We start from the raw sequence: 1,089,100 nt of genomic DNA on the forward strand, positions 1-1,089,100 counted from the left end.
GGACTTTTTCTGGTGGGTCTGGGCGGGGGTGGGGGGTTGCAGCCGGCTCTGCCTGAAACCAATTTAGTTTATGTTAAAGAAGAAGCCTAGAGATAGACCATAAATAACAATAATAATGCTGATATTTGCATTTGTATAACGCAAATGATGTGGGGGTGTCAAGCCATTAACACTTCCTTATTTGAACCTACCATATACAATAAGAGCAACCTGCCCTTCCGGAATGGTTGGCTTATCTGGAACTCTTTCCACAGCTCGTCCTATGCTGAAGAAAAGCACTTGAAGACAAATTGAACGGCTAGGTCGAGCTCTCTCCCCACCAAAGAAGGTTATTTGCATTGGATTTTTACCTTAAAGCCTTCCTTCCTATGAGTTTCAGAAGCTTGGGTTTAGATGAGAACACTTGAACATCTACTTTACAGTTCAAAGAGGCCTTACTCCTATAGTATTTAAAACCCAGCTCTATTGCTGAACCTGCTGGGGGCTGGTGAGAGCCTTCAGGTCTCCTTTCTGGAGACAATAAACAAAATTACAAGTCAAACAAATAAAATCCTGTGTTCCCTTCTATTTTGAAGTCAACCTCAAAAGGAATCAGAAGGTGCTACCTCTGCTATCAGAAACATTTTTAAAGCACCTTTAGAGGGGCGCCTGGGTGGCTCAGTAGTTAAAGCCTCTGCCTTCGGTTCAGGTCATGATCTCAGGGTCCTGGGATCGAGTCCCACGTCGGGCTCTCTGCTCAGCAGGGAGTCTGCCTCCTCCTCCTGTCTCTCTCTGCCTGCCTCTCTGCCTACTTGTAATCTGTCTGTCAAATAAATTAAGAAAAAAAAAATCTTTAAAGCACCTTTAGAAAATGGCTGTGGAGGGGCACCTGGGTGGCTCAGAGGGTTAAGCCTCTGCCTTGGCTCAGGTCATGATCCCGGGGTCCTGGGATCGAGTCCCGCATCAGGCTTTCTGCTCAGCAGGGAGCCTGCGTCCCTCTCTCTCTCTCTCTGCCTGCTTCTCTGCCTACTTGTGATTTCTGTCTGTCAAATAAATAAAATCTTAAAAAAAGAAAAGAAAAGGACTGTGGAAATGTACAGGGGCATATCTTCATCCCCCCAGTTCTCTTCAGCTAAGGGTTTGGGGTGTGTTCTCTTGCCTTTTGCCTCACAACCCTAGGAAGTATAGGCAACCTCTACAAACCACAGATTACCGGTCAGTATTAGTCGGAAGAATTTATCCGTGGCTACCTTCCTTTCAGCCAGGAACCATTTCAATTGCCAGTGAATCACAAAAGGGAAAAATCACTCCTCAGTGCTTTCTAATCTCCAGGAGATGGCCTCGTTTTAGTCAGCCACTGAACTGTCCCCAATCCATCCTGTTGCTGTAGGAGTCTGCAAATTGGAAGATGAAGGCCAGCCTTTGTGTGATAATCAAGTTAGGTCAGTCAATCATCCAAATATATCGTCTCTTTTCTTTAATAGCCATATATCTGAGTTTTGGTCTGAGTTTTCACTTTTCATTATAGACAGGGCCTGGGGAAACATTTCAGGGGGAGCAAGGAGCAGAATGCCTTCTCTTGAATCTGAAAGCCCGCCCGGCTGTGTCCCTGGGGTTGTTTCCAGCCAGGGCTCGAGGGAGTAGGAAACCGCAGAGACATGGATTTGACAGCCTTCTTATCAAGAATGCCACCCTGATATTTGTTGGCCCTACATGCAAAATATGATAAAGGGAAATCACCAATGGATCTTCCAAGAAAAGCTGAAAATCAACAAGGCATGATCAACTAGGAGCTCTTTTCTTCCCTATGCAATGTTCAATTTATTCTGCATTATGAATTTTTATCTCGGTATGACTTGCCACCTACATAACCTCAATAAGGTATTATAAGGATTAAAATAATGTCTTAAAACGCTTTGAAGTGGGGATGAAATGTTTGTTCTTTGACATTGGTACAACCTCGTGGGTAGGTTTTTGTTATACTATGAATTACTTTAAGGAAGGTAAACATATGATTTCTAAATCACTAAATCCTACCATGGCTCCTTCGTATTCAAGCATTATGAACATTACTTGCCAATTCCAGCTGACTCTTTGTAAATTCAGAAGTAATGTGTGTAATATCCGCGGAATATCATAGCAAGCATTTAGGAGAAGTCTCAAATTAGGGATCTTTACTACCTATCAATGGCCTACAGCTGAGGTTAAAAAGAAAGCAGTACATAAAAAGGACTTGAAAATTCTAAACCTTCATATGGTCTGATAACATCAAAACTTTGCTATAAAGACCTTAAAAATCCTATTATTCTTGACAGTCTCAGTAGACTATTAAAAAGCAGTTAAAAATAAAGTTAGCTGACTCATTTGCGGAGTTTAGTTGATGATGTTACTGGCAGCTTCAACTTCAACAGATAATGTTATCACAGAAGGCAGCCCAACTTAACAATAGAGAAAATTTCTCTAAAATAATTTCAACAGAGAACTGATACAATGTATTCTTTGGTTTTCTGTGGTTCTTTAGGGTAAAATTCTTTTTTTTTTTAAGATTTTATTTATTTATTTGATAGACAGAGATCACAAGTAGGCAGAGAGGCAGAGAGAGAGAGGGAAGCAGGCTCCCTGCTGAGCAGAGAGCCTGATGGATGCAGGGCTTGATCATAGGACCCTGAGATCATGACCTGAGCCGAAGGCAGAGGCTTAACCCACTGAGCCACCCAGGCACCTTAGGGTAAAATTCTTAAAAATGAAACCCACTCAGACATTCCAACATATTTTATAACAGGTAGATGTGCTTCTAAGAAATATAGAAACTGAAGACAAGTGACTTTCTCATGAAGAGAAAACAAACAAAAAAATCCTACAAAATACCTCTCTCAAAAAAAGAAAAGGAATCCTACAGAACAAGAGTGTCAATAAGTATTCTACTTAAATGGAAATAGAATATAGCGGCTTCTAAGTCCTGGATTTTTTTTTAAGGTATGATTTTTTTTTTTTTAAAGATTTTATTTATTTATTTGACAGAGAGATCACAAGCAGGCAGAGAGGCAGGCAGAGAGAGAGGAGGAAGCAGGCTCCCTGCTGAGCAGAGAGCCCGATGCGGGGGCTCCATCCCAGGACTCTGAGATCATGACCTGAGCCGAAGGCAGCGGCTTAACCCACTGAGCCACCCAGGCGCCCCTGTATGATTTTTTTAAAAGATTATTTTTATAGTTTATTGAGGAAGGAGTCAGTAGCTTAACTCTAATATTCACTTTTAAAATTAAAAAGGACTCATGTCTGCTCACGTAGACAAATTATTTCTAACAAAAAACACCATCGTATTATGAGATTTTGCAGTTATTCCTAGATAAGTTATTCTTGGCAGCTGTGCTGTAAAATCACGTATCAATATGTGTGTGTGTGTGTGTGTGTGTGTGTGTGTGTATACTAGTGTGTGTGCGCATGCACGTTCCTATGTGTACACACCAGGATTCTATTAAAAGATCACAAATCACCACCTTATTTTTACAGTCAACTGAAAACATACAGCAAATTTAGTCACTAATAAAAGTTAGTGAGTACCATGGAAACCTCCTAACTTAGAAATCTTGTGGACCTGAAAGACAAAAAAAAAAAATTTTTTTTTGAGAGAATTAAGCAGTCAACGTAAGAATGTTACCCCAAAACATTTAAAGATGTGGATTTTTTTTTTATTAGCAAGGGACTTTGCTAATAAATTCTTAAACTGGGGCGCCTGGGTGGCTCAGTGGGTTAAGCCGCTGCCTTCGGCTCAGGTCATGATCTCAGGGTCCTGGGATCGAGTCCCGCATCGGGCTCTCTGCTCGGCAGGGAGCCTGCTTCCCTCTCTCTCTCTCTCTCTCTGCCTGCCTGCCTCTCTGTCTACTTGTGATCTCTCTCTGTCAAATAAATAAATAAAAAATCTTAAAAAAAATAAAATAAAAATAAAATAAATTCTTAAACTGATCATAATGGAAAAATTATTTTTTAAATAGGTCATGATGGAGAAATTATTAAAATAGTAATTTTAATACCCCAGGTAGGGGTGCCTGGCTGGCTCAGTGGTTAAAGTGTGCAATTCTTGGGGCGCCTGGGTGGCTTAGTGGGTTAAGCCTCTGCTTCGGCTCAGGTCATGATCTCAGGGTCCTGGGATGGAGTCCCGTATTGGGCTCTCTGCTTGGCAGGGTGCCTGCTTCCTCCTCTCTCTCTCTGCCTGCCTCTCTGCCTACTTGTGATCTCTCTCTGTCAAATAAATAAAATCTTTAAAAAAATAAAAAAAAATAAAGTGTGCAATTCTTAACCTTGGGATTGTGAGTTTGAGCCCCATGTTAGGTATAGAGATTGCTTAAAAATAAATCTTTTAAAAAATAGTAATAATGGGTAAAACACTCTCCCTTATCTCTCAGTAAGTCCCAGGCCTTTCTTGAGTAGGACAGGTGTGTGTGCGTTGGGGGCGGGTGGTGACAAGGACGGGATGCCAGTTTTCCTCAAGTAGCTCTCCTCAGTCATCACTAATTTCCCTCTGCTGTCCCTGACCACTTTGATTCTGGTAGCCAGCTGAGAGAGAGAGAAGAGAGAAGCTAGGGAAAAATTCTAAATCATGATATCCTACCTAGTCCACAATCTGGAGTCTACTTTGATGCATGAACATTCTCCTGGTCATGGAACGGTACTCCTGCTAGCATTCATCAACCATCAGCTCCCAAGCTCTCAACTTCTCCCTTTAAATGACACCTATCACATTCTTTGATTGATGTTAACACATTTGGATTTCTTTTTTTTTATTTTTATTTTTTTTGCTTGAGGAATCTATTATGGACTGAATTGAGCCCCACTCTCTCATGTATTAAAGCCCCCAGAACCTCAGAATGTGACTGCATTTGGAGATAGTGTCTTCAAAGAGGCAATTAAGTTAAATCCAGTCATTAGGGTGGGTCCAGATCCAATCTGATTAGTTTTCTTCTAAGAATTGGAAATTTGGACACAGGAGAGACCCCAGAGGCATATGATATGAGGATACTGAGAGAAGCAGGCCTTCTGCCAGCAAATGAAAGAGGCTTTAAAACAAAAACACAAACACAAACAAACATGCAAACAATCCTGCTGGCACCTTGATCATCTTGGACTTCCAGCCTCCAGATCTATGAGAAAATTAATGCTGTTGAAGCCCTCCCCAGTCCCCTCCCTAGCACCTATTCACCCCCATACCCCTCAGAACCCCACCACCGTCTGTGCTATGGAAGCCCAAGCAAACTAATACACTGACTAAATGATCAGCTATGTTTTTCCAAAGCGTAAGTTAGATTTTTAATATTCCATTGAGGAACTAAAGGCCCTAACCCAGAAAGACAGTTAAGCAAATAAAACACTAATTTGAGAGCCAGAGTCTCATCCGAACCCACCTGCTAATGCTGGGGTTATTATCAAGTGGCACAGTCCGCATTAGAGGGAAACCGAGCCCCAGGAGTTGTTCTAAGCACTGGACCGTACAAACTCATTTCATCTTCACCGCCTTGTGGGGAGGTCTGACTGTCTTACAGGTGAGTCCAGAAAGTAGAGTCACTTGCACAAGGCCACCTGCTAGCAAGTGTGAGAGCTGGGATACTAACTGAGGGAGTCCAGAGTCTTTGCCCTTGACCATTAAGCCATGGGGCATCCTTAATTAGTAAGTCTCCTACTTGGGACGCCTGGGTGGCTCAGTCAGTTGGGTGTCTGCCTTTGACTCAGGTCATGATCCTAGGGTCCTGGGATCAGGTCCCACATGGGGCTCCCTGCTCAGCAGGAAGCCTGCTTTCTCCCTCTCCCTTTGCCACTCCTCCTGCTTGTGCTCACATGTGCTCTCTCTCTCTGACAAATAAATAAAATATATATATAAAAAAAGTAAATCTACTATTTATTACCCTTCCTCACCAACTCAACTCTAGAGGGGAAGTTAAAAGGCCTGAATTCACGGGGCGCCTGAGTGGCTCAGTTGGTTAAGCATCTGCCTTCAGTTCAGGTCCTGATCCCAGGATCCTGGGAGAGCTGCCCGCTTCTCCCTCTCCCTTTGCCTGCCGCTCTGCCTACTTGTGATCTCTCTTTTTGTCAAATAAATAAATTTTTTAAAATCTTAAAAAAAAAAAAAAGACCTGAATTCAAATTCACACTCTACCCCTTAGCCCTCTAGGTAGCTTCTTTATCTGAATGATAATGGTGCACCTTACGGGACTGAGAATGCCTATCCACTGTGGGGGCCAACTGAGACCATCATAGAAAGGTACTTTGCAGGCGGGAGTAGCCCCAGGGATTGTAGCATGAGTAAAGGGGCTGAGATTCCTTCTGGAAAATTTTTTTTATAGTCCTTTTTTTTTTTTTTTTTTTAAGGATTTTATTTATTTGATACACAGAGAGAGATCACAAGTAGGCAGAGAGGCAGGCAGAGAGAGACGAGGAAGCAGCCTCCCCGCTGAGCAGGGAGCCCGATGCGAGGCTCCATCCCAGGACCCTGAGATCATAACCTGAGCCAAAGGCAGAGGCTTAACCCCCTGAGCCACCCAGCGCCCCGCTTCTGGAAATATTTAGAGGGGTTCTCAGAAGAGTGGGAATCTACCATGGCCTTAGTTCCATCAGGGCCTCTTATCCCCTACTGGTCGGTCTTTTTTTTTTTTTAAGTTTATTTATTTTTTAGTAATCTCTACAACCAATGTGGGGCTCGAACTCAGGACCTCAAGATCAAGAGTCACGTGCTCCTCCAACTGGGCCAGCCAGGTGCCCCCAGTTGGTCTTGTATCTACAGTCCATGAGGGTTCAGTCAGTGCCATCCACACAGCTCCAACCCTGCCTTCTATAAACCATTCTGTGGACAAGTAAGCATGGGAAGAAAGAGAGATCCCCACTCACTTCCCCTAGCCTCTGGAGCCTTCTCTCCTGCCTTCCCTGAGTCTTCCCAGAGCCCTTAGAAACACCGTGTTTAGGGGCGCCTGCGTGGCTCAGTGGGTTAAAGCCTCTGCCTTCGGCTCCAGTCATGATGCCAGGATCCTGGGATCAAACCCCGCATTGGGCTCTCTGCTCAGCAGGGAGCCTGCTTTCCTTCCTCTCTCTCTGCCTGCCTCTCTGCCTACTTGTCATCTCTGTCTGTCAAATAAATAAATAAAATCTTAAAAAAAAAAAAAAGAAACACCGTGTTTAGGACAAGCAGAGTCTTTAGATGAAGAACATATGTGAGCAGGGCTCTGGAAGAAAGGGAAGGCCGGGCCCCTGGCTGGCTCAGTCAGTAGAGCATGGGACTCTTGATCTCGGAGTTGTGAGCTCGGGCCCCACCCTGGGTGTAGAGTTTTTTAAAAATAAAATATTGGGGTGCCCAGGTGACTCAGTGAGTTGAGCATCTGCGTTTGGCTGAGGTTGTGATCCTGGGACCCTGGGATCGAGCCCAGGGTTGATCTCCCTGCTCAGCAGGGGATCTGCTTCTCCCTCTCCCCCTGCCCGCTGCTCCCCTTGCTTGTGTTCTCGCTCTCTCATTCTCTAAAAAATAAATAAGATTTTAAAAACAAATAAATAAATAAATTCTTTAAAAAATAAAAAAGAGGGGCACCTGGGTCGTCCAGTGGGTTAAAGCCTCTGCCTTCGGCTCAGGTCATGGTCCCAGGGTCCTGGGATCAAGCCCCACATCGGGCTATCTGCTCAGCAGGGAGCCTGCTTCCCTCTCTCTCTGCCTGCCTCTCTGCCTACTTGTGATCTCTGTCTGTCAAATAAATAAATAAAATCTTAAAAAAGAAAATTAATTAATTAATTAAAAAAGAAAGAAAGGGAAAGCCAGCCTATTGAATAAGGCAAACACAAGACCAACTCTGACCACAGCCCCCTGCAGGCCCGTGGGAAACCTCCTCCCTCCCACCGCCAGCCGCCCACAGTGCACTCACACTCATTGCCCGTTATGGTCCCTGCGGCTGTGAGGCATGGGAAGGCCTCCAGTCTTCCCTGGGACAGGCCTCAGATGTCCGTGTTAGACCCGGTCCACCCGGATTGTAAACCCTGGCCCTCCAGGTTAACTCCTGTCTCTTCCTCCCAGCGCCCCCCCCCCCCCCCCCCCCCCCCCCCCGCCAACTTGGGCCTTCTGGAATCACACTTCGTAAGTTGTCAGTCACCCCCATCTCTGACACTCGGCCTTGGCAGTGTTGTCCATGCCTTGCCATGCACCTGTTGGGGTGCAGTAGTTAATTAAATGACAACATTTAATTAATTCCCTGCCCACTCTTGATCTTAGCACAAGCCTCACGATGGGAAGAGAAAGACTCTTTCAAGAACCGGCTTTTGAAATCAACACTCCCCACCGAAGCTTGCATTCCCCTCAGCTCCATTCCTGCTGCTGCTCCCATGTCAGGATCCAAATCCAGCTCATCCCATGTGTGGAGCAGCTAATTGACCTTTCAGAGAAAGCTCTGTACATCTTGGCAGGGACAGAGCATCAAGCTTACCCCACAAGAGACTAGCTGGGCTGGGGCCCATATTGAAGATAAATCTTCACATATTCAGAGCCATAGGAATTTTTTTTTTCTGTGCTGTTGGCTTCTTGCTATACTACAAAAATTTGCAAAACAAAGGACAAAAATGCCACAGGCTGGGCTAAATGCCCTGCACTTTCTCTAGCTCTGTGGCACAGCCAAAGGGAAGTGCATGGGCTTACTTTTCCCTCTGTTCTCATGGAAATAAACACTCCAAGAAACTGAGTGTTTCACTCGCTGTTTAAAGATCTAATGGTCATTTACCTCCCACTGTTGGTTGTCCGAGCCAGTAGTCAAGGCCCCCAGCAGCCCAGCCTTCCCAGGTGAATATGACACCCCACCCAAGAAGGCCATCTGGCCATTCTTCACCATGGACTCTTGCCACACATCAAGTGGACAGCTAAATGTTCGAAGCCTAAGCTATCATCTATCTGAAGGCTACTACAATCTAGTATTTTCCGAAGTGGCTTATTCTAGACCACCAAAATGTGCAACAGGCCATGTGCAATTCAGTTTTGCCATTTGTTTCTGTTTGGGGGATCCTCATACATAATTGTCTATATTCGTGGTGAGGCGTCCGGGATGAGCATGAAGTTTTATGTTCATGAGCCCCTCTCTAATACCGAACATATTGAAGTGGGCTGTCACGCTGCTTTTTACACAGAAGGTGGTTCTCCACAAATTTAGTCATGGTTATTTGTTAGTTTTCATCTTCTCCTTGAACCACGTTTCTCTCTCTTGCCAGTGTCCTCCATCATCTTCTGGTGAATGAGAAGAGGCAAAGAAGTTGCCAAAAAGTCCTTTTTCACTTTGATGAAAGTACTTCTAATAACGTTTAAAAGCAGTGTTTTAGTGCCCCCTACTGGTATATAATATTAGGAGTCCGTCTGCAAAAAAAGGTTCCCTTTTTAAAGAAAAGACAATAAACTCATGGAAAAGTGAAAAAAAAAAGAAAAAAGAAAAGTCTTTTATAAGACATTTAGAAATTGTTTGATTTTTAAAAAAATATCTTAAGAGTAACATAAATACTCCACCATTTTCACTATTGTACATTATGTAGGCGCACTAACATGAAATGTCTTGAATTCTCTATCAGCTCTTTTCTTCCATCTAATATTTAGTTTTGGCTGGGAGGAAAACTTTATCAGTTGTACTTTTGTTTTTTTTTAATTTAATTAATTTATTTATTTTTAAAAATATTTTATCTATTTATTTGACAGAGAGAGACAGAGCAGGAGAGGGAACACAAGCAGTGGGAGAGGGAGAAGCAGGCTTCCCACCCAGCAGAGATCCGGACACAAGGGCTCCAGTCCCAGGGTCCTGGGATCAGGGCCCCAGAGGAAGCAGATGCCCAGCAACTGAGCCACCCGGGCGCCCTTCCGGTGCACTTTTGGAAACTGTGTCATTTTTACTTAGTGAGTAAATATACTTACTAAGAGAGAATTTTGCTTAGATCTTCACACCCTCTCTGAAGCATCTTTTTTGTTAATCTAAAAATAGCAATGTTCCACTTGAGGAAAAGGGAGGAAGTAGGTTTTGGGAATGAAGCAATCTTTAAAGGAAATTGATGCCTTAGATTTTCATGAACGATGATAATTCTGAAAGTAGATCGATGATAGCCATTAGGATAAAACCCCAAGCCCCTACAAGAATACTAGAAGAACACGTCATGCCACATGAGAGACTGGATAAAAGGGCCACTGATGTGGAGAGGAACTGAGGCAAACGGGTAGGTTGTGGGGTAGGGGGTGAGTTGGAACTAGAATGACTTTTAATTAAATGCAGAGAAAGATTTTTGTCCTCAAAAAAAAAAAAAAAAAAAAAGCCCTGCTTTGAATAGTAAAATATTTTTGTAACATTGATTTGCACACAGAAACTACTTTTTCTCCTTGCATTTGGGTGGAATGCCAGCCAACTAGGGCAAGAAGGACCCCATATGACCTAGAGCTCTCAGTGCACTCTTAGTCAGAAGGAAGAGGAGAAAATACAAGGGAGCGTCCAAGCAGCAGACCACAGCCAAATGACGCCGGATCTGCAGTGATGGCTCCCAGGGGCTCATGGGGGGGGGGGGGGGGAGATGCACTAGAACAGGGGTTTCCAATTCAGCCATTGATGGGCAGACCTGTTTTGGCAAAACCAGAGGGAAACTAGCCATAGATTCCTGTCAAAAATATGCCAAGTGGGGACACCTGGGTGGCTCAGTTGGTTGGGCGGCTGCCTTCGGCTCAGGTCATGATCCCAGCGTCCTGGGATCGAGTCCCGCATCGGGCTCCTTGCTCATCAGGGAGCCTGCTTTTCCCTCTGCCTCTGCCTGCCATTCTGTCTGCCTGTGCTTGCTCTCTCTCCCTCTCCTCTCTGACAAATGAATTAAAAAAAAAAAAAAATCTTAAAAAAAAAAAAATATGTGCCGGGATGCCTGGGTGGCTCAGTTGGTTGGACGACTGCCTTCGGCTCAGGTCATGATCCTGGAGTCCCGGGATCGAGTCCCTCATCGGGCTCCGGGCTCCGCGGGGAGTCCGCTTCTCTCTCTGACCTTCTCCTCGCTCATGCTCTCTCTCACTGTCTCTCTCTCAAATAAATAAAATAAAATCTTTAAAAAAAAATATGTGCCAAGTGAAACCATTTCACTGATAACCTTGTGCCAAATTTGAACGATTAGCCCTGACATGAAAAATGCTCTCAAAGTATTATATCCTCACAGTGAGCAAAGCTTCCCAGGAAATTTAAATTGCCTGAAACATTCTTCTGCTACTTCCTCAGGGATTTTTCTAAGCTATTTGCAAATCTTTTAGACCTGATCTTCTCAGGTTTTTTTTTTAATCCTTCTCCTAATTTTAATTTTAAAATTCAGTGGAGAAGATCATTTGAGGTACATTTGTCATATTACTTTTATTTCTGTCACTTATTTCCACCTCTTGCTTTTAAAATCTGTTAAGCAAGAAGTGAACATTTCATCAAGGCATATACTTAAATGTCCAAAACTATGGAATGTCTCAGTGTGTTCTGCCAAAATCTTAATTCTAGGTATTTTGCTTCAATGTTAATAACTACCATTATTAGTCATACTGTAGGGGGGGAAGCGCCTTAACGGACAGTTCTCCTAAAACCTAACCTACCCATTATAATTTCACAGGAACTAGACAACTTGGAAATCTACGTTCGTCTCCAGGGTTTATTTCTCATAAGGTCAGAAGCGCATTACAAATTTGACGCAACTGTACATCTCAGCTCATGTTCCAGGGGAAGGGAAGGGACAGGACGAAAGCTGGGTTTTTGTTTGTTTGTTTGTTTGTTTGTTTGAATAAGCAAGCCTATTAACACATAGATCATTCTCATGAAGGAGCTCACATTCATCTGCAATCCATAGTTTGACTGAAATACCTAGCTCGGAGAAAGAGTAAAAATAGACTGTCACCCACAAACACATTATGGCTTATGCAGTCTCAAACGTGCTTTATAAATACAACTTCTGGGGGGCGCCTGGGTGGCTCAGTGGGTTACGCCTCTGCCTTCGGCTCAGGTCATGATCTCAGGGTCCTGGGATGGAGCCCCATATCGGGCTCTCTGCTCGGCGGGGAGCCTGCTTCCCCCCCACCCCCGCCTGCCTCTCTGCCTACTTGTGAGCCCTCTCTCTCTCTCAAATAAATAAATAAAATCTTAAAAAAAAAAAAAAAAAAAGTACAACTCCTGGGGCGCCCAGGTGTCTCAGTGGTTAAGCGTCTGCCTTCAGCTCGGGTCAGATCCCAGGGTGCAAGGATCTAGTCTGGCATCCGGCTCCCTGCTCCGCAGGAAGCCTGCTTCTCCCTCTGCCTCTGCCTGCTGCTCCCCCTGCTTGTGCTCTCTGTGTGTGTCAAGTAAGTAAGTAAGTAAATAAATAAATAAATAAATAAATAAGTAAACAAGCACAACTCCTACAGGTAAGGAAAGTTGGAAACCCTGATATAAAAAACAGTTGTCCTGATTTTCTTTTGCTTTTCCTTTTCTGTCTTCTTCTTTAATCTGAGTATAGCCGACACAAAACGTTACATTAGCTTTAGCGTACAACATAATGATTTGACAAATCACCACCAGTGAAGCTACCTTCTGCCCTGATTTTCTTTTCCTTTCTTTTTTTTTTTTTTTTTAGATTTTATTTATTTATTTGACTGAGAGAGTGAGAGAACACAAGCAGGGGGAGCAGTAGAGGCAGAGGGAGAAGCAGGCTCCCAGCCCAGCAGGGAGCCCGATGCAGGGCTTGACCTGAGCCCAAGGCAGCCGCTTAACCATCTAAGCCACCCAGGCGCCGCTGCTCTGATTTTCTTTATGCTGAATTCCACCATGAACTTAGAGAAAACCTAGGATTACATAGGGGTTCAACAAGAAATGCACTGAAGCCTACTTACGCAATGTTTAAGGCTACAAGAGAGATGTATGCATAAGCATTTAGTCCATGTTTAGTATGTGCATTTATTCATCTTCTACAACATATCACAACAATCCTATGAGCTGGGGTAAAGTTTTACAATCCCTGTCAAATGAGGAAACAAAGGCACAAGGTAGTAAACAATCTATGCACAAAGACACAGTTCATCATGGAACCAGGGATTCAGGGTCCTGGGGGTCGGCAAGCCCAGCAACAACAGGGAGCCCACCTCTCCCTCTCCCTTTGCCCCTGCTCATGAGCTCTCTCTCTCCCACTTATTCTCTTGCAAATAAATAAAATCTTAAAAAAAAAATGACTTATCAACACTGCTTTTAAAAAAACCAATCACTCTGGAGAAATTGTGTGATCTGTTTTGGACTCTTTTAGTTATGCACATAGAAGCAAATTCATCCTCATTGTTCTCAGGGACCACAGGATTGTGATGCTTCAGGAAGGGATGCAAAGTGTTCTGTTATTATCTTCTTATAGGACCATGCTCCAGTAAATTATGTTTCTATTAGGGGAGCACTTCCTACCCAAATCTGGATTCAGCCCGCTCGATACTTACAGATTATAGGATGATTTTACAGACTTGAGTCTGATGAGCTGGTGTTTGCAAAGGTGATGAGGACAGAGAGAGAGAGAGAGATCAGGGGTCAGATCCTTCCTCCTCCTGAGCTGGATGCAAGACTGGGAAAGGAGGCTGAGCAGCCCAGTACCTTGGGTTGAGCTGTCAGTGTCCCCCAAGTGAGGAAATCAAGAAGAAGGACCTGAGGGACACCTGGCTGGCTTAGTCTGTAGAGCATGTGACTCTCAATGTTCGGGTCATAAGTTCAAGCCTCATGTTGGGCTTCGAGTTTACTTAAGAAAAATAAAAATTGAAAATTGAAAAAAAAAAGAGATATGCTACCACTGTACCTTGGCAGGGGCAATGTTAGCATTTAGGGCAGTTCTTCAACATACTGGACTCTTGTGTGTATGACAAGGTGTTGACTTAGCAGTTGTGACCCTAGCAACACCACTGTCCTCTGCAAGTCATGGAGACAACCACAAAGCAAAGACCATCCTCCTGTCACACATATTTCCAAATACCCTCTGAGTGGGGTGGTAACATTCCATAATGAGTTTAGAGGGAATTTCAAGTAAATATCCTGATATTTCCATATATCACCTACAGTAAAATAGAATTAATCAAGTGATTTCCCCTCAAACAGAGGACACAACATCAGAACCAGAAATCACGATTCAGACTGCTCTGCAATTACACCACCACCGCCACCACAAAAAAAAAAAAAAAAAGGCTCATGTCCCCAGAACTCATACATGGATTTGGAGGAGTGCCAAGAGTTGAAACTACACGGTGCCTAGCACAAAAAATGGGCACTCAATAAATTACACGTGGTTCTTGGGTAAAAATATACTGACTTCTGATTTGCATTGACTTCTATCTAATCATTTTATGCCTTTCACCCCGTTTATGTCTTTCACCCCAGACCCAAGCTCTTGTAGCTAGCGATCATAACTTAGTCATCTTTACCTCCCACAGTAGGTCTACAAATAACAGGAAGTATCTTGAACATCGTAAAGGTCAATATCGATGGAAAGTGATGAAAGATATCAGTAGTTGGATTAACTGGTAGCACCGTCGGCTCATGCACTGGTCCCTGGCTCCTGGCTGCATTTCAGAATCACCTTGGGTAGGGAGGGTTGTTAAAACTTCAGATTCCCAAGACTCGTCTCACACCCTCTGAAATCAGAATCTCTGGGGCAGAATCAGCAGCATTTGGATTTTTTTTTCTTTTCAGCAGCATTTGGATTTTTGTCAAACTCCCCAGGTAACTCCTCTATTCCTACCTGGGACACATCCAAAGACTTGGGTTTATGGAACCACCTTTCACAGGAGTGTGTCTCATACTTCCCAGATGGCACAATTTATTAAATAAATTTCCAGGTTCCTACCTCAGAGGCTCTTATCAGAAAAATCTGGGCTGGGGGGCACCTGGGTGGCTCAGCAGGTTAAAGCCTCTGCCTTCGGCTCAGGTCATGATCCCAGGATCCTGGGATGGAGCCCCACATCGGTCTCTCTGCTCGGCAGGGAGCCTGCTTCCTCCTCTCTCTCTGCCTGCCTTTCTGCCTACTTGTGATCTCTGTCAAATAAATAAATAAAATCTTTAAAAAAAAAAGAAAAGAAAAGAAAAGAAAATCTGGGCTGGGTCTCAGGAGGCGAGGTTTTTTAACAAGCATCCCAGGTGATTCTCATAACCATCAGGATCACTAGCTTAAAGGATTACAGCTGAATCTAGTCCCCATGGTGAAGGCTGGCGCCCACGCAAGGTTTTGTGATTGGTTGGTATAGAGCATGTGATAGCAAGAACTAACCAATACTTTCTTCCTCCGAAAGCTATTAGAGGATGTGCTTCAGCAAAAGATGAGGTCAACTAGGAAAGAGGAAGACGTAAGCAATATAGGAAGAACTATAAGCAACATGGGAGAGAGGTCCTCAGGAAGAGGTGAGGAGAGGTCCTGGGGTGACAGGTAATCACTGTGTGCAGTGGACAGCCAGCCCAGAGCAGGTGAAGAGCCCCCAGGCAAGACGTCTTTGGGAAGGTGAACCGGATAACACAAGAAGCATCTCAGTATCTTCAGAGGAGAGATCTAGACCTTTTGAGAGTTTCCGTTTAATCTCTCTGTTGTTAGTGCAGAGCCTGGTATCCCCCAACCCCATCCTTCTGTTTTACCCTCTCTGAACACATCTCCAGTGTTTTAGAGTAGGGTAGGTTGGACAGGTATCTAGAGGCTTGGGTGTGTTTTCTGAGTAAATTCCACCTCCAACTTGGGGCTCAAACTCAGGACTCCAAGATCAAGAGTCACATGCTTCACCAACTGAGCCGGCCAGGTGCCCCACCTGAATTCTTAACCTATTTTTCCACCAGTGTGTTTTATTTTACCTATTTCCTTCTACCCTCACCTCCAGAGGAATCTGGTACAATCGATGGCCAACCAGGGGGCAGGGGTAGATTCTATAGCATACAACAGGTTGGTCCCATTTCTTTGGTCGGCTCCCCCTTTATCACTCACCCATTGGCTACCCAGCCTCCAAAATGATTTCATCTTTTCTTCTATCCTGTCCAACTTTATGTACTTGGGCCTCTTTTATTTATTATTTTTTTTTTAAAGGAAAGATCCCTTTACAGCCATTTTAATGAGGGTTCAGCAAGGAAGATAGATGGCATGTGTTCAGTTTGCTATCTTTAATCAATCAATTTATGTATTTATTAAAGGTTTTATTTATTTATTTGACAGAGAGAGACACAGCAAGAGAGGGAACACAAGCAGGAGGAGTGGGAGAGGGAGAAGCAGGCTTCCTGCTGAGCAGGGAGCCCGATCCCAGACCCCGGGATCATGACCTGAGCGGAAGGCAGACGCTTAACCGACTGAGCCACCCAGGCGCCCCAGCTTCTTATCTTTAGACAGAAGCTCTTATAGATTGCAATTTTCATGTACTTCAAAAGTTTTTTTTTTTTTTTTAAAGATTTTATTTATTTATTTGACAGAGAGAGATCACAAGTAGAGAGAGAGGCAGGTGGAGAGAGAGGAGGGAGCAGGCTCCCTGCTGAGCAGAGAGCCCGATGCGGGACTCGATCCCAGGACCCCGAGATCATGACCTGAGCCGAAGGCAGCGGCTTAACCCACTGAGCCACCCAGGCGCCCCTACTTCAAAAGTTTTTATTATGGAAAGTTTCAAATATATATAAGATGCCTGTAATGCTAATGAACCATCTCGAGTTTCAACAACTACCAATCCGAAGTCAATCCTGTTTCAGTCCACATCCCTATTTGGCCCTCCTCCTGGATTATTTTGAAGCAAATCCCAGGCATCGTACCATTTCATTTGTAAATCAATAATGGATTTGAAATGCTTGTGTAACTACCTCAAGGAATGAATTTCTGATTAGGGCACTTCAAATGCTAACTAATCCCCCCTCTAGAGTGTGGGTTCCTAATTAGGGCACTTCAAATGTGCACAGCGTCTAGGGTGTAGCTTAATTTATACACACATACATCACACTGTTAATATTAAAGTATTTGAAAGTAAATCATCCTACAGACAATTGGACACTGTGAAACTCAGAGGTCTAGGAGCATTAAAGTGCTTTGCTGTCCAACCAGCAGAAACTTAAGAGACAGAGCACTCAAAGCAGATACATATTGTATGCAAAAATCCCAAGCTGCATTTTGCTCTTGAGAGAATAAGAGAGGAGAAATCTAAGGAAAAAGAGCTAATTTGTGGAGAAAAATGGAGAACTGGAGATAATGTTGGGTGCCACAAGAAATACAGACAATGATACTCCATGATTAGGGCTCAGAGAGAGGTCAGACTGGCTACTTATATTTAATAACCAGTCTTATTGAAGCAAGAATCAAAAGCATGTGAACAAGGGGTTTGTCCAATTGAAGAGACTGGAAAGAGACCAGAATGCCCCCAGTTGGGGGATGGGGAGAGTAAAAGCGGTACCTGTTTGTGGCTCAGTCGGTTAAACACTGGGCTCTTGGTTTCAGCTCAGGTTCTGATCGCAAGGTCGTGGATCAAGCCCCGTGGGGAGTCTGCCTAAGATTCTTTCCCCATCCCTCTCCCTTCCCGCTGCTCATGCTTGCACACACACGTGCACGCTCTCTGTCTCTCAAATAAATAAATAAATAAAATCTTAAAAAGAAGCGGTACCTGTTTGACAGAAAGGGAGTTGGATGTGACACTTGCAATTTCCATTACAATATGTTATCATGGAGAGTGTGGTATAAATTTTGTATATGCTATGCTCTCAGAGTAGGGTTCTTTTTTTTTTTTTGGTTTTATTTATTAAAAAAAAAAAGATTTTATTTATTTATTCATGAAAGACAGAAAGACAGGCAAAGGGATAAGCAGGTTCCCTGCTGAGCAGAGAGCCCAATGTGGGACTGGATCCCAGGACCCTGGGATCGTGACCTGAGCTGAATGGCAGACGCTTAACCTAATAAGCCACCCAGGTGCCCTTGAATAATGTTTTTAAATGCATAAGATAAAATATATGGGAGTATAAGAGAGCTAATTATGTTGAAATACAGTTATCAAAATATTTTTGAAATGTGATATAATAATAAGAGTTATCACTTTATTGACACATTAAATAACAAGATCTAGTGGCAGGTCTAATAATTACTATAATTTTCAAATAGTAATGAGCATAAATTATATTTTGAGATATCTGCAACAGTGTTCTAATGTGCTACGAAAATAGTTATGACTTCTATGGGTGACAAAGTCATAGCATGGCTAATATGAGTGTGCTCATTTATGTGATATCACACATCACATAAATGTGATGTGCACATTTATAATGGAAGGAAATGCTAATTTTCCATGAGAGGTGAGTGGAAATAGGATATATTTTCCTATCTAAGTTCACAGATAGCCCCCCACCCTGAACTCTAGCCCAGACACACTTCTTCTCTCAACAAGACCCTGGACCTATCCCAGCGACACCTGGGTGGCTCAGTCTGTTAAACGTCTAGCTCTTGATCTCAGCTCGGGCCTTGATCTCATGGTCATGAGTTCAAGCCCTACTTTAGACTCTATTAAAAATATATATATTAAAAAAACACAAACCCACTTCCAATGGTAGACAGTTGAATACAGTTGACTCTTGAACAACCTGGGGATTAAGGGTGCCAGCCCAGTGGGGGTGAAAATCCACATAGAACTTTTGACTTCCCAAAAACTTACTAATAGCCTCCTGCTGACCAGAAGTTTTGACTTCCCAAAAACTTACTAATAGCCTCCTGCTGACCAGAAGCCTTACCAATAACATAAGCAGTTCATTAACATGCAGTTTATATGTTGTATATAGTATACGTTCTTACAATAAAGTAAACTAGAAAAAGGAAAATGTGATTAAGAAAATCATAAGAAGGGGGTGCCTGGATGGCTCCATCAGCTAAGCGTCTGCCTTTGGCTCAGGTCATGATCCCAGGGTCATGGGATCAAGTGCTGCCCCAGACTCCTTGCTCAGCGGGGAGCCTGCTTCTCTCTCTCTCTCTGCAGCTCCCCCTGCTTGCGCTGTCTTGCTCTCTGTCAACTAAATAAATAAAAGCTAAAAAAAAGGGAAAAAAAAAAAAAGAAGAAGAAGAGCTACCAGAAGTGGATACTTCATTTAAAAAGTACAGAAGGGAGGGCACCTGGGTGGCTCAGTGGGTTAAAGCCTCTGGCTTCAGCTCAGGTCATGATCCCAGGGTCCTGGGATCAAGCCCCACATCGAGCTCTCTGCTCAGCAGGGAGCCTGCTTCCCCCTCCCTCTCTCTGCCTGCCTCTCTGCCTCCTTGTGATCTCTGTCAAATAAATAAATAAAATCTTAAATTAAAAAAAAAAGCACAGGGCGCCTGGGTGGCTCAGTGGGTTAAGCCGCTGCCTTTGGCTCAGGTCATGATCTCAGGGTCCTGGGATCGAGTCCCGCATCGGGCTCTCTGCTCAGCAGGGAGCCTGCTTCCTCCTCTCTCTCTCTGCTTGCCTCTCTGTCTACTTGTGATCTCTCTCTGTCAAATAAATAAATAAAATCTTTAAAAAAAAAAAAAAGCACAGAAGGGGGCAACAAATAGTGTGCTTCTTCCCTCTCCAAGCTCTGAACCATTCATGAGGTAAACAATAAAAATTCTGGCATATGGAGAGGTGCTTGGGTGGCTCAGTCAGTTAAGCAGCTGACTCTTGTTTTCTGCTCTGGGTCATGGGATCGAGCCCCTCCATGCTCAGCCAGGAGTCTGCATGAGAGTCTCTCTCTCTCCCTCTCTCTTCGCCCCTCCCCTTGCTCCCTCTTTCTTAAATAAATAAATAAATAAATAAATAAATGAAGAAGAAAAGCCTGGGTGGCTCAGTGGGTTAAAGCCTCCGCCTTTGGCTCAGGTTATGATCCCAGGGTCCTGGGATTGAGCCCCGCATCGGGCTCTCTGCTCAGCAGGGAGCCTGCTTCTCCCACTTTCTCTCTCTGCCTGCCTCTCTGCCTACTTGTCATCTCTGTCTGTCAAATAAATAAATAAAATCTTTAAAAAAAAAAAAAGAAAAGTATGGTATGTGGAGACCAGACTATTATGTTTATTATGAACAAAGCTGATTTTGGATAATGCAGCCTATCTCTACCTGTGAGCAGAGAGCCCTCCAAATTCTGCACCCTAGATTTTGGCAGATCTACCCAGTGACTCTCAGACCGCGCTGGCGTGAGACAGCTCTCTGCCTGCAGGGAGTAAATATTTCAGCAGGCGTGCAGTCTGATTACATGCTTGTCTTTTACACCCTCAAGCCATTTCCTGGCCTTGGCATCCATCACACCGTACGGCCACGGAATCTTTTTCTCTCTTCTGCGAGCATGTGTCATTCGTCCATTCCTCTCCTCCAACAACTAGCGTTTATAAACGCCTCTCTGGGGCCTGGTGATATGCTAGGTCTCGAGCACAGGATCTCCCAAGACGACAGAAGCTGACACAACCTCTCCCCTTGAGGAGATCAGGATGGGGAATGTCGTAACGGAAGTAAACAGAGTGTTGTGTTAGACAGTAAGCGTGGAGAAATGACTTAACAAAGCAGGGAGAGAAGGCTTTCTTGGGAAGTGACTTTTAAGATGACACGTCAAGGCCAGGGAGGACCTGGCCAGGGTGTTTATACTGTGGAGGCTGGGGGAGGCTCTGCGCATGGCAGAGCTCAGAAAACGCTCAACAGCAGAGGAGTGATAACTGTCGAACACTTCACATGCTAGGAAAGGAGCACACGAGGGTAAGCCATTATCATTGGTTGATACCGGCAGATCTACTTTTTTTTTTTTTTTAAAGATTTTATTTATTTATTTGAGAGAGAGACAGTGAGAGAGAGCGTGACCAAGGAGAAGGTCAGAGAGAGAAGCAGACTCCCCGTGGAGCTGGGAGCCCGATGTGGGACTCGATTCCGGGACTCCGGGATCATGACCCGAGCCGAAGGCAGTCGTCCAACCAACTGAGCCACCTAGGCGTCCCGGCAGATCTACTTTTATTCCACGTCCCTGCGGTACCTGAAGAGACGCTGAGGCAGACCGCAGGAAAAGACGTTCACGTAAAGGGCATCTGCCCATCTGGACAGATGCAGGCCCCTTCTCACCAGGCATGAGCTCCTGAGCTCCCACACCCACAGAGACACCCCCACCCCTTTTTAAGAGATTTTATTTATCGATTTGTGAGAGAGAGGAAGAACAAGCAAGGGGAGTGGCAGGCAGAGGGAGAAGCAGGCTCCCCACTAAGCAGGGACCCTGATGTGGGACTTGATCCCAGGACTTTGGGATCATAACCAGAGCTGAAGGCAGATGCTTAATGACTGAGCCATCCAGGGGTCCCCCCCTTTTTAAAATAAACATATAATGTATTATTTGCTTCAGGGATACAGGTCTGTGAATCATTGGTCTTACACAATTCACAGTGCTCACCATAGAACATACCCTCCCCAGTATGTGCTATGTCCATCTCCCAGCCACCCCATCCTTCCCACCCTCGTCCACTCCAACAACCCTCAGTTTGTTTCCTGACATTTAGAGTCTCTTATCGTTTGTCTCCCTGTCTGGTTTCTTCTTGTTTCATTTTTGCCTCTCTTCCCCTATGATCCTCTGCCTTGTTTCTCAAATTCCACATATGAATGAGATCGTATGATAATTGTCTTTCTCTGGTTGACTTATTTCATTTAGCATAATACCCTCTAGTTCCAACTACATCATTGTAAATGGTAAGATTTCCATTTTTGATGGCTGCATAATATCTCTGTGTGTGTGTATCACATATTCTTTATCCATTCATCTGTTGATGGACATCTGAACTCTTTCCATAGTTTGGCTATTGTGGACATAGCTGCTATAAACATTGGGGTGCACATGCCCCTTTGGACTGCTACATTTGTATCTTTGGGGTAAATACCCCGTAGTGTGATTGCTGGGTCACAGGGTAGCTCTATGTTCAACATCTTGAGGAGCCTTCATGCTGTTTTCCAAAGTGGATGCACCAGCTTGCATTCCCACCAACAGTGGAGGAGGCTTCCCCTTTCCAAAGGAGGCCCTTCTATCCCAACACCTGCCTGGCCCCATGCCCACCCACGAAAGCAAGAGTCTGCTACAGAGGGATGATGACGGTGATGAGACTGTTTATGGATCTTGGAGGAGGACATCATAAATAAAATCAAGCATTCTGTTTCAGTGATGGAAAGTAAAGGCAATTGTATGTGAAACCCCAAAAAGAGCAAGCTGCCATTCCCAAATTAATGTTGGATAGTGGGGAAAAAAAAAAAAGACTCCTGGGGGCGCCTGGGTGGCTCAGTGGGTTAAGCCGCTGCCTTCGGCTCAGGTCATGATCTCAGGGTCCTGGGATCGAGTCCCACATCGGGCTCTCTGCTCGGCAGGGAGCCTGCTTCCCTCTCTCTCTCTCTCTGCCTGCTTCTCTGCCTACTTGTGATCTCTCTCTGTCAAATAAATAAATAAAATCTTTAAAAAAAAAAAAAAAAGACTCCTGGAGTGTCCTTTCTGACATCGGGGGTCTGGGGAGGAGTACAGAGAAAGAAAAAGGACATTATTTTTGAAGTACACAGAAAGTGCCAGTCACGGCGATGTATGTTGCCTCGTTTTGTTCTAACCCCTGCAGGTCCCGCAAGAAGGGAATTCTAAGCACCGTTCACCGTTCAGAACGGTCCTCACCGTTCAGAGGAGCAAACAGGCTGAGAGACTGAGCCCTGTTCTTAGGGTCACAGCTCCTACTGACATAGTAGGGATTTGAACCGAAGCTTCTGACTCCAAAGTGGAGAAAACCAAAGGAAGGAGAGAAAAATACAGGAAGGACCCTGCAGAATTGTCAATGATTCAGGAGCTGGCAAAGCCAAGAAACTCTCAGAGCCTTTCTGTTTGCTTCCTTGCCCTCTGAACTGTCCAGTAAATAGTACAGCACGCAAAGTTAACTGTTTCAGACCAGCCGTTGCTTTCCAGATGGATACATTAAGTTTGTCACAATTAAAATTGGTAAAAATAGGGGTGCCTGGGTGGCTCAGTGGGTTGAGCCTCTGCCTTCAGCTCAGATCATGACCTCAGGGTTCTGAGATCAAGCCCCACATCCGGCTCTCTGCCCATCAGGGAGCCTGCTTCCCCCCCTCTCTCTGCCTGCCTCTCTGTCTACTTGTGAGCTCTCTCTGTCAAATAAAATAAATAAAATCTTTAAAAAAAATTGGTAAAAATAGGGCACCTGGGGGTGGGGGCTCCATCTGGTTAAGTGACTGGCTCTTGATTTCTGCTCAGGTTATGATCTCAGGGTCGTGAGTTTGATCCCCACGTTGGACTCTGCACTGGGTATGAGTGCAGCTGGCTTAAAATTCTGTCTCCCTCTCTGCCTACCCGACTCCACCTGGTTCCCACTCTCAATCTTAAAAAAAAAAAAATATGTGTATATATATATATATATATATATATATATATATATGTAAAGGTAAGCCACTCTCAGACATACGAAATGCTCCCTTTTAGGGGTACTGTGCCAGAGACTATGACTAAGTGTTTTCATATTCTGTTCTACATTCGACAGGAGCACCCATATTTCATTCTCCATAAGATGTTACTGAGATCTTGGATAACACTGTCCTTCCATTCGTGCACTGCGAACAGGATTTGTTTAAGAAGCTCTAAATTGCAAGCATATCCCAGCAGCTCTTTGCTTTTCCTAATACAAGCTACTTCCCATTCTCTGCCACCATTATCAACATTCTGGTTCAAGGAGATATTTTAGTATATGTGCTGCCGAAGCGAGCACTGGTTCAAGGAGATATTAAGAGACACAGTAAATTATTCACTTTTCAGAATTCGCTTAGTGCTTGAATTAATATGTTTTAGAAAGCAGGTTTGCTTCAGCCCCTTATGACTCTATTACTTAGAAGGAAATCTCCCTAATTTAATAGTCAATTTGCATACATGTATAAATGCATGGACTTTATTTTTTTTTGTAAGATTTTATTTATTTATTTGACAGAGAGAGATCACAAGTAGGCAGAGAGGCAGGCAGAGAGAGAGCGGGGAAGCAGGCTCCCCGCTGAGCAGAGAGCCAGATGCGGGGTTCGATTCCAGGACCCTGAGATGAACTGAGCTGAAGGGAGAGGCTTAACCCACTGAGCCACCCAGGCGCCCCTAAATACATGGATTTTAAAGCAACTTTGGGATTAAGAGAATTTTGTTGTCATTATTGCATAACTTAAAGGAATTTTGGATCTATTTTAAGAATGGTAACAAGGCAAGAATCTAATGATAACACATTCTTTAGAACCAAGAATCTAATGATAATAAATACATTCTTTAAAATCAAGTCTGTAAACGGCCAGATAAAGGATGTCTTTAACATCATGGCCTCAGCTGAGGACATACCTTCTCTATCATCTGTCAAAACTAGGGCTAAGCTCTGCCTGTCTTGCAGTTATTTGTCCATTTCCATTCGTTCCTTAAAATATTCTGAATTGTTGTTACATACAAAAGAGTATCTGTGATATGATGTAAATATAAATAATATAAATAATTTAAAGCATGACAACAAAGTGACCACCTGTGAGCTTCCCATCCAGCTTAAGACAATGTTAGTATAATAGAAGCTCCCTGTGTCCCTCCTCAACCACATGGCCATTTCTTCTGAAATGCAGTGTTGCATCCATCATTCCTATGCTTTTCTTTTAGTTTCATCAAATTTATAGCGCAAGGCAACATATTCAAAATTTGGCTTTTAAATTGTATGGACATGATACTGTATTACAGGCATTCTTCTGCAACTTATTTTCCATGCAACACTGTTTCTGAAATAATCTGTGTTGGGCACCTGGTGGCTCAGTCCTTAAGCGTCTGCCTTCGGTTGGGTTATGATCCCGGGGTCCTGGGATTGAGTCCCCCTTCGGGCTTCCTGCTCTGTGGGGAGCCTGCTTCTCCCTCTGTCTCTGTCTCTGTCTCTCTCTGCCTCTCATGAATAAATAAATAAAATCTTTTTAAAAAAAATTTAAAAAGATGAAATCATCCTTGTTGATGTGTATAGTTCTATTTTAATGATTTTCACTTGGGCAGAGTGTTGCATTGCATAAAGAAGCCACAATTTATCAGTTCTCTGGGTGATGGGCACTTTCTCCCTTGATTTTTATACTTTGAACAGTTTTGGGTTTTTTTTTTCACTTTTTAAAAAAAGATTTTAGGGAAAAGCAGACTCCCCACAGAGCTGGGAGCCCGATGCAGGACTCGATCCTGGCACTCTGGGATCATGACCTGAGCTGAAGGCAGTGGCTTAACCAACTGAGTCACCCAGGAGCCCTCATTTTTTTTTTTTTAAGTAAGCTCTGTGCCTAATCTGGGGCTTGAACTCAAGACCTTGAGATCAAGAGTCGCATGCTCTATTGAAGGAGCCAGCCAGGCACCCCTGCTTTGAACAGTTTTATACAGGCCTCTCAGCACGTATTTGTGAGGGTTTCTTTGGGCATATACTCCAGGAGTAGGATTGCTTGCTTATAAGATTCTGTAATTATATAGGTAAAAAATATTTATATACACAAAATTATATGTATTTATATTATATATTTATAGTATACATTTACATCTGTATAAATGTATAATTAAACATTACATGTATAATTGTTATATATTTATATATGTATATTATGTAATATACATATATAAATTATGTAATTCCAAAAGTGGTTGCCAATTTACACTCCCACCAGCAGTGTACAAATGATATTGCCTTTTAATTTTTTACCCATCTAAAGAGAATATAAATGTTATCACAATATGGCTTAAATTTGCATTTCTCTGAACGTTTTTCATCTAGTTATTAGCTATTTATATATTTTCTCCTATGAAATGAAATGCCTGCCTTTGTCATTTGACCACACTATTTCAGTTGGTTTATTTCCCTCTATTTGATTTTTAGGAGTTCTCTATGTATGTTATACACAAATTATTTGGTGACTATATGTAAAGCATTTATCTTCATGTTTTAGGCTTGTCTTTGCACTCTTGGCATTGCCTTTTTTAATTGAAATTTCAAAATTTTAACAGTTAAATTTATGAATCTTTTCCTTAGAGATTGTGCTTTTTGATATTTTACATCCTTGTCTGTGCCAGAGCTGTAAAGATATTTTTGTTTTAAATGTTTTTTTTTTAAATATTTATTTGTTTGACAGAGAGAGAGAGAGAAGCAGGTAGAGGGAGAGAGAGAAGCAGGTAGAGGGAGAGGGAGAAGCAGGTCCCCCACCAAGTAAGAGGACTCCAGGATTATGACCTGAGCTGAAGGCAGACACTTTGAGCCACCCAAGTATCAAATTATTGAGTTTTGTTATCATGAACTTTTTATCCGTCTACTTACTTAAATATATTCATTGTTATTATTATATTATTATTATTTTAATTTAAGTAGGCTCCATGTACAACATGGGGCTCAAACTCCCGACCTGGAGATCAAGAGTGTCATCCTCTACTGACTGAGCCAGCCAGACATCCCTTTTTTCCTTATTTTTTATTACTTACTATGTATCATTAAAGTTTTAAGAGGTTTTCTTCACAAACATCCTAAATATCTTTCATTAAGATTTTGTTCATTTATATATATATTTTTTAAAGATTTTATTTATTTGACAGACAGAGATCACAGTAGGCAGAGAGGCAGGCAGAGAGAGACAGAGGAGGAAGCAGGCTCCTCGCTGAGCATAGAGCCCGATGTGGGGCTCGATCCCAGGACTCTGGGATCATGACTGGAGTTGAAGGCAGAGGCTTTAACCCACTGAGCCACCCAGGTGCCCCTGTTCATTTATATTTTTGATGCTACTATGAACAGGATCTCATAAATCATCTTTTTTTTCTGTCACTGGTATATAGAAATGCAGTTGCAAACTTGCTAAAATCTCCTATTCTTATAATTTGTAGGTTATTTTTTTCCTACATAATCATAGACTCTAATAATGACAATTTCATTCTTCCTTTCTGTATTCCTTTCTGTGTCCAGCAAATAACCTCAAACTTAGTGGCTTGGAACAGCATGCACATTATCTCCCAGTTTCTGTGGGTCACTTAACTGGGTCCCCTCTTCAAGGTCTCAGAAGGCTGCAGTCAAGGAGTCTGCTAGGTTCGGTGACTTTTCAGAGCTTGGGGTCCTCTTCCAAGATTGGCGGGAGAATTCAGCGGTCGGAGGCTGTAGAACTGAGATCTCCATTTTGTTGCTGGCTGTCAGGCAGGAGTTGCCTTCTGCTTCCGGGGAAATTGCACATGGCCTGTTCATAGGCCTTTTCATGACATGGCAGCTTCTTCAAAGCCAGTAGAATTCTCACCCAGTTGGCTAACAAGGAGTCTTATGTAATGTAATGTAATGTAATGTAATGTAATGTAATGTAATGTAATGTAATGTAATCACAAGAGGGACGAATTTCATCACTTTTGCCTAGAACGTAACTCAGTTGTGGGAGTGACTACCCCATCACCTTTGCCATAGAAGCAAATCTCAGGCTCTGTCCAGAAAGGGTGTGATTCACTGAGGATTACTTTAGAATGAATTTCTAATTCTAATAGCTTTTATATATATATTTTTTCTTGCTACACTTATAGGTTAGGCCCCCATATAATTTTTAGAGATTTTTACTTATTTATTTGAGAGGGACAGAGAGGGAGAGAGCATGAGAGATGGAGGGAGAAGCAGACTCCCTGCTGAGCAGGGGGCCCGATGCGGGGGTCCATCCCAGGACCCTGGGATCTTGACCTGAGCTGAAGGCACACGATTAACTGACTGAGCCACCTAGGCGCCACCCCCCCCCCCCCCTTTTTAAAAGATTTTATTTATTTGAGAGAGAGAGAGAGAGCATGTGTGCATGTGTGAGTGAGGGGAGGGGCAAGGGGGAGAGAAGGGGAGAGGGGGCGAATCCCAGGCAGACTCATGCTGAGCACGGTGCCCACGTGGGGCTCAATCTCATGACCCTGAGCCAAAACCAAGAGTCAGAAGTTTAACCGACTGAGCCACCCAGATGCCCCTGCATTCTTTCTTATTTTTTTCCCCATTGTTATACCTCCCTTGCATTCCAGGAATAAACTCAGTTTGACTATTGTTTCTTTCCTATTCATTGCTGGATTTAGTTTGCCATGTTGTTTGGTTTTTCAAATGTGCCTTCATGATTATGATTAACCTTTGTTAATTCTAGTCTCTTGAAATTAATTTGAGGTTTGTTTGTTCTTTTTCTGTGCTTTAGAATAATTTGTGTAAGAATTACCTTTCTTCTTCTTCTTCTTCTTCTTTTTTTTTTTTTAAGATTTTATTCATTTGACAGTGATCACTAGTAGGCAGAGAGGCAGGCAGAGAAAGAAAAGGAAGCGGGCTCCCTGCTGAGCAGAGAGCGGATGTGGGGTTTGATCCCAGGACCCTGAGATCATGACCTGAGCTGAAGGCAGAGTCTTTAATCCACTGAGCCACCCAAGCTCCCCAAGAATTACCTTTCTTCTGAAGGCTTAAAACTCTCCTGAGAAATAGTCTGAAGTTGCTTTCTTTCTCGGAAGATTTTTTTTTTTTAAGTTATCTCTATGCCCAGTGTGGGGCTAGAAATCACGACCCTGGGATCAAGAGTTTCATGCTCTACCAAGCCAGTCAGGTGCCCCTTTCTAGGAAGATTTTTTTTTTTTTAATTTCTTTTCAGCGTAATAGTATTCATTGTTTTCGCACCACACCCAGTGCTCCATGCAATCCGTGCCCTCTCTAATACCCACCACCATGTTCCCCCAACCTCCCACCCCCCCGCCCCTTCAAAACCCTCAGATTGTTTTTCAGAGTCCATAGTCTCTCATGGTTCACCTCCCCTTCCAATTTCCCTCAACTCCCTTCTCCTCTCCATCTCCTCTTGTCCTCCATGCTATTTGTTATGCTCCACAAGTAAGTGAAACGATATGATAATTGACTCTTTCTGCTTGACTTATTTCACTCAGCATAATCTCTTCCAGTCCCATCCATGTTGCTACAAAAGTTGTGTATTCATCCTTTCTGATGGAGGCATAGTGTATATGGACCACATCTTCCTTATCCATTTGTCTGTTGAAGGGCATCTTAGTTCTTTCCACAGTTTGGCGACTGTGGCCACTGCTGCTATAAACATTGGGGTACAGATGGCCCTTCTTTTCACTACATCTGTATCTTTGCGGTAAATACCCAGTAGTGCAATTGCAGGGTCACAGGGAAGCTCTATTTTTAATTTCTTGAGGAATCTCCACACTGTTTTCCAAAGTGGCTGCACCAACTTGCATTCCCACCAACAGTGTAAGAGGGTTCCCCTTTCTCCACATCCTCTCCAACACATGTTGTTTCCTGTCTTGCTAATTTTGGCCATTCTAACTGGTATAAGGTGTTATCTCAATGTGGTTTTAATCTGAATCTCCCTGATGGCTAGTGATGATGAACATTTTTTCATGTGTCTGATAGCCATTTGTATGTCTTCATTGGAGAAGTGTCTGTTCATATCTTCTGCCCATTTTTTTTTATATGATTGTCTGTTTTGTGTGTGTTGAGTTTGAGGAGTTCTTTATAGATCCTGGATATCAACCCTTTGTCTGTACTGTCATTTGCAAATATCTTCTCCCATTCCGTGGGTTGCCTCTTTGTTTTGTTGACTGGTTCCTTTGCTGTGCAGAAGCTTTTGATCTTGATGAAGTCCCAAAAGTTCATTTTCGCTGTTGTTTCCTTTGCCTTTGGAGACATATCTTGAAAGAAGTTGCTGTGGCTGATACTAGGAAGATCTTTAAACTAGGGATCCAATTTCTTTCTTTTTTTTTTCAAGGCATGTAGATGCTCTTTTATTATCTTTTTAAGATTATTTATTTATTTGACAGACAAAGATCACAAGTAGGCAGAGAGGCAGGCAGAGAGGAGGGGAAGCAAGCTCCCTGCCGAGCAGGGAGCCTGATGTGGGGCTCAATCCCACACCCTGAGATCATGACGCAAGCCGAAGGCAGAGGCTTTAACCACTGAGCCACCCAGGTGCCCCGAGATCCAATTTCTTTAAGTTATTAAGTTGTCATTTTAAAAATAATGTCTCTAATAATGTCTGTCAGACTATTTTTTAAGATTTTATTTATTTATTTGACAGACAGATCACAAGTAGGCAGAGAGGCAGGCAGAGAGAGAGGAGGGGGCAGGCTCCCCGCTGAGCAGAGAGCCTGATGCAGGGCTCTATCCCAGGACCCTGGGATCATGACCTGAGCTGAAGGCAGAGGCTTTAACCCACTGAGCCACCCAGGTGCCCCAGACTATTTTTTTCTGATGTGAATCGAGCCACAACCAGATTAACACTTGTCCATTTTTTCCCTTTACTTCCAAACTTCTGGTATTCTTGTTTTAGCTGTGTCTCTGCCAAAGAGCATTATCACTTGACATTTTAAAAAATTCATCCTGGGCGCCTGGGTCACTCAGTTAGTTAACTGCCTTCAGTTCAGGTCATGATCCCAGGGTCCGGGGATTGGGGTCCCGGGATTGAGCCCTGAGTCCAGGTCCCTGCTCAGCAGGGAGTCTGTTTTTCCCCTTACACTTCCCCCCTGCTCATCTCTCTCTCTCTTAATCAATTGGTTGAGCGTCTGCCTTCAGTTCAGGTCGTGATCCCAGGGTCCTGGGATCGAGGGCTGCTTTGGACTCCCTGCTTGGTTGGGAATCTGCTTCTCCCTGTTCCTCTGCCCAGCCCCCCCCCCAAATAAAACAAAACAAAACAAAAATTTCATCTTCACATATCCTATTATTGTCATATATTTTAATCACTCCCATAAGACATTTTACTATTTTATAATTAACTTAGATATTTATCACTTTGCTATTTTTTCTTATATTTCATACCTAAAATGTGGGATTATGTCCTTCTCAGTTAAAGCACATCTTTAGGATTTTTATGGTCTGCTGCTAGCCAATTACTTTTATCTAACAAATGTATTTAACCCTCACTTTTTAATAAAGATTTTATTTATTAGAGAAAGAGCATGGGTGGGGGCAGGGAGGGGTAGAGGGAGAGGGAGAAGCAGGCTCCCTGCTGAGCAGAAAGCTTGATGTGACTCAAGACCCTGAGATCATGACCTGAGCCAAAGGCAGATGCTTAACCAACTGAGCCACCCAAGTACCCCTTAGCCCTTATTTTTAAGATATTTTATGTTTTATCCCTCTCTTCCACTAGTATGACATGAGAAAAAATAACCAAAATGAAGGCAACAAAGCATACAAAGGGTACACAAAAGAAGCTAGTAAAAATAAATCCAAATAGATCAGTATCTATGATTAAAAATAAATGAACAATGACAAATAAAAAGCATATTGTTTTATTAATAGTATATTAATATAATAATATTAATATAATAATTATTATATTACTATTCAATAAAATGTGCATGAACTTAAAAAAAAATAAATGAATACTCGAAAAAAGTTCAGGTGCCCCCATGTACTAGTAAAGAATGTATTTTGTTGTTGTTGGGTGCAGTTTCTATATATGAGCAAGAGATTACTGTCTGTGAATTGATGTCTTTCATAAACCATAAAAACTCCTCAAGTATCCAGATAGCTTCTGTCCCATTTCTTCTTCTCTCCTCCTGGAAATCTGATTGCACAAATGTTACCTTCTTTTAAAAAAACCCTTTTTTTAAGTAGTTCTCCATGTCCAACATGTGACTCGAACTCATGGCTCTGAGTTTAAGCGTCATGAGTTCAAGCGTCACATACTCTACAAACTGAGCCAGCCAGGTGCCTAACAAATGTTACCTTCTTGTATCAATCTTTACCTGTCTTTCAAATTTCTTTTCTCTTTTCTTCTCTGCACTACATATGGATTTTTCTTTAAGTAGGCTTCACACTAGGCACTTTTTTTTTAAAAAGTAGATTCAACACTCTTGGGGCACCTGGGTGGCTCAGTGGGTTAAGTAGGTTCAACACTCTTGACCCTAAGATCAAGACCTGAGCTGAGATCAAGAGTTGGATGCTTAATTTACTGAACCGCCCAGGTGCCCCCACATGGATTTCTTTAGATCTACCTTTGTGTCTAATCTGTTGTTAGACTCCTTAAATTTTCGTTTCCCAGCATCTAGTAACTTTTATCTCCTGCTCTATATTTTACCCTATCTTACATTTAGTTCGTAGTATATGTAAGTCCAATATTTATTTATTTATTTGAGAGAGAGCAGGTTCCACACCCAGGACAGAGCAGGGCACAGGGCTCAATCTCATGACCCGGAGATCATGACCTGAGCCAAAATCAAGAGTTGGACACTTAACTGACTGAGCCACCCAGGTGCCCCAAGCTTAACATTTAAAGATTTTATGAGTCTGCTTCTGCTTGTATCCAATCACACTGTTTTATTTCTTTATGTGTTTTGTAATTTGAATTCTGAGTCGATGATGGGTTCCTTCATAGGATTTCCATTTGCTTATGCCGGGAGCCTAAAACACTACTAGCGTATGACCACTACAAACTAAATTCTTGTTTTGAGTTTTTTAGAATCTTTATTCCTTTGAGTTGTATGAATTTGAGTCACACTGCTAAGCACCGTAATAGAAAATAAATAGTTCTAACTTTGGCACAAAGACCTAAAGGACTAGAGGGGTTAGAATAAGCCACTTATCTCTACAAGGTTACTTCTTGTTCATGACCCAGACTTAGATGAGGATAATTAATTTAGGGTGAAATATATAAAGATATATAAATAAAAATATGTGTATTAAATATACATAGTCAGTGCATATAAACCTGTCTATAAACGATCTCAGCTGTTAGAGCACTTGGATGTCATCAGATATGTGGCTAATAATTGTATTTCAAAGAAGTATAGTCACTGAAAAGAAAAAGAAGTTGTCTTAAACTTGTAGTAATTCTAAGATATTCTTCTTGTTACGAATTATCAGTTGATGGAGTGCCTGGGTGGCTCAGTTGTTAAGTGTCTGGTGCCTTTGGCTCAGGTCATGATCCCAGGGTCCTGGGATAGAGGCCTGAATTGGGCTCCCTGCTTCTCCCTTTCCCACTTCCCCTCCCCTCTCACTGTTTCTCTGTCAAATCAATAAAAATAAAATCTTTTTTTTTTTTTTTAAAGATTTTATTTGTTCACCTGACAGAGAGAGATCACAAGTAGACAGAGAAGCAGGCAGAGAAAGAGAGAGAGAGAGAGGGAAGCAGGCTCCCTGCTGAGCAGAGAGCCCAATGCGGGACTCGATCCCAGGACCCTGAGATCATGACCTGAGCTGAAGGCAGCGGCTTAACCCACTGAGCCACCCAGGCGCCCCAATAAAAATAAAATCTTAAAAAAAAAAAAAAATTACCAGTTGAATCTGTAAATACTGACAACTTTTCTCGATGCAAGAATATTCTTCAGTTACCACTATATATTTTAAAGCATTTTAACATTTATACCATTCAAATCAAATGTAATAATTAACACAATATAGGAAAACTTCTAGTAAAATTATTTTATTTAGTTTTTTTTTTTTAAAGATTTTATTTATTTATTTGTCAGAGAGAAAGAGAGAGAGCACAGGCAGACAGAGTGGCAGAGGGAGAAGCAGGCTCCCTGCAGAGAAAGGAGCCTGATGTGGGACTTGATCCCAGGACGCTGGGATCATGACCTGAGCTGAAGGCAGCCGCTTAACCAACTGAGCCACCCAGGTGTCCCTTTATTTAGTTTTAATATCCATCACCAACAGCTTGAAATAAGAATTTCCATGGTCTTCAATTAAGCCGTATCCCACTTTCTTTTAGAATGTCTTGTTTTTCATTAAAATAATTTCTAAACCACTCTATGTGTTCAATCTTCTGTTTAACACTCAGGTATGGGTTTTTGGAAAGGCCACAGGTAACCAGCTCCATGAAGTGGCGAATTGGTCCTTGTTTTGGAAAATCTTTCAGGTGTTTATCCAGAAATACATGTTCATGAAATTCTGAACCATCATCATCAAAACCTAGGAAATGAGATAAAATACAATTTTGAAGTAAAATCTCTATTGCAAAATTAGCACTAATGACTATTACAGTTAAAGCCATCAACTTTGGAGTTAGACCTAGGTTTGCCCACCAATTTAACAACTGTGTGACTAGGCAAATTAATTAACTTCTCTGAGCATCAGTTTTCAGGTATAAAATGAAGATTAAAATAGAACCTTCTTCATGGGGTTTCTGTAAAGATTACATAGATACAAAGCTTATAAAACTCTTATAATGCCTAGCACATTATAAATGTTCATATTATGATTCGTATTATAAATGTTCAAAGTGTAGCAGCAGTTACTGCTAATAAAAACTTCAGTTCTACAGCAACCACTAAGAAAACTACACAAACTACACAAAAAAATTATATAAATAAAACAAAATAGAATCTTAAAACATGTTCAAGCAGCTCACAGGGAGCCCCCCCCCCCAAATGTAATGAGAAATAGAGAAAATGAAAAGAAAACAAGTAATAAAATTGGAGACTTAAGTCCTAACAAATCAATAATTACTTCAGATGTAAATGGTCTAAATACACCAATCAAAAGACAAAGATTGGAGAGTGAATATAAAATCATGCACCCAATGATATGCTTTCTATAAGAAACTCACTTCAAACACAAAATCAGAAGATTGAAAATAAAAGGATGGAGAAAAATACATCTTGTTAACATTAATTTTTTTAAAAAAGCAAGCGTGAGTGGTTATATGATTATCAGACAAAAGAGACTTCAGAGCAAAACAAAAAAAATTACTAGGGAGAAAGAAAAACATCTCAATTAGAAAATTAGCCAAGATAAAGAAGAACTGAGCAACAACAATAAACATTATCAAACTGACGTCTACGAACACTCCACCAAACTATTTCAGATACAAAATATTTCCAGGAGTTGATGGAGCATTCACCTAGCTGGACCACATCTTGGGTCACAAACCGCAACACATTTAAAGTAAGTGGAGTAATACACAGTACATGCTCCGATCATAATGGAATCAAACTAGAAATCAGTAACAGAAAGACAATAGGAAACAGTTAAAGATCAAGCAATATACTGAAAAAACCCTCAGAATTGAATGAAAATGAAAACACAACAAATTAAAATTTGTGGGACACGGCTAATGTAGTGCTACAAGGGATAAATACGGCACTAAATGAATACAGATGAAGAGGGAAAGTCTTGATCAATAACCTAAGTTCCCACCTCAAGAACTAGCAAAAGAGCAAAATATTCTAAAGCAAGCAAAGGAAGGAAATAATAAAGATAACATCCAACATCAATAAAATTGAGAATAAAAAAATAAAGATCAACAAAACCAATACTAGTTCCTATCAAAATCTCAGTAAAGTTTTGCCAACAAATTTATTCTAAAATTTATATGGAAAGGCATAAGTCCTAGAATATTATAACAATCTTGAAAGAGAAGAATAAAATGGGAGCAATAATGCTAAGATTTACTGAATAGCTACAATAATCAAAAGTGTGGTATTGGCAGACGGACAAACAGATTGATGGGACAAAAGGGACGGCCCAGAAATAGACCCTGTTATGGACTGAATCGTATCTCCTCAAAATTGATAGGTTGAGGTCCTAATCCCCAATGTGACTATATTTAGAGACAGGACCTTTAATGAGGTAATTAAGGTTAAATGAAGTTTTAACAGTGGATCCCTGATCCCTCCTATCGGGGCTTGATCTCACAACCCTGAGATCATGACCTGAGCTGCAATCAAGAGTCGGATGCTTAACTGACTGAGCCACCCAGGTGCCTCAATGCAACCAAAGATTTAATAAAGGTCTAGAATATATAAAACAAAACAAAACAAAACAAAACACCTCCCAAAGCTCTATAATAAGAAAACCAAACAATCCAATTAGAGAATGGGCAAAAAACAAGAACAGACATTTCACTGAAAAAGATAAATAGCAAACACACACAAGAAAAATGTGGTCAACCTCTCGACCCATTAGGGAAATGCAGATTAAAACCACAATGAGCTATCAATACACATCTATCAGAATGTAAACATATCTAAAAGAAAAACAGCAACAACATCAAATGCTGGTGAGAATGAGAAGCCAGATGGTTCACATATTGCTGGTGAGAATAAAAATGGCATAGCCACTCTAGAAAACAGTTTGGAAGCTTCTTTAAAAAAATTAAACACGCGGGGCGCCTGGGTGGCTCAGTGGTTAAGCCGCTGCCTTCCGCTCAGGTCATGATCTCAGGGTCCTGGGATCGAGCCCCGCGTCGGGCTCTCTGCTCTGCGGGGAGCCTGCTTCCTCCCCTCTCTCTGCCTGCCTCTCCCCCTGCTTGTGATCTCTCTCTCTCTGTCAAATAAATAAATAAAATCTTTAAAAAAAGAAAAAAAAAAAATTAAACACGCAGGGGATCCCTGGGTGGCTCAGTTGGTTAAGCATCTGACTTCAGCTCAGGTCATCTCAGGGCTCTGGGATGAAGCAGTGTGTCAGGCTCCTCCCAAGCCCTGGGCAGGGAGTCTATTTCTCCCTTTCTCTCTTCCTCTGTCCTTCCCCTGGCTCATGCTGCACTCTCTTTTTCTCTCTCTCTCAAATGAACAAATAAGTAAAATCTTTAAAAAACAGAAACAAAACACACAGAACTAAACATGTAGGGCACCCCGCTGGCTTAGTTGGTAGAACATGTGATTTTGATTTTGGGGTTGTGAGTTTGAGCCCCATGTTGGGTGTAGATATTATAAATAAATAAACTTTAAGAAAATAAAAAAGAAAATAAAAACTAAACATGCAGCTACGTATGATGAAACAATTTCACTCCTGGGTATTTACCCCAAGGAAATAGAAATTTACATTCATACAAAACTCTGTACAAAAATATTTATAGTACCTTTATTCATAATAGCCCCAAACTGCTAACAACCCAGATGTCTTTTACCAGGTGAATGCTTAAAGAAACTATAGGGCACATTCAAATCATGGACTACTACTCAATTAAAAAACAAACAAAAAACCTCAACCAACCAAACAACAAAAAACAAGGCACAAACATACTGATACATGCAACAATTGGCTAAATTTCCAGGTAATTAATCAGGCTGAGTGAAAAACAGTTAATTCCCAAAGGTTACACACTCTATGGTTCTATTTGTATATATTTCTTGTAATGACAAAATTACAAAATAGTGAATGAATTTAGTGATTGCCAGGGATTCAGGACTAAGAAGGGGAGGCAGTGGAAGGCAAGCAGGTGTGGCTTAGAAGGGCTCTAAGAGGGCTCTGAGATGATGGAACCCTGTATCTTGAACGTGGTGGTGGTCTCCTGAGTCTACACATGTGATAAAATTGCATAGAACTAAATACACATGTATAAAGGAATACTTTTAAAGCTGGTGACATCTGCACAGGGTTGGAGAATTGTATCAATGCCAGTTGCTTGGCTGTACTACGGTTCGGTTTTGCAGGAAGTTAACTATTGGGAGAAAATGGGTAGAGGCTATCTAGGATATTTATTATCTCTTCAGTGGCATGTGAATCTACAATTATCTCAAAATAAAAGGCTTAAAAGCTTTCTACTCACTTGGAGTTAGTTTATATTAACTGAAAGAGATTTAAAAAAATTTATTTGGATACTTAAAGATCTATACATTATTTTTATTTTTATTTATTTATTTTTAAAGATTTTATTTATTTATTGGACACAGAAAGAGAGATCACAAGCAGGCAGAGAGGCAGGAAGAGAGAGAGGGGGAAGCAGGCTCCCCGCTAAGCAGAGAGCCCGACTCGGGGCTTGATCCCAGGACTCCCAGATTATGACCTGAGCCGAAGGCAGAGAGTTTAACCCACTGAGCCACCCAGGTGCCCCTATACATTATTTTTATTAAAACTGAAGTAAACAAAAAATAAATCAAGGTGGTAGACAGATAAATGGCCACATATCGTGTCACTCTCATGCTTCTAGACATTCCCCTTCACAATGTGATTTTGTCATTCTTTGCATAAATGGAGTCTGTTTCTTAAACCCTTGAATTCAGGATTAGCAAGTGACCTGCTTTGGTCAACGGGATATTACTCAACACAGTGCAAACACAGGCTTGAAAAGTACCTACACATCAATCCTTGCTCTTCCTTGCTGTTATGAACCCTACTACAGTCACGTGAAGAAGTCCAAGTTAGTCTTTGAGATGATGCGTGACAGATAACCCAGTTATCTCTACCTCCCCTGACAAGAGCCGGCACCCACAACCAGACATGTGAGACAGACCACTCTAGAGGGAACTACCCGCAGCTAAGCTGCCAGAACTAACCAGAAAATCCATAAATTCAGGAGCAGTTGTAAGTTACTTGTTGTTTTGCTAATTTTGGTGGTAGCATGTTATGTATCAAAAACTGATACATTTCCAAACTTACTGTACTTAACACTTTTTTGGTGGCATATAAATGGCTAAAGAATATTCAAGAGCAAGACTCTGTTAACTGCGTAGTAGTAAAAACATGATTAAATTTAAAGTCAAAGTTAAGGCTAAAATAAAAATGCTTTTATCATCAATCCAATATACAATAACTACTACAAAATCTAAGTGGGAATAATGCCATCTAACTGCTCTTACAAATCTCTATGCTGGCAAAACAAAACAGAAGGGACAAACCAGTTCTTAAAAATAACAACAACAACAACAACCTGGAAAAAAGCTACTTCAAAATGGAAAATAATTCATATGTTTTATGTGGTAAAACAACACACTGCAATTTCTTATATAAATGAAAAACACAACACTGGAAAGTAAAGCTGTCAACACAGGACACGTCATTTTGTAATTTTCAGTATTATGTTCAGAAACTGGCATGGCCCACCCCTAAAAATAAAACACTTTTCCCTCAAAGCATCAGAGTAAATCTTCATGAAGCTAACTATTAGTAGAGAGAGCATGACATTTTATTAATCTTAAAATTTAAAAATAAGAAGTACAGAAGAATATTATTAAACTGTTGAGGCTTCAAATTCTAATGCCACTCTCTTAAAGTATTCTCAAGTTCCAAACTGTATACTGAGGGGAGTGATCAAAGTGAGAAAGTTTCCACAGTTCTTTTCCTGTTTTTCATTCCGATAACAATTGCCTCAAGGAGCTGGAAATGAGATACCTCCCTTTCCCATCCTGAAGCATCAATAATATGTACAAGTGTATATGGAAACTTGTCACATTTATCTCCCTAACCTGGCCAAAAGACATTTTTTTTTTTCTTTTTGTAAAAATTAAACTTGCTCAAAACCCAGGTCAAATTTAAGATAAATGTCTTTGGAGTTTGGACATTCAAGATTTTGATGAACTGAAGTGTTTTTGTTTTTTTTTTTTAAAGATTTTATTTATTTATTTGACAGAGATCACAAGTAGGCAGAGAGGCAGGCAGAGAGAGAGAGGAGGAAGCAGGCTCCCTGCTGAGCAAAGAGCCCGACACAGGGCTCGATCCCAGGACCCCGGGATCATGACCTGAGCCGAAGGCAGAGGCTTTAACCCACTGAGCCACCCAGGCATCCCGAAGTGTTTTATTTTTGAGGACAATGTACACTAACCCTTACTTTCCTGTTATCCTATTTGGTGGTTCCTAGAAAATACACATCCTCACTAACAGTTTAAGATTTAAGACCCTTGCAGTATAATAAACCCTCTCATAATATTGTTGTAGAAACAGAGATGATGATGGTTGATGATGCTTTACTTGTATAACCTCACTTGATTTTCAGAAGAATCACCTGAATTCAGAAGAAGAATAAACTTTATTTTTATTCCCATCATTTTATAGACAGGGGAAGTGAGGCTTAGTGAGATTAAGCATACAACTCACTCAAAACTTGAACCCCTAACCACTGTCTCACCTAAATAAAGTACATGTTAGGGCACCTGGGTGGCTCAGTTGGTTAAGAGTCTGCCTTCCACTCTGGTCATGATCCCAGAATCCTGGGATCAAGCCCCGAATCAGACTCCCTGCTCAGAGGACAATCTGCTTCTCCTTCGGCCCCTCACTCCATTCATGCCCCCCCCAAATAAATAAATAAAATCTTAAAAGAAAAAAGTCACGTTATTCTACCTCAATATTGTGTTTTAGAACCATATTTTTAATTATGATGACTCAGAACACCCACTTTTCATCAAATAAGGAATTTTTCCCTTAATATCACACACTGCATTCTGCTAATTTTTTTCTTTTAAAATTCTGTGTTCATACAGAAGGGACATGAACTAACATTTATTTCCATGTATTATACACTAAGAACTGTGCTGAGCAACTCAAATAACTTTGCCTTAGTTCTTACATTCTTCCAATGAGGTACCTTTAATTTTACAGATGAGGAAACTGATCTGGTTTTTTAACCTTGGGAGGTTAAATTGTTTTCTCAAAGGCAAATGTCTAATCACTGAGAGAGCTAGATCTGTACTCTGGTTTGCGCAACTGAAAAGTCCTTGGGTTTTTTTTTTCACCCTTCCCTGATACCTACCAGCGTATGGGAAACATAATACTTTTTTTTTTAACTTTTTTTTTTAAAGATTTTATTTATTTATCTACTTGAGAAAGAGCAAGCGTGAGCGACTACAAGCAGGGAGAGCAGCAGGGGCAGAGGCAGAGGGAGAAGCAGGCTCCCTGCTGATCAGGGAGCCTGACGTGGGTCTCAATCCCAAGACCCTGGGATCGTGACCTGCGCTGAAGGCAGATATTTAACCGACTGAGTCACCCAGGTGCCCCTGGAAAGCATAATACTTTGAGAAATATACATTTTATATACACCAGGTGAAACACAGCAACATAACATCCTTTATGACTGCATATACCATACAAATCCACAAAATATTCAGAATTTATTAAAGGAATTATCAGTCTCTAGAAAGTTTTCCTACACAAAGTAATAATTTATGAAGATATAAGACAAAATATTTCTGATACTTAAGCTTCCATTCCACTTATTAATCCAAACAAATGAAAGATTATAAAAAAATAAAATGTTACAATGACAGCATACTACTACAAAGGTTAAAATATGGACTACATTTTCCTAAGACTTACTGCGATGTTTACATTTCCTAGCTAACAGTACCATAAAAGTAAGTGAATCTCTTCTAATTGAAAATACACCTAAAAAAAAAAGGATAAGAAATAAATTGCATAGTAATACTGTTTTCCTTTTGAGTGAGAGAGAAGTAATATCTCCAGAATAATCTTCAGGAAAGTAGATAACATAGCGTCTAGCAGTTCAAAGAACCTACGTATGGAGCCAGAGTTCCAAAAAATCTTGAAGTCTTCTAACAATTTTGCTTTGAGTAGCATTTAAGCACAAGAACCTTACATCTCATTAGTGTAATAGTTTTATGAGTAAAAGATAACCAGCATAAAACTTAAGGGTTGTAATGTTCTCTAAAACCAAAATATCATCTCATACCCAAGATTTAATGTATGAGAAGATTTTCCAGGTAATCTCCTGCTTAGCAATTGGGAAACTGTCATCATTTGTAGTCAACACCTTCATGTCACATAGAAATTCATGACACGGGGCACCTGGGTGGCTCAGTCATTATGCATCTGCCTTTGGCTCAGGTCATGATCCCAGGGTCCTGGGTTCGAGCCCCGCATCGGGCTCCCTGCTCTGCAGGAAACCTGCTTCTCTCTCTCCCACTCCTCCTGCTTATGCTCCCTCTCTCGCTGTGTCTCTGTCAAATAAATAAAATCTTAAAAAAAAAAAAAGAAAGAAATTCACGATACATTTCTACCGTATGATTTTACTTGCTTTTAAAATTTTTTTTTAATATTTTATTTATTTATTTGACAGACAGAGATTACAAGAATGCAGAGAGGCAGGCAGAGAGAGAGGAGGAAGCAGGAGCCCTGCTAAGCAGAGAGCCCGATGGAGGGCTCGATCCCAGGACCCCGGGATCATGACCTGAGCTGAAGGCAGAGGCTTTAACCCACTGAGCCACCCAGGCGCCCCGCTTTTAAAATTTTTATTATTTTTTTAAAACAGACTCCATGCCCAGCGCAGAGTCCAACACAGAGCTTAAGACCTGAGCTGAGATCAAGAGTTGGACCTTTAAGGGCGCCTGGGTGGCTCAGTCGCTTAAGTGTCTGCCTTTGGCTCAGGTCATGATCCCAGGGTCCTGGGATGGGAGTCCCACATAAGGCTCCCTGCTAAGCAGGGAGTTTGCTTCTCCCTCTGCCCCTCCCCTCCCACTTGTGCTCTCTCTCAAATAAATAAGTAAAATCTTCCAAAAAAAAAAAAAAAAAAAAGAAAAAAAGAGTTGGACCCTTAACCAACTGCGCTTCCCTGGCGCCCCCTAGTTTTACTTCTTTATTTTTCTTATAAAAAAACCAGCATTAGGGGCGCCCGGGTGGCTCAGTGGGTTAAGGCCTCTGCCTTTGGCTCTGGTCATGATCCCAGGGTCCTGGGATCGAGCCCCACATCGGGCTCTCTGCTCGGCAGGGAGCCTGCTTCCTCCTCTCTCTCTCTCTCTGCCTGTCACTCAGCCTACTTGTGATCTCTGTCAAATAAATACATAAAATCTTTAAAAAAAACCAACCAACCCAGAATTAAGTGAAATTCTAACTTAAAAAAAAAAAAAAAGTCAAATTTCTTTTCAGACACCACAGAGATATTTATACAAAGTTTTGAAATTCATGTAAATATCTAGACTCTATGACTGAACACCAACCAGATTTAATCTCCATATGGAATTTTATAAACCTCTGAAATTAACTTACCGGCTTCATTGTTAATTGGAAACTCCCACAGCTTCCCCTCTGTCGTCCACTGGATCATCTCTGCAAAACCATTCTGAAGGGGCTGTTCATTTACCATGGCCAACTGCTTCGCAAATTCCACTTCCCAAAGTGAAGGTGCTGTCTCTACAATAACATTTCAAAATAATCACAAGTCAATGTATATATCTTTATTTTTAAAATGTTATAATAAACTCTAAATTAGTAATACATTTCAGGCCTGAGGATTAAAATAAACAGTGTATAATGAAAGGTCACTCACTGAGAGCTAAAGCTAAAGGAAGATGACAAAAAAGCCTACAGCGACAATTCCTGCAAGCCTCAGCACTGACTACACTGCTGGGTGAGCAAGCCCTAAAGTCTCACCATCCCCTCCACTGGAAAGAAAAAGGAATGTGTATTTTGTTTAAGAATGTTTTCATGAATGTGAGTATTTTTTTTTTAAAGATTTATTTATTTATTTTAGAGGCCCCTGGGTGGCTCAGTTGGTTAAGCGTCTGCCTTCAGCTCAGGTCATGATCCCAGGATTCTGAGATCAAGCCCCACATTGGGCTCTCTGCTCTGTGGGGAGCCTGCTTCTCCCTCTCCCACTCCCCCTGCTTGTGTTTCCCCTCTTACTGTGTGTCTCTCTCTCCGCCAAATAAATAAATAAAATCTTTGGAAAAAAATATATATTTATTTATTTGAGAAAGAGAGGGACAGACCACGTGTGCAAGAGAAAGAAGTGGGGAGGAAGAGAATCTTAAGCAGACTCTCCCTGAGCACAGAGCCCACTGACCAGGGCTGGATCTCACGGCCCTAAGAACATGACCTGAGCCAAAATCAAGAGCTGGATGTTTAAATGACTGAGCCACCAAGGTGTCCCATGAATGTATTTTTTACAAAACATGTGACTTTAATATTTAAAGTCTAGCCTGTTTATCTTTATTTTTAGTCTGTCAAGATAAGTCACAATATACTACTATTAATGACCAAAGAAATTAAATTAACATAATAATGACGATACTACTAACGGATAAGGAGCACTTACTCTGCTAATGTTTTTTATGCATTAGTTCATCTCATCCTCACAACCAACTCTATGAGTAAGTTCATAAAAGGTTAGCTTATGACCCCCATCATATCACTTTTTTTTTTTTAAGGTTTTATTTATTTATTTGACAGAGAGAGTTCACAAGTAGACAGAGAGGCAGACAGAGAAGAGAGAAGGAAGCAGGCTCCCTGCTGAGCAGAGAGCCCAATGCGGGACTCCATCTCAGGACCCTGAGATCATGACCTGAGCCGAAGGCAGCGGCTTAACCCACTGAGCCACCCAGGCGCCCCATCATATCACGTTTCAATTATTTATTTGCTTTGGAAATTGAAGACATCTTTCAAGGATGAATCATATTTCCACCAGTCACTGCTGGTGGGAATGTAAAATGGTACAACCTCTTTGAAAAATAGTTTGGCAGCTTCTTAAAAAGTTAAAAATACACTTAGCATACAATTTCACTCCTATTTACCCAAAACAAAACTAGGTCTACACACAGACTTGTATCTGACAGTTCATGTACGACCACACCTAGGCTTAATTAGCCACATTTAGAGAATAATCATAACAGGGGCGCCTGGGTGGCTCAGTGGATTAAAGCCTCTGCCTTCGGCTCAGGTCATGATCCCAGGGTCCTGGGATCAAGCCCTGCATTGGCCTCTCTGCTTGATGGCGAGCCTGCTTCCACCCTCTCACTCTGCCTGCCTCTCTGCTTACTTGTGATCTCTTTCTGTTGAATAAATAAATAAAATTTTTTTAAAAAAAGAATAATCAAAAAAAATATTAAAAAAAAATAAAAAAAGAATAATCTTTGGGAGGGGGGGTGGGGTTATGGATATTGGGGAGGGTATGTGTTATGGTGAGTGCTGTGAAGTGTGTAAACCTGGCGATTCGCAGACCTGTAACCCTGGGGATAAAAATATATGTTTATTAAAAAAAAAAAAGAAAAAAAAAAAGAAAAAAAAAAGAAAAAAAAAAGAATAATCATAACAGCAAAATAATCCTCTCATAAATAAAATTTAAAAAAAAAGAATAATCATAACAGCAAAATAACCCTCTCACTCTGCCTGCCTCTCTGCCTACTTGTGATCTCTGTCAAATAAATAAATAAAATTTTTTTAAAAAGAATAATCATAACAGCAAAATAATTATCAGTCACATTTTATAGATTTATTCAGTAGGCAATGATCAGCCCATGTCTTTTCTGTGATCACGATCATCACCACCATCATCACTGTCATTGCTAATGGCTGCAACTATGTCCTGAATGTCAACTGTGGTTTCGGCACTGTGCCTGACACTTGAATTACATTACTTCATTTAATCCTTGAGAGGTAGGCATTAGCCCTATTTTATAGATGGAGAACGGGAAACTCAGAAAGGTTAGTATGACAGAATCTGAATTTGAATAATCCACATCTATCAAATACCAAAATTCCTTCCATTAAGCTATATTGCCTCTCAGTTCTAAATTACTGCAGGGTAAGTAGAAAGGTCTATGACTACATCCTTTGTAGCAGTGGAACGAACCTGGAGGGAAGCAAAATGTGGGAATCATGGGACAAAAGAATTCATTCATTCTGTCAATAAATAATTACTGAATGCTAACTATACATCAGGCATTATTTTAAGTGGTAGACAGCAGTGAATAAAAACCTAATTTAAGTTTGTACGCGGTTGGTATTATACTTAACTGGGAACAAAAGACATTCTTTAGACTCAATCAAGTATAACTTATTAAAACAATACCTTCATTGAATTTTTTTTTTAAAGATTTTATTTATTTATTTGAGAGAGAGACAGTGAGAGAGAGCATGAGCGAGGAGAAGGTCAGAGGGAGAAGCAGACTCCCCATGGAGCTGGGAGCCCGATGCGGGACTCGATCCCGGGACTCCGGGATCATGACCTGAGCCGAAGGCAGTCGTCCAACCAACCGAGCCACCCAGGCGTCCCGCTTCATTGAATTTTAAAAAAAAATTTTACTTACTTATTCTTACTTAATCTAGAGATAGAACACGGGGAGGAACAGAGGGAGAGAGACAAGCAAACTCCCTGCAACTTGGGACACATCAGGCTCCAACCCACAACCTTGAAATCATGACCTGAGCTGAAACCAAGAGTGGGATGCTTAATCAACTGAACTACCCAGGCATCCCCTAGGGTAAATGTTAATAAATTTACCTTATGAGAGTACAATCATTTTATATTTTTTATAGAACACATAAAACCTCAGTTTTTGTAGGTTTCTTCCCTGCCAGCAAATTTCAGTTTTAAGAAATAGGATTTCTGATTTTAAAAAGCAAGCTGGCTCCTTCAAGAATCCAAGTGCCTCTCCTGGCTGTTCATTAGGTGGACAACTGCAGCTGCCCTGACAATAAATGCCCTTTTTTTTTTTTTAAATTTCTTTTCAGCATAACAGAATTGGTTATACACCACACCCAGTGCTCCATGCAATACATGCCCTCCATACTACCCACAACCTGGCTCCTCCAACCTCCCACCCCCCGCCCCTTCAAAACCCTCAGATTGTTTTTCAGAGTCCATAGTCTCTCATGGTTCATCTCCCCTTTCAATTTCCCTCAAGTCCCTTCTCCTCTCCATCTCCCTATGTCCTCCATGTTATTTGTTATGCTCCACAAGTAAGTGAAACCATATGGTAATTGACTCTCTCTGCTTGACTTATTTCACTCAGCATAATCTCTTCCAGTCCCCTCCATGTTGCTACAAAAGTTGGGTATTCATCCTTTCTGATGGATATATGTGTATATGGACCACATCTTCCTTATCCATTTGTCTGTTGAAGGGCATCTTAGTTCTTTCCACAGTTTGGTGACTGTGGCCACTGCTGCTATAAACATTGGGGTACAGATGGCCCTTCTTTTCACTACATCTGTATCTTTGGGGGAAATACCCAGTAGAGCAATTGCAGGGTCACAGGGAAGCTCCGTTTTTAATTTCTTAAGGAATCTCCACACTGTTCTCCAAAGTGGCTGCACCAACTTGCATTCCCACCAACAGTGTAAGAAGGTTCCCCTTTCTCCACATCCTCTCCTAACACACATTGTTTTCTGTCATGCTAATTTTGGCCATTCTAACTGGTGTAAGGTGGTATCTCAATGTGGTTTTAATTTGAATCTCCCTGATGGCTAGTGGTGATGAACATTTTTTGTGTCTGATAGCCATTTGTATGTCTTCATTGGAGAAGTGTCTGTTCATGTCTTCTGCCCATTTTTTGACATGAGTATCTGTTTTGTGTGTGTTAAGTTTGAGAAGTTCTTTATAGATCCTGGATATCAGCCTTTTTTTTTTTTTAAAGATTTTATTTATTTATTTGACAGAGAGAGATCACAAGTAGACGGAGAGGCAGGCAGAGAGAGAGAGAGAGAGGGAAGCAGGCTCCCTGCCGAGCAGAGAGCCCGACGCGGGACTCGATCCCAGGACCCTGAGATCATGACCTGAGCCCAAGGCAGCGGCCCAACCCACTGAGCCACCCAGGCGCCCCTGGATATCAGCCTTTTGTCTGTACTGTCATTTGCAAATATCTTCTCCCATTCCGTGGGTTGCCTCTTTGTTTTGTTGACTGTTTTTCCTTTGCTGTGCAGAAGCTTTTGATCTTGATGAAGTCCCAAAAGTTCATTTTTGCTGTTGTTTCCTTTGCCTTTGGAGACATATCTTCAAAGAAGTTGCTGTGGCTGATATCGAAGAGGTTACTGCCTATGTTCTCCTCTAGGATTCTAATGGATTCCTGTCTCACGTTGAGGTCTTTTATCCATTTTGAGTTTATCTTTGTGTGCAGTGTAAGAGAATGGTCGAGTTTCATTCTTCTACATATAGCTGTCCAATTTTCCCAGCACCATTTATTGAAGAGACTGTCTTTTTGCCATTGTATATTTTTTTCCTAATAAATGCCCTTTAAGATGCAAGTGTAACAGCTGCCACATCAACAGGGGAGAGGTAATCTACTCTCCATAACCGCACATTTTATTGTGCTTTTTTCAAGTAGCTTGTTAGAATCATCTAAGTGTGTGTGTGTGTGTGTGTGTGTGCGCACGCATTTCGTATCCCCCCCCCCCTTTTAAAAGATTTTATTTATTTATTTGACAGAGATCACAAGTAGGCGGAGAAGCAGGCAGAGAGAGAGGGAAGCAGGCTCCCCGCGAGCAGAGAGCCCGACTCGGGGCTCAATCCCAGGACCCTGAGCGCATGACCAGAGCCAAAGGCAGAGGCTTAACCCACTGAGCCACCCAGGTACCCCCCCCTTTTTAAAGGTAATCTCAACACCCAATGTGGGGCTTGAATCCACAACCCCAAGATCCAGTTACATGCTCTGAGAACTAAGCCAGCCAGATGCCCCTTGTACTTCCTGTCCATCGTACAGGACAGAAAGCAGTTTTCGCGTTAAGAGCAGGCAAGTTGTTCTCTTAGTTTCTCCTTTAGTTTAAAAGAACAAACACTGATTGAATTAACTCCTTTCCTCTATGGATTGATATTTCATAGCTCAATTTGTTCAAAAAAAGCATTTATTTAAAAAAAAATTTTAAAGCATTTATGATTTAAGGTAGTTAATTCCTATGATTCATCAGCTACTGGCTAGGTGTTGCTGGGCATACAAAAACCAGTGAAACCCAGCCCCTAATATCTAGCCGTTTACTGAATAGTGGGAAAAATCAGATGTTTATATAAATAACTATGATAGATTAAATGAGCCATTGGAGGCAGGCCACGGAACTTAAATATCAATTACAAAATTATCAAGCCCAAAGCTAACTTATAACCTTTGGAAATGAAAGCCACTTATAAGCTGAAGACCATTTGTATTGAGCTTCCTGTTTATCTGAGTTTATCAGTAAACCATACTTAATGTCAAGCAAGAGGATACTCTTACATCTCTTTTAATTAGACTTAAATGGTGATTATGAAAGATTTGACCTCTTACCCAAAGGGTACATGGAACAAGGATGGTGTGTTTAAAAAAAAAACAAAACACGACCACCACAAATCTGCTAAATATATTTCCTGAATGCTCTTCTTCCCAGCTCCTAAACAATCACTAAGTCACTTCATTAAGTTCTACAAATGCTATCTCCTTTTTTTTTTTTTTTTAATATTGTATTTATTTATTTGAGACTAAGGCAGAGGCTCAATGACTGAACCACCCAGGGTCCCCCTCCGCGCCTCCATCTCCTCTTCTAGAGAGCAAGCTGCCTTAGGGCAGAAACCATAGTTTATCTTTTGTAATAGCATAGTTGCAAATAGAGGGTGATAGTTAATGTTCTAACCCAAATCAGTAGCCAACTGCTCGCTCTGGATTCAAGAAAGTAGTAGTATTTACCTCCCACTGTCTCACAGAATGCAGCATTTCAAGGGAGGAATCTGGCCAAGACTAGCAATGGCAACAATTACATTCATAAGCAGGATCCAGGCCAATGCCAGGATGGATTATTAAAATACCTCACACTGAGCAATCAAAACATTAAGGACTTTTTTTTTTGAAAGATGGAATGTTTCTACACCTGAGAAATCATGTTCTTAACAAACCTGTTTCAGGTGCCTCTTCAGTAACTGCCTTAAGGTCAAAAATATTAAGTCTCTTCCCTTTGAGCATATTTTTCCTAAGACTGAAAAAGAAAAAAACAATTTAACTTAATATTTTTACAATGGCCAACAAAAAATTGAGAAAACTATTCTATTATTATCATTTTTAAAGATTTTATTTATTTATTTGACAGAGAGAGAGACACAGAGGGAGAGGGAACAGAAGCAGGGGGAGTGGGAGAGGGAGAAGCAGGTTTCCCTTCCTGCCAAGCAGGGAGCCCAATGTGGGGCTCGATCCCAGGACCCTGGGATCATGACCTGAGCCAAAGCAGATGCTCAATGATTGAGCCACCTAGGCCCCCTTAAGAAAACTATTTTATATGAAATACTCAATGTAGAAATTAAAAATAATCCCACTGGGGTGCCTGGGTGGCTTAGGTCATGAATCCTGGGATGAGCTCTGCAGCAGGCTCCCTGCTCAGCGGGAAGCCTGCTTCTCCCCCTCCCACATCCCCTGCCTGTGTTTCCTCTCTCAATGTGCCTCTCTCTGTCAAATAAATAAATAAAATCCCTAAAAATAAATAAATAAATGAATGAATGAATGAATGAATAAAAATTCCACTCACCCACAACAGACATTTTAACGAAATTGCCACATCATAAGAACGGATAACTAAAAAGTGGAACAAGTGCACTTGAATTTTTGCATCATGATACAATAAAGCAGTTTAAGTAGTTTAATTTCCAAAATATCTAACTGAAAAGATTAATTTTACATAATTTTATGTGATCCATTTCATATTAAGGTTTTAGAAAACTCAACATTAGAAAGCTATTAAAATATGCTAAATTAAAAGTTGTTAAAGTCAACAGTTGTCTTAGTTTAAGGGCAGAAAAAACTGCATGTTTAATTACAAACTATAATTATAAAAGATGGCACAGATAGATCAAAACATTCCCACTTATAAAGCAATCATTCTGTAATTTTAACATAATGATTAACTTTCTTTACATAACATTTTAAATTAACTATTAAAATTAATGTCAGAGAGTTAATAGGTAACTTTTCCTTGTATATTTTAATCAACTGCTTTATGCATCAATTCACATTCATACTTGAATAAATTTACTGGGAAATTAAAAACCAGTTCAAAACTGGATAATCAGTTTTAAAATAATTTTGAATTCGTGGGGCGCCTGGGTGGCTCAGTCAGTTAAGTGTCTGCCTTTGGCTCAGGTCATGATCTCAGGGTCCTGGGATTGAGTCCCCCCACACTGGGCTCCCTGCTCAGTGAGGAGCCTGCTTCTCTATCTCAAATAATAAATAAAATAAATAAAATCTTTAAAATTTTTAAAATTCTTTTCTGAATAAAATTTTTTAATGAAATCACATTAACTGAAAAAAATTCAACTACCATATTAAAATTAGATAAAGTAATCTCAAATCACTTAAGTTTTCCTTTAACAGATCCCCAAGTATTCTTAAACAAAGGTATTTATGATCCCCAACTATTTTCAGTGCTTTTGGGTCCCTCTCCCCACCTGCACGCCCTCACTCTGCATCAGGTTAACAGGCTGATGGATTAAGGTAACTCACAGCAAAGAGGGAATGATTTGGTAAAGTATGGAATTTTAGAATGTACTAAAGAGAAAGGGAAGGGAACAGACATTTGCTGTGCATCTACTATATATAGTTGTCACATTTCTTTCCTATTTCTCAAGAAAGCCATTTAAGTCAGGCTTCAGTTTCAGCATTTTATAGATGAGGACACAGACCGACAAGACTATAAAAGTTGCCCCAGTCCCAGAATTAGTCAGTGGCATAATGCCAAGATTCTGAGGCAGGCCAGAGTGACTCCAAAGCCAGTGCTCGGTGCCTCACCCCTCTCAGATGTCTCTTCTTGAAGGAATTAGCCCAGGGTACATCTGTGGTGACTAGCCTAGGCCCGGGTTGTCTCAGGCTGTCCCATGACAGAGCAGGGTAAAAACCTGGTATCCCATCACTCCTCTCCCTTACTCTAGAGTCCTTCAGTCAGTTTAACACAGTCATTATATGCACATAAACAACCGTCTTACTTTTTAGATTCTCCCTTACCACTTTCTAATTTCTAAGAATTTTTTTTTGACAGACACATATGTGTGTTGGAGGCGGTGGGGGTGGGGGGCTGGAAGGAGGAAGAAGAGAGAGGGAGAAGGAGTGAAAGAATCCTAAGCAGGCTCATCTCACAACCCTGAGATCATGACCTGAGCTGAAATCAAAAGTCAGACACTTAACCAACTGAGCCACCCAGGTGCCCCACCACCTTCTAATTTTCAATGATGGCTAATATCATTAAGAATCAAACTATGAGGGCGCCTGGGTGGCTCAGTGGGTTAAGCTGCTGCCTTCGGCTCGGGTCATGATCTCAGGGTCCTGGGATCGAGTTCCGCATCGGGCTCTCTGCTCAGCGGGAAGCCTGTTTCCCTCTCTCTCTCTCTCTGCCTGCCTCTCCGTCTACTTGTGATCTCTCTCTGTCAAATAAATAAATAAAATCTTAAAAAAAAAAAAAAAGAATCAAACTATGAGGGGCACCTGGGTGGCTCAGTGGTTAAGCCACTGCCTTCAGCTCAGGTCATGATCTCAGGGTCCTGGGATCGAGTCCCACATCGGGCTCTCTGCTCTGCAGGGAGCCTGCTTCCTCTCTCTCTCTGCCTGCCTCTCTGCCTGCTTGTGATCTCTCTCTGTCAAATAAATAAAATCTTAAAAAAAAAAAAAAAGAATCAAACTATGATATAGCATTTTGATGTAGTTTCATGGAATCATTTCAAAGATGACTGACTCAAACAAGAGTGAAGTTAAATATATATATGTGTGTGTGTGTGTGTATATATATATATATATATATGTATATATGTATATATATTTTTTAAAGTAAGCTCTATGCCCAACGCAGGGCTTGAACTCACAACCCCCAGAAATTAAGAGTTGCATGCTCTACTGACTGAGCCAGCCAGGCACCCCTGAAATTAAATATTTTGAGGAATCTTAAGAAAAACTCCAAGTATACATTATACTCTATCCAACATGTCATAGGCATAAAATCACTTTAAATTAGTAATTCAGAAAATCTCTCTAAATCATTGTAACTTCTTGAGCTTGCTTTGTTAACAGTTGACTATCTTTTACAATCTTCCTGTACAAATCAGTAGTTTAACTTCTGATTAACTTGCTGGGATTATACTTAAAAGAAAATCCAAAGAATACATAACATGTCAAAAACACTCCAACTGTAAGCGCCCCCCTTCTATCAAGATCAGTTAGTTTTTGTTATAGCATACTAAATATCTGGTTTCCCCTCCCCAACTATTACTTCATGGGCTTGAAGGAGAGAAAACAGAAACTTTCTGTAAATACAGACAGCTTTTTATTATAAAATAATTACATAAGGCATGGCTTAGCATCTTTAAGTCTGCAAATCACCAAATTCAAATTGCCACAAATAATCTACCACCTTAAGGTATTATATTGGATCTTTCTTTCTTTTTTTTTTTTTTGATGGCAGATTATTTCTCTAAGGTATGAATAATGATAATTATATAGAGATAGAAAAATTATATAAATATTGTTATGTACATATCAGAATGAAAAATAATGCTTCTCACAAGTGCTCATTTGTTCAGAATTCAATCAGTTCCACTTACCTTAAATCAGGAGACCTCCACTCATCATGGATAAATAGGAGGCAGGGCCCAATGTGATTAATGGTATAGAAAAGCACAAGACTACTAAACCCAGAACATCGTTTCCTCTATAGGAAATGGTACATTCAGGGTGAGAAGAGAGATATAAATGCATCCATAATGCTCAAATACCTATCAGCAATAACATGCACAAAATAAAGTAAATCTACAGAGAAACAAATAAAGCTAACAAAACCAAACAGACTGCAAAGCCTGAGTACCTTTTCTTAAGATCATCAGTCTTCTGTCCCATGAAACTGTCAGTTCCTTCATCAAACTGAATTTGATGCACTGGTCTTGTACTAACTCTACCTGTGGCAGATTTGGCAACTTTCATATTTGATATTATGTTACTGACACTGAAATAAGAAAAAGGTCAAGTGTATTAGAAACTGTAGCTACAGGACAGTAATAAACTTTCTTATACACGAGATTCTATTATTTAATTCATATTTCACTTCCATGCACTATAACAGCACAAAGCATTATGTTTAAATGAAAGATTATATGTCACATGTTAATTCACATCCCACAGACCACTAAGATTTATATTTCTTTTTGAAATACAACTTTTGAAGGTATTCTTCAGAAATGTTCATTTAAAACATAAAAGTGTCGGGGCGCCTGGGTGGCTCAGTGGGTTAAGCCGCTGCCTTCGGCTCGGGTCATGATCTCAGGGTCCTGGGATCGAGCCCCGCATCGGGCTCTCTGCTCAGCAGGGAGCCTGCTTCCTCCTCTCTCTCTGCCTGCCTCTCTGCCTGCTTGTGATCTCTCTCTGTCAAATAAATAAATAAAATCTTTAAAAAAAACAACAACATAAAAGTGTCACTTTGATGTGACACTATTTAAAAAAGTGTCACTTATGAAACAGTATCAGACATCTTAAGTAGTATATCAACTTCAAACCTGGCGTAAAATAATGAGATGAGAGGCAGAGTGAGGAGGTGTCAGCTAAAACATAAGGATAAGAGTAAAAGTGAAGGAAACAGGCCTGAAGATGATCATACTGTACATAAGACCAGCAAATTATTTAACAGGAAAAAATTAATATTCTCAGAGAAACTGTCTTATTCTTTTACTTGTTTTTAATCACAATACTGAATTTATAATTTCTTTTTCAGGAACAAGGAATCATGTAACTTCGCGAAAGAAAAATTTTAACCATTCCATTGATCTTTGAAAGACTGCAATCTTACTTAACATGTCAGTTTAAAAAAAAATTACTAATATTCCCCTATGAGAAATATTTAATGTATAAATTGATATACTGTGCACATTACTCACCAGTCACATGAAAAGAATCTATTTTGAAAAACCAGCATTACCAACAGAACTATTTGATTCACTAACCTAATTTTAGTTCTTTCTCCATCTTTCTGTGCCTTTGAGACTTCCTCATGCTGCTGAAGTTGCCTGAGCAGCTCTGACTTGGTTGTCTGCTTATCAAAAGGGAGAAAATCTGCAATAGCAGATGCCGCTGCTTCCAACTCAGAACTCACGGACTTGGTTCTAACAAAGAAAATGAAAAACAAGAAAAAAAAAAAAAGGCACTACCTATTATGCCGTTAGTTTAGTGGAAAGTAAAATGATTCTTTTCCAGAGAAAACTTTTTTTGTCATTCAAAAAATCCATTTCTGACAAAATCAATTATTTTTAAATATTTGGCTTTTTTAAAAGTAGGCACCACACCCAGCCTGGGGCTCAAACTCACGACCTGAGAGTCAAGATCAAGAGTCACATGCTCAATCCTCAGAGCCACCCAGGTGCCCTAGGTATTGCTTTTTTGTTTTTAAGATTTTGTTGATTTATTTGACAGAAAGATAGAGCAAGAGACGGAACACAGTCAGGAGTAGTGGGAGAGGGAGAAGCAGGCTTCCCGCCAAGCAAGGAGCCTGATGAAGGGCTCGATCCCAGGACGCTCGGATCAGGACCTGAGCTGAAGGCAGACACCTAATGACTGAGTCACCCAGGCGCCCCAGGATTGGTTTTATATAAACTTTAAAATGTCAAAAGTTGAAGGTAATGGATACTTGTTGAAGCACAATACTAACTCAGAACAACACATTAAAGTAATATATTAAAGTATAAATTAAGCACAATACTAACTCAGAATATATTAAATATGTATTTTATATATATTATATATTTATGTAATGGTTAAAGTAGAGAAGTGAGAAAAAAAGAGTGGCTAGGTTATAGTTTACTGGATTTTTAGATGCCAATTTATTTCAGAAACTATATATATTGCAAGCCAATATTAAAGTAGCTAAATCTATTCACATATCATGATAAATCCGTATGATGGAATAGTACTCAGCTTATGCTATTAACATGAATGAAACAATGAAAAGTTGGGTTAAAAAAAGGATGTTCTGTAATATTCCATTTATACAACTTCTAGAACAGGCAAAATTAACCTACAGTGAAAAAAATCAGCATAGCGATTGCCTCAGGACGGAAGGCTACTGACGGGAAGAAGGAAATGAGAAATGCTCTGTGTCTTGATAAGCACGTGGGCGATGTGGGAGACATGGGCCTATGGATTTGCCAAAATCCTACAGCTAAGATGTGTATGCTTCAGAGTATGTAAATGTTGCCTGGGAAAAAAGAACCATAAATCATTATCATGATCTAGGCGGAGATGGAAAATAGGTGAAGATACAGACGACACAAGAGTGGCAAAAATATTGCTTTACGGAAACTGTGTGACAGGTACAAAGGGGTTCATTACATGATTTTATGTTTTAAACTTTCCATAAGAAAAAGCTTTAAACAAAGCTCTTCCTCAGTAAATGAGGATAAGTTAATGGGAAAATGTGCCAGACATAAAAAGAGATTGTCTACATTATTACATATTAACTCACTAAGAACCGCTCTCTCAGTGAGTGGGATCCAAGTTAATGTTTTACTTTCCACATAATGATCGGTTGTCTAATATGTAAATCAAAATCCCAAATCTCCAAGTTGCTGGATAAAGATTTAAGGACTTCACCTAAGATATGAAAACTCTAAAATCTGACTGTGTCAAGGAAGAAAAACAGAATAAAAAAGGGAATATTACAATTAATATTACTATTAGTTAAAAAGAAATGAGCTACTTACAAAACTGTTACCTATGATTAAGGTCTGAACTTTAACCCAAATCACTTTCCTAAACTACTTGAGAGGTTTGTTTTCAAATTTTAATATACATATTTGACCAGAGTGTACAAAGAATATAAATGAGTATTCATTTTCTAGAACCATGCATTTTATCACAACAGTGTTCTTTATAATCATAGTTTCTGGTTTTATAATTTGAAATGCTCTAGTTAATAAAAATTGTCAGGGAGCTTCTATCATTGAAATAAGATGATCTTTACATACTGAGATCCTTCTACCCAGATTTTTAACAAGAGAACTTGCTAAAATAACAACCTGTTCTATCCTCTAACTCAGACTATTGCATGAAAACATACTTTATACCATTCTGTACTTCCTCAATTTATTTAAAATGAACTGTATGACATATACAATTTCAGAAAAGAAATTCTTGTAAGAAGTAGGATCCTCTTAAGGGAACACAAAAATTACCACAACTTCTGGCAATCTGATGATACTTTTTCAATAGCCTAAGCAGCACCTGGCTAGCTCAGTCAGTTCAGTGCCCAGCTCTTGATTTTGGCTCAGTCCTGATCTCAGGGTTTTGAGAAGGAGCCCCAGGGCATGCTCATTTTCTCTCACCCTCTGCCCCTCCCCAACTCGCACTCTCACCAGGAAAAAAAAAAAGTCCCAAACATATGCAAATCCTTTTACCTAGAAATTCCACTTCCAGGAGTATTTGTTTAAAGAAAACAAGCAGATACATACATGGAATTTGAGGGATACTACACAGTCCAAATTCAAGGCCTAAGCAGTTCTATCCCTAGTATCTGAAAGCAAATCATCTTTCAGATGTCTGCATGGCTTTATGCATAATGTTATTTCAGGCCTTTTTTTTTTTTTTTTTTTAAAGATTTATTTATTTATTTATTTGACAGCCAGAGATCACAAGTAGGCAGAGAGGCAGGCAGAGAGGGAGAGAGGAGGAAGCAGGCTCACCGCTGAGCAGAGAGCCCGATGTGGGGCTCGATCCCAGGACCCTGAGATCATGACCTGAGCTGAAGGCAGAGGCTTTAACCCACTGAGCCATCCAGGCGCCCCTAAGGCCTTTTTTTTTTTTTTTTTTTTTTTTTTGAGAGAGAGCGAGCGAGCACATGAAGGGGGTGAGAGGCAGAGGGAGGAGGAAGAGAATCTCAAGCAGGCTCCATGCTCAGTGCAGAGCCTGATGCAGAGCTCTGTCTTACAACCCCAAGAACATGACCTGAGCTGAAATCAAGAGCCAGTCACCCAGCCAACTGAGCCACTCAGGTGCCCCAATATTTCAGGCCTTTGCTGAATCATTATTCTCCCACAATCCCTTTTAAAAACTAGCCCCTCTCCAGCCTATCTTATTTTTCTTCACGTTTCATCACCTGACATATTGTGTGTCTATGTGGTGTGAGTATATATACTCTCTCCCACCCCGATTCCCCCACTATTCCGTAAGGAGCAGAGACTTTTTTTTTTGGAGACTGTTTTGTTCACTCTTCTCCATCTCCTTGGACACTGCCTGAGATATAATGACAATCTAAAGCTGTTGAATGAAATTCATCATAGCATTATTTTATACCAATGAAAAACTAGAATAATCTAAATTTCAATTCGTGGATTCATTAATTAATAAGTAACTGAAACCTTATTGGATGATCAGAGCAGAAGGTTGCTTAGTTAAGAGAAAAAGTACGAGCTAGAAATTTTGGTTATTGCTGTACTCACCAGGGGTCTTGTTAGGTTCCACAACCCATTCAGACTCACAAGATTACCAAAAACGTGTTTGGTCCAGTCTGTTCAGAAAGATAAAGGAGAGAACCACAGCGGACTGGCAGGGCAGCCTCAAGTGTCCCTCTTGGTGGCAATCCTTGCAGCACTCTTGTGGATGACACCGCACACGCCATCCAAAGGTTAGGAGACCCACATCATGCAGGTGCAGAAGCTGCTTTGCTTAGTGCCCCATGAGAACTGGTTCTCTCTTGTAACAAGGCCACAGAGTTTCCATTGTCCCCACAATGGACATGCAGTTACAAGAGCAACTGTGCAAGGAAGTCCTAGGTACATATAGTAAACAATAAGGTACCGATATTCTCCCAATCCAGATGTGATGACCCCTAACTTGGGGTCAATTTCATCATGGTAATGTTCTCTTTAGTACAACAGACATCAACAGTTATCAGGTTAACAGGTGTGGCAGATTATATTTTTAGAAAATAGAGACAGCAGTATTTCTGGTATTTCCGACACGGCTACCTCCACCATGCTCTGCTCAAGCCATGGGATGGTTTGTTAGGCCACAAAACGTAACTGGAAGATTTTGGTATCTAGAAGTTGGGCGCTACTGTAACAAAAAACCTAAAATGTATGGGAAACCTTTGGGTATTAGGCAGTGGGTGGAAACAGGAAAGACCTTGAGGGAAGTATACATGAGAGACTAGGGCCTCAAAGAGACTTAGAGCCTGAGGGCCCTCAAAGCTGGGATGAGGGAGAACTTTAGGAAAATCAACATTACTGCAAGCTGCAGGAAAGGGGACTTCTGTTTAGCAACACTGTTGTTTGTAGTAACATGGAAAACAGGAAATACACCTAGGGAGTTGGGTAAGCCAGTCTAAGGAGACTTCCAATGTAGAAGGTGCCTCTTTGCTTCTTAGTTGCGGATGATAAAATTCAAGAACACAGAGATAAGAAAAAACTGTATCATATAAAGGAACCAAGATTTGCTGGAATCAAAAATAAAACATTTTTCCTTCTTAGATCCTCCAGGAAGGAAATGATGCTAAAATTCAGAAATGGCTTCTGATACGATCTCACTGATATGTGGAATTTAAGAAAGAAGGCTGAGGATCATAGGGGAAGAGAGGAAAAAATGAAACAAGATGAAACCAGAGAGGGAGACAAACCATAAGAGACTCTTAATCACAGGAAACAAAACTAAGGGTTGCTGGAGGAGAGGGGATGGAGGGATGGGGTTATTGGGTGATGGATATTGGGGAGGGCATGTGTTGTAATGAGCACTGGGTATTATATTAACACTGATGAATCATAGGTCTGTACCCCTGAAATAAATGGTATATTATCTGCTAATTAATTAAATTTAGATAAAATTTTAAAAAGAAAAAAGGAATAGCTTTGGAACAGAGATCAAATTCAGTGCAGTGTCAGGAAAACACTGTTTAATGATAAAGCCATGGGTATCACTACAAAACCCCTTGTTAAAATCTTGGATTTTTTTTCAAAGATTTTATTTTTAAGTAATCTCTACACCCAACATGGGGCTCAAATTCACAACCCTGAGATCAAGAATTCCATGCTCGGGAAATTTGGGTGGCTCAGACAGTTAATCATATGCCTTCAACTCAGGTCACCATCCCAGGGTCCTGGGATTGAGCCCATATGAACCCTGCATCAGGGTCCCTGCTCAACAGGGAGCCTGCTTCTCCCTCTCCTACTCCCCTTGCTTGTGCTCTCTCATTCTATCAAATAAATAAATAAAATCTTAAAAAAAAAAATTTCATGCTTTACCAACTAAGCCAGAATTTCATGCTCTACCAACTAAACCAGTCAGGCTCCTGAAGGTCTTAGAAAGATTTAAAATGGTGCTTTAGGGAGCCTATGAACAGACAACAGGAATTCTAAGAAACTAATAGGTGTGGTCCCACAGGCTTGCCCAGGGAGCTCAATGCAGAATAGGACTCAGGTTCTCAAACAATGACCTAAGGCACCCTGGAGCACCATAGGGAAACACAGCCATCAGTCAGTGACCGTGCAAACTGCTAAGTCAAGATGGTTCCCAGTGTTAACACTAGACCACCGCATTCCTTTTGATGATATATTTTTGTGAAGATGCTTTTCTGGCAGTTCCTATGATAAAAAGCAAGTACCACCCAATCTTTTGCTTTTTATGATAAAAAGCAAACCCTCCCAATCAATATGAAACAGGAAAGTATCTAATCTTATCCAGTATGAGTCCTAGGTTATACCATAAAAACAACACAAATTCTTTCTGGTTCACTTTCTCTTGAGACACTTGCCTTTGGAACCCAGATGCTACGCAGTGAGAAAGCCCAGGCCGCACAGTCCTGCACTAAGGTCTCAGCTAACAGCTAGCTTCAACTGTCAGAGCTATGAATGAGCAAACCTTTAAGTGATTCCAGCCCCTGGACTTCCAAGTCTTCCAAGGGTTTGAAAAGCACAGAGCAGAGATTAGCCTTTTCCACTGTGTCCTGTCCAAACTGCTTGACCCACAGAACCCATGAGCCTTAAAAATGGTTGTTTTATGCCACTAAATTTTGGAGTAATTGCTGTGCAGCCACACTAACTTTATCAACAGCTGTTTAATATATAATACAAATAAAAAACTAAAAATCAGGTCAAACATGGAGCCATGACAGTTATCATGAATCAAAGATGATTAACCCAAATCTGTACATCTTGGATCCCTTAAAAAAAGAAGGTGGGGAACAAAATCATTAGATACATTAAAAGCAATTTTTTAAATTTTTTATTTGACAGAGAGTGATCACAAGTAGGCAGAGAGAGACAGAGAAGCAGGCTCCCTGCTGAGCAGAGAGCCCGATGCGGAACTCGATCCCAGGACCCTGGGATCATGACCTGAGCCGAAGGCAGAGGCTTTAACCCACTGAGCCACCCAGGCACCCTAAAAACAATTTTTTAATTAAGTAAACTCTATGCCTAATGTGGGGTTCAAACTCAGGGCCCCAAGATCAAGCACTATATGCTCTTTAGGGCCAAGGGCCCCTAAAAGATACATTTTTATTTTATTTTAAAAAAAGATTTATGTATTTATTTTAGAGAGAAAGAGCAAATGGGGGGAAGCAGAGGAAGAGGAACAAGCAGACTCCATGCTGAGCATATAGCCCGATGGGGGGCTTGATCTCACAACACCTAGATCATGACCCTAGCCAAAACTAAGAGTCTGAGGCTCAATGAGCCGCACCACCTGGGAACGCCTAAAAGATCAATTTTTAAAACAAATGTATCTCGTTCACCAATATTTTGATGTAGGACCAAAGCGCTTCTTTGAACAGAAATTCCAACATGTATCTTTTATATACGCACTGCACCATAGACCCTCCAAGAGTTCCAATTTTGGTTTCTTTAAAGTGGAAACTCAGATCAAGAACTTAAAAAAGCTTATAAAGCATTCCGAGTGCAGCATTTTCTTACATTTTTCTGCTTATCTCATTCATACCTAATTGGAAAGGAATTTAAAAAATTTTTTCTGAGTCTTTGCAAAATACTCAACTTATTTTAACCATTTCTATAATAAATAATTAAATTATATAATTGTAATAAAAAACCACAATGGGTCACAAACAGGTCTGGAAGCTTAAAAAAAAAAACCTCTTGATAAAGATAGATATATATATATGTGCATGTGTGTGTGTCTATATCATCTAATTCTAAATACTTTAACTTACTATTTTTGTTTTATTTTGTTTCTAAAAAGGAGGAGGAAGATGGGGCACCTGGCTCGTTCAGTCAGTAAAGCATCTGACTCTTGATCTCAGGGTTGTGGGTTTGAAGTCCACATTGGGTACAGAGATTATTTAACAATGAATAAATAAATAGAGGAGAGGGGGTACCCATGACGGGCATACACCGAATTAGCTTATTCTCTACCACCCAATTACACATTCCAAGGATGGTTTTGATACAATGGGATACAATACAGAAACCAGTAAGTTTCATAAAAATATCAAGTCATTCTGGAAAGTAGAAATCTATATTAGCAGGAGCATGGGTGGCTCAGTCATTAAGCACCTGCCTTTGGCTCAGGTCATGATCCTGAGGTCCTGGGATGGAGCCCCACATTGGGCTCCCTGCTCAGCAGGAAGCCTGCTTTTCCCTCTCCCACTCCCCCCACTTGTGTTCCCTCTATTGCTATGTCTCTCTCTGTTAAAAATCTTTAACTAAAAAAAAATCTACATTAGCTGCCGATTCTGCAGAGACGTCAAAGATGGGGTTGTTTAAGCCACATACCTTATTACTATTTGAATCGATGACATCATCTGTGTAAGACTCACCATTATTTAAGTATCATTAAAACAAAACATTGCCATTTAAACTACAACACAATGCGAAAACATTAGAATCAGTGAAATAGCGGCGCCTGGGTGGCTCAGTAGTTAAGCATCTGCCTTTGGCTCAGGTCATGATCCCAGTGTCCAGGACGCTGGGATCCAGCCCTATATCTGGCCCCCTGCTGAGCAGGAAGCCTGCTTCTCCCTCTTCAGCTTCCCCATGGCTGTGTTCCTTCTCTTGCTATCTCTGTCATAAATAAATAAAATCTTAAAAAAAAAAAAAAAAGAATCAGTACTCTTTTCATAAGCACAAGTAATTACAATATTCTGAGGAAACCTCATAAGCTGAGAGCACTGATAATTACTGGTCAAAGGAAGTCATATAAAACAGTTGTAATCAACATGCTTAAATTCTATCCTCAGTGGAATTTTTAAAATGGAAATTTCAAACCCAGTCCTTCAGAGACATGAGGCTACTTCCAAATCAGGATATAAACAATTTGGTAATTAACAGTTTAAGAGGCAATTAAGTTTCAGTTAATAACACTGATGAATATGTAAGAAAACATGTGGATTTCTCAATTAGATCATGACTCTTTTCCTCTCTAGATTGTATGCAGGTGTCCCCTTCCTATTGAAAGATTTTTTTTTCCCCCTTTTTAAAAATTTTTAAGTAGGCCACCCCACCCCCACCCAGGGTGGAGGCCAACACTGGGCTTGAACTTGTGACCTGGAGATCAAGACCTGAGCTGAGATCAAAAGACAGATGCTTAACCAACTGAGCCACTCAGGCTCCCCTTAAAGATTTTATTTTATTTTATTTTTTTAAAGATTTTATTTATTTTTTTGACAGAGAGAGACAGTGAGAGAGGGAATATAAACAGGGGAAGCAGGAGAGGGAGAACCAGGCTTCCTGAGGAGCAGGGAGCCTGATGTGGGGCTCAATCCCAGGATGCTGGGATCACGACCTGAGCCGAAGGCAGATGCTCAGCACTTGAGCCACCGCCCCCAAAGACTTTAAGTAACCTCTAAACCCAAATAGGAATTGAACTCACAACCTCAAGATCAAGAGTCACATGCTCAACCCACTGAGCCAGCCAGGTGCCTCTCCCCTTCCTATTTAAATATAGAAGGCTAACAGTATCTTTCATGTGCTAGAGTCTGTGTTTACAGACTAAGTCTTCATGTAGCATCTCCCAGGTCCTCTAATTTCAATTTTTTTTCCTAAAAGAAAAAGGAGTTTCAAAAATTACTTTCAATGTAATTGAAATTCAATTCAATTTACCTCTTCTTTGGGGCATCTTCCAGAGTTTTTTGAAGGCTGCCAATTGTAGCTTCCACACTCTTGAGTTGTCTTCTGCTAGATGGCTTTGTTGTTTGTACATTTACTGTGCTTAACTCAATTTTCATGCCCTTAATAATATCTAACAAGTCTTTTTTTGTATTCTCCTTTACACTCTCTTGGCTCTCTGTTTCTTTGGAAATCCCATGCGTTGGAGCAGACTGCTCATCTTTCTTCCTATAATTCACACTGTTAGTGCCAAAGGATCTTTGGACATTATTTTTTGTCCTAGAAAGAAGCATTAAAGAAAAAAAAATGAAAAATACAATCCAAAATAATAAAGGAAGGATTCAAAACACTGCTTTTATGTGTTTTTAAAATTTTCTAATTCGAATCCTTCCCTTTTGTTTTTATTATTATTGTCAGCAACCATAACAAGAGCAATGTAACATTTTTTTTAAAATTTTTATTTATTTATTTGACAGGCAGAGATCACAAGTAGGCAGAGAGGCAGGCAGAGAGAGGAGGAAGCAGGCTCCCCGTTGAGCAGAGAGCCCCATGCGGGGCTTGATCCCAGGACCCTGAGATCATGACCTGAGCCAAAAGCAGAGGCTTTAACCCACTGAGCCACCCAGGCGCACCAAGAGCAATGTAACATTTATTGAATATATACTATGTGCTTAGTCTGGTGCAAAATATTTATTACATTTCCTCATACCCGCAACAACTCCGTATTACCCCCATTCTGCAGATAAGGAAAATAGAAACCAGAGAAGCGAAGTGATTTACCCAAGGTCATGTAGTGCAGGGCTCACTAAGGCCTAAGATACACTGGTGAGTCACAAAGGGGTTATAGGTGTGCTGAGACTGACTGATCACCTGGTCCTTGGGGTAGCTGGGTGATGCCTTGGGCTGCTGGAGCTCCTATCTGTTGCCTCCCTCCGTTTACCTCAAGGTTTGACACAAGATCATTTTTTGTGCATTCTGTGACATTTAAAAAAGGTGATAACTTTGTGATCCACCATCTGTGGTAGAAATATCACCAAGATGAAAGATTTTCATAAAAACCTTATGGGGAAAGACCACTTTCCAGGATGAACCCTCGGATACAAAAGAAACTGTAAAGGCCAAGATTCGGGACCAGGAAGGAATTCCTCCTGACCAGCAGAGACTGATCTCTGCTGGCACGCACCTGGAAGATGGATGTACTCTGTCTGACACAACATTTAAAAGGAGACCACTCTTCATCTTTGGCTGAGACTTCACCGTGGTGCTAAGAAAAGGAAGAAGTCTTACACCACTCCCAAGAAATTCTTCTTGAGAATTCCTCATGAGAGAAAGAAGGTTAAGTTAGCTGTCCTGAAATACTATAAAGTGGAATCAGAAGTGCCCTTCAGATGGATGTGGTGCTGGAGTCTCATGGCTAGCCACCGTGACAGACATTACTGTGACAAGTGTTGTCTGACCTATTGCTTCAACAAACTGGAAAACAAGTAATTATATATGTGTTGATAAAAGACATGAACTATGGGGTGCCTGAGTGGCTCAGTGGGTTAAAGCCTCTGCCTTTGGCTCAGGTCATGATCCCAGGGTCCTGGGATTGAGCCCCGCATCGGACTATCTGCTTAGCGGGGAACCTCCTTCCCCATCTCTGTCTCTACCTGCCTCTCTGCCTACTTGTGATCTCTGTCAAATAAATAAAATCTTTAAAAAAAAAAAAAAAAAAGACCTGAACTAACATTAAAAAAAAAAAAAAAAAGGGTTCCACAGGCTGCCTGGTTGGCTCAGTCAGGTAAGTGTCTGCCTTTGGCTCAGGTCATGACCCCAGGGTCCTGGGATTGAGCCCCACATCAGGCTCCTTGCTAGGGAGTCCACGTCTCCTTCTGCATGCCGCTCCCCCTGCTTGTGCTCTCTCTCTGCCTTTCTCTCAAATAAGTAAAAATAAAACATTAAAAAAAACAAAGGTTGCAAAAACCATGACAGAATTAATAAATTGCAATTTACTATTCTCAGACCCCAAACTGACTACCAAGTCCTTATTCTTAACATGATATAATACTACCTCTTTAAAAGGTATAAAAATACAGAAATTTCTTTTTTTTTTAAGATTTTATTTATTTATTTGACAGAGAGGTCACAAGCAGGCAGAGAGGCAGGCAGAGAGCGGGAAGCGGGCTCCCTGCTGAGCAGAGAGCTCGATGTGGGGCTCGATCCCAGGACCCTGAGATCATGACCTGAGCCGAAGGCAGAGGCTTAACCCACTGAGCCACCCAGGCGCCCCCAGAAATTTCTATTAATAAAGAAAAGTTACTTTCTTTAAAAAACATCTGAGTATTATTCTAATGTCTGGGTGTTATTCTAATCTGATCAACTCTCTCATTGAGCTGCATGTCATTTAACTAATCACCATTTGTAAACTAAGCTGAAATGGACCAGTAAAAAGGATTATTTAACGGCTACTTTCCACTTTTTTCATTAAATACATTTGTGGAAAAGAATGACACAAATGATTCCATCTATTTCAAATTCATGCAAAAGATCTGCCAAATCTAAGTCACCCAAATATCTAATTTTTTTTGTGGTGTTAAAACCTTTTGATACTTGATATTGAAGAACCTTTTTTTTTTAGAGATGCGTTTATATATTTGAGAGAGAGAGCGTGTGAGCAAGAACGCAAGCACCAACAGAAGGGGCAGAGGGAGAGGGAGAAAGAATCCCGAACAAGCTGAGCGCGGAGCCCGATGTGAGGCTCAATCTCAGGACCCTGAGATCATGACCTGAGCTGAAACTGAGCCAGACATTTAACCACCTGCACCACCCAGGTGTCCTGATATTGAAGAAATTAAAAAGCTAGGGCACCTGGGTGGCTCAGTCACTAAAGCATCTGCCTTCCGCTCAGGCCACGGTTCTGGGATCCAGCCCCACCTCCTCCACGTGGGTTCCTGCCCAGTGGAGAGCCTGCTTCTCCCTCTCCCTCCTCCTCTTCCCCTCCCCCTGCTCCTGGGTGTGCTCTCTCTCACACTCTCTATCCCAAATAAATCTTAAAAAAGAACAAAAAGAAAACATTAAAAAAAAAACGTAAAAAGCTAATGAATGAGTTAGATTAGAAAGGTAAAATGTACACAAAGTCATTCATTAAATACAATGAATATCTACTCTGTGCTGGATACTATACTATGCATTGACGATAGCATACAATAGTAAATCAGAATCTCATGGTCCCTATCTTTCTGAAGCTAACAGGCTAGAACACTGTTTCTCAAACTTCAATATGCATAAGAATTACCTAGGCCTCCCACCAAGGAATCCTTATTCAGTAGCTTTGAGGAGGGACCAAAGTGTTTGCATTTCTAACAAATCTCTAAGTAATACTGATATTGCCCATCAGAGGACCGCATATCTGAGGAGCTACGTGACACACGTCCTTTAATCCTTACAATCTTACAGGACAGGTCTCACTACTTCTGTTTTATACAAGAAACTGATGCTTAAAGAGGTTAAATCAGTGGTTCTTAACCTTTAGAGATCATCTGAATTATGTAGGGAGCTTATTTAAAATTATTATATTATTAAATTATAAAATTATTATATTATATATTAAATTATAAAATTTTAAAATATATTCCTGAGATTCTTAGTCGCTAAGTTTGGTATGCTGCCCAAGGACCTGCATTTAACCAAGATGACAGGTGCTTCTGATACAACTCATCTCAAGACCGCACATCAGACCCTGGGCTACATATTATATCAACTTCTCAAATCGAGCCAATAGCAGTATCAGACTAGGGACCCTTTAATGAAAGAAAAAAATGGCTATTGCCAAGAATTCTGAAACAAACTATTTGATCTGCTTATAAAAATGTGAAAGGCTATCAACTAGAGGCACTTAACAATTAGAAAGCAAAACCAGGGACGCCTGGGTGGCTCAGTTGGTTAAGCAGCTGCCTTCGGCTCAGGTCATGATCCCAGTGTCCTGGGATCGAGTCCCACATCGGGCTCCTTGCTCATCAGGGAGCCTGCTTCTCCCTCTGCCTCTGCCTGCCATTCTGTCTGCCTGTGCTTGCTCTCTCTCCCTCTCTCTCTCTGACAAATAAATAAATAAAATTAAAAAAAAAAAAGAAAGCAAAACCAATTACATAATGATTATCTTTATAATCAGTACACAGGATCTTCATCATATCATTCAATATACGGTGCGATTCAGTTTAGGAAAATATTTCAGTGTTAAAGTTAAATATTAAAGGTATTATTTAACAAAGGTGGCAATCAGGAGAATCTCACATATAACCTCCCATCTTTCAGTGTTTCCTTCCAAGACTACTATGGGGCCACAGAAAGTAATCTATGTTTAGTACAGGAAAATCATGTACAGGCAGTAACTCCATAACACTAAAATAATAAAACTTCGGTCATAACCTCCCACCAGGGCTTGTTTCCACTGAGAGCATTTCATCAGCCCTTCAAGTACAACACATCCAAAATCACATTTAAGAGCTCCCCTCTCATACTAACCAATTTTCACCCTTCTGTACTGAAGGGGCTTCTTACCATAACAGATATTCTGAATTCTAAAACTATGACATATTTTAAAAGCTTTCTCAAAGCTGCTCTTCAATCTTCTATTAACATTAACAGTACACCTGTCTTGTAGGGTAGCCTGCTTAAATCTTTTCTCTACCTTACCCTTATTTCATATGCCACATCACATCAATTCTACCTGTGCAGTTTTTCTCCTCCGTCCAGCTGCTTTTTCCCATCTCCGTTGCTACTAACCTGTTTTGAGCTACACTCAACCATAGTGACCCTGGCCCCAAATCGTTCTGCTTGGACTATATGCAGTAGAATTAAGTTTCCATAATGATGAGAGTTCTTAGAGAATAAACAGCAAGACGAAGTATGCATGACTACTTTTCTTGCCTGGCTAGCTCCAACCCTTGGTCCCCCTTTAGATTTTATCAGTCTTCTTTTCCAGAAAGGATACTCTGAACCTCTCCTGCAATAGTTAGCTGTCCGGATTTCCTCACCCAGCCGTGACGGGAATAAGCATTCCGTGCTATCTACACCATCTCAGCTTCACTCCGCTAAACTTGAATTGCATACTTGAACTACAAGCTTCGTGGTGGCAGAACTGTTGTTATTCGGGGTTTAACGCCAGTATCGGTACAGTGTAAGTACTTTAAATGACGAATCAAAGAAAAAAATGGAGGCAGGAATGAGACCGTTATAGTCTCGGGAAGTTTAAAAAAAAGGGGGGGGGGGTGAGACAACTTTGCTTCTGGAACCCGGAATGAATGAGGGGAGGCGTGGCGGAGCGCTCGGGACAGGAGCCAACCTTGTACCCGTAGCTCTGATTCTCACTCACGTTATGACCTTGGGCAAGTCATTTTAGCTTTCTGGGATTTCCCTTTCCTCAGCTTTAAAGCAACGGGATCCCTCTGAGATCCCGCTGGCTGGAACATCCACCCCAGGAAGCGCAGAATGACCACTGAATGCCCCGGAGGTTGCCTTGACACCCGCAGGGCCAACAGCGCCAAAATGCGGTACCTGACCGTTCCGTTCGGAGCACCGAGTAGCACAATCGCAGCCTCCGAGCCTCCAGAGCATAAAGGAAAGCGGGAGAGAGGGCGTAGAGGTAGGATCGCGGAGACCCTCGGAAACATCGCAAGAGACAAACCAAACTGGGAGCACAAACGATCAGACCGTCCCTCTGCCAAACACGTCCCCCGCTCTCTCTTTCCGTTCCGCAGCCTGGCGCGTTCCGTCCCTTCACGTTCCGGTGGGCAACAGGGGCCTGTAACTGAGTTCCGGCCTCCTCCGCGGCCGAGCCCGTCAGCTGCGTCCCCGCGATTCTAGTGGCCTAGGTGGAGTGGATGCCTGAGTTGAGCTAAGATGCGCTGGTTCAGGCATCAGGACGGGCACGGGAGAGGAAGAGAGTGGAGGAAGTGATCTAGTGTGCAGTATTACTTTGAGGGGCGGGGAAGAGGCGGAGAATTGACGCTACTGGGCGGTGTCTGGGGGAGAAGATGCACAGCGTTCATCACATTCTCAGAATGGCCCGTGGCCACCAGGTTAAACAAGAAAAATTACCCTGGAACATAGAAATTAGTATTTCTTTTCCGTCTCTGTTCTTGATGTAGAGTCAAAACATGAGACGTGTATGTTTCTTCACCCGCCCCCCCACCCCAAAATTGTTTCAGAGAGAAAAATGTGCAAGAGAAAGTCGTGGCTTCGTCCTGCCCTTGAGGAAGGCCGCGGAGGATGAATGAGGGGTGGTCAAACCTCGGAGTGCACGAGCATAAGCCCCGGGAGAAGGCCGGCTGATAAATCACGTGCGAACCTCTGGACTGGACTTGCATGGTGGCCGCTGAAGGCTGACGTCAATTCCCCCCACCACCACCACCATTTCAAGAGAGAATCAAGATTGGTGGCGAGTTTTTTGTAAACGGAAATACAGAAAAGAGTATGAGTCATAAACATGTTGAGGAAAATGTGCCTCATGAATTAGTAAGGACTGAAATTTACCCTAGCTCAACTTTCTTCCTTTCTTCTTTTTTAAATTTTTAAATAAATTTTTGAAAGATAGATTGATTTTAGAAAGACTGAAAGAGAGTACGAGCAGGGAAAGGGGCATAGGGAGACAATGTCCAAGCTGACTCCTGCTGAGTGCACAGCCAGAGGTGGGCCTCCATCCCAGGACCTATGAGATCAGGACCTGCATCGAAACCAAGAGTCCAACGCTCAAAAGACTGAGCCACCCAGGCGGCGCAGACTCTCAACTACTGCTTTCCAAAAGAGGCCTTTAATGATTACCCTAGTTAAAATAGCCTCCTGCACCACCCAGTCCCACTCTCTGGCACAGATTGCTCTTGTCTACCAAACCCCATTTGCCTCTTCCTCTGGAGTTTTCCCTCTATGTGGCTACAGAGGAAACATTTCCCAGCCTTCCTTGCAGACAGTACCTCTACATTTTATCAACAGAATGTGAATAGAAGTGATGTACCCATAAAAAAAAATGGGCACAAATTCCCCTAAAACTTTTCCTCTTTCTTCCTAGTTGGAATACAGACAAGATTATAGATTATAGATTATAGAGCTGAAGCAGCTAGGAGATGGAGAGATGAAGGCTTTCAGAGATAAAGGTGAGAGCCACCCTACCTCTGTCCCTTGCTGCCTCCTCCAGACTCTCGCAAAGGAAGGGGGGAGGGGAACACGTCCTTCTTGTTTAAATATATTTCTTAGATTCTCTGTGACAAGTAGTCTAGATTGTATCTTAACTAAGGTACCCTCTATGTCAAAACCTTGTTTCATTTTCTACAGAGTACCACCAACAGAAATTTATCTCCATATTTATGTGCTTTTGTTATCTCACTCTGACAGAATGTGTGTTCCGTGAGGGAATGGACTTTGTCTTATTCACTGCTGCAGTTCTAGTTCCTAGAACCATGCCTGTCATATGATAGATGCTCAAAAGTATTTGGGGAATACATTAATTATTTCCAAGTACAAAATAGGTGCAGAGAGTTTAGGAAATTTGCCCAACTTCTTGCAGCTAATCAATGGCAGAGCTAGATTCAAACTCAGAGCCACTTAACTCTGATATTCTTGTTCATCTTGGAATACCTGAGGGTTTATGATTTTACTTATGCATAAAGTCACATGGAGGTGCTCACTAAACACATAAATGAGTAGCTCAAAAGATCTGAATCCAAGATTCTAGCAAGCACCCAGGTGATTTTGGTGCAGGTGGTCTTCAGACAGAATTTTGAGATACACTACAATGACAGTATGGCTTACTTAGCTATTCATAGCTCTACATTCACTTAGGATACACATAAATAAAAAGTGTTATAATTAAAAAGTGATGATCAGACTATTACTTCTGATGAACATCAAAGTCATAATGCTCAGCAAACAGAGCCAGACGTAAGAGACCATACAGTATATGATTCTGCTTCCATAACAGTGTGAAGAAGACACAGCTAAAGGGAAGAAATCAGATCAAAAGTTACCAGGAAGTGAGGATGGAAGGAGGTGATTGGGTACGGCAGAACATGAGGGAAATTTTTATACTTATTGAAATACTCAGGGCGCCTGGATGGCTCAGTGGGTTAAGCCTCTGCCTCGACTCAGGTCATGATCTCAGGGTCCTGGGATTAAGCCCCACATCGGGCTCTCTGCTCAGTGGGGAGCCTGCTCCCCCAGCCCCGCCTGCCTCTCTGCCTGCTTGTGATTTCTGTCGGTCAAATAAATAAATAAAATCTTAAAAAAAACTTATTGAAAAAAAACTATATCTTGATTCTGGTGGGGGTCATGGCCTTTCACACTGAACAAAACTCAAGACTTGTACACCTAAAATGTGTGATTTTTACTGTATGTAAATGATATATCTCAGCAAAACTGATTTGAACAAAAAAGTTAAAGCAGTCAGAAATCTGCAATCATAAAATTGGTGACAAGTTAAACCACAGGAGAAATTTAATATATACTAAGAAAAAGAAAAGAAAAAACCTGTCCTTTGAAAAAGTATAATTTGTGCAATGGTTCAAAGCAATCATTTATAAAAGCAACAAAAATGTAGCCAGAAAGTAGAAAATGTTTTTCCTCCTTCTATTCTGCCATGGAATCACTAGTCATTTTCTTCTCAGTGCCCCCTGAAATGCACTTTCTAGAACAATGTGCCTTTGGCAAGAGGCAGCAAATCAACTGAAATAGGTCCTGATATACCTCAGGGACTTTGTCCTAAATGTCTCATGAAATTCTACAGTAATTAACTTGACAAGCTTTCCATGAGCGGAAAAGGCAAAAATTATTCTATATTCCAGTTACTGATTGCTGTGTAACACACCACCCCAAAACTTAATGGCTTAAAACAACAATTTATTCTCTCTCACAGTTCTGTGGTTCACTGGGTGCAGCTGGGCGGTTCCCCCTTGGGGTTAGTCATGTGGCTACAGTCAGATTGCAGCTAATCTGGATTGGATGTCTCAGATGTTATTCCCATTCACATATTTAAAGGCACAGCTGGGATGGCTGAAGACACAGGACCTGACCAAGTAATATTCTCTCTCTCTCTCTCTCTTGCTTCCTCTCTCTCTACATGGCCTCTGAAAGGGTAGCAAAATATGCCACCTTAAAATATACCACTTGGGTCATAAAGATCATTTTGAGCTGTGGACATTTAAGATGCAAATACAAGTGGAGCTCTCTGCCCTCCCCCTATTTGCCTAAACACAGGACATAAACTTTTGAAGGTGTTCCCCCTCCCTTCTCTTCCAGGAAAGACAAGTTAAGCACTGGCTACCACCCTAGAAATGTCAGCCCAGAAATGGCACTAAAGGAATCTACATAAATAACTTTACTAACTATCCCTTAGTTTACATTAGTTCCCCCGTATATTTGCCTTTTAATGATTTGCTGCCTTAGAAACTGAAAATCCTTTGCCCTGCTCTTGTCACTTCCCTGAAAATTCACCACTGTTTTCTTAAGTTGCTAAAAAAGCCCAAATTCTAACCACCTCTTTGAATTACTCATCTCTGAGTGCTCTCAGACACACAGATATGTCTGTGTGGCATATGCATTAATGAACTTCTATTTGTTTTTCTCTTGTTAACCTGTCTTCTGTTAGTCTAATTTACAGGGTCCCAGCCATTGAACCTAAGATTGGTGGAAGGAAAAGAGATCTTTTTCCTCCCCTGCACCTCTCTACCTGGCTAGCTTGTGCTTCCTTACAACGTAACATCTTAGAGTATTTGAGTTTTTTACATAGAGACAAACTTACCATATAGCCTTACATACAGTGAGTGTTCCATGGGGCCCAGTGTAACACTGCACAGCTTTTTAGGACCAGCATTGGAAATCACATAGTATCACTGCCGTGGTATTCCCTTGGTAAAAAATAAGCCATAAGGCCAGCCCAGATTCTAAGGGAAGGAACTGTACCTCCCCGGGACACTAGGAGGAGTGGCTTGTAGGGCCCACCTTTGGAGCCTTGCTCCCACCTCTCAGCAAACTTTTAATTACGTCTATTCACTGTACCAGCCACTCTGCTGTCTTGTTTTGTCTTTTTTTGTTAAATATCCAACTATTTTGATAATTAAGAACCTATTTCAGCTTATATAAAATATTACAAAGAAGTATCACATACATTATTTAATTTGGTCATTGTGATACTAACAGAGGAAGCCAGGACAAGGATTTTTTTTTTTTAAGATTTTATTTATTTATTTGAGAGAGAGAGCATGCAGAGGGAGAGGGAGAAGCAAACTCCCCGCTGAGTGGGGAGCCCAGTGCAGGGCTCCATCCCAGGATCAGGACCTGAGCCCACAGCAGACGCCCAACTAGCTGAGCCACGCAGGTGCCCCAGAGCAAGGATTTTTATCCCCATTGTACTAACAAGAAAATGAGCCTCAGAGAAGTTCACTGAGTCACCTGAAGTCACGTGACTAGTAAGTGCCAGCTGACAGCCTGCTGACTCCTAACCAGGGCTTTTCACTGGCTCTCAAGCCAGCTCAATGGCATGTTTGTGTTTCACTCGCATCATTCCAGCCTGAATGTCAAAGTTCACTTGACAGCATCCAAGTGCTGGTGTCGGCAAAACCATGCCTCTGAGGTTAGTGTGGTAAGACAAATTAAGAAAAAGCAAACAAAGCTTTAGGGAGCTGTCCACTGGAGAGATTTTAATGAGCCTGTGTTTCAGATGAAGATTATAGATATTGATTGTACTATTTAAAAAAAAAGTCTTCTTCAAACTGATTTTGATTTTGTTTATAAAATATGAGATAAACCTTTTGAATAAAGTAGCAATAAATTGGGGGGTGCCTGGGTGGCTGTGTTAGGTAAGTGTCTGCCTTCAGCTCAGGTCATGATCTCAACATCCTGGGATCACCACTCCACACCACCCCGCTTCTCCCTCTGCCCCTCCCCTCCCGTTTGTGCTTTCTCTCCCTCTCTCCCTCTCTCTATCAATAAATAAAATCTTTAAAAAGAAAAGTAGCAATAAATTTGTCATCATGCAATAACGTTAGAGATGGTACCAAGGTAACCTTTTTTTTTTTTTTTAAATTTATTTGACAGAGAGAAAGACAGCAAGAGAGGGAACACAGCAGGGGGAGTGGGAGAGGGAGAAGCAGGTCTCCCACAGAACAGGGAGCCCGATGTAGGGCTCGATTCCAGGATCCTGGGGTCATGACCTGAGCTGAAGGCAGACGCTTAATGACTGACCCACCCAGGTGCCCCTGATGCCAAGGTATCCTAAAATAATACATAGACAAGTCATGAATGTTCAAAGGATCATTGAAGAAAATATTCAGGTCTCAAATATTTTTATTTATTTATGATTTATTTAGAGAGCAGCAGAAGGGGCAGAGGGAGAAGGAGAAGAATCCTCACTGACCAGGAAGCCAGACACGGGGCTTGAACCCAGGACCCCAGGACCCTGAGATCATGACCTGAGCCAAAATCAACAGTCAGACACTTAATGGACTGAGTCACCCAGGTACCCCAGGTTTCAAATGTTTATACTGATGACATTGTTTAGCATTGCTTCACAATGCCAAGCAGATGTCGAAGTCAACAAAAAAAGGAGGATTTGCTGATGTATGTTAGAGAGTTAACTTCATGGATCTCCTTACCTCCTTAACACCTGGAGACAAACTGACATAGGGTCCAGTACTATAAGCAGACAAAACTATTTGAAGTTTGCCATGTGACATAGACCACCCACAAAATTCACATAATTAAAGAAAAATAAACTCTAACATGTGTTTTTAAACAATTTATATTTTAATCGAAAGCGAAGAAATGAAATCGAAATCGAAAAAGAAATCGAAAGCAAAGAAATGAAGAATAAAACAATCACACTAAAACTTCATAGCTCAGGGGGCACCTGGCTGACTCATTTGGTAGAGCACACAATTCCTGATCTCAGGGTTGCAAGTTCAAGCCCCATGTTAGGTGTTGAGATTACTTAAAAATAAAATCTTAAACAACAACAACATGGGGCGCCTGGGTGGCTCAGTCATTAGGTGTCTGCCTTCAGCTCAGGTTGTGATCCCAGGGTCCTGGGATCGAGCCCCGCTTCAGGCTCCCTGCTCAGCGGGAAGCCTGCATCTCCCTCTCCCACTCTCCCTGCTTGTGTTCCCTCTCTTGGTGTGTCTCTCTCTGTCAAATAAATAAATAAAATCTTTAAAAACAACTATAACAACACCTCTACAGAAGGTGTAATAGACACAGTAGAATGTGGTTGTTCTGGGATGTATATAGTGAAGGACCAGGCTCTCCCCAAGAAACTTTGGTCAAGTTTTCTTACCCTCTTTGGGTCTCAGATGCCTTATCTGTGGAAAGGGAATAGTAATGGTACCTACCTTCAAGGTGGCTATGAGGATTAAGTGGGTTAAGATGTGTACAACTGCTTAGAACAGTGCCTAGCACACAATAAGCACTATAGAAGTGTTTGCTACTTTTACAGTAAAAATTGAAAGACGAATGGTAATATGCTTTGAAAGTTTAAAAATTACAGAAGCTGTAAGGAAGACAACTTTGTTTTTGTAATGAAACTTCTATGTTTAAATAATCGTAGATACAGAAAAGTTGCAAAAGTTGTACAAATATTTCCCAGACTACCCAAATGTTATCATTTTATCACATTTGTTTTTATCACTTTCATTATCTTGCCTGTTATTTTTCCCAGAACACTTGAAAATAAGTTGCAGAGGGACACCTGGGTGGCTCAATGGTTAAGCCTCTGCCGTGGGCTCAGGTCACGATCCCAGGGTCCTGGGTTCAATCCAAGCATCGGGCTCCCTGCTCAGCAGAAGTCTGCTTCTCCCTCTCCTGCTCCCCCTGCTTGTGTTCCCTCTCTTGCTGTATCTCTCTCTCTGCCAATAAATAAAATAAAATAAAATAAAATCTTTAAAAAAGAAATAAGTTCGCGGAGATAATTCACTTTACCTCTAAATCATGTGGGGTTTATTTCCTCAAAAAGGGACATTATCAGGGAACCTGGGTGGCTCAGTGGGTTAAAGCCTCCACCTTCGGCTCAGGTCACGATCCCACGGTCCTGGGATGGAGCCCCGCATTGGGCTTTCTGATTATCGGGGAGCCTACTTCCCCCTCTGTCTCTGCCTGCCTCTCTGCCTAGTTGTGATCTCTGTCTCTCAAATAAATAAATAGAATCTTAAAAAAAGGGACATTATCTTACTTAAGTACAGTGCAATTATAAAATTAGGAAATTAACATCAATATGATACTATAATTCAATCTGCAGACCTTATTCAAATTCCACCAACTGTCACAATGATGTCCTTTATAGCAAGAGCAAAAGAAACTCTTTTCCTCATCCAGGACCTGATCAGAGATCACAGGTTGCATTTAATTCTTCATCTCCTTTGAGTGGAGTTCCTCAGTGCATCATTGTCCTTCATGACCTTGTCTTCTCTTTTAATTAAAATATAGTTGACACACAATGTTACATTAGTTTCAGGTGTTTGACCTTGGGGTTTTTGAAGAGTTCAGGTGAGTTATTTTGTAGCACACCCTTATTTTTTTATCCTGTTTCCTAGTGAGTAGATTGAAGTTATTAGTTTTTTTTTTTTTTTAATTTGAGAGAAGAGAGAGACAGTGAGAGAGAGCATGAGCGAGGAGAAGGTCAGAGGGAGAAGCAGTCTCCCCGCGGAGCTGGGAGCCCGATGCGGGACTCGATCCCGGGACTCCAGGATCACGACCTGAGCTGAAGGCAGTCGCTCAACCAACTGAGCCACCCAGGCGCCCTTGAAGTTATTAGTTTTTTTTAAATCAGGAGAAATGCAGAACTGAAGTTATATTTCTCACTGTGTTCCATGTCAAGAGGCATTTCTGTTTGTCAGTCCCATTACTAGTGGTGTTAAAAATGAACAGCTAGGGGGCGCCTGGGTGGCTCAGTGGGTTAAGCCGCTGCCTTCGGCTCAGGTCATGATCTCCGGGTCTTGGGATCGAGTCCCGCTTCGGGCTCTCTGCTCAGCAGGGAGCCTGCTTCCCTTCCTCTCTCTCTCTGCCTGCCTCTCTGCCTACTTGTGATCTCTCTGTCAAATAAATAAATAAAAAAAAATCTTAAAAAAAATGAACAGCTAGATAAGCAAAATAAGTCAATCAGAGAAAGACAATTATTATATAATCTCACTGATATGTGGAATTTAAGAAATAAGGCAGAGGATCATAGGGGAAGAGAAGAAAAAATGAAACAAGACGAAACCAGAGAGACTCCATAAGCCTCAAACTATAAGAGATTCTTACAAACCATAAGAGACTCTTAATCATAGGAAACAAACAGGATTGCTGGGGGCGGGGCGAAGGGATGGGGTAACTGGGAGAGGGTATGTGATGTAATGAATACTAGGTATTATATAAGACTGATGAATCACAGACCTGTACCCCTGAAATAAATAAATCATTATGTTAATTAATTGAATTTAAATTTAAAAAAGAAAAAAAATGAACAGCTAAGTTAAGATATACATAGGACAAGGTCTAGAAGGGTCCTAGGCAGAGGAACTTCTGTCACTTTGACTTGGGGTGGACCCATCCTCCTGGCACAGAGATGTGTTTGCCAAACTTGAAGCTTCTGCAGAAAACCATTTTGGTTGAGGATGTTAAACTATCTAGAAGGTTAAGAAGCATTCTCCTTTATAAGGTTGTCTTCTGATTTCAAACATAGCACTCCTAGAGAACACCAAAGCCAATTATTTCAGCAATTACTACTTCTGGACCTAAACCTTCATCATTCAGCTCTTACTAGATATTCCAGGAAGAGTGTATTGTTATTGTTGTTAAGAAATTTTTTTAAGGATTTATTTATTTATTTGAGAGAGAGAGAGAGCACATAGAGGAGCAGAGGGAGAGGGAGAGAGGCAGACACCCCATTGAGCATGGAGCCCGACACAGGACTCAATCCCAGGACCCTGAGATCATGGCCTGAGCCAAAATCATGAGTCAGAGCTTAACCGACTGAGCCACCCAGGCACCCCTGTTGTAAGAATTTTAATATAGTTCTGGGGTGGCTGGGTGGCTCAGTGGGTTAAGCCTCTGCCTTTGGCTCAGTTCATGATCTCAGGGTCCTGGGATGGAGCCCCCATAGGTTTCTCTGCTCAGCGGGGAGCCTGCTTCCCACTCTCTCTCTGCCTGCCTCTCTGTCTGCTTGTGATCTCTCTTTGTGTCAAATAAATAAGTAAAATCTTTTAAAAAAAGAATTTTAATACAGTTCTACATGCAGATGCTGAAGAAAATGAAAGAATTTTAAAAATTAAGGAGAACATTGTTTCTAGCCAACTCATGGTGCTGCAGATCTCTGGAATCTGTGATTCGAAGGCAGAAATCTAGAAGTAAAAATGTTATTGATGTCACATTCAGTTGTATTTTAAAGCAGCATGTACATTTAGTCTTGGATGTTGGGAAGAGTTTTTCAAATATTCTGAATTATAACACATCTTTGGACAAGGCCAGTCTGAGAGTTTAGGAAGGGTCATATCCTGAGCTATAGAAAGGCATTCTTGGTTCTGTGCAATAAGATGGACAGACAGGAAGAACCAGGGTTGAGAATTAGACGTTCCTCAGGTGTCACAGCAGTGCAGTAGGGAAAGGATTGGCCCAGCTACGAGAATGCAGGATTTGAAGCCTTTGCTGACAGCTGTCTAGAAGATAATATGATAATTATGTTTATTACCATAATACACATGCATACACCTCCAATTATTTATATATATATAACCATAACACACATGCACACACCTCCAATTATATATATATATGACCATAACACACATGCATACACCTCCAATTATTTATATATATATATATAACCATAACACACATGCACACACCTCCAATTATATATATATATAACCATAACACACATGCACCCACCTCCAATTATTTATATATATATATATAACCATAACAGACATGCACACACCTCCAATTATATATATATATGTAACCATAACAGACATGCACACACCTCCAATTATATATATATATGTAACCATAACACACATGCACACACCTCCAATTATATATATATATATGTAACCATAACAGACATGCACACACCTCCAATTATATATATATATGTAACCATAACACACATGCACACACTTCCAATTATATATATATTTATATATAAAACCATAACACACATGCACACACACAACTGCTCTGATTCCAAAGCATCCTATGAATTAATGATCGTTTGAAATTTTTTCACTAGTGAGTTAGAAGTGGGATTCAATGACTAGTGGCTAACTAAACTGAAAGATGATGTTGGGTGTATATTATAATTATATAAAAATATTGAAAATGGGTGAAGTTACACAAAGTTACAGAAGAGCAGCAAAGATGATAAAATAGCAGTTTAGCTTAATAGTGAAAGTGAATTCGCTTCCATTTAATGCACTTCCGTAATACTGAATCTACCCACATTCATTTCGTACATTATTTAGCTACTATGCTGATTCTAAGAAACACCTTAGAGCTAAGTAAATAACACATCTTGGGAAAAGTTAGAAATATTCTGCCGATCTGCCATTGCCACCAATCTGTTCATGCTAGGACCCCAACGGGGCAAATAGAGAAGCCCCTTTGCTGTGAGGGCAGGTCAGTGGAACACAAATGTCACTGCCCAGGTGAGTTTTTCTGGTTCCGTGGCTGCTTGCTTATGCATTCATTGAAGTTTTTGCTGCTTGTTTTATTCCATTTTCCATCACACTTGCTCTGTCTATATATACTTCATATGCAATCACATTTAATTTATATTATGCATTGCTTTTCAATCACTAGCATCACCTGTATATGTGATTCATTTTCCAATAAATATGTTGCTTTGTTATTTACTATATACCAGTATTCACTGATACCAATACATTTACTTTTAGCTATAGAGTTTATATAAATATAAGTGTGTGTGTATGTGTGTGTGTGTGTGTGTGTATACATACATATTTAAGATTTTACTTATTTATTTGAGAGAGAGTGAGTGAGAGAGAGAGAGAGCATGAGCTGGGAAGGGAGGGGCAGTGGGAGAGGGAGAAGCACACTCTCCACTAAGCAGGGAGCCCAATGTGGGGCTCGATCCTAGGACTCTGTCTGGGATCATGACCTGAGCCAAAGACAAATGCTTAATCGACTGAGTCACCCAGGCACTTATATATATATATATATGATTTACTTATGAGAGAGATTTACTTATGAGAGATTTACTTATGAGAGATTTACTTATGAGAGAGAGAGAGGGAGAGAGAGAGAGCAGGGGGAGGGGCAGAGAGAGGGAGCAGACCCCTACCCCCTGCCCCGAGCATGGAGTGGGACACAGGGCTTGATCCCAGGACCCTGATATCATGACCTGAGCTGAAATCAAGGATTGGATGCTCAACCAACTGAACCACCCAGGCACTCTCATAGATTTTATATTTTATCTTCAGGTTTGGTAGACATTACTGAATATCCAGATTTTATGATTTCATGTATAAATAAAGGGAAGTTATTTTATGTGCAAAATAATTCCTTCTCTAAAATCAACTCGAAATTAACTTTCAATGCTTTTTTGTAAAAGAGTGCATAAAACTTCCTCCAACAAAACTGGGAAGTACCATATATATCTGCCATACGACAGTTAATTAGTGATAATGGGGCACCTGTGTGGCTCAGTGGGTTAAGTGACTCCTGATTTCATCTCAGGTCATGATCTCAGGGTGGTGAGCCTACATTGGACTCCATGCTGAGCAGGGAGCCTGCTTAAGATTCCCTCCCTCCCTACGCACACCCACTTCCTCTCTCAAAAAAAAAAATTGAAATAAATAAGAAAACAGTGATAATCACAATACCAACAGCCACTATGGAGTACTAAACAATCTGTAGCTCCTATCTCGTTTACTTCTCTGCATGACATCAGGATTATCCAATCCAAGGTCATCGCGTGTCAGGGCAGACAGAGCACACCACGCAAGAAGGAAGTCCACGAACAGTCAATATTTGGAAATCCTACCAGTCAGGCTGCCAGTGGCGTTGGTCCACAGAGTTTTCTTCTTTGTGAAATATGCTGCAGAATAAGCCCACTTCTCCAGCACTTTTAGCTAGTCATTTCAATTTACACATGACCTCATCAGTAAAAGTATCAAATTATTACGAACGTTCTTCTCCAGGCAATATACTGGCTGAAGGCGCAGAGAGGAGGAAGGAGGCTAGGCTAGCTGAGCTCACTTAGGGCACAGTTTGTCACCAGGTTTCCCGATTTGGGTGGGGAATGGGTGGGTGTGTGGCAGAATGTCAGAGGTAATATTTCCCTTCCCTTTTCACAGGTGCACTAACACCCGTTGTGCTTCTACACCATCCACAGTTGGAAATGTTTATCTTTCTCGGTAGATATAGATGTATTTCAGGCTAATCCAGGCTATAAATCAAGCCAAACAAGAGTATCAAACCCAGCCTAAAATAGACATGGATACCTGGTATTAGTAAAATATGTAACATGTATTATGTACGGTTTCGGTCCCCTTGGAATACGAAGATGAGTAAGACTCCATCCCTGCTTCCAGGGTCTGGTGATCGGATCAGGGTCACAGGTTACCAGGTGATGCAACAACAGATACTAGGCAATGAGGTCAAAGGGTCATGGTCACGTGCTCCTGTGGGGGCACGGGCGGAGGAGTCTCTTGGGTCACAGGGTAGCCTTCGCACCAGGTCCTCAGTGCCCCAAACCAAAGGGCAGCGTCAGGTGCGTGGGGGCCAGGGTTGGGGGAGGGTGGGGAGACCTGCCGCAGCGGCCTGTGTGGGAGATGGGGGCCGGAAGAGGAAGTGGCTTTATGCCCTTCAGATCAGACTGTCTAGGTCCTCGCTTCTCAGCCTCAATGTAAAATGGCTCGTTCTCAGCAGATTGACATGTAAAATGGCTTTGGATTTTAAGTTTCTCAAAGAGCAGGATCACGTCATTCTAATGTGAGCTGCACAGCGTAAGACACAGCAAATGATTTCTGGAGCTGACAGATGTGTTTCCAGGCAGAACTGTCCTCAGCCCCAATTCTCAAGCACCTGAAAGGTCCCTGGCTGCCCCACCCTCACCGCCTCCCTCTTCACCCTCATGCTGCCCCTGGGGGCCTGCCTCTGTGCTGCCCGCCCTTCTCAGAGCTTCCCAGCTTTGGGCCTCCCCAGGCCTGGCACCCTGGCCAGATCCTCTCTGGAAATTAGGCTTCTCCTGCCCTCAACTGCCTGTCAAACTGCCTGTCTCTCTCTTCTCTCATCAGGAGGAGGGCTGAGTACTTCAACCGACTTACACTAGTGTGCGAAGGCCCAAGTTGCTGGCTTATTTAACACTTATTTAACAAGCCATGGCAAGAAAATCTGATTTTTAGAAGAAGAGCTTTTAAATTCCAGTAAGCAAGACTGCAGCTCCAATTGGCATTGTTTTGTTTTCCCTATCCTGGCCCTTTCAAGTTAGGTCCCCAAGAAATGGCTTCTCTGTGAGAGTTAACACCCCTTTGCCCCGGGATGTGTTTGTGGGGCTCAGGTGCCCTCTGCAGGCAGAGATAATCTCATGGTACATAAAACATTTATACCATGGTGTGGGGAGGGGGGCGGCATGCGGTGCTCCGGTAGTGTGTGTGGGTGTATGTGTGGTATGTAGTTTGTGTGTGGGAGTGAGGGGGTTGGGGATGTATGTATGCTGTGTGTGTGTATGTGTGTGTGTGTGTGTTATGCAGTGTATTGTGGTATAGTGTGTGTGCGCTGTGTGGTCTGTGTGTGTGTGTGATCTGTGTGTGTGTGTGGTTTGTGTGTGTATGTGGTATGTAGTATGTGTGTGGTGTGTATATGTGGTATGCAGTGTATTATGGTATAGTGTGTGTGCTGTGTAGTCTGCGTGTGTGTGGTCTGTGTGTGGTGTGTAGTGTATGTGTGGTATAGTGTGTGTGGAGTGTGTGTGGTATGTAGGGTATGTGTGGTATAGTATGTGGTCTCTGTGTGGGGTGTGTGTGATCTGTGTGTGGTGTGTGTATGTGGTATGCAGTGTATGTGTGGTGTGATGTGTGTATGTGGTATATAGAGTATGTGTGGTATAGTGTGTGTGTGGTGTGTGGTCTGTATGTGTATGTACGTGGTATGTAGGGTATGTGTGGTGTTGTGTGTGTGTGTGTGTGCTGTGATGGTGTGTGTATGTGGTATGTAGTGTATGTGTGGTATAGTGTGTGTGTGTAGTCTGTGTTTGTGGTGTGTGTGTGTATGTATGTGGTATGTGGGGTATGTGTGATGGTGTGTGTGGTATGTGTGTGTATGCATGTGCATCCCTGCTAAAAAGACTACAGATGATTGGAATCTGAGCTGGGGGTTCCCTCATTCCTCTGCCCCTCATTCTAGACCCCCAGTCCAAGCCACCATTGTCCTGGGCTTTGACTATTTCAATGGTCAACTCAATGGCCCCCTTCCTGTCATTCCTACTCTCCTGCAATTTCTTCCCTACCCAGCCACCAAAGCTTTCATTAATAGTGCAATTCAGACCATCTTTTTCACCTGTTTGAAATCCTAAACTGGCTCTCCACTCTACTTCAGAAATTTTCCCCCAGAGGGTAAGATTTAATTTTATTGCTACATCAGTCTCACAAATAAACCAACACAGCGAGAAACACTGAGCAGGTAAAGTGCAGGGCAGGGGCCTGGCAACAGGGGAGAGGAATCCAGTCTGTCTCCCGGGCCCCAGCCTGGAAAGGTCATTCTATCGTACAAGACCAAGGGTAGCTGACAAAGCGATTCACTCTGTAGACATTCTGAGGGGAGGAATAGAAAAACTTCCCAGGTGGGTTCTGTGCAGGGCGAGGAAATGGACCTAAATGCCCTCCATGCCCAGTGCTTGACTGTGGCTCCCACCTCTGTCCCCCTCACTGCAGTTCCAGCCACTTGGGTCTGCTTTCTGTTCTTCACAAACGCAACACTGCTTTGCTCTAGGACTTTCAGCTTTGGCATGGAATCTCCTCTTTCCAGGACTATTCTTCTCAAAGACTGTCCCATGGTTGCCTCCCTCACCTCTTTCTAACTTAGCTTATCAGCCATCTTCTCAGCTGCACCACAACTGGTGAAGCCAACCTTCCCACTCCATCATGTAGCCCAGCTGCGTTGCCCTTGCTGGCACTCAACACCCTCTGAAGCAATCTCCTTTCATCCCCTCAATACACTCAATGAGCGCCTCCAGTAGGCGCTAAATCGCATGCCCTTGGGCTATAACGAGGTACAAACAGTTAAGCTCCCTGCCTCTTGGAGCTTACAGATCTTGTCAACCCTTTTGTTTACTTATTTATTATCAGCCTCCCTCACTAGAATATAAGCTGTCTGAGAGCAGGGACCTTGGTCATCCTTGTTCCCTGCTTTATTCTCAGAGTCTAAAACTGCCTAGCACTGAACATCATTCATGGTCAATTTTTATTAAATGAATAAAATGTTTATATTTTTATTAGGGTACATAGATAACATTTTAAATTCCTTTCATTGTGATGAAGTCAATTCATTCAATTAGTATTTACTATAAAAATAAGGCAAACAGGGGCACCTGGGTGGCTCAGTGGGTTAAAGCCTCTGTCTTCAGCTCAGGACATGGTCCCAGGGTCCTGGGATCGAGCCCCGCATCGGGCTCTCTGCTCGGCGGGGAGCCTGCTTCCTCCTCTCTCTCTCTCTGCCTGTCTCTCTGCCTACTTGTGATCTCTGTCTGTCAAATAAATAAAATCTTTAAAAAAAAAAGGCAAACAAACAAAAAACCCCGAATTGCTAATTATTCCAATGATCTATAATAACTATAGTTAGCACTGATTGACCACTTACCATGCATCAGGGACTATAATAAGTTATTTATATATGTTACCTCATCTTACCTTCACCAAATTCCATGACACAGGTAGAATTATTCTTCCCTTTCTAAGATGAGGAATTTGGGGCTTAAAGAAGTTGTCCACCATCATAAAGCCATCAAATGGGAGAGCTGGTCTTCAAGGACAGGACAGTCGGGCTCCAGAGTCCGTGCTTTCAACCTCCCCTCCATGCTACCTATCCACCTGTCCACATTCATATCAGAAAGTAAGTCTACTCATCAACTCCCTACCACCTTCTGAACAAACTCAACACTCTTAGCAGGGTTTGTGGGACCTGTGGAGGCCAGCCCTGCTCCTTGCTAACTTCTTCTCCTATTATCCTCACCTTTGATCCTGCACCGAACCACTGGGGCTTCTAGACTGTCAAGCTTCTTTCTCCTTTCTTCTCATGCAGTTGCACAGTTTGTTTCCTCCTTTCAAACTCCTACTCACAATTGCTTCTCATACTTCAAGACTCAGCCATTACCTCCTCCATGTGTGCTTCCTGGTTCCTTGGGCTTGGTCCTGTGCCCTTTCCCTGTTGCTCCCCAGCATCCCAGACATGCCTCTGCAATAGTCAGTGAACTCCATTCCTTGGTGCAGTCCCTGCTATTTGGGAAACAAGGCTTTGCATTTCATCTCCAAATTTCCAGTGTTTAGCACAAAGCTTGGGAAGGAGATGTTGACTACTGCTTTGAATGATGGATATTCATTGGGGATTGGTTGAATGCCATGTTCTAGTATTTTGCACACAGAGGGTGAAAAATCCTATTATAAAGAGAAGGTTAGAATGTGGCACACGGAAGTCTTCATTGGTGAGATCACCGAGGCTTTGGGGATAGTGGGGATGGGGATGGTACACAGGGCATCAGTTGGTAGAACCGTATCTTTCCCTCATTCTCATCCCCAGAAGACTTATTCTAATCACCCAGCTGGAAAAATAGGTGCTGGGCTTTTCCCCTCAAGCCATCTGACTCCAGACCTGCAATCCTCTCTAGACTGTGTTGCCTCAAATATACTGGACCTTCCAAAGAATGGATGTATCCCTTTATTCATAGACCCTTTCAGTGATTGTATCTGTGTTTCTCCAAAATACCCAATTTTCTAAAAGCACTTTTTAAATGTTAAGAAATGGCTAAGTGTCTTGTGATGGGTGCGCAGAAAGATCAAGTCATTTACCCAAGTTCTCGCACTACTACTAATAGAGCAATTTGCTTCTAGACCCTGTTCTCTTAACCGATAGACTATCTTGTCTTCAGAACAACTCGGTCACTCAATTACTCATTCTACAAATATTTATTGATTGCCACAGCATGCTAGCTATTCTAGATCAGCAATGTTTGATAAAACTTTTAGTGAGGGGTGCCTGGGTAGTTCAGTCAGTTAACCATTGGACTCCTGATCTCAGCTCAGGTCTTGATCTCATGGTTGTGAATTCAAGCCCCGAGTTGGGCTCCATGGAGCCTACTTAAAACAAACAGACAAACAAATAAACAAAAACTTTCAGTGATACTAAAATCTTCCATACCTGTCCTGCCCCCTATGGGAGCCACTAGCCATATGTGGGTATTAAGTACTTAAATGTGTCTAGGGCAACTGAAGCAATGAATTTACTTTATTTCCTTATAAGTTCAAGTTAAGCAGCCACATGTAGTGATGGGCTACCAAAATGTATCATTCCAGACGCCAGGGAAACAGTTAGAAGCAAAGATCCTCGATCTTGCCCAGTTTACATTTTGGGATGAGGACAGAGGTGAGAGTAAAAGAGAAAGACAGTAAATAAGAGACGTAATACATAAGTGGATTATATTGCATGTGATACGCTACAGAAAATTAAAAACTACAGCACAGTCAACAGAGGCTAGTTTGCATTTTGAAATAGAGTGGTTACACCAATCATAAAACTTTCTCATCCTTTGGTTAGGATAATTTGGTCCGATTCAATTCCTACTCCAATTTCTCTCCTTCTCTCTTCCCTTTCCTCTTGTGAGTTCAGCTCCTCCAAGATGGGGCAGGAAGGGGACAGGAAAGTCAGGCTTGCCTTTTGCACTGGCCTCGCTCTGGGTCCATCTGATGCTGGTGGTCTCTGCCCAGATGAGGCTCTTCAGAGACAATGCTGTGGGGTTCTCTAGGGCAGAGTGTGCAGGTTTGCCCTGGCTCCTTCCATGTTGGAGCTCTCCTCTCAGACAAGGGCAGTGGCTTCTGCTGTGGTTAGTCTACCCCCAAATCCCTCTTCAGGCAATAGATCATCTCCTTTGGCTCCTTGGGCAGCCCCCCGGCTCCTCCCTTCCTGTCACGTGGGGCCATGAGACTGGCTGAGAGCCCTGATGTCCTTCACCAGACCACTAGGGTAAGCCTTTCCATTTTCAGAAATCTCTGAGAAATAGGCATCAGTCCTTAGGTCCATGAGACCTCTGCACTCTGGCTGCCCCCAATACACACACCAAGCCCTCCCGAGAACCCCTTATCGTGCTTGACTCTGCTTGGACAGTTAACTGCGCCATGGAGGACATGGACTTGGCAGCTCACAGTCTGCTGGCTGGGAAGAGAGCCAAACATATTCCTCTCAATGTAAAAAAAAGTATATTATTGAAGTGTAGTTGACATACAATGTTATATTAGTTCTAGGCATACAACATAGAGATTTGACAATGCTGTGCATCACACAACACTCGCGATGGTAAGTGTGGTCACCATCTGTCACCATATGTTATCACCACCTTATTGACTATAGTTCCTGTGCTGTACTTTTCATCTCCATGACTTATTTATTTTATGAAACTGGAAGTTTTTTATTTTTTTAAAAAGATTTTTATTTATTTGACAGACAGAAATCACAAGTAGGCAGAGAAGCAGGCAGAGAGAGAGAGGGACACAGACTCCCTGCTGATCAGAGAGCTCAATTCGGGGCTCTATCCCAGGACCCTGGGATCATGACCCGAGCTGAAGGCAGAGGCTTTAACCCACTGAGCCACCCAGGTGCCCCAAAACTGGAAGTTTTTAACCTCTCAATCCCCTTCACCTATTTCTCTCACTTCCCCCCCACCCTCACCTCTTCAGTCTTTTGGTGGCCTAAATGATTTTGTGAATGGGGCGGGGGGATAGGCATCTCAACAAGAGCCCGGCACTCTCCCTGACCCTCACAGTTCGCCTATGTCTAATGACAATCATGTCCCTGCCACCTAGTCAGTTTCTCTCCCACTGCAGACTGTGACGGTGGAGCCTGGACAAGGAGGGCTGGGCTGATGGATGAGAAGGCAGCAGGTTGTGCTGCCTCTGTTTAACCCTACAAGGAGGTGTGGTTATCCACTCGCGGCAGCTCTTTCTGGAATGTATGGGACTTACTGCCTCTTTCCTTTGAGTCTTAGCACCAGTTTAGGATGAGAGGAATCAACCTCCTCTTATGCTTTCTGGTATTAAATCATAATGGTAATTGTCAACAGCAGCATCTGGGTGACTCAGTCGATTAAGAGTCCGACCCTTGGTGTCAGCTCAGGTCTTGATCTCAGGGTTGTGACTTCAAGCGCTGTGTTGGCCTCCATGCTAGGTGTGGAGCCTACTTTATTTTTTTAAAGATTTTTATTTATTTATTTGACAGAAAGAGACACAGTGAGAGAGGGAACACAAGCAGGGAGAGCGGGAGAGAGAGAAGCAGGCTTCAAGCTGAGCAGAGAGCCCGAGGTGCGGCTCGATCCCAGGACCCTGGGATCAGAACCTGAGCTGAAGGCAGATGCTTAACAACTGAGCCACCCAGGCACCCCTGGAGCCTACTTTTTAAAAAAGCTTAAAAAGAGAAAAACAAGTGCAATTTTTAACCATATATTAAATGATCTGTCTATGTAACATCCCTAAATATAAAAACTTCCTTTTTTGGTTGTCTTGTTTGGTTCACTAAAAGGGATCCTTCCCAGGAGGATAGACTTCAAATCTTCCATTGACCACAGTGACCAAAATATATATGAGAAGAAGAAAGATCTAAGAACTGTAGGGTTGAGGTAGTCTAGCGTCATCGTTGCCAAGACAACTGTTTTGTAGTGACCAAAGGAGGAACTGTTCCTCCTGATATTATGGAGAAGCTATTCATTAAGTTCTCCCTCCCCCCCAATGGCAATTGTTCAAGCTGAATTAAGTGCTTATTGACTCTGAAAATTTGAAGGGATATATCTGACTGGTGTCAGATGTGAACATAAGAGTTGAAAAGAACCTAAACAAGAAAATTTATTCATATATTTCTCATAAGTTTTCACTTCTAAGAAAATAGGACCAATTGTAAGTAGATTTTGCAGCTTCTAATGATCACAAAAGAAAAAAGAAGGCAAAGAGAATGGGTCTTTAGAATTCTTATTAAAAAATATTTATAAAATGCTTGTAATCCTTACTATGATTATTCTGATAAGTATAAAAGATCTTCAAAGTTGGTAATGTTTTGATCTGTTTTATCGTTGGACAGATTATTGTTCATTCTGGCTCTCAAGCCATATTTTATAACCATTTTCAAAGATGGTTTTGATATTGCATCTAAATGAAAACATCATTGAAAAATGGGGATGTGGCTTTAAGAGTTAGTAATGGAGGGGCGCCTGGGTGGCTCAGTGGGTTAAGCCGCTGCCTTCGGCTCAGGTCATGATCTCAGGGTCCTGGGATCGAGTCCCACATCGGGCTCTCTGCTCAGCAGGAAGCCTGCTTCCCTCTCTCTCTCTGCCTGCCTCTCCGTCTACTTGTGATCTCTCTCTGTCAAATAAATAAAATCTTTAAAAAAAAAAAAAAAGAGTTAGTAATGGAATACTTTTGTATCTAAAGCACATTAGCTTTTAGAAAAGTATCCATTTAAATAGGATAGTTGTGGGGAAAGAAGACCATAGACACCTACAATGTTCACGCTGGTGAATTGTAGGATGATGGTGTAATCCAACAAATTGATTGCAATGATTCATTTTTTCTAAAGATTTTTATTTATTTATTTGACAGAGAGAGATCACAAGTAGGCAAAGAGGCAGGCAGAGAGAGAGGGGGAAGCAGGCTCCCCACTGAGCAGAGAGCCCCATGTGGGGCTCGATCTCAGGACCCTGAGATCATGACCAGAGCCAAAGGCAGAGGGTTAACCCACTGAGCCACCCAGGCACCCCAATGATTCATTTTTTTAAAAGATTTTATTTATTTGAGAGAGAGAGTACACAAGCAGGGGGAAGGGGTGGAGGGAGAGGAAGCTCCACGCTGAGCAGGGAGCCCGACATGGGGCTCAATCCCAGGACCCCACGATCATGACCTGAGCCAAAGGCTCATGCTTTACCAACCAAGCCATCCAATTGACCTCAATGATTCATTTTTTAAAAAAGAGTTTATTTATTTATTTTAGAGAGAGTGTGCAACCACGACAGTGGTGGGGGGCACAGAGGGGGAGGAAGAGAGTCTCAGGCAGACAGTTGTGGGAGAGAAGACCACAGGTACCTACAAAGTCCATACTGATAAATTGTAAGACAGAGGGAGGAGTCAAGATGGCGGAGAAGTAGCAGGCTGAGACTACTTCAGGTAGCAGGCGATCAGCTAGATAGCTTATCTAAAGATTGCAAACACCTACAAATCCAAGGGGAGATCGAAGAGAAGAACAATAGCAATTCTAGAAACAGAAAATCAACCACTTTCTGAAAGGTAGGACTGGCGGAGATGTGAATCCAAAGCGACGGGAAGATAGACCGCGGGGGGAGGGGCCGACTCCCGGCGAGCGGTGAAGCAACGGAGCACAAAATCGGGACTTTTAAAAGTCTGTTCCACTGAGGGACATCGCTCCAGAGGCTTAACCGGGGTGAATCCCACGCGGGGTCAGCGTGGCCTCAGGTCCCGCAGGGTCACAGAAGGATCGGGGGTGTCTGAGTGTTGCAGAGCTTACAGGTATTAGAACGGGGAAGCCAGCTACAGAGACAGAGCCAAGGAGTGAGCTCTAAGGTCGGGGTTACCTTGAACCGGTCGCAGGCTCGGTCAGCTTGGAGCGCGGCCGGAGGCCAGGGTGGCGGGAGTCATTGGGCGCTGTTCTCTGAGGGCGCACTGAGGAGTGGGGCCCCGGGCACTTGGCTCCTCCGGGCCGGAGACCAGGAGGCCGCCATCTTCACTCCCATCCTCCGGACTCTACGGAAAGCGCTCAGGGAACAAAAGCTCCCGAAAGCAAACCCGAGCGGATTACTCAGCCCGGCCCCTGGTAAGGGCGGTGCAACTCCGCCTGGGGCAAAGACACTTGAGAATCACTACAACAGGCCCCTCCCCCAGAAGATCAGCAAGAAACCCAGCCAGGACCAAGTTCACCTACCAAGAAGTGCAGTTTCAATACCAAGGAGTGCAGCAGAATTCCAGAGGAGGAGAAGGCAAAGCATGGAACTCATCGCTTTCTCCCCATGATTCTTTAGCCTTGCAGTTAATTTAATTTTTTTTCTTTTTCAATTTTTTTTTCTCTTCTTCTGCCAAATGTTTTTTAACTTTTACCCTTTTCTTTTTTTAACGTTTTTTAACTAGTTTATCTAATATATATATATATTTTTTTTTCTTTTTTATATTTTTTCTTTATTTGTTTTCTTTTTTTTTTAATTTTTTTATTTTTTTCAGCATAACAGTATTCATTATTTTTGCACCACACCCAGTGCTCCATGCAATCCGTGCCCTCTACAATACCCACCACCTGGTGCCCCCAACCTCCCACCCCCCACCCCTTCAAAATTCTCAGATCGTTTTTCAGAGTCCATAGTCTCTCATGGTTCACCTCCCCTTCCAATTTCCCTCAACTCCCTTCTCCTCTCCATCTCCCCTTGTCCTCCATGCTATTTGTTATGCTCCACAAATAAGTGAAACCATATGATAATTGACTCTCTCTGCTTGACTTATTTCACTCAGCATAATCTCTTCCAGTCCCGTCCATGTTGCTACAAAACTTGGGGATTCATCCTTTCTTTTTTCTTTTTTTTTTTTTTTTTACAGCTTTATAAACATATATTTTTATCCCCAGGGGTACAGGTCTGCGAATCGCCAGGTTTACACACTTCACAACACTCACCATAGCACATACCCTCCCCGATATCCATAACCCCACCCCCTCTCCCAACCCCCTCCCCCCATCAACCCTCAGTTTGTTTTGTGAATTAAGAGTCACTTATGGTTTGTCTCCCTCCCAATCCCATCTTGTTTCATTTACTCTTCTCCTACCCCTTCGACCCCCCATGTTGCATCTCCTCTCCCTCATATCAGGGAGATCATATGATAGTTGTCATTCTCCGATTGACTTATTTCCCTAAGCATGATACCCTCTAGTTCCATCCACGTCGTCGCAAATGGCAAGATTTCATTTCTTTTGATGGCTGCATAGTATTCCATTGTGTATATATACCACATCTTCTTTATCCATTCGTCTGTAGATGGACATCTAGGTTCTTTCCATAGTTTGGCTATTGTAGACATTGCTGCTATAAACATTCGGGTGCACGTGCCCCTTCCAATCACTACGTTTGTATCTTTAGGGTAAATACCCAGCAGTGCAATTGCAGGGTCATAGGGTAGTTCTATATTCAACATTTTGAGGAACCTCCATGCTGTTTTCCAGAGTGGTTGCACCAGCTTGCATTCCCACCAACAGTGTAGGAGGGTTCCCCTTTCTCCGCATCCTCGCCAGCATCTGTCATTTCCTGACTTGTTCATTTTAGCCATTCTGACTGGTGTGAGGTGATATCTCATGGTGGTTTTGATTTGTATTTCCCTGATGCCGAGTGATATGGAGCACTTTTTCATGTGTCTGTTGGCCATCTGGATGTCTTCTTTGCAGAAATGTCTGTTCATGTCCTCTGCCCATTTCTTGATTGGATTATTTGTTCTTTGGGTGTTGAGTTTGCTAAGTTCTTTATAGATTTTGGACACTAGCCCTTTATCTGATATGTCATTTGCAAATATCTTCTCCCATTCTGTCAGTTGTCTTTTGGTTTTGTGAACTATTTCCTTTGCTGTGCAAAAGCTTTTGATCTTGATAAAATCCCAATAGTTCATTTTTGCCCTTGCTTCCCTTGCCTTTGGTGATGTTCCTAGGAAGATGTTGCTGCGGCTGAGGTCGAAGAGGTTGCTGCCTGTGTTCTCCTCAAGGATTTTGATGGATTCCTTTCTCACATTGAGATCCTTCATCCATTTTGAGTCTATTTTCATGTGTGGTGTAAGGAAATGATCCAATTTCATTTTTCTGCATGTGGCTGTCCAATTTCCCCAACACCATTTATTGAAGAGGCTGTCTTTTTTCCATTGGACATTCTTTCCTGCTTTGTCGAAGATGAGTTGACCATAGAGTTGAGCGTCCATTTCTGGGCTCTCTATTCTGTTCCATTGATCTATGTGTCTGTTTTTGTGCCAGTACCATGCTGTCTTGATGATGACAGCTTTGTAATAGAGCTTGAAGTCCGGAATTGTGATGCCACCAACTTTGGCTTTCTTTTTCAATATTCCTTTGGCTATTCGAGGTCTTTTCTGGTTCCATATAAATTTTAGGATTATTTGTTCCATTTCTTTAAAAAAAATGGATGGTACTTTGATAGGAATTGCACTAAATGTGTAGATTGCTTTAGGTAGCATAGACATTTTCACAATATTTATTCTTCCAATCCAGGAGCATGGAACATTTTTCCATTTCTTTGTGTCTTCCTCAATTTCTTTCATGAGTACTTTATAGTTTTCTGAGTATAGATTCTTAGTCTCTTTGGTTAGGTTTATTCCTAGGTATCTTATAGTTTTGGGTGCAATTGTAAATGGGATGGACTCCTTAATTTCTCTTTCTTCTGTCTTGTTGTTGGTGTAGAGAAATGCAACTGATTTCTGTGCATTGATTTTATATCCTGACACTTTCCTGAATTCCTGTACAAGTTCTAGCAGTTTTGGAGTGGACTCTTTTGGGTTTTCCACATAGAGTATCATATCATCTGCGAAGAGTGATAGTTTGACTTCTTCTTTGCCGTTTTGGATGCCTTTAATTTCCTTTTGTTGTCTGATTGCTGAAGCTAGGACTTCTAGTACTATGTTGAATAGCACTGGTGATAACGGACATCCCTGCCGTGTTCCTGACCTTAGCGGAAAAGTTTCAGTTTTTCTCCATTGAGAATGATATTTGCGGTGGGTTTTTCATAGATGGCTTTGATAATATTGAGGTATGTGCCGTCTATCCCTACACTTTGAAGAGTTTTGATCAGGAAGGGATGCTGTACTTTGTCAAATGCTTTTTCAGCATCTATGGAGAGTATCATATGGTTCTTGTTCTTTCTTTTATTAATGTGTTGTATCACATTGATTGATTTGCGGATGTTGAACCAGCCTTGCAGCCCTGGAATAAATCCCACTTGGTCGTGGTGAATAATCCTTTTAACGTACTGTTGAATCCTATTGGCTAGTATTTTGGCGAGAATTTTTGCATCTGTGTTCATCAAGGATATTGGTCTGTAGTTCTCTTTTTTGTTGGGATCCTTGTCTGGTTTTGGGATCAAGGTGATGCTGGCCTCATAAAATGAGTTTGGAAGTTTTCCTTCTATTGCTATTTTTTGGAACAGTTTCAGGAGAATAGGAATTAGTTCTTCTTTAAATGTTTGGTAGAATTCCCCCGGGAAGCCGTCTGGCCCTGGGCTTTTGTTTGTTTGGAGATTTTTGATGACTGTTTCAATCTCCTTACTGGTTATGGGTCTGTTCAGGCTTTCCATTTCTTCCTGGTTCAGTTGTGGTAGTTTATATGTCTCTAGGAATGCATCCATTTCTTCCAGATTGTCAAATTTGTTGGCGTAGAGTTGCTCATAGTATGTTCTTATAATTGTCTGTATTTCTTTGGTGTTCGTTGTGATCTCTCCTCTTTCATTCATGATTTTATTTATTTGGGTCCTCTCTCTTTTCTTTTTGATAAGTCTGTCCAGGGGTTTATCAATCTTATTAATTCTTTCAAAGAACAAGCTCCTAGTTTTGTTGATTTGTTCTATTGTTTTTTTGGTTTCTATTTCATTGATTTCTGCTCTGATCTTTATGATTTCTCTTCTCCTGCTGGGTTTAGGGTTTCTTTCTTGTTCTTTCTCCAGCTCCTTTAGGTGTAGGGTTAGGTTGTGTACCTGAGACCTTTCTTGTTTCTTGAGAAAGGCTTGTACCGCTATATATTTTCCTCTCAGGACTGCCTTTGTTGTGTCCCACAGATTCTGAACTGTTGTGTTTTCATTATCATTTGTTTCCATAAATTTTTTCAATTCTTCTTTGATTTCCTGGTTGACCCATTCATTCTTTAGAAGGATGCAGTTTAGTCTCCATGTATTTGGGTTCTTTCCAAATTTCCTCTTGTTATTGAGTTCTAGCTTCAGAGCATTGTGGTCTGAAAATATGCAGGGAATGATCCCAATCTTTTGATACCGGTTGAGACTTGATTTAGGACCAAGAATGTGATCTATTCTGGAGAACGTTCCATGTGCACTAGAGAAGAATGTGTATTCTGTTGCTTTGGGATGAAATGTTCTGAATATATCTGTAATGTCCATCTGGTCCAGTGTGTCATTTAAGGCCTTGATTTCCTTGTTGATCTTTTGCTTGGATGATCTGTCCATTTCAGTGAGGGGAGTGTTAAAATCCCCTACTATTATTGTATTCTTGTCGATGTGTTTCTTTGATTTTGTTATTAATTGGTTTATATAGTTGGCTGCTCCCACGTTAGGGGCATAGATATTTAAAATTGTTAGATCTTCTTGTTGGACAGTTCCTTTGAGTATGATATAGTGTCCTTCCTCATCTCTTATTATAATCTTTGGCTTAAAATCTAATTGATCTGATATAAGGATTGCCACTCCTGCTTTCTTCTGATGTCCATTAGCATGGTAAATTCTTTTCCACCCCCTCACTTTAAACCTGGAGGTGTCTTCGGGTTTAAGATGAGTTTCTTGTAGGCAACATATAGATGGGTTTTGTTTTTTTATCCATTCTGATACCCTGTGTCTTTTGATTGGGGCATTTAGCCCATTAACATTCAGGGTACGTATTGAGAGATATGAATTTAGTGCCATTGTATTGCCTGTAAGGTGACTGTTATTGTATATTGTCTCTGTTTCTTTCTGATCTACTACTTTGAGGGTCTCTCTTTGCTTAGAGGACCCCTTTCAATATTTCCTGTAGAGCTGGTTTGGTATTTGCAAATTCTTTCAGTTTTTGTTTGTCCTGGAAGCTTTTAATCTCTCCTCCTATTTTCAATGATAGCCTAGCTGGATATAGTATTCTTGGCTGCATGTTTTTCTCATTTAGTACTCTGAATATATCATGCCAGCTCTTTCTGGCCTGCCAGTTCTCTGTGGATAAGTCTGCTGCCAATCTAATATTTTTACCATTGTACGTTACAGACTTCTTTTCCCGGGCTGCTTTCAGGATCTTTTCTTTGTCACTAAGACTTGTCAATTTTACTATTAGGTGACGGGGTGTAGACCTATTCTTATTGATTTTGAGGGGGGTTCTCTGAACCTCCTGGATTTTGATGCTTGTTCCCTTTGCCATATTGGGGAAATTCTCTCCAATAATTCTCTCCACTATACTTTCTGCTCCCCTCTCTGTTTCCTCTTCTTCTGGAATCCCAATTATTCTAATGTTGTTTCGTCTTATGGTGTCACTTATCTCTCGAATTCTCCCCTCGTGGTCCAGTAGCTGTTTGTCCCTCTTTTGCTCAGCTTCTTTATTCTCTGTCATTTGGTCTTCTATATCGCTAATTCTTTCTTCTGCCTCATTTATCCTAGCAGTGAGAGCCTCCATTTTTGATTTCACCTCATTAATAGCTTTTTTGATTTCAACTTGGTTAGATTTTAGTTCTTTTATTTCTCCAGAAAGGGCTTTTATATCTCCCGAGAGGGTTGCTTTAATATCTTCCATGCCTTTTTCAAGCCCGGCTACAACCTTGAGAATCATCATTCTGAACTCTATATCTGACGTATTACCAATGTCTGTATTGATTAGGTCCCTAGCCTTTGGTATTGCCTCTTGTTCTTTTTTTTGTTGTGAATTTTTCCGCCTTGTCATTTTGTCCAGATAAGAGTTTATGAAGGAGCAAGTAAAATACTAAAAGGGTGGCAACAACCCCAGGAAAATATGCTTTAGCCAAATCAGAAGAGATCCTGAATTGTGAGGGGGGAGAAAGGGGATAAAAAGGGGTTCAGAAAGAAAGAAAAAAAAACTATTAAAAAAAAGAAAGCCGATAAAGAAAAAATATAAAAAGAGGAAAAAATATATATATATTAGATAAACTATTTAAAAAACGTTAAAAAAAAGAAAACGGTAAAAGTTAAAAAAATTTAGCAGAAGAAGAGAAAAAGAAAAAAAAATTGAAAAAGAAAAAAAAATTAAATTAACTGCAAGGCTAAAAAAATCATGGGGAGAAAGCCATGAGTTCCGTGCTTTGCTTTCTTCTCCTCTGGAATTCCGCCGTTCTCCTTGGTAGGTGAACTTGGTCCTGGCTGGGTTTCCCGTAGATCTTCTGGGGGAGGGGCCCGTTGTAGTGATTCTCAAGCGTCTTTGCCCCAGGCGGAGTTGCACCGCCCTTACCCGGGGCCGCGCTGAGTCATCCGCTCGGGTTCGCTTTCGGGAGCTTTTGTTCCCTGAGCGCTTTTCGTAGAGTCCGGAGGACGGGAATAAAGATGGCGGCCTCCCGGTCTCCGGCCCGGAGGAGCCGAGAGCCCGGGGCCCCACTCCTCAGTGAGCCCTCAGAAAACAGCGCCAAATGACTCCCGTCACCCTGGCCTCCGGCCGCGCTCCGAGCTGACCGAGCCTGCGACCGGTTCAAGGCAACCCTGAGCTGAGAGTCACTCCTCGGCTCTGTCTCTGCAGCCGGCTTCCCCGTTCTAATACCGGTAAGCTCTGCGACACTCAGACACCCCCGATCCTTCTGCGACCCTGCGGGACCTGAGGCCGCGCTTACCCCGCCTGGGCTTCACCCCAGTTAAGCCTCTGGAGCGATGTCCCTCAGCAGAACAGACTTTTAAAAGTCCTGATTTTGCTCCGTTGCTCCGCCGCTCGCCGGGAGCCGGCCCCTCCCCCCGCGGTCTATCTTCCCGTCGCTTTGGATTCACTTCTCCGCCAGTCCTACCTTGCAGAAAGTGGTTGATTTTCTGTTTCTGGAATTGCTGTTCTTCTTCTCTTCAATCTCCCGTTGGATTTGTAGGTGTTTGCAATCTTTAGATAAGCTATTTAGCTGATCTCCCGCTACCCGAAGTAGTCTCAGCCTGCTACTTCTCCGCCATCTTGACTCCTCCTTGTTTTCTTTTTTTAATTTTTTTTTTCTTTCTGAAACTCTTTTTATCCCCTTTCTCCCCCCTCACGATTTGGGATCTCTTCTGATTTGGTTAAAGCATATTTTCCTGGGGTTGTTGCCACCCTTCTAGTATTTTACTTGCTCCTTCATATACTCTTATCTGGACAAAATGACAAGGTGGAAAAATTCACCCCCCCAAAAAAAAGAATAAGAGGCAGTACCAAAGGCTAGGGACCTAATCAATACAGACATTGGCAATATGTCAGATCTAGAGTTCAGAATGACGATTCTCAAGGTTGTAGCCGGGCTCGAAAAAGGCATGGAAGATATTAGAGAAACCTCTCTGGAGAGATAAAAGCCCTTTCTGGAGAAATAAAAGAACTAAAATCTAACCAAGTTGAAATCAAAAAAGCTATTAATGAGGTGCAATAAAAAATGGAGGCTCTCACTGCTAGGATAAATGAGGCAGAAGAAAGAATTAGCAATATAGAAGACCAAATGACAGAGAATAAAGAAGCTGAGCAAAAGAGGGACAAACAGCTACTGGACCACGAGGGGAGAATTCGAGAGATAAGTGACACCATAAGACGAAACAACATTAGAATAATTGGGATTCCAGAAGAAGAGGAAACAGAGAGGGGAGCAGAAAGTATAGTGGAGAGAATTATTGGAGAGAATTTCCCCAATATGGCAAAGGGAACAAGCATCAAAATCCAGGAGGTTCAGAGAACCCCCCTCAAAATCAATAAGTATAGGTCCACACCCCATCACTTAATAGTAACATTTACAAGTCTTAGTGACAAAGAGAAAATCCTGAAAACATCCTGGAACAAGAAGTCTGTAACATACAATGGTAAAAATATTAGATTGGCAGCAGACTTATCCACAGAGACCTGGCAGGCCAGAAAGAGCTGGCATGATATATTCAGAGTACTAAATGAGAAGAACATGCAGCCAAGAATACTATATCCAGCTAGGCTATCATTGAAAATAGAAGGAGAGATTAAAAGCTTCCAGGACAAACAAAAACTGAAAGAATTTGCAAATACCAAACCAGCTCTACAGGAAATATTGAAAGGGGTCCTCTAAGCAAAGAGAGACCCTCAAAGTAGTAGATCAGAAAGAAACAGAGACAATATACAATAACAGGCACCTTACAGGCAATACAATGGCACTAAATCCATATTTCTCAATACTTACCCTGAATGTTAATGGGCTAAATGCCCCAATCAAAGACACAGGGTATCAGAATGGATAAAAAAACAAAACCCATCTATATGTTGCCTACAAGAAACTCATCTTAAACCCGAAGACACCTCCAGGTTTAAAGTGAGGGGGTGGAAAAGAATTTACCATGCTAATGGACATCAGAAGAAAGCAGGAGTGGCAATCCTTATAGCAGATCAATTAGATTTTAAGCCAAAGACTATAATAAGAGATGAGGAAGGACACTATATCATACTCAAAGGAACTGTCCAACAAGAAGATCTAACAATTTTAAATATCTATGCCCCTAACGTGGGAGCAGCCAACTATATAAACCAATTAATAACAAAATCAAAGAAACACATCGACAAGAATACAATAATAGTAGGGGATTTTAACACTCCCCTCACTGAAATGGACAGATCATCCAAGCAAAAGATCAACAAGGAAATCAAGGCCTTAAATGACACACTGGACCAGATGGACATCACAGATATATTCAGAACATTTCATCCCAAAGCAACAGAATACACATTCTTCTCTAGTGCACATGGAACATTCTCCAGAATAGATCACATTCTTGGTCCTAAATCAGGTCTCAACCAGTATCAAAAGATTGGAATCATTCCCTGCATATTTTCAGACCACAATGCTCTGAAGCTAGAACTCAATCACAAGAGGAAATTTGGAAATAACCAAATACATGGAGACTAAACAGCATCCTTCTGAAGAATGAATGGGTCAACCAGGAAATTAAAGAAGAATTGAAAAAATTCCTGGAAACAAATGATAATGAAAACACAACGGTTCAAAATCTGTGGGACACAACAAAGGCAGTCCTGAGAGGAAAATATATAGCGGTACAAGCCTTCCAAGAAACAAGAAAGGTCTCAGGTACACAACCTAACCCTACACCTAAAGGAGCTAGAGAAAGAACAAGAAAGAAACCCTAAACCCAGCAGGAGAAGAGAAATCATAAGATCAGAGCAGAAATCAATGAAATAGAAACCAAAAAAACAATAGAACAAATCAACGAAACTAGGAGCTGGTTCTTTGAAAGAATTAATAAGATCGATAAACCCCTGGCCAGACTTATCAAAAAGAAAAGAGAAAGGACCCAAATAAATAAAATCATGAATGAAAGAGGAGAGATCACAACGAACACCAAAGAAATACAGACAATTATAAGAACATACTATGAGCAACTCTACGCCAACAAATTTGACAATCTGGAAGAAATGGATGCATTCCTAGAGACATATAAACTACCACAACTGAACCAGGAAGAAATGGAAAGCCTGAACAGACCCTTAACCAGTAAGGAGATTGAAACAGTCATCAAAAATCTCCAAAGAAACAAAAGCCCAGGGCCAGACGGCTTCCCGGGGGAATTCTACCAAACATTTAAAGAAGAACTAATTCCTATTCTCCTGAAACTGTTCCAAAAAATAGAAATAGAAGGAAAACTTCCAAACTCATTTTATGAGGCCAGCATCACCTTGATCCCAAAACCAGACAAGGATCCCATCAAAAAAGAGAACTACAGACCAATATCCTTAATGAACACAGATGCAAAAATTCTCGCCAAAATACTAGCCAATAGGATTCAACAGTACATTAAAAGGATTATTCACCACGACCAAGTGGGATTTATTCCAGGGCTGCAAGGCTGGTTCAACATCTGCAAATCAATCAATGTGATATAACACATTAATAAAAGAAAGAACAAGAACCATATGATACTCTCCATAGATGCTGAAAAAGCATTTGACAAAGTACAGCATCCCTTCCTGATCAAAACTCTTCAAAGTGTAGGGATAGACGGCACATACCTCAATATTATCAAAGCCGTCTATGAAAAACCCACCGCAAATATCATTCTCAATGGAGGAAAAACTGAAAGCTTTTCCGCTAAGGTCAGGAACATGGCAGGGATGTCCGTTATCACCACTGCTATTCAACATAGTACTAGAAGTCCTAGCCTCAGCAATCAGACAACAAAAGGAAATTAAAGGCATCCAAATCGGCAAAGAAGAAGTCAAACTATCACTCTTCGCAGATGATATGATAGTATATGTGGAAAACCCAAAAGACTCCACTCCAAAACTGCTAGAACTTGTACAGGAATTCAGGAAAGTGTCAGGATATAAAATCAATGCCCAGAAATCAGTTGCATTTCTCTACACCAACAACAAGACAGAAGAAAGAGAAATTAAGGAGTCCATCCCATTTACAATTGCACCCAAAACTATAAGATACCTGGGAATAAACCTAACCAAAGAGACTAAGAATCTATACACAGAAAACTATAAAGTACTCATGAAAGAAATTGAGGAAGACACAAAGAAATGGAAAAATGTTCCATGCTCCTGGATTGGAAGAATAAATATTGTGAAAATGTCTATGCTACCTAAAGCAATCTACACATTTAATGCAATTCCTATCAAAGTACCATCCATTTTTTTTTCAAAGAAATGGAACAAATAATCCTAAAATTTATATGGAACCAGAAAAGACCTCGAATAGCCAAAGCAATATTGAAAAAGAAAGCCAAAATTGGTGGCATCACAATTCCGGACTTCAAGCTCTATTACAAAGCTGTCATCATCAAGACAGCATGGTATTGGCACAAAAACAGACACATAGATCAATGGAACAGAATAGAGAGCCCAGAAATAGACCCTCAACTCTATGGTCAACTCATCTTCGACAAAGCAGGAAAGAATGTCCAATGGAAAAAAGACAGCCTCTTCAATAAATGGTGTTGGGAAAATTGGACAGCCACATGCAGAAAAATGAAATTGGATCATTTCCTTACACCACACACGAAAATAGACTCAAAATGGATGAAGGATCTCAATGTGAGAAAGGAATCCATCAAAATCCTTGAGGAGAACACAGGCAGCAACCTCTTCGACGTCAGCCGCAGCAACATCTTCCTAGGAACATCACCAAAGGCAAGGGAAGCAAGGGCAAAAATGAACTATTGGGATTTTATCAAGATCAAAAGCTTTTGCACAGCAAAGGAAACAGTGAACAAAACCAAAAGACAACTGACAGAATGGGAGAAGATATTTGCAAATGACATATCAGATAAAGGGCTAGTGTCCAAAATCTATAAAGAACTTAGCAAACTCAACACCCAAAGAACAAATAATCCAATCAAGAAATGGGCAGAGGACATGAACAGACATTTCTGCAAAGAAGACATCCAGATGGCCAACAGACACATGAAAAAGTGCTCCATATCACTCGGCATCAGGGAAATACAAATCAAAACCACAATGAGATATCACCTCACACCAGTCAGAATGCTAAAATTAACAAGTCAGGAAATGACAGATGCTGGCGAGGATGCGGAGAAAGGGGAACCCTCCTACACTGTTGGTGGGAATGCAAGCTGGTGCAACCACTCTGGAAAACAGCATGGAGGTTCCTCAAAATGTTGAAAATAGAACTACCCTATGACCCAGCAATTGCACTGCTAGGTATTTACCCTAAAGATACAAACGTAGTGATCCGAAGGGGCACGTGCACCCGAATGTTTAGAGCAGCAATGTCTACAATAGCCAAACTATGGAAAGAACCTAGATGTCCATCAACAGACGAATGGATAAAGAAGATGTGGTATATATACACAATGGAATACTATGCAGCCATCAAAAGAAATGAAATCTTGCCATTTGTGACGACGTGGATGGAACTAGAGGGTATCATGCTTAGCGAAATCAGTCAATCGGAGAAAGACAACTATCATATGATCTCCCTGATATGAGGGAGAGGAGATGCAACATGGGGGGTTGAGGGGGTAGGAGAAGAGTAAATGAAACAAGATGGGATTGGGAGGGAGAGAAACCATAAGTGACTCTTAATCTCACAAAACAAACTGAGGGTTGATGCGGGGAGGGGGGTTGAGAGAGGGGGGGTGGGGTTATGGATATTGGGGAGGGTATGTGCTATGGTGAGTGCTGTGAAGTGTGTAAACCTGGCGATTCACAGACCTGTACCCCTGGGGATAAAAATATATGTTTATAAAAAATAAAATTTAAGAAAAAAAAAAAAAGAACCTAAACAAGAAAATTTATTCATATATTTCTGATAAGTTTGCACTTCTAAGAAAATAGGACCAATTGTAAGTAGATTTTGCAGCTTCTAATGATCACAAAAGAAAAAAGAAGGCAAAGGGAATGGGCCTTTAGAATTCTTATTAAAAAATGTTTATAAAATGCTTGTAATGCTTACTATGATTAATCTGATAAGTGTAAAAGATCTGCAAAGTTGGTAATGTTTTGATCTGTTTTTATCGTTGGACAGATTATTGTTCATTCTGACTCTCAAGCCATATTTTATAACCATTTTCAAAGATGGTTTTGATGTTGCATCTAAATGAAAACATCTTTGAAAAATGGGGATGTGGCTTTAAGAGTTAGTAATGGAATACTTTCGTATCTAAAGCACGTTAGCTTTTAGAAAAGTATCCATTGCAAATAGGCCTAGAAGACCATAGACACCTACAACGTTCATGCTGGTGAATTGTAAGATGATGATGTAATCCAACAAATTGATTGCAGTGATTCATTTTTTGTTAAAGATTTTTATTTATTTGACCGAGAGAGATCACAAGTAGGCAGAGAGGCAAGCAGAGAGAGAGGGGGAAGCAGGCTCTCCGCTGAGCAGAGAGACCGATGTGGGGCTCAATCCCAGGACCCTGAGAGCATGACCTGAGCCGAAGGCAGAGGGTTAACACACTGAGCCACCCAGGCGCCCCAATGATTCATTTTTTGAAAAGATTTTATTTATTTGAGAAAGAGAGTACAGAGGCAGGGGGAAGGGGTGGAGGGAGAGGGAGAGGAAGACTCCACACTGAGCAGGGAGCCCGATATGCTGCTCAATCCCAGGGCCCCACGATCATGACCTGAGCCAAAGGCAGATGCTTTACCAACCGAGCCATCCAATCGCCCTCAATGATTCATTTTTTAAAAAGAGTTTATTTATTTATTTTAGAGACAGTGGGGGGAGGGGCAGAGGAGTCTCAGGCGGTCAGTTGTGGGAGAGAAGACCACAGGTACCAACAAAATCCATACTGATAAATTGTAAGACAGTGGTGCAATCCAACAAATTTATTGCAATAACTCATTCTTTTTTAAGGTTTTTATTTACTTATTTATTTGAGAAAGAAAGAGAGAACATGTGTGCACCATAGAGGTGGGGGATGGGGGCGGGTGGGTGAGGGGCAGTAGGTGAGGGAAAGAACCTCACGCAGACTCCGTACTGAGCACAGAGCCTGAAGTAGTGCTCTACCTCATGATGCTGAGATGATGACCTGAGCTGAAATTAAGAGCTGGACACTTAGCTGACTGAGCCGCCCAGGCATCTCTCACAACTATTCCTTTTGACAGCACCTAAAACCCACTGTGGGCAAAGCTGGGGCCAAAGGAGGAATAAGTCAGAGTTCTTACGCCTCAGCAAGGAACACAGAGTAGATTCTACTATAGGGATCCTGGGGGCTCAGTGGGTGGCTCCTCCCACCCATCTAGCGGAATTTTCCAGCGCTCTCAGCTTTATACCCCCACCTCCCCTGCACAGAGCTAGACTTCTATGGTTCCCCAAATGAGTTGTACCTTTGTACATGCAGTCTTCTCTGTAAAAAAAAAAAAAAAAAAAAAAAAAAAAAGTCCAATTAGAATCATTTGCCAACACCCACCCCCACCCCCGCCCCAGCAAACCCAGACTTAATTACACTTTCAGTGTATCCCAGGAATGTGATGTTTTAATAGTGAATATGAAATTTCCTGATCAGCCCTAGTGAGGTTATCTCCATGATACATCCTGCCATTCTCTTTCCCCATAAAGAAGCTGACCTGGCCTGAAACAATCCTTTCTTTTCTTTTGCAAATAACTTCTAGCTCCATCCTCCTTCCTCTGAAAACCATCCATTTTGCACAGCTCCTTTCAGCTTCCCTCTACTTGCTGGATGGGATGCTGCCCGATTCATGAATTACTTAATAAAACCAATTAGGTCTTCAAATTCACTTGGCTGAATTTTGTTTTGAAACACCCCTGATGGGAATGCTCAGTGTGTTTCCAGCGGACATGTGTCATGTTTTCTGCCTGCTTGGCATTGTCTCACAGCCCTGCCTACATTTGGGGAGTTCTACCAAGGGAACTTGTCTTTTAAGACAAGCCAGAAATTTCACGTTTGCAGCCCCCTTTGCAGATCAGAGTACAGGCGCCTGACACACGCTCCTTCCATCAGCTGCCTCTGTGTGATTTATTGATTTGGAAATGAGCAATGCAAGGCAGTGGCCATGGTGCGGCAGTGACTTCTCTGGCCAGGCTGGTAACGAAGGTGCCCGGCTGGGAAGAGCAGCAGTTAGGATGCAGAGGCCCTGGTACGAAAGCGACAGTAGTACAGACTATGACATCTAGAAGCTCTGAAGGAGTTGCAGCATGGTTTCCATGGCTCAGCAGTTCTGCAGTGGGCTTGGAGACCCTTGCAAGAAGTTCTTTGGGGAGCTCCGTCGGCTCATTCAGCAAACGTGGAAGTCACCCAGCATCCTTGTAATCTTTCGCTTTTGTGCTCCAGAGTTGGCTTCTGTTGATTGCAAGTAAGAGTTCTGAGTGATACATCAACAGGCTTTCCTCCCTTAAGAAAGGGCCACTTGTCTTTCAAAACCCACCCCCGTATGGGGGTCCCCTGGGGACTTCCCCTACAACTCACTTTTCTGTCCCCTATTCGTTCCCTTCTCTGGGATGCCACACTACCCGCCCCCCTGCTGCGGCAAGCCCTCACCAAATTTTAATTATTTGTTTCTTCCTCCTTTACCTGGACTGAAGTTTCTCTGAGGCTAGCCATTGTGTCTTTCATTTCTGTATTTTCAGCACTCAGCACAGGCTGGTGCAGAGCCCATCAGTGGTCAATGAAAGTTCCTTATTGATAGGAAGCAATGAACGGACGTGTTTGGGAGAACAACAGATCGTGAAAGGGCTTTTGAGGCGCCTGTGTCTAATACAGGCCTTGGTAAATAGCAGGGGGATTTCGACAGGCAGAAATGGTTGGGACTGTCCCGTTGCCGTCCATATTGACATGCAGTCTGCTTTTCCTGTGCTAGCGTGTGCTTTGAACAATCCGTCTATGACCATTAACTCTCAGAGTTGATGAAGTGCTTTCATTCCAACACATAAGCATTTGTCCCAAATAGAACTTTCGCTTGCGGACACTTCAGTCACTCCTCACTTGTAGCCGATTTCCCGACGACCCACGACTGTTAAGCGTGTCGGGCTTCTTGCTGTTTCAGTCCATGTTTGGAGGCCATGGCTCCTCTGCTCCTCGTTACCGCGTCCGGCCGCGGGAGTTTTCTGTTTTGATTCATCAGGCAGTTCTGTTCAGCAATGGCTTCTGAGCCTTTACTAGGTATGTCCGCCGGTTGTGAGGGACTCGTGGCTGAAGGAAGCAGTCTCGGTATGGTTGGGAAGTCTCGCGTAAGCTAGTAATTTTAGCACGGACTGCATTTCTGCTGTCCGTGCAAGAAACCTGGAAGGAGAGCCTGGAAGGCTTTCCATCTTCCGCGGCTTGGAAATTCTGCTCAACTAACCATCCGCCGCCCCCCTCATGTGTCTGCCCGAGCCTGCGGGCCGGACTGAGCACAGCAGCTTGAGTTCCAGATGTCAGAGGAATAGCCCTTTCTTTTCACTTCTGGGATGAGCTCTCTGTGCTTGTTTGTTGCTGAAATGCTCCAGCTTTAAAATGTAGACGTTAAGGTGAAACCCTCTTTAGTTTTAAGCATAAGCTGCCTGCGGCTAGAGCACAGGGATGGATTCACTGCAGAGTTCTGTGTGGGGGTGGGGCACCCTGGGCTTCCCTTGTCTTCCCTGGGGTTCCCTTCCCAGCAGTCTGGATGAACCCCGGTCAGAGAAGTCTGGTTTTGTCCCTGCTGGGCCTCAGAGGCAGGGAATTCATCATCACACTTTTCCTCTGTGTTCCCTCTATCTGTTTTGAAAGTGTAAAATAAAATCTGAATTAGGTGGGGGCGGGCAGTGAGGACAGGGGTTCAGAGGTCAGCAAAAAGGGCCTTCGGTGGTTGGAGTTATTTGAGCTGTAAGCCTATGTGTTCCCAGTTGTAAGTGTCTACTTCATAGGATGTTGTGAGTACGAAATGCGAAAGTGCACAATGCTTGGTCATAAGCACTCCATAAGTGGAATTTGTCTAGTAACTATTTTAGACAGTAAAAGCTCCACTCAAATGCATCCCCTTCCCTGAAGACTCTCCTGACCACACAACTGGGATGCATTTGCTCTCTGAGCTGCCATAACACATTGCCTGCGTGTCTTTCATGAAGTTGTCATGCAATCTGCTTTTTAAAAATGATTATATCCTTAAGAATCTTACCCTATGCTTAATATGTTGTGGGGGACATTCCTGATTACCTAACAAAACCCTGCTTCCCCCTGAGCCCCCTCCAGGTCTGCAGTGGTGATGTCTCAGGAAAGGTAGGCATTTCCTACAGTCCCAAGGGGGTAAGTCATCATTGGTCAAAACCACGGGTCGGCAAATCACAACCTGCTAGCCAGGTCTGGCCTGCCATTTTTCTCTTTTCTTTTCTTCTCTTTTTTCTTTCTCTCTTCTTTTTTCTTTCCCTTTTCTTCCCTTCCGTTCCTTCCTTCCTTTTCTTTCTTTCAAAAGATTTTTTTTTTTAAAGATTTTATTTATTTATTTGACAGAGAGAGATCACAAGTAGATGGAGAGGCAGGCAGAGAGAGAGAGGGAAGCAGGATCTCCGCCGAGCAGAGAACCCGATGCGGGACTCGATCCCAGGACCCTGAGATCATGACCTGAGCCGAAGGCAGCGGCTTAACCCACTGAGCCACCCAGGCGCCCTCAAAAGATTTTTTAATTAATTTCTTTGAGAGAGAGAGAGAGAGAGTGCAAGCGTGCACAAGTGGCAGGGAGCAGCAGAGGGAGAGGGATCCCAGGACTCTGGGATCATGACCTGAGCTGAAGGCAGATGCTTAACTGGCTGAACCACCCAAGCACCCCATGGCCTGCCATTTCTTTTTGTAGGGTCACGAGCCATACAAAAAAAAAAAAAAAAAAATTAACAGTTTTAAAAGTCTGAAAAAATAAAAATCAAATAATATTTTGTAACAGGTAAAAAATATATGAAAGTCAAATTTCAATGCTCATAGATAAAAGTTTTATTGGAACACAACCATACTTATCTCTTTACCATGTCTATGGCTGTTTTTGTTTAGAACAGCAGAGCTGAGCAGGTGTGACAAAGATTGTATGCCCTGCAAAATATTTACTAAAATATTTACTAGCTGGTTGGTCCTTTTCAGAAGTTTGCTGACCCCTATTCTAAACCAAATATGATAACTCCATTCTTTTTCCAGTGTTTATGTTTGGGCAAGCATGAGACTCAAGTTTTGGGCTAGTGGAATACAAGGGGAAGCTTGCCAGGGGACTTCTGGGAAAGATTTTTTTGTGATAAAAAAGATATGGAGAATTCTTCCTTCCTGGCCTTAGATGTTACATGTGAGGATGTGATAGAGCTGTGGCAGCCACTTTGTGATCATGAGGGAAAAGTCAAGAGAATCATAGAGAAGTTGACCCAGATACTTTTGGGCTGTTGAATTAACCAACCCTGGAAATTCCTATTTCTAGGTTTCTTTTTTTTTTTTAAATTTTTTTAAGATTTTATTTTTATTTATTTGACAGACAGAGATCACAAGCAGGCAGAGAGGCAGGCAGAGAGAGAGAGAGGGGAAAGCAGGCTCCCCGCTGAGCAGAGAGCCCAATGTGGGGCTCGATCCTAGAACCCTGGGATCACGACCTGAGCCGAAGGCAGAGGCTTCAACCCACTGAGCCACCCAGGTGCCCCTCTAGGTTTCTTTTTATATTCAAAATAAATATATGAAGAGTTGTGCATCCTGTTATTTGCAGCCAAACAACCCTAAAGTATATGATTTAAGAAAATGATTTTAAAAATTATGTCATAGTATTTCCTTTTATTGATGATCCATTAAATTTTACCCATTTGCGGGCATTTCTCCTAAGTCTTTGCTACTATAAATGATGTCTTTAAAAATATATGTATATTACAAATTCAAATATAAGGCTTATGAAATATACAGCTCAGCTCGTTTATTTCTTTTCTTGCTTGTACCATTAAAAAGTTGTCAAGGAAAAGACAAAAGAAAATGACCCCCTTTATTTTTATTTTTTTTAAAAGATTTTATTTATTTAATTGACAGAGAGAGAGACAGCTTGAGAGGGAATACAAGCAGGGGAAGGGCCAGAGGGAGAAGCAGGCCTCCTGCTAAGCAGGGAGCCTGATGTGGGGCTCAATCCCAGGACCCTGGGATCATGACCCTAGCCAAAGGCATATGCTTTTTTTTTTTTTTTTTTTTTTTTAGATTTTTATTTATTTGACAGAGATCACAAGTAGGCAGAGAGGCAGGCATAGAGAGAGGAAGAAGCAGGCGCCCCGCTGAGCAGAGAGACTGATGCAGGGCTCGATGCAAGGCTTGATCCCAGGACCCTGGGGCCATGACCTGAGCCGAAGTCAGAGGCTTTAACCCACTGAGACACCCAGGCGCCCCCCAAAGGCAGATGTTTAACGACTAAGCCAACCAGGTGCCCCAAACAACCCCCTTTAAAACATTGTCTTAACAACTCTTTAATGGGATACAAAATACTCCTTTATTCCACACTGGTGACAGAAATCCAAATCCATGCTTATTTCAAATACAAACTCTACCTCATTCCAAAAAAGATTTGAGAGAGTTTCCAATTAAGGTTACATCAACAGTCAACAATATTCAATGGGAGTTGTGTGATCAAAACATTTTTTTCTTCTTTCTCATTAGTTAAAAGTATTGAATCAGAGATGATTTAAGTTTTTGAATTATTTACCACTCCAATTAACACTTTGTTAAGACACATCCACATGGTATTAGGGCCAAAATGCTCCAAGTGATGAAATTATATCCCCATTTTTGTATCATTAACTAGTGCATTGTGAAATACTGTTGAAGTAGCAAAGTCTCACTTTTTCATGTTAGCCACTCTGTCCCCCCACCTTTGACCTACGTCATATCTGCCCCTTCATCACATAGTCGGCTGTACTAATGTCCCTGGATTGCGTAGTCCCAAGTGTAGCAAACAACTTCCTGGAGCACAGGGGTCAGTGCATTGACTCATTTGCTGTTTAGAACCCAGATCTGAAATGCCATTGGGTTAACCTACCTATACTGACAGCAGTAATGCAGGACTCTGTAAAGTCCTGTTCTCCAGGCCATCAGATGCCTGGGGAATTACCCTTAGAACAAAGTTTGAGTGGACACCAAGAAGGTGATTTTCCAATTAGTTCTCTGAGCTTCTGTGAGATGTTAAGCTTTTCAACATCTTATATTTCTCTATTCCTAATGCAACAATAACAGAAAGAGCCACTCCTGTGAGGGAGTTTAAGGTGCCAAGGTGAATTTATAAAATGTGAAGGGAGGTCTATTTCAGGAGAAAGAACTGGTTCCTGCAACTCTCTTGCTTTTAAAAGGAAGCTTCTGGGAAGTTAGGGCCATGAACTTCAGACTTGAACAGAACTCTGTGGAGTTCCAGCTCTTTCATTAGTACTTATATAACTTTGGGCAAGTGACTTGGCCTCTGAGTCTCCCATCCTTCACCAACATCACTGGTGCCAGGCAGGGTGTGAAGCACCAGGATACAGCAAGGAAGACAACAGGACAGAGGCAAATGGATTAGGGTTTTTGCAAAAATGTAACTTTGCTAATTGGGGGTTAAAAATTTGCACAAATGTTTCATGGTTATTTGTGAGTTTACACAAAAACTGAGGCTAAGGTTGTTGAGGAAATGTGAGGGAAAAAAGAAATGTAGCAGGAGTGGTGAGAGTTTGGAGCAGCTTTTACGAGAGTAGGAGAAGGAAGGAAGGAAGGAGGACAGAGAGGACAAAGAAGAGAAGGAGGACAAAGAAGGAAGACAACACAAAGAACAAGGTTGGCTGGCCGCCCGGTGAGGACGCAATAGTGACCTGGAGTAGTGTCTGCCCTCGAGATCGTGGTGGATGGCCCCAGCTGGCTCCCGGAGCAGCAGTGGCCCACGTGGTGGATTGCCCCAGCAGGATCATGGAGTTCAGAGGCTGTGATGCAGTTGCATGAAGGCTGGAGTTTGAAAAGGTTAAATGGCTCACTAAAGGTCACCCAGATTTTTACACAAGCATCCTGGCTCCAACTCCTGTGCTCTTTCTAATCTGTACCCGCAGACTGGATATGTCCTTAATGAGGTTTCCTTTGAGTCTCAAGTTTCTAGCTTGCTAAAGCCACTGGACCAGGGGATACTGAAAGTCCTTGAGTCCTCTAGAATGTTGTAATGGTAGGTTCTGCTCCTGAGTCTGCTTCCCACCAGTTAGGTCACAAGTCACCTTGGGCAAGTATTTCAAACTCCCTGGCTTGTTTCTGTAATTGAGTTTCAGAAACTTGACTTCTAAAGTGCTGATTTTGGGAACCTGGGTGGCTCAGTGAGTTAAGCCTCTGCCTTTGGCTCAGGTCATGGTCTCAGGGTCCTGGGATTGAGTCCCACATCGGGCTCTCTGCTCAGCAGGGAGCCTGCTCCCCCCCCCCCCCCCCCCCCCCCCCCCCGCCTGCTTCTCTGCCTACTTGTGATCTCTCTCCCTGTGTCAAATAAATAAAATCTTTAAAAAAAAATAAAGTGCTGATTTTGTGAAAAGTCAGTTTGTGCTGTTTTTATGAGTGACCCCATTTACCAGGAGCTCTGATGCCTTCACAGCGCCTCCTACTTCTGGAAAGTCTGTTCAGCTGTACGTTCAAGTTAAGCAACTTGCACTAACTCAAGTCACGGTGGATATTTAAGTCTCCCCTCCCCCCATCACTTAAGTGATATCGTCAGTCATCCAACACCTCAATCAAACAGGGCAAACACAAATTGTAAAAGGAAAAGACAGCACAATTTAAGGAAGAAAATGCAGTATAGAAAATGAAAATAAGTGCATGAAGACTGAGCCAAAGAAATCCGAAGGCCACGACTGAGTTATATGGAGCAGGTAGCTGTCAGTAACAGACTAAGAGCTTTCCAGTTGAGTAGGTGTTAGCTCTCTGTCTTAGCGAACTGGAGAAAATTCCTTTACTGCCCGTATACAAGATTCTTTGAATAGTGCTTTTAATAAAATGCCAGAGAGCCACAGAAGTAGCCTATTAACTCATTAGGAACTGAAAGATCAGAGAAGCCCGATTTAGAGCCAGTTTTCATCGGTGGGTGGGACCTTCTCCAATGTCATAGGCAAGGATGGATTTCCTTGTGGTAGGCAGAATAAGGAACGTTTGTTTTGTGTGTGTGTGTGTGTTTTTCCTGGCAATAAGCGAATATATTTTTCATCACCACGTCTCCCGTACTTCTGTAGTCAAATATAAAATAGATGCCTTGAGTCCCAGCAGGGTTCACCAGCCCAAAGACTTCAGCGGGTCCTCCCAACAGCCCCAACCCCCGCCCTGAGTTCCAGCTGGGGTCGAGCCTCTCAGGAGTCCTCCGGGAACCTGGAGGAAGGGAAGCAACTCGGGGGGCCCGGGCTCCCTGTCCTCCAGGTCCTCCAGCTTGCGGGCGCGCGGGCCAGGGGTCCCCGGGCCTGCGCGGGGCCGAGCGCGCCGCCTCAGCCGTGGACTTCCGCTTCCCCCGCGCCGGCCCCGCGCTGCCAGACCCCCGCCGCAGGGGTGCTCCGGGCCCCCGGGCCGCCGCCGCGGGAGGGCGGGGCGGAGGGCCGGCCGGCGGCCGACGTGGGTGTTAAGCGGCCGCCCCGGCGGCGGAGCCCGAGCAGAACGCGCGGCCAACTGGCGCGGCGGTGAGCGCAGCCCCACAACCGCCGCTCCGGGGACGGCGGGAGGGAGCGGGGCGCGAGCGGGCCTACGCGGCCGGGCGGCGCGACCTTCCCGGGTAGCCGGCGGGCTTCTGGGGTCCGCGGCCCGCGCGCTATCTACGCGCCCAGGTCGTTACGGGCGTCGTGGCCGGGGCTCGCGCCGTCCCCGCGCCCCGGTAGTTACGGGCGCCGTGGGCTGGGGCTCGCCGGAGACTCCGGGGCTCCGCGGCCTCCTTTCTGTAGAGTCACCTGCCGGGAAGGGTGTCCGCTTTGCCCCAGCCTCTGGGCACCGTGCTGCCCGTGCCTGGCCCGAACGGGGGCGGTTAAGAATGGGAGACTCTTGCAGGTTGTTGGGTTGGAGTCCGAGGATGTGAAAGCCAGGGCGAGAAAGTTGGAAGCTCGCGGGCTCCCTCGTGGGCTCCATCGCGGGCCCTGTGCCCCCCCCCCCCGGGATCCGGAGCCTCGGAGCGCGAGTGCCTGGCAGTCTTGTTAGCGGCCAGATGGGCAGGCATCGCAGCGCCTTGGGTCTGACTCTAGTCCTGGGCGGGAGGGCGGCCGGGCCGGCTTGAGCCTGTGCTGCAGTCTTCTCGCCCTTGGTGTTACCTGGTGAGCAGGCGGCCTCAGAGCGTTCTCCCAGGCCAGAGACTCATTTCCCCCAGAACAGAAGGCTGTGCGGCTGGCCGATGTTGTTCGTCTCTCCTGGAGTAGGACCCACGTGTGCTTCCAGGAGAGGTAAAGGGGCGCTAAAAGGTTTCAGCTTTTTAACTGGCTCAAGACTGAGTTTTAACTTTTGCTGACCAGTCTTGCCTCCCCCAAGCCGAATGTATTTTTCAAGACTTCTTGAAGCCGCCTTTTTAAAAAAATTTTTATTAATTTTATTTTTTATAAACATATATTTTTATCCCCAGGGGTACAGGTCTGTGAATCACCAGGTTTACACACTTCACAGCACTCACCATAGCACATACCCTCCCCAGTGTCCATAATCCCACCCCCCTCCCAACCCCCCTCCCCCCATCAACCCTCAGTTTGTTTTGTGAGATTAAGAGTCGCCTTCTTAAACCACACAATAATTTGAGTCAGTTGCTGAGTTAATCTGTTAGTTCCCATCACTGTTTATTTAGTATTTTAGTAATTCTATGAGTCGTTACTTGTGGGATTTGATGCGTTTAAGTTTGGCTTACCGGAAGGGGTTAAATTCACAGCGATGACACATAGTAGGATCTATGCCTTTCTTATAAACTAAGAAATAAATGTTGGCACCCCAAGAATTCAACCAACGGAGAAGCCACATGAGTTGGGCCCTGTGTGACTCCCCACTTGCCTCCATTTTTCCTTGAAAATGCAGGGTTCGGTGCTTGTTTTTTGCTTTTCTTTTTGGTCAGGTTGGAATACTCTGGAATTAAGTATTGCTCCGTAGGCACAGACCCAAAAGGCAAGACTTGAGTCCTCTGACTACTTGTATGACCTTGGAAAAGCTCTTGCTTTCTGGCCTCAGTTTTCCATCTGGAAAAGGAAGAAATTGGATTAGGACCCTCATAGCCTTCTCTAGGTACAGGATGGCTACAACCTCATCAACTGTAGTTATTGATACTGCCTCTCCGGTCCTATCAATAACATAAAATGCATGTCTTGTCTGTTTCACTTAGTTGCTTTTTCAAGTCCAGTACTATGCTTTTGTGGTTGCTGGTTTTACAATTTTTTTTTTTTTTTTGCAAGGAAAGCAAGATTCTTGGTGTCTGATCATTCACAACAGGCGTCAAGTGGTTAAAAAAGACTTCTTAGTGGATAAAATTATTTCCGCTGACGTTTAGGTCCATGTTGGCATTCATTAATAACTCAGCTGGCCCACTACCCTCCAAGAGGTGGCCTGAGTGGGATCACAAAGGTCTTTAGCGTGATAAATATTGTTCTTTGGTATTGATGGATAAGTCACTTACTTAGTTTGAAAACCACACAGAATTGGTTGCTGAATTGGTTATCTTGATATTATGTGTTAATGAGCCACCTTTCCTTTTTTATAAAAATCTGTATTTTTAAAGTCCATTTCTCTGTGATAGTTGATTTTTGTCTAACAGTAGAGGAGTAGACTCTAGTTTTCCCAAACGTTTTAAGCTCTAGCCCAAACATGCTGAAACAAGATCACTAGGAGAGAGGCCTGGTTATCTGAATATTTTACCGGTGCCCCAGTGATTCTTTTTTTTTTTTTTAAAGATATTTTTTATTTATTTGACAGAGAGAGAGAGAGGGGGTCACAAGTAGACAGAAACAGTCAGAGAGAGAGGAGGAAGCAGGCTCCCCGCCAAGCAGAGAGCCCGACGTGGGGCTCAACCCCAGGACCTGGGATCATGACCTGAGCCGAAAGCAGAGGCTTTAACCCACTGAGCCACCCAGGTGCCCCTGCCCCAGTGATTCTTATCAAACAAATTTAGGACACAGTGTTGCTTCTCAAAACGTGATTGGTGGCCAGTCATTATCAGCATCATCTGGGAGTTTGTAATGACTGGCAAGGTTTCTGGTCCCACCTGAGGCCTAGCACATCAGAATCTGTATTTTAACAAGGTTCCCAGGTGTTTTGTGTACACGGTTGTGGTTGAGGAGGTCTGGAGAGGCCTTTGATGACCGCTACTAATGCTTGGTGCTGTGCTCTGTAGTTCTAAGAACAGCTGTCCCATGTGGCTATTTGTGATTGCCTTTATATTATGATAATAATTATTATTCAACTTTGATATGGGGGGACCTCCAGCTTAAGGGGCCCGGGGGCTCATCCTGCTGGTGGAAGATCAGGAATTCAGACCCACGCATATGTCACTTAGCAGAATGCCTAAGCCATTACTTTCCAGACCTACTGTTTTGTGACCTCCTAGGAGGGGACTCAGCTCAGGCTGCTGTCTGAATTTAGAACTGAGCTTAGTTGCCTGACAGTTCCACTTAGGCCTCTGAAAAACTCTTTTGATATGGCTTGGGTGTCTGTGGTATTTGGCATTCACTTGTAAGATTTTCAGAAGGGTTGGTTGAAATGCTCCCTATGAGTGGCTATAGATCTGATAACTCACGGAAGCGTTTGACTTGTGAGTTTTTCATGGGGAGATGGTGGGCAAGTAGAAGGCAGGCCAATTGCTAAGCTGCACTGATACCTTGACTGCCTCTTTCTTTCTTTCTTTCTTTCTTTCTTTCTTTTTTTTTTTTTTTGCAAAAGGGAGAACTGATCTCCCAGCTCCCAGAGGTTGAGGTCCCAGTAACCAGGCAGCAGTTCTAGAGAAAGGCTGCAGAGGCTTCACTGATGGTGAGCTCTGGTCTCCTTTCAGGGATATGAGACACCCGTCATAAGCTCCGGAGAGTTGCCTTCCACACAGACCAGCAGAGGAGTGGGCCAACATGAAGTCCAGTCCTGCCATCCAAGGTGCCATTGACCTCACAGCAGGGACTGCAGGTAATTCCAGGTGAAACCCATCCTCTAGTCTTTGAGTACCTGCTACAAGTGGGATCCAATGAAGGGGTGGTGAAAATATTACTTTTGTCAGTCCCAGAAGCAACATGCTTTCTCCTTGGAGGGAATCCATGTAATTGAAGTGTAATATCATCTTCTAAGAACGGCAGAAGGTAGAGCAGTTCCCTTACAATAAAACTTTGAGTCAGGGTGCAGGGTGGGAATGTCCTCAGTTCACAGCTGGAAAACCTCACAGCTCAGAGTTGAAGTCCTTTGTCCATTGTCACACAGCTGGGATATGGAGGTGATATGGGATTTCACTCCCAGCCTGACAGTCTTCAGAGCTCTTGTAGTCCAGAATCCTACTATGCCGTCTATCCTGGGAAGTCCTCCTTACTGTCCTTATTGCTGCCAAGGAAAGAAAGGAGGACACTCTTTAGAAATGTCTTTGGTAACTGAGGCTGAGTTTTGATGGTTTCTAAGGCCCTAAAAAGAAAAGAGAGGCCCTAGGATTTGCCAGGGAAGGGTGGGCTGGGCAGGAGCTGAGCCCCAGGGCAGACTGTGGCCTCAAAAGGCACAGGTAAATACTCCTGGGCAGCGCTTGCAACACACAGGCCACTCTTTAGAAATATCACCTTTACTCAGCCTGAGGGCAGTAACTGGAAGTGTGTGCGTGGTGACTTGGTTCTCTAGGTTCCTGTGTTATTTTAGCGCCAGAGGAGTGCTGGAATGCTCCTATTTCCCAGATGAAAACCCTGGTTTACCCTTGCCCCTTACACTGATTCCCTTTTTATTTATTTATTTATTTTTAAAGATTTTATTTTTATTTATTTGACAGAGAGAGATAACAAGCAGGCAGAGAGGCAGGTGGAGAGAGAGGAGGAAGCAGGCTCCCTGCTGAGCAGAGAGCCCGATGTGGGGCTCGATCCCAGGACCCTGAGATCATGACCTGAGCCGAAGGCAGCGGCTTAACCCACTGAGCCACCCAGGCGCCCCTGATTCCCTTTTAAAAAAAAAAATTATTTTTTATTAACATATAATGCATTATCAGCTCCAGGGGTACAGATCTGTGAATCGCCAGGTTCTTACACTGACTCTTATAAGGGCCTCAGCTACTGGGAGTGGAGAGGCCAGAGGGGTGAGTTGCTTGTTGTCCTCTTATCCAGTGGGACCTCCTGGGTCAACAGATCAGGTGCAGCCACAGGGCCACCCTCGTCATCCCCTCATTCCCTTAACTGTGAAAAAGAAGTTACAGTTTAGAGAACAAAGTATTTTGTCCTGAACCAAAGATCGACAGAGGTAGGCTAATTGAGAAAGGCTATAGACAGTGCATTACAGACTGATAAGAAGTACAGACACCAGCTCCCGGTTTAGTGACCACAGGAGTGTCCTGGCCCAGGAGGAGGGGAAACTAAGGGTGGCCTAGGTATCCACTGGCTTCTTGCCTGCTGAAGGCCTTGGGTCAGTCCCATACCACCTGCAGCTGGTAACCCATGGTCCAACCATTGGCCCCATGCATCACTCCCACCCCCATGCCAACCCCTACGCCACATTGGGATGACCCTGACCATGGGAATGGTGGACCCATTTGCCTGCCTCTGGCACCCTCTTTACAGTCCTGCAAATGTTCTGGGCTCAGTTTTTGTCTCTACCATAGGGTGGTATTTAACCACAGGAGAGATTCTCAGCTTTTGGAATTAAATGTCTGTCAGTCTGCCAAAGATGTAGAATCTGTTGTGATAGAATTTTCTTTTTCCTGGAAAGGCATTTCTGTGTGGACAGGTATTTGGTGTGACTTATGTGCTTTACAGTAAATTTTAAAGTTACAGATTGCAGTTGTATTGTTGGGAGTCTGGTGTGTAAAGCATTTGGGGGCATGCTTTTTTAAAATATTACCATGTTTTGGGCCCATCTACATATGGCCTTTAATTCTCCTGATAACTAGTTGGGATTTCTTCCTGCCCTGGTCTCAGAGGGTCACCCCTCACTGATGTAGCATGGCCCTGCAGCATCTGACTTTGGGGGACAACAGGCTCCTCGGCAGGGGTCCGTGCCAGGTGGACCTGGCAGGTGAGGGGTGAGAGGTGAGGGACTCCTTGACTGGCAGTGGAGGCTTGTGTTAGTGACCTGAGAACTTCTACTGGGAGGTGCATGGCATGCAAAACAGGAAGCCATAGCCCCACTTCGGATGGGTGGCAGTCTCCCAGTGTGGAGCTAGGAGGGCCTGCAGAGACCTTTGGCTCTGATGCTCACTGTATAGTATAAAGGACACCCTGAGAGGCCGAGTGCGTTTGCCCATGATTGTGCAGCTAGATGGTGTCCAGACAGGGCTAGGACGTTGGTTCCTTGGTTCCTTGACTGGTGCTGTTGTTGTCTTTGTTTTAAAACTCCATAATGGGCAACAGCCCTCCTGGGGGTGGAGGTTAATCTCAAGCCTCTGCTGCCAGCTGTCTGGACTGGGACATTGGGCCATTGTGGACTGAGGTGATCTCCGTGTCGTATACACATGTTCTTTTCCGTGTCCCTCCTTTTCTTTGAAATCAACCTCCCCCATCCAGCAGGTTTTTGGTCCAGTTCATCTGCTATAAAATGCTGGGAAACTGGCACTGCCTGTCTGCTAGTGTAGGAGAAATTCCAGAAATTCCAAGCAGCTGGGATGGGGGAGGATTTGAAGAAGATAGGTCATTGTATAATGTTGAAATGAGGCAGTGTGGAGCTCAAAAGTTAAATTCCTTAATGAGGAACCTTGGTCTCCCTTTAAAATACAGTAGGTTTTTTTTTAATATTCTTTCTTTCCTTTTTTTAAAATACAGTAGTTTTCTGACAACTATATAACCCGCTCCGTGCTTTGACTTTGTTGCAGTATGCCTTAACTAGCCTAGCTTCTCAATGTGACCTAGACCATTGACGTTTATCCTCTTGTGCCAAAATTCATGATTCTCCTGGCCATCTGGATGTCTTCTTTGGAAAAATGTCTATTCAGGTCATCTGCCCATTTTTAAATCAGAATGTTTAGGTATTTGTTGTTATTGTTGTTGTTTTTTGATGTTGACTTACAGAAGTTCCTTATATATTTTGAATATTAACCCCTGGTCAGATGCATCATTTGCAAATATCGTCTCCTGATGCATCATTTGGAAATAATCCCCTCCCATTCAGTAGGTTGTCTTTCTGTTTTGTTGATGGTTTCATTCACTATGCAGAAGCGTTTTTTTTTTTTTTTTTTTTAAAGATTTTATTTATTTATTTGACAGAGAGAAATCACAAGTAGGCAGAGAGGCAGGCAGAGAGAGAGGAGGAAGCAGGCTCCCTGCTGAGCAGAAAGCCCGATGTGGGGCTCGAACCCAGGACCTGGGATCATGACCTGAGCCGAAGGCAGCGGCTTAACCCACTGAGCCACCCAGGCGCCCCATATGCAGAAGCGTTTTATTTTAGTGTAGTCCCAATAGTTTGTTTTTGTTTCCCTTACTTTAGGAGACCTATCTAGAAAAAGTTTGTTAGGCCAGTGTCAGAAGTCTTACTGCCTATGTTTTCTTCAGTTTTATGGTTTTATGTTTGTTTTATGTTCAGTTTTATGATTTCAGATCTCACATTTAGGTCTTCAATCCATTTTGAGTTTATTTTTGTGTATGGTGAAAAAAAGTTTCATTCTTTTGCATGTAGCTGTCAAGTTTTCCCAATACCATTTAAAAAGGAGACTGTCTTTTCCACCATTGCATATGGCTGCTTCTTCTGTTGTGGAGTAATTGACCCTGTAAGTGTGGGTTTATTTCTGAAACTTTTATTTATTTATTTTTAAAGCTTTTATTTATTTATTTGACAGAGATCACAAGTAGGCAGAGAGGCAGGCAGAAGGAGAGGGAAGCAGGCTCCTCGCTGAGCAGAGAGCCGGATGCGGGGCTTGATCCCAGGACCCTGGGATCATGACCTGAGCCAGAGGCAGAGGCTTAACCCACTGAGCCACCCAGGCGCCCCTGAAACTTCTTTGTAAATATTTTATTTATTTGACAAAGAGACACCTTAAGCAGGAGGGAGTGGCAGGCAGAGGGAGACGGAGAAGCAGGCTCCCCACAGAAAAGAGGAAGCCAGATATTGACTCGATCCTAGGACCCCAGGACCATAATCTGAGCTGAAGGCAATCACCCAACAAACTGAGACACCCAGGTGTCCAGTGTGAGTTTATTTCTGGGCCTCTCTTCTGTTCTTTTGATCTATGTGTCTCTTTCTGTGGCAGTACTGTACTGTTTTGATTACTACTGCTTTGTAGTGTTTTTTTTTTTTGAAGGAAAAGGTTTAATATAAAGATTCAAGATTCACATCAATATAAATGATAAAGTTACCTTTCTCTTGATAAGAGCTCAACTTTTGTCTTTCTCGTTTTAATGTTTCTTGCCATATTTTTTCCTGTGTTTTTCTGTTACTTTCACCCCATCTCTTCCTGTCTATGGTCATATTGACGGATTCCCTCCCTCTCCCCAGTAGTTTATACTCGATTTTTAGCAAAAGTCCAAGAGGTGATCCCCAGTAGCTTAGAAACTATACTTGTACATAAGCTACAATGATTAAATTCATTTTAACACACTCTTTAGCTTTACCAACATCTAGGTAGTATCCGTAACCTTTTATTCCCCAAGTGCAGTGTTAGCTGTTCATCTTCCTGAGTAGAAATGTGGCATTTTATTTTCCTGTTTTCATTTTATGATGTGGGAGAAAGATAATCTACATTGTGTGTATGTGTTTATAGTCACCCTAGATTGCTAAAGTATATCTCCAGTGATTCTTACAAAGAGGGTATGCAAGAAACAAACTGTGAATTCTTTAATATCAGAAAATGTCTTTTACCTTCAAAATAAAATGCCACTTTGGCTGGATGTATTCTAGGTTTAAAGGTTTTTCCCTGCAAAAATTTTATGTTACTGCCCCATTTACTTTTAGCATCCAGAGTGTCCAGTAAGTCTGATGTCAGTCTGATTCTTGTTCCTTTGTAGGTTCATGCTCCTCTTTCTGGAAGACTTTATGATTTTCTTTATCCTTGGAATTCCCAGATTTCTAGGAGTCTTTTTTCATCAATCTTACTGAGGACTTGGTAAGCACTGACAGTCTCAAGACTTGAATTTTTCTTGGCACCTGGGTGGCTCAGTTGGTTAAGCCACTGCCTTTGGCTCAAGTCATGATCCTGGAGTCCTGGGATCAAGTCCCACATCCAGCTCCCTGCTCAGAGGGGGGTCTGCTTCTCCCTCTGACCCTCCCCCCTCTCATGCACTCTCTCTCTCTCATAAATAAATAAAATCTTAGAAAAAAAGACTTGAATCTTTCTTTAACTCTGGGAAGTTTTCTTCAATTGTTAATTATTTCCTCTGCTCCATTCCCTTTATTATCTTTTTCTGGAATTCCTGTCAAATGGATATTGGAGCTTCTGGATCTCTCCTCTATTTCTGGATCTTTCTTTATGATCTCTTTGGCCGTTTGCATTGTAACCTTAGAACATTCTTCAAGTCGATCTTCTAGATCATTCCTTGTCTCTCCAAGTATGTCTCTTCTGCTATTCAGAGCATCTATGGAGTTCTTTATTTCCAAGACCTCTGGATGATAATTTTTAATATTTCTATTCTCCTCTTTTATCTCTTTGAAGTTATTAATTCACTTGTTCTAAAATTTTCTTCTCTTATATTATCTGTTTCTTAGGTGTTGGCAACTTTGTTTGCAGAGTTTTGTGTCTGTTTTCCTTCAAACTATGGTGATTCCTGATGGAGTACTCAAATTTGTACATAAATGCCTATTCTGCTTACCAGAACTTATCTCTAGTGACTTTGAGGGAGAGGCCAAACACAAGGTTAGACAGACTGTCCCAATTCCTTGATTTATGAGCATATCTGTTTCCTCTCTTTTCTGGGGTTTTTGTTCCATCCAAGGTTTCACCAATTTTCATCTGAGTCCCAAGCCCCATAATTTTAGGCAATTTCTTTAAGTCCATTAGAGGCCTCTCTTTTCTGTCTGGAAGGCAAGTCTTTACATGTTCTACTTCAGAGTCCTCTCCTTCGTCCCACGATAAAACTACTTTCATTTCCTACCCTGAACTTTCTTCCTCCTCTGGCTCAGAATCTTCTACTTCTTTAGTTACAATAATCTCCAAGGCATCTTTGGTCATTTCCTCAACTCCATGCTTCATATTTACCACAGTATGGCATTGGAAAATTGAATCCTTTCCTCACATAATTCCAAAGCCACCTCTTCTCCCTTCTTCCCAGCCTTCAAGCCTCCTGCCTCCCTCCTCTGCCAGCCTCCTGCCTCCCTCCTCTTCTAATTCTGAGCCGTCTTCCTCTCGAGGGTTGGTTTTTCCTTCCACTCTGAAGATCCTTCCTCCTGAGTCTCTAAGTTTTTCACCTTCTCTGGCTCAGCAACCTTTACATCTTTAACAAATAACCATCACCAGTTTCCTCCCCAGTTCCATGCTTTGAGTTTACTAGTTTTATCTACTTTTTCTTGAATTTGTATCTTCCTCCTTTCTTTTTTCATTTTGTGGGAGTGTATCTTTCAGTAATTCTTTCATAAATAATTTCTGGCTGGTACATTTGATGAGGCTTTACATATCTGAAAAGGTCCTTCACCACCCTTAAGGCTTAAATGCTCATGTAACTGGATATAGAATTTAAATTCAAAATCACTTTCCCTTAGAATGTTGAAGACACTAATTCCATTGCTTACTAAAATTCAGTGTTGCTGATGAAAAGTCTGCTGCCAATGCAAGTCTTGCTCCTTCATCTTCTCTGGAGGTTTGTAGAATATTTGCTTTATTCTTTAAATTGAGAGGGATTTTTTCCCCCATCTTTGCTTTGACCAGTTCGTCCTCTGCAATGTCTCTGTTCTCTCCTGTTACTTCTGTAGGATGCTCTGTCTCTGCGTCCATCAACTGTATTGCTTATGGCTTCTTCCCCACTTCCCATGACTTTGTGTTTTTGTGATTCATCATGGGGCAATTCCTTACCTTGGTTTGTCTTGTATGCTTTAGCTTCATCTAATTTGCTAGTTACTTCTTTTCTTCTAAAAATCAAATTTTCAATATCCTCAACTATTTTAGAGTATGCTTCTTCTATTTTCTTTTTTATTTATTTATTTTTTTAAAAGATTTTTATTTATTTATTTGACAGAGAGAGATCACAAGCAGGCAGAGAGGCAGGTAGAGAGAGAGGAGGAAGCAGGCTCCCTGTCAAGCAGAGAGCCCGATGCGGGGCTCGATCCCAGGACCCTGAGATCATGACCTGAGCCGAAGGCAGCGGCTTAACCCACTGAGCCACACAGGCGCCCCTCCTTCTATTTTCTTAATCCTGTTTTTTATGTGACTATATCTTTTATTTGTTACTACTCCGTTTTGGTACTAGAATTCTTTGGATTTTTCATTCTAAAATTTCCTTCAGGTCATATTTTAAAAAGGATTTTAAGTTATTGACTTGAAAAAGAGAATGAGCACAAGTGTGAGTGCAAACAGTGGGGGGGAGAGGCAAGAGGGGCGGAGAGGGAGAGGGAGAAGCAGGCTCTCTGCTGAGCAGGGAGTCCGATGTGGGGTTGGATCCCAGGACCCTGAGGTCATGACCTGAGCTGAAGGCAGATGCTTAACTGAGTCACCCAGGCGTCCCTCCTTCAGGTCATTTTTAAGAAATTGTCTTATCTTTTCAACCACTAAGTCCAGGTTTTCCATCAAGCCTTTAAACTTCATCATGATAACTACTGATGTGTCTCTGAATTTTCAGTCTAATACCTGAGCCATCTTCTGGTCAGTTTCTGTCAACCAAATTCTTTCCCCATGGTGATATTTTCCTATTTCTTTGTGAAAGTCTAGTAATTCCTTCCTTCCTTCCTTTCTTTCTCCCAAGATTTTACTTTTAAGTAATCTTTTTTCCCAATGTAGGGTTCGAACTCACAACCCTGGGATCCAGAGTTGCATGCTCTTCTGACAGCCAACCAGGCACGCCAAGTCTAGCAATTTCTGACTGTACATGAGACATTGTTGATATGTATTCAAAACAGAAGAGTAATTTTTGTTTTTTCAACCTGCTAAACTCTCCCAAACTAAAAAATCTTTAAAATATCTATATATACATATCATCCAGTGAGGGTCTTCACCTACAAGGAAGTTATCTGCAGAGCAGTATTTGGTCTTCAGCACAGCTGTGTCTCAGTACCTCGACAAGGGATCCAGCCTTAGGACACACACACACACACACACACACACACACACACGCGCACGCGCCAAGGGCTTGTAGTATATCTAGAAATCTGGGATTGCAATACCTCCATCCTTGTTGTTCTTTCTCAAGATTGCTTTGGCTACTCAAGAGCATTTGTGCTTCCATACAAATTTTAGGATTATTTGTCTGTTCTTTGAAAAATGCTGGTGGTATTTTGGTAGCGATTGCATTGAATCCATTGATTTGCTTTGGGTAACATGGACATTTTAACAATGTTTGTTCTTCCAATTCATAATCATGGTACAATGTTCCATTTGTGCTGTCTTCAATCTCTTTCTCATTGCTGTATAAGTTGCAGAGAACAGGTCTTTTACCTCCTTGGTTAAGTTTATTCCTAAGTCTTTTATTCTTTTTGTTGCAATTATAAATGGGATTGTCTTCTTAATTTCTTTTTCTGCTACTTTGTTATTAGTGTAAAAGAAATGCAGCAGATTTCTGTATATTTTTGTATCCTACAAATTAGTTCATTTATCAGTATTTATTTATTTGACAGAGAGAGACACGCGGCAAGAGAGGGAACACAGCAGGGGAATGGGACGGGAAGAAGCAGGCTTCTTGCCGAGCAAAGAGCCTGATATGGGGCTCGATCCCAGGACCCTGGGGTCATTACCTGAGTCGAAGGCAGATGCTTAATGACTGAGGCACCCAGGCACCCTCTTCATTTATCAGTTCTAATAGTTTTTGTTGTTGTTGTTGTTGTTTGTGAAGTCTTTAAAGTTTTCTTTATTTAAAGTAGACTCCATGTCCACTGTGGTGCACAATGCGGTCCTTGAATTCATGACCATGAGAGTAAGACCTGAGCTGATATCAAGAGTTAGATGCTTAACCAGCTGAGCCACCCAGGTGCCCCTAAGGTTTTCTGTATGTACTATCCTGTCCTGTGCAGATAGTGACAGCATAACTTCTTCCTTACCAATTTGAATGCCTTGTATTTCTCGTGTGATTGCTGTGGCTAGGACTTCTAGTACCATGTTAAATAAGTGGTGAATATGGACATCTCTGTCTTGTCTCTAATCATAGAGGGAAAACTGTCAGCTTTTCAGCATTGAGTGTGATGTGAGCTGTGGGTTTATTATGCTGAGGTGTGTTCCCTCTAAACCTACTCTGGTGAAATCCATCCATTTCATGTTGTATTTTGTCAAATGCTTCTCTGTATTTGAGATGATCATATGGCTTTTGTCCCTTGCTAATTGGTGCATTCCACTGATCGATTTCAGAATATTGAAACCACCCTTGCATCCCTGGAATGAAGCCTGCTTGATCTTGCTGAAGGACTTTTTTTTCCTGTATTGTTGAATGCCATTCGCTGTTATTTTATTGAGGGGGATTTTTGCAACTGTGTTCATCAGAGACGTTAGCTTGTAATTTTTTGGTACTATCTTCACTTTTGAGGTCAGGGTAGTGCTGGCCTCCTAGAATGAATTTGGAAGTTTTCTATTTTTTTGGAATGGTTTTTGAAGGATACATATTAACTCTCCTTTGTGTTTGATAGAATTCACCTGTGAATCCATCGAGTCCAATTTTGTTGGGAGGTTTTTGTTTTGTTTTTTGATTACTGATTCAATGTCATTACTAGTAATTGGTCTGTTCAGATTTTTTTCTTTTACTTTTTTTTTTCCTTTAGATTTTATCTATTTACTGAGCATAAGCAGGGGGATCAGCAGACAGAGGGAGAGGGAGAAGCAGTCTCCCCACTGAGCAGGGAGCCCAATGAGGGGCTCCACCCAAGACCCTGGGATCATGACCTGAGCTATCCAGGTGCCTCTCTGTTAAAATTTTCTACTTGTGATTCTAGATGTTTCTGGGCATTTATCCATTGCATTTCTTGGAGGTTGTCTAATTTGTCGGCCTGTAATTTTTCATAATCTTATAATCCTTTGTATTTTTGTGATGTCCATTTTCTTTTCTGTTATTTAAAAAAATCTCTTGTGGTTTTTTGTCTTTCGTATGTCTGTTCTAATCTTTATTTCCTTCTATTTTTGGGCTTTGCTTGTTGTTCTACCTCTTTCCAGCATATGAAATTGAGATTTTTCTCATTTCTTAAGTTAGGCCTATATTGCTATAAATTTTCCTTCTAGAACTACTTTTGCTACATCTCCAAGATTTTGAGCCGTTGTGTTTTCGTTTTCATTTATCTCCATGCATTTTTTTCATTTCCCCTTTGATTCCTTGGTTTACCCATTCAGTGTTTAGTATCATCTTATTTAAATTCCATGTATTTATGTTCTTTATAGTTTTTTTTCTTTAATCTTGTGATTGATTTCTAGTTTCATACTGTTGTGGTTATAAAGAAAATAAGACAACTTTGGCTTTCATGGTAAAGGAAGAATCAGAGCTGTGGGGCATTAAAATAATGAAATACTGCAGACGAGAGGGTTGGAAAAAACGTGACCTGTGTTTCAGTGGCCACTGTTCTCATTCCCCATGGGGTGGGGGGCAGGTTGCCATGTTGCTGGAGGCCTGCTGGTTCTGTGTGGGCCAGTCCTTTGGAGGGCAGGCCAGGAGGGACACAGCACCACAGTGACCAGCACTGACATGGTCCTGTGATGAGGGGCAGACCCAGAGTGCCATGTGGGACCTTGTGTCCTCTGAGCAGGGAGCCCAAAGGAGAGTTGATTCCTGAGATCATGACCTGAGCTGAAGGCAGATGCCTTACTGACTGTGCCACAGGTGCCCCAGGTATCAGCATTTTTATTTGCATCTACCTGCACCCACTACCACCTTGACCTCTGGAAATGCTGTCCTTGAGACAAAAATGCTATTGGCTGCTTTCCTCCTCTAGGCCCTGTCCCTTTGATGTTAAGCGGTGGAGTTGGTGGGATCTGCCTCTGGCTTGCTGTTTACCCAGTGGATTGTGTCAAATCCAGAATTCAAGTTCTTTCCATGTCTGGAAAACAGGCAGGATTTATCGGAACCTTTATAAGCATTGTGAAAAATGAAGGTGAGTCTGCTCATTGCAGAAATGGAGTGGGTGTGTATAGACCGGCCATTTCGCTGTAACCCTCATGGAGGTCGATCACGTGTGTGTGGTTGCTCTCTTCCCCTGCCTCCTGTCCTTTTTCTAGCGCCCCTTCCTTAGCTTACTTCCATTCTCAAGAATGTTTAATGTCCTTGTTCCTCACTTCTGGGCCAGGATTCTTTGTTCTAAATAGCCCGGAGGGAACTTTAAAACTCCAGATTGTGCCTAAGGGGACAAAGGCTTGGAAGTCAGCACCCCTTGTTTTATAGAATATAGATAGTATCAGAAAATGATCTCTACTAAAGGATTTAAAAGAATGTGCTGCAAGTCCCTAATGCTAAGACTTCCTGAAGGTGATTGGCTCTGAATTTTGAGAGTTAACGTAGGAGTATAAAGATTTTCTAGGTAATGTTTGTATAAAGCCAGGATCATGCCTCTGGTGAGTGGAGACCTGTCCTTTCAGCATCCACTCTACATCTTCCACCTCGGGATGTGAACTTCTTGGGCTTGATTTTGCGAGAGCGGTCACAGGGTGTGGAAACGGCTCAGTTCATACTCCAGAGTTGCATAAAACTTCATAGTTGCACAGAGTCCTTATGCCTCCCTCATCCACTTGGATCTTCATAACAGTCTGGGCAGTGCCAGCTGTAGACACAGGACTGTGCTTATGGCCCAGTGTCTTGTGGTCCTTGCCCTCCCAGGTGACATTGTGAGGCTGCTGCCCTCCTGTGACCCTGGGGCTGCTACTCTCTGCCCAGGTGAGGCCTCTGCTCTGCCCGGTCCATGTACCAGGAGCGAGCCCGGGATTCATGTGTGGTACCTGAGCGTCCCCAAGATTGCTGGAAGACTGGATGCCTGGCCTCGTTGCCATTAGCCTCCATCTTTCCCGTTAGTCCAGGGACACCTGGACAGAAGCCCTTCCATCCCTTGTCGGCATTCAGTGTGTTGTCTGGATCTGTCGGTGTCCAGCCCTGGGCTCTGCGGCTTCACGGGGTCTCTCTGAGAAGAGGCGTCTCAGTCTTTGATCACTTCTTGTTTTCTAGGAATAACGGCCTTATACTCTGGACTGAAACCCACAATGATTTGAGCGTTCCCTGCCAATGGGGCGCTCTTTCTGGCCTACGAATACAGCAGGAAGCTGATGATGAGCCAGTTCGAAGCCTACTGAAGTGTCCTGGCGAACCAAGGTCCAAGTCTAGGCACGTGACCACTACAGTTCATCTCAGGGTTTCACGGAGTACAAGACCAATGGGGAATTATTTTGGTTTCATAGGAGTTCTGTTTTTTTGGTCTTCCCTTATTCTACTCTACATCTTAAACTTTGTGAAAAGGGCCTCTATTAATTTCTGCCCATAATTGTACTGAAATCGAACTAAGTTGCTGCTCTTGTCCTTGGTGGGACATTTAGGGCGAGCCGCCGGCCCTGCACAGGATCTCAAAGGCTAAATGTAGTTCAGGACTTTGCATAAACCTGTATGTGTCCATGCAGCTTGGATGGTTACATGTTAGTAAGGCATCATTTGGTTCCATGTTTAATTCTCAGATCTCACCAGAAAAACTCTGAGGTAACCATGATTCATGAAGATGGCTATGAATGATTCCTTACTCTAGATGTAGGCTCTCTTTTAGAACCTTAGTACACGCACTATCTATCCTAAGTGGCTGAAGTTAAGTTTTTCTGTGGTGCTTGACAGCTGAACTGTCCATGTAGATTTTGTGGAGGAGAACATACCTGCAAACTGGTGTGGCTTCCATGTTCACGATTTAAGTTAGGAGTAAGCCTCTTGGATTTTCCCAAGATGTTCTACTGTTAAAATAGTGCCATTCACTTCCTAGGTGGGATCACCTTGTGCCCCTGACACATTGTCAGGTGTGGTGAGAGCAGCACGCCCCTCACCTGTGCCAGCTCCCTTCTCTCCCAAAGAACTCCCCCTCTGCTGGGCCTTAGGTTGAGGGAGGTGCTGAGGGGAGGGCGCCCTGCTGCTGTGCTTTGTGAAGGCCCATGACCGACAGCAGGCCTGCTTCTTCCGTCTCTGGGTCCTGGCCTGGGTAAGATTCCAGATTATTTCTTTGGACCGTCTCTGGCCTGCTGATGCACTTTGGACCACTCACTCACTCACCGCCTCCACCAATCAGAAACCCTTCCGGGGAGCAGAGTGCCAAAGCCAAGAGAAGCCCTTGTTCCCTGTCTGGTGTCTGAAGGACCGTGCTCGTGGGCAAGGTCCTCTTTCTGATGGAACTGGACAGAACCTAGGGCTTGTCCCCCACAGTGAGTGATGTTGGGGGTGACCCTCTTGTTTAAGTTTCTCGGGATCGGTCACTGCCATGTTTCTTATTGGGTTGGAGCCTTTTACATTTGGTACTGGCAGTCCGTGGATTTTCAGGATTGTATATAGGGGCTGACTTTATAAAGCAATGAAACAAGCCAAGTAATTTTATTAAGCTATGCCATATGAATGCACTAACCACCACCACAAAACTCCAGGTCACCTGGTGTAAGAGGGTCCCTTCTCGTCCCCACTAGGCAAGCCTCATCATACTGTGCTGCTCCAAGATCAGCAAGGGCTCTCTCAGAAACAAATGTTCTTAAGCAGGCTGACGCTGCTAACATCTGTCCCGGGTGTGTCTGTCCTTGTAGGCACAGTGTACCCCTCGAGTGAAACCTCTGGTTTTCTGAAGCGTTTTGTTCTCTGCAGAGGCTCTGTGCTAACTCTAGCCATGCACCAGAAGCCAGAGGGTCGGGGCAGTGAGCAGCTGCTCTTTCTATATACTGCAGTTGTGCAAGTTGGCCCACCAGCAGCATTCTTCTTCTGCCTGGTTGCGTGGATGGGGTTGATGTAGAGGAAACTGTTCTATTTTTTAAAAATAGCTAAATTTCCTATTACGTTTTGGATAATTCTATTCCAGGGTAGTGAGATCTATTTGAAAAAACCAGTATCATTCTGATGTACCATGATGTAAGATTTTCGAGTTGTTCAAGGAAGTATTTATGTCAGGTTGTAAGGAGGCAAGCCCATAAATTCTCTTTATGTGAGCAAAAGCACAAGAGTGTAGCAACTCAGGGGCCAGGAATTTGGATGCATCTTGGAGGGTTAGAGAAGAGTCTTGAAAATTGGGGTTTTCTTCCTTAGTGCCAGCTAGGTATCTACGCCCCCCCCCCCCCCCGCCCCCTGTCCATTTACCTAAGCCTGCCACCGGGTCTGCCCCTCTGGCTTACGGCTGCATGCATATTCAAGGGAACAGTACAAACTATTCAGCGGCAACATGTGTCTCTGTAGCACGAATTATAGCAAGTAATGTAGTCAGAGCTTTTCCTAAAAAGCCTTCAGATGGGCTGTTGCACTGGTAGCTGAGACCCTTTGAGGGCTATTTGGAGGGAAAAAGAGCACCTGCATCCAGGCATGTTCATAAATAAGGACATTTTATTTATATAATATATAAATAAACATATACATAATGATGTTAAGGTACTTAGAATAAAACAGCATCCAGCAATGAAGAGAATAGAATTTCCTGTGGACACTGGACTAACCAGTGTTTATAGTGAAAAGATGATCTTCATAGAGTTCCCTAAATTTAAATGAAGTTGGCTGGGAGCAGAGTCTGTGTCAGGGGGTGTATTTTAAAATAATCTAGATTTCTCTAGGCAGACATTTCCTTTGACTTCACGGCGATGTGACAAAGAGAATCTACTGTAACGTCTGCTTGTGCTTACCCGGATTCTCTTGTCCTCCAAGGACTGCATGTGTGATCGAAGCTTGTATCCCAAGCTCTGCGCGGACTGCTTATAGGAACAGTCCTATGGGCTCAAACCTTGTTCTGGTGCCAATCTGAGGTTTGTTAAATAGCTTAGAAATGACCTTTTTAATCTGACATTACAAATGTGAAAGCAGGGACTACTTGCCCAAAACTACATAATGAACCCACGCAGTATTGTGAGGAATCATTTTAAATGTTATTTTGATATGAAAGTTCTTTTCAAACTCTTAAGTTTGGCATACAGTCCCCAGAAACAGTAGTTCTCTCAATCCTGGCATACCTCCTTCAGGAAAGAAAAAGCACCACTAACATTTTACTTTGTATATATTTAAGGTTGGTCAAAAATATGTGTATGTAAATGTGAGGTGAATGCGATAACCACTACACTACGGAAACCGGCCGCTGTACGTAAATGTAAATATAAGTATACCTGCAAGGAAGGAGGGTTAGGAGAGAGACCTAAATGTGTGGCAGGGATTGTGGAGAACATGATTCTATACTGGAAAGGGAACTATTGATCATCAGTATCAGACTTCATCAAAATATAGCTCGACTGCAAACTCCGGACAGTAAATTTTAAATGTTTTCTTTTTATGGGGATTATCCAGTTGATTTCATGGAATGTAAAGCCTAGGAAAGAAGAAACATGTTTCAAGCACAGAAGGCCAACCAGGGTTAGTCTTAGTCCCTCTCCTGAGCCTCAGTTGGCACATACTAGTGGAAGGGCTTGGTAACATCTGGGATGGCCGATGCTGGGGCACTCAGTAAGGCTGTTTGTAATTCCCAAAATGCTCCTTCTGCCTCAGCAGAATAACTTGCTGGTTTGACATTGAGATTTGAAACAAACACCAGAATTTCCAGTTTGCATGCTATCTCTTACCTGACAGTTTTTGGAAGCAGAACAGAAAAAGACGATCTGGCTCTGCATTGTTATTTGTACTTTTAGATCATTCCCATTGCCTTTTCCAACACCTGAAGGAAATAAAGTTAGGCTCATTAGAACAAAGAGCAAAATGTCTCACCTATTAACATTATGGATTAAAGAGAAAATCATGACAGCTAACAGTGTGTCAGCAGTGAATCATTTGGGTCTTGCTTGGATTCTGTCTTTAAAAGACAAAGCTTTAAGCCCAACTTTGTCTCCTAAAGCACAATTTATAAGGCTGTAGGGGGGAAAAAGAAGACATATAGTTTAGCTTCTAAGACAGAATTTCATCTTTTCACCTTTCTGGAAAAAAATCAGGTAACTTGCCACCTTTGCTGCTAATGTGTTGCTTGCTTCAGACATCCGACAATGGGTCTCAAACAGTCTAATTTCCTCTGACCCTCATCTGGAGTTAGATATTAGACAGCTGCATCCAAACATTCTGGTGGCATTCATGATACATCTATTGACAAATGGTTTCTTGCTCTCTATTCGATTCAGATGACCCCTTTTTTAGTAGTTCTTAAAGGCTGGTTTCTCAAGCCTTCAATTAATTCTGCCTTTCTTTTAACCAGGAATGTCACAAAATTGCATAGAAGTAAAGGTACAGAACTAAAATTTTCTAACAGAGTCATATGTTAATCATTCTTGATGTTCAAATTGTATTTGCATCATATGAACACATTATTAATTTACATTAAGCATCATCACGTCTGAGCCTTACTTCCTCCATCCCATTCCAGTTGCAGAACTCCTTTGCAGAACTGATGTTCACCAGAAATTAGTGAAAATGTAGAACTAAATTAATTCAAATACTTACCACGTGACAGGAAAGGGCACTGATTTACAAGCTTAATTCCCACACATTTAAACCTTTTAAAATAAAGCATATTTCTATAATATAAAAGGTAAAAAAGACATGAGGTGAAGAGTCTGGCTCACCTACTCCCACTGTTTATTTGTCCAGCTCAAATGGAGAACATTTTTATGCACATATAATCAAATATGAATACTCTCCCAGAGTATTTTTATATATGTACGTACACACAAATATGAATACATATTATTCCCCACTTCTGTGTTACAGAAATTGTTGCATACCACAGCACTGTCCTGTGCCTTGCATTTTTTAAATGCATGTCAAAAATCTTATTTGACTCATCAATTAATAAAAAACCAGTAAAATGTTACAGCTGATTCAAAGTAAACTACAAGCCACTGTGGAAAACAGTATGGAGTTTCCTCACAAAATTAGAAAGAGAATTACTGTATAGTCCGGTAATTTTGCTACTAGGTATTTACCCAAAGAATATTTTTTTAAATTTTATTTTTAATAAACATATATATATATATATATATTTTAAAGATTTTATTTATTTATTTGACAGAGAGAGATCACAAGTAGGCAGAGAGGCAGGCAGAGAGAGAGGAAGGGAAGCAGGCTTCTTGCTGAGCAGCGAGCCCGATGCGGGACTCGATCCCAGGACTCTGGGATCATGACCTGAGCCGAAGGCAGCGGCTTAACCCACTGAGCCACCCAGGTGCCCTAAACATATATTTTTATCCCCAGGGGTACAGGTCTGCGAATCGCCAGGTTTACACACTTCACAGCACTCACCATAACACATACCCTCCCCAATATCCATAACCCCACCCCCCCTCTCCCAACCCCCCTCCCCCCATCAACCCTCAGTTTGTTTTGTGAGATTAAGAGTCACTTATGGTTTGTCTCGCTCCCAATCCCATCTTGTTACATTTATTCTTCTCCTACCCCCTCAACCCCCCATGTTGCATCTCCTCTCCCTCATATCAGGGAGATCATATGATAGTTGTCTTTCTCCGATTGATTTATGTCGCTAAGCATGATACCCTCTAGTTCCATCCACGTCGTCGCAAATGGCAAGATTTCATTTCTTTTGATGGCTGCATAGTATTCCATTGTGTATATATACCACATCTTCTTTATCCATTCGTCTGTTGATGGACATCTAGGTTCTTTCCATAGTTTGGCTATTGTAGACATTGCTGCTATAAACTTTCGGGTGCACGTGCTCCTTCGGATCACTACGTTTGTATCTTTAGGGTAAATACCCAGCAGTGCAATTGCTGGGTCATAGGGTAGTTCTATTTTCAACATTTTGAGGAACCTCCATGCTGTTTTCCAGAGTGGTTGCACCAGCTTGCATTCCCACCAACAGTGTAGGAGGGTTCCCCTTTCTCCGCATCCTCACCAGCATCTGTCATTTCCTGACTTGTTAATTTTAGCCATTCTGACTGGTGTGAGGTGATATCTCATGGTGGTTTTGATTTGTATTTCCCTGATGCCGAGTGATATGGAGCACTTTTTCATGTGTCTGTTGGCCATCTGGATGTCTTCTTTGCAGAAATGTCTGTTCATGTCCTCTATTTCTTGATTGGATGATTTGTTCTTTGGGTGTTGAGTTTGCTAAGTTCTTTATAGATTTTGGACACTAGCCCTTTATCTGATATGTCATTTGCAAATATCTTCTCCCATTCTGTCAGTTGTCTTTTGGTTTTGTGAACTGTTTCCTTTGCTGTGCAAAAGCTTTTGATCTTGATAAAATCCCAAAGGTTCATTTTTGCCCTTGCTTCCCTTGCCTTTGGTGATGTTCCTCAGAAGATGTTGCTGCGGCTGAGGTCGAAGAGGTTGCTGCCTGTGTTCTCCTCAAGGATTTTGATGGATTCCTTTCTCACATTGAGATCCTTCATCCATTTTGAGTCTATTTTCGTGTGTGGTGTAAGGAAATGATCCAATTTCATTTTTCTGCATGTGGCTGTCCAATTGTCCCAACACCATTTATTGAAGAGGCTGTCTTTGTTCCATTGGACATTCTTTCCTGCTTTGTCGAAGATGAGTTGACCATAGAGTTGAGGGTCTATTTCTGGGCTCTCTATTCTGTTCCATTGATCTATGTGTCTGTTTTTGTGCCAGTACCATGCTGTCTTGATGATGACAGCTTTGTAATAGAGCTTGAAGTCCGGAATTGTGATGCCACCAACTTTGGCTTTCTTTTTCAATATTCCTTTGGCTATTCGAGGTCTTTTCTGGTTCCATATGAATTTTAGGATTATTTGTTCCATTTCTTTGAAAAAAATGGATGGTACTTTGATAGGAATTGCATTAAATGTGTAGATTGCTTTAGGTAGCATAGACATTTTCACAATATTTATTCTTCCAATCCAGGAGCATGGAACATTTTTCCATTTCTTTGTGTCTTCCTCAATTTCTTTCATGAGTACTTTATAGTTTTCTGTGTATAGATTTTTAGTCTCTTTGGTTAGGTTTATTCCTAGGTATCTTATAGTTTTGGGTGCAATTGTAAATGGGATGGACTCCTTAATTTCTCTTTCTTCTGTCTTGTTGTTGGTGTAGAGAAATGCAACTGATTTCTGTGCATTGATTTTATATCCTGACACTTTCCTGAATTCCTGTACAAGTTCTAGCAGTTTTGGAGTGGACTCTTTTGGGTTTTCCACATATAGTATCATATCATCTGCGAAGAGTGATAGTTTGACTTCTTCTTTGCCAATTTGGATGCCTTTAATTTCCTTTTGTTGTCTGATTGCTGAGGCTAGGACTTCTAGTACTATGTTGAATAGCAGTGGTGATAACAGACATCCCTGCCATGTTCCTGACCTTAGCGGAAAAGCTTTCAGTTTTTCTCCATTGAGAATGATATTTGCGGTGGGTTTTTCATAGATGGCTTTGATAATATTGAGGTATGTGCCGTCTATCCCTACACTTTGAAGAGTTTTGATCAGGAAGGGATGCTGTACTTTGTCAAATGCTTTTTCAGCATCTATGGAGAGTATCATATGGTTCTTGTTCTTTCTTTTATTAATGTGTTGTATCACATTGATTGATTTGCGGATGTTGAACCAACCTTGCAGCCCTGGAATAAATCCCACTTGGTCATGGTGAATAATCCTTTTAATGTACTGTTGAATCCTATTGGCTAGTATTTTGGCGAGAATTTTTGCATCTGTGTTCATCAAGGATATTGGTCTGTAGTTCTCTTTTTTGATGGGATCCTTGTCTGGTTTTGGGATCAAGGTGATGCTGGCCTCATAAAATGAGTTTGGAAGTTTTCCTTCTATTTCTATTTTTTGGAACAGTTTCAGGAGAATAGGAATTAGTTCTTCTTTAAATGTTTGGTAGAATTCCCCCGGGAAGCCGTCTGGCCCTGGGCTTTTGTTTCTTTGGAGATTTTTGATGACTGTTTCAATCTCCTTACTGGTTATGGGTCTGTTCAGGCTTTCAATTTCTTCCTGGTTCAGTTGTGGTAGTTTATATGTCTCTAGGAATGCATCCATTTCTTCCAGATTGTCAAATTTGTTGGCGTAGAGTTGCTCATAGTATGTTCTTATAATTGTCTGTATTTCTTTGGTGTTCGTTGTGATCTCTCCTCTTTCATTCATGATTTTATTTATTTGGGTCCCTTCTCTTTTCTTTTTGATAAGTCTGGCCAGGGGTTTATCAATCTTATTAATTCTTTCAAAGAACCAGCTCCTAGTTTCGTTGATTTGTTCTATTGTTTTTTTTGGTTTCTATTTCATTGATTTCTGCTCTGATCTGTATGATTTCTCTTCTCCTGCTGGGTTTAGGGTTTCTTTCTTGTTCTTTCTCTAGCTCCTTTAGGTGTAGGGTTAGGTTGTGTACCTGAGACCTTTCTTGTTTCTTGAGAAAGGCTTGTACCGCTATATATTTTCCTCTCAGGACTGCCTTTGTTGTGTCCCACAGATTCTGAACCGTTGTTTTCATTATCATTTGTTTCCAGGAATTTTTTCAATTCTTCTTTAATTTCCTGGTTGACCCATTCATTCTTTAGAAGGATGCTGTTTAGTCTCCTTGTATTTGGGTTCTTTCCAAATTTCCTCTTGTGATTGAGTTCTAGCTTCAGAGCATTGTGGTCTGAAAATATGCAGGGAATGATTCCAATCTTTTGATACTGGTTGGGACCTGATTTAGGACCAAGAATGTGATCTCGTCTGGAGAATGTTCCATGTGCACTAGAGAAGAATGTGTATTCTGTTGCTTTGGGATGAAATGTTCTGAATATATCTGTGATGTCCATCTGGTCCAGTGTGTCATTTAAGGCCTTGATTTCCTTGTTGATCTTTTGCTTGGATGATCTGTCCATTTCAGTGAGGGGAGTGTTAAAATCCCCTACTATTATTGTATTCTTGTCGATGTGTTTCTTTGATTTTGTTATTAATTGGTTTATATAGTTGGCTGCTCCCACGTTAGGGGCATAGATATTTAAAATTGTTAGATCTTCTTGTTGGACAGTTCCTTTGAGTATGATATAGTGTCCTTCCTCATCTCTTATTATAGTCTTTGGCTTAAAATCTAATTGATCTGATATAAGGATTGCCACTCCTGCTTTCTTCTGATGTCCATTAGCATGGTAAATTCTTTTCCACCCCCTCACTTTAAACCTGGAGGTGTCTTCGGGTTTAAGATGAGTTTCTTGTAGGCAACATATAGATGGGTTTTGTTTTTTTATCCATTCTGATACCCTGTGTCTTTTGATTGGGGCATTTAGCCCATTAACATTCAGGGTAACTATTGAGAAATATGAATTTAGTGCCATTGTATTGCCTGTAAGGTGCCTGTTATTGTATATTGTCTCTGTTTCTTTCTGATCTACTACTTTTAGGGTCTCTCTTTGCTTAGAGGACCCCTTTCAATATTTCCTGTAGAGCTGGTTTGGTATTTGCAAATTCTTTCAGGTTTTGTTTGTCCTGGAAGCTTTTAATCTCTCCGTCTATTTTCAATGATAGCCTAGCTGGATATAGTATTCTTGGCTGCATGTTTTTCTCATTTAGTACTCTGACTATATCATGCCAGCTCTTTCTGGCCTGCCAGGTCTCTGTGGATAAGTCTGCTGCCAATCTAATATTTTTACCATTGTACGTTACAGACTTCTTTTCCCGGGCTGCTTTCAGGATCTTTTCTTTGTCACTAAGACTTGTAAATTTTACTATTAGGTGACGGGGTGTGGACCTATTCTTATTGATTTTGAGGGGGGTTCTCTGAACCTCCTGAATTTTGATGCTTGTTCCCTTTGCCATATTGGGGAAATTCTCTCCAATAATTCTCTCCAATATACCTTCTGCTCCCCTCTCTGTTTCCTCTTCTTCTGGAATCCCAATTATTCTAATGTTGTTTCGTCTTATGGTGTCAGTTATCTCTCGAATTCTCCCCTCGTGGTCCAGTAGCTGTTTGTCCCTCTTTTGCTCAGCTTCTTTATTCTCTGTCATTTGGTCTTCTATATCGCTAATTCTTTCTTCTGCCTCATTTATCCTAGCAGTGAGAGCCTCCATTTTTGATTGCACCTCATTAATAGCTTTTTTGATTTCAACTTGGTTAGATTTTAGTTCTTTTATTTCTCCAGAAAGGGCTTTTATCTCTCCAGAGAGGTTTCTCTAATATCTTCCATGCCTTTTTTGAGCCCGGCTACAACCTTGAGAATCGTCATTCTGACTCTAGATCTGACATATTACCAATGTCTGTATTGATTAGGTCCCTAGCCTTTGGTACTGCTTCTTGTTCTTTTTTTTGTTGTGAATTTTTCCGCCTTGTCATTTTGTCCAGATAAGAGTATATGAAGGAGCAAGTAAAATACTAAAAGGGTGGCAACAACCCCAGGAAAATATGCTTTAACCAAATCAGAAGAGATCCCAAATCGTGAGGGGGAGAAAGGGGATAAAAAGGGGTTCAGAAGAAGAAAAAAAAAGAAAAGAAACTATTAAAAAAAGAAAGCCGATAAAAAATATAAAAAGGAAAAATATATATACATATATATTAGATAAACTTTTTAAAAAATGTTAAAAAACGGTAAAAGTTTAAAAAATTTAGCAGAAGAAGAAAAAAAAATTGAAAAAGTGAAAAAAAATTAAATTAACTGCAAGGCTAAAGAATCATGGCGAGAAAGCCATGAGTTCCATGCTTTGCTTTCTTCTCCTCTGGAATTCTGCCGCCCTCCTTGGTATTGAAACTGCACTCCTTGGTAGGTGAACTTGGTCCTGGCTGGGTTTCTCATTGATCTTCTGGGGGAGGGGCCTGTTGTAGTGATTCTCAAGCGTCTTTGCCCCAGGCGGAGTTGCATCGCCCTTACCCGGGGCCGGGCTGAGTAATCCTCTCGGGTTTGCTGGGTTTGCTTTCGGGAGCTTTTGTTCCCTGAGCGCTTTCCGTAGAGTTCCGGAGGACGGGAGTGAAGATGGCGGCCTCCCGGTGTCCGGCCCGGAGTAGCCAAGAGCCCAGGGCCCCACTCCTCAGTGCTCCCCCAGAGAACAGCGCCCAATGACTCCCGTCACCCTGGCCTCTGGCTGCGCTCCGAGCTGACCGAGCCTGCGACCGGTTCAAGGTAACCCCGAGTTTAGAGCTCACTCCTCGGCTCTGTCTCTGTAGCCGGCTTCCCTGTTCTAATACCGGTAAGCTCTGCGACACTCAGACTCCCCCGATCCTTCTGTGACCCTGTGGGACCTGAGGCCGCGCTGATCCCGCCTGGGCTTCACCCCAGTTAAGCCTCTGGAGCGATGTCCCTCAGCGGAACAGACTTTTAAAAGTCCTGATTTTGTGCTCCATTGCTCCGCCGCTCACCGGGAGCCGGCCCCTCCCCCCGCGGTCTATCTTCCCGTCGCTTTGGATTCACTTCTCTGCCAGTCCTACCTTGCAGAAAGTGGTTGATTTTCTGTTTCTGGAATTGCTGTTCTTCTTCTCTTCAATCTCCCGTTGGATTTATAGGTGTTTGCAATCTTTAGATAAGCTATTTAGCTGATCTCCCGCTACCTGAAGTAGTCTCAGCCTGCTACTTCTCCGCCATCTTGACTCCTCCTTACCCAAAGAATATTAAGCACCAATTTGAAGAGCTATATACATCTTATGTTTATTGCAGCATTATTTACAATAGCCAGTACATGGAGGCAATCAAGTATGTACTGATAGACGAATAGGTAAGGAAAATGTAGTGAAGATGTATTTATACACGTATACAGACACACAATGGAACGTTGCTCAGCTGTAATTAAAAAAAAAAATCTTGCCATTTGCAACAGTGTGGATGGACCTATAGGGATGCTAAGTGAAACAGAGAACTATATTTCACTCATGTGGAATTTAAAAATATAAATGAAAGGAAAAAAGACAAAAAATCAGATTCTTCAATACAGAGAACAAACTGATGGCTGCTATAAGGGAGGTGGGTAGGGGGATGGGTAAATAAAGGGGAATAAAGAGTATGCTTATCATTTTTAAAATTAACATATAATGTATTATTTGTTTCAGGGGCACAGGTATGTGAATTATCAGTCTTACACGATTCACAGCACTCACCATAGCCCATACCCTCCTCAATGTCCATAATTTTTTTTAAAGATTTTATTTATTTATTTGAGAGAGACAGAGAAAAAAAGCATGAGCAAGGGAGAGGCAGAGGGAGAAGTAGGCTCCCTGCTGAGCAGGGAACCTGACACAGGGCTCTATCCCAGGACTCTGGGATTACGACCTGAGCCAAAGGCAGACACTGAACAGACTAAGTCACCCAGGTGATCCATGAGAGTATACTTATCTTGTTGATAATATACTTGCCTTGATGAACTCTGAGTAATGTATAAAATTACTGAATCATTATATTGTACACCTGGAGCTAATATAAACTAATGTATGTTATACTTCAATTAAAAAAATACTGCGCATCTATAGGAAAATAAAGATTGATGACATGAGTTTATAAACAGATACAAAATGTCCTAATCAGTCGCCTGGGTGGCTCAGTTGGTTAAGTGACTGCCTTTGGCTCAGGTCATGATCCTGGAGTCCAGGGATTGAGTACTGCTTCGGGTTCCCTGCTCAGCGGGGAGTCTGCTTCTCCCTCTGACCTTCCCCTTCTCACGTTCTCTCTCTCTCTCTCTCCCAAATAAATAAATACATAAAATCTTAAAAAATGGTTTAATAATCAATTGCTTTCCACTAGATACAACTAACTTGTATTTTTATGTATAAAAATTATTTACAGTACTATTACTTTTCTACAACTTAGAGTTATAAAGAGCTTAAAGACCATGAGAGGTAGAGATAATCCCAGAAGGGTGCACAAGTCAAAATACTGCTCACTGCAAATTCTTTCACCCTTTTTTTCAGACAGTCTCCCCATCCCCCTTCTCTTTTGATCTTAACAACCTCAAAGGAAGATTATTCTTACTCCAAAAGAAGGCTGGTGTCTCTAACACTGAGTCACAAAGAAATCTGAACACACCAATTAGTAATGAAATGGAATCAGTCATCAAATAACTCCCAACAAACTAAAGCTCAGGGCCAGGTAGAATCACAGGTGAATTCTGCTACACATTTAAAGAAGAGTTAATACCTATTCTGAAACTATCCCAAATAATAGAAGGTGAAGGGAAACTTCCAAATATATTCTATAAGGTCAGCATTACCCATACCAAGACCAGACTAAAGTCACAATTAAAGAAACAACAAACAAATAAAACTACAGGCCAATATTCCCCATGAACTTAGATATAAAAATTCTCAACAAAATATTAGCAAAGTACATTCAACAATAAAAAGATCATTTGCCACGATCAGTGGGATTTATTTTGGGAATGCAAGCATGGTTCAATATTTTCAAATCAGTCAACATGGTACACCGCATTAGCAAGAGGAGGATAAAAATTATATAATGGTTGTTTTTTTGTTGCTGGGAAGATGGCAGAGTAGGAGGATCCTGTGCTAACCTTGTCCCCTACACACACACCAAGATAACAGCCACATCAAGTGCAACAAACTCTGAAAAGGACCCAAAGACTGGCAGAACAGACTTTCCACAGTAGAGAGGAGGCCACATCAAAAAGGTAGGTGAGGTGAAGACTATCCATGAAGATGGGGGGAACCCCAAGCATGGAGAAGCAAGAGGCTCAGACCACAGAGCAGGCACAGGAGACAAGTCCCCATAACATGTGGCTTTGAAAACTAAATGGGGCTTAATTGGTTTTTAGGACCAGCAGGGCTCAACTCTGGGCACTTTATTTATTTACTTGAGTATAATTAACATAAGTGCTGTATTAGTTTCAGGTGTACAGTATAAGGATTCAACAATTCTATATAATCAAGGTCAGTGTACTATTCATCATCTTTATCTATTTCACCAATCCCCTACCCCACTTACCTTCTGGTAACTAGTTTGTTCTGTACTTAAGACTCTAGTTTTTTGTCTTTTTCTTTGTTGTTTCTTAAATTACATATGTGAATAAAATCATATGGTACTTGTCTTTCTCTGATTGACTTATTGCATTTAACAATATACCCTCTAGGTCCATTCATGTTGTTCAAAAGACAAAATTCATTCTTTTTTTATGACTGAGTAATATTCCATTATACATATGTGTATATGCACCTTCTCTTTATGCATTTATCCATTGGTGGACATTTGAGTTGCTTCCATATACTGGCTATTGTAAATAATGCTGCAATAAATATAGGGGGCATATATAGCTTTTGAAATTAGTGTTTCCATGTTCTTTGGGTAAATACCCAGTAGTGGAATTACTGGGTCATATGGTAATTCTACTTTTAATTTCGTGAGGAAATTTTATAGTATTGCCCACAGTGCTTGCACCTCTATATCTACTGCAGCATTACTTACAATAGCCAAGATGTGGAAGTACTCAAGTGTCCATTGATAGATGAATAAAGAGGTGGTGTGTATGTATACATAGACTGGAATATTATTCACCCATAAAAAGAATGAGATTTTGCTACTTGTGACAACATGGATGGACCTACAGGGTATTATGCTAAGTGAAATAAGCCAGACCAGAAAAGGGCAAATGCAAAAAGTAGTTTTCCTTATATGTGGAATCTAAAAAATAAACAAAAATGAACGAACGAACAAAAAGTAGAACCAGACCTGTAAATACAGAGAACAAATTGATGGTTGCCCGAGGGGAGGCAGTTGGGGAGAGGCACAAAACAGGTGAAGGAGAGTGGGAGATCTAGGCTTCCAGTCATGGAATGAGTAAGTCTTGGGGGATAAAAGGTACATCATAGGAAACATAGTGAGTGACACTCTAATAGTGTTGTATGGTGAGGGATGGTAAGTACACTTGTGAGCATAACAATGTATAGACTTGTTGAATCACTAGTTTATGTATCTAAAATGATTAACTTTTTAAAAAATATTTTATTTATTTGACAGAGATCACAAGTAGGCAGAGAGGCAGGCAGAGAGAGAGAGAGGAGGAAGCAGGCTCCCTGCTAAGCAGAGAGCCCAATGTGGGGCTCGATCTCAGGACCCTGGGATCATGACCTGAGCCGAAGGCAGAGGCCTTAACCCACTGAGCCACCCAGGTGCCCCATGAATGTAACATTTAAAAAAAAGATTTTATTTATTTCTTTGACAGAGATCACAAGTAGGCAGAGAGGCAGACAGAGAGAGAGGGGGAAGCAGGTTCCCTGCTAAGCCAAGAGCTGGATGTGGGGCTCCATCCCAGGACCCTGAGATCATGACCTGAGCCGAAGACAGAGGCTTAACCAACTGAGCCACTCAGGAACCCCTAAAATGAATGCAACATTTTGTGTCAAGTATATTTTAATAGAGAAAATGTTTATAAAAGTAAGGGGGAGACAATGTATAGAAGTCCAAGAATCGTTACTATAAAAGAATGACAACAACAACAACAACAACAACAACAACTAAAGAGGAAGAAAGCCACTGTTGCTAGAGCTGATTTATGGATGGATAGAGAGGTGGGGAATAAAATCAGAGAAGTGGATGAAGGGGGCTGGACAGGTGTGATGAGACATGCCAGAGACATTTTCGTTCAAGTCAACTTCACAGAGATCTCCTGAGCTCCAACTGTGTGTGTCATGATCTGGGGGATTCAAAGACGAATGAATAATGGTCTCTGTCCTCATGCAATTTGCAACACAGTATATCACCTGACAGAGACCAAGGAAATACAGTGTTATAAATACTACACCTCAGTATAAGTAAATGGATGATCACAGGTTGAGTTCTCCCGGAAGTGGACACTAAACCAAACTCTGGGTACTAGTGATTTATGAAGGAAGTGCTCCTAGGAGGAATTTTTTCATAAGAGACAAGGAAGGGTGGGATTCAGCAGATTCAGCTTGATCCATGGGAAATTCTTTGGTGTAATTTATACTGCAGAGTTTGTCACACTTGGAAGCAAAGGAGTTGAGTTTTTGTATAGCTGCTAGTCATTGCGTATGGGCTGCCCAACAGGGTGGTGACACTCTCAGGGATTTGGGGCTCTAAAAGAGTTGGCTCCAGTAGTAATCCTCCAAGGATTATAGTAAATGGGGTGGAGGCTGGGAGGGGTGGGATCACAGAGCTGGTGGAAGGGATCCAATGGGATCTTGATGGGGCACCAAGAGTGTCCAACTGAACAGAATTTTTAGCCTAGAGGGTACAGTTTGTTGGGCAAGCTAACAATGTGATAAGAGGATAATAAGTTAAAAAAATATATATATATATATGGAGAAAAATGCTGGTGTCATTAGCTTTGGCCTGATTATTTACATGGGTGCAGAAACACTGGTAACTTACCATGTAGTCCTTCTTAAGTTGGCTCTGAAGTCTGGACCCACATGGTACTGAACAGCTGCTAAGATTACAATTTTGTTTGGAAGTCTCCATGAGGCATCTCATACTGGACTTTTAGAATCTATTTGTTAGCCTGAGACTAGCAAACCAAACACATGAAACCCTCTCCCAGTTTTCCCCTGCAGTACTTATCCATTTGGGTTAGCTCCTCTGTTCTCCATCTCCGCACCTTCCAGTTTTAATTGTTTCTGCAGTTTACATAAAATTTAAAATAATAGCAGAGAAGTCACAGTCTTAAGGGTATAACATCAGACAGAAACATATGAAATTCTAGAACTTATTAAAAACATTTTTAAGCTTAGAATTTTGAGAAACAATTCCCAATCTCACTATTCATGTTAGAAAAATACATTAAAATTCCACTGGACCAAATCCCCATTTGTCTGTCTGGAACGGTTAATACTCATGGGGGTCTGTATAGATACCGTGGGTCCCATTGTTAACAAAGAAGAAACTAAAGCAGAGCATACACTCAGACACAATTCTGGCTCTCCTACCACTGAGTTGGTTTTATGGTTGCGTTTCTATTTCTTGGTGGGAGAAACTGCTCCAGTGGCTAACCATGTTGCTTTTCCTGGTCTAGAATAAAGTGGTCGACTCTTTTTGCAGGACCCCACTGAATGTGGGAAGGGAACAGAGCAAAACTGCTGTCCCCTACCTTCTGACACCTGTTGGACAAACCTGGCTCTGCCTGGGGAGGTATGGCAACACCTGGAATTCTGAGTGAGGTCAGCCATTAGGACCCACGACAACCCTCTCCCTCCTAATTCACACACAGTCAAGGAAACGGTCATAATGGATTCTCTAGAGGACTTTGCAGTCTGCAAAGCCTTTTCACCAACAGTTGCTAATTTTTATACACAGGCAGCCTTCTGCCTGAATGGGCCGTGTTTCAAGGGTCTGCCTGCACAATGCTTGTTTGGAAACCTAGACAAAATTTCCCACAGAAACAATGCTCCTGGGTTGACATTGGTTTTCACAAGCCAGAAACCGATGCAATCCGATTGTGGTAATCCATTGAAACTCCTCACCACCACCTCTGTGTGTGTGGTGGGGAGGAAGGGATATACAAATAATTTGAAAAAAGCATTTTATACCTTAACTGTAATTTTTTTTTACTATGCAGTTTATAAATATATTTAAAGGATTCTTTTATTTCTGAATAATTGGATGAAATGTTAAAACATATATATATATATCTAGCTCTTATTTTTTGGGACTCCACAGAAGGCTAAAAATACAAGCCTGTTGGGATGGATACCAGTGCTCCGGCACCATACTACTCATGAGGGACCCGGCACCTCTGCATGGGTCATGGTTTAACTTTGGGGAGTCAGAGCATTGCTCCCTGCTGCACCTCGGGCAGTGAGAGTGAAGCCCCAGCCCACCCCCACTGAGGTGGCCCTGTTCTGCCACATCCCCTGTGAGCTGTGCAGGAAGCGGGGTGGTTGATGGAGAATTAAAGACTTGAGGATGGTTCTCCCCCTCCCCTTCCCCTTCATTTCTTAAGTCCCAGAGATGGAAGATCTAATTTTCCTGCCTCCCTACATGATGGAAAATCCCAGTCTCTCTCCTGACATTCTTAAAGCAGGAGAACAGTCAGCTCTTTTAACATTGATCAGGATTTTTACTCCTGGTAATAACTAATAGAAGCTAGGAGGCTGAAAGATGCCCCCCACCACCACCCTCAGCCCGACCGACCCCAGGTTTCTCCCAACCCCCTTTCTGTGTTTACGTAGATTCCAGTAAGGAAGACCTGGGTGGTGCTCCTTAGGAAGCTATCCTTGACCTTGACCCTCAGCTGGCAGGGTCCAGTCTGTGTGTGCCCCAACACTGTGGTCAGCTCATTATATCCATATGCACTCATTCCTCTCCTTCCTGAGGGCAGAGAAACACTAGCAGGAGGCTTGCCCAAAGCAGGCACTTGGTAGTTATTTCTAAAGAGAATTTGTGGCAACAAATGTCATTTGTTGTTTGGGTATTGAAGGCACTTTTGTGTATTTAAGACATATCAAGACATCTCGAGTTGCTGGGGATAAGGAGACTAAGGGAGCAGGAGGGAGGGGAGAGGGAGAGACCAGGATGATGAGAGGGAAAAGAAGGTTTCTGAAAGGCTCATGTGAGCAAATGGTACAGGGCTGCCACATGAACCCTGAATTAGTGGTGGACATGAGGGAGAGGTGGTCTCCAGGGCTCATGAGCCCTTCCTCTCTTCTCCATCAGAGGTCCTATTCTTAAAAGCCCACCCTGGGCTGAAGCCAAGGCAGCAGGGAGAATAGAAGACAGAAGGGGATGGAGCCCCCACAAACTGGTGAAGAGAGGACATCTAAGGGCTTCTGGGCTCTTCCACCGGGAGCGGTTATACGTGAGGATGCATAAAAGGATAGCCATGAGTTGGGATTGTTGGTACACACATGGGAGCAACCATCTCATGCCTCATGAGTCAGAACATTGCCCTCCTGGCCAACTCATCAATGACACATAAATCACTTACCATGAATTGAATGAATAACGATTTTTTAAAATCTTGAGTGTTTTTCTTGGAGAATCATGTTGTAGATATTTTTCACATCTGCAAAATATCCAACATATCTATTCTGCAAAACAACAGAAGACTCAATTTAAGTGGAGGTGAAAAGTCTATCCTCAGCATTCCTGATTTTGTTCTTGTTTTTATTTTTACATAGAATTTAGGGAGAATCATTAATTAAAGAATTATTGAATGCCATTATATGATGAGGCATGCTTATGTTTGCTGCCTCATGACTGAATCTCCCTTAGAAGAAAAATTCTGAACTCTGTGCTGTGGGGAAGAAACAAGAAGGGAGTCACATGTTGCTCCTATAGGCCACTTTCGACTGAAAGGACACCTAACCAGACCCAGGGAAAGCGCTACAACATTTCACCAAGACGTAGTTAATACGACTGTGGAAAAGTTCAGTCTGGGGGTGGAGGCTTAACTGTGACTAAGTTCAAGGAAGGTTTGTGCTCTGGCAGAGAGTACCCTCCTCATCACGAAAGGACTTGAGCTCCACACACCTCTAACGAAGATACATATGCTCTTGTCCCTGCGGCCAGCTTGAGTGTATTTTTTAAAGATTTTATTTACTTATTTGAGAGAGAGTGTGTGCATTAGAGAGACCAAGAGCATGGAGAGGAGCAGAAGGAGAGGGAGAAGCAGTCTCCCCAGTGAGCAGGGAGCCCCAGGGTCATGACCCAAGCTGAAGGCAAACACTTAACTGACTGAGCCACCCACCTGCCCCAGAAATTGGACATGATTAAGGTATCATTAAGGTATATATTTTTTAAAGATTTTATTTATTCATTTGACAGAGATCACAAGGAGGCAGAGAGGCAGGCAGAGAGAGAGAGCAAGGGAAGCAGGTTCCCTGCTGAGCAGAGAGCCCCATGGCAGGGCTCGATCCCAGACCCCGGGACCATGACCCAAACCAAAGGCAGAGGCCTTAACCCACTGAGCCACCCAGGTGCCCCAAGGTATGATATTTTTATTTATTTTTATTTTTTTAAAGATTTATTTATTTGTTTTAGAGGGGCAGAGGGGCGGAAGTAAAGGAGAGAGAGAATCTCGAGCAGAATTCCCCATTGAATGTAGAGCCCGTTGCAGGGCTTGATCTCATGACCCGAGATTATGACCTTGAGCTGAAATTAAAAGTTATATTCTTAACCCACTGAGCCACCCAGGTGCCCCTTAAGATATAATATTTTTAGATATGATCAATGGTGTTATGGTATTTTTACCCTCGAGACTCTATGTGAATGTCACTCCAAAATACTTGTGAGATAAAATGACCCAATGACTGCGATTTCCTCCACAGTCATCTGGGTTCTGTGGGGAAGGGGTCTGTGTGTGTGTGTGTGTGTGTGTGTGCATGTGAGGAGAGTGGGGAGGGAATGAACGCAACACGATTTAAAATGATGGTTGAAGTAGTGCGAGGAGTATAAGGGGATTTATTATAGGATTGTCTCAGCTTTTTATGTTTGAAATTATTCACCATAAAATATTTTTTAAAGGATAAAATAGGGTAACTGCATATATTTCACATGGATTTTCTTAGTATTAAATGAGATGATATATGTCAAAGTATAATAGTGTCTGGAATAGAATAGGTTTGGTAAGATGTTAATTTCCCCTTTTTCTTTCAAAATATGGCAGCCCCCTCTTGTCTCTTTCTTTGATTCTCCCTCTCTCTCTCTCACTCTCTCTCTCTCTCTCTCTCTCACACACACACACACACACACACACACATGAGATGTTCTGCAAGAGGTGAATGGCCCAAGTAGGGGTTTGTGAAAGACTCATTTCCTCTCAGAGAGAAATCAAAGGCTAGTGATTTTCCATAATCTTCAAGTCTGGAATCTTAGAAATTAGACCTCTCTACTTTGTGAAGGAATCAACTCTTGAACTCCGTAAGCAGTAACCAATGTTAAATGGAGACCAGGATTCCCCAGGGCAGGGTGTGTGTGTGCCGGGGAGGGGGTACTCATAGACATGGCTTTCAGGCCCTGGGAGGGATCCAGGCCTGTCACCGGCACCAGAGTGTAGCGGCCGGATCACGAGGGGAAAAGAGTGCACAGTGAAACTAAATAATGGGTGCTGAACTCCCCCAAGGTCCCCCCTTTTAAGAATGACAACTTACCTGAGAAGGGGTTTCAACTCCCTGAAATTTAGTTCTGATGCTTTGTTTTTTTCTTTTCTATTTGTTTTTTATTAACAAGCAAAATAATAATTAAAAAACAACAACACAAGAACAACAACCTTAAAGTTGGAACAGCAATGAGTCAAACTGCTGCTGAAGTTCCTGGATGTACCCGGGGTACATGCTATCTCATTGCAAGGCAGGGCCTAGGCACATGACTGTGCATTTATGTATATATATGACCAAGAAAAGTCAGAGAGATGGAAACCACTGGAGAACAGAAAGCATTAAGAGCTTTTCATCAGGCAATCCCAAAGCGCTCTGCCCTTTTCCTCTTCTTTGCTTCTGTATCCTCTGTGGTTCCTGTTCCGGCTGAACTTGTAACAATCCCAAATCGCTCCTTCCTCTTTTTCAGCTTCTCATCATCTTCAGACTTTCTGGAGATTGAAGAGACATTCAAACCAAATCTTTGAGCTCTTTCCTTTAGTTTATCCAGGTTAACCATAGGCTTGGCATCAGATGACAGACCTTTTGATGGAACTGAAGAAATCCCAAATCTTGCTGCCCGGGCAGCTTTCTTACTCTCCAAGCTCACAGGTACATTGAATCGTTCAGCTCTCTTCTGCATTCTCTCAGTCTGTGGTATCTCAGATGTAATTTTTACCACCTTCTTCTCTGCTGCCACATCAACAGTTTTCTCGGGGGGTTCTTCCTCTTTGACAGGCAGTTCTACGGGCTTTGGTTCTTCTTCCTCTGTTTCATGTCCCAGTACATCTTCTTCATTTGCCTCCTCTTCAGCATGCTCTTCAAGATATGCCTGGAGCCTGTTGATGAGATCTTGTTTTATTCCCTTGGTCTCCAAACCACGAGCAAGACATTCCTGCTTAAGTTCAGCAAGCTTCAGTTTATGGAGCTCCACCGTCTCCGCCACCATCTTGTTACTCCTCTGGTCCACTCAGTTCTGGTGCTTTTATCTGTTCACCGTTCTCCAAAATAATAAAGGCTCTCCTAGGAAAAGGGGGCAACACAGTCGTGGCTCACATGCACTTTCTTTTCCTGTGGAAGGCATTCTTAAAGGTTCTAAGGGCACATTATTTCCTTAAGTCTGCAGCCTTTAGGCAGAGGTTACTCAAACTAAAGTTAACAACAAAAAAAATCATATCAAGGTTTTTTACACAAACATGAACTCACATACAACTGAAACCAAAGTTTTACAAAACAATACTTACCTCTTGATATTTTCGATTCGAATATAGTCCATTTTATTTTTAAAAATGCTAGTCACAACCCAACAAGTTGACTTTACAATTCACTGATAGATTGGACCCAGTTTGGAAAACACTGGGGAAGAGCCTCCATTTTCCTAACCTGTGTGTCTCAAATTAGGAATAAAGCTGATGGTGGCACCAGAGAGTGGGCACTGGAGATAACCCGAAGTTTCTCTTCTCAGACTGCTGGCCAAGTGGGGAGCAGAGCTGCTGGCCATGTCCATTCAGTGGGAACTTCTCAGCACAATCATGGCAGAAATAAGACTGAGAACCCCACTTTAAGAACTGGAAATAGCCCACCCTGTCTCTGCAGAAATTTTCAGAGGACCCAGCCTCTACTAGATCCCACAGATATTGACTATGAGAGGTTAATAACATCAAAGAGAGATTTTGTTCTGCATTGGAAAGTGTACCTTTTACCTACCTAGTGCTTCTAGGGATGTTGGAGGTCCTTTGGAGAAACTACCAAACCAATCTTGATATTATTCTTGTGAGGAAGGAGACCGTCCCCTAACTGGGGGCATAAGAATGGGGCTGGGAGCAACTAAGCTGTAGGAGGCATTATGACTGTGGAGTTGTTTTACACTTGGACAGATTGACTTTACCCCCCACCTTTAATCCTGTCCCTAATAGACCCTACGTTTATTTAAGATGTTGGTATTACTGTAGACATCATGGATTTTTTTCCATTAATCTTGATTTTAAAACATATTGCATTCGAGTATTTCTCTTAATTACTGAAAATTTTGGCATTCCCTTAAATTTTGTGCCTGAGGGGAGTTTCTCACTGACCTCACCCTAGCCCTGGCCCAGACTAAGAGGCATCTAGCTCAGTTACTAACCAGTGCAAATTAAACTAGGAAATATGGTATATTAACTAACTAGAATGTAAAGAAAAATTTGGAAAAAAAAATAAATAAGGACATATCAAAATGAGGCTTTCTAATAAGTGGATCTTTAATCACAACTTCATTAAGTACCATGACTCAAAGAACCATCTTAACATCCTACCAGTGAGGTTTCAGAACTATCAGATTCAATCAGCACAAGATCATCTGTAGTAACATCTTTCCTACCTCTGCAGTTGTAAATATTCCACTGGCAATAAGGTAGGCACAAATCATTGTTCCAGTTCTTCCTGCAAAAGAAAAGAAGTTAGTCCATGAACAACCTGTTCATAGCAGTACTTGGTATAAAGATGCTGTCAGAAATATTCAAAGGGCTCATTTGGGATCGATTTTCTTTCCCTCTTAAAGTGCTTGTTCAAAAGATTTCAATTCAAGAATAGCCAAAGCTGTTTCATTGCTCTGAGGTTGTATCTAGAATTCTGTCCCGTGTGCACAAAGGCATGTGCGCATGTGTATACTGTTCTTGAATCCCTGCTGCTGGGGACTGCAGTTAACGGGCAGAGCCAGTGAAGTCTCCTCTAGGACCCTAGAGCTAAAGAGCTACTTACCAGTTAAGAACTAATTACACACCCTGTTTTTCCAACTAACATAAATAAAGTACCTATAAAAGATAAAACATGATCAGAACCCAAAAAATGACATAGCATTTATAACACCCATTTTTTCCTTCTATTTTTGAGTCTTTAAGTGTGTTATGAAACATACATGAAAGTAAAGAGAACAGTATAACAAACCCCATATATCTGTTTCCCAGAGTATATATTATTGTTGTCCTTGTTTCGCTCCTCTTCCTTCCTTCCATGTTTTTCTTCCTCCATTCTTCCACAGCATTTCATTTTTTAAACTTTTTGTAAGTATGCTCCACACCCATCACAGAGCCCAGTGGAGGGCTTGAACCCATGATCCTAAGATCCAGATCTGAGCTGAGATCAAGAGTCAGACACTTAACCAATTGAGTGACCCAGGCACTCCCTATAGCATTTTAAAGCAAACCCTTGATTTCATGTTATTTCATCCTCAAAATTTTATGTTTTACTCTAAATTATATTTTTGCCCTGCTATACAAAATGTGATTTAAAAAATACAGTGTGTCTTTTATTTCTACACTTATCTGTAGCTTTTGTCTTAGCCAGTGTATGCTGAACTTACTTTGTGTAATTTCAAGCTTACCCTCTTAACTTTAGATATATACTACTTCCAATTCTTTTTATTTTTTTTCGATGAACATCTAAACTTATTTTACAACCCATAGTTTGGAAAACATTCTAAGCCAAGTACTTCCAAAAAAGACTTTTTACCACCTCATGCTGTGATACATAAAAGTTTCTTGCTAAAGGAAATCCTGACTATTACCAACCCTGCTCTCAGTGGTAAAGACTGTTAACATTTCAGTTCTGTCTGGAGGCCATCCCTGGGTCTCTATAACTGGTATATTCCCATCTGAAAAACACTTTTGCAGATTCCATGTCCTTGTGGCTGTGTACAGTCACAGACACAGTACATATCCTATCATCCAATCAAGTCAAGTACGGCAGGGAAGCATAAAAATATACATACTTACCTTCAGTCATTTATCTTAATTTAAAAACATAAGCATTTGGAAAACAGTGTGGAGATTCCTTAAGAAATTAAAAATAGAGCTACTCTGTGGCCTGCAATTGCACTACTGGGTATTTACCCCAAAGATACAGATGAAGAGAAAAGAAGGGCCATCTGTACCCCAATGTTCATAGCAGCAATGGTCACAGTTGCCAAACTGTGGAAAGAACCAAGATGCCCTTCAACGGACGAATGGATAAAGAGGATATGGTGTATATATATAAAGGAATATTATGCCTCATCAGAAAGGATGAATATCCAACTTTTAGAGATACTGCAAAAGCATTTGACAAAGTATAGCATCCTTTCTTGACCAAAACTCTTCACAGTATAGGCATAGAGGGTACATACCTCAATATCATCAAAGCCATCTATGGAAAAACCCACAGCAAATATCATTCTCAATGGAGAAAAACTGAGAACTTTTCCGCCAAGGTCAGGAACACGGAAGGGATGTCCCTTATCACCACTGCTATTCAACATAGCACTAGAAGTCCTAGCCTCAGCAATCAGACAATAAAAAGAAATTAAAGGCATCCAAATTGGCAAAGAAGAAGTCAAACTGTCACTCTTTGCAGATGATATGATACTTTATGTGGAAACCCCAAAAGACTCTACTCCAAATCTGCTAGAACTTGTACAGGAATTCAGTAAAATGTTAGGACATAAAATCAATGCACAGAAATCAGTTGCATTTCTATACACCAACAGCGAGACAGAAGAAAGAGTAATTAAGGGGTCAATCTCATTTACAATTGCACCCAAACTGTAAGATACCTAGGAATAAACCTAACCAAAGAGGCAAAGAATCTGTACTCAGAAAACTATGAAGTACTCATGAAAGAAATTGAGGAAGACACAAAGAAAAAGAAAAATGTTCCATGCTCATGGATTGGAAGAAAAAATATTGTGAAAATGTCTATGCTATCTAAAGTAATCTACACATTTAATGCAATCCCCATCAGAATCCCATCAATTTTTTTCAAAGAAATGGAACAAATAATCCTAAAATTTATATGGAACCAGAAAAGACCAGAGGAATGTAGAAAAGAACGCCAAAGTTGGTGGCATTACAATTCCAGACTTCAAGCTCTATTACAAAGCTGTCATCATCAAGACAGTATGGTACTGGCACAAAAACAGACACATAGATCAATGGAACAGAATAGAGAGCCCAGAAATAGACCATCAACTCTATGGTCAACTAATCTTTGACAAAGCAGGAAAGAATGTCCAATGGAAAAATGACAGCTCCTTCAACAAATGGTGCTGGGAAAATTGGACAACCACATGCAGAAAAATGAAATTGGACCACTTCCTTACACCACACATGAAAATAGACTCAAAATAGATGAAGCACCTCAATGTGAGAAAGGAATCCATCAAAATCCTTGAGGAGAATACAGGCAGCAACCTCTTTGACCTCAGCCGCAGCAACTTCTTCCTAGGAACATTGCCAAAGGCAAGGGAAGCAAAGGCAAAAATGAACTATTGGGATTTCATCAAGATCAAAAGCTTTTGCACAGCAAAGCAAAAGTTAACAAAACCAAAAGACAACTGACAGAATGGGAGAAGATATTTGCAAATGACATATCAGATAAAGGGCTAGTATCCAAAATCTATAAAGAGCTTAGCAAACTCAACACCCAAGGAACAAATACTCCAATCAAGAAATGGGCAGAAGACATGAACAGACATTTTTGCAAAGAGGACATCCAGATGGCCAACAGGCACATAAAAAAATGCTCCACATCTCTCGGCATCAGGGAAATACAAATCAAAACCACAATGAGATACCACCTCACACCAGTCAGAATGGCTAAAATTAACAAGTCAGGAAATGACAGATGCTGGCGAGGATGCAGAGAAAGGGGAACCCTCCTACGCTGCTGGTGGGAATGCAAGCTGGTGCAGCCACTCTGGAAAACATTGTGGAAGTTCCTCAAAAAACTGAAAATAGAGCTACCCTATGACCCAGCGATTGCACTGCTGGGTATATATCCTAAAGATACAAACGTGGTGCTCCGAAGGGGCATGTGCACCCGAATGTTTATGGCAGCAATGTCCACAATAGCCAAACTATGGAAAGAACCTAGATGTCCATCAACAGATGAATGGATAAAGAAGATGTGGTATATATATACAATGGAATACTATGCAGCCATCAAAAGAAATGAAATCTTGCCATTTGTGATAACGTGGATGGAACTAGAGGGCATTATGCTTAGCGAAGTGAGTCAGTCGGAGAAAGACAACTATCATATGATCTCCCTGATATGAGGAAGTGGAGATGCAACATGGGGGTTTGGGGAGGTAGGAAAAGAAAAAAATGAAAGAAGATGGGATCAGGAGGGAGACAAACCATAAAAGACTCAATCTCAAAAAACAGACTGAGGGTTGCTGGGGCAAGTGGGGAGGGATAGGGTGGTGGGGATATGGACATTGGGGAGGGTATGTGCTATGATGAGTACTGTGAATTGTATAAACCTGGCGAGTCACAGACCTGTACCCCTGGGGATAAAAACATTATATGTTTATTAAAAAAAAAAAGTCCTCTGACAGTTTTTACAATTAAATTTTTTTAATTTTACAATTTTTGTAAAAAATTTTACAATTTTTGGGGCACCTGGGTGGCTCAGGGGGTTAAAGACTCTGCCTTCAGCTCAGGTCATGATCCCAGGGTCCTGGGATCGAGCCACACATCGGGTTCTCTGCTCAGTGGGGAGCATGCTTCCCCCACCCCCCTCTTTGCTTGCCTCTCTGCCTACTTGTGATCTCTGTTAAATAAATAAATAAAATCTTAAAAAAAACTAAAATTAAACATTTTTACTTTCATAGATATTTTTGCAAATCAAAAATGAACTCAAGTAGTCAATAAACAAGAAAAAATATGCTCAATCTTTCTTAGTTTTGTTATTCCTATTTTCTTCCCTTTAGTGTTTACCTTCCACCCCCCACTTCCTTTCCTTCCCTTCCTTTAGTCTTGAAGCAAACATCAAAAAATGTTAACTATTTTTTAAAAAAATTTATTCATTTATTTGAGAGATTTGAGAGAAAGAGTGAGAGAGAGCAGGGTGGGGAGCAGAAGGGCAGAGGAAGAGAGAAACTTAAGCAGACTCTCTGCTGAGTGCAGAGCCTGCTGAAGGACTTGATCTCTCCACCCTGAGATCAGGACCTTAGCTGAAACCAAGAGTCAGATGCTTAACCATTGCACCACCTAGGCGACCCCCCTTCCAAAATTTTAACAACTATTAATACTAACAACAGTATGTACCTTCTTCTTATACTTTAATTAATATTTATTTAGAAAAAGAAAAATTAAAAAACATTTTTACCTTTGCCTCCCTTACAGTGAATCACTACGATGTTTTTGTCATCTTGAGACATCCATTCATCCACTTCCTTGGCGAATGCCACCATCTCACTGATTTCAAATGTAAAATTTTTAGTTGAATTAAAATTCATCCAAAAAATCAAGCCCAGTATATTTAGCTTTCTTTTGACAGCCATCTTGGCATGAAATTTACCTTAGACTGGGGACATTGTGATCATCAATTTTGATTCGCTGGACCCTGTCATGGAAGTACTTAGGATTATAAGCTCTTACACCTACAATAAATAATACATAGGTCAGATAGCTATGCCTAATAAACACAGAAAATGATCAAGTTATGAAGAAGTTATGCTTTTTATTATAAATGCCTTATCCACCTTAACTTAAAAAAAAGATTTTATTTATTTATTTGTCAGAGAGAGAGAGAGAGCACAGGCAGGGGGAGTAGCAGAGGGAGAGGGAGAAACCGGCTCCTCATTGAGCAGGGAGCCAGATTTGGGACTCGATCCCAGGACTCTGGGATCATGACCTGAGCAAAAGGCAGATGCTTAACCAACTGAGCCACCCAGGCATCCCCCTTATCCACCATTAAAAGGAGCTTTCTTACTGGTTCTTGTTGCTTTTAAGAATATTAAGGGTCTGAAAAACAGAGATAGCAGTCATTTGTCCATCTTGAGTAACCCAACTTATTTGGACTTAACAGGCCTTACTTTTAATTTTCTAGTAGGTTACTCATCATATTATCACATGTTACCACAGAGCAGAAGTAAATGTGGCCAACCAGAATGCTTGCCTCCTGAAAATGTCTGTTTAATATACAGGAAGAGGAAAAGACAAGACAGAATACTAAGTGGGGATATAGTCTTTTTTCTACAGGTTTTGTTTTTGAGCATATTTTCCCTTGTTTATTGACTATTTGGATTTTTTTCATTTGGGTTTTGCTCTCCTCACACCCTACTCCTAGTGAATTAGGAAATGTATTTTTTGAATTGTCTGTCTTCAAAACACAAGCCAGCAGGGAAAACAGAAGTATTTTCCTAAACCTAACACCACGAGAGCAGATTCTACCCAAAATGGCTCTGCCTCAACTTAGTCTTCCTGTCTCCCCCACAGGGCATTTATACTATTGAGCTATTTTTTCCCCTACAAAACAGAACCAATGCAAGATGGAGATTTTTAAACTCACTTCCCATCACTCACCAAATACTTATGATTAAATGAAATGTGAAGACTGAATCATCTTATATGTAGTGATCTGTTTCATATCAATAGTAGCAAAATATCTGGCCATGTACATACTGCATAGATTGTAGACTTGATAGTGTTCTTGATGTTTGGTATCTAAGAACCGCACAACTTCCTAGAAAAAAATAGACACATGTCTTACATAAATCCATATGGTACCAATATAAGCTATTCCTTAGGAGTAAGCCAGAATGGTCATTAACTTTTATTCACTTGTCCTTCACTTAGCACCTTTTAGGGGAGATTTAGGGAATAGAGTACCTACATTCCAAGTCCTAGCTTATGCACTGACGGTTTTCAAATAGTCCACAATGTTGTGCGTGACTACCTGAATAACCTCTACTATAAATACACATTGCTTAAAGCTACCAGAGACAGTTAGCTAGCCTTACGTAAATATGTGAAAATTATGATTTCATAGTAATATATGATTCTTATCTAGATCTATTTTTGAATAGATAGGTTATTTATATTTTTTTAATTTTTTAAAAAGACTGATTTATTTTAGAAAAAGAGAGAGAACATGAGTAAGAGGAAGGGCGGGGGAGAGAGAATCTTTAGACTCCCCACTTAGCATGGAGCCTGATGTGGGGCTCCATCTTACAACCCTGAGATCATGACCTGAGCCAGAACCAAGAATCACAGGCTCAACCAACTGAGCTACCCAGGTGCCCAAATAGATAGTTTTTTTAGATCATGATCTGGATATTACAGTCAACCTATGCACTATTTAAATGAATAAATAATGCAAAAATGTGTGGTATGATTGTGTATATATGCATGATAAAAAACATAAACACATTATATTAAATTTTAGTTAAGTGGTGGCAATATGGAGACTTTTTTGGATCACCTTTGCATATTTTCTAAAATGAATACATATGCGTGTATGTGCATATATATACACACAGACACAAATATGCATATATGCATAACTTTTCAAATAAGAAATAGTGATCTAAAGTACAGTTACTGTCACATACAAATACAGTATTTCTAACAAATTTATCCATTTGAAACACACACAGACCATGTGTCTCTGTACAACAAAATGACTGTAAAAAAGCTTAAAAATTGATGAGTATAGTACCCTGAGCAATGTTTACTAGCTTCATATTGAGAAAAGGAAAAAACATCAAAATGATCAAATGGTTAAATTGTCAGTAGGAAATAGTAAATAAAAAAGATAAATACTCTGGGTCTGTAGAATGCTGGAAAGGGGAATAGACTCATATGCATCAAGATTTCATGAGATCCTTTACACTAAAATGAAATCCAGATGGAGTAAAGAATCAGAGATTTTAAAAAACCCACAAATATCTCTAAGAAGTTCAAGTGCATATTAATCAATTCTTAAGATCAAGAAAAACAAAATATTGAATCAATGGAAGATCAACAGATTTAGGTTCGACTTCAAAAATTTGAGATTTCCATAAAAAAATGCCACAGTGCAATAAACAATAATCATTTTCAGTAAAATGGAGTGAATGGGAACTATGTCTAATAAGTATAAACTAGTTACACTAGCATAAACTAGTAACTCAAAACAATTTAAACAATACTCCCTCAACCTGTAGATAAATGGGCCTAGGACATAAATAAATTCATTAAAGAGAAAATTTAACTGCAAAACAAACTATATAGATAAATGTTCACCTCACCAACAGAGAAGTCTAACAACAATAAAATCCCATTTTCACCCATGAAATTAGCCCTTTCCTTTTCAAATGGGAAAATCCAATGCTTGCAAAGATGGCATGAAAATAAAGCTTTTGATTTATTGCTAACATAATCCTTTGGATTTGGCAATATATATTGAGAACTCCCAAAATACTCATACTCCATAACCAGGTAATTTTATTCCTAGGAACCTATGAGAAAAGGCTTTATGCCTTTAAACGTTTTTGCCTCTGATGCTGCATTATTAATGTTTTTTAAATTTCAGTGTTCCAGAATTCATTGCTTGTGCACCACACCCAGTGCTCCATGCAATACATGCCCTCCATAATACCCACCACCAGCTGCATTACTAATGTTAATGACACCTAACTATCCAACATTCAAGCTTGATTATAGCACTAATGAAATATCACACAACCATTAGAATACTGTTTTGCCCTTCATTCTCTCAATAAGCAAACATTTCAGTGTTTAATTTATGTGCACTCTTCCTTAGTATACCACACTTACAGATATTCAGCATTTGCTTTTTTAATGAAAAAAGAAAAGAAAAGAAAAGAAAAACCTGGGGGGCGCCTGGGTGGTTCAGTGGGTTAAGCCTTGGCTCAGGTCATGATTTCAGGGTCCTGGGATCGAGCCCCGCATCGGGATCTCTGCTCAGCAGGGAGCCTCCTTCCCCCTCGCCCTCTGCCTGCCTCTCTGCCTACTTGTGATCTCTCTCTCTCTCTCTGTCAAGTATAAATAAAAATCTTTAAAAAAATACTTGGATGGCTAAGTTTTAGGGATTTAAAAAAAAATCACCTCATATTTCTCTATATGTTAAAAAAAAATGATCTCAAGGTCTGAATTTTCTCCAAGAGTCCATCCTTGACTCAATACAAAGATAACTTGCTGCTGTGTTTTCTGATCTAAATAGTTTACCTGAAGACTATAAATACCTCTTAAATGAACTAGCTCAACAGAGACAAAAGCATCTAAAAGTTCAACTCTGCCAAGAAACCACATTTTGGGGGACTAGATGGATAGTTTTTGTCCTCAACCAGAACAAAGAATATGTAATTGTACCAAGGTCAAAAACTAAAAGCTAACTAAGAAGATTTTTAGCAATGTAGGTAATGTAGGTCTCCCTTTTCTCAATAGCCTTAAGTTTACAATTCCAGAAACTCTTGGGAAAGTGAGAAATGCTGTCTACTCCTTGAAACCCTTTTTGTAATAACCTCCAACTTTGTCCTAAATAGGCCAACCCTTTCTCTGTGTTCACAAAATATTAACTAGCCAGAAGCGTTTACACTGGAAGCGACTGAGATAGCACATTCCATGATCTGGAGATCAAAGTGCAACCTCTTTGCCTGCATGTTGTGGCAGCACTGGCCACACTTGTTGATACTTCCACCATAGTGCTTGCTTCTTTGTTCCCACATATGTCCAATCTTGCTACTTCTAGGAAACACTTGACATTTATATTAGCAAATTTACTGCATATGAAATCTTACTGTTTGCTCTACATGTTACTGTCCATTGCTTTACATATTGCTATCCATTGTTCAAAGTCTAATCCTGCAAATTTATTCCCTCTTAAGAGTGAGGGGGAACTACATTACCACTTCGCATTCTCTCAGAAATTGATCATGCCGATATCTGAATCTCACACCCTCTAGTCAAACTTGTTAGTTTGTAGATGGCTTTCATCTTAAAAACACAAAAGACATGCTCTGTCCAGGATATGTTGTTATCATTGAACATGCAAGCACCAGCACAGCTCCACTGCCTCATTCTCAGTCAGCCCAGGTACCTGAACTAATAGCTCAGACATAAGCCTGCACTCTGGCAAAAGAGGAAGGTAAATATTCATATGGATAGTAGATATGATTTTGGGGGTGGTTTGTGATTCATGAGTTTTATGAAAACTGATGACTTATCACCTCTTCTTCTATTATGTCTATTAAAAATGGTAAAAAGATCATGGTTTACTAAAACTTTGTCAATACCCCAAGGAGATAATTGTTAAGAACTGAAAACAACAACAACAAAAAAACCCTCAATGGTCTAGAGAACACTCTAGAAGCCAAGAGTAGTATCTTTGCTTTGACTTACATACTTAATGAAGTTTGTGGATTTTTAACACCCTAGCCAGTATTAAGTGTTGCTAAATTTATATTTATCACCACTAAATCTACAAAGAAAAATAAATCCATTTAGACAAGTTGTAATTAACTCACAGTTCTCAGCCCAACCTATTGAAAAGTAATATTGGCAAAGGATGCTCTATCCCTAGAGACGGATTCTGGCAATTTGAAGATGGCTATCCTGAAGTGCCATAATCCATCCAATGGAGCCTGGTCAAATTACTTCATAACTATTCCCATTATGGAATGAATAAAGTAGTTTCCACATTAAATAGCAGTTTGGAAAATTTTTCAAAATTGGTCAAGGGAGTAGTAGAATCATGTCTTATTTACAAATAACATAACCTAGATAAGATATGGTTCACACTCTCCTTAAGACCTTTTTGAACACTTGTAAATTGATTTTGACTGCCCAAGTCTCAAGACTATGAATATGGACTAGTTATTGTTTTTAATTTTTTGCGTGTATAGAAAAGCTTCCCTGCCTTAAGTGATTTCATGAATGATTCAAATACTTTATCCTTCCCTATTGGGCTCTATCATATGAATTTATTTGGTCAACGGAATGACATAAAGCAGGTAATTGCAAAAACCTTTATAAGATTCCACTCTAGCTCTTGCCTTTTTGCTGTTACATAAGAACACACCCAGGCTAGCCTAATAAAGGATGAAAACATATGTAGCAGATAGGAGTTATCCCACATATCCCAGGTATATGGTGGGATGGCCATAAGGTCATTATAGAGCAGCGAGGTAAGGTCATTACAGAGCAGCTGATAAGGAAAACTGAGATTCCATTCCATAGTGGTGATGTAGGAAGACCCTGACTTCACCTTCTCCATGGCCACACCAAATCTACAAATATTAATAGAATAGTTCCTCCTGAATACCTGAAGTATGACTGAACAGCTTCTGCATAACAAAAGATAAAGAAACTACATAGAGAACTGCAAGAGAGAGGGAGGCACAGCAATTAAGGGAAGCCCCACCTCTGACACTGTGAACCATAGTGGGGAGGGACAATACTGAGGGTTCAGTTAGAGATTCATCTGCCTTGGGGCAAGAAAATGAGCCATGGTTTAAAAGGGCAACTAGGATTAAAAAAATTGTAGCCCTAGAACTCCACCAAATGCTAGGGAAGCTCCTAGAAATCTCTTGAGATTGGACAGGTTGTTGAGTGTCACAGTTCATGCTCCCCTTCTACCTAGATAGTATAGATAGCAGGGTTTACACATTCAGGCTGGTATACAGCCCCAGTGAGCCCTGGGCCACTAGCCCACATGAGCCCCAGCCATTCTATCAAAATGGCCCCAGTATGACACACACTGGGACACTCCTGCTAGGCACCCACTACACCTCCAGCCATTGTATCAAAGTCATATGCATGCAAAGCACCCTGAAACATTGCAGGCCCCCACCACATTGGCTTCAGATGGCCTTGCTAGGGCACTTACTGCAGAGAGTGTGCTGGGACCTCCTGGTTCACAGTTGCTTTGGCTCCAGCTAACTTGTGAGGGAGCCCTTTGCAGTAAGCACCTTGGGACACCCTGGCCTACACCCACCTCAGCTTCAATAGTTCTGCCAGGGAGTAGTTGTGTGTGGAGAACCTGAGGCACCCTCACTCATACCTACTTCAACAGCTGTCCTGCTGGGGTGCCACTTGTGCAGGGTGCACCAGGATCTCCCTAAGCTTGTGCTCCACCTCAGCACTATCTGCATGGAGAGCCATGGGACACCTAGCTTTCACCCACTTCAACTATTTTGCAAGGGTCCTCTCAGTGTGTAGAGCCCTAGGACCCTCTGCTTACAGCCACTTCACCTTCAGCTGTGCTACCAGGGTGCTCTCTCTATGTGGAGAGCTCCAGGAATGACCTGACTCAGACACACTTCAGTTATGGCCATCCCACCAGGGCAGCCCCCGCATGGAGCACCCCAGTACCCACAGATCACACAAGCCACAATTCTAGCCAGCCCCTCAATGTTACTAGGAACACACAGTGTACACAAGGGAAGACCAGACACAAGACCATTCCTTCAAGTTTCAGATAAGTAGCTGTTCTAATCATAGTAGCAAATACAGAAAATCAAGCAAAATTGGGAGGCAGAGGAATATGCTTCAAATAATAGAACAAAACAAAACCTCAGAAAAAGACTAAATGAAACAGAGATAATCAATATGCCTGATAAAAAGTTTAAAGTTATGATCATAAAGGTGCTCACTGGTCTAGAGAAAAAAGTGAAAGACCTTAGGGGTAACTTCAACAAAGAGATAGAAAACAAAAAGGAACAAATCAGAGTTGAAGAATGTAATAACTGAAATGAAAAACTACTAGATGGCATCAACAGGAAGTTAGCAAATGCAGAACACATAAGTGATCTAGAAGATAGCTGAATAGCAAAAAGAAAAAAAGAATTTTTAAAAATGAGCATAGGTTAAGGGATCTCTTGGACAACATCAAATAAGTAAGCATTTGCATTATTGGGGCCCCAGAAGGAGAAGAGAAAGGAGTAGAAAATATATTTGAAGAAATAATAGCTGAAAACGTCCCTAAACCTGGGGAAGGAAGTAACATCCAGGTTCAGGAACCATAGAATTCCAAGCAAGATGAACCCAAGGAGGGCCACACCATAACACAGAATAATTAAAATGTCAAATGTTAATGATAAAGAGAATTTTAAAGGCAGTCAGAGCGAAGCAAAAAGTTACATAAAAGGGAAACCCCATAAGGCTATCAGCTGAGTTTTCAGCAGGAACTTTGCAGCCCAGAGGAGAGTGGCATGACATATTCAAAGTGCTGAAAGGAAAAAACCTGCAACCAAGAAAACTTCCCAGAAAGGTTTTTATTTAGAATTGAGAGAGAGATGGTGTTTCCTAGACAAGCAAAAGCTAAAGGAGTTCATCACCACCCAACCAGGCTTAAAAGAAATGTTAAAGGAACTTTTTAAAGTGGAAGAGAAAAGGCCTTAATTAGAAGTAAGAAAATTATAAAAAGATGTAAAATATGACAACATAAACACAAAACATGGAGGAAGGATTTAAAAAGTTTTTTAGAATGTGCTTGAACTTAAATGACCATCAACTTAATACATAGAATGTCACATATAAACCTCATGGTAAACACAAACCCAAAACTTATAAAAGATACACAAAAAAGAGAAGGAAAGTCAAGAATAACACTACAGAAATTTATAATCTTAAGTAAAGAGAACAAGAAGTAACAGAGAAGAACCACAAAAATAACCAGAAAACAATCAAAATGATAGTTAGTACACACTGAAAATAATTACTTAAATATAAGTGCTCTAAACACTCCAATGAAAAGGCATAGGGTGGCCCAATGGATAAAAAACAAAACACATCTACACATTGCCTACAAGACACTCATTTCAGATATAAGGAAACACTCAGGCTGAAAGTGAATGGATGGAAAAATATTTCATGCAGAAGGAAGTGGGAAAAAACCCCCAAGGTGACAATATATCAAAAAAAGCAGACCTTTAAGACTTACAAGAGAATAAGTAGGACACTGCATAATGATAAAGAATCAATTGAACAAGATGATACAACAATTATAAATATCTATGTACCCAACAATGGCGCACCTAAATACTTAAAGCAAATATTAATACCCATAAAGGGAGAAAGAGAATTACAATAATAGTAGGGGAATTTAACACAGCACTTTTTAAATAGATATATCATACAGGCAGAATATCAATAAGGAAAGTGTGTCTTTGAACAATACAGTAGATCAGATGGACCTAACAGATAAATACAGGACATGCCACACAAAAACAATAGAATACAAATTCTTTTTATATGCACACAGAATGTTTTCCAGGATAGATCACGTGGTAGGCAAAAAAAAAAGTCTCAATACATTTAAAAAGATTAAATCATACCATGTATATTTTCTGATCACAATGGGGTGAAATAGAAATCAATTACAGAAAAAAAATTGGAAAACCAAACAGTGGAGATTAAACAACATGCTACCAAGCAACAAATGAGTCAACAAAGAAAATGAAAAGCAAATTAAAAAATATATGGAGACAAATGAAAATGAAAACACAATAGTCAATCTTTGAGACCCAGAGAAAACAGTCCTAAAAGGGATATTTATAGAGATACCAGCCAACCCAAAGATATAAGAAAAACCTCAGTCTAAAAACCTAAAAAAACTAGAAAAAGAAAAGTAAAGTCCAAAATTAGTAGATGGAAAGATTTAATAAAAAACAAGCATAAATGAATGAAATAGAGTCTTTAAGAATAGAAAAGACCAATGAAACAAAGAACTGATTCTTTCAAAACATAAAAAAGTCAATAAATCTTTAGCAGACTGATCAAGAGAAGAAAACAAAAGGAACCGAATGAAACCAGAGACAAAAGAGTTAACAAGGAACACCACAGAGGTACGAAAGATTATAACAGAGTACTACCAAAAAAAAAATTATATGTCAAAAAATCAGATGACCTAGAAAAAAATAGCTGAACTCCTAGAAACATACAGTCATCCTAAACTGAATCAGGAAGACATACAAATTCAAAAACCAAATTACTGCTAACAGAATTGAATTGTTAATCAAAAAACTCCCAACAAATTCCAGGATCAGACAGATCATAGGTGAATTTACCAAATATTTAAAAAAGAGTTAATACCTGTTGTCTTCAATCTATTCCAAAATGATAGCAAAGAAAGTATAGCTTTGAAGTACAGCCTAATGAGGCCAGCATTACCTTGATACCAAAACAGACAAACACACTACAAAAAAACAAAACTACAGAACATTATCTCTGAGGAACACAGAAGCAAAAATTCTCAACAAAATATTAGCAAACCATATTTAACAATACATTAAAAGGAACATTCACCATGATCAAGTGGGATTTATTCCAGGTTTGCAAGAATGGCTCAATATTTGCAAATCAATCACCCCAAGTCAGTAAAATGAAGTACAAAAACCATGCAATCATCTCAACAGATGCAGAAAAAGCATGTGACAAAATTCAACATCGTTTATGATAAAACTCTCCAAAAAATGGGTTTAGAAAGAACATACCTCAACATGGTGAAGGTCATATTGACAAACTCACAGCTAATGTCATACTCAATGGTGAAAAATTGAGAGCTTTCCCTCTAAGATCAGAAACAAGACAAGGATGTCCATGCTTACCACTTTTATTCAGCATACTCCTGGAAGCTCTAACCACAGCAATCAGACAAGAAAAAAAAAAAAAACATTCAATTTGGTAAGGAAGAAGTTACTGTCACTATTTGCAGATTACATAATACTATACAGAGAAAACCCTAAAACCCTAATAAAAAACAATTAGAATACATGAGTTCAGTAAAGTTTTAGGACACAAAATTAATGCACAGAAATTGTTTTTTTTGTACATTAATAATGAAGTAGCAGAAAGAGAAAACAATTTGATTTACAATTGCACTAAAAAGAATAAAATAACCTAGAAATAAACTTAACAAAGGAGGTGGAAGATCTGTGCTCTGAAAACTATAAAATGATGATGAAAGAAATTGAAGACAAACTAGATTATGAGATATACTATAAAGCTATAGTAACCAAAATAGTATGGTACTGGTACAAAAATGGATGCATAGAACAGATTAGAGAGCCCAGAAATAAACCCGCACTTATAGGGAAAATTAATCTAGGACAAAGGAGGCAAGACTGTACACTGGGGGAAAAGATAGTCTCTTCAATAAGTGGTGGTGAGAAAACTGGACAGCTACATGCAAAAGAATGGTCATTTTGTTCCTTTTTGCTACAAAAATAAATACACTGGATTAAAGACCTAAATATGAGACCTGAAACTATAAAACTTCTTGAAGAAAATATAGGCAGTAGGGCTGCCTGGGTGGCTCAGTGGGTTAAGCCTCTGCCTTCAGCTCAGGTCCTGATCTCAGGGTTCTGGGATCAAGTCCCAATCAGGCTCTCTGCTAGGCAGGGAGCCTGCTTCCTCCTCTTTCTCTCTCTCTACTTGTGATCTCTCTCTCTGTCAAATAAATAAAATCTTAAAAGAAATAGAAAATATAGGCAGTAAACTGTTTGACATCAGCCATTGTAACACCTTTCTAGATATGTGTCCTCAGTCAAGGGAAACAAAAGTAAATATAAACTATTAGGAGTATTCCAAATAAGTTTTTGTACAGTGAAGGAAACCACCAACAAAACTAAAAAGCCACCTTGTGAATGGAAGAAGATATCTGCAAATGATACATCTGATAAGGGGTTAATACTCAAAATATAAAAAGGACTTATACAAGTGAACACCCCCCAAAATATGATTCAATTAAAAATGGGCAGAAAACCTGAATAGACTTTTTCTTCTGAATTGACATTTTTTTCAACGAAGATATAGAGATGGCCAACACACACATGAAAAGATGAAAAAGAAATGCAGATCAAAATCACAATCAGCTATCACTTTATACCTGTCAGAATGGCTAAAATCAAAGATAAGAAATAAGTGTTGGTGAGGGTGTGGAGAAAAAGAAACCCTTGTGCACTGGTGGTAGGAATGCAAACTGGTACAACCACTTTGGAAAACAATACAGAGGTTCTTGAAAAAAATTAAAAATAGAATTACCATATGATCCAGTAATTTCACTACTGGGTTACCTAAAGGAAACAGAAATACTCATTCACAAAGGTATCTGTACCTCTCTGGTTACTGCATCATTATTTACAATAGCCAAGATATGGGAAACAACCCAAGTGTCCATCAAAAGATGAATGGCTAAAGAAGAGGTGGTATATATACACAAAGAATATTATTGAGCCATAAAAAAGAATGAGATCCTGCCATTTGCAACAACATGGATGAACCTAGGGGTATCATTTTGAATTAGTGTCTTTTGTTTTCTTTGGGTAAATACCTAGTAGTATGAATCCTGGATCACAGAATATGTCTATATTTTGTTTTTGGAGAAACTTCCACATTCTTTTCAACAGTGGTTGCAACCAGTTTCCATTCCCACCAGCAGTGCACAGGGTTCCTTTTTGCTACATCCTCACCAACACCTGTTGTTTCTTGTGTTGTTGATTTTAGCCATTCTGACAGGTGTGAGGTGTTATTATGGTTTTGATTTGCATTTCCCTTGGTCGTGGGTGCTGTTGAGCATCTTCTTGTGTGTCTGTTGAATGTATGAATCTATGAAGTGTACTGGATATATATATCACAGCAGCCAATAAGAAAACAAAACTTTAAAATATCATTTAAAATAATATCAAAGACTTCTGGGGAAGATGGAAGAATAGGAGGCTTTCAGCTCATCTCCTTACACAGAGAAAACTAAATAAATGCATCAGTGTAAATAACCCAAAAAATGACACGGAGACTGGCAGAACACACTCCACAGCTAAATGTAGAGAAGGGGCCACTGAAAGAGGGTAGTAAGGACAGAGACATGGTCTGGAGCTAAAGAGACTCATACAACTCATACAACTGTCTGCAGGAGGGAGGGGTGCTGCAGGCATGGTGAGGGGAGAAAAACAAACCTCCACATCAGGGAGCCCATATAGGGAAGATGAATCCCCATTACATTTGGCTTTGAAAACCAGAAGGGCCAAATTTTGTGAGTTCTTACAAACAGTGGGACTTAAAACATGGAATTTCAAAAATCAGCAGGAGTAAGAAAAGTGGGAAGCACAAAAGCAGTTAAAGTAAGCATAACTATAAAAAACAGTGAGCATACTTAGAAAGAAAAGTAAATTATGACACCACATACCGAAATGGTGGAGAGGAGAGGAGTAAAGAATGAATTCAAACTTAAGTGACCATTGACTCAATATGGTCTATTATATGCAGAAGATGTTACATATAAACCTAACAGTAACCACAAATCAAAAACTGGTAATAGACATGCAAAGAAGAAAGAGAAAGGAATCCAAATGTATCATTAAAGAAAGCCAGCTAATTGTGAGAGAAGAGAGCAAGGAAAGAAAGAGAACTACCAAAACAACCCTGCAACAAGTAACAAAATGACAAATACATATCCATCGATAATTGCTTTGAATGTAAATGGACTCAATGCTCCAATCAAAAGACATAAAGAGATGGAATGGAAAAAAATAACCAAGACCCAGCTATATGCTGCCTCCAAGAGACTCATTGCAAACCTGAAGACACATGCACATTGAAAGTGAAGAGATGGAGAATGCATGCAAATGGATGTGAAAAGAAAGCTGGGGTAGCAATACTTACATCAAACAAAATAGAGTTTAAAACAGACTGTAACAAGAGACAAAGAAGGACACTCTATAATCATAAATGGAACAATCCAACAGGAAGATATAACAATTGTAAATATTTACGTACCTAAATACATAAAGCAGATGATAACAAACATAAAAGAAGTAACTGAGAGTCATACAATAGTAGTAGAGGACTTTAACACCTCACTTACATCAATGGACTGGTCATCCAAACAGAAAATCATCAAGGAAACAATGGCTTTGAATAACACATGGGATCATATTGAATTAACAGATACATTCAGAACATTCCATCCTGAAGTAGCAGAATATACATTCTTTTCAAGTACACATGGAATGTTGTCCAGAACAGAGAACAAATTAGACCACAAAACACGTCTCAACAAATTCACAAAGATCCAAGTCATAGCATGCATCTTTTCTGGCTACAACTATGAAAAGAATCAACAACAAGAAGAAGAAATCTGGAAAGATCACCAATACATGGAGATTAAATAACATGCTACTAAACAGTGAACAGGTCAATCAGGAAATCAAAGAGGAAATCAAAAGATACACAGAGTCAAATGAAACACAATGGTTCAAAATCTTTGGGGTGCACCAAAAGCTATTCTAAGAGGGAAGTTTGGAGCAATACAGAAAAAATGATGATGTTACAGAAGTTTTAGATGGATTATTTACATACAGTTCTACTTTTACACTGTATGAAATTTTAATGAAATAAAGTGGACAAAATTAGCTCTACAAGATATGCAGATTATAAAATAAAGTACTTTATGGGATAAGTCCTAAAAGAGTTGTTCATGCAGAACTGTCAATTATGAGCTGTTCTGGGTCTTGCTTAGTACTGTTTTTTTTTTTTTTTTTGGAGGGGGCAGGGGCCTCTGGTTAAATTTTGGTTTGTATATAGTTTTTTTAAAATTTAGAATTAAAGTTTTTATTTTATTTTTAGAAAAGATTTTATTTATTTGAGAGAGGGAGAGAGCAAGAGTGTGCACATGCGTGAGTGGTGGAAAGGGCAGAGGGAGAAGGAAAGAACCCTCAAGCCAGCTCCTCCATGAGCCCAGAGTTTGACCCAGGGTTCAGTCCCAGGACCCTGAGTTCATGACCTGAGCCAAAACCAAGAGTAAGACACTTAACCAACTGAGTCACCCAGATGCCCCTAGAATTAGAATTTTTAAATGGAAGTAGCAATTACAATTTTTAAACCTTTGGAGACTATCACCTTTAGTTTATAGATATACACGAAAGCTTTTTGTCTTGTCTTTTTCTGACAGCTTTAGCAGTTTTCATATTTTGGTCAAAGTTTCAACATTTTACCATATGAATTATATGGTTTTGTGTTCATTCCATACTACTTATAAATATATATTACCTATATTTATCTCTTATAGGAAAATATAAAATTTATCCCCTTAGAATAATATGTGTTTATATGTAATATAGTATATACCATATAATATATAATATACATAATATAGCATGCAATATATGTATTATGTAAAATACATAACATGTTATATGATTATATAAAAACTATTATATATAATATACAACTCAATGATATATTATAAATTATCTAGTTTAGTTTATAAATTTATAGAATTTATAATATAATTACATAATGTATAAACTAAAAATATGTGCTTATATAAACTATATACTGTGTATATTAAATTTGATTATAGGTACATGTTAATATATACATGTTATATTTTTATATATATAACTATATGTAAACATACATCTATTTTTCTAGGTTTTGTTTTTCTGTTTCTATAAAAGATCAATTTATATTATATATGTCCATAAACGAAATGTATATTTACATATTATAACATATACTAAATGTATATAACTCCATATTTTATATACATAATTGTATATCCTATATTGTGTAGTCTAACATATATTACATATAAATACACATATATTATCCTAAGGGGAAAATGTTATTTTTGTGTTTCTAAGAGATGAGTATATACATAAATATATATGCAATATGTATTTATAAACAGAATATACTACATATAAATACAGGTAATTGTAATTACCTGTAAATTATATACTATGTAATATATGATATATATTTAAACATGTACTATTCTAAGAGGGAAATATATTATCCTATTATAGTAATATCAATTTATTATATAATATTTATAACTATTATTTAATATATAATATATATTATAGTACACTGTATATAATATACATTTATATAATTGTATACATATTATTCCAAGGGGGAAAATGTTTTATTTTTCTGTTTGTCTAAGAGATTAATCAAATGGATACTTTTTTTCAATTGATAATCATTGAGTTCATCTCTCTCAAGGCAGTTTCTTTCTGACTATATATATTCCTTGACTTGTAATGGGGTTAGTTCCCAACCAACCCATTTTTGATTGAAGATATTAAAAGTAAAAAATACATTTAACACACAAAACCTACCCAACATCATAACTTAGCCTAGCCTACCTTTTCTTTTTTATGTTATGTTAGTCACCATACAGTACATTATTTTTTGACGTAGTGTTCTGTGATTCATTGTTTGTGTATAACACAGTGCTCCATGCAATACATGCCCTCCTTAATACCCATCACCAGGCTAACCCATTTCCCCACCCGCCCTCTCTTCTGAAACACTCAGTTTGGTTCCTGGAGTCTATAGACTCTCATGGTTCATCTCCCCCTCTGATTTCCCCCACTTCATTTTTCCCTTCCTTCTCATAACGTTCTCCTCACTATTCCTTATGTTCCATATATAAGTAAAACCATATGATAATTGTCTTTCTCTGCTTGACTTATTTCACTTAGCGTAATCCCCTCCAGTTCCAACCATGTTGATGCAAATGATGGGTATTCACCCTTTCTGATGGCCGAGAAATTTTACATTGTATATATGAGCCACATCTTCTTTATACATTCATCTGTTGAAGGGCATCTCAGCTCCTTATAGTTTGGCTATTGTGAACATTGCTGCTATGAACACTGGGGTGCATGTACCCCTTCTTTTAACTACATCAGTATCTTTGGGGTAAATACCCAGTAGCACAATTGCTGGGTCATAGGGTAGGTCTATTTTTAATAGAGGAACCTCCATACTGTTTTCCAATGTGGCTGTACCAACTTACATTCTGACCAACAGTGTTAGAGGGTTCCCCTTTCTTCGCATCCTCTCCAACATTTGTTGTTTCCTACCTTGTCAATTTTTGCCATTCTCTGGTGTAAGGAGGTATCTCAATGTGGTTTTAATTTGAATTTCCCTGATGGCTAATGATATTGAACTTCTTTTCATGTGTCTGTTAGCCATTCGTATGTCTTCTTTGGAGAAGCATCTGTTCATGTCTTCTGCCCATTTGTGGACTTATTTGTTTTTTTGGGTGTTGAGTTTGAGAAGTTCTTCATAGATCTTGGATACCAGTCCTTTATCTATAATGTCATTTACAAATATCTTCTGAAGTCAAACTCTCTCTCTTCATAGATGTCATGATACTTTATGTAGAAAACCCAAAAGTCTCTACCCCCAAATTACTAGAATTCATACAGAAATTCAGTAATGTGGCAGGATACAAAATCAATGTGCAGAATTCAGTTGCTTTCTTCTACACTAACAATGAAAATATAGAAAGGGAAATTAGAGAATCGATTCCATTTACTATAACACCAACAACCATATGATACCTGGGAATAAACCTAACCAAAGAGGTAAAGGATCTGTACTCAAGGAACTACAGAACACTCATGAAAGAAAGTGAAGAAGACACAAAAAGATGGAAAAACATTCCGTGCTCATGGATTGGAAGAATAAACATTGTTAAAATATCTATGCTGCCCAGAGCAATCTATACCTTCAACGCCATCCCGATCAAAATACCAAAGGTATTTTTCAAAGTACTGGGACAAACAACCCTAAAATTTGTATGGAACCAGAGAAGATCTCAAATCACCAAGGAAATGTTGAAAAAGAAAAACGAAGCTAGGGGCATTACATAGCCTGATTTCCAGCTTTATTACCAAGCTGTGATGACCAACACAGCATGGGGCTGGCACAAAAACAGACACATAGACCAATGGAACAGAGAAGAGAGCCCGGATATGGACCCTCAACCCTATGGTCAACTAATCTTCAACAAAGCAGGAAAAAATATCCAGTGGAAAAAGACAGTCTCTTCAATAAATGGTGCTGGGAAAATTGAACAGCTATGTACAGAAGAATGAAACTCAACCATTGTCTTACACCATACACAAAGATAAACACTAAATGGATGAAAGACTTCAACATGAGGCAGGAATTCATCAAAATCCTAGAGAAGAACACAGGCAGTAACCTCTTCAACATCAGCCATAGCAACTTCTTTCAAGACACATCTCCAAAGTCAAAGGAAACAAAAGCAAAAATGAACTTTTGGGACTTCATCAAGACAAAAGTCTCCTGCACAGCAAAGAAAACCATGAACAAAACAAAGCAGCCTAGTCTACCTTAATTGTGCTCAAAAACACATTATCCTACAGTTGGACAAAATCATCTAATAGGAAGTCTATTTTGTAGTAAAGTGTTGAATGTCTCATGTAATATATTGAATACTGCACTGAGTAGAAAAAACAAACATGGCTGTACAGACACACAATTGTTGTCAGGGTATCAATTGTACACGCTCACAATCACATAGCTGCTGGGAGCTGCAGCTGATGAAAATAATTGCACAGCAGATCACTAGCCTGGGAAAAGATCAAAATTCAAACTTCAAAGTGTGAGGTCTACTGAATGCTTATCACTTTCACACTGTTGTAAAGTCAAGCATTTTTTATTTTTATTTTTTATTTAAATTCAAGTTAGTTAACATAGTGTAGTATTGGTTTCAGCAGTAGAATTCAGTGATTCATCACTGAATTATATTTAATTATATTTAACACCCAGTGCTTATCCCAACAAGTGCCTTCTTTAATGCCCATCACCCATTTAACCCATCCCCTACTCCACATCCCCTCCAGCAACCCTGAGTTTGTTCTTTTAGCTATAGAGTCTCTCATAATTTACCTCCCCGTTTTTTTTTTAAAGATTTTATTTATTTATTTGACAGAGTGAGATCACAAGTAGGCAGAGAGGGAGGGGGAAGCAAGCTCCCCGCTGAGCAGAGAGCCCGATGTGGGACTCGATCCCAGGACCCTGAGATGATGACCTGAGCCGAAGGCAGAGGCTTAACCCACTGAGCCACCCAGGCGCCCCCATTTTTTTAATCTCATTTTTCCTCCCCTTCCCCTATGTTCATGTTTTGTTTCTTAAATCCCACACAAAATTGAAATCATATATTCATCTTTCTCTGACATTTCATTTAGCGTAATACACTCTAGTTCCATCCACGTTGTTGCAAATGGCAAGATTCCATCATTTTTGATGGCTGAGTAATATTCCATATCTATATCTCACATCTTCCTTATCTACTCATCAGTCGATGGGCAACAGCCAAATCATGAAAAGAGCCCAAAAGCCAAAATTTTTTTATTGGAATCTGTCTGTAATTCAAGATATGGTCCTTCTGAAATCTTGGAAACTAAGCTGAAGTACCAGGTTAAGCACAGTCCAAGAGATCTGTTCAGCAATACAGGCCCACATCAAGTAGAAGTCTCAGATACATAATCTAACCTTATACCTAAAGGAGCTAGAAAAAGAAGATCAAACAGATAAAGGAAATAAAGATCATACTCAATGGTGAAAGACTGGGAAAATTTAACTATGAATGAAGAGACGAAACTTCTGAGGAAAAATAATCAAATGGATGAATCTCATCTGTTTCAAGCTGAGAAAGATTTATTTCCTGAAGGCAGTGAAAATACAGGCCTTGGAAGCAGTAGTTCTAACTGCCAGGAGACAAAAGAATGAGTAGGATCCAATACCAGTAGAATGAGACAGTCTCAGAATCATCTACAAACTAAAATTCTTCTATCTCCTTTTGTGGTGCTTGGGAAAGAGACTTCATGATTTTTGAGAAAATATTTTTTGTCTTGGAGATTATTCAAACACTAGCTTACTATTTTGCAGAATGAATACTTATTAAGCTGACATGAGACCATCTCAGATGCACTAGGCAGGTTCACTGCACTGCTTGTTTTTCGGAATATTTGTGAATATTACACATTTTTTTTCTAAAATATTCTAGAGTATGCAAGGGTCAATAGAATTAAATATACCACTGTACTGGAAGAATTAATGTATCACTTTAGTGATATACTTGAACTAAATGACTAAAGGTTTAGGGGTACATAGAAACCACAATAATTTGTGTAACATTTTGAAGTGCATTAAATATTTTTAACATGATTCTTTAACAGCCAGTATTCTGTTTTTGTTATCAACACAAAGCATAATGACTATCCCAGATGCATGATTTTTAATTCACATATTTAAAAGTCATGTGACTTGTACAACTTCCCTGTCAAAATTACTGGCTCCCAAATTTATACCAGTTTCTTCAGCTGTATCTTTTGATTTTTAAAAAAATTCTGTAAAGTAGGTGTTATAGAATATAACACCTTTGCTGTCTTCATGAGTGGTGTATAATTGTATGATCCCTGTATGTAAACAGAATGCTTGTTTCTAAACAGGGCTTTTCTAAAAAAATAAAGATTTTATTTACCTATTTGAGAGAGAGAGAGAGCATGCAAGCATGAGCAGGGGTATGGCCAGAGGGAGAAGGAGACTCCCTACTGAACAGAAAGCACAACGTGGGGCTTGATCCCAGGACTCCAAGATCTTGACCTGAACTGATAGCAGCTGCTTAACCAACTGAGCCATCCAGGTGCCCCTGAATACTAATATAGAATTTTAGATAGCAGTAAATACTAAAGTTATAACAAGTAATATGTAAATGTTGTAAGAACTATACAATAATATTGAAGGAATCTCAGATTTGGGGCATTAAAATGTCAGTCAAAAAAGATGTATTATATGATTCCACTTATGTGAAATTCAAGAAAAAAGTAAAACTAATTTTTACTTTTCACTAATTTTAATTTTTACTTTACTTATAGAAATGTTCTATATATTGATTAGGGGTGTTGGTTAAATGCATATATAACCTATATATAATTTCATCAAGAGCCACTTAAGATTAGCACAATTTATAGCATTTGTTATGCCCCAACAAAAGCATAATTATATATGCATGTTTATGAGTAGACTTATATGCAGACATATACATAATTATATCATATTGACATAATATAAATTATACTAATATATAGCCACACACATATGCAAACTTCTTAAATGATGGCTTTTAACTGGAATTTCATATTAAACATCATTTTATGTTTGAATTAATAATTTATTAGTTATGGTAAAAAAAAATTAGATATAGCCAGCGGGACTCAGTTTAGATGATCTCAATTTTGTTGGCAACATCCAAAGCATCATAGTCAGGAGCCCATGAAATATATGCCTTCTTCTATCAGGCTTGATCAGGGTGTTGACCTTGGCACATCAATGTCCTAGAGCTTCCTCACAGCCTGTTTGATCTCGTGCTTGTTGGCTTTGACTCCACAGTGAACACAAGTGTGTTATTGTTTTCTATTTTCTTCATGGCTGACTCCATAGTCAGGGGAAATTGATGATGGCATAGTGGTCAAGCTTGTTTCTCCTGGGGGTGCTCTTCTGAGGATATTTGGGCTGCCTTCAGAGATGCAACGTCTTGGGCCCATCAGAATGTAGATGATCTGCAGATCTTTTTTTGAAGACCATGGATGACTTTCAGCACCACTTTCTTGATCTTCTAAGCCTTTGACTTGGCTTTGGGTTTGAGAGGGGCAGGGGCTTCCTTGTCTTTGTTGTCATCTTCATGGAAGGGTGAAATAATTTAATCAACAGAATCTAAAGCAGTATGCTTCCACTATAACTTAGGACCTGAGAACATATGTTTTATTTAAAGAATTCTCATCCTTTTCTCTTATGATAAGACTATAAAAATGACCATAATTTATTACAATTCCTGCCATCAAGAGATGCAGTCTGTTCTACTCCTTGAATCTGGACCGAATTGTAAATTTTCTTTGTACCACAGAATGATGTAGAAGCCACATTATACTAGTTTGAACCTGGGCTGTCAAGGGCTCTGTATTCTTTTGCTTGCTGTTTGTGGGACCTTTGGCACTGCTACCATGTGAACAAGCCTGAACTAGTCTGTTGGAGCATGAGATATCACATGGAGACATCCAACCATCCCATTTATTTATTTATTTATTTATTTAAGATTTTACTTATTTATTTAAAGCACATGAGTGTGAGTGAGCAGGGAGAGGGGCAAAGGAAGAGGGAGAAAAACCTCAAGCAGAATTTGTGCTGTGTGTGTGGAGCCCAACACCGGGCTCAATCTCATGACCCTAAGATCATGACCTGAACCAAAATCAAGAGTTGGATCCTTAACTAACTGAGCCACCCAGATACCTCTCCAACCACACCATTTTAGAATAGCCAATCCTCGGATGCCAAGTAGCTACCCGCAGATGTATGCATCATCCCGACTGTGATTAGTCAAATCCGTCCCTGATCAGCAGAACCACCCCGTCAAGCCCAACCTAAATTCAAAAGCCACATTATCATGAACGAAGTAAATGGTTGGTGCTATAAGTCCCTAATTTTTTGGGTGGTCCATTACACAGCAAAAACTAATTGCTCTCAGTCCATTATAATTCTTTACCGGAGACAGTAAATTTTTGGAACACTGCCATCTCTGGGCCAATATTAAACTTATGACTCCACAGTCTATGTTTACTGAGAATTATGAGCACTTGTTAAAAACACTTACCTTAATGGGATTCCTATAGAAAGACTCCTTTCCTGAAGATGGGAATGACATGGCAATGATACGCTCTGTAAGCCAAAATAGTCACTACTATGAATATCATTATAAATGTGAAACAGTATATGAGAACTGAACTTATATACAATCAGACTCCTTTTTCATAGAAAAGAACTTTCTGGATTAAGAATGACAGGGAAGAAAGCTACTTCTCAGTATAATCAAGAAAACATATTAAATTATCTACTATAATGACTGTTAAACTCACACAGTGTTCTTAAGACTCAACTGGTTCCCGCCATATGGGACAGATTTGTGTTGACCAGTGGTGAGAATTTATTTCCTATGTAGACACCAAAGAAAAATGAGAAATCTGGGTTCCAGCAATGGTGGGAACTCTCAGGGTGCCTTCCAGAGTTCCTGACTCAGAAATCTGAGATCTCTTATTCTCCAGAGTTTCTGGAAGAGAACAGGTCTTTCTGAAATCCTTGTACCCCAGAAAAACACTAGAACTCAAATTCCAAACCAAACAAAGGGAGCCAACTGGAAATCCATTCAATTTCCTGTAAGGTAACCAAGCAGCTCTGATTTGAGGGGATGATGCAGATTTTCCATTTTCGGGGATAAACTACAAATATGTTGTGCCGCCATAGTGGCTCATGTCTTCATGGATAAAGAATGCTTTGAAAGAACATGGCTCAGACAAAGCAAGAACCAGATGAACATAATTACTCACACACCAGAAAGATTTGATGTTAATACAAGTAAATCAACAGTTAAACTTTACAAACCAGTAACATAAGTGAGGTCTAAATCAAATCCATCCTTCTTGTACCGCTGTTTGTTTCCTGAAACCTGAGAGTTGAAAACAATAATTAACTTATGAGATGAAATATCATCATAAAAATAAAGAATATTATATAGATATCTAAAACCCTTGTATTTCCTGAAGCAAACATATTCTGAATCATAAAGATATTTTGCCTGCTTACCATCCTTCTGGCCAGCTGTTCAAGATGTCTCTTTTGATGAGCCAGATGAAAAACTCTTATAAGAATGACAAGTTGTAGAGGTCGAAAGAAAATTGTCAATCTAATGGTAAAGAAATTCATTTTTGCTTTAGAAATAGGATTTTGTCAATATGGATCAAGCCTAGAGCTGTGGTTCTTAACCAGGGGTGATTTTGCACACACAACAGCTCCCCTCCCCGCTCCCAAACCAAGCCTCCTAACCACCCACCTATATGATACTTGGCAATGTCTGGGGATATTTTTGGTTGTCACACTGTATGAGGGCATGCTACTTGTAGCTAGTGGGCAGAAGCCAGGAATGCTACTAAACACCAATGCACAGGACAGCCCTTATAACAAAAGAACTCTCTGGTCCAAAGTACCCGTAGTGCAGAGGTTGAGAAACTCTGGGGGAGAGAAATAGTTATATGATAGAATTTGTGGATTGAACTTTTGTGATTTAAGATGAGCATTTTCCCATCATTTTCACATCAAAACTTTCTTCTGTCAAAATGGTTCTTGTTCACCTGTGTCTTTCCCATCAGTATAGTATATGACACATTATCAGGCAGGCAGCTAACACATTATCAGGCAGGCAGCAGATTAAGATATTTCCCGAGTGTGCTAGCTGGTGGCTCTCCGACCATCAGAAAAAAACATGATGGCAGAGAACTGGATGGTTTGAATATGTGCTTCTCTAACTTGAGTGTGCATATGATTCAGTAGGTCTGGAGTAGGGCCTGAGGTGTTTTTCCTCTTGCATTTCTAGCAAGTTCCTTGGTGATACTGAGGTTGCCAGTCAGAGGACCTTACTGGATCTAGTTATTTTAAAACAACTCCAAAAGCCTATCATAGGACATCACATTTTACTGGGACCTGAATTGAATCCTAAGCTGTTGGAGTACAGAAAGGATCAAGATGTTGGGACTAATGAGTGAGCCACCCAACATCTATATCTCAATATACATCTGTTCCTTTTCTTCATTGCTACTATAGCAAGAGGAAAAGCAGGGGAGAGGGGGGACATTTTCAGTCTCTCATACACATTTTAGTTTCCTGATACATAAACAGTTCTAATGTTGCCTCAGCTTTCTTCATTTCAGCTATACTGCAAAATTCCACTACCATGGTTCTACCTATGTCACCTTGTTTTCTGTTCCATTTGTTCTTTCTGAGAGAAATCATCTTGGGAGTCACCCAAATTTTGGATATGTTCAAACTAGTACTCTCTTGGTTACAGGAAAAACCCAGGAATTTCATGTGTAAGGAACTTGTAATTGAAGCTCAATGGGAATTCAGTGGGAATTTCTTTTTTTTTAATTAAAATTCAATTAGCCAACATATAATATATCATTAGTTTTTGATGTAATGTTCAATGATTCATTAGTTGCCTAGAATACCCAGTGGTCATCACATCACATGCCCTCCTTAATGCCCATCGGGAGTATCACAATGCCTGGCTTCAAGCTGTATTACAATGTTGTGATCATCAAGACCGCATGGTGCTGGCACAAAAATAGACACATAGATCAATGGAATGGAATAGAGAGCCCAAAAATGGACCCATAACCTAGGGTCAACCAATTTTTGAAAAAGCAGGAAAGAACTCCAATGGGAAAAAACCGTCTTTTCAATAAATGGTACTGGGAAAGTTGGACAGCCACATGCAGAATGAAACTGGACCATTTCCTTACACCATACACAAAGATAAACTCAAAATGGATGAAAGACCTAAATGTGAGATAGGAATCCATCAAAATCCTAGAGGAGAACAAAGGCAATAACCTCTTAAACCTCAGTGGGAATTTCAAAATGTAGAGAAGCTAAAGTGAGTACAAGAGGCAAAGTCCCAACTTTCTTCTTTGGGTGCTCCATGTCCTTTATTTAGCTAAAGGTAGTTAATTTGTATACCCTTTACTCTTCCCTAAATACAACCATCCTTTAGTTTCTAAGTATGTGGAAATTTGTCTAAATATTTCATTTTTGGTAGCTTATTTGGCTCAGGATTGGCACATTCAGACTTAGAAAGATTATACAAAAGGAAAAATACAGAAAAAGCTGCCCCACCAAAAAAAGAAAAAAATTAAACTTTAAGAGAAATAAACATATATATCTTATGTGGGTATAGTTTGAAGAGACTTAAAGTCACAAAACATATAAATAATATCAATCAGTAGAGTCATTACAATAATGACAGCATCCAAGAAGTTAAGTGCATCAGAAAAATAGTGTCACAGCCTTAGAGCAAGTGGGCTGTGAGGATTGTGCAAGAGAAACACACAGTCCAGTATTTTGGTTTGCAAACTCTGGCTTTGTGCCTACAGTAGAATCCCTGTAGGCTGGGATTTCCCCTGTAAAAGTTGAACTTCTATCCACTTTGCCTTTCTCCCCAACACTGGCTCTTTTAGCCAGGAGCACTGGTGCTCCAAGGAACTCTTCTTTGAAATCTGGGGTAGCTCCTCTAAGGCTCTGAGTAACCTCGGGGTAAAAACTGTCCTTGGTTCTGAAGTAGGAGGATAGAAGTTCCGCAGAAGAGGAGACAAGTAGCCTTCTGAAATGCTCTACATGAAATGAGACTGGGGAATTAGTCCCTGACTCTCACTGCTGACATCTTCCAGGGCTTGGCCCACTTCATTCACCTTTTCATAAATCCAGCAAGCAAAGAAAATCAGCTGCTGCCTCACCTCCAAGCTTCACTGATGGGATGAGCATGCCACAGATCTCTTAATGCACTTCACCATAAATATTTTTTCAACCGAGGTAGGGGATTGTTCATGACCTATTATCTAGTATTGATACACTGTCAGATTTTATTTAGATTCAGCTCTTGTTGAGATTTATATTCATAGCTCACACACATTTTCCTCTTAATAATGTGCACACAGACACACAATAGTTGCCTGGACCCACTTTGCAAACTCTTTAATCTTTACCTGTTGAAGGATCTGCAACATATTGCTGGAAACTAGAGTGCCAGCTGCAACAATAATATTAAAGCCCAATCCAGGAGAAATTAGAATTTGGATTGTTTTCTTGTTGACCATTCCTCCAAGGATAATAGTTTTTCTTTTAACTTTTTTTTTTTTTTAGTTGTTGGTCTAGTGTTCCATGATTCATTATTTGCATATAATGTCCAGTGTTCATTGCAATGTGTGCCCTCCTTAATACCCATCATCAGACTAACCCAACCCTAACCTCCTCCCTCTGAAACCCTCAGTTTGTTTCCCAGAGTCCATAGTCTTTCATTGTTCGTATCCTGCTCTGATTCCACCCCCTTCATTTTCCCCTTCCTTCTCCTAATGTCCTCCATGCTATTCCTTATGTTCCACATATAAGTAAAACTATATCATAATTGTCTTTCTCTGCTCGACTTATTTCACTTAGCATAATCCCTTCCAGTTCCATCCATGTCAATCCATATATACAATGGAATATTACTCGGCCATAAGAAAGGATAAATACCCATCATTTGCATTGAGGAGAATTATTTTGATAAAGAGGGACACATTTGTTGGGTTGCCTTGGTAATTATTTGGGGATGTTGCTCATAGCAGTACAAAAAAGCTTCACATGCTTTTAAACAATTAATCAAACTTACCCTTCTACATATGCTCAAAGAAGAACATCCATCAAAAAAAATAAAGTAATAGCTAAAGAAATTGAATGATATTCCAAAGGAATATACGTTGTGCTATTAGTGACGATCAGGTCTGTAATGATGAGAGACAGATCCACAAAGACCAGCATAATTCCAAATATTCTACAACAGAGAAATAGAATAAAGATAAAGTGTTTTTTACTCTTAAAGTTAGACTACATTTAGGCCAATCCTATATCAATCCCGTTGTAAATTCACTCACTGTAGTACTAAGGGATTAAAAAGGGACACAGTCAGACTACATGATTTTCTAAACTAAATATTTTGGTTCAAATTTTAACATTACTCTCTAACTTGCAAAACAGTTGACCCTTTACAAATTTACACACCAATCAGTTATATGAAACCTGGTATGTCATTTCCCTCAGAAATGAGACTTTATATGTTCATAATGAATACTTCATACTTGTCAAAAAAAATTATGACTAAAAGTTTAAATATAGTTCTTTACTACTGAATCTGACCCAGCGTGCAACATCCTCTCATGGTGGGACTTACTCATTTACCTCAATGTAGATATACATTTCTATTGACTAACCTAAATTCCTAAAGGCCCTTTAGTCCATCTGTGCTCTTTAGGAACCATGGATGTCTTTCCTAACCTTCAAATGGTATATTAGACACCACAGGTCCAAGTCAATGATTCTATCCAATGTGATGATAGGTCCAGTCTTGGGGGACCAGTTGCACATGCTGGCAAACACAGACAGATCTGGTCTATTAGCTCAACTCATTTCTGCTAAGGAATTCTCTGCATCCTGTCAACTCATACAATTTACTGTTTACAATTTAATATTACTCTCCTTCTCCAAAAAGGTATTTCTCTTCCCTTAACCCACTCCAGTACAGCAACAGACACAGTCAATTGAAGTTTCCTGTCAGTTTAAGGGTGAAGCCTAGGAGAAAGAGAATGCCTTCTATGACCTGTTCATCCTTTTTTACACCTCCCTTCAAAAGACAAAGAATATTACATATAGTGGCTTACCATGAGAAGACATTACAAAGAGTATCATGGGAACTCTGTATTCCTATGTGTGACCCTGAGAGCAAACATCCCAAATCTCAATGTGTGTGTGTGTGTGTGTGTGTGTGTGTGTGTGTGTGTGTGTAGAGATACATATTTATGTATATATTCATCATAGCACACACTACTTCGGAGAATCCTTCGGTGGATGGGGCTGTCATTCACTCTGGCCAGGGCTAAAGGATTAAAAACAGACACGGTAAGACATCACATGACTTCCAGACTTACTTTCTTAGTTGAACTTATAAACTCACTGACACTTAGAAAGTTCACATGCAAATCATTTATTTGAAACCTAATATCTCGTTTGCCCTAGAAATGAAGACTTAAACATGTTTGTAATAAGTATTATGGACCTAGCAAAAACACAGATGACTCAAGGATCAAGTACAGATCTTAACTACTGAGCCTGGCCAGTGTGGAACGGCCTATTATGGTGGAACTGATCTCAAATTCACCCTCAATTTGCAGGTATACCTCCTTCTTTCCCATCTAATTTCCTGCTTCTCCCGTCCCTCCTTCACCGCTTCTCACCTCCCAAGCTTGCCTTCCCTGCCCTCAGATGGTGTCAAGTAGCTGGCAGGTCGGAAACAGGGGCTCCCTCCACATGACTGTGGCTTTGGGAGAGTGGCTTCACATGGTGGCAAAGCTCTGGAGGGTGAAGGATCCAAGTTTGATTAGCTCCTTTCTTTCTGCTGAGGGCTCCTCTGCCCCCTGCCTACGGCTACCTCCTCCTGTCTTCAATAGCATTCTGTCCCATCTTCACCCAATCAAGTAAGTCTCGTACACAGGCATTCTGGAAATATCTGAAAGGGTTTGGTTGGTAGTCACTAGGAGGAAGAAGGATCCTCCAAGGACCTGTTCTTCTTTAACCCAACTGGAGCCAAAAAGGATAAACAGTTGCCTATAGGTGCTACATTGAAAAGATTCAGAAAGAGTCAAAGACATTGTATTGTCATGGGCGTTCCTAGGAATGCATTGGCAACTTCATCCCTTTCTCTCATTGTATTTATGTTTGTGTGTGTCTTTGAGCATCTGTTTTAATATATAAATATTTTCATATATGTCCATATAGATATATATTTATCTTTATTCACTTATAGCTCATTCACATTTACTGGTGACTTCATAGCCATCTGATTTCAATTCAGTCAGGGCAGTTCTAAAGAATAAAGAGGCACATAGTCAGATACCACATGTAATTCTAGAGTGACTTTTTTTCTATTTAAATAGCTACAACTGCTGTATACATATGATCTGGTCAACCTTTAAAAATTCATGTATATACCACCTAAATGAACCTGGTAGGTCATTTTTTATTAGAAATGGGGCTTTATTTAAGATGGTAATGATAGAGCTACGCTATCACCCTGCAAATTGCACGACTGTGTATCTATCCCAAAGATACAGATGTAGTGAAAAGAAGAGCCATATGTACCCCAATGTTCATAGCACCATGGCCACAATTGCCAAACTGTGGAAAGAGCCAAGATGCCCTTCAACAGATGAATCGATAAAGAAGATATGATCCATATATACAATGGAGTATTATGCCTCCATCAGAAAGGATGAATACCCAACCTTTGTATCAACATGGATGGGAGTGGAGGAGAATATATATATATATTCTATATATAGAATATATATATATTAAATATATAAAATAATATATATTATTAATATAAATAAAATATATATTTTTTATAATATATATATATTTTAAGATTTTATTTATTTGTCAGAGAGAGAGAGGGAGAGAGAGCGCGCAAGCACAGGCAGACAGAATGGCAGGCAGAGGCAGAGGGAGAAGCAGGCTTTCCGCTGAGCAAGGAGCCTGATGTGGGACTCAATCCCAGGATGCTGGATCATGACCTGAGCCGAAGGCAGCCCTCAACCAGTTGAGCCACCCAGGCGTCCCTGGAGGAGAATATATTGAGTGAAATAAGTCAAGCAGAGAGAGTCAATTATCATATGTTTTCACTTAGTTGTGGAACATAAGGAATAACATGGAGGACATTAGGAGAAGGAAAGGAAAAGTGAATTGGGGGAAATAGGAGGGGGAGACAAAGCATGAGACACTGTGGACTCTGAGAAACAGAGGGTTTTGGAGGGGAGGGGAATGGAGGGCTAGGTGAGCCTGGTGGTGGACATTAAAGAGATCATGTATTGCACGGAGCACTGGGTGTGGTGTATAAACAATGAATCTTGGAACACTGAAAAAATAAAATAAAAAGATGCTAATGACTATGTTAGGCCTACAAATAAATAATCCATTAATCCATAAGAAGTTCTATACTGTCACCCTAATCCCTATGTGTAACAGCCTTTTTTGTAGAAATTATTTCAAATTCAATTTCAATTTGGAGGCACCCATCCCTCTTATTCATTTAAATTCCTAGTTCTCATGGCTTTCTCTCTTTTCCTTACTTTCATTAAGGGTTTGGCTGCTACTAAGGAAGACAAATGTACTCAAGTGAAGAAGCATCCCTCTTATGGCTTCCGCTCTTATTCAACTAAATCTTAAAAAAAAAAAAAGAAGAAGATAGGAAGTTACCTACATATACTACAGTAAGAACTTAGAAGCAGTATTAAAGATACTCTATTGCCATGGATGCCCAGGTGTTTTAGGGTCAAGCAACTAACAACATGAGACAGAGGCTCCCTCCAGTATGATGGCAGATTTGGGTTTGGAGGATCAGTTTAATGCAGCAGCAGAACTCCAGAGGGTCATGGACACAACCAGTGTATTACCTCCATTCTTTTCTGCTGAGGGCTCCATTTTTCTGTCCACTGCTGACTCCTCCTTATTTCAAATACCATTCTGTTCTTTCTTGGCCCACCCTAGTAGAGTCTCCTATATAGGCAATCTGATATTTTAAGGATTTGCTTCCTACTAACTAAGGGTAACAAACATACTTAGAGGAAGAAACATCCCTTTCATGACTTGCTCCAATTTTATTTAAGTGGAACTTTAAAAGATAAAGAGTTACCTATAGATGTAATTGTGAGAAGACTTAGAAACAGCTTTTTGTGGGGCACCTGGGTGGCTCAGAGGGTTAAAGCCTCTGCCTTCAGCTCAGGTCATGATCCCAGGGTCCTGGGATCAAGCCCCGCGTCGGACTCTCTGCTCCGCAGCAAGCCTGCTTCCCTTCCTCTCTCTCTGCCTGCCTCTCTGCCTACTTGTGATCTCTGTCTGTCAAATAAATAATAATTAAAAAAAAAAGAAAAGAAACAGCTTTTTGCTGTACTGCTTTGGATGCTCCTGAGAGTTAATTTCATAAATTTCAATCTTCATTTCTTTCTGTTGTATTGCTGTGTGTGTGTGCATGCGTATGAATGTATAAGGGTTGATGTTGATAAGAGTATGTATATGTATATATGTACTTATTACTTTACACACACACACACACACACACATATATATATATATGTGCTTTTCAATTTGACATTTCATGGCTGCCTTCCTCATAGTGTTCTGATGTTAATTCGTAATGGTTTGGGCTAAAGGATTAAAAAGGTACATGGTCAGATACCACATATATTTCTAGATTTACTTTTTTTGTCCAAACAATTGTAATTACTCTATGCTCATGAACTGGTTGATCTTTAAAAATTCATGTATTGGTAAATTGAATCTGATATATCATTTTTTATATTAGAAATAAGGCTTTAGACTGCTGGGCAATATGGTGGAATGTGAGGATCCTATGCTCCCCTCATTCCATGGATACACCTAGACAACACCTACCTCAGTATAGATAACCCCCAAAATAACCCAAGAGTGGCAGAACAGACTCCACAGTGCTAAATGTAGAGAAGAGACCACATCAAAGAGGGTAGGAAGGGCAGAGACACAGTCAAGAACTAAATGGACCCACAGAACTCCACACAGGGGTGAGGGATGTGGTGGACACAGAAAGGATAGATGAGAAGACCCCACACCAGGCACCCAGGCATGGGAAACAAGCACAGAGAAGACAAACTGCCATAACATTGGGCTTTGAAAGCTGGAGGGGAGCAACTTTACTAGTTCTTACAATCAGTGGGACACAATGCCTGGCACTTTAAAAATCAGTGGGCTCAGCTCTGGGAGAGCTGGAGGACAATATGAAACTAAGTACCTGCTCTTAAAGAGAAAGCACAACAAGCAGCTTCCCAAGATAGAGCACTGACACAACAATTTGAAAAACACCTGGGGTAGGTACAAAGGAAGGAGATTTATTTACTAATCTGAGAGCATGTTCTGGAGGGGGAGGGAAACTTTGGGAAACATCTCCAAGAACAAAAGTGCTGGCAGGTGTCATTTCCCTCACCAATCTCTCAGCCAAGTTACATAGACACTTGTGGGAACCAGTGCAGCACACTCTCCACCTAGCTTACTAACAGTGTATTCTGCACCCCTGTTCTCCTGCTGACATGTCCCTACAATCCCAGACTGGACAGGAGTTTTCCATGAGTGCCTGCAGGTCTCTTTCTGTACTGGATCACTGTAGACCAAGCACCCCTCTCTCATAGCAGAGAGACCCATAGCAGGAGATCTTCCAAAGCTGTGTCACAAGCAGTATGCCAGCATCCCTAACAGGGGCCATTGCCACTCCAAAGTGACCCATGCCCTGGTGTAAGGGAAAAATAATCATGTACACCAGTTCAACTGTAGACCCAACAGTGAGTGGGAGACAAACATCTGGTCTGACTGAATGCCCTGCCACCAACAAAAGCTTCTCAGAGCACAAGTCAGAGTGCCCTGCAGTGGCAAATGGCAAATAGTCTGACTCAACTCAAGCTGGAGGTGGCCCCAGACTGGCCCACTAAAACACAGGGAACAAACCCTGCCCATAATAGGCAAAGAGAGCCATTGCTAATGACTGGACTGAAGGCAAGCAAAGCTCAGCTGCAACAGGAGGGCACACACAACAAACATAGAAGACACTCCTGAAGTGCCAGGTTCTGTTGAACAGGGGACTGCACTATAGCACACCACTGGAACTCTTCTTTCAAGAGCAGGAGATGTAGCTACTTTCCTAACACACAGAAACAGACACAGAGTTAGACAAATGAAAAAATAGAGGAATATGTCCCAAATGAAAAAAACAGGACAAAAATCACAGCAAGAGACCTAACAAAATGGAGATAAGTAACATGCTTGATAGAGAATTTAAAGTAATGGTCATAAACCTATTCACTGAACTTGAGAAGAGAGTGCAGAACTTGAGTGGGAACTTCAACATAGAGAAAGAAATCATAAAAAAGAACCAATCAAAATGAAAAATTCAAAATTAAAAAAAAACAGAAAAAAAAGAAAAATTCAGTAACTGAGATTAAAAATACATTAGAGGGAATGAGTACTAGAAGCAGAAAAATGAATCAGTAACCTAGAGGACAAAGTAATGCAAAGCAATCAAGCTGAAATTGAGAAAGGAAATAATAATAATAATAATAATGATTATGAGAATATATTATGAGAACTCAGTGCCATCATCAAGCATAATAAGATTCACATTATAGGGATTCCAAAAGGAGATGAGAGATAAAATGGCAGAAAATTTATTTGAAGAAATAAAGTGGAAAACTTCCCTAACCTGGGGGAAGAAACAGAAATCTGGATCCAGGAGGCAGAGACACCCAAACAATATCAACCCAACGAGGTCTACACCAAGACACATAGTAATTAAGATGGCAAAAAATTGTGATAAAGAGATAATTTTTTAAAAGATTTATTTGAGAGAGAGTGCACACACAAGCGAGTAGAGTGGCAGGCAAGGGGAGAGGGAGAAGCAGGCTCCCCTCTAACCAGAGCACCCTATGTGAGGCTCAGTCCCAGGATCCTGGGATCATGACCTGAGACAAAGGCAGACATTTAACCAACTGAGCCACCCAGGTGCCCTAAAGAGAGAATTTTTAAAGCAGAAAGAGAAAAGTAAACAGTTACATACAAAAGAAACCCCATAAGCCTATTAACTGATTTTTCAGCAGAAATTTTGCAGATTGAAGGGAGTGGTCGATATATTCAAAGTGCTGAAAGAAAAAAAACTTTCAACCAAGAGTACTCCATCCAGCAAGTTTATCATTCAGACAGGAGAAATCAAGAGTTTCCCTAAACAAACAAAACTTAAACCAATTCATCATCAGTAAACCAACCTGACAAGAAATTTAAAGCTGACTTTAAGTGAAAAGAAGAGATCATAGGCAAGAGTAAGAAAATAAGAAGCACAAAAGCAGTAACACTAAATCTATAAAAATCAATCAAGGGATTCACAAAACAAAAGATGTAAAGTAGGACACCATCTAAAATGGGGGAGGAGTAAAAATTTAGTGCTTTTAGAATGGGTTCAAATTTATTTTATTATGTCATGTTAGTCACCACACAGTACATCATTAGTTTTTGATATGGTGTTCATGATTCATTATTTATGTATAACACCCAGTGCTCCATGCAATCCATGCCCTACTCAACACTCATCACCAGGCTCACCCATTCCCCCACACCCTCCCTTCTAAACCCTCAGGTTGTTTCCCAGAGTCTATCGTCTCTCATGGTTCATCTCCCCTTCTGATTTCTCCCCTTCATTTTTCTCTTCTTTTCCTAATGTCCTCCATGCTATTCCTTATGTTCCACAAATTAATGAAACAATATGATAATTGACTTTCTCTGTTCGACTTATTTCACTCAGCATAATCTCCTCCAGTCCCATCCATGTTATGTAAAAGTTGGGTATTCATCCTTTTTGATGGTTGAATATTTAAGCAACCATCAACTTAATATAGGCTGCTATATGCATAAGATATTATATATAAACCTAATGGAGCCACAAATCAAAAACCAGAAATAGATATGTAAAAAAATAAAGAGAGGAATCCAAGTATATCACTAAAGAAAGCCAACGAACCATGACAGAAAAGAGGAAAAGAAACAGAGGAACTATAAAAACAACCATAAAATAAGTAACAAAATGGCAGTAAGTACATACCTATCAATAATTACTTTGAACATAAAAAGACTAAATGCTCCAGTCAAAAGATGTAGGTGATGGAATGGATTTAAAAAAAGAAAAAAAAAAAAAAAGCAAGACTCATTTATTTGCTGCCTATAAGAGACACACATCAGAACTAAAGACACATGCAGATTCAAAGTAAAGGGATGCAAAAGCGTCTATCACACACATGGAAGTAGAATTAAAGCTAGGATAGAGGGCGCCTGGGTGGCTCAGTGGGTTAAGCCGCTGCCTTCGGCTCGGGTCATGATCTCAGGGTCCTGGGATCAAGTCCCACATCGGGCTCTCTGCTCAGCAGGAAGCCTGCTTCCCTCTCTCTCTCTCTGCCTGACTCTCCGCCTACTTGTGATCTCTCTCTGTCAAATAAATAAATAAAATCTTTAAAAAAAAAAAAAAGCTAGGATAGAAATACTTATACTGGACAAAATAGATGTTCAAACAAGGAATGTAACAAGGGATAAAGAAGGACACTATATAATAATCATAAAGGGAACAATTCAACAAGAAGGTATAATAATTGCAAATATATATGCATCCAACATGGGAGCACCCAAATACACAAAGCTATTCCTAACAAACAAAATAATTGATAGTAACCATTCATAGTAATACAATAATAGTGTGTGTGTGTGTGTGTGTGTGTGTATATATATAAAATAGGGGAATTTACCACCCCACATACATGAGGGACAGATCATCCCAAGAGGGAATCAACAAGGAAACAGTGGCTTTATTTTGTTTTTAAGATATATATGTATATATATGGAGCAAAAAAGGGGGTCGGACAAAAGGAGAGAGAGAATCTCAAGCAGACTCCATGCTGAACATGGAGTCCAATGCAGGGCTCAATCTCACAACCTGAGATCATGACTTGAGCCAAAATCAAGTTGGATACTTAACAGACTCAGCCACCCAGGCACCCTGGAAACAGTGGCTTTAAATGACACATTGGATTAGATGGATCTAACAGATATATTTAGAATATTTCATCTTAAAACAGCAGAATACATCTTCTTCTCAATTGCACGTGCAACATTCTCCAGAATCAATCACAGTTTAGGCCATAAAACAGGTCTCAACAAATTAAAAAGGACTGAACGCATACCATGCATCTCTTCTGACCACAACACTATGAAACTAGAGATCAACCACAAGAAGAAATCTGGAAAGAACACAAATAACTGGAGATTAAATAACACACTACTAAACAATGAATGGGTCAAACAAACAAACAAAAATAAATAAAAAAGACATCAAAACAACATGAAGACAAATGAAAACAAGAATACATTGGTCCAAAATCTTTGGGATGAAACAAAAATAGTTCAAAGAAAAGTTTGATGCAATAAAGGGCTACCTCAAGAAGCAAGAAAAGTCTCAAACAACCCAGCCTGACATCTAAAAGAGCTGGAAAAAGAACACAACCCCAAACCAGTAGAAGGAAGGAAGTAATAAAGATTTGAACAGAAATAAACAAAACAGAAACTAAAAATAAATGAAACAGATCAATGAAACCTGGAGCTCTTTTTTTAAAAAAGATCAACAAAATTAATAAAATCAATAAACCTTTAGTTTAACTCATCAAAAAAAAAAAAAGAGGGAAAGGACTCAAACAAAATCAGAAATAAAAGATGAAAAATAACACCATAGAAATACAAAGGATTTTTAATATTATGAAAAAGTATAAATTGGACAACCCAGAAAAACTGGATCTATTCTTATAACATGATCTTCCAAAACTGAACCAGAAATAAAGAGAAAATTGGAATAGACTAATTACCAGCAATGAAATTGACACAATAATCCAAATCTTCCAACAAACAGAGAAGTCTAGGACCATATATCTTCACAGGTGACTCCAATGAAACATGAGGAGAATAATAACTATTCTCCTCAAAGTATTCAAAAAAAAGAAGAGGAAGAAAAGCTTTCAAATTCATTTTAGAAGGCCATCTGTGATACCAAAACCAGATAAAGAGACTACAAAAAAAAAAAAAAAAAGAAGAAGAAGAAGAACTACAGGCCAATATCTCTGATGAACACAGATGCAAAAACCATAAACAAAATATTAGCAAACTGAATGCAACAATACATTAATAAAATCATTCATCCCAATCAATGTTGTTTCCTCTAGGTCTGCAAAAGCAGTCCAATATTTGCAAATCAATATGATATACAAGAGAAAGAATAAAAACCATATGGATTATTTCCATATATGCAGAAAAAGCATTTGATAAAGTACAACCATTCATGATAAAAACCCTCAACAAAGTAGGTTTAGGGGAACATACTTCAATATAATAGAAACCATATATGAAAAACCCATAGCTAACATCATACTCAATGATAAAAAACAGAGTTTTCCCCTAAGATCAAGAACAAGACAATGAAGTCCACCCTTACCACTTTTATTCAATAGAGTACTGAAGTCCAAGCCACTGCAATTAGACAAGAAAAAGAAATAAAAGCATCTGAATTCGTAAGGAAGAAGTTAAACTGTCATTATTTGCAGATGACATGATACTATATATAGAAACCCTAAAATTTCCAACAAGAAACCACAAGAATTGATATATCAAGTCATTCAGTTTGCAGGACACAAAATCAATATACAGAAATCCACTGTATTTCTGTACACTAATAACGAAGTAGCAAAAAGATAGCGAAAACAGTCCCATTTGCAATAGCACCAAAAAAGTAGTTAGAAATACTTAACTAAGGAGACAGAAGACCTATATTCTGAAAACTATAAAACACTGGTAAAAGAAATGGAAGATTACACAAATGGAAAAATATTCCATGCTCAGGGGTTGGGAGAATACTGTTAAAATAATACCCAAAGCAACCTACAGACTCAATGCAATTCCTATGAAATTACCAGTGTTTTTCACAGAACTAGAACAAAGAATCCTAAAATTCATGTGGACCACAAAATACCCACATATAGCCAAAGCAACCTGGAAAAAAAATAAAACTGGAGGTATCACAATCCCGGATTTGAAGATAAGCCACAAAGCTATAGTAATCAAGAAAGTACAGTACTGGCATAAAAATAGACACATAGATCAGAGAGTCCAGATATAAGCTCATGATTATATAGTCAAAGTAATCTTCAACAAGGGGGCAAGAATATGGAAGGGGAAAAAATAGTCTCTTCAAGAAATGGTGTTAGGAAAACTTGACAATTAGCTGCAAAAGAATGAAACGGGATCAATTTCTTACTCCATACACAAAAATAAACTCAAAATGGATAAAGGACCTAAATATGAGATCTAAAATCATATAAAGGGTACAGGCAGTAATTTTGACGTTAGCTGTAGCAAAATCTTTCTAGATATGTTCTCTTGAGGCAAGGGAAACAAAAGCAAAAATAAACTGTTGGGTCTACTTCAAAATAAAAAGTTTCTGCAAAGCAAAGGAAACAACCAAAACTAAAAGACAACCACTGAATGGGAGAAAATATATGCAAGTGACATATCCAATAAAGCATTAGTATCCAAAATATATAAAGAACTTCCTCAACTCAACACCAAAAACCAAATAATCCAATTTAAAAATGGGCAGAAGTCATGAACAGACATTTCTCCAAAGAAGATATCCAGATGGCCAACAGGCATAGGAAAAGATGCTCAACATCACTCATCATCAGGGAAATGCAAATCAAAACTACAATGAGATATCACCTCACACTTCTCAGAATGGCTAAAACTGAACTGCCCATTGATAGATGAATGGATAAAGAAGATGTGGTATGCATGCATATATGTAAACACACATATACACACACTCACAAATGAATATTAGTCATAGAAAATAGTGAAATTTTGCCATTTGCAACATGGATGGATCTAGAGCGTATAATGTTAAGTGAAATAAGTCAGAGAAAGACAAATACCATATAATTTCACTCATATGTAGAACTGAAAAAACAAAACAAAGAAAAAAGAAACAAAAAACCCAAACTTTTTTTATTTTTTAAATTTCACTATGTTATGTAAGTCACCATACAGTTCCCCATTGGTTTTTGATGTAGTGTTCCATGATTCATTGTTTGTGTATAATATCCAGTGCTCCATGCAATATATGCCCTCCTTAATACAACCCAAACTTTTAAAAAAATTCTATTTAAATTCGGTTAACATTACGTAGAGTTCAGTGGTTCATCAGTTGCATATAACACCCGGTGCTCATTATATCATGTGCCCTCCTTAATGCCCATCACTCAGTTACCCCATCCCCTCACCCACATCCCCTCCAGCAACCCTCAGTTTGTTCCCTATAGTTAAGAGTTTCTTAGGGTCTGTCTCCCTCTCTGATTTCATCTTATTTTTCCCTCTCTTCACCTATGATCTGTGTTGTTTCTTAAATTCCACATATGCATGAACTCATCATTGTCTTTTTCTGATTGACTTATTTTGCTCAGCATAATACCCTCTAGTTCCATCAATGTCATTGCAAATGGTAAGATTTCATTTGTTGAGGGCTGAGTAATATTCCACTGTATATATCTACTACATCTTCTTTATCCATTCCTTTGTAGATGGACATGAAAATAATACTCAACATCACTGGGCATCAAGGAAATAAAAATCAAAACCACAATGAGATACCATTTCACACCAGCCAGAATGGCTAAAATTAACAAGTCAGAAAACAACAAACATTGGCAAGGATGTGGAGAAATGCATCCATTTCTTTCATCAGTGTTTTATAGTTTCTCCACAAGGATGTGGAGAAATTCTCACTGTTGGTGAGAATGCAAGCTAGTATAGCCACTCTGGAAGATAGTATGGAGGTTCCTCAAAAAGTCAGAAAAACAAAAGACTCTTTACTAGGTTACCTGGGGTGGGGGAGAAACAGATGAAAGAGGACTAAGAGCACACTTATGGTGACAAGCACTGAGCAATGTATAAAATTGTTGAATCCCCATTGTACACCTGAAACCAATATAATTCTGTATGTTACTTATACTGGAATTAAAATTTTTTTGAAGGAATAAGATTTCATATGGTGGTGACTGATAGCTTAGAATTGTGAAAATAGTAAGCATCAAGGTTTAAGTAATTTCTTTTCTTTTTTGTTTTTTATTTCTCTTTTTAAGTAATTTAAGTTCTTTATCTGTCCCTAATCCCAAAATAGATAAGCCTTTTGTGGTGGCATTTATTTCACTTCAACTTCAGTTTATAGTGTACACGTCCCTCTTATTCCATCTAAATTCCTGATTTGCAAGTCCTTCCATCATCTTCTTACTTTCACCCATCGTGGTCATCTTTCCTGCCTCTTAGACAGGGTCAAGCAATGCAGGTCTGAGGCAGTGGCTCTATCCACCATGAGAGCGGATTTGAGCTTCAGGCCTATCTCACATAAGTCTGGAGGCTATGGGGTAGACCCCGTGTCTGTTAGTTCCATTATTCCCTACTAAGTCCTCTTCTGTTCCCAGTCTACTGCCATTATTCTTCTGGCTCTAGATAGGACTCTCTCCTCACTTGTCATATATTATAAGTTGAATATTGTCCCACCTAAAATGGATATATATTAATCCTATCCCTTGTAACTCAGCATGTGACCTTATTGGAAATAGGGTTGCTGTAGGTGTAATTAAGACACAGTCATACTGGGTTAGGGTGGGCTCCTAATCCAGTATGATTGGTGTCCTAATACAAAGGAAAAATGTAGACACAAACACACATACTTCACCTATGTAGAGATTAAGGTAGAGATTGGAACAATGATTCTACATACCGTGGAACAGCAAAGATTGACAGCAATCACCAGAAGCTAGGAGAGGGGCATGGAATAGATTCTCACTCACAGCCCTCAGAAGGAAACAACCCTACTGACACCTTGATATCAACTTTTAGCCTCTAAGACTAAGACAATGAATTTCTGTTGTTTTAAACGATTCAGTTTTGTGATATTTTGTTACAGCAGCCCTAGAAAACTAATACATCCCATTCTAGTAGAATCTCATACAACAATCTGATAGTTTTCTAAGAGTTTTGGCTGCTGGTAACTCAGATAGGAAGACCTGAGTTTCTATCAGACCTAACTAGATCTATCTGATCTAGTTTCCACCAAACTAGATAAAAAATATGTTACATAAAGAAGTGGAGATTGCCAACATTTTAGAGTGTCCAAGAAACTCTGCGTTGAATATCTCTGGTGTATCTTTACATATGTTTATCTCACCTTTTATTGGTGACTTCCTTATCAGTTGCTGAGGTCAATTCATTCCGATCAGAACTAAAGGATAAAATGTATCTGATCAAACATCTTACATACTTTTTTCATTCAAATAAGCTTCAATTTATCTACAAATCACAATGTGGTTGAACACTAAAAAATTCTCATGTAATTTGGCTATTTGGAAAGAAGTATTTCATTTTTGCCTAGAAATGCAGCTTTATATGGTAGAAATAAAATTCTTAGGCCTGTAGAAGAATCCTTAATGGATCAAGAGTGATTTTAAAACATTTCTTGACTACTGAACCTAACTCCAATATGTATCTGCTTTTGCACTTGCATCTATTTCAAATTCAGCTATAGTTTGTAGGTACCTGTCCTTCTTATGCCATCTAATTTTCTGATTCCAAGTCCCTCTACCACCTCTTTACTCTTCATGCTTCATGGATGTTTTTCTTGTTCCTCAGATATGGCCAGCTAACTTCAAGGTTGGGTCTGGGACTCCATCCAATATGATGGTGGGTTTGGGTTTAGGGCAACTAGCCTCACATGGTGGTAGAGGTCTGCAGGGTGATGGAAAGATCTTGGGTCTATTAGTTCCTTTATTTTCTGCTGAGGGCTCTTCTGCTCCCTGTCCACTGCTGTTGCCTTTTTGCTTCCAAGTGTATGCTCCCCTCCCTTGGACTACATAAGTAGAATGTCATATACAGACACTCGGTTAGTTTCCCAAGCATTTTGAGGGGTAATCCCTTAAGGTCACAAACAGGCCCAGAGTAAATGTTCCCTCTCTTTGATTTGTTCCTTCTTTTCCCATCTAGATCCAAAAAAAAAACAACAACAAAAAAAGTTATATACATAAGCTGACAGGCTATCTGAATAAGCTGTATCACCACTGATGTTTCCAAGTCATTTTCCCACTCAGATAACAGAAAATCAACTAACCTATTGTAGATATTATGGCCAGAGGACATTGAAGAGGGCACTGGAACATTGTCATTTCTGCCAGAGGTCTAAAATACACAAAAAATAAAGTCAGACAAAGTGGAAGGAAATCATGCTTTTTCCTGAGGAGAGGTGACAGAACCTGAAGCAACAGCTTTGAATTACCACAGTGTAAGCCAGCCTCTGGGGTGTGCACGTGTGTGTCCGTGTGTGTGGATGTGTGGGACATGCATATGCAAGTGCATATTTACTGGAAATAGTAAGAAGCAAGTAAGAGAAAAGTTTCAATAATGATTAAATTAGCCTTGTTCTTTCCCAATTTTTCTACCACTCTGTTAACTGTTGAATAAATTTGGGAAGAGAGAGATGGAGACATGACAGTGTAAGGATGGGAAGGTAGATCCAGGTAATAGTTGTTGAAAGGATATAGAGAGAATGGAAGGAATATGCCAGAACAATGAGAATTTCAATGGCAAGTCCAGCCCCTAGTCACTATTTGGGAAGGCAGAAAGAAGTAGCTAGATTAGGATCTGCCTAAACTCTGTTTATAGAAGTTTCTAAACTGAAGGTAGGGCACATCATCAGAATGACTTTTCTTCCTGTTAATCCTTTAAAAACTTATTAAGATATTAGTTATATTAATTAACATTATATTAGTTTCAAGTGTACAACATAATGATTTGATATTTGTATATATTACAAAATCATCACCACAATAAGTCTAGTTAACATCTGTCACCATACTTAGCAGAATTTTTTCTTGTGATGAGGACTTTCAAGATTTACTCTCCTAGCAACTTTCATATATTCAATCCCATATTATTAACTATAGTCACTGTGTTGTATATTATATCCCATAACCTATTTTATAACTTTAGAAATTTGTACCTCTGGACCCCCATCACCCAAGTGGGAGAAACTTTCAGTGAACTCAAATACAGGGTAGTGGAATTCATCTAGTCCGAGAGCAAAAAGAGAAGAGAATAAAAAAGACTGAAGATGAAGCAACAATCGAAAACCTTAGGGGCAAGCAAAAGCAGTACTAAAAAGAAAATAAATAGCAATACAAATCTACCTCAAGAAACAAGAGAGGCTCAAATACAAAATATATCCTTATACCTAAAGAAACTAGAAAAAGAATAAGCAAAGCCTAACATGAGTAGAAAGAAGTAAAAAAGATCAGAGCAGAAACAAATGACAGAAGCTAAAATGTGTGTGTGTGTGTGTGTATAACATATATTATATATATGTGTGTGTGTGTATGTATGAAACCAAGGGTTGGTTTTTTGAAAAGATCAACAAAACTGACAAGCCTTAGTCAGATTCATTAAGAATAAAAAGACCTATGTAAATAAAATCAAACAGAAGAAGACAGACTCCACTGAAAAATGAAGAATTATAAGAAAATACTATGAGAGGGGCGTCTGGGTGGCTCAGTGGGTCAAGCCTCTGCCTTTGGCTCAGGTCATGATCTCAGGGTCCTGGGATTGAGCCCCGCATCGGGATCTCTGCTCATCTGAGAGCCTGCTTCCCCCACCCTCTCTCTGCCAGCTTCTCTGCCTACTTGTGATCTCTGTCAAATAAATAAATAAAATCTTAAAAAAAAAAGAAAGAAAATACTATGAGAAATATATGCCAACAAATTAGGTGACCCAGAAGAAATGGATAAATTTCTAGAAACATACAATTTTCCAAAACTGAATTGGAAAGAAATAGAAATCTGAATAGGCAATTACTAGGAATGAAATTGAATTTATAATCAAAAAATTCCTCCCAAATGTAAATGCAGACCACCATGGATTTGCTGGTGTAGTCTACCAAACATTTAAAGGACAGTGAATACCTATTCTCAAGTCATTCCAAAACTAAAGGAGGAGGGAAAACTACCAAATTCATAATATGAGGTGAGCATTACCCTGATACCAAAAGTAAAGACACCACAAAAAAAGAAAACTACAGATCAATGTCACTGATGAACACAGATGCAAAAATCCTAAACAAAATATTAGAAAAATCACATTCAACAATATATTAAAAGGCTCATTCACCATATTCAAGTGAAATTTATACCAGGGATTCAAGGATGATTTAATATTCACAAATCAATGTGATATACCAAATCAATAAAATGGAGGATAAAAATTATATGATCATCTCATTAGATGCAGAAAAAGCATTTGACAAAATTCAACATCCATTCATGATAAAAACTCTCAACAAAGTTGGTTTAGGGGGACTATACCTTTACACAATAAAGGCCATATATGAAAAACCCACAGCTGACATTATAGTTAATGATGAAAAACAGAGCATTTCCTCTGAGATCAGGAACAAGTCAAGCATGTCCACTCTCACCACTTTTATTCAACATAGTAGTGGAAGTCCTAGCCACAGCAATCAGATGAAAGAAAGAAAACATGAGAAAGAAAACAAATAAGAGGCATCCATATTGGTAAGGAAGATTTTAAACTATTTGCTATTATTATTCATAGAACCCCTACAGACTCCACCAAAAAAAACAAAAAAAAAACAAAAAAAATAAAAACCTAATAGAATAAATGAAGGGCACCTGGGTGGCTCAGTGGGTTAGGCCGCTGCCTTTGGCTCAGGTCATGATCTCAGGATCCTCGGATCAAGCCCCACATCAGGCTCTCTGCTCAGCAAGGAGTCTGCTTCCTCCTCTCTCTCTGCCTGCTTCTCTGCCTGCTTGTGATCTCTATCTGTCAAATAAATAAATAAAATCTTTAAAAAAAAAATAGATTCAATGCACTTCCTGTTCAAAATACAAAATGTATTTTTCCAGAACTAGAACAATCCTAAAATTTCTATGGAACCACAAAAGACACTGAACAGTCAGAGCAATCTTTTTTTTTTTTTTTAAGATTTTATTTATTTATTTGACAGAGATCACAAGTAGGCAGAGAGGTAGGCAGAGAGAGAGGGATAAGCAGGCTCCCGGTTGAGCAGAGTGCCTGATGCGGGGCTCGATCCCACGACCCTGGGATCATGACCTGAGCCAAAAGCAGAGGCTTTTACCCAGTGAGCCACCCAGGCACCCAAAGCCAGAGCAATCTTGAGAAAGAACAAAAAAATGGATGTATAATAATCCAAGGTTTCAAGATATACTACAAAGCTGTAGTGATCAAGACAGTATTGTGCTAGCACAAAACAGACACATAAATCAATGTAACGGAATAGAGAGCCCAGAAATAAACAGGCACTTATAGAGTCAAATTAAGCTACAACTAAGGAAGCAAGAATACACAATGAGAAAAAGCCAGTCTCTTCAATTGATGCTGGGGAAACTGGACAGTGAAATGCAAAACAGGTCCAATGAAACTGGACCACTTTCCTACAGTTCACAAAATAAACTCATAAGTGTGAGAAGAGCACTGGGTTTTATAAGCAACTAATGAATCATTGAACATTACACCAAAAACTAATGATGAATATGTTGGCTAATTGATTTTAAATAAAAAAAGCAAATACAATGTTTAATTAATTAATTAATTTGAGACCGGAAACTACAAAAATCCTAGAAGAGAATAAAGACAATAATTTCTGTTGACACTGGCCACAGCAACATTTTTCTAAATATCTGTCCTCAGGCAAGAGAAACAAAAGCAAAATAAACTATTAAAAACAAATAATCCAATTAAAAATGGGCAGAAAACCTGACTAGACATCTTTCTGAAGACGACAAATGGGCAACAGACACATGAAAAGATGCTCAAATCACTTATCATCAGGGAAATGCAAATCAAAACTACAATGAGATACTACTACCTCACACCTGTCAAAATGAATGGCTAAAATCAAGAAACAAGAAATGTTGGCAAGGATGTGGAGAAAAATGTAATCCTCATGCACTATTGGTGGGAATGTAAACTGGTACAGCCACTGTGGAAAACAGTATGGAGGTTCCTCAAAAAATTAAAAATAGAGGGGTGCCTGGGTGGCTCAGTGGGTTAAAGCCTCTGCCTTCAGCTCAGATCATGATCCCAGGACCCTGGCATCGAGCCCCTCACCCTCATCAGGCTCTCTGCTCAGCAGGGAGCCTGCTTCCCTTCCCCTCTCTCTCTGCCTGCCTCTCTGCCTACTTGTGATCTCTGTCTGTCAAATAAATAAATAAAATTTTTAAAAAAAATCCACTTCCTTTAAAAAAAATTAAAAACAGAACTGCCATATGATCCAATAATTCCAACACTGGGTATTTACCCAAAGAATATGAAAACACTAATTCAATAAGATATGCAACTCCTATGCTTTTTGCAGCATTATTGACAATAACCAAAGTATGGAAAAAACCCGAGTATCCATCCATAGATAAATGGATAAAGAAGAGAGAGGATACACACAACACAAAATGGAATATTAATCAGTTATAGAAAAGAATGATATCTTGCCATTTGCAACAACATGGATGGATCTAGAGGGCATAATGCTAGGTGAAGTCAGTCAGAGAAAGATAAATGTACTATGATTTCACTTACATGTGGAATTTAAGATGCAAAACAAACGAACAGAGTAAAAAAGAGACAAAGCAAAAAAGAGATCCTTAAATAGAGAATAAACTGATGGTTACCTGGGGGCAGGTGAGAGGGATCAGATGAAATAAGGGAAGAGGATTAAAGAATACATTTATCATGTTGAACATGGAGTAATGTATAGAATTGCTGAATCACTATACTGTACACATGAAACTATTAACATTATATGCTAATTACACTGGAATTTTAAAAAATTTTAAGAGAAAATTACAGGTAATTTGAAGAAGTATTTGTAGTTATTAATTGGCCCTATATCTTCCATGTAATCTTTGTCTAGACAGCAAACGAATTCCAACAGTGACCAGCTGATTTCCTCTTCAGCATTGCTCATTCTCCAACACTGACATTAAATAGCTGAATAACTGGCCAGGAGAGAAGCAGAAAAATCCCATGACTATTTCTGTTCAGATATCTGTGATTTTTAAAATGTATTCTTTCCTTGGCTTGAGTAAAAATGCCTGCAGCTCAGAGCAATAGCAAGTACTCTCACTCAGGTTACTTAGATACAAGTCAAATGAACTCCAATGAGTAAAAATTTAATCATCAAAACGTTTTACATTCTATTAGTCATTACTCAGACAAAATCAACAAAATGGGGAATCAGAATACATCCAGCAAAAAAATGAGAAAGGAACACAATTGAAGATTAAGTAGTAGTCTACATTTCTCTATTTTAAAAGACTGATTAAATTACTCTCCAAGATCTAGTCACATTTTCAACCTAGATCATTTAAGTGTGATAAACGGAAAAAATTTTTTTAAAATATGGTACTTTTCTATAAATTAAAAAGATTAGATACCCTCCCTCTCCACGCTGACATCTTTCCACAGCTTTCCATTTTCTTCCTGCCTCAGAATAAACTTTCTCTCCCCCAAAATAAGAGATCCATCTATAGCTTCCTCCCCCCAGACCGCAACCCGATTTTCTCACATGAATTAGGAAAAAATCAAGGTTTTCATAATTATCACTGTGGCTAAAGAGTTGGTCTAGCTTATTTTAAACACCAACAAATGGAAAAACTTATCAGAGATTTCCTACATGGACCTGTGATGTGACCAATTTATTTGATCAATAAGAATTTATTAAATCTAAAAGTTACAGTAAACATGATTTGCCAGCTAAACATGATTGTTAGCTCACAGCAAATCCTAACTTTTTAGAATAAAATTTAGATACTTGTCCAGAAGATTCAATATTGCCGTGGATACTCTGGACTGAATTTCTCTTCCCCCTTCAATACACCTTACCCTACATTGGTGACTTCATTAGAGATTCCAGATATGAATTCATTTGGATTATTTCTAAAGAATTAAAAACATCTATGATCAGACCCCAATGACTTCAAAGCCAAACTTTTTTTTAAACTTAATTTTATTTTTCCAGTGTTCCAAGATTCATTGTTTATACCACACCCAGTGCTCCATGCAATATGTGCCCTCCTTAATACCCACCACCAGGCTCACCTAGCCCTCCACTCCCCTCCCCTCCAAAACCCTCAGTTTGTTTCTCAGTGTCCACAGTGTCTCATGCTTCGTGTCCCCCTCTGATTTCCCCCAATTCACTTTTCCTTTCCTTCTCCTAATGTCCTCCATGTCATTCCTTATGTTCCACAAGTGAAACCATAGGATAATTGAATCTCTCTGCTTGACTTATTTCACTCAGCATAATCACTTCCAGTCCTGTCCATGTTGATACAAACACCCCAATATTCATAGCAGCAAGGGCTGCAACCACCAAACTGTGGAAAGAGCCAAGATGCCCTTCAATGGACTTAATGGATAAAGAAGATGTGGTCCATATATACAATGGAGTATTATGTCTCTCTCAGAAAGGATGAATACCCAACTTTTGTATCAAAGCCAAACTTTTCTGAACTTAGAAGTTGCCTTGAATTTGTAAACTGGTTGAATTCTAAAAAAAAAAAAAAAAAAAAAAAAAAAAAAAAAAAAAAACCTTTGTAAATTAATTATTTGGAAACCAGTATTTCAATTTTCCTTAGAAATGGGGTTTTATGTTCATCATCACTAGCCATTAGGGAGATTCAAATTAAAACCACATTGAGATACCACCTTATACCAGTTAGAATGGCCAAAATTAGCAAGACAGAAAACAACATGTGTTGGAGGGGATGTGGAGAATCCTACACTGTTGGTGGGAATGCAAGTTGGTGCAGCCACTTTGGAAAACAGTGTGGAGATTCCTCCGGAAATTAAAAATAGAGCTTCCCTATGACTCTGCAATTGCACTAATGGGTATTTACCCCAAAGATACAGATGTAGGGAAAAGAAGGGCCATCTGTTCCCCAATGTTTATAGCAGCAGTGGCCACGGTTGCCAAACTGTGGAAAGAACTAAGATGCCCTTCAACGGACAAATGGATAAGGAAGATATGGTCCATATACACTATGGAGTATTATGCCTCCATCAGAAAGGATGAATACCCAACTTTTGTAGCAACATGGACAGGACTGGAAGAGATTATGCTGAGTGAAATAAGTCAAGCAGAGAGAGTCAGTTATCATATGGTTTCACTTATCGGTGGAGCATAACAAATAACATGGAGAACATGGGGAGATGGAGAGGAGAAGGGAGTTGAGGGAAATTGGAAGGGGAGGTGAACCATGAGAGACTATGGACTCTGAAAAACAACCTGAGGGTTTTGAAGGGGCAGGGAGTGGGAGGTCGGGTGAGCCAGGTGGTGGGTATTAAAGGAGGGCACGTATTGCATGGAGCACTGGGTGTGGTGCAAAAACAATGAATACTGTTACGCTGAAAAGAAATTAAAAAAAAATGAACATCAGACCTTAAAAAAAAATGGGGTTTTATATAGTTGTATTAAAAATTTTAGGTCTGTTGGAAAAGCCTAACAAATCAAGATAAGTGCATTTCTTTACTGCTAAACTCAACTTTCCTAAGGAATTGCACTGATGTTGAATTTAATTCAAAATACAACCTTGGTTTGTAGGTAAACAGCCTTTCGGGTTATTTCCTGACTATCAAGTTCCTTCACTATATCCTTATTCTTCATGTGTCATGTAAGTATTTTCTGTTCCTCAGTTTGGTTCAGAAAACTCCACACTTGAGGCAGGGTCTTCCTCCAATACGATGGTAGGTTTACATTTGGGACACCGGTTTTATTTTATTTATTTTAGGATTTTTTATTTATTTATTTGACAGAGAGACAAAGAGAGAGGGAACACAAGCAGGGAGAGTAGGAGAGGGAGAAGCAGGCTTTCCACTGAGCAGGGAACCTGATATGGGCCTTGATCCCAGGACCCTGGAGTCATGACTTAAGCCAAAGGCAGATGCTTAATGACTGAGCCTCCCAGGTACCCAGGACATCAGTTTTAGATGGTTGCAAATCTCTGGAGAGTAAAGGGGAAAGGCCGCGGTCTGTTATCTCCACTCTTTTTTCTTTTCTCTTTTAAGATTTTATTTATTTCTCAGAAAGAGCATAAGTGGGACAATGGGAATAGGGGGGAGAGGCAGAGGAGCAGAGGAGGCAAATACTTAACTGATTAAGCTACCCAGGGTCCCAGCTCTGTTCTTTTCTGTGGCGAGATCCACTGCACCCTGTCCACTGCCACCTCTTCTTGCTCAAACAACAGGATCCTCTCTTCACCTGGCCCACTTTAGCAGTACCTCACCACAGACATTATGAGAGTTTCCTTAGAGCTTTTGTTACTCAGGGTCCCAAACAAACTTTAAGTAGAAAGTCTCGCTCTTATGACTTGTTCTTTTTGCTACTTAGACCCTAAAAGAAAGACAGTTACCTATAGAAGCTTACAATCTTTTATGGAAACCTCTTACTGCTACCAATGCTCTCTATTACCTTTTGGTACTCAGATCAGTCAAGTCAACTTACCCCTTGGCATCGCTGTCATCAGAGGATCCTACGAAGGAATCCATAACTCTGTTAAAAAGTAAAAAACAGACAAAAATTAAAATCATTTTGGAAAGCAATCAGGTTCCTTTTCCTGACAGAATTTTAGGACATGACAAATAAAATTCTGAGGAAAAATGACAGAAACAACAGGAAATTTCAGGGTTTAGCAACGGAACCTCTGAGACAGACTCTCAGCTCTTTGTTCACTGGAAAGAGAAGGAATTAAGGGAGGTGTAGTTTTTGTGATTATACCACTTTTCTTCTCCATTTTGTCAACCATTCATACATTCTGGAATCAGTTGAGGTATGTGAATGATCTGACCATGGGCACAGGTGGGTGGATCCAGGTAATTGGTAGCAAAGGACACAGAAATAAAGAAACCGTCAAAACAGTTAATATTCCAGGGCCAAGGACTAGTCTCTGGCCATCATTTGGTATAGAAGAAATAAACAAGAATGTTTAAAGGATTTTTCTGAAGTGAAAACAGAACAAGTGTTCAGAATGATTTTTCTCTCAGATCATCACAAAGAAGTTTCTGGTTAAGTTATCCAAAGTCAAGACTTCCTGCCACCAAACCACTGGGTTGGAAAACTTAATCTCTCTATAGTTTAACTTCGTCACCTGTAAAATAAGACACACTGAAAATGCACTTTGCATGTGTCTACTTCATAAACTCATGCTGAAGTTCACCATCTCACAAACATTACAAGTTTTTAGGCAGTCTGCCCTCCTCACCAAATGTTCTATAAAAAATACCAATGTGACAAATATGAAAAAAAATCAGTGACAACAACATAAAAAGATAATATTTAAGTTTCAAAAACACTTCAAGATTTCCAAAGTACTACATTCCCATAATTTCCTGGGAAATTTTGGATTCCTATCCATAGGATACTCTTCCTCCAAAGCTACAGAAATTAAACAAAAGTATAGATTTAAAAAACTAACAATACCACAAACCCTGTGAGTCTCCAAGGAGATACAACTGTCCCTTAACTAGCAGACAGGAAAAGGCTGCTATGGGCAGTCTTGAGGGGCTGAGTGGAAGGGAAAATTTTAAGTTCTGTTCTTGCCTTTCCCCAGAGATAGTCACTACCATTCTTAGTAGCAACTACCCAGAAGTAATTAGAATAAAATTTGGGTAACATTAGGTTAGTTAATGAAAGCAGGGAAAGGCTGAAGAGCAATCCTTGGGCTTTTACCTCTCCCCTACCTCCAAGGCCAAGGTGAACAACCTAGAACGCTACCTTCTCCAATGCCGCTTTTGTCCAGGACCTTAAAGGTGATGTACCCTGGCTACAGAAATTACCTGGGTCACAGTGTTTCACTGTTCTGCAGATTCTCTGTCCCCAGGCTATCGCCCTCATGTTAAATATACTGAGAAAGATATACCTTAGGTCCCAGCTTTGAACAAGGATGACTTGTATTACCTCATCCAACAGAGGATACTTTTTTTTTTTAATTTTAATTTTTTTTAAACATTTTTAAAATTTATTTTCAGCATAACAGTATTCATTGTTTTTGTACCACACCCAGTGCCCCATGCAATCTGTGCCCTCTCTAATACCCACCACCTGGTTCCCCCAACCTCCCACCCTCCCACCTCTTCAAACCCTTCAGATTGTTTTTCAGAGTCCATAGTCTCTCATTGTTCACCTCCCCTTCCAATTTCCCCCAACTCCCTTCTACCAACTCCCCATGTTCTCCATGTTATTTGTTATGCTCCACCGATAAGTGAAACCATATGATAATTGACTCTCTCTGCAGAGGATACTTTTGAAAGTGGAACAGACATGCTATTAATAATTATGCTTTGAGAACAGCTACAGACTGAAATTGTCCCAAGCAAATCATTAGCCCTTCCCTAATACAAGTTACCAGACAGGGAGGTCAATGGCCACAAGGAATGTAAGATCACAAATCAAAATAATTAGATACCTGAGGAGTACAACCACTGAAAACAAAATACAACAAACTGAACAACATATATCATCTGAAACAGAGCCACTGGATCATACAGACCAAGATTTTAAGTAAGTTTTAGAAATACCATTAAAGGTTGCCTGGGGGCTCAGTGGGTTAAGCTTCTGCCTTCAGCTCAGGTCATGATCTCAGGGTCCTGAGATCGAGCCCCACACATCGGGCTCTCTGCTTGGCGGGGAGCCTGCTTCTCCCTCTCTCTCTGCCTAACTCTCTGCATACTAGTGATCTCTCTCTGTCAAATAAATAAAAAAGAAAAGAAATACGCTTTTAAAGGTACAACAGAAGAGGATAGTAAGTGAAATGAGAATAAGAAATCCTAAGGAAAAACCTAAGCAAAATAAGTCAGTCAGAGAAAGACAAATACCATATGATTTCACTCACATGTGGAATTTAAAAAACAAAGTAGGGGGAAGGGAAGGAAAAATAAGACGAAAATTGAGAGGGAAGTAAACCTTAAGAGACGCTGAGCTCTAATAAATAAACTGAGGGTTTTTGGAAGGGAGGTGGGTGGAGGGAAGGGATAATTGCATGATGGGCATCAAGGAAGCCACTTGATGCAATGAGCACTGGGTTTTAAAATGGATAAATCATGAAATTCTACGTCTGAAGCTAAAAATAAACAAAAACAAAAACAAACAAACAAAAAAGACCAAGACCAGGAAAGGTCTAGTAAAATACCTGGAGGCATACAGCGAATGACGGTTTTTTTACTGTAAGGCCAGGATTCTACCCTCTGCTTACACGCTCATTAAAGGGAACTTCTAAATACACACACACACACACACACACAAACACATAAAAGAGGGGATCCTTTTTTATTTATTTATTTATTTATTAGATTATTTATTTATTTATTTGACAGAGAGAAATCACAAGTAAGCAGAGAGGCAGGCAGAGAGAGAGGAGGAAGCAGGCTCCCTGCTGAGCAGAAAGCCCGATGTGGGGCTCGAACCCAGGACCTGGGATCACAACCTGAGCCGAAGGCAGCGGCTTAACCCACTGAGCCACCCAGGCGCCCCTCCTTTTTTATTTTTTAAAGATTTTATTTTTATTTATTTGACAGATAGAGATCACAAGTAGGCAGAGAGGCAGGCAGAGAGAGAGGAGGAAGCAGGCCCCCTGCCGAGCAGAGGGCCTGATGCGGGGCTCGATCCCAGAACCCTGGGATCATGACCCAAGCTGAAGGCAGAGGCTTTAACCCACTGAGCCACCCAGGCGCCCCAAAAGAGGGTATCTTAAACTTAAAAGTCTAATTGTTGAAATAAAGAATCATTTCATGGGATACATAGTAGTTTGGATACATGTGAAAAGCAAATTAATCTGGAGTTGGAAGACAAGGTTGAGACACTCTCCCAGGAAATAGTAAGAAAAAAATAGAACATACAAAAGAAAAGCCAGTTGATACGAAGGATAAAAACAGATCTCCAACACGTAGATTATAGACATTTATGAAAAAAAATTTGAAAAATAAATTTCTTAAAATTAAAGAAAGAATATCACAAAAGTGATATTTCATCTCTTGAACATTTAAGTGGTATTTATTAAGTGCCAGGCATTGTTCTGATGTTTCACAGATATTTCAATTGGTCCTCATTACAACTCTTGCAAAGGTAACTATTATTATTTGTTTTAACCAATTCACAGATCTTGAATACTCATAGGTCTCTAACATCTATCATGCTGATTTTCAAGCCACTCCTCACTATTAAAATCTGTGACCTTCCCTGGGGTAATTAACAGTGTTTCACATATTGATTGATACAGGACAACTAAAGCCCTTATAGTGGCCATCTCAAAATGGTCAACTCCCCAAAAAGGACAGAGTAGCCCTAATAGGGCATCCAGGTGTCCCAGAGGAGAAGCTAAAAGGGGCTGTGACTCAGCAGAGGAAACAGCCAACAAAATTAAAAGCAACCTACAGAATGGGAGAAGATATTTGCAAATGACTTATCAGTTAGGGCTAGTATCCAAAATCTATAAAGAACTTATCAACCTCAACCCCAAAAAAACAAAAACAAAAAACAAAAAATCTGGTCAAGGAATGGGCAGAAGACATGAACGGACATTTCTCCAAAGAAGACATACAAATAGAGAACCGACACATGAAAAAATGCAGAATATCGCCCAGCATTAGGAAAATGCAGATCAAACCAAATGAGATACCACCTCACACCAGTCAGACTGGCTAAAATTAACAACTAAATTGTACCTCTGAAACCAATACTATATTGTATGTTAATTAAGTTGAATTTAAATTTTAGAGAAAGTGACTGTGGCTACCACGTGCATATTATTACTGGCATCCTGCCTATGCTGTAGTATTTTAAATCAATTATAAGCAGAAAACAAGATCTTTAAATTGTGAGTTTGCCGAATTTCATTTATATGCAGTTTACATTAATCATGAAAGAAAGTATACATGTATTCCCTATTCTATTAACCAAGGCTGAGAATTATCCTTAAAATTTAGTAAATTTAAGGCTTCTCACTTACTTATTATTGCTTTTGATGCATGAACCAGAGACATAAACGGTTCTTCTTTAATCTCCGCATGTTATTGTCTTGGGGTGGTATTTAACCTACAATTAATCTAAAAAAAAGGAAAGGCACATATTAAATTTAGTATTTTTAAAGTACATAAGATATTTGCCCAATTAGAAAGTCACACACAGAACTTATTAGGAATGGATCAGCATTTCTAAAGTCTTGAATCCACAAACTTATAAAATCTACAATCCTGTGCAATTTTATCAATCCGGTGAAATGTGCATTTTGTATCTTCCCCTCAGTATTTTATTCTGGGTTGAGCAAGAGAAGAAAAGTTTTTTGAATGTACAGGAAGTTTAATTCAAAGACAGGACACTTGAAAGACTGTTCTCTTGCTACATAGGACCCAGGAAGGGAAACAAACTCATTTCAAACCAATTTTATATTATCATAGGGATTTATGATCTTTCCATCCTGAAATATTCTGTAGCATAAATCAAAGGGTGGGAAAGCAAAGATGCATCCTTCAACATTGCACAGAACAATCTGTGTCATGCAAGAAAACTAGAAGTCACTGGTGAATAAGATACTGCCAAGTTAACGGGGCAATCCATGTTATCAAGGAGGAAGCCTGAAATGTGCCACAAGGCCTAAATTCTGGACAAGGAGAGAAAAAGGAAAATGAATGAAAAAAATATTTTCATAAATAGGTCAATTTGGGCATAAATGTTGATGATGAGTTTGGATGTGAGGGCCAACCCCCTGTCAATTCCATACCTGCAAAAGATGGCACCTCATGGGCAGTCGGAGTAGGAATCCCAAAGCTCTGAGGTTGCTCCATTCTGTTCCAGAGGTGGCCAGGAGGGGTGGACCAAGGCAGAGCCGCATATTTAAGGATACCTCTACCCTGCAAAGCTCGGATCTGCATACCTGCAGGCAGGGCTGCTTTCAAGGGGCCACCAAACACATACAGATGGAGAACAGACACGTGAAACAATGCAGGACATCGCCCAGCATCAGGAAAATGCAAATGAAACCAGAATGAGATACCACCACCTTACACTAGTCTGACTGGCTAAAATTAACAACTCCGGAAAGAATAGAAGTTGGCAAGGATGCAGAGAAAAGGGAACCCTCTTTCTAGGGGCTACTTTCAAAAGTAGGCCACCCCTATCTTTCAAGGGGTGATAGACACAGAAAGACTAGGATGTTGTCACTTGACAACAAATTTTCCTAAATGGGAGCAAACATTACTAGAGATATTAATAGCAGGGTTCTTTCTCCTGCCTTCCAGGATGATGCCTTTAACTTCTTTTCCTTTTTTATTTTTATTTCCCCAAACCAAGCCCATTAAGTCAAATCTTGCCACAATTCCTGGCCAGCAACGTGGTTACTGCTATTTGGTCCTATATTGACCGAGTGCACCCCCATAACCCCATCCATATACCCTCACCCCACAGTCCCTCCACCTCTAGTTCCCTGAGGGTGAGAAGGTTCTGGGAGGTCCCTAGGAAAAAACAAACATTTATTAATGCTCCCCACAGCTGAACACAAGGCAAAACTTCCTCTCTGTGGCCACAAAGACCCCCTTCCTGTACCCTCCCTCATCCTCCAGCCCTCCCTCTAGAACATTATATTCTTTTTACTCTCAGTGAGGATGAAGGACAAAGTTAGTCAACATAGAAAGTAGAGTATAGGATACCCTTTTCTGGAGAGCCCTCCGCCCCAGCTCTTTACCTGGTGCTTGTAACAAGCCAGTAGTGGAATAAGAGTTCTGTGTCCATGGCAACCCCAAACAACATATTCCGGGTGGTCCTGAGATAGTAGTAGAGTGGGGAATACATTGAACTTGGTTCCACACTGATTCCAGTTGGTCCTGAGTTTGTAGTAGTAGAGTGGGGTATACCATGAACTTGGTTCCAGGCTATAGGGTCTTAAAAATAGATGCAGTTCTCCTTAAAGATGAGGAATGGGGGAATACCAAGATCAAAGATCTGAGGATAATAATCTCACAGCAGATTGTCTCATCTTATACCTTTTATTTTGCAAGAAAGAGAATAAATCAGAGGGCTGTATGTTTTCTGGATAACCCTAAATTTGACTAAAATAGGCAAGGTTGATACAGGACTCAGGACAAAAATTATTTATGCAAGCTATCATTTCATGGGATTGAGAGGAAGCAATCAAATATTAAGTTTAGGGGCACCTGGGTGGCTCAGTGGGTTAAAGCCTCTGCCTTTGGCTCAGGTCATGATCCCAGGGTCCTGGGATCAAGCCCTGCATCAGGCTCTCTGCTCCGCGGGGAGCCTGTTTCCTCCTCTCTGCCTGCCTCTCTGCCTACTTGTGATCTCTGTCAAATAAATAAAATCTTAATAAAAAACAAAAGCAAATATTAATTTTAAATCTAAAATATTCCCATTTTCCTGGTAGAGCAAACCTGAGGTGGATACAAGTGCCAAAGAAAGGAAAACAAATATGGAAAGGAAGTTTTAAAAATATAGATGAAACATCAGAAATTTCTGTATGAAAATTATAATTACCACAAAAAGGAATGAGAAACACCTGTTTGACAGTCCGTGTTGGTACATGTTCTGATGCCTAATAAATGGTCACAGCTGAAGTCACAGAAAAGAAATTAAGGTCATACTTATTTAATATTTCTGCAAGTTCTTGGCAAGGTACAAAAATGAATAAAACATGCTCACTGACTTCAGTATCATGTTGTTGACCCCAAGACTAGATCATTTTGAAATATGCCCAGAGCATTCTGTCCTCTGTGACAAAGAACTGCTCTAAACAGAAATTATTTTACCAGAGCCTTGTGTTCCCTAAGGGAAAGGCAAGAAGACAACCTTACCCCTTCTAGACTTCCCGTCTCCCATAAGAGGATGATAAAGAGACTAAGAAACTCTTTTGAAGTTCACAATATTTGTTTCTTCTCAGGTCGTAAATATTTTATTAAAAACTGAAGTTTTAAAATAACTGCAAATCACTGATTTTTCCCTTTCCCAGGGTTCACTGTTGTTCGTTTAGTGACTTTTCTGAATTCTGATTAGAAATTTCTAATTCAAAATTCTGTAAAGTCTCTATTCTTTATAAAATGTGGCCACTGAAGTCAGCTTGATTAGCATGATGGTCAGCTAATAAACGTACAGATTCCCTCAGGTGCCTGGGAAGCACTAAGTCTCTCCATAGACACAAGAATTTTCATGTACTGTTTGAGCATGCTTTCCACACAGCCAGGCAGGTTACAGGTCCACGATAACCTGCACCTATGCAGGGCACAAGAACATTGGCCAGGGATAAGAAAGACCTGAAAAGACCTAAATGTTTCAAGTAGGCAAACTCCTGGACCTGTGTACAGCCTTAGAGGTGCAGGTGGCCTTCTAGAGTCCCAGGAATATGCTGCAGCTTTTCAAACTCTCTATGGATATCTCATTACACAGCTTTTTCTCTTGCCCCAACTATTATCTATACCTCAGGCAGCCGTGATGTTCAACAGTGGTCTCTGATTCACTGATTTCAACAAATGTCCCCAGGGCAAAGGCTGGGTAAGCTCGAAGTCAGGCCACATAAAGATAATCTTGTGAGTGGGCTCTTGCAGGGACCCACTAGATAGGTCAAATAATGACATTTCTCTGGGAACAGGCCTTTGAATAGCTCTAATCCCCTTCTGTCCCCTCTATTGGCACCCAGAAGACTGGTTTTCACCATGATTGCAAGACGTTGGTCTTCAAGGCTACCATGGAGCCAGGGATAGTGTAATACGAATGGTGCAAGATAGAACACCACAAAGTTCTCTGTTCTCATCAAAATCCAGAGTATATTCTTCAATAAATGCTCCCCCAGGTTGCTGCAATGCTTTGGTTAATTTCCAGAGTTCTGGAAAAGAGGATTCTGACCATTTTCACCAACATTCTTGCTATTTTTATAAAGGGAAGAATTTTTAGAGATCCCTGCTTTGCCATTTTCACTGGCATTACTTCTAAAAATACCTCTTAAAAAAATAAAAGATTTTATTTATTTGTTTATTTGACAGAGAGAGAGAGGGAGAGATCATAAGTAGGCAGAGAGGCAGGCAGAGAGAGAGAGGAGGAAGCGGGCTCCCTGCTGAGCAGAGAGCTGGATGCAGGAGCTGGATTCCAGGACCCTGGGATCATGACCTGAGCTGCAGGCAGAGGCTTAACCCACTGAGCCACCCAGGCACCCCCTAAAAATACTTTTAAATACATTGCTAAATTTAAAAAAGAAGGGAAGTATGAAATGATCACAGGCACACAAACACACATACATACATGCATACACACATACACACTCTGGTACTGAAACTAAAGTGGTAAATGACACAGAAGCCTGGAATGCTTTGGAAATATGTCAAGCCAAAAAATCTAGAGTTTTGTTAGTTAACATTGTGGCTGCCTGAAGTGCTAAATGGGAAGTGGGGCAAACAATAGGCTGGCCAAAATGCTAGGAAGGGAGGAAGGAGGGAAGAAGGGAGGGAGGGAGGGAAGGAGGATAGAGAGGGAAGGAGGGAGGAAAGGAAGGGAGGAAAGTTGTGAAATGAGATGTCAAGAAAAGTTCTAACATATTCCTGGGAATCTAGAGTTTTGTTGGTTACCCACGTAATAGGATTGGAATTTGACAAAGTGGTGAGCTAAATCTAAGACCTACATGTAAATCCAGGCACCCAGATTGGTTATATGTTTAATTGGAAAAAAAAAAAACAAACCAAACTTGAAAAAAACCTATATGTTAACAGAATGACCAACAAGCAAATCAGTGTCTCTGTTGGCATTGGGTTTAAAAATATTAATAATTTTAATAGTCTCGTTAATGTTTTGTAACCAGCTTTATGCTCTTAATGGGATTTGAATTGATGCTATACTCACAGTTCAAGAAACCTCAGTCCAATCAATTAAACTGAAGTGGTTCCTGATTGGTAGTGACCCTAGCACCCAGCAGAAACCAAAGAAAATCACCTCAATTTAGATCCCTCAGGATTCCCAAAACTAAGGTTCTTCCAAATATGAGCTCTTAACACCATCCAGCAAACACATGAGGAATCATACCCTCGTGAACAGAAGTCAACAAAAATTATTTAAAAAAAAAAAACATGGAAAGACTACAGAAATTAAAGTAAGAAACTTTATGTTCAGGAAATACATTTAAATTATGGCATACACAACTATGAATCATTGAACATTATATCAAAAACTAATGATGTACTAGATGTTGGCTAACTGAATTTAAGTACAAAAAAATAAATAAAAATATGTTTGAAGTGAATAATAGAGATAAACACTACCTGGAACAGAAAGAAAGGCCATTGGCTTGCTTTGGAACTTTGATTTTTTGAAGCGGATGATTCTAGAGCTTGGACTTGAAGGACAATAAATAAAAAGGCAGGAAGAAAAATGTGGTGAGGAAATTCCAGACAGAAAAATCATAAAAAACAATTACACAGAAGTCCTGAACAGCATGGGGACTTTTGGGGAAACTAAACATCTATTACTCCCATAAATAACATGCAGAGCAGGGAGTAGCAGAAGTTGCAAATATAGCCCTATACAACATATTAAGTAGTACAGACTTTATTTGCCAGCAAATTCGACAATCTGGAAGAACTGGATAAACTCCTAGACACATACAATCTTCCAAAACTGAATCAGGAAGTAATTGGTCTGTTCAGATTTTATATTTCTAGCAATGAAATTGAATCAGTAATCCAAAAATTTCCAAACAAAAGTCCTGGACCAAATGAATTCATAGGTGAATTCTACTAAACATTTTTCAAAGAGTTAATACCTATCCTCTTCAATATATTTTAAAAAAATAGAGGAAGAAAAATTTCCAAATATAGTCTACAAGGCCAGAATTACCCTGATAGCAAAACCAGACAAAGACACTACAAAAAAAGAAAACTACCAACCAATATCTCTGACCAACAGAGATACAAAAATTCTCACAAAATATTAGCAAACTGCATTCAGCAATACATTAAAAAGATCTTTCACCACCATCAAGTGGGATTTATTCTGGAAACAACAAGGATGGTTCAATATTCACAGATCAATATGATACACATCAATAAAGGGTAAAAAATCATGTCATCCCAGTAGGATTTTGTCAAATGCTTTCTCTGTACCAACTTCTGTCCATGATAAAAACTCAACAAAGTATTTTTAGAGGAAACACACATCAATATAATAAAAGCCACATATGAAAACGCACAGCTAACATGATACTCAATGGCGAAAAACAGAGTTTTCCCTCTAAGATCAGCAACAAGAAATGGATGTCCATTCTTACCCTTTTCATTCCACATAGTACTGAAGTCCTACCACAGCAATCAGACAAGAAATACAAGCCATCCAAATAGGTAAGGAAAAAGTCAAATTGTCACTTTTTGCAAATGACATAATACTATACATAGAAAATCCTAGACCCCACCAAAAAACTATTCAAATAAATGAATTTAGTAAAGTATCAGGATACAAAATAAATGTACAGAAATTAGTTGTGCTCCTATACACTAATAATGATGTACCAGAAAAAATGAATAATTCCATTTACAATTATGCCAAAAAGAATAAAATAGCTAGGAATAAACTTAAGCAAGGGGATGGAAGACCTGTACTCTGAAAACCATGAAACACTGATAAAAAAAAAACACTGAAGATGACACAAATGGAAAGATATTCCATGCTCATTGATTAAAAAAAACAAACCTCACAAGATTAATTTCTCCAAAGATTTTTTTTAGAGTAATCTCTACACCAATGTAGGGTTCAAACTCACAATGCCAGGATCAAGAGTCACATGCTGTACAAGCTGAGCCAGCCAGGGACCCAGAAAAATTTAATCTTGTTAAAATGTCCACACTACCCAAAATAGTCTACAGATTCAATGCAATCCCTCTTAAAATGCCACCAACATTTTTCATAGATCTAGAACAAAGAATCTTAAAATTTGTATAGAACCCAAAAGACCGTGAATACCAAAGGAATTTTGAGAAAGAAGAACAAAGCTGGAGTTATCACAATCACAGATTTGGGGATATATTATAAAGCTGTAATAATCAAAACATTATAATACTGGCACAAAAATAGACACATAGATCAATGAAACAGAATAGAGAACCCAGAAATAAACCCACCCTTATAGGGTCAACTAATCTAGAGACAAAGGAAGCACAAATATACAATGGGGAAAAGATAGTCTCTTCTATCTTTAGTGTTAAGTCTCTTTCTATCTCTAGTGTTAAGAAAACTGGACACACACATGCAAAAGAATGAAACTGCACCACCTTATTATTCCCATATATAAAATAAATTCAAAATGGACTAAAGACCCAAATGTGAGGCCTGAAACCATAAAACTAGAGGACAGCACAGGCAGTAATTTCTTTGACATCAGCTGTAACAACATTTTTCTCAGGCTAGGGAAACAACAGCAAAACTAAACTATTGGGACCACACCAAAATAAAAAGCACAGTAAAAAAAAAAAAACCATCAACGAATTGAAAATTGAAAAGCAACCTACTGAATGGGAGAAGATATTTGCAAATGATATATTTAATAGGAGTTAATAACAAAAATGCATATAAAATTTCTACAACTCAACACCAAAAAAAAATAATCCAATTTTAAAAATGGGCAGAAGACTTGAATAGACATTTTTCCAATAAGACATATATACACATGGCCAACAGACATATGAAAACATGTTCAACATCACTCATCATCAAGGAAATGAAAATCAAAACCATAATCAGATATCACCTTACACTTGTCAGAATGACTAAAATCAAAAACACAAGAAACCAATGTTGATGAAGATGTAGAGAAAAAGGAACTCTAATGCACATTTGGTGGAAATGGAAATCAGTGCATCCACTCTGGAAAATTGTATAGGGGTTCCTCAAAAAACAGAAAATGCAAATACCATATGATCCAGTAATTCCACTACTAGATATTTACCCAATGAAAACAAAAACACAAATTCAAAAAGATACTGCACCTCTATGTTTACTGCAACATTATTAACATTATTTATCACAGCCAAAATATGGAAGCAATCCAGTTGTCCATCAGTAGACGAATGGACAGAGAAAGTGGAATACTGCTTAGCCATAAAAGGATGAAATCTTGTCATCTGCAACAACATGGACCCAGAGAGTATTATGCTAAGTGAAACAAGTCAGACACAAATAGACAAATGCCATATGATTTCACTAATATGTGGAATCTAAAAAACAAAACAAATAAGTAAACAAAAAGCAGAATCAGACCCCAAAATACAGAGCATAAATTGATGTTTACCAGAGGAGAGGGGAGAGGGGGGATGGGCAAATTGACTGAAGGGGAGTGGGAGATACAGGCTTCTAGCTATGGAATGAATAAGCCATGGGGATTAAAGGTACCACATAGGGAATCTATTCAATGGTAATGTAATAATGTTGTATGGGGACAGATGGTAACTACACTTGCGAGAATAGCATAAGGCGTAGACTTATCCAATCACTATATTGTATAACTGAAACTAATGTAACTTTGTATGTCAACTATACTTCAATTAAAAAAAAAAAGTAGTACATTCTCTGACATGGGCCATAGCAATTTCTTTCTAGATAGGTCTCCTGAGGCAAGGGAAACAAAAGCAAAAAATTAATGAACTACATCAAAATAAAAAGCTTCTGAACAACAAAGGAAACAATCAGCAAAACTAAAAGGCAACCTACAGAATGGGAGAAGATATATACAAAGGACATATGTGATAAAAGACTAGTATCCAAAAGATATAAAGAACTGATTCAACTCAACACCCCTCAAAATGAATAATCCAATTAAAAAGTAGGCAGGGGTGCCTGGGTGGCTCCGTCATTAAGCATCTGCCTTTGGCTCGGGTCATGTTTCCAGGATCCTGGGATCAAACCTGGCATTGGGCTCCCTGCTCTGCAGGAAGCCTTCTTCTCCCTCTTCCACTCCCCCTGCTTGTGTTCCCTCTCTCACTATGTCTCTCTCTTTCCAAAGACAACCTACAGATAGCCAACAGACACATGAAAAGATGCTCAACATCAGTTATCAGGAAAACACAAATCAAAGCTACAATATCACCTCACACCTATCAGAATGGCTAAAATCAACAACACAAGAAGCAACAGGTGTTGGCAAGGATATGGAAAAAGGGCAAACCTCTTACATTGTTGGTGGGAATGCAAACTGGTACAACTACTCTGGAAAACAGTATGCAGTTTCCTCTCAAAAAATTAAAAATAGGGGCGCCTGGGTGGCTCAGTGGGTTAAAGCCTCTGCCTTCGGCTCAGGTCATGATTCCAGGGTCCTGGGATCGAGCCCCGCATCAGGCTCTCTGCTCAGCGGGGAGCCTGCTTCCTCCTCTCTCTCTGCCTGCCTCTCTGCCTACTTGTGATCTCTGTCTGTCAAATAAATAAATAAAAGCTTTAAAAAAAATAAAAAAAAATTAAAAATAGAACTACCATATCATCCAGCAACTGCACTACTAAATATTTACTCAAGGAATATAACAATACCAATTCAAAAAGATACATGCACCTACGTGTTTATAGGTTTATAAGCAGCATTATCTACTATAGCCAAATTATGGAAACAGCTGAAGTGTCCATCAATTGAGGAATGGATGAAGATGTGATTATATATATATATATATATATATATATCGAGTGTGTGTATATATAGACCTGTAAGTATTATAGACACATAAATATGTATAGCTATATATATATATGTGTGTGTGTGTGTGTATTGATATATATGGAGAGAGAGAGAGAGTAAATGTCCATAATGGAATATTACCTGGCCATAAAAAGTAAGGCATTTGCAATGCCTTTTGCAATTTGCAATGACATGGATGGAGCTACAGAGTATTATGCTAAGTGAAATAAGTCAGTCAGAGAAAGACAAATGCCATAGGATTTCACTTATATCTGGAATTTAAGAAACAAGGCAAATGAACAAAGGGAAAAGGAGACAGAGGGAAGCAAAGAGAACAAATATGGCTACCCGAGGGAAAGTGGGGGGATGGCTGAAATAGGTGATTAAGGAGTGCACTTGTTGTGATGAGTACTGGGTATTGTACAGAAGTGTTGAATTACTATATTGTACACCTGGAACTAACATAGCATGGTATGTTAACTAATGACTGAAATAAAAACTTAGAAGAGGTATAGACTTTAGTAGGCAATACAAATCAGCTGAAGGATTTTAAGCAGGGGCATTTCATGATCATTTTGTTTTAGGTAGGCTGTCTAGCAATAGTGAGGGAAAGAATTTAAGAGGGACAACTGAAGGATTAAAGAGCCGACAGTAGGCTACTACACAGCTTAGGTAAGAGACACTATGGGGCGCCTGGGTGGCTCAGTGGGTTAAAGCCTCTGCCTTCGGCTCAGGTCATGATCCCAGGGTCCTGGGATCGAGCCCCTCATCGGGGTCTCTGCTCAGCAGGGAGCCTGCTTCCCTCCCCCCACTGCCACCCTCCACCCCACCCCACCGCCCTGCCTGCCTCCCTGCCTACTTGTGATCTCTGTCTGTCAAATAAATAAATAAACTCTTAAAAAATTTTTTAAAAAAAGGAGACACTGAGGGCTGAGAAACCTTGGTAGTAAGAATTGAGAGGAGACACAGACTTGAGAAACAGACCAAAATGTGTAAAACCTGTGAACGTGGAACTTGCTATGTGGAAGATGGAGGGGGAAATGGCTCCCTTGTTCCTTTCCTATGTGGTCCTTCTTGATACTGGAAATAAGGAGGAAGATAGGTTGGTGGCAACGAAAGATAACGGGTTCCATTTTGAAGATTTTAGGTTTAGGTCCTTGTGGAAAACCAAAGCTAGGAATGTATAACAAGCAATTAAAGCGTGAAGCTCAGAGCAGTCAGCCCTGACAACTAACCACCTGAGTGTATAACTTGCCTAAGGAGATTGTAGGGGGGTGGGAAAAAGCGGCAGCCCCATTGGGCTCTCTGCAGGCTGGGGAGCCTATTTCCCTTCCTCTCTCTCTGTCTGCCTCTCTGCCTACTTGTGATTTCTCTCTTTCAAATAAATAAAGTCTTAAAAAAAATTATTCAGCAATGAAAGAGAATGAACGGCTGACATGTGCTGCAAGTTGGATGAACTTAGAAGACAACACACTACCTGAAGGAAACCAGGTATAAAAGACCACAGGTTATAGGATTCCATTTATATGAAATGCCCAGAATAGGCATCCCTTAGAGACGGAAAGTAGATTAGAGGTTGCCCAGGTCTTGGGTGGAGGGTGGGGAGAAGAATAACGGGTATGAGGTTTCTTTTTGGAGTCAAGAAATCCTAAAATTAGATTGTGATGATAACCGTGCAACTCTGTAAATACACTAAAATCCACTGAACTGCATACTTTAAAAGGATGAGTCATAAGGTATAGGAGCTATCTCAGTACAAGCTTTTTATTTTATTTTTTGAATTGTATTTAAATTCAGTTAACCATATCATATGATCTCCCTGATATGAGGGAGAGGAGATGCAACATGGGGGGTTAAGGGGGTAGGAGAAGAATAAATGAAACAAGATGGGATTGGGAGGGAGACAAACCCTAAGTGACTCTTAATCTCACAAAACAAACTGAGGGTTGATAGGGGGAGGGGGGTTGGGAAAGGGGGGTGGGGTTATGGATATTGGGGAGGGTATGTGCTATGGTGAGTGCTGTGAAGTGTGTAAACCTGGCGATTCGCAGACCTGTACCCCTGGGGATAAAAATATATGTTTATAAAAAATAAAATTAAAAAAAAAAAAACGCAAAAGAAAAGCTTGTTAGATTACTGTCGTTCTTTCCTTCCCACTTTTGCCTTATTTTCAAAGTAGAAGGAAAGAAGGAAAGGAGAAAAAAAAAAATTCAGTTAACCAGAGTCTATTAGTTTCAGGCAGAGTTTAGTGACTCAACATCCGCACATAACACTCTGCTCATTCCATCAAGTGCCTTCCTTCAAGCCCACCGCTCAGTGAGTCCATCCCCTCACCCACCTCACGTCCAGCAACAGTCACTTAGTTTCCTAGTGTTAAGAGTCTCCTATGGCTTCTCAATAAAAACTTTTAAAAAATCCCTCATTTCCATCCACCTCAGGCGAGGCAAACACGGAAACACATCCTCCACCACACCTTGCCTGATGCACGGTAGGGCCGTCATTAAGTGTAGAATCTCCCCAATGAAAGATGAAGGCAGGGGCCTCCGCGGGCACCAGGGAGATGCAGCATGGGAGATCAGCTTCACCGGAAGCAAGCCCCCCAGGACTATGTCCGAATACGGATCCTCCACCTTGTGGACATGGGTTCTGCAAGGAGAGTTTGGGACATTTACCTCTCCGCGGGGGGGGGGGGGGGGGGGGGGGGTTGGGGGGGGGCAGACGCTGAGTGAGGTTTCTGTTCTTCTGACCGGGTCCCACTTCTCTCAGGGCGGGAGAGGCTGTTCTCCAAGCCCCTGCGGCAACTGCAGCAAGGCCTTAAGCCAGGCCCTCACCTTGGGCACTTTCCAAAGCGCCTTTTCCGTTCGTTCCCTGTCGTACCACGCCTGCTTAAACCACAGTAACAGACAGATGAAATCTGGGCCTTAGAGTCCCGGCTCACCCAAGCCCCAACAGCCAGTACCCGGTGGGGGAGGGGTGGTCAACACAGTGGTCAATATTATTCCTACCTTATTTCACTGTGTCCCTGGAGTTCCAGTGCCGAGGGTGTCCACACCCTGGGGCCCGTCCCCGGAGAGGCTTCGGAGCACCATCTGAGGCCCGGAAGTGAAAGTGCCCCGAAGGGCTCCAGTAAGCCCCCAGAGGGTGCAGGCTGAAAGGACCCTCAGGCATCCAGAAAGCCTGCCTGACCCTCCTCTGGGAGGTTCGGTGCGCAACTCTGGTCTCGCAGAAGCAAAGGTGGTAGAATTCTGCACCCTCAGGTCAAGTCTATGAACACCTCCACCAGGAAGCTGGAGGTGGGCCCTCGCGAAACAGGGCTCCTGACACTGGCCCCGTCCCAAAGCGTGCTGGGCGAGGCCTCCTTGCAGAGAGTGCTCAGGTGGCTTTTTAACTCTCCCAAATAATCCGTAAGGGCCAGTCACGTGTGCAGCTCCAGAGGCTGGGGCAGGGCCATGAGTAGGCAAGATAGGGAACCAAGCCGAAAGTCACAATGCAGTGTGACAGCGAAAGGAAGGGTCAAGGACTGTCTCCCAGAGGGACAACTCTTTCACAATAAAAGGAAGGAAAGGGGAAAGTAGGGGTGGAACGTGAAATTCACCGAAGGTTTGTGGATGGAAAGCTCCCATCCGATGGCTTATGGTTCTTCTGTGAAATGGGGGCTCCAAACCATCTACTAGGGGAACGAAAATTGGGGGAAAGTGCAGTGGCTTTGAGTAGGAAGGTGGAGGGGTTGACTAAGGAGATGATGTTGTGAGCTCCAGAGGCAGGAAGCTTTGTGGTGGGTTCACCCGGGCTAAGTACAGTGCCCTGCTTTGCCTGCCTTCTCTCACTTTTCCCCTCCCCAACTGATGTTTTGTTCCTTGTTCCAGGGCCCAATTTGTTGGAACCTAAACTATAATAGTCCATTCTTGTTCATTTTGGCCACTGGGGAGGGGTGATGAGGGGGCAAATGTGTCTTAAAGCCTCCTAAAGGGAAAAGGTAATAATGAAAAAAGGCTGAGAAATATTGGTTTAGATATATGATTTATCTCAAATTTATTTTTGTGTATAGTGTAAGGTATGCTTCCAAATTCATTTTTTTCCTTTTGCATATGTTTATCCACTTTCTTTTTTCTTTTTTTTTTTGTTTTTTGTTGTGTTTTGTTTATCCACTTTAAGCAGCACCATTTGTTGAAAAGACCTTTTTCCCCATTGAATTACCTTAGCACCATTGTCAAAAATAATCTACTATATATGGGTCTCTTTCTGAACTCTATTCTGTACAATTGCCTTTTTTGTCTGTCTGTTTTTATGCCTAAACCACAGTGTCTTGATTATCTCTATAGGAAGTCTTAAATAGTGTAATCCTCTAGCTCTTTTCTTTTCTGAGACTGATTTGGCTATTCTTAGTGCTTTGCAGTTCCATGTTAATGTTAGAACCAGCTTGTTGTTTTCTATAGAAAGGACCCCTTGTATTTTTATTGGGACTGTGGTCAATCCAGAGATCAATTTGGAGACCAACGAACTTGAATCTTACACTCCATCAACATGACATAACTGTCTACTTATATAGGTTTGTGTCTTTTGTAGATAGGTTTATGTATTTGATGATTTGCAAGTCATAATTTTTATTTCATTTCTCAATACTTTTTTTTTAAAAGATTTTATTTATTTATTTGACAGAGAGAGATCACAAGTAGACAGAGAGGCAGGCAGAGAGAAAGAGAGAGAGGGAAGCAGGCTCCCTGCTGAGCAGAGAGCCCGATGCGGGACTCGATCCCAGGACCCTGAGATCATGACCTGAGCCGAAGGCAGCGGCTTAAACCACTGAGCCACCCAGGCGCCCTCAATACTTTTTTTTTAAAGTAATCTCTACACCCACCATGGGGCTTGAACCCACAACCTCAAGATCAAGAGTTACATGCTTCATCAACTGAATAAGCCAAGCGTCCCTCAATAGTTTCTCGCTAGCATATAGAAACACAGCTGTTTTTCTTTTATAATTTAATGAGTCAGGCAATTATCCATCTAACTGCAAATATTAGATTCATGACAATAATATTATTTGTGTTACTATTAATATAAAACAAATCCAAAATACTAATGAATAGCAATATCACATTGGATATGAGACATTATTTCTTTATATAAAATATTGCTGGGGGAACAATTGCCAATTCATACCAAAGTGATAAGGATAAAGAAAATACTATAGAACATTGGGTTTCTATAAAATACAGTGAAGTATTTTATAATACAGCAAAGTATTAAAATACTTTGGAAAACTATTTTAAAAAACTTTTACAAATAACAAAATTATTTTAAAAACTTTTTTACAGTATTTTTACAGTATTTAAAAATACTGTAAAAAGTATTTTTAAAAATACTTTTACAAATAAAAGTAAAAATACAGCAAAGAAGCTTTTGATTTTGATGAAGTCCCAAAAGTTTATTTTGGCTTTTGTTTCCTTTACCTTTGGAGATATATCTTGAAAGAAGTTGCTGTGGCTGATATCGAAGAGATTACTGCCTATGTTCTCCTCTAGGATTCTGATGGATTCCTGTCTCACGTTGAGGTTTTTTATCCATTTTGAGTTTATCTTTGTGTACTGTGTAAGAGAATGGTTGAGTTTCATTCTTCTACATATAGCTGCCCAGTTTTCCCAGCACCATTTATTGAAGAGACTGTCTTTTTTCCACTGTATATTTTTTCCTGTTTTGTCGAAGATTAACTGACCATAGAGTTGAGGGTCCATATCTGGCCTCTCTCCTTTGTTCCACTGGTCTATGTGTCTGTTTTTATGCCAGTACCATGCTGTCTTGGTGATCACAGCTTTGTAGTAAAGCTTGAAATCAGGTAACGTGATGGCCCCAGTTTTATTTTTGTTTTTCAACATTTCCTTAGCAATTCGGGGTCTCTTCTGGTTCCATATAAATTTTTGGATTATTTGCTCCAGCTCTTTGAAGAATACCGGTGGAATTTTGATTGGAATGGCATTAAAAGTATAGATTGCTCTAGGCAGTATAGACATCTTAACAATGTTTATTCTTCCGATCCAAGAGCATGGAATGGTCTTCCATCTTATTGTGTCTTCTTCAATTTCTTTCATGAGTGTTCTGTAGTTCCTCGAGTACAGATCCTTTGCCACTTTGGCTAGGTTTATTCCCAGGTATCTTATGGTTCTTGGTGCTATAGTAAATGGAATTGATTCTCTAATTTCCCTTTTGCTTTCATTGTTAGTGTATAAGAAATCCACTGATTTCTGTACATTGTTATATCCTGCCACGTTACTGAATTGCTGTATGAGTTCTAGTAGTTTGGGGGTGGAGTCTTTTGGGTTTTCCATATAAAGAATCATGTCATCTGCGAAGAGAGAGAGTTTGACTTCTTCATTGCCAATTTGGATACCTTTTATTTCTCTTTGTTGTCTGATTGCTGTTGCTAGGACTTCTAATACTATGTTGAACAAGAGTGGTGAGAGTGGACATCCTTGTCGTGTTCCTGATCTCAACGGGAAGGCTTCTGCACAGCAAAGGAAACAGTCAAGAAAACAAAGAGGCAACCCATGGAATGGGAGAAGATATTTGCAAATGATAGTACAGACAAAAGGTTGATATCCAGTATCTATCAAGAACTCCTCAAACTCAACACACACAAAACAGACAATCATATCAAAAAATGGGCAGAAGATATGAACAGACACTTCTCCAATGAAGACATACAAATGGCTATCAGACACATGAAAAAATGTTCATCATCACTAGCCATCAGGGAGATTCAAATTAAAACCACATTGAGATATCACTTTACACCAGTTAGAATGGCCCAAATTAGCAAGACAGGAAACAACATGTGTTGGAGGGGATGTGGAGAAAGGGGAACCCTCTTACACTGTTGGTGGGAATGCAAGTTGGTGCAGCCTCTTTGGAGAACAGTGTGGAGATTCCTCAAGAAATTAAAAATAGAGCTTCCCTATGACCCTGCAATTGCACTACTGGGTATTTACCCCAAACAGACAGATGTAGTGAAAAGAAGGGCCATCTGTTCCCCAATGTTTATAGCAGCAGTGGCCACGGTTGCCAAACTGTGGAAAGAACTAAGATGCCCTTCAACGGACAAATGGATAAGGAAGATGTGGTCCATAAACACTATGGAGTATTATGCCTCCATCAGAAAGGATGAATACCCAAATTTTGTAGCAACATGGATGGGACTGGAAGAGATTATGCTGAGTGAAATAAGTCAAGCAGAGAGAGTCAATTATCATATGGTTTCACTTATTTGTGGAGCATAACAAATAGCATGGAGGACATGGGGAGTTAGGAGAAGGGAGTTGGGGGAAATTGGAAGGGGAGGTGAACAATGAGAGACTATGGACTCTGAAAAACAATCTGAAGGGTTTGAAGAGGTGGGGGGGTGGGAGGTTGGGGGAACCAGGTGGTGGGTATTAGAGAGGGCACGGACTGCATGGAGCACTGGGTGTGGTACAAAAACAATGAATACTGTTATGCTGAAATTAAATTTAAAAAAATGATTTAAAAAATACAATATAAAGCTATCATCAGGAGAAATACTGTGTGTTATTCCAAGAGAATTCAGCTTAGATTTTTGTATAATGTAAGTATAAAATAAACATAACTAACTTAATTGCATTTGTTTTATGCCCCCTCCCAAAAAAAACTATTTGTATATTCTGAGAGTCATGTGTAGTTTGCTTAACAAGAGGTCATGCTATGAGGGTCTGTCTGAGTAAAATATTGACATATTTTTATTGAAAAAAAAATACAGCAAAGAAAATACAGTATTTTCTATAAAATCAGCAAAGATGATTTTAAACTTTAAGTTTTTTGAATCCCCATATGAAAATATTGTAATTCATTTACTATTTTTTTATGCTACCAGACTTTCTCTACTCTGTCATATTCAATGTTCTTTTATCAACATAATATACCTTATCATATTTATGCATATGATCTATCCATTTCATTGTTTAAGTCCTAATATTGCTTAAAATTAAATATTTAAAACATGAATATTTTTATTGAAGCACATCATATGAAATATGATGTTATTAAATATTGTCTTTATGAAAAACCAATAAGTATCACACTTAAATCAGAAGTAGAATGAGTGTACATAGGGTTTCCATGGTAACTGCACTCATTCTTTATCTTATTTTTTCTTTCTTCCTTCTCCCTTTTTAATGCATATCTTTATATACTGGTGCTTTACTTCTGTAGCAGAGCCTCAAAAGTAGGATTTCTAGATCAACAAATATATTCATCTAAGTTAGGAAGTATAGCAACAAAATAAACATCCATAAACCCGAGACTTCACATAGATAGGTGACAGAGATTTACTTACACAATATATTATTTTGTTATGTTCCTTTTAGCTTTACAAGAATGGAAACCATTACGAAATAATATTTACCTTGAAGCATATCTTGATTACTAAAAAACACACCATATATGTTAGTTAAATTAAGGGCACCAAGGTGGCTTGGTCAGTTTAGCATCTGCCTTTGGCTCAGGTCATGATCCTGGGGTCCGGGATCAAGCCCTGCATCCAGCTCTCTGCTCAGCAGGGAACCTGCTTCTCTCTCTTCCTCTGCCTGCCATTCCTCCTGCTTGTGTGCTTTCTTTCTCTTTGTCAAGTAAATAATTAAATCTTTAAAAGTGTATTAGTTAAATTAGCTCATGCCAGCATTGTTTGCATAATTTACAAAAATGTTATTCTGTGAAATATCTAAATAACATTCCATGTTAATAAATATCAATGGCTCTTTGATTTAAAAATGGTGAAAGACAAGTTAATTGTAAATGGTATCCTTATATCTACATTATTTTGCAGTGGCATTGACCCTGTTCTGATATTTATAAATAGGTCATTTGGGCAAGAAGAACTTGCTGAACTCTGGAAAGTACAAAGTAGTCACAATGGGAGGTTTTTGAACCTGAAGAATGAAGGATAATTTTCCATAAATGATTTTTCATAACTGTGGTTCTTATATTCTTAGACATTTTAATTGCTGTACTACCAATTGGCTTCACTAGATGGAGACATGAGGCATCATAATTACAAATGTGTAAAAAAGGAAAAATAACCCTTGGTACCAAGAAACTATTGCAGAAGAGAAATTATCACTTATAAGATGTTACCTTAAAGGATATTGATTTTCCATACAATGAATTATCAGCCCCAGAGAGAAACATTTGCTGGGATTTGACAATAAAGAGTTTACTAGTTATTAGTAGTTAATCAGTGAACTGAGTAGACTCCTTTAATTATTCACCCATTCATTTGCTCATCTTTTTCATTTGTTGACCAAGCATTTACCAAGAATCTAGTGTGCCCAATACTGCTAGGTACTGAGGTTATCCAAAGAAGGAAGACATCATCCCAGTCCTTGTGGAGCTCACAACCTCAGTCAAGTAGGGCAGATAAGTATATAAACTACCAATTAGAATTCATCTGGGGCCAAACTATTGAATGGGTTAACACAAGCTTCAGTAGTGGTATCAAGAAACAAATTGCTCATATTGTGTCGGAAGAGATGCCTGGGATATGTTTTAAGTGATGAATAATTCAGAGACAATCAAAGACGAAAAGAAGATTAAAGTAATAGTCCAGACAAAACTTCGCGAAGGCCTACATCAAGTGGGTGCCTGTGGGGATAGAAAGGAGGAGAAAAAATACGTAAGATGTGGAGAAGGCAGAACTGGTTGGACCTCATAGCTAGATGATTGCAAGGATCTTTCAGGGTGGGGAGAAGAAGCTTCCTAGATAGATTAAGACAAGTGCTGTGGAGGTCAGGATAAAAATTCAGGATGACTGTGAGAAACGGAAAATAATTTTTCTTTTTGGAAAATAATTTTAATAAAGCACCTTTACTCATATCTTAAATTGTAAACTGCCTCCCCACCCTTTCCCTCTCCTTGAGATCTCACTACGTTCTGTTTGCTCTGGCGTGTGAACCTAGTTTTCCTGCCAAGTGAGTCACTCTCAGTTAGATTTGTGCTGACATGTATTAAATTTCCTGTAAAAGTAAGAAAGCAGTATGTCACATCTCTCTCCCTCTCACACACACACGCACGTATCACATGCACACACCATACACATTTAAGCACACACACAGACAAAAACAAAGAAAACATATTCTGTCATTGGTAGACAATTAAAAAAACAAAAGATATGAAGTGAATATTCATATAGCAGAAAAGCAATTACACTCATAACAAACCCCAAGAAACTATGATTGTTATTACCCTTAAGTGTCCTTCAATCCTGAGATAGAATATAAGTCTTACTGCGAATATTTAAATCATAAGACGTACTCACCTATTTGGAATCATTTCCTAAGTTATTTTCTCGGTTCTTTTTGTTTTGTTTTGTTTGTTTGTTTTTTGTTTTTTGTTTGTTTTAAAGCAGTCTCCATGCCCAGCATGAAGCCCAATGTAGGGCTTGAACTCACGACTCTGAGATCAAAACCCGAGCTGAGACTAAGAGTTGGATGCTTAAGTGACTGAGTCACCCAGGTGCCCCTCAGTTCTATTATTTCATGCAAAAGATTAGAAATCTGGAATTTTATAGTTTTTGTTTTCAGTCTTTTAATTTCCACTGTAAACTTAGCTCTGGTTTCATTTAACATCCATATATTTCATTGTATCCATCCCTAACACAGAGTATAATCATACGCACCCAGTGAGCATGTGACTCTGAGAAGCTGACTTGCCATGACCCCATTAATCAGCTGACAACTGCTGGAGGCACCTTGAGAGGGAGAAAAAGGGAAGAGGGCCAAAGTCCCCAAGAGCTCTTAACCTAAGGGCACAGTAGATCAAAGGCGAGAGAAAAATTAAACTTCAAAGATTCTGACTTGCTAATGAAAATTTTGTGATTTTTAATTTTCATGGTGGTAAACAGAAAGAATTTAGACGTGTATAGTGATTTCCATCAGGGTTTCTCCGAGCCTCCCTATCCATACCTTCATCTATAGCCACATCACCTCTGTCTATAGCTATAGCCTTAAATACACTCAAATTCACTCCTGTATCTTCTCATCTTCCTGCCACCTCATCCCAGCAGTGTGAGTAAAGTGGACAAAGAAGGATTGGGAGTCACCACAGCCAATGCAGGATGACTAGAACCAGCTCGGTAGGGACAAACTTCATCTACCTTTACAGTATATCTCCGGGAACATTTATAAAGGGTTCAAGTCATGTTGTTTAAGATGTTATATAAGAGGTTTATATCAAAAGGTCTTGGTTCATAAGTGTCCTTGGAGGAGTGGCTTATTCTAGGACTGGGGTAGTAGAAATCTAATTAAACCCGGAAAACTTTGTGTCCAATATAAGGAAAGACTGAACATAACAACCCCATGATGATAAGGCATCATGAAGTCAACCATGGATGCAGGAGTCAACCTAAAGGAGTTTCCAATGGCCAAAGGTGGAAATTTGGGGCAAGAAAATAATGATAGTATGGGGTTATAACCTACAAAATAAAATACCCACAAGTCCATACATATCAATATAAATACATTACAAAATCACTGCTAGGTGAACACATCACAATAATATTTGTTGCAGGTGAGATCTATCCACTGATAGATTCTAAAATCTGTGAGTCAAAGTTTGAGGAAAAGCAAGATTTCAGCATAGTCTCAATGTATCTCCTTAAGGTTATTTATCATTTATAAAGGGAAAAATAATAAGTTGACAGCAGAGAAAACTGACAGTGGAAACACCATCTCAATCAAGTGGCAAAGGTTAACATCAGCAGTAAAAAAAACATAACGACATTGTGTGCTTTCTGGAAAGATGCACTGAGAAGGACACCACTTCACCTCTCTGGTATTGTCACCAAAAATATATAACTTCAGTCTAATTGTGGGAAAACATCAGACAAAACCCAATTGAGGGACATTCTACAAAATACTTGACCAGTATTCTGTAAAAGGATCAAGGTCATGGAAGACAAAGTCTGAGAAACTCTCCCAGATGGAAAGAAAGTAAAGAGCCGTAATAACTAAATGCAGTGTGACATTCAGGATTTGATTCCAAAGTGACCAACAAAAAGACACTAGTAGAAGACATACACATGAAAAGATGCTCAACATCTCTCAGCATCAGGAAAATACAAATCAAAACCACGATGATATATCACCTCACACTGGTCACAATGGCTAAAATTAACAACCCTAGAAACAACAGATGTTGGCAAGGATGCAGAGAAAGGGGAGCCCTCTTACACTGGTGGTGGGAATGCAACCTGGTGCAGCCACTCTGGAAAACAGCATGGAGGTTCCCCAAGATGTTGAAAATAGAACTATCCTAAGAACCAGCAATTGCACTATTACGTTTTATCCAAAGGATGCAAACATAGTGATCTGAAGGGGCACGTGCACCCCAATGTTTATAGCAGCAATGTCCACAATAGCCAAACTATGGAAAGAGACTAGATGTCTATCAACAGATGAATGGATAAGGAAGATGTGGTATGTGTATGTGTGTATATATATACATATATATATATATATATATATATATATATATATATGTATACATGATGGAATATTACTCAGCCACCATAAAGAATGAAATCTTGCCATTTGCAACAACATGGATGAATGGAACTAGAGGTATTATGCTAAGCGAAAAAAGAGAAAGACAAATATCATATGATTTCACTCATATGTGGCATATAAGAAACAAAACAGATGAATATAAGGAAAGGAAGGGGAAAATACAATAAGGTAAAAGCAGAGAGCAAAGCAAACCATAAGAGACTCTTAACTCTAGAAAACAAACTGAGGGTTGTTGGAAGAGAGGTGGGTGGGTGGCTGGGGTAATTGGTGATGGGCATTAAGGAGGGTGCTTGATGTAATGAGCACTGGGTGTTCTGTGCAACTGATGAATCACTAAATTCTACCCCTGAAACTAATAATACATTATATTTTAACTAAATAGAATTTGAATAAAATATTTTTTAAAGAAAGACACTAGTGGGAAAACAGATGAAATCCAAATAAGGTTTGTTAGTTTAATTAATAGCACTATAACAATACTAACTTTCTGGTTTCAATAATTGAACTATAGTTGTATAATTGTTAACATTAAGGGAAGCTGGATGAAGGGTATACTTGAACTTTATGTACTATTTTTAAAACTTTTCTATAAATCTGAAGTTATTTAAAATTAGAAGTTTTATTTTTTAGGAGCTTAGTCCAAAGTCCCCTCTAGCCTGTGTTACTTCTATGACTCTCCTGGGCCTCATTTTCCTTACTAAACAGGAAATAAAGATGGATAATCCCCAAGTCCATTCTAGAGAACTATAGAGTTGCTTTCTTATGCTTCTTACGCACAAGGTTGCCTTCCTTTCCTTCTGCAGACCAAGTGACCGTTGACCAGTAGTTGTTGAAAGGAAGAATCTTGAAAACAGTCATGAAATGGTAATCGCCGGTCATCTATCTCTGCGTTCAAGTTTCCAATTTAAGGGAGAATAATACAACACCTGAGAATTGTTCCTAGCTTGTTAGGGGCCGGAAGCTGCTTTAACGGATATGCCAAGAAGAAACTTACTGGCCCGAAATAATTGCTAAGAAGGATTTCAGCCTAGAAGAAAACACAAACCACAAAACATAAAACATAAAGAGCATTTTCGTTTTGTTTTGTTTTGATTTTTGGTTAAAGGGTAGCAGAATTATGAGCAGCCATTTTGTTTCCAAGTTTCCTTAATGTCATCATTATCTTTTGAGAATTAAAAATACATCTGAAAAAAAAAATGCCTGTACTCGTAATGGAGTTGTTGAAACTCACCACCTCTCTAATCCTAGCATCCAGGGAGAATGTCCCAGGAATGCTTTGGCAGTTAAAAAATAAATCAGAGTTCATTTCCCTTGACACCCTCCCACACACCCACAGACACATTTCTCTTGACCACTACGGACATTCCATGCTGTCTTTTTCCAACAATATCCACCTCCCCGTTCTAATTCTCCTGTGGGCCCTGCAACCCTGCAGATACAGGGCATCTAATTCAAGCAAGAGTCTGAGCTCAGGGATACAATGCCTCAGACTAGAAGAGATCCGCTTTTCATGATGATTTCCAGGTTTTCTTTAGTTTTTCTTTAGTTGCTAACAGAAATTTTCAACCTCTGTATTTACCCACCTTTTTCTTTCATTTCAAAATTCCACTCATCAAAGTTCTCCTTCAATGCAACAAACAAGTGTTTTTGTTTGTTTATTCCTTTTAAAGATTTTAATTTTAAGTAATATCTACACCCAATGTGGGTCTCAAACTTACAACCCCGAGACCAAGAGTCGTATGTGACACTGACTGAGCCAGCCAGGTGCTCCAAACAAGTGTTTTTTTTTTTTTGTTTGTTTGTTTGTTTGTTTTTAATACTTGGCCCCATGTGGTACATTTTCTAAGTGTTAAAAGAAGTTGAGTTTGTTTTTTAAAGTTTCTTGAAAATTTTTCCCATCAAATCTCTGTGGAATAGAAATCATGCAGAAAACTCACCAGAAGCCCATTTAGAATGATTCACTTTCAGAAAAACTAGCAAGACCTTTCCATGGGCCTTACCCTATGGAGAGCTCACAACCATTTGCCCCAAGGAAAGCACATTCGTTCAGAATTACTCAGCATTGCTACAGCACTAATGAAATTACATGTTGGTGGTAATGGTGTTAAGTCAGTACTTGTTGGGATTACATGACCCCTTTACAGTTGCCTAGAGCTCCACTCACTCCACTCATAGTAGCCCTCCACTCAAAGGTGGCTCCTTTGTCACAGTCCTGGTTCTACATTGGGGGTTGGGGGGTGGGGAGCTTTAATCCATGACTGGATTAATACACGTATATGAAGGATTTATCCCTCTGAACCCCAAAATAAAAACATTATTTAAACTGTTCTCTATAGAATGTTTATATATTTAGGGCACCTGGGAGGCTCAGTCAGTTAAGTGTATGACTTTGGCTCTGGTCAGGATCTCAGGGTCCCGGGATTGAGTCCCAAGTCAGGCTCCAAACTCAGCGGGGAGTCTGGTTCTGGTTTTCTCTCTGCCCCTCCCCCTGCTTGTGCTCTCGGATTGTCTCTTTCTAAAAGAAAGAAAGAAAGAAAGAAAGAAAGAAAGAAAGAAAATAAATCTTTTTAAATTTTTAAATATAAAAATAAAAATATTATATCTCAATGATGCCTTAATAATATCCAATTTCTGGGACACCTGGGTGGCTCAGTCGGTTAAGTGTCTGCCTTCAGCTCGGGTCATGATCCTGGGGTCCTGGGATCGAGTCCCACATCAGGATCCTTGCTCATCAGAGTGTCTGCTTCTCCCTAGCCCTCTGTTCCTCTCCCTGCTCTTGCTCTCTCTAATGCACACGCTCTCTCTCAAATAAGTAAATAAAAGCCTTTAAAAAATGCTAATAATATCCCATTTCCATTATTACCTTAAATGTTTCTAAAATTTAGTTTGTTTCAATCAGGATCCAAACAAGGGCCAAACATTTCATCTGGTGGCTAGATCTCTTCAGTCTCTTTGAGTTGACAGGTTTCCACCTCTCTCTTTTACTCCTTGTTTATTGCAGAAAGCAGGGTATTTATCCTACAGAGTTTACAACATTCTAGACCTTGTCGAAAAGCCATGTGAGGGGATTAAATTCAGCATCTCATTTAATAGTCTCAAAAACTCTGAGTGAGCACCATGTATTTCCCATTTTACAGACTGGGAAACTGAGGTTCAGAGATCTAACTTGTTGAACCAAGAATTCGAATACAGCTCTTTCCGACTCTGAAGCCCATTATTTCCCATCCTGTGCCCAGCTTCTCTACATAGCCTTTTCCATATTGCTCCTCAAGCAGCAGTGAGAGCTGCTTAGGAACACTTAAGTACGTGTAGACGTGGACGTGGCTGTGAGGGAGAGTTTGGAGTTAAGCTCTGGGAGCCAGAGAGCTACCTCTGCCTTTGTTAGCAACACATTGTAACTTCTGATGCTAGACATTTAGTTTGGGGCAAAAGAGTGCAGCCTTATCCACTGCTACTTTTCTGCTACCTTCAAGCAAAAAAGGAAGGAAAAAAAAAGTCAGAGGCCATAGGCTGAAAGTCATAAATGAATTTACTGAAGCCTGGCTGTACTCTGGGAAATCCTGTCCTTTCCAGGCTCAAGACCCATACTGGTTTCTGACTGCCAGTAGCAACAAATGTAAATGTTTAACCTCTCATATAAATAAATAAAATCTTAAAAAAAAAAAGAATGTTCCTGTATTTACCCATCTTTGCATTTAAAATCAAGTATATGGCATATAATTTAATATTTCTGGTTGAACCCTATTGTAAAATGTGATGCCCTACAGCTGGGGGAATGTATAGTATCGTCTGATCTTGTTTCCTAGGTTATACTTTCTTTTTCTCCTTTACTGTCAAGGCGTCAACCTACCCACTGTTACCAACGTGCCAGCCTCTGTACTTCTCAGCTACTTCTAATGTGATGTTGGCTTAGGCATGAACTTTCTGGGATCTTAACATGGCATGTAAAATAAGAGTCCATAGAACCAGAAGGAGACATGACCTCTTACTTTATTAACATACATGAGCTTCGAGTATGATTCGGAAGGAATGAAGGAAGCTAGAAAGAAAATAAAATGACACATTGGACTTGATTATGAAAAATGTCATCTTTGAGCCACCAAGCTACAAAAATAAAAGATTATAACATTCTTGGGACGCCTGGGTGGTGCAGTTGGTTAAGCATCTGACTCAGTTTCAGCCCAGGTCATGGTTTCAAGGTCATGAGATCAAGCCCTGTGTAGGGCTCTGTGCTCAGCACAGAGTCTGCTTTAAGATTCACTCTCCCTCTCCCTCTGCTCCTCTCCTACTTTCTCTCTCTCTCTCTCAAATAAATAAATCTTTGAAAAATAGCTTTCTTTCATTGAGGTATATTTCATGTATAATAAAATGCTTAGATCTTCAGTGTATAGTTTAGCAAGTGTTGACACATGTATATATACCCATGTGACCCCATTCCTCAGAGCAAGATGTAGAGCATTTTTATCACTCCAGAAGCTTCCTTGTGCCTGTTCGAGCCTTTGTCTCTCTTCCTGTCACCACTCACACATACACAGAAGCAGTAGTTGTTCTGATTTCTATTGCTATAGATTCCTTTGCCTGCCCTTGAAATTCACATGAATGGAGTCATACAATATATCCTCTTGTCTATCTGCCATCTTTAGTTCACTGTAATGTTTTGCACATATTTGTGGTTCATTCATTCAACCACTACTATTCATTGAGTAGTAGTCTGTTGCCCAAATATAGCACAATTTGTTTATCCATTCTTCCATTGATGGAATTTGGAATTCTAGTTTGGAGCTCTAATAAATGAAGACTTATGAATATTTAAGTATAAGTGTTTTGAGGACATATGTTTTTATTTATCTTGAATAAATGCCTTATCCAAGAGTGTAATTTTTAAAATTGTTCCCCTCTTTCCATTTATTTTTGTAATGACATATATACATATTCATTCTTTACATGTTATCGCTTGTTATAAAAGCTTGGCTTTTTGGTTTTAGAATTAACCTATAGACAAAGCAAGTGAATATAACTGTAGTTCTAGAAAAAAGAGTGGAGAAATGAGCATGGTAGGTCAAAGAAACACACATGCTCCAAGGAGGAAAATATTTGATGTACTTGAGGATCTGACTGAAAGACATATGGCTAGAACATAATGTTTGAAGGAAATAGCAGTCAGAGAAGAAGCTAAGGAGGATGGCTGGGGTCAGATCATGCAGAGTTTAATAGGTTACTCTGAAGCATGCTAGATTTTTACCTTAAGTGCATCCAACCAATGATTTTAGGAAGCCAAGTAATATGGTCCCTTGTTCTCCATGGAGGAGATGAAAGTATAGAGGGAGGAAAAGACAGTTCCAGCACTAAAGTTCAGGGGAGATGGGCATGACCTTAAGCTATCGATGGGGAAATATGGGCATTCGTGAGACATATTTTGGAAGTAGAATTTGAGCTCATTGCACCCACCAAATTAATTTCCATGTGAAAAATTGAGCAAAACTTAAATAAATGTCCTAACACCATTTCTGAGAACTTAAATTTATCTTTTTTTTTTTTTTTTTTTTTTTTTTTTTTGGTGCGGGCTGATTTTCTGTGAGTCATTAAAAGGTATTGCCAGGACAGATAAAAGAAATGAGACTATGGAGAAAAGGTAAATAAAAAGCCTTCTCTCCATGTTATTAAACTTTTCCCAACTTTCTGATAGTTACATATTTTTCAAAGTGGGTCAGCTCTTCACTTGTATCAGAAGCACTTGGGGCTGGTTGTTTTAAGTGTGTATTCCTAGGTTCTAACCTAGACCTATTGAATCTCAATCTCAAGGAGGCTAAGGATGGGGATTTGCATTTTAAATGAATTCCCCAGAAGATTATGAAGTATTGCTCTATGCCTCTCCAAAGCAGTAACAACCATCATTCCCTATGAGCCTCAATCCCTTTGGGTGAGTTGGGTACACGAGGTCTTGATGAGTCCAAACTATTACAAGGTAATATTAGAGAAGAACATCTCAGATAATTGAAAGGAAATATTGAGAAGTAAACCTTTAGAGTCACTTTTCCCAGCATAGGCTATCTAAAAATGCGACTGTAAAAAAAAAAATCTAAATATGTTACGGCAAAAGGCATATTTTTGAAGATTTACTTATTTATTTTGGAAAGAGGGAGCGTGCAGGAGTAGGAGGGAGAGATGGAGTGGGAGGGACAGATAGGGAGAGAGAATCTCAAGCAGATTCCACATTGAGCATGGAGACCCATGGGGGGCTCAACATGGGTTGGATCTCACAACCATGAGATCATGACCTGAGCTGAAACTAAGAGTCAGACACAACCACCTGCGCGAACTAGGTACCCCTGCAAAAGGCATATTTGTAAAAGCTACATTGGGATAAAACTAAGGCAACTAGTAAGAAGACCAGAAAGGACTAGAAAACAAATCCAAAGGAAAAGCTAATGTTTGTGCTGGTCTTGGTGGCTGGAAAATCCCAGGGAACCAGGAGACAAAGCCTAAGAACTGGGCAGGTGGAAGTATAACTGTACCTTCACATAAAGTTAGGCCAAAGAGGACATCTCAGTGAATGAACCTCATCATCCACCATACTACTGTTAGTGCGAGTCTGTCGGGAGGGAATATTGTGATTAAATTTTCTGTAAGCCCTTTTGGCAGTAAGCCTCATTGGACATCACTCCAGAAATCAGGGAGGCGGGTATAACACAGTGGCTAAGAGTGTGAGCCAGGGGTATGATCTTGACACCATCTTTTTTTCAACATGACCTTGGATGGACTCTTCAACCTCCTTCAGTCTTGGTGTCCTTGTCTGGAGACACATAGCTCACAAAATTGGTATAAAGATTAAATTATGGAATATACCCCAAGTGCCTTCACCAGTACATCATACATCACAAACTCTCAACAAATACTAGCTGGGATTACATGCACTGGTGCCCTCACAGCAAATGCAATGCAGACCAGTCTCTTTGGACTTAACCTTTTTATGTCCAAATCACACCCATTTAGCTCAAGTATTTGGAAATACAAACAGCGGTCCCTGTTTCTGGTATAAACATTGGCAAGTTCTTTCTTTAACGTCCTAGAACACAGGAAGTATAAATAGTATATGGCCCTGCAGTGACTTCTCCATAGATGTCTAATGCCATATGTTAATTTCAAGGCCTGGTTTATTCCAACTGGATCTAGTCCTTCCCTCTTGGCCTCCACTCTTATCTCAAGACATTGGCCCATCACTGACAGCTCTGGAGATACTGCTCAGTGTGGCTTCTAGCCCATCCAAAATGCAATCATTCCCCAGTCCTGCTGTTGCTATTTCTTACCAGATCGACTTCTTTCATGCTTTCCGACATTCTGCTTAGCCAAGTGTGTGTGACTCCTATATAAAGTCAACAAACATCTGTCGATTTTTTATAGTCACCACACCCTCTCAAACTCTAGAAAACAAATTCCCTAAAAGCAAATTTTGTATTTTAAAATTGTTTTTAAATGGAAAACAATCCTCTTCTTTCACTTGAGCTGTATCTTATTGGTCCATTAATCTTAAACCAAGTAATAGGACTTTGGATAGGTTATGCTTAGCACTAGAAGTGCATCCTGAATTATATGTATCTAGTAATTACTCACCAATGTCATAGGCTGAAAAGGAAGACTCAACAATGAAACGTGGTATTAAGGATCTAGGACAGCCTTTTTTTTTCTTCAAAATTTCCTTTAGACTTAAACTAGAATTCAAATGTATGGCAATTAAGTTTAAATGATTCCTTAATGATTTCCTCTTTTGACTCATAAAACTTTCAAAGAATCATTATTTATGAATATCACCTCATTAATCCTTGGAATCAACTGGGTTTTAAAAAGTTAGGTCAAGAAAACATCCTTGTCATAATGTTACTTTTTCAAACCATGAGCAAGGAACCCATAGCAAGTTCTTGCTATCTCTCGTGTTTTGGAAGGAATTTTTCCTGTAAAATCCCAGACTTGAAATGTAAATCTTTTTTCTGACAGGCAAAAACCAAAGTTTAATCTAATGAATAAAGGGGACAAGTTACTGATTGAGAACACAACACAAAATCAACAGAAGAATTGTCTTTTAATAATAAATGGCTCAAAACAGCCAAAGTCCAGCCTCTATAAAACATTCCTCTGCCTTAATGTGCTTGAACAAGAAGTTCCAGTTGGAAAACATTTACTGTGGGGATCATGCTAGAAGGACAGGAACATCTGGACTCTTCAATGGTAGAGTACAAACAGATGGTGACTTCTCAGAAGAACTGTGGCCATTTGACTACCGAGAACTACTCATCCTATATTTTCCCATTGTTCTCTTAAGATAAAGGAAAATATAATTAGGAAAATGAGAAAACTTCCAGTGTCCCTTTTCTAGAACTCTAAAGAAATTGTGCATTTATATCATAGGGTGCCATAGCAATAAAGAATTGAATGTCAGTCAAAATAGTATTAAAGATCATATTCTTAAGGTGCCTGAGTCGCTCAGTCAGTTGAGTGTCTGGCTCTTGATTTCAGCTCGATCATAATCTCAGGATCGTGAGATCGAGCCCTGCATCAGGCTCTACGCTAAGTGGGGAATCTGCTTCTCTCCCCTCAAATAAATAAATAAATCTTAAAATCTTTAAAAAAAATCACATTCTTAGCTTTATGTCATGAATATTTCATTGGATTTTGAATGCCAGCTAGTGCTTTATTGGCTATCTCTCACCACCCTCACCCTACCTTAAATAAAAGGCAAATAGCTACAACATAGTTTATTGTGTACATATGAACTTTGGAGCCTGACTGCCCGGGTTTGAATCCTGACTCAGATGCTCACCAGCTATGCCCTTGGGCAACCGTTATTCAGCTTCTTTGTACCTCGCTTTCTTCATCTGTAAACTGAGAATAGTATGTCTAGCGTTGACGTCAGAATGAAATGAATTAATTCAATACATGTAAGCACCTAAACAATGCCAGCACATAGTAGGCACTCAATAAATGTTAGCTTTTTTTTATTTTATCAAGATCTTGCTTCAGATCTTTCTTGAGACGGATGATTTCTAGATGATGAAGTCACTAACTTTCTTGTCAGTGTCCAGTGTGATAGGAAATCATGTGCAGCCTTGGGGCCTAGTAGAAAGGACTGGCCAAAAGTGATGCTTCCTCAGTGGGAGCAATGGCTGTGTAGCCTTGAGCAGGTCCTTATTCTGGAAGCCTCCCACAGCCATGCAAATTCAGAGAGCTGCCTTACACCTATGCGCCTCGGCTAATCCACAGAGCTCACACAGTAAGCAGTTCTTGACTGGAAAGAGGTATATCTGTAAGATCCTCTGGGAAATTACTCATAGCTAGCCCTTCTTTTCTAAGTGTCCACAAATTAGAAACTATTCAGATAAACTAGATAAAGAAATAATACCCATAGTTTCTGAAAGGGTGGTTAAACCAATTTTGAAGACTAAATTCATATCTAGGTCACTTGGGTGCCTGAAGGATGTCTTCCTCTGAGTTCTGCTTCCTCTAAGCCCCAGGTTCCTTCCTTCAAGGGTCTCAGGGGTTATGTAAATGAGTGAAGCAAGGTAATAGGGAGTGTTGGGAACTGAAAAACTGGATGGAGAGGCTCCATCAAAAGGACTCTAATTTAAATTTTTTGTCTAAAATTTATCTGTAGGCCAAAGTTAATCCTCTGGCAACCGGACCTCAGCTTTTTTTTTTCTTTTTTTTTTTTTCAGAGAGAGAGGAGCGAGAGTGAGCACAGGCAGAAAGAGTGGCAGGCAGAGGCAGAGGGAGAAGCAGGCTCCCTGCCAAGCAAGGAGCCCGATGTCGGACTCGATCCCAGGACACCGGGATCATGACCCGAGCTGAAGGCAGCTGCTTAACCAACTGAGCCACCCAGGCGTCCCTTGTTTTTGTTTTTGTTTTTGTTTTTGTTTTTTTTTATTTTTTCAGCATAACAGTATTCATTATTTTTGCACCACGCCCAGTGCTCCATGCAATCCGTGCCCTCTACAATACCCACCACCTGGTGCCCCCAACCTCCCACCCCCCACCCCTTCAAAATTCTCAGATCGTTTTTCAGAGTCCATAGTCTCTCATGGTTCACCTCCTCTTCCAATTTCCCTCAACTCCCTTCTCCTCTCCATCTCCCCTTGTCCTCCATGCTATTTGTTATGCTCCACAAATAAGTGAAACCATATGATAATTGACTCTCTCTGCTTGACTTATTTCACTCAGCATAATCTCTTCCAGTCCCGTCCATGTTGCTACAAAACTTGGGTATTCATCCTTTCTTTTTTTTTCTTTCTTTCTTTTTTTTTTTTTACAGCTTTATAAACATATATTTTTATCCCCAGGGGTACAGGTCTGTGAATCACCAGGTTTACACACTTCACAGCACTCACCATAGCACATACCCTCCCCAATATCCATAACCCCACCCCCCTCTCCCAACCCCCTCCCCCCATCAACCCTCAGTTTGTTTTGTGAGATTAAGAGTCACTTATGCTTTGTCTCCCTCCTAATCCCATCTTGTTTCATTTACTCTTCTCCTACCCCCTTAACCCCCCATGTTGCATCTCCTCTCCCTCATATCAGGGAGATCATATGATAGTTGTCTTTCTCCGATTGACTTATTTCGATAAGCATGATACCCTCTAGTTCCATCCACGTCGTCGCAAATGGCAAGATTTCATTTCTTTTGATGGCTGCATAGTATTCCATTGTGTATATATACCACCTCTTCTTTATCCATTCATCTGCAGATGGACATCTAGGTTCTTTCCATAGTTTGGCTATTGTAGACATTGCTGCTATAAACATTCGGGTGCACGTGCCCCTTCCAATCACTACGTTTGTATCTTTAGGGTAAATACCCAGCAGTGCAATTGCAGGGTCATAGGGTAGTTCTATTTTCAACATTTTGAGGAACCTCCATGCTGTTTTCCAGAGTGGTTGCACCAGCTTGCATTCCCACCAACAGTGTAGGAGGGTTCCCCTTTCTCCGCATCCTCGCCAGCATCTGTCATTTCCTGACTTGTTAATTTTAGCCATTCTGACTGGTGTGAGGTGATATCTCATTGTGGTTTTGATTTGTATTTCCCTGATGCCGAGTGATATGGAGCACTTTTTCATGTGTCTGTTGGCCATCTGGATGTCTTCTTTGCAGAAATGTCTGTTCATGTCCTCTGCCCATTTCTTGATTGGATTATTTGTTCTTTGGGTGTTGAGTTTGCTAAGTTCTTTATAGATTTTGGACACTAGCCCTTTATCTGATATGTCATTTGCAAATATCTTCTCCCATTCTGTCAGTTGTCTTTTGGTTTTGTTAACTGTTTCCTTTCCTGTTTGAAAGCTGTTGATCTTGATAAAATCCCAATAGTTCATTTTTGCCCTTGCTTCCCTTGCCTTTGGTGATGTTCCTAGGAAGATGTTGCTGCGGCTGAGGTCGAAGAGGTTGCTGCCTGTGTTCTCCTCAAGGATTTTGATGGATTCCTTTCTCATATTGAGATCCTTCATCCATTTTGAGTCTATTTTCGTGTGTGGTGTAAGGAAATGATCCAATTTCATTTTTCTGCATGTGGCTGTCCAATTTCCCCAACACCATTTATTGAAGAGGTTGTCTTTGTTCCATTGGACATTCTTTCCTGCTTTGTCGAAGATGAGTTGACCATAGAGTTGAGGTCCATTTCTGGGCTCTCTATTCTGTTCCATTGATCTATGTGTCTGTTTTTGTGCCAGTACCATGCTGTCTTGATGATGACAGCTTTGTAATAGAGCTTGAAGTCCGGAATTGTGATGCCACCGACTTTGGCTTTCTTTTTCAATATTCCTTTGGCTATTCGAGGTCTTTTCTGGTTCCATATAAATTTTAGGATTATTTGTTCCATTTCTTTGAAAAAAATGGAAGGTACTTTGATAGGAATTGCATTAAATGTGTAGATTGCTTTAGGTAGCATAGACATTTTCACAATATTTATTCTTCCAATCCAGGAGCATGGAACATTTTTCCATTTCTTTGTGTCTTCCTCAATTTCTTTCATGAGTACTTTATAGTTTTCTGAGTATAGATTCTTAGTCTCTTTGGTTAGGTTTATTCCTAGGTATCTTATAGTTTTGGGTGCAATTGTAAATGGGATGGACTCCTTAATTTCTCTTTCTTCTGTCTTGTTGTTGGTGTAGAGAAATGCAACTGATTTCTGTGCATTGATTTTATATCCTGACACTTTCCTGAATTCCTGTACAAGTTCTAGCAGTTTTGGAGTGGACTCTTTTGGGTTTTCCACATATAGTATCATATCATCTGCGAAGAGTGATAGTTTGACTTCTTCTTTGCCGATTTGGATGCCTTTAATTTCCTTTTGTTGTCTGATTGCTGAGGCTAGGACTTCTAGTACTATGTTGAATAGCAGTGGTGATAACGGACATCCCTGCCATGTTCCTGACCTTAGCGGAAGGGCTTTCAGTTTTTCTCCATTGAGAATGATATTTGCGGTGGGTTTTTCATAGATGGCTTTGATAATATTGAGGTATGTGCCGTCTATCCCTACACTTTGAAGAGTTTTGATCAGGAAGGTATGCTGTACTTTGTCAAATGCTTTTTCAGCATCTATGGAGAGTATCATATGGTTCCTGTTCTTTCTTTTATTAATGTGTTGTATCACATTGATTGATTTGCGGATGTTGAACCAACCTTGCAGCCCTGGAATAAATCCCACTTGGTCGTGGTGAATAATCCTTTTAACGTACTGTTGAATCCTATTGGCTAGTATTTTGGCGAGAATTTTTGCATCTGTGTTCATCAAGGATATTGGTCTGTAGTTCTCTTTTTTGATGGGATCCTTGTCTGGTTTTGGGATCAAGGTGATGCTGGCCTCATAAAATGAGTTTGGAAGTTTTCCTTCTATTTCTATTTTTTGGAACAGTTTCAGGAGAATAGGAATTAGTTCTTCTTTAAATGTTTGGTAGAATTCCCCCGGGAAGCCGTCTGGCCCTGGGCTTTTGTTTGTTTGGAGATTTTTGATGACTGTTTCAATCTCCTTACTGGTTATGGGTCTGTTCAGGCTTTCTATTTCTTCCTGGTTCAGTTGTGGTAGTTTATATGTCTCTAGGAATGCATCCATTTCTTCCAGATTGTCAAATTTGTTGGCGTAGAGTTGCTCATAGTATGTTCTTATAATTGTCTGTATTTCTTTGGTGTTCGTTGTGATCTCTCCTCTTTCATTCATGATTTTATTTATTTGGGTCCTCTCTCTTTTCTTTTTGATAAGTCTGGCCAGGGGTTTATCAATCTTATTAATTCCTTCAAAGAACCAGCTCCTAGTTTCGTTGATTTGTTCTATTGTTTTTTTGGTTTCTATTTCATTGATTTCTGCTCTGATCTTTATGATTTCTCTTCTCCTGCTGGTTTTAGGGTTTCTTTCTTGTTCTTTCTCCAGCTCCTTTAGGTGTAGGGTTAGGTTGTGTACCTGAGACCTTTCTTGTTTCTTGAGAAAGGCTTGTACCGCTATATATTTTCCTCTCAGGACTGCCTTTGTTGTGTCCCACAGATTCTAAACCGTTGTGTTTTCATTATCATTTGTTTCCATGAATTTTTTCAATTCTTCTTTAATTTCCTGGTTGACCCATTCATTCTTTAGAAGGATGCTGTTTAGTCTCCATGTATTTGGGTTCTTTCCAAATTTCCTCTTGTTATTGAGTTCTAGCTTTAGAGCATTGTGGTCTGAAAATATGCAGGGAATGATCCCAATCTTTTGATAACGGTTAGGACCTGATTTAGGACCAAGAATGTGATCTATTCTGAAGAATGTTCCATGTGCACTAGAGAAGAATGTGTATTCTGTTGCTTTGGGATGAAATGTTCTGAATATATCTGTGATGTCCATCTGGTCCAGTGTGTCATTTAAGGCCTTGATTTCCTTGTTGATCTTTTGCTTGGATGATCTGTCCATTTCAGTGAGGGGAGTGTTAAAATCCCCTACTATTATTGTATTCTTGTCGATGTGTTTCTTTGATTTTGTTATTAATTGGTTTATATAGTTGGCTGCTCCCACGTTAGGGGCATAGATATTTAAAATTGTTAGATCTTCTTGTTGGACAGTTCCTTTGAGTATGATATAGTGTCCTTCCTCATCTCTTATTATAGTCTTTGGCTTAAAATCTAATTGATCTCCTATAAGGATTGCCACTCCTGCTTTCTTCTGATGTCCATTAGCATTGTAAATTCTTTTCCACCCCCTCACTTTCAACCTGGAGGTGTCTTCGGGTTTAAGATGAGTTTCTTGTAGGCAACATATAGATGGGTTTTTTTTTTTTTTTAATCCATTCTGATACCCTGTGTCTTTTGATTGGGGCATTTAGCCCATTAACATTCAGGGTAAGTATTGAGAGATATGAACTTAGTGCCATTGTATTGCCTGTAAGGTGACTGTTATTGTATATTGTCTCTGTTTCTTTCTGATCTACTACTTTTAGGGTCTCTCTTTGCTTAGAGGACCCCTTTCAATATTTCCTGTAGAGCTGGTTTGGTATTTGCAAATTCTTTCAGTTTTTGTTTGTCCTGGAAGCTTTTAATCTCTCCATCTATTTTCAATGATAGCCTAGCTGGATATAGTATTCTTGGCTGCATGTTTTTCTCATTTAGTACTCTGAATATATCATGCCAGCTCTTTCTGGCCTGCCAGGTCTCTGTGGATAAGTCTGCTGCCAATCTAATATTTTTACCATTGTACGTTACAGACTTCCTTTCCCGGGCTGCTTTCAGGATCTTTTCTTTGTCACTAAGACTTGTAAATTTTACTATTAGGTGACGGGGTGTGGACCTATTCTTATTGATTTTGAGGGGGGTTCTCTGAACCTCCTGAATTTTGATGCTTGTTCCCTTTGCCATATTGGGGCAATTCTCTCCAATAATTCTCTCCAATATACCTTCTGCTCCCCTCTCTGTTTCCTCTTCTTCTGGAATCCCAATTATTCTAATGTTGTTTCGTCTTATGGTGTCACTTATCTCTCGAATTCTCCCCTCGTGATCCAGTAGCTGTTTGTCCCTCTTTTGCTCAGCTTCTTTATTCTCTGTCATTTGGTCTTCTATATCGCTAATTCTTTCTTCTGCCTCATTTATCCTAGCAGTGAGAGCCTCCATTTTTGATTGCACCTCATTAATAGCTTTTTTTTTTATTTCAACTTGGTTCGATTTTAGTTCTTTTATTTCTCCAGAAAGGGCTTTTATATCTCCCGAGAGGGTTGCTTTAATATCTTCCATGCCTTTTTCAAGCCCGGCTAGAACCTTGAGAATCGTCATTCTGAACTCTATATCTGACATATTACCAATGTCTGTATTGATTAGGTCCCTAGCCTTTGGTACTGCCTCTTGTTCTTTTTTTTTTGTTGTGAATTTTTCCGCCTTGTCATTTTGTCCAGATAAGAGTTTATGAAGGAGCAAGTAAAATACTAAAAGGGTGGCAACAACCCCAGGAAAATATGCTTTAGCCAAATCAGAAGAGATCCCAAATTTTGAGGTGGGAGAAAGGGGATAAAAAGGGGTTCAGAAAAAAAAAAAGAAACTATTAAAAAAAAAGAAAGCCGATAAAGAAAAAATATAAAAAGAGGAAAAAATATATATATTAGATAAACGATTTAAAAAACGTTAAAAAAGAAAACGGTAAAAGTTAAAAAAATTTAGCAGAAGAAGAGAAAAAGAAAAAAAAAATTGAAATAGAAAAAAAAATTAAATTAACTGCAAGGCTAAAAAATCATGGGGAGAAAGCCATGAGTTCTGTGCTTTGCTTTCTTCTCCTCTGGAATTCCGCCACTCTCCTTGGTATTGAAACTGCACTTCTTGGTAGGTGAACTTGGTCCTGGCTGGGTTTCCCATTGATCTTCTGGGGGAGGGGCCTGTTGTAGTGATTCTCAAGCGTCTTTGCCCCAGGCGGAGTTGCACCGCCCTTATCCGGGCCCGTGCTGAGTAATCCGCTCGGGTTTGCTTTTGGGAGCTTTTGTTCCCTGAGCGCTTTCCGTAGAGTTCCGGAGGACGGGAATGAAGATGGCAGCCTCCTGGTCTCCGGCCCGGAGGAGCCGAGAGCCCGGGGCCCCACTCCTCAGTGCACCCTCAGAGAACAGCGCCCAATGACTCCTGTCACCCTGGCCTCTGGCCGCGCTCTGAGCTGACCGAGCCTGCGACGGGTTCAAGGCAACCCCGAGCTGAGAGTCACTCCTCGGCTCTGTCTCTGTAGCCGGCTTCCCCGTTCTAATACCGGTAAGCTCTGCGACAGACACCCCCGATCCTTCTGCGACCCTCGGGACCTGAGGCCGCGCTGACCCCGCCTGGGCTTCACCCCAGTTAAGCCTCTGGAGCGATGTCCCTCAGCGGAACAGACTTTTAAAAGTCCTGATTTTGCGCTCCGTTGCTCCGCCGCTCGCCGGGAGCCGGCCCCTCCCCCCGCGGTCTATCTTCCCGTCGCTTTGGATTCACTTCTCTGCCAGTCCTACCTTTCAGATAGTGGTTGATTTTCTGTTTCTAGAGTTGCTGTTCTTCTTCTCTTCGATCTCCCGTTGGATTTGTAGGTGTTTGCAATCTTTAGATAAGCTATTTAGCTGATCTCCCGCTACCCGAAGTAGTCTCAGCCTGCTACTTCTCCGCCATCTTGACTCCTCTCTTGTTTTTGTTTTTTAATTAGTATACCCATCTGGAAGAGGTGTACATTAACTAGTACTTTGTCTTTCAGCTTTACACAGTTTTTTGCTATACTACTCTTACTATATTCTATATGGAGTATCTGGAGTTATTCAGTGCCCAGAGTTAAGCCCCAACGGTTGTAAAAACTCAAGAAACCCCACTGATTTTCAATGCCAAATGTTATGGAGATTCATCTTTCCAGGGCCGGTCCCGCTGTGTCTGGGTACCTGGTGTGTGGTCTGCTCCTCTCCCTTATCTGTGCTTGTGGGGTCTTTCCTGTTTGTGGTTAGTCTTACCAGGAGATTTGGTCCCAACCACATTTCCACCCCACCTACCTTTTTCAGTATGGCCTCCTCTCTATGATGAACTGTGGAATGTTGGCTCTGCCGGTTATGGGGCGTTTTCAGACTCAGTTGCTCTGATGTGGCTATTATCTCATTGTGTCCTTGGGACAAGGTAAGCTCAGGATCCTCCTATTAGGTAGAAGCTAGACCTGGGCAGCGGATGGAATGCCTGAAGGCAGAGTCCCAAATCCTTGAAGGGAAATGCTAGGGACAGGAGCAGGAGACAAGGTCAGTGATAAATAAGCTCTACATTAGAAGCCAGGGGACACAACATCCTGACCTTGTGGCTTCCAAGATATTGGCGCTGACAGATCAAGAACCCCAGGTGTGGAGTATGCACTCTCCTCTTACGCCTCTGCCCCAGGGTAACCCCTAGACTCATTTGTGTTATAAGTACAGCCCCACCCTACAGAGAAAGGCTGCCATGACAGTTATGATACAAATATTTTGGGGTCAAAAACTCCCCTTCCAGGCCATCTGTACCCCAGTGTTCATAGTAGCAATGGCCACGGTCGCCAAACTGTGGAAAGAACCAAGATGCCCTTCAACGGACGAATGGATAAGGAAGATGTGGTCCATATACACTATGGAGTATTATGCCTCCATCAGAAAGGATGAATACCCAACTTTTGTATCAACATGGACGGGACTGGAAGAGATTATGCTGAGTGAAATAAGTCAAGCAGAGAGAGTCAATTATCATATGGTTTCACTTATTGGTGGAGCATAACAAACAACATGGAGGACAAGGGGAGATGGAGAGGAAAAGGGAGTTGGGGAAAATTAGAAGGGGATATGAACCATGAGAGACTATGGACTCTGAAAAACAATCTGAGGGTTTTGAAGGGGCAGGGGGTGGAAAGGTGGGTGAGCCTGGTGGTGGGTATTATGGAGGGCACGTATTGCATGGAGCACTGGGTCTGGTGCATAAGCAATGAATTCTGGTACACTAAAAAGAAATTTAAAAGAAAATTAAAAAAAAACATTTAGGTAGGATCTGTGGACATAGGGAAGTGGAAAAACAGCAAATGTTTTTGCTGATTTATAGAGAACTTGACTGATTATAGATATGTCCATTGCACTGATCATTTTTGTAGTTCTTTCAACTTTTTATCATGATATAGTTTCTACCATATTTTTCTGAAAAATTTTCCCTGTGCATACTTTCTCATTTTTTCTTTAAGAGACCTGGAAATAATTTAATTAAAACATTTTTGGAAAGTCCAGTATTTCATCTGAAATTATGAATAAAATATTCATCTACCATGAAAAAAAAACCAAAAAAATTCCCCTTCCAACCTGGGGGAGGAGTCCACCAGATGACTGGAAGCACCTTTAGAGACCACCCCACTGTATGGTCACAGATCCTCCCAGCCCAGAAAGACACAACAAATATCCAATCCCCGAACAACCTAGAGTCTGTTCCAAACCTGGGAGGAACCTGCCCATGCTCCCATCTTGAGAGTATCCTTTTGCCTTAATAAACTGTTTCGTGCCTGCTACTTTCCTTCTGGCTATCTTTATGGGAGCATGGATCACCATGTAGATCTTTCCATGGGGAATCCAAGGACTGAGACCTTCATTCACGCAAAATGCAGACTCTCCCACCAGTAACCCTCCTACTCCACCATCTTCCCAGAAATCCCCAAGATATTTATTCAAGATTGGCCTTCCTCCTGCACTAACAACGATGCCAACACCACACATATCTTGCAGCTGTCTGAAGTGAGACACTATTCAGGGATATGCTCCTAACTGCTCCTAAGAGCTAATTAAAACTTTGCCCAGTGGTGTAAGTGGAGTCACTCAACATTCATTTAACCGGTACTTATGGAGTGCCTACTCTAAGCATAACCAAACATCACAAAGGCAGCCAGGCAGATTTTTCTATTTTTCAGCCCCTATTTTACTAAAATGATTGGGATTTAGCAAATCATGCTATCACTTTCCTTTCTTATTTCTTTAGATAAATGGCTGCCTTCCTATTTACCAGAAGCAAAACATTTTTTTCCTCTTTATTTATAAGTAAGATCACAGCAAATCTGTTTGTAATCTTGCCATTTCTGAGCCTGCTCTGAAGTTGTTCTGAATTCTGTTCAAGTTGCCTCAGCCAACATACATGAAGCCCCAGATACTCTGTCCAACCATATGCAGAGGATTATAAGGCTTTTCTTCCTTATGGGGTTTGCAATCTAAAATGACCACCTGCAACTCTGGTAGACATAAAATGAAGACACAGAACTGTAACTGCAACACAAAAGCATGAAATACACAGAACTGTGTTTGGAATGGTAAAGCTGGGTTGTCATAGCAGAGCTGAGGCTGTTACTTTAGTTCTACTTACATCTCTTGTTTGAATTCAAGTCATTCCGCTCTTCCTTTCAGAGCTGAGGAAACTGAAGCCTGACCCATTAGCTACTCTGCAAAGTACCCCCAGAGCCAAGACAGAACTCGGGCTCCTGGCCCATAGGTTGTTCTCTGCAGTGCACACGGATGGCTTCCTTCTTTCTTCATTTAGTAACAAGCACCCAACTCTGGACCATCCAGAGAGCATTTTGAGAACATGCGAAATTAAGAATATCATGTTAAATGTGAGATGATGATGAGTATTCTTTTTGTTCAATTTAATAAATTTGAGCGAAATCTGTGTGCCAACCACTAATCTGAGCTCTCAGGTAATAGTCGACTTTCTTGAGGAAGACAAACAGGTGAGAAACAAATCCCACTATGTTATCAGAGCTCTGCGGGTGGGTGGTGGCAGCACGAGGAAGTTCCTGGGAATCTCTGCAAGGAATATCAGGGAGGACCTAAGTAGGAGTTTACCAGATGGACAAAGTACGGAAAATCATCTGTGCATCAAGAATAGCATTGCGAAGTCTAGGAAATGAGAGTTGTGGCTTCTTTAAGAAACTGCACACAACGTAAAGCATATTTGGGTCAATGTAGGAAACCTGTGCCAGGTCTTGAAGGGTCTTCCATACCATGGTAAGAAGCTTGGGTGATTTCTTCAGACAATTAGAAGTCACTAGAGAGGACTCCCTAAGGGGAGTGTCATGGTCAGATTTGCATTTTAAAAAGAAAGTTCTGGCTGCCATGTGTCACATGAATTAGAAGAGGGCAAGACAGAGGTAGGAGACTTTTATGAAATTAATGAAATGGTACAAATATTTTTATAATTTAAAAGAAATTATAAGGTAGTGCAATAGAACTTGAACAAGCAGGGACAACATTGATATAGTTTTTGATGACCTTCTGGATGCAAGAAACTGGAGAAGGAAAGGAGTTCAGTCATTCCTACATTTCTGACCTGAAAGGAGGAGTAGGTTGGGTGGTAGAGCAGTTTGGGGAGAAAATGGATGTGTTGGCACCCAGATTAGGATGACCATTCTGGAGGTAGGAGTACAGCCAAGAACTGGAAATACACGATTGAGAATTTTCATCTTCTGGTTGGTGGTTGAAGCCCTGAGAGTGGGTAAAGCTCTCTGGAAAAGTGTGCAGAGTGAAAAGAGTAAAGTAGCAAGGCCAATACCAGGAGGACCAATATTTAAGAGTATGAAGAAGAAAAGAAGCTGATGAAAGGAAATAAGAAGTGGTCTGAAAATAGGAGGCCACCCAGGAGTGCATGTGATCATGGAACACGAGGAAGCAAGTGTCAAATGTCACTAAGGGGCCAAGTGGGACTCCACCTGAAAAGGAGAGAATGAGTTTAGAGCAAGAAAGTCATGTATTTGTTCAAATTGGTGAATATGCAGTGAGCACCTATTAGATACACATGCTATTCAAGGCACTGATGTGAGCAAACAGAAAATAAAAATCTCTGCATCTAGTCTTATTTCTAGTGGGGGACACAGACAATGCAAGAATAAGTATGTGAAATTTTAATAGTTTGTACAAGTACTATGCAGAAAAGTAAAACAGGTAAGGGGGTCCCGGGGTTGCATCTGGGAGAGGTGTGGATGCATTGTAGAATAGAGTGGTTAAAATGGTTTTAGGAATAAATGCAAAGGCCTTGTCAGCAGAGTGATTTTTTTGCAATTGGTTTCACTCTCATGAAGGAAAACATGGGCCAGCAACCAATTAAAGAGTGAACAGGAAGGAAAGAAAGAAAGAGTTGATGATAGACTAGGAAATGGAGTGAATAGGTCTTTCAAGAAGTCTGCTGCTACAGGGTAGAGATGAGCTGCTAAGCACAGGTAGAAGGGACAGGAGAAACGTAGACAAAGAAGGGTCTGGAAATGGAGAGTTTTGTAGGTTGGAGGTGAGGAAGGGGGGCTGCAAAGTTGCACAACTCCTGGGGACACCGTTCACTTTGTGGGACTGTCTGTGGGACTATCACTCTCTCGTGTTGTGAAACGCGGTGTTCCACCTCACCTCCTCCATTAACTCTAATTTTGCTCTGAATTAGGGTGTAAGAACACCTGTTTTCAAAAGAGAGAGCACTGGGGTATCCTGGAAGGTTGCAACTGGTTGGGACATAGATTATAAAGAAACAAAAATGCAAAATATATCAAAAAGAGCTGATGTCCATAGAAATGAAATTTGAATCTAGAGACAAAAAATGGTGGCCAAGTGGCATTGAGAGCTTGGAGGACAGTTGGGTCACAGACTGGACCCTTCACTCATATCATCTCACTTGATGTTACCAACAGTCTGGCAAGAAAAGATTATTCTTGCTTTATGGATGAGAAATCTTAAGCCCATAGCCCTGAGGTAGCACGCACAAGTTCACACAGCTGGGAGGTGACAGTGCCAAGATTCCGGAGACACTGAGCTTTCCCCTGCAGCATACTGCTGGAGATACAAAGAGGAAAGGGATACAATCCCTGCTCTCAGCTCTCACACTCTATTGGGAATAAAAACATATAAATAACTATAATACAATGAGATGAATGCAAAACTGGTTTATGAGCACCGTGCTGTGGGAATACAGGATTGTAAATTCTCCCAGGCAGCTGTATATTTATGGTTAGCCAGAAGGGAGACTAGGAATGACGAAGGCAAAATATTAATAAATTCTTGTGATGATACAATGAATATCCTTCAATGCCACTTTATTTTAAAATGTGTGTCCAATATTTATCACTTAGAATCGGCAGCTTCTCTTCTTTTTTAAAGATTTACTTATTTATTTGAGAGGGAGGTCCAGAGAGAGAGGGAGAGAGAAACCCCAGTAGACTCCCTGCTGAGCACGGACCCTGATGCTGGGCTCAGTCTCAAAACCCTGAGATCATGACCTGATCTGCAATCAAGTGTTGGATGCTTAACAGACTGAGCCACCCAGGGCCCTAGGATCAACAATCTTTTTTTTTTTTAAGGTTTTATTTATTTATTTGAGAGAAAAAGATAGCAAGAGAGCATGAGAGGGAGGAGAGGGAGAAGCTCACTTCCCACTGAGCAGGGAGCCTGACATGGGGCTCAATCCCAGGACCCTGAGATCATGATCTGAGCCGAAGGCAGACACTTAATTGGCTGAGCCACCCAGGCACCCAGAATCAGCAATTTCTTAAGATTTATATGTGGTTAGTTACTATGATCCTTACATGTAGATGTTTAAAACAGACAGTTTAAGACTCATACCTTGAAAATGAAGTGCTTCAATATATCAAAACTTTCACATTCTGGCTAAAGAATGATGGAGATAAGAATATACATGCATAGATATACATATAGATCTTATTTTTGCATAAAGAAACAAAGGACAAATCAGAAACCTCTCAGGTAGGGGATTGAGGAATGGATTAAAAGGAATACGGATAGAAGTGAGACTTTCCTGAGTATATATTTTTGTAGTTTTATTTATGATCCATATAAATGTTTTATAGATTTAAAAAAGAAACAAGAGAATCAGAAAATTAAAAACAGACTGAAACAGGGCCGCCTGGGTGCTTCAGACATTTAAGCTTCTGCCTTCAGCTCAGGTCATGATCCCAGGGTCCTGGGATCCAGCCCGCATTGAGCAGGGAGCCTGCTTCTCCTTCTGTCCCTCCCCTTGCTCATACTCTCCCTCTCTCTCGCTCTCATTTCCTCTCAAATAAATAAAAATAACTTTAAAAATTTTTTAAAACAACAGACTGAAAGAAATCAACCAAACTATATGTCAAATTGGGAAGATAACCACATAGTGATGAGAATTTTAAATGAATTTTTTTAACACAATGCTCTATTTATCTACCTTACTGCAATGTATTCCAAGGGCAGAAGGAATTTTGAAGAGACCATAAACTTCATCCATGTACTTTTACTTTGAGTTGCAATTATAAACTTTTCAAGATGATTTTGTATATATTAAGTGTAAAAAGCAAACAAATATTTTGATATTTTTAGGAACCAAGGGATTTGGTTTAAGAAAAATGGTCTACAATTGGGGAGGGTATGTGCTATGGTGAGTGCTGTGAAATGTGTAAACCTGGCGATTCACAGACTTGTACCCCTGGGGATAAAAATACATGTTTAAAAAAAAATAAAATTAAAAAAGAAAAATGGTCTACAAATACCATATTATAGGAGTTTAAAATGTAATAATGTTAAAATCTAAATTGATCTTTTCATCAAAGGACACAATTGACAGGTCAAAAGGTAACTTACAGAATGAAAGTAAATATTTACAAATTATATATCTGATAAGGGATTAATATCCAAAATATAGGAAGAACTCCTACAACTCAAGAACAATAAAGCAAAATAACCTTATTTTAAAATTCTTTATTTAGAATTAAAAATTAAATTAAAAATTCTTATTTTAAAATTCAAAGTTCTTGAATAGACATTTTTCTAAAGAATATATATGAATGGCCAATAAGCATATTGAAAAGATGTTCAATATCACTGATCATTAGGGAAATGCAAGTCCAAAACTATATTGAAGTATCACCTCACACCTATTAGGATAGGTACTATTAAAAAAAAGAAAAAAGAAAGAAAATAAGAAATGTTGGTGAAGATGTAAAGAAATCGGAACTCCTGCATGCACTGTTGGCAGACACACTAAATAGAGTAGCCAGCATGAAAAACAGCATGGAGATTCCTGCAAAAATTAAACATAGAATTATCATATAATCCTGCAATTCCACTTCTGGGTATATGCTCAAAGGAATCAAAAGCAGGGTTTTGAAAAGATATTTGCACACCCATGTTCACAGCAGTATTATTCACAATAGTCAAGCAATCTAAATGTCCATCAACAGATGAATGGATAAACAAAATGTGGCATATACATATTATGGAATATTATCCAACCTTAAAAAGAAATTTTGACACATGCTGCAACCTGGATGAACCTTGAAGACATTATATTAAGTAAAATAAGCCAGTTACAGACAAATACTGTATGGTTCCACTTATCTGAGGCACAAGAGCAGGTAAATTCATAAGGCAGAATATAGAATGGTAGTTGCCAGGGCCTAGGATGGGGGAAAGAGAGGAACAAGGAGTTGTTTACAGGTATAGAGTTTCAGTTTTATGAGAGGAAAAAATCTGGAGATTGATTACACCATAATGTGAATATATTTAACACTAGTGAACTGCACAGTTAAAAATGGTTAAGATGGTGAATTTTATGTTATAGCTGTTTTACCACAGTTTTTAAAAATCTGAATCAAGATAGCATTATGACCTCATGATTTTTAAAAACGTATTTCTCAGTGCTGTCCCTTGAAAGCATCAGAAGCAAGGGGCTCCCAGACCTTGTTTTCTTAAATACTATTTCCCACCAAAAGGAACCAGAACTTTTTAAAGAAACGGCGATTTCAGCCCTGGGCAGAGAAACACAAGTTAAACCCAGACAATCCTAATGTGCCAAAAAGCAAGGATGTTCTAAAGTAGAAAGACTAACAAGGATGTGCCAAAAGGACACAGGATCCAGTATGAACAGGCTCCCACTACACAGATCAAACAATTTGGACATCAAACAATAACTGATTATAAACTATTTTTTTAAACTTTATGAGTTCATAGATATAAAAATTATTATTCTAATGACTTACTTTAAAATTTGACAATTAAAAGGGTTGAAATATTGGGTATTTTTCCTACTTTTTGTAAAGAACGCTAGTTCATTCTCAGTGGATGAGGGGAAACTCTACTAAAAACACAATTAAAAATGTGGAAAAAGTAATAGAAACAGAAATTCACTATTTTGCTACCTCCAACAAATTGGTTGATTTGGACAGATTATGAAGGGAATCTAAAACCATTAGGTAAAATCATTTGGGGGAACAAGATGTTGACACAGTGTCAGTGCATCACCCACAGATTACTTACTAATTGCAAAGGGAAACATCAAGAACTGTGAAAGTTCTGAGAAAACCCTACTTGCAAACAAATTAGCCTGCCAGTTTTGGATGCTTGAGTGAGGGATCATTCCTCAAAATGTATCCGCATTTTTGTGCTGGTTTCCCAAAATCCACAGGGCAAAGCAAAGAGGGCCAGATGACATCTGCACACAGTAAATTGTATAGCAATAAAAGAACCCTGAGCTTAGGGAACCCCAATTTTTTATACTAGACAGTAAGCATGCCTGCCCTTGGCTGCAAAGGGAGAAATGATCTGTATCTTTCAAGGCTGCATGCTATTCAAACTTCCTTGAAAAGAGAGTTGTTGTTGGAGGGGAAGCTTATGGGAGGAGGCAGTCACACCTTGCTTACAAGTTGTGCAGAAAAATGAGAGACCGTGCAGAGTTGTCTCCCCATACATACTTACAATGGAGAGATTTGGCCATTGCTACCTTCATCGAGTGTTCAAACCTAGCATCGTTAACAACAGAATATTTGTGCCTTCTGGGGCACCTGGGTAGCTCAGTCATTAAGCATCTGCTTTCTGCTCAGACCCTGATCCCAGGGTCCTGTGATGGAGCCCAGCATTGGGCTCCCTGCTCAGTGGGAGGCCTGCTTCTCCCTCTCCCACTCCCCCTGCTTGTGTTCCCTCTCTAGCTTTCTCTCTCTTTGTCAAATAAATAAACAAAATCTTTAAAAAAAAAAGAATATTTGTGCCTTCTGATGTGATGTAACACAAAATACACAAACTCCTATGATTCTTCAATGGACTCTAATCAAGTCCTGAGACATAACTTCCAAGTTACAGGAAATACAGGGAATAGAGGAACAAGTTACCACCACCAGCAAGCAGTCAGAGAAATCTGCATGGGAGAAGACAAGTGACCCAATTTGAAAGGGCAATGTCATATATATATATATATTTTTTTTTTTTTTTTTTTTTTTTTTTTTTGAGAAAGAGAGAGAGAGAGAATGTATGCAAGTGGTGGAAAGGGGCAGATGGAGAGGGAGAGAATCTTAAGTAGGCTCCACACTGAAGGATCAAGACCCTGAGATCATGACCTGAGCTGAAATCAAGAGTCAGAAGCTCAATTGACTGAGCCACCAGGCGCCCCAAGGCAATGTCATTTTTTAAAAGAGTATCTAGAGGGATAATCGAGTATAAAAGAAGACATAATCAAATGCGACGTGTGAATCTTGACTGGATTCTGAATCAGAAATAGACATTTAAGGAACATGTGGAGAAATCTGAATATGGATTGGATATTAGATAATTTTAGGGAATAATATGGGCTTTGTAGAACAAAGTCATTCTTGGAAGATACACTTGGAAGGGGCATGCAACATAGTTTCCAATCGGTAACATACACACAGAGACAAGATTGAACTATAGGAAATTGTTTCTATTCAACCATTTTGTATTACAGTTTCATATGGTTCAACCTAACAGATAAATAAAACATGCATGGCAAATGTTAACAGTTGTTGAAGTCCAGTGGTGGATAGATGAGCGCTACTGTACATTCTTTCCATTCTTCCCATTTGAACACTTCATTTATAAAATCTTGGATTTAAAAAAAAAACAACCAAATAAGAAAAAAGATCACCGCTTGAATGAAAAGTCATGGAGGAAGTGAATTCTGCCTTTGCCACTTAGTAGCCATATGCCAGCAATGATGCTGAGAGAAGGTTCTTGGGAAGGGAAGTGAAGGGGCACGGGGAGAGGCTCTAGTCTATCCATACGCTCCATGGAGCCCACACCACCCCAGTAAGCACAATCCTTAGAGCAGCCTGCTTTCCAATAAGCATCCTAAACACTAGATTTTGACTCTTAAAGCCCACCCACGAGAAGCTCTGTGACCTGGGCAGCATACTTCATTTCCCCAAGGACTTAAAACTGAGTAGATCTGAAGAATAAAGAGGAAGGAGAAGTTTAGGATGACTTCCAGATTTCTGGCAGATGACACCACAGGAAGAGGAGGTGTAAGCATCCCTGGGGTTTGGGAAGAATTGCAGACCAAGGGACTCCTGGAGATAAAAGGGACTCTTCTCTTCAGAAGTGGTATGAGGGCTCAGAGTAACCTCATTTTAACAAAATGGGATTTCTTTTTGACCTGAGCTGATGAGGAGGAATGGGACAATTCTATTTTTCAAGGCTTCTATGTTGAGCTTATATGATGAGCATCTCTGCATTGTAAAGCTCAGAAACACCAAACACTGATACGAGGTTTTGTATATTTTGAACTATATTTTTAATTGAGTAATTATAGGATTATTAACTAAGTATCAAATTTTAAGTGCATGCATTTGAACTTATAAAATACACTTATGTTAATCAATTAAGAATAATTAGGAATGATGCTGCCTGATGGGTTTTCGCAGCCATCGAGGAGCAACTGACAACAGCAGTAATTCCACCATCTGGGTCACTGGCAGTGGGGGCGGGGGCTGGCATCCGGAGCCGGGGTGGGCTGTGAGAGACAAGTCCCACAGCTGGGGCCAGCAGACACAGTAGACAAGGACAGGACAGCTGGAGGTAGAAACCATCCAGGTTCCCCCAGGAAGGGAGAAAAACCCAAACACATCCACAACCCAGGGTGGGGAGGGCAGAGGTCCAGCACCAACACCAGGAGCTACTTCTGCTAATCACAGCCACAAGGTGGCTGCTGAATTAAATTTCCAGCCATCAGCCATAGGTTACCCCTGACCCTCACACAACCCTGTAAGGTAGGTTGTTATGCTGGGTTGTTTTTTTGTTAGAGTTAAAGTGGGGAGGGGACAATGGTACAGGAGTATTTACAGCAAGAAGTTCCTTGATTTTACTTCTAGCCTCAGTCCTACGTTGTAAGTACAACCACTTTTACGTTCCTGGCTTTTCATTCCTGTGCTGATGCTCCCAACCACGCAGATAGGACTGAGCCACTGACATTACTTACTATTTACTATTTACTATATTTACTATTTTTAGTTCTATTGTTTACTTTTACGACTTTAATTTCCTTAAATTTTGCTTTCTCTTCTCTTAAATTGAGACAGCCTCTCTTGTGCTGTAGAGGAGGGTTTTTGTGAGAGGATAGTATTTTAGCTCCAGGGCCTCCTACACTTTCTTTCCTTCCTTCTTTCTTTCCTTCTTTCTTTCTTTCTTTCTTTCTTTCTTTCTTTCTTTCTTTCTTTCTTTCTTTCTTTCCTTCTTTTAAACTTATTTATTTAAGTAATCTCTCCACCCAACATGGGGCTTGAAGTCACAACTCAAAGTACAACAAAAGTCACATGTTCTTCCAACTGAGCCAGCCAGGCACACACTCCCTCCACTTCTCCCTCCATTTAAGCTGGGCTCTGACTTAGATTTCCATGACCAAGCATTTACATTCCATTCTGTAACCATATTGTCTTCTATAGTTTGTCCTTAGGGTAAAGTCAGAGTCGCTTAGATGGTAAGCAGTAAGTGGCAATAACACTTTTCTTTACCACAGAGACAAGAAGTGTGATTCCTTGACTGTATGCAGTGTCACAACCCTGTACTGCTCAATTGCTCAAAACCATGCTTAGTTTTCTTCTTTTTCTTTTCCTAGTGTTTTCTTTTCCAGGAAAATCTGTGCCATCTTGCCCATTCTATTCCTTGGAATCCTCCAACTCTGTGTTCTATGAAATTCCTTTCTTTCCTACAGCCCTACTCTTGTTCACATACAAAACACCACACAGCTGATACCCTTGGTTACATCTGCGATTTCCGGGTTCCATGTCTTCCTCCTGTTACTTGGCTCTTTCATTGGATTACGTGTTCAAATAACTTCTCAAGAAAAGGTAGATGGCCAGTAAGCTTTCCAAGTCTTTGCATGTCTAACAAAGTCTTCATTATTTTGTCCTCACAACGAATCTGACTGGGTATAGGTTTCTCAAGTCGAAAATCATTTTTCTCCTGGATGTTGATGCTGTTACACCACTGTTTCTAGTGGAGCTACTGGAAAATGTCATGCCAGTAGGATTCCTGTTTCTTATAGGAGTTGCTCTTCCTCCACCCCAGGAGAACTCTTAGGATCCTCTCTGTATAACTTGTTCTAAAATTTCCAAATGATGTGTGGTCTTTTCCACTCCTCCTAATCAAAACCCGGGAGGACCTTTTTGATTGAAAGCTCGTATCTTTAGTTGTGGAAATTTTCATTGTATTATTTCTTTTTTTGAAAGAGTTTGTTTATTTGCCAGAGAGAAAGAGAGAGAGAGAGTGCACACAAGTAGGGTGAGCACCAGGCAGTGGGAGAAGTAGGCTCCCCACTGAGCAGGGAGCCTGGTGAGGGACTTGATCCCAGAACTCTGGAATCATGACTTGAGCCAAAGGTGGATGCTTAACTAATGGAGCCACCTAGGTGCCCCTCATTGTTTGGTATCTTTCCCCCCTCAGTTTCTCTGTACTTCCTGTAATTATTACTAGTCTTTTATTGGATCCCTTCTTGGATCAAACTTCTGTGTGTTTATACTCCCATATTTTACATTTTCTTGATCCAGATTTTGGGTGATTTCTTCTAATCTATCTTACCATCTTCTCTTAAATATTTCATTTCCAAGGGTTCTGTCCCATTTTTTTTCTTTTTTTTTTTAAGACTTTTTTTTAAAAGTTATCCCTACACCCCATCTGGGGCTTGAACTCACAACCCAGAGATCAAGAGTCGCATGCTCTAATGACTGAGCCAGCCAAGCACTCCATCTGTCCCATTTTCTGATTCTTCCTTTTAATGGCATCATGTTTTTGCTTCATAGAGAGAATATCATTTCCTATCTCTTTAGTGACAAATAATTAATTTGGGGGGGTCTTATTTGACTCTTCTTATCTTCCCTGAATTGTATGTTTCCTCTGGGATTAGTTTTTGTCTCTTTATCTTTTTTCATCATACTGTAGATTTTTCTCAACTGTTGGTTATTTTTAGTTGTCAGGCTATTCTTAAGGATGGGTCAAGAGCAAGGCTGACCAGGGGATCTAAGCCCACATGTGGAGCCTGCTGAGTGGCAGGCTTCAATCTGGGGTGACTAGTAAGGGGCTTGATTTGGTATCAAGGTAATGCTGGTCTCATAAAATGAGTATAGAAGCATTCCCTCCTCTTCAAAGTTTTGGAAATTTTTGAGGATAGCTATTAAGTCTTTTTTGAATATTTGGTAGTATTCATCAGTGAAGCTATCCAGTCTTGAGCTTTTGTGTGTTGGGAGGTTTCTGATTACTGATTCACTCTTCTTACTAGTAATTAGTCTATTCAGAGTTTCTATTTCTTAACAATTAGATCTTGAAAGATTCTTTGTTTCTAGGAATTTATTCATTTCTTCTAAGTTGTGCAGTTTGTTGGCATATAATTTTTCAGGTAGTCTCTCATTACCTGTTGTATATCTGGTATCAATTGTAACTCCTCTTTCATTTCTGATTTATTTGAGCCTTCTAACTTTGTTTCTTGTTGAATCTAGCTGAAAGTTTGTAAATTTTGTTTCTCCTTTTTAAAGAACCAGCTCTTAGTTTTATTGATCTTTTCTACTACTTTTTTAGTCTCTATTTCATTTATTTTTGCTCTGATCTTTATTATTTCCTTTTGCTAACTTTGGGTTTTGTTTGCTCTTTTTTCTCTAGTACCTTTAGGTGTGAAGTTAAATAATTTATTTGAGATTTTTTTTATGTTTATTGAGATTTGTTTTAGGCAAGTCTTATCTATCCTGGAGAATGTACCATGTGATGGTACTCTTGAGATGAATGTGTATTCTGATGCTTTTTGATGAAATATTCTATCTATATCTATTAAGTCAATCTGGTCTAATGGGTCATTTAAGGTTGAGGTTTCCTTATTAATTTCCTGTCTGAATGATGTGTGCATTGTTGTAAGTGGGATTTTAGAGTCCCTTGCAATTATTGTATTACTGTCAATTTCTCTTTTTAGGTCTGTTGATACTTATTGATACTTGTTTATTTAGGTGTTCCTGTATTGGGTGAGTAAGTATTTACAAATACTATATCCTCTTTTTGGATTGAAACCTCTAGCTATGTAATGTCCTTCTTTGTCTTTTATCACAATCTTCATTTTAAGTTTTATTTTGTCTGATATTAGTATTCCAGCTTTCTTTTAATTTCCATTTGCATGAAAATTTTTTTTTGCATCCTTTCACTTTTTTAGTCTGTATATGTTCTAAGATCTGAAATGGGTCTCTTCCAGGAAACATGTAGTTGAGTCTTGTTTTGTTTACCCATTTAGCCATTCAGGTCTTTAGATTGGAGAATTTAGTCCATGTATTTAAAGCAATTATTAATAGGTGTGTACTTATTGCCATTGCTAATTGTTTTCTAGCTGTTTTGTCATTCTTCTCTGTTCCTTTCTTTTGCTCTCTTCCTTTGTGAGATGATGAATTTCTGTAGTGTTATGCTTTGATTCATTTCTCATTACCTTCTCAATGTATGCAGTAGGTTTTTGTTTTATGCTTACCATAAGGGTCACATATAACAGTCTCTGTATATATCCGTCTATTTCAAGCTGGTAGTAACTTAAATTTGAACACATTCTGAAAACTCTACATTTTCACTCCCCTGTTTTATGTTTTTGATGTCATATTTTACATCTTTTTATTTTGGTATCTTTTAACTAATTATTGTAGTTATAGTTAATTTTACTGCTTTTGTCTTTTAATTTTTATATTGGCTTTAAAAGTGGTTAATCCATTAAACTCACTATAGTTTTGCCTTTACTAATGAGATTTTTACTTGCATATATTTTCTTGTTACTAGATAATATATTTTCTTTTCTGCTAAAGAAGACCCTTTAACATTTTTTGTAAGACCAGTCTAGTGGTGAGGAATTTTTGCTTCTACTTGTCTAGAAAACTCTTTATTTCATATTCAATTCTGAACAATAACCTTGCGTGAGAAAGTATTCTTTTTTTTTAAGATTTTATTTATTTATTTGACAGACAGAGATCACAAGTAGACAGGGAGGCAAGCAGAGGGACAGACAGAGAGAGGAGGAAGCAGGCTCCCTGCTAAGCAGAGAGCCCGATGCGGGACTTGATCCCAGGACCCTGAGATCATGACCTGAGCTGAAGGCAGAGGCTTAACCCACTGAGCCACCCAGGCACCCCCTGGTAAAGTATTCTTGGTTGTAAATTTTTTTCTTCCTTTTAGCACATTGACTGTATTGTGCCACTCCATTCTAGCCTGAAAAGCTTCTGATGAAACATTATCTTAATGTTTCTGGTTATCTTAAAGGGGTACTCTTATACACAATAAGTTGTCATTCTCTTGATATTTAAAAAATTACTTCTGACATTTTAATTATAATGTGCCTTGGTGTGGATTTCTTTGGGTTCACCTTACTTGGAATTTTGTACATCCTGGACAGGGAGGGTCTGTTTCCTTCCACAAGTTAGGAATGTTTCAGCCATTATTTCTTCAAGTAAGTTTCTGCTCCTTTGTCCCGCTCTTCTCTCTCTGAGATCCATATTTTATAGGTTATTCTGCTTAATGTTGTCCCACAGTTCCTTTAAGTGATATTCTCCTTTTAAATTATTTTTGTTGTTGTTGTTCTGTTTGGGTGAGTTCTACTGTCATGTCTTCTAGTCACTAAAATGTTCTACTTCATTAGTCTGCTGTTGAACACCTCTAGGGCATTTTTCAGTTCAGTTATTGTACTCTTTGGCCCTATGAATTGTCTGGTGTCTTCCTTTAAAAAAATCAAATGTAACTAACTTACAGTGTTATACTACTTTCAGGTGTACAATGTGATGATTCAACAGTTCTATACATTGCTCAATGCTCTTCAGGGTAAGTGTACTCTTAATCCCCTTTATTATTTCACCAATTTCCACACCCACTTCTTTAGCAACCACCAGTTTGTTCTCTGGGTTTAAGAGTCTGATTTTTTGTTTGTTTGTTTATCTCTTTCTCTTTATTTGTTCATTTGTTTTTTCTTAAATTCCACATGTGAGTGAAATTATATGGTATTTGTCTTTCTCTGACTAACCCATTTCACTTAGCATTATATTCTCCAGATTCATCCATATTGTTGCAAATGGCAAGATTTCATTTTTAATGGCTGAATAATATTCCATTCTGTGTGTGTGTGTGTGTGTGTGTACCTCACTTATTCTTTATCCATTCATCTACTAATGGATACTTGGATTGCTTCAATATCTTGGATATTATAAATAATGCTACAATAAACATTGGATGTGTATATCTTTTCAAATTAGTGTTTGTGTTTTCTTTGGGTAAACACCCCATAATGGAATAACTTGATCATATGTTAATTCTTTTTTTAATTTTTTGAAGGACCAGTCTGTTTCCCACAGTGGCTTCACCAATTTGCATTATGGCCAGCAGAGCCTGAGGGTTTCTTTTTCTCCACATCCAATAACACTTATTTCTTGTCTACTTGACTTTGGACATTCTGATAGATGTAAAGTGATATCCCATTGTGGTTTCCATTTGTATTTCCCTCATGATTAGTGATGAAGAGCATCTGTTGACGACCTGTATGTCTCTTTGGAAAAATGTCTACTCAAGTCCTTTGCCTATTTTTAATTGTATTATTGTGGGGTTAGTGTTTATTTGTAAGTTCTTTATACATTTCGGATATTAACCCCTTATCACATATCATTTGCAAATATCTTCTCCTATTCAGTAGGTTGCCTTTTTGTCTTGTTGATGGTTTCCTTCACTGGGCAAAATTTTTGTTTTTGTATACTCCTAATGGTTTAATGTTGCTTTTGTTTCCCTTGCCAGAAGAGATGTATCTAGTAAAATGTTTCTCCAGCCAATGTCAAAGAAATTACCTCCTATGTTGTCTTCTAGGAATTTTATGGTTTTATGTCTCACATTAGGTCTTTAGTCCATTGTGATTTTATTTGTGTATGAGGTGTAAGAAAGTGGTCCACTTCTATTCTTTTATATGTAGCTGTCCAGTTTTTCCATCAGCATTTGTTGAAAAGACTCTTTTTCCCATTGGATATTCATGCCTCCTTTATTATAGATTTAGTGACCATACAAGTGTAGGTTTATTTTTTAATTCTTTACTTCTTCCCATTGATCTATATATCCATTTTTGTGCCTGTACCATACTGTGTTCATTATTACAGCTTTGTAGTATATCTTGAAATCTGGGATTGTGATAACTCCAGCTTGATTCTTCTTTCTCAAGATTGATTTGGCTATTCGGAGTCTTTTATGGTTCCATACAAATTTTAGGATTATTTGCTCCAGTTTAGTGAAAAACACTGTTGGTATTTTGATAGAAATTGCATTGAATCTGTTGATGGCTTTGGGTAGTATGGATATTTTTACAAGATTAATTCTCTCAATTCATGAGTATAACATTGTTTTATCTTTCCATTTGTGTCTTTAATTTCTCTTAAAGTTTTCAGAGAACAGGTCTTTTACCTCTTTGGATATGTTAGGCCTATATGTATTTTTCATTTTTGGTGGAATTGTAAACAGGAGTGTTTTCTTAATTTCTCTTTCTGCTACTTCATTATTAGTGCATAGAAGTGAAATAGATTTCTGTATATTAATTTCATATCCTGCAATGTTATTGAATTCATTTATCAGTTCTAGTAATTATTTGGTGAGGTCATAAGTGTTTTCTATATATAGTATTGTGGCACCTGCCAATAGTGAAATTTTTACTTCAGCCTTGACAATTTGGTTGCTTTGTATTTCTTTTTCTTGTCTGATCACTGTGGCTAGGACTTCCAATACTATTTTGGACAAATGTGGTCAGAGTGGACAACCTTATTTTTTTCCTATCTTAGAGTAAAAACTCTCAGTTTTTCATTATTGGGTATGATGTTAGTTGTGGATTTTTCATATATGGCCTTTTATTATGTGCAGCTATGTTCCTTCTAAACCGTTTTTGAGAGTTTTTATTATGAATGGATGTTGTACTTTGTCTAATGCTTTTTTTTTGTTTTTTGTTTTTGTTTTTGTTTTTGTTTTTGCATCTATTGAGATGATCATGAGGTTGTCCTTTCTCTTATTAGGGTGATGCATCACACTAATGGATTTGTGAATATTTATGTATCCTTGCTTCCCTGCAATAAATCCCACTTGATTATCATGAGTGATTTTTTTAAAATGTATTGTTCGGTTTGATTTACTAATATTTTGCTGAGGATTTTTGTGTCTGAGTTTATCAGAGCTATTGGCCTATAGTTCTCTCTCTCTCTCTCTTTTTTTGGTAATGTCTTTATCTAATTTTTGTATCAGGGTAATAGTGGACTTAGGGAATGAATTTGGAGTTCCTTCCTCTATTTTTTGGAATAGATTGAGAAGAACAGAGATAAACTTTTCTTTAAATGTTTGGTAGCATTCACCTGTTCATCCATCTGCTCCTAGCCTTCTGTATTTTGGGAGTTTTTTGATAACTGATTGAACTTTTTTTGCTAGTAATCAATCTGTTCAAATTTCCTAGTTTTCCCTTATTCGGTTTTGGAAGGTTATATGTTCCTAGGAATATATCCTTTTTTCTAGGTTGTCCAATGTGTTGATACATAGTTTTTCATAATATTCTTCTACAATCTTTTGTATTTCTGTGGGGTCTATTATTTCTCTTGTTCATTTCTGATTTTATTTATTTGATTTCTTGTTCTTTTTTGATGTGTCTGGCTAAAGGTTTGTCAATTTTGTAGATCTTTTCAAAGAACCAGCTGCTGGTTTCATTGATCTGTTCTATTGTTTTTTTTGGGGGGGGCGGTCTCTATTTCATTTATTTCTGCTCTCATCTTTATTATTTCCTTCATTCTGCTGGCTTTGGCCTTTGTTCTTCTTTTCTAGCTCCTTTAGGTATAAGGTTAAGTTGTGTATTTGCAAGTTTTCTTGCATCTTGAGGTAGACCTATATTGCTAAGAACTTTCCTCTTAGAACAGTTTTTGTTGCATCCCCAAAATTTTAGACCACTGTGTTTAAATTTTCTCTTATCTCTATTTTTTAAATTACCTCTCTTATTTCTTGGCTGACACATTCATTTTCTAGTAGCATGTTATTTACCTTCCATGTGTTTGTGTTCTTTCCAGATCCTGTCTTGTGATTGGTAACTAGTTTCATACTATTGTGGTCAAAAAAGATAGATGATATGATAATCTTTTTAAAATTTATCGAGTCTTGTTTCATGGCCTAAAACATGAACTATTCTGGAGAATATTCCATGTGCACTTGAGAATAATGTGTATTCTGCTGTTTTTCAATGGAATGTTCTGAATATATCTGTTAGGCCCATCTGGTCCAATGTGTTATTCAAAGCTACTCTTTTGTTGCTGATCCTGTCCAGATGACCTATTTATTGATGTAAATGGCGTGCTAAAAAGTTTCCTACTATTATTGCATTACTATCCATTTCTTCCCTTATGTCTGTTAATAGTTGCTTTTCTAAAAAATTTATAATTTTTTATTTTTTTATTAACATATAATGTATTGTTAGCCCCAGTGGTACAGGTCTAATAGTTGCTTTATGTATTTAGGTGTTCCCAGGTTGGGTTCTTAAATATTTACCATTGTTTCATCTTCTTGTTAGTTTGCTCTCTTTATCATTATGTAGTGTCGATTGTCTTTTGTTAGTCTTTTTTTTAAAGTCTATTTCCTCTGATATAAGTATTGTTACCCCTGCTTTCTTTTCACTTTCATTTGCATGGTAAATGTTTTTCTATCCCTTCACTTTCAATGTGTATTTAGTTCTGCAGTGAATCTCCTGTAGACAGCATATAGATGGGTCTTGCTTTCTTATCCATTCAATCATTTTATATCTTTTGAATTGAGCATTTAGTCCATTTATATCCAAAGTAATTATCGATAGGTAGGTAATTACTGCCATTTTGTTATTTGTTTCATGGTTTTTTTTATAGTTCTTTTCTGTTCCTTTCTTCTCTTTCTCTCTTCCCTTGTGGTTTGATGGCTTATTTAGTGATATTCTTGGATTCCTTTTATTTTCTGCATATATATTATAGGTTTATTTTTGTTTTATAGAGGGATGAGGGGGTGAAGGGGCAGAGGGAGAAAGAGAGAGAATCTTAAGCAGGCTCCACATGGAGCCTGATGTGGGGCTCAATTCCACAATGCTGAGAATATGACTGAAGCTGAAATCAAGAGTTAGATGCTTAAATGACTGAGCCACCCAGGCGCCCTTATTTAGGTTTTTGATTTGTGGTTACCATTAGGTTCACATGTAATATTTTATGCACATAGCAGTCTATATTAAGTTGATGGTCACTGAAGTTTGAACTCTTTCTAGAAAAACTAATTATTTTCTCAATCCTTACCAACATTTTATGTACATGATATCATACTCTATATCCTTTTATTTTGTGAGTTCCTTGACGGATTTTTATAGCTATAATTGATTTTACTGCTTTTGTGCTTTAACCTTTGTACTGACTTGTGTTAATCTACTTTTTATTTACTTTATTATGTTTATTATGTTTGCCTGTGAAATTTTTTCCTTTCATAATTTTCTTACTCTTGATAATTGCCTTCTCTTTTCCTCAAAGAATTCCCTTTAATGTTGCTTGTGAGTCTGGTTTAGTGGTGATGAACTCCTTTTACTTTTGTTTGGGAAACTCAAGATGTCTCCTTCTATTCTGAATGATAGCCTTTGTGGGTATAATATTCTGACTGCAGGTTTAGCATTTCAGTGCTTTGAATATATCATGCTACTCTCTTCTGGCCTAAAGAGTTTCTGAGGAAAAATCAGCTAATAGGCTTGTGGGGTTTCCCTTATATGTAACTATTTTCTTTTCTCTTGCTGCTTTTAAAATTTTGTCTTTAAGACTACTTTTTGTAATTTTAATTACTATGTCTTGGTATGAACCTCCTTGGGTTGATTTTGTTGGGGATTCTTTTTTTCTCCTGGATTTGGATGTCTGTTTCCTTCCCCAGATTTGGAAAGTTTTTGGCTATTATTTTTTCAAGTAAGTTTTCTGCCCCCTTTTCTCTCGCTTGTCCTTCTGAGAGCCCTATAATACAATTATTATTATGCTTGATGATGCCACTGAATTCCCTTAACCTATTCTCTTTTTTTATTCTTTTTACCTCTTGCTATTCAGTTTGTTTTCCGTTACTCTGTTCCAGCTCATGGATCCATTCTTCTGCTTCCTCTAATCTGCTAATGAGTCCCTCTAGTGTATTTTTTCAACTTCAGTTATTCAGTTCTTCATCTCTATTTGATTCTTTTTAATATTTTCTATCTTTTTTTTTAACATCTCCCTAAGGTCCTCCACTCTTTTTTTCCAAATCCAGTAGGTATATTTATGGCCATTACTTTATATTCTGTATCAGGCATATTGCTTATCTTTCATTTAGCTCTTTTGTTGTGGTTTTGTCCTATTCTTTCCCTTGGGACATTTTCTTCTCATTTTTCTAACTTTCTGTGTTTGTGTCTATGTATTAGAAAAGTCAGTTATGTCTCCTTATTTGGAAAGTTTATCCTTATGAAAAAGAGGTCCTGTGGTTCCCTGTAGTGCAATGTCCCCTGCTCACCAGAGCCAGGCAATCCTGGTGTTTCCTGTATGGGTTGTGTGCACCTAATTGTTGTAGCTGAGCCTGGTTTGCCTTCAGTCTAGTCATCTGCAGTGATCCATTCTGCCTGTTGGTTTGGACCCTATACTGTTAAGGAGCCAGTTTGGGGTTGCTGTGGGTTTGTAGTTGGGCAGTGTCAGTAGTCAGACAGGATGACTGCCCTCAGCACATATGCTGTCACTGCTGTCACACCAAGCCACAGAGCACTCTCTCCTCCTCATCTTTGAATGGCTTTCCTTGGTGGATGGGGCCTGCTCTCAAGCCAGATGCCTGCCCCCAGTCTGTCTGTTGGGGCTGCAGTAGCACCAACCTGTAGGATGTTCTCCCTGCCTAATCCCCTGAGAGGATTTTATTGGTGGATGGAGCTGATAGTCAGACCAGATGCCTGTCACCACTCTGCCAGGGCTGTAGAGGCCCAAACTGCAGGACTACTGTGTACTGCACCTCCTGGGAGATTTTTGTTGGTGGGTAGGGCCAGCAATCAGATCAGATGCCTGCCTCCTGTCCATCTACTGGGGCTGCAGACACACAGATCAGCAGGACACTCTGCACTGCCAGGTATAAGGTCTGACTGCTGGGACTGTGAGTGCACTCCCCAGGGCAGGAGTGGCACTTTGGAGTGCCACCAATTCCTCCCATAGCTGTTTGCAGGATAAGATGAAGCAGAGGGACTTTGGTGGGACTTTTGCTGAGTGCAGCAGGTTGGCTTCAGGAGATCATCAGGACAATGTGGGCGTGGGAAATGTGGTGTTCGCAGGGTAGGTGGAATGCTCATACTGGTGTCTGTAGGTATCCAGGTATCTATGCTGGGGTGCAGGGGAAAGAAATGTTTGTCTACTAGACATTTGTTCTGGGAGAAGTTGCCTAAAGATCCTTGCTTCCCAGCACACATTCTGAGATGAGTAAAAAAAATCCTCAGATATACCCTAGATACTTTCAAATTCCTGCTTCTATGCTTATCTCAGTGAGATTGTTATTCTGGCTCTTCAAGGACAGGGACTCAATTTCTTATGTCCCTCCAGATCTCAAAGAGCTAAGCCTACTGATTTTTAAACTTTTTTTTTTTTTCCTACTCATTTCTAAAGAACTGGCGTTAAGCCCTACTGGTATAAAAGGTCATGTAATTAAGCCCCACTGGTTTTCAAAGCCAAATATTATGGGGCTTCATCTTCCCAGTGCAGGTCCATCATGTCTGGGTTGCCTGTTGTGGGATCCGCTCCTCTCCCTTCTTGCTGCTTGTTGTGTCCCTCCCATTTGTGGTCTTGCTGGGAGTTTTGTTCCCAACCACATCTCCGCCTCTCCCACTCTTTTCAGTGTGATCTCCCCTCTACCATTAACCACGGAAAGTCTATTCTACCAGTCTTTGGGGTTATTTTATAGGTTAGTTGCACTGATGTGACTGTTATCTAGGTGTTTCTGTGGGATGAGGTGAACTGAGGATCCTCCTACTCTACCACCTTCCCTGAAGTCTGTTTGGAATTTTCATGAACACCGTGTTCATCCACGTTTGTCCCATTTTCAGATAGCATCTTTATGACTCTTACTTTGAAATCTTTATCAGGTGATTACTTATATCCATTTCATTAAGGTCTTTCCTGAGGTTTTATCCTGTTCTTTCATTTGGAACACTTTCCTCTGTAGGATATTATTTCTATTGAAGCTTATCACTTACCCACCAAGGAGAATGCTGGAGCATCTACTTTACTCTTTCTCAGAGACAAATTAGATTAACTGAATTGTAGAGATTGCCTCTTGATTAGAGCCACAGAAAACTGCTAGGTAGATGGTGAACTGGTTGTACACTGATATTAATTCACTGTTATACTAATTTAGATGCATGATATACTGGGGAAGAACATGATTTAATAGAAAATCTTTCCATTCATAGCATTTTTCTCTAATTTTCACCTTCCTTGCAGCTGTTTTGGTCTTAGTCTGACACTGTAGGAAAATTCACTGTGAAGTGTGGAACAAGTGAGCATGTATCCTCTGTCCTCAAAAGTTGGCATGCAAGCCTGTGAACTTGGAAAGAGAACAAAGCTTTCTAACACGGTAAACCAAGAAAGTGTAGATTAAGAAGTCTGGTTTCCTCTTCTTTGCATCAGCACATAACAGCTGTCAGATACCACTGAATAATCTACTCCTCCTGTTCCTGAAAGGTAGATAGATAGTTATTATTAAGGCATTTCCCAAAGAAGTATGTTTTAATTTTGAACAATGGCACAAATGAAGTGGTAATACAACAATGTAAGAGAAACTTTAAAAGGTATAGTATTTGCATTTATGATTCTTTTTTGTCCCACCTAATTCCACTCTCTCCAATAGTCCCTGAAACCTCACTAGCAGGCTGACATCCTGATAAATTCTAAAAGGAAGAAGAAAAACAATGTAAAAGGCAAGGTGGGTGTGGCAGCTAGAGAGGTCATGGTGAACAAAGAAGGAAAGGGCAGCTACCCAAGCGTAGGCAGATAAGGCATTAGGTTCAAGAGCTGAAAGGAAGTACACCAGATTGAAGAGTGCTCACAGGGTACCTGATGCCAGACTGCAAGGAAAGAGCCCAGCCTTTAGGTCCTTGTTTAGCCCTCACTTCCAAATAAAGCAAGTTGCAAGACCAGTTCTAACATCCAGCAGCAGAAAGCTTCCTTCCTTCAGGAAATCCAGTAAAGGCATCTTTCTGTGACTTCTTGCTTCCAGCTTTCTCCTGAAGTCCCTGCTGTTAGAGAAGACTTGTAAAGGCTGCGATGGCATTGTACAAAGGAAAAGGTTGTTAGAATAAAAGTGTGAGTCCATGTTCATCCAGATATCCCTGCAGGAGTTAATTCCCCTCCCTGAATGTTAAATTCTTCACCTGGCAAATGTGGTAGGCACACGGGAAAGCAAAAGATTTGTTTCTAAAAGAATTATTTTCTCTGTTCCTTCTTTACTTCATACTTTCAATTAAAAAACTTAGCGATAAAATCACAATCTGGTCTACCTGCTTTCCATACTGTCTGAGTAACATGATAAAGTCATCTTTAGAAACATAAACACACTGGTTTCAAGATGACACCCTCTAGGGTCTTGGCTGCCAGTCTGATCCAGGAACGCATAGTCACCATCCTAATGCCAGGCAGTGTCTTTGCCAGCATCCACTGCCCATGTTCTATTTGATTCTCTCAGGAGATAATACTTTCCTTTCTAAAATATAAACTTTTTGCACCAAACAATGATGAGTATATGGCTAGGTCTTCAGTTGACTCACTACCTGAACAATCAGCTTCTTATTATTTCTCCAAAACTGAATTAACTCACATAATTTTGTGTCAAGGCACCAGAACTCTTTGTTGCATAAAAAATTTAGAAGATATCACCCAACTCCGGCATGAAAGTTCTCCTGGAATATCATCAGCCTTTCAGCTAAACATGAAAGCCATTCAGTATTGCCCCTGTAGGAGTCAAATTCTTAAGTATTTATAACTTAATAAATTATAATCCAGAGCTCTGTTGGCAAGTTAACTTTGTTCCAGCCCTTACTGTTGTGGAGACTCCCAAATTTACTTCATGTTGGACACTGCCAAGAAAGTGTTCAAAGCACTTCACGCTTAAAGTCACATTTGCCCTCTTTCATATCCACATGAGAGACTGAGCCCTATTTCACTCTTGTTTAAATTTTATTATTGTACTTATTAGTAATAAACCAAGGGAACTAGGATAACAAAGGGAAAAGTTCAGGCTAAGTAACTTCTTCCTTATGAATTAAAACACGTATGAACACTTGAGTTACCCCCCCCCCCATCCTAATGTACAAATAAGCTACATCATACAGTCCATAGAACACTGTGAGCCGCTGATACCAGGAGCCAGGCAAAGGACCCCAGTTCTGTGAAGTCCCAGGCTGATCTGGGTCTAGATGACCAGCTTCTCCACGCTGAGTGACTTGTGGTTTCATCCTCTTCATTCGACCCAAAATAGCCTGGGAGGTCCAGCATCCTCTGCTCTGCCTCGGTGAGGCCGAATGACGTATTGTCATAGAAGGCGAACTCAGGCTGGGCTGGGAAGCTCTGACACTTGTCTTTCCTACACTGAGAAGGGCTCAGAGGGCTCACCCTCTGGTAGCTCTCTTTGGGGGCCGTGGGAGAAGGCTGCTTCCTCGAGACACTCCTGTGACTGGGGGACGGGCCCCTCCGGGCTCTGTGCAGCTCCGATCTCTCACCGCCCGCCATGAATCCTGCCTGGCAATCCCCCAGGTCTGGTTTCCTCGCGGGCGGCCCCAGGCTGTAGGATTTAGGGGGAGGGCTTAATGGACCTCTGGTTGTACCTACCCCGTGGAAATGGTCTGGTTTCTCAGGGGACGGAGCAGCGCCTCGACTCTGAGGCCGAGATCGCTCTTCCGCCTGGTCCCAGGTCTGCGTCCTGGAACCGTAGGCCGGGGCCTGCCGTGGGGTCAGGGTGGACATGCTCCGCTCCCGTAACGGCCGCGCCTGCCTGGCTTCGTGGAAGCTCGCGGTCCTCCTGAAGTGGGAGCCCCTGGGGTGGCTCCTCTCGGGCAGCGCCCCTCTGCCGCCCGCGTGCCTCAGGGCGGACTTGCGGATCACGGTCTGGCTGGGGCTGACCGCGCAGCTGGCGGCACAGACCGGAAGGTCCAGCCTGGAGGGGGGCCTGGCCACTACCCCCACGGCCGGCTGCTCCAGAAATGGGGATTTGAGCCGGAACTTATTGGCCACAGCCTCCTCGGGGCCCTCCAGGTCCAAGGGGGGGACAGCGGCCGCGTCGATGGCCGTGTCGGTCAGGGGACTCTGGGACACGTGGTACACCTTGGTGGTTTCCGTCAGGCCCTTCTTCTTCATCTCCTTGAGCTGCTGCTGGGCGAGGCGGTAGCTGAACAGCGGAGGGATGATCTTCTGGGCGCTGGACTGCACGCTCTCACTGCCCGAGGCGTCGTCCTCCGCGGACAGCGGCCCACCACGCCTGTAGGTCAGGGGGATGCCTGCGTCCCTGGGGCCCCCCACCAGCCCGTCGCCCCCGTCCGAGAAGCTCCCGCGCTGCTCGCTCAGCTCGCAGATGTTCTCCTCGTCGGAGTTCTTCTGGAAGCTGGGGGAGTGGATGGAGCTGTGGCGAGCCGGGGTGCTGCATTTGGGGGCGCGGCCGAACTTCCGCCACAGCGTGATGAGCACCGTGGCGAGGATGATGAACAAGCACAGGGAAATGCCCGTGACCGTCACGACGTTGTTGGACTTCCCGGGGCCCTGGGGCTGAAGAGGAGACGCGCTGGATGGCTGGAGAGCTACGAGGAAAGAAAGAACAGATGGGTATTCCCTAGTAGGGCTCCTCGTGGTTTTACGGCTGGGAGCGGCTGGCTCTGATGCTCTGGCAGTTCTAGAAAGAATGAACAGGGACTCGGATTTCTGGCCTTAGGCACTCGTCCCTGCTGGCAGCTTAAAGCAGACCAGAACACAGGACCCACAGAGAGGAGGTGAGCAGATAAACCACGATCGATCGGGGTGACCCCTGGGCTCGCCAGCTCCTGCTGACAACGTGTCTCAAACGTTCCACTAAGCAGCAGCATAAGGAAAGTTTCCTGGTAAAATCAAGGTTTTCGCTTAAGATAAGGTAAACCCTGGATAGCTATAGTTCAATGTACTTTGAGATGCACAGCAGGAAATTCTACCAAGTTTAAAACCTGTAATGCAAAGTAGTTCAGATAGGTCGTACCTAAATTTTGTATCTTGAGAAATTAATAGGTGAAAATCAGTCTTTAGGCAATGTAATGCAACTCACATTTAATAACCAGGAACTGTCTTTTCCTGAGGGTTGAAGCCTCTGCTTCTCAGTCTGTTTCCAGCTGTCCACTCCCCTTGCTTCCTTCCATGGGACTATTGATTTGTTTTTTTTTTTTTTTTTTCTTCCCTGTTTTCTCCAACTGGCTTGTCCAGGGTCATCAAAATGTCTCATCAAGCCTCAGATGCCACCTGGGGTGCAGCCTGTCCTGCCACTGAAACACTTGGGAACCTGAGACCAGCTAATGCTACCACCCTCCCCTCACTTTCCTCCTTGTCACTGTCCACCTTGCAAGCCCTTCCAGCCACCTCCTGCACAGTCTTACCAGCACCAGTTCTCTGTGTCATGTCCATGACCATGACCTCCCACTGCCTACCCTCTTGGGTGGAAGCTGTGACACATACTTTGTTTCTAAGCAAACGGGACCAGCAGCAGGGACAGCTCCTCACTCTCCCCATTCCTGATTGCCATTTTCAACTAACTCTTTTACCTCCATACAAAAATTCTTTTAATTGATCAATCTTAATTTTAATTAATTCTTTAAAAAATCTATCTGTCTATATATACTGCATCTCCATGACTTACTTATTTTGTAACTATAAGTTTGTCCTTCCTAATCTCCTTTATTTTGCCCATCCAACCCACCCACTTCGTTCAGGCAACCACCAGTTTATTCTCTGTGTTTAAGAGTCTGTTTTTTATTTGTTTTGCTTTGTTTTTAGATTCCACAAATAAATGAAATTGTATGGTATTTGTCTTTCTCTTTCTGACTCACTTCACTTAGCATAATACCCTCTAGGTCCATCTATGTTGTGGCACATGACAAGGTCTCATCCTTTTTATGGCTGGGCAATATTCCATTGTCTATTTACACCATCTCTTCTTTATCCATTCAGCTATTGATGGGCACTTGGGTTGCTTCCACAGCTTGGCTATTGTAAATGATGCTCCAATAAGCCTAGGGGTGCATATATCTTTTAGGATTAGTGTTTTCATGTTGGGGGTAAACAGCCAGTCATGGATTATTAGATCATATGGTATTTCCATTTTTAATTTTTTGAAGAACTTCCATGCTATTTTCTGCAGTGGTTGCACCAATTTACATTCCCACCAACAGTGCACGAGGGTTCTCTTTTCTCTACATCCTCACCAACACTTATAATTTCTTGTCTTTTTCATACTGGCCATTCTGACTACTGTGAGGTTGATATCTCATCGCCATTTTTATTTGCACTTCCCTGATGGTTAGTGATGCTGAACACCTTTGCATGGGCCTGTTGGCCATCTCTATGTCTTCTCTGGAAAACCATCTATTCATATCCTCCACCCATTTTTAATTGGATTGCTTATGTGGTGTTGAGTTGGAAAAGTTCTTTATATTTTTTGGATATTATCCCCTTACTGGACATATCATTTGCAAGTATCTTCTTCCAATCAGTAGGTTGCCCTTTTGTGTTGTTGGCGGTTTCCTCTGCTATGCAAAAACTTTTTCTTTGGGTGCAGTCCCAATTGTTTATTTTTGCATTCGTTTCCCTTCCCTGAGGAAAAATATATCCATAAATATGTCACTAAGGGTAATATCCAAGGTGTCTTCTACTCTTTTGATACCCATGCCATCTACTCAAACCATCCACCTACTCCCCTCTCAATACTGTCATCTCCCAACCTCATGGCAGCCATCAGTCTCTAGCACCCGGGTCTCAGTCTTCCTCATCATCCCCTAGCAAGGCCTATCTGGGCAACGTCACTGTCCATTCAACATATCATACCTTCCCATTGTCTGCAACTGCTCCTCTTCCAAAATCTTAAACTTCATAGCTCACTTTTGAGCAGTATCCTCCCCTCTCACTTACTCATCATTATTACACTTACCCCACACTCACGATCCATCACACAAACCATTCTCCTGCCAATAAGCTCAACTGTCTGACCTCTAGTACTGAGACATACCCCTTTCCCTGCTCTATACCAAAAGTCCATCCCTAGATTAACAAGACATGTGAATTATTAGCTGCTGCACCCAGGCCCTGAGCCCTGGTGGAGAAAATAATATACCCATGCAGGCCAGCACCTCTATATACTGACAGCCCCCAAACCTGACCGCCTGCAAATCGTTAAATGGGTTCCTAAGCAACTCGCTTCCATCCCCTACAGGTTTCACCACTTTCCCCAAGCACCCTACATACCCTCTTCCTCAGAATTCCACTAGATCACGAAAAAAAAACAGAAGCTATCAGGCAAGTGTACCCCTCCCCTAGCTCCTTCTGCTGTCTTCTCCCCAATAAACTTAGGATCAGCCACACTTCTATTCACTTCTTTCCCTATGGAATTAGTGGAGAAGTATCTTCCTACAAAGGCAAGTCTACCAAGTGCTCTCTAGGTCACCCTTCTCCGGGGGATCAATGCTCTGTACCAATTATCTCCAGCTTCTCTTCTATGCAGCTCCACAGAAACATGTTCGAGCTCTTCTTACTTTAAGAAGAACTTTCTAGAACTCTCATATCTTGTTCCTGGTCTTCCTAGCCAAACTTACAGAAAAAGGAGTCTGCATTTGCTGACTTACTGCTTCCACATCACCTCTGATTCCTGCAACCTGCCTCCAGGATTCCAGTGAAATGGCTTCTGCTAATGTCATTAATCACCTAATAGCTAAATTCAAAGAAGTTTTGTCTGGATATTCCTTGACCTCTGCAGTATAGGCTACTGCCCAACACTTCCTCTGACTTTTTCTCTTCTTGGTTTCAATGATAGTACTCACTTCGGAAGAAGAACAGGAATTTTGGAGCAAGGAGATCTAAATCTCAACCTGGGTCCATTAGCTCTGCTCTCTCCACTGATGTCCTACCAATACCTTCACCTCCACATGCCCAGGACTCATCAAGTTTCCCCCAGATTCTGTGCCTCATCCAATATATCCAATCTCAAGGAAATGGCACAAGTGTCCACGCAGTTGCCAGTACTAGAATCCTGGTTTTCACCTTTGATTCTTCCCTCTTCATCACTCACCATATCCAGAGTCTTTGAGTCCTTTTCTCCTCTGTATCCCTACGGCCATTCATTTTTCACTGGGTTGCTGAAAAACTTAATAGCCTTGCTGCTGCCACTCCTAGCCCTTCTGATGTATTCTCCACACTACAGCTGAGAGGCATCCCTCTGAAATACAGGCCAAACCTTCAAGGCCCCTCAGGATCTGACTCCTGCCACCTGCTCAGGTTCATTTTTACCACTCCCTCCTGGCACGCTATGCTCTAGATACCTTAATTTCAGTTCTCTGGGTCTCTTAATGTGCCATCTTCTTCTGTGCTTTTATCCATGGCTCCCTTTGCTGAAGTTCCCTTTCTCACTTAGCTCACCTAGGTGGCACCTATTCTGCTTTCACACTTTAGCTCAAATATCACCACCTCCAAGAAAGAAGGTGTTCCCAGCATGAATCTCCACCCTTGCAAGTTTCCCAAGCAAGCTGTGGATACCTTTCTCACTGCAGGTTCTATACTGTACTGTATATTATGCCTTTTTTACATGCCTTCTGAGCAACTATGTCATTAGCACCTTCCAGACAGGAACATGTCTTATCTAGATATTCCTAGCCCCAGTCGCAATAACTTACACACAGTTGGTATCCGATAAATGGTAGGTTAATTCACTTAAAAAGGGAATAGGAAAATGATCAATATCCCACTGGATGGAACGTGGGTGTAATGGCGATGGATTCTCCCACTCCTGTTTGAATAAGACGGTCAAACTAACATAGAACTTGATGCAGACATTCTTTCAAAGACAAACAAAACTCCTAACTTGCAACCAAATGAACACCGTTGGATGGTGAAAGATTTGTTTCCTGACTTGTCACTTCTTCGTGTGCAGTGGTGGCTTATGTCCATAGGGAGCAGCAATGCACCTGTGCATGATGGACCTCTTTACTTAGCTGTTAGCCTTCACTGGGGCTGGCTCCTCAAAAACATGGCTGGAGAAAAGCCCGAGAGCTGCTAACCTTAGCCCTCTCTGCTTCACCGGCTCCCTCCTTCACCTGAAGTAAAGGAGATTTCTTGATGCTAAGCAGCCTGAGAACAGATTTTAACATTTCCAAAGAATGTGAAATAGATTAAATAGGAAGAAGAACACTTGGAAATGATCATTTTTATCCACGTAAACATTACTCTAAGGACCACTTACATTAGAAGTAGGCATGCCTATAGCACTTAACCTTCTTGCTATTTTATAACTTTCTAGTTCCCACCTTGTATTAAAGAATTAGGACATCAGAACATGAAATAATTTCACATATCCTCAAAAATGATTATTAATTCTAGGTTGTGGATGCTTCCAGAAAATTAAACTGGCCTGTGTAGAAAGGCAAGATATTCAAGATAGGTAGCTTAGTATGGGTCAGATCTAGTCCTCTGCTTTCTAGCTTGTTGATATTGGGTAGGTCAGTTACCCTCTCTATGCTACAGCATCCCAAATAAGTGAGATAATGTATTTAAAGTGCTAGCACATAGCAGATGGTCAGTAAAAGGTTGATATTGTTGTCATTTCTAAAGATACAGTAGACGTCAGTGACAATTGACCAAATTCAATTTCATTCATTCATTCATTCATTCATTATGGAACTCTAGATGGAATATCTTTTTAAAAAGATTTTATTTATTTTTGAGAGAGAGAGAGCTCAAGTGGGGGCAGGGGATAAAGAGGGAGAAGCAAACTCCCTGCTGACCAGGGAGCCCGATGTGGGACTCGATCCCAGGACCCTGAGATCAGGACCGGAGCTGAAGGCAGACGGTTAACCAACTGAGTCACCCAGGTGCCCTAGATGGAATATCTTAACACAACATGACATCCCAGAATTGAGAGGCATGGGTGTATTTGAAGGTAGTTATGCCCAAGAAAGGAGCTGTGAAAGTGAGGGAGACTTATGAACAAAGAGTAGATGGAGAAGAGACCCTTAGAAAATAATATGAGCTATAACCAGAGAAAGAAGAGATTCAGGGTGTGGCCAAGGGATTATGAAAGAAGCAGGGCAGACTGAGGGCTAGCAGAAGAGCCTAAGTCTGATGAAAAACAGAAGAAGAACACCCTCAGGATGCTGGAATGAAGGGAACAAGGCCCAGCACTGGCTGGAAAAATGAGCTAGAAAGAATGAATTTCTTCGGCCACAGGCAGGGACACTGGCCAAGATGTTGCTGCCAGGTAGTTTCGGCTAAAAGATGCTCTGAGATCCAAACACAAAAAACCATCTGACTCCTCCAGACCTCAATGGACAAGGAACTAGGGACGGTTTTCTAACCTTGAATTGGAGAGTGGAAGAAGTGACAGAAGACTTTATCTTAGGGTCAGGAACAGAGCAAAGGCTGGCAAATTAAGTGCAGGGACTGGCTATAGATCAGTTGGTGAGATGGTATGTGGGAAGAGCAAGGATTCTTATTACTGTGACCTGTAGCAGATGAATGGAATTCAACTCCATAAGCTGAAGCAAACCAAACTAAGCCATGTCAGCATCACATCTATAAACCATTTACATCAAATACTCATGGAGCACCTACTGAGTGCCTCCAAGATGTTGAAAGGATGAAGGAAAGGCCACTCTCTAGGTGATGACGAGAAGAAATCTCCCCACCTTCTCCCCCTAGGTAGGGGTAGTAAACATAGGGCCTTCAGAAGATAAGATGGGGTGACTTGCCCCATTTTGACAAATAATGGTCTACATAGTCCCCTCAGGCTTCTCTGAGATGATATGTTCTTCTGCAATTTTGGTGGGGAGAAGTAAAGGAAGGATAAATAAGAAAACAAAATAAAATAAAAAATATCTTAGGAAGAAATGATCATCCCCCTGTTTTTGTATTTTTAAAAATGCTTTCAGATGTCTGAATCTTTAATTTAGATAATTTGCCTCTCGTTGCCTTATCTTCCACATTGGTCAATCCCCTGTCATCTCACTGACGAGATACTCCCAGTCAGAGACACACTAATGAACACAGTCTCAGTAAAGCCAGCAGTACTAAGAGAATGTCAATGAATTCAGGTTGCTGATTTTCAGGTGGGCATAGGTTCAACAGTCCCTCTGGGGAAAGATGCCCAAATAAAGAAGGTACCTACCAGCACACTCCTCCAGGGAACACAGGGAGGTCTCCAAGGACATTCCAGGGCAGCCAGGTCTGGAGGGGAAGGAAGTCAGGCACATGCAGTGTTGCTCTCTGACAGCATCCCCACACGTGGTACTACATTGGCTCCATAGCTGCCACAGTCCCCAAGTTTCTGCAAGGACATTAGCCATGCTTTTAATGCTAGTTCATTTGAGAATCAGAATTTAACTGCACCCAAATGAAGCAGCAAACTCAAATCTCAGGCCTTGAAGTCAGTAAATAAAAACATGCCCAAAGATGTGGAAAGCTGGAAAGAGTGTTTAATAAGCCTTAAAACAAAAGAAAGCTGTATAATTTACAAAATATTAACCTTTTGGAACCTATCCTAGAGCAAAGGTCACAGGGCAACCAAATGGCCTGAAATGTTAGGAAAGTCAGGCTCCTCTAAGGAAAGACAGGATGCAAACCCAGCTTCCTGGGGTAGACACCAGGCCTCATACAAGCTGGTGAGAAGTCATCTAAAAATATAATGAACTGCTAGAAGCCCAGTGTGGGCTAGCATGAGAATACAAAAGCCCTGGGAGCCACAAACCCAATGGGAATTTGTACCCACTTGTAGGCTCTTCTTCATGGATCTCACCAAATGCTCACAAGAAGGACTGAGGGTAGGTGCAAGACCAGAGAAAGCCTCCCTTGTGGTGGAGGTCTGAGGCTGGAAGGAGTGGCACTGTGGGAAACACACAAACCTTACCTGGATCCTTCTCCCCATCTGCTCTCCCAACAAGAGCCTCAACCACTGGGGACAAAGCAGAAGCCCTGTCATTTTGAGAGCACCAGTTGAGATACAGTGCTTCTAAGGGATGGAAAAAAAAGGAAATCCTTCACCCTGGAAGGAGCAAAAAAAATACTGGGGCCAGACTATTAGAGAGTTTCTATCACTGGAGAGGAGCAAGATCATCAAGAAGGCCCCATCTCTGAGACTCAGGGGCACAGCATCTGTCTAAGACTAAGGATGAACTGGAACAAGAAAAAGCTCTCTAGCTCCCATCACCCAACGCCTACCCTGCAGCATGCTAGTAATTTCCAAGTATCAATAACAACAACCTACTGCTAGGGCAAGGGCAAGAGTGACAGGTGAAAAACCTCTCTTATGTGCAGGCTCAAGCCTCAGTTGAGGGTGCAACAGAAGCATGGAGGAAAATCCTCTGGTAAGCCAACTCCTACTCTAACTGCAAAGGAACATTAGAAAATTCTAAACTCTGTCATGTCCCGAGGATGGCCATAGCAACAGCAAAACCCCAAACACAGCTTAATTCCTTAGTACATTGACCCAATCCCCACACTAAAGGCCTAGCAAAAACAGGGTATGCCCATTTCCTCACACAAATACTATTAATTGGTGTCTACAGTTCTAAATTAAAATGTCCAACTTTCAACCAAAAATTATGAGACAAAGAAGCAAGGAAAAAAAACTATCAGGAGATAAAGTAATCAAGAAACCAGCTTCTAATGTGACCCAGATATTGGAACTATCAGAGAGAGAACTTATAATAGCTATGATTAATATTATTATAGCTATGATTAATATTAAAGACTTTAGTGGAAGAGGTTGGCAAGATGAACAGATGAAAAATTTCATTAGAGATTTGTAAATTGAGAAGAGGCAAATGGAATGCTAGAAGTGAAAAACATGGTAACAAGGATGAAGAATGCTTTCTAAGAGAACGCTCATCAGTAGATTCAATGCAGCTGAGGAAATAAAGAATAAATTTGAATGTAGGTCGGTAGAAATCACTCAGACTGAGACACAAAGATCAAAAAGAAGGAGTGAATAAAAAAGAATAGTATACCCAAGAGCTGGAGGGCAATATCAAAGAGTCTATCATTCACGTTACTAGAATCCCAGAAGAAAAAAAGAGAATCAAATAAAGACCAAGAATTCTCCTAAATGAATGAAAGATACTAAGTTAAATCAAGATGCTCAGAAAACACCAGGTAGGATAAATACAAAAAAAATCCCAAATAAACAAAAAATTAAACACACTATATTTAAACAGTTAAAAACCAAAACCAGAAAACTTTGAAGGCTGTGGCAGGCGGGAAGGTGGAAGGTGGAAACACATTGCATACAAAAGAATAAAGATTAGAAATACAGTAGGCTTCTTGTCATGCAAGCCAAGGATGATGGAGTAATAACTCTAAAGTAATGAAAGAAAAAAATGACCAAACCAGAATTCTATATCTAGATAAAGTATCTTCCAAAAATTAAGGAGAAATTGACTTTTTAGAGAAACAAAAATGAATAAAATTAATTACTGGAGATGTTCACCAGAAGAAATGTTAAAAGAAAATCCTTCAGGCAGAAGGAATATGATACCAGAACAAAAACCCTGCATCTGTACAAAGAACTGAAAAGTGCTGGAAATGGCATTTATAAAGGTAAAGGTAAAATTCATTTTTTTCTTATTTTTAAATGCTCTAAAATAGAATTGCTAAAGGAAACTAGTATTATGTGTTCACAGCATATATAAAGTAAAATTTATGAGAACAATCACACAAAGAATGGGATTAATGAGTTAGAAATATACTGTTAATAAGGTCCTTATATGACATGTGAAACAAAATATTATTGCTTAGATAGATCAAGAAAAGGTAGATGATTCAAAGGCAGATCAAGAAAAGTCAAAGATATATACTGCAAACTCTAGGACAACCACCTTAAAAATATTTTAAGGTATAAGCCACTAAAAAATATATAAGGTATAAACCTTAAAATTGAATATTCAATTAATACAAAAGAAGGCAGAAACAAGAGGAAAAAGAAACAAAGAACAGATGAAACAGACCTAAAACTACCCAGATAGTCAATGATATATTGTAATAGGATTGTATGGTGACAGATGGTAAGTGCACTTGTGATGAGCCTAGCATGATACATAGAGAAGTTAAATCACTATGTTGTATACCTGAAATGAATGTAACATTGTGTGTTGACTATATCCAATTAAAAAAATTTTTAATAAAAAAACTTACCTTAAATATAATATACAAATAGGTTAAAAGTAAGCAGATGAGAGAAGTTATACGTGTGAACATGAATTAAAAGAAACCTGGAGTAGCTATATTAACATCATACAGGGTAAACTGCAGAAGAAGAAATATTACCAGGGATAAAGAGACATTACATAATGATAAAAGGATCAATTAACCAAGGAGCTTGACAACACTAAATGGGGATGCACGTAACAGAGCTTCAAAATACATACAAAATACTCCCAGAACAGTTTTTACTGACTGACACATGCAAACAGCTCTTCCAAGAATATACTGAATCACTGCCAGATTGAATAAACAGTTCCCTATAAAAAATTATCTTAAGACCCTTCTCTATCAGTACCCATCCAACCTCAAGACTCAAGTCATTGCACCCCTAGGCACAAAAACACCCTCTGTATAAAAGTCTTTCTTCATGCTTTATGGACAAAACTCGATACAGTCAAAGGTATAGAAAGCACTACAAAGACATAAGGAGAGCACATAGGGCAAATACATTCTCAGGTAATCCAAGTGGTGCAATCTTTGGAGTGAGTCATGGAATATGTGTTCTTCATAGCAATTAAAAGTCTCTGGGATTTTCACAGGAGTGTGGCATTACAAACCACCATGCTGGACCAACATCAACTGAGGTGTGGTAATTATGTTCCATCCAGAGGTCCAACTGAACACAATATTGGTTCTGTGTCTTCAGATCACACTACAGCTCTTCAGATGGAAGAACAATGGGCCTGCTTTGTCCTTACGCTTTGGAGCTATTCAGACACTAAGCCTCCCATGCTTGCAAAGCTCTGGGACGCTTATATTAAAGCCTCTCTGAGTTAAAAAAGGTTAGTGATTTATTTTTGAAAAATCGACTGGAAATTCTACCACTGAGAAATCTCAATTGAAAGTAAAGCCAATGCATAGTTTATCCTTATGTTCATATTAAGACCACAAAAGGCAGAACTGTAAATACTAAGAATCTTTCTGTTATTCTTTCTTAACTCTTGTTTACTTCATATAAATATAATTTACATAAATATATAGAGTTAGTTGTCAACCAAAAAACAAAAATTCCAATTAGTAGTGGCCAGAAAAAAAATCAAGTTTTAGTAAAAGCATGAATCTTTTTTTTTTTTTAAAGATTTTATTTATTTATTTATTTGTCAGGGACCGAGGGAGAGAGAGCGAGCGAGCACAGGCAGACAGAGAGACAGGCAGAGGCAGAGGGAGAAGCAGGTTCCCTGCCGAGCAAGGAGCCCTATGCGGGACTCGATCCCAGGACACTGGGATCATGACCTGAGCAGAAGGCAGCCGCTTAACCAACTGAGCCACCCAGGCGTCCCAAAAGCATGAATCTTAATGTCAAAATTTACATTTTGAAATGTTGTGCCCTTTTCCCTTGGAAGTAAAATCATGACTTGTAGGACAATCAGTAATAAAAAATAAAGAAACATTTAAGCTACACCTTATACCCTTTTATTTCTAAACCAAATTAATTGAACAGGAAACAAAGGAAATCACTCAAAGCAATTAACCAATTTAATAAGGCAAATTTTTAAAAATACCTTGAAGTAATTCTATCTGTTCCCTGAAGCTTTCTACCAAGAACTTTGATGTAAATACTAAGCAAATGGAAAGTCATTAGATAACTGTAGTTCATTTTTTATTTTATTATTAATTAATTTATTTATTTAATTATATTAGTTACCATACAGTATTTCATTAGTTTTTGATGTAGTGTTCCATAATTCATTGTTTGAGTATAACACCCAGTGCTCATTGAAATACGAGCCCACCTTAATACCCATCACTGGGCTAAAGCATCCCCCAACTCCCCCAAACCATGCCCCTTCTTTTTTCCTTTCCTTCTCCTAATGTCCTCCATGCTATTCCTTAGGTTCCACATATAAGTGAAACCATATGATAATTGTCTTTCTCTGCTTGAAATATCACTTAGCATAATCTCCTCCAGTTCCAACCATGTCAATGCTAATGGTGGGTAGTCATCCTTTTTTAGAAATGAAGAGCAAATGACCAATATTCCAAATACTCTTACTTCATGAATGAAAGCTGTTTTGTTTTGCCCTGGTTAAATGTCCGTACACGTACTCACACTGCATAACAAACCTGTTAGCCAGGATAAATACCTTTCAGGCTACTATAGAGGATATTAATTCTGAATGAGCAAAATTTGTCTGAAATAGGAAAAGGGAGATTTGTTTACATGCCTCAAGACTATCTGAAAGTGGGTGCCTGGGTGGCTCAGTGGGTTAAGCCTCTGCCTTTGGCTCCGGTCATGATCTCAGGGTCCTGGGATCAAGCCCCACATCAGGCTCTCTGCTCAACAGGGAGCCTGATTCCTCCTCTCTCTCTACCTGCCTCTCTGCCTACTTGTGATCTCTGTCTGTCAAATACATAAATAAAATCTTAAAAAAAAAAAAAAAAGGTTGGGGGGCGCCTGGGTGGCTCAGTGGGTTAAGTCTCTGCCTTTGGCTCTGGTCGTAATCTCAGGGTCCTGGGATTCAGCCCCACATCAGGCGCTCTGCTCAGTGGGGAGCCTGCTTCCCCCTCTCTGCCTGCCTCTCTGCCTATTATGATCTCTCTCTTTCTGTCAATAATAATAATAATAATAATAAAAAAATCTTTAAAAAAAATACTATCTGAAAGAATACTGCCCCTGAAATATTCACACCTGGAAGACATTTTGCTCAAAAACTAAAGCAACTAAGCAAAACATGCTTATAAGAAAGTTTCTATAGACAAGAGTGAGTAACTAAAAGCAGCAAATGGAGCAAAGTCACCTGGATAAGCAGTTGAGATTTTCTGTGCACAAAACAAGGCTCCCTTATATTGGCTGAATCATGCTTATGCCTGAGCCAGTGGATTCCAAAGTGGGTTATGTGTCTCTCAGGAGGGGTGGACAGCACAAGATAAACCAGTGAGATGAGGAGGAAATACTATAACTTCTTTCACTCTAAAAGCTCTATATTGTGTAATACATGAGTTGACGGTTGACTGTACGGGAGGCAGTACAGAATAATGGAAAAAGCCAATCAAGCACCAGTAGTGGTTTAGCCACTTAACCACCATTGACTTAGGGCAAATTACGTAATTTTGTGCCTCCATTTCCTCACCCTTGAAAGTGACAAAATAATAAATCCAAACCAAAAGGTTTTTATGAAGATTAAACAGATTAATATTTATAGATCACTTAGAGCAGCACCTGGTACAATGTAATCCACTATATAAACATTAGCTTTATTATGTCAGAGGATCACACCCATTATGTCACATATCCTGAAAGGACATTCCTAAGGAATGCCAAAAGAAGAGTTAACTCTTGGAAGGGTTTACTGTTTCACTTTCAGAGAACCGTGGAGTATTGAAGCATCTAAGGGTCTGCTTATATAAATTTTTAAAATTATGTTTTCCAGTTTTAGGTAAAGTAACTCACAAAGTGGACAAGTAGCTTAAAAAGATTCTGGCAGAGAATTAAAAATAATACACAACCTGTGAATAGAAAGGAAGCGACAGGGTTCATAGTTCTCTTGTTCTTAGTAAAAAGCTCTTGTCAGTCATTTTGAAGGAAAAATAAGACCATCTAAGTACAAAAACAAGATAGTCTAAAAATTTAAATTATCAAGGAAACTATATATTAAATATGTATACTTTTCATTTATCAAAAAAAAAAAAAAAAAAAACTACGTTAAGCAGCACCTGGGTGGCTCAGTGGGTTAAAGCCTCTGCCTTTGGTTCAGGTCGTGATCTCAGGGTCCTGGGATGGAGCCCCATGTTGGGCTCTCTGCTCAGCAGGGAGCCTGGTTCTTTCTCTCTCTCTGCCTGCCTCTCTGCCTGCTTGTGATCTCTCTCTCTCTCTCTCTGTCAAATGCATAAATAAAATCTTAAAAAAAAAAAAACTAAGTTAAAAATAAAACAACTACATGACTATGACTTTATACCCTCTATCATTAATTATCAAGTTTTGTCCTAAATTTAATTACTCCCCTGTCTGAAACCCTTGGGCAGATGTGTTCAGAACTTAGGATTTCTTAATTTATTTTTATAAGATACTAAGTGCTGTGTCATATATTACTGCCATGTATTACTAAAACTCCCCTGGCAGGATCTCAGGCAGCATCACATTACCAAACACATTAACATTTCTGCAGAGAAAAGTAGAAACATTCACGCTAAGTAGGATAAATGAAGATCATAAATAATCATTTGTGGCAACATCTATTATATATAATATATGTATTTTCTATTATATATAATAGTGTATATTATATATATTATATAATATATATTATATACCACATATTATATATTATATATTAAGTTGTTATTTACATTTACATTACCTTACTTAAGGTCTGAAGACATATTTGGAAAAAGAGACAAACATATCAAACACATTACTTCATTTTCAAAAGGAACTAATAAATCAGTGGGGGCAGCGGTTCACACAAGTCATGGTGGGTTCTCTGGGGTCCCTGAATGATACCATCTGCCAAAAAAAGTCAACTGTCAATTTAAGTGGAAAACGAAAAGAAGAGAACAAGATTTAGTTAGAAATGCTTAGACTAGACCACAAGAAGGCCTTGAGGTCCTCCTTGCTAGCATAAATGTCGCTAGATAGCTGGAGTCAGAGCCACGGGTAGGTGGTCACACTCCTGGGGTCTCCAAGAGCATTAGCCCCTCCAGGCACTGCTTCCAGCCCTGATGCTCAGTTGTGTTGAGTTGCTGCAGGCCATAGGGAACCCCTCACCACCCTCAGCCTGGAAACACAAAGAACCACTCTGCTCTGCCTCTCTCTCATGTCTTGTCCCTGCTGTTGTGGGGGGGAAACTCAAGTCCTTAGAAAAGTAGAACAATCTGTGGAAACCCCAATAGCTGGGAGCTCCCAATGTGTTTAAACCAATGACCCCAATATCTTTATTTCCCTAGGTTTGCTTCCACTAAATTCAGTTAGATTTTCTTCTCCTAACAAGTAACATCTTTTGAAAAGGCAAATCTATCTTGAATGATTACATTACTTTAATAAAATTTCTCTTACTACTACCAGCAGCGGCCACATTTTTAAGATTTTATTTATTTATTTGATAGAAGACATGGTGAGAGAGGGAACACAAGCAGGGGGAGTGGGAGAGGGAGAAGCAGGCTTCCTGCTGAGCAGGGAGCCCAAAGTGGGGCTCCCATGTGAGGCTCAATCCCATGACTCTGGGATCATGACCTGAGCCCAAGGGAGACACTTAATGATTGAACCATGCAGGCACCTCTGTAACATTATTTTCATACTATATACCAAGTCCAATTTCAATCTGACAAGTCTACCTATACTTTTTCAAACTTCCTAGGTTTTACATATCACTCAGAGAAACTGATGCTCCCCTACTTGCATGCCTTTATGAATGCCAAACCATCATTTAGAAAATCAATTTAAAAAATAATCTGATGGGAGGCACGCAGGTGGCTCCATCAGCTAAGTGTCTGCCTTCAGCTCAGGTCATGGTCCCAGAGACCTGGGACTGAGCCCCACATCAGGCTCCCCACTCACTGGCAAGCCTGTTTCTCCCTCTTCTTGTGCTCTCTCTAATAAATAAATGGAATCTTTAAAAGCATAATAATATGATGGATAGAAAAATGGATGTGCCAACTACAGATACACAGTGAAGCAAGTACAATAAAATGTTAGTCGTAGAAACTAGGTGGCAGGTATATAGGTGTTCAATGGAGAATTCTTTCAACTTTGCTTAACATTTGAAAATTTTATAATGAAATCTTGGGAGACTAACATCCCATTTTCAAGGTCCATCTCAATAGCCAACACAGAACTCAATTTTTCTTGAAGGCACATAACCCTTTCTACAGTGTATTATACAGTTATTTACTTGTCATACCTCATCTCCCTACAGGATCCATGTTTGAAATAATTTTCTATCATTCAGATACATCTAATACAACATCCTGTAAACATTCGTTACACCAATAATCCAATAATCATTCAACAAATGGAGAAAGAATAAGATACTGTGACCATCTCCAGAAAATAAAACCATCACAGATCTTTATAGTTATACTAATATAAACATTATCACACTGTGAAAACACAGAAAGCTAAAATAGAAAAGATCCATAGTTCAAGAAAAACTTTTTCCCAATGATATATTTACAATATAACTGCAGGCATTAAAGTTAAGTTATAATACAAAGCAGCATGAAATTAAGAGATCATCAGGCATTCACTAAGAGAAGGCAAAAATGCCTTCAGGCAGGAACCAAGACTGGAAGTTGGCAAACAGATGTGTGAGCTTTGCATACTAAGCAAAATTTTCAAAACCTCCAGTAAAGGCACAAGATGATCCAAGTCCTGGGGACACGATGGTTTAGAACTTCAAGAAGAGACCTAACCTAGAACAGGTAGGGGTCAGGAAGTCAATGTTTCAGCAGACAGAGAAAGAAGAGCTGAGAGACTCCGGGCACTGAACAGCATGAAAAGAGTGTGCTGAAGAGGACGTCCAAGTCTGAAAACTAGGTAAATGGTTAACTAACTAGACCACTAACCAAATCAGGAAACTCAAGATGGGAACCTCATCTCAGAGTAAGAGGAAATACAGCATGCTTGGGTTTAAATGTGTTCAATTTGAGGTGAAAGTGGGACATTTATGGCCTTTAAGTAACTGGAGACCAGGACAATAGAGGGGTTAAATGATCTAGGAAAAAAAAAATAAATGAGAAAAAGTCCGCAACTTGTCCTGCAGCATCTTTAGGTTTGAGCATAGAAGAAAAAAAAGATAAATAAGTGAACCAACTGGAAGAGAAGCCAGACTGTCCATATAGCTGAGTGCCCAGTCAGAATGGACTGGGTGGTCAACGGAAAACTGCAAAAGGGGAAGACTTGGGACACTCCCCTGTCAGCCTTAGTGACCTCTGACCATAAAGATGGCAAGCTTCAGCGATCATCAGAAACCAAAAACTGGGGGCTACAGAAGCTCATCACGCAGCTCCACCTCACTTTCTTTCTTTCTTTTTTTTTCTGTAATAAATACAGCCTGAAATAAAGGACACTTGTTGAATTTCTGTCCTTATTTAAAGTAATGCATTAAGGTGAAAATTCACTACATAATAAACTGGAAAGGGACTGCAAATTTAGCTTTCTCATCTTATTTGGCATAATATCAAAACTAGTTGGCTCTTTTTAATAGCTTATGTCAAAGCTATACGAGGATGAATAAAAAAGAAAAAGAGGGGGGAGGAAAGCATCCCCCAAAAATCCTTCCAAGTGGCAAGAATAATTCAAACCAAGTCTCAGTAATTGCAGCGCTTACCCCACAAATTTATAAACCATACGTAGACTGAGTGGAATAAAGTGGGATGCCGTGAAGAGGGCGGTTTATTAAAAACCAGAACTACGTGAAATCACTAATATATAAAAATCCATTTTCACATTTCGTATGTTCCTTAGAAGACCACAGATAACAAGCAGTAATTCTCTGCAAATAATTTCTGACCACTGACATGAGTTCTGTTAGTCCTTATCAGGAATTTAGCAAAAAGGGTGAATTCTTCCAAACTTTAGTGCATTTATATACAGCATATTCATTGGAACTCAAGCCCTCACCCCTTAGACATCAAAATATAAACTTTCCAAGTTCATCCAATCCTCGGTTTGATAACTGAGCAGGAACCCATACTAACTTCAGAATCTTGTACACACCAAGGAAAGGTAGTTATCTGACCCAAAGGAGATCCCTGAGGCTGGGCCAAGGGCAAGTCTCTACAAGTTGTTATTATGAAAGCCAAGGCAAATGTTGAAAGAACCAAGGCTAGATCCACTCTACTCAGCGTTCCAATGCTCTGTACAACTGAACACTCCTTTGCTCTCTCCAATCACCACTGGGTTTATAGTGCTTCTCCAAAAGGATTCCAGGAAGCCCCAAAGTTATGGCACATACAGGGGGGAGGAAAAAAAAAACAACAACAGCTGATTAAATTCCCACGATGCCAGGGTACTGGGTAGTTTCCAAGGGCAGAGTGTTCTAGAAAAATGCAAATAATTCAGGCTCTCCAAAGATATTCCAGGCAAATACAGACAGCTGCTGTCTTAGAAAATCATACAGATCATATAGGGAGCTCGGATGGAAACGCACAAAAACAGGCAAAAAACACTTTCAGACTATCAGGGATTGTAACTCACCACTGAGTATTCCATTCCCCACCTCCCATTTTATATGTCCCCTTAAAAGATTCTCTGTGCAGTATATGGTATCTAGCCATATTTGTTCCCATTGCCAATGTAATAGCTTCTAAGTAAGTGTGGGGCAGGGGGGAGAGGGTCTCAATGTATTTTAAACTTTTTAAAAAATTTACATGAGAATTAAAAATGTCTTCTTTCCAGTATCCAAATATTTGCCAGTCTGAGAAATTAAAATCCGGGGCGGGGCGGGGGGAGGGGGAACGACAAACAAAAATAGAAGTCGCCACTCTGGCCACATCTCTCCCAAGGACCAGCCACAAAAACATAGGTAAAATAAAAATAAAATTCTGATAATCACCAATGAAGGGATTCATACTTGACACCGACACCGATTTTGGAATTTCTAGAAAAAAAGTACCAGCCATAAGAAGTGTCGCATTAGTCCCACACATCTTTTTCAGTCTTCAGCAAATATGCTTATCAATTTTGCTGCGTTAATTCCTACTCATTTTTAATTCTCTTACCTCAGGCTCCCTTCCCCAAATACAAATACGGAAATTGTCACTCCACTGTAAAACAAGGTTTTCTTTAAGGTAATTTCAGTAACAAACTGAAATTAGCCTCACCAAGAGGCCATTCTTTAGGGCGCCTGGGTGGCTCAGTGGGTTAAGCCGCTGCCTTCGGCTCAGGTCATGATCTCAGGGTCCTGGGATCGAGCCCCGCATCGGGCTCTCTGCTCAGCGGGGAGCCTGCTTCCTCCTCTCTCTCTGCCTGCCTCTCTGCCTGCTTGTGATCTCTCTCTGTCAAATAAATAAATAAAATCTTAAAAAAAAAAAAAAGAGGCCATTCTTTAAGTCAAATGTGAGTATGCAGCAAGAAAACATCTGTCTAATTCCCAGTAGTAAATCACAGGAAATATTTAGTTCCAAACCAGCCTCTCCTCAGTTCTAAAAGTTAGGTTTGGGTTGATTTGCATTTTAGAATTCGATTTCTTTTTTAAGCTAAAAGTCATAGTAAAATGTGTCCCTTTTATGAATCTTTAAAAACAGATGAGTCTTTCCAATCTGAGAAACTTGGTTTTAACAAGTAACTCATTTTTATGAAAACTCTAACCAGAAGACTAGTTATGAGTTAGAATACTTAAGGTTGTTTCTTTTCTTCTTAAAATATCCTTTTACTCAAAGTGAAAATGCACTTGCTGTAATCTGACTTGCACCAACGGACTCTCATTACACCTGAAACATTTACTCACTTGAGAACAGCAGCCTGCTCCCTCCCAAAGCCCCACTTGGTTTCCACTGGAGCTGTCACTGGGCCTCCAATTCTGAACAGATAGTAACAATTCTTACTATCACTTCATGGATCTTCTAGCTACAATAAGTATATTTTTAAAGAAAAAATGATAATTCCATTTAGGTAAAAAAAAAAGTTATAACAAGAAAGAACCTAATAAAAAAAGTTTGGGGGTTTGATTTGGCCTTAATGTTAGGGTCCGTGATCAAAGGAATGAGACTGATATAAAGCGAAAATCAAACAAAGCTTTATTTCACACCAAGCATCAAAAATCAAACTGACCGGTCAGGGCTGTCTCTTACGAAAAGGTGACGATGATGACCCCGGCAAGTCCGCTCCCAACGGACTTTAGACGAGGCCTTTCTGCAGATGAGGCCACTCTGGACGAGGCCACTCCCAGGACGAGGCTGCAGCTGATGAGGTCGCTCCTCAGACAGGGCTGCTCCCCGGAATGGCTGCTCCCCGGAGAGGGGAGGCTCCGGTGAGGCCTTTCTGCAGATGAGGCCACTCTGGACGAGGCCACTTCCAGGACGAGGCCGTTGCTGATGAGGTCGCTCCTCAGATAGGGCTGCTCCCCGGACAGGGGCTGCTCTGGCAAGGCTGCTCCTCAGACAAGGCTGCTCACAAAAAGAGGCCACTCTGGAGGAAACCTCTTCCCTGATGATGCTGCCTCCCGCAGGGCTGCTCACCGAGGAAACCTCTTTCCAGACGAAGCCGCTCCCCGGAATGGAGCAGCTCCAGCGAGGCTGCGGCTCAGGGTATCAAGGCCGCTCCTGGAGGCAAGGCTGTTCGCGGCGAGGTTGCGGGCGTGTAGGCAGTTCCCCATATCCACTGCCAAGGACTGCTGTGTGTGGGCGGGGCCGCTGGTGTCGGGGCTGCTGGTGTCTCGGGGCTGCTGGTGTCTCGGGGCTGCTGGCGTGCTGGGACCGCTGGCAGCTCGGGGCTGCTGGTGTGCTGCGACCGCTGGCGGCTCGGGGCTGCTGGCATGCTGGGACCGCTGGCGTTGGGGCCACTGGCGGCTCGGGGCTGCTGGCATCAGGGCTGCCGGCAGCTCTTCTAGCTCTGACAAGAGCTGTTACAACTCTCACAGCTCTGACAAGAGCTGTTACAGCTCTCTTTCTTCTGCTCCCGCCTACTCTCCTTCTTCTGCTCCTTCCTCTGACAGCTCTCCTTCTCCACTCTTGCCAGCCTCACAGACCAACCTTTATGGGGGTGGTTGAGCCCCGCCCCTACACAGGTAGCCAATTGAATGCCAATTTACCCAATGGATATACCCACGCCCCACCGATTGGACGTCTCCACCGGCCTGGCCCGCCCCTACTTCCGGGGTCCACAAGCTAGTTCCTCTGGGAGGGGCAGGCCCTTACATTAATATCTATTTTTTTTTAAGCACTTAATCTTAAAAATCTAAGTTATACTCCTAGTTTAAGAAGAATACCCTGATTTAAAGCCCTATGAGAGGCAAAACTAAATATAATCCCCAAACACTGCCCTTCTCCATCTTTGAAGAAAAGCAGTCCAGCAAACTGAAGTAGATTGTATCCATTTCCAAGGACATAAAAGAATGGTGTAAGTACACATGGTACTTTCAATGTCCAAAAAAAAAAAAATTTTTTTTTTCAATGGCAAATACTTTACAATAAATAGCTGAGTGAACAACAAATGAGCAAGTCAAGTACTTAAACTCCAATGTTAAGTAAAACTGGATCTGGATTTTGTGACTTAAAAGAATACATACCAAGCTTTTTGAAACAGCAAAACTGCACGTAATGCCTAGGAATGAGATTGTAAGTGGTACTTTTACTCTAAAACACACGTTGGAAAAAATAAAATCCTGGCTCCTTCTCCAAGAACTTCAATAAGATATGAGTAAGTTAACCTTTTTTGACACACATTAACCACAAACATGACAGCATATGTAAAACCACCGTGGTGTAGCCAACTGCGCAGCAAAGATCAATCTTTATTATGCTATACAGTCAGGATAAGGGATGAGGAAGAAGTTCTCAACTTAACTTTCTCACTGATCCCTCCACCTGTGACAGTGAGAAACCGTCAGTTCAGAAGGCCGCACGGCGAACGGACTCCTGGTAAGCCTGCCCACAGCCTGTCCTGAGAACCCCCGGGTCTTTTCGACCCGCAAGTAGGGAAGTACCTGTCCCGGCCCTGAGAAACTCTGAGTTTCCTCTCTCTGAAAACCAAAAAAGAACCAGAGGCGCCTCATCTACAGTCCTCTATTGAAGCAGGACGTCCCCACACATTCCTTTCATGCGCACCTCCCCTCCCACTCCCCGAAACACTTGTCACAAAGACCCTTGCCTCGTCTGTACTTCCACGCTCGGTAACACTGAGGTGGCAAAGCGAGGGAGAAGGTACACACATCTCCAACTCTCCTCACCCAGAGCAGCCTCTCCATGCCTAATAAAAGGCATTGACTTTTGTGGCAGCACCCAGAGAATCCCTATGTTACTAAGGTGCCCTTGCTTCCTCGTCACCAGACTTTCCTTTCTCTGAGACCAAGCCTTTCAAGAGCACACTGGAGGTCCAGATGCCACCAAAATGTTTATCTTTCCCCTTTGGGGAGTGTTGCATTTTTAAAAGGAGCATTCTTGTTTTAACCAGTAAAGCAAAATGACCATGGTGAAAATTTCTGGCACTCTGTAAGATTATGGGAAGATAATTTTGTAAAGAACTATTAAATGTTGATTAAATCATATTCCTACCTAGAAATAGGAGTGGGTAGGGTGAGGACTTTTGTTTTTTTCCAACCACATGTGAAGAACTTGGTCACACTTAATCCTTACAATAACCATGGAGTATGGCTTATTGTTCCTATTTTACAGCTGTAAATACCAAATTCACATGACTTGCAGAGGCTCACACAGCCTGGAAGTGGCAGAGCCAGGATTCAAAATAAAATCTTCCCAGTGCTAAATTTTATTTATTTACTTTTATTTATTTATTTTCTCTGTCCCCTGAAGGCTTTTCCCATCCACATAAGCCCACAAAGCAGGCACTCACACAGGTTTCTTGTACATTGACTCCTTTCAGTTCACGCTTTTGACTACCTGGGGTTACAATTACTGATGGGGTTTTTCTATAACTCTGCTTCTCAGCTGTAAGAATAGGCTTGCCTATGGATTACAGGAAGAGTTTCCCATGAGCATCGGAATAATTTCATAGGTCCTACAATCTGTTTTCCCCTGGTAAGTTGCCACTTCCAGCTGCCTCCCAAATTAATGTGATCAGGGCATGCCTTTGCAGCAAAACAAACTCACTCATGCTTTCCTTATTGAGAATTGCTTAGCCTGGTTAATCATGACAGATGTCTTCATAATGAATGGATTTCTTGTACCAGTGTCTCTCAGCCTTTATTTCCACATTGTGCTTAAGTTCAGGAAAGGTAAAAGGGCCACCCTACACACAATAAAACAAAACACTCTTTTAGCTACATATACGTGTTGAGCATTGAAGGTTATGAACATCTGTCAACTACAGAAAAAGTCTTACATATCATTGACCATTAGAATCAGAAAAGACCTGAAGCATTTCCATTTGTAACTTCATTATTTTAAAGAAACCATGTTTGTGAGAAGGAGAATTATTTTTCAAGCACAGTGTTGCTTCCCTTACATAATGTTATTCCTGCATTTTTTTTATTGCATTCATCTGATATTTTTATTACTGAGCACACTCTGTGTTGGCATTCATAGGCTCTTGTCCTTGACAAACTTGCATCTTGTTGAGAGACCAGAGTCACAGGTATATTGAGTAATTTTACAGTGATGTCAGACAGAAGATAATCAAGGCTGACAAAGCAGTGCCAGAGCCACGAGAACAGCGTTTCTCAACTCCTTAATGGATGTATGAAAAACAAGTCTGCTCCCCACCATGATAGAAAACACGTAAAAAGACAGGAAACATATGTATTGAATGCCTGATATGTGCCAGGTATCACAATAAACAATAAGCACTCTGGGGTATTTTTACCTCTACTATCACATCCCTACAAAGTTCATATCATTGTCTCCATTTTATAGATGAGAAATCTGAAGATCATGCTAATAGCTCAGAGAGCTAGGACCCCAACTGTGTCCGATTCAAAAGAGTCTGCTCTTTTAAGTGTAGCATGGCTTCCCTTTGGGGAGAAGAAGCAAAAGCATAATTTTCTGAAGACATTCACAGGATTACAGGCTTTCCATTATTTTATTTATTGCCCACAGGAATGTGATGTATATACATCATTTTAATAATCAGTGAATCCATTTTATAGTCATGACTTTAAAATACACACAAAGAAATCTAATGAGTCCATTAGTTTTTGAAAATATTAATAACACTGCTAAGGGCAACTTTTACTGCTTAAGGTAAGAGTAAAGAATAAATATAATAAATAAAAAATGCACTAGTGTTATTGAAAATACATTTTATTTCCATGACTTATCACATAAACAAGGAACAATAAATACATTAGTAACTAAAATTTCAATAACATTGTTGGCAATAATATTCCTGTTAATAATTTCACTTGTATAACTTAAACAACAACAAAAAAGCCTGTGAAATAAGAAATAATTCCATCACCAGGTGGGACAATAAATTACTCTTCAGAATACCAGGGGAATAGGCACAAGGCCAATTAAATATCCCTGGAAGACTGGATCAGCAGGAAGCAGCTTACAAAAGCACTTGCTTAGAAGTACCAGGATGGACAGGAAGATGAAAACCTTCCACACAAGGTTAGTACTTGAATTTCAGAAGGTCATTGATAGACAAGACTTAGCCCACAGGACTGGTAGGAGACAGCCAATAGACATAGTGATTTAAAGAGATAAAATTCGGGGCGCCTGGGTGGCTCAGTGGGTTGGGTCCTCTGCCTTCGGCTCGGGTCATGGTCTCGGGGTCCTGGGATTGAGCCCCGTGTTGGGCTCTCTGCTCGGCAGGGAGCCTGCTTCCCCCTCTCTCTCTGCCTGGCTCTCTGCCTAATTGTGATCTCTCTCTGTCAAAATGAATAAATAAAATTTTTTAAAAAGAAATAAAATTCTTCAATTAATAAATAATATTTTAGGACCTAATACATGCCATCCATCATTTTCAAGTGCTAGGAATTTTCTAGGCTGGTGAGAAAAACAGGCAAATAAACAATGACAGTGATATATGTATAAAAAATATTGTTGGCTTTGGGATAGGATAAGATGGAAAGGGATTGTGACCTTTAAAGATGCCTTGGATTATGGAAGCATGGAAAATGGACATTTATCTCAGATTGAATGGGTGGTGAGTAAAGAGTTTCTCAGAAGCCTTGCTAAGGGGAAGACGATTGATGTGAGCTAGGCTTAGAAGGATGACCAAATGTGGAAGGTGAACCAGCACTGGCAGGACTCTGGCATTATGCAAAGTTATAGTGGTACAAAGGATCAGACCATGTGATGAGCATGCAAGTGATATGCCCGGATGGTTGACGGTGAGGTTGGAGAGGCGGTAAGAGGTTAAATTATCCAAAACTTTATGTAACATTCTATGGGATTTGATCTTTATTCTGGAGTTAAGGTTCCCAAATTTCAGTCTGTAAATATCACCCAGCCAAGAAATATTATGAGTTTAAGTCTAGAAATCAGCATTATAAATAATCACTCCAGGCTATACCACTTCTGGTACTTCTGGTACTTCTGGTTCTTCCAGCAACCCAATCCTCTACTGAGCAGGAACTACTGAACAGTTTTTAACTGGGCAAAGTGGCCATGTTTATCTGCTTAAGTTTTTATTCTGGTAAAGTAAATTGCAGATTGGTTTGGACACTCAAAGAACATGAGGCAAATGGGAGGCAGAGTAACTCCTCAGTAAGTTATTGCTATAATCCAGGTAAGTAGTGATACATGCATTAAGTAAGGCTGAACTTGTTAGTTTGTGTAGGGGACAAGGAAAAGGAAAGATTCAAGGATGACTCTTGAAAAGTGGTACTACCATGCAGTGTGAGAAGAAGGGACAGTGTGGGAGCTTGATTAGTGAGAGATGAGCTCAGGGTGGGCATTCTTTTCCTGTGCTTCCTCCAGATTGTGATGTCAGTTCATGTAACAGAGCTCAGGAGATCAACATTGGACAAGAGCATCTAATAATTGTCAAACTATTAATATTAGTTAAAGTCAGAGTCTGGATGAGTAAAGAACATACACACACATACACACACACACCAAAAAAAAAAAAAAAAGAAAGGAAAACAAAGGCACCCATAGAATTTTGAAGAAGGCAATGTTTGATGGAAGATAATAACTTGAAAAAAAAAAAAGAGGGAATAACCAGAAAAAGAAAGGAGAAAAACTCCAAAAGAGAATTTCTATAGTGTGAAAATTCTTGTGGGATGTCAAATTCATATGTTCAACTTGATGATGTTCTCATTTGCATTCTCACCCTGACTACATGGTAGAATGCTTACTTCAGACTTGTGGAAGATGCAGAGACACAAAAGAGACTTATTAATTTGCCCACAGTCACATGGCTCACGAGAGGAGAAGGCTCCCTTCAGCCTCACCTTTGCTTAGTCTGGAAGCTGGTGGCCCATCCTCTATCACATGCTGCCTGTGAAGGAAATGTCAGCGGACTCACGTCCAATAAGTGGAAGGGTGAATAACAGGGGCATTGCACATCAATGATTCTTTCTAAAACTCTGTGTCTGAAAACAAAGGGAAAGTAACATGAGATGAAGGGACATGAAACTGAGAAAGAAAAATAAAAGTATGGTTCCATTCAAAGGGGAAAGAGACAGTAGAGAGGGAGGAGATGAAGGTGTAGGAGAGAAGCTTGTTTTATTTGTATAGTCACAGGGGAAGTGGAATTCAGAGCCCATGACAGTAGACATTTTAATGGCAGGAGAGGGACTCAAGGATACAAATAAGTGTCTTATTAGGTGGGGAAAGGAAGAGTTCAGGAAGTCTCTCCAGAGAGATGGCCTTTATTTTTCCATTTTCTCACTGACTTAGGAGACATTTGCTGAAAATAATGAGATCTGATGGTAAAAATAAGAGCTGGAATAAAATGAAACGAAAATGTGACTAACCCCTCAGAGGACATGGAGTGGTGGGTTATCAAGGGCATATAGAAATAAGGCCAAGGAGTTTAAATGGTCCAGCTCAGAAAGGGGCAAAAGGACCTGGAATGTCCTCACTTTCCATGGTCAGGAAACTCTCAGTAACTTATGGCAAAACTTGATGTCCACTTCAGACAACCTCTGTGTTCCACCAGGAGGATCACATACCATTAGTTAGGAATAGCTGCACGAGGGAATTCTAAGGAGCATTCATGAAAGGGTGAGGTCTGAGGTGAAACTTTAAAAAGTTCAACAGAATGTGGACTGGTGGAAGGGAGGGAGAAAACTATTGCAAGAGGAATGAGCAACCTTGAAATGTGCAAAGGTGTTATCTAAAGGCTATCAAGTAACATGGAAGTGTTGAAAGGGATATGAGGAGAGGGATACTGTTGGGGGATGTTGGAGAATGGAGTTAGATGATTGTTAGTTTCTGAAAAGATCGCCAGTCTAGCTGAAGAAGCTGGACTTCATACTTTGTCAAGTGTTTCCAAAGTAGACACTCACCATTGGCTTCACTAAGTGTCCTGCTTAAAGATTTGCATATTCAGCTCTATCCCATGATATTGTGGAAAGGAGGGGAAAAAAAAAAGGTTGGCTCCTTGTTTGAGTTGGAAAGAGACTTTATATATAATCTATCTAATCTTTACATAGGTAGTGATTATGCTCATTTTTTTGGCCAAGGTCACAGGTAGGAAGCAGAGGCTTTCAAGTCCACAGTCCCACACATCCATTTGGTTCCAGCCCATAAACTTCCTTAGGTACATAATTAGTGGAAAAGCAGCAATAGTCACTTTCTAATAAAGGCCCTTTTGCATACAACAAGAAGAGCTACTCTCTTTGTCCTAATGGCAGAAAAGATTTCTGGGGCTGTTGTAGAGAGGTCACCTAGATGACGGAAAGTAATTTTGCCAACGAACCAAAGGAAAGAAAGGGCTTTGGTGAAGTGTTTTATGTAGTCTTCATAGCCCTGGGAACTATAAGGAATAGTCGCAGACTGCCAGTGTACCTGGGGCCAGGATCTCCTGCAGTAATTCTGGGATTTGGGCAGCAATAAAATTCCAAGATATCTCAACTTATTTTGTGTATCCACCTCTCCTTGGGCATTCGATCTCCCCCCTTTTTATTTTAACTTCAATGTACTTAATATACAGAGTTATATTAGTTTCAGATGTATAAAATAGTGATTCAACAATTCCATGCATTACCCAGTGCTCATCATAAGTGTACTTTTTTTTTTAAATTTCTTTTCAGTGTAACAGAATTCATTGATGATATGTGTACTTATCCCCTTATTTCACTCACCCCCCCCCACTTATTTCACCCATTTCACCTATTCTACCCAGCCACCTCCCTTCTGGAAACCCCCAGTTGGTTCTCTATATTTAAGAGTCTGTTTTTTGGCTCATCTCTGTCTTCCTTCATTTGTTTTGTTTCGTAAATTCCACATATGAGTGACATCATATGGTATTTGGAGAATTCCTTCTCCGAATTATTTCACTTAGCATTATTCTCTTTAGATTCAGCCATGTTGTTGCAAATGACAAAAAGCTCATTCTCGTTTATGGCTGAGTAATATTTCATTGTATATACATATACTGCTCTTCTTTATCCATTTATCTATAAACGGACATTTGGTTTGTTTTCATAATTCGGCTATTGTAAATACTGCTGCAATAAACATAAGGGTACATATATCTTTTCAAATTAGTGTTTTTGTATTCTTTGTCTGTTCCTTCTTTTTTCATGACTCTTGTTTCCAGCAACTTCCAGCCAGGCTACTGGAGGTGGAGTGATGCCATTGCTAGATGCTCTACCTGGACAGGTCACTGTGATCCTGCAATCCTTTTAAAGCATGATCTAGGTTCACCTTTCTTGGTGTCTGGAGAACAGGGTCCCAGGAGCCCAAGGACCCTACTGCATCAGCTATATGTTCTTTTAATATTTTTAAAACCAAAAGGATTTTCCCACTTTCCAAATGCTCATTTCCCTTCTCCTCCCATACACATAGCTTAAAAAGAAAACCAACTCAAACATCTGGACAAAAAGCCAAGAGCACATAGTTTCATGGGAGATGGCAAAGGGTACGTGTTCCTTTTTTATGTACAAATGGAGGAATTTTACTGACCCTCTTGCATCTTTAGTGGTCCTCTAAGCTAGCTGAGGCATCTGTCTCTATATTTGTAGCCATGAACCCTGTCTGATTTATACCGTTCTCTGATGCCAGTAAGAAGCATTCTCCTCCAATAAGTCATTTGGCATAATTTCTTTTTTTTTTAATTAATTTTTTATTTTTTCAGCATAACAGTATTCATTATTTTTGCACCACACCCAGTGCTCCATGCAATCCGTGCCCTCTACAATACCCACCACCTGGTGCCCCCAACCTCCCACTCCCCACCCCTTCAAAATTCTCAGATCATTTTTCAGAGTCCATAGTCTCTCATGGTTCACCTCCCCTTCCAATTTCCCTCAACTCCCTTCTCCTCTCCATCTCCCCTTGTCTCCATGCTATTTGTTAATTTGGCATAATTTCTCGCCTTCGTTTCATTTCATCCCGTTCCTCAGCAGCAGTTCCACAATTTGGTAAAATTCAGATCCTCCAACATCTTCATTATAGGGGAAAGGCTAAGAAATACTTCCTAAGATTAAATGTTTGTTATAATTTCTAGGGAAGATTTTAAGAATATTAAAGCCATGCTGTGATGGACCTTCTAGAGTTTATTCCCCCTAAACTTTGTTTCCGGCAATGTAACATTAGACTGCAAGAAATTGCATAGTAGAGTAACACAAAGCAAGCTTTTATTTTTTTTTTTATTTTTTATTTTTTTAAAGATTTTATTTATTTATTTGACAGAGAGAGATCACAAGTAGACGGAGAGGCAGGCAGAGAGAGAGAGAGAGGGAAGCAGGCTTCTTGCTGAGCAGAGAGCCCGATGTGACTCGATCCCAGGACCCTGAGATCATGACCTGAGCCGAAGGCAGCGGCTTAACCCACTGAGCCACCCAGGCACCCCCAAAGCAAGCTTTTAAATAGACTATAAATTAAGAGTCGCTTATAATCATAATGGCTACCATTTATTGTGGCTGACACTGTACCAGGTGTTTATGTAAATCATGCCACTTAATCCTCAAAATAATTCTATGACATAGCTTATTAATCCTTTTTTTTTTTTTTTTTTTTTTTTTGGTGGAAGAAACAGAGATTTAGAAAGGTCAACAATCTGTTGAGCTTGAAAGTAGCAAGGGCAAAATTCCAATCAAACCTGGGGCTCTCTCCATTATTCTAGACTGAGCCTAACATCTCTCATGCTCATTGCTACCCCAAAATGGAGACCTTTGTGCTGGTGGTTGATGGTGCTCAACTAATTTGGCTTAATATGTATGTATAAGTTTTTAGTGCATATCAAAGGGAGCCAGGGCAAAGAAATAGAAGAGCTGCATACAGAGCGTGCCTTGATTACATATTTAACTGATAGGTGATTACATATCTAACTGATAGGTGAATCTGATGATCTTCCGTTCTGCTTTGCTTCAGCCAAATTTGTGGAATAAATTAAGGTTTTACGCTTATCAGTATGCAGGTCTATCCTTGAGTGCCTCTCAACATGGCCATGACAGCTACCTCAGTTATGGTCACTTCTCAAACATTTATTGGGCATTTGTCGATGAATAAGAAATGAGGACAAACAGATGATTGCAGAATAATGTGGCTGGTTCAGCGGTCAAGGTATGCAGAGGAAAGTAGGGGCCCACAGAGCAGGGACATCTCGCTTAGAATGTGGGAGGGAGAGTCAGGGCAGACATTCTGGAGGACAGCTGAAGTTATTCTTGAAGGATAACTAGAAGTCAGCCAGACAAGGAGGGGTCGATGCTGGGCTATGCAGTGGAAGAAAGCATGAACAAAAGAAGGCAGAGTAATGCAGGAGTGAGATGTGGACAGGGAACTTCCAAGGATTCAGAACAATTAGAACACTGAACACCAAGCAACTGCAGAGGTAGAGAGGAGAGCTGAGGTCAGCCAGGAGCCAGCCTCAGGGTCTTGAAGCTGCACAAAGGGGAGTGGCATAGACCGATGTGCATTTAGAACATTTGAATTTTAGTGGAAGAGGTCCTTGAAAAAGGCAGGAGATGGAAACTCACACTACCAGCCCAAGTGATCTCCACCCTCTCCAGAAAGCAAAAGGATCATTAATAATTACTGAATGGAGGGGCGCCTGGGTGGCTCAGTGGGTTAAAGCCTCTGCCTTCGGCTCAGGTCATGATCCCAGGGTACTGGGATCGAGCCCCACATCGGGCTCTCTGCTCAGCGGGGAGCCTGTTTCCTCCTCTCTCTCTCTGCCTGCCTCTCTGCCTGCTTATGATCTCTCTCTGTCAAATAAATAAATAAAATCTTTAAAAAAAATTACTGAATGGAAACTTTGGAGTGAAAAAAATCTATAAAACATGAAAAGCTCTACATGTCAAAACACATGCATTAATTTCCACTTCCTCTGCGCTGTGAATACCGGGAAGCTTGGTAGAAAGGGACTAAGTGGAAAGCCCAGGCTGCCTCTAATTCCTTCATCTCTTGGACTGTGCCTCGTGACTACCCTCTGAGTAGTCCCCTGCTGTTGTCCTTGATACTGGTGTGTGCATGGTTACTTCCTCTGGTCAGGTTTTTATCATCACCTGCAAATGAAGATTGGTCTCTCTGGAGATATTAGCATGACGTAAAGGCTTCAAATGGAGGAACTCAGTGATTTCAACATTTAATCACATTAAGGACACCATGTCTGTCTTTCAGTTTGTACTACTTAAAGTGTGATCTGTAGACCACACCGCAGACCATGTCAGGCCCAGGAATGCTCTGCTACGCGTCCAGGATGGGATAGGTACAGAACTTTCCTGTAGCATTTAGAGACCTATAGCAACCTGGCTGTGTGATTTTCTCCATGTGGAATCCAATGGTAAAAATTTGCCTTGTATTTTTTAATATCTTTGGCATCTTCTTCATTCTACTTTATCCAGTAATCGATTTTGTTGTGTTTGCAAGTGTATTAGCTGTGATGGATGGGGCCAGAGAGAGAGATGTAGGAGGGACTGGTCCTTCATCACAGATAGTCTGAGAAACCTTGTTCTACTTTCTGTTGCAAAATGAATGCCATAAGAAAATAAAATAAAGCAAAATAGTCCTAACACATTTCTGAGTGACTGTGTCAGACAGGTAAACTGGATGTCTCACTTGACCTTTCCCAAGGCTCTGTGAGATGGACATTATTACAGCTGTTTTGCAAATGAAACAACCAGAGCTGGCAGCATTTATGTAGATTATATGGGTTGGAATTCAACCTCAAATCTATGTAATCCCCAAATCAATATTCTTTTTAAGACCCCCTGCTCCCTTGTTACAAAGTATATAATTTATTGCTAAAATTAGGCTTAGCTTCTTCAAGAGATAGAAAGGTCATTAAAATCAGGGCCCACGTGATACAACATTTTAAATGCCTGTGATACAGGGATTTTATATAAAATATCTATTTGCACATTCAGATATTTTTGGTATTCATCCACAGTCCTTGAAAACATGTCAGAGCCATGAATGTGAAATGTGTGTCTTATTCTTAATGAAGTTGAAATTCTGGACTCCACCCAATGGCAGGGGCTTGTTGTCAGGAGGATCAACCATGTAGTTAGAGAGATGGAATTCTGAGTCCTAATCCTCCTCTCCAGGGAAGGGAGAGGCGCTGGAGTCGAATCAGTCAATGGCCAGTGACACTCAGTCATGACTATACAATGACACCTCCATAAGAACTCAGGAGGACTGGGCTTGGAGAGCTTCCGGGTTGGTGAACACATGGATATTATAGAGAGTCATGTGACTGGAGAAAGCATAGAAGCTCTGTGCCCTTTCCCCATACCTCACCCCATGCATCTCTTCATCTGGCTGTGGATTCATGCCCTTTAATAAACTGGGAAGTGTTAAGTATGTATTTCCTTGAGTTCAGTGAGCCACTCTAGTAAATTAATCAAACCTGAAGAGGAAGCCATCAGAACTGCCAATCTGGTCAGAAACACAGGTAACCATCTGAGGCATGCAACTAGCTCAGAAGGGAGGGGAAGGCAGTCTTGTAGGACTGAAGTCTTAACCTGTGGAGTCTGATGTTATTTCCAGTGGAGAGTGTCAGATTTGAGTTGAATTTTTGGACACCCTGTTGGAGTCTGAGAATTGCTTGGTGTTGTGTGTAGAGGACCCCACCCCCACACTGTAATTGAGTCCAGAAACCCAAAAAAGATGTCCATAATCCATAGCACAGCACCAGAGGCGATGATGATTTTCAATATAGTCTGGATAACTAGTGCCACCCTAGAATTTTCCTTGCTATTAACATAGTGTTTTAGAGGTAAAGGAAAGGCAGTGCTGAGCACCCTGGAAGAGCCAAGTGAAGGACCTCTCAGAAGCCAGCCAAAGCTTCTATCAAAGGGAGTCTTTGCATCAGGTCTTTATAGAGAAACAATTACACTTCGAACTATGTCTTTGTGTCTAATGGGACACTTGGTGTTTATCTACAAGGGCTGTGTATGTGTGCATGTTCATTTTGAGAAGAGAGAAGAGATGGAAAGAAAACTAGGTTTTGTCATTGTTAAGGCCTCAGATGCTTGTAGATGCACACACAGGTTTTAATGTCAATGAGGACACTTTGTCACATGCCATTATATCTGCTCCTATCCCACCTCAGCTGTCTATAATGTTAGATTAACTGAAAAATTGCACACAACTTCTCTTTCAGGTTTTGAACAGGGACATTTAACATGCCACAGTCCAGGAGAACGTTCTGCATGCTTAAGATTAAACACTGTTGATTTTCTCCTGTTGACTATTTCATTCAGAAATCACACACTATGAAGGGAGAGGGTGGCTCTGAGCTGGTTCCTCCTATAAATTTTATTTCAGTACTTGCCAGTGCCCGAGCAGAGTGTGCCAAGTGTAACCAAAGCTGCAGACATTTTGAGAGATTGATATTTCAGAGAAATTGAAATTCATTCAAAAGTAGTCTTCATCAAAGTCCAGAGCTATGCCTTGAAATCTGAGAGGAACCTGGGGCTCAAAACCATTCAATATTCTCACCAGTATGTCAAGGTCCCACATCAGGAGAAAGAGCAGAACACAGAGGCAGGGACAGCTTCGGAGTTTATCAGGACAGGCCCAGACATCTCCCCAAGCATATTTATTACTATGACCCCCCAACCTACCTTCCTTGCTAAGATCTTAATAATACAATCTAATTATTTATTCTTGATAATCTCAGTTGTTTTTAATAATATCTCTCAAAACACTAGGCAATACAGCCTAGTGGTTAAGCCCATAGACTTTAAGCCAAAAACATCCCTTACTAGGTGAGCACCTATTGGATACTTAGCACCAAACTTAAAGTATAATGCAAAAGGTAGTTCCTTGGGGCGCCTGGGTGGCTCAGTGGGTTAAGCCGCTGCCTTTGGCTCAGGTCATGATCTCAGAGTCCTGGGATCAAGCCCCACATCAGGCTCTCTGCTCAGCAGGGAGCCTGCTTCCTCCTCTCTCTCTGCCTGCTTGTGATCTCTCTGTCAAATAAATAAATAAAATCTTTAAAAAAAAAAGTAGTTCCTTTAAATCTCTCCTTAATCATAAGGGTATTTTATCATATTATCATTTATCATAAAGTTATTTTATCGTATCATCATCATCTTCTAGATGAAGCTCAGGGAGTTCCCAATCCAGAGACTATAACAGAGTCTATATTTAAACTCAGATTCAACTCATCCCTAAGCATTGTTTATTTATTTATTTATTTTTTAATTTTTAAATTTTTATTTTGTATAATTATATTTTATCGAATAGAAAATATAGCAGGCCTGACAATTTTATTCTGGTTTGAAAAATACAGGTCTGTACCTTAAAGGGTGAAAAGTATACACCAAACTTTTGACCAGGTTGCAAACAAACACCAGAGTCATTCTCTGATCATTAGCTTAAGGTTTACACAGGTACTGCCACCACCTCCTCTTGCCTCATGAGATGTAAATAAAGCACCATGTTGTCTGGAATCATTGGCATTATTTGCCTCCAAAGAGCAAGATGGGGGTTTCTCGGTGACAGTAAATGTTCTACTACATTCCCTCTGTATCACTGCTGGACATTTAGAGAGAGTGAGAAGACAAACCCAGAGACCGGTGGTGGCACCAGAGGAAGGCTTATGTACCTCATCATTAATAACTTCACATCATCACAAATAACTTCACACAGAATTTAAGGAAGTCTGCACCTACCTCCCAGATGTCCATGGGACCCCTGTGCTCTGACCCAGCTAACAAACCCCTACATAGAAATTAGAAACAAACAGGAGTCACAACTATAACTCTCGGTACCTTAGGAAGAACTGGTAAAACTCTTTACTGGGTACCTACTAGATGCAGAGAAAAAGGAAAGAGACATTATTAAATGACACACGCGCATTGCATCTGGCAGGAATGTATTCAATAAATATGAGGGGGTCAGGAAAGGAATTCTCATTTTACTGATGGGAAAACAGTGGTTAAGAGGTTTTTCCCAAGGTGATGTCAAGCTAGGTTTTGACCCCAGGTCTGTATGACTTTAAAGTGTGCCTTCACCACCTCATGCTGCCAGTTTAATGGGAGCTGATGACCACTACTACAAAGATGAGTAAGAAGTGGCTCTCACTTCAAGGAACAGTCTAGTGGGTGGGAAGATTAGAGATGTGCATGACAGGAAAACTAGTAACACAGGCAGAAAAAAAAAAGCCTAAGGGACTCAGAAACAGAGAGAAATGAAGGCTTCGGCATAGGCTTGGGAATGGCTGTGACTGAAATCGGTGTAGGCATCCTACACATGTGTGCATGCACTCACTATAGGCAGGGCCAGGGAGCAGTATGAAAGCAATGAGAGCTCTAGAAACAGAGCCCTAGGGGCCTCTCCAATCCTGACCTCTACATGCTGAAGGGGCGCAGAACATGCTACCCCAAAATAGATCTATTTGGCATAAGGATTATCTTGAGCTGGTTATTTTTAAGAAATAGCAGACACAAGAGAAGCTCTGGAAACCCTAAGTAGTGTTTACCCTCCTGAAAGAGACAGTCCAATTTATAAGGGAAAATCTCCATTTGTAAGGGTATCTCCCTCTCTGTTCCAGGAAGAGGAAGAGGACTAAAACTCTGGGAACCCTTATCAATGAAGATGGCAAAGACTTAAATCCCCACAGCCACCTTACCCTTGTTTATTGTGCTTTTCCCTGGTGACCCTCCATTATCGGCTTCTCCCATCCCAGCCCCTTTCTTTTGTCTTTAGCTGAAGAAAATATTTAAGGTGAAGGCTTGGGCCATTTTAGGGAGTTACTCAGCTTTCCCGGTATCTCCCACATGTATATGAGGTCATGTAATTAAACGTCTGGGGTCTTTTGCTCATGTTAATCTGTCTTTTATTATGGGGGTGTTGGGGTTAGCCAAAAACCTAGATATGTAGAGGAAATAATACTTTCTCTTCCTTACAGTGTCACATGGCAGGAGCTGGCCCTTTATCACTACTGCACGCTGACCCCACACAATAGGCACCTGATAGATAGACACCAAGTACATGGGACGATAGGGCTGAATGGGAGACCAGCTGGTTTGTGGAAGACCTCACATTTCTGAGTTAAGGAGCCTCTATCTTACACCTTTCACAGTGGAGTCACTGACTGCACTTGGATGCATAAGAGACCCAGGAATTCCAGGGTGATAGGCTTAATAAGGTCCAGCTGAGATACAGCCTTTCTGCTTGGCCACGTTCAGGCGCCAGAAGTAGGAACCAGTATTCCCTCCAGGGCTGAATTCCCATATAATGATATGCAAGAAGCAGGTTCTATGAAGGAATATCACCATGGAAAAGGCCTGGACTGTCCGACAGACCCAGGTCAAAGCCAAGCTCCGTGTGAGGCAGTGATAAACCCTGGGTAAACTTCTTCACTGTTAATGATGGTCACTCATGATTAGCTTCATTTTCTCTTTCGTTAAAGGAGGAACATAATGCCAACCTCAGACACAAAGATTTCGGTCCTGGAGCCGGAGTGCCTGCGCTAACATTTCCACTTTCCAGCTGTGTGACCTCAGACAAGTGATTTAACCTCTCTGTGCCTGTTTCCTTATCTGTAAACTCAGGTTGGACATATCCTTAGCATGCAGGGTTATTACGAAGATCCTATATTATGAAGATAAAAAGACAGGATTATTTTGGTCTATAATGTCACATAAATGTTAGACCTTCCTCTTATTACTGCTGTCACATAATAACACTCAATTTTTAGGCCATGGTAGATACTGCGGAAGGATGATTTGAACAAGTAGCTCTCCCATGCTTAGTCCTAAGGATTTTTGAGATTTCGGTATCAAAGAAATCTCTTACATTGGAGATTTTAAAGGCCATTCCAGCACTAACCTAACAAAAACGTGTGCCCAAGGCGGCAGCCCAACCTCACCCTGATTTCCTGGTTTCTGAGTCTCAAGGCACAGGATTACTCAGGGGTTGTCAAGCCACTCCTGGGGAGCCTTCTCCTATTGTGAAAACCTTTCTTCATTTCTGTCTCTAGAAAGTTCCTTTAGCATTAACGACCCAATTGTCTTCTTTTCTTGTATGATATGTACCTCACCCTGTAACTTGACCTGGTAGGAGTGTGATTAGTTAATTGCCATGGGCACCTGATATTTGAAGGAAAAAAAAATGGATACCTCAGCCATCTTTCTTTTCAAGCAATGGAAAATGATTAAGGTTCAGTGATTTCTCTGTGGGGGTAGCTGTTTTCAGGTGGATATTCAGAGACTTGCAAATGCTAGACATTAAGCTGTTCTTTTCTGTCCTTTTCTCTTTTATGAAGGGATAACAGGGGAGGGCGTGGAAAAGACAAAGGGACAGGTTCTGAATAAGTTCTTTTTAAAATCTCCTTTCTTTGTAATAAAAATGTTCATCTGTATAAATTCCACTTATTTGCCATGTGCATATTTGGCCACTGGCAAAATTGTGAAATCTCAAAGTTTTCCCTTTCTTGTCTTTGCCTTTTAGATTTTCTGGCTTTTTCCCTTTGAGGGACTTCTTACACAGATCCCTCCTTCCCCCAGCCAGTCCCCACAGGGTTCACACCCATCTTGTCAGAAGTTGGGAAAGAACATGCCACTCATGCACACTCAGAAAAATTTCACAATCACTAGCATCCAGAATAAGACCTTCCCCTCCTCCCCTCTCCAAGGACTTGCAGGGCAATGAGTCTCTCAAAATCTTTCTCTCTTCATCTTTTCTGGGTCATGGACGTGTTTTGGAAATCAGGTGAAATATAAGCCCTTTATCCAAGAAAAATGCACAGATGCATATACAAATTCCTGCACAATTTCAGGGGATTCACAGACCCTCTTAAATGCACAATGGAAATCCTGAAGAATGTTAATGCAAAGTCCCTGCTCCACTTTGAGTGAGGAGGTTGGGATGGGTGGGGAGCTGGGGCAGAAATACAGGCTTTCCTTCACTATCACTTGTTCCACTTTCCTTCCCAACACATAAAGCCGGTAGTGGAGATATGTTTAAAAATTGGTTTTAGAGGGGCACCTGGGTGGCTCAGTTGGTTAAGCTTCTGCCTCTGGCTCGGGTCATGATTCGAAGGTTCGGGGATTGAGCCAGAGTTGGGGTCCTTGCTTACTAAGGGGTTTGCTTCTCTCTCTCCCTCTGCCACTCCCCTCTTCCCACTCATGCTCTCTCCCTCTCTATCTCAAATATATAAAATCTTTTAATTAAAAAATAAAAAACCAAATTGGTATTAGAATAAAAATGAGTATTAATATTATCATTACTCACACAGTGCCTTATTTCAGAGGGTGAGGAGAAATCAGACACACACAACTGTAGTATCATTCTTTTTTAACAGAATGCAAACAAAATCGAGTAACTCTGTCCTATAAGGGAAAATAACCTTCCCCTAAAGTGGAAAAGTGTTTCAAGAAAGACATTTTCCACTGGAGGCCAAGCTGAAAGGCTTAATGCTGGCCTGGAGAAAAGGACTCAGGGAAACTCTACCAAGTTTTTTTTCCTGAGGAGTCCAGAAGTCAGAAAAGGGTGAACTGATAAACGTTGACTAGAGACACATTTTGAAGCCAGAGACATGTTTGAGATTTGAGTTTTCATTTGAAAAGTCCATGATATTTTATATCCTACTCCAGAACATGTCTGTTATTTTCTTTGATATTAAAATAATGTGCTTTTCTTAACCTTTGCATGAATTGGTTCTCAAGAACCAAATTGATGTGTGTGAGTATCAGCATGTGTATTTCTTCATTATCACTGCTTCCTTCTGTGATACAAATATTGCTAAAGCTAAAGTTGAAAAGCTTGGGTTCAGAGATGAGGCCACCCTGAATGATATGTGTTCCCAAACATGCTGTGATCATTTCACAGCATCCATCATCATCATGACAGTAGAGGAGGTAGGAACAACCATAGCACTTTATGAAAAACTTAAGCAACAGTAAAATTATGGGGAGAGGGAGGGGTTACAGCCTAACAGCCAATACAAACACCATCTCCATAAACATGGCCTTGAAAGAGAAGACTCCTAGGCTGCTGGGACTCTGTCTTCCACTGTCAAAGGAAGTTGAATGTGTTTCTTCACTAAAAACTAAAATCAGTTCCTAGTTTGGAACTGTATTCCAAAATTTGGGGGGAAATGAATGTGATTTCCTCCAACCAGAATGTGATTTCCTCCAGTCAGAATATATTGATAAACTGTTAGGACCTCAGCTCCTACCAAGGGTCTAAAATTCTCTTCTCAGTGGAAAGAATATAGTGGTTTGGAATCACAGATCAACTGCTTAATGGTTAATAGTAGACTACTCAGCCCTCTCTAAACTCTAAGTTTCTTAGCAAACATTAACCACATAGGGTTGTGGGGCCAATTAGTGGTGATGCATGTTAATGACAAGGCCAGGCATAGAGGAAGCAGTCAATCATGGTAGCTACTAATACTATAAAGAGAGATGACATAAAGATGTGATATATATCGTATAGGCTTTAAGGGTTTAAAGGAAAGCAACAGTAATGAAGTCCAGAGAAGAGAGGCGGAGAGCTGAGAACTGGACCATGGAGATCTCTGAAGATAGAAGTTAAGATGAGACTTTCTAGTTTACTCAATTCAGGAGAAGCCAGCAAGAAAACTTATTCAAGATATCCTTGAACGAAGTGAAGAGAACCATTTATATCAATGGAGGGCTAACTAAGTGACAGCTATGACAGGGAGAAAGAAAAGACACTGATGGCCTTCAGACAACACAGCTATCTGACGCTTGCTAGCTTGATTCACTTTCAACTGAAAGCCTTATATTGTGGTCAAATCTTTCCGAATCTACTCTGCAATCCAATTTTCCTAATGGCTGTCACACTGTGGCTCTCGCAGATCGGTAAGACAAATCTGGAGGAATGACTGCGTTCTATTCTGGACATTTTATTTCCCCCCTGGACATTATATTTTAAATACAGCATTGTCAAAGCAGAATATCTACAAAATAAGGAAACATGATCGGGGGACGTGCAAGGAGGGGAAACCATACCTTAGGAAAAATAAAGGAAAAGAAGAGATGAGAAGACTAAGACAAATGGTCTTGTTCTCTTTGTGGATTTGCAGAAAAATCATGATGAAGAGGAAGGGCACTTGGTTTGAGATGCCTCAGAGAGCAGAGCTAAGTAAGGGCAGTGGTTTTGTGGTGCACGAAGACAGGCTGGAAGAAAGGATGCCCTATTTGGGGGGAGGAAAATAAGTTGTCCTATGAAAGAAGTACAGTGTAACTGCCAATTGTCTGGAATGCCTTTAGAAAATATGGAGATCCACATAGGTTATAATGATTACGGCTGGATTATGTAACTTCAAAGGTCTCTTTGTCAATTCTGTATTTTCTGATTTTTATACCCTGCCTTTTTCAAAAAGCAGACATCCAGTAGAGGCCAAAGCCAATCATCCCATTTCCACTGAGAAGACAAATTAAATACTGTATATCTGTTTAATTGCTTTAAAAATTGAATATTTGATTGGGGCAGATAAGCAATCAAAGCCAGGATCCTTATCTAACCCATCTCTGAATTGCTAGATGAAGTAGAAAATGTCATCTGCATATATTGGTTCATGGCCTTTCCTGAGTGTCAGAAAGCACCTCCATAGACCATTTTTTTCACTTTTTGTTTGTTCCCAGAACTCCTCAAATATTTATGTATGCTAGAAGGGGGTGCTATAAAAAGAAAAAGTAAGACAAAAAATTAGAAAATGCTTTGTTATGAAACAGAGTTTCACTACTGTATGACAAAACCATGGTACTCTAAGGTGGCATGACCAGATGACTTTCAAGGTAAGAGTTAAACTGAACCACAAGGTAATTAGAAAAATGGTATGGAATTTATCTTCCCATTCCCAGTCCAGGATACGTCCCTTTCACCCCTATTCACATTGTGCCTAGATCTCCCCCATCAGCCTTTGTCTAAAGCCTACCAGGACAGTATAACCAGATCATTATTTCTCCAAAAACAATAACTAACTAACTAACTAAATAAATATTAAAATTATAATAAATATCAATATATCAGAAATATGCATGTGCAGCTTCTCCAAAGACACTACTTATCTCATTTGTTATTTACAATAGCCTATCTGCTATAGGCTATCTGCTATAACCTATCTGCTATAGCTATCTGCTATATTATCCTTATTGGGCGAAAATGTGGAAGGATAAACACAAAGTCATACACCTAGTAAGTGGTTAAATCATGACTAGGATATTTCTTATTCTATTCTAAGAATCTTCCTAAGAGTGAGATGTTAGAAGAAAGACTTGGGGTGTGGTGTGTGTGTGTGTCTTTTCAATTAATACATGATGTTCTGTAAATAACTCACAGATCTAAACAGTTTCTCAGACTTCGGCTATCATGATATTTTGGGCTAGATCCTTATCTGCTTATCTGTTGTGGGAGGCATTCCTTTGCTGCATGGCTGCATGCTTATTAACATCCCTGGCTCCTCTATCCATGAGATGCAGTGTGGCAACTGAAAACACCTCCGGACATTGACAAATGTATCCAGAGAAAAAATCACTTCCAGTTGAGAACTGCTGATCTCACACTATCAGGCTGATTTTTTTTTTTTTTAAGAGAAGCACATTTGACACTGTGCTTGACATTGAGCACCTACATGTCTTAACATAGGCATGTGTGCACAAGCACATGTAAACAATGACAAAGGAACCTCCCAGTGCATTTGGCTTCTTCTAGGAATTAAATCTTCCTAGCACAAAAAAAGCAAGGTGCCTTCTTGACTTTGGTTTCTAATCTGGAATGAGAATTGGAAGGTGTGTAAAATGAGAATTTCATTGAACACCAAATGAGGTATTTTTATTTCTCCATATACAAAATGACATCATTTCCCCAATGAAGCCACAAAATACTTAGCTATAGAAACCCAATAAGCCAAATTGAATTTTCCAATAAAACTGACATTTATACAGAAAACATAGAAATCTTTACCCCAAACAATGGATCAACAAGGCTGAGAACATCAATAGAGTTATACATTCTCCCCTTAAATTGATTTTGTTTCACTTGGTCCAATGTTTCTTGGATTAACTTTACTAATGAATTTTCACAGTAGTTTATTCCCTTGACTGCTAAGCCATGGTCTGTGTTTAATTGTGATATTCTTTCCCAAGTCCAGATCTTTTATCAAACCATTAATGGCAGGAAAAGATTCGCTGACATGACAGCTAAACTAATCCATCTTCTTTATAAAGGACAAAATCAGGAATGTGATGTGGGTGCATATTTGTAGAGAAAAGCATATCTATATCCCATGCATATATGACAGCACACAGCACACAGCACCTGTCACAATTACACTTTCATTTAAGTGTCTTATCAGTTCTTATTAAGTCAGAATATTATCCAGAGTGTGTGTGTGTGTGTGTGTGTGTGTGTGTGTGTGTTAGGTAATTCAATACCCAAAATTGATAAAACAGTGATGAGGAGAACAACAGGAATTGTTGTTGTTGTATTGTAGACTCACAATTTTAGAAAGAATATTAACCTGGTTTGATATACTGAAAACGTACCAAAACATGTTGTACTAACTTTTGTTGATAAAGAAGCAAGCATTACACACACACACACTCTCTCTCTCTCTCTCTCTCTCACACACACACACACATACACACACACACAGGCTTCAAAACACATGACGTCCCATAAGGTTATTTCAAGACAAAAACTCAATACCGCAAAACCAAAAGAACCACATTGTGATTTTATGTCTCTTCTCTTCATTTAATTAGATCATTGTTGAAGGAGCTTTGTGTTTCTTAGGTAATAGTATCTTGGCCTCAGTAAATCCCAAGGCCAAGGTTCTCATTAATCCCATGTATACTTATCCATATGCTCAAGTATCACTCTCTCCTGATAATGTTACTGAAATGTCAAGCTAAATATATCTGAAGATTTGCATTCCGTCCATCCGGTAATAGAACTATGTGAAAGAATTATAAAAAAATAACCCCAGTAAACTGGAATGCGAAGGATGCTTACTTGAATGTTGCCCTGACACAGAGCAGCCACAGTGGAACATGTCTGCATGCCTCCCCCCAGCATTTATCCACCTTCTTGGCAAAACATACTCTATTTCATAAAATAAGTAGATATTAATTTCCATCCAAATGTCCGTTTCAATTCATTATCTACAGAAGTAAATATTCACAAAGGTGACACCAAAGTCAATATTGACCTTGGGGGGATAATAAATTTTGACATTTGCCAGAATAAGCAGTTTGCAAAGAGTGTATACACATGTAAAACTCTCCCTGGTGTATTAAAACTCAAATATTTAATACATATGTGTATGCATATATATTATCTTAAATTATTTATTATATTAAATTCTGTTAAGAATGCAGAGCAAGAGCATTTGGAGTTCACTAGAGGTTTTATTTTCCTATATAAGTACAGTGTAGATCTATATACAATGGGATTTTCTAATTCATGGAACTGTAAGCAAACACACAAGCATGTGATTCCAATTATGAGTCTAACCAGAATCAGGAACCAAGGCTGAATCCAGACATTTATTTAATTTGTGTCCATTTACCACTTCTAGCCACATTAATTAACATTAGAGAGCACACTGAGAGGGCCTCACTGGTGGAGAACGAAGGTCTATTTTTCTCACAAAAGTTGAGAGGCAGCGTAATGAGATTATGCCTCCATCCACACATGATGAACTGAGGACCAGTATTCAGAGGTTTCCCTCTATTCCCGTCCCTCATCCAGGCTTGCTGTCTGCACTTGGGTTTCATGTAAAGTGTCTATGCTTTAATTCAACCTAACAAGTAGTTATTTTGCTCTTTGCTGTATGGCCAACATGAAATCCCTTCTTTTGAGAAGGTCCCCAAGGAATTTCTGGGATGGAGCTAGATAATTCAAGGGCCTTCATAAGATGATATATATATTTTTTTCTTTTAATAAGAAGAGCTACTGACTATTCACAAAGGAGATCAAAATGAAGAGACATGTCCTGGAGAAGCTACTCTCTTCTAAGTTCCTCTTGAACCTGAGTATGGGGAGTGACGTAGGGGGACTCACAAGTACTAAGTAGTCTTCCTATCTTTCTCTAAAAGTGGTGTTATGTTCCAGTACAGTTAAGCAGTTCAGAGGTTCCTGGGGGTTGGGAGGTAGCAGACAGAGGAGCAAGCCCAGAAACTCAAGGAATCTTGATTAAAACATCTTTGGAAAAAACACAGATGGCTTAATTGCGTTCTTTCTCATTTAGGAGTTTCCAAGCTGGAAAAACTTCCCTCTCTCTGCCTAGAGAGGCAGCTGAGCAATTGAACTTGAACCTCTGATGGCTCTAGCGATTTATTCAACTTTGACGAACTGGGTTCTTTAAATACACAGTGCAGGTGGTGGATCCCCAGGTGTCCAGCCTTCCTGCCTATTAAATTAAATGCCCTGCACTTGCTGAGGTTAGAGCTTGGACGACAGAGTGTACACTTAGTGCATACTCATTATGTGTTCTTTGGCACAAAGATTTTGGGGGTGGAGTGTGCATCAAAGCTCTTCCTCCTGTAACAGGGGCAGCCATTGATCTTGTGGTTTGACTACACTGGGCCATGACTCTTGGGCCAAAACTCCCAGTCCTATTAAACCGATGCCTATTGGTTGCAGGATACCCCAACTGAAGCCTCCTGCCTACAGGAGAGCTGAAAGCCATGTCTAGTGAGGTACTGCGTATATTGCAAATCCCAGGCAGCCGCATTCAGAGATGAGCCACTGTCACCGAGTGCGGTGGCTGGGAGCATCTCTATCTCTGGAAGCTCAGCCTTCAGTGCATACAATCCGAACCCGGGGCCCGAACCCGCCAAAGCTTTTCCGGAGACCAGGCAGGCGAAGAACGCGGACCTGGCGTGAGGCACGGGGAAAAGGAACCTTTCCTTCTCCCCCGAACTTTGCGATTCGGGAAGAAGGGCAGGAAATTCAACGAGGCTGGCTCATCCGAGCTCTGCTAACTTTTGGGATGGTTTGAGTGCTAGAACCACACCAATCAGCATTTCCCCCCTTCTTCTCTGTTCAGGGCAGACACAACTGAACATGCTTGGACAGTTGAGTGTCTCTCCCCAACGCTGGCGTTTCCCATCTCACCTACCCGCCCCCAGCTCCTGGTACTCACAATTTGTCGCTGTTAATCCTAAATGCCACAAGCCGGAGAACAGCAAAGTGAAAACGCTGATCAGCCTTGGTACAGAATCCATTTCCCCGAGTAAGCGGTTCCTCCCAATCGAATCCCAAATTCGCAGGCACCAGCCGCAGCTGCTTCTTCTGCTCGCTCGCTCTCTCTCTCTCTCTCCCTCTCTTCGGCACCGCCTGACCCCCTCCCTCCCCACCTAGGAGAGGCACTCGCGGCTTCACTCCATCCCCTGTCCAGACGCTCCAACGAAAAGGTAGCGGGCTCTGCTTCTGAGCTGCAGCTGAAGCTACGGTCCCCGCAACTGCCTCTTAGTGTACTCGCCCTCCTCGCCCGCCTCTTCCTCCTCTCCCCCTCTTGAAAGGTGCAAATCCAAACCCCGCTGCAACACGAGGCGCCGAGCCGGGCAGACAGTCACTGCACCTCGGCCGCCGGCGCTGGGATCTGCACCCAGGCCGGCCGCTCCTTATAGGCGAGCTAGGCGCGCGGCATCGCCCCCGGCCAGGCCCGCCCCGCGCTCTCCTAGAAGAGTGGTCTGGGCGGGTCCTCTGCGCGCTGGGGCGCCCCGGCTCCAGGCCCCGCGCCGCCGCGGTGTGCTCTGGCGGCCCGGGCGCGCCTCGATCCCCTCCCTGCGCTACCCCTCCTCTGCCTCCCCACCCGCCCTCGATCGGGGGTGCAGCGAAGACATTTCAACCAGGTTTTCCAAGAACATTGCTGTCCAAGAGATGCTGAAAGGAGTTGGAAGACAGAACGCATCAGCAAGAGCGAATTTCCCATGGAAAGCTTGGCAACGAGCTAACGAGATGCCTTTTTTTTTTTTTTTTAGATTTTATTTATTTATTTGACAGACAGAGATCACAAGTAGGCAGAGAGGCAGGCAGAGAGAGAGAGGGAAGCAGGCTCCCTGCTGAGCAGAGAGCCCGATGCGGGGCTCGATCCCAGGACCCTGAGATCATGACCTGAGCCAAAGGCAGAGGCTTAACCCACTGAGCCACCCAGGTGCCCCCCCCCCCTTTTTTTTTTTGAGAGGAGAAGGAAGACTTGAATTATTGAATGATGCGCGATTTTCAACCCCGTGTTTATTTCCTACTAGGCCGACGGGTATTGATGATATTGGGATTTCTGATTTAACTGTTTGACGTTACAGCCGCGTCCCTGGTCTTCGACCCCGCGCGCCACTCCCGTCGCTCGAACTTTCAGGGCGACCACATCCTCGCCTCGCTCCTAGCTGTTAGCACGTAGCTTGGGTCGAGTACTGCAAGGTGTTCAGGGCTTTACGTTCCCTAGAGAGGGAAAGAAAAATTCGGTCTCTCAGTGACAAATGATGCGATTCAGGCTGGGGGTCCTGGCTGGCTTCTAAGATTGGAGATCTGGGCCCACCTCCACCCCTCCACCCCACCCCCCACCCCCGCCATGGAGGGTTTAAAATTTAAAAGGGGGTAAAGAGTAGTTCTGGTTTCTTCCTAGAAGCTTCCTGTTGGAAACTCTGGTTTTCTCTTTGGCTTCTAGTTTACATCTGGGGATTCTCCTGCTTTACCATAAATCAATTTTATTTTGTTTTTATTGGAAGCTGTCAGAGACCTGTCAAACCTTAACAAATGAGGGACCATAATGATTTCTCCTATGTGAAGCTTAAAATTAAGTTAGGGGTAGAGTCACTTCAGAGGAAGTTGATGTCTCCTCTTCCCTCCACCCCCCCCCCCTCCCTTCCCCAGGCAGCAGCAGCGCCCAGGCAGATTTATTTCACATTATAGATTCCTGACAATAACTTTTGGTCTTCCCCTATCAGATGAACAGGGAGTAGCAGATTGAGTTGGGTTTCATGCAGCTTCTGCATGAATCCTGAGGTTAATATGTGGTTTTGGTTAGGACTGGACTCGCTGCATTGGAATATTAAAAGGTAATTTGAATGACAATCGGATTTGTGACACCATTATTTTATCAAAGAAAGAATTCTGAGGGGCCTTTCACCTGTAACTTAAAATGACCCTCTTGTCTGTAAACTCCTCCTCCTCCTCCTCTTTCTTCTTCTTCTTCTTCAAGATTTTATTTATTTGAGAAAGAGAGAGCACCATTGGGGGTTGGGGGTAAGCAGAGGGACAGAGAGGAAGAGAGGAAGAGGAAGCAGACTCCCTAGTGAGCAAGGAGGTAGGGCTCAATTCCAGGGCCCAGAGATCATGACCTGAGCCAAAGGCAACCAAATAAACCACCCCAGTCAGTGCACTTTGTCTATAAGCTTCTAACTGAAAATAATTGTTAGCTACTAGATTCTTGGGCGACCAGAAGACTTCTCCAGCTTAGGCTTTACCTGTGGAAGAAGAGCCATCTCCAGGAGATGGTCAATCACAACAGATCAAAGCTGAGGTGATCCAAAAATCTGTGGGGTTCAAAAAGGTCTGAGTAAGGAGGGGGCCCAGTGTTCAAAGTCAAGCTGATCAGGCCTGCCTCTCGTTCTACAGGGGACCCCAAGCAGCTGCCACCCATCTTTGGCCTTTGAACATTTCAGATATAAAAACACCTTCGTGGCTAGTTTAATCATACTAGAGAGTCTAGAAAAAATATGCACCATTATCCAGGTTTATATGTTCTTTAACATTTAGACATGTTTTAAAAGAAATAAAATAGTACAAATATAATTTAAGCTGCTTTTGCATTCTTGTCTTATCCCATTTATTTCCTATCATACCTAGAAGTAAACACTTTCTTTTTCATTCTTATACATCATGTTTTCATACATTTACTACACATATTTACATCCCTAAACAATATATGGTATCACTTTGGTTGTCTTTAATCAACATATAAATGGTATTATACTGTTTCATTTTGCACCTGCAGTTTACTCAAAGTTATACTTTTTGAATTTATGCATTTGGATACATGTAGTGCTGATTCTTTCATTTTAACTGCTGTATTATATTTCATTTTATAAATATACTTTATTCATTAATTCTACTGCTTATGAATCTACAGACGATTTCCTTTTTTTTTTTTTTTTTTTTTTAAGGGGTGGGAGGGCAAACAGAAAGAGAGAATCTTAAGCAGGCTTCATGCCCGTTACAGAGCCCTACGCAGGACTGGAGCTCATGACCATGAGATCATGACCTGAGCCAAAATCAAGAGTCAAAAGCCAAAGTAACTGAGCCTTCCAGACCTCCTCCAGAGAATTTTTTTTTCCCTAACATAAACAATACACTCTTGCACCTGTCCCTCAATATTTACCAAATATGTACTTAGGAGTCAAATTTCTGGGTCATAGAGCATGCTTATCCCCCCTTTAGTAGGTCTCTCCAGTTGCCCTATAAAATGATGTTAGCAGTTCACTCCCCTTCCCCCATAGCAGTGTGTGAAATTTCCCCTAGCTCCATAACCTTGCTGAAACTTTAAGACCTCTCTTTTTACAAATGGGAAAATGATACCCAGGGAATACAAGCTTTTGTTCAGTGAGTAATGCTCTAGGGCATCATCCTACCTTGTCCACCAATCCAAAAATATTTAGATAAATAATTTTTTTTAATTATGGAAGATGTGGGCTTCATTTCATGTCACAATGTCTTAAAATTGAATCTACCTATGTCAATAAAATGTGCTTGAAATATATATTAAAAGACAAGCAGGGAAATTGTTATGTGAAGCTCCCAAACTGAATAATCTTCTAGATATTAGTGAGTATTGGAACTCTGCATTTAGATGTCCATATGCAGACCTAGTGTATACTATATAAATTCCACCTAATTTAAAGTCCTATTTACAGTTGTAGCTTTTTTCTCTCTCTCTCAAATACACCTGTTCTCAAAACAACTTTGAGCCTTAAACAGCAGACATTTGTCTAAGATTTGTTAACATTTCAGCAAAAAGACTGCAGCTCTGAATGGAGTGAGGGGTAAACAGCTGTTCCTTTTAGACAATACTGTAAACAATGCCATCTTCTGGGGGCATTTTGCCAACAAGTTTTTATTAGCTGTAGAATATTAATCACTGTTAAAACTGTTCTCAGCCAGATTGATATTTACCTTTTGAAATTCTTTTGTAAACCTTTTCGTTTGATAAATCCACCTTTCAAATGCTGGAGTAGAAGGTGAATAATCTATCAGTTTCCTCGACGTTGCTTTATATAGAAGAAGAACTCATACTTGCAGAGCGCCTTGCTTTGAAGAAGCTTAAAAATTATGCATAGATAGAGCAGATTGATTGGTAACAGGAAATGGGGGAAAACAGATAATTGACATCCTCAAGTGCCTGCATTTTAGAATGATAAATCTGAACATCTTCTCAAGACAAACTTTTGTCCAAAATGTTAAAAAAGGAATGACTTGGACAGGCTTTGGTGTTCATGTCCCTTTAATTTTCCCTTGGGCCCTTCCATTTCTTTCCCTTTAATAGAGCTGAAGGGAAAGAATCATTATCAACTGGAATCTTAGCCTTGGAATATTCAACAAGTGGTTTGCCTCATGGATTTTGTGATCCTCCTGTGAGGTATGTGGCAGGTATGTTTGGTCATCTCCATTTTACAGACGCTATCCTAAGAGGAGACAGATAGTGACACGTTAAGTATCATACAGAATTAACGGCCCCCACCCATATGGTACTTTAAAATGAAAACCCCTCATCCTTTTTCCTTTACCTTTTGAGAGCTAATAGGTCAAATTCCCTGTGACGTATTGGTGCCTGTCACATATAGGGGAAGGGCTGGCATTGATCACGATAGGCTACACTGTTGTGAGCATCAGTCCTTTTGGATTATTTCAGCTTCACTTGGTGGCTAGTTGTAAAGATGGAAGGATGATTTCCGCTGCCATTCCTATCTCTAAAATCGAGTTTTTAAAAGTAATCATGGGGCAGAAAGTTAATTTAATATTTATCCTTTCACCTTTATTTCTTTAAAAAAAATATATATATACATATATTTATATTTTTTCTTTTTCCTCTTTGGAGCATGGGGTCAGCAACATGCTACACCTGAAGGGTGTAGGAAATAGGAAAAATGTTCCTGCTCTCATGGAGCTAAAAATGATTTGGAAAAGTATGGTGTAAATACATTAAAAAGTTAAGGTAACAGTACCAGTTAGCATGTGATTAAGTGCCAACTGGCTCAGATAATAGTGTGATAGGAGATTTTAAATTGACAAAGATTACTTCCTCTGGGAAGGAAGACCTGCATGTGGCATAATGAAGTGATTCTCTCCTTGTGGGTAAAGGGATTTGAGTCCCTGGGCCATGGAGATTGTTATTCAGATTAGGGTAGGTCAGGTAGCTTTGCCTCATAGGAAGACATTTTAGGATCCTGTAGGCAGAATTCTACTTTTACAGGGTGGGCTTTTCTATTCAGGCAAAGGGACCTCAGCCAAAGGCGGAGTACAATTCACTTGAGTCTCTCCCCACTATTTCTCTCTCCTTGTGCCACTTCACTTCACACTCAGTCTCGTCACTACCATACTCATCCTTCACCTCAAAACTAGTTATCTTCTAACATCAGTCTCCTGCAGATAGAACAACCCTTTATGTACTTTTACTTGAAGTGCATGTTTCTCAGCTGGTAATATGTTGTGCTGTTTACACATATTACTCTTTCTTCCTTCTATGGACTACTTCTTCCCAAATGGCTAATTTTCACTCACCATTCCACTCCAAATTCAGCTACCACATCTCTCTTGAAGTCTTTGGTGATTTCTCTGCAATGTTTCTCTTCACATGTGTTTTCCTAACTCTGAGTAATTTCGCAGGAGTGATTTATCAATGAACATTCAATTCTTAATCTTCAGTATACATGCAGGCTTTCAAATAAAAAAATTTATATTAAATATATTTTTATATTTAAATATACTTTTTAAATATGTATATATGTATATATGATATGTATATACATATATATACACATTTTTTTATTTGACAGAGATCACAAATAGGCAGAGAGAGAGGAAGGGAAGCAGGCTCTCCGCTGAGCAGAGAGCCCAATGTGGGGTTCCATCCCAGGACCCTGGGACCATCACCTGAGCAGAAGGCAGAGGCTTCAACCCACTGAACCACCCAGGCACCCCTCAAAAAATATTTGATGAATGAATCATGTTAGATACAAAAAGACCTTGTCAGCTTTTTAAAAGGCTACATCTACCCCCTATCTTCACCCCTATTCACCCACTGCACCAGAATTCAAAGGCTCCTTTGAGGGCATTTACTCTTATTTTCCCTGTAAATCAAGATGTCAATTACATGCAAAATCAATAGAAAGACAGTTTAGGTTAGTATCTTTATAGTTCATTTTAACTAGACATATATTTCTCAAATACTTGGATTTATTTTGGGGGGAGGAATTCACCCTTTAAAGTATTCATGTAATTATATTTGTACAATCCCAGCCGTGCCGTATCTGGAAACATATATCAAGAAAAGGATGGGGAGGGGGGTGGAGGATTCGGTGAGCCTGGTGGTGGATATTATGGCGGGCACATATTGCATGGAGCACTGGGTGTGGTGCATAAACAATGAATTCTGGAACACTGAAAAGAAATAAAATATATAAATAATAACAAAAAATAAAATAAGCTTTAAAATACAGTTGTTTAAAATAAATTTAAAAAAAAAAGAAAAGAAAAAGATTGGGGTGCCTGGATGGCTCAGCTGTTAAGCATCTCCCTTCAGCTCAGGTCATGATCCCAGGGTCTTGGGATCAAGTCCGAATCAAGCTCCCTGCTTGGTAGGAGGCCTGCTTCTCCCCCCCACTCCCCTTGTTTGTGTTCTCTCTCTTACTATCTCTGTCAAATAAAAAAATAAAATCTTAAAAAAAGAAAAGAAAAGGATAGGGGTGCCTGGGTGGCTCAGTCTGTTAAGCATCTACCTTCAGCTCAGATCATGATCCCAGGGTCCTGGGATTGAGTCCCCTGTCAACTCTTCTACTCAGCGGGGAGTCTGCTTCTCCCTCTGCCCCTCCCCCCACTTGTGCTCTTTCTCCCTCTCTCTCTCTCTCTCCCCTATGTAAATAAAATCTTAAAAAAAAAAAAAAAGAAAAAGGAGAAGGATCTCTCTTCTTCACTTATTGCTGGCTCTTTCTGAGGGGAGTCCTCCTTACAATCTCTGAGAAGTTGTTTGTGATATATATCATATTTCAGGATAAACCTGTTTGGAGTTTAGTGAAAAGTGTTCTGAGCTCAGAATCAGAAACCCCAATCATTAGCTTTGACTTTGCAGCTTACCAGGTACAAGACCCTGAGTAAATAATTTGGGTTTTTGAGAGTCATCTTCTACAACTGTAAATTGTGATAATTTCTGGTTTAGGTATTTTGGCATAGTGAATATAATCATACATGTAAAAGCATTTTTGTTATATAGGGGCAAGTTATAAATATCATGCCTTAGTCCAAAGAAGACAATTTAGTCAGCCTCTAACTACTGGATTTCTCATGCGTTTTATTTGCTAGTTCATCCCTGGAGTAAAAATGCATGTAAGTATCCAAAAACATTACCTGTTCTATGGGAAGTACACATAATTCATTACTTAAAGGCATCACAATAATTAAATTAACCAACATTAATTTATTGAGCAATGCTAATGTGCCTAGACATGTATTATTTCCTTTTGGTTAAATAGGTGCCCTAGGGTGCACCTGAGTGGCTCAGTGGGTTAAAGCCTCTGCCTTCTGCTGAGGTCATGATCCCAGGGTCCCAGGATTGAGCCCCAAATCAGGATCTCTGCTCAGTGGGGAGCCTGCTTCCCTTCCTCTCTCTCTGCCTGCCTCTCTGCCTGCTTGTGATTTCTGTCTGTCAAATAAATAAATAAATAAAATCTTTAAATAGGATCCCTAGAAAGAGTTGGCTTGGTCCAGTCTTCAGGGTTCTTACACTCCTCTCAATTTCAAAATAAGAAGATAGTGTATACAAACATAAGTAATGAATGTTTACAGGTGAGAAAACTCTAAATTTATGGTTTTCCAGTCCATTGAAGTGACAGATATTATTGGTTTCTTGACCAACAACCATTTGCAATTTCTTCCTTGATTGCAAAACAGGCTGTCGAAGGAATCATGATTTGACTAAGCCTTTACAAGTATATTTCCCTTTGAGAGTGATTATATGATGCTTGCCTTGTGGCCCAGTTCTGACCAATAGTATTCAAGGGGAAGGAGAAATTTTTTTCTCCACAAAGGGAGAGGAGCATGAATAAAAATCCTGTTGTCCCCATTGCTTTCCCACAGCATGGTTACTATCTCACAAGGGCATAAGGTTTGTAACTCCAGTAGCCAGCTTGGGAATATGAGGGGATGACCAGGACAATGACATGGCCCAAAACAGAGACATGTCATGGGTATTAATGACAATATTGAGTTATTTCTAGTCTGGAACAATAAATGTCTGTATTGTTTAAGCCACTGCTAGTTAGGTTCTCTAGAGGAAAACAGAACATGTATTAAATATCAACCTGCAGTAAGCATTATGAGTTTGTTTTCTCATTTTAGAATTCACGGCAAAATACTGAAGGAAGTATCGTTAGCTACATTTGGCAGATAAGGATACTGAGGCTTGTGAAAAGTAATATTGTGCAAAGCGCAAAGCTATTAAGCAGAAATGCAGAGGTTCTGATTTTAGAGTTTTGGTTTATCATGCCATCGGTAGTGCCGCAAATGTTTAGAAATGAAATACATATATTAATCGTGTGTGTGTGTGTGTGTGTGTGTGTGTGTGTAACTTGCTCATTTAATCTCCAATATGACTGACAATTTGATTTCTACGATAAAAAAATTATTTGGGTTACTGCTGGCCTGCTTCTATGTCTCAGGGAACAGCTGTCTCTAAAGCCAGCTTGCTATGACTAACTTGGTTAAAGAAAATTAGTGAAGAGCAGAGGTAATCTCTTCAGTTCCAGGTGCTCACCTGATCTTTAAGTCAGTCAGGCTGACATCTGAACATAGGATTTGTGGTAAGCACTACTATGAAAACTCTTCTACAAAATTTAAATTTTTTTGAAGGTATATTTTTCAGGAAATACATTATTTGGAAGGAGAAAGAGCTGATTTCGAAGGATTATTTCATTATGTAACCTAATCCTTAGCATTTATGTTCTTTTGTCCCTTTTGCGTTTGAATCAGCATAGAAAATACAGTGAAAACATCTATAATTTGCTTTTTATTGGCATTTCTAATAAGGTGGAATGAATGTTAGCCTAGAGCCAGCAGGGGGTGTGTTGACTAGTGGAAAGAAAAAAAACCCAGAGCAGATTTGAAGCAGCAGCGTGGGAAACTTTGTAGGTTACTGAATTATTGTTCATTTAGGGAAGGTAAAGAGAGGATGCTAAAGAGGGTAATGGAATAAAACCAAATCTGTTGATGACTTTCTTTAAATTTTTCCCTACAACTCTGATATTATGTCTATTAAGAAATCATGCATGACCAAAAATAATAAAAGTTTATGATCAAACATATTGAATAAAATCCATTATCTTTAATTATTTTTATCTTTATTAAAAAATAAATATGCTACCTCTCTCTTTCAATAAAAAACAGAGTTTTTAAATCACTCAAAGCTGTATAATTTAGAAAAAATTTTCAGTGTTTCATATGTGTAGTGAAATAGACATTTTGATTATGTATTTTTTCCATATAGCCCCATTTTTATTTTTTGTATAAGTCGCATCAATCACTATCTAATAAATATCCTCTCTGTCCTAGCCCTGTTTGAGAAACTTCACATACTGGTTTAATTAGGGATAATCTGCGGTTTTGAGGAAATTGTGGCGTAGTTATGAAGATGAATGCCCTCAAATTGCAGGAAACTTCCCATATGGTAAATATAATTTTTCTTTTGTTTTAGCATAAAAGAAACCCTCTTTTAAAGGTCAAAATAATATGTATGTATGACTTAAGACATTTTCCATTCAAAATGGTTAAAATAGGGATGTTTGCAGTAAGAGTCAGTTATTTGAATTCATTTAAGTGGAATATGTCTTGATTCGAATCCCATAACATCTCTATTTGGGATGCTGTTATAAATCTAGCCATGTATAATTAGATGATGGGGTTACATAGATAGCAACTCCTTAAAGGCTTTATACAATTTAAGAATGATTGGTATACAAGCCAAAAGAAAAGGTAGAGACAAGGATTTTCGAAACGTTAGCCCATAGATCAGATTTGGTCTGTTCTTTGTGTTTGAACAGTGCACAAACTAATGAATGATTTTTTACATTTTTTTTAATGGCTAAAAAGAATCAAATAAAGAGTAGTATATCATGACACTTTCAAATCACATGAAATGCAAATTTCAGTGTCTACAAAGGTGTTTCAGTCTATAAATAAATTTCAGTGTCTACAAATAATTTTTTCTCCTTCCTTCCATTCCTTTCTCCTCTCTTTCTCTCTCTCTTTTCCTTAAATACAGCCATGGTAATTTGTTTACATGTTATCTATGGCTGCCTTTGCATTACAGTTGCAGAGTTGAGACATTTCCACAGAAATTGTAAGACCTGCAAAACCTAAAATACTTACTTGATGACTCTTTACTGAGCCCTGACAGGGTCTACTAGGTAGAACACTAGAACAGAATACAAGGTACAGAGGTACTACACAATGAAGGACATGGTAGAGCTCATCCATTCAGAATATTTTTTTCTTTTTTATCAAGACTCTTTGATGTATCAGATACCATTGGATAAGCTGAGGAACAAAATAATCACTCAAGTCTTGGAAAATCTAGGGTGGATATATAGATTTATTGGTAGTAATTGGATTGGGTTAAAAACATTTCTGTTGCAGGAGCCGTCAAGATGGCGGAGAATTAGCAGGCTGAGACTACTTCAGATAGCAGGAGATCAGCTAGATAGCTTATCTAAAGACTGCAAACACCTACAAATCCAACGGGAGATCGAAGAGAAGAAGAACAGCAATTCTAGAAACAGAAAATCAACCACTTTCTGAAAGGTAGGACTGGCGGAAGAAGTGAATCCAAAGCGACGGGAAGATAGACTACGGGGGGAGGGGCCGGCTCCCGGCGAGCGGCGGAGCAATGGAGCACAAAATCAGGACTTTTAAAAGTCTGTTCCACTCAGGGACGTTGCTCCAGAGGCTTAACCGGGGTGAAGCCCATGCGGAGTCAGCATGGCCTCAGGTCCGGCAGGGTCACAGAAGGATTAGGGGTGTCTGAGTGTCGCAGAGCTTACATGTATTAGAATGGGGAAGCTGGCTACAGAGACAGAGCCGAGGAGTGACTCTCAGCTCGGTGTTACCTTGAACCGGTCGCTGGCTCGGTCAGCTCGGAGCGCGGCCGGAGGCCAGGGTGACGGGAGTAATTGTGCGCTGTTCTCTGAGGGCGCACTGAGGAATGGGGCCCCGGGCTCTCGGCTCCTCCGGGCCGGAGACCGGAGGGCCGCCATCTTCATTCCCGTCCTCCAGAACTCTACGGAAAGAGCTCAGGGAACAAAAGCTCCCGAAAGCAAACCCGAGCGGATTACTCAGCCCGGCCCCTGGTAAAGGCGGTGCAACTCCGCCTGGGGCAAAGACACTTGAGAATCACTACAACAGGCCCCGCCCCCAGAAGATCAACCAGAAACCCAGCCAGGACCAAGTTCACCTACCAAGGAGTGCAGTGGAATTCCAGAGGAAGAGAAAGCAAAGCACGGAACTCATGGCTTTCTCCCCATGATTCTTTAGCCTTACAGTTAATTTAATTTTTTTTCTTTTTCAATTTTTTTTCTCTTCTTCTGCTAAATTTTTTAACATTTACCCTTTTCTTTTTTAACATTTTTAACTAGTTTATCTAATATATATATATATATTTTTTTTTCCTTTTTATATTTTTTCTTTATTGGTTTTCTTTTTTTAATTGTTTCTTTTTTTTTTTTTCTGAACCTCTTTTTATCCCCTTTCTTCCCCCTCACGATTTGGGATCTCTTCTGATTTGGCTAAAGCATATTTTCCTGGGGTTGTTGCCACCCTTTTAGTATTTTACTTGCTTCTTCATATACTCTTATCTGGACAAAATAACAAGGCGGAAAAATTCACCACAAAAAAAAAGAACAAGAGGCAGTACCAAAGGCTAGGGACCTAATCAATACAGACATTGGTAATATGTCAGATCTAGAGTTCAGAATGACGATGCTCAAGGTTGTAGCCGGGCTCGAAAAACGCATGGAAGATATTAGAGAAACCCTCTTGGGAGATATAAAAGCACTTTCTGGAGAAATAAAAGAACTAAAATCTAACCAAGTTGAAATCAAAAAAGCTATTAATGAGGTGCAATCAAAAATGGAGGCTCTCACTGCTAGGATAAATGAGGCAGAAGAAAGAATTAGCGATATAGAAGACCAAATGACAGAGAATAAAGAAGCTGAGCAAAAGAGGGACAAACAGCTACTGGACCACGAGGGGAGAATTCGAGAGATAAGTGACACCATAAGACGAAACAACATTAGAATAATTGGGATTCCAGAAGAAGAGGAAACAGAGAGGGGAGCAGAAGGTATATTGGAGAGAATTATTGGAGAGAATTTCCCCAATATGGCAAAGGGAACAAGCATCAAAATCCAGGAGGTTCAGAGAACCCCCCTCAAGATCAATAAGAATAGGTCCACACCCCGTCACCTAATAGTAAAATTGACAAGTCTTAGTGACAAAGAGAAGATCCTGAAAGCAGCCTGGGAAAAGAAGTCTGTAACGTACAATGGTAAAAATATTAGATTGGCAGCAGACTTATCCACAGAGACCTGGCAGGCCAGAAAGAGCTGGCATGATATATTCAGAGTACTAAATGAGAAAAACATGCAGCCAAGAATACAATATCCAGCTAGGCTATCATTGAAAATAGAAGGAGAGATTAAAAGCTTCCAGGACAAACAAAAACTGAAAGAATTTGCAAACACCAAACCAGCTCTACAGGAATTATTGAAAGGGGTCCTCTAAGCAAAGAGAGACCCTAAAAGTAGTAGATCAGAAAGAAACAAGACAATATACAATAACAGTCACCTTACAGGCAATACAATGGCACTAAATTCATATCTCTCAATACTTACCCTGAATGTTAATAGGCTAAATGCCCCAACAAAAGACACAGGGTATCAGAATGGATAAAAAAACAAAACCCATCTATATGTTGCCTACAAGACACTCATCTTAAACCCGAAGACACCTCCAGATTTAAAGTGAGGGGGTGGAAAAGAATTTACCATGCTAATGGACATCAGAAGAAAGCAGGAGTGGCAATCCTTATATCAGATCAATTAGATTTTAAGCCAAAGACTATAATAAGAGATGAGGAAGGACACTATATCATACTCAAGGGAACTGTCCAACAAGAAGATCTAACAATTTTAAATATCTATGCCCCTAACATGGGAGCAGCCAACTATATAAACCAATTAATAACAAAATCAAAGAAACATATCAACAATAATACAATAATAGTAGGGGACTTTAACACTCCCCTCACTGAAATGGACAGATCATCCAAGCTAAGATCAACAAGGAAATAAAGGCCTTAAATGACACACTGGACCAGATGGACATCACAGATATATTCAGAACATTTCATCCCAAAGCAACAGAATACACATTCTTCTCTAGTGCACATGGAACATTCTCCTGAATAGATCACATTCTTGGTCCTAAATCAGGTCTCAACCGTTATCAAAAGATTGGACTCATTCCCTGCATATTTTCAGACCACAATGCTCTAAAGCTAGAACTCAATAACAAGAGGAAATTTGGAAAGAACCCAAATACATGGAGACTGAACAGCATCCTTCTAAAGAATGAATGGGTCAACCAGGAAATTAAAGAAGAATTGAAAAAATTCATGGAAACAAATGAAATGAAAACAAATGAAAACACAACGGTTCAGAATCTGTGGGACACAACAAAGGCAGTCCTGAGAGGAAAATATATAGCGGTACAAGCCTTTCTCAAGAAACAAGAAAGGTCTCAGGTACACAACCTAACCCTACACCTAAAGGAGCTGGAGAAAGAAAAAGAAAGAAACCTAAACCCAGCAGGAGAAGAGAAATCATAAGATTAGAGCAGAAATCAATGAAATAGAAACCAAAAAAACATAGAACAAATCAACGAAACTAGGAGCTGGTTCTTTGAAAGAATTAATAAGATTGATAAACCCCCGGCCAGACTTATCAAAAAGAAAAGAGAAAGGACCCAAATAAATAAAATCATGAATGAAAGAGGAGAGATCACAACGAACACCATAGAAATACAGACAATTATAAGAACATACTATGAGCAACTCTACGCCAACAAATTTGACAATCTGGAAGAAATGGATGCATTCCTACAGACATATAAACTACCATAACTGAACCAGGAAGAAATAGAAAGCCTGAACAGATCCATAACCAGTAAGGAGATTGAAACAGTCATCAAAAATCTCCAAACAAACAAAGCCCAGGGCCAGACGGCTTCCTGGGGGAATTCTACCAAACATTTAAAGAAGAACTAATTCCTATTCTCCTGAAACTGTTCCAAAAAATAGAAATGGAAGGAAAACTTCCAAACTCATTTTATGAGGCCAGCATCACCTTGATCCCAAAACCAGACAAGGATCCCATCAAAAAAGAGAACTACAGACCAATATCCTTGATGAACACAGATGCAAAAATTCTCACCAAAATACTAGCCAATAGGATCCAACAGTACATTAAAAGGATTATTCACCACGACCAAGTAGGATTTATTCCAGGGCTGCAAGTTTGATACAACATCTGCAAATCAATCAATGCGATACAACACATTAATAAAAGAAAGAACAAGAATCATATGATACTCTCCATAGATGCTGAAAAAGCATTTGACAAAGTACAGCATCCCTTCCTGATCAAAACTCTTCAAAGTGTAGGGATAGAGGGCACATACCTCAATATTATCAAAGCCATCTATGAAAACCCCACCGCAAATATCCTTCTCAATGGAGAAAAACTGAAAGCTTTTCCGCTAAGGTCAGGAACACGGCAGGGATGTCCGTTATCACCACTGCTATTCAACATAGTACTAGAAGTCCTAGCCTCAGCAATCAGAGAACAAAAGGAAATTAAAGGCATCCAAATCGGCAAAGAAGAAGTCAAACTATCACTCTTTGCTGATGATATGATACTATATGTGGAAAACCCAAAAGACTCCACTTCAAAACTGCTAGAATTTGTACAGGAATTCAGTAAAGTGTCAGGATATAAAATCAATGCACAGAAATCAGTTGCATTTCTCTACACCAACAACAAGACAGAAGAAAGAGAAATTAAGGAGTCCATCCCATTTACAATTGCACCCAAAACTATAAGATACCCAGGAATAAACCTAACCAAAGAGACTAAGAATCTATACACAGAAAACTATAAAGTACTCATGAAAGAAACTGAGGAAGACACAAAGAAATGGAAAAATGTTCCATGCTCCTGGATTGGAAGAATAAATATTGTGAAAATGTCTATGCTACCTAAAGCAATCTACACATGTAATGCAATTCCTATCAAAATACCATCCATTTTTTTCAAAGAAATGGAACAAATAATCCTAAAATTTATATGGAACCAGAAAAGACCTCGAATAGCCAAAGTAATATCGAAAAAGAAAGCCAAAGTTGGTGGCATCACAATTCCGGACTTCAAGCTCTATTACAAAGCTGTCATCATCAAGACAGCATGGTACTGGCACAAAAACAGACACATAGATCAATGGAACAGAATAGAGAGCCCAGAAATAGACCCTCAACTCTATGGTCAACTCATCTTCGACAAAGCAGGAAAGAATGTCCAATGGAAAAAAGACAGCCTCTTCAATAAATGGTGTTGGGAAAATTGGACAGCCACATGCAGAAAAGTGAAATTGGATCATTTCCTTACACCACACACAAAAATAGACTCAAAATGGATGAAGGACCTCAATGTGAGAAAGGAATCCATCAAAATCCTCAAGGAGAACACAGGCAGCAATCTCTTTGACCTCAGCCGCAGCAACATCTTCCTCAGAACATCGCCAAAAGCAAGAGAAGCAAGGGCAAAAATGAACTATTGGGATTTTATCAAGATCAAAAGCTTTTGCACAGCAAAGGAAACATTAAACAAAACCAAAAGACAACTGACAGAATGGGAGAAGATATTTGCAAATGACATATCAGATAAAGGGCTAGTGTCCAAAATCTATAAAGAACTTAGCAAACTCAACACCCAAAGAACAAATAATCCAATCAAGAAATGGGCAGAGGACATGAACAGACCTTTCTGCAAAGAAGACATCCAGATGGCCGACAGACACATGAAAAAGTGCTCCATATCACTTGGCATCAGGGAAATACAAATCAAATCCACAATGAGATATCACCTCACACCAGTCAGAATGGCTAAAATTAACAAGTCAGGAAATGACAGATGCTGGCGAGGATGCGGAGAAAGGGGAACCCTCCTACACTTTTGGTGGGAATGCAAGCTAGTGCAACCACTCTGGAAAACAGCATGGAGGTTCCTCAAAATGTTGAAAATAAAACTACCCTATGACCCAGCAATTGCACTGCTGGGTATTTACCCTAAAGATACAAACGTAGTGATCCAAAGGGGCACGTGCACCCGAATGTTTATAACAGCAATGTCTACAATAGCCAAACTATGGAAAGAACCTAGATGTCCATCTACAGACGAATGGATAAAGAAGATGTAGTATATATACACAATGGAATACTATGCAGCCATCAAAAGAAATGAAATCTTGCCATTTGCGACGATGTGGTTGGAACTAGAGGGTATCATGCTTAGCGAAATAAGTCAATCGGAGAAAGACACTATCATATGATCTCCCTGATATGAGGGAGAGGTGATGCAACCTGGGGTGATAAGGGGGTAGGAGAAGAGTAAATGAAACAAGATGGGATTGGGAGGGAGATAAACCATAAGTGACTCTTAATCTCACAAAACAAACTGAGGGTTGATGGGGGGAGGGGGGTTGAGAGAGGCGGGGTGGGGTTATGGACATTGGGGAGGGTATGTGCTAATGTGAGTGGTGTGAAGTGTGTAAACCTGGCGATTCACAGACCTGTACCCCTGGGGATAAAAATATATTATATGTTTATAAAAAATAAAATAAAAAAAAAACCATTTCTGTTAAGTGTGTTGAGTTTGGATCTTCACATTATTCTCTTAAAAATATAAAATGCATTCTTTCTCATTCTTTTGATTTTACCAGATTATTGAGCAATTTTAATTATCTTCCAAAAAACTCCTGTTTCTTATTGACTGAATGTTTTTAAGCATGCTTGCATGTTGGTATTTATTGTGGTATACTTTCAAATTTTTATAATGGCAAAAACTCCTATATCCATTTTACTTTTAGCATTTTTTTATGTTACCCCATTTACTTAATAATATATACTCTTTGTCTCTCTTCCCCTTCTTTCTATGGCCATAATCTTCTACAGTTCCTCTACTCTTCTGACTCATTCAACACTTGGGTCAACATAAGGAAAGGTCCAGAAATGGCAGGTACAGAAGAGCAGTGAAAGCTCATGAACACTCATGGTGTAATATACCCTCCTTAAGTTGGTTTAATTTAAAGATTTTTTTTTTAGATTTTATTTATTTATTTGTCAGAGAGATAAGAGAGACTACAGGCAGGCAGAGTGGCAGGCAGAGGCAGAGGGAGAAGCAGGCTCCCGCAGAGCAAGGAGCCCAATGTGGGACTAGATCCCAGGATGCTGGTATCGTGACCTGAGCCGAAGGCAGGTGCTTAACCAACTGAGCCACCCAGGCTTCCCAAGTTAGTTTCATTTAAAAATGTTTTTGACTTTACGTTGGTCTGAAAGTGATACATATTCGGTAGAAATGGTACTTGAAATTTCAAATTTGGATCTTTTCCTGGGCTAGTGATAATGTGTAACAATCCTGTCTCATGACACTATGCAGTAACAGTGAACCACAGCTCCCAGTCCCACAGTGATCATGAGGGTAAACAACTGATACATTCTGGACCTATACAAACATTCTGCTTTTTACTTTCAGTATAGCATTTAATAAATTACATGAGATAGTCAATCTTATATATTACACTTTGTTATAAAGTAACCTCTGTGTTAGATGATTTGGTCCAACTGTTGGCAAGCATAAGTATTCTGAGCATGCTTAAGGTAGGCTGGGCTAAGCTATGGTGTAGGTTAGGTGTATTAAAGACATTTTGACTTGACATTTTGACATAAGTCAAGGGAGATCTTCATTTTGTCCCTGTCTGACAACTAATTACAATTACATTACATGCCAAGGAGAACAGACCTGGCATACTAGGAACTCCCACCTGGAAGAGGGCTTGACCTCTCTCAATTGATGCCAGGGAATTTCCTAGGGAAAGTAACTTATAAGATGAGCTGAGGGAGGTGGGAGGAGGAGGGTGTGTTTAAGGAACTTCAGTGGAGGGAGCAGAATGGCTAGGAGGAAGTCTACCAGAACTAACTAGTGACCTCCAAATGGAAAAGTGAGTTGAGTCAGCCCATAGAAAGATTGTTACAGGTTTGATATTTGTTAAGAGAGATAGTATAGGTATTGTAGGGATTTTTAATTTATTTTTTTAAGGCAGTTTATTTTTTAAAGGCACGAAAACTCATGTTTTCGTATTTTGTAGTTCTTTGGGTCCAGGTGTCATTCAGGTCATTTCTCAGAGACAGATTTGTAGTTACAAGGAAATAATGTATACTCCTCCTTTCAACATTTGTTTCCACTTTAGATGTCTCTAATGATGAAGGAAAGATGTTAGGGTTAGAAGCTGATTACCAAGAAAGAGTTCTTGAGATGTCTTTGGTGCAAAAAGGTGGTTTTATTAAGGCACAGGGACCTATAGAGGGCAGAAAGAATTGCACCAGGGTCAGGAGGAGTGGCCCATTATATACTATCTTTTTTTTCTTTTTAAAGATTTTATTTTATTTATTTATTTCACAGACAGAGATTACAAGTAGGCAGAGAGGCAGGTAGAGAGAGGAGGAAGCAGGCTCCCCGCCGAGCAGACAGCCCGATTCGGGGCTCGATGCAGGGCTCAATCCTATGACCCTGGGATCATGACCTGAGCTGAAGGCAGAGGCTTTAACCCACTGAGCCACCCAGGTGGCCCCCAATATATACTTTCAAGTTGGGAGGGGGTTAGAGATAACATTAGTCTCTAAGGAATTTGGAAGCAAGGTTTCCAGGACCTTGAGGGTGTTAGCTATTATTGGGAAAAGGTCATTTATTGCATTTTTAAAAAAACCTTAATTATGAGACCCTTCAGATGTATATCAGTGGGCCATATGCCTGAAGGATAGTTGCCATCCTATATCTTGGGGGCTTAGAGATAAAGGATAATATCTGAAGGGATTTTTATATGTTAAAGCAGACTTATAGGTTGGGGAGTGGGGGGGGCTAAGTAGGCCTTAAGCCCTTAGCAAGGTGTTGACATCAAGGCAGTTGAGTGTCTAGAGCAATGTCACTCTACCAGTTTCAAGGACTTGTCAGTGGGCTGTAGATAATAAGGAAACCTAATAATTTTTCTTCTGCCTTTGTTTCCCGCATCATCTAGCACCTTGCTCAAAGAAATAACAGCTTATGGATTTAGATTTGGTGTCCAGACTATCAATTATATATTAAGTTTTAATCTCACTTTAGACATATTGATAGAGGACAAGTTATTTAAATTCTTTTTACCTGTAAAATGGAATAGTGCCAAATGACAAGGTGGTTGTGACAATTTACAAATGAAATGCACTGCTTACTGCTTTAAGTGCTCATGAAATGGTTATTGTTATTGACAATTTGGTGCTGTTAAATATGTTGACTTAACTTCCAGCAAGTCCTCTTTGAGACCATTCAATGTCTTTCATATAGCAAAGCTTCATAGGGGCAGCAATATCATAGTTATCAACAATAATCATATTCCCCTGGGGAAAAGGACTGTAGAATGTGGCCAATGCAAAATTTTCGTAGTTGACATTTGTCTGACAATTCGCTTCTGGTGGACAATGACTTATTTTCTGAAGAATTAATAACAAGTTTCAGAGTCTGAATGATGATATCTCACCCTCAAAAAGAATTTTTTTTCAATACAGCCAGAATGAGTTGGCATAATAAAGTCTGTCTTAAAAATTTATAATGGGATAAAGACAGATGGAAAGCAATTTATTTAGAAAGGATTTTTTTTTTTTTTTAAGAGGACTTTAGAGTAAAACCAGAAAGTTGTAGCTCAGTGATTTTGGCCAAAATGATTAGAGATTGGGGAAGATTAGCTTTATAAATGCTGAAGTTTGAAAGTTTGGTGCTGAATTTACTAGACAAATACTTCTCAAGGAAATTCCATTGCTTGGAATTTACTGACACTTGTATCTCTACTTTTTAATGCACAACTCTTCCTTCTTGGTATGATGCTATTCCCTGGTTTAGGAAAGAGTCATCCCACCTACAACTCCAGAAAGTATTTTGTCCACAGCTATATTGAGCATGGAGAAACTTTAGTTGGTTTCTTAGGAATGTCCTTACTATATTCTTGGAATTCTATATTAAATGGTATTACCATCTTTTTTCCTCTTATTTGTCAGGAAACCTGATTAATGGGTTTCAAAATCCACATCTTGGTTTTCTCACAGTTTTTTATTGGATGAAAATGAGATGTTGATTCAGCATGAGTCTATGAATTGCTAATGTGCAACTTTAGATTTATAGGATTGGATAGAATTCAATTAGATTTTTGGGAAAAGGTATGTATGAATAAAGTATATATACAATTTACTCTTGATCAAGATTTTCATATGGGGGACTTTAATTATTTTAGCTCACCATCTTTGAACAATTTGCATAACTCTGTAATGGCATTTGCTCTGCTATTAAGCAGAAAATAAAGCCAGCCCAGACCAAATGTGTTAGGGTGAAATGTAGGAAGATGATAGCATCACTTAATAATGTGTTACAACTAAGAAGGAAATTAAAGACTTTGGTAAATTTGGTATAATTTATGAAAGACCAAAATTTCCTACCTAGACTGATTTAGGAATGTAGGCTATTGGCTTCTATTATAAAGACTTTCAATCATGGCTTGAAATTATACGCATTTCTGTTTACATGGTTTAATTTTGCACAGCAGGAGATCATTGGCGACATTGATCAAAAAATGACATATATTTTCTTTTTAGGCAATTTCCATAGACATGTTTGATGTTCTTGATGTATCATTAGAGCCCTAAGGACTCTGTATGTAAGGTAGTTTTAGACCTTTTGCTGTGGAGTTAAGTCTGTGATAGGAGGAGTCAAACAATTTGGAGTTTATACATTCAACAAACATACTGAATACCTCCCAGATGCCAGGACACCATGAGAGCTGCACTACTTATAGGATGAGTAAGCCAAGTTCTCTGCTTCCAGAATGCTCCCATAGGTGAATGGTAAGGCAGACACCATAACCACTAAATATATACCAAATGATGAGTTTATCAGGGAAAGCTAGAGTAGGAAGAAATGGACTCTACCATCCTGAAATTCAGCAAGAGAGTTGTTTTTGTTGTTGTTGTTGTTGTTGTTGTTGTTGTTTTAAATCCAGAGCTGATGAGCAAAAATTCCTCTGTTGCAGAGACAAAGGAGGGAATTTCAGGAGAAAGTAAAAGCCCAAAGCTATGAGTCTGTGTGCCATGTGCTGGGGAAAATTTGAACATTTCTAGTAAATTAGAATGAATGTTTGTGTGTCTGGGATGCATACAGACACAAGGAGAAGAATAAATAGTATATGTAGTAGTAAATATGTCAATGTGTCTATATTTCTGATTAGTCAGAAAGGGGATTTGAATGCAGAAGGCAAAATGCTAATGTGAAATAGAATCGTTTTTATGTTTAGGCTTAGGAAAGACTATAGATATCACTATTAAAGTATGGGAATAGATGACATGTCAATATTTTAAAATTCATTTAACTTTTTTTGTTGTTGTTATGGCAATAACACAAAATGAGATCTGCCATCTTATAAAATTTTAAGTGCATGAGACAGTGTTGTTAACTATATAGTCACAATGTTCTAGAGCAGATCTCTAGAACTTACTCATCTTGCATAACTGAAACCTCATGCCCCTTGATTAGCAACACCCTCCTCATTTTCTCCTCTCCCCAGGCCTTAATAACCACCATTCCACTGTCTAATTCTATGAGTTTGACCATTTTAGATGCTTCATAGAAATGGAATCATGCAATATTTGTTTTCTGTGACTGGCTTATTTTATTTGGTGTAATGTCCTCAAGGTTCATCCATATTGTTACATACTGGGAATTTCTTTTACTTTTAAAGCCTAAATAATATTCCAGTGTGTGTGTGTGTGTGTGTGTGTGTGTGTGTGTGTGTGTGTGTGTGTGTCTGTGTGTCTGTGTGTCTCTGTGTATGTATTCTTAACCATTCATCTCTCAATGGACATTTGGTAATTGTGATATCTGAGCTATTGTGAGTAGCACTGCAATGAACACAGAGTGCTAATATTTCTTCAAGATTGTTATTTCAGTTCTTCTGGATAAATACCCAGATGTGAGATTGTTAAATCATATGGTAGCACCATTTTTAGGTTTTTGAGGAATCTCAAAATCTTCAAAATCTTCCTTTCATAGAGGCTATACCATTATACAATTTCATTAACAATGTACAAGTTAATGAAACTTTCTTATATTTTTTTTATATCTTCATCAAAATTATTGCCATTGGGGTTTTTTTGACAAGAGCCATCTTAACAGGTATGACATGATATCTCATGGCAGTTTTGATTTGAATTAGATAATTAGTGACATTGAGAATCTTTTCATATATCTGTTGGCTCTTTGTATGTCTTCTTTGGGGAAATGTCCATTCATGTCTTTAACCCACTTTTAAAATTGGGTTATTGGATTTTTTTGCTATTGAGATGTATGAATTCCTTATAAATTTCTGGAAATTAACTCTTTATCAGATATACAGTTTAATTTTTTTTTCCCATTCTACAGGAAGCCTTTTGACACTGTTAAGTATTTCCTTGGCTATGCAGAATCTTTTGCTTGATTTAATCCTACTCATCTAATTTTGCTTTTATTAGCTGTGCTTTCAGTGTCTTATCCATGAAATTATTGTTAAGGCTAATACCATGAAGCATTTCCCCTACATTTTCTTGTAGGAGTTCTGGAGTTTCTTCTAGGAGTCTAATATGTAGGTCTTTATTTTGAGTTGATCTTGTGTGTGGTATGAAATAAGTATTTCTTTTTTTCTTTCTTCTTCTCCTATCCTCCTTCCTGCCCTCCTTCTTTTCTTCTTTTCTCTTCTTTCTTTTTCTTTTTGTGTTTTTTGTTTGGTGGGGGGGGGCTTTTTGTTTTGTTTTGTTTTGTTGTGAATATCCAGTTTTCCTGGCATCATTTGTTAAAGAGACTATCTTTCCCCCATTGTATAGTCTTGGCATCTTTGTAAAAAATCAGTTGACCATATATGCACATACTTATTTCTGTTCCCTTTATTCTGTTTATATATCTGTCTATATGTCTGTCATTATTTCAGTACCATGTTGTTTTGATTTCTGTAGCTTTGTAAGATGCTATGAAAGTAGTGTATTACAGAAAGTATGATGTCTTCAGTTTTGTTCTTTCTCAAGTTGTTTTGGCTATTCTCAGATTGATTTGGCTATTCAACAAAATATTGTTTTGATTACTGTTGTTTTGTAATATACTATGAAATCAGAAAGTATGATGCCTTCAGTTTTGTTCTCTCTTAAGTTGAATTTGGCTATTGAAGATCTTTCCCTACATCTTGAAATGTAGGGAGAAGGAAGAGCAAAAATAAAAGAACAAAAAGAAGAAATAAACAAAATGGAGAATCGAAAAAAAATTAATAAAACTGAGCTGTTTTTTTCAAAAGATAAAATTAGCAAATCTTTAGATGAAGAAAAATGAGAGAAAAAACTAAAATAAATACAAACAGAAATAAAGATGAGACATTAAATCTGAGGTCACAGAAATAAAAAGGATTAGAAAAACTAATATGAGGGGCACCTGGGTGGCTCAGTGGGTTAAGCCTCTGCCTTCGGCTCAGGTCGTGATCTCAGGGTCCTGGGATCGAGTCCCGCATCGGGCTCTCCGCTCAGCGGAGAACCTGCTTCCTCCTCTATCTCTCTCTCTGCCTGCGTCTCTGCCTACTTGTGATCTCTCTCTGTGAAATAAATAAATAAATAAATCTTAAAAAAAAAAAAGAAAAAAAAGAAAAACTAATATGAAAAATAATATACCAAGAAACTGGATAACCTAAAATAAATAAATAAATTTTGGGAAACATACAAACTACCAAGATGAATCCTGAAGCAATAGAAAGTTTAAACAGACCTATAGCTAGTAAGGAGATTAAGTCAGTCTTTTAAAAAATTATACAGATAAAAGTTCAGGACTAGGTGGCTTTACTGGTAAATTTTATCAACAGTAATCTTTCTCAAATTCTTCCAGAAAATTGAAGATAAAGGAAAACTTTCAAACTCATTTTGTGAGGCTAGGATTATCATGACACCAAAGTGAAACAAAGATATCACAAGAAAAGAAAACTACAGGCCAATATCCTAACAAATGTAGAAGAAAATATTCTCAACAAAATACTACCAAACTGAATTCAGCAACACAATAAAAACATCACAGAGCATGACCAAGTAAGATTTATCCCTCAGATGTTCAACATACAAAAATCAATTCATGTGATATACCTCATTGATAGAAAAAAAGGCCAAACCTACATGATTATTTAAATAGATGCAGAAAGTACATTGACAAAATTCAACATCCTTTCATGACAAAACTTCAAAAATTAGAAACAAAAGGCCAGAATAAAATTCAACATAATAAAGGCCACATATGAAAGCCCACAGCTAACATCATATTCAACAGTGAAAAACTAAAATGCTATTTTCATCGCTTTTATATAACATAAGAAGTTCTAGTCATAGCAATTAGTCAAGAAAAACAAATAAAAAGCATTCAAGTTGAAAAAAAGAAATAGCATCGTTCCTATTTGCAGATGACATGGTATTATATACAGAAAACCCTAATGACTCCATGGGCAATGGAGTTAGAACTAATAAGTGAATTCAATAGCGATGCAGGATACAAATCAAAATACAAAAAAAAAAAATCAATTGCTTTTTTTATACAACAATGAATTACCTGAAAATAAAATTAGAAAAATAACCTCATTTACAATAGCACCAAAAAGAATAAAATACTTAGGAATAAACATAAATACAGAGGCAAAATACTGGTACACTGAAATCCTCAAAACATTGATTACAAAAATTAAAGAAAACACAAACAAATATATGATATTCTGTTCTTATGGTTTGGGGAAAACTTAATATTGGTTAAAGTGTCTATACTACTCAAAGCAATTTACAGACTAATTCAAGCCTTATCAAAATTCCAGTTTAGTTTTTGTAGATGTATAGAAAAAAACAACTTTTGAATGTCTTAACTTTTAATTATTTGGAATAACATTTTTTATTTCCTCCCTTCAAATTTGCTTAGAGTAGTTTTAGCCTGAATGGGAACAGAGCAACCAATGTTTGGGTAGTTCAGTGAGCTACTTAAAAAAGAAAATAATTCCAGTCGTGTTTTCCCTAACTTCTTAAGTTCCCAAAGCAAGAGAAATAGGCACTGGCTAAGTATGAAAATGATTTTGCAAACAACCAAGTCGTTTCTTTGAAGAGATTTTAAACTCTAAAGAACAGCCTACAGATCTTTTCACTGTGTTTATAACTGCATAAAACTGTTACCTTGAAAAATAAGTGACTTATTTTACCAGCAAATATTCCCCCTGCTGGGAATAACAGAGAATTGAAATTTGGAATGTGCAAGGTAAAGCAAGTCCAATGGACACTGGAGAGGAATGCTATTTTATAGAGAAAAAGGAAGAAGTTAGGAGGGGTTCTGTTGAATAAAAGTTCATATAGAAAAGCACAAGATGAGGGATTATGGCTTCTCACTGACTGAATTGCAGGGATAGTTGATTTCTTTTAGAAGATTCAATGTATATCTGTCCTGTTGGAGCCTGTGATGCCTCACTCTTTCCTATTGATGGTTCTTCTGTTGGGATCTGTAGTTGGCAATCCCTCCTATAACTGACACTGAGTGACACTGCTTTCCCTTTTAGTCTTCTGAGTCCACTTTAGTGAGGTTTCCCTTGATCAATTTTCACAGAATATTTTTTTGAACTGAAGTGACTTAGAACATGATATTTTACACAAGAACTAGGCAAATACTTATTGTCCCTAAAGCCCCATGATAGTTAACTTGTTACAGAATTCTAAATAGACTAGATATAGAAATGTTAAAGGACTGGGTCACCTGGGTAGTTCAGTCGTTAAGCGTCTACCTTAGGCTCAGGTCATTATCCCTGGGGTCTTGGGTTCAAGCCCCATGTCAGTCTCGCTGTTCAACAGGAAGCTTGCTTCTGTCTCTCCCTCTCCCATGCTTGTATTCCCCCTCTCACTTTCTCTCTCTGTCAAATAAATTAATAAATAAAATCTTTTAAAAAAGATATAAAAAACAAATGTTAAAGGATTATGTGAGTGGAACCATAGCACGGATATGTCTTCTTCAAAACCCACTATAGGAAATAATGGTCTGTGTATATAGCTGTGAACAAATTGTCAAACCTGACTTTTACTCCAGATTCTAGCATTTTCATAAAAAGAGAGTTTATTGTTTCTTGAAGGCATTCTTCTATTTATCAGGCATTCTCCAGTCTCATGAGAGGTTAGGAAAACACATTATTTCAGATGGCTTTCTTTTCTGACTCACAGCAACCTGGGTTATCAGTCTAGTCAAAGTAGGGCTTACAGATAATCAGAAACTTCTTGAAAGCTCTGACCCCACTTAAAGTTTGGTCTGGCCTGATCCTTCCTCATTTTGCCATTTAAAACTGGAAAAGAGAGACCAAATATCAGCTCTTCTTCCTTCCTTCAGAACTTCTTGAAGAGAGGAATCACATGCTGCAATCATACCCTATAATAGGGACTTGTGTGCCACCAGTACGTATCTTCATCAGCTTTCATTATTATGTTAGAAAGCTCACAACTTTAAAAACCTACAATAAAATGGGTTAACCATGGTCTATAACTTTAGAAACCTTTATAAGAATCAATAGAAATATTCTGATGAATTCCCAATAGTTTATTTTTTGCTTTTGTTTCCCTGGCCTCAGGAGACATACCTAGTAAGACGTTGCTATGGCTGAAGTCAAAGAGATTTTAATGAATTCCTGACTCACATTTAGGTCTTTAATCCATTTTGAATTTATTTTTATGTATGGTGTAAGAAAGTGTCCACTTTTATTCTTTTGTATGTTTCTGATTAGTTTTCCCAACATCATCTGTTGAAGATACTGTTTTTTTCCCAGTGGATATTCTTTCCTGTTTTGTCAAAGGTTAATTGATCATATAGTGTTGAGTCCATTTCTGTCCATTGACTGACGAATGGACAAAGGAGATGTGAGATATATATATATGTGTGTGTGTGTGTGTGTGTGCGCATATCTACCTATTTACCATCTGTATCTACAAAAGAGAATATTATTTAGTCATAAAAAAGGATGAAATCTTATTGTTTGCAATGAAATGGATAGTGCTAGACTGCATTATGCTAAGTGAAATAAGTAAGTTAGAGAAAGACAAATACCATATGATTTCACTCCTATGGAATTTAAGAAACAAAACAGATGAATATAGTGGAGAAAAAGAGGCAAATCAGGAAATAAACTCTTAACTCTAGAGAACAAACAGATGGTTACTAGAGGGTAGGTGGGAGGGGAATGGGGGCAAGAGGAAATGGGGATTAACGAAGCCACTTGTGATGAGCACCTGGTGTTGTAAGTGTCCAATCACTAAGTTCTACATCTGAAAATAATATCACACCATATGTTAACTAACTGGAATTTAAATAAAACTTAGAGTAAAAAAGTCAATAGAAAGAGCACTGTCCTCTAGGAAGGTAATTATGATATACACATCAAGAATTGCCAAACCTGTATACTTTGTTACCCTGTGATGTCACTTTTAGTCTGCCTATTCAATATAATGGGTAGCTAGCAATTTTTTTTTTTTTTTGAGAGAGAGAGAGCACGAGAGAGACAGCAAGAGAGAGCAAGCTGGGGAGTTGGAGCAGAGGAAGAGGGAGAGAGAAAATCCCAAGCAAGCTACATGACCAGCATGGAGCTCCATATGGGGGAGGGGGGCCTCAACCTCCCTATGCTGAGATTATGATCAGAGCTAAAATCATAAGTACAATTCTCAACTGATTGAGCTACCCAGGCATCCCAAAATACAATAACATTTTACACAACAATTACAAACCACAATTATGGAGAAATGCAGACCCCAAATTGCATGACATATGAAGGGAATTAAGCATACAATGTAGATTTAAAATTTAATTAAGTGCTCACATATAATGTACATATAGATAAACAATATAATAGAGTAAGCAAACATTGAAATAGACATGCTAGAATGAAACATTGTGAGATTTTCCTTTTTGAAAATTTTCCTTAGTATTGTTATATCCATTAATGGTCTAAAAAATAATTTCAGGGGCACCTGGGTGGCTCAGCTGTTAAGCATCTGTCTTTGACTCAGGTCATGATCCCCAAGTCCTGGGATGGAGCCCTGCATCGGGCTCCCTCCTCCAAGGGAAGACTGCTTTTCCCTCTCCCACTCCCCCTGCTTGAGTTCCCTCTCTCACTCTCTATCTCTCTGTCAAATAAATAAATAAAATCTTTAAAAAAGTAAATAAATAAAAAAAATTTCAAAATGTAGCAATGGCTATCATAGAACAAAAGAAAACAATTGATGACCACATTAATTAAAATGTTAGCATACTAATTATTACTGGTTCATGATATAAAATCAAGTTACAAACGAGGTAGCCTGTTTTGAGAAGTGAGAAGTAGAGGCGAGATTTTATTGCATATTTCTGAGTTCGAAGTAACCATGTGTGGCCAAGGAAGACAATATGAGGGAAACTGAGAAAATCAATACAACTGGCTTTGTGCTGTGTGCTAGGCACACACGTGGGTTTGTGCTATACTTCCTTCATGTACACATGAGGTTTACTAATAGTGATGAGCATGAACCAGTATCCTGTGTGATCACGAATCTAGCACGTTTCTTCCTCAGTTTCCTCTTTCTGTAAATGGCCCAATAATTTAAAGGGTTATCTCAGCTCTTAGCAGTATTTTATATCAATTAGACATAATCTGAAAGGATTTAGTGGGCCCCATCATAATGGATGTGTCTGACAGAAAAAAATGATAGCTAATTGGAGGCCATGCACCTGTCTTAGTGCTGTCAGGATGTGTGACTCTTGTCTGCACAGAATGTACAGAGAGGCTCATTCAAACAAGGCCAGATAGGATAGAAAGAAAAGGACCAGTCTGAGGGTTGCAGAATGTGACCTGTACTCTTGGTTCCTCCATTGAGTGACCTTTGGCAATTTATTTGACTATAATTGGCCTCAAATGCTCCACCTATACACGAGTCTAATAATAGCTTCTCCATTTATTTTTGCAAGACTTCCTGAATGAAATATTATGTGTGTAAGCATATTTAAAATACCAGCACTTAACAAAGTATTGGATACACCAGATATGCTCACTATAAACTAGTTACCAGTGGCAGATGTTACATGTTCTAATCAATCTCAGCATTTGCTAGAGTGAAATGACTATCAGTCATTCACTGTTGAAATCCTAAAATTGTACAACCATTTTGGAAAACACTCTCACAATGTGTACTTGGAGGCTTGAAATCATCACTAAATTTTGATCTAGAAATACCAATTTTGGGGTCAATTCTGAGGAATTAACACTAGAAAGATAGACATGCCAGAGTTGTAGTTACCCCACAAGAACATAAAAAACAGATAAATGCTTAGCCATAGCAGATTGATTAAGTAAATTAAGGCATGATGGATTAGAATTATATTAATCATATTTACAAAGACATTAAAATGTCTCTTTGTACCATTGGGAAGAAAATCAATATATATCATGTATGCAATATATATAAGCAGCTCTATAAAATATATGAACATAAGGGTGGGAAATATTTCTCTTTTGCTGTTGGGGTTTTTCTAGTTTATTGAATGTTCCAAATTTCCTATAAATGTATATTATTTTAAGCCAGAACAAAAATTTTATTTTTTTTTATTTTTTATTTTTTTTACTTTTACAAACTGTTTATTTTCCGTCAACCTTACAGAACAAAAATTTTAAACCTGAAATGACCAGTTCTCATTAGTTTGCAAAACAAGGGCTGACTGGCTCAATGGTGTGATCACTGAGAAAATCAGAGTTCGTGTTATTTTGTTTCATTTATAAACATCACACATGTCTACTATATTTCAAACACTGTGAGTGAGCACAGATTGGTTGATTATTTTTTAATTTTATTTTCGGCTTTTTCTTTTTCAGAAAGATAGTCACTAAGAGATTAAAATTCAGAAGACGAGATGTAGTATATTAAGATCTAAGACATATAAATAGCAGTTTTAAGCAATGTTTTTCTGGAAGTGTGAAAGAACTGGAAAAGATAGAGTGTGAATTGAATGTTCCAAACAACAGCATTGCCTGTTTAAAAAAAAAAATTCTAAAAGTATCACAGTGTGAATTAAGAAATGAGAAAAGGAGTGAGACAAAATTGCTACATTAAATAAAGGGGGCCTCCTGGGTGGCTCAGTCAGTTAAGCCTCCAACTTCTGGTCAGGTCACGATCTCAGGATGCTGGAATCCAGCCCGTGTTGCCCTCTGCTCACTCAGTAAAGGCTCATCGCTCCAGTAGGGAATCTCTCAGTAGGGAGGATCCTCTATCTCTTTTTGCCCTTCTCCCTGCTGGTGTGTGCTTTCTCTCTCTCTGAATTAAATAAATAAAATCTTTAACACACACACACACACACACCTTTAAGTGTTATTTCTATCAGTTCTTTAAATTAAGACTTTTGATAATGTGGTCGTTAGGTTGTAGTTTGAGGTGTGGTTTCATTTTTACAGTTGAAAGAGGTTTCCCTCATTTCACCCACACTTATCCTTGCCAGATTTCTATTAAGGAGAAAGTGGGGAAAAAAAAAAAAAAGCTAGCAAAAAAAAAAAAAAAAAGAGAAAAGAAAAGAAAAAAAAAGCCTACAACTTGACATTCTAAATATATCTAGAAGATGTGTTAAATTGCAGTGACTTCTTAAGGACACCAAGGTGCCTGGGACTCAGACATTTTAATTCAGACAAACCTTATCAGCAGTGTGCAAAATCCGAGCCATTCGCAGGACTCCAGAGGGTTTAATTGCTTAGCGTTTATAGATTGCATCCATCCTTTAACTCTTTCAGGGGTAAGCATGGGAGGGAATGAGATGCGATTTGGAATCAAAGCAGTCCACAGCCTCAAGGCTAGCTCTGCCAATTAATACTATCTAACTGGGAAAAAGTTGTTTATCCTCCCTACGTCTGAGAGGCTTAAAAGTTGGATAGGGTGATTATTTATCATACTGCAACAAGGATTACATGAGATAACGCATGAAACCATGTCTGGCACAGAATGGATACTCATTACATAAATGCTTTTCTTGTTATATACTAAGATACTTAAAAAGAATAAATGGGAGCAGAATTGTGCTTTCATGATCTTAATCAGATAGGAAAATGGAAGCTGCGTTATAATAGGAGAGATTAGTTACTGGGAAAGAAGTCAAGAGGCATTTTTAATGATCCATATATGAGGGGCGCCTGGGTGGCTCAGTGGGTTAAGCCGCTGCCTTCGGCTCAGGTCATGGTCTCAGGGTCCTGGGATCGAGCCCCGCATCGGGCTCTCTGCTCATCGAGAAGCCTGCTTCCCTCTCTCTCTCTCTGCCTTCCTCTCCGTCTACTTGTGATCTCTCTCTGTCAAATAAATAAATAAAATCTTTAAAAAATTGATCCATATATGAGCCAATAAATATCAGAGAGGAAGTAATATTTACAGAGAGCATTTGGGAAGGTATTACAAGAAAAAAAAAGTCATCTCTGGAAAGAATGGTTCAGGTGTCAAGCGGAAATAAAACAGAACAGAGTGATTCCAGAAATTCAGCCTTACAATATTGAAGGAGCAGATATCCTTGAGATCCCAAAGACTAAGAAATAAAATTGAGGAATCTTTGAAAGACAGGAATTAATTTAAACTAGCTTCTTGACAAATATCATATAGGTATGGCATTCACACCTGTTGACAAAACTTCCCTAATGAAAAAGATCCCACAGGGGAAAGATGAGGACATAACCCATAGTAATGGGTATAGAACCCATAACCTTTCCTAGGAATGGAATAACTGACACTGGCAAGGATTATTAGAGCAATAGTTTTTTAAATAAACTACGTTTAGTTTCAAGAGGTCCCCCTCAAATGGAAAGGAGTGTGGGAGATAAAAAAAGCAAATGTAGACATCATCTTTAGACTAATTGATATTAAATACACAAGAAATATACTGATTTTTTTTTTTAGAGAATTGTATTGCTAGGAAACAGGAAGCTTGAGCTAAATTATAAGCTCTTTGAGACTCGCAATAATTCTTAGGTCTTTCAACTTTCTCCCAGAGCTTTATAGCTCTCAAGAAAGATGAGATATTTCTAAATACTGATTTCAGATGTGTCCAAGAATGAAAATGGAAAAAGTAAGAACACTCCAAGTCTAGAACTAGAGACTTTGAGTTTTTGGATACAGGTTCTGCCAAAAAATGTTCTCTGACCCAGAGCAGGAGGCCTTCACAATATTCGTCCAATGAAAGTTTAGGTTTCTGTAGATCTATGTCTGCTGACTATCTCTTTCTTTCTTTCTTTCTCACTCTGAATGAGATAAGGGTGCTTATTGTGCTTACCTTGTCTCTGTTTCATAGTAAAATTTAAGTACAGGCAGTGTAGGTGATTTGTATTTTTGCTTTGTAAGTCTCTAGTCTAAGACAAGTTATGCTTGCAACTAGCGGCAAAAGTATAGAACATCAGCCTGAGATCCCAGACTTTGAGCTCAATTTCCTGGATGGATGAGACTTCAGGTTATTTTGCTTGCTGAGGATTCGAGTGTATTATATGTATAGAAAAAGAGTATAAAGAAATGTTTAGTGACCAGACATGTGGACTGTGGCAAAGACAGTGGTCAGTGGTGCTCACCCAAAATTCCAAGCCCTCTCACTGTTAGGCAGGACCAGGTGACTTGTTCAAACCGTGGGAAGAAATACCGGGTTTCCTTGCTGGACTGAAGCATGCAAAAAATGATAGACAGTTTTTCAACTTCCATAGCCTGGGAGACTGTGCTTTCAGATGGTGTAGCTATAAGACAGGGGATCGTCCATAGCCAGCAACTTCCCTCCCACTTACAACCTGAAATAAATGTGTGACAAAAGCAAGAAATAAACTTTGGAAAAAATTGATTTGGTAGCACAAACCTAGGGTATCCTGATTCTTAGATTATCTAGTACAACAATTAAGAAATAGAGTGTGTTATTTTAAGAAACTCGGTCTCTTGCTCTCTATATTCTAGAAGAAAACACACTCAAACCTTCATTAAGTGAAATGACTCAGAATGCATCCAGCCTGGGCACCAAGGTCAAACTCTGGGATCTCAGAGGAATATACCTCCCTACACCAGTTCTAGACATAGATTATCTTGTTTCAGAGACCAAGGAAGAAAAAAAAAAAAAAACAAGTCATATGCTCCACACTTGTTCAAAATATGGCAGTGGAACTCACAGTAGGAAACCTGAAAGGAATGATATAAAAGCTTTCACTGAGACTTCCACATATTTCCATATTCTCCTCTCCTGGTAAACGGAAGGATTTGAGGGTATGTTTCCCTCAGTTTACAACCAATACCTCCACTTCTTCTCTCATTCATTTCACTTTCTCAGGAGTCTAAGACATAAATTAACCTCTTTCTTTCCCCCTTATACTAGATATCCTCCTTTAGCTTTTTGGTGTACAACCTTATATATCATTACCTTGACTTCTATTCTCCATCAAACTGTCGCATTTTTTCTTCTCTCTTTTAGCAAAACAAAAACAAAAACAAAAAAAAACAAACAAACCATGAAAATGCCCCAGAGTTGCCACCTAGGTTTCTTTACTTCCCAGTCACAAGCCAACTATGTCAAGCTGTCAGAATGGCTCAAGGTATGATCACCAGCGCTCCCTGATGGTAGAGTCATTGACCATTGCTACTCTTAGCAACCTTAACCTCTCATACCTCTCATAAGCATTGTCTTGTTTTGAAGCACTCTTTCCTCTTGGAATCTACAGATTATTCAGTGTCTCCTGCTTTGCTGATAGCTCCTTTATAGAGTTCATTTTCTTCTCATAAGTCTTTCAACTTTGGAGTTTCTCAAGGTCCAATTTTAGATTGTTTCAATTTTTTCACTGAATACGAATTCCCTAAGTGAATTCTTATGCCCGTATCCCTCTGAACTCCAGGTCCACACAGTTAGCTGCCTGCCTGACATCTCTACTGAGATGTCCTTGACACCCAAACTCAGCATGTCCCAGTTATCTTACTTCACTAACACCATTTGTGTTGCCCACATAAGACACAATACCTTTTCCTGAAATTTTCAGAATTTCCTCTCCCTCCCCTTTCTCACACACATCCCATCAGTTCTCATCTCTGTATATGTCCAGAAACTACTGAAGTATTTTCAGCTCCTCTTTTAGCACTTGGTGAGACCCACAGTAGGTTACATATTCTACTTAGGTAGTCTTCTAAATAGACTCACATCTATTTGTCCCCTAGCCAAACATCTCTAGACTGCAACAAAGTGATCTTTTAAAAACAGTTCTGAACATTTAATTTGTAAAAACTTTTCAGTGATTTTCCATTGCAGTCATAAAATATTCAATCTTTGACATAGTCTCCCAGGCCATAAAGGAGTTGGCTCTGCTTCTCTCTGGTAACTCTTTGCTCTGTCCTCCATTACTTTTTTTGCATCATGCTTTTCCCTGTTATGTTCTCCTTCACATGGCCTCCTTATACATTCTCTTCTGTATAAGATGACTTTTCTCTTTATTCCTACTTGTCAACTGTGACTTATCTTTCCCATGTCCAATTTATGTCATTTTCCCAACTTCCGGGACTATATTAGACCACCTATACTGTTCCATCTTGGCACTAATCATACCTATGATGGTTTAATCATTTGTACTTTTTAGAAAAATATGTATTTTGTCTCTTGACTATCAGGGTCCGTGAGTGAGGATCCTATTTGTCTTCTTCATCAATACATCTTTAGTTCTTAGGATAGTGCTTGCCACAAAGTTGGCTCTCAATAAATAGTTATTGACTTCTCAAAGGACACACCTTTAACTCACAGTAAAATCCTTAGAGGATCAATTAAAATGAACACATGGGAAATGAAAGTCACAAACGGACCATCAATGAATATGTCAGTCCGTGTTTTTCATTGGTGGAAGTTGTAGGGGACAAAGAGACAGAGTTTTCTTGCTCTTCTCCTGGGGCTTCTCTGCTTATCTTGCAGGGGGCTGGTAGGGGAAGATCAGGAAGGATCCTGCCAGCCTGGGTGGAGGCTGAAAGAAGAGGAAGACTAGAGTAGATGGCTCAGGACAAGTATCCGCCAGGTTTAAGTCTTGAGGGTGAAAAGGGTCCTGAGACTCCACTTATTTTTCAACATTTCATAAGGAAGTTAGTCATGATGGGGACCAAACTGATAGACAGGTATTAAGAGCTTGGGTTTGCAAAGATTGCTCCCAGTTAATAACTCCTCTGGGTAAAAATCCTGTTGAGTATTGATAATAACACTTGTCACTAATATTCCATGAGAGTTGGGGGCTAAAGCACTATTCTGAGCTTCCTATATGCATGATCTCATTGATTCTTCATAGGAAAGCTATTGAGTAGGTAATATTTTAATACTTTATAAATAAAAAAACTAAGGTATAGGGAATCAATCTGCTTACCCATGGACTTAGATTTTTAAAATGGCAGGCCACCACTCCAGTCCAGGGAGTCTGTGTTTAGAACCTAGGTACTGAGCCATTGTGCATTTCTTTTTTTTTTTTTTAAGATTTTATTTATTTATTTGACAGAGAGAAATCACAAGTAGGCAGAGAGGCAGGCAGAGAGAGAGAAGGAAGCAGGCTCCCTGCTGAGCAGAAAGCCCGATGTGGGGCTCGAACCCAGGACCTGGGATCATGACCTGAGCCAAAGGCAGCGGCTTAACCCACTGAGCCACCCAGGCGCCCCCCATTGTGCATTTCTTTACAGAACCAAAAAACACTTTTGCTTGGCCTTCCTGTCAGGTGTTATGTGAACTCTGTAAGATGAATACTGGTGAAAATATATCCCTTAAAATTTTGTCTTTTCCATTAGCATTATCCTCCCATTGTTTTCTATTCTGCACACAGGAAAATCCTCAGGCATTCAATCTTAGTGTTGCAAATATTGTTTAAAAAAACCAAGAGTGTCCATTCAGCTTTATGGAAAAAAAAGTGCACCGCATTATTTTCAAAAGTGGTTACCTGTGGTTTTGACACATACAAGCATATTTCCCTTCTAAACATTTCAAAGATACAGATATTTCATAAGGTTCTAATTTATTCTTAGATTTGTGTTGCAGAACATCAGACTTCATTGTCGGAAAAAGCTAAGGTCTAGGAATGCTCTTAACTGTGCAGAGGGAGGTAGGGGGAAGTAGCTTGGTTGGTAATGTCAGAAATGGCTAAATGGATTTTTGATTAAATTTTCAAAATTCCTTTTCATGTGGATGAGGCAGAGAGATTTTTAGCCTAGTAGCTAAATCTTCTATACACATCAAAGTATTAAAAAGTAAAGCCCCATTAATGCAGTTTCTTCCATGATGGTATGAAGTGATTTAGTGTGTCGGAAGCAACTTATTGGCCCCAAATATCTTCACACTAGATTGTGCATGTTGTTCAAAATTCCAACATAGAATAATTCTTTCAAGTTTAGGTGATATATCTAGTTAAAATGCAAATAATCTTCCTGAGGAAATACATTACACCCAATCTAGTTATTAACACATAAATATTAATTGCTTCTCAGATACTGTCTAGTGAGACAGAGTTGAGAATAGCTTCATAAGGGACAGAAAAGGAGGGATGACTGGGAGAACGGGGTGCTAGTGCTTGGAGCAGATATGATGGGCATTCTAGATAAAGCAGAAACTAACTTTGGGCCAAGTCGTACCTTGGCCAAAAGGGCGAGCAACGGAGAGAGAGTGGGATGCATAAAGGGCAGTTTGGGCAGGATATACAATCTGAATTTTTATAGGGCCGATCATGACCTAGGTAAGCATCTGACTGCTGTATTCTACCACTTTCAAAGGTGTTTTGATAAAACGAACAAACACACAAACAAACAAACACACTGAACCCTTGATTCTATTTCTATCTATAACCCAACCTTACAATCACAGTCAGATGTGGACAAGAAATCAGAGATGGACACGAGTGCAGGGCTTGTTTGCCTTGAGTGTTCTGAACTCATCTGACCATGAATAACATCTAGGGTGACCTCCTCCTCTTTGAAGGTTCAGATTTAGTTCATCTAAGGTGGGTCCTGGAAATCTATTTTGACAAGTATCTTATATGATCCTCATAATTGGGCAAGTTTGGAAAACTCCATTCCTTTAACAGATCAGAAAACTGAACCTTAGAAAGGGAAGGGACTTGCCCAAAATAACTTGTGATGAGATTCTTGTTGGGCTATAAATCTAAAAATCTCCATTGAAAGTGCAGTGTTCACTATACTGAGCCCTCCCCAGCTGTCCTTTGATTTATCTAGTTATAAAACTAGCCTGATGTTCCCCCCCCCCTTTCCCTTCTCTGTGATTTCTCATGTATGCTACAACCCCAGATAAATCAGATGAGAAGGGTGGGGAGTGAAGATTAGATTGCTCTGGTATTAACCTTTTAATTAAATCAATTTCTTGTGCTTCTAATAAAGAGAGTGTTTAAATGGAAAACAGAAAAGAATTAGGATGACAATAAATGTCCTTACTAATGTGGAATACAGAAGACGAGAAGGGCCAGGAAGCCAGAATTCTTCCATTGGAATGGAGGAGTGTTCAAACGTTAGAACTCTGTAGGGTCCTGCTGTGGTTAGAAACGAGAGTTCAAGTCCATATATGCCTCAGCAGTAGCTCCACTCTGCTGGAGGAGGAGGGCTGAAACCATCCCCAGAGAGTACCTATTAGCAGGTTGGAGCAGGCCCAGGAAAGCAGGCTGCCTTGTTATTAATGGCAAATGAACTGTGGTTGGTGCCGTGGGATGACCTCTCTTTATCTGGCCCACGTTCTCCACTCCACATCATTGCCCTTATGGTGGTGTTTTTGGAATTATGCTCAGGCTGGGTCTGGAGTCTGTTTCACTGGCTCTAGAAATGGCTGGTAGCCAAAGTGCTTTTGTATTGAGAACTAATTGGGGGTGAGGTGAGGTAATGTGGTCGGCTCCTGGAGCTAGAGCAAGGGAAAATGTCTAGAGAACCTATTTTTAACTGCACTGGCGCTTAAATTGGGCTGCTCAGGAGGAGCTGTGCAGGGAGGTCAATAAGTATATTTCTAATGTATCACTCCTGAAACAACATTGGTGCTTGCTACTGTGTACCTTATTATAGAAAGGGCATGTTTCTCACCAGCTGGCTTTCAGTTCAGGTCCCTTTATTTACCCACAACTTCCTGTTTATGGATGATTTTACAGTGTAGCAGAAAAAAATAAACAACTTCAGGGCTGGGAAGTCTTGGGTTTGAATACCACATCCATCTCTTTCAGGTATAGGATTTATTGCTTAAATTTCCTGAGACTTAGTGTTTTCACCCATCAGTTGAAGATACAACTTTCTCTTCTCTGGGTTTTTAAATAGGGATATATTTGAATTAATATGTCATTGTCCAACAAATACAATCGTTAGCTTGCAGATTTCTTGAGGATATATATTCCTGTCCTCAAGAGATGCCCTTACTTGTTTCTATAAACCTAGGACTCACTGTGAGATTTTTTTTTTAAAGATTTTTTTTAATTTATTTATTTGACAGAGAGAGATCACAAGTAGGCAGAGAGGCAGGCAGAGAGAGAGAGGAAGGGGAGCAGGCTCCCTGCTGAGCAGAGAGCCCGATGCGGGACTTGATCCCAGGACCCCGAGATCATGACCCGAGCCGAAGGCAGCGGCTTAACCCACTGAGCCACCCAGGCGCCCTCACTGTGAGATTTGGTATGGAAAAGAAACTTTATATGTTTGAGTGAATGGATAAATTCAGAGTTAAAGATGGAACTGAAAACACCATTTAAACTTAACATGGATGAATATAAATTCCTCAGAGATCCTTAACAGCTAACCTATTCTCCTCTCCTTTGTATGACCTTCCTAACTTCATCACACACTGAATACCTTATCCTCAAAATTTCATGAATGGTTAATGTCTCTAACACTTATTAAACATTGAATTTATTTTCTTCACTTGTAGTTTTACTTATATTTCTTGAGCACAATCTGTATGCCGAATCCTCTGTGATTTGCTGAGGAGAACTTTAGGGGAGAAAAACATGACTATGCTCTCAAAAAGTAGGAGCCTATGCACATTTATGCTAAAATAAATAATAATTAAATATAATGTCTCATTTGTGATAGAAAAAGGCACAGAATGCTGAGGAAACCCTAGAATAGAAGCCCTTAGCCTCTACAAAGGACTTGCAACAGTTTTCAGAGATAAACCCAATATGGTCATAATATCCCACATGTAGGATTTTCAAACACTTTTTAAAAAAGATTTTATTTATTTTCAGAGAAAGCAAGAAAGAATGAGTAGAGGAAAGGGCAGAGGGAGAGGAACTCCACGCTGAGTGCAGAGCCCAACTTGGAGCTCGATCCCAGGACCCCGAAATCATGACCTGAGTCTTGAAACCAAGACTTTGAGGCTTAAGCCACTGAGCCACTCAGGTGCCCCTCAAATACTTTCTGTTTGTAGGTATGTGGGTTTGTGCATGTATAAGTGTGTGTACATGTCTTACATATTGGAGTTTGGGGAATAGATTTTCTTGTATTTTTGTATGAACTCAGTACATTTTGAAAGAGAGAGATTTTGTAATTCCAACTGATGATTTCCTTAGCTGTTCAGTATATTTATAATGTAATGTAAAACTCATCAAAAGTTTAACTCAGAAGCTAGAAATTTCTTTTAATAAAGCTTCCCAAAGTATATTTTTTCCAATGACAGTAATAGCCAAAACCTATAGAAGTTAGGAAATGTGTTTTGCTAGTGGGCTATTGATTTAATAAATGTAAGTGATGATGGAAAAGGACATGTCCACTTTATCTCATGGCTATTGTCGTAGGATGATAACTGTGATAGACAACCCCAAATACATGAATACCCCAAATGGGGGTAAATAGATGTTGTGGATGGAATTGCCCTTTTAATTGTGTTGTGGGGATGCAGGCAGCTGGGCAAACACATTATCAGACTTAACTGTATCCTCATCATGCCTTCCTAGCAATTACACATAGTGCAGGCCCCAAATAATTTTTGATTGACTTGTATTTGATTTTGAGGTGGAACAGGATATTATGAGCGCTGAGGTCAAGCTCAAGCCAAACCAAACTTCATCAGAATATTTCTTAGTGAAAAAGCAAGGCCCCTGCTGATCTCAGTGCTTCAGCCGTGCATCGGCAATGGTTAATTCAACTTTGGGGACATTTTCTTCATGTGAGGAGTTGTCAGAATTTCTTGGAATGTAGTCCATTTCTTAGGGTGAACAGATATATGTGTGTGCTGCGGCTACACATACCATTGAAGTTAATTCAGAGCTTAACTCTGGTGAAATGGAAAGGTCTTGTGAAAAAATATAGCATAATGTTTAATTGTTAACTGTTAACTTTCCTCCCTGTAATGCTAGAGATGACAGACAAAACAGCTCTGAGCCTCATACATTGAAGACACCCAATAAATGTGAAGTACTCTAAACTTCTTGTACATATATATTTTTAAAATATTTTATTTATTTATTTGACACACAGAGAGATCACATGTAGGCGGCAGTGGGGGAAGCAGGCTCCCCACTGAGCAGAGAGCCCAATGCAGGACTGGATCCCAGGACCCTGGGATCACGACCTGAGACAAAGGCTTTAACCCACTGAGCCACCCAGGTGCCCCTCTTGTACATATACTTAGCCAGAAATTTAGTTGGCAAAATAAGTGGTTTCCAAAATCTAATTAACAAGGAAATGTTCCTGTTTCTTTACCCCAAAATGCAATGAACAACCCAACACACATGCTCTCGCTAAAATCCATGCACAATTCTGTTTATAGGAAAGCTTGGGAGTAATCTTCTCAGTACAATTGATATAGGAATGGCTTGTAGAAAGTTACGATGATCAAATGCATGAAGAACACACAGGAAATGGATGTTCGCCTCTGTTGTTGGCAAGAAGTTGGACAAAATATCAGATTGCTGGCACACTGTGAAGAGCCTTGAACACAGGGCAGAATGGATGTATATTGTACCATTTATTGCATTTCTGTTGTGACTCCAGCATTGTGTAAGGCATGCATCATACCCCAAAAAACCCCTGCAAAATTGTGTCCCCCCTTTTTCTATTATGGTGATGCTCAGACAGTATGAATAACTTTCCGTCATTCAGAGTCTTCAGAAGTGGAAGAAGTTGGAGTTGAATTCAGCTTTAATGGAATTCATGTCTGTATTTTAACAAAATATTCACTGTAGGTCCTTGAGCAGGAGGAAGATCTGTTGATAGACAAAGCTGTGTTGTTAGAAATACTTGTTTTTACCATTTTGCTACTTTTGCCTTTTCATATTCTGTTCTATTTTTGAGTTCCTTCTCCCCATGTTGTTCTCCTCCCAAAGAACATTACCTTCAGCTGCCTGTCACTGCTGATAAGCCCACTGAACAATAACTAATGTCTTGAAAAGCACCTTGCCCATTCCAAAGAGGTTAGAATTTCAATGGGATGTGGCAAAAATGCCTTCAAAATGTATTATAAAAAGTCTCAAAACTGTATTTTCAATAAGTATGATAAAACAGTGTTTCAGATGGAGTTAAGGCAGCAGTATCCCCACCCCTCCGCCCCGTTATTTGAATTCAAATCACATCTGGTTGAACACTTTTTGGTGACTGTTACCTAACCTAGGCCTATTAAAGGGATTGGCATGCATTCATTCAACAAATGGGAGTTAGCACAATTCTTTGCTGTTAGTGGTTATGGCACTGGGTGTACGGAGAAGGATCAGCTAGTCTACACCTCAAGGAGGACACCACCAAATGTGAAAAACTGCCAAGAAAAGAGGCAATTAGAGCAGAGAACAACGAACCCACTGATGACATGCTGTTATGGACGATGTGTGGAGACACCGAAGGTCCCTCTAGACCAGACTGTGAGATCAGGGGTTGCTTTCTGCTTCCTCCAAAAAAGCAAGGTTGGATGTAAGTGGGAAAAAAAAAAGAAAACAACAACAACAATAACAACAAAACCAGAAATAGCTAGATACAAAGTAATGGCTTTATGGAGGAAGGTATAGTCTCTACTCTGGCTGGCCCTCTCCATCTACTGTGGTGCCTAAAAATGCTAAAATTAAACAAGATCATTCTTTTGAAACAGAAACCCATATTGGAAATATCTATATGACAATGCTATCATCTTTGTTTCAATGATGACTGTCTCGAGGTGAATCTGTCCAAGATTTTTTTTTTCTTTTTTTTTTAAATTTTTATTAATTTTATTTTTTATAAACATATAATATATTTTTATCCCCAGGGGTACAGGTCTGTGATTCACCAGGTTTACACACTTCACAGCACTCACCATAGCACATACCCTCCCCAATATCCATAACCCCACCCCCCTCTCCCAACCGCCTCCCCCCATCAACCCTCAGTTTGTTTTGTGAGATTAAGAGTCACTAATGGTTTGTCTCCCTCCCAATCCCATCTTGTTTCATTTACTCTTCTCCTACCCCCTTAACCCCCCATGTTGCATCTCTTATCCCTCATATCAGGGAGATCATATGATAGTTGTCTTCCTCCGATTGACTTATGTCGCTAAGCATGATACCCTCTAGTTCCATCCACGTCGTCGCAAATGGCAAGATTTCATTTCTTTTGATGGCTGCATAGTATTCCATTGTGTATACATACCACATCTTCTTTATCCATTCGTCTGTAGATGGACATCTAGGTTCTTTCCATAGTTTGGCTATTGTAGACATTGCTGCTATAAACATTCGGGTGCACGTGCCCCTTCGGATCACAACATTTGTATCTTTAGGGTAAATACCCAGCAGTGCAATTGCTGGGTCATAGGGTAGTTCTATTTTCAACATTTTGAGGAACCTCCATGCTGTTTTCCAGAGTGGTTGCACCGGCTTGCATTCCCACCAACAGTGTAGGAGGGTTCCCCTTTCTCCGCATCCTCGCCAGCATCTGTCATTTCCTGACTTGTTAATTTTAGCCATTCTGACTGGTGTGAGGTGATATCTCATGGTGGTTTTGATTTGTATTTCCCTGATGCCGAGTGATGTGGAGCACTTTTTCATGTGTCTGTTGGCCATCTGGATGTCTTCTTTGCAGAAATGTCTGTTCATGTCCTCTGCCCATTTCTTGATTGGATTATTTGTTCTTTGGGTGTTGAGTTTGCTAAGTTCTTTATAGATTTTGGACACTAGCCCTTTATCTGATATGTCATTTGCAAATATCTTCTCCCATTCTGTCAGTTGTCTTTTGGTTTTGTTAACTGTTCCCTTGCTGTGCAAAAGCTTTTGATCTTGATAAAATCCTAATAGTTCATTTTTGCCCTTGCTTCCCTTGCTTTTGGCGATGTTCCTAGGAAGATGTTGCTGCGGCTGAGGTCGAAGAGGTTGTTGCCTGTGTTCTCCTCAAGGATTTTGATGGATTCCTTTCTCACATTGAGATCCTTCATCCATTTTGAGTCTATTTTCGTGTGTGGTGTAAGGATATGATCCAATTTCATTTTTCTGCATGTGGCTGTCCAATTTTCCCAACACCATTTATTGAAGAGGCTGTCTTTTTTCCACTGGAAATTCTTTCCTGCTTTGTCAAAGATGAGTTGACCATAGAGTTGAGGGTCTATTTCTGGGCTCTCTATTCTGTTCCATTGATCTATGTGTCTGTTTTTGTGCCAGTACCATGCTGTCTTGATGATGACAGCTTTGTAATAGAGCTTGAAGTCCGGAATTGTGATACCACCAACTTTGGCTTTCTTTTTCAATATTCCTTTGGCTATTCGAGGTCTTTTCTGGTTCCATATAAATTTTAGGATTATTTGTTCCATTTCTTTGAAAAAAATGGATGGTACTTTGATAGGAATTGCATTAAATGTGTAGAATGCTTTAGGTAGCATAGACATTTTCACAATATTTATTCTTCCAATCCAGGAGCATGGAACATTTTTTCCATTTCTTTGTGTCTTCCTCAGTTTCTTTCATGAGTACTTTATAGTTTTCTGTGTATAGATTCTTAGTCTCTTTGGTTAGGTTTATTCCTAGGTATCTTATAGTTTTGGGTGCAATTGTAAATGGGATGGACTCCTTAATTTCTCTTTCTTCTGTCTTGTTGTTGGTGTAGAGAAATGCAACTGATTTCTGTGCATTGATTTTATATCCTCACACTTTCCTGAATTCCTGTACAAGTTCTAGCAGTTTTGGAGTGGAGTCTTTTGGGTTTTCCACATAGAGTATCATATCATCTGCGAAGAGTGATAGTTTGACTTCTTCTTTGCCGATTTGGAAGCCGTTTTATTTTTCTTTGTTGTCTGATTAATGCAGCTGGGACTTCTGGTACTATGTTGAATAGCAGTGGTGATAACGGACATCCCTGCCGTGTTCCTGACCTTAGCGGAAAAGCTTTCAGTTTTTCTCCATTGAGAAGGATATTTGCGGTGGGTTTTTCATAGATGGCTTTGATAATATTGAGGTATGTGCCGTCTATCCCTACACTTTGAAGAGTTTTTGATCAGGAAGGGATGCTGTACTTTGTCAGATGCTTTTCAGCATCTATGGAGAGTATCATATGATTCTTGTTCTTTCTTTTATTAATGTGTTGTATCACATTGATTGATTTGCGATGTTGAACCAGCCTTGCAGCCCTGGAATAAATCCCACTTGGTCGTGGTGAATAATCCTTTTAATGTACTGTGAATCCTATTGGCTAGTATTTTGGCGAGAATTTTTGCATCTGTGTTCATCAAGGATATTGGTCTGTAGTTCTCTTTTTGATGGGATCCTTGTCTGGCTTTGGGATCAAGGTGATGCTGGCCTCATAAAACGAGTTTGGAAGTTTCCTTCCATTTCTATTTTTGGAACAGTTTCAGGAGAATAGGAATTAGTTCTTCTTTAAATGTTTGGTAGAATTCCCCCGGGAAGCCATCTGGCCCCGGGCTTTTGTTTGTTTGGAGATTTTTGATGACTGTTTCAATCTCCTTACTGGTTTATGGGTCTGTTCAGGCTTTCTATTTCTTCCTGGTTCAGTTGTGGTAGTTATAGGTCTCTAGGAATGCATCCATTTCTTCCAGATTGTCAAATTTGTTGGCGTAGAGTTGCTCATAGTATGTTCTTATGATTGTCTGTATTTCTTTGGTGTTCGTTGTGATCTCTCCTCTTTCATTCATGATTTTATTTATTTGGGTACTTTCTCTTTTCTTTTTGATAAGTCTGGACAGGGGTTTATCAATCTTATTAATTCTTTCAAAGAACCAGCTCCTAGTTTCATTGATTTGTTCTATTGTTTTTGGGGTTTCTATTTCATTGATTTCTGCTCTGATCTTTATGATTTCTCTTCTCCTGCTGGGTTTAGGGTTTCTTTCTTGTTCTTTCTCCAGCTCCTTTAGGTGTAGGGTTAGGTTGTGTACCTGAGACCTTTCTTGTTTCTTGAGAAAGGCTTGTACCGCTATATATTTCCTCTCAGGACTGCCTTTGTTGTGTCCCACAGATTCTGAACCGTGTGTTTTCATTATCATTTGTTTCCATGAATTTTTTCAATTCTTCTTTAATTTCCTGGTTGGCCCATTCATTCTTTAGAAGATGCTGTTTAGATCTCCATGTATTTGGGTTCTTTCCAAATTTCCTCTTGTGATTGAGTTCTAGCTTCAGAGCATTGTGGTCTGAAATATGCAGGGAATGATTCCCAATCTTTTGATAACGGTTGAGACCTGATTTATGACCAAGAATGTGATCTATTCTGGAGAATGTTCCCATGTGCACTAGAGAAGAATGTGTATTCTGTTGCTTTGGGATGAAATGTTCTGAATATATCTGTGATGTCCATCTGGTCCAGTGTGTCATTTAAGGCCTTTATTTCCTTGTTGATCTTTTGCTTGGATGATCTGTCCATTTCAGTGAGGGGAGTGTTAAAGTCCCCTACTCTTATTGTATTATTGTTGATGTGTTTCTTTGATTTTGTTATTAATTGGTTTATATAGTTGGCTGCTCCCATGTTAGGGGCATAGATGTTTAAAATTGTTAGATCTTCTTGTTGGATAGTTCCTTTGAGTATGATATAGTGTCCTTCCTCATCTCTTATTGTAGTCTTTGGCTTAAAATCTAATTGATCTGATATAAGGATTGCCACTCCTGCTTTCTTCTGATGTCCATTAGCATGGTAAATTCTTTTCCACCCCCTCACTTTAAATCTGGAGGTGTCTTCAGGTTTAAGATGAGTTTCTTGTAGGCAACATATAGATGGGTTTTGTTTTTTTATCCATTCTGATACCCTGTGTCTTTTGTTGGGGCATTTAGCCCATCAACATTCAGGGTAAGTATTGAGAGATATGAATTTAGAGCCATTGTATTGCCTGTAAGGTGACTGTTATTGTATATTGTCTCTGTTTCTTTCTGATCTACTACTTGAGGGTCTCTCTTTGCTTAGAGGACCCCTTCAATATTTCCTGTAGAGCTGGTTTGGTATTTGCAAATTCTTTCAGTTTTTGTTTGTCTGGAAGCTTTTAATCTCTCCTTCTATTTTCAATGATAGCCTAGCTGGATATAGTATCTTGGCTGCATGTTTTTCTCGTTTAGTACTCTGAATATATCATGCCAGCTCTTCTTCTGGCCTGCCAGGTCTCTGTGGATAAGTCTGCTGCCAATCTAATATTTTTACCATTGTACGTTACAGACTTCTTTTCCCGGGCTGCTTTCAGGATCTTCTCTTTGTCACAGACTTGTCAATTTTACTATTAGGTGACGGGGTGTGGACCTATTCTTATTGATCTTGAGTGGGGTTCTCTGAACCTCCTGGATTTGATGCTTGTTCCCTTTGCCATATTGGGTAAATTCTCTCCAATAATTCTCTCCAATATACCTTCTGCTCCCCTTCTGTTTCCTCTTCTCTGGAATCCCATTATTATAATGTTGTTTCGTCTATGGTGTCACTTATCTCTCGAATTCTCCCCTCGTGGTCCTGTAGGTGTTTGTCCCTCTTTTGCTTAGCTTCTCTATTCTCTGTCATTTGGTCTTCTATATCGCTAATTCTTTCTTCTGCCTCATTTATCCTAGCCGTCAGAGCCTCCATTTTTGTTTGCACCACATTAATAGCTTTTTTGATTTCAACTTGGGTTCGATTTTAGTTCTTTTATTTCTCCTGAAAGGGCTTTATATCTCTCGAGAGGGTTTCTCATAATCTTCCATGCCTTTTTCGAGCCCAGCTAGAACCTTGAGAATCGTCATTCTGAACTCTGGATCTGACATATTACCAATGTCTGTATTGATTAGGTCCCTAGCCTTTGGTACTGCCTCTTGTTCTTTTTTTTGTGCTGAATTTTTCGCCTTGTCATTTTGTCCAGCTAAGAGTATATGAAGGAGCAAGTAAAATACTAAAAGGGTGGGAACAATCCCAGGAAAATATGCTTTAGACAAATCAGAAGAGATCCCAAGTCGTCGGGAGGGGGGGGGAAGGGGATAAAAAGAGGTTCAGAAAGAAAGAAAAAAAAATTAAAAAAAGAAAACCAATAAAGAAAAAGTATAAAAAGGAAAAAATATATTATATATTAGATAAACTAGTTAAAATGTTAAAAAAGAAAAGGGTAAAAGTTTTAAAAAATTTAGCAGAAGATGAAAAAAATTGAAAAAGAAAGAAAAAAAATTAATTTAACTGCAAGGCTAAAGAATCATGGGGAGAAAGCTTGAGTTCCGGCTTTGCTTTCTCCTCCTCTGGAATTCCGCCGCTCTCCTTGGTATTGAAACTGTACTCCTCGGTAGGTGAACTTGGTCCTGGCTGGGTTTCCCGTTGATCTTCTGGGGGAGGGGCCTGTTGTAGTGATTCTCAAGCGTCTTTGCCCAGGCGGAGTTGCACCGCCCTTACCCAGGGCCGTGCTGAGTAATCCGCTCGGGTTTGCTTTCGGGAGCTTTGTTCCCTGAGCGCTCTCCGTAGAGTTCCAGAGGGCCGGGAATGGAAGATGGCGGCCTCCCAGTCTCCGGCCCGGAGGAAGCCGAGAGCCCGGGGCCCCATCCTCAGTGGGCCCCCAGAGAACAGCGCCAATGACTCCCGCCACTCTGGCCTCCGGCCGCGCTCCGAGCTGACCGAGCCTGCGACCGGTTCAAGGTAACCCCGAGCTGAGAGTCACTCCTCGACTCTGTCTCTGTAGCCGTCTTCCCTGTTCTAATACCGGTAAGCTCTGCGACACTCAGACACCCCCGACCCTTCTGTGACCCTGCGGGACCTGAGGCCACGCTGACCCCGCCTGGGCTTCACCCCGGTTTAAGCCTCTGGAGCGATGTCCCTCAGCGGAACAGACTTTTAAAAGTCCCGATTTTGTGCTCCGTTGCTCCGCCGCTCGCCGGGAGCCGGCCCCTCCCCCGGCGGTCTATCTTCCCGTCACTTTGGATTCACTTCTCTGCCAGTCCTACCTTGCAGAAAGTGGTTGATTTTCTGTTTTTAGAGTTGCTGTTGTTCTTCTCTTCGATCTCCCATTGGATTTGTAGGTGTTTGTAATCTTTAGATAAGCTATCTAGCTGATCTCCCGCTACCTGAAGTAGTCTCAGCCTGCTACTTCTCCGCCATCTTGACTCCTCCCTCTGTATTTACTTAATTTTGATTCCAATTTTTTTCTCTATTTTCACTTTATTTTCAATCTTCTTTCCCTTCTCCTTCATGCCCTCTTCTATCCTCCTCTGTACATTCCTTGTTTCATATAAAATCTTCTTCTTTTCCCCCTTCTTTGTCAAATGGTTTCTAGAATTCACATTTCATTATGATAAACTAGCATGGTTCAAAAAAAGCCCTGGACTTTGAAAGAAAACATCCTGGGCAAATCACATGTTTAGCACCAGTTTGCTATGAATCTAGGCAAGTCAGGTAACCTCTACTGTATGTAGGTGTCCCCAACCCTAAAATACAGAAGCTAGTTTATTGATCTTTGCAGATACTGCACAGCTCTGATATGTTAGTACATTGAAAAGTACTTAACTTAAAAAAAAAAGTTACTGTGAGCACTACTCTTCCAGTCATAGAGTAGCAGTTTTGGTCAGAAACTGAGTTAAGAGACAGACAGCACTTCTAGACTAGATCTGTTGAAATAAATGAAAAATCTTGTGGATTCTCTTCTCTCAAGAGCTATAGAGCTTTGAACTTGCCTTTGATGATTGGGCAAAATGAACAGATGCCGTCCACAAAAAATGGTGTTCTGAGGCTCCCTGCCTCTCCCTTTGCATGGGTTTTTAGATTTATTGAGCCCTAAATTACTCTATGGCTGCCACACACCTACCTGATGATTTGAGTAGTATTTTCCTTGGCTAGCTAGGTCTACATTTCATTGTTCATCAACACTGAACAGACTGAAATAGAGTCAAAATCTAAATTTAAGGCCCTATAAAAAACATTTCCAGAGATGATAAGATCAGGCTAGTTCTATCTATATTTTATTACCATTTGCTATTTTTCTCAATTATGACATTCTGGCAACAAAGTGAAACTACTAAATTCAATAATACACCTAGGGAGAGCTATTGGTAGTCAATCTTGCAACTGCACTACAAAAGACCTTAGAGAAAAAAAAAAAGAATTCACATTTAATGGACACAAAAGAATTTTAGTTTTTCCAAAATGATCAAAAGCTTATTTTTCAATTGCTTCATATCTAGGGGAAACATCATTCCTTTCTTGTTCTATATCCACATTTATTTGGAAATAAATGATCATGAGGCCTCAAGCAAATAGTAAGATAGAGACACAGGTTAAAGAGGAAATACTTTGAAGTTCTGCCTCATCAATACCTTAAAACAGTAAGTGATAAATAAGCAGGATATATATATATATATAGTCTCTAATCTTAAATTCATGAATATGCACACAAGCACACATTTATACTTTCATAGACAAATTCTGCATTTCACATGGAAATTTCTGATAAAATTCAAGAATACAGGCAAGCATGATCTTAGAATATACTCATCCATAGTAATTATACTCATCTACTCATATAGATATACTCCTCTACAGTATTAGTAATCATAGTAATCAAAAGTGATTTAAAGTCTGTTTGTAGAGAACAGACTTTTCATAAACGTTACCCTCCTGCTCTTTTTATTTAAACCAACTTTCCTAGGACTTCTTTTCTGCTACTTTAAAATTGCCTTTGTCCTTTCCTAATGTGCAGTACATGCCTATCATTAGATAATATTGTTTTATAATTATTGAGATTTTTCTTTTTCATTACAGATGGATATACTTATGTTAAGAATGACACAGAAAAGGGTGCCTGGGTGGCTCAGTGGGGTAAATCCTCTGCCTTCAGCTCAGGTCATGATCCCAGTGTTCTGGGATTGAACCCCAAATTGGGCTTTCTGCTTGGTGGGGAGCCTGCTTCCCCTCTCTCTGTCTACCTGCCTCTCTGCCTACTTATGATCTCAGTCTGTCAAATAGATAAATAAAATCTTAAAAAAAAAGATACAGAAAAATGTGGAGCAAAATTAGTAATTTCCCATCAGCTCTCTTCCTATTTGTCCAAGCCCATTTCCTCTCTTCAAACACTAATTTTAAAGATATCTACTGTATTTATTTATTTATTTATTTATGCCAGAGAGAGATAAACCACAAATAGGCAGAGGCAGACAAAGGGAGAGGGGAAAGCAGGGTCCTTGCTGAGCAGAAAGCCTGATGTCAGGCTCAATACCCAGGACCCTGAGATCATGACCAGAGCCAAAGGCAGAGTTTTAACCCACTGAGCCACCCAGGAGCCCCTAGATATCTACTGTTAATAGGACTATATTTTCCCCAATTTTTTGTTCTAAGCACACATGAATCTCAGCATTTGTATTGCACTATCACTTCCACTTTTAACAGAAATCTTGCCTTTCTATTTCAATATATACAGACTTTTACATTCTTTGTAATGAGTCCTTATTATTCCTAAACAACAGCTACATTATTATTATTTATTTTACTACATTCAGATTGTTCTCTCATAGATTACTGCCATATTTTCCTGCATACATATTTCTCTGGATGAACTCTGAAAAATACAATTTTTAAGCCAAAGGCTATGCCTATTGGAAATCCAAAGTGGCTGAACCAATTTTTACTCTGTATCTACAGTTTATGAAATAGCCATTCTATCTCCACATCCCCATGAAACCTCAATATTACAAACTTTGACAAATTTAACCAATCTGGATAGACTTTGTTATTTTTAATTTGCTTTCTTTAAGTACTAGTAAAGTATAGTATCTTTTCATATAGTCAGGCCTTATATTTTATTTTGTGAAATTGTCAATTTTTATCCTTTGTCAATTATCTTTTGGTTTATTTATTTGCCTTTTCTATTTGAAGAACTCATAAATTTTATATTCAAGTATGTGTTAGCTCTATCAGAAGTATTTTCTTCCAGTATATAGCTTTTGTTCGTTTGTTTGTTTGTTTATTTAACCTGTTGCTGTTCAACTCTTTAGTTTTTATATAGCCAATTGTAGCTCTGAGTTTTCATCTTGCTCACTAATATCTTATTCATTTACAAGCTCAAGGTGATTTACTAAATTTTTCTTGATGCTTTTATGATTCTGTATTTTACATTAGATTTTAATCCAGCCACTATTTGTATTGACTATAAATGAGGTAGGGATGGATTTTTTTCTAAATATTTAGCCAAGAAATCTTCCATTTCTTGCTGATTCATACAATGACTAATTAAAATAGCAAACCCATGGGAATTAGAAAGAATCTGATCCAAATGTCCCTTTTCAATATAAAATCACAATGCATACAAAGAAACAACAAAGTTTAAGCCATTCTAAGGAAAATAATAAATCTATGGAAAATACACCTAAGAAAACTAAGAAACTGGAATTACTAGACAAAGACTTCAAAACAGCTGTCGTAAAGGTGTTCAAAGAGCTAAAGGATAACATGGATGAAGATGGAAACTATATAACAAAATTATAATATAAATAAAGGGATAAAAATTATAAAAAGAAGCCAACAAGTAATTGTTGACATTATTTGACAATATTTGACAGAAAAGTCAAATAACTATAATGGAAATTATACAAGAGAGATTCAAAAGAAAATAAGAGTAAGCAGGAGAAAGAATCAGCAAATATGAACTAGGATAACAACTAGATTACCAAGTCTGCTGAGCAACAAGAAGAAAAAAATAATAAAGAAGTGAAGAGAGCCTAAGGGACTTCTGGAATTCCATAGTGCAGACCAATATACACATTGTAGAATTCCAGAAGACAAAGAGAGAGAAAAGTTACAGAAGATATTCAAAGAATAATGTCTGAATATTTTCCAAATTATCTGAAAGACACAATTCTACAAATTCAACAAATCCAAAGTTGAATAAACTCAAAGACACCCATACCAGACACATTACAACCCCAAATATCCAATATCAAAGATAAAGAGAAAATCTTGAAAGCAGTAAGAGGTAGTAACTCACATAAAAGGGTTTGCAAATAATGTTTTCAGTCAGTTTCTCACCAGAAACCTTGGCGGAAGGAAGTCAGTGGAATAATATAGTTAAAGTGCTGAAGGGGGAAAAAACCAAAACCAAAATAAACAAAAATCTGTCACTGAGAATCCTATATCCACCAAAGTTGTCCTTCAAAACTGCTGAAAGATATATTAATAAATCTCAGACATACAAAAGCTGTGTAAGTTCTTACTGCGAGACCTACCTTATAAGAAGGCTACAGAAATCTTCCAGCTTCAAATAAAAGTATGCTAGACATTAATTCAAACCCTATAAAGACAAAAAGATCTATGGTAAAAGTAAATACCTAGGAAATAAAAGTGAATATTATTGCAATTTTGTTTTATAACTCCACTTTTTATGTACCATAGAATTTGCCATACAATATGTAAAGTAATTATATGTAAAGTAAAGTAAATTATATGTAAAGTAATATGTAAAGTAATTATAAAGTATGTAAAGTAATTATAAATCTGTCATTAGACCACACAATGCATAAAAAATGTAATTTTGCACAATAACACAAATAGGTAGGGGACATAGTTGGACAGGATTATAGTTTGTATGCAATTGAAGTTAAGTTGGCATCAATTTGAAATAGATGATTTGATTTCAGGATGTTATTTGTAATCCTCATAGTAGCAAGAAAGTAAATATGTATAGAATATCCACAGAATAAATGATAAGGAGATTCAAGATGTATCAATGTTCAAAAAAAAAACACTAAATATGAAAAGCGGTAATGGAAGTTAATGAAGGACAAACACCATAAGCATGCAGAACAAATAGCAAAATAACAGAATTAATTCCTTCCATATTGGTAATTGCTTGAAATATAAAGTGTATTTTTTTGCAGTAAAATGCAAAGACTGGTAGAATGGACAAATTGTCATGATCCAACTCTCTGCTATCTATAAGAAACTGCTGTACATCTAAATAGATCAAAATGATCTAAATAGATAAGAGACATTGAAAGTGAGAGGATGAAAAAGATGTTTTATGCAAATATAACCAAAAGACAGCTGCTATATCAGCTGTCTATATAGTATAGATATATACTAATATCAGAAAAAATAGACATTTATCAAATATTTTTTAAGAAACAAAAAGATATTTTATATATAAAACTTGTCAATTTACCAAGAAGATATAATAATAATATATATGCATCAGACACCGGGGACAGGGAACATAAGGCAAAATTGAATTGAGAGGAGAATGATTTCTACAGTATACATAAAAAACTTCTTTACACTACTTTCAAAAATGGACAGAATATCTAGTGAGAAGTTCAATAAGAAAATAGAGGACCGAAGAAGACTCCGTACAAAGTAGACCTATTAGGCGTACATAAAACATTCCATCCAACAATACACTTCCCCCCCACCCCAGGGCAAATAAACAGTCTCCAGGAAGGCCCCCCCAAAACAAACAAAACAACAAAACAAAACAAAACAAACAAACAAAAAACAAGTTAGGCTATGAAGACGGCTAACTCCTGTTAGCCTACAGAACACGTCCCAAAAAAATTTAAGACATTGGGGCACCTGGGTGGCTCAGTGGGTTAAAGTCTCTGCCTTTGGCTCAGGTCATGATCCCAGGGTGCTGGAATCAAGCCCCACATCAGGCTCTCTGCTCCTCGGGAAGCCTGCTTCCTCCTCTCCTCTCTCTGCCTGCCTCTCTGCCACTTGTCATCTCTGTCTGTCAAGTAAATAAATACAATCTTTAAAGAAAAAATTTAAGACATTGAAATCTTACATGATATCTTTTCTGACTACAATGGAATGAAACTAAACTCAACAACAGAAAAAAAAAAACTGGATATTTTACAAATTGTGAAAACTAAATAACACACCTTAAACAATCATTGGTCAAAGATGAAATCACAAGAAAAATTAGAGCATATCTGGAGACAATAATGTGAAAACACAACACACAACATGCCAAAATTTATGCAATGACAGTGAGTATAGGGGATAAAGAAGGAAATTTATACCTATAAATACATACATTAAACTTCAATTTACACCTTAATGAACTAGGGAAAAAAAGAGCCAACTAAAACCAAAGCTTGCAGGAGAAAGGAAATAATAAAGCTTGCACCAAAGATAAATATAATTGAGATTAGAAAAAACAATAGAGAGATAGATACTTACCATGTTGTCTTATTGAAGAGATCAACAATGTTTTAAAAACCATTGGCTAGATTGACTAATAAAAAGGAGACCAGACTCAAATTTATAAAATCAGAACTAAAAGTGAATACTTCAGTACTGAACTTATAGAATTAACAAAGATTTTAAGAATATATTATAAACAAATTTACCCTCAGACATTGGATAACAAAGATGAAATGGACATGTTCTAGAAAAAGACAAAGAATATAATATACCAAAACTAAAATATGAAGAAATACAAAATTTTAATAGATTTACAAATAGCAAGGGGATTAAATCAGTAATCAAAACCTCTCAATAAAGAAATTCTTTGGGCTGAATAGTCCTCACTTCATTTAAAGAATTAGCACCAATCCTCCTCAAACTCTTTCAAAGTATTGAATTAAATGGAACAATTTTCATAAGCAAAAACTATATAGCAATATTCCTCTCAAATGTTGATTTGTTTTGATGAAGTCCCAATAGTTTATTTTTGCTTTTGCTTCCCTTGCCTCAGTAGACATATCTAGAAAGAAGTTGCTATGGCTGATGTCAAAGAGGTTACTACCTGTGGTCTCCTGTTGAATTTTTATGGTTCAAGTCTCACATTTAGGCCTTTAACCCATTTGAATTTATTTTTATGTTTGGTGTAAGAAAGTGGTCCAGTTTCATTCTTTTGCATGTTGCCGTCCAGTTTTCTCAGCACCATTTGTTCACATGGTAGGTTTTAGAGGAGAGGGAGGTGGGAGTATGGGTGAGCCTGGTGGTGGGAATTAAGGAGTCCTTAAACTCTAAAGGAGTCTTTAAACCCAGTCTAAAAACTGGGGGTTTTAGAAGTGGGAGAGGTGGGAGTATGGGTGAGCCTGGTGTGGGTATTAAGAAGGGCATGTATTGCATGGGGCACTGGGTGTTATATGTAGACCGTGAATCTTAGAACACCACATCAAACACTGAAGATGTATTGTATGGTGACTAACATAACACAATAATAAAAAAAGTTTGCACAGGAAACATCAACAAAACTAAAAGTCAACTTACAATATGGGAGATATTTGCAAACGATGTATTTGATAAAAGGTTAGTATCCAAAAATATATAAATAATTTATAAAACTCAATGGCTCAAAAGGAATAATCCATTTAAAAATAGGCAGGAGACATGAATAAACATTTTTTCAAAGAAGACATCCAGATGACAACAGACCATGAAAGATGTTTACCATTACTGATCATCAGATAAATACAAATCAAAACTACAATGACATATCATTGACCTCACACCTGACACCTGCCAGAGTGGCTAAAATCAACCACACAAGAACAACAGGTGCTGACATGGATATGGAGAAATGGGAACCCTCTTGTGCTGTTGGTGGTAAGGCAAACTGGTCCAGCCATTCTGGAAACAGTATGGAACTTCCTTAAAAAGTTAAAAAGAGAACTACCTACAATCCAGCATTGCACTGTGAAGTATTTACCCAAAGGGTACAAAAATGTTAATTCAAAGGGATACATGCCCCCTGATGTTTATAGTAGCATTACCTACAATAGCCAAATTATGGAAGCAGCCCAAGTGTCCATTGACTGATGAATGGAAAAGTATGTGACTATCTATCTATCTATCTATCTATAATCTCCACAATGGAATACTACTTACTAATAAAATGAATGAAATCTTGCCATTTGCAAAGACATGGATGGAGCTAGAGAGTATTATGCTAAGCAAATAAGGCAGTCAGAGAAAGAACAAATATCATTTCACTCATATGTGGAATTAAGAAACAAACAAATGACAAAGGGGAAAAAAAAAAGAAGAGAGAGGCAAACCAAGAAACAGACTATTACCTATAGAGAAAAAGCTGATGGTTACCAGAGGGGAGGCGCTTGGGGTGGTTGGGTGGGGGATTGGTTCAATAGATGTTAAGGGTTAAGGAATGCAGTTGCTGTGATGAGCACTGGGTGTTGTATGGGTGTTGAATACTATATTGTACATCTGAAACTAATATTACACTGTATGTTAGCTAACTGAAATTTAAATAACAACTTAAAAAAAAGAATAGTGTCTTAAAGATTAATAAATGTTAGCATACTAATTCAGCGGTGTGTTAAAAGGATTATAATCATGACCAAGTTGTATTATTCCTATAACACAAGGATGGTTCAACATATGGAATTCAATAGATGTAATATAGTACATTAATGGATTAAAGATAAAAAATCCTACGTTATACTCTAAATTGATACTTTTTTATAATGAGCACTGAGTGTTATACACAACTAATGAATTGTTGAACGCTACCCTCAAAAACTAAAGATGTACTATATGTTGGCTAATTGAACATATAAAAAAAAAAGAAAAGAAAGAAAGGACCTTTGACAAAAATTCAACATTTTTTAATAAAAATTTCAACAACCTAGGATAGAAGAAAACTGCCTATGATAAAGATCATATATGAAAAATTGACAGGTAATGTCATGCACAGTGTTGAAAGAATGAAAGCTATCCTCAAGTTTAGGAATAAGACAAGGAGTCCACTTCCACCATTTCTGCTTAACACAGCATTGGAATTTTTAGGCCAGAGCACTTACCTGAAAAAAAGAAAAGAGAAAAGAAAAAGACAAACAAGCAAAGAAGAAAAGTAAAGAAACTTCCAAACTGGAATTAAGTAATTCAAATTATGTTTGCAGAGGACCAGCTCTCATATGTGGAAAATCCTAGATTCTATTCAAATAAAAATGTAGGAGTTAATAAACAAATTCAGCAAGTTTGCAGGATACAAAATATAACCAGAAAAGTCAGTTCTGTTTCTAAACATTAACAACAAATAGCCTGAAAACTAAATTAAGAAAGCAATTCCATTACCATAGTGCCAAAAAAAAAAAAAAAACCCACTGTAGGAATAAATTTAAGAAATGGAAGGATACACTGAAAGCTATAAACCACTGCTGAAAAAAATTAAAGAAGACAAATAAATGAGAAGCTATCCATGCTCATAGAATAGAGGATATAATAGTGTTACAATGAAATTACTGCCCTAAGAGATCTAAGATTCAATTCAGCTTTTATCAAAATCTCATTGGCAAATTTTTTAACAGAAATTTGAAAAAAAAAAATAATCCCAAAACTCAGTCTCAGGGGATCTGGAGTAACAACAACAACAACAACAACAAAATCTGGAATAAGAACAAATTTTGGAGGACTTACATTTTCTAATTTCAAAAACTTACTAGAGAACTTCAGTATTAATTCCAATGTGGGTACTTGTATAAGAAAACACATAACCAAAGAAATAGAATAGGGAAACCAGAAATAAACCTCATATAACGGTCAAATGATTTTCAGCAAAGGTGCCACTCCATCCAATAAGAAAAGGACAGTCTTCAACAAATAGTGCTTAGAAAGTTGGATATTCACATGCAAAAGCATACATTTGAACCCTTGCATGATGGCAAACACAAAACCTAGATGAAACAGATCAAAACCATAGAATAAAAACTAAGAGAATAAAACTCATACACACACAGGAGAAATGTTCATAAAATTAAATTTGACAATGATTTCTTGGCTTTTGATACCAAAAGCCCAGGCAACAAAAGAAAAAAAAAAAATAAAGTGGACCACATCGAAATTAAAGTTTGTGCATCAAAGGGCATCAAAGAGATTGTCAATTTGGGGGGGAAAAAAACAATGGAGTGGGAGAAATTTTCCAATTTTATATGTAATAAACACTATTACCCAGGCTATATAAAAACTCCTCAAACTCAACAGCAAAAACAAAGAACCCAAATTAAAAATGGGCGAAGAATTTAAACAGCTATTTCTCCAAATATGATATGCAAATGACCAATAAGCTCATGAAAAGATATCACATGACTAGTTATCAAGGAAATGAAAATAAAACCATGATATGATTTATCATGTCATCCTATTGGGATGACTTATCTTTTCTTGAAGATTCATTTACTTACTTTAGAGAGAGTGAATATGGTTGTGGGGAGGCACAGAGGAAGAGAGTCCCAAGCAGACTCCCACTGACCGTAGACCCCCAACTCAGGAGTGGCTCCATCTCACAACCCTGAGATCATGACCTCAGCCGAAATCAAGAGTCCGATGCCTATCTGAATGTGCCACCCAGGCACTGTTAGGATGACTGTTATCAACAAAATAGAAAATGCCAAATGCTAGTAAGATGTGGAGAAATGAGAATGCTTAGGGTGTCACAGTTTGCTGTTTTTCAAAAAAATTCAACATTAATACACTGGTATCAGAGAACTTAGGGAGTAGTTGCAGACAGGAGCATAATCTGAAGGCAAATCTCACAGTATTTGCTGATGGCTTTGATGCAAAACAGGAGTAAAGGAAAGGAATAAAATAATTCCAGGTTTTTGGCTTTAAATAGCTGAACTAATGTTTTCCTTTACCAAAATAGGGAATACCAGTAACAGAGAACTTTAGAAGCACCTCTGTACTTATAAAATATTATCTACTGGTGCTTATGGATTCTAAAATATCCTCGTTGTCACAGTTCCTTCTGTCATGAAGCTTGGCAGACATGGTCACTATTACACATCCTGATTAGCCTCTATAGTTTACAATCACCTCCATAGCTTTGCAATTCTGGATAAACCTCAGGAGCTTATAAATCTGTATAGTTAGAAAAAGAACCTGGCTCCATTTCTGAAGCAGAAAAAAAAGTAAAAATAAATATTCTCACATAAGAAAGGAATCCAATGTTGCTCTCATTAGCCCTTAGCCTCATTGCTCAGGGGAAATCTCATGGAATTCTATGATTAAATAAACCTGATAGTTAACCTGAGAGTGAAACATGAGATATGTGTCCACAGGAAGAGAAATCATGTTGTCTTTGACTGAAGGAGAGTGTAAGGGAGATCTTGGAAATGGAGAATGAGGAAGAAGAGTAATCTCTATTTCTCCTACTAGCAAGGGATTCAAGATGCAAGTAGAGATGGCTTTGTATATTAATCCATTTTATGTGTTTATATTTACCCACAAATCCATTTTGGTGATAAATCACTGTTTTTTTTAATCTATTTGACCCATTGATAATGTAAGTCCCTTCTTAAATATTCTTCTTATTCATTGCCATTTATACTTTTCAATTATAATGGTTAATGCTTGTGCCTTTGTATGTATGGTGTGTGTGTGTGTGATCTGACTACCTTCATTTGTTTTATTATAATTGGGTGTTTATATTCTGATCTGTAGAATGCAGATGGTATGCATGGAGCTAGTGAACTTCTTCCACTGTAGATGCATCTTAACTCCTTTCCCTGGAAATAAACAGCATGGTGTTATTATATATGTCAACAGCATGCATTTTCCATTCCTGTGTAGATCCCGTGTTTAGGGGGAAAGCTATCTTGCAGTGGCTGATGGCACCTCAGCCCAGGGTCACCATGCAGCACCAGGGAAGCCTGCTATGTCAAGTGCCAGCCTGTTTGTGAAAATGCCATAGCTGATCTTTCTAGGACATGGGAAATAAGCCAGTGGGCACAGCAGTTAAGAGAATATAGCTGTTTCTGATATTACATGCTTTGAACTGCTGCCTCTCTTCTGATGCCTGGATGTGTCTCTGTGTTAACTAATGTAAAGATCAACTGATTCAATTTTGCATATCACAGAGCTGGGTTTCCACCTCAACTGCCTCAACAATATTTCTCTTTTCACCAGGCATGAAGTTAGTCAGCACCATTTATTGAGTTTCCACAGTATATATAGACACTTGAAGTGATGTATGAGTATTAGTAGCAGCAGGCTGCTTTGAAGGAGGTCCTGAATAAATTATTATTTAACTAAAGCTCAAATCAAGGCTGATAATAAAATGAATGCCTGAGCAGTTGGATGGTCACTGCCTGAACCAATGGACTATAATTATATACAGCCATGGACAAATCACTTCATTGGAACATGGGTGCCTATAAAGTGACTTGCCCCAACTAATGGCTATTGTAAATCAGGGGATGGTGATAGCTAATCAGATGGAGACCTTCTCATAGTGGGGGCTTGAAGTTTAGGAAAACAATTCCCGACATCCAACAAGTGAAGATATATTGTCTTCTTTCTAAAGGCATCATGAACAAAGTCTTGAGCAATGTCACCTTGAGTTTCCTCCCTGTTACTTTGAAGGTACTGACTTTTGAATGGATGAACATTCCATGTAGAAAGGAAGTGAACTTGGAGCCATGCAGATATGGATTGAATCCAGGCTTTTCTATTTAACTGCAATATGATCATAGTCATTAATAATAGTCATAGGGCAAATTACTAGGTTTTCCAACCCTTGATTTTCATATTTTTAAAGAATATATAATAACATGGGGCATCTGGTAGCTCAGTGGGTTAAAACCTCTGCCTTCAGCTCAGGTCATGATCCCAGGGTCCTGGGATCGAGGCCCGCATCAGGCTCTCTGCTCAGCGGGGAGCCTGCTTCCTGCTCTCTCTACCTGCCTCTCTGCCTACTTGTGATCTCTGTCTGTCAAATAAATAAAATAAAATCTTTTAAAAATAATATATAGTAATCTATATAGCATGAGGTGCTGAATTTGGAGATAGAATATGTAGAGTACTTATAATATGTTAGGCTCCAAATACATGATGATCTTGGTTGCTACCTGTCTTATAAATATATTATTTATTGCTAAAAATAGTCTAAAATTACTGCACTGTTCTATTACTTTTAAACTCCAGGGCTTGGGGCTGATTTGGAACAATACCTGGAGTTATTACTTTAACTAATGTGCTTCAACAAAAATCCATATTGAACATTTTTAAATTAAATCTTTGTTTTTTTAGAGCAGTTTTAGGTTCACAGCAAATTAGAAGGATGATACACAGCTTTTTCATATACACCCTGCCTCCATGCATTCATAGCCTCCCTCATTATCACATTCCCCCCTGGAGTAGTACATTGTTACAACTGATGGATTTACAGTGACTATCAAAATTACTCAAAGTCCATAATTTACATTAAAGTTCACTGTTGCTGTTATACATTTCATGGGTTTGGACAAATACATAATGTCTCCATTGTTATTATATAATGCAGAGTAGTTCAGTGCCCTGAAAATCCACTGTCCTTGAGTTATTCATCCTTCCCTTCCTAAGCTTGCCCCCAAGCCCACACAACCACTGATTTTCTTACTGTCTCCATAGTTAACCTTTTCAGAATGTCACATAGTTGGAATCATATAATATGTAGCTTGTTCAGACTGGTTTCTTTTATTTAATAATATATAATCAATGTGTTATATTGTTTGTATTGCTACTATACACTTTATAAATATTTGTTAATATAACTGGGTAAGTATCCTCAAACCAAAAGGGTCATAATTGATATCCAAACACAACCACTTTAACTTTATGATATAACATCATAATTATTTTCACATGTATTATTATCAGATATGAATAATTGCTTGAATCAACAGTCTGATGGTTCACTCAGTATATATGCTATAATATATTTTTACTGTTAGACATTTAGATTCTCTTAATTTTATACTATTACCAATAATCTTGTCTGTACTCACAGGACTGAGTACAGAACCCACATATTTATTGATATGAATTAGTATATATAGATGTATGAAAATAAAACATAATTCAAGCACCCTTTACTGGGATATATTAGCTTAGGTTTCATACTCTCACTGATGGAACCAGTGAAAATGAGGATGGGGCTCCTCCATCCTTCAAAATTATTTCCTTGCTGCTTCTGCCATTCTCTCCACACCTTCTCCACACCTATAGGAAAGGTCCACATAGAAATTCCTGGTATTTTTTTTTTCTTCAAAAGAAGGCTGGGGTAGCGATTCTCATATCAGATAAATTAGATTTTAAACTAAAGACTGTAGTCAGAGATACAGAAGGACACTACATAATTCTTAAAGGGACTATCCACCAAGATGATTTAACAATTGTAAATATCTATGCCCCAATATGGGAGCAGCCAATTACATAAGAAAACTGTTAATCAAAACAAAGAGTCATATTGATATGAATACATTAATAGTAGGAGATCTTAACACGCCTCTCTCAGAAATAGATCATCGAAGCAGAAAATCAATAAAGAAACAAGAGCATTGAATGACACATTGGAGCAGATGGACCTCGTAGATATATACAGAACATTCCACCCTAAAACAACAGAGTACTCATTCTTCTCAGTGCACATGGAACCTTCTCAAGAATAGGCCACATACTGTGTCACAAATCAGGACTCAACTGATACCAAAAGACTGAGATTATTCCCTGCACATTCTTAGATCACAATGCTTTGAAACTGGAGCTCAATCACAAGGAAAAGTTCGGAAGGAACTCAAACACCTGAAAGCTAAAGACCACCTTGCTTAAGAATGCTTAGATCAACCAGGAGATCAAAGAAGAACTGAAACATTCATGGAAACCAATGAGAATGAGACACTTCGGTCCAAAACCTATGGGATACAGCAAAGGCGGTCCTAAGCGGGAAATACATAGCCATCCAAGCCTCCCTCAAAAAAATTGAAAAATCCAGAATATACAGGTGTCTCTACACCTTAAAGAACTGGAGAATCAACAACAAATCAAACCAACTCCACACATAAGAAGGGAAATAATCAAGATTAGAGCTGAGATCAATGAGGGTAGAAACCAGAGATACAGTAGAACGTATCAATGAAACTAGAAGCTGGTTTTTTGAAAGAATCAATAAGATCGATAAACCATTGGCCACACTAATCCAAAAGAGAGAAAGCCCAATTAATAAAATTATGAATGAAAAGGGAGAGATCACAACTAACACCAAGGAAGTAGAAACAATCATCAGAAGTTATTATCAACAGTTATATGCCAATAAGCTAAGTAACCTAGATGAAATGGATGCATTCCTGGAAAACTATAAACTTCCAAAATTGAACCAGGAAGAATTGACAACCTGAATAGACCGATATCTAGTAACGAGATTGAAGCAGTGATCAAAAACCTCCCAAAAAACAAGAGCCCAGGACCGATGGATTCCCTGGGGAATTCTACCAAACTTTCAAAGAAGAAATAACACCTATTCTCCTGAAGCTGTTTCAAAAAATTGAAGCAGAAGGAAAACTTCCAGACTCTTTCTATGAAGCCAGCATACTCTGATCCCCAAACCAGGCAAGACCCTACCAAAAAGGAGAATTTCAGACCAATATCACTGAGAATAAGGATGCTAAGATTCTCAACAAGATCCTAGCAAACAGGATCCAACAGCACATTAAAAAGATTATCCACCATGACCAGGTGGGATTCATCCCTGGGCTACAAGGATGGTTCAACATTCGCAATCAATCAATGTGATAGAACAAATTAGTAAGAGAAGAGAGAAGAACCACATGGTCCTCTCAATTGATGCAGAAAAAACATTGACAAAAATCCAGCATCTGTTTCTGATTAAAACGCTTCAAAGTATAGGGATAGAGGGAACATTCCTGAACTCATAAATCTATCTATGAAAGGCCCACAGCAAATATCATCCTCAATGGGAAAAAGCTTGCAGCCTTCCCATTGAGATTAGGAACACGACAAGGATGCCCACTCCCACCATTCTTGTTCAACATAGTATTAGAAGTCCTAGCAACAGCAATCAGACAACAAAGAGAAATAAAAGGTATCCAAATTGGCAATGAAGAAGTCAAATTCCTGGTATTTTGCCCTTTCTTCACATCTAGCCCATAGCTATGCTTCCAGTGATGTGTCTAACTTAATGGTTATATTTGACCCCTAAGACATTTCAACTTTGATTTTTCAATGGTCAGTATTTTAGCAATGGTTTTAATGTTTATTTTTGTGTATTTAATACTTGTTTTCAACATTTGGTATGTTAAATATTTCATCTAGATCCTTACATTTTTATTACTTATGTGCTAAATTCATGTAGTTTGGAAGATCAAGAACATACATCCCTAATTACTCCATTTTTGAAAGAAGGAACTAGTAACCTAAGAGAGCACATACATTTTCCTAAACATTTTAGTATGTTTAATTTTCTAAAAGAAAGACAAAGTGAAATAAGCCTCACTCCCCACTCACTCAATTTAGCACACCACTGTCTTAGTTTGGGAACTTTGTAGAGAGCAGGACAAGCATGAACTGCCTTTAAATTGCACCAGAAATGCTTATACTAAGTAGACTGTGTATTGTGACTGCTCATAGTTATAGCTACTTTAGGGCTTGCTTTCACTGAAAATAAAATAAAAAACAAGTTTCCAAAAGCACACTCCACAAAGTGTGGCAAAGTTTGCCTGTAGTTTATAATATGCCTCATGTTAATTTACTGGCCCATTTAAAATGATAATTAACCATCTAAGTAATGCTTAAAGTTATTTTTCCTTAAAGTCTTAGGAATGACACCTTGGCTAATTGGCCTTCTTCAGCCATCCTGTTTCTCTTCCTTCTTCCCAATGTGACATAGAATTAAACACAGATATTTTTCAAAGGATTAATTCTTCACACTGACTCTATTCATGGAAGAAGCTTTCTGCCAAAGTGGAAATGGGGCCTTGGGTTTTAGGGACAAAAGGTTATTAGAATAAGAACATCTTATACATTTTCTAAAATGTCAAGATTCTAAATTGGTCTTTCATTATACAATTATGTTCAGAACGATCAGGTCAAATTTTGGAATCATTGGAATTTACCCCATTTCGTCATGAAAAACAACTACTGAATTTGTTTCTTCATAAGCATTGTGTTTTATCAGGAAAAAATGTTTATTTCTAGGTGAGCTAATTTCTGTTCAGAGATGATTTTGTTCAATTAAAACAACCAACCCCTGGCATTTATATAATCTAGACATCATATTGCAACAGTTTCAAAATATGAACCTGTTTTGTACAAGATTACACTCTCTCTATATATGTGTGTGTGTGTGTGTGTGTGTGGTGTGTGTGTATTATTTATTTATTTATTTTAAGTAGGCTCCATACCTGGTGTGGAGCCCAATATGGGGCTTCAACTCACAAACCTGAGATTAGCCTAAGGTGAGATCAAGTGTCAGATGCTTAATGAACTGAGCCACCAGGGGCCTCTGTAGCAGATTTTAATTAAATAAAGCAATAAAAATATTGCAGTTTTTTTTTAAATTTAATTTAATTTTATTTTTTTCAGTGTTCCAAAATTCATGTTTATGCACCACACCCAGGCTCCACGCAAAATGTTATAGGTTTGATCTTTTAAGAAATCACAAAAACACTTACGTTGAGCATAGCATAATGTGTAGTGTTCTTAAGTCAATATATTGCACACCTGAAATTAATGTAATATGTGTATCAATTATATGTCAATAAAAAACTATGGTGGGGCGCTTGGACTCAGTCATTAAGCGTCTGCCTTCGGCTCAGGTCATGATCCCAGGGTCCTGGGATTGGGCCCCAAATCGGGCTCCCTGCTTGGGGGAAGCCTGCTTCTCCCTCTCCCACTCCCCCTTCTTGTGTTCCCTCTCTTGCTGTGTCTCTGTCAAATAAATAAATAAAATCTTTTTTAAAAATCATGATAAAATTCAGATGTACAGGAATATATGGTGCTGCATATTAGAATGTAGAAACAATAGAGTTCTAGACAAATTATTGATATTGCTTTCTATACACACTAGTAAAAGAAAGTTAAACTCATTAAGGAAAATCATAGTCATTAATTTTTTTTTCCTTTGTGATGAGGTACTTCAATTCACATTAGGGAGATTTTTTGGAAAATTCCATTATACTTTAACCAAAATTATTAATAACCAAAGCCTATCATATCACAAACCACTCTTTGAAATAAGGTGAAAAAGGTGGTAATGATGGTAAGTAGAAATTAGTGCATGAAAGAAAGGCTCTTAAAATGTGGCTTGCACGTTTGTCATTGTCAGTTTTATATTTAGTACTTCCGTCAAGAAGCTAGAAGGATGTACATAAAGGCTGAAATGCAAACACAAAGGAAGAGGTTGTTTAAAAAATTATCAGAACAATGAAAATAAAGTGTAGAAAATGTCACAATGGTCTGTAAGACTGAGTTAAGTCACACCCAATGATTTATAATAAGTCAAACAGTAAAAAGGTAATTTTCTGAATTGGCATAAAAAAATTGAAGTATAAATAAATGTGAGTCTCATATATGTGTGTGAATTACATGTAAATTAATATAATATATATGTGAATCATGTACAAAATATATGAAATATAAAATAATGTGAAATAAACATGAATCATATTTTAAAAAATATATTTTGTATTTTATTATATCATTTATCATATATTATGTATATATTATATATTATGTATATAACTATATATTATATTATTAAATAAATATTGTGTGTGTGTGTGTGTGTGTATGTATTCTAGTAAAGTCAAGGACCAAAGACCTAAAAATTGCAATTTATTTACAAGGAAGGAAAGGTATGTCATCCAATGAGAATGCTGAGAAGTTCATACAGATCTAGACATGGGTAAAGCTTGGGGGAAGTAGATGTGCAGCAATAAAAAATAAGAATGTGAAAATAACCCTACTCTCTATTGGAACTAAGGACAGGAGATATTCATATACCACTACATCTGAGGAAGGACAGGACTGAAATTTCTTTTTGTATGAAGGCAGGAATTAAATGAAAACAAAATTCTGGATTCTATGAGTTCTCTAGAATTTGGAATGGGGAAAGGAGGTCAAGATATCTGGAGAATGTGCCGCTTGGATCCAGTGAATAAAAACCATGGAGTTGATTGTGCAGCCAAGGAAATGACCTTCCGCAGATTAGAAATGTGCTGCCTTGGTAAACAGGCAGTGACACTTGGACCAATGATAGAATTGAGGGGGATTATACCTCGGAGGTCCAAGGAATGGGCTCCGCCTAAAAAGAGCATATCGGCTATGGCTCTTGATGGAGAAAAAGGGGGATGTTCTTGTCCTTTAGATGGTAACCGGGGGCGATTTCAAGAATGGGGCTGGAAAATAATCGGTAAGCCTCGGATTCAGTAAGTCATGAATCCATGAAACAATAGAATGGCCCCCTGTGGCATTTTTGGAGACATGACAGTGTTCTTTTCTTTTAAGATAGTTGTTAACACAGGGAGGAAGCCACCAAAAAAAACCTCATGGGGGGTTGGAGAAATGATAGGAGTTTCTTCAGAAAGACTATATGCTATTCCGTGATACTGAATATGATAGTAACAAGAAAACCTGTAAGCCTCATGAGATTTGGTGCCTGGCAGGGATCACGAATTTCCCCTGCTCCATTCCCTGCGAGTCTGGCCCTTTGTACATATCTTGGGCTGCTGAATCAGCTCCCCAGTCACAGATACAAGAGGAGACATCTAAATGTAAATGTGACATATCAAATACAATTACCCTTACTTTGTTTTAGGAGCAGACTCTAAATCTTAACAGTTATCTCATTTTAAAAGGATGAATAAAGATGGAAAAAATAATATTAAACCAAAGGAAATCTTCTATTATGTCAAAGAGACAAAACATAACAATAAAAGGCAGAAGTACATATTTTTCAAGAGCTTCACTATAGGGAAGAGGAGTAAACTTTAAACAGCATCTGCTGTTATCTTAGTCAAATTTATGGAGCATGGATTCTACAAAATGAGAGATAAGATAGGATAACAGTGTGAGGTGAAAAGTTAATTGAAAGGCAAGCAGAAATTTAAAACAAATAAACAAAATAATATAAAGAATGCTATAAAATCAAATATGCATCAACAAAATTATAAACAATTCACATTACACGAATCCTTAAAAAGGATAATTCAAAAAGCAAATTAGTGATTTAATGGACATTGCTGTGTGGTCTTTGGTTGCCTCATCAAAAACACCCCTTAAGTTGGGGGTGACTCAAAATGAGAAAGAGGCAAAGCCCAGATCCCTTTAAGTAAGGGTCCCATATTCCCCTTTTGTGTCTTTGCACGTAGTGAGGTCACATGGCCAAAATTAGCCAAGTTGATAGCACAGCTCAGGAATTTGAATGGGATACTGCTCCACAGAAAAGTTATGGAATTTTTGGAGAGATTTCTGGTAGATCCAGGATTCAGCAGTGTGGCAGCATATGTCCTGGAGAGCAGAGCCCGAGATGTCACTTGTGAATGTGCAGGAGCATCGTAAACAGTGACCCAGGTGAGTGTCCAGTGGCCACAGTGGTCATACAGTGTCTACATCAGATGGTTTCTGGTGATGCCTTCATCTGTGCTTTGCCACCATCTTCTCCTGCAAACTCTTTGCTTCTAGGTCTGCAACCCCCTCACTGCTCTAGGGAACAATTTCAATATTTAAATATGCTTTCTACAAATACACTTTCTGCTGAATTTGTGAAAAGTTCATTTCTGTTGTCTAAACCAAGACCTTTGACTGATCCATGCGATTGGGGGGTGAACTTCAGGAAGCTGTGGAAATACACAAGGAGGAAATAATGTTGGGAATATAGGAAAGGAAAAGGATGACAAATGTTGCTGAAGAGGTAAGAAAAACCAAAATACAAATAATAATTGATAGTGCAGTATAACAAAGCTTTCCACTGAAACATAATATGGGGATTTATTTAAAATTTCACAAGGTACCGGGGGGAGGAGTCAAGATGGCGGAGAAGTAGCAGGCTGAGACTACTTCGGGTAGCGGGAGATCAGCTAAATAGCTTATCTAAAGATTGCAAACACCTACAAATCCAACGGGAGATTGAAGAGAAGAAGAACAGCAATTCCAGAAACAGAAAATCAACCACTTTCTGCAAGGTAGGACTGGCGGAGAAGTGAATCCAAAGCGACGGGAAGATAGACCGCAGGGGGAGGGGCCGGCTCCCGGCGAGCGGCAGAGCAACGGAGCAAAATCAGGACTTTTAAAAGTCTGTTCCGCTGAGGGACATCGCTCCAGAGGCTTAACTGGGGTGAAGCCCAGGCGGGGTAAGCGCGGCCTCAGGTCCCGCAGGGTCGCAGAAGGATCGGGGGTGTCTCAGTGTCGCAGAGCTTACCGGTATTAGAACGGGGAAGCCGGCTGCAGAGACAGAGCCGAGGAGTGACTCTCAGCTCAGGGTTGCCTTGAAGGTCGCAGGCTCGGTCAGCTCGGAGCGCGGCCGGAGGCCAGGGTGGCGGGAGTCATTTGGCGCTGTTCTCTGAGGGCGCACTGAGGAGTGGGGCCCCGGGCTCTCGGCTCCTCCGGGCCGGAGACCGGGAGGCCACCATCTTTATTCCCGTCCTCCGGACTCTACGGAAAGCGCTCAGGGAACAAGGCTCCCGAAAGCGAACCCGAGCGGATGACTCAGCGCGGCCCTGGGTAAGGGCGGTGCAACTCGCCTGGGGCAAAGACGCTTGAGAATCACTACAACGGGCCCCTCCCCCAGAAGATCTACGGGAAACCCAGCCAGGACCAAGTTCACCTACCAAGGAGAACGGCGGAATTCCAGAGGAGAAGAAAGCAAAGCACGGAACTCATGGCTTTCTCCCCATGATTTTTTAGCCTTGCAGTTAATTTAATTTTTTTTTCTTTTTCAATTTTTTTTTCTTTTTCTCATCTTCTGCTAAATTTTTTTAACTTTTACCGTTTTCTTTTTTCAACGTTTTTTAAATAGTTTATCTAATATATATATATTTTTTCCTCTTTTTATATTTTTTCTTTATCGGCTTTCTTTTTTTTAATAGTTTTTTTTTTTCTTTCTTTCTGAACCCCTTTTTATCCCCTTTCTCCGCCCTCACAATTCAGGATCTCTTCTGATTTGGCTAAAGCATATTTTCCTGGGGTTGTTGCCACCCTTTTAGTATTTTACTTGCTCCTTCATAAACTCTTATCTGGACAAAATGACAAGGCGGAAAAATTCACAACAAAAAAAAAGAACAAGAGGCAATACCAAAGGCTAGGGACCTAATCAATACAGACATTGGTAATATGTCAGATATAGAGTTCAGAATGATGATTCTCAAGGTTCTAGCCGGGCTTGAAAAAGGCATGGAAGATATTAAAGCAACCCTCTCGGGAGATATAAAAGCCCTTTCTGGAGAAATAAAAGAACTAAAATCGAACCAAGTTGAAATCAAAAAAGCTATTAATGAGGTGCAATCAAAAATGGAGGCTCTCACTGCTAGGATAAATGAGGCAGAAGAAAGAATTAGCGATATAGAAGACCAAATGACAGAGAATAAAGAAGCTGAGCAAAAGAGGGACAAACAGCTACTGGACCACGAGGGGAGAATTCGAGAGATAAGTGACACCATAAGACGAAACAACATTAGAATAATTGGGATTCCAGAAGAAGAGGAAACAGAGAGGGGAGCAGAAGGTATATTGGAGAGAATTATTGGAGAGAATTTCCCCAATATGACAAAGGGAACAAGCATCAAAATTCAGGAGGTTCAGAGAACCCCCCTCAAAATCAATAAGAATAGGTCTACACCCCGTCACCTAATAGTAAAATTTACAAGTCTTAGTGACAAAGAAAAGATCCTGAAACCAGCCCGGGAAAAGAAGTCTGTAACGTACAATGGTAAAAATATTAGATTGGCAGCAGACTTATCCACAGAGACCTGGCAGGCCAGAAAGAGCTGGCATGATATATTCAGAGTACTAATGAGAAAAACATGCAGCCAAGAATACTATATCCAGCTAGGCTATCATTGAAAATAGGAGGAGAGATTAAAAGCTTCCAGGACAAACAAAAACTGAAAGAATTTGCAAATACCAAACCAGCTCTACAGGAAATATTGAAAGGGGTCCTCTAAGCAAAGAGAGACCCTAAAGTAGTAGATCAGAAAGAAACAGAGACAATATACAATAACAGTCACCTTACAGGCAATACAATGGCACTAAATTCATATCTCTCAATACTTACCCTGAATGTTAATGGGCTAAATGCCCCAATCAAAAGACACAGGGTATCAAAATGGATAAAAAAACAAAAACCATCTATATGTTGCCTACAAGAAACTCATCTTACACCCGAAGACACCTACAGGTTTAAAGTGAGGGGTGGAAAAGAATTTACCATGCTAATGGACATCAGAAGAAAGCAGGAGTGGCAATCCTTATATCAGATCAATTAGATTTTAAGCCAAAGACTACAATAAGAGATGAGGAAGACACTATATCATACTCAAAGGAACTGTCCAACAAGAAGATCTAACAATTTTAAATATCTATGCCCCTAACGTGGGAGCAGCCAACTATATAAACCAATTAATAACAAAATCAAAGAAACACATCGACAAGAATACAATAATAGTAGGGGACTTTAACACTCCCCTCACTGAAATGGACAGCTCATCCAAGCAAAAGATCAACAAGGAAATCAAGGCCTTAAATGACACACTGGACCAGATGGACATCACAGATATATTCAGAACATTTCATCCCAAAGCAAGAGAATACACATTCTTCTCTAGTGCACATGGAACATTCTCCAGAATAGATCACATTCTTGGTCCTAAATCAAGTCTCAACCGGTATCAAAAGATTGGGATCATTCCCTGCATATTTTCAGACCACAATGCTCTAAAGCTAGAACTCAATAACAAGAGGAAATTTGGAAAGAACCCAAATACATGGAGACTAAACAGCATCCTTCTAAAGAATGAATGGGTCAACCAGGAAATCAAAGAAGAATTGAAAAAATTTAAGGAAACAAATGATAATGAAAACACAACAGTTCAGAATCTGTGGGACACAACAAAGGCAGTCCTGAGAGGAAAATATATAGCGGTACAAGCCTTTCTCAAGAAACAAGAAAGGTCTCAGGTACACAACCTAACCCTACACCTAAAGGAGCTGGAGAAAGAACAAGAAAGAAACCCTAAACCCAGCAGGAGAAGAGAAATCATAAAGATCAGAGCAGAAATCAATGAAATAGAAACCAAAAAAACAATAGAACAAATCAACGAAATGAGGAGCTGGTTCTTTGAAAGAATTAATAAGATTGATAAACCCCTGGCCAGACTTATCAAAAAGAAAAGAGAGAGGACCCAAATAAATAAAATCATGAATGAAAGAGGAGAGATCACAACGAACACCAAAGAAATACAGACAATCATAAGAACATACTATGAGCAACTCTACGCCAACAAATTTGACAATCTGGAAGAAATGGATGCATTCCTAGAGACCTATAAACTACCACAACTGAACCAGGAAGAAATAGAAAGCCTGAACAGACCCATAACCAGTAAGGAGATTGAAACAGTCATCAAAAATCTCCAAACAAACAAAAGCCCAGGGCCAGACGGCTTCCCGGGGGAATTCTACCAAACATTTAAAGAAGAACTAATTCCTATTCTCCTGAAACTGTTCCAAAAAATAGCAATAGAAGGAAAACTTCCAAACTCATTTTATGAGGCCAGCATCACCTTGATCCCAAAACCAGACAAGGATCCCAACAAAAAAGAGAACTACAGACCAATATCCTTGATGAACACAGATGCAAAAATTCTCGCCAAAATACTAGCCAATAGGATTCAACAGTACATTAAAAGGATTATTCACCACGACCAAGTGGGATTTATTCCAGGGCTGCAAGGCTGGTTCAACATCCGCAAATCAATCAATGTGATACAACACATTAATAAAAGAAAGAACAAGAACCATATGATACTCTCCATAGATGCTGAAAAAGCATTTGACAAAGTACAGCATCCCTTCCTGATCAAAACTCTTCAAAGTGTAGGGATAGACGGCACATACCTCAATATTATCAAAGCCATCTATGAAAAACCCACCGCAAATATCCTTCTCAATGGAGAAAAACTGAAAGCTTTTCCGCTAAGGTCAGGAACACGGCAGGGATGTCCGTTATCACCACTGCTATTCAACATAGTACTAGAAGTCCTAGCCTCAGCAATCAGACAACAAAAGGAAATTAAAGGCATCCAAATCGGCAAAGAAGAAGTCAAACTATCACTCTTCGCAGATGATATGATACTCTATGTGGAAAACCCAAAAGACTCCACTCCAAAACTGCTAGAACTTGTACAGGAATTCAGGAAAGTGTCAGGATATAAAATCAATGCACAGAAATCAGTTGCATTTCTCTACACCAACAACAAGACAGAAGAAAGAGAAATTAAGGAGTCCATCCCATTTACAATTGCACCCAAAACTATAAGATACCTAGGAATAAACCTAACCAAAGAGACTAAGAATCTATACTCAGAAAACTATAAAGTACTCATGAAAGAAATTGAGGAAGACACAAAGAAATGGAAAAATGTCCCATGCTCCTGGATTGGAAGAATAAATATTGTGAAAATGTCTATGCTACCTATAGCAATCTACACATTTAATGCAATTCCTATCAAAGTACCATCCATTTTTTTCAAAGAAATGGAACAAATAATCCTAAAATTTATATGGAACCAGAAAAGACCTCGAATAGCCAAAGGAATATTGAAAAAGAAAGCCAAAGTCGGTGGCATCACAATTCCGGACTTCAAGCTCTATTACAAAGCTGTCATCATCAAGACAGCATGGTACTGGCACAAAAACAGACACATAGATCAATGGAACAGAATAGAGAGCCCAGAAATGGACCCTCAACTCTATGGTCAACTCATCTTCGACAAAGCAGGAAAGAATGTCCAATGGAACAAAGACAGCCTCTTCAATAAATGGTGTTGGGAAAATTGGACAGCCACATGCAGAAAAATGAAATTGGATCATTTCCTTACACCACACACGAAAATAGACTCAAAATGGATGAAGGATCTCAATGTGAGAAAGGAATCCATGAAAATCCTTGAGGAGAACACAGGCAGCAACCTCTTCGACCTCAGCCGCAGCAACATCTTCCTAGGAACATCACCAAAGGCAAGGGAAGCAAGGGCAAAAATGAACTATTGGGATTTTATCAAGATCAAAAGCTTTTGCACAGCAAATGAAACAGTGAACAAAACCAAAAGACAACTGACAGAATGGGAGAAGATATTTGCAAATGACATATCAGATAAAGGGCTAGTGTCCAAAATCTATAAAGAACTTAGCAAACTCAACACCCAAAGAACAAATAATCCAATCAAGAAATGGGCAGAGGACATGAACAGACATTTCTGCAAAGAAGACATCCAGATGGCCAACAGACACATGAAAAAGTGCTCCATATCACTCGGCATCAGGGAAATACAAATCAAAACCACCATGAGATATCACCTCACACCAGTCAGAATGGCTAAAATTAACAAGTCAGGAAATGACAGATGCTGGTGAGGATGCGGAGAAAGGGGAACCCTCCTACACTGTTGGTGGGAATGCAAGCTGGTGCAACCCCTCTGGAAAACAGCATGGAGGTTCCTCAAAATGTTGAAAATAGAACTACCCAATGACCCTGCAACTGCACTGCTGGGTATTTACCCTAAAGATACAAACGTAGTGATCCGAAGGGGCACGTGCACCCGAATGTTTATAGCAGCAATGTCTACAATAGCCCAACTATGGAAAGAACCTAGATGTCCATCTATAGACGAATGGATAAAGAAGATGTGGTATATATACTCAATGGAATACTATGCAGCCATCAAAAGAAATGAAATCTTGCCATTTGCGACGACGTGGATGGAACTAGAGGGTATCATGCTTAGCGTAATAAGTCAATCGGAGAAAGACAACTATCATATGATCTCCCTGATATGAGGGAGAGGAGATGCAACATGGGGGGTCGAGGGGGTAGGAGAAGAGTAAATGAAACAAGATGGGATTGGGAGGGAAACAAACCAGAAGTGACTCTTAATCTCACAAAACAAATGAGGGTTGATGGGGGGAGGGTGGTGGGAGAGGGGGTGGGGTTATGGATATCGGGGAGGGTATGTGCTATGGTGAGTGTTGTGAAGTGTGTAAACCTGGCGATTCGCAGACCTGTACCCCTGGGGATAAAAATATATGTTTATAAAGCTGTAAAAAAAAAAAAAAAAAAAAAGAAAGAAAGGATGAATACCCAAGTTTTGTAGCAACATGGACGGGACTGGAAGAGATTATGCTGAGTGAAATAAGTCAAGCAGAGAAAGTCAATTATCATATGGTTTCACTTATTTGTGGAGCATAACAAATAGCATGGAGGACAAGGGGAGATGGAGAGGAGAAGGGAGTTGAGGGAAATTGGAAGGGGAGGTGAACCATGAGAGACTATGGACTCTGAAAAACGATCTGAGAATTTTGAAGGGGTGGGGGGCTGGGAGGTTGGGGGCACCAGGTGGTGGGTATTGTAGAGGGCACGGATTGCATGGAGCACTGGGTGTGGTGCAAAAATAATGAATACTGTTATGCTTAAAAAAATAAAAAAATTAAAAAAAAAATTTTACAAGGTACCAAAGAATTATTTAAAGGTACTAATACTTAAAAAAGCATTTCTTTTTTTTAAATCATTTTTTAAAATTTATTTTCAGCATAACAGTATTCATTGTTTTTGTACCACACCCAGTGCTCCATGCAGTCCGTACCCTCTCTAATACCCACCACCTGGTTCCCCCAACCTCCCACCCCCCACCTCTTCAAACCCTTCAGATTGTTTTTCAGAGTCCATAGTCTCTCATTGTTCACCTCCCCTTCCAATTTCCCCCAAATGCCTTCTCCTAACTCCCCATAAGGAAGATGTGGTCCATATACACTATGGAGTATTATGCCTCCATCAGAAAGGATGAATACCCAACTTTTGTAGCAACATGGACGGGACTGGAAGAGATTATGCTGAGTGAAATAAGTCAAGCAGAGAAAGTCAATTATCATATGGTTTCACCTATTTGTGGACATAACAAATAAAAAAGCATTTCTTAAAAGAATGATTGGTTCATGGATGTGGCTAAAACTGATAGGAAGCACGTGTTTGAATATTTATAAGAGTTTGCAGAACATCAGATAGAGCCAGGATTCACCAGGTTTCATGACCACAGGACTTCTTATAGCTTGACATGTTAGTGTGTACCATAGTTCTTCAGGAAGGATGATACAATATAATCCATTTATCAAATTATAAGACCATGAAAGCTTTTTTTCAAATGTATTTTCTGGGAATATTGTTTCATTGCACATATCAGCAAATGTGGAAATATATATATCCTGGTGAAAGTAATGAACTTCAAGGTTAAGTTATGAGTTCTAGAGTATAAGGCACAAACAGGTCAGAGAGGAAACATCACTGTGATATTAGACTTCTCACAGCATTATTTCCAGGAAAGTAATGAATCCATTTATCAATTTTGAGAGCAAAATGATGTCTCAAAAATGTTCTATCTATCCAGCCAAATTGTCATTCATATGAGAAAGTAGGGAGATTCTCAGATTTGTATGCATCTGCCATCCCATGTTTTTCTTGTCTACGAAAGATATGTTCAATTAATTCTACAGAGCCAAGGAAATTTTTTAAAGATTTATTCATTTATTTTAATGTAGGGTAGGGGCATAGGGAGAGAGAATCTCAAGCAGACTCCCCACTGAGTGTGGAGCCAGATGCAGGGCTCAGTCTCAGGACCCTGAGATCATTACCTGAACTGAAACCAAGAGCTGGATGCTTAATTGACTGAAACACCCAGGTGCCCCACCAAAGAAAAATTTTATGGGATCAAATCAAATTATAGTATGTTATGAGTCTCGATATATGCTACTGTAAAAGGGAAATTAGAAATGTTTTGGTATATCAAGAGAGGGATCACGGACACCATAAATTTCACATACACTTAGAAAAAGTGGACAGTGTGCTCACATCGTCATAGGTGACCAAAATGAATATGGTGAACATTATGTATTATTAATAGTTAATAGCCTATGTGTGACTTTATTGATCCCTGGAAAGTCTAGAAGAAAGCCAAAAATGAGGGCAAACAATAAGGGTTTGCTGATCCCAAGCCTGCAAGTTATGCTGTGCTAGGTGCCATGAAAAATATAAAACAGGTAGAAGGCAATTCAGGTCCATTCTCCCAAGGTCTTTTAAATTTCAGAAGAGTCAGGGGCTCCTGGGCAGCTCATTTCGTTAAATGTCTGCCTTCAGCTCATGTCAGGATCTCAGGGTCCCGGGATTGAGCCCCATGTCTGGCTCTGCACTCTGTGGGAGTCTGCTTCTCCTCTGCCCCTGCCCCACTTATGCTCTCTTTTTCTCAAATCAATAAAATCCTTAAATAAATAAATAAATTTCAGAAGCATTAGAGGCTACATACAATCATTGCAAATGCTTTCCTATATTAATGACATCTCATCTATTTTAAATGATATGAAAATACATAGAAATTTTTCTAAATTTATAAAATAATGATCATGCAAGCTTTGGAGTGCCGGTTTGTAAGCAGATGGTTTGAGAACAACGCTGTGGGCTCTTCTTCTAGTTTCTAGTTAGTACTTGCTTTTACAATCTCCTGACCATATGCAGTGGTCTCCCCCAGCCCTATGTTTTTATCTCCTTTTAACAAGATATGACAGTCATAACAAACTTGTTTATTCAAACTGCTTTGCTGGAGTCATGATTGAATGTAACAAGGTTCGGCAGAATTTGGTATTGTCAACCAGATTGGAAGGTAACAATATCTGGCTCTAGATGATGTAAGGTGTATAGAAATAATTCCTTTTCTTCATCTGAAATGCATTTTTTAAAATTTTTTATTTTTTCAGTGTAACAGTATTCATTATTTTTGTACCACACCCAGTGCTCCATGCAATCCGTGCCCTCTCCAATACCCACCACCTGGTTCCCCCAACCTCCCACCCCCCGCCCCTTCAAAACCCTCAGATTGTTTTTCAGAGTTCATAGTCTCTCATGGTTCACCTCCCCTTCCAATTTCCCTCAACTTCCTTCTCCTCTCCATCTCCCCTTGTCCTCCATGCTATTTGTTATGCTCCGCAAATAAGTGAAACCATATGATAATTGACTTTCTCTGCTTGACTTATTTCACTCAGCATAATCTCTTCCAGTCCTGTCCAGGTTGCTACAAAAGTTGGGTATTCATCCTTTCTGATGGAGGCATAATACTCCATAGTGTATATGGAATTGCATTTAATTAGATATTTTGACTACTTTTCTTACTCTGACTTGGATAATAATGCTATTAAGTTAATATAATTATATGACATAGAGACATAATCTTTTATCTAAAACTCCTGGGACCAGAAATAGTTCAGTATTCATATATATATATGAATATATATATTCATATATGAATATAAATATATATAGTGTTTTAGAATGATAATGCAGTGTATATATGTTTTGTAATATATACACCCTGTATTAAAAAATAAGTCACAGAAATATAAATACTACTTAAGTGGGAAAACTTAATAATAAATATTACATATCAGTCACAGTCAATTTTACCACAAATGTCAAGCAGAATGAGCTTCTGTGGCCAAAAGAAAGTTTTCTGTTTGTTTGTTTGTTTTTGAGCCTAATGGATTTCAAGATTTTATATAAATGGCTGTAGGCTTGTATTATTTTTTGGAAAACTCTTTCATAGTCATAAGTGTACATATACACCTCATTTTATGCAGCAGCTGGGTCACCAAAAATAGTATGTATATAAAAATATTTTCTTATACATTAAAAAGTCAACTCTTTCTTACTTGCAAACATCACTATCCAACCAGGCACCAGATTATAGAGATTCTCTCTCTGAGGGACTTTTAAAACTTTTATCACTTTGCAGACAGGGTGTTCTTCTAAAATACAAATCTATGCATAAAATTACTCTACATAAGATATGTCCATAGCTCCTTATATATATGAGTAGGGAGGGAAATACCCTATTTAGGCCATAGGACTCTTTCGACCCTTGTCTTCATCCCTGATCCTCTCCTGGTGCTGAACCATGACTTTGCCCCACTCAGTTTCCCTGCCCTGCATTTCCACAACCTCATTTTTCTCCTGGAGTTCTATAGTACCACTTCCCCTTCCATTTATTCCACTCATATTTTAGAGTGGTGCTCCCAATCTTCTTTGCATGCCCCACTTCTGAGCTTCCCTAGGATCTTGAGAATACATTTATCAAAATATTTAAACCCTCAGCTATCATTTTGCTTTTGCTTCCTCTCATCTACCTCTAGTTTTATTCATATGCTGTACAATGTATAGCTGATAAAGATTACATTATGCCAGAAACTATTCTACCAACTTTTTCATCTCATCTATAAGAGAAGTTATAGTTACTAGCTTCCCCTCCCATTGTGCAGATAAAAAAAATTGAGACTCAAAGAGCAATATGCATATAAGCATGTAACAACAAGTAACCAACCCTGGATGCTGAGTATTCTATCTCTAGCTTATGACTTTAACCACTATGCTATGCTTCTCCACACATATTTGATTACTTGGTTAATATCCTTAACCATTTTAGGAATTGGTTATAATGGAATTGTCTCTATTTATGTAATCATCTAGAAGGATATTTAAAACTATACTATCATATGATATCCCTGATATGAGGAAGTGGAGATGCAACATGGGGGATTAAGGGGGTAGGAGAAGAATAAATGAAACAAGATGGGATTGGGAGGGAGACAAACCATAAGTGACTCGTAATCTCACAAAACAAACTGAGGGTTGCTGGGGGGAGGGGGGTTGGGAGAGGGGGTTGGGAGAGGGTGGGGATATGGACATTGGGGAGGGTATGTGCTAAGGTGAGTGCTGTGAAGTGTGTAAACCTGGCGATTCACAGACTGTACCCCTGGGGATAAAAATATATTATATGTTTATTAAAAAAAAAACCCTATACATATAGATCTTAATAGATTTGCGTATCTCCTAAAGAGCTATAAAATGTCCCTTGTTCCAGGGCAATGTGATGGATTGTTATAAAATTATCATCAATTAATCACATCTTGCTAAATTTACCCCCTTGTGTACTGCTGGCCTGATAAAGCTGGCCTGACCCTTGACTTCTTTCCATAGTCGAGTGTTACAATGTCATCGTGAAAATTCCAATTCTGAGCCTTAAGAGGATTTGCAGCTACTGCTTTTGCTCTTTTACTGCTCTGAGATGCCATTTCAAGGAATCTCCTTGAAGAAGAAAAGCCACATGAAAAGAGAAGCCCTGTGGAATAAAAGGGCCCAAGAATAGAGAAAGGAACAACCAGATCCTAGCATGCCAGTCATGCCACTGTGATAGCAGATTTGTGCTCCAACCAATCACTAGGAATGCATGACTGAACCAAATGGAACAGAGATAAGGAACCCAGCTAAGCCCAAGACCAAATGGAAAATTATAAAGACATAAATGGTAGTTGTGGTTTTAAGTCACTGAGTTTTGAAGTGTTTTTATATATGTTACCATAGTTGGTATCAGGAAAAGTGGAGCTGCCTGGACAGAAACTTCAAATATGGCATTGGCTGTGGGAAGAGAAAGTGCATCAAGCCTGGAAAAGTGGTGAGAAACTTGTTTTCTGAGACTGGAAGAAGGGAAACTGCTGTTCAATAGTGGCAGAAAATCGGTGAATTGTCTTCTATGATACTGTAGAATACCGGACATGTAATTAGTGAATATCTGAAACTGGCTATTGAGATTTCCAGGCACACTACTGAAAGTGGCGGCTGAATATTTTTGGATTGCTATTATAAGGCATGTGAAACAGAAATGAACGTATGAAAGAAATGTTTACTTCTCAAGCAGAATATAGAAAAAAAATTGAGAAGATCTAGCATATGTTTGAATTGCAAATAAAGCTGTTTCTCATCTCATGTCAGCCCAGAAGAGAATCCCAAAATAAGAATTAACCCTGAGGCAAAAATGAAAAATTGAAAACAAAGCAGAAAACTCTTTACTTAGCACTCTGAAAAATTTAAGAAATGCATATTAAATCTTTACAGCTAAAAAAGTGTATATAAAAATAGGAACATAGTGTGTAACCCCACAGCAACATCGCACATGACCCAAAGTAGAATGATTGTTTTCAAAACAATTATCGATGTGTCTGTCGAGGCATGAGGAAATGACAATCAGATTTCTAGGAAATCCATATACTTCAAAATGGAGTTGTATCATGGAAAACAGTGTCAGTTTATGTTAAAATAAACAGAGATAGTTCAAAATAAAAGGAGACCCTTTTCCACCAAATTTGTATGATCAGAAAGTAAGCTGAGAGAATACTGCAGTAAAAAATTTAAACAATTTTCATGTTAAAAAAAAAATCTCTCTTTGATGATTCAAGAGGGAAGAGGCAAGAGATATTTGGAAAAATGCACTAGAGGGAAAAAAAAAATCTTTATCAAGAATCATACCAAGCTCTCAGTAAAGAACTGGCAATATGTATCTGAATGAATTTCCAAATTGCTGTAAGTTAGCGATTACTAGGTTCACCTACTCTTCTTTTTTGAATGTGAATGTCTATCCTGCCCCATCCCATCATTGTGTATTTGGAAGGAGGTGAGGTAGATAACTTGTTTTCTCAGTTTACAGGTTTCTGGATCAAGTAGAGCTATACCCAAGAAGCCTCAGATTCAGAGCCAAGATTCAGAATCTGAGCCAGATTCAGATCATGAAACTGGATTTTTGAACCCTATACCATAATTGGATGAAACTTATGTATCCTGTGAGTGAAGATTTAATGAAAGAGAAATGTAAATAATTGTGGTCAGAGAAGGTCTAAGATGGATTGTAAAATATGGCCACAAATTCTTTCCAATCAGATATGCTTGGCCATTTCAATGTGACTTTGCCCCTTCTCCAATCCTTAGGTGGAGGATTGGATTTGGGGCTGGTTTTGTGATTTACCTTGATTCACCAACACAATTTAACAAAAGTGATGTTAGTTTCTGAGACTAGACCTTAACTGGCTTTGCATCTTCTCTTCTCAATTTCTTGAAATGCTCTCTTAAGACCTTCATAGACATTATATGTTTATAAAAATAAAAATAAAAAAAAAGACCTTCATAGACAAAAGTCAGTCTAATCTATTGAGTATGGGAGGCCATATGAAGGAGAAACCAAGACTCTCTGGCCAACAGCCAGTGGCAATTTTTGGATATGTGAATGAAGTCATCTTTCCAAACTGACCCTCCAGTAGGGCAGAGTACATTGGGAAGAACCTACAGAAGATCCATCTAGCCAGCTGATAGAATCATAAGAGTTGGTTTTTTGTTTTGTTTTGTTTGTTTTGTGTAGGTGGGATGACATGATTCAGCAGAAATTATTTCCTAAAAGCTGGCATCATTCCCTGGCTGAGAGTCACTGAGGGTTGAAAGAGTTAATTCACAGTGAGTCAGTGGCAGGCATGTGAGCCAACTGTGGATGTTGGCTAGGAACCTGATGACTACTACACTATGTTGAGTTCACTGAATGTTGGTATCTGTGTGAAAACAGCATATGTGGTACCCAAGTTAACACTATGTCAAAGTTACCTTAAAATTTGAATATGGTAATTTCTACCAAGTATTTGACACATGATTGTCCACCAAACCCAATGTCATTAACATGAGTCCTATATATATGTGTGTGTGTGTGTGTGTGTGTGTGTGTATATATATATATATATATATATATATATATATATATAATTTTTTTTTCAGGACACAGCTAGTTCTTTTATTCTTACATAGGATTTCATATAGGAAGTATAGTCATCTATAAATATTAAGACTATCAGAATACTCTTTACATAAGATAAAATCAAGTACACCTAATGTCAAAAGTACTAGTTTTATTTTCCTAGTTACTTCTCAGGGAAAAAATTTTAAAAAATCAATATTAAATAAAAGATATGAGATAATATCCCAAAGAAATGGGGACAGATGGGGACTTCCAGAGACAGATAATTGCAATGTCACATGATAGAAATTTCTAACAGCAGATGTTTAGGATGATATTGGGTGCAAAATGTATTACAAAGTTGACAATATCAGTTCAAGTAGGTGGACATTTAAAATGTGTGTTGATGTTGGTGATGATTTCATTAAAATGATGTCACAATTCTTGTTAAGATGAAAAATTATCATTAGTATTTTTAATTATTTAATGTTTATTTGGGAGAGAGAGAGCATGGGCGGAGGGGCAGAAGGGGCTGAGGGAAAGTGAAAGAATTTCAAGCAGACTCCCTGCTAAGGGCATAGCCCTATGCAGAGCTTTATCCAATGACCATGATATCATGACCTTTGCCAAAATCAAGAACTGGATGCTTAACCAAATGAGCCACCCAGGCACCTCAAGTTGAAAAATTATTTTAGAAAATAATTGTCAGTAATTGTCAGTATATATCAAGACCTAAACATTTCATAATTTTAATTTTGAAATTTTACCTTTGTAAATCTGTTTTTAGATAATTTAAATTTAGGGGAAGCATTCTTTGTTTTTGCTTTATTTGTAAACCTGCCTACCACAATGTTAGGCATAATAGAGTAATATCAGATCCAATACAAATTCTAAATATAGTTGAGTGACTACTTTAAACATGACATATTAATATTAATAAGTGCTATGCAAACATTACAATCTATGTTTACAAGGATTTAATATTATATCCCACTTTTAAAAGGATAAACTTTATTTTAGCATAAATTAAAATATATTAAATTGTACAGAAAATGAACTTATAAAGACATGCCCCTAAAATTAATAGTAGATCCTTCTGTATTATAAGATCATTGAGGATTATTTTTCTTCTTTATACAAATTTAATAACAATTAACACATGTCTGTCCCACAATTAGCTTTTCATTGAATTAACTTAATTGAAAATGAGTAAATAATTCCTAGTGATAATGCAATAATTAAACTGACTTTTAAAACAACAAACCCCCAAGAATTTGAATATGTGACCAAACATAAGAAAAATAGGACCAAAACTTTATTAGGAATATAATTCTTCTTCTTAAGAGGGAGTATATAATTCAGGAAGAGTGGGAATGAGAGAAGCAGACTCCCGCTGAGTAGGGAGCCCGATGAAGGATTTGATCCCAGGACCCTAGAAACATGACCTGAGCTGTAAGCAGTTGCTTAACCAATTGAGCCACTCAGGCACCCCAGCTTTCTTTGGTTTTTAGACACTACACACTTTTTTCTAACTCCTAACCCAGGAAATGGCAGCATATCCAGGAACCCTAAATAATGGAGGTCTATGCCCCACAGTCCCTGCTCTTCATATCCTTTCCTCAGGTAGAAGAAAAAAAAATCATGATGTTAAAGTTAGAAGCCTCTGATAATAAATGGGCAAAATATTTGGTAAAATACTTTCCACTATAACTTGGAAGGCCAGTTTAGACTGAGGGTACTGCCTCCTCATTATAGCCTATGTCTTTTAGATGGTCCTATGATAGCATGTCTTACCTTGTTTCAGCGGCATAAATAAGGCTAGGAAGCACCAAAATGTTTGTTTAGGTCTAAGTGACAATTTTCAGTGTGGTTCCTGGGATTTTTGAACAGATAGGATACAAATATATCAGAAACCTGTATTTTTCCTGAAAGAGCTAGTTTACCAAAAAGAACAGGAGCCTGGTAGAAAATCCTGTGATTTAATGAGCGCATTCTACCATCTTCTAAGAATGGCCATTCCAAGTATATATTCAATAAGTAGGGAAATAACCACAGGAGGGATATGTAGACTTTACAAGTTATATGGCAAACTCTTACTTGAACTTGGTCAAAACTCCACCATAAAACAAAGATTTTAAACCACAGTGGCTAGGATTCACCACCCAGGGATTAGTGACACAAGTCTAGTGTCTAATAATCTCTGAAAAATCTACATATCCCTTTTCCCAAGACACAGTTACTCAAGTAATTAGTTATAATTTCTCAGAAGGAGGCTTAGAGGATGATTTGCGGTGATAAAACTTAAGAGGTTTTACTCAAGGGAAATCAACCTTTCAATCATGAAAACTGCAGACTGGTTTAGATTTGAAAATAGGGTGAAAAGGAATGACTCTTCATTGTGGTGATCAGTTCCTGTTTCTGGCCACCAGACGGAATTTTTTTCCGGTTACAGAAGGAAACACCCATCTATTTCATTCTTAGGAACACTGCTACAAGTGAGCTACTGATGGATATTCTTCAGTTAAACGTTCAGATAACTACTTGGTACCTGCTGACCATTCAGATAAATGTACCTGCCTCATCTTTAATAATCAAACATTATCATTTGGCTTCTGCCACTCTGGGATTTTATAATTCCCAATGAATTCAGGCAGTGTAATGGTGGCCTTTGCCATCATTATTCCTGGCCAAGACAGGAGAGCACCATAGAGCTTTCCCCTAATTAATAGAATTTTCAATGCCTTACTGAGGAGAGTGGTCTCTGAGCTCTTTTAGGAAGTGAGGTTAAGGGAATGCATATGATAAGTCCTCTTGACATTTCTATCTCCATAAGCTGTTAGATATCTTCCTTAATATTTCCAAAGGAAATTCTGACATGTTAACCTCATTGAATAACAGTCATTGCTAAGCCAAGTTTAGTCAATAAACCAAATGAAATGGACACATTCATAGAATCTCTAGCAAGTGTACACATATAAAAACCCAAAACTAAATCCAAAACAAATAAACAACAATAACAAAACAAAACATTTGATCCAGTGTTATATTCTCTAGTCCTTGTTCTCACATTTTTGAATGACAATGAATATTCTTCAAGTTTCTTCTTAATTAAATCAATAAAATCTCCCAGTAAATTAGAGCTATAAATTACTCCTTACTGGATCAGATTTGTAATTGACTCCTGGAACATGCCAATATAGTGCCATAGTTGTGGGGCCAATGGCAGCAAAGATTGGTTGGGGTGTGCTCTTGGGGATAATTGGTATCTCTATACAAAGCATTGGCCCTAGATCAATTCACTATAAGGTTTTAAAGAAAAAAGATTATTTTTCTCAGACTTGGTAGGGAAAGGTGCTTCTGTGTCAATGGAAACTCACAGCGACTTGGACTTCCAAAATTCTTAACTTCATCTGAATGGAACCAGATGTCCCTCTTCTAAGTTCCAGACATGCTATAATTTCTACATTAAAGATTGGTGAGGCTGTGAATTCAGATTACATTGTAATTCTATAACCCACACAATTAAATTTTGGTTTTATTCTCAGGAATACTATTACTGTGGCTAAAAGGAAAAAGAAAATTTAAGGTTTCCTTAGAAGCACTCTCATTCTCTGTGACTTGAGTCTAATGACCTTAGTTTGTAATCTCTCTATAGATGGTCCACAATAATCATAAAAATCTGTCCCATACCATAGTATCGTAATCAACATAAATCCCATGGGGGAATAACAGAAACCCCTTGGTCACCCAGAAGAATTTCTTTAGTTCTCATTTATCATAATAACTATGGGTGAAATTTTGGTTAATCCTGGTTCCATGATATTCCATGGATTAGTGAAAATCCTATTACCCATTGGCAAGGAGACAATGCTGTGTTCAAACCCAAGGATACAACATAACTAATATGCCCAAACCCTATCTTCAGGTCTCCACTTCTTAGTACCTGTTCTGGTACCCATGTCTACATTAGCTACTGTCTAGTCAGCAGGCTGAAATCATGAGGGCTATCTTAAAAAAGATAATGTAATATAAGGAGTTGCTCATCAGACATAAAATTAACTGGATAACTAAAAAGGCTAAAAAGAGACAAGACTAAGATACTTTTAGAGGCAGTCACTTCAGGAGGTAGCTATTATCCCTATAGTTGGAGGAACAAAGTAAAGGGCTTGAAATCATTAAATCTTAGATATTTCAAGGAGGGGTTCCATACCTGTGAGGTCGAGGAACTGCTGGGCTGATGTTTGTGTCTCTGAGGAATGTGCAACCTAGCTATATCTGCAAGTGTTAGACAAATGCCAAACTGTAGGGATTCAGCTAGAAGAAGGAACTGCTACAGATGTTGTGAAGAAACACTCCTAGGGTATAGACAGGAAAGAACACATTTCTTCTCACTACTTCTCCCTCACAGCTTTCCTTCAGTGCCCCTATTGGCAGAAATGAACAGGGAGCCAGCTGGCAAAGCAGAACTCTAGCTTGCATATTGCCAGCATCAGTATCACAATGCAGAAGGTAGAAGGGCATGTTTGGAGCTGAAAACAGTTGCATAATAACTGTCACAAAGAGGAGGCTATATGTCCTCCAAGAATGCATATTCCCCAGTGACCACCTTGGAAAGTGCTACAGGAAAGACAAGAAATTTCAATCCAGAAGGCAGTGCCAAGGGGATTTGGAGAAACCTGGGCAAAATAGTTATTCCCAGGAAGAGAAGCACCATCCAAACAAGGAAGTGTCCCCATTGCCAGGGCAGGGGTCTTCATAACACCTGCCCAGCATGTAATTTATCTCACTATGAACACATTCTTCCCTTCTTTGAGTGGGTGGTTTTATTGTAGTTCATCTTGTCTCCTTCCTACCTTGATAGTGAGGGATAAAATGACATGTCAAGCCACATCCAGAACTGAATGGGAGGACAGCACATCACCTAGAGAGCCTGAACTCTGAGCTGGCTCTTGTGAGTGGACCAGGCTTTGGCTTGTCTTCCTTGGAGAGGTATGAATATGTACCACATGTAAGAAGGGTGTTCACTGATAATGGTCAGAGGGATGGAATACACAGAGGTAGAAGCCGTCCATCAATGTGTGTACTCCTCCCTTCCATTATATTGGTATATAGACATATAAAGAAGCTGCCCAGAAAGATACCACAATTACCAGCCCCTTTTCTCTCTTTCTAAGTGTGACTAAGAGGGTAGGTTAGCCAATTAGATGCTAGCAAATGCAAAGAGGGTTACTGTCCACCAGGGCATTTTCTCCATATCCTCTTCTGCTGCTAGCTGGTTGAAAACAAAAAAGCTGGACCCTAGAGAATCCTGTGGCTGCAAGATAGAAGAGGCCAAGATTCCTTAATTACCTCAGACTAGGAACACCAACACTGGATTGCTCTATGGTCAGGAAACAAACTTCTGTTATGGCAAGCTACAGAAATGCTGGGCTACTGGCAGTACAAGTGATAGAGTTGCCCTATGTAACAGAAATCTGAGGCACTTGCCCTTTACATTTATTCCCACAAGGTGACTGAAGTGATATGATGGTAAGCAAAGTTGTCAAGGAAAATCTTTTCAAAGAAAAAGTAGACTTGGTTAGATATGTTTCTACTCAGAGATGAACAAACAGTATAAATAATCCACAGGGGCTGTAAAAATCACCTCAAATAAGAATTTTTCTTTTAAATGTGTATTTTTCCAGAGAACCATACAGAGTTTGGGGCAATTTAGTTCTAGAAAAGAACATAACTTCAGGCAGAAAGAATGTTACTCTCTAAGGGAAAATAATGAAAGTGTTAACACTGTGAAATAATAGGGAAAAGTTACGATGTTAAGAATATAGACTGAAAATATATCTATTTGAGGATCACCTGGGTGGATTAGTTGATTAAGCATCTGATACTTGGGCTCAGCTCAGGTCATGATCTCAGGGTCAAGGGATTGAGCCCATCTGGCTCAGTGTTGCCCTAGGAGTCTGCTTGAAGATTTTTTCCTCTGCCCCTCCCCCACTTTGTGTGTTGTCTCACCCTCTCTAAAATAAATAAATAAATCTAAAAAAAAAAAACTATGTGAGCAAATAGAACAATTCATATATTCATATAATATGATCACAGAATTTAATATGGTATCAGCACTAGTGATCTCAAGGAAAGTATCTCAAAGAAAACAAGCAATAGAAAGTTAAATTTATGAAGTTTGAGATTCTCCAACAGAGTACATAATAATACACAGAGCAATTTTCCCAAATAAATAGGGGAAAAAATTCATGTGCCAACAATTTGTTCATAAACACTGTATAGTAATTCTCCAGGATAAGTAGGAGTAGCATGTATGAAGTTATAATTTATTCAATTACATCATATTCATATTACAGAATGAACTAGGATAGAATGTACAACTTTGTGTTGAACTGAGATTCCCACAGACATTTAAGTTGGTGTACACATGGGAATCCCAAGCAAAGACAATCTCAAATATAAGCAGATCCAACAGTTTTATTACCATTTTTAAAATTTAAATTCAGGGGTGCCTGGGTGGCTCAGTGGGTTGAGGGCTCTGCCTTTGGCTCAGGTCATGATCCCAGAGTCCTGGGATCGAGCCCCACATCGGGCTCTCTGCTCGGCAGGGAGCCTGCTTCCTCCTCTCTCTCTGCCTGTTTCTCTGCCTACTTGTGACCTCTGTCTGTCAAATAAATAAATAAAATCTTTAAAAATAAATAAATAAATTTAAATAAATAAAATAAATAAAAAATAAAATAAAAAATAAATAAATAAATTCCATCACATGCCCTCCTTAATGCCCATCACCCAGTTACCCCATCCCCCCACCCACAACCCCTCCAGCAGCCCTCAGTTTGTTTTCTGTAATTACGAGTCTTTCATGCTTTTTCTCCCTCTCTGATAACTTCCCATTAGTTTGGTTAGGTTTATTCCTAGGTATCTTATTTATTTATTTATTTATTTAATTATTTTAGTTTCTGTTTGTCCTGGAAGTTCTTTATCTCTCCTTCCATTCTGAATGACAGCCTTGCTGGATAAAGTATTCTTGGCTGCATGTTTTTCTCATTTAATGCCCTGAATATATCATGCCAGCACTTTCTGGCTTGCCAAGTTTCTGTGGATAGGTCTTCTGCCAGTCTAATGTTCTTAGCCTTGTATGTTAAGGATCTCTTGTCTTGAGGTGCTTTCAGGATTTTTTCTTTATCTTCGAAATTTGCAAGCTTCCTTATTGTATGTCCAGGTGCCAATCTATTTTTATTCATTTTGAGGGGGTATCTTTGTACCTCCTGAACTTGAATGCCTGTTTCCTTTACCAGGTTAGGGTAGTTATCACCTATGTTTTGCTCAAATATACATTCTGTCCCTCTCTCTCTTTCTTCTTCCTTTGGGTCCCCAATAATTCTACTGTTGTTTTGCTCTATGGTATTGTGATGTCTCAAAATCCCTCCTCATGGTCCCTTGTTGTTTGTCTCTCTTTTTCTCAGCTTCTTTCCTTTCCATCATTTTGTCTTCTGTGTGACTGATTCTTTTTTGTCTCATTTAATGTGCTGTTAGAGCATTCATTTTAGACTGTATCTCAGTTAAAACATTTTTAATTTTGGACCGATTAGATTTTATTTCTGCAGTAAGAGATTCTCTAGTGTCTTATGCTTTTTTCAAGCCCAGCTAGTAACTTTATAATCATTTTTCTGAATTCTAGTTCTGATCTTTTATTTATATCCACATTGATTATATCTATGAGTGAGCATTATCCCTGTTTCTTTCTTTTGTTGTTAATTTCTAATTCTAGTCATTTTTTTCAGAGAAGAAAAGATGAGAGAGCAAAATCAAAAATATCAACCATAACCCCAGCCTAATACATACTAGACAAGTCCAAAAAAGGTCGGAAACCAAAAAAAGAAAAGAAAAAAGATGGGGAGGAGAATATAATCTCACAGGTGGACAACACAGGGTGATTTAGATGGTCTTGGATGTATTTTGGTCTGCTTGTTAGAAGACACTAGATCCCAAAGTTGCAAAGAATGAAAAGCATGTATCTATACAAAAATAAAATTGAATATTTGAAAAGAAGCCAAAAATGAATGTAGCTACATAATGTAAATGTAAAAGTGAAATTTTTTTAAAAAGACTTAAAAAGCAAAGAATTGATAAAATAAGAAACTTGTTGAAAAGGAAAAAAAAGAAAAATAAAATTTTAAACTGAAAGACTAAAGACACATGAGGAAAAAAAAAAAACAACAAAAAACACTCAAATTCTATAACCTATTTTCCCCCAGCACAAGAGTTTTTCAGTTCTGAATGATCCATAAACTTGGTATTCTCTTGATGTTCATGCTGGTGTTCTGGTGGAGGTGCGTGTTGCACTGATTTTCAAGTGTTTATGCCTGAGTAGAGTTACACTATGCTTTGCCACGGGGCCAGGCTCAGTGTAAGCTGCTTCAGGTTGCTCTTTGTGGCTTTTATTCCATGAAGGCTTTTTCGGCTTCCAAAAAAGATTGTCGATTTTCTTTTCTTTTTTTAAGATTTTATTTATTTATTTGACAGAGAGAGACACAGCAGAAGATGGAACACAAGCAGGGGAAGTGGGAGAGGGAGAAACAGGTTTCCCACTGAACAGGGAGTCTGATGTGGGGCTTGATCCCAGAACACTGTGATTATGACCTGAGCCAAAGACAAATGCTTACTTAATAACTGAGCCACCCAGGCACCCCTTAATTTTCTATTTGTAGAATTGTAACAATTTTTTTTTTTAGAACTCAGTTTGAATTCATGGGTGTTCAGAATGATTTGATAGAAAACTAGCTGAATTCAAGGGACCAGATCAAATGTGGAGACCCTACTCTTCCACCCTCTTCCTTCTCCTCTTTATTACCATTGGTTTTTAATGGAGAAAAATGGAAAAAAAAACCCACAAAAATCAAGCACTTCAAGCTTTATCATGAAAACTACTCAGAGGAAACAGGAATTTGCATGTGAAATTACTTATAGAGAATATGTTGTACATTTAAAAATGAAATTGAGCTTATATTTATGATAAATTATAATATGTAATACACATTATAATTCTTAAAATAAGAGCCATATGTCATAAAAATAATTTAAAATTAATCCTTTGGGGAAAAATAATCCCATTGGATGCTCATGAAACCAGCAGGTGTGGGGGGGTGGACAGGGAACAAGGAATGCTAATATGCTAATGTCTTTATCTTTCATGATGACAAGTAAACCACTCCTATTCCACTTCCAAGACTATAGATGTAGAAAGATAAATGCAAAACCTCTTCATCACAAAACCATGTCTATTTTAATTAAAAAAATAATACTTTGGCTATATGTTTGGCAGAAATGTCCAATTATCTTCTTTTAGAATTCAGTTCTGCTAAGTGACATGGCAAAAATTCTTCTTTTATTGGTTTATTTAATTTAATTTTGATGAGTTCAGTTGATTACAATAAAATGCATTATAGCCTGAATTTCCTCTTTGTCACAGATTTTGTAGAACTTACTTAAGGCCATTTTCATCTCCTTGAACAATACGATGTAGCAAAGATGATATCACTTCAAGTATTTAGGTAATTACACTTTTTTAGTGGCTCTTTTCCATATTTTGATGAATTGCTTTAATTTCACAAGTTTTTTACACCTGGCCTCACTGAAGTACAGTCTCATAACACAGCAACTGTAAAGAAAAAGAAAAGTATGAACATTAAAGGCATGACTTGCCTGCACCATTAAACTTGGCTCTTGGACTTTTAAGCCATTTAGCACACTCTAGGATCACATTCTTGTCATTTCTTCAGTCTCAGATAGTGCTTGTGCTTTGAATTTTCAGTTTCCTCTTCTTCTTCTTCTTCTTCTTCTTTTTTTTTTTTGGTTTTAATAAATAATCAACTATCATTTTTCTTTACATTTGTCCAAATTGTTATCATTCTTTCTGGTAACCTCTGTATATTTTGCACAAGTTTAGGCTCTGTGTGACATTGTAGTACTCGTATTCATCAGCCTAGACTAGAACAGTTCTTCTGAAAAACTCCTCCCTCACCAAAAACAAAGGAAGAGAGACAGAGAGCTAAAGATAATAGAGTGAGAGAAAAAGAGAGAGAGGATGGAAGAGAGTAAGGATGAAATTGGAGGATGAAAGGAAAAGAAGATGGGAGAGATGGAGGGAGGGAAGAAGGAAGGAAGGAATGAAGGAACAAAGGAACAAAGGGAAGGAAGAATTTGGTGACTAAACACCACCAGTAATATGAATTTTTTTTTCCTGTAGGGTTCCAAAGGTTTATTTTCTCTCAAAATTACCTAGGTACATAGGAGTGAATACTTATTTTTTCAATCCTCGTTATTTCTTGCTAAAGGTTAGATTAGTAATTATATCCCATGATGGTTTCAGAAAGATGATATAAATACTGGTTTTGACACATTATAGATTTATAAACTTTGTATAATATTTTTAAATATCAATTTTATAAGTTATAATGTAGGAAAAATGTTAACTATCATGTGGCCAAAAATTAACAACTACCAGATTTAGAATTAAATCCTTCCCACAGATATGTTTTGATGGACTGTAAGGTTTATCTTCTTCTTTCAGTACTTAATGTAAATAAAATAATTGCATAAAATATGGCCATCCCAATGAATCTGGCCTTTTAATAATATATCTTGTTTCTTATAATAATTTTCAGCTGGTTTATTTAGCTTTTTCTACATTATTACCAGAAAAGAAATAAGATTATTTTTCTTGTTTTCCTGTTCTATAAATAAACTTTCATTTTATTTTCTTATCTTATTGTGTTGATGGAGAAAATATATTCTCATTCTAAATCATTAATACGATTATTTTTTACTTCTTATGATTAAGTATATTGTTGTATTTTGGTGTGTGTTAAACTGATTATTTTTAAGAGTTTTCTTATATTTTCAGAAATTTCTCAAAGTAATCTCACTTAGTAATAGACTAATATGTTTTTAATATACAGCTGGACTCTGTAGGGTAGTTCTGGATTTATTTTTATTATATTAGTATTCACAAGTTAGATTGGTTTGCAGTTTTCTTATTTTTATTTATTTATTTATTTATTTATTTTTACAATCTATTCAGAGGATCTCTCTCCTCAAATAATTAAACTGTAATAGAAATATCTTTTCACAGTAGGTTCCATTTAAAGCTTTAAAAATTATTAATTTGAAATATATATAACATAAAATTAAGCATTGTAAAGTGAGCAATTCAGTAGCCTTGAGTACATTTACAATGTTGTGTAACCATCAGCTGTATTTATTATCAGATATTTTATCACACTGAAAGGAAAAACCACAGTCAGCAAGCACATGCTCACCATTCTGCCCTCTCCCCAGCATCTGGCAACTACCAATGTGTATTATATCTCTACAGATTTACTTACTCTGAATATTTCATAAAAATGAAATTATGCTATATGTGACCTTTTGTGTCTGGCTTCATTCACTTAACGTGTTTTCAAGATTCAATCATGTTGTTGCATGCATCAATACTTTATTACTTTCCATGGCTGAATAATATCTCACTGTGTGAATACAGTAGGATTGGTTGATACATTAATTAAAATTTATGTTCATTTGGGCCATTTTCACTTTTTAGCTATTATGAATAGTACTGCTATGAACACATGTGTACCTATATTTACTTGCATAAATGTTTTGAATTCCTTTGGTTACATACCTAGAGATGGAATTGCTAGGCCATATTTATTCTGTGTCTAACTTTCTGAGGAACCACCAACTATTTACCAGAGCAACTGAATTAACTAATAACCCTATCAGCAGTGCACAGGGTTCCAATCCAATTTCTCCAGGTTCTAACCAAATTTTTTAAATTTTCTGTATTTATTTTTTTAACATTATTATAATTACTCTGGTGGGCGTGAATTGTTAACATATTGTGATTTGGCTTGAATTTCTGTACTAATAATGCTGAACATCTTTTCATGGGCTTGTTGGCCATTTTTATATCTTCTTTGGAGAAATGTCTTATTTAAGTCCTGTGAAAATGGTTCAATTTCTTAATTTTCTTTTTTCTTGTTGGGCTGTAAAATTTCTCTCTGTATTTTAGGTACTAGAGCTGTCTTAGTCAGTTTGGGTTATGATCACAAAGTGCTACAGACTGGGTGACTTAAACAACACACATTTATTTTTCACAATTCTAGAGGCTGAGATGTCCAAATCTAAGGCACCAATAGGTTCTGTGTCTGGTAAGGGCCCTTTTTCTGGTTTGCAGATGGCTGCCTTTCTGTATTTTCACATGAAGAAGAAAGATGGTTCTGGTCTCTTCCTCTTTTGATAAGGACACTAATCCTGTCACAGGATTCCACCCATCTTCATGGGTTCATTTAAACCTAAACATCTCCTAAAAGCTGTACTTGCAAATACCATGTAATTGGCACTGGAAGACAATACTCAGTCCAGAGTAAGATGTTTGTCAAATACATGATTTGCAAATTATCTTCTCCAACTTTTTAAGCTGCCTTTTCAGTTTCTTGAAAAGTCCTTTGATGCGCATAAGTTTTAAATTTTATGAAGTCTAATTTATCTTTTTTTTTCCTTTTATTGTTCATGCTTTTGGTCAGGTCTAAAATTCCATTTCCACATATGAGGTCATGAAGATGCATTCTTATACTTTCTTCTAACAGTTTCCTAGATTTAGCTCTTATATTGAGGTTGTTGATGCATGCTGAGTTGTTTGTTTCTATATGGTATGAGAGAAGTTCCAACTTCATTCTTGTGCATATGGATATTCAATTGTCCCAGCACCACTTGTTGAATAGACTGCCTTTCTTCACTGAATGGTCTTAGCACATTTGTATGAACACTTAATTACATACCATTGTTCTATCTGTCTGTATGCCTTTAGAGGAGAATCCATTACTTGCCTCTTCTACATTCTGGAGGCTGCCAACACTCTTGAACCTATAGTTGTCTTACTCTACTCTCTGTTTCTCTATCTACACTGTCCCAGTTACACTGTGTCCATGCTGTCTGTGCCTGCCTCAATAAGACACTTGTGGTGGCATTTATCAACCACCCAAATAGCATAACCCAGGTTAATCTCTTGTTCTTATAATCCATTCATTTATCACATCTGGAAAGATGCTTCCTCCAGAGAAGGTAAGATTGACAGATTGACAGGTTAACAGTTAAGTTAAGATTGAAGGATTAGGGCATATCCATGTTGGGGAGAAAGCCTTTTTCACCTTACAATGGCTTTGTTAGATGTCTTGACACTTGAGGGTGTTTTCCCTGAATATAGAATTGGGCATTGACAGTTCTTTTCTTTCATCAGTTGAAGAATGTTCCACTTCACCCCCCAACTACCAGTTTCTTTTTAAAAATCTGTTGCCATTCAAATAGATTCTCCTATACTAATGTGTTATTTATCTGACTGTTTTCAAACTTTATTTTTGCCTTCAGTTTTTGTAAATTTGACTAGGAAATGCCATGATATATATTTCTTTTGGCTTATTATGTTTTAGAATTTCAGCAATTCCTTGTATCCAAATGTTTCTGCTTTTTGCCATATGGAGGAAGTTTTCAGGCATGATTTCTTTAGGTTCTTGTATAAACTTGGCCCCTTTCTTTTTTACTTCTAGAACTCTGAGTAAAACTCTTCTCTTAGTTTCATAGGTCCCTGAGGTTTTGCTAATTTGTTCCAGTATATTTTCTCCTTGTATTTCAGAATGTGTAATTTCCATTGTTCTATCTTCAAGTTCTCTGAGTCTCCTCTGTGCTTTCCAATTTGCTGTCAAGCCAATTTAGCTTTTTTATTTTGGTTATTTTAACTTTTAATCCTAAAACTTCCAGTTATATATCTTATATGAATTTCCTGAAGCCTTCTATTTATTTGCTGGCACTTAAAACATTTTCATTTGTTTCAAACGTGTTTGGAACATCTCACTACAACATTTGATGATAGCTACTTAAAATATTGTCAGATAAACCTAGTGTATATGTCATCTCAGTGACAGAATTTTAAATTTCTCTTTTCTCGTTCAGTTTAAGAACTTCCTGGTTATTGGTATAATATGTGATATTTTATTGAAGCTTGGACATTAGTGGGATTATTGTTTAAGACTGAATCTTTTAAAATATTATGTTTTAGGAAGAGTCATCTGTCAACATTCAAATATGTTTAGGGGAGTTTCTATCTCATTGTTTCCAGAGGAGTGGTGAATTTCCAGATTCTATAATTAGTTTCCTTTGACATCAGAAAGTGGTTTCCTTTCTATTGTTTATGAAGAGCAGGTGTTCAGGCATCTCACTGTGCCTGCATCCTGGCTTGGAAGCCCAGAGACTCCTTGTTACTGCCCAAAAAGTTGTTTTCCTAACTACCAATGAGATGTGGCCTTGTTACCACTGATAGGTGGTATAAATCCTTATTTTTCTCAGGCATGATCTCATACCACCACAATGGAGATGAAGGTGATCTCACTAGTTCTGTGTGGGGATGGACATACATTATCCCCACATGATCTCTAGTGATAATTCAGAGTGGCTGATCTCATTTCTGAGTGGTGGTGAAAGTCCTCAATCACCAGTAGGTTTCCTTTGGAACCACCCCTACAAAGACATGGAAGGGCATTGGTATTGCCGTTTGGAGAGGAAGCAAGTCTTCCCACCTGTTTTCCACAGACACTGGTGAGAAAGGTGTCTTACTATGACTTGGCAAGAGTGGGAATCTAGGCTCTCCACTTGACTTAATTAATATGAGTAGGGATGGAGGCCGTATTTGTATGTGTGAATGTATGTGTATAGAGTTTGACTGGAGTAGAATGCCTCTCATCTAAAAGCTTTCTTCCCCTTTCTGGTCTTTTGAGTATAGAGAACAGACTTTGAAGGGGAGGCTTCCTTTTTTTCCCCCCTTTGTCCTCTGTGCCATTGGGTTTACAATAAGGGGTATATAAGTATCCAGTGTGGGATATATAAGATGAACAAGAAAACTCACTGTTATGTGGCTACTTGGCTCCCAAGATCTCTAGACAATCAGCCTTCTCTACACTTATTTGTTTTATATATAATATCATGTTTTTTGTTGTACCTAAAGGGGGGAAAAGGGAAAGTACATCCAGTGAATGTACCCAGAATTGGAAGTCTCCTAATTATAAAAAATTAAATTAATAGTAATTTTTTGGAGGGGGTTTACTGTTATTATGAACATTTCTATAATTTGTAATATGCAATGTTCTAATTTAGGTTCTATATATTCTGCAGCTGTTGTTTTGATTTCCTATTTGCTTAAAATAAAACACTTAGAATTTTTTCATTTGTTTATTTTTTCCAAATAGTGGGAGTTTTGGGCCATTGACACTCCATCAATTGAACAAACACTGATAATACAAATGGCATAATATTATGTCCCTTAAGAGGAAAAAAAAAAATAAGTAAGATGTAACAGTTCTAATCTGAAATTAGCTTGTGATATTAATTGAGATAAGTTATGTCATAATACTATTCCTAAAATTATATCTTAAACTAATATAGGCCAGATTATTTGCACTCAATCTCAAAAGCAACCTAATTCTTTGTGTGTGTGTGTGTGTGTGTATACACACACAAAGAACTACATATATGTATATATATACACACACACACATATATAATTAAAGTTTTACTTAAAGCATCAAATAATTAAAAGATAGTTTAATTAATTTATTCAGAGTTAATGGGAAAATTGGAATCCAGAGTGAGAAGCCATGAGTAGTTTTGCTCTGAGGACATTTGTTGATCTAACAGACATGAACTTTGTTTATAATATCACAAACCTTATGAGAATCAGAAATTAAACCCCTCAGGCCAAGGAAGTTACCTACCTGGAGGTGCATCCACAGGAGGCTGAAGACACAAAAAGACAGTAATATAAGGGTAAAGATGAATGCACATAATCTTTCTTCCACCACATTGTAAGGATTAGAAATCCTACATACCATGGCCCAGAATCCACTAGGAAGGAAATGGCCATTCTGAGATGTTATAACTGCAATCTGACCTTATATGCTCAAAAAAAAAAAAAAAAAAAAAACAGAAATCTAAAACAAAAGCAAGTCCAAAAATTCAATCCATGTATTTAGTTCAAAGTACTTCAAGTAATAGTCCTACTAGATACTTCTTAGGAGAATAACTCAAATTGTCAACTTCATTTCAGGGGCCTCAGATATTTTGTAGGTTTTGGACTTTTTTAAAGGAAGAAATTTCATCTTAGGCCTCAACCCACACAAATAATATTTTGGTAACAAGGACACATGGGGAAAAAGTCTAGGCAGACACAGGAAAAAAGAGAGAGAGAGAGAATAAGAACAAATTAACACAGACAGACAGACCACCGTATAGTAGAATGAGCATTGCAGACACATGGGTTATACAACAGTCATGCTTATTGTGTTTAGAGAAATGAAAAAAAGAAAAAAAAAAAAGAAGTCTATCTTGAAAATTTCCCCAGGAACCAGGAAAATATAAACTCTGACAAGGTAAATTTGAAAACAAAAATCCAATTGATCTTTTGTAAAATACAATTACTAATATTTAAAACTCAGTGGATAGGTTAAACAGCAGAATAGATAATGCTCAAGAAGAATGCTCAGAAAAATCTTCCAGAATGAAGCACAGAGATAAAAAGTTGATATGAAGATTAAAAAACATGGAGTAGGAAGTGTAAGATGACTGGAGTTGAGAAGGACCCGAATTGAGGCAATATCTGAATATATAATGGGAGAAAAAGTTCTGTAAGTAATATAAGAAATTAATTTAAAATTTCAATTAGCACAACATGCTCCAACCTGGAGAGATATAGAGAAAACTACAATGAGGCACATCTGGGGGAGAAAAAGATAAACAGTAAAGGTAGAAAAAAAATTGTAAAAGAGGCTGAGATTAAAAAAACAAAACAAAACATTTTAAAGTTATTGATGAGATTTGGCATATAATAGAAAAATATCTTTACTTTTTGCAAAGAGCTGCCAAAATAGGATTTTATGTCCAGGGGGAACTGTCTTTATGTTAAGTGACAAAGACATTTATTTCGGGGCGGCTGGGTGGCTCATTGGGTTAAAGCCTCTGCCTTTAGCTCAGGTCATGATCCCAGGGTCCAAGGATGGAGCCCCACATGCAGCTCTCTGCTCAGCAGGGAGACTGCTTCCTCCTCTCTCTCTTTGCCTGCCTCTCTGCCTATTTATGATTTCTATCCATCAAATAAATAAATAAAATCTTTTAAAAAATTTTTTAAAAAGACATTTTTTCAACCAACAAAATTAAAGAGTTTGAGAACATCAGATCATTAAAGGAGATTCTCAATAAGATACTTTAGGCAGAAGGATTGTGATTCCCAATGCAAAATATATGAGGTAAAAATAAATAACAAGGGGCGCCTGGGTGGCTCAGTGGGTTAAGCCTCTGCCTTCAGCTCGGGTCATGATCTCAGAGTCCTGGGATCGAGTCCCGCATCGGGCTCTCTGCTTGGCAGGGAGCCTGCCTCCTCCTCTCTCTCTGCCTGCCTCTCGGCCTACTTGTGATCTCGCTCTGTCAAATAAATAAATAAAATCTTTAAAAAAAAATAAATAACAATTTGGGGGAAAGGTAAACTTATGATTAAATCTTAATAAATGTTGAGTGGATAAAACAGTAAATATAATGTCACATGGAGTGTTTCAAAAGAGTTAAATAAAATAATCAAAATACCATGGGGATAATAACATAATGCTGGGAGTGAGAAAAATAAAATTGTTTAAAATCCCTGATCTGTCTAGAATATGTTTAAAGTATTGGTTAAACCTGACACAGGTAACTTAAGTATGTGTGTTGAATATTCTAAGACAACCACTGAAAATACACAGTATACAATCTCTTAATTAGTAGAGGGGGAAAATGAGTAGTAAAACATTTAATACAAAAAGAAATTAACAAAAAAAAACAAAACAGAAAACATGGAAAATTTGAAATAGAACAAATGTTATAAAATATTATGCTTACTGTTTGTATTAATCAATAGTGACATTACAGTTGACATTGAATCATGCAGGGGTTAGGGACAATAATACCGTACACAGTCAAAAGTATGTGAATAATTTTTTAATCCTCCAAAACTTAACTATTCATAGCCTACTATTGATTTGAATCACTACCAAGAACATAAATAATCTGTTAACACATATGTATTTCTATGTGTTATATACTGTAGTCTTACAATAAAGTAATCTAGAAGAAAAGAAAACACTATTAAGAAAATCATAAGAAAGAGACAATACATTTATAGTATTGTACTGTAAAACATCCACATATAAGTCGACCCATGCGATTCAAACCCATATTGTTTTAGGATCAACTGTAAATGCAAATTATGTAGTAAATAAAAAAGATTAGATCTTTGAAATGTCATCCATGTGCTCTCTAAAGAGATATAGCTAAAAAAATTTACTAAGGGTTTGAAAGAAAAATGTTGAGAAAAGGTAAATTGTGCAAATACGATCCAGGAGAAACCGATATAACTTTATTAACTCAAATAGAATAGACTTTAAGGTGAAAAAGTAACACTAAACATAAAAGTGTCCCTTTTTAATAAAAATTTAGTAAATACAAAAATTAAAAAAAAAATTAATTTCTACATACTTAATACAATCAGAAAAATTTAGTCCAATACTTAACAAAACTGCAAGGGAAAATAGACAAATCTACTACCATAGAGGAGGAGTTCATTTAATTTCTTTCAGGGGGCTCCTGGGTGGTTCACTCAGTTAAGCATCTGACTTTGGCTCAGGTCATGATCTCAGGGTCTTGGGATCAAGCCTCATGTCAGCTCCACACTCAGCAGGGAATCTATCTCTCCCTCTGCCCCTCCCCTGTCTCATGCTTGCACTCTCTTTCTCTCTCTCTCTCTCTCTCAAATAAATAAATAAAATCTTTAAAAAAATCCTATCAATAACAGAATGAGCCAAAATAACTACCCAGTATAAAAAAAATTAATATAGAAGGCAAATTTAAACTTGACATACCACATGTGGATCCACGTGGGTCAATTTGTTCAAAACTGAGTTCTTTGGGCTGACCTAAAAACAACTGATCTTCCGCAGAACTCCATGCAAATAAATTCTAGCTGAAGTGCTAACCAACTGATCCTTGTAGAATTCTAAGGTTGGAGGCTCAAGCCATTGGTTCAACATATCACAGATTTATAAAAGCAAGGCTTAAACTCCAGGTTCCTGATCGTCAGGGATCACGTAACCATCAATGCTTAAGTGGCAACACAGAACTTGGAGCCAACGTTAGCTGTCTTATACTGAAGATCTACCAACTGGGGCCCATGTCTTGATTATTTATCAGTGATGTAGCCTAAAACCCCTACATAATTAAATATAATAATAAATATAAATATAATATAAATTTCCTTTCCTGTAATCTGACATATGGCCTTGGTAGATCTCTGTGAACTGCCTCTTGAATCTAGTGATCAATATGCATATTTGCTATCTCTTGCTTCTCTATTTAAATACTTATTGCCCATAAGAGGTATAGTGGGTGCTGTGTTCCTGTTTGCTCTTGCTTATCAAAAATATGTAGAAAACACATTATTTTCAAGCACATACTAAACATTTACAGAAACTGCTGCACTGGTCATAGGCACGTCTCAATAAATTTCAACTACTTTAAATCACACAGAACATATCTGATCATGCTGCAATTAACATAGAAATAAACTAAAAAATAACTAGGAAGATTCACATATTTGGACATTTTAAAATAAAATTCTAAATAAATGATGTGTCAAAGATAAATTTTGGAAATATGTTTAAGTGAACAACAAAAATATTGTGAAAAGAACTTACATGATAAAACTAAAAGTAATTAGAGGAAATAATTAGGCTTATATGTATTTACTTGAAAAATAGCATTGAAATTAATGAGCTAAATATCCATTTCTAAAAGCTTTAAAAAGAACTGCAGTACAAACACAAATTATACATAAGAGATTAATAAAGTTAAAAATATAAATTAACAGCATGGAAAACAAATACAATGGATTGGATCAACAAAGCCAAAAGTAGATATATTTTAAAGGCATATTAAATTTCCATGTTGTTCTGTAAGGAAGAACTAAAGCAGAAATAAACAATGCCAGGAATGAAAAAAACCCAGGATATTGACAAAAGGATTTGCAAATTAAAACAACTGTGTTATGAATATTTTGAACTTGACTTGAAAATATAGATGAAATTCTAAATAATAAAGACCTTATAAAACTCAACACCCAAAAAGCAAATAATCCAATTACGATATGGGCAGATGACATGAATAGATAGTTCTCCAAAGAAGACATCCAGATAATCAATAGACATATGAGGATGTTCAACATCACTCATAATCAAGGAAATGCAAATTAAAACTACAATGAGATGCCACTTCACACTTGTCAAAATGGCTAAAATCAACAACACAAGGAACAACAAGTGTTGGCAAGGATGTAGAAAAAGGAGAACCGTCTTGCACTGTTGGTGGGAATGCAAACTGGTGCAGCCACTCTGGAAAACATATGGACGTTCCTCAAAAAGTTAAAAAAGAACCACCCTATGATCCAGTAATTACACTGCTAGGTATTTACCCAAAGAATACAAAAAACACTAATTCAAAGGAATACATGCACCCTGATGTTTATAGAAGCATTACCTACAAGAGCCAAAGTATGGAAACAGCCTGTGTCCATGGATGGATGAATGGATAAAGAAGTTGTGTATGTATGGAAAGGACTATTACTCAACGATAAAAAAGAATGAAATCTTGTAATTTACAATGACATGGATGAAACTAGATTGTATTTTGTTAAGCGAAATAAATCAGTCAGAGAAAGACAAATACCATATGATTTCACTCATATGTGTAATTTAAGAAACAAAACAAATGAGCAAAGGGAAAAGAGAGAGAGAGAAACCAAGAAAGATACTCTAACAATTTCTATCTATGAGATCATGTTATTTACAAAAAGATAATTTTATTTTGTCTTTTCCCATTTTGATGCCTTCTATCACCTAAGTGTCTTGGCTAGACTAATACTGAGCAAAAGAAAGAAAATAAAATTGCATATGTACAATATTATTTCATTCATGTAAATTTCCAAATCAAGCAAAATTGACTTATGTTGTTTAGGAATGCGTTGATAATTCAGGAATTGGTTTCTTCTGGTTGGGGTGAGAGAGAGGTTAAGTTAGGTAAGGGTGTCAAGAATGGGGGAATTCCACATCAGGCTCTCTGCTCGGCAGGGACCCTGCTTCCCCCTCTCTCTCTGCCTGCCTCTCTGCCTATTTATGATCTCTGTCTGTCAAATAAATAAATAAATAAAATCTTAAAAAAAAAAAGAATGGGGGAGTTCTAGGGTTCTGACAATTTGGCTCCATTTCTTTATCTGAAGGGTGGCAAGTGGGTATTTGCTTTACTGATATCTGTTTAAGTTTGCATATTGATTTTATGTCCTTTTATGTAAGTATGTTTCAGAATAAAAACAAGGTAAAAATATACTCTGTGTATATGCTGCTGCCACCAACTGCTTTGTTGACCTTTTGCACCCATTTGCTTTTCAACAACTTCCTGCAAATAGGCACCTAAAAGTCCACACACTCAAATCTTTTTTTTAAGGATTTTATTTATTTGACAGACAGAGATTACAAGTAGGCAGAGAGGCAGGCAGAGAGAGAGGAGGAAGCAGGCTCCCTGCTGAGCAGAGAGCCCGATGTGGGGCTCGATCCCAGGACTCTGAGATCATGACCTGAGCCAAAGGCAGAGGCTTTAACCCACTGAGCCACCCAGGCACCCCCACACACTCAAATCTTTATTTCTATCCCCCTCTCTATCTTGTCATTCTCTCAGCCTTTCTAATCTCAGTCAATGACAGTATTAATTCAGAGGCTTGAGCTAAAATATATGTAATCACCTAGGATTCCTATTTCATTCATGGGACACTTTCAATGCAGTGGAAAATCCTTCTGGCTCTGGCTTAAAATTTTGTCTTGATGCTGCTACCACTTATCATTTCACCATTACCTTCCCTGAATCACACTCACATGTCCTTATGTGACTGCATTCTACCCAGTGAGTTATCAGCACACTGCACCTCTTCATTCACTTCTCTGAACATTTCCTGAACCTTGACATTGCTTTGCCTTGAAGAAACCACATCTTTAACCTTCTCAAAAGCTGAGTGCTTTCTTTTCATGTTTTTTCCAGCTTCATTGAGATAGAGCTAACATATAACATTGTATAAATTTAAAGTGTACCTCTGTCCAATGTGATGATTTTATATATGTATATATTGCAAATGATTAGCACAGTAAGGATAGTTAAGCCCCCTGATACCTCACATATTTAACCTTTCCTGTGAGCTGGTATGTGTTGACAACTTTTGAGATCCACTCTCCTAGCATTTTTCAAGGATACAATACAGTATTGTTAACTATAGTCATCATGCTGTGTCTTAGATTCCCAGAACTTATTCCTCTTATAACTGGAATGTTAAACCCTTTGACCACATTAAACCACTTTTTTTTCTCACTCTCACTCCTGGCAACCACCAATTAGATTTGTTTCTAAGTACTTTATTGTTTTTGATGCTATAGTGAGTGAGATTATTTTTATTATTCCTTTTTCAGATAGTTTGTTGTTACTGTCTATAAGTATAACTGATTTATGAATGCTGATTCTGTATCCCACAACCTTACTGAATTTACTTATTAATTCTAAGAGTTTAATTGTGGAGTTTTTAGGACTTCCTATGTATAAGATCCCGTCATCTGAAGACAGAGACAATTTTGCATCTTTCTTTCTGATTCAGATTCCTTTTACTTCCTTAAATGTTTGGTAAAATTCATCCATGAAAGGATCTGGTTCTGGACTTTTCTTTGTTTGGAAGTTTTTGTTACTGATTCAATCACCTTACTTGTTACTTGTCTATTCAGATTTTCTCTCTCTTCCTCTTCGATCTTGATAGGTTATTTATTTCTGGGAAAATATTCATATCTTTGGGCTGTCCAAAACTTCCTCTTACTATACTTACTCTTAGCCATTAACTTCATTTATTATTTCAATGAGAAAATAGAAGTAATTGCAAGAAAACTATGAGACTCCTCCCATAATATAATCACCCACATGTATCTGGATGCTTAAAATTTCCATTCCTTTCTGTTCCTGTGGGTAAATGACCCTTGAGTATTTTTTTCATATACTGCTTGCCCAATTGAACAGCCTATTTTATAAAGGATATTTTTAAGTACATTGGCTGCTTTACAGTTAGATTGTCTCTTTCTCATTGATATACAGATATTCTTCATACAATCTGGATATGACTATTTTTTCAGCATTTCCAGTTTTTTTGCACTATGCATTGAATAAAATTTTCATTTTTTTCCATACTCTATCCAGTGTTCACAACACCATTTACTGAAAATATTATCCTATTTTTACTGCTCTAAAAAGCTACCTATGAATGAATCTGTTTCTAATCTCTTAATTCTGCTCCCTTGGTCTAATTACCTAATTTATGCCAGTGCCATTCTGTCTTAATTACTGTAGCTTTATGAGAAATCATTATGTTTGATAGGACAAATCCTTCCAACTAGAAATTCTTGGTGAGCGTTTTGGCTTTTTGTCTAACTTTGCATTTCTGTATTGCACCGGATTTACATTCCACCCTTGATCATGCTGTTCTGTATCTTGGTGGGATGATTTCTACAGACTATAGCAGAAGCTTTTAGGTCACCCAACTTCTAGTTAGGTTTAGCCTCTTGGAGACATAGCCAATTAGAGTGCAGTTGGTGAGTGAAATTAAGTTCTTCATTTTCCTGGCCTCCTCATTTTCAGGTTTTCATTATTTGGCTGCATTGCCCTACCTAAGGCCCTGGTTCTAATGACATCTCTCTCATATAATTACTTATTTCAGAGTTGGTTCAATAAGAGTTTCCACTCCTTGACCTTTCAAGAAACTGCATTGGAGGTATAACAACAGCAGATAAAAAAGGGCATAGCTTCAGCCTACTATTTCATAGTAGAAATACATACATAAATTAATTAATATGCCATCTTCCTTTCTCTTTGATTCTTGTTTAAGAAGATGAATTTTGAGAATTATAAATATGGTTATAATGCAGGTGTTTGGTACAAACTAACTAACAAAAAAGTGATGAAGTACAGAAGATTGTGAGGAATTTCATTTACAGGCACTGACTGAGTTATCTACTTTTCCTATGGTACAATATAACACATTGGGTTTTTCTGACATGGCAAGTAACTAAAGATGTATATATGTGATTTAATTTATATATACATATATTTTTTTTCTCCTACTGCCTTATTTTTATTCTCTTCTATTCTTACATGCATTCACTTTTCTTTTTTTTTTTTTTTTTTTTTTGACTTACCTGAAATTTTGTTGTAAAATATCTGGTCCTTTCTTAGACAAATTGTATAGGTCAATCAATAATGTAAAAAGGAAAAGATATATTCAAACATTGTCCCCAAGTTAGTAGATTTTTAAAATGTATTTTACACTGAAGGAAATACAGTTTGTAAAAAAGAAATCAACTCTTCAACCAGTGAGAATTAGTTTCAAGGTAAAATAACTTTGCAATGTAATCATCTGTCTATCTAATGTTTACAATGTGAGGGGCTGGCTGATTTGTTTGTGCGGTTATTTCTGAGATGCTAAATATGATTAGAATGAATTCTCCCTCTGGGTGCTTTGCATGTCATAAAACAGAGATGCACTGACTACTGTTAGAAAGTCAAAATCTATAAATAAATTAGAGTTATAAAAAATACTGGGAACTGTGAACATTTTATTATTCAATATGTTTTTTGCTGGTGGCATAACTACTTATTCCAAAAGATCCATGTTACTCTAAACCAGGCAAACATTTAATATCTAATACTTTAAGGCTCCCTTTATATAAGCAAATGTTCTTAGACACTTAACAAATAAAGAATATAGATCTTTGCAGAAAGCATAAAAGCATAAGATGTTGGGGAAAAAAAAATGCTTCTGAGCTCTGGAGGAAACCCGGGAATACCAAAGTGGAAACATTTCTTCCTCCCTCCCCCTTCCCTTCCTTCCCCCCTCTCTCCCACCCCCACTGCCTTCCATCCTTTTCTTTCTTTCCTTTCTTTATTTTCTTCCCCTCCTTTTTTGGGGGGCAAACTTGATAAATATGTGAATATGATATGTGATGAATATGATAAATATGTGAAATAACATATGCAAAAGTCCTGTCATAAGAATCTGTCCTTTTCCGGAGGAGTCAAGATGGCGGAAAAGGACCAGGCTGAGACTACTTCAGGTAGCAGGAGATCAGCTAGATCGCTTATCTAAAGATTGAAACACCTACAAATCCAACGGGAGATCGAAGAGAAGAAGAACAGCAATTCTAGAAACAGAAAATCAACCACTTTCTGAAAGGTAGGACTGGCGGAGAAGTGAATCCAAAGCGACGGGAAGATAGACCACGGGGGGAGGGGCCGGCTCCTGGCAAGCGGCGGAGCAACGGAGCACAAAGTCAGGACTTTTAAAAGTCTGTTCCGCTGAGGGACATCGCTCCAAAGGCTTAACTGGGGTGAAGCCCAGGCGGGGTCAGCGCGGCCTCAGGTCCCGCAGGGTCGCAGAAGGATTGAGGGTGTCTGAGTGTCGCAGAGCTTACAGGTATTAGAACGGGGAAGCCGGCTACAGAGACAGAGCCGAGTAGTGAGCTCTAAGCTCGGGGTTACCTTGAACCGGTCGCAGGCTCGGTCAGCTCAGAGTGCGGCCGGAGGCCAGGGTGATGGGAGTAATTGGGCGCTATTCTCTGAGGGTGCACTGAGGAATGGGGCCCCGGGCTCTCGGCTCCTCCGGGCTGGAGACCGGGAGGCCGCCATCTTCATTCCCGCCCTCCAGGAACTCTACGGAAAGAGCTCAGGGAACAAAAGCTCCCGAAAGCAAACCCAGCAAACCCGAGCCCGATTACTCAGCCTGGCCCGAGTAAGGGCGGTGCAACTCCACCTGGGGCAAAGACACTTGAGAATCACTACAACAGGCCCCTCCCCCAGAAGATCACCAAGAAACCCAGCCAGGACCAAGTTCACCTACCAAGGAGTGCAGTTTCAATACCAAGGAGAGCAGCAGAATTCCAGAGGAGGAGAAAGCAAAGCACAGAACTCATGGCTTTCTCCCCATGATTCTTTAGCCTTGCAGTTAATTTAATTTGTTTTTCTTTTTCAATTTTTTTTCTCTTCTTCTACTAAATATTTTTAACTTTTACCGTTTTCTTTTGTAACGTTTTTTAAATAGTTTATCTTATATATATATATATATATATATATATATATATTTTCCTTTTTATATTTTTTCTTTATCAGTTTTCTTTTTTTAATTGTTTCTTTTTTTTTTTCTTTCTGAACCCCTTTTTATCCCCTTTCTCCCCCCTCACGATTTGGGATCTCTTCTGATTTGGCTAAAGCATATTTTCCTGGGGTTGTTGCCACCCTTTTAGTATTTTACTTGCTCCTTCATATACTCTTATCTGGACAAAATGACAAGGCGGAAAAATTCACCACAAAAAAAAGAACAAGAAGTAGTACCAAAGACTAGGGACCTAATCAATACAGACATTGGTAATATGTCAGATATAGAGATCAGAATGATGATTCTCAAGGTTCTAGCTGGGCTTGAAAAAGGCATGGAAGATATTAAAGCAACCCTCTCGGGAGATATAAAAGCCCTTTCTGGAGAAATAAAAGAACTAAAATCTAACCAAGTTGAAATCAAAAAAGCTATTAATGAGGTGCAATAAAAAATGGAGGCTCTCACTGCTAGGATAAATGAGGCAGAAGAAAGAATTAGCGATATAGAAGACCAAATGACAGAGAATAAAGAAGATGAGCAAAAGAGGGACAAACGGCTACTGGACCACGAGGGGAGAATTCGAGACGAAACAACATTAGAATAATTGGGATTCCAGAAGAAGAGGAAACAGAGAGGGGAACAGAAGGTATATTGGAGAGAATTATTGGAGAGAATTTCTCCAATATGGCAAAGGGAACAAGCATCAAAATCCAGGAGGTTCAGAGAACCCCCCTCAAAATCAATAAGAATAGGTCCACACCCCATCACCTAATAGTAAAATTTACAAGTCTTAGTGCCAAAGACAAAATCCTGAAAGCAGCCCGGGAAAAGAAGTCTGTAACGTACAATGGTAAAAATATTAGATTGGCAACAGACTTATCCACAGAGACCTGGCAGGCCAGAAAGAGCTGGCATGATATATTCAAAGAACTAAACGAGAAAAACATGCAGCCAAGAATACTATATCCAGCTAGGCTATCATTGAAAATAGGAGGAGAGATTAAAAGCTTCCAGGACAAACAAAAACTGAAAGAATTTGTAAATACCAAACCAGCTCTACAGGAAATATTGAAAGGGATCCTCTAAGCAAAGAGAGACCCTAAAAGTAGTAGATCAGAAAGAAACAGAGACAATATACAATAACAGTCACCTTACAGGCAATACAATGGCACTAAATTCATATCTCTCAATACTTACCCTGAATGTTAATGGGCTAAATGCCCCAATCAAAAGACACAGGGTATCAGAATGGATAAAAAAACAAAACCCATCTATATGTTGCCTACAAGAAACTCATCTTAAACCTGAAGACACCTCCAGGTTTAAAGTGAGGGGGTGGAAAAGAATTTACCATGCTAATGGACATCAGAAGAAAGCAGGAGTGGCAATCCTTATATCAGATCAATTAGATTTTAAGCCAAAGACTACAATAAGAGATGAGGAAGACACTATACCATACTCAAAGGAACTGTCCAACAAGAAGATCTAACAATTTTAAATATCTATGCTCCTAACGTGGGAGCAGCCAACTATATAAACCAATTAATAACAAAATCAAAGAAACACACTGACAAGAATACAATAATAGTAGGGGACTTTAACACTCCCCTCACTGAAATGGACAGATCATCCAAGCAAAAGATCAACAAGGAAATCAAGGCCTTAAATGACACACTTGACCAGATGGACATCATAGATATATTCAGAACATTTCATCCCAAAGAACAGAATAAACATTCTTCTCTAGTGCACATGGAACATTCTCCAGAATAGATCACATTCTTGGTCCTAAATCAAGTCTCAACTGGTATCAAAAGATTGGGATCATTCCCTGCATATTTTCAGACCACAATGCTCTGAAGCTAGAACTCAATCACAAGAGGAAATTTGGAAAGAACCCAAATACATGGCGACTAAACAGCATCCTTCTAAAGAATGAATGGGTCAACCAGGAAATTAAAGAAGAATTGAAAAAATTTATGGAAACAAATGATAATGAAAACACAACGGTTCAGAATCTGTGGGACACAACAAAGGTAGTCCTGAGAGGAAAATATATAGCGGTACAAGCCTTTCTCAAGAAACAAGAAAGGTCTCAGGTACACAACCTAACCCTACACCTAAAGGAGCTGGAGAAAGAACAAGAAAGAAACCCTAAACCCAGCAGGAGAAGAGAAATCATAAAGATCAGAGCAGAAATCAATGAAATAGAAGCCAAAAAAACAATAGAACAAATCAATGAAACTAGGAGCTGATTCTTTGAAAGAATTAATAAGATTGATAAACCCCTGGCCAGACTTATCAAAAAGAAAAGAGAAAGGACCCAAATAAATAAAATCATGAATGAAAGAGGAGAGATCACAACGAACACCAAAGAAATACAGACAATTATAAGGACATACTATGAGCAACTCTACGCCAACAAATTTGACAATCTGGAAGAAATGGATGCATTCCTAGAGACATATAAACTACCACAACTGAACCAGGAAGAAATGGAAAGCCTGAACAGACCCATAACCAGTAAGGAGATTGAAACAGTCATCAAAAATCTCCAAACAAACAAAAGCCCGGGGCCAGATGGCTTCCCTGGGGAATTCTACCAAACATTTAAAGAAGAACTAATTCCTATTCTCCTGAAACTGTTCCATAACATAGAAATGGAAGGAAAACTTCCAAACTCATTTTATGAGGCCAGCATCACCTTGATCCCAAAACCAGACGAGGATCCCATCAAAAAAGAGAACTACAGACCAATATCCTTGATGAACACAGATGCAAAAATTCTCACCAAAATACTAGCCAATAGGATTCAACAGTACATTAAAAGGATTATTCACCATGACCAAGTGGGATTTATCCCATGGCTTCAAGGTTGGTTCAACATCTGCAAATCAATCAATGTGATAAAACACATTAATAAAGAAAGAACAAGAACCATATGATACTCTCCATAGATGCTGCAAAAGCATTTGACAAAGTACAGCATCCCTTCTTGATCAAAACTCTTCAAAGTGTAGGGATAGAGGGCACATACCTCAATATCATCAAAGCCATCAATTAAAAACCCACTGCAAATATCATTCTCAATGGAGGAAAACTGAAAGCTTTTCCGCTAAGGTCAGGAACACGGCAGGGATGTCCATTATCACCACTGCTATTCAATATAGCACTAGAAGTCCTAGCCTCAGCAATCAGACAACAAAAAGAAATTAAAAGCATCCAAGTGGCAAAGAAGTCAAACTATCACTCTTTGCAGATGATATGATACTCTATGTGGAAAACTCAAAAGACTCCACTCCAAAGCTGCTAAAACTTGTACAGGAATTCAGTAGAGTGTCAGGATATAAAGTCAATGCGCAGAAATCAGTTGTATTTCTCTATATCAACAACAAGACAGAAGAAAGAGAAATTAAGGAGTCAATCCCATTTACCATTGCACCCAAAACTATAAGATACCTAGGAATAAACCTAACCAAAGAGGCTAAGAATCTATACGCAGAAAACTATAAAGTACTCATAAAAGAAATTGAGGAAGACACAAAGAAATGGAAAAATGTTCCATGTTCCTGGATTGGAAGAACAATTATTGTGAAAATGTCTGTGCTACTTAAAGCAATCTACACATTTATGCAATCCCTGTCAAAATCCCATCCATTTTTTTTTTCAAAGAAATGGAACAAATAATCCTAAAATTTCGATGGAACCAGAAAAGACCTCGAATAGCCAAAAGAATATTGAAAAAGAAAGCCAAAGTTGGTGGCATCACAATTCCAGACATCAAGCTCTATTACAAAGCTGTCTCCATCAAGACAGTATGGTACTGGCACAAAAACAGACACGTAGATCAATGGAACAGAATAGAGAGCCCAGAAATAGACCCTCAACTCTATGGTCAACTAATCTTCGACAAAGCAGGAAAGAATGTCCAATGGAAAAGAGACAGCCTCTTCAACAAGTGGTGTTGGGAAAATTGGATAGCCACATGCAGAAAAATGAAATTGGACCATTTCCTTACACCACACACAAAAATAGACTTAAAATGGATGAAGGATCTCAATGTGAGAAAGGAATCCATCCAAATCCTTGAGGAGAACACAGGCAACAACCTCTTCAACTTCAGCCACAGCAACTTCTTCCTGGGAACATCGCCAAAAGCAAGGGAAGCAAGGGCAAAAATGAACTACTGGGATTTCATCAAGATCAAAAGCTTTTGCACAGCAAAGGAAACAGTTAACAAAACCAAAAGACAACTGACAGAACACAATCAAGAGAATGGTAGAAGATATTTGCAAATGACATATCAGATAAAGGGCTAGTGTCCAAAATCTATAAAGAACTTAACAAACTCAACACCCAAAGAACAAATAATCCAATCAAGAAATGGGCAGAGGACATGAACAGACATTTCTGCAAAGAAGACATCCAGATGGCCAACAGACACATGAAAAAGTGCTCCATATCACTCAGCATCAGGGCACTACAAATCAAAACCACAATGATATACCACCTCACATCAGTCAGAACGGCTAAAATTAACAAGTCAGAAAATGACAGATGCTGGCGAGGATGTGGAGAAAGGGGAACCCTCCTACACTGTTGGTGGGAATGCAAGCTGGTGCAACCACTCTGGAAAACAGCATGGAGGTTCCTCAAAAAGTTGAAAATAGAACTACCCTATGACCCAGCAATTGCACTACTGGGTATTTACCCTAAAGATACAAAGGTAGTGATCCGAAGGGGCATGTGCACCTGAATGTTTATAACAGCAATGTCTACAATAGCCAAACTATGGAAAGAACCTAGATGTCCATCAACAGATGAATGGATAAAGAAGATGTGAGATATATATGTATATATATATATATATATATATATATATATATATATATATATAATGGAATACTATGCAGCCATCAAAAGAAATGAAATCTTGCCATTTGTGATGATGTGGATGGAACTAGAGGGTATTATGCTTAGCGAAATAAGTCAATTGGAGGATGATAACTATCATATGATCTCCCTGATATGAAGAAGTGGAGATGCTACATGGGGGGGTAAGGGGGTAGGAAAAGACTAAATGAAACAAGATGGGATCAGGAGGGAGACAAACCATAAGAGACTCTTAATCTCGCAGAACAAACTGAGGTTTGCTGGGGGGGAGGGGGGTCGCGGGAGGGTGGTGGGGTTATGGACATTGAGGTGGGGTGTGCTGTGGCAAGTGCTATTAAGTGTGTGAACCTGGCGATTCCCAGACCTGTACCCCTGGGGCTAAAAATACATTATATATTTATAAAAAAATTTTAAAAATTAATAAAAAAAGAAAAAAGAAAAAAAATCCTATTTTATATCCTTGCCATCATTTGATGGGTTTTGAGTAGCAAAGCTTTTTGACATAAGCAAAAATAGGGGAGGATAGTGGGCTGGATAAGTTAAAGAAAAATTAAACTCTAATATTTTGATTAAAATTTAAATTTTCATAACCAACATATGTGTCGTTTCTGACAAAACATTAAATTAAACTCTGTAATGATATAAATGTCATATTGCATAAAATTGTGGCATCTAAGTCAAACTGCCATAGATTTTGTAACCTAGTTGGGAAAGTGACAAATTTCTTTTAATAGCATTTTCTCTGCGAATGACAAAACTACATAACCATAAGGAAAAATAGTACTTAAAATGCCAGAGTAAAATATTTAGCAGATATAGTCCATTGCAATTGATAAAATATTTATATGCATAATCTGTTTTCCTATTTGACTCAAATACATATTTGTAGTGTATACTATTTTTACTATTTTTAATGATATTCTTCCCTTTATTACAATTTAAAACTTGCTCAGCAGGTCAAATCGCAATGTTGTGTTCTTGAGTTTTTCTCTCCATCATTCCCTCAAAATAAAATAAAATATGGAGTTACTGATGTTAAATACCTCAGTCCACCAGTAAGAAATTTTCCCTAAGAAAAGAAGCCAAAGAGGAAAATAAGTCAAAGTTTTATGGAAGCCACGTTTATATTTTCCCTTGGACCTAATGGAACAACACTGGTAATATGTGTATATGAGATAACTCCGATCTCTTAATATGAAATTATTCCTGTATTTGTGTACTGTTTAAACAGATTTATTATTCTGATTTCCAATTCCTAAAACTCGCAGACCCCTCACGTTATATGAAACACCTTCCAGTTTAGATGCTGGTGCAAGCTCAGAATTTGCCTCCATTCTTGATTAAATAAAACTTGATAAAATATGAGAACACATGTCAAACCTCCAATATTCATCTCCACAAAATCACATAACCTCATTAGACATGTTTGAAGGTTAATTACTGATATTCTCTCTGCCTTAAAATACAAATTGATTTTTATAAAATAATAATGTTCCATATGCATACCTCATTCTTTTTCAAATTCCTTTTTACCTATCTAGTTCACCTCCAAAAACCACTATATTAAGAACTAGAAAAAGTATCTCAATTCCCACTTGACACATACAGAAATTGAGGCCAAGTTCATGGCAAAGTTAATAACATGTATCCTGATATCAAATTCAATGTATGAAAATTAACTTATGTATAAACTATAAGAATGATGAAGAAGATGGGGGAAAATATTGATAAGAGCAAATGCTGAAGTGGAGGAAATGATGATGAAAATTAGTTGCAAATTTCATAAATGACTGGTGACAAAGTAAAATGTTACAGCCACTATGGAAATCAAATGGCTTTCTCTTATAATATTTGACATACAGTTACCTTATAATCCAGCAAGACTACTCCTGCATTTATCCAAGAATGACAATTTACCTTCACACAAAAACGCATTCATGAATGCATATAGCAACACTATTCATAATCATCCTAAAACAGAAATAATGTAAATGCCCATCAATGGTTGAAAGGATAAAGTATGGTCCACCTATACATTGGGATACTACCAAGAAGTAACATCAGAACGAACTATTGTTTTTATAATTTAGTTGAATCTCAAAGCTGAGTGAAAGAAATCCATTTCAACCAGTTATACATTGCATGTTTTCAATACATATTTTCCAAAAGGAAATGCTAGTGTGACAGAAAAACACATCAGTAATTTTTAGGGGTTATGAGTAGAAAGAATAGTGCAACTATTAAGGGATAACATGAGGAAGTACTTTAGGTTGATGAAAATGTTTTGATTCCTGACTGTGCTGATGGCTACAAGAATCTATAAGTGTGCTGTAATTTGTCAAATTATATAAAAAAATCCATTTTACCATAAGATGATGTAAAAGCTATAATTAAAAAAACAACTACACTTTTTTCACCACTGCTCTTCAACATAGTACTAGAAGTCCTAGCCTCAGCAATCAGACAACAAAAAGAAATAAAATGCATCCAAATCAGCAAAGAAGTCAAACTCTCACTCTTTGTAGATGACATGATACTCTATGTGGAAAACCCAAAAGTGTCCACCCCAAAATTGCTAGAAGTTATACAGGGATTCCGTAAAGTGGAAAGATATAAAATCAATTCACAGAATTCAGTTGCATTCCTATACACTAACAATAAGACAGAAGAAAGAGAAATTAAAGAGTTTATCACACTTACAGTTGCACCCAAAATCATAAATTACCCTAGGAATAAACCTAACGAAAGAAGCAAAGGGTCTGTACTCAGAAAACTGTAGAATACTCATGAAAGAAATTGAGAAAGACAAAAGAAATGGAAAAGTGTTCCGTGCTCATGGACTAGAAGAACAAATATTGTGAAAATGTCTATGCTACCTAGAGTAATCTACACATTCAAAACAATCCTTATAAAAATACCATTGACATTTTTCACATAGCTGGAACAAATAATCCTAAAATTTGTATGGAACCAGAAAAGACCCCGAATAGCAAGAGGACTGTTGAAAAAAGAAAAACAAAACTGGTGGCATCACAATTATTAAATTTAAGCTCTAGTACAAATCTGTAATCATCAAGATAGTATGGTACTGGCACAGAAATAGACACATAGATCAATGGAACAGAATAGAGAACCTACCAGAAATGGACTCTCAACTCTATGGTCAATTAATCTTTGACAAAGCAGGAAAGAATGTCTAATGGAAAAAAAGAGTCTCTTCAACAAATGGTGTTGGGAAAATTGGACAATCACACGCAGAAGAATGAAACTGGACCATTTCCTTACACCACACATAAAAATAGACTCAAAATGGATTAAAGACCTAAATGTGAGACAGGAATCCATCAAAATCCTTAAGGAGAACACAGGCAGCAACCTCTTTGACCTCGGCCTTAGCAACTTCTTTCTAGAAACATCACCAAAGGTGAGGGAAGCAAAGGCAAGAAATCAACTATTGGAACTTCATCAAGATAAAAAGCTTTTGCACAGCAAGGAAAATAATCAACAAAACCAAAGCACAATCAAGAGAATGGTAGAAGATATTTGCAAATGATATATAAAATAAAGGGCTAGTATTCAAAATCTATAAAGAACTTATCAAACTCAAAACCCAAAGAGCAAATAATCCAATCAAGAAATGGACAGAAGACATGAACAGACATTTCTCCAAAGAAAACATCGAGATGGCCAACAGAAACATGAAAAGTGCTCAACATCACTTGGCATCAGGGAAATACAAATGAAAACCACAATGAGGTATCACTTCACTCCAATCAGAATAGCTACACTTAAAAAGTGAAGAAACAACAGATATTGGCAGAGATGCAGAGAACGGGGAACCCTCCTACACTATTGGTGGGAATGCAAGCTGGTGCAGCCACTTTTGAAAATGGTATGGAGGTTTCTTAAAATATTGAAAATAGAGCCACCCTATGACCCCAACAACTACATTACTGGGTATTTATGCCAAAGATACAAATGTAGTGACCTGAAGGGGCACACACACCTGAATGTTTATAGCAGTAATGTCCACAATAGTCAAACTATGGAAAGAACCTAGATGTCCATCAATGATGAATGGATAAAGATATGGTATATATATACATACAATGGGATACTATGCAGCCATCAAAAATTGAAATCTTGCCATTTTCGACAATGTGGATGGAACTAGAGGGTATTATGCTAAGTGAAATAAGTCAATCAGTGAAAGATAATTATCATATGATCTCACTGATATGTGTAATTTCAGAAACAAGGCAGAGGGTCATAGCGGAAGCCAGGGAAAAATGGAACAAGATAAAATCAGAGAGGGAAATAAACCATAAGAGACTCTTAATCATAGGAAATAAACTGAGGGTTGTTGGAGGGGAGAGTGGTGGAGGCATGGGATAACTGGGTGATGGACACTGGGGAGGGTATGCGTTGTAATGAGCACTGGATATTATATAAGACTGATGAATCACAGACCTGTACCCTTGAAGTAAATACTGCATTAAAAAAAGGAGGCACCTGGGCGGCTTAGTGGGTTAAAGCCTCTGCCTTCGACTCAGGTCATGATCCCAGGGTCCTGGGATAGAGCCCCACATTGGGCTCTCTGCTCTGTGGGGAGCCTGCTTCCTCCTCTCTCTCTGCCTGCCTCCCTGCCTACTTGTTGCCTACTTGTGATCTCTGTCTGTCCAAGAAATAAATGAAATCTTAAAAAAAATAAAAACTACTATATTTTTAAAAAACTGTGTATGGGTAATGTAGGTCAAGGCAAATTTAATTGATTTTCTAGTACATTTTGCCAGAGTAAATGGATCTACAGTATAACAAAGTCAAAGATTTTTTTTGTCAAATTTGAATTCTTTTTTAAAACAGATAATGGGAAATTACCTAAATGATATACTCAGTAAAGTATTATTTTTAATCATAGCCAATATTTTCTTGATATCTTATGAGACTCCAAATGTGTCTTTTTAACCTAGATAGATTGTGTGTGTGTGTGTGTGTGTGTGTGTGTGTGTCCACATTTGGAGGGATATGTTCTTTGCTTTTTAAAAATCCATAGCTGAACAGTTCTAAGAGAATTTATTTGTCAGTGTTTTTAGGGGAGAACCTAGCAATAAGTTGGTTCAAAATAATAGAAATTGGGACACCTGGGTGGCTCAGTCGGTTAAGCATCTGCCTTCGGTTCAGGTCATGATCCAGGGTTCTGGGATACAGTCCCATGTCAGGCTCCTGTTTGGCGGGAGTCTGATTCTCCCTCTCCTCCCTGCTCATGCTCTTTCTCACTATCTCTGTCTATTTCTCTCTCTCAAATAAATAAATAAAATCTTTAAAAAAATAGTAGAAATACTCTAAAAGATTGTGCACTGATTAAGGAAGAATTATCCTCTGTTCTACTCTCTAGGATTCTGAAATTTCCAGCAGGTGCCCATAAATATTGAAGACAGATTCTTGAATTCCTCAGGGACTTCCATTCACAGTTCTATATTATTTCCGATTAACATGCAATGAAGAATGATCTAATTCAATAGTAATATGTTAACATTCAGAAAGCAAGCTGATAATATTCTGTGGATAAATTCAGATTTCATTTAAATGGTTTCCTTCCTATTAGATTATTTTGGGTCAACAAATTCAGATAGAAGTTGCTTCATTTGTGGCTTTTAAATTATAGTTTTAAATGCACAAATAATTGAGTTGAACAAAATCAACATAATAGTACCAGGGATTCAACAGAATAGATATTTAATGAATAGATCTACTAATAAATGATAGAAAGGAGTATCCCACCAAAAATAAAACATCTATGGACTTAACAGTTTTATTAAAGTATAATTTACATGCAATATAATTTATCTATTTTAATATACAGTAGATTACAGCATATTTACAGATTTGGGTCTACATCACTAAAATATATTTTTAGAACACTTTTAATGCTTCAAAATGTAACGTTATGTCTATTTGCAGTAAGTTTCCATGCCCCCCACCCCAAGGAAAAATTAATTTTCTTTTCATCTCTATAGTTTTGCCTGTTGTAGGTATTTCATAGAAATGGAATCACACAATGCATGAACATGTGTTTTGTGTGAATATATGTTCTTGCCCTCTTGTATTGATACTTAAGAGTGTAATTTCTGGGTCTTATTGTAACTCTGTGCTTAACATTTTGGGAAAATATCAAACTGTTTTCCAAAGTACCATTAAAAATGGTACCATTTTACATATGTACCAGAAAATTCTAAGGATTATAATTTATCCAAATCTTGCCAAAACATTATTATTATTATTATTACTATTATTATTATTTTATTATTATTTTTAGCCATTTGGTGGGTGTGAAGTGGTTTCTCACTTTGAGTTTGATTTTCAGTTCTCTAATAACTAATTATATTGGATTTTCATTTCATTTGCTAATTGGTCATTTATATGGCCGTTTTAAAAAATCATGTTATATGCTTTCATATTAAGTTGTAAGCATGCTTCATATTCAAGATATAAGTTCCTTCTTAGATCAATGATTTCCAAATATTTTCTCCTTGTCTCTGTGAGTTGACTCTTCACTATCTCCTGCTGGACTTCGGATTGCAAAAGTTTTACATTTTGATGATCAAGAAACTTAAGATGTATGCAGAAAATGCACATTACGAGTGTCATGTATTCTAGTATTCTTTGTAGTTTCATATTAGACTCAATATTTATGAGTAAAAATGTGTATTCTTTAATGTGAATTTTGTTCTGAGCTAAAAGGTAGTGTGTGAGCAGTAGTGAGCTGCTGTTGCTACAGCAACCTGAAACCTTTCAGCAACTGAAAAGGTTTTAGTCCAGCTTTCTGGCAGCTGTAATTCACCTGTGGAACTGTGTCCATCTTACTGAGACTCCTACGATTAGGGAATGGTGGATAAGGGAGATGTAGAAATATTTACAGCCCTTCCAGTATTATAGTTCTCTCCTTCCAGGCACATGTTAAGATTACACTCCTTCATTCTTCTGAAGCTCTGCCCATGTCATGTGAACAGAAGTGCCAACAATATTTCGACTGTTTATCAATGGTGATGGTTATGTATTTTTCCTTTTGCTGTGCAGGCTAGCAATATTGCAGGGATACATTTTTCTCACAGACTGTGTTCTAGACTGAAGATGACATGGAGCAGAGCCCTATTTCACTTTCAATGGACATGACACATGAGTAAGAAAAAATCCTTTGTTGTTTCAAGAAACTGAAATTGCATAGTTGTTCATTTCTGCATCATCACCTAGCTTCCCTGACTTGGTGATTGCAAAATATATTAAGCACACATCTCCTGTGGCCATGGATCATATATTTTCTTACCATTAAATCGGTATTTTATCACCATTTTGTAAATAAGAAAACTGACTTTTTATAGGTTATAGTGTCCTGGGCGTTTTAGTAAATTACCTTAAACCTCGTAGTTTAAACCTCTGAATTTAAAGCTCACATCCCACAAAACTCTGCTTTCCAAGCCCATGAGTACTTGTGGAAAATAAAACAACACATAGAATCACCATGACTGGAAATTGAAGTGCTATTACTAGGTTTTGTTTTTTCTACTTCCATTTCTTAAAATAACATCTCTGTTACAGATTCCTAAATTAATTTGGATCCAGATATTTATAAAATTAGATTTCATATACTAGATTTATGGCCCCCTATTCAGAAAACAAACAAAAAAACCAAGAAAATGAAATAAAAGCTGCATTTTCCAGTCTCTTTTTTTAATGAAAAACATATTAGATTTCAATTAAAAACACAGGAAGGCAAGAATCCTATTCGGCAGAGTATTTTGCTTGCTGACAAATAAACATCCATAGAAATATAAAAGTCGGAGAGGCCTGAACAAGGAATTACACTTGAATTCCAGTTGCATATAGGAAGCGAACCAGAGAGAGAGGGAAATCAAGCACACTTAAACCGCTAAGGCAAAGTCTCCCCCCCAACCCCAAAGCACAAGTGCAGGATCTCTAACAATTATATAGTTATGCCTTGTATTTGATGAAAAAATATGTATTATCAGAGAAAATGCTGTTACCTGTGTCACAAGATTCTACCATATCAAGAAACAGATTGTAGGATTTGTGTTGTTATTTGGTTGGTTTTGCTTATTTGTTTTACACAAATTGAAAGGGGAGACTATGAGGCCATCTGGGAGACACATAGAAATTCAATGACTGAGCTATGTCAGAAAAGAGGAAATTATTCTGTGCATGTGTGCATACGCATGTTGTGTGTGCAAGTGTGTACATAGTTTCTTAGACACATATTTGCATGTAGAGAGATATGGAGATAGAGAGTGAGCACAGATCTAAAGCCCCCACTGAAGGTATGCATTTAGGGGTAGAACAGATGTGGGCAGGGAGGTGGGAGCCATTGCCTTAATCCCATTATTTCCCATTTAAAGAGAAGTGTGCAACAGGTAAAGAACATGAGTTGGGAATTAGACTTGCTCATTTGAATCCTTTTTATTCATTTTTAATTCATCTGGCATAGTAGTTTACCTCCTTTGCAAGTTAGTTGTGCAAAATTAAAGTTCATCTTGTAGTATGCCTGGGATGATGCCTGGCACACAATTTACACTTACACATGTTCTTGGGCAACAATGGCTATCATTAGATGAAAGGACAGTCGCACTGAAAGTTTCATTTCCTCCCCTGTAAACTAATGATAGACATATTCTGCTGGTTGTAGTAAATACTCTGAGTAATATGTGTAAAATGGCAAACAGCATTAGTCACTTTCCCTTTACACACACACACACACACAAACACACGCACACATACACACATGCACATTTTACTTTTTTTTTCCCCACATAGCTTGATCACTGAATGTATACTCATCTCAGATACCCACATAGTTCCTTCTTCCAATTTATGTAAGTCAAATGTTCCTCCTTTCATAAAACAACAAGGAAAAATCTGTTCCAAGGGTCATATTAAACTTTATGTGACAAATAAATAAATTTAAGTCTTTTCTTGGTTTATTGCTAAATTCAGATTTTCTGACAAAAGCAAAAACAATACAAAACACTAGTAGGCCTTCTTAGAATAATCCTCACATTAAGAGTTTTATGCAAATTCAACCGAAGCATTCTGCTCTCCTTTCATTTCATGCTAAACTCTCACCTGAACTTTTAATCCTACCAGTTGTATTTATTTAATACCTTTCTTACACATGAATCACACATTGGACTTCTGAATGCAAGGCTCTGTTGTACTCTACTCTCTGTGCTTGCAAAGCTCTCATGTATTTCTATTGCTTGTTCATTTGTGCCTTATTTCCCTAACTAGGGAAGGAATAAGAAGTGAATGCAGTCACCATTGCATCCTCCAAAGAATAAAGCACAGTGATTGGCATAACCTACATGATACACATAGGCTTCAGTATAACTTAATTTTATCTTTGGATGGGATTCTATATGTTAATCCTTTTAAAGTCCTAATTAAAAGGACTTTGTAATCAGAATCAACTAGGTTTTAATCTGAGCTCTGTCACATATTAAATGTATCTGTGAAGAGAGTTGTGGATGACTCAATTTATTAGTCTGTAAAATGTAAAATACTAGTCTTAAGCTAGTCTTAAGCTTAACAGTCTATTGTGAGAATTAAAGCATGATTTTCTAACATGCCTAACATGCAAAGTGCCATTCAGCAATGTGAATTTTACATTTTACAGAATGAAGGAGCAATGCTTAGGTAAAATGATTCCGTCAGGGTCACACAGCTTGTTAATTACAAAGTCTGGAGACATAATATCTGATCTCCTTTATAAGATTATATCTTGAGTTTCAATTTATGTAAACCTGTAGCTTTTCCTCATGTGAGAACCAGTCTCTTTTGTGCTGCCAATTCAAGTTTATTTATAGTCTAACCTAAAGAACTCTTATTTTAAAATTGATTAGTTATTTAACATGCTGCATTTATAAGATTTAATTAATATCTTAGGTGTCTGAATTTGTGATTTGGGTTATATATCATTGTCATAGGATGACCATATATAACTATGGTCCAAAACAGGACACTTTTGGTATGAAAGTAGGTGAGACTGATACTAAGCCAGATGGAATGCCAGGATAACTAATGTGAAATGGAACTCTCCTGAGCAAGGTAGAACAATAATTACTCCATTTTCAGGTTCAGAATAAGATCAAGTTCGTAGTCTTAGAAAAAAAAATTACTACAACTTTATGGGACGCCTGGGTGGCTCAGTTGGTTAAGCAGCTGCCTTCGGCTCAGGTCATGATCCCGGCGTCCTGGGATCGAGTCCCACATTGGGCTCCTTGCTCATCAGGGAGCCTGCTTCTCCCTCTGCCTCTGCCTGCCATTCTGTCTGCCTGTGCTTGCTCTCTCTCCCTCTCTCTTTCTGACAAATAAATAAATAAAATCTTAAAAAAAAAAAAATTACTACAACTTTAAATAAGTCTAATAATACCTAAATTGAATGGATGATGTAAGGAAAAGAAATACCTTGGGCTGATCATTAACTCATAACTATGATTCTTAGTCTATGATTATTATTCTGAGTTTTGTGAAATGATAATATTTAAGAATATTATCAGAGAACAATGTCTGTGTCAATTACTCAGTAACAAATAGGCAAGCTGTTTCTTCAAAATGTACTAATGAAACTTCAAGGTTATAAACTTAGGCAGGTTAATTCTCTGACATCAATATCTGGGGAGTGTGCATATGTAGGTTGGGAAATACTCTGTTTAAGAGATGAGCAGAAAAAACAAACTGAGGGTTGCTGGAAGGGTGGGAGGGATGGGGTGGCTGGGTTGTGGGCACTGGGAGAGTATGTGCTATGGTGAGTGCCGTGAAATATATAAGCCTGATAATTCACAGACCTGTACCCCTGGGGCAAATAATACATTATATGTTAATAAAAAATTAAAAAAATAGATGAGCAAAAAATTCATCTTAGTTCCCTTCAGGTTTCCAGATTTTACAATGTTCTTATAAGATGACTAAATCTCTCATTTTTTTTTAGTTAGAAAGAAAAAAAAAAGCACATACATGCCTCTCAGTGTCTGACTTTTACAGGGCATATGTGCTCATGTGCTCAATATCTTGGGCACTGATTTGCCACCGAGAATGAGTTTTCTAGCTTACTTCTAGTTACCTATGTAGCTATTACTGACTTTGTAAAGGCAAGAAAAAAATAACACATTTTAAGCATGAAATAATTAAGAGTTAAATCTTTGAGATTTAAAATCACAATGCCTGTAACAAAATTAAGGGCAAATAAGGATGACCTAAAATGAATATTGTTTCAATATTATATTAACAGGTTTAATTAGCTAACACACTCAGATCCACTATTGCATCATATATATCTTTTCATAGAAATCAGGTGGATATAGTTTTCTGCTTATGTTTCCTCTGAGATGAAGATTGACCCAAAGTCTGTCTTATTCACTGTCATCTAAGGCCTTAATCTTGAGAGGCACTTACATATTTGTTGAATGCATGAAATCAAATTAATGTGGTGAGTAAATTATAGAGCGCCATTTGGAATGGCTATAGTTGCAACCCCACTCCCTTTCCTATATAGAATTTGGGCAGGAGTGGCATTGTAAGTCAGACCTGAGTTTGCTCACAGTTTTTATTCTCTTCATGAGCAAGTTATGCCCTGCCCGTGGTAACTTATCCCCTAGGTTCTGGGGCATGAACTACTACAGTTGACACTTGTCAATTAAGCATATAATCTGTCTTCTAGTCATGTTTAATTGATCCTTGTTGGAGGGAAGGAAAAATTAAACAAATAAAATTAAAACAATAGAGAAAACAGAAAAGAACAGATTCTTTTTTTTTTTTTTTTGAGAATTTTTTTTCAGATTATTTATTTATTTATTTGACAGACATCACAAGTAGGCAGAGAGGCAGGCAGAGAAAGAGAGAGGAAGAAGCAGGCTCCTGGCTGAATAGAGAGCCCTATGTGGGGCTCGATCCCAGGACCCTGGGATCATGACCCGAGCCAAAAGCAGAGGCTTTAACCCACTGAGCCACCCAGGCGCCCCCCTTTTTTTTTAATAAACATATATATATATATATTTTAAATTTCATTTATTTATTTGACAGACAGAGATCACAAGTAGGCAGAGAAGCAGGCGGGGGTGGGGGGAAGCAGTCTCCCTGCTGAGCAGAGAGCCCGATGTGGGGCTCGATCCCAGGACCCTGAGACCATGACCTGAGCTGAAGGCAGAGGCTTAACCCACTGAGCCACCCAGGCACCCCCTTTTTTTTTAATAAACATATATTTTTATTCCCAGGGGTACATGTCTGTGAATCGCCAGGTTTACACACTTCAAAGCACTCACCATAGCACATACCCTCCCCAATGTCCATAACACGACTCCCCCAACCAACCCCCCTTCTCCCATCAACCCTGTTTGTTTTGTGAGATTAAGAGTCACTTATGGTTTGTCTCCCTCCCAATCCCATCTTGTTTCATTTACTCTTCTCCTACCCCCTTAACCCCCCCATGTTGCATCTCCTCTACCTCATATCAGGGAGATCATATGATAGTTGTCTTTCTCTGATTGACTTATTTCATTAAGCACCATACCCTCTAGCTACACCCATGTCATCGCAAATGGCAAGATTTCCTTTCTTTTGATGGCTGCATAGTATTCCATTGTGTATATATACCACCACTTCTTTATCCATTCATCTGTTGATGCACATCTAGGTTCTTTCCATAGTTTGGCTATTGTAGACATTGCTGCTATAAACATTTGGGTGCACGTGCCCCTTCAGATCACTATGTTTGTATCTTTAGGATAAATACCCAGTAGTGCAATTGCTGGGTCATAGGGTAGTTCTATTTTCAACATTTTGAGGAACCTCCGTGCTGTTTTCCAGAGTGGTTGCACCAGCTTGCATTCCCACCAACAGTGTAGGAGGGTTCCCCTTTCTCCACATCCTCGCCAGCATCTGTCATTTCCTGACTTGTTAATTTTAGCCATTCTGACTGATGTGAGGTGGTATATCATTGTGGTTTTGATTTGTAGTTCCCTGATGCCGAGTGATATGGAGCACTTTTTCATGTGTCTGTTGGCCATTTGGATGTCTTCTTTTTTTTTTTTTTTAAGATTTTATTTATTTATTTGACAGAGAGAAATCACAAGTAGGCAGAGAGGCAGGCAGAGAGAGAGGAGGAAGCAGGCTCCCTGCTGAGCAGAAAGCCCGAGACATGGGGCTTGAACTCAGGACCTGGGATCATGACCTGAGCCGAAGGCAGCGGCCCATCCCAATGAGCCACCCAGGCGCCCCCATCTGGATGTCTTCTTTGCAGAAATGTCTGTTCATGTCCTCTGCCCATTTCTTGATTGGATTATTTCTTCTTTGGGTATTGAGTTTGTTAAGTTCTTTATGGATTTTGGACACTAGCCCTTTATCTGATATGTCATTTGCAAATATCTTCTCCCATTCTGTCAGTTGTCTTTTGGTTTTGTTAACTGTTTCCTTTGCTGTGCAAAAGCTTTTGATCTTGATAAAATCCTAATAGTTCATTTTTGCCCTTGCTACCCTTGATTTTGGCGATGTTCCTAGGAAGATGTTGCTGTGGCTGAGGTCGAAGAGGTTGTTGCCTGTGTTCTCCTCAAGGATTTGGATGGGTTCCTTTCTCACATTGAGGTCCTTCATCCATTTTGAGTCTATTTTCGTGTGTGGTGTAAGGAGATGATCCAATTTCCTTTTTCTGCATGTGGCTGTCCAATATTCCCAACACCATTTATGGAAGAGGCTGTCTTTGTTCCATTGGACATTCTTTCCTGCTTTGTCGAAGATTAGTTGACCATAGAGTTGAGGGTCTATTTCTGGGCTCTCTATTCTGTTCCATTGATCTATGTGTCTGTTTTTGTGCCAGTACCATGCTGTCTTGATGATGACAGCTTGTAATAGAGCTTGAAGTCCAGAATTGTGATGCCACCAACTTTGGCTTTCTTTTTTAATATTCCTTTGGCTATTCGAGGTCTTTTCTGGTTCCATATAAATTTTAGGATTATTTGTTCCATTTCTTTGAAAAAAATGGATGGTACTTTGATAGGAATTGCATTAAATGTGTAGATTGCTTTAGGTTGCATAGACATTTTCACAATATTTATTCTTCCAATCCAGGAGCATGGAACATTTTTCCATTTCTTTGTGTCTTCCTCAATTTCTTTTATGAGTACTTTATAGTTTTCTGTGTATAGATTCTTAGTCTCTTTGGTTAGGTTTATTCCTAGGTATCTTATAGTTTTGGGTGCAATTGTAAATGGGATTGACTCCTTAATTTCTCTTTCTTCTGTCTTGTTGTTGGTGTAGAGAAATGCAACTGATTTCTGTGCATTGAATTTATATCCTGACACTTTACTGAATTCCTGTACAAGTTCTAGCAGTTTTGGAGTGAAGTCTTTTGGGTTTTCCACATATAGTATCATATCATCTGCGAAGAGTGATAGTTTGACTTCTTCTTTGCCAATTTGGATGCCTTTAATTTCCTTTTGTTGTCTGATTGCTGAGGCTAGGACTTCTAGTACTATGTTGAATAGCAGTGGTGATAACGGACATCCCTGCCGTGTTCCTGACCTTAGCGGAAAAGCTTTCAGTTTTTCTCCATTGAGAATGATATTTGCTGTGGGTTTTTCATAGATGGCTTTGATAATATTGAGGTATGTGCCCTCTATCCCTACACTTTGAAGTGTTTTGATCAGGAAGGGATGCTGTACTTTGTCAAGTGCTTTTTCAGCATCTATGGAGAGTATCATATGGTTCTTGTTCTTTCTTTTATTAATGTGTTGTATCACATTGATTGATTTGCAGATGTTGAACCAGCCTTGCAGCCCTGGAATAAATCCCACTTGGTCGTGGTGAATAATCCTTTTAATGTACTGTTGAATCCTATTGGCTAGTATTTTGGCGAGAATTTTTGCATCTGTGTTCATCAAGGATATTGGTCTGTAGTTCTCTTTTTTGATGGGATCCTCGTCTGGTTTTGGGATCAAGGTGATGCTGGCCTCATAAAATGAGTTTGGAAGTTTTCCTTCCATTTCTATGTTATGGAACAGTTTCAGGAGAATAGGAATTAGTTCTTCTTTAAATGTTTGGTAGAATTCCCCCAGGAAGCCATCTGGCCCTGGGCTTTTGTTTGTTTGGAGATTTTTGATGACTGTTTCAATCTCCTTACTGGTTATGGGTCTGTTCAGGCTTTCCATTTCTTCCTGGTTCAGTTGTGGTAGTTTATAGGTCTCTAGGAATGCATCCATTTCTTCCAGATTGTCAAATTTGTTGGCGTAGAGTTGCTCATAGTATGTTCTTATGAATGTCTGTATTTCTTTGGTGTTTGTTGTGATCTCTCCTCTTTCATTCATGATTTTATTTATTTGGGTCCTTTCTCTTTTCTTTTTGATAAGTCTGGCCAGGGGTTTATCAATCTTATTAATTCTTTCAAAGAACCAGCTCCTAGTTTCATTGATTTGTTCTATTGTTTCTTTGGTTTCTATTTCATTGATTTCTGCTCTGATCTTTATGATTTCTCTTCTCCTGCTGGGTTTAGGGTTTCTTTCTTGTTCTTTCTCCAGCTCCTTTAGGTGTAGGGTTAGGTTGTGTACCTGAGACCTTTCTTGTTTCTTGAGAAAGGCTAGTACCGCTATATATTTTCCTCTCAGGACTGCCTTTGTTGTGTCCCACAGATTTTGAACCATTCTGTTTTCATTATCATTTGTTTCCATGAATTTTTTCAATTCTTCTTTAATTTCCTGGTTGACCCATTCATTCTTTAGAAGGATGCTGTTTAGTCGCCATGTATTTGGGTTCTTTCCAAATTTCCTCTTGTGATTGAGTTCTAGCTTCAGAGCATTGTGGTCTGAAAATATGCAGGGAATGATCCCAATCTTTTGATACCGGTTGAGACTTGATTTAGGACCAAGAATGTGATCTATTCTGGAGAATGTTCCATGTGCACTAGAGAAGAATGTGTATTCTGTTCTTTGGGATGAAATGTTCTGAATATATCTATGATGTCCATCTGGTCCAGTGTGTCATTTAAGGCCTTGATTTCCTTGTTGATCTTTTGCTTGGATGATCTGTCCATTTCAGTGAGGGGAGTGTTAAAGTCCCCTACTATTATTGTATTCTTGTCGATGTGTTTCTTTGATTTTGTTATTAATTGGTTTATATAGTTGGCTGCTCCCACGTTAGGGGCATAGATATTTAAAATTGTTAGATCTTCTTGTTGGACAGTTCCTTTGAGTATGGTATAGTGTCTTCCTCATCTCTTATTGTAGTCTTTGGCTTAAAATCTAATTGATCTGATATAAGGATTGCCACTCCTGCTTTCTTCTGATGTCCATTAGCATGGTAAATTCTTTTCCACCCCCTCACTTTAAACCTGGAGGTGTCTTCAGGTTTAAGATGAGTTTCTTGTAGGCAACATATAGATGGGTTTTGTTTTTTTATCCATTCTGATACCCTGTGTCTTTTGATTGGGGCATTTAGCCCATTAACATTCAGGGTAAGTATTGAGAGATATGAATTTAGTGCCATTGTATTGCCTGTAAGGTGACTGTTATTGTGTATTGTCTCTGTTTCTTTCTGATCTACTACTTTTAGGGTCTCTCTTTGCTTAGAGGACCCCTTTCAATATTTCCTGTAGAGCTGGTTTGGTATTTGCAAATTCTTTCAGTTTTTGTTTGTCCTGGAAGTTTTTAATCTCTCCTTCTATTTTCAATGATAGCCTAGCTGGATATAGTATTCTTGGCTGCATGTTTTTCTCGTTTAGTACTCTGAATATATCATGCCAGCTCTTTCTGGCCTGCCAGGTCTCTGTGGATAAGTCTGCTGCCAATTGAATATTTTTACCATTGTACGTTACAGACTTCTTTTCCCGGGCTGCTTTCAGGATCTTCTCTTTGTCACAGACTTGTCAATTTTACTATTAGGTGACGGGGTGTGGACCTATTCTTATTGATCTTGAGTGGGGTTCTCTGAACCTCCTGGATTTTGATGCTTGTTCCCTTTGCCATATTGGGGAAATTCTCTCCAATAATTCTCTCCAATATACCTTCTGCTCCCCTCTCTGTTTCCTCTTCTTCTGGAATCCCAATTATTCTAATGTTGTTTCATCTTATGGTGTCACTTATCTCTCGAATTCTCCCCTCGTGGTCCAGTAGCTGTTTGTCCCTCTTTTTCTCAGCTTCTTTATTCTCTGTCATTTGGTCTTCTATATTGCTAATTCTTTCTTCTGCCTCATTTATCCTAGCCGTCAGAGCCTCCATTTTTGTTTGCACCTCATTAATAGCTTTTTTGATTTCAACTTGGTTAGATTTTAGTTCTTTTATTTCCCCAGAAAGGGCTTTTATATCTCCCGAGAGGGTTTCTCTAATATCTTCCATTCCTTTTTCGAGCCTGGCTAGAACCTTGAGAATCGTCATTCTGAACTCTGGATCTGACATATTAACAATGTCTGTATTGATTAGGTCCCTAGCCTTTGGTATTGCCTCTTCTTCTTTTTTTTGTGGTGAAATTTTCCGCCTTGTCATTTTGTCCAGATAAGAGTATATGAAGGAGCAAGTAAAATACTAAAAGGGTGGCAACAACCCCAGGAAAATACGCTTTAGCCAAATCAGAAGAGATCCCAAATCGTGGGGTGGGGGAGAAAGGGGATAAAAAGAGGTTCAGAAAGAAAGAAAAAAAAATTAAAAAAAGAAAGCCAATAAAGAAAAAGTATAAAAAGAATATATATATATATATATATATATATATATATATATATATTAGATAAACTAGTTAAAAAATGTTAAAAAAGAAAAGGGTAAAAGTTAAAAAAATTTAGCAGAAGAAGAAACAAAAATTGAAAAAGAAAAGAAAAAAAAATTAATTTAACTGCAAGGCTAAAGAATCATGGGGAGAAAGCCAGAGTTCTGTACTTTGCTTTCTCCTCCTCTGGAATTCCGCTGCTCTCCTTGGTATTGAAACTACACTCCTTGGTAGGTGAACTTGGTCCTGGCTGGGTTTCTTGCTGATCTTCTGGGGGAGGGGCCTGTTGTAGTGATTCTCAAGCGTCTTTGCCCCAGGCAGAGTTGCACCGCCCTTACCCGGGGCCGGGCTGAGTAATCCACTAGGGTTTGCTTTCGGGAGCTTTTGTTCCCTGAGTGCTTTCCGTAGAGTTCTGGAGGGTGGGAATGAAGATGGCAGCCTCCCGGTGTCTGGCCCAGAGGAGCCGAGAGCCCGGGGCCCCACTCCTCCGGGGAGTGCGCCCCCAGAGAACAGTGCCCAATGACTCCCGCCACCCTGGCCTCCAGCCGCGCTCCGAGCTGACGGAGCCTGCGACTGGTTCAAGGTAACCCGGAGCTGAGAGTCACTCCTCCGCTCTGTCTCTGTAGCTGGCTTCCCCGTGTAATACCTGTGAGCTCTGCTACACTCAGACACCCCCAATCCTTCTGTGACCCTGCAGGACCTGAGGCCACGCTGACCCCGCATGGGCTTCACCCCGGTTAAGCCTCTGGAGCGATGTCCCTCAGTGGAACAGACTTTTAAAAGTCCCGATTTTGTGCTCCGTTTCTCCGCCACTTGCCGGGAGCCAGCCCCTCCCCCCGCGGTCTATCTTCCCGTCGCTTTGGAGTCACTTCTCCGCCAGTCCTACCTTGCAGAAAGTGTTTGATTTTCTGTTTCTAGAGTTGCTGTTCTTCTTCTCTTCCATCTCCCGTTGGATTTGTAGGTGTTTGTAATCTTTAGATAAGCTATCAGCTGATCTCCCGCTACCTGAAGTAGTCTCAGCCTGCTACTTCTCTGCCATCTTGACTCCTCCCTCCAGAAGGAAAGAATCTTAAGCAGACTCCCTGCTGAGTGTGGAGCCCAAGGTGGGTCTCCAGCTCAGACCCTGAGATCATGACCTGAGCCAAAATCAAGAGTGGGTCGCTTAACTGCTGAGCCACCCAGGTGCCCCAATAATTTTTATAGAAAGGGCTGCAAATTTTCATTTTGCATTTAGTGTTACCAGTTATGTAGCTGGTGCTGGGAAGAGTAAGGAATCACTTGACTTTATCAACACAGTATGATTATTTTAACTTTTCACAGTACTGTTTTACCGAGCTACCTTTCTTCTATAATCCAGGAAGAGTGATTTAGCTCCAGTTAATGAAATGTATGGCTGCTGCTGTTCACGTAATCTCTTTAAGATAAGGAAATATGTAATACGTATAGAGTCTTATGGAGTCAATCTATTTTCAAAAGAGTACCGTCTTCACTTAGATCAAAACGATTTGGAATCATGCTGAAGATTTATGGCATTTTTAGAAAATGACAGTTTACAATTGATTACATGGAATGATGTATGTTGAAAGCACTCAGTAATGCACATGGTGCTATGCTGAAAGTACTTTAATTATTTAATTAGTTAGGACATGAGGAAGGTTTATGTGACTTTTTTATGGTAAAGCAGAACACTTACATATTAACGATAATAGGAAGTCATGACTGTATAAGCTTCTGCAAAGGCATAAAATTGGATTCTAATTAGTAATAGAATAATTATTTATTGACTTTTTTCACTTAAAAAATGTCTACTACTATATGTGTGTTTTTAAAATACACTTGTAAAAGGCATAATTCACTAAAGGATACAACTTCTTATCTGCCTTGTTTGAGTCGTAAAGGATCAGGATCAGATTTTTAAATTGAATCTGACAAGAAATTGATAGCAAGTACAGAAGAGAAGAGTGTTTAGCTCTGTTAGAAATCCATAGTAAATTATTTTTTTAGGGGCTTCTTTCTAGGTCAGCACTTTACAGACAGTTTTTCAAAGTTGTAGTTAAAATGTGCTGCTAACATGAAGATATTAAATGGTATTAATCTGAACATCTTTCAAATATATTCCAAACTCCATAGCTGTGAGTTGCTGTCTATATCTCATAATTTTTTTTAAATTCCTCAATGTATATAAAATATAAACAAGATGTAATGTCTTTGGACAAATAACCTGAGTGACAACAATTCTTTTGGCAATGCCCAGAAATAATCAGTTACAGAAATTAAGCAACAGCTGTTCACGAGTACTATCTTAAAAGGTGCTACTTCCTTCAAAGCAGAAGACAATGGAGGGATCAAAGCCACTGCCATGTGTTTTCCAGCATTTTTTGGCTAGTGTGCTTAGACAAGCAACAGAAATGCTATTGTACTAGTAAAGTGAGTACTCAACCCATGTGTTTTGGTAGCAAACTAAACAGGCTAACAAATATGGCAAAATGAGATTGTAGAAGAGGAAAGAAGACATAGAATGTGCCCATGTTTACACACTTACAACCAATTTAAAATAGACCAGGTATTGTATGCAAGTGTTGCATCACTATATTATACACCTGAAACTAATATTACACTGTATGTTAACTAACTAGAATTTAAATACAAACTTAAAAAATAAAAAAAAAAGAAGTAGGTCCTTCTGTATGAAAATTGGCAAATGGGTGAGTTTATAGGCAAAGAAAACCAAGATACAGAGATTGATTCAATTTTTTTAAGTTTACCATATGACTGCTTTATTCAAACTATAGGGAAATGCAGTATGAAAGATTAGGGTACTGGCTGGGAATAAAACATGAACATGAAATATGAAAATCTTGAAAGGTTTTAAAAAATAAGGTGATATTAAAACAAAAAATGAATTCACACTAGTGCTTTAAAAAAGGGCAGTCCTGTATTTTTTCATATAGGAAAGAATACAGGTCTTGTATCATTTTAATTTTAAATTTATTCCCATTTTTCCCCCTCTCTATTTTGACAAGGATATTGTTCTATTTATACTTCTAGTGATTGTTAATATACATAAAAGCTGATGGTTTTGCATATTTATTTTCTATCCAGTCATCTACTAAATGTTTTGTATTTGAGAGATTTTTAATTGAGTTATTGAATATTTTATGTATGGAACCATATTAACTCAGAGCAAAAACATTATTTCTTATTCAATATTTACACTTACCTGTTTTTCATATCTTAGGCCATTGTTTACAAGATCTGAGGTGTGAATAGTCTACTTTCGACAGTTGTATCTGTCTTATTGAATTGAAATGTAACTTTTTAAATACTTTGTTAGAGTTACTATAATAGAGCTACTAAATACTCAATTGTCTTTCTTACTTGTTTGTTTTGGTTAAGATTTTATCATGTTTCATTAGTTTCTATGCTTTTCTGTTTTCCTTAGTTTTTAAATTATTAGTGCTTGCTAAAGTATATCCATTTTTGGCTTCTGTTCATAAATGGTAAATTTTCCTCCAAGCTATGTTGAATTTTTAGAGGATTCTGATTAAGAATGTTGCTCATTATATGGGAAAAATAAAGGTGAATCCCTGACGTTCATTATATATAAAACGGTAATCTGGGTGAGTCAACATACGTATTAATGTGAATGGTAATCATTTACAATGGAGAAAATATAAAACAATATTTTATAATTCTGGAACAAAGAAAAGGTACCTAAACAAAACTCTTTTTAAAAAAAAGTTAAAAGTTAATTGATATGAAGTGATTTTTGACTTAGTGTAATGTGGTACATCACAGACAAAGTTGAACAAAAGAAGTTGTTTGCATTATTAAAGGACAATGAGGGATCTTTGTTATAGCCATTTTGAAAATAAACTTGATACCATTTAAAGAAATAAAGTATACATGTATCTTACAATTCAGCAATTCCAAGCCTAGTTATATCCAGGAGAAACTCTTACACAGATTACTGACTGTATCTACACAAAGTGGCTCGTTGTAAGTTTGTCTATGCCAGCTAGGAATTGGAGGCAACTTAGTTGTCTAATGCTAGGTGAATGACTATAAAAAACACTGTGGTTTCTTAGAGAGGAAAACACTATAACAATTAAAAACAGTGAAAAGCATGAATAGGGCTTAAAAGTATAGAATATTAAAAGGAATTTCTAGAAAATGCAATTAAAACATACACATTTAAAACAACATCATATTTTTTCTAACATATGCATCCAAAATACTTAACAGGTCACAACATATAAAAGGATTGTCAGGTGTATCGATGGTAGGCCAGAGGATCTGCTTTGCTTGAGATCAGGCATGAGGAGTGGATCACTTCTACACAGTTTAGAAAAAATTTTTATAAAAAATATTTGGGTGCTATTTATTTATTTGGTTGTGCATTGAGGGGATTTTAAAAATAATATCAATTTTATTTTTTTTAAATAGACATTTTTAAAAATATTTTATTTATTTATTTGACACAGAGAGAGAGAGATTACAAGTAGGCAGAGAGGCAGGCATAGAGAGAGGAGGAAGCAGGCTCCCTGCCAAACAGAGAGCCCGATGCGGGACTCGATCCCAGGACCCTGAGATCATGACCTGAGCCGAAGGCAGAGACTTAACCCACTGAGCGCCCCTAAAAAATAATATCAATTTTACAGAAACATTTACAGAATAGTACAAGGAACCCCATATCTGCCATCTTCTATTATCTAGAATCCTCAATATTTAGAATTTTGCCATATTTGCTCTATTATTCATTAGTCACAATGCCTCATCAGCCTTTAGCACTTTAGGATGTATTTTCTAAGGGGAACACCTTGCCACATAACTGTAATACAACCATCAATACCAAGAAATTAACATTGCTTTAATGCTACCATCTAAGTTACATATCCCACTCAAAGTTTGCTAATTGGCCTTACAATGGCCATTATAGACCTAGAATCTGACCCAGGATCATTCATTGCATGTAACTGAAACAATTCTCTAGTCTCCTTCAACCAAGGAGAGTTTCTCAGTTTTTTTTTTTTTCTTGCTTGTCATAACCTTGACATTTTGTAAGAATATAGACCAATAATTTTTGAATGTACCTGAATTTATGTTGCTCTGTTGTTTTCCCATGAGCATCTTCATGATATGCAAAGATGGCAGAGATACTGTAGAAGTGGTGCTGTGTCCTTCTCAGTATATCATATCAAGAGGCCCATTCAGGAAATGTCAACTTATATCACTTAATTTCAAGGTGTATGTGAGTCTTCTCCACTGCTAAGTGATTCTTACTTGGCATTCTATTGAGTTGAAGAACTTAATATTATTTACCATTTAATTTATTTGTACATAATTCTTTTATTTATTTATTCATACCACTAAGTGTTATGGGCTAAATTGCAACCTTCCAGAAGTCCTAATCCCCAAGTACTCAGAATATGCCTGTATTTGGAGACAGGATTTTTAGAGATGGATAAGTTAAAATAAAGTCATTATTACTGGCATTGGTCCAATATGACTGGCTTTTGTATAAGAAGAGGAAATTTGGACACAGTCCCACAGAGGGAAGAACATATAAGACACAGGGAGAAGATGGTCATCTACAAATAAAAGAGGTAAATGTGAAACAGGGACTTCCATCATGGCCCTCAGAAGGAAACAATTGTGCCAACAGTTTACTCTCAGACTTAAGCCTCCAGAACTGTGAGAAAATGAATTTAGGTTCTTTAAGCCACCTGGTCCCTGGTACTAATATATAAAGACTCATGAATTCATTTATAATATGTCATCATTATTTAATCTTTAAATATCTCAGATTTGATCAGTTGTAGCCTCTTAAAGTCAGTTATTATGTTTTTTAGACATCTTCATTCATCGAATATTTCTTTAATTTGCAGCACAATAAGTTTTTTCAGGCCCTTCTTTACATTTCTTGACTTGGACCTGAAAGTCCCAGTTCTCTCTAGTGAGGACGGTTGTTAAGAGACCACAATTTAAGCCCAGGAATATTGGTATATTGTTATTCCCAGGACCTCCTTGTGGTTGGAACAGTTAGGGAATGTATTTATGTGTGTACATTATCATTTTCTTCTTCTTTCTCTCTCCTTCTCTCTCTCTCTCATTATCTTGCCACACACAGAAAAATATGCACACATGTGTGGCACACACATATATATATATATAGTTATTTTGGTAAATATCATTGTCTTTATGAGAAATAAGATACTCATTTTTATTTGCAGCCTCCAAGATGATCCCCAGTGATCCCACCTTGTCCTTGGGTCCTCATTCCCACTCTTTTAAATCATTCACCCTGGAGGATGCCAGTTTCCAAGTCACCAGAAAGTCCTATGCAGAGGCCCACTGGAATGAGCTTGGATAGGATTTCTTCACCCCCTAATGGAATATTCAGATGAGACCTCAGCCCGGACCATCAGCTTGGCTACAACTTTACAAGATACCTTGAGCCAGAGGCACCCAGCTGAGCCACAATCAGATTCCAGACCTCCAGGAAATATAAGAAATACACATTGTTTAAACCAAAAAGTGCTAGGGTGATTTTTCTGTAGAGCAATAGAAAAATACACATTACTGAAGGTAAGGTCACTAGCTACCTCTTAATTGCAAGTGTCTGATGCATTCTTATTTATTTTGAATGCTCTACAATATAATATGTAAGTTGTTTAAACTTGAAATTATACAAGGATAGATTGAATCTAAGCTCTGCTGTTTACTTGCAATGTTGTTTTCTCTTTCTGTACCACATTTTTTTAATGTGTTAAATAAGGATAGAAAAACAGTGCCTATCTCATAGATGTTTGTAACTATTAAATGAGATAATACACAAGTTATTTAATAACAATGTATAGCACATAGCAATTGCATGATAAATATTTGTCATACCTGCCACTATTTACTATTTCTTGCCTCTTAAGATTGTCCTCACCTTTTGCTTCTGTGACATAACTTCTTGGTGTCCTTCCTACCTCTAATGGCTGCTTATTCTTCTTAAGCTAGTCCCCAGGAAGATTTTCTTGTCCCTTTTAACTTATCACTCAGAATAATCTATCTATTGACTCACCTTGGATATTTGACAGGTACTTTAAAATTAATAATTTTTTACCTTCAAATCTACTTGTTTTCCCATATTCTCTCTCCTAATAAATATATTTGTTATCTACTTGGCAAATCAGAGCATAAAAATGAGTTTTAATTTATCCAAGTCAGTTAATCAAGTATTTTGATTACCAATTACATTTGCAGTTCTAGAATTTTTTTTTTTAAGGAAAATGATATGGGTCTTATTCTTTTGAGAAACATACTGTCTTGCTGAGTATAAGAGTAAACCATCAGTTGAGGTGACTTCAGTATGCCACAAAGCAAAATGGGCAGTGGATAGCCAGAAATGGGAGTATAAAAGCTGGTAGGCCCAAGTGAAAATGTCTTGGGCTACCTTATAATGTATTCAGTGGGAAGACATTGAAAGATTATTATTATGTGATTGCAGAGATCTGATACAGCCTGAGCTCTCCTTCAATCATAAATTAAAATGTTTGCTAAGTCCCATTAGAAGTATTTTCTCAGTGTTTTTGCTATCAGCTTCTTTCTCTCTACGACCACTGTTACTTGTTTAAATTCACCTTTATCACTCATTGCTAGAATTATTGCAATCATTCTTTAATTGGTTTTCATTTTTAAATTGACTCAATCTCCTACGGAAAAACCTTCAATGACTTCTCAGATCCTTCAAGTTAAAATTCAAACTTATAGCTTAACTTCTACACAAGGAAGTCCTTTCATTATGGTCCTGCCTACTTCTAAGCAGGTCCATCAACTACTTCACCTACAGCAGCAACACAAGTTTGTTAACCGCAGTGCACTTCTTTAAGTTTTCTGTAGAGACCATAACTTCCATACTTTTGTGGCTACACCTATTCTGTTAGTTTTGCTTGACATTTCCCTTTCCTACTCCATGTTTCGTGGGCTTTTGTCCTTCAAGACCAACCCCCACAGTACTCTCCCATCTTAGTTACCTCCAGTTTTTCTCAAATGTTTCTGTCTACACTGAAATAGCACCCTTCCTGTAATCAGAGTTATGCCTACCTAGTGAAATTTGGGTGTTTTTAGGAATATTAGAATTACCTGTATTTATTTACTGCTCCATAACTAATTACACAGAGACATAGTGGCTTAAAAAAACAAAAACAAAAACAAGAGAAACAAAAATAAAAACAAAGTCTGCATTTATTAATCTCATAGTTTCTGTGGGTTGGGAATTCATAAACAGGTTAGCCAAGTGATTTAAGCTCAGGATCTCTCATGAGGCTGCAGTCAAGATGTGGGTTTGGACTGAAGTTAACTGAAGGCATGACTTGAGCAAGAGGATTCCCTTCCAACACAATTCATTTAATGTCTTTTTAATTATTTTTTAAATTTAAGTTCCAGTTAGTTAACATATAGTATAATATTAGTTTCAGGTGTAAAATATAGTGATTAAACTCTTCCATGCACCCTCCTTAATCCCCATCATTTATTCCACTCAGACTCCCCACCCACCTCTTCCCTGGTAACCATCAGTTTGTTCTCTATAGTTAAGAGTCTATTTCTTGGTTTATCTCTCTTTTTTTTTTTCCTCTTTGCTCATTTGTTTTGTTTCTTAAATTCCACATATGACTGGAATCATATAGTATTTGTCTTTCTGTGACTGACTCATTTCACTTAGCATAATACTCTAGCTCTATTCATGTTGTTGCAAATGGCAAGATTTCATTGTTTTTGAAGGCTGGGTAATATTACATTATATACAATGTATAATGTATCCTCTTCTCTATTGATGGGCACTTGGGCTGCTTCCATAGTTTGGCTATTATAAATAATACTGCTATAAACATCAGGGTGCATCCTTTTAAATTAGTATTTTTTTAATTCTTAGTGTAAATACCTAATACCGCAATTGCTGCATCATAGGCCAATTCTATTTTTAACTTTTTGAGGAACCTCCATACTATTTTCCAGAGTGGTTACATCAGTTTGCATGCCTACCAAAGGTGTAAAAGGGTTCCTCTTTCTCCACATCTTCACCAACACCTGTTGTTTCACCTGTGTTGTTGATTTTAGCCGTTCTGACAGGTGTGAGGTGATATCTAATTGTAGTTTTAAGTAATTTCCCTGATGATCAATGGTGCTGAGCATCTTTTCATGTGTCTGTTGGCCATCCGAATGTCTTCTTTGAAAAATGTCCAGCAACAGAACTAAAAGGAAACCTATACAATGGGAGAAGTTATTTGCAAATGACATATCTAAGAAAGAGTTAGTATCCAAAATATATAAAGAACTTATAAAACAATACTTAAAAACAAATAATCCAATTAAAATTGGGCAGAAGTCCCTTAATGTCTTTTGAAAGGAGGCCTCGGTTCCAGTTATAGACAGAAGACCAGTTCCTCGTGCTGTGGCCATCTCCCTAGTGATAAATTGAACATGCTCACTATGAACCTGTTGGCTTCCCCCAGAGTAAATACTCTAAGAGTGAAAGCAATATTGTGATGTTTTCTATGACCTAGACTTGGAAGTTACATTCCATTCTTTCTTAAATATCATTTTGGTTACACAGGTAATCCCTATGCGATGGGAGAGACAAGTACATAGGGACATAAATAATAGGAAGTTAGGATTGTTGTGAACTATCATGAAGGGTAAAAAACTGAAAACCTTTAATATTATGGAAGATTATATTAATCATGTAACAACATCTTAGAATACTCTAAATCATTCTATTTTAATTGTGGAAGGGAGAGTCCCTGAAAATTTTTGATGTCAAGAAGATTCCCATTTAAAATAGAGTAATTTTAAACATTATTAAGAATTTTATGTGATATATGCATATATATGTTTTACATATCTTGCATTTTTACAACTGTATTTTAACTTGTGACTAGTCAGGTATTTAAAGAAAAACTTTATCATAAAGAAAAAAGTGGTAAGAGGATGACATTTTCTTTTAAGTAGCTGTATAGCCTTGGATCATCTCCATAGATGATCTTCACTGTGCTCCAGTTTTGTCACCACTCAGATGAGTAATATAACTAATGGTTTTTATATCTCATGAGACTATTGTGAGTGTAAGGAAGATTACTGATGATAAGCAGCAGTGAAAAGTTAAATGACTATGAAAAGGCAAGATGTCTTCATTAAGTGATTTGCAAACATGCCTCATAAATGGTATTTGAATATTTGTAATTACTTAGTATGTATTGCATACAAACATTAGCTAATATTGTATAACACTAATTTCAGATGAATTTACCAAGGCATCTTCTTTTGCTATCAGATTAGCTTATCAAGGAGCTAGCTAGATATATAATACCACATGTAGGATGATATTGATCTTTGGGTATCATTTCTCTTTATGCAAGCTCACTGCATAAATGCAAGTAAAATGAGAATAAAACTGGAAATGTATTTAAAAATTCTCATCTGTGTGTTTACAAACCACAGTATTTTTTTAAAGCCTTAATATTTTAGTGGTATTAATCTATTTTAGAATGTAAAATGGCAGACAAAAGAAATCCATAGGGTGATTCCTGGTTTTCAATAAAGCAAGTTTTTGATCCTGTAAAAGTTCAGTTTGCAAATGCTCTTCTAAGAAAAAATAAAGTTACCAATTGGTAAGTTTTAGGGCATCCAAAACTGCTCATCTCAGAGCACAGGGAGGTAGTTTTTAGAGGGAACTCAAAGCAATAGCACTAGCTATATGCAAAAACTTAGTCACAATTGTAGTGTGGACTTTGATTGGAGTTGTCCTCCTCTCTGAAATCATGTATAATCTAGAAGAAAAGTTTAGCCTACAAAGTACAACTTCTATAAACTATTTTGGAATTTATTTTACAAAGTATATAATAACCTATCATTAATTGTTTTATGGTTTATCATTGGCCCCTTAATTTCTTTTTCCTTTAATTTTGTTTAGAGCAAAAAGTAAGAAACCACTTGACTTATACCCTTAATTTGAGTCACTGTGGTTTTAAGCTCATGAAATTTTAGAAATTTTTTAGTATGGAATTTGTTCCATCTGTTTGTAACTTTACAGAAAAGGTTAATTGAGCAATGTCATCTGCTCAAATTTCAGTGTTTTATTCAAATACTGAAGGTATCTATTAAAAAAAAAAAAGAAAAGCATAACCAGGCCTGATGTGACTGATACAGAAATTGCAACACAGATAAGGAGTATTATCAACACAGAAATCTATAACATGTGTCATTGCCTTAGAGGCCCTGCTGTGGGTGACAAGGAAATCGACAGTAAATGTGGAAAGAAAGTGATTTAGTTTATGCAGTGGTGAAATAATTACTAACAAGTCCCCCATCATAACTTAGAAGACAGATAATGTTGACATCGGGGAGAAGGCAGGAAAATAGAATATGAATAGGTGTCACTGGGTGGACTTTACAAGATCATAAAAGAAAGAGATAATTTCAAGAAGAACAAAATATTTCCAATTTTTTTTTAAGTGAGAAAGACTTGGAGTTTAAAAAAAAAAAGTCCAGGGACGCCTGGGTGGCTCAGTTGGTTAAGCAGCTGCCTTCGGCTCAGGTCATGATCCCAGCGTCCTGGGATCAAGTCCCACATCGGGCTCCTTGCTTGGCAGAGAGCCTGCTTCTCCCTCTGCCTCTGCCTGCCATTCTGTCTGCCTGTGCTTGCTATCTCTCCCTCTCTCTCTGACAAATAAATAAAATCTTAAAAAAAAAAAAGTCCAACTATATCTCCATGCAAAACAGTGAACTATAAAATTGAAAAGTTTACAAAATTCTGCTTAGAGTCAGGAACCAAAACAATGTTTGCCCTTTTACTCATCATTTAAACTCTTTGAGAGATTCATAGTAAATCTTTTCATTTGGACAAAATGGCTTTGGGGAAAGAGAGAAAAGCCATGGCTCTCCCATGAAAGCTTAACAGGACAAAGCACCTGTAATTATTTTGAGTGCATGAGAGTGAGAGCTCTGGGGATGGTGAAGGAGAGAATGCAGGGAAATAGAACAAATTTAAGAAGTATATCCATAAAAGAACAGAATGTAGCTGTTGGCACATGAAGCCAACTGGAAGCAAATAGATGAGAAGCCAAGCGTTTCAGGGAGTCATTCTGCCAAAAGGAGCACCAGCCTTAACTAAAAGATTGTGACTTTTTTGGAATCAAGCCATTGTCAGGTCTTCCATGTTTTAAAGGCAGAAAGCAGTTCAGTTCTCCAGGAGGATACAGTCCATAATACTCAATTCCCTTATAGTCAAGGAACATAGTAAGAAAGGAAAACCCTCTCAGAACAACGACCTGAGGACCACCCTTTCTAGGGAGCAGAATTGAGCCAAGTCAAAAAAGCACTGATTCCCCAGGGTGGGATGTCCCCACCAATGTCTGCCAAGAAGGATATTGGAATTGCTACTATTATTATATGTCTCCCATTCTTCTCCTTCCTGTGTGTGAGTGCTTACTGTTGATCATCCTGAACTCTTTACCTGTTGTAAATTGAGAATGTGAGATAGATAAGTTGTCTTTTTGTTTATATCTCAAGACCCACACAGGGAACTATCCAGATTTTTCCATTCATCATCTCTAATCAAGGAATATTAACAGATCCTGAACATTAAGCTTGATGCTATGGCTAGTGGGAAATTTTGGGTTGTCTTTCTTGAACAAAGGTGAGAGGGATTCTTGTTTGGAAATGAGAGTGAATTGAATATTTGGTAAACAAAAGAAAAACCCTTGTAGTTATTAATACTGCACACAGATACCTTGCCTTTCTGTCCTAGTCACAAAGCAGGATTGGAATTCCAGCTGGTTAAGACTAGTCATTTACAGAGAAGTGATCAATTCCCATTTATGTGTACCTGGTTCCAGAATTTTAAAAAAATGCTCGTAAGTAATAATGTCTTCTCTAATAAAGTCTACTTTTGTGAGTCATCTCCTTTCTCTCCTTTAAATGGCAAAATCTTCAGGGTTCTTCTGATGCTACCTGTTCTCTAAGTGACCTTTTCTAATTTTATGGCCTCAGCAATCAACTGTACTTTGGATGAATATTAAATTCTAATATAGGTTCCTCTACTGAATTTTGAGCTCAAATATCCAATACCTAATAGGCATTGAAAAGCCATTATTGCTCCAAATTGAATCGATTATTTCTATCACTGAAAATACGTTGTCTTCCTAAATTTATCTTTCATTGATATGCACTGAAGGTCAAAAACCATAGAATTCTCTTAGCCTCTTTCCTCTGTATCTAATTACTCATCAGATCATGCCAGTTCTACTAATGAAGTATCTCTGGTTAATGTGTAAAGTATGAGCCTCACTTTTATTCCAGTTGAATTGTTTGGGTTAATATCACCCTTTTTTTTTTTTTAATTTTCATTCTGACTAAATGTATTACAGTGTTTTCTTAAGGGAAAGCCACACCTGCTTTAAACTGAACTAAAGAGATTTGTTTTCTCCGCTTCTGCTATTACTTACTGCACTATCTCATGGCCTTGACATCCACTGAAGTTTCAGACCCAAAGAACTCAGAATATTATTTGAGAGAGAAAAGGAACATCAGCGATTATGATAAAATACAATAATTCTTTCAAAAAATATCTATTTATTTGAGAGACAGAGAGAGCACTAGCGAGAGGGGCAGAGGGACAGGGAGAGAGAATCTCAAGCAAACCATGCTGAGCATGGGGTCCAACAGAGGGCTTGATCTCACAACCCTGAGATCACCACCTGAGCCAAAACCAATAATACAATGCCTAACTGACTGTGCCACACAGGACCCTAAACTACAATCATTCTGTAACAAAGACTTGTACTCAATAATATTAAGGAAAGATATTTGGAATCTACTTCACTTGGGGAGATCAGGAAACCCTTTTAAGAGTATTTACTACTTTCGAGACACCTGGGTGGCTTAGTGGGTTAAGCCTCTGCCTTCGGTTCAGGTCATGGTCTCGGGGTCCTGGAATCAAGTCCCACGTTGGGCTCTCTGGGAGTCTGCTTCCCTCTCTCTCTCTGCCAGCTGCTCTGCCTACTTGTGATCTCTCTCTCTCTCTGTCTGTCGAATAAATAAATAAAATCTTTAAAAAAAAGAGTATTTACTACTTTCATTCATTGTATAGGTATTTATGATGTGACTCCTCCTCTGTGACCAGTCATCCTTTTTCTTTGTCAGGGAACTTTGCTGTAGAATGGAATATAACTATGGACAGGACCAGACAGTATCCCTCTTGAATTCACAGAAGAAAAATGTGGGAAATAATGGTGTAGGGTACGATCCTGGAAAAAAAAAAAGAATTTTCTACAAGTATAGCAAGACTGAATTGCAAAGTACTTAATGGAAACTCTGGAACATGAATCTGGAAATGTCAATGCCGAGGTAGATTATAAAAAACCTTGTATACCTTGCAATACCTTCTGATAACACAGAAACCGAAAGATAACCCACCTTCCAAATGTGTTGCCTCAGTTGTAACTGAATCGTCCCTGCATTTCAACCCTCAGGAGCAAACAAGTTTCTTTATTTCAGTTTAAGATAGCAGTGGCTTTCTCTTAAGATTATATTTTAATGGATTTGGTCAAAAGGAAAATTTTTAAAAATGAAATTAACCCCAAAACTCAACTAGAATAAGATGGGACTTCTAGGGCGCCTGGGTGGCTTGGTGGGTTAAGCCACTGCCTTCGGCTCAGGTCATGATCTCAGGGTCCTGGGATCGAGTCCCGCATTGGGCTCTCTGCTCAGCAGGGAGCCTGCTTCCCTCTCTGTCTCTCTCTCTGCCTGCCTCTCTGTCTACTTGTGATCTCTCTCTGTCAAATAAATAAATAAAATCTTTAAAAAAAAAAAAGACGGGACTTCTACTTTACACAGATCAAATTGTGCCTTGGTCAGGAGTGCTAGGAATATAGAAATAAGTAGAAAATTGGAATCAAGAGAACAGAGAAATACACATACCACTGTTTTACTGTTAGATATTTTTATAGAGAGATAATCCTTTCATAATTTTTTATATTTTGCCAATTTTTCCAGATGCACGTGTATTCTTTTATAATCAGGAGTAATAGGGATACTAATAAATGCGTTAGCAACCCTCACATGGACTTTCTGGGGGCAACAAGATGAAAAAGAAACCATGTATTTCACTCAATATATCTTGGGACACAAATAGTCATACTAGAGAAAAATATATATGCTCATGGCCTTCAACCCTCTCTACTGAGTCATGAATTACTAACTGGAATAGTGCCACTGGTTGTTCAAATATTCAAGTGTCATGAGCTATTTGTCACGTTTTGCTATTTTTTGTTAAATTGTTAGACTTCTAACAACCAATGAGGAGAGAAAGCTGAAAATAAGAAAAAAGCCAAGAAAATGTTAATATTGAATCCATATGATCTTTTAAAAATTGAGAATCTAACAAAACATTTCTGTTCAAGCCACTCTTTGTTAGTAATAAATAAATGCCTATATCTATTTGCTAAATCTAGTGAGTTTATACATACACTGTAAGTAAATAACCAATGTTATTTGCCCATCATTTTCCTTGAACAGACACTAATAAGGAAAATTATAAAAGTTTAAATGTATAGACATTTTTAAGTTATTCATGTTGGTTGTTTGCTATAATAAAACCAAGCTACTTGGCTGATTATTTAATATTTCAGTGTTAACTATATTCCACACAAAAACTGCACTCGGTGGATTTTAGCAGCTTTAATTATAATTGCAACAAAATGTACTTCAGTAGGTGAATGGACCAATAAATTGTGGTACATCCAGACAAAGGAATATTATTCAGTGCTAAAAGTAAATGAGCTATCAAGCCATGACAAGACTTGGAGGAAAGTTAAATGCATATTATGAGGTAAAAAAAGCCAATCCAAAAATAGTTACATACTGTATGATTTCAACGATACGACATTCTGGAAAAGGAAAAACTATGGAGACAGTGAGAAGATAAGGGTCACCAGGAGTTGGGGAGGAGGATCACAGATGACTTTTAGGGTGACATACTCCCTATGAAAAAACAATGATGGATACATGTCATTATACATTTGTCAAAACCTATAGAAAGTGCAACACTGAAAGTGAGCTGTAATTTACACTATGATGTAATTTATTATTACACTATGATGTAATTTACACTATGATGATGATGTGTCAGTGTAGGTTCATCAGTTCAGTGAATGTACCCACTGTGGTGGGGGATGTTGGTAGTTGAGAGGCTATGCATGAGTGAGACAGGGAACACTGGGTATATCTTTGCAACTTCCTCTCAATTTTGCTGTGAACCTGAAATTGCTCTTAAAAATTAAGTTTTAATTAAGAAAACTTTAACTGCATTGAGTGCAAGTCATTTTTCTGAAATATTTTAATATATTCTCATGTTAATAGGACAAATATAATGCTCAATAACATCTCAAAGTCTTTAAATAAGTTTTAAATATTATTTCTTGTTTTATTTTGAGGATGAAGAAAATTTGGGTCACCTCTTATTTTTTTTTGGGGGGGTCACCTCTTATTGAAAATTATTTAATATTCTAGACCGGAAAAAAGAGAGAAAATAAAATTTGAGGTATATTTTAATCATACACGTAATACTTTAATGAGTATGAGACAATAGTAAGCTTTAAGCCATAGATCTCCTTGGAGGTATTGCTTAGGTCCTGAGCGTCTAGGAGAGCAAAGCAAAATTTAGCAGGGTTACAGATTTCAAATTCATCATTATGTTTAAGAATTATCCCTGTTGACATTAGGCTGAGGAAACCAGGTAGAGCAAGTCTCCAAGGAACAGCCTTTATTCAGCAAGAGACAAGCAGGGAGAAAATATGTTATATTATGTATCTTTGCATTTGTACACACTATGTAGTACAGATCTAATTCTACCTGATGCGCCCCAAGATGAAAAAGCAAGTAAATAACATACACACACACTCACACACATGCACACACACACAACCACTCACATACAAGCACATAAAAATAAGAGGAAAAAGAGCCAAAGGATAGCATATCATGAAATCCTTCATGTAATTGTTCTTTATATTCTTCGTTTTCACTTACACCCTGGTGTCTTTTCAATTTTCCAGATAACGAAATAAGGCTTTTAAATTCTTTTGTAGAGCATAAATGTTCTGTTTCTATTGCTTCCTTTTGCCTCTGTCTCAAGAGACAACCAGAGAGACAGAAATATGAGTTTTTCATCTTTGACCCTTCCAAAGAAAATGTTCACCAAATAAAGTAAGGTGAAAAATTCTCCTTATCCAGAGTAGTATTAAATAATGGTCTCCCGTTAACTTACAGCAAAATAATATGTTAAATTTTATTTTACATATTTATCTAATACATTTGTGTATTTATCTTTTATATGTGACATGTATTTTAAAATGATATTAAGGTTGGTGAAAATTACTCATATATAGAAGATTGACTGCAAAAGGTATTATGAAACCAGTATTTCTATGAGCACACAAACACATACACACACACAGAAAAACAACAGTTGGTTTTTTTGGAATTTCAGCTATAAGCATGGAGCCTCATTCTTTTTTACTTTTTATTTTTTTAAGATTTTATTTATTTATTTGAGAGAGAGTGACAGAGATAGTGAGAGACAGCACGAGCCAGGAGGAGAGGGAGAAGAAGGAGAAGCAGGCTTCCCACTGAGCAGCTAGCCTGACAGGGGGCTTCATCCCAGGACCCTGAGATCTGACCTGAGCCAAAAGTAGACACTTTAACTAACTGAGCCACCCAGGCACCCCCACACTGTCACCTTGCCTATATCTGACTGATTGAAAAGTGAACAGTTAAGATTTGCCTAATTCATTGGCATCCATGGCATCCTACTTGCTAAAGGTGAAAAAAATGCAGTAAATTCAATATTTTGTTTCTGATTTCTTTTTTACTTTTGTTTTTTAGTTTGTTGACCAGTTGACTCGGTGATTTAATCAAATAAAAATGAAACTCCCTCCTTTAACCAATAAAATTTGATAACCGGTAAGACATGCCAACAAATGTTTTTGGCTGATTTTCTCTGAGCCGGTGATACATTTTGCCATGCCACTGTGACCCAGATTTCATTGCTTTTTGCTCTGCAACTACTGCAGGACCTAACCTTCTGTGAGTTCTTGCAGACTGGGATTTAGCAAAGATTTAGATTTGCTTATAAAAAAGTACATTTACTTGTCACCTGTTCATGGAATTCTCCCTTTGATGAATACAAGTGCATCTTCACGGTTTCAGTTTTGTTTGGTTATTATGGTGAGGAGAGGGGAACTCTTTCTTTTCTATCTTGTCTGCTGAGGATTATTAAAGCTATACTGCTTTTCCTCAACATCGTTTCAGAATTCCAATAGCAACTGCTTTCTCAGATCTTACTGATGGATTCGACACTGGGCTTAGAAAAAAATCTGAGTGCTAGAAAAACCATATTGTATTTTAAATTACTCCATTTTGATGAGTCTATTTTTGTTTTTCTGCTAGCTTTCTTACCTTACCTCTTTCTCTTAGGAAAGCTTGTCTTCTAGGTGGAGAAATACCAAAGTACTTCTTGTAGCTTATCCATAAATTCTCAAGACATGAATGGATACTTTGGACTTGCTTTGGTGGGTACAGCTGGGATTCTCTACTCCATATAGCTGAGCCTTGAGATTTCTTAAATAAAGATGATGATCATTTTTTCAAATATACGGCAATTTATCCCTCTTCACATAGGTACTCTTTCCACTGGGAAATGTAGTATTCCTCCTGAGTAGATTTACTCAGGATTCCTCACTTACATTTAAGTTATTTTCTCTGATAGCATTGTATATAATTTAAAGCATTATAAGTATAATCCTAGCATATAAAGAAAAAAATGAATAGACATATATCCTTAATTTAGGTAAGTCACCTTATAGTTCAGTTTACAAAAAGATGATATGTTGTTAATAACAAGTAGACATATAATTAAAATATGACAATACTATTGCTTGAGACATAAATTTCAATATATAAAAATCTTTCATCATATGATTAAGTTTTACTAGCAGTATGTCAATAAATGCTTAATAACTGGGTTTTAAGGCAAAGAAAAAAGCCCTGACTTATGACATTTGCCAATTTCCATGGTGTAAATACTTCCATAGTGACTCATTTAAAGCTACTAATATGATGTCACTAACCATGCAGTTGAGACAAAATGTACAAAATCAGCTCTCTCACTACCTGGTACAAGCCAGTATGAGCCTGATGCAAAACACTATTGTCTGTTTTTGTAAATCCTAGAATAAGTATTTGTAAAGTTCTTTTTCCAGGCTAATGTAGTTTTAATTTTGAAGCAAAATTCAGTATATTTATGTATTACTGTTATATAATAGCCTTAAAATGTCAATCACTAGGAGCCTGCAGCTGTAGATAATAACAATCCTGTATCCTGGACATCAAAGATAAATATTTCTATAAGTATAATAAGCAAAAATAATGGGAAAAAAATCCCTGTGAGAACCATAATGCATATCATGATGGAAACATATGGGCAAGGAGATTCCTTAGAAATCCAAATGTTTTCCTTAACACGTTTAAGAATGGCCTAGGTTAAAAATTACATCACTTAGGAAAGAATTTAATACTGAACTCAGTTCATTTTATAAGAGAAAATATTTGGACTGTTTTCTAAAATCTTAAAACTTCATTGTTTATGAAATTCTGGCTTTGACTTTTTGCAAAATATACATATTTCAATTTTATGACTCAAGTGCGATCTTTCAAATATTTCTGTCAGAATATGTATAATATATGAGATAAAACAATAAACTAGAAACTTTTGTTTCATACCCCTCTCATACTTGTTTCCCTCAAAGTGTCTACTGCATGATAAGACACACTTGTGTAAGTCCTACTTGTGTAGGACTTAAGGAACCAAAGAAAGACACCTCAAAATGATGCCGATTCATGTGGCTCCATGATGGAATCATAGTTTCTCAGGTTTAGAAAAGGTTGTAAGTTTAATTTATTACATATTTTCATTTCACTTTTAAATAAACTCGACAAAACATCTCTGGGTTAAGATATCTTTGTTGACTGGTAACATATTTTATCTTTGGACAGGTCTCAATGTCATAAATGTCTCACACACAATAACTAAAATAGACCACCATATATTGTTTTCTTTTGTTCTTAGGTTTAGCCAATAGCGCAGCCTAATAGAATGTTCTTGGTCTAGATACTTCAAATACTGACAATAGCTTAATGTTTTGTCGTCCTTCACCTTTCCCAACCTCCTTCTTCAGTCATTGGTCACAAAAGACAATTTTGTATTCTTTTAATATCTTGATTACTTCTCTCTGAGTGCTTTCCAATTTTTCATGTTATTTTTATTAATTTGTTTCCAGAACTGAAAATAATTTTCCAGATGTGATTCTGCCACTGGAGATTTGAAAAGGACTTATATATATTTACTATGACAATTTCTAGCAATTCTATTTCAGGAAACTAGGGGTCGCTGTGTAGCTCAGTCAGTTAAGCATCTTCCTTTGGCTCAGGTCATGCATGATCTCAGGGTCCTGGGATCCAGCCCTACATTGGGCTCCCTGTTCAGTGGAGAGCCTCCTTCTCCCTCTCCCTTTGCTGCTCCCTCTACTTGTGCTCTCTCACTCTCTCTGTCAAATAAATAAATAAAATATCTTAAAAAAAAAAAAAAGGAAACTAATAGTCTAGAAAGTGTATTTCAAGCCTTCATCATGCAAATACACAGACACACACACATACACACACACACCACTCAGAGAAATGTATATTTCTGTTATTTATGTCTAGGATTGCTTGCACACCTCACCCTTTTCTCTCACACTTGGGACTTTCTAACAATAAAAATGACCACAGAATCAAACCAAAGAGATAGTGGAAACTAGGTACAGAAAAAAAAAAAAAAAAAGATAATAATAATTATAAAGAACAAGAATAGAGTGTTCTTTCCCCTAGATTTTTGCTTTTTCAATAATGATTTCTCAAATCTGAATCTTCTGAGATCCTTCCCAAAGGAGGCCAAACACATTTTAAGTGGTTACTACTATACCCATAATTTCCTTTATGCAAGATAGTAAACAAATGGATGACTTCACTTCCTCTATCCTAGCTGGCATTTCTTTCACTTGCTGCTCATTTAGGTCTATGCAACTATTTTTGAATGGCTCTTTATAGTTTAGGAGAGATTACAAAACAGACCTACACAAAGTACTGGTCATTGCTGCTACAAAATACGAATGTCATATTTCAAAAGATCAGAATATTGTTATCACCCTCTTTTCCTCTTTTTCATTCCTGCCCATGGCTCTGATCCTGAGAGGTCAGCTACATGATCTGTGTTCAAGGGGCAAGGTCCTGCTTCTCTCTCTTTCCAGCACTTCTCCCACAGGATTCTTTACTATTACAGCCTTGCTCCAAATATTTCTCTATTCTGTGTTCTACTTAGCCATGAGTATCTAGCTTCTACATATCCAGCTTCAACATGATTTAAGTCAGACAGAATACTGTAGTATTTCTCTTACGTGTGGGTGTGTGTATTAGAGAAAATGGCTGTCCCCTTAATGACGCTATGTGGGAAATAATTCAAGAACCTTTGATGATAACAACTGGAAATAACGTACATTCTTTTTTCTGCATGAGGTTTTTTTTGTTTAATATATGGACAATATAAAGTGTGAGATTTCCATGAGTGAACTTAATAACACATGACCAAAACCAAAATTGCAGGATTTGCTAATTATTGCTATAAGATCTTAAATTTCCAGTACAAATTCCAATGGTTTTGCTTACATTACAAATCCAGGATTTCCTGATTGAAAAGTGACCTTATGTCATTGACTCATTACTTGTAACTGAAAGAAAGAGGTCATGGATTAAAACTTTATCTTCTGCACATCCTGAAAATGTTCATTTGCTCTTCCTGCCAGTTCTCAACCAAAATTACATCAAAGTATTCCTATGCAATTTATACAATAATTTTTAAAATCATACAAGAGGTGACAGCAGTATTATTCCATATACTGATGCCACTCTATGTAAAGATGAAAATAAAGATGGAAAAATCAAAGTATATTTTGATACGTGTTTCTGGCACAATTGGTTTTTTTTTTTTAGGTTTTAAAATTTTTAAATCTATTTAAAAGATATTTCATACTCTATTACTTCATACTCTATTGTAATCTGGTCAGTTTTCAGCACTGACCCTGGATAGATATACTTTGAAAACTGAGAAATTCAAAGAGAGGTCAAAGACTAGAATTTCAAAAAGACGTCAGATAAATGACATGCTTCTAAGTAGTGTTGAATCTCATGCTTGCATTTCTCCTAGTCCTTTATACTAGTTTTTTATTCCTTGGCTTTTGATACAGTCTTCTTTCTTTCTTCTCTATTTGTCTCTTTCCTGCTATCAGGCCATATTAATTACACATGTATGTTTCAATCTGTTTCTTTCCCACTTTTCTGGTGTTGACATCTCTCACTGGGATCCATGTTAAGTTTCCTACTGCCCAATCTTCTGCCAGATCTTCTGCCACAGGACCCTTCTCTCCTCTATACACACACCAGTCATCTGTTCTGATGTGAGAGGACCTAAGAAGGCCTAATCAGGAATGGCTACAAAAAGGAGCAGGAAAATATCCTGCATATTGTTGTGATACATTTTGCTCATGTTTTGACTTTGTTCATTGATGCCAAAAAGATGTTTCAACATCTTTACAAAAACACTAGGATTGATTAAAAGCAAGAGGGAAGACGTGAAACTGTTAGGATGAATCATATGTGGCAGAAATCTTTAACTTTGAATTTTTTTTGTAGGTAAAAATTCAACAACTATCATCAAAGGAATACCTAGAATGTCAGTTGAGTGTTTTACTGTACATTGATGTTTGGGGACTTTATACCATTTAAGAGATACGAACCCACAACAGCCTTTAGCTTGAAAAGAAATTAAGTGTGAAAAATTATATTTGTAAACTGAAAAAAAAAAAAGAAGTATTCTTCTTTACTTGCAGGGAAACCCTGGTAAAAATGTGTACTAGAGATTACCTTCTGCTTTATATTTTTTCTAACATGATCTCTTAGCCTATTGTACAATGTGGTGATTTTTACTAAGGTAATTCAACTGTTAGAATGTGCAATCTGGGGCTTGTTTGTTTTTCTTTCAATAGTTTAAATAACCCTATGTAGGCAATAGAATTATCTTCACCACCATCTCCCTACTAGTTTGAAACCTTAAAAAAAAAAAAAAAAAAAAAAAAGGAATTTTGAGCCATAATGGTAAAATGTGGTAAAGGAACCAAAGCAAAAAGCCAAATGAGTTCTAATATGTGCCGAAAATATAATATTCTTCGAGCCAATGCAACTCAAGCAGACCATAATAACCTGTTAGGGTTAGTAAAGTTCATGCCAAAAATGGATGATTTCCCTAGAGCCAATCAAAATGATGGAAACATTGGCGCAAAATCACAGCTGAGCAGGTTTAGTCCTCTCTTCACTAGCTACAGATGGCGTGTAATTTAGGAATGCCCATTTGGTGAAATTTACCAGTTCCTCTAGAGATCACACATATGGGTTTGCATTTAAAAAGCAATTGCATGGGGCGCCTGGGTGGCTCAGTGGGTTAAAGCCTCTGCCTTCTACTCAGGTCACGATCCCAGGGTCCTAGGATTGAGCCCCATATGGGGCTCTCTGCTCAGCAGGGAACCTGCTTTCCCCTCTTTCTCTGCCTGCCTCTCTGCCTACTTGTGATCTCTGTCTATCATATAAATAAATAAAACTTTAAAGAGAAAAAAGCAGTTGCACCACAAATAGCTTTTTAAACAACAGATGTAAGTATTGACAGTTAAAGGATGTCCAAAAAGCAAAGTATGGCCACATAAGAAAAAAAGAGAGCTCGTGTTATACTTTATAGCACTTTAAACTTTAGTTTAGAAAAACTGTAAGTGGCCTTTTAACTTAAAAAAAAGGACTAAAAATAATTATGAAATCAATTCACATAATGTTTGCCAACCCATGAATTAGATATGAGATTCTGTCTTCACACTATGTTACTTTCGGGTGCTTTTTTTTTTCTTCTACCTTCATATATTACAATCTACTCTTAAATCCTCCCAAAATACACAAGTAACTTCAGAGGAGTTTGAAATCTGTGAGTCAATCTGGGCCCTCTGCATTTCAAACACTATTTTATTATTGTTATTGTTTATTTTTGTTTGTTTTATAGAAAGTTCACAATGAATCACTGAAAACCCCATCATCATTTAAAAATTGAATGGGCGTGTGTAAGCGTACAGAAAGAATGATATTTGCATTTGCAGATGTGTGCACTAGTTAGGAAAAGATGTTAGTTATAAGTTGTAAGGTTTCCAATTGCCTGTCCTTTATTGCTTCCTTTAAAGAAAGAAACTAATTGTGTGAAATTGCCTTGCAGGTAAAGTGATAGTAGATTGCAATGGCAGCATTGACCTAATCTAGCAGTAAAACAGGCAATCACATCTCAGTGAACACTCATAGAAATATCTGATTTCCGGAGTGTGCAGGACCAAAGCTTCCCTGGAGAAACACTCACATAATTTCTGTTCTTGTATTCCAAGGTGGTTCTGTTGTGGATTTCTCTCGTATAGTGCAAGGCCTCTTTGTTTTTATTGAAGGATAGGCCTTTGTACCTCACAGTACAATCCCATATGGAAGAAAGCGATAATTAAAAGGTTAGGTTTGGACATCAGGCTTTTGACACTGATTGTTTCTTCTTTTTTTTTTTTTTTTTTTTAAGATTTTATTTATTTATTTGACAGAGAGATCACAAGCAGGCAGAGAGGCAGGCAGAGAGAGGAGGAAGCAGGCTCCCTGCTGAGAAGAGAGCCCGATGCGGGGCTCGATCCCAGGACTCCGAGATCATGACCTGAGCCGAAGGCAGTGGCTTAACCCACTGAGCCACCCAGGCGCCCCGACACTGATTGTTTCTTGATTGAATAAAATATGATGTTACTTTTTCTCTCATTCTGTGATGCCATGATGCACTGGAATACTAACAGCTATGCAAACGATGACATTAACAGGAAGATTTCATTTTTCTGCTTATGACTAGCATCAGGTGAAAAATTGTGGGAGATTGGATTGGTTTGTTTGGAGGTGCAAAGATGGGCAATTGGTACTATCCCAGGAAGCAAAGGAAAATGAAATGGATTATACAAAGGGATGGACAGATTCAGAGTAGTACTCAAATATTTATGACACCCTCAATGGGTGTAGTGAGAATGCAGAAATGGAACGCCCATCAAGTACATATTCCAATAAGAGAACTGTTACCATCATGTCTCTTCCTCCACATTCAGCTTCATATTTGTACTGGACATTTACAAAGTAACTACTACATTGCCTAAGCTGTATTACATTTGCATATTAAATTAATTCAAGTGTTTTCTTATTTCACAGAATAGAGGATATTAGAAGTATAAATGCTTGTATCTGTTACACATATAACCATAAAGGCCCTTGATTACTGTATTCCCACAATTTGCTAACTGCTCCTGTGTAGTTAGATAAAGAGCTCTGATTTTAGAAATTTACTGTTTGAAAAAATAGAGAAACTAAATGAGGCTTTCACTTTAAATGGAAAATTATCAGTTATTTCATTAGATATGAAATAATTTAAATTCTTAATTAAATAAATGCAAATTCTTGTGTATTAGAATGTATATTAGAGTCAGTTTTGATGGGAGAAAGACAAACTGGTAACTCCAGATGTAGAGAAGATTCTAGAAGTAAAACACAGAAACGAATTGCATGAATAATCAGGGAGGAGGAATCGTGGTGGGAGTAGCTACTATTGAGTCATTCTATTGTGCTGCATAGGATGCAGGGGGTGTTGCGGAGTATTTGAAGATCAGATTTTCCCGTCCTTCTGATTATTCTGGGCTCTATCCATTGCTCAGAGGCAGGCTGTCAAAGCTGACCCAAAAGTGAATGTATACATTTTGAGGCTTTTTGCCACTTCAAAAGTGGCACTTCAGATGTAGAAAAAGACTAGGAAATAGGACAAATATTTGCTACCAATCCTCTACACCCCTGCTCCCCACCCCACCGCAGACACATAAGACACAAATAAGCCATTTGAAAATCATGTGAAATAGAAGCAAAATTGGAGGGGAAAGTAAAATAACACGGGTAGGTGCTGAGAAAAGATCATGTGCCCACCCACCCGTGGAGAAGGGCAACCATGGCATAAGGGAGTAGAGTTTACAAGAAGGTGGGCATAGGGTGGCCTCATGGAATCTCTCTGCTCCTCGATGGGGAACAAGGAGAGCCCTCTCTTTCTTCTGTCTGAATGTGGCCTGAACAAGCAGACTATGTCCTTTCATCTGAGATAAGGAATCCATGAGGCATTCAGACATCTACCCCCTCCACCCCCCAGGTCACATATATATCCCAGAATCTAGACCACTTCTTAGGGACAGGCTGAGGTGTGGAGCTGCCATTGATCAAATTTATCCTGAAATAAGTAGGGAAAATCTTAAGCAATTGAAATTATCCTAAACTGGTGACATTAATTTTTTTTCATAATCAGATAAAATGGCAAATTATAAAAATTGACTTCAGTCAGAGGAAAAAAAAAATTTTGCACACCTAAGTGCATGAATGGAGAATTTATACTTACTATGTAAATTAATCAGCAAATGAGGATTTTGGAAAATAGCTGTGATTCCTAATTAAGATTTTTTTTTTTGGTAGAGATAAAATTTGTGTACCTCAGACACTCTTGAGACAACCCACGGTGGTATATAAGTAGCTACTGAAGTAAGTGAAACAAACCAGTAGTACTGTGGACATCTGGAGGAGAGAATGTTAGTGAGGATTAGAGAGGTCACTAATGGCTTCCTGGAAGTTCTGAAAAGATGGATCTAAATTGAAAGAGCATTTGAAGATGGAAGAGGGAGAGGAAAAGCAATAACAACAACAAACAAAAAACAGAGAAACTTAACTGTAATCACCATTAGGAAAAGAGCCTCGCCTTCTAGTAAACGCTGTATCGTCAGTACTCAACTCACAACTCAACTGACATGTGGTAGACACTCAATAGATGTTGAATTATTGATTGATGATAACTATGATTGTTATCAATTCCAAATACGGTGGGATTGACCCACAGTTTCCCAATGTCTGCTCCATGGACATTTTGGACCAGGTAATTATTTGTTGTGTGCAACTGTCCCCTCTGTATTGTAGCATAGTTAGTGTTATCTTGGGCCACTAGATTCAAGTATCACCTTCTTTCCTCACATCATGACAATCCAAAATGTCATTGCCAAATGTCCTCTGGGAGGCAAAATTGTCCCCCACTGAGAACTACTAGATTGGCCGGACTATGCCGGCCTCTACCTAGGACAGGTAGAATAGATAAGGTTTACATGTTTTATTTGACTGAGTCACTGCCTTATTTTCTTAATGTGGCATCATTTCTTGAGTTCATTGTCTCTCTGAACATTGTATTAAGTGCCTTATAATAATTATGTAAGCTCTGAAATAGATATCACAATCTTATTTTGCAGAAAATGAATTGCCAGAAGTCACAGCTTTAAGATTCAAACCCAAAGCTATCTGACCCAAAAGTCATATTCAACATTATGCCAAACTATTCTTCCACTGTCCTATATGCTTATGATATAGTCAGATATTTAGATGATATATTTATACACATAAGTATACATATTTATAGAGAGATGGAGGTCACTTACATTCATATATGTATACATAAACATATTTGCTCACCATCTCTTATGACATAGAATACACTGATTACTTTGAAGATGAGATTATCTGGAATGAGATGTGTATTTCAATTATTACCTGAGCCATATTAATCTTGCTTTATTCAATTTGAGTACAGTGTTGACTAACGCTTCAATTAGTTCCAGTTTGCTTGATTTCACACCCCATAAAAGTTAATGCTGGCTGTGTCTACACAGGCAAACTGGAGGTGAAGTGATTATTGCAAAATTGTGAGTAGTAAGCACACATTCTGCTATTGAAGAAAGGTAGCCTGATAATCCTGAACTATTCAGATTTGCTTTTTACATTCGAGACATAATATTTAAAGGCAGAGAAATGTTAACTGACCTTTTACAAACTTTATGTGTTATACTTAACTTGGCAAAAAAAGTGAAGAATATGCCCAACCCTACTTTACAACTAATCTTAAAGTACCACCACAACTCTAAATCTCAACTTCAAATGCAAAATACAGTGGCTGTAAGGAATAAAAGTTTTTGGAAGGCTCCCCGAACTGTAAAATCCTGTTTTCTAAAATCCGCATTATGCAAGATGGCTACCGCCTCCTCTGCTTCCTTTCAAGACTGCCCTCGAGGTTTTCAGGCCTCCAAGGTCAGAGAGATTTAGTCTTTTGATGAAGAGTGACAACCATCCCCTTTTTTGTGTACATGACACTATGGTCCATCACATTAGAAAGTAACAAAATGGCACTGGGCATTGCAGCTCTCCAACTTGAGCTCAGAGGGCTGAGTTTTGCTGCCCTTGGGTTCTTCTCCGTAATTCTCTGGTTTTGTCCCTTTAAGCAGAGAATCTGATCAGAATCTGTTCCAGACCCAAAACCCAAACCTGCCATCCTATTTATCATTTCTCCTTATATTGGCCTCTTAGTTGAAACTGGTTATCATAAAGCAAATCCTACATTACCTCTCTTTCCATAAACAGAGTGGTGCAGAGTCTGGCCTCCTCAGTATCACTGGTTAGATTCAACTTGTGGTTTTACCCATACTATTCATATATCCTTGAGCAAGTTATAGAATATCTAAACTTCCATTTTAATCATTGATTCAGTTAAGGTAATAATAATACATAACTACAGAGGAACATTGCAAGGAATAAATAACTGAAAATGATAAAGGACTTATAACAGTGCCCAGTACATAGTAGATCTTTACTTAGCATTTGCCGTTTTATGTCATAACACTAGAGAAATAGAAGGTTTAGGAAAGAAATGATGGACAGCTGGAGGGTTATGAGAACAAATATTTCTTATTATATTATTAGGCTTTAAGTATATACACCATCATGTCTGCTCATTCTATTCCAACAAATATGTTTATGCAAAATCATTTTATCAAACCTTAAATGCTGTAAAAGTTTATTCAAAAATACCAGTTATTGTCAAGACCCTGGAAAGCATTAACACTTTCTGTTAATATACATTTTTAAGTTACCACTTTAGTGGCGTAAATAAATTTCCTTTATATTGTTCCACATCCTTCAAAAGATTTGTTTTGTTTTGTTTTGTTTTTTTAGGTAAAGTGAATAATATAGGTATTTTGTTAAATAATGACTTGTTTTTATTTACCAGGTTGTCTTACTCAATGCACTGTTTCTCCAAAATCCATTTATGATGCAGAAATTACAGCCCTTTTGACTTGGTGTGAAGTTCCCAAGGTTACTGGTTACTATAAAAGAAAAGGGAAAATAAACATTTTTTTATTCATGAAATAAGTACTAGGGGAGCTCTCATAGTGCACGGGAATTCAGGCACTAAACTGGTGACTCCGTCATGGCTTGCTTTTTGTTTGACCACTCATTTCTCATCTCCAACTTGCTCACTGACCTTTTTCCTCCCACTTCAAATCTTACATTTTTTGAAACAGAAAAAATTTCAAAGAAGAATGTATTACACACCATATCCTTAGATTTAGTAATAAGCATTTGACATTATTTCCTTAATATCTATCTACCATCTAGCATCTATCTTGAATTTTTTAAAAATAAATTGCAGACATCTTAACATTTAATTCTAAATATAAATTAAATCCCAAACATAATCACACTGCATTTGATTATTTTGTCTCTTTGGCCTCTCTTTGACAGAAAGTCTCACTAAATTTTTTTAAGCAGGATATTGAATTTTAAAGAAATCAAGCTAGTTACCTTTAAATATCCCACATGCTGAATTTATCTGATTTTTCTTATGGCTTCATTAAATCTGTTTCTCTGTCCCTGCCATTTTTTGTAAACTGAATGTTAGTCCTGAGATCCTATTTAAATCCAAATAAAATACTGGGATAAGACTATATCATGCAAATTCTGGACAGTTTATATATTTTTTAAATTGGGAGGCCCATGACTTCATGCTGTCTCACTAAGTAATGCCAAGTTTGATAACTCAGTTAATGTTGTGACCACAAGACCTCTATTGAAAAGATATTTTCCCCCTTTGCAAGTAGCAACTAATCTGTGAGATGGCATTTTCATTGTAGAAATATCTTTTAATGATTTTTGCTTGAATAAATCATTTCATTGCAGATTTTAAAATTATTTTAATCAATTTTATCATTTCTTTTCTATCTGTTCATATTCTTCTGTAGATAAACGCCTCCCTAATACTTTGGGGATAAACTAAAGTTACTCATAAAAAATTAAAAAATACTGATCTGGGTAAATGCTTAATTCTTTTAACATAATTACTATTTTCAAAGTTGGTTTGACAGGAACACCTCCAATGGTAACTATTTTTTTTCTCTTATTTCTTAATTTTTTTGCATATCACCATGATCTCATGGACTTTGTTTATTCAATATGTGACACTAATACTAGAATCCATGATTTGTTTGGAAAGTCAAACTGTCCTGAAAGTAGCCAAGCAGGAACCACATTAGGTGGGTCTAAATCCTTCATCAAGAAGCCTGGATTCCTTCAGTTAGGAGTGGTACTTTGAAACCAAGATCAAAGATCTAGAGATCTCAGTGTACCCAGTATAGTATCATTGCTTCTAGACTCTTAAAATTCTCAGAGTTAAGAAACATACTTTTTTTCCATTTGTCCTACAGAATTAATGGCTTACATGTGAAAAAAATAAAAGTATTGGTATTGAATTACATTTAATATTAACTTGGTAAAGTGAACATTTTTATGAAGCTGAGTTGTCCCATGAAAGAGCATAGTATGTCCATCTGGAAATATTAAAAGTAGTCCAATTATTTTTCCCTCCTAGACTTTTCCTACATTTCCAAAGTATTCTATTCTTTTTTTTTTTTTTAGGTTTAATTTATTTATTTGAGAGAGAGAGAGCACAATTAGGGAAAGGGGCAGAGGGAGAGGGAGAAGGACAAGCAGACTTCCCACTGAGTGCAGAGCCTACCATGCTGAGGGTGCTCCATGGATCCCAGGACCTTGAGATCCTAAACAGAGATGGTCAGATGCTTAACTGACTGAGCCAACCAGGTACATATTCTAGCCTTTTTTTTTTTTCACATTTACAAATGAGTTCTTCCACTATGTCTCCTAATTTTCATTTATTTTATATTATGCATATTTACTAAATAATTTTACTTTGTATATTAATTTTGTTATTGTTTTTGAGGTTTTTCTCTTCTCTTTTAGCTTCTCTAGGTATTATGCCCTCTGCAAACACAATTAACATACATTTCTCTTTCAATTCTTATATGTCTAAATTATTATTTTTCTGATTTCATTTGATTTTACATCAAACAGAATTTTAAATAGGAATGGACATACTGGGATTTTGTTTGTTCTTGACTGTAGGAGCAAAGTTTCATGGCTCAACATTTTGTAATGTTAAGCATTATCCATCATTTCAGCATTGACATTTTAAAAATTAGGAATGCATACTGAATTTTATTGAAAATATATTTTCAATTTTTAAGGAGATGATACTATTTCTTCTCTCATATCTGTTATGATAGTAGATTATGTTAAAGAATCTTCTAATATTGAACCATCTTTGCAACCCTTGAATAAAAACCACTTTAACATGACATTACTTTTTATTTTATTATTTTCCAAAACTTTCTTTGTAAGTTCTTTACATGGATATTTATGAGTAAGATAAATATACAGATAAATATAAATAAATTATACAGCCTTTTGGGGGCTGGGTAATTTAGGTATCAGTTTAAATTAGACACTTTCTCAATGTTTCAGGAAAGATTAAATAATATTCAGAAGTGTAAAGTTTTCACAATTAAATAGCAATGAGAAATTTGAAGTTTTGTTCCACCTAAATCAGCTGCTTTTGTGGGGGGTGGGGTAGCGCTTTGATAACATTCTCTACTTCCTTATTAGAAATTGGTGTGTTTAAATTGGTATCTGTCTCTACTGGGCTAACTTTAATAATTCAAAGTGGAATTCAAAAGGAATATGTTGAAAACTCTTACTACCCTTGACTCAGTCCTATCTGTCCTTATCTTCCCCTGCAGAAAATACCACAATATACTCAGTTATTCAACTGAAAACCTGAAAATTATCTTTGAATCTTTTTATTTTATTTGTCTCGTGATTTTCTCTTCCTTTCATCCACTCTGTCAATCAGTTATATGTTCAAAACAGATTCCAGATCTGCCTAGTCTCTCAGTCTATCCCACACTCCTCTAACCTGGGCCATGATCATTCTCCCACGGATCCTCAGTAGCCTAACAGACTAATGTCCCTGTTTATATTCTCAATGCCAAACAAATCATTCATCTAATAGCTGAATGACCTTTATATATATATATATTTTTTTTTTAAGATTTATTTATGTGAGACAGAGAGTGAGAGGAAGGAAGGAAAAAATCTCAAGCAGAATCCGAGCTGTACACAGAACCCAAAGCGAGCCTCGATATCAAGACAGTAAGGCCCCAACCTGAGCCTAAACCAAGAATTGGTGGCTTAACCAGTTGCACCACCCTGGCACCCATCTTTCTATAATTTAAATTAAATTAAAGTCAAATCATTTTTAAGGTTTGACCCCTGGTTACTTACTATTTTGCTTCTTCAATGATATATTTTATCAGTTGCCTCCTTGCTCACTAATTTCCAATTCATTGACATATTTTGTTTTTTTCTAAATTTGCCAACTTGTTCTCACTTTGAAAGAAACATTCTTGTCATGGATTATTTTTCAGTTGTTTTTTTTTTCCTCTTCCTTCTAATGATAGCGCAAATAAATACTGCCTTCTCTGAGATGCTGACTTAATCAGCTATCTAATTTCCATACCCCAGATTATTCTCCATTACATTACCCATTTTATTATCTTCATGGCCTATATCACCATCGGAAAGTATGTACACTGTTTACTTGATTATTATCTGGGCATATTAAAATCTAAACTCCATTAAGAAGGGATTTGCCTGTGTTGTTCACAATTTTATCCCCAAGACCTAGAGAAGTATCTGACAATTAGTAGGCCTAGTGTAAACAGTGATTGAATAAAATGCATGACCCTCTGAATGAAGAAATCCATACAACTGTACAAAGACTTGAAAAATTGAAATGAGGAAGGGTCAAAACAGGGGCCTACAAAAAACAAAAGTAGAGCATGGTAATTCCTGAAAATTTCTGCCTAAAAAGTTGTAACTATAGGCAAGCAAACACTGAGACTATATTTTTATTAATTATATCATATTTCTCTCTATGAGTAGTCTTTTTTTAGTTTTAAAAATTAAGAAAAATACTATCACTACATAATGAGTCTTAAATACACTTGTTCTGCTTGCTTGCTTCTAGCTCAAGTGACTGGGCCTGGTGAAATACATTCAGAGAGTTACTCAGGTTGTTCCATATACATAAATAATACAAGCTCAATATTTTTAAACTAATTCTGTACCAGAGAAATGAAATTTTAAATGTGTAGGGCAGAGAGAGAACAAGGCAACATCTCAAATTCTCAAATTCAAATTCACAAATAAGATCCAAGGGCGCCTAGCCCAAAATGGCAAGGGTTATAATTTTGATAGCATACAAATATTTGGTAGAAACCCTCACTCAATGTAACACAATGCACTAGTTTGGTATAAATATTTTTTTTTCCCCTAAAATGTTCCCTTAGGGACGACCAGATCTGTTGTTCAAACACTGCCACCCACATCCATATGTATCATCTTCCCTGCCAATGTTTTCTAGTTAGATTTTGCTTTGTTTTGTTGTTTTACTTTTGGACACCATGTAGACCTTAAACAACCAATATGTGTACACACACACACATATATATTATGAAATATATATGACACATGTGATATAACTTGGAAAAACATGGTTTCAATCAAAGTATATTAGGGAACGCTTGCCATAATGAGGACATTTGAATTCTTCACTAGTCACAAATTCTTAACAATGTGAAGGAAGACCTAGAATCTAGATAATTTTTTTTAAAGATTTTATTTATTTATTTGACAGATAGAGATCACAAGTAGGCAGAGAGGCAGGCAGAGAGAGAGAGAAGGGGAAGCAGGCTCCCTGCTGCGCAGAGAGCCCGATGCGGGGCTCGATCCCAGGACCTTGGGATCATGGCCTGAGCTGAAGGCAGAGGCTTTAACCCACTGAGCCACCCAGGCGCCCCAAGAATCTAGATAATTAATACAAATAACTGTCGTGGCCAGCGTGACAAATCGACCAGGAACGTGAGAGTAAGAGGATGAAGAAAAGAACTCGAGAAGTAGAGAGATGGGGGCAGGAGGAGCACTGAGGAGGATGTCCAACAGTGCTAAGTTTATTCAAAGCACTAAGGCCATATACATAGTGATAGAAGAAGCAATACACCTGTGCCTAGTTAAACAACCACGAGTTCCCATAATAAGTTTCACACTTAACTATAAGCAGACCTCATGACGCCAAGCGGCTGATGCCAGTACAATTGTTCTGTATTGATACAGCAAACCTGAAAGTAATTTATGGGCTGTACTAGGGCAGCAAGGACCAGCCATGAACCTGTGACCCCAACCGAATTGTTCTTACTTGTTTAGCAAGCGTGTGGGAAGTCACGTAGGCGAGCGCACAACACATAGCACAGACCCTTTCTCAGTGCTACTACTCAACTTTTCCCGTCCTAAACCTTTTGTTAGGTTATTCAGACTTTAAAGGAGGCACAAGTCAGGGCCTGGTTTGGTCCTCGTCTCAAGCCTTATTGCGGCCTCCCACAAATAACACATTTGGAAACGTACCAAATTATCACTTCCTTTTGAAGGAAATCACTTGTTTTCCTTGGGAAAATATATGTCTTCTTGGAGTAACTTTTTCACTCTGGTTCTAGCATGTTGTTTTGACAGTTTATTAAAACTCCAAGTGGGGGCACCTGGGTGGCTCAGTGGGTTAAGCCGCTGCCTTCGGCTCAGGTCATGATCTCGGGGTCCTGGGATCGAGTCCCACATCGGGCTCTCTGCTCAGCAGGGAGCCTGCTTCCCTCTCTCTCTGCCTGCCTCTCTGCCTACTTGTGATCTCTCTGTCAAATAAATAAATAAAATCTTAAAAAAAAAAAAAAACCTCCAAGTGGGAGTCATACAGATTCGTCTAAATATCTTATTTTGCTTTAACACTAGATTTCTGTTAACAGATCATTACATTCATTCATCATCATTTGACTGTGAGGCTGCTGTAAGCCAAAAGTAGTCAACACTTGTGGAATATATAGTAATTGAGAGCAACAGTAAATTACATTTTAAGGGCTCATCAAGGTGAGAATGAGACATTTCAATGCCATTTCTTGCTTCCTTGTTAGGAACTTTGCCAAAATGGAGAAATTTCAAGATTTGTTAAACGGTGCTTTATCTCATTGACCTTTCTTCATTTGGAAGATTATCACTTCCCCTAAACTTGTTGCCATGTTATGGAGTTTCCCTGGATGGCAATGATTAGCTTTCACAACTGAGTTGTAAATAAGGACATAAACTCTACTTACATTCATGAAATCAAATACAACTACTAATGGTGGAGCACGTATATCATTATGTTTCCATGGCACACCCTATTGTCATCTCAAATTTAAAGCTTATATTCTGGAGTGAAAAATAATGAGGAGTGGGATAAGGAGAACAAAAAGAATTTGGACTAGAAAGGTCTTAGGATAATAAATAATCAACATAAAAAATCTTTCTGTTGTAGTTTTCCTTAATCAGGGCCCAGATGTTCTCTGATATACAGACATATCCTTGAGTATCAGAATATTTTCTACTAGAGCTTTCAAAGTATAGGTTCTCATTTTTTAAATCATAGAACGTTTTAGTTATTAAATTAAGACGTATATAACACTATATGGCAGTAGGCTAAAGAGAAAAGAATAGAGACAATTAATATGTAAATAAAGCATTCATTAAAAAGACATCAGGGTTTTGGACACTAGCCCTTTATCTGATATGTCATTGTCCAAAATCTATAAAGAACTTAGCAAACTCAACACCCAAAGAACAAATAATCCAATCAAGAAATGGGCAGAGGACATGAACAGACATTTCTGCAAAGAAGACATCCAGATGGCCAACAGACACATGAAAAAGTGCTCCATATCACTCGGCATCAGGGAAATACAAATCAAAACCACCATGAGATATCACCTCACACCACTAGAATGGCTAAAATTAACAAGTCAGGAAATGACAGATGCTGGCGAGGATGCGGAGAAAGGGGAACCCTCCTACACTGTTGGTGGGAATGCAAGCTGGTGCAACCACTCTGGAAAACAGCATGGAGGTTCCTCAAAATGTTGAAAATAGAACTACCCTATGACCCAGCAATTGCACTGCTGGGTATTTACCCTAAAGATACAAACGTGGTGATCTGAAGGGGCACGTGCACCCCAGAATGTTTATAGCAGCAATGTCTACAATAGCCAAACTATGGAAAGAACCTAGATGTCCATCTACAGACGAATGGATAAAGAAGAGGTGGTATATATACACAATGGAATACTATGCAGCCATCAAAAGAAATGAAATCTTGCCATTTGCGACGACGTGGATGGAACTAGAGGGTATCATGCTTAGCGAAATAAGTCAATCGGAGAAAGACAACTATCATATGATCTCCCTGATATGAGGGATAGGAGATGCAACATGGGGGGTTGAGGGGGTAGGAGAAGAATAAATGAAACAAGATGGGACTGGGAGGGAGAGAAACCATAAGTGACTCTTAATCTCACAAAACAAACTGAGGGTTGATGGGGGGAGGGGGGTTGGGAGAGGGGGGGTGGGGTTATGGATATTGGGGAGGGTATGTGCTATGGTGAGTGCTGTGAAGTGTGTAAACCTGGCGATTCGCAGACCTGTACCCCTGGGGATAAAAATATATGTTTATAAAATAAAAAATAAATAAATAAATAAATAAATAAATAAATAAATAAATAAATATATATTAAAAAAAAAGACATCAGGGTATGTGTACTAATGAATGTTTTACAATAGGTCTAAAAGAGGAAAGTGGTAGGAGATTTGTGTCATTATAAGATGCACACTAGTTTAGCAATGCAAGACTGAAAACCACCTGTAATCAGTCCCTAAATAGAACATTGTGCCATACTCGTGTTCATGTTTCAAATAGCAATTTAGTTTCAACAAACAATCATTTACCATCTTATATTAATTGTGGGTAATTTGAATTTTGTTAGATTTGTATTCCTGTTTATAAATGATTTGTATATTTCTTATTTTTTTCAGTCAAGAACTATCAGTGTATGAAAGTCATATTTAGTTTTGCATTTGTTCTTATACACAATTAACTAGCATAATAATGCAAAAAGATTTATTAATAGCTGAAGGCTTTTAGATATGTTCTACTTTAAGGAAGTAGAGATGCTCCAAGGAAATACTGAAAAATCTTCCTCTACTTGCCAAGAAATCATTTAATGGGCTGATATGTTTTGGCAGCTATCAGTCATCGTAGCATAATTTCCTACTAATGTAATTTTGTAAACAAGTCATGATCTTTCACACCATGGTTTTGTATGTACTGCTTCCTTTTTCTAGAATTCCCTTCTTTCCACCAATTTCTCTATCCCTCCATTCACTTACAGACTTTTACTTAAACTTTAAAACAGCTAGGCAGTTACTTTCTGTGGTAACTCTTTCAATGAAGATGTTGGGGAAAATCAACTCATACATGCCTTGGACACAAAATTAATTCATGTAACATTTCCCAATGTGTTCTTCAACTGTCCTAAACCAAAACTACCATTAAACAAATTGTCCTAAGGACTGATACTATGGTACAGCACTTGCATTAGTTAGGGTTCTCTAGAGAAACAGGACCAATAAGATATAGATAGACAGATGATAGAGAGATGATAGATAGATATTACATGGAATTGACACATGGAATTAAACATTGCACTCCTTCGTATATAATTCAAAATAAAAATATTATGAACACAAAACATATTTGTGAGAAACATATTTGTGAGAAGATCCAATAATTATCTTCTTGTCCTCATAATCAATTTGATCCTTTTTTTTTTTAAAGACTTTATTAATTTGAGAGAGAGAGAAAGAGCATGAGTAAGGGGTCGGAAGGAGAGGGAGAAGCAGTCTCCTCACTGAGCAGGGAGCCGGGCTCAGGGCTCCTGAGGCTTGGGTCATGACCCCAGGGCCCTGGGGTCATGACCCAAGCCAAAGGCAGATGCTTAACCATTTGAGCCACCCAGGTCCCTCTAATTTGATCCTTTAACAAATATCAAAAATAAAAACATAAAAACCACTTTAAAACCTTTTATTTCTAGACCCTCATTTTACTGTGTTCTTAACATACATATAATCTAATTAATGGGAGGTCCAGCATTAAATGTATGTTCACACCTTCAACTGATCTCCCAAAGTTGGATTTAGTCAGTTCTCAAGTGCTAAATATTAAGTTGTGAACGGTATGTCAGATTTAGTTATTATTTCTTGAGATCTCTGAAATGAAACAGTAATGACCACTGAACAGGCATAGTTTCCTAAGAATAGCGTTTTAAGCCAAGAAACTGAAATGGGATAAAGGAAAACAACAAAAATCTAACGTTCAATGAGATCTAGTATATGGGCTTTCCGATAAATGACTCATATTGTCAGAGGATTCAGTAGAGTCTATCAGTGGATATTTAAAAGTACAATAACATGCAGGGTCTGTTTTTGTTTGGTAAGGCATGGGAGCTCTGATTTTACTTTGTGACATAACCCTCTCTTCCCCTCCCCCAATGCTCAGTAGTGTTTTTCTGCTGGCAGAGATGAGAGCATTGTACGAATTAAAGGGGAATATTTCCAGGAATATTCGTTTCTCAAGTAGTCATTTTAAAAAATTTTTGACTTTAGGATTGGTCTTGCAAGTGCATATACATTGAGACTTTTTTTTAAAGGACAATTTGATCTTAAAAGAAATTAAAAAGACCATTTTTATTGAGTAGAAGTATTATTAAAATGTGTATCTCTTAAATCTAAATTATATTTTATATTTTCAGAATTTTGCATTTTATACTTGATATACTTTTATAAAATACTATCAAAAGTTCATGGTTATATTATGCATTATGTCTGGATTAAAGAATCTTTCATTAACTTTTCATTTTTATTTAAAGGGAGTCACATATAAATTGCTCCAGTGTGGGCTATTACCAAGATTTCTTCTTGTGAAATCTTAAAAGTTCAGGTGTGCGAAAAATACAAGAAATTTCTCATGGGAATTTTGCTCTTTCTGGATGAGAATATAAGAATATTTTACTTCCCTTCGAAAAACACAATGGAACAGGTGTTAGGTTTCATGATTTGGGGGAAATAAGAAATTAAATTGCTTTTTCCAGATCAGATACTGATATTTTTTAAAAATATTGCTGACTTTGCCTAGGGAAATTTAACTTAATCCTATGCCATTGTTTTACATAGGCATTAAAACTGTTTTCATGAGCTTTGAGAGAAAAGGAAACTAAACACTTGCAATTCTTTTTCCTTGAATTTTCCCACCCTTCACATTATTTCTACTTATTTAAAAATAATTTTCCTGACTTCTGAGAAAAGTTATGCAAAGCTCTTTCTTTGGAATTTTTTTTTTAATAAAAAATAAAGGACGATTTCTTTTTCTTCTATTGTCTCTTAAGTGTTTTTACCCTTCCTCCTTTTCAATTCGAAGCAAGTTTTTTCAAGTTCTTCTCACATTTGTCACCTCATTCATTTGTGATCCCTTTGTAATTTCCTGGCACTCAGTTTCATGGTTTGCATATGTTGCACAAAGCTGAAATCAGGTATAATCAATTGCTTAACATAGTACTTTCACTGGAACACAACCATAAATGATTATGAGTATTATCTGAGAAAAAGTCTATTCATTACTTTAAGTCAGAAATAGCTGCAGTGGTGATACATATTTTTCTGAAATTTCGATAAAACAATATTTTTATCTGCCTGTTGATTTGACTTAAAAAAAAATCCCACAGTTTTTACAACCATCTGAGTTACATAACAAGACTCAATTACACCAGGTGGTATTGACTGATGTATTTAATAATGTAATAAAGATGCCAACCATGACAGAATTGGTTAGTTTGATATTAGGGCAAAATGCCATTTCTTCCACAAAGTTGGCTAATAAAAAATATTGCTTACAATGTGATGAGACCTGTCAAGTAAATTTATGGTATGCAAAATTCATAAGCTCTCAAGTATTTCTTTGGAGTTTGGCAGTCTGGACAGCCTGCAGGATGCTCTGTTTGTGTGAGAAACAAACAAATTGAATGGGGGGGGGTGAGCTGGCAAGTAAGTAGTCCACATTACGATTGACTAATTGGGAATATTTCATGCTCTGTATCCATCTTTTATCTAAAATGTTCTTCTTTGGAGAGTTCTATATTTCACATTCAATTTTTATGTTCACTTGCAAGTTTCTCTGGTCCCACAATTCAAAGAGAGTCTGTTGAAGGGGAAATTAGAGGCTGTGATTCAGAATTCGGTGAGTCTAGTCTCTGCAGAAACTTGGCAGAGGATAGAATCAAGTTCTTGGGATGCCAAATTTAGTGGCTCTGGGCCAGATGCTAATTTTGAAATCACGGCACACATCACTTTGTGTCTCGATTAAGCCATGTCTGTGAATCCCATGCAAGCCCGGCAACAGATTTTATGCAACCCATGTATTAGTGTTCAGCGCAACATAGATTTCATTCTGGCTTTAAATATGTGACAGAAATTACTTCTTTTACATTATAAATTCCACCCCTTTGGGGAAAAAAAAGCAAGGGATGTTAATTGACTTTTTTTGTCCATGATTATTTAAAACTGATTAATATCAATTTGGGTCGTTTCTTATAAAGGTGTATTCAAGAAGAAAGAACTCATCTTACATAAATGCAAAAATATGGTAAGAATAACAGAAGATTATTTTCCCCTTCCACTCACTTGCTTCTTTAGTATATGTTAGATCATGAATTTGGATTTTTTCATTAAGCTAATGCAGAAGTCTTAGAGAAGGCTAATAAAAATTATGGAGCAAAAAAACCTAAATGTCAGTGTATAAAACTGGATGAAGAGGTTTTTTTTTTTTAATATTTTATTTATTTATTTGAGAGAGAGGCAGTGAGAGAGAGCATGAGCGAGAAGGTCAGAGGGAGAAGCAGACTCCCCGTGGAGCTGGGAGCCCGATGCGGAACTCGATCTCAGGACTCCGGGATCATGACCTGAGCCGAAAGCAGTCGTCCAACCAACTGAGCCACCCAGGCGTCCCGAAGAGGTTTTATTTTATTATAATATTCCACCTTCTTTGAATCACCCTGCTATTTTATCACCTGGCTATCTTACCAGCATATTTTTTTTTGTTTTCTACACTGGCAATCGAAAACTTTCAGTGTACATGGACCTGCAGAAATATAACACCCTTTTTTGCTTAAGAGTACGTCTGGCATTGTTCTTGTCTGAATAATTTGTAAGTATATATACGAATGTATTTTTAGATGTAAACATTTTTTTTAAAATTCCTAACGTAGATATTTTTAAGGGAGTTGGAGCCAGGGAGTGATAGGTAGGATAGATGTGTTGTCTTAATGTGCTGACCTTGAACTGTGCCAACTTGCTCTGTTTTCAACCCGGATTAAAAAGACCAGGATGAATCAGATACAGCTGGCTCTGTGAGTTACAATAAAACATAAGATTCTTGTAAATCTATTGTGTGAGAGCTATACACAAGTCTTCTGTCTATACTAATAATTTTTTAAAAATCACCTAGTGGATGAGAAATCCTGACTTTTGTTCTGGGGAAAAAGTTCATTAGTTAAATGACTGATTTTGTGCCTAATTTTCTTTTTCTCCTCAGCATTTTATTTTGTTTCTGTGTTTCTTTTTAGTGTATTTTATGCAACTCTGAGTCTTTAGTCACCATTGGATACTTAAAAGGGAAAAGAGAAGAAAAGGCAAGGACTAAATTAGAAACTCCTTTTGAATTTGTTGCCTTTTATTCTAGCCATCTTCTGAGTCAGAAATGTTACTTTTTTTTAATTAAGAGGAAAAAAAAGGTTTCAATGTAAATTATATCGTTATTTTACAACATGCTTGCATTGGCGTAAGGGAAACACAAATTGAAACAGAAGAAACTTCTGAAGCACAGTATGAAAAAAATCTTACTTTCATCCAACACTGGCTTGACTTTGAGTGGATCTGGCCTATAATTGTGGGTACCATGGTCATATATAACGGAGATGAGACTGGGGAGGCCTGACATCTCTTAATTTACTTATTCTACCAGTGTAATGCTAGACACCTCCTGTTTTTATTATACCAATTTAATGCCAGCCATTTCCTGTTTTCATTAGACCATTGTAATGCTAGCCTCCCACTGTTCTCATTAGTGCAGGACTGTGTAATGGCAGCCACCTCATGTTTTCATTGTAACAGAGTTGTATGGTGCCAGCTGCTACTTGTTTAACTTTACTGAGAAGCATTTGACCATGGACTACATACTTCTAAAAGCTAGTAGCAAACAAGGAAAAGGAGTCCAGGGTTCTGGTGAAATAGTGGTAAGTGGTTATGTGACTTATTTGCTATTAAAGTGCAAGAAATATACTTGCTGGTAACAGCTGGGACAGTACAATAAACCGAGTAACCCCTTGAACCTTTTTGTCATTATTGTTGTTTTGTTGTGTTTTGTTTTAGAATAATTTGTCTGACAAAGACCATAAACAAGATTTTCAGACTCTGTATTGTGGTTACGTGTGGATAGATTTATATTACCCAGAGGAGTCGATTGCAACAATGGATGGTGTTCATGGAGAGTTTACTATGTGTCCAGAGTGCTTCTAAACTTGCTATGGAATATCTCACTTATTTCTTACAATTTCTTTACAATTGCCTCATTTATTCCCATTTTACAGATGGAGAGATGAGATATACGTAGTTACATAATTCATGGACTGGCAAATTTCCTCTTTAAGACCAAATAGTAAAAGCTTTTCCTGCTTTGCGGGGCATACAGTTTTGCCCTAACTACTCAGCTCTGCTGCTATCCTGAAAAACAGCCACAGACAATATAGAAATGAATTGGTATGCCTGGCTTCCAATAAATCTTTATTTATGAAAATAAGCTGGAGGGATGGATTTGACCGAAAGGCTATAGTTGGCCCACTTCTGATATAAGGTCACAAAGCTAGAGTGGTAGGAGACAATTATAGCTTTAATTGAGGCAGTTCAGCTGCTCACCCTATGACTTTACACTAACATCCTCTATTTCTGTCTGTACCTATGTAACTGGAAATACTTCCAATTCCATTCATGCAGGACCCTTTATTATGCAATGATTAAAGTTTTCAAAGAGAATAAACGACTTTGCTCAATTATGTACTTTAAAATATTTTTTGTTTTATTCTCTATATGTTCATTGTTTTCTCCCTAATGCTTTTATTTATGGAGCACTTAAGAATGCTTTTGAATAATAACCTACACATGAAATGTATTACAGAAAATAAAAATAGTCCTTTCCTACAGATTAAGAAAATAAGCTATCAAATGTATTTTGACCTACATTTTCTTTTCTTTATGCAAAAACGTTATGGAATAATTTCTTTTTTGAATCCAGCACTTTGTCACCCTCAGATTGCCGTATTATTAACATTACCAAATAGGGTAATTGACAGATGTGTATAGTTTGTTGAAATGATTAAAAGCTGTGGAGAATTGTAACCTGTCAGTGTTCCCTGGGAAACAAAGTCCTATCCATCTGTTAGGGGACTCTCTAAATGACTGTAATGAGTCACCTTAAAAATGGCAGCTGTCACCCTAGGATGTGAACCTTGAAGCAAGAAAAAAAAAATAATGTACTTATATATAAAGATGCATGTGCTTTAACGAAAAAAGAAAATATATTCCCAAATTTCATGCTCTTGATCACAGAAGGAGGTCAGAAAGCAGGGCTTTGTTGTATTCGTCTGTGATGTACAGTTTCCATCCCCCATCTGTCTGAGGCCAATAAAATTCAAGCAAGAAGGAGTGATGTCAAAGTTCGGCAAGACATTCGATGTCTGCTTGTAACTCCTCACTTGTCTTTAACATTTCTCAAAATGAATATACCCTCACAATGAACTTTGTGTGGCTCAGCATCACCTGTGGAAATTACCTTTATTGAACTGCAACAGCAGAGACTCAGAGAAGACCGAAACAAGAAGTCAGAACACTGGTTGTGAGGGTAGAAAATACCAGGATTCTTCCTGTCCTCTCCCGGCTACTGGGTTCAGTGTCGCCAAGGAAAGACAGAGGAGCAAGATGGTTCTTATATTCATTCTCTTCTTTAACCATTTCGGTTTCCTCTCTTAGTTTTGGTGTTTTATCTAAAATAGGGCAGGTGGAGTTATAACATTTGCTGTGAAATAAAATGGAAATTCCACTATGCAAATAGACCATTAGGAAGTAAATTAGCTTGAACAGTAGTGGTATTTCAGCAATTATATTGCTTTTTAATATGGAGAAATTCCAGCATAAATAAAACCCAGCGGGTTTGTATGTGAGCTGGGTCAATGACTGAGTCTCCACTGGAAGGAGGCCCCCTGAGGTGGGAGGCTGTGATTTTCAACATCTTCCTGGTCTGTTGGTAACACCAGCACTCACTACAGTGTATAATAACTATTTTTAACATGCTTAATGCACATCTAGACCATATAAAGCCTCAAATGTGGATTGGCTATGGTAATTACTATTTATATTAATTGGCCTGTCAATGTGCAGACTTTCAACTTTGCCACTGGAGTTCCTGTCACCCTTTTAACACATTATCATTATTATTTTTAAACCAGAGTCATTTCAAGTTCAAATTCATAAAATGTGCATTGGAACCGCCCACCTTGCACTACAGATGGGTAAAACAGAATGTGTCAAGAGAAATAAAACTTTTAAGGAACGATTTGCACTAATCTTCCCCTCACCTCATTTAGAAAGTCAATCTGACATTTTTTGGCATTCCACATATTACTTTGAAAGAATTAAAATCAGTATTTATGGTAGGAAGATGCCTAAAAGATCGATGGAGGTATTCACTCTAAGCGTCTGGGCACATTTATGGTCACCTAGCTTCTGCGTAAACATTGCCATTCCTTGATCTGCCTCCACCATCATCAGCTTTTCTAGTATTTGACTTCCCCAAATTCCTAGTGTCATTGCAGAGACAGATTCTACACACACACTGAGGACAGATAACTTGAGGTTGGAAGATAAGTTGATCATGCCAATTGCCTATAAGGCACAGTAGACTCAAGATGGCCCCGGAGGCAGACTCTTTTCCCTTCCTTTACAGCTGGGGGATTTTGTTTTACCTGCCCTTCTTAGGAAATCAGTTTCAGACTACTTTGGGAGGAGTAAAGCAAACGGCCATCCCAAGCAACACCTTTTCTTTTCATTCAATGGAGATTCCTCCAATTATCTGTATTCCTGGTACTGATTACAGTCTAAGGTAATATTTGCAGCTGCAGAAAGACACTGGCCCTGACTACCTCCCAAGCAGACTACTATACCTGCAAGAAGTTGAACATAAGCCCTATGCTAAGGAATTTAGAAGACTTTCCAGGATTTTTCTCAAAACTATGGAAGAAGACATGCCAATCTACTTAGTACTTAATGCCAATTATTCAAAGCCCAATGTTGTTCACTCTTCTTTTCTTAACTCCATCCTCTCTATCCAAGGCAGGATTTCTCAAGCTGGGCATTTTGGACATTTTTGATGGGGTGAATCTTTGTTGTAGGGGTCTGAACTGTGCATTACAGGTTGTTTAGTGGCTTGCTAGGTGCCAGTAGCCAAGCCAACTCTCTTACCTCTTGACAACTAAAATTATCTCTAGATACTGCCAAATAACTCTGGGAGGCAAAACTGCCCCCCAGTTGGAAATCACTAATCAAAGTCATTATTCCCTATTTGGTGTCTAAATAATCAATAATTATAAGCTCCTCTACTGATATGCATAGAACATCATGGAAGCAATAAGACAGGATACCTCTATCAGCCTGAGGGTTCTTGGGACAGCAGACTTAGACAAAAGTTCTTAGGAATAGAATGATTCTTCTTGGCAGAATTCACACTGCAGATAATGAGGGGATGCTTGGAGAATCTGGAAATGTAAAAACAACAACAACAACAACAACACTTTTCTGGGGATGAAATTCATCCATGTTCTTGATCTTTGTCTTTCTCTCCTGTCTCTCTTTGTCTCCCAAAATTTCCAACATGATTGCAGATTTCAAAGGAAGAATTATTTCTGGGAAGTTGGAAATATACACATAAATACTCTGCTGAGGGCTTGAAGCTGAGAATTGCAAGATTCAGCAAAGTTGGCATTGCCTCTAGATAGTTGGATCTGCCCCAAGAACAAGGTGCTATTAGGCAGCATCTTATAAAGAATGAATCACCAGGCCGCAGCAAGCTGTCCCAGTGTTATTTTCCTAAATTCGCATTCCACTTGGCAAAACTTTCACAGAGCTCTCCCAGCTTGTGAACCTAATTCAGGTGTCCCCCAGCCTCCTCTTCCTTGGACTAGGCATTCGAGTGATATCGCCTAAGCTCAGCATTCACTACAATTCCTGGCTTGACCTAACCCAGCTTTCTAACACTTTCTAACTTTCTAATCAGAAAATATTCCGACTCCATTTAAATGTTTTTGCACACACTGCCCGTCTTCTTCCAGAATGCATTTCCTGTACATCCCCACTGCCAAAATCCTGTCCCACCTTACATGCTCAATCCAAACACTGCTTTCTCCAAGAAGCTGCAACGATTCCCTCTCCCATCTCTCTTTTCCTCAGCTGAAAGTGCTTGTTTTCTCTCTCTCTCTCTCTCTCTCTCCTTTTTTGTCTACTGCAACTTGCACTTCTCTCATAGTACCAACTATAATCTGTATTTGGGAAAATACCTTCATTTCCCAGTGTATTTTAAATTCTGTAGAGACAGAGACCATATTTTATTAAAATCTGTGAGCTCCATTGTATTCAAAAACACTATATATATGCTCCACAAATTAGTGTTGAATTGGGATGTCACATTCTGAGGAGGAAAATCACCAGAGAGGCCACATTTGACCCATTCATTTATTCTTTTTTTCCTCCTCTGGACTATGAACACAAAGTAAATTTTAGTAGTTATCCAAAATGAAAGAAATGATGAAATATGTATAGTAGTTGAATTTCAGAGGTGTTTGGGGGATAAATGCAGATTGAGAAATCATAAGCACACAATCTCAGAGGTAAGGGTCTTTTCTTATCTTCAATCAAAGCCAACCATTTCACATGAGATATTAAAATGAGGATTCCTTAGCATATAGGAATTAGTAATAATAGAGTAACATGATTCACTTTCTCTTTTTCAACCTTTCAATGAAATAGCTAGGCAGTCTCACATAAAGATTTTTAGCTAAAATCCTGCATCCTAACCTATTTACTGCTTCACATATTTCTATTATATTTTACTATGCATTTTGTCCATTTTAACGTTCCATGTAGGTTATATCTAAAAATATTATCAGTTTTCTTATAGGTTAATAAAAGCAACTTGGACATTTTCCACATTGATGTAATTATTAGGAAACACATCACTATCTCCATTATTGATCCATAACCATGAAGATATATATACATATATATTTTTTAAATGGGAAAATAATAGATGATTTTGAGATAAAATTATGAAATAAGAATGAAAATAAGAGAATAGCCACATGCAAGCCAGCTATTTGATACTATAATATTTGATACGACAAGTAGAGACAAAAATCTAATTTTAAAAGGGAAAGGATAACAGTTTGAAAATCTTATCTCCGTCCATGTTGCTACAAAACTTGGGTATTCATCCTTTCTTTTTTTTTTTTTTTTTTTTTTTACAGCTTTATAAACATATATATTTATCCCCAGGGGTACAGGTCTGCGAATCGCCAGGTTTACACACTTCACAGCACTCACCATAGCACATACCCTCCCCAATATCCATAACCCCACCCCCCTCTCCCAACCCCCTCCCCCCATCAACCCTCAGTTTGTTTTGTGAGATTAAGAGTCACTTATGGTTTGTCTCCCTCCCAATCCCACCTTGTTTCATTTACTCTTCTCCTACCCCCTCAACCCCCCATGTTGCATCTCCTCTCCCTCATATCAGGGAGATCATATGATAGTTGTCTTTCTCCGATTGACTGATTTCGCTAAGCATGATACCCTCTAGTTCCATCCACGTCGTTGCAAATGGCAAGATTTAATTTCTTTTGATGGCTGCATAGTATTCCATTGTGTATATATACCACCTCTTCTTTATCCATTCGTCTGTTGATGGACATCTAGGTTCTTTCCATAGTTTGGCTATTGTAGACATTGCTGCTATAAACATTCGGGTGCACGTGCCCCTTCGGATCACCATGTTTGTATCTTTAGGGTAAATACCCAGCAGTGCAATTGCAGGGTCATAGGGCAGTTCTATTTTCAACTTTTTGAGGAACCTCCATGCTGTTTTCCAGAGTGGTTGCACCAGCTTGCATTCCCACCAACAGTGTAGGAGGGTTCCCCTTTCTCTGCATCCTCGCCAGCATCTGTCATTTCCTGACTTGTTAATTTTAGCCATTCTGACTGGTGTGAAGAGATTATGCTGAGTGAAATAAGTCAAGCAGAGAGAGTCAATTATCATATGGTTTCACTTATTTGTGGAACATAACAAATAGCATGGAGGACAAGGGGAGATGGAGAGGAGAAGGGAGTTGAGGGAAATTGGAAGGGGAGGTGAACCATGAGAGACTATGGACTCTGAAAAACGATCTGAGAATTTTGAAGGGGTGGGGGGGGTGGGAGGTTGGGGGCACCAGGTGGTGGGTATTGTAGAGGGCACGGATTGCATGGAGCACTGGGTGTGGTGCAAAAATAATGAATACTGTTATGCTGAAAAAATAAAAAATTAAAAAGAAAAAAAAATAAAAATCTTATCTCAAAACAAGTTATTATATTGAAGACAGTCTCTCAACTGCAATGTATGAAAGAATAATATCAAAATATGATTTAATATTGCTAAAGAGATATACTGAGATATTCATTCAATAAAATGAATGAATATTACATCCCACCTATTTGAATTTAGGTTTTCAAGATATAAACTAGTTGATTAGTGTTAAAGGGCTATTAAAATTTATTTCTGGACCTCTTGAAAATAAAGTTGATTTTCTGTAAATTGTAGAGAAATAGTAAACCTTTTAGTAAGTTAAATTCAGGGAGAATAGAACTTCACTTTTGATTAACTGAAATGAACTTCACTTTTGATTAACTGAAAATGACTCAGATAACATCTGCAGTCTCTCTTTTCATCTGATCATTGAAGGAGTCAATGATACAACATTTTATCCATTGTGGATGTGGCAAGTCATAGATTTAAAAAAAAAATGTGTTGTTCATCACTTATCCATATTGCTACTGCTTAAATTCCCTCTCACCTTTATTTTGTGACACTAGCTTTTGAAAGTAGTCAACTCTCATGCTTTTCTATGTGCATATTAATCCCATATATATATAAATGTAATATTTTAAATGTTTCCTTAGTATTACTAGAGTTTATGTGACTATTTAAAAGAAAGCAATTATTTATTAGTTTACTCTATGCCAAAATTCATGATTAAAGGGATTCAATGCAGTCTTATCATTTTTTCTATATACCAAGTTCACAGAAAAACTAATATCCCATAATATTCATTTAGAATAGTTTGGAGAACTTACCGCCAATGTTGTAAACCAGTTTTATAGATAGCAACAAAAACTTGAGAGCAATCCTAAGAAAGGCATGATTCTTCTGATGTCTTTTCATTTTCTTGGAGACTACAATCCCTATTCTCTACTAATCATTTAATACTGTTATGAACTATTAATATAAAGACTATCTAAATTATATGCCTGTTAAAGGGAAATGTATATCACTGAAATAGTTTAATTTTTTCAGATAACAAATTTAAGATACTAAAGACAAAAGATATTAAATAGGGCAAGACTGCAGAATTCACAAAATCTGAAACAAGAAGAAGCGCTGAACTTTTAAGTTTAAGTGTGGTTTTAGGGCTTCCTAGCTAATTGCCCTTGGGTAAGTCCTTTTACCATTTTGAGTTTCAGAATCCTTAATTCTTTAATATCTTGTAAATTTGTGAAAGAGCTGTGAATTGGAAAGTTCTTGACAAACAGAACTTATCAGTATTAATTTAGGTTTGTGTAATTGTTCTCTTATTTGGTTGGCCTTATCCTGTAAACCCTTAGGGAATCAAGCACAATTTTCATACAATTAGTGAATACCAATATTTAAAAAAATATATATAGGGGCGCCTGGGTGGTTCAGTGGGTTAAGCCGCTGCCTTCGGCTCAGGTCATGATCTCAGGGTCCTGGGATCGAGTCCCGCATCGGGCTCTCTGCTCAGCAAGAAGCCTGCTTCCCTCTCTCTCTCTGCCTGCCTCTCCGTCTACTTGTGATCTCTCTCTGTCAAATAAATAAATAAAGTCTTTAAAAATAAAATAAAATAAAATAAAATAAATACATATAATGATTATCTGTATAAGGTAAACAAAGACTTCCAAATTTGGTTTTGTTTTTTATTAGTGATCTTTGAAAAATATTGAAAGTAGATTTTAAAAATATAAATCATAATCAAAATGTAGTTTATAAAATTATATCAATAATGTAATATGTATCAAAAAAAAGGGAGTGGAACAAGTAATAACTTGGTCCTCTCAAAGTGCAATGTTTTATTTGTAACAAAAACCAGAATACCTCTCTTGACCTAATGGGTGATAAGTCAACCTCTGTGATACAAAATTTGTAAAATCTCACTGAAATCTTCCCTCTTTCAATCAGTGCTTGTAAGATACTCATTACCATTTAAAGTAGTTTGAAGAAGTAAAGTTATTTTTTGACAACTCTTTCTGAAATATTTGGTAATTCTTTCTTATACAATAACAGAGGCTGCACCTCTTTTAAGAATACTGAGAATTTAAGTCCTAGTGTACAATGGATTGCTCAATACTATTAGTGTCTAAAATGAACAGAAAATGATATATTTCCTTAGTGAACCATGTGCAAACTTCTCCAAAAGCACGTAATAAAGAGTTTGAGGATGGTCCATTAACCTGCTGATCAATTTCTATGTGCTGTATTGATGCTATAGTGACCTTTAAGAATTCATTCTCTTCATATCCTACAAAGAATTGGTCTATACCCTTGTCAAATAATTGTATTTTGTGGGCATATTTACTTAAAAAGATGTAATCTGAGGGACTTAATAGCTTATTGACATGATGTAAACCTGTAATATGTGTTCCATTCATGAATTCCTTCTAATTGCAGCATTGCCATTAGGGTTCCTCATTTGGGTGACTCAGAGTTCCCTCAACCCTGGTCAGATGGTTCAGGAGAACCAGTTAACAGCTTGCTCTACCCTCACCCTTGAAAGTGATGAATGACGTGGTAGACATATGGTTTTTGTTATTCTTAAACAAGAACTTATTTTCATTTTGAAAAATAAGTAGTGTCAAGGCAACATAAGTTACATTCCTACGTTAGTGTATATCACAAACTACAGGTACTCCGAGGGCAAAATCATTGTCATCTGCTTAGTTCTTTGAACTTAGGATCTTGTATAGGACTAAGTCATGTTCAATAAAAAAAGAAACAGAATTCAGCAAATAAATGAGTAAAAGAATGAATATATAAGCCAGTTAGTCTATCCCAAAAGCCTAAACGGTAAAGATCTTCTGTAATGTGGAAAAGCCGTGCACACTTCTTTGATATATAACATGCTGTTAGAAGAAAATTAGGATAAAGAAAAATCCAAATGGGCAAATTGTTCTGTTTTTGTTTTTTTTGTTTTTTTAAATATTTAGGAGATGCCATTCACTGAGAATGAGAAAGTAGAAATAAGGGGTATGTGGAGAAACTAAGGAAAGATGCAAACAACCCAATCCAATTTATATAAAGAGCAAGGTGTATTAGAACTTACCTATTTGTTTCTCCCACAAGACTGTGACCCAAGGACCACTCCTCTGTTTACTCTCTACTTCTGGGGCATAGTAGCCAAGGGCAAACACACACTAGCAATTCAGTAGATGTTTGTTGAATGAGTAGAAGGAGAGGCTTATTATTTTAAGTTACCGTGATAAATATGTATTGACTTTAAAATGTTAATTTATAAATACGTGTTTTCATCAATCATGTATGAGAAAGATTTAAAAAAGGACTTTTCTGAAGTCCTTTTGATTCTCGTACTAAACTATTCTCAAACAAACTGTAGCTATTAAAAGCCACAAGTGTCTAGGTCATGACTCCATGGTAATTATTTCACCAGTCACCTTATCGAAGCTATCTGAAAGATTGTTAACTTGTTGAGACGTAGTGATGTTATTGTAAAATAAATAAATTTTTAAGAAATCTTATTTTACTGGTAAACAAATAACTAGCAGAACAGTTGTGATGGAGCATCCCTGTGGTACACAGTGTATAACACACCACTTCTGTGTTAACGAATTCAAGGGAAGGAAATGCCACTATTAGTAATAGCTTTTTATTCGGAGTCCTCATTTTCCAGATAGGTCACATTAAACACAGCCATTAAACAATAGCGTTGAGATAAATCCATACAATGTATGCTGCTTTTGTTGTTGTTGTCCTTGCTCACCAATTGCTTGGTGCAGCTAAGAACCTTATGGAGTGATGGGGTTGATACATGGGAATAGCCAACCTGCAAAACACCGGGAAAGTCAGACTTTAATCAGGTCTCATTCAATTATGTTTCAAATCAACACATCTTGATGGCCAAAACTCTCATTTGAATTAATGCTGTGATAAATGCTGTCTGTTGTCAAAAGAATATAATTAGACAATAATGAGTGGGCATATATTATGCCAGACCTCAGTCCACTTGTTGACCTCAGCAACTTCTACTCCATTAGGCAACAAACAGCTTTTAACCTAGTTCAAATAAAGCATACTGCTCTATTACTACATGACTTTTTTTTTATGGTGTCATTTTTTTATATTGAGCACTGCCTATATACTTTAAAGGGAAGTCATGTTTTACAAGATCTCGGGAAAATGAAACAAAGTCGATTTCCCAACCAGGAATTCAATTAATTCATGGGGGGGTGGTGAGCCAATCCTTGTATATTGCCTGCAATAAGGATAAGTATGTAAGGTTAAGAAATAATATGAAAGCATTCTTTAAAATTGCATGATATGTTTCTTTAATGTTTACTTTGGTATAGGTATAACTAACACTGATTCTCACTACTTTTAACTTTGATGAGAAGATCTTTCTTTAACATTTAATGAAAAGGTTGTTGTGTTACTGATTGTTTTTAGTTCACCAGTGAAAAGTTTTTAGGACTTTTTGACTTTCTTACAAAAATTTCTATAAATTCTTATTCTGTGCTTGACTTCAGTTACTGAAGGACCTAAAAGACAAAGTATTATCAAATTATTCTTTTTTGAATGCGTGGGATTTTTTTGAGGGGTTAGTATTTGAAGGATGTGAATTAAGACAATTTTTCCATATTCTGAATTATCCCAAAACTGCTTGAAATATCACTGTTTGATCATTCATCACCCCTCAGAGCAAGTTGCTCTCTACAGAGATTTTGGCATCTCATAGACTTCCACGGAAGCCAAGCACCAGAGGTCTGTGATAAAGGCAGTCATCAGCCAAATGAACAAAGGCGAGATTCCCTCAACTCAACTATAAACGTTCAGAGTCCTGACTGCTGAATTACCACCAGCTTGTAAATAAATAATCACTACTAAATACAGGTAATGTGTTAAACAGCTAATGCTAGTAAATCACCAGTGACAGAGAGCCTAAAGGTAAATCCCTCACACATTGGCACAACCAATTCTTAAAATCTTATAGTGTTTTAATGTCTTCAGACACACATAATAAATTGAACAATTGGTTACTCAGTGTTAAGAATGTTTTAAAAATAAAGCCTACTCTCTTTGTTGATTTCATTTACACACTGCCTTAGATTGTACTACGTGGCTATCTGCCTAGTCAGAGAGAGGAAACACTTGGTAAGACTAAATGGAAATTAGTTTTCTATCAAATTTCAGCTATCAAGCTAAATCAACCTGTAGTCTCCTGGCAAAAAAAAAAAAAAAAAAAAACATCATATAACAGAGACAACACATTTCAGATACATAAATTGTCCAAAATATAGAGAGTCAATTAGGTTTCACGTGTACAAGATCCCTTCTTTTCTAATTTAAACATTTATGAGTAATAAAAACCAAGAGTAGAGCTTTGGAAAGGCTGTTACCAGGAACCAAATACAGTTCTTGAGAGAATAAGGCTGATGGGAGTTGTCCACTCTTCCCTTTCGGAGCTGTTTTGCAATTGAGGTACAGTCTAAACTCTTGACGACATTTGACAGAAATATTTTCAGTTGAATTTTTTGAGGTTTAAAATTACAAAACTTAATTCAGTTCAATGTTTGTTTTTGCTTTTGCTTTTGTTTTTAATATAATGATTTTATGACATTTATGCTGTTTCTACACTGGCTTGGTGTCCAGAAAAGAAGGCACAGAATTCTCCACCAGTTTGCAAACAACACATTTTTCTGTTCCAGTGCACAAACAGCCTTTATTTAACTCAGCACCACATTTTCTAAGGTATGGGCTGGAAACTGTCATGAAGCTGTAAAATGCCAAAAATTTTAAACGCTGAAGGAAAATGTCAATCAAAGCATTTTCCCATCTGCTACTACTTCTGCAAGTGCTAATTTTGTTTTTCCCAATTCCTGAAATTTGAGGTTTCCTAGCCTCATATGGAAGTAAGTTTGAAACTTGCTAAATGTCACAAGAAAAGGTGTAACCAGATGAAGGAAGAGAAGGTGTATTGTTCTCAAAGGACACCAATAAAAAGAGGCAGAAGAGTATTGAGAAAAAGGAAAAACATTTTGTTAAGACCCAGACCTCTTGAAACACACTACACAATGCAAGGAACCAGTGCTGGTACCACACATGCATTAAAGCATTTCTCATGGTTTTGAAATATAATGGGAACACACATCTTGAACCACTTAAGATACTTTTGAGAAACCAATCAACGTTATGATATCTACATACGCAGAAGCTGGAAGTTATTGAAAAAACGTGAACAAGTTTCAGGTATCGGTACAAATGTAACTCTTGTGATTTAGCGTGACTTTAATAAAAGCTTCTAGAACGACTTGCACATAACCATGACTGATAGATGTCTTTTTTGACCTTTCAGTTAGCTCCACTGGCTCATTCAAACACATTTTGAACAGATTATGTACTGTAGTACTTGGTAGACTATACATTAAACAAGAGACTCTGCTCTGAGGCACTGCTTCCCACACTCCATGGGGAAAAGGAAGCAGGTAAAAACAAAACTCATAGAGTTCGACAGCTACCGAGGCAACACTTGCCATTTACAATATAAGCCCAAATATTTTTGCAACACAACTATATATTAATTTAATAAAATACACAATATAGCTCTTATACACTCAACAATTTGGCTCATATGCACTGAATCTGCAGTAAACCAATAAAAATATGTCATTTGATGTAAATACATTGAATCTTCTTACATTTGCACATTTAAATGGTCATGTGATTGGTGTATGCCTAAGACAGTTTCACTTTCCTGAGCTATTTTAGTGTCCGCAAATGAAAAAAATGTGTTAATCATGTTAATTTCCTCTGTATATTATCATTCAATGGTAACTATTTTTCAGGTCAAATTTAAAACATATCCATCATTATTTATATATTTGTTGGACACTAAAACGCTGAAGAGGCATTTTAAACCTTTTAAAATTTCTTCTCCATTAATGAAGTGAATTAGTCTATGTGTGTGCAGGACAAATGGACTATATCTTTTTACATTTAACTTTTGTACGACATGAAGTGTCTTACAAATGACCAAGGTTTTTGTTTTTTTTGTTGTTGTTGTTGACTAATGATATGGAATGTTCTTTGTGTTTGTATGTGTGGCAGGTAACTTTATACAGAAATGTTTACCACAAATATGTGTTAATGTTTGGTGTAGCTTGGACTACTGCAAGGTCTTTTCGGGACTTTAAGTAGAAGCCTGTGGTGACTGCTAGAAATCCACCACAGATCACAAATTATGACCCTGCTTGTATGGGGTTTATAGGTAAAAAGTTAACTCAGCATAAATCACGGAGGACAGTCTTAAGAGTGATCAGAAATACTTCAATTCTCACACTGCATACCTTCCTAACAGATTGTCAAAAGGTAACTCGCTTCCTCATCCTCTTTTTTCTTCTTTCTTTTCTCTTCTCTCTTTTTTCTTTTCTCTTTCAGCATCATTAATTCTGTCCTAATATAAGTTTGGTCAAAACAAAACCATTGTTATCTCTGAAAAAGAAACAGCAGTGAAAAGAACATACTTGTGGGCACTTCAGATGTTCACTAAAAGCCTTAAAGCAGCATTGGTCTTTCTTCATCCCTGTAAAACGGATTGTCACCAGGAGGGATCATTTTTAAATCAACAGGAGAGACAAGAAAATGCCAATGCTTTTTTTTTTTCTTGCTTTTTTTTTTTTCACTTTCTCACAGCCACAGGGTCATTTCCCCGGCAGTCCTGCAAAAGCTTATCGATTTCTCTCACGACTTCCTCCTCATCCACCGATTCTCTGCCCAGATCCCTGGTCGGGTGGTCAAGCTGCTCAAGAACGGCACCCATCTCGCTGGAATCCCGGCTGGTTCTAGAATGCACATCTGCAAAGACACTTGCCATCTGATCGGAAGCCATGAATGGAGGGTCTCTTGGTTGCTTACTGGGTGAAACATACTGTCAGTGGGCAAGTATTGGCCGCTTGCTTTGGTCAGGGCTCCTGGTTTTGCTTCACAACCATCAGAGAGCCTTTTGTTGAGGTGCAAGGCTCGATGCATGCCTTGGTTGGGCTGCTTGATGCTGAGGGGACCTCTTGGAGGAGAGGGCTCAGGGCACGTTTGGCTTTTAAATAAGGTTTAACATTAGCAATGAGAATAGTGTGCTCTCGCTTGTCTTTTCCAAATGTACAAAAAGTCTTTTTCCCAGTGGGATTCACAGTTTCGTAAGTCTCAGTCTCAACATTAGCTTCAACTGTGGGTACAAAGAGATTTGTGCCGGAATCTGCATTTTCAGCCTGATTGGCTGCAGGGAACTGTGGCATCCAACACCTGTCAGAATGACCAAGCACTCGGCATTCATCTAGCAATTAACACACTCTTCTGGTTCTGCAAAATAACAAAAGAAAACAGCAAATCCAATCATTAGGGTTGCTTTTAAATTTCTACTGAGGCTGTCATCAGCTCTCAGTGGGCTTGTTTGACCTCTGGTCTCTTACTTAAAAAGGGAAAGAAAACAATAATTAAAACATTTCAGGATTGTTGCATAAACCTGCTGGTTGAGACAATGGTTTTATTTAAGTCTTTTCTCTAGATATTAATGAATTCCCATAGCCTGGGAAGAAGTAAAAAGTGGCCATTGGAGAATCATTCTCAGCAGAATAGAACATCCCTATAAACTAATCTCCTGGGGATATCAGTTAGTCTTTGTTCTGTATCACCCATCCTGGAAACAGTGAACTTCAAAAAGGATTACCAGGATTAATTTTTCAAATCAAATAATGGGGTAAAAACTAGATCGCATACTTCCAAGTCCTAAGCTGCTGCTTTTTTTTTCCCCATGTTTTATCCCTATTTTGCTTGTAATTGTTATTTTGGTGACAGTCATGAAATAAAAGGTTTCCTTTAAAAGCCTACTTTTCCTACTGAGAGGAGAAAATGGAATTTTCTATCAGAATGTGTTATGAATAAACGTCAAAAAAGTGCACATTCCTATTTTATTAGATACGGGTATAGATCATATAACCAGTTTTCTTCACTCCAGCTTTTTGTTTTTGGTGTAAGTAGGTGAAAATGGATTTAGTCAACAGATATAGTTCAGATGAATGACAACTCATGATTTCCTATTTAAAGGATAATTTTTTCTGTGAGAATGTTTGCTTCTCTCTTTTGCCAATAGGCATAGAGAAAATCTAAATAAAGCATTCTTTTTTTTTAATTTTATTTTTTATAAACATATATTTTTATCCCCAGGGGTACAGGTCTGCGAATCGCCAGGTTTACACACTTCACAGCACTCACCATAGCACATACCCTCCCCAATATCCATAACCCCACCCCCCTCTCCCAACCCCCTCCCCCCATCAACCCTCAGTTTGTTTTGTGAGATTAAGAGTCACTTATGGTTTGTCTCCCTCCCAATCCCACCTTGTTTCATTTACTCTTCTCCTACCCCCTCAACCCCCCATGTTGCATCTCCTCTCCCTCATATCAGGGAGATCATATGATAGTTGTCTTTCTCCGATTGACTTATTTCACTAAGCATGATACCCTCTAGTTCCATCCACGTCGTTGCAAATGGCAAGATTTAATTTCTTTTGATGGCTGCATAGTATTCCATTGTGTATATATACCACCTCTTCTTTATCCATTCGTCTGTAGATGGACATCTAGGTTCTTTCCATAGTTTGGCTATTGTAGACATTGCTGCTATAAACATTCGGGTGCACGTGCCCCTTTGGATCACTACGTTTGTATCTTTAGGGTAAATACCCAGCAGTGCAATTGCAGGGTCATAGGGTAGTTCTATTTTCAACATTTTGAGGAACCTCCATGCTGTTTTCCAGAGTGGTTGCACCAGCTTGCATTCCCACCAACAGCGTAGGAGGGTTCCCCTTTCTCCGCATCCTCGCCAGCATCTGTCATTTCCTGACTTGTTAATTTTAGCCATTCTGACTGGTGTGAGGTGATATCTCATGGTAGTTTTGATTTGTATTTCCCTGATGCCGAGTGATATGGAGCACTTTTTCATGTGTCTGTTGGCCATCTGGATGTCTTCTTTGCAGAAATGTCTGTTCATGTCCTCTGCCCATTTCTTGATTGGATTATTTGTTCTTTGGGTGTTGAGTTTGCTAAGTTCTTTATAGATTTTGGACACTAGCCCTTTATCTGATATGTCATTTGCAAATATCTTCTCCCATTCTGTCAGTTGTCTTTTGGTTTTCTTCACTGTTTCCTTTGCTGTGCAAAAGCTTTTGATCTTGATAAAATCCCAAAAGTTCATTTTTGCCCTTGCTACCCTTGCCTTTGGTGATGTTCCTAGGAAGATGTTGCTGCGGCTGAGGTCGAAGAGGTTGCTGCCTGTGTTCTCCTCGAGGATTTTGATGGATTCCTTTCTCACATTGAGATCCTTCATCCATTTTGAGTCTATTTTCGTGTGTGGTGTAAGGAAATGATCCAATTTCATTTTTCTGCATGTGGCTGTCCAATTTTCCCAACACCATTTATTGAAGAGGCTGTCTTTTTTCCATTGGACATTCTTTCCTGCTTTGTCAAAGATGAGTTGACCATAGAGTTGAGGGTCTATTTCTGGGCTCTCTATTCTGTTCCATTGATCTATGTGTCTGTTTTTGTGCCAGTACCATGCTGTCTTAATGATGACAGCTTTGTAATAGAGCTTGAAGTCCAGAATTGTGATGCCACCAACTTTGGCTTTCTTTTTCAATATAGCTTTGGCTATTCGAGGTCTTTTCTAGTTCCATATAAATTTTAGGATTATTTGTTCCATTTCTTTGAAAAAAATGGATGGTACTTTGATAGGAATTGCATTGAATGTGTAATTGCTTTAGGTAGCATAGACATTTTCACAATATTTATTCTTCCAATCCAGGAGCATGGAACATTTTTCCATTTCTTTGTGTCTTCCTCAATTTCTTTCATGAGTACTTTATAGTTTTCTGTGTATAGATTCTTAGTCTCTTTGGTTAGGTTTATTCCTAGGTATCTTATAGTTTTGGGTGCAATTGTAAATGGGATGGACTCCTTAATTTCTCTTTCTTCTGTCTTGTTGTTGGTGTAGAGAAATGCAACTGATTTCTGTGCATTGATTTTATATCCTCACACTTTCCTGAATTCCTGTACAAGTTCTAGCAGTTTTGGAGTGGAGTCTTTTGGGTTTTCCACATATAGTATCATATCATCTGCAAAGAGTGATAGTTTGACTTCTTCTTTGCCGATTTGGATGCCTTTAATTTCCTTTTGTTGTCTGATTGCTGAGGCTAGGACTTCTAGTACTATGTTGAATAGCAGTGATGATAACGGACATCCCTGCCGTGTTCCTGACCTTAGCGGAAAAGTTTCAGTTTTTCTCCATTGAGAATGATATTTGCTGTGGGTTTTTCATAGATGGCTTTGATAATATTGAGGTATGTGCCGTCTATCCCTACACTTTGAAGAGTTTTGATCAGGAAGGGATGCTGTACTTTGTCAAATGCTTTTTCAGCATCTATGGAGAGTATCATATGGTTCTTGTTCTTTCTTTTATTAATGTGTTGTATCACATTGATTGATTTGCGGATGTTGAACCAACGTTGTAGCCCTGGAAAAAATCCCACTTGGTCGTGGTGAATAATCCTTTTAATGTACTGTTGAATCCTATTGGCTAGTATTTTGGTGAGAATTTTTGCATCTGTGTTCATCAAGGATATTGGTCTGTAGTTCTCTTTTTTGATGGGATCCTTGTCTGGTTTTGGGATCAAGGTGATGCTGGCCTCATAAAATGAGTTTGGAAGTTTTCCTTCTATTGCTATTTTTTGGAACAGTTTCAGGAGAATAGGAATTAGTTCTTCTTTAAATGTTTGGTAGAATTCCCCCGGGAAGCCGTCTGGCCCTGGGCTTTTGTTTCTTTGGAGATTTTTGATGACTGTTTCAATCTCCTTACTGGTTATAGGTCTGTTGAGGCTTTCTATTTCTTCCTGGTTCAGTTGCGGTAGTTTATATGTCTCTAGGAATGCATCCATTTCTTCCAGATTGTCAAATTTGTTGGCATAGAGTTGCTCATAGTATGTTCTTATGATTGTCTGTATTTCTTTGGTGTTCGTTGTGATCTCTCCTCTTTCATTCATGATTTTATTTATTTGGGTCCTTTCTCTTTTCTTTTTGATAAGTCTGGCCAGGGGTTTATCAATCTAATTAATTCTTTCAAAGAACCAGCTCCTCATTTCGTTGATTTGTTCTATTGTTTTTTTGGTTTCTATTTCATTGATTTCTGCTCTGATCTTTATGATTTCTCTTCTCCAGCTGGGTTTAGGGTTTCTTTCTTGTTCTTTCTCCAGCTCCTTTAGGTGTAGGGTTAGCTTGTGTACCTGAGACCTTTCTTGTTTCTTGAGAAAGGCTTGTACCGCTATATATTTTCCTCTCAGGACTGCCTTTGTTGTGTCCCACAGATTCTGAACCATTCTGTTTTCATTATCATTTGTTTCCATGAATTTTTTCAATTCTTCTTTAATTTCCTGGTTGGCCCATTCATTCTTTAGAAGGATGCTGTTTAGTCTCCATGTATTTGGGTTCTTTCCAAATTTCCTCTTGTGATTGAGTTCTAGCTTCAGGGCATTGTGGTCTGAAAATATGCAGGGAATGATCCCAATCTTTTGATACCGGTTGAGACTTGATTAAGGCCAAGAATGTGATCTATTCTGGAGAATGTTCCATGTGCACTAGAGAAGAATGTGTATTCTGTTGCTTTGGGATGAAATGTTCTGAATATATCTGTGATGTCCATCTGGTCCAGTGTGTCATTTAAGGCCTTGATTTCCTTGTTGATCTTTTGCTTGGATGAGCTGTCCATTTCAGTGAGGGGAGTGTTAAAATCCCCTACTATTATTGTATTCTTGTCGATGTGTTTCTTTGATTTTGTTATTAATTGGTTTATATAGTTGGCTGCTCCCACATTAGGGGCATTGATATTTAAAATTGTTAGATCTTCTTGTTGGACAGTTCCTTTGAGTATGATATAGTGTCCTTCCTCCTCTCTTATTATAGTCTTTGGCTTAAAATCTAATTGATCTGATATAAGAATTGCCACTCCTGCTTTCTTCTGATGTCCATTAGCATGGTAAATTCTTTTCCACCCCCTCACTCTAAACCTGGAGGTGTCTTCGGGTTTAAGATGAGTTTCTTGCAGGCAACATATAGATGGGTTTTGTTTTTTTATCCATTCTGATACCTTGTGTCTTTTGATTGGGACATTTAGCCCATTAACATTCAGGGTAAGTATTGAGAGATATGAATTTAGTGCCATTGTATTGCCTGTAAGTTGACTGTTATTGTATATTGTCTCTGTTTCTTTCTGATCTACTACTTTTAGGGTCTCTCTTTGCTTAGAGGATCCCTTTCAATATTTCCTGTAGAGCTGGTTTGGTATTTGCAAATTCTTTCAGTTTTTGTTTGTCCTGGAAGCTTTTAATCTCTCCTTCTATTTTCAATGATAGCCTAGCTGGATATAGTATTCTTGGCTGCATGTTTTCCTCATTTAGTACTCTGAATATATCATGCCAGCTCTTTCTGGCCTGCCAGGTCTCTGTGGATAAGTCTGCTGCCAATCTAATATTTTTACCATTGTACGTTACAGACTTCTTTTCCCGGGCTGCTTTCAGGATCTTTTCTTTGTCACTAACACTTGTAAATTTTACTATTAGGTGACGGGGTGTGGACTTATTCTTATTGATTTTGAGGGGGGTTCTCTGAACCTCCTGGATTTTGATGCTTGTTCCCTTTGCCATATTGGGGAAATTCTCTCCAATAATTCTCTCTAATATACCTTCTGCTCCCCTCTCTGTTTCCTCTTCTTCTGGAATCCCAATTATTCTAATGTTGTTTCGTCTTATGGTGTCACTTATCTCTCGAATTCTCCCCTCGTGGTCCTGTAGCTGTTTGTCCCTCTTTTGCTCAGCTTCTTTATTCTCTGTCATTTGGTCTTCTATATCGCTAATTCTTTCTTCTGCCTCATTTATCCTAGCCGTCAGAGCCTCCATTTTTGTTTGCACCTCATTAATAGCTTTTTTATTTCAACTTGGTTAGATTTAGTTCTTTTATTTCTCCAGAAAGAGCTTTTATATCTCCTGAGAGGGTTGCTTTAATATCTTCCTTGCCTTTTTCAAGCCCGGCTAGAACCTTGAGAATCATCATTCTGATCTCTAGATCTGACATATTACCAATGTCTGTATTGATTAGGTCCCTAGCCTTTGGTACTGCTTCTTGTTCTTTTTTTTGTTGTGAATTTTTCCGCCTTGTCATTTTGTCCAGATAAGAGTATATGAAGGAGCAAGTGAAATACTAAAAGGGTGGCAACAATCCCAGGAAAATATGCTTTAGCCAAATCAGAAGAGATCCCAAATCGTGAGGGGGGAGAAAGGGGATAAAAAGGGGTTCAGAAAGAAAAAAAAAAAAAGAAACTATTAAAAAAAAGAAAGCCGATAAAGAAAAAATATAAAAAGAGGAAAAAAATATATATATATTAGATAAACTATTTAAAAAACTTTAAAAAAGAAAACTGTAAAAGTTAAAAAAAATTTAGCAGAAGAAGAGAAAAAGAAAAAAAAATTAAAAAAGAAAAGAAAAAGAAAAGAAAAAAAAATTAAATTAACTGCAAGGCTAAAAAATCATGGGGAGAAAGCCATGAGTTCCGTGCTTTGCTTTCTTCTCCTCTGGAATTCCACCGCTCTCCGTGGTATAGAAACTGCGCTCCTTAGTAGGTGAACTTGGTCCTGGCTGGGTTTCTCGTTGATCTTCTGGGGGAGGGGCCTGTTGTAGTGATTCTCAAGCGTCTTTGCCCCAGGCAGAGTTGCACCGCCCTTACCCGGGGCCGGGCTGAGTAATCCGCTCGGGTTTGCTGGGTTTGCTTTCCGGAGCTTTTGTTCCCTGAGCGCTTTCCGTAGAGTTCCGGAGGGCGGGAATGAAGATGGCGGCCTCCCAGTCTCCGGCCGGAGGAGCCGAGAGCCCGGGGCCCCACTCCTCAGTGCGCCCTCAGAGAACAACGCCCAATGACTCCCGTCTCCCTGGCCTCCGGCCGCGCTCCGAGCTGACCGAGCCTGCGACCGGTTCAAGGCAACCCCGAGTTGAGAGTCACTCCTCTGCTCTGTCTCTGTAGCCGGCTTCCCCGTTCTAATACCAGTAAGCTCTGCAACACTCAGACACCCCGGATCCTTCTGCGACCCTGGGGGACCTAAGGCTGCGCTGACCCCGCCTGGGCTTCACCCCAGTTAAGCCTCTGGAGTGATGTCCCTCAGCGGAACAGACTTTTAAAAGTCCCGATTTTGTGCTCCGTTGCTCCGCCGCTCGCCGGGAGCCGGCCCCTCCCCCGCGGTCTATCTTCCCGTCGCTTTGGAGTCACTTCTCCGCCAGTCCTACCTTTCAGATAGTGGTTGATTTTCTGTTTCTAGAATTGCTGTTCTTCTTCTCTTCAATCTCCCGTTGGTTTTGTAGGTGTTTGCAATCTTTAGATAAGCTATTTAGCTGATCTCCCGCTACCCGAAGTAGTCTCAGCCTGCTACTTCTCCGCCATCTTGACTCCTCCCCTCCTAAAGCATTCTTTAATGATCCCTATTTCAAAGATGCTGAACAGAAAATATGAAAGAAAATTCCTTCATTATGACAACAGCTGCGTAATTCCACCATCCCAATATTTTAAACTATAACTTTGAACTGCATCTTCCCACTTGTCCCTTTCATCTACAAATGATTGTTTCCCTTTATGTTTAATGGTTCTTTTTAAATCAGGGCTTTTTTTTTTTTTTTTCCCCAGGAGAAGATATTTACAATTCACCTCTGTGTGATGGGAATAGAATTCCCTACACATTTAGGAACACTTGGGATAGCCATTTAATTGATGTGAGAGGATCCCTACAAATTTATAGCGTCCTGTGCAGGGCACTCCCCCCCTCCCCCAAATACGGGAGAGGTATTTAAAATAGAAGGCACTGAATTTAACAGCACTGGTAAATTTATACAGTCACTTTATAAAGTCATATATAAAATCTGAGTTCATATTTAAAACACATAAATCCTTATCCAAAAAAGGGAAAAAATAAACCACAACTTGATTTATTTCAAAAGGTTTTAGAATAAAATCATTTCTTATGAAATTAAATTTTTTAAGAAAGGAGTCAGAATAGTGTCTTAACAAAACAAAAATATGGTGGTATTTCATCCCATGTGCCATTCATACCTGTGAAATGTTAAAAATGATTTCAAGTAGCTTGCCTCTTTTTTAATTTTGTCATGTTTTCAAAAAATATATTTACAGATGAATGAATGAAATATGTTCAGTTTATTATGCACTACAGGTAAGAATGGTGAAAGGCAGTCTCAAACTGAACTCAAAAACTCATACCCCAGAGACTCAAATACGATCTGTGCCTTGGAAGATTGTTAGGCAGATGGTCATAAAGAGCAGCAGAAAAAAATCTAGACATAGAAATTTTCTTGGAAGACTTCCTGTATGGATTTAAAGTCAAGGAGACATTTAAAAAACAAACAGATATCAGAAAATTTTAACATCAGGTATTTGTTTTCTTTACCTATTCTGAATGGGGATCATAAATATAACCTCTACAACTGTGTCAGTCTGTGTTAGAAAAGAAATATGTATCATTTCATTCAACCAATTTTATCCTCCAAAAACACAGTAGAAAATTTCACTGTTTCATTTGATAATACTTCTGTGTCTTTTAGAGTCACTACTTTTAAAAAAAATTATTTATAACCCACATATTCTTTTTGAAATATGCTAACATAGTTTTATATTCCAATATTGACTAGCTTTCAATTTCAGCAATTGGGTAGCCTGGCACAGCAAGAATTCAATATGAATTTTAGAAGAGAGTGAAAGAGACAAAATAATGCAGATGTATAAAAGTATAAATTGACCTTGAATTTGAAACCATCAACATGAAATGATTGTTTGCATTTAACAGCTGAAAATCTACAGCTTTTTACTTGACTCCTTTATGTCACAACCTAGGGAGCAAATTCTAAGTATTGATCATGACACATTATAAGCTGTTCACCTTCTGATTAGACTGTAATTTCGACGGTAGCGGTTCCCAGACAGTGAAGAAAATGTAATGGATACTTTTGCACAAGCAGCAGAAACTGTGACCCAAAAGTGAACTATTACTGCCAAGGGTCAAATAAGAATTTATGAGAAAGTAAAATTATTTCTGAAGGAACATAAATAAATAGATGAATAGGTAGGTACAAAAAAGAGACAGAGGTAGTATATAATGAATGACTATCCAGACGTAAACATTAACAAAATGAGAAATATAGAAAAAAAAGAGGGAAAAAGGAAAGCTAAGTGAAGGGAGGGACAAAGGAGGGAGGGACAGTTGTGCAGGAGGATTTCTATCATGTATATCTCCTGTTATATATTTTTAAGATCCCCTCAATAAACTAAATATGTATCATAAAAATAATAGAGTGGAGTATTTTCTCCAGACCTGGAGCTACAAGGTCAAACTCTTTCCTGTGCCTTAGGGACAACAGATCTCAGAATAGGTATGTTGAATTATATGCCACAGAAATTAAAAAGAAGCAAATTATGTAGACAGCAGCTATTAGCATAGATTGGATATTTGTATCAGAAAACAAATTCAGAGACCCTGGATAGAACAAATGAAGACAAACATAATGGATGTAAGATTCACTTTTTTACTTCTGGACCAATCTGAGGTTACAAAGAGATTATTTATGTCCATTTTCACCCTTTCCTCAATATAACATGATGGCCCTTTTCATAGAATGCACCCTTTGCCAAAAAAAGATAGCATAATCCCAATGGTATGCGGATGAGAAACTGAGAGATAAGTATACTTATACTGCACAGAGAAAACTATTCTGAAGGCCAACAGCTGGGATTCTGGGCAGTTCTGCCTACAGGGAAAGTTTACAGTGTCTCAGTTTTAAAAGGTATGATTCCTTGAAGGATCATGTGACAATCTGATAAATTTAAATACTTGTTTAGTATTAAGAATTTTCTATATTCCTATAGTCACATCTATTACACAAGCTCTCAAAGAGAGGGATCTAAACACACTCATCTTAATTATTTTAATTTTCATCCTAATTTATATTATATTTATGCAAAAGACATAAAGTCACTCAAATGACTCTAGTACTTGCAATTCAGCTGTACAATAAACCACACAAACACAAACACACACACATACATACATATATAAACCTTTATATGTGTGTGTATGTGTGTAAAAAATGAGCTTTCAGGCACCTGGGTGGCCCATCGATTGAGTGTCTGGCTTCTGCCTTCAGCTCAGGTCATGATCCCAGGGTCCCAAGATGGAGCCCAGCTTCTGGCTCCCTGCTCAGCAGGAAGCCTGCTTTCCCTCTCCCTCTGCTGCTCCCCCTTATTTATGCTCTCTCTCTCTGTCAGATAAATAAAATCTTTTTTAAAAAATTGAGCTTTCTACAGGATATAGTCCAAACAAAATTTTAAAACTCAAATGTATAAAACTCAAATTTTAAAACTCAAATGAATTCCTGAAAACTTACTATCAGTAAGTGTCATAAGAGAAATACAGATAAATCAAACACACCAGAAAGTTCTACATTCACAGTTTAGGAGATAACATAAATACATATAAAATGCACACATATATCTACACACATTTTATATATAAAACATTACATATAATGTACACATACAGGTATAAATCTTTTTATTTCAAATCTCCAAGGACATTTTCATCTTTCCCTTTGCCCTACTGTAGGTATGAAATCCATGACTGAATCAACAACTTGACTGCCCCTGATTTTAGAAATCTATGTAATTCAAATTGATTTAGACATAAAGATGTCTGAAATCTGCATATGCTTATTTGCTGACATATAGGAAAGCTCTGTCTTTTTAACCTAGACTAAGCAGTTTAATAACTTAATCTTAGCCATATGAGGCAAGCAATCATTTGGTGCCAAAATACTCCTTCAAAGGAACTGTCATTGTGGAAGTTACATTTCTGTGAGGAAAGAAAATATTTAGGTAAGACATCAAACTACCTGCCCTTACATTATTGGGTTTTAGCAAGCTTTCACAAAGGTGTCCATAACTCAATGTTTACCATGTGATTTTCACATTGTAACGTCACCATATCATTAGGGGTGCACAGTCATCTCAACAACGGGTAAGGAGTGCCAAAGAGTACTATGCATAAGATTAAAATTTGAAGCCAAAGCACTGTTTAAATCAGCAAGGACTACTAAAGATTAAGGGAGCCTTAGCTAAACATGTTTATTTTAGGAAAAGTCAGGGGAAACAATCCTTGTGCATTATGACTTAGTGGTGTTCACTACAAAGGGAACGTGTCAAGTAAAGTTAGTCCAGAGTAAAACTACCTATTTATTCTAGTCTCTCTCACTGTCAGACAGGAATTTATCACAAATCAGAATTTAAGCTTATTTTCCCTGTCTTCAAAGTGCTTTACCACACTACCCAAAGAAAGATACTTGGCAACTAATTTGTTACTACTTAGGGAGCTATTAGAAAACATAAAAGGATTTCCTCCCCTTAGTTTCACTTGCTTGCTGCCTCCGGAGTCCACATATTTGTACAAAAACATGCATATAGTTTCTAGCTTAAGAGCTTCACATATGCATCTGATTTCATTTTTTATAATGAAGAAATAAACATCTGTGTCATAGAAATTCGAAAACCAAAATCCACAAGTCGGGGCATCAATGAGGAGATTCTAAAATGCTGTGGCTATGGGATAAGGGCATTTGAGAGAGAGAGAATTTGCTCTGCTTTTGACTGTCAACAAAATGGTTTTATTTATGCTTTGTAAACAGCTTTAAATAGGAATAGTTTTGTTCTTTTAGTGTGGTGGTTGCTACTGTTTCTAACAGCATCTTAAAATTAGAGTTGTTTCCAAGTAGACAACTCTATAAATGGAAGTCCATTTTTTATTTGTTCTCATTTTTCTTTTTTATTTCTAATTTACCTCCTTTCACCAGCATAAGCTTTCATAACACCTAATTAGCTGTCTGGAAAAGCAAAGAGCAGGCACCCATCTCTATTTATGGCTGGCACTAGTATTTTGGAGAAAAACTCTACAGAAGCTAAACTAGGGAACCATCACAGATTACCCACCAGCAAATAATGACAAGCCAAGACCTTCAACTAGAAGCTTCTGGGTACCAGTTTTCTACTGAAAGATTTTACTGGTATAAGAACAGCTTGTTTTTGCTGTCTTTTTCTGTTCTTGAGCACACACTCTCAGTTTCATGCCTGTACACACTCTCCCTCATGATTGCGACAAATTACAATTTAATCCAAATATATTTGTACATATCAGATAAAAAGTATCGATGCTAAAAGAGAAATCTCATCAGAAAACAGTCCAACTGATCTCTAATAAAATTTTCCTTGCAGTGAGTTGAGATAATTCACACGATCCTGTGAGCTGACACTTTTCTAACATAAACAATTCTTTCTTTTTTTTGGTGGTTGATTATTATTCACTTGCTTTACTTTACCATTTTATAAACTCCTTATACTTGGTATGATGAGAAGGTGAATCATTCCATATAAACTGCACCTTAATCTATATTCATTCAAATTATTTCCATTTATGGTCTCTATGTCCCATTTACTAGCCCACTAGTTAAAAATAAACCTTCTGATTTTGCTCTGACTAGGAGAGGAGTAAAAATTTCACTTTCAATATTACTTCTAGAGACAGTGTTGGAAAGTTGTCTCAAAACTTTTTTTTTCCCTGTGTCAGAATAAGAAAGAAAGGAGCACATTACAATTTTATCACATGCTTTTTTTTTTCTTTTCATGCTAGTGTTCACCTGACTGCCAGGCTTAATTTTAGCACAATTTTTATTAAGCTTGGTGCATCCCTCGTGCAGAGAAGAAAAAGGAAAGGGTTGGGGAAAATGTGGCATCAGAGAACCAACCACTTTACTTCAGCTAAGTGATCTTTTTGTCTGTTGCATTGTATTTCCCATGCTGCTTGTGCACAGGAACCTCTTGTTTTACTAATGGAGTAACTGATACGCCAATACACACACATATCAGATGTTTTTGTTTCTTTTATTCTTTCAACATAAGGAGGACCATGTCTCTTGTTATAATATGCTGATGTGCTCATCTTATGAGGATGCCTGTTTACATGGGCAGCAATACAACGATTAAACACTACATATACAACTCCAGGAACTTAAAATTACTTCTTAATAATTGGCCATAAGGAATCAGAATTTGGAAACACAGTTCCCGTAGTAAAAAACTCTGAAAGAAATGTGTATGTATTTTTAGGTTGATCCACTGCCAATCAGGCTTTCAGATTTTACCTCAGTTGTGAAATACCATTCTGTCTGCTTTTGATAGGTGGAAAGCACATTTTGAAGAGGAAGTTATTATGATACCATCAAATAGTCAAACCGTGGTAGCTTTGAAGTAGCAATCCTCTAGCGTGCACCTGCATTGCACAACGCTTTCCAATGTACTGCCACGGCTGCATTCAGACACAGAGACCACTGGCCTATATCAGATTCAACTGCATCTAATTGCAGCTGGGTATTTGGAGCACTTGGAGCATTTGCACTTACTATTTAAGTGCACCTGCACGCCTTCAGGGACGGTTTTAAGTGTTTGTGACCCTTTGGACATAATGACATGTCTACCAGAGTGCATTTTCTGGCATATATATTAACAACCCATAGATAATGCTCTGAGATGAAGAAAACTTAAATTAAATGGAAACTTATGTTAAGGAATGAAAGCAAAAGAATATAAGGAGATTTGATGTGCACACGTGAAGAATATTTAAAAAATGAGAATCCAAACCATGCATTGGGAATCTATAGCAAAAATATAATTATGTACCCTGGTATACTGCTCTGGGGTTAACATTCCATTTTTAGCTGCCCCCTTCCCCCAGTCCCATACTGTAGGTGCAGCCATCACCCGGGGCAGCATCAGATGCTTGGAAGTGAAGGCACAGATAAATGGCGCCATCACTTTCTTAACTGGTATGCTGAAGAGGACTGGCTCTGAAGCTTACTATAGTAATGAAACAAACTTTGGCTTTTTTGTTTTTTGTTTTTGTTTTTGTTTTTGTTTTGAGAAAAGGACTCTGACAGGGCGTCTCAAGGAAAAACAGTCCAACTCAAATGAGCCACCAGAGGAAAGACAGCTCAAACTCAGCGACAATATTAGATGTACAGCTCAGGAGTTAGTTTAAAGAAGTTATGCTCAAGCATTCAGAAGGTAGGAATGAATAAAACACCAACTTTGTGCTTCAGGCATTGGAAGTTTTTGAGCAAAGGCATCTTGAATGGAATGTAGTAGAATAATGAGGTTGTGTCAAGTAAAGGTTTGTAGTAAATAAACCTATGTCTATCCACTTCTAAAATTCTCCAGCCTGTAAGATTTTATCTCCCCACTAAGGCATTTGCATTTTGACTAGAAATTAGAAAACAGGTTTAAAACCATCTAGGGGAAATAATTCATGATCAATTACATTTTGAATTATGTCATACGAGTGTCAAGCAACAGAAATATAGGGAAAATGTAGACTATAATATTGTGAAAGGCTTTGTACAAGAAGTGGTGCTTGATGGCAATTCAAAGGATGATCAGGGCTTCAATAAATAGTGGGGAGCAGGAACAGGATGATCCAGGTGAAGGGATTAGAAAGTGAAATAATACTCACCCAGGATTGTGCATTTCACAGGGTAGTAAAAGACCAGCTTTATAAGTCAAAGGACATATGTTGCAATGCCAAAACATAAAATAATTTACAGAAAATTCACTGAGATTTAAAAGAGAATGAAAACTCTCTCAATAAAAACAAATGTAATGAAGCAGGCCACAGACCACTGTTAAGATATCTGAGCAATGTATGGTATGTCTCAGAAGATTCTTGAAATATTTAGGTGCTTGATTGAAAAGATATTAGACAACATTTATTAACATACAAAACTGAGATGAGCCACAGGGCAAGCAGCATTCAAATCAGCATTATTTCTGTAAACAGACAGCTAGAGTTTGGGCCCCAACCAGGATATCTCCGGTGGAGCACAATAGGATACGACATTAATCACTGGCATAGTCATTCTGACCTCATTGTGACCCCATTGTGCTCACATCTCATCCTATGCCTCCTAAACTAAAGAAAGTCTTAATATATGTTGATTCAACTGTTATTTTCTATTAACTATATAAATCTTGTATTTTATAATTCTGCATTAGAAAAATATTTCTTCTTCCTACATCTATTTATCTCTCTTCACTCTTCCTCTAATTTGCTATTATTATTAACAAACCATAAAATTGCATATAATCACATATCTGAAAGATTAAATGATTCTTTGAGAAGGCCAGAAGAGGAAAGATTTGGAAGAAAGAAGATCCTTTTGGTAACTAGGAAAGAATAAATACTCCTACAAGGAGAAGAGCCGCAAATAAGGTAGATGTTGAATCTCAGAAACTTTTCACAGTTGATTCTGGATATCATGAAGAATAAATTACTACAGGAAATTCCTAAAAACGTTGTCCAAAATAAGTATTTCTATTTTGGATGAAGATAATGCCACCATTTTCTCACGGAATTATGTATTCTAACATTACCTCCCTAATTCTTATTCTTTTTCTTTTTTAATCTGTCTGCCTCAATGAGATCCTTATACCCCTTGAGGATCAAGATACTGATACCATGGTATTTTCTTTCATGCTCCATTCCTTGAGCACACAGAATACACTCATTATTCATACCCTAATGCTGTCATTGATGTAAAGGAAGACTACATTAAAAAGATACCAAATACTATTGATAATCTATAATAAGCAAGACCACTCCTTACAAACTACATATTTCAAAACCACTGAAACTAGACTTGTAAATAAAAACTTGAAACCAAACCCCAAAACCAAACCAAGCAATAAAAAACCCTTTCATTTATGAAGCTGTGATGTCGACTTTCACAAGGATCCCAGGATGTAAACAAAGTTATACATAGTGGCTCTCTTTTGCTATGAGATATATAGGATTTAAAGTCACATCAGCTCTGGGGCAACTGGCTGGCTCAGTTGGTAGAGCAGGTGACTCTTGACTACAGGGTCATGAGTTCAAGTTCCACTTTGGGCCTAGAGCTTACTTAAAAAAAATAATAATAATAAAGTCACATCTCATCTGTCTGTTAAGTACCACACTTACATAAAAATTCAAAGTTCTCTACTTACTCTGGAGAACTTATAAAGTTCTATATTTATTATTTATTTATTTATTATAATTTTTAATAAGATAAGCATCTGCCTGGAATACATCCACTGAAGCACAGAGGTCAGAATATTTTCCCTTTGGGGACTTTTTAAAATCAGCGACACCTTTATTGAAATTAAAGTCTATATTTAAATAATCACCTCTTTATACTTTTAAATTACGCAAAACAGTGAGTGCTCTAAAAACCTAAGCCTACTCAGCATCTACTTCACTCCTACGTTTCTCCTTTTGTCTTTTTTTGATTCTACTGCATTGCGTCAAATGTGCCAGTTTCTCTCTTATAGTTTAAGTCGGCTGTGTCTCTCTCTCATTCTTTATCTGATAGCTATCATCACATATGAATTAATCAGTTCTTATAATGTTAGAGTCTTGAAAGGGTTAATTCAGCTTCCAAAAGAACCTGATTTATATGCAGCGATAAACTTATGCTCTGGTATGCATAGAGAAAGCTGTTTGGTTTACATTGACAAATTTAAAATTATAGCAACTTAAAAAAAATACTCTGAATTTCAGGCCCAAGACTACTTAAATGTGCTACTCTTCTTCATCTTTAAAGGGGATGTTTCCTTATGCTTTTATTGCCTGTGTTAGCCAACCCCATCTCAGATAATGACACCATTTTTGAGGACATGGATGAATACATCTAAAATCCAAGTCATCCTCCCAGCAAAGTGGTGATCCGGTAAGGAAGGTCCATGAAAACAGCCTATTAAGTCGAACTCTTTGCAAGAATCGAGCAAGATAATCCTATTAGCGTTTTTCTCTCAGACTTGCTATCTGATTTCTATTGGGATGTATAACTATTTACCGGTTTAAATCCCATTGTTCATCTTATTTCCTGCTCTGGTTTGTTTTCCATTGCTAGATACAAGTACACAGAATCGGGTGTCATTTTTAACATTCTCAGATGCAACTAATCCTCTCTTGCTTATTATTTAGTAATCAACACCTGCCAATAGGATTTGGGAGTCCCAAAAGATAGATTTTCCAGAAAGATTTTTATATTTTTATATTTTCAATGACATTCTAGTCTCCAAAAACTTTTTGTCAAATTCATAGAACCCTACTCTACAGATAGATCTAAAGTTTCAATTCAGTTACCTTAAATTATATGGACATGGCTCCGGAAGAGCAGAGGGGTACCTCGCTCTGATCAGTATTTTTAAAAACATCATGTTTTTAAAGAAAAAAGCGATACAAGATAAATTTATGGAAATGTATTCTATGCACACACACAGATGACAATAAACATATACTTTTACCAAAAATGTCTCTGTGAGATGAAGTTTGTCTTAAAGAGTTATTAAAATTGATAGTGTCCCAAAGGTAACTTTAGAATGAAATACAGATAGTTTGAACCTATACAATTTGACCTTGATCTTACTAAAACAATTCTCACCATCAAGGTGCTAATACAATTATTGCTGCTATTATTACAGATGGTTTTAAAACACACAAGGAGTAGGAAAAGAAAGATAACTGACATTTTAAAGAAAGCCTGTTCTTGGAATTACTTCTCTAAAACCATTCTGTTCGTATTACCTTTAGTGCGCTATAAGTTTATCAGAAGCTGATGTTTTTTATCCCATATGATTGGGTCATCCTAAGAATGAAAATTTAAGCAAAATCGATACACTCAATACCATGTTCTAGAGTAAATATACAGGAGTGTTTCTTGTAATGGATTTTACTGGCAATGACAAGCCATTTTTTATGTAACAGCTTTAATATTTTGTAATCATTAAAGCTCACTGAAGCAACGGGGAAATTGGGAAAAGAGGTCAGGAAATTCATATATAGAAAGAGAGGAGATATGTCCCTCTGTATCACCCTGCTATGTAATCAAACCAGAGTCAAAAAGCTATTGGAGAATGCAACCCTTGAATCAGAGCAAAGATAAAAATGTGTTTCTAAAGGCTATGAAAGCTTATTCATACATAATGCAGTAAAAACATCAAAAGATGTCTACAGTGATGTTTTAAATACTTTCTTATCTTGGGAGAGTACTTTCTGTGATTTAATTGATAATCAACCATACCTGGAGCAAAGAACAGATGATAAAAATGAAGTGTGTTCCCCATGATAATATTAGGAGGGAAATAAATATATGAAAGCTTATTTTCAGACTTGTAGTCTAAATCCAATCTAAGAGGAAATTCATATTGACATCACAAGGAGAATTCGTTGAGACAGTCTTTTTTAATTTCAGGCACACTATATTTGAATTTTTCCCCCTAAAAATATGTATGCTCAATCTTAGAAGAAGTGATCCTTTGTGCTGCCAAAGCTATTTTTGAGTAGCTGCCTAACAATTTCCATGGTCATTACTGGAAAAGGGTATACAGAAGTCCTCCCTTTTCTACAGGGATACATTCAAAGACCCCCAGTGGATGCTGGAAACCGTGGATAGTATACAGAAGTCCTCCCTTTTCTACAGGGATACATTCAAAGACCCCCAGTGGATGCTGGAAACCGTGGATAGTTTTATATATTATACACTGGTTTCTTTCCTATACATACATACCTTCAATAAAATGTATTTTTAAAAAATTGTTTTGTAAATTAGGTACATTAAGAGATTAACAACAATATTTGATAACAATATAATTCAATTATAACAATATACTGTAATAAAAATTATATGAAACGAGGTCTCCCAAAATATTTTGTGCTGTACGCATCCTTCTCGTGATAATGTGAGATGATAAAATACCTATGTGATGAGAAGTGAGGTGAGGGACGTAGACACTATGATGTAATGTAAGGCTACTATTGACCACCTGGTGATAAGTCAGAGGGAGATCATCTGCTTCCAGATCACATTGTTGACTTCAGGTAACCAAAGCCATGGAAAATAAAACTGTGGATAAGGGGCACTGTCGTAATCGGAACTACTCAATTTGGTGTTCAAACCCTCCATAATCTGGCCCAAATAAATTTTTTAGGCAGTTCTGGCATAAAAAAATTAATGAACTTCAGTTTGAACAAGTCAAATTTGTACACTTTCTTTCACAGCAATCTTTAGGAAAATGACCGCAACCTTCTAACTGGACCCTAAAATTCCTTTAGAATGGTGTAATTACTTGAGTCAATTGGAGAATGTGAAACCTGCTGGTGGCCACAGAGTTGGGATCACAAAAAGAGAGAACAACTTGAATTTGAGAGAGTGTCACCCTAAGCTTAAATTTTTAAGTGACTTATTGTAATTTTACTGGTTCAAATGAGTATGTTCCTTCATCTAAAATTAATTAGTATTAAAATCCAAGGACCAATAGAAAATGGAATAAAATTTAACTATTTGATTTGGCAAATTTCTAATAAAAGAGGTATTTTAGTGTTTATTCACTGAATTGATAAAAACATACATGATCACAAAAGAAAATTACCTAGTTAATTATTATGGTAAATAAGGTCATTGTAATAAGTATAGCAAAATAGAAAAACTATTAAGTGAGATGTACTTGGCAAATAAAAACTTCTTATCTATTGGGAATGATGCTTTTACAATTAAAAACATATATATCTACACACAATTTTATATAAAATTCCAAATATAAATGATTCATTGTAAGATTAATCACTTATTTTAAAATTTTGCATATAACTCATTGATCTACTTATTATCCATAAACATAAAGGTGGTATCTTGTGAACTATATATTTGAGAGATAATAGTGATTTAAACAAAAAAAAGTATGATTATTTTATAACACACACAAAATGATTATATTACATATAATCATTCTACTATGTTAAAAATCAAAGAAATATATATGTACAAAAGTAGAAAAGATTATAATCAGTGGACTCCAGTAACTGAGTTTTAAACTGAAGAGTTTTATTGTAGTGTATATGTGGATCGAAAATATTCACGAGCTTCACTATCTTAATACTTTAAGTGAAAAAAATTCTTGAAATGATAAGATAAATTGTAATATGTCAGATAACTTTACCAATAAAGAACTATAACTAAAAAGGCAAGCATACATATCCTTATATATGCACCCTTTGTACCCATGATGAAAAAACACATTGCCATACCAAATGGAAATGAATGGAAAGAGCCTTACCTAAGGACAAAAATCTTCTGGAATTATTTAGTGGATGCAAAAATAAAGGCCTAATCCACCTTACAACAATCTTTGGGTTTCCTGATATTCAGCCCTAACTCCCAGATGACCCTGTGTTTCCCATTAGTAGACAGTCATGGTGAAGTCCAAGTGTGTGCCCAGGTGTTTATGTGCACACACCTATACATGCACCAGAAGCATGTATGTGCACGTGAGCAGAGAGTCAATGTCAGATTAAGAGAAAGAGATTTTTAAGAACACATAAAATAATGTGAGGAAATTTACATTCTAATAGCCAAAATGTTTCCTGGGTATAAATGTTATCCTTAACTTTAATTTTAATTTTTACAGAATTGAGAAATAAAACTTTTTCCCAACTGATTTTAATTTACTGAATGTGAAATCACTAACAGGGATGACTTTATATAGATGTCAGTATACGTATATGCGCATGCACTCACATTGTCAAACTTTCCCCCTCACTCCCCCAAATCAGAAATAAGTAAAACTCCCCTCACTGTAACACCATCTGTTTAAGGACTTTACTTGTCTTTTCTCTCCATTTCCATTCATTTCCATACAGAAATAATGCAACCTGTTCTCTTTTTCTGGCATGAAGTAAAGCAACACAAATAAATATGACAGTAATTGTTAGATTGCTATAACATACATGTATATTTTTCAAGCACCACAAAATCCTAATAAAATAATTTTCTCCACTGGCTTGTGCCCCTTGTGTAGAAATTAAACTGCGCAGAAACCAATCAACTCTCTCAAAAGCATTCAAATGAGTCAGGCTTGGACAATATACACTTCAGACAGACATAGAAAAATATAATGTGATGAACTAAAATTTCACCTGAGATAAATACTTTCTGTCTTTCACTTAATCCATCTAGTTATTTCAAATTTCAATGTGTTTTCTGTATCAGAGTGATGTGTACAGATTTTACAAAGTAATGTGTAAAGTAGCCTTAGATATATTTCCATAAAATAACACTTCTAATATGGAGTGTAATTGCTTGTCCAAAGTGAAAGAAGAATTTGTGGACTCAGTTTCCCTGGTGAAACACAGATTCTTCTTCAGGCTACAACAGTCACATGGCTTGTTCTATATCCACAACCAACATCCAGGGAAAATAACCAAAACTCTTTCCTATACCAGCTCTCTCTCCAGTCCGCCAATTTCTTCCCTAGCATTTCCTACACTCACTCCAAAGTGAAATTTGTATAAGCGGTGATTTTTTTTTTTACATTAAGTAATTAAGAACTGGAGCACTTAAACTCACTGAAGAACAATAAACGTGAAACGTGAAAAACCTTGATATAGATCAACAGTTAGAGTCTCTTTTCAATCCTTAATGTTACACAGCCTTTCCTGAAATACTAATAGTACTGATGCAGAGATAATAGAATAACTTACTTATTCACTATGTTACTTTTCTTTAAAGAAATAAAGTCTACAAGGTCTGCATTTATGTGTGTATAGTCCTACGAGTGCCATCGTCTATGAAGTAAAATTCGGATCACAGAGCAGAAAGCTAGCAGATGAAGAAATTGCTCACCTGGAGGAAGCAGATCAACAGACTGAAGTCTAGTTGTGACAGTGTGTAGGGTGAGGATAGCAAAGGAAAGCAAAGTCGGGAATGCTTGAAAAATAAAATATTTTTAGTTAACAAATAGAAAAACCAAGTGGGAAAAAAGGGCCAATTGAATGACGAATCCTTCTCTATTGATTGCAATTTTTATATTAAAATCTGTTCAACTGATCAATCCCTAAAAGATATGGTCATTGGTATTTCCCGAGATATGTAAAACTTAGTGTTATTGGAAGAAAATTACTTCAGGAGAGTATTTCAGTTTAGATGAGAGAAAAACAATGCAAAGTAACCAAATGAACGCCTAGGTCAATGGGAAAAATATGCTTGTGATGATGGACTTACTTATCCTACACAAAATGAAAACTTTTCTGTAATACTGGCTAGAAGATGTAAAGAAGCAGGCCACCAAATCAGTTGCAGACTGTCTGTTCTTTAATATCTCTAGAGAATAAGGCTTTAATAAAAATGTTCACTGCTAGTGAAATTTCGATGTGTATTGTCTGGAACTTGAAACAACAGCCTATTTGAAACTTAGGTCTTTATTCAGTCACTTAGAAACCCTCAATTTTTAAAAGCATATTGACTTCAGTAATGAGAAATACATATATTTCTGTAACAATCTCAACTCTTCTTTTTTTACCCAACATATAAATGTTATTTTTATAAAATTCAAAGAAATGCTGCATTTTGTTTTTGTTTTGCTTTTTAAGAACCTCTAATTTAGGCATATATGGATGTATAATTTATCAGTTTCTTAGGCAAAAAAAGAGAACACTTTGTTTGCATCTAAATGCACAGTGACTATATGAAATCGATCGCCATCTAAAAGTCCTGCCCCCCCCCCAAAAAAGCCTGTTGGTGAGCAAAGTAGCTTTATTTTTTAAACAGTCTCATTTTCTTATTTTCAACCTTTGTTCAACATCTGTTGTTTGCCCCTCCCCTGGAATGTAATTATGCAGGATTCCAATGTAAAACAGGTTGAGTAATTAATAACACGCAGCTCAAACATTTTTCCACACTGTTGCCCTGCAGATGTTTTCTTTCATTTTTTTCTTTTCTCCCCTGGCTTTGTGTTTAATTTGTGTATGTTTCTCTCCTATTCTTAAAGTATATTCCCCCAACAGATGGAAACACCTGAAAATAAGTTTCCCTCATGCACATGTTTAAATGATGCCTATTGTGCTATTTAACACAGAAAAGAAAATACAGAATATACAGAATATTGGTTTACAGAAAAATATAATTAATCTGTAAGCCACCTTGTTACTATGTTCAATTTAAAATTTTGAAATGATAACCTAGTTTTTACCAAAGACATATGAGGAAAAGTTTATTGTCTACAACCCTCATTTATTCTTATTTTGTTACCAGACTCATTTGCCTTTTTTGCATTTGACACAATTCTCTTAAGTTTTCAATCCTACCATAAATTGGACTTTTTTTTCTATCCACTGACCATTTTACTATGCAAAAGGCACTTTACATTCACTTGATAATAATTCAAACTCAGTAATCAATACCTAACATATTTTAGATATGTTCAAGGTATAGCATTTATTTTTAAAATAATATAACAAGAATCATGTAAGGATAGAACTCTTTTGTTCAGAAAAATATATTTCATTGAAATTAGAGAGTATAGGGTTGGATATTGTCCCCCAGCAGTCATGTCCACCAGGAACATTATATGTCCACCAGAACATTAATATAACCTTATTTGGAAAGAGGGTTCTTGCAAATGTAATTACTTAAGATGAAGTCATACTGGATTAGCGTGGGCCCTAATCCAAAGTATGATGTTCTTAAAAGAAAACTGAGACACAGAGACAGTCATACGGAGAAAATGTCATGTGAAGATAGGAGAGATTAGTGTATTAAGCCTGGCATTACCGCAACCACCAGAAGTAGCTAGAGGCGAGGGAGGACCCTCCTCTAGAGTCATTAGAGACCCTTGGTGATACCCCGATTTTGGACTTCTGACCTCCAGAACTGGGAGAGAATAAATTTCTGTTATTTTAAGCCACCCAGTATATTATTTTGTTATGGCAGCCCTCCAGTACTGATTCTGGTATCTGGAAGTGATGTGCTGTTGGAACAAATACCTAAAAATTTGGAAGTGGGTAATGGTAATAAGCTAGAAGAGTTTTGAGATGCATGATTTTTAGAAGCCTAGATTGCCTTGAGGAGACTATTAGAAAAAATATAGACTTACTGGGAAATAACTTATTGGGAAAAACAATGATTCTGCTCAGAGCTCAGTCAGAAGTGAGAACAGCTAGAGAGAAAGTTTCTATCATCTTTGAGGATAACATGTGTCTTTACCATCAAGAACAGAAAGTACATAGAAATTATAACTGATGAATTTATGTATTTAACTAAAGAGCTTTCTGAGCAAAGTGTAGTAGATGCGGCTTGATTTCTCCTTTCTGGCTATAGTAAATGTGAGAACAAAGAGATCAATTAAGGAACGAACTTCCAAGCAAAAAGGAGCCAACACCTGATTTGGAAAATTCTCTGCCTATCCAGATAATGTGCTCAGGAAACAAGGGCAAGGGTGTGGCTAGACAGCCGTTTGCTATAGAGATTAAGGTGTGATTTATGGATCCAATCAACCATCATCATAAGAGAAGTCAGGATTAGAGATAAGGTCACTGAGGAAAGATCTGTGGAGAACATGCTTGTCTAATGGTGTGAATCTCTTCAACCTCCACAGAAGACAAATAGTCACTGAGAATTTTATGTAACACTGCTAATGTGGACTGAAAAGGACAGAGATGAGACAAAATGAAGGAAAAATTATGCTAAAGTACATCCACAGATACGGGGACCAGGAAGGGTGGGTTACTGTCCCGGAGGGTCAAGAGGACTTACGGCATCGAGCACCAGAACACAGAGAATTCCTCTCAGGCCTTGAAATCTAATAGAATTTGCCTTTCTACATTGTCAACTTCTTTTAGATTAGTAACCCCTTTATTCCTTCCATTTTCTCCCATTTAGAAAGAGAATGTCTACCCAATGTTTGTTCCACCATTGTGTTTTGGAAACAAGTAATTTCTTTTCCAATTTGATAGGTCTGTGGAAGAAGAGGAATATTGCTCATGAGGGACCACACCAGAGTCTCACCTACACCTGATTTAGATGCTGAGATGTTAGACTCTTTTAGTTGATATTTAGATAAGATATGGGACTTAGAGTTATGCTAGAAAGAGTTAAGATGTTTGAATGATATCGGGAGGGAGTTGATGGATTTTTTGTAAATGGGGCAGAAGTGAATATCAGGGTCAAGAGGGTAGACTGGGTTGAATACTGCTCCTCCAAAATCCATGTCCACCTAGAAAATCAGAATGTGACCTCATTTAGAAATAGGGTTTTTGCAGACATAATTACATAAGATGAAGTCAGTTAAGTTAATATTAGAGTGGGTCTAAATCTTATGACTGCCCTCCTTTTAGGAAGAGAAACAAGAGATATTGAGACAATCATACAAGGAGAACACCATAGGACCATGGAGGCAGTCATGGGAGTGATTTGTCTACAAGTGCTGGCAACCACCAAAAGCTAGGGACAGGCAGAGAAGAATTCTTGTCTAGAACTGTCAGAGAGTATAGCTCTGCTAATACTTTAATTTTGAACTTCCAGTCTCTAGAACTGTGAGAAAATAAATTTCTGTTTTTTTAAGCCATCCAATTAGCAGTATTTTGTTATAGCAGCCCTAGGAAACTAATACAGATTATCAAAAAACAAAACAAAACAAAACAAAAATAAAAACAAACAACCTTCAAAATATAAAATGCCCAGATGGCAAAAAATTGCTATGGAGAATGACAATGGGGCAAATTAAAAAGTAGATTCAAGAAAAGTAAAACAAGATTGATATGAATGAATTGAAATGTTGCCTTCTGTATTATGGTTCATAAATAAATTAAATTTGGCATAAAAGACGGGTCCATGTGCTAGTAAAATTGATGCTGCTGAGTATAAGGCTTAACTGAAATCACCCAGGAAAAATATATTTGTGTGCATGTGTATGTGTAAGATTATCCAAATCCCATGAAGTTTCAGAATATTTTCTTTAAATGCTTGCAAATTAATAGCTCTCTGTGCTTCTTTTCTAAGATTGCTAAGACTTCTCTCTTTAGTTTCTATTACTTTTGATTTTTCTGCATATTAATCACATTTTCAGTACCATGTGTATGGAAACTTCACTTAAAATTTCCACGCATCCTAGTAGGCTCTTAAACAAAATGTGACTGTAGGTATGTACACATACATGTGTGGGAATTTGGATTAACAAATAAAAAAGTATCTTATAAGGAGAAAAACATATTCTCATATATTAAATATGGCTTCAAATACATGTATATTTTTAGTCAGAAACTGACTTAGCCATTATCTGAAGGCATATATTAATAAATTTTTCCACTTTTTTGGAAATGAGTGAATAAACATTAAAATAGTCACTTTTTATGCTTGTATGGACAGCATTTGATTTGATTTTTCACTTAAATGGAAAAAATAAGGCAGAAATATATTTCCCTTAAGAAATATGAGCCTGGGTGGCTCAGTTAAGCATCTGCCTTCTGCTCGGGTCATCATCTCAGGGTGCTGGGATAAAGCCCCACATCAGGCTCCCTGCTCAGTGGGGAGTCTGCTTCTCCTTCTGCCTCTCGCCCCTGCTTATATTCTCTTTGCCAAATAAATAAATAAAATCTTAAAAAAATGTATGATACTAAATTTCACCAAAATATACTGTACATTAGCAAAAGTTATATGCATTATTAGCAAAAGCATTTATTTTTAAGGTAGTTTAGTATATACACATACAATCATTGTGTTTCTTTAGGGTTTTATGTCCCAGCATATTAATATTAAGTCATCTTTTTTTCTGTAAACACTTACCTTAGTCCTTTGGAGCTATTATAACAAACTACCATAGACTGGGTGATTATAAACAACAGAAATTTGATTTTTCACAGTTCTGGAGGCTAAGAAAAAGTCCAAAAACCAGCTACCTACAGACTCAGTGTTTGGAGGGCTTAGTGGAAAGCTCTCAGTTAGTGGAAAGCTGTCTTTTCTCTCTGCCTCATGGCAGAAGGGGGCCTCTTTTATAGGTTATGAATCCCATTCTTGAGGGCTTCGTACTCATGACCTAATCTTCTCCCCAAAGCATCATACTGAAGATTAGATTTGAGCATATGAACTTTGGAAGGACACATATCTTCAGTCTATAGCAGCACTCTACTTCATGAAAGGAAACAAATGCTGTGGGAGGGGAAAAGACTAAATAACTAAATATCAAATAGCTCTACAAAGAAATGGAACCAAATCTCATAACTGGTCTATTTGGAACTACCCAAAAATGAAAAAGTATATATACAAAGTATATATACAAAGATATAACATATGATATTATATATGTTTGTATATGTTTATATCTTTGTATGTATCAGTTACTGAGTATTCACGTGCCCTTTGCAAATGCAAAGCCTAAGCATCGACCCAGGTTATATATCTCTCAAAGTGATTGAATCTAATGGTATGTAAAAACTGACATTAGTATCTTACACATAAATGCAAGAAATTTATCTCATATTGTTTTGTTATACTGTTCACAGTAGAATATTTCTGCCATGTTATTTCAGTTTCTTTAAATGAAAAATCAATGCATGCTTTGTTGCAGCATAGCAAATTACACACTGCTACTTTTTTTCAAATAATGTCTTCTAAGTACCATGCCTGTATCTTAGCTTTCTGTGGATTCTTGGTAGGGATTTGAGTCACTGAGCTGGGCTTTAAAATAGCAAAGAGCTATTAAATTAATTTTTCCTTGCTATTTGGATCTCAATCATTATGACGACCTAGAAAAAGAATGCAAAACTAAATTTCAAAAACTGATTTATACTATCAGAACTATAATCAAAAGGAAACAATACTTGATACACTTTGGGTTTTCTACAAAAGTTCAGCTATTAGACTGCTTTAGTGAGCAGATTTTATAATCTGTAATGCTCACCAAAAGCCATGAAGGCATAATAGGCCATGTAATCATCGTTATCTTTGACGATGTCTACAGAGAGGAGGAAATCATTTAATCCATGTTACTTTGATGTCAAAACAAAATGGTACACTAAGAGGTACAGGCTGGGTTATGATAAAGTTTCAGGGATTTCAAACCTATGTAGCTGAATTCTCAGTCATTTTAGTCTTGAAGTCAGAGGACAGGTATCTAAGAATATTAAAACATCCAACTAAGTCAGAAGAAAATCTTACCAGAAAATTCTCTGTGAATTTCCTTACTTCAACAACATCAAAGACAGTAAAAAAAAAAAAAAAAAGGCAAGTCAACATTCTTCTTATGACAGAAAGCAAACATCACCAGAGGACAGTGCAAGCAAAATTACTGAGCTTAGATATATGGCACAGGTACAAATGAGTTCTATTCTGAGAGTTTATTCCTTCTTCTGACTTTGGAATTCAAAATTATTTTATTACATAAAAAAGCCATAGTGAAATAGATTCTTAGTTTAGTTTACAAAAACCTGCTTAACTTGTAGGGTGGCTGACTATAGTATTAAGAATACTAATTCTGGCTTTAATTTGAAGTCTTGGCAACAAGGAACAATAAAACATAATAGCAAGTGGAGGAGGAACAGAGCTCATTCCCTCCATTCCAGACACTGGAGTGATTCTAGGAGGATATATGAGTAAGAGTATGTTTTCTTCCAATCTCCTTTGTTCTCTCTTCTGTATTTTCCCTCCATTGAACACATTTTCTCCCACCCTTCAATTTATTAGACTTCCCTTGTGTTCCCAATTGAGAAATATTCCACTGGGTTTATTTACTCCCTCAATAAGTTTGCTATGCTCCCAAATTACCTAAAGATTTTTCCTCCCTCAAGAAAATTCTCTTTCCTGCCACACAGTGCATATCGTGTACAGGTTGCACATACAAACATGAAAGCGACCCGATTAAATGTATCCAAATTCATGTGACTTAATAAACCCCAAATCTCAAAATTTAGAGAAAAAATAAAGCACCTTTTATGACCTTTTTGATGAATTTCTTGGCCAAGGAGTCCATGTCTTTACAAAAATAGTAACATTTCCAAAACTAGTTAACTGTCTCATATGTGGAAATTGATCAAAGTAAACTGGGGGCCTAAAAACACGGCCAGGGAGGGGCACACCAATGCGCATGCGCACCTGCATTCACACGGATGCAGACACAGTTTGAAAGAGAGACAGAAAGGCCAGCGTCGCATGGGAGCCTGCCAGCATCCCTGGCTGTGCCTGCCTCTAATAGCTATTTCCTTTTCCCACTTTTTGAAGGCACAGTCAGCAGCAGGGCTTCAGAATGTGGCAAAGACAATGAGGAAGGGAGAGTGTGCTTCTGTGTATGTGGGTCATTTATAAATCAGGCACTGCCTGTCTTGCTCCATGCAGCTGCATGTGACACCGCGGAGCTCTTTCACTACCCGGAGAGCACAATGCAGGCTATGAGAGTCCTACCAGCTCCGACTCTAGCTCTCTGCTCGGGGTGGGGAGTTGAAAATGTCGATCTTTAAAACAGCATTCTCAGCTATAAATAATACTTGGCAGTTAGAATAAGAAGGAAGGGCTGAGATCGAATTTGGCAGACCCCATAGCTCGATCTATGGTCTTACCGCCTTTGTTCTGAACTTCTACATTCTTGCCCTTCCTCATCTGCAAAATGGGGATATCCTCATTGGGCCCTTGTGGGGAGGAAACACGCACATGCATGCCAAGCACTTAGAAGAGTTCACAAAAACCACTCAGTGAAGGCTGCCATTAAGTTATAATGGCAGGGTAGTGCTGGCAAGTCAAAGAAAGTACAATAAAATTTGCACATAAACTCAGTGTGAATGTGGAGTCTGCTGAAGTGAAAGCCACTCGTCTTGGGACTCAATGTTTGAGCATTACAGAGCAAAACATACCATTCCTGTTGTCGCTTTTGCTTTTAATATGCTCAATATAATACTTCTCAGCCCAAATTCAAGCATAAAAGGAGTAATACACATAATCTTCTGGGGGTGGTATTAATTTACACAGTGGTGGTGAAAAAGCCATAAATATATGATTCTTTCCCTCTAGGGCACTTCTGGAATGAATGGAGTCGGAATTCCAGAAACACTGATGTTCTGTCTCTATGCTTCTCTAAGAGGAAAATGTATTCAAGATACACAAAAATAAAGAAGATCCATTTTCCTGAAGAATAAGATGACTAGATGGAAAGCCATTTAAATCACGAATTCCCTGTTAAAACAAACATTTTAAAGCAGAAAGCAAAATTCTGGGTATTTTAAGACTAGAACATGAGAATCCAATACCTCAGGCAGTTGTGAGAGGTACGTATGCATTTCCTGTCCTTTACCTTTAGGGATTCTTTAGTGGAAAAATCTGAGAAATACCAGAAAGGCAAAGGATTTGACCTGGGCCACACAAACCTGAAGCAGATTGAAGGTTAGAATGATGTTCCATGGCTACCATACAGGTTTTTTCCCATGCTCTACTTCTATTCAATTATGTACATAAATAAATAAATAAATAAATAAACAAAATCAGGGATTCAAAGTACTACCATCACAAACTAATTGCATAAACTATGAAAAGTGAAGTTAGTTTTTGTTTTTCTTTGATTTTTTTAATCAATTAAGTTCCATTTTTAACAATTCTTTCTGCCATATCTAAATATGGGGAGAAAATAATGAAGAAGTTTTATTTTTTGTTTGGCCTTCTTTTTTTTTTTAAGAGTTTATTTTTTTAGTAATTTCTACTTAAACTCACAAACCCAACGGAGATAAAAAGTCACCTACTCCACCAACTGAATCAGCCAGGTGCCCCTGTTTGGCCTTCTATTCATTATTTACCTATGGTTTATTACCATTCAAAGAAATGATGACTCAAAAAAATACATCTTTTTTAGATTTTTTTCAGAGAGGCAGTCAGAGAGAGAGAGGAGGAAGCAGGCTCCCCCGCTGAGCAGAGAGCTGGATAAGGGGCTCAATCCCAAGACCCTAGGATCATGACCTGAGCTGAAGGTAGAGGCTTTAACTCACTGAGCCACCTAGGTGCCCCTCCAAAAATTACATCTTATTTAGCTCTTTATTGAACATTGTGGAAAGAACCTTGTTTTCAGAATTGTTTGCCTGAACTTTTCTTAGAGCCTATTTCAGGTCTCCATGTATATGACTTATTGCTCACATACAGAATAACAATCACATTGACACATTTCGTTTATATTTTTCCAAAGATATTTGGACAGCTTCAGTATAACCTCAAACAAAAGAAAGCAAGTATTCCCTCCAGCAATCAGGCCATCTCTTAAACCAAGCATCTAAACTTCTCTCTTTGCAACTATTGTTTATATACATCCACAGTCTTTGTGTAATTTCAATCTCAAGGGAAATGTAATTATGTGTCATAATTTATACTTTAAGGATGAGAGGTTTAGAGATCATGCAATAAAATGTCTTTATTTTCCAGGTGAGAAAATTGGAATTCAGAATAGTTAGTAGCAAAATAAAAATTACTCTCCTGATCCCAAGTATAGTTATTTTCCCTCACTCTGTGTATATCTATATTTTTCTTTTTATGTTGCATTTTTGTAGTAGTCACCCATAAATAACAGGTGTCCATATGACATACTGTCTAAGCAAGGGTATTTTTGAAAGTGATAGAGACCACTATTAATGACTATGCCTAGACAACAGGTGCTGACAGAGATTTTTCTGGGTAAATCATGACAAATGATAATCTACCCAGAAAGTAAAGAAAGATCAAGGTTAACATCCTGTGATTTGTTTCTGAAAAAGTGATTTAAAAAAATAAAACAAATAAAAATCTTATTTGGGATCGATGTTAACTTTTTTTCTAGAAACTAATATGAATTTTTATTCTTTAAAATTGGAAAACAATCATATATTTATTGACTGAATTAAAAGCTGTTTCATCTACATACATAGAAAAATGCTGTAGAAAATCTTTTCCGCTTGGGGCACCTGGGTGGATCATTTGGTTGGGTGTCTGACTCTTGATTTTAGCTCAGCTCATGATCTCAGGGTCATGAGATGGAGCCCTGTGTTGGGCTCCGTGTTGGGTATGGCACCTGCTTAAGATTCTCCCTCTCTCCCTCTCCTTCTGCCCCACTCCCCTTTTCAAAAAAGAAAGAAAGAAGAAAGAAAGAAAGAAAGAAAGAAAGAAAGAAAAGGAAAGGAAAGAAGAGAAGAGAAAAAGAAAAATGAAAGAAAGAAAATCTTAATTGCTTTTGTGAGAAAAATCCACACAGCCACAAATAAAAATAAGGACTGTTAGGAAAATCCAAACAAAACATTAAGCTAATCAAAAACCTTTGTTTTTTTAAATCAAAAACCTTTAAAGCAAATTAAAAGTTATAAAATGTAGTGGGAAAAATGCCTTGTAAAAAAATCTAATAAATAAAAGAGTAAAAAACAAATATAAAAAACAAAATATAAATATAAAAATATAAAACAAATATAAATATATATTTGTTGTAAAAACAAATATAAAAATAAAAGAAGGATGAAAGGGCATTAGATCTGGAATGAAAATCCAAGTATGCAAAGAGACTGTATGAATTAATCATACAAAACAGAAGGGAGAAATATAATGTGCAAATTTGATGAAGCAATTCTGGTGGCGCTCACTTGAGTAATCAAAGAATGACAGATCAATAATTAAAATTAGAAAGATAACTGAAAGAATAGTTTCTTTAAAATTCAGGAAATTAATAGAAAGGAAACCTCACCTCTTGCTTTAATTTGGGGAAGAAATAAACCAGGGATATGAATTATTTCACACACATACAAACTTTAAAAACACAAATCAATGAAACATAACTAAATAAAGACTCTCTAATATCTCTTTTGACACAACATCAATGCGTACAAGGGAATGCACACATTATAATAATACACGCCGAAACCATTCAAATGTACCATGGCTAGTAATTATCTAGGACACTAAAAGATCCTGGCAAAAGTTAATCTAATAAATCTGCCATTATCTTTAATACTTCAAATCTGTGCCTTGAGCTAAACAGTTGTCAAAACGGAGCTCTGTTTACATAGAACTGAATCAGAGTAAGGAAATAAAGATGTCAAGGCTTTTCTACTTCTTTTCCTTTCAGCGGTTGACATGAAATGATTAGCTGGTACATCGTATTCTGACTTTCCACATGGTGCCAAAGATCACTTTTTTTTCCCTTCATAAATATATGCTACATAAAGTGAAGGCGACTGCTCATTTGAGTCCTTCAGCTCTGAAAACTGGCTTTGGCAGTATTCAAGGCCATTTTACAAGGCAACATCTCTGATTATTATATCTCTACGACCTGAATGAATCAGCTTCAGAGTGAGAGACAATATGTTAGCATATTTTTTGAGGGGGTCACATTAATGATTTCTGTAATCAGGTGAATTCATTTCACTAGATAGTACTCAAAATTAGTACTGTAAACTTGTGTTCAAAACACAATATGGTGCTCTTTGGTGTTTTCAGTAACATAAGCAGAAATAATTGCCTGCTATTTCCCTGGAAGATGAAGAGAAACCAATACGATCTTTACAAAACACAAAAGACCAATGTTGGAACCTGATTTTCCTTCACAACTGTGCCTCTGCACAGGTAAATGTTCTGTAACCTCAATTTCTCTATAAGGTCAACAAGAAAAGTTGGTTCCCATGAGAATCTCCCCATAATGGTAATTAAAATAAGCATATGAATGATCCCATGTTATTAAAAAGAATAAGAAACAAACAAAAAACCCCCCAAACCCTCTCATATGTATTTTTATGTACTTTCCATATTTATGCATATATATAAAAATATAACCAATTCAATCAATTCAGAACATTTTATAGACCATTGATGCCACAGAATACATCAGGTTAAAGTAAAAATCCACTTGATGAAATTCCTGTGCACAGTGTTAACACCAAAATACACATTTTATTGCTTTCTCAAGGTTATGGATGTTCACTGTCGTGGAATTTAGATGCCCCACTCTTATGACTTGATTATTCATGAAAGAAACTGAAGAATACCTGGAATACTAAAGTATATTTTAATACATTTGAAAGAATGATGGAAATATGATCTATTTGATTTCATATAACGAAGACAACTTAATTCATTTAATGTGAAGTGCGGCAGACCTGTAGCCTTGGTTCCATTTTGTTTCTGACCCCCTTTCCAACTTTCTTGGCAACCTTAAAAAAATTCACTTTTGTTTTGAGCTGTAGGATCAGGATGCTAAACATATAGACTCTGTTTCATTTCATTATCAGTATTCTATGATCTTAAAAATCATTCTAGGATATTTGACTTTTGATTCTTTTTTTTTTTTTTAATTTTATTCATTCATTCGAAAGAGAGAGAGACCACAAGTAAGCAGAGAGGCAGGCAGAGAGAGAGGGGGAAGCAGGCTCCCCACCCGGCAGAAAGCCCGACGTGGGGCTTGATCCCAGGATCCTGAGATCATGACCTTGGCTGAAGGCAGAGGCTCAACCCACTGAGCCACCCAGACACCCCTTGACTTTTGATTCTACGTAGAGAACATATAAAGGTGGTCATTCATATCCAAGCACCACGATTTGGTAACAAGTGGTTCATAGCTCACTTTTGGTAGAAATGTGTTCATAATAAACCTAAATAGCAAATAACATGGTAACAGAGCTATTCATGTTGGATATAAGAAACGGTTGGCTTCTTAACAACATTTTCTCTGTTCTGCTTATTTGGCAGAATGTTTGCATTTTTTTTTTCTGTATGAGTTGTATATAGTACATGTTACATTAACATAAATCTGTAAAGATAGCTTATAAAACTAATATTCCATCAGGAATAAAGAAAGTCATCTTAGATTTCTAGCACCAAACACTCATGCAAAAATTTGCTAAATTGCTGTTCGGCAACATGGCTAATATGCATAAAAATAATTTTATTTTATGGTGGGTATTGTAGAGGGCACGGATTGCATGGAGCACTGGGTGTGGTGCAAAAATAATGAATACTGTTATGCTGAAAAAAATAAAAATTTAAAAAAATAATAATAATAATTTTATTTTATGAATAAATAAGAACTACTCTGCCTAGCCATGAAGGTCTAGGAAGAGCAGAAAACCAACCTGAATTCAGGGGTTTTCAACTTAATGAAAACACGTGCATGCATGCCCCTCAAGGGAGGAGGGGCTCTAAAAATGGGAGCAGGTGTTGAAATGAATGGAAGATTGTCTCCAGAAAAAATGGATCTTCTACCATAAAAAAAGCAAGTGATTGCTCTAAAAAAGTAAAGTATTAATAATGAGTAAATAAATAAAGGATAAAAAAGAAAAAAGCCACACCAATGATCCCGCCTGATACAAGTATTTCCTAATGATTTAAGTCTACTTAAAAATCCAGAAAAATTGAGAATTATTTAAAACAAATCAAGTGGGCAATTATCAGTTTGTTGAGAGTGTCAATCAACTATGGATGTGGGAGGAATTTAAATAGATGAGAGCACTGCCAACCTTCATATTTGACTCCTTTCTTCTACTAACACAGATAAAAACTTGGGTAGTTTCACTGCCATTTAGTAGGAAAACATTTTTTTTTCTCACTGTGAATTTCAATTGATAATTCTTTTCTAATCTCTATTGTTAATACTCAAAATGCATAAAATCTTATATCTTGCTTAAAAAAGAGAACCACTAACTTCCTTCATCTAATGTAAATGATAACAGTACATTTAAATCTCACAATGAATGCTTTGAAATATGTAATATATTTTGCATGATACTGTTTAAGACTGAGTGCAAGAATTAATTCTAAATTTAAAAACAGGGGCGCCTGGGTGGCTCAGTGGGTTAAGCCGCTGCCTTCGGCTCAGGTCATGATCTCAGGGTCCTGGGATCGAGTCCCGCATCGGGCTCTCTGCTCAGCAAGAAGCCTGCTTCCCTCTCTCTCTCTCTGCCTGCCTCTCCGTCTACTTGTGATCTCTCTCTCTGTCAAATAAATAAATAAAAAATCTTTAAAAAAAAAAAACAGTCAAATTATTTCCCTTATTTTTTTGTTTGCAAAAAAGTACAAACCTGTATTTTCTTCTGTTCAAATAATCTATTTGTTATTCTATTTTTGGTTCTTCTAGTGTTATTCTATTTTTGGCTCTTCTATTAATATGATTTTCTTTCTTACAATGTTAGGACTAAATAAATTAGTTTATATGAAATTACTGAAAATTTACAAAATAAGAAGAATTCGTTCCTCGGAAACAAAGGATTTAAATAATTTTATGCCATCAGCAGTTTTCTTTTTGTGTTCTGGAATGAAATAGTATTCTCCTAAGATGTAGTCTATTGAAAGTTAAAAGTAACTGGTTTAGACAACCAAGGTAATAGTTACAAATAAAATATAAAGATCAACCATCTATTATTTCTTGGTAAGAACAACTATTATAATATCACATAAGTACAGAGTTTACAAGCTGTGTTCACATTTATCAATACACTTGAACTTCATCTCTAAAGAAGCCGGGGCATTGCTATTCCTTCAACAGGATCCTGAAATCTGGCATTAAAGGGACAAATGGCAAAAATAAACCAGAATCCAGGTTTTCTTCTTCGCTGTTTACTTCTACATGAACCAAGATATCCTGATCAGACTTAAAGTACAAGAATAATTGCAAAGTCATAATCCCTTTTTTAGTAATGTGGGAATGACATCTAAATTACTAAATTACTGTCTGTGAGGACAGTGATGATATATGTAAAGAGTTATTGATACATGGCAAAGAGGTATTCTACTGCATTGGTCCATAATTCTTAAATTTGGCCCAGTTTTCCTATCCAAAATCAACTTCACTTCAGAAAAGCTTAGTTGGGGGAGGGGACTGATAATCCGCAGGCTATACCTTAAAAATGGGTTGATTTTTACTGAAATGATCGGAGTAAATACAATTTCCCCTGAAGACATAACTTATCTTCAGAAACAAGTATTTTCCCTTCCTTCCTTTTTCTTTCCTTCCTTCCTTCCCTCTTTTTCTTTCTTTTTTTTTTCTTTCTCATTTGCGATCTTCCTTTTATCTTGTATGCTTTTATAATATGACAAACACGCTTCTGACAGATCTCAAAACCGAGGAGCTAAGCTAGTATTGATATTAAGAGGTGACAATTTGCAAACTGAATGTGATCATGCCCCTTCCTTTTTGAGAACTACTGAATTTTTTAAGGCATACATTATCAATATATTTGGAGCCATTTTTTCCCCAAGATTTATTTATTTATTTTGAGGGGGGGGGGCACATATGAGAGAGAGGGAAAGGGCAAAGGGAGAGTTTTAAGCAGAATCTGGGCTGAGCCCAGAGCAGGATACAGGGCTCAATCTCAGGACTCTGAGATCATGACCTGAGCTGAGACCAGGAGTCCACTGCTTAACCCACATTGCCACCCAGGCGCCCCAGAGGCATTGTTTTATACTGGGTACCTCACAACAGAGAAAAGGCAATTCAATTTTCTCTTCTGCATACACTCAATTTTAACTTATTTGGAAAAGAAAAACAGTTTATTTCATTTCTTGCAGGCAGTAAGAACCTCTTCTAAAAATTACAGTCGACTGGATAATTGAGGCCTTCACTTACAAGAATAAGAGTGTGTCCTACTTGGCAGGTATGCTAAGCAGCAATTAACTGGTTAATAACATACAAAACACTAAAGTCTATATGGCACAAAGGCCAATATCTTTCTACTCTTCATCAGGGAATTATAGAAACATCCTCACCCAGCTCTCTGGACACACAGGAGTTGCCATCCTGATTCAGATCCTTGATTAATATACTCTAGAATGATACATCTGGCAATGGCCTACATAGGTTCTCTCTCAGGACTAGGGAAAAAATAGACCCTATTAAAATGGAACAATTATACTACCAAATACTATGACTGTATTTTGTGTTTGCAGCAAAACAAAATGAAAAGAGAAAAGGCTAAAAACCTTCAAATAATCACATGTGGATTTCAGGAGACTTCAGGATAATATAAAACAAAATAAAATTTACCTTTATATTGTTTATCATAGAGACTAAAACTACTACTTAGTGTGTTTATTCAACAATAAATAAATTCACACAGACTTCATTTTGAAGATTATAAATTTGTTTTTAACATCTGAATTAGCTAATGTCTCATGACACTTTTCTTAATAATACAGAACAATCAGTTCCACAAGGAATCACTGCCTAGAGAGGAAGACTGACACCAGGATAGTCCTTCATTCTCATTGAAACCTCTTCATATTCATTACGTTTTGAATTTTAACAACTGCTTTCTATGATGGTAAGTATGCAAGGCCTTTTTACACATAAAAAAGTAGCTATTATAATGTAGGAATTACACTGTGCTCCAAAAATATTGCAGAAAGAACTCTTCTCCAACAGGCATTTTGAGCAATAAACAACTTTGGCTGAGAAAACAGCATGTAGAGTCATATATTTGGACCGGTTTGCCTACTTCTAGCCTTTACATCTTAACGACGGAGTCAAGATCCAACTTTTGAAACATCAAAGTAGGACTGATCCCATTTGCATCTAACTTGACCCAGAAAAAATATATAGAACTTGGCTACGAAATATCCAGGACATGTTGCCATCAATTACCTGCACCTTCCTGATATGCCATTCTTTGCATAGATCGACTAAAAAATATACTTCACTGAGTGCTGCAATATGGTCTCTAAAATTTATGTATCCACAGTTTATAAATTGGAAGTATTTTTACAAACTCTTTTGACTTTAATTGGTCTCTGAAGACATGGCTTAAATTATTGTAAGAGAATATAGAATATGAAACCGTAAAAACATAATAGGTTTTTAGATTTTCTTCTTAAATCAGGGATTTATAAAACTGTGGTCTTTTTTTTTTTTTTTGCAATATGTATATTCTCCAAACATAATAAAAGATCATAAAGTGTGAGAAAGCATAAAAAGACGTACATAATTAACAAAACGATTATTTGAAGTGAAGGGCTGTGTAATAATTCAATCCATCTTATAAAAGATATTTCTGAGTAATTGAAAATTTAAAAAAATAAAACATATTTAGCATATTTATATAAAGCATGTTTATATAAAGCATATTTATAAATAAAAATTTAAAAAAATAATCAGTGTTAAATTATTCCATCACCACAATAATATTTGAAATAGTAAGATACAGGATATTTTAAGCAATTAATTTATTATTACAATACAAAGTATATAGGATCCATCCCTACTTTGATCAACCTGTAATTCCTCTAACAGTATGCTTAAACTTTAAAAAGATAAAATATGAAAGTGTAATGCAAAATTCTTTAGTATACCTGCATTTGAAAATTTAATTATTATTTGAGAAAATATATTTTGTGTCCTAACTCCTTGATATACTTATCAAAGTAAGTGAACATATCAGCTTCCTTAAAAAAATTTTTTTCCTCAAATACTATTTTAATTCACAATGAGTTTGTAACACTGAAACAGAAAAAATGTTGATCTGTATTCAAGTGCTCCCTTTTCCTTAAAACAGCTGTAGTCTCCTTGGTATTTGAAAATTGTGGACATATCTTAAAGTGGAAGTACTGACAATAGTTATATCCCTTGAAATGAAGAATCAGGAACTGCATCCTCTAATCTAAACTGTGTCATGGTTTTCTTTTGGCTATGGGAAAGCTAGGAAATTCCACTGTCTCTGCTTCTTTAATTGAAAAAATCCTTAAGCCTCTTAAAAGTTTATTTACTAGAGAAATGGACATGAAATGCTTTGATTATAAAACAAGTTCAAATAAATACAAAATCAGATATTATATCATATAGATTATCTTCCTGATGAATATGCATGTTTATATATACATAATGTTTGCTTTTTAATTGGAATGGTAATTTGGAAAAGGAGCTTTTACAAAACGAGCTAGAAAAATTAAATAAGCATTATTTTCCCTCCCCTTTGAAAGAAACAGCATGAACAGAAGACTTTTAAAAAAAAAAAAGAAAAAGAAAAGAGAAAAGAGAAACAAAGTACTAATGTAGAATAAGTGAATGTGAAAATACAAATTGATTTTTGTTCTTCCCTTCTGTTCTAGATTATATTAATTCATTGAGCATTGTCACTTTTAGAGATGCAATCTAATAAACGGAGATGAAATACATACAGCATTGTAGAATTCCCAGATGTAACTATTTTACTTAAATAAAATATTTAAATTATCATGGAAGAAACTAGCTGGACTAATTTATGGTACATCTTAACTCATTTTAATAAAAGGCCTTGAAAGTTTTATTTCATCGTAAATAAGATTGCCAAATATCAGCCTAGTTAACTTCAAAACATATTAACACTATTACATAAGTGAAAAGTAAAAGTAAACTAATACAGATAAAATTAACTATTGATAAATGAAGAGAGCAGCTAGTCAAAGTAACATTCAGTCTTTGTACAGAAATGAAAGCTGGCAGTGTGCTCCCTGGGCATGGCTGAGAAAAGGAGAATTTTTCATTTATTTATCCATAAAATTGCAGACAATTTAATAATGAGCATAGAACTGTTATTCAAAGCATGAAAACGCTAAATATCAATGTCGGGATACCAGAAAATAGAGGATGAAAAGAAACAGTAACAGAAATTTTTACCAGTCTGCACTGGTATCTCTATGAAATATTATCAAGTTGAAATTATCTTCCTGAATTTTATAAGCCTTTTAACTTCCTGTTCTCACTGGCATTTATTAAACCATAAGTCACCTTAAATTGGTTTACTTGTATTAAAATTTAATAAGCTCTAGTATACATTCAAAATAGAAAGTCATAGTCTCATATGCATTCCAATATAGATTTGCCTTTAATTTAAAAATAAATACCTTTGTTAGTTGGCATAATATTAACATGTTTGTTGACTTAGGAAAAAGTAAAATATGTAAGGGTGATATATTTCACTTTGGAGGAACTAAAATTATTCTAGATTGGCTGTCTTATCTATGAATTAAATTTTAAATAATTTTCTTTCTCACGGATTCTCCTTCAAACTAAGCATTTCCACTTCAAATACACAAGGGAGGTGAGTAAAGCTATTTGTAAAGCTATTAAACTTTTAATTGATGTGTACACACTCCATCTATGAGTAATAAAAATAGCTTGTTTATTCTTTTTAAAAATTAAAATGCAAATGTTAAAAGCTTTAACATTAAAAAATAATCACAGAGGAGCCAACTAGAACAATATTAGTCTTTATGTTTTGCTTTTCTTTGTTTCACTTATCTCTCCATTGTTCTTTTATTTCAGTTTTCCTGCACAATCACTGTTTATCTTATTCCATTAAAAACCCCTTTATAGTAAGTTTTGATTTGCCCTCAAACACCAGTCTCAGAGAAAGTACTAAAGGTACCACTTTTACCCTAAAAAAATAAGCCACTTGGATAATAAATCATGGTTATTAGAATAAATTGTCACTAAGTGGTATTAAGATGGTTATGAGTTAATGAGTGAATGAAGCTAATTTATTTTTTGAATGAAGTTAATTTAAAATGAACAAAAAATTTATTGCATTACTCTCTATATATTTTTAATAGAATTCTGGTTAAAATAATTAAATAGCTATAATTTCTTCATATCCAATTTTGGGAAACACTTTTGACTAATGAATTGGTAAATAATCACCAAAGAATTAACACCTTATACTTCCAGTGAGCAAGAGCAAATGAAAAAAACAGTATAATGCAGACATTTTTCACAAGATATAATTTTTAACTCAAATGTATAACTTGCAAAATGATTCTGCCACAATGTTGATGCTGCATTTAAAAATCACAAGGGATACCATTTTCAAAGGTTATATCGTTATATTGTCAAACGAAGGGCATACAATATAACTAGTTAGAGTAATGCAATTAGTGAACATGCTGTGGTTAGATTTTTTTGAAAATTGTATCTGGCACAAAGTAAAGACTACACAATTTACAGATCACACATCATCAAACATAAATGATACTATAAAGAATTTGCAATGTGGCTCATGCACCGAATCATTTTTTTTAACCCATGAGAATTTTCACTTTTATTCAGAAGTCATATTCTCTGATTGTAGCTACATACTAAATATATTATTCCACCTACTAAAAATTCATTATTTTACTCATTTTTGTTTTTTCCATTCAGTTTCAGTCACATAATTTGATAAAACAAGGTATATTCCTGTATATTCCTGTGTGAATATTATGGTAATAATTTTAGGTTTTCTAAACTGCTGTATCTAAAACCTGAACTCTCTCACTTCGTTAAACTATCTCCTTACATTCTAATTGGATAAAGAACTTTTGAGCACAATCCCCTAAACCCTTTATTGCATTAAACTGACATTACAGTAATTCTTAAAACTGTGAAAACATTTTTGCCCAAATAATGCCAAGAGTATAAGAAAAACTTAGTATGAATATGGTTAGGGTGTTGATCTAAAAGTTAAAATAATAATTTTTTCATATATGATTTCTGAAACCTAAGTATGGAATATGAAAAACCAATTATATTTCCTTCTTAAGAATATCCCCTTTATGGATATGGGACTAGATATCCATGTGAAAATTTTGAGGAATCTATAGTCTGTTAATTTGTTTAAATTCCTATGGAGATCTGTATGTCTTTTTGGAAAAATGTCTATTGAAACAATGTGGATAAAGCTAGAGAGTAATACGCTATGTGAAATAAGTCAGTACAGAAAGAAAAATACCATATGATTTCACTCTTATATGGAATTTAAGAAAGAAAACAAATGAGCAAAAGTAAAAGAGAGAGAGAGAGAAACCAAGAAACTGATTTCTAACTGTAGAGAACAAACTACTGGTTACCAAAGGGAAGGTAGGAGGGGGGATGGGTTAAATAGGTGATGGGGATTAGAGGGCACATGTGAGGAGCACTGAGTGTTGTATGAAATGTTGAATCACTATATTGCACACCTGAAACTAATAACACACTAACTAATGTTAACTAACTGGAATTTAAATAAAAACTTAAAAAAATTCTTATGGAGTTTTAGTTTTTATTAGGTACCTGAAAAAAATTCATGTTCTTTGAACATTTGGTTCTAGGATCAATTCTTAAAGAAATAAGAGATATTATTGTAAATTCAACAGTACATTATTTATAAGAGTAAAGTAAAATAGCCCATTATTTATAAAAGTAATTATAAAGTATATGTATATGTTTATGATACATAATTTTCCCCAAATAGAGGCATGCATCAATAAAGACTTATTCAACCACAGTTTTGAACACTGAGTTTGAATACTGAGTTGAATGCAACTAAGGCTTTTGAAGACTTATAGGCTGGGGATTTGCTCAAGATATAATGCCATGTGTCAAGGGAAATACACAGATTATATATTTGGGATTACTCCAATTGCAATATATATATGTGTGTGTGTATACACCCATACACACGCACACACACAATACACACACACACACACAGTACATCCAGAGGCACTAAAGAAACATACAAACATGTTTTACAAAGGTTGTCTCCAGGTAATTACAATTTAGAATTCCCACAGAGTTGGATATTTTAATGTAAAAGAACCCAATTTAGATTATTCTTTCTTTCTTTCTTTCTTTCTTTCTTTTTTTAGGTCACTCAATTTTATTTTGTCTTTTTTTTCAGTGTTCCAAGATTCATTGTTTATGCACCACACCCAGTGCTCCATGCAATATGCCCTCCTTAATAGATCACAAGCATCATCAGTAAGATAATTAACCAGAAATTGTGTCCTTTCCGTTTTCCATGACTATATGGTGTTATACTATCTCTCTATCCCTTTTCTCTTCCCTAATGCCTCCTTCTACCTCAAACTCACCTCCTCTGCCCCAGCCATGCTGGACCTTGTGCTCCCCCCCCCACTATATTTCCATGCCATTCATTCATTTATTTGTTTGTTTGTTTTTATTATGTTCAATTAGACAGCATATAGTACACATCATCAGTTTTCGATGTAGTGTTCAACAATTCATTAGTTATGTATAACACCCAGGGCTCATCACCACACATGCCCTCCTTAATACCCATCATCTGTTTACCCCATTGCCCCTTCCCCATCCCTTCTGTAACCCTCAGTTTGGTTCCCAGAGTCCAGAGTCTTTGTGCTTTTCATTCAATATGCCAGATAAACAAGTAGAACTGGTCGTTCACTGCTTAGAACTCTCTTCCCCAGAGAGCAGTCTGGCTGTACTCTCTCACTACCTTCATGGCTCCCCCTACTCATGACTTGCATGTTGACTAGAATGTATATTTCTCCACGAGGACTCCTGTCTCCACCTTCTACAATATATCTGGCTTAGTATAGATAGTGAAAAAGTACTAGGTGAATGAATGTTATTGCCCAGAAATATTTTTAATTATTAATACATCATCATCCATCCTTATTATGAGCAACGACAGGACTGCCGAAAATTTGGGACAGTGCAAACAAATTCCCTCTTGATGAATTTTTAGTTATTGATATTACATGTGTAGAATTAATCATATTTCTATACTGAGGAAATAATTCATAAAATTTGAGTAGAGGCTGAAAAATCAATCTTACAGTGGCAAAACATTTCAAAGTCCATATTTCTGTATACATATAGCATTGTAAAGGGTAAGGCACGATAGAGAAAACCTAATTGGGTCCTTTCATTTACAGGTAAGGTACTAAAGACCTAGCAAGTTAAGGTCCTAGTGAAAGACAGAGATAAGCAACTGGTATTACTGAGCCAATACCAGAAATGAATCTACTAATTCCAGATATGACATGCATTACAATGATGGAAAAAGTTTCAAGTCTTCTTCCATGTATTTGATGATACATGAAAATAACCTTATAATGTATAGCATTTCTATAAATACTCATGCAAACACCTCTGATACTTAAATGTCAGTAGGTATTTGTGAAACAACAAAAACAAAAAAAAATCTCGTATTAAAGTCAGATCAGCCTATATATAATAGTCACTAGCCTTGTTTTTTTTTCTCACCAAGAAATAAAACAAAATAAAAAATGCAAAGCAAAAATAAAAAAAGTATGTGTTGATTAGTCTAAAGTTTTATTATACTTGTTATATGTAAACACAATTTTTCCTAAAGAATTTTAAATGCACTATTTAATGATCCAAAGAGAAAAGCTCATGACTTCTGAAAATTTCAGAGAAAATGGATTGGAAATGGGGGATGATTGTATTAAGCTTTTCTCAGCAGAGAAAAATTTTCCAAAGATGTTTGTACTTCATTGCAGTATGGGTAATCTCAATGACCAGTCAACCTCTACAAAGTTTATCCTGACCAAAATACTCTCACAGGATTCCAACCATCCTGAAAATATTGTACCTGATGGGAAAAAATAAATCTATCAAGTCTCAGGACTTTATACCACTGAGGGAGCTCCCTCCTCAGTGTCAGCCTTAGACAGCAAGGCAGTGGGATTTGAGAGAACAGTTCATCAAAGGAGAGTTTGTGGTATCGTTCCCTTGTGTGACAAAAACTCCATTATCATTTTCTGGTACCCATGGCAAATTGGTGGTCAAATATATACATCTTTATCTATTTTAATCACAAAATTATAAGTCACACTTTACTGAACCCAATGAAAAGCATTGTACAAATCAACAATGAATGTGAGTTCCCTCTCCCCACCCAGAAACTATTTCATAGCTATTCATTTGATGATGCAATGTTAGATTTTTTTTTTTAATGAAAAGGTAGTTTCTTTAATAAGAATGACCCTAAAGAGCTGGTCACATCTATAAAATGAAAATTTAACTCCAATTGAGATTGTGTTTAATCTAATAGTTACTTCTAATTTGAACACTTCAAATTGACTACAAAAATGTTCTTTGGAAAATCCATTGACATCAAGGGGACTGTTCCACACAATGGGAATAAATTCAGCTCTCTCTCATTACTGCGGTTTTGTGGGTCACTTTCAAATTTGATAATTTCAACCATTTACCTTTTAAAAGTTTCAGAAGTAATTTATTTTGCACATGTGAGATATGGAACATAAAATTACTCTTAATAATCAAAAGTAGAAATGTAAATGTGAATAAAATAAAAGTTAACTACCTAAAATTTCATTTTATCAAGTGAATTTGGAATTGTAGCCATGTGCCACTTTTAGACTTCTATTAGAACTATTAATTAATATTCTGAATACATATTAGAGATTACTGATTAAGTGATAGCCTGGCAGCTAGAAATTTTCCTATTTTACTCCCAATTCTTGGTTTATGCATTGAGAGTATGATTCACTGTGCACTTATGAGAAAATATTAATATTTTAAATAAGAATACAATTACCATTACAAAGATTGGGAAACAGACCACAGTGACATTCTAGGCTCAAAAATGCCAAACATTCCTTGTTCACTGTTCAAGAGGTTTCAAATTATTTAAACACAGGACATTCCTGAAGGAAATGATTAAACTTTCATTTAGCCTTGGGAACTCAAATATATCTTCTTTTACCCTACCTAACAGTAACTGTAGTTTCTAAGTTTAAAATTTTATGTTACTTTCCTATTCTACATCCAGTTTATTATGTTATAAATCTCTTTTCGAAATCACCCAGATTGTGTTTCTCTGATAGACTTCATACTCAATAAATTATCAAATACTGTTAATTACTTTATCTGTACTGTGTCAAAATTTTATCTTTTAATTCACACTGACCACCATATGAGTTCTGGTCTTTATCACTTTGAAAGTACTGAACCTGATTGGTCTCCTGATTGGTCTCCTGGATGCCGCCTTTCCCTTTCTAGAGTTTGTTTGTGCGGTCACAGAGAAAGTTTCCCTACATAGCTACATTACTTTTGTTATGCTCCCACCCAAGTATTTTTAATGGCTCCTATAGATCATTAAAAATGCCCAAATTCAGGGCTCCTGGGTGGCTCAGTGGGTTGAGGCCTCTGCCTTCGGCTCGGGTCATGATCCCAGAGTCCTGGAATCAAGCCCGGCCTTGGACTCTCTGCTCAGCAGGGCGCCTGCTTCCTCCTCTCTCTCTCTCTCTCTCTGCCTACTTGTGATCTCTGTCTGTTAAATAAATAAATAAATAAATCTTAAAACAAAACAAAACAAAAAATGCTCACATTCTTAGTTTAACATCTAACATTCCGCACGATTTTGTCTCCTCAATTTTTTCTAGCAAAGTTAATATTTTAAATAAACTTTTCAATTTTAGAATCATTTTAAATTTACAGAAAAATTGCTAATACAGAGTCCCCTGAACCTCACATCCAACTGGCCCTCTTATTAACATCTTCTATCCATAAAGTACATTTGTCACAGTTAATGAATGAATATTGACGCATTATATTTGATTGAAGTCCATATTATATTAAAATTTCCTTAGTTTTCACTGTATGTCCTTATTCTGTTCAGGAATTCCATGCAGGATATTGTTCCTCAATATTTTTATCTACAGGAAAGATAAAAATTACAATCTACAGCCTTCACAGCTGCAGATAAGATAAACTTTTATTCCTCCCAATTTTTAAAGTCAACTCTCATATATTTGTTGATTTCACATGGTAGAGCTAAGGTGTGTTTTTCAGACTTGTACGCTTCAAGAACAAAAAGTCAAACTAGATGTTGTTCCAAGAGCTTCAAATGACTGGCATAAACATAAACTATCAGAGATCAGGACTTAGATTGTTTTGTATATAATTTTATTCCTTAGTGCCTAATACAGTGTCTAGGACAAATAAACATTGAATCACCTATTTCAAAGTATATTTGAGAAGATAAAAAAGAATTTATGCCACTTTGAAATATCACTAATGCTTTATACATCAGTATAATTATTACTAGTTAGATTTTTTTACCTTTTCAAATATTTTTAACTGATACTGCACATTAAGAGCACAAGCATTATTACAAGGGGATACTTACAACACCAAGGGAATAAACTACTTTTAGTCTTCGTCAAACAAATTAGAAGCAAATTATAGTTAACATACTAATAACTATCTGTATTACCTATTCATCAGTGAAGATTTCAATAAGGATTTATATGGCAACATACTATTGGCTAAATTTGAATTTCTGTTGTCTTTGAATCAAACCAAAATAGAAATCTGACTTCTTTTTAAAGTAATTTATGACGTAGATAGGTCCCCCTGGATAGAATTAATGACTGTGCTGCATTATTAAAGTGAATTTAAACAGTTTAACGTTATTGAACTGATATCAGAGAAAGACAGGTTACATCTGAAGAAAATGATAGTATATCACTCAAACATTGATAGTATTAATAAATGTATCCAGTGTTTAAATGAACTGATGACATGTAAGTAATACATAGACTGAAATGAATGTACATATTTATATTCATTAACACCATAGTTCCAAAAAACAAATTAGACAAAATGTGTAACCTCTATTTATAAAACATGTTGCTCATAATCTAAAACAAGTAAGTTTCCTTATAGCTTTTACAATGCTGTTTCTCTCACTCTTTTCAACATTCAAAAAATTTGTAAATGATCTTTAATAAAATATTGTCATGTGAACATGAAAATTATTAGATTGTTAATGGGTTTTGAATATTCTTGTGCTAATAAATCTATGTGAAAATATATTATTATATATTGTTTAAACATTTTGTAACTTCAAGGGAAAGTATCTAGTAACCTGGCAGAATTTCCAGACACAGTTACAACGCATATCAGAAGTTAATGATATTCTGATGGATGTAGGATAAGTGTAATTAAAAAACATTTAAAAAAAATTTAAAAAATAAAAATTAAAAAAATAAAAAACATTTAAAGCTTTACCATTCAAATTTTGAAGATAAGTAATATATATATGTAAACTCATATATGTTTCCATACATATATGTGTGGGTATAAAACAGAAAATAAGTTTAGCAATCAAACATATAGAAAAGCAAAATACCTAATTAAAACAAATCTAGGAGATTTATTTTCTAAACTATGAAGTTCTATGTAGCCTAGTTTTTAAAAATCTCGACATTTTATTGAAGTAAAGAGGAGCAGAAATAGTATTGGTATCCTCAGTAAAATGCAAGGAAGAAATCTGGAAAACTCTGGCTTCTACAGGGTTGTTTCTTTAATCCTTACTATTTTAAATATGTGTTCTTATTAAAGTGTAAACTCAAGAGGATTTCACATCATGTTCGGAAGAGATGCACTTAACACCTCTCTTTGGAAACTCTTCCATATAGGAGTACTTTCCTGCTCTTCCTTTTCTTAGTGTTGTCTATTATTCCTTTTGACAAATCTTTCATTTTAACCATTTTCCCCACTCCTCTTTTCTCTAAATAGACTTATCTAATTATTGATTTTTTAAAAATCAGTACATGGATATAGCCGACTGTATCAGTATTGCTCACAAATAAATGAATACCACTTTCCCAGGTATTCAAATCTAATAATTTTATTGCAAATATGGCTTCTGCATCTAGTAATACAAGAAGAACTACTTCTGAGCTCTGAGGAATCTTTACCTGACTCATCTAAAGTTCAAGACAAGTTTTCATTTTACTAATTTGTCTCCTGTGTTTCCCAGTGACAATTCACTTTACTATATTCCTGAACGTGTCAGTTTATCCACATGCCTTAATTTTTGTATATACTTTAGAGTCCAATATCAGTAACAGACACTCAGAAGATAACCCAAATTTATCCACCTTTCCCTCAACATTACAGACTAATCTTTCAGACTGCAGTCAGATATTTCAAGTAGAGCATCATATATTTCAAATAGATTGTGCTTTCTTTTCGCATTGTCCCATTTCTCTTGTACTCATTCCTATTGCATCATTTGCTTTCTCTGCACATCGTTTTAGCCAGCCAATATTATGCGATCGCCTAACAATATCGTTATGACCTGGTAGAAGTTTTTAATTCTGAAAAAACTTCATGACCCTCTCTTACTCCCTACCAAGATGTTGAGGCTTTTTGTCTCCAAATATTGGCAACCCCCACGACTCCCTCTCATTTTCAATATCACCTAGACTAGTGAGAACTTCATTACTTCTCACATAGGCAATTGCCACTGTGAGACAATGAACAGACCCATGAAATTGTAATCAGAGAGCCACATAAAAGCTTGATGACCTTAGACTGGTTATTTCTCTATTCGAAATGGAAAAGGCAATTATATACTCTAAAGTTATCCTATAACTATCTTATAAAATTATTCAAAATTGTGTATGGTAAATGAGATAATTTAAGTAAATGTGCATAATTCAGTTCTTTGAAGTCATTAAATGTTTGTTGGGTCTGTTTCTATCTGCAACAGAACTGGCTTCCCTAAAGATTAATTCACTATCATGTCATTTACCAGATCAAGATCCTTTAATATTTGCCCTGTGACTTCAAGTTCTTTAAAATCTTCTCCCTGATCTTGTTTTAATCCTCCATAAACTCTGTGTGTGTGTGTGTGTGTGTGTGTGTGTGTGTTTAAATAAACATTGGGGATATATTGAGAATACATCAAGAATAAGAGAAGTGTGTCCTTAGCAACACAGAATTTGCAGACTCCTGGGGGAGACAAATTAGCGCAAAAAAAAGTCTCAGCACCAGAGGTCGCTTTATTGAGAAATGAAAGAAGAAACTGAAAGACCTCGCTGGCTGGTGTATAGTAAACTAGCAGGAGAGAGTGACACCAGGTTAAGGTTTATAGGCCAAGGTTAAAAGTGTAAAGTAACATGGGCATTTTTTTGGTTTTGTTTCTTTTGTTGTTGTTGTTTCCCTAGTACTCTACAGAAATCACTGCAGGATCTTAATCACTGCAGGAGGAATGCAATGATTAAATTTACATCTCAAGGAGATCACTGTCTTGCTAATGGCTGGTAGTTTACTCCAGGACCACAAAAGAAGCCCGTGAGCACGTGCCTGGGAGGGTGATCTGAAAAAGGGAGGCAGCCTGGACCCGGGGAAATACCCTGAAAGTAGGGTTGGGAGGTGTAACAACAGGACTTAGTGACACCTAGTGGGACGCTGGAGAGAAAGGAAAGGAGACTACCTGTTTCTGACTAGGGTGAGTAAGTAGATGGTGATAGCCCTTATGGGGATTAGAAGGGAGCTGGCTGGGAAGAGATTATGAAAGTAGAAAGAAAATATTGGCAGGTTTGGGATGGAGGAAAAAAAAATGAAGTGAATGGAATTTATTCGAGCTTTTTTTGCTCCGTTTTAATGGAGCAAAACCTTTGATCAAATTCCTAGAGAACTGTGAAATGTCTTACTACATAGAGACTATAGTGTCTTACAAATTGTAGATCATTAATAAAGTAGAATTAAATTTGTGAATGTAACGTCAATATCTCTGAGTCGCCTGTCATAATTCTAAAAGTAACACGGATCCTAGAGCTTAATACACGCAAGATAACTGCCTTGGGAAGTCTTTGCACATAATTACTGAAGATTAAATAAGCAGGAGGGACTGGAGTGGAAAGACATGACATCAGACAGACAACTGCTACACTACTAAGGGCCTCAACCGTGGGCAAGTTCCTTTGGTTGTCTGACACATAGGCTTTTCATTTACTGCAGAAGATAAGAGAGCATCTCATCAGCTTGCCATTAGAAGAAATTTGTTTAGAAGTGCTTGGTATAGGAACACCTGGGTGGGGCAGTTGGTTAAGCATTGGACTTTGATTTCAGCTCATGTCAGCACATCAGGGTTGTGAGATCTAGCCTGCATGGGGCTCTGTGCTGGGCTGGAATCTGCTTAAAATCCTCTCCTTCAGGGCACCTGGGTGGCTCAGTGGGTTAAAAACTCTGCCTTCGGCTCAGATCGTGGTGCCAGGGTCCTGGGATCAAGCCCCACATAGGGCTCTCTGCTCAGCAGGGAACCTGCTTCCTCCCTCTCTCTCTGCCTGCCTCTCTGCCTGCTTGTGATCTCTGTCTGTCAAATAAATAAATAAAATCTTTTTTAAAAATTATTTATTTATTTGACAGACAGAGATCACAAGCAGGCAGAGAGGCAGGCAGAGAGAGGGGTGGGGAAGCAGGCTCCCCGCTGAGCAGAGAGCCCGATGTGGGGCTTGATCCCAAGACCCTGAGATCATGACCTGGGTCTAAGGCAGAGGCTTAACCCACTGAGCCACCCAGGCGCCCCTGTATCATTGTTTTTAACGAATGGAATTACAGCTAGATGGATGGAAGATTGACATCTCCAAAGTCTAAACATCTTGAAGGCAGAGTGTCAAATACATGAGTGCTAAAATAATATTTGTTGAATTAATGTACTCATGTTTTAATTAATGGTTATGAAATCCACTCCTGAGAAACAATCACAATACAATTCCATGAGTTAAAAAAAATTATCAGATAGATTTGCTTAAGATTCAAACTGTTGTCTATTGTTTTCCAACAGAGTGGAACAATGCTTATGTATATCACAAAGTCCTTCTGCATGTATTAAAATTTTCTAAAGTTTTCTTGCCAACATTCTCTTAAATACTTAAATAATGTTACTTTGTAGGTACAAAAGACCATATGTCTCTATAAAGGAAATTATATAATAAACACAGTAATTAACATTAGGAAGGGAATGACTAGGACAAAACCAAAATAAAATAATTTCATTCCTCAATATGAATTTTCAAAACTTCAAAGAAAATAAAAACCAGGGCAGACAAATCAATCTCCATGAAATATGTATTTTGTTTCGAAAATATATCCTGTATCAGAAGTGGGGTGCATTTGTTATCAGTCTGCAGATTCTGAAAATACTACTTGAAAGGAGCTTATGAAGCAGTAATCTTTTCATGTTCCAGATTATTTTTTAGCTTCCCAAAGTAAATATTTATCACATTAAAACTGTTACAGGGGTGATAGACTTTTTTGTTCTATATTTGGTCTGAAGCAAGACCCCAGCTGTACATTTCTCTTATGATTTAATAGGAAACTGGATTAAATAATTTCTTCAGGTGGTAGACAATAATTTTTTTCATTGTTACTACTTGAGTCATCAGCAGTATGACTAGTTGTCAAGAATATAAGGAAGCAAAAGCCCCAACATGCAAATTAAGTACAAGTCTACAATTCCTTGTCCATAATTTAGAAATCCAAAAATATTTCAGATCTGGAAATGGTGGTTACTCATATGGTGGTAAAAACTGACTTGAACTGGCGTGAACTATTTCTTTTTGTCTGTTTTGTGTAAATATTCAGCCTTCTTTACTACAAAATGTAATGTGTTTGATTGTGAGTACTGCCATAGATTCCAGTGGGGAGATTACATGATATATGATTTATGCATTACATCACCTTTTCAAAATCTGAAAAATTCTTAATTCTGGAAAGCATCTTGTTCTAAGAATTTTAAGCGTACATAACAAAACATGTGCTTTCAAAACTTTACTCAAGCAATGAGACTAGAAAATATAGGAGAAGCAAATTTGAATATGTTAATGTATTTGGCTATACAGTTATCAAATACAAATATATACATTTATTCTGTGATATGACATTCCTATTTCTTGTTTTTTTAATAATTATAAATATAAAATAATAGCTGTATCTGTTTTTGACAGATGTGTATCTTGGAGTAGAGTATTTTGGTATTTCCTGATCTCCTCTGGCTTTTCACAAAATTGAGGTCATTTAAATAATATAAATGCTTATGTGAAATAATGAGATTGATGAAGTTGCCTTATACTTCATAGAGAAGATTGGATCCACCTATTATGAATTCCCCTTTACCTTTACATTGCTGTTTATCTTTTTCATTTAATTCTCTTTTCTTTCTTTTAGAGAAAAAGAGTTGATCTTTACTTTAAAGCTAGCATCTCCATTACACTCCAATGAATATTCTGTATCTAGCCCAACCCTCCAGTATTTCCTTTTAATTGGATCCTCTGCGTCAATGTATTAAGAATTAGTTACCCTAAATAATTAAAGCATTTCCATTCATAATATGATCTTTCTTACCTACTATTTCCCCTTTCTTTCCCTTATTCCATTATTTGCTGGTTTTGAAATAACAGAGAAATTGCTGTCTCCAATTTCTGACCTTACTTCATGGCCTATCTTGAAATCCTTTTTCTTTTTTTTATTACTCCATTATAACTTCTCTCATGGAAATCAAGAGTGATCTGTCAGTTATCAGATTCCATAACTATTCCTTGAGCCTCATTTTCTTGGATTTCTCTAAAGAATCAAAATATTTGTTCTTATCTATCTCTGGCTACCGTGGTGATACGGCTTTCTTACTTCCTCCCTCCCTTACTGACCACTTCTTTCCTGTTTTCATTGGCATGTCTTCCTTTTGTCCCTTCTCCTCCGGACACATTGGACTATTCATTATCCCCTAAATTATTATATACACTTTCCATATCCCATGCATGTGTTTATGTACTTGTGTGTTTCTTCTACCTCTGAAAGTAAAAAGCTTCTTCATCCCTTAAATCTTAGCTCAAATTCCATCTCTTGTATGAAGTCTTCATTAAATAATTATCAGTATTCTACTCCTCCTTTTGAAACTCTCAGACCCTTTTGTACATACCTAATCAATAGCACATTATTTTCTACATCTTACTATATTTTTGGTGTATGTTTTACTTCCATTACTAGATTACCAGTTCTGTGAAAATGGGTTTTGTGAGTTTCAAAAGGGTTCACTTGAGAATTTCATTTGAATGTAAGCTCACTGTAAATGGGAATGTACGTTTTGCTTACTATTCAATCCTCAACACTTGGGGGAGTACTTGGTATATAACAGAAACCCAAAGAATATTTGTTGAATAAATATACAACATAGCACCTAAGATATATGATGATACATAATGATATTATACAAAGTGTTATTGAATTACATTAAAAATTCAAAACATTTGGTTCCAAGTGAATGTTCTTCCTTCAAAGTGAGTGAGCTCTGAAAGTTATTTATTTATGCCCATGGTGCCAGGTCACATATATGGGACTTTACATTAAACTAGTTTTTTGAATCATAAATTATAACTATCTCAGTATCTGAGATACTGTTTTTTTTTAAAAAGCAGTATTATCCAATTTTACTTAATGTATTGTTTTAATTTGGCTCTCAATTATATGTGGCTGGAGATGAAATCTAAAAACTCAAGGTTTTAGTCACATAACTCATCTACAAGGTCTCTGGATTTCGGGTTGTCAGAAAGTATTCAGAAATGTTTCTTGTCAGGTTGAACAGTTATTGAAATTTCTCCCTTCCCAACTTTTAAGTTCTTTAGGATTTAGTCCTGGACCCTTTCCTTACAATAATCCCAGAATCCAGTCTCCTGGATTCTTTTTTTGCAATGATCTTTCTCATTGATTTACATACTTTAAGTATCATCCTATGTCAATGGCTTCCAAATTTATACTTCCTAACTTCTACTTTGACTGCCAAACTATAATTTCTAGTTGCCTCTTCTGATATTCATGGAAACTCTTTTCACTTCCCAAGTATTTTCCCAGTGGTGACCTCACCCTATCTTTGCCACTTTAGTAAACTGAACTCAGTCACCCAAGATTCATGTTAACAGAATCCAAGATTCATTATGACACCACACCCTATTCTATGTCACTGTTTTCTAAACTTTCTCCCAAAGATCTGGTTAACTGAAGTTTGTTTTTGTTTTTGTTTTTACCTATCATCTTTGAATGGTGAAGTTTCTTTAGCAAATCAATTCCAGCACGTAAATAAGCATTGTTCGTTTAGAGAAAATGCTGAAAGTTTCAAATATTTATGTGCCAATCAAATATATGTGGTATAAATTACACAGAAACATACTTAAATAATTCAAGTTCTACTCCATTTATTTGAGTATCAAATTATTTTTTTCTTTAGAAACTTTTATCCCAAAATCAATTTTAAATGAATGCTGAGCAATTAATTATAATCATAAAAGTGTGTCATATACTAAAAGGAGTTTCTAATCTTTCATTTAGTTCCATTCTTGCTACTTCTTTATTACTCTGGGCCTCATTTTGCCTTGCCTTGGACTACTTCCCCAGCTTCCTAAGCATATCCCTGTCTCCCCAGTCACTGACATAACAATAATCTCTTTAAATGAGACTTTGAGGGCGCCTGGGTGGCTCAGTGGGTTAAGCCGCTGCCTTCGGCTCAGGTCATATCTCAGGATCCTGGGATCGAGTCCCGCATCGGGTTCTCTGCTCGGCAGAGATCCTGCTTCCCTCTCTCTCTCTCTCTGCCTGCCTCTCCATCTACTTGTGATCTCTCTCTGTCGAATAAATAAATAAAATCTTTAAAAATAAAAATAAAAAAAATAAATAAATGAGACTTTGACCTGTTACCTCCTGAACCTCCAATGGCTCCCAGTCCATTGTCCCAACACTGAGCTTCTCAGAGTCTCAGTCTTACATGCCTCATTCTGAGTCTCACACTTTCCTACTCCCATGCATCCAACATGTTGCTTCACTTCATCTGTGTTTCTTTTTTTTTTTTTTAAGATTTTATTTATTTGACAGACAGAGATCACAAGTAGGCAGAGAGGCAGGCAGAGAGAGAGAGGAGGAAGCAGGCTCCCTGCTGAGCAGAGAGCCCAGATGCGGGGCTCCATCCCAGGACCCTGCGATCACGACCTGAGCCGAAGGCCAGGCGCCCCTTCATCTGTGTTTCTGAGAGTGCCTTGTCATCTTCCCTCCCCAAAGGTCATTGGGCCAGGTGAGATACACATTTTCTGAAGGAACAATCAGCTCCAATGTCTCCTTCTCCAAGAATTTTCTTTGTTCCCCCAAATCCTGGCTGGATTTTCCTTCTCATGACTCCATGAATACTCAGGGTATATCTCTCACTGCACCAACCTCATGGTTTATATGTCAAGTTCTCTTACTACAGTATGAGCTCCTTGAGAACCCAGCCTGTGCATTAACTCATCTTCTATCCCTGGCACAGTTGTTCATTAAAAGGAAAAATAAGTGATTAAATAAATGAGTGAATGAAAATCTCTTCCAGAGCTATGAGACACACAGTTAACGTAGATCTTGTCCCCAGACAAGAAATATATGCATCTTTGGACTTGGTGACAAATAACACAGTAGTGTCAATGCCTATATTTGGTATGAAACTTTTTTTTTTTTTTTTACTTTTTGGAGCTTCTATTCAATATATTTATTCAATATATATAACATATAAACATATTAAGTATCTATTCAATATATATGAAAGAATCAAGCATTAAGTGCTTACATCTTTAGATTCATAAGGCAACGAAGTGTCATGACAAATCTGAAATACCTTTTTGGAAACACGAAGGTCTCTCTATTATGTGTTATAGGAATGGTATGAAAAAATGCAAAGAGCTCCAGTCCAGCAGATTATAAACCTAGAATTAGTACTACCTCTGCCTCTAATTGAAGACTATTAAAAAGTCATTGAATCTGTCTGTTTTCTTACAAAATGGGAATTATACTTCAGGAATTTTTCTACTCTAGTGTTTTGAATATAGCTTTCAAAAGAACAGAGAACCTGCAATAGTAGAACATGAGTTTCAAGTGAAATAATGGAAAATATTTGGAAGAAGCTTAAGACCTATTAACATTATTTTTTCACAGTTCTTAATTAATAGATGAACTGATAACCATTCTAGATTGTCATAGGTTATGGGCATACTCTAATTTTCATAGAAGTGTTCATAATATTGCTACAGAGTTTTACTTGTAAAAGTGAACAAAAAATACTGTCCTTCTAAAAAACCATTAAAGGAAAAAACCTCTGGCTGTATCCAAGTGTTTGAAAGATACAGTAATTCTAAGGCTGGGAAGGGTGTCCCTGCCCCCAAGGCAAAATGATTTTTTAAACGTTTGGGAAATACTGCCCCAACATTCCCAAATTGGAGTGTTTTAGCAAAAGTCACTGCTGTGCTTACTAAGAGAATCTCAAAATCACATTGAGTCTATAGTAAATCATGCAACACTTGTTAGGGAGGCTTTATGATGAGAACAAATGTGAGGGTGATAAAATCTCTCTCTTTTCATGATACCAGTGGCTGGATTCTAGAAACAGATGTTTGCATACGAGAAAAAGAGATGTCATTGAAACTTTTAAAGTTAGGTGAACTATGGGACATTTGCAAAGTTTGGTAATCAAAAATAAACTGAAGCTGCTCAGAGTTTGGGGAATATTTTATCCAGTCAAATGTAAAGCCAGATGAATTCTGCAAGTCCTAAAACACAGCACAAGAGGGTAAAAAAGTTGGTATTAAGGTGCTCTCAAATAAATGCAGCCCAATAAAAACTTATTGGGCTTGAAAAGAATAATTCTTGGAAAATAATACAATTTCTTAAATGCCATATTTTGAATCATAAAGCAGCAGTGTCTTTAAAATTTTGTAAATGATTTCTTCCTGGCATTAAATATTCAACAGTTCCTTCTCGCCCCCCTGTATATGGAAGTAATTTTCCATTTCCTTCCTAAGACAAATTGACTATTAATAAGTTTAAGCAGCATTTCTTTTAAAAATTATTTTCAGAGATTGCGAGATGGCTGCTGAGAGGATGGATGTCGCCATCACGTCCATGTCCATACTTTTATAGAAGCAATTTGCTATTGCCTGTTATGGGAAGGTCTGGGGAAAGACACTGATGGATTGGAAGGGTCAGAGCTGCAGAAACCGTAGTGCAGCATAGAAAACAGAATGGAAGCTTGAGAATGAATATAAAAGTACCATCCTGTTACTTTCCTACTCCTGGTCAGTTCTAGGGGAAATTGCGAAGTAGGTCAAGCTTGTGTTCAGTGTCCTAATCCTGCCTCAATAAGCCCTTCCCAAATCCTGTATGCATGGTTTCACTCCCATTTCGGTGGACAAGAGCTTCACCTTTTATTCCCCCATTTCCTTACTACTTCTTTTTTAAGTCATTCCTTCACAGCAAAGTATAGGTTGTGGAAACTTTAAACTGTTTCCTTTCCAGGGAAAATTAGAAATATGGTGAAATTGCAGTCATTATGCAGTAAATTAGGGAGGGAGATGTGAAAGAGTGGGGCTCAGAGCCTCGCCAAACTGAAATCACATAATACTGCAGTCCTTTAAACTAGCCTAATCCTGTTTGAATATGGGGTCCACAAGCAAAATTCAAGCACTGACTTGGAAAAAAAAAAAAAGAGCAACAACAACAACAAAAATCCATTAGCTTTAGTTTTTGTAGTTTGCAGAATGTCCTCTGGGAAAGGGAAGGCAACCCTTAAGAATGTAATTTAGTTTTAAAACCGAATTCACTGGAGCAAACCTGGCTTATTTGGTATTTCTATTATTCTCAACTTTCCATTGATTTTATTTTTATTAGATTTTAATCAGGGATTCCATTGTGAAACGTTTTTAACCCAGAATGTAATATAAGAAGTCAGATTTTCTAGTGGAAGAGAAAGGACTGCAGAGGCACAGAACTGAATAGGGGGAAAAAAGGGAAAGAAATAAATTATAAGGCAATTAGATAAAAGGAGAAATGAGAAAGAATTTGAAGGAAGCAACTCCTGAGGATCAGAAAGTCCTGGAATCCAGTTACAGAGGAAGGAACCAACAGCTGGCTACCTAACAGGGGCTTCAGATTCCCAGATGGTGATGCTTCCACTGCCATGACAGCAAAGTCTGTCAACACTTAAAATGTGCGATGCTATTCCACTAGTGTCTGGCTTCAATTCAAGAACTTGGTTTCAGTCAACTATAAAGATAGCAAAAGACTGATTATCCTTGAAAAAATTGAGAACAGTCCTAAGCCAGCAACAGGGAGTTCAGAGAAATCTTCAGACAGCATTTTGAACACTGTACATGTATTATTTGGGAAATGGTACAGACTACGGTACAGACTACTGAATTTTAGGGAAGGCTTACTAAATCTTTTTAAGGAAGAAAAAGTTATTGCTAACAAGCAAAATACTTTACCAGACTTCTGTAGTGGACAGAAATTCAGAGATACAGGCACTTCTTTAAAGAAGTCAGAGTGGATTGTTTTACCTACCTACCTACCTACCTACCTATAATTAATATTTGACAAAGGGAGCATAAGAAAATCTAATTGGCAAATAGAGAAGAAGGGCACAAAAATGTAATCAAATAGAAAGAAACTAAGAACATTCTTTAAGAATCTTTTAAATTCCACTAAGAGAAACTAAAATAACCTCTTTCTATTAGAGGATTTATTAATATAAAATCCTTAAATGTATCCCCAGCTGTAGTGCCCTATATCACTCTTTCAATTAACTACTGAACCCTTTCAAATATTTTTGCTAAAATAATGAGCAACATATACTAATGTTATATATTTGGGATGAGTAAGCTGATAGAAGCAAAAAACACAGTAATCAGGAACAGAACTAATGGGAAAAATCTGTGCAAAAGAGAAGAAAAAAGTAATATTTAAACTAATAATATGAAATCTCAAAGGCCTAAGTCTTTTGCAAAAGAAAACCATTATTAGCACAGAAATTTCCATTGAAAATGTGAAGATTATTCTTGCAATTGATTCTAATTTCTAAGTTAAAGAAATATTTTGATTTAGAAATAGAACATTATCTTTCTTAATAGAAAAAAGTTAAAGAAGGAAGCCAACTAAATTAATATAAAAATGTAAACTATAATACGCTACTGATTTTTTTTAATTGAAATGTGTTAAGGCACTACTACAAATTTTTTTTTTTTTTTAAAGATTTTTTTTTTTTAAATTTTTTTTTATTTTTTTTTCAGCATAACAGTATTCATTATTTTTGCACCACACCCAGTGCTCCATGCAATTCGTGCCCTCTACAATACCCACCACCTGGTGCCCCCAACCTCCCACCCCCCACCCCTTCAAAATTCTCAGATCATTTTTCAGAGTCCATAGTCTCTCATGGTTCACCTCCCCTTCCAATTTCCCTCAACTCCCTTCTCCTCTCCAACTCCCCTTGTCCTCCATGCTATTTGTTATGTTCCACAAATAAGTGAAACCATATAATAATTGACTCTCTCTGCTTGACTTATTTCACTCAGCATAATCTCTTCCAGTCCCGTCCATGTTGCTACAAAACTTGGGGATTCATCCTTTCTTTCTTTCTTTTTTTTTTTTTACAGCTTTATAAACATATATTTTTATCCCCAGGGGTACAGGTCTGCGAATCGCCAGGTTTACACACTTCACAACACTCACCATAGCACACACCTTCCCCGATATCCATAACCCCACCCCCTCTCCCAACACCCTCCCCCCATCAACCCTCAGTTTGTTTTGTGAGATTAAGAGTCACTTATGGTTTGTCTCCCTCCCAATCCCATCTTGTTTCATTTACTCTTCTCCTACCCCCTCGACCCCCCATGTTGCATCTCCTCTCCCTCATATCAAGGAGATCATATGATAGTTGTCTTTCTCCGATTGACTTATTTCGCTAAGCATGATACCCTCTAGTTCCATCCACGTCGTCGCAAATGGCAAGATTTCATTTCTTTTGATGGCTGCATAGTATTCCATTGTGTATATATACCACATCTTCTTTATCCATTCGTCTGTTGATGGACATCTAGGTTCTTTCCATAGTTTGGCTATTGTAGACATTGCTGCTATAAACATTCGGGTGCATGTGCCCCTTCGGATCACTATGTTTGTATCTTTAGGGTAAATACCCAGCAGTGCAATTGCTGGGTCATAGGGTAGTTCTATTTTCAACATTTTGAGGAACCTCCATGCTGTTTTCCAGAGTGGTTGCACCAGCTTGCATTCCCACCAACAGTGTAGGAGGGTTCCCCTTTCTCCGCATCCTCGCCAGCATCTGTCATTTCCTGACTTGTTAATTTTAGCCATTCTGACTGGTGTGAGGTGATATCTCATGGTGGTTTTGATTTGTATTTCCCTGATGCCGAGTGATATGGAGCACTTTTTCAAGTGTCTGTTGGCCATCTGGATGTCTTCTTTGCAGAAATGTCTGTTCATGTCCTCTGCCCATTTCTTGATTGGATTATTTGTTCTTTGGGTGTTGAGTTTGCTAAGTTCTTTATAGATTTTGGACACTAGCCCTTTATCTGATATGTCATTTGCAAATATCTTCTCCCATTCTGTCAGTTGTCTTTTGGTTTTGTTCACTGTTTCCTTTGCTGTGCAAAAGCTTTTGATCTTGATAAAATCCCAAAAGTTCATTTTTGCCCTTGCTTCCCTTGCCTTTGGTGATGTTCCTAGGAAGATGTTGCTGCGGCTGACGTCGAAGAGGTTGCTGCCTGTGTTTTCCTCGAGGATTTTGATGGATTCCTTTCTCACATTGAGATCCTTTATCCATTTTGAGTCTATTTTCGTGTGTGGTGTAAGGAAATGATCCAATTTCATTTTTCTGCATGTGGCTGTCCAATTTTCCCAACACCATTTATTGAAGAGGCTGTCTTTGTTCCATTGGACATTCTTTCCTGCTTTGTCGAAGATGAGTTGACCATAGAGTTGAGGGTCCATTTCTGGGCTCTCTATTCTGTTCCATTGATCTATGTGTCTGTTTTTGTGCCAGTACCATGCTGTCTTGATGATGACAGCTTTGTAATAGAGCTTGAAGTCCGGAATTGTGATGCCACCAACTTTGGCTTTCTTTTTCAATATTCCTTTGGCTATTCGAGGTCTTTTCTGGTTCCATATAAATTTTAGGATTATTTGTTCCATTTCTTTGAAAAAAATGGATGGTACTTTGATAGGAATTGCATTAAATGTGTAGATTGCTTTAGGTAGCATAGACATTTTCACAATATTTATTCTTCCAATCCAGGAGCATGGAACATTTTTCCATTTCTTTGTGTCTTCCTCAATTTCTTTCATGAGTACTTTATAGTTTTCTGAGTATAGATTCTTAGTCTCTTTGGTTAGGTTTATTCCTAGGTATCTTATAGTTTTGGGTGCAATTGTAAATGGGATGGACTCCTTAATTTCTCTTTCTTCTGTCTTGTTGTTGGTGTAGAGAAGTGCAACTGATTTCTGTGCATTGATTTTATATCCTGACACTTTACTGAATTCCTGTACAAGTTCTAGCAGTTTTGGAGTGGAGTCTTTTGGGTTTTCCACATAGAGTATCATATCATCTGCGAAGAGTGATAGTTTGACTTCTTCTTTGCCGATTTGGATGCCTTTAATTTCCTTTTGTTGTCTGATTGCTGAGGCTAGGACTTCTAGTACTATGTTGAATAGCAGTGGTGATAACGGACATCCCTGCCGTGTTCCTGACCTTAGCGGAAAAGCTTTCAGTTTTTCTCCATTGAGAATGATATTTGCGGTGGGTTTTTCATAGATGGCTTTGATAATATTGAGGTATGTGCCCTCTATCCCTACACTTTGAAGAGTTTTGATCAGGAAGGGATGCTGTACTTTGTCAAATGCTTTTTCAGCATCTATGGAGAGTATCATATGGTTCTTGTTTTTCTTTTATTAATGTGTTGTATCACATTGATTGATTTGCGGATGTTGAACCAACCTTGCAGCCCTGGAATAAATCCAACTTGGTCGTGGTGAATAATCCTTTTAACGTACTGTTGAATCCTATTGGCTAGTATTTTGGCGAGAATTTTTGCATCTGTGTTCATCAAGGATATTGGTCTGTAGTTCTCTTTTTTGTTGGGATCCTTGTCTGGTTTTGGGATCAAGGTGATGCTGGCCTCATAAAATGAGTTTGGAAGTTTTCCTTCTATTGCTATTTTTTGGAACAGTTTCAGGAGAATAGGAATTAGTTCTTCTTTAAATGTTTGGTAGAATTCCCCCGGGAAGCCGTCTGGCCCTGGGCTTTTGTTTCTTTGGAGATTTTTGATGACTGTTTCAATCTCCTTACTGGTTATGGGTCTGTTCAGGCTTTCTATTTCTTCCTGGTTCAGTTGTGGTAGTTTATATGTCTCTAGGAATGCATCCATTTCTTCCAGATTGTCAAATTTGTTGGCGTAGAGTTGCTCATAGTATGTTCTTATAATTGTCTGTATTTCTTTGGTGTTCGTTGTGATCTCTCCTCTTTCATTCATGATTTTATTTATTTGGGTCCTCTCTCTTTTCTTTTTGATAAGTCTGGCCAGGGGTTTATCAATCTTATTAATTCTTTCAAAGAACCAGCTCCTAGTTTCGTTGATTTGTTCTATTGTTTTTTTGGTTTCTATTTCATTGATTTCTGCTCTGATCTTTATGATTTCTCTTCTCCTGCTGGGTTTAGGGTTTCTTTCTTGTTCTTTCTCCAGCTCCTTTAGGTGTAGGGTTAGGTTGTGTACCTGAGACCTTTCTTGTTTCTTGAGAAAGGCTTGTACCGCTATATATTTTCCTCTCAGGACTGCCTTTGTTGTGTCCCACAGATTCTGAACTGTTGTGTTTTCATTATCATTTGTTTCCATAATTTTTTTCAATTCTTCTTTGATTTCCTGGTTGACCCATTCATTCTTTAGAAGGATGCAGTTTAGTCTCCATGTATTTGGGTTCTTTCCAAATTTCCTCTTGTTATTGAGTTCTAGCTTTAGAGCATTGTGGTCTGAAAATATGCAGGGAATGATCCCAATCTTTTGATACCGGTTGAGACTTGATTTAGGACCAAGAATGTGATCTATTCTGGAGAACGTTCCATGTGCACTAGAGAAGAATGTGTATTCTGTTGCTTTGGGATGAAATGTTCTGAATATATCTGTGATGTCCATCTGGTCCAGTGTGTCATTTAAGGCTTTGATTTCCTTGTTGATCTTTTGCTTGGATGATCTGTCCATTTCAGTGAGGGGAGTGTTAAAATCCCCTACTATTATTGTATTCTTGTCGATGTGTTTCTTTGATTTTGTTATTAATTGGTTTATATAGTTGGCTGCTCCCACGTTAGGGGCATAGATATTTAAAATTGTTAGATCTTCTTGTTGGACAGTTCCTTTGAGTATGATATAGTGTCCTTCCTCATCTCTTATTATAATCTTTGGCTTAAAATCTAATTGATCTGATATAAGGATTGCCACGCCTGCTTTCTTCTGATGTCCATTAGCATGGTAAATTCTTTTCCACCCCCTCACTTTAAACCTGGAGGTGTCTTCGGGTGTAAGATGAGTTTCTTGTAGGCAACATATAGATGGTTTTTGTTTTTTTATCCATTCTGATACCCTGTGTCTTTTGATTGGGGCATTTAGCCCATTAACATTCAGGGTAAGTATTGAGAGATATGAATTTAGTGCCATTGAATTGCCTGTAAGGTGACTGTTATTGTATATTGTCTCTGTTTCTTTCTGATCTACTACTTTGAGGGTCTCTCTTTGCTTAGAGGATCCCTTTCAATATTTCCTGTAGAGCTGGTTTGGTATTTGCAAATTCTTTCAGTTTTTGTTTGTCCTGGAAGCTTTTAATCTCTCCGTCTATTTTCAATGATAGCCTAGCTGGATATAGTATTCTTGGCTGCATGTTTTTCTCATTTAGTACTCTGAATATATCATGCCAGCTCTTTCTGGCCTGCCAGGTCTCTGTGGATAAGTCTGCTGCCAATCTAATATTTTTACCATTGTACGTTACAGACTTCTTTTCCCGGGCTGCTTTCAGGATCTTTTCTTTGTCACTTAGACTTGTCAATTTTACTATTAGGTGACGGGGTGTAGACCTATTCTTATTGATTTTGAGGGGGGTTCTCTGAACCTCCTGGATTTTGATGCTTGTTCCCTTTGCCATATTGGGGAAATTCTCTCCAATAATTCTCTCCAATATACCTTCTGCTCCCCTCTCCGTTTCCTCTTCTTCTGGAATCCCAATTATTCTAATGTTGTTTCGTCTTATGGTGTCACTTATCTCTCGAATTCTCCCCTCGTGGTCCAGTAGCTGTTTGTCCCTCTTTTGCTCAGCTTCTTTATTCTCTGTCATTTGGTCTTCTATATCACTAATTCTTTCTTCTGCCTCATTTATCCTAGCAGTGAGAGCCTCCATTTTTGATTGCACCTCATTAATAGCTTTTTTGATTTCAACTTGGTTAGATTTTAGTTCTTTTATTTCTCCAGAAAGGGCTTTTATATCTCCCGAGAGGGTTGCTTTAATATCTTCCATGCCTTTTTCAAGCCCGGCTAGAACCTTGAGAATCATCATTCTGAACTCTATATCTGACATATTACCAATGTCTGTATTGATTAGGTCCCTAGCCTTTGGTATTGCCTCTTGTTCTTTTTTTTGTTGTGAATTTTTCCGCCTTGTCATTTTGTCCAGATAAGAGTTTATGAAGGAGCAAGTAAAATACTAAAAGGGTGGCAACAACCCCAGGAAAATATGCTTTAGCCAAATCAGAAGAGATCCTGAATTGTGAGGGGGGAGAAAGGGGATAAAAAGGGGTTCAGAAAGAAAGAAAAAAAAAAAACTATTAAAAAAAAGAAAGCCGATAAAGAAAAAAATATAAAAAGAGGAAAAAATATATATATATTAGATAAACTATTTAAAAAACGTTAAAAAAAAGAAAATGGTAAAAGTTAAAAAAAATTTAGCAGAAGAAGAGAAAAAGAAAAAAAATTGAAAAAGAAAAAAAAATTAAATTAACTGCAAGGCTAAAAAATCATGGGGAGAAAGCCATGAGTTCCGTGCTTTGCTTTCTTCTCCTCTGGAATTCCGCCGTTCTCCTTGGTAGGTGAACTTGGTCCTGGCTGGGTTTCCCGTAGATCTTCTGGGGGAGGGGCCCGTTGTAGTGATTCTCAAGCGTCTTTGCCCCAGGCGGAGTTGCACCGCACTTACCCGGGGCCGCGCTGAGTCATCCGCTCGGGTTCGCTTTCGGGAGCTTTTGTTCCCTGAGCGCTTTCCGTAGAGTCCGGAGGACGGGAATAAAGATGGCGGCCTCCCGGTCTCCGGCCCGGAGGAGCCGAGAGCCCGGGGCCCCACTCCTCAGTGCGCCCTCAGAGAACAGTGCCAAATAACTCTCGTCACCCTGGCCTCCGGCCGCGCTCCGAGCCGACCGAGCCTGCGACCGGTTCAAGGCAACCCTGAGCTGAGAGTCACTCCTCGGCTCTGTCTCTGCAGCCGGCTTCCCCGTTCTAATACCGGTAAGCTCTGCGACACTCAGACACCCCCGATCCTTCTGCGACCCTGCGGGACCTGAGGCCGCGCTGACCCCGCCTGGGCTTCACCCCAGTTAAGCCTCTGGAGCGATGTCCCTCAGCAGAACAGACTTTTAAAAGTCCTGATTTTGCTCCGTTGCTCCGCCGCTCGCCGGGAGCCGGCCCCTCCCCCCGCGGTCTATCTTCCCGTCGCTTTGGATTCACTTCTCCGCCAGTCCTACCTTGCAGAAAGTGGTTGATTTTCTGTTTCTGGAATTGCTGTTCTTCTTCTCTTCAATCTCCCGTTGGATTTGTAGGTGTTTGCAATCTTTAGATAAGCTATTTAGCTGATCTCCCGCTACCCGAAGTAGTCTCAGCCTGCTACTTCTCCGCCATCTTGACTCCTCCCTCTACTACAAATTTTTAGAAGAGAAAAAGACTCATAAGCAGGTTTCTTTTTGTTTAGTTTTTGGTTTCTTTCTGCTAAGAGGAAATTTACTTTTGTTTCTTAGGAGATTTTAAAGGTATTAAAAATGGATTTAATATTTGAAATCTGACATGAGATAATTGCTTAAAGACGGCTGTCATCATCCTTCATCTGTAAAGAAAATTATTTTTTATAAGTGTGCATTGAATTAATTTGGCATTGCTTCTCATGATGCTTTTCAAATAAATTAACAGTGTATATTGACCAAGACAATGTCTGATTGCTTCTTCAAACATTTTAAAATTATTTCTGAGTAAACTGTTCATAATGTGAATAGTATAAAGCACTGGGTAAGCGGTGGGGGGCTCTGAAGGCATGCCATTTTATTTCTAATGCTGACTTCACTACTTACAGCTATAGAATATTGAGAAATTTTCTTAATATCTACTAAATGTGAGAGTAACATTACTTACCTATTTATAAATGCAATGAAAAATAAATAGGATAATAAATTTTAAGTGTTGAATAATTCATTCAATGCATATGAGCTATTTTGATGTTCTCCCCTAAGGTTTGCATACATGAACTCGGGTTTTAACTTACTCTTCAATATTTATTTGGTATCTAGTCATAGAAGTGGATCAGATTGTCTATTTGAACAAATTTTACCATTCGGAGACAAAGTTGTTTGGCTATATCTAGAGCGAGGATAATATTCCAACCTGCTGAGCAGATTAATAAATTAGCAGATTAATAAATCTCCCATAAGCTCAGTTTTCTTAAATTCAAGATAAAAATGGTAAGTATTTTAGAGTTTGGAGGTTAAATAAGCTAACATTGAAATGCAGCTAGCACTGTTGATAGTAAATAGTAAAAACTCAGTAAATGCTAATGTCCTCCTCCAATCTAGATAGGCAAATGGATATTGATATAAACATAGATAAGAAAGAAAGAAAAGAGGGAAAAAGAGGAGGAAGAAAGAAAGAGAGGAAGGAAAGAAGGAAGGAAGAAAGGAAGGAAGGAAAAGAAAAAAGTTGATATAGATGATGGACATCGAGATAGATAAGATGACAGAGGTAAATGAGAGAGAAGAGGGATGAGAGAAGGGGCGAGGGAGAGAGACAAGAGACAGAGAGAGAAAGAGGAGAAGGAAAGAGAGATCTCTCATCTCTACTAGTTACATACAGTTTCTTGAAGTCACACTCCAAGTCAAATTTATTTTTGATGTTCTTAAAGAATCTAACTCTCCTCATGTATTACAAGGATTTATAGATATTTATTAAATAAATGAATTAATAAACAGTCAACAAGTCAATGAAATACTACTTTAGTTAATCCTCCAAAATCATGTTTTAAAGTAGAAGTTAATATCTCTCCTGTAATTCATTATTACAGATTATCTAAGTGTGGCTTTCAGATTCCCAATATCTTTCCCATATTTATTAATAAGGATGTGTGGAAACTTCTCATTTTAGAGGAGACATTTGCATTAGCATTCTCACTCTTACACTAGCAATTGTTTCATGTGTAACATTAACTAAAATATATGCCAAATGTACTTTCCTAAGGTATTATTTTCTGATACCGAAATTGAAAAAAACAGACTTTCAGTATAAAGTACATCTTCAGACATGAATAAAACCCCTTCCTTTTTCTATAAGGATCCTTACCCCTTCCCATCAAATACATCATTCACATGGTTAAAAAATTTTAAAGAGTTAATGTGAACAGCATATAAACTTTTTTTGGTTAACAAAGTTTCTCACGAAAATATAATAAATGCAAAACTCCTTACTTACTCTATGCGGCTTTACAAAAAGTAGCCAATGCATTATCCGTCAGTCACTTTATTACACATAGATGAATCTATGTTAGATTCTGTATTCACATATTAAGATCCAACAACCCATTATTTAAACTTTGTCTAAAAAATTAACATATTAAATATGACATAATGAAAACCCATCATGATCACTTAAGTCACTTTAAGTAAATATTCAAATTTGTAGGAATTAAAAATATTCCATAAGCATTCAAATACCTTTTATTAAAAATAATTTAAAACATAATGTTGCATTATTAGACAAAAAGTTGCTATGATATATTTGGCAGTTAAAACTTATCAAAAGAAGACCTTTTGGCAGGCCAACTTTAAAAAACACAGCATAATTGTAGTACAGAAATTTAAATATATATTAAACTGAACATATGCATTTATGTCCACATTGAATTTATATATGTGTGAATGTGTGCATTAAAATTTCAATATGATCTGAGAAATTAATAGACATGATATGTGTTTAAGTATGTATGATATGACAGACTACACTACAGGCAAAATGTATTTTCTCTGAATTGTCAACCAATAAATATCTTAGAAGAATAAATGACTACGTCAACACAGTTTAAAAGTAGTTTCTCATTAGAAAACTGAAATAATAAACATTAGAATATTTAAATACTATTAGTATTTTGAGAACTAGTATTAACAAATATAAATTCATTTGTAATTCTGAAATTGATTTATCCAGTTGTCCTTTTCCTTTTTTATAATGATAAGACATAAAAACCTATTCACAATCACAGGGTTTAAGTCTTACACAAAAGAGTTGCTCACTTTTCTTTGGGTGAATCATTAGCAAATATTTCTTGGTGTTTGAAACGATAAAAACATCAAAACTAATAAAACAAAAAAATTGAAGACAGACTTTTAGAAAAAAATATATGTATTTATTAAGAAGTGTTTCTTTATTATATCTCTATCAGGGCCAACAAGTACGTGTTTATTTGACATCCCTGTAGATTTAGATGTAAATCCAAAAAAGGAGCCAGAACTTTGGCTTTGCTGTAATTTGACTCTTGAATAACAACTTTGAGGCTAAAATTCAAGCTAAAAATAAACAAACCTTGCTAAGAGCTATAAAATTCCAATCAGGTTTTCATTTTACCTAAATGTGGTGAATTTACTAAATTTAATCTTGTAAACTAGTATATTAAGATGTGCATACCTAACTAATATATGCCCTATTTTCCTTGTTGATAAACACAAAATGGGAAAGGTTAGGAAATGTCCATAAAGATAAGAACAATCTAGTGACTTTGGTCAAGTTCTCATTTTAAGAAGATTACAGACTAATATCCATGGCCTTCCTTTTTCTGTTGTTACTGAGGAATTAAATAGCTGCTTTCCGTCTGGGACAAGATCTGGATTTGCTGTTTCTTTTGATTTATTATCAATGGTCCATTCCACCGTGATAAACTGCAACTCCAGTACTAATAGGTTTATAATAATTGCTTAAGCTTTACACTTTGTAAGCATTGGAAGGCTTCACTCACCTTGTTCAAGTGGTTGGCTTTTAGTTGAAGTAGTTTTCATCTTGAGTGCCTCCCTAACAGACATGTCACAGCAGGAGCCTTTGTTAGTGTCTTGGTCACTGTCAGCCTGATCACTGTCCCCGTGCCCACTGTCTCTCAGGCTGGCTCTTTCTGGGTCCTTAAACGTGGAGCTACTGAAATACATATAAAGAAAAAGAAGAGGAAGTGTTGTCTCTAGGAGTCTGAATCTGAACTGTAGTCTCTTGCAAAGCAATTTTGACACGAATGCAAATGGGGAGCCGAGAAAGTTATTTAATGGGCCTTACCTTTGAACAAACTGCTGCCTGCTGCCCATGTAATCGGGCTCTGCGGGAAAATTGTCTGTCTGTGAAAGAGAAGGAAAAAAATACGTGTAGTCGTACACTGGACAAATCTCCTGCAGAGCAACAAGTTTTCCTAGTGGAAAAATGATTAATAATTCAAATGTCCCTTAATCTTCAGATTTGTACATTTTAATTAAATTGGAAATTGCTGACATGTAATTATGTACTCAGAACAATTAAATGATTCCGGTCCACAAATTACCTGTTAAAGTAAACAATGAGCCTGTCATAACTGGCATTCTCTGTTACCACGAGGATGGATAACACAGTCTGTGTTGTTTCATTACTTATATATTAAGATCAAACATTTGTGGGAGGAGTGGAAAAATGACCTAATTTCTCCATATTAAAAGTGTGAATTATTTAATAATACTCATTTTTAAACATAATTACATCATCTGCTGGGATTCTATGCCCTCCTTGATGTAATATCACTTAAAGTCATCCACTCCTCAATTAAGAGATACAGGGCATTTACTTCAAATTTTGCCAATAACAATTACAAGCACGGCACATATGGCTGAACTCATCTCTATAATTCATTCTCATCTACATTCTTACTACAGCATTGAACTCAAAGCAGGCAGCGGAAACGGGTATTACTTCTGGTTATTAAAAACAAAGTAAAATGAAAACAAGAAATAAAATGTTACTTAAAATATTGAGAGTAAAGACATTGAGAAACCAGGCTTGTTTTTGTGGTTGTTTTACTGCTTCTAAATTGATGTGGAGGTCTGCCAAAAAGAACTGAATTCTCCTTGTATCATGGAACAGAGTCTTTTGGGAGAAAGATACTAGATCTTTCATAGATCTCCCTATACTGTACATTCATACACATCACTTCTTCTTGCAGCTGACTCAACGACAAAGGTTCTCCTGTTTTCTGCATCACTTCATATCACACCATTGTGCTCTGAAGCAGCCACGGATTCATACAACATCACCTACCCTGCAAGTATCAGTGACACGGGAGCATGCAATTCATGAAGAAGAGGGCCCAAGGTAAGGCTTAATGTAGTACAATATGTATTTTCCTTATAAATAAAGCTCATTTAAACTTACAGGACCCTTTTTTCTTCCCATGTAATAATTCGATTTTGTGGCTTTCTTGAAATATTACTGGAAGGAAAAAAAAAAAGATATGTTAAGAGTAATAGCTTAAAGTACTACCTAAGTTTCACTGTTAAAAGTTTGGGGACAGGAAGTACCCTCATAAATTTCTTAATCTATAATCTTTTCCTGTTGTTGTTCAACTGACCTTTATCAAAGTGCAAAGATGAAGGTAAATAAGGTCAATACATGTCTCACTTCTAATCCACTTTAACTAGTAGTTGGTAGCAGATATTTTTCATTAACATGTTTTACTAGTTTTTAGATTCTGTGAAGCACCTTCATTTTTCTTTTCATAATGGCAAACTACCAATTCTTAAGGATAACGATATTCTAGTAAATACAGTAGTGGTGGCGGGGGCTTGGGGGAACACCTGGGTGGCTCAGTCAGTTAAGTGCCATTTGATATCAGCTCAGGTCTTGATCTCAGGGTCATGAGTTCAAGCCACATGTTGGGCTCCACGCTGGGCATGGAGCCTACTTTTAAAAAAAAAAATTAAATTGAATTAAACTAAATTAAATAATAGTGGCAAAAAAAATACTGGGGCAAAATGTTTGCAAAAGAATTTTTCCAATTTTTAAAACTACAATTACTTAAAAACTCCACATTTTAACTTAATAAGATCTGCTGAATTGGTCAAAAACATGCATGTAACCGATTATTGTTGTCAGTTGAAGACTAAGCCATGAATATCTTAGAATACTTCAGAAAAACAGAATCCTGGGTATTAAGGAGAGAGTAAAATGTAAAGTGAAAGTGGAAGCTCTAGTTTTTATAAGTGCTCTTGTAAGTAATCTTGTGACTTTAATGGCTTTAATTAGGTGGAGCATCCTAGGCTATGGATCCCTATTCAGTTAGACATATGAAAACAGACTGGGAAATTTCCCTTCCTCTGTTCTAACAGGGACAGTATCTGAAGGTGTTTGTCTATTGCAAAAGTTCTAAACAGCTCTGATGAAATACAGGACTTAAACTGAGAAATGCAATACATTTCCCCACTGAATGAAGAGCTGTTTTTAAAGTATGTGTGTGTGCATGTGCACGTGTGTATGTGTGTTTGCATGACTGCATCAGGGCGCTTGATGAACACTGAGCGAGAGTACTGCCATCAAATGTTATTTTGATGAAAATAGAAACACAAGAGGAAGTCGTTAAAAAAGAGATTTTAGACTAAAAGAAAGATGAGAAAAATAAAGCAGGGAGAAAGGAAAAAGAAAAATAGAAAGGAGAAAGAGAGAAAAAGGCATATAAACTGTGGAGGAATGAGGGTGAAGAGAGGTAAAAAGGAATTGAAAAAAAAAAAGGTTGGTTGGTTTATTATTGTAGAATTTCACAAAGTACAACTTTTAAAAATTTGCACCTGAATCAGTAGCAGAATAGCAGAAGTTTACTAATAATGCCTGAATTTATCCAGTAAAAGAGGTAGAAATGTGAGAGGTTCTGTGTATTTATAATTATCATAATGAAATAGCCATTTGGCCTTTAACAAATATATAACTAACTCACTATAAAAACCACACTGGTTTTAATATAGAAAATAACATTTTCATTATCCAGGCTCCAAGGGTTCAGAAAACTGATTTAAACTAATCTGAATATAAAATAAATGTATTTGCATAGAAAAATGAAAATAGAACCAAAACAAAAGCCATATGTACCACAGCATCATTTAATTTAGAAATAGAAGGGTTTTAAGATATTTTCCAATAATGTACTCTAAAAATTTATTTCTAGCTTGCACATATCTAAATCTTAACTTTTAAGTCTAAGAAGAAAGTAAAATTTGAGGTCAGACACCTGTGGCATTTTAGGTTTCAGCAGAGTAATTAAACATGAATATTTATAATTCTTGAAAACTATCCTCTTCCATACAAACTAATCATACAAACGGATGTTTTCCCTTCAAACTCAATTTGAATGCAGTAACTTTTACTTTGAAAACATATAATTTGTTTATTATTTTTTTTTCAAAGTACCTGGAGTTGGTAGGTCATTACAGAAAAGTTCCAAAATAAACACGTTAAAAACTTAGGTGATGATCTTTTTAATCTATTTCAGTCAAGATAAAAGACAAAGGCTGCAGGAATTTTTAGTGACTATTCACTCATAACAAAACAGATCTAAAGTATCTTATCAAACTGAGTCCACCTTCCTAATTTGACTTTTTGTTTTATTGTTATTTTGTTTGCTGAACAGGAAAACTTAGATGCTCCTTACTTTCCTTTGTACTGCAAACATGAAGAAATAAGCAAGTAAGCTCTTAAAGAGACACACAAAGTGGGTAAGTCTGCATGCTATGAAGGGTTTCTTTGATTATTTGCCTCCGTGTATTTCTCCAAAAGTACTCAGCAGATTATAGTCAATTTATAAGTGATATTCAAAATCAGAATTTTTTGTCAGCAGTAACCAATAATAAACTATTCCTAAAGTACATCAGAATATATATTTATATATTCTACAATTTGCTCATCCTATTATAACTCTAGAAAACAAATCATGATCTAAAAATATAAACATCCATGAGGAAGACCAAAAGGAAGCACCTACTGAAACTGAACCATATTGGCTGAAATTGGGTAAGTTCTTTATTTGTGGAAGTAGATTAATTTGATATGACCACTTACAAGTGGCTGAGAAAGTTGAGTTGAAAATGGATAGTAAGGGGCGCCTGGGTGGCTCAGTGGGTTAAGCCGCTGCCTTCGGCTCAGGTCATGATCTCAGGGTCCTGGGATCCGGCCCCGCATCGGGCTCTCTGCTCAGCGGGGAGCCTGCTTCCTCCTCTCTCTCTGCCTGCCTCTCTGCCTGCTTATGATCTCTCTGTCAAATAAATAAATAAAATCTTTAAAAAAAAAATGGATAGTAAAAGAAGACAAAATAGATTTTTGTATTATTAAAATAGTAAAAATAGAAATTTTAAAAATATATAAAGCATTTGACAAAAGTCAACACCTATTAATGATAAAAATTCTCAGCAAAATCCAAGAAGGAAACTTCCTCAACTATATAAAGAGCATCTACAAAAAAAAAAAAAAAAAGGATAACTAACATCAAACTTACTAGTGAAAGACTAAAAGTTTTCACCCTTGCTTTCACCACTTTTATTCACCATTGTTTGAAAAGACCCAGTAAGTTCAATAAGGCAAGACAAAAGAAATGAAGGGTAAATTTTAAAGGAAGGGGAAAATTTTCAGTTATTGCATTCACAAATAATATTGTTTAGGCAGAAAATTAAAAGGAATCAAAACGAATCACAAACAAAATTTCTTAGAACCAATAAATAAGCTAAGGTTGCCATATTCAAGGTCATCACACAAAAATCAATATTTCTATATTCTAGCAACGAACTATAGAAAATCAAAATTTCAAAAGCAATACATTTATCATAGTTCCCTAAGATTCAGATGCTTAGCAAATAAATATTTTCAAATGATAAGTACAGAATCTATACCCTGAACATGACAAAAATTATGAAATGAATCAAAAAGGACCTAAATAGATGAAGAGGTATATTGTAGTCAATGGAATGGAAGACTCAACATGGTAAAGATGTTAATGGTCCTCAAACAATCTATACACCTAACATAATAATATTCATATTTACAGTATGATTTTATGTAAATATAGATGAGATTCTAAAATTTATAACAAGAAGCAACGTGACTATAAAAGGCAAAATAATTTTGAAGGAGAATAAAGTTGAAGGAATCACACTATTTTGAGATTTAATAAGAAGGCACACTAATCAAAACAGTGTAGTATTGTAGACAGAAAAGACACATAGATCAATAGCAGAGAAGAGACTGCCCATAAGTAGCCCACAGAAATACGGCCAATTGATTTTTGACAAAGTTGCAAAGGCAATTCAAAATTTCAGTAGAAATGAACCTTAACCTACACCTCACATTTTTATATAAACATGTGTGTGTGTGTGTGTGTGTGTGTGTGAAAATGGATCATATGTCTAAATGTAAATGTAAAACTATAAAACTGTAGAAGAAAACTTAGCAGAAAATCTTTGTGACCTGACATTTGGCAGAGTTCTTAGACATGATGCCAAAAAAGCATAATCCATAGAAAAAAAAAAAAAAAGTGCCAAACTGACACAGCAATTTGGTATTTACTTTAAAGAACTGTAAACTAGACTCACATGAAAGATTTGTACATAAATATTTACAGGAGCTCTCTTTGTCAAAACGGGAGTCAGCTCAGATATCTTTCAATAGATGAACAGATAAACAGACTATGGTACATGCACGTAATGGAAAACTATTTAGCAATAAAAAAACAAACCACATATGCAATAAAATGGATGAATCTCAAAAGCATTTTGGTGAGTGAAAGAAGCCAGCCTCGAAAAATCACATGCAGGATGATTCCATTTATAAAACTTTTCAAAAAAGAAAATAGCAAAAATGATGACAAAGAAAAGATCAGGGGATGCCAAGGTTTAAAGTTGACTATAGATATAGCATAAGGAAGTTTTTTGGGGTGATAGAATTGTTTAATATCCTGATTATGGTGGTGGTTTCATGAAGCTTTTATACGTACATGATTAAAAATACACAGAACTCTACACTCAGAAAAAGTTTCATTACTATATGCTAATAAAAGGTAATAGCAAATTACACTAAAGTGATATCTGAGTGTCATATATACTGAAGAGTCTTCCATCTCAAAGAAGATTATAAAACTACAAGCTCTTTTATTAAGTATCTTCAATAAACACTGTTTCTGAACTTTGTTTTTTAAAATGATATAAAGCCAACTTTTAAAATCTATGTGGAAATTTGGACAGACTACAAATGGATTCAAGATATAAAGATCTGTTTAGCCACACTAGCAAACCCAAGCAAAAGTTCTCTAAGACATCCACCTTAATATGAATTATTTAGCTAAATTTTCATTTATTTCAAAGATGTTTTTCTTGTGTGCAGTTCCCATTTTCCCAGCCATAGCATAAATACTTCAAATGAAGTTTGCAGACTGCATTTATTGCAAAGGAACAGCTTTTTTTTTCCTTCTTTTAAGTAGGCCCCATGCCCAATGTGCAACTTGAACTTGTGACCCTGAAATCAAGAGTTGCATACTCAACGGACAGAGCCAGCCAAGCACCCCAACAAAGGAACAGTTTGTTGTTGTTGTTGTTGTTGTTGTTGTTGTTGTTGTTGTTGTTTTAAATTTCAATGCAGGAAAGAAACATGGCTACATTGTGAAGAACTGGGATCCATCCTCAGAAACCGTGAGTTTCTAAATTCAGAAAATGCCTTGTAAATTGATTCTGCATTTGGAATTGAACAGAGTATCTTTGTCAAGACTCTAAAGACATTTAATATGAAATGGTTGGTGTCTAAGATGTACCAAAGTATATGCAAAATATCTTCAAAGTGGTTTTGCAACTTTGGTGGCAAAATTAGGATATACTATTTAAAATGTATGGTTTTATATTTTATATGAGACAATATATGAAAATTTCTCAGTTATTAAATATAATTCTTGTTATAACTTTTACATTAAAAAAATCCTACATGCAGCACTGTAATAATCATGAAATAATGATAAGTGGGTGTTAAGTCTGAGCAATTTTAAACAATATTTGGATTTCTAAAAAATGAGAAAACTGTGGGGTGAGAAAAATAAAGACCTCATCACTCTGAGTCTCATTTCTAATTAATTTCTAAGAAAAAAATACCAGAATGCTATTTCCCAAAGTATTCCCGCAAAAGGAAGAGAGGAAAAAAATTCAAGCATTAGGAAAATGGATTGTATGGTTAGTTTTCACTGTCCTAGATGCTATTTCAGTAAATTCTAGAATTCAATCTGTGATTAGGGCAATCACTGTGATAAATATGTACAAAATACCTTGGTGCTAATTTCCAGTATTCTCTTATATTTCCCATTACAGAGTTATGGGGCAGTCAGGATATTTCCTATGGAGAAAACAATTCTTGACAAACCAAACAGCTCTGGCATTTCCAGAATCCTTGGCGTGGAAACGCTGGTTTCCTTGATATCCTTTCACCTTTCTGTGTCCGTTTATCAAAGATGAGACCTTTGAGACAGGGACTTTGTGGGTAAATTCACTCCACAAATGTACATTTAGCTTGGACCCTAGGCAATATTTTAAAAATCCAGCGTTCAAAATGTAAAGTTCACAACATCTGACATCTGATCAGGAATTATAAGGTATGCAATAAACTAGGAAAATATAATCCATGGCTAGGGGAACATCAATAAAAACAGATCCAGGGGCGCCTGGGTGGCTCAGTGGGTTAAAGCCTCTGCCTTTGGCTCAGGTCATGATCCCAGGGTCCTGGGATGGAGCCCCACATCGGGCTCTCTGCTCAGCGGGGAGCCTGCTTCCCTCTCTCTCTCTCTCTGCCTGCCTCTCTGCCTACTTGTGATCTCTCTCTCTCTGTCAAATAAATAAAATCTTAAAAAAAAAAAAAAAAACAGATCCAGGCACGAAAAATATGATGAAATTAACCAAAAAGGATCTTAAAAATCTGTTTGAATATTAAAAATATGGTCAAGAACATGAAAGCATGAACCTGAGAGTGTCTCCTTAAATTTTGAGCCCTCAGTACCTCCCTTTGTATCATCTTCGTCTTAGGCCTGAAGGAGAGAAATAGATGGTACAAAAAAAAGACCCAAATGGAAATTCTAAAAGTGAAAACTATAATATTTGAGATGAAAAATACATTAAATAGGACTGACAGCAGATTAGACACTTGAAGAAGAAAAGATGCAGCATTTCGTACCAGGTTCTAAAAGCATTTACCTCAATAATTATGTGTGTGTGTGTGTGTGTGTGACATAACACAACATAACATAAATACTTCAAATGAAGTTTGCATTACCACATTTATTGCAAAGGAACAGTTTTTTTTTTCTTCTTTCAAGTAGGCCCTATGCCCAATGTACAACTTGAATTTGTGACTCTGAAATCAAGAGTTGCATACTCTACTGACAGAGTGTATGTATATATATATTTAACAAACACATGGGGCACCTGGGTGGCTCAGTGGGTTAAGCCTCTGCATTTGGCTCGGGTCATGATCTCAGGGGCCTGGGATCAAGCCCCACATGAAGCTCTCTGCTCAGCAGGGAGCCTGCTTCCCCCTCTCTGCCTAACTCTCTGCCTACTTGTGATCTCTCTCTCTCTCTCAAATAAATAAATAAAATCTTAAAAAAAAAACACAAACGCGAAGTATAAATATATATAATGTTACATTTATACTTTGTGTTTGTATAAGTTTTACATATTTGTGTCAACATTATATATATATTTTTTAATTTATTTATTTGGCAGATGGAGATCACAAGTAGGCAGAGAGGCAGGCAGAGAGAGAGGAGGAAGCAGGCTCCCTGCTGAGCAGAGAGCCCAATGCGGGGCTCGATCCCAGAACCCTGAGATCACGACCCAAGCCGAAGGCAGAGGCTTAACCCACTGAGCCACCCAGGCGCCCCTCAACATTATATTTTTAAATTTGTAATATACTAGAAAGCAGAGACAGGTATGTCAAATACAAGAAGGATCTCCCAAAGGTTGCAATACAAAAATGAAGAAAGTTTTAATTCTAGAAATGTTGATTTAGAATAGCAATTTTTTTAAATTATTTATTTATTTATTTGACAGACAGAAATCAGAAGTAGGCAGAGAGGCAGGCAGAGAGAGAGGAGGAAACAGTCTCCCCGCTGAGCAGAGAGTCTGATGCGGGGCTCCATCCCAGGACCCTGGGATCATGACCTGAGCCGAAGGCAGAGGCTTTAACCCACTGAGCCACCCAGGTGCCCCAAGAATAGGAATTGTTAAAGAAAAATGAAAGTATGTCCTTAACTCTTTGAAGTCCTCATTAAGAGAGAATTTACTTCTCACAAACAAATTTGGGTTTGGATGTGTAGTATGGTGTTAAATCATATCATTATTGCTTCAGCTATACTAAAATGATCTGTGTTATCCTGCTTCAGAAGTACAGGGGAGTGGAATTTTCAAAATTCTTTTGAATTGGGCACATAAAGTTCACTGCATATATTGATGCCATTGGGTTGAAAACAAAGTCAAACAAGTTGAACTTTTCCCTTATTTCAAAGGCACTGCTTTTCACATTGATAGGGAGCATTCTCTTTGCAGCACACTAAACACAACTGAGAGTTAAGAGGTGAATAATTCACTTTAAGCCTTTTCATACTGACAGTGCTTCTGATAGCTTTGCCTTCAACAGAATATACGGTGTTGTTTTTTCTACATTGCTGAAGTAGGCAACAGCATTTTAAGCCACCACTTATAAAGTTATCTGACAGCACCTATGGCTTTGGAATTTTCAAAGAGCATGAGGAATGGCAATAACTGTATTTATGAATGATTTTCAAAATAATACATTTTATATAAGTATAGTATGATTGACATTTGTGTTTTGCAACCAAAGGCATAATAAAAACATGAGAAATTCTTACCACATTTAGCAAAAACTAGCATTACTTTAAATTAAAAATGAGAGAACAAGAACAGCCACATCCTGTAAAGAGAACACTTTAAGTCTACAGCTCAATTAGGATGACTGAGATGATTTTTTTTAAGTTATGTGGCTACATATTAAAAGCTCTTGCAAATGTGAACTCTTTTGTAAAGGATACTGATAACTTTAATAATACTTGTGTGCCAGAATTTAATTATGTAATTTTGAATTTTAAAGAAAATCATCTTTGACAAGAAAGAAGAAAATTGAGATAATCAAAAGGTAAGAGGAGTTGCTATTTGTTATCTACAAAAGCACACAAAATAAAGAATACTGTACATTCTTTTTCACATTTGCTAAAGCCCGGAGGCCATAGGCCACCAAGTTGCCACTGAATGTTAGATATGCTTTCTCACTGGCAATGGCATAGAGTTATGCCATGAGTTGATGTCTTAGGGAGAAAAAAATCCAAAATTTGAGTTGCTAACTTCAACATCTTCAATTAACCCATTCTCTTCAGTACAATCAGCCTCTCCATCTCAACCCTAACTAATACTCAATCTTTTTCTTTTTCTTCCAGTGATGGTGTGGTCATAATGGTGGAGAGGGGAGGAGGGTCAGGAGTTCAATTCCTTTCTGCTTCTTATTTGTTTGGTTGGTTTTTGCTAGTACTCAGCCAGATATGTTGTCTTAGAAGACTCTCCTCTGCTTTCCTCCTATCGTGCTTTTTTTCTATCTCTATTAAGAATATGGAAGGAAGGGTGCCTGGGTGGTTCAGTCGTTAAGCGTCTGCCTTTGGCTTAGCTCATGAGCCCAGTGTCCTCGGATCTAGCCCCATATAGGGCTCTCTGCTCCACAGGAAGCCGGCTTCTCCCTCTCCAGCTCACCTGTGCTTATGTTCCCTCTCTTGCTATCTCTCTCTGTCATAAATAAATAAAATCTTTAAAAAAAGAGTATGGAAGGATTATCCCACTGGAGGTAATACCTACAACTGGATTCTCTGAACAGTCAAAGATCTATGTAGCCAATGAATGAACATTCATTAGAAGTTTGAACTTCTAGAACTCTGACATATGAAGAGAAAGAGAGGAAAGGGAGGGAGACAGATTGGTGACTCATGATTTTACTTATTATCCCCATGAATGCTGAGTCTTCTGCAAGATACATTTCCTTAAAATCTTATTAGGGTTAAAGAACTTGCTAACAAGTAAAAGGAAGTTTTCATAAATTGATTTATTTAGATTCAAACCAGTTTTCAGTCTAATTCATTCAGCTAATATGGACAACCATACTGCACTGAAACTAAATTTATGTAATTCGTGTCATTGTGCACTTTCTGTGATACAAGGCTTGGAGTATTCTGTCTTATATTAGGATCTACAAAACAGTATTAGTGATATTTATTATTCATTCTTCCCAACTGACTTAGAAGACATAATAGTGTTACTGTCTACATGGTTTCTTAACAGAGAAACTACAACTAACTAACTTTCATAAAGTTACCCATCATATAACCAATTCATTGCAGAACAATAACCCTTGCCGGTGACTGCTAGGACCAGTCAGTTGCTGTACTGCCTCTCTTAAAAACAGAGAAAAATAAGGCTCCATCCCAATATTTTCAGAATTGTTAATGAGAAATTAATGTAACTTGCCTTGAAGTGCTTTTAAAAATTACTGTTACACACTAAGAAAAAAAAATGCTACTAACACTCCTAATAATAAGACAACTCATCGAAAAAGTCGGCACTTCTACTTTCTAGACTTGCATGTTAAATTATTTGAATAGCTGAACATTTTATATAACTCCAATAACCAGATTTCTTTTCCTTTGGCCAATAACATAATAAGGTAACTATGGCCATTTATTACCAAATATTCTAATGCATGCAGTAGGCTTAACTGTATGATTACTTACCATCATGACAGACATATAAATTGCCAAAATAGCACTTCTGAACACTTACCTTTTAAAGTGCAAAAGAAATTCAAGGTATTACTTATAGTCTATCATTATGTAAATACCAAAAAACAAGTACTAATTTAAAAGGTGAACCAAACTGTATGCCTGTTATCCACTTCATCAGCTTATTTTTTCAAAATACACTCAAATTAAAAACAATATGAATCAATTGATTTTGATACTCAGAGTTCACCAGTCTTGCTCCCCAAATATTAAATTTTTAATCATAAGATAAAGTCAATTATTCAGGTAACTCATTTTGCTAATGAAAAAATTATTAATAAGATCAGGTTCCTGTCTGATTTTGTATCTACCTTTCAAATAATCACCTGTATAGGTATATTCCAGGTCCTAATAGGATTTAAAAAATAGAAGGAATTCAAGGTGAAATTGAGTGATGCATCACCTTTCTCATTTTTTTCCTTCTTCCAAGTCTTGATAGAGAATTTTTAACTCTTTAGGGACAATAATGCAGGCAACCAGCTAACCAACCAATATACTTTACAGTAATTAGTAAATACTTTGGAGGAATTTTGAAGCCCCCGGTCTTTTGCATGGGTTTCAAAGATAATTTACTATGTTTTCCAAAATTACAAAAATCATATACAATTAAAATTTTCAAAAAAATTATCCATTGTATTTGAATTTCTGGTTTGAAAAACAAGAGTAATGTGAGAATACAATTATGAAAATTTAGGAGATAATATACAAAGAATTTGGAAGACCTGTCCTCAGAAATGACTATTAAAAAGTAAAAGGCATTCCTAAATTTGAAGAAAAAATTAATTATTAATCAAATTTTGAGTATTAGAATACTAGAGTATTTATCATTTTCCTACTGAAATATAGGAAGAAGTAGCACATTCAAAATGTATGATTCAATGGGAAGAGTCTATTTTAGGTTGGCATTCATACCTGAAATTAAAATAAAGCCAAGTGTCTTTACTAATGTTAACAGATTTTTAATTAAACATTAGCACAAAATGAAATGAACTATCTCTACTCTTTATCAGACTGACACTTAATACCTAATTTAAGTATCCCCAGCTTTCTTTGCTTGGAGACTTCAATTCTAAGAATTTTTTCTCCTTGAGTAAAAGCGGCAGTCTTACCTACACAATCATTTCAGAGATAATAGGCTTTCATTCTTTCATATCTAATTTTGAAATAACGGACAAATACCTTGATCTCCTTAGAGACTCTTTATAATTTACATGGTATAGTTTTTTTTAAAGATACACAAATGGAAAGAAATTAAGAAATGTTAACAGTTAGTAATGCCTTACAAAAATAGTTGGCATTGGCCAACTAGCCCGCTATCTGTTTTTGAAAATCAAGCTGTATTGGAATTCAGCCAGGCCCTTTCATTTATATGTTATCTATGGCCACTTTCATGCTTCAATGGCAGAGTTGAGTAGTTGTGACAGAGACTGTATGGCCCATAAACCCCAAAATATTTACTATATGACTCTTAACAGAAAAAGTTGCAGGCTCCTGGCTTAGAAAAACTAAGTCTCAGTTCTTAACCTTTTAATTACAATTTTCACTCTATTCACTCCTGCAGATAAAATACTAATGAGGCGGGGCGCCTGGGTGGCTCAGTGGGTTAAGCCACTGCCTTCAGCTCGGGTCATGATCTCAGGGTCCTGGGATCAAGTCCCGCATCAGGCTCTCTACTCGGCAGGAAGCCTGCCGAAGCCTCTCTCTCTCTCTCTCTCTCTCTGCCTGCCTCTCTGTCTACTTGTGATCTCTCTCTGTCAAGTAAATAAATAAAATCTTAAAAAAAAGAATACTAATGAGGCATTTTCACATATACACTCTGTTGAATTAGGTCATAGTTTAGGGGGAAAAAACAAAACCCCAAATTCATTTTCATCCTCTGTGGGACAGACTTCTCTCACAGAGTTTGCATTTTGAAGGTGTCTGATTGAAAAACTGTTCATATCTTTTTTTTTTTAAGTGGATTTCAGTGTTAGGTGATTTGTAGCATGTTTACATTCAATTCCAAACTCCTTAAAACTATGGAAACAGTACCATCACTGGAACACCTGAAAACAAAATGCACTTAAACACATGAAGTTTCCTGAAGTGTATTACAAGTTCCTCTAGAGTGTACTTAGAATAAGAGTAAGTAACCTGCTCTTTCCCAGAAAAAAAGAACACTTCTGTTCTTGGTCCTTTATCTCCTGTGCTTCCTTATGTATTTTACAGGGTGATTTTTGTCATTGTTTCTCAACCTCTCCAAATCTATTCCTTCATTTCAACCTCACCAGCTAGAACCATTGTTAATTTCTATTTTACAGATGGAGAAACTGAGGCCTGTGGAATTCATGAAAGGTTAAATGGAGGTCCCAATATGAGTAAGAGGAAGAAGTTTCTTTTGACTCAAAATTTTTGCACTGTTTCAAATAAAAAACCTGCAAGTACTATAATGATCCATCTTCCTTTTGTATGTATTATGCTTTGCTTTCTAGCCTATTTATCACTGTCTGATGTATTTTACAAATTTATTACTTTCATTCTAATACTGCTTGTTAATCAATGCTCCCTACTGAGTTCTGATACCAGGTCACACCCCCTTGAATGGCTTTGTTCCTATAATTGTTCAGCTCTGAATCATTTTAAACAAAGATAAAAGCAATGAGGTCTACTGGTCAACTTTGATTCAAATAAAAGAATCAAAGCCAGTTCTGTGATCAAATCGGATGATCCTGGGCTGCTTCTGGAGTCTCCAAAATTTGGAAATATTTTCACTCTGTAGGATCAACTTATAGAACTTCTTGAAGCTTCTGCCAATTGTCACTTTGAAAGACACTGAGGCAATGTGTCATACGTACATAGGTCCCAGCAGAGTTTCTGAAGCTTAGTATATGGAGGCCTTAAAGAATTCTTTTCCAAACTGACCTGCATTCTAGGAAGTAAGTTGCAGTAACTCAGAGTAGCAATTATTCATGCTATACAATGTTTTCATACTCCATAGATACCTCAGTAGAAATGTATGTCAAACATGATATCCCAACTGGTATAGGAACAGAAACCCTAAACTCTGAGTCAGATGACACTAATTCTCTATTCCTAGCTAGCTGTAGATATGTGAGTAACATTTCTGTGCTTCAGTTTTCTCACATGAAAAAAAGTGTAAATGAAATCAGATGTTATCATATGTCTCTAAATTTCTGGCATTCATTACAATAGTTCTTTTGTGCAAACTTTTCTTCAGTTTCTACCTGGTGTGAGTTTTCTTCCCAAAGGTCTCCCTGCATAAAAAGCACAATTCTTAAGTAAGACTTAATAACATCTTTCCACTTCAGAGTTTACTTTGGTAGTGTAAGAAGTTTAAATTATCTGGAAATTATTTCTTCAGAAGACAGTCTACCAAAAAAAAAAAAAAAAAAAGAAGACAGTCTACCCAAAATTAGTCATTTCTTGAAATGTCTACTTAACATTTAAAGCAAAGGTGACCAGTCCTGGTTTAGAGAGGTCAAAGTGGAAATTTATGATAAAATAAATTAGCATCCCAGTAAAATTAATTTTTAATATCATAAGTATTATGGAATAAAATTGTACTCTTAAACAATTGCTAACATTTGGGCCAACTGAAATATTGTTTTTATGGAAAATATGCCTGCATATCAGTACCCTAACTGCTTCAGTGCCTTATGTCATTTGCTATTAACAACCACAATAACCATGGGTTAATATTTATTCAACATTTAGTATTGATTATATCCTTTTTATGCATAATCATATTGCATCTTGAATTTTGATTATGACAGCTCTATGAGTAGCAAATATTATTACACTTAATAAGAAAACAGAAAAAAAAAGTTAAGCAACCTGTTCTGGACTGAAAAGCTATATATATATATATATATAGAGAGAGAGAGAGAGAGAGAGAGATACAGAAAAGCTATCTATCTATCTATAGATAGATAGATAGATATGGATAGATAGATATCTACAGATATATATATATATTTTTTTTTTTAAACCAAGAACCTTGGGAATTGAATCTCAGTGTAAAGCATCAAACTGTCAATCAGGGAGTAACTGATTAAATGAATTATCCATTAATTGGCCCAGAATTCCAGCATTGTTAAGGTAGTATGAAACTACATCATTGGCATGGGATGATGTCTATCTGTGATATATTTATATAATTTTAGGCAAAAAGCAGCTTAAGATATTATGTTTAATATATACCTGTAAAAAAATCTAGTTGTGTGTCATGTTTATGTGTGTGCTTAACAGCATGTGAAGACAGAGCAGTTTATGAACCTTTATTCAAAACCCTGGCACTTAGAAGACATGTTTTGTAATCCCTAATTCTTTCATATTTCAGAATGACATTTTGTTGTACATGTCATGTATTACCTATCCCAGCAGAGAATGGCACAATACCTCAAATTTAAACATTTTAATATTTCTTCAATTAAAAAAAATGTTCATATTAACACTAAGTGGAACTAGTAAAGGTTAAAAATAGTCTTAAATCAGTTCAGGTCTGAGTCTTTTGGATTTGTATTTAGAGAAGGGACTGTGGATCTGAACAACAAAAGGTTAGCAATAGCTACCTCTGAGTACTTAATCACAAGCAATTATAACTTTTTAAAGATTTTGTTTATTTATTTGAGGGAGAGACAGTGAGAGAGAGCATGAGAGGGGAGAAGGTCAAAGGGAGAAGCAGACTCCCATGGAGCTGGGAGCCGCATGTGGGACAGGATCCCAGACCAGGATCATGACCTGAGCGGAAGGCAGTTGCTTAACCAACTGAGCCACCCAGGTGCCCAGCAATTATAACTTTTTTTTTTTTTTTTTTTTTTTTTTTTTTTTTTAATTAATTATAACTTTTTAAATGCAACTTTCTGTGTGTAAACCTGGCAATTCACAGACCTGTACCCCTGGGACTAATAATACATTATATGTTAATTTAAAAAAAAAAAAAGTAACTTTCTCTATTTTCAGACCACAGATATGTAATGAGTTCTTACAATGCACCAGGTGCTGTTTTAGGTATGTTTTTTTAGCAGAGATTTTGCAGTAAAAATTATTAAAATGCAAAATGGCTAAAAATATAATAAATGACTATAGTGACTATAAATAAATAAAAACATAATCATTTAATTTTGGGAAATAAAATTTAAAAAAGAAAGAAACTCAAAGACACATACTAGACCAAAAAAAATCTGAAGTTATTTTAATGCAAAAATTTGGATTTTTTGCATATAAGAGTTTTATAATAGTGGCTGTTATTCCCGAGAGTAAAATCTCTTCTAGGAAAACTATTGACTTGGTGAAAATCAAATAGGAAAGAAGTAACTGGCCTTGCAATCAAATGTAGCCAATTCATCCCTAGAGGCTGACTACAAATTCCCAGTCAACGTTAGAGGAGCTGAAATCCAAAAGGCAATAGACTAGCAGAGCCGGAATCTCAACTACACAGGTCTAGAAGCACAGTCTCAGTGGAGTAGCTTCATCTTTAGGATATCTGTCATGGAGCACAAAACCATGTGTCCAAAAATCTCATGTGTTTACCTTTCAATTGTCCTTGAGAATCTCTTCTTTATACATTACTTAATTCTATGTTTTTTGAAAAAAGTATTATGTGCCCTGCTTGTATGTACATTAGACACATTTTTGTATTAATATAAAACACAAAGTAGATAATTTTTCCCAAAAAAGAAGTGAAAAAAAAGGAAGAATTTTTCTTTTTTCTGATAGCTTGCCTCCTCCTCCTTTCTTTTGAAAACCGAATCAGGTTTTCACATATAGTTTGAAAAATAGGTTTTTCCTGTCTGTGAAGGAGCATGAGTTTACTCAAGCAGAGTTAGGTAGTTTATAAAAGTCATATACTTAATATAAAAAAGGCAAGGTATAAAACTCTTCCTTAATTTGATTTAAGGTTCCCGATACCCCTTTTCTTAAGAGGACAGGACATCACAATATGAAATGGTGCACCTAGTAGCACGGTATATAAATAGCTCAGGCTGAAAGCATAACAATAAGCTCTCCGCCTATTATTGCAGAACCAATAAATAAGCATAATGAAAATCATGACACATTATTACATTACTCTGTATTGCTTCTATTCATTAAAAAAAAGATGAGTGCATTTAAAATAATTTCACATGTCAAATGACACTAAGCCTCCCAATTGAGATGATATTGAAAGGAATATTTGTAAAGGGCAGATGCATGGTCTTATGTGGCTCATATCAAGATTACACTAAAAGCACAAAGAGTTGGAGATGTAACTACTTCATTCCAAACTGAGAGTAGCACAGTATCCCAAACAGTTACATCATTCACCTGTGCTATGTGTGTTCTGATATTAAAAAGTCAATAAAAAACACATTAACAAGCTTTAGAAAAGACTTCCCTGTCAATTAGCCCTTGGATGGATTCTACTTGTTCAGTTTCCCTGTTGATTTCATATACTAGACTATATTAGTAGCCCTGGCTTGTAATCTGAATCCTATTGATGGAGATACGCTGCCAAAATAATCAGCTCCCCACTTAACAAGTTTCCAGGTATTTGGAAAAGCTGTGACATGGGATTATAAGGTTAAGCTGTGTACATCTGGCTCATCACTATATAAATATTTTGGAAATTTGAAATTCGGGTATATGGCTATTAAAGAAAAGAGACGATATATTTGGATGATTGACTGACCTAACTTGATTATCACACAAAGGCTGGCCTTCATCTTCAAATTTGCAGACTCCTACAGCAAGTGGATGGATTGGGGAGAGTTCAGTGGGTGACTAAAACGAGGCCATCTCCTGGAGATTAGAAAGCACTGAGGAATGATTTTCCCTTTGTGATTCATTGGCAATTGAAATGGTTCCTGGCTGAAAGGAAGGTAGCCACGGATAAGTTCTTCCAACTAATACTGACCGGTAGTCTGTGGTTTGTAGAGGTTGCCTATACTTCCTTGGGTTGTGAGGCAAAAGGCAAGAGAACACACCCTAAACCCTTAGCTGAAGAGAACTGGGGGGATGAAGATATGCCCCTGTACATTTCCACAGTCATTTTCTTTTCTTTTTTTAAGATTTTATTTATTTGACAGACAGAAATCATAAGTAGGCAGAAAAGCAGGCAGAGAGAGAGAGAGAGAGGGACTCAGGCTCCCTGCTGAGCAGAAAGCCGGATGCAGGACTCCATCCCAGGACCCCAGGATCATGACCTGAGCCAAGGCAGAGGCTTAACCCTCTGAGCCACCCAGGTGCCCCTCCACAGCCGTTTTCTAAAGGTGCTTTAAAAATGTAGCACCTTTAAAAATGTAGCAGAGGTAGCACCTTCTGATTCCTTTTGAGGTTGACTTCAAAATAGAAGGGAACACAGGATTTTATTTGTTTGACTTGTAATTTTGTTTATTGTCTCCAGAAAGGAGACCTGAAGGCTCTCACCAGCCCCCAGCAGGTTCAGCAATAGAGGTGGGTTTTAAATACTATAGGAGTAAGGCCTCCTTGAACTGTAAAGTAGATGTTCATGTGTTCTCATCTAAACCCAAGCTTCTGAAACTCATAGGAAGGAAGGCTTTAAGGTAAAAATCCAATGCAAATAACCTTCTTTGGTGAGGAGAGAGCTCGAGCTAGCCGTTCAATTTGTCTTCACGTGCTTTTCTTCAGCATAGGACGAGCTGTGGAAAGAGTTCCAGATAAGCCAACCATTCCTGAAGGGCAGGTTGCTCTTACTGTATATGGTTGGTTCAAATAAGCAAATGTTAATGGCTTGACATCCCCCACATCATTTGCATTATACAAATGCAAATATCAGCATTATTATTGTTATTTATGGTCTATCTCTAGGCTTCTTCTTTAACATAAACTAAATTGGTTTCAGGCAGAGCCGGCTGCAACCCCCCCAACCCCGCCCAGACCCACCAGAAAAAGTCCAAAAGTCAATTTTCTGGGGGGGGGGGGGAATGGAATCATGGAATTAATCTCTGGCTAATTTCTATTTCTCTTTTTAAAATCTCCAACATTTTATGGAGGCAGAAAGTTAGTGTTAAACAGGAGACAAACTCTGGATTTTGATAATGGTAGGCTCAAGTCTGCCCATAAGTGGATAAACTTGTAAGGTAAGCCCTTGGGTCAATTGCTTAGGTCTTTGTACCTCAGTTTCAATTTCTGTAAAATGTGAATCATACTATCTCCCACCTTATTTGGGTGGTTTGAGGGCTAATTCAGATGACAGCCATAAAATGCTTAGTCCATAATAGTTGAAAAAATAGTTGTTTTTATTAATCCTGGGGCACAAAGAAAATAACTTTCATGTATATGTTTGATTCTGGGTAAATAGTAATCTATGGTTTATAAATGAAAACATTTTGATAAGAAGTATATACTTACATTTGTCAATTTATGTAACATCTTGTTTCAGATCATACATAAATCTGAAAAACAGGAGGAAGGGATTTCACCAAGCCTAGTCTTGGACTGTGAAAAGAGTTTTTCCAGGTTGGGTTCTTCCAGAGGGCAGGCATGAAATATAGCTGTCAAATGTTCTGTTTTTAGTTTGTTGTTCAAACACAAAATTATCTAAAGCACACATGGCATCCTATGAGACAAATCAATTTTTCCTCCAGCATGATATCAGCGATCAGCTAATTAGAAATTCCATTTTTAAATGGTAAACCTTAGAATATAGAGTATTTCAGTGTGTTTTAAAAGGCTGTATTTACCACCAAATAGAAACCTGATTTCCTGCAGAAATACTCACTATCCATCTATGTTTACTCTTTGGCACAGCTGACTTTGCAGATGGGTGGGCCCTGTGAGTCAGCCAAATCTGAAATTTGATAAAACTCTTACCTCCTGTTTTCACACCGTAACTGACACAGTTGGTGACTATAGGTATCATTAAAAGCACAGTCATTACCTCTTGTTACTGATTTTTATCAACCAATGACAAGCAACATGGTTATTTACCATAAAACGCAAACAGTTTCTTCTTCATTCTTTTATTGCTGTCACAACTCTCTTGGGGGTTGCTTTCCAATCACATTTGACTCCCTTTCCTTACTAATGGTATGGAAATAGGGCGATTGGATTTGGAAAAAAAAATTTGTTGTAAAACAGCAATTAATTCTTACTGCTTAACTTTAACATTCATACATATTAGTTTTTCAAGTAAATAAGTAAAATGCCTCGTTAAACTTCCTTTCTGCCAAAAATGTACTACCATCTGTGTTCTACATGGCAGCATTTTCTTATTTAATACATATGTCCCCCCTTTATGGGAAGCATGTTAAGAGTTTTAATATGACATGAAACAAATAAAATAGTGAAAACACATTGTGTTTAAGCAGGGATGCAAAATTCAGATTTGTGACATTCAAAGAATTTGGGATTTCATGTGCTATCCATGAATTTTATGGCAATTCCATGAGTTCTTAATGTCAGAAAAAATTTTAATGGTAACATTTGTACAGTTTGGAGTTTGGGAGAGTTATTTTATAGTCTTAAAGATAAAGACCTAATGTTTAAAACAGGTTGAATTTGAGGGGCAGTTGGCTCAGTTGGTAAAGCACGCAACTCTTGATCTCTGGGTGGTCAGTTTAAGCCCCACATTGGGTGTAGAGCTTACTTTAAAAAAAAAAAAAGTTTATTCAAAATAAATAAATAAATAAAATAAAGTAGGTTGAATGTCATCAAATAGTCTGAAAATCCCGGTTAGGAAAGGTACTGTCATGAGAAGCAATGTGATAGACCTCAGTTATGGCCCTAATGTTAATAAGTCCGCGTTCTGGTGCCAGTGCTTCACTAACTGTACAGCCTTGGGCCAGTCATTTAAGTTCTTACTGTCTCTCTTTTCTGACCTGTAAAAGGAAGGGTTTGTGTTAGACCAATAATGATCACCTATAAATCCATCACCCAGATACAACCACTGCTAACATTTTTAGCTGACAGGAGTACCTTCTAACCTTTTAAGTATTGTTATCATCAGCATCGTTGCAATGTCATTACAAATGCTTTGTCCACTTTATTTGAAATGATCCCCTAAGTTTCTACCTTACAGATAAGTCATTATTTCTTTAGCCATTCTCTATTGTTGGTCATTTAAATTACCTACAAATATATTTCAGTATTCCTGTAGAGACCCACAAGCAGTCTCTTACTAACACTTCAAGCGAGGGAACAGAATTTGTGGAAGAAGACAAACATTGGCTCTTTGCTGGGGCGCCTGGGTGGCTCAGTGGGTTAAGCCTCTGCCTTTGGCTCAGGTCATGATCTCAGGGTCCTGGGATCAAGCCCCACATCAGGCTCTCTGCTTAGTGGGGAGCCTGTTTCCCGCCCCCCCCCCTTCTCTCTGCCTGCCTCTCTGCCTACTTGTGATCTCTCTCTGTCAAGTAAATAAATAAAATCTTTAAAAAAAATTGGCTCTTTGTAACTGAAAATATTGATCATCTGGTTCATGACTGGCCCAATGCCTCTCTCTCCAGTTACAGGTTAGTAAGCATTGTCTTTCTTTGCGATAGGCAAACAAACTAATGTAGTTTGTGTCTTTTGTCCATCTGAAGCAAGATCATCTAAACTCCAAGGGCTGGTAGCCAGAGCTCATACTCCCAATGCCTGTGAATTGCACATTTATTTAGTTTTTCTACTTCACCTTATCATTTTTCTTCAAAATCAGTAATATTCCAGTTTTTTCCTGACTTAGCATTCTTTGTACCAAATGCTGTGTGTGTGTGTGTGTGATTCCTCCACATAAATATTGTTTTATGCATTGGTTATTTAAGAGTATCATTGGCAGGCACCTGGGTGGCTCAGTGGGTTAAAGCCTCTGCCTTCGACTCAGGTCATGATCCCAGAGTCCTGGGATCGAGCCCCGAATCGGGCTCTCTGCTCCTCAGGGAGCCTGCTTCCTCCTCTCTCTCTGCCTTCTTCTCTCTCTGCCTGCCTCTCTGCCTACTTGTGATCTCTGTCTGTCAAATAAATAAATAAAATCTTGAAAAAAAAAAAAAAAGAGTATCATCAGCCCCGGGGCACCAGGGTGGTTCAGTCCTTGGGTGTCTGCCCTCGGCTCATGTCATGATCCCGGGATCCTGGGATCGAGCCCTACATTTGGCTCTCTGCTCAGTGGGAAGCCTGCTTCTCCCTCTCCCACTCTCCCTGCTTGTGTTTCCTCTCTCCCTGCCTCTGTCTTTCTGTCAAATAAATAAATAAATGAATAAAAAATAAGAGTATCATCGTCCTAACTCTGACATCAAAATCATATAAAGGAAAGTTAAAAAAAAAAAGTCATTTGTGAACTCAAGCAACTTGCCATCAAAATTAAGTACCCTGAGAAGCACAGTACCTGGCATATGTATAACAGGTGCTCTATACATTTTTGATGAAAGGATAACCAAATCCAAAGGAATTTATCCCTCAAGAAAAATGAGTGACTCCTTTTACTATTGCTAGAGCTACCACTTAATATGTCAGGTTTCCGGATATTGGCTTAAGAACCTGAAGCTGTGGTTTTTCAGATTATTTTCTAGGGGCAAAGTAAAGAAAGGCCAATTTAGGCTGATAGCAGTACCATAATAATTCAGACAGAATATCAGAAATGGGCAGTTCTTGGGGAAAGGGAAGGCAAAGTATGAAGCGAAGTGTCATAACTGAAAAATAGATGTCCAGACTTTTCACTTACTCATTAAATTGGACTTAAGGGGGCACCTGGTGGCTCAGTGGGTTAAAGCCTCTGCCTTTGGTTCAGGTCATGATCCCTGGGTCCTGGGATGGAGCCCCGTGTGGGGCTCTCTGCTCCGCATGGAGACTTCTTCCTCCTCTCTGCCTACTTGTGATCTCTGTCTGTCAAATAAATGGGTAAAATCTTAAAAAATAATAATAATAAAATAAATAAATTAGATTTAAGTTACCTATTTTGACAAGTAAGAACTTAAACCAGAGATCGGTATGCTGGTAGTGAGGGGCAAATGCAGAAGTTTCTGCCAAGGAACTGATGGAAAGGAACCATCCCTCAGTCTTCCTGTCAAGGGTGGTGTGATAACCACTCCGAAAAACAGGCAGAGGAAAGAACACCATATAGGTTTGTGAGATGGACTCTGTGAGGATAAATTTCCTCTTTCAGTTTAATTGTTCTTACCTGACATGAAACATTTTTCTTCCCAGTTGGGATATATGCACCAGCTAGTAAGCGATAATCATTAGAATCTGCCTTCCAAGCAAACAGCTACCACAAAAAATACTAAAGAAATGAACTTTTTTCTCTTAAGCAGAGCGAGTGCCAATCTAAATACTTTGGCAATCTTTAAAGAGAGAAAACATTTGTATTTTTGACTAAAAAAAACCCAAATCACTTCTTCTGTAATCTTTTTTTCTTTCATTTTCTGTCACTCTCATCTTTTTTGTGTCTGCTTTTTCAGTCTCCCAAATCCAAAGTTCGATTAGTTCAGTGGAGTTCATCCAACTAAAATTACTAAAATCCGTGTGGTGGACTGGAAGGAAATATACTATCAAGTTTTAGAGTGGTTATCACTATACAGGAATAGCAGATATTTCTTATTTTCTGTTTGTGTTTTGAAGCGATTATTGATGGGAAAGCAGAAAATTCCAGCCATGGCAGCAGCACTCGCTTCTGTGTGACATTGGGCAAATCAGCCTCTCTGTGCTTCGATTTCCTTATGGAGAAATTAAAGGAGGCCACCAAGGTGATCTCTGTCTACTTTCAATTTTAACATTCTGTGGATCTAGCTAAAAAGAACCTTTAGTGATTAGCTTGATACAACTCTTACGGAATGCAATTTGACAGTGTGTCTCAAAATTGCAAATGCATTTAATTGCTGACCCAGTGATCTCTTTTCTGGAAATTCCTCCTGTGTATATACTTACACAGATGCAAAATGAGTTATGTATGGTTATTCATTACAGAATAGCTTGTGCAAGCTGAAGATTGGAAACAGGCCAAACGTTCACCCTAAGGTTCAGTAAGTAGAGTAGGCAGCTGGAAGCTAGAAACACCTTAAACACACGTTCAGTGTTTTTGGAACTGTTGTGTCAGGGACGTTGGCCCTCTACGTACTCTGTGCCTACTTCAAGTCAAATTTCATAACAAGGCCAAAGAAAAGCAAACTACAACACTTAAAACAATTAGGCAGGACAGTTCAGATTTCAAGGACCTGAGGAAAGTCTGTAAGAAAACTTCCTTCACCAAGTACCGTCCTCTCACTGAAGCCATGAAAAACCGGAATTGAAAGGAAGGCAAAGCCAAATTTGCAGCTGGTTTCCTTTGCCAAGAATGATCCACTAGGGCACCGCCTATTTGCAGGGTGGGGCCATCTGAATGGGGGCTGCCTCTGCAGAGCTTGATTGGCGAGGTTGAGGGTATCAACAGTTCCACATTAACCTCCTTCCTCTGACCTCATCATCTGGGTTACTGAGGTCCCCTAGCGGCTGGCAGAGGAGGCCCAAAGTGTCCAAGTTTGATAGTAGATGCAGAGACCACAGGTGGAGGAGGGTGGGAACTAACCCGATCCTTCATCCATCAGGCTCACGACCTTCTCCCCCAGCCCCCCATTATCCGTGGGAAGCTCTTGCGATAAGTGGATTATGAAGAAATAGGGGTCTGAACTAGGGAGATGATGGTGAGAAGGTAAAGGAAGAAATAAATCTCTAAGTTCTTTCAAACTTTTGTAAAGGAGGCCCAAATTTCTTTAGACACGACTTTTTTAATTGAAGAATTAAACCTGTAAGGAAAAGCGGATTTTTAAAGTAATCGGGAGCTGTCATTTTGCTTTTCTTTCTTTCTTTCTTTCTTTCTTTTTTTTTTTTTTAAGATTTTATTTATTTATTTGACAGAGAGATCACAAGTAGGCAAAGAGGCGGGCAGAGGGAGAGCGGGAAGCAGGCTCCCTGCTTAGCAGAGAGCCCAAAATCGGACTCGATCCCATGACCCTAAGACCATGACCCCAGTGGAAAGCAGAGGCTTAATCCACTGAGCCGTCATTTTGCACAAGATATTTAAGACTCTGTCCATCTTCCAACCTGAGTGATCCCATCCCTATGAAAGGAAATGCCGTCCATATTCTTCCTAAAAAACCGAACCAAAACAAAACAAAACAAAACAAAACCCTGTTTCTTGAAAACTGCTTCTTTTGCTCCCTAACACACAAGGATCATTGTCTTCCTACCTTTGGCCCCACTGATCTCGACAGGACCTGGAGCCCAGATGGAAAAACGTAAGGTGGGGTGGGTGACGGGTTTACTGACACTCGAGGCAAACAGTTTAGAGGAACCTGGGTTTGGGCAGGGCTGAGCCCCAAGGCTTTCGTCTTACCCTTTGGGCGCTTTTACTTCTCGACACCTTGCCACTTCCATCCTCAACAGCAAGGAAATAACAAGCAAAGAGTGAAAGTGTATTAGGGGTAAGTAATAAAGTGACAAGGTTCTGTCTACATGCTCTTCTCTGATCCGTCCGCCGCCGCCCCTGGATTATTAGAGTCTGAGGTTCCCTAGGAGGGGAAGACGTTCCCACAGAGGGAATGAGGTCTAGGATGCTTTTGAGTCTGGGTGTGCATGTGAAATAGGATTGTCTTCGGCGCGCTGAGTCCCCTTTCCCTCATTTCTAGCCTTTTAGATCAAGAATGGAGTGAACCCAGCTGATGGCTGGTGGGCTGGACGCCTGGCCCCCGGCGACAGGGAACCGCGAGGCTCAGCTTGAGGGTGCGGACAGGTGGGTTCCGGGCTCGGAGGCGTGGGGAGCGCGGCCCCCGCGCGCACTCCACGGCCGGGACCCGGGTGCAGGGGAGGAGGTTTGCTGTGCACCGCGCGTGCGGGCTGGAGAATTTGACAGATCGCAGGGAAAGAGAACAAAAAATAAACACAAAACCCACCGACTTCCCCACATTTCTCTGCAAAAGAATCGTGGGTGGAGTCGAAAAGGGGGGCGATTGAGTAGAATTCCGCGAGGCCACCTCCGCCGCCCACCTAGCGCCTTGGGGAGCCAGGAGCGTTCCCCGGCCCCCGCCCCGCCCCACTCTGGGCCCCGAGAGGAGGTCGAGGCGAAGCAAGAGACTCGTTCCACTCGAGCTTCCCGAGTACTCGGCTTTGCTCCTCAGTAGTAAACAAAGTGTGGCCGCCGCCTCCACGCTGGTTTGCCTCCTAGCAATCAAAACACTGAGAGGGCGAGAGACAGAAACACTTGAGAATTACCAGAAAATAATAACAGAGATCCAAAAAAAAAAAAAAGAGAGAGAGAGAGAGCGAAAGAGAGAGAGTGAAAGAGAAAAACACCCCACTACCCTCCCACCAAACCACTGCCACCTCCCAGTGGAAAACCGGCCCCCGCCCACGTGGGCGACCATTGGCTGCCTGGGGGCCGGCGGGCGCGCCGCCCCGGGCGTGGGACCGCGGCAGATCCCGTAACCGACTTACCACATTCAACAGGCAGCAGCGTAGCGGTCGCGCCGCGGGGAGAGCGAGCGGCCCGCTGCGTGCGTCCGTCCTTCTGTCTGCGGGCCCTGTCAGCAGGAGTACGGCGCCGACAGCTGTCCGGCTGGATGACTCTGGCCTGCAGTTCTGCCGGTGCAGCGGACCTGGAAGAGCCTAGATGTTGATGGACCCGCGAAGTTAAGTTCTGGGCTCGCGCTTCCACTCCGCCGCGCCTTCCTCCCGGTTTTCGTTGGCTCGAGGCACGGACCTCGCCCCCCCAAATCTCGGACCGGCTCTTCGCACCCCGCCCCTGGGCCCCCTGTGGTGCGCTCGACCCCTTGGCTCTCCCGCGGCTGGGGGAGGGGTGGGGGGTCACCATGGCACAAGCGCCCCAGGTGGTGGAGATCGACCCGGACTTCGAGCCGCTGCCGCGGCCGCGCTCGTGCACCTGGCCGCTGCCCAGGCCGGAGTTTAGCCAGTCCAACTCCGCCACCTCCAGTCCCGCGCCGTCGGGCGGCGCCGCAGCGAACCCCGACGCCAACGCGGGCCTGCCCTCGGCCTCGGCGGCCACTGTCAACGCCGACTTCAAGAGCAACCTGAGCCTGCTGGAGGAGCCGGGGGACTTCCCGCAGGCGCCCGGCTCCGTGGTGGCGGCCGCCACCGGGGATCTGTGCGGGGACTTCCAGAGCCAGGAGGCGGGCTGCCTGCACCCGGCGCCTCTGCCGCCTCCGCCGCCCGGGCCGCTATCTCAGCACCCGCCGGTGCCCCCAGCCGCCACCGGGCCGCTCGCCGGGCAGCCGCGAAAGAGAAGCTCGTCCCGCCACAAGGCGTGGGGCAACCTGTCCTACGCCGACGTCATCACCAAGGCCATCGAGAGCTCAGCGGAGAAGCGGCTCACGCTGTCGCAGATCTACCAGTGGATGCTCAAGAGCGTGCCTTACGTCAAGGATAAGGGTGACAGCAACAGCTCCGCGGGCTAGAAGGTGAGTGGCCTCCGGGCGCAAGGCTGGACAGAGAGCGGGGGGCCGCGGGGACCCCTGCCTCCACCCGAGGTCGTGGTGGGGCACATGAGGGGGCGACTGTGGAAGTTTGCTTGCCCTGAAAGTGCAGGGCATGCGGGTGGCGCGTGCAGAGAGAGCGCGAGAAGTGGCAGACGTGAGTGGTGGGCTAGCCCGGGTCCTGTCGGGGGACAGGAATAAGTGTGTGAGCGCGCTCAAGTGGGAGTTCGAGCGGGACGGGGAAGGGGGCTCACTTGGGAATTAGGAGTGAACAAAGTAAGGTAATAAGTGGACATCAGAGAAGGCAGAGAATTTCGCCGGTGAGGAGAGGAAGGGGTTTACTGGGGTCTGCTCCCCCACGACTGGAGGGGACTCGTGCCACTAATCCTCTTCCTCCAGGACCTTGGGGGGTGAGGGCGGCTCCTCTCGGTCTCCTGCGGTGCGTGTCCCACCAGCTTCGGGGTGCGCAGCAGAGCAGTTTCCGCCGCGCTGGGCTGAGGAGGGCGCGGCAGGGCTCCTCGGGGGGCCCCGCCGCCGGAGCACGGAGCTGTAGGTGGAGGGGACAGACAGGTCGCCAGCCGGCCCCTGGGGGCAGGCAGCGCAGTTTTTGGAGGCCGGTGTGCATTTTGCTTTGTTTTGATTTTATCCGAAGTGACCTCGAGTGCAGGGGCCGCGAGCAGAGCCGGAGGTAGTGCATCCGACACGTGCGAAGCGGCGGCCACCGCCTGCGGGGAGAGCTAAAGTTCAAGTGTGACCCTGGGCGGCTGGGGGGCGGGAGCAGGAGCAGGAGCTGAGGCGGCGAGGGAGGGGCCGCAGGCGTAGGAAGAGAGCGCCTTTAAAGGGCCAGCGCGGGCGCCGGGGCGGTGAGCAGCTCACGGCCTGGCCGCGGGGCTGCGAGGCCTGCACTTCTCTGCGCAAGGAAAAGCCCCCAAACTTGGCCTCGCCCGTGGTCCGAGGCCTTTAATTAGGCATGCAGAGGCTGCTCTGGGTGAGGAGAGTTGGAGATGTGTGTACCTTCTCTCTCGCTTTGCCACCCCAGTGTTACCGAGCGTGGAAGTACAGACGAGGCAGGGGTCTTTGTGACAAGTGTTTCGGGGAGTGGGAGTGGAGGTGCGCATGAAAGGTGCGTGTGGGGACGTCCTGCTTCAATAGAGGACTGTAGATGAGTCTCCTCTGGTTCTTTTTTGGTTTTCAGGGAGAGGACACTCAGAGGTTCTCAGGGCCGGGACAGGTACTTCCCTACTTGCGGGTCGAAAAGACCCGGGGGTTCTCAGGACAGGCTGTGGGCAGGCTTACCAGGAGTCCGTTCGCCGTGCGGCCTTCTGAACTGACGGTTTCTCACTGTCACAGGTGGAGGGATCGGTGCGAAAAGTTAAGTTGAGAACTTCTTCCTCATCCCTTATCCTGACTGTATAGCATAATAAAGATTGATCTTTGCTGCGCAGTTGGTTACACCACGGTGGTTTTACATACGCTGTCATGTTTGTGGTTAATGTGTGTCCAAAAAGGTTAAGTTACTCATATCTTACTGAAGTTCCTGGAGGAGGAGCCAGGATTTTATTTTTTCCAACGTGTGTTTTAGAGTAAAAGTACCACTTGCAATCTCATTCCTAGGCATTACGTGCAATTTTACTGTTTCAAAAAGCTTGGTATGTATTCTTTTAAGTCACAAAATCCAGATTCAGTTTTACTTAACATTGGAGTTTAAGTACTTGACTTGCTCATCTGTCAACCCTGCTTGAGCTATTTATTATAAAGTATTTGCCATTAAAAAATATATTATTATTATTATTATTTTGGACATTGAAAGTACCGTGTGTACTTACACCATTCTTTTATGTCCTTGGAAATGGATACAATCTACTTCAGTTTGCTGGACTGCTTTTCTTCAAAGATGGAGAAGGGCAGTGTTTGGGGATTATATTTAGTTTTGCCTCTCATAGGGCCTTAAATCAGAGTATTCTTCTTAAACTAGGAGCATAACCTAGACTCTTAAGGTTAAGTGATTTTAAAAAAAAATAGATATTACGTCCAAATCAAACCCCCAAACTTTTTATTAGGTTCTTTCTTGTTATTTTTTTTACCTAAATGGAATTATAATTTTTTCTTTAAAAATATACTTATTGTAGCTAGAAGATCCATGAAGTGATAGTAAGAATTGTTACTATCTGTTCAGAATTGGAGACCCAGTGACAGCTCCCAGTGGAAACCAAGTGGGGCTTTGGGAGGGAGCACGCTGCTGTTCTCAAGTGAGTAAAGTTCTCAAGTGAGTAAATGTTTCAGGTGTAATGAGAGTCCGTTGGTGCAAGTCAGATTACAGCAAGTGCATTTTCACTTTGAGTAAAAGGATATTTTAAGAAGAAAAGAAACAACCTTAGGTATTCTAATTCATAACTAGTCTTCTGGTTAGAGTTTTCATAAAAATGAGTTACTTGTTAAAACCAAGTTTCTCAGATTTGAAAGACTCATCTGTTTTTGTTTGTTTGTTTGTTTTTTTAATATATATATTTTTTTATTTATTTGACAGATCACAACTAGGCAGAGAGGCAGGCAGAGAGAGACAGGAGGAGGCAGGCTCCCCGCTGAGCAGAGAGCCCGATTCGGGACTCGATCCCAGGACCCAGAGATCATGACCTGAGCCAAAGGCAGAGGCTTTAACCACTGAGCCACCCAGGCGCCCCCAAGACTCATCTGTTTTTAAAGATTCCTAAAAAGGACACATTTTACTATGACTTTTATCTTAAAAAAGAAATTGAACTCTAAAATGCAAATCAACCCAAACCTAACTTTTAGAACTGAGGAGAGGCTGGTTTGGAACTAAATATTTCCTGTGATTTACTACTGGGAATTAGACTGAATCTTTAATTAAATACAGTTTGTTGTGCTTTAACTTCCTGGGGCCTGCCAGAGATTTTGTAAGTCATTTGCATAGGACAGAATAGTTGAAAAGCTGATAAAGAGTTCATGAGCTTCTAGTTCCTTAGACACTGTTTGTATTTGTGGGATGTGCATTTTGTGTTTGTAGGGATGGTATGTTACATCTGTTTCACACTTGCTTTGTTCTTGGCCCTGTCATAAGGCTACACTCAAAGTGGAAGCCAAGACTTTTGGAAAACCCGGGATCTTTTAAAGCATGTACAGTATTTATAAATAGTGAAACTTCATTTCCATGACCTGTCCACCTCCCCTGCCCTCCCACCTGTAGAAAGCTTTCTAGAGCTTGGGAAGTAGTATTGTGAGCTCTGGTTCTACTTCCCCTCCCCCCTTTTAATGGTAGTTTTAAGTTGACTCTTGTTTTTTGTTTTGACATTATTTGGAACACCTGGGTTAAAAGAATGCTTCAACAGTAAGACTTGATACTTAAAGAAAATTTTAAATTGTTTTATATATCTCAGATATTTGGTTTGGAATGACTCTTTTTAATTTGGCCTATGAACTGACCGTACTTTTTAAAAATTTTTTTATTTTAAAATTCACATTTTGGAGGTGAGTGATTTAAATCCTACAGAGTCCTTGGCACAGAGATGACAGATGTTTTCTTGCTGCATACTCACATTTGACTTAAAGAATGGCATCTTGGTGAGGCTAATTTCAGTTTGTTACTGAAATTACCTTAAAGAAAACCTTGTTTTACAGTGGAGTGACAATTTCCGAATATGTATTTGGGGAAGGGAGCACGAGGTAAGAGAATTAAAAATGAGTAGGGGAATTAATGCAGCAAAATTGATAAGCATATTTGCGAAGACTGAAAAAGGAGTGTGGGACTAATGCGACAGTTCTTATGGCTGGTACTTTTTTTCCAGAAATTCCAAAATCGGTGTCGGTGTCAAGTATGAATCCCTTCATTGGTGATTATCAGAATTTTAATTTTATTTTACCTATGTTTTTGTGGCAGGTCCTTGGGAGAGATGTGGCCAGAGTGGCGACTTCTATTTTTGTTTGTCATTCCCCCTCCCCCTGCCCCGGATTTTATTTTCTCAGAGTGGCAAATATTTGGATACTGGAAAGAAGACATTTTTAATTCTCATGTAAATTTTAAAAAAAGGTTAAAGTACATTGAGACCCTCTCCCCCCTGCCCCACACTTACTTAGAAGCTATTACATTGGCAATGGGAACAAATATGGCTAGATACCATATACTGCACAGAGAATCTTTTAAGGGGACATAAAAACTGGGAGGTGGGGATAGAATACTCAGTGGTGAGTTAGAATCCCTGATAGCTTGAAAGTGTTTTTTGCCTGTTTTTGTGCGTTTCCATCTGAGCTCCCTGAACTACTATTCTGTATGATTTTCTAAGACAGCAGCTGTCTGTATTTGCCTGGAATTTCTTTGGAGAACCTGAATTATTTGCATTTTTCTAGAACACTCTGCCCTTGGAAACTACCCAGTACCCTGGCATCGTGGGAAATTAATGGGCTGTTGTTTTTTTTTTCCTCCCCCCTGTATGTGCCATAACTTTGGGGCTTCCTGGAATCCTTTTGGAGAAGCACTATAAACCCAGTGGTGATTGGAGAGAGCAAAGGAGTGTTTAGTTGTACAGAGCATTGGAACTTTGAGTAGAGTGGATCTAGCCTTGGTTCTTTCAACATTTGCCTTGGCTTTCATAATAACAACTTGTAGAGATTTGCCCTTGGCCCAGCCTCGGGGACCTCCTTTGGGTCAGATAAATACCTTTTCTTGGTGTGTCCAAGATTCTGAAGTTAGTATGGGTTCCTTCTCAGCTGTCAAACAGAGGATTGGATGAACTTGGAAAGTTTATATTTTGATGTCTAAGGGGTGAGGGCTTGTGTTCCAATGAATATGCTGTATATAAATGCACTAAAGTTTGAAAGAATTCACCCTTTTTGCTAAATTCCTGATAAGGACTAACAGAACTCATGTCAGTGGTGCAGAAATTCTTTGCAGAGAATTACTGCTTGTTATCTGTGGTCTTCTAAGGAACATACGAAATGTGAAAATGAATTATTCTTGCCACTTGGAAGGCTTTTTTGGGGGGATGCTTTCCTCCCCCCTCTTTTTCTTTTTTATTCATCCTCGTATAGCTTTGACATAAGCTATTAAAAAAAACCAATTAGTTTTGATATTATGCCAAATAAGATTAGAAAGCTAAATTTGCAGTCCCTTTCCAGTTTATTATGTAGTGAATTTTCACCTTACTGCATTACTTTAAATAAGGACAGAAATTCAACCAGTATCCTTTATTTCAGGCTGTATTTATTACAGGAAAAAAAAAAGTGAGGTAGAGCTGTGTGATGAGCTTCTGTAGCCCCCAGTTTTTGGTTTCTGATGACTGCTGAAGCTTGCCATCTTTATGGTCAGAGGTCACTAAGGCTGACAGGGGAGTGTCCCAAGTCTTCCCCTTTTGCAGTTTTCTGTTGACCACCCAGTCCATTCTGACTGGGCACTCAGCTATATGGACAGTCTGGCTTCTCTTCCAGTTGGTTCACTTATTTATCTTTTTCTTCTTCTATGCTCAAACCTAAAGATGCCGCAGGACAAGTTGCGGACTTTTTCTCATTTATTTTTTTTTTCCTAGATCATTTAACCCCTCTATTGTCCTGGTCTCCAGTTACTTAAAGGCCATAAATGTCCCACTTTCACCTCAAATTGAACACATTTAAACCCAAGCATGCTGTATTTCCTCTTACTCTGAGATGAGGTTCCCATCTTGAGTTTCCTGATTTGGTTAGTGGTCTAGTTAGTTAACCATTTACCTAGTTTTCAGACTTGGACGTCCTCTTCAGCACACTCTTTTCATGCTGTTCAGTGCCCGGAGTCTCTCAGCTCTTCTTTCTCTGTCTGCTGAAACATTGACTTCCTGACCCCTACCTGTTCTAGGTTAGGTCTCTTCTTGAAGTTCTAAACCATCGTGTCCCCAGGACTTGGATCATCTTGTGCCTTTACTGGAGGTTTTGAAAATTTTGCTTAGTATGCAAAGCTCACACATCTGTTTGCCAACTTCCAGTCTTGGTTCCTGCCTGAAGGCATTTTTGCCTTCTCTTAGTGAATGCCTGGTGATCTCTTAATTTCATGCTGCTTTGTATTATAACTTAACTTTAATGCCTGCAGTTATATTGTAAATATATGGTTGGGAAAAAGGTTTTCTTGAACTATGGATCTTTTCTATTTTAGCTTTCTGTGTTTTCACAGTGTGATAATGTTTATATTAGTGTAACTATAAAGATCTGTGATGGTTTTATTTTCTGGAGATGGTCACAGTATCTTATTTTTTCTCCATTTGTTGAATGATTATTGGATTATTGGTGTAACGAATGTTTACGGGATGTTGTATTAGATGTATCTGAATGATAGAAAAATGATTCAAACATGGATCCTGTAGGGAGATGAGGTATGACAAGTAAATAACTGTATAATACACTGTAGAAAGGGTTATGTGCCTTCAAGAAAAATTGAGTTCTGTGTTGGCTATTGAGATGGACCTTGAAAATGGGATGTTAGTCTCCCAAGATTTCATTATGAAATTTTCAAATGTTAAGCAAAGTTGAAAGAATTCTCCATTGAACACCTGTATACCTGTCACCTAGTTTCTACGACTAACGTTTTATTGTACTTGCTTCACTGTGTATCTGTTGTTGGCACATCCATTTTTCTATCCATCATTATTATGCTTTTAAAGATTCCATTTATTTATTAGAGCACAAGAAGAGGGAGAAGCAGGCTTGCCAGTGAGTGGGGAGCCCGATGTGGGGCTCAGTCCCAGGTCTCTGGGACCATGACCTGAGCTGAAGGCAGACACTTAGCTGACGGAGCCACCTGGGTGCCTCCCATCAGATTATTTTTTAAAATTGATTTTCTAAATGATGGTTTGGCTTTCATAAAGGCATGCAAATAGGGGAGCATCAGTTTCTCTGAGTGATACATAAAACCTAGGAAGTTTGAAAAAGTATAGGCTGACTATTGTCAGATTGAAATTGGACTTGGTATGTAGTATGAAAATAATGTTACAGAGGTGCCTGTGTGGCTCAGTCATTAAGTGTCTGCCTTGGGCTCAGGTCGTGATCCCAGAGTCCTGGGATGGAGCCCCACATGGGAGCCCTGCATTGGGCTCCCTGCTCAGCAGGAAGCCTGCTTCTCCCTCTTCTACTCCCGCTGCTTGTGTTCCCTCTCTCACCGTGTCTTCTATCAAATAAATAAAATCTTAAAAAAAAATCCTCTTAAAAAAAGTTATAGATTGTATTTTTCTATGAAATTATATTTTTTTAATAAAATAAGAAATGATGAAAATATGGTCATATTTTTAGTTCTTAAAATGCAATTTCTTTGGGGGCACCTGGGCGGCTCAGTCTTTTAAGTGTCTGCTTCAGCTCGGGGCATGATTCCAGAGTCCTGGGATCGAGCCCTGCATCTGGCTCCCTGCTTAGAAAGAAGCCTGCTTCTCCGTCTCCCGCTCCCCCTGTTTTGTGTTCCTTCTCTTGCTGTGTCTGTCTTTGTCAAATAAATAAATAAAAACTTTTAAAAAATCCAATTTCTTAGAGATGCTCATATAAATATAGATACCCATGGAATGCAAATAAAGCCAAGGTACCACATTTGGTTTAAAATTCATACATAGAATTTGGTGATGGAACACATTATATAATTAATTTAATATGAATAGTAGGCATGGGGCTCCTGGGTGGTACAGTCAATTATGCCTGACTCTTGTTTTTTTTTTTTTTTTTTTCTTAAAGATTTTATTTATTTATTTGACAGAGAGAGACCGCGAGAGGGGGAACAACAGCAGGGCGTGAGGGCGAGGGAGAAGCAGACTCACAGTGGAGCAGGGAGCTCAGCGCCAGGCTCAATCCCAGGATCTTGGATTATGACCTGAGACAAAAACAGATGCTTAACAACTGAGCCACCCAGGTGCCCCAAGTGTCTGACTCTTGAAACAGACTCTTGGTTTCAGCGGGGTTCATAATTTGAGGAGAAATCTTAGGCTTTCAGGATCGTGTCTGTTTGGCTCTGTGCTCAGGGCAGAGTCTGTTTAGGATTCTCTTCTTCTGTACCCCTTCCCTGTGCCCCCCACTAAAAAAATAAAAGTATATGAATAGTAGTCATTTACCTAATATTTAGCTTTTTGTTTGGTCTGCTCTTTAAAATGAATATTTAGGGGCTGCCTGGCTGGCTCTATATGGTGGAGCATGTAATTCTTGATCTCATGGTGGTGAATTTGAGCCCCACCTTGGGGGTAGAGTTTATTTAAAACAAAAAAACAAAAACCTGACCTTCATACTTTTGTGTCCTGGGAGAGTGATTTCAACAAGGAAAGCTCATTGTTGTTGGTTTTATCTTTTTAAAAATATTTTATTTACTTATTAGAGAGAGTGAGAGAGAGAAGTCAAGCAGTGGCAAAGGCAGAGGGAGAAGCAGATTCCCAGGTCCTGGGATCATGACTGGAGCCAAAGGCAGATGCCCAGCTGATTGAGCCAACTATGCACACTGTACCCCCCCACCCCTTTTTTAAAGATTTTACTCATCCATTTCAGAGAGAGCAAGAATGAGGAGGGGGTGAAGGGGTAGAGAGAGAGAGAAGCATACACCCCCCCTACCCCCGACCTTGTGCTGAGCAGGAAGCCCAACAGGGGCCTCAGGCCTGACCCCGCCCTGATCCCAGGACCCAGAGATAATGATCTGAGCTGAAGGCAGATAGATGCCCAACCGACTGAGCCACCCAGGTGCCCCAGAAAGCTCATTGTTATACATTATTATTATTTTTTTAAATGAGAAATCCTAAAGCTGGAGTTAGCAATCTCAAAATATACTTAAGGCAATTGTGAGGCAAAGTTACATTAGCTTAAAAAGATGCCTTAAAATTTACATCAATTCTAGTATTGCATTAGTGAAACACTAGAAATTCTTGATAGCTTTCTGATTTTAATATGTTTTTACCCAGGGTGCCTGGGTGGCTCAGTGGATTAAAGCCTCTGCCTTCAGCTTAGGTAGTAATCCCAGGGTCCTGGGATGGAGCCCTGAATTGGGCTCTCTGCTCAGTAGGGAGCCTGCTTCCTCAGCTCTCTCTGCCTACTTGTGATCTCTGTCAAATAAATAAATAAAATCTTAAAAAAAATATATGTCTTTACCCACTGACCTTAGTGTAGGATGAAGGTTACAATGAGATACTTCAGTGGATCCAAAGGGAGTTAAATTTTGATGTGCTAAACCTAAAAGTGATATCAGGCAGACAGACATGGAACTGAGTGCATCCCGAATCCTTGTGTGAGTGAGCCTGGCTAGCTCATGGAGAACTTAAAGATCCATGCAATATAAAATGTATTCGGGTATAGCAAAAGGCACAAATTCACACCTATTAGAACTTATTAGCCATGTTAGAAATAACAAGTGTTGGGGAAATGTAGAAAGCTATTTTAGTATTATGTATATACCTGTAGTAGCAGACAGCATATCATTTAAAAGGTACCTTGCTTTGGGGAGTGAGGGACAGGGAATCAAAAACTAACAAAGAGCTCACTACTAAGAGGTTTTATTAAATGTGTAAGTTACATTCCACGTGGACAAGACAGCTTTCATAGCACACCAGGATACACTTGTGAGATCAAGTGAGGTTCAGAATTGTAGCTCATCTTAGGTCTTTTCATTCTGTAGTAGAGAGAGATGTAAAACATCTTCATCCTTTAACTTGTGTCTCCTCTTAGTTGTGATCTTGAAGGACAGCAGCGTAGGGTCTTAGCTCCTAGGAGGAAAGGCAGAGTTAGCAAAGAAATGACTAAACTGATGGTTAATTGTCTGTCTCCCAAAGTTTTAATGGGTAATTGCTGAGATAGCTTTCAAAGTCTTTGGTAACCTGAAAGTTTAAAGTTTTGCTTGGATGACAAATGGAATTAAATTTGTTAGCCATCTAGGTTTTTTCCAGATAGGATAAAATGCTAAGTCATTAATTACTGGATATAGGTTTGTGCTTTTGACTTCTTACTGCAAAGAAACTAAGAGTATTTAAATCTGTTGGTAAACATGTTTTGTGATTAACTGATTCATAAATTGGCATCTAAAGAATTCTGTTATAACCGTTCACAATTGATTAATAACTGACTAGAGGTTAAGGTATTTCAAAGAATTCAAAATTCTGCTTAGTATAACTAAGACTGATGGAAATAAGGGAAACAACTCTGTGGAAAAGTAGATTATATGTAAGAAAGATTTCAGGAATGGGAATACATTTTCTTGAGGGTAAGAGAAGGTAATTTTGTCCTACATGAGATGATTGTTTGGAAGGAAATGACTTGGGACAAAACCTGAATGCAAAGGAAAGTTGAAGGGAAATCTTCAGAAAAGGAATTTTAGCTATGGTCAGGATGGACTAAGATTGAAATGAATGGGTTTTAAAGGTACATTGGTATAAGACTGAAATTGTCTCTGTTCAAAAGGACAAAGTTTTCTTAGATTAATTGATCTGCTGTTAAGAAAATGTAAATGGTTTTCTCTTTGCCTGCCCAGAAAACCCAGTTTCTATGTTTTGTTTTATCACGTGTTTAACATCCCTGATTATATTTAGGCATGTGCTTTAAAACTTTATAAGATTTTAGCAAATGTTGACAAGATTTAAGATGTAAATCTCTTTAACTCAGGCTTTTCCTTGGTATGCTAAGTTACTCATGCAATACTGCTAAACCAGTGATAAACCTTGGGTTACATTTGGAAAAATACTAAAGCTATTCTAGAGATTCTATGCACTTCCTAAAGTTTTAATGTTTTGAGAGATCATCACTTGATACTGTAATAATGGAAATGTTATGTGTCACAGAAATAACCTGATTTCCTTGCCAACTAAATGTCTCATCAGCTCTAACCATATCCATTCCGAGTTTTTGTCATTTATAATTGTTTTAATTCTCTTGTAAAATGAGTTTTATCTTCAAGGAGATTCATATAAAGGACTTTCAGGACAGAGATACTTGATATACTTGAAAATCCTAAAACTGAAATGGGTAAGAATTTCCAAAACTAACTAAAGCTGCATTCACCAGATTTAGTAACATGGGACTAAATGAACTAAAAGATTATAGTGTTGTGTCTCCTAATGTTTTGTCTTATTTTAAACATTGCTGGTTCTCTAATGTTTGCTCTTCCAGAATAGGGATACTTTTTCTTAAGTTATCTGTAACTTACAGAGATGTGAAATATTTATTTGCAAACAAATCAAACCATTCAACTTTTCTCTCTATCTGAACGCTCTGAAACCAAAAGGTCTCAGTAACTACTCTTTTCTTCTATGGCAATCAGTCATTTGCATAAGTTCAATAAGAATCTGTTCTTGTAACAGGACACCATTGGAAACTAGTTATTTTACCAAGGCTTTGACTGGAATGTCATATTTGAGAAAGACATGCATAGACTCAGATATGACCAGACAGCTTTAAGGAACTAAGGTTGACTTTATGAAACCTGGAGCCATAAAGCCCTTTGGGACTGTTGGCCTGATACCTTGCTTACAGAGTTCCCAGCAGCCTCACCAGGTGAGTAAAGAATGTCACTTCCTGGCAGGATACTTTGGGAACCTCAGGAAGAAGAATTTGCCCAAATCGACAGGTATTGCAGGCATGTCTGATGGCAAGTACGTGGCTTGGCTTCTGGCCCGGAGAGGCTACTAAAAGTTCAACCTAGAGATTCCTTATAAGAAGCTCCAGCAACGTATATTCTAAAAGATCTGTATGATCACACTCACTGTTCTTGCTGAGCTTATGTAAATAATAGGCCAAGTTTGTTAAAAATGGACTTGTTTCTCAAATAAATAAGTCCTGATTTGGCTGTCTCTGGAAATGAGGGTAATTTTAGAGAGAAAAATTATGTTTTAATAACCCCTTTATGGATGTTAAATTCTAGATTTGATTGTTTTTAAGTGTTTGTTTACCTAAGCTAAACAATTTGAGGTAAACTTCAGAAAAGTTACACAGTAGCTCATTTAGACGATCTTCTTGCTTTTTTATTTTGTGGGGATAATAACAAGACCCCATGGCACATGATTAAACAACTGGAAAAATGGGATTGATTCCCCTACAATTGTATAACTTAACTATCACCTTGTGTGTGGCTGGAATAATGAAACTGCCTAAAAGCCAGCATACCACACTCCATAGGATTAACAATGGACTTGTGGAGATAATGGATGACTCCATTTTCTTTATGATTGGATTGGATGATGCATTGACTTATCTCTTGACAAGTCTTCTCCCACTCGCCAGTGATCCTCTGTATTCAGGATATTGTTTAGGCTGGACCACTCAAAGGGCTACTTAATGGTTTCATCCCTTAGTCATATTTATTCTAGAAGCCACCTCTGTTGAGGTGCAATTGCAAACAGATGCTTTAGTTAAGCATAGAACAGCCCTCCTCATAAAAAGGGCCTCAGAGCTGACTATGGGACAGTCCCTGACTGTAATGACTTCATATCAGGTCCAGATTTGTCTTAGAAGCCAAAGGCCACCAATGGATGATGGAGGCCAACTTATTAAATACTGGGCTATACTTACAGATATGACAGAAATAATACTTAAAACTTGTCAGACTTTAAACCTAGTTACCTGTATGCCTGAACCTGACCATTGTGCTTCTTTCTCTGTGGAGCAAAAATGTTCAGAGGTTATTGATCTTGCTTACTCTATTTGGCCAGATTTAAGATGCCCCTGTTAAAAATACGAATGACGGTTGGTTTACTGATGACAGTAGTTTTTATAAAAAAAAATAAGAAAAGCTAGGTATGCCATAGTGCTCACTAGTACTTTGCAATTGCCAAAGCCTAAAAATAAACATTAACACTGACTCCAAATATGCCTTCCTGGTACTACATGCCCATGGAGCTATTTGGAAGGAAAGGGGATTGCTGTCAAGCCATTAACTCCCCAATCAAATATGGGCCTAAGTTACAAAACCCTCCTTATCGCTATACTAAGGATGGTGTATATCAAATCTGGGATACATATTTGTGGCTCACACCCACGATTGGACAGCTCAGTCAAAAGGCAGTTTTATGCTGGGATCAAAGAAACATACATATGATACTTGGGCAAATAACACGCAACATCTAGGATGGCTATCATTAGAAATGTGTTCCCAAATAATAGTACTCCAGGCTACTGACTGGTTTGCTACTGATTGGGTAAGGCGACCTGGCATTAGATGGTCAGCTCCAAACGGAACCCACTGGATATGTGGAACTAACCTGTGGCCCTGGCTTCCTCCAGGGTGGATAGGTCACTGTACTTTAGGATTTGCCTGGATTCATGGGCGCATTACTAAGACCATCACCACTCCAGCTAATCTCCCCAATTTATTTATTTTTTATTTTTTTTAAAGATTTTATTTATTTATTTGACAGAGAGATAGCACAAGAAGGCAGAACAGCAGGCAGAGGGAGAGAGAGAAGCAGGCTCCCCGCTGAGCAAGGAGCCCAATGCGGGACTCGATCCCAGGACCCTGGGATCATGACCTGATCCGAAGGCAGCTGCTTAACCAACTGAGCCACCCAGGTGCCCCTAATTTCCCCAATTTAAAGCAAGGATGGACACGATCTGTTTTTAAATGTTATGATCACTTAGCATCCACTTTTGTTCCATCTGTGGGACTAGAGGATGTCATGTGGCATGTATAAGCCCTTAATGAATATACTACAAAGGCACTCAGTGATTCACTAAATAGCATCTCCCTACTTAATATAGAAATATCACAAATACTCAAGGCAGTCCTACGAAATGGAATGGCCTTAGATGTCCTGACAGGAGCACAGGGTGGCACATGGGCAATTATCAAAGCAGAATGTTGTGTGTACATCCCAGACTATCACAAAAATGTCACAGGACTAATAAAAGATCCGAATACCCAAATTAAGGCTCTACAAGATCCTTCTCTCTCTCTCAGTGATTGGTTAGCTTCCTGGTTTGGAGGAGGACTATGGCCAACAATTAAAAATCTCTTTCTTGGGCTTCTCATTCTTAGAGCCTTATTAATCTTAATATGTTGCTTTGTTCAGTGTTTCTCTACTTGGTGCCAAGACTCCATTGCTGCAGTGACTTCACCACGACAGATGATCCTGACCATGCACAGAGACACCTCTTCACTGTCAGCACTGGATTCAGCTGCCTCCACCTTTCGTAACTCCCCTATACGTTCCTCCACTGATCAATGTTGACCCGAGTAGGTAGGGACAGCTCTGTGCCCCTATTCAGCAGGAAGAAGTTACAGAAGATGAGACCTTCCACCTTCAACTACCTTAAAGATTTAAGGGTCAAAATTGTTCAGGGGGGAATGATGAGGGAGCAGGAGGCTGGCTGAAGACAAAGCAAAAGCTGGCACCTTGCACCCCCTGTCCACCTGCTCCCCTCGGTAATGTGTGTGACATTCCTCAGGCACCCCTGACTGCCATAAACGAGAAACAAATAGTTAACTTGCAGAGATCACAATCCTGCAAGACAGAGTCTCCCTTGGTTTACAAATGTCCTAGAGATCTACAAAGAGCTTACCTTATCAATAGCACAATTTCCAGAGGCAACTAACTCAGTTCCTCAAGCCCTAAATAAAGTTAAATTTCTTCTAAACCCAAATCTCACTAACAAAGTGCTTGATAGAAGAAATGTGATTGGCTTGCCAAAAGACAACATTGATCAAGCCGCAAGACCTCCGGTATCCCGGCACCTTGTAGGCCCTCTTTAGCTTAAGAAAGTTCCGTTGAAACCTCCCTTCCCCTCACTGTCCCCCAACCACAAGGTACGTAACCTGCCACCTCTCACAACCCAGGGCAGCAGCTCTTCCTGCGTACGGGTCCTGTCCTCGTGCTTTAATAAACCACCATTTTGCACCAAAGATGTCTCAAGAATTCTTTCTTGGTCATCGGCTCCCGACCTCAGCCCACCGAACCTCACCTAGGTTCTAGAACTTCATCATCGTGACTTGCCTTTTGCACAAAGCACACCTCTCCTGGTGAGGTCGGCCTGCTCCCTCAGGCTATTTTGTTACTCTGGCTTGGAAGAAGTGAGCAGTGGCTTTCCTGCAGACCTTTGCAGGGCTCGTCCCCTCAGGGGCGCACTGATAAGAGCATAATGACTTGTTAGACCCTATGTATGTATGTATGTATGTATTTAGTTAGTTAGTTAGTTAGTTAGTTATTAGACCGTATTTATTTTGCAGATGAGCTTGGATGTCACCAGTACCGCACGTGCGTGTAGGCTTAAAAACTTCTGAACTTAATGCCTCTTCATCTTTCATCAGGTTATAGCTTTTGAATTCTAGTTATTTGTTCTAGCTATAAATATATTAATAGTATTTTTCTTTGGCCACATATGGGGTATGACCTTTGACATCCTGCTTGGCTGTGCCTGGGAATTTAACATCATTCAGTTTAGATGGAATTCCCTTGCTTTGTTTCCTGTGATAGTGTGGGGAATACACATTTTGGCTCTTTCAACCAGTGGTGGAGGAAGACAGGAAAAAAATAAAAATTGAACCACACAAAGAGGATCTTAATTATTTCTGCTGGGTGTGGTTCAAAAACAAGCGTGCTCTTTACAAGGAGTCTGAGCCTACAAAATTATTTAGTGCAGAATATTAGGAAAATATTATGATGATATTTAGTTGTTTTTTTTTTTTGATCTGGGTTTAATTTTTTGACAAGTTAGATATTTTAGGGTCTTTGAACTCTTGTATTTATAGTAGAAAGAAAATGTTTTGGGGCGCCTGGGTGGCTCAGTGGGTTAAAGCCTCTGCCTTGGGCTCAGGTCATGATCCCAGGGTCCTGGGAGCCTGCTTCCTTTCCTCCCTCTCTGCCTACTTGTGATCTCTTTCTTTCAAATAAATAAATAAAATCTTAAAAAAAAAAAGAAAGAAAGAAAATGTCTTTTTGTGATGCTTTTATGTCTTAAGTATGTTATCAATAGCAGAGAAAGCTGCAAAAGGGAACATATCACTCCTCTCCCCTGAGCAGGAGAGCGTTTTGCTGTTACTAAGTTTACATGTGTGATTGTCTTCCTGAACCACTGTTAGAAGCTCCATCAAAAATGATCCCTTCTGAATTGTCATAAAATTCAGTACCTAAAATTTGTTGAGGTAGAGAGAAATGTTGAAGCCAGACTTTTGCAGTATTCCCTTTTTAGAAGTCACAAAAGTCCACTTTTGCCTTAAGTGCTTTATTTTATTTATTTTTTTATTTTAAAGATTTTATTTATTTATTTGACTGATCACAAGTAGTCAGAGAGGCAGGCAGAGAGAGAGAGAGAGGAGGTAGCAGGCTCTCTGCAGAGGAAGAGGCTTGATCCCAGGACTCTGAGATCATGACCTGGGTCAAAGGCAGAGGCTTAACCCACTGAGCCACCCAGGTGCCCCTGCCTTAAGTGCTTTAAACAGAAAATCATGACACCCTGTTTATGACACCCTTCTGACTACTCCCCTCCCACCCCCCAGCCCCTGCATTAAAAAGCTTACCTTTTGTTCATTAATTTTCTCATTGCCCATCTAAGGCTGATATCTGGGGTAGATTAGTTAAAAATGTGGGATGTAGGGAATCTATCTGATCTGGTCTCAATTAATTCACTAAATGAAGAATGCCACGTAGTCTTCTGAGCTTTTGAGGGTACAGATTTAAATGGCTTATATTAAAAGGGTCTTTTTGATCATCTCCTACTTCTCCCCTCCTTACATTTTCTTTTCCTCTTTGCGTTCTTTCTTATTTTCAGCCCCCTGATTTATTTATTTTGAATAAATTTCTCCAACCTGTTAATGTAAATCAGGTAAAATGTTTCTTCCAAGGTTATTGCTGGTTACTGGTACATTTTTACTTCGTTAAAACAACCCTGTTGTATCAATTACTGCCATGGGAAATGGTCACTAAATTATTAATAGATCTAATCCCATTCAAAAGTATTTATAAATAGAATATTTAATGTCTGACAAATTGTATAGGAGTTAGGTTAAAGTGTTTGGATTCTCATTTATTTCCTAGTTCTTGAATTTTGGCTTGGGCTTTCAAGTTCCTTAAACTTTGTGTAATGAAGGTATAAAGAATCATGGAGACTATTTTTTATTTTTTTAAGAAATCTCTGTATCTAATGTGGAGTTCAGACTCCCAACCCCGAGATCAAGAGTTGCATGCTCTGCTGATGGAGCCAGCTAGGTGCCCCTGAAGTTTCATTTCGAACAAATTTTAGAACTACCCATCTGAAACAGAAGCCTCTCTTTGGCCTTTTGTGGATTTTGAGAATCTGTTATTTCCCACATTGCTATAAGCCTAGGTGTTTGCGTATAATTTCCCCCTCCCCTACCCCTGGCTTGCTTCTGGTTCTGGATTTGGGAGCCACCTTGAATTAGCTTAATTTATTTTCCCTTCTGGAGCAGGAAGCCAGTTCCTATAATTATTCTTTTCCCAGCTAACCAGTCTTAACTCTTTAATAAGCCTTTCAGAAGACTTAGATTTCTATGTGTTGACAAAACACAGAATCCCAAGCCTAGTCTTCTGTTGTGGGTGGAGAATGACCAGTGAAGTACCAGCGGGGTTGCTGGTGCCCTTGTCTGGGGACAGCATGCTTCTGGGAGGGTGGCTTGAGCCTGTGCTAGTTTTTGGATGCTGTCACCATTTGACATAGAAGAACTGTAGTAGACTGTAGGGGCGTAGGGACCTGTGCTTCTAACCTGTGTGTGGAGGATGGTAGTACTGTGCCTCATCAGAGCAAGTTCCACATTAAGCAAGGCCCATAAAGAGGAGAGTAACTGAGAGGGGTAAGCTAAATGGAAACAACTCAGTGTATTGTAGTCTTTAAGCTAAAAAAATCTGTAATTGTGTGTTTACCTGTCTTGAAAGATACATATATTTTTTAAAGAGGTTTTTTTTTTTTTTTTTAAGATTTTTATTTATTTATTTGGCAGAGACACAGCGAGACAAGGAACACAAGCAGGGGGAGTGGGAGAGGGAGAAGCGGGCTTCCTATGGGGTAGGGAGCCTGATGTGGGGCTCAATCCCAGGACACCAGGATCATGACCTGAGCCAAAAGCAAACACTTAATGACTGAGCCACCCAGGTGCTCCCCCCTTTTAAATATTTTTATTTTATGTATTTGATAGAGCGGGAGTACAAGCAGGGAGAGGGAGAAGCAGGCTCTTGCTGAGCAGAGAGCCTGATGAGCAGAGAGCCCAACGTGGGGCTCTATCCAAGGACTGACCTGAGCTAAAGGCAGATACTTAACCAACTGAGCCACCCAGGTGCCCCAAAAGATAGTTTTACTAAAATTCAGTTTGTACCGGTAAATAGGCAGGGAAGGGAAGGAAACAGCCTTTCGGCATCAGATAGTCTGCTTGTATAGATGTCAATTTCCATTGAATCTGCACTATCAAATCCATCCCATTATGTGATTTGTAGTTAACCTATATTTGACTTTTGGAAAGAGAGAACGAACAAAGGTGCAAGATCATAAGTAAATACAGCCGTATCAGTGTTAATTCTGGGCACATTTTTTTTTTTTTAAAGATCTTAAAGTAACCTCTACCATTGTGGGGCTTGAACTCACAACCCCAAAAGAGTCACATGCTCTTCTGATGGAGCCAGCCAGGTGTCCCTTTAGGTGCATACTGTTACTACTTGTCCTCGTAGAGTTAAGTGTATCTTCATGCTGTGCAGTGGTGACTCCTAAACTCTGGAGCCATAATCTGGTTTAGCAGACTTTGCAGCCTTCCTGTCCCATCTGTGTTAAATCCAGAAATTATTAATTTGGAGATGGGTGGTGTTGGCTGACTTCACATTCTGATACATCTCTGTGTTAGCATAGTCTGTACATTAGTAAAAGGGTTAAAAATCGCAGGGTTGTATGGTTTTTGTGCTTTAATGAGTATGAGCAAGAATGTTCTCCCTGTTTTGCTTTAATACCTGGCATGGACATTTTTGTCTGTTGATTACAGAGATTTGACCATGTCAAACCAGGCAGGCTTTATGGAGTTGGCACCTCCAGTGGTAAGGACTCCAAGCTCCTGTAAACTGCTTGGGAAGTGCCTGAGCCAGCACTGCATGTGTGACCTGTTACATGCCTTGGGATGACCCATGTGCAGATACTGTGCCATGAATATTTCTTCAGCTGCATTGGATTGGGTGTTCATTTCGTCTCTGCCTTCATCATCATCTCCCTACCCCTCCTAATATTTCCCTTTCTGTTAGAAGCAGTGAAGTTCCCACGTTCCTCTGTTAGTCGATGTGGAAATTTTGCCTACTTGGCTTCATTTGAGGTGAGCTGAGGTGGGAGAGGAATACTAGTCTTAATCAGAGATTGTTGGGGTTGTGTGTTTTAATTTCCTCTGTCTCCATTTTCCCACCTGTGATTTTAGACAGTCTGATTGGCTGGCCAGTGCAGTGCCTGCAAACATGCTCGGAGGTCTTTAGTCAGATCAGTTTTCCTACACCTCTGGAAGGATGTCCTTAGATTACCAAGGTGTTCCCAAACTGATGTTGGGACCCTTACAGAGCCATCAGAATTCCTAACATTTGCGTTTTACCAAATGACCTCAAGAGCCTCACCCAGATCTGTAATATTGCAGTATATATTAGGAGTCCTGGATTCTGTTTTCAGATTGGTAACCAGATAATTTATATTTAGATGAATCACATCACTGCTGTACTAGTTTGTTGATCTGTAAAATGGGGTTAACAATACCATGGGGAAGAACTTGGTAGGGCAAATGGAAGTGTTTAGAGCAGGAGCTGTATAATTACACCATATTATACACTTCAGCGTTAGTCAGAACAGTTGGACTTAAAATTCAGAGTAGCTGAGAGTTTGGGGCTTTCATTTTTCCGTTTATGGGCTTCTGGATTATATGGAATATTCTTGTTTATTTATTAAATAGGTTTTATTTAATTATTTATTCATGAGAGACAGAGATCGGCAGAGGCAAAGGGAGAAGCAGTCTCCCTGCAGAGCAGGGAGCCCAATGTGGGACTTGATCCCAAGACCCTTGGATCATGATGTGAGCCCTAAGGCAGACGCCCAACTAACTGAGCCACCCAGATGCCCTGGGATATTTATATTTATTTATTTAAATTTATATTTTTAAAAATTATTTATTTGACAGAGAGAGCGTGTATAAGCAGGGGGAGTTGCAGGCAGAGGGAGAAGCAGGCTCTTCCCCTGGCCCCCACTGACTGAGCCATCTGGAATATTTTCAGGTAAAATATTCTTCTATGGAATCTTTTCAGGTAAAAAGCACAGATCAGAACCAAAGAAAGAGCCAAAATACCTAGCTATCTTTCCTAATAGTACAGCATTGAGTTTGATAGGGACATTCTGGAAGACTTGTTTTGTATTTTGGAAGAGCTTCTGATAGCATGGGAAAATACCTAGCAACATGAAAAAGCAGAATATAAAATTGTATATAAACTGATCTGACTGTATGAAACACCTTTCAATTTCCAGTTGTGTCAAAAATCTCAAGGAAGTAATACTCAGATGTTGATGGTGGGAAATATTTGGATTGTATAAATATGGGTAATTTATTTTTCCTTTATATTTTGACCGCCTTTTCACATTCTAAGCACCAAACACATTAGAAGCGTGTAAGGTTTTTGAAATGAAAATTAAGTTTATGGTTTTCCATTCCTCTTTGAGAGAGAATATTGGATTCAAGCAAGTGTCGATTAGTTTTACTGTTAAAGGAAGGAGAAGAGGATGGGAATTAGACTGCATATTTATTTAATTGCATAAGCATACCAGGTAGATATTGTTACTATCCCCATTTTTTTTTTAAAGATTTTATTTATTTATTTATTTGACAGAGAGAGAGACCACAAGTAGATGGAGAGGCAGGCAGAGAGAGAGAGAGAGAGAGAGAGAGAGGGAAGCAGGCTCCCTGCTGAGCAGAGAGCCCGATGCGGGCCTCGATCCCAGGACCCTGAGATCGTGACCTGAGCTGAAGGCAGCAGCCTAACCCATTGAGCCACCCAGGCGCCCACTATCCCCATTTTTAATTTTCCTTTTGTTTTTACTATTTTTTTAAGTTTTTATTTATTCGTTTAAGCAATTTCTACACCCAACATGGGGCTTGTACTCATGACCCCAAGATCAAGAGTCTCATGCTTCTCTGACTGAGCCAGCCAGGTGCCCTCTATCCCCGTTTTTTAGTTGAGGAAACTGAGGCACAAAATTAATTGCCCAATGTTACGTAGTAAGTAATGGAACCAAGCAAGATGTCAGTGTTTTTTTATTATAAAACTCAGGCTCTTAAACAGTTCACTGCACTACATCAGAGAGAATGATTATCTTTGGACTCTTGGAGAACAAAACTAGAACTCAAGGGGTGCCTGGGTGGCTCAGTGGGTTAAGCCTCTGCCTTCAGCTCAGGTCATGATCTCAGGGTCCTGGGATCGAGCCCCACATTGGGCTCTCTGTTCAGCGGGGAGCCTGCTTCCCCTCTTTCTCTGCCTGCCTCTCTGCCTACTTGTGATCTCTCTGTCAAATAAATAAATTAAAATCTTTAAAAAAACACCACAAAAAACAGAACTAGCACTTAAATTTAAAATTGGAAATTTTAATACAAGGGTATTATATAAATTTAAATACAAGGGTAAAATAATAATAATGGATAATAATCAGTTAATTAACAGAATCTAAACTGTTAATGTAGAAACTGACAATCCCAAGACAAATTTTTGTTGACTCACCCAGCCTGTTCACTTTTTTATTTTATTTTATTTTTTATTTATTTTATTGGCAGAGAGAGACACAGTGAGAGGGGGAGAAGCAGGCTCCCTGCAGAGCAGGGATCCTGAAGCTGGGCTTGATCCCAGGACCCTGGGATCGTGACCTGAGCTGAAGGCAGCTGCTTAATGACTGAGCCACCCAGGCACCTCAAGCTGGTTAACTCTTGAGGATGACAAAGTACTTTGATGTAAAGAACCTTTGGGTTAGTGGGTTTTTTCCTCTTCTGAGGAGAGGAAAGAGTGCATTTGTGGTGATGATTAATGAGTGGTTGGGAAGAGATGACCAAGTGACCCCACATGGCTCACAGCGTGGCCAGAAGGAGTTGTCCGGTGTTTTCCTTTGTAGGTGAATGGGTGGACTTTACTCCTTTGTGCTGTGGACTCTGTCACTCCCTCCACATACTGCTTAAAAGAAGGAAAGTAGTTCCTTTCACAGATGGACTTGGCTTGTTGATGCTCTATGGTGACAAATAGAACAAGTACTGACCCATTTGGACAGAACAGACTTGTTCTTGGGGTGAGCTTAAGCTTCAGAAAGCTTACTGAGTCCTCATTTGAGGGGCAAGGGTGAGGTAAAATTCTCAATTAAGCTGTTAACCAAACTTTGCTAAGTGCTAGTCTTCCTTACCATTTGGCAATGTCTCCAATGCATGGATAGGAAACTGAGGCCAAGGGAGGCCTTGGGGCTTGCTCCAGACCACCCTCCTGGCTTCGTAGGAGTTGTGGGTTGCCAAGCCTGCTTACTAGATCATCAGTTGGCCTGTATAACTACTGGAGTTTCCCTTGTTTAGAGAAAGTGTTTCGGTGTTGCTTTGCAATATGCATGAGGAGAGTTGTGTGGTTCAGAGGCAGTGATAGCCTGGGCTTCACAGGTAGGTACTACTTGCCTTTGGATCTTGCTTCCAAATAATGTTCATTCCCATATAACTTTTAAGAAATCATGTTAGCTTAACAGTGGTTCTTTCTTTTCACTGCTTCTGTATGTTGCTTGTGTGAAGAGGTAGTATTTTAGATGTTCCTAAACAAGTAGTTCATAATAGATGGACAGGATTTGTGCCAACGTAGCATGAGATTATGTAGGTTATTAATATTTGTTTTTTTAAGATTTTATTATTTATTTATTTGACAGAGAGATCACAAGTAGGCAGAGAGGCAGGCAGAGGGAGAGGGGGAAGCAGGCTCCCCACTGAGCAGAGAGCGGGATGCAGGGCTGGATCCCAGGGCCCCGAGATCATGACCTGATCCGAAGGCAGAGGCTTAATCCACTGAGCCACCCAGGTGCTCCTTAATACTTGTTTTATTAAAAAATTTTTTCTTTCTTAAAAAGATTTTATTTATTGGGCACAGAGAGTGAGATGACAAGTAGGCAGAGAGGCAAGCAGAGAGAGAGGGAAGCAGGCTTCCCACCGAGCAGATCCTCTGAGCCACCCAGGCGCCCCAAAGTGATAGAATTTCTATTTACCTATGTAAAAGGGCTCCTTGGGGCAGTAAGTAGTGTTTAGAACCTTGAGTATTGTCACCAAATTTATTCAAGGTTGTTGAACTTAGCAGAACTTATTCAAGTTAACATTAAATATGGGTTTCTTCATCTCTGAAATGAGAATAATACTTCCTGGGATTTTTTGTGAGGGCTGAGATTGGGGTTGCCACATAAAAAGGCAGAGGTTGCTGTCTCCCCTGCCCTCTATCCATTTTATCCACAGAGTTTTTTTCAGATAGAAGGGAGAAAGGAAAAAATTCTAAGTATTTCTACATTCTTGTTGTATAAAAGACTAGGCTGGTGGTTCTCAACTGGGAAGGATTTTGCCCCCCAGGGCACATTTGGCAATTGGGGAAAGACTTTTGGTTGTGGAAATGGGGCAGGAGGGGGTCACTACTGGCGTATCTAGAGGCAAAAGGCCAGAGTTGTTGCTAAACATCAAAACATCCAGCAGTGCTCTGGACAGCCCCTCAACAAAGAATGATCTGGTCTCAAATGGCTAATACTGCTGAGATTAAGAAACCTTGCTCTGTGCAAAATTACCCTGTATATTTTCCCTACACTAAAATCCCTTTATTTGTTGATCATTAAGTGTTGCAAAACTCAGAATGTCATGAGTATGGAGTTTGCTTCAGTTCTTCTCCTCATCGTCCTAAGAGGTCAATAGATCATTCAGGACCCTTGCTGCCTTCTGAGACCTTGGGTCCCCCAGGTGTAGGATAGCAAAATGCTCATCCCAGGCCTGGTCCTTCACAGAATGGTCCTTGCTCTCACTGTGCTTCCTTCCTCCTCCCACACAACCTCTTTTACCACCTCCTTTATAAGCTTTTTTTGATTTCCTCAATGGAATTTCTTCCCTTGGATTCCTCATAACAGTTGTGCTTTCTCATGGAGATTCTCCTGGATTTTATCTCTTGCTTCCTATGTCTCATTAGGCTCTGAGCTCTGTAGGGCAATGCTCTTTCTTCTCTTTCCTGTTTCTGGAAACACCTGAGTTTAGTTCCTCACACATAATGGGTGTGAAACAGACATTTAAAAAATAACACTTTATGTTTTTCTTGATGAGGATGTGAAACTGTTTTATTCTTTCAAGTTCTGTCTTCCTCCTATTACTTTACTGTTCCTCTGTAAGTTACATGATGATGATGATGATGAGAGTGATGATGTCATCAAAGGTTCTCATCTGGCTTCACATGTTTTTCTAGAGTAACCATTTAAATTATCAGGTCCACTGTTGCTCTTGGACTAACCTAACCTAACCCAATCTATATGATTCTTACATGTAGAAAGGAAGAGAGTATTTCAATCTTTTCTGCCACTGAACTGTGCTGGTAGAAAAAGAAATTTCAAGAGTTTTTTTTAAAAAAGTACAGTTAAAGTAGGCAGACATATCATTGTTAAGGAAGCAGGTAGACTCTAGATAAACATGTGTATTGTAGCTTGGAAATAACTCTAAAGTGCTTCAAAATTTTAGTTTCGCCTATAATTGATTTATAGAGAAACAGAATGTTCTGAAATTCTGTAGTATTGGTTATCTAAACCATAGATTTAAGTTATTCTCATAAAGTTACTAGTTGCTGAGAAGTCGGTGGACTAGAGTGGCCAAGATCTTGGTTTCTCCTGGTAACACTGCTTGGCTTAACTTCTGCCTTTAGTACTTTGTTACTTGGGCAAGCCACCTCACTGTGCTGTAGCTTTCTCATCTGAAAAATGTGAATAGTAATTCTCCTCTAAGTTGTGAGAATTCAGTAAAATGTAGAATGTTCTAGAGGTGTTTGGTATGTAGGAAGTGTTTTATAAATGGTAGCTATTATCATTATTGTAGCATAGAACAGTTTATAGAAGGCAGAAAATAGGAAGGACATTGACATATTTTGAGTTTGGAAGACTCAGGTCAAGGGTGAGCTCGGCCTGTGGAACTGCTGCGAGGATTTATACTAATGTTATTAGCCATTCCATACCTCCGTTGCTGCAGGGCGAGCAATATAAATAATTTCTCCCATTCTGTGGATTGTCTTTTCACTTCCTTGGTATTTTTATCTTTTTTTTTTTTTGAATTATGGTAAACTACACGTAAAGTCACCATTGTAACCATGTTTAAGTGTGTAGTCCGTGGCGTTCAGTAGTGTCATATTGTTGAGCAGCCATCACCATCTTTCTCCAGTGTTCTTTTCATCTTGCAAAAGTGAAACTCTTTACCCATTAAGCAGTAACTCCCCATACCCACCTACCGTCAGCCCCTGGCCACCAGCATTCTACTGTTTCTGAATTTGAATACGCTTATTTCACTTAACATAAGGTCTTCAAGCATATACTATAGCATGTAACAGACTGTCCTTTTAAAATACCAAATAATATTCCATTGCATATACCACATTTCCATTCATCTGCCAATGGACACTTGGGTTCGTTCCATTTTTTGCTTCTGTTGCCATGAACATGGATGTAGAATATGTGGTAGTGTTCTTGGAAATAAAAAAGGGGTTTTGTTTTTGTTTTTGTTTTGGTTATTGTTGTTGTTTTAAGATTTTATTTATTTATTTGAGAAAGACACAGTGAGAGAGGAAACACAAGCCAGAGGGGAAGGAGAGGGAGAAGCTGGCTTCCTGCTGATCAGGGAGCACTGTGCAGGGCTTGATCCCAGGACCCTGTGATCACGACCAGAGCCGAAGTCAGACGCTTAATGACTGAGCCACCCAAGCACCCCGGAAATAAAAAAGGTTTTAAGAGTTTTTGGTGGAGGCCAATTTATCTATATTTTTGTGGTTGTTGCTTATGCTTTTTGGTGTTGTGTCTGAGAAACTCATTGCCTAATCCAAGGTCACAAGGATTTCTGCTTATATTTTCTTTTAAGAGTTCAATAGCGTTAGTTCTTATATTTAAGTCTGATACTTTTGAGTTAATTTCAGTATATAGTATGAGTTCCCATTCATATTTTTATGGACTGTTGACTTTAAATGTGTTCTCCAGTTGTTCAGTCTGCTTTGGTTATGCTGCGAGGTTGGAGCATAAACGCTTCTGGCGGGGGCCCTTCTTCACCACCTGCTACAGGACCCTGAGACCGCTCTCTCCTAGCCCCAGAGGATTGAGAAGTCTGGAGCAGAGACTTTGGCAGTTACTTATTTTTGCACCCTCTTCATGTTTCTTTATTCAGCATAATGGCGTCATTCTTTCTCACTTACCTCCGCAGCATACTTTATGTTAGGTAGAAGACTCCCCCTCCATGTAAGCCTCTTTGGGACTTGGAAATCCCACCTATGTGGATGCACGTCCCTTTTCTCTTCTGACCACACTCCAGCATAGTGGTGTGCCGAGAGGGATCTTAGTGTTGTACCTCAAGGCAGCTTCCCTCCTTCCCATTTAAGAAATTTAAAACAAATAAAATGACAGTGGTGTTGCCAAAGGATGTAGCCTTTATAGTACTTCAGTAGATTGTTTTAGGCCCTTTTCTTGTTTACCAGACCAGTCATTAGATGACAAGCCTCTCCTAGTTTTTCCAGTGTCGACAAGTAAGATTTGCTCTTCAGTAGGAACAAAAATAGCCCAGGACTGTTTTTGAAGGATTCCCCCTGGCTTGTGTGTGTATAAACTACATGCACATTTTCTATACAATCAGAGATTCTCAGGGTTTCAGATCCCCTTGCATAGTACTTGAATTCCAAGAACAAAGTGCCTAGCATTTTGGGAGGTCTGGGGTTCCTGGTTTTAGCTAATTATTATTATTTTTTTTAAGATTTATTCATTTATTTGACACACAAATCACAAGGAGGCAGAGAGGCAGGCAGAGAGAGAGGAGGAAGCAGGCTCCCCGCTGAGCAGAGAGCCCAATGCCCGATGCCTGGTCCAATCCCAGAACCCTGGGATCATGATCTGAGCCGAAGGCAGAGGCCTTAACCCACTGAGCCACCCAGGCTCCCCTAGCTAATTATGTTTTAAAACCTCTTTCCCTAGGTGCCTGGGTGGCTCAGTTAAACATCTTCCTTCAGCCCAGGCCATGATCCCAAGTTTCTGCTCAGTTGGGAATCTGGTTCTCCCTCTGCCTGCCACTCCCCCTGCTTGTGCTCGCTCTCTTTCTCTCTGTCAAATAAATAAATAAAATCTTAAAAAAAAACAAAAAACAAAAAACCAAACCCAAACACAGAAAGCCAAAAACCTTCCCTTATTTTTTGGAGGTAGATTAGCCAGTTTTTAAGTGGTGAGCATTCTTTAGTAAGTTAAAAATACCAAATGTAACCTAACTAAAGGTTCTTATTGCACCTTATGTTGATGGGCTTGAGTTGCTGAGCATGAGAAAATCTTGGTGACCACCAGTTCCTATCTGCCTTCTAGGTTCTCTGGTTTCAGAATGATGCACATTCATTTCATTGTCCTGAATGAATCCTGTCATCTGTAGCTTCCTCTTGAGAACACAGTGCCCCCCAGGGAGCCATGTGGAGGCCAGTGCCCCATAGGGCAACTGGATCTGTGGTCTTTTCCCAGGCCCACCCAAAACCCAGTATGTGAAAGGAGGGTCTGTGGTGGGTGGGCCCCATATTCAGCCACTTTATACACCCACAGACTGCGAATGAAGTTGAGGCAGTTGAGAGCTTACTGCTCTAACCACCCGTTGCCACTTACTGGCTGGGGCTGTTCACTGACCACAGTTCGATCACTGCAGTTCATTATGTTCCTGAATTCACCATGGAGCTCTTAGGAAGCGCACAAGCCATAGGAAGCATAGGAAGATAAGGAAGCAGTACCACCAGCGGCATCTGAAAAAGCATCTTCCTGAAGAACACCAGCACGTAAGGGCACCTCCTTCTCCACGGTGCATTACTGACCAGCCTTCTGCAAGTTTTACAAGACAACTTCACAATCAGAAAGCACCTCCTTCTCCACGGTGCATTACTGACCAGCCTTCTGCAAGTTTTACAAGACAACTTCACAATCAGAAACAAAGTGGTTATGTTAAAAAAGGAAACACTCTTCCCGTAAGGTATCATAAAAATTTTGACTGGACAACAACATTGTCTTTCTAAACAAAGGAAGAAAGTGTTAGTGCCCACAACTCACCTCAGCCTGGCCTGCTTCTCCAATCCAACCACTTTCTGCACCACCTGTTGGCAGAAGCCGTAGCACATGAAGAGGACCGGGTTCTCGGCGATGTTGGTGATCAGCGCTGGGCTGGTCCCCTTGTAGAAGCCTCGGAAGCCCACCTGGGAGTAGGTCTCCAGGCAGCAGTCGGTGAGGCCCCGGTACAGGTCAGGGAAGGTCTGCATCTTCACTTTCAAGGTGTCAAAGGGCTGCCCAGTCAGCGCACATGCTGTGCCCCCTAAAACCAGGACAGACGTCTCCTCCAGCACCAGTCTTCTGTTTTAGAATGCAGCCGCAAACACCCACAGAAATTTAGAGAGAGATAAGCACCCTACCCCAGGGCTTTCTTCTGTCGCAGTTCACTCCAACCTCTCTTCCCAGCCCCTGGCAACCAAACCTCCAAGCCCAGTTCAGTTAACAATAAAGGGTCCCCACTGTGCCCGGCACCCAGCTCCAGCTCTGAAGGAGCCCACCCTCGGTGGGAGAGACAGACACGTGTTCAACAGTCAAGACCGCAGGGCGCACAGGGGTGGCGTGTGTTCGGAGGTGTCGGCAATGGGGTCAGATGGACTTGGTCCTGAAGGCCGGCTCTACTGTGAGAGTCTGGACAAGCGATATTAACTTTGGAGCCTTGGTTCCCCATCCAGTTTGCATGAGGATTAAATAAAAATGGGCGAGAAGGCTGAAGATAACAGCTGCTGCACGAACAGTTCATGAAGAACAGTCACTCTGTGTGCGTGCAGTCCTATCAAGGGAGGGAGGAGAAGTCCAGCAGGAGTGAATCACCCTTCTCTGCCTAATCCCCAGCAGCACAGATGACTATCAGAAAAACAGGGAAAGAGGCAACAGATAAAGATGACAAAGAGTCTGGCTAATCCCTAAAGAGCTAAAATTGGACCACACGGAAAATCTTCATCTGGATTCTACCAACTAATGATTCGTATTTGAACGGAGAATGCACTGAATCCTACCGTGCTTAGCATCAATCATGTATTTTTACACTTTTATATTGTAAGAGTTTAGGAAACAGCAAAATCTAAATTGCTGTAGAGGACCTCAATGAAAAAGCCTGAATGTGAGGAAAAGAATGAACTCTAGCCACGCCACCCTGTCATAACCCCGGACGCTGAACTAGGTCAGCATTTGGAAAATGCCACTCGTTAATGCTTCTACCTTTCCTGGGCCTCAGAGATCCCTGCATCTCAGATGTCCACTGTTTGTGTCAGGAAACCTAACTATTGGATTAGGTATGTATGTATGTATGTATGTATTTATAAGAGATTTTATTTATTTGACAGAGAGATCACAAGTAGGCAGAGAGGCAGACAGAGAGAAAGAGGGAGAAGCAGGTTCCCCGCTGAGCAGAGAACCCGATGCGGGGCTCCATCCCAGGACCCTGAGACCATGACCTGAGTCGAAAGCAGAGGCTTAACCCACTGAGCCACCCAGGCGCCCCTGGATTAGGTTTTTAAAGTGTCATCAAAATTGAAGAGAAGGCTGGGGCCCCTGGATGGTTCAGTCGGTCAAGTATCAGACTCTTGATTTGGGCTCAGGTCCTGATCTCTGGGTTGTGAGACTGAGCCCAGCGTTGGGCTCAGTGCTCTGCATGGGGTCTGCTTATCCTTCCCCCTCTGCTCCTGCCCCCACCTCCAAGATCTTTTTTTAAAAAATTGAAGAGAAGGTTTACATAAATATTTTATGTAATTTTATGCGATTTCATAACTGACATTACATAGTTACTTTGACTGAATTGTGCAAAGTAGAGACAGGAGAGGGGCTGTTTTGAATAACTCCCAGGAATTACTGGCAGATAAACATTTTCAAGGAGCCTGAAAACTGTGAGCTCTTCTTTTAAGCAATTGCACGTATATCTGGGATCCTATCCCTACATTTTTCTAGGAGAGATCACTTCTTCTAGGAGAGTAATGATCCATTTCCACTCTGTCTTGCCAAATTATCTTCAGTTCTGAATTAGTGGAACTTTATTCAATAAGATGCTACTACAATTATAGTTATTCTCTCTCAGGTACTTCTAGGAATAAAATAGGACCCTAATTATATAAAAATAATTATTCCAAAAGAAGAGGTGAATGTCAGCATTTTTAAAGAGGGTATATAATTTAGGTGACCAAGACGCAGATAAACTGAATAAACCACTTCATTCAGAGCACTGCAGTTTTAACTGGAACCTTTCCATAGTTTAACCCAATCAGCTTCAACAGTTCAGACATCACAGGCTGCTAATACGTGGACTTGTTGCATACCTGTAACAGTTACATTTCCAACAGTGAGAAGGTAGGAGGCTAGTGCATGCTCAAATGCTAACTACAATTCCCTCCTCTCATCTATGGAGGTAACGGACTCCAATGTAATTTACCACAAACAATACTGTCCAGGCCCCCCTTAAGTGGGTGATGATGATTCAGAACACCAGCACCAGCCACTGAGACCTAGCAGGTCCTCAGATACCCATCAAGTATCCCAGAAGCTATGAATAACTTAGAGGAATATTTCTCCACTTTTTCAAAGCATAGACCTCTGATCATCTCATTCTCCTTGACTGAAAAATGGAAATAGTTCTGCATTCTTTCCTAGGTGTCCCAAAAGGCCCTGCAGGAGAGGGGCTCAGACCATGGTGCACTCTATACTTTACCAGGGCCAGTGTTGTGGGTTTTCTATTCTTAAAATAGTTGAGTCAGCAAATAACAAGGTGGTAAGGAAATCTAACCTGGCAGGGATGGCGTCGGTAGTGAAAATGGGGATGACCAAATAGCAGACCCTTCACCAGAAGGTCCAGGACCACCTTGTCCACCCATGCAAAAATGGAGAACCTCAAACCCAATGGAGGCACTTGATAAATGTTCTGTTTAACTGCACAGGGAGACATATCATTTTCAAAATGTTCCAATTGTAAAAGGCCCTCGATAGATTAAATGCTCCAATCAAAAGAAAAAGGGATGAGGGGGCTCAGTCAGTAGAAAATGCAACCCTTGATCTAGGGCTCATGAGTTCAAACCCTACATTGGGCATGGCATTTATAAGACAGAAAGAGAAAGGAAGAGAGAGAGAGGAGAGGAGGAGAGAAAGAGAAAAGAGAGAGAGAGAGAAAGAGAAACAGAAAGAGAAAGAGACTGAAAGAGAAAGAGAAAGAAAGAGAGAGAGAAAGAGAAAGAAAAGCAAAGTAAAGGGAAAAAGAAAGGACAGAGTGACTGGATTAAAAAAGAAAAAAAAAAAAAAAGCAAAAGCAAAACCTATCTATTTGCTGCCTACAAGAGACTCCCTTCAGACCTAAACTCACATACACTGAAAGTGAAGGGCTAGAAAAACATTTAACATGCAAAGGGAAAAAAAAAAAAAAAAAAAAAAAGCTGGAGTGGCAATACTTACATACAATAGACTGTAAAACTCTGTAGCAAGAGACAAAGAAGAGCACTACATAATGATAAAGGGATCAGTGCAACCAGAAAACAAGAGGATGTTACAAATATCTATGTACCAATATAGGAAACCTAAGTACAGAAAGCAATTAACAGACACAAAGGGATAAGTTGACAGTAATTACAGTAGGGGACTTTAATACCCTGTATACATCAATAGGTCACCCAGACAGAAAATTAACAAGGAAACAGTGGCTTTGAACAACACTTTAGACCAGATGAACATAACAGATACATATAGAACATTCCACCCAGAAACAGAATACACATTCATGTCAAATGCACATGGAACATTCTCCAGAATATATCACGTTAGGCCACAAAATCTCATTTGATATAAAAAGACTGAAATCCTATCAAGCTTCTTTTTTACCACAACAGTATGAAACTAGAAATCAATCACAAGTTTAAAAAAAAAAAACACCACATAAATACATGGAATTTAAATAAGATGCTACTAAACACGGAATGGGTAAACCAAGAAATCAAAGGGGAAATGAAATAAAATGCATGCAGACAAATGAAAAGGAAAGCACAACCGCCCAAAATTTTGGAGATGTAGCAAAAGTAGTTCTAGGAGGAAAATTTATAGCAATATAGGCCTAACTTAAGAAATGAGAAAAATCTCAATTTCATATACTGAAAAGAGCTAGAAGAACAGGCAAAGCCCCAAAATAGAAGGAAATAAAGATCAGAACAGACATATGAAAGACAAAAAACCATAAAAGATTTTAAAATATAATGGAAAAGAAAACGGACATCACAAAAATACAAAGGATTATAAGATTATGAAAAATTACAGGCCGACAAATTAGACAACCTCTAAGAAATGCAATGGATAAATGCCCAGAAACATCTAGAATCACAAGTAGAAAATTTTAACAGAGAGGCACCTGGATAGCTCAGGTCATGATCCCAGGGTCTTGGGTCGAGCTCCTCAATGGGCTCCCTGCTCAGTGGGGAGACTGCTTCTCCCTCTCCCTCTGTCTGCTGATCCCCCTGCTTATGCTAAGTAAATAGATAAAATCTAAAGGAAAAAAAAAAGAAGAAAAAAATTTGAACAGACCAGTTACTAGTAATGACATTGAATCAGTAATCAAAAAACAAAATAAAACAAAAACCTCCGAACAAATAAAATTGGACTAGATGGATTCACAGGTGAATTCTATCAAATATAAAGGAGAGTTAATACCTATCCTTCAAACACCATTCCAAAAAAATTAGGAAACTTCCAAATTCATTCTAGGAGGCCAGCACTTCCCTGACCTCAAAAGTGAAGATAGTACCAAAAAAATTAAAAGCTAACATCTCTGATGAACACAGTTGCAAAAATCCCCCTCAATAAAATAACAGCAAATGGCATTCAGCAATACAGGAAAAAAAATCCATCATCAAGATCAAGCAAGCTTTATTCCAGGGATGCAAGGGTGGTTTCAATATTCTGAAATCGATCAGTGGAATGCACCAATTAGCAAGAGGACAAAAGCCATATGATCATCTCAAATACAGAGAAGCATTTGACAAAATACAACATGAAATGGATGGATTTCAGCAGAGTAGGTTTAGAGGGAACACACCTCAGCATAATAAACCCACAGCTCACATCACACTCAATGCTGAAAAGCTGACAGTTTTCCCTCTACATTAGAGACAAGACAGAGGTGTCCATATTCACCACTTATTTAATATGGTACTAGAAGTCCTAGCCACAGCAATCACACGAGAAATACAAGGCATTCGAATTGGTAAGGAAGAAGTTATGCTGTCACTATCAGCACAGGACAGGATAGTACATACAGAAAACCTTAGGGGCACCTGGGTGGCTCAGCTGGTTAAGCATCTAACTCTTGATATCAGCTCAGGTCTTACTCTCATGGTCATGAATTCAAGCACTGCATTGTGCACCACAGTGGACATGGAGTCTACTTTAAATAAAGAAAACTTTAAAGACTTCACAAAAAAACAAGAACAACAAAAACTATTAGAACTGATAAATGAAGAGGGTGCCTGGGTGCCTCAGTCATTAAGCATCTGCCTTTGGCTCAGGTCATGACCCCAGGGTCCTGGGATGGAGCCCCATATCAGGCTCTCTGCTTGGCGGGAAGCCTGCTTCTTCCCCTCCCATTCCCCTGCTGTGTTCCCTCTCTTGTGTGTGTCTCTCTCTGTCAAATAAATAAATACTGACAAATGAAGTAATTTGGAGGATACAAAAATATACAGAAATCTGCTGCATTTCTTTTACACTAATAACAAAGAAGCAGAAAAAGAAATCAAGAAGACAATCCCATTTATAATTGCAACAAAAAGAATAAAAGACTTAGGAATAAATTTAACCAAGGAGGTAAAAGACCTGTTCTCTGCAACTTATACAGCAATGAGAAAGAGATTGAAGACAACACAAATGGAACATTGTACCATGATTATGAATTGGAAGAACAAACATTGTTAAAATGTCCATGTTACCCAAAGCAAATCAATGGATTCAATGCAATCCCTACCAAAATACCACCAGCATTTTTCAAAGAACCAGACAAATAATCCTAAAATTTGTATGGAAGCACAAATGTTCTTGAGTAGCCAAAGCAATCTCGAGAAAGAACAACAAGGATGGAGGTATTGCAATCCCAGATTTCTAGATATACTACAAAGCCCTTGGCACGTGCACGCTTGTGTGTGTGTGTGTGCGTGCGCATATGTGTCCTCAGGCTGGATCCCTTGTCGAGGCACTGAGACACAACTGTGCTGAAGACCAAATACTGCTCTGCAAATAACTTCCTTGTAGGTGAAGACCCTCACTGGATGATATGTATATATAGATGTATATAGATACATATAGATATTTTTAAGATTTTTTAGTTTGGGAGAGTTTAGCGGGCCTGAACAAAACAAAAATTACTCTTCAGAAAAATAAAATACTTCTGTTTTGAATACATATCAGCAATGTCTCATGTACAGTCAGAAATTTCTAGACTTGGCATGCCTGGTTGGCTGTCAGAAGAGCATGCAACTCTGGATCCCAGGGTTGTGAGTTCTAGCCCTACCTGGGTAAAAACATTACTTAAAAGTAAAATCTTGAGAGAAAGAAAGGACAGAAGGAAGGAAGGAATTACTAGACTTTCACAAAGAAATAGGAAAATATCACCATGGGGAAAGAATTTGGACTCTGAAGTAGAACATGTAAAGAAAGACTTGCCTTCCCGACTGAGAAAAGAGAGGCCTCACATGGACTTAAAGAAATTGCCTAAAATTATGTGGCTTCAGACCCTGATGCTGGGTTCAGCCTCACAACCCTGAGATAATGAACCTGAGATCATGACCTGATCTGCAATCAACTGTTGGATGCTTAACAGACTGAACCACCCAGGGCCCTAGGATCAGCAATCTTTTTTTTTTTTTTTAAGGGTTTTATTTATTTGAGTGAAAAAGATAGCGAGAGAGCATGAGAGGGAGAAGCCTGCTTCCCACTGAGCAGGGAACCTGACATGGGGCTCAATCCCAGGACCCTGAGATCATGATCTGAGCCGAAGGCAGACACTTAATTGACTGAGCCATCCACGCACCCAGAATCAGCAATTTCTTAAGATTTATATGTGGTTAGTTACTATGATCCTTACATGTAGATTTTTAAAACAGACAGTTTAAGACTCATACCTTGAAAACGAAGTGCTTCAATATATCAAAACTTTCACATTCTGGGTAAAGAATGATGGAGATAAGAATATACATGCATAGATATACATATAGATCTTATTTTTGCATAAAGAAACAAAGAAAGGGCAAATTAGAAACCTCTCAGGTAGGGGTGTGAGGAATGGGTTAAAAGGAATATGGATGGAAGTGAGACTTTCCTGAGTATATATTTTTGTAGTTTTATTTGTGATCCATATTAATGTTTTATAGATTTATAAAAGAAACAAAAGAATCAGAAAATTAAAAACAGATCAAAACAGGGCCACCTGGGTGATTCAGACATTTAAGCTTCTGCCTTCAGCTCAGGTCATGATCCCAGGGTCCTGGTATCCAGCCCGCATTGGGCAGGGAGCCTGCTTCTCCTTCTGTCCCTCCCCTTGCTCATACTCTCCCTCTCTCTCCCTCTCATTTCCTCTCAAATAAATAAAAATAACTTTAAAATTTTTTAAAAAGACAGACTGAAAGAAATCAAACTATATGTCAAATTGGGAAGATAACCACATAGGGATGAGAATTTTGAATGAATTTTTTTAACACAATGCTCTATTTATCTACCTTACTGCAATGTGTTCCAAGGGCAGAAGGAATTCTGAAGAGACCATAAACTTCATCCGTGTACTTTTACTTTGAGTTGCAATTATAAACTTTTCAAGATGATCTTGTATATATTAAGTGTATAAAGCAAACAAATATTTTGATAATTTTAGGAACCAAGGGGTTTGGCTTAAGAAAAATGGTCTACAAATATCATATTATAGGAGTTTAAAATGTAATAATGTTAAAATCTAAATCTTTTCATCAAAGAACACAATCGACAGGTCAAAAGGTAACTTACAGAATGGAAGTAAATATTTACAAATTATATACCTGATAAGGGATCAATATCCAGAATATAGGAAGAACTCCTACAACTCAACAACAATAAGGCCAAATAACCTTATTTTATTTTATTTTTTTTCTTTTTTTTTTTTTTTTTAGAATACATACAACTAATTTAAGTCTTCCCCAAGCCCTTCAGTTTGGTTTCTGTCTTCCTACAACATCCTGTATTAATACTTTAATATTCTTTTTTTTTTAAAGATTTTATTTATTTATTTGACAGAGATCACAAGTAGGCAGAGAGGCAGGAAGAGAGAGAAGGGAAAGCAGGCTCCCCGCTGAGCAGAAAGCCCTATGTGGGGCTCGATCCCAGGATCCTGAGATCATGACCTGAGCCGAAGGCAGAGTCTTAAACCACTGAGCCACCCAGGCGCCCCCAAATAACCTTATTTTAAAATGGGCAAAGTTCTTGAATAGACATTTTTCTAAAGAATATTGGGGCGCCTGGGTGGCTCAGAGTGTTAAAGCCTCTGCCTTCAGCTCGGGTCATGATCCCAAGGTCCTGGGATCGAGCCCCACATCGGGCTTTTTCCTTGGTGGGGAGCCTGCTTCCTCCTCTCTCTCTCTGCCTGCCTCTCTGCCTACTTGTGATCTCTCTCTGTCCAATAAATAAATAAAATCTTAAAAAAAAAAAAAGAATATATATGAATGGCCAATAAGCATATTGAAAAGATGTTCAGTACCACTGATCATTAGGGAAATGTCCAAAACTACATTGAAGTATCACCTCACACCCATTAGGATAGGTACTATTAAAAAAAAAAAAGAAAGAAAGAAGATAAGAAATGTTGGTGAAGATGTAAAGAAATCGGAACTCCTGCATGCACTGTTGGTAGACACGCTAAATAGCGTAGCCAGCATGAGAAACAGCATGGTGATTCCCACAAAAATTAAACGTAGAATTATCATTATAATCCTGCAGTTCCACTTCTGGGTATATGCTCAAAGGAATCAAAAGCAGGGTTTTGAAAAGATATTTGCACACCTATGTTCACAGCAGTATTATTCACCATAGTCAAGCAATTTAAATGTCCATCAACAGAAGAGTGGATAAACAAAATGTGGTATATACATATAATGGAAATTATCCAACCTTAAAAAGAAATTTTGACACATGCTGCAACATGGATGAACCTTGAAGACATTATTTAAGTAAAATAAGCCAGTTACAGACAAATACTGTATGGTTCCACTTATCTGAGGCACAAGAGCAGGTAAATTCATAAGGCAGAATATAGAATGGTAGTTGCCAGGGCCTAGGAGGGGGGAAAGAAAGGAACAAGGAGTTGTTTACAGGTATAGAGTTTCAGTTTTACGAGAGGAAAAAATCTGCAGATTGATTGCACCATAATGTGAATATATTTAACACTAGTGAACTGCACAGTTAAAAATGGTTAAGATGGTGAATTTTATGTTATAGCTGTTTTACTGCAGTTTTTAAAAATCTGAGTCAAGATAGCATTATGACCTCACGACTTTTAAAAATGTATTTCTCAGTGCTGTCCCTTGAAAGGGTCAGAAGCAAGGGGCTCCCAGACCTTGTTTTCTTAAATACTATTTCCCACCAAAAGGAACCAGAACTTTTTAAAGAATTGGTGATTTCAGCCCTGGGTAGAGAAACACAAGTTAAACCAAGACAATCTTAATGTGCCAAAAAGCAAGGATGTTCTAAACTAGAAAGACTAACAAGGATGTGCCAAAAGGACACAGGATCCAGTATGAACAGGCTCCCACTGCACAGATCAAACAATTTGGACATCAAACAATAACTGATTATAAACTATTTTTTTAAACTTTATGAGTTCATAGATACAAAAGTTATTATACTAATGACTTACTTTAAAATTTGATAATTAAAGGGAAATATTAGGTATTTATCCTACTTTTTGTAAAGAACTCTAGTTCATTCTCAGTGGATGAGGGGAAACTCTACTAAAAGTACAATTAAAAATGTGGAAAAAGTAATAGAAACAGAAATTCACTGTTTTGCTACCTCCAACAAATTGGTTGATTTGGACAGATTATGAACTGAATCTAAAACCACTAGGTAAAATGATTTGGGGGAACAAGATGTCGACAAAGTGTCAGTGCATCAGCCACAGATTACTTACTAATTGCAAAGGGAAACATCAAGAACTGTGAAGGTTCTGAGAAAACCCTACTTGGAAACAAATTAGCCTGCCAGTTTTAGATGCTTGAGGAGGGATCATTCCTCAAAATGTATCAGCATTTTTGTGCTGGTTTCCCAAAATCCACAGGGCAAAGCAAAGAGGACCTGATGACACCTGCAAACAGTAAATTGTATAGCAATAAAAGAACCCTGAGCTTAAGGAACCCTAATTTTTTATACTAGACAGTAAGCATGCTTGCCCTTGGCTGCAAAGGGAGAAATGATCTGTATCTTCCAAGGCTGCATGCTATTCAAACTTTCTTGAAAAGAGAGTTGTTGGGGGAGGGGGAGCTTGTGGGAGGAGGCAGTCACAGCCTTGCTTACAAGTTGTGCAGAAAAATGAGAGACCATGGAGAGTTGTCTCCCCATACATAAAATGGAAAGATTTGGCCATTGCCACCTTCATCAAGTGTTCAAACCTAGCATCATTAACAACAGAATATTTGTGCCTTCTGGGGCACCTGGGTAGCTCAGTCATTAAGCATCTGCTTTCTGCTCAGACCCTGATCCCAGGGTCCTGTGATGGAGCCCATCATTGGGCTCCCTGCTCAGCGGGAGGCCTGCTTCTCCCTCTTCCACTCCCCTGCTTGTGATCCCTCTCTAGCTGTCTCTCTCTTTGTCAAATAAATAAATAAAATCTTTTTAAAAAAGAATATTTGTGCCTTCTGAGTGATGAAACACAAAATACACAAACTCCTATGAGTCTTCAGTGGACTCTAATCAAGTCCTTAGACATAACTTCCAAGTTACAGGAAATACAGGGAATAGAGGAACAAGTTATCACCACCAGCAAGCAGTCAGAGAAATCTGCATGGGAGAAGACAAGTGACCCAATTTGAAAGGGCAATGTCATCATATCTATATAGATATATATAGATATATATAGATATATATATATTAGAGAGAGAGAGGGAGAGAGAGAGAGAGAATGTATGCAAGTGTTGGAAAGGGGCAGATGGAGAGGGAGAGAATCTTAAGTAGGCTCCACACTGAGGGATCAAGACCCTGAGATCATGACCTGTGCTGAAATCAAGAGTCAGAAGCTCAATTGACTGAGCCACCAGGTGCCCCAAGGCAATGTCATTTTTAAAAAAAGAGTATCTGGAGGGATAATCTAGTATAAAAGAAGACATAATCAAATGCGACATGTGAATCTTGACTGGATTCTGAATCAGAAATAGACATTTTAGGAACAAGTGGAGAAATCTGAATATGGATTGGATATTAGATAATCTTAGGGAATAATATGGGCTTTTAGAAGAAAGTCATTCTTGGAAGATACACTTTGAAGGGGCATGCAACATAGTTTCAAATCGGCAACACACACACACACACACACAAGATTGAACTATAGGAAATTGGAAATAGGAAATAGGAAATAGGAAATTGGAAATTGGAAATAGGAAAATTCAACCATTTTGTATTAACAGTTTCATATGGTTCAACCTAAAAGATTAAAAAAAAAAAAGCATGCATGGCAAATGTTAACAGTTATTGAAGTCCAGTGGTGGATAGATGAGCGCTACTGTACATTCTTTCCATTCTTCCCATTTAAACACTTCATTTATAAAATCTTGGGGAAAAAAACCCCAACCAAATAAGAAAAAAGATCGCCACTTGAATGAAAAGTCATGGAGGAAGTGAATTCTGCCTTTGCCGCTTAGTAGCCATATGCCAGCAATGATGCTGAGAGAAGGTTCTTGGGAAGGGAAGTGAACGGGCGCGGGGAGAGGCTCTAGTCTATGCATATGCTCCATGGAACCCGCACCCACACCACCCCAGTAAGCACAATCCTTAGAGCAGCCTGCTTTCCCATAAGCCTCGTAAACACTAGATTTTGACTCTTAAAGCTCACCCATGAGAAGCTCTGTGACCTGGGCAGCGTACTTCATTTCCCCAAGGACTTAAAACTGAGTAGATATGAACAATAAAGAGGAAGGAGAAGTTTAGGATGACTTCCAGATTTCTGGCCAGAGTGATACCACAGGAAGAGGAGGTGTAGGCATCCCTGGGGTTTGGGAAGAATTGCAGACCAAGGGACTCCTGGAGGTAAAAGGGACTCTTCTCTTCAGAAGTGGTTTGAGGGCTGAGTAACCTCATTTTAACAATATGGGATTTCTTTTTGACCTGAGCTGATGAGGAGGAATGGGACAATTCTATCTATTTTTCAAGGCTTCTATGTTGAGCTTATATGATGAGCATTTCTGCATTGTAAAGCTCAGAAACACCAAGCACTGATACAAGGTTTTGTATATTGAACTATATTTTTAATTGAGTAATTATAGGATTATGACCTAAGTATCAAATTTTAAGTGCATGCATTTGCACTTATAAAATACACTTATGTCAATCAATTAAGAATAATTAGGAATAATGCTGCTTGATGGGTTTTGGCAGCCATCGAGGAGCAACTGACAACAGCAGTAATTCCACCATCTGGGTCACTGGCAGTGGGGGCGGGGGGTGGCATCCAGATCCGGGGTGGGCTGTGAGAGACAAGTCCCACAGCTGGGGCCAGCAGACACAGTAGACAAGGACAGGACAGTTTGAGGTAGAAACCATCCAGGTTCCCCCAGGAAGGGAGAAACAAACAAACACACCCACAGCCCAGGGTGGGGAGGGCAGAGGTCCAGCACCAACACCAGGAGCTACTTCTGCTAATCACAGCCACAAGGTGGCTGCTGAATTAAATTTCCAGCCATCAGCCATAGGTTACCCCTGACCCTCACACAACCCTGTAAGGTAGGTTGTTATGCTGGGTTTCTTTTTTTGTTAGAGTTAAAGTGGGGAGGGGACAATGGTACAGGAGTATTTATTTACAGCAAGAAGTTCCTTGATTTTACTTCCAGCCTCAGTCCTATGTTGTAAGTACAACCACTTTTACGTTCCTGGCTTTTCATTCCCGCGCTGATGCTCCCAACCACGCAGATAGGACTGAGCCACTGACATTATTTACTGACTCCTGCCATGACAGATAAAGACAGAGCACTTAACATCCCCACCCACCTCCTCAGCATGCACAAACACACACACACACACACATCACTATTTTTAGTTCTATTGTTTACTTTTACGACTTTAATTTCCTTAAATTTTGCTTTTTCTTCTCTTAAATTGAGACAGCCTCTCTTGTGCTGTAGAGGAGGGTTTTTGTGAGAGGATAGTATTTGAGCTCCAGGGCCTCCTACACTTTCTTTCCTTCTTTCTTTCTTTCTTTTTTTTTTTTTTTCTTTCTTATTTATTTAAGTAATCTCTCCACACAGCATGGGGCTTGAACTCACAACTCAAAGTACAAAAGTCACATGTTCTTCCAACTGAGTCAGCTAGGCACACACTCCCTCCACTTCTCCCTCCAACATTTACATTAAGCTGGGCTCTGACTTAGATTTCCATGACTGAGCATTTACATTCCATTCTGTAACCATATTGTCTTCTATAGTTTGTCCTTAGGGTAAAGTCCGAATCGCTTAGATGGTAAGCAGTAAGTGGCATTAACACTTTTCTTCACCACAGAGACAAGCAGTGTGATTCCTTGACGGTACTCAGTGTCACAACTCTGTACTGCTCAATTGCTCATAACCATGGTTAGTTTTCTTCTTTTTCTTTTCCTAATGTTTTCTTTTCCAGGAAAATCTGTGCCATCTTGCCCATTCTATTCCTTGGAATCCTCCAACTCTGTGTTCTATGAAATTCCTTTCTTTCCTACAGCCCTACTCTTGTTCAAATACAAAACACCACACAGCTGATACCCTTGGTTACATCTGCGATTTCCGGGTTCCATGTCTTCCTCCTGTTACTTGGCTCTTTCACTGGACTACGTGTTCAAATAACTTCTCAAGAAAAGGTAGATGGCCGGTAAGCTTTCCAAGTCTTTGCATGTCTAACAAAGTCTTCATTATTTTGTCCTCACAACGAATCTGACTGGATATAGGTTTCTCAAGTCGAAAATCATTTTTCTCCTGGATGTTGATGCTGTTACACCACTGTTTCTAGTGGAGCTACTGGAAAATGTCATGCCAGTAGGATTCCTGTTTCTTATAGGAGTTGCTCTTCCTCCACCCCAGGAGAACTCTTAGGATCCTCTCTGTATAACTTGTTCTAAAATTTCCAAATGATGTGTGGTCTTTTCTACTCCTCCTAATCAAAACCCAAGAGGCCCTTTTTGATTGAAAGCTCGTATCTTTAGTTGTGGAAATTTTCACTGTATTATTTCTTTTTTTAAAAGAGTTTATTTATTTATTTGCCAGAGAGAGAGTGCGTGCACAAGTAGAGGGAGCACCAGGCAGTGGGAGAAGTAGGCTCCCCACTGAGCGGGGAGCCTGCTGAGGGACTCGATCCCAGAACTCTGGAATCATGACTTGATCCAAAGGTGGACGCTTAACTAATGGAGCCACCTAGGTGCCCCTCATTGTTTGGTATCTATCCCCCCCCCCCCCGCCCAGTTTCTCTGTTCTTCCTGTAATTACTACTAGTCTTTTATTGGATCCCCTCTTGGATCAACCTTCTGTGTGTTTATACTCTCATATTTTACATTTCTTGCTCCAGATTTTGGGTGATTTTTTCTAATATATCTTACCATCTTCTCTTAAATATTTCATTTCCAAGGGTTCTGTCCCATTTTTTTTTTTTTTAAGATTTTCTCTTTTTTAAGTTATCTCTATACCCCGTCTGGGGCTTGAACTCACAACCCCGAGATCAAGAGTCACATGCTCTAATAACTGAGCCAGCCAGGCACTCCATCTGTCCCATTTTCTGATTCTTCCTTTTTATGGCATCATGTTTTTGCTTCATAGAGAGAATGTCATTTCTCATCTCTTTAGTGACAAATAATTTGGGGGGGGGGCTTATTTGACTCTTCTTATCTTCCCTGAATTGTATGTTTCCTTTGGGATTGGTTTTTGTCTCTTTATCTTTTTTTCATCATACCGTAGACTTTTCTCAACTGTTGGTGATTCTTACTTGTCAGGCTGTTCTTAAGGATGAGACAGGAGCAAGGCTGACCAGGGGTTCTAAGCCCATGTGTGGAGCCTGCTGAGTGGCAGGCTTCAATCTGGGGTGACTAGTAAGAGGCTTGACTTGGTATCTAGGTAATGCTGGTCTCATAAAATGAGTATAGAGACATTCTCTCCTCTTCAGTGTTTTGGAAAATTGTGAGGATAGCTATTACGTCTTTTTTGAATATTTGGTAGTATTCATCAGTGAAGCTATCCAGTCTTGAGCTTTTGTGTGTTGGGAGGTTTCTGATTCCTGATTCACTCTTCTTACTAGTAATTAGTCTATTCAGATTTTCTATTTCTTTACAATTAGATCTTGAAAGACTCTTTGTTTCTAGGAATTTATTCATTTCTTCTAAGTTGTGCAGTTTGTTGGCATATAATTTTTCAGGTAGTCTCTCATTACCTGTTGTATATCTGGTATCAATTGTAACTCCTCTTTCATTTCTGATTTATTTGAGCCTTCTAACTTTGTTTCTTGTTGAATCTAGCTGAAGGTTTATCACTTTTTGTTTCTCCTTTGTAAAGAACCAGCTCTTAGTTTTATTGATCTTTTCTACTACTTTTTTAGTCTCTATTTCATTTATTTTTGCTCTGATCTTTATTATTTCCTTTTGCTAACTTTGGCTTTTGTTTGCTCTTTTTTCTCTAGTTCCTTTAGGTGTGAAGTTAAATTATTTATCTGTGATTTTTTTCCTTGTGTCTTGAGTTAGGCCTGTATCACTATGAACTTCCCTTTCTTCCCCCAAATAACTGTTTTTTCTGCAAAGATTTTGGGGGGCTTTGTTTCCATCTTCACTTGCCTTTTGTACTTTTTTTTTTTTTAAAGATTCTATTCATTTATTTGACAGAGAGAGATCACAAGTAGACGGAGAGGCAGGCAGAGAGAGAGAGAGGGAAGCAGGCTTCCTGCTGAGCAGAGAGCCCGATGTGGGACTCGATCCCAGGACCCTGAGACCATGACCCGAGCCGAAGGCAGCGGCTTAACCCACTGAGCCACCCAGGCGCCCCTGTACTTTTTGATCCCTTCTTTGATTACTTTATTGATACATTGGTTGTTCATTAGCATGGTGTTTAATCTCCATATCTTTGTAAGTTTTCCGGTTTTCTCCTTGTAATTAATATCATTTCATATCATTGTGGTCAGAAAACATGTTTGATACAATTTCAGTCTTCTTATGTTTATTGAGATTTGTTTTAGGCCAGTCTTTTCTATCCTGGAGAATGTGCCATGTGATGGTACTCTTGAGATGAATGTGTATTTTGATGTTTTTGATGAAATATTCTATCTATCTATTAAGTCAATCTGGTCTAATGGGTCATTTAAGGTTGAGGTTTCCTTATTGATTTCCTGTCTGAATGATGTGTGCATTGTTGTAAGTGGGATTTTAGAGTCCCTTGCAATTATTGTATTACTGTCAATTTCTCTTTTTAGGTCTGTTGATACTTGTTTATTTAGGTGTTCCTGTATTGGGTGAGTAACTATTTATAAATATTATATCCTCTTTTTGGATTGAAACCTCTAGCTATGTAATGTCCTTCTTTGTCTTTTATCCCAGTCTTCATTTTAAGTTTTATTTTGTCTGATATTAGTATAGTTATTCCGGCTTTCTTTTCATTTCCATTTGCATGAAAATTTTTTTTGCATCCTTTCACTTTTTTAGTCCGTGTATGTTCTAAGATCTGAAATGGGTCTCTTCCAGGAAACATGTAGTTGAGTCTTGTTTTGTTTACCCATTTAGCCATTCCAGTCTTTTGATTGGAGAATTTAGTCTATGTATTTAAAGCGATTAATAGGTGTGTACTTATTGCCATTGCGAATTGTTTTCTAGCTGTTTTGTCATTCCTCTCTGTTCCTTTCTTTTGCTCTCTTCCTTTGTGAGATGGTGAATTTCTGTAGTGTTATGTTTTGATTCATTTCTCATTACCTTCTCAATGTATGCAGTAGGTTTTTGTCTTATGGTTACCGTTAGTATCACATATAACAGTCTCTGTATATATCCATCTATTTCAAGCTGGTAGTAACTTAAATTTGAACACATTCTGAAAACTCTACATTTTCACTCCCCCGTTTTATGTTTTTGATGTCATATTTTACATCTTTTAATTTTGCGTATCCCTTAAATAATTATTGTAGTTATAGTTAATTTTACTGCTTTTGTCTTTTAATTTTTATATTGGCTTTAAAAGTGGTTAATCCATTAAACTCACTATAGTTTTGCCTTTACTAGTGAGATTTTTACTTGCATATATTTTCTTGTATCTAGATAATACATTTTCTTTTCTGCTAAAGAAGACCCTTTAACATTTTTTGTGAGACCAGTCTAGTGGTGAGGAATTTTTGCTTTTACTTGTCTAGAAAACTCTTTATTTCATATTCAATTCTGAACAATAACCTTGCCTGGTAAAGTATTCTTGGTTGTAAATTTTTTTCTTCCTTTTAGCACATTGACTGTATTGTGCCACTCCATTCTGGCCTGAAAAGCTTCTGATGGAAACATTATCTTAATGTTTCTGGTTATCTTAAAGGGGTTCTCTTATATACAATAAGTTGTCATTCTCTTGATATTTAAAAAATTACTTAACTTCTGACATTTTCATTATAATGTGCCTTGGTGTGGATCTCTTTGGGTTCACCTTACTTGGAATTTTGTACATCCTGGACATGGAGGGTCTGTTTCCTTCCACAAGTTAGGAATGTTTCAGCCATTATTTCTTCAAGTAAGTTTCTGCTCCTTTGTCCCCCTCTTCTCTCTCTGAGATCCATATTTTATAGGTTATTCTGCTTAATGTTGTCCCACAGTTCCTTTAAGTGATATTCTCCTTTTAAATTGTTTTTTTGTTGTTGTTGTTCTGTTTGGGTGATTGGGTTATTGTCATGTCTTCTAGTCACTGAAATGTTCTACTTCATTAGTCTGCTGTTGAACCCCTCTAGGGCATTTTTCAGTTCAGTTATTGTACTCTTTGGCCCTATGAATTGTCTGGTGTCTTCCTTTAAAAAAATCAAATGTAACTAACTTACAGTGTTATATTACTTTCAGGTGTACGATGTGATGATTCAACAGTTCTATACATTTCTCAGTGCTCTTCAGGGTAAGTGTACTCTTAATCCCCTTTATTATTTCACCAATTTCCACACCCACTTCTTTGGCAACCACCAGTCTCTATGTTTAAGAGTCTGATTTTTTGTTTGTTTATCTCTTTCTCTTTATTTGTTCATTTGTTTTTTCTTAAATTCCACATGTGAATGAAATTATATGGTATTTGTCTTTCTCTGACTAACCCATTTCACTTAGCGTTATATTCACCAGATTCATCGATACTGTTGCAAATGGCAAGATTTCATTTTTAATGGCTGAATAATATTCCTGTGTGTGTCTGTGTGTGTGTGTACCTCACTTATTTTTTATCCATTCATCTACTGATGGATACTTGGATTGCTTCAGTATCTTGGATATTATAAATAATGCTACAATAAACATTGGATGTGTATATCTTTTCAAATTAGTGTTTGTGTTTTCTTTGGGTAAACACCCCATAATGGAATAACTTGATCATATGTTAATTCTTTTTTTAATTTTTTGAGGGACCTGTTTCCCACAGTGGCTTCACCAATTTGCATTATGACCAGCAGAGCCTGAGGGTTTTATTTTCTGGACATCCACTAACACTTATTTCTTATCTTCTTGACTTTAGACATTCTGATAGATATAAAGTGATATCCCATTGTGGTTTCCATTTGCATTTCCCTCATATGATTAGTGATGAAGAGCATCTGTTGACAGCCTGTGTGTCTCTGGAAAAATGTCTACTCAAGTCCTTTGCCTATTTTTAATTGTATTATTTTGGAGGGTAGTGTTTATTTGTAAGTTCATTATACATTTTGGATCTTAACCCCTTATCACATATCATTTGCAAATATCTTCTCCTATTCAGTAGGTTGCCTTTTTGTCTTGTTGATGGTTTCCTTCACTGGGCAAAATTTTTTGTTTTTGTATACTCCTAATGGTTTAATGTTGCTTTTGTTTCCCTTGCCAGAAGAGATGTATCTAGTAAAATGTTTCTCCAGCCAATGTCAAAGAAATTACCTCCTATGTTGTCTTCTAGGAATTTTATGGTTTTATGTCTCACATTAGGTCTTTAGTCCATTCTAATTTTATTTGTGTATGAGGAGTAAGAAAGTGGTCCACTTCTATTCTTTTATATGTAGCTGTCCAGTTTTTCCATCAGCATTTGTTGAAAAGACTCTTTTTCCCATTGGATATTCATGCCTCCTTTGTTATAGATTAAGTGGCCATACAAGTATAGGTTTATTTTTTAATTCTTTACTTTTTTCCATTGATCTATATATCCATTTTTGTGCCTGTACCATACTGCTTTCATTACTACAGCTTTGTAGTATATCTTGAAATCTGGGATTGTGATAAGTCCAGCTTGATTCTTCTTTCTCAAGATTGCTTTGGCTATTTAGAGTCTTTTATGGTTCCATACAAATTTTAGGATTATTTGCTCCAGTTTAGTGAAAAACACTGTTGGTATTTTGATAGAAATTGCACTGAATCTGTTGATGGCTTTGGGTAGTATGGATATTTTTACAAGATTAATTCTTTCAATTCATGAGTATAACATTGTTTTATCTTTCCATTTGTGTCTTTAATTTCTCTTAAAGTTTTCAGAGAACAGGTCTTTCACCTCTTTGGATATGTTTAGGCCTATATGTATTTTTCATTTTTGGTGGAATTGTAAACAGGAGTGTTTTCTTAATTTCTCTTTCTGCTACTTCATTATTAGTGCATAGAAGTGAAATAGATTTCTGTATATTAATTTTGTATCCTGCAATGTTATTGAATTCATTTATCAGTTCTAGTAATTATTTGGTGAGGTCATAAGTGTTTTCTATATATAGTATTGTGGCACCTGCCAAAAGTGAAATTTTACTTCAGCCTTGGCAATTTGGTTGCTTTGTATTTCTTTTTCTTGTCTGATCACTGTGGCTAGGACTTCCAATACTGTTTTGAAGAAATGTGGTCAGAGTGGACAACCTTATTTTTTTCCTGATCTTAGAGTAAAATCTCTCAGTTTTTCACTATTGGGTATGATGTTAGTTGTGGATTTTTTTATATATGGCCTTTATTATCTTGAGGTATGTTCCTTCTAAACCGTTTTTGAGAGTTTTTATTATGAATGGATATTGTACTTTGTCTAATGCTTTTTTTTTTTTTTTTTTTTGCATCTATGGAGATGATCATGAGATTGTCCTTTCTTTTATTAGGGTGATGCATCACACTGATGGGTTTGTGAATATTTAAGTATCCTTGCTTCCCTGCAATAAATCCCACTTGAGTATCATGAGTGATTTTTTAAAGTGTATTGTTGGGTTTGATTTACTAATATTTTGCTGAGGATTTTTGCGTCTGAGTTTATCAGAGCTATTGGCCTATAGTTCTCTCTGTCTCTTTTTTTTTGTAAGTCATTAACTAATTTTGGTATCAGGGTAATAGTGGACTTAGGGAATGAATTTGGAGCTTCCTTCCTCTATTTTTTGGAATAGATTGAGAAGAACAGAGATTAACTTTTCTTTAAATGTTTGGTAGCATTCACCTGTTCATCCATCTGCTCCTAGCCTTCTGTATATTGGGAATTTTTTGATAACTGATTGAACTTTTTTTGCAGATTTTTAATCAATCTGTTCAAATTTCCTAGTTTTCCCTTATTCGGTTTTGGAAGGTTATATGTTCCTAGGAATATATCCTTTTTTTCTAGGTTGTCCAATGTGTTGATACATAGTTTTTCATAATATTCTTCTACAATCTTTTGTATTTCTGTGGGTTCTTTATTTCTCCTGTTCATTTCTGATTTTATTTATTTGATTTTTGTTGTTCTTTTTTGATGTGTCTGGGTAAAGGTTTATCGGTTTTGTTGATCTTTTCAGAGAACCAGCTGCTGGTTTCATTGATCTGTTCTATTGGTTGTATTGGGTTTTTTTGGGGGGGGGGGGCGGGGTGTCCATTTCATTTATTTCTGCTCTCATCTTTATTATTTCCTTCATTTTGCTGGCTCTGGCCTTTGTTCTTCTTTTCTAACTCCTTTAGGTATAAGATTAAGTCGTTTATTTGCAAGTTTTCTTGCATCTTGAGGTAGACCTATATTGCTAAGAACTTTCCTCTTTCAACAGTTTTTGTTGCATCCCCCAAATTTTAGACCACTGTGTTTAAATTTTCTCTTATCTCCATTTTTTAAATTACCTCTCTTATTTCTTGGCTGACACATTCATCTTCTAGTAGCATGTTATTTAGTTTCTATGTATTTGTGTTCTTTCCAGATCCTGTCTTGTGATTGGTAACTAGTTTCATACTATTGTGGTCAAAAAAGATATATGATATGATAATCTTTTTAAAATTTATTGAGTTTTGTTTTGTGGCCTAAAACATGAACTATTCTGGAGAATATTCCATGTGCACTTGAGAATAATGTGTATTCTGCTGTTTTTCAATGGAATGTTCTGAATATATCTGTTAGGCCCATCTGGTCCAATGTGTTATTCAAAGCTACTCTTTTGTTGCTGATCCTGTCCAGATGATCTATTTATTGATGTTAGTGTCATGCTAAAAAGTTTCCTACTATTATTGCATTACTATCCATTTCTTCCCTTATGTCTGTTAATAGTTGCTTTTCTAAAAAATTTTTATTATTTTTTATTTTTTTATTAACATATAAGGTATTATTAGCCCCAGGGGTACAGGTCTAATAGTTGCTTTATGTATTTAGGTGTTCCCAGGTTGGGTTCATAAATATTTACCATTGTTTCATCTTCTTGTTGATTTGCTCTCTTTATCATTATGTAGTGTCCATTGTCTTTTGTTACAGTCTTTTTTTTTTTTAAGTCTATTTCCTCCACTATAAGTATTGTTACCCCTGCTTTCTTTTCACTTTATTTGCATGGTAAATGTTTTTCTATCCCTTCACTTTCAATGTGTATTTAGGTCTGCAGTGAGTCTCCTGTAGACAGCATATAGATGTGTCTTGCTTTCTTATCCATTCAATCATTTTATATCTTTTGAATTGAGCATTTAGTCCATTTATATCCAAAGTAATTATTGATACGTAGGTAATTACTGCCATTTTGTTATTTGTTTCATGGTTTTTTTTATAGTTCTTTTCTGTTCCTTTCTTCTCTTTCTCTCTTCCCTTGTGGTTTGATGGCTTATTTAGTGATATTGTTGGATTCCTTTTCTTTATTTTTGCATATATATTATAGGTTTATTTTTATTTTATAGAGGGATGAGGGGGTGAACGGGCTGAGGGAGAAAGAGAATCTTAAGCAGGCTCCACATGGAGCCTGATGTGGGACTCAATTTCACAATCCTAAGGATATGACCTAAGCTGAAATCAAGAGTTAGATGCTTAAATGACTGAGCCACCCAGGCGCCCTTATTTAGGTTTTTGATTTGTGGTTACCATTAGGTTCACATGTAATATTTTATGCATATAGCCATATATGTTAAGTTGATGGTCACTGAAGTTTGAACTCTTTCTAGAAAAACTAATTATTTTCTCAATCCTCATCAACATTTTATGTACATGATGTCATACTCTATATCCTTTTATTTTGTGAGTTCCTTGACTGATTTTTATAGCTATAATTGATTTTACTGCTTTTGTGCTTTAACCTTTGTACTGGCTTGTGTTAATCTACTTTTTATTTACTTTATTATGTTTATTATGTTTGCCTGTGAAATTTTTTCCTTTCATAATTTTCTTACTCTTGATAATTGCCTTCTCTTTTCCTCAAAGAATTCCCTTTAATGTTGCTCGTGAGTCTGGCTTAGTGGTGATGAACTCCTTTTACTTTTGTCTGGGAAACTCAAGATGTCTCTTTCTATTCTGAATGATAGCCTTTGTGGGAATAATATTCTGACTGCAGGTTTAGCATTTCAGTGCTTTGAATATATCATGCTACTCCCTTCTGGCCTAATGAGTTTCTGAGGAAAAATCAGCTAATAGGCTTGTGGGGTTTCCCTTAAATGTAACTATTTTCTTTTCTCTTGCTGTTTTAAAATTTTGTCTTCAAGACTACTTTTTGTAATTTTAATTACTATGTCTTGGTATGAATCTCCTTGGGTTGATTTTGTTGGGGATTCTTTTTTTCTCCTGGATTTGGATGTCTATTTCCTTCCCCAGATTTGGGAAGTTTTCGGCTATTATTTTTTCAAGTAAGTTTTCTGCCCCCTTTTCTCTTTCTTGTCCTTCTGAGAGCCCTATAATACAAATATTATTACGCTTAATGATGCCACTGAATTCCCTTAACCTATTCTCTTTTTTTATTAGTTTTACCTCTTGCTATTCAGTTTGATTGTTTTCTGTTACTTTGTTCCAGCTCACTGATCCATTCTTCTGCCTTCTCTAATCTGCTAATGAGTCCCTCTAGTGTATTTTTCAATTTCAATTATTCAGTTCTTCATCTCTATTTGATTCTTTTTAATATTTCTATCTTTTTTTTAACATCTCCTTGAGGTCCTCCACTCTTTTTTTCCAAATCCAGTAAGTATATTTATGACCATTATTTTATATTCTGTACCAGGCATAGCTTCTCTTTCATTTAGCTCTTTTGTTGTGGTTTTGTCTATTCTGTCACTTGGTACATTTTTTTTCTGTCTTATTTTTCTAACTTCATGTAGCCCAGCTGCATTGCCCTTGCTGGCACTCAACACCCTCTGAAGCAATCTCCTTTCATCCCCTCAATACACTCAATGAGCGCCTCCAGTAGATGCTAAATCGCATGCCCTTGGGCTATAACTAGGTACAAACAGTTAAGCTCCCTGCCTCTTGGAGCTTACAGATCTTGTCAACCCTTTTGTTTACTTATTTATTGTCAGCCTCCCTCGCTAGAATATAAGCTGTCTGAGAGCAGGGACCTTGGTCATCCTTGTTCCCTGCTTTATTCTCAGTGTCTAAAACTGCCTAGCACTGAACATCATTCATGGTCAATTTTTATTAAATGAATAAAATGTTTATATTTTTATTAGGGTACATAGATAACATTTTAAATTCCTTTCACTGTGATGAAGTCAATTCATTCAATTAGTATTTACTATAAAAATAAGGCAAACAAAAAAAACCCGAATTGCTAATTATTCCAATGATCTATAATAACAGTAGTTAGCACTGATTGACCACTGACCATGCGTCAGGGACTATAATAAGTTATTTATATATGTTACCTCATCTTACCTTCACCAAATTCCATGACACAGGTAGAATTATTCTTCCCTTTCTAAGATGAGGAATTTGGGGCTTAAAGAAGTTGTCCACCATCATAAAGCCATCAAATGGGAGAGCTGGTCTTTAGGGACTGGAAGTCAGGCTCCAGAGTCCATGCTTTTAACCTCCCCTCCATGCTACCTATCCACCTGTCCACATTCATATAAGAAAGTAAGTCTACTCATCAACTCCGTACCACCTTCTGAACAAACTCAACACTTTTAGCAGGGTCTGCAGGACCTGTGGAGGCCAGCCCTGCTCCTTGCTAACTTCTTCTCCTATTATCCTCACCTTTGATCCTGCACGGAACCACTGGGGCTTCTAGACTGTCAAGCTTCTTTCTCCTTTCTTCTCATGCAGTTGCACAGTTTGTTTCCTCCTTTCAAACTCCTACTCACAATTGCTTCTCATACTTCAAGACTCAGCCATTACCTCCTCCACATGTGCTTCCTGGTTCCTTGGGCTTGGCCCTGTGCCCTTTCCCTGTTGCTCCCCAGCATCCCAGACATGCCTGTGCAATAGTCAGTGAATTCCTTTCCTTGATGCAGTCCCTGCTATTTGGGAAACAAGGCTTTGCATTTCATCTCCAAATTTCCAGTGTTTAGCACAAAGCTTGGGAAGGAGATGTTGACTACTGCTTTGAATGATGGATATTCATTGGGGATTGGTTGAATGCCATGTTCTAGTATTTTGCACACAGAGGGTGAAGAATCCTATTATAAAGAGAAGGTTAGAATGTGGCACACAGAAGTCTTCATTGGTGAGATCACCGAGGCATTGGGGATAGTGGGGATGGGGATGGTACACAGGGCATCAGTTGGTAGAACCGTATCTTTCCCTCATTCTCATCACCAGAAGACTTATTCTAATCACCCAGCTGGAAAAATAGGTGCTGGGCTTTTCCCCTCAAGCCATCTGACTCCAGACCTGCAATCCTCTCTAGGCTGTGTTGCCTCAAATATACTGGACCTTCCAAAGAATGGATGTATCCCTTTATTCATAGACCCTTTCAGTGATTGTATCTGTATTTCTCCAAAATACCCAATTTTCGAAAAGCACTTTTTAAATGTTAAGAAATGGCTAAGTGTCTTGTGATGGGTGTGCAGAAAGATCGAGTCATTTACCCAAGTTCTCGCACTACTACTAATAGAGTAATTTGCTTCTAGACCCTGTTCTCTTAACCGATAGACTATCTTGTCTTCAGAACAATTTGGTCACTCAATTACTCATTCTACAAATATTTATTGAGTGCCAAAGCATGCTAGCTATTGTTCTAGATCAGCAATGTTCAATAAAACTTTTAGTGAGGGGTGCCTGGGTAGTTCAGTCAGTTAACCATTGGACTCCTGATCTCAGCTCAGGTCTTGATCTCAGGGTTGTGAATTCAAGCCCCGAGTTGGGCTCCATGGAGCCTACTTAAAACAAACAGACAAACAAATAAAAGCTTTCAGTGATACTGAAATCTTCCATACCTGTCCTGCCCCATATGGGAGCCACTAGCCATATGTGGGTATTAAGTACTTAAATGTGTCTAGGGCAACTGAAGCAATGAGTTTATTTATTTCCTTATAAGTTCAAGTTAAGCAGCCACATGTAGTGATGGGCTACCAAAATGTATCATTCCATATGCCAGGGAAACAGTTAAAAGCAAAGATCCTCGATCTTGCCCAGTTTACATTTTGGGATGAAGACAGAGGTGAGAGGAAAAGAGAAAGACAGTAAACAAGAGATGTAATACATAAGTGGATTATACAGCATGTGATACACTACAGAAAATTAAAAAGTACAACACAGTCAACAGAGGCTAGTTTGCATTTTGAAACAGAGTGGTCACACCAATCATAAAACTTTGTCATCCTTTGGTTAGGATAATTTGGTCTGATTCAATTCCTACTCCAATTTCTCTCCTTCTCTCTTCCCTTTCCTCTTGTGAGTTCAGCTCCTCCAAGATGGGGCAGGAAGGGGACAGGAAAGTCAGGCTTGCCTTTTGCACTGGCCTCGCTCTGGGTCCATCTGATGCTGGTGGTCTCTGCCCAGATGAGGCTCTTCAGAGACTATGCTGTGGGGTTCTCTAGGGCAGAGTGTGCAGGTTTGCCCTGGCTCCCTCCATGTTGGAGCTCTCCTCTCAGACAAGGGCAGTGGCTTCTGCTGCAGTTAGTCTATCCCCAAATCCCTCTTCAGGCAATAGATCATCTCCTTTGGCTCCTTGGGCAGTCCCCGGGCTCCTCCGTTCCTGTCACGTGGGGCCATGGACCGGCTGAGAGCCCTGATGTCCTTCACCAGACCACTAGACCTTCAAACCAGTAGGGTAAGCCTTTCCACCTTCAGAAATCTCGACAAACAGGCATCAGTCCTTAGGTCCATGAGACCTCTGCACTCTGGCTGCCCCCAATACACACACCAAGCCCTCCCCAGAACCCCTTATCGTGCTTGACTCTGCTTGGACAGTTAACTGCACCATGGAGGACATGGACTTGGCAGCTCACAGTCTGCCGGCTGGGAAGAGAGCCAAACATATTCCTCTCAATGTAAAAAAAAGTATATTATTGAAGTGTAGTTGACATACAATGTTATATTAGTTCTAGGCACACAACATAGAGATTTGACAATGCTGTGCATCACACAACACTCACGATGGTAAGTGTGGTCACCATCTGTCATCATACGTTATCACCACCTTATTGACTATAGTTCCTGTGCTGTACTTTTCATCTCCGTGACTTATTTATTTTATGAAACTGGAAGTTTTTTATTTTTTTTTTAAATTTGTATTTATTTATTTATTTGACAGACAGAAATCACAAGTAGGCAGAGAAGCAGGCAGAGAGAGAGAGGGACGTAGGCTCCCTGCTGAGCAGAGAGCTCAATTCGGGGCTCTATCCCAGGACCCTGGGATCATGACCCGAGCTGAAGGCAGAGGCTTTAACCCACTGAGCCACCCAGGTGCCCCAAAACTGGAAGTTTTTAACCTCTCAATCCCCTTCACCTATTTCTCTCACCTCCCCCCACCCTCACCTCTTCAGTCTTTTGGTGGCCTAAATGATTTTGTGAATGGGGGGGGATAGGCATCTCAACAAGAGCCCGGCACTCTCCCTGACCCTCACAGTTTGCCTATGTCTAATGACAATCATGTCCCTGCCACCTAGTCAGTTTCTCTCCCACTGCAGACCGTGACGGTGGAGCCTGGACAAGGAGGGCTGGGCTGATGGATGAGAAAGCAGCAGGTTGTGCTGCCTCTGTTTAACCCTACAAGGAGGTGTGGTTATCCACTCGCGGCAGCTCTTTCTGGAATGTATGGGACTTACCGCCTCTTTCCTTTGAGTCTTAGCACCAGTTTAGGACAAGAGGAATCAACCTCCTCTTACGCTTTCTGGTATTAAATCATAATGGTAATTGTCAACAGCGGCATCTGGGTGACTCAGTCTATTAAGGGTCCGACTCTTGGTCTCAGCTCAGGTCTTGATCTGAGGGTTGTGAGTTCAAGCCCTGTGTTGGCCTCCATGCTAGGTGTGGAGCCTACTTTGTTTATTTTTTTTTAAGATTTTTATTTATTTATTTGACAGAAAGAGACACAGTGAGATGGGAACACAAGCAGGGAGAGTGGGAGAGAGAGAAGCAGGCTTCCAGCTGAGCAGAGAGCCCGAGGTGGGGCTCGATCCCAGGACCCTGGGATCAGGACCTGAGCAGAAGGCAGATGCTTAACAACTGAGCCACCCAGGCACCCCTGGAGCCTACTTTTAAAAACAGCATAAAAAGATAAAAACAAGTCCAATTTTTAACCATATATTAAATGATCCGTCTATGTAACATCCCTAAATATAAAAACTGCCTTTTTTCCTTGTGTTGTTTGGTTCACTAAAAGGGATCCTTCCCAGGTGGATAGACTTCAAATCTTCCATTGACCACAGTGACCAAAATATTTATGAGAAGAAGAAAGATCTAAGAACTGTAGGGTTGAGGTAGCCTAGCACCATCATTGCCAAGACAACTGTTTTGTAGTGACCAAAGGAGGAACTGTTCCTCCTGATATTATGGAGAAGCTATCCATTAAGTTCTCCCTCCCCCAAATGGCAATTGTTCAAGCTGAATTAATTGCTTATTGACTCTGAAAATTTGAAGGAATATATCTGACTGGTTTCAGATGTGAACATAAGAGATGATAAGAACCTAAACAAGACAAATATAGGAGTCAAGATGGCGGAGAAGTAGCAGGCTGAGACTACTTCAGGTAGCGGGAGATCAGCTAAATAGCTTATCTAAAGATTGCAAACACCTACAAATCCAACGGGAGATTGAAGAGAAGAAGAACAGCAATTCTAGAAACAGAAAATCACCCACTATCTGAAAGGTAGGACTGGCGGAGAAGTGAATCCAAAGCGACTGGAAGATAGACCGCAGGGGGAGGGGCCGGCACCCGGCGAGCGGCGGAGCAACGGAGCACAAAATCAGGACTTTCAAACGTATGTTCCACTGAGGGACATCGCTCCAGAGGCTTAACTGGGGTGAAGCCCAGGTGGGGTCAGCGCGGCCTCAGGTCCCATAGGCTCACAGAAGGATCGGGGGTGTCTGAGTGTTGCAGAGCTTACCGGTATTAGAACAGAGAAGCCGGCTACAGAGACAGAGCAGAGGAGTAACTCTAAGCTCGGGGTTACCTTGAACCGGTCGCAGGCTCGGTCAGCTCGGAGCGCGGCCGAGGCCAGGGTGACGGGAGTCATTGTGCGTTGTTCTCTGAGGGCGCACTGAGGAGTGGGGCCCCGGGCTCTTGGCCCCTCCGGGCCGGAGACTGGGAGGCCGCCATCTTCATTCCCGTCTTCCAGAACTCTACGGAAAGCGCTCAGGGAACAAAAGCTCCCGAAAGCAAACCCAGCAAACCCGAGCAGATTACTCAGCCTGGCCCCGGGTAAGGGCGGTGCAACTCCGCCTGGGGCAAAGACGCTTGAGAATCACTACAACAGGCCCCTCCCCCAGAAGATCAACAGGAAACCCAGCCAGGACCAAGTTCACCTACCAAGGAGTGCAGTTTCAATACCAAGGAGAGCGGCGGAATTCCAGAGGAGAAGAAAGCAAAGCACGGAACTCATGGCTTTCTCCCCATGATTCTTTAGCCTTGCAGTTAATTTAATTTTTTTTTCTTTTTCAATTTTTTTTCTCTTCTTCTGCTAAATTTTTTTAACTTTAACCGTTTTCTTCTTTAACGTTTTTTAAATAGTTTATCTAATATATATATATATATATTTTTTTTCCTTTTTATATTTTTTATCGGCTTTCTTTTTTTAATAGTTTTTTTTTTTTCTTTCTGAACTCCTTTTTATCCCCTTTCTCCCCCCTCACGATTTGGGATCTCTTCTGATTTGGCTAAAGCATATTTTCCTGGGGTTGTTGCCACCCTTTTAGTATTTACTTGCTCCTTCATAAACTCTTATCTGGACAAAATGACAAGGCAGAAAATTCACAACAAAAAAAAGAACAAGAGGCAGTACCAAATGCTAGGGACCTAATCAATACAGACATTAGTAATATGTCAGATATAGAGTTCAGAATGACTATTCTCAAGGTTCTAGCCGGGCTTGAAAAAGGCATGGAAGATATTAAAGCAACCCTCTCGGGAGATATAAAAGCCCTTTCTGGAGATATAAAAGAACTAAAATCTAACCAAGTTGAAATCAAAAAAGCTATTAATGAGGTGCAATAAAAAATGGAGGCTCTCACTGCTAGGATAAATGAGGCAGAAGAAAGAATTAGCGATATAGAAGACCAAATGACAGAGAATAAAGAAGCTGAGGAAAAGAGGGACAAACAGCTACTGGACCACGAGGGGAGAATTCGAGAGATAGATGACACCATAAGACGAAACAACATTAGAATAATTGGGATTCCAGAAGAAGAGGAAACAGAGAGGGGAGCAGAAGGTATATTGGAGAGAATTATTGGAGAGAATTTCCCCAATATGGCAAAGGGAACAGGCATCAAACACCAGGAGGTTCAGAGAACCCCCCTCATAATCAATAAGAATAGGTCCACACCCCGTCACCTAATAGTAAAATTTACAAGTCTTAGTGACAAAGAAAAGATCCTGAAAGAGCCCGGGAAAAGAAGTCTGTAACGTACAATGGTAAAAATATTAGATTGGCAGCAGACTTATCCACAGAGACCTAGCAGGGCAGAAAGAGCTGGCATGATATATTCAGAGTACTAAATGAGAAAAACATGCAGCCAAGAATAGTATATCCAGCTAGGCTATCATTGAAAATAGAAGGAGAGATTAAAAGCTTCCAGGACAAACAAAAACTGAAAGAATTTGCAAATACCAAACCAGCTCTACAGGAAATATTGAAAGGGGTCCTCTAAGCAAAGAGAGACCCTAAAAGTAGTAGATCAGAAAGAAACAGAGACAATATACAATAACAGTCACCTTACAGGCAATACAATGGCACTAAATTCATATCTCTCAATACTTACCCTGAATGTTAATGGGCTAAATGCCCCAATCAAAAGACACAAGGTATCAGAATGGATAAAAAAACAAAACCCATCTATATGTTGCCTACAAGAAACTCATCTTAAACCCGAAGACACCTCCAGGTTTAAAGTGAGGGGGTGGAAAAGAATTTACCATGCTAATGGACATCAGAAGAAAGCAGGAGTGGCAATCCTTATATCAGATCAATTAGATTTTAAGCCAAAGACTATAATAAGAGATGAGGAAGGACACTATATCATACTCAAAGGATCTGTCCGACAAGAATCTAACAATTTAAAATATCTATGCCCCTAACATGGGAGCAGCCAACTATATAAACCAATTAATAACAAAATCAAAGAAACACATCGACAAGAATACAATAATAGTAGGGGATTTTAACACTCCCCTCACTGAAATGGACAGCTCATCCAAGCAAAAGATCAACAAGGAAATCAAGGCCTTAAATGACACACTGGACCAGATGGACATCACAGATATATTCAGAACATTTCATCCCAAAGCAACAGAATACACATTCTTCTCTAGTGCACATGGAACAGTCTCCAGAATAGATCACATTCTTGGTCCTAAATCAAATCTCGACCGGTATCAAAAGATTGGGATCATTCCCTGCATATTTTCAGACCACAATGCTCTGAAGCTAGAACTCAATCACAAGAGGAAATTTGGAAAGAACCCAAATACATGGCGACTAAACAGCATCCTTCTAAAGAATGAATGGGTCAACCAGGAAATTAAAGAAGAATTGAAAAAATTCCTGGAAACAAATGATAATGAAAACACAACATTCAGAATCTGTGGGACACAAAAAAGGCAGTCCTGAGAGGAAAATATATAGCGGTACAAGCCTTTCTCAAGAAACAAGAAAGGTCTCAGGTACACAACCTAACCCTACGCCTAAAAGAGCTGGAGAAAGAACAAGAAAGAAACCCTAAACCCAGCAGGAGAAGAGAAATCATAAAGATCAGAGCAGAAATCAATGAAATAGAAACCAAAAAAAAAACAATAGAACAAATCAACGAAACTAGGAGCTGGTTCTTTGAAAGAATTAATAAGATTGATAAACCCCTGGCCAGACTTATCAAAAAGAAAAGAGAAAGGACCCAAATAAATAAAATCATGAATGAAAGAGGAGAGATCACAACGAACACCAAAGAAATACAGACAATCATAAGAACATACTATGAGCAACTCTACGCCAACAAATTTGACAATCTGGAAGAAATGGATGCATTCCTAGAGACATATAAACTACCACAACTGAACCAGGAAGAAATGGAAAGCCTGAACAGACCCATAACCAGTAAGGAGATTGAAACAGTCATCAAAAATCTCCAAAGAAACAAAAGCCCAGGGCCAGACGGCTTCCCGGGGGAATTCTACCAAACATTTAAAAGAGAACTAATTCCTATTCTCCTGAAACTGTTCCAAAAAATAGAAATGGAAGGAAAACTTCCAAACTCATTTTATGAGGCCAGCATCACCTTGATCCCAAAACCAGACAAGGATCCCATCAAAAAAGAGAACTACAGACCAATATCCTTAATGAACACAGATGCAAAAATTCTCGCCAAAATACTAGCCAATAGGATTCAACAGTACATTAAAAGGATTATTCACCACGACCAAGTGGGATTTATTCCAGGGCTGCAAGGCTGGTTCAACATCTGCAAATCAATCAATGTGATATAACACATTAATAAAAGAAAGAACAAGAACCATATGATACTCTCCATAGATGCTGAAAAAGCATTTGACAAAGTACAGCATCCCTTCCTGATCAAAACTCTTCAAAGTGTAGGGATAGACGGCACATACCTCAATATTATCAAAGCCGTCTATGAAAAACCCACCGCAAATATCATTCTCAATGGAGGAAAAACTGAAAGCTTTTCCGCTAAGGTCAGGAACATGGCAGGGATGTCCGTTATCACCACTGCTATTCAACATAGTACTAGAAGTCCTAGCCTCAGCAATCAGACAACAAAAGGAAATTAAAGGCATCCAAATCGGCAAAGAAGAAGTCAAACTATCACTCTTCGCAGATGATATGATAGTATATGTGGAAAACCCAAAAGACTCCACTCCAAAACTGCTAGAACTTGTACAGGAATTCAGGAAAGTGTCAGGATATAAAATCAATGCACAGAAATCAGTTGCATTTCTCTACACCAACAACAAGACAGAAGAAAGAGAAATTAAGGAGTCCATCCCATTTACAATTGCACCCAAAACTATAAGATACCTGGGAATAAACCTAACCAAAGAGACTAAGAATCTATACACAGAAAACTATAAAGTACTCATGAAAGAAATTGAGGAAGACACAAAGAAATGGAAAAATGTTCCATGCTCCTGGATTGGAAGAATAAATATTGTGAAAATGTCTATGCTACCTAAAGCAATCTACACATTTAATGCAATTCCTATCAAAGTACCATCCATTTTTTTTTCAAAGAAATGGAACAAATAATCCTAAAATTTATATGGAACCAGAAAAGACCTCGAATAGCCAAAGCAATATTGAAAAAGAAAGCCAAAATTGGTGGCATCACAATTCCGGACTTCAAGCTCTATTACAAAGCTGTCATCATCAAGACAGCATGGTATTGGCACAAAAACAGACACATAGATCAATGGAACAGAATAGAGAGCCCAGAAATAGACCCTCAACTCTATGGTCAACTCATCTTCGACAAAGCAGGAAAGAATGTCCAATGGAAAAAAGACAGCCTCTTCAATAAATGGTGTTGGGAAAATTGGACAGCCACATGCAGAAAAATGAAATTGGATCATTTCCTTACACCACACACGAAAATAGACTCAAAATGGATGAAGGATCTCAATGTGAGAAAGGAATCCATCAAAATCCTTGAGGAGAACACAGGCAGCAACCTCTTCGACGTCAGCCGCAGCAACATCTTCCTAGGAACATCACCAAAGGCAAGGGAAGCAAGGGCAAAAATGAACTTTTGGGATTTTATCAAGATCAAAAGCTTTTGCACAGCAAAGGAAACAGTTCACAAAACCAAAAGACAACTGACAGAATGGGAGAAGATATTTGCAAATGACATATCAGATAAAGGGCTAGTGTCCAAAATCTATAAAGAACTTAGCAAACTCAACACCCAAAGAACAAATAATCCAATCAAGAAATGGGCAGAGGACATGAACAGACATTTCTGCAAAGAAGACATCCAGATGGCCAACAGACACATGAAAAAGTGCTCCATATCACTCGGCATCAGGGAAATACAAATCAAAACCACAATGAGATATCACCTCACACCAGTCAGAATGCTAAAATTAACAAGTCAGGAAATGACAGATGCTGGCGAGGATGCAGAGAAAGGGGAACCCTCCTACACTGTTGGTGGGAATGCAAGCTGGTGCAACCACTCTGGAAAACAGCATGGAGGTTCCTCAAAATGTTGAAAATAGAACTACCCTATGACCCAGCAATTGCACTGCTAGGTATTTACCCTAAAGATACAAACGTAGTGATCCGAAGGGGCACGTGCACCCGAATGTTTAGAGCAGCAATGTCTACAATAGCCAAACTATGGAAAGAACCTAGATGTCCATCAACAGACGAATGGATAAAGAAGAGGTGGTATATATACACAATGGAATACTATGCAGCCATCAAAAGAAATGAAATCTTGCCATTTGTGACGACGTGGATGGAACTAGAGGGTATCATGCTTAGCGAAATCAGTCAATCGGAGAAAGACAACTATCATATGATCTCCCTGATATGAGGGAGAGGAGATGCAACATGGGGGGTTGAGGGGGTAGGAGAAGAGTAAATGAAACAAGATGGGATTGGGAGGGAGAGAAACCATAAGTGACTCTTAATCTCACAAAACAAACTGAGGGTTGATGCGGGGAGGGGGGTTGAGAGAGGGGGGGTGGGGTTATGGATATTGGGGAGGGTATGTGCTATGGTGAGTCCTGTGAAGTGTGTAAACCTGGCGATTCACAGACCTGTACCCCTGGGGATAAAAATATATGTTTATAAAAAATAAAATTTAAGAAAAAAAAAAAAGAACCTAAACAAGAAAATTTATTCATATATTTCTGATAAGTTTGCACTTCTAAGAAAATAGGACCAATTGTAAGTAGATTTTGCAGCTTCTAATGATCACAAAAGAAAAAAGAAGGCAAAGGGAATGGGCCTTTAGAATTCTTATTAAAAAATGTTTATAAAATGCTTGTAATGCTTACTATGATTAATCTGATAAGTGTAAAAGATCTGCAAAGTTGGTAATGTTTTGATCTGTTTTTATCGTTGGACAGATTATTGTTCATTCTGACTCTCAAGCCATATTTTATAACCATTTTCAAAGATGGTTTTGATGTTGCATCTAAATGAAAACATCTTTGAAAAATGGGGATGTGGCTTTAAGAGTTAGTAATGGAATACTTTCGTATCTAAAGCACGTTAGCTTTTAGAAAAGTATCCATTGCAAATAGGCCTAGAAGACCATAGACACCTACAACGTTCATGCTGGTGAATTGTAAGATGATGATGTAATCCAACAAATTGATTGCAGTGATTCATTTTTTGTTAAAGATTTTTATTTATTTGACCGAGAGAGATCACAAGTAGGCAGAGAGGCAAGCAGAGAGAGAGGGGGAAGCAGGCTCTCCGCTGAGCAGAGAGACCGATGTGGGGCTCAATCCCAGGACCCTGAGAGCATGACCTGAGCCGAAGGCAGAGGGTTTACACACTGAGCCACCCAGGCGCCCCAATGATTCATTTTTTGAAAAGATTTTATTTATTTGAGAAAGAGAGTACAGAGGCAGGGGGAAGGGGTGGAGGGAGAGGGAGAGGAAGACTCCACACTGAGCAGGGAGCCCGATATGCTGCTCAATCCCAGGGCCCCACGATCATGACCTGAGCCAAAGGCAGATGCTTTACCAACCGAGCCATCCAATCGCCCTCAATGATTCATTTTTTAAAAAGAGTTTATTTATTTATTTTAGAGACAGTGGGGGGAGGGGCAGAGGAGTCTCAGGCGGTCAGTTGTGGGAGAGAAGACCACAGGTACCAACAAAATCCATACTGATAAATTGTAAGACAGTGGTGCAATCCAACAAATTTATTGCAATAACTCATTCTTTTTTAAGGGTTTTATTTACTTATTTATTTGAGAAAGAAAGAGAGAACATGTGTGCACCATAGAGGTGGGGGATGGGGGCGGGTGGGTGAGGGGCAGTAGGTGAGGGAAAGAACCTCACGCAGACTCCGTACTGAGCACAGAGCCTGAAGTAGTGCTCTACCTCATGATGCTGAGATGATGACCTGAGCTGAAATTAAGAGCTGGACACTTAGCTGACTGAGCCGCCCAGGCATCTCTCACAACTATTCCTTTTGACAGCACCTAAAACCCACTGTGGGCAAAGCTGGGGCCAAAGGAGGAATAAGTCAGAGTTCTTACGCCTCAGCAAGGAACACAGAGTAGATTCTACTATAGGGATCCTGGGGGCTCAGTGGGTGGCTCCTCCCACCCATCTAGCGGAATTTTCCAGCGCTCTCAGCTTTATACCCCCACCTCCCCTGCACAGAGCTAGACTTCTATGGTTCCCCAAATGAGTTGTACCTTTGTACATGCAGTCTTCTCTGTAAAAAAAAAAAAAAGTCCAATTAGAATCATTTGCCAACACCCACCCCCACCCCCGCCCCAGCAAACCCAGACTTAATTACACTTTCAGTGTATCCCAGGAATGTGATGTTTTAATAGTGAATATGAAATTTCCTGATCAGCCCTAGTGAGGTTATCTCCATGATACATCCTGCCATTCTCTTTCCCCATAAAGAAGCTGACCTGGCCTGAAACAATCCTTTCTTTTCTTTTGCAAATAACTTCTAGCTCCATCCTCCTTCCTCTGAAAACCATCCATTTTGCACAGCTCCTTTCAGCTTCCCTCTACTTGCTGGATGGGATGCTGCCCGATTCATGAATTACTTAATAAAACCAATTAGGTCTTCAAATTCACTTGGCTGAATTTTGTTTTGAAACACCCCTGATGGGAATGCTCAGTGTGTTTCCAGCGGACATGTGTCATGTTTTCTGCCTGCTTGGCATTGTCTCACAGCCCTGCCTACATTTGGGGAGTTCTACCAAGGGAACTTGTCTTTTAAGACAAGCCAGAAATTTCACGTTTGCAGCCCCCTTTGCAGATCAGAGTACAGGCGCCTGACACACGCTCCTTCCATCAGCTGCCTCTGTGTGATTTATTGATTTGGAAATGAGCAATGCAAGGCAGTGGCCATGGTGCGGCAGTGACTTCTCTGGCCAGGCTGGTAACGAAGGTGCCCGGCTGGGAAGAGCAGCAGTTAGGATGCAGAGGCCCTGGTACGAAAGCGACAGTAGTACAGACTATGACATCTAGAAGCTCTGAAGGAGTTGCAGCATGGTTTCCATGGCTCAGCAGTTCTGCAGTGGGCTTGGAGACCCTTGCAAGAAGTTCTTTGGGGAGCTCCGTCGGCTCATTCAGCAAACGTGGAAGTCACCCAGCATCCTTGTAATCTTTCGCTTTTGTGCTCCAGAGTTGGCTTCTGTTGATTGCAAGTAAGAGTTCTGAGTGATACATCAACAGGCTTTCCTCCCTTAAGAAAGGGCCACTTGTCTTTCAAAACCCACCCCCGTATGGGGGTCCCCTGGGGACTTCCCCTACAACTCACTTTTCTGTCCCCTATTCGTTCCCTTCTCTGGGATGCCACACTACCCGCCCCCCTGCTGCGGCAAGCCCTCACCAAATTTTAATTATTTGTTTCTTCCTCCTTTACCTGGACTGAAGTTTCTCTGAGGCTAGCCATTGTGTCTTTCATTTCTGTATTTTCAGCACTCAGCACAGGCTGGTGCAGAGCCCATCAGTGGTCAATGAAAGTTCCTTATTGATAGGAAGCAATGAACGGACGTGTTTGGGAGAACAACAGATCGTGAAAGGGCTTTTGAGGCGCCTGTGTCTAATACAGGCCTTGGTAAATAGCAGGGGGATTTCGACAGGCAGAAATGGTTGGGACTGTCCCGTTGCCGTCCATATTGACATGCAGTCTGCTTTTCCTGTGCTAGCGTGTGCTTTGAACAATCCGTCTATGACCATTAACTCTCAGAGTTGATGAAGTGCTTTCATTCCAACACATAAGCATTTGTCCCAAATAGAACTTTCGCTTGCGGACACTTCAGTCACTCCTCACTTGTAGCCGATTTCCCGACGACCCACGACTGTTAAGCGTGTCGGGCTTCTTGCTGTTTCAGTCCATGTTTGGAGGCCATGGCTCCTCTGCTCCTCGTTACCGCGTCCGGCCGCGGGAGTTTTCTGTTTTGATTCATCAGGCAGTTCTGTTCAGCAATGGCTTCTGAGCCTTTACTAGGTATGTCCGCCGGTTGTGAGGGACTCGTGGCTGAAGGAAGCAGTCTCGGTATGGTTGGGAAGTCTCGCGTAAGCTAGTAATTTTAGCACGGACTGCATTTCTGCTGTCCGTGCAAGAAACCTGGAAGGAGAGCCTGGAAGGCTTTCCATCTTCCGCGGCTTGGAAATTCTGCTCAACTAACCAGCCGCTGCCCCCTCATGTGTCTGCCCGAGCCTGCAGGCCGGACTGAGCACAGCAGCTTGAGTTCCAGATGTCAGAGGAATAGCCCTTTCTTTTCACTTCTGGGATGAGCTCTCTGTGCTTGTTTGTTGCTGAAATGCTCCAGCTTTAAAATGTAGACGTTAAGGTGAAACCCTCTTTAGTTTTAAGCATACGCTGCCTGCGGCTAGAGCTCGGGGATGGACTCACTGCAGAGTTCTGTGTGGGGGTGGGGCACCCTGGGCTTCCCTTGTCCTCTCTGGGGTTCCGTTCCCAGCAGTCTGGATGAACCTCGGTCAGAGAAGTCTGGTTTTGTCCCTGCTGGGTCTCAGAGGCAAGGAATTCATCATCACACTTTTCCTCTGTGTTCCCTCTCTCTGTTTTGAAAGTGTAAAATAAAATCTGAATTAGGGGTTCAGAGGTCAGCAAGAAGGGCCTTCCGTGGTTGCAGTTATTTGAGCTGTAAACCTATGTGTTCCCAGTTGTAAGTGTCTACTTCATAGGATGTTGTGAGTACGAAATGGGAAAGTGCACAATGCTTGGTCATAAGCACTCCATAAGTGGAATTTGTCTAGTAACTGTTTTAGACAGTAAGAGCTCCACTCAAATGCATCCCCTTTTCTGAAGACTCTCCTGACCACACAACTGGGATGCATTTGCTCTCTGAGCTGCCATAACACATTGCCTGCGTGTCTTTCATGAAGTTGTCATGCAATCTGCTTTTTAAAAATGATTATATCCTAAAGAATCTCACCCTATGCTTAATATGTTGTGGGGGACATTTCTGATTACCTAACAAAACCCTGCTTCCCCCTGAGCCCCCTCCAGGTCTGCAGTGGTGATGTCTCAGGAAAGGTAGGCATCTCCTACAGTCCCAAGGGGGTAAGTCATCATTGGTCAAAACCAGGGGTCAGCAAATCACAACCTGCTAGCCAGATCTGGCCTGCCATTTTTCTCTTTTCTTTTCTTCTCTTTTTTCTTTCTCTTTTCTTTTTTCTTTCCCTTTTCTTCCCTTCCCCTTCCTTCCTTCCTTTTCTTTCTTTCAAAAGATTTTTTTTATTAATTTCTTTGAGAGAGAGAGAGAGAGAGAGAGTGCAAGTGTGCACAAGTGGCAGGGAGCAGCCGAAGGAGAGGGATCCCTGGACTCTGGGATCATGACCTGAGCTGAAGGCGGAAACTTAACCAGCTGAGCCACCCAAGCACCCCATGGCCTGCCATTTCTTTTTGTAGGGTCATGAGCCATACAAACAAAAACAGAAACAAAACAACAAACAAACAGCCTCCTTGGCAGGAGTCCGTGCCAGGTGGACCTGGCAGGTGAGGTGTGAGAGGTGAGTGACTCCTTGGCTGGCAGGGGAGGCTTGTGTTAGTGACCTGAGAACTTCTACTGGGAGGTGCATGGCGTGCAAACAGGAAGCCATAGCCCCACTTTGGATGGGTGGCAGTCTCCCAGTGTGGAGCTAGGAGGGCCTGCAGAGACCTTTGGCTCTGATGCTCACTGTATAGTATAAAGGACACCCTGAGAGGCCGAGTGCGTTTGCCCATGATTGTGCAGCTAGATGGTGTCCAGACAGGGCTAGGACGTTGGTTCCTTGGTTCCTTGACTGGTGCTGTTGTTGTCTTTGTTTTAAAACTCCATAATGGGCAATAGCCCTCCTGGGGGTGGAGGTTAATCTCAAGCCTCTGCTGCCAGCTGTCTGGACTGGGACATTGGGCCATCGTGGACTGAGGTGATCTCTGTGTCGTATACACATGTTCTTTTCCGTGTCTCTCCTTTTCTTTGAAATCGACCTCCCCCATCCAGCAGGTTTTTGGTCCAGTTCATCTGCTACAAAATGCTGGGAAGCTGGCCCTGCCTGTCTGCTAGTGTAGGAGAAATTCCAGAAATTCCAAGCAGCTAGGATGGGGGAGGATTTGAAGAAGTTAGGTCATTGTATAACGTTGAAATGAGGCAGTGTGGAGCTCAAAAGTTAAATTCCTTCAGGAGGGGGCGCCTGGGTGGCTCAGTTGGTTGGGCGACTGCCTTCAGCTCAGGTCATGATCCTGGAGTCCCGGGATCGAGTCCCACATCAGGCTCCCAGCTCCATGGGGAGTCTGCTTCTCCCTCTGACCTTCTCCTTGCTCATACTCTCTCTCACTGTCTCTCTCTTCTCTCAAATAAATAAATAAAAAAAATGTTTAAAAAAAAAAATTCCGTCAGGAGGAATCTTGGTCTCCCTTTAAAAAACATTAAGTTTTTTTTTCTTTCTTTCTTTCTTTGTTTCTTTATTAAAAAAGAAAAAAAACAGTAGTTTTTTGACAACTATAACCCGCTCCCTGCTTTGACTTGTTGCAGTATGCCTTAACTAGCCTAGCTTCTCAATGTGACCTAGACCATTGATGTTTATCCTCTCTTGCTCAAATTCATGATTCCCCTGGCCATCTGGATGTCTTCATTGGAAAAATGTCTTTTCAGGTCATCTGCCCATTTTTAAATCAGAATGTTTAGGTATTTATTGTTATTGTTGCTGTTTTTTGGTGTTGACTTATAGAAGTTCCTTATATATTTTGAATATTAACCCCTGGTCAGAAGCATCATTTGCAAATATCGTCTCCTGATGCATCCTTTGAAAATATCCCCTCCCATTCATTAGGTTGTTTCTTTGTTTGTTGATGGTTTCATTCACTATGCAGCAGCGTTTTATTTTAGTGTAGTCCCAATAGTTTGCTTTTGTATCCCTCACTTTAGGAGACCTATCTAGAAAAATGTTGCTAGGCCAGTTTCAGAAGTTCTTACTGCCTATGTTTTCTTCAGTTTTATGGTTTTATGTTTGTTTTATGTTCAGTTTTATGCAGTTTTATGGTTTCAGATCTCACATTTAGGTCTTCAATCCATTTTGAGTTTATTTTTGTGAATGGTAAAAAAAAGTTTCATTCTTTTGCATGTAGCTGTCCAGTTTTCCCAATACCATTTATAGAGGAGACTGTCTTTTCCACCATTGCATATGGCTGCTTCTTCTGTGGTGGAGTAATTGACCCTGTAAGTGTGGGTTTATTTCTGAAACTATTTATTTATTTTTAAAGATTTTACTTATTTATTTGACAGAGATCACAAGTAGGCAGAGAGGCAGGCAGAGAGAGAGAGGGAAGCAGGCTCCCCGCTGAGCAGAGAGCTGGATACGGGGCTTGATCCCAGGACCCTGGGATCATGACCTGAGCCAAAGGCAGAGGCTTAACCTACTGAGCCACCCAGGCAACCCTGAAACATTTTTTTTTTTTAAGATTTTATTTATTTAACAGAAAGAGAGAGACCACAAGCAGGGGGCAGTGGCAGGCAGAGGCAGAGGGAGAACTAGGCTCCCCACAGAACAGAGGAAGCCTGATATGGGACTTGATCCCAGGACCCTGAGACCATAATCTGAGTTGAAGTCAATCACCCAACAAACTGAGACACCCAGGTGCCCAGTGTGAGTTTATTTCTGGGCCTCTATCCTGTTCTTTTGATCTCTGTATCTCTTTTTGTGGCAGTACTGTACTCATTTGATTACTACTGCTTTGTAGTGGTTTTTTTTTTCATTTGTTGTTGTTGTTGTTGTTGTTGTTGTTTTGGAAGGAAAAGGTTTAATATAAAGATTCAAGATTCACATCAATATAAATGATAAAGTTACCTTTCTCTTGATAAGAGCTCAACTTTTGCCTTTCTCGTTTTAACGTTTCTTGCCATATTTTTTCCTGTGTTTTTCTGTTACCTTCACCCCATCTCTTCCTGTCTATGGTCATGTTGACGGATTCCCTCCCTCTCTCCAGTAGTTTATACTCGATCTTTAGCAAAAGGCCAAGAGGTGATCCCCAGTAGTTTAGAAACTATACTTGTACATAAGCTACAATGATTAAATTCATTTTAACACACTCTTTAACTTTACCAACATCTAGATAGTATCCGTAACCTTCTTTTTCTATATTCCCCAAGTGCACTGTTAGCTTTTCATCTTCCTGAGTAGAAATGTGTCATTTTATTTTCCTGTTTTCCTTTTTTGATGTGGGAGAAAGATAATCTACATTGTGTGTATGTGTTTATAGTCACCCCAGATTGCTAAAGTATATCCTCCAGTGACTCTTTCAAAGAGGGTATGCAAGAAACAAACTGAATTCTTTCATATCAAAAAAAGTCTTTGTTTTACCTTCAAAATAAAGTGCCATTTTGGCGGATGTAGGATTCTAGGTTTAAAGGTTTTTCCCTACAGAAATTTTATGTTACTGCCCCATTTACTTCTAGCATCCAGAGTGTCCAGTAAGTCTGCTGTCAGTCTGATTCTTGTTCCTTTGTAGGTTCACGCTCTTTCTGGAAGACTTTATGATTTTTTTTATCCTTGGAATTCCCAGATTTCTAGGAGTCTCTATTCACTAACCTTACTGAGTACTTGGTAAGCACTGACCGTCTCAAGACTTGAATTTTTCTTGGCACCTGGGTGGCTCAGTTGGTTAAGCAACTGCCTTTGTCTCAAGTCATGATCCTGGAGTCCTGGGATCCAGTTGCACATCCAGCTCCCTGCTCAGAGTGGGGTCTGCTACCCCTCTGACCCTCCCCCGTCTCATGCACTCTCTCTCTCTCATAAATAAATAAAATCTTAGAAAAAAAGACTTGAATCTTTCTTTAGCTCTGGGAAGTTTTCTTCCAATTATTAATTATTTCCTCTGCTCCATTCCCTTTATTATCTTTTTCTGGAATTCCTGTCAAATGGATGTTGGAGCTTCGGATCTCTCCTCTATCTCTGTCTTTCTTTATTATCTCTTTGGCCATTTACATTGTAACCTTTAGAACATTCTTCAAGTCGATCTTCTAGATCATTCCTTATCTCTTCTAGTATGTCTCTTCTGCTATTCAGAGCATATATAGAGTTCTTTATTTCCAAGACATCTGGATGATAATTTTTAATATTTCTAATCTCCTCTTTTATCTCTTTGAAGTTATTAATTCCACTTCTTCTAAAATTTTCTTCTCTTATATTATCTGTTTCTTTAGGTGTTGGCTCCTTTGTTTGCAGAGTTTTGTGTCTGTTTTCCTTCAAACTGTGGTGATTCCTGATGGAGTACTCAAATTTGTACATAAATGCCTATTCTGCTTACCAGAACTTAATCTCTAGTGACTTTAAGGGAGAGGCCAAACACAAGGTTAGGCAGACTGTCCCAATTCCTTGATTTATGAGCATATCTGTTTCCTCTTTTTTCTGGGGTTTTTGTTCCATCCAAGGTTTCACCAATTTTAATGACCATCACCCATTACCCATCCCCGCACCCACCTCTCTTCCAACAGCCCTCAGTTTGTTTTCTAGAGTTAAGAGTCTCTTATGGTTTGCCTAACTGTCTGCTTTTACCTTATTGTATTTTTCCCTTCCTTTCCTTATATTCATCTGTTTTGTTTCTTATTGCCACATATGAGTGAAATCATTTGATATTTGTCTTTCTCTGACTTTTTTCGCTTAGCATAATACCTCTAGTTCTATCCATATTGTTGCAAATGGCAAGATTTCATTCTTTATGGTGGCTGAGTAATATTCCATCATACACACACACACACACACACACACACACACACACACACACCACATCTTCCTTATCCATTCATCTGTTGATAGACATGTAGGCTCTTTCCATAGTTTGGCTATTGTGGACATTGCTGCTCTAAACATTGGGGTGCACGTGCCCCTTCAGATCACTATGTTTGTATCCTTTGGATAAATGTAATAGTGCAATTGCTTGTTCTTAGGATAGTTCTATTTTCAACATCTTGGGGAACCTCCATACTGTTTTCCAGAGTGGCTGCACCAGGTTGCATTCCCGCCACCAGTGTAAGAGGGCTCCCCTTTCTTTGCATCCTTGCCAACATCTGTTGTTCCCTGAGTTGTTAATTTTAGCCATTGTGACCAGTGTGAGGGTGATATATCACCGTGGTTTTTATTTGTATTTTCCTGACGCTGAGAGACGTTGAGCATCTTTTCATGTGTATGTCTTCTGCTAGTGTCTTTTTGTCTGTCACTTTGGAATCAAATCCTGAATGTCACACTGCATTTAGTTATTATGGCTCTTTACTTTCTTCCCGTCTGGGAGAGTTTCTCGGACTTTGTCTTCCATGACCTTGATCCTTTTACAGAATACTGGTCAAGTGTTTTGTAGAATGTCCCTCAATTGGGTTTTGTCTGATGTTTTCCCACAATTAGACTGAGGTTATATGTTTTTGGTGACAATACCACAGAGGTGAAGTGGCATACTTCTCAGTGCATCTTTCCAGAAAGCACACAATGTCGTTATTTTTTTTTTTACTGCTGATGTTAACCTTTGTCACTCGATTGAGATGGTGTCTCCACTGTCAGTTTTTTCTGCTGTCAACTTATTATTTTTCCCTTTATAAATGATAAATAACCTTAAGGAGTTACATTGAGACTATGCTGAAATCTTGCTTTTCCTCAAACTTTGACTCACAGATTTTAGAATCTATCCGTGGATAGATCTCACCTGCAACAAATATTATTGTGATGTTCACCTAGCGGTGATTTTGTGATGTATTTATATTGATATGTATGGACTTGTGGGTATTTTATTTTGTAGGTTATAACCTAATACTGTCCTTATTTTGTTGCCCCAAATTTCCATCTTTGGCCATTGGAAACTCCTTTAGGTTGACTCCTGCATCCATGGTTGACTTCATGATGCCTTATCATCATGGGGTTGTTGTGTTCAGTCTTTCCTTATATTGGACACAAAGTTTTCCGGGCTTAATTAGATTTCTACTACCCCAGTCCTAGAATAAGCCACTCCTCCAAGGACACTTAGGAACCAAGACCTTTTGATATAAACCTCTTACGTAACATCTTAAACAACATGACTTGAACCCTTTATAAATGTTCCCAGAAATATACTGTAAAGGTAGATGAAGTTTGTCCCTACCGAGCTGGTTCTAGTCATCCTGCATTGGCTGTGGTGACTCCCAATCCTTCTTTGTCCACTTTACTCTCACTGCTGGGATGAGGTGGCAGGAAGACGAGAAGATACAGGAGTGAATTTGAGTGTATTTAAGGCTATAGCTATAGACAGAGGCGATGTGGCTATAGAGGAAGGTAAGGATAGGGAGGCTCGGAGAAACCCTGATGGAAATCACTATACACGTCTAAATTCTTTCTGTTTACCACCGTGAAAATTAAAAATCACAAAATTTTCATTAGCAAGTCAGAATCTTTGAAGTTTAATTTTTCTCTGGCCTTTGATCTACTGTGCCCTTAGGTTAAAAGCTCTTGGGGACTTTGGCCCTCTTCCCTTTTTCTCCCTCTCAAGGTGCCTCCAGCAGATGTCAGCTGATTTATGGGGTCATGGCAAGTCGGCTTCTCAGAGTCACATGCTCACTGGGTGCGTATGATTATACTCTGTGTTAGGAATGGATACGATGAAACATATGGATGTTAAATGAAACCAGAGCTAAGTTTACAGTGGAAATTAAAAGACTGAAAACAAAAACTATAAAATTCCAGCTTTCTAATCTTTTGCATGAAATAATAGAACTGAGGGGCGCCTGGGTGACTCAGTCAGTTAAGCATCCAACTCTTGGTCTCAGCTTCCGTTTTGATCTCAGAGTCGTGAGTTCAAGCCCTACATTGGGCTTCATGCTGGGCATGGAGACTGCTTTAAAACAAACAAAAATCGAAAAACAAAAAAAAAACCCAAAAAAGAACCGAGAAAATAACTTAGGAAATGATTCTAAATAGGTGAGTACGTCTTAAGATTTAAATATCCGCAGTCAGACTTATATTCTATCCCAGGATTGAAGGACACTTAAGGGTAATAACAATCATAGTTTCTTGGGGTTTGTTATGAGTATAATTGCTTTGCTGCTATATGAATGTTCACTTCATATCTTTTGTTTTTTAATTGTCTACAAATGACAGAATATGTTTTCTTTGTTTTCGTCTGTGTGTGTGCTTAAATGTGTATGGTGTGTGCATGTGATATGTGCGTGTGTGTGTGAAGGGAGAGAGATGTGACATACTGCTTTCTTACTTTTACAGGAAATTTAATACATGTCAGCACAAATCTAACTGAGAGTGACTCACTTGGCAGGAAAACTAGGTTCACACACCAGAGCAAACAGAACGTAGTGAGATCTCAAGGAGAGGGAAAGGGTGGGGAGGCAGTTTATAATTTAAGATATGAGTAAAGGTGCTTTATTAAAATTATTTTCCGTTTCTCACAGTCATCCTGAATTTTTTTTTAAAGATTTTATTTATTCACCTGACAGACAGAGATCACAAGTAGGCAGAGAGGCAGGCAGAGAGAGAGAGAGAGAGAGAGGGAAACAGGCTCTCTGCTGAGCAGAGAGCCTGATGCGGGGCTCGATCCCAGGACCCTGAGATCATGACCTGAGCTGAAGGCAGAGGCTTTAACCCACTGAGCCACCCAGGCACCCCTCATCCTGAATTTTTATCCTGACCTCCACAGCACTTGTCTTAATCTATCTAGGAAGTTTCTTCTCCCCACCCTGCAAGATCCTTGCAATCATCTAGCTATGAGGTCCAACCTCTTCTGCCTTCTCCACATCTTACGTATTTTTTCTCCTCCTTTCTATCCCCACAGGCACCCACTTGATGCAGGCCTTCGCGAAGTTTTGTCTGGACTATTACTTTAATCTTCTTTTCATCTTTGATTGTCTCTGAATTATTCATCGCTTAAAACATATCCCAGGCATCTCTTCTGACACAGTACGAGCAATTTGTTTCTTGATGCCACCACTGAAGCTTGTGTTAACCCATTCAATAGTTTGGCCCCAGATGCATTCTAATTGGTAGTTTATATACTTATCTGTCCTACTTGACTGAGGTTGTGAGCTCCACAAGGACTGGGATGATGTCTTCCTTCTTTGGATAACCTCAGTACCTAGCAGTATTGGGCACACTAGATTCTTGGTAAATGCTTGGTCAACAATTGAAAAAGATGAGTAAATGAATGGGTGAATAAATAAAGGAGTCTACTCAGTTCACTGATTAACTATTATTAACTAGTAAACTCTTTATTGTCAAATCCCCGTAAATGTTTCTTCCTGGGGTTGATAATGCATTATATGGAAGATCCTTTAAGGTAACATCTTATAAGTGATAATTTCTCTTCTGCAATAGTTAGTTTCTTGATACCAAGGGTTATTTTTCCTTTTTTTACACATTTGTAATTATGATGCCTCATGTCTCCATCTAGTGAAGCCAGTTGGTAGTACAGCAATTAAAATGTCTAAGAATATAAAAACCACAGTTGTGAAAAATCATTTATGGAAAATTAATCCTTCATTCTCCAGGTTCAAAAACCTCCCATTGTGACTACTTTGTACTTTCCAGAGTTCAGCAAGTTCTTCTTGCCCAAATGTCCTATTTATAAATATCAGAACAGGGTCAGTGCCACTGCAAAATAATGTAGATACAAGGATACCATTTACAATTACCTTGTCTTTCACCATTTTTAAATCAAAGAGCCATTGATATTTATTAACATGGAATGTTATTTAGATATTTCACAGAATAACATTTTTGTAAATTATGCAAACAATGCTGGCATGAGTTAATTTAACTAATACACTTTTAAAGATTTATTTATTTACTTGTTTGACACAGAGAGAGAGAGAGCACACAAGCAGGAGGAATGGCAGGCAGAGGAAGAGAGAGAAGCAGGTTCCCCGCTGAGCAGAGAGCTGGATGCAGGGCTTGATCCCGGACCCCAGGATCATGATCTGAGCCAAAGGCAGATGCTAATCTGACCAAGCCACCTTGGTGCCCCTAATTTAACTAACATTTATTGTGTGTTTTTTAGTAATCAAGGTATGCTTCAAGGTAAATATTATTTTGTAATGGTATCCATTCTTGTAAAGCTAGAAGGAACCTAACAAAATAATATATTGTGTAGGTAAATCTCTGTCACCTTTCTACCTAGACTGTAAAGAAAAGCAAGGGGGTTATGAACATAATGGTGAGATGGGTAGTCACCTCTGTGGAAAGGCAGGATGGATGGATCAGGAAGGAACCTCTAGTACTTTCCCCAGGATGAGAAGTGCTTTCATTCTATGTGAAGTCTTGGGTTTATGGATGTTTATTTTGTTGCTATATTCCTAACTTAGATGAATATATTCATTGATCTAGAAATCCTACTTTTGAGACTCTCCTACAGAAATAAAGCACCAGTATATAAAGATATGCATTAAAAAGGGAGAAGGAAGAAAGAAAAAATAAGATAAAGAATGAGTGCAGTTGCCACGGAAACCCTATGTACACTCATTCTACTTGTGTGCTCTTATTTAAGTGTGATACTTATTGGTTTTTCATAAAGATAATATTTAATAACATCGTATTATATCATGTGCTTCAATAAAAATATTCATGTTTTAAATGTTTAATTTTAAGGAATATTAGGACTTAAACATTGAAATGGATAGATCATATGCATAAATATAATAAGGTATATTATGTTGATAAAAGAACATTGAATATGACAGAGTAGAGAAAGTCTGGTAGCATAAAAAAATAGGTAAATGAATTACAATATTTTCACATGGGGATTCAAAAAACTTAAAGTTTAAAATCATCTTTGCTGTATTTTATAGAAAATACTGTATTTTCTTGGCTGTATTTTATAGAAATACTTTGCTGCATTTTTACTTTTATTTGTAAAAGTATTTTCTGAAATACTTTTTACAGTATTTTTAAATACTGTAAAAATACTGTAAAAAAGTTTTTAAAATACTCTTTTTATTTGTAAAAGTATTTTTTAAAATACTTTGAATTTCAAAGTATTTTAATACTTTGCTGTATTTTATAGAAAATACTGTATTTTCTTGGCTGTATTTTATAGAAATACTTTGCTGTATTTTTACTTTTATTTGTAAAGGTATTTTCTAAAATACTTTTTATTTGTAAAAGTATTTTTTAAAATACTTTGAATTTCAAAGTATTTTAATACTTTGCTGTATTATAGAATACTTTGCTGTATTTTATAGAAACCCAATGTGCTATAGTATTTTCTTTATCTTTATCACCTTGGTATGAATTGGCAATTGTTCCCCCAGCAATATTTTATATAAAGAATGAATGTCTCAAATCGAATGTGATATTGCTATTGATTAGTATTTTGGATTTGTTTTATATTAATAGTAACACAAATATTATTATTATTGTCATGAATCTTATATATTTGCAGTTAGATGAATAATTGCCTGACTCATTAAATTATAAAAGAAAAACAGCTGTGGGGCACCTGGATGGCTCAGTGAGTTAAAGCCTCTGCCTTTGGCTCAGGTCATGATCCCCGGGTCCTGGGATCGAGCCCCACATTGGGCTTCCGTGCTCAACAGGGAGCCTGCTTTTCCTTCTCTCTCTGTGCCTGCCTCTCTGCCTACTTGTGATCTCTATCTGTCAAATAAATAAATAAAATCTTAAAAAAAGAAAAACAGCTGTGTTTCTATATGCTAGTGAGAAATTATTGAGGGACGCTTGGCTTATTCAATCGATGAAGCATGTGACTCTTGATCTTGAGGTTGTGGGTTCAAGCCCCATGGTGGGTGTAGAGATTACTTAAAAAAAAAAAAAGTATTGAGAAATGAAATAAAAATTATGACTTGCAAATCATCAAATACATAAACCTATCTACAAAAGACACAAACCTATATAAGTAGAGAGTTATGTCATGTTGATGGAGTGTAAGATTCAAGTTTGTTGGTCTCCATTTGATCTCTGGATTGACCACAGTCCCAATAAAAATACAAGGGGTCCTTTCTGTAGAAAACAACGAGCTGTTTCTAACATTAGTATGGAACTGCAAAGCACTAAGAATAGCCAAATCCATCTCAGAAAAGAAAAGAGCTAGAGGATTATACTATTTAAGACTTCCTATAGAGATAATCAAGACACTGTGGTTTAGGCATAAAAACAGACAAAAAAGGCAATGGTACAGAATAGAGTTCAGAAAGAGACCCATATATAGTAGATTATTTTTGACAATGGTACTAAGGTAATTCAATGGGGAAAAAGGTCTTTTCAACAAATGGTGCTGCTTAAAGTGGATAAACAAAACAAAAAACAAAAAAAGAAAAAAGTGGATAAACATATGCAAAAGGAAAAAAATGAAATTGGAAGCATACCTTACACTATACACAAAAATAATTTTGAGATAAATCATATATCTAAACCAATGTTTCTCAGCCTTTTTTCATTATTACCTTCTCCCTTTAGGAGGCTTTAAGACACATTTGCCCCCTAATCACCCCTCCCCAGTGGCCAAAATGAAAAAGAATGGGCCCTGGGGCACCTGGGTGGCTCAGTTGGTTAAGCCTCTGCCTTGGCTCAGGTTGTGGTCTCAGGGTCCTGGGATCCAGCCCCACATCGGGCTTTCTGCTCAGCAGGGAGCCTGCTTCCCCCTCTCTCTGTGCCCACTTCTCTGCCTACTTGTGATCTCGTCTGTCAAATAAATAAAATCTTTAAAAAAAAAAAAAAAAAAAAAAGAATGGGCCCTGGAACAAGGATCAAAACACCAGTTGGGGAGGGGAAAAGTGAGAGAAGGCAGGCAAAGCAGGACACTGTACGTAGCCCGGGTGAACCCACCACAAAGCTTCCTGCCTCTGGAGTTCACAACATCATCTCCTTAGTCAACCCCTCCACCTTCCTACTCAAGGCCATTTCAAATATTATCCACTTTCCCCTAATTTTTGTTCCCCTAGTAAATGGTTTGGAGCCCCCATTTCACAGAAGAACCATAAGCCATCGGATGGGAGCTTTTCATCAACAAACCTTCAGTGAATTTCACATTCCACCCCTACTTTCCCCTTTCCTTCCTTTTATTGTGAAAGAGTTGTCCCTCTGGGAGACAGTCCTTGTCCCTTCCTTTCGCCGTCACACTGCGTTGTGACTTTCGGCTTGGTTCCCTATCTTGCCTACTCATGGCCCGGCCCCACCCTCTGGAGCTGTACATGTGACTGGCCCTTACCGATTATTTGGGAGAGTTAATAAGCCACCTGAGCACTCTCTGCAAGGAGTCCTCGCCCGGCATGCTTTGGGGCGGGGCCAGTGTCAGGAGCCCTGTTTCACCAGCGCCTTCCTTCAGCTTCCTGATGGGGGTGTTCATAGACTTGACCTGAGGATGCTGAATTCTACCACCCTTGCTTCCCGAGACCAGAGTTGCACACCGAACCTCCCAGAGGAGGGTCAGGCAGGCTTTCTGGATGCCTGAGGGTCCTTTCAGCCTGCACCTTTAACTGGGGGCTTACTGGAGCCCTTCGGGGCTCTTGCACTTCCGGGCCTCAGATGGTGCTCCGAAGCCTCTCCAGGGACGGGCCCCCCGGGTGTGGACGCCCTCGGCACTGGAACTCCAGGGACACAGTGAAATAAGGTAGGAATAATATTGACCACTGTGTTGACCGCCCCTCCCCCACCGGGTACTGGCTGTTGGGTCTTGGGTGAGCCGGGACTCTAAGGCCCAGATTTCATCTGTCTGTTACTGTGGTTTAAGCAGGCGTGGTACGACAGGGAACGAACAGAAAAGGCACTTCAGAAAGTGCCAGAGGTGAGGGCCTGGCCTAAGGCCTTGCTGCAGTTGCCACAGGGGCTTGGGGAACAACCTCTCCCGCCCTGAGAGAAGTGGGACCCGGTCAGAAGAACAGAAACCTCACTCAGCGTCTGCCCCACCCCCAAGCCCCCTGCGGAGAGGTAAGTGTCCCAAACTCTCCTTGCAGGACCCATGTCCACAATGTGGAGGATCCCTATTCGGCGTAGCCTGGGGGGCTTGCTTCCGGTGAAGCTGATCTCCCATGCTGCATCTCCCTGGTGCCCGCGGAGGCCCCTGCCTTCATCTTTCATTGGGGAGATTCTACACTTAATGACGGCCCTACCGTGCATCAGGCAAGGTGTGGGGGAGGATGTGTTTTCGTGTTTGCCTCGCCTGGGGTGGATGGAAATGAGGGATTTTTAAAAAGTTTTTATTGACAAGCTATGGGAGACTCTTAACACTAGGAAACTAAGTGATGGTTGCTGGACGGGAGGTGGGTGAGGGGATGGGGTCACTGAGCCATGGGCTTGAAGGAAGGCACTTGATGGAATGAGCAGAGTGTTATGTGTGGATGTTGAGTCACTAAACTCCATGCCTGAAACTAATAGACTCTAGTTAACTGAATTTAAATAAAATTCAAAAAATAAAATACAAAGCTTGTACTGAGATAGCTCCTATACCTTATGACTCCCCCTTTTAAAGTATGCAGTTCAATGGATTTTAGTGTATTGACAGAGTTGCACGGTTATCATCACAATCTAATTTTAGGATTTCTTGACTCCAAAAAGAAACCTCTACCCGTTATTCTTCTCCCCACCCTCCACCCAAGACCTGGGCAACCTCTAATCTACTTTCTGTCTCTAAGGGATGGATGCCTATTCTGGGCATTTCATATAAATGGAATCCTATAACCTGTGGTCTTTTATACCTGGTTTCTTTCACATAGTGTGTCATCTTCAAAGTTCCTCCAACTTGTAGCACATGTCAGCCGTTCATTCTCTTTTATTGCTGAATAATTTTTAAAAAAGATTTTATTTGACAGAGAGAGATCACAAGTAGGCAGAGAGGCAGGCAGAAAGAGAGGAAGGGAAACAGGCTCCCCAGCCAGCAGAGAGCCCGATGCGGGGCTTGATCCTAGGACCCTGGGATCATGACCTGAGCCGAAAGCAGAGGCTTTAACCACTGAGCCACCCAGGCACCCCATGGTTGCTGAATAATTTGACCGTGTATGGATATCCCACATTTTAAATAATCATTCATCAGTTGACCAGCCTTTGGGTTGTTTTTACTTTTTGGCTATTATGAGTTTGCTATCAACATTCATATACAAGTCTGTGTGGGTCTATCTTTTAACTTTTTTAGGTGTAGGAATTGGTGGGTCATGTGGTAGTTCCCTGTTTAACCTTTGTAGGAACTGCCAAACTGTTTTCCAGAGTGGCTACACCATTTTACATCTCCACTAGGAATGCATGAGGGTTCCAGTTTCTCCTCTCCTTGTCAACATTTGATATCATCTGTTTGTCTTTTTTATAGCCGTCCTGCTGTGTGAGGTGTTACCTCATTGAGGAAAAATGTGTTTTTAACAGTTTGTTCCCATTATACAAATACTATAAGGAGAACTTTGAAAAATTTGAAAAAATTACTTTTTTGGAAAATTACTTCAATATATTTGTGTCTTTCCAGGCTTGGCTATACATATCGTTACATTATTTACACAATACATACCATTTAAAGTAAAGGTTAAAAAAAAAACCTTAACATTTAATCATAAATGTTATGTTTATGTAAACTCCTCTTAAACATTACTTAAAAGAACTGATAGTCTCTGAGGGGGGATATAACTTATTAATCATTCTATCTTTCTTTGACATTAATGTACTTTTCAATATTTTGATATTATGGGAATTGCTTTACATTTTTCTGCATAATTGTTTCTGCTTAAAAACTGTATTATTTCAATAAAGCATCAAGCTTTTCCTGAATTTCAAGAAAACCCAAGGTACCACCCAAGGCTGCCACTTTTTCCCACCCCCCTACAATCTCCTTAGGCAAGTTACCCACTCGAGTGGTTAGTTGTCCGGCCTGACTGCTTTGAGCTTCACGCCTTAATTGCTTGTTAAACATTCCTAGCTTTGGTTTTCCACAAGGACCCTAAACCTAAAATCTTCAAAATGGAACCCGTTATCTTTCTTTGCCACCAACCTATTCTTCTTCCTTATTTCCAGTATCAAGAAGGACCACATAGGAAAGAAACAAGGGAGCCATTTCCCCCTCCATCTTCCACATAGCAGGTTCCACGTTCACAGGTTTTACACATTTTGGTCTGTTTCTCAAGTCTGTGTCTCCTCTCAATTCTTACTACCCAGGTTTTTCAGTCCTCAGTGTCTCTCTCTCTTTTTTATATTTTTTTTTAAAGAGTGTATTTATTTATTTATTTGACCGACAGAGATCAGAAGTAGGCAGAGAGGCAGGCAGGGCAGTGGGGCAGGGTGGGGGGGTGGGGGGGGAGGGAAGCAGGCTCCCTGCTGAGCAGAGAACCCGATGAGGGGCACGATCCCACGACCCTGGGATCATGACCTGAGCCGAAGGCAGAGGCTTTAACCCACTGAGCCACCCAGGCGCCCCGTAGTGTCTCTTACCTAAGCTGTGTAGTAACCTACTGTCGGATCTCTAATCCTTCCAGTTGTCCCTCTTAAATTCTTTCCCTCACTATTGCTAGACAGCCTACCTAAAACAAAATGATCATGAAATGCCCCTGCTTAAAATCCTTCAGCTGATCTGTATTGCCTACTAAAGTCTATACCTCTTCTAAGTTTTTATTTCAGTCATTAGTTAACATACCATGCTATGTTAGTTCCAGGTGTACAATATAGTAATTCAACACTTCCGTACAATACCCAGTACTCATCACAACAAGTGCATTCCTTAATCACCTATTTCAGCCATCCCCCACTTTCCCTCTGGTAGCCATATTCTCTTTGCTTCCCTCTGTCTCCTTTTCCCTTTTGTTCATTTGCCTTGTTTCTTAAATTCCAGATATAAGGGGCGCCTGGGTGGCTCAGTGGGTTAAGCCGCTGCCTTCGGCTCAGGTCATGATCTCAGGGTCCTGGGATCGAGCCCCGCATCGGGCTCTCTGCTCAGCAGGGAGCCTGCTTCCTCCTCTCTCTCTGCCTGCCTCTCTGCCTGCTTGTGATCTCTCTCTGTCATATAAATGAAAAAAAAAAAATTCCAGATATAAGTGAAATCCTATGGCATTTGTCTTTCTCTGACTGACTTATTTCACTTAGCATAATACTCTGTAGCTCCATCCATGTCATTGCAAAATACAAAAGGCATTGCAAATGCCTTACTTTTTATGGCCAAGTAATATTCCATTATGGACATCTACTCTCTCTCTCTCCATATATATAAATACACACACACACACACACACACATATAGCTACACATATTTGTCTATAATACATACATATATATACACACACACACACACTCAATACATATATATATATATATATATATATATATATAAAATCACATCTTCATCCATTCCTCAATTGATGGATACTTCAGCTGTTTCCATAATTTGGCTATAGTAGATAATGCTGCTTATAAACCTATAAACACGAAGGTGCATGTATCTTTTTGAATTGGTATTGTTACATTCCTTGAGTAAATATTTAGTAGTGCAATTGCTGGATGATATGGTAGTTATATTTTTAATTTTTTGAGGAAACTGCATACTGTTTTCCAGAGTAGTTGTACCAGTTCCCACCAACAATGTAAGAGGTTTGCCCTTTTTCCATATCCTTGCCAACACCTGTTGCTTCTTGTGTTGTTGATTTTAGCCATTCTGATAGGTGTGAGGTGATATTGTAACTTTGATTTGTATTTTCCTGATAACTGATGTTGAGCATCTTTTCATGTGTCTGTTGGCTATCTGTAGGTTGTCTTTGGAAAGAGAGAGACACAGTGAGAGAGGGAACACAAGCAGGGGGAGTGGAAGAGGGAGAAGAAGGCTTCCTGCAGAACAAGGAGCCCAATGTGGGGTTCAATCCCAGGAACCTGGAATCATGACCCGAGCCAAAGGCAGATGCTTAACGATGGAGCCACCCAGACGCCCCTGCCTACTTTTTAATTGTATTATTCATTTTGGGGGGTGTTGAGTTGAATCAGTTCTTTATATCTTTTGGATACTAATCTTTTATCACATATGTCCTTTGTATATATCTTCTCCCATTCTGTAGGTTGCCTTTTAGTTTTGCTGATTGTTTCCTTTGTTGTGCAGAAGCTTTTTACTTTGATGTAGTTCATTAATTTTTGCTTTTGTTTCCCTTGCCTCAGGAGACCTATCTAGAAAGAAGTTGCTATGGCCCATGTCAGAGAATGTACTACTTTTTTTTTTTAATTGAAGTATAGTTGACATACAAGGTTACATTTGTTTCAGTTATATAATATAGTGATTGGATAAGTCTACGCCTTATGCTATTCTCGCAAGTGTAGTTACCATCTGTCCCCATACAACATTATTACATTACCATTGACTAGATTCCCTATGTGGTACCTTTAATCCCCATGACTTATTCATTCCATAGCTAGAAGCCTGTATCTCCCACTCCCCTTCAGTCAATTTTCCCATCCCCCCTCTCCCCTCTCCTCTGGTAAACATCAATTTGTGCTCTGTATTTTGGGGTCTGATTCTGCTTTTTGTTTACTTACTTGTTTTGTTTTTTTAGATTCCACATATCAGTGAAATCATATGGCATTTGTCTATTTGTGTCTGACTTGTTTCACTTAGCATAATACTCTCTGGGTCCATGTGGTTGCAGATGACAAGATTTCATCCTTTTATGGCTAAGCAGTATTCCACTTTCTCTGTCCACTTGTCTACTGATGGACAACTGGATTGCTTCCATATTTTGGCTGTGATAAATAATGTTAATAATGTTGCAGTAAACATAGAGGTGCAGTACCTTTTTGAATTTGTGTTTTGTTTTCATTGAGTAAATATCCAGTAGTAGAATTACTATTACTAATACTATTACTATTACTATAGTAGGATTACTATGGTATTTGCATTTTCTGTTTTTTGAGGAACCGCTATACAGTTTTCCAGAGTGGATGCACTGATTTCCGTTTCCACCAAATGTGCATTAGAGTTCCTGTTTCTCCACATCTTCACCAACACTGCTTTCTTGTGTTTTTGATTTTAGTCATTCTGACAAGTGTAAGGTGATATCTGATTGTGGTTTTGATTTTCATTTCCTTGATGATGAGTGATGTTGGACATGTTTTCATATGTCTGTTGGCCATGTGTATATATGTCTTATTGGAAAAATGTCTATTCAAGTCTTCTGCCCATTTTTAAAATTGGATTATTTTTTTTGGTGTTGAGTTGTAGAAGTTTTATATGCATTTTTGTTATTAACTCCTATTAAATATATCATTTGCAAATATCTTCTTCCATTCAGGAGGTTGCCTTTTCAATTTTCAATTTGTTGATGGTTTTGTTTGTTTGTTTGTTTGTTGTTTGTTGTTTGTTTTTTGGTTTTTTGTTTATTTTTTTTTTTTGCTGTGCTTTTTATTTTGGTGTGGTCCCAATAGTTTAATTTTGCTGTTGTTTCCCTAGCCTGAGAAAAATGTTGTTACAGCTGATGTCAAAGAAATTACTGCCTGTGCTCTCCTCTAGTTTTATGGTTTCAGGTCTCACATTTGGGTCTTTAGTCCATTTTGAGTTTATTTTATATATGGGAATAATTAGGTGGTGCAGTTTCATTCTTTTGCATGTGTGTGTCCAGTTTTCTTAACACTAGAGATAGAAAGAGACTTAACACTAAAGATAGAAGAGACTATCTTTTCCCCATTGTATATTTTTGCTTCCTTTGTCACTAGATTAGTTGACCCTATAAGGGTGGGTTTATTTCTGGGTTCTCTATTCTGTTTCATTGATCTATGTGTCTATTTTTGTGCCAGTATTATAATGTTTTGATTATTACAGCTTTATAATATATCCCCAAATCTGGGATTATGATAACTCCAGCTTTGTTCTTCTTTCTCAAAATTCCCTTGGTATTCACTGTCTTTTGGGTTCTATACAAATTTTACGATTCTTTGTTCTAGATCTGTGAAAAATGCAGGTGGCATTTTAAGAGGGTTTGTGTTGAATGTGTAGACTGCTTTGGGTAGTGTGGACATTTTAACAAGAGTAAATTTTTCTGGGGTCCCTGGCTGGCTCAGCTTGTAGAGCATGTGACTCTTGATCCTGGCATTGTGAGTTTGAACCCTACATTGGTGTAGAGATTATTCTAAAAAAAATCTTTGGAGAAATTAATCTTGTGAGGTTTGTTTTTTTTTTATCAATGAGCATGGAATATCTTTCCATTTGTGTCATCTTCAGTGATTTTTTTATCAGTGTTTCATAGTTTTCAGAGTACAGGTGTTCCATCCCCTTGCTTAAGTTTATTCCTAGCTATTTTATTCTTTTTGGCACAATTGTAAATGGAATTGTTCATTTTTTTCTGGTACATCATTATTAGTATATAGGAGCACAACTAATTTCTGTACATTTATTTTGTATCCTGATACTTTACTAAATTCATTTATTCGAATAGTTTTTTGGTGGGGTCTAGGATTTTCTATGTATAGTATTATGTCATTTGCAAAAAGTGACAATTTGACTTTTTCCTTACCTATTTGGATGGCTTGTATTTCTTATCTGATTGCTGTGGTAGGACTTCAGTACTATGTGGAATGAAAGGGGTAAGAATGGACATCCATTTCTTGTTTCTGATCTTAGAGGGAAAACTCTGTTTTTCGCCATTGAGTATCATGTTAGCTGTGCGTTTTCATATGTGGCTTTTATGATATTGATGTGCGTTTCCTCTAAAAACACTTTGTTGAGTTTTTATCATGGACAGAAGTTGGTACAGAGAAAGTGTTTGACAAAATCCTACTGAGATGACATGATTTTTTACCCTTTATTGATGTGTATCATATTGATCTGTGAATATTGAACCATCCTTGTTGTTTCCAGAATAAATCTCACTTGATGGTGGTGAAAGATCTTCTTAATGTATTTACTGAATGCAGTTTGTTAATATTTTGTGAGAATTTTTGTATCTCTGTTGATCAGAGATACTGGTTGGTAGTTTTCTTTTTTTGTAGTGTCTTTGCCTGGTTTTGCTATCAGGGTAATTCTGGCCTTGTAGACTATATTTGGAAATTTTTCTTCCTCTTTTTTTTTTTAATATATTGAAGAGGATAGGTATTAACTCTTTGAAAAATGTTTAGTAGAATTTACCTATGAATTCATTTGGTCCAGGACTTTTGTTTGGAAATTTTTGGATTACTGATTCAATTTCATTGCTAGAAATATAAAATCTGAACAGACAAATCACTTCCTGATTCAGTTTTGGAAGATTGTATGTGTCTAGGAATTTATCCAGTTCTTTCAGATTGTCCAATTTGCTGGCGTATAAAGTCTGTACTACTTAATATGTTGTGCAGGGCTATATTTGCAACTTCTGCTACTCCCTGTTCTGCATGTTATTTATGGGAATAATAGATAATGTTTAGTGTCCCCAAAAGTCCCCATGCTGTTCAGGGCTTCTGTGTTATTGTTTTTTTATGATTTTTCTGTCTGGAATTTCCTCACCAAATTTTTCTTCCTGCCTTTTTATTTACTGTCCTTCAAGTCCAAGCTCTAGAATCATCCCCTTCAAAAAATCAAAGTTCCAAAGCAAGCCAATGGCCTTTCTTTCTGTAGTGTTTATCTCTATTATTCACTTCAAACATACTTTTATTTATTTTTTTGTACTTAAATTCAGTTAGCTAACATCTAGTACATCATTAGTTTTTGATATAATGTTTAATGATTCATGTTGTGTATGCCATAATTTAAATGTATTTCCTGAACATAAAGTTTCTTACTTTAATTTCTGTAGTCTTTCCATGTTTTTTTTTTTTAATAATTTTTGTTGACTTCTGTTCATGAGGGTATGATTCCTCATGTGTTTGCTGGATTGTGTTAAGAGCTCATATTTGGATGAACCTTAGTTTTGGGAATCCTGAGGGATCTAAATTGAGATGATTTTCTTTGGTTTCTGCTGGGTGCTAGGGTCACTACCAATCAGGAACCACTTCAGTTTAATTGATTGGACTGAGGTTTCTTGAACTGTGAGCATAGCATCAATTCAAATTGCAGAAAGAGCATAAAGCTGGTTATAAAACATTAGCGAGACTATTAAAATTATTAATATTTTTAAACTCAATGCCAACAGAGACACTGATTTGCTTATTGGGTCATTCTGTTAGCATATAGGTTTTTTTCAAGTTTGGGTTTTTTTGTTTGTTTGTTTGTTTGTTTTCCCAATTAAGCATATAACCAGTCTGGGTGTCTGGATTTACATGTAGTTCTTAGATTTAGCTCACAACTTTGTCAAATTCCAATCCTATTACGTGGGTAACCAACAAAACTCTAGATTCCCAGGAATATGTTAGAACTTTTCAAAGTCCTTTCTTGACATCTCATTTCACAACTTTCCTCCCTCCCTCCCTTCTTCTCTCTTTCCTCCCTTCCTAGCATTTTGGTTAGCCTGTTGTTTGCCCCACTTCCTGTTTAGCACTTCAGGCAGCCACAATGTTAACTAACAAAACTCTAGATTTTTTGGCTTGACATACTCCCAAAGCATTGCAGACTTCTGTGTCATTTACCACTTTAGTTTCAGTACCAGAGTGTGTATGTATGTGTGCATGCATGTGTGTGCGTGTTTGTGTGCCTGTGATCATTTCATACTTCCCTTCTTTAAATTTAGCAATGTATTTAAAAGTATTTTTAGGGGGTGCCTGAGTTGCTCAGTGGGTTAAGCCTCTGCCTTCAGCTCAGGTCATGATCCCAGGGTCCTGGAATCCAGCTCCCTCATCTCTGCTCAGCAGGGAGCCTGCTTCCTCCTCTCTCTCTGCCTGCCTCTCTGCCTACTTATGATCTCTCACTCTCTCTCTCTCTCTCTCTCTCTGTCAAATAAATAAATAAATAAATAAATAAAATCTTTTTTTTTTTTTAAAGAAGTACTTTTAGAAGTAATGCCAGTGAAAATGGCAAAGCAGGGACCTCTAAAAATTCTTCCCTTTATAAAAATAGCAAGTATATTGGTGAAAATGGTCAGAATCCTCTTTTCCAGAACTCTGGAAATTAACCAAAGGCTTGTAGCAATCTGGCGGAGCATTTATTGAAGAATATACTCTGGATTTTGATGAGAACAGAGAACTTTGTGGTGTTCTATCTTGCGCCATTCATATTACACTCTCCCCAGCTCCATGGTAGCCTTGAAGACCAACATCTAGCAATCATGGTGAAAAACCGGTCTTCTGGGTACCAATAGAGGGGACAGAAGGGGATTAGAGCTATTCGAAGGTCTGTTCCCAGAGAAATATCATTATTTGACCTATCTAGTGGGTCCCTGCAAGAGCCCACTCACAAGATTATCTTTGTGGCCTGACTTCGAGCTTACCCAGCCTTTGCCCTGGGGACATTTGTTGAAATCAGTGAATCAGAGACCACTGTTGAACATCACGGCTGCCTGAGGTATAGATAATAGTTGAGGCAAGAGAAAAAGCTGTGTAATGAGATATCCATAGAGAGTTTGAAAAGCTGCAGCATATTCCTGGGACTCTAGAAGGCCACCTGCACCTCTAAGGCTGTACACGTGTCCAGGAGTTTGCCTACTTGAAACATTTAGGTCTTTTCAGGTCTTTCTTATCCCTGGCCAATCTTCTTGTGCCCTGCATAGGTGCAGGTTATGGTGGACCTGTAACCTGCCTGGCTGTGTGGAAAGCATGCTCAAACAGTACATGAAAATTCTTGTGTCTATGGAGAGACTTAGTGCTTCCCAGGCACCTGAGGGAATCTGTACGTTTATTAGCTGACCAACATGCTAATCAAGCTGACTTCAGTGGCCATACTTTATAAAGAATAGAGACTTTACAGAATTTTGAATTAGAAATTTCTAATCAGAATTCAGAAAAGTCACTAAACGAACAACAATGATCCCTGGGAAAGGGAAAAATCAGTGATTTGGAGTTATTTTAAAAGTCCAGTTTTCAATAAAATATTAAGACCTGAGAAGAAACAAATATTGTGACCTTCGAAAGAGTTTCTTAGTCTCTTTATCATCCTCTTATGGGAGACGGGAAGTCTAGAAGGGGTAAGGTTGTCTTCTTGCCTTAACCTTAGGGAACACAAGGCTCTGGTAAAATAATTTCTGTTTAGAGCAGTTCTTTGTCACAGAGGACAGAATGCTCTGGGCATATTTCAAAATGATCTAGTCTTGGGGTCAACAACATGATACTGAAGTCAGTGAGCATGTTTTATTCATTTTTGTATCTTGCCAAGAACTTGCAGAAATATTTAATAAGTATGACCTTTATTTCTTTTCTGTAACTTCAGCTGTGACCATTTATTAGGCATCAGAACATGTACCAGCACAGACTGTTAAACAGGTGTTTCATATTCCTTTTTGTGGTAATTCTTATAATTTTCATACAGAAATTTCAGATGTTTCATCTGTATTTTTAAAAATTTCTTTCCATATTTGTTTTCCTTTCTTTGGCACTTGTATCCACCTCAGGTTTGCTCTACCAGGAAAATGGGAATATTTTAGATTTAAAATTAATATTTGTGGGCGCCTGGGTGCCTCAGTGGGTTAAAGCCTCTGCCTTCGGCTCAGGTCGTGATCTCAGGGTCCTTGGATTGAGGCCCGCATCGGGCTCTCTGCTCGGTAGGGAGCCTGCTCCCCCTCCACCCCTCCGCCTCTCTGCCTACTTGTGATTTCTGTCTGTCAAATAAATAAATAAATAATCTTAAATAAATAAAATTAAATTAAATTAATATTTGGGTTTTCTTTTGTTTAAGATTTTATTTATTTGACAGAGATCACAAGTAGGCAGAAAGGCAGGCAGAGAGAGAGGAGGAAGCAGGCTCCCCGCGGAGCAGAGAGCCTGATGCAGGTCTCAATCCCAGGACTCTGGGATCATGACCTGAGCCGAAGGCAGAGGCTTTAACCCACTGAGCTACCCAGGTGCCCCTAAACTTAATATTTGATTGCTTCCTCTCAATCCCATGAAATGATAGCTTGCATAAATAATTTTTGTCCTGAGTCCTGTATCAACCTTGCCTATTTTAGTCAAATTTAGGGTTATCCAGAAAACATTCAGCCCTCTGATTCATTCTCTTTCTTGCAAAGTAAAAGGTATAAGATGAGACAATCTGCTGTGAGATTATTATCCTCAGATCTTTGATCTTGGTATTCCCCCATTCCTCATCTTTAAGGAGAACTGCATCTATTTTTAAGACCCTATAGCCTGGAACCAAGTTCACGGTATACCCCACTCAACTACTACAAACTCAGGACCAACTGGAATCAGTGTGGAACCAAGTTCATTGTATTCCACACTCTACTACTATCTCAGGACCACCCGGAATGTGTTGTTTGGGGTTGCCATGGACACGGAACTCTTATTCCACTACTGGCTTGTTACAAGTACCAGGTAAAGAGCTGGGGCGGAGGGCTCTCCAGACAAGGGTATCCTATACTCTATGTTGACTAACATTGTCCTTCATTCTCACTGAGAGTAAAAAGAATATAATGTCCTAAAGATAGAGCTGGAGGATGGCGGAGGGTATAGGAAGGGTGTCTTTGTGGCCACAGACAGGAAGTTTTGCCTTGTGCTCCACTGTGGGTGTAAGGGCCTGGTTAGTCAGAGGAACTTACTTGTAAACCCCAGATATAAGGGCGGGCCAGGCAGGATGGAGACATCCAATCAGTGGGGCAAGCGTATATTTACTGTGGTTGAAAACCCATTGGCCACCTGTGTATGGGCCGCACTCCACCTCTATAAAGGTTAGTCTGTGAGGCTGGGCGGGGGACCTAGTAGGAGTAGTAGGAGGAGTTAGAATAGCTGTTAGGGAGAGCCCCTAGAGCCCTTAGTTGGGAGAGCCGTTAGGATAGCCCTCAAGATAGCCGTGGTAGTGATAGTTGTTGGGAACCGCGCCGCCCCTACCGCCGGGGTCGGCCTCACCACCACCCAGCCACTGCCTCGCCGCCAGCGGCCTCGCCAACCAGAACCATGGCGCCGCGGCAAACGGCCTAGCCGCCAGCAGCCTCGCCACCGCGAGCAGCCTCGCCACCACCAAGCCTCGGCACTGCGCAAGGGTCCTCGCCGCCCCTAACTGTGGCCCAGAGCCGCGGCAGTGGGCAGCGGCGCTGCGGCGAACGACCTAGCCTCCAGCAGCCTCGCCGTCGCGAGCGGCCTCGCCGCCCCGAGCCTCGGCCCTGCCGCCCCAAGCCAAGGCCCCGTCGCAAGGGGCCTCGCTGCCCCGAACCGCGGCCCTGGGCTGCGAGGGGCCTCGCCGCCCCCATCCGCAGCCCCGCCGGGAGGGGCCTCGTCACCCCCAGCTGAGGCCCCGCCGCCAGCGGCCTGGCTGCCCTGAGCCGCGGCCGCCGGCTGTGGCGCCAGGGCGAATGGTCTAGCTGCCAGCAGCCTCACCGTTGCGAGCGGCCTCACCACCACCGAGCCGCGGCCCTGCCAAGAACCGCCTTGCCGCTGGAGGGCCTCCCAGAGTGGCGTCATTCCGGGGAGCGGCCTGGTCGTGGAGCGGCCTGGTCCTCCAGCGGCCTCATCCAGAGCGGCCTCGTCTGGGCATCGGCCTCGTCTGGAGCGGTGGCCTCCTCTGGGGAGTGGCCTTGTCAGGGTGGCATCATGGGGAGCAGAGTTTGTGTCATTGGGGTTGTCGTCCTCGTTGTCGTCGTCTCTGTCGTCATCGTCGGGAGCGGCCTCGCTGGAACAGCGTTGTGGTCCTCGTCGTCATCGTCTCATCGTCGTTGGGAGTGGCGTCCTCATTGTCGTCGCCTCTTCGTAAGAGATGTCCCTGACCGACCGGTCAGTTTTTTTTTTCCACGCTTGGCGCCAAATAAAGCTTTGATTTTCGCTTTGTGTCAGTCTCCTTCCTTTGATCACGGACCCTAACAGTGAGGAACATTAATAAATGTTTGTATTTTCCTGGGGACCTCCCAGAACCTTCCCACCCTCAGGGAACCAGAGGTGGAGGACTGTGGGGTGAGGGTGATGGGGGTACACTACGTCAATATAGGACCAAATAGCTGTAACCTCGCTGCTGGCCAGGAATTGGGGCAAGATTTGACTTAATGGGCTTGGTTTGGGGAAATTAAAATAAAAAAGGAAAAGAAGTTAAAGGCGTCATCCTGGAAGGCAGGAAGAAAGAACCCTGCTATTAGTATCTCTAGTAATGTTTGCTCCCATTTACGAAAATTTGTTGTCAAGTGACAAGATCCTAGTCTTTCTGTGTCTACCACCCTTCTGCTTCAGCCCCTCGAAAGCAGCCCTGCCTGCAGGTAAGCAGATCTGAGCTTTGCAGGGTAGGAGTATCCTTAAATATGCGGCTCTGCCTTGGTCCACCCCTTCCTGGCCACCTCTGGAACAGAATGGAGCGACCTCAGAGCTTTGGGATTCCTACTCCCACTGCCCATGAGGTGCTATCTCTTGCGGGTACGGAATTTACAGGGGGTTGGCCCTCACACCCAAACTCATCAACATTTATGCCCAAATTGACCTATTTATGAAAATATTTTAAATTCGTTTTCATTTTTTTCTCCTTGTCCAGAATTTAGGCCTTGTGGCACATTTCAGGCTGCCTCCTTGATAACATGGATTGCCACGGTATCATGGCAGTATCTTATTCTCCAGTGACTTCCTGTTTCCTTGCATGACACAGATTGTTCTGTGCAATGTTGAAGGATGCATCTTTGCTTTCCCACCCTTTGATTTATGCTACAGAATATTTCAGGATGGAAAGATCATAAATCCCTATGATAATATAAAATGGTTTGAAATGAGTTTGTTTCCCTTCCTGGGTCCTATGTAGCAAGAGAACAATCTTCCAAGTGTCCTGTCTTTGAATTAAACTTCCTGTACATTCAAAAAACTTTTCTTCTATTTCTCAACCCAGAATAAATACTGAGGGGAAAATACAAAATGCACATTTCACGGATTGATAAAATTGTACAGGATTGTAGATGTTATAAGTTTGTGGATTCAAGACTTTAGAAATGCTGATCCATTTCTAATAAGTTCTGTGTGTGACACTCTAATTGGGCAAATATCTTATGTGTTTGCAAAATACTGAATTTAATATGTGCCTTTCCTTTTTGTAGATTAATCGTAGATTAACTACAATCCAAGTTTATGAAATGCAGAGATTAAAGAAGAACCGTATATATCATTGGTTCGTTCAACAAAAAAATAAGTAAGTGATAAGCCTTAAATTTACTAAATTTTAAGGATAATTCTCAGCCTTGGTTAATAGAATAGGGAATATATGTATACTTTCTTTCATGATTAATGTAAACTGTATATAAATGAAATTTGGCAAACTCACAATTTAAAGATCTTGTTTTATGCTTATAATTGATTTAAAATACTACAGCGTAGGCAGGATGCCAGTAATAATATGCATGTGGTAGCCACAGTCACTTTCTCTAAAATTTAAATTCAATTTAATTAACATACAGTATAGTATTGGTTTCAGAGGTACAATTTAGTGATTCATCAATTTCAAATAACATCTAGTGTTCATTCCATCATCTGCCCTCATTAATGCTCATCTCCCAGCTACCCCATCCCCCCGTCTACCTTATCCCTTGACCTACCTCCCATCCAGCAACCCTCAGTTTGTTTCCTAGAGTTAAGAGTCTCTTATGATTGGTCTCCCTCTCTGATTTCATCTAATTTTTTCCTTCCCTTCCCCTATGTTCATCTGTTTTGTTTCTTAATTTCCACATAGGAGTGAAATCATATGATAATTGGCTTTTTTGGGGGGTAGACTTATTTTGCTTAGCATAATATCCTCCAGTTCCATCCATGTCATTGCAAACAGCAAGATTTCATTCTTTTTGGTGGCTGAGTAATATTCCACTGTATACATATACACCACCTCTTCTTTATCCATTCATTTGTTGTTGGACATCTGGGATCTTTCCATAGTTTGGCTACTGTGGACTTAGCTGCTATAAACACTGGGGTGCACATACTCCTTCCAATCATTATGTTTGAATCTTTTGGATAAATACCTACTAGTGCAATGGCTGGGTCATAGGGTAGTTCTATTTTAAACATTTTGAGGAACCTCCATACTGTTTTCCAGAGTGCCTGCACCAGTTTGCATTTCCACCACCAGTATAAGAGGGTTCCCTTTTCTCTGCATCCTTGCCAACTTCTATTCTTTCCGGAGTTGTTAATTTTAGCCAGTCTGACTGGTGTAAGGTGGTATCTCATTCTGGTTTGATTTGCATTTTCCTGGTGCTGGGCGATGTTCAGCATTTTTTCATGTGTCTGTTCTGCATTTGTATGTCTTCTTTGGAGAAATGTCTGTTCATGTCTTCTGCCCATTCCTTGACCAGATTTTTTGGTTTTGGTTTTTTTTGGTTTTTTTTTTTTGGTGTTGTGCTTGATAAGTTCTTTATAGATTTTGGATACTAGCCCTTATCTGATAAGACATTTGCAAATATCTTCTCCCATTCTGTGGGTTGCTTTTAGTTTTGTTGACTGTTTCCTTTGCTGAGTCACAGCCACTTTTAGCTTCTCCTCTGGGATACCTGGATGCCCTATTAGGGCTGCTCTGTCCTTTTTGAGGGGGTGACCATTTTGAGATGGCCACTATAAGGGCTTTAGTTGTCCTGTATCAATCAATATGTGAAACACTGTTAATTACCACAGGGAAGGTCACAGATTTTTATTAGTGAGGAGTGGTTTGCAAATCAGCATGACAGATGTTAGAGACCTATGACTATTCAAGATCTGTGAATTGGTTAAAACAAATAATAATAGTTACATTTGCAAGAGTTGTAATGAGGACCAATTGAAATATTTGTGAAACATCAGGACAATGCCTGGCACTTAATTAAAACCATTTAAATGTTCATGAAATGAAATATCACTTTTGTGATATTCTTTCTTTAATTTTAAGAAATTTATTTTTCAAAATTTTTTTCCTTAGATGTCTATAATCTAAGTGTTGGAGATCTGTTTTTATCCTTCGTATCAACTGGCTTTTCTTTTGTATGTTCTATTTTTTTTCTACTATTTTCTGGGAGAGTGTCTCAACCTTGTCTTCCAACTCCAGATTAATTTGCTTTTCACATGTATCCAAACTACTATGTATCCCATGAAATGATTCTTTATTTCAACAATTAGACTTTTAAGTTTAAGATACCCTCTTTTGTGTGTGTGTGTGTGTGTGTGTGTGTGTGTTTAGAAGTTCCCTTTAATGAGCATATAAGCAGAGGGTAGAATCCTGGCCTTACAGTAAAAAAACCGTCATTCGCTGTATGCCTTCAGATGTTTTACTAGACCTTTCCTGGTCTCGGTCTTTTTGTTTTTGTTTTTGTTTATTTTTAGTTTCAGAAGTAGAATTTCATGATTTATCAGTTTTAACACCCAGTGCTCATTGCATCAAGTGGCTTCCTTGATGCCCATCATGCAATTATTCCTTCCCTCCACCCACCTCCCTTCCAAAAACCCTCAGTTTATTTATTAGAGCTCAGCGTCTCTTAAGGTTTGCTTCCCTCTCAATTTTCATCTTATTTTTCCTTCCCTTCCCCCTACTTTGTTTCTTAAATTCCACATGTGAGTGAAATCATATGGTATTTGTCTTTCTCTGACTGACTTATTTTGCTTAGGTTTTTCCTTAGAATTTCTTATTCTCATTTCACTTACTATCCTCTTCCCTTGTACCTTTAAAAGGGTATTTCTTTTCTTTTTTTTTTAAGATTTTATTTATTTATTTGACAGAGAGAGATCACAAGTAGGCAGAGAGTTAGGCAAAGAGAGAGGGAGAAGTAGGCTCCCCGCCGAGCAGAGAGCCCGATGTGTGGGGCTCGATCCCAGGACCCTGAGATCATGACCTGAGCTGAAGGCAGAGGCTTAACCCACTGAGCCACCCAGGCACCCTTTAATGGTATTTCTAACGCTTACTTAAAATCTTGGTCCGTATGATGCAGCGGTTTTGTTTCAGATGGTATATGTTGTTCAGTTTGTTGTATTTTGTTTTCAGTGATTGTACTCCTCAGGTATCTAATTATTTTGATTTGTGATCTTACATTCCTTGTGGCCATTGACCCCCCTGTCTGGTAACTTGTATTAGGGAAGGGCTAATGATTGGCTTGGGACAATTTCAGTCTGTAGCTGTTCTCAAAGCATAATTATTAATAGCATGTCTGTTCCACTTTCAAAAGTATCCTCTGTTGGATGAGGTAATACAAGGCATCCTTGTTCAAAGCTGGGACCTAAGGTATATCTTTCTCAGTATATTTAACATGAGGTCGATAGCCTGGGGACAGAGTCTGCAGAACAGTGAAACACTGTGACCCAGGTAATTTCTGTAGTCAGGGTACATCACCTTTAAGGTCCTGGACAGAAGCAGCATTGGAGAAAGTAGCGTTCTAGGTTGTTCACCTTGGCCTTGGAGGTAGGAGAGAGGTAAAAGCCCAAGAATTGCACTTCAGCCTTTCCCTGCTTTCATTAACTAACCTAATGTTACCCAAATTTTATTCTAATTACTTCTGGGTAGTTGCTACTAAGAATGGTAGTGACTATCTCTGGGGAAAGGCAAGAACAGAACTTAAAATTTTCCCTTCCACTCAGCCTCTCGAGACTGCCCATAGCAGCCTTTTCCTGTCTGCTAGTTAAGGGACAGCTGTATCTCCTTGGAGACTCACAGGGTTTGTGGTATTGTTAGTTTTTTAAATCTATACTTTAGTTTAATTTCTGTAGTTTTGGAGGAAGAGTATCCTATGGATAGGAATCCAAAATTTCCCAGGAAATTATGGGAATGTAGTACTTTGGAAATCTTGAAGTGTTTTTGAAACTTAAATATTATCTTTTTATGTTGTTGTCACTGATTTTTTTCATATTTGTCACATTGGTATTTTTGATATAACATTTGGTGAGAAGGGCAGACTGCCTAAAAACTTGTAATGTTTGTGAGATGGTGAACTTCAGCATGAGTTTATGAAGTAGACACATGCAAAGTGCATTTTCAGTGTGTCTTATTTTACAGGTGACGAAGTTAATCTGTAGAGAGATTAAGTTATCCAACCCAGTGGTTTGGTGGCAGGAAGTCTTGACTTTGGATAACTTAACCAGATACCTCTTTGTGATGATCTGAGAGAAAAATCATTCTGAACACTTGTTCTGTTTTCACTTCAGAAAAATCCTTTAAACATTCTTGTTTATTTCTTCTATACCAAATGATGGCCAGAGACTAGTCATTGGCACTGGAATAATAATTGTTTTGACAGTTTCTTTATTTCTGTGTCCTTTGCTCTCTATTACCTGGATCCACCTCCCTGTGCCCATGGTCAGATCATTCACATATCTCAACTGATTCCAGAATGTATGAATGGTTGACAAAATGGAGAAGAAAGGTGGTATAATCACAAAAACTACACCTCCCTTAATTCCTTCTCTTTCCAGTGAACGAACAAACAGCTGAGAGTCTGTCTCAGAGGTTCCGTTGCTGTACCCTGAAACTTCCTGTTGTTTCTGTCATGTTTCCTCGGGATTTTATTTGTCATGTCCTAAAATTCTGTCAGGAAAAGGAACCTGATTACTTTCCAAAATGATTTTAATTTTTGTCTGTTTTTTACTTTTTAACAGAGTTGTGGATTCCTTCATAGGATCGTCTGACAACAGCGATGCCAAGGGGTAAGTGACTTGACTGATCTGAGTACCAAAAGGTAATAGAGAGCATTGGTAGCAGTAAGAGGTTTCCATAAAAGATTGTAAGCTTCTATAGGTAACTGTCTTTCTTTTGGGGTCTAAGTAGCAAAAAGAACAAGTCATAAGAGTGAGACTTTCTACTTAAAGTTTGTTTGGGACCCTGAGTAACTAAAGCTCTTAGGAAACTCTCATAATGTCTGTGGTGAGGTACTGCTAAAGTGGGCCAGGTGATGAGAGGATCCTGTTATTTGAGCAATATTTCTGTGGAGAGATCCACAGAAAGGAACGGAGCTGGGATCCTGGGTGGCTTAATCAGTTAAGTATTTGCCTCCTCTGCTCCTCTGCCTCTCTCCCCTACTCCCATTGTCCCACTTATGCTCTTTCTGAGAAATAAATAAATAAAGTCTTAAAAAAGATAAGAAAAAAGAATGGAGATAACAGACCTCAGCCTGTCACCTTTACTCTCCAGAGATTTGCAACCATCTAAAACTGGTGTCCTGGGTGCCTGGGAGGCTCACTCATTAAGCATCTGCCTTTGGCTTAAGTCATAACCCCAGGGCCCTGGGATTGAGGGCCATATCAGGTTCCCTGCTCGGCGGAAAGCCTGCTTCTCCCTCTCCTACTCTCCCTGCTTGAATTCCCTCTCTCTCTGTGTGTCTCTCTGTCAAATAAATAAATAAATAATCCTAAAATAAATAAAATAAAAGTGGTGTCCCAAACATAAACCCACCATCGTATTGGAGGAAGACCCTGCCTCCTGGAGTTTTCTGAACCAAACTGAGGAACAGAAAATACTGTAAGTATTTTTTTTTTTTCATGAAGAATAAGGATATAGTGAAGGAACTTGATAATCAGGAAATAACCTGAAAGGCTGTTTACCTATAAACCAAGGTTGTATTTTGAAGTAAATTCAACATCAGTGCAGTTCCTTAGGAAAGTTGAGTTTAGCAGTAAAGAATTGCACTTATCTTGATTTGTTAGGCTTTTCTGACAGACCTGAAATTTTTAATACAACTGTATAAAACCCCATTTCTTTTTTTTTTTTTTAAGGTCTGATGTTCATTTTTTAAAATTTCTTTTCAGCGTAACAGTATTCATTGTTTTTGCACCACACCCAGTGCTCCATGCAATACGTTCCCTCCTTAATACCCACCATCTGGCTCCCCCAACCTCCCACCCCCCCGCCCCTTCAAAACCCTCAGGTTGTTTTTCAGAGTCCATAGTCTCTCATGGTTCACCTCCCCTTCCAATTTCCCTCAACTCCCTTCTCCTCTCCATCTCCCCATGTCCTCCATGCTATTTGTTATGCTCCACCAATAAGTGAAACCATATGATAATTGACTCTCTCTGCTTGACTTATTTCACTCAGCATAATCTCTTCCAGTCCCGTCCATGTTGATACAAAAGTTGGGTAATCATCCTTTCCGATGGAGGCATAATACTCCATAGTGTATATGGACTGTATCTTCCTTATCCATTGGTCCGTTGAAGGGCATCTTGGTTCTTTCCACAGTTTGATGACTGTGGCCACTGCTGCTATAAACATTGGGGTACAGATGGCCCTTCATTTCCCTACATCTGTATCTTTGGGGTAAAATACGAGTAGTGCAATTATAGAGTCATAGGGAAGCTGTATTTTTATTTTCTTGAGGAATCTCCACACTGTTTTCCAAAGTGGCTGCACCAACTTGCATTCCCACCAACAGTGTAAGAGGGTTCCCCTTTCTCCACATCCCCTCCAACACATGTTGTTTCCTGTCTTGCTAATTTTGGCCATTCTAACTGGTGTAAGGTGGTATCTCAATGTGGTTTTAATTTGAATCTCCCTGATGGCTAGTGACAATGAACATTTTTTCATGCGTCTGAGAGCCATTTATATGTCTTCATTGGAGAAGTGTCGGTTCATATCTTCTGCCCATTTTTTTATATGATGTCTGATTTGTGTGTGTTGAGTTTGAGGAGTTCTTTATAGATCCTGGATATCAACCTTTTGTCTGTACTGTCATTTGCAAATATCTTCTCCCATTCCATGGGTTGCCTCTTTGTTTTGTTGACTGTTTCCTTTGCTGTGCAGAAGCTTTTGATCTTGATGAAGTCCCAAAAGTTCATTTTTGCTTTTGTTTCCTTTGCCTTTGGAGACATATCTTGAAAGAAGTTGCTGTGGCTGATATCGAAGAGGTTGCTGTCTATGTTCTCTTCTAGGATTCTGATGGATTCCTGTCTCATGTTGAGGTCTTTTATCCATTTTGAGTTTATCTTTGTTTTCGGTGTAAGAAAATGGTCGAGTTTCATTCTTCTACATATACCTGTCCAGTTTTCCCAGCACCATTTATTGAAGAGACTGTCTTTTTTCCACTGTATATTTTTTCCTGTTTTGTCGAAGATTATTTGCCCATAGAGTTGAGGGTCCAGTTCTGGGCTCTCTACTCTGTTCCACTGTTTCCTCTGTTTTTATGCCAGTACAATGCTGTCTTGGTGATCACAGCTTTGTAGTAAAGCTTGAAATCAGGTAACATGATGCCCCCAGTTTTATTTTTGTTTTTCAATGTTTCCTTAGTGATTCGGGGTCTTTTCTGATTCCATACAAATTTTAGGATTATTTGCTCCAGCTCTTTGAAAAATACTGGTGGAATTTTGATCGGAATGACATTAAAAGTATAGATTGCTCTAGGCAATATAGACATTTTAACAATGTTTATTCTTCCAATCCAAGAGCGTGGAATGGTCTTCCATCTTTTTGTGTCTTCAGTTTCTTTCATGAGTGTTCTGTAGTTCCTCGAGTACAGTTCCTTTACCTCTTTGGTTAGGTTTATTCCCAGGTATCTTATGGTTCTTGGTGCTATAGTAAATGGAATTGATTCTCTAATTTCCCTTTCTGTATTTTCATTGTTAGTGTATAAGAAAGCCACTGATTTCTATACATTGACTTTGTATCCTGCCACGTTGCTGCATTCCTATATGAGTTCTAGTAGTTTTGGGGGGTGGAGTCTTTTGGGTTTTCTATAAAGAATCATGTCATCTGCGAAGAGAGAGTGTGACTTCTTCATTGCCAATTTGGATACCTTTTATTTCTCTTTGTTGTCTGATTGCTGTTGCTAGGACTTCTAATACTATGTTGAACAAGAGTGGTGAGAGTGGGCATCCTTGTCGTGTTCCTGATCTCAACGGGAAGGCTGCAAGCTTTTTCCCATTGAGGATGATATTTGCTGTGGGTCTTTCATAGATAGATTTTATGAAGTTCAGGAATGTTCCCTCTTTCCCTATACTTTGAAGCATTTTAATCAGGAATGGATGCTGGATTTTGTCAAATGCTTTTTCTGCATCAATTAAGAGAACCATGTGGTTCTTCTCTCTTCTCTTATTATGATTGATTTTAGAATGTTGAACCATCCTTGTAGCCCAGGGATGAATCCCACCTGGTCATGGTGGATAATCTTTTTAATGTGCTCTCGGACCGCGCCCTGCTATCAGAGCCTGAGACGCATGCGCGACCCACACCCTCCCCTGAGAGAGGTGCGCGCAAGCCCAGCGCTCTTAGACCCAGAAAGACCAGGTACTCCCAGCCCGGGCCAGCGGGATAATCTTAGTGTGCAATGGCTGCTTGGAACCTCTCTGGTGGTCTGGAGCTTCCCAGACAGCCGCGATGCCATGGTTTTGGGTACAAGCAGAAGATCCTGCATCCCCAGGGACCGAGACTCAGAACCTGCTCTGCCAGTGGCCAAGGGGGAATTTATATGGGCTCTGCAGCACCCACAGGGGACCAGACTGAGGCTTCTCTCTGAGAGGGAGGTCAGGGTGCAGTTTGCTTTCCTCTAAACCTACAAAAACCATCAAAAGCGGTCAAGGCGAGAGAAAAAAAAAAGTGAACAAACATAAAAACCTCACAGAGAACAAAAGCCTGAAAAACTGGTTTCCTCAGAGCCCACCCCCTTGAGGGGGGCAGGAGGACTTAACTCAGGGAACATCATTGACTGAAAACCCACGTGGCAGGCCCTTCCCCCAGAAAACCAACTAGGAAAGAAAAAAAAAAAAAAAGACTACAAGAGAACAACCACCACTACTTCATAGATACAACTTTTATTTTTAACTCGTTCCCACTATTCTGGTTCATTTTTATTTTAGTATAGATAATTTTTTAACCTATTTACCATCACAGTAAGATGTCCAGTACATCAAATTCCATAATAACCTTCTAACCTGAACTTTTTGATACATACACCAGTGTTTTTCTTTTGCATTTCTATTAAAAAAAATTTTTTTTAATTTTAGTTTAGTTTAATCTAGTTTATTCCTTTTTTATTTTTATTTTCTAATATTCATATAGAGTTAAACTTCAAGGTAATCCCCTTTCCCCAATCAATGCTACCCCTATAGGTAAACCAATTATTAATCCCCCTTTATCTTAGGAAAGTTGAGTCCTTTAACAAAGATATCAAGATACATCCAGGAAGAATCAAAACAACCTTCCTCGCTCACACTAAGAATTTATAACCACTCTCCCATCTTTTTCTTCTGCCAGTGTTTCTGTGTTTTTGTGTTTGTCCTGATAGTATATAAATCTTATACTTGGGGTTCTTTTTGACGAGGTTCTTCCTTTATTTGCATATATTTTTTTTTTCTCTTGTCATATACTTTTATCAGTCTTTTTGTTTGTCTGTTTTTGTTTGTATACTTCATCAATCTTACCTTGGGGCCCATTTGGGCTCAACCTTCTCTTTTATCTTCCCTCTTTTTCCTGTCTCTCTCTCTCTTTTTTTTTCTTTTTCTTTTCTTTTTTCTCTCATTTGGGTGGGGAATCCTGATTGCTCAGAAGTGTTCCAGGGTGCACCTTGACTGCACCACGGTCGATACATCCAGCTACATCCGTTCAGTCATCTCTCACCAAAATGACTAGGAGGAGGAATGCCCAACAGAGGAAAAATACAGAGGATGGGCCTTCTGCAACAGAGCTAACAGCTATCAACATAGACAAAATGTCAGAAAGAGAATTCAGGCTAATAATACTATTATTAATAATAATAATCCAGGCAATAGCTAGGTTGGAGAAAGCCACAGATGACTAAACAGAATTGATTAGGGCACAACTGAAAGCGACCAGGGATGATGTTTACAATGTTAGGGCAGAATTGAAAGCCACCAGGGATGAGGTTCACAATGCTCTCAATGAGTTCCAATCTAATCTAAATTCTCTAAAAGCTAGGGTAACTGAGACAGAAGATAGAATTAGTGATCTGGAGGACAAACAGATAGAAAGGATCAGGAGGAAGCCTGGAACAAACAGCTTAGAAGCCACGAAAACAGAATCAGGGAAATAAATGATGCCATGAAACGTTCCAACATCAGAATTATTGGAATCCCTGAAGGGGAGGAGAAAGAAAGAAGTCTAGAAGATATAGTGGAACAAGTTCTTCATGAGAATTCTCCCAATCTTGCGAATAGAACCAGCATTCATGTACTAGAGGCCAAACGGTCTCCACCCAAGATTATAGATTCCAAAAAAACATCAAGGCACCTGATAGTCAAATTGAGGGACTGTTTTCTTCATCTTTTTGGTACTTCATTATTAGTGTACAGAAATACAGTGGATTTCTGTATATTGATTTTGTGTCCTACAAACTTAATGACTTTATATATCAATTCTTGTGGTTTCTTGTTGGAAATTTTAGGGTTTCTATATATAGTATCATGTTATCTGCAAATAACGACAGTTTAACTTCTTCCTTGTGATTCCTTATGAGTTTGGTTGCTTTTATTTCTTTTTCTTGTCTAATTGCCGTGACTAGGACTTCAGTACTCTGTTGAATAAAAGTGGTAAGGGTGGACTTCATTGTCTTGTTATTGATCTTAGGGGAAAACTCTGTTTTTTATCTTTGAGTACGATGTTAGCTATGGGTTTTTCATATATGGTTTCTATTATATTGAAGTATGTTCCCCCTAAACCTATTTTGTTGAGGGTTTTAATCATGAATCGATGTTGTACTTTGTCAAATGCTTTTTCTGCATATATGGAAATAATCCATATGGTTTTTATTCTTTCTCTTATATATCACATTGATTTGCAAATATTGGACCGCTTTGCAGACCTAGAGGAAACAACATTGATTGGGATGAATAATTTTATTAATGTATTGTTGCATTCAGTTTGCTAATATTTTGTTTAGGGTTTTTGTATCTGTGTTCATCAGAGATATTGGCCTGTGGTAGTAGTAGTTCTTCTTCTTCTTCTTCTTCTTCTTCTCCTTCTTCTTCTTCTTCTTCTTCTTCTTCTTCTTCTTTGTGGTCTCTTTATCTGGTTTTGGTATCACGGATGGCCTTCTAAAATGAATTTGAGGGGCGACTGGGTGGCTCGGTGGGTTAAGCCTCTGCTTTCCGCTCGGGTCATGATCCCAGGGTCCTGGGATCGAGCCCCATATTGGGATCTCTGCTCAGCAGGGAGCCTGCTTCCCCCTCTCTCTGCCTGTCTGCCTACTTGTGATCTCTCTCTCTGTCAAATAAATAAATAAAATCTTTTTTAAAAAATAAAATAAAATGAATTTGAAAGCTTTTCTTCCTCTTTTTTTTTTGGAATAGTTTAAGGAGAATGGTTATTAGTTCTTCTTTCATGTTTCATTGGAGTCACCTGTGAAGATATATGGTCCTCGACTTCTGTTTGTTGAAAGATTTTTATTATTGTGTCAGTTTCATTGGTGGTAATTAGTCTATTCCAATTTTCTATTTATTTCTGATTCAGTTTTGGAAGATTATACGTTCTAAGAATAGATCCAGTTTTTCTGGGTTGTCCAACTTGTAATTTTTCATAATATTAAAAATCCTTTGTATTTCTGTGGTGTTATTTTTCATCTTATATTTCCTATTTTGAGTCCTTTCTCTCTTTTTCTTTTTTTTTATGAGTTAAACTAAAGGTTTATTGATTTTATTAATTTTGTTGATCTTTTAAAAAAAAGAGTTCTAGGTTTCATTGATCTGTTTCATTTATTTTTAGTTTCTGTTTTATTTCTGTTCTAATCTTTATTACTTCCTTCCTTCTATTGGTTTGGGGTTGTGTTCTTTTTCCAACTCCTTTAGATGTCATGCTGGGTTGTTTGAGACTTTTCTTGCTTCTTGAGGTAGCCGTTTATTGCATCAAATTTCTCTCTTAGAACTGTTTTTGTTTCATCCCAAAGATTTTGGACCATTGGATTCTTGTTTTCATTTGTCTCCATGTTTTTTGATGTCTTTTTGATTTTTTGTTTGTTTGTTTGACCCATTCATTGTTTAGTAGTGTGTTATTTAATCTCCATGTATTTGTGTTCTTTCCAGATTTCTTCTTGTGGTTGATCTCTAGTTTCATAGTGTTGTGGTCAGAAGAGATGCATGGTATGCGTTCAGTCCTTTTTAACTTGTTGAGACCTGTTTTATGGCCTAAACTGTGATTGATTCTGGAGAATGTTGCATGTGCAATTGAGAAGAAGATGTATTCTGCTGTTTTAAGATGAAATATTCTGAATATATCTGTTAGATCCATCTGGTCCAATGTGTCATTTAAAGCCACTGTTTCCAGGGTGCCTGGGTGGCTGAGTCTGTTAAGTATCCAACTTGATTTTGGCTCAAGTCATGATCTCAGGTTGTGAGATTGAGCCCTGCATTGGACTCCATGTTCAGCATGGAGTCTGCTTGAGATTCTCTCTCTCCTTTTGTCCGACCCCCTTTTGTGCTCCTTATATATACATATATGTCTTAAAAACAAAATAAAACCACTGTTTCCTTGTTGATTCCCTGTTGGGATGATCTGTCCCTCATGTTAGTGGGGTGGTAAATTCCTATATATATATATACATATATATATATATATTATTGTTGTATTACTATTAATGATTACTATCAATTATTTTATGTTTGTTATGAATAGCTTTGTGCATTTCTGTGCTCCCATGTTGGATGCATATATATTTGCAATTATTATACCTTCTTGTTGAATTGTTCCCTTTATGATTATTATATAATGTCCTTCTTTGTCCCTTGTTACACTCCTTGTTTGAACATCTATTTTGTCTGGTATAAATATTTCCATCCTAGCTTTGATTCCACTTTCATGTGTGTGATAGACGCTTTTGCATCCCTTTACTTTGAATTTGCATGTGTCTTTAGTTCTGACGTGTGTCTTTTATAGGCAGCAAATAAATGAGTCTTGCTTTTTTTTTTTTTTTTTTTAAATCCATCACCTACATCTTTTGACTGGAGCATTTAGTCTTTTTATGTTCAAAGTAATTATTGATAGGTATGTACTTACTGCCATTTTGTTTTATGGTTGTTTTTATAGTTCCTCTGTTTCTTTTCCTCTTTTATGTCATGGTTCGTTGGCTTTCTTTAGTGATATACTTGGATTCTTCTCTTTATTTTTTTACATATCTATTTCTGGTTTTTTATTTGTGGCTGCATTAGGTTTATATATAATATCTTATGCATATAGCAGCCTATATTAAGTTGCTGGTTGCTTAAATACTCAACCATCAGAAAGGATGAATACCCAACTTTTACATAACATGGATGGGACTGGAGGAGATTATGCTGAGTGAAATAAGTCGAGCAGAGAAAGTCAATTATCATATCGTTTCATTTATTTGTGGAACATAAGGAATAGCATGGAGGACATTAGGAAAAGAAGAGAAAAATGAAGGGGAGAAGTCAGAGGGGGAGACGAACCATGAGAGACCATGGACTCTGGGAAACAACCTGAGGGTTTTAGAAGGGAGGGGGTGGGGGAATGGGTGAGCCTGGTGATGGGTGTTAAGGAGGGCAGGGATTGCATGGAGCACTGGGTGTTATACGTAAATAATGAATCATGAACACTATATCAAAAACTAATGATGTACTGTGTGGTGACTAACATGACATAAAATAAATTTGAACCCATTCTAAAAGCACTAAATTTTTACTCCTCCCCCCAAGATTGTAGATGGTGTCATACTTTACGTCTTTTGTTTTGTGACTCCCTTGACTGATTTTTATAGATTTAGTGTTACTGCTTTTGTACTTCCTATTTTCTTACTCCTGCCTATGATCTCTTCTTTTCACTTAGAGTCAGCTTTAAATTTCTTGTAAGGTTGGTTTACTGATGATGAATTGGTTTAAGTTTTGTTTGTTTAGGGAAACTCTTGATTTCTCCTTCTGTCTGAATGATAACCCTGCTGGATAGAGTACTCTTGGTTGCAAGTTTTCTTCTTTCAGCACTTTGAATATATCGACCTCTCCCTTCAACCTGCAAAATATCTGCTGAAAAGTCAGTTAATAGGCTTATGGGGTTTCTTTTGTATGTAACTGTTTACTTTTCTCTTTCTGCTTTAAAAATTCTCTCTTTAGGGCACCTGGGTGGCTCAGTTGGTTAAATGTCTGCCTTTGTCTCAGGTCATGATCCCAGGATCCTGAGACTGAGCCCCACATAGGGCTTTCTGCTTAGAGGGGAGCCCACTTCTCCCTCTCCCCCTGCCTGCCACTCTACTTGCTTGTGCATGCACTCTCTCTCAAATAAATCTTTAAAAAAATTATCTCTTTATCACTATTTTTTTGCCATCTTAATTACTATGTGTCTTGCTGTAGACCTCCTTGGGTTGATATTGTTTGGGTCTCTCTGCCTCCTGGATCCGGATTTCTGTTTCTTCCCCCAAGTTAGGGAAGTTTTCCACTTTATTTCTTCAAATAAATTTTCTGCCCCATTTTATCTCTCATCTCCTTTTGGAATCCCTATAATATGAATCTTATTATGCTTGATGATGGCACTGAGTTCTCTTAATATATTCTCATTATTATTTTTTTTTCCTTTCTCATTTTCAGCTTGATAGCTTTGCATTACTTTTTCCTCTAGGTTACTGATTCATTTTTCTACTTCTAGTACTCATTCCCTCTAATGTATTTTTAATCTCAGTTACTGAATTTTTCATTTTGATTGGTTCTTTTTTATCATTTCTTTCTCTCTGTTGAAGTTCCCACTCAAGTTCTGCACTCTTTTCTCAAGTCCAGTGAGTAGGTTTATGACCATTACTTTAAATTCTCTATCAAGAACGTTACTTATATCCATTTTGTTAGGTCTCTTGCTGTGATTTTTGTCCTTTTTTTTTTTTTTTTTTCAATTTGGGACATATTCCTCTGTCTTTTCATTTGTTTAACTCTGTCTGTTTCCATGTCTTGGGAAAGTAGCTACATCTCCTGTTCTTGAAAGAAGAGTGCCAGTGGTGTGCTACAGTGCAGTCCCCTATTCAACAGAACCTGGCACTTCAGGAGTGTCTTCTATGTGTGTCGTGTATGCCCTCATGTTGCAGCTGAGCTTTGCTTGCCCTCAGTCCAGTCATTAGCAATGGCTCTCTTTGCCTATTATGGGCAGGGTTTGTTCCCTGTGTTTTAGTGGGCCAGTCTGGGGCGACCTCTAGCTTGAGTTGAGTCAGACTATTTGCCATTTGCCACTGCAGGGCACTCTCACTTGTTGTGCTCTGAGAAGCTTTTGTTGGTGGGCAGGGCCTGCAGTCAGACCAGATGTTTGCCCCCCCACTCACTATTGGGTCTATAGTTGAACTGGTGTGCATGATTATCTTTCCCTTACGCCAGGGCATGGGTCACTTTGGAGTGGCACTGGCCCCTGTTAGGGATGCTGGCATACTGCTTGTGACACAGCTTTGGAAGATCTCCTGCTATGGGTCTCTCTGCTATGAGAGAGGGGCGCTTGGTCTACAGTGATCCAGTATGGAAAGAGACCTGCAGCCACTCATGAAAAACTCCTGCCCAGTCTGGGATTGTAGGGACATGTCAGCAGGAGAACAGGGGTGCAGAATACACTGTTAGTAAGCTAGGTGGAGAGTGTGCTGCTCCGGTTCCCACAAGTGTCTACGTAACTTGGCTGAGAGGTTGGGGAGGGAAATGACACCTGCCAGCACTTTTGTTCTTGGAGATGTTTCCCAAAGTTTCCCTCCCCCTCCCGAACATGCTCTGAGATTAGTAAATAAATCTCCTTCCTTTGCACCCCAGGTGTTTTTCAAATTGTTGTGTCAATGCTATATCTCGGGGAGCTGTTTGTTGTGTTCTTTAAGACCAGGTACTTAGTTTCATATTGTCCTCCAGCTCTCCCAGAGCTGAGCCCACTAATTTTTAACGTTCCAGGCATTGAGTACCACTGATTGTAAGAACTAGTGAAGTTGCTCCCCTCCAGCTTGCAAAGCCCAGTGTTATGGCAGTTTGTCTTCTCTGTGCTTGATTCACATGCCTGGGGTGCCTGGTGCGGGGTCTTCTCATCTATCCTCTCTGTGTCCACCACATCCCTTACCCCTGTGGGGAGTTCTGTGGGCCCATTTAGTTCTTGACTGTGTCTCTGCCCTTCCTACCCTCTTTGATGTGGTCTCTTCTCTACATTTAGGACTGTGGAGTCTGTTCTGCCACTCTTGGGTTATTTTGGGGGTTATCTATATTGATGTAGGTGTTATCTAGGTGTATCCATGGAATGAGGGGAGCATAGGGTCCTCACATTCCACCATCTTGCCCAGTAGTCTAAAGCCTTATTTCTAATACAAAAAATGATGTGTCAGATTCAGTTTATCATTACACGAATTTTTAAAGATCCACCAGTTCATGAGCATAGAGTAATTACAATTTTTTGGACAAAAAAAGTAAATCTAGAATTATATGTGGTATCTGGCCATGTACCTTTTTAATCCTTTAGCCCAAACCATTATGAATTAACATCAGAACCCTATGAGGAAGGCAGCCATGAAATGTGAAATTGAAAAGCATAAATATATATATATGCGTGTGTGTGTGTGTGTGTGTGTGTAAAGTAATAAGTACATATATACATATACATACTCTTATCAACATAAACACTTATATATTCATACACATGCACACACACAGCAATACAACCGAAAGAAATGAAGATTGAAATTTATGAAATTAACTCTCAGGAGCATCCAAAGCAGTACAGCAAAAAGCTGTTTCTAAGTCTTCTCACAATTACATCTGTAGGTAACTCTTTATCTTTTAAAGATTCACTTAAATAAAAGAGGAGCAAGTCATGAAAGGGATGCTTATTCCTCTAAGTATGTTTGTTACCCTTAGTTAGTAGCAGGCAAATCCTTAAAATATCAGATTGCCTATATAGGAGACTCTACTGGGGTGGGCCAAGAAAGAACAGAATGGTATTTGAAATAAGGAGTCAGTGGTGGACAGAAAAATGGAGACCTCAGCAGAAAATAATGGAGGTAATACACTGGTTGTGTCCATGACCCTCTGGAGTTCTGCTGCTGTATTATGCTGATCCTCCAAACCCAAATCTGCCATCATCCTGGAGGGAGCCTCTGTCTCAGGTTGTTAGTTACTTGACCCTAAAACACCTTCATGTAGCATAAGCAGGTGATGGAGGGAATCACCAATCACAAAATTAGTTGAGGTCAAAGAGATATGTACCTCTAAACCTACAAACTAAAGTTGAAATAAATTCCACCACCAAAGGTAGTTACACATTGGATTAGGTTAATAATGAACATCTTACCTAAATCTTGATGTGTTAACTACTCATGGACATAAGATAATCATTACTACCATATAAACCTCATTGTTAATAATAAATTGACACACCAAGTTCCAGATTACTGATTTGCACTTGGATTTTTAAAAATCAGCCGGTTCATATCATAGACTATTGTAACTATTTGAATGGAAAAAGTATATCTAGAATTACCCAATGTCTGACAATGTACCTTTTTGATTCTTTAGCCCTGCCCAGAGTGAGTGGACTTTGGAAACCTATGAGGAACCCACCAGTGAAATGTGAGATATGCATACATAAATTTAAAATGATATATATAATCTCAACACATGCACACATGAAAAAATAGAGAGACTGAGATTTGTAAAAGTCACTCTCAGGAGTATCCATGGCAGTAGAGAGTCTTCAAAACTGCTTCTGAAAAACAAACAAACAAACAAACAAACAAAACCCACAACTGTTTCTGAGTCTTCTCTGTGGGGTATATATGTAACTGTCTTTTTTTTTCTTTTTTTAGATTTAGTTGAATAAAAGAATTCATAAGACAAATGCTTTTCCCCTAAATAGGTTTGTCTCCTTTAGTAGCAGCCAAACCCTTAGACGAAAGTAAGGAGAAGAAAGCCCTGAGAACCAGGAATTTAAATGGATAAGAGGGATGGGTGCCTCCAAACTGATACTGAATCTGAAATAGATTCTACCAGAAAAGGCTATTACACACTGGGAATAGGGTGACAGTATAGAACTTCTTATATTATTGATACATTATTTATAGGCCTAAGTCATGGCATCTTTTATATAAGGCCTCATTGCTAATGAAGAATGAACTACCTGGTTCATTTAGGTGATAAGTAAATAATTTTTAAAGATTGACTGGTTCATAAGTATAGAGCAATTGTAGGTATTTAAATGGAAAAAAGTCAGTCTAACATTACATGTGGTGTCTATGTGCCTTTCTGATTCTTTAGCCCTTCCCAGAGTGAACTGACATTGGAAAACTATGAGGATTTCACCATTGAAATGTGAGCTGTGCATGCATAAATTTAAAATGATATATATAATCTCAACACATACACACATGGAACAGTAAAGAGAGAGACTGAGATTTGTAATAGTCACTCTTGGGCATCCATGGCAATAGAGTATCTTTAATACTGCTTCTAAGTTCTTACTGTAGTATATGTAGGTAACTTTCTATCATCTTCTTCTTCTTCTTCTTCTTTTTTTTTAAAGATTTAGTTGAATAAGAGCGGAAGCCATAAGAGGGATGCTTCTTCACTTGAGTACATTTGTCTCCCTTAGTAGCAGCCAAACCCTTAATGAAAGTAAGGAGAAGAGAGAAAGCGAACTAGAGAAAGAGAACTAGGAATTTAAATGAATAAGAGGGATGGGTGCCTCCAAATTGAAATTGAATTAGAAATAATTTCTATAAAAAAGGCTGTTACACATAGGGATTAGGGTGACAGTATAGAACTTCTTATGGATTGATGGATTATTTATTTGTAGGCCTAACATAGTCATTAGCATCTTTTTATTTTATTTTTTCAGTATTCGAAGATTCATTGTTTATACACCACACCCAGTGCTCCTTTCAATACATGATCTCCTTAATGTCCACCACCAGGCTCACCTAGCCCTCCATTCCCCTCCCCTCCAAAACCCTCTGTTTCTCAGAGTCCGCAGTGTCTCATGCTTTGTCTCCCCCTCCTATTTCCCCCAATTCACTTTTCCTTTCCTTCTCCTAAGGTCCTCCATGTTATTCCTTATGTTCTACAACTAAGTGAAAACATATGATAATTGACTCTCTCTGCTTGACGTACTTCACTCAATATATTCTCCTCCAGTCCCATCCATGTTGATACAAAGGTTGGATATTCATCCTATCTGATGGAGGCATAATACTCCATTGTAGATATGGATCACATCTTCTTTATCAATTCATCTGTTGAAGAATATCTTGGCTCTTTCCACAGTTTGGAAATTGTGCCTATGGTTGTTATGAACATTGCGGTACATATGGCTTTTCTTTTTACTACATCTGTATCTTTGGGGTAGATACACAGTAGTGCAATTGCAGGGTGATAGCATAGTTCTATTATTACCATCTTGTATAAAGCCCCATTTCTAATAATAAATGACCTACCAGGTGCATTTAGGTGGTATATACAGGAATTTTTAAAGGTTGACCAGATCATATGTTTACAGCAGTTGTAGCTATTTAAGTAGTAAAAAATTTAGTCTAGAATTACATGTGGTGTCTGACTATGTGCCTCTTTATGCTTTAGAACTGCCCTGACTGAACTGAAATCAGATGGCTATGAAGTCACCCGTAAAATGTGAGCTATAAGTGTATAAAGACAAATATATATCTATATGGACATATATGAAAATACTTATATATAAAAACAGACGCACAAACGACAGACAAACATAAATCAAATGAGAAAAAGGGATGAAGTTGAGAAGCATTCCTAGAACACCCATGACAATACAATGTCTTTCACTCTTTCTGAATCTTTTCATGTAGCACTTATAAGCAATGGTTTATCCTTTTTGGCTCCAGTTGGGTTAAAGAAGAACAGGTCCTAGGAGGTTCCTTCTTCCTCCTAGTGACTACCAACCAAGACCCTTTCGGAGATTTCCAGAATGCCTGTGTACGAGACTGGCTTGATTGGGTGAAGAAGGGGCAGAATGCTATTGAAGGCAGGAGGAGGTAGCAGTAGGCAGGGGGCAGAGGAGCCCTCAGCAGAAAGAAAGGAGCTCATCAAACCTGGATCCTTCACCCTCCCGAGCTTTGCCCCCATGTGAAGCCACTGTCCCAAAGCCACAGTCACGTGGAGGGAGCCCCTGTTTCAGACCTGCCAGCTACTTGACACCATCTGAGGGCAGGGAAGGCAAGCTTGGGAGGTGAGAAGTGGTGAAGGAGGGACGGGAGAAGCAGGAAATTAGATGGGAAAGAAGGAGGTATACCTGCAAATTGAGGGTGAATTTGAGATCAGTTCCACCATAATAGGCCGTTCCACACTGGCCAGGCTCAGTAGTTAGGATCTGTACTTGATCCTTGAGTCATCTGTGTTTTTGCTAGGTCCATAATACTTATTACAAACATGTTTAAGTCTTCGTTTCTAGGGCAAACGAGATATTAGGTTTCAAATAATTGGTTTGCATGTGAACTTTCTAAGTGTCAGTGAGTTTATAAGTTCAACGAAGAAAGTAAGTCTGGAAGTCATGTGATGTCTTACCGTGTCTGTTTTTAATCCTTTAGCCCTGGCCAGAGTGAATGGACAGCCCCATCCACTGAAGGACTCTCCGAAGTCGTGTGAGCTATGATGAATACCTACATAAATATGTATCTGTACACACACAAATACACACACACACACACACACACACACACACAGACATACGCACTGAGATTTGGGATGTTTGCTCTCAGGATCACACATGGGAATACAGACTTCCCGCGATACTGTTTGTAACATCTTCTCATGGTAAGCCTCTCTATGTAATAATATTCTTGGTCTTTTGAACGGAAGTGGAAAAAGGATGAACAGGCTCTAGAGAGAGTCTTTTTGATTCCTGGTTTTGTTCATATTTGTCCACCCTTGACTATTGTGGATGAGATTCTACTAGAATGGGCAAGGGAGGAGGAAAATTTATTTGGAGGAAGGAGGGGTCAGCAGAAAGGATGCAGCTAATGGATCCTGGATGTGTCCGTCACCCTCCAGAGCTCTGCCCCGATGTGAGGCTGGTGCTCTAAACCTACCACCAAACTGGAAGGAGCCTCTGCCTCGGGCCTTTAGCCACTGACCCTGCCTGAGGGGCAAAAAGGCAACCAGGAAGCATGAAGAGTAAGCAGGTGATGAAGGGAATTGAGAGTCATGAAACGAGTTGGGGTCAAAGAGATCTGTACCTCTAAACTGCAGCTGAATTTGAAATAAATTCTACCAGAAAAGGCTGTTACACACTGGGATTAGGGTGACAGTATAGTACTTCTTACAGATTGATACATTATTTATTTGTAGGCCTAACATAGTCCTTAGCCTCTTAAATAGAGCCTCATTTCTAACAAAAAGTGACCTACCAGGTTAAATTAGATGACACATGCATGAACTTTTAAAGATTGACCAGTTCATACGTAGAGAGCAGTTGCAGCTATTTAAACGGGGGGTGGGGGGTGGGGGGGGGAGTCAGTCTGGCATTACCTGTGGTGTCTGACTATGTGCCTCTTTAATCCTTTAGCACTTCCGTGACTGAATTGAAATCGGACATGGATGAGGAAATCACCAGTAAATTGTGAGCTATAAATGAATAAAGATAAATACATATTTACAGGGACATATATGCACATATGTACTTATATACTTGTATCAACACAGACTCACAAAGACACATACACAAGCAATAGGAATGCATCAATCCTAGAGGAGAACAGATGCAGCAACCTCTTTGGCCTTGGCCACAGCAACTTCTTGCTAGACGCATCCCCAAAGGCCAGGGAAACAAAGGCAGAAATGAACTGTTGGGGCTTCCCCAAGATAAAAAGCTTTTGCACAACAGAGGAAACCATCAACCAAGCTAAAGGGCAACCTACAGAATGGGAGGAGATATTTGCAAATACCTTATCAGATAAAGGGCTAGTATCCAAAATCTATGAAGAACTTATCAAACTTAACACCCAAACACCCAAAACATGTGGTCAGGAAATGGGCAGAAGACATGAACAGACATTTCTCCAAAGAAGACACACGGATGGCCAATAGACACATGGAAGAAATGCTGAACATCACTCAGCCTCAGAGAAATGCAAACCAAAACACAAGGAGATACCATTTCACACCAGTCGCAAGGGCTAAAATTTAACAGCTCAGGAAACAACAGATGTTGGTGAGGTTGTAGAGAAAGGGGAACCCTCGTACACTGTTGCTGGGAATAATGCAAACCGGTCCGCCACTCTGGAAAAGAGTATGGAGGTTCCTCAGAAAGTTAAAAAGCATAGAGCTACCCTGTAACCCAGCAATTGCACTAGTGGATATTCATTCAAAGAATACAAGCATAGTGATTTGAAGGGATACATGCACCCTAATGTTCACAGCAGCAATGTGTCCACAGTAGCCAAACTATGAAAAGACCCGAGATGTCTATCAACAGATGAGTGGGTAAAGAAGATGTGGTGTATATGTACTCAACCATCAAAAAGAATGAAATCCTGCCATTTGCAAATGACGTGGATGGAACTTAACGGATATTTTACCCAGTGAAATAAGTCAGTCAGAGAAAGACAAATACCATCCGGTTTCACTCATGTGGAATTAAAGAAACAAAACGGATGAGCATGGGGGAAGGGAAGGAAAAGAGGAAAACAGTGAGACAAACCATATGAGACTCTTAACTGTAGGGAACAAACTGGGTTGCTGAAGGGGAGGTGGGAGGGGGATGGGGTAACTGGGTGATGGGCATTAAGAAAGGCACTTGAAGTAATGAGGACTGGGTGTTGTGTGCACCTGATGAATCACTGAATTCTTCCTCTGAAACTAAAAATACAGTATATGTTAATTAAACTGAATGTAAATAAAAAATTAAAGAAATAGATGAAGTTTCCAAATATATTCTTTTTTCCCCCATTTCATCTGACTTCTTTTCAGTGTTCCAAGAATCATTGTTTATGCACCACACCCAGTGTTCCTTGCCTTACGTGCCCCCCTAATACCCACCACCAGGCTCACCTAACCCCCACCCCTCTCCCCTCCAAAACCCTCAGTTTGTTTCTCAGAGTCCGCAGTCTCTCGTGGTTATTCCTAAGAACATCTGCAACAATGCAGTGTCTTTGACTCTCTCTGAATCTTTTCAATGTAGCACCTATAGGCAACGGTTTATCCTTTTTGGCTCCAGTTGGGTTAAAGAAGAACAGGTCCTAGGAGGTTCCTTCTTCCTCCTAGTGACTACCAACCAAGACCCTTTCGGAGATTTCCAGAATGCCTGTGTACGAGACTGGCTTGATTGGGTGAAGAAGGGGCAGAATGCTATTGAAGGCAGGAGGAGGTAGCAGTAGGCAGGGGGCAGAGGAGCCCTCAGCAGAAAGAAAGGAGCTCATCAAACCTGGATCCTTCACCCTCCCGAGCTTTGCCCCCATGTGAAGCCACTGTCCCAAAGCCACAGTCACGTGGAGGGAGCCCCTGTTTCAGACCTGCCAGCTACTTGACACCATCTGAGGGCAGGGAAGGCAAGCTTGGGAGGTGAGAAGTGGTGAAGGAGGGACGGGAGAAGCAGGAAATTAGATGGGAAAGAAGGAGGTATACCTGCAAATTGAGGGTGAATTTGAGATCAGTTCCACCATAATAGGCCGTTCCACACTGGCCAGGCTCAGTAGTTAGGATCTGTACTTGATCCTTGAGTCATCTGTGTTTTTGCTAGGTCCATAATACTTATTACAAACATGTTTAAGTCTTCGTTTCTAGGGCAAACGAGATATTAGGTTTCAAATAATTGGTTTGCATGTGAACTTTCTAAGTGTCAGTGAGTTTATAAGTTCAACGAAGAAAGTAAGTCTGGAAGTCATGTGATGTCTTACCGTGTCTGTTTTTAATCCTTTAGCCCTGGCCAGAGTGAATGGACAGCCTCATCCACTGAAGGACTCTCCGAAGTCGTGTGAGCTATGATGAATACCTACATAAATATGTATCTGTACACACACAAATACACACACACACACACACACACACACACACAGACATACGCACTGAGATTTGGGATGTTTGCTCTCAGGATCACACATGGGAATACAGACTTCCCGCGATACTGTTTGTAACATCTTCTCATGGTAAACCTCTCTATGTAATAATATTCTTGGTCTTTTGAACGGAAGTGGAAAAAGGATGAACAGGCTCTAGAGAGAGTCTTTTTGATTCCTGGTTTTGTTCATATTTGTCCACCCTTGACTATTGTGGATGAGATTCTACTAGAATGGGCAAGGGAGGAGGAAAATTTATTTGGAGGAAGGAGGGGTCAGCAGAAAGGATGCAGCTAATGGATCCTGGATGTGTCCGTCACCCTCCAGAGCTCTGCCCCGATGTGAGGCTGGTGCTCTAAACCTACCACCAAACTGGAAGGAGCCTCTGCCTCGGGCCTTTAGCCACTGACCCTGCCTGAGGGGCAAAAAGGCAACCAGGAAGCATGAAGAGTAAGCAGGTGATGAAGGGAATTGAGAGTCATGAAACGAGTTGGGGTCAAAGAGATCTGTACCTCTAAACTGCAGCTGAATTTGAAATAAATTCTACCAGAAAAGGCTGTTACACACTGGGATTAGGGTGACAGTATAGTACTTCTTACAGATTGATACATTATTTATTTGTAGGCCTAACATAGTCCTTAGCCTCTTAAATAGAGCCTCATTTCTAACAAAAAGTGACCTACCAGGTTAAATTAGATGACACATGCATGAACTTTTAAAGATTGACCAGTTCATACGTAGAGAGCAGTTGCAGCTATTTAAACGGGGGGTGGGGGGTGGGGGGGGGAGTCAGTCTGGCATTACCTGTGGTGTCTGACTATGTGCCTCTTTAATCCTTTAGCACTTCCGTGACTGAATTGAAATCGGACATGGATGAGGAAATCACCAGTAAATTGTGAGCTATAAATGAATAAAGATAAATACATATTTACAGGGACATATATGCACATATGTACTTATATACTTGTATCAACACAGACTCACAAAGACACATACACAAGCAATAGGAATGCATCAATCCTAGAGGAGAACAGATGCAGCAACCTCTTTGGCCTTGGCCACAGCAACTTCTTGCTAGACGCATCCCCAAAGGCCAGGGAAACAAAGGCAGAAATGAACTGTTGGGGCTTCCCCAAGATAAAAAGCTTTTGCACAACAGAGGAAACCATCAACCAAGCTAAAGGGCAACCTACAGAATGGGAGGAGATATTTGCAAATACCTTATCAGATAAAGGGCTAGTATCCAAAATCTATGAAGAACTTATCAAACTTAACACCCAAACACCCAAAACATGTGGTCAGGAAATGGGCAGAAGACATGAACAGACATTTCTCCAAAGAAGACACACGGATGGCCAATAGACACATGGAAGAAATGCTGAACATCACTCAGCCTCAGAGAAATGCAAACCAAAACACAAGGAGATACCATTTCACACCAGTCGCAAGGGCTAAAATTTAACAGCTCAGGAAACAACAGATGTTGGTGAGGTTGTAGAGAAAGGGGAACCCTCGTACACTGTTGCTGGGAATAATGCAAACCGGTCCGCCACTCTGGAAAAGAGTATGGAGGTTCCTCAGAAAGTTAAAAAGCATAGAGCTACCCTGTAACCCAGCAATTGCACTAGTGGATATTCATTCAAAGAATACAAGCATAGTGATTTGAAGGGATACATGCACCCTAATGTTCACAGCAGCAATGTGTCCACAGTAGCCAAACTATGGAAAGACCCGAGATGTCTATCAACAGATGAGTGGGTAAAGAAGATGTGGTGTATATGTACTCAACCATCAAAAAGAATGAAATCCTGCCATTTGCAAATGACGTGGATGGAACTTAACGGATATTTTACCCAGTGAAATAAGTCAGTCAGAGAAAGACAAATACCATCCGGTTTCACTCATGTGGAATTAAAGAAACAAAACGGATGAGCATGGGGGAAGGGAAGGAAAAGAGGAAAACAGTGAGACAAACCATATGAGACTCTTAACTGTAGGGAACAAACTGGGTTGCTGAAGGGGAGGTGGGAGGGGGATGGGGTAACTGGGTGATGGGCATTAAGAAAGGCACTTGAAGTAATGAGGACTGGGTGTTGTGTGCACCTGATGAATCACTGAATTCTTCCTCTGAAACTAAAAATACAGTATATGTTAATTAAACTGAATGTAAATAAAAAATTAAAGAAATAGATGAAGTTTCCAAATATATTCTTTTTTCCCCCATTTCATCTGACTTCTTTTCAGTGTTCCAAGAATCATTGTTTATGCACCACACCCAGTGTTCCTTGCCTTACGTGCCCCCCTAATACCCACCACCAGGCTCACCTAACCCCCACCCCTCTCCCCTCCAAAACCCTCAGTTTGTTTCTCAGAGTCCGCAGTCTCTCGTGGTTATTCCTAAGAACATCTGCAACAATGCAGTGTCTTTGACTCTCTCTGAATCTTTTCAATGTAGCACCTATAGGCAACGGTTTATCCTTTTTGGCTCCAGTTGGGTTAAAGAAGAACAGGTCCTAGGAGGTTCCTTCTTCCTCCTAGTGACTACCAACCAAGACCCTTTCGGAGATTTCCAGAATGCCTGTGTACGAGACTGGCTTGATTGGGTGAAGAAGGGGCAGAATGCTATTGAAGGCAGGAGGAGGTAGCAGTAGGCAGGGGGCAGAGGAGCCCTCAGCAGAAAGAAAGGAGCTCATCAAACCTGGATCCTTCACCCTCCCGAGCTTTGCCCCCATGTGAAGCCACTGTCCCAAAGCCACAGTCACGTGGAGGGAGCCCCTGTTTCAGACCTGCCAGCTACTTGACACCATCTGAGGGCAGGGAAGGCAAGCTTGGGAGGTGAGAAGCGGTGAAGGAGGGACGGGAGAAGCAGGAAATTAGATGGGAAAGAAGGAGGTATACCTGCAAATTGAGGGTGAATTTGAGATCAGTTCCACCATAATAGGCCGTTCCACACTGGCCAGGCTCAGTAGTTAGGATCTGTACTTGATCCTTGAGTCATCTGTGTTTTTGCTAGGTCCATAATACTTATTACAAACATGTTTAAGTCTTCGTTTCTAGGGCAAACGAGATATTAGGTTTCAAATAATTGGTTTGCATGTGAACTTTCTAAGTGTCAGTGAGTTTATAAGTTCAACGAAGAAAGTAAGTCTGGAAGTCATGTGATGTCTTACCGTGTCTGTTTTTAATCCTTTAGCCCTGGCCAGAGTGAATGGACAGCCCCATCCACTGAAGGACTCTCCGAAGTCGTGTGAGCTATGATGAATACCTACATAAATATGTATCTGTACACACACAAATACACACACACACAGACATACGCACTGAGATTTGGGATGTTTGCTCTCAGGATCACACATGGGAATACAGACTTCCCGCGATACTGTTTGTAACATCTTCTCATGGTAAGCCTCTCTATGTAATAATATTCTTGGTCTTTTGAACGGAAGTGGAAAAAGGATGAACAGGCTCTAGAGAGAGTCTTTTTGATTCCTGGTTTTGTTCATATTTGTCCACCCTTGACTATTGTGGATGAGATTCTACTAGAATGGGCAAGGGAGGAGGAAAATTTATTTGGAGGAAGGAGGGGTCAGCAGAAAGGATGCAGCTAATGGATCCTGGATGTGTCCGTCACCCTCCAGAGCTCTGCCCCGATGTGAGGCTGGTGCTCTAAACCTACCACCAAACTGGAAGGAGCCTCTGCCTCGGGCCTTTAGCCACTGACCCTGCCTGAGGGGCAAAAAGGCAACCAGGAAGCATGAAGAGTAAGCAGGTGATGAAGGGAATTGAGAGTCATGAAACGAGTTGGGGTCAAAGAGATCTGTACCTCTAAACTGCAGCTGAATTTGAAATAAATTCTACCAGAAAAGGCTGTTACACACTGGGATTAGGGTGACAGTATAGTACTTCTTACAGATTGATACATTATTTATTTGTAGGCCTAACATAGTCCTTAGCCTCTTAAATAGAGCCTCATTTCTAACAAAAAGTGACCTACCAGGTTAAATTAGATGACACATGCATGAACTTTTAAAGATTGACCAGTTCATACGTAGAGAGCAGTTGCAGCTATTTAAACGGGGGGTGGGGGGTGGGGGGGGGAGTCAGTCTGGCATTACCTGTGGTGTCTGACTATGTGCCTCTTTAATCCTTTAGCACTTCCGTGACTGAATTGAAATCGGACATGGATGAGGAAATCACCAGTAAATTGTGAGCTATAAATGAATAAAGATAAATACATATTTACAGGGACATATATGCACATATGTACTTATATACTTGTATCAACACAGACTCACAAAGACACATACACAAGCAATAGGAATGCATCAGAATCCTAGAGGAGAACAGATGCAGCAAAATCTTTGGCCTTGGCCACAGCAACTTCTTGCTAGACGCATCCCCAAAGGCCAGGGAAACAAAGGCAGAAATGAACTGTTGGGGCTTCCCCAAGATAAAAAGCTTTTGCACAACAGAGGAAACCATCAACCAAGCTAAAGGGCAACCTACAGAATGGGAGGAGATATTTGCAAATACCTTATCAGATAAAGGGCTAGTATCCAAATCTATGAAGAACTTATCAAACTTAACACCCAAACACCCAAAACATGTGGTCAGGAAATGGGCAGAAGACATGAACAGACATTTCTCCAAAGAAGACACACGGATGGCCAATAGACACATGGAAGAAATGCTGAACATCACTCAACCTCAGAGAAATGCAAACCAAAACACAAGGAGATACCATTTCACACCAGTCGCAAGGGCTAAAATTTAACAGCTCAGGAAACAACAGATGTTGGTGAGGTTGTAGAGAAAGGGGAACCCTCGTACACTGTTGCTGGGAATAATGCAAACCGGTCCGCCACTCTGGAAAAGAGTATGGAGGTTCCTCAGAAAGTTAAAAAGCATAGAGCTACCCTGTAACCCAGCAATTGCACTAGTAGATATTCATTCAAAGAATACAAGCATAGTGATTTGAAGGGATACATGCACCCTAATGTTCACAGCAGCAATGTGTCCACAGTAGCCAAACTATGGAAAGACCCGAGATGTCTAACAGATGAGTGGGTAAAGAAGATGTGGTGTATATGTACTCAACCATCAAAAAGAATGAAATCCTGCCATTTGCAAATGACGTGGATGGAACTTAACGGATATTTTACCCAGTGAAATAAGTCAGTCAGAGAAAGACAAATACCATCCGGTTTCACTCATGTGGAATTAAAGAAACAAAACGGATGAGCATGGGGGAAGGGAAGGAAAAGAGGAAAACAGTGAGACAAACCATATGAGACTCTTAACTGTAGGGAACAAACTGGGTTGCTGAAGGGGAGGTGGGAGGGGGATGGGGTAACTGGGTGATGGGCATTAAGAAAGGCACTTGAAGTAATGAGGACTGGGTGTTGTGTGCACCTGATGAATCACTGAATTCTTCCTCTGAAACTAAAATACAGTATATGTTAATTAAACTGAATGTAAATAAAAAATTAAAGAAATAGATGAAGTTTCCAAATATATTCTTTTTTCCCCCATTTCATCTGACTTCTTTTCAGTGTTCCAAGAATCATTGTTTATGCACCACACCCAGTGTTCCTTGCCTTACGTGCCCCCCTAATACCCACCACCAGGCTCACCTAACCCCCACCCCTCTCCCCTCCAAAACCCTCAGTTTGTTTCTCAGAGTCCGCAGTCTCTCGTGGTTATTCCTAAGAACATCTGCAACAATGCAGTGTCTTTGACTCTCTCTGAATCTTTTCAATGTAGCACCTATAGGCAACGGTTTATCCTTTTTGGCTCCAGTTGGGTTAAAGAAGAACAGGTCCTAGGAGGTTCCTTCTTCCTCCTAGTGACTACCAACCAAGACCCTTTCGGAGATTTCCAGAATGCCTGTGTACGAGACTGGCTTGATTGGGTGAAGAAGGGGCAGAATGCTATTGAAGGCAGGAGGAGGTAGCAGTAGGCAGGGGGCAGAGGAGCCCTCAGCAGAAAGAAAGGAGCTCATCAAACCTGGATCCTTCACCCTCCCGAGCTTTGCCCCCATGTGAAGCCACTGTCCCAAAGCCACAGTCACGTGGAGGGAGCCCCTGTTTCAGACCTGCCAGCTACTTGACACCATCTGAGGGCAGGGAAGGCAAGCTTGGGAGGTGAGAAGTGGTGAAGGAGGGACGGGAGAAGCAGGAAATTAGATGGGAAAGAAGGAGGTATACCTGCAAATTGAGGGTGAATTTGAGATCAGTTCCACCATAATAGGCCGTTCCACACTGGCCAGGCTCAGTAGTTAGGATCTGTACTTGATCCTTGAGTCATCTGTGTTTTTGCTAGGTCCATAATACTTATTACAAACATGTTTAAGTCTTCGTTTCTAGGGCAAACGAGATATTAGGTTTCAAATAATTGGTTTGCATGTGAACTTTCTAAGTGTCAGTGAGTTTATAAGTTCAACGAAGAAAGTAAGTCTGGAAGTCATGTGATGTCTTACCGTGTCTGTTTTTAATCCTTTAGCCCTGGCCAGAGTGAATGGACAGCCTCATCCACTGAAGGACTCTCCGAAGTCGTGTGAGCTATGATGAATACCTACATAAATATGTATCTGTACACACACAAATACACACACACACAGACATACGCACTGAGATTTGGGATGTTTGCTCTCAGGATCACACATGGGAATACAGACTTCCCGCGATACTGTTTGTAACATCTTCTCATGGTAAGCCTCTCTATGTAATAATATTCTTGGTCTTTTGAACGGAAGTGGAAAAAGGATGAACAGGCTCTAGAGAGAGTCTTTTTGATTCCTGGTTTTGTTCATATTTGTCCACCCTTGACTATTGTGGATGAGATTCTACTAGAATGGGCAAGGGAGGAGGAAAATTTATTTGGAGGAAGGAGGGGTCAGCAGAAAGGATGCAGCTAATGGATCCTGGATGTGTCCGTCACCCTCCAGAGCTCTGCCCCGATGTGAGGCTGGTGCTCTAAACCTACCACCAAACTGGAAGGAGCCTCTGCCTCGGGCCTTTAGCCACTGACCCTGCCTGAGGGGCAGGAAAGGCAACCAGGAAGCATGAAGAGTAAGCAGGTGATGAAGGGAATTGAGAGTCATGAAACGAGTTGGGGTCAAAGAGATCTGTACCTCTAAAGTGCAGCTGAATTTGAAATAAATTCTACCAGAAAAGGCTGTTACACACTGGGATTAGGGTGACAGTATAGTACTTCTTACAGATTGATACATTATTTATTTGTAGGCCTAACATAGTCCTTAGCCTCTTAAATAGAGCCTCATTTCTAACAAAAAGTGACCTACCAGGTTAAATTAGATGACACATGCATGAACTTTTAAAGATTGACCAGTTCATACGTAGAGAGCAGTTGCAGCTATTTAAACGGGGGGTGGGGGGTGGGGGGGGGAGTCAGTCTGGCATTACCTGTGGTGTCTGACTATGTGCCTCTTTAATCCTTTAGCACTTCCGTGACTGAATTGAAATCGGACATGGATGAGGAAATCACCAGTAAATTGTGAGCTATAAATGAATAAAGATAAATACATATTTACAGGGACATATATGCACATATGTACTTATATACTTGTATCAACACAGACTCACAAAGACACATACACAAGCAATAGGAATGCATCAGAATCCTAGAGGAGAACAGACTTGGCCTGGCAGCAAAATCTTTGGCCTTGGCCACAGCAACTTCTTGCTAGACGCATCCCCAAAGGCCAGGGAAACAAAGGCAGAAATGAACTGTTGGGGCTTCCCCAAGATAAAAAGCTTTTGCACAACAGAGGAAACCATCAACCAAGCTAAAGGGCAACCTACAGAATGGGAGGAGATATTTGCAAATACCTTATCAGATAAAGGGCTAGTATCCAAATCTATGAAGAACTTATCAAACTTAACACCCAAACACCCAAAACATGTGGTCAGGAAATGGGCAGAAGACATGAACAGACATTTCTCCAAAGAAGACACACGGATGGCCAATAGACACATGGAAGAAATGCTGAACATCACTCAGCCTCAGAGAAATGCAAACGAAAACACAAGGAGATACCATTTCACACCAGTCGCAAGGGCTAAAATTTAACAGCTCAGGAAACAACAGATGTTGGTGAGGTTGTAGAGAAAGGGGAACCCTCGTACACTGTTGCTGGGAATAATGCAAACCGGTCCGCCACTCTGGAAAAGAGTATGGAGGTTCCTCAGAAAGTTAAAAAGCATAGAGCTACCCTGTAACCCAGCAATTGCACTAGTAGATATTCATTCAAAGAATACAAGCATAGTGATTTGAAGGGATACATGCACCCTAATGTTCACAGCAGCAATGTGTCCACAGTAGCCAAACTATGGAAAGACCCGAGATGTCTATCAACAGATGAGTGGGTAAAGAAGATGTGGTGTATATGTACTCAACCATCAAAAAGAATGAAATCCTGCCATTTGCAAATGACGTGGATGGAACTTAACGGATATTTTACCCAGTGAAATAAGTCAGTCAGAGAAAGACAAATACCATCCGGTTTCACTCATGTGGAATTAAAGAAACAAAACGGATGAGCATGGGGGAAGGGAAGGAAAAGAGGAAAACAGTGAGACAAACCATATGAGACTCTTAACTGTAGGGAACAAACTGGGTTGCTGAAGGGGAGGTGGGAGGGGGATGGGGTAACTGGGTGATGGGCATTAAGAAAGGCACTTGAAGTAATGAGGACTGGGTGTTGTGTGCACCTGATGAATCACTGAATTCTTCCTCTGAAACTAAAAATACAGTATATGTTAATTAAACTGAATGTAAATAAAAAATTAAAGAAATAGATGAAGTTTCCAAATATATTCTTTTTTCCCCCATTTCATCTGACTTCTTTTCAGTGTTCCAAGAATCATTGTTTATGCACCACACCCAGTGTTCCTTGCCTTACGTGCCCCCCTAATACCCACCACCAGGCTCACCTAACCCCCACCCCTCTCCCCTCCAAAACCCTCAGTTTGTTTCTCAGAGTCCGCAGTCTCTCGTGGTTATTCCTAAGAACATCTGCAACAATGCAGTGTCTTTGACTCTCTCTGAATCTTTTCAATGTAGCACCTATAGGCAACGGTTTATCCTTTTTGGCTCCAGTTGGGTTAAAGAAGAACAGGTCCTAGGAGGTTCCTTCTTCCTCCTAGTGACTACCAACCAAGACCCTTTCGGAGATTTCCAGAATGCCTGTGTACGAGACTGGCTTGATTGGGTGAAGAAGGGGCAGAATGCTATTGAAGGCAGGAGGAGGTAGCAGTAGGCAGGGGGCAGAGGAGCCCTCAGCAGAAAGAAAGGAGCTCATCAAACCTGGATCCTTCACCCTCCCGAGCTTTGCCCCCATGTGAAGCCACTGTCCCAAAGCCACAGTCACGTGGAGGGAGCCCCTGTTTCAGACCTGCCAGCTACTTGACACCATCTGAGGGCAGGGAAGGCAAGCTTGGGAGGTGAGAAGCGGTGAAGGAGGGACGGGAGAAGCAGGAAATTAGATGGGAAAGAAGGAGGTATACCTGCAAATTGAGGGTGAATTTGAGATCAGTTCCACCATAATAGGCCGTTCCACACTGGCCAGGCTCAGTAGTTAGGATCTGTACTTGATCCTTGAGTCATCTGTGTTTTTGCTAGTCCATAATACTTATTACAAACATGTTTAAGTCTTCGTTTCTAGGGCAAACGAGATATTAGGTTTCAAATAATTGGTTTGCATGTGAACTTTCTAAGTGTCAGTGAGTTTATAAGTTCAACGAAGAAAGTAAGTCTGGAAGTCATGTGATGTCTTACCGTGTCTGTTTTTAATCCTTTAGCCCTGGCCAGAGTGAATGGACAGCCCCATCCACTGAAGGACTCTCCGAAGTCGTGTGAGCTATGATGAATACCTACATAAATATGTATCTGTACACACACAAATACACACACACACACACACACAGACATACGCACTGAGATTTGGGATGTTTGCTCTCAGGATCACACATGGGAATACAGACTTCCCGCGATACTGTTTGTAACATCTTCTCATGGTAAGCCACTATATGTAATTTTCTTGGTCTTTTGAAAGGAAGTGTAAAAAGGATGAACAGGTCATAGAAGGCATTCTCTTTCTGTAGGCTTCACTCTTAATCCTAACAACAAAACTGATAGGAAACTCCAATTGACTGTTTCTTTGCTGCCCTGGAATGGGTTAAGGGAAGAGAAATACCTTTTTGGAGTATGAGAGTAATATTAAATTTTGAACAGTAAATGGTATCAGTTTACAGGATGCAGAGAATTCCTTAGCAGAAAAGAGTTGAGCTAATAGAACTGATTTGTCTGTGTTTGCCAGCATGTGTGACTGGTCCTCCAAGGCTGGACCTATCATCACATTGGATCCAGTCATTGACTTAGACCTGTGGTATCTAAGATACCATCTGAAGGTTAAGAAAGACATCTATAGTTCCTAAAGACCACAGATGGACTAGAGGGCCTTTAGGAATTTAGGTTAGTAATAGAAATGTATATCTACACTGAGGTAAATGAATTAAGTCCCATCATGAGAGAATGTTGCACACTGGCTCAGATTCAGTAGTAAAGTACTATATTTAAACTTTGAGTCATTAGTTGTTTTTTTTTTTTTATAAGTATGAGGTATTTATTATGAACATATGAAGTCTCAGTTCTGGGGGAAATGACATACCAGGTTTCATATAACTGACTGATGTGTAAATTTGTAAAGCGTCAACTGTTTTGCAAGTTAGAGAGTAATGTTAAAATTTGAACCAAAATATTTAGTTTAGAAAATCCTGTAGTCTGACTGTGTCCCTTTTTAATCCCTTAGTACTACAATGAGTGAATTTACAACGGGAACTTCTGATGGAATCACCGAGGAAATGTGAGATATGAACAAAACTATCCACATGTAAATCTAAGTATGGGGCCGGGGAGAAAGAGAGATTGAGATTTGGAAGATTCATTTGCAGGAGGAGCCATGAACTTTAGTGTCTTGGACACCATTTGTAACTTTCTGTCCAGTTTGAGTGGAGTTTAATAAAAGAGGAGCAGGTCATAAGAGAGATGCATCTTATTCCTTGTCTTTTTGTCCCCATCAGTTAGTGGCCACCAAAACTCCTAGGAAACTATCCTAATGCTCCATGTGTAAGACTCTACTAAACTGGAACAAGAGAGCAGAAAAACCTATTTTGGAGCAGGGAGAAGGTTCAGTTGTGAAGAAATGTACACAAATTTGATTCATTAAGGTTTTTCCCACCAGACTAGGATTCTCATTATAAGCATAGAAAGCCTCATTTGTAGGGAGACATTAAATGCCAAGTTTCAAATGACTGGTTAGATTAACTTTTAGGTCAACTAGACTGCAAATTGTAGCATAGTATAGATAATTTTTGTCTATAAACAAGTCTAGAGAGACATGAAAAGTCTTAAAATATGCATTTTTAATCCTTTAGCAATGACCAAAGTCAGGTGAAAAAGCTAATTTGTGTTGACCCTTTGATGAAAGGTGAGATATAAACATATGGAGATAGAGGAAGGGAGATATTGAGATTTGTGGAATTAAGGAAAGTATTCATGGTAATAGAGTTTCTTTGGTACTTTATCTAAAGTCTTTGCAAGCTTCAGTATGTAACTTTCTTTCTCTTTTGCATCTTTTTTTGGGGGGAAAAAGAACAGATCATAAAAGGAAATAGTCTGTTACCATTAGTAGCATCCAAAACACTTAGGAAACTACCAGATTGCCCAAGTATGAGATTTGATGTACTCCCTAAGTATGTGGGCCAAGAGAAGACAGAATTGAATTTGGAGCAAGGAGGATTCAGTGGTGGATAGGGAGCATAGGACCCCTCAGCAGAAAAAAAAATGGAGCTCGCAGACCCTGGATGTATCTCTGACCTCCCAGAGTGCTGTCAACATGTGAGTCTGGTGCCCCAAACTTACCATCACGCTGAAGGCAGGTTGGCAGTTACCTGACCCTTTCTGAGGTGCAGGAAAGGCTTCTATGATGGGTTAATAGGTGGTTTAGGGACTTGAGAAGGCAGAAAATTACAAGGGCAAGCAAGGTGAGTATCTACAAACTCAGTTGAATTTGAAGCAAATTTAACCACAAAATGGTATTACACTTGGTAATTAAAAGAAGTGTACATAAACCTGATTTATTATTTTTTTCCACAGGACTAAGGTTTTCATTACAAACAAAGTTCATTTCCAGGGAAAAATGATATAATACTAGGCTTCAGTGAGCTGATTAAGATGTAATTTTTTTGGGTCAACTACATTATAAATTGTAGAGTAATTGTAACTAATTTGCATTTAAAAATCACTGTAGAAAGACATGGAGTCTTACTATGTGCATTTTTAATCCCATAGCTCTGATTTAAATGTGTTGAAAAAAGTAACCTCTGTTACAGCCACCAATGAAATGTGAGATATAAATATGTAAAGGGAGAGGAAGGGGTTTACTAAAGTTTTTGAGATCTAATTAGTTACGAAGTCCTTGTCTCCAAAAGTTATTTAAATCCTATCCAGGGAAAAGATATCCATGATATTTGAAGAGTAGAAGGTGGTAGAGGGACTGAGGTTCTAAATAACTAATTGACATATTTTTAAGAGTTCAATCAGTTTATATATTGTAGAGCAAATGTATCTAATTTCAACCTAAAAAAAGTAAGTCTCTTAAGTCACTTGGTTCCATGTACATTTTTAATCCTTCATACTGACCTGAATAAAGTTACATCAGAAGTATTTGACTATACTTTAATATATTTCAACTTTCAATGATGGTGCATTAAAGACTACTGATGTCATTTACTTGGGTCAGTGCTATATATACATTGATCTCCCTACATATAGAGAGAGCTGAAGAAAGAGGGACACAGAAGAAGACAGGCAGAAGACAGAGACAGGAGATAGACTGAGGGTGTGGGGTGGGGGAAGGAGAAAAAAGAAGGGAGAAGGGTGGGAAGAGGGAGAATAGAAGGAGGGAGGTGGGGGAGAGAAAGCTAGAGAGATTCACAAAATTTGATCTTGGAAGTACCCATGAGAATACAGAGTTTTCTGGACAACAGGTCTAAACTTTTTTCTAAATATTTAGGTCATCCAGTGAGCTAAGTCATGTTTACCATATCCTTTAGATTCAAAGAATTTTTTTGTTTAAATAAATTATCACATTGCTGTTACATGTAGCAAATCTCTAACGACATGTTTTTGCATTTGTTGGCGGTTAAAGTATAATGGAACGACTCTCCAGGTTCCATGATAAAGATACTGAAGACAGTGTCTTTCTCAATTCATATGAGTAAGTCAGTTTGAAGTTTGGAGGAAGGGAGCCATCAGTGGATCTCTTATTTTTGTAAAGGTAGATCTTGTACAGAGGCAAAGAGAAAAACTGAAAAGGTGTCAAAATGTTTGAGAGGGAGAGTATACAATAATGACTCAAATTGAATTTGCAGATGAGTACCATGCTTGGAAAAAATATTTCCAAAGTTTCACAAATAAATGTTCTTCTAGTTTAAAATGTGAAAATATTTTTAATAGATAATAATTTTAGAGTAAAGTTTTCTTAACAGAGGGTTGCAGAATGCTCCTTATTCCTTAGTTGTGTTCCTTCCTCATTTTTCTTCTGGATATATTTTGGTACCCAGAATATATTTTGCGGATTTTGTCTATGAGCAAGTGGGACTGAGAACAAAAGTGAAAACATTTTTCTGATTAAGGGTCTCTTCATGCTCATTGGGATTTTATTAATTTTGACTTGTGTGTGAGTAATCTCCCTGAGAGTACTTCCTATTGCAGTGACCTGAAGGCATTTTTACTATGTATTCGTGGCAAGGAAACAATACATTCTTAAAATCACATGTGTCTGAGTTGCAGAAATATTCACCATTCTGACTGGTGTGAGGTATTTATGAGATTTTTCTTCTGCTTTTCTCTTTGCCACTTATTTAACCATTCAACAGCTTGTGCCAATGTTGGAGAGTGAGTAGTGCTGAATAGGAAATTAACTGGTCACTCTTGGAATTTTTTTGCTGTCTAGAAAAAGATTATATGGAAAATAAAGAGGAGACTAATGAATCCAAATAGTTCCCCAGATTATGATGAATTAATTTCCATATTCTATGACTTTTCATCATGGGCCATCAGTGAAAAGTTCATTCTGCTATTAATTAAGTTATAGGTCTGCATATAAACTATATGTTTTCTGCAGTGAAGCTGCCGAGGACTGGAGCAAAATTTGTTTTGTTTTGGGGTTTTGGGGGGTTTTTTTGTTTTTTAATTCTAGTATCGTTAACATACAGTGTTATATTAGTTTCACGTGTACAATATAGTGATTCAACAATTCTATCTATACATTATTCAGTGCTCATCATGATAAGTATATTCTTACTCCTGTTCACCTATGTCATTCATTTTCCCGCTGACCTCTCTGCTGATAACACTCCATCTGTTCTCTACAGTTAAGAATCTGTTTTTTTGGTTTGTCTCTTTTTTCCCCTTTGTTTGTTTCTTAAATTCCACATATGAGGGGCACCTGGGTGGCTCAGTGGTTTAAAGCCTCTGCCTTCGGCTCAGGTCATGATCCCAGGGTCCTGGGATCAAGCCCTGCATCGGGCTCTCTGCTCCATGGGGAGCCTGCTTCCTCCTCTCTCTCTGCCTGCCTCTCTGCCTACTTGTAATCTCTGTCTGTCAAATAGATAAATAAAATCTTTTAAAAAAAATTCCACATATGAGTGAAATCATATGGTATTTGTCTTTTTCTAATTTATTTCATTTAGCATTATACTCTCTACATCCATCCACATTGTTGCAAATGAAGCAATTTCATTTTTTATGGCTGAATAATATTCCTGTGTGAGTGTGTGTGTGTGTGTGTGTGTGCGCGCACGCGCGTGTGTGCATGTGCACACACACACACATTTTCAGTGGACACTTGGGCTGCTTCCATATCTTGGCTATTATAATTAATGCTGTAACAAACATAGGGGTGCATACATCCTTTCAAATTAGTGTTCCTTACTCTTTGGGTAGATACCAAATAGTATGATCACTAGATCATAGGGTAGTTCCTTTTTTAATTTTTTGAGAAACCTCCATACTGTTTTTCACAGTGGCTACACCAGTTGCATTCCCACCAATGGAGCACAAGAGTTTCTTTTCCTCCACATCCTCACCAGCATTGTTTCTTGCATTGTTGATTTTAGCCATTCTGACTGCTGTGAGGTGATATCTCACTGTAGTTTTGATTTGCATTTCCCTGATGGTTAGTGATATTGAGCATCTTTTCATGTGTTTGTTGGCCATCTGTATGTCTTTTTTGGAGAATGTCTGCTCATATCTCCTGCCCATTTTAAATTGGATTATTTGGTTTTATGTTGTTCAGTTATAAATTCTTTACGTGTTTTGGATACTAACCCTTTGTCAGATATGTCAATTATAAATAGCTTCTCCCATTCCATAGGTTGCCTTTTGGTTTTATTGATTGTTTCCTTTGCTGTGCAGAAGCTTTTTATTTTGATGTAGTTCTAATAGTTTATTTTTGCCATTCTTACATTCTTTTTAAAATAAATTCATAGTTCCATCCACATGTTGCAAATGGCAAGATTTCATTTTTTGATGGCTGAGTAATAGTCCACTGTATATATATACCCCTTTATGTTTATCCATTCATCAGTTGATGAACATTTGGGCTCTCCATATTTTGGCTATTGTTGATAATGCTGCTATAAACATGGGTGTGCAGGTACCCCCTTATAATCTGTATTTTTTTATCCTTTGGTAAATACCTAGTAGTATAATTGCTGGATCTTAAGGTAGTTCTATTTTTAACTTTTTGAGGAACCTCCATACTGTTTTCCAGAGTGACTGTACCAGTTTACATTCCTACCAACCATGCAAGAGGGTTCCCTTTTCTCCATATCCTTGCCAACATCTGTTATTTTCTGAGTTGTTAATTTTAACCATTGTGACTGGTGTGAGGTGGTATCTCATTGTGGTTTTGATTTGTATTTCCCTGATGATGAGTGATATTGAGCATCTTTTCATGTGTCTTTTAGCCATGTGGATGTCTTCTTTGGGAAAGTGTCTATTCATGTCTTCTGTCCATTTCTTAATTGGATTATTTGTTTTTTGGGTGTGCGCTTGATAAGTACTTTATTAGATTTTGGATACTAACCCTTTATCAGATACATCATTTCCAAATATCTTCTCCCATTCCATAGGCTGCCTTTCAGTTTTATTGGTATAACTTATTTAAATAGTCAGATATTGCTGGATATTGTTTACAACTTTTCATTGTTGCAAAAAAATATTTTTAAGACCAAATCTCTGTATATATTATTTCCTTATGATAAATTCTCAGAAATAGAAATCTGTGTCACAGAAATGTTTGAGGCTACTGATATTTTTATACACCATTAAAATTAAAATTTTGTACACCACTAAAATTATATTTTAATTATACATATACATTTTTTTCAAGATTTTATTTGTCAGAGAGAGAGAGAGCACATTGCATGGGGAGTGGCAGTCAGGGAGAAGCAGGCTTCCTGCTGAGCTGATAAAGGAGCCAGACATGGGGATCGATCCCAGGACTCTGAGATCATGACCTAGGCCAAAGGTAGTTGCCTAACCAACTAAGGAACCCATGTACCCCAAGGCTATAGATACTGATAAGCCCTCCCACATCAAGATGAAGATATGTGTACTTCCTACCCACACTAGCCATCATTGATATTATCAATCTTAGTAATATGTTTATTCTAATGTACATCTCTTTTGACATTTTTTTATAGAACTTATACTTCTTTGTTTGCAAAATACCTTTGCCCATTTAAAATCATGGGTTTTATCTCTATTGTTCGATTAAAAGCTTACATATATCATTTTTTTTGTATCCTAAATAAGGCAAGTAATTTTTCCATTCGTCAAGCTTTTCACTATACAGAACTCTCTAATCTTTATGCAATAAAATATATCTGTACTCATCTTTATGATTTATGCCTTAGAGTTTAGAAAGCCTCTATCCAAGATTTTAATATATAGAGCAACATTTCTTCTATGTTTTGAATTTATTTTCCACACTTAAAAAGTACATCTTCCCAGAAGTTACTCTGTTTGAAGGTATGAAGTATAGGAATCTCTTTTTCTCCTGAGTAACTACTAGTTTTTCAATATCAAAATTGTATCACCTTCCATTGTCTTTGCCAACTTTAATGATCTTTATTGCACTAACCACCTTATAACTTACTATGCTATTTACTTATTTATTATATTATGGTTATCTTTACAAATAAGAATACAAGTACCATAAGAGAATAATTTCTTTTTTCTATTTTAACTGCTCTCTCTCCAGTGCCTAAAGCACTTTCTTGCCCCATAGTAGGCATTCAGTGAGCTTGGTTGAATTAATTAACTCATTGAAAAAAATTTTACAATGATTTTTAGATCCCTCTCTATTATATTATGAATCTTTAGATACTGACTGCTTCCAGAATCTATTTTATTCCATCATTTTATTAGCCTTTTAATTATAGCACACTTTTCACACATTAAGGTATAATTTACAACACACTAAAACATGTTTTCAACTTAAGGTACAATTTATATATAATGAATTTTATGCATTGTGTGGTAGTTCTGTGAGTTTTGACTAATATATCCATGTAACCATAATCAGGGCAAGAACAACTTTATCATCCCCTTAAAATTTCTCAAATCCCTTTGTGTTCAGCCCCTCCCACAACCTCAGCCTGTGGCAATCACTCATCTGTTTTCTCTTTACAGTTTTACCTTTTTCAGAATGTCATTTAATAGATTTGAGTGGAATTATAGACAATCGAAATTGGCTTCTTACATGTAGTGTAATGCATTGGAGATTTATCCACATTAATACGTGTATCAGTATTGCATTTCTTTTTATTCCAGACTTGTATTCCATTATTTGAATATACCATATTTTCTTATCCATTCATTGATTGATGGACATTTGGATTATTTCTACTTTTGGCCTATTATGACAAATGTGGCTGTGAACATTTGCAAGCAAGTCTTTGTGTGGATATAATTGGTTAATGCTGAGCAATACAATTGCTGAATCTTATGGTAAAGAGTATGTTTAATTATAATAGAAATAGTTTCCAAAAAGGCTACCATTTTACATGCATTAGGGTTCTGGTTGCTCAGTATCCTCACTAGTACTTGGTTTGTCCATCTGTTTTGTTTTGTTTTTTTTTAAGACAATTAATAGATGAGTAGAAATATCTCATTGAGATTTGAAATTGCAATTTCATATGACCAATCATGTTGAACATCTTTTCTTATGCTTATTTACTATCTATAGATTATTTTAATGAAATGTCTGTCCAAATCTCTTGCCTGTTTTTATCTTATTTTTATTTTTTATTTTTTTAAAGAAAGGATAAGTTAAACTTCATTAATGTGATGTATTAATGGAACAAATTCATGTAACTATATGGCAGCATCATTATTAAGTCAAAAATTAGTTTATTAAATAGTTTTAATCAATTTTCCCTCTGGTCTCCTATATCTATTTTTCTGTAAGTTGTTATATTGCTAATATTTTCCAGCATTTGGAGTAAATTTTTAAATTTTTTAAATGCTTTTTCTTTTTTAGATTTTATTTTTAAGTAATACCACCCTGATTGTGCCCAGTCAGTCTCATCTTGCCTGTTTTTAAATTTTTTCCCTTCTTGTTGAGTTTTGAGAGATCTTGATATATGCTGGATAGAAGTTTTTTTTTTTATCAGATGAATGTTTTACAAGTATTTTCTCCCAATCTGTAGCTTGTCTTTTCATTTTTTTTAACAGTGACTTTTGCACAGTAGAAATTTTAAATTTTGAGGAAATCTAATTTTTTCTCATGATAGGGCTTTGGTGTTCTATCTAAGAAATCTTTTCATAATCCAAGGTGACAAATATTTTCTGCTTTCTTCTAGAAGTTTCACAGTTTCAGGTTTTACATTTAGCTATATGGATCCATTTTGAGTTAATTTTTGTATATGTTGTGTGATACAAGTTGAAGAGCATTCTTTGTGAAAATGTATGTCCAGTAACTCCACTATGGTTTCTTTTGTCCATAGAATTGCCTTTGCATCTTTGTTGAAATCAGTTGCCCATATACAAGGGTCTATTTCTGATCTCTCTTTTGTTCTACTCTTCTGTGTGTCTATTCTTTCCTTAATACCACATTGTCCTATTTAACTTTAGAGTAAATGTTCAAATCACATAGTGGCATTACTCTGCCTTTCCATGTAAATTTTAGAATCAGGTTGTCAATATAAAAAATAATGCTGTGATTTTTTAAAGATTTTGTTGAATCTATAAATTGGTATGTGGAAAATTAACATCGATATTGAAACTTCTAAGCTATGAACATGATACATTTCTTATGTGGACCATGTTTTCTTTCATCATGTTTTATAATTTTCAGCATGCAAATCTTACATATATTTTGTTAATTTATACCAAGGTATTTCATGGGCTTTGGTGCTATTATAAATGGTACAGTTGCTTGCATTTCTATTTTTCAATGTTTATTGCTCATCTATAGAATATAATTGAATTTTGTATATTGACCTTTACTTGGTAACTTTTTAAAATTCACATATTAGTTCCATTAGCTTTATGCAGATTCCTTGGGATTTTCTTGGTAGAACAAGCATATTATCGGCAAATAGGGGGAGTGTTCTTTCTTTCTAATCTTTATTTCTGTTGCTTCCTTTCCTTGCCTTATTGCACTATCTAGGGCCTCCAATACAACTTTGAATAGAAGAAAGTGTGAACTGACATCCTAAATTCCTAATCACTGGGGAAAAAATTCAGTCTTTCATCATCAAGATTGCCATTAACTGTAGCAATGGCTATGACTTTTTGTAAATGGTGCTTGTCAGGTTAAGGAAGTTTCTCCTATTTGCAATTCACTGAAAGTTTTTATTATGAATGGGTGTTAAATTTTGTTTAAAAAATAACATTTTTTACATTGTGATAATTAATAAAGGAAATCTCACTAAAACAGACTTGGGAAGTTTGGCAAGGGGAGCTCCCATACCCTAACACTTGCTGTCAGTTGCAAATCCAACAGAAAGAGACTGCAAATCAATACTAACACAGCCCAGCCAAGAGAAATTGTCACAACTCAACCAATGAAGAACCACTATTCTTCAACCTCCCAATTTACTCTTTTACTTTTACTGTTTACAACCAACCAGTTTACGGTTTACTTTTAGTTTATAACAGCCCCTTCCAACTTCCCCCTTTCCTCTATAAAAGAGTGTTTCTCTCCTTTGTGGTTTTGCCATAGTTTGCTTGTCCTGGATTGCAATTCTCTGCTCTTCCCAAATGCATCCATTTTTGCTGGTAAAATAACTGGTAATTTTATTTTTTTTCTTTTTAAAATATTTTTAAATTTAAGTTTATTTTTACTTAGTGATCAAAATGGGATCCAGAGAAGACCCCCAACAGCTCTGAGGCTGGTGAGCAAACAAACAGGTGCCACTACCCGCAGAGCCAATTCCTGAATAAACTCATTTTTGCTGGTAAAATAATTGGCAGTTTTATTATTTTTCTTTTTTAAAATATTTTTACATTTAAATTCAATTTAATTAACATATACTGTATTATTAGTTTCAGAGGTAGAGTTCAGTGATTCATCAGTTGCGTATAACATCAAGTGCTCATTCCATCAAGGGCCCTCCTTCATGCCCATCACCCACTTACCCCATCCCCCCCCACCTCCCCTCCAGTAACCCTGAGTTTGTTTCCTAGAGTTACAAGTTTCTTATGGTTTGTCACCCCCTCTGCTTTCATCTGATTTTTCCTTCCCTCCCCCTATGTTCATCTGTTTTGTTTCTTCAATTCCACATATGAGTGAACTCATATATTTGCCTTTCTCTGACTTATTTTGCCTAGCATAACACCCTCTAGTTCCATCTACATCATTGCAATAGCAATATTTCATTCTTTTTGATGGCTGAATATTATTCCATTTCATATATACACCACATCTTCTTTGTCCATTCATCTGTTGATGGATATGTGGACTCTTTCCATAGTTTAGCTATTGTGGACATTGCTGCTATAATCATTGGGGTGCATGTGCTTCTTTGAATCACTGTATTTGCATCTTTAGGATAGATACCTAATAGTGCATTATTGGGTCGTGGGTAGCTCTATTTTTAACTTTTTGGGGAACATCCATACTCTTTTCCAGAGTGGCGTAACCAGTTTCCATTCCCACCACCAGTGTAAGAGGGTTTCCCTTTCTCCACATCTTTGCTAACATCTGTTGTTTCCTGAGTTGTTAATTTTAGCCATTGTGACTGGTGTGAGGTGGTATCTCATTATGGTTTTGATTTGTATTTCCCTGATGGCAGTTCTATTTTTAAGGTTAACATTTCTTGGTGATCAGAAGTGGGATCCAGAGAAGACCCCCAACAGCTCTGAGGCTGGTGAGCAAACAGGTGCCGGTATCCACAGAGCCAATTGTGCTCACTGCTTTCTCGCCCACCCTGGGGTTTGAGGGTAAGTTTTCTCCTGGATTTTGAGCTTTACACTTTGTGTTCAAGCTCTTCAGACTTTATTCAGGATCTGTTTCAAGGTCTTGTGTTTTGTGTTTTGTGTTTTTTTTTTTTAATTTGAGAGTACTCATTTGGCCTTTGGTCCAACTCTTTTTCAGAACCAGACTCTCCCTGTTGGAACTGTGCCAGTTTGAACTGTGTTGGCCTTTGGTTTGACCCCCCTTTGGGGACTGGACCATTCCATCAGGAACTGTGCCTGTTGGAAATACACAAGCCTTTAGTCTGAATCCTGTTTGGGATCAGATTTTTCCTACTAAATTGTGCTAGCCTTTGGTCTGACTCCTTTTTGGAACCACATTTTATTACTGGAACTTTGCTGGCTTTTGGCCCGATTCCTTCTAGAACCACGCTGCTCCTACTGAAACTGCTGTTTAGGAGTTTATCTCTTTGCTCTAAAGAAAAACCTCTACGAAATGGGATCCTGGTCATCAAAATGCTCTGAGGGCTGCCTCCTCTTTTCCTCCTCCACCACTATGGGCATTCTGTTGGTTTTATATTTTTAAAATATGGTCCCTTCACATGTACGTTTATAACTAAGTATACTGACTTGACCAAAAATAATTTATAACTTCAGTGGCCTTATAAGAAATTTTAATATCCCCAAACTCGTTTTACTCAAAATTAAGTTAGAAAGTCATGGCTCCAAAACAAACAAACAAATAAACAAACAACAACAAAAAAAACTGAATGAGATACCTCTTTTAAATGGTACCTTGAGGCTTCCAGATGTTTTCAGGATTGTTTGCCTCTTTGTGAAATACTATTTCTTTACTTTTTAAAAAATTTCATTATATTCAGTTAGCCAAGATATAGTACATCATAAGTTTTTGTTGTAGTGTTCAATGATTCATTACTTGTGTATAATCTTATTTCTAAATTAATTGAGGCAAACAAACAATTGAAAGGGGTCAAAATGGCTTCTGAGGCCTCACCCCATTCCCTGGGCCACCCACCCTCTGGCTGCAGACAAGAGAAGCCACCTTGTGCTCAGGCCCCAATTCTGGTGTCACTTTATTCTATCTATAGAACTTGCATTTTCCTCCTAATCTATCCCATTCCTCCTCTCCTGAAACTATTAAAACCTGCCTCTTTAAAGTTAAGTCTTGTGAGTACCTAAATAAACCTCAGGTTTCCCACATTCCCTTGACTAAGTCCAAGATGAGAACCATAATTAAAGTTTCCTGAAGTGACTGGTACATACATGCAGCAATCTGTCTTGATGACAGCACATGCCAGGAACGATTCTATTTTGCAGAACTGTTTGTCTCATTTGGAAACTCTCCAGTGAGGAGGGTGACTGCCTTATGGGTGGAATTAAAGGTAGTAATGTGTTTGGCTAAAGCTTATACCTGCGATTCTATGTCAGTGGTCAGCCACAGAAGGGGAGAGAATAGACAGGGTTGGAACCAACAAGATGTTCTGTTGGTTCTATGTCAGGCCCTGACCACCTCCCAGTTGGTAGGCTTCTCCTATAAGTGGGTGAGTATGTGGCCTGGCAGGTGGGGCACCCCAGATTCAGTATTTAGTCTAGTTATAGGGTAAGTGGTCCAGCCATGAGTACCACATGCCCAAAGCCATCCGTACAGAGAGGGGAAGGCACCCACAAGAATGTTTGGATGTTTGTTTCCATAGTCAGATACCAGCAATGAGTAAAGTGTAATTGCATTGTTGTGTGGGGATCCATCCTACATTATGACCTGTAGCATCTGTGGTCCTGTTGTGCCTCTCTATGCAAATGGGGCCATTCCCACGATTTGTACCTATGTTGCATTTAATCACCCCAAGCCATCCCAAAAGCCATCCCATACCTATTCTATAGGTAGAGTCTTATTTAACTGTTCCCATATCAAGTGGAAAATTTTGCTCTTTGTGTCTTCCTGGGCAGAGAGCCTGGATACCTAGTGAATATGGGTCAGTCCAAGTAGGGGCATGAAGGTGCTATACCAAGTATAAAAGCATTCCCAAGTGCTGTGGAGGGCACCTTGGATTTGTCAGAGGAGGCCCATGGTCGCTGATAGGGGGAGTTCACTACACACCCAATAGTTGGTCTTTTCTATAAGAAGTTGTGGTCAGAGCCCATTCAGTAAATGGGTTTCCTATGCAGAATCTAAGGGCAAAAAGTAAGATCCTGAGTAGACACCAGAAAAGCCTAGTGACAATTGACTAATAGAATCAGGAGGGATGGGTGTTCTTAGATAACCCCACCCCTGGCCTCAGTCTAGCTCCAAACTGACCGTACCAAATTGTTAGCTCCTTTTCTGCTACATGGCAGGACAAACTTGGAAAGGATAGTGGGGTTACAACAATTCTCTGTAGGGCAATTATGATAGTGTCCCTTTTCATGAGAGGCCTAGGGTTATGTATCTTCATGGTTTTCAGTGGAGTGGGGTGAAGAAATGGGGGGATGGTTGGGGCCTGTTCTATCCCTATCCTACAGGACTGAAAACCCAAAACACTGTACGCTTGTTTGTCATTTCCAGGGCTACATAGTTACATGTTCTGCTATAGATAGATCTTGTGGCAAGGGCAGTAAAAGGTTATCTTGTGTCCCTACATGCAGCAAAGAGCATCCTTCCTGCATGCTGTCTACTTGTATTCTAAGGGTGACATCAGGGGTCCTTGAGCAAATAGAGTATCGGCACTATTGGAATGTATATATGTATTTAATGTCTGTATAACTGTTGACAGGTGGTGTTTCCAAAAGGCCAATAAATGGGTTTCTTGCCACAATTATTTCAACAGTCCACTCACATATTCTATCAACCGAGCTGCACTGGGATTACATGGTAGATGAAAATGCCAATGGACATCTTAAGCTTTGGCCCCCACTTGCACTTTATGTCTTGTGAAATGGGAGCCTTGGTTGCTGTCAGTATCAGTGGGCACCCTGTATGTAGCACACAGCTGTTCCAGGCCACAGATGGTGGCCTTCTGTGTGGCATCCTTGGTGGGGCTGACTTGTAGGAGTCCTGAATAAGTGTCATGCATGTCAAAGCATAATGTCAGCCATCAGAGAGTGGCAGGGGACCAATCAATCTGCCATCTCTGAACGGGGTTCCCTCTTCCCTTCCCCACTACCTGTCTGTGTCTCTTGACAAAGGTCATGGTCATTCCTGGGCACAGGTTGGGCTTTGTTGGTAGATGGTTACAGTGTCTTGGTAATGCAGTGGTAAGCCCCAGTTCTTAACAACTGCCCACAAGGTCTGTTGTCCTCAATTTCCCATGTTGTATAGCTAGGTGGCATTGTCTTCTTTTGGCAAGTCTTCTAGGAGGCAGATGTGGCCCAACTCACCGTTCTGTTGATTACCAGATGGGGTGTGTGCAGTGTGTGCCTCTACATGGTAAACAGTAGTGCTCATACCTGGTATGCACTGGAGTTCCACATGTTGATTCCCCAGCATGGGTGCCCTGTCACCATCTAGTCCTGTGCCTTCCATTGAAGAAATCATATGGTTGGTCCCTTATAGATTTCCCAGATTCTGTGCATAGAACAATGGAACTGGGCTCATGAAGTGCCTATGTTGTTTGCAGTTCAGCCCATTGATTACTATGTCTGGCACCAGAGTCCATTAGATAGTTTCAGTTGAGGGTTGGATGGCAGTAGCTGTCCAGGTGCAGAGGTGACACCTTGCTGACCCTACAAGCATGATCAGGGATTGGTAACTGGAAAGAATGGCAACTGTGGTAGCTTTGCAACCTCAGTTAATGGCTTTCCTTCAGAGGTGACATGAGTCACCAGGCCAAGAATGGAGTGCAGCTCCATACTAAGAGGGCTATTTGTCAAGGTACTGTGTTGTTGCAAGTAGGCATGCCATTTAGCTGCCGTCTGGATTTGGGCAATATCTGACTTGGGCTCTTGGAATGTATCCTTTAGCCATGCTGCTATAGGATACTGAGTGCAAATGGTCACTGGGATCCTGTTAGTCATGTCTTCTACTTGCCATAAGGCATGGTAATTAGCCCACAGTTGTTCTAAAATGCATTATCATGCTTCAGTTCCTTTCCATAACGGTGACCAGAAGCCTTACAGTATGCATTTGTGCCCTTGCCATTGCCATAAATTCCATCTAAACCCTTCTGGGTAACTGGCTCCATCCAGTCAAGTGGCTGCCCCTATACATGAATGCCTGTCTTGGATCTGTGTAACAGCCTCCTTGGCTTGTTCAAATGCTTCTCTTTCCTTTGAAGACCAATCCCAGTGGGCTTCTGTTCTTACAAATCTATAACGGGGCTGAAGCACTTGAGCCATGCAAAGGATAAATAGATACCAAGACCCTAAGAAACCTAGGAAAGTTTGCAGCTGCTATGGTGTGGTGAGATGTGAATATCCTTGTATCTTATCAATAACTGCTACAGGAACAACTTCTTTAAAAAAAATTCCAGTATGATTAACATGCAGTGTTTAATAGTTTCAGGTATATAATCTAGTGATTCAGCAATTTTATACATTACTCAGTGCTTATTATGTTAAATGTACTCTTTAATCCTCTTCGCCTATTTTACCTATCCCCACCTACTTCTCCTATGGTAACCATCAGTTAGTTCTCTATATTTAAGAGTCTGATTTTTGTCTTTTTATTTCCTTATCTGTTTGTTTTGCTTCTTAAAGTCCACGAATGAATGATCTCATACAGTATTTGTCTTTCTCTGACTTATTTTACTCAACATTATATTCTCTAGATCCGTATATGTTGTTGCAAATGGCAAAATTTCATTTTTTATGTCTGAATAATATTCCATTGTATGTATATATACCACCTCTTCTTTAGCCATCCATTTATCAATGGACACTTGGGCTGCTTTCATAAATTGGCTATTGCAAATAATGCTATAATGAACATAGCAGTGCATATATCATTCAAATTCATGTTTTTCAATTTTAGGGGTCAATACCCAGTTGTGAAATTACTGGTTCATATGGCAATTCTATTTTTAATTTTTTAAAGAACTTCCATCTGTTTTCCACAGCGACTGTACCAGTTGTTACTGTCACCTATAGTGTTCAGGGTTCCTTTTTCTCCCCATCCTCACTAACACCTGTCATTTCTTGTGTTGTTGATTTTAGCAATTCTGACAGATGTTAGAAGATATCCCATTGTAGTTTTGATTTACATTTCCCTAATAATGTCTGATGTTGAGGATATTGTCATGTGTCTGTTGGCCATCTGTATGTCTTTTTTGGAGAAACGTCTGTTCATCTGCTCATTTTTAAATTGGATTATTTGGGGTTTTTAGTGTTGAGTTGTATTCGTTTTTTACATATTTTGGATAATCCTTTAACAGATACATCATTTGCAAATAACCTCTCACAGTCAGCGGATTGTCTTTTTGTTTGTTTATTGTTCCCTTCATTTTGCAAAAGCTTTTTATTCTGATATAGTCCCAATAACTTAATTTTGCTTTTGTTTCCCTTACCTTAGGAGATATATCTAGGAAAACGTTGCTATGGTTGAGGGCAAAGAAATTACTGCCTATGTTCTCTTCTATAAATTTTATGGTTGCGGTCTCACATTTATGTCTTTAATCTATTGCAAGTTTATTTGTGCATATGGTATGAGAAAGTGGCCCAGTTTCCCTCCTTTTCATGTAGCTGTCCAGTTTTCCCAACACCATTTGTTAAAGAGACAATCTTTTTCCCCATTGTATATTCTAGTCTCCTTTGCTGTAGATTTGTTGACCACAAAAGCCTGGGTTTATTTCTGGGCTCTCTAATATGTTCCATTTGTCTATATCTCTGTTTTTGTGCCAGTACTATACTGTTGTGATTACTATAACTTTGTAGTATATCTTGAAATCTGGGATTGTAATATGTTCCATTTTGCTGTTCTTTGTCAAGATTGCTTAGGCTATTTGAGTTCTCTTGTGGTTCCATACAAAGGTTTAGGATTCCTTGTTCTAGTTCTAAGAAAAATGCTTTTGATATTTTGATAGGAATTGCATTAAATGTGTAGATTGCTTTGGGTAGTATGTCTATTTTAACAATATTTGTCTTCCCAAACCGCAAGCATGGAATATCTTTCCCTTTGTTTGTGTCATCTTCAACTACTTTAATCAATGTTTTATAGTTTTCAGAGTATATTTTTCCATCTCCTTGGTTAAGCATATTCCTAGGTATTTTACTCCTTTTGGTGCAATTGTAAATGGAATTGTTTTCTTAACTTTTCTGCTACTTTATTAGTGGATAGACGTGCAACAGATTTCTATATGTTAATTTGGTATTCTGGGACTTTACTGACTTCATTTATCAGTTCTAGGAATTTTTGGTGTAGTCTTTAGGGTTTTCTATATATAGTATTGGATTATCTGCAAATAGAGACTAACTTTCTCCTTACCAATTTAGTTGGTTTTTATTTCTTTTTCTTGTCTGATTGCTATGGCTAGGACTTTCAGCACTATGGTGAATAAAAGTGGTGAGAATAGACATCCTTGATTTGTTCCTAACAGGGGAAATTCTCTCAGTCTTTCACCATTGAATATGATGTTAGTTGTGGGTTTGCATATATGGCCTTTATTATATGGAGGTATATTCCCTCTAAACCTGTTTTGTTGAGTTTTTATCATGAATGGATGCTGTATTTGTCGAGTGTCTTTCCTGCATCGATTGAAATGATCGTATATGTTTCATCCTTTCTCTGGTTGATGTGTTGTATCACATTGATTGACTTGAAATATTGAATCACTCTTGCATCCCTGAAATAAAGCCTACTTGTTTTTTTTTTTTTAAAGATTTTATTTATTTATTTGACAGAGAGAAATCACAAGTAAGCAGAGAGGCAGGCAGAGAGAGAGGAGGAAGCAGGCTCCCTGCTGAGCAGAAAGCCCAATGTGGGGCTCAAACCCAGGACCTGGGATCATGACCTGAGCCGAAGGCAGCGGCTTAACCCACTGAGCCACCCAGGCGCCCCAAAGGCTACTTGCTTTTGATGGCAAGTTTTTTTAATGTATTGTTGGATTTGGTCTGTTAGCATATTGAGGATTTTTGGATCTATGTTCATCAGTGATATTGGCCTGTAATTCTTTTTTTTTTTTTTTTTTTTTTTTGTAGTGTCTATCTGGTTTTGGTATCAGGGTAATGGTGGCCTCATAGAAGGAATTTGGAAGCTTTTCTTCCTCTTCTATTTTTGGAATAATTTGAGAAGAATAGGTTATTAACTCTTCTTTAAATGTTTAATAGAATTCATCTGTGAATCCACCTGGTCCTGAACTTTTATCAGGAGTATTTTCAATGACTTAGTCAATTTCATGCTACTAATTGGCCTGTTCAAATTTTTTATGTCTTCCTGATTCAGTATTGGGAGGTTCTATTTCTAGGATTTATCCATTTCTTCTACGTTGTCCAATTTGTTCACATATAATTTTTCATGAGATTTTCTTATAATCATTTGTAATTTTGTGGTGTTGGTTGTTATCTCCCCTCCTTCATTTCTGAATGTATTTATTTGTGTGCACTCACCGTCATGTTCTCTTTCACTCTCACTCTTGCTCTTTCTTTTTGAGTTTGGCTAAAGGCTCATCAGACTTCTTGATCCTTTCAAAGAACAAGCTCCTGGTTTCATTAATCTGTTCTATTGTTTTTAAGTTTCCATTTCACTTATTTCTACTCTAACCTTTATTATTTCCTTCCTTCTACTGGCTTTGGTTTTGTCCTTTTTCCAGTTCCTTTAGGTGTAAGGTTAGGTTGTTTATCTGAGGTATTTCTTGCTAATTGAGGTAGGCCTTTCCTCTTAGAACAGCTTTTGCTGCATCCCAAAGATTTTGGACCATCGTGTTTCATTTTCATTTGTCTTCATGTATTTTTTAATTCCTCTTTGATTTCTTGGTTGACTCATTCATTGTTTAGCAGCAGGTTATTTAGTTTTAAATTTAAAATTTTGATTAAAATTTTTAAATAAAAAAATTAAAAGAAATTTTTTTTCTTGTGATTGATTTCTGGTTTTGTACCGTGTGGTTGGAAAAGATGCATGATATGATTTCAATCCTTTTGAATCTGTTGAGACTTGATTTCTGGCCTAACATGTGATCTATTCTGGAGAATGTTCCATGTGTACCCAAAAATAATATGTATGCTGCTGTTCTACGATGGAATGTTCTGAATATATGTGTTAGGTCCCTCTAGTCCAATGTGTGATTCAAAATTACTGTTACCTTGTTAATTTTCTGTCTGGATGATCTATCCATTGATGTAAGTGGGGTGTTAAAGTCCCCTACTATTATGTTATTACTCTCAATTTCTTACTTTATGTCTGTTAATAGTTGCTTTATGGATTTAGGTGCTCCTACGTTGAGCACCTAATTGGTTATATTTGGGTGCATACAATTATGCCTTCTTGTTGGTTTGTTCCTTTTATGTTTATGTCTCTGTCTCTTGTTACAGTCTTTGTTTAAAATCTGTTTTTCTGATCTAAGTATTGCTATCCTAGACTTTTGCTTCTATTTGCATAGTAAATGTTTTTCTATCCTCTCACTTTCAATCTACATGTCTTTAGATCTGAAATGAGTCTCTTGTAGGCACCATTTATAGATAGGTCTTGTTCTTATCCATTCAGTCACCCTGTGTCTTTTTATTAGAGCAGTTAGTCTGTTTACCTTCTAAGTAATTATTAATAGGTATGTACTTACTGCCATTTTGTTACTTGTTTTATTTTTTATTTTTTTTTTTTTAGATTTTATTTGAGAGAGAGAGAGAGGAAGTGAGAGAGAGCATGAGCAGTGGCATGGGAGAGGGAGAAGCAGACTCCCATCTGAGCAGAGAGCCAGATGTGCGGCTTGATCTCAGGACCCTGAGATCATGACCTGTGCAGAAGCCAGATGTTTAACTGACTGAACCACCCAGGTGCCCCTTTGTTACTTGCTTTATAGTTATTTTTGTAGTTCTTCTCTTGCTCTCTTCCCTTGTGGCTTAATGGGTCATTTAGTGATATGCTTGGATTCCTTTCTCTTTATTTTTTTTGCATAATTATAGGTTTTTGATTTGTTATCATTAGGTTCATGTCTAACATCTTTTGCATATAGTAGTCTATATTAAATTGATGGTAGCTTAAGTTTGAACCCTTTCTAAAAGCACTATATTTGTATATCTCCCACCACATTTTATATATGTGATGTCAGACTTTATATCCTTTTATTTTATGAATCCCTTGACTGATTTTTATAGATATAATTGATTTTACTGCCTTGTGCTTTTGCTTCTCCTGAATATAAAATTACTGAGTCACAGTTCTTTCTCTGCAAACTCCACACACGTTGTTTGAAGCTACACTCTTATCACACTGTCTTTTAAAAAAATCTCAACTGTATATTTACTTGGAGTAGTTTTGGGAGGCACTGAAAAAAAAAATAGGGGAGTTAAAGCCTCCCCTTCATGCCTTGTAATTCTGTCAGGCATGGGTTCTGTATTGTCACTTTGTGAAGTAAATTCAGAATTATTGTAACATTTCCTCACTATCCAGAGATCCAGTCTGTGTGTGATCAGAAGGGTGTGTTTTAAGAAAATGGCAGCCTCAGGGCAATTCCCCTCTTTTGGCCAATCAGTCATGTGTCCACATTAGCCTCAGCTTCCTAAGCCTAGGCAGAGGCAGTGAGCGCAGTTTGGGGAGGGAGAATTTGCAGGCAGTGGGGAGCTCTTATATCTCAGGTTAGCCTAATAGCATTCATAAGTACTGAATTTTGGCAGGACCCAATTATATTCATCTGTTCACTCCATTGGCCAGTCTAGTCTTGGGTGTAGGCTATAAGCACTGCTTTTACATAAATACCACTTGGGGTGAAATTTGGGTCTTATGTTGTAGATTTCAGCAGGGCAATAATTTGCTCACCTTGTCTCCAGGCATAGCTGGAGGCTCCATCAAACGGGCTCCTCCTCCTTCTGTTAATGGAATGAGGCCAGTCTCTAGGGTGTTTCTCCTTTGAAATATATCTTACTGGGGCACTTGAGAGGCTCAGTGGGTTAAGCCTCTGCCTTCGGTTCAGGTCATGATCTCAGGGTCCTGGGATTGAGTCCCACATTGGGCTCTCTGCTCAGCAGGGAGCCTGCTTCCCCTTCTCTCTCCCTGCCTCTCTGCCTACTTGTGATCTCCCTCTCTTTGTCAAATAAATAAAAAAATAAAATCTTAAAAAAAAAAGAAAAAAGAAATGTATCTTACTAAAATTCTGTATCTCCAAAGTGCACTTGCCACTCCAATGTGATTCTCATTAATGATTAAGTGTTGTGTTCCTGTATGTCTTTTTTTTTTTTCAAGAGATGAATATTATAAGACAAGAGTATCATTTATTGAAGGGCTTTGTTTTACTGCTATGGAAACAGGTCTGGCCAAGGTTTGATGACTTGCACAGGATCCCACAGTTCATTAATGGGAGAGATGGGACATTGATCTCTTCTACCCTGACTTTCTGTCTCCATGTTATCTTGCTTTAGTTAATGAACCCAAATTTAATAATACCATAAACTTGGGACTGGGGCTTTACAGGCAATGGAAATATTACTAAACATAGTTGAGTGTTTTATTTGCATTTATCTACATATGAAAGTTTAAAAATCATGAAGCAGAACATTGAAAATCTTGGTAAAGAATATTTTGCTGTGAAACTTCGGAAGAACTTTCAAACTATATTGTCCTTTGTTATTGGCTAAATTTATATTCTATATTAGAAGAAATCTGTGATAAACTTGAAACTCTGGAATTTAATTTCTACTTCTTTTTGCAGCAGCATGATTAGTAGAATTTTGTACTCACTTGCATCATCACTAACGTTCAGGTATGTGAAACCCTAGAAAAGGAGATAATTACACATATCATTAAAATTTTTTTAAAATTTCTTTTCAGCGTAACAGTATTCATTGTTTTTGCACCACACCCAATACTCCATGCAATACGTGCCCTCCTTAATACCCACCACCTGGATCCCCCAACCTCCCACCCCCTGTCCCTTCAAAACCCTCAGGTTTTCAGAGTCCATAATCTTTCATGGTTCACCTCCCCTTCCAATTTCCCTCAACTCCCTTCTCCTCTCCATCTCTCCATGTCCATGTTATTTGTTATGCTCCGCAAATAACTGAAACCATATGATAATTGACTCTCTCTGCTTGACTTAGCGTTAAATATTTTTTAATAATAAAGGACCTCAGGGGGGCACATTTTCACTGTCAATATGTTGCTAAAAAGCCCTTGTGCCCCATTTAATGTAATTTGTCTTGAAATTTTAGTTTAAGCTGAACATTAAGATTTGCAAAGAAATGGTATCTAAGCCTAATAATAATATATTAGTATATTTTTTCTACCTGTAAAAGTAAATTAATGAAGGATGCTTTTTAAAATCCAAGTGTTTGTATTAAACACTTTATTTGTCTAGAAGTACTCCTTAATTCTGGAAGCATTCTACTTGGACTTCTCTACGTGACTGTGAGATTTCCTGCCATGATATAGAGTCATACAAAATACTTGCTTTCTTTTAAATGTATTTAAAATTAAAATTAAAATTAATTTTTAATTTTTATTATGTTCAGTTAGCCACCATATAGTACAAAGATTATTAAAAATTTATGACAAATTTATAATATTTTAATTTGCATTGGAATTATAAGAAAGTATTTTGAGGACTAATAAATTTATCTTCATAGATTATACAAGTAGTTTAATCAGTTTATGAAGAATGTGTTTAGAATATATGAAAGCAAGATTTTGGAAGTACTTTAGAGTTCAATCATGTATGTATTTATGGAACTGAATTCCTTCCCATGTGCCCAGCACTGTGCTAGAAGCATCTATTAATATATAATCTCACTGATAAAACATCTTACTAGTCAAAGTGGACTTTTAAGGGCATGTTAGTCATGCTCTCACTTGGTTTTTATTGCTAAATTTGTGAAAGTTATCAATAAGAATGAGATTCTATTTATTATGAGATATTGGTGGAAGCCCCTTAAAAAATTTTCGCATTTAAGGTAAGTTTACAAGTTGAGACATGTAATTTTTTTTAATATTTTATTTATTTATTTGAGAGAGAGAGAGACAGTGAGAGAGAGCATGAGTGAGGAGAAGGTCAGAGGGAGAAGCAGACTCCCCGTGGAGCTGGGAGCCCGATGCGGGACTCAATCCTGGGACTCTAGGATCATGACCTGAGCCGAAGGCAGTCGCTTAACCAACTGAGCCACCCAGGCGCCCGAGACATGTAATTTTAATTCAGGTTGCCTGTGCTATCTTGAAGCATTAATCTGATGTGTCCTTTGTAAAAGGGCATGATAACATGAAATGTTGGTATGGGAATTTTAGTTCTCTAACAGTTGCTTCCATTGGGTGAAAACTTAGTAATTGTTTTGAGATTCTAAGGCAACACAGTATTCTGTACCAGTGGACAATTTAATCCTATGTGACATTTTGATATATCATTGGCCTAAATGTAGTCTAACTTTAAGAGTAAAAAACACTTTATCTTTATTCAATTTCTCTGTTGTAGAATATTTGGAATTTTGCTGGTCTTTGTGGATCTGTCTCTCATCGTTACAGACCTGATCATCACTAATAGCACAACATATATTCCTTTGGAATATCGTTCAATTTCTTTAGCTATTGCTTTATTTTTTTTGATGGATGTTCTTCTTCAAGCATATGTAAAAGGGTAAGTTTGATTAATTGTTTAAAAGCATGTGAAGCTATTTTGTACTGCTATGAGCAACATCCCAAAATAATTACCAAGGCAACCTAACAAATGTGTCCCTCTTTATCAAAATAATTCTCCTCAATGCAAATGATGGGTATTCATCCTTTCTCATGGCTGAGTAATATTCCATTGTATATATGGATTGACATGGATGGAATTAGAAGGGATTATGCTAAGTGAAATAAGTCGAGCAGAGAAAGACAATTATGATATAGTTTTACTTATATGTGGAACATAAGGAATAGCATGGAGGACATTAGGAGAAGGAAGGGGAAAATGAAGGGGGTGGAATCAGAGCAGGATACGAACAATGAGAGACTATGGACTCTGGGAAACAAACTGAGGGTTTCAGAGGGAGGAGGTTAGGGTTGGGTTAGTCTGATGATGGGTATTAAGGAGGGCACGTATTGCAATGAACACTGGGTGTTATACACAAATAATGAATCATGGAAGACTAGATCAATAACTAAAAAAAAAAAAAAGTAAAAAGAAAAGAAAAACTATTCCCCTTGGAGGAATGGTCAACAAGAAAACAATCCAAATTCTAATTTCTCCTGGATTGGGCTTTAATATTATTGTTGCCGCTGGCACTCTAGTTTCCAGCAATATGTTGCAGATCCTTCAACAGGTAAAGATTAAAGAGTTTGCAAAGTGGGGCCAGGCAACTATTGTGTGTCCGTGTGCACATTATTACGAGGAAAATGTGTGTGAGCTATGAATATAAATCTCAACAAGAGATGAATCTAAATAAAATCTGACAGTGTATCAATACTAGATAATAGGTAATGAACAATCCCCTACCTCGGTTGAAAAAATATTTATGGTGAAGTGCATTAAGAGATCTGTGGCATGCTCATCCCATCAGTGAAGCTTGGTGGTGAGGCAGCAGCTGATTTTCTTTGCTTGCTGGATTTATGAAAAGGTGAATGAAGTGGGCCAAGCCCTGGAAGATGTCAGCAGTGAGAATCAGGGACTAATTCCCCAGTCTCATTTCATGTAGAGCATTTCAGAATGCTACTTGTCTCCTCTTCTGCTGAACTTCTATCCTCCTACTTCAGAACCAAGGACAGTTTTTACCCCCAGGTTACTCAGAGCCTTAGAGGAGCTACTCCAGAATTCCAAGAAGAGTTCCTTGGAGCACCAGTGCTCCTGGCTAAAGGAGCCAGTGTTGGGGAGAAAGGCAAAGTGGATAGAAGTTCAACTTTTACAGGGGAAATCCCAGTCTACAGGGATTCTACTGTAGGCACAAAGCCATAGTTTGCAAACCAAATTACTGGACTGTGTGTTTCTCTTGCACAATCCTCACAGCCCACTTGCTCTAAGGCTGTGACACATTTAGCTTCTGGTGCTCAGTAGTATTGCCAAACAGCCCATCTTTCTCACCCAATACGTGAAGGCATTGCTTGCCTCTTATTCAATGGTTTGGTTCTATCTCTTACCATACTTAAGTTGCCATATTGATGCTTTTGTCACTTGTGTGTATAAAATAAGATACAATTTGGATGTTTTCATCCTTAGTCTAGTCTAGTATGCATTTTAAAGAATCCATTAAACTAGAATGCTTAATGGAGTAAGTCCAATAATTTGTGTTCTTAAAATATCCTTATTTCTTTGGGACAGCATACACTAATATTTTTTGTTTTATACTGCAGGATAAGATACTATTTTTCTGATGCACTTAACTTCTTGGATGCTGTCATTATTGTAATGACTCTACTGATTAATATTATTTATATGTTTTGTGACTTTAAGTCTCTTCAAACTATCCCCAGGTAAGATATATATGTTTATTTCTCTTAAAGTTTAATTTTTTTTCTTTTTTGGGGGCGGGGGTCTTTTTCTGTATTTTTCCTTTTGTATAATCTTTCTAAGTCTGAATGTGCTGATCCTGAGCCAAATAAGCTACCAAAAATGAAATATTTAGACAAATTTCCACATACTTAGAAACTAAAGAATGGTTGTATTTAGGAAGAGTGAAGGGTATACAGATTAAGTACCTTTAGCTGAATAAAGAACATGGAGCCCCCAAAGAAGAAAGTTGGGACTTTGCCTCTTGTACTCACTTTAGCTTCTCTACGTTTTGAAATTCCCACTGAGGTTTAAGAGGTTATTGCCTTTGTTCTCCTCTAGGATTTTGATGGATTCCTATCTCACATTTAGGTCTTTCATCCATTATGAGTTTATCTTTGTGTATGGTGTAAGGAAATGATCCAGTTTCATTCTGCATGTGGCTGTCCAACTTTCCTAGTACCATTTATTGAAAAGATCGTTTTTTCCCATTGGATATTCTTTCCTGCTTTTTCAAAAATTGGTTGACCCTAGGTTAAGGGTCCATTTTTGGGCTCTCTATTCCATTCCATTGATTTATGTGTCTATTTTTGTGCCAGTACCATGCTGTCTTGATGATCACAACTTTGTAATACAGCTTGAAGCCAGGCATTGTGATACTCCCGATGGGCATTAAGGAGGGCATGTGATGTGATGAGCACTGGGTATTCTAGTCAACTAATGAATCATTGAACATTGCATCAAAAACTAATGATGTATTATATGTTGGCTAATTGAATTTAAATTAAAAAAAAAGAAATTCCCACTGAATTCCCATTGAGCTTCAATTACAAGTTCCTTACACATGAAATTCCTGGGTTTATCCTGTAACCAAGAGAGTACTAGTTTGAACATATCCAAAATTTGGGTGACTCCCAAGAAGATTTCTCTTAGAAAGGACAAATGGAACAGAAAACAAGGTGACATAGGTAGAACCATGGTAGTGGAATTTTGCAGTATAGCTGAAATGAAGAAAACTGAGGCAACGTTAGAACTGTTTAGGTATCAGGAAACTAAAATGTGTATGAGAGACTGAAAATGTCCCCCTCCCCCCTCCTTTTCCTCTTCCTACAGTAGCAATGAAGAAAAGGAATAGATGTATATTGAGATAGAGATGTTGGGTGGCTCACTCATTAATCCCAACATCTTGATCCTTTCTGTACTCCAACAGCTTAGGATTCAATTCAGGTCCCAATAAAATGTGATGTCCTATGATAGGCTTTTGAAGTTGTTTTAAAATAACTAGATCCACTATGGTCCTCTGACTGGCAACCTCAGTATCACCAAAGAACTTGCTAGAAATGCAAGAGGAAAAACACCTCAGGCCCTACTCCAGACCTACTGAATCATATGCACACTCAAGTTAGAGAAGCACATATTCAAACCATCCAGTTCTCTGCCATCATGTTTTTTTCTGATGGTCGGAGAGCCACCAGCTAGCACACTCGGGAAATATCTTAATCTGCTGCCTGCCTGATAATGTGTTAGCTGCCTGCCTGATAATGTGTCATATACTATACTGATGGGAAAGACACAGGTGAACAAGAACCATTTTGACAGAAGAAAGTTTTGATGTGAAAATGATGGGAAAATGCTCATCTTAAATCACAAAAGTTCAATCCACAAATTCTAAGTCTATCATATAACTATTTCTCTCCCCCAGAGTTTCTCAACCTCTGCACTATGGGTACTTCAGACCACAGAGTTCTTTTGTTATAAGGGCTGTCCTGTGCATTGGTGTTTAGTAGCATTCCTGGCTTCTACCCACTAGGTACAAGTAGCACACCCTCATACAGTGTGACAACCAAAAGTAGCTCCAGACATTGCCAAGTATCCTATAGGTGGGTGGTTAGGAGCCTTGGTTGGTGGGGGGGGGCAGTATGTGTGCAAAATCACCCCTGGTTAAGAACTATAGCTCTAGGTTTGATCCATATTGACAAAATCCTATTTCTAAAGCAAAAATGAATCTCTTTACCATTAGATTGACAATTTTCTTTCGACTTCTACGACTTGTCATTCTTGTAAGAGTTTTTCATCTGGTTCATCAAAAGAGACATCTTGAACAGCTGGCCAGAAGGATGGTAAGCAGGCAAAATATCTTTATGATTCAGAATATGTTTGCTTCAGGAAATACTGACAAGGGTTTTAGATATCTATATAATATTCTTTATTTTTATGATGATTTTTCATCTCATAAGTTAATGATTGTTTTCAACTCTCAGGTTTCAGGAAACAAACGGCGGTACAAGAAGGATGGATTTGACTTAGACCTCACTTATGTTACCGGTTTGTAAAGTTTAACTGTTGATTTACTTGTATTAACATCAAATCTTTCTGGTGTGTGAGTAATTATGTTCATCTGGTTCTTGCTTTGTCTGAGCCATGTTCTTTCAAAGCATTCTTTATCCATGAAGACATGAGCCAGTATGGTGGCACAACATATCTGTAGTTTATCCCTGACAATGGAAAATCTACATTGTCCTCTCAAATCAGGGCTGCTTGGTTACCTTCCAGGAAATTGAATGGATTTCCAGTTGGCTCCTTTTATTTGGTTTGGAATTTGAGTTCTACTATCTTTCTGGGGTACAAGGATTTCAGAAAGACCTGTTCTCTTCCAGAAACTCTGGAGAATAAGAGATCTCAGTTTTCTGAGTCAGGAACTCTGGAAGGCACCCTGAGAGTTCCCCCATTGCTGGAACCCAGATTTCTCATTTTTCTTTGGTGTCTACATCGGAAATGAATTCTCACCATTGGTCAACACAAATCTGTCCCATATGGAGGGAACCAGTTGAGTCTTAAGAACACTGTGTGAGGGTGCCTGGGTGGCTCAGTGGGTTAAGCCGCTGCCTTCAGCTCAGGTCATGATCTCAGGGTCCTGGGATCGAGTCCCGCATCGGGCTCTCTGCTCAGCAGGGAGCCTGCTTCCCCCCCCCCCCTGCTTGCCTCTCTGTCTACTTGTGATCTCTCTCTGTCAAATAAACAAATAAAATCTTAAAAAAAAAAAAAAAAGAACACTGTGTGAGTTTAACGGTCATTATAGCAGATAATTTAATGTTTTCTTGACTATACTGAGAAGTAGCTTTCTTCCCTGTCATTCTTAATCCAGAAAGTTCTTTTCTATGAAAAAGGAGTCTGATTGTATATAAGTTCAGTTCTCATATATTGTTTCACATTTATAATGATATTCATAGTAGTGACTATTTTGGCTTACAGAGCGTATCATTGCCATGTCATTCCCATCTTCAGGAAAGGAGTCTTTCTATAGGAATCCCATTAAGGTAAGTGTATTTAACAAGTGCTCATAATTCTCAGTAAACATAGACTGTGGAGTCATAAGTTTAATATTGGCCCAGAGATGGCAGTGTTCCAAAAATTTACTGTCTCTGGTAAAGAATTATAATGGACTGAGAGTAATTAGTTTTTGCTGTGTAACTGACCACCCAAAAAATTAGGGACTTATAGCACCAACGATTTACTTCATTCATGATAATGTGGCTTTTGAATTTAGGTTGGGCTTGACTGGGTGGTTCTGCTGATCAGGGACAGATTTGACTAATCACAGCCAGGCTGATGCATACATCTGCGGGTAGCTACTTGGCATCCGAGGGTTGGCTATTCTAAAACGGTGTGGTTGGAGAGGTACCTGGGTGGCTCAGTTAGTTAAGGATCCAACTCTTGATTTTGGTTCAGGTCATGATCTTAGGGTCATGAGATTGAGCCCGGTGTTGGGTTCCACACACTCAGCACAAATTCTGCTTGAGGTTTTTCTCCCTCTTCCTCTGCCCCTCTCCCTGCTCACTCACACTCATGTGTTTAAATAAATAAGTAAAATCTTAAAAAAAATAAAAAATAAATAAATGGGATGGTTTGATGTCTCCATGTGATGTCTCATGCTCCAACAGACTAGTTCAGGCTTGTTCACATGGTAGCAGTGGCAAGGGTCCCACAAGCAGCAAGCAAAAGCCCTTAACAGACCCCTTAACAGCCCAGGTCCAAACTAGTATAATGTGGCTTCTACGTCATTCTGTGGTACAAAGAAAATTTACAATTCAGTCCAGATTCAAGGAGTAGAACAGACTGCATCTCTTGATAGCAGGAATTGCAATAAATTATGGTCATTTTTATAGTCTTATCATAAGAGAAGAGGATGAGAATTCTTAAAATAAAACATATGTTCTTAGGTCCTAAGTTATAGTGGAAGCATACTGCCTTAGATTCTGTGGATTAAATTATTTCACCCTTCCATGAAGATGACAACAAAGACAAGGAAGCCCCTGTCCCTCTCAAACCCAAAGCCAAGTCAAAAGCTTAGAAGATCAAGAAAGTAGTGCTGAAAGTCATCCATGGTCATCAAAAAAAGATCTGCAGATCACCTACATTCTGATGGGCCCAAGACGTTGTATCTCTGAAGGCAGCCCAAATATCCTCAGAAGAACACCCCCAGGAGAAACAAGCTTGACCACTATGCCATCATCAATTTCCCCTGACTATGGAGTCAGCCATGAAGAAAATAGAAAACAATAACACACTGTGTTCATTGTGGAGTCAAAGCCAACAAGCACGAGATCAAACAGGCTGTGAAGAAGCTCTAGGACATTGATGTGGCCAAGGTCAACAAAATTATATTATGTATACATGATATAATTATGTATAAGTCTACACATAAACATGCATATATAATTATACTTTTGTTGGGGCATAACAAATACTATAAATTGCACTAATCTTAAGTGGCTCTTGATGAAATTACATATAGGTTATATATGCATTTAACGAACACCCCTATCAATATATAGAACATTTCTTGCTCTTTCTTAGTCAATATCCCAACACACTGGAGGTAATTATTAGTAAAAGTAAAAATTAAAATTAGTAAAAAGTAAAAATTAGTTTTACTTTTTCTTGAATTTCACATAAGTGGATTCATATAATACATCTTTTTTGACTGACATTTTAATGCCCAAAATCTGAGATTCCTTCAATATTGTTGTACAGTTCTTATAACGTTTACATATTACTTGTTATAACTCTAGTATTTACTGCTATCTAAAATTCTATATTAAAAGCCCAAGTATTTAGGGGCACCTGGATGGCTCAGTTGGTTAAGCAGCTGCTATCAGCTCAAGTCAAGATCTTGGAGTCCTGGGATCAAGCCCTGTGTTGTGCTCCCTGTTCGGTAGGGAGTCTCCTTCTCCCTCTGGACATACCCCTGCTCATGCTTGCATGCTCTCTCTCTCTCTCTGTCTCTTTCAAATCAGTAAATAAACCCTTTATTATTTTTTTTTAAAAAGCCCTGTTTACAAACAAGCATTCTGTTTACATACAGGGATCATACAATTATACACCACTTCATGAAGACAGCAAAGGTGTTACATTTTATAACATCTACTTTACAGAAAATTTTAAAAAATCAAAAGATACAGCTGAAGAAACAGGTATAAATTTGGGAGCCAGTAATTTTGACAGGGAAGTTGTACAAGTCACATGACTTTTAAAGATGTGAATTAAAAATCATGCATCTGGGGTAGTCATTATGCTTTGTGTTGATAACAAAAACAGAATACTGGCTGTTAAAGAATCATGTTAAAAAATATTTAATGCACTTCAAAATGTTACACAAATTATTGTGGTTTCTATGCACCCCTAAACCTTTAGTCATTTAGTTCAAGTATATCACTAAAGATATACATTAATTCTTCCAGTACAATGGTATATTTAATTCTATTGACCATTGCATACTCTAGAATATTTTAGAAAAAAAATGTGTAATATTCACAAATATTCTGAAAAACAAGCAGTGCAGTGAACCTGCCTTGTGCTTCTGAGACGGTCTCATGTCAGCTTAATAAGTATTCATTCTACAAAATAGTAAGCTCATGTTTGAATAATTTCCAAGTCAAAAAATATTTTCTCAAAAATCATGAAGTCTTTTTCTCAAGCAATACAAAAGGAGATAGACGAATATTAGTTTGAACAGATCTCTTGGACTGTGCTTAACCTGGTACTTCAGCTTAGTTTCCAAGATTTCAGAAGGACCAGATCTTGAATTAAAGACAGACTCCAATCAAAAAGTTTTGGCTTTTGGGCTCTTTCCATGATTTGGCTGTTGCCCATCGACTGATGAGTGGAAAAAGAAGTGTGAGATATAGATATATAATGGAATATTACTCAGCCATCAAAAATGATGAAATCTTGCCATTGGCAACAACGTGGATGGAACTAGAGTGTATTACGCTAAATGAAATGTCAGAGAAAGACGAATATATGATTTCAATTTTGTGTGGAATTTAAGAAACAAAACATGAACATAGAGGAAGGGGAGGAAAAATAAGATTAAAAAAACGGGGGCACCTGGGTGGCTCAGTGGGTTAAGCCTCGGCCTTCGGCTCAGGTCATGATCTCAGGGTCCTGGGATCGAGTACCGTATCAGGCTCTCTGCTTGGCAGGGAGCCTGCTTCCTCCTCTCTCTCTCTGCCTGCTTCTCTGCCTACTTGTGATCTCACTCTGTCAAATAAATAAATAAATAAAATCTTTAAAAAAATGGGGAGGTAAATTATGAGAGACTCTGTAGTTACAAGAACAAACTCAGGGTTGCTGGAGGGGATGTGGAGTAGGGGATGGGTTAAATGGGTGATGGGCATTAAAGAAGGCACTTGTTGGGATAAGCACTGGGTGTCAAATAGAAGTGATGAATCACTGAATTCTACTCCTTAAACCAATACTACACTATATGTTAACTAACTTGAATTTAAATAAAAAATAAAAATAAAAAATGCTCAACTTCACAACAGTGTGAAAGTGATAAGCATTCAGTAGACCTCACACTTTGAAGTTTGAATTTTGACCTTTTCCCAGGCTAGCGATCTTCTGTGCAATTATTTTTATCAGCTGCAGTTCACAGCAGCTATGTGATTGTGAGCGTGTACAGTTGATACCCTGACAACAATTGTGTATCTGTACAGCCATGTTTGTTTTTTCTACTCAGTGCAGTATTCAATATATTACATGAAACATTCAACACTTTACTACAAAATAGACTTCCTATCAAATGATTTTGTCCAACTGTAGGATAATGTGTTTTTGAGCACAATTAAGGTAGACTAGGCTGCTTTGTTTTGTTGACGGTTTCCTTTGCTGGGCAGGAGACTTTTATCTTGATGAAGTCCCAAAAGTTCATTTTTGCTTTTGTTTCCCTTGACTTTGGAGACGTGTCTTGAAAGAAGTTGCTATGGCTGATATCGAAGAGGTTACTGCCTGTGTTCTTCTCTAGGATTTTGATGGATTCCTGCCTCGTGTTGAAGTCTTTCATCCATTTAGAGTTTATTTTTCTGTATGGTGTAAGACAATGGTTGAATTTCATTCTTCTGTACATACCTGTCCAATTTTCCCAGCACCATTTATTGAAGAGACTGTATTTTTTTCCACTGGATATTTTTTCCTGCTTTGTTGAAGATTAGCTGACCATAGAGTTGAGGGCCCATATCTGGGCTCTCTACTCTGTTTCATTGGTCTATGTGTCTGTTTTTGTGCCAGTCCTATGCTGTGTTGGTGATCATAGCTTTGAAATAAAGCTTGAAATCAGGCTATGTGATGCCCCTAGCATCGTTTTTCTTTTTCAACATTTCCTTGGTGATTCAAGATCTTCTCTGGTTCCATACAAATTTTAGGATTGTTTGTCCCAGTACTTTGAAAAATACCTTTGGTATTTTGATCGGGATGGCGTTGAAGGTATAGATTGCTCTGGGCGGCATAGATATTTTAACAATGTTTATTCTTCCAATCCATGAGCATGGAATGTTTTTCCATCTTTTTGTGTCTTCTTTAATTTCTTTCATGAGTGTTCTGTAGTTCCTTGGGTATAGATCCTTTACCTCTTTGGTTAGGTTTATTTCCAGGTATCATATGGTTGTTGGTGCCATAGTAAATGGAATCGATTCTCTAATTTCCCTTTCTATATTTTCATTGTTAGTGTAGAAGAAAGCAACTGATTTCTGTACATTGATTTTGTATCCTGCCACATTACTGAATTTCTGTACGAATTCTAGTAATTTGGGGGTAGAGGATTTTGGGTTTTCTACATAAAGTATCATGCCATCTATGGAGAGAGAGTTTGACTTCAGAAGATATTTGTAAATGACATTACAGATAAAGGACTGGTATCCAAGATCTATGAAGAACTTCTCAAACTCAACACCCAAAAAACCAAATAAGTCAAAAAATGGGCAGAAGACATGAACAGATGCTTCTCCAAAGAAGACATACGAATGGCTAACAGACACATGAAAACAAGTTCAATATCATTAGCTATCAGGGAAATTCAAATTAAAACCACATTGAGATCCCTCCTTACACACCAGTTAGAATGGCAAAAATTGACAAGGCAGGAAACAACAAATGTTGGAGAGGATGCAGAGAAAGGGGAACCCTCTAACACTGTTGGTCAGAATGTAAGTTGGTACAGCCACATTGGAAAACAGTATGGAGTATTAAAAATAGAGCTACCCTATGGACCCAGCAATTGTACTACTGGGTATTTACCCCAAAGATACTGATTTAGTGAAAAGAAGGGGTACATGCACCCCAGTGTTCATAGCAACAATGTCCACAATAGCCAAACTATAAGGAGCTGAGATGCCCTTCAACAGATGAATGGATAAAGAAGATGTGGCTCATATATACAATGTAAAATTACTCGGCCATCAGAAAGGGTGAATACCCATCATTTGCATCAACATGGCTGGAACTGGAGGGGATTACGCTAAGTGAAATAAGTCAAGCAGAGAAAGACAATTATCATATGGTTTTCTTTATATATGGAACATAAGGAATAGTGTGGAGGACATTAGGAGAAGGAAGGGAAAAATGAAGTGGGGGAAATCAGAGGGGGAGATGAACCATGAGAGTCTACAGACTCCAGGAAACAAACTGAGGGTTTCAGAGGGGAGGGTGGGTGGGGGATTGGGTTAGCCTGGTGATGGGTATTAAGGAGGGCATGTATTGCATGGAGCACTGCGTTATACACAAACAGTGAATCACAGAACACTACATCAAAAAATAATGATGTACTGTATGGTGACTAACATAACATAACATAAAAAAGAAAAAGTAGGCTAGGCTAAGTTATGATGTTGGGTAGGTTTTGTGTATTAAATGTATTTTTTACTTTTAATATCTTCAATCAAAAATGGGTTTGTTGGGAACGAACCCCATGACAAGTCAAGGAATATATGTAGTCAGAAAGAAACTGCCTTGAGAGAGATGAACTCAATGATTATCAATTGAAAAAAAAGTATCCATTTGATTCATCTTTTAGACAAACAGAAAAATAAAACATTTTCCCCCTTGATATAATATGTATACAATTATATAAATGTATATTATATACAGTGTACTATAAGATATATAGTAAATAATAGTTATAAATATTATATAATAAATTGATATTACTATAATAGGATAATATATTTCCCTCTTAGAATAGTATATGTTTATATATATATGTCATATATTACATAGAATAAAATTTAATGTAATTTACAATTACATATAAATTATATGTAGTATATTTTATTCTATTTATAAATACATATTGCATATATATTTATGTATATACTCATCTCTTAGAAATGCAAAAATAACAACATTTTCCCCTTAGGATAATATATGTGTATTTATATGTAATATATGTTAGACTACACAATATAGGATATATAATTATGTATATAAAATATGGAGTTATATACAATACATTTAGTATATGTTATAATATGTAAATATACATTTTATTTATGGACATATATAATATAAATTCATCTTTTATAGAAACAGAAAAACAAAGCCTAGAAAAATAGTTGTATATTTAGATATAGTTATATATATAAAAATATAACATGTATATATTAACATGTACCTATAATCAAATTTAACATACACAGTATATAGTTTATATAAGTACATATTTTTAGTTTATACATTATGTAATTTTATTATAAATTCTATAAATTTATAAACTATAAACTAGATAATTTATATATCATTGAGTTGTATATTATATATAGGTTTTTTTTTTAAAGATTTTTTATTTATTTGTCAGAGAGAGAGGGAGAGAGAGCAAGCACAGGCAGACAGAATGGCAGGCAGAGGCAGAGGCAGAGGGAGAAGCAGGCTCCCCGCCGAGCAAGGAGCCCGATGTGGGACTCGATCCCAGGACGCTGGGATCATGACCTGAGCCGAAGGCAGCTGCTTAACCAACTGAGCCACCCAGGCATCCCTATTATATATAGTTTTTATGTAATCATATAACATGTTATATATTTTACATAATATTATATTGCATGCTATATTATGTATATTATATATTATATGGTATATACTACATTACATATAAACACATATTATTCTAAGGGGATAAATTTTATATTTTCCTGTAAGAGATAAATATAGGTAATATATATTTATAAGTAGTATGGAACGAACACAAAACCATATAATTCATATGGTAAAATGTTGAAACTTTGACCAAAATATGAAAACTGCTAAAGCTGTCAGAAAAAGACAAGACAAAAAGCTTTCATGTATATCTATAAACTAAAGGTGATACTCTCCAAAGGTTTACAAATTGTAATTGCTACTTCCATTTAAAAATTCTAATTCTAGAGGCGCCTGGGTGGCTCAGTGGGTTAAAGCCTCTGCCTTCGGCTCAGGTCATGATCTCAGGGTCCTGGGATCAAGCCCCGCATCGGGCTCTCTGCTCAGCAGGGAGCCTGCTTTCTCCTCTCTCTCTGCCTGCCTCTCTGCCTACTTGTGATCTCTGTCTGTCAAATAAATAAAATCTTTAAAAAAAAAATTCTAATTCTAGGGGCATCTGGGTGACTCAGTTGGTTAAGTGTCTTACTCTTGGTTTTGGCTCAGGTCATGATCTCAGGGTCCTGGGACTGAACTCTGGGTCAAACTCTGGGCTCATGGAGGAGCTGGCTTGAGGCTTCTTTCCTTCTCCCTCTGCCCCTTCCACCACTCATGCATGTGCACACTCTTGCTCTCTCTCACTCTCTCTCTCTCAAATAAATAAAATCTTTTCTAAAACTAAAATAAAAACTTTAATTCTAAATTTTAAAAAAACTATATACAAACTGAAATTTAACCAGAGGCCCCTGCCCCCTCCAAAAAAAAATCAGTACTAAGCAAGACCCAGAAGAGCTCATAATTTACAGTTCTGCATGAACAACTCTTTTAGGACTTATCCCATAAAGTACTTTATTTTACAATCTGCTTATCTTGTAGAGCTAATTTTGTCCACTTTTTTTCATTAAAATTTCATACAGTGTAAAAGTAGAACTGTACGTAAATAATCCATCTAAAACTTCTGTAACATCGTCATTTTTTTCTGTAGATGATTCTGAGACTGTCTCATTCTACTGGTATTGGATCCTACTCATTCTTTTGTCTCCTGGCAGTTAGAACTACTGCTTCCAAGGCCTGTATTTTCACTGCCTTCAGGAAATAAATCTTTCTCAGCTTGAAACAGATGAGGTTCATCCATTTGATTATTTTTCCTCAGAAGTTTCGTTTCTTCATTCATGGTTAAATTTTCCCAGTCTTTCACCATTGAGTATGAACTTTATTTCCTTTATCTGTTTGATCTTCTTTTTCTAGCTCCTTTAGGTATAAGGTTCGATTGTGTATCTGAGACTTCTACTTGAGGTGGGCCTGTATTGCTATAAACTTCTCTCTTAGAATAGCTTTTGGTGCACCCCAAAGATTTTGAACCATTGTGTTTCATTTTCATTTGACTCTGTGTATCTTTTGATTTCCTCTTTGATTTCTTGATTGACCTGTTCATTGTTTAGTAGCATGTTATTTAATCTCCATGTATTGGTGATCTTTCCAGATCTCTTCTTGTTGTTGATTCTTAGTTCCATAGTTGTAGTCAGAAAAGATGCATGCTAGGACTTGGATCTTTGTGGATTTGTTGAGACATGTTTTGTGGTCTAATTTGTTCTCTGTTCTGTACAACATTCTATGTGTACTTGAAAAAAATGTATATTCTGCTGCTTCAGGATGGAATGTTCTGAATGTATCTGTTAATTCAATATGGTCCCATGTGTTATTCAAAGCCATTGTTTCCTTGATGATTTTCTGTTTGGATGACCAGTCCATTGATGTAAGTGAGGTGTTAAAGTCCTCTACTACTGTTGTATGACTCTCAGTTACTTCTTTTATGTTTGTTATTAGCTGCTTTATGTATTTAGGTACATAAATATTTACAATTGTTGTATCTTCCTGTTGGATTGTTCCATTTATGATTATAGTGTCCTTCTTTGTCTCAAGTTACAATCTGTTTTAAATTCTATTTTGTTTGATGTAAGTATTGCTACCCCAGCTTTCTTTTCACATCCATTTGCATGCATTCTCCATCTCTTCACTTTCAATGTGCATGTGTCTTTAGGTTTGCAATGAGTCTCTTGGAGGCAGCATATAGCTGGGTCTTGGTTATTTTTTTCCATTCCATCTCTTTATGTCTTTTGATTGGAGCATTGAGTCCATTTACATTCAAAGCAATTATCGATGGATATGTATTTGTCATTTTGTTACTCGTTTCATGGTTGTTTCGGTAGTTCTCTCTTTCTTTCCTTGCTATCTTCTCTCACAACTAGCTGGCTTTCTTTAATGATACATTTGGATTCCTTTCTCTTTCTTCTTTGCATGTCTATTACCAGTTTTTGATTTGTGGTTACTGTTAGGTTTATATGTAACATCTTCTGCATATAATAAACCATATTGAGTCAATGGTCACTTAAGTTTGAATTCATTCTTTACTCCTCTCTTCTCCACGATTTAGGTATGTGGTGTCATAATTTACTTTTACTTTCTAAGTATGCTCACTGTTTTTTATAGTTATACTTACTTTAACTGCTTTTGTGCTTCCCAATTTTCTTACTCCTGCTGACTTTTGAAATTCCATGTTTTAAGTCCCACTGATTGTAAGAACTCACAAAATTTGGCCCTTCTGGTTTTCAAAGCCAAATGTAATGGGGATTCTTCTTCCTTATATGGGCTCCATGATGTGGAGGTTTGTTTTTCTCCCCTCACCATGCCTGCAGCACCCCTCCCTCCTGCAGACAGTTGTATGAGTCTCTTTAGCTCCAGACCATGTCTCTGTCCTTACTACCCTCTTTCAGTGGCCCCTTCTCTACATTTACCTGTGGAGTGTGTTCTGCCAGTCTCCGTGTCATTTTTTGGGTTATTTACACTGATGCCTTTATTTAGTTTTATCTATGTGAGGAGATGAGCTTGAAAGTCCTCCTATTCTACCATCTTCCCCAGAAGTCTTTGATATTATTTTAAATGGTATTTTAAAGTTTTGTTTTCTTATTGGCTGCTGTGATATAGATATATATATATCTCCAGTACACTTCATAAATTCATACATTCAACAGACACAGGTGAAGATACTCAACATCACCCACAACCAAGGGAAATGCAAATCAAAACCACAATAACACCTCACACCTGTCAGAATGGCTAAAATCAACAACACAAGAAACAACAGGTGTTGGTGAGGATGTAACAAAAAGGAACCCTGTGCACTGCTGGTGGGAATGCAAACTGGGTGCAACCACTGTTGAAAAGAGTGTGGAAGTTTTTCCAAAAACAAAAAATAGACATATTCTGTGATCCAGGATTCATACTACTAGGTATTTACCCAAAGAAAACAAAAGACACTAATTCAAAATGATACCTCTAGGTTCATCCATGTTGTTGCAAATGGCAGGATCTCATTCTTTTTATGGCTCAATAATATTCTTTGTGTATATATACCACCTCTTCTTTAGCCATTCATCTTTTGATGGACACTTGGGTTGTTTCCATATCTTGGCTATTGTAAATAATGATGCAGTAACCAGAGAGGTACAGATACCTTTGTGAATGAGTATTTCTGTTTTCTTTAGGTAACCCAGTAGTGAAATTACTGGATCATATGGTAATTCTATTTTTAATTTTTTTCCAGAACCTCTGTACTGTTTCCACAGTGGTTGTACCAGTTTGCATTCCTACCACCAGTGCACAAGGGTTTCTTTTTCTCCACATCCTCACCAACACTTATTTCTTATCTTTGATTTTAGCTATTCTGACAGGTATAAAGTGATAGCTGATTGTGATTTTGATCTGCATTTCTTTTTCATCTTTTCATGTGTGTGTTGGCCATCTCTATATCTTCTTTGAAAAAAATGTCAATTCAGAAGAAAAAGTCTATTCAGGTTTTCTGCCCATTCTTTTTTTTTTAATTTTTTTAAAAGATTTTATTTATTTATTTGACAGAGAGAGATCACAAGTAGACAGAGAGGCAGGCAGAGAGAGAGAGAGAGTGAGAGGGAAGCAGGCTCCCTGCTGAGCAGAGAGCCGGATGCGGGACTCGAACCCAGGACCTTGAGATCATGACCTGAGCCGAAGGCAGTGGCTTAACCCACTGAGCCACCCAGGCACCCATGGTTTTCTGCCCATTCTTAATTGAATCATATTTTGGGGGGTGTTGACTTGTATAAGTCCTTTATATATTTTGAGTATTAACCCCTTATCAGATATATCATTTGCAAATATTTTCTTCCATTCACAAGGTGGCTTTTAAGTTTTGTTGGTGGTTTCCTTCACCATATAAAAACTTATTTGGAATAGTCCTAATAGTTTATACTTACTTTTGTTTCCCTTGACTGAGGAGACATATCTAGAAAGATGTTGCAATGGCTGATGTCAAACAGCTTACTGCCTATATTTTCTTCAAGAAGTTTTATAATTTCAGGTCTCACATTTAGGTCTTTAATACAGTGTATTTATTTTTGTAGCAAAAAGGAACAAAATGACCATTCTTTTGCATGTAGCTATCCAGTTTTCTCACCACCACTTATTGAAGAGACTATCTTTCCCCCCAGTGTACAGTCTTGCCTCCTTTGTCCTAGATTAATTTTCCCTATAAGTGTGGGCTTATTTCTGGGCTCTCTAATCTGTTCTGTGTGTCCATTTTTGTACCAGTACCATACTATTTTGATTATTATAGCTTTATAGTATATCTCATAATCTGGTTTGTCTTCAATTTCTTTCATCAGCATTTTATAGCTTTCAGAGCACAGATCTTCCACCTCCTTTGTTAAGTTTATTTCTAGGTTATTTTATTCTTTTTGGTGCAATTGTAAATCAAATTGTTTTCTTTCTGCTACTTCATTATTAATGTACAAAAAAAAACAATTTCTGTGCATTAATTTTGTGTCCTGAAACTTTACTGAATTCATGTATTCTAATTGTTTTTTATTAGGGTTTTAGGGTTTTCTCTGTATAGTATCATGTAATCTGCAAATAGTGACAGTAACTTCTTCCTTACCAAATTGGATTTTTTTTTTCTTGTCTGATTGCTATGGTTAGAACTTCCAGGAGTATGCTGAATAAGAGTGGACATCCTTGTCTTGTTTCTGATCTTAGAGGGAAAGCTCTCAATTTTCACCATTGAGTATGACATTAGCTGTGAGTTTGTCATATATGACCTTCACTGTGTTGAGGTATGTTCTTTCTAAACCTATTTCTTGGAGAGTTTTATCATAAACGGATGTTGAATTTTGTCACATGCTTTATCTGCATCTTTTGAGATGATTGCATGGTTTTTATACTTCATTTTGTTGACTTGGGGGTGATTGATTTGCAAGTATTGAGCCATTCTTGCAAACCTGGAATGAATCCCACTTGATCATGGTGAATGTTCCTTTTAATGTATTGTAAATATGGTTTGCTAATATTTTATTTTATTTTATTTTTTATTTATTTGACAGACAGATCACGAGTAGGCAGAGAGGCAGGCAGAGAGAGAGAGGAGGAGGAGGCAGGCTCCCTGCTGTGAGCAGAGAGCCCGATGGGGGCTCGATCCCAGGACCCTGAGATCATGACCTGAGCTGAAGGCAGAGGCCTTAACCACTGAGCCATCCAGGTGCCCCGGTTTGCTAATATTTTGTTGAGAATTTTTGCTTCGGTGTTCTTCAGTGATAATGTTCTGTAGTTTTGTTTTTTTGTAGTGTGTTTGTCTGATTTGGTATCAGGGTAATGCTGGCCTTATTAGGCTATACTTCAAAGCTATACTTTCTTTGCTATTTTTTTGGAATAGATTAAAGACAATAGGTATTAACTCTTTTTAAAATATTTGGTAAATTCACCTATGATCTGTCTGATCCTGGAATTTGTTAGGAGTTTTTTGATTAACAATTCAATTTTGTCAGCAGTAATTTGGCTTTCGAATTTGTATGTCTTCCTGATTCAGTTTAGGATGACTGTATGTTTCTAGGAGTTCATCTATTTTTTTCTAGGTTATCTGATTTTTTGACATATAATTTTTTTTTTTTGTAGTACTCTTATAATCTTTTGTACCTCTGTGGTATTCTTTGTTAACTCTTTTGTCTCTGGTTTCATTCGGTTCCTTTTGTTTTCTTCTCTTGATCAGTCTGGCTAAAGATTTATTGACTTTTTTATGCTTTGAAAGAATCAGTTCTTTGTTTCATTGGTCTTTTCTATTCTTAAAGACTCTACTTCATTCATTTATGCTAGATTTTTATTAAATCTCTCCATCTACTAATTTTGGACTTTACTTTTCCTTTTCTAGTTTTTTTAGGTTTTTAGACTGAGGTTTTTCTTATATCTTTGGGTTGGCTGGTATCTCTATAAATATCCCTTTTAGGACTGTTTTCTCTGGGTCTCAAAGATTTAGACTATTGTGTTTTCATTTTCATTTGTCTCCATATATCTTTTAATTTGCTCTTCATTTTCTTTGTTGACTCATTTGTTGCTTGGTAGCATGTTGTTTAATCTCCACCTGTTTGGTTTTCCAATTTTTTTTTTTTGCTTGATTTTCTGTATTTGCTACACTGATTAGAACAGCTACTTATCCGAAACTTGAAGGAATGGTCTTGTGTATGGTCGTTCCTTGTGTACACTGTGTGTTCCTAGTAACTTTGAGGGGCTGGCTAGAATTGTGGCTTGTGTGATCTGGTGGGTACTGGGGCACTCCATTCAGGGGCTGCCCTGGTGGGATGGCCATAACTGAAGTGTGTCTGAGTCAGGTCATTCCTGGAGCTGTCCACATAGAGAGAGTACCCTGGTAGCACAGCTGAAGGTGAAGTGGCTGTAAGCAGAGGGTCCTAGGGCTCTACACACTGAGAGGACCCTTGCAAAATAGTTGAAGTGGGTGAAAGCTAGGTGTCCCATGGCTCTCCATGCAGATAGTGCTGAGGTGGAGCACAAGCTTAGGGAGGTCCTGGTGCACCCTGCACAAGTGGCACCCCAGCAGGACAGCTGTTGAAGTAGGTATGAGTGAGGGTGCCTCAGGTTCTCCACACACAACTACTCCCTGGCAGAACTATTGAAGCTGAGGTGGGTGTAGGCCAGGGTGTCCCAAGGTGCTTACTGCAAAGGGCTCCCTGGCAAGTTAGCTGGAGCCAAAGCAACTGTGAACCAGGAGGTCCCAGCACACTCTGTGCAGTAAGTGCCCTAGCAAGCCATCTGAAGCCAATGTGGTAGGGGCCTGCAATGTTTCAGGGTGCTTTGCATGCATATGACTTTATACAATGGCTGGAGGTGTAGTGGGTGCCTAGCAGGAGTGTCCTAGTGTGTGTCATACTGGAGCCATTTTGATAGAATGGCTGGGGCTCATGTGGGCTAGGGGCCCAGGGCTCATTGGGGCTCTATACCAGCTTGAATGTGTAAACCCTGCTTCTATCTACACTATCTAGGTAGAAGGGGAACATGAACTGTGACACTCAACAACCTGTCCAATCTCAAGAGATTTCTAGGAGCTTCCCTAGCATTTGATGGAGTTCTAGGGTTACAATTTTTTTTTTAATCCTAGTTGCCCTTTTAAACCATGGCTTATTTTCTTGCCCCAAGGCAGATGAATCTCTAACTGAACCCTCAGTATTGTCCCTCCCCACTATGGTTCACAGTGTCAGAGGTGGGGATTCCCTTCATTGCTGTGCCTCCCTCTCTCTTGCAGTTCTCTATGTAGTTTCTTTATCTTTTGTTATGCAGAAGCTGTTCAGTCATCCTTCAGTTCTTCAGGAGGAACTATTCTATTAATATTTCTGGATTTGGTGTGGCCATGGAGAAGGTGAAGTCAGGGTCTTCCTACATTACCACTGTGGAATGGAATCTCAGTTTTCCTTATCAGCTGCTCTATAATGACCTTACCTCGCTGCTCTATAATGACCTTATGGCCATCCCACCATATACCTGGGGTATATGGGGTAACTCCTATCTGCTCCATATGTTTTCATCCTTTATTAGGCTAGCCTGCGTGTGTTCTTATGTAATGGCCAAAAGGCAAGAGCTAGAGTGGAATCTTATAAGGGGTTTTGTAATTACCTGCTTTATGTCATTCTGTTGACCAAATAAATTCATATGATACAGCCCAATAGGGAAGGATAAAGTATTTGAATCATTCATGAAATCACTTAAGGCAGGGAAGCTTTTCTACACATGCAAAAAATTAAAAACAGTAACTAATCCATATTCATAGTCTTGAGACTTGGGCAGTCAAAATCAATTTACAAATTTTCAAAAAGGTCTTAAGGAGAGTGTGAACCATATCTTATCTAGGTTATGTTATTTGTAAGTAAGACATGATTCTACTACTCCCTTGACCAATTTTGAAAAATTTTCCAAACTGCTATTTAATGTGGAAACTACTTTATTCATTCCATAATGGGAAGAGTTATGAAGTAATTTGACCAGGGGCCATTGGATGGATTATGGCACTTCAGGATAGCCATCTTCAAATTACCAGAATCCATCTCTAGGGATAGAGCATCCTTTGCCAATATCACTTTTCAGTACGTTGGGCTGAGAACTGTGAGTTAATTACAACTTGTCTAACTTGATTCATTTTTCTTTGTAGATTTAGTGATGATAAATATAAATTTAGCAACACTTAATATTGGCTAGGGTATTAAAAAGCCACAAATTTCATTAAGTATGTAAGTCAAAGCAAAGATATTACTCTTGGCTTCTAGAGTGTTCGCTAGACCATTGAGGTTTTTTTGGTTGTTGTTCTTTTCAGTTCTTAACACTTATCTCCTTGGGGTATTGATGAAGTTCTAGTAAACCATGATTTTTTACCATTTTTAATAGACATAGTAGAAGAAGAGGTGATAAATCATCAGTTTTCATAAAACTCATGAATCATAAACCACCCCCCAAATCATATCTACTATCCATATGAATATTTACCTTCCTCTTTTGCCAGAGTGCAGGCTTATGTCTGAGCTATTAGTTCAGGTACCTGGGCTGACTGAGAATGAGGCAGAGGAGCTGTGCTGGTGCTTGCATGTTCAATGATAACAACCTATCCTGGACAGAGCATGTCTTTGTTATTTTTCAGATGGCTTATAAGCCATCTACAAACTAATAAGTTTGACTAGAGGGTGTGAGATTCAGATATCGGCATGATTAATTTCTGAGAGAATGCAAAGTGGTCATGTAGTTCCCCTTCACTCTTAAGAGGGAATAAATTTGCAGGATTAGACTTTGAACAAGGGATAGTAATATGTAGAGCAATGGACAGTAACATGTAGAGCAAACAGTAAGATTTCACATGCAGTAAATTTGCTAATATAAATGTCAAGTGTTTCCTAGAAGTAGCAAGATTGGACATATGTGGGAATAAAGAAGCAAGCACTATGGTGGAAGTGTCAACAAGTGTGGCCAGTGCTGCCATGACATGCAGGCAAAGAGGTTGCACTTTCATCTCCAGATCATGGAATGTGCTAAGATAGACAGTCTCTTCCAGTGTAAGCTCTTCTGGTTAGTTAATATTTTGTGAACACAGAAAAAGGGTTGGCCTATTTAGGACAAAGTTGGAGGTTATTACAAAAAGGGTTTCAGGGCGCCTGGGTGGCTCAGTGGGTTAAGCCGCTGCCTTCGGCTCAGGTCATGATCTCAGGGTCCTGGGATCGAGTCCCGCATCGGGCTCTCTGCTCAGCAGGGAGCCTGCTTCCCTCTCTCTCTCTCTCTCTGCCTGCCTCTCTGTCTACTTGTGATCTCTCTCTGTCAAATAAATAAATAAAATCTTAAAAAAAAAAAAAAAAAAAAAAAAAAAAAGGGTTTCAAAGAGCAGACAGCATTTTTCACTTTCCCAAGAGTTTCTGGAATTGTAAACTTAAGGCTATTGAGAAAAAGGAGATCTACATTACCTACATTGCTAAAAATCTTCTTAGTTATCTTTTAGTTTTTGACCTTGGTACAATTACATATTCTTTGTTCTGGTTGAGGACAAAAACTATCCATCTAGTCCCCCAAAATGTGGTTTCTTGGCAGAGTTGAACTTTCTTTTAGATGCTTTTTGTCTCTGTTGAGCTAGTTAGTTTAAGAGGTATTTATAGTCCTCAGGTAAACTATTTAGATCAGAAAACATAGCGGCAAGTTATCTTTGTATTGAGTCAAGGATGGATTCTTAGAGAAAATTCAGGCCTTGAGATCATTTTTTTAAAACATATAGAGAAATAGGTGATTTTTAAAAAAATCCCTAAAACTTAGCCATCCAAGTAGTTTTTAAAAAGATTTTTATTTATGTATTTGACAGAGAGAGAGAGAGATCACAAGCAGGCAGAAAGGCAGATGGGGAGGGGGAAGCAGGCTCCCTGCTGAGCAGAGACCCCCCCCCCGATGCGGGGCTCGATCCCAGGACCCTGAGATCATGACCTGAGCCGAAGGCAGAGGTTTAACCCACTGAGCCACCCAGGCACCCCCAGGTTTTTCTTTGTCTTTTTTTTTTCCATAAAAAAAGCAAATGCTGAATATCCATAAGTGTGGTATACTAAGGAAGACTGCACAGAAATTAAACACTGTGAAATGTTTGCTTATTGAGAGAATGAAGGGCAAAACGGTATTCTAATGGTTGTGTGATATTTCATTAGTGCTATAATCAAGCTTGAATGTTGGATAGTTAGGTGTCATTAACAATAATGCAGCTGGTGGTGGGTATTATGGAGGGTACGTATTGCATGGAGCACTGGGTGTGGTGCATAAACAATGAATTCTGGAACACTGAAAAGAAATTTAAAAAAACATTAATAATACAGCATCAGAGGCACACAGGTTTAAAGGCATAAAGCCTTTTCTCTTAGGTTCCTAGGAATAAAATTACCTGGTTATGGAGTATGAGTATTTTGGGAGTTCTCAACATATATTGCCAAATCCAAAGGATTATGTTAGCAATAAATCAAAAGCTTTATTTTCATGCCATCTTTGCGAGCATTGGATTTTCCCATTTGAAAAGGAAAGGGCTAATTTCATGGGTGAAAATGGGATTTTATTGTTGTTTAGACTTCTCTGTTGGTGAGGTGAACATTTATCTATATAGGTTGTTATGCAGTTAAATTTTCTCTTTAAAAATTTATTTATGTCCTAGGCCCATTTATCTATAGGTTGAGGGCGTATTGTTTAAATTGTTTTGAGTTACTAGTTTATACTAGCGTAACTAGTTTATAGTTAATATTAGACATAGTTCCCATTCACTCCATTTTACTGAAAATGCTTCTTCCCTGTTTTTTTGTTTTTTGTTTTTTTTTTTTAGAGAGAGTTTGGGATTCTTTTTTGTTTTTTATTTTTTATAAATATATAAAATAATTTTATCCCCAGGGGTACAGGTCTGTGAATCGCCAGGTTTACACACTTCAAAGCACTCACCATAGCACATACCATCCCCAATGTCCATAACCCCACCCCCCTTCTCCCAACCCTCCATCCCCCAGCAACCCTCAGTTTGTTTTGTGAGATTAAGAGTCACTTATGGTTTGTCTCCCTCCCAATCCCATCTTGTTTCATTTACTCTTCTACCCCCTTAACCCCCCATGTTGCATCTCCTCTCCCTCATATCAGGGAGATCATATGATAGTTGTCTTTCTCCGATTGACTGATTTCGCTAAGCATGATACCCTCTAGTTCCATTCATGTCATTGCAAATAGCAGGATTTCATTTCTTTTGATGGCTGCATAGTATTCCATTGTGTATATATACCACCTCTTCTTTATCCATTCATCTGTTGATGGACATCTAGGTTCTTTCCATAGTTTGGCTATTGTAGACATTGCTGCTATAAATATTCGGGTGCACGTGCCCCTTTGGATCACTACGTTTGTATCGTTAGGATAAATACCCAGTAGTGCAATTGCTGGGTCATAGGGTAGTTCTATTTTCAACATTTTGAGGAACCTCCATGCTGTTTTCCAGAGTGGTTGCACCAGCTTGCATTCCCACCAACAGTGTAGGAGGGTTCCCCTTTCTCCACATCCTCGCCAGCATCTGTCATTTCCTGACTTGTTAATTTTAGCATTCTGACTGGTGTGAGGTGATATCTCATTGTGGTTTTGATTTGTATTTCCCTGATGCCGAGTGATATGGAGCACTTTTTCATGTGTCTGTTGGCCATCTGGATGTCTTCTTTGCAGAAATGTCTGTTCATGTCCTCTGCCCAATTCTTGATTGGATTATTTGTTCTTTGGGTGTTGAGTTTGCTAAACTCTTTATAGATTTTGGACACTAGCCCTTTATCTGATATGTCGTTTGCAAATATCTTCTCCCATTCTGTCAGTTGTCTTTTGGTTTTGTTAACTGTTTCCTTTCCTGTTTGAAAGCTGTTGATCTTGATAAAATCCCAATACTTCATTTTTGCCCTTGCTTCCCTTGCCTTTGGCGATGTTCCTAGGAAGATGTTGCTGCGGCTGAGGTCGAAGAGGTTGCTGCCTGTATTCTCCTCAAGGATTTTGATGGATTCCTTTCTCACATTGAGGTCCTTCATCCATTTTGAGTCTATTTTTGTGTGTGGTGTAAGGAAATGATCCAATTTCATTTTTTTGCATGTGGCTGTCCAATTTTCCCAACACCATTTATTGAAGAGGCTGTCTTTTTTCCATTGGACATTCTTTCCTGCTTTGTCAAAGATTAGTTGACCATAGAGTTGAGGGTATATTTCTGGGCTCTCTATTCTGTTCCATTGATCTATGGGTCTGTTTTTGTGCCAGTACCATGCTGTCTTGATGATGACAGCTTTGTAATAGAGCTTGAAGTCCGTAAATGTGATGCCACCAACAATGGCTTTCTTTTTCAATATTGCTTTGGCTATTCGAGGTCTTTTTGGGTTCCATATAAGTTTTAGGATTATTTGTTCCATTTCTTTGAAAAAAATGGATGGTACTTTGATAGGAATTGCATTAAATGTGTAGATTGCTTTAGGTAGCATAGACATTTTCACAATATTTATTCTTCCAATCCAGGAGCACGGATGGAACATTTTTCCATTTCTTTGTGTCTTCCTCAATTTCTTTCATGAGTACTTTGTACTTTTCTGAGTATAGATTCGTAGCCTCTTTGGTTAGGTTTATTCCTAGGTATCCTATTGTTTTGGGTGCAATTGTAAATGGGATTAACGCCTTAATTTCACTTTCTTCTGTCTTGTCGTTGGTGTAGCGAAATGCAGCTGATTTCTGGGCATTGATTTTATATCCTGACACTTTACTGAATTCCTGTACAAGTTCTAGCAGTTTTGGAGTGGAATCTTTTGGGTTTTCCACATATAGTATCATATCATCTGCGAAGAGTGATAGTTTGACTACTTCTTTGCTGATTTGGATCCCTTTAATTTCTTTTTGTTGTCTGATTGCTGAGGCTAGGACTTCTAGTACTATGTTGAATAGCAGCGGTCATAATGGACATCCCTGCTGTGTTCCTGACCTTAGCGGAGAAGCTTTCATTTTTTTCTCCATTGAGAATGATATTTGCGGTGGGTTTTTCATAGATGGCTTTGATAATATTGAGGTATGTGCCCTCTATCCCTACACTTTGAAGAGTTTTGATCAGGAAGGGATGCTGTACTTTGTCAAATGCTTTTTCAGCATCTATGGAGAGTATCATATGGTTCTTGTTCTTTCTTTTATTAATGTGTTGTATCACATTGATTGATTTGCGGATGTTGAACCAACCTTGCAGCCCTGGAATAAATCCCACTTGGTCGTGGTGAATAATCCTTTTAACGTACTGTTGAATCCTATTGGCTAGTATTTTGGTGAGAATTTTTGCATCTGTGTTCATCAAGGATATTGGTCTGTAGTTCTCTTTTTTGATGGGATCCTTGTCTGGTTTTGGGATCAAGGTGATGCTGGCCTCATAAAATGAGTTTGGAAGTTTTCCTTCCATTTCTATTTTTTGGAACAGTTTCAGGAGAATAGGAACTAGTTCTTCTTTAAATGTTTAGTAGAATTCCCCTGGGAAGCCATCTGGCCCTGGGCTTTTGTTTGTTTGGAGATTTTTGATGACTGTTTCAATCTCCTTACTGGTTATGGGTCTGTTCAGGCTTTCTATTTCTTCATCGTTCAGTCATGGTAGTTTATATGTCTCTAGGAATGCATCCATTTCTTCCAGATTGTCAAATTTGTTGGCGTAGAGTTGCTCATAGTATGTTCTTATAATGGTCTGTGTTTCTTTGGTGTTAGTTGTGATCTCTCCTCTTTCATTCATGATTTTATTTATTTGGGTCCTTTCTCTTTTCTTTTTGATAAGTCTGGACAGGGGTTTATCAATCTTATTAATTCTTTCAAAGAACCAGCTCCTAGTTTCATTGATTTGTTCTATTGTTTTTTTTTGTTTGTTTGTTTCTATTTCATTGATTTCTGCTCTGATCTTTATGATTTCTCTTCTCCTGCTGGGTTTAGGGTTTCTTTCTTGTTCTTTCTCCAGCTCCTTTAGGTGTAGGGTTAGGTTGTGTATTTGAGACCTTTCTTGTTTCTTGAGAAAGGCTTGTACCACTATATATTTTCCTCTCAGGACTGCCTTTGTTGTGTCCCACAGATTTTGAACCGTTGTGTTTTCATTATCATTTGTTTCCATGAATTTTTTCAATTCTTCTTTAATTTCCTGGTGACCCATTCATTCTTTAGAAGGATGCTGTTTAGTCGCCATGTATTTGGGTTCTTTCCAAATTTCCTCTTGTGATTGAGTTCTAGCTTCAGAGCATTGTGGTCTGAAAATATGCAGGGAATGATCCCAATCTTTTGATACCAGTTAAGACCTGATTTAGGACCCAGGATGTGATCTATTCTGGAGAATGTTCCATGTACACTAGAGAAGAATGTGTATTCTGTTGCTTTGGGATGAAATGTTCTGAATATATCTGTGATGTCCATCTGGTCCAGTGTGTCATTTAAGGCCTTGATTTCCTTGTTGATCTTTTGCTTGGATGATCTGTCCATTTCAGTGAGGGGAGTGTTAAAGTCCCCTACTATTATTGTATGATTGTTGATGTGTTTCTTTGATTTTGTTATTAATTGGTTTATATAGTTGGCTGCTCCCACGTTAGGGGCATAGATATTTAAAATTGTTAGATCTTGTTGGACAGATCCTTTGAGTATGATATAGTGTCCTTCCTCATCTCTTATTATAGTTTTTGGCTTAAAATCTAATTGATCTGATAATTGCCACTCCTGCTTTCTTCTGATGTCCATTAGCATGGTAAATTCTTTTCCACTCCCTCACTTTAAATCTGCAGGTGTCTTCGGGTTTAAAATGAGTTTCTTGTAGGCAACATATAGATGTATTTTGTTTTTTTTTATCCATTCTGATACCCTGTGTCTTTTGATGGGGGCATTTAGCCCATTAACATTCAGGGTAACTATTGAGAGATATGAATTTAGTGTCATTGTATTGCCTGTAAGGTGACTGTTATTGTATATTGTCTCTGTTCCCCTCTGATCTACTACTTTTAGGGTCTCTCTTTGCTTAGAGGACCCCTTTCAATATTTCCTGTAGAGCTGGTTTGGTGTTTGCAAATTCTTTCAGTTTTTGTTTGTCCTGGAAGTTTTTGATCTCTCCTTCTATTTTCAATGATAGCCTAGCTGGATATAGTTTCTTGGCTGCATGTTTTCTCGTTTAGTGCTCTGAATATATCATGCCAGCTCTTTCTGGCCTGCCAGGTCTCTGTGGATAAGTCTGCTGCCAATATTTTTACCATTGTATGTTACGAACTTCTTTTCCCAGGCTGCTTTCAGGATTTTCTCTTTGTCACTAAGACTTATAAATTTTACTATTAGGTGACAGGGTGTGGACCTATTCTTATTGATTTTGAGGGGGGTTTTCTGTACCTCCTGGATTTTGATGCTTGTTCCCTTTGCCATATTGGGGAAATTCTCTCCAATAATTCTCTCCAATATACCTTCTGCTCCCCTCTCTGTTTCCTCTTCTTCTGGAATCCCAATTATTCTAATGTTGTTTCGTCTTATGGTGTCACTTATCTCTCGACTTCTCCCCTCGTGGTCCAGTAGCTGTTTGTCCCTCTTTTGCTCTACTTGTTATTGAAACTGCACTCCTTGGTAGGTGAACTTGGTCCTGGCTGGATTTCTTGTTGATCTTCTGGGGGAGGGGCCTTTGTAGTGATTCTCAAGTGTCTTTGCCCCAGGCGGAATTGCACTGCCCTTACCAGGGGCCGGGCTGAGTAATCCACTCCGGTTTGCTGGGTTTGCTTTTGGGAGCTTTTGTTCCCTGGGCGCTTTCCGTAGAGTTCCGGAGGACGGGAATGAAGATGGCGGCCTCCCGGTCTCCGGCCCAGTGGAGCCGAGAGCCCGGGGCCCCACTCCTCAGTGCGCCCTCAGAGAACAGCGCCCAATTACTCCCATCACCCTGGCCTCCGGCCGCGCTCCGAACTGACCGAGCCTGTGACCGGTTCAAGGTAACCCTGAGCTGAGGGCTCACTCCTCAGCTCTGTCTCTGTAGCCGGCTTCCCCGTTCTAATACCTATAAGCTCTGCGACACTCAGATACCCCCAATCCTTCTGTGACCCTGCGGGACCTGAGGCCACGCTGACCCCGCGTGGGCTTCACCCTGGTTAGGCCTCTGGAGCGATGTCCTTCAGCGAAACAGACTTTTAAAAGTCCTGATTCTGTGCTCCATTGCTCCGCTGCTTGCCGGGAGCTGGCCCCTCCACCCGCGGTCTATCTTCCCGTCGCTTTGGATTCACTTCTCTGCCAGTCCTACCTTTCAGAAAGTGGTTGATTTTCTGTTTCTAGAATTGCTGTTCTTCTTCCCTTTGATCTCTCATTGGATTTGTAGGTGTTTGCAATCTTTAGATAAGCTATCTAGCTGATCTCCTGCTACTTGAAGTAGTCTCAGCCTGCTACTTCTCCGCCATCTTGACTCCTCCTGGAAATCTCAAATTTTTAAAGTCGAACCTAGATCTGTTGATCTTCCATTGATTCAATATTTTGTTTTTCTTGATCTAAAGAATTTATTAGGGGCACCTTGGGTGGCTCAGTGGGTTAAAGCTTCTGCCTTGGGCTCGGGTCATGATCCCAGGGTCCCGTGATAGAGCTCCAAATTGGGCTCTGTGCTCAGCAGGGAGCCTGATTCCTCCTCCCTCTCTGCCTGCCTCTCTACCTACTTGTGCTCTCTGTCTGTCAAATAAATAAACAAAATATTTTTAAAAATATAAAAAATAAAGAATTAATTAATATGCACTTGAACTTCTTAGAGATATTTGTGGGTTTTTTAAAATCTATGATTCTTTATTCCATCTGGATTTCATTTTAGTGTAAAGGATCTCATGAAATCTTGATGTGTAAGAGTCTATTCCCCCATTCCAGCATTATACAGACTCAGAGTATTTATCTTATTTATTTACTATTTCCTACTGACAATTTAACCATTTGATCATTTTGATATTTTTTCTTTTTCTCAATATGAAGCTAGTAAACATTGCTCAGGTTAGTATACTCATCAATTTTTAAGCTTTTTTACAGTCATTTTGTTGTACAGAGACACATGGTCTGTGTGTGTTTCAAATGGATAAATTTGTTAGAAATACTGTATTTGTATGTGATAGTAACTGTTCTTTAGATCCCTATTTCTTATTTGAAAAGTTATGCATATATGCATATTTGTGTGTGTGTATATATATATGCACATACTCGCATATATATTCATTTTAGAAAATATGCAAAGGTGATCCAAAAAAGTCTCCATATTGCCACCACTTAACTAAAATTTAATATAATGTGTTTGTTTTTTTATCATGCATATATAGACACACAATAATACCACACATTTTTGCATTATTTATTCATTTAAATAGTGCATAGGTTGACTGTAATATCCAGATCAGGATCTAAAAGTACTATGTATTTGGGCACCTGGGTAGCTCAGTTGGTTGAGTCTGCAATTCTTGGTTCTGGCTCAGGTCATTATCTCAGGGTTGTGAGATGGAGGCCCACATCAGGCCCCATACTAAGTGGGGAGTCTGCTAAAGATTCTCTCTCCCTGCCCTTCCTCTTACTCATGTTCTCTCTCTCTTTTTTCTAAAATAAATCAATCTTTTTAAAAAATTAAAAAATAGAAATAACCTATCTATTCAAAAATAGATCTAGATAAGAATCATATATTACTATGAAATCATAATTTTCACATATTTACGTAAGGCTAGCTGTCTCTGGTAGCTTTAAGCAATGTGTATTTATAGTAGAGGTTATTCAGGTAGTCACGCACAACATTGTGGACTATTTGAAAACCGTCAGTGCATAAGCTAGGACTTGGAATGTAGGTACTAAATCTCCCTAAATCTCCCCTAAAAGGTGCTAAGTGAAGGATAAGTGAATAAAAGGTAATGACCATTCTGGCTTACTCCTAAGGAATAGCTTATATTGGTGCCATATGGATTCATGTAAGACATGTGTCTATTTTTTCTAGGAAGTTGTGCGGTTCTTAGATACCAAACATCAAGAACACTATCAAGTCTACAATCTATGCAGTATGTACATGGCCAGATATTTTGCTACTATTGATATGAAACAGATCACTACATATAAGATGATTCAGTCTTCACATTTCATTTAATCATAAGTATTTGGTGGGTGATGGGAAGTGAGTTTAAAAATCTCCATCTTGCATTGGTTCTGTTTTGTAGGGGAAAAAATATCTCAATAGTATAAATGCCCTGTGGGGGAGACAGGAAGCTTAAATTGAGGCAGAGCCATTTTGTGTAGAATCTGCTCTCGTGGTGTTAGGTTTAGGAAAATACTTCTGTTTTCCCTGCTGGCTTGTGTTTTGGAAACACTAGGAGTGGGGTGTGAGGAGAGCAAAACCCAAATGAAAAAAATCCAAATAGTCAATAAACAAGGGAAAATATGCTCAAAAACAAAACCTGTAGAAAAAAGACTATATCCCCACTTAGTATTCTGTCTTGTCTTTTCCTCCTCCTGTATACTAAACAGACATTTTCAGGAGGCAAGCATTCTGGTTGGCCACATTTACGCCACATTTACTTCTGCTCTGTGGTAATATGTGGTAATATGATGAGTAACCTACTAGAAAATTAAAAGTAAGGCTTGTTAAGTCCAAATAAGTTGGGTTACTCAAGATGGACAAACCACTGCTATCTCTGTTTTTCAGACCCTTAATATTCCTAAAAGCAACAAGAGCCAGTAAGAAAGCTCCTCTTAATGGTGGATAAGGGGGACACCTGGGTGGCTCACTTGGTTAAGCATCTGCCTTTTGCTCAGGTCATGATCCCAGATTCCTGGGATCGAGTCCCGAATCTGGCTCCCTGCTCAATGAGGAGCCTGTTTCTCCCTCTCCCTCTGCTACTCCCCCAGCTTGTGCATGCTCTCTCTCTCTCCCGCTCTCTGACAAATAAATAAATAAAATCTTTTTAAAAAATTAAGGTGGATAAGGCATTTATAATAAAAACTATAACTTCTTCATAACTTGATCATTTACTGTGTTTATTAGGCATAGTTATCTGACCTATGTATTATTTATTTTAGGTGAAAGAGCTTATAATCCCAAGTACTTCCATGACAGGGTCCAGCGAATCAAGATTGATGATCACAATGTCCCCAGTCTAAGGTAAATTTCATGCCAAGATGGCTGTGAAAAGAAAGCTAAATATACTGGGCTTGATTTTTTGAATGAATTTTAATTCAACTAAAAATTTTACATTTGAAATCAGTGAGATGGTGGCATTCGCCAAGGAAGTGGATGAGTGGATGTCTCAAGATGACAAAAACATCGTAGTGATTCACTGTAAGGGAGGCAAAGGTAAAAATATTTTTTTAATTTTTCTTTTTCTAAATAAATATTAATACATTAAAGTACAAGAATAAGGTACATACTGTTATTAGTATTAATAGTTGTTAAAATTTTGGAAGGGGTTCGCCTAGGTGGCTCAATGGTTAAGCATCTGACTCCTGGCTTCAGCTAAGGTCATGATCTCAGGGTAGGGATATCAAGTCCTTCAGCAGGCTCTGCACTCAGCATAGAGTCTGCTTAAGTTTCTCTCTTCCTCTGCCCTTCTGCTCCCCACCCTGCTCTCTCTTACTCTTTCTCTCAAATCTCTCAAATCAATGAATACATTTTTTAAAAAAATAGTTAACATTTTTTGATGTTCACTCTAAAACTAATGGAAGGGAAGGAAAGGAAGTGGGGGGTGGAAGGTAAATACTAAAGGGAAGAAAATAGGAATAACAAAACTAAGAAAGATTGAGCATATTTTTTTTGTTTATTGACTACTTGAGTTTCTTCATTTTTGATTTGCAAAAATATCTATGAAAGTAAAAATGTTTAATTTTAAAAACTGTCAGAGCACCGTTTTTTAAATTTTTTAATAAACATATGTGTTTTTATCCCCAGGGGTATAGGTCTGAGACTTACCAGGTTTACACATTTCACAGTACTCATCATAGCACATACCCTCCCCAATGTCCATATCCCCACCACCCTATCCCGTCCCCGCTCCCCCCAGCAACCCTCAGATGTTTTTTGAGATTGAGTTTTTTATGGTTTGTCTCCCTCCCGATCCCATCTTCTTTCATTTTTTCTTTTCCTATGTCCCCAAACCCCCATGTTGCATCTCCACTTCCTCATATCAGGGAGATCATATGATAGTTGTCTTTCTCCAACTGACTTATTTCACTAAGCATAATACCCTCTAGTTCCATCCATGTTGTCACAAATGGCAAGATTTCATTTCTTTTGATGGCTGCATAGTATTCCATTGTATATATATACCACCTCTTCTTTATCCATTCTTTTGTTGATGGACATCTGGGTTCTTGCCATAGTTTGGCTATTGTGGACATTGTTGCCATAAACACTCGGGTGCACGTGCCCCTTTGGAGCACCACGTTTGTATCTTTATGATATATATCCATCAGTGCAATCACTGGGTCATAGGGTAGCTCCATTTTCAGTTTTTTGAGGAACCTCCACAAAGTTTTCCAGAGTGGCTGCACCAGCTTGAATTCCCACAAGCAGTGTAGGAGGGTTCCCCTTTCTCCACATCCTCGCCAGCATCTGTCATTTCCTGACTTGTTAATCTTAGCCATTCTGACTGGTGTGAGGTGATATCTCATTGTGGTTTTGATTTGTATTTCCCTGATGCTGAGAGATGTGGAGCACTTTTTTCATGTGTCTGCTGGCCACCTGGGATGTCTTCTTTGCAGAAATGTCTGTTCATGTCCTCTGCCCATTTCTTGATTGGATTATTTGTTCTTTGGGTGTTGAGTTTGCTAAGCTCTTTATAGATTTTGGATACTAGCCCTTTATCTGATATGTCATTTGCAAATATCTTCTCCCATTCTGTCAGTTGTCTTTTGGTTTTGTGAACTGTTTCCTTTGCTGTGCAAAAGCTTTTGATCTTGATGAAATCCCAGTAGTTCATTTTTGCCCTTGCTTCCCTTGCCTTTGGCGATGTTCCTAGGAAGAAGTTGCTGCGGCTGAGGTCAAAGAGGTTGCTGCCTGTGTTCTCCTCAAGGATTTGGATGGATTCCATTCTCACATTGAGGTCCTTCATCCATTTTGAGTCTGTTTTCATGTGTGGTGTAAGGAAGTGGTCCAATTTTATTTTTCTGCATGTGGCTGTCCAGTTTTCCCAGCACCATTTGTTGAAGAGGCTGTCTTTTTTCCATTGGACATTCTTTCCTGCTTTGTCAAATATTAGTTGGCCATAGAGTTGAGGGTCTATTTCTGGGCTCTCTATTCTGTTCCATTGATCTATGTGTCTGTTTTTGTGCCAGTACCATACTGTCTTGATGATGACAACTTTGTAATAGAGCTTGAAGTCTGGAATTGTGATGCCACCATCTTTGGCTTTCTTTTTCAATATTCCTTTGGCTATTTGAGGTCTTTTCTGGTTCAATATAAATTTTAAGATTATTTGTTCTATTTCTTTGAAAAAAATGGATGGGATTTTGGTAGGGATTGCATTAAATGTATAGATTGCTTTAGGGAGAATAAACATTTTCACAATATTTGTTCTTCCAATCCATGAGCATAGAACATTTTTCCATTTCTTTGTGTCTTCCTCCATTTCTTTCATGAGTACTTCATAGTTTTCTGAGTACAGTTTCTTTGCCTCTTTGGTTAGGTTTATTCCTAGGCATCTTACGGTTTTGGGTGCAATTGTAAATGAGATTGACCCCTTAATTTCTCTTTCTTCTGTCTTGGTGTAGAGAAATGCAACTGATTTCTGTGCATTGATTTTATATCCTGACATTTTACTGAATTCCTGTACAAGTTCTAGCAGATTTGGAGTAGAGTCTTTTGGGGTTTCCACATAAAGTATCATATCATCTGCAAAGAGTGATAGTTTAACAACTTCTTTGCCAATTTGGATGCCTGTAATTTCTTTTTGTTGTCTGATTTCTGAGGCTAGGACTTCTAGTGCTATGTTGAATAGCAGTGGTGATAATGGACATCCCTTCCATGTTCTTGACCTTAGCGGAAAAGCTCTCAGTTTTTCTCCATTGAGAGTGATATTTGCTGTGGGTTTTTCATAGATGGCTCTGATGATATTGAGGTATGTACCCTCTATGACTACACTGTGAAGAGTTTTGGTCAAGAAAGGATACTATACTTTGTCAAATGCTTTTTCAGCATCTATAAAAGTTGGGTATTCTTCCTGTCTGATGAGGCATAATATTCCTTTATATATATGAACCATATCTTCTTTATCCATTCATCTGTTGAAAGGCATCTTGGTTCTTTCCACAGTTTGGTGACTGTGACCATTGCTGCTATGAACATTGGGGTACAGATGGCCCTTCTTTTCACTCCATTTGTATCTTTGGGGTAAATACCCAGTAGTGCAATTGCAGGTCATAGGGTAGCTCTATTTTTAATTTCTTAAGGAATCTCTACACTGTTTTCCAAAGGCTTATGTTTTACATTAAGATAAATGACTGAAGGTAATTCTGTATCTTTTTATGCTTCCCTGCTGTACTTGACTTGATTGGATGATAGGATATGTACTGTGTCTGTAACTGTACACAGCCACAAAGACACGGAATCTGCAAAAATGTTTTTCAGATGGGAAAATACCAGTTATAGAGACCCACGGATGGCCTCCAGACAGAACTGAAATGTTAACAGTCTTTACCACTGAGAGGAGGGTTGGTAATAGTCAGGATTTCCTTTAGCAAGACACCTTTATGTATCACAGCGTGAGGTGGTAGAAAGTCTTTTTTGGAAGTACTTGGCTTAGAATGTTTTCAAAACTATGGGTTGTAAAATAAGTTTAGTTGTTCATTGAAAAAAAAATAGAATAAGAAGTAGTATATATCTAAAATTAAAAGGGTAAGCTTGAAATTACACAAAGTAAGTTCAGCATACACTGGCTAAGAAAAAGCTACAGATAAGTGTAGAAATAAAAGACACAGTGTATTTTTTAAATCAAATTTTGTATAGCAGGGCAAAAATATAATTTAGAGTAAAACATAAATTTTGAGGATGAAATAACATGAAATCAAGGGTTTGCTTTAAAATGCTATAGGGAGTGCCTGGGTCACTCAGTTGGTTAAGTGTCTAACTCTTGATCTCAGCTCAGATCTGGATCTCAGGGTCATGGGTTCAAGCCCTCCACTGGGCTCTGTGCTGGGTGTGGAGCATACTTACAAAAAGTTTAAAAAATGAAATGCTGTGGAAGAAGAGAGGAAGAAAAACATGGAAGGAAGGAAGAGGAGCGAAACAAGGACAACAATATAATATACTGTGGGAAACAGATACATGGGGTTTGTTTTACTGTTCTGTTTACTTTCATGTATGTTTCATAACACACTTAAAGACTCAAAAATAGAAGGAAAAAGTGGGTGTTATAAATGCTATGTCATGTTTTGGGTTCTGATCATGTTTTATCTCTTATAGGTACTTTTGTTTATGTTAGTTGGAAAAACAGGGTGTGTAATTAGTTCTTAACTGGTAAGTAGCTCTTTAGCTCTAGGATTCTAGAGGAGACCTCACTGGCTCTGCCCGTTACTGCAGTCCCCAGCAGCAGGGGTTCAAGAACAGTATACACGTGTGCACGTGCCTTTATGCACACGGGACAGAATTCTAGATACAACCTCAGAGCAATGAAACAGCTTTGGCTATTCCTGAATTGAAATCTTTTGAACAAGCACTTTCAGAGGGAAAGAAAATCGATCCCAATTTCTGACAGCATCTTTATACCAAGTACTGTCACAAACAGGTTCTTCATGGACTAACTTCTTTTCTTTTGCAGGAAGAACTGGAACGATGATTTGTGCCTACCTTATTGCCAGTGGAATATTTACAACTGCAGAGGTAGGAAAGATGTTACTACAGATGATCTTGTGCTGACTCAATCTGATAGTTCTGAAACCTCAGTGGTAGGATGTTAAGATGGTTCTTTGAGTCGTGGTACTTAATGAAGTTGTAATTAGAGATCCACTTATTAGAAAGCCTCGTTTTAATATGTCCTTGTTTATTTTTTTTTCCAAAATTTTCTTTACATTCCATTTAGTTAATATACCACATTTCCTAGTTTAATTTGCACTGGTTAGTAACTGACCTAGGTGCCTCTTTGGGACAGAGCTAGGGTGAGGTCAGTGAGAAACTCCCCTCAGGCACAAAATTTAAGGGAATGCCAAAATTAAGAGAAATAATCGAATGCAGTATGTTTTAAAATCAAGATTAATGGAAAAAAATCCATGATGTCTACAGTAATACCAACATTTTAAATAAACATAGGGTCTGTTAGGGACAGGATTAAAGGGGGGGTGTAAAGTCAAGCTGTCCAAGTGTAAAACAACTCCACAGTCATAATGCCTCCTACAGCTCAGTTGCTCCCAGCCCCATTCTTATGCCCCCAGTTAGGGGACGGTCTCCTTCCTCACAAGAATAATATCAAGATTGGTTTGGTAGATTCTCCCAAAGGACCTCCAACATCCTTAGAAACACTAGGTAGGTAAAAGGTACATTTTCCAATGCAGAACAAAATCTCTCCTTGTTGTTATTAACCTCTCATAGTCAATATCTATGGGATCTCTTGGAGACTGGGCCCTCTGAAAATTTCTGCAGAGACAGGGTGGGCTATTTCCAGTTCTTAAAGTGGGGTTCTCAGTCTTATTTCTGCCATGATTGTGCTGAGAAGTTTCCACTGAATGGACATGGCCAGCAACTCTGCTCCCCACTTGGCCAGTAGTCTGAGAAGAGAAACTTCTCACCCTCTGGTGCCCCACCCTCTGGTGCCACCATCTGCTTTATTCCTAATTTGAGACACACAGGTTAGGAAAATGGAGGCTCTTCCCCAGTGTTTTCCAAACTGGGTCCATAATCTATCAGTGAATTGTAAAGTCAACCTGTTGGGTTGTGACTAGCGTTTTTAAAAATAAAATGGACTAGATTCGAATAGAAAATATCAAAAGGTAAGTATTGATTTGTGAAACTTTGGTTTCAGTTGTATGTGAGTGCGTGTTTGTGCAAAAACCTTGACACGATATTTTTTTTGTTGTTAACTTTAGTTTGAGTAACCTCTGCCTAAAGGCTGCAGACTTAAGGAAATAATGTGCCCTTAGAACCTTTAAGAATGCCTTCCACAGGAAAAGAAAGTACATGTGAGCCATGACTGTGTTGCCCCCTTTTCCTAGGAGAGCCTTTATTATTTTGGAGAACGGCGAACAGATAAAAGCACCAGTACTAAATTTCAGGGAGTTGAAACCCCTTCTCAGGTAAGTTGTCATTCTTAAAAGGGGGGACCTTTGGGGGAGTTCAGCACCCATTATTTGGTTTCACTGTGCACTCTTCCTCTCGTGATCGGGCCACTCCACTCTGGTGCCTGTGACAGGCCTGGAACCCTCCCAGGACCAGAGAGCCATGTCTATGAGTACCCCCCTGCCACAGACACACACACCCTGCCCTGGGGAATCCTGCTCTCCATTTAACATTGGTCACGGCTTACAGAGTTCAAGAGTTGATTCCTTCCCAAAGTGGAAAGGTCTAATTTCTAAGATTCCAGACTCGAAGATTATGGAAAATCATTAGCCTTTGATTTCTCTCTGAGAGGAAATGAATCTTTCACAAACCCCTACTTGGGCCCATTCACCTCTTGCAGAATATCTCGTGTGTGTGTGTGTGTTTGTGTGTGTGTGTGTGTGTGTGTGTGTGTGTGAGAGAGAGAGAGAGAGAGAGAATCAAAGAAAGAGACAAGAGGGGGCTGCCGTATTTTGAAAGAAAAAGGGGAAATTAACATCTTACCAAACCTATTCTATTCCCAGACACTATTATATTTTGACATATATTATCTCATTTAATACTCAGAAAATCCATGTGAAATATATGCAGTTACCCTATTTTATCCTTTAAAAAATATTTTATGGTGAATAATTTCAAACATAAAAAGCTGAGACAATCCTATAATAAATCCCCTTATAGTCCTTGCACCACTTCAACCATCATTTTATCGTGTTGCGTTCATTCCCTCTCCACTCTCCTCACACGCACACACACACACACCCCTTCTCCACAGAACCCAGATGGCTGTGGAGGAAATCCCAGTCATCAGGTCATTTTATCTCACAAGTATTTTAGTGTGACATTCACATAGACTCTCAAGGGTAAAAATACCATGACACCATTGATCATATCTAAAAATATTATATCTTAAGGGGCACCTTGGTGGCTCAGTTGGTTAAGAATCTAACTCTTAATTTCAGCTCAAGGTCATAATCTCGGGTCATGAGATCAAGCCCTGCAATGGGCTCTACATTCAATGGGGAAGTCTGCTCGAGTTTCTCTCTCTCTTTACTTCCGCCCCTCTGTCCCTCTAAAACAAATAAATAAATCTTTAAAAAATAAAAATAAATAAAAATATCATACCTCGGGGCACCTGGGTGGCTCAGTGGGTTAAGGCCTCTGCCTTCGGCGCAGGTCATGGTCCCAGGTCTGGGATGGGGCCCTGCATCGGGCTCTCTGCTCAGCAGGGAACCTGCTTCCCTTCCTCTCTCTCTCTGCCTCTCTGCCTACTTGTGATCTCTGTCTGTCAGATGAATAAATAAAATCTTTAAAAAATATATACCTTAATGATACCTTAATAATACCCAATTTCTGGGGCGTATAGGTGGCTCAGTCAGTTAAGTTTGTCTTCAGCTTGGGTCATGACCCTGGGGCTCCCTGCTCACTGGGGAGACTGCTTCTCCCTCTCCTTCTGCTCCTCTCCATGCTCTTGGTCTCTCTAATGCACACACTCTCTCTCAAGTAAGTAAATAAAATCTTTAAAAAATACACTCAAGCTGGCCGCAGGGACAAGAGCATATGTATCTTCGTTAGAGGTGTGTGGAGCTCAAGTCCTTTCGTGATGAGGAGGCTACTCTCTGCCAGAGCACAAACCTTCCTTGAACTTAGTCACAGTTAAGCCTCCACCCCCAGACTGAGCTTTTCCACAGTCGTATTAACTACGTCTTGGTGAAATGTTGTAGCGCTTTCCCTGGGTCTGGTTAGGTGTCCTTTCAGTCGAAAGTGGCCTATAGGAGCAACATGTGGCTCCCTTCTTGTTCCTTCCCCACAGCACAGAGTTCAGAACTTTTCTTCTAAGGGAGATATTCAGTCATGAGGCAGCAAACATAAGCATGCCTAGTCATATAATGGCATTCAGTAAATGTTTCTTTAATTAATGATTCTCCCTAATTCTATGATTCTCCCTAATTAATGATTCTCCCTAAATTCTATGTAAAAATAAAAACAAAAACAAAATCAGGAATGCTGAGGTTAGACTTTTCACCTCCACTTAAATTGAGTCTTCTGTTGTTTTGCAGAATAGATACGTTGGATATTTTGCAGATGTGAAAAATATCTACAACATGACTCTCCCTCCAAGAAAAACACTCAAGATTAAAAAAATCATTATTCATTCAATTCATGGTAAGTGATTTATGTGTCATTGACGAGTTGGCCAGGAGGGCAATGTTCTGACTCTTGAGGCGTGGGATGGTTGCTCCCATGTGTGTACCAACAATCCCAACTCATGGCTATCCTTTTATGCATCCTCACGTGTAACCCCTTCTGGTGGAAGAGCCCAGAAGCCCTTAGATGTCCTCTCTTCACCAGTTTGTAGGGGCTCCATCCCCTTCTGTCTTCTATTCCCACTGCTGTCTTGGCTTCAGCCCAGGGTGGGCTTTTAAGAATAGAACCTCTGATGGAGAAGAGCGGAAGGGCTCATGAGCCCTGGAGACCACCTCTCCCTCATGTCCACCTCTAGTTCAGGGTTCCTCTGGCAGCCCTGTATCATTTGCTCACATGAGCCTTTCAGAAACCTTCTTTTCCCTCTCATCATCCTGGTCTCTCCCTCTCCCCTCCCTCCTGCACCCTTAGTCCCCTCATCCCCAGCAACTCGAGATGTCTTGATATGTCTTAAAAACACAAAGGTGGGGCGCCTGGGTGGCTCAGTGGGTTAAGCCACTGCCTTAGGCTCAGGTCATGATCTCAGGGTCCTGGGATAGAGTCCTGCATCGGGCTCTCTGCTCGGCAGGGAGCCTGCTTCCCTCTCTCTCTCTCTCTCTCTTTGCCTGCCTCTCCATCTACTTATGATCTCTCTCTGTCAAATAAATAAAATCTTAAAAAAAAAATACACAAAGGTGTCTTCAATACCCAAACAACAAATGAAATTTGTTGCCACAAATTCTCTTTAGAAATAACTACCAAGTGCCTGCTTTGGGCAAGCCCCCTGCTAGTGTTTCTCTGCCCTCAGGAAGGAGAGGAATGAGTGCGCATGGATATAATGAGCTGACCACAGTGTTGGGGCACACAGACTGGACCCTGCCAGCTGAGGGTCAAGGTCAAGGATAGCTTCCTAAGGAGCACCACCCAGGTCTTCCTTACTGGAATCTACGTAAACACAGAAAGGGGGTTGGGAGAAACCTAGGGTAGGGGCGGTGGCAGGGGCAGGGGGCGTCTTTCAGCCTCCTAGCTTCTATTAGTTATTACCAGGAGTAAAAATCCTGATCAATTTTAAAAGAGCTGACTGTTCTCCTGCTTCAAGAATGTCAGGAGAGAGACTGGGATTTTCCATCATGTAGGGAGGCAGGAAAATTAGATCTTCCATCTCTGGGACTTAAGAAATGAAGGGGAAGGGGAGGGGGAGAACCATCCTCAAGTCTTTAATTCTCCATCAACCACCCGACTTCCTGACCAGCTCACAGGGCATGTGGCAGAACAGGGCCACCTCAGTGGGGGTGGGCTGGGGCTTCACTCTCACTGCCCAAGGTGCAGCAGGGAGTGATGCTCTGACTCCCCAAAGTTAAACCATGGCCTGTGCAGAGGTGCCGGGTCCCTTATGAGTAGTATGGTGCCAGAGCACTGGTATCCATCCCAACAGGCTTATATTTTTAGCCCTCTGGGGAGTCCCAAAAAATAAGAGCTAGATATATATATGTTTTAACATTTCATCCAATTATTCAGAAATAAAAGAATCCTTTAAATAAATATATAAACTGCACAATTAAAAAAAATTACAGTTAAAATATAAAATGTTTTCAAATTATTTCTATATCCCTTCCTCCCCACCACACACACAGAGGTGGTGGTGAGGAGTTTTAATGGATTACCACAATCAGATTGCATCAGTTTCTGGCTTGTGAAAACAATGTCAACCCAGGAGCATTATTTCTGTGGGAAATTTTGTCTAGGTTTCCAAAGAAGCATTGTGCAGGCAGACCCTTGAAACACGGCCCATTCAGGCAGAAGAGTGCCTGTGTATAAAAATTAGCAACTGTTGGTGAAAAGGCTTTGTAGACTGCAAAGTCCTCTAGAGAGTCCATTATGACCATTTCCTTGGCTGTGTGTGAATTAGGAGGGAGAGGGTTGTCGTGGGTCCTAATGGCTGACCTCACTCAGAATTCCAGGTGTTGCCATACCTCCCCAGGCAGAGCCAGGCTTGTCCAACTGGTGTCAGAAGGTAGGGGACAGCAATGTCTTGCTCTGTTCCCTTCCCACATTTAGTGGGGTCCTGAAAAAAGAGTCGACCACTTTATTCTAGACCAGGAAAAGCAACATGGTTAGCCACTGGAGCAGTTTCTCCCACTGAGAAATATAAATGCAACCATAAAACCAACTCAGTGGTAGGAGAGCCAGAATTGCGTCTGAGTGTATACTCTGCTTCAGTTTCTTCTTTGTTAACAATGAGACCAATGATATCTATACAGACCCCCGTGAGTATTAACCGTTCCAGACAGACAAATAGGCATTTGGTCCAGTGGAATTTTAATGTATTTTTCTAACATGAATAGTGAGAATGGGAATTGTTTCTCAAAACTCTAAGCTTAAAAAAGTTTTTAATAAGTTCTAGAATTTCATATGTTTCTCAGTCTGATGTTTTACCCTAAGACTGTGACTTCTCTGCTAATATTTTAAATTTTATATAAACTGCAGAAACATTGTTTAGTTAAAACTGGAAGGTGCAGAGATGGAGAACAGAGGAGCTAACCCAAATGGATAAGTACTACAGGGGAAAACTGGGAGACGGTTTCATGGGTTTGGTTTGCTAGACTAAGGCTAACAAATAGATTCTAAAAGTCCAGTTTGAGATGCCTCATGGAGACTTCCAGACAAAGTTGTAATCTTAGCAGCTGTTCAGTACCATGTGGGTCCAGACTTCAGAGCCAACTTAAGAAGGGCTACATGGTAAGTTACCAGTCTTTCTGCACCCATGTAAATAATCAGGCCAAAGCTAATGACACCAGCATTTTTCTTTTTGTATGTATATATTTTACTTATTATCCTCTTATCGCATTGTTAGCTTGCCCAACAAACTGTACCCTCTAGGCTAAGAAGTTCTGTTAGCCTTTGGGGTTGGACACTCTTGGTGCCCCATAAAGATCCCATTGGATCCCTTCCACCAGCTCTGTGATCCCACCCCCTTTAATCCTTGGAGAATTACTACTGGAGCCAACTCATTTATTTAGAGCCCCAAATCCCTGAGAGTGTCACCATCCTGTTTGGCAGCCCATACACAATGACTAGCAGCTGTACAAAAACTCAACTCCTTTGCTCCAAAGTGTGACAAACTCTGCAGTATAATTTACACCAAAGAATTCCCCATGGATCAAGCTGAATCTGCTGAATCCCACCCTTCCTTGGCTCTTATGAAGAAATTCCTCCTAGGAGCACTTCCTTCATAAATCACTAGTACCCGGAGTGTTGGTTTAGGGTCCACTTCCGGGAGAACTCAACCTGTGATCATCCATTTACTTATACTGAGGTGTAGTATTTATAACACTGTATTTACTTGGTCTCTGTCAGGTGATATACTGTGTTGCAAATTGCATGAGGACAGAGACCATTATTCATTCGTCTTTGAATCCCCCAGATCATGACACACATTTGGAGCTCAGTAGATCTCTGTGAAGTTGACTTGAACGAAAATGTCTCTGGCATGTTTCATCACACCTGTCAAGACCCCCTCATCCACTTCTCTGATTTTATTCCCCACCTCTCTATCTGTTCATAAATCAGCTCTAGCAACAGTGGCTTTTTTCCTCTTTTGTTGTTGTTGTCACTCTTTTATAGTAATGATTCTTGGACTTCCACACGTTGTCTCTCCTTTACTTTTATAAACATTTTCTCTATTGAAATATACTTGACACAAAATATTACATTCATTTTAGGGGTGCCTGAGTGGCTTAGTTGGTTAAGCCTCTGTCGTTGGCTCAGGTCATGATCTCAGGGTCCTGGATGGAGCCCCACATCCGGCTCTTGGCTTAGCAGAGAACCTGCTTCCCCCCCTCTCTCTGCCTGCCTCTCTGCCTACTTGTGATCTCTGTCAAATAAATAAAATCTTTTTAAAAAATGTTACATTCATTTTAGATACATAAACTAGTGATTCGACAAGTCTATACATTATGTTATGCTCACAAGTGTAGCTACCATCCCTCACCATACAACACTATTAGAGTGTCACTCACTATGTTTCCTATGCTGTACCTTTTATCCCCCAAGACTTACTCATTCCATGACTGAAGCCTAGATCTCCCATCTCCTTCACCTGTTTTGTGCCTCTCCCCACCTGCCTCCCCTCTGGCAACCATCAAGTCTTTTTTCTGTATTTACAGGTCTGGTTCTACTTTTTGTCCGTTCGTTCATTTTTGTTTATTTTTTAGATTCCACATATAAGGAAAACTACTTTTTGTATTTGTCCTTTTCTGGTCTGGCTTATTTCACTTAGCATAATACCCTGTAGGTCCATCCATGTTGTCACAAGTGGCAAAATCTCATTCTTTTTATGGGCGAATAATATTCCACTCTATGTATACATACACACCACCTCTTTATTCATCTATCAATGGACACTTGACTACTTCCACGTCTTGGCTATTGTAAGTAAAGCTGCAGTAGACATAGAGGTGCAAGCACTGTGGGCAATACTATAGTTTCCTCACGAAATTAAAAGTAGAATTACCATATGACCCAGTAATTCCACTACTGGGTATTTACCCAATGAATATGGAAACACTAATTTCAAAAGCTACATATACCCTTTATGTTTATTGCAGCATTATTTACTATAGCCAGTATATGGAAGGAACTCAAGTGTCCACCAATGGATAAATGCATAAAGAGAAGGTGCATATACACATATGTATAATGGAATATTAGTCATAAAAAAAGAATGAGGGGGGCACCTGGGTGGCTCAGTTGGTTGAGCAACTGCCTTCAGCTCAGGTCATGATCCCGGACTTCCAGGATCGAGTCCCGCATCCGGCTCCCAGCTCCTTGGGGAGTCTGCTTCTCCCTCTGACCTTCTCCTCTCTCATGCTCTCTCTCACTCATTCTTCCTCAAATAAATAAATAAAATCTTTAAAAAAAAAAAAAAATGAGGGGCGCCTGGGTGGCTCAGTGGGTTAAGCCGCTGCCCTCGGCTCAGGTCATGATCTCAGGGTCCTGGGATCCAGTCCCGCATCAGGGTCTCTGCTCAGCAGGGAGCCTGCTTCCCTTCCTCTCTCTCTGCCTGCCTCTCTGCCTACTTGTGATCTCTCTCCGTCAAATAAATAAATAAAATCTTTAAAAAAAAAAAAAGAATGAAATCTTGTCTTTTGAACAACATGAATGGACCTAGAGGGTATATTGTTAAATGCATAAGTCAATCAGAGAAAAACAAGTACCATATGATTTCATTCACGTATGTAATTTAAGAAACAACAAAGAAAAAGACAAAAAACTAGAGTCTTAAATACAGAGAACAAACTAGTTGCCAGAAGGTAAGTGGGGTAGGGGATTGGTGAAATAGATAAAGATGATTAATAGTATACTGACCTTGATTGTATAGAATTGTTGAATCCTTATAGTGTACACTTGAAACTAATACAGCACTTACATTATTTATGCTCAAGTAAATAAATAACATGCCCAGAGTTGAGCCCTGCTGGTCCTCAAAACCTATTAATCCCCAATAGTTTTCAAAGCCAAATGTTACGGGGACTTGTCTTCTCAGCACAGGTCTCCTGTGCCTGCTCTGTGGTCTGAGCCTCTTGCTTCTCCATGCTTCGGGTTCCCTCCTCTTCATGGATAGTCTTACCGGGGGGTTGGTTCTTAACTGTGTCTTCACCTCACCTACCTTTTCAATGTGGCCTCCTCTCTACTGTGGAAAGTCTGTTCTGCCAGTCTTTGGGTCCTTTTCAGACTTTGTTGCATTGATGTGGCTGTTATCTTGGTGTGTGTGTAGGGGACAAGGTTAGCACAAGATCCTCCTACTCTGCCATCTTCCCAGCAACAAAAAAAACAACCATCATATAACTTTTATCCTCCTCTTGCTAATGTGGTGTACCATGTTGACTGATTTGAAAATATTGAACCATGCTTGCATTCCCAAAATAAATCCCACTGATCATGGCAAACGATCTTTTTATTGTTGAATGTACTTTGCTAATATTTTGTTGAGGATTTTTATATCTATCTAAGTTCATGGGGAATATTGGCCTGTAGTTTTATTTATTTGTTTGTTTCTTTAATTGTAACTTTAGTCTGGTCTTGGTATGGGTAATGCTGACCTTATAGAATATATTTGGAAGTTTTCCTTCACCTTCTATTTTTTGGGATAGTTTCAGGAGAATAGGTATTAACACTTCTTTAAATGTGTAGCAGAATTCACCTGTGATTCTATCTGGTCCTGAGCTTTAGTTTGTTGGGAGTTATTTGATGACTGATTCCATTTCATTACTAATTGGTGTGTTCAGATTTCCCTATTTCTTTGTGACTCAGTGTTAGAGACACCAGCCTTCTTTTGGAGTAAGAATAATCTTCCTTTGAGGTTGTTAAGATCAAGAGAGAAGGGGGATGGGGAGACTGTCTGAAAAAAGGGTGAAAGAATTTGCAGTGAGCAGTATTTTGACTTGTACACCCTTCTGGGATTATCTCTACCTCTCATGGTCTTTAAGCTCTTTATAACTCTAAGTTGTAGAAAAGTAATAGTACTGTAAATAATTTTTGTACGTAAAAATACAAATCAGTTGTATCTAGTGGAAAGCAATTGAATAAACCATTTTTTAGGATTTTATGTATTTATTTATTTGGGAGAGAGAGAATGAGAGAGAGAGAGAGAGCATGAGAGGGGGAAGGTCAGAGAGAGAAGCAGACTCCCCGCTGAGCAGGGAGCCTGAAGCAGTACTCAATCCCTGGACTCCGGGATCATGACCTGATCCAAAGGCAGTCACTTAACCAACTGAGCCACCCAGGCGCCCAGGCGACGGATTAGGCCATTTTGTATCTGTTTATGAACTCATGTCATCAATCTTTATTTCCCTATAGATGCGCAATATTTTTTTTAATTGAAGTATAACATGTTAGTTTATATTAGCTCCAGGTGTACAATATAATGATTCAGTAATTTTACACAGTACTCAGTGTTCATCAAGATAAGTATATTATCATCAAAATAAGTATACTCTAATGGGCACCTGGGTGACTCAGTCTGCTAAGTGCCTGCCTTTGGCTCAGGTCGTGATCCCAAAGTCCTGGGATAGAGCCCTGTGTCAGGTTCCCTGCTCAGCAGGGAGCCTACTTCTCCGACTGCCTCTCCCTTGCTCATGCTTTTTTTCTGTCTCTCTCAAATCAATAAATAAAATCTTAAAAAAGAATTTATGGACATTGAGGAGGGTATGTGCTATGGCAAGTGCTGTGAATCGTGTAAGACTGATAATTCACAAACCTGTGCCCCTGAAACAAATCATACATTATATGTTAATTTTAAAAATGATAAGCGTACTCTTTATTCCCCTTTATTTCACGCATCCCCCTACCCACCTCCCTTATGGCAGCCATCAGTTTGTTCTCTGTATTGAAGAGTCTGATTTTTTGTCTCCCTTTTTCCTTTCATTTATATTTTTAAATTCCACATGAGTGAAATATATTTGTTTCTCTGTTTCACTTAGCATCCCTATAGGTCCATCCACACTGTTGCAAATGGCAAGATTTCATTTTTTTTTTAATTACAGCTGAGCAACATTCCATTGTGTGTCTGTATACCTATATAAATACATCTTCACTACATTTTCCTTACCTATTAGTCTATCAGTACACACTTGGATTGCCTCCATGTACTGGCTATGGCAAATAATGCTGCAGTAAACATAAGGGTGTATATAGCTCTTCAAATTGGTGCTTACTATTCTTTGGGTAAATACCTAGTAGCAAAATTACTGGACTATACAGTAATTCTCTTTCTAATTTTGTGAGGAAACTCCACACTGTTTTCCACAGTGGCTTGTAGTTTACTTTGAATCAGCTGTAACATTTTACTGGTTTTTTATTGATGAGTCAAATAAGATTTTTGACATGTATTTAAAAAATACAAGGCACAGGACAGTGCTGTGGTATGCAATAATTCCTGTAACACAGAAGTGGGGAATAATATGTATTCATATTTGTGCTTGCATACATATATAAAAATACTCTGGGAGAGTATTCATATTTGATTATATGTTCCTAAAAATATTCTCCATTTGGAGCTGGACAAATAAACAGGTGGGAGGAGTGAGCCAGACTCCTCACCTCATGTCTTTTTTTTTTTTACCTTTTATATTATAGTAATATGCTTTATTTTAAAAGGTTTAAATGTGTGGGAATTAAGCTTGTAAATCAGTGCCCTTTCCTGTCATTGGTAAGTATTTGAATTAATTTAGTTCTACATTTTCACTAATTTCTGGTGAACATCAGTTCTGCAAAGGAGTTCTGCAACTGGAATGGGATGGGATGGGATGGAGGAAGTAAGGCTCAGACATGATGATGCTTAATGCAAATTAATAATGTGTTCATATGATGCAAATACAATCTGAACATCAAGAATGATTAACAGGGGCACCTGGGTGGCTCAGTGGGTTAAAGCCTCTGCCATTGGCTCAGGTCATGGTCCCAGAGTTCTGGGATCGAGCCCCTCATCGGGCTCTCTGCTCAGAGGGAAGCCTGCTTCCTCCTCTCTCTCTGCCTGCCTCTCTGCCTACTTGTGATCTCTGTCAAATAAATAAATAAAATCTTACATATTACTCTGTTAGAATATTTTTTAGTTCTGTACCTTTACTTCTATGCATATTTGTGACATTCCTGGTTAAAAGAAAAGCAGTTAGAATTGAAGGCTTGAGAAACCAGCCTTTAAGAACTACTAAAAAAGGGGTCATCTGAATCGAATCGAGAGCAAGAAACCATTTGTCTATAGATGTTTCGTCAATGCCACCGGAATGTTTGGATGCAGCTGTCTAATATCTAACTCCAGATGAGGGTCAGAGGAAATTAGACTGTTTGAGACCCATTGTCGGATGTCTGAAGCAAGCAACACATTAGCAGCAAAGGTGGCAAGTTACCTGATTTTTTTTCCAGAAAGGTGAAGAGATGAAATTCTGTCTCAGAAGCTAAACTATATGTCTTTTTTTCCCCCTCCAGCCTTATAAATTGTGCTTTAGGAGACAAAGTTGGGCTTAAAGCTTTGTCTTTTATAGACGGAATCCAAGCAAGACCCAAATGATTCACTGCTGACACACTGTTAGCTGTCATGATTTTCTCTTTAATCCATAATGTTAATCGGTGAGACATTTTGCTCTTTGTTCTAACGAGCCTAACTTTATTTCCTTCAGGTGTTGGAAAAGGCAATGGGAGTGATCTAGAAATACAAATAACTATGCAGAGCCAGATCATCTTTTCCTGTTCTGCTTCCAAAAACTGTCGGGTAAGAGATAGCATGCAAACTGGAAATTCTGGTGTTTGTTTCAAATCTCAATGCCAAACCAGCATGTTAAGTGTTAGCAGCGTCCCAAGTGACTCTACCTCCGATGTCCTATGGGACTGCACTGTGAGAAGTAACGCGAGAGTGGCTGGAAGGGGACCTATATACCTCTTTCCCCTAGGCGATGGGACCTGGTAGTCTGTTTTCTTAAATGTTGAAGTGCCTTGGACTACCCTAAAGCAACAAGAAGCTTTCCCGGGTCTTAAGAGATATAAACCCTCCAAATTCTCTCTCCAGGTTTGTGTCTCTTCTCCTATCGCTCCACCACATCCACTCCTTCCCCTTGCGCCACAGAAGGCGCGCACCGGACCTGATCCTTGACTTCTGTTCTTATCTCTGCACACACTCTACTCTTGGTTCTGCTCATCCATTCCCCTGCTGTAAACTATTTTTTTGTCTCTTCCATCCGCTCTGCACAGGCTTATGAGTACCCCCCACGAGGTAGGTGCAGGACACCTCCTAGACAGCTTCTGCCCCAACGACAGAACGGTGTGTGTCAATCCAGATTTGTCAGATGAGCTTTTCCAACGCTTCTGCAAATGACACCAGAATTCTCTCACTGAGGCCTCACAATGTAGAATCCTTGAGTCTCTCCTGGCCGTGCCCCCACATCCAGCCACCACTTCCTATTGATTTTACCTTTGGAATCTCTCCTCACTCTCTCCGTTCCTTTCTGTTCCCATCGTCACGGCCCAGTCCAGCACCTCATTTGCTCATGCCTGGATTCCTACCGTGGTCTCCCTACCTCTCCCTTCTCTTCATGCTATACAGTGTCGAGAGACCGGCAACATGCAAGTATTTCTCTGCTCCTACTTGAAAAGCAGTAAGTAGAGCAGAAAAAGAATGCACTCTGTGCCTGTAGGCAAAGGCAGTCAGTATCTTTGGCTCAGTATGTCTGCAAAATAAAGATCACATCTCCAGGGTTGTGAGGATTAGGTGAGATAATATATGTGAAGTTGCTTTGTGAGCTATAATCGCTAACTGTTGTGATAACCGTCAGGCCACTTTGTCACAGAGGAACTGTCCCGCCCCCACGCTTCCACAATTTTTATTTCCTGGCTCTTGAACCTTTAAGACATTTCCCTATCCTACCTGAGACCTGAGCTTATTTCCATCAGTACCTTGACCTGCAGACTCCATTCCAAGTAGACGGGGTGCCTTCTGGCCCTTGGGACACAACACTCTCATTTCTGTTTCATGTGTTCGATGCCTTTCCTCTCCCTCCCCCACACCACCCAGTCTGCGCAGCATTCTCTTTCAGTGCTCCTCGTGTCTACAAATCCTTCCACACACAACTCCTTTTCTGCTCCTCTGTGAAACTTTATCCTATGCTTCTCATTAAGCTCCCCAAAACATACAACCACACAGTCTTCATTATCCAGCTTGACATGTAATTCTTGCCATCCTACCATCGTTTCTTATGTCTGTAGCTCCCTGAAGCATCCCGAGTCTGCACCTTCTTTGGTATTTCGCACAGACTCTCCTTAGTGTGGGTACCACTATTATGCAAGGGCCAATCAGTAACAAAGAAATACTCAGTGTAGCCCCAAAGTCCTTCATTCCAGAAAAGTGGCCAATCTTTGGTCACTCCACCCAGTAGTTGGCTATGGACAAGGCCTATGACACCATCACAAACGCCTTTTTAATAAAACATGACCAGTTACATACTGTTTTTTGAATGTGAATGCCAGCTTTAAATCAGAGCTTCTTAGTGTGTCCCGGCATCTGTAGATCAAATAACACACGTTCAACAGTGACATTTAAATTCTGATGGAAAACGGAGTATTTCACTTTCCAGCAGTGCAGTACCACACCCTCCAAACAGGTTGGCCTTTTAAAAATGTAAACAGTATTGCAACTTAATAGAAATAATGATTCACATTTATTTCTATGTGTGACAACTGCACTCTGAGACCAAGTGTACTTGATAAATGCAGGAAGCCGCGATAAGCAAACTGAACTTCACCGTTTATCCACCCATTAGCTAGAATTACGGTTCTGAGTTCCATGTGATCATTCACAGATCCTCCATGATGCTGAAACAGACAGCGTGGCAATCCATCTGTCCAACTGCCCACCTCTGTATGACGACGTGAAAGTGCAGTTTTTCTCTTCTTCCGTGAGTCATCAGAACCAACTTATGCCAGTATTCTCGTCTGGCCTTTCGAATGACTCTGATTTAGGCTTTCCTTTACTACAATTCCTGGCAAGGAAAAGGATAGGAGAGGTCAACCCCTCGTCAAGGAGGGGGAGAAAAACAAGGCCAGTCTATAACAAAATTTTTTAAAAGAACATGAGAGTTTTGCTCATTTTTAAAAAAGATTTTATTTATTTGACAGAGAGATCACAAGTAGACGGGGGGCGGGGGGGGGAGCAGGCATCCCGCTGAGCAGGGAGCCCAATGTGGGGCTCAATCCCAGTACCCTGGGATCATGACCTGAGCGGAAGGCAGAGGCTTTAACCCACTGAGCCACCCAGGCACCCCTTGCTCATTTTTTCTAAATTCTATACAACTTGCCTATATTCCCAAATAAGGAAAAAACAAAGGTATGTTTACTGCAGAGTAGGGATCACACTTTTGTATCTTTAAAACACACTGCTCCCCATAGTTTATAAAGTACTTTAAAATGAGGGAGATAGGACTTTCCTTTGAACTGATAATTTGTGTTAAATGGTATTTTTTAAAATTTTATTTATTTGACACACAGAAATCACAACTAGGCAGAGAGGCAGGCAGAGAGAGGGGGGAAGCAGGCTCCCTGCTGAGCAGAGAGCCGGATGTGGGGCTCAATCCCAAGACCCTGAGATCATGACCTGAGCCGAAGGCAGAGGCTTTAACCCACTGAGCCACCCAGGTGCCCCTTATATAGTATTTTTAATCTAATATTTACCTTATGAAAAATGAGAATGTTTGCCCTTGTCATTACTCTGAACATGAGTGTGTAACTTCTGCTGAGAAGTCACAAAGTGTACAAGTGTTACTCTTTACATAACAAATTTCTAAGCCTCAGTAGTTTTGTTTTCCTATTAAAATCATCAAGCAGAACTGCCAACAACTAACAATGATGATCAAGTTAAAGTTTCTGCCCTCCTTCACCCCTGCTTGCTCCCTGTTATGGGAGAATCTGTTCAATTCTGAAATGGTATGTGTGTGGAAGCAAGTGACCTCGATTGTTCCCATAACAGACAACTACCCTTTGATCCCTGAAGCCAGTCTAAACACTCGCTCAGTCAGTGGTCCTAAGCAGGAGCTCCACTACAAGAAGTACTGGCCTGGGCAGTACTTTTAATTTTGTGATTTTCAAGGGCCAGGAGATGAAAACTCTCTCATGTGTGGGTATTCTTATCATTAATACTGACAGTCAATTATCAATGTAGCTGCTCCTTGTAGAAATGGATGAGGTCTTTGGACATAAACTGGCATCGGTCTCTGGTCAGCATAATGTAAACTAGGTTGGAGGACTATTGTCTAATTTATATAGAAAAAACTACATTTCCTTAAATTTTGATAGGAATGGCAAGAAAAAGCCATTTCTTAAAGTCTCCTTTGTGTTGTGAGCGGAAGGTTATAGAGGTTAAGTGCTGTGTGTCTAATGGCTCTAATTGTTTGACATATATAGAAAGGAAGGAAAGGAAGGAATTTTAATCCTTTTGGAATTAGTTTTTAGTATCATTTTTACTATGAAAATTAACTTTTTTTTTTTTTTAATTTTAGGATCTTCCCAAATATTACGACAACTGCCCATTTTTCTTTTGGTTCAATACATCTTTTTTACAAAATAACAGGTATGGCTCTGATACAATCTAGTAGAAATGGCTTAATCTCCAAGATCTGTGTAAGGCAGAAGGGCACTCCTACCCTCAATTTATAGAAACCAAGAAATCCTCAAGTCCTCTGTTCTTCATTATGTAAAATATAGGGCTATTCTTGAGAACCACTGTGGCAATATCCTCAAAGTCCATGCCATAGGACTGTGTCATAGGAGCTGAGATGGATGTATTCTAATCAGATCTAGGGTGTGATGATAAATCCCTCCCCTTGCTAATAGAGGAGTCTGCTCAGTTACCCTGACTAGGGCAGGTCCGCCGTGTGTGTTCATCTACTGATGACCGACCACCTACCACATTCTAGGCCAGAAAGGAAAGCATCCTCGAGGAAGGCTTTAGCTAGCTTCAAGGTGACTGACACACCTAGATCTAGGGCAGAAGTCAGAGGACACAGTACGCATTAGTGAAGGCAGCTTAAAAAAAAAAAAAAATCAAGTCTCCCATTTAAAAATGACATTCTAGTGACTAAACTGGAAAATCTTTTTTAAAAAATTAACTGAAGATTATTATTCCAGGGAAACTTCTTCCCTATCTGGAAATTCGTTCCTGAGTCTGGAAGTTCTCTAGAATTCTAGTTCTCTAGTACTTGAAGGAGGACTGAGTTAGTGGGAACAGTAGAAATAGCCGCTGAGGACTATGGGTCTTGCTTGCGGGGGACGAGAGCGCTCTCACAGACTGCAGGGAAAAGGGTATCGGGTGTCAGCAATAAAAACACAGCTCTGTCGGAGCCACACCGCTTATTTAGGCTTTGGTCTCCATGAGGGAGTTCCTTGGGACGGTGGGCTGCTGCAAGCTGTGGATACCACGGTTTGCGGAGATGGCGCGACCTCTCTACGAACTGCCTAAGGGAGGACTCACTATGGTAGAGTGGACAGCTGAGTCAGAAGGAGCATTTCGGGAATTACAAACAGCCTTACTGAGTGCCCCAACATTGGCCATCCCAGATGTTACCAAGCCCTTCCACTTGTGCCAACTGAGGCACAGGAGAGGGACTAAAACTAACCCTGGTTGGCCTTCTGTGCTTGAAACATGTTTCTTCTTTCCTAGGCTTTTCCTTCCACGAGATCAACTGGATAATCCCCATAAAAAGAAAACATGGAAAATTTACCGTCAGGAGTTTGCAGTCGAGCTATATTTTGATGAAGTCTGATACCGATCTAGTATAGTCCCCACAATAGATAGAATAGAATCATGTTCTCCACAATCCCTGCCACACATTTAGGTCTCCTAACCCTCCTTCCTTGCAGGTATACATATATTTACATTTATATACGTATATTTTTGACAAACCTTAAGTATATACAAAGTAAAAGGTTAGTGGTGCTTTTTCTTTCCTGAAGGAGGTATGCCAGGGTTGAGAGAACTACTGTTTCTGGGGACTGTGTGCCAAACTTAAGAGTTTGAAAAGAACTTTCATATCAAAATAACATTTAAAATGATTCCTCACAATACTGCGTGAGGTTCATTATGTATTTTTGGGCAAGTAGTCCCTGCTTTCACATTTGTAATGTCAGATTAAAAAGGTCATTTCTAAGCTATTTAACAAACCTCCGATTGGCACCAGAACAAGGTTTGAGCCCATAGGACTGTTCCTATAAGCAGTCCGCGCAGAGCTTGGGATACAAGCTTCGATCACACATGCAGTCCTTGGAGGACAAGAGAATCCGGGTAAGCACAAGCAGACGTTACAGTAGATTCTCTTTGTCACATCGCCGTGAAGTCAAAGGAAATGTCTGCCTAGAGAAATCTAGATTATTTTAAAATACACCCCCTGACACAGACTCTGCTCCCAGCCAACTTCATTTAAATTTAGGGAACTCTGTGAAGATCATCTTTTCACTATAAACACTGGTTAATCCAGTGTCCACAGGGAATCCTATTCTCTTCGTTGCTGGATGCTGTTTTATTCTAAGTCTCATTATTTATATGTTTTATTTATATGTCATTATTTATATGTTTATATATTTATATATTATATAAATGAAATGTCCTTATTTATGAACATGCCTGGATGCAGATGCTCTTTTTCCCTCCAAATAGCCCTCAAAGGGTCTCAGCTACCAGTGCAATAGCCCATCTAAAGTCTTTTTAGGAAAAGCTCTGACTACATTACTTGCTATAATTCGTGCTACAGAGACACATGTTGCCGCTAAACAGTTTGTACTGTTCCCTTCAACATGCATGCAGCCGTAAGCCAGAGGGGCAGACCCGGTGGCAGGCTTAGGTAAATGGACAGGGGGCGGGGGGGGGGGGGGGCGCGTAGATACCTAGCTGGCACTAAGGAAGAAAACCCCAATTTTCAAGACTTGCTTTTTGAAAGAAGATTATAGTTAGGGTTTCTCTTCCCTAACCCTCCAAGATGCATCCAAATTCCTGGCCCCTGAGTTGCTACACTCTTGTGCTTTTGCTCACATAAAGAGAATTTATGGGCTTGCCTCCTTACAACCTGACATAAATACTTCCTTGAACAACTCGAGAATCTTACATCATGGTACCTCAGAATGATACTGTTTTGTTCACATAGATCTCACTACCCTAGAATAGAATTATCCAAAACATAATAGGAAATTTAGCTATTTTTAAAAAATAGAACAGTTTCCTGCTACATCAACCCCATCCACACAACCAGGCAGAAGAAGAATGCTGCTGGTGGGCCAACTTGCACAACTGCAGTATATAGAAAGAGCAGCTGCTCACTGCCCCAACCCTCTGGCTTCTGGCGCGAGGCTAGAGTTAGCACAGAGCCTCTGCAGAGAACAAAATGCTTCAGGAAATCAGAGGTTTCACTCGAGGGGTACACTGTGCCAACAAGGACAGACACACACGGAACAGATGTTAGCAGCGTCAGCCTGCTTAAGAACACTTGTTTCTGAGAGAGCCCTTGCTGGTCTTGGAGCAGCACAGTATGATGAGGCTTGCCTAGTGGGGACGAGAAGGGACGCTCTTACACCAGGTGACCTGGAGTTTTGTGGTAGTGGTTAGTGCATTCATATGGCATAGCTTAATAAAATTACTTGGCTTGTTTCATTGCTTTATAAAGTCACCCCCTATATACAATCCTGAAAATCCACGGACTGCCAGTACCAAATGTAAAAGGCTCCAACCCAATAAGAAACATGGCAGTGACCGATCCCGAGAAACTTAAACAAGAGGGTCACCCCCAACATCACTCACTGTGGAGGACAAGCCCTAGGTTCTGTCCAGTTCCATCAGAAAGAGGACCTTGCCCACGAGCACGGTCCTTCAGACACCAGACAGGGAACAAGGGCTTCTCTTGGCTTTGGCACTCTGCTCCCCGGAAGGGTTTCTGATTGGTGGAGGCGGTGAGTGAGTGAGTGGTCCAAAGTGCATCAGCAGGCCAGAGACGGTCCAAAGAAATAATCTGGAATCTAACCCAGGCCAGGACCCAGAGACGGAAGAAGCAGGCCTGCTGTCGGTCATGGGCCTTCACAAAGCACAGCAGCAGGGCGCCCTCCCCTCAGCACCTCCCTCAACCTAAGGCCCAGCAGAGGGGGAGTTCTTTGGGAGAAAAGGGAGCTGGCACAGGTGAGGGGCATGCTGCTCTCACACCTGACAATGTGTCAGGGGCACAAGGTGATCCCACCTAGGAAGTGAATGGCACTATTTTAACAGTAGAACATCTTGGGAAAATCCAAGAGGCTTACTCCTAACTTAAATCGTGAACATGGAAGCCACACCAGTTTGCAGGTATGTTCTCCTCCACAAAATCTACATGGACAGTTCAGCTGTCAAGCACCACAGAAAAACTTCAGCCACTTAGGATAGTGCGTGTACTAAGGTTCTAAAAGAGAGCCTACATCTAGAGTAAGGAATCATTCATAGCCATCTTCATGAATCATGGTTACCTCAGAGTTTTTCTGGTGAGATCTGAGAATTAAACATGGAACCAAATGATGCCTTACTAACATGTAACCATCCAAGCTGCACGGACACGTACAGGTTTACGCAAAGTCCCGAAAGAACTATATTTAGCCTTTCAGATCCTGTGCAGGGCCGGCGGCTCACCCTAAATGTCCCACCAAGGACAAGAGCAGCAACTTAGTTCGATTTCAGTACGATTATGGCCAGAAACTAATAGGATAAAATAGAGGCCCTTTTCACAAAGTTTAACATTTAGAGTAGAATAAGGGAAGACCAAAAAAACAGAACTCCTATGAAACCAAAATAATTCCCCATTGGTCTTGTACTCTGTGAAACCCTGAGATGAACTGTAGTGGTCACGTGCCTAGACTCGGACCTCGGTTCGCCAGGACACTTCAGTAGGCTTCAAACTGGCTCATCATCAGCTTCCTGCTGTATTCGTAGGCCAGAAAGAGCGCCCCATTGGCAGGGAACGCTCGAATCATTGTGGGTTTCAGTCCAGAATATAAGGCCGTTATTCCTAGAAGACAAGAAGTGATCAAAGACTGAGACGCCCCTTCTCAGAGAGACCCCGTGAAGCCGCAGAGCCCAGGGCTGGTCACCAACAGATCCAGACAACACACTGAATGCCGACAAGGGATGGAAGCGCTTCTGTCCAGGTGTCCCTGGACGCATGGGAAGGATGGAGGCTAATGCTAACGAGGCCAGGCATCCAGTCTTCCAGCAAATCTTGGGGATGCTCAGGTACCACACACGAATCCCAGGCTCGCTCCTGGTACATGGACCGGGCAGAGCGGAGGTCTCACCTGGGCAGAGAGAAGGAGCCCCAGGGCCACAGGAGGGCAGCAGCCTCACAGTGTCACCCGAGGAGGGCAGGGACCACAAGACACTGGGCCAAAAGCACAGTCCTATGTCTACAGCTGGCACTGCCCAGACTGTTATGAAGATCCAAGTGGATGACCGGAGTTGCAAATGGGTTTCCAATTCCTACCGTAACAACCCATACGGCTATCTGCCCAACCTTGAACCTGATACCATTTTAAATGATTTAAAATAAATCAACATTCAAAAAAAGGGAGGACTAGGGGCGCCTGGGTGGCTCAGTGGGTTAAAGCCTCTGCCTTCGGCTCAGGTCATGGTCCCGGGGTCCTGGGATCGAGCCCCACATTGGGCTCTGTGCTCTGCGGGGAGCCTGCTTCCCCCTCTCTATCTGTCTGCCTCTCTGCCTACTTGTGATCTCTGTCAAATAAATAAATAAAATCTTAAAAAAAAAAAAAGGGAGGACTACACATGCCGGTGGTTCCTGAATCCTCTATGGTCTCTGTGTAAATAAATATGCAAGGGAGGACGCAGCACAAGCCGAAGTCCGATGTTTGGGCAGACTTGGCCAGACAAGAGTCAGTCCATCCGCATCTTCACAGATGCTTCCAACTCCTCCCCAAATTCCAAGTTGCTCTCCAGCCTGTCTGGCTCACGCAGCTTCTTCCAGTCCTCTGCACTGTGATGAAGGGGAACCCAAAGCTCGGCTCACAAGTTGCACCTGTGGCTCCCGTCCAGCCCTCGTGCCCACAAGAGAAGCAGTACCACCAGCGGCATCTGAAAAGCATCTTCCTGAAGAACACCAGCACATAAGGGCACCTCCTTCTCCACGGTGCATTACTGACCAGCCTTCTGCAAGTTTTACAAGACAACTTCACAATCAGAAACAAAGTGGTTATGTTAAAAAAGGAAACACTCTTCCCATAAGGTATAAAAATTTTGACTGGACAACAACGTTGTCTTTCTAAACAAAGGAAGAAAGTGTTAGTGCCCACAACTCACCTCAGCCTGGCCTGCTTCTCCAATCCAACCACTTTCCGCACCACCTGTTGGCAGAAGCCGTAGCACATGAAGAGGACCGAGTTCTCGGCGATGTTGGCGATCAGCGCTGGGCTGGTCCCCTTGTAGAAGCCGCGGAAGCCCACCTGGGAGTAGGTCTTCAGGCAGCAGTCGGTGAGGCCCCGGTACAGGTCAGGGAACGTCTGCATCTTCACTTTCAAGGTGTCAAAGGGCTGCCCGGTCAGCACACATGCTGTGCCCCCTAAAACCAGGACAGAAGTCTCTTCCAGCACCAGTCTTCTGTTTTACAATGCAGCCGCAAACACCCACAGAAATTTAGAGAGAGATAAGCACCCTACCCCAGGGCTTTCTTCTGTCGCAGTTCACTCCAACCTCTCTTCCCACCCCCCAGCAACCAAACCTCCAAGCCCAGTTCAGTTAACAACAACGAGTCCCCACTGTGCCCGGCACCCAGCTCCAGCTCTGAAGGAGCCCACCCTCGGTGGGAGAGACAGACACGTGTTCAACAGTCAAGACTGCAGGGCGCACAGGGGCGGCGTGTGTTCGGAGGTGTCGGCAATGGGGTCAGATGGACTTGGTCCTGAAGGCCGGCTCTGCTGTGAGAGTCTGGACAAGTGATATTAACTTCAGAGCCTTGGCTCCCCATCCAGTTTGCACGAGGATTAAATAAAAATGGACAAGAAGGCTGAAGATAACAGCTGCTGCGCGAATGGTTCATGAAGAACAGTCACTCTGTATGCGTGCAGTCGTATCAAGGGAGGGAGGAGAAGTCCAGCAGGAGTGAATCACCCTTCTCTGCCTAATCCCCAGCAGCACTGATGACTATCAGAAAAACAGGGAAAAAGGAAACAGATAAAGATGACAAAGAGTCTGGCTAATCCCTAAAGAGCTAAAATTGGACCACACGGAAAATCTTCATCTGGATTCTACCAACTAATGATTCGTATTCGAACGGAGAATGCACTGAATCCTACCGTGCTTAGCTCCAATCATGTATTTTTACACTTTTATATTGTAAGAGTTTAGGAAACAGCAAAATCTAAATTGCTGTAGAGGACCTCAGTAAAAAAGCCTGAATGTAAGGAAAAGAATGAACTCTAGCCACGCCACCCTGTCATAACCCCGGACGCTGGACTAGGTCAGCATTTGGAAAATACCACTCGTTAATGCTTCTACCTTTCCTGGGCCTCAGAGATCCCTGCATCTCAGATGTCCACTGTTTGTGTCAGGAAACCTAACTATTGGATTAGGTATGTAGGTATGTATGTATGTATGTATTTGTAAGAGATTTTATTTATTTATTTGACAAAGAGAGATTACAAGTAGGCAGAGAGGCAGGCAGAGACAAAGAGGGGGAAGCAGGTTCCCCGCTGAGAAGAGAGCCCGATGCAGGGCTTGATCCCAGGACCCTGAGACCATAACCTGAGCCGAAAGCAGAGGTTTAACCCACTGAGCCACCCAGGCGCCCCTGGATTAGGTTTTTAAAGTGTCATCAAAATTGAAGAGAAGGCTGGGGCCCCTGGATGGCTCAGTCGGTCAAGTATCAGACTCTTGATTTGGGCTCAGGTCCTGATCTCTGGGTTGTGAGACTGAGCCCAGCGTTGGGCTCAGTGCTCCGCATGGGGTCTGCTTATCCTTCCCCCTCTGCTCCTGCCCCCACCTCAAGATCTTTTTTTAAAAAATTGAAGAGAAGGCTTACATAAATATTGTATGTAATTTTATGTGATTTCATAACTGACGTTATGTAGTTACTCTGACTGAATTGTGCAAAGTAGAGACAGGAGAGGGGCTGTTTTGAATAACTCCCACGAATTACTGGCAGATAAACATCTTCAAGGAGCATGAAGACGGTGAGCTCTTCTTTTAAGCAATTACAAGTTAATCTGGGATCCTATCCCTACATTCTTCTAGGAGAGATCACTTCTTCTAGGAGAGTAATGATCCATTTCCACTCTGTCTTGCCAAATTATCTTCAGTTCTGAATTAGTGGAACATTATTCAATAAGATGCTACTACAGTTATAGTTATTCTCTCTCAGGTACTTCTAGGAATAAAATAGGACCCTAATTATATAAAAATAATTATTCCAAAAGAAGAGGTGAATGTCAGCATTTTTAAAGAGGGTACATAATTTAGGTAACCTAGATGCAGTTAAACTGAATAAACCACTTCATTCAGAGCACTGCAATTTTAACTGGAACCTTTCCATAGTTTAACCCAATCATCTTCAACAGTTCCGACATCAAAGGCTGCTAATACATGGACTTGTTGCATATCTGTAACAGTTACATTTCCAACAGTGAGAAGGTAGGAGGCTAGTGTATGCTCAAATACTAACTACAATTCCCTCCTCTCATCTATGGAGATAACTGACTCCCATGTAATTTACCACAAAGGATACTGTCCAGGCCCCCTCTAAGTGGGTGATGATGATTCGGAACACCAGCACCAGCCACTGAGACCTAGCAGGTCCTCAGATACCCATCAAGTATCCCAGAAGCTATGAATAACTTAGAGGAATATTTCTCCACTTGCTCAAAGCATAGACCTCTGATCATCTCATTCTCCTTGATTGAAAAATGGAAATAGTTCTGCATTCTTTCCTAGGTGTCCCTAAAGGCCCTGTAGGAGAGGGGCTCGGACCATGGTGCACTCTATACTTTACCAGGGCCAGTGTTGTGGGTTTTCTATGCTTAAAATAGTTGAGTCAGCAAATAACAAGGTAGTAAGGAAATCTAACCTGGCAGGGATGGCATCGGTGGTGAAAATGGGGATGACCAAGCAGCAGACCCTTCACCAGAAGATCCAGGACCACCTTGTCCACCCATGCAAAAATGGAGAACCTCAAACCCAATGGAGGCACTTGATAAATGTTCTGTTTAACTGCACAGGGAGGCATATCATTTTCAAAATATTCCAATCATAAAAGGCCCTCGATGGATTAAATGCTCCAATCAAAAGATAAAGGGATGGGGGGCTCAGTCAGTACAAAATGCAGCCCTTGATCTAGGGCTCATGAGTTCAAGCCCCACATTGGGCATGGCATTTACAAGACAGAAAGAGAAAGAGAGAGAGAGAGAGAGAGGAGAGGAAGAGAGAGAAAGAAGAGAGAGAAAGAGAAAGGAGGAATTGATTCTATAATTTCCCTTTCTGTATTTTCATTATTAGTGTATAAGAAAGCCACTGATTTCTGTACATTGACTTTGTATCCTGCCACGTTACTGAATTGCTGTATGAGTTCTAGTAGTTTGGGGGTGGAGTCTTTTGGGTTTTCCATATAAAGAATCATGTCATCTGCGAAGAGAGAGAGTTTGACTTCTTCATTGCCAATTTGAATACCTTTTATTTCTCTTTGTTGTCTGATTGCTGTTGCTAGGACTTCTAATACTATGTTGAACAAGAGTGGTGAGAGTGGGCATCCTTGTCATGTTCCTGATCTCAACGGGAAGGCTGCAAGCTTTTTCCCATTGAGGATGATATTTGCTGTGGGTTTTTCATAGATAGATTTGATGAAGTTCAGGAATGCTCCCTCTACCCCTATACTTTGAAGCATTTTAATCAGGAACGGATGCTGGGTTTTGTCAAAAAAGACAGTCTCTTCAATAAATGGTGCTGGGAAAACTGGGTAGCTATATGTAGAAAAATGAAACTCGACCATTCTCTTACACCGTACACAAAGATAAACTCAAAATGGATAAAAGACCTCAACGTGAGACAGGAATCCATCAGAATCCTAGAGGAGAACATAGGCAGTAACCTCTTTGGTATCAGCCACAGCAACTTCTTTCAAGATATGTCTCCAAAGGCAAAGGAAACAAAAGCCAAAATAAACTTTTGGGACTTCATCAAAATCAAAAGCTTCTGCACAGCAAAGGAAACAGTCGAGAAAACAAAGAGGCAACCCATGGAATGGGAGAAGATATTTGCAAATGACAGTACAGACAAAAGGTTGATATCCAGGATCTATAAAGAACTCCTCAAACTCAACACACACAAAACAGATAATCATATCAAAAAATGGGCAGAAGATATGAACAGACACTTCTCCAATGAAGACATACAAATGGCTATCAGACACATGAAAAAATGTTCATCATCACTAGTCATCAGGGAGATTCAAATTAAAACCACATTGAGATATCACCTTACACCAGTTAGAATGGCTAAAATTAGCAAGACAGGAAACATGTGTTGGAGGGGATGTGGAGAAAGGGGAACCCTCTTACACTGTTGGTGGGAATGGCAAGTTGGTGCAGCCTCTTTGGAGAACAGTGTGGAGATTCCTCAAGAAATTAAAAATAGAACTTCCCTATGACCCTCCAATTGCACTACTGGGTATTTACCCCCAAAGAGACAGATGTAGTGAAAAGAAGGGCCATCTATACCCCAATGTTTATAGCAGCAATGGCCACGGTCGCCAAACTGTGGAAAGAACCAAGATGCCCTCAATGGACGAATGGATAAGGAAGATGTGGTCCATATAGACTATGGAGTATTATACCTCCATCAGAAAGGATGAATACCCAACTTTTGTATCAACATGGACGGGACTGGAAGAGATTATGCTGAGTGAAATAAGTCAAGCAGAGAGAGTCAATTATCGTATGGTTTCACTTATTTGTGGAGCATAACAAATAGCATGGAGGACATGGGGAGTTAGGAAAAGGCATTTCGGGGAAATTGGAAGGGGAGGTGAACAATGAGAGACTATGGACTCTGAAAAACAATCTGAAGGGTCTGAAGAGGTGGGGGGGTGGGAGGTTGGGGGAACCAGGTGGTGGGTATTAGGGCACGGACTGCATGGAGCACTGGGACTGGTGCAAAAACAATGAATACTGTTATGCTGAAAATAAATTTTAAAAAATGATAAAAAAAAAAGAGAGAAAGGAGGGAAGGAAGCAAAGGAAAGGGAAAAAGAAAGGACAGAGTGAGTGGATTAAAAAAGAAGAAAAAAAAGCAAAAACAAAACCTATCTATATGCTGCCTACAAGAGACTCCCTTCAGACCTAAACTCACATATACTGAAAGTGAAGGGCTGGAAAAACATTTAACATGCAAAGGAAAGAAAAAAAAAAAGCTGGAGTGGCAATACTTACATAAAATACTGTAAAACACTGTAGCAAGAGACAAAGAAGAGCACTACCTAATGATAAAGGCATCAATCCAACCAGAAAACAAGAGGATGTTACAATTATCTATGTGCCAATATAGGAGACCTAAGTACATAAAGCATTTAACAGACACAAAGGGATAAATTGACAGTAATTACAGTAGAGGACTTTAAGACCCTGTATACATCAATAGGTCACCCAGACAGAAAATTAACAAGGAAACAGTGGCTTTGAACAACACTTTAGACCAGATGAACATAACAGATACATATAGAACATTCCACCCAGAAACAGAATACACATTCATATCAAATGCACATGGAACGTTCTCCAGAATATATCACACGTTAGGCCACAAAATAAATCTTATTTGATATAAGAAGACTGAAGTCATATCAAGCTTCTTTATTACAACAGTATGAAACTAGAAATCAATCACAAGATTAAAAAAAAACCATAAGGAACATAAATATATGGAATTTAAATAAGATGCTACTAAACACTGAATGGGTAAACCAAGAAATCAAAGGGGAAATGAAAAAAATGCATGGAGACAAATGAAAATGAAAACACAATGGCCCAAAATCCTGGAGATGTAGCAAAAGTAGTTCTAGAAGGAAAATTTATAGCAATATAAGCCTATCTTAAGAAATGAGATGGGGCGCCTGGGTGGCTCAGTGGGTTAAGCCGCTGCCTTCGGCTCAGGTCATGATCCCAGGTCCTGGGTTCGAGCCCCACATCGGGCTTTCTGCTCAGCAGGGAGTCTGCTTCCTCCTCTCTCTCTGCCTGCCTCTCTGCTTACTTGTGATTTCTCTGTCAAATAAAGAAATAAAATCTTTAAAAAAAAAAAAAGAAATGAGAAAAATCTCAATTTCATATACTGAAAAGAGCTAGAAGAACAAGCAAAGCCCCAAAATAGAAGGAAATAAAGATCAGAATAGACATACGAAAGACAAAAAACCATAAAAGATTTAAAAAAATAACGGAAAAGAAAACGGACGTCACAAAAATACAAGGATTATAAGATTATGAAAAATTACAGGCCGACAAATTAGACAACCTCCAAAAATGCAATGGATAAATGCCCAGAAACATCTAGAATCACAGGTAGAAAATTTTAACAGAGAGGCACCTGGATAGCTCAGGTCATGATCCCAGGGTCTTGGGTCGAGCCCCTCATTGGACTGCCTGCTCAGTGGGGAGACTGCTTCTCTCTCTCCCTCTGTCTGCTGATCCCCCTGCTTATGCTAAGTAAATAGATAAAATCTAAAGGGAAAAAAAAAGTAAAAGAAAAAAATTTGAACAGACCAATTACTAGTAATGACATTAAATCAGTAATCAAAAAACAAAACAAAAACCTCCCAACAAACAAAATTGGACTAGATGGATTCACAGGTGAATTCTATCAAACACAAAGGAGAGTTAATACCTATCCTTCAAACACCATTCCAAAAAAAAATAGAAAACTTCCAAATTCATTCTAGGAGGCCAGCACTACCCTGACCTCAAAAGTGAAGATAGTACCAAAAAAATTACAAGCTAACGTCTCTGATGAACACAGTTGCAAAAATCCCCCTCAATAAAATAACAGCGAAAGGCATTCAACAATACAGGGGAAAAAAATCCTTCAGCAAGATCAAGCAGGCTTTACTCCAGGGATGCAAGGGTGGTTTCAATATTCTGAAATCGATCAGTGGAATGCACCAATTAGCAAGAGGATAAAGCCATATGATCATCTCAAATACAGAGAAGCATTTGACAAAATACAACATGAAATGGATGGATTTTAGCAGAGTAGGTTTTAAAGGGAACACACCTCAGCATAATAAAGCCACAGCTAACATCACACTCAATGGTAAAAAGCTGACAGTTTTTCCTCTATGATTAGAGACAAGACAGAGATGTCCAATTCATCACTTATTTAACATGGTACTAGAAGTCCTAGCCACAGCAATCACATGAGAAATACAAGGCATTCGAATTGGTAAGGAAGAAGTTATGCTGTCACTATCTGCACAGGACAGGATAGTACATACAGAAAAACCTTAGGGGCACCTGGGTGGCTCAGCTAGTTAAGCATCCAACTCTTGATATCAGCTCAGGTCTTACTTTCATGGTCATGAATTCAAGCACCGCACTGTGCACCACAGTGGACATGGAGTCTACTTTAAATAAAGAAAACTTTAAAGACTTCACAACAACAACAACAACAACAACAACTATTAGAACTGATAAATGAAGAGGGTGCCTGGGTGCCTCAGTCATTAAGCATCTGCCCTCGGCTCAGGTCATGACCCCAGGGTCCTGGGATCGAGCCCCATATCAGGCTCTCTGCTCTGTGGGAAGCCCGCTTCTTCCCTCCCACTCCCCTGCTGTGTTCCCTATCTTGCCACGTGTCTCAAATAAATAAATACTGATAAATGAACTAATTTGTAGGATACAAAAATACAGAAATCTGCTGCATTTCTTTTACACTAATAACAAAGTAGCAGAAAAAGAAATTAAGACAATCCCATATATAATTGCAACAAAAAGAATAAAAGACTTAGGAGTAAACTTATCCAAGAAGGTAAAAGACCTGTTCTCTGCAACTTATACAACAATGAGAAAGAGATTGAAGACAACACAAATGGAACACTGTACCATGATTATGAATTGGAAGAACAAACATTGTTAAAATGTCCATGTTACCCGAAGCACATCAATGGATTCAATGCAATCCCTACCAAAATACCACCAGAGTTTTTCAAAGAACAGACAAATAATCCTAAAATTTGTATGGAAGCACAAATGTTCTTGAGTAGCCAAAGCAATCTTGAGAAAGAACAACAAAGATGGAGGTATTGCAATCCCAGATTTCTAAAGATATACTACAAAGACCTTGGTGTGCGTGTGCGTGTGTGTGTGTCCCCTCAGGCTGGATCTCTTGTCAAGGCACTGAGACACAGCTGTGCTGAAGACCAAATACTGCTCTGCAGAAAACTTCCTTGTAGGTGAAGACCCTCACTGGATGATATGTATATATAGATGTATATAGATACATACAGTTATTTTTAAGATTTTTTAGTTTGCGAGTTTAGCAGGTCTAAAAAAACAAAAATTACTCTTCAGAAAGATAAAATACTTCTGTTTTGAATACATATCAGCAATGTCTCATGTACAGTCAGAAATTGCTAGACTTGCAATGCCTGGTTGGCTGTCAGAAGAGCATGCAACTCTGGATCCCAGGGTTAGCAGTTCAAGCCCTGCACTGGATAAAAAGATGACTTAAAAGTAAAATCTTGAGAGAAAGAAAGGAAGGAGGAAGGAATTGCTAGACTTTCACAAAGAAATAGGAAAATATCACCATGGGGAAAGAATTTGGTTGACAGAAACTGACCAGAAGATGGCTCACGTATTAGACTGAAAATGCAGAGACACATCAGTAGTTACCATGATCAAGTTTAAAGGCTTGATGGAAAACCGGGACTTAGTGGTTGAAAAGATAAGACAATTTCTTAAAAATGACCTGAAGGAGGGGTGCCCGGGTGACTCAGTTAAGCATCTGCCTTCAGCTCAGGTCATGACCTCAGGGTCCTGGGATCCAACCCCACATCGGACTCCCTGCTCAGCAGAGAGCCTGCTTCTGCCTCTCTCTCTCTGCCCCTCTTGCCTCTCCCCCCACTGTTTGCACTCACACTTGTGCTCATTCTCTTTTTCAAGTCAATAACTTAAAATCCTTTTTAAAATATGACCTGAAGGAAATTTTAGAATGAAAAATCCAAAGAATTCTAGTACCAAAAAGGAGTAGTAACAAATAAAAGATATAGTCACATAAAAAACAGGATTAAGAAAATAGAAGAAGCACACTCTAAAATAGTTGAGGATATTGAAAATTTGACTTTTAGAAGAAAAGAACTAACTAGCAAATTAGATGAAGCTAAAGCATACAAGACAAACCAAGGTAAGGAATTGCCCCATGATGAATCACAAAAACACAAAGTCATGGGAAGTGGGGAAGAAGCCATAAGCAATACAGTTGATGGACCCAGAGACAGAGCATCCTACAGAAGTAACAGGAGAGAACAGACATTGCAGAGGACGAACTGGTCAAAGCAAAGATGGGAAAAAAAAATCCCTCTCAATTTAAAGAATAAAGCAAATATTCTACAAACCTCCAGAGAAGATGAAGGAGCAAGACTTGCATTGGCAGCAGACTTTTCATCAGCAACACTGAATATTAGTAAGCAATGGAGTTAATGTCTTCAACATTCTAAGGGAAAGTGATTTTGAATTTAAATTCTACATCCAGTTACATGAGCATTTAAGCCTTAAGGGTGGTGAAGGACCTTTTCAGATATGTAAAGCCTCATCAAATGTACCAGCCAGAAATCATTTATGAAAGAATTACTGAAAGATACACTCCCACAAAATGAAAAAAGAAAGGAGGAAGATACAAATTCAAGAAAAAGTAGATAAAACTAGTAAACTCAAAGCATGGAACTGGGGAGGAAACTGGTGATGGCTTGAGCTATTTGTTAAAGATGTAAAGGTTGCTGAGCCAGAGAAGGTGAAAAACTTAGAGACTCAGGAGGAAGGCTCTTCAGAGTGGAAGGAAAAACAAACCCTCGAGAGGAAGACGGCTCAGAAGAGGAGGGAGGTAGGAAGCTTGAAGGCTGGGAAGAAGGGAGAAGAGGTGGCTTTGGAATTATATGAGGAAAGGATTCAATCTTCCAATGCCATACTGTGGTAAATATGAAGCATGGAGTTGAGGAAATGACCAAAGATACCTTGGAGATTACTGTAACTAAAGAAGTAGAAGATTCTGAGCCAGAGGAAGAAGAATGTTCAGGGTAGGAAATGGAAGTAGTTTTACCGTGGGACGAAGGAGAGGACTCTGAAGTAGAACATGTAAAGACTTGCCCTCCAGACTGAGAAAAGAGAGGCCTCCAATGGACTTAAAGAAATTGCCTAAAATTATGGGGCTTGGGACTCAGATGAAAATTGGTGAAACCTTGGATGGAACAAAAACCCCAGAAAAAAGAGGAAACAGATATGCTCATAAATCAAGGAATTGGGACAGTCTGTCTAACCTTGTGTTTGGCCTCTCCCTCAAAGTCACTAGAGGTAAGTTCTGGTAAGCAGCATAGGCATTTATGTACAAATTTGAGTACTCCATCAGGAATCACCATAGTTTGAAGGAAAACGGACACAAAACTCCGCAAACAAAGTTGCCAACACCTAAAGAAACAGATAATATAAGAGAAGAAAATTTTAGAACAAGTGAATTAATAACTTCAAAGAGATAAAAGAGGAGAATAGAAATATTAAAAATTATCATCCAGAGGTCTTGGAAATAAAGAATTCCACAGATGCTCTGAATAGCAGAAGAGACATACTTGGAGAGACAAGGAATGATCTAGAAGATCGACTTGAAGAATGTTCTATGGTTACAATGCAAACGGCCAAAGAGATCATAAAGAAAGATCCAAAGATAGAGGAGAGATCCAGAAGCTCCAATATCCATTTGACAGGAATTCCAGAAAAAGATAATAAAGGGAATGGAGCAGAGGAAATAATTAATAATTGAAGAAAACTTCCCAGAGGTAAAGAAAGATTCACGTCTTTTTTTTAAAGATTTTATTTATTTATGAGAGAGAGAGAGAGTGCATGAGAGGGGAGAGGGTCAGAGGGAGAAGCAGACCCTCCTCTGAGCAGGGAGCTGGATGTGGGACTTGATCCCAGGACTCCAGGGTCATGACTTGAGCCAAAGGCAGTTGCTTAACCAACTGAGCCACCCAGGTGCCAAGAAAAATTCAAGTCTTGAGACTGTCAGTGCTTACCAAGTACTCAGTAAGATTGATGAATAGAGACTCCTAGAAATCTGGGAATTGCAAGGATAAAAAAAATCATAAAAAGTCTTCCAGAAAGAGGAGCGTGAACCTACAAAGGAACAAGAATCAGACTGACAGCAGACTTACTGGACACTCTGGATGCTAGAAGTAAATTGGGCAGTAACATAAAATTTCTGCAGGGAAAAACCTTTAAACCTAGAATCCTACATCCAGCCAAAGTGGCTTTTATTTTGAAGGTAAAAGACATTTTCTGATATTAAAGAATTCACAGTTTGTTTCTTGCATACCCTCTTTGAAAGAATCACTGGAGGATATACTTTAGCAATCTAGGGTGACTATAAACACATACACACAATGTAGATTATCTTTCTCCCACATCAAAAAAGGAAAACAGGAAAATAAAATGCCACATTCCTACTCAGGAAGATGAACAGCTAACAGTGCACTTGGGGAATATAGGAAAAGAAGGTTACGGATACTACCTAGATGTTGGTAAAGTTAAAGAGTGTGTTAAAATGAATTTAATCATTGTAGCTTATGTACAAGTATAGTTTCTAAACTACTGGGGATCACCTCTTGGCCTTTTGCTAAAGATCAAGTGTAAGCTACTAGGGAGAGGAGGGAATCTGTCAATAGGACGGTAGACAGGGAGAGATGGGGTGAAAGTAACAGGAAAACGTAGGAAAAAATATGGCAAGAAACATTAAAACGAGAAAGGCAAAAGTTGAGCTCTTATCAAGAGAAAGGTAACTTTATCATTTATATTGATGTGAATCTTGAATCTTTATATTAAACCTTTTCCTTCCAAAAAAAAACAAAACAAAAAACAAAACAAAAAACACTACAAAGCAGTAGTAATCAACACAGTATAGTACTGCCACAAAGAGATACAGAAATAGATCAAAAGAACAGGATAGAGGCCCAGAAATAAACTCACACTGGGCACCTGGGTATCTCAGTTTGTTGGGTGATTGCCTTCAGCTCAGATTATGGTCCCAGGGTCCTGGGATGGAGTCCCATATCAGGCTTCCTCTGCTCTGTGGGGAAACTGCTTCTCCCTCTCCCTCTGCCTGCCACTCCTCCCTTGCTTGTGGTCTCTCTCTGTCAAATCAATAAAATCTTTAAAAAAAAAAGTTTCAGGGGCGCCTGGGTGGCTCAGTGGGTTAAGCCTCTGCCTTTGGCTCAGGTCATTATCCCAGGGTCCTGGGATCAAGTCCTGCATCGGGCTCTCTGCTCAGCGAGAAGCCTGCTTCCCTCTCTCTCTGCCTGCCTCTCTGCCTACTTGTGATCTCTGTCAAATAAATAAATAAAAGCTTTAAAAATAAATAAATAAAAAGTTTCAGAAATAAACCCACACTTACAGGGTCAACTACTCCACAACAGAAGAAGCAGCCATATGCAACGGTGGAAAAGACAGTCTCCTCTATAAATGGTACTGGAAAAACTGGTCAGCTACATGCAAAAGAAGGAAACTTTTTTTTCACCATACACAAAAATAGACTGAAAATGGATTGAAGACCTAAATGTGAGATCTGAAACCATAAAACTGACATAAAACAAACATAAAACCATAAAACGGAAGAAAACATAGGCAGTAAGACTTCTGACACTGGCCTAGCAACATTTTTCTAGATAGGTCTCCTAAAGTGAGGGATACAAAAGCAAACTATTGGGACTACACTAAAATAAAACGCTGCTGCATAGTGAATGAAACCATCAACAAACAAAGAAACAACCTAATGAATGGGAGGGGATATTTTCAAAGGATGCATCAGGAGACGATATTTGCAAATGATGCTTCTGACCAGGGGTTAATATTCAAAATATATAAGGAACTTCTGTAAGTCAACACCAAACAACAACAACAACAACAACAAATACCTAAACATTCTGATTTTAAAATGGGCAGATGACCTGAATAGACATTTTTCCAAAGAAGACATCCAGATGGCCAAGAGAATCATGAATTTTGGCACGAGAGGATAAACGTCAATGGTCTAGGTCACATTGACAAGCTAGGCTAGTTAAGGCATACAGCAACAAAGTCAAAGCAGGGAGCGGGTTATAGTTGTCAAAAAACTACTGTATTTAAAAAAAAAAAGAAAAAGAAAGAAAGAAAAAAACCTACCTTATTTTAAAGGGAGGCCAAGGTTCCTCATGAAGGAATTTAACTTTTGAGCTCCACACTGCCTCATTTCAACATTATACAATGACCTATCTTCTTCAAATCCTCCCCCATCCTAGCTGCTTGGGATTTCTGGAATTTCTCCTACACTAGCAGACAGGCAGTGCCAGCTTCCCAGCATTTTATAGCAGATGAACTGGACCAAAAACCTGCTGGATGGGGGAGGTCGATTTCAAAGAAAAGGAGGGACATGGAAAAGAACATGTGTATACTACACCGAGATCACCTCAGTCCACGATGGCCCAATGTCCCAGTCCAGACAGCTGGCAGCAGAGGCTTGAGATTAACCTCCACCCCCAGGAGGGCTGTTGCCCATTATGGAGTTTTAAAACAAAGACAACAACAGCACCAGTCAAGGAACCAAGGAACCAACGTCCTAGCCCTGTCTGGACACCATCTAGCTGCACAATCATGGGCAAACGCACTCGGCCTCTCAGGGTGTCCTTTATACTATACAGTGAGCATCAGAGCCAAAGGTCTCTGCAGGCCCTCCTAGCTCCACACTGGGAGACTGCCACCCACCCGAAGTGGGGCTATGGCTTCCTGTTTGCACGCCATGCACCTCCCAGTAGAAGTTCTCAGGTCACTAACACAAGCCTCCCCTGCCAGCCAAGGAGTCGCTCACCTCTCACCTGCCAGGTCCACCTGGCACAGACCCCTGCTTAGGAGCCTGTTGTCCCCCAAAGTCAGATGCTGCGGGGCCATGCTACATCAGTGAGGGGTGACCCTCTGAGACCAGGGCAGGAAGAAATCCCAACTAGTTATCAGGAGAATTAAAGGCCATATGTAGACGGGCCCAAAACATGGTAATATTTTAAAAAAGCATGCCCCCAAATGCCTTACACACCAGACTCCCAACAATACACATATATGGGTGCACATAAGTCGCACCCAAATACCTGTCCACACAGAAATGCCTTTCCAGGAAAAAGAAAATTCTATCACAACAGATTCTATGTCTTTGGCAGACTGACTGACAGACATTTAATTCCAAAAGCTGAGAATCTCTCCTGTGGTTAAATACCACCCTATGGTAGAGACAAAAACTGAGCCCAGAGCATTCGCAGGACCCTTAAGAGGGTGCCAGAGGCAGGCAAATGGGTCCACCGTCCCAATGGTCAGGGTCATCCCAATGTGGCCTGGGGGTTGACATGGGGGTGGGGAGTGGTGCATGGGGGCCATTGGTTGGACCATGGGTTACCAGCTGCAGCTGGTATGGGACTGACCCAAGGCCTTCAGCAGGCAAGAAGCCAGTGGATACCTAGGCCACCCTTAGTTTCCCCTCCTCCTGGGCCAGGACACTCCTGTGGTCTCTAAATTGGGAACTAGTGCCTGTATTTCTTATCAGTCTGTAATGTACTGTCTATAGCCTTTCTCAATTAGCCTACCTCCATCGACCTTTGGTTCAGGAGAAAATACTTTGTTCTCTAAACTGTAACTTCTTTTTCACAGTTAAGGGAATGATGGGATGATGAGGGTGGCCCTGTGGCTGCACCTGATCTGTTGACCCGGGAGGGGTCATCTTATCCAGATGTCCTGGATAAGAGGACAACAGGCAACTCACCCCTCTGGCCTCTCCACTCCCAGGAGCTGAGGCCCTTACAAGAGTCAGTGTAAGAACCTGGCGATTCACAGACCTGTACCCCTGGAGCTGATAATGCATTATATGTTAATAAAAAAATAATTTTTTTTTTTTTAAAGGGAATCAGTGTAAGGGGCAAGGGTAAACCAGGGTTTTCATCTGGGAAATAGGAGCATTCCAGCACTCCTCTGGTGCTAAAATAACACAGGAACCTAGAGAACCAAGTCACCACGAACACACTTCTGGTTAGATGACCTCAGGCTGAGTAAAGGTGGTATTTCTAAAGAGTGGCCTAAGCACTGTCCAGGAGTATTTACCTGTGCCTTTTGAGGCCACAGTCTGCCCTGGGGCTCAGCCCCTGCCCAGCCCATCCTTCCCTGGCAAATGCTAGGGCCTCTCTTTTCTTTTTAGGGCTTTAGAAACCATCAAAAATCAGCCTCAGTTACCAAAGACATTTCTAAAGAGTGTCCTCCTTTCTTTCCTTGGCAGCAATAAGGACAGTAAGTGGGACTTCCCCTGGACAGACGGCATAGTAGGATTCTGGACTACAAGGGCTCTGAAGACTGTCAGGCTGGGAGTGAAATCCCACGTCACCTGCATATCCCAGCTGTGTGACAATGGACAAAGGACTTCAACTCTGAGCTGTGAGGTTTTCCAGCTGTGAACTGAGGACATTCCCACCCTGCACCCTGACTCAAAGTTTTATTGTAAGGGAACTGCTCTACCTTCTGCCGTTCTTAGAAGACGATATTACACTTCGATTACATGGATTCCCTCCATTACATGGATTCCCTCCAAGGAGAAAGCATGTTGCTTCTGGGACTGACAAAAGTAATATTTTCACCACCCCTTCATTGGATCCCACTTGTAGCAGGTACTCGAAGACTAGAGGATGGGTTTCCCTGGAATTACCTGCAGCCCCCGCTGGGAGGTCAATGGCAGCTTGGATGGCAGGACTGGACTTCATGTTGGCCCACTCCTCTGCTGGTCTCTGTGGAAGGCAACTCTCCGGAGCTTATGACGGGTGTCTCATATCCCTGAAAGGAGACCAGAGCTCACCATCAGTGAAGCCTCTGCAGCCTTTCTCTAGAACTGCTGCCTGGTTACTGGGACCTCAACTTCTGGGAGCTGGGAGATCAGTTCTCCCTTTTGCCAAAAAAAAAAAAAAAAAAGAGAAAGGCTGTCAAGGTATCAGTGCAGCTTAGCAATTGGCCTGCCTTCTACTCGCCCACCATCTCCCCATGAAAAACTCACAAGTCAAAACCCTTTAGTGAGTTATCAGAGCTGAGTTATCAGGGCTATAGCCACTCATAGGGAGCATTTCAACCAACCCTTCTGAAAATCTTACAAGTGAATGCCAAATACCACAGACACTCAAGCCATATCAAACTAGCTTTTCAGAGGCCTAAGTGGAACCATCAGGCAACTAAGCTCAGTTCTAAATTCAGACAGCAGCCTGAGCTGAGTCCCTCTTAGGAGGTCACAAATCAGTAGGTCTGGAAAGTAATGGCTTAGGCGTTCTGCTAAGTGACATATGCGTGGGTCTCAATTCCTGATCTTCCACCAGCAGGATGAGCCCTCGGCCCCTTAAGTTGGAGGTCCCCCCATATCAAAGGTGAATAATAGAATTATTATCATAATGTAAAGGCAATCACAAATAGCCACATGGGACAGCTGTTCTTAGAACTACAGAGCACAGCACCAAGCATTAGTAATGGTCATCAAAGGCCTCTCCAGACCTTCTCAACCATAACCGTGGACACAGAACACCTGGGGACCTTGTTAAAATACAGATTCTGATGTGCTAGGCCTCAGGTGGGACCAGAAACCTTGCCAGTCATTACTAACTCCCAGATGAGGCTGATGATGACGGCCACCAATCACATTTTGAGAAGCAACACTGTGTCCTAAATTTGTTTGATAAGAATCACTGGGGCACCGGTAAAATATTCAGATAACCCGGCCTCTCTCCTAGTGATCTTGTTTCAGCATGTTTGGGCTAGAGCTTAAAAAGTTTGGGAAAACTAGAGTCTCCTCCTCTACTGTTAGACAAAAATCAACTATCACAGAGAAATGGACTTTAAAAATACAGATTTTTATAAAAAAAGGAAAGGTGGCTCATTAACACATAATATCAAGATATCCAATTCAGCAACCAATTCTGTGTGGTTTTCAAACTAAGTAAGTGACTTTTCCATCAATAACAAAGAACAATTTTTATTCATCACGCTAAAGACCTTTGTGCTCCCACTCAGGCCACCTCTTGGAGGGTGGTGAGACAGCTGGGTTATTAATGAATGCCAATGTGGACCTAAACGCCAGTGGAAAATAATTTTATCCACTAAGAAGTCTTTTTGAACCACTTGATGCCTGTTGTGAATGGTCAGACACCAAGAATCTTGCTTTCTTTGCAAAAAAAAAAAAAAAAAAGTAAAATCAGCAACCACAAAAGCATAGTACTGGACTTGAAAAAGCAACTAAGTGAAACAGACAAAAAATGGATTTTATGTTATTGATAGGACAGGAAACGCAGTATCAATAACTACAGTTGACGAGGTTGTGGCCATCCTGTACCTCGGGTCCTAATTCAATCTCTTCCTTTTCCAGATGGAAAACTGAGGGCAGAAAGCATGAGCTTTTCCAAGGTCATACAAGTAGTCAGAGGACTCAAGTCTTGCCTTTTGGGTCTGTCCCTACGGACCAATACTTAATTCCAGAGTATTCCAGCCTGACCAAAAAGAAAAGCAAAAAACAAGCACCGAACCCTGCATTTTAAAGGGAAAAATGGAGGCAAGAGGGGAGAGTCACACAGGGCCCAACTCATGTGGCTTCTCCATCGGTTGAATTCTTGGGGTTCCAACATTTCCTTCTTAGTTTATAAGAAAGGCATAGATCCTACTATGTGTCATCGCTGTGAATTTAACCCCTTCCGGTAAGCCAAACTTAAACGCATCAAATCCCACAAGTGACGACTCATAGAATTACTAAAATACTAAATAAACAGTGATAGGAACTAACAGATTAACTCAGCAACTGACTCAAATTATTGTGTGGTAAGAAGGCAGCTTCAAGAAGTCTTGAAAAATACTTTTGGCTTAGGGGAGGCAAGACTGGTCAGCAAAAGTTAAAAGTCAGTCTTGAGCCAGTTAAAAAGCTGAATCCTTTTAGTGCCCCTTTACCTCTCCTGCAAAGACATGTGGGTCCGACTCCAGGAGAGTCAAACAACATCGCCAGCCGCACATCCTTCTGTTCTGGAGGAAATGAGTTTCTCGCCAGGGAGAACGCGGTAACACCAAGGGCGAGAAGACTGCAGCACAGGCTCAAGCTGGCCCGGCCGCCCTCCCGCCCAGGACTAGAGCCGGACCCAAGGCGCTGTGATGCTGGCCAGTCAGGCCGCTAACAGGCCGACCAGGCAGTTGCGCTCCTAGGCTCCGTTTCCCGGGGGGAGGCGCACAGGGCCCGCGAGGGAGACTGCTTCCAACTTTCTCGTCCTGCCTTTCACGTCCTCGGACTCCAGCCCAACAACCTGCAAGAGTCTCCCATTCATAACCGCCCCCGCTCGGGCCCGGGCATGGGCGGCGCGGTGCCCAGAGGCCTGATGACACTCCGCGGGGGCAAAAAGGACACCCTTCCCGGCAGGTGACTCTACGGAAAGGAGGCCGCGGAGCCCCGGAGTCTCCGGCGAGCCCCGGCCCACGGCGCCCTTAACGGTCTGGGCGCGTGGACGGCGAGCGGGTCGCGGACCGCAGAAGCGCGCCGGCTGCCCGGAAAAGGTCGCGCCGTCGCGCCGCCCCGCCGCGTAGGCCCGCTCGCGCCCCGCTCCCTCCCGCAGCCCACTGAGCGGCGGTTGTGGGGCTGCGCTCACCGCCGCGCCAGTTGTCCGCGCGTGCTGCTCGGGCTCCGCCGTCGCCGGAGCTGCGGCTTAACACCCACGTCGGCTGCCCTCCGCCCCGCCCTCCCGCGGGGGAGCGCAAGGGCTGCGGCCCCAGGGCCCGGGAGCATCCCTGCGGCGGGGGGCGGGCAGCGCGGGGCTGGCAAGGAGGAAGCGGAAGTCCGCGGCTGAGGCGGCACGCTAGCGCCCTCGCGCGCCCGCGAGCTGGAGGACCTGGAGGACCTGGAGGACAGGGAGCCCGGGCCCCTGGAGTTGCTTCCCTTCCTCCAGGTTCCCGGAGGACTCCTGAGAGGCTCGACCCGAGCTGGAGCTCAACCCCAGCTGGAACTCAGGGCGGGGGATGGGGGTATTGGGAGGACCCGCTGAAGTCTTATGTAAGTTATGGCACATACAGGGGGCAGGAAAAAAAAAAAAGGGACAGCCGATTAAATTCCCACGATGCCCGGGTACTGGGTAGTTTCCAAGGGCAGAGTGTTCTAGAAAAATGCAAATAATTCAGGCTCTCCAAAGAAATTCCAGGCAAATACCGACAGCTGCTGTCTTAGAAAATCATACAGATCATACAGGGAGCTCGGATGGAAACCCACAAAAACAGGCAAAACACTTTCAGGCTATCAGGGATTCTAACTCACCACTGAGTATTCCATCCCCACCTCCCAGTTTATATGTCCCCTTAAAAGATTCTCTGTGCAGTATATGGTATCTAGCCATATTTGTGTCCATTGCCAATGTAATAGCTTCTAAGTAATTGTGGGGCAGGGGGGAGAGGGTCTCAATGTACTTTAACCTTTTTTTAAAATTTACATGAGAATTAAAAATGTCTTCTTTCCAGTATCCAAATATTTGCCACTCTGAGAAAATAAAATCCGGGGCGGGGGGAGGGGGAATGACAAACAAAAATAGAAGTCGCCACTCTGGCCACATCTCTCCCAAGGACCTGCCACAAAAACATAGGTAAAATAAAATTAAAATTCTGATAATCACCAATGAAGGGATTCATACTTGACACCGACACCGATTTTGGAATTTCTGGAAAAAAAGTACCAGCCATAAGAACTGTCGCATTAGTCCTACACTCCTTTTTCAGTCTTCGCAAATATGCTTATCAATTTTGCTGCATTAATTCCCCTACTCATTTTTAATTCTCTTACCTCGTGCTCCCTTCCCCAAATACATATTCGGAAATTGTCACTCCACTGTAAAACAAGGTTTTCTTTAAGGTAATTTCAGTAACAAACTGAAATTAGCCTCACCAAGATGCCATTCTTTAAGTCAAATGTGAGTATGCAGCAAGAAAACATCTGTCATCTCTGTGCCAAGGACTCTGTAGGATTTAAATCACTCACCTCAAAAATGTGAATTTTAAAATAAAAAAACTTTTTAAAAGTACGGTCAGTTCATAGGCCAAATTTAAAAAAAGGCATTCCAAACCAAGTATCTGAGATATATAAAACAATTTAAAATTTTCTTTAAGTATCAAGTCTTATTGTTGAAGCATTCTTTTAACCCAGGTGTTCCAAATAATGTCAAAACAAAAAACAAGAGTCAACTTAAAACTGCCATTAAAAGCGGGGAGGGGAAGTGGAACCACAGCTCACAATACTACTTCCCAAGCTCTAGAAAGCATTCTAGATGGTGGGAGGGCGGGGGAGGGGGACAGGTGATGGAAATGAAGTTTCACTATTTTTTTTTAAATTTTATTTATTTATTTCACAGAGAGAGATCACAAGCAGGCAGAGAGGCAGGCAGAGAGAGAGAGAGAGGAGGAAGCAAGTTCTCCGCTGAGCAGAGAGCCCGATGCGGGACTGGATCCCAGGACCCAAAGATCATGACCTGAGCCGAAGGCAGAGGCTTAACCCACTGAGCCACCCAGGCGCCCCGAAGTTTCACTATTTATAAATACTGTACATGGTTTAAAAGATCCCAGGTTTTCCAAAAGTCTTAGCTTCCACTTTGAGTGTAACCTTATGACAGTTATGGCCAATAACAAAGCAAGTGTGAAACAGATGTAACATACCATCCCTACAAACACAAAATGCACATCCCACAAATACAAACAGTGTCTAAGGAACTAGAAGCTCATGAACTCTTTATCAGCTTTTCAACTATTCTGTCCTATGCAAATGACTTACAAAATCTCTGGCAGGCCCCAGGAAGTTAAAGCACAAGAAACTGTATTTAATTAAAGATTCAGTCTAATTCCCAGTAGTAAATCACAGGAAATATTTAGTTCCAATCCAGCCTCTCCTCTGTTCTAAAAGTTAGGTTTGGGTTGATTTGCATTTTAGAATTCGATTTCTTTTTAAAGCTAAACGTCATAGTAAAATGTGTCCCTTTTATGAATCTTTAAAAACAGATGAGTCTTTCAAATCTGAGAAACTTGGTTTTAACAAGTAACTCATTTTTATGAAAACTCTAACCAGAAGACTAGCTATGAATTAGAATACTTAAGATTGTTTCTTTTCTTCTTAAAATATCCTTTTACTCAAAGTGAAAATGCACTTGCTGCAATCTGACTTGCACCAACGGACTCTTATTACACCTGAAACATTTACTCACTTGAGAACAGCAGCCTCCTCCCTCCCAAAGCCCCACTTGGTTTCCACTGGGAGCTGTCACTGGGCCTCCAATTCTGAACAGATAGTAACAATTCTTACTATCACTTCATGGATCATCTAGCTATAATAAGTATATTTTTAAAGAAAAAATTATAATTCCATTTAGGTAAAAAAGAATTATAACAAGAAAGAACCTAATTTAAAAAGTTTGGGGGTTTGATTTGTCCTTAATATCTATTTTTTTTAAAAGCACTTAATCTGGGGCGCCTGGGTGGCTCAGTGGGTTAAGCCTCTGTCTTCAGCTCAGGTCATGATCTCAGGGTCCTGGGATCCAGTCCCGCATCAGGCTCTCTGCTCAGCAGGGAACCTGCTTCCCTTCCTCTCTCTCTGCCTGCCTCTCTGCCTACTTGTGATCTCTCTCTGTCAAATAAATAAAATCTTTAAAAAAAAAAAAGCACTTAATCTTAAAAGGCTAGGTTATACTCCTAGTTTAAGAAGAATACTGATTTAAGGCCCTATGAGAGGCAAAACTAAATATAATCCCCAAACACTGCCCTTCTCCATCTTTGAAGAAAAGCACTCCAGCAAATTGAAGTAGATTGTATCCATTTCCAAGGACATAAAAGAATGGTGTAAGTACACACGGTACTTTCAATGTCCAAAAAGAAAAAAAAAATTTTTTAATGGCAAATACTTTATAATAAATACCTCAAGCAGGGTTGACAGATGAGCAAGTCAAGTACTTAAACTCCAATGTTAAGTAAAACTGGATCTATATTTTGTGACTTAAAAGAATACATACCAAGCTTTTTGAAACAGTAAAATTGCACGTAATGCCTAGGAATGAAATTGTAAGTGGTACTTTTACTCTAAAACACACATTGGAAAAAATAAAATCCTGGCTCCTTCTCCAAGAACTTCAATAAGATATGAGTAACTTAACCTTTTTGGACACACATTAACCACAAACATGACAACGTATGTAAAACCACCGTGGTGTAACCAACTGCACAGCAAAGATCAATCTTTATTATGCTATACAGTCAGGATAAGGGATGAGGAAGAAGTCCTTAACTTTCCTATCGATCCCTCCACCTGTGACAGTGAGAAACCGTCAGCTTCAGAAGGCCACACGGCGAACGGACCCCCGGTAAGCCTGCCCACAGCCTGTCCTGAGAGCCCCCGGGTCTTTTCCACCCTAAAATAGGGAAGTACCTGTCCCGGCCCTGAGAACCTCTGAGTGTCCTCTCTCTGAAAACCAAAAAAGAACCAGAGGAGCCTCATCTACAGTCCTCTGTTGAAGCAGGACGTCCCCACACATTCCTTTCATGCGCACCTCCACTCCCACTCCCCCTAAACACTTGTCACAAAGACCCCTGCCTCGTCTATACTTCCACGCTCGGTAACACTGAGGTGGCAAAGCGAGAGAGGAGGTACACACATCTCCAACTCTGGTCACCCAGAGCAGCCTCTCCATGCCTAATTAAAGGCCTCGGACCACAGGCGAGGCCAAGTTTGGGGACATTTCCTTGCGTAGAGAAGGGCTGGCCTCGCATCCGCGCAGCCGGGCTGGGAGCTGTGCACCGCCCCGGCGCCCGCGCTGGCCCTTTAAAGGCGCTCTCTTCCTACGCCTGCGGCCCCTCCCTCGCAGTCGCTGCTCCAGCTCCCGCCCCCGCCCCCGCCAAGGGTCGCACTTGAACTTTAGCTCTCTCGGCAGGCGGTGGCCTCCTTTTCGCACGTGTCGGCTGCACTACCTCTGGCTCTGCTCGCGGCCCCCTGCACTCGAGCCACTTCGGATAAAATCAAAACAAAGCAAAATGCACACCGGCCTCCAAAAACTGCGCTGCCTGCCCCCAGGGGCCGGCTGGCGACCTGTCTATCCCCGAATAGCGCCGCCGCGCCCTCCTCCGCCCAGCGCGGCGGAAACAGCTCTGCTGCGCAGCCCCAAGCTGGTGGGACACGCACCGCAGGAGACCCGAGAGGAGCCGCCCTCACCGCCCCCCCCCCCAAGGTCCTGGAGGAAAAGGAGTAGTGGCACGAGTCCCCTCCAGTCGTAGGGGAGCAGACCCCAGTGAACCCCTTCCTGCCCTCACTGGCGAACTTTTCTGCCTTCTCTGATGTCCACTTCTTACCGTACTTTTTTCACTCCTAATTCCCAAGTGAGCCCCCTTCCCCGTCCCGCTCGAACTCCCACTTGAGCGCGCTCACACACACTTATTCCTGTCCTCCGACAGGTCCCAGGCGAGCCCACCACTCACGTCTGCCATTTCCCGCGCTCTCTGCACGCGCCGCCCGCATGCCCTGCACTTTCAGGGCAAGCAAACTTCCACAGTCGCCCCCTCATGTGCCCCACCACGACCTCGGGTGAAGGCAGGGGTCCCCGCGGCCCCCCGCTCCCTGTCCACTCACCTTCCAGCCCACCGAACTGTTGCTGACACCCTTACCCTCGACTTAGGGCACGCTCTTGACCATCCACTGGCAGATCTGCGAGAGCGCGAGCCCCTTCTCCGCTGCTCTCCATGGCCTTGGTGATGAGGTCGGCGTAGGACAGGTTGCCCCATGCGCAGCGCAGGACGAGCTGCTCTTTCGCGGCTGCCCCGCAAGCGGCCCGGCGGCGGCTGGGGTAACTGGCCGGTGCTGAGACAGCGGCCCGAGCGATGACGCGACGGCGCCGGGTGCAGGCAGCCCGCCCCTGGGCTCTGGAAGTCCCCGCACAGACCCCCCCGGTGGGGGCCGCTGCAGTGGCAGGGGACGCTGCAGTGGCAGCGGCAGCCGCCACCGAGCCGGGCGCCTGCGGGAAGTCCCCGGGCTCCTCCAGCAGGCTCAGGTTGCTCACGAAGTCGGCGTTGACAGTGGCCGCCGGGGCCGAGGGCAGGCCCGCGTTGGCGTCGGGGTTCGCGGCGGCGCCGCCCGACGGCGCGGGACTGGAGGTGGCCGAGTTGGACTGGCTAAACTCCGGCCTGGGCAGCGGCCAGGTGCACGAGCGCGGCCCGGCAGCGGCCTTAAGTCCGGGTCGATCTCCACCACCTGGGGCGCTTCGGCCATGGTGACCCCCACCCCTCCCCCAGCCGCGGGAGAGCCGAGGGGTCCAGCGCACCACAAGGGGCCGAGGGGGAGGGAGTGCGAAGAGCCGGTCCGAGATTTGGGGGGGCGAGGTCCGTGCCTCAAGCCGAGGAAAACCGGGAAGAAGGCGCGGCGGAGTGGAAGCGCGAGCCCAGAACTTAACTTCGCGGGTCCATCAACATCTAGACTCTTCCAGGTCCGCTGCACCGGCAGAACTGCAGGCCAGAGTCACCCGGCCGGACAGCTGTCGGCGTCGTACTCCTGCTGACAGGGCCCGCAGACAGAAGGACCGACGGATGCACGCAGTGGGCCGCTACCTCTCCCCGCAGAGCGACCGCGGCGCTACGGCCTGTTGAATGTGGCTGCGGCTCGACTCACGGGATCTGTCGCCGCCCCCGCCCAGGCAGCCAGTGGTCGCCCGCCTGGGCGGGTGCCGGTTTTCCACCGGGAGGCGGCAGTGGTTTGGTGGGGGGTAGTGGGGTGTTTTTCTCTTTGACACTCTCTCTCTCTCAGGCGCGCCAATGTTTGTCTCCTTCCACAAATTCTGTTCCCTCACTTGAAGTGTTAGTAAGAGACAGGAATAACTGAAATATATTTGTAAGTAATTTAAATGACCAACAATAGAGAATGGCTAAAGAAATAATGACTTATCTGTAAGGTAGAAACTTAGGGGATCATTTCAAATAAAGTGGACAAAGCATTTGTAGTGACATTGCAACGATGCTGATGATAACAATACTTAAAAGATTAGAAGGTACTCCTGTCAGCTAAAAATGTTAGCAGTGGTTGTATCTGGGTGATGGATTTATAGATGATCATTATTGGTCTAACACAAACTCTTCCTTTTACAGGTCAGAAAACAGAGACACTAAGAACTTAAATGACTGGCCCAAGGCTGTACAGTTAGTGAAGCACTGGGACCAGAACGAGGACATATTAACATTCGGGCCATAACTGAGGTCTCTCGCATTGCTTCTCATGACAGTACCTTTCCTAACTGGGATTTTCAGACTATTTGATGACATTCAACCTACTTTATTTTATTTATTTATTTATTTAGAATCCACTTTTTTTTTTTTTAAGTAAGCTCTCCACCCAATGTGGGGCTTGAACTGACCACCCAGAGATCAAGAGTTGCATGCTTTGGGGCGCCTGGGTGGCTCAGTGGGTTAAGCCACTGCCTTCAGCTCTGGTCATGATCTCAGGGTCCTGGGATCGAGTCCCACATCGGGCTCTCTGCTCAGCAGGGAGCCTGCTTCTCTCTCTCTCTCTCTCTCTCTCTGCCTGCCTCTCTGTCTACTTGTGATCTCTCTGTCAAATAAACAAAAAAAAAAAAAAAAAAAAGAGTTGCATGCTTTACCAACTGAGCCAACTGCCCCTCAAATTCAACCTATTTTAAACACCAAGTCTTTATCTTTGAGACTATAAAATAACTCTCCCAAACTCCAAACTGTACAAATGTTACCATTAAAATTTTTTCTGACATTAAGAACTCATGGAATTGCCATAAAATTCATGGATAGCACATGAAATCCCAAATTCTTTGAATGTCACAAATCTGAATTTTGCATCCCTGCTTAAACACAATGTGTTTTTCACTATTTTATTTCTGTTTCATGTCATACTAAAACTCTTAACATGCTTCCCAAAAAGGGGGGACATATGTATTAAATAAGAAAATGCTGCCATGTAGAACACAGATGGTAGTACATTTTTGGCAGAAAGGAAGTTTAACGAGGCATTTTACTTATTTACTTGGAAAACTAATATGTATGAATGTTCAAGTTAAGCAGTAAGAATTAATTGCTGTTTACGACAAAATTTTTTTTTCCAAATCCAATCGCCCTATTTCCATACCATTAGTAAGGAAAGGGAGTCAAATGTGATTGGAAAGCAACCCCCAAGAGAGTTGTGACAGCAATAAAAGAATGAAGAAGAAACTGCGTTTCGTTTTATGGTAAATAACCATGTTGCTTGTCATTGGTTGATAAAAATCAGTAACAAGAGGTAATGACTGTGTAGAGTACCTGTGCTTTTAATGATACCTATAGTCACCGACTGTGTCAGTTACGGTGTGAAAACAGGAGGTAAGTTTTATCAAATTTCAGATTTGGCTGACTCACAGGGCCCACCCATCTGCAAAGTCAGCTGTGCCAAAGAGTAAACATAGATGGACAGTGAGTATTTCTGCAGGAAATCAGGTTTCTATTTGGTGGTAAATACAGCCTTTTAAAACACACTGAAATATTTTATGTTCTAAGGTTTAACATTTAAAAATGGAATTTCTAATTAGCTGATCGCTGATATCATGCTGGAGGAAAAATTGATTTGTCTCATAGGATGCCATGTGTGTTTTAAATAATTTTGTGTTTGAACAACAAACTAAAAACAGAACATTTGACAGCTATATTGCACTCTGGAAGAACCCAACCTGGAAAAACTCTTTTCACAGTCCAAGACTAGGCTTGGTGAAATCCCTTCCTCCTGTTTTTCAGGTTTATGTATGATCTGAAACAAAATGTTACATAAATTGACAGATGTAAGTGTTGGGCTGGCAGAAAGAAAGGGCTACTTAAGATAGCGAAAGTTCCCGCCACAAAACCTGTGCTCGAACAGAACAAAGACCCAAGCAGGAATCTGAAAACCCTCCGCCCCGGGCTCCAGTGGATCAATGGGACCCCGACGAGCAGGCGAAATATCCGAATAAGGGAAACTTGCCAAAAGACCCCTGAACTCCCCTCAAGACCCCTTAAAAGCCCCCCTCTCACTGCCTTGGGCGCAACTTCCGCCACTCTGCTTTCCAGAGTAGCGGAACCTCGCCCAAGGGTGCCCACCCTCTCCCGGCGCAACTTTCCTGGCTCCCCTTCTCCTGAACCCTGAAACTTTGCCAGAGAGTGCCTTTAATAAATCTTGCCTTACACCCACTTTGCCTGGTGTTGTGTTTATCTCGCAGGAAAAACTTTACAGTAAGTATATACTTATTTCAAAATGTTTTCAGTTATAAACCATAGATCGCTATTTACCCAGAATCAAACATATACATGAAAGTTATTTCTTTGTGCCCCAGGATTAATAAAAAACAACTACTTTTTCTACTATTATGGACTAAGCATTTTATGGCTGTCATCTGAATTAGCCCTCAAACCACGCAAATAAAGTAGGAGATAGTATGATTCGCATTTTACAGAAATTGAAACTGAGGTACAAAGACCTAAGCAGTTGACACAAGGGCTTACCTTACAAGTTTATCCACTTATGGGAAGACTTGAGCCTACCATTATCAAAATCCAGAGTTTGTCTTCTGTTTAACACTAACTTTCTGCCTCCAACATAAAAAATGTTGGAGATTTTAAAAAGAGAAATAGAAATTAGCCAGAGATTAATTTCATGATTCCATTTTTTTCCCCCAGAAAATTGACTTTTGGACTTTTTCTGGTGGGTCTGGAGGGGGGCGGGGTTACTTGCAGCCAGCTCTGCCTAAAACCAGTTTAGTTTATGTTAAAGAAGAAGCCTAGAGGTAGACCATAAATAACAATAATAATGCTTATATTTGCATTTGTATAATGCAAATGATGTGGGGGATGTCAAGCCATTAACACTTGCTTATTTGAACCTACCATATACAATAAGAGCAACCTGCCCTTCCGGAATGGTTGGCTTATCTGAACTCTTTCCACAGCTCGTCCTATGCTGAAGAAAAGCACGTGAAGACAAATTGAACGGCTAGCTCGAGCTCTCTCCCCACCAAAGAAGGTTATTTGCATTGGATTTTTACCTTAAAGCCTTCCTTCCTATGAGTTTCAGAAGCTTGGGTTTAGATGAGAACACATGAACATCTACTTTACAGTTCAAGGAGGCCTTACTCCTGTAGTATTTAAAACCCAGCTCTATTGCTGAACCTGCTGGGGGCTGGTGAGAGCCTTCAGGTCTCCTTTCTGGAGACAATAAACAAAATTACAAGTCAAACAAATAAAATCCTGTGTTCCCTTCTATTTTGAAGTCAACCTCAAAAGGAATCAGAAGGTGCTACCTCTGCTATCAGAAACATTTTTTAAAGCACCTTTAGAAAACGACTGTGGAGGGGCACCTGGGTGGCTCAGAGGGTTAAGCCTCTTCCTTCAGCTCAGGTCATGATCCCGGGGTCCTGGGATCGAGTCCCGCATCGGGCTCTCTGCTCAGCAGGGAGCCTGCTTCTCTGCCTACTTGTGATTTCTGTCAAATAAATAAAATCTTAAAAAAAGAAAAGAAAATGACTGTTAGGGTACAGAGTCGACCACGCCTCAATTAGAGAACACTCTCGATAATGCAAGTCACACAGCGAGGTTTATCTCCAGCTAGCTGGGGTCCAAGTATCCGCCCGGCACAGCAGGTTTCAACAAGGACCCCGAGCACTCAAAGCCAAGGGTTTATATAGCATTTTCAAGGCACTTCTTCATGGCTACATACAGATCTTGTGCCCACTTTGACAGTTTAACTTTGTTTAACTTTTTGCCACCCCGACGTCACCCTGGCGGTTAAGTGAGATTTAGGTTTAGAAGAATTTTCACCTTAATTACATTTCCTTCTGCCTCAGCCTCCTACAGTTTTATGGTGGGGAGGGCGACCTTTGGCCTTGAGGAACTGAGCCATTTGTCTCTGGAAATTGGGACATTGAAAAGATAGCCCTTTTTGTTGTAAATCACCAGGACATTTGCAAACCAAGGGAGATTCCTGACTTGCAGGATTGTGATCTCTGCAAGTTAACTATTTGTTTTTCTTTAACATCTGGTCTCTGTGGCACCATCGCCTAACTGCCCTGGTGGTATATGATTAAGTTGTTTCTTAGGTTTTAGCTACTTTCTCTTATCTCAAGTTTCGTGCGCCTTGTGGGCTGGTTAGGGACGCTCATTGAAATGACTTCCCAGCCTTCAGGATGGCCATTCTTATGCTAACCCACTCTTACAGTGCAAGGTGCCAGCTTTTGCTTTGCCAAGATGGCTGTACTTATATCAGGGCTAGACTCAAGGTGCGTACAGACTTGTTTTTCTTGGCCTCCACACCTGGAGCTGGTTTCTGGGACTTGTTTTTAAGTCCCCTGGGGGAAGGGGAGCAGGGACAGTAAAATAGGTCCTTACATGTGGAAATGTCTTCATCCCCCCAGTTCTCTTCAGCTAAGGGTTTAGGGTGTGTTCTCTTGCCTTTTGCCTCACAACCCAAGGAAGTATAGGCAACCTCTACAAACCACAGACTACCGGTCAGTATTAGTCGGAAGAACTTATCCGTGGCTACCTTCCTTTCAGCCAGGAACCATTTCAATTGCCAATGAATCACAAAAGGGAAAAATCACTCCTCAGTGCTTTCTAATCTCCAGGAGATGGCCTCGTTTTAGTCAGCCACTGAACTGTCCCCAATCCATCCTGTTGCTGTAGGAGTCTGCAAATTGGAAGATGAAGGCCAGCCTTTGTGTGATAATCAAGTTAGGTCAGTCAATCATCCAAATATATCATCTCTTTTCTTTAATAGGCATATTTCCGAGTTTTGGTCTGAGTTTTCACTTTTCATTATAGACAGGGCCTGGGGAAACATTTCAGGGGGAGCAAGGAGCAGAATGCCTCCTCTTGAATCTGGAAGCCCGCCCGGCTGTGTCCCTGGGGTTGTTTCCAGCCAGGGCTCGAGGGAGTAGGAAACCGCAGAGACATGGATTTGACAGCCTTCTTATCAAGAATGCCACCCTATAAAGAACTTAGCAAACTCAACACCCAAAGAACAAATAATCCAATCAAGAAATGGGCAGAGGACATGAACAGACATTTCTGCAAAGAAGACATCCAGATGGCCAACAGACACATGAAAAAGTGCTCCACATCACTCGGCATCAGGGAAATACAAATCAAAACCACAATGAGATATCACCTCACACCAGTCAGAATGGCTAAAATTAACAAGTCAGGAAATGACAGATGCTGGCGAGGATGCGGAGAAAGGGGAACCCTCCTACACTGTTGGTGGGAATGCAAGCTGGTGCAACCACTCTGGAAAACAGCATGGAGGTTCCTCAAAATGTTGAAAATAGAACTACCCTATGACCCAGCAATTGCACTACTGGGTATTTACCCTAAAGATACAAACGTAGTGATCCGAAGGGGCACGTGCACCCGAATGTTTATAGCAGCAATGTCTACAATAGCCAAACTATGGAAAGAACCTAGATGTCCATCAACAGACAAATGGATAAAGAAGAGGTGGTATATATACACAATGGAATACTATGCAGCCATCAAAAGAAATGAAATCTTGCCATTTGCGACAACGTGGATGGAACTAGAGGGTATCATGCTTAGCGACATAAATCAATCGGAGAAAGACAACTATCATATGATCTCCCTGATATGAGGGAGAGGAGATGCAACATGGGGGGTTAAGGGGGTAGGAGAAGAGTAAATGAAACAAGATGGGATTGGGAGGGAGACAAACCATAAGTGACCTTAATCTCAGAAAACAAACTGAGGGTTGATGGGGGGAGGGGCGTTGGGGGGGTGGTTATGGACATTGGGGAGGGTATGTGCTATGGTGAGTGCTGTGAAATGTGTAAACCTGGCGATTCACAGACCTGTACCCCTGGGGATAAAAATCTATTATATGTTTAAAGATTTTATTTATTTATTTGTCAGAGAGAGAGAGAGGGAGAGAGAGCAAGCACAGGCAGACAGAATGGTAGGCAGAGGCAGAGGGAGAAGCAGACTCCCCGATGAGCAAGGAGCCCGATGTGGGACTCGATCCCAGGACACTGGGATCATGACCTGAGCCGAAGGCAGCTGCTTGACCAACTGAGCCACCCAGGCGTCCCAAAAATCTATTATATGTTTAAAAAAAATAAAATTAATTAAAAAAAAAAAAAAAGAAGAAGAACCGGCTTTTGAAATCGACACTCCCCACCGAAGCTTGCATTCCCCTCAGCTCCATTCCTGCTGCTGCTCCCATGTCAGGATCCAAATCCAGCTCATCCCATGTGTGGAGCAGCTAATTTACCTTTCAGAGAAAGCTCTGTACATCTTGGCAGGGACAGAGCATCAAGCTTACCCCACAAGAGACTAGCTGGGCTGGGGCCCATATTGAAGATAAATCTTCACATATTCAGAGCCATAGGAATTTTTTTTTTCCTGTGCTGTTGGCTTCTTTGTATACTACAAAAATTTGCAAAACAAAGGACAAAAATGCCACAGGCTGGGCTAAATGCCCTGCACATTCTCTAGCTCTGTGGCACAGCCAAAGGGAAGTGCATGGGCTTACTTTTTCCTCTGTTCTCATGGAAATAAACACTCCAAGAAACTGAGTATTTCACTCACTGTTTAAAAAATATAATGGTCATTTACCTCCCACTGTTGGTTGTCTGACCCAGTAGTCAAGGCCCCCATTTAGTCATGGTTATTTGTTAGTTTTCATCTTCTCCGTGAACCACGTTTCTTTCCCTTGCCAGTGTCCTCTATCATCTTCTGGTGAATGAGAAGAGGCAAAGAAGTTGCCAAAAGTCCTTTTTCACTTTGATGAAAGTACTTTTAATGACGTTTAAAAGCAGTGTTTTAGTGCCCCCTACTGGTATTTAATATTAGTAGTCCGTCTGCAAAAAAGGTTCCCTTTTTTAAGAAAAGACAATAAACTCATGGAAAAGTGAAAAAAAAAAGAAAAAAGAAGTCTTTTATAAGACATTTAGAAATTGTTTGATTTTTAAAATATCTTAAGAGTAACAAATACTCCACCATTTTCACCATTGTACATTATGTAGGTGCACTAACATGAAATGTCTTGAATTCTCTATCAGCTCTTTTCTTCTAATATTTAGTTTTGGCTGGGAGGAAAACTTTATCAGTTGTACTTTTGTTTTTTTTTAATTTAATTAATTTGTTTATTTTTAAAAATATTTTATCTATTTATTTGACAGAGAGAGACACAGCAGGAGAGGGAACACAAGCAGTGGGAGAGGGAGAAGCAGGCTTCCCACCCAGCAGAGGGCCCGACACAAGGGCTCCAGTCCCAGGGTCCTGGGATCAGGGCCCCAGCAGAAGCAGACACCCAGCAACTGAGCCTCCCGGGCACCCTTCTGGTGTACTTCTGGAAACTGTGTCATTTTTACTTAATGAGTAAATATACTTACTAAGAGAGAATTTTCCTTAGATCTTCACACCCTCTCTGAAGCATCTTTTTTGTTAATCTAAAAATACCAATGTTCCACTTGAGGAAAAGGGAGGAAGTAGGCTTTGGGAATGAATCAATCTTTAAAGGAAATTGATGCCTTAGATTTTCATGAACGATGATAATTCTGAAAGTAGATCGATGATAGCTATTAGGATAAAACCCCAAACCCCTACAAGAATACTAGAAGAACACGTCGTGCCACATGAGAGACTGGATAAAAGGGCCACTGATGTGGAGAGGAACTGAGGCAAATGGGTAGGTTGTGGGGTTGGGGGTTGAGTTGGAACCAGAATGACTTTTAATTAAATGCTGAGAAAGATTTTTGTCCTCAAAAAAAAAACAAAAAAAAAAAACAAACAAAAAAAAACAAGCCCTGCTTTGAATAGTAAAATATTTTCGCAACATTGATTTGCACACAGAAACTACTTTTTCTCCTTGCATTTGGGTGGAATGCCAGCCAACTAGGGCAAGAAGGACCCCATATGGCCTAGAGCTCTCTGTGCACTCTTAGCCAGAAGGAAGAGGAGAAAATACAAGGGAGCGTCCAAGCAGCAGGCCACCGCCAAATGACGCCTGATCTGCAGTGATGGCTCCCAGGGGGGATGGGGAGTGGGGGGGGGGGGAATGCACTAGAACAGGGGTTTCCAATTCAGCCATTGATGGGCAGACCTGTTTTGGCAAAACCAGAGGGAAACTAGCCATAGATTCCTGTCAAAAATATGCCAAGTGAAACCATTTCACTGATAACCTTGTGCCAAATTTGAATGATTAGCCCTGACATGAAAAATGCTCTCAAAGTATTATATCCTCACAGTGAGCAAAGCTTCCCAGGAAATTTAAATTGCCTGAAACATTCTTCTGCTACTTCCTCAGGGATTTTTCTAAGCTGTTTGCAAATCTTTTAGACCTGATCTTCTCAGGTTTTTTTTTTTTTTAATCCTTCTCCTAATTTTAATTTTAAAATTCAGTGGAGAAGATCATTTGAGGTACATTTGTCATATTACTTTTATTTCTGTCACTTATTTCCACCTCTTGCTTTTAAAATCTGTTAAGCAAGAAGTGAACATTTCATCAAGGCATATACTTAAATGTCCAAAACTATGGAATGTCTCAGTGTGTTCTGCCAAAATCTTAATTCTAGGTATTTTGCTTCAATGTTAATAACTACCATTATTAGTCATACTGTAGGAGGGGAAAGCGCCTTAACGGACAGTTCTCCTAAAACCTAACCTACCCATTATAATTTCACAGGAACTAGACAACTTGGAAATCTACGTTTGTCTCCAGGGTTTATTTCTCATAAGGTCAGAAGCGCATTGGCGCAACTGTACATCTCCGCTCATGTTCCAGGGGAAAGGAAGGGACAGGACGAAAGCTGGGTTTTTGTTTGTTTGTTTGTTTGTTTGTTTGTTTGAATAAGCAAGCCTATTAACACATAGATCATTCTCACGAAGGAGCTCACATTCATCTGCAATCCATAGCTTGACTGAAATACCTAGCTCGGAGAAAGAGTAAAAATAGACTTGTCACCCACAAACACATTATGGCTTATGCAGTCTCAAACGTGCTTTAAAAATAAAACTTCTGGGGGGCGCCTGGGTGGCTCAGTGGGTTACGCCTCTGCCTTCGGCTCAGGTCATGATCTCAGGGTCCTGGGATGGAGCCCCACATCGGGCTCTCTGCTCGGCGGGGAGCCTGCTTCCCCCCCACCCTCGCCTGCCTCTCTGCCTACTTGTGAGCCCTCTCTCTCTCTCAAATAAATAAATAAAATCTTTAAAAAAAAAAAAAAAAGTACAACTCCTGGGGCGCCCAGGTGTCTCAGTGGTTAAGCGTCTGCCTTCAGCTCGGGTCAGATCCCAGGGTGCAAGGATCTAGTCTGGCATCCGGCTCCCTGCTCCGCAGGAAGCCTGCTTCTCCCTCTGCCTGCGGCTCCCCCTGCTTGTGCTCTCTGTGTGTGTTAAGTAAGTAAGTAAGTAAATAAGCACAACTCCTACAGGTAAGGAAAGTTGGAAACCCTGATATAAAAAACAGTTGTCCTGATTTTCTTTTGCTTTTCCTTTTCTGTCTTCTTCTTTAATCTGAGTATAGCCGACACAAAACGTTACATTAGCTCTAGCGTACAACATAATGATTTGACAAATCATTGACAAATCACCACCAGTGAAGCTACCTTCTGCCCTGATTTTCTTTTCTTTTCCTTTCTTTTTTCTTTTTAGATTTTATTTATTTATTTGACTGAGAGAGTGAGAGAACACAAGCAGGGGGAACAGTAGAGGCAGAGGGAGAAACAGGCTCCCAGCCCAGCAGGGAGCCCGATGCAGGGCTTGACCTGAGCCCAAGGCAGCCGCTTAACCATCTAAGCCACCCAGGCGCCGCTGCTCTGATTTTCTTTATGCTGAATTCCACCATGAACTTAGAGAAAACCTAGGATTACATAGGGGTTCAACAAGAAATGCACTGAAGCCTACTTACGCAATGTTTAAGGCTACAAGAGAGATGTATGCATAAGCATTTAGTCCACGTTTAGTATGTGCATTTATTCATCTTCTACAACATATCACAACAATCCTATGAGCTGGGGTAAAGTTTTACAATCCCTGTCAAATGAGGAAACAAAGGCACAAGGTAGTAAACAATCTATGCACAAAGACACAGTTCATCACGGAACCAGGGATTCAGGGTCCTGGGGGTCGGCAAGCCCAGCAACAACAGGGAGCTCACCTCTCCCTCTCCCTCTGCCTCTGCTCATGAGCTCTCTCTCTCTCCCACTTATTCTCTTGCAAATAAATAAAATCTTTAAAAAAAAATGACTTATCAACACTGCTTTTAAAAAACCAATCACTCTGCAGAAATTGTGTGATCTATTTTGGGCTTTGGGCTTTTTTTTTTTTTTTAAGATTTTATTTATTTATTTGACAGAGAGAGATCACAAGTAGACGGAGAGGCAGGCAGAGAGAGAGAGAGAGGGAAGCAGGCTTCCTGCTGAGCAGAGAGCCCGATGTGGGACTCGATCCCAGGACCCCGAGATCATGACCTGAGCCGAAGGCAGCGGCTTAACCTACTGAGCCACCCAGGCGCCCCTATTTTGGGCTCTTTTAGTTATACACATAGAAGCAAATTCATCCTCATTGTTCTCAGGGACCACAGGATTTTGATGCTTCAGGAAGGGATGCAAAGTGTTCTGTTATTATCTTCTTATAGGACCATACTCCAGTAAATTATGTTTCTATTAGGGGAGCACTTCCTACCCAAATCTGGATTCAGCCCACTCGATGCTTACAGATTATAGGATGATTTTACAGACTTGAGTCTGCTGAGCTGGTATTTGCAAAGGTGATGAAGACTGAGAGAGAGAGAGAGAGAAAGAGATCAGGGGTCGGATCCTTCCTCCTCCTGAGCTGGATGCAAGACTGGGAAAGGAGGCTGAGCAGCCCAGTACCTTGGGTTGAGCTGTCAGTGTCCCCCAAGTGAGGAAATCAAGAAGAAGGACCTGAGGGACACCTGGCTGGCTTAGTCTGTAGAGCATGTGACTCTCAATGTTGGGGTCATGAGTTCAAGCCCCATGTTGGGCTTCGAATTTACTTAAGAAAAATAAATAAAAATTGAAAATTGGAAAAAAAAAAGAGAGAGAGAGAGATGCTACACTGTACCTTGGCAGGGGCAATGTTAGCATTTAGGGCAGTTCTTCAACATACTGGACTCTTGTGTGTATGACAAGGTGTGGACTTAGCAGTTGTGACCCTAGCAACACCACTGTCCTCTGCAAGTCATGGAGACAACCACAAAGCAAAGACCATCCTCCTGTCACACACATTTCCAAATACTCTCTGAGTGGGGTGGTAACATTCCATAATGAGTTTAGAGGGAATTTTAAGTAAATATCCTGATATTTCCACATATCACCTGCAGTAAAAGAGAATTAATCAAGTGATCTCCCCCCAAACAGAGGACACAACATCAGAACCAGAAATCACGATTCAGACTGCTCTGCAATTACACCACCACCGCCACCACAAAAAAAAAAAAAAAAAAAAAAAAAAAAAGGCTCATGTCCCCAGAACTCATACATGGATTTGGAGGAGTGTCAAGAGTTCTAACTACACGGTGCCTAGCACAAAAAATGGGCACTCAATAAATTACACTTGGTTCTTGGGTAAAAATATACTGACTTCTGATTTGCATTGACTTCTAGCTAATCGTTTTATGCCTTTCACCCCATTTATGTCTTTCACCCCAGACCCAAGCTCTTGTAGCTAGCGATCATAACTTAGTCATCTTTACCTCCCACAGTAGGTCTACAAATAACAGGAAGTATCTTGAACATCGTAAAGGTCAATATCGATGGAAAGTGATGAAAGATATCAGTAGTTGGATTAACTGGTAGCACCGTCGGCTCATGCACTGGTCCCTGGCTCCTGGCTGCATTTCAGAATCACCTTGGGTAGGGAGGGTTGTTAAAACTTCAGATTCCCAAGACTCGCCTCACACCCTCTGAAATCAGAATCTCTGGGGCAGAATCAGCAGCATTTGGATTTTTTTTCTTTTCAGCAGCATTTGGATTTTTGTCAAACTCCCCAGGTAACTCCTCTATGCCTACCTGGGACACATCCAAAGACTTGGGTTTATGGAACCACCTTTCACAGGAGTGTGTCTCATACTTCCCAGATGGCAGAATTTATTAAATAAATTTCCAGGTTCCTAACTCAGAGGCTCTCATCAGAAAATCTGGGCTGGGGGGCACCTGGGTGGCTCAGCGGGTTAAAGTCTCTGCCTTCGGCTCAGGTCATGATCCCAGGATCCTGGGATGGAGCCCCACACTGGGTTCTCTGCTCGGCAGGGAGCCTGCTTCCTCCTCTCTCTCTGCCTGCCTCTCTGCCTACTTGTGATCTCTGTCTGTCAAATAAATAAATAAATAAAATCTTAAAAAAAAAAAAAGTAAAGAAAATCTGGGCTGGGTCTCAGGAGGCGAGGTTTTTTAACAAGCATCCCAGGTGATTCTCATAACCATCAAGATCACTAGCTTAAAGGATTATAGCTGAATCTAGTCCCCATGGTGAAGGCTGGCGCCCATGCAAGGTTTTGTGGTTGGTTGGTATAGAGCATGTGATAGCAAGAACTAACCAATACTTTCTTCCTCAGAAAGCTATTAGAGGACGTGCTTCAGCAAAAGATGAGGTTAACTAGGAAAGAGGAAGACGTAAGTAATATAGGAAGAACTATAAGCAACATGGGAGAGAGGTCCTCTTAGGAAGAGGTGAGGAGAGGTCCTGGGGTGACAGGTAATCACTGTGTGCAGTGGACAGCCATCCCAGAGCAGGTGAAGAGCCCCCAGGCAAGACGTCTTTGGGAAGGTGAACCGGATAACAGAAGAAGCATCTCAGTATCTTCAGAGGAGAGATCTAGACCTTTTGAGAGTTTCCGGTTAATCTCTCTGTTGTTAGTGCAGAGCCTGGTATCCCCCAACCCCATCCTTCTGTTTTACCCTCTCTGGAACACATCTCCAGTGTTTTATGAGTAGGGTAGGTTGGACAGGTATCTAGAGGCTTGGGTGTGTGTTTTCTAAGTAAATTCCACCTCCAACTCAGGGCTCAAACTCAGGACTCCAAGATCAAGAGTCACATGCTTCACCAACTGAGCTGGCCAGGTGCCCCACCTGACTTCTTAACCTATTTTTCCACCAGTGTGTTTTATTTTACCTATTTCCTTCTACCCTCACCTCCAAAGGAATCTGGTACAATCGATGGCCAACCGGGGGGCAGGGGTAGATTCTGTAGCATACAACAGGTTGGTCCCATTTCCTTGGTCGGCTCCCCCTTTATCAAAACTCACCCATTGGCTACCCAGCCTCCAAAATGGTTTCATCTTTTCTTCTATTCTGTCCAACTTTATGTACTTGGGCCTCTTTTATTTATTATTTTTTTTAAAGGAAAGATCCCTTTACAGCCATTTTAATGAGGGTTCAGCAAGGAAGATAGATAGCATGTGTTCAGTTTGCTATCTTTAATCAATTTATGTATTTATTAAAGGTTTTATTTATTTATTTGACAGAGAGAGACACAGCAAGAGAGGGAACACAAGCAGCGGGAGTGGGAGAGGGAGAAGCAGGCTTCCTGCTGAGCAGGGAGCCCGATCCCAGACCCCGGGATCATGACCTGAGCGGAAGGCAGACGCTTAACCGACTGAGCCACCCAGGCGCCCCAGCTTCTTATCTTTAGACAGAAGCTCTTATAGATTGCAATTTTCATGTACTTCAAAAGTTTTTATTATGGAAAGTTTCAAATATATATAAGATGCCTGTAATGCTAATGAACCATCTTGAGTTTCAACAACTACCAATCTGAAGTCAATCCTGTTTCAGTCCACATCCCTATTTGGCCCTTCTCCTGGATTATTTTGAAGCAAATCCCAGGCATCATATCATTTCATTTGTAAATCAATAATGGATTTGAAATGCTTGTGTAACTACCTCAAGGAATGAATTTCTGATTAGGGCACTTCAAATGCTAACTAATCCCCCCGCTAGAGTGTGGATCCTAATTAGGGCACTTCAAATGTGCACAGCGTCTAGGGTGTAGCTTAATTTATACACACATACATCACACTGTTAATATTAAAGTATTTGAAAGTAAATCATCCTACAGACAATTGGACACTGTGAAACTCAGAGGTCTAGGAGCATTAAGGTGCTTTGCTGTCCAACCAGCAGAAACTTAAGAGACAGAGCACTCAAAGCAGATACATATTGTATGCAAAAATCCCAAGCTGCATTTTGCTCTTGAGAGAATAAGAGAGGAGAAATCTAAGGAAAAAGAGCTAATTTGTGGAGAAAAATGGAGAGCTGGAGATAATGTTGGGTGCCACAAGAAATACAGACAATGATACTCCATGATTAGGGCTCAGAGAGAGGTCAGACTGGCTACTTATATTTAATAACCAGTCTTATTGAAGCAAGAATCAAAAGCATGTGAACAAGGGGTTTGTCCAATTGAAGAGACTGGAAAGAGACCAGAATGCCCCCAGTTGGGGGATGGGGAGAGTAAAAGCGGTACCTGTTTGTGGCTCAGTCGGTTAAACACTGGGCTCTTGGTTTCAGCTCAGGTTCTGATCGCAAGGTCGTGGATCAAGCCCCGTGGGGAGTCTGCCTAAGATTCTTTCCCCATCCCTCTCCCTTCCCGCTGCTCATGCTTGCACACACACGTGCACGCTCTCTGTCTCTCAAATAAATAAATAAATAAAATCTTAAAAAGAAGCGGTACCTGTTTGACAGAAAGGGAGTTGGATGTGACACTTGCAATTTCCATTACAATATGTTATCATGGAGAGTGTGGTATAAATTTTGTATATGCCATGCTCTCAGAGTAGGGTTCTTTTTTTTTTTTTAAAGATTTTATTTATTTATTCATGAAAGACAGAAAGACAGGCAGAGGGATTAGCAGGTTCCCTGCTGAGCAGAGAGCCCAATGTGGGACTGGATCCCAGGACCCTGGGATCGTGACCTGAGCTGAATGGCAGACGCTTAACCTAATAAGCCACCCAGGTGCCCTTGAATAGTGTTTTTAAATGCATAAGATAAAATATATGGGAGTATAAGAGAGCTAATTATGTTGAAATACAGTTATCAAAATATTTTTGAAATGTGATATAATAATAAGAGTTATCACTTTATTGACACATTAAATAAAAAGATCTAGTGGCAGGTCTAATAATTACTATAATTTTCAAATAGTAATGAGCATAAATTATATTTTGAGATGTCTGCAACAGTGTTCTAATGTGCTACGAAAACAGTTATGACTTCTATGGGTGACAAAGTCATAGCATGGCTAATATGAGTGTGTTGTGATGTGCACATTTATAATGGAAGGAAATGCTAATTTTCCATGAGAAGTGAGTGGAAATAGAATATATTTTCCTATCTAAGTTCACAGACAGCCCCCCACCCTGAACTCTAGCCCAGACACACTTCTTCTTTCAACAAGACCCTGGACCTATCCCAGCGACACCTGGGTGGCTCAGTCTGTTCAACGTCTAGCTCTTGATCTCAGCTCGGGCCTTGATCTCATGGTCATGAGTTCAAGCCCTACTTTAGACTCCATTAAAAATATATATATTAAAAAAACACAAACCCACTATTCCAATGGTAGACAGTTGAATACAGTTGACCCTTGAACAACCTGGGGATTAGGGGTGCCAGCCCAGTGGGGGTGAAAATCCACATAGAACTTTTGACTTCCCAAAAACTTACTAATCGCCTCCTGCTGACCAGAAGCCTTACCAATAACATAAACAGTTCATTAACATGTATTTTTTATGTTATATATAGTATACGTTCTTACAACAAAGTAAACTAGAAAAAGGAAAATGTGATTAAGAAAATCATAAGAAGGGGGCGCCTGGATGGCTCCGTCAGCTAAGCGTCTGCCTTGGCTCAGGTCATGATCCCAGGGTCATGGGATCAAGTGCTGCCCCGGACTCCTTGCTCAGCGGGGAGCCTGCTTCTCTCTCTCTCTCTGCAGCTCCCCCTGCTTGCGCTGTCTTGCTCTCTGTCAACTAAATAAGTAAAAACTAAAAAAAGGGAAAAAAAAAAAGAAAGAAGAGCTACCAGAAGTGGATACTTCATTTAAAAATACAGAAGGGAGGGCATCTGGGAGGCTCAGTGGGTTAAAGCCTCTGGGCTTCAGCTCAGGTCATGATCCCAGGGTCCTGGGATCAAGTCCCACATCGGGCTCTCTGCTCAACAGGGAGCCTGCTTCCCCATCCCTCTCTCTGCCTGCCTCTCTGCCTACTTGTGATCTCTGTCAAATAAATAAATAAAATCTTAAAAAAAAAAAAAGCACAGAAGGGGGCAACAAATAGTGTGCTTCTTCCCTCTCCAAGCTCTGAACCATTCATGAGGTAAACAATAAAAAGTCTTGCATATGGAGAGGTGCCTGGGTGGCTCAGTCAGTTAAGCAGCTGACTCTTGTTTTCTGCTCTGGGTCATGGGATCGAGCCCCTCCATGCTCAGCTGGGAGTCTGCATGAGAGTCTCTCTCTCTCTCCCCCTCTCCCTTTGTCCCTCCCCTTGCTCCCTCTCTTTCAAAAAAAAAAAAAAAATTAAAAAAGAAAAGTATGGCATGTGGAGACCAGACTATTATGTTTATTATGAACAAAGCTGATTTTGGATAATGCAGCCTATCTCTACCTGTGAGCAGAGAGCCCTCCAAATTCTGCACCCTAGATTTTGGCAGATCTACCCAGTGACTCTCAGACCGCGCTGGCGTGAGACAGCTCTCTGCCTGCAGGGAGTAAATATTTCAGCAGGCGTGCAGTCTGATTACATGCTTGTCTTTTACACCCTCAAGCCATTTCCTGGCCTTGGCATCCATCACACCGTATGGCCACGGAATCTTTTTCTCTCTTCTGCGAGCATGTGTCATTCGTCCATTCCTCTCCTCCAACAACTAGCGTTTATAAACGCCTCTCTGGGGCCTGGTGATATGCTAGGTCTCGAGCACAGGATCTCCCAAGACGACAGAAGCTGACACAACCTCTCCCCTTGAGGAGATCAGGATGGGGAATGTCGTAACGGAAGTAAACAGAGTGTTGTGTTAGACAGTAAGCGTGGAGAAATGACTTAACAAAGCAAGGAGAGAAGGCTTTCTTGGGAAGTGACTTTTAAGATGACACGTCAAGGCCAGGGAGGACCTGGCCAGGGTGTTTATACTGTGGAGGCTGGGGGAGGCTCTGCGCATGGCAGAGCTCAGAAAACGCTCAACAGCAGAGGAGTGATAACTGTCGAACACTTCACATGCTAGGAAAGGAGCACACGAGGGTAAGCCAATATCATTGGTTGATACCAGCAAATCTACTTTTATTCCACGTCCCTGGGGTACCTGAAGAGAGGCTGAGGCAGACCGCAGGAAAAGACGTTCACGTAAAGGGCATCTGTCCATCTGGACAGATGCAGGCCCCTTCTCACCAGGCATGAGCTCCTGAGCTCCCACACCCACAGAGACGCCCCCACCCCTTTTTAAGAGATTTTATTTATCGATTTGTGAGAGAGAGGAAGAACAAGCAAGGGGAGTGGCAGGCAGAGGGAGAAGCAGGCTCCCCACTAAGCAGGGACCCTGATGTGGGACTCGATCCCACGACCCTGGGATCATAACCAGAGCTGAAGGCAGATGCTTAATGACTGAGCCACCCAGAGCTCCCCCATTTTTTAAAAATTAACATAGAATGTATTATTTGCTTCAGGGATACAGGTCTGTGAATCATTGGTCTTACACAATTCACAGTGCTCACCATAGCACATACCCTCCCCAATGTCCATCACCCAGCCACCCTATCCTTCCCACCCTCGTCTACTCCAACGACCTTCAGTTTGTTTCCTGACATTTAGATTCTCTTATGGTTTGTCTCCCTCTCTGGTTTCTTCTTGTTTCATTTTTTCCTCTCTTCCCCTATGATCCTCTGCCTTGTTTCTCAAATTCCACATATGAATGAGATCGTATGATAATTGTCTTTCTCTGGTTGACTTATTTCATTTAGCATAATACCCTCTAGTTCCATCTACATCATTGTAAATGGTAAGATTTCCATTTTTGATGGCTGCATAATATCTCTGTGTGTGTGTATCACATATTCTTTATCCATTCGTCTGTCAGTGGACATCTGAACTCTTTCCATAGTTTGGCTATTGTGGACATTGTTGCTATAAACATTGGGGTGCACATGCCCCTTTGGACTGCTACATTTGTATCTTTGGGGTAAATACCCCGTACTGTGATTGCTGGGTTGCAGGGTAGCTCTATGTTCAACATCTTGAGGAGCCTTCATGCTGTTTTCCAAAGTGACTGCACCAGCTTACATTCCCACCAACAGTGAGGAGGCTTGCCCTTTCCAAAGGAGGCCCTTCTATCCCAACACCTGCCTGGCCCCATGCCCACCTGTGAAAGCAAGAGTCTGCTACAGAGGGATGATGACGGTGATGAGACTGTTTATGGATCTTGGAGGAGGACATCATAAATAAAATCAAGCATTCTGTTTCAGTGATGGAAAGTAAAGGTAACTGTATGTGAAACCCCAAAAAGAGCAAGCTGCCATTCCCAAATTAATGTTGGATAGTGGGGGGGGGGGAAGACTCCTGGAGTGTCCTTTCTGACATCGGGGGTCTGGGGAGGAGTACAGAGAAAGAAAAAGGACGTTATTTTTGAAGTACACAGAAAGTGCCAGTCACGGCGATGTATGTTGCCTCGTTCCGTTCTAACCCCTGCAGGTCCCGCAAGAAGGGAATTCTAAGCACCGTTCACCGTTCAGAACGGTCCTCACCGTTCAGAGGAGCAAACAGGCTGAGAGACTGAGCCCTGTTCTTAGGGTCACAGCTCCTACTGACATAGCAGGGATTTGAACCGAAGCTTCTGACTCCAAAGTGGAGAAAACCAAAGGAAGGAGAGAAAAATACAGGAAGGACCCTGCAGAATTGTCAATGATTCAGGAGCTGGCAAAACCAAGAAACTCTCAGAGCCTTTCTGTTTGCTTCCTTGCCCTCTGAACTGTCCAGTAAATAGTACAGCACGCAAAGTTAACTGTTTCAGACCAGCCGTTGGTTTCCAGATGGATACATTAAGTTTGTCACAATTAAAATTGGTAAAAATAGTGCACCTGGGGGCGGGGGCTCCATCAGTTAAGTGACCGGCTCTTGATTTCTGCTCAGGTTATGATCTCAGGGTCGTGAGTTTGATCCCCACATTGGACTCTGCACTGGGTGTGGAGCTGGCTTAAAATTCTGCTACCCGACTCCACCTGGTTCCCACTCTCTCTCTCGGGGGAAAAAAAAAAAAAAAATATATATATATATATATGTATATATATATGTAAAGGTAAGCCACTCTCAGACATACGAAATGCTCCCTTTTAGGGGTACTGTGCTAGAGACTATGACTAAGTGTTTTCATATTCTTTTTTTTTTTTTAAGATTTTATTTATTTATTTGACAGAGATCACAAGTAGGCAGAGAGGCAGGCAGAGAGAGAGGAGGAAGCAGGCTCCCCGCGGAGCAGAGAGCCCGATGTGGGGCTCGATCCCAGGACCCCGGGATCTGACCTGAGCCGAAGGCAGAGGCCTTAACCCACTGAGCCACCCAGGCGCCCCAGTGTTTTCATATTCTGTTCTACATTCGACAGGAGCACCCGTATTTCATTCTCCATAAAGATGCTACTGAGATCTTGAATAACATTGTCCTTCCATTTGTGTGCTGTGAACAGGATTTGTTTAAGAAGCTCTAAATCGCAAGCATATTCCAGCAGCTCTTTGCTTTTCCTAATACAAGCTACTTCCCATTCTCTGCCACCATTACCAACATTCTGGTTCAAGGAGATATTAAGAGACACAGTAAATTATTCACTTTTCAGAACTCGCTTAGTCCTTGAATTAATATGTTTTAGAAAGCAGGTTTTCTTCAGTCCCTTATGACTCTATTACTTAGAATGAAATCTCCCTAATTTAATAGTCAATTTGCATATATGTATAAATGCATGGATTTTAAAGCAATTTTGGGATTAAGAGGATTTTGTTGTCATTATTTGCATAACTTAAAGCTGATTACTCCAAGGAATTTTGGATCATTTTTAAGAATGGTAACAAGGGGGGCGCCTGGGTGGCTCAGTGGGTTAAGCCGCTGCCTTCGGCTCAGGTCATGATCTCAGAGTCCTGGGATCGAGCCCCGCATCGGGCTCTCTGCTCAGCAGGGAGCCTGCTTCCTCCTCTCTCTTTGCCTGCCTCTCTGCCTGCTTGTGATCTCTCTGTCAAATAAATAAATAAAATCTTAAAAAAAAAAAAAAAAGAATGGTAACAAGGCAAGAATCTAATGATAACACATTCTTTAGAACCAAGAATCTAATGATAATAAATACATTCTTTAAAATCAAGTCTGTAAACGGCCAGATAAAGGATGTCTTTAACATCATGGCCTCAGCTGAGGACATACCTTCTCTATCATCTGTCAAAACTAGGGCTAAGCTCTGCCTGTCTTGCAGTTATTTGTCCATTTCCATTCATTCCTTAAAATATTCTGAATTGTTGTTACATACAAAAGAGTATCTGTGATATGATGTAAATATAAATAATATAAATAATTTAAAGCATGACAACAAAGTGACCACCTGTGAGCTTCCCATCCAGCTTAAGACAATGTTAGTATAATAGAAGCTCCCTGTGTCCCTCCTCAACCACATGGCCATTTCTTCTGAAATGCAGTGTTGCATCCATCATTCCTATGCTTTTCTTTTAGTTTCATCAAATTTATAGTGCAAGGCAACATATTCAAAATTTGGCTTTTAAATTGTATGGACATTGTATTGTATTACAGGCATTCTTCTGCAACTTATTTTCCATGCAACATTGTTTCTGAAATAATCTGTGTTGGGCACCTGGTGGCTCAGTCCTTAAGTGTCTGTCTTAGGTTGGGGTTATGATCCCGGGGTCCTGGGATTGAGTCCCGCTTCGGGCTCCCTGCTCTGCGGGAAGCCTGCTTCTCCCTCTGTCTTTGTCTCTGTCTCTGTCTCTCTCTGTCTCTGTCTCTCATGAATAAATAAAATCTTTTTTTAAAAAATTTAAAAAGATGAAATCATCTGTATCGATGTGTATAGTTCTATTTTAATGATTTTCACTTGGGCAGAGTGTTGCATTGCATAAAGAAGCCACAATTTATCAGTTTTCTGGGTGATGGGCTCTTTCTCCCTTGATTTTTACACTTTGAACAGTTTTGTGGGTTGTTTTTTTTTCACTTTTTAAAAAATGATTTTATTTATTTGGGAGAGAGAGAGTGAGAGAGAGCATTAGAGGGGAGAAGGTCAGAGGGAAAAGCAGACTCCCCGTGGAGCTGGGAGTCCGATGTGGGACTTGATCCTGGCACTCTGGGATCATGACCTGAGCCGAAGGCAGTGGCTTAACCAACTGAGTCACCCAGGAGCCCTCTTTTTTTTTTCAAGTAAGCTCTGTGCCTAATCTGGGGCTTGAACTCAAGACCTTGAGATCAAGAGTCGCATGCTCCATTGAAGGAGCCAGCCAGGCACCCCTGCTTTGAAGTTTTATACAGGCCTCTCAGCACATATTTGTGAGAGTTTCCTTGGGCGTATACTCCAGGAGTAGGATTGCTTGCTCATAAGATTCTGTAATTATATATGTAAAAAATATTTATATACACAAAATTATATGTATTTATATTATATATTTATAGTATACATTTACATCTGTATAAATGTATAATTAAACATTACATGTATAATTGTCATATATTTATATATGTATATTATGTAATATACATATATAAATTATGTAATTCCAAAAGTGGTTGCCAATTTACACTCCCACCAACAGTGTACAAATGATATTGCCTTTTAATTTTTTACCCATCTAAAGAGAATACAAATGTTATCACAATATGGCTTAAATTTGCATTTCTCTGAACATTTTTCATCTACTTACTAGCTATTTATATATTTTCTCCTATGAAATGAAATGCCTGCCTTTGTCATTTGACCACACTATTTCAGTTGGTTTATTTCCCTCTATTTGATTTTTAGGAGTTCTCTATGTATGTTATATACAAATTATTTGTGACTATAATTGTAAAGCATTTATCTTCATGTTTGAGGCTTGTCTTTGCACTCTTGGCATTGCCTTTTTTAATTGAATGTTCAAAATTTTAACAGTTAAATTTACGAATCTTTTCCTTAGAGATTGTGCTTTTTGATGTTTTAAATCCTTGTCTACGCCAGGGCTGTAAAGATATTTTTGTTTTAAATGTTTTTTAAAATATTTTATTTATTTGTTTGACAGAGAGAGGGAGAGCAGCAGGTAGAGGGAGAGGGAGAAGCAGGTCCCCCACCAAGTAAGAGGACTCTAGGATTATGACCTGAGCTGAAGGCAGACACTTAACCGACTGAGCCACCCACGTGCCCCAAGTATCAAATTACTGAGTTTTGTTATCATGAACTTTTTATCCATCTACTTACTTAAATATTTTCATTGTTATTATTATATTATTATTATTTTAATTTAAGTAGGCTCCATGCACAACATGGGGCTCAAACTCCCGACCTGGAGATCCAGAGTCTCATGCTTTACTGACTGAGCCAGCCAGACATCCCTTTTTTCCTTATTTTTTATTACTCACTATGTTTCATTAAAGTTTTAAGAGGTTTTCTTCACAGACATCCTAAATATCTTTCATTAAGATTTTGTTCATTTTATATTTTTGATGCTACTATGAATAGGATCTCATAAATCATCTTTTTTTTCTGTCACTGGTATATAGAAATGCAGTTGCAAAGTTGCTAAATTCTCCTATTCTTATAATTTATAGGTTATTTTTTCCCTACATAATCATAGACTCTAATAATGACAATTTCATTCTTCCTTTCTGTATTCCTTTCTGTGTCCAGCAAATAACCTCAAACTTAGTGGCTTGGAACAGCATGCACATTATCTCCCAGTTTCTGTGGGTCACTTAACTGGGTCCCCTCTTCAAGGTCTCACAAGGCTGCAGTCAAGGAGTCTGCTAGGCTCTGTGACTTTTCAGAGCTTGGGGTCCACTTCCAAGATTGGTGGGAGAATTCAGTGGTCGGAGGCTGTAGAACTGAGATCTCCATTTTGTTGCTGGCTGTCAGGCAGGAGTTGCCTTCTGCTTCCAGGGAAACTGCACGTGGCCTGTTCATAGGCCTTTTCATGACATGGCAGCTTCTTCAAAGCCAGTAGAATTTTCACCCAGTTGGCTAACAAGGAGTCTTATGTAATGTAATGTAATCACAAGAGGGACGAATTTCATCACTTTTGCCTAGGACGTAACTCAGTTGTGTGAGTGACTACTCCATCACCTTTGCCATAGAAGCAAATCTCAGGCTCTGTCCAGAAAGGGTGTGATTCACTGAGGATTAGTTTGGAATGAATTTCTAATTCTAATAGCTTTTATATATATTTTTTCTTGCTACACTTATAGGTTAGGCCCCCATATAATTTTTTAGATATTTTTACTTATTTATTTGAGAGGGACAGAGAGGGAGAGAGCATGAGAGATGGAGGGAGAAGCAGACTCCCTGCTGAGCAGGAGGCCTGATGCGGGGGTCCATCCCAGGACCCTGGGATCTTGACCTGAGCTGAAGGCACACAATTAACCGACTGAGCCACCTAGGCGCCACCCCCACCCCCGGCCTTTTTAAAAGATTTTATTTATTTGAGAGAGAGAGAGAGAGAGCATGTGTGCATGTGTGAGTGAGGGGAGGGGCAAGGGGGAGGGAAGGGGAGAGGGGGCAAATCCCAGGCAGACTCATGCTGAGCACAGTGCCCACGTGGGGCTCAATCTCATGACCATGAGCCAAAACCAAGAGTCAGAAGTTTAACCGACTGAGCTACCCAGACGCCCCTGCATTCTTTATTATTTTTCCCCATTGTTAAACCTCCCTTGCATTCCAGGAATAAACTCAGTTTGACTATTGTTTCTTTCCTATTCATTGCTGGATTTAGTTTGCCATGTTGTTTGGTTTTTCAAATGTGCCTTCATGATTATGATTAACCTTTGTTAATTCTAGTCTCTTGAAATTAATTTGAGGTTTGTTTGTTCTTTTTCTGTGCTTTAGAATAATTTGTGTAAGAATTACCTTTCTTCTTTTTTTTTAAGATTTGACAGTGATCACTGGTAGGCAGAGAAAGAGAAGGAAGCGGGCTCCCCACTGAGCAGAGAGCAGATGTGGGGTTTGATCCCAGGACCCTGAGATCATGACCTGAGCTGAAGGCAGAGTCTTTAACCCACCGAGCCACCCAAGCTCCCCAAGAATTACCTTTCTTCTGAAGGCTTAAAACTCTCCTGAGAAATAGTCTGAAGTTGTTGCTTTCTTGCTCGGAAGTTTTTTTTGTTTTGTTTTGTTTTTAAGTTATCTCTATGCCCAGTGTGGGGCTGGAACTCATGACCCTGGGATCAAGAGTTTCATGCTCTACCAAGCCAGTCAGGTGCCCCTTTCTAGGAAGATCTTTAAACTAGGGATCCAATTTCTTTCTTTCTTTTTTTTAAAGGCATGTAGATGCTCTTTTATTTTATTATGTTTTTAAGATTATTTATTTATTTATTTGACAGACAGAGATCACAAGTAGGCAGAGAGGCAGGCAGAGAGAGAGGAGGGGAAGCAGGCTCCCTGCTGAGCAGGAAGCCTGATGTGGGGCTTGATCCCAGGACCCTGAGATCATGACCTGAGCTGAAGGCAGAGGCTTTAACCACTGAGCCACCCAGGTGCCCCGAAATCCAATTTCTTTAAGTTATTAAGTTATCATTTTAAAAATAAGGCCTCTAATAATGTCTGTCAGACTATTTTTTTCTGATGTGAATCTAGCCACAACCAGATTAACACCTGTCCATTTTTCCCCTTTACTTTCAAACTTCTGGTATTCTTGTTTTAGCGTGTCTCTGCCAAAGAGCATTATCACTTGACATTTTAAAAAATTCATCCTGGGCGCCTGGGTCACTCAGTTAGTTAAGTCACTCAGTCACTCTGCCTTCAGTTCAGGTCATGATCCCAGGGTCCAGGGATCAGGGTCCCGGGATTGAGCCCCGAGTCCAGGTCCCTGCTCAGTGGGGAGTCTGTTTTTCCCCTGCACTTCCCCCTGCTCATCTCTCTCTCTCTTAATCAATTGGTTGAGTGTCTGCCTTCAGCTCAGGTCATGATCCCAGGGTCCTGGGATCAAGGGCTGCTTTGGACTCCCTGCTTGGTCGGGAGTCTGCTGTTCCCTGTTCCTCTGCCCATCCCCCCTGCTTGTGCACTCGCACGCTCTCTCTCTCTCTGATAAAATAAAAAAAAATTCATCTTCACATATCCTATTATTGTCATATATTTTAATCACTCCCATAAGACATTTTACTATTTTATAATTAACTTAGATATTTATCACTTTGCTATTTTTTCTTATATTTCATACCTAAAATGTGGGATTATGTCCTTTTCAGTTAAAGCACATCTTTAGGATTTTTATGGTCTGCTGCTAGCCAATTACTTTCATCTAACAAATGTATTTAACCCTCATTTTTTTTTAAAGATTTTATTTATTTATTTGACAGAGATCACTAGTAGGCAGAGAGGCAGGCCCAGAGATCGAGGGAGAAGCAGGCTCCCCGCTGAACAGAGAGCCCGATGCTGGGCTCCATCCCAGGACCCTGGGATCATGATCTGAGCCAAAGGCAGAGGCTTTAACCCACTGAGCCACCCAGGTGCCCCAACCCTCACTTTTTAATAAAGATTTTATTAGAGAAAGAGCATGGGTGGGGGCAGGGAAGGGGAGAGGGAGAGGGAGAAGCAGCCTCCCTGCTGAGCAGAAAGCTTGATGTGAGACTCAAGACCCTGAGATCATGACCTGAGCCGAAGGCAGATGCTTAACTAACTGAGCCATCCAAGTACCCCTTAAGCCCTTATTCTTAAGATATTTTATGTTTTATCCCTCTCTTCCACTAGTATGACATGAGAAAAAATAACCAAAATGAAGGCAACAAAGCATACAAATGGTACACAAAAGAAGCTAGTAAAAATAAATCCAAATAGATCAGTAACTATGATTAAAAATAAATGAACTAAGTACTCGAAAAAGTTAGGGTGTCCCCATGTACTAGTAAAGAATGTATTTTGCTGATGTTGGGTGCAGTTTCTATATATGAGCAAGAGATTACGGTCTGTGAATTGATGTCTTTCATAAACCATAAAACTCCTCAAGTATCCAGATAGCTTCTGATCCATTTCTTCTTCTCTCCTTCTGGAAATCTGATTGCACAAATGTTACCTTCATTCATTCATTCATTCACTTATTTATTTATTTAAGATTTTATTTGAGAGAGAGAGATTAGAAGTAGGCAGAGCAGCAGGCAGAGAGAGAAGGGGAAGCAGGCTCCCCGCTGAGCAGAGTGCCCGATGTGGGGCTTGATCCCAGGACCCTGAGATCATGACCTGAGCCGAAGGCAGAGGCTTAACCCACTGAGCCACCCAGGTGCCCCTGTTACCTTCTTTTAAAAAAAACCTTTAAGTAGTTCTCCATGACATGGCTCTGAGTTCAAGTGTCATGAGTTCAAGTGTCACATGCTCTACAAACTGAGCCAGCCAGGTGCCTAACAAATGTTACCTTCTTGTATCAATCTTTACCTCTCTTTCAAATTTCTTTTCTCTTTTCTTCTCTGCACTACACATGGATTTTTCTTTAAGTAGGCTTCACACTAGGCACTTTTTTTAAAAAGTAGGTTAAACACTCTTGGGGCGCCTGGGTGGCTCAGTGGGTTAAGTAGGTTCAAAACTCTTGACCCTGAGATCAAGACCTGAACTGAGATCAAGAGTTGGATGCTTAATTTACTGAACCACCCAGGTGCCCCCATATGGATTTCTTTAGATCTACCTTTGTGTCTAATCTGTTATTAGACTCCTTAAATTTTTGTTTCCCAACATCTAGTCACTTTTATTATCTCCTGCTCTATATTTTACTCTATCTTACATTGAGTTCATAGTATATGGTTAAGTCTAATATTTATTTATTTGAGAGAGAGCAGGTTCTACACCCAGGAGAGAGCCGGGCACAGGGTTTGATCTCATGACCCTGGGATTATGACCTGAGCCAAAATCAAGAGTTGGACACTTAAATGACTGAGCCACCCAGGGGCCCCAAGCTTAACATTTAAAGACTTTACAGTGGGGCACCTGGGTGGCTCAGTGGGTTAAAGCCTCTGCCTTCAGCTCAGGTCATGATCCCAGGGTCCTGGGATCGAGCCCCACATCGGGCTCTCTGCTCAGCAGGGAGCCTGCTTACTCCTCTCTCTCTGCCTGCTTCTCTGTGATCTCCGTCTGTCAAATAAATAAATAAAATCTTAAAAAAAAGACTTTATGCGTCTGCTTCTGCTCATGTCCAATCACAGTTTTGTTTCCTTATGTGTTTTGTAATTTGAATTCTGAGTTGATGATGGGTTCTTTCATATGATTTCCATTTGCTTATGCTGGGAGCCTAAAACACTACTAGCGTACGACCACTATAAACTAAATTCTTGAGTTTTTTAGAATCTTTATTCCTTTGAGTTGTATGAATTTGAGTCACACTGCTAAGCACCGTAATAGAAAATAAATAGTTCTAACTTTGGCACAAAGACCTAAAAGACTAGAGGGGTTAGAATAAGCCACTTATCTCTACAAGGTTACTTCTTGTTCATGACCCAGACTTAGATAAGGGTAATTAATTTAGGGTGAAATATATAAAGATATATAAATATGTGTATGTAAATATACATAGTCAGTGCATATAAACCTGTCTATAAACGATCTCAACTGTTAGAGAACTCTGATGTCATCAGATATGTGGCTAATAATTGTATTTCAAAGAAGTATAGTCACTGAAAAGGAAAAAGAAGTTGTCTTAAACTTGTAGTAATTCTAAGATATTCTTCTTGTTACAAATTACCAGTTGATGGAGTGCCTGGGTGGCTCAGTTGTTACATGTCTGGTGCCTTTGGCTCAGGTCATGATCCCAGGGTCCTGGGATCGAGGCCTGCATTGGGCTCCCTGCTTCTACCTCTCTCTCCCATTGCCCCTGCCCTCTCTCACTGTTTCTCTGTCAAATCAATAAAATAAAATCTTAAGAAAAAAAAAATTATTAGTTGAATCTGTAAATACTGACAACTTTTCTCGATGCAAGAATATTCTTCAGTTACCACTATATACTTTAAAGCATTTTAACATTTATACCATTCAAATCAAATGTAATAATTAACACAATATAGGAAAACTTCTAGTAAAATTATTTTATTTAGTTTTAATATCCACCACCAAGAGTTTGAAATAAGAATTTCCATGGTCTTCAATTAAGCCGTATCCCACTTTCTTTTAGAATGTCTTGTTTTTTATTAAAATAATTTCTAAACCACTCTATGTGTTCAATCTTCTGTTTAACACTCAGGTATGGGTTTTTGGAAAGGCCACAGGTCACCAGCTCCATGAAGTGGCGAATTGGTCCTTGTTTTGGAAAATCTTTCAGGTGTTTATCCAGAAATACATGTTCATGAAATTCTGAACCATCATCATCAAAACCTAGGAAATGAGATAAAATACAATTTTGAAGTAAAATCTCTATTGCAAAATTAGCACTAATGACTATTACAGTTAAAGTCATCAACTTTGGAGTTAGACCTAGGTTTGCCCACCAATTTAACAACTGTGTGACTGGGCAAATTAATTAACTTCTCTGAGCATCAGTTTTCAGGTATAAAATGAGGATTAAAATAGAACATTCTTCATGGGGTTTCTGTAAAGATTACATAGATACAAAGCTTATAAAACTCTTATAATGCCTAGCACATTATAAATGTTCATTATAAATGTTCACATTACGATTCATATTATAAATGTTCAAAGTGTAGCAGCAGTTACTGCTAATAAAAGCTTCAATTCTACAGCAACCACTAAGAAAACTACACAAACTACACAAAAAAATTATATAAGTAAAACAAAATAGAATCTTAAAACATGTTCAAGCAGCTCACAGGGACCCCCCCCAAAAAATGTAATGAGAAATAGAGAAAATGAAAAGAAAACAAGTAATAAAATTGGAGACTTAAGTCCTAACAAATCAATAATTACTTCAGATGTAAATGTTCTAAATACACCAATCAAAAGACAAAGATTGGAGAGTGAATATAAAATCATGCATCCAATGATATGCTTTCTATAAGAAACTCACTTCAAACACAAAATCAGAAGATTGAAAATAAAAGGATGGAGAAAAATACATCTTGTTAACATTAATTTTTTTAAAAAAGCAAGTGTGAGTGGTTATATGATTATCAGACAAAACAGACTTCAGAGCAAAACAAAAAAAATTACTAGGGAGAAAGAAAAACATCTCAATTAGAAAATTAGCCAAGATAAAGAAGAACTGAACAACAAACATTATCAAACTGACGTCTACAAACACTCCACCAAACTATTTCAGATACAAAATCTTTCCAGGAGTTGATGGAGCATTCACCTAGCTGGACCACATCTTAGGTCACAAACCGCAACACATTTAAAATAAGTGGAGTAATACACAGTACATGCTCCAATCATAATGGAATCAAACTAGAAATCAGTAACAGAAAGACAATAGGAAACAGTTAAAGATCAAGCAACATACTGAAAAAAAAAACCACTCAGAATTGAATGAAAATGAAAACACAACAAATTAAAATTTGTGGGACACGGCTAATGCAGTGCTACGAGGGATACATACAGCACTAAATGAATACAGATGAAGAGGGAAAGTCTCGATCAACAACCTAAGTTCCCACCTCAAGAACTAGCAAAAGAGCAAAATATTCTAAAGCAAGCAAAGGAAGGAAATAATAAAGATAACATCCAACATCAATAAAATTGAGAATAAAAAAATAGAGAAAGATCAACAAAACCAATACTAGTTCCTATCAAAATCTCAGTAAAGTTTTGCCAACAAATTTATTCTAAAATTTATATGGAAAGGCGTAAGTCCTAGAATATTATAACAATCTTGAAAGAGAAGAATAAAATGGGAGCAATAATGCTAAGATTTACTGAAATAGCTACAATAATAAAAAGTGTGGTATTGGCAGAGGGACAGACACACAGATTGATGGGACAAAAGGGACGGCCCAGAAATAGACCCTGTTATGGACTGAATCGTATCTCCTCAAAATTGATAGGTTGAGGTCCTAATCCCCAATGTGACTATATTTAGAGACAGGACCTTTAAGGATGTAATTAAGGTTAAATGAAGTTTTAACAGTGGATCCTTGATCCCTCCTATCCGGGCTTGAGCTCACAACCCTGCGATCATGACCTGAGCTGCAATCAAGAGTCGGATGCTTAACCGACTGAGCCACCCAGGTGCTTCAATGCAACCAAAGATTTAATAAAGGTCTAGAATATATTAAATATAAAAACAAACAAACAAAAAAAAACAACCTCCCAAAGCTCTATAGTAAGAAAACCAAACAATCCAATTAGAGAATGGGCAAAAAACAAGAACAGACATTTCACTGAAAAAGATAAGTAGATGGCAAACACACACAAGAAAAATGTGGTCAACCTCTCGACCCATTAGGGAAATGCAGATTAAAACCACAATGAGCTATCAATACACATCTATCAGAATGTAAACACATCTAAAAGAAAAACAGCGACAACATCAAATGCTGGTGAGAATGAGAAGCCAGATGGTTTACATATTGCTGGTGAGAATATAAAATGGCATAGCCACTCTAGAAAACAGTTTGGAAGCTTCTTTAAAAAAATTAAACATACAGGGGATCCCTGGGTGGCTCAGCTGGGTAAGCGTCTGACTTCAGCTCAGGTCATCTCAGGGCTCTGGGATGAAGCAGTGTGTCAGGCTCCTCCCAAGCCCTGGGCAGGGAGTCTACTTCTCCCTTTCTCTCTTCCTCTGTTCTTCCCCTGGCTCATGCTGCACTCTCTCTTTCTCTCTCTCTCAAATGAACAAATAAGTAAAATCTTTGAAAAACAAAAACAAAAACAAAAAAACCCACACAGAACATGTAGGGTTGGTAGTGCTCAGTTGGTAGAGCATATGATCTTGATCTTGGGGTTGTGAGTTTGAGCCCCATGTTGGGTGTAGATTTTATAAATAAATAAACTTTAAGAAAATAAAAAATAAAATAAAAACTAAACATGCAGCTACCGTATGATGAAACAATTTCACTCCTGGGTATTTACCCCAAGGAAATAGAAATCTATATTCATACAAAACTCTGTACAAAAATATTTATAGTACCTTTATTCATAATAGCCCCAAACTGCTAACAACCCAGATGTCTTTTACCAGGTGAATGCTTAAAGAAACTATAGGGCACATTCAAATCATGGACTACTACTCAATTAAAAAACAAACAAAAAACCTCAACCAACCAAACAACAGAAAACAAGGCACAAACATACTGATACATGCAACAATTGGCTAAATTTCCAGGTAATCAGGCTGAGTGAAAAACAGTTAATTCCTAAATGTTACACTCTATGATTCTATTTGTATGTATTTCTTGTAATGACAAAATTACAAAAATAGTGAATGAATTTAGTGATTGCCAGGGATCCAGGACTAAGAAGGGGAGGCAGTGGAAGGCAAGCAGGTGTGGCTTAGAAGGGCTCTAAGAGGGCTCTGAGGTGATGGAACCTATCTTGACCGTGGTGGTGGTCTCCTGAGTCTACACATGTGATAAAATTGCACAGAACTAAATACACATGTATAAAGGAATACTTGTAAAGCTGGTGACATCTGCACAGGGTTGGAGAATTGTATCAATGCCAATTGCTTGGCTGTACTACGGTTCGGTTTTGCAGGAAGTTAACTATTGGGAGAAAATGGGTAGAGGCTATCTAGGATATTATCTCTTCAGTGGCATGTGAATCTACAATTATCTCAAAATAAAAGGCTTAAAAGCTTTCTACTCACTTGGGAGTTAGTTTATATTTACTGAAAGAGATTTTTAAAAAATTTATTTGGATACTTAAAGATCTATACATTATTTTTATTTTTATTTATTTATTTTTAAAGATTTTATTTATTTATTGGACACACACAGAGAGATCACAAGCAGGCAGAGAGAGAGGGGGAAGCAGGCTCCCCGCTAAGCAGAGAGCCCAACGAGGGGCTTGATCCCAGGACCCCCAGATTATGACCTGAGCCGAAAGCAGAGAGGCATAACCCACTGAGCCACCCAGGTGCCCCATACATTATTTTTATTAAAACTGAAGTAAATAAAAAATAAATCAAGGTGGTAGACAGATAAATGGCCACATATCGTGTCACTCTCATGCTTCTAGACATTCCCCTTCACAATGTGATTTTGTCATTCTTTGCATAAATGGAGTCTGTTTCTTAAACCCTTGAATTCAGGGTTAGCAAGTGACCTGCTTTGGTCAACGGGATATTACTCAACACAGTGCAAACACAGGCTTGAAAAGTACCTACACATCAATCCTTGCTCTTCCTTGCTGTTATGAACCCTACTACAGTCATGTGAAGAAGTCCAAGTTAGTCTTTGAGATGATGCGTGACAGATAACCCAGTTATCTCTACCTCCCCTGACAAGAGCCGGCACCCACAACCAGACATGTGAGACAGACCACTCTAGAGGGAACTACCCGCAGCTAAGCTGCCAGAACTAACCAGAAAATCCATAAATTAAGGAGCAGTTGTAAGTTAGTTGTTGTTTTACTAATTTTGGTGGTAGCATGTTATGTATCAAAAACTGATACATTTCCAAACTTACTGTACTTAACACTTTTTTGGTGGCATATAAATGGCTAAAGAATATTCAAGAGCAAGACTCTGTTAACTGCGTAGTAGTAAAAACATGATTAAATTTCAAGTCAAAGTTAAGGCTAAAATTAAAATGCTTTTATCATCAATCCAATATACAATAACTACTACAAAATCTAAGTGGGAATAATGCCATCTAACTGCTCTTACGAATCTCTATGCTGGCAAAACAAAACAGAAGGGACAAACCAGTTCTTAAAAATAACAACAACAACAACAACCTGGAAAAAAGCTACTTCAAAATGGAAAATAATTCATATGTTTTATGTGGTAAAACAACACACTGCAATTTTTTATATAAATGAAAAACACAACACTGGAAAGTAAAGCTGTCAACACAGGACACGTCATTTTGTAATTTTCAGTATTATGTTCAGAAACTGGCATGGCCCACCCCTGAAAATAAAACACTTTTCCCTCAAAGCATCAGAGTAAATCTTCATGAAGCTAACTATTAGTAGAGAGAGCATGACATTTTATTAATCTTAAAATTTAAAAATAAGAAGTACAGAAGAATATTATTAAACTGTTGAGGCTTCAAATTCTAATGCCACTCTCTTAAAGTATTCTCAAGTTCCAAACTGTATACTGAGGGGAGTGATCAAAGTGAGAAAGTTTCCACAGTTCTTTTCCTGTTTTTCATTCCGATAACAATTGCCTCAAGGAGCTGGAAATGAGATACCTCCCTTTCCCATCCTGAAGCATCAATAATATGTACAAGTGTATATGGAAACTTGTCACATTTATCTCCCTAACCTGGCCAAAAGACAGGTTTTGTTTTGTTTTTTCTTTTTGTAAAAATTAAACTTGCTCAAAACCCAGGTCAAATTTAAGATAAATTTCTTTGGAGTTTGGACATTCAAGATTTTGATGAACTGAAGTGTTTTTTTGTTTGTTTTTTAAAGATTTTATTTATTTATTTGACAGAGATCACAAGTAGGCAGAGAGGCAGGCAGAGAGAGAGGAGGAAGCAGGCACCCTGCTGAGCAGAGAGCCCAACACGGGGCTCGATCCCAGGACCCCTGGATCATGACCTGAGCCGAAGGCAGAGGCTTTAACCCACTGAGCCACCCAGATGCCCCGAAGTGTTTTATCTTTGATGACAATGTACACTAACCCTTACTTTCCTGTTATCCTATTTGGTGGTTCCTAGAAAATACACATCCTTACTAACAGTTTAAGATTTAAGATCCTTGCAGTATAGTAAAACCCTCTCATAATATTGTAGGAACAGAGATGATGATGGTTGATGATGCTTTACTTGTAAAACCTCACTTGATTTTCAAAGAATCACCTGAATTCAGAAGAAGAATAAATTTTATTTTTATTCCCATCATTTTATAGACAGGGGAAGTGAGGCTTAGTGAGATTAAGCATACAACTCACTCAAAACTTGAACCCCTAACCACTGTCTCACCTAAATAAAGCCACCTGGGTGGCTCAGTTGGTTAAGAGTCTGCCTTCCACTCTGGTCATGATCCCAGAATCCTGGGATCAAGCCCCTAATCAGACTCCCTACTCAGAAGATAATCTGCTTCTCCTTCTGTCCCTCACTCCATTCATGTTCTCTCTCTCTCTCTCTCTCATAAATAAATAAATAAAATCTTAAAAGAAAAAAGTCACGTTATTCTACCTCAATATTGTGTTTTAGAACCATATTTTTAATTATGATGACTCAGAACACCCACGTTTCATCAAATAAGGAAATTTTCCCTTAATATCACACACTGCATTCTGCTAATTTTTTCTTTTAAAATTCTGTGTTCATACAGAAGGGACATGAACTAACCTTTATTTACATGTATTATACACTAAGAACTGTGCTGAGCAACTCAAATAACTTTGCCTTAGTTCTTACATTCTTCCAATGAGTTATCTTTAATTTTACAGATGAGGAAACTGATCTGGTTTTTTAACCTCGGGACGTTAAATTGTTTTCTCAAAGGCAAATGTCTAATCACTGAGAGAGCTAGATCTATACTCTGGTTTGCACAATTGAAAAGTCCTTGGGCTTTTTTTTCACCCTTCCCTGATACCTACCACAGTATGGGAAGTATAATACTTTTTTTTTTAAACTTTTTTTTAAAAAAGATTTTATTTATTTATCTACTTGAGAAAGACCAAGAGTGAGCGACTACAAGCAGGGAGAGCAGCAGGGGCAGAGGCAGAGGGAGAAGCAGGCTCCCTGCTGATCAGGGAGCCTGACGTGGGTCTCAATCCCAGGACCCTGGGATCATGACCTGCGCTGAAGGCAGATATTTAACCGACTGAGTCACCCAGGTGCCCCTGGAAAGCATAATACTTTGAGAAATATACATTTTATATACACCAGGTGAAACACAGCAACATAACATCCTTTATGACTGCATATACCATACAAATCCACAAAATATTCAGAATTTATTAAAGGAATTATCAGTCTCTAGAAAGTTTTCCTACACAAAGTAATAATTTATGAAGATATAAGACAAAATATTTCTGATACTTAAGCTTCCATTCCACTTATTAATCCAAACAAATGAAAGATTATAAAAAAATAAAATGTTACAATGACAGCATACTACTACAAAGGTTAAAATATGGACTACATTTTCCTAAGATTTACTGCAATGTTTACATTTCCTAGCTAACTGTACCATAAAAGTAAGTGAATCTCTTCTAATTGAAAATACACCTAAAAAAAAAAAAGCATAAGAAATAAATTGCATAGTAATACTGTTTTCCTTTTGAGTGAGGGAGAAGTAATATCTCCAGAATAATCTTCAGGAAAGTAGATAACATAGCATCTAGTAGTTCAAAGAACCTACGTATGGAGCCAGAGTTCCAAAAAATCTTGAAGTCTTCTAACATTTTTGCTTTGAGTAGCATTTAAGCACAAGAACCTTACATCTCATTAGTGCAATAGTTTTATGAGTAAAAGATAACCAGCATAAAACTTAAGAGTTGTAATGTTCTCTAAAACCAAAATATCATCTCATACCCAAGATTTAATGTATGAGAAGATTTTCCAGGTAATCTCCTGCTTACTTTAGGAAACTGTCATCATTTGTAGTCAACACCTTCACGTCACATAGAAATTCATGACATGGGGCACCTGGGTGGCTCAGTCATTATGCATCTGCCTTTGGCTCAGGTCATGATCCCAGGGTCCTGGGTTCGAGCCCCGCATCAGGCTCCCTGCTCCGCAGGAAACCTGCTTCTCCCCCTCTCACTCTCCCTACTTATGCTCCCTCTCTCGCTGTGTCTCTGTCAAATAAATAAAATCTTAAAAAAAAAAAAAGAAATTCATGATACATTTCTACCATATGATTTTACTTGCTTTTAAAATTTTTATTATTTTTTAAAAACAGACTCCATGCCCAGCACAGAGTCCAACACAGGGCTTAAGACCTGAGCTGAGATCAAGAGTTGGACGTTTAAGGGAGCCTGGGTGGCTCAGTCGCTTAAGTGTCTGCCTTTGGCTCAGGTCATGATCCCAGGGTCCTGGGATGGGAGTCCCACATAAGGTTCCCTGCACAGCAGGGAGTTTGCTTCTCCCTCTGCCCCTCCCCTCCCACTCATGCTCTCTCTCAAATAAATAAGTAAAATCTTCCAAAAAAAAAAAAAAAAAAAAGAAAAAAAGAGTTGGACCCTTAACCAACTGCGCTTCCCTGGCGCCCCCTAGTTTTACTTCTTTATTTTTCTTATAAAAAAACCAGCATTAGGGGCGCCCGGGTGGCTCAGTGGGTTAAGGCCTCTGCCTTTGGCTCTGGTCATGATCCCAGGGTCCTGGGATCGAGCCCCACATCGGGCTCTCTGCTCGGCAGGGAGCCTGCTTCCTCCTCTCTCTCTCTCTCTGCCTGTCACTCAGCCTACTTGTGATCTCTGTCAAATAAATACATAAAATCTTTAAAAAAAACCAACCAACCCAGAATTAAGTGAAATTCTAACTTAAAAAAAAAAAAAAAGTCAAATTTCTTTTCAGACACCACAGAGATATTTATACAAAGTTTTGAAATTCATGTAAATATCTAGACTCTATGACTGAACACCAACCAGATTTAATCTCCATATGGAATTTTATAAACCTCTGAAATTAACTTACCGGCTTCATTGTTAATTGGAAACTCCCACAGCTTCCCCTCTGTCGTCCACTGGATCATCTCTGCAAAACCATTCTGAAGGGGCTGTTCATTTACCATGGCCAACTGCTTCGCAAATTCCACTTCCCAAAGTGAAGGTGCTGTCTCTACAATAACATTTCAAAATAATCACAAGTCAATGTATATATCTTTATTTTTAAAATGTTATAATAAACTCTAAATTAGTAATACATTTCAGGCCTGAGGATTAAAATAAACAGTGTATAATGAAAGGTCACTCACTGAGAGCTAAAGCTAAAGGAAGATGACAAAAAAGCCTACAGCGACAATTCCTGCAAGCCTCAGCACTGACTACACTGCTGGGTGAGCAAGCCCTAAAGTCTCACCATCCCCTCCACTGGAAAGAAAAAGGAATGTGTATTTTGTTTAAGAATGTTTTCATGAATGTGAGTATTTTTTTTTTAAAGATTTATTTATTTATTTTAGGGGCCCCTGGGTGGCTCAGTTGGTTAAGCGTCTGCCTTCAGCTCAGGTCATGATCCCAGGATTCTGAGATCAAGCCCCACATTGGGCTCTCTGCTCTGTGGGGAGCCTGCTTCTCCCTCTCCCACTCCCCCTGCTTGTATTCCCTCTCTTTTTTTTTTTTTTTAAAGATTTTATTTATTTATTTGACAGAGAGATCACAAGCAGGCAGAGAGGCAGGCAGAGAGAGAGGAGGAAGCAGGCTCCCTGCTGAGCAGAGAGCCCGATGCGGGGCTCGTTCCCAGGACTCTGAGACCATGATCTGAGCCGAAGGCAGCGGCTTAACCCACTGAGCCACCCAGGCGCCCCTTGAGTTCCCTCTCTTACTGTGTCTCTCTCTCTCCGTCAAATAAATAAATAAAATCTTTGGAAAAAAAAATATATTTATTTATTTGAGAGAGAAAGAGAGGGAGAGACCACGTGTGCAAGAGAAAGAAGTGGGGAGGAAGAGAATCTTAAGCAGACTCTCTCTGAGCACAGAGCCCGCCGACCAGGGCTGGATCTCACGGCCCTAAGAACATGACCTGAGCCAAAATCAAGAGTTGGATGTTTGGGGCACCTGGGTGGCTCAGTGGGTTAAGCCACTGCCTTCGGCTTAGGTCATGATCTCAGGGTCCTGGGATCGAGCCCCGCATCGGGCTCTCTGCTCAGCAGTGAGCCTGCTTCCTCCTCTCTCTGCCTGCCTCTCTGCCTACTTGTGATCTCTCTCTGTCAAAGGAAAAAAAAAAAAAAAAAAAAAAAAAAGAGTTGGATGTTTAAATGACTGAGCCACAAAGGTGTCCCACGAATGTACTTTTTACATAACATGTGACTTTAATATTTAAAGTCTAGCCTGTTTATCTTTATTTTTAGTCTGTCAAGATAAGTCACAATATACTATTAATGACCAAAGAAATTAAATTAACATAATAATGACGATACTACTAACGGATAAGGAGCACTTACTCTGCTAATGTTTTTTATGCATTAGTTCATCTCATCCTCACAACCAACTCTATGAGTAAGTTCATATAAGGTTAGCTTATGACCCCCATCATATCACATTTCTTTTTTTTTTTTAAAGATTTTATTTATTTATTTGACAGAGAGAGTTCACAAGTAGAGAGGCAGGCAGAGAAGAGAGAGGGAAGCAGGCTCCCTGCTGAGCAGAGAGCCCAATGCGGAACTCGATCCCAGGACCCTGAGATCATGACCTGAGCCGAAGGCAGCAGCTTAACCCACTGAGCCACCCAGGCGCCCCATCATATCACGTTTCAATTATTTATTTGCTTTGGAAATTGAAGACATCTTTCAAGAATGAATCATATTTCCACCAGTCACTGCTGGTGGGAATGTAAAATGGTACAACCTCTTTGAAAAATAGTTTGGCAGTTTCTTAATAAGTTAAAAATACACTTAGCATACAATTTCACTCCTAGATATTTACCCAAAACAAAACTACGTCTACACACGGACTTGTATGTGACAGTTCATGTACGACCACACCTAGGCTTAATTAGCCACATTTACAGAATAATCATAACAGGGGCGCCTGGGTGGCTCAGTGGATTAAAGTCTCTGCCTTCAGCTCAGGTCATGATCCCAGGGTCTTGGGATCGAGCCCCGCATCGGGCTCTCTGCTCGGCGGCGAGCCTGCTTCCACCCTCTCACTCTGCCTGCCTCTCTGCCTACTTGTGATCTCTCTCTGTCAAATAAATAAATAAAATCTTTAAAAAAAAAAGAATAATCATAACAGCAAAATTATTATCAGTCACATTTTATAGATTTATTCAGTAGGCAATGATCAGCCCATGTCTTTTCTGTGATCATGATCATCACCACCATCATCATTGTCATTGCTAATGGCTGCAACTATGTCCTGAATGTCAACTGTGGTTTTGGCACTGTGCCTGACACTTGAATTACATTACTTCATTTAATCCTTGAGAGGTAGGCATTAGCCCTATTTTATAGATGGAGAACGGGAAACTCAGAAAAGTTAGTATGACAGATTCTGAATTTGAATAATCCACATCTATCAAATACCAAAATTCCTTCCATTAAGCCTTATTGCCTCTCAGTTCTAAATTACTGCAGGGTAAGTAGAAAGGTCTATGACTACATCCTTTGTAGCAGTGGAACGAACCTGGAGGGAAGCAAAATGTGGGAATCATGGGACAAAAGAATTCATTCATTCTGTCAATAAATAATTACTGAATGCCAACTATACATCAGGCATTATTTTAAGTGGTAGGGAGACAGCAGTGAATAAAGACTGAATTTAAGTTTGTACGCAGTTGGTATTACACTTAACTGGGAACAAAAGACATTCTTTAGACTCGATCAAGTATAACTTATTAAAACAATACCTTCATTGAATTAAAAAAAATTTTTTACTTACTTATTCTTACTTAATCTAGAGAAAGAGAGAACAGGGGGAGGAACAGAGGGAGAGAGACAAGCAAACTCCCTGCAACTTGGGACACATCAGGCTCCAACCCACAACCTTGAAATCATGACCTGAGCTGAAACCAAGAGTGGGATGCTTAACCAACTGAACAACCCAGGCGCCCCCTAGGGTAAATGTTAATAAATTTACCTTATGAGAGTACAATCATTTTATATATTTTTTTTTTAAGTTTTTTTTTTTATTTTATTTTTTATAAACATATATTTTTATCCCCAGGGGTACAGGTCTGTGAATCACCAAGTTTACACACTTCACAGCACTCACCATGGCACATACCTTCCCCAGTGTCCATAAACCCTCCCCCCATCAACCCTCAGTTTGTTTTGTGAGATTAAGAGTCACTTATGGTTTGTTCATCTTATATTTTTTATAGAACACATAAAACTTCAGTGCTTCCTCGCCAGCTAATTTCAGTTTTAAGAAATAGGATTTCTGATTTTAAAAAGCAAGCTGGCTTCTTCAAGAATCGAAGTGCCTCTCCTGGCTGTTCATTAGGTGGACAACCTCAGCTGCCCTGACAATAAATGCCCCTTTTTTTTTTTCTTTTCAGCATAACAGAATTGTTTATGCACCACACCCAGTGCTCCATGCAATACGTGCCCTCCATAATACCCACCACCTGGCTCCCCCAACCTCCCATCCCCCCGCCCCTTCAAAACCCTCAGATTATTTTTCAGAGTCCATAGTCTCTCATGGTTCATCTCCCCTTCCAATTTCCCTCAACTCCCTTCTCCTCTCCATCTCCCCTTGTCCTCCATGCTATTTGTTATGCTCCACAAATAAGTGAAACCATATGATAACTGACTTTCTCTGCTTGACTTATTTCACTCAGCATAATCTCTTCCAGTCCCGTCCACGTTGATACAAAAGTTGGGTATTCATCCTTTCTGATGGAGGCATAATACTCCACAGTCTATATGGACCACATCTTCCTTATCCATTCGTCCATTGAAGGGCATCTTGGTTCTTTCCACAGTTTGGCGACCGTGGCCACTGCTGCTATAAACATTCAGGTACAGATGGCCCTTCTTTTCACTACATCTGTCTCTTTGGGGGAAATACCCAGTAGTGCAATTGCAGGGTCATAGGGAAGCTCTATTTTTAATTTCTTAAGGAATCTCCACACTGTTTTCCAAAGAGGCTGCACCAACTTGCATTCCCACCAACAGTACAAGAGGGTTCCCCTTTCTCCACATCCTCTCCCAACACACGTTTTTTCCTGTCATGCTAATTTTGGCCATTCTAACTGGTATAAGGTGGTATCTCAATGTGGTTTTAATTTGAATCTCCCTGATGGCTAGTGATGATGAACATCTTTTCATGTGTCTGATAGCCATTTGTATGTCTTCATTGGAGAAGTGTCTGTTCATGTCTTCTGCCCATTTTTCGACATGAGTATCTGTTTTGTGTGTGTTGAGTTTGAGGAGTTCTTTACAGATCCTGGATATCAGTCCTTTGTCTGTATTGTCATTTGCAAATATCTTCTCCCATTCGGTGGGTTGCCTCTTTGTTTTCTCGACTGTTTCCTTTGCTGTGCAGAAGCTTTTGATCTTGATGAAGTCCCAAAAGTTCATTGTGGCTTTTGTTTCCTTTGCTTTTGGAGACATATCTTCAAAGAAGTTGCTGTGGCTGATATCGAAGAGGTTACTGCCTATGTTCTCCTCTAGGATTCTAATGGATTCCTGTCTCACATTGAGGTCTTTTATCCATTTCGAGTTTATCTTTGTGTACAGTGTAAGAGAATGGTCGAGTTTCATTCTTCTATATATAGCTGTCCAATTTTCCCAGCACCATTTATTGAAGAGACTTTTTTCCATTGTATATTTTTTTCCTAATAAATGCCCTTTTTGATGCAAGTGTAACAGCTGCCACATCAACAGGGGAGAGGTGATCTACTCTCCATGACTGCACATTTTATTGTGCTTTTTTCAAGTAGCTTGTTAGAATCATCTAAGTGTGTGTGTGTGTGTGTGTGTGTGCGCGCGCGCGCATTTCGTATTCCCCCCCCTTTTATTTTAAGATTTTATTTATTTATTTGACAGAGATCACAAGTAGGCGGAGAAGTTGGCAGAGAGAGAGGGAAGCAGGCTCCCCGCTGAGCAGAGAGCCTGACATGGGGCTCAATCCCTGGACCCTGAGATCATGACTTGAGCCGAAGGCAGAGGCTTAACCCATTGAGCCACCCAGGCGCCCCCCCACCTTTTTAAAGGTAATCTCAACACCCAATGTGGGGCTTGAACCCACAACCCCAAGATCCAGTTACATGCTCTGAGAACTAAGCCAGCCAGATGCCCCTTGTATTTCCTGTCCATCATACAGGAGAGAAAGCAGTTTTCGCATTAAGAGCAGGCAAGTTGTTCTCTTAGTTTCTCCTTTAGTTTAAAAGAACAAACAATGATTGAATTAACTCCTTTCCTCTATGGATTGATATTTCATAGCTCAATTTGTTCAAAAAAAGCATTTATTTAAAAAAATTTTTTAAAGCATTTATGATTTAAGGTAGTTAATTCCTATGATTCGTCAGCCACTGGCTAGGTGTTGCTGGGCATACAAAAATCAGTGAAACCCAGCCCCTAATATCTAGCGATTTACTGAATAGTGGGAAAAATCAGATGTTTATATAAGTAACTATGATAGATTAAATGAGCCATTGGAGGCAGGCCACGGAACTTAAATATCAATTACAAAATTATCAAGCCCAAAGCTAACATAATCTTTGGAAATGAAAGCCACTTGTAAGCTGAAGACCATTTGTATTGAGCTTCCCGTTTATCTGAATTTATCAGTAAACCATACTTAATGTCAAGCAAGAAGACAGTCTTACATCTTTTTTAATTAGACTTAAATGGTGATTATGAAAGTTTTGACCTCTTACCCAAAGGGATAAGTACATGGAACAAGGATGGTGTGTTAAAAAAAAAAAAAAAAAAAACACGACCACCACAAATCTGCTAAATATATTTCCTGAATGCTCTTCTTCCCAGCTCCTAAACAATCACTAAGTCACTTCATTAAGTTTTACAAATGCTATCTCCCTTTTTTTTTAATATTATATTTATTTATTTGAGACTAAGGCAGAGGCTCAATGACTGAACCACCCAGTCATTGAGCCCTCATCTCCTCTTCTAGATAGCAAGCTGCCTTAGGGCAAAAACCATAGTTTATCTTTTGTAATAGCATAGTTGCAAATAGAGGGTGATAGTTAATGTTCTAACCCAAATCAGTAGCCAACTGCTCGCTCTGGATTCAAGAAGGCGGTAGTACTTGCCTCCCACTGTCTCACAGAATGCAACATTTCAAGGGAAGAATCTGGCCAAGACTAGCAATGGCAACAATTACATTCATAAGCAGGATCCAGGCCAATGCCAGGACAGATTATTAAAATACTTCACATTGAGCAATCAAAACATTAAGGACTTTTTTTTTTGAAAGATGGAATGTTTCTACACCTGAGAAATCATGTTCTTAACAAACCTGTTTCAGGTGCCTCTTCAGTAACTGCCTTAAGGTCAAAAATATTAAGTCTCTTCCCTTTGAGCATATTTTTCCTAAGACCGAAAAAGAAAAAAACAATTTAACTTAATATTTTTACAATGGCCAACAAAAAATTGAGAAAACTATTCTATTATTATCATTTTTAAAGATTTATTTATTTATTTGACAGAGAGAGACACAGCGAGAGAGGGAACAGAAGCAGGGGGAGTGGGAGAGGGAGAAGCAGGCTTCCCTTCCCGCCAAGCAGGGAGCCCAATGTGGGGCTCGATCCCAGGACCCTGGGATCATGACCTGAGCCAAAGCAGATGCTCAATGATTGAGCCACCCAGGCCCCCTTAAGAAAACTATTTTATATGAAATATTCAATGTAGAAATTAAAAATAATTCCACTGGGGTGCCTGGGTAGCTTAGGTCATGAATCCAGGGTCCTGGGATGAGCTCTGCAGCAGGCTCCCTCCTCAGCGGGAAGCCTGCTTCTCCCCCTCCCACATTCCCTGCCTGTGTTTCCTCTCTCAATGTGCCTCTCTCTGTCAAATAAATAAATAAAATCCCTAAAAATAAATAAATAAATAAATAAATGAATAAATAAAAATTCCACTGACCCACAACAGACATTTTAACTAAATTGCCACATCATAAGAACGGGTAACTAAAAATTGGAACAAGTGCACTTGAATTTTTGCATCATGATACAATAAAGCAGTTTAAGTAGTTTAATTTCCAAAATATCTAACTGAAAAGATTAATTTTCCATAATTTTATGTGATCCATTTCATATTAAGGTTTTAGAAAACTCAACATTAGAAAGCTATTAAAATATGCTAAATTAAAAGGTTAAAGTCAACAGTTGTCTTAGTTTAAGGGCAGAAAAAACTGCATGTTTAATTACAAACTATAATTATAAAAGATGGCACAGATAAATCAAAACATTCCCACTTACAAAGCAATCATTCTGTAATTTTAACATAATGATTAACTTTCTTTACATAACATTTTAAATTAACTATTAAAATTAATGCCAGAGAGTTAATAGGTAACTTTTCCTTGTATATTTTAATCAACTGCTTTAAGCATCAATTCACATTCATAATTGAATAAATTTACTGGGAGATTAAAAACCAGTTCAAAACTGGATAATCAGTTTTAAAATAATTTTGAATTCTTGGGGCGCCTGGGTGGCTCAGTCAGTTAAGTGTCTGCCTTTGGCTCAGGTCATGATCTCAGGGTCCTGGGATTGAGTCCCCCCACATTGGGCTCCCTGCTCAGTGAGGAGTCTGCTTCTCTATCTCAAATAATAAATAAAATAAATAAAATCTTAAAAATTTTTAAAATTCTTTTCTGAATCAAATTTTTTTATGAAATCACAAAAAATTCAACTACCATATTAACTGAAAAAATTCAACTACCATATTAAAATTAGAAAAAGTAATCTCAAATCACTTAAGTTTTCCTTTAACAGATCCCCAAGTATTCTTAAACAAAGGTATTTATGCTCCCCAACTATTTTCAGTGCTTTTGGGTCCCTCTCCCCACCTGCACGCCCTCACTTTGCATCAGGTTAACAGGCTGATGGATTAAGGTAACTCACAGCAACAAGGGAATGATTTGGTAAAGTATGGAATTTTAGAATGTACTAAAGAGAAAGGGAAGGGAACAGACATTTGCTGTGCATCTACTATATATAGTTGGCACACTCCTTTCCTATTTTTCAAGAAAGCCATTTAAGTCAGGCTTTAGTTTTAGTATTTTATAGATGGGACATAGAATGACAAGGCTATAAAAGTTGCCCTAGTCCCAGAATTAGTCAGTGGCATAATGCCAAGATTCTGAGGCAGGCCAGAGTGACTCCAAAGCCAGTGCTCGGTGCCTCACCCCTCTCAGATGTCTCTTCCTGAAGGAATTAGCCCAGGGTACATCTGTGGTGACTAGCCTAGGCCCGGGTTGTCTCAGGCTGTCCCATGACAGAGCAGGGTAAAAACCTGGTATCCCATCACTCCTCTCCCTTACTCTAGAGTCCTTCAGTCAGTTTAACACAGTCATTATATGCACATAAACAACCGTCTTACTTTTTAGCTTCTCCCTTACCACTTTCTAATTTCTAAGAATTTTTTTTTGACAGACACATATGTGTATTGGCGGCGGTGGGGGTGGGGGGCTGGAAGGAGGAAGAAGAGAGAGGGAGAAGGAGTGAAAGAATCCTAAGCAGGCTCATCTCACAACCCTGAGATCATGACCTGAGCTGAAATCAAAAGTCAGACACTTAACCAACTGAGCGACCCAGGTGCCCCGCCACCTTCTAATTTTCAATGATGGCTAATATAATTAAGAATCAAACTATGAGGGGCACCTGGGTGGCTCAGTGGTTAAGCCACTGCCTTCAGCTCAGGTCATGATCTCAGGGTCCTGGGATCAGTCCCACATGGGGCTCTCTGCTCTGCAGGGAGCCTGCTTCCTCTCTCTCTCTGCCTGCCTCTCCGCCCACTTGTGATCTCTCTCTGTCAAATAAATAAAATCTTTAAAAAAAAAAAAAAAAGAATCAAACTATGATATAGCATTTTGATGTAGTTTCATGGAATCATTTCAAAGATGACTGACTCAAATAAGAGTGAAGTTAAATATATATGTGTGTGTGTGTGTGTGTGTGTGTATATATGTATGTATATATGTGTATATATATATATATTTTTTAAAGTAAGCTCTATGCCCAACACAGGGCTTGAACTCACAACCCCCAGAAATTAAGAGCTGCACGCTCTACTGACTGAGCCAGCCAGGCACCTCTGAAATTAAATATTTTCAGGAATCTTAAGTAAAACTCCAAGTATACATTATACTCTATCCAACATGTCATAAGCATAAAATCACTTTAAATTAGTAATTCAGAAAATCTCTCTAAATCATTGTAACTTCTTGAACTTGTTTTGTTAACAGTTGACTATCTTTTACAATCTTCCTGTACAAATCAGTAGTTTAACTTCTGATTAACTTGCTGGGATTATACTTAAAAGAAAATCCAAAGAATACATAACATGTCAAAAACACTCCAACTGTAAGCCCCCTCTTCTATCAAGATCAGTTAGTTTTTGTTATAGCATACTAAATATCTGGTTTCCCCTCCCCAACTATTACTTCATGGGCTTGAAGGAGAGAAAACAGAAACTTTCTGTAAATACAGACAGCTTTTTATTATAAAATAATTACATAAGGCATGGCTTAGCATCTTTAAGTCTGCAAATCACCAAATTCAAATTGCCACAAATAATCTACCACCTTAAGGTATTATAATGGATCTTTCTTTTTTTTTTTTTTAAAGATTTTATTTATTTATTTGACAGACAGAGATCACAAGTAGGCAGAGAGGCAGGCAGAGAGAGAGAGGTGGAGGCAGGCTCCCTGCGGAGCAGAGAGCCCGATGTGGGGCTCGATCCCAGGACCCTGGGATCATGACCTGAGCTGAAGGCAGAGGCTTAACCCACTGAGCCACCCAGGCGCCCCTCTTTTTTTTTTTTTTTGATGGCAGATTATTTCTCTAAGGTATGAATAATGATAATTATATAGAGATAGAAAAATTATATAAATATTGTTATGTACATATCAGAATGAAAAATGATGCTTCTCACAAGTGCTCATTTGTTCAGAATTCAATCAGTTCCACTTACCTTAAATCAGGAGACCTCCACTCATCATGGATAAATAGGAGGCAGGGCCCAATGTGATTAATGGTATAGAAAAGCACAAGACTACTAAACCCAGAACATCGTTTCCTCTATAGGAAATGGTACATTCAGGGTGAGAAGAGAGATATAAATGCATCCATAATGCTCAAATACCTATCAGCAATAACATGCACAAAATAAAGTAAATCTACAGAGAAACAAATAAAGCTAACAAAACCAAACAGACTGCAAAGCCTGAGTACCTTTTCTTAAGATCATCAGTCTTCTGTCCCATGAAACTGTCAGTTCCTTCATCAAACTGAATTTGATGCACTGGTCTTGTACTAACTCTACCTGTGGCAGATTTGGCAACTTTCATATTTGATATTATGTTACTGACACTGAAATAAGAAAAAGGTCAAGTGTATTAGAAACTGTAGCTACAGGACAGTAATAAACTTTCTTATACACGAGATTCTATTATTTAATTCATATTTCACTTCCATGCACTATAACAGCACAAAGCATTATGTTTAAATGAAAGATTATATGTCACATGTTAATTCACATCCCACAGACCACTAAGATTTATATTTCTTTTTGAAATACAACTTTTGAAGGTATTCTTCAGAAATGTTCATTTAAAACATAAAAGTGTCACTTTGATGTGACACTATTAAAAAAAAAGTGTCACTTATGAAACAGTATCAGACATCTGAAGTAGTATATCAACTTCAAATCTGGCATAAAATAATGAGATGAGAGGCAGAGTGAGGAGGTGTCAGCTAAAACATAAGGATAAGAGTAAAAGTGAAGGAAACAGGCCTGAAGATGATCATACTGTACATAAGACCAGCAAATTATTTAACAGGAAAAAATTAATATTCTCAGAGAAACCGTCTTATTCTTTTACTTGTTTTTAATCACAATACCGAATTTATCATTTCTTTTTCAGGAACAAGAAATCGTGTGATTTCGTGAAAGAAAAATTTTAACCATTCCATTGATCTTTGAAAGACTGCAATCTTACTTAACATGTCAGTTTAAAAAAAAAAATTACTAATATTCCACCTATGAGAAATATTTAATGTATAAATTGATATACTGTGCACATTACTCACCAGTCACATGAAAAGAATCTATTTTGAAAAACCAGCATTACCAACAGAACTATTTTATTCACTAACCTAATTTTAGTTCTTTCTCCATCTTTCTGTGCCTTTGAGACTTCCTCATGCTGCTGGAGTTGCCTGAGCAGCTCTGACTTGGTTGTCTGCTTATCAAAAGGGAGAAAATCTGCAACAGCAGATGCCGCTGCTTCCAACTCAGAACTCACGGACTTGGTTCTAACAAAGAAAATGAAAAACAAGGAAAAAAAAAAGGCATTACCTATTATGCCGTTAGTTTAGTGGAAAGTAAAATGACTCTTTTCCAGAGAAAACTTTTTTTGTCATTCAAAAAATCCATTTCTGACAAAATCAATTATTTTTAAATATTTGGCTTTTTTTTAAGTAGGCACCATGCCCAGCCTGTGGCTCAAACTCACGACCCTGAGAGTCAAGATCAAGAGTCACATGCTCAATCCACAGAGCCACCCAGGTGCCCTAGGTATTGCTTTTTTGTTTTTAAGATTTTGTTGATTTATTTGACAGAAAGATAGAGCAAGAGACGGAACACAGTCAGGAGTAGTGGGAGAGGGAGAAGCAGGCTTCCCGCCAAGCAAGGAGCCTGATGAAGGGCTCGATCCCAGGACGCTCGGATCAGGACCTGAGCTGAAGGCAGACACCTAATGACTGAGTCACCCAGGCGCCCCAGGATTGGTTTTATATAAACTTTAAAATGTCAAAAGTTGAAGGTAATGGATACTTGTTGAAGCACAATACTAACTCAGAACAACACATTAAAGTAATATATTAAAGTATAAATTAAGCACAATACTAACTCAGAATATATTAAATATGTATTTTATATATATTATATATTTATGTAATGGTTAAAGTAGAGAAGTGAGAAAAAAAGAGTGGCTAGGTTATAGTTTACTGGATTTTTAGATGCCAATTTATTTCAGAAACTATATATATTGCAAGCCAATATTAAAGTAGCTAAATCTATTCACATATCATGATAAATCCGTATGATGGAATAGTACTCAGCTTATGCTATTAACATGAATGAAACAATGAAAAGTTGGGTTAAAAAAAGGATGTTCTGTAATATTCCATTTATACAACTACTAGAACAGGCAAAATTAACCTACAGTGAAAAAAATCAGCATAGCGATTGCCTCAGGACGGAAGGCTACTGACGGGAAGAAGGAAATGAGAAATGCTCTGTGTCTTGATAAGCACGTGGGTAACGTGGGAGACATGGGCCTATGGATTTGCCAAAATCCTACAGCTAAGATGTGTATGCTTCAGAGTATGTAAATTTTGCCTGGGAAAAAAGAACCATAAATCATTATCATGATCTAGGAGGAGATGGAAAATAGGTGAAGATACAGACGACACAAGAGTGGCAAAAATATTGCTTTACGGAAACTGTGTGACAGGTACAAAGGGGTTCATTACATGATTTTATGTTTTAAACTTTCCATAAGAAAAAGCTTTAAACAAAGCTCTTCCTCAGTAAATGAGGATAAGTTAATGGGAAAATGTGCCAGACATAAAAAGAGATTGTCTACATTATTACATATTAACTCACTAAGAACCGCTCTCTCAGTGAGTGGGATCCAAGTTAATGTTTTACTTTCCACATAATGATCGGTTGTCTACTATGTAAATCAAAATTCCCAAATCCCCAAGGTGCTGGATAAAGATTTAAGGACTTTACCTAAGATATGAAAACTCTAAAATCTGACTGTGCCAAGGAAGAAAAACAGAATAAAAAAGGGAATATTACAGTTAATATTACTATTAGTTAAAAAGAAATGAGCTACTTACAAAACTGTTACCTATGAATAAGTTCTGAACTTTTTTTTTTATATAATTTTTTTTTTAATTTTATTTATTTGTCAGAGAGAGAGAGGGAGAGAGAGCAAGCACAGGCAGACAGAATGGCAGGCAGAGGCAGAGGGAGAAGCAGGCTCCCTGATGAGCAAGGAGCCCGATGTGGGACTCGATCCCAGGACGCTGGGATCATGACCTGAGCCGAAGGCAGCTGCTTAACCAACTGAGCCACCCAGGCGTCCCAATAAGTTCTGAACTTTATCCCAAATCACTTTCCTAAACTACTTGAGAGGTTTGTTTTCAAATTTCAATATACATATTTGATCAGAGTGTACAAAGAATATAAATGAGTATTCATTTTCTAGAACCATGCATTTTATCACAACAGTGTTCTTTATAATCATAGTTTCTGGTTTTATAATTTGAAATGCTCTAGTTAATAAAAATTGTCAGGGAGCTTCTATCATTGAAATAAGTTGATCTTTACATACTGAGATCCTTCTACCCAGATTTTTAACAAGAGAACTTGCTAAAATAACAACCTGTTCTATCCTATAACTCAGACTATTGCCTGAAAACATACTTTATACCATTCTGTACTTCCTCAATTTATTTAAAATGAATTGTATGACATATACAATTTCAGAAAAGAAATTCTTGTAAGGAGTAGGATCCCATTAAGGGGACACAAAAATTACCACAATTTCTGGCAATCTGATGATACTTTTTCAATAGCCTAAGCAGCACCTGACTAGCTCAGTCAGTTCAGTGCCCAGCTCTTGATTTTGGCTCAGTCCTGATCTCAGGGTTTTGAGAAGGAGCCCCAGGGCATGCTCATTCTCTCTTACCCTCTGCCCCTCCCCAACTCGCACTCCCACCTGGAAAAAAAAAAAGTCCCAAACATATGCAAATCATTTTACCTAGAAATTCCACTTCCAGGAATATTTGTTTAAAGAAAATAAGCAGATACATACAGGGAATTCGAGGGATACTACACATTCCAAATTCAAGGCCTAAGCAGTTCTATCCCTAGTATCTGAAAGCAAATCATCTTTCAGACGTCTGCATGGCTTTATGCATAACTTTAATTCAGGCCTTTTTTTTTTTTTTTTTAAAGATTTATTTATTTATTTATTTATTTGACAGACAGAGATTACAAGTAGTCAGAGAGGCAGGCAGAGAGGGAGAGAGGAGGAAGCAGGCTCAGCGCCGAGCAGAGAGCCCAATGTGGAGTTCGATCCCAGGACCCTGAGATCATGACCTGAGCTGAAGGCAGAGGCTTTAAACCACTGAGCCACCCAGGCACCCCTCACGCCTTTTTTTTTTTTTTTGAGAGAGAGAGAGCAAGCACACGAAGGGGGTGAGAGGCAGAGGGAGGAGGAAGAGAATCTCAAGCAGGCTCCATGCTCAGTGCAGAGCCTGATGCAGAGCTCTGTCTTACAACCCCAAGATCATGACCTGAGCTGAAATCAAGAGCCAGTCGCTCAGCCAACTGAGCCACTCAGGAGCCCCAATATTTCAGGCCTTTGCTTAATCATTATTCTCCCATGATCCCTTTTAAAAAATAGCCCCTCTCCAGCCTATCTTATTTTTCTTCACGTTTCATCACCTGACATATTGTGTGTCTATGTGGTGTGAGTATATATACTCTCTCCCACCCCAACTCCCCAACTATACCATAAGGAGCAGAGACTTTTTTTTTTGAGATTGTTTTGTTCACTCTTCTCCTCCATCCCCTTGGACACTGCCTGAGATATAATGACAATCTAAAGCTGTTGAATGAAGTTCATCAAAGCATTATTTTATACCAATGAAAAACTAGAATCTAAATTTCAATTCGTGGATTCATTAATTAATAAGTAACTGAAACCTTATTGGATGATCAGAGCAGATAGTTGCTTAGTTAAGAGAAAGTTAAAGTACAAGCTAGAAATTTTGGTTATTGCTGTACTCACCAGGGGTCTTGTTAGGTTCCACAACCCATTCAGACTCACAAGACTAACACAAACGTCTTTGGTCCAGTCTGTTCAGAAAGATAAAGGACAGAACCACAGCAGACTGGCAGGGCAGCCTCATGTGTCCCTCTTGGTGGCAATCCTTGCAGCACTCATGTGGATGACACCGCACACGCCATCCAAAAGTTAGGAGACCCACTTCATGCAGGTGCAGAAGCTGCTTCGCTTAGTGCCCCATGAGAACTGGTTCTCTCTTGTAACAAGGCCACAGAGTTTCCATGGTCCCCACAACGGACATGCAGTTACAAGAGCAACTGCGCAAGGAAGTCCTAGGTACATATGGTGAACAATAAGGTACCGATATTCTCCCAATCCAGATGTGATGACCCCTAACTAAGGGTCAATTTCATCATGGTAATGTTCCCTTTAGTACAACAGACATCAACAGTTATCAGGTTAACAGCTGTGGCAGATTATATTTTTAGAAAATAGAGATAGTATTTCTGGTGCTACAAACTCTTCCAAAACCTTGCCATATTCCCATAGAGAGAGAAACTCCATGTTCCCTCCCCTTGAAACCAGAGCAAACTGTGACTGCCTCAATGAACACAATGATAGAGATGATGCATGGTGACTTGTAAGCCTAGGTCATGTAAGATGCCGCAGCTTTGGTTTGGCTCTCTTGAGATGTCTGTCCCTGGAACTCAGCTAGCAGGTTATGGAGAGGCCTTGGCTCAGTGTTCTGGCAAAAAGCCCCAAATATAGTCTCAACCAGGAGCTAGCACCAGCCACTGGAAAGTATGTGAGCGAAACTTCCCCTTGCGCTGGCCCTCACTAGTGCCGAGTGGGGCCGACACGGCTACCTCCACCATGCTCTGCTCAAGCCATGGGATGGTTAGGCCACAAAACGTAACTGGAAGATTTTGGTATCTAGAAGTTGGGCGCTACTGTAACAAAAAACCTAAAATGTATGGGAAACCTTTGGGTATTAGGCAGTGGGTGGAAACAGGAAAGACCCTGAGGCAAGTATACATGAGAGACTAGGGCCTCAAAGAGACTTAGAGCCTGAGGGCCCTCAAAGCTGCTATGAGGGAGAACTTTAGGAAAATCAACATTATGGGAAGCTGCAGGAAAGGGGACTTCTGTTTAGCAATACCGTTGTTTGTAGTAACATGGAAAACAGGAAATACACCCAGGGAATTGGGTAAGCCAGTCTAAGGAGACTTCCAATGTAGAAGGTGCCTCTTGGCTTCTTAGTTGCGGATGATAAAATTCAAGAACACAGAGATAAGAAAAAACTGTACCATATAAAGGAACCAAGATTTGCTGGAATCAAAAATAAAACATTTTTCCTTCTTAGCTCCTCCAGGAAGGAAATGATGCTAAAATTCAGAAATGGCTTCTGATACGATCTCACTGATACGTGGAATTTAAGAAAGAAGGCTAAGGATCATAGGGGAAGAGAGGAAAAAATGAAACAAGATGAAACCAGAGAGGGAGACAAACCATAAGAGACTCTGAATCACAGGAAACAAAACTAAGGGTTGCTGGAGGAGAGGGGATGGAGGGATGGGGTTATTGGGTGATGGATACTGGGGAGGGCATGTGTTGTAATGAGCACTGGGTATTATATTAACACTGATGAATCATAGGCCTGTACCCCTGAAACAAATAGTATATTATCTGTTAATTAAATTTAAATAAAATTTAAAAAATAAAAAAGAAATAGCTTCTGAGCAGAGATGAAATTCAGTGCAGTGTCAGGAAAACACTGTTTAATGATAAAGCCATGGGTATCACCACAAAACCTTGTTAAAATCTTAGATTTTTTTTCAAAGATTTTATTTTTAAGTAATCTCTACACCCAACATGGGGCTCAAATTTACAACCCTAAGATCAAGAATTGTATGCTCGGGAATTTTGGGTGGCTCAGACAGTTAATCATCTGCCTTCAACTCAGGTCACAATCCCAGGGTCCTGGGATTGAGCCCATATGAACCCTGCATCAGGGTCCCTGCTCAACAGGGAGCCTGCTTCTCCCTCTCCTGCTCCCCCTGCTTGTGCTCTCTCATTCTATCAAATAAATAAATAAAAATCTTAAAAAAAAAAATTTCATGCTTTACCAACTAAGCCAGAATTTCACGCTCTACCAACTAAGCCAGTCAGGCTCCCTAAGATCTTAGAAAGATTTAAAATGGTGCCTTAGGGGCGCCTGGGTGGCTCAGTGGTTAAAGCCTCTGCCTTCAGCTCAGGTCATGATCTTGGGGTCCTGGGATCGAGCCCCATGTTGGGCTCTCTGCTCAGAGGGGAGCCTGCTTCCCCCTCTCTCTCTACCTGCCTCTCTGCCTACTTGTGATCTCTCTCTCTCTCTCTCTGTGTGTGTTAAATAAATAAATAAATAAAATCTTTAAAAAAATAAAAAAATAAAATAAAATAAAATGGTGCTTTAGGGAGCCTATGAACAGACAACAGGAATTCTAAGAAACTAATAGGTGTGGTCCCACATGCTTGCACAAGGAGCTCAATGCAGAATAGGACTTAGGTTCTCAAACAATGACCTAAGGCACCCTGGAGCACCATAGGGAAACACAGCCATCAGTCAGTGACCATGCAAACTGCTAAGTCAAGGTGGTTCCCAGTGTTAACACTAGACCACCGCATTCCTTTTAATGACATATTTTTGTGAAGATGCTTTTCTGGCGGTTGCTATGATAAAAAGCAAGTACCCCCCCCAAATCAATATGAAACAGTATGAGTCTTATCCAGTATGAGTCCTAGGTTATACCATAAAAACAACACAAATTCTTTCTGGCTCACTTTCTCTTGAGACACTTGCCTTTGGAACCCAGATGCTACACAGTGAGAAAGCCCAGGCCGCACAGTCCTGCGCTAAGGTCTCAGCTAACAGCTCGCTTCAACTGTCAGAGCTATGAATGAGCAAACCTTTAACTGATTCTAGCCCCTGGACTTCCAAGTCTTCCAAGGGAGGAAAGCACAGAGCAGAGATTAGCCTTTTCCACTGTGTCCTGTCCAAACTGCTTGACCCACAGAATCCATGAGCCTTAAAAATGGTTGTTTTATGCCACTAAATTTTGGAGTAATTGCTGTGCAGCCACACTAACTTTATCAACAGCTATTTAATATATAATACAAATAAAAAACTAAAATCAGGTCATACATGGAGCCATGACAGTCATCATGAATCAAAGATGACTAACCCAAATCTGTGCATCTGGGATCCCTTAAAAAAAGGTGGGGAACAAAATCATCAGATACATTAAAAACAATTTTTTTTTTAATTTGACAGACAGAGATCACAAGTAGGCAGAGAGGCAGGCAGAGAGAGACAGAGAAGCAGGCTCCCTGCTGAGCAGAGAGCCCACTGTGGGACTCGATCCCAGGATCCTGGGATCATGACCTGAGCCGAAGGCAGAGGCTTTAACCCACTGAGCCACCCAGGCACCCTAAAAACAACTTTTTAATTAAGTAAACTCTATGCCCAATGTAGGGTTCAAACTCAGGGCCCCAAGATCAAGCACTACATGCTCTGCTGACTAAGCCAGCCAAGGGCCCCTAAAAGATACATTTTTATTTTATTTTTTAAAAAGATTTATTTATTTATTTATCTTAGAGAGAGAGAGAGCAAATGGGGGGAAGCAGAGGAAGAGGAACAAGCAGACTCCATGCTGAGCATACAGCCCGATGCGGGGCTTGATCTCACAACCGCTAGATCATGACCCTAGCCAAAACTAAGTCTGAGGCTCAACGAACCACACCACATGGGAACCCCCAAAAAATCAATTTTTAAAACAAATGTATCTCGTTCATCAATATTTTGATGTAGGACCAAAGCCCTTCTTTGAACAGAAATTCCAACATGTATTTTTTATATACGCACTGCACCATAGAACATCCTCCAAGAGTTCCAATTTTGGTTTCTTTGAAGTGGAAACTCAGATCAAGAACTTAAAAAGGCTTACAAAGCATTCTGAGTGCAGAATTTTCTTACATTTTTCTCCTTGTCTCATTCATACCTAATTGGAAAGGAATTTAAAAAAATTTTTTCTGAGTCTTTGCAAAATATTCAACTTATTTAAACCATTTCTTTTTTTTTTTTAAGATTTTATTTATTTATTTGACACAGAGAGAGAGAGATCATAAGTAGGCAGAGAGGCAGGCAGAGAGAGAGAGGGGGAAGCAGGCTCTCTGCTGAGCAGAGCCTGATGTGGGGCTTGATCCCAGGACCCTGAGATCATGACCTGAGCTGAATGAAGGCAGAGGCTTAATCCACTGAGCCACCCAGGCGCCCCTATTTTAACCATTTCTATAATAAATAATTAAATTATATAATTGTAATAAAAAACCACAATGGGTCACAAACAGGTCTGGAAGCTTAAAAAAAAAAACTTCTCGATAAAGATAGATATATATATGTGCATGTGTGTGTGTCTATATCATCTAATTCTATATACTTTTACTTACTATATTTGTTTTATTTTGTTTCTAAAAAGGAGGAGGAAATGGGGCACCTGGCTGGTTCAGTCAGTAAAGCATCTGACTCTTGATCTCAGGGTTGTGGGTTTGAAGTCCACATTGGGTACTGAGATTATTTAACAATGAATAAATAAATAGAGGAGGGGGGTACCTATGACGGGCATACATTGAATTAGCTTATTCTCTACCACCCAATTACGCATTCCAAGGATGGTTTTGATATAATTGGATACAATACAGAAACCTAAGTTTCATAAAAATATTAAGTCATTCTGGAAAGTAGAAATCTACATTAGCAGGAGCCTGGGTGGCTTAGTCATTAAGCGTCTGCCTTTGGCTCAGGTCATGATCCTGAGGTCCTGGGATGGAGCCCCACATTGGGCTCCCTGCTCAGCAGGAAGCCTGCTTTTCCCTCTCCCACTCCCCCGCCTTGTGTTCCCTCTATTGCTATGTCTCTCTCTGTTAAAAATCTTTAACTAAAAAAAAAATCTACATTAGCTGCCGATTCTGCTAAGAGACGTCAAAGATGGGGTTGTTTAAGCCACATACCTTATTACTATTTGAATCGATGACATCATCTGTGTAAGACTCACCATTATTTAAGTATCATTAAAACAAAACATTGCCATTTAAACTACAACACAATGCGAAAACATTATTAGAATCAGTGAAATAGCGGCGCCTGGGTGGCTCAGTAGTTAAGCATCTGCCTTTGGCTCATGTCATGATCCCTGTGTCCAGGACGCTGGGATCCAGCCCTACATCTGGCTCCCTGCTGAGCAGGAAGCCTGCTTCTCCCTCTTCAGCTTCCCCATGGCTGTGTTCCTTCTCTTGCTATCTGTGTCATAAATAAATAAAATCTTAAAAAAAAAAAAATCAGTATTCTTTTCACAAGCACAAGTAATTATAATATTCTGAGGAAACCACATAAGCTGAGAGCACTGATAATACTGGTCAAAGGAAGTCATATAAAACAGTTATAATCAACATGCTTAAATTCTATCCTCAGTGGAATTTTTAAAATGGAAATTTCAAACCCAGTCCTTCAGAGACATGAGGCTATCTCCAAATCAGGATATAAACAATTTGGTAATTAACAGTTTAAAGAGTCAATTAAGTTGCAGTTAATAACACTGATGAATATGTAAGAAAACATGTGGAATTCTCAATTAGATCATGACTCTTTTCCTCTCTAGATTGTATGCAGATGTCCCCTTCCTATTTAAAGATTTTTTTCCCCCCTTTTTAAAAATTTTTAAGTAGGCCACCCCATCCCACCCAGGGTGGAGGCCAACACTGGGCTTTAACTCGTGACCTGGAGATCAAGACCTGAGCTGAGATCAAAAGTCAGATGCTTAACCAACTGAGCCACTCAGGCTCCCCTTAAAGATTTTATTTTTTTTTTTTAAAGATTTTATTTATTTATTTGACAGAGAGAGACAGTGAGAGAGGGAATATAAGCAGGGGAAGCAGGAGAGGGAGAACCAGGTTTCCTGAAAAGCAGGGAGCCTGATGTGGGGCTGAATCCCAGGACGCTGGGATCACGACCTGAGCCAAAGGCGGATGCTCAGCACCTGAGCCACCACCCCAAAGACTTTAAGTAACCTCTAAACCTAATATGGGACTTGAACTCACAAGGTCAAGATCAAGAGTCACATGCTCAACCCACTGAGCCAGCCAGCTGCCTCTCCCCTTCCTATTTAAATATAGAAGGCTAACAGTATCTTTCATGTGCTAGAGTCTTTGTGTTTACAGACTAAGTCTTCATGTAGCATCTCCCAGGTCCTCTAATTTCAATTTTTTTTCCTAAAAGAAAAAGGAGTTTCAAAAATTACTTTCAATGTAATTGAAATTCAATCCAATTTACCTCTTCTTTGGGGCATCTTCCAGAGTTTTTTGAAGCCTGCCAATTGTAGCTTCCACACTCTTGAGTTGTCTTCTGCTTGATGGCTTTGTTGTTTGTACATTTACTGTGCTTAACTCAATTTTCATGCCCTTAATAATATCTAACAAGTCTTTTTTTGTATTCTCTTTTACACTCTCTTGGCTCTCTGTTTCTTTAGAAATCCCACGCGTTGGAGCAGACTGCTCATCTTTCTTGCCATAATTCACACTGTTAGTGCCAAAGTATCTTTGGACATTATTTTTTGTCCTAGAAAGAAGCATTAAAGAAAAAAAATGAAAAATACAATCCAAAATAATAAAGGAAGGATTCAAAACACTGCTTTTATGTGTTTTTAAAATTTTCTAATTCGAATCCTTCCCTTTTGTTTTTATTATTATTGTCAGCAACCGTAACAAGAGCAATGTAACATTTTTTTAAAAAAATTTATTTATTTATTTGACAGGCAGAGATCACAAGTAGGCAGAGAGGCAGGCAGAGAGAGGAGGAAGCAGGCTCCCCGCTGAGCAGAAAGCCCAATGGGGGGCTTGATCCCAGGACCCTGAGATCATGACCTGAGCCAAAAGCAGAGGCTTTAACCCACTGAGCCACCCAGGCGCCCCAAGAGCAATGTAAAATTTATTGAATATATACTATGCGCTTATTCTGGTGCAAAATATTTATTACACATATGGTTTCACTTATTTGTGGAGCATAACAAATAGCATGGAGGACAAGGGGAGATGGAGAGGAGAAGGGAGTTGAGGGAAATTGGAAGGGGAGGCGAATGAGAGACTATGAACTCTGAAAAACAATCTGAGGGTTTTGAAGGGGTTGGGGGTGGGAGGTTGGGGGAACCAGGTGGTGGGTATTGGAGAGGGCACGGATTGCATGGAGCACTGGGTGTGGTGCAAAAACAATGAATACTGTTATGCTGAAAATAAAAAAAAATATTTATTACATTTCCTCATACCCACAACAACCCCGTATTACCCCCATTCTGCAGATAAGGAAAATAGAAACCAGAGAAGCGAAGTGATTTACCCAAGGTCATGTAGCGCAGGGTTCACTAAGGCCTAAGATACACTGGTGAGTCACAAAGGGGTTACAGGTGTGCTGAGACTGACTGATCACCTGGTCCTTGGGGTAGGTGGGTGCTGCCTGGGGCTGCTGGAGCTCCTATCTGTTGCCTCCCTCCGTTTACCTCAAGGTTTGACACAAGATCATTTTTTGTGCATTCTGTGACATTTAAAAAAGGTGATAACTTTGTGATCCATCATCTGTGGTGGAAATATCACCAAGATGAAAGATTTTCATAAACACCTTATGGGGAAAGACCACTTTCCAGGATGAACCCTTGGATACAATAGAAACTGTAAAGGCCAAGATTCGGGATAAGGAAGGAATTCCTCCTGACCAGCAGAGACTGATCTCTGCTGGCACGCACCTGGAAGATGGATGTACTCTGTCTGACACAACATTTAAAAGGAGTCCACTCTTCATCTTTGGCTGAGACTTCACCGTGGTGCTAAGAAAAGGAAGAAGTCTTACACCACTCCCAAGAAATTCTTCTTGAGAATTCCTCATGAGAGAAAGAAGGTTAAGTTAGCTGTCCTGAAATACTATAAAGTGGAATCAGAAGTGCCCTTCAGATGGATGTGGTGCTGGAGTCTCATGGCTAGCCACCGTGACAGACATTACTGTGACAAGTGTTGTCTGACCTATTGCTTCAACAAACTGGAAAACAAGTAATTGTGTATATGTTGATAAAATACATGAACTATGGGGTGCCTGGGTGGCTCAGTGGGTTAAAGCCTCTGCCTTCGGCTCAGGTCATGATCCCAGGGTCCTGGGATTGAGCCCCGCATCGGGCTGTCTGCTTAGCGGGGAGCCTCCTTCCCCCTCTCTTTGTCTCTACCTGCCTCTCTCCCTACTTGTGATCTCTATCAAATAAATAAAATCTTAAAAAAAAAAAAGACATGAACTAACATTAAAAAAAAAAAAAAAAAAAGGATTCCACAGGCTGCCTGGTTGGCTCATTTAGGTGTCTGTCTTTGGCTCAGGTCATGACCCCAGGGTCCTGGGATTGAGCCCCACATCAGGCTTCTTGCTGGGGAGTCCACTTCTCCTTCTGCATGCCGCTCCCCCTGCTTGTGCCCTCTCTCTGCCTCTCAAATAAGTAAAAATAAAACCTTAAAAAAAAAAAAGGTTGCAAAAACCATGACAGAATTAATAAATTGCAATTTACTATTCTCAAACCCCAAACTGACTACCAAGTCCTTATCCTTAACATGATATAATACTACCTCTTTAAAAGGTATAAAAATACAGAAATTTCTTTTTTTTTTTTTTAAAGGTTTTATTTATTTATTTGACAGAGAGGTCACAAGTAGGCAGAGAGGCAGGCAGAGAGGGGTTAGCAGGCTCCGTGCTGAGCAGAGAGCTCGATTCGGGGCTCGATCCGGGGCTCGATCCCAGGACCCGGAGATCATGACCTGAGCCGAAGGCAGAGGCTTAACCCACTGAGCCACCCAGGCGCCCCCAGGAATTTCTATTAATAAAGAAAAGTTACTTTCTTTAAAAAACATGTCTGAGTATTATTCTAATGTCTGGGTGTTATTCTAATCTGATCAACTTTCTCATTGAGCTGCATGTCATTTAACCAATCACCATTTGTAAACTAAGCTGAAATGGACCAGTAAAAAGGATATTCAATGGCTACTTTCCACTTTTTTCATTAAATACATTTGTGGAAAAGAATGACACAAATGATTCCATCTATTTCAAATTCATGCAAAAGATCTGCCAAATCTAAGTCACCCAAATATCTAATTTTTTTTGTGGTGTTAAAAACCTTTTGATACTTGATATTGAAGAACTTTTTTTTTTAGAGATGCGTTTATATATTTGAGAGAGAGAGCGTGTGAGCAAGAACGCAAACACCAACAGAACGGGCAGAGGGAGAGGGAGAAAGAATCCCGAACAAGCTGAGCGCGGAGCCCGATGTGAGGCTCAATCTCAGGACCCTGAGATCATGACCTGAGCTGAAACTGAGCCAGACATTTAACCAACTGCACCACCCAGGTGTCCTGATATTGAAGAAATTAAAAAGCTAGGGCACCTGGGTGGCTCAGTCACTTAAGCATCTGCCTTCCACTCAGGCCACAGTTCTGGGATCCAGCCCCAAATCCTCCACGTGGGGCTCTCTGCTCAGTGGAGAGCATGCTTCTCCCTTTCCCTCTCCCTCTGCTCGTGGGTGTGCTCTCTCTCACACTCTCTATCCCAAATAAATAAATCTTTAAAAAAAAAGAAAACACTAAAAAAAACGTAAAAAGCTAACGAATGTGTTAGATTAGAAAGGTAAAATGTACAAAAAGTCATTCATTAAATACAATGAATATCTACTCTGTGCTGGATACTATACTATGCATTGACGATAGCATACAATAGTAAATCAGAATCTCATGGTCCCTATCTTTCTGAAGCTAACAGGCTAGAACACTGTTTCTCAAACTTCAATATGCGTAAGAATTACCTAGGCCTCCCACCAAGGAATCCTTATTCAGTAGCTTTGAGGAGGGACACAAAGTGTTTGCATTTCTAACAAATTTCCAAGTAATACTGATATTGCCCATCAGAGGACCGCATATCTGAGGAGCTACATGACACTCGTCCTTTAATCCTTACAATCTTACAGGACAGGTTTCACTACTTCTGTTTTATACAAGAAACTGATGCTTAAAGAGGTTAAATCAGTGGTTCTTAACCTTTAGGGATCATCTGAATTACGTAGGGTGCTTATTTAAAATATATTCCTGGGGCACCTGGGTGGCTCAGTGGGTTAAGCCGCTGCCTTCGGCTCAGGTCATGATCTCAGGATCCTGGGATCGAGCCCTACATCGGGCTCTCTGCTTGGCAAGCAGCCTGCTTCCTCCTCTCTCTCTCTGCCTGTCTCTCTGCCTACTTATGATCTCTGTCAAATAAATAAATAAAATCTTTAAAATATATTCCTGAGATTCTTAGTTGCTAAGTTTGGTATGCTGCGCAAGGACCTGCATTTAACCAAGATGCCAGGTGCTTCTGATACAACTCATCTCAAGACCGCACATCAGACCCTGGGCTACATATTATATCAACTTCTCAAACCGAGCCAATAGCAGTATCAGACTAGGGACCCTTTAATGAAAGAAAAAAATGGCTATTGCCAAGAATTCTGAAACAAACTATTTGATCTGCTTATAAAAATGTGAAAGGCTATCAACTAGAGGCACTTAACAATTAGAAAGCAAAACCAATTACATAATGATTATCTTTATAATCAGTACACAGGATCTTCATCATATCATTCAATATATGGTATGATTCAGTTTAGGAAAATATTATTTCAATGTTAAAGTTAAATATTAAAGGTATTATAACAAAGGTGGCAATCAGGAGAATCTCACATATAACCTCCCATCTTTCAATGTTTCCTTTCAAGACTACTATGGGGCCACAGAAAGTAATCTATGTTTAGTACAGGAAAATCATGTACGGGCAGTAACTCCATAACACTAAAATAATAAAACTTCAGTCATAACCTCCCACCAGGGCTTGTTTCCACTGAGAGCATTTCATCAGCCCTTCAAGTACAACACATCCAAAATCACATTCAGGAGCTCCCCTCTCCTACTGACTAACCATTTTTCACCCTTCTGTACTGAAGGGGCTTCTTACCATAACAGATATTCTGAATTCTAAAACTATGACATATTTTAAAAGCTTTCTCAAAGCTGCTCTTCAATCTTCTATTAACATTAACAGTACACCTGTCTTGTAGGGTAGCCTGCTTAAATCTTTTCTCTACCTTACCCTTATTTCATATGCCACATCATATCAATTCTACCTGTGCAGTTTTTCTCCTCCAACCAGCTACTTTTTCCCATCTCCATTGCTATTAACCTGCTTTGAGCTACACTCAACCATAGTGACCCTGGCCCCAAATCGTTCTGCTTGGACTATATGCAGTAGAATTAAGTTTCCATAATGATGAGAGTTCTTGGAGAATAAACAGCAAGACGAAATATGCATAACTACTTTTCTTGCTTGGCTAGCTCCAACCCTTGGTCCCCCTTTAGATTTTATCCGACTTCTTTTCCAGAAAGGATACTCTGAACCTCTCCTGCAATAGTTAGCTGTCCGGACTTGCTCACCCAGCCATGACTCGAATTAATAAAGCATTCTGTGCTACCCACACCATCTCAGCTTCACTCCGCTAAACTTGAATTGCATACTTGAACTACAAGCTTCATGGTGGCAGAACTGTTGTTATTCGGGGTTTAACGCCAGTATCGGTACAGTGTGAGTACTTTAAATGACAAATCAAAGAAAAAAATGGAGCCAGGAATGAGACCGTTATAGTCTCGGGAAGTTAAAAAAAAAAGGGGGGGGGGGTGAGACAACTCTGCTTCTGGAGCCCGGACTGAATGAGGGGAGGCGCCGCAGAGCGCTCGGGAAAGGAGCCAACCTTGTACCCGTAGCTCTGATTCTCACTCACGTTATGACCTTGGGCAAGTCATTTTAGCTTTCTGGGATTTCCCTTTCCTCAGCTTTAAAGCAACGGCCTCTGAGATCCCGCTGGCTGGAACATCCACCCCAGGAAGCGGAGAATGACCACTGAATGCCCCGGAGGTTGCCTTGACACCCGCAGGGCCAACAGCGCCGAAATGCGGTACCTGACCGTTCCGTTCGGAGCACGGAGTAGCACAATCGCAGCCTCCGAGCCTCCAGAGCATAAAGGAAAGCGGGAGAGAGGGCGTAGAGGTAGGATCGCGGAGACCCTCAGAAACATCGCCAAGAGACAAACCAAACTGGGAGCACAAACGATCAGACCGTCCCTCTGCCAAACACGTCCCCCGCTCTCTCTTTCCGTTCCGCAGCCTGGCGCGTTCCGTCCCTTCACGTTCCGGTGGGCAACAGGGGCCTGTAACTGAGTTCCGGGATCGTCGCGGCCGGGCTCCGTCAGCTGCGTCCAGGCGATTCTAGTGGTTAGGTGGAGTGGATGCCTGAGTTCAGCTAAGATGCGCTGGTTCAGGCATCAGGACCGGCACGGGAGAGGGAGAGAGTGGAGGAAGTGATCTAGTGTGCAGTATTACTTTGAGGGACGGGGAAGAGGCGGAGAACTGACCCTACTGGGCGGTGTCTGGGGGAGAAGATGCACAGCGTTCATCACATTCTCAGAATGGCCCGTGGCCACCAGGTTAAAAAAGAAAAATTACCCTGGAACATAGAAATTAGTATTTCTTTTCAGTCTCTGTTCTTGATGTAGAGTCAAAACATGAGACGTGTATGTTTCTTTGCCCGCCCCCCACCCCAAAATTGTTTCAGAGAGAAAAATGTGCAAGAGAAAGGCGTGGCTTCGTCCTGCCCTTGAGGAAGGCCGCGGAGGATGAATGAGGGGTGGTCAAACCTCGGAGTGCACGAGCATAAGCCCCGGGAGAAGGCCGGCTGATAAATCACGTGCGAACCTCTGGACTGGACTTGCATGGTGGCCGCTGAAGGCTGACGTCAATTCCCCCCCCCACCACCACCATTTCAAGAGAGAATCAAGATTGGTGGCGAGTTTTTTGTAAACGGAAATACAGAAAAGAGTATGAGTCATAAACATGTTGAGGAAAATGTGCCTCATGAATTAGTAAGGACTGAAATTTACCCTAGCTCAACTTTCTTCCTTTCTTCTTTTTTAAATTTTTAAATAAATTTTTGAAAGATTGATTTTAGAAAGACTGAAAGATGGGGCGCCTGGGTGGCTCAGTGGGTTGGGCCGCTGCCTTCGGCTCAGGTCATGATCTCAGAGTCCTGGGATCGAGTCCCGCATCGGGCTCTCTGCTCAGCAGGGAGCCTGCTTCCCTCTCTCTCTCTCTCTCTCTCTCTCTCTCTCTCTCTCTCTGCCTGCCTCTCCATCTACTTGTGATCTCTCTCTGTCAAATTAAAAAAAAGAAAGAAAGAAAGAAAAGAAAGAAAGACTGAAAGAGAGTATGAGTAGGGAAAGGGGCAGAGGGAGACAATGTCCAAGCTGACTCCTGCTGAGTGCACAGCCAGAGGTGGGCCTCCATCCCAGGACCTATGAGATCAGGACCTGCATCGAAACCAAGAGTCCAACGCTCAAACACTGAGCCACCCAGGCGGCCCAGACTCTCAACTACTGCTTTCCAAAAGAGGCCTTTAATGATTACCCTAGTTAAAATAGCCTCCTGCACCACCCAGTCCCACTCTCTGGCAAGGATCACTGTTGTCTACCAATCCCCATTTGCCTCTTCCTCTGGAGTTTTCCCTCTATGTGGCTACAGAAGAAACATTTCCCAGCCTTCCTTGCAGACAGGTACCTCTACATTTTATCAACAGAATGTGAATAGAAGTGATGTACCCATAAAAAAAAAATGGGCACAAATTCCCCTAAAACTTTTCCTCTTTCCTCCTAGTTGGAATACAGACAAAATTATAGGAGCTGAAGCAGCTAGGAGGTGGAGAGATGAAGGCTTTCAGAGATAAAGGTGAGAGCCACCCTACCTCTGTCCCTTGCTGCCTCCTCCAGACTCTCACAAAGGAAGGGGGGAGGGTAACACGTCCTTCTTGTTTAAATATATTTCTTAGTTTCTCTATGACAAGTAGTCTAGATTGTATCTAAACTAAGGTACCCTCTATGTCAAAACCTTGTTTCATTTTCTACAGAGTACCACCAACAGAAATTTATCTCATATTTATGTGCTTTTGTTATCTCACACACGGAATGTGTGTTCCGTGAGGGAATGGACTTTGTCTTATTCACTGCTGCAGTTCTAGTTCCTAGAACCATGCCTGTCATATGATAGATACTCAAAAGTATTTGGGGAATACATTAATTATTTCCAAGTACAAAATAGGTGCAGAGAGTTTAGGAAATTTGCCCAACTTCTTGCAGCTAATCAATGGCAGAGCTAGATTCAAACTCAGAGCCACTTAACTCTGATATTCTTGTTCATCTTGGAATACCTGAGGGTTTATGATTTTACTTATGCATAAAGTCACATGGAGGTGCTCACTAAACACATAAATGAGTAGCTCAAAAGATCTGAATCCGAGATTCTAGCAAGCACCCAGGTAATTCTGGTGCAGGTGGTCTTCAGACAGAATTTTGAGATACACTACAATGACAGTATGGCTTACTTAGCTATTCATAGCTCTACATTCACTTAGGATACACATAAATAAAAAGTGTTATAATTAGTGTACTATTAAAAGTGATGATCAGACTATTACTTCTGATGAACGTCAAAGTCATAATGCTCAGCAAACAGAGCCAGACATAAGAGACCATACACTGTATGATTCTGCTTCCATAACAGTGTGAAGAAGACACAGCTAAAGGGAAGAAATCAGATCAAAAGTTACCAGGAAGTGGGGATGGAAGGAGGTGATTGGGTACGGCAGAACATGAGGGAACTTTTTATACTTATTGAAATACTCAGGGCGCCTGGGTGGCTCAGTGGGTTAAGCCTCTACCTTCGACTCAGGTCATGATCTCAGGGTCCTGGGATTAAGCCCACATCGGGCTCTTTGCTCAGTGGGGAGCCTGCTCCCCCCAGGCCCACCTGCCTCTCTGCCTGCTTGTGATTTCTGTCAAATAAATAAATAAAATCTTTTAAAAAAAATGTACTGAAAAAAAAACTGCATCTTGATTCTGGTGGGGGTAATGACCTTTCACACTTACCAAAACTCAAGACTTGTACACCTAAAATGTGTGATTTTTACTGTATGTAATTGATATATCTCAGCAAAACTGATTTGAACAAAAAAGTTAATTAAAGCAGTTAGAAATCTGCAATTATAAAATTGGTCACAAATTAAACCACAGGAGAAATTTAATATATCCTAAGAAAAAGAAAAGAAAAAACCTGTCCTTTGAAAAAGTATAATTTGTGCAATGGTTCAAAGCAATCATTTATAAAAGCAACAAAAATGTAGCCTGAAAGTAGAAAATGTTTTTCCTCCTTCTTCTATTCTGCCATGGAATCACTAGTCATTTTCTTCTCAGTGCCCCCTGAAATGCACTTTCTAGAACAATGTGCCTTTGGCAAGAGGCAGCAAATCAACTGAAATAGGTCCTGATATACCTCAGGGACTTTGTCCTAAATGTCTCATGAAATTCTACACTAATTAACTTGACAAGCTTTCCATGAGCGGAAAAGGTAAAAATTATTCTATATTCCAGTTACCGATTCTGTGTTAACACACCGCCCCAAAACTTAATGGCTTAAAACAACAATTTATTCTCTCTCACAGTTCTGTGGTTCACTGGGTGCAGCTGGGTGGTTCCCCCTTGGGGTTAGTCATATGGCTATGGTCAGATAGCAGCTAGTCTAGATTGGATGTCTCAGATGTTATTCTCATTCACATATTTAATGGCACAGCTGGGATGGCTGGAAGACACAGGGCCTAGCCAAGTAATATTCTCTCTCCCTCTCTCTCTCTCTCTCTCTCTTGCTTCCTCTCTCTCCACATGGCCTCTGAAAGGGTAGCTAAATATGCCACCTTAAAATATACCACTTGGGGGGCACCTGGGTGGCTCAGTGGGTTAAGCCACTGCCTTCGGCTCAGGTCATGATTTCAGAGTCCTGGGATCGAGTCCCGCATCGGGCTCTCTGCTCAGCAGGGAGTCTGCTTCTCTCTCTCTCTCTCTCTCTCTCTCTCTCTGCCTGCCTCTCTGTCTACTTGTGATCTCTATCTGTCAAATAAGTAAATAAAATATTAAAAAAATATACCACTTGGGTCATAAAGATCATTTTGAGCTGTGGACATTTAAGATGCAAATACAATTGGAGCTCTCTGCCCTCCCCCTATTTGCCTAAACGCAGGACATAAACTTTTGAAGGTGTTCCCCCTCCTTTCTTTACCAGGAAAGACAAGTTAAGCACTGGCTACCACTCTAGAAATGTCACCCCAGAAATGGCACTAAAGGAATCCACATAAATAACTTTACTAAATATCCCTTAGTTTACATTAGTTCCCCCCCGTATATTTGCCTTTTTACGATTTGCTGCCCTAGAAACTGAAAATCCTTTTCCCTGCTCTTGTCACTTCCCTGAAAATTCACCACTGTTTTCTTTTTTTTTTTTTTGCTCTTTTTAAATTTAAATTTTAGGGTTTTTTAAAAAATTTTTTATTTTTTCAGCGTAACAGTATTCATTATTTTTGCACCACACCCAGTGCTCCATGCAATCCGTGCCCTCTCCAATACCCATCACCTGAATCCCCCACCCCCTTCAAAACCCTCAGATTGTTTTTCAGAGTCCATAGTCTATCATGGTTCACCTCCCCTTCCAATTTCCCTCAACTCCCTCCTCCTCTCCATCTCCCCTTGTCCTCCATGCTATTTGTTATGCTCCACAAATAAGTGAAACCATATGATAATTGACTTTCTCTGCTTGACTTATTTCACTCAGCATAATCTCTTCCAGTCCCGTCCATGTTGATACAAAAGTTGGGTATTCATCCTTTCTGATGGAGGCATAATACTCCATAGTGTATATGGACCACATCTTCCTTATCCATTCATCCGTTGAAGGGCATCTCAACATGAGACAGGAATCCATCAGAATCCTAGAGGAGAACATAGGCAGTAACCTCTTCGATATCAGCCACAGCAACTTCTTTCAAGATATGTCTCCAAAGGCAAAGGAAACAAAAGCAAAGATGAACTTTTGGGACTTCATCAAGATCAAAAGCTTCGCACAGCAAAGGAAACAGTCAAAAAAACAAAGAGGCAACCCATGGAATGGGAGAAGATATTTGCAAATGACAGTACAGACAAAAGGTTGATATCCAGGATCTATAAAGAACTCCTCAAACTCAACACATGCAAAACAGACAATCATATCAAAAAAATGGGCAGAAGATATGAACAGACACTTCTCCAATGAAGACATACAAATGGCTATCAGACACATGGAAAAATGTTCATCATCACTAGCCATCAGGGAGATTCAAATTAAAACCACATTGAGATATCACCTTACACCAGTTAGAATGGCCAAAATTAGCAAGACAGGAAACAACATGTGTTGGAGAGGATGTGGAGAAAGGGGAACTCTCTTACACTGTTGGTGGGAATGCAAGTTGGTGCAGCCTCTTTGGAGAACAGTGTGGAGATTCCTCAAGAAATTAAAAATAGAGCTTCCCTATGACCCTGCCATTGCACTACTGGGTATTTACCCCAAAGATACAGATGTATGGAAAAGAAGGGCCATCTGTACCCCCAATGTTTATAGCAGCAATGGCCACGGTCGCCAAACTGTGGAAAGAACCAAGATGCCCTTCAAGGGACGAATGGATAAGGAAGATGTGGTCCATATACACTGTTTTCTTAAGATGCTATAAAAGCCCAAATTCTAACCACCTCTTTGAATTACTCATCTCTGAGTGCTCTCAGACACAGAGATATGTCTGTGCGGCATATGCATTAATGAACTTCTATTTGTTTTTCTCTTGTTAACCTATCTTCTGTTAATCTAATTTACAGGGTCCCAGCCATTGAACCTAAGATGGGTAGAAGGAAAAGAGATCTTTTTCCTCCCCTGCACCTCTCTACCTGGCTAGCTTGGGCTTCCTTACAATGTAACATCTTAGAGTATTTGAGTTTTTTACATAGAGACAAACTTACCATATAGCCTTACATACAGTGAGTGTTCCATGAGGCCCAGTGTAACACTGCACAGCTTTTTAGGACCAGCATTGGAAATCACGTAGTATCACTGCCGTGGTATTCCGCTGGTAAAATAATAAGCCATAAGGCCAGTCCAGATTCTAAGGGAAGGAACTGTACCTCCCCGGGACACTAGGAGGAGTGGCTCATAGGGCCCACCTTTGGAGACTTGCTCCCACCTCTCAGCAAACTTTTAATTACGTCCATTCACTGTACCAGCCACTCTGCTGTCTTGTTTTGTCTTTTTTTTTTTTAAATATCCAACTATTTTGATAGTTGTTTAAGAACTTATTTCAGTTTATATAAAATATTACAAAGAAGTATCACATACATTATTTAATTTGGTCATTGTGATACTAACAGAGGAAGCCAGGACAAGGATTTTTATTTTTTTTTTAAGATTTTATTTATTTATTTGAGAGAGAGAGCATGCAGAGGGAGAGGGAGAAGCAAACTCCCCGCTGAGTGGGGAGCCCAGTGCAGGGCTCCATCCCAGGATCAGGACCTGAGCCCACAGCAGACGCCCAACTAGCTGAGCCACGCAGGTGCCCCAGAGCAAGGATTTTTATCCCCATTGTACTAACAAGAAAATGAGCCTCAGAGAAGTTCACTGAGTCACCTGAAGTCACGTGACTAGTAAGTACCAGCCCACAGCCTGCTGACTCCTAACCACGGCTTTTCACTGGCTCTCATGCCAGTTCAATGGCATGTTTGTGTTTCACTGGCATCATTCCAGCCTGAATGTCAAAGTTCACTTGACAGCATCCAAGTGCTGGTGTTGGCAAAACCATGCCTCTGAGGTTAGTGTGGTAAGACAAATTAAGAAAAAGCAAACAAAGCTTTAGGGAGCTGTCCACTGGAGAGATTTTAAATGAGCCTGTGTTTCAGATGAAGATTATAGGTATTGATTGTACTATTTTAAAAAAAAGTCTTCTTCAAACTGATTTTGATTTTGTTTATAAAATATGAGATAACCCTTTTGAATAAAGTAGCAATAAATTGGGGGGGTGCCTGGGTGGCTGTGTTAGGTAAGTGTCTGCCTTCAGCTCAGGTCATGATCTCAACATTCTGGGATCACCACTCCATACCACCCCGCTTCTCCCTCTGCCCCTCCCCTTCCGTTTTTGCTTTCTCTCCTTCTCTCCTTCTCTCTCTCTCAAATAAATAAATAAAATCTTTAAAAAGAAAAGTAGCAATAAATTTGCCATCATGCAATAATGTTAGAGATGATGCCAAGGTAACTTTTTTTTTTTTTTAATTTGACAGAGAGAAAGACAGCAAGAGAGGGAACACAGCAGGGGGAGTGGGAGAGGGAGAAGCAGGTCTCCCACAGAACAGGGATCCCAATGTAGGGCTCGATTCCAGGATCCTGGGGTCATGACCTGAGCTGAAAGCAGACGCTTAATGACTGAGCCACCCAGGTGCCCCTGATGCCAAGGTATCCTAAAATAATACATAGACAAGTCATGAATGTTCAAAGGATCATTGAAGAAACTATTCAGGTCTCAAATACTTTTATTTATTTATTATTTATTTAGAGAGCAGCAGGAGGGGCAGAGGGAGAAGGAGAAGAATCCCCACTGAACAGGAAGCCAGACACGGGGCTTGAACCCAGGACCCTGAGATCATGACCTGAGCCAAAATCAACAGTCAGACACTTAATGGACTGAGTCACCTAGGTGCCCCAGGTTTCAAATATTTATACTAATGACATTGTTTAGCAATGCTTCACAATGCCAAGCAGATGTCGAAGGCAACAAAAAAAGGAGGATTTGCTGATGTTTGTTAGAGAGTTAACTTCATGGATCGCCTTACCTCCTTAACACCTGGAGACAAACTGACATAGGGTCCAGTACTATAAGCAGACAAAACTATTTGAAGTTTGCCATGTGACATAGACCACCCACAAAGTTCACATAATTTAAGAAAAATAAACTCTAACATGTGTTTTAAACTATTTACATTTTAATCGAAAGGAAAGAAATGAAATCAAAATCGAAAAAGAAATCGAAAGCAAAGAAATGAAGAATAAAACAATCACACTAAAACTTCGTACCTCAGGGGGCACCTGGCTGGCTCAGTTGGCAGAGCACACAATTCCTGATCTCAGGGTTGCAAGTTCGAGCCCCATGTTAGGTGTTGAGATTACTTAAAAATAAAATCTTAAACAACAACAACAACATGGGGCACCTGGGTGGCTCAGTCATTAGGTGTCTGCCTTCAGCTCAAGTTGTGATCCCAGGGTCCTGGGATCAAGCCCCGCTTCAGGCTCCCTGCTCGGCGGGAAGCCTGCATCTCCCTCTCCCACTCTCCCTGCTTGTGTTCCCTCTCTTGGTGTGTCTCTCTCTGTCAAATAAATAAATAAAATCTTTAAAAACAACAATAACAACACCTCTACAAAAGATGTAATAGACACGGAAGAATGTGGTTGTTCTGGGATGTATATAGTGAAGGACCAGGCTCTGCCCAAGAAACTTTAGTCAAGTTTTCTTACCCTCTTTGGGTCTCAGATGCCTTATCTGTGGAAAGGGAATAGTAATGGTACATACCTTCAAGGTGGCTATGAGGATTAAGTGGGTTAAGACGTGTACAACTGCTTAGAACAGTGCCTAGCACACAATAAGCACTATAGAAGTGTTTGCTACTTTTACAGTAAAAATTGAAAGACGAATGGTAATATCCTTTGAAAGTTTAAAAATTACAGAAGCTGTAAGGAAGACAACTTTGTTTTTGTAATGAAACTTCTATGTTTAAATAATTGTAGACATACAGAAAAGTTGCAAAAGTTGTACAAATATTTCCCAGACTACCCAAATGTTATCATTTTATCACATTTGTTTTTATCACTTTCATTCTCTTGCCTGTTATTTTTCCCAGAACACTTGAAAATAAGTTGCAGAGGGACACCTGGGTGGCTCAATGGTTAAGCCTCTGCCGTGGGCTCAGGTCACGATCCCAGGGTCCTGGGTTCAAGCCAAGCATCGGGCTCCCTGCTCAGCAGAAGTCTGCTTCTCCCTCTCCTGCTCCCCCTGCTTGTGTTCCCTCTCTTGCTGCATCTCTCTCTCTGCCAATAAATAAAATAAAATAAAATAAAATCTTTAAAAAAGAAAAAAGTTCGCAGAGATAATTCACTTTACCTCTAAATCATGTGGGGTGTATTTCCTCAAAAAGGGACATTATCAGGGCACCTGGGTGGCTCAGTGGGTTAAAGCCTCCGCCTTTGGCTCAGGTCATGATCCCAGAGTCCTGGGATGGAGCCCCGCATTGGCCTTTCTGCTTATCGGGGAGCCTGCTTCCTCCCCCTCTGTCTCTGCCTGCCTCTCTGCCTAGTTGTGATCTCTGTCTCTCAAATAAATTAATAGAATCTTAAAAAAAGGGACATTATCATAAAATCTTAAAAAAAAAGGGACATTATCTTACTTAAGTACAGTGCAATTATAAAATTAGGAAATTAACATCAGTATGATACTATAATTCAATCTGCAGACCTTACTCAAATTCCACCAACTGTCACAATGATGTCCTTTATAGCAAGAACAAAAGAAACTCTTTTCCTCATCCAGGACCGATCAGAGATCACAGGTTGCATTTAATTCCAGACCTCTTCATCTCCTTTGAGTGGAGTTCCTCAGTGCATCATTGTCCTTCATGACCTTGACTTCTCTTTTAATTAAAGTATAGTTGACACACAATGTTACATTAGTTTCAGGTGTTTGACCTTGGGGTTTTTGAAGAGTTCAGGTGAGTTATTTTGTAGCACACCCTTATTTTTTTATCCTGTTTCCTAGTGAGTAGATTGAAGTTATTAGTTTTTTTAAATCAGGAGAAATGCAGAACTGAAGTTATATTTCTCACTGTGTTCCATGTCAAGAGGCATTTGTGTTTGTCAGTCCCATTACTAGTGGTGTTAAAAATGAACAGCTAGATAAGCAAAATAAGTCAATCAGAGAAAGGCAATTATTATATAATCTCACTGATATGTGGAATTTAAGAAATAAGGCAGAGGATCATAGGGGAAGAGAAGAAAAAAATGAAACAAGACAAAACCAGAGAGACTCCATAAGCCTCAAACTATAAGAGATTCTTACAAACCATAAGAGACTCTTTTTTTTTTTTTTTCCATAAGAGACTCTTAATCATAGGAAACAAACAGGATTGCTGCGGGGGTGGGGAGAAGGGATGGGGTAACTGGGAGAGGGTATGTGATGTAACGAATACTAGGTATTATATAAGACTGATGAATCACAGACCTGTACCCCTGAAATAAATAAAACATTATGTTAATTAATTGAATTTAAATTTAAAAAAGAAAAAAAATGAACAGCTAGGTTAAGATATACATAGGACAAGGTATAGAAGGGTCCTAGGCAGAGGAACTTCTATCACTTTGACTTGGGGTGGACCCATCCTCCTGGCGCAGAGATGTGTTTGCCAAAGTTGAAGCTTCTGCAGAAAACCATTTTGGTTGACGATGTTAAACTATCTAGAAGGCTAAGAAGCATAGCATTCTCCTTTATAAGGCTGTCTTCTGATTTCAAACATAGCACTCCTAGAGAACACCAAAGCCAATTTTTTCAGCAATTACTACCTCTGGACCTAAACCTTCATCATTCAACTCTTACTAGATATTCTAGGAAGAGTGTATTGTTATTGTTGTTAAGAATTTTTTTTAAGGATTTATTTATTTATTTGAGAGAGAGAGAGAGCACACATAGAGGAGCAGAGGGAGAGGGAGAGAGGCAGACACCTCATTGAGCGTGGAGCCCGATACAGGACTCAATCCCAGGACCCTGAGATTATGACCTGAGCCAAAATCATGAGTCAGAGCTTAACCGACTGAGCCACCCAGGCACCCCTGTTGTAAGAATTTTAATATAGTTCTGGGGTGGCTGGGTGGCTCAGTGGGTTAAGCCTTTGCCTTTGGCTCAGGTCATGATCTCAGGGTCCTGGGATGGAGCCCCCATAGGTCTCTCTGCTCAGCGGGGAGACTGCTTCCCACTCTCTCTCAGCCTGCCTCTCTGCCTGCTTGTGATCTCTCTCTGTATCAAATAAATAAGTTAAATCTTTTTAAAAAAGAACTTTAATATAGTTCTACACGCAGATGCTGAAGAAAATGAAAGAATTTTAAAAATTAAGGAGAACATTGTTTCTAGCCAACTCATGGTGCTGCAGATCTCTGGAATCTGTGATTTGAAGGCAGAAATCTAGAAATAAAAATGTTATTGATGTCACATTCAGTTGTATTTTAAAGCAGCATGTACATTTAGTCTTGGATGTTGGGAAGAGCTTTTCAAATATTCTGAATTATAACACATCTTTGGACAAGGCCAGTCTGAGAGTTTAGGAAGGGTCATATCCTGAGCTATAGAAAGGCATTCTTGGTTCTGTGCAATAAGATGGACAGACAGGAAGAACCAGGGTTGAGAATTAGACCTTCCTCAGGTGTCACAGCAGTGCAGTAGGGGAAGGATTGGCCCAGCTACAAGAATGAAGGATTTGAAGCCTTTGCTGCAGCTGTCTAGAAGATAATATGATAATTATGGTTATTACCATAACACACATGCATACACCTCCAATTATTTATATATATATATATATAACCTAACACACATGCACACACACAACTGCTCTGATTCCAAAGCATCCTATGAATTAATGATCATTTGAAATTTTTTCACTAGTGAGTTAGAAGTGGGATTCAATACTAGTGGCTCACTAAACTGAAAGATGATGTTGGGTGTATATTATAATTATATAAAAATATTGAAAATGGGTGAAATTACACAAAGTTACAGAAGAGCAGCAAAGATGATAAAATAGCAGTTTAGCTTAATAGTAAAAGTGAATTCGCTTCCATTTAATGCACTTCCGTAATACTGAATCAACCCACATTCATTTCGAACATTATTTAGCTACTATGCTGATTCTAAGAAACACCTTAGAGCTAAGTAAATAACACATCTTGGGAAAAGTTAGAAATATTCTGCCGATCTGCCATTGCCGCCAATCTGTTCATGCTAGGACCACAACAGGGCAAATAGAGAAGCCCCTTTGCTGTGAGGGCAGGTCAGTGGAACACAAATGTCACTGCCCAGGTGAGTTTTTCTGGTTCTGTGGCTGCTTGCTTATGCATTCATTGAAGTTTTTGCTGCTTGTTTTATTCCATTTTCCATCACACTTGCTCTGTCTATATGTACTTCATATGCAATCACATTTAATTTATATTATGCATTGCTTTTCAGTCACTAACATCACCTGTATATGTGATTCATTTTCCAATAAATATGTTGCTTTGTTGTTTACTATATACCAGTATTCACTGATACCAATACATTTACTTTTAACTATAGAGTTTATATAAATATATGTGTGTGTGTGTATAGATATATACACACACACACACATATATATATATACACATACATATTTAAGATTTTATTTATTTATTTGAGAGAGAGTGAGTGAGAGAGAGAGAGCATGAGCTGGGAAGGGAGGGGCAGTGGGAGAGGGAGAAGCACACTCTCCACTAAGCAGGGACCCCAATGTGGGGCTCCAGCCTAGGACTCTGTCTGGGATCATGACCTGAGCCAAAGGCAAATGCTTAACCGACTGAGCCACCCAGGCACTCCTGTGTGTGTGTGTATATATATATATATATATATATATATATATATATATATATATTTTTTTTTTTTTAAGATTTACTTATGAGAAAGAGAGAGGGAGAGAGAGAGCAAGGGGAGGGGCAGAGAGAGGGAGCGGACCCCATCCCCCAACCCGGAGCATGGAGCGAGACACAGGGCTTGATCCCAGGACCCTGATATCATGACCTGAGCTGAAATCAAGGATTGGATGCTCAACCAACTGAACCACCCAGGCACTCCCATAGATTTTATATTTTATCTTCAGGTTTGGTAGACATTACTGAATATCCAGACCTTATGATTTCATGTGTAAATAAAAGGAAGTTATTTTATGTGCAAAATAATTCCTTCCCTAAAATCAACTCGAAATTAACTTTCAATGCTTTTGTGTAAAAGAGTGCATAAAACTTCCTCCAACAAAACTGGGAAGTACCATATATACCTGCCATATGACAGTTAATTAGTGATAATGGGGCACCTGTGTGGCTCAGTGAGTTAAGTGACTCCTGATTTCAGCTCAGGTCGTGATCTCAGGGTGGTGAGCCTACATTGGACTCCATCTGAGCAGAGAGCCTGCTTAAGATTCCCTCCCTCCCTACGCACACCCACTTCCTCTCTCAAAAAAAAAAAAAAAATTGAAATAAACAAATAAGAAAACAGTGATAATCTCAACACCAACAGCCACTATGGAGTACTAAACAATCTGTAGCTCCTATCTCGTTTACTTCTCTGCATGACATCAGGATTATCCAATCCAAGGTCAACGCATGTCAGGGCAGACAGAGGACACCACGCAAGAAGGAAGTCCTCAAACAGTCAATATTTGGAAATCCTACCAGTCAGGCTGCCAGTGGCGTTGGTCCACAGAGTTTTCTTCTTTGTGAAATATGCTGCAGAATAAGCTCACTTCTCCAGCACTTTTAGCTAGTCATTTCAATTTACACATGACCTCATCAGTAAAAGTATCAAATTATTACGAACGTTCTTCTCCAGGCAACATACTGGCTGAAGGCGCAGAGAGGAGGAAGGAGGCTAGGCTAGCTGAACTCACTTAGGGCACAGTTTGTCACCAGGTTTCCCGATTTGGGTGGGGAATGGGTGGGTGTGTGGCAGAATGTCAGAGGTAATATTTCCCTTCCCTTTTCACAGGTGCGCTAACACCCGTTGTGCTTCTACACCATCCACAGTTGGAAATGTTTATCTTTCTCGGTAGATATAGATGTATTTCAGGCTAATCCAGGCTATAAATCAAGCCAAACAAGAGTATCAAACCCAGCCTAAAAATAGACATGGATACCTGGTATTAGTATAAATATGTAACATATATTATGTACAGTTTCGGTCCCCTTGGAATACGAAGATGAGTAGGACTCCATCCCTGCTTCCAGGGTCTGGTGATCGGATCAGGGTCACAGGTTACCAGGTGATGAAACAACAGATACCAGGCAATGAGGTCAAAGGGTCATGGTCACGTGCTCCTGTGGGGGCACGGGCGGAGGAGTCTCTTGGGTCACAGGGTAGCCTTCGCACCAGGTCCTCAGTGCCCCAAACCAAAGGGCAGCGTCAGGTGCGTGGGGGCCAGGGTTGGGGGAGGGTGGGGAGACCTGCCGCAGCGGCCTGTGTGGGAGATGGGGGCCGGAAGAGGAAGTGGCTTTATGCCCTTCAGATCAGACTGTTAGGTGCTCGCTTCTCAGCCTCAATGTAAAATGGCTCGTTCTCAGCAGATTGACATGTAAAATGGCTTTGGATTTTAAGTTTCTCAAAGAGCAGGATCACGTCATTCTAATGTGAGCTGCACAGCGTAAGACACAGCAAATGATTTCTGGAGCTGACAGATGTGTTTCCAGGCAGAACTGTCCTCAGCCCCAATTCTCAAGCACCTGAAAGGTCCCTGGTTGCCCCACCCTCACCGCCTCCCTCTTCACCCTCATGCTGCCCCTGGGGGCCTGCCTCTGTGCTGCCCGGCCTTCTCAGAGCTTCCCAGCTTTGGGCCTCCCCAGGCCTGGCACCCTGGCCAGATCCTCTCTGGAAATTAGGCTTTTCCTGCCCTCAACTGCCTGTCAAACTGCCTGTCTCTCTCTTCTCTCATCAGGAGGAGGGCTGAGTACTTCAACCGACTTACACTAGTGTGCGAAGGCCCAAGTTGCTGGCTTATTTAACACTTATTTAACAAGCCATGGCAAGAAAATCTAATTTTTAGAAGAAGAGCTTTTAAATTCCAGTAAGCAAGACTGCAGCTCCAGTTGGCATTGTTTTGTTTTCCCTATCCTGGCCCTTTCAAGTTAGGTCCCCAAGAAATGGCTTCTCTGTGAGAGTTAACACCCCTTTGCCCCGGGATGTGTTTGTGGGGCTCAGGTGCCCTCTGCAGGCAGAGATAATCTCATGGTACATAAAACATTTATACCATGGTGTGGGGAGGGGGGCGGCATGCGGTGCTCCGGTAGTGTGTGTGGGTGTATGTGTGGTATGTAGTTTGTGTGTGGGAGTGAGGGGGTTGGGGATGTATGTATGCTGTGTGTGTGTATGTGTGTGTGTGTTATGCAGTGTATTGTGGTATAGTGTGTGTGTGCTGTGTGGTCTGTGTGTGTGTGATCTGTGTGTGTGTGTGGTTTGTGTGTGTATGTGGTATGTAGTATGTGTGTGGTATAGTGTGTGTGGTGTGTGTGTGTGGTATGTAGGATATGCATGGTGTAGTGTGTGATCTCTGTAGGGTGTGTGTGATCTGTGTGTGGTGTGTGTATGTGGTATGCAATGTATTGTGGTATAGTGTGTGTGCGCTGTGTGGTCTGTGTGTCTGTGTGGTCTGTGTGTGTGTGGTCTCTGTGTGTGTGTGGTATGTAGTATATGTGTGGTATAGTATGTGTGGTATGTGTGTGTATGGTATGTAGGGTGTGTGTGGTCTCTGTGTGGGGTGTGTGTGATCTGTGTATGGTGTGTGTATGTGGTATGCAGTGTATGTGTGGTGTAGTGTGTGCAGTGTTTATGTTTGGTGTGATGGTGTGTGTATGTGGTATATAGTGTATGTGTGGTATAGTGTGTGTGTGGTGTGTGGTCTGTATGTGTATGTATGTGGTATGTAGGGTATGTGTGGTGTGTGTGTGTGTGTGTGTGTGTGTGCTGTGATGGTGTGTGTATGTGGTATGTAGTGTATGTGTGGTGTGTGTGTGTATGTATGTGGTATGTGGGGTATGTGTGATGGCATGTGTGGTATGTGTGTGTATGCATGTGCATCCCTGCTAAAAAGACTACAGATGATTGGAATCTGAGGTGGGGGTTCCCTCATTCCTCTGCCCCTCATTCTAGACCCCAGTCCAAGCCACCATTGCCCTGGGGTTTGACTATTTCAGTGGTCAACTCGGTGGCCCCCTTCCTGTCATTCCCACTCTCCTGCAATTTCTTCCCTACCCAGCCACCAAAGCTCTCATTAATAACGTAATTCAGACCATCTTTTTCACCTCCTTGAAATCCTAAACTGGTTCCCCATTGTACTTCAGAAATTTTCCCCCAGAGGGTAAGATTTCATTTTATTGCTACAAGAGTCTCACAAATAAACCAACACAGCAAGAAACACTGAGCAGGTAAAGTGCAGGGCAGGGGCCTGGCAACAGGGGAGAGGAATCCAGTCCGTCTCCCGGGCCCCAGCCTGGAAAGATCATTCTATCGTACAAGACCAAGGGTAGCTGACAAACAAAGCGATTCACTCTGTAGACATCCTGAGGGGAGGAATAGAAAAACTTCCCAGGTGGGTTCTGTGCAGGGTGAGGAAATGGACCTAAATGCCCTCCATGCCCAGTGCTTGACTGTGGCTCCCACCTCCGTCCCCCTCACTGCAGCTCCAGCCACTTGGGTCTGCTTTCTGTTCTTCACAACACAGCTTTGCTCTAGGACTTTCAGCTTTGGCATGGAATCTCCTCTTTCCCGGACTATTCTTCTCAAAGATTGTCCCATGGTTGCCTCCCTCACCTCCTTCTAACTTAGCTCATCAGCCATCTTCTCAGCTGCACCACAACTGGTGAAGCCAAGCTTCCCACTCCGTCATGTAGCCCAGTTGCTTTGCCCTTGCTGGCACTCAACACTCCCTGAAGCAATCTCCTTTCATCCCCTCAATACACTCAATGAGCACTTCCAGTAGACACTAAATTGCATGCCATTGGGCTATAACGAGGTACAAACAGTTAAGCTCCCTGCCTCTTGGAGCTTACAGATCTTGCCAAACCTTTTGTTTACTTATTGTCAGCCTCCCTCACTAGAATATAAGCTGAGAGCAGGGACCTTGGTCATCCTTGTTCCCTGCTTTATTCCCAGAGTCTAAAACTGCCTAGCATTGAACATCATTGCCTAGCAATGAACATCATTCATGGTCAATTTTTATTAAATGAATAAAATGTTTATATTTTTATTAGGGTACATAGATAACATTTTAAATTCCTTTCATTGTAATGAAGTCAATTCATTCAATTAGTATTTACTATAAAAATAAGGCAAACAAAAAAAACCCCCAAATTACTAATTATTCCAATGATCTATAATAACTATAGTTAGCACTGATTGACCACTTACCATGCATCAGGGATTATAATAAGTTATTTATATATGTTACCTCATCTTACCTTCACCAAATTCCATGACACAGGTAAAATTATTCTTCCCTTTCTAAGATAAGGAATTTGGGGCTTAAAGAAGTTGTCCACGATCATAAAGCCATCAAATGGGAGAGCTGGTCTTCAAGGACAGGACAGTCGGGCTCCAGAGTCCGTGCTTTCAACCTCCCCTCCATGCTACCTATCCACCTGTCCACATTCATATCAGAAAGCAAGTCTACTCATCAACTCCCTACCACCTTGTGAACAAACTCAACACTCTTAGCAGGGTCTGCGGGACCCGTGGAGGCCAGCCCTGCTCCTTGCTAACTTCTCCTATTATCCTCACCTCTGATCCTGCACTGAACCACTGGGGCTTCTAGACTGTCAAGCTTCTTTCTCCTTTCTTCTCATGCAGTTGCACAGTTTGTTTCCTTCTTTCAAACTCCTACTCACAATTGCTTCTCATACTTCAAGACTCAGCCATTACCTCCTCCACGTGTGCTTCCTGGTTCCTTGGGCTTGGTCCTGTGCCCTTTCCCTGTTGCTCCCCAGCATCCCAGACATGCCTCTGCAATACTCAGTGAACTCCTTTCCTTGTTGCAGTCCCCCTATTTGGGAAACAAGGCTTTCTTTATATTTCATCTCCAATTTTCCAGTGTTTAGCACAAAACTTGGGAAGGAGATGTTGACTACTGCTTTGAATGATGGATATTCATTTGGGGACTGGTTGAACGCCATGTTTTAGTATTTTGCACACAGAGGATAAAGAATCCTATTATAAAGAGAAGGTTAGAATGTGGCACACGGAAGTCTTCATTGGTGAGATCACTGAGGCATTGGGGATAGTGGGGATGGGGATGGTACACAGGGCATCAGTTGGTAGAACCGTATCTTTCCCTCATTCTCATCCCCAGAAGACTTATTCTAATCACCCAGCTGGAAAAATAGGGGCTGGGATTTTCCCCTCAAGCCATCTGACTCCAGACCTGCAATCATCTCTAGGCTGTGTTGCCTCAGATATACTGGACCTTCCAAAGAATTTCGTATTCGTAGACCCTTTCAGTGATTGTATCTGTGTTTCTGCAAAATACTCAATTTTCTTTTTTTTTTTTTAAAGATTATTTATTTATTTATTTGACAGAGAGAGATCACAAGCAGGCAGAGAGGCAGGCAGAGAGAGAGGAGGAAGCAGGCTCTCCGCCGAGCAGAGAGCCCGATGCGGGGCTCGATCCCAGGACCCTGAGATCATGACCTGAGCCGAAGGCAGCGGCTTAACCCGCTGAGCCACCCAGGCGCCCCAAAATACTCAATTTTCTAAAAGCACTTTTTAAATGTTAAGAAATGGCTAAGTGTCTTGTGATGGGTGCGCAGAAAGATCGAGTCATTTACCCAAGTTCTCGCACTACTACTAATAGAGCAATTTGCTTTTAGACCCTGTTCTCTTAACCGATAGACTATCTTGTCTTCAGAACAACTCGGTCACTCAATTACTCATTCTACAAATATTTATTGAGTGCCACAGCATGCTAGCTATTGTTCTAGATCAGCAGTGTTCAATAAAACTTTTAGTGAGGGGTGCCTGGGTAGTTCAGTCAGTTAACCATTGGACTCCTGATCTCAGCTCAGGTCTTGATCTCAGGGTTGTGAATTCAAGCCCCAAGTTGGGCTCCATGGAGCCTACTTAAACAAACAGACAAACAAATAAACAAAAACTTTCAGTGATACTGAAATCTTCCATACCTGTCCTGCCCCATATGGGAGCCACTAGCCATATGAGGGTATTAAGTACTTAAATGTGTCTAGGACAACTGAAGCAATGAATTTACTTTATTTCTTTGTAAGTTCAAGTTAAGCAGCCACATGTAATGACGGGCTACCAAAATGTATCATTCCAGATACCAGGGAAACAGTTAAAAGCAAAGATCCTCAATCTTGCCCAGTTTACATTTTGGGATGAAGACAGAGGTGAGAGGAAAAGAGAAAGACAGTAAATAAGAGACATAATACATAAGTGGATTATATAGCATGTGATACACTACAGAAAATTAAAAAGTACAGCACAGTCAATAGAGGCTAGTTTGCATTTTGAAATAGAGTGGTCACACCAATCATAAAACTTTCTCATCCTTTGGTTAGGATAATTTGGTCCAATTCAATTCCTACTCCAATTTCTCTCCTTCTCTCTTCCCTTTCCTCTTGTGAGTTCAGCTCCTCCAAGATGGGGCAGGAAGGGGACAGGAAAGTCAGGCTTGCCTTTTGCACTGGCCTCGCTCTGGGTCCATCTGATGCTGGTGGTCTCTGCCCAGATGAGGCTCTTCAGAGACTATGCTGTGGGGTTCTCTAGGGCAGAGTGTACAGGTTTTCCCTGGCTCCCTCCTCTCAGACAAGGGCAGTGGCTTCTGCTGCGGTTAGCCTACCCCCAAATCCCTCTTCAGGCAATAGATCATCTCCTTTGGCTCCTTGGGCAGCCCCCGGGCTCCTCCCTTCCTGTCACGTGGGGCCATGGGACTGGCTGAGAGCCCTGATGTCCTTCACCAGACCACTAGACCTTCAAACCAGCAGGGTAAGCCTTTCCACCTTCAGAAATCTCTGACAAACAGGCATCAGTCCTTAGGTCCATGAGACCTCTGCACTCTGGCTTCCCCCAATACACACACCAAGCCCTCCCAAGACCCCCTTATCGTGCTTGACTCTGCTTGGACAGTTAACTGCACCATGGAGGACATGGACTTGGCAGCTCACAGTCTGCCAGCTGGGAAGAGAGCCAAACATATTCCTCTCAATGTAAAAAAAGTATATTATTGAAGTGTAGTTGACATACAATGTTATATTAGTTCTAGGCACACAACATAGAGGTTTGACAATGCTGTGCATCACACAACACTCGTGATGGTAAGTGTGGTCACCATCTGTCACCATACGTTATCACCACCTTAATGACTATAGTTCCTGTGCTGTACTTTTCATCTCCATGACTTATTTATTTTATGAAACTGGAAGGTTTTTTTTTTTTAAGATTTTTATTTATTTATTTGATAGAGATCACAAATAGGCAGAGAGGCAGGCAGGGAGAGAGAGAGGGGAGGAAGCAGGCTCTCTGCTGAGCAGAGAGCCCGATGCAGGGCTCTATCCCAGGACCCTGGGATCATGACCTGAGCTGAAGGCAGAGGCTTTAACCCACTGAACCACGCAGGCGCCCCAAAACTGGAAGTTTTTAACCTCCCAGTCCCCTTCACCTATTTCTCTCACCTCCCCCCACCCTCACCTCTTCAATCTTTTGGTGGCCTAAATGATTTTGTGAATGGGGGGGATAGGCATCTCAACAAGAGCCCGGCACTCTCCCTGACCCTCACAGTTCGCCTATGTCTAATGACAATCATGTCCCTGCCACCTAGTCAGTTTCTCTCCCACTGCAGACCTTGACGGTGGAGCCTGGACGAGGAGGGCTGGGCTGATGGATGAGAAGGCAGCAGGTTGTGCTGCCTCTGTTTAACCCTACAAGGAGGTGTGGTTATCCACTCGCGGCAGCTCTTTCTGGAATGTATGGGACTTACCGCCTCTTTCCTTTGAGTCTTAGCACCAGTTTAGGATGAGAGGAATCAACCTTCTCTTACGCTTTCTGGTATTAAATCATAATGGTAATTGTTAACAGCGGCATCTGGGTGACTCAGTCGATTAAGGGTCCGACTCTTGGTCTCAGCTCAGGTCTTGATCTGAGGGTTGTGAGTTCAAGCCCTGTGTTGGCCTCCATGCTAGGTGTGGAGCCTACTTTGTTTATTTTTTTTTTAAGATTTTTATTTATTTATTTGACAGAAAGAGACACAGTGAGATGGGAACACAAGCAGGGAGAGCGGGAGAGAGAGAAGCAGGCTTCCAGCTGAGCAGAGAGCCCGAGGTGGGGCTCGATCCCAGGACCCTGGGATCAGGACCTGAGCAGAAGGCAGATGCTTAACAACTGAGCCACCCAGGCACCCCTGGAGCCTACGTTTAAAAACAGCTTAAGGGGCGCCTGGGTGGCTCAGTGGGTTAAGCCGCTGCCTTCGGCTCAGGTCATGATCTCAGGGTCCTGGGATCGAGTCCCACATCAGGCTCTCTGCTCAGCAAGAAGCCTGCTTCCCTCTCTCTCTCTCTCTGCCTGTCTCTCCGTCTACTTGTGATCTCTCTCTGTCAAATAAATAAATTAAAAATCTTTAAAAAAAAACAGCTTAAAAAGATAAAAACAAGTGCAATTTTTAACCATATATTAAATGATTCATCTATGTAACATCCCTAAATATAAAAACTTCCTTTTTTGGTTGTGTTGTTTGGTTCACTAAAAGGGATCCTTCCCAGGAGGATAGACTTCAAATCTTCCATTGACCACAGTGACCAAAATATATATGAGAAGAAGAAAGATCTAAGAACTGTAGGGTTGAGGTAGTCTAGTATCATTGTTGCCAAGACAACTGTTTTGTAGTGACCAAAGGAGGAACTGTTCCTCCTGATATTATGGAGAAGCTATACATTAAGTTCTCCCTCCCTCAAATGGCAATTGTTCAAGCTGAATTAAGTGCTTATTGACTCTGAAAATTTGAAGGGATATATCTGACTGGTGTCAGATGTGAACATAAGAGATGAAAAGAACCTAAACAAGAAAATTTATTCATATGTTTCTGATAAGTTTGCACTTCTAAGAAAATAGGACCAATTGTAAGTAGATTTTGCAGCTTCTAATGATCACAAAAGAAAAAAGAAGGCAAAGAGAATGGGCCTTTAGAGTTCTTATTAAAAAATATTTATAAAATGCTTGTAATGCTTACTATGATTATTCTGATAAGTGTAAAAGATCTTCAAAGTTGGTAATGTTTTGATCTGTTTTATCGTTGGACAGATTATTGTTCATTCTGGCTCTGAAGCCTTATTTTATAACCATTTTCAAAGATGGTTTTGATGTTGCATCTAAATGAAAACATCTTTGAAAAAAGGGGATGTGGCTTTAAGAGTTAGTAATGGAATACTTTCGTATCTAAAGCATGTTAGCTTTTAGAAAAGTATCCATTGCAAATAGGCCTAGAAGACCATAGACACCTACAACGTTCATGCTGGTGAATTATAAGATGATGATGTAATCCAACAAATTGATTGCAATGATTCATTTTTTTAAAATATTTTATTTATTTGAGAGAGAGAGTATACAAGCAGGGGGAAGGGGCAGAGGGAGAGGGAGAGGGAGCTGAGCAGGGAGCCCGACATGGGGCTCAATCCCAGGACCCCACAATCAGGACCTGAGCCAAAGGCAGATGCTTTACCAACCGAGCCATCCAATCGCCCTCAATGATTCATTCTTTTTTTTAAAGATTTTATTTATTTGACAGAGATCACAAGTGGGCAGAGAGGCAAGCAGAGAGAGGAGGAAGCAGGCTCCCTGCAGAGCAGAGAGCCCAATGTGGGACTCGATCCCAGGACCCCGAGACCATGACCCGAGCCGAAGGCAGAGGCTCAACCCACTGAACCACCCAGGCGCCTCCAATGATTCATTTTTTTAAAAAGAGTTTATTTATTTATTTTAGAGAGCGTGTGCAACCACGACAGTGGGCGGCGGGTCAGAGGGGGAGGAAGAGAGTCTCAGACAGTTGTGGGAGAGAAGACCACAAGTACCTACAAAGTCCATACTGATAAATTCTAAGACAATGGTGCAATCCAACAAATTTATTGCAATGACTCATTCTTTTTTAAGGTTTTATTTACTTATTTATTTATTTGAAAGAGAGAGAGAGCATGTGTGCACCATAGTGGTGGGGGATGGGGGCGGGTGGGTGAGGGGCAGTAGGTGAGGGAAAGAACCTCAAGCAGACTCCGTACTGAGCACAGAGCCTGAAGTAGGGCTCCACCTCATGATCCTGAGATCATGACCTGAGCTGAAGTTAAGAGCTGGACACTTAGCTGACTGAGCCGCCCAGGCATCTCTCACAACGATTCCTTTTGACAGCACCTAAAACCCACTGTGTGCAAAGCTGGGGCCAGAGGAGGAATAAGTCAGAGTTCTTGCGCCTCAGCAAGGGACACAGAGTAGATTCTACTATAGGGGCCCTGAGGGCTCAGCGGGTGGCTCCTCCCACCCATCTAGCCGAATTTTCCAGTGCTCTCAGCTTTATACCCCCACCTCCCCTGCACAGAGCCAGACTTCTATGGTTCCCCAAATGAGTTGTACCTTTGTACATGCAGTCTTCTCTGTAAAAAAAAAAAAAAAAAAAAAAAAGTCCAATTAGAATCATTTGCCAACACCCACCCCCACCCCCGCCCCAGCAAACCCAGACTTAATTACACTTTCAGTGTATCCCAGGAATGTGATGTTTTAATAGTGAATATGAAATTTCCTGATCAGCCCTAGTGAGGTTATCTCCATGATACATCCTGCCATTCTCTTTCCCCATAAAGAAGCTGACCTGGCCTGAAACAATCCTTTCTTTTCTTTTGCAAATAACTTCTAGCTCCATCCTCCTTCCTCTGAAAACCATCCATTTTGCACAGCTCCTTTCAGCTTCCCTCTACTTGCTGGATGGGATGCTGCCCGATTCATGAATTACTTAATAAAACCAATTAGGTCTTCAAATTCACTTGGCTGAATTTTGTTTTGAAACACCCCTGATGGGAATGCTCAGTGTGTTTCCAGCGGACATGTGTCATGTTTTCTGCCTGCTTGGCATTGTCTCACAGCCCTGCCTACATTTGGGGAGTTCTACCAAGGGAACTTGTCTTTTAAGACAAGCCAGAAATTTCACGTTTGCAGCCCCCTTTGCAGATCAGAGTACAGGCGCCTGACACACGCTCCTTCCATCAGCTGCCTCTGTGTGATTTATTGATTTGGAAATGAGCAATGCAAGGCAGTGGCCATGGTGCGGCAGTGACTTCTCTGGCCAGGCTGGTAACGAAGGTGCCCGGCTGGGAAGAGCAGCAGTTAGGATGCAGAGGCCCTGGTACGAAAGCGACAGTAGTACAGACTATGACATCTAGAAGCTCTGAAGGAGTTGCAGCATGGTTTCCATGGCTCAGCAGTTCTGCAGTGGGCTTGGAGACCCTTGCAAGAAGTTCTTTGGGGAGCTCCGTCGGCTCATTCAGCAAACGTGGAAGTCACCCAGCATCCTTGTAATCTTTCGCTTTTGTGCTCCAGAGTTGGCTTCTGTTGATTGCAAGTAAGAGTTCTGAGTGATACATCAACAGGCTTTCCTCCCTTAAGAAAGGGCCACTTGTCTTTCAAAACCCACCCCCGTATGGGGGTCCCCTGGGGACTTCCCCTACAACTCACTTTTCTGTCCCCTATTCGTTCCCTTCTCTGGGATGCCACACTACCCGCCCCCCTGCTGCGGCAAGCCCTCACCAAATTTTAATTATTTGTTTCTTCCTCCTTTACCTGGACTGAAGTTTCTCTGAGGCTAGCCATTGTGTCTTTCATTTCTGTATTTTCAGCACTCAGCACAGGCTGGTGCAGAGCCCATCAGTGGTCAATGAAAGTTCCTTATTGATAGGAAGCAATGAACGGACGTGTTTGGGAGAACAACAGATCGTGAAAGGGCTTTTGAGGCGCCTGTGTCTAATACAGGCCTTGGTAAATAGCAGGGGGATTTCGACAGGCAGAAATGGTTGGGACTGTCCCGTTGCCGTCCATATTGACATGCAGTCTGCTTTTCCTGTGCTAGCGTGTGCTTTGAACAATCCGTCTATGACCATTAACTCTCAGAGTTGATGAAGTGCTTTCATTCCAACACATAAGCATTTGTCCCAAATAGAACTTTCGCTTGCGGACACTTCAGTCACTCCTCACTTGTAGCCGATTTCCCGACGACCCACGACTGTTAAGCGTGTCGGGCTTCTTGCTGTTTCAGTCCATGTTTGGAGGCCATGGCTCCTCTGCTCCTCGTTACCGCGTCCGGCCGCGGGAGTTTTCTGTTTTGATTCATCAGGCAGTTCTTTCAGCAATGGCTTCTGAGCCTTTACTAGGTATGTCCGCCGGTTGTGAGGGACTGGTGGCTGAAGGAAGCAGTCTCGGTATGGTTGGGAAGTCTCGCGTAAGCTAGTAATTTTAGCACGGACTGCGTTTCTGCTGTCCGTGCAAGAAACCTGGAAGGAGAGCCTGGAAGGCTTTCCATCTTCCGCGGCTTGGAAATTCTGCTCAACTAACCAGCCGCCGCCCCATCATGTGTCTGCCCGAGCCTGCAGGCCGGACTGAGCACAGCCCCTTGAGTTCCAGATGTCAGAGGAATAGCCCTTTCTTTTCATTTCTGGGATGAGCTCTCTGTGCTTGTTTGTTGCTGAAATGCTCCAGCTTTAAAATGTAGACGTTAAGGTGAAACCCTCTTTAGTTTTAAGCATACGCTGCCTGCGGCTAGAGCTCGGGGATGGACTCACTGCAGAGTTCTGTGTGGGGGTGGGGCACCCTGGGCTTCCCTTGTCTTCTCTGGGGTTCCGTTCCCAGCAGTCTGGATGAACCTCGGTCAGAGAAGTCTGGTTTTGTCCCTTCTGGGTCTCAGAGGCAAGGAATTCATCATCACACTTTTCCTCTGTGTTCCCTCTATCTGTTTTGAAAGTGTAAAATAAAATCTGAATTAGGTGGGGGCGGGCAGTGAGGACAGGGGTTCAGAGGTCAGCAAGAAGGGCCTTTGGTGGTTGGAGTTATTTGAGTTGTAAGCCTATGTGTTCCCAGTTTTAAGTGTCTACTTCATAGGATGTTGTGAGTACGAAATGGGAAAGTGCACAATGCTTGGTAATAAGCACTCCATAAATGGAATTTGTCTAGTAACTATTTTAGACAGTAAGAGCTCCACTCAAATGAATCCCCTTCTCTGAAGACTCTCCTGACCACACAACTGGGATGCATTTGCTCTTTGAGCTGCCATAACACATTGCCTGCGTGTCTTTCATGAAGTTGTCATGCAATCTGCTTTTTAAAAATGATTATATCCTTAAGAATCTTACCCTATGCTTAATATGCTATGGGGGACATTCCTGATTACCTAACAAAACCCTGCTTTCCCCCTGAGCCCCCTCCAGGTCTGCAGTGGTGATGTCTCAGGAAAGGTAGGCATTTCCTACAGTCCCAAGGGGGTAAGTCATCATTGGTCAAAACCAGGGGTCAGCAAATCACAACCTGCTAGCCAGGTCTGGCTTGCCATTTTTCTCTTTTCTTTTCTTCTCTTTTTTCTTTCCCTTTTCTTCCCTTCCCCTTCCTTCCTTCCTTTTCTTTCTTTCAAAAGAATTTTTTATTCGTTTCTTTGAGAGAGAGAGAGAGAGTGCAAGCGTGCACAAGTGGCAGGGAGTGGCAGAGGGAGAGGGATCCCAGGACTCTGGGATCATGACCTGAGCTGAAGGCAGATGCTTAACCAGCTGAGCCACCCAAGCACCCCATGGCCTGCCATTTCTTTTTGTAGGGTCATGAGCCATACAAAAAAAAAAAAAAAAAATTTTAACAGTTTTAAAAGTCTGAAAAAATAAAATTTAAATAATATTTTGTAACAGGTAAAAATTATATGAAATTCAAATTTCAATGCTCATAGATAAAAGTTTTCTTGGAACACAATCATACTTATCTCTTTACCATGTCTATGGCTCCTTTTGTTTAGAACAGCAGAGCTGAGTAGGTGTGACAAAGATTGTATGCCCTGCAAAATATTTACTAAAATATTTACTAGCTGGTTAGTCCTTTTCAGAAGTTTGCTGACCCCCTATTCTAAACCAAATATGATAACTCCATTCTTTTCCCAGTGTTTATGTTGGGGCAAGCATGAGACTCAAGTTCTGGGCTAGTGGAATACAAGGGGAAGCTTGCCAGGGGACTTCTGGGAAATATTTTTGTGTGTGTGATAAAAAAGATATGGAGAATTCTTCCTTCCTGGCCTTAGATGTTATATGTGAGGATGTGATAGAGCTGTGGCAGCCACTTTGTGATCATGAGGGAAAAGTCAAGAGAATCATAGAGAAGTTGACCCAGATACTTTTGGGCTGTTGAATTAACCAATCCTGGAAATTCCTATTTCTAGATTTCTTTTTATATTCAAAATAAATATATTAAGAGTTGTGCATCCTGTTATTTGCAGCCAAACAACCCTAAAGTATATGATTTAAGAAAATGATTTAAAAAATTATGTCATAGTATTTCCTTTTATTGATGATCCATTAATTTTATCCATTTGCGGGCATTTCTCCTAAGTCTTTGCTACTATAAATGATGTCTTTAAAAATATATGTATATTACAAATTCAAATCTAAGGCTTATAAAATATGCAGCTCAGCCCATTTTTTTTTCTTGCTCGTGCCATTACAAAATTGTCAAAGAAAAGACAAAAGAAAATGACCCCCTTTATTTTTATTTTTTTTTTAAGATTTTATTTACTTAATTGACAGAGAGAGAGACAGCTTGAGAGGGAATACAAGCAGGGGAAAGGGCAGAGGGAGAAGCAGGCCTCCTGCCCAGCAGGGAGCCTGATGTGGGGCTCAATCCCAGGACCCTGGGATCTTGACCCTAGCCAAAGGCATATGCTTTTTTTTTTTTTTTTTTTTTAGATTTTTATTTATTTGACAGAGATCACAAGTAGGCAGAGAGGCAGGCATAGCGAGAGGGAGAAGCAGGCGCCCCGCTGAGCAGAGAGCCTGATGCAGGGCTCAATTCAAGGCTTGATTCCAGGACCCTGGGGCCATCACCTGAGCGGAAGGCAGAGGCTTTAACCCACTGAGACACCCAGGCGCCCCCCAAAGGCAGATGTTTAACGACTAAGCCAACCAGGTGCCCCAAACAATGCCCCTTTAAAACACTGTCTTAACAACTCTTTAATGGGATACAAAATACTCCTTTATTCCACACTGGTGACAGAAATCCAAATCCATGCTTATTTCAAATACAAACTCTACCTCATTCCAAAAAAGATTTGAGAGAGTTTCCAATTAAGGTTACATCAACAGTCAACAATATTCAATGGGAGTTGTGTGATCAAAGCATTTTTTTCTTCTTTCTCATTAATTAAGAGTATTGAATCAGAGATGATTTAAGTTTTTGAATTATTTACAACTCCAATTAACACTTTGTTAAGACACATCCACATGGTATTAGGGCCAAAATGCTCCAAGTGATGAAATTATATCCCCATTTTTGTATCATTAACTAGTGCATTGTGAAATACTGTTGAAGTAGCAAAGTCTCACTTTTTCATGTTAGCCACTCTGTCCCCCCACCTTTGACCTACGTCATATCTGCCCCTTCATCACATAGTCGGCTGTACTAATGTCCCTGGATTGCGTAGTCCCAAGTGTAGCAAACAACTTCCTGGAGCACAGGGGTCAGTGCATTAACTCACTTGCTGTTTGGAACCCAGATCTGAAATGCCATTGGGTTAACTTACCTATACTGACGGCAGTAATGCAGGACTCTGTAAAGTCCTGTTCTCCAGGCCATCAAATGCCTGGGGAATTACCCTTAGAACAAAGTTTGAGTGGACACCAAGAAGGTGATTTTCCAATTAGTTCTCTGAGCTTCTGTGAGATGTTAAGCTTTTCAACATCTTATATTTCTCTATTCCTAATGCAACAATAACAGAAAGAGCCACTCCTGTGAGGGAGTTTAAGGTGCCAAGGTGAATTTATAAAATGTGAAGGGAGGTCTATTTCAGGAGAAAGAACTGGTTCCTGCAACTCTCTTGCTTTTAAAAGGAAGCTTCTGGGAAGTTAGGGCCATGAACTTCAGTCTTGAACAGAACTCTGCGGAGTTCCAGCTCTTTCCTCAGTACTTATATAACTTTGGGCAAGTGACTTGGCCTCTGAGTCTCCCATCCTTCACCAACATCATTGGTGCCAGGTAGGGTGTGAAGCACCAGGATACAGCAAGGAAAACAACAGGACAGAGGCAAATGGATTACGGTTTTTGCAAAAAAGGTAACTTTGCTAATTGGACGTTAAAAATTTGCACAAGTGTTTCCTGGTTATTTGTGAGTTTACACATAAACTGAGGCTAAGGTTGTTGAGGAAATGTGAGGGAAAAAAGAAATGTAGCAGGAGTGGTGAGAGTCTGGAGCAGCTTTTGTGAGAGTAGGAGAAGGGCCTCAAGGAAGACAACACAAAGAACAAGGTTGGCTGGCCTCCCGGTGAGGACGCAATAGTGACCTGGAGTAGTGTCTGCCCTCGCGATGGTGGTGGATGGCCCCAGCTGGCTCCCGGAGCAGCAGTGGCCCACGTGGTGGATTGCCCCAGCAGGATCATGGAGTTCAGAGGCTGTGATGCAGTTGCATGAAGGCTGGAGTTTGAAAAGGTTAAATGGCTCACTAAAGGTCACCCAGATTTTTACACAAGCATCCTGGCTCCAACTCCTGTGCTCTTTCTAATCTGTACCCGCAGACTGGATATGTCCTTAATGAGGTTTCCTTTGAGTCTCAAGTTTCTAGCTTGCTAAAGCCACTGGACCAGGGGATACTGAAAGTCCTTGAGTCCTCTAGAATGTTGTAATGGTAGGTTCTGCTCCTGAGTCTGCTTCCCACCAGTTAGGTCACAAGTCACCTTGGGCAAGTATTTCAAACTCCCTGGCTTGTTTCTGTAATTGAGTTTCAGAAACTTGACTTCTAAAGTGCTGATTTTGGGAACCTGGGTGGCTCAGTGGGTTAAGGCTCTGCCTTTGTCCCCGGTCATGTTCTCGGATCCTGGGATAGAGTCCCACATCGGGCTCTCTGCTCAGCAGGGAGCCTGCTTCCCCGCCCCCCCACCTGCCTCTCTGCCTACTTGTGATCTCTCTCCCTGTGTCAAATAAATAAATAAAATCTTTAAAAAAAATAAAGTGCTGATTTTGTGAAAAGTCAGTTTGTGCTGTTTTTATGAGTGCCCCCATTTACCAGGAGCTCTGATGCCTTCACAGCGCCTCCTACCTCTGGAAAGTCTGTTCAGTTGTACGTTCAAGTTAAGCGCTTGCACTAACACAAGTCACGGGGGATATTTAAGTCTCCCCTCCCCCCATCACTTAAGTGATATTGTCAGTCATCCCACACTGCAATCAAACGGCAAAAACAAATTGTTTTTTTTTTTTTAAGATTTTATTTATTTATTTGACAGAGAGAGATCACAAGCAGGCAGAGAGGCAGGCAGAGAGAGAGGAGGAAGCAGGCTCCCTGCTGAGCAGAGAGCCCGATGCGGGTCTCAATCCTAGGACCCTGAGATCATGACCTGAGCCGAAGGCAGCGGCTTAACCCACTGAGCCACCCAGGCAAAGACAAATTGTAAAAGGAAATTGTAAAAGGAAAAGATAGCACAGTTTAAGGAAAAAAATCCAGTATAGAAAATGAAAATAAGTGCATGAAGACTGAGCCAAAGAAATCCGAAGGCCACGACTGAGTTATATGGAGCAGGTAGCTGTCAGTAACAGACTAAGAGCTTTCCAGTTGAATAGGTGTTAGCTCTCTGTCTTAGCGAACTGGAGAAAATTCCTTTACTGCCCGTATACAAGATTCTTTGAGTAGTGCTTTTAATAAAATGCCAGAGAGCCACAGAAGTAGCCTATTAACTCATTAGGAACTGAAAGATCAGAGAAGCCCGATTTAGAGCCAGTTTTCATCGGTGGGTGGGACCTTCTCCAATGTCATAGGCAAGGATGGATTTCCTTGTGGTAGGCAGAATAAGGAACGTTTGTTTTGTGTGTGTGTGTGTGTTTTTTTCCTGGCAATAAGTGAATATATTTTTCATCACCACGTCTCCCGTACTTCTGTTGTCAAATATAAAATAGATGCCTTGAGTCCCAGCAGGGTTCACCAGCCCAAAGACTTCAGCGGGTCCTCCCAACAGCCCCAACCCCCGCCCTGAGTTCCAGCTGGGGTCGAGCCTCTCAGGAGTCCTCCGGGAACCTGGAGGAAGGGAAACAACCTGGGGGGCCCGGGCTCCCTGTCCTCCAGGTCCTCCAGCACGAGGGCGCGCGGGCCGGGGGTCCCGTGGCCTGCGCGGGGCCGAGCGCGCCGCCTCAGCCGTGGACTTCCGCTTCCCCCGCGCCGGCCCCGCGCTGCCCACCCCCAGCCGCAGGGGTGCTCCGGGCCCCCGGGCCGCCGCCCTTTGCACTCCCCCGCGGGAGGGCGGGGCGGAGGGCCGGCGGGCGGCAGACGTGGGTGTTAAGCGGCCGCCCCGGCGGCGGAGGCAGAGCCGAGAGCCGGCGGCGGAGCTCGAGCAGAACGCGCGGACAACTGGCGCGGCGGTGAGCGCAGCCCCACAACCGCCGCTCCGGGGACGGCGGGAGGGAGCGGGGCGCGAGCGGGCCTACGCGGCCGGGCGGCGCGACCTTCCCGGGTAGCCGGCGGGCTTCTGGGGTCCGCGGCCCGCGCGCTATCTACGCGCCCAGGTCGTTACGGGCGTCGTGGCCGGGGCTCGCCGGAGACTCCGGGGCTCCGCGGCCTCCTTTCCGTAGAGTCACCTGCCGGGAAGGGTGTCCTCTTTGCCCCTGCCGAGTGTCATCAGGCCTCTGGGCACCGCGCCGCCCGGGCCGGGCCCGAGCGGGGGCGGTTATGAATGGGAGACTCTTGCAGGTTGTTGGGCTGGAGAACGAGGACGTGAAAGCCAGGACGAGAAAGTTGGAAGCAGTCTCCCTCGCGGGCCCTGTGCGGCCCCCCCCGCTCCCCGGGAAACGGAGCCTCGGAGCGCGAGTGCCTGGCCGTCTTGTAAGCGGCCAGATGGGCCGGCATCGCAGCGCCTTGGGTCTGGCTCTAGTCCTGGGCGGGAGGGCGGCCGGGCCGGCTTGAGCCTGTGCTGCAGTCTTCTCGCCCTTGGTGTTACCTGGTGAGCAGGAGGCCTCAGAGCGTTCTCCCAGGAGAGAAACTCATTTCCCCTGGGAGCAGAAGGCTGTGTGGCTGGCGATGTTGTTTGTCTCTCCTGGAGTCGGACCCACGTGTACTTGCAGGAGAGGTAAAGGGGCGCTAAAAGGATTCAGCTTTTTAACTGGCTCAAGACTGAGTTTTAACTTTGCTGACCACTTTTGCCTCCCCCAAGCCGAATGTATTTTTCAAGACTTCTTGAAGCCGCTTTCTTAAACCACACAATAATTTGAGTCAGTTGCTGAGTTAATCTGTTAGTTCCCATCACTGTTTGTTTAGTATTTTAGTAATTCTATGAGTCGTTACTTGTGGGATTTGATACATTTAAGTTTGGCTTACCGGAAGGGGTTAAATTCACAGCGATGACACATAGTAGGATCTATTCCTTTCTTATAAACTAAGAAAGAAATGTTGGCACCCCAAGAATTCAACCGATGGAGAAGCCACATGAGTTGGGCCCTGTGTGACTCTCCCCTCTTGCCTCCATTTTTCCCTTTAAAATGCAGGGTTCGGTGCTTGTTTTTTGCTTTTCTTTTTGGTCAGGCTGGAATACTCTGGAATTAAGTATTGCTCGGTAGGCACAGACCCAAAGGCAAGACTTGGAAAAGACTTGGAAAAGCTCTTGCTTTCTGGCCTCAGTTTTCCATCTGGAAAAGGAAAAGATTGCATTAGGACCCTCATAGCCTTCTCTAGGTACAGGATGGCCACAACCTCGTCAACTGTAGTTATTGATACTGCCTCTCCTGTCCTATCAATAACATAAAATCCATGTTTTGTCTGTTTCACTTAGTTGCTTTTTCAAGTCCAGTACTATGCTTTTGTGGTTGCTGGTTTTACTTTTTTTTTCTTTTTTGCAAAGAAAGCAAGATTCTTGGTGTCTGATCATTCACAACAGGCATCAAGTGGTTCAAAAAGACTTCTTAGTGGATAAAATTATTTTCCACTGGCGTTTAGGTCCACATTGGCATTCATTAATAACCCAGCTGTCCCACCACCCTCCAAGAGGTGGCCTGAGTGGGAGCACAAAGGTCTTTAGCGTGATGAATAAAAATTGTTCTTTGTTATTGATGGAAAAGTCACTTACTTAGTTTGAAAACCACACAGAATTGGTTGCTGAATTGGATATCTTGATATTATGTGTTAATGAGCCACCTTTCCTTTTTTTATAAAAATCTGTATTTTTAAAGTCCATTTCTCTGTGATAGTTGATTTTTGTCTAACAGTAGAGGAGGAGACTCTAGTTTTCCCAAACTTTTTAAGCTCTAGCCCAAACATGCTGAAACAAGATCACTAGGAGAGAGGCCGGGTTATCTGAATATTTTACCGGTGCCCCATTGATTCTTATCAAACAAATTTAGGACACAGTGTTGCTTCTCAAAATGTGATTGGTGGCCGTCATCATCAGCCTCATCTGGGAGTTAGTAATGACTGGCAAGGTTTCTGGTCCCACCTGAGGCCTAGCACATCAGAATCTGTATTTTAACAAGGTCCCCAGGTGTTCTGTGTCCACGGTTATGGTTGAGAAGGTCTGGAGAGGCCTTTGATGACCATTACTAATGCTTGGTGCTGTGCTCTGTAGTTCTAAGAACAGCTGTCCCATGTGGCTATTTGTGATTGCCTTTACATTATGATAATAATTCTATTATTCACCTTTGATATGGGGGGACCTCCAGCTTAAGGGGCCGAGGGCTCATCCTGCTGGTGGAAGATCAGGAATTGAGACCCACGCATATATCACTTAGCAGAACGCCTAAGCCATTACTTTCCAGACCTACTGATTTGTGACCTCCTAAGAGGGACTCAGCTCAGGCTGCTGTCTGAATTTAGAACTGAGTTTAGTTGCCTGACAGTTCCACTTAGGCCTCTGAAAAACTAGTTTGATATGGCTTGGGTGTCTGTGGTATATGGCATTCACTTGTAAGATTTTCAGAAGGGTTGGTTGAAATGCTCCCTATGAGTGGCTATAGCTCTGATAACTCACGGAAGGGTTTTGACTTGAGTTTTTCATGGGGAGATGGTGGGCGAGTAGAAGGCAGGCCAATTGCTAAGCTGCACTGATACCTTGACTGCCTTTCTCTTTCTTTCTTTTTTTTTTTTTTTTTGCAAAAGGGAGAACTGATCTCCCAGCTCCCAGAGGTTGAGGTCCCAGTAACCAGGCAGCAGTTCTAGAGAAAGGCTGCAGAGGCTTCACTGATGGTGAGCTCTGGTCTCCTTTCAGGGATATGAGACACCCGTCATAAGCTCCGGAGAGTTGCCTTCCACAGAGACCAGCAGAGGAGTGGGCCAACATGAAGTCCAGTCCTGCCATCCAAGCTGCCATTGACCTCACAGCGGGGGCTGCAGGTAATTCCAGGGGAGACCCATCCTCTAGTCTTCGAGTACCTGCTACAAGTGAGATCCAATGAAGGGGTGGTGAAAATATTACTTTTGTCAGTCCCAGAAGCAACATGCTTTCTCCTTGGAGGGAGTCCATGTAATGGAGGGAATCCATATAATCGAAGTGTAATATCGTCTTCTAAGAACGGCAGAAGGTAGAGCAGTTCCCTTACAATAAAACTTTGAGTCAGGGTGCAGGGTGGGAATGTCCTCAGTTCACAGCTGGAAAACCTCACAGCTCAGAGTTGAAGTCCTTTGTCCATTGTCACACAGCTGGGATATGCAGGTGACGTGGGATTTCACTCCCAGCCTGACAGTCTTCAGAGCCCTTGTAGTCCAGAATCCTACTATGCCGTCTGTCCAGGGGAAGTCCCACTTACTGTCCTTATTGCTGCCAAGGGAAGAAAGGAGGACACTCTTTAGAAATGTCTTTGGTAACTGAGGCTGATTTTTGATGGTTTCTAAAGCCCTAAAAAGAAAAGAGAGGCCCTAGCATTTGCCAGGGAAGGATGGGCTGGGCAGGGGCTGAGCCCCAGGGCAGACTGTGGCCTCAAAAGGCACAGGTAAATACTCCTGGACAGTGCTTAGGCCACTCTTTAGAAATACCACCTTTACTCAGCCTGAGGTCATCTAACCAGAAGTGTGTGCGTGGTGACTTGGTTCTCTAGGTTCCTGTGTTATTTTAGCGCCAGAGGAGTGCTGGAATGCTCCTATTTCCCAGATGAAAACCCTGGTTTACCCTTGCCCCTTACACCGATTCCCTTTAAAAAAAAAAAAAAATTATTTTTTTATTAACATATAATGCATTATCAGCTCCAGGGGTACAGGTCTGTGAATCGCCAGGTTCTTACACTGACTCTTGTAAGGGCCTCAGCTCCTGGGAGTGGAGAGGCCAGAGGGGTGAGTTGCCTGTTGTCCTCTTATCCAGGACATCTGGATAAGATGACCCCTCCCGGGTCAACAGATCAGGTGCAGCCACAGGGCCACCCTCATCATCCCATCATTCCCTTAACTCTGAAAAAGAAGTTACAGTTTAGAGAACAAAGTATTTTCTCCTGAACCAAAGGTCGATGGAGGTAGGCTAATTGAGAAAGGCTATAGACAGTGCATTACAGACTGATAAAGAAATACAGGCACTAGTTCCCAATTTAGAGACCACAGGAGTGTCCTGGCCCAGGAGGAGGGGAAACTAAGGGTGGCCTAGGTATCCACTGGCTTCTTGCCTGCTGAAGGCCTTGGGTCAGTCCCATACCAGCTGCAGCTGGTAACCCATGGTCCAACCAATGGCCCCCATGCACCACTCCCCACCCCCATGTCAACCCCCAGGCCACATTGGGATGACCCTGACCATTGGGACGGTGGACCCATTTGCCTGCCTCTGGCACCCTCTTAAGGGTCCTGCGAATGCTCTGGGCTCAGTTTTTGTCTCTACCATAGGGTGGTATTTAACCACAGGAGAGATTCTCAGCTTTTGGAATTAAATGTCTGTCAGTCAGTCTGCCACAGACATAGAATCTGTTGTGATAGAATTTTCTTTTTCCTGGAAAGGCATTTCTGTGTGGACAGGTATTTGGGTGCGACTTATGTGCACCCATATATGTGTATTGTTGGGAGTCTGGTGTGTAAGGCATTTGGGGGCATGCTTTTTTAAAATATTACCATGTTTTGGGCCCGTCTACATATGGCCTTTAATTCTCCTGATAACTAGTTGGGATTTCTTCCTGCCCTGGTCTCAGAGGGTCACCCCTCACTGATGTAGCATGGCCCCGCAGCATCTGACTTTGGGGGACAACAGGCTCCTTGGCAGGGGTCCGTGCCAGGTGGACCTGGCAGGTGAGGGGTGAGAGGTGAGCGACTCCTTGGCTGGCAGGGGAGGCTTGTGTTAGTGACCTGAGAACTTCTACTGGGAGGTGCATGGCGTGCAAACAGGAAGCCATAGCCCCACTTCGGGTGGGTGGCAGTCTCCCAGTGTGGAGCTAGGAGGGCCTGCAGAGACCTTTGGCTCTGATGCTCACTGTATAGTATAAAGGACACCCTGAGAGGCCGAGTGCGTTTGCCCATGATTGTGCAGCTAGATGGTGTCCAGACAGGGCTAGGACGTTGGTTCCTTGGTTCCTTGACTGGTGCTGTTGTTGTCTTTGTTTTAAAACTCCATAATGGGCAACAGCCCTCCTGGGGGTGGAGGTTAATCTCAAGCCTCTGCTGCCAGCTGTCTGGACTGGGACATTGGGCCATCGTGGACTGAGGTGATCTCGGTGTAGTATACACATGTTCTTTTCCATGTCCCTCCTTTTCTTTGAAATCGACCTCCCCCATCCAGCAGGTTTTTGGTCCAGTTCATCTGCTATAAAATGCTGGGAAGCTGGCACTGCCTGTCTGCTAGTGTAGGAGAAATTCCAGAAATCCCATAGCAGCTAGGATGGGGGAGGATTTGAAGAAGATAGGTCATTGTATAATGTTGAAATGAGGCAGTGTGGAGCTCAAAAGTTAAATTCCTTCATGAGGAACCTTGGCCTCCCTTTAAAATAAGGTAGGTTTTTTTTCTCTTTCTTTCTTTCTTTCTTTTTTTTTTTTAAATACAGTAGTTTTTTGACAACTATAACCCGCTCCCTGCTTTGACTTTGTTGCTGTATGCCTTAACTAGCCTAGCTTGTCAATGTGACCTAGACCATTGACGTTTATCCTCCCGTGCCAAAATTCATGATTCTCTTGGCCATCTGGATGTCTTCTTTGGAAAAATGTCTATTCAGGTCATCTGCCCATTTTAAAATCAGAATGTTTAGGTATTTGTTGTTGTTGTTGTTGTTGTTTGGTGTTGACTTACAGAAGTTCCTTATATATTTTGAATATTAACCCCTGGTCAGAAGCATCATTTGCAAATATCGTCTCCTGATGCATCCTTTGGAAATATCCCCTCCCATTCATTAGGTTGTTTCTTTGTTTGTTGATGGTTTCATTCACTATGCAGCAGCGTTTTATTTTAGTGTAGTCCCAATAGTTTGCTTTTGTATCCCTCACTTTAGGAGACCTATCTAGAAAAATGTTGCTAGGCCAGTGTCAGAAGTCTTACTGCCTATGTTTTCTTCCGTTTTATGGTTTTATGTTTGTTTTATGTCAGTTTTATGGTTTCAGATCTCACATTTAGGTCTTCAATCCATTTTCAGTCTATTTTTGTGTATGGTGAAAAAAAAGTTTCCTTCTTTTGCATGTAGCTGACCAGTTTTTCCAGTACCATTTATAGAGGAGACTGTCTTTTCCACCATTGCATATGGCTGCTTCTTCTGTTGTGGAGTAGTTGACCCTGTAAGTGTGGGTTTATTTCTGAAACTTTTTATTTATTTATTTTTAAAGCTTTTATTTATTTATTTGACAGAGATCACAAGTAGGCAGAGAGAGAGGGAAGCAGGCTTCTCGCTGAGCAGAGAGCCCGATGCAGGACTTGATCCCAGGACCCTGGGATAATGACCTGAGCCAAAGGCAGAGGCTTAACCCACTGAGCCACCCAGGCGCCCCTGAAACTTTTTTTTTTAAAGATTTTATTGATTTGACAGAGAGAGACCACAAGCAAGGGAGGAGTGGCAGGCAGAGGGAGAGGGAGAAGCAGTTTCCCCACAGAGCAGAGGAAGCCTGATATGGGACTCCATCCCAGGACCCTGGGACCATAATCTGAGCTGAAGGCAATCACCCAACAAACTGAGATACCCAGGTGCCCAGTGTGAGTTTATTTCTGGGCCTCTATCCTGTTCTTTTGATCTATTTCTGTATCTCTTTCTGTGGCAGTACTATACTGTGTTGATTACTACTGCTTTGTAGTGTTTTTTGTTTTGTTTTTTGTTTTGTTTTTTTTGGAAGGAAAAGGTTTAATATAAAGATTCAAGATTCACATCAATATAAATGATAAAGTTACCTTTCTCTTGATAAGAGCTCAACTTTTGCCTTTCTCGTTTTAATGTTTCTTGCCATATTTTTTCCTACGTTTTCCTGTTACTTTCACCCCATCTCTCCCTGTCTACCATCCTATTGACGGATTCCCTCCTCTCCCTAGTAGCTTACACTTGATCTTTAGCAAAAGGCCAAGAGGTGATCCCCAGTAGTTTAGAAACTATACTTGTACATAAGCTACAATGATTAAATTCATTTTAACATACTCTTTAACTTTACCAACATCTAGGTAGTATCCGTAACCTTCTTTTCCTATATTCCCCAAGTGCACTGTTAGCTGTTCATCTTCCTGAGTAGGAATGTGGCATTTTATTTTCCTGTTTTCCTTTTTTGATGTGGGAGAAAGATAATCTACATTGTGTGTATGTGTTTATAGTCACCCTAGATTGCTAAAGTATATCCTCCAGTGATTCTTTCAAAGAGGGTATGCAAGAAACAAACTGTGAATTCTTTAATATCAGAAAATGTCTTTTACCTTCAAAATAAAAGCCACTTTGGCTGGATGTAGGATTCTAGGTTTAAAGGTTTTTCCCTGCAGAAATTTTATGTTACTGCCCAATTTACTTCTAGCATCCAGAGTGTCCAGTAAGTCTGCTGTCAGTCTGATTCTTGTTCCTTTGTAGGTTCACGCTCCTCTTTCTGGAAGACTTTTTATGATTTTTTTTATCCTTGCAATTCCCAGATTTCTAGGAGTCTCTATTCATCAATCTTACTGAGTACTTGGTAAGCACTGACAGTCTCAAGACTTGAATTTTTCTTGGCACCTGGGTGGCTCAGTTGGTTAAGCAACTGCCTTTGGCTCAAGTCATGACCCTGGAGTCCTGGGATCAAGTCCCACATCCAGCTCCCTGCTCAGAGGAGGGTCTGCTTCTCCCTCTGACCCTCTCCCCTCTCATGCACTCTCTCTCTCTCTCATAAATAAATAAAATCTTAAAAAAAAAGACGTGAATCTTTCTTTACCTCTGGGAAGTTTTCTTCAATTATTAATTATTTCCTCTGCTCCATTCCCTTTATTATCTTTTTCTGGAATTCCTGTCAAATGGATATTGGAGCTTCTGGATCTCTCCTCTATCTCTGGATCTTTCTTTATGATCTCTTTGGCCGTTTGCATTGTAACCATAGAACATTCTTCAAGTCGATCTTCTAGATCATTCCTTGTCTCTCCAAGTATGTCTCTTCTGCTATTCAGAGCATCTGTGGAATTCTTTATTTCCAAGACCTCTGGATGATAATTTTTAATATTTCTATTCTCCTCTTTTATCTCTTTGAAGTTATTAATTCACTTGTTCTACAATTTTCTTCTCTTATATTATCTGTTTCTTTAGGTGTTGGCAACTTTGTTTGCGGAGTTTTGTGTCCGTTTTCCTTCAAACTATGGTGATTCCTGATGGAGTACTCAAATTTGTACATAAATGCCTATTCTGCTTACCAGAACTTACCTCTAGTGACTTTGAGGGAGAGGCCAAACACAAGGTTAGACAGACTGTCCCAATTCCTTGATTTATGAGCATATCTGTTTCCTCTTTTTTCTGGGGTTTTTGTTCCATCCAAGGTTTCACCAATTTTCATCTGAGTCCCAAGCCCCATAATTTTAGGCAATTTCTTTAAGTCCATTGGAGGCCTCTCTTTTCTCAGTCTGGAGGGCAAGTCTTTACATGTTCTACTTCAGAGTCCTCTCCTTCGTCCCACGGTAAAACTACTTCCATTTCCTACCCTGAACATTCTTCTTCCTCTGGCTCAGAATCTTCTACTTCTTTAGTTACAGTAATCTCCAAGGTATCTTTGGTCATTTCCTCAACTCCATGCTTCATATTTACCACAGTATGGCATTGGAAGATTGAATCCTTTCCTCATATAATTCCAAAGCCACCTCTTCTCCCTTCTTCCCAGCCTTCAAGCTTCCTGCCTCCCTCCTCTTCTGAGCCGTCTTCCTCTCGAGGGTTTGTTTTTCCTTCCACTCTGAAGAGCCTTCCTCCTGAGTCTCTAAGTTTTTCACCTTCTCTGGCTCAGCAACCTTTACATCTTTAACAAATAGCTCAAGCCATCACCAGTTTCCTCTCCAGTTCCATGCTTTGAGTTTACTAGTTTTATCTACTTTTTCTTGAATTTGTATCTTCCTCCTTTCTTTTTTCATTTTGTGGGAGTGTATCTTTCAGTAATTCTTTCGTAAATGATTTCTGGCTGGTACATTTGATGAGGCTTTACATATCTGAAAAGGTCCTTCACCACCCTTAAGGCTTAAATGCTCATGTAACTGGATGTAGAATTTAAATTCAAAATCACTTTCCCTTAGAATGTTGAAGACATTAACTCCATTGCTTACTAATATTCAGTGTTGCTGATGAAAAGTCTGCTGCCAATGCAAGTCTTGCTCCTTCATCTTCTCTGGAGGTTTGTAGAATATTTGCTTTATTCTTTAAATTGAGAGGGATTTTTTTTTCCCATCTTTGCTTTGACCAGTTCGTCCTCTGCAATGTCTGTTCTCTCCTGTTACTTCTGTAGGATGCTCTGTCTCTGGGTCCATCAACTGTATTGCTTATGGCTTCTTCCCCACTTCCCATGACTTTGTGTTTTTGTGATTCATCATGGGGCAATTCCTTACCTTGGTTTGTCTTGTATGCTTTAGCTTCATCTAATTTGCTAGTTAGTTCTTTTCTTCTAAAAGTCAAATTTTCAATATCCTCAACTATTTTAGAGTGTGCTTCTTCTATTTTCTTAATCCTGTTTTTTATGTGACTATATCTTTTATTTGTTACTACTCCTTTTTGGTACTAGAATTCTTTGGATTTTTCATTCTAAAATTTCCTTCAGGTCATATTTTAAAAAGGATTTTAAGTTATTGACTTGAAAAAGAGAATGAGCACAAGTGTGAGTGCAAACAGTTGGGGGAGAGGCAAGAGGGGCAGAGAGAGAGAGGCAGAAGCAGGCTCTCTGCTGAGCAGGGAGTCCGATGTGGGGTTGGATCCCAGGACCCTGAGGTCATGACCTGAGCTGAAGGCAGATGCTTAACTGAGTCACCCGGGCACCCCTCCTTCAGGTCATTTTTAAGAAATTGTCTTATCTTTTCAACCACTAAGTCCCGGTTTTCCATCAAGCCTTTAAACTTGATCATGGTAACTACTGATGTGTCTCTGCATTTTCAGTCTAATACGTGAGCCATCTTCTGGTCAGTTTCTGTCAACCAAATTCTTTCCCCATGGTGATATTTTCCTATTTCTTTGTGAAAGTCTAGCAATTCCTTCCTCCTTCCTTTCTTTCTCTCAAGATTTTACTTTTAAGTCATCTTTTTACCTAGTGTAGGGCTTGAACTGCTAACCCTGGGATCCAGAGTTGCATGCTCTTCTGACAGCCAACCAGGCATTGCAAGTCTAGCAATTTCTGACTGTACATGAGACATTGCTGATATGTATTCAAAACAGAAGTATTTTATTTTTCTGAAGAGTAATTTTTGTTTTTTTAGACCTGCTAAACTCGCAAACTAAAAAATCTTAAAAATAACTGTATGTATCTATATACATCTATATATACATATCATCCAGTGAGGGTCTTCACCTACAAGGAAGTTTTCTGCAGAGCAGTATTTGGTCTTCAGCACAGCTGTGTCTCAGTGCCTTGACAAGAGATCCAGCCTGAGGGGACACACACACACGCACACGCACACCAAGGTCTTTGTAGTATATCTTTAGAAATCTGGGATTGCAATACCTCCATCTTTGTTGTTCTTTCTCAAGATTGCTTTGGCTACTCAAGAACATTTGTGCTTCCATACAAATTTTAGGATTATTTGTCTGTTCTTTGAAAAACTCTGGTGGTATTTTGGTAGGGATTGCATTGAATCCATTGATGTGCTTTGGGTAACATGGACATTTTAACAATGTTTGTTCTTCCAATTCATAATCATGGTACAGTGTTCCATTTGTGTTGTCTTCAATCTCTTTCTCATTGTTGTATAAGTTGCAGAGAACAGGTCTTTTACCTTCTTGGTTAAGTTTACTCCTAAGTCTTTTATTCTTTTTGTTGCAATTATATATGGATTGTCTTCTTAATTTCTTTTTCTGCTACTTTGTTATTAGTGTAAAAGAAATGCAGCAGATTTCTGTATTTTTGTATCCTACAAATTAGTTCATTTATCAGTATTTATTTATTTGAGACACGTGGCAAGATAGGGAACACAGCAGGGGAGTGGGAGGGAAGAAGCAGGCTTCCCATGGAGCAGAGAGCCTGATATGGGGCTCGATCCCAGGACCCTGGGGTCATGACCTGAGCCGAAGGCAGATGCTTAATGACTGAGGCACCCAGGCACCCTCTTCATTTATCAGTTCTAATAGTTGTTGTTGTTGTTGTTGTTGTTGTTGTGAAGTCTTTAAAGTTTTCTTTATTTAAAGTAGACTCCATGTCCACTGTGGTGCACAATGTGGTGCTTGAATTCATGACCATGAAAGTAAGACCTGAGCTGATATCAAGAGTTGGATGCTTAACTAGCTGAGCCACCCAGGTGCCCCTAAGGTTTTTCTGTATGTACTATCCTGTCCTGTGCAGATAGTGACAGCATAACTTCTTCCTTACCAATTCGAATGCCTTGTATTTCTCATGTGATTGCTGTGGCTAGGACTTCTAGTACCATGTTAAATAAGTGATGAATTGGACATCTCTGTCTTGTCTCTAATCATAGAGGAAAAACTGTCAGCTTTTTACCATTGAGTGTGATGTTAGCTGTGGCTTTATTATGCTGAGGTGTGTTCCCTTTAAAACCTACTCTGCTAAAATCCATCCATTTCATGTTGTATTTTGTCAAATGCTTCTCTGTATTTGAGATGATCATATGGCTTTATCCTCTTGCTAATTGGTGCATTCCACTGATCGATTTCAGAATATTGAAACCACCCTTGCATCCCTGGAGTAAAGCCTGCTTGATCTTGCTGAAGGATTTTTTTCCCCTGTATTGTTGAATGCCTTTCGCTGTTATTTTATTGAGGGGGATTTTTGCAACTGTGTTCATCAGAGACGTTAGCTTGTAATTTTTTTGGTACTATCTTCACTTTTGAGGTCAGGGTAGTGCTGGCCTCCTAGAATGAATTTGGAAGTTTTCTATTTTTTTTTGGAATGGTGTTTGAAGGATAGGTATTAACTCTCCTTTGTGTTTGATAGAATTCACCTGTGAATCCATCTAGTCCAATTTTGTTTGTTGGGAGGTTTTTGTTTTGTTTTTTGATTACTGATTTAATGTCATTACTAGTAATTGGTCTGTTCAAATTTTTTTCTTTTACTTTTTTTTTCCCTTTAGATTTTATCTATTTACTTAGCATAAGCAGGGGGATCAGCAGACAGAGGGAGAGAGAGAAGCAGTCTCCCCACTGAGCAGGCATTCCAATGAGGGGCTCGACCCAAGACCCTGGGATCATGACCTGAGCTATCCAGGTGCCTCTCTGTTAAAATTTTCTACCTGTGATTCTAGATGTTTCTGGGCATTTATCCATTGCATTTTTGGAGGTTGTCTAATTTGTCGGCCTGTAATTTTTCATAATCTTATAATCCTTGTATTTTTGTGACGTCCGTTTTCTTTTCCGTTATTTTTTTAAATCTTTTATGGTTTTTTGTCTTTCGTATGTCTATTCTGATCTTTATTTCCTTCTATTTTGGGGCTTTGCTTGTTCTTCTAGCTCTTTTCAGTATATGAAATTGAGATTTTTCTCATTTCTTAAGATAGGCTTATATTGCTATAAATTTTCCTTCTAGAACTACTTTTGCTACATCTCCAGGATTTTGGGCCATTGTGTTTTCATTTTCATTTGTCTCCATGCATTTTTTTCATTTCCCCTTTGATTTCTTGGTTTACCCATTCAGTGTTTAGTAGCATCTTATTTAAATTCCATGTATTTATGTTCTTTATGGTTTTTTTTTAATCTTGTGATTGATTTCTAGTTTCATACTGTTGTAATAAAGAAGCTTGATATGACTTCAGTCTTCTTATATCAAATAAGATTTATTTTGTGGCCTAACATGTGATATATTCTGGAGAACGTTCCATGTGCATTTGACATGAATGTGTATTCTGTTTCTGGGTGGAATGTTCTATATGTATCTGTTATGTTCATCTGGTCTAAAGTGTTGTTCAAAGCCACTGTTTCCTTGTTAATTTTCTGTCTGGGTGACCTATTGATGTATACAGGGTCTTAAAGTCCTCTACAGTAATTACTGTCAATTTATCCCTTTGTGTCTGTTAATTGCTTTATGTACTTAGGTCTCCTATATTGGCACATAGATAATTGTAACATTCTCTTGTTTTCTGGTTGGATTGATGCCTTTATCATTAGGTAGTGCTCTTCTTTGTCTCTTGCTACAGTGTTTTACAGTATTTTATGTAAGTATTGCCACTCCAGCTTTTTTTTTTTTTTCCTTTGCATGTTAAATGTTTTTCCAGCCCTTCACTTTCAGTGTATGTGAGTTTAGGTCTGAAGGGAGTCTCTTGTAGGCAGCATATAGATAGGTTTTGTTTTTGCTTTTTTTTCTTCTTTTTTAATCCACTCACTCTGTCCTTTCTTTTCCCTTTCCTTTGCTTCCTTCCCTCCTTTCTCTCTTTTTTTTTTTATCATTTTTTTAAATTTATTTTCAGCATAACAGTATTCATTGTTTTTGCACCAGTCCCAGTGCTCCATGCAGTCCGTGCCCTCTCTAATACCCACCACCTGGTTCCCCCAACCTCCCACCCCCCCACCTCTTCAGATCCTTCAGATTGTTTTTCAGAGTCCATAGTCTCTCATTGTTCACCTCCCCTTCCAATTTCCCCCAAATGCCTTTTCCTAACTCCCCATGTCCTCCATGCTATTTGTTATGCTCCACAAATAAGTGAAACCATACGATAATTGACTCTCTCTGCTTGACATATTTCACTCAGCATAATCTCTTCCAGTCCCGTCCATGTTGATACAAAAGTTGGGTATTCATCCTTTCTGATGGAGGCATAATACTCCATAGTGTATATGGACCACATCTTCCTTATCCATTCGTCCATTGAAGGGCATCTTGGTTCTTTCCACAGTTTGGCAACCGTGTCCATTGCTGCTATAAACATTGGGGTACAGATGGCCCTTCTTTTCACTACATCTGTCTCTTTGGGGTAAATACCCAGTAGTGCAATTGCAGGGTCATAGGGAAGTTCTATTTTTAATTTCTTGAGGAATCTCCACACTGTTCTCCAAAGAGGCTGCACCAACTTGCATTCCCACCAACAGTGTAAGAGGGTTCCCCTTTCTCCACATCCCCTCCAACACATGTTGTTTCCTGTCTTGCTAATTTTGGCCATTCTAACTGGTGTAAGGTGATATCTCAATGTGGTTTTAATTTGAATCTCCTTGATGGCTAGTGATGATGAACATTTTTTCATGTGTCTGATAGCCATTTGTATGTCTTCATTGGAGAAGTGTCTGTTCATATCTTCTGCCCATTTTTTGATATGATTATCTGTTTTGTGTGTGTTGAGTTTGAGGAGTTCTTTATAGATCCTGGATATCAATCTTTTGTCTGTACCGTCATTTGCAAATATCTTCTCCCATTCCATGGGTTGCCTCTTTGTTTTCTCGACTGTTTCCTTTGCTGTGCAGAAGCTTTTGATTTTGATGAAGTCCCAAAAGTTTATTTTGGCTTTTGTTTCCTTTGCCTTTGGAGACATATCTTGAAAGAACTTGCTGTGGCTGATACCAAAGAGGTTACTGCCTATGTTCTCCTCTAGGATTCTGATGGATTCCTGTCTCACGTTGAGGTCTTTTATCCATTTTGAGTTTATCTTTGTGTACGGTGTAAGAGAATGGTCGAGTTTCATTCTTCTACATATAGCTACCCAGTTTTCCCAGCACCATTTATTGAAGAGACTGTCTTTTTTGACAAAACCCAGCATCCGTTCCTGATTAAAATGCTTCAAAGTATAGGGGTAGAGGGAGCATTCCTGAACTTCATCAAATCTATCTATGAAAAACCCACAGCAAATATCATCCTCAATGGGAAAAAGCTTGCAGCCTTCCCGTTGAGATCAGGAACATGACAAGGATGCCCACTCTCACCACTCTTGTTCAACATAGTATTAGAAGTCCTAGCAACAGCAATCAGACAACAAAGAGAAATAAAAGGTATTCAAATTGGCAATGAAGAAGTCAAACTCTCTCTCTTCGCAGATGACATGATTCTTTATATGGAAAACCCAAAAGACTCCACCCCCAAACTACTAGAACTCATACAGCAATTCAGTAACGTGGCAGGATACAAAGTCAATGTACAGAAATCAGTGGCTTTCTTATACACTAATAATGAAAATACAGAAAGGGAAATTATAGAATCAATTCCTCCTTTCTCTTTCTCTCTCTTCTTTCTCTTTCTCTCTTCCTCTCCTCTCTCTCTCTCTCTCTTTCTCTTTCTGTCTTGTAAATGCCATGCCCAATGTGGGGCTTGAACTCATGAGCCCTAGATCAAGGGCTGCATTTTCTACTGACTGAGCCCCCCGTCCCTTTATCTTTTGATTGGAGCATTTAATCCATCGAGGGCCTTTTATGATTGGAATATTTTGAAAATGATATGCCTCCCTGTGCAGTTAAACAGAACATTTATCAAGTGCCTCCATTGGGTTTGAGGTTCTCCATTTTTGCATGGGTGGACAAGGTGGTCCTGGATCTTCTGGTGAAGGGTCTGCTGCTTGGTCATCCCCATTTTCACCACCGATGCCATCCCTGCCAGGTTAGATTTCCTTACTACCTTGTTATTTGCTGACTCAACTATTTTAAGCATAGAAAACCCACAACACTGGCCCTGGTAAAGTATAGAGTGCACCATGGTCCGAGCCCCTCTCCTACAGGGCCTTTAGGGACACCTAGGAAAGAATGCAGAACTATTTCCATTTTTCAATCAAGGAGAATGAGATGATCAGAGGTCTATGCTTTGAGCAAGTGGAGAAATATTCCTCTAAGTTATTCATAGCTCCTGGGATACTTGATGGGTATCTGAGGACCTGCTAGGTCTCAGTGGCTGGTGCTGGTGTTCCGAATCATCATCACCCACTTAAGGGGGGCCTGGACAGTATCCTTTGTGGTAAATTACATGGGAGTCAGTTATCTCCATAGATGAGAGGAGGGAATTGTAGTTAGTATTTGAGCATACACTAGCCTCCTACCTTCTCACTGTTGGAAATGTAACGGTTACAGATATGCAACAAGTCCATGTATTAGCAGCCTTTGATGTCGGAACTGTTGAAGATGATTGGGTTAAACTATGGAAAGGTTCCAGTTAAAATTGCAGTGCTCTGAATGAAGTGGTTTATTCAGTTTAACTGCATCTAGGTTACCTAAATTATGTACCCTCTTTAAAAATGCTGACATTCACCTCTTCTTTTGGAATAATTATTTTTATATAATTAGGGTCCTATTTTATTCCTAGAAGTACCTGAGAGAGAATAACTATAATTGTAGTAGCATCTTATTGAATAATGTTCCACTAATTCAGAACTGAAGATAATTTGGCAAGACAGAGTGGAAATGGATCATTACTCTCCTAGAAGAAGTGATCTCTCCTAGAAGAATGTAGGGATAGGATCCCAGATTAACTTGCAATTGCTTAAAAGAAGAGCTCACCGTCTTCATGCTCCTTGAAGATGTTTATCTGCCAGTAATTCGTGGGAGTTATTCAAAACAGCCCCTCTCCTGTCTCTACTTTGCACAATTCAGTCAGAGTAACTACATAACGTCAGTTATGAAATCACATAAAATTACATACAATATTTATGTAAGCCTTCTCTTCAATTTTTTAAAAAAAGATCTTGAGGTGGGGGCAGGAGCAGAGGGGGAAGGATAAGCAGACCCCATGCGGAGCACTGAGCCCAACGCTGGGCTCAGTCTCACAACCCAGAGATCAGGACCTGAGCCCAAATCAAGAGTCTGATACTTGACCGACTGAGCCATCCAGGGGCCCCAGCCTTCTCTTCAATTTTGATGACACTTTAAAAACCTAATCCAGGGGCGCCTGGGTGGCTCAGTGGGTTAAACCTCTGCTTTCGGCTCAGGTTATGGTCTCAGGGTCCTGGGATCAAGCCCTGCATCGGGCTCTCTTCTCAGCGGGGAACCTGCTTCCCCCTCTTTGTCTCTGCCTGCCTCTCTGCCTACTTGTAATCTCTCTTTGTCAAATAAATAAATAAAATCTCTTACAAATACATACATACATACATACATACCTACATACCTAATCCAATAGTTAGGTTTCCTGACACAAACAGTGGACATCTGAGATGCAGGGATCTCTGAGGCCCAGGAAAGGTAGAAGCATTAACGAGTGGCATTTTCCAAATGCTGACCTAGTCCAGCGTCCGGGGTTATGACAGGGTGGCGTGGCTAGAGTTCATTCTTTTCCTTACATTCAGGCTTTTTTACTGAGGTCCTCTACAGCAATTTAGATTTTGCTGTTTCCTAAACTCTTACAATATAAAAGTGTAAAAATACATGATTGGAGCTAAGCACGGTAGGATTCAGTGCATTCTCCGTTCGAATACGAATCATTAGTTGGTAGAATCCAGATGAAGATTTTCCGTGTGGTCCAATTTTAGCTCTTTAGGGATTAGCCAGACTCTTTGTCATCTTTATCTGTTGCCTTTTTCCCTGTTTTTCTGATAGTCATCTGTGCTGCTGGGGATTAGGCAGAGAGGGGTGATTCACTCCTGCCGGACTTCTCCTCCCTCCCTTGATACGACTGCAAGCATACAAAGTGACTGTTCTTCATGAACCATTCGCGCAGCAGCTGTTATCTTCAGCCTTCTTGTCCATTTTTATTTAATCCTCGTGCAAACTGGATGGGGAGCCAAGGCTCTGAAGTTAATATCACTTGTCCAGACTCTCACAGCAGAGCCGGCCTTCAGGACCAAGTCCATCTGACCCCATTGCCGACACCTCCGAACACACGCCGCCCCTGTGCGCCCTGCAGTCTTGACTGTTGAACACGTGTCTGTCTCTCCCACCGAGGGTGGGCTCCTTCAGAGCTGGAGCTGGGTGCCGGGCACAGTGGGGACTCGTTGTTGTTAACTGAACTGGGCTTGGAGGTTTGGTTGCTGGGGGGTGGGAAGAGAGGTTGGAGTGAACTGCGACAGAAGAAAGCCCTGGGGTAGGGTGCTTATCTCTCTCTAAATTTCTGTGGGTGTTTGCGGCTGCATTGTAAAACAGAAGACTGGTGCTGGAAGAGACTTCTGTCCTGGTTTTAGGGGGCACAGCATGTGTGCTGACCGGGCAGCCCTTTGACACCTTGAAAGTGAAGATGCAGACGTTCCCTGACCTGTACCGGGGCCTCACCGACTGCTGCCTGAAGACCTACTCCCAGGTGGGCTTCCGCGGCTTCTACAAGGGGACCAGCCCAGCGCTGATCGCCAACATCGCCGAGAACTCGGTCCTCTTCATGTGCTACGGCTTCTGCCAACAGGTGGTGCGGAAAGTGGTTGGATTGGAGAAGCAGGCCAGGCTGAGGTGAGTTGTGGGCACTAACACTTTCTTCCTTTGTTTAGAAAGACAACGTTGTTGTCCAGTCAAAATTTTTATACCTTATGGGAAGAGTGTTTCCTTTTTTAACATAACCACTTTGTTTCTGATTGTGAAGTTGTCTTGTAAAACTTGCAGAAGGCTGGTCAGTAATGCACCGTGGAGAAGGAGGTGCCCTTATGTGCTGGTGTTCTTCAGGAAGATGCTTTTCAGATGCCGCTGGTGGTACTGCTTCTCTTGTGGGCACGAGGGCTGGACGGGAGCCACAGGTGCAACTTGTGAGCCGAGCTTTGGGTTCCCCTTCATCACAGTGCAGAGGACTGGAAGAAGCTGCGTGAGCCAGACAGGCTGGAGAGCAACTTGGAATTTGGGGAGGAGTTGGAAGCATCTGTGAAGATGCGGATGGACTGACTCTTGTCTGGCCAAGTCTGCCCAAACATCGGACTTCGGCTTGTGCTGCGTCCTCCCTTGCATATTTATTTACACAGAGACCATAGAGGATTCAGGAACCACCGGCATGTGTAGTCCTCCCTTTTTTTTTTTTTAAGATTTTATTTATTTATTTGACAGAGATCACAAGTAGGCAGAGAGGCAGACAGATAGAGAGGGGGAAGCAGGCTCCCCGCAGAGCACAGAGCCCAATGTGGGGCTCGATCCCAGGACCCCGGGACCATGACCTGAGCCGAAGGCAGAGGCTTTAACCCACTGAGCCACCCAGGCGCCCCTAGTCCTCCCTTTTTTTGAATGTTGATTTATTTTAAATCATTTAAAATGGTATCAGGTTCAAGGTTGGGCAGATAGCCGTATGGGTTGTTACGGTAGGAATTGGAAACCCATTTGCAACTCCGGTCCCACCCGACTGTAGGCCCCTTCTGTACAGAAGTGTTCTCTGGAGACGCCTAGTGATCTCAAAGATGTGCCCTTTTGTAAGCAGGAGTTTTGTCTTCCTGGATGGAACGTGTTTTTTAAAGGCTTGGTACTGGATGGAATCATCCAGGGAGATAGCATCTGTAGAGGGCTGTGCATGGATTCCAGCACCTTCCGGCACAGAAGGGGTCATGAAGAGGAGGAGGAAGTAAAGAAATAAGCAGGAGAGAAACCAGGAGAGTGTGGGATCTCATGCTAGAGACTGACAGAAAGAACACTGTAGCGACTGTCACTCTTCCTGCTAGAGGGGGACACTTTCTCTGGGACAAGATGGGACGTTTAGGTCCCCTGCAACATTCCCAGAGGAGGATGCCTTATGGAGAAGATGGAGGTAGGAAGCAGCCACATGAGGTCCTGGAGGAAGTCCTATGGCCAAGAAGCCATTCTGTTTCATGTGGTCCTACCCCGTACCCTTCTCTCCGGTCCTGGTGAGGCAGGAGGGAGCTGCGTCTTCATCCCACAGAACGGTGTTTGCTTATTACCTGGCAGGGAAAGACCACCTTAGAGTTGATGGAGCTGGGGCACCCACACCTGTCCTGTTTCATTCATCCCTCCTCATGATCCTGTGAGAGCAGCAGAGCCCCTGCTGTTCTCTTTTAAAGCTGGGGACTCCGACTTGCAGATACTGGCTTAGGATCCTATTACTTGAGCTCATAACTGAGCGCAGGACCCAAAGCCGTGTCTTCTGAGTCCCCGTCCAGTACTCTTGCCATAAGACCAGAGTCGGGGCTCTGGACTGTGGTAGGGGTCAGGTCTAGAGGAAGGCGTGGTCAGTAGAGGCAATGAAAGGAAAGCACTGCTTGGAAGAGCCTGCCGTGAATTTCAGCAATGATACCGTAAATATTTGCATGTCCTTGGCTTGAATGCCACCCCGAGTAGAGTTCTCCTTTGACCTTTGTCCACATGGGTTCTTAACACAGCAGGAGGGTTCAGGTACATGTTTGTTGAATGGGTGATAAGCAGCCGATTCTTACCAAATCCCATCCTGTGCCCGCTGCGGTTTCAGTTCTGGGTCTAACGCCTCTCCTGCAGGTGCAGCCTGGGGCCCCGCGTAGGGGAGAGGACTCAAAGTCCACTGCAAGTGTGCTTTGGCCTTGTTGTTGCACTAGAACAGCGTGCTCATACTCAGGCAGCCGACTCTTAGGCTGAAGGGCTTCCACACTGATCGATGCCATCTTTGTTCCCGCAAACCTGGCCGTTCTGGCTACTGGTCAGCAAATTGATGAAGGGTGCCCGAGGGAAACGAAGCCTGGATCTGCAGGCTGGCCGAAAGACTGCAGAAACCACTTTAAGCTTTGGTCTTGACAGTCCGCTGAGTAGGTGTGAACCATGTTGGACAGTTTCCATTTGCTAGAAGCTGAGCACAAGCAGAGTTGCATGTCTCCGGGTAATGGCCTCATGCCCGATTCTCTGAAATGAGAAGCAAGTCTGGAACGCAAGCAGGGTCTCCCTCCTGGAAGAAAGCCTGCTCCCCACCAACTCTTCTGGGAGCAGGCAGGCTTGGGCCCTGCCCTCCGTCTGCCCATGGCACCGATGCCAGGTCACCAGGGAACAGAAGGTTGGGGCTGAGATTGGAGGTGGCCCTTGGTTTTCTATTCCTGTCTGACCTCCGTTTATGTGACTGTTTAACGGAACCCCGGACAGTCGCATGTGCTCATTCTGTTAGGCTTTTGCTCACAGTTTGGGGGAAAACTTGTGAGGGGATCTCAGTAGCCAGGGGAGGGGGACACTTCACGGGGGTGTGGCGTCCTGGTGGTTAGGTGACGGCAGGCTGCTGGCTTGAACAGATGAGAGTCAGGGAGCCAGTTGTCCTGTGAGCAGCTCACTCTTCCTGCCCAGTCCCGGGTGCCAACAGAGCTCTTGTGACTGAACATTCCCGGGCTGGAAGGGATCTTATTTTCTGACCCTTGTGAATGCTCAAGAGAATTTCTGATAATTAATTTCTCAGACTTTTCCCCGTATTTTTGAACTCCGATAGGACCTCACTTTCACAGCTCTGCTGGTGACTGTGGCTGGTGGTACCAGACCCTCCTATGGTGAAATGAATGCTGCTTGTGTTTATATGCATTTGTTTCTCCGTTTAGATTCCCGATGTAGCCATTTTACCTCCAGACCTTGAGCTTGCTGACCCCCTCCTTCACCCCAACCTCCTCCACCATACTCGCTCCTGCTGCCTTCTGTGGCTGAGGTCAGGAGGTCATCAGTGGAACTGGGAAATCTTTTTTGCAATGAACAGCTTTTTGGTTAAAGATTTATTCTGGGCTTTCATCTGCAACAGTTACTTTGTATATGTGGTTGTTCCAGGTTGGATTGGGAGTGTGCAGGGATGGCCCCGGAGCCTTGCTTTATGAAGCTTAGTGGCAGATACGCCAAAGTATTGGTGATGGTGTGTCTTTGGGGTGGTGGGAGTTTGGGTAATTTTTTTCCTCCCTCTTTTTTGTTTTTTGTTTTTCGTTTTATATATCACTGTGTCTTCGTTGTGGCTGCTGTAACAAAATACCGTCAACTGGATGGCTTAAACAAACATTTGTTTCTCACAGTTTTGAAAACTGGAAAGCCAAAGATCATGGTGCTGGTTGATTTGGTGTCTGGTGAGGGCCTATTTCCTGGTTTACAGAGGGGCACCTTCTTGCTGTGTCCTCAAAGGGTGGAGAGAGAGAGCGGTGGCCTCTTATAAGGACATTGATTGCATCATGGGGGGATTCTACCCTCACGACCTCACTAACTCTAATCACCTCCCAGAGGTCCGCTCCGAATACCGTCACCTTGGGGGATTACGGCTTCTGCATAGAGCCTTAGGAGTGGGGGATACATTCGTGTGTGTCGCCAGGACTGTGACTAATAAAAGGAGCTGGATCTTGCAGTCAGGCAGAACCAGGTCTGAATCCTAGCATTGCCACGTGGTAGTGGTGTGACTCCAGGTACATTAAGTATTCTGTGCACGGTTTTTCCACATGAAAATCGGGGTGTCGGTATCGGTGTTGGCCTCCCAGGGCTGGGGTCCTTAGATGAAACCGCATGTGCGAGTTCCCAGTGGGCACTCAGGAAAGTGTTCCTCTCCTTTGATCCTTGCTCTCCCTTACCAGTCGGGTGCTTTGCGTGGGGAGTGCTGAATGAATGAGTGACCGGACTCCCGTGCTGGTTTCTTTCCAGTGATCTGCAGAACGCAGCTGCGGGTTCCTTCGCCTCTGCCTTTGCGGCCCTGGTGCTCTGCCCCACTGAGCTCGTCAAGTGCCGGCTGCAGACCATGTATGAGATGGAGTCATCAGGGAAGATCGCCAGAAGCCACAAGTAAGTGCTGTTCGGGCACAAACGTTGGGTCTCTTGTTGCCTTGGTGCATTGAGTATTTGTCAGTTTTATATTCTACTGAAACTCAGTGGCAGAGAAAGAGATTTATCTACTCCAAAATACTGTGTTTTTAGAACTCTTTCCCCTACCAGTCAGAGGGGGACTTCCCAAATGAACTGACCCACTCCTGCTCCCACAACGGACCACTGTCTGCAGATATTTCACACCTGGGAAGTGGAGAGGCCGAGAACTCCTCTCACTCTTGGCTCATTGAGTGCATGAGGCAGTGTCCCCAGCTGTGTTGAGCAGACAGCTTTGAAACCGTGTCTGAGAGCTGAGCCTTCAGAAATGCCACCTTGGGTTCCAAGATGAATATTTGGTGCCTGTTCCCAGGTTTCACGTGAGCTGATTAGCCCAGATCCCAGGGTCACTCTCTTACCTCCCTCCCCCAACCTTCTCGTGTACCCACAGAGAGCCTGGCTTCTGAACGCTCCTCAGAGCCCTCGTGAGCTACTCTGCAGCCATCAGAATGCTCTCCCCCTCAGTCCTGCAAACAGATTCTAGTTACATGAGTGTGTGTCATACACCGTGTGATTTATTGTCTTTATTAATCTCAACATTTGCTTATTTACTTAACATCTGGCTGACTAAAGCTCTTTGTCACTGTGGTTGACTCGGTTTGTAAATCTGACTGGAAAAATCAGATTAATTGACCATTTACAGAAGTAGTCTCCTCCCAGGGAGGGTGGGGTTGCTGATAGAGTTCTATATCCTGCACCCTGGAGATTCTTTACAACCAGTTTGAAGCTATTATTTAGAGCCTAGAGGTCCAAAAGCATAAGTCTTTGAAACTTTTTATTGAAATATGGTGTACACCCAGAAATCATAAGTGGGGGTTCTAATAGTCACTAAACAAACACTTTCGTAACCAATGCCCAGGAACAGAACCCAGAAAGTTGCTCTCATGTCCCTTAGGAGTAGTTTAAGGTATTTTTTTCATTTAAATTTTTTATTTAAATTCAATTTAGTTAACATATGATGTATTATTAGTTCCAGGGTAGGATTTAGTGATTCATCACTTAAAGATAACACCCAGTGCTCATTACATCAAGCACCCTCCTTAATGCCGGTCACCAATTACCCCATCCCCCCACCCACCTCTCCTCCAGCAACCTTCAGTTGGTTTCCTAAGGTTTGTTCTTTTTTTTTTTTTAAGATTTTATTTATTTGACAGAGAGCATAAGTAGGCAGAAAGGCAGGCAGAGACAGAGAGGGAAGCAGATGTGGGGCTTGATCCCAGGACCCTGGGATCATGACCTGAGCCGAAGGCAGAGGCTTTAACCCACTGAGCCACCCAGGCACCCCTTCCTAAGGTATTTTTTAAGGAAAGTAATTGTTGGCTCCAAAAACTTAAGCGAATGGACACCTTACACAAAGGTAAGTATCGGTTGACAATATTTTAGGTGTGGCTATATACTCCTGGCCTACACAGGGGTATATGGTACCTTGGGGTTAAGACTTGGTTCAGAAGGCAGGCCGTCATGTTGAGTTGGATCACTGTGTTACATTCCCATTATAGAATGGGAGCTGAGTTGTAGGAAGGACCTAGATAATGAGTGATGCCTGATGAAGCCTTCTGAAATGCTTTTGATTACCGGGGGGTTTGATTCTTCACTGGTCCAAGCGAGGTCACCTGCTGAGAGCACAGTGAAGAGCAAGGGGGTTCCCTAAAACACACCAAAGATGTGGTTTCTGCTGCTGTTTTCCTGACAGATAAGGCCTGCCGTGGTGCGCACCATCAGGAAGAGGGGTCTAGACAGAAAGGATCCTGCATTACTGCTGCTCCAGGGCTCTGATCAGCCTGAAATAGAAATTCTTGCCTACTTACTTTCTAAGAACTAAATCCTCTGTGCTTCTTGCCCTGTAGAGTTTCTAAGAATTTCCTTTGTCTTGCCTTCAAGTAACATCTACTCCCTTCCTCCTTCGCTGCACTAACACAAAGCAAAAAGACCGTAAGCACTTGAACAGATTCCTTCTATACCTACCGATTCAAAAGAAAGATAGAGGAGGGACGTCTGGGTGGCTCAGTGGGTTAAAGCCTCTGCTTTCAGCTCGGGTCATGATCCCGGGGTCCTGGGATCGAGCCCTGCATTGGGCTCTCTGTTTGGCGGGGAGCCTGCTTCCTCCTCTCTCTCTCTGCCTGCATCTCTCCTACTTGTGATCTCTGTCAAATAAATAAATAAAATCTTAAAAAAAAAAAAAAGAAGAAGGGTGGGCACTGAAGGAGGTAGAGGAGTGGGCAAATACGAGGGCATTTTATTCTTGCTGAGCCTGTACAGCTCCTTATTGTAATTTCTCTTATTCATTGTTGGAGAAAAGTGGGTATTGGCTCTTTTACATCTTGGATAATATCCAGAATGTATGCATACACTTTTTTTCCCCAGTGAACTAAAAAGTGAATTTGTTTATTGAGGGCAAGAGGATGCAGGCAATATAAAAATAAGAGCTTGTCTGGCTTTCCCCGACTTTTCTTTCTCCGCCTGTCAAATGGGGGTTGGATTTTATTTGTATGTGTTCTGAGGGTCCCGATCTGCTCCTGGAATCCTTTATACAGGAGGAAGCTGTGGGGCAGATTCCTGAAGACCACCTCCCCCGACCACCCTTGGGGAGAACGGTCATCGGGCAGGAGTGTTGGCTCGGTAGCACCTACTTCTTTTCCCTTCTCGTGTGCCATAAAATTTACCTTGCCTGCAAGGTGAGCCTTGCAACTAGCACAAAGCAGCTCTAGGAACCCGCTCTGCCGTGTTGGCACTGGTCCAGGTCCTTCATTGTTTTGTCCACAGTCAGAGGAGGTCTTTCTGATTTTCCAGAAATCCAGGGTCCTCCTTCTCCAGGAGTGTTCTCAGGGCTTCCTTTGCTGAGTGGCACACTCGGGAAATGTGAACATGGTTCCATCTGAGACGGGGTTCTGGTGTGGTCTGCTGAAGTCTTGGCCGGAGGCCCGGTGGCCACACACAGTTCTCTGTGAATACACACTTTAATGATATTTCTTTGCTGTTGGATAGTTCAGGTGAGAACAGCTGTCCTAAAATAATAGGATCTGTGCTTCTCTGAGATTTCCTCCCTGCAGAAGCCTCCTTTTCAGAATTTGGGTCCCTGGGTTTCTAGAATCAGCCATTCCCTGCCTGCCCAGGGTTGAGCCAGGCCTGCCACTGGGGTGGGAGTGCCAGCCTCGCCCCCCGGCCCCCCCATTTCCCCGGCCCTAAGCACAGCTCCCTGTCTCCCTGCAGCACAGTCTGGTCCGTGGTGAAGAGCGTCCTCAGGAAGGACGGCCCCTTGGGCTTCTACCACGGCCTCTCCAGCACCTTACTCCGAGAGGTGCCCGGCTATTTCTTCTTCTTTGGCGGCTACGAGCTGAGCAGGTCGTTTTTTGCATCAGGGAGACCGAAGGATGAGCTGGGTAAGCATCTGGCTGGGCCGGGCCGGGCGCGCCCCACAGTGGCCTGCTTGTTGCCGAGGCTGCGGGGGCCACTGGGCACTGAGCTTTCCGGAGGCCGGGAAAGGACCTTGGCACCTTCCTCTGGTGCACTCATGTCCTCGCCTCAGGGGTGGCGCTGTGCATCCCAGACTTCTTCACTGGAATAACATTTTGGGGGGGGGAATATAGAACTTACTTTCCTGTGGGAACTCGTCAGTAAAGGGGTAAGTCACCTGTGAAGCATTTTGCAATAAGCATGAAACTTGGTAATAACTCCTGAGAGTGTTTCCAGAGGACTGAAAAGTGTCATTCTTTCTAGCTTGTCCTGTGTAGCTGCTTGACGCAATCATGGCCGTGTTTGGCTTGCATGAATGATTACTTGTTTCTTCTCAACACATCACTTCAGTGTTCTGGACTTATTCCGGGGTTAGGCAAGCTCCCAGGCTTAACTATCGTGTTTAATAAGACAACTTTGGCTTTCATGGAAAAGGAAGAATCAGGGCTGTGGGGCATTAAAATAATGAAATACTGCAGACTGAGAGGTTTGGAGAAAACGTGACCTGTGTTTCAGTGGCCACTGTTCTCATTCCCCATGGGGTGGGGGCAGGTTGCCATGTTGCTGGCGGCCTGCTGGTTCTGTGTGGGCCAGTCCTTTGGAGGGCAGGCCGGGAGGGACACAGCGCCACAGTGACCAGCACTGACATGGTCCTGTGATGAGGGGCAGACCCAGAGTGCCACATGGGACCTTGTGTCCTCTGAGCAGGGAGCCCAAAGGAGAGTTGATTCCTGAGATCATGACCTGAGCTGAAGGCAGATGCCTTACTGACTGTGCCACAGGTGCCCCAAATATCAGCATTTTTATTTGCATCTACCTGCACCCACTACCACCTTGACCTCTGGAAATGCTGTCCTTGAGACAAAAATGCTATTGGCTGCTTTCCTCCTCTAGGCCCTGTCCCTTTGATGTTAAGCGGTGGAGTTGGTGGGATCTGCCTCTGGCTTGCTGTTTACCCAGTGGATTGTGTCAAATCCAGAATTCAAGTTCTTTCCATGTCTGGAAAACAGGCAGGATTTATCGGAACCTTTATAAGCATTGTGAAAAATGAAGGTGAGTCTGCTCATTGCAGAAATGTAGTGGGTGTGTATAGACCGGCCATTTCGCTGTAACCCTCATGGAGGTTGATCACGTGTGTGTGGTTGCTCTCTTCCCCTGCCTCCTGTCCTTTTTCTAGCGCCCCTTCCTTAACTTACTTCCATTCTCAAGAATGTTTAATGTCCTTGTTCCTCACTTCTGGGCCAGGATTCTTTGTTCTAAATAGCCCGGAGGGAACTTTAAAACTCCAGATTGTGCCTAAGGGGACAAAGGCTTGGAAGTCAGCACCCCTTGTTTTATAGAATATAGATAGTATCAGAAAATGATCTCTAACAGAACCACTAAAGGATTTAAAAGAACGTGCTGCAAGTCCCTAATGCTAAGACTTCCTGAAGGTGATTGGCTCTGAATTTTGAGAGTTAACGTAGGAGTATAAAGATTTTCTAGGTGATGTTTGTATAAAGCCAGGATCATTCCTCTGGTGAGTAGAGACCTGTCCTTTCAGCATCCACTCTACATCTTCCACCTCGGGATGTGAACTTCTCGGGCTTGATTTTGCGAGAGCGGTCACAGGGTGCGGAAACGGTTCAGTTCATACTCCAGATTTGGAGTATAAAACTTGATAGTTGCACAGAGTCCTTACACCTTCCTCATCCACTTGGATCTTCATAACAGTCTGGGCAGTGCCAGCTGTAGACATAGGACTGTGCTTTTGGCCCAGTGTCTTGTGGTCCTTGCCCTCCTCGGGTGACACTGTGAGGCTGCTGCCCTCCTGTGGCCCTGGGGCTCCTTCTCTCTGCCCAGGTGAGACCTCCGCTCTGCCCGGTCCATGTACCAGGAGCGAGCCTGGGATTCGTGTGTGGTACCTGAGCATCCCCAAGATTTGCTGGAAGACTGGATGCCTGGCCTCGTTAGCATTAGCCTCCATCCTTCCCATGCGTCCAGGGACACCTGGACAGAAGCGCTTCCATCCCTTGTCGGCATTCAGTGTGTTGTCTGGATCTGTTGGTGACCAGCCCTGGGCTCTGCGGCTTCACGGGGTCTCTCTGAGAAGGGGCGTCTCAGTCTTTGATCACTTCTTGTCTTCTAGGAATAACGGCCTTATATTCTGGACTGAAACCCACAATGATTCGAGCGTTCCCTGCCAATGGGGCGCTCTTTCTGGCCTACGAATACAGCAGGAAGCTGATGATGAGCCAGTTTGAAGCCTACTGACGTGTCCTGGCACACCGAGGTCCGAGTCTAGGCACGTGACCACTACAGTTCATCTCAGGGTTTCACAGAGTACAAGACCAATGGGGAATTATTTTGGTTTCATAGGAGTTCTGTTTTTTTGGTCTTCCCTTATTCTACTCTAAATGTTAAACTTTGTGAAAAGGGCCTCTATTTTATCCTATTAGTTTCTGGCCATAATCGTACTGAAATCGAACTAAGTTGCTGCTCTTGTCCTTGGTGGGACATTTAGGGTGAGCCGCCGGCCCCGCACAGGATCTGAAAGGCTAAATATAGTTCTTTCGGGACTTTGCGTAAACCTGTACGTGTCCGTGCAGCTTGGATGGTTACATGTTAGTAAGGCATCATTTGGTTCCATGTTTAATTCTCAGATCTCACCAGAAAAACTCTGAGGTAACCATGATTCATGAAGATGGCTATGAATGATTCCTTACTCTAGATGTAGGCTCTCTTTTAGAACCTTAGTACACGCACTATCCTAAGTGGCTGAAGTTTTTCTGTGGTGCTTGACAGCTGAACTGTCCATGTAGATTTTGTGGAGGAGAACATACCTGCAAACTGGTGTGGCTTCCATGTTCACGATTTAAGTTAGGAGTAAGCTTCTTGGATTTTCCCAAGATGTTCTACTGTTAAAATAGTGCCATTCACTTCCTAGGTGGGATCACCTTGTGCCCCTGACACATTGTCAGGTGTGGTGAGAGCAGCACGCCCCTCACCTGTGCCAGCTCCCTTCTCTCCCAAAGAACTCCCCCTCTGCTGGGCCTTAGGTTGAGGGAGGTGCTGAGGGGAGGGCGCCCTGCTGCTGTGCTTTGTGAAGGCCCATGACCGACAGCAGGCCTGCTTCTTCCGTCTCTGGGTCCTGGCCTGGGTAAGATTCCAGATTATTTCTTTGGACCGTCTCTGGCCTGCTGATGCACTTTGGACCACTCACTCACTCACCGCCTCCACCAATCAGAAACCCTTCCGGGGAGCAGAGTGCCAAAGCCAAGAGAAGCCCTTGTTCCCTGTCTGGTGTCTGAAGGACCGTGCTCGTGGGCAAGGTCCTCTTTCTGATGGAACTGGACAGAACCTAGGGCTTGTCCTCCACAGTGAGTGATGTTGGGGGTGACCCTCTTGTTTAAGTTTCTCGGGATCGGTCACTGCCATGTTTCTTATTGGGTTGGAGCCTTTTACATTTGGTACTGGCAGTCCGTGGATTTTCAGGATTGTATATAGGGGGTGACTTTATAAAGCAATGAAACAAGCCAAGTAATTTTATTAAGCTATGCCATATGAATGCACTAACCACTACCACAAAACTCCAGGTCACCTGGTGTAAGAGCGTCCCTTCTCGTCCCCACTAGGCAAGCCTCATCATACCGTGCTGCTCCAAGACCAGCAAGGGCTCTCTCAGAAACAAGTGTTCTTAAGCAGGCTGACGCTGCTAACATCTGTTCCGTGTGTGTCTGTCCTTGTTGGCACAGTGTACCCCTCGAGTGAAACCTCTGATTTCCTGAAGCATTTTGTTCTCTGCAGAGGCTCTGTGCTAACTCTAGCCTCGCGCCAGAAGCCAGAGGGTTGGGGCAGTGAGCAGCTGCTCTTTCTATATACTGCAGTTGTGCAAGTTGGCCCACCAGCAGCATTCTTCTTCTGCCTGGTTGTGTGGATGGGGTTGATGTAGCAGGAAACTGTTCTATTTTTTAAAAATAGCTAAATTTCCTATTATGTTTTGGATAATTCTATTCTAGGGTAGTGAGATCTATGTGAACAAAACAGTATCATTCTGAGGTACCATGATGTAAGATTCTCGAGTTGTTCAAGGAAGTATTTATGTCAGGTTGTAAGGAGGCAAGCCCATAAATTCTCTTTATGTGAGCAAAAGCACAAGAGTGTAGCAACTCAGGGGCCAGGAATTTGGATGCATCTTGGAGGGTTAGGGAAGAGAAACCCTAACTATAATCTTCTTTCAAAAAGCAAGTCTTGAAAATTGGGGTTTTCTTCCTTAGTGCCAGCTAGGTATCTACGCGCCCCCCCCCCCCCCCCGCCCCCTGTCCATTTACCTAAGCCTGCCACCGGGTCTGCCCCTCTGGCTTACGGCTGCATGCATGTTGAAGGGAACAGTACAAACTGTTTAGCGGCAACATGTGTCTCTGTAGCACGAATTATAGCAAGTAATGTAGTCAGAGCTTTTCCTAAAAAGACTTTAGATGGGCTATTGCACTGGTAGCTGAGACCCTTTGAGGGCTATTTGGAGGGAAAAAGAGCACCTGCATCCAGACATGTTCATAAATAAGGACATTTCATTTATATAATATATAAATATATAAACATATAAATAATGACATATAAATAAAACGTATAAATAATGAGACTTAGAATAAAACAGCATCCAGCAACGAAGAGAATAGGATTCCCTGTGGACACTGGATTAACCAGTGTTTATAGTGAAAAGATGATCTTCACAGAGTTCCCTAAATTTAAATGAAGTTGGCTGGGAGCAGAGTCTGTGTCAGGGGGTGTATTTTAAAATAATCTAGATTTCTCTAGGCAGACATTTCCTTTGACTTCACGGCGATGTGACAAAGAGAATCTACTGTAACGTCTGCTTGTGCTTACCCGGATTCTCTTGTCCTCCAAGGACTGCATGTGTGATCGAAGCTTGTATCCCAAGCTCTGCGCGGACTGCTTATAGGAACAGTCCTATGGGCTCAAACCTTGTTCTGGTGCCAATCGGAGGTTTGTTAAATAGCTTAGAAATGACCTTTTTAATCTGACATTACAAATGTGAAAGCAGGGACTACTTGCCCAAAAATACATAATGAACCTCACGCAGTATTGTGAGGAATCATTTTAAATGTTATTTTGATATGAAAGTTCTTTTCAAACTCTTAAGTTTGGCACACAGTCCCCAGAAACAGTAGTTCTCTCAACCCTGGCATACCTCCTTCAGGAAAGAAAAAGCACCACTAACCTTTTACTTTGTATATACTTAAGGTTTGTCAAAAATATACGTATATAAATGTAAATATATGTATACCTGCAAGGAAGGAGGGTTAGGAGACCTAAATGTGTGGCAGGGATTGTGGAGAACATGATTCTATTCTATCTATTGTGGGGACTATACTAGATCGGTATCAGACTTCATCAAAATATAGCTCGACTGCAAACTCCTGACGGTAAATTTTCCATGTTTTCTTTTTATGGGGATTATCCAGTTGATCTCGTGGAAGGAAAAGCCTAGGAAAGAAGAAACATGTTTCAAGCACAGAAGGCCAACCAGGGTTAGTCTTAGTCCCTCTCCTGTGCCTCAGTTGGCACATACAAGTGGAAGGGCTTGGTAACATCTGGGATGGCCAATGTTGGGGCACTCAGTAAGGCTGTTTGTAATTCCCGAAATGCTCCTTCTGACTCAGCTGTCCACTCTACCATAGTGAGTCCTCCCTTAGGCAGTTCGTAGAGAGGACGCGCCATCTCCGCAAACCGTGGTATCCACAGCTTGCAGCAGCCCACCGTCCCAAGGAACTCCCTCATGGAGACCAAAGCCTAAATAAGCGGTGTGGCTCCGACAGAGCTGTGTTTTTATTGCTGACACCCGATACCCTTTTCCCTGCAGTCTGTGAGAGCGCTCTCGTCCCCCGCAAGCAAGACCCATAGTCCTCAGCGGCTATTTCTACTGTTCCCACTAACTCAGTCCTCCTTCAAGTACTAGAGAACTAGAATTCTAGAGAACTTCCAGACTCAGGAACGAATTTCCAGATAGGGAAGAAGTTTCCCTGGAATAATAATCTTCAGTTAATTTTTTAAAAAATATTTCCCAGTTTAGTCACTAGAAAGTCATTTTTAAATGGGAGACTTGATTTTTTTTTTTTTTTAAGCTGCCTTCACTAATGCGTACTGTGTCCTCTGACTTCTGCCCTAGATCTAGGTGTGTCAGTCACCTTGAAGCTAGCTAAAGCCTTCCTCGAGGATGCTTTCCTTTCTGGCCTAGAATGTGGTAGGTGGTCGGTCATCAGTAGATGAACACACACGGCGGACCTGCCCTAGTCAGGGTAACTGAGCAGACTCCTCTATTAGCAAGGGGAGGGATTTATCATCACACCCTAGATCTGATTAGAATACATCTCAGCTCCTATGACACAGTCCTATGGCATGGACTTTGAGGATATTGCCACAGTGGTTCTCAAGAATAGCCCTATATTTTACATAATGAAGAACAGGGGACTTGAGGATTTCTTGGTTTCTATAAATTGAGGGTAAGAGTGCCCTTCTGCCTTACACAGATCTTGGAGATTAAGCCATTTCTACTGGATTATATCAGAGCCATACCTGTTATTTTGTAAAAAAGATGTATGGAACCAAAAGAAAAATGGGCAGTTGTCGTAATATTTGGGAAGATCCTAAAATTAAAAAAAAAAAAAAGTTAATTTTCATAGTAAAAATGATACTAAAAACTAATTCCAAAAGGATTAAAATTCCTTCCTTTCCTTCCTTTCTATATATGTCAAACAATTAGAGCCATTAGACACACAGCACTTAACCTCTATAACCTTCCGCTCACAACACAAAGGAGACTTTAAGAAATGGCTTTTTCTTGCCATTCCTATCAAAATTTAAGGAAATGTAGTTTTTTCTATATAAATTAGACAATAGTCCTCCAACCTAGTTTACATTATGCTGACCAGAGACCGATGCCAGTTTATGTCCAAAGACCTCATCCATTTCTACAAGGAGCAGCTACATTGATAATTGACTGTCAGTATTAATGATAATACCCACACATGAGAGAGTTTTCATCTCCTGGCCCTTGAAAATCACAAAATTAAAAGTACTGCCCAGGCCAGTACTTCTTGTAGTGGAGCTCCTGCTTAGGACCACTGACTGAGCGAGTGTTTAGACTGGCTTCAGGGATCAAAGGGTAGTTGTCTGTTATGGGAACAATCGAGGTCACTTGCTTCCACACACATACCATTTCAGAATTGAACAGATTCTCCCATAACAGGGAGCAAGCAGGGGTGAAGGAGGGCAGAAACTTTAACTTGATCATCATTGTTAGTTGTTGGCAGTTCTGCTTGATGATTTTAATAGGAAAACAAAACTACTGAGGCTTAGAAATTTGTTATGTAAAGAGTAACACTTGTACACTTTGTGACTTCTCAGCAGAAGTTACACACTCATGTTCAGAGTAATGACAAGGGCAAACATTCTCATTTTTCATAAGGTAAATATTAGATTAAAAATACTATATAAGGGGCACCTGGGTGGCTCAGTGGGTTAAAGCCTCTGCCTTCGGCTCAGGTCATGGTCTTGGGATTGAGCCCCACATCCGGCTCTCTGCTCAGCAGGGAGCCTGCTTCCCCCTCTCTCTCTGCCTGCCTCTCTGCCTAGTTGTGATTTCTGTGTGTCAAATAAATAAAATTTTAAAAAATACTATTTAACACAAATTATCAGTTCAAAGGAAAGTCCTATCTCCCTCATTTTAAAGTACTTTATAAACTATGGGGAGCAGTGTGTTTTAAAGATACAAAAGTGTGATCCCCACTCTGCAGTAAACATACCTTTGTTTTTTCCTTACTTGAGAATATATGCAAGTTGTATAGAATTTAGAAAAAATGAGCAAGGGGTGCCTGGGTGGCTCAGTGGGTTAAAGCCTCTGCCTTTGGCTCAGGTCATGATCCCAGGGTCCTGGGATTGAGCCCCACATTGGGCTCCCTGCCCAGCGGGATGCCTGCTTCCCCCCCCTCCCCCACCCGTCTACTTGTGATCTCTCTGTCAAATAAATAAAATCTTTTTTAAAAATGAGCAAAACTCTCATGTTCTTTTAAAAAATTTTGTTATAGACTGGCCTTGTTTTTCTCCCCCTCCTTGACGAGGGGTTGACCTCTCCTATCCTTTTCCTTGCCAGGAATTGTAGTAAAGGAAAGCCTAAATCAGAGTCCTTCGAAAGGCCAGACGAGAATACTGGCATAAGTTGGTTCTGATGACTCACGGAAGAAGAGAAAAACTGCACTTTCACGTCGTCATACAGAGGTGGGCAGTTGGACAGATGGATTGCCACGCTGTCTGTTTCAGCATCATGAAGGATCTGTGAATGATCACATGGAACTCAGAACCGTAATTCTAGCTAATGGGTGGATAAACGGTGAAGTTCAGTTTGCTTATCGCGGCTTCCTGCATTTATCAAGTACACTTGGTCTCAGAGTGCAGTTGTCACACATAGAAATAAATGTGAATCATTATTTCTATTAAGTTGCAATACTGTTTACATTTTTAAAAGGCCAACCTGTTTGGAGGGTGTGGTACTGCACTGCTGAAAAGTGAAATACTCCGTTTTCCATCAGAATTTAAATGTCACTGTTGAACGTGTGTTATTTGATCTACAGATGCCGGGACACACTAAGAAGCTCCGATTTAAAGCTGGCATTCACATTCAAAAAACAGTATGTAACTGGTCATGTTTTATTAAAAAGGCGTTTGTGATGGTGTCATAGGCCTTGTCCATAGCCAACTACTGGGTGGAGTGACCAAAGATTGGCCACGTTTCTGGAATGAAGGACTTTGGGGCTACACTGAGTATTTCTTTGTTACTGATTGGCCCTTGCATAATAGTGGTACCCACACTAAGGAGAGTCTGTGCGAAATACCAAAGAAGGTGCAGACTCGGGATGCTTCAGGGAGCTACAGACATAAGAAACGATGGTAGGATGGCAAGAATTACATGTCAAGCTGGATAATGAAGACTGTGTGGTTGTATGTTTTGGGGAGCTTAATGAGAAGCATAGGATAAAGTTTCACAGAGGAGCAGAAAAGGAGTTGTGTGTGGAAGGATTTGTAGACACGAGGAGCACTGAAAGAGAATGCTGCGCAGACTGGGTGGTGTGGGGGAGGGAGAGGAAAGGCATCGAACACATGAAACAGAAATGAGAGTGTTGTGTCCCAAACGCCAGAAGGCACCCCGTCTACTTGGAATGGAGTCTGCAGGTAAAGGTACTGATGGAAATAAGCTCAGGTCTCAGGTAGGATAGGGAAATGTCTTAAAGGTTCAAGAGCCAGGAAATAAAAATTGTGGAAGCGTGGGGGCGGGACAGTTCCTCTGTGACAAAGTGGCCTGACGGTTATCACAACAGTTAGCGATTATAGCTCACAAAGCAACTTCACATATATTATCTCACCTAATCCTCACAACCCTGGAGATGTGATCTTTATTTTGCAGACATACTGAGCCAAAGATACTGACTGCCTTTGCCTACAGGCACAGAGTGCATTCTTTTTCTGCTCTACTTACTGCTTTTCAAGTAGGAGCAGAGAAATACTTGCATGTTGCCGGTCTCTCGACACTGTATAGCATGAAGAGAAGGGAGAGGTAGGGAGACCACGGTAGGAATCCAGGCATGAGCAAATGAGGTGCTGGACTGGGCCGTGACGATGGGAACAGAAAGGAACGGAGAGAGTGAGGAGAGATTCCAAAGGTAAAATCAATAGGAAGTGGTGGCTGGATGTGGGGGCACGGCCAGGAGAGACTCAAGGATTCTACATCGTGAGGCCTCAGTGAGAGAATTCTGGTGTCACTTGCAGAAGCGGAGGAAAAGCTCATCTGACAAATCTGGATTGACACACACCGTTCTGTCGTTGGGGCAGAAGCTGTCTAGGTAGGTGTCCTGCACCTACCACATGGGGGGTACTCATAAGCCTGTGCAGAGCGGATGGAAGAGACAAAAAAATAGTTTACAGCAGGGGAATGGATGAGCAGAACCAAGAGTAGAGTGTGTGCAGAGATAAGAACAGAAGTCAAGGATCAGGTCCGGTGCGCGCCTTCTGTGGCACAAGGGGAAGGAGTGGATGTGGTGGAGCGATAGGAGAAGAGACACAAACCTGGAGAGAGAATTTGGAGGGTTTATATCTCTTAAGACCCGGGAAAGCTTCTTGTTGCTTTAGGGTAGTCCAAGGCACTTCAACATTTAAGAAAACAGACTACCAGGTCCCATCGCCTAGGGGAAAGAGGTATATAGGTCCCCTTCCAGCCACTCTCGCGTTACTTCTCACAGTGCAGTCCCATAGGACATCGGAGGTAGAGTCACTTGGGACGCTGCTAACACTTAACATGCTGGTTTGGCATTGAGATTTGAAACAAACACCAGAATTTCCAGTTTGCATGCTATCTCTTACCCGACAGTTTTTGGAAGCAGAACAGGAAAAGATGATCTGGCTCTGCATAGTTATTTGTATTTCTAGATCACTCCCATTGCCTTTCCCAACACCTGAAGGAAATAAAGTTAGGCTCGTTAGAACAAAGAGCAAAATGTCTCACCGATTAACATTATGGATTAAAGAGAAAATCATGACAGCTAACAGTGTGTCAGCAGTGAATCATTTGGGTCTTGCTTGGATTCCGTCTATAAAAGACAAAGCTTTAAGCCCAACTTTGTCTCCTAAAGCACAATTTATAAGGCTGGAGGGGGAAAAAAAGACATATGGTTTAGCTTCTGAGACAGAATTTCATCTCTTCACCTTTCTGGAAAAAAATCAGGTAACTTGCCACCTTTGCTGCTAATGTGTTGCTTGCTTCAGACATCCGACAATGGGTCTCAAACAGTCTAATTTCCTCTGACCCTCATCTGGAGTTAGATATTAGACAGCTGCATCCAAACATTCCGGTGGCATTGACGATACATCTATAGACAAATGGTTTCTTGCTCTCAATTCGATTCAGATGACCCCTTTTTTAGTAGTTCTTAAAGGCTGGTTTCTCAAGCCTTCAATTCTAACTGCTTTTAACCAGGAATGTCACAAAAATGCATAGAAGTAAAGGTACAGAACTAAAAAATATTCTAAGAGAGTCATATGTTAATCATTCTTTTTTTTTTAGATTTTATTTATTTATTTGACAGAGATCTCAAGTAGGTGGAGAGGCAGGCAGAGAGAGAGAGAGAGAGAGGAGGAAGCAGGCTTCCCGCTGAGCAGAGAGCCCGATGAGGGGCTCGATCCCAGGACCCTGGGACCATGACCTGAGCCAAAGGCAGAGGCTTTAACCCACTGAGCCACCCAGGTGCCCCTGTTAATCATTCTTAATGTTCAGATTCTATTTGCATCGTATGAACACATTATTAATTTGCATTAAGCATCATCATGTCTGAGCCTTACTTCATCCCATCCCATCCCATTCCAGTTGCAGAACTCCTTTGCAGAACTGATGTTCACCAGAAATTAGTAAAAATGTAGAACTAAATTCAAATACTTACACATGACAGGAAAGGGCACTGATTTACAAGCTTAATTCCCACACATTTAAACCTTTAAAATAAAGCATATTTCTATAATATAAAAGGTAAAAAAGACATGAGGTGAAGAGTCTGGTTCACCTACTCCCACTGTTTATTTGTCCAGCTCAAACGAAAACATTTTTATGCACATATAATCAAATACGAATTCTCTCCCAGAGTATTTTTATATATGTACATATGCACAAATATGAATACATATTATTCCCTTCTGTGTTATAGAAATTGTTGCATACCACAGCACTGTCCTGTGCCTTGCAATTTTTAAATGCATGTCAAAAATCTTATTTGACTCATCAATTAGTAAAAAACCAGTAAAATGTTACAGCTGATTCAAAGTAAACTACAAGCCATTGTGGAAAACAGTATGGAGTTTCCTCACAAAATTAGAGAATTACTGTATAGTCCGGTTAGGGACTAGAGCTATATACACCCTTATGTTTATTGCAGCATTATTTACAATAGCCAGTATATGGAGGCAATTCAAGTGTGTACTGATAGACGAATAGGTAAGGAAAATGTAGTGAAGATGTATTTATACAGGTATACAGACACACAATGGAACGTTGCTCAGCTGTAATTTTTTAAAAAATGAAATCTTGCCCTTTGCAACTGTGTGAATGGACCTATAGGGATGCTAAGTGAAACAGAAATATATTTCACTCATGTGGAATTTAAAAATATAAATGAAAGGAAAAAAGGAGACAAAAAATCAGACTCTTCAATACAGAGAACAAACTGATGGCTGCCATAAGGGAGGTGGGTAGGGGGATGGGTAAATAAAGGGGAATAAAGAGTACGCTTATCATTTTTAAAATTAACATATAATGGGGGCGTCTGGGTGGCTCAGTGGGTTAAGCCGCTGCCTTCGGCTCAGGTCATGATCTCAGGGTCCTGGGATCGAGCCCCGCATCCGGCTCTCTGCTCAGCAGGGAGCCTGCTTCCTCCTCTCTCTCTGCTTGCCTCTCTGCCTGCTTGTGATCTCTGTCAAATAAATAAATAAAATCTTTTTAAAAAATTAACATATAATGTATGATTTCTTTCAGGGGCACAGGTATGTGAATTATCAGTCTTACACAATTCACAGCACTCTCCATAGCACATACCCTCCTCAATGTCCATAAATGTTTTTTTAAAGATTTTATTTATTGATTTGAGAGAGAGAAAAAAAGCATGAGCAAGGGAGAGGCAGAGTGAGAAGTAGGCTCCCCGCTGAGCAGGGAACCTGATGCAGGGCTCTATCCCAGAACTCTGGGATCACGACCTGAGCCAAAGGCAGACAGTTAACAGACTGAGTCACCCAGATGACCCATGAGAGTATACTTATCTTGATGATAATATACTTATCTTGATGAACACTGAGTAATGTATAAAATTACTGAATCATTATATTGTACACCTGGAGATAATATAAACTAACGTATGTTATACTTCAATTAAAAAAAAATACTGCGTATGTATAGGGAAATAAAGATTGATGACATGAGTTTATAAACAGATACAAAATGGCTTAATCAGTCACCTGGGTGGCTCAGTTGGTTAAGTGACTGCCTTTGGTTCAGGTCATGATCCCTGAGTCCAGGGATTGAGTACTGCTTCGGGCTCCCTGCTCAGCGGGGAGTCTGCTTCTCTCTCTGACCTTCCCCCCTCTCATGCTCTCTCTCTCTCTCTCATTTTCTCTCTCCCAAATAAATAAATACATAAAATCTTAAAAAAAATGTAATAATCAAATGCTTTCCACTAGATACAATTTACTTGTATTTTTATGTACAAAAATTATTTACAGTATTATTAGTTTTCTACAACTTAGAGTTATAAAGAGCTTAAAGACCATGAGAGGTAGAGATAATCCCAGAAGGGTGTACAAGTCAAAATACTGCTCACTGCAAATTCTTTCACACTTTTTTCTGTCAGTCTCCCCATCCCCCTTCTGTTTTGATCTCAAAGGAAGATTATTCTTACTCCAAAATAAGGCTGGTGTCTCTAACACTGAGTCATGAAGAAATAGGAAATCTGAACAGACCAAGTACTAGTAATGAAACGGAATCAGTCATCAAATAACTCCCAACAAACTAAAGCTCAGGACCAGATAGAATCACAGGTGAATTCTGCTACACATTTAAAGAAGAGTTAATACCTATTCTCCTGAAACTATCCCAAAAAAATAGAAGGTGAAGGAAAACTTACAAATATATTCTATAAGGTCAGCATTACCCATACCAAGACCAGACTAAAGTTACAATTAAACTACAAACAAATAAATAAAGCTACAGCCAATATTCCCTATGAACTTAGATAGATATAAAAATCCTCAACAAAATATTAGCAAAGTACATTCAACAATAAAAAGATCATTTGCCATGATCAGTGGGATTTATTTTGGGAATGGAAGCATGGTTCAATATTTTCAAATCAGTCAACATGGTACACCGCATTAGCAAGAGGAGGATAAAAATTATATGATGGTTGTTTTTTTTTTGTTGTTGCTGGGAAGATGGCAGAGTAGGAGGATCCTGTGCTAACCTTGTCCTCTACACACACACACCAAGATAACAGCCACATCAAGTGCAACAAACTCTGAAAAGGACCCAAAGACTGGCAGAACAGACTTTCCACAGTAGAGAAGAGGCCACATTGAAAAGGTAGGTGAGGCGAAGACACAGTTGAGAACCAACCCCCTGTAAGACTATCCATGAAGAGGAGGGAACCCCAAGCATGGAGAAGCAAGAGGCTCAGACCACAGAGCAGGCACAGGAGACCTGCGCTGAGAAGACAAGTCCCCATAACATTTGGCTTTGAAAACTAGTGGGGCTTAATAGGTTTTGAGGACCAGCAGGGCTCAACTCTGGGTACTTTATTTATTTACTTAAGTAAAATTAACATAACTGCTATTTATTAGTTTTAGTTTCAGGTGTATTTATTAGTATTAGTTTCAGGTGTACAGTATAAGGATTCAACAATTCTATACAATCAAGGTCAGTGTACTATTCATTCATCTTTATTTCACCAATCCCCTAGCCCACTTACCTTCTGGCAACTAGTTTTTTCTCTGTATTTAAGACTAGTTTTTTGTCTTTTTGTTGTTTCTTAAATTACATATGTGAATGAAATCATATGGTACTTGTCTTTCTCTGATTGACTTATGCATTTAACAATATACCCTCTAGGTCCATTCATGTTGTTCAAAAGACAAGATTTCATTTTTTTATGACTGAGTAATATTCCATTATACATATGTGTATATGCACCTTCTCTTTATGCATTTATCCATTGGTGGACACTTGAATTGGTTCCATATACTGGCTATTGTAAATAATGCTGCAATAAACATAGGGGGTATATATAGCTTTTGAAATTAGTGTTTCCATATTCATTGGGTAAATACCTGGTAGTGGAATTACTGGGTCATATGGTAATTCTACTTTTAATTTCGTGAGGAAACTATTATTGCCCACAGTGCTTGCACCTCTATGTCTACTGCAGCATTACTTACAATAGCCAAGACGTGGAAGTACTTAAGTGTCCGTTGATAGATGAATAAAGAGGTGGTGTGTATGTATACATAGAGTGGAATATTATTCACCCATAAAAAGAATGAGATTTTGCCACTTGTGACAACATGGATGGACCTACAGGATATTATGCTAAGTGAAATAAGCCAGACCAGAAAAGGACAAATACAAAAAGTAGTTTTGCTTATATGTGGAATCTAAAAAATAAACAAAAATGAATGAACAAACAAAAAGTAGAACCAGACCTGTAAATACAGAGAACAAACTGATGGTTGCCAGAGGGGAGGCAGGTGGGGAGAGGCACAAAACAGGTGAAGGAGATGGGAGATCTAGGCTTCAGTCATGGAATGAGTAAGTCTTGGGGGATAAAAGGTACAGCATAGGAAACATAGTGACACTCTAATAGTGTTGTATGGTGAGGGATGGTAGGTACACTTGTGATCATAACATCATGTATAGACTTGTCGAATCACTAGTTTATGTATCTAAAATGAATGTAACATTTTTTAAAAAGATTTTATTTATTTATTTGACAGAGATCACAAGTAGGCAGAGAGGCAGGCAGAGAGAGGTGGGGAAGCAGGCTCCCTGCTAAGCTAAGAGCCGGATGTGGGGCTCGATCCCAGGACCCTGAGATCATGACCTGAGCTGAAGACAGAGGCCTAACCAACTGAGCCACCCAGGCACCCCTAAAATGAATGTAACATTTTGTGTCAAGTATATTTTAATAGAGAAAATGTTTATAAAAATAAGGGGGAGACAACGTGTGGAAGTCCAAGAATCGTTACTATAAAAGAATGACAACAACAACTAAAGAGGAAGAAAGCCACTGTTGCTAGAGCTGATTTATGGATGGATAGAGAGGTGGGGAATAAAATCAGAGAAGTGGATGAAGGGGGCTGGACAGGTGTGATGAGACATGCCAGAGACATTTTCGTTCAAGTCAATTTCACAGAGATCTCCTGAGCTCCAACTGTGTGTGTCATGATCTGGGGGATTCAAAGACGAATGAATAATGGTCTCTGTCCTCATGCAATTTGCAACACAGTATATCACCTGACAGAGACCAAGGAAATACAGTGTTATAAATACTACACCTCAGTATAAGTAAATGGATGATCACAGGTTGAGTTCTCCTGGAAGTGGACCCTAAACCAACACTCCGGGTACTAGTGATTTATGAAGGAAGTGCTCCTAGGAGGAATTTCTTCATAAGAGCAAAGGATGGGTGGGATTCAGCAGATTCAGCTTGATCCATGGGGAATTCTTTGGTGTAAATTATACTGCAGAGTTTGTCACACTTGGAAGCAAAGGAGTTGAGTTTTTGTACAGCTGCTAGTCATAGCATATGGGCTGCCCAACAGGGTGGTGACACTCTCAGGGATTTGGGGCTCTAAATAAATGAGTTGGCTCCAGTAGTAATTCTCCAAGGATTATAGTAAAGGGGGTGGAGGCTGGGGAGGGGTGGGATCACAGAGCTGGTGGAAGGGATCCAATGGGATCTTGATGGGGCACCAAGAGTGTCCAACCCCAAGGGCTAAAAGAACTTCTTAGCCTAGAGGGTACAGTTTGTTGGGCAAGCTAACAATGCGATAAGAGGATAACAAGTAAAAAATATATATATAAAAAAATGCTGGTGTCATTAGCTTTGGTCTGATTATTTACATGGGTGCAGAAAGACTGGTAACTTAACATGTAGCCCTTCTTAAGTTGGCTGTGAAGTCTGGACCCACATGGTACTGAACAGCTGCTAAGATTACAACTTTGTCTGGAAGTCTCCATGATGCATCTCAAACTGGACTTTTAGAATCTATTTGTTAGTCTGAGACTAGCAAACCAAACCCATGAAACTCTCTCCCAGTTTTCCCCTGCAGTACTTATCCATTTGGGTTAGCTCCTCTTTTCTCCATCTCTGCACCTTCCAGTTTTAACTAAACAATGTTTCTGCAGTTTATATAAAATTTAATATATTAGCAGAGAAGTCACAGTCTTAAGGGTATAACATCAGACTGAGAAACATACGAAATTCTAGAACTTATTAAAAACATTTTTAAGCTTAGAATTTTGAGAAACAATTCCCATTTTCACTATTCATGTTAGAAAAATATATTAAAATTCCACTGGACGAAATGCCTATTTGTCTGTCTGGAATGGTTAATACTCATGGGGGTCTGTATAGATACCATTGGACCCATTGTTAACAAAGAAGAAACTGAAGCAGAGTATACACTCAGACGCAATTCTGGCTCTCCTAACCACTGAGTTGGTTTTATGGTTGCGTTTATATTTCTCAGTGGGAGAAACTGCTCCAGTGGCTAACCATGTTGCTTTTCCTGGTCTAGAATAAAGTGGTCGGCTCTTTTTGCAGGACCCCACTGAATGTGGGAAGGGAACAGAGCAAAACACTGCTGTCCCTACCTTCTGACACCTGTTGGACAAGCCTGGCTCTGCCTGCCAAGGTGTGGCAACACCTGGAATTCTGAGTGAGGTCAGCCATTAGGACCCACGACAACCCTCTCCCTCCTAATTCACACACAGCCAAGGAAATGGTCATAATGGACTCTCTAAAGGACTTTGCAGGCTGCAAAGCCTTTTCACCAACAGTTGCTAATTTTTATAAACAGGCAGCCTTCTGCCCGAATGGGCCGTGTTTCAAGGGTCTGCCTGCACAATGCTTCTTTGGAAACTTAGACAAAATTTCCCGCAGAAACAATGCTCCTGGGTTGACATTGGTTTTCACAAGCCAGAAACCGATGCAATCCGATTGTGGTAATCCATTAAAACTCCTCACCACCACCTCTGTGTGTGTGGTGGGGAGGAAGGGATCTAGAAATAATTTGAAAAAAAGCATTTTATACTTTAACTGTAATTTTTTTTACTATGCAGTTTATATATATGTATATATTTTTTAAAGGATTCTTTTATTTCTGAATAATTGGATGAAATGTTTATATATATATGTATATATACATATATATATATATATATATATAATTTTTTGTGACTCCCCAGAAGGCTAAAAATACAAGCCTGTTGGGATGGATACCAGTGCTCCGGCACCATACTACTCATGAGGGACCCGGCACTTCCTCACGGGCCATGGTTTAACTTTGGGGAGTCAGAGCATCGCTCCCTGCTGCACCTTGGGCAGTGAGAGTGAAGCCCCAGCCTACCCCCACTGAGGTGGCCCTGTTCTGCCACATCCCCTGTGAGCTGTGCAGGAAGTGGGGTGGTTGATGGAGAATTAAAGACTTGAGGATGGTTCTCCCCCTCCCCTTCCCCTTCATTTCTTTTTTTTTTTTAAAGATTTTATTTATTTATTTGACAGAGAGAGATCACAAGTAGACGGAGAGGAAGGCAGAGAGAGAGAGAGAGAGAGGGAAGCAGGCTTCTTGCTGAGCAGAGAGCCCGATGTGGGACTCGATCCCAGTACCCTGAGATCATGACCTGAGCCGAAGGCAGCGGCTTAACCCACTGAGCCACCCAGGCGCCCCTTCCCCTTCATTTCTTAAGTCCCAGAGATGGAAGATCTAATTTTCCTGCCTCCCTACATGATGGGAAATCCGTCTCTCTCCTGACATTCTTGAAGCAGGAGAACAGTCAGCTCTTTTAAAATTGATCAGGATTTTTACTCCTGGTAATAACAGAAGCTAGGAGGCTGAAAGACACCCCCCACCACCACCGCCCCTACCCCAGGTTTCTCCCAACCCCCTTTCTGTGTTTACGTAGATTCCAGTAAGGAAGACCTGGGTGGTGCTCCTTAGGAAGCTATCCTTGACCTTGACCCTCAGCTGGCAGGGTCCAGTCTGTGTGTGCCCCAACCCTGTGGTCAGTTCTTTATAACCATGCGCACTCATTCCTCTCCTTCCTGAGGGCAGAGAAACACTAGCAGGGGGCTTGCCCAAAGCAGGCACTTGGTAGTTATTTCTAAAGAGAATTTGTGGCAACAAATTTCATCTGTTGTTTGGGTACTGAAGACACCTTTGTGTATTTTTTTTTTTTAAGATTTCATTCATTTATTTGACAGACGGAGATCACAAGCAGGCAGAGAGACAGGCAGAGAGAGAGGAGGAAGCAGGCTCCCTGCCAAGTAGAGAGCCCAATGTGGGGCTCGATCCCAGGACCCCGGGATCATGATCCAAGCCAAAGGAGGAGGCTTTAACCCACTGAGCCACCCAGGTGCCCCACACCTTTGTGTATTTAAGACATATCAAGATGTCTCCAGTTGCTGGGGATGAGGAGACTAAGGGTGCAGGAGGGAGGGGAGAGGGAGAGACCAGGATGATAAGAGGGAAAAGAAGGTTTCTGAAAGGCTCATGTGAGCAAATGGTACAGGGCTGCCAGATGAACCCTGAACTAGAGGTGGACATGAGGGAGAGGTGGTCTCCAGGGCTCATGAGCACTTCCTCTCTTCTCCATCAGAGTCCTATTTTTAAAAGCCCACCCTGGGCTGAAGCCAAGGCAGCAGTGAGAAGACAGATGGGGATGGAGCCCCCACAAACTGGTGAAGAGAGGACATCTAAGGGCTTCTGGGCTCTTCCACCGGGAGGGGTTACATGTGACAATGCATAAAAGGACAGCCATGAGTTGGGATTGTTTGTACACACATGGGAGCAACCATTCCACGCCTCAAGAGTCAGAACATTGCCTTCCTGGCCAACTCATCAATGACACATAAATCACTTACCATGAATTGAATGAATAACAATTTTTTTAATCCTGAGTGTTTTTCTTAGAGGGAGAGTCATGTTGTAGATATTTTTCACATCTGCAAAATATCCAACGTATCTATTCTGCAAAACAACAGAAGACTCAATTTAAGTGGAGGTGAAAAGTCTATCCTCAGCATTCCTGATTTTGTTCTTGTTTTTATTTTTACATAGAATTTAAGGAGAATCATTAATTAAAGAAACATTTATTGAATGCCATTATATGACTAGGCATGCTTATGTTTGCTGCCTCATGACTGAATATCTCCCTTAGAAGAAAAATTCTGAATGTGCTGTGGAGAAGGAACAAGAAGGGAGGCACATGTTGCTCCTATAGGCCACTTTCGACTGAAAGGACACCTAACCAGACCCAGGGAAAGCGCTACAACATTTCACCAAGACGTAGTTAATACGACTGTGGAAAAGCTCAGTCTGGGGCTGGAGGCTTAACTGTGACTAAGTTCAAGGAAGGTTTGTGTTCTGGCAGAGAGTAGCCTCCTCATCACGAAAGGACTTGAGCTCCACACACCTCTAATGAAGATACATATGCTCTTGTCCCTGCGATCAGCTTGAGTGTGTTTTTTAAAGATTTTATTTACTTATTTGAGAGAGAGAGTGTGTGCATTAGAGACCAAGAGCATGGAGAGGAGCAGAAGGAGAGGGAGAAGCAGTCTCCCCAGTGAGCAGGGAGTGCCAGGGTCATGACCCAAGCTGAAGGCAAACACGTAACTGACTGAGCCACCCACATGGCCCAGAAATTGGATATTATTAAAGTATCATTAAGGTATATATTTTTTAAAGATTTTATTTATTCGTTTGACAGACAGAGATCACAAGGAGGCAGAGAGGCAGGCAGAGAGAGAGAAAGGAAGGGAAGCAGGTTCCCTGCTGAGCAGAGAGCCCCATGGCAGGGCTCGATCCCAGACCCCAGGACCATGACCAGAGCCAAAAGCAAGGCCTCAACCCACTGAGCCTCCCAGGTGCCCCAAGGTATGATATTTTATTTTTATTTTTTAAAGATTTATTTGTTTTAGAGGGGCAGAGGGGCAGAAGTAGAGGGAGAGAGAGAATCTCAAGCAGACTTCCCCATTGAATGTAGAACCCATTGCAGGGCTTGATCTCATGACCCGAGATTATGACCTTGAGCTAAAATTAAGAGTCAGATTCTTTACCCACTGAGCCACCCAGGGGCCCCTTAGGATATAATATTTTTAGATATGATCAATGGTGTTATGGTATTTTTACCCTCGAGAGTCTATGTGAATGTCACTCTAAAATACTTGTGAGATAAAATGACCCAATGACTGCGATTTCCTCCACAGTCATCTGGGTTCTGTGGGGAAGGGGTGTGTGTGTGTGTGTGTGTGTGTGTGTGTGTGTGTGCGCATGTGAGGAGAGTGGGGAGGGAATGAATGCAAAACGACAAAATGATGGTTGAAGTAGTGCAAGGACTATAGGGGATTTATTACAGGATTATCTCAGCTTTTTATGTTTGAAATTATTCACCATAAAATATTTTTTAAAGGATAAAATAGGGTAACTGCATATATTTCACATGGATTTTCTTAGTATTAAATGAGACAATATATGTCAAAGTATAATAGTGTCTGGAATAGAATAGGTTTGGTAAGATGTTAATTTCCCATTTTTCTTTCAAAATATGGCAGCCCCCTCTTGTCTCTTTCTTTGATTCTCTCTCTCTCTCACACACACACACACACACACACACACGAGATGTTCTTCAAGAGGTGAATGGCCCAAGTAGGGGTTTGTGAAAGATTCATTTCCTCTCAGAGAGAAATCAAAGGCTAGTGATTTTCCATAATCTTCGAGTCTGGAATCTTAGAAATTAGACCTTTCCACTTTGGGAAGGAATCAACTCTTGAACTCCGTAAGCCGTGACCAATGTTAAATGGAGAGCAGGATTCCCCAGGGCAGGGTGTGTGTGTCTGTGGCAGGGGGTACTCATAGACATGGCTCTCTGGCCCTGGGAGGGATCCAGGCCTGTCACCGGCACCAGAGTGGAGCGGCCCGATCACGAGAGGAAAAGAGTGCACAGTGAAACCAAATAATGGGTGCTGAACTCCCCCAAAGGTCCCCCCTTTTAAGGATGACAACTTACCAGAGAAGGGGTTTCAACTTTCTGAAATTTAGTACTGGTGCTTTTATCTGTTCGCCGTTCTCCAAAATAATAAAGGCTCTCCTACGGAAAAGGGGGCAACACAGTCATGGCTCACATGCACTTTCTTTTCCTGTGGAAGGCATTCTTAAAGGTTCTAAGGGCACATTATTTCCTTAAGTCTGCAGCCTTTAGGCAGAGGTTACTCAAACTAAAGTTAACAACAAAAAAAATATCATATCAAGGTTTTTGCACAAACACGCACTCACATACAAATGAAACCAAAGTTTCACAAAACAATACTTACCTTTTGATATTTTCGATTCGAATCTAGTCCATTTTATTTTTAAAAACGCTAGTCACAACCCAACAAGTTGACTTTACAATTCACTGATAGATTGGACCCAGTTTGGAAAACACTGGGGAAGAGCCTCCATTTTCCTAACCTGTGTGTCTCAAATTAGGAATAAAGCAGATGGTGGCACCAGAGGGTGGAGCACTGGAGACAACCCAAAGTTTCTCTTCTCAGACTGCTGGCCAAGTGGGGAGCAGAGCTGCTGGCATGTCCATTCAGTGGGAACTTCTCAACACAATCATGGCAGAAATAAGACTGAGAACCCCACTTTAAGAACTGGAAATAGCCCACCCTGTCTCTGCAGGAATTTTCAGAGGGCCCAGCCTCCAATAGATCCCATAGATATTGACTATGAGAGGTTAATAACATCAAGGAGAGATTTTGTTCTGCGTTAGAAAATGTACCTTTTACCGACCTAGTGCTTCTAAGGATGTTGGAGGTCCTTTGGGAGAACCTACCAAACCAATCTTGATATTATTCTTGTGAGGAAGGAGACCGTCCCCTAACTGGGGGCATAAGAATGGGGCTGGGAGCAACTAAGCTGTAGGAGGCATTATGACTGTGGAGTTGTTTTACACTTGGACAGCTTGACTTTACCCCCCACCTTTAATCCTGTCCCTAACAGACCCTACCTTTATTTAAAATGTTGGTATTACTGTAGACATCATGGATTTTTTCCATTAATCTTGATTTTAAAACATAGTGCATTCGATTATTTCTCTTAATTACTGAAAATTTTGGCATTCCCTTAAATTTTGTGCCTGAGGGGAGTTTCTCACCCTAGCCCTGGCCCAGACTAAGAGGCACTTAGGTCAGTTACTAACCAGTGCAAATTAAACTAGGAAATATGGTATATTAACTAACTAGAATGTAAAGAAAATTTTGGAAAAAAAATAAACAAGGACATATCAAAATGAGGCTTTCTAATAAGTGGATCTCTAATTACAACTTCATTAAGTACCACGATTCAAAGAACCATCTTAACATCCTACTACTGAGGTTTCAAAACTGTCAGATTAAATCAGCACAAGATCATCTGTGGTAACATCTTTCCTACCTCTGCAGTTGTAAACATTCCACTGGCAATAAGGTAGGCACAAATCATTGTTCCAGTTCTTCCTGCAAAAGAAAAGAAGTTACTCCATGAACAACCTGTTCATGGCAGTACTTGGTATAAAGATGCTGTCAGAAATATTCAAAGGGCTCATTTGGGATCGATTTTCTTTCCCTCTGAAAGTGCTTATTCAAAAGATTTCAATTCAGGAATAGCCAAAGCTGTTTCATTGCTCTGAGGTTGTATCTAGAATTCTGTTCCATGTGCACAAAGGCACGTGCACAGGTGTATACTGTTCTTGAATCCCTGCTGCTGGGGACTGCAGTAACGGGCAGAGCCAGTGAGGTCACCTCTAGGACCCTAGACCTAAAGAGCTACTTACCAGTTAAGAACTAATTACACACCCTGTTTTTCCAACTAAAATAAATAAAAGTACCTATAAAAGATAAAACATGATCAGAACCCAAAACATGACATAGCATTTATAACACCCATTTTTTCCTTCTATTTTTGAGTCTTTGTGTTATGAAACATACATGAAAGTAAACAGAACAGTATAACAAACCCCATATATTTGTTTCTCAGAGTATATATTATTGTTGTCCTTGTTTTGCTCCTCTTCCTTCCTTCCATGTTTTTCTTCCTCTCTTCTTCCACAGCATTTCATTTTTTAAACTTTTTGTAAGTATGCTTCACACCCAGCACAGAGCCCAGTGGAGGGCTTGAACCCATGATCCTGAGATCCAGATCTGAGCTGAGATCAAGAGTCAGACACTTAACCAACTGAGTGACCCAGGCACTCCCTATAGCATTTTAAAGATTATTTATTTATTTATTTGACAGAGAGAGATTACAAGTAGACCGAGAGGCAGGCAGAGAGAGAGAGAGAGGGAAGCAGGCTCCCCGCTGAGCAGAGAGCCCGATGCGGGACTCGATCCCAGGACCCTGAGATCATGACCTGAGCCGAAGGCAGCAGCTTAACCCACTGAGCCACCCAGGCGCCCTCCCTATAGCATTTTAAAGCAAACCCTTGATTTCATGTTATTTCGTCCTCAAAATTTATATTTTACTCTAAATTATATTTTTGCCCTGCATACAAAATTTGATTTAAAAAATAGTGTGTCTTTTATTTCTACACTTATCTGTAGCTTTTGTCTTAGCCAGTGTATGCTGAACTTACTTTGTGTGATTTCAAGCTTACCCTTTTAACTTTAGATATATAATACTTCCTATCCTTTTTTTTTTTTTTCAATGAACAACTAAACTTATTTTACAACCCATAGTTTGGAAAACATTCTAAGCCAAGTACTTCCAAAAAAGACTTTTTACCACCTCATGCTGTGATACATAAAGGCGTCTTGCTAAAGGAAATCCTGACTATTACCAACCCTCCTCTCAGTGGTAAAGACTGTTAACATTTCAGTTCTGTCTGGAGGCCATCCCTGGGTCTCTATAACTGGTATTTTCCCATCTGAAAAACACTTTTGCAGATTCCATGTCCTTGTGGCTATGTATAGTCACAGACACAGTACATATCCTATCATCCAATCAAGTCAAGTACGACAGGGAAGCATAAAAAGATATACTTACCTTCAGTCATTTATCTTAATTTAAAACATAAGCATTTGGAAAACAGTGTGGAGATTCCTTAAGATATTAAAAATAGAGCTACCCTATGACCTGCAATTGCACTACTGGGTATTTACCCCAAAGATACAGATGGAGTGAAAAGAAGGGCCATCTGTACCCCAATGTTCATAGCAGCAATGGTCACAGTCACCAAACTGTGGAAAGAACCAAGATGCCCTTCAATGGATGAATGGATAAAGAGGATATGGTTCATATATATAAAGGAATATTATGCCTCATCAGAAAGGATGAATACCCAACTTTTATAGATGCTGAAAAAGCATTTGACAAAGTATATCATCCTTTCTTGACCAAAACTCTTTACAGTGTAGGCATAGAGGGTACATACCTCAATATCATCAGAGCCATCTATGAAAAACCCACAGCAAATATCAATGGAGAAAAACTGAGAGCTTTTCCGCTAAGGTCAGGAACATGGAAGGGATGTCCATTATCACCACTGCTATTCAACATAGCACTAGAAGTCCTAGCCTCAGCAATCAGACAACAAAAAGAAATTAAAGGCATCCAAATTGGCAAAGAAGAAATCAAACTGTCACTCTTTCCAGATGATATAATACTTTATGTGGAAACCCCAAAAGACTCTACTCCAAATCTGCTAGAACTTGTACAGGAATTCAGTAAAATGTCAGGACATAAAATCAATGCACAGAAATCAGTTGCATTTCTATACACCAACAGCAAGACAGAAGAAAGAGAAATTAAGGGGTCAATCTCATTTACAATTGCACCCAAAACTATAAGATACCTAGGAATAAACCTAACCAAAGAGGCAAAGAATCTGTTCTCAGAAAACTATGAAGTACTCATGAAAGAATTTGAGGAAGACACAAAGAAATAGAAAAATGTTCCATGCTCATGGATTGGAAGAACAAATATTGTGAAAATATCTATGCTACCTAAAGTAATCTACACATTTATTGCAATCCCCATCAGAATCCCATCAATTCTTTTCAAAGAAATGGAAAAAATAATCCTAAAATTTATATGGAACCAGAAAAGACCAGAGGAATGTTGAAAAGAAAGCCAAAGTTGGTGGCATCACAATTCCAGACTTCAAGCTCTATTACAAATCTGTCATCATCAAGACAGCATGGTACTGGCACAAAAACAGACACATAGATCAATGGAACATAATAGAGAGCCCAGAAATAGACCCTCAACTCTATGGTCAACTAATCTTTGACAAAGCAGGAAAGAATGTCCAATGGAAAAAAGACAGCCTCTTCAACAAATGGTGCTGGGAAAAATTGGACAGCCACATGCAGAAAAATGAAATTGGACCACTTCCTTACACTACACATGAAAATAGACTCAAAATGGATGAAGGACCTCAATGTGAGAAAGGAATCCATCCAAGTCCTTGAGGAGAACACAGGCAGCAATCTCTTTGATGTCAGCCTCAGCAACTTCTTCCTAGGAGCATCGCCAAAGGCAAGGGAAGCAAAGGCAAAAATGAACTATTGGGATTTCATCAAGATCAAAAGCTTTTGCACAGCAAAGGAAAGAGTTAACAAAACCAAAAGACAACTGACAGAATGGGAGAAGATATTTGCAAACGACATATCAGATAAAGGGCTAGTATCCAAAATCTATAAAGAGCTTAGCAAACTCAACACCCAAAGAACAAATACTCCAATCAAGAAATGGGCAGAAGACATTTCTGCAAAGACAACATCCAGATGGCCAACAGACACATGAAAAAATGCTCCACATCTCTCGGCATCAGGGAAATACAAATCAAAACCACAATGAGATATCACCTCACACCAGTCAGAATGGCTAAAATTAACAAGTCAGGAAATGACAGATGCTGGCGAAAGTGGAGAAAGGGGAACCCTCCTACACTGCTGGTGGGAATGCAAGCTGGTGCAGCCACTCTGGAAAACATTGTGGAAGTTCCTCAAAAAGCTGAAAATAGAGCTACCCTATGACCCAGCGATTGCACTGCTGGGTATATATCCTAAAGATACAAACGTGGTGCTCCGAAGGGGCACGTGCATCCGAATGTTTATGGCAGCAATGTCCACAATAGCCAAACTATGGAAAGAACCTAGATGTGCACCAACAGATGAATGGATAAAGAAGATGTGGTATATATACAATGGAATACTATGCAGCCATCAAAAGAAATGAAATCTTGCCATTTGTGATGACGTGGATGGAGCTAGAGGGTATTATGCTTAGCAAAGTGAGTGAGTCAGAGAAAGACAACTATCATATGATCTCCCTGATCTGAGGAAGTGGAGATGCAACATGGGGAGTTTGGGGTGGTAGGAAAAGAAAAAATGAAAGAAGATGGGATCAGGAGGGAGACAAACCATAAAAGACTCAATCTCAAAAAACAGACTGAGGGTTGCTGGGGGGAGTGGGGATGGGATAGGGTGGTGGGTATATGGACATTGGGGAGGGTATGTGCTATGATGAGTACTGTGAAATGTGTAAACCTGGTGAGTCACAGACCTGTACCCCTAGGGATAAAAACACATTATATGTCTATTAAAATTTTTTTTTAAAAATGTGCTCTGACAGTTTTTAAAATTAAACATTTTTACTTTCACAGATATTTTTGCAAATCAAAAATGAAGAAACTTGGGGCGCCTGGGTGGCTCAGTGGGTTGGGCCACTGCCTTCGGCTCAGGTCATGATCCCAGGTCCTGGGTTCAAGCCCCACATCGGGCTTTCTGCTCAGCAGGGAGCCTGCTTCCTCCTCTCTCTCTGCCTGCCTCTCTGCCTACTTGTGATTTCTCTCTGTCAAATAAATAAATAAAATCTTTAAAAAAAAATGAAGAAACTCAAGTAGTCAATAAACAAGAAAAAATATGCTCAATCTTTCTTAGTTTTGTTATTCCTATTTTCTTCCCTTTAGTATTTACCACCCCCCCACTTCCTTTCCTTCCCTTCCTTTAGTCTTGAAGCGAACATCAAAAAATGTTAACTATTTTTTTTTAAAATGTATTCATTTATTTGAGAGATTTGAGAGAAAGAGTGGGAGAGAGCAGGGTGGGGAGCAGAAGGGCAGAGAAAGAGGGAAACTTAAGCAGACTCTGTGCTGAGTGCAGAGCCAGGTGAAGGACTTGATATCCCCACCCTGAGATCAGGGCCTTAGCTGAAACCAGGAGTCAGTGCTTAACCATTGTGCCACCTAGGCGACCCCCCTTCCATAATTTTAGTATGTACCTTCTTCTTGTACTTTAATGTATTGATATTTATTTAGAAAAATAAAAATTAAAAAATATTTTTACCTTTACCTCCCTTACAGTGAATCACTACGATGTTTTCATCATCTTGAGACATTCACTCATCCACTTCCTTGGCGAATGCCACCATCTCACTGATTTCAAATGTAAAATTTTTAGTTGAATTAAAATTCCTCCAAGAAATCAAGCCCAGTATATTTAGCTTTCTTTTGACAGCCATCTTGGCATGAAATTTACCTTAGTATGGGGACATTGTGATTATCAATATTGATTTGCTGGACCTGGTCATGGAAGTACTTAGGATTATAAGCTCTTTCACCTAAAATAAATAATACATAGGTCAGATAGCTATGCCTAATAAACACAGTAAATGATCAAGTTATGAAGAAGTTATACTTTTTATTATAAATGCCTTATCCACCTTCATTTTTTAAAAAGATTTTATTTATTTATTTGTCAGAGAGAGAGAGCACACGCACAAGCAGGGGGAGTAGCAGAGGGAGAGGGAGAAACAGGCTCCTCATTGAGCAGGGAGCCAGATTCGGGACTTGATCACAGGACTCTAGGATCATGACCTGAGCAAAAGGCAGATGCTTAACCAATGAGCCACCCAGGTGTCCCCCTTATCCACCATTAAAAGGAGCTTTCTTACTGGCTTTTGTTGCTTTTAGGAATATTAAGGGTCTGAAAAACAGAGATACCATACCAGTGGTTTGTCCATCTTGAGTAACCCAACTTATTTGGACTTAACAGGCCTTACTTTTAATTTTCTAGTAGGTTACTCATCATATTACCACATGTTACCACAGAGCAGAAGTAAATGTGGCCAACCAGAATGCTTGCCTCCTGAAAATGTCTGTTTAATATACAGGAAGAGGAAAAGACAAGACAGAATACTAAGTGGGGATATAATCTCTTTTCTACAGGTTTTGTTTTTGAGCATATTTTCCCTTGTTTATTGACTATTTGGATTTTTTTCATTTGGGTTTTGCTCTCCCACACCCCACTCCTAGTGTTTCCTTGTCAAAACACAAGCCAGCAGGGAAAACAGAAGTATTTTCCTAAACCTAACACCATGAGAGCAGATTCTACCCAAAATGGCTCTGCCTCAACTTAAGCTTCCTGTCTCCCCCACAGGGCATTTATACTATTGAGATATTTTTTCTCCTACAAAACAGAACCAATGCAAGATGGAGATTTTTAAACTCACTTCCCATCACCCACCAAATACTTATGATTAAATGAAATGTGAAGACTGAATCATCTTATATGTAGTGATCTGTTTCATATCAATAGTAGCAAAATATCTGGCCATGTACATACTGCATAGATTGTAGACTTGATAGTGTTCTCGATGTTTGGTATCTAAGAACTGCACAACTTCCTAGAAAAAATAGACACATGTCTTACATGAATCCATATGGCACCAATATAAGCTATTCCTTAGGAGTAAGCCAGAATGGTCATTACCTTTTATTCACTTGTCCTTCACTTAGCACCTTTGAGGGGAGATTTAGGGAATAGAGCACCTACATTCCAAGTCCTAGCTTATCCACTGACAGTTTTCAAATAGTCCACAATGTTGTGCGTGACTACCTGAATAACCTCTACTATAAATACACATTGCTTAAAGCTACCAGAGACAGTTAGCTAGCCTTATGTAAATATGTGAAAATTATGATTTCATAGTAATATATGATTCTTACCTAGATCTATTTTTGAATAGATAGGTTATTTATATTTTTTTTAATTTTTTAAAAAGATTGTTTTATTTTAGAAAAAAGAGAGAGAGAACATTAGTAAGAGGAAGGGGGTGGGAGAGAGAATCTTTAGCAGACTCCCCACTTAGCATGGAGCCTGATGTGGGCCTCCATCTCACAACCCTGAGATCATGACCTGAGCCAGAACCAAGAATCACAGGCGCAACCAACTGAGCTACCCAGGTGCCCAAATAGATAGTTTTTTAGATCATGATCTGGATATTACAGTCAACCCATGCACTATTTAAATGAATAAATAATGCAAAAATGTGTGGTATGATTGTGTGTCTATATATGCATGATAAAAAAACATAAACACATTATATTAAATTTTAGTTAAGTGGTGGCAATATGGAGACTTTTTTGGATCACCTTTGCATATTTTCTAAAATGAATACATAGGCGTGTATGTGCATATATACACACACACACAAATATGCATATATGCATAACTTTTCAAATAAGAAATAGTGATCTAAAGTACAGTTACTATCACATACAAATACAGTATTTCTAACAAATTTATCCATTTGAAACACACACAGACCATGTGTCTCTGTACAACAAAATGACTGTAAAAAAGCTTAAAAATTGATGAGTATAGTACCCTGAGCAATGTTTACTAGCTTCATATTGAGAAAAAGAAAAAACATCAAAATGATCAAATGGTTAAATTGTCAGTAGGAAATAGTAAATAAAAAAGATAAATACTCTGAGTCTGTATAATGCTGGAAAGGGGAATAGACTCATATGCATCAAGATTTCATGAGATCCTTTACACTAAAATGAAATCCAGATGGAGTAAAGAATCAGAGATTTTAAAAAACCCACAAATATCTCTAAGAAGTTCAAGTGCATGTTAATCAATTCTTTAGATCAAGAAAGACAAAATATTGAATCAATGGAAGATCAACAGATTTTGGTTTGACTTTAAAAATTTGAGATTTCCATAAAAAAAATGCCACAGTGCAATAAACAATAATCATTTTCAGTAAAATGGAGTGAATGGGAACTATGTCTAATATTAAGTATAAACTAGTTATACTAGTATAAACTAGTAACTCAAAACAATTTAAATAATACTCCCTCAACTTATAGATAAATGGGCCTAGGACATAAATTCATTAAAGAGAAAATTTAACTGCATAACAAACTATATAGATAAATGTTCACCTCACCAACAGAGAAGTCTAACAACAATAAAATCCCATTTTCACCCATGAAATTAGCCCTTTCCTTTTCAAATGGGAAAATCCAATGCTCGCAAAGATGGCATGAAAATAAAACTTTTGATTATTGCTAATATAATCCCTTGGATTTGGCAATATATATTGAGAACTCCCAAAATACTCATACTCCATAACCAGGTAATTTTATTCCTAGGAACCTATGAGAAAAGGCTTTATGCCTTTAAACCTTTGTGCCTCTGATGCTGCATTATTAATTTTTTTTTAATTTCTTTTCAGTGTTCCCGAATTCATTGTTTATGCACCACACCCAGTAGTCCATGCAATATGTGCCCTCCATAATACCCACCACCAGCTGCATTATTAATGTTAATGACATCTAACTATCCAACATTGAAGCTTGATTATAGCACTAATGAAATATCACATAACCATTAGAATACCATTTTGCCCTTCATTCTCTCAATAAGCAAACATTTCACAGTGTTTATGTGCAGTCTTCCTTAGTATACCACACTTTCGGATATTCAGAATTTGCTTTTTTAATTTATTTATTTTTATTTTTATTTTATTTTTTTAAAAGATTTTATTTATTTATTTGTCAGAGAGAGAGAGAGAGCGAGCACAGGCGGACAGAGTGGCAGGCAGAGGCAGAGGGAGAAGCAGGCTCCCCACAGAACAAGGAGCCCGATGTGGGACTCGATCCGAGGATGCTGGGATCATGAACTGAGCAGAAGGCAGCGGCTTAACCAACTGAGCCACCCAGGCTTCCCAAAATTTGCTTTTTTTAATGAAAAAAAAAAAAGAAAAAGAAAAACCTGGGGGGCGCCTGGGTGGCTCAGTGGGTTCAGCCTCTGCCTTTGGCTCAGGTCATGATTTCAGGGTCCTGGGATCAAGCCCCGCATCGGGCTCTCTGCTCAGCAGGGAGCCTGCTTCCCCCTCCCCCTCTGTCTGCCTTTCTGCCTACTTGTGATCTCTCTCTCTCTCTCTCAAATACATAAATAAAAATCTTTTAAAAAAATACTTGGATGGCTAAGTTTTAGGGATTTAAAAAGAATCACCTCATATTTCTCTATATGTTTAAAAAAGATGATCTCAACGTCTGAATTTTCTCCGAGTCCATCCTTGACTCAATACAAAGATAACTTGCCGCTATGTTTTCTGATCTAAATATTTTACCTGAGGACTATAAATACCTCTTAAACTAAGTAGCTCAACAGAGACAAAAAGCATCTAAAAGAAAGTTCAACTCTGCCAAGAAACCACATTTTGGGGGACTAGATGGATAGTTTTTGTCCTCAACCAGAACAAAGAATATGTAATTGTACCAAGGTCAAAAACTAAAAGATAACTAAGAAGATTTTTAGCAATGTAGGTAATGTAGATCTCCTTTTTCTCAATAGCCTTAAGTTTACAATTCCAGAAACTCTTGGGAAAGTGAAAAATGCTGTCTACTCTTTGAAACCCTTTTTGTAATAACCTCCAACTTTGTCCTAAAAATGCCAACCTTTCTCTGTGTTCACAAAATATTAACTTACCAGAAGAGTTTACACTGGAAGCGACTATCTATCTTAGCACATTCCATGATCTGGAGATGAAAGTGCAACCTCTGCCTGCATGTCATGGCAGCACTGGCCACACTTGTTGACACTTCCACCATAGTGCTTGCTTCTTTATTCCCACATATGTCCAATCTTGCTACTTCTAGGAAACACTTGACATTTATATTAGCAAATTTACTGCATATGAAATCTTACTGTTTGCTCTACATGTTACTGTCCATCTACATATTACTATCCATTGTTCAAAGTCTAATTTTGCAAATTTATTCCCTCTTAAGAGTGAAGGGGAACTACATGACCACTTTGCATTCTCTCAGAAATTAATCATGCCAATACCTGAATCTCACACCCTCTAGTCAAACTTTTAAGTTTGTAAATGGCTTTCATCTTAAAAACAACAAAGACATGCTCTGTCCAGGATACGTTGTTATCATTGAATATGCAAGCACCAGCACAGCTCCACTGCCTCATTCTCAGTTAGCCCAGGTACCTGAACTAATAGCTCAGACATAAGCCTGCACTCTGGCAAAAGAGGAAGGTAAATATTCATATGGATAGTAGATATGATTTGGGGGGTGGTTTATGATTCATGAGTTTTATGAAAACTGATGACTTATCACCTCTTCTTCTATTATGTCTATTAAAAATGGTAAAAAGATCATGGTTTACTAGAACTTTGTCAACACCCCAAGGAGATAAGTGTTAAGAACTGAAAACAACAACAACAAAAAAAACCTCAATGGTCTAGAGAACACTCTAGAAGCCAAGAGTAATATCTTTGCTTTGACTTACATACTTAATGAAGTTTGTGGCTTTTTAATACTCTAGTCAATATTAAGTGTTGCTAAATTTATATTTATCATCACTAAATCTACAAAGAAAAATGAATCCATTTAGACAAGCTGTAATTAACTCACAGTTCTCACCCCAACCTACTGAAAAGTAATATTGGCAAAGGATGCTCTATCCCTAGAGATGGATTCTGGCAATTTGAAGATGGCTATCCTGAAGTGCCATAACCCATCCAATGGCTCCTGGTCAAATTACTTCATAACTCTTCCCATTATGGAATGAATAAAGTAGTTTCCACATTAAATAGCAGTTTGGAAAATTTTTCAAAATTGGTCAAGGGAGTAGTAGAATGATATCTTACTTACAAATAACATAACCTAGATAAGATATGGTTCACACTCTCCTTAAGAGCTTTTTGAACATTTATAAATTGATTTTGACTGCTCAAGTCTCAAGACTATGAATATGGACTAGTTATTGTTTTTAATTTTTTGCATGTATAGAAAAGCTTCCCTGCCTTAAGTGATTTCATGAATGATTCAAATACTTTATCCTTCCCTATTGGGCTCTATCATATGAATTTATTTGGTCAACGGAATGACATAAAGCAGGTAATTGCAAAAACCCTTATAAGATTCCACTCTAGCTCTTGCCTTTTTGCTGTTACATAAGAACACACGCAGGCTAGCCTAATAAAGGATGAAAACATATGGAGCAGATAGGAGTTACCCCACATACCCCAGGTATATGGTGGGATGGCCATAAGGTCATTACAGAGCAGCAAGGTAAGGTCATTATAGAGCAGCTGATAAGGAAAACTGAGATTCCATTCCACAGTGGTGATGTAGGAAGACCCTGACTTCACCTTCTCCATGGCCACACCAAATCTACAAATATTAATAGAATAGTTCCTCCTGAAGAACTGAAGGATGACTGAACAGCTTCTGCATAACAAAAGATAAAGAAACTACATAGAGAACTGCAAGAAAGAGGGAGGCACAGCAATGAAGGGAAGCCCCACCTCTGACACTGTGAACCATAGTGGGGAGGGAAAATACTGAGGGTTCAGTTAGAGATTCATCTGCCTTGGGGCAAGAAAATAAGCCATGGTTTAAAAGGGAAACTAGGATAAAAAAAATTGTAGCCCTAGAACTCCACCAAATGCCAGGGAAGCTCCTAGAAATCTATCGGGATTGGATAGGTTGTTGAATGTCACAGTTCATGTTCCCCTTCTACCTAGATAGTGTAGATAGAAGCAGGGTTTACACATCCAAGCTGGTATAGAGCCCCAGTGAGCCCTGGGCCCCAGCCCACATGAACTCCAGCCATTCTATCAAAATGGCCCCAGTATGACACACACTGGGACACTCCTGCTAGGCACCCACTACACCTCCAGCCATTGCATCAAAGTCATATGCATGCAAAGCACCCTGAAACATTGCAGGCCCCCACCACATTGGCTTCAGATGGCTTGCTAGGGCACTTAATGCAGAGAGTGTGCTGGGACCTCCTGGTTCACAGTTGCTTTGGCTCCAGCTAACTTGCCAGGCTCCCTGGCAAGTAAGCACCTTGGGACACCCTGGCCTACACCCACCTCAGCTTCAATAGTTCTGCCAGGGAGTAGTTGTGTGTGGAGAACCTGAGGCACCCTCACTCATACCTACTTCAACAGCTGTCCTGCTGGGGTGCCACTTGTGCAGGGTGCACCAGGACCTCCCTAATCTTGTGCTCCACCTCAGCACTATCTGCATGGAGAGCCATGGGACACCTAGCTTTCACCCACTTCAACTATTTTGCAAGGGTCCTCTCAGTGTGTAGAGCCCTAGGACCCTCTGCTTATAGCCACTTCACCTTCAGCTGTGCTACCAGGGTGCTCTCTCTCTGTGGACAGCTCCAGGAATGACCTGACTCAGACACACTTCAGTTATGGCCATCCCACCAGGGCAGCCCCCACATGGAGCACCCCAGTACGCACAGATCACACAAGCCACAATTCTAGCCAGCCCCTCAAAGTTACTAGGAACACACAGTGTACACAAGGGACAACCATACACAAGACCATTCCTTCAAGTTTCGGATAAGTAGCTGTTCTAATCATAGTAGCAAATACAGAAAATCAAGCAAAATTGGGAAGCAGAGAAATATGCTTAAAATAATAGAACAAAACAAAACCTCAGAAAAAGACTAAATGAAACAGAGATAATCAATATGCCTGATAAAAAGTTTAAAGTTATGATCATAAAGGTGCTCTCTGGTCTAGAGAAAAAAGTGAAAGACCTCAGAGATAATAACTTCAACAAAGAGATAGAAAACAAAAAGGAACAAATCAGAGTTGAAGAATGTAATAACTGAAATGAAAAACTACTAGATGGCATCAACAGGAAGTTAGCAAATGCAGAACACATAAGTGATCTAGAAGATAGCTGAATAGCAAAAAGAAAAAAAGAATTTTTAAAAATGAGCATAGGTTAAGGGATCTCTTGGACAACATCAAATAAGTAAGCATTTGCATTATTGGGGCCCCAGAAGGAGAAGAGAAAGGAGTAGAAAATATATTTGAAGAAATAATAGCTGAAAACGTCCCTAACCTGGGGAAGGAAGTAACGTCCAGTTTCAGGAACCATAGAATTCCAAGCAAGATGAACCCAAAGAGAGCCACACCATAACACAGAATAATTAAAATGTCAAATGTTAATGATAAAGAGAATTTTAAAGGCAACCAGAGTGAAGCAAAAAGTTACATAAAAGGGAAACCCCATAAGGCTATCAGCTGAATTTTCAGCAGGAACTTTGCAGCCCAGAGGAGAGTGGCATGACATATTCAAAGTGCTGAAAGGAAAAAACCTGCAACCAAGAAAACTTCCCAGAAAGGTTTTTATTTAGAATTGAGAGAGAGATGGTGTTTCCTAGACAAGCAAAAGCTAAAGGAGTTCATCACCACCCAACCAGGCTTAAAAGAAATGTTAAAGGAACTTCTTAAAGTGGAAGAGAAAAGGCCTTAATTAGAAGTAAGAAAATTATAAAAAGATGTAAAATATGACAACATAAACACAAAACATGGGGGAAGGATTTAAAAAGTTTTTTAGAATGTGCTTGAACTTAAATGACCATCAACTTAATATAGAATGATGTATACATAGAATGTCACATATAAACCTCATGGTAAACACAAACCCAAAACTTATAAAAGATACACAAAAAAGAGAAGGAAAGTCAAGAATAACACTACAGAAATTTATAATCTTAAGTAAAGAGAACAAGAAGTAACAGAGAAGAACCACAAAAACAACCAGAAAACAATCAAAATGATAGTAAGTACACGCTGAAAATAATTACTTAAATATAAGTGCTCTAAACACTCCAATGAAAAGGCATAAGGTGGCCCAATGGATAAAAAACAAAACACATCTACATATTGCCTACAAGACACTCATTTCAGATATAAGGACACACTCAGGCTGAAAGTGAATGGATAGAAAAATATTTCATGCAGAAGGAAGTGGAAAAAAAAAACCGAAGGTGACAATATTTATATCACAAAAAGCAGACCTTTAAGACTTACAAGAGAATAAGTAGGGCACTGCATAATGATAAAGAATCAATTGAACAAGATGATACAACAATTATAAATATCTATGTACCCAACAATGGCACACCTAAATACTTAAAGCAAATATTAATATCCATAAAGGGAGAAAGAGTAATACAATAATAGTAGGGGAATTTAACACAGCACTTTTTAAATAGATATATCATACAGGCAGAATATCATTAAGGAAAGTGTGTCTTTGAACAATACAGTAGGTCAGATGGACCTAACAGATAAATACAGGACATGCCACACAAAAACAACAGAATACAAATGCTTTTTATATGCACACAGAATGTTTTCCAGGATAGATCACGTGGTAGGCCGAAAAACAAGTCTCAATACATTTAAAAAGATTGAATCATATCGTGTATATTTTCTAATCACAATGGGGTGAAATAGAAACCAATTACAGAAAAAAAAGTGGAAAACCAAACAGGTGGAGATTAAACAACATGCTACCAAGCAACGAATGAGTCAACAAAGAAAATGAAGAGCAAATTTAAAAATATATGGAGACAAATTAAAATGAAAACACAATAGTCTAAATCTTTGAGACCCAGAGAAAACAGTCCTAAAAGGGATATTTATAGAGATACCAGCCAACCCAAAGATAAAAGAAAAACCTCAGTCTAAAAACCTAAAAAAACTAGAAAAAGAAAAGTAAAGTCCAAAATTAGTAGATGGAAAGATTTAATAAAAATCAAGCATAAATGAAAGAAGTAGAGTCTTTAAGAATAGAAAAGACCAATGAAACAAGGAACTGAGTCTTTCAAAACATAAAAAAGTCAATAAATCTTTAGCAGACTGATCAAGAGAAGAAAACAAAAGGAACCGAATGAAACCAGAGACAAAAGAGTTAACAAAGAACACCTCAGAGGTACAAAAGATTATAACAGAGTACTACAAAAAAAATTATATGTCAAAAAATCAGATGACCTAGAAAAAAATAGATGAACTCCTAGAAACATACAGTCATCCTAAACTGAATCAGGAAGACATACAAATTCAAAAACCAAATTTCTGCTGACAGAATTGAATTGTTAATCAAAAAACTCCCAACAAATTCCAGGATCAGACAGATCATAGGTGAATTTACCAAATATTTAAAAAAGAGTTAATACCTGTTGTCTTCAATCTATTCCAAAACAACAGCAAAGAAAGTATAGCTTTGAAGTACAGCCTAATGAGGCCAGCATTACGTTGATACCAAAACAGACAAACACACTACAAAAAAACAAAACTACAGAACATTATCTCTGAGGAACACAGAAGCAAAAATTCTCAACAAAATATTAGCAAACCATATTTAACAATACATTAAAAGGAACATTCACCATGATCAAGTGGGATTTATTCCAGGTTTGCAAGAATGGCTCAATATTTGCAAATCAATCACCCCAAGTCAGTAAAATGAAGTACAAAAACCATGCAATCATCTCAACAGATGCAGAAAAAGCATGTGACAAAATTCAACATCGTTTATGATAAAACTCTCCAAAAAATGGGTTTAGAAAGAACATACCTCAACACGGTGAAGGTCATATATGACAAACTCACAGCTAATGTCATATTCAATGGTGAAAAATTGAGGGCTTTCCCTCTAAGATTAGAAACAAGACAAGGATGTCCATGCTTACCACTTTTATTCAGCATACTCCTGGAAGCTCTAACCACAGCAATCAGACAAGAAAAAAAAAATTCAATTTGGTAAGGAAGAAGTTACTGTCACTATTTGCAGATTACATAATACTATACAGAGAAAACCCTAAAACCCTAATAAAAAACAATTAGAATACATGAGTTCAGTAAAGTTTTAGGACACAAAATTAATGCACAGAAATTGAGTTTTTTTTTGTACATTAATAATGAAGTAGCAGAAAGAGAAAACAATTTGATTTACAATTGCACTAAAAAGAATAAAATAACCTAGAAATAAACTTAACAAAGGAAGTGGAAGATCTGTGCTCTGAAAACTATAAGATGATGATGAAAGAAATTGAAGACAAACCAGATTATGAGATATACTATAAAGCTATAGTAATCAAAATAGTATGGTACTGGTACAAAAATGGACACATAGAACAGATTAGAGAGCCCAGAAATAAACCTGCACTTATAGGGAAAATTAATCTAGGACAAAGGAGCCAAGACTGTACACTGGGGGAAAAGATAGTCTCTTCAATAAGTGGTGGTGAGAAAACTGGACAGCTACATGCAAAAGAATGGTCATTTTGTTCCTTTTTGCTACAAAAATAAATACACTGGATTAAAGACCTAAATGTGAGACCTGAAACTATAAAACTTCTTGAAGAAAATATAGGCAGTAGGGCTGCCTGGGTGGCTCAGTGGGTTAAGCCTCTGCCTTCAGCTCAGGTCCTGATCTCAGTGTTCTGGGATCAAGTCCCACATCAGGCTCTCTGCTAGGCAGGAAGCCTGCTTCCTCCTCTCTCTCTTTCTCTCTACTTGTGATCTCTCTCTCTGTCAAATAAATAAAATCTTAAAAAAAAAAAGAAAATATAGGCAGTAAACTGTTTGACATCAGCCATTGCAACATCTTTCTAGATATGTGTCCTCAGTCAAGGGAAACAAAAGTAAATATAAACTATTAGGAGTATTCCAAATATGTTTTTGTACAGTGAAGGAAACCACCAACAAAACTAAAAAGCCACCTTGTGAATGGAGGAAGATATTTGCAAATGATATATCTGATAAGGGGTTAATACTCAAAATATAAAAAGGACTTATACAAGTGAACACCCCCAAAAATATGATTCAATTAAAAATGGGCAGAAAACCTGAATAGACTTTTTCTTCTGAATTGACATTTTTTTCAAAGAAGATATAGAGGTGGCCAACACACCCCTGAAAAGATGAAAAAGAAATGCATATCAAAATCACAATCAGCGGGAGGAGTCAAGATGGCGGAGAAGTAGCAGGCTGAGACTACTTCGGGTAGCGGGAGATCAGCTAAATAGCTTATCTAAAGATTGCAAACACCTACAAATCCAACGGGGGAGGAGATTGAAGAGAAGAAGAACAGCAATTCCAGAAACAGAAAATCAACCACTTTCTGCAAGGTAGGACTGGCGGAGAAGTGAATCCAAAGCGACGGGAAGATAGACCGCGGGGGGAGGGGCCGGCTCCCGGCGAGCGGCGGAGCAACGGAGCAAAATCAGGACTTTTAAAAGTCTGTTCCGCTGAGGGACATCGCTCCAGAGGCTTAACTGGAAGCCCAGGCGGGGTTAGCGCGGCCTCAGGTCCCGCAGGGTCACAGAAGGATTGGGGGTGTCTCAGTGTTGCAGAGCTTACCGGTATTAGAACGGGGAAGCCGGCTGCAGAGACAGAGCCGAGGAGTGACTCTCAGCTCAGGGTTGCCTTGAACCGGTCGCAGGCTTGGTCAGCTCGGAGCGCGGCCGGAGGCCAGGGTGACGGGAGTCATTTGGCGCTGTTCTCTGAGGGCGCACTGAGGAGTGGGGCCCCGGGCTCTCGGCTCCTCCGGGCCGGAGACCAGGAGGCCGCCATCTTCATTCCCGTCCTCCGGACTCTACGGAAAGTGCTCAGGGAACAAAAGCTCCCGAAAGCGAACCCGAGCGGATGACTCAGCGCGACCCCGGGTAAGGGCGGTGCAACTCCGCCTGGGGCAAAGACGCTTGAGAATCACTACAACGGGCCCCTCCCCCAGAAGATCTACAGGAAACCCAGCCAGGACCAAGTTCACCTACCAAGGAGAACGGCGGAATTCCAGAGGAGAAGAAAGCAAAGCACGGAACTCATGGCTTTCTCCCCATGATTTTTTAGCCTTGCAGTTAATTTAATTTTTTTTTTCTTTTTCAATTTTTTTTTCTTTTTCTCTTCTTCTGCTAAATTTTTTTTAACTTTTACCATTTTCTTTTTTTTAACGTTTTTTAAATAGTTTATCTAATATATATATATTTTTTCCTCTTTTTATATTTTTTCTTTATCGGCTTTCTTTTTTTTTAATAGTTTTTTTTTTCTTTCTTTCTGAACCCCTTTTTATCCCCTTTCTCCCCCCTCACAATTCAGGATCTCTTCTGATTTGGCTAAAGCATATTTTCCTGGGGTTGTTGCCACCCTTTTAGTATTTTACTTGCTCCTTCATAAACTCTTATCTGGACAAAATGACAAGGCGGAAAAATTCACAACAAAAAAAAGAACAAGAGGCAATACCAAAGGCTAGGGACCTAATCAATACAGACATTGGTAATATGTCAGATATAGAGTTCAGAATGACGATTCTCAAGGTTCTAGCCGGGCTTGAAAAAGGCATGGAAGATATTAAAGCAACCCTCTCGGGAGATATAAAAGCCCTTTCTGGAGAAATAAGAGAACTAAAATCTAACCAAGTTGAAATCAAAAAAGCTATTAATGAGGTGCAATCAAAAATGGAGGCTCTCACTGCTAGGATAAATGAGGCAGAAGAAAGAATTAGCGATATAGAAGACCAAATGACAGAGAATAAAGAAGCTGAGCAAAAGAGGGAAAAACAGCTACTGGACCACGAGGGGAGAATTCGAGAGATAAGTGACACCATAAGATGAAACAACATTAGAATAATTGGGATTCCAGAAGAAGAGGAAACAGAGAGGGGAGCAGAAGGTATATTGGAGAGAATTATTGGAGAGAATTTCCCCAATATGGCAAAGGGAACAAGCATCAAAATTCAGGAGGTTCAGAGAACCCCCCTCAAAATCAATAAGAATAGGTCCACACCCCGTCACCTAATAGTAAAATTTACAAGTCTTAGTGACAAAGAAAAGATCCTGAAAGCAGCCCGGGAAAAGAAGTCTGTAACGTACAATGGTAAAAATATTAGATTGGCAGCAGACTTATCCACAGAGACCTGGCAGGCCAGAAAGAGCTGGCATGATATATTCAGAGTACTAAATGAGAAAAACATGCAGCCAAGAATACTATATCCAGCTAGGCTATCATTGAAAATAGAAGGAGAGATTAAAAGCTTCCAGGACAAACAAAAACTGAAAGAATTTGCAAATACCAAACCAGCTCTACAGGAAATATTGAAAGGGGTACTCTAAGCAAACAGAGACCCTAAAAGTAGTAGATCAGAAAGAAACAGAGACAATATACAATAACAGTCACCTTACAGGCAATACAATGGCACTAAATTCATATCTCTCAATACTTACCCTGAATGTTAATGGGCTAAATGCCCCAATCAAAAGACACAGGGTATCAGAATGGATAAAAAAACAAAACCCATCTATATGTTGCCTACAAGAAACTCATCTTAAACCCGAAGACACCTCCAGGTTTAAAGTGAGGGGGTGGAAAAGAATTTACCATGCTAATGGACATCAGAAGAAAGCAGGAGTGGCAATCCTTATAGCAGATCAATTAGATTTTAAGCCAAAGACTATAATAAGAGATGAGGAAGGACACTATATCATACTCAAAGGAACTGTCCAACAAGAAGATCTAACAATTTTAAATATCTATGCCCCTAACGTGGGAGCAGCCAACTATATAAACCAATTAATAACAAAATCAAAGAAACACATCGACAAGAATACAATAATAGTAGGGGATTTTAACACTCCCCTCACTGAAATGGACAGATCATCCAAGCAAAAGATCAACAAGGAAATCAAGGCCTTAAATGACACACTGGACCAGATGGACATCACAGATATATTCAGAACATTTCATCCCAAAGCAACAGAATACACATTCTTCTCTAGTGCACATGGAACATTCTCCAGAATAGATCACATTCTTGGTCCTAAATCAAGTCTCAACCGGTATCAAAAGATTGGGATCATTCCCTGCATATTTTCAGACCACAATGCTCTAAAGCTAGAACTCAATCACAAGAGGAAATTTGGAAAGAACCCAAATACATGGAGACTAAACAGCATCCTTCTAAAGAATGAATGGGTCAACCAGGAAATCAAAGAAGAATTGAAAAAATTTATGGAACAAATGATAATGAAAACACAACAGTTCAGAATCTGTGGGACACAACAAAGGCAGTCCTGAGAGGAAAATATATAGCGGTACAAGCCTTTCTCAAGAAACAAGAAAGGTCTCAAGTACACAACCTAACCCTACACCTAAAGGAGCTGGAGAAAGAACAAGAAAGAAACCCTAAACCCAGCAGGAGAAGAGAAATCATAAAGATTAGAGCAGAAATCAATGAAATAGATACCAAAAAAACAATAGAACAAATCAACGAAACTAGGAGCTGGTTCTTTGAAAGAATTAATAAGATTGATAAACCCCTGGCCAGACTTATCAAAAAGAAAAGAGAGAGGACCCAAATAAATAAAATCATGAATGAAAGAGGAGAGATCACAACGAACACCAAAGAAATACAGACAATTATAAGAACATACTATGAGCAACTCTACGCCAACAAATTTGACAATCTGGAAGAAATGGATGCATTCCTAGAGACATATAAACTACCACAACTGAACCAGGAAGAAATAGAAAGCCTGAACAGACCCATAACCAGTAAGGAGATTGAAACAGTCATCAAAAATCTCCAAACAAACAAAAGCCCAGGGCCAGACGGCTTCCCGGGGGAATTCTACCAAACATTTAAAGAAGAACTAATTCCTATTCTCCTGAAACTGTTCCAAAAAATAGAAATAGAAGGAAAACTTCCAAACTCATTTTATGAGGCCAGCATCACCTTGATCCCAAAACCAGACAAGGATCCCAACAAAAAAGAGAACTACAGACCAATATCCTTGATGAACACAGATGCAAAAATTCTCGCCAAAATACTAGCCAATAGGATTCAACAGTACGTTAAAAGGATTATTCACCACGACCAAGTGGGATTTATTCCAGGGCTACAAGGCTGGTTCAACATCCGCAAATCAATCACTGTGATACAACACATTAATAAAAGAAAGAACAAGAACCATATGATACTCTCCATAGATGCTGAAAAAGCATTTGACAAAGTACAGCATCCCTTCCTGATCAAAACTCTTCAAAGTGTAGGGATAGAGGGCACATACCTCAATATTATCAAAGCCATCTATGAAAAACCCACCGCAAATATCATTCTCAATGGAGAAAAACTGAAAGCTTTTCCGCTAAGGTCAGGAACACGGCAGGGAAGTCCGTTATCACCACTGCTATTCAACATAGTACTAGAAGTCCTAGCCTCAGCAATCAGACAACAAAAGGAAATTAAAGGCATCCAAATCGGCAAAGAAGAAGTCAAACTATCACTCTTCGCAGATGATATGATACGATATGTGGAAAACCCAAAAGACTCCACTCCAAAACTGCTAGAACTTGTACAGGAATTCAGTAAAGTGTCAGGATATAAAATCAATGCACAGAAATCAGTTGCATTTCTCTACACCAACAACAAGACAGAAGAAAGAGAAATTAAGGAGTCCATCCCATTTACAATTGCACCCAAAACTATAAGATACCTAGGAATAAACCTAACCAAAGAGACTAAGAATCTATACTCAGAAAACTATAAAGTACTCATGAAAGAAATTGAGGAAGACACAAAGAAATGGAAAAATGTTCCATGCTCCTGGATTGGAAGAATAAATATTGTGAAAATGTCTATGCTACCTAAAGCAATCTACACATTTAATGCAATTCCTATCAAAGTACCATCCATTTTTTTCAAAGAAATGGAACAAATAATCCTAAAATTTATATGGAACCAGAAAAGACCTCGAATAGCCAAAGGAATATTGAAAAAGAAAGCCAAAGTTGGTGGCATCACAATTCCGGACTTCAAGCTCTATTACAAAGCTGTCATCATCAAGACAGCATGGTACTGGCACAAAAGCAGACACATAGATCAATGGAACAGAATAGAGAGCCCAGAAATAGACCCTCAACTCTATGGTCAACTCATCTTCGACAAAGCAGGAAAGAATGTCCACTGGAAAAAAGACAGCCTCTTCAATAAATGGTGTTGGGAAAATTGGACAGCCACATGCAGAAAAATGAAATTGGATCATTTCCTTACACCACACACGAAAATAGACTCAAAATGGATGAAGGATCTCAATGTGAGAAAGGAATCCATCAAAATCCTCGAGGAGAACACAGGCAGCAACCTCTTCGACCTCAGCCACAGCAACGTCTTCCTAGGAACATCACCAAAGGCAAGGGAAGCAAGGGCAAAAATGAACTTTTGGGATTTTATCAAGATCAAAAGCTTTTGCACAGCAAAGGAAACAGTTCACAAAACCAAAAGACAACTGACAGAATGGGAGAAGATATTTGCAAATGACATATCAGATAAAGGGCTAGTGTCCAAAATCTATACAGAACTTAGCAAACTCAACACCCAAAGAACAAATAATCCAATCAAGAAATGGGCAGAGGACATGAACAGACATTTCTGCAAAGAAGACATCCAGATGGCCAACAGACACATGAAAAAGTGCTCCACATCACTCAGCGTCAGGGAAATACAAATCAAAACCACCATGAGATATCACCTCACACCAGTCAGAATGGCTAAAATTAACAAGTCAGGAAATGACAGATGCTGGCGAGGATGCGGAGAAAGGGGAACCCTCCTACACTGTTGGTGGGAATGCAAGCTGGTGCAACCACTCTGGAAAACAGCATGGAGGTTCCTCAAAATGTTGAAAATAGAACTACCCTATGACCCAGCAATTGCACTGCTGGGTATTTACCCTAAAGATACAAACGTAGTGATCCGAAGGGGCACGTGCACCCGAATGTTTATAGCAGCAATGTCTACAATAGCCAAACTATGGAAAGAACCTAGATGTCCATCAACAGACGAATGGATAAAGAAGAGGTGGTATATATACACAATGGAATACTATGCAGCCATCAAAAGAAATGAAATCCTGCCATTTGCAATGACATGAATGGAACTAGAGGGTATCATGCTTAGCGAAATAAGTCAATCAGAGAAAGACAACTATCATATGATCTCCCTGATATGAGGGAGAGGAGATGCAACATGGGGGTTTGAGGGGGTAGGAGAAGAGTAAATGAAACAAGATGGGATTGGGAGGGAGACAAACCATAAGTGACTCTTAATCTCACAAAACAAACTGAGGGTTGATGGGGGGAGGGGGTTGGGAGAGGGGGGTGGGGTTATGGATATTGGGGAGGGTATGTGCTATGGTGAGTGCTGTGAAGTGTGTAAACCTGGCGATTCGCAGACCTGTACCCCTGGGGATAAAAATATATGTTTATAAAGCTGTTAAAAAAAAAAAAAAGAAAGAAAGAAAAAAGAACGGATGAATACCCAAGTTTTGTAGCAACATGGACGGGACTGGAAGAGATTATGCTGAGTGAAATAAGTCAAGCAGAGAGAGTCAATTATCATATGGTTTCACTTATTTGTGGAGCATAACAAATAGCATGGAGGACAAGGGGAGATGGAGAGGAGAAGGGAGTTGAGGGAAATTGGAAGGGGAGGTGAACCATGAGAGACTATGGACTCTGAAAAACGATCTGAGAATTTTGAAGGGGTGGGGGGTGGGAGGTTGGGGGTACCAGGTGGTGGGTATTGTAGAGGGCACGGATTGCATGGAGCACTGGGTGTGGTGCAAAAATAATGAATACTGTTATGCTGAAAAAATAAAAAAATTAAAATTAAAAAAATAAATTAAAAAAAAAAAAGAAGAATGCTTCCAGAATTAAGGAGTACTTCTAGACAAATAAAGTGTTTAATACAAACACTTGGATTTTAAAAAGCATCCTTCATTAATTTACTTTTACAGGTAGAAAAAATATACTAATATATTATTATTAGGCTTAGATACCATTTCTTTGCAAATCTTAATGTTCAGCTTAAACTAAAATTTCAAGACAAATTACATTAAATGGGGCACAAGGGCTTTTTAGCAACATATTGACAGTGAAAATGTGCCCCCCTGAGGTCCTTTATTATTAAAAAATATTTAACGCTAAGTCAAGCAGAGAGAGTCAATTATCATATGGTTTCACTTATTTGCGGAGCATAACAAATAACATGGACATGGAGAGATGGAGAGGAGAAGGGAGTTGAGGGAAATTGGAAGGGGAGGTGAACCATGAAAGATTATGGACTCTGAAAACCTGAGGGTTTTGAAGGGACAGGGGGTGGGAGGTTGGGGGATCCAGGTGGTGGGTATTAAGGAGGGCACGTATTGCATGGAGTATTGGGTGTGGTGCAAAAACAATGAATACTGTTACGCTGAAAAGAAATTTTAAAAAAATTTTAATGATATGTGTAATTATCTCCTTTTCTAGGGTTTCACATACCTGAATGTTATTGATGATGCAAGTGAATACAAAATTCTACTAATCATGCTGCTGCAAAAAGAAGTAGAAATTAAATTCCAGAGTTTCAAGTTTATCACAGATTTCTTCTAATATAGAATATAAATTTAGCCAATAACAAAGGACAATATAGTTTGAAAGTTCTTCCGACGTTTCACAGCAAAATATTCTTTACCAAGATTTTCAATGTTCTGCTTCATGATTTTTAAACTTTCATATGTAGAATAAATGCAAATAAAACACTCAACTATGTTTAGTAATATTTCCATTGCCTGTAAAGCCCCAGTCCCAAGTTTATGGTATTATTAAATTTGGGTTCATTAACTAAAGCAAGATAACATGGAGACAGAAAGTCAGGGTAGAAGAGATCAATGTCCCATCTCTCCCATTAATGAACTGTGGGATCCTGTGCAAGTCATCAAACCTTGGCCAGACCTGTTTCCATAGCAGTAAAACAAAGCCCTTCAATAAATGATACTCTTGTCTTATAATATTCATCTCTTGAAAAAAAAAAGACATACAGGAACACAACACTTAATCATTAATGAGAATCACATTGGAGTGGCAAGTGCACTTTGGAGATACAGAATTTTAGTAAGATACATTTCTTTTTTATTTTTTTTAAAGATTTTATTTTTTTATTTATTTGACAAAGAGAGGGAGATCACAAGTAGGCAGAGAGGCAGGGAGAGAGAAGGGGAAGCAGGCTCCCTGCTGAGCAGAGAGCCCGATGTGGGACTCAATCCCAGGACCCTGAGATCATGACCTGAGCCAAAGGCAGAGGCTTAATCCACTGAGCCTCTCAAGTGCCCCAGTAAGATATATTTCAAAGGAGAAACACCCTAGAGACTGGCCTCATTCCATTAACAGAAGGAGGAGGAGCCCGTTTGATGGAGCCTCCAGCTATGCCTGGAGACAAGGTGAGCAAATTATTGCCCTGCTGAAATCTACAACATAAGACCCAAATTTCACCCCAAGTGGTATTTATGTAAAAGCAGTGCTTATAGCCTGCACCCAAGACTAGACTGACCAATGGAGTGAACAGATGAATATAACTGGGCCCTGCCAAAATTCAGTACTTATGAATGCTATTAGGCTAACCTGAGATATAAGAGCTCCCCACTGCCTGCAAATTCTCCCTCCCCAAACTGCGCTCACTACCTCTGCCTAGGCTTAGGAAGCTGAGGCTAATGTGGACACATGACTGATTGGCCAAAAGAGGGGAATTGCCCTGAGGCTGCCATTTTCTTAAAACACACCCTTCTGATCACACACAGACTGGATCTCTGGATAGTGAGGAAATGTTACAATAATTCTGAATTTACTTCACAAAGTGACAATACAGAACCCATGCCTGACAGAATTACAAGGCATGAAGGGGAGGCTTTAACTCCCCTATTTTTTTTTTCAGTGCCTCCCAAAACTACTCCAAGTAAATATACAGTTGAGATTTTTTTAAAAGACAGTGTGATAAGAGTGTAGCTTCAAACAACGTGTGTGGAGTTTGCAGAGAAAGAACTGTGACTCAGTAATTTTATATTCAGGAGAAGCATTATTTGTATTTAAAAGGAACAAACACCCTCCAACGTGCCATGACTCAAAGCAGAGAGGCCATGTGCCTCTCCTAAAAACAATTACTCAAAGAAGTGCCAACTTCTTTGAAAGTTGAGTCAAATGAGTCAATGAGTCAAAATGAAGAACTCAGGAATAAGGAAGATATCTTATAAAGACAAAGTGTTAAGAAATCACAAAGACTCAGAACTGAGCCTAAATAATCACTGTTAACATAGCATGTGGCAATGTAAACAATTGATTCTAAAACCAAGGTGAATAATATGAAATTCTCCATAATAGTATGGCTTTAATATTGTAGGTTTTCAAGGGACTTCTGGGAAGGTGATGGAGTAAGAGGATCCTAAGTTTCCCTTGGGCACTCCAAGATAATAGCCGTGTCAGTGTAACTAACCCAGAAAATGACCTAAAGACTGACAGAAGAGACCTTCTCCAGGTCATCATAGAGAGGAGGCCACACTGAAAAGTGGAGGTGGGGTGGAGATGCAGTGGGAAACAAAACTCCTGCTAAGACTAACTTCAAATAAGAGGGACCCCACGAGCATGGAAAAGAGAGAGAAGCAGACTCCACAGAAGGTACCCCAGACTTGGGGGACATGCAATGGGAATACAAGCACCATAGCATTTGGCTTTGAAAGCCAGTAGGGCTTAACTTTGTGAGTTTGTGCAACCAGCAGGACTTAGTTCAGGGCACTTTAAAAATCAGTGGGCTTAGTTCTAAGAGAGCCAGAGGGCAATAAGAAACTGAGTCCCTGCCCTTAAGGAGCAAGAAAAACAAGCAATCCCACTGAGATAAGCATAGAAGCAGCAGTTTGAAAAGTATCTGGGGTATAGTGAAGGAGATTTATTTATTAATCTCAGAGTATGTGCTGTAGAGCAGTGATCTTTAGACTTCTCCAAGAACAAAAGAGCTGGTGGGACCATTTGCCCCCCCCCCCCCCCCCCCCCCCCCGCCTAGATAGCCTGGCACTTATGGGAACCAGTGAGAATACTTTACAGCTACCTTGCCAACAGCATGTCCCCTGCCCTCGTATTTTCCTGTGGATCTGCCACATCCAACATGCTCAACTTAGAGGGGCTGCCTTCAAAGTGACACCTGCCCTGAGGAGGGAAGGTAAAGGGAAGATAACTACACACGCTAGTTCTACTGTAGTCCCAACAGCTGAACCTTATAATTGGCAGTGCAGGGTGCCCTGTCAATCAATGCATGTGCCACCCAAACAGATAGATGGGGGCAGATATCTGATCAGATTGCCAGACCCATCTGTCAACAAGAACCTGCCAGGGGGCAGCACAGGGAGATAAACCAACAGTTCGGGGTCACTGTAGTTCTGGTAGATGGATTGGAGGCTGGTATCTCGTTAGTCTGCAGGTCTCACCCACCAACCAAAGCCTCAAAGCAGCACAGGGAGAGTGCCCTGAGTTCAGTGTGACTGCAGCCCCAGCAAATGAGTTAAGGGCAGGCATCTTGTCTGACTGCTAATACCACCCAACTGCAAGTCCACAGCAGTCCCAGACTGGCCCCTTGACAGCAGAGGGACCTAAGCCAACCTACAACAGGCAAATTATAGCCAACAGGCCATTGTAGCCAACTGGACTGAAGGAAAGTGAGGCTTAGCCTATAGCAGTAGAGTACATGGAATCTACATAGGAGAAACCCCTGAAGCACCTGTTTCTGGTAAACAGGCACCACAGAACCTTTTCTTCATATAGTCCCTACTTTCAAAGTCAGGAGACATAACTGACTTTCCTAATACATAGAAACAAACACAGAACGTTAGTTAAAGTGAGGAAACAGAAAAATGTCTCTTAAATGAAAGGACAGGACAAAATGAGAGCAAAAGAGCTAAAATGAGACAGAGATAAACAATATGCTTGGTTTAAAAAAAAACTCAAATTAATGGTCATAAAGATAATTACTGGACTTAAAAAAAGAGTGGAGGACCTCAGGGAGACTTTCAAAAAAGAGCTACAAAATATAAAAAAGAACCAACCAGAGGTAAAGAACTCAATAACCAAAATTAAAAATATGCTAGAGGGAATAAATAGAGTAGAGGAGGCAGAAGAATCAATCAGCAAGATGGAACATAGAGTAACAGAAAGCAATCAAGCTGAACAACAATACAAAAGAATAAAAAATATAAATAGGTTAGGAACTCATCAAAATCATCAAGCATAATGACATTCACATTATAGAAATCCCAAAAGGAGAAGAGAAAGAAAAGGGGGCAAAATTTGAAGAAATAGTAGATGAAAACTTCCAAAATTTGGGGATAGAAACAGACATCCAGATCCAGGAGACACAGAGAGCCCCCAATAAAGTCAATACATAGAGGTCTACACCAAGATACATAACAATTAAAAAGGTAAAAAGTAGTGGTACAGAGACTTTATCTTAAAGCAGCAAGTGAAAAATAAAGCAGTTACAAAAAGCAGTTACATAAAAGGGAAACCCCATAAGTCTATCAGCTGATTTTTCAGCTGAAACTCTGAGGCCAGAAGTGGCATAATATATTCAAAGTGCTGAGAAGAAAAAAAAACCTGCCCTTAAGAACACTCTACTCAGCAAGGCTCTCTTTCAGGATAGAGGAGAAATGAATAGTTCTTCAAACAAAAGTGAAAGGAGTTCATTGCTACTATACCAGTCTTACAAGAAACATTAAAGGAACTTCTTTTTGTGGAAAGAAAAGGCCATTATCAAGAGTAAGAAAATCACGAAAGGAAAACATTTCACATATAATTACAAACATAATAAGTAGTAAATTAGTTATAAAGCCAGTATGGAGGTAAAGCAAAAAGCAGTAAAATCAATTTTATCTATAAAAATCAGTCAATAGATTCATAAAATAAAAGGATATAAAGTCTGACATCACATATATAAAATGTGGTTGGAGGTGTAAAAATATAGTGCTTTTAGAAAGGGTTCAAATTTAAGCTACCATCAATTTAATATAGACTGCTATATGCAAAATATGTTAGACATGAACCTAATGATAACCACAAATCAAAAACCTATAATTATGCAAAAAAAATAAAGAGAAAGGAATCCAAGCATATCACTAAATGAACCATTAAGCCACAAGGGAAGAGAGCAAGAGAAGAACTACAAAAATAACAATAAAGCAAGTAACAAAGGGGCACCTGGGTGGTTCAGTCAGTTAAACATCTGCCTTCTGCTCGGGTCATGATCTCAGGGTCCTGAGATCAAGCCTCACATCTGGCTCTCTGCTCAGATGGGAGTCTGCTTCTCCCTCTCCCCTGCCACTGCTCATGTTCTCTCTCACTTCCTCTCTCTCTAATAAATAAAATCTAAAAAAAATAAAAAATAAAACAAGTAACAAAATGGCAGTAAGTACATACCTATTAATAATTACTTAGAAGGTAAATGGACTAACTGCTCTAATAAAAAGACACAGGGTGACTGAATGGATAAGAACAAGACCTACCTATAAATGGCGCCTACAAGAGACTCATTTCATTTCTAAAGACATGTAGATTGAAAGTGAGAGGATGGAAAAACATTTACTATGCAAATGGAAGCAAAAGTCTAGGATAGCAATACTTAGATCAGAAAAACAGATTTTAAACAAAGACTGTAACAAGAGACAGAGATATACACATAAAGGGAACAAACCAACAAGAAGGCATAACTGTATGCACCCAAATATAACCAATTAGGTGCTCAACGTAGGAGCACCTAAATCCATAAAGCAACTATTAACAGACATAAAGTAAGAAATTGAGAGTAATAACATAATAGTAGGGAACTTTAACACTCCACTTACATCAATGGATAGATCATCCAGACAGAAAATTAACAAGGTAACAGTAGTTTTGAATCACACATTGGACTAGAGGGACCTAACACATATATTCAGAACATTCCATCCTAGAACAGCAGCATACATATTATTTTGGGATACACATGGAACATTCTCCAGAATAGATCATATGTTAGGCCAGAAATCAAGTCTCAACAGATTCCAAAGGATTGAAATCATATCATGCATCTTTTCCAACCACATGGTACAAAACCAGAAATCAATCACAAGGAAAAAATTTCTTTTAATTTTTTATTTAAAAATTTTAATCAAATTTTTAAATTTAAAACTAAATAACCTGCTACTAAACAATGAATGAATCAACCAAGAAATTAAAGAGGAGTTAAAAAATACATGAAGACAAATGAAAATGAAACACAATGGTCCAAAATCTTTGGGATGCAACAAAAGCTATTCTAAGAGGAAAGATTATATCAATACAGGACTACCTCAATTAGCAAGAAATACCTCAGATAAACAACCTAACCTTACACCGAAAGGAACTGGAAAAAGGACAAAACCAAAGCCAGTAGAAGGAAGGAAATAATAAAAGTTAGAGTAGAAATAAGTGAAATGGAGACTTAAAAACAATAGAGCATATTAATGAAGCCAGGAGCCTGTTCTTTGAAAGGATCAAGAAGATTGATGAGCCTTTAGCCAAACTCAAAAAGAAAGAGCAAGAGTGAGAGTGAAAGAGAACATGGTGGTGAGTGCACACAAATAAATACATTCAGAAATGAAGGAGGGGAGATAATAACCAAACCACAAAATTACAAATGATTATAACAAAATCTCATGAAAAATTATATGTGAACAAATTGGACAACATAGAAGAAATGGATAAATTCTAGAAATAGAACCTCCCAAAACTGAATCAGGAAGACATAAAAAATTTGAACAGGCCAATTAGTAGCATGAAATTGATTAAGTCATTGAAATACTCCTGATAAAAGTCCAGGACCAGGTGGACTCACAGATGAATTCTATTAAACATTTAAAGAAGAGTTAATAACCTATTCTTCTCAAATTATTCCAAAAATAGAAGAGGAAGAAAAGCTTCCAAATTCCTTCTATGAGGCCACCATTACCCTAATACCAAAACCAGACAGACACTACAAAAAAAGAATTACAGGCCAATATCACTGATGAACATAGATCCAAAAATCCTCAAAATGCTAACAAACCAAATCCAATAATACATTAAAAAAAAAACTTGCCATCAAAACCAAGCAGGCTTTATTTCAGGGATGCAAGAGTGATTCAATATTTCAAGTCAATCAATGTGATACAACACATCAACCAGATAAATGATGAAACATATATGATCATTTCAATCGATGCAGAAAAGACACTCAACAAATACAGCATCCATTCATGATAAAAACAACAAAACAGGTTTAGAGGGAATATACCTCCATATAATAAAGGCCATATATGCAAACCCACAACTAACACCATATTCAATGGTGAAAGACTGGGAGAATTTCCCCTGTCAGGAACAAAACAAGGATGTCTATTCTCACCACTTTTATTCACCATAGTGCTGAAAGTCCTAGCCATAGCAATCAGACGAGAAAAAGAAATAAAAGCCATCTAAATTGGTAAGGAGAAAGTTAGTCTCTATTTGCAGATAATCCAATACTATATATAGAATACCCTAAAGACTACACCAAAAACTCCTAGAACTGATAAATGAAGTCAGTAAAGTCCCAGAATACCAAATTAACATATAGAAATCTGTTGCACGTCTAAGCACTAATAAAGTAGCAGTAAAGTTAAGAAAACAATCCCATTTTCAACTGCACCAAAAGGAGTAAAATACCTAGGAATAAGCTTAACCAAGGAGATGGAAGAATATACTCTGAAAAATATAAAACATTGATTAAAGTAGTTGAAGATGACACAAACAAAGGGAAAGATATTCCATGCTTGTGGTATGGGAAGACAAATATTGTTAAAATAGACATACTACCCAAAGCAATCTACACATTTAATGCAATCCCTATCAAAATATGAAAAGCATTTTTCATAGAACTAGAACAAGGAATCCTAAACCTTTGTATGGAACCACATGAGAACTCAAATAACCTAAACAATCTTGACAAAGAACAGCAAAGTGGAACATAGTAATCACAACAATATAGTACTGGCACAAAAACAGAGATACAGACAAACGGAACATATTAGAGAGCCCAGAAATAAACCCAGGCTTTTGTGGTCAACAAATCTACAGCAAAGGAGACTAGAATATACAATTGGGAAAAAGATTGACTCTTTAACAAATGGTTTTGGGAAAACTGGACAGCTACATGAAAAGGAGGGAAACTGGGCCACTTTCTTACACCATATGCACAAATAAACTTGCAATAGATTAAAGACATAAATGTGAGACCTTAACCATAAAATCTATAGGAGAAAACATAGGCAGTAATATCTTTGCCCTCAACCATAGCAACATTTTCCTAGATATATCTCCTAAGATAAGGGAAACAAAAGCAAAATTAAATTATTGGGATGATATCAGAATAAAAGGCTTTTGCAAAATGAAGGAAACAATTAAACAAACAAAAAGACAATCTGCTGACTGTGAGAGGTTATTTGCAAATGACATATCTGTTAAACGATTATCCAAAATATGTAAAAAATGAATACAACTCAACATTAAAAACCCCAAATAATCCAATTTAAAAATGAGCAGATGAACAGATGTTTCTCCAAAAAAGACATACAGATGGCCAACAGACACATGAAAATATCCTCAACATCAGACATTATTAGGGAAATGTAAATCAAAACTACAATGGGATATCTTCTCACATCTGTCAGAATTGCTAAAATCAACAACACAAGAAATGACAGGTATTAATGGGGATGGGGAGAAAAAGGAACCCTGAACACTATAGGTGACAATACCAACTGGTACAGTCGCTGTGGAAAACAGATGGAAGTTCTTCAAAAAATTAAAAATAGAATTACCATATGAACCAGTAATTTCACAACTGGGTATTCACCCCTAAAATTGAAAAACATGAATTCGAATGATTTATGCACTGCTATGTTCATTATAGCATTATTCACAATAGCCAATTTATGAAAGCAGCCCAAGTGTCCATTGATAAATGGATGGCTAAAGAAGAGGTGGTATATATACATACAATGGAATATTATTCAGACATAAAAAATGAAATTTTGCCATTTGCAACAACATAGGCAGATCTAGAGAATATAATGTTGAGTAAAATAAGTCAGAGAAAGACAAATATTGTTTGAGATCATTCATTTGTGGACTCTAGGAAGAAAAACAGGGAGGAGTCAAGATGGCGGAGAAGTAGCAGGTTGAGACGACATCAGGTAGCAGAAGATCAGCTAGATAGTTTATCTAACCATTGCAAACACCTACAAATCCAATGGGAGATCGAAGAGAAGAAGAACAGCAATTCTAGAAACAGAAAATCGACCACTTTCTGAAAGGTAGGACCAGGGGAGAAGTGAATCCAAAGCGACAGGAAGATAGACTGCGGGGGGAGGGGACAGGTCCCGGCAAATGGCAGAACAATGGAGCACAGCATCAGGACTTTTAAAAGTCTGCTCCACTGAGGGATGTAGCTCCAGAGGCTAAACTGGGGTGAAGCCCACATGGGGCCAGGATGGCCCTAGGTCTCACAGGGTCACAGAAGGATCGGGGGTGTCTGAGTGTCACAGAGCTTGCATTTATTAGACTGGGGAAGCCGGCTACAGAGACAGAGCCAAGGAGTGAGATCTCAGCTCGGGATTACCTTGAACCGGTCGCAGGCTGGGTGAGCTCAGAGTGCAGCCAGAAGCCAGGGAGATGGGAGTGATTGGGCTCTTTTCTCTGAGGGTGCACTGAGGAGTGGGGCCCCAAGCTCTCGGTTCCTCTGGGCTGGAGACCAGGAGGCCGCCATTTTCATTCCTGTCCTCCGGAACTCTATGGAAAGTGTTCGGGGACAAAAGCTCCCAAAAGCGAACCCGAGCAGATTATTTAGCCCAGCCCCTGGTAAGGGTGGTTCAATTCTGCCTCGGGCAAAGACACTTGAGAATCACTACAACAGGCCCCTCCCCCAGAAGATCAACAAGAAATCCAGCCAAGACAAAGTTCACCTACCAAGGAGAGCAGCAGAATTCCAGTGGAGGAGAAAGCAAAGCACGGAACTCATGGCTTTCTCCCCATGATTCTTTAGTCTTGTGGTTAATTTTTTTTTTATTTAATTTTTTTTTCCTCTGCTAAAATTTTTTTTAACTATTATCCTTTTCTTTTTTAACAGTTTTTTAACTAGTTTATCTAATATTTTTTTCTTTTTTATATTTTTTCTTTATTTGTTTTCTTTTTTTAATTTTTTTTTTTTCCTGAACTTCTTTTTATCTATCCCCTTTCTCCCTCCCACATTTGGGGTCTCTTCTGATTTGGTTAAAGCGCATTTTCCTGGGGTCTTTGCCACCCTTTCAGCATTTTATTTGCTCCTTCATATACTCTTATCTGGACAAAATGACAAGGCGGAAAAACTCACCACAAAAAAAAGAACAAGAGGCAGTACCAAAGGCTAGGGACCTGATCAATACAGACATTGGTAATATGTCAGATATAGAGTTCAGAATGACAATTCTCAAGGTTCTAGCCAGGCTCAAAAAGGGCATGGAAGATATTAGAGAAACCCTCTCTGGAGAGATAAAAGCCCTTTCTGGAGAAATAAAAGAACTAAAATCTAACCAAGTTGAAATCAAAAAAGCGATTAATGCAGTGCAATAAAAAATGGAGGCTCTTACTGCTAGGTAATGAGGCAGAAGAAAGAATGAGTGATATAGAAGACCAAATGACAGAGAATAAAGAAGCTGAGCAAAAGAGGGATAAACAGCTACTGGACCACGAGGGCAGAATTCGAGAGATAAGTGACACCATAAGATGAAACAACATTAGAATAATTGGGATTCCAAAAGAAGAAGAAAGAGAGAGGGGAGCAGAAGGTATATTGGAGAGAATTATTGGAGAGAATTTCCCTACTATGGCAAAGGGAACAAGCATCAAAATCCAGGAGGTGCAGAGAACCCCCTCAAAATCAACAAGAATAGGTACATACCCCATCACCTAGTAGTAAAATTTACAAGTTTTAGCGACAAAGAGAAAATCCTGAAAGCAGCCTGGGAAAAGAAGTCTGTAACATACAATGGTAAAAATATTAGATAGGCAGCAGACTTATCCACAGCGACCTGCAGGCCAGAAAGAGCTGGCATGATATATTCAGAGCACTAAACGAGAAAAACATGCAGCCAAGAATACTGTAGCTAGGCTATCATTGAAAATAGAAGGAGAGATTAAAAGCTTCCAGGACAAACAAAAGCTGAAAGAAGTTGCAAACACCAAACCAGCTCTACGGGAAATATTGAAAGTGGTCCTCTAAGCAAAGAGAGACCCTAAAAGTAGTAGGTCAGAAAGGAACAGAGACAATATACAATAACAGTCACCTTTCAGGCAATACAATGGCACTAAATTCATATCTCTCAATAGTTACCCTGAATGTTAATGGGCTAAATGCCCCCATCAAAAGACATAGGGTATCAGAATGGATAAAAAAACAAAACCCATCTATATGTTGCCTACAAGAAACTCATCTTAGACCTAAAGACACCTCCAGATTTAAAGTGAGTGTGTGGAAGACAATTTACCATGCTAATGGACATCAGAAGAACGCAGGAGTGGCAATCCTTATATCAGATCAATTAGATTTTAAGCCAAAGACTATAATAAGAGATGAGGAAGGACACTATATCATACTCAAAGGGTCTGTCCAACAAGAAGATCTAACAATTTTAAATATCTATGCCCCTAACGTGGGAGCAGCCAACTATATAAACCAATTAATAACAAAATCAAAGAAACACATCGACAAGAATACAATAATAGTAGAGGACTTTAACACTCCCCTCACTGAAATGGACAGATCATCCAAGCAAAAGATCAACAAGGAAATAAAGGCCTTAAATGACACACTGGACCAGATGGACATCACAGATATATTCAGAACATTCCATCCCAAAGCAACAGAATACACATTCTTCTCTAGTGCACGTGGAACATTCTCCAGAATAGATGACATCCTGGGTCATAAATCAGGTCTCAACCAGTATCAAAAGATTGGGATCATTCCCTGCATATTTTCAGACCACAATGCTCTGAAGCTAGAACTCAATCACAAGAGGAAATTTGGAAAGAACACAAATATCTGGAGATTCCTTCTAAAGAAAGAATGGGTCAACCAGGAGATTAAAGAAGAATTGAAAAAATTCATGGAAACAAATGATAAGGAAAACACAATGGTTCAAAATCTGTGGGACACAGCAAAGGCAGTCCTGAGAGGAAAATATATAGCTGTACAAGCCTTTCTCAAGAAACAAGAAGGTCTCAGGTACACAAACCTAACCCTACACCTAAAGAAGCTGGAGAAAGAACAACAAAAAAAGCCTAAACCAGCAGGAGAAGAGAAATAATAAAGATCAGAGCAGAAATCAATGAAATAGAAACAAAAAAAAAAAAAAAACAAAAAACAAAAAAAAACAATAGAACAAATCAACGAAACTAGGAGCTGGTTCTTTGAAAGAATTAATAAGATTGATAAACCCCTGGCCAGACTTATGAAAAGAAAAGAGAAAGGACCCAAATAAATAAAATCATGAATGAAAGAGGAGAGATCACAACCAACACCAAAGAAATACAGACAATTATAAGAACATATTACGAGCAACTGTACACCAGCAAAGTTGACAATCTGGAAGAAATGGATGCACTCCTAGAGAGATATAAATTTTCAAAACTGAACCAGGAAGAAATGGAAAACCTGAACAGAACCACAACCAGTAAGGAGATTGAAGCAGTCATCAAAAATATGCCAAAAAAAAAGAACCCAGGGCCAGACAGCTTTCCAGGGGAATTCTACCAAACATTTAAAGAAGAAAATGTTTCCTGAAACTGTTCCAAAAAATAGTAATGGAAGGAAAACTTCCAAACTCATTTTATGAGTCCAGCATTACCTTGATTCCAAAACCAGGAACAGACCCCACCAAAAAGAAGAATTACAGACCAATAACCTTGATGAACACAGATGCGAAAATTCTCACCAAAATCTAGCCAATAAGATCCAATAGTACATTAAAAGGATTATTCACCACGACCAAGTGGGATTTATTCCAGGGCTGCAAGATTGGTTCAACATCCGCAAATCAATCAATGTGATACAACACATTAATAAAAGAAAGAACAAGAACCATATGATACTCTCAATAGATGCTGAAAAAGCTTTTGACAAAGTACAGCATCCCTTCCTGGATCAAAACTCTTCAAAGTGTAGGGCTAGAGGGCACATACCTCAATATCATCAAAGCCATCTATGAAAAACCCACCGCAAATATCATTCTCAATGGAGAAAAACTGGAAGCTTTTCCACTAAGGTCAGGAACACGGCAGGATGTCCATTATCATCACTGCTATTCAACATAGTACTAGAAGTCCTAGCCCCAGCAATCAGACAACAAAAAGAAATTAAAGGCATCTAAATTGGCAAAGAAGAAGTCAAACTATCACTCTTTGCAGATGATATGATACTATATGTGGAAAACCCAAAAGACTCCACTCCAAAACTGCTAGAACTTGTATAGGAATTCAGTAAAGTACACAGAAATCAGTTGCATTTCTCTACACCAACAACAAGAAAGAAGAAAGAGAAATTAAGGGGTCAATCTCATTTACAATTGCACCCAAAACTATAAGATACCTAGGAATAAACCTAACCAAAGAGGCTAAGAATCTATACGCAGAAAACTATAAAGTACTCATGAAAGAATTTGAGGAAGACACAAAGAAATGGAAAAATGTCCCGTGCTCCTGGATTGGAAGAACAAATATTGTAAAAATGTGTATGCTACCTAAAGCAATCTACACATTTAATGCAATCCCTATCAAAATCCCACCCATTTTTTTTCAAAGAAATGGAACAAATAATCCTAAAATTTATATGGAACCAGAAAAGACCTCAAATAGCCAAAGGAATATTGAAAAAGAAAGCCATTGTTGGTGGCATCACAATTCCGGACTTCAAGCTCTACTACAAAGCTGTCATCATCAAGACAGCATGGTACTGGCACAAAAACAGACACATGGATCAATGGAACAGAATCGAGAGCCCAGAAATAGACCCTCAACTCTATGGTCAACTAATCTTCAACAAAGCAGGAAAGAATGTCCAATGGAAAAAAGACAGCCTCTTCAATAAATGGTGTTGGGAAAATTGGACCATTTCCTTACACCACACATGAAAATAGACTCAAAATGAATGAAGGACCTCAAAGTGAGAAAGGAATCCATCAAAATCCTTGAGGAGAACACAGGCAGCAACCTCTTCGACCTCAGCCACAGCAACGTCTTCCTAGGAACATTGCCAAAGTCAAGGGAAGCAAGGGCAAAGATGAACTATTGGGATTTCATCAAGATCAAAGCTTTTGCACAGCAAAGGAAACAGTTCACAAAACCAAAAGACAACTGACAGAATGGGAGAAGATATTTGCAAACGACATATCAGATAAAGGGCTAGTGTCCAAAATCTATAAAGAACTTAGCAAACTCAACACCCAAAAAACAAATAATCCAATCAAGAAATGGGCAGAAGACATGAACAGACATTTCTGCAAAGACAACATCCAGATGGCCAACAGACACATGAAAAAATGCTCCACATCACTCAGCATCAGGGAAATACAAATCAAAACCACAATGAGATACCACCTCACACCAGTCAGAATGGCTAAGATTAACAAGTCAGGAAATGACAGATGCTGGCGAGGAAGTGGAGAAAGGGGAACCCTCCTACACTGTTGGTGGGAATGCAAGCTGGTGCAGCCACTCTGGAAAACAGCATGGAGGTTCCTCAAAAAGTTGAAAATAGAACTACCCTATGACCCAGCAATTGCACTACTGGGTATTTACCCTAAAGATACAAACGTAGTGATCCAAAGGCACACATGCACCTGAATGTTTATAGCAGCAATGTCTACAATAGCCAAACTATGGAAAGAACCTAGATGTCCATCAACAGATGAATGGATAAAGAAGATGTGGTATATATATACAATGGAATACTATGCAGCCATCAAAAGAAATGAAATCTTGCCATTTGCAACATGTGGATGGAACTATGAATTTATTTTAAAAAGAATGTAAGAATAGCAAAAACAAACTATTAGAACTACATCAAAATAAAAAGCTTCTGCACAGCAAAGGAAACAATCAATAAAACCAAAATGCAACCTATGGAATGGGAAAAGCTATTTATAAATGACATATCTGACAAAGGGTTAGTATCCAAAATATATAAAGAATTTATATCTGAACAGCATAAAACCAAATAATCCAATTTAAAAATGGGCAAGAGACATGAACAGACATTCTCCAAAAAAGATTTACAGATGGCCAACAAACACATGAAAAGATGCTCAACATTACTAACCATCAGGGAAATGCAAATCAAAACTACAGTGAGATATCACCTCACAGCAGTCAAATGGCTAAAATCAACAATGCAAGAAATAAATGTTGGCGAGGATGTAGAGGAAAAGAAACTCTTGTTCTCCATTGGTGGGAATGCAACTGGTGTAACCACTGTGAAAAACAGTATGGAGGTTTCTCAAAAAATTAAAAAAGGAACTACCCTATGATCTAGTGATCATACTATTTGGTATCTACCCAAAGAGTAAGGAACACTAATTTGAAAGGATGTATGCACCCCTATGTTTGTTACAGCATTAATTATAATAGCCAAGATATGGAAGCAGCCCAAGTGTCCACTGATAGATGAATGGCTGAAAATGTATGTGTGTGTGCACATGCACACATGTGCGCATGCGCGCGCACACACACACACACACACACACACACACACACACACACACAGGAATATTATCCAGCCATAAAAAATGAAATCGTTTCATTTGCAACAACGTGGATGGAGGTAGAGAGTATAATGCTAAATGAAATAAATTAGAAAAAGACAAATACCATATGATTTCACTCATATGTGGAATTTAAGAAACAAAGGGGAAAAAGACAAACCAAAAGAACAGATTCTTAACTGTAGAGAACAGACGGAGTGTTATCAGAGGAGAGGTCAGCGGGAAAATGAATGACATAGGTGAACAGGAGTAAGAATATACTTATCGGGGCGCCTGGGTGGCTCAGTGGGTTAAGCCGCTGCCTTCGGCTCAGGTCATGATCCCAGGTCCTGGGTTCGAGCCCCACGTCGGGCTTTCTGCTCAGCAGGGAGCCTGCTTCCTCCTCTCTCTCTGCCTGCCTCTCTGCCTACTTGTGATTTCTCTCTGTCAAATAAATAAATAAAATCTTTAAAAAAAAAAAAGAAGATACTTATCATGATGAACACTGAATAATGTATAGATAGAATTGTTGAATCACTATATTGTATACCTGAAACTAATATAACACTCTATGTTAACTATACTGGAATTAAAAACCTAATTAAAAAAAGAATGTAAGCATGATACTTTATCCATAAAAAACATGCATGAAGAACCTTAAAAAATAGTTATCAGAAAATAAGAATGACTATTTATGGGTGGGGTTATTTCTTATCTGTATTTTCTGATTTTTATAATAGAACTTTAGTTATTTTTGGCTTTGAGCATAAAATTTATTTATGGTGCTTTAGGTTTGAAACACTTTCATGCCTATTATTTTACTTTTATTAGTTTTTAATTAGGCAATACCCAGTAAATAGGTATGTAGATCGAAATATTACCAGTATACAGATGAATGATCTGAAGTTTAAAGAGATTTAGTGAGTTACCAAGTACCAGGTCTTAGATGCCAAAGCCAAGCATTAATTTCAGCTCTTACTTCAAATCTCACCTTCCTTGCTAGAAACATCTGTGTTTCTCACAGATACTAATGCAAATACTACCAGTATCTATGTACGAAGTGTTTGCAATTTAAAAAATAAAACCAACAAAACCCCACGTTATTTTGTTTGGAGAGGGCAAGAAGGAAATATTGCCCTGCTCAGTCTATTCAAATTCTGGCCTTCCTTCCCGACTTTTGCTCTTTTGTTTTCTTTCTTAAATTCCACATGTGAGTGAAATCATATGGTATTTGTATTTTTCTGGCTGACTTACATTGTTTAGCATTATACTCTAGCTCCATCCATGTTGTTCAAATGGCAAGATTTCTTTTTTTATGGCTGAATAATATTCCATTACATACACACACACATATCTTATCCATTCATCAATACATGGACACTTGGGCTGTTTCCAGAATTTGGCTATAGTAAATAATGCTGCTATAAACATAGGGGTGCATGTTTCCCCTTTGAATCAGTGTTTCTGTATTCTTTGTATAAATACCCAGTTAATACAATTGCTAGATCATAGGATAGGTCTATTTTTAACTTTTTGAGAAACCTCCATACTGTCTTCCCCACTGGCCATAAACAGACTCTTAACTATAGAGAACAATCTGATGGTTACCAGAAGGAGATGGATGGGGGATGGGTTAAATAGGTGATGGGGATTAAGGGTACACTTGTCATGATGAGTACCAGGTAACGTATAGTATTGTTGAATCACTATATTGTACACCTGAAACTAATATAATACTGTATGTTAATGATTATAGAATTAAAAAAAACAAAACAAAACAAAACAAATTTTGCTCCAGTCCTTGGCAGCTTCACTGCAGAAAACATATAGTTTATATGCAGACCTATAATTTAATTAATAGCAGAATGAACTTTTCCTGATGGCCCATGATGAAAAGTCATAGAATATGGAAATTAATTCATCATAATCTGGAGAACTATTTGGATTCATTAGTCTCCTCTTTATTTTCCATATAATCTTTTTCTAGACAGCAAAAAAATTCCAAGAGTGACCAGTTAATTTCCTATTCAGCACTACTCACTCTCCAACATTGGCACAAGCTGTTGAATGGTTAAATAAGTGGCAAAGAGAAAAGCAGAAGAAAAATCTCATGAATATTTCTGCAACTCAGACACATGTGATTTTAAGAATGTATTGTTTCCTTGCCACGAATACATAGTAAAAATGCCTTCAGGTCACTGCAATAGGAAGTACTCTCAGGGAGATTACTCACACACAAGTCAAAATTAATAAAATCCCAATGAGCATGAAGAGACCCTTAATCAGAAAAATGTTTTCACTTTTGTTCTCAGTCCCACTTGCTCATAGACAAAATCCACAAAATATATTCTGGGTACCAAAATATATCCAGAAGAAAAATGAGGAAGGAACACAACTAAGGAATAAGGAGCATTCTGCAACCCTCTGTTAAGAAAACTTTACTCTAAAATTATTATCTATTAAAAATATTTTCACATTTTTAAACTAGAAGAACATTTATTTGTGAAACTTTGGAAATATTTTTTCCAAGCATGGTACTCATCTGCAAATTCAATTTGAGTCATTATTGTATACTCTCCCTCTCAAACATTTTGATACCTTTTCAGTTTTTCTCTTTGCCTCTGTACAAGATCTACCTTTACAAAAATAAGAGATCCACTGATGGCTCCCTTCCTCCAAACTTCAAACTGACTTACTCATATGAATTGAGAAAGACACTGTCTTCAGTATCTTCATCATGGAACCTGGAGAGTCGTTCCATTATACTTTAACCGCCAACAAATGCAAAAACATGTCGTTAGAGATTCGCTACATGTAACAGCAATGTGATAATTTATTTAAACAAAAAAAATTCCTTGAATCTAAAGGATATGGTAAACATGACTTATCTCACTGGATGACCTAAATATTTAGAAAAAATTTTAGACTTGTTGTCCAGAAAACTCTGTATTCTCATGGGTACTTCCAAGATCAAATTTTGTGAATCTCTCTAGCTTTCTCTTCCCCACCTCCCTCCTTCTATTCTCTCTCCTCCCACCCTTCTCCCTTCTCTATTTATCCTTCCCCCCACCCCACACCCTCAGTCTATCTCCTGTCTCTGTCTTCTGCCTGTATTCCTCTGTGTCCCTCTTTCTTCAGCTCTCTCTATATGTAGGGAGATCAATGTATATATAGCACTGACCCAAGTAAATGACATCAGTAGTCTTTAATGCATCATCATTGAAAGTTGAAATATATTAAAGTGTAGTCAAATGCTTCTGATGTCACTTTATTCAGGTCAGTATGAAGGATTAAAAATGTACACGGAACCAAGTGACTTCAAAGACTTACTTTTTTAAGGTTGAAATTAGATACATTTGCTCTACAATATATAAACTGATTGAACTCTTAAAATATGCCAATTAGTTATTTAGAACCTCAGTCCCTCTACCACCTTCTACTCTTCAAGTATCATGGATATCTTTTCCTTGGATAGGATTTAAATAACTTTTGGAGACAAGAACTTCATAACTAATTAGATCTCAAAAACTTTAGTATCCCCCTTCCTCTCCCTTCACATATTTATATCTCACCTTTCATTGGTGGCTCTAACACAGGTTACTTTTTTCAACACATTTAAATCAGAGCTATGGGATTAAAAATACACATAGTAAGACTCCATGTCTTACTACAGTGATTTTTAAATGCAAATTAGTTACAATTACTCTACAATTTATAATGTAGTTGAACCGAAAAAATTACATCTTAATCAGCTCACTGAAGCCTAGTATTATATAATTTTTCCCTGGAAATGAACTTTGTTTGTAATGAAAACCTTAGTTCTGTGGGAAAAATTAATAAATCAGGTTTATGTACACTTCTTTTAATTACCAATTATAATACCATTTTGTGATTAAATTTGCTTCAAATTCAACTGAGTTTGTAGATACTCACCTCGCTTGCCCTTGTAATTTTCTGCCTTCTCAAGTCCCTAAACCACCTATTAACCCATCATAGAAGCCTTTCCTGCACCTCAGAATGGGTCAGGTAACTGCCAACCTGCCTTCAGTGTGATGGTAAGTTTGGGGCACCAGACTCACATGTTGACAGCACTCTGGGAGGTGAGAGATACATCCAGGGTCTGCTAGCTCCATTTTTTTTTTCTGCTGAGGGGTCCTATGCTCCCTATCCACTACTGAGTCCTCCTTGCTCCAGATTCAATTCTGTCTTCTCTTGGCCCACATACTTAGGGAGTACATCGAATTTCATACTTGGGCAATCTGGTAGTTTCCTAAGTGTTTTGGATGCTACTAAAGGTAACAGACTATTTCCTTTTATGATCTGTTCTTTTTCCCCCAAAAAAAGATGCAAAAGAGAAAGAAAGTTACATACTGAAGCTTGCAAAGACTTTAGATAAAGTACCAAAGAAACTCATTGTGATGAATACTTTCCTTAATTCCACAAATCTCAGTATCTCCCTTCCTCTATCTCCATATTTTTATATCTCACCTTTCATCAAAGGGTCAACACAAATTAGCTTTTTCACCTGACTTTGGTCATTGCTAAAGGATTTTTAAAAAATGCATATTTTAAGACTTTTCATGTCTCTCTAGACTTGTTTATAGATCAAAATTATCTATACTATGCTACAATTTGCAGTCTAGTTGACCTAAAAGTTAACCTAACCAGTCATTTGAAACTTGGCATTTAATGTCTCCCTACAAATGAGGTTTTCTATGCTTATAATGAGAATCCTAGTCCTGTGGGAAAAACCTTAATGAATCAAATTTGTGTACATTTCTTCACAACTGAACCTTCTCCCTGCTCCAAAATAGGTTTTTCTGCTCTCTTGTTCCAGTTTAGTAGAGTCTTACACATGGAGCATTAGGATAGTTTCCTAGGAGTTTTGGTGGCCACTAACTGATGGGGACAAAAAGACAAGGAATAAGATGCATCTCTCTTATGACCTGCTCCTCTTTTATTAAACTCCACTCAAACTGGACAGAAAGTTACAAATGGTGTCCAAGACACTAAAGTTCATGACTCCTCCTGCAAATGAATCTTCCAAATCTCAATCTCTCTTTCTCCCCCGCCCCATACTTAGATTTACATGTGGATAGTTTTGTTCATATCTCACATTTCCTTGGTGATTCCATCAGAAGTTCCCATTGTAAATTCACTCACTGTAGTACTAAGGGATTAAAAAGGGACACAGTTAGACTACATGATTTTCTAAACTAAATATTTTGGTTCAAATTTTAACATTACTCTCTAACTTGCAAAATAGTTGGCCCTTTACAAATTTACACATCAATCAGTTATTTGAAACCTGGTATGTCATTTCCCCCAGAAATGAGACTTTATATGTTCATAATGAATACCTCATACTTGTCAAAAAAAACTAATGACTCAAAGTTTAAATATAGTTCTTTACTACTAAATCTGACCCAGTGTGCAACATCCTCTCATGGTGCGACTTATTCATTTACCTCAGTGTAGATATGCATTTCTATTGACTAACCTAAATTCCTAAAGGCCCTCTAGTCCATCTGTGCTCTTTAGGAACCATGGATGTCTTTCCTAACCTTCAGATGGTATCTTAGATACCACAGGTCTAAGTCAATGATTCTATCCAATGTGATGATAGGTCCAGCCTTGGGGGACCAGTTGCACATGCTGGCAAACACAGGCAGATCTGGTCTATTAGTTCAAATCTTTTCTGCTAAGGAATTCTCTGCATCCTGTCAACTCATACCATTTACTGTTTATAATTTAATATTACTCTCCATCCCCAAAAAGGTATTTCTCTTCCCTTAACCCACTCCAGTACAGCAACAGAAACAGTCAATTGTAGTTTCCTATCAGTTTCACTGTTAGTATTAAGGATGAAGCCTAGGAGAAAGAAAATGCTTGTATGACCTGTTCATCCTTTTTTACAGTTCCCTTCAAAAGACAAAGAATATTACATATAGTGGCTTACCATGAGACGACGTTGCAAAGAGTATCACTGGAACTTCTATCTGTGATCCTGAGAGCAAACATCCCAAATCTCAATGTGTGTGTGTGTGTGTGTGTGTGTGTGTGTGTGTGTGTGTGTGTGTAGTGATACATATTTATGTATGTATTCATCATAGCTCACACTATTTCGGAGAGTCCTTCGGTGGATGGGGCTGTCCATTCACTCTGGCCAGGGCTAAAGGATTAAAAACAGACACGGTAAGACATCACATGACTTCCAGACTTACTTTCTTCGTTGAACTTATAAACTCACTGACAGAAAGTTCACATACAAACCAATTATTTGAAACCTAGTATCTCGTTTGCCCTAGAAATGAAGACTTACATGTTTGTAATATGTATTATGGACCTAGCAAAAACACAGATGACTCAAGGATCAAGTACAGATCTTAACTACTGAGCCTGGCCAGTGTGGAACGGCCTATTATGGTGGAACTGATCTCAAATTCACCCTCAATTTGCAGGTATACCTCCTTCTTTCCCATCTAATTTCCTGCTTCTCCAGTCCCTCCTTCACTGCCTTTCACCTCCTAAGCTTGCCTTCCCTGCCCTCAGATGGTGTCAAGTAACTGGCAGGTCTGAAACAGGGGCTCCCTCCACGTGACTGTAGCTTTGGGACAGTGGCTTCACATGGTGGCAAAGCTCTGGAGGGTTAAGGATCCAGGTTTGATGAGCTCCTTTCTTTCTGCTGAGGGCTCCTCTGCCCCCTGCCTACTGCTACCTCCTCCTGCCTTCAATAGCATTCTGTCCCTTCTTCACCCAATCAAGCGAGTCTCGTACACAGGCATTCTGGAAATCTCTGAAAGGTTTTTGATTAGTAGTCACTAGGAGGAAGAAGGATCCTCCTAGGACCTGTTCTTCTTTAACCCAACTGGAGCCAAAAAGGATAAACAGTTGCCTATAGGTGCTACATTGAAAAGATTCAGAAAGAGTCAAAGACATTGTATTGTCATGGGTGTTCCTAGGAATGCATTAGCAACTTCATCCCTTTCTCTCATTGTATTTATGTTTGTGTGTGTCTTTGTGCGTCTGTTTTAATATATAAATATTTTCATATATGTCCATATAGATATATATTTATCTTTATTCACTTATAGCTCACATTTTACTGGTGACTTCATAGTCATCTGATTTCAATTCAGTCAGGGCCATTCTAAAGAATAAAGAGGCACATAGTCAGACACCACATATAATTCTAGACTGACTTTTTTCTATTTAAATAGCTACAACTGCTGTATATATATGATCTGGTCAACCTTTAAAAATTCATGTATATACCACCTAAATGAACCTGGTAGGTCATTTTTTATTAGAAATGGGGCTTTATTTAAGGGGCACCTGGGTGGCTCAGTGGGTTAAGCCGCTGCCTTCGGCTCAGGTCATGATCTCAGGGTCCTGGGATCGGGTCCCGCATCGGGCTCTCTGCTCAGCAGGGAGCCTGCTTCCCTCTCTCTCTCTCTGCCTGCCTCTCTGTCTACTTGTGATCTCTCTCTCTGTCAAATAAATAAGTAAAAAATATTTTTAAAAAAAAGAAATGGGGCTTTTTTTAAGATGGTAATTATAGAACTATGCTATCACCCTGCAATTGCACTACTGTGTATCTACCCCAAAGATACAGATGTAGTGAAAAGAAAAGCCATATGTACCCCAATATTCATAGCAACCATGGCCACAATTGCCAAACTGGAAAGAGCCAAGATGTCCTTCAACAGATGAATTGATAAAGAAGATATGATCCATATCTACAATGGAGTATTATGCCTCCATCAGAAAGGATGAATATCCAACCTTTGTATCAACATGGATGGGACTGGAGGAGAATATATTGAGTGAAATAAGTCAAGCAGAGAGAGTCAATTATCATATGTTTTCACTTAGTTGTAGAACATAAGGAATAACATGGAGGACATTAGGAGAAGGAAAGGAAAAGTGAATTGGGGGAAATAGGAGGGGGAGACAAAACATGAGACACTGTGGACTCTGAGAAACAGAGGGTTTTGGAGGGGAGGGAAACGGAGGGCTAGGTGAGCATGGTGGTGGACATTAAGGAGATCATGTATTGCACGGAGCACTGGGTGTGGTGTATAAACAATGAATCTTGGAACACTGAAAAAATAAAATAAAAAGATGCTAATGACTATGTTAGGCCTACAAATAAATAATCCATCAATCCATAAGAAGTTCTATACTGTCACCCTAATCCCTATGTGTAACAGCCTTTTTTATAGAAATTATTTCTAATTCAATTTCAATTTGGAGGCACCCATCCCTCTTATTCATTTAAATTCCTAGTTCTCATGGCTTTCTCTCTTCTCCTTACTTTCATTAAGGGTTTGGCTGCTACGAAGGGAGACAAATGTACTCAAGTGAAGAAGCATCCCTCTTATGGCTTCCGCTCTTATTCAACTAAATCTTAAAAAAAAATAATAAGAAGAAGAAGATAGAAAGTTACCTATATATACTACAGTAAGAACTTAGAAGCAGTATTAAAGATACTCTATTGCCATGGATGCCCAAGAGTGACTATTACAAATCTCAGTCTCTCTCTTTACTGTTCCATGTGTGTATGTGTTGAGATTATACATATCATTTTAAATTTATGCATGCACAGCTCACATTCCAGTGGTGAAATCCTCATAGTTTTCCAATGTCAGTTCACTCTGGGAAGGGCTAAAGAATCAGAAAGGCACATAGACACCACATGTAATGTTAGACTGACTTTTTTCCATTTAAATACCTACAATTGCTCTATACTTATGAACCAGTCAATCTTTAAAAATTATTTACTTATCACCTAAATGAACCAGGTAGTTCATTCTTTATTAGCAATGAGGCCTTATGTAAAAGATGCCATGACCTAGGCCTATAAATAATGTATCAATTTATAAGAAGTTCTATACTGTCACCCTATTCCCAGTGTGTAATAGCCTTTTCTGGTAGAATCTATTTCAAATTCAGTATCAGTTTGGAGGCACCCATCCCTCTTATCCATTTAAATTCCTGGTTCTCAGGGCTTTCTCTCTTCTCCTTACTTCCGTCTAAGGGTTTGGCTGCTACTAAAGGAGACAAACCTACTTAGGGGAAAAGCACTTGTCTTATGAATTCTTTTATTCAACTAAATCTAAAAAAAAAAAAAAGACAGTTACATATATACACCACAGAGAAGACTCAGAAACAGTTTTTTGGTTTTTTTGTTTTGTTTTGTTTTGTTTTTTCAGAAGCAGTTTTGAAGACTCTCTACTGCCACGGATACTCCTGAGAGTGACTTTTACAAATCTCAGTCTCTCTATTTTTTCATGTGTGCATGTGTTGAGATTATATATATCATTTTAAATTTATGTATGCATATCTCACATTTCACTGGTGGGTTCCTCATAGGTTTCCAAAGTCCACTCACTCTGGGCAGGGCTAAAGAATCAAAAAGGTACATTGTCAGACATCGGGTAATTCTAGATATGCTTTTTCCATTCAAATCGTTACAACAGTCTATGATATGAACCAGCTGATTTTTTAAAAATCCAAGTGCAAATCAGTAACCTGGAATTGGTGTGTCAATTTATTATTAACAATGAGGTTTATATGGTAATGATTATCTTATGTCCATGAGTAGTTAACACATCAAGATTTAGGCAAAGTGTTCATTATTAACCTAATCCAATGTGTAACTACCTTTGGTGGTGGAATTTATTTCAACTTTAGTTTGTAGGTTTAGAGGTACATATCTCTTTGACCTCAACTAATTTTGTGATTGGTGATTCCCTCCATCACCTGCTTATGCTACATGAAGGTGTTTTAGGGTCAGGTAACTAACAACCTGAGACAGAGGCTCCCTCCAGTATGATGGCAGATTTGGGTTTGGAGGATCAGCTTAATACAGCAGCAGAACTCCAGAGGGTCATGGACACAACCAGTGTATTACCTCCATTCTTTTCTGCTGAGGTCTCCATTTTTCTGTCCACCACTGACTCCTCCTTATTTCAAATACCATTCTGTTCTTTCTTGGCCCACCCCAGTAGAGTCTCCTATATAGGCAATCTGATATTTTAAGGATTTGCCTGCTACTAACTAAGGGTAACAAACACACTTAGAGGAAGAAGCATCCCTTTCATGACTTGCTCCAATTTTATTTAAGTGAATCTTTAAAAGATAAAGAGTTACCTACAGATGTAATTGTGAGAAGACTTAGAAACAGCTTTGGATGCTCCTGAGAGTTAATTTCATAAATTCCAATCTTCATTTCTTTCTGTTGTATTGCTGTGTGTGTGCATGTGTATGAATATATAAGTGTTTATGTTGATAAGAATATGTATATGTATATATGTACTTATTACTTTACATACACACACACATGCATATATATATATGTATATATATATATATATATATGCTTTTCAATTTCACATTTCATGGCTGCCTTCCTCATAGGGTTCTGATGTTAATTCGTAATGGTTTGGGCTAAAGGATTAAAAATGTACATGGTCAGATACCACATATAATTCTAGATTTACTTTTTTTGTCCAAACAATTGTAATTACTCTATGAGTATTACTCATGAACTGGTTGATCTTTAAAAATTCATGTATTGGTAAATTGAATCTGATATATCATTTTTTGTATTAGAAATAAGGCTTTAGACTGCTGGGCAAGATGGTGGAATATGAGGATCCTATGCTCCCCTCATTCCATGGATACAACTAGATAACACCTATGTCAGTATAGATAACCCCCAAAATAACCCAAGAGTGGCAGAACAGACTCCACAGTCCTAAATGTAGAGAAGAGACCACATCAAAGAGGGTAGGAAGAGCAGAGACACAGTCAAGAACTAAATGGGCCCACAGAACTCCCCACAGGGGTGAGGGATGTGGTGGACACAGAGAGGATAGATGAGAAGACCCCACACCAGGCACCCCAGGCATGGGAAACAAGCACAGAGAAGACAAACTACCATAACATTGGGCTTTGAAAGCCAGAGGGGAGCAACTTCACTGGTTCTTAAAATCAGTGGGACTCAATGCCTGGAACTTTAAAAATCAGTGGGCTCAGCTCTGGGAGAGCTGGAGGACAATATGAAACTAAGTACCTGCTCTTAAAGAGACAGCACAACAAACAGCTTCCCGAGATAGAGCATTGACACAACAATTTGAAAAACACCTGGTGTGCAAAGGAAGGAGATTTATTTACTAATCTGAGAGCATGTTCGGGAGGGGGAGGGAAACTTTGGGAAACATCTCCAAGAACAAAAGTGCTGGCAGGTGTCATTTTCCTCCCCAAACTCTCAGCCAAGTTACGCAGACACTTGTGGGAACCGGTGCAGCACACTCTCCACCTAGCTTACTAACAGTGTATTCTGCACCCCTGTTCTCCTGCTGACATGTCCCTACAATCCCAGACTGGGCAGGAGTTTTCCATGAGTGGCTGCAGGTTTCTTTCCATACTGGATCACTGTAGACCAAGCACCCCTCTCTCATAGCAGAGAGACCCATAGCAGGAGATCTTCCAAAGCTGTGTCATAAGCAGTATGCCAGCATCCCTAGCAGGGGCCAGTGCCACTCCAAAGTGACCCATGCCCTGGCGTAAGGGAAAAATAATCATGCGCACCAGTTCAACTATAGACCCAACAGTGAGTGGGGGACAAACATCTGGTCTGACTGCAGGCCCTGCCCACCAACAAAAGCTTCTCAGAGCACAACAAGTGAGAGTGCCCTGCAGTGGCAGATGGCAAATAGTCTGACTCAACTCAAGCTGGAGGTGGCCCCAGACTGGCCCACTAAAACACAGGGAACAAACCCTACCCATAATAGGCAAAGAGAGCCATTGCTAATGACTGTACTGAAGGCAAGCAAAGCTCAGCTGCAACAGGAGGGCACACACAACACACATAGAAGACACTCCTGAAGTGCCAGGTTCTGTTGAACAGGGGACTGCACTGTAGCACACCACTGGAACTCTTCTTTCAAGAACAGGAGATGTAGCTACTTTCCCAACACATGGAAACAGACACAGAGTTAGACAAATGAAAAGACAGAGGAATATATCCCAAATGGAAAAAAAAAAAAAAAGGACAAAAATCACAGCAAGAGACCTAACAAAATGGAGATAAGTAACGTGCTTGATAGAGAATTTGAAGTAATGGTCATAAGCCTACTCACTGGACTTGAGAAAAGAGTGCAGAACTTGAGTGGGAACTTCAACAGAGAGAAAGAAATCATAAAAAAGAACCAATCAAAATGAAAAATTCAGTAACTGAGATTAAAAATACATTAGAGGGAATGAGTACTAGAAGCAGAAAAATGAATCAGTAACCTAGAGGACAAAGTAATGCAAAGCAATCAAGCTGAAAATGAGAAAGGAAAAAAAAATAATAATGAGAATATATTAAGAGAACTCAGTGCCATCATCAAGCATAATAAGATTCACATTATAGGGATTCCAAAAGGAGATAAGAGATAAAATGGGGCAGAAAATTTATTTGAAGAAATAAAGTGGAAAACTTCCCTAACCTGGGGGAAGAAACAGAAATCCGGATCCAGGAGGCAGAGAGACCCAAACAATAGCAATCCAAGGAGGTCTACACCAAGACACATAGTAATTAAGGTGGCAAAAAAATAGTGATAAAGAGATAATTTTTTTAAAGATTTATTTGAGAGAGAGTGCATGCACAAGCAAGTAGAGCAGCAGGCAGGGGGAGAGGGAGGAGCAGGCTCCCCTCTAAGCAGAGAGCCCAATGTGGGGCTCAGTCCCGGGATTCTGGGATCATGAACTGAGACAAAGGCAGACATTTAACCAACTGAGCCACCCAGGTGCCCTAAAGAGAGAATTTTTAAAGCAGAAAGAGAAAAGTAAACAGTTACATACAAAAGAAGCCCCATAAGCCTATTAACTGATTTTTCGGCAGAAATTTTGCAGGTTGAAGGGAGTGGTCGATATATTCAAAGTGCTGAAAGAAGAAAACTTGCAACCAAGAGTACTCAATCCAGCAGGGTTATCATTCAGACAGAAGGAGAAATCAAGAGTTTCCCTAAACAAACAAAACTTAAACCAATTCATCATCAGTAAACCAACCTTACAAGAAATTTAAAGCTGACTCTAAGTGAAAAGAAGAGATCATAGGCAGGAGTAAGAAAATAGGAAGTACAAAAGCAGTAACACTAAATCTATAAAAATCAGTCAAGGGAGTCACAAAACAAAAGATGTAAAATATGACACCATCTAAAATGTTGGGGGGAGGAGTAAAAATTTAGTGCTTTTAGAATGGGTTCAAATTTATTTTATTGTCATGTTAGTCACCACACAGTACATCATTAGTTTTTGATATAGTGTTCATGATTCATTATTTACATATAACACCCAGTGCTCCATGCAATCCCTGCCCTCCTTAACAACCATCACCAGGCTCACCCATTCCCCCACACCTTCCCTTCTAAAACCCTCAGGTTGTTTCCCAGAGTCCATGGTCTCTCGTGGTTTGTCTCCCCCTCTGATTTCTCCCCTTCATTTTTCTCTTCTTTTCCTAATGTCCTCCATGCTATTCCTTATGTTCCACAAATAAATGAAACGATATGATAATTGACTTTCTCTGCTCGACTTATTTCACTCAGCATAATCTCCTCCAGTCCCATCCATGTTATGTAAAAGTTGGGTATTCATCCTTTCTGACAGTTGAGTATTTAAGCAACCATCAACTTAATATAGGCTGCTATATGCATAAGATATTATATATAAACCTAATGGAGCCACAAATCAAAAACCAGAAATAGATATGTAAAAAAATAAAGAGAGGAATCCAAGTATATCACTAAAGAAAGCCAACAAACCATGACAGAAAAGAGGAAAAGAAACAGAGGAGCTATAAAAACAACCATAAAACAAGTAACAAAATTGCAGTAAGTACATACCTATCAATAATTACTTTGAACATAAAAAGACTAAATGCTCCAGTCAAAAGATGTAGGTGATGGAATGGATTTAAAAAAAAAAAAAAAAGCAAGACTCATTTATTTCCTGCCTATAAGAGACACACGTCAGAACTAAAGACACATGCAGATTCAAAGTAAAGGGATGCAAAAGCGTCTATCACACACATGAAAGTGGAATCAAAGCTAGGATAGAAATATTTATACCAGACAAAATAGATGTTCAAACAAGGAGTGTAACAAGGGACAAAGAAGGACACTATATAATAATCATAAAGGGAACAATTCAACAAGAAGGTATAATAATTGCAAATATATATGCATCCAACATGGGAGCACCCAAATACACAAAGCTATTCATAACAAACATAAAATAATTTATAGTAATCATTCATAGTAATACAATAATAGTGTGTGTATATATATAGAGTATAGATAGATGATAGATAGATAGATAGATAAAAATAGGGGAATTTGCCACCCCACTTACATGAAGGACAGATCATCCCAACAGGGAATCAACAAGGAAACAGTGGTTTTATTTTGTTTTTAAGATATATATGTATATATATGGAGCACAAAAGGGGGTCAGACAAAAGGAGAGAGAGAATCTCAAGCAGATTCTATGCTGAATATGGAGTACAATGCAGGGCTCAATCTCACAACCTGAGATCATGACTTGAGCCAAAATCAAGTTGGATACTTAACTGACTCAGCCACCCAGGCACCCTGGAAACAGTGGCTTTAAATGACACATTCGACCAGATGGATCTAACAGATATATTCAGAATATTTCATCTTAAAACAGCAGAATATATCTTCTTCTCAATTGCACATGCAACATTCTCTAGAATCAATCACAGTTTAGGCCATAAAACAGGTCTCAACAAATTAAAAAGGACTGAACACATACCATGCATCTCTTCTGACCACAACACTATGAAACTAGAGATCAACCACAAGAAGAAATCTGGAAAGAACACAAATACATAGAGATTAAATAACACACTACTAAACAATGAATGGGTCAAACAAACAAACAAACAAAAATCAAAAAAGACATCAAAAAAACATGGAGACAAATGAAAACAAGAATACAATGGTCCAAAATCTTTGGGATGAAACAAAAACAGTTCTAAGAGAGAAGTTTGATGCAATAAAGGGCTACCTCAAGAAGCAAGAAAAGTCTCAAACAACCCAGCCTGACATCTAAAGGAGTTGGAAAAAGAATACAACCCCAAACCAGTAGAAGGAAGGAAGTAATAAAGATTAGAACAGAAATAAACAAAACAGAAACTAAAAAGAAATGAAACAGATCAATGAAACCTGGAGCTCTTTTTTTTTTTTAAGATTTTATTTATTTATTTGACAGAGAGAGACCACAAGTAGACAGAGAGGCAGGCAGAGAGAGAGAGAGGGAAGCAGGCTCCCTGCTGAGCAGAGAGCCCGATGTGGGACTCGATCCCAGGACCCTGAGATCAAGACCCAAGCCGAAGGCAGCGGCCCAACCCACTGAGCCACCCAGGCACCCTGGAGCTCTTTTTTTTTTTTTTTAAAGATCAACAAAATTAATAAAATCAATAAACCTTTAGTTTAACTCATAAAAAAAAAGAAAAAGAGAGAAAGGACTCAAAATAGGAAATAAAAGATGAAAAATAACACCACAGAAATACAAAGGATTTTTAATATTATGAAAAATTACAAGTTAGACAACCCAGAAAAACTGGATCTATTCTTAGAACGTATAATCTTCCAAAACTGAATCAGAAATAAATAGAAATTTGGAATAGACTAATTACCACCAATGAAACTGACACAATAATCAAAATCTTTCAACAAACAGAAGTCGAGGACCATATATCTTCACAGGTGACTCCAATGAAACATGAAAGAAGAACTAATAACCATTCTCCTTAAACTATTCCAAAAAAAGAAGAGGAAGAAAAGCTTTCAAATTCATTTTATTTTTTTTAAAGATTTTATTTATTTATTTGACAGAGAGAAAGATCACAAGTAGGCAGAGAGGCAGAGAGAGGGGGAAGCAGGCTCCCTGCTGAGCAGAGATCCCAATGTGGGGCTCGATCCCCAGACCCTGGGATCATGACCCGAGCTGAAGGCAGAGGCTTAACCCACTGAGCCACCCAGGCACCCCTCAAATTCATTTTAGAAGGCCATCCGTGATACCAAAACCAGATAAAAGAGACCACAAAAAAAAAGAAGAAGAAGAAGAAGAACTACAGGCCAATATCTCTGATGAACACAGATGCAAAAACCCTAAACAAAATATTAGCAAACTGAATGCAACAATACATTAATAAAATTATTCATCCCAATCAATGATGTTTCCTCTAGGTCTGCAAAGCGGTCCAATATTTGCAAATCAATGTGATATACAAGAGAAAGAATAAAAACCATATGGATTATTTCCATATATGCAGAAAAAGCATTTGACAAAGCACAACATCTATTCATGATTAAAACTCTCAACAAAGTAGGTTTAGGGGGAACATACTTCAATATAATAGAAACCATATATGAAAAACCCATAGCTAACATCGTACTCAAAGATAAAAAACAGAGTTTTCCCCTAAGATCAAGAACAAGACAATGAAGTCCACCCTTACCACTTTTATTCAACAGAGTACTGAAGTCCTAGTCACGGCAATTAGACAAGAAAAAGAAATAAAAGCAACCAAACTCATAAGGAATCACAAGGAAGAAGTTAAACTGTCGTTATTTGCAGATGACATGATACTATATATAGAAACCCTAAAATTTCCAACAAGAAACCACAAGAATTGATATATAAAGTCATTAAGTTTGTAGGACACAAAATCAATATACAGAAATCCACTGCATTTCTGTACACTAATAATGAAGTACCAAAAAGATGAAGAAACCAGTCCCTCAATTTGACTATCAGGTGCCTTGATGTTTTTTTGGAATCTATAATCTTGGGTGGAGACCATTCGGCCTCTAGTACATGAACGCTGGTTCCATTCGAGAGATTGGGAGAATTCTCAGGAAGAACTTGTTCCACTATATCTTCTAGACTTCTTTCTTTCTCCTCCCCTTCAGGGATTCCAATAATTCTGACGTTGGAACGTTTCATGGCATCATTTATTTCCCTGATTCTGTTTTCGTGACTTCTAAGCTGTTTGTTCCAGGCTTCCTCTTGATCCTTTCTCTCTATCTGTTTGTCCTCCAGATCACTAATTCTATCTTCTGTCTCAGTTACCCTAGCTTTTAGAGAATTTAGATTAGATTGGAACTCATTGAGAGCATTGTGAACCTCATCCCTGGTGGCTTTCAATTCTGCCCTAACATTGTGAACATCATCCCTGGTCGCTTTCAGTTCTGCCCTAATCAATTCCGTTTGGTCATCCATGGCTTTCTCCAACCTAGCTATTGCCTGGATTATTATTAATAATAATAGTATTATTAGCCTGAATTCTCTTTCTGACAGTTTGTCTATGTTGATAGCTGTTAGCTCTGTTGCAGAAGCCCCATCCTCTGTATTTTTCCTCTGTTGGGCATTCCTCCTCCTAGTCATTTTGGTGAGAGATGACTGAACGGATGTAGCTGGATGTATCGACCGTGGTGCAGTCAAGGTGCACCCTGGAATACTTCTGAGCAATCAGGATTCCCCACCCAAATGAGAGAAAAAAGAAAAGAAGAAAAAAAGAGAGAGAGAGAGAGAGACAGGAAAAAGAGGGAAGATAAAAGAGAAGATTCAGCCGAAATGGGCCCCAAGGTAAGATTGATGAAGTATACAAACAAAAACAGACAAACAAAAAGACTGATAAAAGTATATGACAAGAGAAAAAATATATATATATGCAAATAAAGGAAGAACCTCATCAAAAAGAACCCCAAGTATAAGATTTATATACTATCAGGACAATCACAAAAACACAGAAACACTGGCAGAAGAAAAAGATGGGAGAGTGGTTATAAATTCTTAGTGTGGGCGAGGAAGGTTGTTTTGATTCTTCCTGGATGTATCTTGATATCTTTGTTAAAGGATTCAACTTTCCTAAGATAAAGGGGGATTAATAATTGGTTTACCTATAGGGGTAGCATTGATTGGGGAAAGGGGATTACCTTGAAGTTTAACTCTATATGAATATTAGAAAATAAAAATAAAAAAGGAATAAACTAGATTAAACTACACTAAAATTTAAAAAAAAAATTTTTTTTAAATAGAAATACAAAAGAAAAACACTGGTGTATGTATCAAAAAGTTCAGGTTAGAAGATTATTATGGAATTTGATGTACTGGACATCTTACTGTGATGGTAAATAGGTTAAAAGATTATCCAAATTTTAAAAAAATGAACCAGAATAGTGGGAACGAGTTCAAAATAAAAGTTGTATCTATGCAGTAGTGGTGGTTGTTCTCTTGTAGTATTTTTTTTTTCTTTCTTTCCTAGTTGGTTTTCTGGGGGAAGGGCCTGCCACGTGGGTTTTCAGTCAATGATGTTCCCTGAGTTAAGTCCTCCTGCCCCCCTCAAGGGGGTGGGCTCTGAGGAAACAGGTTTTTTCAGGCTTTTGTTCTCTGTGAGGTTTTTATGTTTGTTCACTTTTTTTTTTTCTCTCGCCTTGACCGCTTTTGATGGTTTTTGTAGGTTTAGAGGAAAGCAAACTGCACCCTGACCTCCCTCTCAGAGAGAAGCCTCAGTCTGGTCCCCTGTGGGTGCTGCAGAGCCCATATAAATTCCCCCTTGGCCGTTGGCAGAGCAGGTTCTGAGTCGCGGTCCCTGGGGATGCAGGATCTTCTGCTCGTACCCAAAACCATGGCATTAGCGGCTGTCTGGGAAGCTCCAGACCACCAGAGAGGTTCCAAGCAGCAATTGCACACTGAGATTATCCTGCTGGCCCGGGCTGGGAGTGCCTGGTCTTTCTGGGTCTAAGAGCGCCGGGCTTGCGCGCACCTCTCTCAGGGGAGGGTGTGGGTCGTGTGCGTGTCTCAGGCTCTGATAGCAGGGCGTGGGTCCGAGAGCACATTAAAAAGATTGTCCACCATGACCAGGTGGGATTCATCCCTGGGTTACAAGGATGGTTCAACATTCGCAAATCAATCAATGTGATAGAACAAATTAATAAGAGAAGAGAGAAGAACCACATGGTCCTCTCAATTGATACAGAAAAAGCATTTGACAAAATCCAGCATCCATTCCTGATTAAAACGCTTCAAAGTATAGGGATAGAGGAAACATTCCTGAACTTCATAAAATCTATCTATGAAAGACCCACAGCAAATCTCATCCTCAATGGGAAAAAGCTTGCAGCCTTCCCGTTGAGATCAGGAACACGACAAGGATGCCCACTCTCACCACTCTTGTTCAACATAGTATTAGAAGTCCTAGCAACAGCAATCAGACAACAAAGAGAAATAAAAGGTATCCAAATTGGCAATGAAGAAGTCAAACTCTCTCTTCGCAGGTGACATGATTCTTCATATGGAAAACCCAAAAGACTCCACCCCCAAACTACTAGAACTCATATAACAATTCAGCAACGTGGCAGGATACAAAGTCAATTTACAGAAATCAGTGGCTTTCTTATACACTAACAATGAAAATACAGAAAGGGAAATTAGAGAATCGATTCCATTTACTATAGCACCAAGAACCATAAGATACCTGGGAATAAACCTAACCAAAGAGGTAAAGGAACTGTACTCGAGGAACTACAGAACACTCATGAAAGAAATTGAAGACACAAAAAGATGGAAGACCATTCCATGCTCTTGGATTGGAAGAATAAACATTGTTAAAATGTCTATACTGCCTAGAGCAATCTATACTTTTAATGCCATTCCGATCAAAATTCCACCAGTATTTTTCAAAGAGCTAGAGCAAATAATCCTAAATTTGTATGGAATCAGAAGAGACCCCGAATCACTAAGGAAACATTGAAAAACAAACAAACAAACAAAAAAAAACTGGGGGCATCACGTTACCTGATTTCAAGCTTTAATACAAAGCTATGATCACCAAGACAGCATGGTACTGGCATAAAAACAGACACATAGACCATTGGAACAGAGTAGAGAGCCCAGAAATGGACCCTCAACTCTATGGGCAAATAATCTTCGACAAAACAGGAAAAAATATACAGTGGAAAAAAGACAGTCTCTTCAATAAATGGTGCTGGGAAAACTGGACAGCTATATGTAGAAGAATGAAATTCGACCATTCTCTTACACCGAAAACAAAGATAAACTCAAAATGGATAAAAGACCTCAACGTGAGACAGGAATCCATCAGAATCCTAGAGGAAAACATAGACAGTAACCTCTTCAATATCAGCCACAGCAATTTCTTTCAAGATATGTCTCCAACGGCAAAGGAAACAAAAGCAAAAATGAACTTTTGGAACTTCATCAAGATCAAAAGCTTCTGCAGAGCAAAGGAAACACTCAACAAAACAAAGAGGCAACCCACGGAATGGGAGAAGATATTTGCAAATGACAGTACAGACAAAAGGTTGATATCCAGGATCTATAAAGAACTCCTCAAACTCAACACACACAAATCAGACAATCATATAAAAAAAATGGGCAGAAGATATGAACAGACACTTCTCCAATGAAGACGTACAAAAGGCTATCAGACACATGAAAAAATGTTCATCATCACTAGCCATCAGGGAGATTCAAATTAAAACCACATTGAGATGCCACCTTATACCAGTTAGAATGGCCAAAATTAACAAGACAGGAAACAATGTGTGTTGGAGAGGATGTGGAGAAAGGGGAACCCTCTTACACTGTTGGTGGGAATGCAAGTTGGTGCAGCCACTTTGGAAAACAGTGTGGAGACTCCTCAAGAAAATAAAAATAGAGCTTCCGTATGACTCTGCAATTGCACTACGAGGTATTTACCCCAAAGATACAGATGTAGTGAAAAGAAGGACCATCTGTACCCCAATGTTTATAGCACAGTGGCCATGGTCATCAAACTGTGGAAAGAACCAAGATGCCCTTCAACGGATGAATGGATAAGGAGGATGTGGTCCATATACACTATGGAGTATTATGCCTCCATCAGAAAGGATGAATACCCAACTTTTGTATCAACATGGATGGGATTGGAAGAGATTATGCTGAGTGAAATAAGTCAAGCAGAGAGAGTCAATTATCATATGGTTTCACTTATTGGTGGAGCATAACAAATAACATGGAGGACATGGGGAGATGGAGAGGAGAAGGGAGTTGAGGGAAATTGGAACAGGAGGTGAACCAGGAGAGACTATGGACTCTGAAAAACCCGAGGGTTTTGAAGGGGCGGGGGTGGGAGGTTGGGTGAGCCAGGTGGTGGGTATTAAGGAGGGCAGGTATTGCATGGAGCACTGGGTGTGGTACAAAAACAATGAATACTGTTACGCTGAAAAGAAATTTAAAAAAATGAACATCAGACCTTAAAAAAAAAGAAATGGGGTTTTATATAGTTGTATTAAAAATTTCAGGTCTGTCGGAAAAGCCTAACAAATCAAGATAAGTGCAATTCTTTACTGCTAAACTCAACTTTCCTAAGGAACTGCACTGATGTTGAATTTACTTCAAAATACAACCTTGGTTTGTAGGTAAACAGCCTTTCGGGTTATTTCCTGATTATCAAGTTCCTTCACTATATCTTTATTCTTCATGTGTCATGTAAGTATTTTCTGTTCCTCAGTTTGGTTCAGAAAACTCCACACTTGAGGCAGGGTCTTCCTCCAATACGATGGTGGGTTTACGTTTGGGACACCAGTTTTATTTTATTTATTTTAGGATTATTTATTTATTTATTTGACAGAGAGACACACAGAGAGAGAGGGACCACAAGCAGGGAGAGTAGGAGAGGGAGAAGCAGGCTTTCCGCCGAGCAGGGAACCTGATATGGGCCTTGATCCCAGGACCCTGGGGTCATGACTTAAGCCAGAGGCAGATGCTTAATGACTGAGCCTCCCAGGCACCCAGGACACAGTTTTAGATGGTTGCAAATCTCTGGAGAGTAAAGGGGACAGGCCGAGGTCTGTTATCTCCATTCTTTTTTCTTTTCTTTTTTAAGATTTTATTTATTTATTTCTCAGAAAGAGCATAAGTGGGACAATGTGAATAGTGGGGAGAGGCAGAGGAGCAGAGGAGGCAAATACTTAACTGATTAAGCCACCCAGGGTCCCAGCTCCGTTCTTTTCTGTGGCGAGATCCACTGCACCCTGTCCACTGCCACCTCTTCTTGCTCAAACAACAGGATCCTCTCTTCACCTGGCCCACTTTAGCAGTACCTCACCACAGACATTATGAGAGTTTCCTAAGAGCTTTGGTTACTCAGGGTCCCAAACAAACTTTAAGTAGGAAGTCTCGCTCTTATGACTTGTTCTTTTTTCTGTTTAGACCCCAAAAGAAAGACAGTTACCTATAGAAGCTTACAATCTTTTATGGAAACCTCTTACTGCTACCAATGCTCTCTATTACCTTTTGGTACTCAGATCAGTCAAGTCAACTTACCCCTTGGCATCGCTGTCATCAGAGGATCCTACGAAGGAATCCATAACTCTGTTAAAAAAAAGTAAAAAACAGGCAAAAATTAAAATCACTTTGGAAAGCAATCAGGTTCCTTTTCCTGACAGAATTTTAGGACATGACAAGTAAAATCATGAGGAAACATGACAGAAACAACAGGAAGTTTCAGGGTATAGCAATGGAACCTCTGAGACAGACTCTCAGCTCTTTGTTCACTGGTAAGAGAAGGAATTAAGGGAGGTGTAGTTTTTGTGATTATGCCACCTTTCTTCTCCATTTTGTCAACCATCCATACATTCTGTATCAATTTGAGATATGTGAATGATCTGACCATGGGCACAGGGAGGTGGATCCAGGTAATAGGTAGCAAAGGACACAGAAATAAAGAAACTGTCAAAACAGTTAATATTCCAGGGCCAAGGACTAGTCTCTGGCCATCATTTGGTATAGAAGAAATAAACAAGAATGTTTAAAGGATTTTTCTGAAGTGAAAACAGAACAAGTGTTCAGAATGATTTTTCTCTCAGATCATCACAAAGAGGTATCTGGTTAAGTTATCCAAAGTCAAGACTTCCTGCCACCAAACCACTGGGTTGGATAACTTAATCTCTCTACAGTTTAACTTCGTCACCTGTAAAATAGGACACACTGAAAATGCACTTTGCATGTGTCTACTTCATAAACTCATGCTGAAGTTCACCATCTCACAAACATTACAAGTTTTTAGGCAGTCTGCCCTCCTCACCAAATGTTCTATCAAAAATACCAATGTGACAAATATGAAAAGAAATCAGTGACAACAACATAAAAAGATAATATTTAAGTTTCAAAAACACTTCAAGATTTCCAAAGTACTACATTCCCATAATTTCCTGGGAAATTTTGGATTCCTATCCATAGGATACTCTTCCTCCAAAACTACAGAAATTAAACTAAAGTATAGATTTAAAAAACTAACAATACCACAAACCCTGTGAGTCTCCAAAGAGATACAACTGTCCCTTAACTAGCAGACAGGAAAAGGCTGCTATGGGCAGTCTTGAAAGGCTGAGTGGAAGGGAAAATTTTAAGTTCTGTTCTTGCCTTTCCCCAGAGATAGTCACTACCATTCTTAGTAGCAACTACCCAGAAGTAATTAGGATAAAATTTGGGTAACATTAGGTTAGTTAATGAAAGCAGGGAAAGGCTGAAGAGCAATCCTTGGGCTTTTACCTCTCCCCTACCTCCAAGGCCAAGGTGAACAACCTAGAACGCTACCTTCTCCAATGCCGCTTTTGTCCAGGACCTTAAAGGTGATGTACCCTGGCTACAGAAATTACCTGGGTCACAGTGTTTCACTGTTCTGCAGACTCTCTGTCCCCAGGCTATCGCCCTCATGTTAAATATACTGAGAATGATATACCTTATGTCCCAGCTTTGAACAAGGATGACTTGTATTACCTCATCCAACAGAGGATACTTTTGAAAGTGGAACAGACATGCTATTAATAATTATGCTTTGAGAACAGCTACAGACTGAAATTGTCCCAAGCCAATCATTAGCCCTTCCCTAATACAAGTTATCAGACAGGGGGTCAATGGCCACAAGGAATGTAAGATCACGAATCAAAATAATTAGATACCTGAGGAGTACAATCACTGAAAACAAATTCAACAAACTGAACAACATATACCATCTGAAACAAAACCTCTGGACCATACGGACCAAGATTTTAAGTAAGCGTTAGAAATACCATTAAAGGGTGCCTGGGTGGCTCAGTGGGTTAAGCCTCTGCCTTCACCTTAGGTCATGATCTCAGGATCCTGGGATCAAGCCCCACACATCGGGCTCTCTACTCAGCGGGGAGTCTACTTCTCCCTCTCTCTTTGCCTGCCTCTCTGCCTACTTGTGATCTCTCTGTGTCAAATAAATAAATAAAATCTTAAAAAAAAAAGAAAAGAAATACCCTTTTAAAGGTACAAGGGAAGAGGATAGTAAGTGAAATGAGAATAAGAAATTCTAAGGAAAAACCTAAGCAAAATAACTCAGTCAGAGAAAGACGAATACCATATGATTTCAGTCACATGTGGAATTTAAGAAACAAAGTGGGGGAAGGGAAGGAAAAATAAGATGAAAATTGAGAGGGAAGCAAACCTTAAGAGACGCTGAGCTCTAATAAATAAACTGAGGGTTTTTGGAAGGGAGGTGGGTGGAGGGAAGGGATAATTGCATGATGGGCATCAAGGAAGCCACTTGATGAGATGAGCACTGGGTGTTAAAACTGATAAATCATGAAATTCTACTTCTGAAAATAAAAATAAACAAAAACAAAAACAAAAAGACCGAGACCAGGAAAGGTCTAGTAAAACACCTGAAGGCATACAGCAAATGACAACTGTAAGGCCAGGATTCTACCCTCTGCTTATACACTCATTAAAGGGAACTTCTAAACACACACACACACACACACACACACACACGCACACACACACAAGAGAGTATCTTAAACTTAAAAGTCTAATTGTTGAAATAAAGAATCATTTCATGGGATACATAGTAGTTTGGATACATGTGAAAAGCAAATTAATCTGGAGTTGGAAGACAAGGTTGAGACACTCTCCCAGAAAAGAGTAGAAAAAAAATAGAACATACAAAAGAAAAGCCAGTTGATACGAAGGATAAAAACAGATCTCTAACACTTAGATTATAGACATCTAAGGAAAAAAATTTTGAAAAATAAATTTCTTAAAATTAAAGAAAGAATATCACAAAAGTGATATTTCATTTCATGAACATTTAAATGGTTTTTATTAAGTGCCAGGCATTGTCCTGATGTTTCACATATATTTCAATTGGTCCTCATTACATCTCTTGCAAAGGTAACTATTATTATTTGTTTTAACCAATTCACAGATCTTGAATAGTCATAGGTCTCTAACATCTATCATGCTGATTTGCAAGCCACTCATCACTAATAAAAGTCTGCGACCTTCCCTGTGGTAATTAACAGTGTTTCACATATTGATTGAGACAGGACAACTAAAGCCCTTATAGTGGCCATCTCAAAATGGTCACCCCCTCAAAAAGGACAGAGCAGCCCTAATAGGGCATCCAGGTATCCCAGAGGAGAAGCTAAAAGTGGCTGTGACTCAGCAAAGGAAACAGTCAACAAAACTAAAAGCAACCCACAGAATGGGAGAAGATATTTGCAAATGTCTTATCAGATAAGGGTTAGTATCCAAAATCTATAAAGAACTTATCAAGCTCAACACCAAAACAAAAACAAAAACAAAAACAAAAAATCTGGTCAAGGAATGGGCAGAAGACATGAACAGACATTTCTCCAAAGAAGACATACAATTGGAGAACAGACACATGAAAAAATGCTGAACGTCACCCAGCATCAGGAAAATGCAAATGAAACCAGAATGAGATACCACCTTACACCAGTCAGACTGGCTAAAATTAACAACTCCGGAAAGAATAGAAGTTGGCAAGGATGCAGAGAAAAGGGAACCCTCTTATACTGGTGGTGGAAATGCAAACTGGTGCAGGCACTCTGGAAAACAGTATGGAGGTTCCTCAAAATGTTTAAAATAGAACTACCCTATGACCCAGCCATTGCACTAGTAGGTATTTATCCAAAGGATACAAACATAATGATTGGAAGGAGTATGTGCACCCCAGTGTTTATAGCAGCTAAGTCCACAGTAGCCAAACTATGGAAAGATCCCAGATGTCCAACAACAAATGAATGGATAAAGAAGAGGTGGTGTATATGTATACAGTGGAATATTACTCTGCCACCAAAAAGAATGAAATCTTGCTGTTTGCAATGACATGGATGGAACTGGAGGATATTATGCTAAGCAAAATAAGTCTACCCAAAAAAAAAGCCAATTATCATATGATTTCACTCCTATGTGGAAATTAAGAAACAAAACAGATGAACATAGGGGAAGGGAAGGAAAAAATTAGATGAAATCAGAGAGGGAGACCAATCATAAGAGACTCTTAACTCTAGGAAACAAACTGAGGGTTGCTGGATGGGAGGTAGGTCAAGGGATAAGGTAGACGGGGGGATGGAGTAGCTGGGAGATGGGCATTGAGGGCAGACGATGGAATGAACACTAGATGTTATTTGAAACTGATGAATCACTAAATTGTACCTCTAAAACAAATACTATACTGTATGTTAATTAAATTGAATTTAAATTTTAGAGAAAGTGACTGTGGCTATCACATGCATATTATTACTGGCATCCTGCCTATGCTGTAGTATTTTAAATCAATTATAAGCATAAAACAAGATCTTTAAATTGTGAGTTTGCCAAATTTCATTTATATACAGTTTACATTAATCATGAAAGAAAGTATACATATATTCCCTATTCTATTAACCAAGGCTGAGAATTATCCTTAAAATTTAGTAAATTTAAGGCTTATCACTTACTTATTATTTTTTTGATGAATGAACCAGAGATATAAATGGTTCTTCTTTAATCTCTGCATGTTATAATCTTGGGTTGTAGTTAATCTACAATTAATCTAAAAAAAGGAAAGGCACATATTAAATTCAGTATTTTTTTAAAACACATAAGATATTTGCCCAATTAGAAAGTCATACACAGAACTTATTAGAAATGGATCAGTATTTCTAAAGTCTTGAATCCACAAACTTATAAAATCTACAATCCTGTACAATTTTATCAATCCGTGAAATGTGCATTTTGTATTTTCCCCTCAGTATTTTATTCTGGGTTGAGAAATAGAAGAAAAGTTTTTTGAATGTACAGGAAGTTTAATTCAAAGACAGGACACTTTAAAGATTGTTCTCTTGCTACATAGGACCCAGGAAGGGAAACAAACTCATTTCAAACCAATTTTATATTATCATAGGGATTTATGATCTTTCCATCCTGAAATATTCTGTAGCATAAATCAAAGGGTGGGAAAGCAAAGATGCATCCTTCAACATTGCACAGAACAATCTGTGTCATGCAAGGAAACTAGAAGTCACTGGAGAATAAGATATTGCTAAGTTACCATGGCAATCCAAGTTATCAAGGAGGCAGCCTGAAATGTGCCACAAGGCCTAAATTCCGGACAAGGAGAAAAAAAATGAAAATGAATTTAAAATATTTTCATAAATAGGTCAATTTGGGCATAAATGTTGATGATGAGTTTGGGTGTGAGGGCCAACCCCCTGTAAATTCCGTACCTGCAAGAGATAGCACCTCATGGGCAGTGGGAATAGGAATCCCAAAGCTCTGAGGTTGCTCCATTCTGTTCCAGAGGTGGCCAGGAAGGGGTGGACCAAGGCAGAGCTGCATATTTAAGGATACTCCTACCTTGCAAAGCTCGGAACTGCTTACCTGCAGGCAGGGCTGCTTTCGAGGGGCTGAAGCAGAAGGGTGGTAGACACAGAAAGACTAAGATCTTGTCACTTGACAACAAATTTTTGTAAATGGGAGCAAACATTATTAGAGATACTAATAGTAGGGTTCTTTCTTCCTGCCTTCCAGGATGATGCCTTTAACTTCTTTTCCTTTTTTAATTTCCCCAAACCAAGCCCATTAAGTCAAATCTTGCCCCAATTCCTGGCCAGCAACGAGGTTACTGCTATTTGGTCCTATATTGACGTAGTGCACCTCCATAACCCCATCCATACACCCTCACCCCACAGTCCCTCCACCTCTTGTTCCCTGGAAGGTTCTGGGAGGTCCCCAGGAAAAAACAAACATTTATTAATGCTCCTCACTGTTAGGGTCCATGATCAAAGGAACGAGACTGACACAAAACGAAAATCAAAGCTTTATTTTGCGCCAAGCATCGAAAATCAAACTGGCCGGGTCGGTTGGGGCCATCTCTTATGAAGACGCGACGACAATGAGGACGCCACTCCCAACGACGACGAGACAACGATGAAACGATGACGATGAGGACGATAATGCCGCTCCAATGAGGCCGCTCCCCAGCGAGGCCGCTCTTCAGATGAGGCCGCTCCCGATGACGACAAGGATGACAACCCTGATGACACAGACTCTGCTCCCCATGATGCCACTTTGATAAGGCCGCTCCCCAGAGGAGGCCACCACTCCAGACGAGGCCGCTTGACCACGAGCCCGCTACCCAGATGAGGCAGCTCTGGATGAGGCCGCTCCAGGATGAGGCCGCTCCACGACCAGGCCGCTCCCCGGAATGACACCGCTTAGGAGGCCGCTCCCGGCGGGGCTGCGGCTGGGGGCGGTGACGCCACTCTGGCAGCGAGGCGGTTCTTGAAAAAATCAAATTGTCACTTTTTGCAAATGACATAATACTATACATAGAAAATCCTAGACCCCACCAAAAAACTATTTGAATAAATGAATTTAGTAAAGTATCAGGATACAAAATAAATGTACAGAAATTAGTTGTGCTCCTATATACTAATAATGATATACCAGAAAAAATGAACAATTCCATTTACAATTGTGCCAAAAAGAATAAAATAGCTAGGAATAAACTTAAGCAAGGGGATGGAAGACCTATACTCTGAAAACTATGAAACACTGATAAAAAAAAAAAAAAAACACCGAAGATGACACAAATGGAAAGATATTCCATGCTCATTGATTTAAAAAAAAAAAAAAAAAACCTCACAAGATTAATTTCTCCAAAGATTTTTTTAGAGTAATCTCTACACCAATGTAGGGTTCAAACTCACAATGCCTGGATCAAGAGTCACATGCTCTACAAGCTGAGCCAGCCAGGGACCCCAGAAAAATTTACTTTTGTTAAAATGTCCACACTACTCAAAGCAGTCTACAGATTCAACGCAATCCCTCTTAAAATGCCACCTGCATTTTCCACAGATCTAGAACAAAGAATCTTAAAATTTGTATAGAACCCAAAAGACCGTGAATACCAAAGGAATTTTGAGAAAGGAAAACAAAGCTGGAGTTATCACAATCCCAGATTTGGGGATATATTATAAAGCTGTAATAATCAAAACATTATGGTACTGGCACAAAAATAGACACACAGATCAATGAAACAGAATAGAGAACCCAGAAATAAACCCACCCTTATAGGGTCAACTAATCTAGGGACAAAGGAAGCAAAAATATACAATGGGGAAAAGATAGTCTCTTCTATCTTTAGTGTTAAGTCTCTTTCTATCTCTAGTGTTAAGAAAACTGGACACACACATGCAAAAGAATGAAACTGCACCACCTTATTATTCCCATATATAAAATAAACTCAAAATGGACTAAAGACCCAAATGTGAGGCCTGAAACCATAAAACTAGAGGAGAGCACAGGCAGTAATTTCTTTGACATCAGCTGTAACATTTTTCTCAGGCTAGGGAAACAACAGCAAAACTAAACTATTGGGACCACACCAAAATAAAAAGCACAGCAAAACAAAAAACAAAAAACAAAAAACCATCAACAAATTGAAAATTGAAAAGGCAACCTCCTGAATGTGAGAAGATATTTGCAAATGATATATTTAATAGGAGTTAATAACAAAAATGCATATAAAACTTCTACAACTCAACACCAAAAAAATAATCCAATTTTAAAAATGGGCAGAAGACTTGAATAGACATTTTTCCAATAAGACATATATACACATGGCCAACAGACATATGAAAACATGTTCAACATCACTCATCATCAAGGAAATGAAAATCAAAACCACAATCAGATATCACCTTATACTTGTCAGAATGACTAAAATCAAAAACACAAGAAACCAATGTTGGTGAAGATGTGGAGAAAAAGGAACTCTAATGCACATTTGGTGGAAATGGAAATCAGTGCATCTACTCTGGAAAACTGTATAGCGGTTCCTCAAAAAACAGAAAATGCAAATACCATATGATCCATTAATTCCACTACTAGATATTTACCCAATGAAAACAAAACACAAATTCAAAAAGATACTGCACCTCTGTGTTTACTGCAACATTATTAACATTATTTATCACAGCCAAAATATGGAAGCAATCCAGTTGTCCATCAGTAGACAAATGGACAGAGAAAGTAGAATACTGCTTAGCCATAAAAGGATGAAGTCTTGTCATCTGCAACCACATGGACCCAGAGAGTATTATGTTAAGTGAAACAAGTCAGACACAAATAGACAAATGCCATATGATTTCACTAATATGTGGAATCTAAAAAACAAAACAAATAAGTAAACAAAAAGCAGAATCAGACCCCAAAATACAGAGCACAAATTGATGTTTACCAGAGGAGAGGGGAGAGGATGGATGAGCAAATTGACTGAAGGGGAGTGGGAGATACAGGCTTCTAGCTATGGAATGAATAAGCCATGGGGATTAAAGGTACCACATAGGGAATCTAGTCAATGGTAATGTAATAATGTTGTATGGGGACAGATGGTAACTACACTTGCGAGAATAGCATAAGGTGTAGACTTATCCAATCACTATATTGTATAACTGAAACTAATGTAACCTTGTATGTCAACTATAATTCAATTAAAAAAAAAAAGTAGTACATTCTCTGACATGGGCCATAGCAACTTCTTTCTAGATAGGTCTCCTGAGGCAAGGGAAACAAAAGCAAAAATTAATGAACTACATCAAAGTAAAAAGCTTCTGCACAACAAAGGAAACAATCAGCAAAAGTAAAAGGCAACCTACAGAATGGGAGTATATACAAAGGACATATGTGATAAAAGATTAGTATCCAAAAGATATAAAGAACTGATTCAACTCAACACCCCCCAAAATGAATAATACAATTAAAAAGTAGGCAGGGGCACCTGGGTGGCTCCGTTGTTAAGCATCTGCCTTTGGCTCAGGTCATGATTCCAGGATCCTGGGATCGAACCCCGCATTGGGCTCCCTGCTCTGCAGAAGCCTTCTTCTCCCTCTTCCACTCCCCCTGCTTGTGTTCCCTCTCTCACTGTGTCTCTCTCTTTCCAAAGACAACCTACAGATAGCCAACAGACACATGAAAAAATGCTCAACATCAGTTATCAGGAAAATACAAATCAAGGCTACAATATCACCTCACACCTATCAGAATGGCTAAAAACAACACAAGAAGCAACAGGTGTTGGCAAGGATATGGAAAAAGGGCCAACCTCTTACATTGTTGGTGGGAACTGGTACAACTACTCTGGAAAACAGTATGCAGTTTCCTCAAAAAATTAAAAATAGAACTACCATATCATCCAGCAACTGCACTACTAAATATTTACTCAAGGAATATAACAATACCAATTCAAAAAGATACATGCACCTTCGTGTTTATAGGTTTATAAGCAGCATTATCTACTATAGCCAAATTATGGAAACAGCTGAAGTGTCCATCAACTGAGGAATGGATGAAGATGTGATTATATATATATATATATATATATGTATGGAGTGTGTGTGTGTGTGTGTATACATATATATGTATGTATGTATGTATTATAGACACATAAATATGTATAGCTATATATATATGTGTGTGTGTGTGTGTATTTATATATATGGAGAGAGAGAGAGAGAGAGAGATGTCCATAATGGAATATTACCTGGCCATAAAAAGTAAGGCATTTGCAATGCCTTTTGCAATTTGCAATGACATGGATGGAGCTACAGAGTATTATGCTAAGTGAAATAAGTCAGTCAGAGAAAGACAAATGCCATAGGACTTCACTTATATCTGGAATTTAAGAAACAAGGCAAATGAACAAAAGGGAAAAGGAGACAGAGGGAAGCAAAGAGAACAAATATGGCTACCAGAGGGAAAGTGGGGGGATGGCTGAAATAGGTGATTAAGGAGTGCACTTGTTGTGATGAGTACTGGGTATTGTACGGAAGTGTTGAATTACTATTTTGTACACCTGGAACTAACATAGCATGGTATGTTAACTAATGACTGAAATAAAAACTTAGAAGAGGTATAGACTTTAGTAGGCAATACAAATCAGCTGAAGGATTTTAAGCAGGGGCATTTTATGATCATTTTGTTTTAGGTAGGCTGTCTAGCAATAGTGAGAGAAAGAATTTAAGAGGGACAACTGAAGGATTAGAGAGCCGACAGTAGACTACTACACAGCTTAGGTAAGAGACACTACGGGGCACCTGGGTGGCTCAGTGGGTTAAAGCCTCTGCCTTCGGCTCAGGTCATGATCCCAGGGTCCTGGGATTGAGCCCCACATCTGGCTCTCTGCTCAGCAGGGAGCCTGCTTCCCTCCCTGCACCGCCACTCCCCACCCCGCCCCACCGCCCTGCCTGCCTCTCTGCCTACTTGTGATCTCTGTCGGTCAAATAAATAAACTCTTTAAAAAAGTTTTAAAAAAAAGAGAGAGAGAGAGAGACACTGAAGGCTGAAAAACCTGGGTAGTAAGAATTGAGAGGAGACACAGACTTGAGAAACAGACCAAAATGTGTAAAACCTGTGAACGTGGAACCTGCTATGTGGAAGATGGAGGGGGAAATGGCTCCCTTGTTTCTTTCCTATGTGGTCCTTCTTGATACTGGAAATAAGGAGGAAGAATAGGTTGGTGGCAATGAAAGATAACGGGTTCCATTTTGAAGATTTTAGGTTTAGGGTCCTTGTGGAAAACCAAAGCTAGGAATGTTTAACAAGCAATTAAGGCGTGAAGCTCAGAGCAGTCAGCCCTGACAACTAACCACTCAAATGGGTAACTTGCCTAAGAAGATTGTAGGGGGGTGGGAAAAAGTGGCAGCCTTGGGTGGTACCTCGGGTTTTCCTGAAATTCAGGAAAAGCTTGATGCTTTTTGAAATAATACAGTTTTTAAGCAGAAACAATTATGCAGAAAAATGTAAAGCAATGCCCATAATATCAAAATATTGAAAAGTACATTAATGTCAAAGAAAGGTAGAATGATTAATAGGTTATATCCCCTCAGAGACCATTAATTCTTTTAAGTAATGTGTAAGAGGAGTTTACATAAACATAACATTTATGATTAAATGTTAAGGTTTTTTTTTTTAACCTTTACTTTAAATGGCATGTATTGTGTAAATAATGTAACGATATGTACAGCCAAGCCTGGAAAGACACAAATGTATTGAAGTAATTTTCCAAAAAAAGTAATTTTTTCAAATTTTTCAAAGTTCTCCTTATAATATTTGTATAATGGGAACAAACTGTTAAAAACACATTTTTCCTCAATGAGGTAACACCTCACACAGCAGGATGGCTATAAAAAAGACAAACAGATGATATCAAATGTTGACAAGGATAGGAGAAACTGGAACCCTCATGCATTCCTAGTGGAGATGTAAAATGGTGTAGCCACTCTGGAAAACAGTTTGGCAGTTCCTACAAAGGTTAAACAGGGAACTACCACATGATCCAGCAATTCCTAGGTATATACCTAAAAAAGTTAAAAGATAGACCCACACAGACTTGTATATGAATGTTGATAGCAAAATCATAATAGCCAAAAAGTAGAAACAACCCAAATGCTGGTCAACTGATGGATGATTATTTAAAATGTGGGATATCCATACATAGTCAAATTATTCAGCAACAATTGGGGTGCCTGGATGGTTCAATGGGTTAAAGCCTCTGCTTTCGGCTCAGGTCATGATCCCAGGGTCCTGGGATCAAGCCCCGCATCGGGCTCTCTGCTGGCTGGGGAGCCTGTTTCCCTTCCTCTCTCTCTGCCTGCCTCTCTGCCTACTTGTGATCTCTCTCTGTCAAATAAATAAAATCTTTAAAAAAAATTATTCAGCAATAAAAGAGAATGAACGGCTGACATGTGCTACAAGTTGGAGGAACTTTGAAGATGACACACTACGTGAAAGAAACCAGGTATAAAAGACCACAGGTTATAGGATTCCATTTATATAAAATGCCGGAATAGGCATCCCTTAGAGACAGAAAGTAGATTAGAGGTTGCCCAGGTCTTGGGTGGAGGGTGGGGAGAAGAATAACGGGTATGAGGTTTCTTTTTGGAGTCAAGAAATCCTAAAATTAGATTGTGATGATAACCGTGCAACTCTGTAAATACACTAAAATCCATTGAACTGCATACTTTAAAAGGGGGAGTCATAAGGTATAGGAGCTATCTCAGTACAAGCTTTGTATTTTATTTTTTGAATTTTATTTAAATTCAGTTAACTAGAGTCTATTAGTTTCAGGCATGGAGTTTAGTGACTCAACATCCGCACATAACACTCTGCTCATTCCATCAAGTGCCTTCCTTCAAGCCCATGGCTCAGTGACCCCATCCCCTCACCCACCTCCCGTCCAGCAACCATCACTTAGTTTCCTAGTGTTAAGAGTCTCCCATGGCTTGTCAATAAAAACTTTTTAAAAATCCCTCATTTCCATCCACCCCAGGCGAGGCAAACACGGAAAAACATCCTCCACCACACCTTGCTGATGCACGGCAGGTTCGCCGTTAAGTGTAGAATCTCCCAAATTAAAGATGAAGGCAGGGGCCTCTGCCGGCACCAGGGAGATGCAGCATGGGAGATGAGCTTCACCGGAAGCAAGCCCCCCAGGACTACGTCCGAATAGGGATCCTCCACATTGTGGACATGGGTCCTGCAAGGAGTTTGGGACACTTACCTCTCCATGGGAAGCTTGGGGGTGGGGCAGACGCTGAGTGAGGTTTCTGTTCTTCTGACCAGGTCCCACTTCTCTCAGGGCGAGAGAGGCTGTTCTCCAAGCCCCTGGGGCAACTGCAGCAAGGCCTTAGGCCAGGCCCTCACCTCGGGCACTTTCCGAAGCACCTTTTCTGTTCGTTCCCTGTCGTTCCACACCTGCTTGATCCACAGTAACAGACAGATGAAATCTGGGCCTTAGAGTCCCGGCTCACCCAAGACCCAACGACCAGTACCCGGTGGGGGAGGGGCGGTCAACACAGTGGTCAATATTCTTCCTACCTTATTGCACTGTGTCCCTGGAGTTCCAGTGCCGAGGGCGTCCACACCCGGAGGGGGCCCGTCCCTGGAGAGGCTTCGGAGCACCATCTGAGGCCCGGAAGTGCAAGAGCCCCGAAGGGCTCCAGTAAGCCCCCAGTTAAAGGTGCAGGCTGAAAGGACCCTCAGGCATCCAGAAAGCCTGCCTGACCCTCCACTGGGAGGTTCGGTGTGCAACTCTGGTCTCAGGAAGCAACAGTGGTAGAATTCTGCACCCTCAGGTCAAGTCTATGAATACCTCCACCAGGAAGCTGGAGGTGGGCCCTTGTGAAACAGGGCTCCTGACACTGGCCCCGCCCCAAAGCAGGCTGGGCGAGGCCTCCTTGCAGAGAGTGCTCAGGTGGCTTATTAACTCTCCCAAATAATCGGTAAGGGCCAGTAACGTGTGCAGCTCCAGAGGGTGGGGCCGGGCCATGAGTAGGCAAGATAGGGAACCAAGCTGGAAGTCACAGCGCAGTGTGACGGCGAAAGGAAGGGACAAGGACTGTCTCCCAGAAGGACAACTCTTTCACAATAAAAGGAAGGAAAGAGGAAAGTAGGGGTGGAACGTGAAATTCACCGAAGGTTTGTTGATGAAAAGCTCCCATCCAATGGCTTATGGTTCTTCTGTGAAATGGGGGCTCCAAACCATTTACTAGGGGAACAAAAATTGGGGGAAAGTGGAGAATATTTGAAATGGCCTTGAGTAGGAAGGTGGAGGGGTTGACTAAGGAGATGATGTTGTGAGCTCCAGAGGCAGGAAGCTTTGTGGTGGGTTCACCCGGGCTAGGTACAGTGTCCTGCTTTGCCTGCCTTCTCTCACTTTTCCCCTTCCCAACTGGTGTTTTGATCCTTGTTCCAGGGCCCATTCTTTTTTTTTTTTTTTTTTAAGATTTTATTTATTTATTTGACAGACAGAGATCACAAGTAGGCAGAGAAGTGGGCACAGAGAGAGGGGGAAGCAGGCTCCCTGCTGAGCAGAAAGCCGGATGTGGGGCTGGATCCCAGGACCCTGAGACCACAACCTGAGCCACCCATGTGCCCCAGGGCCCATTCTTTTTCATTTTGGCCACTGGGGAGGGGTGATTAGGGGGCAAATGTGTCTTAAAGTCTCCTAAAGGGAGAAGGTAATAATGAAAAAAGGCTGAGAAACATTGGTTTAGATATGTGATTTGTCTCAAATTTATTTTTGTCTATAGTGTAAGGTATGCTTCTGATTTCATTTTTTTCCTTTTGCATATGTTTATCCACTTTATTTTTCTTTCTTGTTTTGTTTTGTTTTGTTCATCCACTTTAAGCAACACCATTTGTTGAAAAGACCTTTTTCCCCATTGAATTACCTTAGTACCATTGTCAAAAATAATCTACTATATATGGGTCTCTTTCTGAACTCTATTCTGTACCATTGCCTTTTTTGTCTGTTTTTATGCCTAAACCACAGTGTCTTGATTATCTCTATAGGAAGTCTTAAATAGTATAATCCTCTAGCTCTTTTCTTTTCTGAGATGGATTTGGCTATTCTTAGTGCTTTGCAGTTCCATACTAATGTTAGAACCAGCTCGTTGTTTTCTACAGAAAGGACCCCTTGTATTTTTATTGGGACTGTGGTCAATCCAGAGATCAATTTGGGGACCAATGAACTTGAATCTTACACTCCATCAACATGACATAACTCTCTACTTATATAGGTTTGCGTCTTTTGTAGATAGGTTTATGTATTTGATGATTTGCAAGTCATAATTTTTATTCATTTCTCAATACTTTCTTTTTTTTTTTTTTAAGTAATCTCTACACCCACCATGGGGCTTGAACCCACAACCTCAAGATCAAGAGTCACATGCTTCATCGACTGAATAAGCCAAGCGTCCCTCAATAGTTTCTCACTAGCATATAGAAACACAGCTGTTTTTCTTTTTTTAAGATTTTATTTATTTATTTGACAGATAGAGATCACAAGTAGGCAGAGAGGCAGGCACAGAGAGAGAAGGAAAAGCAGGCTCCCTGTTGAGCACGGAAGCCCAATGTGGGGCTCGATCCCAGGACCCGGGGATCATGACCTGAGCCAAAGGCAGAGGCTTTAACTCACTGAGCCACCCAGGTGCCCCACAGCTGTTTTTCTTTTATAATTTAATGAGTCAGGCAATTATCCATCTAACTGCAAATATTAGATTCATGACAATAATAATATTATTTGTGTTACTATTAATATAAAACAAATCCAAAATACTAATGAATAGCAATATCACATTGGATTTGAGACATTCATTCTTTATATAAAATATTGCTGGGGGAACAATTGCCAATTCATACCAAGGTGATAAGGATAAAGAAAATACTATAGAACATTGGGTTTCTATAAAATACAGTGAAGTATTCTATAATACAGCAAAGTATTAAAATACTTCAAAAAAGTATTTTAAAAAATACTTTTACAAATAAAAGAGTATTTTAAAAACTTTTTACAGTATTTTTACAGTATTTAAAAATACTGTAAAAAGTATTTTAAAAAATACTTTTACAAATAAAAGTAAAAATACAGCAAAGTATTTCTATAAAATACAGCAAAGAAAATACAGTATTTTCTATAAAATACAGCAAAGATGATTTTAAACTTTAAGTTTTTTGAATCCCCATATGAAAATATTGTAATTCATTTACCTATTGTTTATGCTACCAAATTTTCTCTACTCTGTCATATTCAATGTTCTTTTATCAACATAATATACCTTATTATATTTATGCATATGATCTATCCATTTCAATGTTTAAGTCCTAATATTCCTTAAAATTAAACATTTAAAACATGAATATTTTTATTGAAGCACATCATATGATAATACGATGTTATTAAATATTGTCTTTATGAAAAACGAATAAGTATCACACTTAAATAAGAGTACACAAGTAGAATGAGTGTACATAGGGTTTCCGTGGCAACTGCACTCATTCTTTATCTTATTTTTTCTTTCTTCCTTCTCCCTTTTTAATGCATATCTTTATATACTGGTGCTTTATTTCTGTAGGAGAGTCTCAAAAGTAGGATTTCTAGATCAACGAATATATTCATCTAAGTTAGGAAGTATAGCAACAAAATAAACATCCATAAACCCAAGACTTCACATAGAATGAAAGCACTTCTCATCCTGGGGAAAGTACTAGAGGTTCCTTCCTGATCCATCCATCTTGCCTTTCCACAGAGGTGACTACCCATCTCACCATTATGTTCATAACCCCCTTGCTTTTCTTTACAGTCTAGGTAGATAGGTGACAGAGATTTACCTACACAATATATTATTTTGTTATGTTCCTTTTAGCTTTACAAGAATGGATACCATTACAAAATAATATTTACCTTGAAGCATACCTTGATTACTAAAAAACACACAATAAATGTTAGTTAAATTAGGGGCACCAAGGTGGCTTGGTCAGTTTAGCATCTACCTTTGGCTCAGGTCATGATCCTGGGGTCCGGGATCAAGCCCTGCATCCAGCTCTCTGCTCAGCGGGGAACCTGCTTCTCTCTCTTCCTCTGCCTGCCATTCCTCCTGCTTGTGTGCTCTCTCTCTGTGTGTCAAATAAATAAATAAATAAATAAATCTTTAAAAGTGTATTAGTTAAATTAACTCATGCCAGCATTGTTTGCATAATTTACAAAAATGTTATTCTGTGAAATATCTAAATAACATTCCATGTTAATAAATATCAATGGCTCTTTGATTTAAAAATGGTGAAAGACAAGTTAATTGTAAATGTTATCCTTATATCTACATTATTTTGCAGTGGCATTGACCCTGTTCTGATATTTATAAATAGGTCATTTGGGCAAGAAGAACTTGCTGAACTCTGGAAAGTACAAAGTAGTCACAATGGGAGGTTTTTGAACCTGGAGAATGAAGGATAATTTTCCATAAATGATTTTGCACAACTGTGGTTCTTATATTCTTAGACATTTAAATTGCTGTACTACCAATTGGCTTCACTAGATGGAGACATGGGGCATCATAATTACAAATGTGTAAAAAAGAAAAAATAACCCTTGGTATCAAGAAACTATTGCAGAAGAGAAATTATCACTTATAAGATGTTACCTTAAAGGATATTGATCTTCCATATAATGCATTATCAACCCCAGGGAGAAACATTTGCTGGGATTTGAAAATAAAGTGTTTACTAGTTAATAATAGTTAACCAGTGAACTAAATAGACTCCTTTATTTATTCACCCATTCATTTGCTCATCTTTTTCATTTGTTGACCAAGCATTTACCAAGAATCTAGTGTGCCCAATACTGCTAGGTACTAAGGTTACCCAAAGAAGGAAGACATCATCCCAGTCCTTGTGGAGCTCACAACCTCAGTCAAGTAGGGCAGATAAGTATATAAACTACCAATTAGAATGCATCTGGGGCCAAACTATTGAATGGGTTAACACAAGCTTCAGTGGTGGCATCAAGAAACAAATTGCTCATATTGTGTCGGAAGAGATGCCTGGGATATGTTTTAAGCGATGAATAATTCAGAGACAATCAAAGACGAAAAGAAGATTAAAGTAATAGTCCAGACAAAACTTCGCGAAGGCCTGCATCAAGTGGGTGCCTGTGGGGATAGAAAGGAGGAGAAAAAATACGTAAGATGTGGAGAAGGCAGAAGAGGTTGGACCTCATAGCTAGATGATTGCAAGGATCTTGCAGGGTGGGGAGAAGAAGCTTCCTGGATAGTTTAAGACAAGTGCTGTGGAGGTCAGGATAAAAATTCAGGATGACTGTGAGAAACGGAAAATAATTTTAATAAAGCACCTTTACTCATATCTTAAATTGTAAACTGCCTCCCCACCCTTTCCCTCTCGAGATCTCACTGCGTTCTGTTTGCTCTGGCGTGTGAACCTAGTTTTCCTGCCAAGTGAGTCACTCTCAGTTGGATTTGTGCTGACATGTATTAAATTTCCTGTAAAAGTAAGAAAGCAGTATGTCACATCTCTCTCCCTCTCACACACACACGCACATGTCACATGCACACACCATACACATTCAAGCACACACACAGACGAAAACAAAGAAAACATATTCTGTCATTTGTAGACAATTAAAAAAACAAAAGATATGAAGTGAATATTCATATAGCAGAAAAGCAATTACACTCATAACAAACCCCAAGAAACTATGATTGTTATTACCCTTAAGTGTCCTTCAATCCTGGGATAGAATATAAGTCTGACTGCGGATATTTAAATCATAAGACATACTCACCTACTAAGACATACTTAGGAATCATTTCCTAAGTTACTTTCTCGGTTCTTTTTTGGGGTTTTTTGTTTGTTTTTTTGTTTTTTGTTTGTTTTAAAGCAGTCTCCATGCCCAGCATGAAGCTCAATGTAGGGCTTGAACTCATGACTCTGAGATCAAAACCCGAGCTGAGACCAAGAGTTGGATGCTTAACTGACTGAGTCACCCAGGCGCCCCTCAGTTCTATTATTTCATGCAAAAGATTAGAAATCTGGAATTTTATAGTTTTTGTTTTCAATCTTTTAATTTCCACTGTAAACTTAGCTCTGGTTTCATTTAACATCGATATGTTTCATTGTATCCATTCCTAACACAGAGTATAATCATACGCACCCAGTCAGCATGTGACTCTGAGAAGCCGACTTGCCATGACCCCATAAATCAGCTGACAACTGCTGGAGGCACCCTGAGAGGGAGAAAAAGGGAAGAGAGCCAAAGTCCCCAAGAGCTCTTAACCTAAGGGCACAGTAGATCAAAGGCCAGAGAAAAATTAAACTTCAAAGATTCTGACTTGCTAATGAAAATTTTGTGATTTTTAATTTTCACGGTGGTAAACAGAAAGAATTTAGACGTGTATAGTGATTTCCATCAGAGTTTCTCCGAGCCTCCCTATCCATACCTTCCTCTATAGCCACATCGCCTCTGTCTATAGCTATAGCCTTAAATACACTCAAATTCACTCCTGTATCTTCTCATCTTCCTGCCACCTCATCCCAGCAGTGTGAGTTAAGTGGACAAAGAAGGATTGGGAGTCACCACAGCAATGCAGGATGACTAGAACAGCTCAGTAGGGACAAACTTCATCTACCTTTACAGTATATTTCTGGGAACATTTATAAAGGGTTCAAGTCATGTTGTTTAAGATGTTACATAAGAGGTTTATATCAAAAGGTCTTGGTTCATAAGTGTCCTTGGAGGAGTGGCTTATTCTAGGACTGGGGTAGTAGAAATCTAATTAAACCCGGAAAACTTTGTGTCCAATATAAGGAAAGACTGAACACAACAACCCCATGATGATAGGGCATCATGAAGTCAACCATGGATGCAGGAGTCAACCTAAAGGAGTTTCCAATGGCCAAAGGTGGAAATTTGGGGCAACAAAATAATGACAGTAGGGGGTTATAACCTACAAAATAAAATACCCACAAGTCCATACATATCAATATAAATACATTACAAAATCACTGCTAGGTGAACACATCACAATAATATTTGTTGCAGGTGAGATCTATCCACTGATAGATTCTAAAATCTGTGAGACAAAGTTTGAGGAAAAGCAAGATTTCAGCATAGTCTCAATGTATCTCCTTAAGGTTATTTATCATTTATAAAGGGAAAAATAATAAATTGACAGCAGAGAAAACTGACAGTGGAAACACCATCTCAATCAAGTGACAAAGGTTAACATCACCAGTAAAAAAAAACATAACGACATTGTGTGCTTTCTGGAAAGATGCACTGAGAAGGACGCCACTTCACCTCTCTGGTATTGTCACCAAAAACATATAACCTCAGTCTAATTGTGGGAAAACATCAGACAAAACCCAATTGAGGGACATTCTACAAAATACTTGACCAGTATTCTGTAAAAGGATCAAGGTCATGGAAGACAAAGTCTGAGAAACTCTCCCAGATGGGAAGAAAGTAAAGAGCCATAATAACTAAATGCAGTGTGACATTCAGGATTTGATTCGAAAGTGACCAACAAAAAGACACTAGCAGAAGACATACACATGAAAAGATGCTCAACATCTCTCAGCATCAGGAAAATACAAATCAAAACCATGATGATATATCACCTCACACTGGTCACAATGGCTAAAATTAACAACTCAGGAAACAACAGATGTTGGCAAGGATGCAGAGAAAGGGGAGCCCTCTTATACTGGTGGCGGGAATGCAACCTGGTGCAGCCACTCTGGAAAACAGCATGGAGGTTCCCCAAGATGTTGAAAATAGAACTATCCTAAGAACCAGCAATTGCACTATTACGTTTTATCCAAAGGATACAAACATAGTGATCTGAAGGGGCACGTGCACCCCAATGTTTATAGCAGCAATGTCCACAATAGCCAAACTATGGAAAGAGATTAGATGTCTATCAACAGATGAATGGATAAGGAAGATGTGGTATATATATGATGGAATATTACTCAGCCACCATAAAGAATGAAATCTTGCCATTTGCAACAACATGGATGGAACTAGAGGTATTATGCTAAGTGAAAAAAGAGAAAGACAGATATCATGTGATTTCACTCGTATGTGGCATATAAGAAACAAAACAGATGAATATAAGGAAAGGAAGGGAAAAGTATAATAAGGTAAAAGCAGAGAGCAAGGCAAACCATAAGAGACTCTTAACTCTAGAAAACAAACTGAGGGTTGTTGGAAGAGAGGTGGGTGGGGGCTGGGGTAATTGGTGATGGGCATTAAGGAGGGTGCTTGATGTAATGAGCACTGGGTGTTCTGTGCAACTGATGAATCACTAAATTCTACCCCTGAAACTAATAATACATTATATTTTAACTAAATAGAATTTTAATAAAATATTTTTTAAAGAAGGACATTAGTGGGAAAACAGATGAAATCCAAATAAGGTTTGTTAGTTTAATTAATAGCACTATAACAATACTAACTTTCTGGTTTCAATAATTGAACTACAGTTGTATAATTGTTAACATTAAGGGAAGCTGGATGAAGGGTATACTTGAACTTTATGTACTATTTTTAAAACTTTTCTATAAATCTGAAGTTATTTAAAATTAGAAGTTTTATTTTTTAGGAGCTTAGTCCAAAGTCCCCTCTAGACTGCGTTACTTCTATGACTTTCCTGGGCCTCATTTTCCTTACTAAACAGGAAATAAAGATGGATAATCCCCAAGTCCATTCTAGAGAACTATAGAGTTGCTTTCTTATGCTTCTTACGCACAAGGTTGCCTTCCTTTCCTTCTGCAGACCAAGTGACCGTTGACCAGTAGTTGTTGAAAGGAAGAATCTTGAAAACAGTTATGAAATGGTAATTGCAGGTCATCTATCTCTGCATTCAAGTTTCCAATTTAAGGGAGAATAATACAACACCTGAGAATTGTTCCTAGCTTGTTAGGGGCCGGAAGGTGCTTTAACGGATATGCCAAGAAGAAACTTACTGGCCCAAAAGAATTGCTAAGAAGGATTTCAGGCTAGAAGAAAACACAAACCACAAAACATAAAACATAAAGAGGTTTTTCGTTTTGTTTTGTTTTGATTTTCGATTAAAGGGTAGCATGGGGCGCCTGGGTGGCTCAGTGGGTTGAGCCGCTGCCTTTGGCTCAGGTCATGATCCCAGGTCCTGGGTTCGAGCCCCGCAGCGGGCTTTCTGCTCAGCGGGGAGCCTGCTTCCTCCTCTCTCTCTGCCTGCCTCTCTGTCTACTTGTGATTTCTGTCAAATAAATAAATAAAAATCTTTAAAAAAAAAAAAAGGGTAGCAGAATTATGAGCAGCCATTTTGTTTCCAAGTTTCCTTAATGTCATCATTATCTTTTGAGAATTAAAAATACATCTGAAAAAAAATGCCTGTACTCGTAATGGAGTTGTTGAAACTCACCACCTCTCTAATCCTAGCATCCAGGGAGAATGTCCCAGGAATGCTTTGGCAGTTAAAAAATAAATCAGAGTTCATTTCCCTTGACACCCTCCCACACACCCACAGACACATTTCTCTTGACCACTACGGACATTCCATGCTCTCTTTTTCCAACAGTATCCGCCTCCCCGTTCTCATTCTCCTGTGGGCCCTGCAACCCTGCAGATACAGGGCATCTAATTCAAGCAAGAGTCTGAGCTCAGGGATACAATGCCTCAGACTAGAAGAGATCCGCTTTTCATGATGATTTCCAAGTTCAGCTAGGTTTTCTTTAGTTGCTAACAGAAATTTTCAACCTCTGTATTTACCCACCTTTTTCTTTCTTTTGAAAATTCCACTCATCAAGGTTCTCCTCCAATGCAACAAACAAGTGTTTTTGTTTGTTTATTCCTTTTAAAGATTTTAATTTTAAGTAATATCTATACCCAATGTGGGTCTCAAACTTACAACCCCGAGACCAAGAGTCATATGTGACACTGACTGAGCCAGCCAGGTGCTCCAAACAAGTGTTTTTTTGTTTTGTTCTTTTTTTAATACTTTGCCCCATGTGGTACATTTTCTAAGTGTTAAAAGAAGTTGAGTTTGTTTTTTAAAGTTTCTTGAAAAGTTTTCCCATCAAATCTCTGTGGGATAGAAATCATGCAGAAAACTCACCAGAAGCCCATTTAGAATGATTCACTTTCAGAAAAACTAGCAAGACCTTTCCATGGGCCTTACCCTATGGAGCGCTCACAACCATTTGCCCCAAGGAAAGCACATGCTTTCAGAATTACTCAGCATTGCTACAGCACTAATGAAATTACATGTTGGTGGTAATGGTGTTAAGTCAGTACTTGTTGGGATTACATGACCCCTTTTCAGTTGCCTAGAGCTCCACTCACTCCACTCATCATAGCCCTCTACTCAAAGGTGGCTCCTTTGTCACAGTCCTGGTTCTACGGTGGGGGGGTGGGGGGCTTTAATCCCTGACTGGATTAATACACATATCTGAAGGATTTATCCCTCTGAGCCCCAAAATAAAAACATTATTTAAACTGTTCTGTATAGAATGTTTATATATTTAGGGCACCTGGGAGGCTCAGTCAGTTAAGTGTATGACTTTGGCTCTGGCCAGGATCTCAGGGTCCCGGGATTGAGTCCCAAATCAGGCTCCAAACTCAGCGGGGAGTCTGGTTCTGGTTTTCCCTCTGCCCCTCCCCCTGCTTGTGCTCTTGGATTGGCTCTAAAAGAAAGAAAAAAAGGAAGGAAGGAAGAAAGAAAGAAAAATCTTTAAAAATTTTTAAAAATAAAAATTAAAATATTATATCTTAATGACGCCTTAATAATATCCAATTTCTGGGACACCTGGGTGCTCAGTCGGTTAAATGTCTGCCTTCAGCTCGGGCCATGATCCTGGGGTCCTGGGATCAAGTCCCACATCAGGATCCTTGCTCATCAGAGTGTCTGCTTCTCCCTAGCCCTCTGTTCCTCTCCCTGCTCTCTCTCTCTAATGCACACACTCTCTCTCAAATAAGTAAATAAAAACCTTTAAAAAATGCTAATAATATCCCATTTCCATTATTACCTTAAATGTTTCTAAAATTTAGTTTGTTTCAATCAGGATCCAAACTAAGGCCAAACATTTCATCTGGTGGCTAGATCTCTTCAATCTCTTTGAGTTGACAGGTTTCCACCTCTCTCTTTTACTCCTTGTTTATTGCAGAAAGCAGGGTATTTATCCTACAGAGTTTACAACATTCTAGACCTTGTCGAAAAGCCATGTGAGGAGGATTAAATTCAGCATCTCATTTAATAGTCTCAAAAACTCTGAGTGAGCACCATGCATTTCCCATTTTACAGACTGGGAAACTGAGGTTCAGAGATCTAACTTGTTGAACCAAGAACTCGAATACAGCTCTTTCCGACTCTGAAGCCCATTATTTCCCATCCTGTGCCCAGCTTCTCTACATTGCCTTTTCCGTATTGCTCCTCAAGCAGCAGTGAGAGCTGCTTAGGAACCCTTAAGTACGTGTAGACGTGGACGTGGCTGTAAGGGAGAGTTTGGAGTTAAGCTCTGGGAGCCAGAGAGCTACCTCTGCCTTTGTTAGCAACACATTGTAACTTCCGATGCTAGACATTTAGTTTGGGGCAAAAGAACGCAGCCTTATCCACTGCTACTTTTCTGCCACCTTCAAGCAAAAAAGGAAGGAAAAAAAAAGTCAGAGGCCATAGGCTGAAAGTCATAAATGAATTTACTGAAGCCTGGCTGTACTCCGGGAAATCCTGTCCTTTCCAGGCTCAAGACCCATACTGGTTTCTAACTGCCAGTAGCAACAAATGTAAATGTTTAACCTCTCATATAAATAAATAAAATCTTTAAAAAAAAAAAAAAAGAATGTTCCTGTATCTACCCATCTTTGCATTTAAAATCAAGTATATGACATATAATTTAATATTTCTGGTTGAACCCTATTGTAAAATGTGATGCCCTACAGCTGGGGGAATGTATAGTATCGTCTGATCTTGTTTCCTAGGTTATACTTTCTTTTTCTCCTTTACTGTCAAGGCGACAACCTACCCACTGTTACCAACGTGCCAGCCTCTGTACTTCTCAGCTACTTCTAATGTGATGTTGGCTTAGGTATAAACTTTCTGGGATCTTAACATGGCATGTAAAATCAGAGTCCATAGAACCAGGAGGAGACATGACCTCTTACTTTATTAACATACATGAGCTTCAAGTAAGATTCAGAAGAAGTGAAGGAAGCTAGAAAGAAAATAAAATGACACAATGGACTTGATTATGAAAAATGTCATCTTTGAGCCACCAAGCTATAAAAATAAAAGATTATAACATTCTTGGGATGCCTGGGTGGTGCAGTTGGTTAAGCATCTGACTCAGTTTCAGCCCAGGTCATGGTTTCAAGATCATGAGATCAAGCCCTGTGTAGGGCTCTGTGCTCAGCACAGAATCTGCTTTAAGATTCTCTCTCCCTCTCCCTCTGCTCCTCTCCTACTCTCTCTCTCTCTCTCAAATAAATAAATCTTAAAAAAATAGCATTCTTTCATTGAGGTATATTTCATGTATAATAAAATGCTTAGATCTTCAGTGTATAGTTTAGCAAGTGTTGACACATGTATATATACCCATGTGACCCCATTCCTCAGAGCAAGATGTAGAGCATTTTTATCACTCCAGAAGCTTCCTTGTGCCTGTTCGAGCCTTTGTCTCTCTTCCTTTCACCACACACACATACACAGAAGCAGCAGTTGTTCTGATTTCTATTGCTATAGATTCCTTTGCCTGCCCTTGAAATTCACATGAATGGAGTCATACAATATATCCTCTTGTCTATCTGCCGTCTTTAGTTCACTGTAATGTTTTGCATGTATTTGTGGTTCATTCATTCAACTACTACTATTCATTCATTGAGTAGTAGTCTGTTGTCCAAATATAGCACAATTTGTTTATCCATTCTTCCATTGATGGAATTTGGAATTCTAGTTTGGAGCTCTAATAAATGAAGACTTATGAATATTTAAGTATAAGTGTTTTTGAGGACATATGCTTTTATTTATCTTGAATAAAAGCCTTATTTAAGCCAAGAGTGGAATTTTTAAAATTGTTCCCCTCTTTCCATTTATTTTTGTAATGACATATATACATATTCATTCTTTACATGTTATCGCTTGTTATAAAAGCTTGGCTTTTTGGTTTTAGAATTAACCAATAGACAAAGCAAGTGAATGTAACTGTAGCTCTAGAAAAAAGAGTGGAGAAATTAACATGGTAGGTCAAAGAAACACACATGCTCCAAGGAGGAAAATATTTGATGTACTTGAGGATCTGACTAAAAGACATATGGCTAGAACATAATGTTTGAAGGAAATAGCGGTCAGAGAAGAAGCTAGGGAGGATGGCTGGGGTCAGATCATGCAGAGTTTAATAGGTTATCTGAAGCATGCGAGATTTTTACCTTAAGCGCATCCAACCAATGATTTTAGGAAGCCAAGTAATATGGTCCCTTGTTCTCCATGGAGGAGATGGAAGTATAGAGGGAAGAAAAGACAGAGTTCCAGCACTAAAGTTCAGGGGAGATGGGCATGGCCTTAGGCTATAGATGGAGAAATATGTGCATTTGAGAGACATATTTTGGAAGTAGAATTTGAGCTCATTGCACCCACCAAATTAATTTCCATGTGAAAAATGGAGTAAAGCTTAAATAAATTTCCAAACACCATTTTTGAGATCTTAAATTTATCATTTTTTTTTGGTGTGGGCTGATTTTCTGTGAGTCATTAAAAGGTATTGCCAGGACAGATAAAAGAAATGAGACTATGGAGAAAGGGTAAATAAAAAGCCTTCTCTCCACGTTATTAAACTTTTCCCAACTTTCTGATAGTTACGTATTTTTCAAAGTAGGTCAGCTCTTCACTTGTATCAGAAGCACTTGGGGCTGGTTGTTTTAAGTGTGTATTCCTAGGTTCTAACCTAGACCTACTGAATCTCAGTCTCAAGGAGGCTAAAGATGGGGATTTGCATTTTAAACGAATTCCCCAGAAGATTAGGAAGTATTGCTCTATGCCTCTCCAAAGCAGTAACAACTGTCATTCCCATTCCATATGAGCCTCAATCCCTTTGGGTGAGTTGGATACACGAGGTCTTGATGAGTCCAAACTATTACAAGGTAATATTAGAGAAGAACATCTCAGTTAATTGAAAGGAAATATTGAGAAGTAAACCTTCAGAGTCACTTTTCCCAGCATAGACTATCTAAAAATGCGACTGTAAAAAAAAAAAAAAAATCTAAATATGCTATGGCAAAAGGCATACTTTTTTAAGATTTACTTATTTATTTTGGAAAGAGAGAGTGTGAAGGAGAGGTAGGGACAGATGGAGTGGGATGGACAGATAGGGAGAGAGACTCTCAAGCAGATTCCACATTGAGCATGGAGACCCATGGGGGACTCAACATGGGTTGGATCTCACAACCATGAGATCATGACCTGAGCTGAAACCAAGAGTCAGACACTTAACCACCTGCCTGAACCAGATGCCCCTGCAAAAGGCATATTTGTAAAAGCTACATTGGGATAAAACTAAGGCAACTAGTAAGAAGACCAGAAAGGACTAGAAAACAAATCCAAAGGAAAAGCTAATGTTTGTGCTGGTCTTGGTGGCTGGAAAATCCCAGGGAACCAGGAGACAAAGCCTAAGAACTGAGCAGGTGGAAGTATAACTGTACCTTCACATAAAGTTAGGCCAAAGAGGACATCTCAGTGAATGAACCTCATCATCCACCATAATACTGTTAGTGTGAGTCTGTTGGAAGGGAATATTGTGAATAAATTTGCTGTAAGCCCTTTTGGCAGTAAGCCTCCTTGGACACCACTCCAGAAATCAGGGAGGCGGGTATAACACAATAGCTAAGAGTGTGAGCCAGGGGTATGATCTTGACTCTATCATTTTCTCAACATGACCTTGGAGGGACTCTTCAACCTCCTTCAGTCTCAGTGTCCTTGTCTGGAGACACATAGCTCACAAAATTGGTATAAAGATTAAATTATACCCCAAGTGCCTTCACCAGTACATCACACATCGCAAACTCTCAACAAATACTAGCTGGGATTACATGCACTGGTGCCCTCACAGCAAATGCAAAGCAGGCCAATCTCTTTGGACTTAACCTTTTTATGTCCAAATCACACCCATTTAGTTCAAGTATTTGGAAATACAAACAGCGGTCCCTGTTTCTGGTATAAACATTGGCAAGTTCTTTCTTTAACATCCTAGAACACCAGAAGTATACATAGCATATGGCCTTGCAGTGACTTCTCCATAGATGTCTAATTCCATATGTTAGTTTCAAGGCCTGGTTTATTACAACTGGATCTAGTCCTTCCCTCTTGGCCTCCACTCTCATCTCAAGACATTGGCGCATAACTGACAGCTCTGGAGATACTGTTCAGTGTGGCTTCTAGCTCATCCAAAATGCAATCATTCCCCAGTCCTGCTGTTGCTATTTCTTACCAGATTGACTTCTTTCATGCTTTCCGACATTCTGCTTAGCCAAGTGTGTGTGACTCCTATATAAAGTCAACAAACATCTGTCGATTTTTTATAGTCACCACATCCTCTCAAACTCTAGAAAACAAATCCCTAAAAGCAAATTTTGTATTTTAAAATTGTTTTTAAATGGAAAACAATCCTCTTCTTTCACTTGAGCTGTATCTTATTCGTTCATTAATCTTAAACCAAGTAATAGGACTTTGGATAGGTTATGCTTAGCACTAGAAGTGCATCCTGAATTATATGTATGTAGTAATTACTCACCAATGTCATAGGCTGGAAAGGAAGATTCAACAATGAAAAGTGGTATTAGGAATATAGGACATCCTTTTTTTTCTTCAAAATTTCCTTTAATCTTAAACTAGAATTTAAATATATGGCAATTGGGGTGCCTGGGTGGCTCAATGGGTTAAAGCCTCTGCCTTTGGCTCAGGTCATGATCCCAGGGTCCTGGGATCGAGCCCCGTGTTGGGCTCTCTGCTCCACAGGGAGCCTGCTTCCTCTCCTCTCTCTCTTTGCCTGCCTCTCTGCCTACTTGTGATCTCTCTCTCAGTCAAATAAATAAAATCTTTTAAATAAATAAATAAATGGCAATTAAGTTTAAATGATTCCTTAATGATTTCCTCTTTTGACTCATAAAACTTTCAAAGAATCATTATTTATGAATATCACCTCATTAATCCTTGGAATCATCTGGGTTTTAAAAAGTTAGGTCAAGAAAACATCCTTGTCATAATGTTACTTTTTACAACCATGAGCAAGGAACCCATAGCAAATTCTTGCAATCTTTCGTATTTTGGAAAGAATTTTTCCCATAAAATCCCAGACTTGAAATGTAAATCTTTTTTCTGACATGCAAAAACCAAAGTTTAATCTAATGAATAAGGGGGACAAGTTCCTGATTGAGAACGCAACACAAAAGCAACAGAAGAATTGTCTTTTAATAATAAATGGCTCAAAACAGCCAAAGTCCAGCCTACATAAAACATTCCTCTGCCTTAATCTGCTTGAACAAGAAGTTCCAGTTGGAAAACATTTACTGTGGGGATCATGCTAGAAGGATAGGAACATCTGGACTCTTCAATGGTAGAGTACAAACAGATGGTGACTTCTCAGAAGAACTGTGGCCCTTTGACTACCGAGAACTAGTCATCCTATGTTTTTCCCTTGTTTTCCTAAGATAAAGAAAAATATAATTAGGAAAACAAGAAAACTTTCAGTGTCCCTATTGGCTTCAAAAATATTTTACTTTTCTAGAACTCTAAAGAAATTGTGCATTTATATCATAGGGTGCCATAGCAATAAAGAATTGAATGTCAGTCAAAATAGCATTAAAGATCATATTCTTAAGGTGCCTGAGTGGCTCAGTCAGTTGAGTGTCTGGCTCTTGATTTCAGCTCAGGTCATAATCTCAGGATCGTGAGATCGATCCCTGCATCAGGCTCTACGCTAAGTGGGGAATCTGCTTCTCTCCCCACCCTACCCCCTCAAATAAATAAATAAATCTTAAAATCCTAAAAAAAAAAAATCACATTCTTAGCTTTATGCCATGAATATTTCATTGGACTTTGAATGCCAGCTAGTGCTTTATTGGCTATCTCTCACCACCTTCATCCCACCTTAAATAAAAGGCAAATAGCTACAACATAGTTTATTGTGTACATATGAACTTTGGAGCTTGACTGCCTGGATTTGAATCCTGATTTAGCCACTCACCAGCTATGCCCTTGGGCAACCGTTATTCAACTTCTTTGTACTTCACTTTCTTCATCTGTAAACTGAGAATAGTATGTCTAGCGTTGACCTCAGAATGAAATGAATTCAATACATGTAAGCACTTAAACAATGCCAGCACATAGTAGGCACTCAATAAATGTTAGCTATTTTTATTTTATTAAGATCTTGCTGCAGATCTTTCTTGAGACTGATGATTTCTAGATGATGAAGTCACTATCCTTATTGCTGGTGTCCAGTGTGATAGGAAATCATGTGCAGCCTTGGGACCTAGTGGAAAGGACTGGCCAAAAGTGATGCTTCCTCAGTGGGAGCAATGGCTGTGTAACCTTGAGCAGGTCCTTACTCTGGAAGCCTCCCATGGCCATGCAAAATCAGAGAGTTACCTTATACCTCTGCACCTCAGCTAATCCACAGAGCTCACACAGTAAGCAGTTCTCTACTGGAAAGAGGTATATCTGTAAGATCCTCTGGGAAATTACTCATAGCTAGCCCTTCTTTTCTAAGTTTCCACAAGTTAGAGCCCTCAACGAAGTTCTTCAGATAAACTAGATAAAGAAATAATACCCACAGTTTCTGAAAGCGTGGTTAAACCAATTTTGAAGACCAAATTCACATCTAGGTCACTTGGGTGCCTGAAGGATGTCTTCTTCTGAGTTCTGCTTCTTCTAAGCCCCAGGTTCCTGCCTTCAAGGGTCTCAGGGGTTATGTAAATGAGTGAAGCAAGGTAATAGGGAGTGTTGGGAACTGAAACACTGGATTGTAGAGGCTCCATCAAAAGGACTCTAATTTAAACTTTTTGTCTAAAATTTATCCGTAGGCCAAAGTCAATCCTCAGGCAACCAGACCTCAGCTTTTGTTTTCGTTTTTTAATTAGTATACCCAGCTGGAAAAGGTGTACATTAACCGGTACTTCGTCTTTTAGCTTTATGCAGTTTTCTGCTATACAACTCTTACTATATTCTATATGTAGTATCCGGAGTTATTCAGTGCCCAGAGTTAAGCCCCAATGGTTATAAAAACTCAAGAAGCCCCACTGGTTTTCAAAGCCAAATGTTATAGAGATTCATCTTTCTAGGGCCAGTTCCCCTGTGTCCGGGTATCTAGTATGCTGTTTGCTCCTCTCCTTTCTCTGTGCTTATGGGGTCTTTCCTGTTTGTGGTTATTCTTATCAGGAGATTTTATCCCGACCACATCTCTACCCCACCTACCCTTTTCAGTGTGGCCTCCTCTCTATGATGAACTGTGGAAAGTCGGCTCCACCAGTTTTGGGGCATTTTCAGACTTAGTTGCTCTAATGTGACTATTATCTCATTGTGTCCTTAGGATGAGGTAAGCTCAGGATCCTCCTGTTAGGTAGAAGCTAGACCTGGGCAGTGGAAAGAATGCCCGAAGGCAGAGTCCCAAATCCTTGAAGGGAAATGCTAGGGACAGGAGCTGGAGACAAGGACAGTGATAAATAAGCTATACATTAGAAGGCAGAGGACACAACATCCTGGCCTTATGGATTCCAAGATCTTGGCACTGGCAGATCAAGAGCCTCAGGTCTGGAGCATGCACTCTCCTCTTCTGCCTCTCTCCCAGGGTAACCCATAGACTCATTGTAATACATTTGTGTTATAAGTACAGCCCCACCCTACAGAGAAAGCCTGCTATGACAGTTCTGATACAAACATTTTGGGGTCAAAAACTCCCCTTCCAGGCCATCTGTACCTCAATGTTTATAGCAGCAATGGCCATGGTTGCCAAACTGTGGAAAGAACCAAGATACCCTTCAACGGACAAATGGATAAGGAAGATGTGGTCCATATACACTATGCCTCCATCAGAAAGGATGAATACCCAACTTTTGTAGCAACATGGACGAGACTGGAAGAGATTATGCTGAGTGAAATAAGTCAAGCAGAGAGAATCAATTATCATATGGTTCCACTTATTTGTGGAGCATAAGAAATAACATGGAGGACATGGAGAGATGGAGAGGAGAAGGGAGTTGGGGGAAATTGGAGGTGGAGATGAACCATGAGAGACTATGGACTCTGAAAAACCATCTGAGGGTTTTGAAGGGGGAGGGGTGGAAAGGTGGGTGAGCCTAGTGGTGGGTATTATAGGGGGCACATATGGCATGGAGCACTGGGTGTGGTGCATAAACAATGAATTCTGGTACACTAAAAAGAAATTTTTAAAAAATTTAAAAAAAACATTTAGGTAGGATCTGTGGACACAGGGAAGTGGAAAAACAGTAAATGTTTTTGCTGATTTACAGAGAACTTGACTGATTATAGATATGTCCATTGCACTGATCATTTTTGTAGTTCTTTCAACTTTTTATCATGATGTAGTTTCTATCATATTTTTCTGAAAAATTAATTCGTTTTCCTGTGCATACTTGCTAATTTTTTTAAGAGACCTGGAAATAATTTAATTAAAACATTTTTGGAAAGTCCACTATTTCATCTGAAACTATGAATAAAAAATTCATCTACCATGAAAAAAAAAATTCCCCTTCCAACCTGGGGGAGGAGTCCACCAGATGACTGGAAGCACCTTTAGAGACCACCCCACTGTATGGTCACAGCTCCTCCCAGCCCAGAGAGACACAACAAATATCCAATCCCCAAACAACCTAGAGCCTGTTCCAAACCTGGGAGGAACCTGCCCATGCTCCCACCTTGAGAGTATCCTTTTGCCTTAATAAACTGTTTCGTGCCTGCTACTTTCCTTCTGGCTGTCTTTATGGGAGCATGGATCACCATGTAGATCTTTCCATGGGGAATCCAAGGACTGAGACCTTCATTCATGCAAAATGCAAGCTCTCCCACCAGTAACACTCCTACTCCACCATCTTCCCAGAAATCCCCAAGATGTTTATTCAAGATTGGCCTTCCTCCTCCTGCACTAACAACGATGCCAACACCACACATATCTCGCAGCTGTCTGAAGTGAGACACTATTCAGGGATATGCTCCTAACGGCTCCTAAGAGCTAATTAAAACTCTGCCCAGTGGCGTAACTGGAGTCACTCAACATTCATTTAACCAGTACTTACAGAGTGCCTACTCTAAGCATAACCAAACATCACAAAGGCAGCCAGGCAGATTATTCTATTTTTCAGCCCCTATTTTACTAAAATGATTGGGATTTAACAAATCATGCTATCACTTTCCTTTCTTATTTCTTTAGATAAACAGCTGCCTTCCTATTTACCAGAAGCAAAACATTTTTTCCTTTTTACTTATAAGTAAGATCACAGCAAATCTGTTTGTAATCTTGCCATTTCTGAGCCTGCTCTGAAGTTGTTCTGAACTTTGTTCAAGTTGCTTCAGCCAACATACATGAAGCCCCAGACACTCTGTCCAACCATATGCAGAGGATTATAAGGCTTTTCTTCCTTATGGGGTTTGCAATCTAAAATGACCACCTGCGACTGGTAGACATAAAATGAAGACACAGAACTGTAACTGCAACACAAAAGCATGAAATACACAGAGCTGAGTTTGGAATGGTAAAGCTGTGGCTGTTACTTTAGTTCCACTTACATCTCTTGTTTGAATTCAAGTCATTCCTCTCTTCCTTTCAGAGCTGAGGAAACTGAAGCCTGACCCATTAGCTACTCTGCAAAGTTCCCCCAGAGCCAAGACAGAACGCGGGCTCCTGGCCCATAGGTTGTTCTCTGCAGTGCACATGGATGGCTCCCTTCTTTCTTCATTTAGTAACAAGCACCCAGCTCTGGACCATCCAGAGAGTGTTTCAAGAACATGCGAAATTAAGAATATCATGTTAAATGTGAGATGATGATGAGTATTCTTTTTGTTCAATTTAATAAATTTGAGCAAAATCTGTGTGCCAACCACTAATCTGAGCTCTCAGGTAATAGTTTATTTTCTTGAGGAAGACAAACAGGTGAGAAACAAATCCCACTATGTTATCAAAGCTCTGGGGTGGTGGGGGCGGCGGTGGTGGCACGAGGAAGTTCCTGGGAATCTCTGCCAAGGAATATCAGGGAGGACCTAAGTAGGAGTTTACCAGATGGACAAAGTACAGAAAGTCATCTGTGCATCAAGAATAGCATTGCAAAGTCTAGGAAATGAGAGTTGTGGCTTCTTTAAGAAACTGCACACAATGTAAAGCATATTTTGGTCAATGTAGGAAATCTGTGCCAGGTCTTGAAGGGTCTTCCATGCCATGCTAAGAAGCTTGGGTGATTTCTTCAGACAGTTAGAAGTCACTAGAGAGGACTCCCTCAGGGGAGTGTCATGGTCAGATTTGCATTTTAAAAAGAAAGTTCTGGCTGCCATGTGTCACATGAATTAGAGGAGGGCAAGACAGAGGTAGGAGACTTTTATGAAATTAATGAAATGGTACAAATATTTTTATAATTTAAAAGAAATTATAAGGCAGTGCAATAGAGCTCGAACAAGCAGAGACAACATTGATATAGTTTTTGATGACCTTCTGGATGCAAGAAACTGGAGAAGGAAAGGAGTTCAGTCATTCCTACGTTTCTGATCTGAAAGGAGTAGTAGGTTGGGTGGTAGAGCAATTTGGGGAGAAAAATGGGTGTGTTGGCACCCAGATGGGATGACCATTCTGATGGTAGGAGTACAGCCAAGAACTGGAAACACACTTTTGAGAATTTTCATCTTCTGGGTGGTG

The 1,089,100-nt window shown here is 39.5% G+C and overlaps 9 protein-coding genes, 6 long non-coding RNA genes and 3 pseudogenes across 33 annotated transcripts; 9 read left to right on the top strand and 9 right to left on the bottom strand.

Annotated features, from left to right (window-relative positions):
• Positions 1–33,327: 33,327 nt before the first annotated feature.
• On the bottom strand, positions 33,328–69,050 carry MRPS31 (mitochondrial ribosomal protein S31). Of its 7 annotated transcripts, none has more exons than XR_007126150.1 (8): positions 68,873–69,049; positions 63,332–63,616; positions 54,242–54,400; positions 53,113–53,250; positions 49,175–49,248; positions 42,586–42,729; positions 33,560–33,840; positions 33,328–33,356 (listed from the first exon to the last, which is right to left on the bottom strand). XR_007126150.1 is itself a non-coding variant. In XM_047723261.1 (8 exons), the coding sequence occupies exons 1-7, from the start codon at positions 68,986–68,988 to the stop codon at positions 33,611–33,613; spliced, it is 1,152 nt and encodes a 383-aa protein (XP_047579217.1). In that variant the 5' UTR covers positions 68,989–69,046; the 3' UTR covers positions 33,328–33,360; positions 33,564–33,610. The 7 variants fall into 7 exon arrangements, 3 of the variants coding, with proteins under 3 accessions (XP_047579217.1, XP_047579218.1, XP_047579219.1); XR_007126149.1 differs by having other exon boundaries at positions 49,175–49,254; positions 68,873–69,045; XM_047723261.1 differs by having other exon boundaries at positions 33,328–33,360; positions 33,564–33,840; positions 49,175–49,254; positions 68,873–69,046.
• On the top strand, positions 64,003–64,944 carry LOC125094943 (ubiquitin-40S ribosomal protein S27a-like; annotated as a pseudogene).
• Positions 69,051–127,551: 58,501 nt separating the features above from the next.
• LOC125096364 (uncharacterized) lies at positions 127,552–131,089 on the top strand. The gene is made up of 2 exons (XR_007126154.1): positions 127,552–128,147; positions 129,209–131,089. It is a non-coding gene; the product is annotated as an uncharacterized LOC125096364 (long non-coding RNA).
• A 16,938-nt stretch (positions 131,090–148,027) lies between these two features.
• LOC125096359 (28S ribosomal protein S31, mitochondrial-like) lies at positions 148,028–912,455 on the bottom strand. Of its 4 annotated transcripts, XR_007126153.1 has the most exons (8): positions 912,245–912,455; positions 906,516–906,800; positions 896,442–896,600; positions 895,518–895,655; positions 891,578–891,657; positions 885,135–885,278; positions 838,944–839,068; positions 148,028–148,102 (listed from the first exon to the last, which is right to left on the bottom strand). XR_007126153.1 is itself a non-coding variant. In XM_047723264.1 (7 exons), the coding sequence occupies exons 1-7, from the start codon at positions 912,358–912,360 to the stop codon at positions 876,563–876,565; spliced, it is 1,152 nt and encodes a 383-aa protein (XP_047579220.1). In that variant the 5' UTR covers positions 912,361–912,452; the 3' UTR covers positions 876,492–876,562. The 4 variants fall into 4 exon arrangements, 3 of the variants coding, with proteins under 3 accessions (XP_047579220.1, XP_047579221.1, XP_047579222.1); XM_047723264.1 differs by lacking the exons at positions 148,028–148,102; positions 838,944–839,068 and adding an exon at positions 876,492–876,792 and having other exon boundaries at positions 912,245–912,452; XM_047723265.1 differs by lacking the exons at positions 148,028–148,102; positions 838,944–839,068 and adding an exon at positions 876,492–876,792 and having other exon boundaries at positions 891,578–891,651; positions 912,245–912,451.
• LOC125096362 (SAP domain-containing ribonucleoprotein-like) lies at positions 150,222–151,114 on the bottom strand. The gene has a single exon (XM_047723279.1). It carries the CDS (start codon positions 151,095–151,097, stop codon positions 150,465–150,467), a length of 633 nt encoding a protein of 210 aa, XP_047579235.1. The 5' UTR covers positions 151,098–151,114; the 3' UTR covers positions 150,222–150,464.
• LOC125095623 (phosphatidylinositol 3,4,5-trisphosphate 3-phosphatase TPTE2-like) lies at positions 151,112–213,862 on the bottom strand (annotated as a pseudogene).
• Positions 277,004–285,070, bottom strand: LOC125096360 (thrombospondin type-1 domain-containing protein 1-like). The gene is given in 3 exon segments (XM_047723268.1): positions 277,004–277,032; positions 277,035–278,381; positions 284,969–285,070. Coding segments are annotated over 3 exon segments (1,461 nt in total). The 5' UTR covers positions 285,054–285,070.
• Positions 607,819–610,696, top strand: LOC125096365 (uncharacterized). Its single transcript, XR_007126155.1, has 2 exons — positions 607,819–608,120; positions 610,038–610,696. It is a non-coding gene; the product is annotated as an uncharacterized LOC125096365 (long non-coding RNA).
• LOC125096363 (forkhead box protein O1-like) lies at positions 610,849–656,702 on the top strand. Its single transcript, XM_047723280.1, has 2 exons — positions 610,849–611,822; positions 656,676–656,702. Exon 1 carries the CDS (start codon positions 611,217–611,219, stop codon positions 611,817–611,819), a length of 603 nt encoding a protein of 200 aa, XP_047579236.1. The 5' UTR covers positions 610,849–611,216; the 3' UTR covers positions 611,820–611,822; positions 656,676–656,702.
• On the top strand, positions 667,191–678,761 carry LOC125096369 (uncharacterized). The gene is made up of 3 exons (XR_007126160.1): positions 667,191–667,202; positions 678,410–678,417; positions 678,635–678,761. It is a non-coding gene; the product is annotated as an uncharacterized LOC125096369 (long non-coding RNA).
• Positions 736,637–820,176, top strand: LOC125096357 (phosphatidylinositol 3,4,5-trisphosphate 3-phosphatase TPTE2-like). The gene is made up of 21 exons (XM_047723260.1): positions 736,637–736,690; positions 737,597–737,650; positions 739,957–740,008; positions 740,967–741,020; positions 743,367–743,435; positions 762,436–762,486; positions 764,185–764,346; positions 766,041–766,160; positions 768,197–768,296; positions 768,438–768,501; positions 769,429–769,493; positions 794,966–795,026; positions 796,042–796,123; positions 796,227–796,315; positions 800,772–800,833; positions 802,159–802,239; positions 804,322–804,427; positions 813,622–813,713; positions 815,794–815,889; positions 817,486–817,556; positions 818,646–820,176. The coding sequence occupies exons 2-21, from the start codon at positions 737,629–737,631 to the stop codon at positions 818,746–818,748; spliced, it is 1,602 nt and encodes a 533-aa protein (XP_047579216.1). The 5' UTR covers positions 736,637–736,690; positions 737,597–737,628; the 3' UTR covers positions 818,749–820,176.
• On the bottom strand, positions 821,876–838,998 carry LOC125095624 (mitochondrial ornithine transporter 1-like). Its single transcript, XM_047722058.1, has 4 exons — positions 838,944–838,998; positions 823,302–823,560; positions 823,021–823,151; positions 821,876–822,000 (listed from the first exon to the last, which is right to left on the bottom strand). The coding sequence occupies exons 1-4, from the start codon at positions 838,996–838,998 to the stop codon at positions 821,876–821,878; spliced, it is 570 nt and encodes a 189-aa protein (XP_047578014.1).
• LOC125096368 (uncharacterized) lies at positions 842,255–896,350 on the top strand. Its single transcript, XR_007126159.1, has 2 exons — positions 842,255–842,297; positions 896,210–896,350. It is a non-coding gene; the product is annotated as an uncharacterized LOC125096368 (long non-coding RNA).
• LOC125094944 (ubiquitin-40S ribosomal protein S27a-like) lies at positions 907,186–908,282 on the top strand (annotated as a pseudogene).
• A 30,506-nt stretch (positions 912,456–942,961) lies between the features above and the next one.
• Positions 942,962–979,800, top strand: SLC25A15 (solute carrier family 25 member 15). Of its 9 annotated transcripts, none has more exons than XM_047723274.1 (8): positions 943,523–943,664; positions 946,496–946,620; positions 961,823–962,081; positions 966,174–966,311; positions 969,600–969,769; positions 970,737–970,895; positions 971,971–972,126; positions 977,995–979,800. In XM_047723274.1, exons 2-7 carry the CDS (start codon positions 946,566–946,568, stop codon positions 972,093–972,095), a joined length of 906 nt encoding a protein of 301 aa, XP_047579230.1. In that variant the 5' UTR covers positions 943,523–943,664; positions 946,496–946,565; the 3' UTR covers positions 972,096–972,126; positions 977,995–979,800. The 9 variants fall into 9 exon arrangements, with proteins under 9 accessions (XP_047579229.1, XP_047579230.1, XP_047579231.1 ...); XM_047723275.1 differs by having other exon boundaries at positions 971,971–972,114; XM_047723273.1 differs by lacking the exons at positions 943,523–943,664; positions 977,995–979,800 and adding an exon at positions 942,962–943,088 and having other exon boundaries at positions 971,971–975,889.
• LOC125095625 (phosphatidylinositol 3,4,5-trisphosphate 3-phosphatase TPTE2-like) lies at positions 976,172–1,004,141 on the bottom strand. The gene is given in 10 exon segments (XM_047722059.1): positions 976,172–976,489; positions 978,079–978,174; positions 980,256–980,335; positions 989,567–989,672; positions 991,711–991,791; positions 993,120–993,181; positions 998,012–998,100; positions 998,204–998,285; positions 999,290–999,350; positions 1,004,133–1,004,141. Coding segments are annotated over 10 exon segments (762 nt in total). The 3' UTR covers positions 976,172–976,393.
• A 12,991-nt stretch (positions 1,004,142–1,017,132) lies between these two features.
• LOC125096367 (uncharacterized) lies at positions 1,017,133–1,037,619 on the bottom strand. The gene is made up of 3 exons (XR_007126158.1): positions 1,037,577–1,037,619; positions 1,035,157–1,035,225; positions 1,017,133–1,017,170 (listed from the first exon to the last, which is right to left on the bottom strand). It is a non-coding gene; the product is annotated as an uncharacterized LOC125096367 (long non-coding RNA).
• A 936-nt stretch (positions 1,037,620–1,038,555) lies between these two features.
• LOC125096366 (uncharacterized) lies at positions 1,038,556–1,041,875 on the bottom strand. Of its 2 annotated transcripts, XR_007126157.1 has the most exons (4): positions 1,041,812–1,041,875; positions 1,041,074–1,041,127; positions 1,039,560–1,039,610; positions 1,038,556–1,038,632 (listed from the first exon to the last, which is right to left on the bottom strand). It is a non-coding gene; the product is annotated as an uncharacterized LOC125096366 (long non-coding RNA). The 2 variants fall into 2 exon arrangements; XR_007126156.1 differs by lacking the exon at positions 1,039,560–1,039,610.
• Between the last annotated feature and the right edge of the window lie 47,225 nt (positions 1,041,876–1,089,100).

The sequence above is a fragment of the Lutra lutra genome, chromosome 3, assembly GCF_902655055.1.
Source record: "Lutra lutra chromosome 3, mLutLut1.2, whole genome shotgun sequence".
Classification (NCBI taxonomy): Eukaryota; Metazoa; Chordata; class Mammalia; order Carnivora; family Mustelidae; genus Lutra; species Lutra lutra.

Coding starts and splice junctions, on each gene's coding strand:
- LOC125095624 (XM_047722058.1), bottom strand. CDS start 838,998: ATGAAGTCCAGTCCTGCCATCCAAGCTGCCATTGACCTCCCAGCGGGG. Junction 823,561..838,943: donor CCTCCCAGCGGGGGCTGCAG/GTAATTCCAGGG, acceptor TCCTGGTTTTAG/GGGGCACAGCATGTGTGCTG. Junction 822,001..823,020: donor GGGCTGGACGGGAGCCACAG/GTGCAACTTGTG, acceptor CTTGTCTTCTAG/GAATAACGGCCTTATATTCT.
- LOC125096357 (XM_047723260.1), top strand. CDS start 737,629: ATGAGGAAATCACCAGTAAATT. Junction 800,834..802,158: donor GAATATTTACAACTGCAGAG/GTAGGAAAGATG, acceptor CCCTTTTCCTAG/GAGAGCCTTTATTATTTTGG. Junction 815,890..817,485: donor TGCAGTTTTTCTCTTCTTCC/GTGAGTCATCAG, acceptor TTTTAATTTTAG/GATCTTCCCAAATATTACGA.
- LOC125096362 (XM_047723279.1), bottom strand. CDS start 151,097: ATGGTGGCGGAGACGGTGGAGCTCCATAAACTGAAGCTTGCTGAACTT.
- LOC125096359 (XM_047723264.1), bottom strand. CDS start 912,360: ATGTTTCTGAGGGTCTCCGCGATCCTACCTCTACGCCCTCTCTCCCGC. Junction 906,801..912,244: donor GCTCCGAACGGAACGGTCAG/GTACCGCATTTC, acceptor GCTTCTTTCTAG/GACAAAAAATAATGTCCAAA. Junction 891,658..895,517: donor ACTGATGATCTTAAGAAAAG/GTACTCAGGCTT, acceptor TTTCTTTTTCGG/TCTTAGGAAAAATATGCTCA.
- LOC125096363 (XM_047723280.1), top strand. CDS start 611,217: ATGGCACAAGCGCCCCAGGTGGTGGAGATCGACCCGGACTTCGAGCCG.
- SLC25A15 (XM_047723273.1), top strand. CDS start 946,566: ATGAAGTCCAGTCCTGCCATCCAAGCTGCCATTGACCTCACAGCGGGG. Junction 962,082..966,173: donor GAGAAGCAGGCCAGGCTGAG/GTGAGTTGTGGG, acceptor GTTTCTTTCCAG/TGATCTGCAGAACGCAGCTG. Junction 966,312..969,599: donor AAGATCGCCAGAAGCCACAA/GTAAGTGCTGTT, acceptor GTCTCCCTGCAG/CACAGTCTGGTCCGTGGTGA.
- MRPS31 (XM_047723261.1), bottom strand. CDS start 68,988: ATGTTTCCGAGGGTCTCCGCGATCCTACCTCTACGCCCTCTCTCCCGC. Junction 63,617..68,872: donor GCTCCGAACGGAACGGTCAG/GTACCGCATTTT, acceptor GCTTCTTTCTAG/GACAAAAAATAATGTCCAAA. Junction 42,730..49,174: donor TGAAGAGGCACCTGAAACAG/GTTTGTTAAGAA, acceptor ATGTTATTGTAG/AGACAGCACCTTCACTTTGG.